This window comes from Chiloscyllium plagiosum, unplaced genomic scaffold (genome assembly GCF_037043375.1).
Source record: "Chiloscyllium plagiosum isolate Xiang-an unplaced genomic scaffold, Cpla_swu_hap1 HiC_scaffold_8, whole genome shotgun sequence".
NCBI lineage: Eukaryota > Metazoa > Chordata > Chondrichthyes > Orectolobiformes > Hemiscylliidae > Chiloscyllium > Chiloscyllium plagiosum.
In genome coordinates, this window is record NW_028270146.1 from 18159790 (window position 1) to 19303186 (window position 1143397).

General features: G+C 43.2%; 4 protein-coding genes across 8 annotated transcripts; 2 read left to right on the forward strand and 2 right to left on the reverse strand.

Moving 5' to 3' along the window:
* Positions 1-200800: 200800 nt before the first annotated feature.
* Positions 200801-873927, reverse strand: adck1 (aarF domain containing kinase 1). Of its 2 annotated transcripts, none has more exons than XM_087989469.1 (11): positions 873915-873927; positions 826376-826521; positions 823761-823844; positions 678783-678986; positions 543706-543864; positions 501755-501913; positions 497504-497620; positions 441435-441584; positions 407493-407690; positions 276491-276684; positions 200801-201110 (listed from the first exon to the last, which is right to left on the reverse strand). In XM_087989469.1, exons 1-11 carry the CDS (start codon positions 873925-873927, stop codon positions 200882-200884), a joined length of 1653 nt encoding a protein of 550 aa, XP_087845595.1. In that variant the 3' UTR covers positions 200801-200881. The 2 variants fall into 2 exon arrangements, with proteins under 2 accessions (XP_087845595.1, XP_043552969.2); XM_043697034.2 differs by lacking the exon at positions 200801-201110 and adding an exon at positions 263689-264308.
* A 438-nt stretch (positions 873928-874365) lies between these two features.
* snw1 (SNW domain containing 1) lies at positions 874366-898213 on the forward strand. Its single transcript, XM_043697037.2, has 14 exons — positions 874366-874451; positions 880663-880816; positions 882898-883059; positions 883362-883457; positions 884683-884789; positions 886963-887067; positions 887604-887673; positions 889276-889341; positions 891071-891187; positions 891313-891454; positions 892172-892268; positions 893046-893163; positions 895804-895967; positions 897352-898213. The coding sequence occupies exons 1-14, from the start codon at positions 874438-874440 to the stop codon at positions 897554-897556; spliced, it is 1617 nt and encodes a 538-aa protein (XP_043552972.1). The 5' UTR covers positions 874366-874437; the 3' UTR covers positions 897557-898213.
* Positions 897807-911013, reverse strand: slirp (SRA stem-loop interacting RNA binding protein). Its single transcript, XM_043697042.2, has 4 exons — positions 910916-911013; positions 904734-904792; positions 898573-898680; positions 897807-897932 (listed from the first exon to the last, which is right to left on the reverse strand). Exons 1-4 carry the CDS (start codon positions 910980-910982, stop codon positions 897858-897860), a joined length of 309 nt encoding a protein of 102 aa, XP_043552977.1. The 5' UTR covers positions 910983-911013; the 3' UTR covers positions 897807-897857.
* alkbh1 (alkB homolog 1, histone H2A dioxygenase) lies at positions 910988-965198 on the forward strand. 4 transcript variants are annotated; one of them, XM_043697039.2, is made up of 9 exons: positions 911197-911320; positions 940678-940749; positions 940901-941009; positions 949396-949558; positions 957915-958005; positions 958102-958321; positions 960602-960765; positions 961288-961481; positions 963789-965198. In XM_043697039.2, exons 4-9 carry the CDS (start codon positions 949401-949403, stop codon positions 964231-964233), a joined length of 1272 nt encoding a protein of 423 aa, XP_043552974.2. In that variant the 5' UTR covers positions 911197-911320; positions 940678-940749; positions 940901-941009; positions 949396-949400; the 3' UTR covers positions 964234-965198. The 4 variants fall into 4 exon arrangements, with proteins under 4 accessions (XP_043552973.2, XP_043552976.1, XP_043552974.2 ...); XM_087989626.1 differs by having other exon boundaries at positions 911303-911320; positions 940681-940749; XM_043697038.2 differs by lacking the exon at positions 940678-940749 and having other exon boundaries at positions 910988-911320.
* Positions 965199-1143397: the final 178199 nt, after the last annotated feature.

The following is a 1143397-nucleotide window of genomic DNA, read 5'->3' on the forward strand; positions in this document are numbered from 1 at the left end:
ATTTGGAATTAAAAAGCTACCCTAATGGTAGCTATTGTTGTCAAAACCCGTCAGGTTGACTAATGGCCTTGAGGGCAAGAAAACTTTAAATGGTCAGTGACACCAGACCCAAAGTCATGGGGTTGATTCTTCACTGCCCTCTGAAGTGGCCTCACTTAACAAGGACAATAGTAGTTGCCTTAGCTAGTGACATCCAAATCCCAGAAACAATTCCTTTTAGGCCAGATGAGAATTAAAGGAGCACAGACAACCACTTCTGTGTGCAGGCGTCCAGCTAAAAGCTAGTTTTGTCCTTTATAATTTGGATAGCGTTGCATTGAGTGGAGGAGGGAATTGCAAGACCATAAGAAATCGAAGCAAGAGTCACCATTCAGCCTGTTAAGATTGCAACACCATTCAATTATTTCAGATTTCCAGCACCACAGTATTTTCCCTTCGTTATTATACTAGTACTCGAAGAAAGCTCACCAATACCCTCTCGAGGGAAAGTATGAATGAGCAACAACTGTTCACCTTACCAGCAACACCACATTCACCAGAATGTGCAATGAGCACTATGCTGTGTGCAATAACCGACTTAAACATTTCGCAAATGTGTATATCACTCCTCTGTCTCTCATTCGCTGGGTCACGGACATTACAAAAAAACAACTTTGTAACCAAAGGTCACTCGCCTTAGTTGGCACACATTACATCATCCACTGAGAGAACATAAGGGGGTCTGATTCTGATGAAATTTCACAGTGGATTACAAACCCATTATGAACACTGGCAGGTTATCATTGTACAACAATTACAGTTGATGTAAACCGAGAGAACTGGACAAATATGATTAATGATCAGCGGGTCAGAAGAATCTAGGTTTAGATTAAATGTTGGTTTCATTATTTGGTTTTCCAGATTGCTGTAAAGGGAATGAGTTTTGGAAAGTTGGCTGGCTATCCTGTGTTCGCATGCCAGTGGGTCAAGATTCCTGCCCAAAGTAGGTAGCAATGAATGAAACTTTCAAAGTGCCAACAAGCATGATGTGGCTATGTATCAAGGTGTGTCTGTACATCTGATTGGGTTCAGTGTGTGTATGTATCTCGATGTGGGTTTATATCCATATGTGTACCTGTCTGGGTAAATGTATACAGATGTATGTGTGCTTAGTTGTCGGAATGCATTTTGTGTGTACGTGATATGTGTATATGGTGTGTCTAGCATGTATCTTAGTGTGTGCAGATTTAGATTTTATTGTCACATATACTCGAGTACAGGAGGACAGTGAATAGTACACATGGCACCATCTCAAGTACAAAAAACCTTATGTACAATGTACTAAAAAAACAAAGTTAAAGTATGTTTGCTGTGTTTGGTTGTGTACATTTTGGAAAGGCAAATCAGGGCAGGCCTTATACACTTGGTAAGGTCCTGGGCAGTATTGCTGAACAAAGAGAACTTAGAGTGCAGATTCATAGTTCCTTGAAAGTAGAATCACAGGTAAATAGGATAGTGAAAAAGGTGTTTGGTATGCTTTCCTTTATTGTTCAGTGCACTGAGTATAGGGGTTGGGAGGTCATGTTGCGGCTGTACAGGATATTAGTTAGACCGCTTTTAGAATATTGTGTACAATTCTGGCCTCCATTCTATTCGAAGGATGTTGTGAAATTTGAAAGTGTTCAGAAAAAGATTTACAAGGATGTTGCTGGGTTGGAGAGTTTTAGCTATAGGGAGAGGCTGAATGGGCTGGGGCTGTTTTCCCTGGAGTATCGGAGGTTGAGGCGTGACCTTATAGAGGTTTATAAAATCATGAGGGGCATGGATAGGGCAAACAGACAAGGTCTTTTCCCTGGGGTAGGGGAGTCCAGGACTAGAGGGCATAGATTTAGGGTGAGAGGGGAAAGATATAAAAGAGACCTAAGGGGCAACTTTTTCACACAGAGCATGGTGTGTGTTTGGAATGAGCTGCCAGAGGAAGTAGCAGAGGCTGGTACAATTGCAATATTTAAAGGTTAAAAATCACACAGCACCAGGTTATCGGCCAAAAGGCTTATTTCGAAGGGGCAACTTTTTCATGAAGAGGGTGGTATGTGTATGGAATGAACTTCCAGAGGAAGTGGTGGAGGTGAGTACAATTGCAACATTTAACACCATAAGACCATAAGACATAGGAGTGAGTGTAAGGCCATTTGGCCCATCGAGTCCACTCCGCCATTCAATCATGGCTGATGGACATTTCAACTTATCTGCACTCTTCCCGTATCCCTTAATTTGTTGCTGAGATTAAGAATTTATCAATCTCTGCCTTGAAGACATTTAACGTCCCGGCCTCCACTGCACTCCATGGCAATGAATTCCATAGGCCCGCCGCTCTCTGGCTGAAGAAATGTCTCCTCATTTCCATTCTGAATTGACCCCACTAATTCTCAGGCTATGGCCTTGGGTCCTAGTATCCCCGCTTGATGGAAACAAATTCCCACCATCCACTCTTTCTAAGCCATGCATTATCTTGTAAGTTTCTATTAGATCTCCCCTCAACCTTCTGAACTCTAGTGAATACAATCCCAGGATCCTCAGCTGTTCATCATATGTTAGGCCTACCATTCCAGGGATCATCCGTGTGAATCTCCACTGGACATACTCCAGTGCCAGTATGTCCTTCCTGAGGTGTGGGGTCCAAAACTGGATACAATATTCTAAATGGGGCCTAACCAGAGCTTTATAAAATCTCAGTAGTACATTGCTTCTTTTACATTCCAACCTTCTTGAGATAAATGACAACATTACATTTGCTTTGTTAACCATAGACGCAACCTGCAAGACAGCCTTTACAGAATTCTGGACGAGCGCTCCCAGATCCCTTTGTACATTGGCTTTATGAATTTTCTCACCGTTTAGAAAATAGTCCATGCCTGTATTCTTTTTTCCGAGGTGCAAGACATTGCATTTGCTCACATTGAATTTCATCAGCCATTTCCTGGACCACTCTCTTAAACTGTCTAAATCTTTCTGCAGCCTCCCCACCTCCTCAGAACTACCTGCCTGTCCACCTAACTTCGTACCATCGGCAAACTTCGCCAGAATGCCCCCAGTCCCTTCATCCAGAACATTAATATATAAAGTGAACTTCATTTAAAAGGCATCTGTATGGATATATGAGTAGGAAGGGTTTGGAGGGATGTGGGCCAGGTGTTGACAAGTGGGACTAGATTGGGTTGGGCTATCTGGTCGGCATGGATGCGTTGGACCGAAGGGTCTGTTTCTGTGCTGTATATCTCTATGACTGTATGACTCTACTGGCTACCTAATGAAGGAGCAGCGCTCTGAATGCTAGTACTTCCAAATAAACCTGTTGGACTATAACCTGGTGTTGTGTGATTTTTAACTTTGTCCACCCTAGTCCAACACCAGCACCTCCACTTCATTTAAAAGACACCTGGATGGGTATATGAATAGCAAAGGTTCAGAGGGAAATGAGCCAAGTGCTGGCAAATGGGATTAGATTAATTTAGGATATCTGGTCTGCATGGACAAGTTGGGTTAGTTTCTGTGCTGTATATCTCTATGACTCTTTAACTCTATATGTATCACGTGTTTATCTAAATGCACTGTGCGTCTCTGTGCTTGGTTGTGGATGTGAGTCTGTGGAGGCTTTTAGGTTGTAATGAAGTGTGTTCAATGTGTATGTGCTGGTATGTTGAGGGTGCGTTTCTTAATGTGACTGGTGTCTCAGTGGAAAGTGTGTTTGTAGATATGCATGTGTTACTATGTATGTAAGTGTGGGTACTCATGTATATATATAGTACACGTGGGCGTATCTACGTATGTGCCTGTATAAGCAGATGCAAAGTATTTCCATTGTTATTATAAATGAGGTATTCTAAAGGAGACAACACTAAAGATAGATCTTGCTGAAACAGCGTGAAGAAAAATAAAAACATTGGTCCTGACCATACTGCTTTCAAAATAGCACTACGTTTATTTACCTGCGGCTATGAAACTGTCCAACAGAAGAAACAGGGTGGTTCCTGACAGCACCATTAACATATGAATCCATCAATACAGCGGTTCAAGAAGGCAGCTCACCACCACCCTCTGAAGGGCAATTAGGGACAGACAATAAATGCTGGCTCAGCTAGGGACGTCCAAATCCCATGAGTGGTGAGAAAATAAATGAAATCATTCCTGCACCTGAATTAGCAAAATAAATGCAACAATTTGTACAATGTACTAAAAAAACAAAGTTAAAGTATGTTTGCTGTGTTTGGTTGTGTACATTTTGGAAAGGCAAATCAGGGCTCTTTGACTATTAATCCCGAAACGCAGGTAATGTTCTGAGGTTCGAATCTCACCACCGCAGATAATTGAATTCAATAAAATATGCTTGAAATTAAAAATCTAATGATAACTGTGGTTTCATGGTCGATTGTAGGAAACATCCATCAGGTTCATTAATGATGCCACCCGGTCTGATCTACATGTGACTGCAGCACCACATGAATGTGCTTGACTCTCAGCTGCCCTCTGAAATGGCTTGGTCCTCAGATTGTATCAATCGCTATGAAATCCCAAGAAAGAAATGAAACTGGATGGACAGCTTGAATGTGGAAAATTGCTCAGGTACGTCCTGTATACAAAAAGCAGAACAAACCCAACCTGACCAATTAACATTCCCGTCAGTATATCCTTGATCATCAATAAAGTGATGGAAGGGGTCATCAACAGTACTATCCAGCAGCACCTGCTCGGCAATAACCAGCTCAGTGATGCCCAGTTTGGGTTCCGCCAGGACCATTCACCTCCTTCCCTCGTTACAGCCTTGGTTCAAATCTGGACAAAACAGCGGAACTTCAGAGGCAAGGTGAGAGTGACAGCTCTTGACATCAACACTGCATTTGACCAGGTGTGGCATCAAGGAGCCCAAGCAAAACTGGGAATGGGGGGGTGCGGGGGGGGAGGGAAGCTCTCTGCTGGTTGGAGTCGGACCTTGGCACATAGAAAGATGGTTGTGGTTGTTGGAGGTCAGTCATCTCGGCTCCAGACATCTCTGCAGGTGTGTCTGAGGCCCACCGATCTTCAGCTCCTTCATCAATGACCTACCCTCCTTCATAAAGTTTGAAGGGAAGATGTTGCTGATGATTGCACAATGTTCAGCACCGTTCACGACTCCTCAGGCACTGATGCAGTCCATGCTCAACTGCAAGATCTGGACAATATCTAGACTTGGACTGACAAGTGGCAAGTAATATTTGCTCCACACAATTGCCAGGCAATTATCATCTCCAGTAAGAGACAATCAAACCATTGCCCTTGACATTCAATGGTATAACCGTCGCTGAATCTCCCACTGTCAATATCCTTGGAGTTTCCACTGACCAGAAACGCAACTGGACTTGCCACATAACACAGTGACTACAACAGCAGATGCTAGAAATGCTGGCACCGCATCCACAATCATCCATTCCCTGCACTATTGATGCTCAGTAGCCGCAGTGTGTACCATCTACAAGATGCACTGCAGAAATTCACCAAAGATCCTTAGACAGCACCTCCCAAACCCACGATCACTTCCATCTAGAAGGACAAGGGCAGTAGAAACATGGGAATGCCACCACCTTCAGTTCCCCTCCAAGTCATTCACCATCCTGACTAGGAAATATATCGCTGCTCCTTCATTGTCACTGGAATTCTGGAATTCCCTCCCAAAGTGCATTGTGGGTCAGCCTACAGCACATGGACTGCAACCGTTCAAGAAGGCAGCTCATCACCACCTTCTCAAGGGCAACTAGGGATGGGCAATCAATACTATCCCAGGCAGCAATGCCCACATCCCATAAGTGAATAAGATGACAAAGTAAAACCTCTGTCTAACACATTAAAACAAAGTGATGGGGAAGGATTCAGAATGGTTAACACAAACTTTAACAATACAAAAAACTGGGGAGACCATGGTGTGGTGTTTCTGTAACTTGAGTAGTAATGTGAACATGCAGGCAAATACTCTGAGCCCATGTGCTCAAGATAGATCCAGGCAGCTGGTGGTATTAGACACCAATTAATAACTCAGAAGCATAAAGCCAGTCTCAGTAATCCTGAAACAGTTACCGATTGTTGTAAAACTCCATCTGGATCACAAATGTTTTTTTGGAAGGAAATCTAGAAATCTACCTGGACTGGCCTACATGTGACTCCAACCCACACCGTGTGGTTCACTGTTACCTCCTTTTGAAATGGTCCAGCAAGATGCCAACTTTACAGGCATTTAAATGGTCATTGGAAAAGTATATGGACGAGATTGGAATAGTGTAGGTTAGATGGGCTTCAGATTGATTTCACAGGGCAGAGCAACATCGAGGGCCGAAGGGCCTGTACTGCGCTGTAATATTCTATGTTCTAAGACATTCAGTTGTTCAAGAGTTATTAGGGACAGGCAATAAATGTTGATTTTGCCAGTGACATCCATAAGACTGGGAACAGTTGGAATTACTGAGTTAAAATGAAACCTAAATGTGTCAGAAATAGATGATCCTTAATGCAAATACATTTCTGATAAAGTGTATAGACAAATGTACACGTATAGAGATATAAGATTAAATAATTGGGCAGCTAGCAAAACTGAAGTCCATGGGATGATAGTGGTAGTAGCAAATTGGTCTCCCATATGTGCTGTCAGATAATAATCCATCTCTTTGGGCACTGGCGCCAGTACAAGAAGGCTGTACCATTAGGACAGTCTATATTTGAATGCTGCTGGGGCCAATGTTCTTGTGAAGTACATAATAAGGGATGTAGGGAGGGTGTTAAACTAAATAGTGAGGGTAAGGGCTCAAAGGTGGAAAGATTCAGGACAAGAAAATGGAGGAGAAAAGTGATATCAGAAATGAGGGTTAGAGAATGGTAGGAAGGGGAAGAGACAACAAATCTAAGAATGGACAAATAATCAAAGATAACAAGAAGAGAAAATTAAATAAAGCTAAACAAAGAAGGGCACAGGTTGAATATGACATTAACGAATAGGAGGATTGATAAAGATGAAGGAGTAGCTCTGTTGATCAAAGATGGCATTTGCGAAATTGTTCAAAAGGGCTCTGCCTAAATTAGGAGATCAGGATGTAAAATAAGTTTGGATGGAGACGAGGAATAGAACTGGAAAGAAATTGCGTCCATCTCCGGTGACTACAATGAAGGACAAAGCGTACAAGAAGAAATATTGTGACAAAGGAGTGGCAATAATATTGGGTGACTTTAATCTACATGTAAACTGGAAAATTTTAATCCATAGTCATTGCCCGGTTGAATTCAAAGAATGTTTTGATGATCATTTCTGAAAGCTCTTTTGGAACCAACCAGGGAGCAGGTAACATTAGACTTGATATTGTGTAAAGGGACGGAGTAATCAATAACCTCAGAGGAAAGGCACCTCTCAGTAGCAGTGACCACAATGTTATCAACTTGTACATTCAGTTTGAAAGAGGGAAGATTGAGTGTAAGATTACTGTGACGAAAGGTGTGCAGTTGAAACTATTACAGTTTTTGGAATCTGGATTGTTTTTGGAAAGAGAGAAAATTGATGGGTGGAAAAGGTAAGGTCAGGAATCATTTTGGAACAGTGACCTAAATCCAACAATGCTCAGAAGTTATGTGACTGTAGACCTCTGTGGTGTTAATGGAAAGATACTTATGAATTTGAGTTTTATCACTGGTAGTGTCAATGCACTAAGTTCATTAGATTTAGATTAGATTGCTTACAGTGTGGAAACAGACCCTTCAGCCCAACAAGTCCACACTGACCCTCCAAAAAGCAACCCACCCAGACTCATTCCCCTACATTTACCCCTTCACCTAACACTACGGGTAATTTAGCATGGCCAATTCACCTAACCTGCACATTTTTGGACTGTGGGAGGAAACCCACGCAGACACAGGGGGAATGTGCAAACTCCACCCAGACAGTTGCCTGAGGCAGGAATTCAACCTGGGTCTCTGGCGCTGTGAGGCAGTAGTGCTAACCACTGTGCCACCGTGCAGTTCAGTTAGGAAAACACCAGAATTGGCTTCTGAAGCAAGTTTTAATATCTCTCCGAGTAGCAGTTTTTTCAATTCAGCTTAAGGGAAGCCAGTAAACCAAACAGAAATGTTTAATTTATGATGATTCCAGGTGAGGAGAGATTGCATCAAAGTGTGAAAGTTATTGGATCAGAAAGATCACCCTGTTAACTTTCATTCTGGGATGTGGCCTGACCAGGAGCAGTATCAGGTGGATTTGTCAAGTCAGTATTTCAAACCTAAATTAGGGAAACTATATGGACATGAAAGTGGAGCTTGCTGAAGTGAATTGACATGCTAGACTAAGGGGTGGATCAATTGAGACACAGTGGTAGACATTTAAGGTGATATTTCAGAATAATTAGAAGTATATTCCAATTATAAATAAAAAATCTAAATTCAAAGTTTGGGAGAAGATTTGTAGCTCAGGTGCTCGTTGTTGTGGTTCTGTTCGCCGAGCTGGGAATTTGTGTTGCAGACGTTTCGTCCCCTGTCTAGGTGACATCCTCAGTGCTTGGGAGCCTCCTGTGAAGCGCTTCTGTGATGTTTCCTCCGGCATTTATAGTGGTTTGAATCTGCCGCTTCCGGTTGTCAGTTCCAGCTGTCCGCTGCAGTGGTCGGTATATTGGATCCAGGTCGATGTGCTTATTGATTGAATCTGTGGATGAGTGCCATGCCTCTAGGAATTCCCTGGCTGTTCTCTGTTTGGCTTGCACTATAATAGTAGTGTCGTTCCAGTCATGTTACTTGTCATCTGCGTGTGTGGCTACTAAGAATAGCTGGTCATGTCATTTCGTGGCTAGTTGGTGTTCAGGGATACAGATCATTAGCTGTCTTCCTCCTTGTCCTATGTAGTGTTTTGTGCAGTCCTTGGGATTTTGTACACTACCCAGCATAAGCAAAACCAATGTAGTGGTTTAACTAAAGGTTAACTAAAAAAGTTAGTGATAGCATCAAGGGTAAATAACAAACACGTATCTGCAAATGTAACATTTGTATAAATATCTTTCCATTAATACCAAAGGGGTCTACAGTCACATACTTTCTGAGCAATGTTAGATTTAGGTCACTCTCAAAATGATATGCTGACATTATTTTTGACCCATAGAGAGTCATATAGGCAACCCAAAGGACTAGCCACACTACCATACATCAAGAGCATTTCCAAACTGACAGCCAGACTACTGCGACCATTAGGACTCATAGCAGCACACAAACCAACAGCCACTCTCAGACAACAACTCACCAGAACGAAGGACCCGATACCCAGCATGAGCAAAACCAATGTGGTGTACAAAATCCCATGCAAGGACTGCACAAAACACTACATAGGACAAACAGGAAGACAGCTAACGATCCGCATCCATGAACACCAACTAGCCACGAAACGACACGACCAGCTATCCTTAGTAGCCACACATGCAGATGACAAGCAACATGAATTCGACTGGGACATCACTACTATTATAGGACAAGCTAAACAGAGAACAGCCAGGGAATTCCTAGAGGCATGGCACTCATCCACAGACTCCATCAACAAACATATCGACCTGGACCCAATATACCGACCACTGCAGCGGACAGCTGGAACTGACAACCGGAAGCGGCAGATTCAAACCACTATAAATGCTGGAGGAAAGATCACAGAAGCGCTTCACAGGAGGCTCCCAAGCACTGAGGATGTCACCTAGACAGGGGACGAAACATCTGCAACACAAATTCCCAGCTCGGCGAACAGAACCACAACAATGAGCACCTGAGCTACAAATCTTCTCACAAACTTTGAGTCATATAGCACAGAAACAGACCCTTCTGTCAAACTCATCCATGCCAACCAAACACCCTAAATTAATCTATTCCTATTTGCCCATACTTGGCCCATATCCCTCTAAACTCTCCCTAATCCTATACCCATCCAGATGCCTTTTAACTGTTGAAATTATACCAGCCTCCACCACTTCCTCTGGCAGCTCATTCCATACACACAACTCCCTCTGCGTGAAAAAGGTTGCCCCTTAGGTGGCTTGTAAATCTTTCCCCTCTCACCTTAACCCTATGCCCTCTAGTTTTGAACTTTCCCACCCTGGGTAAGAGATCGTGTCGATTTGCCCTATCCATGCCCCTCAGTGGTTCTCTCTTTCCAAAACAATCTAAATTCCAAGAATTATAATAATATTTATTATACAGAAGTGGCAGATCAGAAAATAGGTCAGAATATTAACAGAGGATGACTAAAAGATTGAGTAAGAATAAGAAATAAGAGCTTGAGAGGAAATTAGCTAGAAATGTAAAAACAGATAGTTAGAGTTTCCGAAGGAATATCAACAGGAAAAAGAGCAAGTGAGTATGAATCATTTAGAGGCCGAGAAGGTGAACGAACAGTAGATAATATTGAATTGGCAAATGATTTAAATATTTTTCTTCTCTCTTCACTACAGAAGATATAAAGCATTTCAGTGATCGCTGCAAATTTGGAAGTTAAAGGATGAGAATAACTGACTGAAAGTACAGTAACGAGACAAATGGAACTCAGCGCAGACAAGTCTCTGGGCCCAGTGCACATCACTTTAGGGTCTTAAATCATAGAATCCTTATGGTGTGGAAGCAGGCCATTCAACCTATTGAGTTGACACTAACCCTCTGAAGAGCATTCCACTCAAACCAACACAAACCCACTCCCCCAGCCTATAACGCTGCATTCTCCCATAGCCAACCCACTTAACCTGTACAACTTAGCATGACCAATCCATTTAAATTGTGCATCTTTGGACTGTGGGAGGAAACCAGAGCACCCAGAGGAAACCCACACAGATACAGGGAGAACGTGCAAACTCCACACAGACAGTCACCCGAGGCTGGAATCAAACCCAGGTACCTGGCACTGTAAGGCAGTAGTGTTAACCACTGAACCAACGTACAACCCTAGTGACAGTGGTAGCTAATGAAGTAGTTGGTGCTAATGTTTGAAATTCCCAAGATTCTAGAAAGGGTTGATCAGGCTGGAAAGAAAGAAATATAACATTTCTATTCAAGAAGGGAGGGAGGCATAAATCAGGAATTTGACAGACCAGTTCGTTTGACACCTGTCACAGATTCAATTATGAGAGAGCCTTTCAAACTAGGGACGTTGTATTTCTTGTATCTTTCAGCATATTAATTTGTTTTGTGACACTTATTTTTGCAGATTAGTTGCGATTCTGAGTTCTGATTCCTCAGCAGTGGTGCAGAATTGTCATTTCGATTGAAATGGTATGTCATTGCAACTGAGATGAGGAAATATTTCTTGACTCAGAGGGTGGTCAACAGATGGAATTCTCTATCACAGATGGCTGTAGAAGCCAGGTCACTCAGTGACTCAGTTCTTCAAGGAAGAAATTGATCCTTTTTATACAGTCAGTTCTGCTATAACACTGTAGTTCTGTTCTTATGCAATCCCACGTTATAAAAAAATCGCATAATAGCAGCACCGTTTCAGCTAATGGGGCTGGAATCGCGTTATAACCAGTACACGCTTTAAAGGTTTGTACTTTAGAAGCAATTTGTCAATCGTGTTATAGTGAATTTGCATTAATTGAGCGCACATTAAAGCAGAACGACTTGTATAATGAACGTATCAAGGAGTGTGGAGAGAAAGCAGGAACGTGACATTGGGATAGAGGATCAGCCATGATCATATTGAATGGCAGAGCATACTTGAAGGGCTGAGCGGCCTACTCCTATTTGCTATGTCTATTGATAAACTGCAAAGGTGGGCTGGTGGAATGGGCAGAAACATGGCAGCTATAATTCAGTGGAGGAAACTGTGAGGTGATATATGTTGGTAGGAAAAATGAAACAGATACAATTGATGCGCACTGATATCACCTTAAAAGGAGTGGAGGAGCAAAGAGACCTTAAACATAATAAAACACAAAGAACTGAAGATGCTGGGTATCAGAAACACAAACAGAAATTTCTGGAATAACTCAGCAGGTCTGGCAGCATCTGTGGAGAGAAAGCAGAGCTAACATTTCGAGTCCACTGACCCTTCTTCAGAACTGTTGAAGCAAGGAAAGGGTTGCTGTGTATGCTGATAATGGGGTGGGGGTGAGGGGGAGGAAAAAAATGATAGGTGGAGATGGAGCCCAGAGACAGAGAAAACAGTTGGATGGACAAAGGAATGGTAAAGGTCAGCCTGGGAGAATGAATAGCTGCTAATGGGGGCCATTAGTGATAGGGTTAGGGTTAGGGTTCGGTTTAGGATTAGAGTTAGGGTTAGGGTTAGGGATTAGAGTTAGGGTTAGAGTTAGGGTTAGGGTTAGGGTTAGGGTTAGGGTTAGGGTTAGAGTTCGGGTTAGAGTTAGTGCTAGGGTTAGGGTTAGGGATTAGAGTTAGGATTAGAGTTAGGGTTAGGGTTAGGGTTAGACTTCGGGTTAGAGTTAGTGTTAGGGTTAGGGTTAGTGTTAGGGTTAGGGTTAGAGTTTGGATTCGAGTTAGGGTTCGAGTTAGGGTTAGAGTTACGGTTAGATCTAGAGTTAGGGATTAGAGTTAGGGTTAGAGTTATGGTTAGAGTTAGGGTTAGAGTTAGGGTTAGGGCTAGAGTTAGGGTTAGGGTTAGAGTTTGGGTTAGAGTTAGTGTTAGGGTTAGTGCTAGAGTTAAGATTAGGGTTAGAGTTTGGGTTAGAGTTAGGGTTAGAGTTACGGTTAGAGCTAGGGTTAGGGTTAGAGTTATGGTTTAGAGTTAGGATTAGGGATCGGGTTAGGGTTAGAGATAGCTGACAATGTGTTGATTTTGTTAGCTAGCCCATGCTGCTACCAAAAACAGAAGTCTTGTGTGGGGATCGGAAGAGAACATGGGGGAAGGTGCTCAGGCCCTAAAATTTCAAGTCATGAAGGTTATTTGGTCCCTCAGCTGAAAATGCGATACTGTTCTTCCAGCTTGAATTAAGCTTCACTGGAGCACTGTAGGAAACCCGAGACAGAGATGTTAGCCAGGGAACGGGATAGTGTGTTGAAGTAGCAGGCAATAGGTATTTCAGGGTCAGTCTTGCTGACAGAATGGAGGTGTTATGTGAAGCTGTCACCCCATTTGTCTCTCCAATGTAGAGGAGACCACGTTATGTGCAGTGACTACAATAGTCTAGCTCGTGGGAAATGCAGGCAAATCACTGCTTCACCTGGAAGGTGTGTCTGGGGCATTGATACTGAGGAGGCAGGAAGTAAACAGGTTGGTGTCAGACCTTCTGCGATCGCAGGGGAAGGTGCCATGGGGCTGTGGGTTGATGTTGGGAGTGGAAGAGGAGTTGACCAAGCCGTCATGGAGGGTACAGTCCCTGTGCAAGGCTGACAAGGGAGGGGAGGGAAGGGACGTACATGTCTAGTGATAGCATTCCACAAGAGATGGTAGAAATGACAGCTAATGATTATTTTAATGTGGATGCAGGTGGGATGGTGGGTGAGGACAAGGGGGGGGTGGTTTTGAGAGTGCGTTGCTGGAAAAGCACAGCAGGTCAGGCAGCATCCACGGACCAGGAGAATCGATGTTTCGTGCCGGTGCCCTTCATCAGGAACAAGGGGGACCCTATTGCTGTTGACAATAGATAATAGACATTAGGTACAGGAGTAGGCCATTCAGCCCTTCGAGCCAGCACCACCATTCATTATGATCATGGCTGATGATCCACAATCAGTATCCTGTTCCTGCCTTATCCCCATAATCCTCGATTCCACTATCTTTCAGAGCTCTATCCAACTCTTTCTTGAAAGTATCCAGAGACTTGGCCTCCACAGCCTTCTGGGGCAGAGCATTCCATACACCCACCACTCTCTGGGTGAAGACGTTTCTCCTCAACTCTGTTCTAAATGGCCTACTCCTTATTTTTAAACTGTGTCCTCTGGTTCTGGACTCACCCATCAGCGAAACATGTTTCCTACCTCCAGAATGTCCAATCCTTTAATAATCTTTTACATCTCAATCAGATCCCAAGTTATCCTTCTAAACTCAAGTGCATACAACCCAGTCGCTCCAATCTTTCAACATATGATAGTCCCACCATTCCGGAAATTGACCTCGTGAACTTACGCTGCACTCCCTCAATAGTCAGAATGTTCTTCCTCAAATTTGGAGACCAAAACCGCACACAATACTCCAGCTGCAGAAGGACCTCTTTGCTCCTATAATCAATTCCTCTTATTATGAAGGCCAGCATGCCATTAGCTTTCTTCTGGGGGTGGAAGAGAGAAGCTGAGGGCTGAAGTGCAGAGTTGGATCGGACAACACTGAGGGCCACACCAACCACAGTGCTGGGGAATCCTCGATTGAGGAAGAATGTGGATTTTTTGGAGGGCCTGAGAGAAAGTGAGGACTGCAGATGGTGGAGAGTCAGAGTGTGATGCTGGAAAAGCACAGCAGGTCAGGCAGCATCCGAGGAGCAGGAGAGTCGACGTTTCGGGCATAAGCCCTTCATCAGGAGTGTGGAGGGGGAAGGGGGCTTAGAGTTAAATAGGAGAGTGAGGGTGGGGCTGGTGGGAGAGTGGCTGGAAAGACGATAGGTAGATGCAGGTAGAGGGTGATGGTGATAGGTCGGAGGGGAGGGTGGAGAGGGTAGATGGGAAGGAAGATGGACAGGTAGGACAATTCAAGAGGGCGGTGCCAAGTTGGAGAGTTGGATCTGGGATAAGGTGGGGGAAGGGGAGATGAGGAAACTGGTGAAATCGATATTGACACCATGTGGTTGGAGGATCCCAAGGCAGAAGATAAGTGTTCTTCCTCTAGGCGTCAGGTGGCTAGGATTTGGGGGTGATGGAGGCCCAGAACTTGTATGTAATTGGGGGAGTGGGCGGGGAAGTTGAAGTAATTGGCCACAGGGAGGTGGGGTTGTTTGGTGCATGTGTCCCAGAGATGATCCCTGAAATATTCCGTGAGATGGTGTCCTGTCTCTGTTGTAGGAGCTGGCATCATCAGAACTGAAGCAACAGAGATGGAGGGATTGGAAGAATGGAATAGAGAAAGCAGGGATGAGGATGTATAGTCAAGGTAAGTGTGGGAATCAATGAGTTTGTATTGGATTTTAGTGGCCAGTCTATCCCTAGAAATGGAAACAGAGATGTCAAGGAAGGGAAAGGAGGAGTCCGAGATGGACCAGGTGAAGGTGAGAGCTGGCTGGAAATTGGAAGCAAAACAGATAAACTTTTCCAATTCCAGATGAGACAGGGATGTAGCACCGATGATATCATGAATGTACTAGAGAAAGAGTTGTGGGTGGGGACTGGAACAAGGAATGTTCTACATACCCCATAAAGAGACAGGCATAACTGGGGCCCATGCAGGTACCAATGGCCACACTTTTGACCTGAAGAAAGTGAGAGACATTCAACAAGTTGTTCAAAGGACAAGACTAAGACTCAGTGGAGACTTGGTAGAAATGTTTGAAATAATGATGAGAAAGACACAGCAAGTAAAGGAAGTGTCAATAACCAGAGGGTACAGATTTAACATGATCTGTAAAAGAATGAGAGATCAGAGGAGGATGCTCAATTTTGTTCAGTGAGTGGCTCAGATTTGAAATGCACTTCCTGGTGGTATGATCAATGCCAATTGAGGAGCAGTCTTCAGAAGGGAATGGAACAAATGCTCAAGAATAAAGAGAATTGGAGAGGTATCAGGAACATGCTGGATTATGGAAGAAATTGATTGGACTTTATAAGAGTTGGTGTACTATGGATGGGCTAAATAGTTTGTTTTTTGCTCTGTGCTGTCCTATTAGTCTATGTCTTTGGCTATTTCAAGTAGTTTAATTTTATAACTATTTACTTTTGAAATATAGGTGCTGTTGTTGTAAAGTCCAGAGAACAATTGTTCTCCATGCACAACAGGAGCCAAGAAACCCAATGGCCGGTTAAACCTATTTTCCAAGTACATTCCAATCTGGGCTTACAGACCAAGGTTAATTGGTAGGTACGTTTGTGCATCTGGTCCATCCTAGATCAGTCCAAATTCACAGCTGAAGCTCCTCACAAGCAGTTGGTTCTCCTGGCACCGAAAGGCTTGTAATTGGGACAAATGATTATTTAAGCGCCATGCAGACAGCAAATTAGCTTTGAAGTGAACCTCTTTAAATGCATTGTGCTCTGATATTTTCATTAACGTCCCAAGAGTGGAGAACTAAGATCAAACATTGCATCGATTAGCTGCACCAGGACAAATTCGGAGATAGAGGAGATTGCAGAAATGAAACGTCAGTCGATATTTAGTTTCTCCCTCACCCCAAAACCGTGCAACAGCAGGAGACTCACTCGATCAGCTTAAAGAACGCTAAGGTCTATTCTTCCTTGCGTCTGATAGTTGTAGGTGATGAGTTTTTCCAAGCTACTGAGGAGATAGCCAATTCAAACAATTAAAGGTGAAATGGATACATTCTATTGAGATCTGACAGTGGGTGATCAGAGTGATCCAGTAGCTGCCATTCATTTCACTGTAAATGGTGTTTTTATAGAGCAGTGGGGAGCCATTGTTTTCTGTCCAAGAGTGACATCAGCTGAGGAAGTCTGCCTCCTTTCCTGTTGATGGAAATGGCTGTCCTCTGGAATGTACAAAACAGCCTATCAATCACAGATATATGTTTCCTACGTTGTAACAGCAGCTTCACTTCAGAAGCATTTAATGGACCACAAAGGCTGTGGAAGGTGCTACAAAAATGCAGCTTGCTTTGTCACAATTGAAGGATGTGATTTGTTTCTTCTGATCTCATCCCCAATGAAGAAAGGGCTCCCACTCACCTCTACCTTTGTTTAATAGGAACATCAGCGAACCAATTCTTGAAAAAACTAAAGGCAATATTTCATAAAATCCCTGCAGTGCAGGCCATTCAGCCCATCAAGCCCAACAATCTGAAGAGCATCCCCCGAAGATCCACTCCCCTATCACTACATTCCCCATGACTCATCTACCTAATCTACACATCCTTGGACACCATGGGGCAATTTAGTGTGGTCAATCCACCAAACCAGCACATCTTTGGACTGTGGGAGGAAACCGGAGCACCTGGAGGAAACCACGCAGACACGGGGAGAATGTGCAAACTCCACACAGTCAGTAGCCTGAGGCTGGAATCAAAACTGGGTCCCTGGCACTGTGAGGCAGCAGTGTTAACCACTGAGCACTGTGCTATTCCTGATATTCTTTGGCAAAATAAAGATGGAGAGGGTAATGAAAGAAAAGGCTTGCATTTACTTGGTGCGTTACGACATCTTTCAGAATGGCACAGTTGTCCACGTCTTGAAGTTCAGGACTGACATTGTGTCGACAAATACACGAGCCTTGCCCAATGCACAGCAAGATCCTACAATCAGTCATGAGATTCTTTGTTTCTTTGCCAGTCATGCTAATTGAGAGGAGAAAGTGAGGACTGCAGATGCTGGAAATCAGAGCTGAAAATGTGTTGCTGGAAAAGCACAGCAGGTCAGACAGCATCCAAGGAGCAGTAGAATCGATGTTTCGGGCATGAGCCCTTCTGAAGAATTCCTGAAGAAGGGCTCATGCCCGAAACGTCGATTCTACTGCTCCTTGGATGCTGCCTGACCCGCTGCGCTTTTCCAGCAACACATTTTCAGCTCATGCTAATTGAGAGGGCAAGATGATCAACAAGCCCCAGGGAGCTTCTCTGAATCGCATTCTGGAATCTGAACTGTTAGACTAGGAAAACAAAGAACTACAGATGCTGGAAATCTTGAAACAAAAGCAGAAATTTCTGGAGAATCTCAACAGGTCTGGCAGCATCTGTAGAGAGAAGAAGGATCACCGGACCCAAAACATTGACTGTTTTCTCCCCACAGATGCTGTCAGACCTGCTGAGTTTCTCCAGTACGTTCTGTTTTTTGTTTTGAACGAGAAGCAAGTTTAAAGTCTCGGCTACATGAAAGTTGACTCGACTTTACAGCACTCCCTCAATACTGCAGTTGCAATGTCAGCTAGGATTAAGAACTGAGTCACAGAGAGTTATAACTTCTGACTTCTAGGAAATTGAGGAAAAAGTTGAAAGCACACTGAGAAAGAATGAAACCACCGATGTTAGCAATCATACGATCTAACCTGATTACGGATTCACAAATAAGTTAGGCTTGGCAGCTGTGTCCTATTTCAACAAAATAAGTCATGAAAACGCTATGATTGGTACAAACAGATTGGCCACTGTTTCATTCAATGGCTCAAGATGCTGCTGTGTGTTTCTGTAAGAAATGGTGTCTTTCAGAATATTATTGAATTACCAGGCCGGGTATTGTGATCGACAGAAGGCAATTTGCTTCTTTTCAATCCCCATCCCTTTGAAAAAAGATACCTCTCTTTGCAACCAAGTACAGAGATGAATCGAGATAATAGCCAAGGAGCATGGTGTTCTTGGGGGCTGTCATGATGAGGTCTTCCAGCCCAACTCCATTTCTGAGCTGAAGGGTTGGTGTTTCGTATCCTTTGATCAGGATGATTTTCTGGTTGGAGCTAACAAACAGATCTCAGTGTGAGATAAGCAGAGTTTGAGGTGAAGTGAGGGAGCATCCTACATGGGTACTGATCCTTTAATGGGATCGAACTAATGATTGACACTCTATGAGATGTGGCACCCTATCTTCCACACAGCAGGATCCCACAAACAGCAATGTGACAATGACCAGATGGTTGATTTTGGTGATGTTTTCAGAGAGATAAATACTGGCAGGAAAATGCTCTCCACCGAATGAGGAGGATTGGTTCACCAGCCTTTGGCTACAGAGTATATTAATGGGTCTTCAAAGAAGATATGGCAGCTGACTTCTCAGGTAAAGGAAGACTGAGGGAAGAGCATTAAACAGCCACTTAATGGCACAGAGCTGGAATATTAGTGAAAAGATTTCCTGAAGCTTTTTAAGTACCGCTCATCAGGATGAATGCAAGAATGCCAAGTTTCAATCCATCACATCGATTTATACACCAGGAGCAAAGGATGCTGATTGGTTGTCAATTCAACTCTGATTGGTCAAGCATTGCCATGGAGAAAGCAATGGGGAGCAATAACATCGGAGGCTGAGGGATGACGTTATAGAAGTTTATAAAATCATGTGGGGCATGGACAGGGTAAATAGAAAAGGTCCTTTCCCTGGGGTGGGCCATCCAGAGCTAGAGGCCATAGGTTTAGGGTGAAAGGGGAAAGATTTAAAAGGGACCTAAGGGGTAACCTTTTCATACAGAGGGTGGTACGTGTATGGAATGAGCTGCCAGAGGAAGTGGTGGAGGCTAGTACAATTAAAACATTTAAAAGGCATCTGGATGGTTATATGAACAGGAAGGATTTAGAGGGATATGGGCCAAATGCTGGCAAATGGGACGAGATAAATTTAGGATATTTGGTCGGCATGGACGAATTGGACCAAAGAGTCCATTGCTCTGCTGCACATCTCGATGACTCTATGACTCTAAGTTCCCTGGATAATCCATAAAATGCTTGAGGCTTGAAAATATTCACTTGTTTCAGTGAACGGGTCCCTGTATGTGAACGCTTGGCACTTCTAACAAGTGTAAATGAGCCATATCATGAACTTGTCTGTAATCTTCATTGCCTGTTAGTGTGGCTGTCAGCACAGTCAGGATTATTCAGTAAGTATCAGCCAATCACAGAGTCACAACTAAAAGTGGATATTTTGGTCTGTACTTTGCAAAGTTGGGGTACTTGGGCCTGGTCTGTGCACAACCTATGACAAACAATCAAAGAAACATGCAGTTCAATTCAATCAGCCAATACATCTGACATTCACAGGTCATTTCAAAGCACTTTTCAACTAATACGGTATTCTTAGAGGAGAATCCCAGTTATAATATATGAAATGTGGAAGCCAGTTTTCCAGACAGAAGTCCCACAAACAGCAATGTAATAATGAGTGGCCAATTTGTAATTTGATGTTTTGGAGGGACAAAAATTGGACAGGAAACTCTATCTTTTACTCACTCATGGGATGTGGGTGTCCCTGGCTGGTCAGCATTTATTGCTCATCTCTAGTTACCCCAGAGAAGCTGGTGGTAATCGCTGCCTGGAACTGCTGCAGTCCACATGCTGCAGGCTGACCCACAAAGTTGCTCGGGAGTGTATTCCAGGATTTTGACCCAGCGACAGTGAAGGGATGACGATATAGTTCCAAGTTGAGATGGTGAGTGGCTTGGAAGAAGACTCACAGATTGAGGTGTTCCCATGTATCTGCTGCCCTTGTCCTTAGAAATGGGAGTGGTCGTGGGTTTGGAAGGTGCTGTCTGAGGATTTTGGGTGAATTTCTGCAGTGCACTTCATAGACTGTACACACTGCTGCATGCTCCTTGGTGGAGGGCATGAATGTTTGTGGACGTGGTGCCAATCAAGCAAGCTACTTTGTACTGGATGGTTTCAAGCTTCTTGAGTGTTGTTGGAGCTGGACCTATCCAGGCAAGTGGGGAGTATTCCATCACATTCCTTACTTGTACCTTGGAGATGGTGAACAGGAACTCCCCTGCTCTTTATTGAAATAGTGCTATGGAATATCTTTTGTCAATCTGAGAGAGCTGAAAAGTTAACAGGTGCATATTTAGGCTGCATGGCCTTTTATGTTTGGTCAAGCAGGATGGTCTATAAATTAGCTCAGGCACTTTTCCTGGCCACCTATACCTTCCCCTCAATAGTCATGAGCGAGGTGCAGGGCATCCTGACTGCCCATTGATTGGCCAGCGACTCACAGAGACTGGACCTGCTCCACCCAGCATCGTTCCGTGGGGGCAGAGCTCTCACCACTAGGCAATCAATGCACCGACGGAGGAAGACTCTGGGGCTGGGCAGTGACAGATGATTTTCCTGTTTCAGCATCTGTTCCCCTCCCACCCCCAGTCACTCGCTCTGCATAAAATCTTAACCAAAAAGGTGAAACCTTTCACTGCGCAGCACTCCTTCAGTATTTTACTGGAGCATCTGCCTGGAATTTAATTCTCAAGTTGTCCGAGAGAGACATGAATGCCTCACCTTCTGACAGAGAGGTGAGAGATGCCACTCACTGAACCAGAGCTGACAATCTATGTTACCTTCAGCATGTTATCAGGATGTCATTGTGAAAACCGATTTGATATAATCCTGTTAAAATGCCCTGAGAGGCACATTATCATATGAAAACACATTTTTAAAAGACTCAACAGATATTACAAAGACTACATGCCTCAGAGCTGTTCTGTTTGAAACAATATGCATTCGGCTCTGTACGACTGGAGTATCTGATTCAATCATTCATGACTGACAAGCTTTGGAAGCTCATAAGAATGCTTATTGAGTTCTGCACTTCTCTGCAAAGCTTTCAAACAAAATCCCTATTTTGATGATGCCCTGCTCCAGACTTGTTTTGATTTTACCTCAACTCTAAAACAGATATTCCTGAGAATACTCAGGACTTAGTAGAGCTATAAGCTTCTGACTTTTGAAGTTCTGCTACTGTCAGATTCTATTTTACCTTATGCAAATGTCTCCCATCTTCTCCACTTTATGAGGACCTCTATCCTGTCCCACACAAGTCCAGTTTTTCTGTCACTCCCTACATTGGCTCTTATAGAGTCATAGAGATGTACGACACAGAAACTGACCCTTCGGTCCAACACACCCATGCTGACCAGATACCCAAAATGAATCTAGTCTCATTTGCCAGAATTTGGCCCATATCCCTCTAAACCCTTTCTGTTTATATAGCCATCCAGGTACCTTTTAAATGTTGTAATTGTACCAGCCTCCACCACTTCCTCTGGCAGCACATTCCATACATACACCATCCTCTGCGTGAAAAAGTTGCTCCTTAGCTCCCTTTTAAATTTTCCCCTTTCACTCTAAATCTATGGCCACAAGTTTTGGACTCCTTCTGCGCTTTTGTCGGGAAAGCAGCCTCAACTCTTCCTTGCCTCACGACTTGAGTATGGACAAATCCCAAGCTGACAGTGAAGACAAAAATGTCAGTCTACAACACCGACTTCATAAGCACACTGTTGTACAGCAATGAAATGTGGACTACATACACCAGAGAGGAGAGAAGACTGAACACCTTCCACTTGAGGACTATCGGCCGTATCCTGAGCATATCCTGGCAAGACAGAGTGTCCAACGCAGCAGTCCTTTCTCACACTAGCCTTCCCAGCATGCACACTCTGTTCAGGAGCAGAGGCTGCGCTGGCTGGGCCACATCCACCACATGGAGGATGGCTGCATCCCAAAGGATATCCTCTGTGGAGATCTCGCATCCAGGAAGAGACCCACTGTGTGTCCCCAGCTGCACTACAAGGATGTCTGCATGAGCGACATGAAGGAGCTTGATATCATTAGAGAGTTCCAGGAAAGGCTTGCAGCTGACCGCATGAGATGGAGAAGCACCCTGAACCAACACCTCAGAACAGGGGAAAAGAAGCTGATGAGCACTGTAGCTGACAAGCGGGCACCAAAGAAGGAATGCAGCAGTTCCAGCAGATCAACGACCACATACAGCTGTGACCTCTGTGACCGGGACTGTCACTCCAATATTGATCTCTTCAGTCACATGCGATGTTGCTTCAGGGAAGCAGAAAGCTAGAACAACGAGGATGCAACTCATGGTCAGCCATGACCGAAAGGGACATCACTGCGCTTTTGTAACATAGCAATTAGGACAGTTCAGCTCCTCGTTCTGGTACTCCCTCTGTAAAACTTCCTCCTCCTATCTGCCACTTTAAAATTCTTCTCAAAGCCTGTCTTTTCAATACTTTCCTAACCCTCGCACCAAATCTTATTCTTTCGCAGCAGTGCTAACCACTGTGGGTGACACAGTGGCTCAGTGGTTAGCACTGCTGCCTCACAGCGCCAAGGACAAGGTTTGATTCCTGCCTCGGAGAACTGTCTGTGTGGAGTTTGCACATTTTTCCCGTGTCTGTGTAGGTTTCCTCCAGGTGCTCCAGTTTCCTCCCACAGTCCAAAGATGTCCAGGTCAGGTGAATTGGCCATGCTAAATTGCCCACAGTGTTAGGTGCATTAGTCAGGGGTAAATATAAGGTGAGGAAATGGGTCTGAGTAGTTGCTCTTCAAAGGGTCGGTGTGGACTTCTTGGGCCGAAGGGCCTGTTTCCATACTGTAGGGAATCTAATCTAATCTATTCTTCTCAGCTACCCTTTGACATGTCCAACCCATCATAAATTGCCCTTGGATATTTCCCATGTTAAAAGCACAATCTAATTGTAAGTTGTTAAAATAAAAGGGCATAGATTATAGGAACAGGAAGGCTATGTTGGAGATGTACAGGATTTTGGTTAGGTCACAGCTGGAGTACTGTGTGCAGTTCTGGTCACCACGCTACAGGAATGTTGAGATTTCTAGATGACTAGCTTGCTTAGCGTGTTCAATAGAACAGAAAACTGAATAGAAACCCAAACAGAAATTGTTGGAAAAGCTCAGTAGGTATGGCAACACATCAATGGTGAGAAATTAGAGTTAACGTTTCAGCTCGTGTTAGCCTTCCTCAGAATTGAATAGCTTGGACAGCTGGTTTGTGACATGGAGTGACACCAACAGCACGGATTCAATTCCTGTACCAGCTGAAGTTACTATGTAGGCCCCGTCATCTCAACCTTGCCCCTCGTCTGAGACGTGGTGACCCTCAGATGAAACTATCACCAGCTGTCTCTCTAACAGTTCTGGTCGCCACATTACCAAAAGGCTGTGGACGCTTTGGAGAGGGCACAGAGAAGGTTTACGAGGATGTTGCCTGGTATGAAAGGTGCTAGCTATGAAGAGAGGTTGAGTAGGTTAGGGGTATTTTCACTACAAAAAAGGAGATTGAGGGGGGGACCTGATTGAGGTTTACAAAATCATGAAGGGTATAGACAGGGTGGATAGAGACAAGCTTTTTCCCAGGGTGAAGGATTCAATAACCAGAGGTCATGCTTTCAAGGTGAGAGGTGGAAAGTTTAAGGGGGATACACGTGGCAAGTACTTCACACAGAGGGTGGTGGGCGTTTGGAACGCGTTGCCAGCGGAGGTGGTAGAGGCAGGCATGGTAGATTCATTCAAGATGCATCTGGACAGATGTATGAGTAGGTGGGGAGCAGAGGGATACAAATGCTTAGGAATTGACCGACAGGTTTAGACAGTACATTTGTATCGGGTCAGGCTTGGAGGGCCGAAGGCCTGTCCCTGGGCTGTAAATTTTCTTTGTTCTTTGTTCGAACAATGGAAGAGTTGGACAGTGGCGACTTTCCCTTTACTGTTAACAGACTATAATCTCTTGTATTTGATAATTCACCTTTGCCCAGCAAGAAACTCACAATGTCTCACATCAAAGTATGAAAAATGGAATGAGATTCTTCAGTTGTCGAGATGGGCCTTATTGGACTTTCTGTGAATTTGCCAACAAATCTCACTATTGGCCGTGTCACGCAGATCCCTATCTGATTTCAGTCCATTGATTCTTCTTTCAGTGTTGTTTCATTCTTTAATTTGGAAGAAAACACATCTCATTGGAAAAGTTAGAAGATTCTGAAGTGTCAGAGGCTGAGGGGTGACCTTATTGAAGTTTATACAATCATGAGGGGCATGAATAGGGTGAATAGCCAAAGTCTTTTTCCCAGGGTACGGGAGTCCAGAACTAGAGGGGATAGTTTTAAGATGAGAACGAAAAGGTATAAAATGGACCTTAGAGGTAACTTTTACACACAGAAGGTGGTGTGTGTATGGAATGAGCTGCCAGAGGAAGCGGTGGAGGCTGGTACAATTGCGACATTTAAAAGGAATCTGGATGGGTATATGAATAGGAAGGGATTGGAGGGATATGGGTCACCTGCTGGCAAATAGGACAAGATTAATTTAAGAAATCTGGTCAGCATGGATGATTTGGACCAAAGGGTCTATTTCTGTGCTGTACATCTCTATGACTCTATGACTATCACTATTGAGTGCTGTTGATGATACATTGACATTTAATGCCATCACTGAATCCCCTACTGCCAGAATTGACCATCAACTGAACTGGACCAGTCATAGAACATAGAAAAGTACAGCACAGAACAGACCCTTTGGTCCACGATGTGGTGCCGAGGTTTAGTCCTGATGTAAAATATAATAACTTAACCTACGCACCCCTCAACTCACTGCTATCCATGTGCATGTCCAGCAGTCACTTAAATGTCCCTAATGACTCTGCTTCCACCACCACCGCTGGCAATGCATTCCATGCATTCACAACTCCCTGCATAAAGAACCTACCTCTGACGTCTCCTTTATACCTTCCACCTAATATCTTCAAACTATGACTCCTCGTACCAGTCAATCCTGCCCTGGGGAAACGTCTCTGGCTACTGAATCTATCTATTCCACTCATTAGCTTGTTTACCTCAAACACTATGGTTTCAAAAGCTGGTCAGAGGCTAGGAATCCTGCGTCGAGTAACTCACCTCCTGACTCCCTACCACCTGTCCACCATCTACAAGGCACAAGACACGAGTGTGAGGGAATATTCCTCACTTGCCTGGATGGGTGCAGCTTCAATGACAGTCAAGAAATGTGTCACTATCCAGCGCAAAGCACCCTGTACTATCGACAGTTGGCACTGCAGAGACCTATCAAAGCTCCTTAGACAGCAGCTTACAAACCTCAACTTCTACCATCTACCTACCAAAGGGCAGCAAATACAAGAGAGAAAGACCCCCTCCACAAGAATTCTGTGTCTAATATCCTGCCCCACTAGTTACCTGATGAAGGAGCAGCTAGTGCTCCAAAAGCTAGTGCTTCCAAATAAACCTGTTGGACGATCCTATTGTGTGATTTTTAACTTTGTCTTGGAATAGATCACCATTCCTTCAGTGTCACTGGGTCAAAGTACTCAGATTCCCTTCCTAACAGCGCGCGTGTCCCTACACCAGATGGATTGCAGCAGTTCAGAGACAGCTCACCACCATATTCTCAAGGGCAGTTAGAGATAGGCAATAAAGGCTGGCATTGTCAGTGATGACCATGTCCAAAGTACAAATAAAACTAATAGAGCAAAAGGGTGCATTAGGATATATGGCCCCATTAAGCATTTCTGTACAAAATGAAAAGGATGAAAGGAAGAAACTGAAAGAGTTGCAGGCACATGTCTGAACTGGAGAGTATAAGCTGCAATATAGTGAAAATATGGGACTAAATATGTAGTCGTAGAGTTATACAGCATGGAAATAGACCCTTCAGTCTAACCAGTCCATGCTGACCATAATCCCAAACTAAACTAGTCCCACCTACCTACGCTTAGCCCATATCCCTCCAAACATTTCCTATTCATGTTCTAATCCAAACATCCTTTAAACATTGTAACCGTACCTGCATTCAGCACTTCCTCTGGAAGCTCATTCCACACACAGATCATCCTCTCTGTTAGAAAAAAAATGCTGCTGTGGCAGTGCCCCTATCTCTGGTCCAGGAGACCCAGGTTCATGTTCCACCTGCTCAGGAGGTATGCAGTAGTGTCTCTGAACAGATTAAGAATATCTTTTCTCTCAGGTTAGTTTTCTGCAGCCATGCGTCTCTGAACGAACAAAAGGCAGAACATCTTAAATTGAACAACAAGCAATGGGCCGGATGTAGTTCATAGCCTAGCACTGCATCACAATTTTTCTTGTAGTGATCACAATATCATTAAACTTGACAAACAGAGAAGTGGGAGTCAGTTAGTAAGATTTAGATTTTGACGTGGCTGAATTTAACCTGATCACTGAGAGACTGGCTGCAGAAAACTGGGCTCATCTATTAAGGGGCTAAAAAGACAGATCAGAAAATCTTTGAATTGGTTGAAGAATTGGTTATATCCTTCCCTGATGAGCCCTCCTTGCCAAGAAGAAAACAGCATGGATGACTGAATAGCTTTGGAGCAACATAATAATTAATAATGAAGCAAAAAAATAGCACAGGCACTGGCAACGTGTATATAAGCAACTAGCACAGAACAAAACAAAATCTAAAGTACTGTAGATGCTGGAAATCAGAAATGAAAGCCAAAATTTCTGGAAAAACACAACAGGCAAATTTGTGGAGAGAAAGCATAGTTAAAATTTCAGGTCCAGTGAACCTTCTTTAGAAGAGTAATGAAGAACGCTGAGTTGCCCTAACTTTAATCATCAAAATTTCTATTGATTTGGGAACTGATCCTTTCGAACAGAAGGATGTGTCACTCCATTTGCTGAGGAAAGTGAGACAGGGGGAATTATAGGGCATTAACTCAACATCTGTCACTTGGGAATTGCTGAAGTTTGCGGCTAAGGATAGGATAATTAACCACCTTGAAAACATTCAGCTGATCTGAGGTGGCCAGGAAAGATTTGTAAACGATAGCCGATACATGATGCATCCAATTGCATTTTTATTATATTACTTACACTGTGGAATCAGGCCCTTCAGCCCAACAAGTCCACACCGACCCTCCGAAGAGCAACCCACCCAGACCCATTCCCCTACATTTACCCCTCCACCTAACACTACGGGCAATTTAGCGTGGCCAATTCGCCTAACCTGCACATTTTTGGACTTTGTGGGAGGAAACTGGAGCAAACCCGTGCAGACACGGGGAGAATGTGCAAACTCCACACAGACAGTTGCCTGAGGTGGGAATTGAACCCGGGTCTCTAGCACTGTGAGGCAGCAGTGCTAACCACTGTGCCACCATGCCACCCCTTTATTGAAGTGATCATTACAAGTGAACAGATTAATGTTATTCATATGGACTTTCAGAAAGCACCAAGAGAGTGAGAGTTCTGGGGTGGCATGGTGGCTCAGTGGTTATCACTGAAGCCTCACAGCGTCAGGGGACTGAGTTTGATTCCACCCTCGGGATTCTGTCTGTGTGTGGTTTGCAAATTTTCCCCGTGAGTGTGTGAGTTTCCTCTGCTTTCCTTCCACAGTCCAAGGATGTGCAGGTTAGGGTGGATTAGCCATGCTAAATTGCCCACCATGTCCAGGGACATGCAGGCTACATGGATTTGGTGAGGGGAATGCAGGGTTACTGGGATGGGGTGGTCTGGATGGAACACTCTTTGGGGTGTGGACCTGATGGGCCGAATGGCCTGCTTCCACACTCTAAGGATTCTATGATTGAATTGAATACAGATTCTTACTGGGCAAGTTGACACACAATCAGAGGAGCCCACAGGCACTGAGGACCCATTTTTCATCAAGATGCTGTCTTTCCTTTGGAAACAGAGGTTGGGCATCTTCAGGGGGAGGTTAGGAGTGTGACACCTGGTGAGGAAATTCTGCAGCTTTGTAAATTATCCTCACCACCCCGTCTTTTTGCCTCCCCACACCCCCCACCCAACTTCTCGCTTAGAAGTCGTCTGTAAGCATGATTGCCCTTTTTGCAATAAAACAGCAAATTGTCTCTGTCTGCGTAAGCCACATATTTAATCCTGCTCCTACCTTCCACTTCTCCTCTGGGATTTTCAATAAAGAAGGTTATTATTTTGTTGGAGAGAAGGTTCAATCAGATGATCCCTGGTTTGGAGGGATTATCTTGTGAGCAAAAGTTAAACAGGTTGGGACTGTACTCACTGGAGTTTCGAAGGATGAGAGGTGATCTCATTGAAACAAGAAGGATTCTTAAGCAGAGAAACAGGAGCTAGCTGATCAGATGAAACACCTACATTCTAGCCTCACTGTACAGGCTACAGCTGAAATGTTTAAAGACCCACGACGCGTGATGAGGCTGTGGCTGTCTAGTGCTGAACTGCCTGCAAGGGAACGTTCTGACGGCCAGAGTTTCTCAAGGTCATCAACATCCCCAACGCAAGTGACCTCCGCCCCAACCAGCTCCAGATCCCCTCCTCACACGTTGCTCCTTTTATTTACTCAAATGTAACAAAACCACTGTGGAAGCTGGAAATCTGAAAAAAAAAGCAGGGAATGCTGGGGAACCCCTTTGAACCATTCTGAAGAAGATATCAGACTCAAAATGTTCACTCCGCTTCCCTCCCCACAGCTATTGCCAGATCTGCTCCAGCATTCCCGATGCCTGTTTCCTCCTTTTATCTATTCCATTATCTCCTCCCTCTTCCATGTGGAAACCACCTTAGAGTAGCACAAGAGTAGTTAAAGCACGGAAGGGTTTGCACAGCAATAACAGGGATGTGCATTGACATAGCATCGAGTCACAGCAAGAGACAAGGAACCAAATGATAAAAGAGTAAGGTGTAGTGATTTCAACAAGGTCAGCCACGTGGAGCTCATCGAATATGAGTCACCTGATTGGGGCTGTTAATCTTGGCTAATCAGGGAGCCCTGGCTGACACATAAAAGCAGGACTGTCACACCTGCACACACACACAACATGGGTGCTGGGGAAAAAAAAGCACTACCGCAGTTAGGCGGTAGTGTGGGGGTTAAAAAAGAAAAAGAAAAAGAAAAAGAAAAGAAAAAAAGGAAAAAGGACAAACAGGAGGGTCAGGGGTTAACAAAATAAACAGGAGTGGCTTGAATAAAAAAAACAGGAGTGTCACACACAACATGGGTGCTGGGGAAAATATAAGCACTACCGCAGTTAGGCGGTAGTGTGGGGGTAATAAGAAAAAAAGAAGCTGGACTATAAGGGCACTGCTTGTCACTGGCCACTCGGGTGCTTCCTCTCTTCCTGGTGGTGGAAACTCAATAAAGATTCGTGCACCTTGCGTCTTTCACTGTGTCTCACACCCGCACACACACAACATGGCTGCTGGGGAAAAATAAGCACCACTGCAGTTAGGCGGTAGTGTGGGGGTAATAGAAAAAAAAATTTAAAATAAGAGAAAAAATAAATAAATAAACAGGAGTGTCAGACATCCTGTTCACTCCAAGAGCTGGCTCTGAGGGAGCTGGATCAGTGTGTGCAAGGACTAAGAAAAAAAGCAGACTGAAAGGGCACTGCTTGTCACTGGCCACTCGGGTGTTTCCTATCTTCCTGGTGGTGGAAACTGAATAAAGATCCGTGCACCTTGTGTCTCTCACTGTGTCTCACACCTGCACACACACACACACAACATGGGTGCTGGGGATAATAAGCACTACCGCAGTTAGGCGGGAGTGTGGGGGTAAATAAAAGAAGAAAAAAAGAAAAAAAAACAAGACTGTCAGGTAGGATGAAGAAAATCCAGGATTCACCAGCTTCCCAGAATTGTTAGAACACAGATTTTGAATGGGGTGGTTCATGTTTATGCAGCAGTCATTCTTGAAATCAGGAATCAAATCCGTTGGAAGTAATATGTTTTGATTTGGTGTACGGCTGCTGATCTTCATAATCTGAGTGATGGAATCTAAAGTTGCCTAGTTTAACGGGAATTGTAATGGTGAGTGTCAGAACTTAGCCAAATGGAAGGAGGAAAGGTTAAGAGAGATCTCCTTAATACTTTGTTGCTTTATAACTCTGACAGCTCAATGTTGCACATTCATTGCGAAGAACGCTAATTCTGAACTGCCAAGTGCTACAAAACTGTCACAAACAGATATCAGGTAATTGCACTTTTTTACCCAGTTTTATCTGAGCAGGCTGACAAAGCTGAAAGCTTGAAATGTGATTATTTAAAAAACAACTACAGCTGTAAGATTAACTGAGAGAAGAAGATTGATTGGAATCTCCTTACTGCAAATGGTCTGATTTTGTCAGGTGTGTTCAGGAAGGGTTTCTGACTCAACATGTAGATAGGCCGACTAGGAGAGAGGCCATATTGGATTTGATGCTAGGCAATGAGCCAAGCCAGATGTCAGATATCTCGGTGGGAGAGCATTTCGGTTACAGTGACCACCACTGCCTCACCTTTACCATAGCCATGGAGAGGGATAGGAACAGGCAATAAAGGAAGGTATTTAATTGGGGGAGGGGAAATTATACTGCTATTAGACAGGAGTTGTGGAGTATGAATTGGGAATAATTGTTCTATGGGAAATGCACAACAGAAATGTGGAGACTGTTTAAGGAGCACTTGTTGCGAGTGTTGGATAACTTTGTCCCACTGAGACAGGCAAGAAATGGTAAGGTGAATGAGCTTTGGATGACAAAAGAAGAGGAGATTCTTGTCAAGAGGAAGAAGGAAGCTTACTTAAGGTTGAGGAAGCAAGGATCTGGCACAGTTTTAGCGGATTACTAGGTAGTTAGGAAAGAACTCAAAAATGAACTGAGGAGAGCTAGGAGGGGGCGCAAATTAGCCTTGGTGGGAAGGATTAGGGTAAACACAAAGGTGTTCTCCACTTACATGAGGAATAAAAGAATGAACAGAGAGAGTGTAGGGCTGATCAGGGATAGTGAAGGGAACTTGTGCCTGGAGTCTGAAGAGGTAGGGGAGGCCGTAAATGAGTATTTTTGCTTCAGTATTCACTAGAGAGTGTTGATACCTTGTTGATAGAACACCATGGGCCAGGTTAATAGGCTCGATCAGATTGCTATTAAAAAAGTGGATGTGCTGGAAATTCTGGGAAGCATCAAGATAGATAAGGCCCCAGGGCCAGACCACTTATATCCAAGGTTACTATGGGGAGTGAGGAATGAAATTGCTGTGCCTCTGGGGATGATCTTTGCATCTTCACTCTCCATGGGAGTAGTACTAGATGATTGGAAAGAGGCAAATGTTGGTTCCTCTGTTCAAGAAAGGAAAGAGGGAAATCTCTGAGAATTATAGTCCAGTCAGTCTTACGTCAGTGGTAAGCAAGGTACTGGGAAGGATTCTGAGAGATAAAATTTATAACTATTTGGAAAAACATAGTTTGATTAAGGATAGTTAGCGTAGCTTTGTGAGGGGCAGGTCATGCCTCACAAGTCTTATTGACTTCTTTGAGGATGTGAAGAGACAAATTGATGAAGGCCAAGCAGTAGCTGTGGTTTATATTGATTTCACTAAGTCATTTGATAAGGTTCCCCACGGTAGGCTCATTTAGAAAGTTAGGAAGTATGGGAGACGGGGAAATTTGGCTGTCTGGATACAGAATTGGCTGGCTGAAAGAAGTCAGCAACTGGTAGTGGATGCAAAGTATTCTGCCTGGAGGTCGGTTATCAGTGGTACCCTGCAGGGATGTGTTCTTGGGCCTCTGCACTTTGTAGTTTTTATAAATGATTTGGATGAAGAAGTGGAAGGGTGGGTGAGTAAGTTTGCTGATGACACAAATGTCGGTGGTGTTGTAAATTGTGTTGAGGGCTGTTGCAGGCTACAACAAGTCATTGACAGGATGCAGAGGTGGGTTGGGAAGTAGCAGATGGAGTTCAGCCTGGATAAAAGCGAAGTGATTAGTTCTGGAAGGTTGAATTTGAATGCTGATCAAAGGATTAAAGACAGAATTCTTGGCAATGTGGAGGAACAGCAGGCTCTTGGGGTCCACGTGCATGCATCCCTCAAAGTTGCCACCCAGGTTGATAGGGTTGTTAAGAAGGTGTATGGTGTGTTGCCTTTCATTAACGGGGGATTGTGTTTAAGAGCCGCGAGGTTTTGCTGCAGCTCTGTAAAGACCTGGTTAGACAACACTTGGATCATTGTGTCCAGTTCTAAAGATGTAGATGCTTTAGAGAGGATCCAGAGGAGATTTACCTGGATTGGAGGGCATGTCTTGTTGAGACAGGTTGAGTGAGCCAGGCTTTTCACACTGGAGAGAAGAAGGAAGAGAGGTGACTTGATAGAGGTGTACAAGGTAATGAGAGGCATAGGTAGAGTAGACAGTCAGCGACATTTCCCCAGAGCAGAAATGGCTGTCACAAGGGGTCATAATTTTATGGTGCTTGGAGTAAGTTATAGGAGAGCTGTCAGAGGTAGGTTCTTTACGCAGAGAGTGGTGGGTGTGTGGAATGCACTGCCAGCAGTGGTAGTAGAGTCAGAGACATTAAGGACACTTAAGCGATTGCTGGACAAGCACATGGATGGCAGTAAATTGAGGGATGTCTAGGTTAGGTTCATCTTAGATTAAGATAAATGCTCAGCACAACATCGTGGGCCAAAGGGCCTGTACTGTGTTGTATTGTTCTATGTTCTAGGAATGTTTCTTGAAGACGAACATCGACCTGGGAGAGAGTTACATGATGTTATGAACTTTTCTTCTCCCTCATGTGCTTCACAGTTTGAAAGTCAGATGTTTATTTTCCTAACTCAGTGATGAGCCATGGGGACAAAGTCGATGCCCTCCATAAACTGGTGGGAGAGTCACAATTTATAATTAACTTCTGCCAATTCAACATGATGGAGGTTGCTTGTAGACTTCATAGAGCGTGTTGTTTCTACTCACCCATTCAGAAGGTCATACTCATGGTCCTTATGTGCAAGGACAGATTTTCATAGATATTACACCACGTTTTAAAACATCATGCTTTCGAAACATCTCTTTTGCTCCTCTGTTCAGCTCCCCATCACATTTTCATCAAATTTCTCCAACCTTCTCACATCTATCTACAAGCTTCAAGTCCCTGATCCCTGGAGTCGCACTCATTAACCTTCTCCGCACCCTTGATGTGGAGATGGTGGGGTTGGACTGGGGTGGACAAAGTCAGAAGTCACACGATACCCAGGTTATAGCCCTACAGGTTTATTTGAAACCACAAGCTTTCAGAGCATTGCTCCAAAAATATGATTTCAAATAAACCTGTTGGAATATAACCAGGTGTCATGTGATTTATGACCTTTTCTGCACCATCTCTAAGGCTTTCACATCACTCCTGACTATGGTGCCCAGAGCCGGACACATTACTCCAGTTGAGACCAAACCAGTGTTTTGTGCAGGTTTATCATAACTTCCTCAGTTTTGTACTGGAAGGGCCATGTCTTTTCATTTTGTGTGTTTTTTAAAATAAAACTGGGGCTGAAATGAGAAAGAGGTGTTTGAAAACCAGTGGTTAAAAGGGTGTTTGTACTCCAGAAAATCCAGTAACCTGACAAGTGTGGGAAACATCACAGAAAGAATATGGCTGGAACAGATAGTCATTGAAGTTTGCACTACAAATAATTTGGGATCAGGGTGATTGGTTCTCAGGCAACTGGATGGCTTGAGGCTCAGAGTAGTTCACAGAGAGAGAGAGGTTTTCTGTTCTTCCTTGGCTCAGGAGCAGTCTCTCTGTTCTCTGCAGTCAAAATTCATTATAAATGGGAAGATGACCAGTTTATCGTTATTGCAACTGTTGTTGTAAGCTGTGACTTTCATTTGATAAGTCCATGATGTTCTAGGAGTGAATCAGCCACCTTGTTTCTCCCAGTAACCAACAGAAGTTTGAAGCAATGATGATTTTGTATCTTTAATCATTCCTTTGGGACTGGCCATCTAAAATTGTTTTAGATCTGAGATGTACATGAAAGAAACAGAAAAATGTGAAATATCTAACACCTGAAACATAATTCATATTTTTGATTAAGATGTTAATTTTTTCTCAATATTTAACTTGGTACAAATTAACATATGCAAGTAGTTCTTCTATAACGTGATGGTTGCATTCTTGCGCAACCCTGCATTATGGGAAAAAATCACGCTTTAGATACAGTGCTTAATTGCGTTACAGCCAACACCACGTTTTAAAATTCATGCTTTAGAAACAGTGCCCCCAATTCATCAACCACATTACAGCAAATTTATGATAATGAAATGCGCAGCATCGCACAAGGACCTGTATTCAAATTCAATGAACTCAACGTTGAGTCCTAGAGGATGCAGAGCAGAGCAATGAGATACAGTCGTTCCCCCATACCCGCAGGGGATATATTCCAAGACCTACCACGGAAATCTGAAACCTCGGATAGTAGCGAACCCATTCATTTGATTGGGAAATTTACTTCCATGGCAGCCCCCTAGTCCCAGGTTCTGGAATATTCCATGTAATATGCTAGGGCTGCCGTAGACCATGGGTTACAGAAACTATAGTAACTGGACCTGCGAACATGGTGGCAGCCCTGTACTTGTCCTCTGAGCTTGTGCTGAGGCTAGCTGAAACACTGCAGCAGGCCTGTGACAGAAAGGTTGGCATGGAATCATGATGATGGGCTTATTTCTAAAAGATGGCAGTGGTATAGGGCACTCCAGCCAAAGCTCCATCAGTTCCTTTTCTTTTTTTTTCTCTCTCTCTTATGTGTTTTCTTTCCTCTTCTGTCTTTTTCCTCTTGTGCCAGTGGCCCAGAGTGGAGTGAGGGTGGCCAGAGGGCCCTGAGTGGGGGCAGTCAGTGAGCCTGGAATGGGGACAGCCAGTAGGCCCGGAGCAGAGTGGGAATGGCCCGGAGCAGAGTGGGGATGGCCCTGAGTGGAGTGGGGATGGTCCGGAGTGGAGTGGGGGTGGTCCGGAGGGGGTTGGGGATGGCCTGGAGCAGAGTGGGGGTGGCCTGGAGTGGAGTGGGGGTGGCCTGGAGTGGAGTGAGGATGGCCTGGAGAGGAGTGGGGGTGGCCTGGAGTGGAGTGGGGATGGCCCAGAGTGGAGTGGGGATGGATCAGAGTGGAGTGGGGATGGCCCGGAGTGGAGTGGGGGTGGCCCGGAGTGGAGTGGGGGTGGCCCTGAGTGGAGTGGGGATGGCCCGGAGTGGAGTGGGGGTGGCCTGGAGTGGAGTGGGGATGGCCTGGAGTGGAGTGGGGATGGCCTGGAGTGGAGTGGGGGTGGCCCGGAGTGGAATGGGGGTGGCCCGGAGTGGAGTGGGGATGGCCCAGAGTGGAGTGGGGATGGCCCGGAGTGGAGTGGGGGTGGCCTGAAGTGGAGTGGGGATGGCCTGGAGTGGAGTGGGGATGGCCTGGAGTGGAGTGGGGATGGCCTGGAGTGGAGTGGGGGTGGCCTGGAGTGGAGTGGGGATGGCCTGGAGTGGAGTGGGGTGGCCTGGAGTGGAGTGGGGATGGTCTGGAGTGGAGTGGGGGTGGCCCGGAGTGGAGTGGGGATGGCCCGGAGTGGAGTGGGGGTGGCCCGGAGTGGAGTGGGGATGGCCCAGAGTGGAGTGGGGATGGTCTGGAGTAGAGTGGGGGTGGCCCGGAGTGGAGTGGGATGGTCTGGAGTGGAGTGGGGGTGGCCCGGAGTGGAGTGGGGATGGCCTGGAGTGGAGTGGGGATGGCCCGGAGAGGAGTGGGGGTGGCCTGGAGTGGAGTGGGGATGGCCTGGAGTGGAGTGGGGATGGCCTGGAGTGGAGTGGGGATGGTCTGGAGTGGAGTGGGGGTGGCCCGGAGTGGAGTGGGGATGGCCTGGAGTGAAGTGGGGATGGTCTGGAGTGGAGTGAGGATGGCCTGTGCCCTGAAGTGGTGACAGCCAGTGGCCTAGAGTAGAGTGTGGGTGGCCCGGAGTGGAGTGGGGGTGGCCCGGAGTGGAGTGGGGGTGGCCCAGAGTGGAGTGGGGGTGGCCCGGAGTGGAGTGGGGGTGGCCCAGAGTGGAGTGGGGGTGGCCCAGAGTGGAGTGAGGATGGCCCGGAGTGGAGTGGGGGTGGTCCAGAGTGGAGTGGGGGTGGCCTGGAGTGCAGTGGGGACACCAGCCACTGGAACTGCAGTGAAAATGGTCTGGAACTGATGAAGCCCGGTCAGACTCCATGGAAGCCCTTATAGAAAGACTGCAATGCCTGTCTTTTTAGCTTAATTCTTATCTTCCTAACTTATATTTTATATATCTGTAATATAACCTTTCTCTTTATTTTCTCTTTTTTTTTACCTAAGATGGTGCTGTGTGTTGGCGACATTGTCCACTTTTCCCTGTAGTCTTGTTCTTTTGTAATGCAAATACACATGACAATAAACGTAATTCTAATTCTAATTCTAAATTGATCTGAGATTTCAACTGGATTGGATTGCACTGTTCTTTACAACACTGATGAGATGCAGTATGTTAACTCCACGAAGCCAATGCCACTTGGAAAATCAGGAGGTTAGAGGGAGTTACATTTGGTTGCATTCAATGGTCTGAACCCAGCTGGGAAATTTATTATTCCCATTGAGGTCAGAACCAGATATCAAGCCAAGAGCTGGTATATGTAATGTCATGTTCACATCCACCTAAACCATTTAAGATGTCTTAGGTACGTTCTCTGCCACCAATCCTCCTTAATGCTATTAGTCTTAAGTCACTGACAGCAAACAAGAAAAAATGCCCACACAATTTATTTGACAGAAGACAGATAAATAGCGATGGTTCATTACATGATACTTAATAGCTATTTGCATTACAACTAAGTTACATGAGAGTGAATGGTAAGACTTAAGAGTACATCCACACATCTGCAAGCTATAATAAGCTTAGTACTGAGATAGCTGGATAGCTCACACAGCAAACACAAGTTAGTTCCTGTTCATCCACAGGATGAAGGTGGGCTGGCTAAACTCGCATTTGTTGCCCATTCTTAATTTCCCAGAGTTAAGAGTCAACTATACTGCTGTGGGTCTGGAGTCATATGTAGACCAGACCAGGTGAGAATGGGCTGTGAACATGATGGAGGTTTTTTTGACAATTGATGCTGGCTTTTATGGTCATCATTAGACCCTTTATTCGAGACTGAATTCAAATTCCATCATCTGTCCGATTCCCCAGAACATTATCTTGGTTTCTGGATTCATGGTCTAATAATAATACTAGGAGAAGGTGAGGACTGCAGATGCTGGAGATCAGAGCTGAAAAATGTGTTGCTGGAAAAGCACAGCAGGTCAGGCAGCATCCAAGGAGCAGGAGAATCAACGTTTCGGGCATAAACCCTTCTTCAGGAATAATAATACTACCAGACTAAGACCACACCACTGATGGACAGAGTTTGTCTTGTGCTGTCTGCTAACCCTGTCAGCTATTAACGGCTTTACATAATGTGTGCTAGCAGTAAATTTATGGTTCTCTTAGTACCCGGTACAAAGGTGAGAGATAAGCTGAGAGTTCTGAAGGCCATCTAGGGATAGGCAAGACTACTTCCCACTAGGAGACAGTGAGACATGTTCAACAGTATGAGGTGAAACTGTTTATGGAAGCAAAACTGGAAGGTAGCAAGCTATAAGGAGCAGACTAAAGACACCAAAGACACCAAAAGCCATAAAGGTCATAATATGTTGGGATAGAATTAGGCCATTTAGCCTATCAAATCTACTCCATCATTCTGTCATGGCTGATATATTTCTCAGTGCCACTCCCTTGCCTTCTCCCCATAACCCTTGATCCCCTTACTAACCAAGAACCTGTCGATCTCTCTTAAATACATTCAATGATTTGGCTTTTACAGCCTTCTGTGGCAATGAATTCCACAAATTATTCATATTCTGGCTGGAAAAATTCCTCTGCATTTCATTTTTTTATTCTGAGTCTGTACCCTTGGCTCCTAATCTGCCCGACTAGTGGAAACATCTCCATGTCCAATTTATCCACGCCTCTCAATGTTCTCTATCCAATTTCAATTGAATTCTCATCCTCCATCTTCATCCTTCCAAACTGCAATGAATATAGACCCAGTCCTCAAGCACTCCTCATATGAGAAGCTCGTCATCCCCAGGATCATTCTTGTAAACCTCCTGTGGACCGTCTCTGATGCCAGCACATCCTTCCTTAGATACAGGGCCCAAAACTGCTCACAATATTCCAAATGTGGTCAGACCAGATCCTTATACAGCCTCAGCAGTACATCTCTGCTCTTATATTCTAGCCCTCTTACAATGAATGCTAACATCACACTTGCCTTCCTAACTGCCAGCTTTAAATTATTTTGAGAACTTCAATTCTCTGTCAAATGTCCTTGTGTCTTTCTCAGCTGACCAATGGAATGATTGTTTTATGTTATTTCGCTGTTGGGTTTCACTCACATCAGTGAGGTGGGCTGTCTGAGTTCTCTATCCTCATTTACTTCTGACCTCTTGAGCAATCCGAATTTTAATTGCTCATTGCTGCAGGCTGGTCCTTCAGCTTCCTGGATTCTATGCTCTGGAGTTCCATCCATAAACTTCTCTGACTCTCCATGTCTCCACCTTTATGATGTACCTTTAAACTATCAGTTAGTCCCAAGTGACTAGCCATCTGTCTGATCATAAGCCCAAAAGACATAGGAGCAGAAATTAGGCCATTCAGCCCATCGAGTCTACTCCACCTTTCAATCATGACTGATAAGTTTCTCAACCCCATTCTCCCTGTAACCCTTGATCTCCTTGATCCTCAAGAACCTATCTGTCTCGGTCTTAAATATATTCAATGACGTGGCCTACACAGCCTTCTGTGGCAGTGAATTCCACAGATTCACTACTCTCTGGCTGAAGAAGTTTCTCCTTATCTCCATTCTGAAAGGTCTTCCCTTTACTTTAAGGCTGTGCCCTCAGGCTCTCGTCTCTCCTACCAATGGAAACATCTTCCCAGCATCCACTCTGTCCAGGCCATTCAGTATTCTGTATGTTTCAATTAGATAACCCCTTCTAAACTCCATCAAGTATAGACCCAGAGTCCTCAAGCGTTCCTCATATGTTAAGCTTTTCATTCCTGGGGCCATTCTCATGAATCTCCTCTGAACATGCTCCATCCTTCCTGAGATATGGGGCTCAAAATTGCACACAATACTTCAAATATGGTGTGACCCTTACGTGGTTCAGTGTCCAAGACTGTTTGATGCGGAAATGCCAGTGCTGGACTGGGATCACATGACACCAAGTAAACTTCACCTGACGAAGGAGCAGTGCTCGAAAGCTTGTGACTTCAAATTAACCAGTTGGACTATAACTTGGTGTCATGAGATTAACACAAGTTGTTGTTTCAGTGCCAGAGACCCCGTGTTCACAGCTGACCCAACTCTTTTTCAACCTTTTCCTTGGTCAGGAGACAAGATTTATTTGTAAAATCACTGGACTTACTTGACAGTCTACCACACTGTTGGTATCTGTCAAATACCTCTATCTCTACATTTTTGTTGTGTTACGTATGTATCCCTCTGCATGTGTACTTGCTAATCTTCCTGTCTATCCATCAATCCTGTCACTTCCTCTTTGCTTTGACTGTTTTTTTTTTAAATTTTGCTTACTGGCACTTTGGTCAGCTAGACTGTCAATCCATTTAACAATCTGACTGTCTATTTATCTTTACAGTCATACATAGCAGTGGGGAAATCCCTGCTTGAAAGACAGAAGATTGATTACACTCAGGGAGTACAATAGCAAAGCAATCCTGGTGATGCTAGACTTTTATTTATTTATGTATTTAATGAAAACATGAGGTAGAGCTGTCTGTGCCAATTGACTGATCGATGCACTGTTGGGAATGCCAGCAGGGAATCTTTATTTGGGTCTAAACTACCTCATAGGCTTCTTCTGGTGTGTTTTGTGTCATGGTGTCTGCTATCAGCCAAATAGAATTATGATTTCTTCTTTGTAGAAGAATGAAAAAAAAATGCTCTGCACTTTTCTGTTAAAAAGAAATAGATAGTTCATTCATCTCTTTCTGTTGACACAAGCAAAATAGAAACAGGAGTCGGCTCTTTGGACCGTGGGGCCCGCTCCACCATTTAACGGCTGATCGCCCAACTCAGGATCTTATTCCCACTTTCACCCCTTGAACCTTTTAGCCCCAGGTGGTTAGCACTGCTGCCTCACAACACCAGGGACCCGGGTTTGATTCCCGCCACGGGCAACTGTCTGGGTTTGCACATTCTCCCTGTATCCTCCCACAATCCAAAGGTGCACAGGTCAGGTGAGTTGGCCATGCTAAATTGTCCATAGTGTCAGGGGTAAATGTGGGTAGGGGAATGGGTCTGGCTGGGGTGCTCTTCGGAGGGTCGGCGTGGACTTGTTGGGCCGAAGGGCCTGTTTCCATACTGTAGGGAATCTAAAATAAAACTACATCAAGCTCCTTCTTGAATACATTCAATGTTTTTTCCTTAACCATTTTGGAAAGGCAAATCAGTGCAGGCCTTATACACTTAATGGTAAGGTCCTGGGGAAATGTTGCCGAACAAAGAGTCCTTGGAGTGCAGGTTCATAGTTCCTTGAAAGTGGAGTTGCAGGTAGATAGGATAATGAAGAAGGCGTTTGGTATGCTTTCCTTTATTGGTCAGAGTATTGAGTACAGGAGTTGGGAGGTCATGTTGTGGCTGTACAGGACATTGGTTAGGCCACTGTTGGAATACTGCATACAATGCTGGTCTCTCTGCTATAGGAAGGATGTCGTGAAACTTGCAAGGGTTCATAAAAGATTAACAATGATTTTGCCAAGATTGGAGGGTTTGAGCTACAGGGAGAGGCTGAATAGACCAAGGCTGTTTTCCCTGCAACATCGGAGGCTGAGGGGTGATGTTATAGAGGTTTATAAAATCATGAGGGGCATGGATAGGGTAAATAGACAAAGTCTTTTCCCTCGGGTGGTGGACTCCAGAACTAGAGGGCATAGGTTTAAGGTGAGAGAGGTAAGATATAAAAGGGACCTGGGAGAACTTTTTCATGCAGAGGGTGGTGCATATATGGAATGAGCTGCCAGAGGAAATGGTGGAAACTGGTACAGTTATAACATTTAAAAGGCATCTGGATGGGCATATGAATAGGAAGGGTTTGGTGGGATATGGGCCAAATGCTAGCTAATGTGACTAGATTAACTTTGGATATCTGGTCAGCATGGATGAGTCGAACTGAAGGGTGTGTTTCTACGCTATGACTCTATGACTCTGACTACTTTCTGTGACAGAGAATTTCACAGGCTCCCCACTCTCTGAGGGAAGAAATTTCTCCTCATCTGGATCCTTATGCTGCGCTGGCTGGTTCTGGTGTACCCAATCATTGGGAACATATATCCTGCATTTATCCATTTCTGTTGGAATTTATAGGTATCTATGAGATCCTCACCTCATTCTTCTAAACCCCAGTGAAGTTAATCATAACTAATCCAGTCTCTCTTCATACATTTTTCTTGCCATCCTAGGGATCAATCTGGTGACATTCTCTTCAATACTAATCCATCTCCCAGCATCCACAAATCCAAGCAGTGACAACTACCATCTCAAAGGACAAGAGGCAGACACATGGAGATACATTCACCTCCAAATCCCCCATCTAATATGAGATGCATTCTGGTCGGGTCATTACAGATACAGTTGTCCGCAGAACAGGACTCGTTGTGGTTCAGTGGGTAGCATCTCAGAATCTCAGGAAGATTAGTCCATAAGATGGTGAACAAGTCCATAAGAAAGTAAGTGATTGTTATTTAAGAACTTACCTTGACGCCAACGGTCTTTTTGCAGTAGAGAGCAGCGGGAGCTGGGCGGAGGTGAAGTCGGAGCGCAGAGCTGGTTGGGAAGGTAAGTGATTGTTATTGTTGTTCCTCTCAACAATAAGTATAACGCTTTGGATACTGTTAGGGGGGACGGCCTAGCAGGGGTAAGCTGCAGTGACTGGGTCTCTGGCACGAGGTCTGGCTCTGAGGCTCAGAGGGAAAGGGGGAGAGGAGGAGAGCGCTAGTTATAGGAGACTCTATAGTTAGAGGGACAGACGGTGGTTCTGTGGACATGGGCGAGACTCTAGGATGGTTTGTTGCCTCCCGGGTGCCAAGGTCCGAGACGTCTCGGACCTTGTCTTCAGAATCCTTAAGGGGGAGGGTGTGCAGCCAGAAGTCGTGGTGCACATTGGCACCAATGACATAGGTAGGAAGAGGGGTGGGGAGGTCTTTCAGGAGCTCAGGGAGTTAGGCTGGAAGCTAAAAGCTGGGACGGACAGAGTCGCCATCTCTGGGTTGTTGCCGGTGCCACTTGACAGTGAGGCAAGGAATAGGGAGACAGTGCAGTTGAACACGTGGCTGCAAGGAAGGTGTAGGAGGGAGGGCTTCAGGTATTTGGACAATTGGACTGCATTCTGGGGAAGGTGGGATCTGTACAATTAGGACGGGTTGCACCTGAACCAGAAGGGCACCAATATCCTGGGGGGTAGGTTTGCTAGCACTCTTCGGGGGGGTCTAAACTAATTTGGCAGGGGATAGGATCCGGATTTGTAGTCCAGCAAGTAGGTTAGCTGTTTTTCAGGATGTCCAAGAATGTAGGGAGGCTGTGGAGAAGGTAGCACTGACAGGGAATACTTGCAGACACAGAGATGGGTTCAAGTGTGTATACTTCAACGCAAGGAGTATCAGAAATAAGGTGGGTGAACTTAAGGCGTGGATCGGTACTTGGGACTATGATGTTGTGACAATCACGGAAACGTGGATAGAAGAGGGACAGGAATGGTTGTTGGAGGTTCCTGGTTAGAGATGTTTTAGTAAGATTAGGGAGGGTGGTAAAAAAGGAGGGGGGGTGGCGTTGCTAATTAGAACTAGCATAACAGCTGCAGAAAGGCAGTTCGAGGGGGATCTGCCTTTGGAGGTAGTATGGGCTGAAGTCATAAATAGGAAAGGAGCAGTCACCTTGTTGGGTGTTTACTATAGGCCCCCCAATAGCAGCAGAGATGTGGAGAAACAGATTGGGAAACAGATTTTGGAAAGGTGCAGAAGCCACAGGGTAGTAGTCATGGGCGATTTCAACTTCCCAAATATTGATTGGAAGCTCTTTAGATCAAGTAGATTGGACGCGGCGGTGTTTGTGCAGTGTGTCCAGGAAGCTTTTCTAACTCAGTATGTAGATTGTCCGACCAGAGGGGAGGCCATATTGGATTTGGTACTCAGTAACGAACCGGGACAAGTGATGGGCTTGTTAGTGGGTGAACATTTTGGTGATGGTGACCACAATTCTGTGACTTTCACCTTGGTTATGGAGAGAGATAGGTGCGTGCAACAGGGTAGGTTTTACAGTTGGGGGACGGGTAAATACGATGCTGCAAGACAAGATCTGAGGAGCATAAGTTGGGAGCATAGGCTGTCAGGGAAGGATGTCGTTGAAATGTGGAACTTTTTCAAGGAACAGATACGACGTGTCCTTGATATATATGTACCTGTCAGGCAGGAAAGAGATGGTCGTGTGAGAGAACCTTGGTTGATGAGGGAGGTTGAATGTCTTGTAAAGAGGAAGAAGGAGGCTTACATAAGGTTGAGGAAACAAGGTTCAGACAGAACATTGGAGGGATAAAGGATAGCCAGGAGGGAGCTGAAGAAAGGAATGAGGAGAGCTAAGAGAGGGCATGAAAAATCTTTGGCGGATAGGATCAAGGATAACCCCAAGGCCTTTTATGCGTATGTGAGAAACATGAGAATGAAGAGAACAAGGGTAGGTCCGATCAAGGACAGTAGTGGGAGACTGTGTATTGAGTCGGAAGAGATAGGAGAGGTCTTGAATGAGTACTTTTCTTCTGTATTTACAAATGAGAGGGACCGTATTGTTGAAGAGGAGAGTATGAAACAGACTGGTAAGCTAGAGGAGATACTTGTTAGGAAGGAAGATGTGTTGGGCATTTTGAAAAACTTGAGGATAGACAATTCCCCCGGGCCTGACGGGATATATCCTAGGATTATGTGGGAAGCAAGAGAGGAAATTGCAGAGCCATTGCCAATGATCTTTTCGTCTTCACTGTCAATGGGGGTGGTACCAGGGGACTGGAGAGTGGCAAATGTTGTGCCCCTGTTCAAAAAAGGGAATAGGGATAATCCCGGGAATTACAGGCCAGTTAGTCTTACTTTGGTGGTGGGCAAAGTAATGGAAAGGGTACTGAGGGATAGGATTTATGAGTATCTGGAAAGACACTGCTTGATTAGGGACAGCCAGCACAGATTTGTGAGGGGTAGGTCTTGCCTTACAAGTCTTATTAAGTTCTTTGAGGAGGTGACCAAGCATGTGGATGAGGGTAGAGCAGTGGATGTAGTATACATGGATTTTAGTAAGGCATTTGATAAGGTTCCCCATGGTAGGCTTATGCGGAAAGTCAGGAGGCATGGGATAGTGGGAAATTTGGCCAGTTGGATAGAGAACTGGCTAACCGGTCGAAGTCAGAGAGTGGTGGTAGATGGTAAATATTCAGCCTGGAGCCCAGTTACAAGTGGAGTTCTGCAGGGATCAGTTCTGGGTCCTCTGCTGTTTGTAATTTTATTAATGACTTGGAAGAGGGAGTCGAAGGGTGGGTCAGTAAATTTGCAGACGATACGAAGATTGGTGGAGTTGTTGATAGTGAGGAGGGCTGTTGTCAGCTGCAATGGGACTTAGATATGATGCAGAGCTGGGCTGAGGAGTGGCAGATGGAGTTCAACCCTGTCAAGTGTGAGGTTGTCCATTTTGGAAGGACAAATAAGAATGCGGAATACAGGGTTAATGGTAGGGTTCTTAGTAAGGTGGAGGAGCAGAGGGATCTTGGGGTCTATGTTCATAGCTCTTTGAAAGTTGCCACTCAGGTGGATAGCTGAAAATGTGTTGCTGGAAAAGCGCAGCAGGTCAGGCAGCATCCAGGGAACAGGAGAATCGACGTTTCGGGCATAAGCCCTTCTTCAGCCCTTTCTACTCAGGTGGATAGAGCTTGTAAGAAGGCCTATGGTGTATTAGCGTTCATTAGCAGAGGGATTGAATTCAAGAGTCGTGAGGTGATGTTGCAGCTGTATAGGACCTTGGTAAGGCCACATTTGGAGTACTGTGTGCAGTTCTGGTTGCCTCATTTTAGGAAGGATGTGGAAGCTTTGGAGAGGGTGCAGAGGAGATTTACCAGGATGTTGCCTGGAATGGAGAATAGGTCGTATGAGGATAGGTTGAGAGTGCTAAGCCTTTTCTCATTGGAACGGCGAAGGATGAGGGGTGACTTGATAGAGGTTTATAAGATGATCAGGGGAATTGATAGAGTAGACAGTCAGAAACTTTTTCCCCAGGTACAACAGAGTGTTACAAGGGGACATAAATTTAGGGTGAAGGGTGGAAGGTATAGGGGGATGTCAGGGGTAGGTTCTTTACCCAGAGAGTGGTGGGGGCATGGAATGTGCTGCCTGTGGGAGTGGCAGAGTCAGAATCATTGGTGACCTTTAAGCGGCAATTGGATAGGTACATGGATAGGTGCTTAAGCCAGGACAAATGTTCGGCACAACATTGTGGGCCGAAGGGCCTGTTCTGTGCTGTATTGTTCTATGTTCTATGTTCTAACACTTGAAAATCGAGGCCAACATAGCAGTGTAATTGCTGTATTATCCGAGATGCTACTTTTCAATAAAAACAATGGCCAAATACTCTCTGAAATGGGCATTATTTATAAGAAGATCAGGTGACTTATCCCCAGACAATATCTATCCCTGGATCAAATGATCTGGTCATAGTCACATTAGTGCTTGTGGGAGCAGCTGAACGATGGAGGTATGTGGAGTTAGGAAGTGATAGGTGTGAGGCTGGAAGGATTGGTAGCTGCCTGATCATAAGGTTAAGCATCTGAATGTCATTTGGACTGCCCAAGACCCCAAATACCCCTTCCAGATGGGGCAACCCACCCCCCATTTACTGGTACTTCATTCAATCGATTCCACAGTATTAGCTGCTCACAATGGACATTGCTCTACAGTGGGGAGACCAAACACAGGCTGGGTGCAACTCCTCTGCCCACTCTATTAATGTGACCCCACCTTTCCAGCTGCTTGCTTTCAAACATTATATTGCCTACATGCCCTGGATCTGTTGCGGTGAAGACTGTACCATGCAATTAGGTCCATTACAGCGTTTTTGACTCAATACAGACTTCAACAACTTCAGACCGTGAAAACAGTCCTTCACTTTGACGTTTCCTTTCCTCCCTGGGTCTTGGTTTAACTTTATTTTGTACAGAGCTGACCTATATTCTGCTGTCGACTTCAACCCTGGCTCTATACTGTGTCTCCGCTCTGCAACCATTACCACTTCCTTTGCCTTTCGCTCTGTGACCCTGTCAGCCTGGTTTTGGAAGGAGTAGCAAGTGCTGCTGCCACTGAACTAGTAATCCAGACCGAGGTGCTGAAATTCCTGATGAAGTTCCTGATTAAGAGGCGGCACGGTGGCTCAGTGGTTAGCACTGCTGCCTCACCGGGGACCTGGGCTCAATTCCAGCCTCGGGCATCTGTCTATGTGGAGTTTGCACATTCTCCCCGTGCCTGCGTGGGTTTCCTCCAGGTGTTCCAGTTCCCTCCCACAGTCCAAAGACGTGCACATCAGGTGAATTGGCCATGCTAAATTGCCCATAGTGTTAGGTGCATTAGTGAGAGGTAAAGATAGGGTAGGGGAATAGGTTTGGGTGGGTTACATTTCAGAGCGATGGTGTGGACTTGTTGGGGCAAAGGGCCTGCTTCCATAGTGTAGAGATTCTAATCTTCTGAGTGCTTATGCCCGAAATGTTGATTCTCCTGCTCTGCGGATGCTGCCTGACCTGCTGTGCTTTTCCAGTTCCACACTCTCGACTCTGATCTCCAGCATCTGCAGTCCTCACATACTCCTCGTAATCCAGAGCACCCAGGTTAATGCTTTGAGGGCATGGGTTCGAAACCCATTATGGCAGATGATGAAACTTAAATTCGATAAAAATCTGGAAAAATTGGCTCGCTTAATTGTGGCCATGTAATCATTGTTGATTGTTGTAAAGACTCATCCGGTTCATTGATGCCTTTTAAGGTCTGAAAACTGCCATCCTTACTTGGCCTGGCCTACATGTGACTCCAGACCCACAGCAATGTGGGTGACATTGAACCACCCTCTGGGTAATTAAGACATGTAACAAATACTAACCTGGCCAGTGACACCCACATTCCATGAATGAACAAAAATAAATTAGGGAATGGCAATAAATGCTGAGCTAGTCCGTAATACCAATGAATACATTTTTAAAAAATCTTCCTTACCTTCTAATCATTCCTCATGTTCCTTTCTGCTTCACTTGTTCCTCCTTTCTCAACAGCATAACACATATCTGTTTGTGAAAAAACTGCCCTTTTAACAAAGCTGTCTGTAGCTTTTTTTCAGAGAGGTCATAAACGACCCAGACTCCGAAAAGTCTGGGGGTGAAGGGTTTTTGGGCCAATTTGACAATAGCTAACCGTTACTGCCCCAGGCAGAAGGAATTCAAGTTTTAAAAAGAAAACACATTTGTGCAATGAAAGGGGAATGGCCAGGTTCTCCCACTTGACTTTTCTCTGGTTTTTAGCGATAGAGTTATAAAAAAACTGCTGGACCCTAAGCAGCAGGTCTAAGATGGTACGCTGTCTCTCTGACGTCCATCCTGTAAGAATGAAGGATTCTGGGTAATCCAGGATGGAGGACAGGAAAAATATCTGACTATAAGAGCTGCTCCTTTTTTTGAGATATTTTAGGTGCTGGAAATGATTTCCTCGAATTCCAGGAGCAGCAATTACTGTATTATATGCTGTTGCATTGTTTTGGAACTTTGGAAAAAAAAGTCAAAACAACAGCAGTTTTAAAAGGGAGAAGAGCAGACATAGGAAGCACATGGTGAGGACAGTGCAGAAGAGAGAGAGAGAGAAAACCTGCACAGTTACTGCCTTCGCTGTTTTTGAATTCATGTATCGCTGGGCGTCGAAGTGCATCTGGGAAAATTAACAAACAGTGAAATTCACAACTAATCTTGGAGGAACCTGTTTGGGCAAAGTTCACAGCACAGAATCATATAAGTTAATTGTTGTTTTAAGTCTGTCCAAGAGAAAGGCTGCAGTAGTGAGTACAGTGGGTTCTTTCTTGATTTTATGTTTTTGGATATAAGTCTCTTGATTAAACTTAAAATATAAGCCATAGCTATTAATTTAACCTGGGGCAGTTTTTGTACAGGAATAAGACGGTGTTATTTTCTGGGTCTGTAGATTGTGAAGGAGCAAAAATGGCCTTTGCAGTGATATGTACTTCTTGTCAGATGTGGGAGTTTAAAGAGAGTTTAAGGGTTACTGTGGATTATATCTGCCATAAAGGCTGTTGGATGCGAATCTTATCAGATCGAGTGGATCGGTTGGACAGACAGATAGAGGCGATGAGGAATTTGCAACAGCAACAGTATGTGATGGATGGCAGTTATAGGAAGGGGGGAAAGTCTCAGATATAGTCACATAGATGGGTTAACTCCAGGAAGGATAAGAGAGGTAGGCAGTTAGAGCAGAAGTCTTTTGTGGATATACCCATTTAAAACAGGTATGTTGCTTTAGAAAATGTAGGGGGTGATGGATTCTCAGGGGAACGTAGCACGAACAGCCAAGTTTCTGGTATTGAGACTGGCTCTAATGCAACGAGGGGTACGTCGGCTTCCAAACGATCAATTGTGTTAGGGGATTCTGTAGTCCGAGGAACAGACAGACGTTTCTGTGGCCAGCAGAGAAAAAGCCAAATGGTGTGTTGTTTCCCTGGTGCCAGGATCAAGGATGTCTCAGAGAGGGTGCAGAATGTTCTCACGGGGGAGAGGGGCCAGCAGGAGGTCATTGTACACATTGGAACCAACGACATTGGAAAGGAAAATGTTGAGACTCTGAAGGGAGATTACACAGTTAGGCAGAAATTTAAAAAGGAGGTCCTCAAGGGTAGTAATATCTGGATTACTCCCAGTGCTACGAGCTAGTGAGGGCAGGAATAGGAGGATAGAGCAGATGAATGCATGGCTGAGGAGCTGGTGTATGGAGAAGGATTCACACTTTTGGATCATTGGAATCTCTTTTGGGGTAGAAGTGATCTGTACAAGAAGGACGGATTGCACCTTGGGAGGAATTAAACTAGTAGGTGGGAGTGGGGGGGGAGGGAGGTGGGGGTGGGGGTGGGGACCCAGGGAGATAGTGAGGAAAGAGATTGATCTGAGACGGGCACAGCTGAGAACAGAAGTGAGTCAAACAGTCAGGGCAGGCAGGGACAAGGTAGGACTAATAAATTAAACTGCATTTATTTCAATGCAAGGGAAGGCAGATGAACTCAGGGCATGGTTAGGAACATGGGACTGGGATATCATTGCAATTAAAAAAACATGGCTCAGGGATGGGCAGGACTGGCAGCTTAATGTTCCAGGATACAACTGCTACAGGAAGGACAGAAAGGGAGGCAAGAGAGGAGGGGGAGTGGCGTTCTTGATAAGGGATAGCATTGCAGCTGTGCTGAGGGAGGATATTCCCGGAAATACTTCCAGGGAAGTTAGTTGGGTGGAACTGAGAAATAAGAAAGGGATGATCACCTTATTGGGATTGTATTATAGCCCCCCCAATAGTCAGAGGGAAATTGAGAAACAAACTTGGAGGGAAATCTCAGCTATCTGTAAGAATAATAGGGTGGGTATGGTAGGGGATTTTAACTTTCCAAACTGCTATGGTGTTAAAGGTTTAGATGGAGAGGAATTTCTTAAGTGTGTATAAGACAATTTTCTGATTCAGTATGTGAATGTACCTACTAGAGAAGGTGCAAAACTTGACCTACTCTTGGGAAATAAGGCAGGGCAGGTGACTGAGGTGTCAGTAGGGGAGCACTTTGGGGCCAGCGACCATAATTCTATTTGTTTTAAAATAATGATGGAAAAGGATAGACCAGATCTAAAAGTTGAATTTCGAAATTGGAGAAAGGCCAATTTTGACGGTATTAGGCAAGAACTTTCGAAAGCTGATTGGAGGCAGATTTTCGCAGGTAAAGGGACGGCTGGAAAATGGGATGCCTTCAGAAATGAGATAACAAGAATCCAGAGAAAGTATATTCCTGTCAGGGTGAAAGGGAAGGCTGGTAGATATAGGGAATGCTGGATGACCAAATAAATTGAGGATTTAGTTAAGAAAAAGAAGGAAACATATGTCAGGTATAGACAGGATAGATCGAGTCAATCCTTAGAAGAATTTAAAGGAAGTAGGAGTATACTGAAGAGAGAAATCAGGAGGGCGAAAAGGGGACATGAGATAGCTTTGGCAAATAGAATTAAGGAGAATCCAAAAGGATTTTACAAATATATTAAGGACAAAAGGATAACTAGGGAGAGAATAGGGCCCCTCAAAGATCAGCAAGATGGCCTTTGTGTGGAGCCACAGAAAATGGGGGAGATACTAAATGAGCATTTTGCATCAGTACTTACTGTGGAAAAGGGTGTGGAAGATATAGACTGTAGGGAAATAGATGGTGACATCTTGCAAAATGTCCAGATTACAGAGGAGGAAGTGCTGGATGTCTTGAAATGGTTAAAGGTGGATAAATCCCCAGGACCTGATCAGGTGTACCCTGGAGCTCTGTGGGAAGCTAGAGAAGTGATTGCTGAGCCTCTTGCTGAGATATTTGTATCATCGACAGTCACAGGTGAGGTGCCGGAAGACTGGAGGTTGGCAAACGTGGTGCCACTGTTTCAGAAGGGTGGTAAAGACAAGCGAGGGAACTATAGACCGGTGAGCCTGACCTCAGTGGTGGGCAAGTTGTTGGAAAGAATCCTGAGGGACAGGATGTACATGTATTTGGATAGGTAAGGACTGATTCGGGATAGTCAACATGGCTTTGTGCGTGGGAAATCATGTCTCACAAACTTGATTGAGCTTTTTGAAGAAGTAACAAAGAAGATTGATGCGGGCAGAGCAGTAGATGTGATCTATATGGACTTCAGTAAGGCGTTCGACAAGGTTCCCCATGGGAGACTGATTAGCAAGGTGAGATCTCATGGAATACAGGGAGAACTAGCCATTTGGATACAGAACTGGCTCAAAGGTGGTGGTGGAGAGTTGTTTTTCAGACTGGAGGCCGGTGACCAGTGGAGTGCCACAAGGATCATCTGGGTCCTCTACTTTTTGTCATTTGCATAAATGATTTGGATGCGAGCATAAGAGGTACAGTTAGTAAGTTTGCAGATGCCACCAAAATTGGAGGCGTAGTGGACAGTAAAGAGGGTTACCTCAGAGTACAACAGGATCTGGACCAGCTGGGTCAATGGGCTGAGAAGTGGCAGTTGAAGTTTAATTCAGATAAATGCAAGGTACTGCATTTTGGGAAAGCAAATCTTAACAGGACTTATACACTTAATGGTAAGGTCCTAGGGAGTGTTGCTGAACAAAGAGACTTTGGAGTACAGGTTCATAGCTCCTTGAAAGTGGAGTCACATGTAGATTGGATAGTGAAGAAGGCATTTGGTGTGCTTTCCTTTATTGGTCAGAGTATTGAGTACAGGAGTTGGAGGTCATGTTGCGGCTGTACAGGACATTGATTAGGCCACTGTTGGAATATTGCGTGCAATTCTGGTCTCCTTCCTATCAGAAAGATGTTGTGAAACTTGAAAGGGTTCAGAAAAGATTTACAATGATGTTGCCAGGATTGAGGATTTGAGCTATGGGGAGAGGCTGAACAGCCTGGGGCTGTTTTCCCTGGAGTGCCAGAGGCTGAGGGGTGACCTTATAGAGGTTTACAAAATTTTGAGGGGCATGGATAGGGTAAATAGACAAAGTCTTTTCCCAGGGGTCAGGGAGTTCAGAACTAGAGGGCATAGGTTTAGGGTGAGAGGGGAAAGATATAAAAGAGACCTAAGGGGCAACTTTTTCACGCAGAGGGTAGCATGTGTATGGAATGAGCTGCCAGAAGATGTGGTGGAGGCTGGTACAATTGCAACAGTTAAGAGGCATTTGGATGAGTATATGAATAGGAAGGGTTTGCAGGGATACAGGCTGGGTGCTGGCAGGTGGGACTCGATTGGGTTGGGATATCTGGTCGGCATGGACAGGTTGGACTGAAGGGTCTGTTTCCGTGCTGTACATCTCTTTGACTATGACTCTATGAACTTGTGTTTGATTTTACCTTTTGTGCCGAGTGTTGTCAGGTTAGGAGCTGGGCGGGTATTCCCCAGCCTTAATGAAATAGCTCAGACTTATGGTTCAACAAACATCCCTGAGAAATTCTGATCCAGTTATTATTGCAGTTCTGGTCATGGGATCTTCCTGCTGCAATTCCGATGTTGCAACAGAGATGACACTCCTGACATTTCTTTTGGCCATGAAGACTTTTGGACCTGCTGAGGTTGTAGAAGGTGCTGTATAAATGTAAGTTCCTTCTTTGATGCCCTTCCAAAAGAAAACTTACGCCAACTCAAAAACATTGTCTAACTGAGCTGGAATGAAATTAAAAGGGGCTTTTCTGTTTCACATCTTTTCAAGACAATTTTTATGCAGAGGCCTTTAGTCGACAGATTTTCCATCTTTTTATTCAATTTTGCACAAAGAGAATAAGTTTTACAAAGTATGAAGAGTTACGTAATCATTTCTGTTCTTCTTACAGCAATGTGTGTGTACCTACCCTTTCACAGGCGGCTGCAGTTCATGAATGTGGCTCACCACCAGCTCCTCAAGGGCAATTATGGACAGGCAATAAATGCAGGCCCAGCCAGAGACACCCACTTCCTGTCAATGAATTAAATCAACCAAATTAAGAGTTCAAATGTGTATTGACATTGCTTATAATTTTTCTTGTCAAATATTCTTCTGTCTACTTGGTGTTTTCCAATAACTTCTGCAGACAATTACAGTCTTTCGGGCGAGTCCAGCACACAGCAACAAAGGACAATTATATGGCTTCATACACGCAACTCCATGCACTCACATTCATCTTTAATTTAGCAATGTGCATAATCAGACTTTGATTAATTTGTCTAAGACAAAACATACGAAGCATGAAAAATAGAAATTGCAACATTCAAGGTGTGGGATTTATCACAATTGCAGCCATGTGCTGTGTTATGGAATTAGGGACTGAGAGTACTTTTTCCACCTGTAGAGGAGACATTTTAAAATGGAAGTTCAATGATGTTGCACGTGACTACAAGGAACATGTTGTTCAAAGGATTGCTGCACAGTAATCTAACTGGTCTGGCAGACTTGTGCTGTTCTCAGATATCAACACCCTGGTGCACAATTACACGATTTAACCGCTCAATGTGGAGCTATGTTAAACTTGGCCTCTGCCTTAAAACCATGCAATCCCAACCAATTAGGAAGGGGAAAGTAAGCAGCCCTATGGGGGCCCTCCTATCCACATACCCCTCCAAGTTCCCCATGTCCTGGCACTCTGGAACTCCCTCCAAACTAGCACCGTGGGTCTATCTATATCACATTGGCTACCAGCAGTTCAAAAAGGCAAATGCACCACCACCTTCTCAAGAGAAATTAGAGACATGCAACAAAGGAATTGGCTCTATTCCAAGATAAAGAAGCATATATTTCCATGCTCACAGAATGCTCAGCCAGCATTTGTTAACCAGAAAAGCAATTAAGAGTCAACCACATTGCTGTGGGTCTGGAGTCATATTTCAACCAGACAAGGTAAGGAGGACAGACTTTCTTCCCTCAAGGATATTAGCGAACCAGATGGGTTTTTTTTTAACAAACATTGATCAATGATAACACGATTAGCCACTCATCCAGAGCAATTCCTTGAATACAATTCCAACATGGTGGGATTTGGCACTAGACATTAAACCAAGAGTTCTGGATTACTAGGCTAGTGACATCTTCACTATACCACTGACACTCACCCAACTTAGACATGCATTGTCGAACTTTACTGTCACTGGAATTCTGATAGCACTGTGGATGAGTTTCACCACAAAGAGTGCAGTGGTTGATGAAGGAGGGTCACTTCTCATGGCCAGAAGGGATTGTCAGTAAATGCTGACCTTGTAAGAACACCCAACATACCAAGATGATGTTTTTAAAAAAAGCATTGAACATAGAACATAGAACATTACAGTGCAGTACAGGCCCTTCGGCCCTCGATGTTGCACCGACTTGTGAAACCAATCTGAAACCAATCTAACCTACACTATTCCATTATCTTTCATATATTAACCCAATGTCCATTTAAATGCCCTTAAAGTTGGCGAATCTACTATTGTTGGATGGAGGGCATCCCACACACTTATTACTCTCAAATAAATTGTGTTCCAAGTGGGAAAGCAGGGTTTAAGTTCACATACCTTGAGGATAATGTTGAAGGACTTGTCCGTTGCAAACAATGCTCAGAAATGATTTGGAGATGCCGGTGTTGGACTGGGGTGTACAAAGTTAAAAATCATACAACACCAGGTTATAGTCCAACAGGTTTAATTGGAAGCACACTAGCTTTTGGAGCAACACCTGATGAAGGAGCGTCGCTCCGAAAGCTAGTGCTTCCAATTAAACCTGTTGGACTATAACCTGGTGTTGTGTGATTTTTCTGAAGAAGGGCTCATGCCCGAAACGTTGATTCTCCTGCTCCTTGGATGCTGCCTGACCTGCTGTGCTTTTCCAGCAACACATTTTCAGTTGTGTGATTTTTAACAATGCTCAGAAAGGAGGGGTCAATTGGAAACAACAGGAAGTCATTTTCTTTCTCTTTTACAGATGCTTATGGAATGTGATACCTGAAATGCAATAGTCAATCATCAACACACAACCACATTTTACATTTTACTGCTAAATGTCCCAAGGTCCAACTTAAAGTTTGTTTGAGAAATGAGACACGATTTGCAACACCTATTGTAACAGATGGAGAGAGGGTATACTGCCATCTCTGGAATAAGTAAGAATTGCAGTCATTAACAGTACTGATCCAGCAGTCCAGATTACTTTATCTTTGCTAATTAGTTTTGGCTGCTATTTTTCTGACTAAATCTGTCTTAATGGCACAACAGGTTGTCCTGATTGCTCAGAATTAAAGTTCCCTGTCGGGGAAGGTGGTGGATAGTGATAATATCACTTGGCTAATTTGAATAAAGATTCGTGCACCTTGTATCTTTCACTGTGTCTCACACCCGCACACACACAACATGGGTGCTGGGGAAAAAATAAGCACTACCGCAGTAAAAAAAATTTTAAAAAACTTGGCTAGTAAGCAGAGACCCAGGTTAATGGTTTTAGTATACAGGTTCACATCCCATTGTTGTAGCTGGTGGAATTCAAATCGGATTAATTAATAAATCTGAAATTGAAAGATACTTGATGATTCTGAAAGAACCATCAATATTGTAAAAAGCTAGCTGGTTCAGTGATGTCCTTTAATGAAGGTGACTTGTGATTTACATCTGGTCTAACTGTCATTCATTACAAACTTCCCAAGACCCACAGTAATAGGATTGACCCACCCCCTCAACTGCCCTCAGTCGTAGCCAAAAGAGGCCTTCAGTTCGAGGGGCAATTAGGGATGGGCAACAAATTTTGGTCTTGCCAGTGTCACCCACATCCCAGGAATGAAAAGGTAAAACAATGCTTAACAATATATGAAGCAGTTTAAGGGCGTATGAGTAATAAAAATGAAATAATGAAACCAAGTGGAATGTCAGAGATGAGACTATTGCCACTTTGTCAATGATGATCACAAGATGGTGGAGATATTTATTAAACACTTTCTTTTTCAGTCATATAGCAGATAAGACATTTGCTACACAGCATCTTTCACAACTTCAGACCTTCCTGGAGATATTTGCAGCCAAAGAAAACTTCAGAGATGTAGTCAATGTTCTGGTGGAGGGAATGCACTGTTGGTATACAGAAAATACCAATGTGCTTCTGAGGAGAGGCTGAGTCGACCAGGCCTGTACTTGTTCGAATATAGAAATATTAGAGGCGAACTCACTGAAACATACAAGGGTCTTCGGGGGTTTGACAGGTTAGATGTGGGAAGAACGTTCCCCCTGGTGGGAGAGTTTAGAATCAGAGGGCATTATCTCAAAATAAAAGTTTACATATTTAAGACAGTGATGAGGAGAAACTTGTTCTCTTAGAGGGTAGTGAATCTGTGGAATTCTTTACCACAGATGGCTGTCAAGGTTGAGTCGTTAAGTGCAGAGGAACCTCAATTATCTGAAGGAAACGAGTGAGGAGTATTTCATTCAGTTAATCGAATTCCGGATAATTGAATGCAGGATAATGTAGTTTAGTCAAGAATCGGGATCTTGCAATCTTGCCGGATAATCCGATATTCCATTAATTGAATGCCGGATAATCGAGGTTCCTCTGTATATGCAAGGCCGAGATAGACAAAATTTTAACCACTAAGGGAATGAAGGTGTGAAGGCAGGAAAGTTGAATTGAGGATTATCAGATCAGCAACGATCACATTGAATGCTGGAGTAGACTCGATGGGCTGGATGGCATATTTCTGCTCCTATATCCTAGAAGCTTATAATGGTTGGACCGCGTGTAATTTGGTGATCATGGTCAAACAAAAAATATGATTCACAGCCCTGGGCAGAATTCCCAGCTCCGCTTCCAAATCATGTACTCTGGGATCATTTGCATCCACCTGAATAGGTCTGAATGTGAAAGACAGCACCAACAGCAGTTCAGCACTCCCTCAGCACTGCTTTGGGAGTATTAGTTAGTTTTGTGCTCAAGGTTTAAGAGTGTAACTTGAGCCCACAGCTTTCTAACTCAGAGTTATCTCTGCCATGACTTTTTAACAGCTGACGCCATCAAATAGAAGAGTGTGAATCCTGAAATGGATCAATCGCATGAGGTGGGCCAAGTACTAATGGCATAGTTGGGTTAAAGGAAGACAAAATATCAGGGTGCATGAGATTCATCCTCAAATCTAATGAAGGATGAAGAAGGTAGTTGGTTGATGCTGCTGTTGTATCGGTAATGGTTCTGCAGGAGTTAATGTTAAAGCTGCATCAGGTTCCACCTCATATAATTAGGTGAGCCTAATTAGGGATGGCACAGTGGCACTGCTGTAACATTATGCCAGGGTCCGGGTTCGATTCCAGTCTTGGGTGATTGTCTGTGCAGACTTTGTATGTGTCTGTGTGGATTTATTCCTTCATTCAATTTGTGGATTCATTCTTTCAATCTATGGATTCATTTATTCATTCATTCAATCTTTGGATCCATTTATTCAATCAAAGATGTGCAGGTTAGGTGGGTTAGCCTTGGTCAAAAACTGTATGCAGCACTACAGAGATAGGAGGAGGAATGGGTCTTGGTGGGGCGAATGGCCTCTTTCAGCTCTATAGAAAATCTCTGATTCGAATCTGATAATGTCACACAGCCTTTAGGTGGAGAAAAGTGGTCTTTGGTGAGGTCCTGATGGACATTGGATCCTGAGAGTCTTAGTCATTATCTCCGTATATACTGCTATCATAGAATAAACTAAGGATCTCTCCTCAGAGGCTGAGCAGATTCAGACCAAGTTAGTACTGGGATTGGAGATCTCCTGGGATGACCACGTGCAATGGACTTGCGTCCTGGACAATATTATTTTGATCTGGTAGGTTTCAGTTAATTATTTGTTGGTTCTGTTACAGTGCCCCACCAGGTGCTGTTTAACCCACAATAGCTTGTTGGTTAAAGAGTAGAACAGGAGGATGGGGTTTGTGTGGTGCAGTCATCATGCCTGTACCTCTGGGCCAGGGCGTGAACCTCTAAGTCTCGGCTACTCCAGTGGAATGTCATAGCATTGCTAAACTTGAGGGGCAGTTGAAAGTGTCTCTACCTCTGAGGAAAGAGGCCTGGGTTCATGAGTAATAACGTTCCTGAACATCTCTCTATCCCGACCACAAAGCGCCAATGATTGGCGTGTGACACTGAATGGTTCTGGCACATTTAGGAACCAGGTTGCAATTAGTATGTACCCTGATAAAAAGATCGGAGATAGAACAACAATCAACTCCAAAAGTGGCAACTGTGCTTGACATGTTTTATCACATCATTTCAGAAAGCAGCAGATTAGGGTCTGGAATTAATGGTTTTTGAAGGCAATTCTCTACCTTCAGGTGGCAGGGGGTTCTCTGTTCAAATGTCATGTTCACCTTCACAAACCCTCTGAGCCTGACCACAACTTTAGAATGCAGTTACCACTGTAGAAGTTGTGAAGTTGAAGATGGTCATTTGCTGGTCTATTAAAATCAGTGCTCTTGACTTCTCCTCCACTTCACCTGCCCCCTCCCACCTCTGCTCCTCCACTTTTTTCCCACTCATGGTATTTACCAATAGACTGTTGCCACCATTCCTGTTCTGGATCAGCTCGTCGGATGCTCCCTGAATTGCTGTGCTCTTCCAGCACCACTGATCCAGAATCTGGTTTCCAGCATCTGCAGTCATTGTTTTTACACCATTCCTGTTCTGTTGACCATGTCTAAGTGTCTATTTAGAAACCTGAAAGGGTTCAGAAAAGACTTTCAAGGATGTTGCCAGGGTTGGAGGATTTGAGTTGGAGGGAGGAACTGAATAGACTGGGGCTGTTTTCCCTGGAGCGTCAGAGGCTGAGGGGTGACCTTAAAGAGGTTTATAAAATCATGAGGGGCATGGATAGGATAAATAGAAAAGGTCTTTTCCCTGGGGTGGGGGAGTCCAGAACTAGAGGGCATAGGTTTAGGGTGAGAGGGGAAAGATATAAAAGGGACTTAAGGGGCAACTTTTTCCTACTTTCTATGTTTAATCAGAGAGCCTCTCACATTAAGCAAGATGTTGTTGCATGGTAGCAATCAGGTACAAGTTACATTCATTTATTAAAGATTGTTACTAGGATTTTGGGAAGACCAGTGAGTATTGGTCTACATTGGGCATAAGATTCTTGCCATCACAAGGTGCTAGAAGCAAAGATCTGGAATACTTGCAAGATTGGTGTCGACAGATTCTTGTCAAACAAAAGGTTGAATGGTGCAAGAGTAAGGAATCAGGATTGGAGGCTCCAATCAGATCCGCCATGATCATATTGAATGGAAGAAAGGGCTAAAGGGGCTGAATGCGGTGAATGTGGGTACTACAGATGCTGGAGATCAGAGTCAAGATTAGAGTGGTGCTAGAAAAGCACAGCAGGTCAGACAGCATCCAAGGGGCAGGAAAAATTGATGCTTCGGGCAAAAGCCCTTCATCAGGGGTGAAGGGGCTGATTGACCTACTCCGGTTCCAGAGGTTAATATGTTCTGTCTTACCCCACCAAACCCAGTAAGATATCACCACGTTGGTGGAGCGTAATGCCATCTCAAACATTACCCTGTCAGAGCCATTACCACACAGAACATTCCCCACTCCCAAAGCCAGCAATCATTGACATCAATTGATCTGGTCATGACTTCCCTTTTCAAGCTCTTGTGCTTTGAAGAGAATCCTAATAAAATGACAAACTTTTGTCCAGTGAGGTGGAACGGAGTTTTTAACGCAAATCTGATTACTGAAGTACAAATTCATTGACCCTAATAATCAAGTGAAATGTTGGTAAACATTTTCATTATGATTAATTAATTATTAGTTTCTTTTTCTTAAAATGTTTAAATGATTAAATGAGGATTTCTCTTTTTTTTAATATATCAGCTTTGACCTTCATGATATTTTATTGCACTGCGCAAAATTTAATGCTGTCTCCTGAGATGGGCGAGAAGTGAGAGATCACTGTGTAATGGGATGGAGAGGTCATTCTGTAATGGGATGGAGATGTCACTGTACAATGGGATGGTGAGGTTATTGTATAATGTGATAGAGAGTTCACTATATAATGGGATAGAGAGGTCACCATGTAATGTGATGGAGAAGTCACTGTATAATGGAGCAGAGAGATCACTGTATAATAGTCAATGGAGGTCAATATATAATGGCATGAAGAAAGGTCTTAATGTAATGAGGTTGAGAGGTCCCTGTATAATGGGATGGAGAGGTCCCTGTATAATGGGATGGAGAGGTCCCTGTATAATGAGAGGAGGAAGTTCCTGTACAATGGGATGGAGAGGCCTCTGTATAATGAGATAGAGAGGTCCCTGTAAAATGGGATTGAGACACTCCTGTATAATGAGATGGAGAGGTCCCCGTATAATGAGATGGAGAGATCCCTGTATAATGAGATGGGGGGATCCCTGTATAATGAGATGAAGAGGTTCCTGTATAATGGGATGGAGAGGTCCCTGTATAATGAGAGGAGAAGTCCCTGTGTAATGAGATGGAGAGGTTTCTGTGTAATGGGATGGAGAAGTCCCTGTATAATGAGATGGAGAAGTCCCTGCATAATGAGAGGAGAGGTCCCTGTGTAATGAGATGGAGAGGTTTCTGTGTAATGGGATGGAGAGGTCCCTGAATAATGGGATGAATAAGTCCCTGTGTAATGAGATGGAGAGATTTCTGTGAAATGAGATGGAAAGGTCCCTGTATAATGAGATGGAGAAATCCATGTGTAATGAGATGGAGAGGTCCCTGTATAATGGGATGGAGAGGTCCTGTATAATGGGATGGAGCAGTCCCTGTACAATGGGATTGTGAGGTCCCTGTATAATGAGATGGACGTCTCTGTATAATGTGATGGAGAGGTCCTTGTATAATGAGATGGAGAGATCCCTGTATAATGGGATGGAGAGGTCCCTGTATAATGGGATTGAGAGGTCCCTGTATAATGGGATGGAGGGGTCCCTGTATAATGGGATGGAGAGGTCCCTGTATAATGAGATGGAGAAGTCCCTGCATAATGAGATGGAGAGGTTTCTGTGTAATGAGGTGGAAAGGTCCCTGTAAAATGAGATGGAGAAGTCCCTGTGTAATGAGATGGAGACGTTTCTGTATAATGGGATGGAGAGGTCCCTATATAATGGGATGGAGAGGTCCCTGTATAATGGGATTGAGAGATCCCTGTATAATGAGATGGAGAAGTCCCTGCATAATGAGATGGAGAAGTCCCTGTGTAATGAGATGGACGTTTCTGTATAATGGGATGGACAGGTCCTTGTATAATGAGATGGAGAGATCCCTGTATAATGGGATGGAGAGGTCCCTGTATAATGGGATTGAGAGGTCCCTGTATAATGGGACTGGGAGGAGTCCCTGTGTAATGAGATGGACATTTCTGTATAATGAGATGGAGAGGTCCTTGTATAATGAGATGGAGAGATCCCTGTATAATGGGATGGAGAGGTCCCTGTATAATGGGATTGAGAGGTCCATGTATAATGGGATGGAGAGGTCCCTGTATAATGGGATGGAGAGGTCCCTGTATAATGGGATGGAGAGGTTTCTGTATAATGGGATGGAGAGGTCCCTGTATAATGGGATGGAGAGGTCCCTGTATAATGGGATTGAGAGATCCCTGTATAATGGGATGGAGAGGTCCCTGTATAATGGGATTGGGAGGAGTCCCTGTGTAATGAGATGGACATTTCTGTATAATGAGATGGAGAGGTCCTTGTATAATGAGATGGAGAGATCCCTGTATAATGGGATGGAGAGGTCCCTGTATAATGGGATTGAGAGGTCCATGTATAATGGGATGGAGAGGTCCCTGTATAATGGGATGGAGAGGTCCCTGTATAATGGGATGGAGAGGTTTCTGTATAATGGGATGGAGAGGTCCCTGTATAATGGGATGGAGAGGTCCCTGTATAATGGGATGGAGAGGTCCCTGTATAATGGGATTGAGAGGTCCCTGTATAATGAGATGGAGAAGTCCCTGTGTAATGAGATGGCGACATTTCTATATAATGGGATGGCGAGGTCCCTGGGTAATGGGATGGAGAGTTCCCCGTATAATGTGATGGAGAGGTCCCTGTGTAATGGGATGGAGACGTGTCTGTATAATGAGATAGGGAAGTCCTTGTGAAATGGGATGAAGAGGTTTCTGTATAATGGGATGGAGTGGACCCTGTATAATGGGATGGAGTAGTCCCTGTATAGTGGGATTGAGAGGTCCCTGTATAATGTGATGGAGAGGTCCCTGTATAATGTGATGGAGAGGTCCCTGTATAATGGGATGGAGAGGTCCCTGTATAATGGGATGGAGACGTCCCTGTAAATAGGATTGAGTGGTTCGTATATAATGGGATAGAGAGGTCCCTGTATAATATGATTGAGAGGTTCCTGTCCCTGTATAATAGAATTGAGAGGTCCCTGTATAATGGCACAGCTTTCAGGAAATGAAGACTCCGACCCCCTTTGAGAGAAAAAAATAATTTTCCTCATTTGTCCTCTTAGCCTCCTACCTTAAATTTATGCCCCTGGTTAATGAGCCCTCTACTGAGGGAGAAAATACCTTCCTATCTACCCTATCTATGCTCTTCATAGTTCTACGCACCACAGCAAGTCCCCTTTCAATACTTGCTCATTTAAATAAAACAAAAATCAATCCACTCAATCTGTCCTCACAGCTCAGGTCCTCTAGATCAGACAGCATTCTGGTAAATCCCCCCTGTACCTTCCCTCGTGCAATCACATCCTTTCTATGGTGCAGTTTGTACACCTATGAGAATAGTGTAGTCATTCTCATAGAGTCATACAGTGCAGAAAAGGTCCTTCAGCCCATCAATTCTGTACTGACAATACGCTGATCCCAATTTCCTGAACTTGTCCCATATCCTTGAATGCTTTATTTCAAGTACTCATCCAAATATTTTTGCAAGGTTGCAATATTTCTGGCCTCCACTCCCTACCAAAGTAATGCAATCCACATTCCACCATATTGTAAGTGAAAAAGATTTTTGCCAAATCCCCTATGAATCTTCTGCCCCTTATCCTAAAACTATGTCCCTTTGTGATTGACCCCTCAACCAAGGGGTACACCTGCTCCCTACTCACCCTATTTATACCCCTCAAATCTTATACACCACCATCATTTCCCCCTCAACCTTTGCTCTAAAGAAAACAATCCAAGTCTATCTAGTCTCTCCATATAACTCATTTTTCCATCCCAGGCAACATCCTGGTGAACTTCCTCTGTGCCCCCTCTAATGCTGTCACATCCTTCCTGCAGTGAGGTGACCAGAACTGCACATAGTACTCTAGTTGTGGCCTTACCAATGCACTGTACAACTCCAACATTACCTCCTTGCTCTTATATTCTCCTCCATGATTGATGAAAGCATGTGTCCCAGTGTCTTCTTAATAATCTTATTCCCATACTCTGCCAACCTCAGGGATCTGTGAATAATTACCACAAGATTCCTCTATTCCTCAGAGGTATCCAGTGTGCTGCTTTTCATGAAATACTCCCTTATCTTGTCTCTTATTCCAAAGTGCTCACCTCACACTTATCAGGGTTAAATGCCATCTGCCACTGCTCAGTCCATCTGACCAACCCATCGATATCTTCCTGTAACCTACAACCATCTTATTCACTATTAACCACCCAACCAACTTTGTTGTCATCTGCAAACTTGCTTAACATTCTCCCCACATTTTTACCCATGTAATTTATGTATATACCAATTCACCAGGGTCCCAGTACTGATCCTTGTGGTACACCGCTGGACACTGGCCCACAGTCACTCGGACAGCCTTCTACCACTACCGTTTGTGTCCTGTTACTAAATCAGTTTCTGATCCACCTCACAAGGTTTCTCTAAATTCCATGTGCTCTAAGCTTCTCAATCAGTGGTACTTTGTAAAAAGCTTTGCTAAAATCTATATAGATGACATCAATTGAACTTGCCCCATCCACACACTTGATCACGTCTTTGTAATACTCAGACAAATTTATTAGGCATGACCTCCCTCTGACAGAGCCATGCTGACTATCCTTAATTAACCCATGCTTTTCCAAATGGATATTCATTTTGGAGCTGAACAGTGTGAATGTTTCAATTTCATCCCATTGAATAGCTGCTTAGTAAATTACTCACACTGCTATGTGTTGGAAGTTTTGCAGATTGATACTCACCCTGTATGGCTACTTTATGAATGTATTTTCCCTCGGTCATCAAGTTCTGGAGTGGAACTTGAACTCAAACATTCTAGCCCACCAGACAGGGACATTTCACACTACATCACAAGACACCTCCATGTGAATAGAAATTATACATTAATATTCAAGATTTGAGTGGACTGGTGAACAGATAAAAGACAAAAATAATAAACAGATGTAACTGGTCAGGCTAATGCAATGGGTTGCATGGAAATGAGTGCAAAATATTTTACTAACCTCTCTTATCGCTGAAATATCTTAGCACATAGAACATAGAACAATACAGCGCAGAACAGGCCCTTCAGCCCTCAATGTTGCACTGACCTGTGAACTATTCTCAGCCTATCTCCTACACTATCCCATCATCATCCATGTGCTTATGCAAGGATTGTTTAAATCTCCCTAATGTGTCTGAGTTAACTACATTGGCAGGTAGGGCATTCCACGCCCTTACCACTCTCTGAGTAAAGAACCTGCTTCTGACATCTGTCTTAAATCTATCACCCCTCAATTTGTAGTTATGCCCCCTCATACAAGCTGATGACATCATCCTAGGAAAAAGACTTTCACTGTCTACCCTCTGATCATCTTATATGTCTGTATCACATCCCCTCTTAGCCTCCTACTTTCCAATGAGAACAGACCCAAGTCTCTCAGCCTTTCCTCATAAGAACTTCCCTCCAGACCAGGCAACATCCTGGTACATCTCCTCTGCACCTTTTCCAATGCTTCTATGTCCTTCCCGAAATATGTCATGCATTGACTGAACGTGCACTTGAAACAAAAAAAGGAATAGTTCATTTAGGTAGCACCTTTTATAACAACCAGGCTTAGCAAAATGCTTTCTAGCTACTGTAGCACTTTTTGAAGCATAGTCATTTCTGTAATGGAGAAAATGTGGGTGTGAAGTTACACTCAGCAAAGTCCCACAAACAGCAACGTGATAAGCTGTTTTCTTTTGTTAGATTTACGATGTTAGAAGAAGGATAAACATTATCCAGGATACCAGGAAAATGCTTCCTTGAAGTCACACCTTAGTTATCAGATAAGTGGGGCTTCAGTTTCACAAACAAAATCAGGAATTGCTGGAAAAATCAACATGTCAGACAACGTCTGTGGAGAGAAAGCAGAATAAATGCTTCAGGTCCAGTGACCCTTCCTCAGATTTCAGCCTAAAGTGGAGAGTCAGTCTTGGGCATTGAGTTGCAATGGTTGTGTCAGTTGTTTTGTACCCTGGAGCAACCTTGCAATGATGTCACAGAGCTACACCCACTGAGCCTACATAGAACAGCATGGGTGGAGCTAGACAGATGGTAGATGGAACTGTCTTGAACTCAAACTCTCAAGTGTGGGCATAAGACCATGCGCTGAAAGAGTAATAGCCCAGCATTTTGTCATACTAACCTGTCCGTTGAGGTGGTCTAAATAAAGCTTTTGAGCAAAACCTGCTGAGCGTGCATTAGTCATATTCTGTGCTGTTCCAAAAAGCTTGATTTCTTTGCTTAAAGCCTGAAGCGAACTTGAACCCAGAGCCTCATGATTCAGAGCCTAGCGTGCTGCCAACTGAGACACAGCTGAAGCAAGAGCACAAAGTCAATGATTCTTGAGTTCCTAATGAGCAACTCTAATGTTTGTGAAGAACTGATTGTACTTCTGAGGAGACACTGCCAGAACACTCCATCTGCACCAGCAGTGAGCTCATCCTGTCTGTGCACATCGCAGATTGTTACATTCCTAAACTAACTGTGTGTGACAAAAGTGGGAAAAGCTAAAACACTGTCAGGGGAGAGGAAGGAGAGAGCAAGGGCAGAAAGCTACGGTGGAACAGAATGGTACGCAGAATTTGGAAAGAGACAAAATGAACAGTGAGTTTGGTCGCACAGCGACAGGTGTTCTAACAGAATGTTTCACATACATTTAAAGAGCTCTAAATTATTTCATCAGATCCAATTTGCATCCTTGACAAAAATGTTGAAAAGTCTATTTTTTTAATAAGTGCTACATTAGACAATTCACTACATTACTGAGAAACAGCAATGTAAGGAGGACATGACAACAGGACAGAAAGATGACGCATAATTCCTCCTATTGGCCAAAGTCAGAACATGAAATGTCCTAAAACAGGCACATTGACTAGAATTGCTCACCAACTTGTACAGAAGGCTGTATTTGCACTTCACCATCAGGGCCAACCTCCTACCCATCCCCCACCTCGTGTATTTTGGATCAACCCCAGCCTCATGTCAAGGTCCAGTGCAATGCCGTATGACAACCACACTTCAACACCATTGAGAAACTGGAGCCACTATCAACTGGGGTATGCTCATGCATTCAAACCACCCCAGCCTTCCAGTAGTTTATAGCATGGGGATCGCCTGCACACTGCCATGATGACAGTTATCCTTTATTTCCAAAGAACACCTGGTCATTATCAGTTTGGTCAAAATGCACTAAATTATATAATTTAATAATAAATACAAACAGCATAAATGCAGCCAATTACCAGCACCATGGTTAATGCTCTGAAAATAATGTGCTGATGCAACACTGAAGGAAGCCATTTGTCCATTGTGGCAGCGCCGACATTTTGTAAGAGCTACCAAATTATTCCCAGTCTCAAATCCTTTCCTTGTAGTATTTGCAATTTTTCAGATGCTGAGGCAGTCTGACCAGATGCTGAGGCAAACTGACCAGCCATGTAAATACTATGTTGACAAGAGCTAATCAAAGGCAGGGAATTCTGTGCTGAGTAATTCATATTCCAGACCTCACCCACTCCCCCTAAGAAAAGTATATCTATAAGGTACAAATCAGGAGTGTGATGGAATTTTATCCTCTTGCCTGGATGAATGCAGATCCAACTATGCTTAAGAAACTCAATATAATCCAAGACTATGCAGCTCTATCTATCACTGTAAACTTTTACTCCCTTCCCCAGCAATGCAGCAGCAATGAATACCTCCAACAAGATGGACTGCATTAACTCATCAAGCCATCTGCCAAAGCACCTTCCAAACCTGTGATCTCTACCAACTAGAATCACATGAAACTGCACATGGGCACACTACCATCAGCAAGCTGCCCTCCAAGGTGTACGCTATTCTGACTTGGAAATATATCACTGTTCCTTCACTGTTGATTAGTCCAAGTCTTGGTACCTCCTTTCCATGAGCTCTGTGGGATACTTATATCATGTGGACTGCAGTGGTTCAAGAAGGCACATCCTCCAGGACAATTAGGGATGGGCAAGAAATGCTGGTCTTTACAACCCAGAAAAATACAATATCTTCTCCTCTCTACAGTTCCCTGGAGAGAGATTTTGAGTCAATTCCATCTGTTTTTCAGGCAGTGCACTCTAGATCATAGCAATCACTGTGTAATAGACCATTGTGTCTGGTAGTTTTTCCCTTGTCTGTTGGTTCCTACCACTGAAAACATAGAACATCGCAGGAAGAGTAAGCCATTGAGTCCTTTGAACCTGCTCTGTCATTTGATCTGAGAAACAGTTTTCACATCAACTCCTTCATGTTTCACCTCAGATTCACGGGGTCCTCACGGTACGGCAAGAGGCCATTTTGTCCGTTGAGTCTCCGCCATTCCTCTGAATAGCATCCCCACATTTAGCACGGCCAATCCACCTAATTCACACATCTTTGGACTGTGCGAGGGAAACCGGAGCACCCGGAGGAAACTCATGCAGACTGTAGTTGGGGGTGAAGGGCGGGACATGCAAACTCAGATAGGCAGTCACCCAAGGCTACAATCGAATCCGGCTCCCTGATGCTGTGAGGCAGCAGTGCTAACCACTGCCATTAAGTGTATAATCCCAAATGCTCTCTCTTGCTCTACCTTGTTGAAGTCAAAACCAATGCCCACCTACCTACCAATGTACCCCTTCCTGAAGCATTCAAATTGTGAAACTCCTCACAAGTCACTTTCTATCGTGTTTCTATCTGCACTATTTCTTGATAAATTCTAAAATTCTACCCGACTCATTTTTTTTGATCACTGCGATAATGGAAAAATCTAGAATGCTTCATATTCCAAAAGCTACTTGATTTTTTTTTCTCTCCCGAAAGCAGCAATTCAACTTTCCTTTGCCACTAACAGAGCAGGCTGCCTGAAGAGGCGAGTTGTTCAGCTGAGAAGACTCCCCACGGTTTGCATCTGTCAGTCCTGTAGCCTTTACAGTGATTTTTAATTATGTTGGAATACTGGAATCAGGATGCGAGACCAGGAAGGATGCTGATTGCCACTTAACGCAGCGAGATCCACACAACAGCTGACCTGCACCATGTCATCCTGGCCCAGCTATTTCAGCAGCAAGGCGTCTTGGTGGCTGCAGATATGTTTGCAACAGGTGCCCCACGTGCAGTGTGCAGTTTTTATATTTGCTCAGCCAGATTGTGGTCTTTGTTTTCTTCCTGCGTCGCTAAGAGAAAGCAATTATCAGATTATCAGATCATTATCAGATCTTGATCAGTATGGGTGGATAGCTACACAAATCGCTCGCCATGCTTCCTGGATCACAACGGCGCTCCAAGTTAGTTCACATTAGGCAATGAATCACTTCAGGACATTGTGTGATCATGCAAGGAGCTCCAATTTCTTCCTTGTGCATCTTGAGGTGCTGACTATTGAGTGAGGAACTAAAGAGCCAACTTAAGTAAAATGCAAATATTTGGAGAGCTGAGGTTTGGTAGCACTAAGAATTCAGTAGCCCTCCCCCTACCCAGGCTGGGGATATGGTCCATTCCCTTACCACCCGTGCCTGAAGGAAGAATGCCTCACCTTCCACCTCGGGACCCTTCAACCCCAGGGCATCAATGTGGACTTCACCAGTTTCCTCATTTCCCCTCCCACCACCTTACCCCAGTTTCAACCTTCCAGCTCAGCACTGTCCTCATGACCCATCCCATCTGTCCATCTTCCTTCCCACCTAGCCGCTCCACCCTCCTCTCCGACCTATCATCTTCACCCCACCTCCATCCACCTATTGCACTCTCAGCTACCTTCTCCCCAGCCCCACCCCCTTCCATCTATCTCTCCACCCTCGAAGCTCCCAGCCTGATTCCTGATGAAGGGCTTTTGCCTGAAACATCAATTTTCCTGTTCCTCAGATGCTGCCTGACCTGCCGTGCTTTTCCAGCCCCAGTATAATCTTCATATGTGTTCAAATCCCACCATGGCATCTGGTGACAGTTACATTCACTTCACAGAAAGAGAATACAAAGCTGGTCTCAGTGATGGCTGTAGTGATTGTAACGAGGTCAATCGGATGGACCTCACAGAATATGAGTTCCCTAACTGGGGCTGTTAATCTGGTTCAATCAGGGAGCTCTGGCAGACAGATATAAACAGAAGTGTCAGAGGTCCTGTTCACTCTGAGAGCTGACTCTGTGGAAGCCAGACCACTGTCAAGTAATCTGCACATGTAAATAAAGGGTGACTTGGTGACAGGATGCGGAGTTATTTCAATGGTGACCATGAAATTAATACCAATTGTGATAAAGACACATCTGGTTTAACTAATGTCCTTTAAGGAAGGAAATCTGCTGACCTTACTTGCTGTGTGTGCACGTGCGATTCCAGAGCCGTCGTAATATGATTGGTTCTTCACTGTCCTCTGAAGTGGCCCTAGCAAGCCACTCAATTGTAGGTGGCTCACCAGTGCCTGCTCAAGGGACGAGCAATTAATGCTAACCTTGCTGTTGACCTTCAGATCCTGAGGCTTGTTAGATTGGATTCCCTACAGTGCGGAAACAGGCCCTTTGGCCCAACAAGTCCACACCGACCGCCCCCAACCCCCCCACCCGATGAGTAACCCACCCAAACCCATTCCCCTACTCATGCAGCTACCAATATGGGCAATTTAGCATGGCCAATTCACCTGACCTGCTCGTCTTTGGAGTTTGGGAGGAAACTGGAGCACCCAGAGGAAACCCACACAGACATGGGGAGAATGTGTAAACTCCAGGCAGGTAGTTGCCCGAGGCTGGAATCGAACCCAGGTCCCTGGTGCTGCGAGGCAACAGTGTTAACCACTGAGCCATTGTGCTGCCTCTTTTCAATCCTGGAGTAAACTGAGGAACAGATTTGTGGAGGAGAAAGGGAGGCTGGGAAAAGAGGCAAACTTCCCCTTGAGTGCTCTTGAGTGGTGAATTGCTGAACATCGTGTGCTTGGGAACAAAATATTGATGTCTGAACATGAGAATTAGGAGCAGTGTTGGGCCATTCGACCCCTCAAGCCTGCTCCACCTTGCATCATGATTGATCTGATTACCTCACATTCCCACCCTACCCCTCACACTCGGTCGCTGCCTCAGGCAACATAATCAATGGCCCCTCTCACCCCAGTTATACTCTCTTCCTTCGAGCAGAAGATATAAACATTTGAATACACATACAAACAGATTCAAGAATAGCTTCTTTCTCTCTGTTATCAGACTTTTGAACAGATGTCTCAAATGTTACCGTTGATCTCTCTCTCTGCACCTTCTCTGCAGCTGTAACACTGTATTCTGCACAATGTTCTAATGCCCTGATGAACTTTGTATGGTACAAGTGGCTTGTGCCAATGATAAACTCAGACTCAAACTTTGGCCTTAAAAATATTCAAAAACTCTGCTCTCACCCTCTTTTCGAGTAAGAGCGTTCCAAAGATCCACCAAAAGCTTTGAAAAAGAAAAATAAATCTCCTCAGCTATGTCTTTAGTCACTGGCTTCTTTACCTAAACAGTGATCCCCATCAATTATGGAGAAAGTGAGGACTGCAGATGCTGGAGATCAGGGTCGAGAGCGTGGTGCTGGAAAAGCACAGCAGATCAGGCAGCATCCGAGGAGCAGGAGAATCGACGTTTAGGGCATACGCCCTTCATCAGTAATGGTAGCCTTTCCTAATAAAAGGCTTATGTCTGAAATGTCAATTCTCCTGCTCCTCGGATGCTGCCTGACCTGCTGTGCTTTTCCAGCATTGCACTCTTGACTCCCCACCAATTGTATTGATCACAGCCTGGACTCATAGGTGAGCAATACCATGGCATGAAACTCAGGGGTGAAACCTATTTCAGCATTGACTGAGGCAGGGAGGAAATTAAAAAAAATTATGACAGATATTCAAAGTTAGTCACTATTTTTAACCATTTTGATTGTCCAAGTAGTGTCAGCTGGAAAGAAATCCTTCTTTAAAAGACTTTTAGCATTGTGTTAAATTATGCTAACTACCAATGGCAGGTACAGAGATCTTATTTCTGTGTACTCCTGGGAGCTATATACACGTCAGGTTAATGGGAGGAAAGACTGACAAGAAAACAGTACCTTCTGCTTGGGTGTCATTGACTTTGACCTTTTTTTTCCATTATATCCTCCTGTGCTTCAGTCACTCAGTCTTCAAACACTGGGTTACATTTAAATCGTCTTGCAATCAGCCGACAATAGATTTACTATTTCTGGTACAAAAGAGTGAAGGGCAAGATATATTTAAAGAAAAGGTCAGCCAGCATCAACCAGACCAAAGCTTTCTGCTATTTATCTTTGCAGATGAAGTACTTCGGGAAATTGAGCAGGAGATTTACAATCCCAGTTAAAAGGCAGTTTTGCATTTATGTAGTGTCTTTAATGACCTCTGGACATCCAGAGGCGCTTTACAGCCACTGAAACTCGTTGAGTTGTCAATACTGCTAAGACCATGGAACGTACGAAATAGAAACAGAAGGAGGCCATTCATCCCAGCGAGCCTGCTCTGCCATTCAATAGAACTATGGCTGATCCGACATTCCTCACATCCACTTTCCTGCCCTTTCCTCGTAAGCCTAGATTTCCCTGTTTTCCATTCAAGAAATACAGCCATTAATTTGAAAAATGAATATACAAGATCACCAATGTTTCAATTAGGTGAAACTAAATGTCTTTTTTAAGTGATGTTGGTTGAGGGATAAACATTGACAGCAGGAAAATTCTGTTGTTCATCTTCGAAGTATGGGATGTTTTATGTCCATATGACAGAGTTGCAGTTTTAAGGCCTCTTCCAAAATCAAAAGAGACTTCTGACTGGACAGCTCTGCATCAATTCTTCATTTCTGAGGTCAAGTGACTTCAAATCACAACCTTCTAATTTAAACATGAGAGTGTTACCCACTGAGCCAAATGTGATTCTAGAGAATAGTAATGAATTTTGAGGTTCAGTGCATTAATGGTCCATTTTTGTATCTATACCGCTCCATTAAAGAATAGAGCCACTCAGACCAGAAAAAATCCCAGATTCAGTTAGTGCCATTATGACGAAAACAAGATGGCTACCATTAGCCTTGGCAGTTTTCATTAGGAGCAGGAGATGTGGGTATCTGTATAACCCCCTACCAAACTATATCAAAACATGGTAGAGAAAAGCCTAATAACTAATTTTCCAGGCATGTCCCAGTAAATTTTGACATATCACTGGACAGAAAATATCCTGGAGCAGATGCTAAGCCAGTCAATACTATTGTCATTTCTTGGAAATATTTCCACTCTGCATAGACTAGTTCCATCGAATGTTGGCACTCCTGCACAGTACTGACTTGACTCTTGTAATTAATTATAAAGAAGACTGCATAGCAAGTGACTCAAAGCCTTCAGAATGGGTGGAGGAGAAGATGGCATTCTGCATTTAGCCAATTCTGACATGTCACTTTGGAACAGATGGCACACAGTAGGCTAAACAAGACTTCCAGCAGTCACTGGGTGTGCTTAAATGGCCAGGTAGGAACATTCATACACACCTTCATTCCAATTATGTTACTGTGTAGTACAGAAAGTGCAAGCCTCCACTTTCACCTGCAAGTACACGTGGATGTAATGGCTCCAATTTATCTTTCACAATTCTTCATAAATCCTACCATGACAGGAGGTGAGTGAGGCATTGTAACACCAGGTACACATAGGTACTGTGTGATGTTGGTCTGCGCATTAAGTTTTGCACATTCGCCATTATCTCTGAGTACAGTTAAATATTTAAGAGCAAATGTAATGGGCTATGTGTTAACCTAGATGATTAACTGCACTTTGTGTTGTATGAAGTAATGGATATGAAAGTGTTAGTCTGGGTTAAGGTGGAGCTCCACCTTCTCTGATCTACAACATAGAGACAGGATGGAGCAACGGTGGACACTGTTCCAGTCTGCATTTGGACATATGTGTCTGATCTACCTTTTGCTGATCATAGTTCATGTAAGTTTTATACAATTACAATTATATCATAAACTACATCCTGATATCTAAGACAATAACCTATTCTGAGACTTATTCATGACTCATCCTCCAGCTCACACAGAAAGCTCCTAGGCTAGCAGAGGAAAAAGGATTAGATGCAGCAGTCTACATAGATTAGATTAGATTACATTACAGTGTGGAAACAGGCCCTTCGGCCCAACAAGTCCACACTGCCCCGCCGAAGCGCAACCCACCCATACCCCTACATCTACCCCTTACCTAACACTACGGGCAATTTAGCATGGCCAATTCACCTGACCTGCACATCTTTGGACTGTGGGAGGAAACCGGAGCACCCGGAGGAAACCCACGCAGACACGGGGAGAATGTGCAAACTCCACACAGTCAGTTGCCTGAGGCGGGAATTGAACCCGGGTCTCTGGCGCTGTGAGGCAGCAGTGCTAACCACAGTGCCACCGTGCCGCCCACGGTGTTGGTGGCTTCCTCCTCATTCCTACAACACTTCCGATTAAAGAAAATTGGGCAACATAGCAAGAGTTCCAAATATCAAAGAGTGCACAGTTTTAATCTTTGGAATTTCGAAGGAAGAGCAGAAGTCAGATAGAGCTGCCATTGTGTTTCTCTGTTTTTGCAAACTTACCAATTAAACCACAAGGATTGGTTTAAAAAAAAAGACAATATGGGTTCTTTATTTGACAATCACAGTTGTCGGCAATCATTCATTATCGGGTCTGATTGTTCAGGATGTCAGGATTTCATATGGATAGTCTTGCTTGACACACCTCGTTGAATTCCCTGAAGTCATACCTGAGAGAGTAGACAAGCGTAGTGCAGTAGATGCAATTTATCTAGATTTCCAAAAGATATCATGGAACAGTTTTATAAATAAAGCCACAGCACAAGGAGAGGGGAACAAAAACAGAATAACTAACTGTCAGAAATACAGAAAACATAACGGAGGGAGAAAGCTGATCAGAGTGGATCAAGGTAAGAGATGAGATGCCATTATTGCTTGCAATCTACCATAATGGTTTGGACTTTTCTAAATTTCTAATCTTGCACGCTACATCAACCTGGAAGATAGCCAACACAGAGGTAAGTACAACAAATGAAAACAACCCATTAGCATATTTCCAAATTGTTTCATAATTAACAACAAGACATCAACTCAGGTAAGTGTGAAATATTACACTTTTGTAAATGAAAATAAGGAGATCAATTTTAAGAATCTGATGACTGAAGGGGTCTGACGACAATTATAAATCATAAAAAACTGTGATGCTAGTTAATAAGGCCATAACACTGCCGGTAATCATTTTGTGTTAATAACATTGGTCAATGCATCAATCACTCATCAGGGATTAAATAATTCCATGCTACATTTATTTAAAACAGTAAAACACATTGCAAGATATAAAACAGAAAAAATGGCAGTGTTACTGGGGGGAGGGAGTGGTGTCACTGTTTCAAAATAAAGTACCCCCCCCAGAGAATGGGAGAAATTGTTTCTGAAGGAGTGCTGTGAATCATTGGAACTCTCACTCAAAAGGCTGTGAAGTAAAGATCCGTGATTTTTTTTAGGTTGAGGTCGGTCTCTCCTTGAGAAGCAAAGGTGTGAGAGGTTATCTAGGGTAGGTGGAGATGTGGAGGAAACAGATCAGTCATGATCTTATTAAATATGGAGCAGGCCTGAGGGGTTGAAAAGCCTTCTCTTCCTCCTAACTCGCAAGATCGTATTCCACAGAAAAATAGTTATCCTATCAGTAAAGTACAGTTCGATGACATGATACAAAATAAAGGATGAGTCACAGTGTCCCCACATTGGAGACAACTTAGGCAAATACCTGGGATTTCATGGTTTCCGCCAGGTTTGAGCATAAAACTCAAGATTAGCACCACAGTCCCGTACTGAGGGAGTGTAACATTGTCCATGTTGCTGTCTCTCAGATGAGATATTAAGGTAATAAGATTTCTCTCAGGTAGATAGGGGACACTGGTGAATAAGACCAGGTAGTTCCCTCTGGAGCCCCGACCATTACATACTTCTCAAAAACAGATAATCTGGTCATCATTGCACTGCTGTTTGTAGGAGCACAGCCCAAAGGCATAAACACAAAATTAGCAATCTCAAAATGAGACTTACTGGAAGGATTTTTTTCCCCAATTCAGATGACAGTGGCTGTGTGGGATAGATGAACATCAAATATACTCAATGTTAAATTAGTTTGCAATTCTTTCCTCAAGGAAACTTAACCAACTTCGGTGGAACACCTGATGGAATTACAGAATTGTACAGTACAGAAAAGGTCCTTTGGCCCATTGAGACTGTACTGTCCAAATTATACTACCGTCTACACTTTCCCGCACTCAAATGAATCTCTGTAGAAGGGGCAGGTTTAAGGAATCAAATAACTTTTACTTATCCTCACTTTCCAAAGCTCTCATCAATCCCATATGTTTTATGCTGATGACTAGTTATCTTGAGTTGAATTGTTGAACCTATTCTCTCCTGGATTCCCAAAAATGTAACATCATCCATTTGGTGGGAGATGCAGGAAATTACTTGCTGCCAGTCACATTTCGTGCAGTTATTTATGGATGTCACATGTGTAAGTATATTCAAGACACAGTTGGATGGGTTTTTGAATGGTAGGGGAATGAAGGGTTATGGGGATAATGCAGGTAGGAGGAGCTGAGATGATGGATGGATCAGCCATGGTCTTAATGAATGACAAAGCAGCCTTGATGGGCCAAATGGCCTACTCCTGCTTCTATTACTATGAAGCTATGGAGTTATTATCTATCAGTAAGCACCGTATTGAGAATATGTTTTACAAAATGCTAAAGAGAGCAGAGCATTTTCTGCATTTGCAATGGCTTTCACCACTGTGATCAACATTTGTGTATCACCTCATGCATCAATAAGGGAGAGCTGAAACACTTTCCCAGGCTCATTCTGCACAAAAACAATAGACTTCTATTAAATTGACTTTCCACCACCAATGGCAAAGTTCCAGGTGAATAGGCTATGTACAAAAATTGAAGAGTTGTAATATTATTAGAGCTAATTGAATCTGCCATTTCTGTACATAAATAGCCTTAATTGAAGATTTTACCATGGTGTTGCGCAACACAGTCATAAAGTCATAGAGCTGTACAGCATGGAAACAGACGCTTTGGTCCAACTCGTCCATGCCGACCAGATATCCAAAATTAATCTAATCACATTTGCCAGCATTTGGCCCATATCCCTCCAAACCCTTCAAATTCATATACCCATCCAGATGCCTTTTAAATGTTGCAATTGTACCAGCCTCCACCACTTCCTCTGGCAGTTGATTTCATACACGCAGCAACCTCTGCGTGAAAAAGTTGCCCCTTAGGTCTCTTTTATATCTTTCCCCACTCACCTTAAATCTATGCCCTGCAGTTTTGGACTTCCCCATCCAAGAGAAAAGAACTTGTCTATTCACCCAATCCATATCCTCCATGATTTTATAAACCTTTATAAGGTCACACCTCAGGGAAAGTAGCTCCAGCCTATTCAGCCTCTCCCTCCGGTCCTGGCAACAGCCTTGTAAATCTTTTCTGAACCCTTTCACAATATCCTTCCTATAGTAGTAGAGAATGCAGTCATGATTCCTACACACATAACACTCTTGTACCTAAACAGGCATTTTCGATTTGGGCGCTGAACAAGGGTCACTGGACCTGAAACATTGACTCTGTTTTCTCTCTACAGAGGCTGCCAGATACTGATTTTATTCTCCAACAATTTCAGTTTTGTTTCAGATTTCCATCTTCTTCAGTTCTTTGATTTATTTTAGCATTTCACTCATTTCTCCCAGGCCTACACATCTCGGACACATTCTGCCCCTCTCTCCGACAGGATTTCCATTCTAATCTTTCTTGTTGTTCACCATCATTACCTTCGCTGTCCTCCAAGTATTTGCCAGGTATTTTCCAAAACGTGATGCCACAGACACATCTCATTCCTCAGGAGCTGCCTCCAGCTCAGTCTTACTCCATGAGGATTCTGACTGAAATTCATCCCTCTATCTTTGAATCCACTCAGGATCACAGGTATTTCTGCCATGTACAATGCTATCCTTGTTAGCCACTCAGTGCCATTTGTCGTATTATGCACCCTCTTGGTTTCCCTCTCCATCTGCAATACCTCACTATATCTCAGAGCTGTCCTGCCCACCCAGTTGCACTTCATTCAGCAGCACATTTGACATTCTAACAAGAGACCTTTTCACTTCCTTTCGGGAACAGAGTGCTGAGGAAGGTTTGCTGGATGAGAAATGTTGACTCTGCTTTCTCTCCACAGATGCTGCCAGACCTGCTGAGTTTCTCATCAACTTCTGTAATCATTGGAATGTGATCATCTAAGTGAACATCACAGAATATGAGTTCCCTGACTGGGGCTGTTAATCTGGTCCAATCAGGGAGCCCTGGCTGACAGATAAGAGGAGTGTCAAACATCAGTCTAAGAGCTGGCTCTGGGGGAGCTGGCTCAGTGTCAAGGACTCTCTATTTGTAAATAAAGGGTGACTTGGTGATGGGATTCTGGCCTCAGTGGATTTATTTCAATTTCTGCTTTAGTTTTGTATTCGGTCTTAAGTCAAATCTTGGCAGATCATCATTCAGTTCCACCATAGTCACTTGCAACTCAGAACATTGTGGACAAATAACATTTTTGTAGAAGAACCTGAGTAACCAATATTTTTTTCCTATGGAAAAAGAAATCAAACTCCTTATTTAAACAAGACCAGGTTTCCATCTTGACCTAACCAGCACAAAAACAAAGAGACAAGTTCATTGTGCAAGTATAGTTTGTTCACAGCTGATTGTTCTGCACTTGTTGAGCAACACATCCAAAAGCATTCTGTTTAAGGGGAATACTTTGCAGCATGTAGTGGGATACAGTGAAGAGGGCAAAAGGAATGATGCAATTCACAGTCTGTAACTTGACTAAATGCCTGAGGATGAAATTATGTCACAATAATTCACAAATTAGTCTTGCAAGTAAAACAGCTTAAAACATCCACATGACCTTAAATAGAGATGGTAACTTTTTTATTTTGAATGGGGTCATGCTTCTGCTAAAGTAGTATTGTGTGAACCATCAAAATGCTCATTCATTCATTATCAGGATGAGGTGAAATTGAGCTAAACTCTGTCTGCATACGCACAAAGGAACCCAGGTGTCAGTGTGCGACAAAGTATGAAGAGTGCATTACATTTCTTATGAATATCAGACAATCAAACATATACCTTGATAGAGTGGTTGGAGGTTCCTCTATCAAGGTATATGTTTGATTGTTTGATATTCATAAGAAATGTAATGCACTCTTCATACTTTGTCGCACACTGACACCTGGGTTCCTTCGTGCGTATGCAGACAGAGTTTAGCTCATTGCAATAATCCATTAATAAATACATATCAAGATAGCTGTGAGACAAAGTTGTTTCCCTGAGAAATCGAGAGGCCATCTATGACAATGCAAAGCTTAGGATCCAAGTTGAACATGAAAGGCAGACACTGCATCAGCCAACACTGCTAATATTTTGTTTTTTTTTTGATAAAACTGGGATTCTAGCCAGGACGAGATCATGTCTATATATAGTCTTGATTTAATTGACTTACAGTGCAAAAAATAAATCTCAGATCCCCCCAGGCCAAATATTGTTTCCTCAGTTTAATGAGAGCAGTTTGGAAAAGCATTTTGTGATGTAATTTTCTCTGCATGTTCAAGATGTTTGGTGTGGTCATTTTAAACAGGTTGATGAATGAGTTAAGTTAGCACAGGAAGGAATATGGTGTGAAAGCATTCCGCACAGCATAACAAGAGCTCTAAATTCAACAAAATTTCACCGGAGAAAGGAGTGAACTTGGATTCAAATGGTCCATGTACATAATGTACTTTTACATTACAGCCTTAAGACTGTGCCAAGCTTGGCAAAGGATAGCTGGTGTGATTCACCCACTGATTTAACCAATACAGCTCAGTGCCCATTCATCCTGCAAGCAAAAGAAACAACATAGAGAGCAACAAGTGTTTAAGCTACTGCCTCCCTCTGCAATCAATGTGTTGAATTTTATTATAATTTATGGGTGTAATAGGCTAAACCAGCACTTGTTCCTCAGTTTTAATTGTTTTTCAGCAAGTGGTGGTGAGCTGCCTTCTTGAACCGCTGCAGTCCATGTGCTGTAGGTTGACCCACAATGCCATTAGGATTCTGATCCAGCAACCGTGAAGGAATGTGTTGTAATCATAACGAGGCCAGCTAGGCGGGCATCATAGAATTCGAGTTCCCTGAGTGAGGATGTTAATCTGGTTCAATCAGGGAGCCCTGGCTGAGGAGTGCTTTAGGTTCTACTTTGCGAGCTAGCTCTGAGGGAGTTGGCTCAGTGTTAAGTACTCTCCACTTGTAAATAAAAGGTGACTTAGTGATGGGACATTTGTCTCTGTGAAGTTATTTTAGAATCACGTTTTATTCCCAAGTCAGGATGGTGAATGGTTTGGAGGGGAACTTGCATGTGGTGCTGTTGCCATGTATCTGCTACCCTTGTCCTTCTTGATGGTAGCAATGGCAGGATTGGAAGCTGCTGTGAAGGGCCTTTGGTGAGTTCTGGTATATGGTAGATGGTCGAATCTTTGGGATTCTTTACACTACAGGGCTGTGGATGGTCACTGTGGATACGAGTAACCTGAGCACAATAATCTTTTGTTGCCTCATGAATGAAGTGGGGCTATTTACTAATAATTGTGCAATGTTCAGCACCATTCGTAACTTTTCAGATGTTGAAAGAATTCATGCCCATATCCAACAAGACTTGGTCAACATTCTGGCCTAGGTTGATGAATGGCAAATAGCATTCAGCTACAAGCAATGAATATCTCCAACAAGAGAGAGTCCAACCCCTACTATCCCCCTACTATCAACATCCTGGGGGTTACCGTTGACCAGAAGCTGAACTGGACTGACCATATAAATATAGAATTCATAGGAGCACACCAAAGGATGGGGATTCTACAGTGAGTGACCCACCTCCTGTCTCCCCCAAAGCCTGTCCATTATCTAGCAAGGCATAAACCGGGAATACTCCTCATGTGCTTGGATGGGTGCAACTCCAACAACACTCAAGAACTTAACACTACCAGAGCAAATCTTCCTACTTGATCTAATCATTTCCTCTTCACTGGGGATGTGTATTCCCTTTACATGTCCATCCCCCTTTAGGAGGATTTGACGGCTTTCCGCTTTTCCCTTAATTGGAGGCTTGTACATTTCCCATATCCCACCGCTCTCCTTTCACTGAGATCATACTCACTTCGAAGAAGTTTTTGTTTAACTCATCTCACTTTGTCCATGTTAAAGGTGTGGCTGTGAGTACCCATACAGGTCCCAATTGTGCCTGCCACTTTGTGGGCAATATGGAACATTCTATGTCTCAATCCTACTCGGGTCCCTCCCCACAACTCTTCCACCAATACTTCAGTGATGTCATCGGCAATGCTTCCTGTTCTCAACTTGAATTGGAAACATTAATCAGCTTTGCTTTCAATTCCCATCCTTCTCTCCCCTTCACCTGGTCCACCTCTGACTCTTTTTCTCCCTTCCTTGTCTTCTCTGGTTCCATTTTTGGGGATAGGCCGACCATCAATGTACAATATACATCCACCGACTCCCACTTTTACCTCGAGTATACTTCCCCACACCTTGCTTCCTATAAGGATTCCATTCCACTCTCCCAACTTTTTTCTGTCTGCATTGCATCTGTCTAATGATGTCACCTTCTACAGGTGATCTGCTGACTTATCTTCCTTTCTCCTCAATCGAAGACTCTCCCTCAATTTGTGTTGACAAGACCCTCAGCTCCGTTTGATCCATCTCCAGCATTTCTGCCCTCGTTCCATCTCCTCCTTGTCAAAATAACAATAGGGTTCCCCTTGCCCTCACTTTCCATTCCGTTAGTTTCTATGTTTAAAGATTCAACCTCCACCATTCCTGCTACCTCCAACTGAATGCCACAAGCAAACACATCTTGCCCTCCCCTCCCTTGTCAGCAATCTTCAAGGATCATTTCCTGGGCCACTTCTTCAACTCTCCTCACGCCCATTCATTGTGCCACCCAATGCCCCTTCTTTGACCACTCCCACCCCAGCTTAAGGCACCTTCCCTGTAATTGCAGAAGGTGCATCACTTGGCTATTCACCTTCGTCGCTCCTTACTGTCCAAGGGGACTAACACATCTTCCAGGTGAAGTAGCATTTCACTTGTACTTCTTTCAATCTGGACTACAGTACTCACTGATGCCAATGTGGCTTCCTTTACATGGACGAGACTCAAAAATAAACTGGAAGACCACACTGCAGAACACCTCCACTCTGTCTGGAAGAATCACCCCAAAATCCAGCCACCTGTTATTTCAATAAACCATCTTGCCCCATGGGAATTGGCTAACTCTTAATCGGCGCAGAGTAATGTGTTCAATTCCCACACCAACTGAGGTTACCATGAAGGACTCTCCTGTGCAACCTCTTCCCTTACCTGAGGCGAGGTGACCTCTGGTTAAGCCACCACTAGTTGTCCCTTTCTAATGGAGAGCAGTCCTGTGGACTAGTAGGACCATGACTGTACCCTGTTGTGCTGTTCCCATCACAAGCTGCAGCACCACACTTCTTTCTCCACTTTACCGCCTTCAGCAATCAACACTGAATTCAACAACTTTGCACCATGAACTCAGTCCTCCATGAACCCAATCCTACTCTTTCCATCCCCAGCCCCTCAGCTGCTTGGAGTGATGCAATAGAGTTTGCACTCAGTAGAGCTGACCTATTTCCTGCAACTAGGAAAATTGAAGCAAACAAATGAGCTCAGAGCACAGGACCTGGAAACAACCAATTTGCATTCATCAATATGAAAGAAAAGGAGTGACATAATTTAAACTTAATTAAGGCAATCCAAGAGCTTGTGTGTCTGTGTGTGTGGGTCTGTGTGTGTGTCTGTGTGTGTGTGTCTGTGTGTGTATGTGTCTGTGTGTGTGTGTGTGTGTGTCTGTGTGTGTGTGTGTCTGTGTGTGTGTGTGTCTGTGTGTGTATGTGTGTCTGTGTGCTTGCGTGTGCCTGTGAGTGTGTTTGTGTTTGTATTTGTGTAACTGTGTGTGCGATGGCATATGTAAGTGTTTGTGTGAGCATGTGTATGGATGTATGAGGTTGTAATTGTGTGTTTCTGAGAGAAAATCTGAGTCTGTGTGTGTGTGAATTTGTGCATGTGTGTGTGCATCTGCATCTGTGTGTGTAATTTGCATATGTGTGTGTGAGAGAGAAAGTCGATGTCTGTATATGTGTGTGATTGTGATTGTGAGTGTGTATGTGAATCTGTCCTTGTGACTGTGCGTGAGTGTCTATTTGACTCTGTGTGTGTCTGTGTCTGTGTGTGTGTGTGTGTGTGATTGTGCATGTGAGTCTGTATCTGTGACTGTTTGTGTGTGTTTGTGCATACTTTTGGCTCTGAGCGTGTGAACGTTAACTTACAAATTGAAACTTTTTGTCTCAGGTCTGACAGCATTGATAGAGAGAGAGAGAGAGAGACATGACATCAACTTTTAGTTTCTATCATCTTCAGTGCTTGAGTTCTCTTCATTGCTGTTATTCAGTCGGCAGATTAGTGCTTTTTGATTGTTGTTTCATTTATTTTCCACTCTCAGCTGCAAAGTAACTTAGCTGAATTCAAAGTAATGTTTAAAGCAGTGTTTTAGTCACATTATAAAAAAGTAGATCACAAAGACTTAAGCTTAAGTAGTTCTCTTGTGTTTTTCATGTTGTGAAAAATTAGACACTCTCTGACATTTTACTCACATTTCTGTTGAAGTGCTGGATAAAATTGTATGCTGCACTAGATGGGTGTATATTTACCTTTACAATCCTCAAGGCAATTTTGCGAGCACTAAAGAGAATAAATGAGACAAGGAAATCACACTATAATTACATTAATGCTATGCTAATGCAGACTTCTATATTCTATTCACAGGTCCAAACATGTTGGATACAGGAAATGAAAACTAAGCAACATGACATTGCGAAGTCTCTGAAACAATAAAAACTTAGGGCAAGATCAATAATGGGAACCTTTCGAAGAAGTCTGGAGAAGCACTGTCCAGACCGTGAATGTAATGCAAGAAGCAAATAAGCAGGGTCACAAGTGGACGGCACGGTGGCACAGTGGTTAGCACTGCTGCCTCACAACGCCAGAGACCCGGGTTCAATTCCCAACTGTGTGGAGTTTGCACATTCTCCCCGTGTCTGTGTGGGTTTCCTCCGGGTGCTCCGGTTTCCTCCCACAGTCCAAAAAAATATGCAGGTCAGGTGAATTGGCCATTCTAAATTGCCCGTAGTGTTAGGTGAAGGGGAATGGGTCTGGGTGGGTTGCGCTGCAGTGGCTCGATGTGGACTTGTTGGGCCGAAGGGCCTGTTTCCACACTTAAGTAATCTAATCTAAGACCAGGATGGATCCGTCACAGGATTCAGATTATGGAGATAGCTTTGTTTTGGAAGAACCTGACCAAGAATCAGGAACAGAATTGAACCATTCAGCCCTTCTAGCCTGCTCTGCCATTCAACAAGATCATGATTGCAGCCCATATATAGATTGACTCTGATAACCATTGACTCCATGGTCACTCAAGAATCTGTTAATTTCTGTCTTAAAATATTCAATGATTATTTCCCCTAATTCCAATCACAAGTTTGAAATCCTATCTGAAAGGTGACAGTTTTTAAGATTGTTCATGGGATGTAGGCATCTCTGAACATGCCATTAGATAGAGGGAAATAATGGTATAATGGACTGGACTTGCAGAATTGGACAGCTGTCCTGCTGGCTAGTTGGACAACAGCCTGAACAGGCACTGACAGGGCAGACCTACCACCGGTGATGCACAATGGTATACAATTTGTGAAGCAGTTTCTCTGGGCATTCACAAAATTGGCACTGGACCCTATGAAGTCATGGTGAGATTGCCAATTGGATACAAAATTGGCTCGATGGTGGGAGACAGAGGGTGGTGGTGGAACGTTATTTTTCGGACTGGAGTCCTGTGACCAGCGGTGTTCTACGGGATCGGTGCTGGATCCATTTTTGTTTGGAATTATGTAAACGATTTGAATGAAAATGTAGGGGTCACGGTTAATACATTTACGAAAGACACTTAAATTGGTGACATAGAGCATTAATCATTGGGGACTCCATAGTTAAGGGGACAGATAGAAGGTTCTGTGGAAATGAGAGAGACTCACGGTTGGTGTGTTGCCTCCCAGGTGCCAGGATCCGTGATGTCTCGGATCGTGTTTTTGGGATCTGTGAGAGGGAGGGGGAGCAACCCCAAGTTGTGGTCCACATGGGCACCAACGACATAGGTAGGAAAAGAGATGGGCATTTAAGGCATAAATTCAGGGAGCTAGGGTAGAAGCTTATAGCTAGGCCAAACAGAGTTGGAATCTCTGGTTTGTAGCTTGTGCCATGTGCTAGCAAGGTGAGGAATAGGGAGAGAGAGGAGTTGAACATGTGGCTACAGGGATGCTGCAGGAGGGAGGGTTTCAGATTCCTGGATATTTGGGGCTCATTTTGGGGTAGCTGGGACTTCTATAAACAGGATGATCTTCACCTGGAGCAGAGGGGTACCAATATCCTGGGGGACGAAATTTGCTAATGCTGTTCGGGTGGTTTAAACTGATTCAGCAGGGGAATGGGAACCTAAATTGTAGTTTGAGTATCGAGGAGGTTGAGAGTAGGGAGGTCTGAAATAAGGTTTCAGGGTCACAAGAGGGCACCGGCAAGCAAGTACAGTGGAAACACGATTATCTGAATGAGATGGGCAGGAACTATTTCGTTCGGATAATCGATCATTCGGAAAATTGATTAAATGCCTTTCCTCCAGGGCTCGGAGTTTTAAAACCTGCTCCCTGTTCAGGAGACTAGCAGTAGCACACATTGCACGACACCCAGCCCCCAAAACCCCCTCTGCCTATCCCTGTCTTCCAGCACTGCTCCCCAACCCGGTCCAACCCCACCCCCTAGCTCAAAGCACGCGTGCCCCCGCCCCCAACACAGCCCCCTGCCACAACTGGCCCTTCTCCGGGGCAGCCGGACTGGACACCAACAACAAGACTGCTGCTGCTGCTGCCTTTATGGGGTAAGTCTCCAAATAGCGCACACACACACACACACACACAGACACACACACACACACACATGCACACACACATGCATACACACACACATACACACAGACACAGACACACACACATGCACACACACAGAGACATACACACAGATGCACACACACAGACACACACACATGCACACAGACACACACACACACAGACACACACACACATGCACACACACAGAGACACACACACATGCACACACACACACAGACACACACACATGCACACACACAGAGACATACACACAGATGCACACACACAGACACACACACAGACACACACACACATGCACACAGACACACACACACAGACACACACACGGACACACAAAAAAAACACACACACTCATGCATACACACACATGCACACACACAGACACACACACAGACACACACACAGATACACATACACAGACACACAGACACACACACACACATGCACACACACGCACAGACACACAGACACACACACACAGATGCACACACACAGAGACACACACACACAGACACACACACATGCACACACACAGACACACATGCACACACACACAGACACACACACAGACATACACACACACACAGACACACACACACACATGCACAGACACACATCCACACACACACACACACACACACACAGACACACATGCACACACACACAGAGCTGCACACACAACTTTTTACTGCAACTTTTTGACAGGTTCCATGTTTGCCCTGTACAGGACAATGTTGGAGAGATTATTCCTGGGAAATGCGGGAGGCGGGGGTGGATGGTTAGAGTACACCCCTCTGTAGAACTCCAGGGAAAGTGTGGGAAGAAAGAGAGAGGGCGGGAGGATAGTCATTTAGAGATGATGCCTGTTTAATCACTGTAAACAAAAGACGCGATCAGTGTTGGAAACACATCTTTGATATAATGTTTCAATCGGGACCTCAAGATCTCCTTCGGATAATCTGATTTTAGGATAATTGGTATTCAGATAATCGAGGTTCCCGTGTATTTGGTTTGGAGTGGGTCTATTCAATGCCAGGAGCATCCGGAATAAGGTGGGTGAACTTGCAGCTTGGGTTGGTACCTGGGACTTCGATGTTGTAGCCATTTCAGATGCATGGGTAGAACAGGGACAGGAATGGTTGTGGCAGGTTCCAGGATTTAGATGTTTCAGTAAGAACAGAAGAGATGGCAAAATAGGTGGAGGTGTGGCATTGATAGTCAAGGACTGTATTACAGGTGCAGAAAGGATGTTTGAGGACTCATCAACTGAGGTAGTATGGGCTGAGATTAGAAACAGGAAAGGAGAGGTCATCCTGTTGGGAGTTTCCCATAGGCCTCCGAATAGATCCAGAGATTTAGAGGAAAGGATAGCAAAGATGATTCTCGATAGGAACGAGAGTGACAGGGTAGTTGTTATGGGGGGATTCAACCATTCAACCTTCCAAGTATTGATTGGGAATACTATAGTTCAAATATTTTAGATGGGTCAGTTTTTGTGCATTGTGTGCACGAGGGTCTTCTGACACAGTATGTAGACAGGCCAACAAGGGGCGAGGCCGCATTAGATTTGGTACTGGGCAATGAGCCCGGCCAGGTGTTAGATTTGGAGGTAGGTGAGCACTTTGATGATAGTAACTACAACTCAGTTATGTTTATTTAGCAATGGAAAGGGATAGGTATACACTGGCGGGCAAGAGATACAGCTGAGGGAAAGGCAATTATGATGTAATTAGACAAAATTTAGGATGGATAGAATGGAGAAGGAAACTGCAGGGGATGGGCACAATAGAAATGTGGAGCTTATTCAAGGAACAGCCACTGTGTGTCCATGATAAGTATGTACCTGTCAGACAGGGAGGAAATAGTCTAGTAAGGGAGCCATGGTTTACTAAAGAAGCTGAATCTCTTGTGAAGAGGAAGAAGAAGGCTTGTGTTAGGATGCAATGCGAAGGCTCAGTTAGGGCGATTGAGAGTTACAAGGTAGCCAGGAAAGACCTATTGAGAGAGCTAAGACAAGTGAGGAGGGGACATGAGACAGTGTTGGTGGATAGGACCAGGGAAAACACTAAAGCTTTCCTTCAGGAAATAAGGAATAAAAGAATGACTCGAGTAAGATTAGGATCAAACAAAAACAGTAGCAGGAAGTTGTGCATGAAATCAGAGGAGATACAGGAAAGCACTAAATGAATATTTTTCGTCAGTATTCACACTGGAAAAAGACAATGTTCTCGAGGACAATATTGAGAATCAGGCTCCTAGACTAGATAGGATTGGAGTTCACAAGGGAGAGGTGTTAGAAATTCTGGAAAGTATGAAAGTAGATAAATACCCTGGGCTAGGTGGGATTATCCTCAGATTCTCTGGGAAGCCAGTGAGGAAATTGTCGAGCCTTTGATCTTTATGTCATCATTGTCTGCAGGAATAGTGCCAAAAGACTGGAGGATAGCAAATGTTGTCTCCTCGGACAAGTAGGGGAGTAGAGACAACCTTGGTAATGACAGACCAGTGAGCCTTACTTCAGTTGTGGGTAAAGTGTTGGAAAAGATTATAAGAGATAGGATTTATAATCGTTGTGATTGGAATAAGTTGATTAGGGATAGTCAACATGGTTTTGTGAAGGGTAGGTTGTGCCTCACAAACCTTACTGAGTTCTTTGAGAAGGTGACCAAACAGGTGGATGAGGGTAAAGTCATTGATGTGATGTACATGGATTTCAGTAAGGAGTTTGATAAAGTTCCCCATGGAACTGTACTGCACAGGCATAGGATTGATGGTTTTGATCGGAAATTAGCTAGCTGAAAGAAGACAGAGGGTGGTGGTTGATGGGAAATGTTCATCCTGGAATTCAGTTACGAGTGATGTACCGCAAGGATCTGTTTTGGTCCACTGCTCTTTGTCATTTTTATAAACAATCTGGACGAGTGCATAGAAGGATGGGTTAGTAAATTTGCGGATGACACAAAAGTCAGTAGAGTTGTGGATAGTGCAGAAGGATGCTGTCAGTTACAGAGGGACATAGAATAGCTGCAGAGCTGGGCTGAGAGGTGGCAAATGGTGTTTAATGCAGAAAAGTGTGAGGTGATTCACTTTGGAAGGAGTAATAGGAATGCAGAGTAGAGAACATAGAACATAGAATATAGAACAGTATAACACAGAACAGGCCCTTCAGCCCACGATGTTGTGCTGACCACTGATCCTCATGTATGCACCCTCAAATTTCTGTGACCATATGCATGTCCAGTAGTCTCTTAAATGTCCCCAATGACCTTGATTCCACAACTGCTGCTGGCAACGCATTCCATGCTCTCACAACTCTCTGTGTAAAGAACCCACCTCTGATATCCCCTCTATACTTTCCTCCAACCAGCTTAAAACTATGACCCCTCGTGTTAGTCATTTCTGCCCTGGGAAATAGTCTCTGGCTATCGACTCTATCTATGCCTCTCATTATCTTGTATATCTCAGTTAGGTCCCCTCTCCTCCTTCTTTTCTTCAATGAAAAAAGTCCGAGCTCAGTCAACCTCTCTTCATTAGATAAGCCCTCCAGTCCAGGCAGCATCCTGGTAAACCTCCTCTGAACCCTCTCCAAAGCATCCACATCTTTCCTATAATAGGGCGACCAGAACTGGACGCAGTTTTCCAAGTGCGGTCTAACCAAAGTTTTATAGAGCTGCAACAAGGTCTCATGACTCTTAAACTCAATCCCCCGTTAATGAAAGCCAAAACACCCTATGCTTTCTTAACAACCCTGTCCACTTGGGTGGCCATTTTAAGGGATCTATGTACCTGCACACCAAGATCCCTCTGTTCCTCCACACTGCCAAGAATCCTATCCTTAATCCTGTACTCAGCTTTCAAATTCGAGCTTCCAAAATGCATCACCTCGCATTTATCCAGATTGACTCCATCTGCCACCTCTCAGCCCATCTCTGCATTCTGTCAATGTCCCACTGCAGTCTACAACAGCCCTCTATATTGTCAACGACACCTCCAACCTTTGTGTCATCTGCAAACTTGCTGACCCATCCTTCAATCCCCTCATCCAAGTCATTAATAAAAATGACAAACAGTAGAGGCCCAAGGACAGAGCCCTGTGGAACACCACTCACCAGAGACTTCCAGGCAGAATATTTTCCTTCTACTACCACTCGCTGTCTTCTGTTGGCCAACCAATTCTGTATCCAGACAGCTAAGTTCCCCTGAATCCCATTCCTCCTGCCCTTCTGAATGAGCCTACCATGGGGAACCTTATCAAATGCTTTGCTGAAGTCCATATACACCACATCCACAGCTCGACCCTCATCAACTTTTCTAGTCACATCCTCAAAGAACTCGATAAGGTTTGTGAGGCATGACCTGCCCCTCACAAAGCCGTGTTGACTGCATTTAATCAAGCCATGCTCTTCCAGATGGTCATAAATCCTATCCCTCAGAATCCTTTCTAACACCTTGCAGACGACAGACGTGAGACTTACTGGTCTGTAATTGCCGGGGATTTCCCTATTTCCTTTCTTGAAGAGAGGAATTACATTTGCCTCCCTCCAGTCCTCAGGTACAACTCCAGTGGAGAGCGAGGATGCAAAGATCTTCGCAGTGGCGAAGCAATTGCATTTCTCGTTTCCCAGAGCAACCGAGGTCCGGGCCTGGCAACTTGTCAATCTTAATGTTTGATAAAATTTTCAGCACATCAGCTTCCTCCATCTCTATCCATTCTAGCATGCACACCTGCTCTTCAAAAGTTTCATTCACTACAAAGTTCGTTTCTTTCTTAAAGACAGAAGCAAAAAACTCATTTAGGGCTTCCCCTACCTCCTCAGACTCCACACACAAATTCCCTATGCTATTCCTGATTGGCCCTACTCTTTCTTTGACCATTCTCTTATTCCTCACATAAATGTAAAATGCCTTTGTGTTCTCCCTAATCCGTTCTGCCAAGCCTTTCTCGTGTCCCCTCCTGGCTCTCCTCAGACTATTTTTGAGCTCCTTCCTTGCCTGCCTGTAATCCTCTAGAGCTGAGCTTGACCCTAGCTTCCTCCACCTTATGTAAGGTACCTTTTTCCTTTTGACGAGAAGCTCCACCGCTCTCGTCATCCAAGGTTCCTTTATCTTACCCCTTCTTGCCTGTCTCGAACATAGTTATTCATCATTTGCAACAACTCTTCCTTAAACAGTCTCCACATGTCTATAGTGCTTTTACCATGGAACAATTGCTCCCAATCCATACTTCCTAACTCATGTCTAATCACATCATAGTTTCCTCTTCCCCAATTAAATATCCTCCCATTTTGCCTAATCCTTTCCTTCTCCATAGCTATGTAGAATGTGAGGCAGTTGTGGTCACTATCACCAAACTGCTCTTCCACCGCAAGATCTGATACCTACCCCGGCTCGTTTCCAAGCACCAAGTCTAGAATGGCCTCTCCCCTCGTCGGCCTGTCAACGTACTGAGTTAGGAAACCCTCCTGAACACACTGAGAAAATGGTAAGATTCTTGGTAGTGTAGATGAGCAACGGGATCTTGATGTCCATGTACATAGGCCCCTCAAAGTTACCACCCAGGTTTATAGGGCTGTTTATTAGTAGAGGGATTGAGTTTTGGAACCATGAGGTCATGCTGCAGCTGCACAAAACTCTGATGCGACCGCACTTGAAGTGTTGCGTACAGTTCTGGTCACCACATTACAGGAAGGATGTGGAAGCATTGGAAAGTGTTCAGAGGAGATTTACCAGGATATTGCCTGGTATGGAGGGAAGGTTTTAGAGGAAAGGTTGAGGGACTTGAGGCTGTCTTCGTTAGAGAGAAGAAGGTTGAGAGGTGACTTAATTGAGACATATAAGATAAATAGAGGGTTAGATGGGGTGGACAGTGAGAACCTTTTTTCTTGGATGTTGATGGCTAGCATGAGGGGTCATAGCTTTAAATTGAGGGGTGATAGATTAGGACAGATGTCAGAGGCAGTTTCTTTACTCAGAGAGTAGTAGAGGCATGGAACACACTGCCTGCAATGGTAGGAGACTTGTCAACTTTATGGGCATTTAAATGGCCATTGGAAAGGCATATTGCTGAACTCCACATATCAGCCTTTGGCTCATACCCCATAGTAACCTTGCTCAAAAAAAATTATCTATCTCAGATATAAGATTAACAACAGATCCTGCATTTGCTGCTGGTTTTGGAAGAGAGTTCTAAATACCTACCACCCTGGAATGGAGACATTAAAACTGGCTAGAAGAGCAGGGCAGAGCAGCTCCAACAGCAAGTAACTTACCTCCTGTCTCCCCAAAGTCTGTCCACCATCTACAAAGCCAAGTCCGGAGTGTGATGGAATTGTCCTCAATTACCTGGATGGGTGCAGCTCCAACAACAGTCAAGGAGCTCGACACCGTCCAGTACAAAGCAGCCTACTTGCTTGTCACCATTTTTGTTAAAATTCACTCCCTTCACCATCGATGCACTGTAGCTGCAGTGTATATAATCCACAAGTTGCAGCGCAGAAATTCAGGACCTGCTTAGACAGCACTTTCAAACCACAATCGGTGTCATGTAGAAGATTGGGACAGCAGATACATGAGAACACCTGCAAGTCCCCCTAAAGCCACACTCACACCCTCTTACAGACTTATACCTCTTTACACACACACTCTCTCACAAACACCCATAACCCACGTCAACATGCACAGCGCACATATAAGTTTGTGGGGTGAATTTGTACTTGCAGAATTACATTTTGCTTTGCTCAAAAACTGCATGAAGATTCTTTAAATCCGTTTTTAGATTAGAATCAGTCTGACCATTGTGGCACAGACAACCTCACACTGGGAAGCTCACACCTTCAATGTATTATCTCAGCCGACATGACACCAATTGTTAAAGTTCACTTGAGAATGTAACTTTTAAAGTTTTGCGATTTACCTATGAAAGAACTGAAACCAACATGGTCATTCTAAAAGATGAGAGACTTAACAAACAATCCAGGTCTTTTTTGATGTATCATTTCAGTAAACTTTTGTTATAAATTCTGTGTCTTACAATCTTATACTGCGCAACCACCTGATGAAGGAGCAGTGCTCCGAAAGCTAGTGCTTCCAATTAAACCTGTTGGACTATAACCTGGTGTGTGATTTTTAACTTTGTACACCCCAGTCCAACACCGGCATCTCCAAATCATACAAGCCACTCACCATCCTGACTTGGAAATATATCACCATTCCTTCGATGTCGCTGGGTCAAAATCCTAGAACTCCCTCCCCGATGGAATTGTGGGTGTCCTTACCGCACAAGGACAACAGCAGTAGAAGGTGGCAACTCACCACCGTTTGCAAAGGCAATTAGGGATCAGTAATAAATACTAGCCCAGCCACACTCCCTGAATCAAGTAAAACAGTGCTCCACTGGGAGAATGCTGCATTGGTAACTGCAGTGAAGTGACAGACATTGAATGCACATAAAGAATCTGATGGAAATGTCTCGCATTGTGTGTGAAAGACCTCTGCTGTGTTAAACCTGCAGTATTAACCGGCACTCATGGGGGCATTGAGTACACAGTGCTACAGATCCTGGTGGAGTGCGGCAGACCATTCATCCTCTTGTGGCACTGCAGCCAGATCCTGCCGAGGCACCCACAGCCTTCTCTGTCCAGTCTGCCTTCATCACTCAGGATGGTTTCCCATTGACATTTCCCAGGGAATAAAAATTTGCCCTCTCTCCAGAAAAAAATCTTCTCAGGATGCCTGACTGCTGCTTGGTGCCTCATCTCTGGTGTCTCCAGGGGTAGGTGATGGTGATGAGCAAATATTGAGTGACGTCAATATTTCGGTCGGCACGGTGGCACGGTGGCACAGTGGTTAGCACTGCTGCCTCACAGCGCCAGAGACCCGGGTTCAATTCCCGCCTCAGGCGACTGACTGTGTGGAGTTTGCACATTCTCCCCGTGTCTGCGTGGGTTTCCTCCGGGTGCTCCGGTTTCCTCCCACGGTCCAAAGATGTGCAGGTCAGGTGAATTGGCCATGCTAAATTGCCCGTAGTGTTAGGTAAGGGGTAAATGTAGGGGTATGGGTGGGTTACGCTTCGGCGGGTCGGTATGGACTTGTTGGGCCGAAGGGCCTGTTTCCACACTGTAATGTAATCTAGTCACTGGGTTGCAGAGAGTGAAGTGTTGTCTGGAACGAGCAGCAAAAAAACCTCCCGACCATGAAATCCAGCTTTTGACATGTGCATGCACATGCAATCAGGTGGGGAGAAGATAGAAACCATGCCCACACTTTGGCCCACCTCTACACTTAAAATCTAAAATCCTGATTCTACCCAGTGTCTCCACCTTAGTGGCTTGAAATGCAGAGAATATAGTGATGTAAACTGGGTAGCAATCTTCATTGTAAACTCAAGCCACACTTTTAGTCCGTGCATTAAATGTAGAACTCCTACAATGCAGATAGAGGCCATTCAGCCCATTGAGTCTGCAATGACCCTCCAGAGAACATCCCACCCAATCCCCATAATCCCATGGCTAATCCACCTAACCTGCACATTCCTGATCACCACAGGGCAATTTAGCACGGCCAAACTATCTAACCTGCATATGTTTGGACTGTGGGAGGAAACCACACAGACACGGGGAGAATGTGCAAACTCCAGACAGGCAGATGCCCAAGGTTGGAATCGAACCCAGGCCCCTGCTGCTGTGAGGAAGCAGTGCAAACCACGCTGCCTTAAAACATCTCTTTATCTCAGAACTTAGCTCAATTTTCTGGCCAGTGGATTTAAATTCATTGTTTTATATGAAGCATGTTCCTGTGACAACATATTTCATGATAAGGGCCTTTATTTCAGGGCATTGCTAGGGTTTGACAAGGCAGCTGGGGAGAGCGTCTTTTCTCTGGTTGAAGTAACCAGAACTGCGGATTGAAACAACAGAAGGCCTGACCTGCTACTAAGTCTTATGTTGATATTTTCAGAAATTGTAGAAGAAAAGAGAGTAGAGTCTAGTGTGTTTTGAACTTTGGTATTGACCAGATGGAATGGGTAATCTCTGGCTCCAACTCGTTTTTGATTCCACAAATTAGCCTCATGGGCACGATAACAAGCTCCTGTCAGTACATATTATCATGTCTCAGTAGCTACTCGCATGATGAGTAGAGAAAATTTATTATTGCAAGAAAGTGCAGTTCTATCTTGTCAGCATCATTCAGACAGGAGGAACATCTCCAACATACATTGGTACACATAGAAATATATATACACACATATATATATACATAAACATATCTGTACACAAATGTACACATAGAGACATGCATACACAAATACAGTCACAGACACAGGCATACAGATACAAATATACAAACTGACACCTATATGTATATATAATATAGATATAAGGAAGAATACACACACATACACACATTAATTAACACATCTGCACACACAAACTCAGAGACAAATGTGAACACAGAGACAACACAGATATGTACAACCACGCACATTCATGAATGAACACACACAGCCACTCACACATGGTCTTGTAAGGCAGCACATAAGTGAGAGAGGGTATATGATGGGGATTTTCTCCCTTGTAACTCCCTCTCCCCAGTTCCTTTGTCTCTGGATTGGTTGCCCCTCAGGTCCGTTTTAAATCTTTCTCCTCTCACCTTAAACCTATGTCCTCTAGATTTGGACTCCCCCACCCCAGGGAAAAGACTTTGTCTATTTATCCTATCCATGCTCTTCATGATTTTATAAACCCCTATAGGGTCACTCCTCAGCCTCTACTGCTCCATGGAAAACAGCCCCAGTCTATTCAGCCTCTCCCGATAGCTTGAACCCTTTCAAGTTTCACAATATCTTTCCTAAACTAGTGAGACCAGAATTACACACAATATTCCAAAAGTGGCCTAACCAGTGTCCCGTACAGACACAACATCATCTCCCAACTCCTATACTCAATGTGCTGACCAGTAAAAGCAAGCAGCTTCTTCACTATCCTGGCTACCCATGACTTCACTTTCAAGGAACAATGAACCTGCACTCCAAGGTCTCTTTGTTTGGATTATTAACTGATTGGACACTCTGGAGGCAGGAAACATGTTTCCGCTGATGGGTGAGTGCCGAACCAGAGGGCACAGCTTAAAAATACGGGGTAGACCATTTAGGACAGAGATGAGGAGAAACATCTTCACCCAGAGAGTGGTGGCTGTGTGGAATGCTCTGCCCCAGAGGGCAGTGGAGACCCAGTCTCTGGATTCATTTAAGAAAGAGTTGGATAGAGCTCTCAAGGATAGTGGAATCAAGGGTTATGGAGATAAGGCAGGAACTGGATACTGATTAAGGATGATCAGCCACGATCATATTGAATGGTGGTGCAGGCTCGAAGGGCAGAATGGCTTACTCCGGCACCTATTATCTATTGTCTATTGTCTACTCCCCAGGACATTACCACTAAGTGCATAAGTCATGCCCTGTTTTTCCATACTGATATGTAGCACTTCACATTTATCTCAATTAAACTCCATCTGCCACTCCTCAGCCCATTGGTCAAATTTAAACTGCATTTATTTCAATGCGAGGGGCCTAACAGAGAAGGCAGATGAACTCAGGAATAATAGGGTGGTTATGGTAGGGGATTTTAACTTTCCGAACATAGACTGGGACTGCCATAGTTTAGATGGGGAGGAATTTGTTAAGTGTGTACAAGACAATTTTCTGATTCAGTATGTGGATGTACCTACCAGAGAAGGTGCAAAAACAAAGCCGCCACCTCCAAACAGACCTCACCCCCACGGATATATTTCCCTCCCCTATCAGCGTTCCGGAAAGACCACTCCCTCCGCGACTCCCTCGTCAGGTCCACACCCCCCACCAATCCAACCTCCACTCCCGGCACCTTGCCCTGCAACCACAAGAAATGCAAAACTTGCGCCCACGCCTCCCCCCTCACTTCCCTCCAAGGCCCCAAGTGATCCTTTCATATCCGCCACAAATTCACCTGCACCTCCACACACATCATTTACTGCATCCGCTGCACCCGAAGTGGCCTCCTATACATTGGGGAGACAGGCTGCTTACTTGTGGAACGTTTCAGAGAACACCTCTGGGACACCCGCACCAACCAACCAACCCAACCGCCCCGTGGCTGAACACTTTAACTCCCCCTCCCACTCCGCCAAGGACATGCAGGTCCTTGGCCTCCTCCATCGCCAGACCATGGCAATATGACGCCTGGAGGAAGAGCGCCTCATCTTCCGCCTAGGAACCCTCCAACCACAAGGGATGAATGCAGATTTCTCCAGCTGTCTCATTTTCCCTCCCCCCACCTTTTCTCAGTTCCAACCCTCGGACTCAGCACCATCTTCTTGACCTGCAATCTTCTTCCTGACCTCTCCGCCCCCACCCCCACTCCGGCCTATCACCCTCACCTTATCACCCTCACTTTAACCTCCTTCCACCTTTCGCATTCCCAACGCCCCTCCCCCAAGTCCCTCCTCCTTCCTTTTATCTTAGCCTGCTTGGCACACCCTCGTCATTCTTGAAGAATGGCTTATGCCCGAAACGTCGATTCTCCTGCTCCTTTGATGCTGCCTGACCTGCTGCGCTTTTCCAGCAACACATTTTTCAGCTCTGATCTCCAGCATCTGCAGTCCTCACATTCTCCAAGGTGCAAAACCTGACCTACTTTTGGGAAATAAGGCAGGGCAGGTGACTGAGGTGTTAGTGGGGGAGCACTTTGGGGCCAACGACCATAATACTATTAGATTTAAAATGGAAAAGAATAGACCAGATCTAAAAGTTGAAGTTCTCAATTGGAGAAAGGCCAATTTTGACGGTATTAGGCAAGAACTTTCAAAAGCTGATTGGGGGCAGATGTTTGCAGGTAAAGGGATGGTTGAAAAATGGGAAGCCTTCAGAAATGAGATAACAAGAATCCAGAGAAAGTATATTCCTGTCAGGGTGAAAGGAAAGGCTGGTAGGTATAGGGAATACTGGATAATTAAAGAAATTGAGGATTTGGTGAAGAAAAAGAAGGAAGCATATGTAAGGTATAGACAGGATAGATCGAGTGAATCCTTAGAAGAGTATAAAGGTCGTAGGAGTATACTGAAGAGGGAAATCAGGAGGGCAAAAAGGGGACATGAGATAGCTTTGGCAAATATAATTAAGGAAAATCCAAAAGGTTTTTACAAATACATTAAGGACAAACGGGTAACTAGGTAGAGAAAAGGGCCCCTCAAAGATCAGCAAGGCAGCCTTTGTGTGGAGCCACAGAAAACGGGGGAGATACTAAATGAGTATTTGGTATCAGTATTTATGTGGAAAAGGATATGGAAGATATAGACTGCAGGGAAATAGATGGTGACATCTTGCAAAATGTCCATATTACAGAGGAGGAAGTGCTGGATGTCTTGAAATGGGTAAAGGTGGATAAATCCCCAGGACCTGATCAGGTGTACCCTAGAACTCTGTGGGGAGCTAGAGAAGTGATTGCTGAGCCTCTTGCTGAGATATTTGTATCATCGATAGTCACCGGTGAGGTGCCGGAAGACTGGAGGTTGGCTAACGTGGTGCCACTGTTTAAGAAGGGCGGTAAAGACAAGCCAGGGAACTATAGACTGGTGAGCTGATGTTGGTGGTGGGAAAGTTGTTGGAGGGAATCCTGAGGGATAGGATGTACATGTATTTGGAAAGGCAAGGACTGATTAGGGATAGTCAACATGGCTTTGTGCGTGGGAAATCATGTCTCGTAAACTTGATTGAGTTTTTTGAGGAAGTAACAAAGAGGATTGATGAGGGCAGAGCATAGATGTGATCTATATGGGCTTCTATAAAACGTTTGACAAGGTTCCCCATGGGAGACTGATTAGCAAGGTTAGATCTCAAGGAATACAGGGAGAACTAGCCATTTGGATACAGAACTGGTTCAAAGGTAGAAGACAGAGGATTGTTTTTCAGACTGGAGGCCTGAGACCAGTGGAGTGCCACAAGGAGTGGTGCTGTGTCCTCTACTTTTTGTCATTTACATAAATGATTTGGATGCGAGCATAAGAGGTACAGTTAGTAAGTTTGCGGATGACACCAAAATTAGAGGTGTAGTGGACAACGAAGAGGGTTACCTCAGATTACAACAGGATCTGGACCAGATGGACCAATGGGCTGAGAAGTGGCAGATGGAGTTTAATTCAGATAAATGCGAGGTGCTGCGTTTTGGGAAAGCCAATCTTAGCAGGACTTATACACTTAATGGTAAGGTCCTAGGGAGTGTTGCTGAACAAAGAGACCTTGGAGTGCAGATTCATAGCTCCTTGAAAGTGGAGTCGCAGGTAGATAGAATAGTGAAGAAGGCATTTGGTATGCTTTCCTTTATTGGTCAGAGTATTGAGTACAGGAGTTGGGAGGTCATGTTGCTTTTGTATAGGACATTCGTTAGGCCACTGCTGGAATATTGCGTGCAATTTTGGTCTCCTTCCTATCAGAAAGATGTTGTGAAACTTGAAAGGGTTCAGAAAAGATTTACAATGATGTTGCCAGGGTTGGAGGATTTGAGCTACAGGGAGAGGCTGAACAGGCTGGGGCTGTTTTCCCTGGAGCGTCGGAGGTTGAGGGTTGACCTTATAGAAGTTTACAAAATTATGAGAGGCATGGATCGGGTAAATAGGAAAAGTCTTTTCCCTGGTGTCGGGGAGTCCAGAACTAGAGGGCATAGGTTTAGGGTGAGAGGGGAAAGATATAAAAGAGACCTAAGGGACAACTTTTTCACACAGAGGGTGGTATGTGTATGAATGAGCTGCCAGAGGAAGTGGTGAAGGCTGATACAATTGCAACATTTAAGAGGCATTCGGATGGGTATATGAATAGGAAGGGTTTGGAGGGATATGGGCCAGGTGCTGGCAGGTGGGACTAGATTGGGTTGAGATAGCTGGTCGGCATGGACAGGTTGGACCAAAGGGTCTGTTTCCATGCTGTACATCTCTATGAGTCTATGACTCTATCTGATCAAGATCTCGTTGCATTCAGAGGTACCCTTTTTTGCTGACCACTACACCTCTAATTTTGATGTCAGCTACAAACTTGCTAATTATTCCTCCTATATTCACATCCAAATCATTTATATAAATGACCCACCATCCATTGGATCATTAGTAAGTCAGAGATGGGCTGCTACCCATAACCACTGGGACAGTTGCCAGCCAATCAAATGGCCAGTGTTGCAACCAGACTCCAGTTGTGATTCCCCAACTTGTTGCAAGTCCAGACACAATGCACCAAATTGTGCAGCTCCTGGGTGAGGAGAGATGAACTGGCTCATCTTCAATTTTCACACCCCCATCTTGGTCACAACAAGGTTTATTTCAAAAATGATTCCTTCCTTTGCGAACCTTCCTCCTAGAATCAGGTCAATCTCTTTCAAAAGAAACCAGTTTAAACAGGCTTTCTTTAGTTACCAAAGAGTGAGTTTATTCAGTACTGAACACAAGATGAATTTGCAGTGCAATACACATACATGCTGAATAGAAATAAGGGGTGTGCTCAAAAGGATAAAAGTTGAAAATGATGTACAGAGCAGTTCCTAAGTTGTTTGCAAACAGAGAATAACTGAACATCGTAACCATTACAGTGAGGGTTATCAATAGTTTTGATGCCGGTACAGTTTCATGGGCCTTCATTCTGCAGATTGGTTGAAGTTCGGTAGTTATGATTCCTTTTGACCATGACTTAATTCCAGCATTTTGAGTGAGAGGGAGAATATTCTTGTTGTTCCATTTTCCTTTTGTCTAGATGCTGGCTAACTGACCTCTAGCTAGCGGGAAAGTCTTTACAGCAACATAGGGGTGTATAGAGGATAACATTCTGACTGTAATCTTTACAGCACATGCACACTTAATCCCAGACTGATAAAAATAGAAATGTTCAGTTCCACTAGTTCACTCCAGTAGAATTGAAATTGGCTTTTAAAGCCCTCTCCTTGAAAATTCAACAAAGGAAAAATAAAATTTGTCTCCAGTTTGTGATGTAATCTACAGGGATGACTTGAGCAAGAATGGGGAGGAGGGGGTCATTATCTTTTCACTATCTTTACAGTCACATTGTAGTCCAGTCTATTTTGAATTTCTTCTTCCCCAGTTTAAAGGTCTTTTCCCCATGTCCCTGCACACCATTACTATCCATTCTATATCTTCATACACTTCCTTCATTTTAATTGATGTTACACTGCTTCTGGTGAGCAGTTGTGATAAATTGTCACTTATTTTAATTTATTGACTAGGTATTTGGTGATGGGCTATTAAAAAAAAAGAGTCCGGTTCCTTGAGAACAGTTACAAGGCAGTAGTAATGCCACTATCTCAGAGCAGGTGGTCTGTACTCAAGTGCTATCTTCCCTGGAGGCAGGCTGAACAGATAAAGGACCTGGAAGAGAGAGAGGAAATCTGATGTTTGTGCTAACTATAGGTATATAATAAAACACTTGGAAGTCTCTGAATTTGTTTTAGGTGCCTATTTCAACAAATGGATACAACTGTGTGAAAGAGCTAACACATTCTTAAACTCAAAATGGCCCACAGCTTTGGGCATTGACCCAAGATTCTATGCCTGACCTCGCAGAAGTCCCAATCTGTTTATGGTGGGATTTGTTCAGCAAGTCTGAGGGAAAAGACAGAGGAAAACAAATCGCCTCCTCCCAGGGACGTTCCAGAATGTCTCCAACTGTGAGTTAAGAGCCAGAGACTTCAGGAAGTTCTGGTTTACTTACATGGACATTAACACATGATGCGTTAGACAGATTAAAGCCATGTCTAACTCCTGGATAGTTATAAAACTAATGCTCCCAAGACTCCCAACCCAATGCTGACTCCACCACCCCATCCATTTCTAAGTGCCACTCTATCCCTGAGTGACACTCCAATTCAGAGTCGAGAGCGTGGTGCTGGAAAAGCACAGCAGGTCAGACAGCATCCTGACACTCCAATCCAGCCCAGACCTCCACTAACCCCAACCTCTGACTCCAGTCTCCTCTGTCCCTGAACGTCTATCTCTCCCCATCCTCCACTAGCTCTCTTTATCCCCTGACAGCATCGACCAGACCCCCTTCAGCTCTTTACTCCCCCTTATGTCCGACTCCCCACCCACATTTCACTGACTCCATCCTGGCCTAACTCTCCACCCTCTCCAGCTGGCATGCCAACACCAACTACACTGTCCCCTGCCACCCTAACTCCTTATCAACTTACTGTCACTCGCACGTATTCATTAACTCACTCAAAAAGCTGCTTGTAAGGCTTTTCAGGGTGTGAGTGAATGAACTTCCAAGAACACAGCAGGGAGCGATTTGCTTGTCTTCCCCCGAAAATCTAATGCCACAGGAACAGAGCTTGATCAAAGTACACTCCGCAATTCCGAAGAGGCTAGAAATGCGGAACTTTGGTGTAGCAGGATGAAAAGATCAGAGTGGCAGTCGGATTGCAATTGCCACATCGGAATATCCAAGCCAGAATTCCGTCACAACTGCTGCTTCAAAATCCAGGAAACACCTTCCTAACTGCACTGTATGTGCCCCAACACAGACTGCAGCCACTTTCCCACCAATTTCTCCACAGTAGTTAGGGGTGGGCAATATATACTGGACCAGCCGGCAAATGAAAAACATCATACATAGGCATGCAAACAGCTTTAATCAAGTTAAACAAAAATGACACACATTCATGGACACAGGTAGACACAGAGACATAAACTACCATTGTAGGCAACGGATGCTGCCTGAATTGCTGTGCTCTTCCAGCACCACTGATCCAGAACCATTGTAGGCAGTCATTCAAGAGGGTGTTGGATAATTATTAGATAGAAACGGTGTACAGGGGAAAAAAGCATGAGATTGGCACTAAATAATGATACCCTTTACAGGTACGATGGACCAAATGGCCTTCTTCGGTGCCATGACAATTCTGTGATTCTCCCAAACAAAAGATATATTGTTTATTTCGTGTGAAAAGGCCTTCGCTCTGTGCTGCACCTGACTGATAACTTGATAAGGGCACTGTTTGCAAAGAAAGCAAATTACTTAATTATTCTCACCTTGATGAATAAAATAAGTTGCTTCTCCTCAGCCCTCCTACTGCTCACAAGAGACAGAAGATTCTTTTTACAACTGTACATTCTCTTATTCAATAGAACTGTTGGAATACTTTATGTGGAGAGATCAGCCTTGGTCGAGCGATGCAAAATGTGTTCTGGATGCAAAATGATTGGTTCAATTATCAATCTTGAAGCTAAATGCACTTTAGATTAGATTCCCTACAGTATGGAAACAGACCATTTGGCCCAACAAGTCCACACCAACCCTCTGAAGAGTGACCCACCCAGACTCGTTTCCCTCTGACTAATGCACCTAACACTACGGGCAATTTAACATGGCCAATTCACCTGACCTACACATCTTTGGACTGTGGGAGGAACCAGAGGAAACCCACACAGACACAGGGAGAATGTACAAACTCCACACAGACAATCACCCGAGGCGAGAATCAAACCCGAGGCCCTGGTGCTGTGAGGTAGCAGTGCTAACCACTGAGCCAAAATGCCGCCTCAATTTATTCATACACTATTTTTAAAATGTGACAAAAGAAAGAAAAAATTAGAATAGCTTAATTCTACTGGAAAACTTAGCAGCATAATAGATAATTTAACTATTAAACTGTAACTGTTCCGATACAGTAACATCCCTTAATCATGTCCTTGGTAAAGGCAAATTTAGTAAAATAGGTTGTCTCACGGGTAATTCTCCAGCCTAGGAGGAAAAGCATCAAAAGAAAACTCTGAGAGAAAGAATAAAAGGGAGAGATGTACTCGCACTTCCAAACCCAGCTTCAAAATCCCAGCAACTGCCAATAAAACTAAAAATCCTGGTTCTGTAGGATCTTGACTCCACCCATTCAAGCTGCTTCTATTGTTCCAACTGTAAAATCATTCCCGGGGGCTCACAAGCTGTTTACTTTATTGGCTTTGAAGCAGACTACTTTTCAGTCTGTCTCGACCTTTATTCATAAAAAAAATGACAAAATACACCTCTTAAAGCCATAGTATCATCACATTTCTACTCAGATCTTCCTGTTCTGAAGTTGCAAAGAACAGTCAGGTAGGTTCAAAGGTTAAATAATGGCAAAACACTGTGGATGCTGGAAATCTGAAGGCAAAACAGAAACTCCTGGAGAAACTCAGCAGGCCTGGCAGAGAGAAATAAATTTAACATTTCAAGTCCAGTATGACTCTCTTAAAGAAGAGTTATTCTGGAATTTAAATTGTGTCTGTCTCCTATAGATGTTGTGAGACCTGCTGCATTTCCCCAGCACTCTCCAGTTTTATTTTAAGGTCACAGGTTCTTTCTCTAGAAATCTGTGGCTCTATTCAGCAAGCTTGCAATATCATCAAAAGGTGCTGAGAAAGCTCATCTGGGAATAGTTGTCTACCTAAGGTGACAGATGAACAGAGCTACATCAATCGAGAAAGCAGAGGGCAACAAGGCATTTGCCATAATTTGAATTAGAGACAGGAATAGGTCACTCAGCCCTTTGATGCTGGTCTGCCATTCAGTAAGCTCATAAGAGTCATCCATGTTGTTATTGGTCTGTAGTCATATATAGACCAGACAGAACAAAAGGGCAGATTTCCTTCCACGTGTCTATCCAAATGTTTTTTAAATGATATAATTGTACCAGCCTCCACCACTTCCTCTGGCAGCTCATTTCATACACGCACCACCCTCTGCATGAAAAAGTGGCCCCTCAGGTTCCTTTTAAATCTTTCCCCTCTCGTCTTAAACCTCTGCCCTCTAGTCTTGGAACCCTCCCCCTCCAACCCTGGGAAAAATACTTTGTGTATTTACCCTATCCATGTCCCTTATGATTTTATATACTTTTATAAGGTCACCCCTTAGCCTCCGATGCTCCAGCGAAAACAGTCCCAGCTTATTCAGCCTCTCCCTACAGCTCAAACCCTCCAACTCTGATAACGTTCTTGTAAATCTTTTCTGAACTCTTCTAAATTTCACTACTTCATTCCGCAGGGAGACCAGAATTACACGCAGTATTCCAATAGCAGCCTAACCAAAGTCCTGTACAGCTGCAACATGACCTCCCTATTCCTATAATTAATGCACTGACCAGTAAAGGAAAGCATACCAAATGCAACTTTGACAAAGGGTCAGTTAGGCTCGAAATGTCAGCTCTTTTCTCTCCTTACAGATGCTGCCAGACCTGCTGAGATTTTCCAGCATTTTCTCTTTTGGTTTCAGATTCCAGCATCCATAGTAATTTGCTTTTATACCAAATGCCTTCTTCATTACCCTCTCTACCCGCAACTCCACTTTCAAGGAACTATGAACCTGCACTCCAAGATCTCTTTGTTCGGCAACATTCCCCAGGACCATACCATTAAATGTATAAATCCTGCCCTGATTTGCCTTTCTAAAATGCAGCACCTCACATTTATCAAAATAAAACTCCATCTGCCACTCCTTGGCTCATTTGCCCATCTCATTAAGGTCCTGTTGTACTCTAAGGTAATCTTCTTCACTGTCCACTGTACCACCAATTTTGGTGTCATTTGCAAACTTACTAACCATTCTTCCTGTAATTCTCACTTAAATCATTGATACGACATGCAGTATTGAAGGAGAGCTTCATAAGGAGGGGTCCATCCTCTTGAAGCCTTGCACCTTTTTTTGAATGAACATGGGTTGCCTGTAGTTTTACGTTGCTTTCTCTATGGTCATACCTCAGGCAATCAGAGACGACTTGCCAACCAATCAGCAACACTTTTCTCCTGTAATATAAATTGTGGTCATTGGTTAAAATTTTGCATTCTTGTGTCTGTCCTGATGAGTGCAAGATAAGATGCTTGAGTTTGCAGAGGTTTAATGGCAATGTCACCAGATTAGTGTCTCGCGGTCATGGGTTCAAACCCCACCATAGCAGATTTGAATTCACATAATTTATAAAACATATATATAAAGTGGCCCAATAAGAAGCACTGGCAGTGTCATAAGGGACAAAAACTCATCTGGGTCACTCATGTACTTTCACAAGGAAATCTACCATCCCTACTGGGTTTGACCATTTGTAACTCTGGACCCAAATCAATGAGGGTTGAGGCTTATGAGCAATAAATGCTGAGCTAGCAATGTATTTGTCTCATGAATGAATAAAGGAATAGGTCTCTGTTTTCAGCAAGATTCAAAAGGGAAATTAGAGGGTCTGATGGACTTCTCTCTCTCTCTCTCAGCCATCCTCTTGAACCAAAACAGAAATTGCTGGAGAAACTCATTAGGTCTGGCAGTATCTGTGGAGAGAAAACAGAGCGAACACTTTGAGTCCAGTGACTCTTCTTCAGAGCTGAACTCACAATGTCAGTTCTGTTTTCTTTCCACACTTGCTCAGTTTCTTCAGCAATGTCTGTTTTTCTTTCAGATCTTCAGCATCCGCAATTCCATGTTTTACTTCACTCCTCTTTAAAATAGTTTATCTCAAGGCTGAATCGACAGTGTAAACTTGGTAAGTGAATGGAAGGAGAGAAAAGAGATTGAAGTAAACAGTTGTATCACATTAAATGTGACAATCACCATCTCTCCCAAAGTTCAGTGTCCTCAAAGTACCTTCTTAACAGGATTTAGAGTGTTCTCACACCCCAAGAACTGCAGCAAATCAGGCAAGCAGTTCATCACTCCCCTGTCCTGGGCAATCACTGCATCTTAGACAGTGACATCCACATTCTGAGAATGAATAAGTACATCCTACCTGTGATTTTCTTAACAAATGTTAAATTCACCATTATGCAATGATATGAAATTAAAGAAAAACTAAACAGGACAATAGGCAATGATCCCCAGCTTTTGTGGAATAGTATTAATTCCACTCGAATTACCTTTAAACAAATATTATGAAAAATTATTTACTGTAGATAACTTTATTCTCTTTTCTTTGAGAAGACGCTGCTCCCTGCATATCAAATTGGTAAAGCGATCATATATAGAACCACTTGAAGGTGGAATTACTCAGATATAATTGATGTCAGCCTCCAATTAATTTTCCGAGTCATTGGAATGAGTGTTCTCTCGCATGTTACCCTGTTTGAACTATACATTCTCTTCAGCACTTGCTGTAATCCTGCAACGTGCACAATTCCCTCAACAATGCGTTTATGGAGAGTTGTCTAACTTCCATGAGGCTCGAACAGTAAAAGGTATGTTTCACTTACTGCCCAGACAGAAATAAAAGAAGGGTTAAGAAAGGAATGAATATCACTTTCCAAATTCCAGAGAGGTGTTGGTCTTCCACAGACATATCAATCTCTGGTTGGGTGCTACACTTGGAATCACAGTGTGTCAATACTTCAGTGACATTGTCTTTATTACAATCCTTAAAAGACTAGCAGGATTTTCATGGTTTCTATGCAAAGGTTGTCTTTGAAATAACTGTGCAACTATAATGCTAATAATATTGTCAATTTTTTAAGCAACTCGCTAGAGATATTTTATGGAATCATACAGCACAGGAGACCATTCAGCCCATTGCCAAAATGGAAAAGAGTGGGGAGCTCAGGAAAATCACAATCTACAGAGAACTGATGCTACGCCAATTGTTAGAGTTGCAGGCTGACAAGTACTTGGATCCTGATTGACGTTGACCTCGGGTCTTGAAAGAAATGGCTAGCAATACTCCTTCTAAGCTCTGCGACCATGCAGCTACTGGGACCTTCATGTCTACTGATCGATGAGCCAATGAATGACCTCTGATCTCTCAAAGGTCCACACAGCAGCAGGAGAAAAATTACAGGGACCATCAGTGACAGTTGATGTTTTAGTTTTATTTTCCAGAACTCCCGTGATTCTGGAATAGCTCCATTAGATTGTAAAAATGAATCAAATCCCTATTTTCAAAAAGGTAGGGAGACAAAATGAGGAAACTACAGCCCAGCAATCTTAATAACGGTTATAGGAAAATGTTTTAAGTGATGACAAAAGACATTATCAGCAGGGTTTTACTTAGATAAGGTGAGGGTAATCAGGCAGAGTCAATATGGCTTTGGAAAAGAGAAATTCTGTGTGGCCAATCCATTAGATTTCTTCAAGAAGGCAACAGACATGGATGAAGGGGAACTAGTAGATGTGCTGTACTTATATTTCTAGAAGGTATTCGAACAGGCATGATAAAGTGACACATCAAAGGTTGTTGTGGAAAATAAAAGCTCATGGTGTAGAAGTAACATGGCATGGCTGACTAATAAGAAATAGGGAGATGCTTATATGAATCTTTTGCAGGTTGACATGATAGGTGTGCCACAGGGATTCATGCCAGGTCCTCAGCTGTTTATAATTTATAGCAGTAATTTGGAAGAACAGAGAGAAATATGGTGCCACATTTACTAAGGACACACACTAAGGAAGTTGTGAAATGGGCACAAGGAGGTTGAAAAGAGATATAGATTGGTCAAGGGAATTGACAAACATGTAGCAACTGGAGTATAACCTAGGAAAGTATGAAAGTGTCCCTTTTGTCAGGAAGGATAAAAAGTAAGCATATTGTCTAATTTGTGAGAGATGCAAAGCTCTGAGGAGCAGTGGGATCTGGGTGACTTTGTGCATGAATTGCAAAAGTCTATTTTGCTTTGTCAATTGGTTGAATGTGGATGTCAATGGTTGGGTCAGCATTTATTGTCCATCCTTGAGCCCCTTGTCTCGAATTGAAGCTGGTCATTGCCTGGCATTTTTATGGATGTAAGGTTATTTACCACTTGTCAGCCCAAGCCTGGATGTTGTTCAGTTCTTTGTGCATTTGAAATGGACTGCTTCAATATCTGATGAGTTGTGAATGGAGCTGAACATTGTACAAACATCCCCACTTCTGACCTTATGATGGAGGGAAGGTTATTGATGAAGCAGCTGAAGATGGTTAATTCTCGGACACTATCCTGAGGAACTCCTGCAGAGATATTCTGGAGCTGAGATGATTGATCTCCAACAATCACGACTGTCTTCCTATGTGTCAGGTATGATTCCAGCCAGCGCAGGGATTTTTCCTGATACCCAATAATTCCAGTTTTACCACAATTCAAATGCAGCATTGATGCTAATAATATAATGAAGCCTTGATGTCAAGGGCTGTCATTCTTACCTTACCTCTGGAATTCAGCCCTTTTGTCCATCTTTGAACTAAGGCTGCAAGGAAGTCAAAAACTGAGTCCTGGTGGAACCCCAACTGGGTGTCACTGAACAGGTTATTACTGAGCAGGTGCTGCTCGAGAGCACTATTGATGACCAACATTATGTTGATAAAGCAAGTATTTATAAAGCTACTATGACACAAAGATTGGTGGAGTAGCAGAAAGCATAGAGACTATCAAAGAATACAGGAGAATATAGATAGACTGGAGAGCTAGACAGAGAAGTGGCAGATGGAGTTCAATCCGGGCAAATGTGAGGTGATGCATTTTGGGAAGTCTAATTCTAGAGCCAACTATACTGTAAATGGAAAAGTTGATGTGCAGAGAGACCTGGGAGTTCAGGTCCATCGTTACCCCGAAGGTTGCTGCACAGGTGGATAGAATGGTCAAGAAGGCATATGGTATGCTTGCCTTCATCGGACGGGCTATTGAGTATAAGAGCTGGCAGGTCATGTTAAAATTGTACAAGACTTTGGTTTGGCTGCATTTAGAATAGTGTGTACAGTTCTGGTCGCCACATTACCAAAAGGATATGGATGCTTTGGAGAGGATGCAGAGAAGGTTTACGAGGACGTATCCTGGTATGGAAGGTGCTAGCAATGAAGAGAGGCTGAGTAGGTTAGGATTGTTTTCATTAGAAAAAAGGAGATTGAGGGGGGAACCTGATAGAGGTCTACAAAATCTTGAAGGTTTTGGACAGGGTAGATAGAGATAAGCTTTTTCCCAGGTTGAGGGATTCAATAACGAGTAGTCACGTGTTCAAGGTGTGAGGTGAAAAGTTTAAGGGGGATATACGCAGCAAGTACTTTACACAGAGGGTGTTGGTGCCTGAAACGTGTTGCCATCAGTGGTAGTAGAGGCAGGCATGGTAGATTCATTTAAGATGCATCTGGACAGATGCATGAGTAGGTGGGGAGCAGAGGGATACAGATGCTTAGGAATTGGGCAATAGGTTTAGACAAAGGATTTGGATTGGCTCAGGGTTGGAGGGCCGAAGGGCCTGTTCCTGGACTGTAAATTTTCTTTGTTCTTTGTTCTACTTGAATATTATTATTGAACATGAAGGGATTTGAACACAATAATTGGGATGCTATTCTTCAGTTATACAAGGCAATGCCCCCTTACCATCACTGAATACTCCACAAACGCATCCTGGGAGTTACCATTGACCAGAAACTCAACTGGAACTAGCCATATAAACACAGTGATTTCAAAAGCAAGTCAGAGGCTAGGAATACAGAAGCGAGTAACTCACTTTCTGACTCCCTAAAGCCTGTTCACCATTTATAAGGCACAAGTTAGGAATGTCAGGGAATGCTCCTCAGTTGCCTAGGTGAAACTTAACGCTATCCTGGACAAAGCAGCCTGTTTTGATTGGCACCACATCCACATACATTTATGAGTGAATTAACAAAGAAATCTCTCTTAGCTGCTCATAATTGGGAATGCTGAATTTTATGGTGACACGTGTGCATTGTGACTTTAAAATGTATTTGCAGTTTGAACGAAATAGTTCCTAAAATTTGAAAACTATCAGATTCTGACCATGAGCAGATCAGTGAACTTTAACGACTAACCTTTCAGTTCACTGCTTCAATCGACAAATCTAGTTACTTTTACCTGCTTAGAAACTGCTTGTCACTAACAGGTGACAAGCTAATGACTGGCCTTTCTGAACTACAAATTCAGTGGCAATACGCTGTTATATAACAATGATGGTATCCTTCAATTTACTATTTGCATTTATTAGATCAGTGCAACAAAATATTGTCAAAACATGTAAATCGAGTGAAAAAAGGAAACAGCAATAAGGTAATAAGACATTGCTGTCTAAACTACCTTTCTGAAAACTTAGCATTTCATAAGGTGCTACATTTCTGGGCTGTGAAATCACTGCTCAGGAGGTAAACATGCCTGTACAGTAGGACTCATTTTATTTTACTTCACTCTGAAGACTCGCTCAGCTTTGCACGGCCTGTCCTCCTGCTGCTGGTGATAATTACTATAATTAAACCTTCACTTTTTTTTTGACTCCATCTGCTTTTGTTATCCATGTCATGCCTACCAGTCATTTGCAACTGTATTACAGCACAGACTGAAACAACTGCAGAAACACAGCTTCTGAGATCAGGAATCAGTGCTGCATTGCGTTCGTAGTTTCTATCGCAACATTCAGCAATATTTCTATTTTGTATATTCCTAAATGATTGCACATTAGCATGAAATTATTTGTGTCTAATAAATTTAATTTATGGAACCAGAAAGAAATTCAGGAGAATTTCCCGGCTTCTTAAATGTCGAAGAGTCCCAATTAAATTCTGGCACTGTAGATTATTTAACCTTGCAAATTGCATTGATCTTATCAAGGCTTCCACTTGCAATGCATCTTACAGTCTCTGAAAGCACTTCACATTGAGGCAATTAATTACTTTCAGGAACAGTGACAGTCAACATTGTGGCTGAACATGGCAGCCATTTTGTGCATTGCACAACTTGTACATTGTGAGATGGATCTTGGGCTTAGTGAAGCATACATGTCTCTGAATAAGAAAATACAGAATCTTCCCATACCTGGTGTCTACGTTTGGTTCTGGGTACCAGCCTTTAGCAAGGGTGTGCTGGTCTTGGAGAGCTTTACCGAATGATACTTTGATGACTAAATAGCAGAGAGCTTTAGAATCCCTACAGTGTGGAAACAGGCCTTTTGGCCCAACATGTCCACACCAACCCACTGAAGAGTAGCCCACCCAGACCCATTTCCCCTCCTACTCTACATTTACCCCTGACTAACACAAATTAAAGTTGCATTCGCAAAAACAGAAATTGCTGACAAAGCTCAGCAGGTCTGGCAGCATCTGTGAAGAAGAATCAGAGTTAACGTTTCGAGTCCGGTGACCCTTCCTCAGAACTCATTAACTCTGATTCCTCTGTACAGGTGCTGCCAGACCTGCTGAGCTTTTCCAGCAATTTCTGTTTTTGTTTCTGATTTACAGTATCTGCAGTTATTTTGCTAGCGAGTTTTGCAAAGATTTGTAGCTCAGGTTGAGGTTCTGGATGTAAATTTGCTCGCTGAGCTGGAAGGTTCATTTTCAGAAGTGGTGTCCTTCCTCATCTGTGTGTAAGGATACTAGTGAGACTGTGAGTTTTTAAGCTATATTCCCAAATTTGCCACATCACCTCTGCACTGCTCCCCATTTGTCTTATCCTCCTGCCCATGACAGATGGAAGTGTTGGTCACAGCTGGAATACCTTGGAATTCCTGGCATTGGTTCGGCCTTGGTCAGTGTGATAGCCATATCCCAGAGAACAGCCAGCGCTGCCGAAAGAAGGTCAATGATGTGCTCTGATCCACAAGGGGAAGTGCCAGCATCTTCTCTCTGCTACCTTGCATTCACTTGATTTCGGTGACTACATACACCTTCCCAGTGAGACTCACAGCCTGTCACTCTCAATATGGTATGTAACATCTTCAATCATTCACTCTCACCCACACTGTCTCCCCAGACCACTAAGCCAACATGGCCTCTGTACTGCCTACTGTCTCACGCGGGACACCTGACCACATTTCTGCCACTTGCACCAACACTACCAGCTGTGTCACCCACTTTCACCTCTCTCAATCCCTCCCTTTGTCTCGTAGAATCATACAAGAGGCCCTTCATCCCATCAAGTCTCTACTGCCAAAACATGGCTCTAAATCTACAGGAACCCTGTACTAGGCCCATGGCCTTGAGGGTTGTGGCATTTCAAGTGCTCATCTGGCTACTATTTAAAGGTTGTGACGTTTCCTGCCTCAAGCACCCTCCCAGGCAATGCATTCTGGGAGGAAATGGCCCATAGGGATGAAAGAGTCAAGACAGGTGGTGGGATGTCCAACATTCAGCCCCATTGCCCCACTACAGGGAAGCTATTCCTCACCATGAGGAAACCCACTCTGACCATCCCAACTGACTGACTGGCCATGCCCGAGCCCTGGATTAGTATCAGAGATTGCCAGAATCTTCTGACTGAAGGCTATCTCCCTTGGCTTGAGTAAGGACTGCTCCCCTTATATAGTGAGAATGACCATTTGGATGAGGGACATGGGCTGGTGTATATTGCTACCACATGGTGCAGGTGTGAGATTGATGCTGCCATAGACCAACATGCCCACTCCTATGCCTGATGACTGCTGGCAACCAGGATAAGGTGTCTGACTTTTGCACTGAAAGACTACCTGGTCAGGTCCACACCCCCCCCCCCAACAAACCACCCTCCTGTCCTGGCACCTTCCCCTGCCACCGCAGGAATTGCAAAACCTGCGCCCACACCTCCTTCCTCACCACCATCCAAAGGAGCCTTCCATATCCATCAGCATTTTACCTGCACATCCACCAATGTCATTTATTGTATCCGTTGCTCCCGATGCGGTCTCCTTTACTTGGGGAGACTGGACGCCTCCTCGCAGAGCGCTTTAGGGAACATCTCTGGGACACCCGCATCAATCAATCCCACTGCCGTGTGGCCCAACATTTCAACTCCCCCTCCCACTCTGCCGAGGACCTGGAGGTCCTGGGCCTCCTCCACTGCTACTCCCTCACCACCCGACGCCTGGAGGAAGAACGCCTTATCTTCCGTCTCAGAACACTTCAACCCCAGGGCATCAATGTGGACTTCACCAGTTTCCTCATTTCTCCTCCCTCCACCTTACCCCAGTTCCAACCTTCCAGCTCAGCACTGTCCTCATGACCTATCCTACCTGCCAATCTCCCTTCCCACCTATCCACTCCACCCTCCCCTCTGACCTATCACCTCCATCCCCACCCCCATACATCTATTGTACTCTTTGCTATCTTCTCCCCAGCCCCACCCCCCACCTACATTTATCTCTCCACCCTGGAGGCTTCCTGCCTCTATTCCTGATGAAGGGCTTTTGCCCGAAACGTCGATTTTCCTGCTCCTCGGATGCTGCCTGACCTGCTGTGCTTTTCCAGCACCACTCTGATCTAAACTCTGATTTTCAGCATATGCAGTCCTCACTTTTGCCTAGTACTTCAGATGTTGCCTCACCAATACCCTATACAGCTGCAACATAACCTCTCTGCTTTTAAACTCCATCCCTAGCGCAATGATAATATTCCATTTGTTGTCTTAATTACCTGCTGCACCTGCAAACCAACCTTGTATGATTCATGCACAAGGACACTCAGGTCCCTCTACACAGTAGCATGCTGCAATTTTTCACCATTTAAATACTAGTCCATTTTGCTGCTATTCCTACTAAAATGGATGAAGTCACATTTACCAACATTGTATTCCATCTGCCAGACCCTTTCCCACTCACTTAAACTATTTATATCCCTCTGCAGACTTTCAGTGTCCTCTGCACATTCTCTGTACCACTCATCTTAGTGGCATCTGTGAACTTTGACACACTACACTTGGCCCCCAACTCTAAATCATCTCTGTAAATTGTAAGCAATTGCAGTCACAACACTGATCCCCTGAAGCATCCCACTAGTTACTGATCACCAGGCAGAAAATCACATTTATCCCACTATTTGCTTTCTATGAGGTAACCAATCCTCTATCCATGTTAATACATTGCCCATAATGCCATATATTATGCATCAGCCTTTTGTGTGGCGCTATGTCAAAGGTCTTCTGGGAAATCCAAATAGATCACATTTACTGGCTCTCCTTTATCTAACTTGCTCGTTACCTCCTCAAAGAATTCTAAAATAGGTCAGGCATGATCTCCCCTTGACAAAGCCATGCTGGCTCAGCCCTACTTTACCGTGCACATCCAAGTACTTTGCAATCTTATTCTTAATAATGGATTGTAAAAGGTGATCAACAAATGAGGTCAGGTTAACCAGCCCTTAGTTTCCTGTCTTCTGCCTCCTTCCCTTCTTAAACAGGGGTGTTACATTAGCCATTTTCCAGTGATTCCTGAAAGATTGCCACTAATGCCTCTATAATCTCCTTAGCTATCTCCTGAAGAACTCTGGGATGTAGTCCATCTTGTCCAGGTATTTTATCCACCTTCAGATCTTTCAGCTTCCCCAGCACCTTCTCCTTAGTGATGGCCACTACACTCATCTGTGCCCCTGAGTCTCTTAAAGTTCTGGAATGCAGCTGGTATCTTCCGCTGTGAAAACTGATGCAAAGTAGCTATTCAGTTCCTCTGTTACTGCTTCTCCAGGCTCACTTTACAGTGGTCCAATGTCCTCTTTTGCTTCCCTGGCACCTGCAGAATCATGAGGGAGGTGCTGGGTAGAATTGACAGGGAGAGGAGCCAAGCAGGGATGACAGTGAAACAGCAATGGCAGGTGTTTCTGGAGTAATTCAGGAGACACAGTGGAGATTCATCCTGAGGAAAAAGAAATATGATACAGGGAGGATGAGGCAACCATGGCTGACTAGGGAAGTCAGGGATAGCATAAAAGCAAAAGAGAAAGCAGATAATGTGGCGAAGGACAGTGGGAAACCAAAGGATTGGGAAGCTTACAAAGACCAACAGAGGGCATCAAAAAAAAGAAATGAGGGAAAAGATTAAAAATGAGGGTAAGTTGGCCAATAATACAGAGGGACCTTGATTATCTGAATGACATGGGCGGGGAGTATTTTGTCAGATAATTGAATGTTCAAATAATTGAATGCCAAACAACACAGTTTAGCCAAGCATCAGGACCATGCAATCTTGCCCAATAACCTGAAATTGGGATAATCGAATGCCAGATAATCGAGGTTCCTCTGTATAAAGGAAGACTCTGAGGGATTTTTTTCTTCGATATGTGACAGGTAAAAGAGAGGCAAAATTGGAAATGAAGCCATTGGAAAAGGACGCTGGAGAGATAGGAGTGGGGAACAAGAATGCCTGAGGAACCGAATAATTACTTTGCGTCAGTCTTCATTGTGGAAGACACGAGTAATATCCAAAGAACTCAAGAGAGTGGGGGGACAGAGCTGAGTATGTTATCACCAAGGAGAAGGTGCCAGAAAAACTGAGTGGTATAAAGGTGGATAAATCACCTGAACCCCAAAGTTCTAGGGGAGATAGCAGAAGAAATAGTGGAGGTGTTAGTCGCGATCTTTCAGGAATCACTAAAATCAGGGAGGGTCCCAGGGGTTTCGAAAATCATTAACGTGACACCCCTGTTTAAAAATGGAGTAAGGCAAAAGACGGAAAATTACAGACCAATAAGCCTAACCTCGATCATGGGTAAGATCCTGGAATCCATTGTGAAAGATGAGATGTTTGAATACTTGGAAGCATATGGCAAAATAGAGCAAAGTCAGCAGTTTCATCAAGGGGAGGTTATGTCTGACAAATCTACTAAAATTCTTTGAGGAAGTAACAAGCAGGTTAGACCAAGGAGAGCCAATGGATGTTATCTACCTGTACTTCAAGAAAGCCTTTGGTGCCACACAGGAAGCTATTGAGTAAGATAAGGGACCATGGTTTTAGAGATAAGGTGCTAGCATGGATTGAACCTTGACTGACTGGCAGAAAGCAGAGAGTGGGGATAAAAGGGCCTTTCTCAGGATGGCACCCGGTGACAAGTGGTGTTCCACAAGGGTCAGTGTTGGGACCACAACTTTTCACTTTATACATTATTGATCTGGAGGAAGGAACTGAGGGCATTCTGGCTAAGTTTACAGGCGATACAAAAATAGGTTGAGTGACAGGGAGCATTGAGGAGGTGGGGAGGCTGCAGAAGGATTTAGACAGGTTAGGAGAGTGGACAAAGAAGTGGCAGATGAAATACAATGCAGGAACGTATGAGGTCATGCACTTTGATAGGAAGAATAGAGGCATGGACTATTTTCAAAATGGGGAGAAAATTCAGAAGTCTGAAGTACATAGAGACTTGGGAGTTCTAGTCCAGGATTCTCTCAACATAACCTTACAGGTTGGATCAGTAGTTAGGAAGACAAGGACATTTATTTTGAGAGGACTTGAATATTTAAGCAGGATGTATGTCTGAGGCTCTATCAGGCTCTGGTCAGACCACATTTGGAGTATTGTGCGCAATTTTGGGCCCCATGTTCAGGAAGGATGTACTGGCCCTGGAGGGGGTTCAGGGGAGGTTCACGAGAATGGTCCCAGGAATTAAAAGCTTAACATATGAGAAACGTTTGAGGTCTCTGGGTTTGGACTCTATGGAGTTTAGAAGGATGAGGGGAGATCTAATTGAAACATACAGAATACTGAATGGCCTGGACAGAGTGGATGTTGGGAAGATGTTTCCATTGGTAGGAGACACTAGGACCCGAGGGCACAGAGGAAGAGGAAAGGTAAGACCTAATAGAACGAAGATAAGGAGAAACCTCTTCAGCCAGAGAGTGCTGAATCTATGGAATGCATTGCCACAGAAGGCTGTGGAGGCCAGATCACTGAGTATATTTAAGAGTGAGAGAGAGAGGTTCTTGAGTATCAAGGGTTACAGGGAAAAGGCGGGAGAATGGAGATGAGAGATTTATCAGCCACTATTGAATGGTTGAGCAGACTCAATGGGCTGAATGGCCTAATTTCTGCTCCTATGACTTATGGTCTTCTGGTCTAAATCCCAGTACCTTTGGTTCCTCACTAATCTTCATCACATTATAAACTTGTTCTTTAACTTTTATGCAATCTCTGACTTGCCTTGTCAGCCATAGTTGCCTCGTCCTCCCTTTGGTGTGCTTCTTCTTCCTTGGGATGAATTTCTGCTCTGCCTCCCGAACTACCCCCAGAAACCCCTGCCATTGCGGCTCCATCTTCCCTGCTAGACTCCCCTTCCAAAGAACTCTAGCCGATTCCTCCCCCTTGTCTTTATAGTTACTTTTGCTCAATTGTACAACTGTCACATCCGAGTACAGTTTCTCCCTCTCAAACTGCAGGGTGAATTCTAACATACTATGGTCACTGCCCCCTCGGGATTCCTTCGCGTTAACTCCATTATCAATCTGCCTCATTACACATCACCAAATCCAGAATTGCCTGGTTTCTAGTGGGCCCTACTACAAACTCCTCCAGAGAAACCATCTCGTAGATATTCCACGAATTCCTTTTCTTGAGATCTGCTACCGACCTGGTTTTCCCAGTCCACCTGCACATTGAAGTCCCTCATGATTATTGTAATAGTGCCTTTCTAACATGCCTTTTCTATCTCCTGATTTATTTTCTGCCCCACATCCTGACTACAGCTGGGAGGCCTGTGCATAACTCCCACCAGGACCTCTTTTCCTTTGCAGTTCCTCAACTGAGTGGCACAGTGGCACAGTGGTTAGCACTGCTGCCTCATAGCAGCAGAGACCTGGGTTCAATTCCTGCCTCAGGCAACTGTCTGTGTGGAGTTTGTATATTCTCCCCATGTCTGTGCGGGTTTCCTCCAGGTGCTCCGGTTTCCTCCCACAGTCCAAAAATGTGCAGGTCAGGTGAATTGGCCATGCCAAATTACCCGTGGGGGAATGAGTCTGGGTGAGTTGATCTTCGGAGGGTCGGTGTGGACTTGTTGGGCCAAAGGGCCTGTTTCCAAACTGTAAGTAATCTAATAAAAACTCTACCCATACAGATTAAACTCTATATCACTTCTTGCTATTGATTTCATTTCTTACTAACAAAGTAATGCAGTTTCGTACAACATCCTCAGTTCCTGCGTTGAGTGCTCTATTCCTCTCTGTTGGCCCTTCATGTGCTGTGCCTGAAGTTACATTCCTGACCCTTTCCATACTCTCTGTCTTATTACTTGTTCTGGAACTTTTAACCACCTCTGCTGATCCCTTTCCCTCCCTTGAATCTTTTTCCATAATTTTCCATGCAACTGAATCCACTAGCTATTTCATGTAGAGCCCTATCCGCAGCCCTTGTTATGCAATTTGCTCGGACTCTGACACCAGGTAGGCATCACAGCCTTCAGGACTCTCAATCGTAGCAAGAGAGCACAGTATGGAAAAAAAACTCCATTCCCCTGACTACACTATCTCAGTCTACAACTACATTTTTCCCTGATCCCCCCTCTTGAATGACTCCCTGTACCACCTGTACCATGGCACTAAGGTCAGTTTGCTTGTTCTCCCTGCAGCCCTCACTCTCATAGAATCATATGAACATACAATCCCTACAGTCTGGAAGCAGGCCATTCGGCCCATCAAGTCCACACTGATCCTCCGAGCAGCATCCCACCAAGATGCAACCCCAATCATATCCCTGTAACCCCGCATTTCCCATTGCTATTTAACCTGGCCTGCACATCCCGGGACACTATGTGTAACTTAGCATGGCCAATCCACCCTAACCTGTACATCCCTGGATAATATGGGGTAATTTAGCATGGGCAATCCATCCTAACCTGCACATCCCCAGACACTATGTGTAATTTAGCATGGCCAATCCACCCTAATCTACACATCCCTGGACACTATTGGGTAAGTTAGCATGGCCTATCCACCCTAACCTACACATCCCCGGACGCAATGTGTAATTTAGCATGGCCAATCCACCCTAACCTACACATCCCCAGACGCAATGTGTAATTTAGCATGGCTGATCCACCCTAACCTACACATCCCCGGACACTATGTGTAATTTAGCATGGCCAATCCACCCTAACCTACACATCCCCGGACTCTATGTGTAATTTAGCATGGGCAATCCCCACCCTAACCTACACATCCCCAGACGCTATGGGGTAATTTAGCATGGACAATCCACCCTAACCTGCACATCCCTGGACACTATTGGGCCTGTCCTCGGATGCTGCCTGAATTGCTGTGCTCTTCCAGCACCACTGATCCAGAATCTGGTTTCCAGCATCTGCAGTCATTGTTTTTACTAAGTTAGCATGGCCTATCCACCCTAACCTACACATCCCCGGACACTATGTGTAATTTAGCATGGGCAATCCCCACCCTAACCTACACATCCCCAGACGCTATGGGGTAATTTAGCATGGACAATCCACCCTAACCTGCACATCCCTGGACACTATTGGGTAAGTTAGCATGACCTATCCACCCTAACCTACACATCCCCGGACACTATGTGTAATTTAGCATGGGCGATCCACCCTAACTTGCACATCTTTGGACATCATCAGGAGCAAGAATCCCAAGCCTGGTAGATAAGCAGATGGATTGAGGCTCCTTCAGCACCACCTCCTACATTTCTCTAACTGCCTCGCTGTTTCTCTATCCACAGATGCCACAGGACCTGTTCACTTTCTCTAGCATTCTCTGTGTTAATTTGAGAAATGAAGCTACGTCGACACATATACACACAGACTGAGATTGTTTGAAAAGCTCAGCAAGTCTGGCAGCATCTGTGGAGAGAAATCAGAGTTAACATTTCGGGTCAAGTGACCCTTCCTCAGGACATCCACAGTTCTTTTATTAGATTAGAACAGCGTGGAAACAGGCTCTTTGGCCCAACAAGTCCACACCGACCCTCCAAGACCCATTTCCCTCTGACTAATGCAGCTAACACTATGGGCAATTTAGCGTGGCCAATTCTCCCAACCTGCACATCTTTGGACTATGGGAGGAAACCTACGCAGACACAGGGAGAACGTGCAAACTCCACACAGACAGTCACCCGAGGCTGGAATCGAACCTGGGACCCTGGTGCTGTGAGGCAGCAGTGCTAACCACTGAGCCACCATACCACCCCAGAAGTTTCTACTTCTACACACAATGGGTGGTAAAAGTTTGGAATTCTCTTAATAGGTACTCAACCTACTGTTATTTTAACTCAAAGTCATACTCTTCTGTCTAGTGAGGGAGATGTGGTAAAAATGCCTATGTGGAGCAATGATGTGGAAGTGCCAGTGTTGGACTGGGGTGGACAAAGTTAAAAATCACACAACACCAGCTAATAGACCAACAGGTTTATTTGGAAGTACAAGCTGTCAGAGCGTTGCTCTTTCATAAGGTAGCTCCCTGACGAAGGAGCAGTACTCTGAAAGCTTGTACTTCCAAATAAACCTATTGGACTATAACCTGGTGTCGTGTGATTTTTTTTAACTATGTGGAGCAAGTGGGAGTAGATAAGTTCAGTTGGCTGGATAGCTGACTTATACCGAGTGATGCTAACAGCATGGGTTTGATTCGAGCACTGGCTCTGGTTACCATGAAGGACTTTCTTTCTCAACCTGTCCCCTTGTCTGAGACATGGTAACCACCGGTCATCTCTCTATGGCAATTTTACCTTTACCTTATGCAGCTCATTCATGGGTCAGCCACGATGTCATTGAACAACAGATTCAGGTTCAAAACAGCGTCCTCCTGTTCTGAAGTTATGACCTAGACAGTTACGGCAATGAAATATTGTTCAACATCCAGTGGGATATTTATATTGAGTGTTTGGGGTAGCTGTTGCATCCTCAACCTGGAGGTTGTGGGAGCCACTAAAACCTGCTACACAGCACTGAAAAGGTGAAGGTAAACTACCACCATGCACTGAGTATAAGGATCCTGTTTGGCATTCCAATTTATTCTTAAAAACCACACAACACTTAGATGATGTGTGATTTTTAACTTTGTACACCCTAGTCCAACACCGGCATCTCAAAACCATTTATACTTAATTGTCTAGTTATGTTTTAGCAATGCCCGGTGACAAAAGAATAGTCATTCAGCATGGAAACCAACCCTTCAATCCAACCACTCCATGCCAGCAGATATCCTAAACTGAACTAGTACCAATTGCCTGCATTTGGCTGATATCCCTCTAAACCTTTCCAATTCACGTACCTGTCCAAATGTCTTTTAAATGTTGTAATTGTACTCACCTCTACCAGTTCCTCTGGAAGTTCATTCTAAACTGTCTGTGTGAAAACGTTGTCCCTAAGGTTCCTTTTAAATCTTTCCCCTCTCATCATAAACCTATATCTTCCAGTTTTGGACATCCCTACCCTGGGGAAAAGACTTGGCTATGCACCCCCTCCATGCCCCTCATGATTTTCTAAACCTCTATAAGGTCTCTCTTCAACCTCCAACATGCCAGGAAGAAAATACCTCTCCTTACAGCTCAAACCTTCCAATCCTGAACAATGAGAGATTCTCCCCTCCTTAAAGAAAATCATGAATTTTTTTCATGTTCAACGGAACCGACAGCCAGGTTTCATCCTCATCCATAGAGTAAGGAAACTTGAGTCCACTTTATCGAGTGCTATGTTGTCCTGCTTTCGTTTTGCCTTTTTTCCAGTGTTCTCCAAGAGATTATTAAAAATCACACAATACCAGGTTATAGTCCAACATGTTTATTCGGAAAAACTAACTTTTGCAGCGCCACTCTTTCATTAGGTAGCTGTGGAGCAGGATCATAAGTCACAGAGTTTATCTCAAAAGATCTCAGTGTCATGCAACTCATGTGAAACCTTGAACAAACCTAGATTGCTGTTAAGTCTTTCATCTTTTAGAATGTGTTGCAGGTTTTGGTTCATTAATATGTAAATCCCAAAACTTCTTGCCAATCACATTCTCAAGATAACTTAAGGTTTTATAAAAAAAAAGTGACATCCCAGCTGAGACAGTGCATTAAAGGTGTGTGGTTAGAGTCTGTCTGCATCCCAATCTTGAACCAGACTGGTTTTATTTCCAAAGTACGAATTTATAAAATATTACATGGATTGACTGCCTGCAGATTGTGTGCTTTTTGAACAAACAGAATGTATCATAGAACATAGAACATAGAAGAATACAGCGCAGTACAGGCCCTTCGGCCCTCGATGTTGCGCTGATCCAAGCCCACCTAACCTACACTAGCCCACTATCCTCCATATGCCTATCCAATGCCCGCTTAAATGCCCATAATGAGGGAGAGTCCACCACTGCTACTGGCAGGGCATTCCATGAACTCACGACTTGCTGAGTAAAGAACCTACCCCTAACATCTGTCCTATACCTACCCCTCCTTAATTTAAAGCTATGCCCCCTTGTAATAGCTGACTCCATACGTGGAAAAAGATTCTCACTGTCGACCCTATCTAAACCCCTAATCATCTTGTACACCTCTATCAAGTCACCCCTAAACCTTCTTTTCTCCAATGAAAACAACCCCAAGTGCCTCAGCCTTTCCTCATACGATCTTCCTACCATACCAGGCAACATCCTGGTAAACCTCCTCTGCAGCCGTTTCAGTGCCTCCACATCATTCCTATAGTATGGCGACCAAAACTGCACACAATACTCCAGATGCAGCCGCACCAGAGTCTTATACAACTGCAACATGACCTCAGGACTCCGGAACTCAATTCCTCTACCAATAAAAGCCAGTACGCCATATGCCTTCTTCACCGCACTATTTACCTGGGTGGCAACTTTCAAAGATCTGTGTACATGGACACCAAGATCCCTCTGCTCATCCACACTACCAAGTATCCGACCATTAGCCCAGTACCCCATCTTTTTGTTACTCTTACCAAAGTGAATCACCTCACACTTAGCTACATTGAACTCCATTTGCCACCTTTCTGCCCAGTTCTGCAGCTTATCTATATCCCGCTGTAACCTACCACATCCTTCCTCACTGTCTACAACTCCTCCGACTTTCGTATCATCCGCAAACTTGCTCACCCAACCTTCTAACCCCTCCTCCAGGTCATTTATAAAAATGACAAACAGCAATGGTCCCGATACATGTCCTTGCGGAACACCGCTAGTGACGGCACTCCAAGATGAACCTTTGCCATCAACTACTACCCTCTGTCTTCTTCCTGCCAGCCAACTCCTAATCCAAACCTCCAACTCACCCTCAATGCCATACCTCCGTATTTTTTGCAGTAGTCTACCAATGGGAACCTTATCAAACGCCTTACTAAAATCCATATACACCACATCTACCGCTTTCCCCTCGTCCACCTCCTTAGTCACCTTCTCAAAGAATTCAATACGGTTTGTGAGGCACGACCTGCCCTTCTCAAAACCATGCTGACTATCCTTGATCACATTATTCCTATCCAGATGTTCATAAATCCTATCCCTTACAATTCTCTCGAAGATTTTGCCCACAACAGAAGTGAGACTCACCGGCCTATAGTTACTAGGGTTATCCCTACTCCCCTTCTTGAACAAGGGAACCACATTTGCTAGCCTCCAATCTTCTGGCACTACTCCTGTAGACAACGAGGACATAAAAATCAAGGCCAATGGCTCTGCAATCTCCTCCCTGGCTTCCCAGAGAATCCTAGGATAAATGCCATCAGGCCCAGGGGACTTATCTATTTTCACCCTTTCCAGAATTTCCAACACCTCTTCTCTACATACTTCAAAGCCATCCATTCTACTTAATTGTGACTCAGTATTCACATTGACAACAATGTCCTGTTCCTGATTGAATACTGACGAAAAGTATTCATTCAGTGTCTCCCCAATCTCTTCAGCGTCCACACGCAACTTCCCACTACTATCCTTGACTGGACCTATTCCTACCCTAGTCATTCTTTTATTCCTGACATACCTATAGAAAGCCTTAGGGTTTTCCCTAATCCTACCAACTAAGGACCTTTCATGTCCCCTCCTTGCTGCTCTTAGCTCTCTCTTCAGGTCCTTCCTGGCTATCTCATAACTCTCAATCGCCCCAATTGAACCTTCACGCCTCATCTTTACTAGGCCGCCCTCTTCCATTTAACAAGGGATTCCAATTCTTTATTAAACCACGGCTCCCTCACATGACCCTTTCCTCCCTGCCTGACGGGTACATACTTATCAAGGACACTCAATAGTTGCTCCTTGAACAAGCTCCACATATCAATTACGCCCTTGCCTTGAAGCTTACTTTTCCAAGCCACACATCCTAAGTCATGCCTCACCGCATCATAATTTCCCTGCCCTCAGCTATAACTCTTGCCCTGTAGTGCACACTTATCCCTCTCCATCACTAGAGTAAAAGTCACCGAATTGTGGTCACTGTCCCCAAAGTGCTCACTTACCTCTAATTCTAACACCTGGCCTGGTTCATTACCCAGAACCAAATCCAGTATGGCCTCACCTCTTGTTGGCCTATCTACATATTGTGTCAGGAAACCCTCCTGCACACATTGGACAAACACTGACCCATCTAACGAACTTGAGCTATAGCTTTCCCAATCAATATCAGGAAAGTTAAAGTCCCCCATAACAACCACCCTATTACTTTCACTCTTCTCTTGAATCATCCTCGCAATCCTTTCTTCTATATTTTTAGGACTATTAGGAGGCCTGTAAAAAACTCCTAACAGGGTGACCTCACCTTTCCTATTCCTAACCTCAGCCCAAACTACCTCAGATGGCGAGTCTTCATCCATCGTCCTTTCCACAGCTGTAATACTATCTTTGACAAGCAATGCCACACCTCCCCCTCTTTTACCCCCACCTCTGACCCTACTAAAACATTTAAACCCTGGAACCTGCAACAGCCAATCCTGTCCCTGTTCTACCCATGTCTCCGTAATAGCCACAACATCGAAGTCCCAGGTACCAACCCACGCTGCAAGTTCACCTACCTTATTTCGTATACTTCTTGCATTGAAGTATACACACTTCAAGCCACTTTCCTGTTTACAGGCACCCTCCTTTTAAATTGATGCTACGTTCCTAACCTCCCTACACTCCAGGTCCTGCACCCTAAAGCTACAGTCTGGGTTCCCATGCCCCTGCAGAGTTAGTTTAAACCCCCCCCCAAGAGCACTAGCAAACCTCTCACCAAGGATACTGGTGCCCCTCAGGTTCAGGTGCAGACCATCCTGTTTATAGAGGTCCCACCTTCCCCAGAGAGAACCCCAGTTATCCAAATACCGGAATCCCTCCCTCCTGCACCATCCCTGTAGCCACGCATTTAACTGTTCTCTCTCCCTATTCCTCGACTCTCTATCACGTGGCACGGGTAACAAACCAGAGACAACAACTCTGTTCGTTCTAACTTTGAGCTTCCAACCTAGCTCCCTGAAAGCCTGCCTAACATCCTCAGCCCTCTTCCTACCTATGTCGTTGGTGCCAATGTGGACCACGACTTTGGGCTGCTCCCCCTCCCCCTTAAGGACCCGGAAAACACGATCAGAGACATCACATACCCTTGCACCTGGGAGGCAACATACCAAACGTGAGTCTCTCTCGTTCCCACAAAACTGCCTATCTGTGCCCCGAACTATCGAGTCCCCAATTACTATTGCTCTGCTCTTCTCCACCCTTCCCTTCTGAGTAACGGGGACAGGCTCCGTGCCAGAGGCTTGAGCCCCGTTACTTACCCCTGGTAAGTCGTCCCCCCCACAAGTATCCAAAACGGTATACTTGTTCTTGAGGGGAACGGCCGCAGGGAGTCCCTGCACTGGCTGCTTCCTCCCAGTCCCCCTCACTGTCACCCATCTGTCTGCAATCTTTGGAGTTACTACTTCCCTAAAGCTCCGATCTATGACCCCCTCTGCCTCCCGAATGATCCTAAGTTCATCCAACTCCAGCTCCAGTTCCCTAACACAGTCTTGGAGGAGCTGGAGATGGGTGCACTTCCTGCAAGTGTAATCAGCAGGGACGTCCATGGCATTCCTCACCTCAAACATGTTGTAAGAGGAACATTGCACTGCCTTCACTGCCATCCCTCTAAAAGTAACCTTTTTTAAAAAAAAAAACTGGGTCTAAAGAATACAACAAGCAAAATGCAGCACTTACCTACTTACCACAACGGTTAGAGGAGGAGGTTAGAGGAGGAGGGCGGGTGGGAGACACTACCTCTGTAGTGCCACGTGTTCTTCTCCTGTGCGCTTTTAAAGGGAAAAAAAACCTACCCGGCTGCCCCTCTGGTCTTCGTCACTTCCCCCTGCTGCTCCCGTTCTTTCTGTGAAGAGAAAAAAAAACACCACTGCCCGCTACCGGTAAGTAATTTTAAAACAAACTGTCTTACCTTAGCTTCTGCTCGCACTCGCACTTGTAATTGTATCTACAATTACAATTCTGCAAATTCACATTCACCCCATAGATTTGTGTGTGTGTGCGTGCATGTGAGGGAGACAGAGTGTGCATGAGTGCATGTGCGTGTGAATGCATGTGAGAGTGTGTATTTGAGTGTGTGCATGCTCGGTGGAGTATGTGTGTGTGTGGTAGAATGTGTGCATGTGTGAGAGTATAAGCCTGTGAGAATGTCCCTGCGTGAGTGTGAGTGCGGAAGGTGTATAAGAGTGTGTCTGAGAGACTGCATGTTTGTGTGTGTAGTAGGTTCACCTGTATTGTGACCGAATCCAAAGTCCTGGTTGAGGCCATCCCCATGGGTACCAAACTTGGCTCTCAGCCTCTTCTTAGTCACTCTGCATTGTTGTGTATCCTGAAGTCCACCTTGGAGGACAGTCACCCAAAGATCTGAGGCCAAGTGCCCCTGACCACTGATGTGTTTGCCGACTTGGAGAGAAGATCCCTGTCTGGTGATCGTTGTGTGGTGAAAAATGTGTTGCTGGAAAAGCGCAGCAGGTCAGGCAGCATCCAAGGAGCAGGAGAATCAACATTTTGGGCATAAGCCCTTCTTCTGAAGAAGGGCTTATGCCCTAAACTTCGATTCTCCTGCTCCTTGGATGCTGCCTGACCTGCTGTGCTTTTCCAGCAACACATTTTTCAGCTCTGATCTCCAGCATCTGCAGTCCTCACTTTCTCCCGATTGTTGTGTGGTGTCCATTCATCTGTTATCCTAGAATCTTCTTGGTCTTGCCAATGTATTATGCTTCGGGGCATCCATGTCGACATGTCAGAGCTGGCAATTGATGAGTTAAGCATCGTACCCTGTTCTTATGAGGTCGTCCTTCAGCACCTTCAGGTGTCCACCGCATTCCTCCTCATCTCAACAGATCCTGAACAGATCAGTATGTGTAGGGCTTGCCTATATGGGATGGCTGTTTTAACATGTTTAGGGTGGAAGCAAGAGAAGTGTAGCGTCGTGAGGTTATCCATGGGTTTGCAGTAGAGTGAGGTACTGACGTGCCTGTCCTTGATGGAGAATGGCCAAGAATGAGACAGATACTAAAAGGTAGTCTTTGGTATGTCTGGTGGGATGAAACTCGTTGATATCACTGTGTAATTCTTTCAGTGACTCCTCGCCATGAGTCCAGAGGAAGAAAATGTTGTCAATATGTCTGGTCTACAGTGCTGGTTGGAGCTCCTCTGCAGTAAAGAAGTGTTGATTGAACCTGTGCATGAAAATGTTAGCATATTGGGGTGAAGATTTGGTCCCAATGGCTGTTCTGTGCATCTAGATGAAGAACTGGTTATCAAAGGTGAAAACATTGTGGTCAAGGATGAAGCAGATGAGTTGTAGGATGGTGCTCAGAGATTGGCACTTGTTGGTATTGAGTACTGAGGCTGTTGCAGCAATATCATCGTCATGGGGGATGCTGGTGTAGAGTGCTGAAATGTCCATTGAGATGAGGAATGCTCCTGCTTCAACTAGTCCGTGGGTGCTGAGTTTCTGTAAGAAATCTGTAATGTCACGACAGAAGCTGGGGTTCCCCTGTAGAATGGATTTCAAGATGCCCTCGACATAGCAGGTAGGTTCTCACACAAGGTTCACATATACTCCTGCTCTCTCTCTCTCTCACACTCTCTCACTATGTCTCACTCTCTCTCACTCTCTCTCACTCTCACTCACTTTCACTCTCACTCGCTCTCGCTCTCGCTGTCTCACTCTCTATCTGTCACTCTCTCTCTCTCACTTTCCCTCACATGCACGCACACACACATTTAAGTTTATGGGGTGAATTTGCAATTGTAGAATTGTAATTCCAGATACATTCTTCTTTGTTAAAAAATAACACACAATCTGCAGGCAGTCAATGCTAGCAGTCAATCCATGTAACATTTTATAAATTTCTACTTTCAAAATAAAACCAGTCTGGCTCAAGATTGGGGAAACAGACAGACTCTAACCTCACACCTTTAGTGCACTGTCTGAGCTGAGATATCACCTTTTTTAAAATTAAAACCTTAAGTTATCTCAAGTATATGATTGGCAAGAAGTTCTGGGAGTTTCATATTAATGAACTGAAACTGCAATCCATTCTAAAAGATGAACGACTTAATAGCAATCTAAGTTTGTTCAATATATTGCATGAGTTGCATGACACTGGGATCTTTTGTTATACAATCTGTGATTAATGATTTTTCTCCAAGCTCCGCGATGGAGGAGTAGTGTTCTGAAAGCTAGTTCTTCCAAATGAACCTTTTGGACTATAACCTGGTATTGTGTGATTTTTATCTTTGTCCACCCCAGTCCAACACCAGCACGTCCACTCCAAGAGATAGAAAGAGCCATAAGCAATGTTGACCTTCCTGTTCACAAGCACTTGAAAATTCCAGCGCAGCAGCATTTCAAATCATATAGACCGTTTGAGGAAAGAAAAATGCTAATATGGAGGCAGCGGTTATTAACCAACTATCCACATGGATGGAATAGTCAGATACATGGAGCATAAAGAGCTGACACTGCGTCACTGAACTAACATGGTGGAGGTGACGGCATTGTCCATGTCACTGACTTAACAGCATGGCAATGTTCCACTAAATCCATGGACACCCAGGCCATAGTCAATGCCATCACCTCCACCATAGGTAGGTGTTGAGAGACAGCCTGAAGTGCATGAGTGATCGTGAGTCTCAAATCATGGTACACAAAATAATTAATTATTATGAATTACAATTATTCATTCAAAAATGGTGGACCGAGAATATTGTAGATCGTGCAGCTGCTCCTGATATTCAAGCTAATTTCCAGATTTACTTCTAGATTTCTTACAGCTATTATATTTCAGTACTATAAAATTTTTATTTTGATTAATTTCATATTGTTGAGGTGAGAGGTGAAAGATTTTAAAAAAGACGAGGGGCAATTTTTGTTTTACACACAGAGAGTGGGTCATGTTTGGAATGAACTTCCAGAGGAAGTGATGGGTGTGGGTACAGACTGAAAGTTTAAAAGACATTGAGATAAGTTCATGAATAGGAAATGTTGGAGGGATATGGGCCAAGTGTGTGCAGGTGGGACTAGTTTAGTTTGGGACTTTGGTCGGCATGGACTGGTTGTTTCGGATGGGTCTATTTCTGTGCTGTATGAGTCTATAACGCTAAACATGCCCACTAAGATCAATTACAGGAAGCACCCCATCTCCGCACATGGCATCTTAAGAAGCTATCAAATGAGCAGCACAGTTGCTCAGTGGTTAGCACTGCTGCCTCACAGCACCAAGTACCTGGATTTGATTCCAGTCTCAGTCTGTGAGGCATTTGCATATTCTCTCAGTGTTTGCGTAGGTTTCCTCCGGATGCTCCTGTTTTCTCCGACAGTCCAAAGATGTGCAGGTCAGGTGGATTGGCCATGCTAAATTGCCCGTAGTGTTCAGGGGTATGCAGGTGGGTTAGATGTGGAAAATACAGGGATAGGATAGGTGAGGTGGGTCTGGGTGGGGTGCTCTTCAAAGGGTCGGTGTGGACTCCATGGGCTGAGCAACCATGGAGAGACTCTATGGTACATAAGAAAATTCATCCCCAGAAGTGGGGAATAAAATTGTTCCAACCAATGCCTTTCAGGGTAGGTAGATGTACAGATTTGGTCCCTTTACCGTGAAAGGATGTCCTTGCCACAGAGATAATGCAAAGTTCACAGTTCTAGTTCCTAGATTGGCAGGATTTTCCTCTCGGGAGAAATTAAGGAAACAGGGCCTGTATTCTCTAAAGTTTAGAAAATGAGGTGACCAGTTTGAAACTTGCCAAATTTCTCCAGTAGTGGATGAGACAGGTGCAGGAAGAGTGTTTCCGCTCATTCAAGGGTTTGGAACTAGGGGATAGATGTTCAGGATAAGTGGACAAGCAATTTAGGACTGGGATGAGGAGGAATGGCTTCAACTGAGAGGGTGGCAAATTTTTGGAATGTTCCATCTCAGGCGGCTATGAACAGTCAATCACGCAGTGCATTAAAGACAGTGACTGAAGACTTCAGCAGATTAAAGGTATCTAGGAATATGGGGATAATGTGGGAAAATGGATTTCTGATAGACGATCACCCATGATCTAGTTGAATGATGAAGGAAGCCCATGGAGCTGAATGACCCCTCCTGCTCCCATGTTCCAATGAATTGGAAGAATCCTGAGATCTTAAAGGCCTGAGAGGCTGGAGGAGGTAAGGACCCAATGGAGGGAATTGAACACAAGGATGAGAATTTTGAAGTCAAGTTATTTTTAAATTATGAATCCATATGGGTCAGCGAGCTCAGGCGGGATGGGTGAACGGAACTTGGTGTGAGCTGAGAGTGCGGTCTAGAAAAGCACAGCCAGTCAGGGAGCATCTGAGGAGCAGGAGAATCGACGTTTCAAGCATAAGCTCTTCATCAGGAATGGTACATAGAACATGAACAGCAGAGCTCTGGGCAAGCTCAAGTTGGAAGATGGAAGTCTATACAGGAGACTTTAAAAGCATGGCTACTTGTTGTGCACTTTCCTGCTTCTCTCCTAGTTTCTGTCATTTCTCATTTTCCTTCTATGTTCCCTGTAAATTACTGAAGTCATAATATAGAATTTGTAACTGTCAGAGGGCAAATTACCTCAGAACACTACAGCAGGAGATTTGCAGTAAGAGATTTTATCTTCCCTTAAGCCAAAAGAAAGCAAATTCTTTCTTCCTGACAGAATAGCAAGGTTAGCAAGTTAAGGATTTCTGAATGATCTCTGAGGTTCTTGCCTGTGTTTTGATTGGTGGAACCGGGTGCAGCAATGTCACCTAGGATAGTTTTCAGAATTGGGTTGTGAACATGTCAGAGCCATGATAGAGCCACCTAATGTTTTATTTCATTTCAAGCTCATAGGGTGATGATTTAACCTGCGGGTCACCACACCTCAGGCAAGGGGAGAGGATGAGAAACAGAATCCTTCAAGGTAACCTCAGCTATTGCAGGAAGTCAATCCATACTGTTGGCATCACTAACCAGACCTTATCTTATGGTCAGGTAAGACTAAGTCAACTTTATCTTTCCCTTCATTCCAAACAAAATTGTTTTCATAAATTTAACTGATGTGCAGAGTTTGTGCACATTAATCATATTAGTCATAGGCATATTTGATTAGCTGGCAGTTAAAACCTGTAAAAGATAGATATACTACAATGTTTACTGGCTAAGGCAAAACACTCAGCCAGTAGCCCATTACTGGAACAGTACTGAAGGAGTTATATACTGTTCAAGGTGCCTTTCTATGTTAGGAGTGTTATGGAATACTCCCCACTTGCCTGCTGGGTCCAGTTCTAGCAGTACTCAAGAAACCTGACACCATCTAGGACAAAGCAGTCATCCAATTGATTGGCACCACATCCACAAGCACCTGTTCCCCTCCACCACCAATGCTCAGTAGCAGCAGTGTGTACTATCTACAAAATGCATAGTAGAAATTCACCTCAGACAGTGCCTTCCATTGCCAATGGCTTCCACAAGCCATTGGCCACTTTCAGCGAGATGGACAAGGATAGCTACATTATGGGATCAATATCACCTGCAAGATACCATCCAAGCCATTCAGCATCCTGACATATGTTGCATTTCCTGCAGTGCTGCTAACTAAAAATCCAGGAAATCCCTCCCTAATGATATTATGAGTATATCTACATCTAATGGACTGCGGCAGCTCAAGATTAGAGCTCTCCACCACATTCCCCAGGATAGTTAGCAATGGCCAATCGATGCTAGCACAGCCATGAATGATTTTTTAAAAAAATGTTGCCGTAACTTCTGCATAGTGCGAACAACTCGCAATGAAATGCCTAGCCTTGTTGTCGAATCCCTCCATGTGGGAGCAGGCCATTCAGCCCACCCACCCCTGTAACCCTGCATTTCCCATGGCTCTGTGTGCAAACTGGGGTGGCACGGTGGCTCATTGGTTAGCACTGCTGCGTCATGGGACCTGGGTTCGATTCCACCTTCGGGTGACCGTCTGTGTGGAGTTTGCACATTCTCCCCACCTCTATGTGGGTGTGCTCCAGTTTCTTTCCGCATCCAAAGATGTGCAGATGAGGTAGATTAGTCATGCTAAATTGCCCACTGTATCCAGGGATATCTAGGCAAAGTGGGTTAGTCATGCAGGGATAGGGTAACTGGGTGGAATGGTCTTCAGAGGATTGGTGTAGACTTGATGGACCAAGTGGCCTGCTTGCACACTGTAGGGATTTTAGGCTGTAGCATTAAAGCTGATTTGGATCATAGTTCCAAGACTTGCAATCCTGTTTATTTTCTTTGTGCAATTTTTATTCCGGGCTGGAATCCAAGCAGGTGTCCCAAGCTGAATGTAAGTATTCAGACTTCAATGTGGCTGATTAGGGACCTTTTGAGAACATTGAAAGTTTCTCCAGTGGAGGAACTGCTTGAGGCTATGGACTTATTGGGTTGCCTATGCTGCTTGCCAGTTTGATTCCTTAAGATTCTTGTTCAATGGAAAATAAGGTTGTACTCTGAGTCGGGGAACAGATAGAATTGGTGATGAAGTACTGAGGTATAGGCCATGACTTTGTTAGGATGGATGGTCTGAATGATGAGATAGGTAAAAACAAGGACTGCAGATGCTGGAAACCAGAGACTAGATCAGAGTGGTGCTGGAAAAGCACAGCAGGTCAGGCAGCATCCGAGGAGCAGGAAAACCGACATTTCGGGCAAAAGCCCTTCATCGGGAATAGAGGCAGGGTGCCTGCAGAGTGGAGAGATAAATGAGAGGGGGTGGAAAGAAAGTAGCATAGAGTACAATAGGTGAATGGGGATAAAGTTGATAGGTCAGAGAGGAGGGTGGGGGAAGGTAGCAAAGAGAATGGGAGTGGGGATGAAGATGATAGGTCAGAGGGGAGGATGGAGTGGATAGGTGTAAAGGAAGATAGGCAGGTAGGACAGGTCATGAGGGCGATGCTGAGCAGGGAGGTTGGAACTGAGGTAAGGTGGGGGGAGCGGAAATGAGGAAACTGGTGAAATCCACATTGATGCCATGGGGTTGAAGTGTTCTGAGGCGGAAGATGAGGCGTTCTTCCTCCAGGCGTCGGGTGATGAGGGAGCAGTGGTGGAGGAGGCCCAGGACCTCCATGTCCTCGGCAGAGTGGGAGGGGGAGTTGAAATGTTGGGCCACAGGGCGGTGGGGTTGATTAGTGCGGGTGTCCTGGAGATGTTCCCTAAAGCACTGTGCTAGGAGGCGTCCAGTCTCCCCAATGTAGAGGAGACCGCACCGGGAGCAACGGATACAATAAATGATATTGGTGGATGTGCAGGTAAAACTGCAGGTCTGAATGATAAATCAATGCAAGCACATAACGACTGAGAGGATCATTGGTTTCGCTTTACGTGTCATCATTGATTAACTAATAAAGGTAATAATCAGAAAACTTCTTTATATTTAAAAAAGACTTTTAGGTACTTTTAGATTTTGATTTTAGATTTTAGATTTTATTGTCATGTATACTCAAGTACAGGAGTGCAGTGAAATGTGTATAATGTCACCACACATGGTGCTATCTTAGGTACCAAAGTAGTAAGGGAAACGAGAGTTAAGAAGTTAAGCACTATTTCATAGAACACTCGAAAAAATAAAGAAATAGGTTATGTTTACATCAAAATCTTGGAAAATAATGGAATAAGCTAAAAGTTCAACATTTTTTGATAAGTTCTCTGCTTTTCTCGTTCTCCAGGAGACCTCAGCTGTCTGTTCTCAAAGCAGGTTCCATCGCTGTTGCTGGAACTGCCGCCTCTCTGATCTTCCCTTGTCCCGCGGGAACATGCCCAGGCAAGTTCCACTCACACAGGCAAAAACAATGACTGCAGATGCTGGAAACCAGATTCTGGATTAGTGGTGCTGGAAAAGCACAGCAGTTCAGGCAGCATCCAAGGAGCAGCAAAATCGACGTTTCGGGCAAAAGCCCTTCATCTGCCCAAAACATCGATTTCGCTGCTCCTTGGATGCTGCCTGAATTGCTGTGCTCTTCCAGCACCACTAATTCAAGATCCACTCACACGCAAAACTGAGACACTGCCATGAGCCGCCAAAAGACCAGGCCTGGGACCCACCATGCAACATCGAGACACCAGGCGCAGAGATGGTGGGTGACCAGGCCTGGGACCTACCATCAGCCACGGAGAGACCAGACCAGGCCCAGGAACCACCACGGGATGCGCAGAGACTAGGACACAACTAGGTCAAGGCAGAAAGCGTCCAGGTCAGGAGACGCCAAGACACCAGACCAGGACCTGCCACAAGATGCTGAGAGACCAGGCTGGGACCTGGGAAAAGATGGCGAGAGACCAGGCCAGGTTCTGCCACAAAGTGCTGAGAGACCAGGCCTGGGACCTTCCACAAGATGCTGAGAGACCAGGCTGGGACCTGGGAAAAGATGACGAGAGACCAGGCCAGGTTCTGCCACAAGATGGTGAGAGACCAGGCCTGGGACCTGCCACAAGATGCTGAGAGACCAGGCCGGGACCTGCCAGGAGGCAGTGAGAGACCAGGCTGGGACCCGCCACAATATGATCGGAGACCAGGCTGGGGACCCATGAGAGACAGTGAGAGACCAGGCCAGGGACCCATGAGAGACAGTGAGAGACCAGACCAGGGACCCACGAGAGATGGTGAGAGACCAGGCTGGGACCCACCTCAAGCCACCAGAAGACCAGGCTGAGAGCTGCTGGAGACAGAGGCCAGACTCACCAAGAGCCCCAAAGGGAGGAAAACAAGAAAAGGAACAGGAGGAGCATCCTACTCTCCCGCCATCTCAACTGGAAGTGTACAGTATCTTTTACGAGCTCATTACATCCAACACAGTCCTTTTGAAATGTAATTGCTTGTTGTAATGTAGAAAGCAAATAGGCAATTTATATACAGCAAGATACCACAAATAACAATAAAATTAGAAATAAATAGGAGCAGGAGCAGGCGATTCAGCCCTTCAATATGATCATGGCTGATCATCCAACTCAGTGCCTGTTCCTGCTTACCACCCTTCCTACAGCCTTTGATAGAAATTAGAAAGTAGGAGCTAACTCTTGATAACTATTATCCTATAACTATTATGATTTGGAGATGCCAATGCGGGACTGGGGCTCAGAAAGCTAGTGATTCCAATTGAACCTGTTGGACGATAACCTGGTGTTGTGTGATTTTTAACTTTATGAAGCTATTGTTATGATTCCAGGTGAGAACTGCAATTCTTTGACAATGGACCACATCTCCAAGTCTTTTTAGTAGTTTTTGTTGCAGCAGAGATGATCTCATTTACTGACAAAGAGAATAAAGTCACAAGACAACATTCTGTTTTAAACAAACAGAAGAGTTTTGCTATGCAAGAGTAAACAAATCAAACAGTCAACCCTATCTATAATAAAGTCTAACGTTCAGAATTAACGAGGTGAATGTGAATTAATAGACTTCAGTTGAGCACACTACAAACTGAATATTGAATTGCAGGCACAGGACAGAGTGAATCCAACCCACTCAGTGCCTGGGAGTCACAAAATAAAATCCTTTAAACACTGTTTTCCTCACAGGGGATTTTATCTCCTCCTTTTTGGGGGATCATATATTTCTCTGAGCATGTTCAACTACATCTGTAGCTCAGACTTCAATGCACCACCCCGTCATTTCTCCAGCCTGCAAATGAATTGTCAGGTACACAGACTCCAGCTCGCACTGTCCCAGGGACTGCTCACTTCTTATTATTATCATCTCTTCTCTTGTGACTGTGATCCCACTGTGTTTATAAAGCTGTGCTTCAGCATCTAATCACCAGCATGATTCCTGGCCCCTGGCGGAGCTGACAACACCATCGCTCAAGGGCATCAGGGAAAATAGAAGCAGTTATACTGGAGAATTAATATATAATTCTCCATTTTGAAAGACTATAAGAAGAGCCAGACCAGTGTACCTCTTTTATCAGAGCTGCCGATAAAGGGGGTGGCAGGGGCAGGGTGGTAAAGTGAGGACAGGTGAAGACTAGTAGAGGGTACAACCTGGTTGGTCAATGAGGGGAATGAATCCGGTTGGTGGGTGGAAGGAGTGGAAAGGAGGGGGAGGGTCTGGAAAGGGAGTCAGAGGATGGGAAGGGAGGTTACTTGAAATTGGAGAACTCAATGTTGACACCTCTGGGCTGGAGAAGATGAGATGTTATTCCTCCAATTTGTGGTTTGGTTTGTTGTGGCAATGGAGGAGGCCGAGGATGGTCATGTCAGAAAGGGTGTGAACCTTCCCATCCCATCCCCCGACTCCCCTCCCAGCCACCAACCAGATTCATTCCTCAAATTGACCAACCAGGTCTTACCCTCTACCTGTCTTCACCTATCCCCACTTCACCACCCTGCCCCCGCCTCCTCCTTTACCTGCACCTCCCCCTACACCTATCTCCAGTCTTGAAGAAGGTTACACCCAAAACATCAACTTCTCGACCAGCTGATACTGCCTGGCTTGCTGTGTTCTTCCAGTCTCCTGCGTGTCTAGGTTGAGTATCTGCCGGCGACCGACAACGTTGGGAGTTCAGTGAGGTTTCCCATTGATTGAGTGTAGCATTGCTACCCGTCATAAAAGCATGCAGAACGGCAGATGATGAATTAAAGTGTGGCATGAAGGATTGAAACTTTCATCAGGTGCATTTTGCTAATGTCATTTGAAAATCTGCAATTTGCGAGCTGTGGGTGAGCACCGGATCTGCTTGTCAAGGCTGGTGTATCTAGTGTATCGATGTATACGCTGGAGTAGTGAGTGAAGGAGACATGCAGATCAAAATACGAGCCTTGAAGTCACACTGTGTAAATACCAGCCTCTGAGTGACTAACACATTTGCATGCAATTTGCCTATCCATTATTTTAGTGGCGGCTTACTTTAAAAACTAATACTTGATGAAACCACAGAATATAAATGCTTCAAGTGCTCCTTCTGCAATTTCGGGTTGAAAATGGAGAAGAGGAGACCTATAGTGAAAGACACAAAGTAATAGAGAGAGAGAAAGAGAGCAGAGAGAATTGATTTTTTACAGACTTCCAGAAGTAGATAACAATGATTTGTGGTGGCCTCTGTGATTATACAGAAAGTAGCTCCCTGGAGCCTGCAATCTCTGCCAAAATTTATACTGCAGCTCTGTTGGATTCCGCGATGATCTTTTCCCACTGGATTCAGCTGACTATTTTACTAGCATAGTTATAGTGAATTTTAAATGGCTGGCAATCATACAATGTGTAATTACATCATCACGTTGACACAAAAAGACTGTCTGGCATTTCTAACTTCACTTCAAGTTGTTACATAACATTTTTGACCAATGCTGACTGAAAATAAAGTGTAATGACTAAAAGTAGTCTCTCTTCAATTGTTCAGGAGTCATACAGTCAGAGAGCATAAAGGGAGACAGTTTGAACCATCACACCTCTGCTGGCTCCTACTTTTTTTTAAACCTCTTTTCATGTATTTATTCAATTCCCTTTTGGGGACTATCATTGAGTGTCCTTCCACCAGTCTTTCGATATGCATTCCAGATCCTAACAATTTGTTGCATTAAAAATAAATTTCATCACCTCTGCAACGGTTTTGGTGATTTCCTTCAATCTGTGTCCTCCGATTACTGACTCTCGTCCAGTGTTGACAATCTTACCTGGAACGCTATATCAGTAGCCCTCATGATTCTGTAATCCCCTTCAGGTGTGCTGGCCAAAGTATCAAAGACGCAGATATGCCCAAGGACTGCCAAATAGAACATCCACCAGAACGCCTATCTTTTAAACAAAAGGTTTAGACTTTTCTCCAACACTGTAAGGATTTTTATTCCACATTTACAATTACTGCAGTAGCACTTTTTACAAAGCTAAGGAAAGATGAGGGAGTCCCATTGTTCCATCTAAAACATTTTCTATAGACCCCAACAGTTCTTGCAACACAACACCTCATTAATCTCCTCAGAATTCAGACTTTTTTGGCCCCTGTTACAACAACCATAGCTGTCAAAGGATCAGTATTCAAAGGAAGTGGCACTAGTTACTTCATTGTAACCATTCTGTCCATGTCAGAAACACTAGGATCCTGCTCAGTTACGTCTGGACAGTTGCAATGATTAAAGGATGACTGGGTAGGTGAAGAGGAAGGAATTTCATAGCAACATTAGCAGCTCCAAAGATGACTGCTGTTGTGAATCAGTTAGTTCAGTTGGATGGACCGTTGGTCTTTCTCATACCTCTCCCCTCAGCTGAGGTGTGCTGACCTTCAGGTTAAACCACAACCAGTTGTCTCCTTGTAATAAGCGAGCAGCCCTATAGTCTGGCAAGGGTATGGTAACTTTACCTTTACTAACATGAGATTGAAAAGCCCACTCCATTGAAGAAGGTTATCTCAGAGTACAATGGGACTTTGTTCAGATGGGCTGAGGAGTGGCAGATGGAGTTTAATTTAGATAAATATGAGGTGTTGCATTTTCGTAAGGCAAATCAGGACAAGACCTATGCACTTAATGGTAAGGTCCTGGGGAGTGTTACAAAACAAAGAGACGCTCATAGTTCCTTGGAGGCGGAGTCTTAGGTAGACAGGGTGATGAAGAAGGTATTTGGTACACTTGCCTTTACTGGTCAGTGCATTGAATATGGGAGTTGGGTTGTCATGATGTGACTGTACACGACATTGGTTAGGCCACTTTTGGAATATTGCATTCAGTTCCGGTCTCCCAGACATAGGAAAGATGTTGTGAAACTCAAAAACGTGCAGGAAAGGTTTACAAGGATGTTGCCAGGGTTAGAGTATTTGAGCTATAGGAAGAGGCTGAACAGACTGGGGCTATTTTCTCTGGAGCGTCGGAAGCTGAGGGGTGACGTTATAGATGTTTATAAAATCATGAGGGGCATAAATAGAGCGAATAGCTAATGTGTTTTTCCCCAGGGTGGTGGAGTCCAAAACTAGACATTTAAGGTGAGAATGGGAAGATTTAAAAGGGACCTAAGGGGCAACGTTTTCATGCAGAGCGTGGTGCATGTATGGAATGAGCTGTCAGAGGAAGTGGTGGAGGCTGGCACAATTAAAACATTTAAAAGGCATCTGGATGGGTATGTGAAGAGGAAGGGTTTAGAGGGATGTGGGCCAAATGCTGGCAAATGGGACTAGATTCATTTAGGATATGTGGACAGTATGGACGAGTTGGACTGAAGGTTGTGTTTCTGTGCTGTACAACTCTGAAAATCTATTGGCATAAGCTGCTCAATCAATCCATCTGGAAAATTTGCCTGGAAAATTCAGATCCATCCCTTCCTAGCAGCCTAAGCAATAAAATGCAGCAACAGTGAATCTGCATTTATATAGCAACCTTACTGCAATAAAACATCCTTGCAGGAATATTGTCAACAATATAACATAAGGACAGGTGGCTAACAGTTTGGTAAAAGAAGTAGGTTTGGTGCAGGATCTTAAAGGGAACAGAGAGAGGGACAGAGAATTTGAGAAGTTTCAGACTTAAGGGCTGAGACTAGAAGTTTGCCAGCAGTGGACTGATTAACATCAGCGATTAGAATTCGAAGGGCGCAGAGGTCACAAAGTGATGTAGGGCTGGAATAGGTTAGAAATCAGGGGAATGTGAAGCCCATGTAGGGGTTCGAAAACATTGATGACAACAGACAAACCAGACAACAAGACCGCAAGAAATTACAAAGAGTTGTGAATGCAGTCCAGTCCATTGCGAAAACCAACCTTCCTTCCACTGACTTGGTTTACACTTCCCACTGCCTCAGTAAAGCAGCCACCATAATCAAAGGGCCATCCCACCCCGGTTATACTCTCTTTCACCCTCTTCCATCGGGCAGAAGATACAAATGTTTGCAAACAGTACCAACAGATTCAAGAACAGCTTCTTCCCTGCTGTCATATATTAGAATAGATTGTTCTCTCCACCTTCTCTGTAGCTGTAATGGTTTATTCTGCATTATGTTCTAGTGCCCTGTTGTACTTAAAAAAGGTATGATTTGTTTGGATAACATGCATAACAATACTTTTCATGGTCACTTAGTACATGTGACAATAACAAATCAAATCAAACCAAATCAAGTCAAATCAAAAATAGCAACATAGGTCAGTGAGCACACAGGTGAAAGATGAATGGGACTTGGGAACTTACACATTAACAGCACAGTTTTGAACAATAAAAACAGGGTTAAAGGCCAAATGCTGGCAATCGGAATTATATTAATTGAGGATGTTGGGTTGGCAAGGACAAATTGGACTGAAAGGTCTCTTTCTGTGCTGTATATCTCTATGACTCTATAACTCCACCTTACTACATTACTAAGGGAATGCTGCACTTTTGCACATGTCTTCTTTGGAGAACATGCCATGCCTTTTACAGAAATAATAAAAATCTCAAAGCAAAGAAAAGCAAAGAAATTCTTTCCCAGAGTCCTGGCCAACGCTCATCCCTCAACCAAATTCTTTCACAGAAAATCCGGCTGTTTATTTATCATCAGCGCTTGTGGGAGCATCCTGTGTGTAAATTGGTTTCCAATATTGAAACTGCGTAAACTGTTGATTAAGTCACGATTGGATTTCTGCTTCCAGTTCTGGTCACCACATTAAGGGAAGGATGGGATTGTACTAGAGGGGGTGAAGCGGAGATTCACCAGGATGCTGCCTGGTCTGGAGGGTCTGAAATGTGAGAAAAGATTGGGTAGACTGGGGTTGTTTCTATGGAGTACAGAAGGTGGGGAGGGAAACTGATACAGGAGTATAGGACTGTGGAAGGCGCAGATATGGTCAATAGAAAGGCATGTTTTTCATTAGTATTGGGCTCAATAACTGGGACATGGACTTAAGGTAAGAGTAGCAGGCTAAGAGGAGAGTTGAGGAGATTTTTTTTCACTCAGAAGGTTATGGAAATCCTGAACTCACTTTGTTAAAAGAACAGCTGAGTCAGATACTCTCATAACATTAAAGCAGTATTTGATGATCCAGTTCCATTGCCATGACCTCCAGGGCTATGTGTCAAAAGCTGGAGAAAGGGATTGGAATTCAGATCTTTGTTGACTGGCACATTTATGATGGGCTGAATGGTCCCCTCCTGTGCTGTGAATGTCTATGAGTGCTAAGAATGAGATGGAGGAGACCACAGAGTAGTGACAATACCATTGAGCTAGTAATTCAGAAACACAAGCCAAAGCACTGGGAACAAGGGTTCAGTTGTGACTATGGCAGCTAACTGAATTTGCATTTAATAAATCAGGTATGAATTATAGTTTTAGCAATAGTGACCATGAAACTATTGTCGATTGTCATAAGAACGAATCTGGTTCATCAACATCCATTAGAGAAGGAAATCCGCCATCTTTATCTGATCTGGTCGAGATGTGACTCCAGGCCCAAGCATTGTGGTTCACTATTATCTGCCCTCTGTAATGGTCTAGGGCAATTAGGGATGGGCAAACAAATTCAGGCCTTGCCACGATGCCCAACACCCTGTGAAGGAATAGAAGAAGCAGTTCAGCAGAGATGCATTGGGAGGAAGGCTGGATAACATAAAGAAAACAGAAGGAGGAGGTGGAGCTGATTGGCTTAGATGAAGACACTACTGATGTACAGTGCTAGGATCTGGGTTCGATTCCAGTCCTCAGGTGACTGTCTGTGTGGAGTTTGCACATTCTCCGTGGGTGCTCTAGTTTTTTCCCACAGTCCCACCAACTTGGTCAAGCTAAATTGTCCTGTAGTGTCCAAGGATGTGCAGATTAGGTGGGCTAGCCATGGTAAATGAAGGGATACAGGAATAGGGTAGTTCCTATGCTGTTCAGAGAGTTAGTGCAGGCTCAATGGGCCAAATGGCCTCTTTACGCACTATAGGGATTCTATGCTGTAAGAGTGTTCGCAAGATCCTCATGTGAAGTGTAAGGCAAGGTACAGCTCAGTTGGGATGTTTGGTCTGTTCCATGCAGTAACTTCGGTATAATTCTATGTACTCTATCTGAAGCTTTTGATCATTGCATCAGTAACAAGTTCATGTTAACTATTGTTAGTCACTTGGTCTGATGAAGCCTTCTTAAACAGATCTTGTTGCATCTTCCTTTTCAACCAACATGTTCTGGACTTCAATAATGTTTCTCATTTCACTATAACCTGCAGGGCATTTAAAACTGAAGATGGGTATCTCCGAAACAGCACCCTTTAATTCTCTCCCAATATTAAACTACTCAGTCTTGATGCCTTACGTAATTGGTCTTGTTCTGGGGGATTCACGAAATCCACCGAAATCTCCCTCAGCACTGATGGGTGATGTCAGATTCATACAAAATGAATCTTGTGCATCTTGACCACATCTGCTCCTATGGTCTTGATCAGCACTTTCTCACAATCACAAATTCCCATTGTATGGGGGAGGCATCAGCCTTGTGGCATTATGCGGAGACCCAGGTGTTGTTCTGGGGACCCAGCTTCAAATCCTGCCATGGAATGTAAATTCAATTAAACTGTCTGTAATTTAGAGTTGAAATGATAACTATGGAATCATTGTCAATTGCTAGGGGAAAGACCCATCTGGTTGACGAATGTCCTTCAGGGAAGGAAATCTGTCATCCTTTCCTGGTCTGACCTACGTGTGACACCAGACCCACTGCAATGTAGTTGACTCCTAACTAGCCTCTTAGGGATGTTATGGACCAGACAGACCCCTCAAAATATTTTAAGAAGGTAGCCTAGACCCGAACTTTCCCTTGTTTCAAAGGCAATTGAAAAGTGTCATGTTCCAGATACAATTCGACTGATCAAACCACTCAACGTTAAGCAAAACCCCATTAATTCAAACACTATATTAAAATGCTACAAAAGAAAGAAGTTAGAATAACTTAACTCCACTGGAAAACTTAACAAAATAACAGATTCAGTAACTATTACTAATGAACTGTCCCAATACAGTAACATCACGTATACACACTCTTTGGCAGAAAGGGAAATCTAGAAACCAGATTATCTCACATGCAATCCAGCAACAGAGGGAGAGAGAGAGAGAGAGAAACAATATCAAGTGAAAACTCAGTAGCAGCCAGGAAACATTTACTGAAGCTTCCAACCCTGTTGAGACTCCAATTGCTGCTGAATCTCAAAGCTAAATAACTAAAAACTAGAAATCTGGTCTTAGAGCTGGCAACACCTATTCAGGCTGCTTCTATTGTTCCAACTTTTAAAAAAATCCTCACGGCCTCCCAAGCTGTTTCTTTAAGGGGCTTAACTAGCCAGCTAGGCACCTCAGCCTTAAAACCTATCTTCAAAACAAAACTGGACAAAATACCCCTCTTAAAGCCACAGCAGCCTCACAGGGATGAGTAATAAATGTTAGAGTAATAAATATTGGAGTAATAAATGTGATGCTCACATTCTGTGAATGAGTAGAAAAAGGTAGAGGTCACTTTAAGTGGGTAAAGCAGCACCTTCTAAGGTCACTCCCCATCCCCCACAGCCAATGAGGAAACACAAGGTGCTCAGCAACAACAACTCACGAGCTCCTTCTCGAGTACCTTCTAAACTTGGGACTTCTCCCAGCTAGAATGACAAGGGCAGCAGGGTTTGACAATGCTGTCACTTTAACAAGGTTATTTTGGCTTTGAGGTTATTTCTAAGAGAGTTCATAAAGGTAGGGATGCCAAAACATCTGGAAAAGAGCCTAGTTTAATAATGGCAGGGGAGTGGTCAGTACTTCTAGTTCAGTTTTTATCCATAGAACATAGAACATTACAGCGCAGTACAGGCCCTTCGGCCCTCAATGTTGCGCCAACCAGTCATACCAATCTGAAGCCCATCTAACCTACACTATTCCATGTACGTCCATATGTTTGTCCAATGACGACTTAAATGCACTTAAAGTTGGTGAATCTACTACCATTGCAGGCAAAGCATTCCATACCCTTACTACTCTCTGAGTAAAGAAACTACCTCTGACATCTGCCCTATATCTATCATCCCTCAATTTAAAGCTATGCCCCCTCGTGCTAGCCATCAGCATCCGAGGAAAAAGGCTCTCCCTGTCCACCCTATCTAACCCTCTGATTATCTTATATGTCTCTATTACGTCACCTCTCAACCTCCTTCTCTCCAACGAAAACAGCCTCAAGTCCCTCAGCCTTTCCTCGTAAGACCTTCCCTCCATACCAGGCAACATCCTAGTAAATCTCCTCTGAACCCTTTCCAAAGCTTCCACATCCTTCTTATAATGTGGTGACCAGAACTGTACACAATACTCCAAGTGCTGCCACACCAGTGTTTTGTACAGCTGTAGCATAACCTCATGGTTCCAGAACTCGATCCCTCTATTAATAAAAGCTAAAACACTGTATGCCTTCTTAACAACCCTGTCAACCTGGGTGGCAACTTTCAAGGATCTGTGTACCTGGACACTGAGATCTCTCTGCTCATCTACACTACCAAGAGTCTCACTATTAGCCCAGTACTTTGCATTCCGGCTACTCCGACCAAAGTGAATCACCTCACACTTGTCCGCATTAAACTCCATTTGCCACCTCTCAGCCCAGGTCTGCAGCTTATCTATGTCTCTCTGCAACCTACTACATCCTTCGTCACTATCCACAACTCCACCGACCTTAGTGTCATCTGCGAATTTACTAACCCACCCTTCTACGCCCTCATCCAGATCATTTATAAAAATGACGGACAGCAGTGGACCCAACACCGACCCTTGCGGTACACCACTAGTAACTGGACTCCAGGATGAACATTTCCCATCAACCACCACTCTTTGTCTTCTTTCAGCAAGCCAATTACTGATCCAAACTGCTATATCTCCCATAATCCCATTCCTCCGCATTTTGTATAAGTTTCTTCAGCTGTAGCAGTGAGAAGCTGCTGCAATTCAGAAAAAGATTCCAAGCTTCAGCAAATGATTCTTGACGGGCTTCTCTCTCTCTGAAATCTCTCCTGCCTTTAAGATCCTGTGTTTGAAGTTTTATTTTGCCAATGGTTGTTTTTATGGGATGTTACGGGAATTGGAACAGCTCCTTAGTTAAGTCGCGGTATCAAGTCAGTTGAGTTTTCAAATAGTTAAGTTATTCTAAATTCAGTTTTCTTTTCTGTTTCAACTGCAGTGTTTAAATAAATTATGTTTTACTTGAAGCTGAGTGGTTTGACCAGCTGCATCACACCTGGGACATCCAATTCAAATCTGCCTTTAAAATAAGAAAAAAGTTAGGGTCTGGGCTACCTTGATAACATATTTTGAGGGGTACCTGACCTGGTCCATAACAGGGCGTAATGGGAGTGCCACCGATGGCAACTTCACCTTCAAGTCACCCACCGTCCTAGACCACTATTGGGTCAAAACCCCTGGAACTCTATTCCTAACAGCACTCTGGGTGACCCTGCACCCCAGGGGCTGCAGCAGTTCAAGAAGGCTGCTCACTACCACCAACTCTGACAGAGCAGTTTGGGAAAAATAGTGAAGGGTGACCTTGCCAGGGAATGAAAGAATAGGTTAGAAGAAAACAAACTGGTATTGACTTCACCAAATATTAATTCAGACAGGCGCCTGGTTATTTCATTCAGAATTATCTGGTTGACTCAGCTGCCTAATCCACCTTGGATTAACGAAAAAGACATAATACACCAGCGAAGACTTCTCTGCAAAGACATTGCAGTAAAGAGGTCAAGCATGTAGACAGAAATACTTGTCGGTGTTAACAGAATTGCTTCTAGTGATAGAATCACTTTTCAAAGGCCCTCACTGTGGGGCTCTCATGACAATGATGTATTCCTGTAGCACTCTGGAGGATTTACTAAAGAACATTGCTAGACTCCGCAGGCTATTCATGGTAAAACAACTACCTTTGAAATTCAGAGTAAACACTCTGGAGATCAGCATGTATCAGTCCTCTGAGTTTATTGCTCTAATATTAAAATGGTTGTTCTTTCTCATCTAGCCTTTGGCTGAATGATTCATTGGGAGAGCTTTCAAGGTGCTGCTTCTGTTCAATTCCCTTCACCCGTACTGATAGATTCAGAGGGTCATAAGATGTTCAGCACGTAAACAGACTCTTCTGGTCCATGCTGACCAGATATCCCAACCCAATCTAGTCCCACCTACCAGCAACTGGCTCATATCCCTCCAAACCTTTATATACCCATCCAGATGCCTTTTAAGTGTTGCAACTGTACCAGCCTCCACCACTTCCACTGATTGCTCATTCCATACGCCTACCACCCTCTGTGTGAAAAAGTTGCCCCTTAGGTCTCTTTCATATCTTTCGCCTCTCACTCTACACCTATGCCCTCTAGTTCTGGACTCCCCACCACAGGGAAGAAACATTGTCTGTTTATCCTATCCATGCCCCTCATGATTTTATAAACCTCTATAAGATCACCCCTCAGCCTCCGAGGCTCCAGGGAAAATAGCTCCAGCCTGTTCAGCCTCTCCCTGCAGCTCAAATCCTCCAACCCTAGCAATATCCTTATAAATCTTTTCTGAATCCTTTCAAGTTTCACAAAATCCTTCTGATAGGAAGGAGAACAGAACTGCATCTTAATGCTGCCTTAACCCGAGTTTGTACTTAGGATCAAATGGAAAATAATATTCTCTTACAGGTTTAAGAATCACACTCATTTTGAGAAAATACAAATCAACTCACTGAGAGAAGGGTTTTTTTTTTGTTGATTTATTCATTCAATGGGGAAAGCAAATCTTAGCAGGACCTATACACTTAACGATAAGGTCCTAGGGAGTGTTGCTGAACAAAGAGACCTTGGTGTGCAGGTTCATAGCTACTTGAAAGTGGAGTCGCAGGTAGATAGGATAGCGAAGGCGGTGTTTGGTATGCTTTCCTTTATTGGTCAGAGTATTGAGTACAGGAGTTGGGAGGTAATACTGCGACTGTACAGGACATTGGTTAGGCCACTGTTGAAATATTGCGTGCAATTCTGGTCTCCTTCCTATCAGAAAGATGTTGTGAAACTTGAAAGGGTTCAGAAAAGATTTACAAGGATGTCACCAGGGTTGGAGGATTTGAGCTACAGGGAGAGGCTGAACAGGCTGGGGCTGTTTTCTCTGGAGCGTTGGAGACTGAGGGGTGACCTTATAGAAGTTTACAAAATTATGAGGGGTATGGATAGGATAAATAGACAAAGTCTTTCCCTGGGGTCGGGGAGTCCAGAACTAGAGGGCAAAGGTTTAGGGTGAGAGGGGAAAGATATTAAAGAGACCTAAGGGGCAACTTTTTCACGCAGAGGGTGGTGCGTGTATGGAGTGAGCTGCCAGAGGAAGTGGTGGAGGCTGGTACAATTGCAACATTTAAGAGGCATTTGGATGGGTTTATGAATAGGAAGGGTTTGGAGGGAGATGGTCCGGATGCTGGCAGGTGGGACTAGATTGGGTTGGGACATCTGGTTGGCATGGACGGGTTGGACTGAAGGTTCTGTTTCCATGCTGTACATCTCTATGATTCTGCGGCTGTGGCTTTTGCTGGGTGGTAAACGGTTATTGTCCATCCCTGATTGCCCTCAACACTGGACAATAAATGTGGTGAGCCACCTTGTTGGATTTCTGCAGTCCACATGGTGTCAGGACATGCATCGTACCATTATCAAAGCAGTTATCATATGTTGTAGTTCTGTTCGCCGAGCTGGAAATTTTTGTTGCAAACGTTTCGTCCCCTGTCTAGGTGACATCCTCAGTGCTTGGGAGCCTCCTGTGAAGAACTTCTGTGGTGTTTCCTCCGGCATTTATAGTGGCCTGTCCCTGCCACTTCCGGTTGTCAGTTTCAGCTGTCCGCTGTAGTGGCTGGTATATTGGGTCCAGGTCGATATGTTTGTTGATGGAGTTTGTGGATGAGTGCCATGCTTCTAGGAATTCCCTGGCTGTTCTTTGTTTGGCTTGCCCTATAATGGTAGTGTTGTCCCAGTCGAATTCATGTTGCTTGTCGTCTGCGTGTGCGGCTACTAAGGATAGCTGGTCGTGGCGTTTCGTGGCTAGTTGATGTTCGTGGATGCGGATCGTTAGCTGTCTTCCTGTTTATCCTATATAGTGTTTTGTGCAGTCCTTGCATGGGATTTTGTACACTACATTAGTTTTGCTCATGCTGGGTATCGGGTCCTTCGTTCTGGTGAGTTGTTGTCTGAGGGTGGCTGTTGGTTTGTGTGCTGTTATAAGTCCCAGTGGTCGCAGTAGTCTGGCTGTCAGTTCTGAAATGCTTCTGATGTATGGTAGTGTGGCTAGTCCTTTGGGTTGCGGCATGTCCTCGTTCCATTGTCTTTCTCTTAGGCATCTGTTGATGAAATTGCGAGGATATCCGTTTTTGGCGAATACCTTGTACAGGTGTTCCTCTTCCTCTTTTTGCAGTTCTGGTGTGCTGCAGTGTGTTGTGGCCCTTTTGAATAGTGTCTTGATGCAACTTCGTTTGTGTGTGTTGGGGTGGTTGCTTTCATAGTTCAGGACTTGGTCTGTGTGAGTGGCTTTCCTAAGTTATCATATCATAGAATCATTGCAATACAGTGTGGAAGCAGGCCCTTCGACCCATCGAGTCCACACTGACCCTCTGATGAGCAACCCGCCCCAATCCATACCCCTTGCCCTTTGCCTGTAACTCTGCATTTCCCATAACTAATCCACCAAGCCAGTGCATCCCTGGATACTATGGGCAATTTAACATCGCCAATCCACCTGACCTTTGGACTGCGGGAGGAACAGAATTTTCTCCCAGCAACACTGAAGGGAATGGCCATATATATATCTGAGTCAGGATGGTGTATGACTTTCAGGGGTCTTTACAGGAGGTGTTCCCATGTATTTGTTGCCCCAAAGACTGTATGTGCTCATGCCTACCAATACAGCCATAGACAGATGCATTTGTGATAAGTGGATCAATGAGGGCAAGGCGACGAACATTATTGCTGATTCCCACACCACTTGCTATTTAACAGCCAGGCCCTTTAGAAGTTAACCTGATCTTTTAATATCATTCATGGGTGAGGGCATTGGTGGATAGGCAGTTACCCATCGCCAATCACTTAGAGAGCAGTTTAGGGTCACCCACGTTGCTGTGGATCTTGGAGTCACATGTAGGTCAGACCAGCTAAGGATGGTAGATTTCCTTCCTTAAAGGACATTAGGGAACCTGATGAGTTTTCCCCTAATACTGGCAATGTTCATTATTAGACTCTTATTTCCAGATTTTTATTGAATTCAAATTCCACCATCTGCTGTGACAAGCTTGAACCCGGGTCCCCAGCACAGTACCTGGGTCTCTGGGTTAATGCCAACGAAATAGTGATAGATTGGGAAGGGGAGGTGGGCACCTTTTCACACTGAAAGCCAGCAAACAGGTGAAGCAAGCTGTTAGGAGGGCAGGTGGTATGTTGGCCTTCATTGCAAAAGGGTTTGAGTACAGGAGCAAGGATTTCTTGTTGTAGCTGTACAGGGTTTTGGTGAGACTGTACCTGGAGTGCTGTGTGTAGTTCTGGTCTCCCTAACTAAGAAAAGATATATTTACCATAAAGGGACTTCAGGAAAGGCTAATCAGACTGGATGAAGGCATCATGCCCAAAATGTCAACTCTCCTGCTCCTTGGATGCTGCCTGACCTGAAGTGCTTTTCCAGCACCCCACTTTTCGACTCTGACTCTCCAGCATCTGCAGTCTTCACTTTCTCCTCATTCTAGTGATGACTGGACTGTTTTGTGAGGGGAGAGTGGATCAATGGGGCCTGAATTCACTGGTGTTTAAGAGGTTGCGAAAGGGTCCAATTGAAATGTATAACATTTGAATGGGTGAGGCAGACTAGATATATTTAGATTAGATTAGATTAGATTAGATTAGATTAGATTAGATTAGATTAGATTAGATTAGATGAGATGAGATGAGATGAAATGAGATGGGCGGCACGGTGGCACAGTGGTTAGCACTGCTGCCTCACAGCGCCTGAGACCCAGGTTCAATTCCCGCTTCAGGTGACTGACTATGTGGAGTTTGCACATTCTCCCCGTGTCTGCGTGGGTTTCCTCCGGGTGCTCCGGTTTCCTCCCACAGTCCAAAGATGTGCAGGGCCAGGTGAATTGGCCATGCTAAATTGCCCGTAGTGTTAGGTAAGGGGTAAATGTAGGGGTATGGGTGGGTTGCACTTCGGCGGGGCGGTGTGGACTTGTTGGGCCGAAGGGCCTGTTTCCACGCTGTAATGTAATCTAATCTAATCTAATCAGTGTTTAAATAAATTGTGTTTTGTCTAATGTCCAGTTGTTTGACCAGTCGCATTGCATCTGAGACACTTTGCATTTAAAATAAAATAAGCAAGAAAATAAGAAAGTCTGGGTTACCGTCTTAAAATATTTTGAGAGGGTTTGGTCCATAACACCAGAATACAGCCACAATGGCTACAAGGAATAGACCACATCCTTCCTCTACTGCAGCCATTAAAAGAAGGTAAGATGAATTTTGAAATTAAACATAAATAAATGAAAGAAAAAAAAGAATGGGGCAGGCTTAGGAACCTAAACACTTGCTGCTTATCCTGCTGCCACCATCTTGTAATAATTCATGAATTTTTATTTACAAAATAATCTTGAAAAATCAAGGCCTTTTTGCTGCAAGAAGACAGGTTAAGGAGATTTAATAGATGTTTTAAACTATGAATGGCGAGCCACAGAAAATTATTTCCACTGTTTGGTGTGCTGTCAGAGACCAGGTAAAGGCTTAAGATTATCAACTGGTGAACAGAAAAGACTAAAAGGATCTGAATCACACAGAAAGCTTGAAGAATCCTTTAACCCTAGCACCCGTTGAGGAAGGCACACTTAATGTGAACTGAAAGAGAATAGAATTAGTATTTGGAAAGTAAGAATACAAAAGGTTGCAGCGAACATTGAAAGGAACTGGAATTAGAGTAAGTAATTTTAGCTGAGGTACAACCATGAGCTCAGGCCCCTTGGACTTAAGGATGACCCCTTTGCATTGTAAATGGAATGATTCAGTCTGAAGCTGTTGGATTCTGCACCATCTTTGGTACTGACTCACGAGCTGCACATTATCACTAATCAGGGAATCTGCAACCACATCTGGTCCATTTGACATGCCTCATCAAATCTATGAGGCCTGCCATAATAATACTAAAATGCTTCAAACCCCTCCCTAAAGTCAAATCCCACCAACAAAACATAAAACCTTTGCAGCTGGAGATGTATTTTGTCTTTGATAGATACAACTTAGTGCAGCATCTGACATGAAAGACACTGCACCCAAAAAAAGCAACATTTATGTTTGTGAATCTGTTTGAAGATGAATTCCATTGCATTAGGAGCTGTAGCTCAGTGCGTGGTATCTGAGTATTGGGCAAGAAAGCAAAAAGGAGACTTGCATTTCTAGGGTTGTAGTGAGACAGTGTTGCTCTTCTGGACATCTGCTTTCCACATGAAACGTTGAAGTGAGTTGTTGTCTGCCCTTTGAGATTGGTGTGAATGATCCTTTCGTGATATTTGGCAGAAGTAGGTTGTCTCTGACCAATGCTTAACCCTCAACCAACATCACAAAATGAGCATTATTTGGATATTTCCAGTAGGTAAATTGTACAGAGTTTGCACAATTCTTCAAACATCGTTTATTGTTTGGAAGGTATCTTGGGATATCCCCAGGTTAGGAAAAGGGACTTTCACACAGCATTACTAAAAAAAAAGGATATACGTGAATTTCATCCTTTGTAAAGTATGCGGATGAGGATCTGGAATGCTATAATGTTCATAGCCATGGGCCAAATGCTGGAAAGTGGGATTAATGCAGGTAAGCTGGTTCAGACTCGATGGGCTGAAGGGCCTCATTTGTGCTATATGATTCTACACTTCACTAAAGGATAGAAATCCTAATTGTATGCCTTCTGATCCAGCAATTATTGAGACATTTATAATGATTAATACCTCATAGACTTCTCTATGGAAAACAGATCATAGGAAAATAAAAACCCTTTAACTTCTATTGCAGACAAGAAGAGAGAACTAATTAACAGAAATAGCAGCAGAACAGAGCAGCGTTTCAGTACTGTAGTATTTCAAGCAGCCTTAAAGATGGAGGATAAATAATCACGTGAAAAAGATGTGGTTGGAGAAATAATATTATCACAGCACACAGTGAATTAACATCAGAGATGAGCCAAATAGATCACAACCTTGGGCAAAGCAATTCTTAGATTTAAATTTAGATTTATTTGATATTGTCACCTGTACCTAAGTACAGTGAAAAGTGGATAGTGTTGCCACATTCTGGCACCATCTTGGATTACAGACTAAATTATTGAATAAGTTATATAAGTGATATAATACTGACTGAATTAATATTAAACTGATATTGCTAAAACTGAAACAGCTTCAAAAGTTCATCTTTCCCTTTCTGTAGACATCACCCTCTCTGCTCCTCCAGTTGCCACTGTCAGATGTTGTCCCCAGGGTCCTCCCAATGTGCTCCTTTTCTGTCACCACCAGTGCTCTTGCTTCCCCATCTGCATCCACATCCACTGTCTCCAAGCTGGAGGCGGTCACGCTGTGTGGGTCCCGCATCTCCTCTGGCACTGGACATCTACTGACAGAAGAAAGTGAGGGCTGCAGATGCTGGAGAGTCAGACACGAAAGGTGTGGTGCAGGAAAAGCTCAGCAGGTCAGGCAGCATCCGAGGAACAGGAGAGCTGATGTTTCGGGCGTAAGTCCTTCAACCCCACAGGAATGTGGGGGGGTGGAAGGGGAATGGGGCTGAGAGATAAATACGAGGGTGTGGGTGGGGCTGTGGGGGGAAGGTAAATGGGAAGGTGAAAGGTAGGTGCAGGTGGGAGGTAATTGTGATAGGTCAGTGGGAGTGGTTGAGTGGATAGGTGGGAAGGAAGATGGAATGTTAGGAACAGTTCAAGAAGGTGGTGCCAAGTTGGAGGCTTGGAGCCGAGGTGAGTTGGGGCCGGGGAGATTTGGAAACTGGTGAAGTCAATGTTGGCAGGTCCTGGCTCTTGGTCCTGGTTGATCTTCGGAGGGTCGGTGTGGACTTGTTGGGCCAAAGGGCCTGCTTCCACACTGTAAGTAATCTAATCCAATCATTTGGTATGCTCTCCTTCCTTGGCAGAGGTTCAGAATATAAGAGTAGGGATGTAATGATGAAACTGTATAAGACGCTGGTGAGGCACACAGTTAAGTATTGTGTGTAATTCTGGTCACTACATTAAAGGAAGGGTACAATTGCTCTGGAGAAAGGGCAGGGAAGAAGGGTTACACCCAAAACATCAACTTCTCCACCTCCTGATGCTGCCTGGCTCGCTGTGTTCTGCCAGCCTCCTGCCTGTCTACTATGGATTCCAGCATCTGCAGTTTTATTTTGTCGCTATCTTTGGCAGCATGGTGATCCGGCCCAGGATTCCAATGGCCCGGTATGGTGATCTGCTCTCGCGGCATTTTCCATGGTATGATGATCCAGACCAGGGTTCCAATGGCCTGAGATCTGTCTAGTTCCGTGTTGGCTTTCTGCAGCAGTGGACAATGTGTTTCCTGTCCTTTCCTTGACCAGCTGTGCATTGAACAAAGCTGGACTTTGTCTTAATTCTTTCTGTATATAATTTCTGTTCTTAATCTAGATGCCAGAGTATGGCGATTTAAACACTTTTCACTATATTTTTTGTAAAAATGCAAGTCACAATAAATTACTATTAAATTGGTGGTGAGCTGCCACTTTGAATTATTGCCGTGAATAAGCATTAATTTAATTCATTGTATCCGTTAGCGCTTTAATAATTTACTTTATCGATTACCTTTGAGTTTGCTTTTATTTCGCTCATTATGGGTGCATACATCTAATTCCTTATATTTGGTGAAATCAAGTGAGCCTTCTGTCTTTCAGATGAAGTCTTAAACCAAGCCCTGATCATCCTCTCAGGTAGATACGAAATCTCACCCAGCATTAATATGAAGAACAGAAGAGTTCTCTGTGGAGACCTGATCTAAAATTATCCCTTGATTAACATCACAAAATAAGAGATGATTGGCCCATGGTCACCTTGCGATTTGTGGGATCTTGCAGTGCGTTTGATTTATTCATGGGTTGTGGGGATGTTGGGTTGGGGCCAGCATTTATTGCCCATTGCTAATTGAATAGGAGAAGGTGGTGGTGAGCTGCCATTTTGAATTATTACAGTCCATGTGGGGTAAGGACACCCACGCTTCCATTCAGGAAGGGGTTGCAATGAAGGCAGAGTGAAACGGTTCCAAGTCAGGCTTGGCGAGTGGCATGGAGGGGAACTTGCAGGAAGGTGGTGTCCCCATGAATCTGCTGCCCCTGTCCTTCTAAAGGTCACAGGTTTGCAAGTTGCTGCCTAAGGAGCTTTGTTGAGTTGCTGCAGTGCCTGCTGTAGATGATGCACACTCCTACTACCCTGAAGGTGAAGCTGAGAGAGTAAACAGTGCAGGTAGTTGTCGTGCCAATCAAGCAGGCTGCTTTGTCCTTGATGCTGTCAATCTTGTTGGAGCTACAGTCATCCAGGGAAGTGGGGAATATTCTATCACACTCCTGGCTTTTGCCTTGTCGATGGTGAACGGGCTTTGGGGAGTGAGGAGGTGAATTCGTCATTGCAAGAATCAACCACTGACTTTCTCTTACAGCCACAGTATGGCTGGTCCAGTTCAGCTTCTGGTCAGTGGTAACCCCACGGGATGCTGGAAATAATGGGTCCATTGTAGAAATTAGCTGCCGCATTTCAGACTTGTGGCGGCATTTCAGAAAGTAATTCATTTGCTGTAAAGCATTTTGGAACATACTGTGATTGTGAAAAAAACCCTGTATTACTGCAATTCTTCAATCCTTTTTTAAATCTTTATTTCCATCAGTGTCCAGATCTGGTCCCCATACTGTCAGTATTTGTGTTTAAGATCTTGCAGTATTGTTGAAAGCAGATTAGGTACCACTTCTGACATTCCAACACACCTTCCACCCTCTCTGACGTCATTCATTATGCATTCAGTGTCCATGTGGGGGGGGTCATCGTATATGGGATCTTACCATGCTCAAATCAGCTGCCGCATTCATCCATGTAACAACAGTCAGTTGAATTGATTGCATGCGATGTACTGTGAGGTGTTTCTGGATGACTTGAAAATATTAATTAGCTGTTATTGCAAGTTTGCGAGGAAGGAAATTGGATAATTTTGGGGAATGTTTGACTGCATCTGGGGAAAGGGAAGCAGAGTCAGTGGGCAGGATTTTATGGGGTGCCATTGTGCAACACCTAAACCCCCAATCCTTCCTTCCTCCAACCCCCAGCTGCTCCACCCCCTAATAGACAGAAAATGTCAGGACGTGGGACCAGGGTTAACAACAGCAGCCTGCTGCTGGCAGATGATCACTGGGTGATGAGCAGGTCAGCTGATGAACAATATTTTCAATTATTTTAAACAAAAACCTATAAATTTCAATCCAGAATTCAAAGGTCGGAAGGACCATCTCACGTTTCTGTCACTCAGAAGTTGGAAATATGAAAAATTGCAATTTTAATACCTTGATCATTAATCCCAGTGTTGAATACTTGATGTGCAGGGTTTGCTCTGTGGTGTGGTGACTGCCCATATTTGGCCCATTTCTCTGAGCCATCTTTGAACAGTGGATTGAAGCATTAAGATCGGGCCTGATACAACCTGGAAGAAGATTTACATTTCTCAGTGTCCGAAGGGGACACTGTCAGTAGCAGGTCAGCGCTGATCAGCTCCATCTCCAGACATCAGCAGCAAAATGCCTTCCTCTGCAGAAATGTTCATTGTATTAAATAAATCACATCAATATTCATTACATTAGCTCTCAGGGTTCAGCTTGAGATGCGGCACTATTGAATCTTCCAAGGCCAGAGAGCAAGTTTCAGAATTGACCATGTCTTGGTATAGACTCACTTCTGACCCTCATTACCAAAGTCCCACCTACTTCCATCAAGTGAGGACGCATAGTGGGAATGGAATTTTGCTCTGTCATCTGATAAGATAATGTATGGCCTGGCTGAGTGACAAAATTATAATCCGCAGCTAGTTCTAGGCTAATTCTGCTCATCTATGAATGCGCCTACAAGCTCGAACCATCTTGGGATCTTAAATATATCCATTGGAAGTCTCAGAGCATCTGTTATTCAATGTAATATTTGCCTCTGTTCATGAAAAATACTGTTTGAGTCTGATTTCAATATTAAAATGAATGACATGAAAAGGGCATTTAATTTCCAGTCAGCAGCATCACTGTGGGTGTCTGAAATTAGGTGAAGAGACTGGCAGGGAAATAAGCTTCTCACTCTGATGTCAGATTGTAATAACCACATGGATACAGTGGTTCAACAGGATGGTTAGGCAAATCAAGGCCGACATTTTATAGAGTCACAGTGTTGTATAGCACAGAAAGAGAACCTTTGGTCCAACTTGCCCATGCCAACCAGGTATCCTAAATTAATCTAGTCCTATTTTCCAACACTTGGCCCATATCCCCCTAAACCCTTCCTATTCATATCCCATCCAGATACCTTTTAAATGTTGTAATTGTATCAGCCTCTGCCACTTCCTCTGGTAGCTCATTCCATACACGCACCACCCTCTGCGTGAAAAAGTTTCCCCTTAGGTCTCTTTTATATCTTTCCCCCCTCACCTTAAACCTCCGCTCTCTAGGTTTAGACTGCCCAACACTGGGAAAAAAGTCTATTCACCCTATCCATGCTCCTCATGATTTTATAAACTCCTATATGGTCACCCCTCAGCCTCTGACACTGCAGGGAAAATAGCCTATTCAGCTTCCTATAGTTCAAACCTATAGTGCTTCTGAGAACTTATAAAGCTCTGGTTAGGCCCCATTTAGAATACTGTGTCTAATTTTGGGCCCCACACCTCAGGAAGGACATATTGGCACTGGAGCGTGTTCAGCAGAGACTCACACGGATGATCCCTGGAATTGTAGGCCTAACGTACGATGAACGGCTGAGGATCCTGGGATTGTATTCATTAAAGTTGAGAAGGTTGAGGAGAGATCTAATAGAAACTTACAAGATAATGCATGGACGCTGGAAAGTTGTTTCTGTTAGGCAGGGAGACTAGGACGCGTGGGCACAGCCTTGGAATTAGAGGGAGTCAATTTAGAATAGAAATGGGGAGACATTTCTTCAGCCAGAGAGTGGTGGGCCTGTGGAATTCATTGCCATGGAGCCCAGTGGAGGCTGGGACATTAAATGTCTTCAAGGCAGAGATTGATACATTCTTGATCTCGCAAGGAATTAAGGGATACGGGGAGAGTGTGGGTTAGCGGAATTGAAATGCCCGTCAGCCATGATTAAATAGCAGAGTGAACTCAATGGGCCAAGTGGCCTTACTTCCACTCCTATGTCTTATGGTTTAACCCTGCAACCCTGGCAACACTATTGGAAATCTTTTCTGCATCCTTCCAAATATAACCATACCTTTCCTACAGCCTGGAGACCAGAATTTTCTTTATTCTTTTATGGCAGGTGGGTAGAGATGACAGTTGGCATCATCACCATGCCTGAGACTAGGATTATAAAGAGAGGCTGGATAGGATGGGACATTTTCGCTGGAGCATTAGGAGGTTGAGGGTTGATCTTACTGAGGTTAATCAAAATCATGAGGGCTATAGATAAGGTGAATAGCAGATGACTTTTCCCTAGGATGGGGGATTTCAAAACTAGAAGGCATATTTTTAAGGTGCGAGGAGAAAGATTTAAAAAAGACATGCGAGGCAATTTTTTTTACACAGAGAATGGTTCATGTGTGGAATGAACTTCCAGAGGAAGTGGTGGATGCAGATACTGTTACAATGTTTAAAAGACATTTGGAGAGGTACATGAGTAAGAAATGTTTGGAGGGATATGGGCCAAGCACAGACAGGTGGGACTAGTTTAGTTTGGGATTATGGTCGGCATGGACTGGTTGGACGAATGGGTCTGATACTGTACCATATGAATCTATTCCAGATTCTTTCATTACAAGTACATTGGAGCACGTCCCAGACCATTAGCTGAGGCTTCTGCATTCCAAGTCCACAATGCCACCTGCTTTCACTGAAGTTCTTGAGGTATCTGAGAAGTGGATGCGATAGTCTGGCTCATCACTCGCAGTAACTCTGGCTCAATCCAAATGAGCGCCCTCCAGGTCCTTATCTCTGACAGTGTCAGTCCATGCTGAAGGGGTCAGATTCTCTAATCAACTGCCTGCCCCAAACATATGCCCCCTACTTTTCCTCCACTTTTTTTTATTCATTCATGTGGTAAGCCAGCATTTATTGCCCATCCCTAATTGCCCAGAGGGCAGTTAAGAGTCGACCACATTGTTGTGGGTCTGGAGTCACATGTAAGCCAGAGCAAGTAAAGATGGCAGTTCCCTTCCCTAAAGGACATTGGTGAACCGGATGGGTTTTTCCGACAGCTGACAATGAATTCATTGGGGCTCTTAATTCCAGATTTCTTTATTGAATTCAGTTTCCACCCTCTGCCAAGGCAGGATTCAAACCTGTGTCCCTAAAACAAAACCTGGGCCTCCAGATTAATACTCCAGTGATAATACCATTATCATCTCCCCTTAACAGCTCTATTTTTAAGGTAGAGATTGATAGATTCTTGATTCCCAAGGAGATAAAAGATCGTCAGGGATATGCAGGAATGTAGAGTTGAAGTTAAAATCAGACCAGTTTCTGAGCTCTGAAGAGCTGGCCAGAAAGAGAAATGGAGAGTGAGTGGGGGAGGAGTTGGGGGGGGGGAGGGGGGGGGCGGTGTGGGGGGGATGAGAGAATAGGGGCAAGTAGAAATAGAAAATTCAGTTGCGACTCATGAAAAGTATAAAGAATGAGTAACTACTGACAGAAACCAGTGGAAAACACATTTAAGACTAAAGTCAAAAGATGGGATATGGAAATAAAACACAGCCCAGGGTTGCAAATGCTGAAGGAATGGTGGAATAAAGACCAATAAAACCATCCGAATCAGAACTAGAGAGAAATGAAAAGTAATTACAGGCTACGGAGGAAGAACTGGAGAGTGGGATTGTATGGATAGCTCTCTTCAAGCTAAGGCCAAAAGATTGCACACCATCATGCTGCAATATAAAGAATCTGAAAGGTGAACTGGAGAACAAAAGAGATGAGAGAAGGAATGGAAACAGGAAATTAAAGAGGGCAAAATAGTAAAGAAATGATAATGGAAGAGAGAAAGCAGAATGAAATGAGAAAACAGACTTGAAATATTCACTCTGTTTCTCTCTCCACAGATACTGCCAAGTCTGCTGAGTTTCTCCACTGTTCCCTCTGTTTATTTTAGTTTCCCAGCAGAATATGAGTTCCCTGACTGACGTTGCTAATCTGGTCCAATCAGGGAGCCCTGGCTGACATGTAAAAAAAGGAGGAGTGTCAGAGATACTGACACACTGATATCTGACTCTGAATGAGACAGTATTAAAGTTAAGGACTTTGCCTTGATCCTGCCCTCTTTGACAAATATTAACAAGAAGGATTGTTTCTAGCAAGTCTGCTCAAGGATTATATTTGACATTGTCAGATTGCACAACAATAACTTGCCCACAATGGGCCCCAGCATTTCTAACCATTTTTGTGGTAATAAACTAACTGAGCCCATTTCACCAAAGAAAAATAAAATTCTGGATTAGCTTCAAGGAGCTCGGGGGGACGGGGTTGTAAGTGGAACATGTTGAGAGTTTAGCAAATGGAGGGTGGCATTTAAGATTTACTCAGTGTTTGCAAATGTGCATCTCCAACCAGTGATATCATTGTGTTGACACAGGCAATGACTGAGTATCAATTGGTGCTTCCATCAGTTAAGGAATTAAAACCGCATGGATAGATTTTGCCTGGAACATGAGAACATTGCCGCTAGGTTCATGTCAAATAAATTGTTATTTATAATGTCCAGTCAGCTCACGTTGGCCTTTCAGTCAACCTTACTTGGGCACACAGAGAAACGAATCTCATTTGTTTAAATGTAGTGGTCAGGGAAAAGAAAGGACATCCTGCATATCCCAGGACTCCAGAGCGGAGGCATGGATCATAGTATTCTTTTCACGGCAGTTTTGAAGAGGTTTTTTTCTGGCAAATTAAAGAAAGGCTCATTCCCTGCTGTGATTGCAACAGGTTCATAGAATATTAGTTTTCTGATTGAGGTTGGTGATCTAATCCAATCAGGGAGCCCACGTTGACATATAAAAAAGGGGAGTGTCCAAGGTACTGACACTCTGGTACCTGCCTCTAAGTGAGGCAGTACTGAGGTCAAGGACTGCTCTTGTGTAAACAAAAGGTGATTTGGTGACAAGATGCCAGTGGAGTTATTTCATTCCCCTTCAGTATCTCCGAGCTGGGAGGAGGAAGTTTGTTGTCTCTGATGTCTAGACTGCAAGATGAAGCAACAGTATATTGCACTCTACTTCAATTTGCTCTAATGACAGAGGTGTCAAAAGAGATAAACAGTGAAATAATGTACAAACATTCAATTTGATTTATTGCTGTCATGGGTATTGAGGTACAATGAGAAGTGCTGTCTTACATGCAGATCATACTATACAAGGCATTAGGGTAAGAAAGCAGAGTGCAGGAGACAGTGTTATAGCTGCCGACAAGTTACAGAGAGACATCAACATTAACGTTAAATACAGTCATAGAGATGTACAGCATGGAAACAGACCCTTCGGTCCAACCCGTCAATGCCGACCAGATATCCCAACCCAATCTAGTCCCACCTGCCAGCACCCGGCACATATCCCTCCAAACCCTTCCTATTCATATACCCATCCAAATGCCTCTTAAATGTTGCAATTGTACCAGCCTCCACCACATCCTCTGGCAGCTCATTCTATACACGTACCACCCTCTGTGTGAAAAGGTTGCCCCTTAGGTCTCTTTTATATCTTTCCCCTCTCATCCTAAACCTATGCCCTCTAGTTCTGGATTCCCTGAACCCAGGGAAAAGACATTGTCTATTTATCCTATCCATGCCTCTCATAATTTTGTAAACCTCCATAAGGTCACCCCTCAGCCTCCGACGCTCCAGGGAAAACAGCCCCAGCCTGTTCAGCCTCTCCCTATAGCTCAAATCCTTCAACTCTGGCAACATCCTTGTAAATCTTTCCTGAACCCTTTCAAGTTTCACAACATCTTTCCAATAGGAAAGAGACCAGAATTGCACACAATATTCCAACAGTGGCCTAACCAATGTATTGTACAGTCACAACATGGCCTCCCAACCCCTGTACTCAATACTCTTATCAATAAAGGAAAGCATACCAAACGCCTTCCTCACTATCCTATCTACCTGCAACTCCACTTTCAAGGAGCTATGAACCTGCACTCCAATGTCTCTTTGTTCAGCAACATTCCCTAGGACCTTACCATTAAGTGTATAAGTCCTGCTAAGATTTGCTTTCCTAAAATGCAGCACCTTGCATTTATCTGAATTAAACTCCATCTGCCACTTCTCAGCCCATTGGCCCATCTGATCAAGATCCTGTTGTAATCTGAGGTAACCTTCTTCACTGTCCACTACACCTCCAATTTTGGTGTCATCTGCAAACTTACTAACTGTACCTTTTATGCTCGCATCCAAATCATTTATGTAAGTGACAAAAAGTAGAGGGCCCAGCACCGATCCTTGTGGCACTCCACTGGTCACAGGCCTCCAGTCTGAAAAACAACCCTCCACCACCACCCTCTGCCAGTTGAGCCACCTTTGAGACAGTTCTGTATCCAAACGGCTAGTTCTCCCTGTATTCCATGAGATCTAACCTTGCTAATCAGTCTGCCATGGGGAACCTTGTCGAACGTCCTACTGAAGTCCATATAGATCACATCTACTGCTCTGCCCTCATCAATCCTCTTTGTTAATTCTTCAAAAAACTCAATCAAGTTTGTGAGACATGATTTCCCACACACAAAACCATGTTGACTATCACTAATCAGTCCTTGCCTTTCCAAATACATGTACATCCTGTCCCTCAGGATTCCCTCCAACAACTTGCCCACCACTAAGGTCAGGCTCACTGGTCTATAGTTCCCTGGCTTGTCTTTACCGCCCCTGCACTCAAAGTCTGAACAAAGCGGGGAAGAAACAGAAACTACTGCAGATGCTGGAAATCTGAAATAAAGATTTTGTAGAACTAGGGTGTCATAGTTTAGAAATAAGAACCCAGCCATTTAAAACAGAGATGAGAAAATGTTCTTTCTTACAGAGAGTTGTGAGCTATTTCATACTCCATTCATCAAAGGGCAGTGAGTGCAGAATCTTTGAGTATTTTTAAGGTAGAGATTGATAGATTCTTGATTCCCAAGGAGATGAAAGATTGTCAGGGATATGCAGGAATGTGGAGTTGAGGTTGAAATCAGATCAGCCATGACCTGATTCAGCAGGCTCGAAGGGGCTGAGTGGTCTATTCATGTTCCTAGCTCGTAAAAACAATGTGCTGGAAAAACTGAAACCTGCAAATAAAAAGTCATCATGAAAAAGTTGTTGAGTTGCACTCCCTAAATGATACGCCGGTGTGACGATGTTGTGACTTTCAAGAGGTTATTTTGCTCTGTTTTTTTTTTAAGAGAGGTTGTAAGGCAGAGGTGCAGAGCTGTCTGTAAGCAAATCAATAAATTGTGATGATTTGGAGCTTTTTTTTAAAGTTAGAACAATGGAAGCAGCCTGGGAGTGGCCAGTTCTCACACACTAGGCTTTCTAGCATTTTATGCTTAGCTTTAAGCAGAAGCTATTGAGGTCTCAACAGTGTTGGAAGCTTCAGTGAATGTCTCCTGGCTGCTAACTCTCTCTGAATTTTCTCTTAACGATGTTTCCTCCTGGATTGGAGAATTGCATGTGAGAATGTATGTCTGAATTTTCCTTTTTTTGCCAAGGGGTGTGTTTATGAGATGTTACTATTTGGAGCAGTTAATTAGTCATAGTTACTGTATCTATTATTTTGTTAAGTTTTCCAAAAAAGTTGGTATTCTAAATTCCACTTTCTTTCATTGTATTTTAACTAGAGTGTTCAAATAAATTGTGTTTTGCCTAATGTTGAGTAGTTTGACCAGTTGTGTTGCATCTGGGACATTTTATATTTGCCTTTAAAATAAATTCAGAATTCACATGACTTCAGGTGATGTTCACCTGATGAAGGGGCAGTGCTCCAAATGCTTGTGATTTCAAATTAATCTGGTGGACTATAAACTGTTGTCATCTGACTTCTGACTTTGTCCATTCCAATCCAATACTGGCACCTTCATATCATAAGAAAACATTAGGGTCTAGGCTAACTTCTTGAAAGACTTTGAAGGGGTCTGTCTGGTCCATAACACTGGTTTCAATTGAGGGTTGAAGTGTTCATCTTCCTTCTCAGTGGAATGTAAAAGACACTATTAGCAGGAGGTTCTGTATGTTTTGGATAGTATTGTTACAATCAGCTGGATCTATCTCTGTAGTTGCATGAGGGGTGATCCTATAATCAAATAGGTATCAAGTGAGGCTGTAAGCTGTTTCTTTAAGTCTGCTTTTAAAGTTTGGGCTGCTCTTTCTGCCAGAGCATTGGACGATGGGTGATACGGAGCTGCTTTTACAGGCTGAATGCCATTCAACATTAGGAAATACTCTCACTCCCTGCTGGTAAATGATGACCCATTGTCTATGACCAACACCTGTCTATGACCAGCTTGGGGTGGCACAGTGTCTCAGTGGTTAGCACTGCTGCCTCACAGCACCAGGGACCCGGGTTCAATTCCCGCCTCAGGCGACTGTCTGTGTGGAGTTTGCACATTCTCCCCGTGTCTGTGTGGGTTTCCTCCAGGTGCTCTGGTTTCCTCCCACAATCCAAAGATGAGTGGTTTGGTGAATTGGCCATGCCAAATTGCCTGTGGTCATAAGTGCATTAGTCAGAGGGGAATGTACTAATGTACGGTAGGGGAATGGGTCTGGGTGGGTTGCTCTTCAGAGGGTCAGTGTGGACTTGTTGGACTGAAGGGTCTGTTTCCATACTGTGGAGAATCTAAACACCTCAGGGAGTCAGTGTATTGCATGAGGTGCTCGCAACATTTCAGTTGTTGTCCCTGTGCTTGATAGGTGAACTCTATGCACGATAGGTGAACTCTATGCACATCCAACCACTTTGAATGGACACCTACAATGACTAAGAGCATAGAGCACGTGAAAGGACCAACATAGTTGACGTGTAACCATGTCCACGGTTTATGGCCTTTCCCACAAATGTGGGAGAGCTGTTGGCAGTAATGTCTGTCCTTTTGTTGGCACTCTGGGCACTGCCCTGTGAACGTAGCTTTGTCGGCATCCAATCCTGGCCACCAGACATAACCTCTCGCCAACATCGTCATTGTCGAAATGTCTGGTGAAGTTCAGTCTGTATCTAGCAGCAACCTTTGATCAGGATAATCACTCGTGCTCCTCATAATAATATGCCATCCTCTACGGTGATCTGGTCTCACCGGGTCCAGAAGGGCTTGAATTCTGATTCCCCCATCACCATCAGCTGTTTTAGATTTGCCAGATGGGATCTTTTTGGACTCAGAGTTGGAGATTGTCAGCGGTGACGGGAAGGACGTCTGGAAGGTTTAAAACCAGAAAGGACTCTTCCAGTGGCGGCACTGGTGGTGTATCTGCCAGTGGGAGGCAGCTCCATGCCCATCCACATTTACCACTTGGCCTTCCGGACAGTGTTCCAACTTGTAATTGTACGCACTGAGAATAACAGCCCACCGCTGAATTCAGTATACAACTATGGGCAGCATTGGCCTGTCCTCTTTTAAGTAGCTCTAGCAGGGGTTCATGATCTGTTACTGTTACAACTTTACAGCTGTTAAGTTATTGGTGGAACTTTCTCACACTAAACATGACCAGCAAACCTTTCTTCTCTATCTGGGCTACCTTCGGTTGGCATCAGCCAAAATCTGGGAAGCATACACCATCAAGCCTTCAAATTGGAGAAACAACACCTCATCTTCCACCTGGGCACCCCATTGAGTTCTCCAATTTCAAATAACCTCCCTTCCCATCCCCGGACATCCTTTCCAGCCCCTCCCCTTCTCTTCCATCCCTCTCACCGACCCTTCCTCCCAGCTACCAACCAGATTCATTCCTCCCATCGACCAAGCAGGTAGAGCACCCTCTACCTGTGCTCATCTATCACTACCTCACCCCTCCGCCCCTCTCTCCACCCAAAATCCTCTCTCACCCTTTATTGAAGCTCCCCTTGCACCCACCCCCAGTCCTGAAGAAGGGTTACAACTGAAACGTTGACGTCTCCACCTCCTGATGCTGCCAGTCTTGCTGTGTTCTTCCAGCCTCCTGCTTGTCTACCTTGGAATCCAGCATCTGCTTACTTTCTGCTGGGCCACCCATAAGTCAACACTACCTGATACTGTTTGGGGAGGCATCACATGTCAGCACCACATCTCAGTTGGGGTCGTAGCATGCTAATCCCTTGGTGGTCACTACTTCTTCACTTCTCCGAAGGTTAAAGGTTCCCTCTCGGCTATGAGACCATTTCCAAGGCTGACCCTTTTTCAATAGCAAATATAAGGGCACCAAGATGGAGGCCAGGTTACATTTGAATTTTCCATAATAACTCACCAACCCAAGGAAAGACCTAAGCTCCAGCACAATTGTGGGAGCCAGGGCACATTTGATCACCCTCACATTATCTTCCAATGGGTGTAACCCAGTCTTGTCGACTTGTAGCCCAAATAGGTTACTTGGGGTGCCTGCGACATGCATTTTTCCCTCCTAAGGGGTAACCTGCCTTGGAGAAATGTTTAAGCACTATGTCCAAGTCCTCTAAATGCTCTTTATTATTCTTCCCCATTATTGGCACGTCATCCAGACAAATGGCAACATAGGGTAGACCTTGTAAAATGTTCTCCATTGTTTGTTGGAAAATGGCACAGGCTAATGATACCTTTTGGGGTTTTGCCATGGACTGACCTAGAGTTTCTCTATTCAGGATATGGCCTGAGTAAACAGAACCCCAACACTCCTGTTTATATCGGTCAGCCAGATCTCCCTGATCAGTCCAGATTAACAGCCCCAAGCAGGGAACTCATACTGTATGAGATCCACTTGACTGACCTCATTCCAATCACAACAATGTGTAGTGAATCGAATTGATTGAAGACTGTATGGAATGAGCTGCCAGAGGATGTGGTGGAAGCTAGTACAACTGCAACATTTAAAATCTGGATGGCTATATGAATAGAAAGGGTTTGGAGGGATATGGACTGGGTGCTGGCAGGTGGGACTAGATTTGGTTGGGATCAGCATGGACGGGTTGAACTGAAGGGTCTGTTTCCGAGCTGTACATCTCTATGACTCTATGACTAGCATCTGTGATGCTGAGAACCTCTGAGGAGGCCGAGATGGATCATCCACTTGGTATTTCTGGCTGAAGAAGTTGCAAATGCTTTAACATTATGTTTTGTGCTGATGTGAAGATAGTAATATTTTTGGAGTCTCCCCATCTAGTGAATTTAGTTATCCACCACCATTTCCGACTGGATGTGGCAGGATTGCAGAGCTTAGATCTGAATCTGTTGGCTGTGGGATTGTTTAGCTCTGTCTATGAGTTGCTGCTTATGCTGTTAGGCATGTGAGCAGTCCTGTTGGGTAGCTTCATCAGGTTGACATCTCATTTTTAGACATGGTTGGAGCTGCTCCTGCTATACCCTCCGTTATTTATTTATTTATTTATTTATGAGATTTGGGTGTTGCTGGCTATGTCAGCATTTATTGCCCATCCCTAGTTGCCCCCTTGAGAAGGTGGGGGTGAGCTGGCTTCTTGAATCACTGCAGTCCACCTGCTGTAAATTGATCCACAATGCCATAGGGGAGGAATTCCAGGATTTTGACCCAGCGACAGCGAAGGGATGACAATATATTTCCACGTCAGGATTGTGAGTGGCTTGGAGGGGAACATGAAGTTGGTAGTGTTCCCATGTATCTGCTGCCCTTGTTCTTCCAGTGATTGTGGGTTTGGAAGGTGCAGTCTGAGGATCTTTGGTGAAGTTCTGCAGTGTATCTTGCAGATAGTACACACTGCTGCTACTGACCACCAGTGGTGGAGGGAGTGGATGCTTGTGGATGTAGTGGGCAATCAAGTGGTCTGCTTTGTGCTGGATGGTGTTGAGCTTCCTGAGTGTTGTTGGAGCTGCACCCATCCAGGCAAGTGGGGAGTGTTCCATCACAACCGTGACTTGTACCTTGTAGATGGTGGACAGGCTTTGGGGAGTCAGGTAGTGAGTTACTTGCCGCAGTATTCTTAGCCTCTGACCTGCCCTTGAAGCCATTGAGTTTATGTGGGGAGGTCTGTTGAGTTCTGTACTCTTCATTGAACCAGGGTTGATCCCTGGCTTGATGGCAGTGGGTGAGTGGGGGATATGCTGGGCCGTGAGATTGCAGATTGTACTGGAGTATAGTTCTGCTGCTGTTGGTTTCCTCATGGATGCCCAGTCTTGAGTTGCTAGGTCTGTTTGAAGTCTGCCCCCAACTTACCACATTAATAGCGCCACGCAACACGAGGCAGTGCATTGCCAATGTGAAGATCGGATTATTATCGATATGAAGACTACGCAAAATCTGTGCTGTGATCACTCTGACCAGTACCATCATGGGCAAAAGCATCTGGTACAGGTAGATTGGGGTGAGGATGAGGTCACAAGTGCTGTTCCCGCTAGTTGATTCCCTCACCAGCGAGCTGACATTCTGACTGTAATGTATGATCATTTTCTTGATTCAGGAGTTTGACATGAAGGAACTGCTCTTTGTTTTCTCCTTTCAATTTTGATGGTGTCAGCCTGACCTTAAAATCTCTGAGAATTTTTCAGCTTTTACAGAAATCAACATAGTGCTGAAGTCTACCTGACACTACTAACTCAACTGCAAATTCATCTTCTAAAAGGCACAAAGAAGATATTTGCTCAGTAAACTTGTAAAGAGAGTGTGGTTTGCCATGCAAGTCACTGGTTCCTATTAATTTGTGAGGTCCACTCTTCATTCTGGATTAGTGGTGCTGGAAAAACACAGCAGTTCAGGCAGCATCCAAGGAGCAGTAAAATCGACGTTTCAGGCAAAAGCACAAAACGTCGATTTTACTGCTCCTCAGATGCTGCCTGAACTGCTGTGTTTTTCAAGCTCCACTAATCCAGAATCTGTTTTCCAGTATCTGCAGTCATTGTTTTTACCTAGGTCCACTCTTCATGACTGGCCAAGCAATGGAAAAATCCTCACTTCACAGCTTCATGGTGCGTAAGTGGTACAAGAATGTTTTGCCTAAAAGTGACTTGGAACACATTCATTGAAGTAGCATTAGCTTTGTATCAAAGTTACTAGGAATGTATACCCTTTGGGTGGCATGGTGGTTCAGTAGTCAGCACTGCTGCCTAATGGGACCAGGGTTTAGTCCCACCTCAGGTGACTGTCTGTGCAGAGTTTGCACATTCTCCCAGTGTCTATGTGGGTTTCCTCCCCCAATCCAAAGATGTGCAGGTTGGGTGAATGGGCCATGGTAAATTGCCCATGGTGTTAGGTGCGTTAGTCAGAGAGAAATGGGTCTGGGTGGGTTACTCTTCGGAGGGTTGGGGTGAGCTTGTTGGGTTGAAGGGCCTGTTTCCATACTGTAGGGACTCCAGGCTCACAGCATACTCCTGCTGCCCTCTGAAATAGTCTACAAGCCAGTCACTTGGAACAATTGTTACAAATAGCTACAACGTGTTGCAAACGAATTTTAAAAAGTCTCAATATAGAAATGAAACCAGAACGATTGACCTGAAGCATTGGAAATACCAATGGCAGAAACAGGCCTGGTAACCAAGGTCCTTTTATTAGCATCTGGGGATGAGAGTCAAAATTGGGAGAGCTGTCTCATACCTGATTCAAGCAACAGCCTGATATAGTATTATTACGCAGAATGGCTCAGTGGTTAGCACTGCCGCCTCACAGTGCCAGGGACCTGGGTTTGATTCCAGCCTTGGGTGACTGTGTGGAGTTTGCACGTTCTCCCCTTGTCTGCGTGGGATTCCTCCAGGTGCTCCAGTTTCCTCCCACAATCCAAAGATGTGCAGGTCAGGTGGATTGGCCAAGCTAAATTTTCTCATAGTATTCAGGTATGTGCAAAGTAGGTGAGTTAGTCAAGGGAAATGCAAGGTTTTAGGGATGGGCAGAGGGTGGGTCTGGGTGGGATGCTGTTTGGAGGGTCAGTGTGGACTCAATGGGCCGAATGGTCTGATGTTGCACGGTAGGGATTGTATGTTACTATTCCACGATTCTGCTTGCTCAGTGAGGGGAGGTGATAGCCAGGTGCTATTCTCGCTATATTGTAAATCCAGAAACTCAGCTAATGTTCTGGGGACCTGGGTTTGAATCCCACCATGGGAAATGCTGACTCCCTTTCTTTGTGAGAAGGAAGTATGTAATAAGGTGAGGGTCAAAAGTAGCATTCACCTGTCCAAGTCAAATAGATACAGGCTCAAAGATTGGGCTGCTTAATCTCAGCTGACACTCCAGTGCAATACTGAGGGAGTGCTGCATTTTCAAAAGTACTTCCTTACAGTGCAATGCTAAACCAGGGCTTTCTGTGCCCTTTCAGATAGATGTAAAAGATCTCATGGTCCTATGTTAAGTGACTTGGCCTCTCAAGCATCCTCTACCATTTGGTAAGATCATGCCTCACCTGATTATGGCTGCAACTCCCTTGTTAATCAAGAACCTATCTACCTTGGATATCCAACAGCCCCATTCCCACTCTGCAGTTTCTAGGGAAGAGAGTTTCCTAGCATCTAGCCCAAGAAGTGTTCTCTGACCAACCTCACAAAAGAAGCAGGAGAAAATTGCTGCCTGTACTGGAACCTGTACTGAAAACAAAAATTGCTGAAGGTCATCCAGAGAGATCATGCAGAGAGTAGTAGGGGTGAGGAATGCGCTGCCTGCAACAGTAGTAGACTCACCAACGTGGTGGGCGGCACGGTGGCCCAGTGGTTAGCACTGCTGCCTCACAGCGCCAGAGACCCGGGTTCATTTCCCGCCTCAGGCGACTGACTGTGTGGAGTTTGCACATTCTCCCCGTGTCTGCGTGGGTTTCCTCCGGGTGCTCCGGTTTCCTCCCACAGTCCAAAAATGCGCAGGTCAGGTGAATTGGCCATGCTAAAATTGCCCGTAGTGTTAGGTGCAGGGATAACTGTAGGGGAATGGGTCTGGATGGGTTGCGCTTCGGCGGGTCAGTGTGGACTTGTTGGGCCGAAGGGCCTGTTTCCACACTGTAAGTAATCTAATCTAACTTTAAGGGCGTTTAAATGGTTATTGGATAAACATATGGATGAAAATGGAACAGAGGATGATAGATTGGTTCCACAGGTCGGCGCAACATCACGGGCCGAAGGGCCTGTACTGTACTCTAATGTTTTATGTTCTATTACAGGGGATCAAGCAGCATCCATGGAGAGAGAGCAAGCCAACATTTCAGGTGTAGATGACTCTTCATCAGAGTCACCAGACTCTTCAATAGTTCTGATGAAGACTCACAGCCCAGGGACCTGGGTTCAATTCCCGCCTTGGGCGACTGTCTGTGTGGAGTTTGCACATTCTCCCCGTGTCTGCGTGGGTTTCCTCTGGGTGCTCCGGTTTCCTCCCACAGTCCAAAAATGTGCAGGTTAGGTGAATTGGCCATGCTAAAATTGCCCATAGTGTTAGGTGCACTGGTCAGGGGTAAATATAAGGTAGGGAAATGGGTCTTGTTGGGTTACTCTTTGGAGGGTCAGTGTGGATTTGTTGGGCCGAAGGGCCTGTTTCCATGCTGTAGGGAATCTAATCTAATCTAATCTAGACATGAAACGCTAGCTTGCTCTCTCTCCATGGATTCTGCCTGACACGCTGTGATCTCCAGCACTTTTTATTCAGAAAAGAAGCAGTTGATCTAATCATGACCAAGTTGCTGAAACAACACTCAAGAGAACTCCATGGCTGTGAAGTGCTTCAGAATATCCTGAGGTTGTGCAAGGACCGACATCAATGAAAGTTCTTTCTTGCGTGTAAAACAAAAAGATGAGGGACACACTGACGGATGGAGAAAATTCTAGTTTGAGGAAATGACCTGTTTCGTTCTAAGGATGAAGTGAGAATAGTGCTGGAGGATGAATTAATATTACAGATAAACAGAGATGTGAAACCATGCCAGTATCTATGTGACAGTACTGCAGCGATCAACTTAAGTACCATCTGCTTCATATTATTATAAGGAAAGAGCAGAATGAGTGTTGTGATTTGCAAAAATAAAAAGCACAACTCTACCCAAGGCAATGCCTTTATCATGCAGCCATGGGGGAGCTCATTTACATCCGTATAATTTGACAGCAACATTTAGGCAATACTGCTGAGGAACTATTACAGCATGGCTGTCTATTAAAGGGGAATCATCTGATTCAAATGCAAAAACTCACTAAGTGCTGGAGGTTGGAGTTATATGGGAGAAAGTTGATGGATCAAACATAGATTGCATGCTGCTAAACTTGAAAGGATTACAAAGATTTACAAAGATGTTGCCAGAATTGGAGGGTTTGAGTTTTCAGGAGAGGCTAGGAATATATTCGCTGGAGCATCGGAGGCTGAAGGCTGGCCTTTTCGAGGTTTATAAAATCATGAGGGACATGGATAGGGTGAATAGCTAAGGTCTTTTCCCTGGGATGAGGGAGTTCAAAAATAGAGGGAGTACGTTTAAGGTGAGTGGGGAGAGAGTTAAAAGTGACCTAAGGGGCAGCTTTTTCAAGCATAGGGTGGTGCAAGTATAAAGTGAGCTGCCAGAGGAAGTGATGGAGGCTGGTACAATTACAACATTTAAAAGGCATCTGGATGGTTATATGAATAGGAAGGGTTTGGAGGGATATAAACCAAGTGGTGGAAAATGCTACTGGATCAGTTTAGGAAATCTGGTCGGCACAGATGAGTTGGACCGAAGGGTCTGTTTCCGTGCTATGTAACTCTATGGCTCTATGACATCAACTGGACATGATGGCTCTAGGCTAGTTGGTATGCTGCTTAAATGGGGGAAGTGATGACCAAATAGTATTATTGCTAAACTATTAACCCAGAGGCCCAGGTAAAGTTTTGGGAATCAGGGTTCAAATCCAACCATGGCAAATGGTGGCATTTGAATTCAAGAAAAATCTCAGAATTAAGAGTTTAACAATGACCAGAAACAGTTATCATCTGATTTGCTAATGTCCTTTGGGAAAGGAAACTGCCACCCTTACTCAGTCTGTTCTGCACGTGACTCCCGACCCATGGTAATATCACTGATTCTTAACTTTCCACTGGGCACTTAGGCATGAGCAATAAATCCTGGCCCAGCCACTGCTCACACTCCATAAGTGAATTTTTAAAATGCCAAAGTAATGATGGTTTCCTACAATGTTTAGCAAAAGTTCTCTCGGGAGTATGCCTCATTTCAGACTTTCACTTAGATTAAGCTATTAAAGCTTATACACAGCTGGTCAGTGCTCATCCGCAACTTATGTTTAAGTCCTATCTTTACTTTAATAAAATATCCTAAAGCACTTCACACCAGTAAGCAACATTTGTCATTGAGGAGAAAGTGAGGTCTGCAGATGCTGGAGATCAGAGCTGAAAATGTGTTGCTGGAACAGCGCAGCAGGTCAGACAGCATCCAGAGAACAGGAGAATCGACGTTTCGGGCATAAGCCCTTCTTCAGGAATTTGTCATTTGTCATTGAGCCACATAAAAACACTTTAGTGCAGATGACCAATAGTTTAATCAAATAGGTAGATTTTAAGGAGCAGTTTAATGGAGGAAAGAGAGATAGAAAGGTCAGCAAGTTTAGGGAGGACATATTAGAGTTTATCAGCACTTGGCAGCTGAAGACATGGCCTCGGATCCTGGAGTGATTAAAATCAAGGATACCTAAGAGAATAGAATTAGGGAAGTGCAGGTATCTCAGAGTATTGTGGAAGAAATTACAGAGATAAGGAGAAATGAGACCATCAAGGTATTTCGAAACAAGGATCAGAATTTTAAAAGTGAGATGTTGCTTAATGGAGAGTCAATGTAATCACCAAGTGCAGAAGTATGTGAGGGTCACATATTTTGTTCTTGATTGTTGTTCTTATTGTCAGTATTTTTCTTTAATGAGTCCAAACGTTGAGTTTAACCTTTCTCCAAACATTGGTGCAGAGCAAACTGGTTCCAAGGTAATTTATTGGGATGTTAAAGCTGCTTGCCTTCTTTTTCAGGCTAACATTAAATGTATTGTGGAGCAGAATGTGTGCAGCGACTCTACAGTACAAACATTGCGTGAGTTGTAGTCAGTATTCAAACCCACAAGAACTCTCACACCAGTCACACAATTGCTAGGGCACAGCAAAGAGTACATTCAGCCCATTTTGTCAACAATCCACTGTCAGAGCTGAAGCAAATTCAAATTAATGCTTACTTCATGTAGCAGCTTTCCTGCCCAAAGGAAAGGGAGCGAGCAGACATTGTTCAACAAGGGGATGTAATACTATAGCAGGAATGTCACTGTGTTAGCAATCTAGAACCCCAGGTTAATGTCCTAGAGACATGGGTTTAAACCACACCATGGCAGATGATGAAACTTGAATTCAATAAAACTGAGAATAGAGAACTATCCACAGTCTCACCAAGGTCAATTGTTGTAAAAATCCATATGCTTCACTAATATTCTTCAGTTAAGGCAATCTGCTGTCCTTACCTGTGACTCCAGACCCACAGAAATGTGGTTGACTCTGAACTGCCCCCTGGGCAATAACTGCTGGCCTAGCCACACCATCATGAATGAACTTTTAAAAAAAATTATAATGTTGGGTATTCCCTTGGCAGTTTCAATCTTCTGTTATTATCATTGGTGAATTTTGTGGAACTTTGGCTCGAATCGATGCAGACCTTGGGAAGTAGGCTGTTGGTAAGCTTGGCCTTATATTGAACATTCCCCAAACCATATACAGAGCAAGGCTCAGCATGAGGCTTCACAAAGAACCATCTCTCACTCATTTGCATAGTTGCTGTGTGATCTTACATCATTGATGATGTACATTGCCTTATCTAAATAATGAATATCAACACTTTTCATTAAAAATCCCAATATCATGTTTCCAGGCCCATAAGGCCTTTCCACAGACTGTATATTGCTAGTTAGATCCATTCACCATTAACCTACAGCTTCTATTGCCCTTAGCAGGACATAACTACAGAAGGACTTGTTGACGAACTGTTTAATTCAGCACAAAGACAGCAGAGTAAAATGTCAGAGTAATTTTGGCCACTTAGATGGGTCAGAGAAGACTACCCAGATTATTTCTCTCCTAAACTTCGGATTTGTAATGAAAAGTGTTGATATTTGGAGGGTCGGTGTGGACTTGTTGGGCCAAAGGGTCTGTTTCTGCACTGAAAGTAATCTAATCTAATCAAACTGGCCTGTGTTATTCCTTTCCCTATATAGATTAGGAGGGCATTTATTCCAACACACAGAGTATCACAGTTATGTGGGATGGGATAAACAGATTAGAGGGTTTTGACACCATTGTCTATACGTTTATATGACCTATTGTTGAGGCACATCTAGTCACTATTCAATATCGGACAACACAAACAGTGATGGTAATACTAGCTATAATCAGAATCACTCACCTGGGTGCGAGCCATGAAGTGGTATTGCATAGCAGCATCATGAGGGCTTGTTCCAATGTTTACATATAAACTTATATCTTCACATCAGGATCTGGTTTCCCTTCAGTTTTGCTCTTCACCTTATGGTCTACTTCGTCTTTCAGCATTTTGTTTTTCAAACATTCTCAGTACATGAGCATGTTTGGTCGAACTAGTGGTTATTGCCCTGTTTCTAAATGCCCTAAAAGCATGCAGTGACCTGCTTTCTTAAAACACTGCCATCCCATGGCAGTTACTTTAGAGTGCCTTGTTCTGACTCAGTGCCTTTACAACTGATTATTCAACGTCAACTATGTACATTACCAGGATACGCCAATCTAATTTCTTCTTTGCAATGACAGTCTGATTCACTCTTTCTGACATTTTCCTGCCTGAATTCAAATTCTTGAGTGGCGATTCCAGGTCCGGTTCATTCAATTATTATTCCCTCGTCATCAGCTTCCCAGAAAATTGATCTATCTGAGTCATTGAGTTATATAGCACGGAAACAGACCCTTCGGTCCAACTCATCAACTCCTTGCTGACTAGATTTCCTGAAGTGATCTAGTCCCATTTGCAAGCATTTGGTCCATATCCCTCTAAACCCTTCCTATTCATATACCCATTCAGATGCCTCTTAAATCTTGTAATTGTACCACCCTCCACCACTTCCTCCCACAACTCATTCCATACACACACCACCCTCTGCATGAAAAAGTTACCCCTAAGGTCCCTTTTAAATCTTTCCCCTCTCACCTTAAGCCTATATCCTTTGGTTTTGTCCTCCCTTACCCTGTAGAAAAGACCTTGACTATTCACCCTATCCATGCCCCTCATCATTTTATAAACGTCCATAGAGTTACCCCTCAGCCTCCAACACTCCAGGGAAAACAGCCCCAGCCTATTCAGCCTCTCCCTATAGCTCAAACCCTCCAATCCTGGCAATCTCTTTGTTTGGCCACATTCCTCAATATACTAACATTAACTATATACGTTCTGCCCTGATTTGCTTTCCCAAAATGCAACACATTTATCTAAATTAAACTCAATCTGCCACTCCTCAGCCCATTGGCCCATCTAATCAATATCTCATTGTACTTTGAGGTAACCTTCTTCACTGTCACTACGCCTCCAATTTTGGTGTCATTTTGAATTCTTTCACATTCTAAGACCAGATACTGAGAGTTGGCTTAAGATCATAGGAATACAACAGCTCATTGATTCTTACCCACGCGTGAATCCAAATCACAGCAATGTGACTTGCTACAGAAAGCAGTCAAAACCAAAAGGTTGAATGTTTTCAAGAAGGAATTGGATATATATTTTTAGAGCCACAGGGTTCAAAGGGCATGGGGATAAAGTGGGAAGAGAATACTGAGTTGGCTGTTCAGGAATGATCAGACTGAACGATATAGCAGGCTCAAAGGCCTATCCTTGCTCTTAGTTTCTATGTTTCTATATTCTCTTGAAAATGACCAAGCAAACTGCCTACCAAGGGCAGTTACAACCAAACTGGCTTTGCCAGCAACCTCCATTTCCCTTCACATACTCTACCCTAAAAGGGTATTGGTGACCAGAGGCATTTACATGTTGGTTGATGATTTTGCTTGTCGATGACTTGGTTTTGGTCTCTGTGGACTTTTACTGACCAGGAGAGTTTCCGACTGCACCTGCCAGTGGCATCTTTGAAAGGATTTGCAGGTTGGCAATCAATTGAGCTGCCCACATTATCACAGAAGTACCGCAATGCAGAAAGAGGCCATTGAGCCCATCATGTCTGCACTGGGTGTATTACATAGTGCCATTCTCTTGCCTTTTCCATATCCTGTATGCTATTGCTATCCAAATACCCATCCATTGCTCTCTTGAATTCCTATGAGTTCACCTTCCATGGCCATCAAGTCCCAGAGTGGGATGTGAGCCCAGAGTTTCTAGCTCAGAGCAGGGGATGCTACCACTGCATCATAAGATCTTCCTCCCATCCCCTCAACATGAAGTTCCACACCACTGGTAATTCCCCACAGCCCTGCAAATTCCTCACCTTCATTCAATTCTCTCTCAGAAATTAACTGTGAATCTTGCTTTGGGTATTATTTCAAGTAGAGCACTCCAGGTCATGAACAATCAGTTGTCTCTATGCTGCATCAGGTTGTCTTGTTAATCATCTCCACCCATAGTTCAGCAGTTGTTCCAAAGAGTCATTGGACGTGGAAATTGACAATTCTTCTCTCTCTGTGGATGCTGCCAAACTTACTGAGTTTGTCCAGCTCCTTCTGCTTTCATTTCAGTAGGTACCACCGCATAGATCATATACCCCCGGCTCCCCCCCTTACCATACATCCCCCAAGCCCCCAGCTCCAACAGCCCCCAGATACTTTGGCGCAAATATATTGAGCTATGAATCGGGGGTCTTGACAATCTATTCAGCTTTAACCCAAACCACACTGCTCACTACTTTGATCAACAGGAGGACAAGACAATCAAACACCTTCAGCTAAAGGCTATTGTGAAATTAAATGAAGGCTTCTTCGATTGACCTTAGACAGGGTTTTGAGTTAATCATAGTCTGGTTCACAAGGAAGGAGAAAGTCAAGGGATTTATATATGCAAGATTCTGAATAGCAGCCAGATAAAAACCAATTTCACACTGTGACAGTTGCCTGAAAGATCATTAATAACACAGATATTTGAAACACACTTAATGTATTATGGCATCATTTTCCTCAGTGTTTCTGGCATGTGTATATATGTGTGTGTGAGAGAGAGAAAGACTTCATTCTCTGTGTGTGTGTGAGAGAGAGAGAGAGCGAGACTTTGTGTCTGCATGTGTGAGAGATTTTGTGTGAGAGTTTGTACGTGTGAGAGAGGGTTTCTGTTTGTGTACGTGTCTGTGTGAGAGTGTGCATATACGTGAGTGTGTGTGTCTATGTGAGAGAGTCTGGGCATGCGTGACAGAGTGTGTCTGTCAGCATGTGTATGTGCACGTGTGTGTATAGGTGTGTAGTGTCAATGTCTATGTGTATGAGTGTGTATGTGTAAGTATGTGTGTGATGTGTGTTTGTGCATGTATGCATGTGATTGTATATGTGTGAGAGGTGAGGGTGCATTTGTGTGTGAGTGTGTGTGTGAGTAATGAGTGTGCAATTGCTTGTGCGTGTGAGCGAGAGTGTGGGGGTGTGGGGTGTGAGTATGGCTGTGTGTGTGTTTGTGTGTGTATGCGTGAGTGTGTGTTGTGTGTCTTTTTGAGAGTGTGTATGTGATTTTGGTATTGGTGAGGGTGTGGGTAAGTGCATATGTGAGTATAAAGAATAAGGAACAGTACAGAATTAAAAAAAAACAAAAAGAACTGTGGATGCTGTAAATCAAAAACAACAGAACTTGTTGGAAAAGCTCAGCTCCTGTGCAGAGGAATCAGATGTAACAGTTCAGATCAGGTGACCCTTCCTCGGAACTGGACCTGAAATGATTTCTCTTCACAGATGCTGCCAGACCTACTGAGCACTTCCAGCAACTCCTGTTTTTGTTTCTGATTTACAGCATCCGCAGTTCTTTCAGTTTGCATTCAAAATTCTAGTTGCAGTCTAATTAGTACCCTGTATAGTTTTAGAAAGACACCCCTATTCCTATACTCCATTTCTTTGAAATAAATGAACATTTCATTGGTCTTCCCTATTACCTGATGAACTTATATTCTTTAAAGCAAACTATTCAAAGATATTATTACATGCTTCTGAGGAGGTGGACTTGAACCCAGGCTTCCTTGTAGAGACACTACCATTGTACCATAAGAACCCTTCCTGATGAACTTGGATACTAACCTTTGGTGACTCATGTGTGAGGACTCCCAAATTCTTCTGTGCTGCAGCTTTCTGCAGTCTTTGTCCATTTAAATAATATTCAGCTCCTCTATTCTTTCTACCAAAATGCATGAGCTCACATTTTCCCACATAATGTTCCATCTATCAAGTTGTGGTTCATTCACTCAAACTGTTTATACCTCTCTGTAGACTCTTTGCGTCATCCTCACCACATTCCTTCCCGACTATTTTTGTGTCATTTGTAAACTTGGATGGTGGGGAACTGCTTGGGTGTTGTTGGAGTTGAGCCCATCCAAACAAGTGGAGAACCTTCCATCACATTCTGGACTTGTGCCTTGGAGATGGTGGACATGCTTTGTGGACTCTCAACAGGAATTACTCACATCAGAAATTCGAGCACCTGACCTCCTCTTGTTGCCACAATATTTACATGGCTGGTCCATGTCAGTTTCTGGTCAAAGGCAACCCCCAGGATGTTGGTGAATGGAGGATTTGGTGATAATAATGCTATTGATTATCAAAGGGCCATTGAATTCTCATTTGTTGGAGATAGTCATTGCCTGGTGTTTGTATGGTATGAACAAAATCGAATGTTATCCAGGTGTTGTTTCATATGGACTTGGCCTACATAACTGAGGAGTTGTGGATGGTGCTGAATGTTGTGCAATCATCAGCGAGCATCTTCACTCCTGACAGTGGGAAGGTCTTTGATGAAGCAGCTGAAGATGTTTGGGCCTTGGACATTCCCCTGAGGAGCTCCAGCAATTATATCCTGCGATAGAAATGATTGACCTTCAACGATGGCAAGCATTTTTTGTACTAGGGATAACTCCAACCAGTGAAGAAGTTGCCCCGATTTGTTGAATGTTCTGGTGTTTAGACTTTTGTTCATGTTTGGACCAAGGCTGTACTGTGTTGAATGGGCCCTGGCCACATATTTACAGATCCAAACTGGAGGAGTTTTGCAGTGGGGAAAGATTGGAAAGCCTAGTGATGTTTCCTTTGGAACAGTGGAGCCTGAGGGAAGAGCTTATTTGGTATATGAAATTATAAGGGGTTTACACAGTGTTCAGGATTACTTTAATGCCTATGGCTCAGTAGTCCATGACTAGGAGGCATAGATTGAGGGTAAGTGCCAGGAGGGTGGAGGCAAATCAAGGAGAAATATTTGGTCACCCAGAAAATGTTGGCGAGTCCACTAGTATTGCAGGCAGAGCATTCCATGCTTTTACTACACTCTGAGTAAAGAACCTACCTCTGACATCTGTCCTATATCAATCACCCCTTAATTTAAAGCTATGTCCCCTCATGCTAGCCATCACCATTTGAGGAAAAAGGTTCTTACTATCCACCCGATCTAAACCTCTGATCATCTTGTGTGCCTCTATTAAGCCTCTTAACCTTCTTCTTTCTAACAAGACTGCTGCTGATGAGTGAGTGGTCTTTTCCGCAGCTAGGGTCTACACTTAGAGTTATAGAGTCATGCAGCATAAAAACAATCAGTCTAATCCACTGTAAAGCCACAAGTCTACCCATCATCTTTGAGGTTAACGTGTTATGGCATCAGGAGCAGCGCCGCAGTAAATTGCTTTTCCTTCCCCTACCAGAAGGTGGCACCAGTGTCAATGGGACATAATGTGGAAAAAGAAGGGAGTGTGTGGTTCACTCATGAGTTGGAAATTTGGCTGCAGCACTACTTCATGGAAGCCTGACAAACTGAGTGTCCATCAGGCTCCCATCTGGTCAGGCATTGAGGACCCCAGTGTAGAAATCCCACCTCCTGAAAGCTATCGACCAACAGAGGTCATGATATCAATGTCCAATAGTGCCACCAAGAGTGGTGGCTGTGGACACAAAAACATTGAATGTAAGAGCAGGAGTAGGCCATTGAGCCCTTCAAGCCTGCTCCACTATTACATACAATCATGGCTGCTCATCCAACTCAATAGCCTGTTCCCACCTTTTCCCCATATCCTTCAACTGCTTTAACCCCAAAAGCTATATTCAACTCCTTCCTAAAATCATACAGCGTTTTGGCTTTAACCACTTTCTGTGGTAGCGAACTCCACAGGGACAATGGGTGAATAAGGATATTAAAGTTCTGGTCAAGAATAAAAAAGAATCATATATTAGATATAGACAACTGGGATCAACTGAATCTTTTGAAGAGTTCAGAGAGTGTAAAGGCATTCTTAGGAAGGAAAACAGGAAGGCAAAGAGGGGATATAAGGTAGTCTTGGCAGATAAGTATAAAGGTAATCCAAAACGATTCTACAAATACATTCGGAGCAAGAACTAGGGAGTAGGACCACTTAAAGTTCAACAAAGTTGTCTTTGTATTGAACCTCAGGAGATGGGAGAGATATTAAATGAATATTTTGTATCAGTTTTCGCTGTGGAGAAAGAAATGGAGGCTAGAGAACTCAGAGAAATAAAATTGGTGATTTGAAAACAGTTCACATTACAGAAAAAGAAGTGCTGGAGGTTTTAGAAAATGTAAAGGTAGATAAATTGCCAGGACCTGATCGCATGTATCCCAGGACATTGTGGGAAATTGGGGAGGAAATTGCAGGGCCCCTAGCAGAGATATTTGTACAATCTATAAACACAGATGAAGTATCAGAGGACTAAAGAGTGGCTAATGTTGTGCAAGTGTTTCAGAAAAGCTGTAAGGAGAAGCCTGGAAATTGTAGACCTGTGAGTCTGACATCGGTGGTGGGTGACTTGTTGGAAGTGATTCTGAAGGGTAGGATTTATATACATTTGGTGAGGCATGGAATGATTAGGGAGAGTCAGCATGGTTTAATGCAAGGGAAATCATGCCTCACAAATTTGATTGAGTTTTTTGAGGAAGTAACCAAAGGGACTGGTGAGGACAGAGCGGTAGATGTTGCTTACATGGACTTTAGTAAAGATTTTGACAAGGTTCCGCGTAATTAGTAAAGGTAGATCAAATGGGATTAAAGAAGAGCTTGTCAAATTGGACACAAATTTGGCTTAACAGTAGGAGATAGGGAGTGATGGCAGACGATTGTTTTCGGACTGGAGGCCTATGATCAGCTGTGTTCTGCAGAGATCAGTTTATCACTGATATAAACAATTTGGATAAGAATTTAGGATGAAAGGCTGGTAAGTTTGCAGATGACACCAAAATTAGTGTTATAGTTGACAGTGAAGAAGGTTACCTAAGCTTACAAAGGGATCGTGATCAACTGTGCCAATGAGCTGAGGAGTGACAGATGGTGTTTAATTTGGATAAGGATATTGCATTTTGGTAAAACAAACAAGGACAGGACTTATAGAGTTAATGGGAGGGCTCTGGATAGTCATAGAGTCATACAGCAGGGAAACTGACCCTTCAGAGAGTCCTAGAGGTTCAGGTACATAGTTCTTTGAAAGTTGCATCACAGGTTGACAGGATAATTAAGAAGACAATTAGCACACTTGTGCTCAGACCATTGAGTGTAGGAGTTGGAACATCATGTTGAAGTTGTACAAAATATTGATCAGGCCACTTCTGGAGTATTATGTCCAGTTCTGGGTTGCCCTGCTGTAGGAAGGATAATATTAAACTGGAGAGAGTTCACAAAAGATTTACCAGGATATTCCCGGGACTGGAGGATTTGAGTTATAAAGAAAGGCTGGGACTTTTTTTTCACTGGAGCTTAGGAGGTTGAGGGCTGACCTCCATAGAAGTTTATGAAATCATGAGGGACATAGATAAAGTGAATAGCAAAGGTCTTTTCCTGAGGCTGGGGAAGTTCAAAACTAGGGGGCATTTTTTTATGGTGAGAGGAGAAAGGTTTAAGAATATATGAGGGGCATCATTTTCACTCAGAAGGTAGTTTGTAAGTGAAATGAACTGCCAGAGGAAGTAATAGATGCAATACAGTTACAAATTTAAAATACATTTGGATAGGGTCATGAATAAGAAAGGTTTGGAGGAATATGGGCCAAACACAGGTCAGTGGGACTAGTTTAGATTACGAAACTTGGTTGGCCTGGACGAGTTGGGTCTGATTCCATGCTGTATGACTTGATGACTCAATGACTATTTGACATCCCACATCCAGGAGGTGATTTGTAGTATGGGGCCTCTCCCACCTCCAACTTGAGGATGGGATATTCAGCCAGCAGATTGCTGCTCAGCCTCCTCTTTGACATGGCAAGGCCTGAGTCTTGTGTTTTCTGCTAAGACAGGCTGTTTTGAATTCCTCCCAATGTTTCTGCACCCTCAGGGGGACAGTGAGAAGGAACCATTCATCCTTTTTTTCTGAAACAGTGGTTTTACTTTAGCGAGCTGTGTGTCCCTATGTCAAACTCCGTCCCCTAACCACCCACCTCTAACACTTTCCCCGGCAACACTCTGACATTGCGCCCCTCTGCTTCACAAATTTGTTGTCACATTTGATCCTGGGACAAGATTCTAATTTTATATTGAACTAATTCTAAGAGAAATCATTGCATTTCTGTAACATCATTCGTGTCAATCTCAACTGCAGCAAACATTTATCCACATCTTTGTTATCCTTAGACCTGGTTATTCCAACACATTTTTGACTGACTTCCCAAAGCCTACATCATAAACTCATTCAAAAACTCTGTTCCCCATGTCTTAAATCACAGCAGCTTCCCATTCACCTGTAACTCCTGAATTCACTGAATTATATCCGCTCCTGGTCAAATTGCATCTTGATGTTAAAGTTCTCATCTTTGTTCGTCCCTCCCTGCATGGCCTTACTGCCACACATATCTATTATCTCCTCCAAGCCCACAATCTGCCTGAGATATATCAGTGTTCCTCTAATTTGGATCCTGCGTGAATTCTCAACAAAAATTGTTCCACTAAGTAAAGATCGAAAGAAACTGTGGATGCTGTAAATCAGAAACAAAACAGAAGTTACTGGAAAAGCTCAGCAGATCTGGAAACGTTTTCTCTTCACAGATGCTGCCAATAATTGTTCCGCCTTTGGTAGCTACGCCTCCAGCTGCCTGGAACCTAACAAAAAGGAATATCCTCTAGTGCCTGCCTTGCCTCTTTGACAATATTATTTTAAACCGTCTGCTTTTGATCATGGGAGCTGATGTCTTGCCATGTTTTGTTCCCTCATTATCCTGTGAAGCATCTTGGGGTGATTATTGTTGTTGGCTGTGACACAATTTCAGTTAAAAAAACTGATACAGTCTCAGGGCTGTTAGTGGGAGTTTGCTGTGCACAGTTTGGCTGTTGCATTTCCCTTTTGTGAAATGACACTAATTAACTCATTGGATTTAATGGGAGATAGCCTAAGTCCACACCACCCAAAACACACTACAGCCTGGACTAGTCCTCCTTTCCCTCACTTGGCCCATTGCTTTGAATGTTATGACATTTGAAGTGCTCACTCAATTACCTTTTAAAGGTTTCTCACCTCAACTACCCTCTCAGGCAGCACATTCCAGATCGCACCACCCTCTAGATGAAAAGGGTTTCCCTCAACCCCCCCCCAAACCTCCTGCCTTACAATATAAAACAATACCCTTTCGTTCGGAGAAAATGAGGACTGCAGATGCTGGAGATCAGATTCGAGTGTGGTGCTAGAAAAGCACAGCTGGCCAGGCAGCATCCGAGGAACAGGAGAGTCGATGTTTCAGGAATAAGCCTATCCCATTTTGTTGTTGACTTGTTTTCTCAGTCCCATACGTCACTGATAAGACAGTTATTTGGCTGCCATCCTGCAGGTGTCCCTTTGCTTTGTTTGGGTCCTCCTACCCCTTTTGAAATGGCAAAAGCACATCAATGCTTTACAATACATAGGTATTGTTACAGCAACAGCTACCTTGGAAGAAAGGAGGATTTACTGTTCTCCAGGGTTCTGAAGGAAAAAGCTGAAAAGATTGTAGAGCCATTGGTGGTAATCTTTCAGGAATCTCTGACGTCAGGGAAAGTCACACAGGACTGGAAAATGACTGATGTAACACCCCTGTTTAAAAAATAAAGAGGCAGATTAGAGAAGACTATGGCTTGACATTGATAATTAGTAAAATTAAGGATGATTATTCAGGATGAGATTGTGGAATAGTTGGAAGTGCATGGTAAAATAGGGCTGTGTCATCATTTCTTTGTCAATGGGAAGTCGTGCCTGAAAGAATTCTTTGAGAAGGTAACAAGCAAATTATATCCCACCTACTTTCTCCCCAGTACCTCGCCCACCCCTCTATTTGTCTTTCAGCCCCCTTGTCCCTCTATATTCCTGATGAAGGGCTTATGCCCGAAACGTTGACTCTGCAGCTCCTCAGATGCTGCCTGACCTGCTGTGCTTTTCCAGCGCCACACTTTTTGACTCTGACTGTCCAACGTTGGCAGTCCTCACTTTCTCCTAACAAACAAGTTAGACAAAGGACAGCCAATAGACATGAACTATTTGGATTTCCAAACAACCTTTGACAACGTGCTTCACAGGAGGCTGATGAGTAAGACGCAAGCCCATTCAGCATGTCATTAAAGACTCAGACCAATTCTTATAGATAAGCCATAGAAAGCATCCTCTTAGATCACATTTGGAATATTGTGAACTGCGCTAGCCTTGTAGAGAGTCCAGTAGAAGTTTATATATATATATATTAATAGTCGATCTTATGTAAAAATCAACCCCCTATTTATAGCCAAATAATCTGGAATTTTCTATACTTCTCATGTATAAATTGACCCTCGTTCTTCACAGATGACAGATTAATGTTTATGAGTCAGTGCGCTGACCATCACCTTCCATTCCAGGTTTCCAGTCTGCTGGTTGGTCTGCTCAGCTCCCGGTCTTCCATCCGTTGGCTATTGAGTTCCGCTCCTGGTTTTCAGAATTACCTTTTTTTTTTTTACTTCATTAGTTCAGAGGTCAATAGGCCTTCTGCTAATGATGAGGTATGAATTTTGACAGGCATGAATTTCAGCCCCTCAGAAATAGTATCCATGTAATAGTCAACCCCATAAATTTAACCTTAAAAAGTAATCAAAACAATTTGACTATTTCTTGAGTATATACGGTAATAATGATCCCTGGGATAAAAGGCATGTTGTATGTTGTGGTTGAGGACTCTGGGTCTGTACTCAGTTGAGTTTAGTAGGATCGGGGGATCTGATTGAAACAGACCAAATACTGAGAGGCCTGAATCGAGAGGACATGGAGAAGATGTTTCCACTTGTAGGACAGGCTATGACAAGGACACAGCCTCAGAGTGAAGTGATGACCCTTTAGAACTGAGATAAGGAGGAATTTCTTCAGCCAGAAGGTGGCTAAACTGCAGAACTCATTGCTGCAGAAGGCTGTGGAGGCCAAGTCATTGAGTGTATATAAGGCAGAAACAAATAGGTTCTTGATTAGTCACAGGAATAAAAGGTTATATGAAGAAAACAAGAAAATGAAATTGAGAAACATATCAGCCATGATCGAATGGCGGATCAGACTCAATGGGCCGAATGGCCTAATTTTGCTCCTATATCTTATAGTCTTATGGAAAAGGAAAGGGAAGTAATGGAAGGAAAGAGACTGGAAGCTCAATAAATAGATTCAGTGAGAAAATTTTAGGACATTTGACTCAATAACTCTTCATTATACATGATGGATGTTAATTGAATTTTCCTGTGGCCCTGATCTCCTGTTTTTCCTGCAGTTTAGACATGGCTTCTCAGTTCCACACAGATTGTTTGCTGTAGTGGCCTTCTCCGCTAACTGATTCCTCATGGTTTTTAGTCTTTGAACAAACAGACCATGTTGAATTTCCTACATGAAACTCCTTTGTTTTAACAGATTATTTCCATTTCTCAATGCCAATCCCAATGGATTTGGTGTGAATTTGTGCAAACTGATTTGCGCGGCTCCACTGTTTAGCATAAATTGGGCCTATTGAATAGGTTTCAAGCCTTTGCAGGTCAGAGAGTGGAAAATTCTTCTATATTTTGACCCTCCCTTCCGTCATAACAGAGGCACATTTCACTATTGGAAAACAAAGCCCACGTGTTAAAGAAGTGTCTCGCTGGGTATTTAATCTAACATCTATCTCCAAAACATGTATCAAAGTCTGATCTTGTTAAGCTAATGTTAAACAACTCATTTCACCTCCCTTCTTTCCTTCTCTCAAGGCGCTCTGTAACTTTGGTACAATGTCAGCCAACAATGTAAATTGGGCCAAATCAAAATCCTTGAAGAGCTGCTGATTTCATTCAGAAATAGCAAGTTACCCAATTGCCTGGCATGTCTGGGGATTAGCTTATCCCCGTGATTCGAATAAGCTGCTGGCCACTGTTGTGCCTGACAAATTACATTCAGCAAATAAAGAGGAGGGGATTATTCCAGCATTGTGATAAAGTCAAGTTCATTAAAATGAATTGGAAGGAGTGCTTTAGCAACCTCCTTGCGAACAGTTAGCCAGAGATTACGAAGCAAATTTTTAACTTAATTGGGAGGCACGACTCCTGACATTTGTTTAGTTTTGCATTCCAATGACAGAAAAGGAAGTTATACCCCACACGGACGATGGAGGTTTCAGGCTGCAATTTTGTGTTTTCTGTACGAATTTACCAAAAGTGCAGCTTGCTTTACAGAGTTGAAGGAGGGGAGCCCTCCAGAGATTTCACTGAAGAAATTGTTTTACATTCATTCAATGTATTAAACTTATAAAACCATGTAATATGTGCCTCAGTGTGTCATTTGACAGCAAATCTGCAAGCAGTAATAGAAAACTGACTCAATGTTACAAGGCTCTACTAGCACCATGACATCCCCTCAATATGAAGAATATTTATTCCCATGACTATATTTACAATTGCTCAGTTGTTTGGTAACACAGAATGTTTGCTGATAAATGTTTGCGCTCATCAGGACAAATAATGGAGACCAAATTTCAAAAAGAACAACAATTTACACTGTATGATAGAAAGGTAAAGCAACCAATCAACATTCTTTCTTCAAGCAGTAGAAACTGGGACTCCCTTTGAAATCTGGAATTCTTGCAATTTTGTCCTGAGGAGTGCAAGACAAAATCCTTCAACAGCATGTCCTTCTTCCCAAAATATTTAAATTATTTCCTGGTATTGTGTGCAGTTCTGGAATCCAGGGATGTGATAGCACTGGAGAGGGTGCAGAGGAGATTGGACAGACGGGGATGGTTTTCCTTAGAGCAGTGGAGACTCAGAGGGAAATAAATGAAATTATGGGAGCCATAGATAGGGAAGAAGGAAAGATTGATTCCCCTTAGTACAGGGATTAATGATGGGGACATATATTTCGGGTAAATGGCAGGAGAGTTAGAGAAGATGTAAGGATAAACATTTTCATCCAGAGGGTGGTGGGTATCTGGAACTTAGTGCCTTTAGGGATGGTACAGGTAGAAACCCTCATAACATTTAAGAAGTATTTAGATGTGCACTGGTGATGCACAGGCATACAAGGCTATGAACCAAGTGCTGGGAAATTGGATCAAAATTGTTACGTGGTTGTTTTGATGGTATAGACTTGATCGGTCAAAGAACCTTCATCAATGCTGTAGATCTCTCTGACTCTAAAATTTGTTTTTATTTGAGAGCAAGATGAAAAGCTTTAACAACATGCCCCTTTTTCAGAAATACTTAAATTATTTCTTTGTGCATCTTTGTTTTTGGAAGCTGTGAGAATGGTGAGAATGTCTCTGTTCTGGTGCTGGTTTGGTAAATGCCTCTGCACCTTCATCTCACAAGCCTCTGCCTGCTTTACCAATGAATTGGCTATTTACAGGTCATATTTCCCCATATACTGGAGCAACACTACATGCTTTCAAAAATAATTATCCAATTAAACAAATAAATAGCTTAAAATTCACTGGGTTTCAATGAAATTGAATAATTTGAGGGCTCCTAGTCAGTAGCTGCAGTGAGAGACCAAGTCGACAGGATATCATGAATGACAGTCTAAACCTATTTCCTTGACTATAGCTTTCTTCAGGCACACCTCCCTTTTGAAAATGCTCTTTGGCTCCCTCTTATAAAAAGGGCAAAAATGCTCATGGATTTTTTTTTCTCTCATGGGATGACAGCATCGCTGGCTGGGCAAGTATTTATTGTCTGTCCCTTGTTGCCCTTGAGAAGGTGGTGGTGAGCTGCCTTCATGAACTGCTGTAGCCTGTGTGCTGTAGATAAACCCACAATGCCATTTGGGAGGAAATTCCAGGATTTTGACCTAGCGACAGCAAAAGAACTGCATTATATTTCCAAGTCAGGATGGTAAGTGGCTTGGAGGGAAATATGCACGTTTTTTCTGCTGCCCTTGTCTTTCTGGATGAAAGTGGTCACGGATTTGAAGGTGCTGTCCATGGATCTTCGGTGAATTTCTGCAGTGCATCTTGTAGATAGTACAAAGTGCTGCTGCTGAGTTTCGAGGGTGTAGATATTTGTGATTGTGGTACCAGTCAAGCAGACTGCTTTGTCCTGGATGGTGTCAAGCTTCTTGAATGCTGTTGGAGCTGCACCCATCCAGGCAAGTAGGGAATTTTCCATCATATTTCTGCTTGTGTCTTATGGATGGTGGACAGGCTTTGGAGAATTAGGAGGTGAGTTTCTGGCCACAGTATTCCTAGTCTCTAAACTGTTCTTGTAGTCATTGTGTTTTTGTGGCAAGCCCAGATGAGATTCTGGTCAATGATAACCCTAAGAATGTTGACAGTGAGACATTCAGTGGCGTAATACCATTGAAATGGAATTCATATGGAATACTACATGGAATTCATTGTCACAGAAAGCTGTGGAGGCCAGGTCAGTAAGTATATTTAAGACAGAGATAGACAGGTTCTTGGTTGTCAAGGGGATCAAGGGTTACAGGGAGAAAGTGGGAAAATGGTGCTGAGGAACATGTCAGTCATGATTGAACAGCAAAACAGACTCTATGGGCCAAATGGCCTAATTCCTGTTCCTATGTCTTATGCTCTTGAATGCCAAGGTGTGGTGGTAAGATTGTCTCTTATTAGAGATGGTCATCACTTGGCATTTGTGCGATGTGAATGCTACTTGTCACTTTTCTGCCCATTCCTGGATATTGCCAAGATCTTGTTACATTTGATTATGGAATGTTTGCCATTTTTTAAAAAGAATTAAGCATCAACAACAATAACAACTTGTATTTGCACAAGTTTGTTTTATTCTCTTGAATGTGAGCATTGCTGGCATTGGCAATATTTGTTGCCCATCCCTAATTTCCGCTGGATCTAAATAGCTTACTGACCCCTTTCAGAAGGTAGTGAAAAGCAACCTTACTGCTTTGGGTCTGGATTCACATGTATGTCAGACCAGCTATGGATGGTAGATTTCCTTCCCTAAAGAACATTAGAGAACCAGATGGGTTTGTACAACAATTGGCAGTGGTTAGATAGTCACCATTTCAGAGACTAGCTTTATATTCCAGGTTTATTAATTTAATTTAAATTTCACCTAGGTTTATTTAGAAGCACTAGCTTTCGAGGCGCTGCCTCTTCATCAAGTGGTTGTGGAACAGGACCATAAGACACAGAATTTAGAGCAAAAGGATTACAGTGTCCTGGAGCTGTAATGACATATTAAACAAATTTAGGTTAGTCATTGCCATCATGTAACATTAACCTACCAAAACGTGACAAAATAAATTATCAGACAACACGTGGCACTGAGCCACACAGTGGGGGTACTGAGACAAGATGAACAAAAGGTTTCGAAGCAAGATTAGAGCGTATCTTAAAGGAGAGAAAAATAGAGGTGGAAAAGGGTTGAAAACAAGAATTCAAGAGCTTAGGTAGGTCACAGAGTCATACAGTACAGAAGCAGATTCTTCAGTCCAATCAGTCCTTGCCGAACATAATCCTAAACGAAACTAGTCCCATGCAGTGTTTGGCCCATATACCTCCAAACATTTCTTTTGGCTTTTAAATGTTGTAACTATATGTGTATCCACCACTTCCTCTGGAAGTTCGTTCCACACATGAACCACACTCTGTTTAGAAAAATTGCCTCTCATGTCTTTTATAAAAGGTTTTCCTCTCACCTCAAAAATATGCCCCCTTGTCTTGAAATCCCCCACCCGAGGGAAAAGGCACGTGCCATTCACCTTATCTGTACCCCTCATGATTTTATACACTTTTATAAGGTCACCCTTCAAGCTCCTTTGCTCCAGAGAGAAAAGTCCCAGCCTCTAAGAGTCATAGAGTCATAGAGATACAAACCCTCCATTCCCGCCATGTCATGGCAAATCTTTTCTGAACCCTCTCCAGGTAAATAATTTCCTCCCTGTAACAAGGTGACCAGCACTGGACACAATACTTCAGAAGAGGCCTCACCAACATCCAGTACAACCTCAACATGATTACCCAACTCCATTACTCAAAGGTCTGAGCAATGAAGGCAAGCTTGCTAAAAGCCTTCTTAACCACCCTGTGTACATGTGACACAAACTTCAAAGAATTATAGATAGATAGATTACTTACAGTATGGAAACAGGCCCTTCAGCCCAACAAGTCCACACCGACCCTTCTAAGAACAACCCACCCAGACCCATTCCCCTACATTTACCCCTACACCTAACACTACGGGCAATTTAGCATGGCCAATTCACCTAACCTGCACATTTTTGGACTGTGGGAGGAAACCAGAGCACACCCACACAGACACGGGGAGAATGTGCAAACTTCACACAGACAGTTGCCTGAGGGGGGAATTGAACCCAGGTCTCTGGCGCTGTGAGGTAGCACTGCTAACCACCGTGCAGCCAACTAATTATGATTAAAGGCAGACAGTGATGTAAAAGTTAGGGATAATCCAAAGATCAGAACTGGAGGAATGCAAAGAAGGGACAGTTGTGGTACAGTTATAGCTGGGATTATATTAAAATAAATTTGTAAATGAAAATAATAGTTTAGTTTATAATGCTCTGGTCTGTGATGTCACTGCTGCGATCTGAAAAATCAGGATTTTTACTATAAAAATCATGAACTGCATTTTTCTCAAACTTAAACCAATCTGGATTGCCATTTTTCTGTAATGTTCATTTGTGAATTATTTAATCCCTCATAGGTCAGAACTGTCCACACAAACTGAATGATTGCATCTCACAGTGTTTCACGATAGTTTTAAAAACCTTACTTGTCATCAGTTGTGATTTTGCTTCAATAGACGTTAATGTTATGTTTCCCAATCTAGTATGAGGCAGATTTCTGCAGGAATGTTCTACAGTCAGTTCTGCTACAAAATGGTACTTATAAGAAAATCGCTTAATAGCATTTAAACTAATGGGGCCGAAATTGCGTTATAACCAATACAGACTTTAAAACTTTGTGCTTTATAAACAGTGTCCCGAACTCATGAGTCATGTTTTAGTGTTACAGGAGAATGACCTGTATTTGGATTGACAGTTCTGAGGCCAAAATGTCCCTAAATGCAAGGCAGAATTTTATTATTACAGACCTGAACTTTGTTGTGGCTCTATAACTCAGCTTAGGCATTAATATTCATTTCAGGGTTACAGACAGTGGGGGAGATTCACCAAACCCTGCAAACCAAAAAAGAACTGCAGATTATCTGTGTTCTTTAAGTGGGGGTCCCTTAAATTCATTTCTCTTGTTAGTATTATTCGTGAACAAGGACCTTACATCTCAGTGTCTTCCCTCATCTGACGTGTGGTGAACCTCACATCAAACCATCACCAGTTGTCTCTCTCGAATAAGAGAACAGCCCTATGGCTTGATAGGACTGTGGCAACTTAGCTGTGTAGGATCACAAGACAGACGTGCTTGAGCATTGAATTTGAGCTCAAATGTAAACTCACATATAACCTTTATAAAACCAGCAGCACAGCAAAATGCGTTACACAGGGTTAAGTTAAAAATCATACAACACCAGGTTATAGTACAAGAGGTTTATTTGGAAGGATTGAGGCTCCTTCCTAATGAAGGGCTTTTGCCTGAAACGTTGATTCTCCTGTTCCTCGGATGTTGCCTGACCTGCTGTGCTTTTCCAGCACCACACTTTTTGACTCTGATCTCCAGCATCTGCAGTCCTCACTTTCACCTAGGTTTATTTAGAAGCACTAGGTTTCAAGGCGCTGCCTCTTCATTAAGTGGTTGTGGAGCAGGACCATAAGCCACAGAATTTAGAGCAAAAGGATTACAGTGTCATGGAGCTGTAATGACATATTAAACAAATTTAGATTAAGTCTTTCATTTTTTTAGAATGCGATGCGCTAGTTTCGGCTCTATAACATGTAAATCCCAGAACTCCTGTTCAGTTACATTCTCAAGATAGCTTCAGCTTTTCTAACAATAGGTGTCATCTCAGCTCAGACAATGCTTTAAAGGTGTGAGGTTAAAGTTTGTCTGTGCATCAATTTTCAGTCAGACTGATTCTATTTCTCAAGTGGGACTTACAGACTTTTACATGGATTTATGCAGTTTTTGAGCAAAATAAAACATAATTCTGCAAATACAAATTCACCCCATAAACTTATATGTGTGCACGTGCAGGAGAGACAGAGTGAGTGTGTGCATGTGGTGTGAGTGCATGTGAGTGCATGTGAACAAGTATGTATACATGTGTGTGTAAGCTTGGTCAAGTATGTGTCTGAGGATGATAGGGTATAAGCCTGTGAGAGGGTATGTGCGTGGGTGTGAGTATGGTGACTGCATGTGTGTGAATATGAGAGAGAGCTTGTGTATAAGTGTGTGTATGTGTGTGTGTGTGTGTCTGTCTGTGTGTGTGTCTGTGTATTGTGTAGTGGGGTCACCTGTTCTGTGACATGAACCCAAGGTCTCGGTTGAGCCCATTTCCATGGGAACTGAACTTAGCTATCAGCCTCTGCTTGGCCACTTTGCATTGCTGCTTTTCCCGAAGTCCGCCTTGGAGAACGGTCACCCGAAGGTCCGAGGCCGAATGTCCCGGACCGCTGAAATGCTCCCCTACCTGGTGATTGTTGTGTGGTGTCCATTTGTCCATTGTCATAGCGTCTATTCGTTCTCATCAATGTACCATGCCTTAGGATATCCCTGCCTACGCTGGCCGAATCACGAGTGCCTGCCGTGTACACTGTGGGTGGTGTCCACACGTGTAACGGTGGTATCTGTGTCGACACTCTGACACGTCTTGCAGTAGTTGCCGTGACAGAGTTGTACAGTGTTGTGGTTGATGTTGTCCTGAAGGCTGGGCAGTTTGCTGCGAACAATCATTTGTTTAAAGTTTAGTGGTTGTTTAAAGGCGAGGCGTGGAGGTGTAGGGAAGGTCTTGGCGAGATGCTCATCCTGATCGATAATGTATTGCAGGCCGCGAAAAACATGGTGCAGTTTTTTGGCTCCCGGGAAGGACTGGACAACGAAGGATACAGCCCGAGTCTGTCTCCTGAGGAGGTCATTCTGGTTTCTCGCTGTGGCACATCAGAACTGGTGGTCGATGAGTTGAGAGTTATACCCTGTTCTTATGAGGGCATCCTTGAGCACTTTCAGACGTCCATCATGTTCCTCCTGATCAGAACAGATCCTGTGTATGCGTAGGATTTGTCTGTAGGGGTTGGCAGTTTTAATATGTTTCAGGTGGAAGCTAGAGAAGTGTAGCATTGTGATGTTACACAGGGTTAATTAATTACACAGCAATTGTTGAATGTCACTTCAGTAAAAAATGATAGTTCTGAGCTAAAATGTAGATATGAAGAGTTAAAGTAAATAAAGCTGAAACTAAAATTAGTCTTTATTATTGCAGGAGTCTGGTTGCCTTGCTTGAGGAAATTTTTCTCAAATAGTTGTGCTCCAGAACTTACTGGTCCCCAGGCCAAGCTGTCCCGGTACAGTTACAGTTACAACACTGGCTTCTTCCTGGCAATGTGGAAAATTGCCCAGATATGTCCTTTTTACAAAAAGCAGGAACAACTTAATCTGGCCAACTATCACACCATCAGTTTACTCTCAGTAATCAGAAAAGTGATTGAAGATGTCATTAATAGTGTTATTAAGCAGCACCTGCTCAAAGACACCCAGTCCAGGTGCACTCAGCTCCGGACCCTATTATAGCCTTAGTCCAAATCAAGAGCTGAACAGAGAAGTTGAGGTGAGAGTGACTGCCCTTGACATCAAGGCTACATTCAACCTTGCAAAACTGGACTCAATGGGAATTAGAAGGAAGACTCTCTGCTGGTTGAAGATATACCTGTCACATAGGAAGATGGTTGTGATTGTTGGAGGTCATCCATCTCAGCTCCAGGACTTCCTTATTGGAGTTCCTCAGGGCAGTGTCCTAGGTCCAACCAATGACCTTCCCTCTATCATAAGGTCAGAATTGGGGATATTTGTCGATGATTACACAATGTTCAGCACCATTTATGACTCCTTAGGTACTGAAGGAGTCCACATCTCTTTGCAGTGAGATCTGGACTGACAAGTGACAAGTACCATTTGCACTATATAAGTGAGAAGCAACGATCATCTCCAAATAGAGAGAATCTAACCATTGCCCTTGGCATTAAATGTCAGTACAATCACTGAATCGCCCACTAACAACATCCTGAGGGCTAACTTTGACCAGAAACGCAACTGGACTAGCCATATAAATACTGTGACTGTCGGAGCACGTTAGAGGTCAGGAACCCTGCAGCAGGTAGCTCATCTCCTGATTCACCAAGGCTTTCCACCATCTACAAGGTATAAGTCAGGAGTGTGCTGGAATACACCCCACTTGCCTGGTTGGGTGCACCCCCCAATGACACTCAGGAACCTTGACACCTTCCAGGACAAAGCAGGCCACTGATTGGCACTACATCCACAAATGTTCATTCCTTCCACCATCAATGCTCAGCATTCATCCAGGCTCCTTAGACGGCACCTTCCAAACTCACGGACACTACCATCTTGAAGGACAGGAGCAGCAGATACCTGGGAACACCACCACCTCCAACTACACTTTCATGACAGTAATTTTGCCTGTGACAAACATAGAGATTGCTGGAAGAACTCAGCAGGTCTGGCAGCATCTGTGGAGAGAAATCAGAGTTAATGCTTTCAGTCCAGAGACCCTTCCTCAGAACTTTGCCTGTCTGGTGATGATTGGACAGTACAAATGCTGATCTGTTACTTTTACAAATTTCAACCCAACCATTTTTTAACTTCAGCTCCCTCTTCAGAAATGAAAATATCTGCCAGAGTCAGCATGTCTAATGTGCACGATTACAGTTAATTAATGTTCATTCTTGAGTATCCAAGCACAGAATAAAGGATGCAATATCACTTCTAGATCCTGGAGCAGATACAGGTTTAGCTGTTCTGCTGAAAGCAGCACAATTGAGTGTTTTATAAGTCTAATATTATATAAACTGGAATGGATTCACAAGTTGTTACATAAATGCAGGGTTGAAGAGTGAGATGACTTTGCAAAATATTATTGCCTTGTTGAAGAACTGTCCTTTCCATTGCAATTATTTAAAGTGCAGTTTTATGTCTGATCAGCTTAATATCAGAACAATAGAATCATTCTCACACAGAAGGAAGCCATTTGGTCAATTGTTGCCCCTGCTGGTTCATATTAGGAGCAATTCATGGACTGGCCCTCCCCCCCACCCTCTCCTCATATCATAGAAATATTTGTGGCACAGAAGGAGGCCACACTGTCATCACTGTCCAACAACCAGAACCATCTTCCTATGTGACAGGTATAACTCCAAGCAGCAGAGAGTTTTCCTTCTAATTCCTGAAGAAGGGCTCATGCCCGAAACGTTGATTCTTCTGCTCCTTGGATGCTGCCTGACCTGCTGCGCTTTTCCAGCAACACATTTCCAGCTCTGATCTCCAGCATCTGCAGTCCAAACTTTCTCCTTGATGTCAAGGGTAGCCACTCTCACCTCAACCTCTCTGTTCAGCTCTTGATTTGGACTAAGGCTATAATAGGGTCGGGAGCCAAGTGGACCTTGCAGAACCAAAACTGAGTGTCTCTGAGCAGGTATTGCTTGATAGCACTGTTAATGACACCTTCTATCACTTTACTAATGACTGCGAGTAAACTGGTAGTGTGCTGACCGGGCAGATTGAATTTGTCCTACGTTTTGTAAAAAGGACATATCTGGGCAGTTTTCACATTGCCAGGAAGAAGCCAGTGTTGTAACTATACCGGAACAGCATGGCCTGGGGAGCAGTAAGTTCTGGAACACAGGTGTTCTTGGACTTCAGATGCAAATCCTGACAACCTTTAGATTAGATTAGATTACATTACAGTGTGGAAACAGGCCCTTTGGCCCAACAAGTCCACACCGACCCGCCGAAGCGCAAACCACCCATACCCATACATTTACCCCTTACCTAACACTACGGACAATTTAGCATGGCCAATTCACCTGACCTGCACATCTTTGGACTGTGGGAGGAAACCAGAGCACCCGGAGGAAACCCACGCAGACACGGGGAGAATGTGCAAACTCCACACAGTCAGTCGCCTGAGGCGGGAATTGAACCCGTGTCTTTGGCGCTGTGAGGCAGCAGTGCTAACCACTGTGCCACCGTGCTACCCTATAAATAGGGGCCGAGAGTGTACTGCTGATTCCTGATGAAGGGCTTATGCCCAAAACGTCAATTCTCCTGCTCCTTGGATGCTGCCTGACCTGCACACACTCTTGACTCTGATCTCCAGCATCTGCAGCCCTCACTTTCTCCAACCTTCAAATAGATTCAGGGTTTCTGCCTCTATCACCTTTCCAGACTGTGAGTTCCAGACTTCTACCATACTCTGACTGAAAAACACTTCCACTCATCTCCCCTCTAAATTCATTTATCAATCACTTTGAGTCTCTGTCAATCAGTCCCTGACCCCTCTACGAAGTGAAATAACCCCTCCCACCCACTGCCCAGGTCCCTTACAACCTTAGATTCTAAATCCAATCTCTCCTCAGCTTCCTCTGCTCCAAGGAGGTCAACCCCAGGGCATTGATTCTTTCACCAATGCATTTTTCTAGTCCTGACCACATCCTTATTAATCTCCTCTGAACCCTCACCGAGTGGAATTACATCCATTCTATTGTGAGGTTAACTAGAAATGCACACAATTCTGGCCTAACTGGTATTTTATACAGTTCCAGGCTAACGTTCCTGCTCCAATTTTCTATTTTTCATTCATTTGTGGGATATGAGTCAGCATTTAATGCCCGACCCTAGTTACCTTTGAGAAGGTGAGCTACCCTATTACACCGTTACAGTCCATGTGCTGTAGGTAGACCCAGAATGCTCTTAGGGAGGGAATTCCAGGATTTTGACCTAGTGGCGGTGAAGGAACGGTGATATATTTTCAAGTCAGGATGGTGAGTGGCTTGGAGGGGAACTTGCAGTTGGTGGTGTTCTGTGCCTTAGTTAATAGAGGATATTCCATATTCTTAACTATCTTATCAACTTGTCCCACTACTTTCAGGAAAAGTTTGGACAGAAGCTCAAAGCCTCTGACTTCCTCAACAGGTCGCAGTGTCCTCTTATCTATTCTGGATATCTTTGCCTTCTTTGACGTCCAAATGCATTGACTCAGATGTCTCTATACTGAGTTCCTTTTGCTACTTCTCTACCTGCCTGTCCAGTCCAATGTTAATTTCCTGCAGTCTTTGGACCACGATATCTGTTGTTGGATTCAGTGCTAACTTGGACAGACATGTTCTCTGGAATTCAATAATGTTGCTCTCTCCATTTTTTTCACATTGAAACTATCCTACTTAATAGTGGGGTAGTTAAAACCTCCTCCTATTATTGTCCTGCTGTTTTTACATTTCTCAGTTATTTACCCATATATCCACACCTCTATCACTCTGTGACCTTTTTGGCGATCTATGGTACAGTCCGAGTTGTGTAACCTCCCCTTGGTATATTCCTTGGTTCAATCCATTTGACCTCATTTGCTGAGCCTTCCAACACCCTCCTCATGACTCTCATTGTTGCTTTGACCAAAGCCATCACCCACCCCTTTCTTTTTAATTCCCTTTGCTATTGCATCTAAAAACCCTGTAATTAGGAACCCTGAGCTATTATTCCTGTCCCTCTTTAAGCCGTTCCTGTTTTAGTTGTGATATCAAATTGCCAAGGTTCAATCTGTGCCCTCATCCCACTTGCTTTACTCGCTCATCTCCACAACTTGACCTAAACATCCTGACAAACTCTTTCTCTTTATTCTCTAGCCTTTCTTTCCTCTACCTTCCAAACTCACTCGCATAATTTTCTGCCTTCCGTTTTCATTTCCCATTTTGTTTTATCTGAACTTACACTCCATTTCCCATTTCCTGAGTTCAAACCCTGCCCAACAGTATTAGCAAACCCTTCCCCCCCACCCTGCCATGACATTTGGCCAGGGCAAGGTGACAGGCTGCAAACATACTCAATTTGTACAGACCACACATCCCTAAAGCAGGTCCCAATGTACCAGGAATCTAAAACCCCTTTTTTCTTGCACCATGTCTCAAGCCACATCTTCATCTGCTTGATCCGGTGATATTTATGGCAATAGGAAAAGGAGAGGGTGGATCCTGTTGAGCGGTTTCCTGGGCAGACTGTCAAAGTCATTTGGCAGAATGTCTCATCGCCAGACATGGCTTGGCTGGTGGTGAGAAGGGCTCTGCCTGTGAGATCCTTTATGCACGCCGGACTCTCAGCCACACCACAAGCTGCCCTCGAAGCGGCTGTGGGGGGGACAAGACGGTCACACACCCCCTTCTGGAATGTGCCTGTGCAGAAGAAGTCTGGAGAGGAATGCAGTGGTGTTTGTCGAGGCTCGTCCCGAGCAGCTCCGTGACACGGGACTCCGTGCTCTATGGTCTGTTCCCTGGGACGCACACTGAGACGAACATCAACTGTGCCTGGAGGATCATCAACTCAGTCAAAGACGCTCTTTGGTCTGTCCGAGACCTGTTGATCTTCCAGCTGAAGGAGTTGACCCCGACTGAGTGTTGCAGACTGGCACTTTCCAAGGTCCAGGACTACATGTTGAGGGATGCGCTGAAGGTTGGGGCAGCTGCCGCCAACGCACGGTGGGGAAAGACCACCGAGTAAGGTCTGCCCACCAAAGAAGAACAGGGGGCCCACTCAGCCATTGGGCTCCACTGACGCGTCAGCTAAATACCTGGATGGTCACCATACACACTTGTATATATGAATGATTAATTCCGGTCTCTGTATGTAAAGAAATGGAATGTATACATATGTATGACATCACCAATTGTATAGATATCAAAATAATTATATGAATAAAGTATATTTTTGAAATTAAAAAAATTTATGGCAATGGGAATAATGTGGAACTTATTACCATTGAGGCTTTTTACTCTTTTTCATAATTCCTTAAACTCAACCCTCAGGACCTCACCTCTTTCTTTACCTATTCTGATGATATCAAGATGCATCACAATCTCTGGCACCAAGGTGCATCAAGATACAGGCAACTTTTCATTGGACAGCCATTGAACCTGATACCAAGGAGACAATATACATTTATGGATTCATGTCTGTGGCCAAAAAAATGTGCATTGGCAGAATTCCTGATCACAATTACTCTTGCAGTCTTCTTTGTACTTCAGTTTAGCACAGCTGGACTTACACTGGCTGCAACTCCCAGTCGCTTGCATCAGAATTCCTAACGGAATGTTGGCTAGGGAATGGGATACGTTCATGTAACTCCTGCAGTATCGATAGTAAATGCTGGCCCAGCCAGCGATGCCCAGGTTCCACCTGTGAGTTTAAAAAGACTTGATTAGTTTTGGTTTAAATATTATAACTTCTCATATTTAGATGTGGTTAAATATCAGTGGTAAGCATAATGCACTCTCCCTTGAGTCAATAGATTATGGTTACAAACTCAATGAGTGATGATACCATTGTTTTCAGGGTTGTATTTTGTCATTTTTTTAATGAAGAAAGGTTGAGACAGAGGTACAGAGCAGTCTGTTCCAAAGCCAATAAAGTGAGGTCTTGGAATTTTTATTTTAATGTTGGAACAATAGAAGCAGCCTGAATGGGTGGGGTCAAGCTCCCACAGAAACAGGAAATTTTAGCTTTAGTTCTCTGCAGTTGCTGGGATCTTGATGCTGGATGTGGAAGCTATTATTACTCTCTCTGTTACAGCTGAAATCTGGGATTCTCATCCTGCTGCTAGAACTGCATGTGAGACTATCTATTTTACTGAATTTGCCTTTGCCCAGGGTATGTTTAAAGGATGTTACTATATTGGAACAGTTAATTAGTGGTAGTTAATATACATATTATTTTGTTTAGCATTTTGATAGAGTTTCACTTAAGCCAATTCATTTATTTTCTCTTTATTTTGTCTGTATTTTAACTGTGTGTACAAATAGTGTGAGTTATGTCTAAAGTCAAGTAGTTTGACCAGTTGAATTGCATTTGGAATACAATGAATTACATTTAATTTAAAATAAGAACAAATTATAGTCAAGACTATCTTCTTAATATATTTTGAGGGTGTTTGGTCTGGTTCATAACCTTGAGTGTAAGATCAAGGTTGATGCAACAATACATTATGGAGGGAGTGCTGCATTGTTAGATGTGCTGAATATCAGATTCGGCATTAAACTGAGGCTCTGTCCCCACTTGTCATTGGTAGATGTAAACATTCCATGGCACTCTTTTGAAGAATAACAGAGGAGTTCTTCCTCATGTGCTTGTTAATGGAGAATCTGTCCATAATCACAGTGCGGTTTGTAGGACCTTGTAGTTCATAACGTAGCCTCTGCAATCTCTATCTTACAATGTTATGGGTTGTACAACATTCTTTAGAAAATGTTATACAAAAGCAAGTTTTCTCCTCTCTTTCTGACAAATGTATGATGTGTGCATTTTCTGCAGTTAAAACCTGTTGTTGGTGGGAGCAGGATGAGGGAAGAGGCTATCAATTTGACAATTTTTTAAGGAGATCTGCATTGTAACACATGGGCTCATAACATGGACTATGTGCACGGTGCTTCATGTGTAAGGAGATACAGACCATTTCTACACTCCATTTCCACATCTGCAATGCAAAACAAAGATAGTGTGGTTCCTCTATCATCAGCACAGCTTGCCTTCTTCTTAAATATCAGCTTCTTGGCTGTAATTGCTAAAAACACACACACACACACACACGTACACACACATCCTAACCTATAGTCACCCACAAATGCATGTGTGCACACACACAGACGCACACAGGCAGACACACACACACACAAACACACTGATAAACGCACAGGCACTCACGCATACACGCACCCAGGCACACACATACTCATACACACACATCCACACCACCACGTATGCTCACATACACACACATAGATGCACTCACATATACATCCACTCACAAATAGACACACTCACATATGTAAACACACACATACAGCAACACAGCTGTGCTCATACATGTACATACACGCTCACAGGCACACTGACATATGCTACATATATGCTCACACAAAGTCACACACATGCTCATACACAAATTCACACACTCACACACATATATATGCTCTCCCTCACACATAAACAATCACATACACAAACCCCCTCACACACTCACTCTAAACACATCCATGTGCACACATGCACACACCCACACAGTCATATGCGCACACATATGTGGTCTCACATACACACACAAACTCACATGTATACACTAACTCTACTCACAAGCACATACGCTCACACACACCACACACACACATGCATATATGCTAACATGTTCATTCAAGATATGTTCACATTCACTCACATTTATATTGCACACACATTAAAACTTGACATTTATCTTGTTGTAGATGATATATATTGACTGCATATCAGTAATCAACTGAAAATTAGTCCTTGACCAAAATATCACCTCTCACTTTATGCTAACCAACAATATTCCATCAAACAGCCAATGTTAACCTCAAAACTCAATGGAACTCATCTCAAAAAATCCATTATAAGGAAAGGAACATGGAAGGCATTTAAAACTCGGCAGAAGGCATAAACAAAGGGCATGCATGGTGAGTGGTGTTGGTGATCGGGGTGGGTGAGAGCAAGTGAGGGAAAATGATGAAGGCAATAGAGAGAAGGGAGTAGAGCAGGAACCTTGGTGGGAGGAGGCCACTGTCACAGAGTTAGATAGAGAAGATGTTGGCACAACATTGGCAGAGTGAAGAAGGCCATTGATGCTGTTCCTACATGGTGGGACATTCTGCCAAACAGCTGAGACAGCACTAGACTGGGTGGCAACCTTGGGCCAGGCTGGCCCGGTCTGGTGTTGTAGCCTCCACTGCTAATCCTGAAAGAGGAAGCCAGTCATCAGCACCATACCTCCCAGGAGGACCTGTGAGTTCCCTGCCCCTGGAGTTAGGGGGCATTGCTTTCCCCCTGTCTGCAGTGTCTGGGGTCAGGGTCAGGCTAGCTCCGGACTGACAGTGACTGTCTGGGTGCAGAATGGCCTTTCAAAAGTGGTAAGAGATGCTGTGAATTCTGGGATATCTACTCAGTAATAAGTAGTTCTAGGAATGGCAGGGTAAGGTGGGACTGAAATCAGCTGTGACAGACATTTTTGTGACTTGGCAGGTAGTTAATGAGGTAGATTTAGGTAAAATGCAGTGAGAGACCTCACTACACCTCACACAGAACATAGAACAGAACAGCTCAGGAACAGGCTGTTCATCCCACTATGACAGTGCTGACCATGATGCCTCTCTAACTAATGCCATTTGCCTGTACATGGTCCATAGTCCTCTATTTCCTGCATGTTTTCATGTGTCTGCTGAGATACTTCTTAAACATTGCCAAATATCTGCTTCTACCACCTCCCCCAGCTCCACCCTCTGCAGTAAAAACTTCCCTCACACATTTCCTTTAACTTTTAATCTTTAAATTGTCATGACTGAACTCTCCCTGAAAATGTCAGATGATGTATCACCAAACTTAGAGCATTAACACTGCATTTCTCCCCACAGATGCTGCCAGACCTGTGGAGTTTCTCCAGTAATTTCCATTCCTATTTCAGATTTCCAGCATCCGCAATTCTTTATTTTACTTTAGTCAGACTGTGGTCGCTGTTCTTGAAGCAGAGCAGACTGGGTGGGGTGGGGTGAGGGCAGGGTGGGGAGCATGATTGAGATGATTAAAATCATGAGGGGCAGAGATAGGGTAGTCAGGAAGGATTCACTAAATAAAAAATGAAAGAACTGCCAGTGATGGAAATCAGAAACAAACACAAAAATTGCTGGAAAAGTTCTACAGGTCAGGCAGCATCTGTGGAGAGAAATCAGAGTTAACTCTTCAGGCCAGAAATGTTAACACAGACCTGCTAAGCTTTTCCAGGAAAAATTCACTGTTGTCCACGAAAGAAGAAAATCTTCCATCTTCATTACCTGGTCTGTGACTCTTCATTCACAGTGATATGATTGACTCTGAATTGCACTTTGAAATGGTGTAGCAAGCCACTCACTTTCAAAAGGCAACTTAGAGACAAATAATTGTCAGCAACTTCCACATCCCACAAAAAAATAAAGGAAGAAAGAATGATCTGTGAATAGATATTGGGATAACCATCTCCAGGGAAGGTGCATTAGTCATTGAAAACACTTAGAAAATGTCTTTATTTTTAAGCAATGCAAACATGTCTTGACTGGAACCTTCCATGTTTAAATACAATGAACAACACTTGGTTTGTCAAAATGTCCAGCTTCAACTACGCAGCAGCAGAGTGCAGTGTTTGATACACTGGTTCACTGGAAACACAGCCCAAGGAGAATAGAGACTGATGTTTCATGAAATGAATTAAAAAGCCCATAACCTGGATTGCTGATGTTGATGGTTGCCAATGAAAGCTGCAATGTGAAGCACCGTGCTGGGAGTCAGTATGGAGCACTGATGAGTATATCATTTCACCTCTGAGGTACTTGTCCCTGATGAAACTGTTTCTGACCAGTGTTTTGCTTTCCTCATCACCCGTATCATAGAAACTTAGGATATAGATACAGGAGTAGGCCATTTGGCCCTTCAAACATCGAAATCAGTATCTTCTTCCTGATTTCTCCCCATACCTTTTGACCTCTTTAGCTCTAAGAACTACATCTAATTCCTTCTTGAAAACATCCAATACTTTGGCCTCAACTGCTTTGTGAATTCCACACTCTCTGTGTGAAGACATTTCTCCTCATCTCGTTCCTAAATGGCCTACCCCATGTCCTTAGGATATAATCCATGGTTCTGGATTCCCCGATCATTGGAAACATACTCTTGTTGATCCCAAATGTGGGGCACCTGTTAGGATTTTATAAGTTTCTACGAGATCACCCCTGATTCTTCTAAATTCCAGTGAATATAGTCCATACCAATCCAGACACTCTTTCTCCTCAATTTTCAGCCTTTTGTCACTGGAGATCTTTGGAAAGGCTACTTCAGTTTTGCCTGTCACAATGGGGCCTCATCTATCGACTTACTGAGTAGCTCCCTTCCTCCTGCTTCTAAGACTTGCTTCACCTCGGGGGTAACACATTTCTGACCCCTGCAGTGGTACAGCAGCCAACAAATCGAAGAGTGACAGACCTGAGCTCGATCCTTATGGCTGGCTCAATCAATGGTGACGCAATTCTCTCTGAAAAGTCCAGGAACATTCAGACAGGCTGATCTCCACTGGAGACCAACCCCTTACATTCCTTCCAACATAATCCTTGCATCTGATCCCAAATGTGGGGCAGTCAAGTTTTTCTCTGACTTGAGAAACTCAGACAAGTTTCTGATGGAAATGTCGTGACCTTGTGTGGCACCCCTCTTGTAACTGAGTTCAGAACTGGAAGCTATACACTTGGCTTCACTTTGAAGTGAAGTCAGACTCATTTGCTGAATACACAATTTCTTCTGAGTTGTCTGGTTATGAAACACTTAAATCGATAAGCTGTGAACTGCAGCCTCCTAGCTTTCTGACGGTCTCATTGTTTTTGACATCTGACAGTAATTGAAATCACTACCCTTCATCCGATTGCCGTGAGCAGCAGTTAACATAGAAAATGCCTAATGTCTTCCAAAACAAAACAATAATTTGATTAGCTTCAGTTGAAACATCGCTTTCCCAAGTCTCAATCTTACAGATATACTGGGCTTCTTAGATGCCTTAGATTTTCAAGACACCTGTCGATCACAAATCAAACACAAAAGTACAAAAAGCTTCTTTACTGGACACTGGGGAGAATATTTGCTTTTGTCACATGTCTCTTTCAACAACCAAGGAACTGACTGACTCATTTCTTTCACTTGTTTGCCAGAACCATTAGCTCCCTTGCTCAGACTGACCGGCCTGAATAATTCTGTCAAGTCTTTTAACAAGATGTAATGCAATGTTCCCAGCTATCACCCTTGCTATGATCAGCAACTCCATAGCACACCAATCGCTCAGTCTAGACAGTTTTATTGCATCTGGACATGACTAACTGACAGTGCATAATACATTTGAGCAAGCTGGAATTAGCATCAATAAACATAAGGTTTGCAATCACTGCACAGAATGCTGTCTCATTCCTGTATAACCACATCCCATCAACGGCAACACTTCTCCTTCAATTAGCCTCCTCTATCCTTTATGGATGCAGTAACTATACCTCTCATTGCTTTCTACTTTCAAGTGAGCAAAAGGTAGAGTCATAGAGTCAGACAACATGGAAACAGACCCTTTGGTCCAATCAGGATTTAGGTCAGAGTGGTGCTGGAAAAGCACAGCAGGTCAGGCAGCATCCGAGGAGCAGGCAAATCGACGTTTCAGGCAAAAACCCTTCATCAGGAATCTTTTGCCACTTTTGCCTTTGGTTCAATCAGCCTATGCCAACCATGGGGTGGCATGGTGGTTCAGTGGTTAGCACTGCTGCCTCACAGCGCCAGGGACCCGGGTTCAATTCCAGCCTCAGGTGACTGTCTGTGTGGAGTTTGTACATTTTCCCTGTGTCTGCGTGGGTTTCCTCCGGGTGCTCCGGTTTCCTCCCACAGTCCAAAGATGTACAAGGTTAGGTGAATTGGTCATGCTAAGTTGACCCATAGAGTTAGGTGCATTAGTCAGGGGGAATGGGTCTGGGTGGGTTACTCTTCGGAGGGTCGGTGTGGACTAGTTGGACCAAAAAGCCTGTTTTCACACTGTAGGGAATCTAATCTAATCTATAATCCCAAACTGAACTCGTCCCACCTGCCTGCTCCTGGTCTATGAGACAGTAAGGACTGCAGATGATAGAAGTTCGAGTCAATAGATATGAAGCTGGAAGAGTACAGCAGATCAGACAGCACCCGGGGAGCAGGAAAGTCAAGGTTTCAGGCTGAAATCCTTTGTCAGGTTTTGGCCTGAAACGTTGATGCTCCTGCTCTTCGGATGCTCTGACCTTCTTTGCTCCTGGCCCAAATCCCTCCAAACCTTTCCTATTCATGTACTTATCTATTCATGTACTTATTCATGTACTTAAACTGTTGTAACTATGCCTGCATCCGTGACTTCCTCTGGAAGTTCATTCCCTACGTGAACCACCCTCTGTGCAAAAAATATTGCCCCTCATGTCTTTTTTAAATCTCTCTCCTCTCGCCTTAAAAATATGCCTCCAGTCTTCAAATCACTCATCCTAGAGAAAATATACCTGCCATTGACCCTATCTATACCCCTCATGATTTTGTAAAACTCAATAACCTCCTAACCTCCATTAAAAAATGTCCCAGCGTTTCCAGCCTCTCCTTATAACTCCAATGTTCCATACCATACAACATCCTGGTAAATCTTTTCTGAACCCTCTCTCGCTTAATAATATCCTTCCTATAATAGGCTGACCAGAACTGGATGCAGTATTCCAGAGGAGGTCATATTATCACGAGACCTAGTAATCCAAATACCCAAGGCTAGTGTTCTGGAGGCATGGGTTCAAATCACACTGTGGCAGATAGTGAAATTTGAATTCAATAAAAGTCTGGAATAAAAGGTTAGCCTCATGTTGATGGTCATAAAACCCCATCTGCTTCAACAATGTCCATTAGGAAAGGAAATCTGCTGTCTTTATCAGGTCTGGCCCACATGCGCCTCCAGACTCACAGCAATGTGGTGGATCTTTAACTGCCTTCAGGGCAATTAGGGATTAGCAAGAAATGCTGGACCATCCAGCGATGCCCACATCCCAGGAATGAAATTTTTCAAAAAGGCACATAAGGAGTGTGAGCCTAGTGGCTCACAATCTTTAGCCTGAGTCAGACTCCTTGCCTAACAGCACTGTGATTGGACAAAGACTGCAGCAGTTCAAAAAGACAGCTCAGCACCACCCTCTGCAGGGCAACTAGGGATGGGCGTTACATGCTGACCTAGCCAGTGACTCCATATTCCATGAATATATAAAAAAGAAACATTTGTGTGTTCCAGTCCCATTCCAGAGATGAGATAGGGCAACATCTAGGCTGATACCACAATATAGTGCTGAGGGAGTGTTGTACTGTTGGTGGCACTGTTTTCAGATTAGTTATTAAACTGAAAATCTGTCTGTGCTTGTTAACAAACACCAAGACAATCCTGGCAATATTGATCCTTCAACAAACATCAGTAAACCTGGTCACCATCACATTAGCTGTTCCTTAGGACGTTCCTCTGTACAAACTGTTACGATCCCAGTTGACCCCACTATTGGACAAGTCAGATTCAACAAATGAAATCTGGCTTAATAGATCATGTTTTATTTACTGTTGTGATCTGTCACGATTTTATGAAACATAAGCACTCCAGGCTACAGAGATGGTTTTAACAAAACAGGAGTGAATTACCTAAAAAAAAGTTAAAAATCACACAACACTGGGTTATAGTCCAACAGGTTAATTTGGAAGCACCAGCTTTCGGAGCGCTATTCCTTCATCAGGTGGTTGTAGAATAGAATCATATGATACAGAATTTAAAGCAACAGGATTGCGGTGTCATGGAATAAGATGTTAAACAAATTTAGCTGGAGTCTTTCATCTTTCAAAGTGACCATGTTAGTTTTTATTTCTTTATATATAAATCCCAGAACTTTTTTAAAGTTACATTCTCAAAATAACGAACAATAGCCAACATCTCAGCTCAGATAATACATTGAAGGTGTGAAGTTAAAGCCTGTCTGTGTCCCAATGTTAGGTCAGACTGATTCTATTTCTAAAGTAGGATTTACAGAATTTTACATGGATTTATGCAGTTTTTGAGCAAAATAAAATGTAAATCAGCAAATACAAATTTACCCCACAAACTTATATGTCTGTGTGTTCAGGGAGACCGAGTAAATGTGTGCATGTGGGTGTGTGTGGGGGTGTATGAGTGTCTGTGAACGAGTGTGTGTATGTGTGTGAGTGCAATGGGGTATAAGTCTGTGAGAGGGTGCGTGTGTGGGCATGAGTGTGGGGGGTGTATATGTGTGAACATATGAGAGAGAGATTGTGTATGAGAGATGGTGTATGGATCTGTAGGGATGTGTGTGTGTACGTGCACTTGTGTGCATGTGTATGAGAGAGTGGATATTGCAATGGGGTCATCTGGAGTCTGACATGAACACAAGGTAATCCGACGTTCCAAGGCTGAATGTCACGGAGCGCTGAAATGCTCCCTGTCTGGGAGGGAACACTCCTGCCAGGTTGATTGTTATGTGGCGTCCATTCATCCATTGCTGTAGCCTAAGCTTGGTCTCACCAATGTACCATGCCTCTGGGCATCCCTGCCTGCAGCATACGAGACAGATAACATTGGTCAAGTCACGAGTACCTGCTATGTACAAATTGGGTGGTGTCTCCATAGGTAATGGTGCTATCCATGTTGACACTCTGAAATATCTTGCGGTTGCTGCCATAGCAGGGTTGTACAGTGTTGTGGTCAATGTTGCCCTGAAGGCTGGACAGTTGACTGCAAATAATCTTCTGTTTAAGGTTTGACAGTTGTTTAAAGGTAAAACGTGGAGGCGTAGGGAAGATCTTGGTGAGGTACTCATCCTCATTGGTAAGGTGTTGCAGGCTGCGAAGAACATGGCGTAGTTTTTTGGCTCCTGGGAATTATTGGACAAACCACGCAATATTCTTCACAGCCTGCAACATATTATTGATGAGGATGAGCACCTCACCAAGACCCTCCCTATGCTTCAATTTCTTGACTTTAAACAAGCACCAAACCTCAAACAGATCATTGTTCGCAGCAAACTGTCCAGCCTTCAGGATAACATCGATGACAACACCATACAATGCTGAAATGGCAACCACTGCAAGATATGTCAGAGTGTTGACACAGATACCACCATTACCTGTAGGGACACCACCCCACCGTGTACGTGACAGATACTCATGTGACTTGGCCAACTTTGTCTACGGTGTCCCCACTTGAATGTACACTCTCTCATACACACACACACACAAGTTTGTGGAGTAAATTTGTACTTGCTGATTTACATTTTATTTTGCTCAAAACTGCATAAATCCATTTTTAAAATCTATAAATCCTACTTTAGAAATAGAATCAGTCTGACCTAACAGTGGGACACAGACAGACTTTAACTTCACACCTTCAATATATTATCTGAGCTGAGATGGTGCCTATTGCTAAAAGCTATCTTGAGAATGTAACTTTATAAAGTTCTGGGATTTATATATGAAGGAACCAAAACTAACATGGTCATTTTGGAAGATGAAAGACTCAAGCTAAATTTCTTTAATATTACATCCCATGACACTGCAATCCTGTTGCTATAAATTCTGTGTCATATGATTCTGCTCCACAACCACCTGATGAAGGAGCAGCGCTCTGAAGGCTAGTGCTTCCAAATAAACCTGTTGGACTAAAACCTGGTGTTGTGTGATTTTAACTTTGTCCACTTCAGTCCAACACTGGCATCTCCAAATCATGACCTAAAAAATAAACTAAAATAAAAGAAACCAAGCTACATATACAGATTACGAAAAAGGTTTACCAGGATGTTGCCTGGTACAGGGGGTTTTAGCTCTGAGGAAAGGGTGGATAGACTGAGTTTGTTTTCACTGGATTGCAGAAGGTTGAGGGGCAACCTGATAGAAGTTTATAAGATTGTGAGTGGCATGTATAGAGTGGAAAGTATGAGACTTTTTCCCAGGGTAGAAGGGTCAATCACTGGGGGACACAGGTTCAAGGTGGTGGGGGATGTTTAAAAGAGACGTGCAAGGCATGTTTTTCACACAAAGGGTGGTGAGTGCCTGGACTGCGCTGCCAGAGGAGGTGTTGGAAGCAGATACAATAGCAGCGTTCAGGAAGCACCTGGACGAATACATGAATAGGAAGGGAATAGAGGGATATGGATCCTGTAAGTGAAGATTGTTTTAGAATGGAAGGGCAAAATGTGTCAACACAGGCTTGTAGGGCCGAATAGCCTGTTCCTGTGCTGTATTGTTCTTTGTTCTTCCTATAACACATTTTAATAGATTTTAAAACACACAGTAAAATAAAATCCCATCTGCTCCCAACACCATCACTTTACAGTTAATAAAAATTCAGAGGAACTTTCCTTCCCCATCCGAGTAATAGCTTTAAATTAACTGCTTCTTCTCAATACCACTCCCATGAGCTTGGCAGACTTTTCCCTTGACTACTTACACAACTGAGAGCTTAGACGTTCATAGACTTTTATGAATTAGCAGTTGTAACCAAATATCTCGGGTCTGGAAATTTTCACAAACAAGGACCTTTACACTAAGATAAATTATTCCCTTAACTGCACTGGATAATTTCCATTTCTAGGAGAATCTATTTAGCCTGGACATTTGTACTGAACTCAGAAATATTTAACTAAATGGGAAAAAATGCTCTTTTTTTTGCAAAGTTAATAACTTAATATTTTTCCTTCTCCTGTTGTAAAACTCCACAATATAAACAAACTTCAGTTGACTTACTGTAACATCGTCAGTCATAAAGTCATACAGTCCTACAGCATGGAGACAGGCCCTTTGGCCCAAACTGGTCCGTGCTGACCAAAATGTCCATCCACACTAACCCCACTTCCCTACACTTGGCCCATATCCAGCTAACCTTTTCCTATCCATGTATTTGTCCAAATGCCTTGTAAATGTTGTTAATGTACCCGCCTCAACCACTTCCGCTGGCAGCTCATTCCATATGCGTACCACCCTATGTGTAAAAAACTTGCCCCTCTGGTTCCCTTTCATTTTTTCCCTTCTAACCTTAAATTAAAACCTCTAGTCCTCGATTCCTCAACCCTGGGAAAAAGACTGAGTGCATTCACCCTATCCATGCCTCTCATGATCTTATACACCTCTGTAAGAACCTCCCTCAGTCTCCTATGCTCTGAAGAAAAAAGTCCTAGCTTGTCCAACCTCTCCCTATAACTCAAACCATTGAGTCCAGGCAACATCCTTGTAAATTTCTTCTACACTCTTTCCAGTTTAGTAGCATCGTCCCTGTAGCAAGGTGACCAAAACTGAACACGATATTCCAAGTGCGGCCTCACCAGCGTCTTGTACAACTGCAACATAACTTCCCAACTTCTGTACTCAGTGTACCGATACAGTCAGGTACTGTCTGATACACACAGCTTTAAGTCATGGAAATAGAGAGACTGACATTGTTAATTATTAAACTCCTTCACACAAATAGACCAAATCCTTAAGCCACTAGTTTAAAAACCAAACTCTAAAAAACAAATGATAATAATACATTAAAAATCACACACCTTTCATCACAAAATTAGCGGGCATGTTTCTGACATTACAAGTCTGATTACGGGTGGAATCTTACCAGGGTCTGAGTGACGTGAGCTATGGCAAGGTTTGTGGCAGAACCGGATGAGAGATCTGGTAAGGTCCACCTTGATTTTGGGAGCACCTCCCTTCCTCTTTTATGCTTTTCGCACGCTGCATGGCAGGTTTGTTTGTGAGGCAGAGGTGAGTTGCCAATTAACCTTCATGTTAACCACAGCTATTGCAGGTATTGAACCCACTCCGTTGGCATCTCTCTACATCGTGAACCAACCACCCAGCCAACTGAGCTAACAAAAAGATGGTCCAGGTTAGCAAAGAATACAGACAGATCTTGATCAATTGGGTCAATGGGCTGAGGAGTGGTAGATGGAGTTTAATTTGGATAAATGAGAGGTATTGTATTTCGGTAAAACAAAATGGACAGGATGTATGCAAGTAAAAGTAGACTCCTTGGGTGGTGTTGTAGAACAGAGAGATCTAGAAGTTCAGGTACATAATTCTTTAAAGTTTGCATCACACATAGACATGGTGTTTAGCATTCTTGCCTTCATTGTCCAGACCTTCGATTGCAGCAGTTGGATTGTCATGTTGAAGTTGTAAAGTCTGGAGTACTGCGTGCAGTTCTGGTCACCCTGTTATAGGAAGGACATTACTAAGCTGGAGAGAGTTCAGATAAGATTTACCAGGATGTTGCAGGGAATAGAGGGCTCGAGTTAGAGGCAGAGGTCGGATAAGTTGGGACTTTTTCCACTGAAGCATAGGAGATTAAGAGGTGACCTTGTAGAGGTCTATAAAATCATGAGGGGTATAGATAAGGTGAATAGCAGGTGTCTTTTTCCTAGGGTGGGGGATTTCAAGAGAAAGGGGCATATTTAAGGTGAGAGAGAAAGACTTAAAAATGACATGGAGGCAATTTTTTTACACAGAGAGTAGTTTGTGTGTGGAATTAGCTTCTAGATGAAATGGTAGATGTGGGTACAGTTGCAACATTTAAAAGACATTTGGATAAGTACACATTAAGAAATGTTTGGAGGGATAGAGCCAAGCGCAGGCAAGAGGGACTAGTTTAGTTTGGTATGGATTGGTTGGATCGAAGGGTCTGTTTCCATGCTGTAGGGTTAGGGTGTCAGCAGCAATAATCAGGAGAGATGGTGGAATTGGGGAAAGGACGGGTCGGAGTGGTATTGGTGTTAATGTAGATATGTGAGAAGGAGTTCAGAAGCTGCGCTTCGCTGTTCTATGTTCAAAAACTAAGTAAGAAGCATCTGATAGCCACCATCAAGCAAGTACATGAAGGGCATTAAAGGATTAAAATCAAATTGCTCATGCTGATGAGTTTAGATTTTTTAACCTTGACTAATGTGGGATAATCAATCAAGGAACTCACAGCACTCTGTTTATAGGGTCAAAGGGTCTGAAATGAAACTCTGATAGTGACTTGTTGCCCTCCCTGAGACTTACATTACAGATCCAGTGTACTGCCCTTGCAAGGTGTCACAAGGCCAGAAAGTAATACTATTGATACTGTGGCTGCATTTCAGATGGTCTTTGTGTTGAAATTCCTTTCTGCTCATGCACAACCTTGATCAGTTTACAGCAGCCCCTCTGAGCAATGAGATTAGATTACAGCCTGGAAGTCAATCTCCACCGCTGGCGATTTATTATGAGAAATATACCTCTATTTGTGTGGAGTGGTGGATGTTTCTCTGCTGTGTTTTTTTTTGTTTCACTTTGTGCCATGAAGGCAATTTCTGTTTATTGAAATAGAGAAGGAACAAAATCTCAAGCTCAGTAGGTCAGACAGAGAATAAATCGGGGTGGGGAGGGGGGAGACTTCCTACTGTTTGATTCTGGGACACAGGCTACAAATATTGAATTTTGTTTTAAAGATGTGAGAAATGTAGCCTATCTCTGGTTATTAGTAATCTCAAACATTCGTGCTCTCCACCACTGAAGCTCACTAGAAGCAATGTGCACAAGATGCTCTGCTGATATTCACAAAGTCTCCTTGGACAGCACCTTCCAAAGCCACAACCACTACCTTCTAGAAGGACAAGGGCAGCAGACACATGGGAACTCCACCCCCTGCAAGTTCCCCTCCAAGACACTAACCATCCTGACTTGAAAACACATCACCGTTCCTTCACTGTCACTAAGTTAAAATCCTGGAACTCACACTCCAGTAGCACTGTGGGTGTTCAAGTATATGACTCAGCACCACTTTCTCAAGGACTGTAAGGGATGGAGAATAAACATTGGCCCAGCCAGTGCTCTCTGCAGTCCAAGAATGAATTATATTCAGGGTAATATGTCTTGTCACCTTATAATGTGGAATTACACATAATCTCAAGCTACACCAGGGTCCCCTTGCTGAAGGAAGTTAATGAAACAGATTTATGAATTCAAATTTATAGTGGATTTTGATCTTATGACTTCTGGGTTACTGGAGCAGACCCAAAACTTTTAGACTATCACATCTAGTTTTTCATTGTGGCTTTACAATGAAAACATTGAAAACTAAAATTTAATAAAGTACATTATTAGAACCTTACTGCTAAGATCCTGAAATTCTTCGCTTTTGCATAAGGTGTGAGCATCAGTGGCAAGTCCAGCATTTTCTGCCCCTGAACCAAGTGACTGGCTGGGCCATTTTAGAGGGTCAGCCCCCACATTATTCTGCTCTGTTGTCACATGATGTCCTATTGTAAAGTACATTAGTGAACTTTTTTTAACAACAATGAATTTCAGTTGTCAAGATAAACATCACAGCACGGTGGCACAGTGGTTAGCACTGCTGCCTCACAGCGCCAGAAGCCTGGGTTCAATTCCCGCCTCAGGCAACTCCCTGTGTGGAGTTTGCAAATTCTCCCCGTGTCTGCGTGGGTTTCCTCCAGGTGCTCTGGCTTCCTCCCACAGTCCAGAAATGTGCAGGTTAGGTGAATTGGCCATGCTAAATTGCCTGTAGTGTTAGGTGTAGGGGAATGGGTCTGGGTGGGTTGTGGGTCGGTGTGGACTTGTTGGGCCAAAGGGCCTGCTTCCACACTGTAGGTAATATAATCATTGAGACAAAGTTTACATTCCAGATTTATCCATTGAATTTAAATTAAAATAATGATGGGATTTGAACCCTTTCCTCCAGAGATTTAACTAAACCTCTGAGTTGCTAAATCCAGTGATGTTATCACTGTGCCAAATACCGAATGGCAAAGTTCCCCTTCTTTTTATCCTGAGGTGGTTCCCTGGTTCTCTTCTGAAATGGCCATTTCACTTGGTCCCACTTGGCTCAGCTGTGGACTATGCTGTCCTTGGCCTATTTCTGGATAACAGCTCCTCTTCTGTTACCTCATTTCAGCCCTGTGGCAGCTCTGGGGTCTGCTGCATGTTTTCAGAGCCAGCGCGTGGGCAGGCTAATGTACTCGTTCTAGGCTTACATCAAGATGCGTTAAATGGCCGCATATTCCCATGCGTGCTTCAAGTGAGCAGATGGGATACCAGGCTTTGGTCTTTCTGCTCACCATAAGAATTTGGACACAATATCAACAACGCAAAATAGGCAGCTTCTCACAAAACAGCCAGGAATATAATTGGAAGGGGGAAATGGAATGTTATACTGGGGGTGAGAGATGTTCTTCCAAATACAGCTACTGAGGATATTAACTCTTCATTGAGCATAGGCCAGGAATTGTCAATGTTGACTTTATGCACAAGATGTAGGGATGCTTCCAGTCTTTATCCTTTTATCCTTTATCCAATGTTTATCCTTTCAACTTTATTTTTTTGTTTAAATTGGACAATGAATAACTGTAAGGTTATGTAACTTTTTTCTTCATTTCTCTATTTTGCATCTAAGATTTTGTACCGAGGTATTTGCATCTAAGGTGACACCGTGAGGAGCGACATTGTAAACGTTTCATTGTACTCCTGACAATAAATATGACAATAAATCTAATTCTAATTCTGCTCTGATATCATTGACACTCCTGGGTATACCATTCACCAAATACAATAGAAACACAATTGACTAGTCAGTATGCCGCATAATTACAAGTATTTCTTTTACTCTATCTTCCCCATTCTTTCTTCCTTCCCTTCTCTTTTTTCTCTCCCTCAACAAAATATGGAAGAAAGATGGACAAGTGAAGTGGGTGAGTGCTACAGCAGTGGATAATAGACAGGGATTCCCATTGGTTTAGATCAGAGTGGTGCTGGAAAAGCACAACAGGTCAGGCAGCATCCGAGGAGCAGGAAAATCAGGAATCCTAATGAAGGGCTTTTGCCCAAAACATCGATTCTCCTGCTCCTCAGATGCTGCCTGACCTGCTGTGCTTTTCCAGCACCACTCTGATCTAAACTTTGGTTTCCAGCATCAGCAGTCCTCATTTTTGTCTAGGGATTCCCCTGGTCAAAAACTATGGTGCTGGAAAAACACAGCCAGCCAGACAGCATCCGAGGAGCAGGAGAGTCGACGTTTCGAGCATAAGCTCGTAATCAGGAATTCCCATGGTTTGTTTCTTAATTCCCATTCAAGCGGGAACTGGATTTAACACGCAAAGGAAAAGGTTACAGAAAGACTGACTGTAAAAGTGCAGGTGAATGGAGCTAACTAGATAGCTCTGTTGAAAAGCAGACATGATGGCCAGAATGGCCTCTTTCTGTGTTGGTTGATTCTATGAGTACAGGATCGCTCATATTCAGTTTCCAGCTGGCTAAGCCTATCCTTTCTTTGCATTGGGAGAGGACAGCATTATATATTCGTTCCATTGCGGACTGTCACCTTTTATGTGAAAGACGCTGTTCTTTTACAGTGACCTCTCTGCAAGTTCTGATAGAACAAAAAAGCTGACAGGCAGGAATATCCAGAGCTCTGCTGCTGTAGCCACTGATGTTCTGATAAGACTGCTTATCAGCACAAACAGTGTCCTGAAATGCTATTAGCCGTGAAGTCTATTTTACTGAAAGTGAAACTGCAGGCAGTCACCCATCATTTGTTTATCTCACTTTTCCTTCCTTCTTCCACATGTTTTGAAAGACAGAGAGAAAAAAAATTAGAGAGAGAAAAATAAAGAGAAAGACAGCAAAAGAGGAAGAAAGGGAGGGGAAAAAAAGAGGAAAGTGTGCATTTACATAGTAGCTTTCATGGGGTTAGGACATTGCAAAGTACCTTCCAGGCAATACCACTGATTTGTAGTTATGCAGCAACCAATTTGTGCACAGAATGCTCCTAAAAACAGCAATGTGGTGATGACCAAATTATCTGATTGACTGAGGTTGTTTAGTGCCATTTTTTACATCTCCCTAAGAGTGTACAAGGAACTTCATTTATCAGCTCAGCAAAGAAACAATGTTTTTGACAGAACCACGCCCCCTCAGGTCTGTACATGGCAGGTTGACCCAGGTATTGTGCAGAAGACCCTGTGTATCAGAGACTTGAACACAACCTTCATACTCCAAGGTAAGATCGCTAGCGAGTGAATGGCTTGGCAGAATCAAACTCCGTCACATACCTTCCATCTCCAGCTCTTTCTTTCTTCAGAACTGGGGTTTTGGGGTCTCCTTCCACTTGTGTCACATGATGCTGGGCTGAGCTGAGTCACTGTTAGAGCATTCTGAGAAGCTTTGTGCATGTCAAGTTGGGCTCATATACTTCTGACTCAGCGCCAAATGCAACCGCAAAGCTAAAGGTGTGCTCCTGATTAAATATCTTTCCATCCATTGCAGCTTTTCTTTTGCTCTTCAATCTTACAACACTATCACAATCAGTCAGCTTCAAAAATATCTCGCACTCCCTGATAAGCTCCAATGACTTTTGGAATATTGCGTGCAATTCTGGTCTCCTTCCTATCGGAAGGATGTTGTGAAACTTGAAAGGGATTCAGAAATTATTTACAAGGATGTTGCCAGGGTTTGGAGGATTTGAGCTATAAGCAGAGACTGAATAGGCTGGGCCTGTTTTCCCTGCAGCGTCGGAGGCTGAGGGGTGACCTTGCAGAGGTTTATAAAATCATGAGGAGCATGGACAGAATAAATATAAAAAGTCTCTTCCCTGGGGTGGGGGAGTCCAGAAGTGGAGGGCATAGGTTTAGGGTGAGAGGGGAAAGATATAAAAGGGACCTAAGGGGCACCTTTTTCACACAGAGGGTGGTGTGTGTATGGAATGAGCTGCCAGAGGAAGTGGTGGAGGCTGGTACAATTGCAACATTTAAAAGGCATCTGGATGGGTATATGAATAGGAGGGGTTTACTGGGATATGGGCCAAGTGCTGGCAGCTGTGACTAGATTAAGTTAGGATATCCAGTCGGCATGGATGCGTTGGACTGAAGGGTCTGTTTCCGTGACTCTATGACTCTAAATGTCCTTTTCCTCCCTTTCGTCCCTATTGAAAGTTTGAAGAGGTTCTTTTCTCCAGAGAACAAGAAAGATGAGCAGTGATCTGTTGGAGGGGTTTGCTATGAGACATACAGAATATCTGCTGGGAGAAAAGATCAAAATTAGGGGCTAACGTGAGAGTTAGGCACCAATAAATTCCGTAGGGTATTAAGGAGAAATCTCTTCACCCGGGCAATGTTAAGAATGTGGAACTTGCTGGCCACAAAAAGTAACTGAGGTGAATTGGAAAGATACCTTTAAGGTGAAGCTAGAGAAATATCTGTTGGGAGAAAGGTCTTAGTGATGCAGTTAGAATTAGTTAAAATAGGATAATACAAGCTCATGGAGAAACCCATTGAAGGCAATGACCATCTCCAATAAGAGAGAATTTAACTTTCACTCTTTGATATTCAGTAGCATCTCCCTCACCGAAATCCTCAGTTTTAACATCTCGGATTATCATTGATCAGAAACTGAACTAGACTCGTCATATAAGTACTGCCGCTGCAAAGGTTGGTGAGAGGCTAGGAATCCTGCAGCATGTAACTAACTTCCTGACTCCCCAAAGTCAATCCACCATCTCCAAGGTACAAGTCAGGAGTGTGATGAAATACTCCCCACTTGCCTGAATGGGTGTAGCTCCAACAACACCTCAAGAGGTTTGACACCATCCAGGACAAAGCAGCCTGCCTGTTTGGCACCAAATTCAGAAGCATCCACTCCCTTCACCATTGATGCTCAGTAACTGCAGTGTGTATGATCTACAAGCTGCCCTGCAGAAGTTCAATAACGATCCCTAGACAGCTGTTAGAACCCTCACTGATCTTTCATTGTTTTTATTTAGTTTGGAACTGTGAGCTGAAAATTACCTTTGGTCTGTAGGCAGCAGTTGTGTTAAACAAAAAAGCAGAATAAACAAGCTAGAAGTTAATGGCAAGTTGACTCTTGAGTGAAACATTCCAACAGAATATTTGGCACTTGTAGAGAGCAGTACGTCCAAGTAGGTAGCAGATATTTGGCCGTTAGAAAGATCAGTACCTAGGATCTGGCTTCAGTTAGACTGGGAGAGACCATATGCTCCAGTGGATGGCAGACGTTGAATGCTAGCCAGGACTTTATGGGAAGGCAGTCAGTCTGACAGGGAGAGGCCAGAGTTTGAATTGGGTTTGGACTGTTTTCTGGGAGAAGGAGTTTTGTTGCTGATGCTACAGCATGAAGGTTAGAAAGCTCCCTATCTCACGTCTCATTATCAGTTGTGAGAAGTTCAGAGATTAAAAACTAAGGTATAAGTATTGCTGACCTCTTCAGAGTGAACTGAAACGGTGAAATCTTGAGAAAATCAACCAAGAAACAATCATCTCTGTCTTTGGAACAATTCCAAGCCACTGGCCACCCTAACTTGGAATAACATCACTGTTCTTTCAGTGTCACTGGGTCAAAATCTTGAAATTCCCTCCCTAACAGTGTTGGTTCAAGAAGGCACCTCACCACCACTGTCTGGTAATAAATGCCAGCCCAGCCAGCAATGCCCACTTCTCCTGAATGAATCTTTTTATTTTAAATATGTGGAACGGAAATACCAGCGAAGTTGCAATGGATCATTTTAAACTCAAAAATAGATCAGATCAAAATGATCCTGATGAAGTTATTGTTCTTTGTATTATTGTAGAAACTTACAAATAGGATAGACCCCATTGTTTCTGAAATCGAAAACTGTCTGATCTACCTCAGTTAACCAAGGGAAGATAAAGTATTTCAAAACACGAATAACAAGTTAAGCAGGCTGTTTCATGCTGATACTATGCAGGATGTTGCTGTCAATCCTAATAAAGCATTCTACCTACAACACAACTAAGCAACATCATATATGAAATTCAGTGTAAGTGAGGTACACAGATAAAACATCTCAACAATTGGTTTGACCAAATCATGTCCCTTCAGATGTTAGTAATAGACAGAGAACTTAACTGACCTGCTTTTCCAAAACCCAAATGAAAATCCATAGTTAGATATAATTCTTTGTTTGGGTTGAACTTGTCCAACAACATTGAGTGTTATAACAACTGTACTAATCACCCATTTAAGATAATCTGTTCAGCCAGATACAATGATATGGTGGAACTCATTCTTTGGAAATGAATGGAATATAGGGGATCCCCGATTAATATACCTCTGACTTACAAATGTTCATATGTGATCTCATACTGGGGTGTAAGTTTAAAATATCTGACATATCAACCTTTCCTGTACCGATGAATGGCTAGTTTATTAGATTAGATTACTTACAGTGTGGAAACAGGCCCTTCGGCCCAACAAGTCCACACCGACCCGCCAAAGTGCAACCCACCCATTCCCCTACATTTACCCCTTCACCTAACACTACGGGCAATTTAGCATGGCCAATTCGCCTGGCCGGCACATCTTTGGACTGTGGGAGGAAACCGGAGCACCTGGAGGAAACCCACGCAGACACGGGGAGAACATGCAAACTCCACACAGTCAGTCGCCTGAGTCGGGAATTGAACCCGGGTCTCTGGCGCTGTGAGGCAGCAGTGCTAACCACTGTGCCACCATATTGTTCTGTATTGTGTACTAACTTATGCATAAATTGAAATAAAATAAAGAACTGTGGATGATAGAGATCTGAAACAAAAACAGATATTGCTGGTGAAATTCGGCAGGTCTGGCAGCATCTGTGGGGAGAAGGCAGAGCTGATGAGAGTCATCGGACTTGAAATGGTACGTCTGCTTTCTCCCCACAGATGCTGCCAGACCTGCTGAGTTTTGCTTGCAATTTCTGTCCTTGTTGTGTATGAATTGACTTGTGAATGGATTCAGGAATGGAACATGTTTGCAACCCCAGCACTGCCTGTACATCCAAGCCTTGAGCATCCATTGAATTCTTCGAGGAGAAAGTGAGGACTGCAGATGCTGGAGATCAGAGCTGAAAATGTGTTGCTGGAAAAGCGCAGCAGGTCAGGCAGCATCCAAGGAACAGGAGAATCGACGTTTCGGGCATAAGCCCTTCTTCAGGAATGAGGAAAGTGTGTCCAGCAGGCTAAGATAAAAGGTAGGGAGGAGGGACTTGGGGGAGGGGCATTGGAATTGCGATAGGTGGAGGGAGGTCAAGGTGAGGGTGATAGGCCGGAGTGGGGTGGGGGCGGAGAGGTCAGGAAGAAGATTGCAGGTTAGGAAGGCAGTGCTGAGTTCGAGGGATTTGACTGAGACAAGGTGGGGGGAGGGGAAATGAGGAAACTGGAGAAATCTGAGTTCATCCCTTGTGGTTGGAGGGTTCCCAGGCAGAAGATGAGGCGCTCTTCCTCCAACCGTCGTGTTGCCATGGTCTGGCGATGGAGGAGTCCAAGGACCTGCATGTCCTTGGTGGAGTGGGAGGGGGAGTTAAATGTTGGGCTACGGGGTGGTTGGGTTGGTTGGTCCGGGTGTCCCAGAGGTGTTCTCTGAAACATTCTGCAAGTAGGCGGCCTGTCTCCCCAATATAGAGGAGGCCACATCGGGTGCAGCAGATGCAATAGATGATGTGTGTGGAGGTGCAGGTGAATTTGTGGTGGATATGGAAGTGCCCCTTGGGGCCTTGGAGGGAAGTAAGGGGGGAGGTGTGGGCGCAAGTTTTGCATTTCTTGCGGTTGCAGGGGAAGGTGCCGGGAGTGGAGGTTGGGTTGGTGGGGGGTGTGGACCTGACGAGGGAGTCACGGAGGGAGTGGTCTTTTCGGAATGCTGGTAGGGGAGGGGAGGGAAATATATCCCTGGTGGTGGGGTCCGTTTGGAGGTGGCGGGATCTCAACACCTTCCACCCCAACCTCAAATTCTCCTGGACCGTCTCAGACTCCTCCCTCCCCTTCCTAGAGCTTTCCATTTCTATCTCGGGTGACCGAATCGACACAGACATCTACTATAAACCGACCGACTCCCACAGCTACCTAGACTACACCTCCTCCCACCCTGCCCCCTGTAAAAACGCCATCCCATATTTCCAATCCCTTCGTCTCCGCCACATCTGCTCCCAGGAGGACCAGTTCCAAAACCGTACAACCCAGATGGCCTCCTTCTTCAAGGACCGCAATTTCCCGCCAGACGTAGTCGACGATACCCTCCACCGCATCTCCTCCACTTCCCGCTCCTCCGCCCTTGAGCCCCGCCCCTCCAATCGCCACCAGGACAGAACCCCACTGGTCCTCACGTACCACCTCACCAACCTCCAAGTACAACGTATCATCTGCCGTCATTTCCGCCACCTCCAAATGGACCCCATCACCAGGGATATATTTCCCTCTCCTCCCCTATCAGCGTTCCGAAAAGACCACTCCCTCCGTGACTCCCTCGTCAGGTCCACACCCCCCACCAACTCAACCTCCACTCCTGGCACCTTCCCCTGCAACCGCAAGAAATACAAAACTTGCGCCCACACCTCCCCCCTTACTTCCCTCCAAGGCCCCAAGGGACACTTCCATATCCACCACAAATTCACCTGCACCTCCACACACATCATCTATTGCATCCGCTGCACCCGATGTGGCCTCCTCTATATTGGGGAGACAGGCCGCCTACTTGCGGAATGTTTCAGAGAACACCTCTGGGACACCCGGACCAACCAACCCAACCACCCCGTAGCCCAACACTTTAACTCCCTCTCCCACACCACCAAGGACATGCAGGTCCTTGGAATCCTCCATCGCCAGACCATGGCAACATGACGGTTGGAGGAAGAGCGCCTCATCTTCTGCCTGGGAACCCTCCAACCACAAGGGATGAACTCAGATTTCTCCAGTTTCCTCATTTCCCCTCCCCCCACCTTGTCTCAGTCAAATCCCTCGGACTCAGCATCGCCTTTCTAACCTGCAATCTTCTTCCTGACCTCTCCGCCCCCACCCCACTCCGGCCTATCACCCTCACCTTGACCTCCCTCCACCTATCGCAATTCCAACGCCCCTCCCCCAAGTCCCTCCTCCCTATCTTTTATCTTAGCCTGCTGGGCACACTTTCCTCATTCCTGAAGAAGGGCTTATGCCCGAAAGGTCGATTCTCCTGTTCCTTGGATGCTGCCTGACCTGCTGCGCTTTTCCAGCAACACATTTTCAGCATCTGTTGAATTACCTGGAAGATTCAAGGGCTTATTGTTCCCCACTGTTTTTTTTCTGAACAATGCCTTGGCCAATAAGTACCATTTTCTCCTGTAGTTTAAATTGTTATGAAAATTTAAGATGTATTCTTGCATTTGTTCTCATGAATGTAAAGAGCCAACTCCTGAGCAGTTAGCTAGGAAGTTACATCAGCAATGATATAATCGATCACACAGTGATGGAGAAACTCTGAAGGCAGAAGCAACACTGCAGAACCTGTGCTTAGGCTACATACAAGGATGCACAGGCATTCATCAGGGATAAATATAGGGTAGGGGAATGGGCCTGGGTGGGTTATTCTTCAGAGGGTCAGTGTGGACATGTTGGGCTGAAGCCCTGTTTCCACACTCTAGGGAATCTATGACGAATCCACTTAGCCTACACATCCCTGGACACTATGGGGCAATTTAGCACCAACAATCCACCTAATCCGCACATTTTTGGACTGTGGGAGGAAACTAGAGCACCCTGGGGAAACCCATGCAGACACAGGGAGAACTGCATACAGACAGTCACCCGAAGTCCATGGCGCTGTGAGATAGCATTCAGTGATCCGCTATGATGCCTCAAACTGTGAAGCACTTTTCAAATGAAGACACTGTTGTAATTGTATTATAATATTAAGATAGCTATAAAATGTTTCGCTGGCCCATATTGTGATCAAACCTGTGACCTAGCATTATTTGCACCACGCTCTAACCAACTAACCAAAGCAGCCACAGAAAAACAGAATTAATGTTTTTGAATGGGCTATGAAAAAGAATCATACTGGACCTGAAATGAGAACTCTGTTTTTCTGTCCAGACATGCTGCCAGACCTAATTTGAGTCTCTCAGCAGTTTGCTGTCATTTCAGATCCCTAGCATCAACAATCCCTTGCTTTTGTTTGACCAGACAGACAGTATACAGACTCTCTAATCTAAGTCCTGGCTTTACTTAAATCATTCCTTTTTGTCTGAATCTCATTGTCTTCCTCAACCCTTTCCAACCCGTATGGGTATGTTTTCTCATATCAGAGAACAGGGGTGCATCCTGTCCTACACAGGCCCTTCGACCCACCATGGCTGTGCTGACCATGGTGCCACTATGAACATTTTTCTGCACATGGTCCGTATCCCTCTATTCCCTGTCTGTGCATGTGTCTGCCTAAATGCCTCTTAAATATAGCTGTCATATCAGTTCATATCACCTCTCCTGGCAGTGCATTCCAGGCACCCACCACCTTCTGTTTAAAGACTTGCCTCGCACATCCCTTTTAAACCTTCCCCCTCTCACCTTAAACCTTTGACATTTCCACTCTGGGAAAAAAGACTATCCACTCTATCCATGCCTCTCATAAATTCTATCAGGTCGCCCCTCAGCCTCCAACACTCTAGTGAAAACAATCCAAGTTTATCTAACCTCTCCTTTTAGGTAATACACTCCAAACCAGGCAATATTCTGGTAGACCTCTTTTGTATTCTCTTCAAAAAGGCCTCCATATCCTTCCAATAGTGCGGTGACCAAAACTATACAAAATCCTCCAAATGTGGCCTCACTAAAGATTTATACAGCTGCAACATGACTTTTATACTCAGTGCCCCAACTGACGAAGGCCTTCTTCACCACCTTATCCACTTGTGTTGCCACTTTCAGGGAGCTATGGACTTGCACCCCAAGATTCCTCTGCACATTAATTCTTCTACAGGTCCAACCATTTACTGCATACTTTCCACTTGCAATTGACCTCCCAAAATGTATCACCTCACACTTGTCTGGATTAAACTCCATCTGCCATTTCTCCACCAACTGATCTATATCCTACTGTTTCCTTTGACAAACCTCCTCACTATCTACTACTCCACTAATTTTCATGCAACTACAAGCTTACTAATTAGACTACTTACATTTTCATCCAAATCATTGATATTCAACAAAGGCCCCCAACACTGATCCTTGTGGAACACCACTGATCACAGACGTCCAGTCAGATAAACTCCCCTTTGCAATTGCTCTCTGTCTTCTATGACGGTGCCAATTTTGTTTTCATTTTGCCAAATAACCATGGATTACATGTGATTTAATCTTCTACCATGTGGGATCTTGTCAAATGCTTTAGTAAAGTCCATGCAGACAACATCCACTAACTCATCCTCATCAATCATCTTCATCACTTAGAGTCATAGAGATGTACAGCATGCAAACAGACCCTTCGATCCAACTCATCCATGCCGACCAAATATCTCAACCCAATCTAGTCCCACCTGCCAGCACCTGGCCTGTATCCCTCCAAACCCTTCCTATTCATGTACCCATCCACATACTTTTTAAATGTTGCAATTGTACCAGCCTCCACCACTCCCTCTGGCAGCTCATTCCATACACGTACCACCCTCTGTGTGAAAAAGTTGCCTCTTAGGTCTCTTTTATATCTCTCCCCTCTCACTCTAAACCTATGCCCACTAGTTCTGGACTTCTCCACCCCAGAGAAAAGATGTTGTCTATTTATCCCATCTATGCCCCTCATAATTTTGTAAACCTCTATAAGGTCACCCCTCAGCCTCCAACGCTCCTGGGAAAACAGCCCCAGCCTGTTCAGCCTCTCCCTATAGCTCAAATCCTGGCAACATCCTTGTAATTCTTTTCTGAATCCTTTCAAGTTTGACAACAATATTCCAACAGTGGCCTAACCAATGTCCTGTCCAGTCGCAACATGACCTCCCAACTCCTGTACTCAATACTCTGACCAATAAAGGAAAGCATACCAAACGCCTTCTTCATTATCCTATCTACCTGTGACTTCCCTTTCAAGGTGCTATGAACTTGCAATACAATGTCTCTTTGTTCAGCAACACTCCATAGGACCTTACCATTAAGTGTATAAGTCCTGCTAAGATTTGCTTTCCCAAAATGCAGCACCTCGTATTTATCGGAATAAAACTCCATCTGCCACTTCTCAGCACATTGGCCCATCTGATCAAGATCCTGTTGTAATCTGAGCTAACCTCTTCGCTGTCCACTACACCTCCAATTTTGGTGTCATCTGCAAACTTACTAACTGTACCTCTTATGCTCGCATCCAAATAATTTATATAAACGATGAAAAGTAGTGGACTCAGCACTGATCCTTGTGGCACTCCAGTGGTCACAGGCCTCCAGTCTGAAAAGCAACTCTCCACCACCACCCTCCATTACCCTAATGCACTTTGCATGGTATGATCTGCCTGTACTACACACAAATCAAAACTTTTCACTATACCTAAGTACATGTGACAATAATAAATCAAATAAAAGAATAATCATGCATAAACAAGAAGCAAATAAAGATGAGTCTTGGATTGATGTGCATTAGTAATCTATCCATCTCTATTGCAGTGGGGCATATGTGTATACAAACACAACTACACACACACACACAAACACTACAAGGTTTATACATGACACCCCATCTTTTAAAGGCTGGCTATTAGGGGGATGGCTCGTGGCTCAGTGGGTACATGGCTCATGTTGCACTGAGCTTTTCAGAAGAGAAAGCCCCCAGATTCCTTTTCTTTTAATAGATTTTTTTCACAGAATGTAGACATCATTGGTTGGGCCAACATATACTGCCCATTCCTAGTTGGTTTTGAGAAAATGGTGATGAACCTCCTTCTTGAATCTTTGCAGTCCATTTGGTGTAGGTACCCTCACAATGCCCTTTGGAAGAGAGTTCTAGGATTTTGACCCAGCAACACTGAAGAAATGGTGATATATTTCCAAGTCAGGATGGTGAGGGGAACTTGCAGGTGGTGGTGTTCCCATGTATCTGCTGCCCTTGTCCTTCTGGATGGAAGTGGTTGTGGGTTTGGAAGGTGCTGTCTAAAGATCTTTGATGACTTCCTACAGTGTATCTAGTAGATAGTTCTGAGCGTCATGGTGGAGGGAGTGCTTGTGGATGTGGTGCCAATCAAGTGGGCTGCTTTGATTTGGATGGTGTCAAGTTTCCTGAGTGCTGTTGGGGCTGCACCCATCCAGGCAAGTGGGGAGTATTCCATCACACTCCTGACTTTTGCCTTGTAGATGGCTTTGCGGACTCAGGAGGTAAGTTACTAACTGCAGTATTCCTAGCCTCTGACCTGCTATTGTAACCATTGTGCTTATGTGTTGAGTCAAGTTGAGTTTCTGGTCAATGATAACCACCAGGATGTTGCTGGGATGGTGGGGTGGGGGGGTTTCCAGCTATGGTAACACCATCGAAAGACAAGTGGTGATGGTTAGATTCCCTCTTGCTGGATGTGGTCATTGTCTTGCATTTGTGAACTGTGAATATTGCTTGCCACTTGTCAGCCCAAGCCCGGATATTGTCCAAGTCATTCTGCATTTGAACAGGGACTGCTTCAGTATCTGACGAGTTGTGAATGGAGCTGAACATTGTGCTATTATCAGTGAACATTCCACTTCTGACCTTATGTTGGAGGGAAAGTCATCGATGAAGCAGCTAGTTTGGGGCTAGGGCACTACCCTGAGGAACTCTTTAACTGGATTATGTTGAGTTATTGCTCTCTTGGATGATGTCTAGAAATTCCTGTACTCTAAAACCAACACCAAACCTGATGGTGATATGTTTTTGATGTATAATTGATAGAACAAAGGCTTGGGGTGTAGGGGAAGATGCAATATAAGGTGTAAATCAGACTGTTTCGTATGCTAATAAGATACAATATGAATCACAGTAAGTGATGCTATGTTTCAGGATATTACCTTCTCTCACAGCCTTGTGGCAAGATGAACCCATAGTAAAATGTTTCTTCAGTAAAATTAATGTCTTCATTAACTGCCAGAAGCATAATGACACAGACTGGTCATTCTCAGCTCATATACCTCCAAGTGGAGGACCAGTACAACCAGAATGCATACTGCTTCTTCTAACTGTATTTCCCTCTGGATCAATAAACACTGCCTATGTTTTAAACAGTATCATAAAACTAAGAATATTACAGGCTCTACTCCCCATTGACCAAAAGAGACTATACGATATAGGAACAGAATTAGGCCATTTGGCCCATTGGGTTTGCTCCACTATTTGGTCATGGCTGATATGTTTCTCAACCTTATTCTCCTTCCTTCTTCACATAACTTTTGATCCTCGTACTAATCAAAAACCTATCCATCTCTGTTTTAAAGAACTCAATGACTTGGCCTCCACAGCCCTCTGCGGCAATGAGTTCCACAGATTAAGCACCCTCTGGTTGAAGAAATTCCTTCTCATCTCAGTACTAAAGGGCCGTCCCTTCACTCTGAAGCTGTGCCCTGGATCCTAATCTCTCTTACTAGTGGAAACCTCTTTTCACATCCACTCTCTCGAGGTCTCTCAGCATTCTGTAAGTTTCAATCAGATCCCCACTCATCCTTCTAAACTCCATTAAGTACAGACCCAGAGACCTCAACCACTCCTTATATAACAAGCCCTTCATCCCCAGGATCATTCTTGTGAATCTCCTCTTGACCCCCTACAAAGTCAGACTTTTTTAGATACAGGTCCAAAAACTGTTTACCATATTCCAAATGCGATCTGACCAGAACCTTATACAGCATCATCAGTGCATACTTGCTCTTGTATTCTAGTCCTCTCGAAATGAATGCTAACACTGCATTAGCCTTCCTCACTGCCAAATAGACCTGCATGTTAATCTTAAGGGAATCCTGCATGAAGACTCCTAAGTGCCTTTGAGCTTCAGATTTCTGAAGCCTTTCCCCATTGAGGTTTGCTAAGCCTGGCTAGATATTTTCTCACCAAGCTGCTCAGAGATGTTATTACACACCACTGAAGCAGGTGAGATTTGAACCCAGGTCTCCTGGTGGGTTTGGCTACTGGATGTCAGATCAGATAACATCTAATCATATCCCATATGGTTTAGCTTACTGAAGTCATGATATTTACCTTAGAAAACGGGGCTAGACATGCTGCAAACATGTCTTTAGTGCCTGACAGTTTGTATCTCCATGTCCAGAACTTGCAAAATATGTTAATATTTCCAATGAAGCATTAAACCTCTGAAGACTCATGTCTAAACCGTCATGTTAATTGAAAAACACATTCACTAAAATAAATTCTCCTGGAACTGACAACTGTAGCATTAGCATTTCTGGAATTTGTGATGCAGAGAGAATCCCTTTGAATATTTATTCCCCCAGAACTTTTGTAAATAGTCCAACGAAAGAATCTCTCTCCTTCAGAACAGCTTTTTGAAAACAATGGAGCTTAGGAGCCCAAGTGCATGGGAGAGAGCCCATTGATGCACATGCAACCACTCAACCAAGCAGATAAGTAAAACCGAAACCAAATTATGGTGATTTTTTTTTAAAAGGTAGAAATTGTGGTTTTATTAAATCAAGACAGTCAATGTTATCAGAAACAAGATTAGAGTAGTGTTGGAAAAGCACAGCAGGTCAGGCAACATCCAAGGAGCAGGTAAATCAATGTTTCGGGCAAAAGTCCTTCATCAATGTTATCAGAAAGATAAGCCTTGTAGGAATGTATGGTGTATAACGTTCAAGTGAGGCAAGGAGGATTCAAGAAATTTTTTCACTCAGAGAGCAGATAGTATATGGAATACACCGCCTGGAAATGTAGGGGATGCAGATTCAAGAGTGCACTGGATTTTTCTGTTGGATAGTGATTGTTTGTTCCCAAGTTAAGGATAAAAGGAAGAAGATTGGCACTTGGCAACAGAGCCAATGCAGACATGATAGGCTGATGGGCATCCTTCTGCACTGTAGTGATTTGAGCAAGGTCAATCAGGTGGACTGCATGGAATATGAATTCCCTGATTGGGGCTACCAATCAGGGAGTCCTGGCTGACAGATATAAACAGGAGTGCACCCACTGTGTCTCACACCTGCACACATACAACATGGGTGCTGGGGAAAAAATAAGCACTACCGCAGTTAGGTGGTAGTGTGGGGGTAAAAGTAAACAGAAGTGACAGACATCCTGTTCACTCTGCGAGCTGGCTCTGAGTGAGCTGGGTCAGTGTCAAGGACTCTGCACTTGTAAATAAAGGGTGACTTGGTGACAGGATACCAACCTCTATGCAGTTATTTCAGGGGGGAATGACATATACAATTGAATAACACTAATAAAATGTAGAAAAAATAAATAAACAGGAGTGTGAGAGGTTCTGCTCACTCTATGAATCGGCTCTGTGCTAGCTGGGTCGTGTACTATACAGGTGTAAATAAAGGGTGACTTGGTGATAGATGTAAGTCTTCAAGGAGTTATTTCATGCACCATGATATTTCTGTCATTCTGCAATATGCCAACTTCCTTCACTCATTTTGATTGAATAACAATCAATTAAGCTTGCCAAAACATTCAAATAATCCCTCTGGTCTCAACAGCTTTTTACGAGGGAGAGAGAGTTCACTGCCCCTTTGTGTGGAGTGGTGCTGTCTAAATGACACCATCCTTTGAAGGGCCAGGTATCAAAGGGAACACTCCCACCTCAATCAGTCATTACAGACACCATCATTGGAGTCAGCCATTAATCTTTCAAATTCCAGGGACCAGAAACCCAACCTATAAAAACTGTCCCCATTATTTAACCCTTTGAGACCCAGTCTTTTTGTCTGGTGGATCTGCACAACACGTTTAGTCTATTCTGCCCGAGGTGCAGGGTTTGGACCTGGATCTAATCAGAACTTCTTTTGGTATAGGCTGTCAGGTTTTGCTAAAACTATACAAGCTATCAGTCAGACCACAGCTGCAATACTGTGGCAATTTTGGATCCCTAATCTAAGGAAAGGTATTGGCAAGAGAGGCAGTCCAGAGAAGGTGCACTGGACTTATCCCAGATGTGGAGGGACTGGGTCCTAAGGAGAGGTGTAATAGGTTAGGCCTGTACTCATTGGAAAATACAATGTGGAGGTGCCTGTGTTGGACTGGGGTGGACAAGGTCAGAAGTCACATGACACCAGGTTATAATCCAACAGGTTTATTTGAAATCACAAGCTTTTGGAACGCAGCTGCTTCATCAGATGACTTCACCTAATGAAGGAGCAGCGCTTCAAAAGTTTGTTATTTCAAACAAACCTGTTGGACTGTAACCTGGTGTCATGTGACTTCTGACCTTGGGATATAGAAAGCAACCTCAGTGAAATATGCAAGATTCTTAGACAACTTGACGGGGTAGAAGTGAAAAGGTAGTTTCTCCTTGTGGGAGAGTCTGGGACCAAAGCAGTATAATCTCAAAATAAGGGGCCACACGTATAAAATGGAGGCAAGGAGAAATTTCTTAGAGTCATAGAGTCACAGAGATGTACAGCACGGAAACAGACCCTTTGGTCCTATTTGTCCATGCCAACCAGATATCCTAACCCAATCTAGTCCCACCTGCCAGCATCCGGCCCATACCCCTCCAAACCCTTCCTATTCATATACCCATCCAAATGCCTCTTAAATGTTGCAATTGTACCAGCCTCCACCACTTCCTCTGGAAGGCAGTGTATCTGCGGAATTTGCTGCAGAGGGCTGTTGATGATGGGTCATTGTATTTTTGAGGCTGAAATAGACAGACTTTAATCAATTAGGAAGTCAAGGTTTGTAGGGGAAAGGCAGGAATATGGAGTTGAGGTTGATCAGATTAGCTGTGATCTCATTAAATGGCAGAGCAGACTCGATGGGCTGAATGGCCTGCTTCTGTTCCTATGTCTGACATTTTAATGGCCTAAATTCTACTCTTTGGTATTCCAGACCCTTGGGCTGATGGCCTACATTCTTTTCTCTTAGCTTCTTTTTGCTGTAATTTAGAGAGCGATAATTCAATCCCATTAAACATGGTGTTTCCTGAATTGTTTAAACTCCCCTTCAGATCTACTTATAAAATCCATAATGCTCACTCACTATTGCACACCGAACGCTGATGTGCAGCAGAATGGTCGATACATCTGGCACAGCAAAAGGTCTGTGCCAGGTTACAAAAAAAAGCATGCTGAAGCCTAATCCCACTCTCAGTTTCTGAGCTGAAAATGTGTTGCTGGAAAAGCGCAGCAGGTCAGGCAGCATCCAGGGAACAGGAGAATCGACGTTTCGGGCATAAGCCCTTCTTCAGGAATGGCTGAAGAAGGGCTTATGCCCGAAACGTCGATTCTCCTGTTCCCTGGATGCTGCCTGACCTGCTGCGCTTTTCCAGCAACACATTTTCAGCTCTGATCTCCAGCATCTGCAGACCTCACTTTCTCCTCTCAGTTTCTGGTCCAGAACTTCAAATGTGAACCCTCATGCTTTTCTTTGAATGTGATGAAGGCTTCTGCTTCCAACTCTCATTCAGACAGTGATTTCCAGATACACCAATCATAGAATCATCGAATTTCCAAAAAAGCTACCCACCTCATCCCAGTCTCCATAGCCCTCTGAATTCATCACTTGCCAATATATTAATTAGATTAGATTACTTACAGTGTGGAAACAGGCCCTTCGGCCCAACAAGTCCACACCGACGAAGCGCGACCCACCCAGACCCATTCCCCTACATTTACCCCTTCACCTAACACTACGGGCAATTTAGCATGGCCAATCCACCTGACCTGCACATTTTGGATTGTGGGAGGAAACTGGAGCACCCGGAGGAAACCCAAGCAGACACGGGGAGAATGTGCAAACTCCACACAGAGTCGCCTGAGGCGGGAATTGAACCCAGGTCTCTGGCGCTGTAAGGCAGCAGTGCTAACCACTGTGCCACCGTGCCACCCAATATCCAACTCTCACATGGAATCCACATCCATTACTCTCTCAGGCCCCACATTCCAAATCCCAATGACTCTCTTCATCTCACTCCTAGAACTCCTGTTGACAATTTTCAAATTGTGCTTCCCAACTAGCGAAACAGAATATCCTTCTTTACCCTGTAAAAACTGTTGAAAATTTTGAACATCTCAATAATGTCATCTCTCTGCTCCAAGGAGTATAAGCCCAATTTCTCTAATCTTTCCTGCTATCTGAAACTCTTCGTTCCTGGCATCATTCTAGTACATCTCTTTGCACACTCTCCTTTGCCAAAAACTAAACACAGTTGTGGTCCAACCAATGATTTGTAGAGATGTAGCATCACTCCCTTGCTTTTATATTCTATGCCTCTATTTATAAACCCAAAAATTCAATGAGCTTTCGCAACAACTGTTTCAATTTGCCTGGCCACCTTCAGAGAATTGTGTGTGTGAACTGTTACTCCCCTCAAAGTTGTACCATTGAGCCTGCATTGTCTCTCCATGTTTGTTCTACTAAAATGCACTACCTCACATTTCTCTGCATTGAAAATCATCTGTCCATTTGGCCAACTTGTTAATGACCCTCTAAAGTCACTCAGTATCATCCTCACAATTCACTATTCCCCCTCACTTAGTATCATCTTCAGATTTATAGATATTTCTCTCAAAACCCATCTCCAAATTGTTTATATAAATTAGAAAAAGCAAGGGTCCGTATATTGATCCCTGGAGAATACTACTTTCAACTTGTCTCCAAACTGAGAAATGCCCATTTATACCAAATCTTTGTTTCCTATCCTTTAGCCAACTCCTAATCTAAGGATCTATGAATCCCAAACATTCCTAATTTGCTAACTGACCTGCCATGTGGCACCATATCAAGTACTTTCTGAAAGTCCAAATATACAACATCTACAGCACACCCCTTATCCATTGCCTGTATTGCCTCATCAGGGAACTCAATCAAATTTATCAGACATGGCCTGCCCTTGACAAAGTCATGTTGACCATCTCGTATTAATTTTCTTGTATGAACTTAAAATTTTCTCTACGCCTGGATTACCTGATCCCATGTTATGTCCTCAGTCAGTTTCACCAGGCTGACAGTTTTGTAGTTTCTTGGATTATCCTTTGGCCCTTTCTTAAATAACGGTGTCACTCATAGTGTAAATATCTTTGATCAACTCTCAAACTAACCTGTTGATTACTTTGAATCTATATCCTCTGATTATTTCCCCCTCTGCCAGAGGAAATATCCTGGAAGTCCATTTTACAGCATTTTGCAAAATTCAGTATTTTGCAAATTCACTTGTGGTGTGGTCTTGTAGCTTCCAAAAGAGGTGAATGCAATCGTTGTTTCTGATTCCAAAGCTCGGACTGAGAGTGCTCCATACTTAGTGATTAGCACCTGAGGTAATATCGGCCCCAGATTCTGATCGAAGTTGGAAACCCTATTGCTGACTCTGACCAGGTTGAAAATTACTCACTCACCTTTCAATGTCCTTCCGGGCTGGAGATTCTAGGACAGGAGTATCCTGTTACAAATGTGTCCAGGAATCCAAAGGCGGTGGAAATCTTTGCGGAAACCACACTCCACTTTGCAACAGTCAGTGATGCTGTGCTCTGTGATTTAATCAACCAGCTGCAGAGCCAAGTCCTATGACAATTCCTGTGAAAGGTTAATTCGGGTAAGAGAGGTGCAGGAGTGCCAGCTGGTTAAATGGTTACAGAGTGCCAGGTGGGTGAGGTACCAGATGTTGAATTGGGTAAAGTGCGATGAGAATTTGGTGCTAGGTGGCTGAGATGGGGAATGTGCCAGGTGTCTGGGGTACCAGGTGTCTGCGGTGCCAGGTGGCTGAGGTGCCAGTTGGTTGAGATGCAGAGCATGCCAGGTGGCTGGGGTGCCAGGTGGCTAAGATGGGGGTGTACCAGGTGGCTGGGGTGACAAGTAGCTGAGATGGGGGTATACCAGGTGTCTGCGGTGCTGGGTGTCTGCGGTGCCAGGTGGCTGAGGTGCCAGGTGGCTAAGATGGAGAGCATGCCACATTGCTAGGGTGCCATATGGCTGAGATGAGGGTGTACCAGGTGGTTGGTCCTCCTGGGAGCAGATACAGCGGAGGCGGAAGAATTGGGAATAATGGATGGCATTTTTACAGGAGGTAGGGTGGGAAGAGGTGTAAGTTGAAACTTTATTGCTGGAACAGCACAGCAGGTCAGGCAGCATCCAGGGAACAGGAGATTCGACGTTTCGGGCACAGGTCCTGAAGAAGGGCCTATGCCCGAAATGTCGAATCTCCTGTTCCCTGGATGCTGCCTGACCTGCTGTGCTGTTCCAGCAATAAAGTTTCAACTTTGATCTCCAGCATCTGCAGACCTCACTTTCTCCTGGGAAGAGGTGTAATCCAGGTAGCCGTGGGGGTCAGTGGGTTTGTAAAAAATGTCAGTGTTAAGTTGGTCGTCATTGATGGAGATGGAGGGGTCCAGGAAGGAGACGGAGGTTTCAGAGTTGGTCCAGGTGAATTTAAGGTTGGGGTGAAATTGTTGGTGAAGTTGATGAACTGCTCAACCTCCTCACGGGGGCATGAGGTGGCGCCGATGCAGTAATCAATGTAGCGGAGGAAGAGGTGGAGAGTGGTGCTGGTGTAACTACAGAAGATAGACTGTCACTTTCACCTCGTCCTTTTCAAGTAGTTTACCTCACTCAATTTCTTCTCAATTTGATACAGTCCATTACACTTTGCTTTCAATGGCTCACCTGGCACTGGAAGTAACCTTATCCCCAATTGCAAAATTGTGCATTTGTGATTTCTTATCCGCTTCCTGTTTCATTGTATGCTGTGATAGTTTTAAATGCTGTCTAGCCAACTCTCCAGCTCTATTTAATCATTGTCTAAAATTTGACACATGGTCCAAATGGGTGGTCTTTGAATCCTGACTTATTAATTTCTCCTTAATCAATTTTAATGATCCTCTTACTTCATGCCCAAAAATTAATTCAAATGGACTGATTTAGTCAATTCATTCGGTACATCTCTGATCGCAAAAAGTACAAATGGAACTTCCTTATCCCAATCATCTGGATAATCCTGACCATAAGCCCTCTACATGGTCTTTAGTGTTTGGTGCCATCTCTCTAGCGCTGCCTGTGATTCCGGATGATATGCAGTAGATTTAAATTGCTTTGTTCCGAAGTTATCCATAACCTCCTTGAATAGTTTGGATGTGAAGTTTGATCCTTGATCTGACTCAATCTCTCTTGGAAGTCCGTATCTAGTTAAAAATTTAACTAGTTCTTCTACAACCTTTTTTGATGTGATATTGCGTGATGGGGTTGCCTCTAGAAATCTAATTGGCACATCCATTATTGTTAATAAATACTTATTCCCACTTTTTGTTTGAGGTAGGGGACCTACGCAATCAATCAAGACTCTTGTGAAAGGTTCCTCAAATGCTGGAATAGCTATTAAAGTTGCAGGTTTTATTACTGCCTGCGGTTTTCTGATGAGCTGACATGTATGACACATCTGACAAAATTCAACTATATCTTTGCATAATACAGGCCAGTAAAAATGTCTTTGTATTTTAGCCTATGTTTTCCTCACCCCTAAATGACCTCCAAGAGGTAGTTCATGCGTCATTTGCAGCACCTCCTTTCTTTACCCTACTGGCAAAACAATTTGATGAATCTCTGCCCATTTCTCAACTGCTTGAATGTGTGATGGTCTCTATTTCCTCATTAAGACATCATTTGTTAAGTAATAATTCACAGGAATGCATTCACTTCCTTTCTCTGTAAATGCCTTTTGATATAACTGTTTTAAGTTTTCATCAGCTTAGCAGAGCTAAAGATACTGGCATGCTTACCTATTTGCTCTTTCACTGTTCCACTTGTCTGATCAAAGAAGGTCTTGGATAACACTATATTAGCTTCCTTATCTCTGCCTTTTGATCTCTCCTGCTTCAACTTGTGCCTCTGCGATCTTGTGATTCATGTCTTCAGTTGCCTGCGTCTCCACTGGCTTTTCAACTAGAGTAGGCAGCACACCTACCAGTGAATCAGCTATATCATTTGCAAGGACAAATTGTATTCCTGGAGCTGACAGTTTGTCCAGTACTCCTAACACCAATTCTCCATTCTCCTCTGGACTCTCTAGCCTCACTTTGCATAACTGAGCACTTTTTGTCTCACCATGAATTCCTGTTACCAGTACCTTTTCTGGCAATAGTCCCTCAGGATTGTATATCTCCTCATCCCTCAGCATTGCAGACTGAGACGATCCTGTGTCCCTTAATATTGTAATTTCCTTACCTACTGCGCCTGGCCTATGTGAATAAACTTTACCCTTGCATGTACATTTTTTAAGCAGATCTGGCACTTCCTCCTTAATCAACCTCTGATCATCTTGTACACTCTGAGGCAGTTGTCTAACTTCCCTTGTGCTTTTTGTAACCAGTCCAACAAAACTCTCAGACTTGTCTGGTTTTCCTACATCTGGCTTTCTCCCAGCCCACCAACACTCTGATTTTGTGTGGCCCACTTTATTACAATGAAAACACCAGAGCTTTTTACCTTCTTTGTCCCCCTCCAAGGGTTTCTTTTTTACCCTGTGATAAGTTCTCCTTATGATCTTCACTGAGATCTACCTTTCCCTTTCCATATGAGGTTTTCTCTATACCCCAGTTTCTATCCCTCATGGACTGAAATTGATTCTGGAAGCCAAATTGTGTTTTATGGACCAGTTCATAATCATCAGCCACTTCAGCTGCTAACCTCACCATTTCAACTCTCTGCTCTTCTATGTGAGTTTGCACTACGTCAGGCAGTGAATTTTTGAATTCCTCCAAAATAATTACCTCTATAAGGGCATCATAAGTTTGCTCAATTTTTAAAGCTCTTATCCATCCATCAAAATTACTCTGTTTGATCCTTTCAAACTCAATATAGGTTTGACCAGGGTCCCTCCTTAGATTCCTGAGATGTTGTTTATAGGCTTCTGGTACAAGCTCATCAGCACTTCAAATGGCTTTTTTCACCTCCTCATACTCCCCAGATACCTCCTCTGATAACGATGCGAAGACCTCACTAGCCCGACCTACAAGTTTCATTTGGATGAACAAAACTCACATTGCCACTGGCCACTGCATTTGTTTAACTACCTTTTCAAATGAGATGAAAAAGGCTTCCACATCCTTCTCATCAAATTTAGACAATGCTTGAACATACTTAAACTGTTTTTCACCAGGTTTCTGACTACCAGAGACTTGCTCATCCTTACTAAGCCTACCCTCAGCCTTTATCTCCAGCCATTTAAGCTGAATGCCAGTTTTTGAAGCTCAAAAGCTCTCTCTTTTTCTTTCCCTGCTTGTTTTCCCTCTCTTCTGCTTTTAATCGTAACCCAAACTGTTTCATTTCTGCTGCCCTTTCCTTATCTCTTGCCTCTAACTCAAGCTGCTTCATTTGCAATTGAATCCTTGCCATCTTTATAAACTCTGAGGGTTTCTCCAGCAAGTTTAAATGCTGAGCTACTGCTGTAATTATCTCTTCTTTCCTCACAAAAGCAGGCTGTTCCAATTCCAGCTTCTCTGCTAATTCTTGCAACTTGGTCTTATTCCCTTTTTTGCAAAGTCACCGCATCCACTTCCAGAAAACTTTTGGTGACTGAAAGAGCCATTCCTATCCTATGTTTTGTCTACCCAACCAAACCATTTTAAACACTCGCTATTTAAAATCCCGCAAAGAGCCCCCAATCTGTCATGTACTAGGCCAGACCACTCAAAATATTCTTAAGCAGGCAGCCCCAGAACATAACATTGCAATTTGTTTCGGTAAGTAAGTGCACAGTGAAAAATACCCCAGAGTAAGATAGCTAGGTTGACTACTAGATTTTAAACACACAACAATTTATTCATAAAATGACACAATGAAACACAAAAAATAGAAGAGCCCCTACAGAACTCAGTCTATCCAAAGTGGACTTAATTATGCAGATCCAAATATACACAATAGTCTAAATAAGCAAACTCCCTTTAAAGACCAGTATAAATGGAACACATGCTTACAGATTGAAATTGAAGGGCGGAAGGAGAGAGAGAGAGTTCCTACACAGCTCCTTGTTGAACCTCTCACCACATCTAGAGCGAACTAAAACTGCTCAGCTCAGCTAGAGAGCTGACCATTACCTTCTCTTTATACAGGTCACTTCTAAAACATGACCACTTTGGCCTGAAGTCTCATCCGTTTACATATCAACAAAAGGCCTCTTTTCATCTCTGTACAAAACCAGACCGATTGGAGCCCGTTCTGGTCTATTGCTCCTCTGAAAAAAATCAAGGACGGAGTCTCTTTGAGCCAAGGAGCAGCTTTCAGAAAATAAAGGGACTAGCTTTGTGACATTGGTAAGTGGATGTCAGGTCTTAGGGGGAGGGTGAAAAGTAATGGCAGTATGTTTGGTTCAACAGGTGAGAAGGGGCTACCTCATATCGGAGGTGTTCAGCCTTGAGGAGTCAGGCTGGTGAGGGAGGGGCTGTCGGGTGAGGAAGGATTTCAGGACAGATACAGCAGTGTCATTGGGATTAGGGATCATTGGGTCTGGTGGTGGGGTGGAGCATTACAAGATCTGTCAGGAGTGAGGGCCATTGGGTTTAACACCTGCGGGGAGGGTTTGCAAAGCCCAGGTGGGGGACAGAGTGCAGGCCTACAGGGAATAGAGCTAGTTGGGTCAGGAGGCTTGGCCGCTGTGCTGGTCAAGGGTTTGGAAGCCCAAGGTTGGGTGAAATTGGGTCAGAGGGCATCTGCTTGAGGAAACCCACTGTTATGAGGGATCTGGTTTTGGGAAGGTTCGAAGCATTGGAGAGGGGTTGGAGGTGCAGATGGGGTGAACAGTTGCAAGTTAAGCAGTCAGCTAATTTGTTGTCCAGGAGTTAGAGCACATTTTCAATGCTCTAATCTTTTCGAGATAACTATTAAACTTAACAGAGGTAGAATTCTCTGAATGTACGGATTTTGAGGTCATCTTCACAGGATCCCAGGTGAAGGTGATGTGCAAATTGGATAGAGTCATGGAGGTCTACAGTGGAAAAGGCCCCTTGCCCATTGAGTCTGTGCTGATCAATACCAACGATTCCTCCATTCCCATGTTCCATCACTTGATCCCTACCCTTTATATCTTGGCATTGTAAGTAAGACCTAAATAGTTCTTCAATGTAATAAGGGTTTCTGTCCTTCCAACCTTAATTTCCACAGGGATTCCACATGGTCCTGATTACGACTCCGGTCTACACTGCAGAGACAACTCTTTTGCCTTCGGAGTATCTGGGGCAATGTTAATAATACAGCCTTTCAAAATCAGGCAATGTTGATCAGGTTAGTTCATCAGCCTGGTCAAATTCAATACTACCTTTACACTATTCTCTGGTCTCTGAAGTTTGATTAACGTTTTGGACCAGGTTTCTTTAAGAGTCAAGTCACCTTCAATAAACACATTAGGAACTAGAGAATGCATATTGTTCCAAGTGAGTGCTGATTTGTCACCTTTAGATCAGTAGGACGGAAGGAATCCTACCAACTTGACCAAATATACCCAGCAAAATGGGAGAGGGGATTAGTCTTCGTAATGGTTACCATGAAGTGGTCAGATTGCCAACTTAATTTCCACAAGTAGGGACATTGCAGGATGTTGTCAGTCAACTGTAATCCAACCTGTGCCTCTCAGGATTGATTCTCTTTCCCCAACACAAAGACAATTACTGTGACATTAGAAGAGGATTTACGAAAAAAAATAAATTAAAATTCAGCTACTGCAGAACTGGACTTACTTACAATTGCCTGGACTTTCCTAAATGCCTGCTAATTTGCACATTGAGGTAATTACAAGCAACGTTGCTGAAGCAAATCTATATCCCCTCTATTCCAGGAGTAAATTAAAATACCTCTGAATATGTAATTTAGAAATGCTCTTTTCTGTGATATATGTTCCCTAAGACATCACACTCCCAAATAATTCAGTGTTTTATTTTATTGTGTGCTGAATGAATGAAGATAAACAACACACTAAATTAACCAGGCTGGCACACAAATTGTGTGTGCTGTGAATCTTTTGTAATAAACTATTACAACAGATGACCAGAGTGTAAAGACACTTGTTAGTCCTCAGCTGGAGTATTGTGTGCAGTTCTGAGTGCCATACTTTAGGAGGTTTGTGAGGGGTGCAAAAGAGGCTTACAAGAATGGTTCCAGGGATCAGTCATGAGGAAAGTTTGAAGAAGCAGCACAGTGGCTCAATGGTTAGCATTGCTACCGCACAGTGCCAAGGATCTGAGTTCGATTCCAGCCTCAGGCAGCTGTCCGTGAGGAGTTTACAGGTTCTGTCTATGTCTGCATGGGCTTCCACCCAGAGACCAAAGATATGCAGACGAGGTGGATTAGCCATGAGAAATAGAGGGATGGGGGTGGGATGCCTCTTCAGATGGTCAATGTGGACTCGATAGGTGGAATTACCTGTTTCTAGTGCAGGGATTCTATGAGATAGACATTTAGCTATCGAATGGCAGAAAATCTGTTTTTCTGGTTTAAAGGGCTGAATGGCCTGGTTCCAAGTATGGTGCACATTATTTATTCAACTGAGAATCAGCAAGATTTCTATAACAGATATCAGGTGCTGTAGAATATGATAGAACTAGTGCTAAGGTCTGGAGGTATATTACTGTACACAATTTGCATTTATATAAAATAAGTAAGTGCACTAACCAGTAAAAAACAGATTTTCGGCTCATTTTATTATATTCCATTTGTAGTCTCTTGCTGCCCACACACTGAACGCTGCATTTCCTCACAATACAGTAGTGAGTACGCTCCAGAAATACTCCATTGCCTTGAGAAGCATTTCGGGACAATCTTATAACGTGAAAGATGCTATTAAAATGTTAATTCATTATTTTTTAAAACTGTTTGGTAAAATCCCAATCCGATGCTGGTTATAAAAGTTTGGGCTAGGGGCTTGAATGTTCCGGGTGGAACTGGATATTGGGATGGGATGGTTCGGAGCTAAATTTGAATGGGTAAGGATGTCCTTTCCTTATTGTTGACTTCTCTTCAGATGTATTAGAGAAAGCTGGAAAACAATTACCACTTGCAGCGGAAATGGGCAATGTGACAGAATTTAAACAAAAATAGACCATTGTGATTCACAGTTAAATGTCTTGTCTCCTTGAAAAGCAGATCATTTCACCAATTACTCATATGCTTCACCACTATTTACACCATTGTATGATTTAATCTGCAAGTAAACAAGATTTATTGACATGCTTATGTGAAGCTGTTGCCCTTTTAGGAAAGGAACGCAAAACTAGTTTGACCTTTCCACCACTGTGCCATTTTTAAGGTTTTCACAAATATCCTAGTAACCAGGGATATAATTACACTTTTTTAAAGTGATGCCTACACCTCCCATACAACCAACTGTCAGACTCTCCTGATGACTTACTGTGTGCTTATGACTGCCACTATCAGTGCCAGATTGCTATTCACAATTCATTCCCTTTGCCACCATGTCCTTTCCTAGGTAGTCACCAATCCACTGAACCCTGGAAGTCCATGCCTTCTCTGAGCTTTTTCAAGTTGTAAACTCCAGCACAAAGGTTTGAATGTTAGCGTGTCGTTTAGGGCCGTTGACCCATTTTCACCATTCTCTATCTACCTTAGTCATAGATCTCCCCCCTCCCACTGTCAATCTGCACCTTCTCATCTTAAATCTCATATAAACCAAACACAACTTTCAAAGTCTCAAATTTCTCCATTGTGAAACCGCCTACTTCTACCACAGTAACGTCTGTTGCGAGGAGAAAGCGAGTACTGCAGATGCTGGAGATCAGAGTCAAGATGAGAGTGGTGCTGGAAAAGCACAGCAGGTCAGGCAGCATCTGAGGAGCAGGAAAGTCTACGTTTCGGGCAAAAGCCCTTCATCAGGAATGAGGCTGGGAGCCTCGGGGGCAGAGAGATAAATGGGAGGGGGGTGGGACTGAGGGAGGAGGTAGCTTTTCCATCTGTGCTGGAAAAGCACAGCAGGTCAGGCAACATCTGAGGAGCAGGGGAATCAACGTTGAGAGTGCAACAGGTGGAAGAAGGTGGGGTGAAGGTGATAGGTTGGAGAGGAAGGTGGAGCGGATAGGTGGGAAGGAAGATTGATAGGTGGGACAGGTCATGAGGACGTTGCTGAGCTGGAATAAGGTGGGGGGGGGGGGGGATGAGGAAACTGGTGAAGTCCACATTGATGCCCTGGGGTTAAAGGGTCCTGAGGTGGAAGATGTGGCGTTCTTCCTCCAGGTGTCGGGTAGTAAGGGAGTGGCAATGGAAGCAGCCAAGGACCTGCATGTCCAGGGTAGAGTGGGAAGGGGAGTTGAAATGTTCATCCACGGTGTGGTGGGGTTGATTGGTGCAGGTGTCCCGGAGACGTTCTCTGAAGCATTCTGGCTGAACACTTCAACTCCCCCTCCCATTCTGCCGAAGACATACAGGTCCCTTACCTATCATCTTCACCCCCTCATCCATCCACCTATTGCACTCTCAACATTGATTTTCCTGCTCCTCGAATGCTGCCTTACCTGCTGTGCTTTTCCAGCACCCCTCTAATCTTGACTCCCAACATCTGCTGCGATTCTAGACTGGAGCACCAAATTTAAATTACAGTCCCAGACCGGCACAAAATTTGCATTACGGTCCCAGACAGGACACCAAATTTACGTTTCAATCTCAGACCGCACACCAAATTTACATAACAGATTGGATGCAAAATTTATGTTACAGTCTCAGACCGGTCACCAAAGTTATGTTACTGTCCCAGTCGGACTACCTAATTTATGTTTCAGTCTGGTCAGGGACATTTCAGGTCAACATTTCGGGTCGAGTAACCTTCTTTCGAACTGAACGGTGGTCAGAAGAACGGTCACTGGACCCAAAGCGTTGACTTTTCTTTCTCTCTGCAGATGCAGCCAGACCTGTTGAGTTTCTCCAGCTATTTCTGTTTTTGCTTCAGATTTCCAGCATCTTACAGTTCTAAGTTTCTTTTTGTTTAATTTATTCCCTTGCCTCACTTATGCTGCCTCAGTGCATTACCTGATATTTATCTGGAATAAAATTTGTTTGATCAGCCCATCTGACCAGCCCATCCTCCCATTACCTAAGGCTCACTATGTATCACCCTACCAATTTTCATATCAGCTGCCTTAAATCCTAACTGTTATACCTAATTTCACCTTTGACGTCCTGTTCAGTGAACCCTGAATTGTTTTGAGTGACCAATTGAAAACCTTGCAATGAGCTCCTCCTCTATTGCTAGGCAGAAGTGAACGTTGACTTGCGCACACAAAATGATGCTTAGAACTAAAGTATCTTGTTACATGTTGCTTTGCTCCATTATCTGCTGCTGAAACTGTGCCTTTGTAACCTCTGCAATCTCCAATCCTCCCTTGGTCACCCTTCATCAACTCCAGCTCATTGAAAACTCTGCTGCCCACAACAGGTCCCACATCATGCATCACTGACCTACTTTAGCCCAAATCCTCCCTTGTTTCAGGTTATACATTTATACCTTCTCTGAACCGCTTCCAATTTATTTACATCCTTCGTTAAATAAGGGGACTAAAATATAGAATTCAAGATATGGTCTCACCATTGCCTTTGAAGCAAACATCCTTAAACTTATGTTCAATTCTTCGTGTAGCAAGGGATGGTGTAGCGATTGTAACAAGGGCTAGGTAGATTTCATTGACTTTGATTGGGGCAATCAGGGAGCCTTGGCTGACGGGTATAAACAGGATATTCAGAGTTCCCTCACTGTAGGGACTGGCTCTGAGCTGGCTGTTCAGAGCCCTTACACTGTATACATGTAAATAAAGAATGACATGGTGACAGGATACCAGTCTCTGTGCTGTTATTTCAGATAGCCTTCTTAATTACTTGCTGCTCCTGCATACTAACTTTCTATGATTCATTCATTAGAATACTTGGATGCCTCTGCACCACTGAACTCTGAAGGTAAACTATTCATAGCTGATGGTTTGGCTTTGCTCCATACTGACCCTGCCCCACGATACAAAAGTGATTCGAGGACTAATATCTCAACTCCTGCAAAGCACACAATGGATGGCTGATCTATCAGGTGCCCTCCAGGTTAAACAAATCATATACCTGGCAGCCACTTCCTGCTGCTCATACCATCTCTTTCCTGACCTGCAGGGAGGCAACAGTGAACCTTGGTGTTGTTGGGACATGTTACAAAGCCGTGTTACTGCTCTGACATACTATTCCCTCAGGACAGATCTTTCCAGACGCTTCCGCTTTAAACAGAACCTGTTGCTTCTAACTTCCGCAAAATAATCAACTTCCACTGTGATCTGCATCCAAACACGGCCCCAGAATTAGATGCTGCCAAGCTTGGAAAAGCCCAGCCAAAACTATCAGTCTTCCAGTCAATCAAATGTTTGTCCCACTGACTTAGAATCATAGAGTCATAGAGATGTACAGCATGGAAACAGACCTTTCGGTCCAACCCGTCCATGCCGACCAGATATCCCAACCCAATCTAGTCCTACCTGCCAGCACCCGGCCCATATCCCTCCAAACCCTTCCTATTCATATACCCACCTAGATGTCTTTTAAATGTTGCAATTATACTAGCCTCCACCACTTCACTGGCAGCTCATTCCATACACATACCACACTTTGCATGAAAATGTTGCTCCTCAGATCTCTTTTATATCTTTCCCCTCTCAGCCTAAACCTATGCCCTCAAGTTCTGGACTCCCCCACTCCAGGGAAAAGACTTTGCCTATTTACCCTATCCATGTCCCTCATGATTTTATAAACCTCTATAAGCTCACCCCTCAGCCTCCGACATTCCATGAAATATTAGCCCCAGTCTATTCAACCTCTCCCTATAGCTCAAATCCACCAACCCCGACAACATCCTTGTAAATCTTTCCTGAAACTTTTCAAATTTTACAACATCCTTCCAAGAGGAATGAGACCAGAATTGCACGCAATATTCCAAAAGCGGCCGAACCAATGTCCTATACAGCTGCAACATGACCTCCCAACTCCTGTACTTAATACTCTAACAAATAAAGGAAAGCATACCAAACACCTTCTTCACTATCTTATCCAGCTGCGTCTCTACTTTCAAGGAGCTATTAACCTGCAATCCAAGATCTCTTTGTTCAGCAACACTCCCTAGGACCTTCCAATTAAGTGTATAAGTCCTGCTCTGATATGCTTTCCCAAAATGCAGCACCTTGCATTTAACTAAATTAAACTCCTTCTGCCACTCCTCTGCCCATTGGCCCATCTGATCAAGATCCTGTTGTAATCTCAGGTAACCTTCTTTGCTGTCCATTACACCTCCAATTTTAGTGCCATCTACAAACTTACCAACTTTACCTCTTATACGCACATCCAAATCATTTACATAAATGATAAAAAGTAGTGGACCCAGCACTGATCCTTGTGGCACTCCACTGGTCAAAGGTCTCAATCTGTAAAACAACCCTCCACAACCACCCTCTGTCTTCTATCATTGAGCCAGTTCTGTATCCAAATGGCTAATTCTCCCTGTATTCCGTGAGATCTAACCTTGCTAATCAGTTTCCCACTGGGAACCTTGTCGAATGCCTTGATGAAGTCCATACAGATCACGTCTGTCGCTCTGCCCTCATCAATCCTCTTTGTTACTTCTTCAAAAAACTCAATCAAGTTTATGAGACATGATTTCCCACGCACAAAGCCATGTTGACTATCCCTAATCAGTCCTTGCTTTTCCAATTACATGTGCCTCCTGACCCTCAGGATTCCCTCCAACAACCCACCCATCACCTACATCAAGCTCAGCGGTCTATAGTTCCCTGGCTTGTCTTTACCGCCCTTCTTAAACAGTGGCACCATGTTAGCCAACCTCCAGTCTGCCGGCATCTCATCTGTGACTATCGATGATACAAATATCTCAGCAAGGGGCGCAGCAATCACTTCCCTAGCTTCCCACAGAGTTCTAGGGGACATCTGATCAGGTCCTGACGATTTATCCACTTTTATGTGTTTCAAGACATCAGCACTTCCTCCTCTTCAATATGGACATTTTTCAAGATGTCACCATCTATTTCCCTACATTTGCTTCAGGAGAAATTACGTTGGTATGAATGCTTCAGCTGTGATTCTATCTGACCTGACCTACTCTGTAATTCTGAACTTTAATGGTGGATGTCACTACCCAGAATGCAAATTATATCACAATATGCCCTATCAGTTTCATTAAAAACATACATGCAGCAACAGGACGTGAGTATACAGTAAGCAGTAACAATTATCACAGAGTTGTTAATGCACAGAAAGGTCATTCAGCCCATTATTTCAGACTCAGTGCCACATTCTTACCTTTTCCTCATAACATTTAATTTTTATTTTCTGTTTAAATAATAATCTAATGGAGAAGAAGGTGACTGGGTGGTAATGTCACTGAGGTCCAGGCTAATGCTTTCGCAAAGGAGTTGAAATCCCACTTAAATGCCATTAATAAGAAAAATTCTAAAATTGTTTGTAATGGTCAATTGTTGTAAAGACCTGATTCTGGGGAAATAAATCTGCTGTCACCTGTGACTCCAAATCTACAGTGATGTGGCTGACTGTGAATTAGCTGAATAACCCACTCATACCAGGGATAATTAGGGATGGGCAACAAACACTATGCTTGCCCACATCCTCTGAACAAAAGTTCAGGTACAGCCTCAAATGGTTTCCATTTAAAGCTCTTGTTAGCTTGTAGGGCAACTCCACCTGTCCCAATGGAGTCTTTCATCGTTCCTGGTTTCACCATTCACTGGCTTCCCTGAATTAAACGTTCGTACAAATTAGCTGGAAATAAGGGGGCGGGTGAGACAGATGTAAGCTAGACTTACATTCCCTGAGACACTTTTCTGAGGAGATGCATCAGCTGTGAAGTTTTCAGATTCAGTTGTCAACATTCTTGTAGGGTCATAGGCCTTTCCAAATTCACAGGTACATGGAAACAAATGTATAAATAGTTGCATACTATTAGTTAGATTTAAGCGGATGGCTGAGGCAGTTTGATAAGTAGGTGGGTGTTGGGGTACAGGATCTTTGTAGTTATTGATCTGTGAATTTTATTGAAATAATAAACCAGACAACTGACGTACTACAACGATAGAACCTTGAATTTCTGATGAAAGGCCATGGCTTTGAATACAAATCATTCAAGGAACAGCATTGCAAAAAATAACTTTGCTTTTGTAAACTTCCTTCCACTACCTCAGTACACTCCAATAGAGCGCTTTGGAAGCGCAGTCTCTGTGCTACATTTGTGTTATATCAGCTCCATAATGGCAGCAGAGAGGTGTAATTGGGAAGACATTTCAGTGTTTGGCTCTGTTGGTTTCAGGGTTTAAGAGGGGACAAAATGTCCATTACATGAAAAAGATGTAGCACAGAATCAGGTCATTCATCTCTCAATTAGATAGGTTAGTGGCTATCGTGTCTATGGCCTATAGCTTTGGTCTACCCCAGAAATAGAAACATCTTCACTGCATCAAAACCAACATTCAGAACAAGAGTAACACATTTAGATACTGAAGGCTACTCCACCATTCATTAGATTGTGTCTGTTCTGCACCACAACTCCATTTGCTCCAATCTCCCTTAGTCCCATTATGTTATAAAACTCCATCATCGTAGTTTTGGGAGTTCAAATGGTTTCCCTAACAATGTGAATCTTTCAGAAACTATAACTTCAGGTTTCACAACTGGATATACTTTGCAATGTTCCAGATTCCTTAAGTACAGTTGATTATGACGGAACGCAACAGATTTCTGTTTACTGATGTCATTGAGGGATATGGGGATAGTGTGGGAACATAGCGTGAAGGTCGACAATCAGTCATGAGGTCGAATAGGTGACAAGCTGAAGGGCTCAGTCCTGTCCCTTATGTTTTCCTTGTTCAAACATTTCCAGTACTGTCAACAAATTGATAATCCCACATCAACAACTCAGAGGACAACCCTGGATCAATGACAACTTGAGGCAGGAATCGATTGACAACAGAATGATCAACGCAGTAAATGAGTGTTTTCCTTAACATTGCCAATATGAGAGAACTTCTAATGGTTTAAAGCCATGTTTTAACATCAGGCATTAGCCCCACTCTAAGACTTGAGGTGCTAATCCACATCAATACAAGTCTGAGGGACTGCAACATTGTCAGAGGTACCAGCCTTTTGAATGAAATGCAAAACTAAGGTTCCAACTCCACGATCAGGTGAGTCTATGGGACCCCAGGTGGTGTTTGAAAGAAGTAAGTGAACTCTCCTGATATACTGCCAAACCAACACTAAAACAATTAGCCAATCATTCATTGCATTGCTGCTTGTGGGCCTTGTTATTCCCAATTACTGCTGCATTGACCTACATTACAAAGGCTACACTTTGACAATAATTCACTGTTAGTGAGGCACTTTGGAAATGCTGAAGACAGAGCAGGCATTGGATAATTTCAAGTTTACATATTGTCATGTCAAGACATGTTTTTGATTCTTCAATATTTAAGATTCCCATGAAGCAAGATGGGATCCTGGGACTCAAACATGTCCCTATTTCCTGGCAAAGAAACTGCCCTTGGATTTCAAACACACTCAGTTCTATTTGTGCTTACGTTTCAATGTTGCTGACCTTTGTTGTTTGAGGTTTTGGAGCTTTGGGGTGGGGTATTCTTGGTGGCATATCATGACACTCCTCTGACAAATGTCGATTAGTCACTTGTTATGAATTCAATGCTGGAAGTACCAGGTGGTCGATTGGGAAGTCAGACTATTACGAGGGCTCTACAGGCCAGTTTACAGGGAGAGTCCGCTCACGCAGGCTTGTATTCCATGGTGTATCAAAGGCTTAGGGATTTCTTAGGATGTTGAGAGGAGTTGTCAGGGTGGATATAACTTTCTAGCTGGTAGGAGTATCTAGAGGCATAAGCTTAAAACTGGAGATAGGCCATTACGGAGACAGGTGTGGAAATATTATTTCACACAAAGATGGTGGATCACTCTGATACACGATGCTCCAAATTCCAGATTAATTGATACTTTTAAATCTGAGATTGATAAGATTATTTTCTAGCCAATGCTATTGAGAGATATAAAGCTGAGGCAGATGAATTCGGTTAGGATATGCATTAGCAATGATCTCATTGAATTGCAACAGAGACTGAGAGGAATTAATATCCTCTTTCTGTTGCTATTTATCAGGTACTATAATAATTACCCCTTGGTGTGGCATTCTGTGTGTCAACCCAGGTTATATGCTCAAATCTCTAGCTTCAGATGCCAACCAGCTTCACCTGTGGGCTCAGAGGTGAGAGCCAAATATGCTGCTTCGGGGGGTAGATTTAATAGAGATGTTCAAAAGGTGTTCGATTGAGTAACAAAAGTATGACGAGCAGCAGGAACTCGAGGACCCAACTGCAAGATAATTGGTGGAAGAGGGGAGGTGGGGAGATGTTTACCTTACAGACAGCGAACTCTAATAGTCTGGAATGTACTGCCTGAGACCATGCAGATTCAATAGAAACTTTCACAAAGCAAATTGAAAATACACCAGAAATGGGAAAAAAAAAACATGCACAGCTATGGGAGAAGAGTAGGGGATTTAATTTGATAACTCTTTCAAAGAGCTGACAAAAACGCAATGGATCAAATGGTCTCCTTCCAAGGTGCAAGCTTCTAAGAGTCATGTCCTTAGGCAAGAAAAGAAGAAATCGATCTTACAGGGCTTCCTGTTGTTGCAATCCCACCTTCAGAGTAAACGTGCAATCACTGCTAGAGAAAACACCACAGAGCTTGGCTCTGGCAATCTTGCAGTCAGATAGTTCAATGGCAAAGGCAGCCCAGGCCCCCTCCCCAAGAATTACAATCTGTGTTGACAGGTCTATTCAGTTTGTGTATGTATGTTTGTATGTTGGAAGTTAATGAGGTCTTTGAGTGATTCCCTGGTTGAGTTTGAGGTCAAAGTCAGCATTACGTTACAAACTTTGTCATGCTTCATGGGTCGGAGATTCTTCAATCCTGCCTCCACTATAATGCTGCTACTCCCAAAAGGGAGGTGATACCCTAACAGTACCCAGATAATGTGCTAGGTTCAAATTCTGCCATGGCAGATGGTGAAATTTTGAAAAGATTTGTGGCTCAAGTTGAGTTTCTGGATGTAAGTTTGCTCGCTGAGCTGGAAGGTTCATTTTCAGACGTTTTATCACCATACTAGGTAACATCATCAGTGAGCCTCTCATGAAGTGTTGGTGTTCGTGACCAGCTTTCTACTTATCTGTTTAGGTTTATTTGGGTTGGTGATGTCACTTCCTGTGGTAATGCCAGTTTTTGTGGTACTGTCATTTCCTGTTCTTCTTCTCAGAGGGTGGTAATGTAGTCCAAGTTGATGTCTTTGTTGATACAGCTCCCCTTGGAATGCCATGCTTCTAGGAATTCCACTGAAAATGACATCACTTAAACAGATAAATAGAAAATGGGCCACTAACACCAGTGCTTCACCGGAGGCTCACTGATGACGTTACCTAGTATGGTGACGAAACACCTGAAAATGAACCTTCCAGCTCAGTGAGTAAACTTACATCCAAATGGTGAAATGTCAATTCAATACATATCTGGAATTCAGAGTCTAATAATGACCATTGTCAATTGTCAGGAAAAGCCCACCTGGTTGACTGATATTGTTGAAGGAAAGAAACTGCCAGCCTTATCTACTCTGGCCTTCATGTGACTCCAGACCCATAACAACATCATTGACTCATTGGGTAATTGGAGATGGGCAATAAAAGCTGGAATAGCTGGCAATGCCCATCCCATGAAGGAATAAATAAAAACTGATTGTAGAAGTTGGGCCTCGCGACTTTTGGGTCACTTAAGTATTTACCCCAATAGCAGGGTCAAAAGCCAGACGTTCACTGAATTGATCTCTTCTTGTGTTGTGAGGTTTTAATTTCCTTCTTCTGCCTGTTAGAACCACAGAATCCTGCAGCTGTTGAAGGTGGCATCTCACTACCATCTTCTCAAGGGCAATTAAAGACGGGCAATAAATGCTGGTCCAGCCAGTGTTGTTCATGTCTCATAAAAGAAATCACAGAATCATTAGGATGCATTCTGTTCTGATTTTTGTTGTGCTTCACCAGTCAGAGGATTCTTCAGTCCTGCCTCCGCTATAACACCATGGCAGATAGTGAAATTGTAAGGCCATTTAGTCCATTATCCCCTCACCGGTTCTATTACCTAGTGACAATTTTCTGCCTTTCCCCCATAACCCTATACACCATTTTTATCTAAATAATCATCAATAACCTCATGAATGCTGTCACAAAGCTGGTGCCCTTTGTTCTAAAAGCTGTTCCTTTTCTCAAGGATTATGTGTCCTTGGTTTTTATCAGTGGGAGAATAACCCAGGCCGGGCTCTAATTAGACTGGTTTGGTACAGAGATTAAAGGGTATTGAGAGGCCTTTTTATTTATATGTAAACAGATGAACTTCAGGCCAAAGTGGTCATGCTTTGGAAGTGACCTGTAAAATGAAAGGAGAGTTGTTCGCTCTCTAGCTGAGCAGTTCAGTCCAGAACTAGTTAGGAGTTCAGCTGTGCGGAAACAGGCTGCAAAACTCTCTCTCTTTATGCCCTTCTAACTTTAACCTATAAGCATCTGTTCCATTTTTAACTGTTTTAAGGGGGTTTACTTATTTGAACTGTTGCGTATATTCAGAACAGCGTAATTAAATCTAGTTTGGATAGACTGAGTTGTGTAGGGGTTCTTTATTCTGCTCTTTGTGTTTCATTGTATAATTTTATGAATACATTTCTGTCTGTTTTAAAACCTAGTAGTCAACCTAGCTATCTTACTCCGGCTCATTCTCACTGTACACTTACCAAACAAATTATGGTCTGCAAAGTTATGGTCTGGGTTGCCTGCTCAAGAATGTTTTGAGTGGTCCGGCCTAGTCCATAACAATGCCTCAATCGAACCTGCCTCCCCACAATTCCAAGCAGTGCATTCCACACCCTAACTACGCACTGTGTCATATCCCCACGCAATCTCACTCATGGGCACAACCATCTACATATGCAAACACGTTCTGGCAGCACTTGGGCAACTTGGTTCCATTCAAATGGTAGAGTCTGCCCTTCACTGAAGACCCTACTGGATGCCTTTAAGATGACAAATGGAAATGGTCGCTCATCCAGGCAGATTGTCTGTCACTGTGGAAGGTTGGGAACACCAACTAAACTCTAGGAGTAAGCGGAAAAGCTGAATGGAAGGGTTTTTTTTTCCTTGGAAAAGTTACCAGGGAAAGCTCACTGAGCATCAAAAAAGAGATAATGGTTTGACAGAATTGGTTGAAGAGAAATTTCAGATTGAGGTGTGACCTAATAGAAGTTTATAAAATCATGAGGGGCATGGATAGGGTGCATAGTCAAGATATTTTCCCAGGGAAGGGGAGTCAAAAACTAGAGGGCGTAGGTATAAGGTGAGAGGGGAAAGTTTTAAAAGGGACCTAAGGGGCAACGTTTATACTTAGAGGGTGGTGCATATATGGCATGAGCTGCCAGAAGAAGTGGTGGAGGCTAGTACAATTACAGCATTTAAAAGGTATGTGGATGGTATAGATGTGAATAGGAAGGGTTTATAGATATACGAGCCAAATGCTGACAAATGGGACTAGAATAATTTAGGGGGATATCTGGTCAGCATGGATGAGTTGGACTGAAGGGTTTCTTTCTGAGCTGTACATCTCTATGACTCTACGAGGGCTAGCAGGTAAGAAAAACTGAGCAGAGGTGCTCTGTTAAGGAACTGGAGTACCATCACATGGCTGATTCTCTATCTCAATGACATTCTGCCGCTCTCTCTCCATACTCCTTGATGCTCTCTATACCCCTACATTTAGCTTCTTAAATGTATCCAGTGACTTGACCTCCACAATGTTTTGTGATTGAGAATTCCACAGATTCATCATCTTCTAACTGAAGAAATTGCTCATCTCAGTCCAAAATGGTCTATCGTGAGAAACATCACGCAGGTATTCAGTTCTGTCCAGTCCTGTTAGATTTTTATACACTTCCATCTGATCTGCTCTCATTCATCTAACCTCCAGTGACTACAGCCCACCCAACCTCTCCTCACAGGACATCCTGGCATTCTGGGATTCCCTCTGGTGAACCTTGGTTGCACTCCCTTGATGGCAAGTACATTTCCCCCAGGAACTCTGGGACAAAAGAGAACAGACAAAACTATTGCAATCCCAGAAGATGAGTTATTTGCAATGGGTATTTAGTTTAAAATTACAGATAATTTGTTCTTGAAATCCTCTTTTCCTTTGGCCAGGAATTGGTTGTGACAAGTCACATCACAGAGAAAGAACATCTGAAATATTAAAATGCCAATTTGGAAACACAGCCTGTGTGTAGAAATTCAATTGCTGATTGATGGGACAGATTCTGTGGAATGACACTTCTGTGCGTCCTCAAGTAGATAACTGGTGGTGATCTTTCTGGTGGTAAACTGGTGGTTTACCTTTCTGGAAGTCAATAGGCAGCTGAGTCTACACATTGACTGATTGAAAGGCTGGAGTGTATTCAATACCAAGACAAAACTGATTAATGTCATCAGATGTCAAATGATTGTGGCGATGGGTGGGAAAAAGTAGGTATTCACCACTTTATAGAAATTGTCCAAGACTGATGACATGATGGCCATTTGGCACATCATGGCAGTGGTGGTTGACTGAAGGCCACTCAGTTTCATCCTGTCACCTTCCTTCAGTAGCTCTGTAGTCCTACAGCTCATGCCTTTGGTAAGTAGGCATCCAGGGACTTTTTAAATATGCTGAGAGTGTCTGTCTCTACTAACCTCTTAGGCAGTGAGTTCCAGATGCCTGCCACACCCGAGGTCCATAGAATGGGCTCTTGTTGTGCTGATGTTGTCCAAACTCAGGACAAGGTAAGCAAGTTTAAAAAAAGTCAAAGAGAGGATAAAAATAAAAAAGAAAAGCAGTCAGAGCGGATACAGCACCTTTACTCCATGCCATCTTGGATATTTGGCACAAACTGCCTGGAGAAGTGGTTGAGGTGGCTACAATTACAATATTTAAAAGACATTTGGACAGGTACGTGGATAGAAAAGTTGAGAGAGATATGGGCCAAACATGGGAAAATGGAACTAGTTCAGTTTTAAAACCTGGTCAACATGGACAAATTGGGCCGAAGGGTCTGTTTGCATGCTAAATGGCTCAATGGAGAATATGGGGATAGAGTCATAGAGATGTACAGCATGGAAACAGACCCTTCAGTGCAACTCATCCATGCTGACCAGATATCCTAAATTAATCTAGTCCCATTTGCCAGCACTTGGCCCATCTCCCTCGAAACCCTTTCTATTCATGTACCCAACCAGATGCCTTTCAAATGTTGTAATCGACTGAGGTTAGCCAGCAACTTAAAGTTGTGGTTGAAAGAAAAACAGGCATTCCTGAAAAATCTACAAATACAGCTGTCAGACAAAGGCCTGAGGTATGAAGCTAATGCTTGTGGGCTAGAAACGAACAGATCGAATCGAAAACTTAACACAGAGGATTGAAATGATGCAAAAAAACCAATGTTGACATAAACAAAAGTGCTTTTATTTCTATACTGGGTGTGAGTAGCATCTGGAATGATAGACCTGAGAGTGTGGTGGAGTTTCAATGGGGGCACAAAGAAGACCATGCCTCCCACATCGAGGCAATTGATGTTGCTCTTCCGAAGGAAGATATGGAACTGTCTCCAAATTGGTAAATCTTCATTGAAATGATCTCATACGTCCAAACATTTTTTTGTTAACACTGATCACAAAATCCATTTATTGTGAAGCAGAAACATGGAAAGGAATGAAAACTTTAAGAAACACAGAACTTACGTTGGCCGTAAATATTGATGAATAGTTTGGAAATTTGCTGGCCAGAATAGGGAACTGGGGGATTAAAACTGGATGGAGAGAAAGGATAGCAAAACTGGAGTCAATGGGAATTAGGAGGATAGCTCTCTGTTGGTTGGAGTCATATCTAGCACATAGGAAGATAGTTGTGTTTTACACAGCTCCAGGACATCTCTGCAGGACTTCCTCAGGGTAGTGGCCTAAGTCCAACCATCTTCAGCTGCTTCATCAATAATCTTCCCTCCGTCATAATCTCAGATGTGAGGTTGCTCACCAATGGTTGAATAATCTTCAGCTTCATCTTCAGAAACTAAAACCATCAATGTCCAAATGCAGCAAGACAATGTTCAGGCTTAGGCTCACAAGTAGCAAGAAACATTTACGCTACGCAAGTGCTAGGCAATGGTCAGTGAGAAAATCTAATCAACATTCAATGACATTAAAATTGCGGAATCAAACGTTCTGGAAGTTACCACTTTAGATTTTAGATTAGATTCCCTACAGTGTGGAAACAGGCCCTTCAGCCCAACAATTCCGCACCGACCCTCCGAAGAGTAACCCACCCAGACCCATTTCCCTCTAACTAATGCACCTAACACTATGGACAATTTAGCATGGCCAATTCACCGGACCTGCACATCTTTGGACTGTGGGAGGAAACCTGAGCACCCAGAGGAAACCCACGCAGACACAGGGAGAACAATAACTGAACTGAGAATGTGGTGCTGGAAAAGCACAGCAGGTCAGGGCAGCATCTGAGGAGCAGGAAAATCAACATTTCAGGCAAAAACCCTTCATCAAGAAGGGCTGATTCCTGATGAAGGGCTTTTGCCCAAAACCTTAATTCTCCTGCTCCTCAGATGCTGCCTGACCTGCAGTGCTTTTCCAGCATCACACTCTCGACTCTGATCTCCAGCATCTGCAATCCTCACTTTCTCCCAATAACTGAACTGGACCAGCTATAAAAGTACAGTGGCTATAATAACAAGTCAAAGGCTAGGAATACTGCAGCAAATAAGATTTCCTGACTCCTCAAAATCTGTCCATCATTAACAAAAGCGCAGGTCAGGAGCGTGATGGAATACTCCCCATTGACCGGATGAGTGCTGCTCCAACAATATTCAAGAACCTTGACACCATGCAAGACAAAACAGCCAATATAACTGGCATCACGTACACTCTCTCAACCACTGGCACTCAGTAGCAGCAGTGTATACGATCTACAACATGAGCAGCAGAAATTCACCAAAGTTCCTGAGACAGCACCTTCCAAAACCATGACCATTTCCATTCTTGTCAAAATATATTGCCGTTGCTTCACTATCACTGGGACAAGATCCTGGAACTCCCTCCCTAATGGTATTGTGGGTGTTTGCATACCCCAAGGACAGCAGTGGTTTGGGAAGGCAGCTCATCACCACCTTCTCATGGGAAATTAGGGACTGGCACAGCCAACAAATGCCCACATTTCCAAAAATCTCCCTCTCTGTGCACCTTCTCTGCAGCTGTAACATTGTATTCCTCACTCTGTTCTATTGCCCTAATGCACTTTATATGGTATGATCTGCCTGTACTGCACGCAAAACAAAACTTTTCACTGTACCTAAGTACATGTGACAATCAAATCAAAGAAAAATCAAAATCATAAGGCAAGGAAAGTGGGGATGGAATGAGGCAGCTCCTGAGGAAAGTCTGCTTTTGTATTGCGAGACAGAAGCAATCTCCTCAGAAATAGATGAGGCAGACCAAAACAAAAGCAGTCTCAAATTGTGAATACCGAAGTAGAAAGAGCAGTCAGACATGGGCTCAGGTGGAAGTGGCTTTGTGCAACATATTCAAGCTTTAAGAAGAGTAGATGAACTGCTCTGTACAAGCAGCAATAAACTGGAAGTGAATCAGCCTGGCAGCACTCTTGTCTTGAAGGCAGGACGTTATGGGTTCAAGTCTCACTCCAGAACCTTGAGCAGAAAGATTAAGGCTGACACTGAAGGCGTGCTGCACTGTCACAGATGTCTAACATAAAGCTTAAAGCGAGCTGCTTTCTGTCCTTTCAGCTTGAGATAAACAAATCCCACTGCACGATTTTGAAGAGGAACAGAGCATTATCCCTGGATAGCTGAATAATGTTTATCCCTCAATCCCCCTGCGGTTTGAAAAAGAAATTAATTGGTCATTACCATGTCACTGTTTATGGGAGCTTGCTGTGTAGAGACTGGAATTCTTACAGTTTTGCACTTCACAAGTACTTCAGAAATATTGTAAAACTTCCAGAGCTCGTGCAAGATTAAAGTACAAGTTTAATCTTCATTTCTGTTACCCAAACTCAACTGACTATACTTTATAGGATATTGTTTTCTGACTGTACTTTGTGTCTGAGTCGAACCAGCGATTGCCATCAGACTGTTTGACTGTGTAAGGCATTGCTGATGAACTCAGTATTGTCTTTGCTTTTCCAACAGTTACAATGAGACAGTGATCAGTAGCTGTCTACTCTTCCGTGCCAAGGAGGTGGGGGGCTTAAGCTTAAACTTGATACTCCAATGCACTTGTCAACTGAACTGAAACATAAAGCAGGAATCAAACCTGAAGCCTTTCTGCTCGGACCATAGAATCCCAGCAGTATGGAGGCAAGCCATTCGGCCCAGAACTCCACACTGCCCCCCTGAAGAGCATCCCACCCAGACCCACTCCCTATCCCCTGTGACCCTGCATTTTCCTAAGGCTAAGCCACCTAGCGTACACATCCCTGAACAAGATGGGCAATTTAGCAAGGCCAATCCACCTAACCTGCACATCTTTGGACTGTGGGAGGAAACTGGAGCATCCAGAGGAATCCCACACAAACACAGGGAGATCGTGCAAATTCCACCCAGACAGTCGCCCAAGTGTGGAATTGAACCCAGGTCCCTGGCGCTGTCAGGTAACAGTGCTAACCACTGAGCCCCCATGCTGCCCATAACTGTGGTTGCATTTTGCCGGAGACAGTGTATTAATAGGATCAGAGAAAGAGAAGGTAGCCCTTCAACCTATTGAGTATTCTCTGTCTTACAATTAGGCTGATCTGTAGATATTTTCTAATCAATCTGTTCAGAAATGTTATTACACCATTGGAGCAAGTGGAACTTGAACCCTGGCCTTCAAAATCCAACAGGTCTTAACTCTACCAACCCGCCTTGGCTCTGAAAGTCTTTCATAACCTTGGTGAGCCAAAATTCTAGCGGCCTCCGTTTTGACATTTACAATAGGATCCCATCCTGGGAAAAAGAACGGCAGCTTTCTTTATGTGAAGAAGCATTTCTGGATATCAGCTTGGAAAGTCTGAGCAATGAGAAGCTGCTTCTGGACTCTATCCTCCCACCACCACTTCACTCCCTCCATCCCATCAAATTCCCCATACTTTCAGAGAAAAGAGCTTCTCAATTAACAGCAGCGACTGCTTGTTAATCTTCTGAATTTTATGATCCCTTCAGCTTCTCAACTCAAGGGAGTTGAACACTCAGTGGAGTTTGATGGTGTACAGGCACAATTGGGACAACTGCACTATCAGAGGATTTAGATGGATCCCAACGTCAGATTTCTGAGACTAACAGGGCATAGGGCTAAGGGACAAACAAAGGAGTAACAGAGATGCAGAGGGGTAAGGGAGAGGCAGGGGGTAAGGGAGAGGCAGAGGGGTAAGGGAGAGGCAGAGGGGTAAGGGACAGGCAGGAGGGGTAAGGGGGAGCGGAGGGGTAAGGGGGAGGTGGAGGGGTAAGGGGGAGGTGGAGGGGTAAGGAAGAGGCAGGGGGTAAGGAAGAGGCAGGGGGTAAAGGGGAGGCAGGAGGGAAAAGGGGGAGGCAGGGGTAAGGGAGAGGTTGAGGGATAAGGGAGAGACAGGGGTAAGGTATAGGCAGGAGGGGTAAGGGGAAGGCAGAGGGGTAAGGGAGAGGCAGAGGGGTAAGGGAGAGGCAGAGGGGTAAGGGAGAGGCAGAGGGGTCAGGGAGAGGCAGAGGGGTAAGGAGAGGCAGAGGGCTAAGGGGGAGGTTGAGGGATAAGGGAGAGGCAGGGGGTAAGGGAGAGGCAGGGGGCTAAGGGAGAGGTTGAGGGCTAAGGGAGAGGCAGGGGGTAAGGGAGAGGCAGGGGATAAGGAAGAGGCAGAGGTTAAGGGAAAGGCAGAGGGGTAAGGGAGAGACAGAGCGGTCATGGAGAGGCAGAGGAGTAAGGGATAGGCAGAGGGACGAGGGAGAGGCAGAGGGACGAGGGAGAGGCAGAGGGGTAAGGGATAGGCAGGGGTAAGGGAGAGGCAGAGGGTAAAGGAGAGGCAGAGGGGTAAGGGATAGGCAGACAGGTAAGGGATAGGCAGAGGAATAAGGGGTAGGCAGAGGGATAAGGGGGAGGCAGAGGGGTCAGGGAGAGGTGGGGGGTAAGAGAGAGGCAGGGGTAAGGGAGCGGCAGAGGGTAAGGAAGAGGCAGAGGGTTAAGGGAGATGCAGAGGGGTAAGGGAGAGGCAGTGGGTATGGGAGAGGCAGAGGGTAAGGGAGAGGCAGAGGGCTGAGGGAGGGGCAAAGGGGTCAGGGAGAGGCAGGGGGTAAGGGAGAGGCAGAGGGTAAGGGAGAGGCAGAGGGATGAGGGAGGGGCAGAGGGGTCAGGGAGAGGCAGGGGGTAAGGGAGAGGCAGAGGGTAAGGGAGAGGCAGAGGGTAAGGGAGAGGCGGGGGTAAGGGAAAGGCAGAGGGATGAGGGAGGGGCAGAGGGGTCAGGGAGAGGCAGGGGGTAAGGGAGAGGCAGAGGGTCAGGGAGAGGCAGAGGGTCAGGGAGAGGCAGAGGGTCAGGGAGAGGCAGAGGGGTAATGGAAATGCAGAGGGGTAAGGGAGAGGCAGAGGGTAAGAGAGAGGCAAAGGGGTGAGCGAGAGGCAGAGGGGTAAGGAAGAGGCAAGGGGTACGGGAGAGGCAGGGGTAAGTGAGAGGCAGAGGGCTAAGGGAGAGGTTGAGGGCTAAGGGAGAGGCGTGGGTATGGGAGAGGCGGGGGTAAGGGAGAGGCAGATGGGTAAGGGAGAGGCAGAGGGGTAAGGGAGAGGCAGAGGGGTAAGGGAGAGGCAGGGGGCTAAGGGAGAGACAGAGGGATAAGGGACATGCAGAGATTAAGGGAGAGGCAGAGGGGTAAGGGAGAAGCAGAGGGGTGAGGGAGAGGCAGAGGGGTGAGGGAGAGGCAGAGCAATCATGGAGAAGCAGAGGGGTAACGGAGGAGCAGAGGGGTGAGGGAGGGGCAGAGGGGTGAGGGAGGGGCAGAGGAGTGAGGGAGGGGCAGAGGGGTAAGGGATAGGCAGAGGGGTGAGGGAGGGGCAGAGGGGTGAGGGAGAGGCAGAGGGGTGAGGGAGAGGCGTGGGTTGAGGGAGAGGCAGAGGGGTGAGGAAGAGGCAGAGGGATAAGGGAAAGGCAGAGGGGTCAGGGAGAGGCAGAGGGGTGAGGGAGAGGCAGAGGGATGAGGGAGAGGCAGAGGGATAAGGGAGAGGCAGAGGGATAAGGGAGAGGCAGAGGGATAAGGGGGAGGCAGTAGGGTGAGGGGGTGGCAGAGAGGTGAGGGAGAGGCAGAGGGGTGAGGGAGAGGCAGAGGGGTGAGGGAGAGGTGGAGGGGTAAGGGAAAGGCACAGGGGTGAGGGAGAGGCAGAGGGGTGATGGAGGGGCAGAGGGATAAGGGGGGAGGCAGTGGGTGAGGGAGAGGCAGAGGGATAAGGGGGAGGCAGTGGGGTGAGGGAGAGACAGAGGGGTAAGGGAAAGGCAGAGGGGTAAGGGAGAGGCAGAGGGGTCAGGGAGAGGCAGAGGGGTGAGGGAGGGGCAGAGGGGTCAGGGAGGGGCAGAGGGGTCAGGGAGAGGCAGAGGGATAAGGGAGAGGCAGAGGGATAAGGGGGAGGCAGTGGGGTGAGGGAGAGGCAGAGGGGTGAGGGAGAGGCAGAGGGATAAGGGAGAGGCAGAGGGATACGGGGGGGGGCAGTGGGGTTAGGGATAGGCAGAGGGGTGAGGGAGAGGCAGAGGGGTCAGGGAGAGGCAGAGGGGTAATGGAGAGGCAGAGGGGTAAGGGAGAGGCAGAGGGGTAAGGGAGAGGCAGGGGGTAAGGGAGAGGTGGAGGGGTAAGGGAGAGGTGGAGGGGTAAGGGAGAGGCGGGGGGTAAGGAAGAGGCAGGGAGTAAGGGATAAGTGGAGGGGTAAGGGAGAGGCAGAGGGGTAAGGAGAGGCGGGGGTAAGGGAGAGGTGGAGGGGTAAGGGAGAGGCGGGGGTAAGGGAGAGGTGGAGGGGTAAGGGAGAGGCAGGGGGGTCAGGGAGAGGCAGAGGGGTCATGGAGAGGCAGAGGGGTCATGGAGAGGCAGAGGGGTAAGGGAGAGGCAGGGGGTAAGGGAGAGGCAGGGGGTAAGGGATAGGTGGAGGGGTAAGGGGGAGGCAGGGGGATGAGTGGGAGGTAGAGGATGGCTACATGACTGAACCAATGAACATCACAAATGAATGGCAGAATGTATGATAATCAGTTTAACCTTTTAACAGTGATGGAAACAAACTCTTAAGCAAGCCAGACATTAACCTTTCTTTTGAAAAAGGGTCACTGGACCCAAAACATAAACTGTGGATTTCCTCCACAGTTGCTGCCAGACCTGCTGAGCAGATCTAGCAACTTCTGTTTTTGTTAGTCATTAGGCCTGATCTGTTATAACATCAGAGCACACAGGAAATCTGGGAGACCTCCAGAGTAGGTGTCAAGTGCTGCAGAGGAGCAGAGAACTGGAGAATAAATATTCATCATCTTTCCTTTGGCAGAGAGCAGCATCATTGCGGGTGAGGATGATGATAGCCTAAGATCTCAGCGATCCAGCTCCCCAGCAACGTTGCCTTAATCCACAGCAATGCCTCATAAAGGTTGATCTGCCAAAGATCAAGAGTCTCGGACAGGGAGATTTTCAGCTTCCCGTACCAGGACTGACATTTATCCCTCTCGTGCCTGTCAAATAAAACAGAAAATCGATGTTCAAATTCCTGAGAGTGAACACAAAATCCAGACACCACAAGCCTCAAAAGTGGTCCTTCAGAAAACCATTAGCGCTGAACACATGTTTTATAGCACCTTCTTTGATAAGACCATCAGATGTAGGAGGAGTTTTAGGCCATTCAGCCCATTGAGTCTGCTTTGTCATTTGATTAATGGCTGTTTCTTAACCCCATTCTCCTGCCTTCTCCCCATGACCCCTCATCCCCTTGCCAATCAAGAACCCATCAACCTCTTTCTTAAATACCCTCCATGAAGTTCATTTTGTTCATGGCTTTTAAACCATATCCTTAAGAGTAAATACTTTTTAAAAATATCTGATCAATTTTCTCCCTCACTGCTGCCTGACAGAAGTAGTTACAAAGATAGTGGATGCATAAGTAGTACTCTTTCAGGAATCCTTAGATTCAGAGCGGGTCAGAGCAACTCACGTTAAGAAACAGCTCAGTATTCACGCTTCAAGAATGGGATGGGATGGCAGCTAACTTATAACAACAACATCTTGTATTTATACAGTACCTTCAACGTGGCAAAAAAATCATAAGCGTGCTCACCACTTGGTCATTACACCACTCTAGGGGAAGATGAGCCCTGGCTGATTTGTGGCTTGACCAATGCATAGGTTCTGAGCTCAGGCACAACCGAGGATACCTCAGGTGTTAGTGACCCATGTGGAGGTCAATATACACAATAAACATGAATTTCTAATCCAAAACGTAACGTAGAATGCACATTTTGTTGTTAATGAAAGGTGTTTTCTTCTCAGTTGACCTTAATTGAGCATCCTGGCCAATGGTTAATATCTATCAGATAATATTTGTCATTTAAATTTGCCATCTAGCCAAAAAGACGTTACACCTATCACACAAATGAGCAACGTTGTAGATGAAATTCCATGCCAGTATGGTGCCAGGTATGTAGGCCATATGTCCTAAATACGGTATCAAGCAGCATATCCTTTCAGCTGTCTGTAACAAACAAAGTATTCAATGTACCCAAACAGAAATGCTTGCAAAACCCACAATACAGTGTCCGACATGAGATGTGATTCTAAATTGGATAGTTGTTGTTCAATAATCCCGAGTGTGTACAGAATTATGTTGATCATCACTTTAGACCTGAGCCTAGAGTGTGGTGTACTGGAAGTTCCAGATATTAGTACATAGGACCCGTGTTCTTTGCATTCAGAAAGAACATGGATAGACACTGCACCTGATCCAACTCAACATAAGAGGCAAGAGCCATTTGCTGGTTCATTCCACATGGCAATGGCTTGACCAATCATACAGCCTGGTGTAAGATTTAAACTTAGCCGATCAGTCATCACTAAATGGTGCATTCTCTGTGGCAATACAACTATCAATCAGGGTTCAATTCCCAATGAATCAGCACTCTTCTCCTACAATGTACAAAGTGTTGGTTTCTCCCTCAAATTAATATTCTTGTGTTCTGTCCTGATGAGTGCAAAATGAAAACTTTCATCAATATGTGCCTTATTTCAACAGTACTCACATTTATCATTTTGTTGGCTCGAGAGATAGGAGCAGGGAGACCTGGCAGTAATGCAGAAGAAAGTATGGCCTGCTCTTCAGAAAACCTACTCAATTTTCGTTGCCTTGAGTTCAATGTGGCTCCTCATTGAGGAAAATAAACGGCAAATTGTTCAAGGATGAAATGAAACGCTCTGCAGTTGTTTTGTGATCTCTATAACAGGGAGAGTATTGCTGCTTGGCATTTTCAGAAATGCGTTTACTTCAAACATTTGAACTGGCAACATGTCCCTGGAGGTGTCAGCTCTAGTACACTGGTGTCGCTGGCTTTGATTCTGTGAAACGGAACAGCAGCATGGAGGAAATCAGAATTTGAGACGTCAAAAAAAAGAATAAATGCCTGTCAGGATTGATGACAGCATGATTTTAACAGCAATACCAATACCAGCTCATGAATTTGATGGACACGTCTCCTCATCCACCTGGGAGTGGCCATGTGGCAGGAGCATGGTTCAAGGTTCAGGATTTTTTCAGATGACTGTGATGGGTGGCGATCTGGGAGAGTGGATTATAAAGGATATCTTTCACTGGGCATTTTAATGTCTGAGGAAACAAGGGGCAGGGATGGTGCGAATACTAAGTGTGAGCCAGAGAAGGTGACCAAAAGCTTTAGAGGGTGTCAAAGAAAGGAAGAGTGTGCATTTCTATAGCACCTTCAATACATGGTCAGTGGTGTAATATAGCCAACTGGTGTGGTACAAACCCCCCCCCCCCCCCCCCCCCACCAAAATAAATAGCAGTATGACCAGGTAATTATTTTTTGGTGATGTTAACTTTTTTTTACAAGTTGTTCATGTGGGAGATGGGTGTCACTGGCTAGGCCAGCATTTATTTCCCATCCCTAGTTGCCAAAAGGGTAGTTAAGTCAAGCACATGACACTCACAACTGTGTGGCCAATTCCGCCCCAACTCCATTTACAAGTTTGCTGATGACACTGCCATTATAGGTCGGATCTGAAACCACAACGAGACAGAATTCAGAGAAGAGATTGAGGGCTTACTGGTACGGTGTAAAGACAACAATCTCTCCATTAATGTCAACAAAACATCATTGAATTCAGGCAGTGGAGTGAAGGGCACGCCCCTGTTTGCAGCAATGGTGCTGAGGTGGAGATGGTCAGGAGCGTCAAGTTCCTGAGAGTGATGATCACGAACAATCTGTCCTGGTCCACCCACATCAAGAAAACACAATAATGTCTCTACTCCTTCAGGAGGCTAAAAGGTAGGAGAGGTAGGTAGGGTAGTGCAGGAGTCCTCTGTGGCCATCCCCATTTCAAACAAGTATGCTGTTTTTTAGAAAACGTAGTAGTTGATGGACTCTCAGGGAAATTTAACACAAACAGGCAGGTTTCTGGTATTGAGACAGGCTCTAACGTAATGAGGGGTATGTCGGGTTCCAAGTGATCGATTGTGTATGGGGGCTCTCTCGTCAAATGGCTCACAGACCTTTCTGCGGTCAGCAGCGAAAAGTCAAAATGGTGCGTTGCCTCCCTGGTGCCAGGATCAAGGATGTCTCAGAGACGGTGCAGAATGTTCTCTAAGGGGAGAGGGACCAACAGGAGGTCATTGTATACATTGGAACTAACGACATAGGAAGGGAAAAGGATGAGATTCTGAAGGGAGAATATAGTAAGTTAGGCAGGAATTTAAAAAAGAAGGTCCCCGAGGGTAGTAATATCTGGATTACTTCCAGTGCTACGTGCAAATGAGGGTAAGAATAGGATAGAGCAGATGAATGCATAGTAGAGGATCTGGTGCATGGGAGAAGGGCTCACATTTTTGGATTAATGGAATCTCTTCTGGGATAGAAATTACTTGTAGAAGAAGGACAGATTGCACCTGAATTGGAAGAGGACAAATCTTCTGGCAGGGAGATTTGCGAGAGCTGCTCAGGTTGGGGGGGTGGTGGGGGAGTTTACCCAAGGAGATAGTGAGGAAAGAGATCAGTCTGAGATTGGTACAGTTGGGCAAAGGAGTGAGTCAAACAATCAGGGCAGACAGGGACAAAGCAGAGAACAAGGTAGAACTGATAAAATAAACTGCATTTACATCAATGCAAGAGGCCTAACAGGGAAGGTAGATGAACTCAGGGCATGGTTAGGAACATGGAACATAGCAATTATAGAAACATGGCTCAAGGATGGACAGGACTGGCAGCTTAATGTTCCAGGATACAAATGCTACAGGAAGGATAGAAAGGGAGGCAAGAGAGGAGGGGGAGTGGCATTTTTGTTAAGGGAGAGCATTACTGCTGTATTTAGGAAGGATATTCCTGGGAATACATCCAGGGATGTTATTTGGGTGGAACTGAGAAATAAGAAAGAGATGATCACCTTATTGGGATTGTATTATAGACCCCCCCAATAGTCAGAGGGAAATTGAGAAACAAATTTGTAAGGAGATCTCAGCTGTCTGTAAGAATAATAGGGTGGTTTTGGTAGGGGATTTTAACTTTCCAAATATAGACTGGGACTGCCATAGTGTTAAGGGTTTAGATGGAGAGGAATTTGTTAAGTGTGTACAAGACAATTTTCTGATTCAGTATGTGGATGTACCTACAAGAGAAGGTGCAAAACTTGACCTACTCCTGGGAAATAAGGCAGGGCAGGTGACTGAGGTGTCAGTGGGGGAGGACTTTGGGGCCAGTGACTATAATTCTATTACTTTTAAAATAGTGATGGAAAAGGACTAAAAGTTGAAGTTTTAAATTGGAGCAAGGCTAATTTTGACAGTATTAGGCAAGAACTTTCAAAAGCTGATCGGGGGCATATGTTTGCAGGTAAAGGGATGGTTAAAAAATGGGAAGCCTTCAAAAATGAGATATCGAGGGTGCAGAGAAAGTATATTCCTGTCAGGGTGAAAGGGAAGGCTTGTAGGTATAGGGAATGCTGGATGACTAGGGAAATTGAGGTTTTGGTTAAGAAAAAGGAAGCATATGTCAGGCATGAACAGGAGAGACTGAGTGAATCCTAAGAAGAGTATAAAGGCAGTAGGAGTATACTTAAGAGGGAAATCAGGAGGGCAAAATGGGGACCACGAAATAGCTTTGGCAAATATGGTTAAGGAGAATTCAAAGGCATTTTATAAATATATTAAGGACAAATGGGTAACTAGGGAGAGAATAGGCCCCCTCAAAGATCAGCAAGGCAGCCTATATGGGAGCCGCAGGAGATGGGGGTATACTAAATGAGTATTTTGCATTAGTTGCTGTGAAAAAGGACATGGAAGATATAGAATGTAGGGAAATAGATGGTGATAGCTTGAAAAATGTCCATACTACAGAGGAGGAAGTGCTGGATGTCTTGAAACTCATAGAAGTGGATAAATCCCCAGGACCTAATCAGGTGTACGCTAGGACTCTGTGGGAAGCTAGGGAAGTGAATCCTGGGCCTCTTACTGAGATATTTGTATCATCGATAGTCACAGGTGAGGTGCTGGAAGATTGGAGGCTGGCTAAAGTGGTGCCACTGTTTAAGAAAGGTGGTAAAGTCAAGCCAGGGAACTACAGACCAGAGAGCCTGACATCGGTGGTGGGCAAGTTGTTGGAGGGAATCCTGAGGGATAGGACGTACATGTATTTGGAAAGGCAAGGACTGTTAGGGATAGTCAACATTGCTTTGTGCATGGGAAATTATGTCTCACGAACTTGATTGAGTTTTTTGATGAAGTAACAATGAGGATTGATGACGGCAGAGCAGCGGACATGATCTATATGGACTTCAGTAAGGCATTGAACAAGGTTCCCCACGGGAGACTGGTTAGCAAGGTTGGATCTCATGGAATACAGGGAGAGCTAACCATTGGGACACAGAACTGGCTCAAAGGTAGAAGACAGAGGGTGGTGATGCAGAGTTCCTTTTCAGAATGGAGGCCTGTGACCATTGGAGTGCCCCAAGGATCGGTGCTGGGTCCACTGCTTTTCGTTGTGTATAATAATGATTCGTCATGTATATAAAGCTTGCAGAGGACACCAAAGTGTAGTCAACAGCGGAGAAGGTTACCTCAGATTACAACAGGATCTTGACCAGATGGGCCAATGGGCTGAGAAGTGGCAGATGGAGTTTAATTTAGATAAATGTGAGGTGCTGCATTTTGGGAAAGCAAATCAGGGCAGGACTTATACACTTAATGGTAAGGTCCTAGGGAATGTTGCTGAACTAAGAGACCTTGTTGTGCAGGTACACAATTCCTTGAAAGTAGAGTCGCAGGTGGATAGGATAGTGGAGAAGATGTTTGGTATGCTTTCCTTCATTGGTCAAAGGGTTGAGGGTAAGAGTTGGGAGGTCATGTTGCAGCTGCACAGGACAATGGTTAGGCTGCTTTTGGAATATTGTGTGCAATTCTGGTCTCCCTCCTATTGGAAGGATGATGGGGAACTTGAAAGGGTTCAGAAAAGATTTACAAGGATGTTGCCAGGGTTGGAGGATCTGAGCTACAGGGAGAGGCTGAACAGGCTGGAGCTGTTTTCCCTGCAGCGTCGGAGGCTGAGGGGTGACCTTATAGAGGTTTACAAAATTATGAGGGGCATGGATAGGATAAATAGATGAGGTCTTTTACCTGAGGTGGGGGAATCCTGAACTAGAGGGCAAAGGTTTAGGGTGAGAGGGGAAAGATATAAAAGAGACCTAAGGAGCAACCTTTTCATTCAGAGGGTGGTACATGTATGGAATGCATTGCCAGAGGGAGTGGTGGAGGCTGGTACAATAGCAGCATTTAAAAGGCATCTGGATGGGTACATGATTAGAAAGGACTTAGAGGGATATGAGCCAAGTTCTGGCAAATGGGACTATATTGGGCTGGGATACCTGGCATGTACGAGTTGGACCAAAGCGTTTGTTTCCGTGCTGTACATTTCTATGACTCTAACCATTTTTTATGGATACACCATAAAAAGCGTCCTATCTGGATGCATCATAGTTTAGTATGTCACTGTTCTGCCCAAGCCCAGTTAACCACATAAACCAGCCTTCCATCCATTGACTTTGTCTACACTTACTGCTGCTTTGGGAAAGTAACCAACATCATCAAAGATCCTCACACCCCGGTTATACTCTCTTTCATCCTCTTCCATGGGGCAGAAGATATAAAAGTTTGAAAACATGTACAAAGATAGTATTACAGCTGTGGAAAGGACGATGGATGAAGACTTGCCATCTGAGGTAGTTTGGGCTGAGGTTAGGAATAGGAAAGGTGAGCTCATCCTGTTAGGAGTTTTTTACAGGCCTCCTAATAGTCCTAGAAACGTAGAAGAAAGGATTGCGAGGATGATTCAAGAGAAGAGTGAAAGTAATAGGGTGGTTGTTATGGGGGACTTTAACTTTCCTGATATTGATTGGGAAAGCTATAACTCAAGTTCGTTAGATGGGTCAGTGTTTGTTCAATGTGTGCAGGAGAGTTTCCTGACACAATATGTAGACAGGCCAACAAGAGGTGAGGCCATACTGGATTTGGTTCTGGGTAATGAACCAGGCCAGGTGTTAGAATTAGAGGTAGGTGAGCACTTTGGGGACAGTGACCACAATTCGGTGACTTTTACTCGAGTGATGGAGAGGGATAAGTGTGCACTACAGGGCAAGAGTTATAGCTGGGGGCAGGGAAATTATGATGCGGTGAGGCATGACTTAGGATGTGTGGCTTGGAAAAGTAAGCTTCAAGGCAAGGGCGTAATTGATATGTGGAGCTTGTTCAAGGAGCAACTATTGAGTGTCCTTGATAAGTATGTACCCGTCAGGCAGGGAGGAAAGGGTCGTGTGAGGGAGCCGTGGTTTAATAAGGAATTGGAATCCCTTGTTAAACGGAAGAGGGCGGCCTATGTAAAGATGAGGCGTGAAGGTTCAATTGGGGCGATTGAGAGTTATAAGGTAGCCAGGAAGGACCTGAAGAGAGAGCTAAGAGCAGCAAGGAGGAGACATGAAAGGTCCTTAGTTGGTAGGATTAGGGAAAACCCTAAGGCTTTCTATAGGTATGTCAGGAATAAAAGAATGACTAGGGTAGGAATAGGTCCAGTCAAGGATGGTAGTGGGAAGTTGCGTGTGGAGGCTGAAGAGATTGGGGAGACACTGAATGAATACTTTTCGTCAGTATTCAATCAGGAACAGGACATTGTTGTCAATGTGAATACTGAGTCACAATTAAGTAGAATGGATGGCTTTGAGGTATGTAGAGAAGAGGTGTTGGAAATTCTGGAAAGGGTGAAAATAGATAAGTCCCCTGGGCCTGATGGCATTTATCCTAGGATTCTCTGGTAAGCAAGGGAGGAGATTGCAGAGCCATTGGCCTTGATTTTTATGTCCTCGTTGTCTACAGGAGTAGTGCCAGAAGATTGGAGGCTAGCAAATGTGGTTCCTTTGTTCAAGAAGGGGAGTAGGGATAACCCTAGTAACTATAGGCCGGTGAGTCTCACTTCTGTTGTGGGCAAAATCTTAGAGAGAATTGTAAGGGATAGGATTTATGAACATCTGGATAGGAATAATGTGATCAAGGATAGTCAGCATGGTTTTGTGAAGGGCAGGTCGTGCCTCACAAACCTTATTGAATTCTTTGAGAAGGTGACTAAGGAGGTGGACGAGGGGAAAGCGGTAGATGTGGTGTATATGGATTTTAGTAAGGCGTTTGATAAGGTTCCCCATGGTAGACTACTGCAAAAAATACGGAGGTATGGCATTGAGGGTGAGTTGGAGGTTTGGATTAGGAGTTGGCTGGATGGAAGAAGACAGAGGGTAGTAGTTGATGGCAAAGGTTCATCTTGGAGTGCCGTCACTAGCGGTGTTCCACAAGGATCTGTTTTGGGACCATTGCTGTTTGTCATTTTTATAAATGACCTGGAGGAGGGGTTAGAAGGTTGGGTGAGCAAGTTTGCGGATGATACGAAAGTCGGAGGAGTTGTAGACAGTGAGGAAGGACGTGGCAGGTTACAGCGGGATATAGATAAGCTGCAGAACTGGGCAGAAAGGTGGCAAATGGAGTTCAATGTAGCTAAGTGTGAGGTGATTCACTTTGGTAAGAGTAACAAAAAGATGGGGTACTGGGCTAATGGACGGATACTTGGTAGTGTGGATGAGCAGAGGGATCTTGGTGTCCATGTACACAGATCTTTGAAAGTTGCCACCCTGGTAAATAGTGCGGTGAAGAAGGCATATGGCGTACTGGCTTTTATTGGTAGAGGAATTGAGTTCCGGAGTACTGAGGTCATGTTGCAGTTGTATAAGACTCTGGTGCGGCCGCATCTGGAGTATTGTGTGCAGTTTTGGTCGCCATACTATAGGAAGGATGTGGAGGCACTGGAACGGGTGCAGAGGAGGTTTACCAGGATGTTGCCTGGTATGGTAGAAAGATCGTATGAGGAAAGGCTGAGGCACTTGGGGTTGTTTTCATTGGAGAAAAGAAGGTTTAGGGGTGACTTGATAGAGGTGTACAAGATGATTAGGGGTTTAGATAGGATCGACAGTGAGAATCTTTTTCCATGTATGGAGTCAGCTATTACAAGGGGGCATAGCTTTAAATTAAGGGGTGGTAGGTATAGGACAGATGTTAGGGGTAGATTCTTTACTCAGCGAGTCGTGAGTTCATGGAATGCCCTGCCAGTAGCAGTGGTGGACTCTCCCTCATTATGGGCATTTAAGCGGGCATTGGATAGGCATATGGAGGATAGTGGGCTAGTGTAGGTTAGGTGGGCTTGGATCGGCGCAACATCGAGGGCCGAAGGGCCTGTAATGCGCTGTATTCTTCTATGTTCTATGTTCTAAATGGATTCAAGAACAGCTTCTTCCCCACTGTCATCAGACGTTAGAACAGATCTCGCAAATGTTAATGTTGATCTCTCTTTCTCTCTGCACCTTCTCTGCAACTGTAACACTGTATACTGCTTTCTGTTTGCCACCCTGATGGACTTTGTTTTGGTATGATCTGCCTATAGAGCACGCAAAGCAACACTTTACACTGTACCTCAGTACGTGTGACAACAATAAATCAATCAACCAATCACATGAAGGCCAGACTAGGCAAGGATGACAGATTTCCCTCCCTGAAGGACTTGAATGGTTTTTTACAACAATTGACAGTGGTTATGTGGTCACCATTAGACTAGCTTGTTAATTCCAGATGTTTCTTTTTCTTGACTTTGAATTTCACCATCTGATTTGAATCCATATCCCCAGGACTTTAACCTGGGATTCTGGATAACTGGGTCATGGGACATTACTACTCTGATGCACAACCAGCCTGATTCAAACTTTCACTGGAATCACGGTGTGGCGCAAGCTTCAGGTCTGGAACCACTTCTGTTCACAGCCTCGATCAATGATTTCAGTGTCAGCCCCGGGCTGGGTTGGTGTTAAAATATGCAAAGGATACCAAAACTGCACATACAGTTAAGTTCAGAGGAAATGGCAAATGGATATTGATAAGCTGGAAGCAAAATTGTCCTTTGGAATGCAATCCCACTAAGTGTGTTGCACTCAGATTGAAAGAAATGTAACAATAATCATTTTCTGACTGGAAGCAGGTTGGTGTTGTGTAAAAGTAGAGGGCTTTGGAATTGTAATGGCATAGGATATTGAAGGCAGAATCTCAGGATGAAAAGGCTATAAAGAAAAGCAATGGAATTTGTTTTATTTCAAAAGCTGTACAATATTAAAACCAACATGTAACAATGAATCTAGATAAATCCTCAATAAGTCTTCAGTTAGAACTCCCTGTGCAGTATTGTGCTCCACGTGATATGAAAGATATTGCAGTGTGTACTGATTGACAAGAAAACCAGATGATGTTAACTTCTTCTTTCATGGGACACGGACCTTAGGAACAAGTATTACCAATCCCTCTTGTGATTGAATTGATCGACTTGAGTGGCAGAACTAACCATATTGCTGTGGAGTTGGAGTCACATGGAGGCCCAGAGCAGGTGAGAATGGCAGATTTCCTTTCTTGTTGGACATTGGTGAATCAGCTGGGCTTCTACAATAGTTGACATGGTCACCATCACTGATACCAGCTTTATATTTTAGATTTATTAATTGAACTTAAATTCCAAAAACTAATATGGTGGGATTTGAACCCCCAATTCCAGAGGAATAGCCTAGGTGTCTACATTACAGGTTTAGTGGCAAAATTACTACCAAATTCAGCCATGAAGAAAGATTTGGAAAAAAGTGGAATATCTTTCAGTGAACAATGAAGGTTATCATGCAATTTTGTAAATGGTGAAAGGATGGGTTGAAGTAACCAGGAACGAAAGACTAATTCTACATGATTTTAAATAGAAGGCAGGAGAAGGCAGACAGACTGTGGAACCCAGTGGTTAAGGCAAAACTATATCAACATTGAAGATCGATAAAGGTAGAAGTTAAACATACAATCATTCTTCTACAATGTGATGGTTGTGTTCTTGTGCAACCAAGCATTATAGAAAAGTCGTGCTTTAGGAATAGCTTAAAGTATTGGCATGTAATCGCATTACAGCCAACAGAAGTTTTAAAAGTTCACGCTTTACACACAGTCTGTCAATCGTGTTACAGCAAATCTGCGTTGGGGAAAGTGCGTTATAGCAGAATGACCTGTGCATGCCAACAGTGTTCAAACTTTTTGTTTCCATGAAGGTCAGATATATTAGGGATATTTAAGCGACTCTTGGATAGGCACATGGATGATAGTACAATGAAGAGCATGTAGGTAAAAGGCTGGCACAACAACGAGGGCCGAAGGGCCTGTACTGTATTGTGCTATACTTTTCTATGTAAGGTAAGTGCTAACGTGGACCAAGTTTTGAAAATATTGGTTCGTGCAATGTGGGTATCACTGACTTTATTACCATTCCTAACTGCCCTTGAGAAGGTGGTGGTGAGATGCCTTCTTGAACTGTTGCAGTGTATGGTGAGTAAATAGACTCACAGCGCAGTCAGGAAGGGAGTTCCAGGATTTTGATTCAATTGCTTCAGATGTGCTTTGCTCCATTTACTGCTATGGATCAATGTCACCACAATGTTTGATCGTAACTGCAATTGTAGTAAGGCCTATTCCTGTTCTGATCTGATATTTTAGTAGGTTTCACTAGATAGCTGCCGAAAGTAAGAACATTGGCAGGTTGCTACACTCAAAAGTACTGTTCTTATCTCTGTGGTAGCTCTGAGATACTTCAGTTGCAGCAGGTAATGAATCTGGTATAAATGCAAAATACTGCAGATACTGGAGATCTGAAACAAACACAGAGAACACTGGAGAAACTCAGCAGGTCTGGCAGCGTCTGCGGAGAGAGATACAGAGTTCATTTTTCAAGTCTGACAAGACTTGTCTTCAGAAGAAGAATGATTCTGGGTCACACCCTGAACTTGAGGTTTGGTACTGCACTGGACACACTGGTTACAAAGTAAGGTAGTGAAGGAGAATAACAAAATTCAGGGGAGGGGGATGGGACATTGGATGTGCTGAGTGTAATCGACAGAGAAAAACTGAGACAGGGAGAACCTGCACTGTAAAAAGGCTCGATATTTCTCCAATCATAGTATCAAAATACAGTCAAATCTGTCCCTTCTCTTTGGCCTTAAAGCACTGAAGGGCGATACTCTCTGGGTACCATGCACTTTAACCTACCTGGACAAAGCTCTGACACAGCAACGTGACATGTTGATAAAGGAGGTAGCATTGGCTCGTGTCTGGAGTGATGTTTCAATCCCCCGAAGCAGGTCATTAGTCTTTAGGAGCAGGAGCATTTGGCGAGGGACCTTGTTCAGCAGTTCATTGATGCGCGGCAGATATTTAGCTGCTTTTACTCTAATCTCCACGTCCTGTAAGACAATTGGAACACTTGATTACTCTCGATACAAATGACACATTTGGAGATAAATGGTAGATGAGATTGAATGCAGCAAGAAACTATAAGGTGATACATTGTGGGAGTATGAATAAGTACAGGTCAGGCACACTGAACAGCAATACTTCGAAGGGAATATAAAAGAACAGATTTCAAGTGATACAGACAAATATCTTTAAAGGTCAGAGGATAGGCTGAACAGGATGTACAAAAAGGGTACGCATAACAGTAGGTTATATAAGTATAGGTATGATGCCAAAATGCAAAGAGATCATGCTAAGCTTAAAGAAATAATCTTAAAGACCATAATTACAATAATCTGTCTGATTTTTAAAGGTTGTCTTTGGGATATGAATGTTGCTGGTTAGGCTAGCATTTATATCCCACTCTTAAATGCCCTAGAAAATGTGGTGGTGAGCTGCCATCTTGAACTGCTGCAGTTATGTGGCTGCAGAGATACTAACAGTGCTGTGGGGAAGCATTTTCCAAGATTCTGACACAGTGGCATTAAAGGACCGGCAATGTATTTCCAAGTGATGGTGGTGCATGGCTTGCAGGAGAGCTTCTAGATGGTGGTTTTACAATGCATCTGCTGCACTTGTCTTTCTAGATGGTACTGATCATGTGTTCAGAAATTACTGTCTTAGGAGAATTTCTGTAGTGCATCTTGTAGATAGAGTCATTCAGCCCAACTAATCCATGCAGACCATGCTCCCAAACTAAACCAGTCTCTCCAATTTAATAATATCCTTCCTATAGCAGGGCGATCAGAACTGTACACTGTACCCTAGCAAAGGGAGTTTAGAAGATTAAGGGGAGATCTAATAGAAACTTACAAGATAATACATGGCTTGGAAAGGGTGGATGCTAGGAAATTGTTTCCGTTAGGCGGGGAGACTAGGACCCGTGGACACAGCCTTAGAATTAGAGGGGGTCAATTCAGAACAGAAATGTGGAGACATTTCTTCAGCCAGAGAGTGGTGGGCCTGTGGAATTCATTGCCGCAGAGTGCAGTGGAGGCTGGGATGCTAAATGTCTTCAAGGCAGAAATTGATAAATTCTTGATGTCACAAGGAATTAAGGGCTACGGGGAGAATGCGGGTAAGTGGAGTTGAAATGCCCATCAGCCATGAGTGAATGGCGGAGTGGACTCGATGGGCCGAATGGCCTTACTTCCGCTCCTATGTCTTATGTTCTAACATCCTGTATAACCTCAACATGATGTCCCAACTCCTATACTCAGAGGTATGAGCAACAAAGGCAAATGTGCTAAGTGCCTTCTTAACCACTCTATCTACCTGTAACACAACTTTCAAAAAAATAAGTACCTGCAACCTCTCTGCTCTACAATACGTTTAAAAGACATTTGGGTAGGTAAATGAATAAGAAAGGCTGAGAGAGATATGGGCCAGGAGCAGGCAGGTAGGACTCGTTTAGTTTGGGATTGTGTTCAGTGTGGACGGGTTGGATCAAAGGATCTGTTTCTCTGCTGTATGACCCTATGGCCACCCAAAGCCTATCATTAATTATATAAGTCCTGCCCATGTTTGTTTTACCAAAATGCAATACCTCACATTTATCCAAATTAAACTCCATGTGCCACTCCTCAGCCCATTGACCTAATTGATCAAGATCTCTTTGCAATCTTAGATAACTTTCTTCACTGTCCCTTGTACCAATAATTTTGGTGTCTTCCGCAAACTTACTAATCATGTGTCCTAAATTCTCATCCAAATCATTTACAATGGACCCAATACCAATCCCTGCTGGTCACATGCTTCCAGTTCGGAAAACAACCTTCTATAACCACCCTGTTTCCTGCTGTCAAGCCAATTTTGTGTCCAATTGACAAGTTCCACCCTGAATCCCATGTGATCTAACTTTACTAATTAGTCTACCGTGCAGAACCTTATCAAAAACTTTACTAAAGTCGATGCAAACAACATCTACCACTTAGTTGTAATCAATCTTTTTGGTCACTTCCTCAAAAAGCTGAATCAAGTTTGTAAGAAACGATTTCCCTCACACAAAACCATGCTGACTATCCTTAATCAATACTTTTCTCTCCAAATGCACTTAAAGCCTATGCTTCAGAATCATCTCCAACAACTTATCCACCACCAATGTCAGGCTCACACATCTATAGATCCCAGGCTTCTCCTTAGAGCTGTTCTGCGATAAAGGCACAACATTAGTCACCCTCCAGTCCTCTGGCACCTCACCTGTGTCTGCAGATGATACAAATATTTCTGCTAGGGCGCCTGCAATTTCCACCCTAATCTCCCACAATGTCTTGGGATACACTTGATCAGGTCATAGAGTCATAGAGATGTACAGCATGGAAACAGACCTTCCGGTCCAACCCGTCCATGCCGACCAGATATCCCAACCCAATCTAGTCCCACCTGCCAGCACCCAGCCCATATCTCTCCAAACCCTTCCTATTCATATTCCTATCCAAATGCCTCTTAAATGTTGCAATTGTCCCAGCCTCCACTCCTTCCTCTGGCAACTCATTCCATACCCATACAACCCTCTGTGTGAAAATGTTGCCCCTTAGTCTCTTTTATATCTTTCCCCTTTCACCCTAAACCTATGACCTCTAGTTCTGGACTCCCCGGCCCCAGGGAAAAGACTTTGCTTATTTACCCTATCCATGCCCCTCATAATTTTATAAACCTCTATAAGGTCACCCCTCAGCCTCCAACACTCCAGGGAAAACAGCCCCAGCCTGTTCAGCCTCTCCCAATAGCTCAAATCCTCCAACCCTGGCAACATGCTTGTAAATCTTTTCTGAACCCTTTCAAGTTTCACAGCATCTTTCCGATAGGAAGGAGACCAGAATTGCAGGCAATATTCCAACAGTGGCAATTTATCCGCCCTTATGTTTCCTAACGCCTCCAGCACTTCCTCTCCGTAATGGGAAGCGTTTTCAAAACATCAATATTTATTTCCCCAATTTCTCATGTCTCCATTTCCTTCTCTGTAGTAAAAACTGACATGAAATATTCATTTAGCATCTCTGAGGTTCAACACATTGATCTTTAAGGGGCCCTATTCTCTCTTTAGTTGCTCTTTTGCTCTTAATGTACTTATAGAATATCTTCGGATTATCTTTAACGTTATCTGTCAAGATTATCTCATATCCCCTCTCTTTGTCCTCCTGATTTCCCTCTAAGAATGCCCCTACATTCTTTATACTCTTCAAAATATTCATTTGATCCTAGTTGTCTATATTTAATAAATGATTCCTTCTCATTCTTGACTAGAACCTCAACATATTTATCCATCCATTGTACCCAACTCTTCCAGCCTTACTCTTCACTCTAACAGGAACATAATGCCTCTGAACGCTCATTATCACACCTTTGAAAGCCAGAGTTGAGGGGGTTGGCTTATGAGCAGAGACTGAGTAGCAAATCCTGAGTAGGATTATATTCATTGGAATTTAGAAGAATGAGGGGGCATCTTATAGAAACATATAAAATTATGAAGGGACTAGATAAGATAGACATAGAGAGAATGTTTCCACTGGCAGGTGAAACTAGGGCAAAAAGGCACAGCCTCAAAAGTAGGGAGAGCAGATTTAGGACTGAATGCACCCAGAGGGTTGTGAATCAGTAATTCCCTGCCCCGTGAAGTAGTTAACGCTACTTCAGTAAATGTTTTTAAAGCTGAGATATTTTTTTTTTGAACAGTGAAGAAATTAAGGGTTATGGTGAGAGGGTATGTAAGTAGAGCTGAGGCCATGGAAAGATCAGTCATGATCTTATTGAATGGCAGAGTGGTCTTGAAGGGCCATGAGGCCTACTCCTGCTCCTAATTCTTATGTTCCTATGTGCTTATTTATGTTCTCCCACTTATCAGTCATCCCTTTACCGCAAACAGTCTATTCCAATCAACTTTTGAAAGTTCTTTCCTCATGCTATTAAAATTTGCCTTACTCCAATTAAGAACTTTAAACTTTTATGGAAGGCTTATCCTTTTCCATAACTATTTTAAAACGAATAGAATTATGATCCCTAGTCCCAAAGTGTTCCCCTACTCACACTTCAGTCACTTGTCCCGCCTTATTTCCCAAGAGAAGGTCAACTTTTGCTCTTTCTCTAGTAGGTACATGTACATACTGATAAAGAAAGTTTTCTTGAACACATTTAACAAATTCCTTACCATCCAAGCTTTTAACACTATGGCTGTCCCAGTCAACATTTGGAAAATTAAGATTCCGTACTATTACAATTCTATTCTTCTTACATATATCTGAGATCTCTCTATGTAATTTTTCCCTCATTTCCCCTTTAACTATTTAGGGGATCCTATCATACAACCTCATCTCTTTCTTATTACTGATTTCTACTCATACTGTTTCACTGAACAATCCCTCAGAAAAATCCTCTCTAATTACGGTAGTAATATTTTGCTACTAAACTTGGTGGAAGAAGTGGATGTGGTTCCAGTCAAGAGGTCTGCTTTGTCCTCAATAGTGTCAAGCTTCATAAAGTGTTGTTAAAGCTGCACTCATCTGGGCAAGTGTGAAGTATCCCATCACAATCCTGACTTGTGCTAAGTAGAGATGGTGGACAGGCACTGGGGAGTCAGGAGGTGAGTTATTCATCACAGAATCCCTAGCCTTGGATCTGCTCTTGTAGCTACAGTATTGGGTGCAATACTTTAGGAAATGTATTAGCCTTCCATAGTGGCTATTAGAAGATGATAGGAATAAATTAATGGCAAGATTAGAGTGGTGCTGGAAATGCATAGCAGGTCAGGCAGCATCCAAGGAGCAGGAAAATCGATGTTTTGTGCAAAAGCCCTTCATCAGGAAAGGGTTTCTGCCCGAAACGTCAATTTTCCTGCTCCTCGGATGCTGCCTGACCTGCTGTGCATTTCCAGCACCACTCTAATCTTGCCTCTAATCTCTATCATCTGCAGTCCTCACTTTAGCCTTTAAATTAATGGCAGACTCCCTAAAAGTGTTTAAAGTTTTACTTAATTCAAAAGAATATAAGAAACAGGAGAATAATTAGGGGAGGCAATGGCCTAGTGGTATTATCGCTGGACTATTAACCCAGATTCCCAGATAATGTTCTGGGCACCTGGGTTTAATCCCACCATGGCAGAGGGTGGAATTTGAATTCAAGCAATGTCTGGGATTAAGACTATAATGTTGACCATGGATCCATGGCTGATTGTTGGAAAAAAACATCTAGTTCATTAAGGTCCTTTAGGGAAGGAAACTGCCATCCTTACCTGTTCTGGCCTATCTGTGACTCCAGACCTCCAGCAGTGTAGTTGACTCTTGGCTGCAGTCTGGGCAGTTAGGGGTGGGCAATAAATGCTGCCTAGTCAGAAATGCCCTCATCCCGTGAAAGAATAAATTAAAATTACACCAAAAAGCCCTTGAAATTGTTCACTATTTAATCTGATCATGACTTTGGTCTGAAATCCATTTTCCCACATGTTCTCTTATTCATTGATCACAGAAAAGATCAAAGATCTCGCTATTCCAGCCTTCAATGTATTCAATGATAGGGCATCTGCACCCTCTGAATGCCAAATATTCACAACTCCCCGAGTGAAGAGACTACTCCTTAACTTAGCCCTGAATAATTGACTCCTTATCCTGAGGCCAAACTCTTGCAAAAGTTGGAGTTTTGCAAGACTTCTCTGGATTCTAGGCGATGACAGAAAGACTTGTGGTGGGATGTTAATTCCTGAGCTCCCATATGCTATTATAGCAGCTTCAACGTGTGTGATGGAGCTTTCACTGGGAATAGACTGCAAACAAGCCAGTGGGAAAACTGGGCTTCAATGACTTAGAATAACGTTCTTGGGATTTTATCCTTTGAACCACTCAATTATGCTCCAACTGTACATGGCTGGAAGATACATCCTGGGTTTCCCTTATGCATTGATGCTGAGCACAGTCACTCTTCGGGAAAGACATCTAATCGGTTTTTCTCCTTTAAAGAAGGAAACGAAAAAGGATTGCGTTTATATAGTCCCTATCATGAACTAGGGTGTCCAAATGTACAAGTGTCCATCAAAACACCTCTGCTTGGATATCTCGCAAATCTAAGAAGCACAGCAGCCAATGAGCACAAAGCAATCTCCAACAAGCAACTCTGGGGTTGTTGGTTGAAACTTAAATTTTAAGTAGATTAATCCCACTCTCTTGTTTGAAACAGTGCCGTGGGGTCTTTTACACCCACTTGAAAGGGAAGACCCAACCTAAGTTTAACACCTTATCCAGAAGGCAGCACCACAGAGAACTGTGTTGCAAATATCAACTTAGATTATGTGCTAAAGATCCTGGAGGAAAAGCCCACGACTATCAGAATTCGAGGCAAGAAGGCAACCCACTCAGCCACAACTGGCAAGAAAAACCACACAGAAACGTCCACATCTGCCTTTTGCAAGCTTTCCCTTTGAAATGCAGTGCTTCACAGAAAATGTTAAAAACTGTGTCAGAAATACAAGGAGGAGGGGTGAAATATCCTAGCGAGGCATTTTACGCAAGCTGCAAAGCTAAAATTTAGTTGTAAACAATTTACTTTGTGTCCCTGTAAAAAAAATCTAGTAACCCACAGCCTGCAAAAGAACTGTCCTTATTACTATAGCTTGCACGTATTTGTGCAGTCAAATCCACTTAAAGGACAGCTCTGCTCCAGCAGATAAGCTGTGTAGTCACTTACCATTATCGTTTGTTTTTGTCTGTGCTGAATTGAGCTGCGGCATCAGAAATGGTGTGTAACTCTCTGAAGATTCATGGAGATTAAGGCAAACCCATTTACCTTTTCTCACCAGCCCCTGATAACAGCCTGGGAAATGTTGTCCGCACCCAGCCATAATTTGGGAAGGGTTATGTTAGGAAGAGGGAGGAAACTGGTGCCAATCCCTGCTGCTCCTCACCATTTTCTGGTTTCGATGGCCCCTAACAAACCAAGCCACTCAAAACACTGGGGACCACTCAGCTCCTCATGCCTATACTAGCATTCAATCAGATCAAGGGTATTCTGTATCTCAACTCCAAATTTGTTTTGTATTTACTCATAGGGATCACTAGCTGCACCAGTGTTTATTGCCCATTCCAAGTTGCCCTTGAGAAAGTGATGGTGAGCTGCCTTCCTGAATTGAGATTTGCAAGGTTTTGAGGAGCATAGACATGGTAGATAGAGAGCCTTTCCCTTAGTAGAGGGTCAATAACCAGGGGGCACAATGTTATGGTAAGGAGCAGGAGGTTTATGGAGATTTGAGGAAAATGCTTTTCATGTAGAGGGTGGTAGGTATCTGGAAGTCATTGCCTGAAAGGGTGGTTGAGATGGGAAACCTGAAGAAGTAATTCAATGAGCACTTGAAACACCATTGCATATAAGTGCTGAAAAATGAGATTGGAATTGACGGATGTTTGATGATTGGCACGGACAGGATGGGCCAAAGGCCTCATTCCATGCTGTTAAAAAATTTGACTCTAAGAACAGAAATTGCAGGAGAAACCCAGCAAGTTTGACAGCCTCCTTGGAGAGAGAAACAAAATTGGCATTTCAAGTCCAGTATGTTTCTTCTGCAGGTCAGTATTTCCAGTCTCCAGTAATGCGGAGGGAGAATCGCGGAATCACAGAGTATTTGCAGCACAGAAAGGAGGTCATTCACCCATCTTGCCTCTACCGGTTCATTTCCTAGTACCAGTCTTCTGACTTTTCTCCATGGACCTGCATACCACTTCTATCGAAGTGATTACTTACAGTGTGGAAACAGGCCCTTCGGCCCAACAAGTCCACACCGACCCGCCGAAGTGCAACCCACCCATACCCCTACATTTACCCCTTCACCTAACACTACGGGCAATTTAACATGGACAATTCACCTAACCTGCACATCTTTGGACTGTGGGAGGAAACCGGAGCACCCAGAGGAAACCCACGCAGACATGGGGAGAATGTGCAAACTCCACACAGTCAGTCGCCTGAGGTGGGAATTAAACCTGGGTCTCTGGCGCTGTGAGGCAGCAGTGCTAACCACTGGGCCACCGTGCCGCCCATCTTGAATGCCCCAATAGTACCTGCTTCCATCACATTTACAGGCAGTGCATTCAGAGATTGGGAGATAATTTCATTCCTTGTTTTGGAATGAGAGCAGTACTGTTAAGGCAACAGCTTTCACTCCCATCCATAGTTATATTTCAAAGGCAGTGGTGGGTCTATCTCTTGATTTAGCGAGTTAGGAGGAGCCAGGCTACTACAATGGGTCAGACTGGGGCAGGGTAGCAGAATGGATTCAGGAAATCATGAAATCATTCATTTCAGTAGAAGAAATGAAAAAGAAATATATTATCTGAACAGTAAAGGAATGCCAGAGTTCTGAGATGCAAAGGATCCTCACGCATGAATTGCAAAAGGCTTAGATGCAGCTGCAGCAAGTAATTTGAAAAGCTTATATTTTATTGCAAGAGGATTTGAATGCAAAAGTAGAGAGTTTATGTTTCAGTTACACAGGGCACTGGAATACTGCATGGTATCAATTTGAATATTTAAGGAACAATGTAAATGGATGCAGTTTAGTTCAGTTTACTTGACTAATACCTGGAATGAGTTGTCTTATGAGGAAAGGTTTAACAGGCCAGGTTTCTATCCACAGGTAACTTGAGCGAAACTTCGAAGGACTTTGACAGGATAGTTGGGGGAGAGATTTCCTCTTGTGGGAGAATCTAGAACTCAGTGTCACTTTTTAAAAGTAAGAGCTGGCCGTTTTAGATTGAAGTGAAGAGCATTTTTTCTCTTAGAAAGATCATAGTATCATAGAATCCCCACAGTGTGGAAACTGGCCATTCAGCCCAACAAATCCATACCGGCCCTCCGAAGAGCACGCCACTCAGACCAATCCCCCTACCCTATCCTTGTAACGCTGCAATTCCTGTGGCTACTGCACCTAACCTATACACTCCTGAACATTATGGTGTAATTTAGTATTGCCAATCCACCTAACCTGCAGATCTTTGGACTGTGGGAGGAAACCAGAGCACCCAGAGGAAACCCACACAGGCACAGGGAGAATGTGCAAACTCCATACAGACAGTAGCCTGAGGCTGGAATCAAACTGGGGTCTCTGGTGCTGTGAGGCAGCAGTGTTAACCACTGAGCCACCGTGCCACCCCCACTGAGCCACTGTGCCATCCTTTTGAGTCTTTGGTACACTTTTCCTGAAAAGGCATGGTAGCAGAGTCTTTAAGGCAGAGGTATATAGATTCTTGGTGAACAAGAGGATGAAAGGTTATAGGAGGTAGGTGGGAATGTGGATTTGAGATTATAATCAGATCAGCCACAATCTTACTGAACGCCTGTCTAGAGTCAAGGGGTTGAATGGCCTACTCCTACTGTATGCTCAACTCTTTCAGGGAAGAAGCTGTTTCAAGGATCTGTTTCTATGCAGAAATTACCAGGTTTGGTTTTATAAAGGTGTCACATGTTAATTGTAGATTAATTGTGTATGAAGGTGATGGCCATTAATCAGAAATTCTTCTGTTTCCCAACACAGAGAGATGTTTTGAATGTTGGGTTGGAACTTGGAATGTGAATACCTTTCATGTGCAAATAAATATAAAACTGTGTAGAGGTTGGTTCCAGCTCCAACCTTCACCAACTGGTCAGGAATGGAACACCAAAGCATGATTAGATTTACATTACAGCACCATACCCTCCAAGGCAGAGTCTGTGACAGTACCATTTGGATGTGAAATATTGGAGACGTGGTTAGTCAGCTTGTAGAACACATCAAAATAGGTGGTGTAGTGGACAGTGAATAGGATTTTCTCAGAGCACAATGGGATCTTGATTAGATGGGCCAATGGGCTAAAGAGTAGCAGATGGAGTTTAATTTAGATAAATATGAGGTGCTGCATTTTGCCAAGGCAAACTAGGGCAGGACTTATATGGTTAATGGTAGGGCCTAGGGAGTATTTCCGAATAAAGAGATTTGGAAGTGGAGTTACAGATAGACAGGGTGGTGAAGAAGGCATTTGGCACGCTTACCTTCATTGGTCAGAACAGTGAATATAAGAGCTGGGACATCATGTTGTGGCCGTAAAGGACATTGGTGAGGACACTTTAAAATATTGTGTACAATTCTGGCCGCCCTTTTATAGGAAGGACGTTGTTAAACCAGAGGGGGTGAATAGACTGGGGCTTTTTCCCCTGGAGCATCAGAGGCTGAAGGGTAACATTGTAGACCTTTATGAAATTATGAGAGACATGGTTCGGGTGAATAGTCAAGGTCTTTTTCCTGGGGTAGAGGAGTCCAAAACTAGAGAATATAGGTTTAAGGGGAGAGGGGAAAGATTTAAAAAGGATGTCAAGGATAACTAATTCATGCAGAGGATGGTGCGCGTATGGGATGAACTGCCAGAGGAAGTGGTGGAGGCTGGTACATTCATTTAAAAGGCATTGGGATGGGTATATAAATAGGAAGGATTTAGATGGCTATCTGCCAAATGTTGGCAAATGAAACAAGATCAAATTGGGATGTCTGGTCAGTGCAGATGACTTGGACTGAGTTTTCATGCTGTATAATTCTATGACCTCCTGCCATTTTTTTATAACCTTGAATATAGAAATGAGACCCCCAATTCTTAAACCAGAAAGCATTCATTTCTCAGCAATAACATTAATCATTTTAACAAAGAAGATCCCACGGCACAAAAGATGATTGTTCACAATGTTGTCCTGGCCAATATTTAGCTTTCAACCAATGTGACTAAAAAAAAACTCAGATTTTTAATTTTGTCATTACAGTCTCACATTGCTGTTTGTGGGAGTTTGCATTGTGCAAATTTCCTGCCGTATTTCCCAGTTCACAAAAGCGACTGCACTTCCAGTGCACTTTTATCATGTTTCAAAACTCATTTGGGCAGTCTGCAGTCAAGGCAGGTGCTATATAAACGCAAGTTCTTTCACTTGTCCTTTCGTGGTGGGTAGAAGTTCATGGAAGTTGGGAAAGAAAGAAGTTCAGGAAGAAACGGTTTCACTCCTGTTAATTGCTTTTTAACAGTTTGACTTTGTAACAGTTAGTGAATTTCGACTGCCAAACTGAGCCACGAGCTGCATTACAGATAATGAAAATGAACTGCAATAATTCAGGATCACAAGATAGAGGTGAGAAAGGACATTCAGCCTATTTTAGCTCATTGATCTGGAAAAATCTACAACATCACTGTAAAGCATCCAACTGTCACTTAAATGACAGCAAGGTTCGTAACCTTAGCACCCAACCCAGAGGTCCCTTTCTTATGTTTATTATTCTTTGGGAGACACCAGCAATAAATAGTGCTCCACTTTTACATTTTCAACACTGTTTACTACCACACAAATCAGTCATACATTATAGAATTGCACAATGACAGAGGACAGAAAGTCCACTGCCCTTTCCTTTTAGTCCTGCTGTTGTTTATCATTCAAGTATTTATCGAATTCCCTATTACGACCTGCTATCAAAACTGCTTGCACTACTCCATCAGGTAGCACATTCCTGAGTGTAACAACCCAATGCATTGGAAGGAATTCTCATATTCTTTTGCCAATGACCTTATATCTATGCCCTATGATTAACAACTCTTCTGCCACTGGAAACATCTTCACTTAATCAAAACCCCTCGACACAGGATTGAACATCTCTATTAAATCTCCTATTAATAACTCCCTTAAGTACAAAGTTCTGGCGTTTTCACCATCTTCAATTTTGATCACCCCACCATTGTTGCACACACTTTCACCTGTCTCAGCTCCAAGCTTTGTACTTGAGGGTATGGACAACAGAGGCTCCAAAGGTAGATCACCTCCATCCTCAAGGCCAGTTTGGGATGGGCAATAAATACTAGGCCAGACGGGGAAGCCCACATCCCATGAATAGATTAAACAAAATCCTTCCCTCCTTCCACTTCTCTCCCTGTCTGCCTTTCTTTTCTCCTTTATGGCATTTTGTAAAATCTACTTTTCCCAAGATTTTTGCTCACCTAGCCTAATGTCTTGTCATGTTGACCAGTACATTGCTGTGTTTTATAATGGCATTGTAAACACCTTGGGATGTTTTATTATCTGATAAAAAGTAGACAGTGGTGGAGTGGTAATGTCACTGGATTAGTAATCCAGTTAGCTGATGGACTCGGAACACGTATGGAACTAATCATGTATGACAGAGGTTCAAATCCCACCATTGCAGTTGGTAGAATTTAACTTAAGAAAATCTGGAATGAAAGCTGGTGTCAGTATTGGTGGCCATGAAACTAAAAACCCATCTGGTTTACTAAATGTCCTCTAGGGAAGGAAATCTGCCGTGCTTACCTGGTCTGGCTTACATGTGACTCTAGATCTAAAGTGTAGTAGTTAACACTGAATTGGCCCCAGTTAGCCACTCAGTTCATGGGCAATTAGGAATGGACAACAAATGCTGGCCTTGCCAGTGATGCCCAAACTCCATGAAAGAATCAAGGAAGAACAAGGTGTTAATGAAATATAAGCAGTTGTTACTGTCAACATTCTGTGCTCTAAGGGATAATATGCTACCAATTGTTGATAAGTCCCGTCTGCTCATTCTCCCGAAATCAGGCTGGTGAATCTTATCTAAAATGCCTTTGGGACAAGAATGTATACTTCTGACAGAGAAAGTGTCATGGAATTAAAGGTGCGGACTGAATCTAGTGTCAGATATTTTCAATGTGACACGCCCTCCACTTCATGCCTTTCATGCAAGCCCATGGTTTGGTTTCATTCCCTATCAATTAATACTGCCTATCAGCGAATTAATCCAAATCTAAAATTTGCCAGCGCTTGCAAATTCTACAAATTCCTACATCCACCTTCTCAAAAGTTAACTGTCAGATGCTGGTAACCAAGGCAACACAACAGTCGCAAATCAGCTGCACCTTAGCTGTCACCAACTGAATAATTACTTACTGTGAAAGAAATGCCCACTGTAGGACTGCTGACCCAAAAAGAAAATTACTTTGCTACCACAGTGTGGTTCAGGGTCAGCCAAGAGCTCTTTTGCTGTCAGTGTGCTGTTCCTTACAAGCTGCAATAACTTTGATAATTCTGCAAAGCCTAATCAATACCGCCTCGATGGTTTGGCAAAGAAAACACATTATAGGATCTTATTGGGATTTGCAAAGATTGTTGTCTGAGACTGAATTTGTTTTAAAGTGACTTTCACTTTTTAATACAACAAAACATGGATGCTTGGAAAAGTATTAAAGTCAAGAATCTAATCAAGGGATTCAGATGGTTTATACATAGAATAACGGATATCCAGGGGCAAGTTATAGACTAGAATCTAATATTGGGGCCTTAGATAGTTCATATACAGAATAGTGGATACCTGAAATGAGTTACAAACTAGAATCTAATTGAAAGAAAAATATGGTTTATATTTCGAATAATGGATAACCAGGAGTGAGTTACAGACAGGAAACTACTCAAGGGGTTCAGATGGTTTATATATAGAATAATGAAAACTCAGGAGTGAGTTACAGACTGGAATCTAATTGAGAAGTCCAGATGCTTTATATATAGGATTATGGATAACCAGGAGTGAGTAGCAGACAGAAACCCAACTGAGAGCTTCAGATGGTTTATATATAGAATGGATACCTGGCAGTGAGTTACAGACAGAAATCTAATTGAGAGTTTCAGATGGTTTAAACATATGATGGATAACTAGGAGTGAGTTACAGACTGGAAGCTAATCAAAGGGTACAGATGGTTTATATATAGAATAATGGATACCTAGGAATGAGTTATAGATTGGAATCTAACTGAGAGCTTCAATGGTTTTTATGTATAGAATAATGGATACCCTGGAGTGAGTGACAGACTGGAATATAATTGAGAGAATCAAATTATTTACATTTAGAATAATGGATTCCTGGGAATGCATTATAGACTGGAAGCTAACTGAGATGTTCAGATGACTTATATTTAGAATAATGGATACCTGAGAGTGAGTCATGGCTGAGTCAATGGACTTGACAACCAGAACCTTGTGGAGATGATGGGGACCTCAGCTGCTAACTGGACATCCAACGGGAATTCCATGTCACCTTTTATCAAAAGCTATTACATTTTGTTCAACTCAGGCACTTGACAGGCCACCAATGCGGTCTTTCCCTGTGACAAAGGATCTTGGGATGGAAATCATGCCTGTCAGCTGATCAGAGAGCAGCAGCCTTACTGAACAGCTGTGCCACAGAAAAGATGGTGGCAGCTGTCAATCCAATACCCACCTGAGGCCTAGCATTGTTGCTGGATCCCAGGCCACAAGTCAGAGCGGCAGGTTGGGAAGGGTTGGTGGATGAGCAACAAATGGTATCTGCTAGCAGTTCCCCCTTTCCAATACTGGGCCCTTTGGTCAGGCACAGGTTGTCTTTGAACAAGGACCTTTCCTCCCACACTGTCCTTACCCTCAACTCTAGCAACTTCAAGACAATTGCTCAGAGAGTCTGGCAGGAATCTCCCAAGTATGAGGAATTGACATTTTTAGATTTTTGTACTGATAAAGGAAATGATTCCTAAGAAAATAGCTTTGAGATTGAAACTCTGGTTATTACACAGTGAAGCAGCATTCGTTCACTGTGCCTGTCTTGAAAAGAGCTCCCCAATTATTCACATCCCCGACACTATTCCTGTAATTCTTTCTCTTTCAACTATTTATCCAAGTCCCCTTTGGAAATTACTAATATATCTGCTTCAACAGTGCATGCAAGGTCATAATAACTCACTGCATTAAAAACAAATTCCTTTAATTTCACCTTGATTCTTTTGTCAATTATCTTCAATCTACGTCTGTTGGTGATCAACCCTCCGACCACGAGAACCAGTTTCTTCTCACTTATTTTAACCAAACCAATCATGATTTTGGACACCTATATTAACGTTCCTCATAATCTTATCTCCTCTAAGAAGGATAGTCGTCACATCGGTGATAAATAAAACAGGAAATGTTTGAAATACTCAGCTAGTCTGGCAGTGTCCATGGAGAGAGATGATGTGGAGGTGCTGGTGTTGGACTGGGGTGGACAAGGTCAGAAGCCAAATGACACCAGGCTATGGTCCAACAGGTTTATTTGAAATCACTGCTCGTCGGGTGAAGTGAGAGATAAGCACACAGGCACCAAATTTATAGGCAGAGGGATCAATGGGCAGAGAGGTCAAAAGATCATACAAATGGCATAACTGAAGTGTTGACAGGCTGAAGAATAAGTCTCCACAGGTTATCAAAACAGTCAGATGGTGTGAGTGAAATGTCAACAACTGAACAGCAAATGAAGGGGTGACTTATAATCCAATTAATTGAGACAGACAGATAATTACAAAAGATTAAAAATAAGGTGGTGCTGGAGACTCTCTCAGCCAAATCTCATCATGTGTACTTGACTGACAGCACGAGAGCCCCATTACAGAACAACCTCGGTTATCCGAACATCGATTATCCAAATTTCTGATTATCCGAACAAGATCTCAAGGTCCTGAGTTATCTGAACATTCAATTATCCAAACATTCGATTATCCGAATATAATACTCCCTGCCTGTGTCGTTTGGATAATTGAGAGTGCCCTGCACTCGGTTGAAACATCTGAGTCCAGGGAAAATGCTGCTTGATTTCCAGCCCTGGGTCTCCAATCTCTGCTGTCATTTTTTTTGTATAACCCAAGACCAAATCACCTGTGCAACTAATTAAAATACCAATTAACAAGCACTACCCACCAGGGGCAAAGCAGCAATAACAATATCGGGGAGGGTAGAAAGAGTAGGAATGAATTAAATTAAAATGGAGTTGGGGGGGTGGGGGGGAACTGCTGTCAATACTTTTCTATTCTTCTAATCAACTTGTTCAGACATTAGATTAGATTCCCTACAATGCGGAAATAGGCCCTTCAGCCCAACCAATCCACACCGACCCTCTGAAGAGTAACCCACCCAGATCCATTTCCCTCTGACTAATGCATCTAACACTATGGGCAATTTAGCATGGCCAATTCACCTGACCTGCATATTTTTGGACTGTGGGAGGAAACCGAAGCACCTGCCGGAAACCCACACGGACACGGGGAGAATGTGCAAACTTCACACAGACAGTTGCCTGAGGCTGGAATCGAACCTGGGACCCTGGTGCTGTGAGGCAGCAGTGCTAACCACTGAGCCACCGTGCCATCATAATATTATTACACACACCTGGAGAAGGTGGGACCTGAACCCTGGCCTCCCAGTCCAGGGGTAGATACACTACCACTGCACCACACAAGGCCCCAACCTATTTTTATGAACTTTTTGTTATTCATCTATTTTTCTAATCAATCTGCTCGGAGTTTTTATTATACACTGGGCGAAGGGACAACACTCCGAAAGCTTGTGATTTCAAATAACCTGGTGTTGTGTGACGTCTGACCTTGTCCACCCCAGTCCAACACCAGCATATCCACATCAAGTCTTTGTATTTTTACACAGGAATTTGGCACTCTTGCATTTGGCCTGATGTGCCCAAGAAGAAATGCTTCAACAACATATCTCTCTTTTTAGCAACAGCCTCAGGTTCTTCCTCAGAGTGCATGATATTAGAGAGCCCCTTCCACCATTACTCACACCGTGCACACAGTGGAGTATGAAGTATTTGGTATATCAAATCTTGGGACTGAGATTCAGAATACAGCAAGCTCCTACAGCACACTGAAAGCACTGATTTTATACAGCAACAGCTTGTGCCTTAAATGTTTACAATTGATCCAACTGCTACTAATGGTAATTTCTTATCAATACTGATTCCTCAATGACAGTCTTATTATTAAAGGTTGGGAGAAAATTGGCCTTGTTAACCCTGAAAGGACTGAATGATGAGGATTATTTCAGCAGAACAGCAAAAAAAATTAGACTGTCGACAGAGCTGTGGAATAAAATGCAACATTGACAGCAGGGCTGAGAAAAAAAACACAGGTTTATGCTGGAAAGGGAGAAAAACACAGGATTGATATCAGGAAATCATCATCAGACCTCAGGCAGAATAGTGAAGGGATTTTTGTTTTTAACTCATTCAAGGGATGTGGGTGTCGCTGGCTGCGTCAGCATTTATTGTCCATCTCTAGTTGCCCTTGAGAAGGTGCTGCCATGTGGAAGGGTCACTCAACCAGAAACGGTTAACTCTGATTTCTCCACACAGATGCTGCTCAGACCTGCTGAGCTTTTCCAGTTTTTGCTTGTGGTTCAGAAGGCAGGCGGTCTATTTGCTGGAGGTGCACCCACAATGGTGTTAGGGAAGGAGTTCCAGAATTTTGTCCCAATGACGAATAAAAACGTGAAGAAAGATGGAAGCCTAAGCAGGTCAGGCAGCATCTTTCGGCGGGAAACGTCTTTCATTCTCCAGTTCCAATGTGATTTCTACAGATGCAGCCTGGTCTTTTGACCTGCTGAGTGAGATTTGCCTTCCAGCTTTTTGTCTTTGTTTTAAGATTTCCAGCATCCTCAGTTCTTCATTTGTGGGAAATACTTTGAAATCATTTCTGAGACGGCAGGGTGTTGTTAATGGGACACTTGGAAGTTTCTCCAGTTAGCTCAGCTTCATCTAACTCGTGAACCATGATATTCACCAGTTTGGCCGAGTGACTGTTGACAAACCAATCGACTTGTGAAAGTGCACAGCAGCTGCCCATATTGATCCAGACTAACAGACAGATAAGCAATGCTGTACTTAGATTCACTCAAGCATGTACCAAGAGAGCAGATTCTGTGGAATCATTCGTTCTTGCCTCTGGAATGAAGGCAAACCAAACAGAATTGAGACTGAAAACAAAAAATATGGAAATCACAGCAGGTCAGACGGCATCCATGGAGGGAGAGCAAGAGCTCTAATGAAGAGTCATCTAGACTCGAAATGTTTGCTGGCTGTCTCTCCATGGATGCTGCCTGACCCACTGCGATCTCCAGCATTTTTTGTTTTCAGTACAGATTCCAGCACCTGCAGTAATTTGCTCCTGCAAAGAGATTTGATATTTGGTTTAAGCTGGCATTGTCACCTTGCAAGCTGCAGCACTATTCCCCAACTTGTGCTCCCACTTAAAGAAAGAACATGCATTGTTATAGCGTCATTCATGAACTCAAGACGTCCCCAAGCACCTGCTGTAGTCAATGGAGCACTTTCACAGTGTGGTCACTATTGTAATTTAGTAAACACAGCAGCCAATTTCTGAACAGCAAACTCTGAGAGCAAAGCTCCCCCAAAGAGCAATGCGATAACTGGTTTTTGTGAGGCTTATTAGCAGATAATCGCCAGGAATAATTTTCCTCCTCCTCCTTCAGATAGTGTTATACAACCTATTCCGTCCAAATCAGAGGGAAGGTGGAACCTCTTATTAATTTCTCATTCGGAAAGACATCTCCCAAATTGCAACCATCTTCTCAGTCCTGTAAGAGTGTCAATCGGGAGTTGGTGAAATAAGCAAGTGAAACACTCAAACCTTTGGCGAGGGACTTCAATGCACAATCCTCACTGATGGCATTGCTACCCATTGAGCCACAGCATAGAGCTCCTTCCCAAGGGAGTGAGAGATCCCTTCAATTGTCGCCACTCAATGAAGTGAATGAATTGAGTTTGAGTTTGAGTTTGTTCAGCACTATTGCTTATCCAAGTTGAACTGCATGCAAAAACTCTCGGATTGCTGGACATTGATAAAAATGTTCCTTCTCCCTGGGTGGTTTAGATTGATAATTGAACTAAAAATCTACTGGCATTGTAACAAAGACTAAATTGTACTCAGAATTTTAAATCAAGTATTGGCAGTACCTTTATAACTGTCACAGTCAACAAAATTATTGAAATATGCATGATATTTATTAATTTTAAAAAACACTAAACACTTCAAAGTTTACTTGCCCTTTCCTCTATTTTAAATATTGTTGTTGTTACTGTATGATCAAATTTTCTTTTCCAAAAGTGCTTTTTTTCCCAAGCTGTTGTTTTCCTGGCAACATACTCTTTTACCCTCCCTCATTTCCATCATCTGTTTGCAGAGATTGAACCGACTTGCAGAACAGTTTGCTCTTGAAAATCAGCTGAAGGGACCGTATTCTCAGCTAATCTTGAGCTCACTATTTGATCAGATTGGTGACAGATCACAGAAACATACTGCACCATAACAGAATCTCTTCAAATGATGCCATGAGATGGACTCTTGTAACCACCCAGAGGTGCACGTTTAGTGGAGGGAGCATTTAATTGATGGGTGAGGATCCCATCATCTTACTTCCTTCACTCTGATTAGGTCAAGGGTGGGAGGGTTCATTAACACCCCCTCAAGGGACACATTCTGTTGCTGCTGGTATTAACCCTAGCATGATATCTTGCAGGTTCCCACGAGGAGTTATTTGCTCAAGAGTATGCTTAAACGTGAGCCCTCATATTGAGAAGGCATGGCTCACTGGGAGCCAGCACCCTGCTGACAGCACATCTTCTGTGGCCCCCTCCCAGACATTGCTGTGGCCTGACTTCCATTTCGATCTGAGACCTCAGGTGGATGTTTTACGAGTGGCAGCCACCACCTCTCTGGTGGCACTGTTGAGCACAGAAGAGTTGTTGGCCTCCTTGGCCAACAGCTTATGTTGCGCAGGACCATGGTCCCAGGGACAGATCCATTACTGGCCTGTCCAGGAGCTCAGTGCAACATGATGTACTCGGCCTTTTAAAACATGGGGTCCTGATGGGCATTTCATAGAATCTTTACAGTGCAAATAGAGGCCATTCAGCCCACTGAGTCTGCACCAACCTGTCAAAGAATACTCACCCTTATTCCCATAACCCTGCATTTCCCATATGACCATAAGGCAGAGGAGCCATTTGGCCCATTGTGTCTACCCTACCATTCAATCATAGCTGATAGGTTTTTCAATCCCATTTTCCTGCTTTTCCCCCATAACCTTTGATTCCTGTGGTAATCAAGAACTTATCTATCTCTGCTTTAAATACACACAATGACTTGGCCTCCACTGCCTTCTGTGGCAACAAATTCCAGATTCCCCACTCTCTGGCTGAAGAAGTTTCTCTTTATCTCCGTTCTAAAAGGTCTTCACTTTACTCTAAGGATGTGGTCCCAGGTCCTCATTTCTCCTATCAATGGAAACATCTTAACATCCACTCTGACCAGGCCGTTCAGTATTCTGCAAGTTTCAGTTAGATCCCCCTCATCCTTGAAGGAAGGGCCTGTGCCCGAAACGTCGAATCTCCTGTTCCCTGGATGCTGCCTGACCTGCTGTGCTGTTCCAGCAATAAAGTTTCAACTTTGATCTCCAGCATCTGCAGACCTCACTTTCTCCCCCTCATCCTTCTAAACTCCATCGAGTACAAACCCAGAAACCTCAAACGTTCCTCGTATGTTAAGCCTTTCGTTCCTGGAACTATTCTCGTGAACCTCCTCTGGACGCACTCAGGGCTAATACATTCTTCCTGAGGTACAGGGCCTAAAATTGCTCACAATACTCTTAAACATCCTATAAAGCCTCAGAAGTACCATCCCTGTTTCTAAATTACAGTCCTCTCAAGGTGAATGACAACATTGTATTTGCCTTCTTAACTACCAACTCAACCCGCAAGTTTACACGAAGAGAAACCTGGACGAGTCCCTTTGAACATGAGATTTCTGAATTTTTTTCCCATTTAGAAAATACTCCATGCCTCTATTCTTCCAATCAAAACGCATGACCTCACACTTTCTCACATTGTATTTCTTTTGCCACTTCTTTGCCCACTCTCCTAGCATGTCTAAATCTTTCTGCAGCCTCCCTACTTCCTCAATACTACCTGTCCCTCTGCATATCTTTGTATCATTTGCTAATTTAGCCAGAATGCCCTCAGTTCCTTCATCTCGATTGTTAATGTATAAAGTGAAAAGTTGTGGTCCCAACACTGACCCTTGTGGAATACCACTTGTCACCGGCTGCCATCCTGAGTAAAACCCTTTCATCCTCACTCTCTGCCAGACAGCCAATTTTCTACCCATGCTAACACCTTGTCTCTAACACCATGGACCCTTACCTTACTCCGCAGCCTCCCATGCAGCACCTTATCAAAGGCCTTCTGGAAGTCCAGATAGATAACGTCCATTGGCTCTGTTGGACTAACCTACACGTTTCCTCCTCAAAGAATTCTAACAGGTTTGTCAGGCATGATACAATCATGACTAACCCACCGAGCTTGCACATCTCTGGACACAATGGGCAATTTAGCATGGCTAACCCACCTAACCTCCACAGCTTTAAACTGCGGGTGGGAACTGGAGCACCCAGAAGGAACCCACGCAGACATGAAGACAATGTGCAAAGTCCCCTCAGATAGTTGTGTTAGGCTGGAATGGAGTGGAACCTGAGTCCTTGGAGCTGTGAAGCATCAGTGAGCCATCATGTGAGACAGCGAGAGAGCAAGAGAGAGAGAGGATGGAATAGGGAGAAGGAGAAAGGGGTCTTTCAATGGCTGCACAAATTTACCCCAGTAATAGCTGGCAGAGTGAGGTGTAAAAGGAAAGGGACATGGATGATAAGGTTAGGAGAACACAAAAAAAAATGACAATTTCAGTGTCAAAGTACTGCTTGTGAAATGATCCGCAGGAGAAAGCACAGATGGGAGACAAGTCTGAATGATGATTACCATCATACGCAGGAACAGCTCTTCCTTCATGGTGCAAGTATAGCAAATGTTGTCTTTTTGCAAAGCAAGCAGTAAAGTATCTGACAGAGGTCAAGCTGAACTTGTCAGAACCAAGTAAAAACTGGGAGCAGGTGCCTCCACTGAACTTTTACTTCCTTCCACACTGAGCAAACAGGCACTACACTATTTGCAAGATGAGATTCACTCTGAGTGGCGACCCAATTTATTTCTCTTGAAGAACACGCTATCAAAACTATTAATTCAAAGCAGTTGGCTGCCAGATGTGGCATTATTTTGATCTTGATAACTGTATTCCTGTTGCTGAACCAGTAACAGGCCTCTGTTAAAAATAATAGAGAACTGAAAGACCATTATCTCAAGTGTGTAATTGTACAATGGGCTGCCACTCATTAATATTCATGGAGTTCCAAACAAGGCTTCTATGGAGAGCAGCTTTAGATGAATTACAGTTTAAATTAATCAAAAGTAACTGGATACTCTTAGGGTTATTTTCTTTTTGTTCAAAGTTCACAGTATTTGTGACAGTGATCTCAAATTAGCGTTGCAATGGTAAAATTTGGATATGCGCCATCAGGTTTACCATTTTCAGTTATTGTTCGATCAATTAATTACATTTCTATTCAGACATATACTTGTAGAGAAACCACCTCAAAATAAATTAAAATGAAACCGATTATTTTACACAGGTGAAGGAAGATATTTCAGGTGTTCTGATCCAGATTGGAAACATCAGGAATGGGACCAAGCTGTAAAGGTGGTTTTGTATTCTGCAAGGTGAAAAAGGTCTTTAGGGTCTTTAGATCAGCGGCTTTTATTAGCGTTTTCTCTGTCAAAGCAGTCTTCTTTGGTGACCACACATCCACCCCAGATCCCATCCCATCATCAATTGCATTGGGTCAGTTCAACACATATCAGGAAGGAAGACAGCACAGAGGAGATTTACCAGAATGGGTTCCAGGGATGAACTGTTTTAGTGATAAGGTTCGGTTGGAGAAGCTAGGATTTTCTATCCTGAAGGGTTTTGCATTTCTGAAGTACTGGATTTCATGGACTGAGTATTCTTCTTTTGTGCCATAATGACCAATCTTTTAATCACAATGGCTGCAAGCGCTGGAACTTTCTCTCTCTCTGTAAATTCCTCTTCTTCTCTTTATCTTCTGAAAGAAATTTCCCAAAAACCCAAAATCTCTTTGGCCATATACATGGCCACTTCCTCAATCTTTCTCTCCATATAGGCGAAAGTGAGTACTGCAGATGCTGGAGGTCGGAGTCAAGATTAGAGTGGGGCTGGAAAAGCACAGCAGGTCAGGCAGCATCTGAGGAGCAGAAAAATCGACTTTTCGGACAGGAGCCCTTCATCAGGAATGAGGCTGGGGGCCTCCGGGGTGGAGAGATAAATGGGAGGGAGGTGGGGCTCTCCTCTCTCTCCTCTCTCCCCTCTCTTCTCTCTCCCCTCTCTTCTCTCTCCCCACCCCCCCCCCCTCCCATTTATCTCTGCAACCCGGAGGCTCCCAGCCTCATTCCTGATGAAGGGCTCCTGCCCGAAACGTCAATTGTCTTTCTCTCTATTAAATGACTCAGTCCATCTTCTTGTAAAGCGCTTCATTTATTTGCATAAAAGGCAGACTGATTTTTAAAAAAAAATTCCAGGGGCATGGGCACCGCTGGCAGGATCAGCATTTATATAGAACATAGAAGATAGCAGCAGAATGTTCATGGCTGAAGATTGAGCTCAATACTCTAATCCCGCCCTCCCCAATACCTTCTTTTTGAAAACACAATGTTTTGGCTTCAACTGCTTCCTGTGCTAGTGATTTCCACAAGTTCACTCTGGGTGAACATTTCTCATCTCAGTCTTATATCCTTAAACTATGACCCTGGTTTGGGATTCCCCCACCATCAGGAAATCCTTCCTGCATCTAACCTGTCTAGTCCTGTTAGAATTTCATAGGTTTCTATGAGACGCTCCTTCATTTTTCTTAACTCCACTGAATACAATCCTAACCAACTCAATCGCTCCTTGTACATCCCAGAAATTAATGTGGTAAACCTTTGCTGCAAAAATCTTTGGGGAGCACACAACATTCCAGGTTCACCAATGTCCTATATTATTGCAGTAAGACATCCCTGTTCCGGTACTTTTGGAATATTGCATGCAAATCTAGTCTCCTTCCTATTGGAAAAATCTTGTGAAATTTGAAAGGGTTCAGAAAAGATTTACAAAGGATGTTGCCAGGGTTGGACGATTTGAGCTATAGGGAGAGGTTGAACAGGCTGGGGCTGTTTTCCCTGGCGCGTCGGAGGCTGAGGGGTGACTTTATAGAGGTTTACAAAATTATGAGGGGCATGGATAGGATAAATAAACAAAGTCTCTTCCCTGGGGTGGAGGAGTCCAGAACTAGAGGGCATAGGTTTAGGGTGAGAAGAGAAAGATATAAAAGAGACCTGAGGGCAACGTTTTCACGCAGAGGGTGGTACGTGTATGGAATGAGTTGCCAGAGGAAGTGGTGGAGGCAGATACAATTGCAACATTTAAGAGGCATTTGGATGGGTATATGAATAGGAAGGGTTTGGAGGGATATGGGCCGGGTGCTGGCAGGTGGGACTAGATTGGGTTGGGATATCTGGTCGGCATGGACGGGTTGGACCGAAGAGTCTGTTTCCGTCCTGTACATCTCTATGACTCTATTCAAATCCTCTCAGTATAAAGGCCAACATACAGTTTGTCTTCTTTACTGCCTGCTGCATCTGTACCTTTACTTCCAGTGACTGGTGCACCAGGTCTCGTTGAACATTTCCTTCTCTCAATTTGTTGCCAATCTCTAATTGCCTTTGAACTGATGGCTTGCTGAGTCATTTCAGAGGTAGTTGACAGTTTACCACATTACTGTGGGTCTAGAGTGGCATATAGGCCAGATCAGATAATGACAGCAGGTTTCCTCGCTAAAGCACATGAGTGAACAAAATGGGTTTTTACAGCAATCGATGATTCATGGGTACGCATGCACTTTTTATTATGCAAGACTATTGGCATGCATTTTAGATGACTAGCCCAGTGATATCATTACTCTTTCACTGTTCCTCCCCCAGTGCGTAGAAAGCTGAGAGCTGACATTATAGAGGTTTATAAAATCATGAGGGGCATATAAAAGATAAATAGCCAAGGTCTTTTCTCCAGGGTCAGGGATCCGAAACTAGAGGGCATAGGTTTAAAGTGAGAGGGGAAAGATTTAAAAGGGCCCTGAGAGGGCAACTTGTTGCAGGTAGTGCATGTACAAAACGAGCTACTAGAGGAAGTGGTGGAGGCAGGTACAATGACAACTTTTGAAAGGTACATGAATAAGAAAGGTTGAGAGGAATTTGGAAAAAGTGAGGACTGCAGATGCCGGAGGTCAGAGTCAGAGAGTGTGGTGCTGGAAAAGCACAGCAGGCCAGGCAGCATCCAAGGAGCAGGAGGGTCGACATTCCGGGCGTAAGCCCTTAATCGGAAATATGGGCCAAACTCAGGAAAATGGGAGTAGTTCAGTTTCAGAAACCTTTTTGCACATGTTGGGCTGAAGGGCCTGTTTTCATGCTGTATGACTCTCTGCCTCGATGTTGAGCAGGTTGCTTCGCTTTGTATTTAAAAGGGAACCGAGCAGCCACAGTCCTGTTTCTGTATAGGACAATTTGGTTCCTTGAGTATTTGCAATAGATCCCAATTGTTCAGTGGAACATATGACAATTTTTGTTCCATGTTTTTATGCATAATAAATCCTAGCATTGTAGCAGCTCAACCGCAAGGGAAGAATTAAACTGACCAACTTAAAATGTGCTGTTGCGAACAGTTTCTCTACATCTTGCAGAGATGACAGCTTTTAGTGTTCATTAAGTAGGGTTCTTAAAGTTATAATATCTGAAAAACAATAAGAAGTCTACAGATTGGGAAATGTTACCAGGCGATAACGGGGAGGAAAGGGTCACTACCTGCAGAATAGGACAGCTGGAAGAACTCCATCTGTACCAAAGAAAATGAGAATGATTGAATTTATTAGAAGGAATAGCTTATTTAAGATAAGCAGCGCAGCCTGTGGGGTTAGAGAGTGTGGTATTTGTAGTCAAGCAATGACTGTTGAAACCAGGTATTTTCAGTTGCTGTTCTGATCCATTCCACTCACCCCGTGTCACGGCAGGGACAGATCATCATTAAATCAATGTTGAAGGATAGCAATGCAATTCTAACATAGGAACAGCAGCACCATTCAATCGCCTGGCCTGTTCTGCCATTCAATAAGCTCATGGTTGATCTGTATCTCATCTCTGTCCATCTGCCTTAGCTCTATATCTCTTAATACCCTCGTCTAGCAAAAATCTATCCATCTCAGAGATAAAATTTAGTCAGCATCTATTTCCTATTTGTGGGAGGATATTCCACACATCCATCATAGAATCATAGAATCCCTACATTGTGAAAACAGGCCATTCAGCCCATTGAGTCTACACTGACCCTCCAAAGAGCATCCCATCCAGACCCACCCATCCCATCCCCCCTTACTCCATTCTTCAAATTACGTTGGTTAATCCACCTAGCCTGGACAATAAGGGCAATTTAGCATGGCCAATCCACCTAACCTGCACATCTTTGGACTGTGGCAGAAAACTAGAGCACCCGGAGGAAACCTACACAGACAGAAGGAGAATGTGAAAACTGCACATGAGGCTGGAATTGTACCCGGGTACCTGGTGCAGTGGGGCAACAATTCTAACCACTGAGCCACTGTGCTGCCCTTTTGAATGAAATTGTGTTTCCTATACAGTGTCCTAAAGACCTAAATTAGATCACTCCTTTGTGTTCCAAATTCCAGGAATTACGGCCTAGTTTGTGTAATCTTCCCTCGTGATCTAACCCTTATAGCCCTGGTAAACTTCAGGTAAATCTGCCCTACATTCCCTCGAGGCTGAATTCTCACTGTCTCCAGCTTCAACTCAGCCCTCATGGATTCCAACTGAATTCCATCCTTCATATTCTGGATCCACCCAAGATGACAAATTTCTTCCAGAAATTCCAAAGGCTACTGGAATATTGGGTTGGGATATCAGCATGGACAGGTTGGACCAAAGGGTCTGTTTCTGTGCTCCATATCTCCATGACTTTGTGATTCTGTAAGAATATTAGAGCAGAATAGGCCAGTTGGTCCATGGAGTTTGCTCCACCATTCAAACAAGGTTGATAAGTCTCTTAACCCCATCCTCCTGGCTTCTCCCCATAACCCTTGAGCCAGTTACCTATCTATCTCGTCTTAAATACCCTCAATGACTCAGCCTCCACAGGCCTCTGCAGCAAAGCATCCCACAGATTCACCATCCTCTGGCTGAAGAAATTCCTCCTAAAGTTTCTTCACTCTGAGGCTGTGCCCTTGGGTCCTAGTCTCTCCCACTAGTGGAAATACGTCCACTCTATTCAGGCCTCTCAGTATTCTGGAAGTTTCAATTAGATCCCCCCTCATCCTTCAAGATTCCATCAAGTACAGGCCCAGACTGCTCAACTGCTCCTCATATGACAAGCCCTTCATCCCTCAACTCATTCTCATAAACCTCCTCTCAATCCCCTTCCACCAAGGCCAGCATATCCTTCCTTAGATACGGGCCAAAACTGTTTACAATGTTAGGAAAAGATAGGAATAGGAATAGATGCACAATTAAGCCTTCCTTGAACCATTGTTTTTCGGGATTCTGATGAAAAATCCTTTCAAATGAAAGTGTTTAACGGGGGGAGGGAGAAGGGTAGGTTTGATAAAATAGCGCAGGGATTAACTGACATCGCATGATAAACTTGGCATATCAGGGACTGGGATGGTCTAACTAGAGTGAGTAAGAAGCCTTTAAGCTGTTTAGTGGTCTCGAGGTTGTGTTTCAGAATGTTTCAGGAGCAGTAATGTCTCTTACATTGATCCTGACATCTCACAAGGCAATATCATGTATCTTTGAAGCAACGCAATTAGCAACAAGTACGATCTAATAAATATTTATCATTTATTAACAATGAGTTCATTTTCTGCTAAAGACACATCCTCACAAACTTGATATCAGTAGCTTAGATGAATGGTAATAAGAAAGATTAGTGGCACAAATTTACCCAAAGGCATCCCAGATGCTGTAGCCTCTCCTGAGGATTTTGCCAATTAGCATTGAAGGAATCTTCTGGAGGTGGTGGGATTATCGCCTGTTGGCTAGAAAGCTGGTGGGAGACCAGCTAATCAGCGGCTGACAGCACCAATGCTCAATGGCACCACCCGGGAGGCAGTGGTTGCTGGTGGGGTGATAACCACTGGAGGCCCAGGATCGAAGACCGACCCAGGTCTGATGCGAGTAATCGCAGCATCAGTGCTACCTGGATTGGAGTGTATTAGCTGTGAGGAGAGGCTGGACAAACTTGACTTGTTTTTGCCGAGTGTTGGTGACAGAGGACAACCTGATAGAGTCACAGAATCATAGAGATGTGCAGCACAGAAACCGATCCTTTGGTCCAACCCGTCCATGCCGACCAGATATCCTAAACTAATCTAGTCCCATTTGCCAGCACTTGGCCCATATCCCTCTAAACTCTTCCTATTCAGATAGCCACCTAGACTCCTTTTAAATATTGCAATTGTCCCAGCCTCCATCACTTCCTCTGGCAGCTCTTTTCATACACGCACCACCCTCTGAGTGAAAAGTTGCCCCTTAGGTCCCTTTTAAATCTTTCCCCTCTCACCTTAAGACTATGCCCTCTCATTCTGGACTCCCACATCCCAGGGAAAAGACCTTGTCTATTTACCCTGTCCATGTCCCTCATGATTTTATTAAACTCTAAAAGGTTACCCCTCAGCCTCCGACGCTCCAGGGAAAACAGCCCCAGCCTGTTCAGCCTCTCCCTACAGCTCAAACCCTCCAATCCTGGCAACATTCTTGTTAATCTTTTCTGAACCCTTTCAAGTTTCACAACATCTTTCCGATAGGAGGGAAACTAGAATTGCACACAATATTCCAAAAGTGGCCTAACCAACGTCCTGTACAGCTACAACATGACCTCCAAACTCTTCTACTCAGTGCTCTGACCAATAAAGGAAAGCATACCAACTGCCTTCTTCACTATCTTATCTACCTGTGACTCCACTTCCAAGGAACTATGAACCTGGACTACAAGATCTCTTTGTTCAGCAACACTCCCCAGGACTTTATCATTAAATGTATAAGACCTGCCCAGATTTGCAGCACCTCATATCTATTTAAATTAAACTCCATCTGCCACTCCTCAGCCTATTGGCCCATCTGATCAAGATCCCGTTGTAATCTGAGGTAACCTTCTTTGCTGTCCACTACACCTCCAATTTTGGTGCGATCTGCAAACTCACTAACTATGTCTCCTATGTTCACAGTGAAATCACTTATATAAATGATGAAAAGTAGTGGACCCAGCACCGATCCTTGTGGCACTCCACAAGCCTCCGACACCACCCTCTGTGTTCTACCTTCGAGCCAGTTCTGTTTCCAAATGGCTGATTTTCCATGTATTCCACGTGATCTCATCCTGCCAACTAGCCTACCATGAGGAACCTTATTGAAAGCCTTAATGAAGTCCATATAGATCACGTCCACCACTCTACTCTTATCAATCGTCTTTGTTACTTCTTCAAAAAACTCAATCACGTTAGTGAGACACGATTTCCCACACACAAAACAATATTGACTATTCCTAATCAGTCCTTGTCTTTCCAGATACATATAAATCCTGTCCCTCAGGATTCCCTTTAACAACTTGCCCACTATCGATGTCAGGCTCACTGGTCTATTATTCCTGGCTTTTCCTTACCACCTTTCTAAAATAGTGACACCACGTTGGCCAAACTCCAGTTTGCACCTCACCTGTGACTATTGATGATACAAATATCTCAGCAAGGGGCCCAGCAATCACTTTGCTAGCTTCCCACAGAGTTCTAGGATACACTTGGATGCCCCTTAGGTCCCTTTTAAATCTTTCCCCTGGGGACTTTTCCAGCTGTATACATTTTAAGAAATCCAGCACCACCTCCTCTGTAATATGAACATTTTTCAAGATGGCATCATCTATTTCCCTACATTCTATATCTTCTGTGTCCTTCTCCACAGTAAACACTGATGCAAAATATTCGTTTAGTATCTCCCCTATTCCCTGTGGTTCCACACACAGGCTGCCTTGCTGATCTTTGAGGGGCCCTATTGTCTCCCGAGCTACCCTTTTGTCTTTAATGTATTATAAAATCCCTTTGGATTCTCCTTAATCCTAATTGCTAAAGCTATCTCATGTCCCCTTCTGATTTCCCTCTTGAGTGTACTCCTTCTGCCTTTCTACTCTTATAATGATTCACTCGATTTCTGCTGTCTATACCTGACATATGCTTCCTTCTTTTTCTTGACCAAAACCTGAATTTCTATCGTCATCCAGCATTCCCTATACCTACAGCCTTTCTTTTCACCATAACAGGAATGTACTGTCTCTGGACTCTTGATATCTCATTCCTGAAGGCTTCCCAATTTCCAGCCGTCCCTTTACCTGCAAACATCCGCCCCCCGCAATCAGCTTTTGAAAGTTCTTGCCTAATACCGTCAAAATTGGCCTTCCTCCAATTTAGAACTTAAATTTTAGATCTGGTCTATCCTTTTCATTCACAATTTAGAACTAACAGAACTATGGGCCGCTGGCCCCAAAGTGCTCCCCCACTGATACCTCAGTCACCCTCCCTGCCTTATTTCCCAAGAGTAGGTCAAGTTTTGCACCTTCTGTGAAGCGCTTCTGTGGTGTTTCCTCCAGCATTTATAGTGGTCTGTCCCTGTCGCTTCCGGTTGTCAGTTTCAGCTGTCCGCTGTAGTGGCCGGTATATTGGGTCCAGGTCGATGTGTTTGTTGATGGAGTTTGTGGATGAGTGCCATGCTTCTAGGAATTCCCTGGCTGTTCTTTGTTTGGCTTGCCCTATAATGGTAGTGTTGTCCCAGTCGAATTCATGTTGCTTGTCATCTGCGTGTGTGGCTACTAAGGATAGCTTAGTAGCCACACATGTAGAAGCGCTTCACAGGAGGCTCCCAAGCACTGAGGATGTCACCTAGACAGGGGACGAAACGTTTGCAACAGAAATTTGCAGCTCGGCGAACAGAACCACAACAACGAGCACCCGAGCTACAAATCTTCACCCAAACTTTATCAGTCCTTCCTTGTTCTCTGCTTTGTCCCTGCCTGCCCTGACTGTTTGACTCACTTCTTTTCTCGACTGTACCAGTCTCAGTTTGATTTCTTTCCTCACTATCTTGCTGGGCCCCACCCCACTCCACCCCCGTCCCCCACCTTACTAGTTTCAAATCCTCTCAAGCAGCTCTAGCAAATCTCCCTGCCAGTATATTAGTCCCACTCTAATTCAGGTGGCAATCTATCCTTATTATTATTATTACTTCTACCCTAGAAGAGATTCCAATAATCCAAAAATGTGAACCCTTCTTCGCTGTACCAGCTCCTCAGCCACACATTGATCTACTCTATTCTATTCCTACGCTCACTAGCTTGTAGCACCAGGAGTAATCTAGGTATTACTACCCTCGAAGATGTCCTTTTAAAATTCTGGCCTACCTTTCTATATTCGCCCTTCAGAATCTCATCCTTTCCCCTTCCTTTGTTGTTATTTCTAATGTGCACAATGACCTATGCAGAGAGAGGAATATTCTCTCCCCTTTGAGAATATTCTGCACTATCTCCAAGATATCCCTGATCCTGGCCCAGGGAGACAACTCACCATTCTGATTTCTCACTGCCAGCCACAGAAAAGTCTGTCTGTGCCTCTAACTAGAGAGTCCCCTATCACAATCGATCGCTTGGAACCTGACATACCCTCGCTACATTACAACCGGTCTCAGTACCAGAAACTTGGCTGTTTGTGCTACATAATTATAATATATTATTACGGATAGGGTGGATAGTTGGAGTCTTTTTCCCACAATGGAAAATCAAATAACTAGGGGTATGGATTTAAGGTGAGTGGAGTGTCACAAAGTTAATCCCTTTTTTTCTAAAAGCTGTTCCTTGGCTCAAGGAGACTCTGTCCTTGATTTTTTTCAGACGGACAATAAACAGGGCCAGGCTCCAATCAGTCTGGTTTGGTACAGAGATGAAAAGGATTTTGAGAGGCCTTTTGTTTATATGTAAACAGATGAGACTTCAGGCCAAAGTGGTCATGTTTTAGAAGTGACATGTATAATGAAAGGCAAGTGGTCAGCTGAGCAATTTTAGTTCAGTCTTGAACTGGGAAGTTCAACAGGGAGCTGTGTGGAAACTCTCGCTCTCGTTTCTGCCTTTCAACTTCAACCTGTAAGCATGTGTTCCATTTTTACTAGTCTTTAAAGGAAGTTTGCTAATTGGGACTGTTGTGTATATTTGGAACAGCATAATTAGGTCTAGTTGGATAAGCTGAGTTCTGCGTACAGTGAAACAAATTGCAAATTTATGGTCTGGGGCTGCCTGCTAAAGAATGTTTTGAGTGGTTTGGCCTAGTCCATAACAGCGGGAAAGGTTAAAGGGTGAGATCGTCAAGTTCCTGGGAGTGACGATAACCGACAATCTGTCCTGGACTTCCCTGTAGATGTGATGGTCAAGAAGGCACAACAATGACTCTTCTTCCTCAGGCAGCTTGTGAAATTTGGCATGACCATAACGTCACTCACCAACTTTTACAGATGCACCACAGAAAGCATACTGCCTGGGTGCATAATGGCCTGGTAAGGCAACTGCTCTGCCCAAGTCCATAAGAAACTACAGAAGGTGGTGTTCACACCATGAAAGCCATCCATGAACTCCATTTTCTCATCTCATTGCCGGGGAAAGGCTGCCAATATCATCAAAGACCCCTCCCACTCTGGTAATGCTCCCCTATAACCTCTTCTGTCAGGCAGAACATACAAAGCCTGAACACACACAAATGCAGGTTCAAAAACAGCTTCCCTGCTGTTATTAGACTGAAGAATGGACTCCCTAACTTCAAATAATGCTGATCTTGCTTCACGTGCCCGCTGTGCAGCTGTAATCTTGTATGCCTCACTCTGTGTAAACACCCTATGCTCTGTATATTCTTGGTTACTGTGATCTGCCTGTACTGCTCACAAACAAAGTTTTTCACTGTACTTAGGTTCACGTGACCACAATAAATCAGGAGGAACAGTTCTTACACAGATGGTGATAGGCGCCTGGAATGCACTGTCAGGGTAGATGGTAAATAGCAATGTTTAGCAGGTAGTTAGGGAGCCACATGAACAGGTAGGGAATAGAGGGATATAGACCATGTGCAGGCAAATAGAGTTAGTTTAGAATGGCGTCATGGTTGGCACAGACATGGTGGACTGAAGGGCCCGTTCACATGTTCTTACACTTTCTGCATCTACCCTGTCAAGTCCTCTAAGAATCTTGTACATTTCAATATGGTCATCACTCAGTCTTCTAAATTCCAGTAAGTACGTGTCCAACCTACTTAACCTCTCTTCATAAGACAGACCTGGTATCTGCCAAGTGAACCTTCTCTGGATTGCCTCCAAGCTGCTGTGCAGAGTCACAGAGATGTACAGCAAGGAAACAGACGCTTTGGTCCAACTCATCCATGCCAACCAGATATCCTAAAGTAATTTAGTCCCATTTGCCAGCATTTGGCCCATATCCCTCTAAACCCTTGCTATTCATATACCCAACCAAATGTCTTTTGAATGTTGTAATTGTACCAGCCTCCATCACTGGCAGCTCATTCCATACAAACACACACCCTCTGTGTGAAAAGGTTGCCCCTTATGTCCCTTTTAATTTTTTCCATTTTCGCCTTAAACCTATGTTCTCTAGTTTTGGATTCCCATACCCTAGGAAAAAGACCTTGCCTATTTACTCTACCTATGCCCCTCATGATTTTATAAACCTCTATAAAGTCAGCCATAAGCCTCTGACACTCCAGGGAATACAGCCCCAGCCTATTCAACCTCTCCTTATAGCCCAAACCCTCCAACCCTGGCAACCTCCTTGTAAATCTTTCAAGTCTCACAACATCCTTCCTATAGTAGGAAGACCAGAATTGAACGTAGTATTCCAAAATCTTCATTACAACACACCCTTTAGTTGTAATGTCTGCGCTGTGAACATCATTCATAATTTTCTTTTGTTCCAAATCATGCTGAGATCAATAAAATACAGTAATGTCAAATTATGCAAATTGTCCCAGATGGAGTTAAGAAAATGTTATAAAAGATGAATGTTGCAATTGGTAGTTTGGAACTTGATTAAGATCCATCTGTTCAGGACTTCCACAACACTGAATTCTGCAGCTAAAGCTTGCAAGGTTTTGTCTGAAATGTTACTATTAGAAGTATATTTAATTAGTTTACATTTAATAAACCTATGACAAATGGCATTCAATGTTGCAATTGATTAGCAGAGTAAATTACAAATGAGAACACACATACTTAGCCTTCCTCCAACAATGTTGTACTGTAATCCTCAAATAAACTTGCCTCATACTTTTTATTTACATATTCACAATTCTTAATAGCAATTATCAAGTATATTTTCTCTGGAAATAAAACATGATGGGAGCATCTAATTAACTATTGCAAGGTGCTTGTCTCTGATAACGCACATTTAAAGGGTACCGATTTGTCCTACTTGATGCAGATCATGGACATTCAACAATAATAACAACTTACATTAATATGGTGCCTTTAATTTACAGAAATATCCCAAGAGAGTGTGCTATCAGACAAAATCTGACACCAAAGAAGGAAAGAAGATATTAGGACCTATTCGGGCCTAATGCGTGATTGTAGGCTTTAAAGAGGGAGGTAAGGGATAAAATCTAGACATCAGGCCCTCAGCAGCTAGGGATTAGATTAGAGTCCCTATAGTATGGAAACAGGCCATCGGACCAACCAGTCCACACTGACCCTCTGAAGAGTAATCCACCCAGACCCATTCCCCAACCCTATACTTACCCCTGACTAATGCACTTAACACTATGGGCAATTTAGCATAGCCGATTCACCTGATATGAATGTAAATGGTGGAGTGATGGAAATCGGGAATGAGGCAAGCTGCTCAATGGCATAAAATTATCAGCTTCGTCTTCTTTGCAGGATCTAAGTGACTATAGGCTTCTCAGCTATTTATCAGAATAAACATGGAAAGAAAGGAAAGCTTCTGTGATTCTTTATTATTGTAATTATCGAGAACTAATTGTTTGAATTTGCCTTGATGTCAAAAGGCATCTTTTGGGCCTAAACTATTTCAACTTGACCCTATTGTTCCTACTATTGAACACATGACAGGCCCCTTTGTAATGGCTTCCTGCTTCTCTAATAACATACTGCTCTGCAGCTGGCAATCCTAGTGAGATGATCAAAAGTGCAATCCTTCGATTTTCAAAAGATTAATGTTGGGACTTTAGGCTCATCTGTCGGAGGGTAAGTAACTGAAAGTGGTTTTGAGAGGCAGGATTATAGCTCTGACAACTAAGTGCATTCTTAAAGACAATGACAGAATCAGAAGTCAGGCAACGTCGAGGGATCATATTCTGTTCCGTAGTGAGGTGCAATAAAATATTTCACAAAGATGTAAAGCGCAAGTGTGTTTATCAAGCTGAGTGGCAGAATGGCCGCACACCCAATGATTTCAGAAAGCAAGAGTCACTGGGATGTTCAACAAATGGTGAAATGCACTTCTCCTACCCTCACCCTCAACACTGCACCACTGGCTCCATGCCACCCCGTGCTAGTCCCCTATCCTCCCCCACTCCTGCTCTCACACAAAGATCATGTACATGAATATTGGAAAGAGACATAAGCATTGGAAGGAGGAGTGCTCCCTCACAGACAAGGATGACTCTCTCCCACTCCCATGGTGAATCTCTAGGTGGCTGTACAGACTGATGAGGCTACCACAGGCTCTGTTACACTTGGAGCAGAAGGTGGTCATGGGAAAGGGGTGGGTGGGGGCATTGGTGTGGCAGCGTGTTCCTTTCGCTGTTTCTGCTGACTTCCACGTTTTCCCAACAGCAAGTCCCAAGGTGCTCAACACTTTCCCAGATGCTCCTCCTCCACTTTGGACGGTCTTGGGCCAGTGATATTCCTGAAGAAGGGCTTATGCCCGAAACGTCGATTCTCCTGTTCCCTGGATGCTGCCTGACCTGCTGCGCTTTTCCAGCAACTCATTTTCAGCAGTGATATTCCCAGGTGTCCGTGGGAATGTCGCATTTTGCCAGTGAGGCCTTGAGGATATTCCTGAGGCACCTGGGGCTCACCTGCTGTTTCAGAGCTGGGAGTAAAGCACCTGCTTGGGAAGTCTCGTGTCGGTCACGGTGACAACGTGCTCAGCCCATCACAGCCGATCAAGGAAGAGTCAGTGCCTCGATGCTGGGGATGTTGGCCTGGTCGAGAACGCTGGTGTTGGTCTGTCTGTCTTCCCAGTGGATTCGCAGAATTTTGCGCAGGTTGCATTGGTGGGACTGCTCCAAGGCCTTAAGGTGCCTGCTGTTTCGGAGCCATGTAGGAGGGTGGGAACCACCACAGCTCTGTGTACTATGAGCTTGCTGTAAAACACCTTTTTCCTCAGGCAGCTGAAGGCAGCGCTGCACACTGGAGGTGGTGCTGGATCTTTTATTAAATCATTTTTAAAATTCATTTGTGGGACTTGGGCATCGCTGGCTGGCCAGCATTGATAGCCCATTTCTATTTGCCCTTGAGAAGATGATGGTGAGCTGCCTTCTTGAATCGCTGCAGTCCACTTGCTGTGGGTTGACCCACAATGCCACTGGGGAGGGAATTCCAGGATTTTGACCCAACAACTGTGAAGGAACAGAGGTATATTTTCAAGTCAGGGTGGTGAGTGGCTTGCAGGAACTTGCAGGTGGTGGCATTCCCAAGTACCTACTGCCCTTATCCTTCTAGTTGGAAGTGGTTGTGGGTTTGGAAAGTGCTGTCTAAGGACCTTTGGTGAATTTCTCTTCATCGATAGCTACTTTGGCTGACAGGACACTGCTATTCAGGAAGATCATGACTGATTTTCAATTGCAACCTCACTTTCTAACTGTTCCCATATCCCCCAATTTCTTGGGAGCCCAGCAATCTTTTGACTTCAACATAGAATTAACTCAACAATGAAGCATCCACAGTCCACCGGTGTAAAGAATTCCAAAGAGTTGTATCCCACTGAATGAAGCAGTCTATCCTCATCTCAGTTCTAAATGCTGATCCCCTATCCTGAGAAACAGGAACGTGCTGAATGCTGTGCCCTAGTTGTGTGCTTAAACGCTCTATGAATGAATAAAATCAAAACAATAACTTAGAAGTTTTTACAACTTCAGGGTCATTGGCCATCATATGTGCAAACCTGCTCACCCTACAGGTGCTTTGATTTGCTTGAGTACCATTACCAAATTGATATCACTGCCAGAGATTGACCAGGATGGTGCATCACTTTGCGTTTGTCACATGTCTTCATGGCATTTTACTTTACATTGGCTGGAATGAAGCAACCTAACATCACACTAGATCAGAGTCACACTTGAGTCAGTCATTCAGCCCCTCAAGCCTGTCCTGCCAATCCATGTCATGCAGCCATAGAGATGTACAGCACAGAAACAGACCCTTCGGTCCAACCCGTCCATACCGACCAGATATCTCAATCTAGTCCCACCTGCCAGCACCTGGCCCATATCCCTCCAAACCTTCCTATTCATATACCCATCCAGATGCCTTTTAAATGTTACAATTGTACCAGCCTCCACCACTTCCTCTGGCAGCTCAATCCATGCACGTACCACCCACTGCATGAGTGGTCTCTTTTATATCTTTCCCCTCTCACCTTAAACCTAGGCCCTCTAGTTCTGGACTCCCCGACTCCAGAAAAAAGGTTTTGTCTATTTATCCTATCCATGCCCCTCATGATTTTATAAACCTCTATAAGGTTATCCCTCAGCCTCCAACGCTCCAGGGAAAACAGCCCCAGCCTATTCAACCTCTCCCTATAGCCCAAATCCTCCAACCCTGGCAACCTCCTTGTAAATCTTTTCTGAACCCTTTCAAGTTTCACAACATCTTTCCGATAGAAAGGAGACCAGAATTGCATGCAATATTCCAACAGTGGCCTAACCAATGTCCAGTACAATGTGACCAAGGCTGATCTGTGGCCTAACACCCAATGCCCTCCTTTGGCTCATATCTCTTAATACCTTTCCTTTAACAAAAATTATCTATTTCAGATTTCAAATGAACAATTGATCCAGCTTCCATGAACATTTATGGAAGAGGATTCCAAACATCTACCAGCCTTTCTATGTAGAATTGTTTACTGACATCTCTCCTGAACAGTCTGGCCCTAATTCTCAGACTATTTTTTTAAAAATGTATTCATTTTCTCTCCTCTCACCATAAAAATGTGTCCCCTAGTCTTGAAATCCCTTATCCTAGGAAAAAGACAACTACCATTAACTTTATACTGGTTTCCTCAAGTGACTAACTAGTAACAAGAGCTCATGAATTGCTATGATAAACCTGTGATAATTCCTGAAGAAGGGCTTTTGCCCGAAATGTCGATTTTCCTGCTTCTGGGATGCTACCTGACCTTGTGCTTTTCCAGCACCACTCTAACCTTGCTGTGATAGACTACAACCTGCATGTGCACCCACTTTTCAAGCCTTCGCTGCAGTGATCAATTTATTCCCAAGATGTGGACGTTGCTGGGTAGGCCAGCATTTATTGCCCATCCCTAATTGCTCTTGAGAAGGTGGTGGTTAGTTGCTTTCTTGAACCAGTGGGTACAATTTTGACCAAGCCAGCTGGCAGATACTTGCATAAACAAATACAGCAGATGGCACCAAACTGTGAATTCTAGTGAACACTGATGAAGGATACATGGAAATTGAAATTGGGAGGAGATACATACTGGTAAGGACTGAGATGAAGAGAAGTTTCTTCTCCCAGAGAGTGGTGAGCCTGTAAAGTGCCACAGAAAGTGGTTAAAGGCAAAACTTTGAGTATTTGCAAGTTGGAGTTCGATAACTTTAGGTCTAAAGAGTTAAAAAGGATAAAGGGAGAAAGCGGTAACAAGACATTGAGTTGGATGATCAGGCATGGCCCACTCCTGCTCCATTTTATGACGTTTCCATGAATAAGGAAAAACAATGCATTTTGAATAGCGCAACTTCAAATAAAAGAGAGTAGTGCACGAATGCTTGTACTCAAGGCAGTACAAAAAAAGCATCTTGGATCCTGGGCTTTATAAACAGAAGCAGAGTATGAAAAAAAGGACATTATGCTGAAAAGAAATAAAACAGGCCTCAGTTGTTTTCTTTCGTGGGATATGGACTTAGCCAGAAAGATTTCTCTTAACCACAAACTATTACAAATCATAAAATCACTAGCCATGCAATCTATCATTGGCCACCAGGAATCTCAATTCTTTACCAGAAATCTTTGAAAGCCCCACAACAGCTGAGTTCTTACTGTCATTCTGACCTGTGCCAACTTCTACTGGTTCCTTCAGTTTAGGTTCCTCCTGCTGTCTACTTCTACCCAAAACTGCCACATATTCTGTTGCAGTTGTGTGTGGTTCCTGCCTGTAATAATTGAGGCATTACCAAGCCAAATATGGACGCTGCATTGCTACATTTCAAAGCTGTTACCACTACATTCTTAGCCCTGCTTCTTTGATCACCTCATGATTAGATTAGATTAGATTACTTACAGTGTGGAAACAGGCCCTTCGGCCCAACAATCCACACCGACCTGCCAAAGCGCAACCCACCCATTCCCCTATATTTATCCCTTTACCTAACACAACGGGCAATTTAGCATGGCCAATTCACCTGACCTGCACATCTTCGGACTGTGGGAGGAAACCAGAGCACCCGGAGAAAACCCACGCAGACACGGGAAGAATGTGCAAACTCCACACAGACAGTCGCCTGAGTCGGGAATTGAACCCGGGTCACTGGTGCTGTGAGGCAGCACTGCTAACCACTGCGCCACCGTGCCACCCACAAGCCGTGACTCCAACAAGCATTGCCTGGGCCAAGAAGACGAGAAGCAACTAAAACAAAAATATAAAATCTGTTTCTAGTCCAATGGACCAGGAGAAGAATTGATCTAATGAGCTTTACAAGAGTAGCAGGGTCAGGATGTGTTGGAAAGGTGGGGTGGGCTGGAGGGACAAGGTGGTAAAAACAATGACTGCAGATGCTGGAAACCAGATTCTGGATTAGTGGTGCTGGAAGAGCACAGCAATTCAGGCAGCATCCGAGGACAGGCAAAATCGACGTTTCGGGCAGAAGGGCTTTTGCCCGAAACGTCGATTTTGCCTGTCCTCGGATGCTGCCTGAATTGGAGGGACAAGGTGGTTGAGTGGGTGAAGATTTCTTGATGATTGCACAGTAACAATAGGAAATCTAAGGACCAATGAAAGTCACAGAATCTGGTCCTCAGACGTCAAGGAGAATTCAAAATACAGACTCAAAGACCAAAGAAAATCCCAGAATTAGTCCAAAAGACATATGCGATAGGGGCAGGAAGAGGGTGCACGGCTCTTGAGCCTATTCTGCTGAATAAACAAAAGATGGCTGACCATCATCTTTAACTCCACTTTCCCACCCAATCAACATATCTCTCCATTCCTTTGAAGTCCAAATCTATCTGTCTTAGAACAAAAAAACCAAAGAACTGTGGATGCTGAAAATCAGAAACAAATTGCTGGAGAAACCCAGCAGGTCTGGTAGCATCTGTGGAGAGAAAGCAGAGTGCAGAGTTGGGACCTCCTCTGATTAATTTCAAGCCATTAATAGACATGGAAACTAGTTAAACAGAGAGAGGCAGTGTCTTAGTGGTTATGTCACTGGAATCCAGACACACAGACTAATGATTGACATGGGCTTAAATCCCGCTATGACAGATGGTAAAATTTGAATTCAATAAAAATCTGGAATTAAACCTAAACTAACGGCAATCACATAACCGTTGTTACTTGTTGCAAAAAAAATTTGGCTCACTAAGGTCCTTTAGAGAAGGAAAATCTGATATTCTTATCTGGTCTTTCTCCATGCGATTCCACAACAATGGGGTTGACTCTTTACTACCCTCTGGGCAATTACACCACTCTGCGCCTGGAGGACCATCAGCTCACTGAAAAACGCTCCTTGGTGTGTCCGAATCTTGTTGGTCTTCCAGAGTAAGGAGTTGACCCTGACCGAGTGTTCCAGACTTGCACAATACAAGGTCTGGGACTACGTGCTGAGGGACGGACTAAAGCCTGCGGTAGCTGCCGCCAAGGCAGAGTGAGGAAAGACCGTTCTGCCAAAGTTAAGTGGGGGTCCGTTCAGTTATTGGACGCTTGAACCACCGGGTGTCTCAAACATATGAACATGTAGTCTTGTACAAGCGAGAAATATCTTTGCTTTGTTTGTTGTATAGAGTCAAACTCCAATGTTTGTTCGTTTCTTCATAGCTTATCGTAGAGAACCTTTAGTAATTATGAAGGCATATACAGATTTTTGTTATGAATAAAGTATATTTTTGAAATAATGAAAAACCCTCTGGAATACATAGGACTTGAATCCAGGTATCCTAGTTCAGAGGTAGAGACACTAACGATGCCCCATCAATTAGAGATGGACAATAATCACAAATGAAATGTCCAGCAGACAGGCTGTTGAAGCTTGTGGGCAAATTAGAAATCTTCCAGATTAACAAATTGGCTGCAATGCACAATAAGTAATCCATACTCTAACAGTGACAAGAAGGTGCTCTTTCAGATATTTAAAAAAACCCGTAATAATCCCAGATCCAGTTGGAGGTTTAAACTTCCTCCTACAAATTGTGTGCAACCAAAACATCGAACATGTCAGAAATGAGGTACACCAGCTAGTCTCCATTACTGATGCTGTCAGAGCCTGAAAATTTACCCGCGAGTGTCTATCCTGTCAAGTTTTCTCTGGTTAATTTTTCTCTTATTTCATATTTCCAGCCCCCAACTGTGTTACCTTACCTCAGCATCAAATGGAAGTCCTGAGCTTGATTTCAACTGAGACATTGTCTAAGTTCTCAGTGTTTGCGGACCAACTGAGGAAGCCTTGACTGAATGCTAGGTCGAATGGCCTGTGTGAGCTCATAATCACTTAGTTACTGTAAGGCATTTAATTTCAAACACATGTGAAAATGCAACTGAATGAGCAAAGTATTTTTTTTAATTTTTAAGAAGGATGAGCTCATACGGTAAATCAATAATTTAAAGCTTCCTTAATCACTTATATTAATAATTGTTAAATAATTTACTGGGAGTTGTACATTATTTATGATTGATATTAATACAAACCTCATTCGCTGGGTATTATCTGATGGAGGTCTACTTCAATCAAATTAGAAGTCTGGGGATTATCATGGTGTGAGGAGCCATATTGCTGAGTAGACTGTCATTGAGAATTCTCCTCTCAATGAGATGTAACTTTGTCAAGAACAGCAGTCAACGGTTGAGCATTAGCAAGCCCACTGCTCCATGAGAGAGAACAGGGTAATGCAAGGCTTTTTTGCAATTTTTGCACCAATCACATCATGACTTTCAAACACAATACCTGAAAGTGTTGTCCTTGAGGGCATCACACCTCAAAAGAATCACATTCTAGGTTTGCACACATCAACGTGTCTTGCAGTTGTCATGGAGAAATTAATGAGGTTATTAATCACGTATCTGATCGACTAAATGCAAAAGACAAATGCGATTCATTGGACAGGTGCCAATAAGGAATGACTAAGCAGCAAAAAGCGAAGCAATCAAGTGTCTCAATTTTTTTCCCAAAGCTCCCAATCTTGAAATGGCAAGTAGTGGAAAATGTTTAATGAAACCATTCTATTACATGGGTGAATTTAGTTGTGATCGCTGCTGTGAGTTCAGCTGTATGAAATTAGACTCATGGAGCTAACATTCGTAATGGAGTGGACACGCTAACAGATAATTCAGATGCATATTCTTTCAAGCAGCGCTATGTGTACAGTATTTTAAGCGCGAGGAAAACATTTTTCTGCAGAGACACACTCTTGTACCTGCTATCTGCAACTCAATTTAATGTACATGACCCAGAGCGTCAATCACTGAGTTGGGCTTCCTTGCCATTTTTAAATTCTGCAGATGTCATCCAAAGAGTGTTACAGTCATAAATGTCTACAGGACAGAAAAAGGCCCTTCAGTCCATCGATCTGCACCAGTCAAAATAACCACTTAACTATTCCAGTACTTTTCTTTTATTCATTTGCAGTACATGGGTGTCCTGGCTGGACCAGTATTTATTGCCCATTCCTAATTGCCCTTGAGAAGGTGGTGGTCAGCTGCCTTCTGAATTCTTTGCAGTCCATCTGCTATAGGCTGACCCACATTGCCCTTAGGAAGGGAATTCCAGGAATTGAAGGGGAACTTGCAGGTTGTGGTGTTCCCAAATATCTACTGCCCTTGTCCTTCTGGATAGAAGTAGTTTGGAAGGTGTTATCTAAGGACCCTGGGCAAATTTCTGCAGTGCATCTTGTAGATAGTACACATGGTTGCTGCTGGATATTGCTGAGAGATGGATGTGGTGCCAATCAAGCAGGCTGTTTCGGAAAAAAATGAAAGAACTGCAGATGCCGAAAATCAGAAACAGACCAGAAATTGCTGGAAGACCTCAACAGGTCTGACAGCATTTGTAGACAGAAATCAGAGTTAACAATTCAGTCCAGTGACCCTTCCTCAAATCTGATGGCAGCTGGGAAGCAGGCGTTTTGCCTGGGATAGTGACAAGTTTCTTGAGGATTGCTGGTGCTGCACCTAGGCAAACAAGTGGGGAGTATTCCACCACACTCTGAACTAGTACCTTGTAGATGGTGGACAGGATTTGGGGAATCATGAGGTGAGTTATTTTCTGCAGTTTTCCTAGTCTTGGCCGCTGTGTTTGTGTTGAATACAGTTGAAATTCTGATCAATGGTAACTCCAAGGAATTTGGATAGTGGAGGATTCAGTGATGGTAACACTACTGAATGTCAAGGAGCAGTGATTCGATTGTCTGCTATTGGAGATGTTCATTACCTGCCTTTGTGTAATGTGGATGTTCCTTGCTACTGGTCAACCCAAGCATGGGTGCTATTCAGATGTTGTTGCATTTGACTGCTTCAGGAATTGAGGAGTCGCAAATGGTTTTATACATTGTACGATCATCAGCAAACCACACTTCTGACCTTATGGTGGAGCAAAGTCATTGCTGAAGCAGCTGAAAATGGTTAGGCCCAGGACACTATCCTGAAGAACTCCTGTCGAGATGTCCTGGAGTTGAGCTGACTGACCTCCAACAATCACAAACATCTTCCTACGTGCCAGGTACTTTCAGCATTTGGCCCTTTGTTTTGTATGCCTTGGTATCACAAGTGCACATCTGATTAATTCTTAAACATTATGAGTGTCTTTGCCATACCACCCTTACAGGTAGTGAGTTAGAGATTCCCCACCACTCTCTGATTGAACATCCCCCTAAATCCCACATTCCTTACCTTAAATTTATGTTTGCTGGTTATTGATCCCTCCATCAAGTGGAATAGTTCCTTCCTGTCTAGCCTATCTCTGCCACTCATAATTTTAACCTCAATCAGTCTTTTCTGCTCCAAGGAAAATAGCCAAAGTCCATCCAATCTCTCTCCATAACTGAAACTCTCCAACTCCTTACCTCCTAACCCACTTGTAGGGAAGTGACAAAGCCATCGTGTCTTGCTAGCAGTGGACAGAATGGGAACTTTGGTGTCATTAGAGAACTAGTTCACTAGTATAATCACATCGTTTTGTTGATTTACCTTTGGTTTTGCATTCGTTCGACCATGTGCTAGCATTCATGGCTCATTTTCAGTTGCCCACATTTGCGAGGCCAAGGTATGCAGGCTATGGGTCAAGTGATGGAAAATGGGATTAGAATAGAGAGGTGCTTGGTGAATACTCTGTGGGCAGAAGGCTCTTTTTCTGTGTTGCAGACCTCCATGACTCTAATTATGATACAACTCAATGCCTGACTGAACCACTTCAAATAGTGAACAGTCAACCATGTCGGTGTGAAACGGGAGTCAAGTTTAGGCCAGATCAATTAAGGATGGCATCATATTTCCCGATAAAGGAACATCAATGAAAGTTTTCCAAAACAGAATTCAAATTCTCAAACAGTCAGTGTTTGATTTTGCAATCTTTGGATTACTAACCCAGGCCAGACAGTAGGAAACCCACTGTTTCCAAATCGTTTTGCATGCATACATCCAGATTAAGGTTCTTCCAGACACCCAACAGTCAGTTTAAAATTTAAACTGTGAAGTGAAAAGCAGTTAAGTCTAAAGCTGAGAGTCAAGCATCTTACGAATTGAGGATTCAGAGCTACATCAGAGAAAGGAAAAACGAAGCAGCATTCTCAGCTACTATGCTGTTGAAAATCACACAACACCAGGTCGTAGTCCAGCAGGTTTATTCGGAAGCGCTAGCTTTCGGAGTGCTGCTCCTTCATCACGTAGCTGTGACTTCACTTGGCTAGTGCTTCCAAATAAACCTATTGGATTATAACTTGGTGTTGTGTGATTTTTAACTTTGCCCACCCCAGTCCATCACTGGCACCTCCACATCACAGTTTATATACAGTCATTGGCATATGGTTGAGCTGGACAGACAAGAGAATAGACGCATGAGGAAAAAAAGGATTAGAACTTTATGCTAAGCGGGGGTGAAAAGTAAGGAGGGAAAAAGCTTCAATACAACGTAAACACCAACACTGACCAGTTAGGCAGAACGGTCTCTTTCTGTGCTGTGAATTTAATGTATTTCAAATCATGGCAGAATTATATTGGTATCACTAGAGAGCAATCTGCATTGTGTTATCACACAGTACAGAATCAGGCCATTTGGTCCATCATCCCTGTGCTAGCTTTCTGAAAGCCTTTCTTAATTTCTTCACCAGTGCCCAGCACTTCATTTTTGCCCTTTTCAATTAATACCCAATTCCCTTCTGATCGTTCCAACTGAATCTGCTCCCACAGCCCTCAGTGGATTGTAGATCAAGACAACATGCTGCATAAGAACAGTTTTCCTGATTTATCTCTTTTTTAAAAATCAATTATCTTAAATCCATGTCCTCTGATTATTGGAAATGGTTTGTCCCTGTCCAGTCTATCAAACCCTCTCCTAATTTTGAACATTTCCAGTAAATCTCTTATTGATCGTCTTTTCTCTTAGCTAAACAACTCCAGATTCTCTAATCTCAGCACTAAATACTCGCACATTGAGGAGCTCAAAACTGAACATAATTTTTGCTTGAAGTCTAACAGGTAAAGTGAATGGCACAGTCTACCCCTCAAAATACAAAGTAGCAGATTGCGCTGTCAAAATAACAGGGAGGTTAATGATGTTCGCCATTAGTCATAAATAAGGAAATGGTGATGTGGAGGTAGCTTTACGAGAGTAGTGTTTAGAGGCCCATACTGATGCTTGTGGGAAGTGGGTTCAAATCCTGCCACAGCAGCCAGTAGAATTTAAATTCAATTCATAAATGTTGAATTGAAAACTACTCTCAGTAACAGTGACTGCAAAACCTCTGGTTCATTCATTTCCTTTGGGGACGGAAATTTGCTGCACTTTCCCACGCTAGTCTATATGTGACTCCAGATCAAATGCAATGTGGATTATTCTCAACCACCCTCTGAAACGGCCTAGCGAGCCACCAAGTTCAACAGCAATAAGAACAGCAACACTATGACGGAACGGTGGCTCAGTGGTTAGCACCACTGCCTCACAGTGCCAGGGACCCGGGTTCGATTCTTCGCGCGACTGTCTATGTGGAGTTTGCACATTCTTCCCGTGTCTGCCTGGGTTTCCTCCGGTTGCTCTGGTTTCCTCGCACAATTCAAAGATGTGCAGGTTCAGTGAATTGGCCATGCTAAATTGTCCATAGTGTTCAGGGATGTGCATTAGTCAGGAGTAAATACAGAGGAATGACTCTGGGTGGGTTACTCTTCGGAGGGTCGGTGTGGACTTGTAGGGCCGAAGGATCTGTTTCCACACTGTATGGATCCTATGATAAGAAATGGACAGCAAATATTCAGATGTGGAGGCTGACAGGAGACCTGATAGAAGTATATAAAATTATGAGGTACATAGATGGGGTTGACAGTCAGAATCTTTTTCCCAGAGTTGAAATGTCTAATATGAGGGGGAGATTTAAGGTGAGAGGGCAAAAGTTCACAGGAGATGTAAGGGGCAAGATTTTTACACAGAAGCAGGAGTCTGGAACACACTGCAAGTGATGATAGTGGAGGCAGATATGATAACAGCATCTAAGGGACTTTTAAATAAGCACATGAATATATTAGGAATTGAGGGATATGGACCAAGGGCAAAGAGAAGGGATCAGTTTAATTTGGCATCACGTTTTTGGCACAACATTATGGGCTGAAGGGCTTGTTTCTGTGCTGTACTGTTCTATGTTCTATCCCATCAATAACATTTCATTTTAAAAACAGTGTGGGTGTTTCAGGTGAAGGCTTGTGTAGTTAAATGCCAGTATTCAAAAGTTTCTGCGTGTGTTGTGCTGCTCCACTGTTAAGCATCCTGAAAATGGCATTTCGAAATCTGTCACAGAAATGAAATGCAGAGCTTAGTCTGAAGTCATAATTACGATGTGGATCTGAGTTAAATTTTCTACATTTCTTGTCATCTTTAATTTTTTTTTAATTTAAGCTACTTTTCTGATCAACCTGTTTTCACACACATGGTGGCTCAGTGGTTAGCACTGTTACCTTACAGTACCAGGGATTCAGGTTCGATTCTAGCCTCAGCTGACTGTCTGTGTGGAGTTTACACATTCTCCCCGTGTTGGCATGGGTTTCCTCCGGGTGCTCCAGTTTCCTCCTACAGTCCAAAGATGTGCAGGTCAGGTGAATTGGCCAGGCGAAATTGTCCATAGTGTTAAGTGCATTAGTCAGAGGGAAATGGATCTGGATGGGTTACTGTTCGGAGGGTTGGTGTGGACTTGTTGGGCCTGAAGGGAATCTAACCTAATCTAATGTACATCTGGAGCAGGTGGGTCTTGAACCCAGGCCTTCCAGCTCACTGATAAGGACACTACCGATGTACCGCACGAGTGCTCTGTTAAGGAGAAGGGGATAAATATCAAGTATTGCTAATCAACCATGCAGGCATTGAAAAATACTACAAATGTGGCATCACATTCATTTAGGTATCAATTGCTATTGGAGATTTCAAAGATGCCGAATTGAGAATGCAAGTTTTTTCTGTTCTCTCTTTTTGTCTCTTCCTTAGAGTCCAATCTTTCTTCCTCTTTTTCTTCCCCTTTCTTAATTGTAATTTGGCAATTAATTCACTCGCTTTAAGTCAGTCTCCTTCAAAATCCCACTGCAGTTAATATTCCACTTCTTCAGCATGACTGGGAAGGAAGATACCCAACTGGTTGCCCTGTTTACTCTGATCACTGATGCCCTGTTTCTCTCACTGTGCCAGTTCACACTCAGCATTTAACTCAGCAAAAATCTCTGAGATGAGATTGTAAGGGCAACTCTAATTAATGCTAGATACCCTACTCTGGCAAAATCGAGTCCACAGTTTCTTTAGCTAAATTGTCTAATAACTAGAATTAAGTGACTAAATTGTAATGTGAGAATTTATGATTATTAAGAGTTGAATTGCAAGAGCATTTGAAGTGAAGAATTTAAAAAGAATAAATGGCAGTGGCAACTAAGGTTGATGAGTCCACACTGAACTGTACAGGCTTATAAATATCTTAAAAGCATAAGGTATTTCTATACTCATCACTAATTCATGGGCTCACTTCCAACCAATGAAGACCGTTCCAAATTAGGCATTTCTTCCTTTGTTGTTTATCGAAAAAGAAGACCTCAGTAACTCATAAACATACTAGTTCACAACACTGCACTCTACCTTTGAACCTGCCTCTTTACACTACCAGACAGTACATTTATATAGCACCTTAACATAGTCAACTATCAAGGGCACTTCACAGGAACACAACATTACGGAAGTTGACTGTGGCCTCGAAGCAGGAGGAAGAAGCAGAGCTGAAGAGCCTTACAAAGAAAGCTTAGGGACAAGGCAGCTGAAAAATGGCCATTATTGGTAGGGGAATCAGGGATTGAGAGGAGTTCAGAACGAGAGGAGCACTGAAGATTTGGACAGTTGTAGGGTAAAACGAAGTTGGCTTAACAATGTTCATTTTGAAAAAACTGCCTTGGGAGTGTAACTGACTGGATCAGAATTCATTGCCCATTCCATATTGCCCTTCAGAAGCTGATGATGGGCTACATTCTTGAACTGAGATTAGAGTGGTGCTGGAAAAGCACAGCAGGTCAGGCAGCATCCGAGGAGCAGGAAAATTGACATTTCGGGCAAAAGCAGGGCTCCTGATCAAAATGTCGATTTTCCTGCTCCTCGGATGCTGCCTGACCTGCTGTGCTTTTCCAGCACCACACTAATTCTGACTCTGATCACCAGCATTTGCAGTCCTCACTTTCGCCTACATTCTTGAACTGCTATAGTGTACAGCACCTTTACCTTAGGGTACACCCACAGTGCTGTTAGGGAAGGTGTTACAGAACTTTGACCCAGTGACAATGAAGGAGTGGTGATATAGTCCCAAGTCAGAATACTACATGACTTAAAGGGGAATGTACAGGTGATAGGTATTCTAATACATAAGCCACCCTTGTCCTACCAAGTGGTAATGGTTTACTAGGCTGGTGTTTAACCATTTAGTAGCTGCATATACTTTTGGTAGACAATTGTTACCTTCCCAGTTCATACACTGAAGCAAAGCAAAAGAGAGACTGAAGTAGACAGAATGTAAAGTGCCACTTTCCCCGTTCTTCCTAACTTGTCATTACTCATTAAGCAGTACCATCGCATCTGTGCAACACAGATTTGAAACAAAATACATGAGGTTGGATTCTGGAAACTTGATGGGTGTGGAAATGGATTCTGTCAGGCCACTGTTTGCCAGCTTGGTTTCCACCCTATACTGTTCTCAAAAAGCTTTGTGTTGAAGCTGGAATTAGATATCACCACACAGCCTGCCACCAATGGTCGATAACCAATAAAGTAATGGAGTCTTTTAAAGGCCCATGCTGACAAGCACCTGTGCTGACCAGGATGTGGCCAATGAGAGCAGGCAGTGTGCCACCCACAGTGGCTATACCGTAATGAGCACAGATACAGCAGCAAGACCACCTTGTGGAGGGCAGATTGGTAGCTATCGTCTTTCTGTTGTGTTGAGGCACCCACTCTCTTTCTCTCTCCCATGCATAATGCCAGTTGCCAACTCCTACCTGCCCTCCAGATTTGAGGGCTCACCCATTGCCTCTTTAATTGGATGGCTGGCATGCCCTCTGGACATCAATTGTTCTGATACTGAAATACCTTTTCCAGAGTCTCCTTTCAGACTGGTGTGGGGCAGGAAACCAGGCTTACCCCAACATTGGGTTCCCAGCTGGGATAGAAATCCTGGACCTTAGTACTATTCCTGCCTGGCCTGGATACAGCAGCCACTCTCTGGTCTTAAGAACAGCAGGTCCCCTAAAGCTCAGGCCCTGGTTATTGGACCCTGATGGAGACCACAATCTTGGTTTCCAGGTCCAGAAAGAAACTTTCATGTATAATTTCAGAAGCCTAAACAGACAATCATGAACTCTCTATGATGAAATTTTAGAATCAGAGAATTTCTACAGTGCGGAAAGAGGCCATTCGACCCATTGAGTCTGCACTGATCTTCCGAACAGCCTCCCACCCAAACCCACACATCCCCCCCCCCACCGCACTCACCCACCCCAGTCTCGTAATCCCACAGTCCCCCTGGCTAACCCACCTAGCCTGCACATCCCTGGACACTATGGACAATTTGGTATGGTCAATCCACCCTAACCTGCACATCTTTGAACAGTGGGAGGAAACCGGAGTAGCCAGCGGAAACCCACAAAAACAGGGAGAGTGTGCTAACTCCATACAGTGACCTGAGACTTGAATCGAACCCAGGTCTCTGTGAGGCAGTAATGCTAGCCACTGAGCCACCGTGCAACCTCTTTCATCAACTTTCTCAACTGTACATAGATGTTTCAAGTAGTACTGTGCTTTCAGGATGGATCATGTGCCTTCAGAGAATAGCTCGCCAATTCGGGTGTAATGAACCCTGCAGAGCAGAAGGTCATCAGTATGAACCCAGATCCTCTGAAGTCGTTGATCTCAACCACTGCTGCCACAGTATTATCCTTAATATCTGTAGGTTAGGGAAGGAAAAAGTGAGCCAGGGCTTCTATAGCTGAATGACTATCCATTAACTCCTGGATACAGTCAGACAAAATTAGGCTTGTCAATCATTCCCCCTGAGATTCAACAGTCTGTTGCCATTCATTGTCAAGTAAAAGAATGGCATTGATCAAAGGTGACAAGAGCTTTCAGTATCTGTGAAAATATTCTCCCAGGAGGAAATGTGGAAAGACAAGAAAGGCAAATAAAGAAAAAGGGGAAGAAAAAAATTGTTGGTATATTTGACAAAATTATTTTTAAGTCAGATTAAATCAGAAACTGTCCTGAAGGAATTCAAATGGAGCAATAAAAGAGTTAGGGTTAAGGATTTGTGAGTGAGCTCAATGTAATGGAAAGTCATGGAGTGGAATGGGAGACTGTTAATGGGGTGGGAGATGGTGACCGCTGACGGAGGAGAGGGGGGTGGGGTCCAGTATTGAAAATTTATGGATTGGAGAGCAGGCTGGTGGAGAGGAGAAGCCTGTTATGGATTTTCAACAGCGCAGGGCCAATGCTGGAAGAAAGGTAGCAGTTGATGAGTTTGGCAAGGGAAGCTAGTTGGGATACCGGGAGCTGATTCAGTGGGGTTCAAAAAGGAGTTTCTTCAGTCTGACTGTGCTGTCGAGTGTGATGGGGGTTTGGAAAGTGAGACTGAACAGGCGAATCAATTGGATGAGAAGCGGCAGATGAGCAGAATATTTTAGTTACAGACTTCAGGAAATCACAAATTCCTGATATTGGGGAGTTGGAAGCGGGGGTTTAATTATCCAAACCTTCACATCACTGTGAAGCTGGGGAGGAATTTGTGTGTGAGGCAGAGTGGGGGGTGATCTTCATATCTCCAGCTGCATTCTGCAGCTCAAACCTTAAACTTGCTCATTTTGGAACAAACTCAATTTCAGATAACACACAGCAATGCTAACAATTGGAAAATGATTATAATCCCAGCCAAACCTCCTGAGGCGAGAGCATTTATGAAAAATAAATTTCTTTTCCTCCCCTTAGTTTGTGCCTTTAATTCAAAATAGACACCTCTCCAATTGTCAGGCCAAACAATAAATTCTGACATGAGAATGGGTGCCTTCAGGGTAGCCTCATCCTAAACTAGTTTCATTTTACTTTTTTAAAATCATATGAAATAAAAAAAATGTCAATGTCATGCCAAAGACTTGCTGCTTCATGCAACCTTAATCCCCTTTATTTAATTTAAGTCTGTTTATGGCAATTGGTTGGACACAAGGAAGTAACTGAGCTGGAAGTTTTAAGTTTGAACTTAAGGGCCTTGGTCTACAATCCAGGGTCATGAACCCAATACCCAGGTAACTTCCAGGTCATGACCCTTGTTGCACTAGAGTTGCTCATACAATGCAAATCTAGATGTCAGATTAGCAGCTCCTCAACCCATACCAGGATGTTGGAGCTGCCTCCTGAATACGCCATCAAAAGCAGATCATAGGATCATACAGTACAGAAGAGGCTCATCGGCCCATTGAGTCTGTACTGCCAAAGCTACACTAGCTCCATGACAACACCCAATGACAACCACTGCAATGCAGAAGACAGGAAACGGAACCTGAAGGGAGCTAGCAGCTTCACCGCACAGAAAAACAACCAAGATAAAGGCTGCCATTTGAGTATGGTATTACTCTTCCTCAGTGACTTAATGACTAATTTCAAAGAAGAGTCATTCCAGACATGAAACATTACCTGTTTCTCTCTCTCCACAAACATTGCCAGACCTGCTCAGCTTCTCCAGCTTTCTCCATGTTCGCTTCAGATTTCCAGCATCCACATCATTATGCTTTTATTCAAGATAAAAGCTACTGCACCCTATCCAGAACAAGGTAGCCCTCATAGAATTACAGAATCCTTACAGTGTGGGAAGCAGGCCATTCGGCCCATCAGGTCAACACCGATCAGAAAGAGCATCCCAACCAGATCCACCCCCCCCGACCTAGTCCCTGCATTTCCCATGGCTAACCTATAGATTCCTGGACGCTATCGGCAATTTTGCATGGCCAATCCATCTAACCTTCATATCTTTGGACTGTGGGAGGAAACCGGAGCACCTGGAGGAAACACATGCAGATACAGGGAGAACGTGCAAACTCCACAAAGAGTGGCAAAACATTTTCATCACTTAAGCAAAGAAATTTCTTGCACTGAACCTTGGGGTTCAGTGCATCTTGGGGTCTATGTTCATAGATCTTTGAAAGTTGCCACTCAGGTGGATAGAACTTATAAGAAGGCCTATGGTGTATTAGCGTTCATTAGCAGAGGGATTGAATTCAAGAGTTGTGAAGTGATGTTGCAACTGTACAGGACTTTGGTTAGGCCACATTTGGAGTACTGTGTGCAGTTCTGGTCGCCTCACTTTAGGAAAGGTGTGGCCTGACGGGATATATCCTAGGATTATGTGGGAAGCAAGAGAGGAAATTGCAGTACCATTGGCAATGATCTTTTCGTCTTCACTGTCAACGGGGGTGGTACCAGGGGACTGGAGAGTGGCGAATGTTGTGCCCCTGTTCAAAAAAGGGAATAGGGATAACCCCGGGAATTACAGGCCAGTTAGTCTTACTTCGGTGGTAGGCAAAGTAATGGAAAGGGTACTGAGGGATAGGATTTATGAGTATCTGGAAAGACATTGCTTGATTAGGGACAGCCAGCACGGATTTGTGAGGGGTAGGTCTTGCCTTACAAGTCTTATTGAATTCTTTGAGGAGGTGACCAAGCATGTGGATGAGGGTAGAGCAGTGGATATAGTATACATGGATTTTAGTAAGGCATTTGATAAGGTTCCCCATGGTAGGCTTATGCGGAAAGTCAGGAGGCATGGGATAGAGGGAAATTTGGCCAATTGGATAGAAAACTGGCTAACCGGTCGAAGTCAGAGAGTGGTGGTAGATGGCAAATATTCAGCCTGGAGCCCAGTTACAAGTGGACTTCCGCAGGGATCAGTTCTGGGTCCTCTGCTGTTTGTAATTTTTATTAATGACTTGGATGAGGGAGTCGGAGGGTGGGTCAGTAAATTTGCAGATGATACGAAGATTGGTGGAGTTGTGGATAGTGAGGAGGGCTGTTGTCGGCTGCAAAGAGACTTAGATATGATGCAGAGCTGGGCTGAGGAGTGGCAGATGGAGTTCAACCCTGCCAAGTGTGAGGTTGTCCATTTTGGAAAGACAAATAAGAATGCGGAATACAGGGTTAACGGTAGGGTTCTTAGTGAGGTGGAGGAACAGAGGGATCTTGGGGTCTATGTTCATAGCTCTTTGAAAGTTGCCACTCAGGTGGATAGAGCTTGTAAGAAGGCCTATGGTGTATTAGCGTTCATTAGCAGAGGGATTGAATTCAAGAGTCGTGAAGTGATGTTGCAACTGTACAGGACTTTGGTTAGGCCACATTTGGAGTACAGTATGCAGTTCTGGTCGCCTCACTTTAGGAAAGATGTGGAAGCTTTGGAGAGGGTGCAGAGAAGATTTACCAGGATGTTGCCTGGAATGGAGAATAGGTTGAGAGTGCTAGGATAGGTTGAGAGTGCTAGGCCTTTTCTCGTTGGAACGGCGAAGGATGAGGGGTGACTTGATAGAGGTTTATAAGATGATCAGAGGAATAGATAGAATAGACAGTCAGAAACTTTTTCCCCAGGTGCAACAGAGTGTTACAAGGGGAGATAAATTTAAGGTGAAGGGTGGAAGGTATAGAGGAGATGTCAGGGGTGGGTTCTTTACCCAGAGAGTGGTGGGGGCATGGAATGCGCTGCCTGTGGGAGTGGTAGAGTCAGAGTCTTTGGTGACCTTTAAGCGGCAATTGGATAGGTACATGGATTGGTGCTTAAGCTAGGACAAATGTTAGGCACAACATCGTGGGCCGAAGGGCCTGTTCTGTGCTGTATTGTTCTATGTTCTATGTCTAGTTCTATGAACCCAATACCTGCGCACTAATTTTCAGGTTTGGCTTTGTGGATTGAAAATAGTTTCCTCGCATTCCTGGGTGTGTTCAAAAGCTCATCAAGGATTGTATGGGCAGTTGATTGGAGGCAAGTGTGGAGGTGCTGTTGGTGTCGTAGTCACATGACTGGACTGGTAAACCAGAGATACAGGCTTATGTTTAGGGTCCTGTGATGCAAAGATGACTCCAGGCCAGGAGATCTGGGTTCTAGTCTGATTTGCTTCAGGGACATGTCATTATGTGTCTGGTTAGATTGATTGAAAATATCTAAAGTGGAAGAGTGCTGGGTCAATAACCCAGGGGTCGTTGGATCAGCAGATTATTCAGTATTTGCTGAACAGACACAGGCCGAACGAGGAGAGCATCAGGCTTCAATGTGCTTCTTGATACGCTGGTATTGTCAGGATGCTGCTGCCTCAGGTCTTGCAGCAGTCATTTACCTGTGGGCTCTTGTGGCATAGCTATAATCCCTATCTCTTAATCAGAAGATCTGGGTTCAAGCCTCAACTACAGCGAGAAGTACTAATGGCATACTTGAACAGACTGATTAAAAGTATATCCTGCCTCCGCTTTGCAAGTTAGCACACTGGCAAGGCAGTCAATAGCACTATTTTCAAAGTACATTCTCTCTTCCATCTTGCAAGAAATACATGAACTCCTCACATTCTAGAGTCATAGATAAAAATCTATTACACAAATCATGGTCTCACCCTGCCCCCACTTGGAATGTCATTCCTTCATTGTCACTGGGTCAAAATCCTGGACCTCGATCCCAACAGCACTGTGGATGTACCAGCACAACACATACACAAACTACAGTGGTTCAAGATAGCGGTCTATCACCACCACCTCTTTGAAGGCAGTTAGAGGTGGGGAATAAATGCTGGCTTTACTAGTGATACCCACATCCTCAGCACCATATGTGCTTTGGAAATTATCATGAATGCAAATTATTCCAGAAATAGCACAACAGAAAAATTAAAGGTCCATTTTATAAACGATATTGTTGATACTTTGCTCATGTTAACAGGACTGGGAGAAGGCTTCCTTTGCTCCTCCTGTGGTCAAACTGGGGCCAGTATGAGATTTGGGACCTTCCCGCCCTCACACATTGATCAACATGGTCCAGTTCTTTTCTTTTGTCTATCTTTCTCACACATACAGTTTATCCTACTTGAAATTTGTGACCCTGCAGCCTGTTGGCATCCACATTTTATAGAATGTATAGAACAGAAACGGGGCGAGGGGTGCTTGTGGTACAGAGGTTGTGTCTCTATCTTTAAGCTAGGAGGGCTGGGTTCAAGCCTTTTTTTCAGGATCATAACATCTCTGATCAGGCTGATTAAGGATATTCCAATAGGACGTTCGGGGGAGAAAACACTCTTTAGCAGAGAGTGGTTACAATTTGAAACTTGTCACCACCGGAAGTAGTCGAAGTGAACAGCATAAATGCAATGGTGGGCAGCTAGATACACATGAGCGTGAAAGAGATATAAGGATATATTGATGGGGCTAGCTGCAGGGGAATGGAAGCGGGGATTAATATTGGCATAGGCCCTCTGAGCTGAGGGGCCTGTTTTTGCGCGAGGAGTATTGTGTCACTATGTAAATATATATTGACAATTACATGTGTAAAAAAAACGCCCAATTTCCACACTTCCACCTTTCCTCCTGAATACCATTGATGTGACTACAGTGGATCAGTGATTAGCACTGCTGCCTCACAGCACTAGGGACCTGGGTTCGATCCCAGCCTTGGGTGACTGTGTAGAGTTTGCACATTCTCCCTGTGTCTGTGTAGGTTTCCTCCCACAGTCCAAAGATGTGCAGGTTATGTGGACTGGCCAAAGGAAATTGCCCATTATCAGGGCAAATTGCCATTATCAAAGTAGCCAATTGAAATTCAAGGTTACAGGGATGTGTGGTGGGGGATGTGTCTGATTGGATGCTCTTCGGAAGGTCGGTGTGGATGCGATGGGCCGAATGGCCTGCTTCCATACTGTAGGGATTCTATGATCCTCTCTAATCCTCAAGTCACAATCAGCGATCAAAGAAAGAAGAATCGGTCAGATATCACCTGCCACTACAGTATTCAGTGGAGCATGCCAGCAATTTAGAAAGGGACAACAGAGAGGTAACCTCAATCATAAGATAAAGGCAGAAACATTTGTAAATGTCATGTGACCAGACAGGCAACAATCAGACATCATGTGACCAAATGACACGTTAAGAAACCCTCAAGAATTGATAATGGGCAGGTCATTCACCACACCACAATACAGGGCTCGAATCATCCAGGGGAACAACTCCACTCCCTCCCCTCCCCTCTCCATTTAAACAGAACTAAACACACAACACAATTTAAAAACCTTCTTCTTCACCCAGCCAAAAAAAAAGGACACGGTTTGGAGAAAGAACATTGTGTTACTTGGCAGCTATTAACATAATGGAGCCAGCACTGACATGGTAACAACATAACAGATATAGGACGATAGATATCTGCTAGAAGATTTGTGTAACGATGTGCAGGTCAGGTGAATTGGCTATGCTAAATTGCCTGTAGTGTTAGGTGTATTAGTCAGAGGGAGATGGGTCTGGGTGGGTTACTCTTCGGAAAGTCGGTTTGGACTTGTTGGGCCAAAGGGCCTGTTTCCACACCTTAGGGAATCTAATCTAATCTAAATTGGTGGTGAAATTTACATGACTAACGCTAGGGGACTCTGAAGTGTCCAGACACAAACCCTGGTCCAGTCTTTGTCACGCACATGTGCCATGAGTCATTCCTAAACTGGGGAATGGAAAACCAAACATTGTGCTTTCAAGCAGACATTTACTTAGACTATAATGTGTGCCCAGGTCTATCACATTCATACTGGGATCTGCTAAGTGCCAAAACAATGTCACTGCAAAGCAGAAAATGTGTCAACTCAAATGGGAGCCCTGACACATGAGTAAAAGGTTTAGTTGCATTAGCCACAGGATTCAGAGAAAACAAACTATCCCTCAATGTGACAGTTCTCATCTCCTCGGCGAGGTGATGGATTTATAAACTGCTGCAGGTTGTTTTTTTCTGGCAAGAGAATTAAATGGGTTAAAAGAAGGGATGTTGATCAGATAGGCTCCCCCTGGATACAGGAAGGTGCCTATATATGTCTGATTCCACACACTACATGATCTCTTGGTGCATCTGTTCATAAAATAATAAACTGGTATCACTCAGTGGTCACTCACCAAAGGAAAAAGTGCTGAAGAAAATAAAATCCCTCTCTAACTATGGAAAATGTCCTCTTGTAAATCTCACTCAATCTAGAATCCAGAAGGGGGACATACACCGACATTACAACAGTGACTAAATCTCTAAAAGATACTGACTGCTGAGTATTTTAGACATTTAAAGATCACACAAAGAAATATGAAAGCTTGCATCTTTGGTCATATCTCCGTCAGCTGACCACAAGCAGCAAGCCAGGTCTGCTCACCTTACCACAGAACATAGGACTCCATTTCAATTTGAAATAGATAAAGACGGAATATAATGTCGAGAAATGTGAGATTATGCGCTCTGGCAGGGCAATAAAAGCTCTGTGTTGTTTCCTGGTGTATATCATTACCTAGAACAAAGGACAAGAACAAAGAAAATTTACAGCCCAGGAATAGGCCCTTTGGCCCTCCAAGCCTGAGCCAATCCAAATGTACTGTCTAAACCTGTCGGTCAATTGCTAAGCATTTGTATCCCTCTGTTCCCCACCTACTCATGCATCTGTCCAGATGCATCTTAAATGAATCCACCATGAATATCCCCTGTTTTCTCCTCGTATCCCTGTATTTGCATCAAACTGGTCACCCCAGTCACTCTTTGTGCTAGCGGGTTCCATGTTTTAACCACTGTCTGAGTAAAGAGTATTCTCCCGCATCCCCTGTTGAGTTTACTTGGCCAGGTTAGTAGGGAGGGATTATATGTTTTAGTGGCGTGCAATTCAGGAAGGGTCGAAGTGAGGAGCTGTTCTAGCATGGTGATTCACACTGAGTAGGAACACATTAATATTTAATTTCTAACCTTTTAAGCAAGGGTTAGCTTGGGCTGAGAGGGGAAAGCAGAAAGTGTAGGAGCATTATTGACAGACTGCCACACTCGGGTGAACCCGTAAGAGCAGCGGGACAAACATAAGATTCTCATCCTGCTCTTAAGACTCCGCACAATGTCAACCAATACCACTCGTTGCTAATCCCTGAATTGAACAACTCCCTCCACCCTCTCATCACAAGTTCTCTGTTCTCTTGACCTTCTACACACCTCTCCCTCCCCGTGCCCCCACCACTTTCAACTGAGTCTTCGATCTAGCTCCATGTCTGCAATTTCCCGCCCTGAACCTGCCACCTCCCTGCCATCCCTTCCTTTCTATTGCCTCGTCTTGATTAGAGAAAGGGACAGAGGACATGTAATACCAGAGAAGAATGAGTGAAAGCCCATTTGTGAGAGACCACACAGAGAACAGGCGACACCGGGGATGAGTTTCAAAATACTATCCTTTGATCAAGTTTTCAGTCACATTTTTTGACATGTACTGGTATTCACTTCTTTTTAAAAATCCACCTCTGTGATGAAAGCGCGCTCTGAAAAAGAGTCATCTCGACTTGATGGACGCTGCTGCAATCTTCACCAGTTGTTGTTTTCAGGACAGATTCCAGCATCTGCAGTAATTTGCTCCTATCTCTGTGATCATTTCTCCATGTTAAAAATCACTGCATGTGAGCAGGTAGGAAGGGCCAAAGCTGACACAGAATTTGCTCATTCAAAAAGTAACATCAAGATCACAATGCTCAACTAAAACATGCACATTATTAGTGAGAAATAGTGATTCTCTTTTGTGTAACATCTCAGAATCATTTCCATTTCCAATGTCTAGAGAGTTTAAATACAATGCATTCTGCACGAGATGCAGCTTCACCCGAGTGTGACGGCCTGTCAATAATGCTCCTTCACTTTCTGCTTCTCCCCTCAGCCAAGCTAACCCTTGTTTAAAAGATTAAAAATTAAACATTAACATGTTCCTACTCAGTGTAAATCACCGTGCTAGAACCAGCTCCTCACTTCGATCCTCCCTCTAGTGCATGCCACTAAAATATATAATTCCTAACCTGGCCAAGTAAACTCAACAGGGGATTCGGGAGAATGCTCTTCACCCAGACAGTGGTTAGAACTTGGAACCCTCTCGCACAAAAAGTGACTGGGTGAACAGTTTGATACAAATACAGGGGTATGGGGAGAAAACAGGGGATATGCACTGGGTAACAAGGCTTGTTTGAACGCATGACTCCTTCTGCACTGTAACACCTCTGTATCACAGTCTCAAAGTAAGGGGTAAACCGTAGGACTGAGATGAGAAAGAATTTCTTAACTTATAGGAAAGACGTGGAAGCTTTAGAGAGAGTGCAGAGGAGATTTACCAGGATGTTTATGAAGGGAGCTAGGGCTTTTCTCACTTGAACAAAGAAGGACGAAAGGTGACTTGTTAGAGGTGGACAAGCTGTTGAGAGGCATAGATAGAGTGGATAATCAGTGACTTTTCCGAAGGGCAGAAATGTCTATCACGAGGGGGCATAGCTTTAAGGTGATTGGAGGAAGGTTTAAGGGAGATGTCAGAGGGAGGATCTTTCTCAAAGAGAGGTTGATGCGTTGAATACACTGCCAAAAGTGGTAGTAGAGTCACATATATTAGGGACATTTAAACATTTCTTGGATAGACACATGGAAGATAGTACAATGAAGGGTATGTAGATTAGTCTGATCTTAGAGTAAGATAAAAGGCTGGCACAACATCAAGGCCGAAGGGCCTGTACTGTGCTGTAATGTTCTATGTTCACTCAGAGAATTGCGAACCTGTTGCATTCTCTATCACAGAAAGCTGCTGGGGCCAGGTCATTAGATATACTTAAGAGGGAGCTGGGCATGGCCCTTGCAGTCAAAAGAATCAAGGGGTATGGAGAGAGCGTGGGAGTGGGATACTGAAAATGCATGATCAGCCATGATCACATTGAATGGTGGTGCAGGCAGGACGGGCCGAATGGACCTATTGTCTATGTGATTCTGTGAATAGTACAGATGACTTAAAAGGAAAATGAGACAAACCACATGCGGATAAAAGAAGTAGAACAGAATGCTGCCAATATGAAATGAAGAGAAGGTGGGGGAGGCTCAGTGGAGACTAAATCCTCTGTGATAAGACTTGACCGTCGCAGCAACTGTTACCAGCCCCTGAGAAAACGTGCTGATTCAGATTTGTTTGAAACGGGATTTTCTGATTCTCTTCACCCTCTCGGACATGAGCGGTGCTTTTGTCCTGACAGCCTGCCTGCGCTGTACTCGAAAAAAAATAGGTGCCATCTGTTGTCAAATGAAACCAGTTTTCACTTCAGTGCCTTCTTCAGCTGAGACACATCTTCCCGAGCAGAGTCACTGATGACCCACGTTTCCACACAACAAAACCACAAAACAAAATGCACTGCCTCCACACTATAATGTGACAATTGCTTGTGCAGATATTTTTTTTAAGTGAGAAATCGGAAGTAAAACCCAAAGAAACACAGTATCAGGCAATATGAGGAAGGACATGCAAACTAAAATGGAGTTTAGTGAACAGATGTACTATAGCAGAAGACAAATATTACTCTGTCCTTTCTCCTCCAGGAGAATATGTTACCTTAACTTGTCCAAATACCGCTTCCACTTCAAACTCCAAACAGTAAAATGTCACTAACTGTTTTTTGTTTCACATGTATCAGAGAGCTCACAAGGTGCTGGATAAGCAGCCACAATAGAGATGACAGAGTTTACTAGGGGCAGACTCAGAGAAAATACAGCACAAGGTCCACAGCAAATACCTGAGAAATATATCAGATTAGTCTCCCAAGAGACATGTCAGACTCAGGAGATACTCAGGGACAGGAGATACCTGAGAGAGATTACAAAGGGACAGGAGATACCTGAGAGAGATTACACAGGGACAGGAGATACCTGAGAGAGACTAAACAGGGACAAGAGATACCTGAAAGAGATTAAACAGGGCAGGAGATACCCGAGAGAGATTAAACAGGGACAAGAGATACCTGAGAGAGATTACAAAGGGACAGGAGATACCTGAGAGAGATTAAACAGGGACAAGAGATACCTGAGAGAGATTACACAGGGGCAGGAGATACCTGAGAGAGATTACACAGGGCAGGAGATACCGGAGAGAGATTACACAGGCACAGGAGATACCTGAGAGAGATTACACAGGGCAGGAGATACCTGAGAGAGATTACAAAGGGCAGGAGATACCTGAGAGAGATTAAACAGGGACAAGAGATACCTGAGAGAGATTACACAGGGACAGGAGTTACCTGAGAGAGATTAAACAGGGACAAGAGATACCTGAAAGAGATTAAACAGGGCAGGAGATACCTGAGAGAGATTACACAGGGCAGGAGATACCTGAGAGAGATTACACAGGGACAGGAGATACCTGAGAGAGATTAAACAGGGACAAGAGATACCTGAAAGAGATTAAACAGGGCAGGAGATACCCGAGAGAGATTAAACAGGGACAAGAGATACCTGAGAGAGATTACACAGGGGCAGGAGATACCTGAGAGAGATTACACAGGGCAGGAGATACCGGAGAGAGATTACACAGGCACAGGAGATACCTGAGAGAGATTACACAGGGCAGGAGATACCTGAGAGAGATTACAAAGGGCAGGAGATACCTGAGAGAGATTACACAGTGCAGGAGATACCTGAGAGAGATTACACAGGCACAGGAGATACCTGAGAGAGATTATACAGGGCAGGAGATACCTGAGAGAGATTACAAAGCGCAGAGATACCTGAGAGAGATTACACAGGGACAGGAGATACCTGAGAGAGATTAAACAGGGACAAGAGATACCTGACAGAGATTACACAGGGACAGGAGATACCTGAGAGAGATTATACAGGGGCAGGAGATACCTGAGAGAGATTACACAGGGACAGGAGATACCTGAGAGAGATTACACAGGGTCAGGAGATACCTGAGAGAGATTATATAGGGGTAGGAGATACCTGAGAGAGATTATACAGGGACAGGAGATACCTGAGAGCGATTACACAGGGACAGGAGATACCTGTGAGCGGTTGCACAGGGACAGAAGATACCTGTGAGAGATTACACAGGGACAGGAGATACCTGAGAGAGATTATACAGGGTCAGGAGATACCTGAGAGAGATTACACAGGGTCAGGAGATACCTGAGAGAGATTATACAGGGTCAGGAGATACCTGAGAGAGATTACACAGGGTCAGGAGATACCTGAGAGAGATTATACAGGGGCAGGAGATACCTGAGAGATATTACACAGGGACAGGAGATACCTGTGAGAGATTACACAGGGACAGAAGATACCTGTGAGAGATTACACAGGGACAGGAGATAGCTGTGAGCAGTTACACCGGGATAAGAGATACCTGAGAGAGATTACACAGGAATTGGAGATTCCGGAGAGAGATCACACCGGGGCAGGAGATACCTGAGAGATTACCCAGGGTCAGGAGATACCTGAGAGCGATTATACAGGTACAGGAAATACCTGAGAGAGATTACACAGGGACAGGGTATACCTGAGAGAGATTATACAGGGACAGGGTATACCTGAGAGAGATTACACAGGGTCAGGAGATACCTGAGAGAGATTACACAGGGACAGGAGTTACCTGAGAGAGATTATACAGGGTCAGGAGATACCTGAGAGAGATTATACAGGGTCAGGAGATACCTGAGAGAGATTACACAGGGACAGGGTATACCTGAGAGAGATTATACAGGGACAGGGTATACCTGAGAGCGATTACACAGGGACAGGGTATACCTGAGAGAGATTATACAGGGACAGGGTATACCTGAGAGCGATTACACAGGGACAGGGTATACCTGAGAGAGATTATACAGGGACAGGGTATACCTGAGAGATTACGCAGGGACAGAGTTACCTGAGAGAGATTACACAGGGACAGGGTATACCTGAGAGATATTATACAGGGACAGGAGATACCTGAGAGATTACACAGGGACAGAGGATACCTGAGAGAGATTACACAGGGGCAGGAGATACTGAGAGAGATTACACAGGGACAGGAGATACCTATGAGAGATTACACAGGGACAGGAGATACCTGTGAGCGGTTGGACAGGGACAGAAGATACCTGAGAGAGATTACATAGGGACAGGAGATACATGTGAGAGATTACACAGGGAGAGCAGATACCTGAGAGAGATTACACAGGGACAGGAGATACCTGTGAGCAGTTACACCGGGATAAGAGATACCTGAGAGAGATTACACAGGAATTGGAGATACCGGAGAGAGATGACACAGGGGCAGGAGATACCTGAGAGATTACCCAGGAGCAGGAAATACCTGAGAGATTATACAGGGGCAGGAGATAGCTGAGAGAGATTACACAGGGACAGAGAATACCTGAGAGAGATTACACAGGGACAGGAGATACCTGAGAGAGATTACACAGGGACAGGAGATACCTGAGAGAGATTACACAGGGACAGGAAATACCTGAGAGAGATTACATAGGGTCAGGAGATACCTGAGAGAGATTATACAGGGACAGGAAATACCTGAGAGAGATTACACTGGGACAGAAGATACCTGTGAGAGATTACACAGGGACAGGAGATAACTGTGAGCAGTTACACCGGGATAAGAGATACCTGAGAGAGATTACACAGGAATTGGAGATACCGGAGAGATATCACATCGGGGCAGGAGATACCTGAGAGATTACACAGGAGCAGGAGATACCTGAGAGAGATTACACAGGGACAGGAGATACCTGAGAGAGATTACACAGGGACAGGGTATACCTGAGAGAGATTACACAGGGACAGGAGATACCTAAGAGGTTACACAGGGACAAAGGATAGCTGAGAGAGATTACACAGGGACAGAGGATACCTGAGAGAGATTACACAGGGACAGGAGATACCTGAGAGATTACACAGGGACAGAGGATACGTGAGAGAGATTACACAGGGGCAGAAGATACCTGAGAGAGATTACACAGGGACAGGAGATACCTGAGAGAGATTGCACGGGGACAGGAGATACCTGAGAGAGATTATACAGGGGACAGGAGATACCTGAGAGAGATTACACAGGGCAGGAGATACCTGTGAGATATTACACAGGGACAGGAGATACCTGAGAGAGATTGCACGGGGACAGGAGATACCTGAGAGAGATTAAACAGGGAGAGGAGATACCTGAGATATTTTACAGGGTCAGGAGATGCCTGAGAGATTACGCAAGGACAAGAGATACCTGAGTGATTACGCAAGGACAGGAGATTAGATTAGATTAGATTAGTTACCTTGTGGAAACAGGCCTTTCAGCCCTACAAGTCCACACCGATCCGCTGAAGCGCAACCCTCCCATACCCCTACATTTACCCCTTCACAGATAGCTGATAGTGATTACACTGAGTAGGATATCTGAGTGACAGGAATTAGAATAGGAGTACATGACATCACTTTGACATTTCCTTGTAAGTTATCCAACATCCCAAATTAAATGTGTATTGGTATTCTTTCACTGCGACTGGTCCGATATTCTGGAAGCACCTACCTAACAGCTCCTTTGGAGCATGAGATGACAATTACCCAGAAAACAAGTGTTCAAAGAGGTTGTCCATGTTCACTGTCCCAAAGTAACCAGAATTGGGCTATAAATTCTGCCTTTTTTTTACTGAAGCTGATGTTGCACCAATTACTTTAATGGAAAGATAAGGAGTGGCATTATCTGAAAGGCACCAGAGCAATAATGGGAGACATGGAAAGAGAATGGGAATGGGATACTGAGATTGCATGACCAGCCATGATCGTATTGAATGGTGGTGCGGGCTCAAAAGACCGAATGGCCTCCCCCTGCACCTATACTCTATGTTTCTTTGTCTATGTTGCAAATCTGAGATGCTCAAGATCCCCAAATTGGAAGAACACAGAAATCTCAGTGGGTTGTAGAGCTGGAGAAAGTTAAATAGATGGGTGAGGTGAGGCAATGGAGGGGTTTGAAGACAAGATGAGAAAATGACACGATGAGAATGGAAAATTGCAGTTTTGCTTGACCAGTAGCCAATGTATATCAGTAAAGCTGAGATGATGTTTAAAGATGGGAGTAAAACCAGAAAGACATGAAATAGGCAATCCTCGAAATAACCAAGACATCTTTACAGGATTCAGCAACAGATGCACTGATACCAGGTCAATATTGGGTATCACTATCGTGGTGTGAACAGGTATCCCTCATGACATATTCAAAGCCTCATAGGTATTTATCTGCCATATTCATTCATGGGAAATGGGCGTCATTGGCTAGGTCAGCATTTAGCGCCCATTACTAATTTCCCAGAGGGCAATTAACATTGCTGTGGGTCTAGAGTCACATGTAGGCCAGACTGGATAAGGATGGCAGATTTCCTTCCCCAAAGTACTTTCGTGAATCAGATTAGTTTTTACGATTCTTGTTATGAGATCACTGTTAGATTAATTTATTTTAAAAATTATTTACCAAATTATTTTTATTGAATTTACATTTCACCAGCAGCCATGGTGGGATTTGAACCCATATCCCCAAAACATTAGCCTGCGCTGCTGGATTATTAGTTCAGTGACATTACCACTACATCACCACACCAGAGAAATATAGGAGATGAAAGCAGGAATATTTCATAAAATTTTCAACTGCACTGTTGTGATAGATTCTATGTGGGAGTGATTATACATAATATAAAAACTAGTCAGTGACAATTATAAAGGTTTAATTACTTGCTATCCTAACTTGGAACTACATTGCTGTTTCTTCAGTGTCGCTGGAACCCCTTCCTCATGTACATATGATTGACAGCAAGAGTACATCATTTGGCCCTTTGAACTCAACGACCTCAACTCCACATTCCTGCCTGTACCTCAAAATTTTCATTCCCTTGTTGACCAGAAATGTATCCACCTCTACTTTAAAGATATTCAAGGACTCTGCTTCCAACACGTTTTGAGGAACAGAGCTCCAACAAAGCACCACCCTCAGAGAGAGGATTTCTTGTCATCTCTGTCTTAAATGGGTTGAACCTGATTTTTTTAAACTGTGATCTCTAGTTCTAGATTCTTCCACAATCCTTTCCATTTTCACTCTGCGCAGACCCCTCAGGATTTTGTATGTTTCATTCAAAACATGTCTTATTCTTCAAAACTCAAATGAATACAGGCAGTCCCTGGGTGATGAACGCATGAGTCCATTCATAAGTTACAATGTTTGATCCTCAAAATTAAGAGCATTGTGAGATCTTGCCCGTTTGTACCAGTATTTGTAAGTTGGAGATTGTCCAATGTTTCCTCATAAGACAACCTATTCTAACAGCACTGTGGGGCCACCCGCCCACTACAATGATGCATTGCTCAACAAGGTGGCTATCTCAATCCTTCTCAAGGGTTCTGAGGGACGGGCAATAATTGCTGGCCTCGTCTGAAATGTTCACGTCCCGGAATGGATATTTTTCAATAATGAACTATTGTACTTTTGTTTTACATGTTAGGTTAGTAAGAATTCTACTCCGGAAATAATGCTATCACTTGGCGTAATGACCAAGGAATAGTATACCAGTAAGGCCAGGGAAAAGGAGGACAGATTCTGGATGAAAATGAACAACATCCCATTCAGGACAGATGACGATTGAGAAGACAGTGAACTTGAAATCAACTGCAGAGCAGAGTTTATAAACATTAAACTTGTATAAAAGTAGTAATACTGGACTCTACAAATTGAGTTCAATGTCAATAAATTTAATGAGTTTATATCTGAGGCACTTTTATTCGAAATTTCTGTTCGGTGCTTTTTTTGCTGTATATCAAAGTAAAGAAAACAATTGAGAATAAATAATTTTCTAATTTTTCAGCATGAGGCTCCTCAGCTTTAAGGATAATACTCTGGTCTCCTGCTACTATGCCATCCACAGAACATCATTCCCTTCCTGTGATAGTGAGAATTTCATTTCTTTGGGAATTGTTATGCTGCAGTCAAGCCAAACAGGATGAGAGAGAGGGAGGGTGAGAGAGAGAAAGAGAAACAGAGGAAGATAGAGCAAACGAGAGACAAACATAGATAGAGACAAGACTCTCTTTCTATCAGTCAGAGGCTTAGAGATTATCAAACCCCCAAAGGACTTTAAGGATGGATTAAAGAAAAATGCAAACTGCTGAAAATCCATAGCACAACTGACAGCATCAGTAGAGAGAAAAGATGAGTTTAGGATTTCAGCTGTGGGCCCTTCAAGGGAGTTGCTTAAAGCAGTAACTTGGAATTTTCAACTGCAGTAATCTTCCAGTTATAAGGAGTTTCACAATGTTCTGTTTGACAAAGCTCCTGTTTTCATGTCTTCTCCTGAAAAATTGGCTCCTAAATGCAGGGAGATTGGACAAGGAGATAAATTCCAATTAAAATCATGGATGAACAGAAAGACCATTACTAGTAAGGCTTGTGCTCCTTTGTGTCTCATAGTGCTGTGCTACACTGGCTGCTCCTGCATACAAGTTGCCCTTGATAATAGCAGCAGGTTGAATGGGCCCTCAGGCAGCATTGGGCATTTGCCCAACAACAAAACAAAAATTAATCCGTTCCAATAAAATTAGTTTAAGCAAAAAAAAATCTGACAGGAGAGAAAGGGGGCGAGGAATGGGGGCGAGGAATGGGGGCGAGGAATGGGGGAATAACGGCTTTCTTGCTGCCCCTGCAGCTTATTCCCGCCATAGCAAGCCCCCATTCCGTCCAAAAATATTCTCACGATGAAGGATGGGGTCTCTATCAGGTGTGGTATGATCACAAAACCTGGCATTGAGAACCTAAAGAGCACCATATTCAGCAGGGCAATAGAACCATTAACTCCTTACGTCCTGCGGAGGTTAAAACTGGTCTGACCAAGAAACAGGCCCCCATGTTGCTAGTGTTGTTGAAAGTATATTTCCATTCGCACTGCTGTTTCTGAAAGGCTCACTGTGAATGGAGGTAATATCATTTGATGCTAGCGTGTGGGTGGAAGGGGGGAAACAGGCACATAATGTGTCCCACTGATGGACTACATGGAGAATTAAAGATATTAAAGCATGAGGATTGTAATGTTGCCAAAAAGAGCTGAGAGCCGGAGGATCGAGTAGATTTTAGAATTCAGTAGAGGATAAGAAATTGGTAAAGTGAGAGAATATGAGAGTACTAAGAGAGACATGAGAACAGATTATAGACTATTCCATTGGTATTGCAACAGGAAGAGACAGCTGAAAGTAATCACAAGCCCCTCGGAGGCAGGGACAAGTGAATGGGGATTAATGGGAAAGTAGGACATGGGAGAGATTTTAAACAAACACTTCATGGCAGAAGATGCAAAAGACATTATGAAAATAATGCAGAATCAAGGTTCTAAGAAGAATGAGGAATGAAAGCTGATAAATCCCCATGGCCTGATAACCCACATCTCGGAGGACTAAAGGAGGTGCCCATGGAAATAGTGGAAACGTTGGTTGCACCTTACAAAATTCTGAAGATTCTGGAACCATCCTGGCAGATTGGAGGTTAGAAAATAAAACATCTCTATTTAAAAAAAGGAGAGAGAGAGAAAACTGGAAATTATAGACTGGATTAGCTTAACATCAGCAGCAGGGAAATTGCTGATGACTTTTATTAAATAAAGGTGATAAGCCACAACTGACTGGGCTAGCACGAGAAATCAAGTCACAAAAGTGAAATATTTTGAAATAAGTATACAAGATTCCCTAATTTACCTGATTTTCAGACTCAGGTAGAAAGAAATCTTGGACCAGATTTGTGTACAACTTATTCCAAATAATTAGAGTCTAGCTACAGGTAAATAGTTACAAACCATCAGCATACAACAATACAAATGAAAATTCTAATCTTCTTATAAATTCTCCCTTACACACCCACACAAATAGACAAATAGACAGGGAAGCTAAGTGACAGGAAGAGAAAATCTGGGAGGCAGATCAGTGACTTCTGTTCATAGGTTAGCAAAGTGATCCTTATGATTCTTATTCTAATCAGCACATTGCTTTCTGGTCATCTTTCTCCCAATGTTCTTACTGGTTTGCAAAAGACACATAAAGTACTTCTGACTTATCTGTTAAATGTCACAGCTTGCAACAACTGCTGAAGGGCAGATAAACTGGTTTTCCTCAGACTTGAAGTGGGTTTTGGCTGCAGAGAACAGACGGACAGCTCCTGATCTGGTGGAGATCAAAAATCACTTCTCTTTGAATCTTGTTCCCAGTCCCAAGCTGTTCAGCTGTCAGTGAATCAATCACATGGTTGTGAGCAGGCAAAAAGCTTTTGTCATCAGTAAGTGGTCGCTAATCTATGAACCAATCAACCTCTTGATGCCGCCCAACAGCATCAGTACGCAACCCCTCAGTTCCAGTTCAGCTATTATAAATCTTCATATACTGCTTGTTTAAACAGCTGCGCAAACAGCATGCTTTCCACAAGTGTCAGGTCACTTGTTTTTTGAACCATACAGCAAATCTTTCAAACATTGGTTTTAAATGAATTCTACCTCGTTTTGCCTTATAATTTTGAAAAGCATAAAAATGATACCAGGACACTTAGAAAGTACTAACAGGATTACACAAAGGCAACATGGATTTATGAAACAGAAACTGAATTTGACATACCTACTGGAATTGATTGAGGACATTTCTCACAGAATAGATGGGGGAGAACCAGTGGATGTCGTATATTTGGATTTACAGAAAATGTTTGACAAAGCGCCATGTTAAGAGATTAGTATGCAAAATCAATGGGATTAATAGTAATTAACTGGCATGGAGCCATATTTGGATAGCAGTCAGGATGCAGAAAATAGGAATAAATGGAAGGTGTTAGTGAGTGGGATACCACAGGAATCAGTCCTTGATATTCAGAATACATATTAACAACTTGAATGACAGAATCAAACATAATATTTCCAAATTTTCTTATGACATAAAACTAGGTGGGATTGTCAGTAGTGAGGTGGATGTAAAGAGCTGTTTAGACAAGTTCAAAAAGTGGCAGATGCAGCATAAGAAAAATAAGTGTGAAGTTGTCTGCTCAGTAGAATAAACAGAATGGCAGAGCAACAGTTATATGATGATAGGTTGGGAAATATTGATGTACAAAGGGTGTCCTTACACACTAGCCCCTAAAAGCAAGTATGTACGTGCAGCAAGCAGCTAGGAAGGCAAAAGATATATGAGCCTTCATTGCAAGACAGTTTGAGTTGTAGGAGCAAGAAAGTCTTACTGCAGCTGTATAGGGCCTTGCTAAGACTACATCAAGAGTACTGTGTGTACATTTGATTTTCTTACCTAAGAAGCTAGTCATAGAGGTAGCTGTAATGGTTCACCAGTCTGATTCCTGGGATGAAATGTTTGTCATATAGAGAGGTTGGGTTGATTGGGTCTGTGCTCACTGACTCTGAGAAAAATAAGCGATCCAATTGAAACATTTAATAGTTGAAAATTCTTCAGGGACTTAGGTAAGCTGTTGTGAAAAAATATTTTCATTCCTAGCTGTGGAGTTTTAATTTAGGGGTTGGCGGAGGGTTTGGTTGCTGAGGTGTGGAAAAATTTCTGTTTTTTCAATCTCTGGACCTTGCTATCGCAGAGGTCTGTGGATGGTCAGCCCTTGAGTGCGTTGAAGGGAGAAGCTGGTCAATTTTTGGGCATGAAGGGAATTATGGGAGATTGTTGGGTGGAACTGAAATAGAAGATCAGCCAACTGCTAAACAGTGGAGCCATCCTGAGAGAGCAAAGGGCTCCCCCAGCCTCCCTCACTAGCCTCCATGTATATATGTGGCACGGTGTGTGTGAATTATACCAAGCCATTAAGGTCAGGAAATCTAGATATTCCAGGGAACTCAGATGGGGCTGTGGAACAGCAATGGAAATAGTTGTCCCTAGTCTGGAGTAGGGAAATTATGTCAATTATTCTTCTGAACATTGTGTAGATGGTGCATTGAGTATTCGGACTCACCTCTGAAGATTTCCTACATAACCTGCCAAAGTTGTTCACACTCAGTGACAGAGTGGTGAGAAAGGTATCCTCATGGACATGATCATTGAAGAGTGTGGTGCTGGAAAAGCACAGCCAGCCAAGCAACATCCGAGGAGCAGGAGATTCGATGTTTCGGGCATAAGCCCTTCATCAGATCTTAAATCACTTAATGCAAGCGCAATTAGAAATGGGCAAAAATGCATGCCTTGCTGATGACACCCATTTTCCCTGAAAGAATATTTTTAAAAAGAAGTGGCTTTACAGGTAGCTCTCTGAGCATCTGCAATAGGATTGGTTTTCAGCCTGAAATGCTGTAGGAATAATATAATCTCACCACTGGCTAACTTGAAGAATGTTACCCTGATGTACAATATTTTCCAATTTTCTCTTATGAAAGCTTCAGAACTGACCTTGAAGTCTTTTTTTAAAGTATTTCATGAGATATGAGTATTATCAACAAGGCAGTATTTACAAAATGCAGGATTGGAGCCAAGTGTAAACAGTGTGGGATAGGCTACACAATGTCCTCGCTGAAGGATATTGATAATACCAGTTGGTCTGTTTATGACTCTTTCAGATGGCAGTTAAGACTAGTCGGTCTGTAGTTTCATTGTCATTGTTACTGGCATTAACGCTGAACTCCAGATTTTGTTGAATAGGTTTACACACCACCAGCTGCCATGGTGGGATCTGAACTGCTGGCCCCTGCGTATTAGCCTGGGCCTCTGGGTTAGGACATTACCACAGTGCCACCTTCTCTGTATGCAAGTTCTGAGTGAGTATCAAATCAGGTTCAGCTCTCTGATGGCTTGACTCAATTGGAAAGAGAACATTCCAACAGGCTCATTCTCTGTGGAGAGACTAGAGTCATAAAGTCATATGGCCTTTGGTCCAACCAGTCCGTGCTGAGTATAATGCCAAACTAAACTAGTCCCACCTGCTTGGCCCATATCCCTCCAAACATTTCCTATTCATGTATCTATCGAAATATCATTTAAACATTGTAACTGCAGCCACATCCACCACTTCCTCTGGAAGTTCATTCCACACAAAAACCACACTATGTAAAAAAACTGCCAAGGGAAAAAGCACTTGCCATTCACTAATTGACTAACACCAATTGTAGGGAAACCTACCATGGTACCATGAAATCTCTTATGGATTTATGTCCACAAAGCGAGATGGACCTTTGTCAGACAGATCTTATGCTCTACCCAGTCAAAGGTGTACTCATAACAAAGAGCTTAACACTGGGGGCATGTTTATGGTGGAATAACCCCTGAACTGCGATTATGGTGGAAAAAAGGATTATATCCATTGCTAGCTTTCACTGGCTAGAGCTAATACACTGTTCACTAACAGTGTACAAGCAATCGATTGCAGCCTGAAAAGTGACTTCATTATTATTCTTCCATCATTACAAAACAATTGAAAGTCAAAAAAATGACAGAAGTGAAAATAGCAGCTTTCAGGCTTGAGTGATGACATTAACTTCTCCGCATGAAGTGGATTAATTGACTATCCCAATTGAGAGAACTCTATTCAATCTCTGAGGGAAGAGCTCTGGTGTTTCGGTCCATTAGCTTTCATTCCGCTGTGTAATACTGTGTGAGGAGGGGGATAACATCTCAGCTTCAGGTTTTGCAAGTTCTTTACTGTTCTCAGAAATGGCTTTATTCTTCTCTGATATTCTCACAAGATATTGGAATACAGTCAGGCATGAATAGATGATTTGTGGATTTTATGAAATTATTTTTAAAATGAAATAAGGTTTCATGACAGAAAAAATGAACATCCCTCTTCCAATTTAATGATAATGATGAACTCATTATTCACTTCTTTATGAATATGAAAATTATTTCATATATAGTAGAGGCAAAGAGACAACACTGGAAAATTCCCAAGCCTAGAAAACAAATGAAAGTTCTTCATGAAGTCATGAATGGCACTAGTTATAACATTTGCAGAGTGGCAGATGATGGTGTGTTGAGGATTCAGCTCCATGAAACAATAGAATGACTCAAAACGATGGTCAGAAGCTTCCAGGAATAAGGTAGGGCTCGTAGGCACTTTCTGTAGAGGCCTACTTGAGGTCCTCAATGATCAGAGAGATTACAGGGGCTGAGTGAGGGAGAGATACAAGATTTGTCCAGAGATCGAGACTAAGTGAAGACATAAATCTCACAATGGAACCATTGCTGGAGTAAAACGCCAAACCGAAAAGAAAAAGGACACAGCTGAATTCGAGGAGCTATGCAGAAGTAGAGTGACAAGACTGAGAAAGTAGTTTGGCCAGACCATTCCCACTCTCTTTCCTTCCCTCATCTATCTAACAGCCCAGCATTGAACATGGTCTGCTTCAAAAATTGGCGTCACATTTTCTGGATTGACAAGATGTACAAAAAGATCTAATGTCTATTCAAAACTTACAATTAGTCTCATTTTGGTATTCCTTTGTTTGCTCAACCCCTGTTTTCATCTACTCTGTCCCATCCTTCATAACTTGAAAGTTTTTCATTAAATCCCAGCATAATCTTCTCTGTTATAATGAAACAGCTGCAACTTTATCTTCATTTTGAGTTCCTTTGTATCAAGCAACATCCTTGATGTATTTGCGCTGTGTTCTCTCAAAGGCCTTGACATCTAATCATGCGGAGCATAAGACTACACACGATGTGTGTTTTTAATAAAATTTTACATAAATTCACAATTCCCCTTCTCCACTTTGATGCTCTTTGTCTCTTATTCAATCTGGTATTCTATTTGCTTTGATCTGATCTAATTCGTATGCTGCATTTCATTTCTTACGAACCCAAATGCCCCAAGTCCCTCTGTTCTTTCACATCATCCCAGTCTTCCCCTGATATATTTAAAATCTAATTACAAAGCATTTTAACCAAAATGTGCTACCTCAGATGCACTGACACAGAATTCCATCTGACTGATTCCCCATTTCACCATCTTATCTGCTTGGACCTTAAAATTATCCATTGTGCCTCATATTTAAGTATGGAGAAAGTATGGATGTAGATGCAGGAGATCAAGGGAAAGGTAGTTGAGAATGTATTAGGTCGGTGGATGTGGGGGTAAAGGTGACAGCTCCACCCCCTTCCATTATCTCTCAGGAGCCCCCAGCCCACACACCTCATTCCTGATGAAGGGCTTATGCCCAAAACGTCGACTCTCCTGCTCCTCGGATGCTGCCTGATCTGCTGTGTTTTCCCAGCAACACACTCTCAACTCATATTTAAGTATATCAACAAGTTGAACATCCTTATATCCAAATAAGTTAGGGTGCCAGTTAGCTAGAAGAACAGTTTGTGGTTCACAAGAACACCAATGGTGCAAATTCGATGTATGTTCCTGCCTCCTTGTCCTGCCCCAACTCGTGGAAACCCTCACTAACAGAAAATGGGTCAGGATGAAACAACAGCAGATAATGAGGTAAAGACCTGTCTTTTGACAAAGCATACACTAAGTTAAACATGAATCTACACAGTGAAATGGTCCCAGCCACCTGAATACAAGCTGAACAAAGGTTTCACGTGAACGTATTCAAGAAAAGATGAGCAGAAAGCGAGAACTGAAGGAACCTATCCACTGCTGAATAAGGCCAATCCATCAATAATATTTGGAAGAAAACGAAATTCAAGATTCAATTTCCTAAGTATTAGGTGTACCATCTAGGACAAAGCAATCTGCTTTTCACATCCATCAACTTCAACATTCACTCCCTCCACTGTTACATTGGCAGCAGTCTGTGCTATCTACATGATGCACTGTTGTCACTTAATAAGGCTCTTGAATGGCACACTTGAAACCTTTGACCCTCACTAACGTGGAGGACAGGGGCAACAGGTGCAGAAGAAAGCTGCCACCTGCAAATTCGACTCCAAGCCACACACTATCATGATATGAATTACATTGCCACTCTTTCACCATTTTTAAAAATTCTCTTGTGGGACATGGGCATCACTGGCTGGGCCAGCATTTATCACCCATCCCTAGTTGCCTTTGAGAAAGTGGTGGTGAGTTGCAATCTATGTGTTGTAGGTAGACCCACAATGCCCTAAGGGAGGGAGTTCCAGGATTTTGATCCAGCGACAGTGAAGGATCAGCGATATGTTTCCAAGTCAGTGCTGTGAATGACTTGGAGAGGAACTTCCAGATGGTGGTGTTCCCATATGTCTGCTGCCCTTGTCCTTCTGGATGGAAGTGGTCATGAGTTTGAAAAGTGTTATCTAAGGATCTTGGGTGAAGTTTTGCAATGTATCTTGTAGATAATACACACTGCAGCTACTGAGGTCGATGGTAAAGTGAGTGGATGTTTGTGCGTGTGGTGCTAATCAAGCAGGCCGCTTTGTCAGGCTTCTGAGTGCTGTTGGGGCTGCACCCATCCAGACAAGTGGGGACGATTCCACCGCACTCCTGACTTGTGCTTTGTAAATGAAGGACATGCTTTCAGGAGTTGAGGAAGTGAGTTACTGGCTGCAATATTCCTAGCCTCTGACCTGCTGGAGCCACTGCGTTTATATGGTGAGTCCAGTTAAGTTCTGATAAACACCGAGGATGCGGGGATGCAGTGATGGTAACAGCATTGAATGTCAAGTGGCCCTGACTAGCTTGACTCTTATTGGGTTAAATCCCTGAACTTGCTCCCTAACAGAACTTTGAGTAAAACTACAACACATGGACTGCAGCTGTTCAATAAGGTAGATTATCACCACACTCAATACCCATCAGCAATTACAGATTGCCAATGCAAAACTTGCCCATGATGCTCATAGCCTATAAAAAAAAATAAACATGTTTAAAGCTGTTAGAACAGCAAACTGAAACTCTTGGCATTGCTTCCTTATGATAAACCATTATTTTTACATCCATCATAAGTACAATCTGCTGGGCTTATTGTTGGCCATGATGCTGTCCTTTTAACCTGATATTTCCATTATTCCTGTGTCTCTCTTGGAAACTGTTTTCTTGGCTTTTACTCAAGTTGTAAATGATCAAAGTCCAAAATTTATCCAATTGCATCTCTTCAATGAATGAACGATCATAATTTCGGGGTGGCTTCTCTCTTCATGGAATGAAATGCTTAGCTCACTTTGGATGGCTAATCAAATCAGAAGGCAAAAATGAGGACTGCAGATGCTGGAGGTTAGAGTCAAGATTAAGGTGGTGCTGGAAAAGCACAGCTGGTCAGGCAGCATCCGAGGAGCAGGAAAATCGATGTTTCGGGCAGGAATCTGATGAAGGGCTCCTGCCCGAAACGTTGATTTTTCGGCTCCTCGGATACTGCCTGACCTGCTGTGCTTTTCCAGCACCACCTTAATCTTGACTCTAATCAAATCAGAAACAGAGTCAAAGGTGCGCATATGTGCAATGACCTATTTAACACACCACTGAGTGCATTTATGAGTGTCAGATGTTTGGCTCCTGTTCTGCAATACTGCAACACTACTAGATGAACAAACTTAGAGAACCAGCATTTGATAGACTCATTCTCAAACCCGTTATTACCAGAAATAACCATGTATTCAGGAGGACATTTTCCCGAGCTAGCACAGCTTGTTCTAACCCACCATCTACCCCCGCTATCCCTTAAGAACACTCCTACACACAAGTTCCCACTGCAGTACACATGGTTTCAAGGCTTTTTTTTAAACATTGAGTACTTTTTTGTTGTTATGACTGAAATGAAGACAGAAGTGAGACACAACTAGAGGTAGGAAAATAAAATCAGCCATCATCCAGATTGCTATCAAGTGACCCTTGACACGCTTTAGCCACCTTCCTCTCCTCCTTTAAGGCACTCTTTAAAACCCAGCGCTTTGACAGTGTTTTTGATCACCCAATCCTAGTAGGTCCTTTGGCTTGCCATCCATTTTTTATGACAACTGTAAAATTCCTCGAGGCTATTTCCTACACCAATAACTTGTTGTTTAATGAGTCCCACTTCAGTTGAGCAGAACGTGCAAGTTAAACACTCGGCAGACTCTCTCTGGAAGAGCTGATCCTGCCCAATTCCGATTGCATGGACTCTCACATTAAGGCAGGTCCATTCGGAAACTTCCCTGGGGTCCAGTAAAACAGCCCCTTACGGAAAGAAAGACATAAAGAGGAAAAATTAAAAAGAAAACAAAAAATATTGGCAGAGCCAAGTGGGGACACTGTGGCAACATGTTACCACGGCACGGTGACTCAGTGGTTAGCACTGCTGCCTCACAGCACCAGGGTCCCAGGTTTGATTTCTGCCTTGGGCAACTGTCTGTGTGGAGTTTGCACATTCTCCCTGTGTCTGCATGAGTTTCCTCTGGGTGCTCCAGTTTCCTCCCACAGTGCAAAGATGTGCAGGTCAGGTGAATTGGCCATGCTAAATTGCCCGTAGTGTGAGGTGCATTAGTCAGAGGGAAATGGGTCTGGGTGGGTTACTTTTCAAAGGGTCGGTGTGGACTTGTTGGGTCAAAGGGCCTGTATCCACACTGTAGGGAATCTAATCTAATCTTACCAGCTTTTTTTAAAATTGCATTCTCCTCTGTATTTAACTATCTCTCCAAAGGTTTCCCTGTAATAACACTGATTGAGGAGAGCATTTTCACCTATCAGGGCAGACATGTAGATTTTGTGAATTGTCATACCTGAAAATTTCTACCTTAAAGATTGGCAGCAACAGATGAAGATACTTGCAAACAGAGTCGGTATGCCTCTTAAAAACCAAAAAAATTTACAGGGCTATGTGACACAAAGGGTTAATGTTAAGGCTGAACAAGATTATTTATATCATCAGTGATAGAAAATCCCCTGATGACCAGAATTGCTGGGAGATGGCTTTGCATAAAAGCTTACAGTGTGGAAACAGGCCCTTCAGCCCAACAAGTCCACACTGATCTGCCGAAGCACAACCCACCCATTCCCCTACATTTACCCCTTCACCTAACACTACGGGCAATTTAGCATGGCCAATCCACCTAACCTGCACATCTTTGGACTGTGGGAGGAAACCAGAGCACCCAGAGGAAACCCACGCAGACACAGGGAGAATGTGCAATTGAACCCGGGTCTCTGGCGCTGTGAGGCAGCAGTGCTAACCACTGTGCCACCGTGCCGTCCACAAGTTAGAACACAACATGAAATAAAAGGTTCTATTTACAGATAGCCTCCCATAATCGCTATCATGATCTTAAAACGTAGGGAATGTCACTGGCACAGCTTCGAGGGCCGAAGGGCCTGTAATGTGCTGTACTGTTCTATGTTTTATGTTAATTCATAAGTAACTTACAATCATTGATAAAAGAGACTCTAGGATAAAAATAGTGGAAAGAATAGTGGAACACCACCACCTTCAAGTTCCCCTCCAAGCCACTCACCATCCTCACTTGGAAATATATTACTGTTCATTCACTGTTGCTGGGTCAACATCCTGGAATTTCCTCTTCAAGGGCATTGTGGGTCAACTTAAGCAGGTGGACCGCAGTGGTTGAAGAGGGCAGCTCACTACCACCTTCTCAAGGGCAACTAGGGAGAAACAATAAATGCTGGCCCCACCAGTGTTGCCCATACCCCACAAATTAAAAAAAAAACCTTCTTCTGTGCTCTTTGTTTTATTGTGGGACTTGGGCATCACTGGCTGGCCAGCATTGATAGCCCATCCCTATTTGCCCTTGAGAAAGTGGTGGTGAGCTGCCTTTGTGAATCGCTGCAGTCCGCTTGCTGTGGGTTGACCCACAATGCCACTGGGGAGGGAATTCCAGGATTTAGACATGATGACTGTGAAGGAATGGTGGTATATTTCCAAGGCAGGGTGGTGAGTGGCTTGGAGGGGAACTTGCAGGTAGTGGTGTTCACAAGTACCTGCTGCCCTTGTCCTAGATTGAAGTGGTCGTGGGTTTGGAAGGTGCTGTCTAAGGATCTTTGGCAGGAATTTGGCAGTGCATCTTGTAGATTGTACACACTGCTGCTACTGAGTGCCGGTGGTGGGGGGAATTGAATGTTTGCGGTTGTGGTGCCAATAAAGCAGGTTGCTTTGTACTGGATGGTGCCAAGCTTCTTGAGTGTTGTTGGAGCTGCACCCATCCAGACAAGTGGGGAGCATTCCATCACACTCCTGACTTATGCCTTGGAGATGGTGGAAAGATTTTGGGGTGTCAGGAGGTGAGTTACTTGCCACAGTATCCCTAGTCTCTGACCTGCTCTTGTAACCACTGAGTTGAGTTTCTGGTCAATGGCAACCCCAAGGATGTTGACAGTGGGGCATTCCGTGATGGTAATACTGTTGAATATCAAGGAGCAATGGTTAGAGTGTCACTTATTGGTGATGGTCATTGTCTGGCATTTGTGTGGTACAAATGTTACTTGTCACTTGTTGACCGAAGCCTGGATATTGTCCAGATCTTGTTGCATTTGAGCATGGACTACTTCAGTATCTGCTGAATACTGTGTAATGATCAGCGAACATCCCCACTTCTGACCTTATGACAGAGGGAAGGTCATTGATGAAGTAGCTGAAAATTGTTGGGCCTAAGACACTACACTGAGGGATTTCTGCAGGGATGTCCAGGATCTGAGATGACTGTCCCTCCACAACCACAACCACCTTCCTTTGTGCCAGGTGTGACTCTAACCAGTGGAGTGTTTGCCTCCTGATCCCCATTGATTCCAGTTTTGGTAGGGCTCCTTGATGCCATACTTGTTGCTGAGCAGGTGCTGCTGGATAGTACTGTTGATGACCCCTTCCATCACTTTACTGATGATGAAGAGTAGACTGGGCGGTAATTGGCCAGGTTGCATTTGTCCTGCTTTTTGTGTATAGCCCATACCTGGGCGATTTTCCACGTTGTCAGGTAGATGCCAGTGTTGTAATTGTACTGGAAGAGCTTGGCTAGGGAAGCGGCAAGTCCTGGAGCACATGTCTGCAGTACTACTTCCGGATTGATATCAGGGCCCATTACCTTTGCAGTATCCAGTCCCCCCAGCCATTTCTTGATATCACGTGGAGTGAATCAAATTGGCTGGAGACTGGTATCTGTGATGCTGGGGACCACTGAAGGAGCCTGAGATGGATCATCCACTCGGCACTTCTGACTGAAGGTTGTTGCGAATGCATCATCCTTATCCTTTGCACTGATGTGCTGGGCTCCTCCATCGTTGAGGATGGGGATATTTATGGAGCCTTCACTTCCAGTGAGTTGCTTAATTGTCCACTACCATTCATGACTGGATGTGGAAGCTTAGATCAGATCCATTTCACTGTTTCACTCCATGATCAAAGGCATCAAAACTCTGGACTGATCCCACAAAAAAAAAAGACAACATGTTCATTGTGAGGGATCATACAGCTTCCTGTGTTTAGAGTTTAAATAAAATTCCTGCTGATTGTAAATGGGTTGAAAAAGCACAGATAAAAAGTGAAGGAGAACATATTCAATCTGCTTAAAACAAACAATGTGTGGAGAAAGTTAAACCTTTTAGTAAAATCCAGCAACTGGTCTTCAAGATTAATTTTTAAATGCATTGTTAACCATCTTACTTTTTTTGAACATGTTTCTGTATCCTCCTCCTTTCGGTTTAACCAGGTCATTTTCTGGAAACAGTATTGGTAACAGCCAGTTTGGGAACTCTACGAAGGCTAACCTGTGTGGTGTGTGAGGAATTTGTGCCTCTAGTTTTATTCTTTGTGGAGGAATTACTAGAGAAAAGAAAAACCTAAACTTATCTCATCCATAACCTCACATCCTGGACACTGGACAATACAATAATGGATTGTTAACTTATCATGGCAAGGAACTTTCATCACTTACTCTACAATCAGGTTTAGATGAGAAAAGTTCATGAAGAGTTTTGGAAATCCACACAAGCATGCTGCACACGCCAAACGCCATGGGCAGGATTTTCAGATGAATGTGTCTCCCCACTGATTAAAACAATCCCACAGCAATTTTATGTTCGAAGGAGGGTTAGTTATCAGAGACTACCTGAGGGAGGGGTGGAGGTCCTCCCTTCGAGAGCTGTTGAACACGTCATTGTCAGCAGTGGTCAGGACTGGGAATGCAAGCACTCCTCAGATTCTAAACGTTACTGTCTGAGGAACAGGAAAATGTGTGTGGGTGTAGGGAGAGAAAGAGGAGTGTGGTGTCATGGGTGTGGGGATGGAGATGGGGAGAGGAGAGATAGGGATCTTGATGAAGAAAGACCGGTGGTGGGGGCCCCTGATGTATAAAGGGAGCCCTCAAGAGAGACATCCGTCTCATTCCCCTCCTCCCCAACGCCCAAGGAAAGTTAGCCATTTGACTGTGCCCTGAACTCCTCCCCTTGCCTCAGAGTTAATTAAAGCTGGTGGAAAGTAAGGCTTGTCAATAAACGTCATCTGAAAATTCAGCTGAGGAATTTCACATCCCCTCACTACCCTAGCTCACCACTGACCCCCGAGTTGCTGACCAACCCAAGAGCAGGAAGGATGCTGTAAAAAATTGTCCTATGACTCAAAATCATCTTACACCAGATCTCCAATACATTATAATCTCTCCAATCTGAAATAAATGGGAGTGCATACTTACTGAATTTTGGAATTTTCTGGATTATATAATCATATCAGAATACCCAACAACAAGTGTTTGAACCCTAAAACAGGGTATTATTACAAGGTATTACGTATAAAACAATATACATAATAAAAATAGTTTTGCTTGCACTATATCTTTCAAAGAGTTGCAGTCATGCAGCATGGAAACACAACCTTCCGTCTAACCAATCCATGTCAATCATGTTCCCAAACTAAATTGGTCTCATCTGCCTGCATTTGCCGCATATCCCTCCAAACCTTTCCTATTCATCAACTTATCTGAATCTTTTAAATGTTATAACTGTACCTGTACCCACCATGTTCTCTGGAGGTTCTTTCCACACACAAACCACTCTCTGTGTAAAAAAGTTGGCTGTCATGGCTTTTTAAAATCTTTCTCCTCTCACCTTAAAAATAGTCTTGAACTTCTCCACCTGAGGGAAAAGACCTCTGTCATTTACCTTATCTGTGCCCCTCATGTTTTGATAACCCTCTATAAGATCACCCCTCAACCTCATATGCCCCAAAAAAGCCCCAGGCTTTCCAACCTATTTTTATATCTCAAACCTTCCATTCCCAACAACACCCTGATAAATCTTTTCTGAACCCTCTCCAGTTTAATAATATCCTTCCTGTAACAGGGCGACACCCACGCAGTACTACCAAAGAGGCCTCACCAACTAGCTTTACAACCTCAACATGATGCCCCAACTCCTATACACAAAGGTCTGAGCAATGAAGGCAACATGCTAAACACCTTAACCCACGCTGTCGACCTGTCACATAAAGTTTCAAAGAATTATGTACCTGAACCCTAGGTCTCTCTGATCTACAACAATAACTAGGGCTGTACTATTAATTGAATAAGTTCTGTCCTTGTTTGTATTACCAAAATGCAATACCTCACATTTATCCAAATCAAAATCCATCTGCCACTCTGCTCCAAGGGTATTTGACTAAAATAATGCCTGAGTCTTCTTAAAACAATTTCAGACAACTGGTATATTCGAACAATGAGTTTTCAGAGTGGAGAAGTTACAATCTATGTTATTTTCTATTGGTTAGTGATAAGCTCCCATTTAGCATCTTCATCATTGGAATGTGGAACTGTGCACTTGAAACTGTGCACCTCTCAGAAGATAAACAAAAAATATTGGCAAAAATAATTCTCTCTACTGGATTTCTGCCTCTTTCCCCAATCTTGTCATGACACAAATATGAATATGGTAAAAACAATGACTGCAGATGCTGGAAACCAGATTCTGGATTAGAGTGGTGCTGGAAAAGCACAGAAGTTCAGGCGGCATCCAAGGAGCAGGAGAATCGACATTTCGAGCAAAAGCCTTTCATCAGGAATACAGCTGTCTTCCTGATGAAAGGCTTTTGCCTGAAACGTCGATTTTCCTGCTCTTTGGATGCTGTCTGAACTGCTGTGCTTTTCCAGCACCACTCTAATCCACAAATATGAACATGGAAATGACCTAAATACTAACAGAGCGTTTTAACTGTACAGGAGAACTCAGATCTTCTCACGAGTACCGCCTGCAAACACTGGGTCCACCCTGTCCATGTGCAGCAAGAACTGGACAAGATTCAGGTTTCGGACTGATCAGTGCCAAATAACATGCAAGGTACGCAAACATCTTTGAGAATTCATTTGCAGGATGTGGACATCACAAGCTAGGCTAGCATTTATTTTCCATCCCTAATTTCCCAGAAGACAGTTAAGTGTCAATCTAATTGCTTTAGGCCTGGAGTCACCAGACCAGAAAAGGATGGCAGGTTTCCTTCCCTAAAGGACATCAGTGAACCAGATGCATTTTCCCGGACAATCAGCAATGGCTTCATGGTCATCAGTGGCCTCACAATTCGAGAGTTTTACTGCATTCAACTTCCACAAATCCAGGTCCCCAGGACATTAATTGGGTCTCTCCTCGGATGCTGCCTGAACTGCTGTGCTCTTCCAGCACCACTAATCCAGAATCTGGTTTCCAGCATCTGCAGTCATTGTTTTTACCTCTCTGGATTAACAGCCTAGTGATATTCCCACGAGACTATTGCCTCCCCCAAGAAGAGAGAATTTAACCAACACCCCATGACATCTTCAACCATCTTCAGCTACTTCAACAATGGCCTTCTCTCCATCATAAAGTAAATAGCGGGGATGTTTGCTGATTATTGAACATTGTTCAGCATCATTCATGGCTCCTCAGATACTAAAGCAGTCTATTTGCAAATGCAACAAGATCTGGACAATATCCCAGCTTGGGCTGACAAGTGGCAAGGAACATTCACACCACACAAATGCAAGGCACTGACTATCTCTAATAAGAGACAAACTAACCACTGTCCTTTGACATTCAATGATGTGGCCATCACTAAATCATTCACTAACGACATCCTACATGATACTAATGACCAGAAATTCAACTGGACTCACCATATAAGTAGGGTGGCTACAAGAACTGGTCAGAGGCTAGAAATTCTGTGGTCACCTCCAAACTGCCCAAAGCCTGTTTATTATTTACAAGGTACAAGTTATGTGTATGATGGATTAGGAGAAAGTGAGGACTGCAGATGCTGGAGATCAGAGCTGAAAATGTGTTGCTGGAAAAGCGCAGCAGGTCAGGCAGCATCCAAGAAGCAGGAGAATCGACCTTTCTGGCATGAGCCCTTCTTCAGGAAGCCCTTCTTCGGGCTCATGCCCGAAATGTCGATTCTCCTGCTCCTTGGATGCTGCCTGATCTGCTGCGCTTTTCCAGCAACACAATTTCAGCCTACGATGGATTAGGCCCTACTTACCTGGATGAGTGCACTCCAATAACACTCATGAAGCTTGACACCATCCAGGACAAACAACCCACTTTATTGGCGGCACATTCACAAGCATCCTTTTCCTCCACCACCAATGCTCAGTAGCAGCAGTGTGTACTATCTACAAAATGGACTGCAGAAACTCTCCCAAGATCCTTAGATAACTCCTTCCAAGTCCATGACCACTTCCATCCATCAAGGGCAGCAGATACACAGGAACACCACTACCTTACGCTCCCCTCCAAGCCATTCACCAGCCTGACTTGGAAATATACCACTGTTCCTTTACTATCGCTGGGTTAAAATCCTGGGTCTACCTACATGACATAGACTCCAGCAATTCAAGAAGGCAGCTCACCACCACATGCTCAAGGGCAGAGATGGGCAATAAATGCTGGCTCAGCTAGCGACATCCATGCCTCAACAGAGAATTTCTTTTTTAAAAGCAGATCATGTTCTGCAATGAGTAACTCACCTCCTTTGAGTAACTCCTCAAAGTCTGTCCACCATCTACAAGGCACAAGTCAGGAGTGTGATGGAGTACTCTCCACTTGCCTGGGTGAGTGCGTCTCCAACAACACTCAAGAAGGTTCATACAATAGGAGAGGATAAAACAGTTGTTTGATTGGAACCCCATCTATTACCTTTAACATTCACGCACTTCGTCATTGATGGGCAGGAGAAATAATATGTATTGTCCATTGGATGCACTTCAAAGTTCCTTCAATGTATCTTCAAAATCATTACAAGCGATCTCTACCACTAGAAGGACAAGGGCAGTAGATATATATAAACATCTCCATCTGCAAGTCCCCCTTCAAGTCACAGACCATCCTGGTTTAGAACTATATCACTGTTCTCTCATTGTTGCTTGGTCAAAATCCTGAAACTCTGTCCTAACAGCTTTGTGGGTGTCCTTACAACCCATAGACTGCGGTGGGTCAAAACAGCGGCTCCCCTTCACCTTCTCGAGGGCAATTAAAGATCAGCTGTCAGTTCCAGCCTAGCCAGCAACCCCCACAACCCATGAATAAACTTCCAGAGAATTGACAAATTGGGGGCCACCGGGGGACTTCATGTCATAAAACAATGACAAAAGTTCAAAATGACAAAACTGGTGAAACTGAACAAGTATAAACAGCCTAAATGTCAATTCTGTGTGATTTTCACTCTGCTGGGAACTTCTGACCTCCAGTGGAATGAGATGAGTGGCGTGGGCACTGACAGACTCTGGTCCACTTGGCACTGAATGCCTTTGATAAAATGTGAACATTTTTAACGACGGCGGCACAACATTTAACAAATGAGTGCGGCCATGCTGAGGAGGATTTCTGTCAGTGCATGAGAAAATTCTCTGAGGTTACAATGAAAGTGACCACTCTGTTCCTTCTACTGGGAGCTCCTGGAGAAGAATTGGCTGTAGGTTGCCAAGCATGACCAAGGGCGGAACATTTGCACAGCGCTGCGGTCAAAGATCATTCCTTCACCATCCCCAGCGTCACATTGGCACAATGCGGAAAAAAACATGCTCATTTAATCCCTTTCTCTTGGGCTGTTTGACAGCTGAAGGAAATGCAGTTACAAAAAAAAAAGGCTGACATTCAGAAGTCATCAGCTACAGAGGCTCCCCAACACTGACCTAGTGCTGGAGAATAGAATCAGACTACCACTGCAGTTCAAATCACCTGATAGCAATCATCATTACCCTCTCTGCAGAAGGCAAGGCTGAGAGGAAGCAGGAACTGGAGTGTAAAATAAATAATAGGCTATCAGAATGGTGAACCATGCAAGCTGTTTTACTTGGACTACAAGCACAGGGCTATACAAGCGCAGTATTCAAACGCAATTTAAAGCAAGGTTGGAGGTTAAATAAAATGTTGCCTCTCACAGGGCATTGGAGATGAAACACAATTCTGGAGAAGTAGCTGGTTTGGAATAAAGGGACTTTTCAAATGGAGCCAAAGAAAATGCTGATGATCACTCGAAGAATTTGAGCTGCAGTGATAATCAGATTTCATTTCACAACACACTGTGGGGCAATTGCTGTGCTTCCACACATTCCGGATTCATCATGTTGGCTGGTGCGTCATCACATTGCCTCAATCTATTGAGCTGAGGTTTTATGGGATTTGTAGCACAAAAGAAGGCTATTTGACCCATCTATTTAATGCCAGCCCTCATCCGCCACCCAAATCTCCTCCCATCCTTGCTCATCAATCAGCATAACTCACTATTTCCTCTCTCCCATTAACAACATATTTATCGTTTGCCCAGCTATTAGCTGTGCTAGTGCATTCTCAGTCTTTGGGTAAAGACATTTCTTTGGATTCCCGATGAGATTTCTCGGCCAGTAACACATTGTGAGAAACGTATTGCTCCCATGGGGAGTGGGTGATGAGTGTGTTTAATTGTTTGGGAAGGAATGAGGTGGACAGCCTTTCATCTTTCTGATGCTCCAGCCCACCACCACAGCCACTAATAAAGTCCAGACTGGGGAGGTCAGCATTGTCACCCTGAAACAAGTTGTGGCCCTATCATTAATGGTCATTTAAGGATATCATCCCACAGACTCAATAGGCTGAATAGCCTCTTTTGATGATTCCATACATCTGTGGCTAGGGTATGGGACTATACAACTACTTTGAGAAATGATGAAGAGTCTTCTAGACTTGAAACGTTAGCTTGCTCTCTCTCCACGGATGCTGCCTGACCTACTGTGATTTCCAGCATTTTTTATTTTCAGTACTTTAGAGGTAACAAAGTAGACTCCGCAATATTACCGATGAAAGTTGTTGTAACTACAGTGAAAATAGACCATGTTATACTTTCATCAATTGACTTTAATACCTGAGATGTTCATAACCTAAAAGAAATTCTAAAAATGACATGAAGTGTCTGCTACGATCACCTTACCAGGCAAAACCATGTTCATGTAATCATCAGTAAATCAGGATCAGTCTAAGCTGAAATTAACATTGTTATAAAGGGAACTGAAACACTGATCTTATCTCTTGGTTGATTCGTACCTTCCTACAAGATACTTTGAGGTGAAAGGTTGCCCTGAGACATATAAAGGGCGGAAACATAATGAAGTGACACAGGAATATGCAAGTGGACCTTTATGAACAGCAGCTTCAAAGATGAGGAGTAAAAACAGAAATTGCTGGAGAAGCTCAGCAGATCTGGCATTTTGTAGGGAAAAATCAGAGTTAACGTTTCGGGTCGAGTGGCCCTTCCTCAGAGATGACGAGAATAGATTTACAAGCAAGAACTGGAAGGCACTCTCTCTGCCAGGCTGTCTGTCTGTCTCTCTCTGTCTTATCAAGCTAAAACATCAGTGCATGGTAAAATAGCAACTTGAAGCATGAATTCATTACCAAGAACAAAGATATTTGTAAGTCTCACTGCTACTAAGGAAATAAGACAACAGCGAAACAGTTAGGACACTAGCTTCACTCTCAAAATTCAAGGACACTAAGAACATTAAACTGGGATTGCCTTTACCTTCCTGCAAAGATGCTGAAACCCCATCTTTTCTTGTAAGCTTATGCCCTGTGTTTGTGTGTGTGTTTGATGTTGCACTTTCATATTTTTCAGGGTGATCGGTGATAAAACCCCTCTTTCATTCACTCAAGAAAACCTTCTGATTGGCTTATTTATTCAGATCTAATTATTCAAATCTTTAATTGACATGTGACGTAAATGTGTGCTGAACAGAAATAAAAATATTTGTTACAACAGGCCGAGAAATGGCATAAAAAGAGAGAAATCACGAACCCGCCTTATCTGGAGGAACAAAGCCATGACATTATCATACAATTGTTCAAAACCACAATAACATGCTGTTCTCTATCACCACCTAAAAGAGCCACAGGAGTGTTACAAAGAGGAAAATGGACACTGTGCCTGATAAGGACTTGGTGAAAGCAGTAGACTTTAAGGAATGTCTTAAAAATAGGACAAAGAGAAAGGAGGGAGAGACGTTTAAAGAGACCTCCAGAGTTTAAGGCCAAGAAGAATGAAGGCAAAGATGCCAACATTCCAGCAATGAAAACTGGGCATCCATGAGAGAATAGACTCGGAAGTGCACAATTATCTCTGAATGCTGCAGAGCAGGAGGGCCAAGGAAGTTTTGAAACCAAGTAAGTGATTGCTCAGATTTGCAGGCCTACAAACCTGGTGTGGGAAGGTGACAGGAAGCTTTTTCCATTGACAGCAATGATGGGACAAATGACCTCTGTCTGTTTATAAAGTTTCTAGATTCTGTCATCTGGCCATCACCTTTTCTATTGCTGAAGTCTCATTGCTCCTGGGCAGGTGATGGGGAGCCACCTTCCTGAAATCCTCCAGGAGAGGACGGGATTACTCCAGGGACGGACAAAGCTAGATTGCTCCTTTATACTGTCAGTGGAGCCCGTTCCATTCAACAGTTACAATATACAAGCAGAAATTAAGATCATAGAATGAGACAGCAAAGACGAATGCCAGTCAGTACGCTGTGCTTGTGCTAATTCCCTAATATCGAGGCACACTCACTGCTCTTTCCCTATCCTGTAACTTGTATGTTCCAGTTTACTCATGGTTGGTGTAAATCATTGGGGCAGCGTACACTTTTCACCTAAAAGCAAAATATTGCAGATGTTGGAAATCCAAAATAAAGACAGAAAGCACTGGCAAAATTCAGCATGTCCGGTGGTATAAGTAGAGAGAGAAGAACAGAGTTAATGTTTTGAATCCCATACGACTCTCTTTCAGAACTTGTTCTCAGTAAAGGCTTGTTGTTTCAAGTTGCTTTTTTACCTCCGGGAGAATACGATTCTGAAGAAATCTGTTTCTGTTCTCACTGATACTGCCAGACCTGCTGAGTTTCTCTGGGTTTTTTTATATATAAGTAGGATTTTTACCTCTATGTTCTAGCAGGGTCCAAATTTCTCTTCATCACATGGCTCAATCTCTAAGTTTTAGAAGATGGTGCAGTTTGATAAATTGGGTGCCAAGTCCTGCATTGAGACTTGAACCCAGTGCTCCAGGTTCAGAGGCAAGGACACTCATTACCACGCCACAAGACCTCTTTCATCTCCTGTGGCCCAGATAATCTTCCCTTCTGTTAACGATTATCTTTTAGAGAGTTAATGCTCCAACTGAGCCCGTTTCCACAATTCTTTCAGCCAATGCAGATTGCAGATCATAAGTCACTGAGTGAAAACTAAACCATGGCAAATAATATAGAATTTCCCATCCTTCTTTGACTATCTCTTCCCCTGACACTCAGGTCCTCAATGAGAATTACAATCAGGGCTTTAAAGTCAGGGTCACGTTTCAGCTATCATCCACACAATGCAGTCAAGAAAGACAAAGGCTGAGTAATGAGACTCGCAGACATTCCAGGCACAGCACGCTCTTGTTGGCATGAAATGTAAACTCCTGTACACTTTAGTTTTTAAAAAGATAAACAAAAAGAAGAATTATAAAAATTAAATGCATGCTTTGTGATCATTGTAAATGCTGCGCTCATGTGGGAATGTGTCAAGAGCCTTCCACCAGCTGCTCAGCACAGCAGGCAAACCAGAGAGATCAGGAACAAGGGGAAGGCAGTAATTAAAGCTGTCAGCTTCTCTTATCTGTATTCATCAGAAGCAGAGGGTGTATGGCTCCTGGAAACTGCCCATCCATCAGCACAAATGTGACAATCTGTTTATCTCATGGCCACAGCCTGTCTCTCCATATTATCTTATTCAGTCATAGGATGTGAGCATTGCTGTCTGGCCAACATTTATTGCCCATCCCTAATTGCCCAGAGAGCAGTTAAGAGTCAACCACAATGCTGTGGTTCTGGAGTCATGTGTAAGCCAGATAAGGTAAGGATGGCAGCATTCTTCCTGAAGGACGTTAGTGAACCAGGGGTGTATTTTTCAGACAATTGACAATGGTCGTCATTAGATTCTTTATTTCACTATCTGCCATGGCGGGATTCGAACCTGCGACTCTGGATTAATAGTCTCACGAAAACACAACTACGCTATTGATTCCCACATAGAAAATTTTTATAGAGTCAGAGAGTCATAGAGATGTACAGTACGGAAACAGACCCTTCGGTCCAACACATCCATGCCAACCAGATGTCCCAACCCAACCTGGTCCTACCTGCCAGTGCCTGGCCCATATCCCTCCAAACCCTTCCTATTCATATACCCATCCAGATGCCTTTTAAATGTTGCAATTGTACCAGCCTCCACCATTTCCTCTGGCAGTTCAATCCATACACATACCACCCTCTGAGTGAAAAAGTTGCCTCTTCGGTCTCTTTTATATCTTTCCCCTCTCACCCTAAACCTATGTCCTCTAGTTCTGGACTTCCCCACCCCAGGGAAAAGACTTTGTCTATTTATCCTATCCATGACCCTCATGATTTTATAAACCTCTATAAGGTCATCCCTCAGCATCCGATGCTTCAGGGAAAACAGCCCCAGCCTGTTCAGCCTCTCCCTGTAGCTCAATTCCTCCAACCCTGGCAACATCCTTGTAAATCTTTTCTGAACCCTTTCAAGTTTCACAACATCTTTCCGATAGGAAGGAGACCAGAATTGCACACAATATTCCAATAGTGGCCTAACCACTGTCCTGTACAGCCACAACATGTCCTCCCAACTCCTGTACTCAATACTCTGACCAATAAAGGAAAGCATACCAAACACCTTCTTCACTAACCTATCTACCTGCAACTCCACTTTCAAGGAGCTATGAATCTGCACTCCAAGGTCTCTTTGTTCAGCAACACTCCCTAGGACCTTACCATTAAGTGTATAAGTCCTGCTAAGATTTGCTTTCCCAAAATGCAGCACCTCACATTTATCTAAATTAAACTCCATCTGCCACTTCTCAGCCCACTGACCCATCTGATCAAGATCCCATTGTAATCTGAGGTAACCTTCTTCGCTGTCCACAATACCTCCAATTTTGGTGTCATCAGCAAACTTACTAACTATACCTCTTATGCTCACACCCAAATCATTTATATAAATGATGAAAAGTAGTGGACCCAGTACCGATCCTTTTCGGATCGGGATCTCCAGAGGAAGGAAAAAAAACTTCTTCATTCTAATTATGCTGTTTGTGGAGTAAAGGGTTTATTTTATCTTTACTGTAATAATAGTGATTGAGCACATGTGTAAGGAGTACTATCATGATGACACCAGATCATATGGGACAAGGAACCCAAGAGTATAGGGATTTCACAAGTCTCTTCTCTTACCATTCCTTGTGTATCATTATAGTTAATAAAGGCTGCTGATGTTCAGTGATGTGGATGTGGACTACCTTCTCTCAACAATGTAGAGGTGATCTTTCTGCGTGGTGGGAAACAATGAACCACAGAACCGGGGTGGGAGAAAAGTAAGGGAGGGCCCAAGGGAATCCTAGCAGCAGAACTGTCATACGGGTGAAGGACAAGAGCATCCCAATGGATTTGACCATTGAGGATGTGAAGAAACCAGAAATGAAGTCCGGAGAACAGTGGGTGAAGATCTTTAAGATTAACCAAGCCACCAGATCACAGAGAGGAAAAACTGTCGCAGAGTGGAAATTCTGAAAAAAAATACCATGAAATTAAAAATCATCAGCCATTTAATACTCACCTGTTTAAAACCCCCAATGGTGGAAAAGGCCTTGCTTTTACCAGAATCTTTGGATCATGTAGGCGGCCCTGACCAGACTGTGTACTGAATTAACTGGCACCAATGTTTCACCAGACACCCGCACAGCCTCAGGACTTGATCAAAAACCAGCCACAGACCATGTCAGTGTAAAGTTACATTCGATCGCAACAGTGTCCCACCATTCTCATCAGACAAGACACAAAGGAAGAGACTGCTCAGTACAAGGATGTAATTAAACCCTTCAACTACCACTTTAGGCAAAGATTCCATAAAATTTAATCAGTGTGACCAGGAGCCAGGAGATGTCATATTGTTGAGTTGTGCTACTTAATATAGAATTACTACTCCCATGTTAGATTGGCAAGTAATGTAGGTTTAATTTACAGAAAATCTCAAACAGCTTTACTTAACCGACAAGCTGATAACTGGCAGCTACAGAGCAACTTATGTACACATCCTTAGACTAGCATCCTCCTGCTCAGAGTCCTCATGGCTGCTGGTTATGTGGTGTCATTCTGGACCTTGGCTTATTAGCGTTTTCAGTTCTTAAATCAGTAACATAACAGGGGAAATTATTAATTATTTTAAGAATGATTTGAATCATCTTGCAGGTAATTGAGAGGCGAGATTATCAGGGAGTGCATCATAGTGGGAATGCAAGATGAAGTTCTGTCAGAAGGTTTACAGACTACAGAAAACTTCACTTTATTAGAAACAGTGCAGTTCCTCAAATAGGTTTTACTGCACAAGAAAAACAGACTTCTTACCTAAAGGGATCGCGGATCTAACTCTTATTTTCAAACAATAACCCATAGTTTTCAATTCTCTCATAAGAAGAAACATTCTTTCTAGGGCTTGAGCTCTCCCATGTCCTTAAACCAAACTCTACACACCAGGCCTTGTTATCACATGGTCTGCTATTACACAAACCCACTGTTCGCCCCTAACAGTCCTCATTAATAGCTATTCACTCTCCTAGCCAGATTGTTATCCACTTCTTTGTCTGTCCAACTGTTCTCTTTCTTTGGGTTCTGTCCCCACTTATCATTTAGTCCTTATCCTGTTCCCCACTCTATCTTCTGCATATAAACTGACTTCTTCCCAGCTAACACTAGTTCTGAGGAAGGGTCACTCAACCCGAGCCGTTCACTCTGATTTCTCTGCACAGATGCTGCCAGACCTGTGGAGCTTTTCTTGCAATTTCTGTTTTTGTTTCTGATTTCCAGCATCCGCAGTTCTTTCAGTTTTTTATTTAACATGTTTCCCAGATCCGAAAAGTCGATTTTCCTGCTCCTCAGATGCTGCCTGACCTACTGTGCTTTTCCAGCACCACTCTAATCTAAACTCTGGTTTCCAGCATCTGCAGTCCTCACTTTTGCCTATTCTTTCCAGATCCATCCTATCAAGACCCCGCAGGATTTTATAAATTTCAATCAAATCACCTCTTACTCTTCTGGACTCCAGTGGACACAAGCCATGCCTGTCCAACCATTCCTCCTAAAGCATTCCACCCATTTCATTAGTCTAGTAAACCTTCGCTGGGACATTGGTGCCCTGTATGTTGAAAAATAACCTCCCCATTTTTGTACTCAGTTCCCCTTGCAATAAATGATAACATTCTATGAGCTTTCCTAATTACTTGCTATGCATGCCTACCAGCCTTTTGCGATTCAAGTACCAGTACACCCAGATCCCTTTGCATGTCAGAACTCTGCAAATTCTCACCATTCAGATAATTTGTTAGTTCCTTCCTCTTCCTGACAAACTGGAAAATTCCACACTTTCTCAGATTGTACTTCATTTGCCAGATCTCTACCCATTCCCTTAACTGATGTTTGTACTTTAATTATCTCCTTATGTCATCTCACCAACTTGCGTGCCGACCAATCTTTCTGTCAACAATAAACTGAGCAACAATACCTTCAGTCCCTTCTTCTGTCATTTATATAAACCTCTGTGAATCTAAGGAACTTTTAAAAATCTAAACCAATGTATCAGCCATTGCACTAGCTACTCATAGAGTCATTGAGATGTACGGAAATAGACCCTTTGGTCCAACTTGTCCATGCCGATCAGATATCCTAAACCAATCTAGTCCCATTTGCCAGCATTTGGCCCATATCCCTCTAAACCCTTCCTATTCATATACCCTTCCAATTGCCTTTTAAATCTTGTTGCTGTACCAGCCTCCACCACTTCCTCTGGCAGCTCATTCCGTACACATACCACCCTCTGCATAAAAACATTGCCCCTTAGGTCTCTTTTAAATTTTTCTCCTCTCACCTTACGCCCTCTATTTCTGGACTCCCCCACCCCAGGGAGAAGACTTTGTCTGTTTATCCTATCCATGCCCCTCATGAACCTCTATAAGGTCACCCCTCAGTTTCCGACGCTCCAGGGAAAACAACCCCAAACTATTCAACCGCTCCCTATAACTCAAATCTTCCAACCCTGGCAACATCCTTGTAAATCTTTTCTGAACCCTTTCAAGTTTCATAATATCCTTCTGATAGGAGGGAAACCAGAATTGCTACTGAAAGATCCTAAAAGCTTTCCAAGAGAAACAAGAATATTGTTGGATATTGTGAGATGACAGGGACTGTGGGGGTGGGTTGAGGTCAAGGAATAGGAAATGGATACCAACTGTGAATGGATTGTGAGGTTAATAGTTTGAGGGAAGAGTAAACAGGAGTGAGATATGGAGGATTCATGCAGATATAGACAGGGCAGTTAAGATGGCATTTAGCATGCTTGCCTTTACTGCTCAGACCTTTGAGTAAGGGAGTTGGAACATTATGCTGAGGTTGGACAGAACATTGGTGGGGCCTCTAATGGAGTACTGTGCCCAGTTCTGATTGCCCAGTTATAGAAGGGAGATTATTAAGCAGGAGAGGGTACGGAAGAGATTTACCAGAATGTTGCCGGATATGGAGTTGTAAAGAAAGTCTGAATAGGCTGTGACTTATTTCATTGGAACGTAGGAGATTGAGAGGTGATCTTATAAAGTTTTATAAAATCACGAGGGGTCTAGATCGGGTTAATGGTAGGTGTCTTTTCCCTAGTATGAGCGGTTTCAAAAGTAGGGGGCACATTTATAAGGTGAGATGAGAGCGATTTAAAAAAGACACGAGGGGCTAATTATTTTACATGAAGGGTGTTCACGTATGGAATGAACTTTCTCAGAGCAGGGGCACACTTAACAATATTTAAAAGTCACTTACATGAGTACATGAATAGGAAAGGTTTGGAGGGATATGGGCTAAGAGCAGGCAAATGGGACTAGCTTAGTTTGGGATTATGTTCAGCATGGACTGGTTGGACCAAACAGTCTGTTTCCATGCTGTATGATTGTATGGCTCCTAAAATGTCACAGCATATGCAGCCAGGGCTTGAGTATCTTACCAGCTCCTCTGTGAAGCTATAGTGAATGAAAGCTATTGACATTCACGAACACGACTGTTAACCATTCCAGTCTTTTTAATTCCCATCAACACAACATTACTGGCTTTGATGAAGACCCTGTCACATCATGTGCCCCTCTTCTTCTGGTTACTGTGGTCATCTGTCCCTCCCAGTCACACTTCCCTTTCCTCTTTCTTTCATTTAATCACAATGAGAAAGACAGCCAGAGTGCATTATGTGACGATCACCAGTTCTCATAGTGTCTCAGCTTTTAATCCATCACAGTAACAGACTGCGTTTACTGTGTGACAGTTTTCCTAGCAACATCATTGTGCAGACTTGTCACCCTCTCTATTCTCTCCCTATATCTGAGCAGGGCAAAGCGGAAAATAATTTTGTTATTGAAAGCCCCTATTTAAGCTTTACTGCTGGAAAGCTCCTCCTGGCGAATACTCTAACTATAAGAAAGATTTGCATTTTGATGACACCTTGAAGAACCTTGAGATGTCCCAAAATGCTTTACAACCAATGATGTATTTTCAAAAACTATTCATTGTTGTAACATTGGAACCTCAGGACCCAATTTGGCAAGCTCCTTCAAACAGCAGTGTGATAATGACCATAATCTGCATCTTTAATTGAAATTGGTTGAGGATGAAATGTTGGCTAAGGAATTATAAAGAGTTCTACTTTCCTTTGAAATTGTTCAATGGGATCTTATATATCTCTGCTGAAAGAGCAGATAGAGTTTTATTTTAACCTCTCACCCAGGACAGAAGGTGAGGGTGGATGGGAATAACTGTCTATCTGGATTCTGAAAGTTTTGAAAGGAATGAATGGGTACCCAAGTTGGAATATGAGCACAAAAAGGCAAAGAGGTCTAATGAACAGAAATAGTGTTACATTGCCATTGCATGGCCTGCAGATGTTACCATTGTTAATTGCTGTAAAAACCCATCTTGTTCACTGTTGCCCTTCATGGAAAGAAATCTCCCAATCTTACCCGTTCTGGTCTATGCATGACTCTAGACCTCTAGCAATTTGGCTGACTCTCAACTGCCCGCTGGACAATTAGGGATGAGTGATGACAGGGCCTAGCCAATGAGGCCCAGGCCCTCTGCAATGGTGTTGAGAATCAATCCATTCTAGGGCAAACCCCTTGGCACTGCACTGAAAGTGCCAACCTCGATTTTTGTTAGCGAGGTTTGAGAAGATCATTCCGATGCCTTGGCATCATGATAGCCCACAAACCCACCAACACACTAAAATAGCACTAATGAACTTGAAAGACCCTATACAGACAACAAGCAAAACTAATGTTATTTACAAAATACCGTGCAAGGACTGTAACAAACACTACATTGACAAACAGGCAGAAAACTAGCCACTAGGATACATGAACATCAACTAGCCACAAAATGACATGACCCTCTCTCACTGGTACCCTTACATACAGATAAGGAAGGACACCACTTTGACTGGGACAACACACCCATCCTAGGACAACCCAAACAGAGACACGCACGAGAATTCCTAGAAGCATGGCATTCCAACCAGAACTCTATCAACAAACATATCAAGTTGGACCCAATCTACCACCTCCTGAGAAAAAGAACAGGAAATGACATTGCCACCAGAAATGACATCACCAACCCAAAGAAACCCAAACATATAAATAGAAAGCAAAATTATCAACAATGCTTCGCCCGGAAGCCCACTGAAGATGTTATCTAGTAGGGTGACTAAATGTCTGGAAATGATTCTTCCAGCTCAGTGAGCAAATCTACATCCACATCCTGGATGTTTGAGGTTATATCCCTGGAGTGGGACTTGTGCTTATAACCTTCTGATTCCAGAGAGGATAGGGCAATCAACTGACTCAGAACAAACACAAAATAAATAGAAACTGCTCATAATAATGACAGAATGATTGAAAATGAATCTGCGCTATCATGTTCTGTGGTACAGTGGTAGTGTCCCTACCTCTGGGTGAGAAGGTTCAAGTTCCAACTGCCACAGAGATGCAGCACAATATGTTTTAACATATTAACATAGGATTACATCACCGCCTACTAAATTGCTATTGTTTCCTGTCCTGACTCAACCATCAGACTACTTACTTCATAAGACCTAACCCATCCAATTCTACTCATATATTTGGGCTTCTTTAATAAAACACAGTGATCACATTATGCTACTAGTAAAACCAGCTGTCCCAATAATTTGTTTTTTTCCAGATGTTTCAGTGATTTAGAGACAGTCTAGAGTCTACCTGCATCTCCCCACTTATGCAGATTCTTTGTGTACACTGAAGCACACTATGGCAGAAAATAGTTTTCATTTATTTAACCCATTTAATGCTGTAAAATAAGCCGCATGCAAAGGTAAGCAGACAGAGACTGATACCAAACAAAATGGGAAAACATCAATACCAAAACACAGAAAAACTACGGGTGTGAAAATCTGAAACAAAAACAGAAATTGTTGGAGAAACTCTGCAGGTCTGGCAGCATTTGTGGAGAAAAAGCAGAGTCAAGATTTTGGGTCCAGTGACCCTTCACCATTTGTGAACCAGATGTGTTTTTACAACAAACACCTTTGGTTATGTTGTTCATCAACTGGAAAAGCATTGTTACTTCCATTTACTGGAAATTTTCCTCTCAGGGATCAGAATCCAGTTTGATCACTGATTCTTTCCTCTCAACACTTTTGGAACTGAGATACACCTCCATTCTCACTAGCATCTCTCTCCCCTTTCCAGTTATTATAAACAGAAAGAGAACTGGGAGCTAATAAAAATAGAAAGTGCTGGAAATACTGGAAGGTCTGGCAGCATCTGAGGAATGAGAAAACAAAGTTAACATTTCACATTGAATATGAAGTGTCATATTCGATTTGGAACATTAACTCCGCATCTCTTTCTCCATGGAGGCTGTCAGACCTGCTGAGTATTTCCGGCATCCACAATATTTTATTTTTGTTCTGAAGTAATTATTGTTTTAAATTTGCAAGTGTGGCATCTAATTCTGTACAGTAAGAACCCACATACAACAACACCATAATGATCAGATAATATATTTCAGTAATTGAGTTGGTCGAGAAGAAAAAATTGTTATTCAGGGCACCCAGGGAGAATTCACCATCTCCTTTTCAAACCATAAGATCTTTAACATCCTTTGCAGAGAAGAGATAAAATGATAGGTTAGGTGTAACTCATCATTCAAAAGGTAGCAGAATAACTGAACAGGATGCTCACTGAAGTCAGCAGCAGAGGCAATTTCAATGTGTAATTGGTTTGCTCTGTGGGAAGGGAACAGGTTGGAGAAGATAGAGAAATTTAAAGGAATAACCTGCATTTTGGTAGAGCCTTCTGTGACTCAGGATGTCCCAAACTGCCTCACTGCCAATGAGATACTTTTAAAATAGAGGCACTGTACTAATGTAAGAAATTAAGGCAGTTCATTAAGGCAAGTTTTTGTCAAAATATTGGGAGAACTCTGCTGCTCTTCATGAATAATGTTGAACCTGGACTACCATGTTTGATTTTGGTCTTCTTATCAAAGAAAGAAAAAGATGGTCTGGATTATTAATCCAAAAATCTCCCACCTGGGCACCTAATTTTGAATCCTGTCACAGCAGATGATCAAATCTGAATTCAACAAAACTATGTGGAATTAAGAATCTATTGATGATTGAAGCCTTCGTTGATTGTTGAAAAAAACCCATCTGACTCAATAATGCCCTTTAGGGAAAGAAATTTGCCATCCTTATTTAGTCTGGCCTTTCTGTGACTCCAGACCCACAGCAATGTGGTTGACTCTTAACTGCCTTTTGAAATGGCCTAGCAAGCCACTCAGTTGTATCAATTGCTACAAAATCTCAATAAAAAAATGAAACTGATAGACCACTTGGCATCAACCTAAACACCAGAAAAGACAATAGCAGGAACAGCGCTGTCCACTTTGCAAAGACCTCCGCACTAACACTTGGGGGCTACTACCAAACTTGAAAGAGCTGTCTCACAGACTGGTCAAGGAACAGCCTGACATAGTCATACTTGTTGAATCATACCTTCAAGCCAACACCATCATTTTCCCTGGATATGTTCCATCCCATGGGCAGGACAGTAGGACACAGTTGGGAGGGAGTTGCGTTGGGAGTCCTCAACATTGACTCTGGACCCCATCAAGTCTTACGACATCAGGTTAAATATGGGCAAGGAAACTTCCTGCTGATTATAATGCAGGATCTTCCATCGGTTGATGAAACAATACTCCGCCACATTGAACAACGCTTGGAGGAAGCGCTGAAGGAGGCGAGGGTATAAAATGTACTCAATGTCCACCTTCAAGAGTAGCTCGGCAGTAGCACTACTAATCAAGCTGGTCGGGACCTAAAAGACATAGCTGCTAGACTGGGCTGCTAGACTGGGCAACAAGAGGGAAAAACATACTTGATTTCATCCTTATCAATCTACTGGCTGCAGATGCAGATACCATCTATGACATCATAAGTAAGAATGACCACCAACAGTCCTTGTGGAGGTGAAGTCCTGCCTTCACGTTGAGAATACCCCCCATCATGTTGGCACTATCACCATTCTAAATGGAACAGTCTTGAAACAGATCTAGAAACTCAAAACCAGATGTCCATGAGGTGCTGTAGGCCATCAATAGCAGCAGAATCTGCAACCTCATGGCCTGGTATATCCCCAATTCAACCATTACCATCAAGCCAGAGATCAACCCTGATTCAATGGAGAGTGCAAGAGGACATGCCAGGAACAGTACCTGGCATACCTAAAAATGAGGTGGCAACCTGGTGAAGCTACCAAATAGAATTATGTGCATGCCAAAACAGCATAAGGAGCAGTTGATCAACAGAGCTAGGTGATCCCACAACCAACAAATCATTTCTAAGCTCTGCAGTCCTGTCATGTCCAGTCATGAAGCAAACAACTCAGTGGAGGAGAAGGTTCACCAGGTTTCTTCCTTGGATGTTGGCACTGCCTTATGGGGAGCGATTGAAGAAACTGGGCCTGCATTTCCTTGAGTTTTGAAGAATAAGACATGATCTCATTGAAACAAACACAATTCTGGCAGGTTGTGACAGGATAGGTGTGGATAGGATGCTTCCCATGGTTGGTAAGGCTAGAACCAAGAGACAGAACCTCAGACAAGGAGCAAGCTATTTGGGACAGAGTTTAGGAGGAATTTCTTCATTCAGAGAATGACAAATTCCCTCTAAAAGAGGGCTGCAGTAGCTCAATCATTGATTTCACCATCAAAATCAATAGACTCCTGGAGAGTAATAACATCAAAGGATTTGGAGATAGTGTAGGTAATAAGCAGTCAGGTAAATCATCAGCCATGACCTAACTCATAGCAAACCAGGATTGACGGGCTGAATGGCCTACTCCTGTTCTTATTTCCTAAGTTTATATATCATGAAATGTTACATATTTATCCAAGAGGACAGGCATGAGTTTGATGTAATGCTTCATTCAACTGACAGTACCACGGCTCTACAGCACTCACTCAATGCCATACTGGGAGTGTCAGCTTAAATTAGGTGCTCAGGACTAAAGCAGTCCATGTCCAAACACAACAAGATCTGGACAATATCCAGGCTTGGGCTGTCAAGTGACAAGTAACATTTGTGCCACACAAATGTCAGGCTAGGACCATCACCAATACAAGACAATCTAACCACCACCCCTGGACATGTAATGGGTGTTACCATCATAGAATTGTCCACTGTCAACATCCTGGAGGATTTTAATTGACCAGAAACTCAACTGGACTGATCACATAAACACAGTGGCTACAAGAGAAGGTCAGAGATGAGGAATACTGAGGCAAGTAACTCACCTCCTGACTCTTCAAACCCCATCAATCATCTACACAAATGAATTTTAAAAATGTTTCTGGGATAAATTTTTAAATCAACAACTTCAGATTCAGAAGCAAAAATGCTAGCCACTGGTTCAAGGTTTTGTTTTTGAAAGATAGGCAACCTTAAATATATCAGATAGAAAGAGGTTTGCTAAGCACAATGTACTTTTGTTAAACTAAGACATTTATTTGCTTAAATATATATCATAAGCTGTGCCTCACAAAAGTGTCTTACTGCATACTGAATGGAGCACAGAGCTCAAGAGAAAAAATAATCTTTTCTAACCCTCATACTTGTTGATGTTCGAGCAGTTTAACATATTTTAAATTGAAACATCAATCTTTGTGAAAAGGGATATTTTAGCTGAGCCGCTGGCACATAAATTATTGAATTTGAATTAATATTAAAATGAAAAAGCAATTATCCAATTCACACAAAAGGATAATGTATTTTTAATTTTCCAACTCTTTCAAATGCACCTTTGGAACGAAGTGGCTGGGGCTGGTAAAACAAAATGATTTACCCTTCGAGTGATGATTGAATAACAGGAGCCTGGTGGGTTGCCCCTCTGAGTCTAAAATTCTAATTCTAGTCAGGCTAGAGGGATAGAACTCTCTCAAAAACAACAATGTATGTTTGTACAACTCACCTAATGAAGAAAACCTCTAAATAGGAGTGATAGCATTGGAAAAGAAACAAATTAAAGGAAAAGATATTAGGACAGATGACCTAATGCTTGGTCAAAGATGTCAGTCTTAAGGAGTGTGGTAAAAGAAAAACAGAGAGATAGGGAGCTTATGGCTAAGGGCAGTGGAAACATCTGGGAAAATCTGTATGAGAGACAAGGGGTATGGAAGAAACAGCAGAGGCAGCTGAATGGATCATCTCCAACTTTGTGATGAGTAGTTTGTCAACTCCTCAAGGATGTGAGGATGGACAGTGGGTTTAGGAAGACAGGTGGAGAAAAGGAACTGGAGGTTAATCTTTGATTCCTCCTTGAGTTTTGAATGTTTAGCAGCTTTACCAATGCAGTCATAGAGATGTACAGAACGGAAACAGACCCTTCGGTCCAACCCGTCCATGCCGACCAGATATCCCAACCCAATCTAGTCCCACCTGCCAGGACCCGGCCCATATCCCTCCAAACTCTTCCTATTCATATACCTATCCAAATGCCTTTTAAATGTTGCAATTGTACCAGCCTCCACCACTTCCTCTGGCAGCTCATTCCATACACGTACCTCCCTCTGCGTGAAAAAGTTGGGTGGCTGCAGTCATAATCTAACAATATATTAAGTGGTATAGCCAGATCACCAGATGGCGAAATCATTGCCATGGTCATTCGAATCCATACCCCTAGGGCTATGTGATTGGCGATATACCAGGGTAAACTATTAGGAGGAGGGAGAGTAAACATTTGAATGAGGATTCCAGCTTTGAAGGTAGCGGAGATGTGATTTAGTAACTGAGTAGCCGCAAACATGTCATGATTTGTTGGCTAGATGGTCGAGATTTGAAAGCACAGTAGTGAATTGCAGGAGAGAATTTCAGAGGAGCGAGTCCAAAAATGAAGTGGGGTTGGGGAGTCGGGGGGGAGATGGGGAATACAGTAGAACATGACACACGAAAATGATCTCAGATTATCTGATCAATAACAGGAGCAGCAAGGCCAAGTGAAATGGCAAGACCCAGTTTCTTTTTCTCTACAAGATGACAGCAGAGTAAGGCTCCTGAGCAGGAGCTCATCTGCTCCATCCATTTCTTTTCTTTTTTCTCTCTCTTTTCTTGTTTTTTTTTGCCTTTTGATTTACCTCTTGTCCTTGACAGAGTTGGTGGCGATGAGTGAAGCCAGTGTAGACTCAATGTGAAGTTCAGCACAGACTCAAATCAAAGCCCCACCCTGGACCTGTGTGCTCCATCTGCTTTTCCTTTTTTTCTTACCCTAACCTTCCTGACCTTCTGTGGAGAATACCTGTCAGCTTCAGAGGTGGGTGCATTGCCGAGTTTGGCTAACCTGGTCTCACGCCAGCAATACCGTCGGTAAAGGCAAGATGGCGCTGAAGAATGGCGACATGATTCTGTGGTGGTGGCATTGCAAGGGGACTCGTGTTGGTCGGCGTGGAAAAGTCCTGAATCCAGGCCCACAGCTAAGCACTTAAGATTGACTGTAATGCTAAACTTCTAACTTTATTTGTTTAGTTTCTACTTTATACCTCAGACTTTGTACCTAAGATGGTGCCATGAATGGAGCCATTGTACACCTTTCACCATACTTGCTGTACGTGAGTACACATGGCAATAAAACATCTTTCTAATTATAATTCTTATGTGAGTGGGAGAGATAATATAGAGTCATGGAGTCCTACAGCACAGAGACAGGCCCTTTGGCCCAAACTGGTCCTTCCTGACCAAAATGACCGCCCACGCTAACCCCATTTTCCTGCACTTGGCCCATTTCCTTCTCGTCCTTTCCTAACCATGTATTTGTCCAAATGCCCAGTAAATGTTGTTAGTGTACCCCCCTCAAACACTTCTACTGGCAGCTCATTGCATATGCCTACCACTCTCTGTGTAAAGATGTTGCCCCTCAGGTTCACATTTATTCTTTCCCCTCTAACCTTAAACTGATGCCCTCACCTCCTCGATTCCACAACTCCGGGAAAAAAACTGAGTGCATTCACCCCATCCATGCCTCTCATGACCTTAGACATTCTTGTAAGCGCCTCCCTAAGTCTCCTACGCTCTAAGGAAAAACGTCCTAGCTTGTCCAATCTCTCCCTATAACTCAGACTACTGAGTACAGGAAAAGTGCTTGTAAATTTCTTCTGCACTCTTACCAGTTTAATAACAACCTTCTTATAACAAGTTGACCAAAACTGAACACAATACTCGCCAATGTCCAGTATAACTGCAACATAACTTCCCAACTTCTATACTCAATGCCCTGACTCATGAAGGCCAGTATGCCAAAAGCCTTCTTCACTGCCCTGTCTATCTGTGACTCCACTTTCAGAGAACTGTGAACCTGAACTTCAAGATCCTTCTGTTCCACCACTCTCCTTAAGGCCCTAGTATTCACCATGAAACTCCTACCTTGATTTGACTTTCCAAAATGCAAGACCGCACACTTATCTATATTAAACTCTATTTGCCATTTCTAGGTCCACTTCCCCAGCTGTTCAAGGTCCTGCTGCAATTTCTGATAACCTTTCCCACTGTCCAGGATACCGCCTACTTTAGTGTCATCAGCAAACTTGCCAATCGTGCCTTTTACATTTTCATCCAAATGATTGATACAGATAACAAACAGCAATGGACCCAGCACCGACTCCTGTGTATAAAAAGGTTTCATGAAGAGAGGAGCACAGTAAATGGTGAGCAAGTGTAGCTGAGTTTGAGATTGAAATCAGTGAAATCAGTCATTCAGTCCAGCAGATGAGAGAAGACAGCAGAGAAGACATATTGCCTGATAGTAGGGAGATGGACCAAGGTATGATTTAAAGGTAAGGTTTCCACCACCATATGATGATGAGAGGCTGGTCAGTGGTAGACAGCAGCGTCTGGCAAAGAAGCCTTGTTTCAGGGAATTAATTAATTAATTCAACTGTATTGTGCATCTCTATCTTCACTCTGATCGTGTGAATGTGCAGGTTTCTTGATAAACTGCTGGGAGTTCATACAACTGAATGGTTTCAGTGAGCAGTAAGGAGTTAACCACATTGCCGTGGACTGGAGTCACATGTAGTCCAGTGAGAAAATCCACTAAATGAAATTGGTGAATTCCAAACTGACAGAGCTTTGTAGAAGTTCATTTTTATTGACACCGGATTTTTTTTTTAAATTTCCATATGTTTAGGAAAACCTGAGTTCAGATTCTCAAAACTGATGTGGTAGCATTTGATCTCAACCCATGAAGTGGTTCAAGTGATGATCTATTAGCAGCAAGGACCTGGCCTGAAATAAGTTTGGGGATCGCTCACTTTCATTTCTGTCCCTGTCCTAAAGTGCAAAGCTGACCCTTAATTAACCAGTATGTCGTCTCCTCAATCCGAGGGGTGACAGGATAATTCTGGAATGGGTCTCCTCTGAGCTTTAACTTGACAGAGTAGCCTCTCATTGAGCTATAGCTAGCCTGGCTATACATGAGCCTAAAACAGAAAGTGTTCCCTTCCAAGGACCTTAGTGACAGAGAAAAATGAGCAATAGTTAAAAAGGGAATGTGTTATATCATATGCATTTCCATTGCCCAGTTAAAATACACACTGTGCACGATCCAGGTTCCAGCTCCAACATAGACATCACTCATCATCTTTCATCTACGTTATGTCACCTTTGTTGCACTTTTCAAACTATACACACAATGGCAGTGCCAGCTGTGTATTGTATTGGAGAACCTCGAACCTGATATGGGATTACAGCTAAAGTCGTAATTCAACACTGGGACTCAGAATAAGTCACAGACGCATAAGAGACAGGTTTTGAGTACTGAAAATACATTATTTAAGGTTGTGATTAGGTTACTGTGATAAATTTACTGAATGGTGTCAGGTACACCTGAGCAAAGTATTGTTCCATGACTGTTATATACAATGATGCATCTTACTTCCAAATCTTTGACGTATTGAAGTGGCAGTGTTGACGTTAAGTTGGTTCACATGCTGTTTTGTGAGACCATGTCAGACATGATGGAGTAATTTTAATCTGATGTGTTGGATGGAAATGCCAGATAATTAGATCAAGGTTGGTGTTACACTATGCCCATAATTATAGTCCCATTTATTTCAATGACAGTTGAAATGGAGGATTACTCTGCATTACTCCCAACCTTGTTAGTTTCCTGACAGGCGGGTTCACTAAAAAATATCCCCCATGCTTTATTTTGCTTCATAAGTATATAACTGGTGAGTCCCTTTGAGGCCACAGGCTCGATTGCAACAGTCACAGTTCATTACACTTGACAGTTTTATGAATAGCAAATTGTAAGTAGATCTGATCCTAGGCCATAACACAAGAGGTGCAATGTTCAAAGTGAAGCAGGAAGGACAACAGATGTCACATGCAGACTTGGATGATCATCGCTAATCTCTTGAGGCCTATGACATGAAGGGGAGATTGTTGGTCAGGAAGTGAATTGAGTACGAGATCAAGCACAGTAACTCAGTGGTTAGCACGGCTGCCTCATAATGCAAGGTACCCAGGTTCAAGTCTAGCCTCAGGCAATTGGCTGTGTGAAGTTTGATTTGGAGATGCTGGTGTTGGACTGGGGTGTGCAAAGTTAAAAATCACACAACACCAGGTTATAGTCCAACAGGTTTAATTGGAAGCACACTAGCTTTCAAAGCACGACTCCTTCATCAGGTGGTTGTCCTGTGTGATTTTTAACTGTGTGAAGTTTGCATACTCTCACAGATCAAGAGATGTGCAAGTTAGGTGGATTGGCTATGCTAAATTGTCCATCGTATTCATAGTGTGGTAGACACTAGGACACTGAGTAAATTTAAGACTTTTAATGAGTAATGGGTTGAAGGGTTATGGACAGTGGTGTTGAAGTTGAGATGAGTGCAGCCATGATCGTATAAAATGGAGGAACAGGATTGAGGGGCTGAATGGCTTACTCCTGCTCCTAGTTCTTATGTTTAACCTTCTATTAATTAGCAATCAGTCTATCTCATCTGTAAATTTACTCAGTATCCTGGTAAATACTGCACTCTGGAGCAGGGAATTCCATATGTGCTGCCAGATCTGCTGTGTTTCTCCAGCATTTCTTCATTTTTATTTCAAATTTCCAGCATTGGCACTAATTTGCCTTTATTCCCTGCCCAATATTGTGTTGTTTGGAGAGCTGACCACTGCTAAAGGGATCAAAGATTCTGTGAAGACTGCCTTTCTGAGTATTACAATGATCACTACCATAGGGAAACAAGGCCATAGCTTGTAACACATGGAGATACTTTTGAGTCTGAGTGAAGAACTAGCATGAAGGAGAATAGGAAGAGATTGAGAGGTTCAATTTTCCTAAGCAGTGACTATACCTACAGCTGCACCCGCTGTTGAAAAATCTGCCAATTACAAATAGGCCTGACTAACTAGCAGCAGGCCTTAAACCAATGAGTACAACCTCCCCAAAATCTCTGTCAGCAAAGAAATGCACAACATCAGGAAGGACCAGGGAGTGCATGGTGTCAGGTTTGTTATTTATATAATCATAGAGTCATAGAGATGTACAGCACAGAAACAGACCACTCAGTCCAATTCGTCCATACCAACCAGATATCCTAAATTAATTTAGTCTCATTTGCCAGCACCTGGCCCATATCCCTCTAAACCCCTTCCTATTCATATACCTATCCATATGCCTTTTAAATTCTGTAATTGTACCAGCTTCCACCACTTCTTCTGGCAGCTCATTTTATACAATCACCACCCTCTGCGTGAAAATGTTGCCCCTTATGTTCCTTTTAAATCTTCCCCCTCACACCTTAAGCCTGTGCTCTCTAGTTCTGGACTCCCCCACCCCTGCTACTCACCCTTTCCATGCCCCTCATGATTTTATAAATCTCTATAAGGTTACCCGGCAGCCTCTGATGATCCAGGGAAAACAGCCCCAGCCTGTTCAGCCTCTCTCTGTAGCTCCAACCCTCCAACCCTGACAACATCCTTGTAAATCTTTTTTGAACTCTTTCAAGTTTCACAACATCCTTCCGACAGCAGGGAGACCAGAATTGGACACAGTATTCCAAAAATGGCCGAACTAAGGTCTTGTACAGCCACAACATGACTTCCCAACTCCTATACTCAATGTACTGACCAATAAAGGCAAGCATACCAAACGCCTTCTTCACTATCCTTTCAAGGAACTATGAACCAGCACTCCAAGGTCTTTTTGTTCAGCAACACTCCCCAGGATCTTACCATTAACTGTATAAATCCTGTCCTAATTTACCTTCCCAAAATGTAGCACATCACTTTTATCTAAATTAAACTCCATCTTCCACTCCTCAGCCCAGTGGCCCATCTGATCATGATCCCATTGTACTCTGAGGTAAGCTCCTTCGCTGTCCACTACACCTCCAATTTTGGAGTCATCTGCAAACTTACTAACCATATCTCCTAAGTTCAAATCCAAATCATTTATATAAATGACGAAAAGCAGTGTATCCAGCACCAATCCTTGTGGCACTCCACAGGTCACAGACCTCCAGTCTGAAAAGCAACTCTCCAACAACCCCCTCTGTCTTCTACCTTTGAGCCAGTTCTGTATCCAAATGGCTAGTTCTCCCTATATTCATGAGACCTAACCTTGCTAACCAGTCTCCCATGGGGAGACTTGTCGAACGACTTACAAAGTCCATATAAGTATAGATCATGTCCACCGCTCTGCCCTCATCAATCCTCTTTGTCACCTCTTCAAAAAATTCAATCAAATTAGTGAGACATGATTTCCCATGGATAAAGCCGTGTTGACTATCCCGAATCAGTCCTACTCAGTGGGATGTCAAGCAGCCAAGGTCATGCTTCAAAGTAAAGGCAAAATACTGAGGATGCTGGAAATCTGAAATAAACATAGAATGCTGGAGGAACTCAACAGATCTGGAAGCATCAGTGCAGAGAGAAACAGTGTTAACATTTCAAGTCCAGTATCACTCTTCAGAACTGAGTGCGAGTTAAAAGGCTGGGCTACTATGTAAATTCAAGATGTGTATGCAGTTTAGTACGCATATTCTTTTAAATAAATGGGAACTTGTTCTATAAATTGTTCCACTTCTTGTTTTTGGGTTACATTTCCTGCCTTAACATTGGCAGAGGGGCCAAAATAAATCCTTTGGAAGACATGTCACACTGGATTTCTCTCTCCTTAGATACAGCCAGATCTGCTGGGTTTCTCCAGCATTCTCTACGTTTGTTTCACACTTCAGACTATCTGATACCCCACACTACCCTAGCTGAATGTTGCTGTGGGTGGGAAGTGGGGAGAGGAGATGGTAATTAAGATTCTTCAGGGTTTCACTGCATCACTAACATAGCAGAGAGGATCCTATCAAAATTTCAAACACGGTGTGAGAAAAGATTAATATCTTCCATTGGAAAAGTCAAAGAAAACTTCTGTATCACTGGCCATGCTGTATGCACATAGCGAGTGGGGGGAACCTTCCAGCTTCTAGTCAGAGTTAAGAGAAACACACTATGCTTATGAAGACAAAGCCTGTTAAATGAATCTGCAGCTCTGAACAACTGATAGGGTCCAGTAGGGCTGGGAAGTACAGGGATGAACAGTTTAGGGGTTGATCTCTGTGCGTTGTATTTTCACTACTCCCTGGTCAAATTTGACAGTTTCAATCAGAGTGTAAGGATATGGTAACTGATCCACCAACAGCATCTGGCACATAAAGATGTGGGAAAGGCCAAACAAAGGCTAGATTTTTTTTTGTCGTTGTTGCTGATCCACAACAGACTGCCTGGTATTTTCTTGTGGTTCTGAAAGGTCTCTAGTATAGTTCGCAAGGAGTTTCAGTTTGCACTTTGAAAGTGGAGTGCTGTCTCACCTGGAGCAATATAGTAATTAAACTTACAAGAGATGGCGACGGGCTGTTCTGCAGATTACACAGCCAGCAGTTGGAAGTGTCAATCACGGAGATTGGGAACTGAACTGAAGATTTGAAGTGGTTTGTGGACTGAGGGAGGATTTAAGGTGATGAACTGGTTCAAGACTTGTGTGCAATCAATGCAAATGCGAAGTCCTAAGTTTAGCCATGTGTGAAGAACTCACAAATGGGAGTTTTAGAGTGGGGAACAAATTGTGAGCAAATTGGTTTTAATTTCTGTGACATGAATGCATACATACATGCAAGTGAAATCATCCTGTTAACGGTATAAACATGGAACTCTTCTGCCCATATATTAACTAGCAACTATTCAATCACCCACCCTGTCTTTCTTGCCTGACAATAACTCGCAATCTTTGTATGCTTCCATTTTAAAATTCTGATCGAGTTGAAATCCGTCCGTGCCCCTGTAATCTGCTCCATCCCACTGCTCTTCTCATCACCGAGTTCCTCAAACTCTGATAGTTACCTCTCCATTCAGATCGTTACAATATTGGTAGCTATGCCCCACCTGCCTATGTTTCTGTACTAAGCACTGGAATCTGCCTCTTCGCCTTTCCAGCACTGCCTAAAACCTATTTCTGTGACCAAGATTTCAGTCACCCCTACAAATGATTCACTCAAATAAAAGCAAAATACAATGGATACTGGAAATCTGAACCAAACACAGAGAATACTGGAGAAACTCAGCAGGTCTGGCAGCATCGGTGAAGAAACAAAATTAACATTTCGCTTCTGATACATCTCTTCACCAGAACACTAAGTTCCGCAGAAAAATCATACCAGACTCGATTCGTTAACTCTGTTTCTATTTTCACAAATGCAACGTTTCTCCAGCATTCTTTGTACTTGATTCCACCTAAATTTTTCTTCCACGTGCTATCATTTTTCTTTATGTGAAATGTTCCACTATGTTTTTCTGTGTCAAAGGTGTGATAGATAATCGCAAGATATATTTTTTAAAAAATCTTTTCACATTGGGTTCATACTGGATTTGATTGTTTGCATCCCACTCTTAGGCCTCTGGGGAACACAGAAGAGCAATGTGACCATTACAGATAACCAAAGACTGAACTTACAGAGTGCAATTTGGAAAAGCAAAGGAAGAGTACAGCCTTTGAACTTCCTCTGAAGTTTAGTGGGAGCCCTGAGGCCACATGGAAACGTTATGTGGCACTCTTCACAGCTGCTCTAATAACAACAGTATCCAACAACGATATCTTGTGGTTAGTCATTCAGATGGTTCGAAAACAGAAGAGGCACAACAGCCAAGAGGGATTTGTGATGTACCCAAGGCTGACAAACAGTGGGCACAAATTCCAAATACAGTCCCAGACAATTTTAAAATAAAAAACGAATGAAAATGAACTGATTTTTTTTTCTTTGAGTAACAGATCATCAGGCAGAAAGATGCTTTGAAGCGGAAGGAAAAAAAATGAATTCTCAAATGGCGCAAAAGAGTGAGTTTCAACAAAATTGGAATCAAAAATGTTTGTGATTAAAACCGAATGCAAGACCCAAGTTTATTGTAAATTTCAAAATACTGCAAGTGGATGAAATGCAGTGTTATTGGAAATGATGTGGCTGCCTACAGACCCTTACTCCACCAGTAAATAAACACTGACCCTTCAACATAGGTAACTCTCCTCGCTCATCTCGGAGCAAGTCAAAGGTCAGAAATTCTGTGCCAAGTAATTCACCTCTTGCATCTGCAAAGCCCATTTACCATCCACGTTGGCGGTAGGATGGAATACTTTCTCTTGTCCGGATGGATGCAACTCCAAGAAGAAGCTCAATGCCATCTAGGGCAAAGCAGCCCACTTGATTGGCACGACATTCAACATTCACTTCCTTCAACACCGATGCACAGTGGCAGCAAAGTATACCATCTACAAGATACACTGCTACAGTTCAGCCAGACCCCTTCCACAGCACCTTTGGAATCTCCAATCTCTACTATTTAGAAGGACAAAAGCAGCAAATACACAGAAACATCACCACCTGCAAGTTCCCCTCAAGTCACATGATGCTGACTAGGCACGATTCTGTAACTCCTTCACAGTATACTGCAAATGGGCCAAATGGAGAGTGTGTGTGTGTGTGTGTGTGTGTGTGTCTCATGGGTGTGGTGACAGAATTATTTTGCCGGTTAATTAGCGTTCACTTGGTAAAGAGAAGGAGGAGTGAAGTGAATAGGTTTCTTCTTGCTCAAGAACAAGAGTGACAAGTTCTGAAGCCCAATGGATTACACAGATAGAAAGATAACTCCAGGAAAAATCCTTACATTGAGCAAGAGTGAAGTCAGCCATAACTGTTACAACCACTCTGACTTCTGAAATTAAAACCAAATACTGGAAATACTCAGTAGGTCTGGCGGGTGAGAGATAAAGAGTTAATCTTTCAGGATGGTGGCACATGAGTAGAGCTGATGAGTATTCTCAGCATTTTCTCTCCAGTCCTGTATTCTGATTTCTGAATAGAGGATTTAAGGCTCACTGCAGACACTTGGTACAATCTAGGCTAACACTGCAGTACAGTTCTTGAGAGGCTACTGTATGTTTGGAGGTTACCTGCTGTTAAGTCCAGATTTGAATGTGTTTATTGGCAGATGAGATGTTAACCTGAGACTCTGAGTACCTTCTAAGGTAGCCATTAAAGATTCAATAGTACTCCTGCTTGAGGGAAAGTCGGGCAGCTCTCTCTGGTGTTCTGGCCAGTTATTTGCCCCTGAGATTATCCAGATATTATCGCATTGCTATTTGTGGGAACTTATTGCACTCAAATTGGCTGCAGCCATGCCCAGCATGACACCACCTGTCTTAACATGGAAATCAAAATGCTTCCCGGAGTAAGTTAGTTTCCGGTCTAGAAGTGAAGGTAAGCGACAAGCCTGAATCACTGTTCACTGTGTTCAATTACTCTTCATTCATTAGGGAAAAGGTAATTATACAGGCGATTTCAATCATATTATTGTTTCTCTGTGTGTGTGCAGTTTAAGCTAGATTGGAACTTGACAGTAGTGTCAATATTTGCACAGCTCTGTAAACATCAAAATGAATTACAAGACGGCATTAACATAATCTACCCGGTGAAACATTTAACTTAAAGTTTCAAAAATGCTGTCACAATCCATTTGCATTTCTTATTGGACTACGATGTGAGGGCTGAATAAGTAGTAACAACTACTACTGGGGCAGCATGGTGGCTCAGTGGTTTGCACTGCTGTTTCACAGTGTTGCTTCACCCCTTGGGCAACTGTCTGTGTGGAGTTTGCACATTCTCCCTGCGTCTGCGTGGATTTCCTCCAGGTGATCCTGTTTCCTCCCATAGTCCAAAGATGTGCAAGTTAGGTACATTGGCCATGAGAAATGCAGGGTTACAAGGATAGGGGGTGGGGGAGAGGGGTGAGTCTGGGTGGGATGCTCTCCGGAGATTCGGTGCAGACTTGTTGGGCTGAATGGCCTGTTTTCGCACTGTAGAGATTCTATGAACAATAATTTTCTATTTTTCCAGCACAAGCAAAACCAAACTTTGTTTTGTTTGGAAATAGTTGTGAATTATTAAAGGCTTCTGATTCAGAAAGACTGCTGTATGTCTCACATACAGCAAAGCCTTCTTGAACCTGAGTTACATCTGACCAGCAGTACTTAGCAAAGCACACAACATGTGGCAGAGTGACACAGCACAAGGCCTCATCTGAATGATGGCTCTGCAGCAGAGCACCTGATTTTTCTAGTACTCCTGATCTGAACTGAGCAACCTAAACCACCAACCTTACACTTATCGTTTCAATAGAAATCATACAACAGTATTAGAAAAAAGGTACATTTCATGGAGGCTTTTTGTCTTGCAGTCATCAGGACATTTTTGCAATAATACACCGGTGTAAATGATAGTTTCCCACTTTAATTTGCATTCGCCCCGGTGAGTGCGGGACAAAAAACTTCCACAAAATGTGCCTTTTTTCAGCAATTCTGTACTACCAAACGATGGTTAAAGTTAGAAAAGTTCAGCCTAACAGAAGAAAAGAACCTGCCTTTATATAGCACCCTTCACAACACTGGGATGCCCAAACCTTTTTCTCGCCAAATCAATTATGGTCACTATTCTGATGTAGTCACTGTTGTGATATAGGAAATTCAGAAAGCCAATGTGTGCACAGTAAGCTCCCACAAATGGCAATGGAGATAAACAGCCGCCTACTTTAGGTGCTTCCTGAAGGATAATATATTTTGCCAGAAAACTGAGAGAAATCTTATGCTCTTCTCTGAAAAGTGCAAAGGAAAACTGGAAGGGATATCAGACTCCTATGACGTTGGACTCTCATAACACAGGAAGGACTTTTCTGAATACATCATGTGGCTCCTCTAACTCTCCCACCATGAAAATACACTGTGCTTAACATAATTTTATGATATACAACACATATGTCTGCTTTGCTGTAATGCAATTGCTAAACATTTGCAGGATTGTAGAGAGTTCAGAGCATGGTTTTAATGAACAAGCAGTTTTATGCAAATAAAGAGAAAATAATGTTCCTGTAATAAGAAACAAAGACTGTATTGTGCTTTTCTCAACTTGAGGACATCCCAAAGCAGCTTCATATAGTCCCTACAGTGTGGAAACAAACCATTCAGCCCATCACATCCACACTGACTCTCCGAAGAGCATTACACCCAGATTCACTGCCCCCCCCTCCCAACCCCCTTACTCTATCCTGGAACCTTGTGTTTCCCATGGCTAAACTATACATCCCTGGACACATTGAGCAATTTAATATGACCTATCCAGCTAACCTGTACATCTTTGGACTATGGGAGGAAACCAGAGCACCAAGCAGAAACTCATGTGGACACGAGAACAATGTGCAAACTCCACACAGACAGTTGCCTGAGGCTGGAATTCAACCCTAGCACGGTGCTAACTACTGAGCCACTGTGCCACCAAGGTTACAGCCTATTATATCATGTCATGTTCACCCATTGTTGCAATGTGGGAAACTCATTAAGTCCATTCCTTCCTTCATTTATTCATGGGAATGGGTATCACTGCCTATTGCTAATTGTCCATTGATCGTAGTAGCTTGCTAGGGCTGCTTCAGAGGGCAGTTAAGAGTCAACCAGATTGCTGTGAGTCTGGAGTTACCTGTAGGCCACACCAGCAGATTTCCTTCCCTAAAGGACATCAGTGACCCAAACTGCTTTTACAACAAGTGATGATAATTGTCATGGCACCATCACTGATGCAAGGTTTATCTTCCAGATGTTTTGTTGAATTTGAATCTCACCAGCTGCTCTGGCATGAACCAATGTCCAAATCTCCAAATTACTTGCCCAGTGACATTACTATCACACTACCAGCAAAATTAAAATGACAAAGTTATGCAAAATTATTGATATAACAGTGAACACTTACAAAGTGCTGTAAAGCCAATGATGGACTAAATAAATTGTAATCAATGCTGTAATATACGACATGCAAACAGTCAATTTGCTCAAAGCAAGCTCTGTCAACAGAACTGAAATAATAGACCAGATTAACTGTCTTCTTGATGTCAGTTGAGGGATGAATATTGACTACCACAACAAAGAGTACTGCCCTTCTTCACACAGTGCCATAAGATCTTTTACATTCACCAGAGAGAGAAAATGGCCCCTTGGTTTAAAGTGTCATACAAAAAGTATTCCTCTCACACTGCAATGCTGCATTGATGGAATAATCTAGATCAGGAGCTCAAGTTCTCTCCTGTAGAATTTGATTCACAGGGAAAAAGAGACTGAAGGGTCCAAATTATACTGTCTGAGTCCTCAGTGCTTTTTGTAAAAACACCATCTCATCCTTCATTGATTTTGTGCATCACCTGTTCTGGAATATGGGAGCAGAAGCACTGCACAGTGTCCTAAGGGTCTAACCAAGTTTCTATGCAAGTTTAACATTTCAATTCTATTCCTCAAGAGGGGGAAACTCGAAGGAACATTGAGAACAAAGCAAACAAAAGCAAGTAGAGAATATAAGGAATGTATTAATGTTAAAGAGTCATACAGCACAGAAACAGACTCTTTGGTCCAACCAGTCCATTCTGAACATAATCCCAAACTAAGCCAGTCTTACCTGCCTGCTCCTGGCTTATATCCCTCTAAACCTTTCCTATTCATGTATTTCTCCAAATGTTTTTTTTAAACATTGTAATTGTGCCTGCATCCACCACTTCCTCAGGAAGTTCATTCCACATGTGAACTACCCTCTGTGTAAAATAAATTGCCCCTCATGTCTTATTTAAATTTCTCTACTCTCACCTGGAAAATGCGCCCCTACTCTTGAAATCCCCCATCTTGGGGGAAAAAAAACACCTCCCATTAACCCTATCTATACCCCTCATGATTTTATATAAGGCCATCTCTCAATCTCCAGTGAACCAAGTCCCAGCCTATCCAGCCTTTCTTTGTTACTCAAACCTTCCATACCTTTCTTTGGGCAGAGAAAAAGTAAAAAATATTGTCCTAAGCTGCGCTGAATCTTCAGCCCTGATTGTACTTTGTGGGTGAGTTTTATGTGTTGTATATCATAAAATTATGTTAAGCACAGTGTATTTTCATGGAGAGAGAGTTAGAGGAGCCACATGATGTATTTAGAAAAGTCCTTCCTGTGTTATGAGAGTCCATCGTCACAGGAGTCTGATATCCCTTCCAGTTTTCCTTTGCACTTTTCAGAGAAGAGCATAAGATTTCTCTCAGTTTTCTGGCAAAAAATATCATCCTTCAGGAAGCACCTAAAGTAGACGGCTGTTTATCTCCATTGCCATTTGTTGGAGCTTACTGTGCACACATTGGCTACATCAGAACATAATTGATTTGACGAGAAAAAAGCTTGGGCATCCCAATGTTGTGAAGGGTGCTATATAAAGGCAAGTTATTTTCTTCTGTTAGGCTGAACTTTTCTAACTTTAACCATCGTTTGGGGTGGGCAGGGTTGGAGTGAAACTAGTGATCAGCTTGTAAGCCCACAGTGGAGTGAAGCCAGCTTTAATATCTGGGTGTCATTGCCATCTCCTGTATGAATCACCCACCTAATCTCACAGGTAGTGAGGAAGCAGCAGGACTTCAAGATATCTTGACTCGATACTGTAATAATACAGTAATGTAGCAGTCAGGGCAGGCTGAGGTGAGGAGGAAGAGTAGGTCCTGACTCCATTGTCAGGCCAAGAGCACACTTCCTCCTCCCAGTCCAATGACGGAAGCCTTTTGGAAAACAAAAGGTGGGAAATTGGCCATCCCAAGTCCTTAGCAGGTTGGTTTCCCTGAAGAAACCCACAATAGGTGACGACCAAATGGGAAGCTGCACCTTGCTATCCAAGTGCCATCATCAGAACTTGAACATTTTGGGGATTCTTATGCATTCCAAAAACCTGCTACAGAAATGGTGTGGGTCAAAGGAAAGAATGCCCCCTCCATTTTGGCCACGCACACGTCCCATTCACCTCAGGCTCTGATGGGCATAGACCAAACCTTTCAACTACACGTTCAGCAAATTAAACATCAGGGGACTGTTTCAGATTGCAGTGCGAGGTGTTGGGGCTGTATGTTAAACTAAAGAGATCATCAATCATTAATGCTAGTACAACTCCCATTAATGACCTTAGCTGACTGAATCCAATGATTTGAATTAATTTGTGAATACATTTTCAAAACTTCACAACAGCGTTTGTTTCATAGTGGGACAGCAGAAATAGCGATGCATGTTTTTTTTCCTTGCTTCAGTTTGTTTTTCAATTCTAACAATTGCTCTAAAATAGCTGAGATCATCAGTCAGCCGCAGTATCAAGAGACTGCCCGCGTCACCAGTTTGTTAATGATGGCTTAATGTGATAGAAAAAACATTCTGCCCTTTCGACTTCAAAGTCAGTCAAGTACATGGACTCAAATAACAAAAAAAACCCAAAGCCCCAGGGTACAGACTTTACAGTTTTTAAGGGGCTAGATCCTGATTTCTTTGTGGTTTCTTTTTTGGTAGACCGGGATTAAATTTTGTTAAGTATTATTACTTATAGGAAATGGTGATTATTCTAACTTTCATGAATTTCTCTCCCCCGCTTTTATATAATAATCTATCAGAATGGCTGATGACTGATCTTCTGTACTCTGTGGGTAGCACTCTTGCCTCTGAGTCAGAAGGTTGTGGGTCATCTCCCACATCAGGAGCACATAATTTCTGCTTGAAGTGCTTAACAGAAGGAGTGCGACACTGCCAGTAAAGTTGCTAGTGAAGCAACAGGCACAACACTTTGACAAAAGCCTGATGCTCAAGGACCAGTTGTGTTTCTCATTTTGCTTCAGGTACCAACACCCTTCAACTCTGGTGCCTGCTACCTTCAACTTACTCCTGATGCACTACCACTGCCAAAGTAGAATTGTCATCCTTGTGTTTAAATTCCATAATGACATTTCCTCATTCAATCTTTTATCTCCAAAGATCTACAACTCCACTCGAATCCTCTGGTCTTCTGAGGCCAGTCTCTTTTACACCCTGCCCTTCCAGTGCCCCACCATTAACTGCTGCCAAGACTGGGTCCCAAGACTGGGAATGTCCTCCACAATACCTCTCCATCTCTACTTTAGATCTTTCAGACCTTCTTTAAAACCCAACTCATTGACCAATCCTTTGGTGTGACATTTATATCTTCCTTTATGTTTATGCAAAGTCCCCAGGGATATCTCTCTCCATTAAATGTGTTTTAGAAACACTTTGCTGTTGATGCATCCGCTCAAAAGGGTTCTGGAATTTTGACAAAATCAAGAAAGGGGAAAAACTGGGTGAGTTTGGGGTCTGTGTGCTGATGGCCACACCTTTCTGGGTCCCTAAGATTTCCAAACGGCAGTGGTTTTCCTCAGAGCTGTACTGACCCCACTGGTGGAAATGACCATCAATGTCCATTAATGTGTAATTCCAGGGATTTGATACTAAATGGATTCAAGGTGGCACAGACGCAGACAACTTTTTGCAAGCTCTCTACAGCAGATCTTATTCTCACATTTCTTAAAATCATTCTGCACATTTAAATCTCAGTTCTAAGTCTGTAAGAATTACTAACAATATTCACCTTCTTTGCAGCCGCAACTTTCCATTCTTCCCTCTGTCCAATCACCCTATGATCTTTGTATGATATGATCTGCCTGTACTGCATGCAAAACAAAACTTCGCACTGTACTTAGGTACATGTGACAATAATAAATCAAATCAAATTCTCTCTTTGCAAGTGTGCAAGGGGCCCAGTGGTAGAAAGCGATTTCCTCCAATTTACTTTAGATTGGCTTGTTTCTTAATATTTTTCAGGTCAACAGTTTTGACGATGGTTGTCCCTTCATTGCCAGTTATATGACAGTTGGTTTCCCCCATTGGAAAATAACAGCACAGTGGTAACATTAATGGTTCAGCAATTCAGAGGCACGATTACTGCTCTGGGAATACAAGTTCAAACCCCATCATGGCAGCTGAGGTGATGTCATTTGACAAATCTAGAGTGAAAAACTCAAGTCAGAGTGACCATGAAACAATCAGGAATGTGGTTGACTCTTAACTTCCCTCTGGATAGGCCTAGCATGTCACAAAGCTGGATCAACTGCCCCAGAAGAATCAAGAAGGAATTAAGTTAGATAGATCACTGGCATTGGCTCAGGCACCAGAAATGGTGGCAGCATACCCTCCCCAGTCCACGCTGTGAAGTCTTCCTCGTTTTTATCCGGGACCTTTGGCTAAAATTGGGCAAGCTGTCCCACAGTCTGGTGAAGCAACAGCCTGACATAGTCACGCTCACCAAATCATACCTTACAATGTCTGAAACTGCACCAGCACCTGGCAAAAAAACGCATAACGTACAGAATGTTTTTGAGATATAGTTTTTAGGGCTAAAGGGATCCAAAAAGAATGTGGAGGAAGTAAGAACAGGGTGCAGAGTTGAATGATCAGCCATGATCATATTGAATGATGAAGCAGGCTCAAAAGGCCAAATGGCCTACTTCTGTTCCTATTTTCTATGTTTCTATGCTTTGGCAGCAAAACAGTCTGGCATTAATACTGAAGATTAAGCCAGACATAGCTGGACCTCTAACCAAGCTGTTTGAGTCGAGTTCCAACACTGGTATCTACTTGCCAATGTGGTGAATTTCCAAGTATGAATTGCCTCTGGAAAGCAGGGCAAATCCAACCAGCCTATTACTGCCACATCAGTCAATTATCAATCATTAGCAAAGTCTTCCTATTGCCATAAATGTAAAATCTTGCACTTATTCAGCACATTATTGAAATAACTCCACAGAGTCTGATACCCCATCACCAAATCACACTTTATTTACACATGGAGAGGCCTTGACACTAATCCAGTTCCCTCAGAGCGAGCTCTCAGAGTGAAGAGGATGTCTGGCACTCCTTTACTATCAGCCAGGGCTTCTCGAGTGGATCAGATTAACAGCCCCAATAAAGGAACTCATATTCTATGAGGTCCATCTGGCTGACCTTATTATAATCACAACTCTTTTATTACTGAATGTCCTCTTTATTGCCAATTAGGTGTGGTCCCAGAAATAACATAGGAAACACAGTGAGCTTTCTCACACAGCAATGTGATTCGATCAGATAATATGTTTTAATGTTTGATTGAGGGATAAATGTTAGCCAGGACAATGGGTGTAGCTACTCTGTTCATCTTCAAAATAGTGCCTGAGGATTCCTTTCCATCCACCCAGAACAGCAGAAAGGGTCTCATTTCAAATTTCATCTGAAACCTTTTGGCACTTCAGACTGTGCAGCACTCCTTCAATACCGCATTGGAGTGTCAGCCTTGATTTTGCGCTCAAATCCAGCTGAGAAACTTTACCTTTCTCACTCAGAAGCAATAACACTGCCCAATAGCTAAGGCTGACACAAGTCCAAATTTGACTATTTGCTCTTTTCTTAATTTATCTCTAACTGAATCCAATCCTTTGTCTGCAATACTTCCAGCCTTACATTCCAGTATGCACCTATCTTCCACTATTCCTGCTCTTTCAATTATCAGTGTCTAATCTTTACGCAAATACAGAAGGAGGCATCTTAATTTCAGGAAACATCTCACCATCAACACTGTTGGTTAGCTCAGAAATCAACAAAACCTCTTTTCTTAAAAGGTCACTGCCCATGGAGTTGGCTCCAGTGTCTTTCTAACATTTGCTTGAAGGAAATGTGTGAATGGTCATCACAGTCGTATGTGGGGTGGTACGGTGGCTCAGTGGTTAGCACTGCTACACTCACAGTGCCAGGGACCCGGGTTCAATTCCAGCCTCGAGTGACTGCCTGTGTGGCATTTGCACGTGCTCCCTGTGTCTGCATGGGTTTCCTCTGGGTGCTCCGGTTTCCTCCCACACTCTAAAGATGTGTAAGTTAGGTGGATTGGCCATGTTAAATTACCCACAGTGTTCAGAGATGTTTAGGTGAAGTGCATTAGCCATGGGGAATGCAGAGTTAAAGGGATAGAGTAGGGGGATGGGTCTGGGTGGGATGCTCTTCGGTGGGTTGGTGTGGACTTGTTGGGTCGAATGGTCTGTGGGGATTCTATATAAAAAATATTGAACCATGCAGATGTGCTATTCATAAATAAAACCAGACTGTAAATTTGCCTATGCAAAGTGGAATCATGTGAATATTTCAGTCAAGATGAGAGTGGTGCTGGAAAAGCACAGCAGGTCAGGCAGCATCCGAGGAGCAGGAAAATCCATGTTTCTGATGAAGGGCTCCTGCCCGAAACGTCGACTTTCCTGCTCTTCTGATGTTGCCTGACCTGCTGTGCTTTTCCAGCACCACTCTCATCTTGACTGAAATATTCACATGATTCCACTTTGCATAGGCAGATTGGAAAAGTTACAGCTTTAAATGGTTGATCATAGCCCGTACCATACAACCTGTCACACTTGGGCACTATTTGAAGTGGACAACTTGACAGAGGTGGAAGATGTAGGAGGTGTGGTCTAGTCCAACATTTTTGGTGCAACTTACAGTCCAGCATTATTTGCAGCAACTTTTACATCAATGCACAGCAACAGGGCAACAACAATACAACTTGCCATCATTCAGGAATCCTGAAGAAGGGCTTATGCCCGAAACGTCGATTCTCCTGCTCCTCAGATGCTGCCTGGCCTGCTGTGTTTTTCCGGCATCATATTTTTCAACTCTGGTCTCCAACATCTGCAGTCCTCACTTTCTCCAACTTGCCATTATTGTAAGGATTAACAACAACCCATCATACATGCAATGCAATGTTGGTGCTTTCTTTCACTGGACACTTTATCTAAAGAGGACCTGGGTTGCACTGGTCATGTAGGGTTACAGAATTATGTAGATAAAGGCCATTCAGGCCACTGTATGTTCATTAACATTTTGAAAATGATATCCCTTGCGTCTCACCCCTTGTTCATAAACCCCTGGACGTTTCCCTCACCATCTATTTATCCATCTGGAAGTGATTACTGAACCAGCTTGCTTTGTCTCTTAGACAATGCATAATAATTAACTTTAATCATCATGATACCTCTTTATTGTTCTTTGGCATTAATAGTTACTCTGTTGCTTTAACTTCAGCATAGCCATCATTCTGTAATAATTTCATGTCTGCTTTGCTCTCTCTGCAAATAAAGAGTTACTTCATGAATATTCATTTACTTTTTAGTGATAAATTCCGTACAGACAGGACAGTCACCATCATGCTCTTTGCTGTCTTTTCAAAGGAGTCAACAATCCAATGAGCAGGTATAACTCTCATCCATTGTGGAGTGCTGGCTGATGTGAAGTGACTGTATGAAAATCCTGATTTATTGAAAGTGATCCTTCTGGCCCCTAAAGGAGATTGTGTTCCCTTGCCTTGAAAACATAATGTTCCTTGGGCAGCACTTAAAATCCACTTATCAATCAGTGAAAAACATCAGGAGAGGCAGGCATCCCCATTTTTTAATAACCTCAAATCCATAGCAAATGCAAAAGGTTTACTATTAATGATAACAAGGTCTTTGAGCTGATGATCTCAGGAGATTGATTACAGTAGGAAGAATACAAGTTGCTATGTGATCCAAAATTCTCATAGAAATCAAACTGCGCTTCACCTGGAGTGTTTACATAACAGAGAGAATCACAAACTCTAATGAAAGGCTGAAAACACAAGCTTGAGAAACCAGGGTGACAGAATGACCTGCCGCTCGATCCTGGAGGGAACAGTGGTCGCTACGCTGCACTTTCAAACTGTTGAGCTTTCTCCTCTCATCACAAGTACTGCTCATCCCCAATGGAAAGATGGAGCTGCAGGATAGTGCCACAGGCCAGTGATGGAGCTGTCCAAGGTTCTGTCTTTTGGATGAGGCATTAAACTGATGCCCACTTGGGAGAACATAAAACATGCAGTGACGGTGTTTCGGGGAAACAACCCCAGTGCCTTTGTCAGTATTAAACCTTCAAGCAACACCCCGAAAGTCTAGGTCATTGGTTTCATTGTCTGTCTGTGCGGTTTTACAGTGTGCAAACTAGTTGTCGCAGGTCCTACATGCCAACACACAAGGGTAATTCAAAGACACTTTAATGTTTGTAACTTGTTTTGGGAAGTCACTGGGGTGGTGAAAGGTGCAAAATAAATGCAAGCTCTTCCTTCTTGCCTCTTTTCATTGCTGGAGAACTCCAAAAGATGCAATATGTTAAAGGACAATTAGTCAAGTGAATTTATTCAGCAGAACTTACTGTCATGCTTGGAAACTGACCTTGGACATGAAACACTTGTCCTTTTGGATGGAAATTGCTCTTCTCAACATTATGTCCACATTATGTTATGAAAAACATCACAGATCATTGTGCCAAGCACCAGGTAACCCATTGTACTAAAAACCAGATAAAGGGCAATGAGAATAGCCTAGACCATAGCCTTTTAATCCATTTAGAACATAGAAACATAGAAAAAATACAGCGCAGTACAGGCCCTTTGGCCCTCGATGTTACGCCGATCCAAGCCCTCCTAACCTACACTAGCCCACTATCCTCCATATGCCTATCCAATGCCCGCTTAAATGCCCATAATGAGGGAGAGTCCACCACTGCTACTGGCAGGGCATTCCATGAACTCACGACTCGCTGAGTAAAGAATCTACCCCTAACATCTGTCCTATACCTACCACCCCTTAATTTAAAGCTATGCCCCCTCGTAATAGCTGACTCTATATTTGGAAAAAGGTTCTCATGGTCAACCCTATCTAAACCCCTAATCATCTTGTACACCTCTATCAAGTCACCCCTAAACCTTCTTTTCTCCAATGAAAACAGCCCCAAGTGCCTCAGCCTTTCCTCATACGATCTTCCTACCATACCAGGCAACATCCTGGTAAACCTCCTCTGCACCCGTTCCAGTGCCTCCACATCCTTCCTATAGTATGGCGACCAAAACTGCACACAATACTCCAGATGCGGCCGCACCAGAGTCTTATACAACTGCAACATGACCTCAGGACTCCGGAACTCAATTCCTCTACCAATAAAAGCCAGTACGCCATATGCGTTCTTCACCGCACTATTTACCTGGGTGGAAACTTTCAGAGATCTGTGTACATGGACACCAAGATCCCTCTGCTCATCCACACTACCAAGTATCCAACCACTATCCCAGTACCCCATCTTTTTGTTACTCTTACCAAAGTGAATCACCTCACACTTACCTACATTGAACTCCATTTGCCACCTTTCTGCCCAGCTCTGCAGCTTATCTATATCCCGCTGTACCCTGACACATCCTTCCTCACTGTCAACAACTCCACCGACTTTCGTATCATCCGCAAACTTGCTCACCCAACTTTCTAGCCCCTCCTCCAGGTCATTTATAAAAATGACAAACAGCAATGGCCCCAAAACAGATCCTTGCGGGACACCGCTAGTAACTGCACTCCAAGATGAACCTTTACTATCAACTACTACCCTCTGTCTTCTTCCAGCCAGCCAATTCCTAATCCAAACCTCCAACTCACCCTCAATGCCATACCTCCGTATTTTTTGCAGTAGCCTACCATGGAGAATCTTATCAAATGCTTTACTAAAATCCATATACACCACATCTACTGCTTTCCCCTCGTCCACCTCCTTAGTCACCTTCTCAAAGAATTCAATAAGGTTTGTGAGGCACGACCTGCCCTTCACAAAACCATGCTGACTATCCTTGATCACATTATTCCTATCCAGATGTTCATAAATCCTATCCCTTACAATTCTCTCTAAGATTTTGCCCACAACAGAAGTGAGACTCACCGGCCTATAGTTACTAGGGTTATCTCTACTCCCCTTCTTGAACAAGGGAACCACATTTGCTATCCTCCAGTCTTCTGGCACTATTCCTGTAGACAATGAGGACATAAAAATCAAGGCCAATGGCTCTGCAATCTCCTCCCTTGATTCCCAGAGAATCCTAGGATAAATGCCATCAGGCCCAGGGGACTTATCTATTTTCACCCTTTCCAGAATTTCCAACATCTCTTCCCTACATACCTCAAAGCCGTCCATTCCAATTAATTGTGACTCAGTATTCACATCGGCAACAATGTCCTGTTCCTGAGTGAATACTAACGAAAAGTATTCATTCAGTGTCTCCACAATCTCTTCAGCCTCCACACGCAACTTCCTACTATTATCCTTGACTGGACCTATTCCTACCCTAGTCATTCTTTTATTCCTGACATACCTATAGAAAGCCTTTGGGTTTTCCCTAATCCTACCAACTAAGGACTTTTCATGTCCCATCCTTGCTGCTCTTAGCTCTCTCTTCAGATCCTTCCTGGCTACCTTATAACTCTCAATTGCCCCAATTGAACCTTCACGCCTCATCTTTACATTGGCCGCCCTCTTCCCTTTAACAAGGGATTACAATTCCATATTAAACCACGGCTCCCTCACACGGCCCTTTCCTCCCTGCCTGACAGGTACATACTTATCAAGGACACTCAATAGTTGCTCCTTGAACAAGCTCCACATATCAATTGCGCCCTTCCCTTGAAGCCTACTTTTCCAAGCCACGCATCCTAAGTCCTGCCTCACCGCATCATAATTTCCCTGCCCCCAGCTATAACTCTTGCCCTGCAGTGCACACTTATCCCTCTCCATCACTAGAGTAAAAGTCACCGAATTGTGGTCACTGTCCCCAAAGTGCTCACCTACCTCCAATTCTAACACCTGGCCTGGTTCGTTACCCAGAATGTCACATATTGGCAATTTGTATTCTTCCTACTGTAATCAATCTCCTGAGATCATCAGCTCAAACATCTTGTTATCATTAATAGTAAACCTTTTGCATTGGCTATGGATTTGAGGTTATTAAACAATGGGGAAGCCTGCCTCTCCTGATGTTTTTCACTGATTGATAAGTGGATTGTAAGTGCTGCCCAAGGAACATGATGTTTCTAATCCAAAGGAACACAATCTCCTTTAGGGGCCAGAAGGAGCACTTTCAGTAAATCAGGATTTTCATACAGTCACCTCACATTGGCCAGCACTCAACAATGATGAGAGTTATACCTGCTCACTGGATTGTGGACTCTTTGAAAAGTCAGCAAAGAGCATGATGGTGACTGTCCTGTCTGTACAGAATTTATCACTAAAAAGTGAATGAATGTTCATGAAGTAACTCTTTATTTGCAGAGAGAGCAAAACAGACATGAAATTATTTCTGATTGATGGCTAGGCTGAAATTAAGGTAACCAAGTAACTATTAATCCCTACAGAATAAAGATGTGTCACAAGGATTAAAATTAATTATTGTGTATTGTCTAAGAGGCAAAGCAAGCTGGTTCAGTAATCACTTCCAAAAGGATAAACAGATGGCGAGGGAAATGTGCAGGGGTTTGTGAACAAGGGGTGAGACTAAAGAGATACCATTTTCAAAAAGTTAATGGAGATACAATGGGCGAAATGACCTTTATCTGCATAATTCTGTTACTGCATGACCAGTGCAATCCAGGTCCTCTTTAGATAAAATGTCCAGTGAAAGAAAACTGAAAGAAAGCACCAACATTGCATTGTTTGTACAATGGGTTGTTGTTAATATTGAATTACATGTCTACATCCACACCACTCAAATCAATAGCAGATATCCAGCAGCCAGAAGTGGAGGATAATTAGTTCTCACAGCATTCGTGATATCTCTGTGACAACAATCGAAAGCATTAGCGTAGAGAATTATAGTGCCACATCGGAACTGCAGTCCCTGAGTGGAGTTCCATTTGCTGGTGAGGACTGTATGTACCTCTGTATGAGTGTATATGTAGGTGTCTCTGTGGGTGTCTCCATGCTTCCTAGGTAAACACCATTACAGGTTGTTTTCATGTCACACTATTTTGGGCCTCACTATTGAATTACCACTAAAAGCGAATGCAATCAGATTAAAGGAAGACTTGCACTTTTACACCACTTTTTGACAGTATTAGAAGCACAGGTTCCTTTAAGAGTTCACCAGATGATGTTGTCCAATCAAACTGCTCAGAAATGTTAATACAATTCTGGGGCAGGTGGAACTTGAATACAGGCCTCTTGTATCAGACGGAGAGACACTACCACTGTGCCAGAAGAGAGCCCAAAAGCAACTAGAACAGCTCGAGAGTTGATGGTGAGAAGGTTATGCTCAGTGATACTGAAGAATTGGGTCTTCTGTTGTAATTTGTTCATTGTTTAAGTGGTCAAATGGATGATTTAGTGGTGGTTTCTTTTTAAAAACAAAGAGCTGGGCTCTTCATCAACTCAGGGGGCACACATTTAAGGTGAGGGGGGAAAGTTCAAAGGAGATGTGAGGGGCAAGTTGTTTATACAGAGTGGCAGGAATCTGGAATGTGCTGCTGGGGGTGGTGATGGAGGCAGATACGATAGGGCATTTGAAGGGACTTTTAGATAAACACATGAATATGCAAGGAATGGAGTGATATGGACCTAGGGCAGGCAGAAGGAATTAGTTTAATTTGGCATCATGTTTGACACAACATCGTGGGTCGAAGGGCCCATTCCTGTGCTGTACTTACTGTTCTATGTTCTATCAACAGGTCCAGATAGCAGTCAGAGTAGCAGTCATAATTTGCAACTGCCTACCTCTCTTCTACAGCTACATCTGTCCATTGGTCTCTTTGGAATGGCAGCACAAGGCATTCACCAGTAGCCTTTCAGACTTAGGTGGCTACCCCTGGGACTGGTGTGCATTAACTCCTTCACTAAAACTATTTTGCTTCAGTCACTCCCTTGCCTTCTCCCTTTTTGATTGTTTTTGTTATTGTTATGTTGACCTTGGTGGGCAATGTTTGCAATGTACTGATTGAATGATTTGGTAATGGATTATTAAAATTTAAAAAAAGAGCTGGGTTCTTCCCCAGTGGGAAAATAAAAACTGTTTTGCTTGGGTGATTTGGTAATTTGGTGGTGGCTTTCTTTGTTTTAAAAAGAAAGTGAAGTTTTCAGCAATCCTGCATGACAGTAAAATATTGCGGTTCATGGGATCCCAGTTATAAATATCTATTACGTGGTGTTCCACAATCCATGGGCCAGCTACACTTGAGATACTGAAGGGCGCAACCCTTTTTTCTTCACTTTAAACATAACTGTCATTAGTCTTTTAGTCATACTGTAGCCCCATGCTCCTAATCTTGAGGCACTTGGTGCAGATGAGTTCCTTGTGGACCTGCTCCTGCACCTGCCCAGACTAGCCATCAACAGATCAAGGTAATGGGGTCATTTAGGGGGAGAGTCTTAATTCTCAACTGTCTGCCTCTCTTTCATAGTTACATCCATGCCTCAGCGTCTTTGGAGAGAATGGATGCAAAGTCTACTTATATCCTTGAGGGTTTTCAGAATAGGTGGGCACCAGAGGAGCTCAGATGCATTATTTCGTCCTCCTATGATATTTTGGTTTATTACATGCCCCTGATCAATATTTTTTCCAGTTGAGTTCCTTTTAATGTTGGTTATCATCACATTGCCCCTCAAAGTCGGCAGTTTTTGTTATTTGTTAAAACGCTGAGTTCTTCTCCAGTGGACGTCAGCTTCTGGACAGACAAAGGGTCCAAAAGGGAAACTGGTGTTTGCGCTAAACTGCAAAGTTCAAATAACACCTTCATAAATCTCTGAAAGACCTTTTCTGCCGAATTTATCATAGGGATATCAGTCTGTGGAACGCCTTTCACAACCCCAGAATACCTCAAGTACTTTTGAAGGTGCTGCAGGAAATGCGACAACCATTTTATCGAACAGCAAATTCCCACAAACTACAATGTAATAACAAGAAGTTAACCTACTTAACTGGTGTCAATTGAGAGATAACTGTTTGCCAGGATGAGGTGAGCTCTTCTACTCTTCTTCAAAATAATGGATCTTTTATGCCTACCCAAAAAAAGCAGATTGGGCATGCACTGTAACAGCTCTTCTTAAAATTGGTCCCTCTGACAGTGCAGCACTCAATTAGTACTGCATCAGAGTGGGAGCTTCGATTTTGTTTGCCCTCACTGGAATCCTGGTACAATGGCAAATGTCCTAAAAACTGAACCCCATCAGATCCATATAATGTAGCAGCAGCCCATCGTCTTATTCCGAATGCAGCAAACACACCACAAATCAATCAAGGACTTCTGGACTGCTGAGAGTTTTTTCTCAAAGCATTGTGAAATGCTAATAATAAGCCTGCTAGATTTCCAAGTGTTACTCACCTCAGTCTCAGACACCGGCGTCTGGTCAATTCCTTTGGTTATAGAGGCCCAGGATCTGGCGGTGAGCATGCAGGCAAAGAGTGGGTACAGGTCCCCAGCCCCCAGCCTCCGGCTGTACATCTCGATGCCTTTCATGTCTGTTCTTATCAGAGAATGCCACAAGCGGCAATAGTCGAGGCGGAACTCTTCGGTCAAGTTCTGGACAAAGCCAAGAATAAAACAGCAGTCAAGAGAAAGAGGCAATCATTAGAACTGAGCATCAATTTAGCATCAGAAGTGTTCAGAATCACAAAATTGATCTAGCACAGGAGGAGTCCATTTGACCCACTGTGCCTGCACTAGTTCTCTAAATAAGAATATTACTTATTATCTATTGTTTTTCTTTTCCATAGCCTTGCACATTACTTGCATCCAAGTAATCATTCACTGCCCTCTTTCGTGCCTCAACTGAACCTACATCCACCACAGTTCCAGGCACGGCATTCCATAAGCTAAATGTTTATATTTGCGCCTATTTTCAAATCACTTTGATTCTGTGCCCTCTGGTTCTTGGTCCTTTTACAAGTGGAGATAGTTCTCCCCTTGTATTCTATCAAGCCCCGTTCATGATTTTGAAACTGTCTTGTCAGATCTCCTATTTGCCTTCTTCTCTCCAAGGTGAACATTCCCACCTTCCTCAATGTATCCTCATTGTTTAAGTTCCTCCTCCCTGGAACCATTCCTGAAAGACATTTCTGCACTCTCCCCACACTTTCACATCCTTCCTACGATGTAGCGCCCATAACTGTACACAATACTCCAGCTGAGATCTAACAAGTATCTTTTTCCCAACAGCTTTATGCATACACTTAGGGTTTCCAACTATAATGAAATCTATTGCTGGAGATTAAATCACGCCCCCTAGCCTACACTCAAGTCAGTCAGCCCATGGCCAGCCACATCCATCCTTGTGACACACTGTCTTCCACCATCTGGCAAGCAAAGAGAGTCTTTGCCAAATAGGGTGAAGCCTGACTATCAGCAAGAAAAGCATTTGTTTTCCTGTGCTCAATATTTTTACAACTGGTAGAGCAAAATGTTTAAAAATAATGACTTTTTTTTGTAATTTTCTTCAATGTGCCTATGGTATATCTCCACTACTGTGCACACTGTAGCACCTTGGGAGACTGCCCTTTGACACCAGGTCAATTCTGAAGAGTGAGAAAATGTAAATGCAATAGGTCTTCAAATCTTTATATAGAATTTACTCACAGAATTAAATTAGTCAGCTCAACTGGCTTATGCAGTTATTTTTGCAGATTAACTCTCTCGCCATCTCCTTTCTGCCTTGTGTACCTGTCTTTAAAGACAACCCCAATTCTCCTCTACCACTCCGTAAGCAGCTGATTCCACATTTGAACCATCCTCTCAGTGTCTGGTAAACTCTTCATCAGATTTATTACTGAATACCTTATATTGATGGCATTTAGTTTTGAATTATTCCATCTTCCCTACGCTTGTATGAACTTCTGCTAGATACAAGACAGATGGATAAATCTGCTGCAGCAGCATTAGCAGAATAAGGATAAACACTTTTCCAGATCAGTGAATATCCCATCTTTTTTCAATAGAGATGCAAATATCAAACACAATGCAAACAGATTTGAGGCAAACATGATTACGTCTTTGGGTGTTATTTTTGTATCTTAACGCACATCAAAGGGTGAAAAGTTCATATTAGTTGATAATAGTGTTGGAACAGGCCAAGAATGAGTTCAGCAACCATCAACTGAAAAACACAACTTCAGCTTGAACATGGTAAATCTAAAACTACACTGCGACTCATCAGACAGTGGTCAATCTATGGAATAGATTCCCTGCAATGATGAAGGAAGTTGCTTGTTTTGATTCATTTAAATGCAACTGAGGAAGGCCTGTTTTCAGAAGTAACATTTTGGTGTGGAGTATCTGACAAATTTGAGGTAATGTACATGACGAGTGTTGGGAATTGGGCAAGTTTATCCAGTTTGCTTCAATGTCTACCCTGCGCTCACCCTCACATGGTCCATCGCTGATGACTCCCTTCCCTTCCTCGACATCTCTGCTTCCATTTCTGGGGGTAGGCTGGTCACCACTATCCACTACAAACCCACCGAATCCCACAGTTAGCTTGACTATACGTCCTCACATCCCACTTCTTGTAAAGATTCTATTCCATTCTCCCAGTTCCTCTGTCTCCATCGCATCTGTTCTGATGATGTCAATCTTGACAAGAGGGCATCTTCTTTGTCAACTAAGGATTCCCCAGCACGATTGTTGACAGGGCCCTTAGCCGGGTCTCACCCAAGTCCCAACCTTCAGCCCTCACACCCTCTCCTCCCTCCCACAACAGCGATAGGGTCCCCCTTGTCTTCACCTACCACCCCACCAGCATCCACATCCTTGGGATCATTAGCTGTCATTTCCACCACCTTCAGTGGTATGCCACCACCTGCCACATATTCCCTTCCACTCCCTTGTCAGCCTTACGCAGGGACCATTCCCTCCAGAACACCCTATTTCATTCCAATAAATGCTGGCCTACCAGGGACATCCCTGTCCCACAAGTGAATAAAAAAAACAAAAATGGCCACACATGTCAATCCATCATTGTGGAGCTTGAAAACATGAGATAGAGTGGGGTGCGTTGTGCATATGCATGTTGTGTACATGTTATGTATGTGTGTGTGTGCGCGCGCGCTTGTATTTGTCTTGTAGTTGTCAGTGTGTTGCATGAGCTTTGGGAAGTGGTGAAATTACAGTTTTACCTTTCTGGTCCACTAGACTGTGTTTGGAGGTTCGCCTCCAGGCAATGGTTGGAGTTTGGCCTCATCAGGAGTCAATCCACCATCTCAGAGATCCTTTTGGCATCACCAATTCAGCCAAAGTGTGGACATTATTAGAACATGCCAAAGTAAGATTCCCTGATTTTATTCCCCACCCCTGCTTTCAAACCTCTAACTTCAGGATTGGGATGAGTCAAAATCTTCATTATGAAGAGGCTAGCAGAACAGTAAAAGGCAAGCCATATGAATCTTGGTTCCCTTATCATCCCTTAACTCTCACAATAAAAAATCCTGGCTGTTTGCTCTTCAAGATAAGAATCGCAAGGAGGGATATGGGCCGGGTGCTGGCAGGTGGGACTAGATTGGGTTGGGATATCTGGTCAGCATGGACGGGTTGGACCGAGGGGTCTGTTTCCATACTGTACATCTCTATGACTCCAAGTGTACATCGCCAGGAATTCCTGTTACAGCACCACCTTTTCAGGATATACTCTCATTTTCCTGCTCCAAAGTACCTGACTGACGGGCACCTTGAAGGTAACAACGTTCTCCTCTCATTGACTCTGTCGGTCTGCCGAAAATTGATCAGTAAACATTGATCTGTTCTGTGTGACCTACTGAAAAGAGTTATCCCAGGTAATACTGAATGCACTTAATAGTTTGAAACCGTCAAATATAGCAACCACTGGTACTCTGCTCTCTGAATGATACCATTTATACAGATTGCTAGTTTGACAGACAACAGGTTGTAGTTGCTCAACTACTTACTCTGTTACATACTGCAGGCAATCATAGGGCTTCCACATCACATTTCATCTTGGAAATCACATTTGACAGAAAAACCCTGATTAGTGCTATGCAGAGGCCCCCTAGCAGTAGTCAGGATATGGGGAAGAAAATAAATCAGGAGACAGAAAAGGCATGTAAGAAAGGCACTATTTCAATAATCATGGGGGAATATCAATATGCAGGTGCACTGCAAAATCAGGTTGGTTATGGATCTCAAGAAAAGGAATTTGTGGAGTATCTACGAGATGATTTTTTTGGAGCAGCTTGTGGTAGAGCACACTAGGGAACTGGTAATTCTGGGTTGAGAGTGTCGTGCTGGAAAAGTACAGCAGGTCAGACAGCATCTGAGGAGCAGGAGAATCGACATTTCAGGCATAAGCCCTTCATTAGGAATGAGGCTTTTGAGCCAAGGGGGTAGAGAGATAAATGCGATAGGGGCGGGGCTGGGGGGGAAGGGAGCTGAGAGTGTGATAGGTAGATGAAGGTGGGGGTATGGTGATAGGTAATTCTGGATTGAGGCAGACTTGATCAGGGAGTTTAAGATGATGGAACCCCTACGGAGCAATGACCATAATATGATAGAATTCACCCTTGAGAGGGAGACATTGAAATCATATTTAACAGCATAACAATTGAGTAAAGGTGACTACAATGATGTGAAGGAGGAGCTGAGCAGAGTTGATGGGAAGGGGAGCCGAGCAGGCAAGTCAGTGAAGCAGCAATGGCAGGAGTTTCTGGAAATAATTTGGGAGGCACAGCAGAAATTTATTCCAAGGAAGAAGAAAGAAAGGGGAGGATGAGACAAGCATGGCTGACATGAAAGTCAGGGCAGCACAAAAGCTAAAGAACAAGGTAACACTGTGGTGAAGGTTAGTGGAAAGCCAGAGGATTGAGAGGCCTTTAAAAATCAGCAGAGGACAATCAAAAACTCAATAACAGGGAGAAGATAAAATCTGAGAGTAAACTAGCGAGGAATATAAAAGACGACTGCAAGAGTTATTTTAGATAGATAAAAGGTAAGAGCGAGGTAAGAATGCTCTGTTGCTGATTGGCTGCTGGAAAATTAGGCTGGAGCAGTAGTAATTAGATTAGATTACCTACAGTGTGGAAACAGGCCCTTCAGCCCAACCAGTTCACACCGACCCTCCGGAGTAACCCACTTCCCTCTGACTAATCCACTAACACTATGGGCAATTTAGAATGGCCAAATCACCTGACCTGCACATCTTTGGACTGTGGGAGGAAACCAGAGTACCCAGAGGAAACCCATGCAGACACGGGGAGAATGTGCAAACTCCACACAGACAGTTGCCTGAGGCTGGAATCAAACCTGGGACCCTGGTGCTGTGAGGCAACAGTGCTAACCACTGTGCCACCGTGCCGCCCTTGGGGAACGAAGAAATGGCAGAGGAACTCAATAGCTACTCTGCATCACGCTCCACGCTGGAAGACACCATTAGCATATCAGAACTTCAACTGAGTTAAAGGCAGGGCTGAGTGTAGTAGTTGACATGAAGGAGGAGGTGCTGGGGAAGCTGAGAGGTCTGAAGATGGATAAATAACCTGAACCAGATGGACTACACCCCGGAACTCTGACGGAGATAGCTAAGGAGATTATGAAAGCATTGGTGGTGATCTTTCAGGAATCACTAGTGTCAGGGAGAGTGCCAGAGGACTGGAAATTGTCTAAAGCAATACCCCTTTCGTAAAAGGGATGGAGGCAGAAGACAGGAAATTTAGGCCAGTTAACCTGACCTCAGTCGTTGGTAGGACGTTGGAGTTTATCATTTTGGATGAAATTGCAGAAGTGCTTGGTAAAATAGGGCTGAGTCAGCATGGCTTTGTCAAGGGCGTTCATGCCTGACAAGTCTATTAGAATTCTTTGAGGAGGTAAGGAGCACATTACATGAAGGTAAGTCAGTGAACATGATCTATTTGGATTTCCTGAAAGCGTCTGACAAGTTGCCTCACAGGAGGCTGCTAAATAAGATAAGAGCTCATGGTGATAATGGGCAAGGTACTGGCAATGATAGAAGATTAGCTGATTGACAGAAGGCAGAAAGTAGGGATGAAGTGGTCTTTTTCAGGATGGCAGCTGGTGAGCAGTGGAGTTCCACAGGAGTCCTTTTTGGGACCACAACTATTCATGTTATACGTTAACAATCTGGACAGAGGAACTGAGGGCACTGTTGCTAAGTTTCCGGATAACACAAAGATGGATGGAGAGGCAGGTAATGTTGAGGAAGCAGGGAGGCTGCAGAAGGACTTGGACAGGCTAGAAGAGTTGGCAAGAAGTGACAGATAGACTATAGCATAACAAAGTATGAGGTTATGCACTTTGGTAGGAAGAATAGACGTGTAGACTGTTTTCTAAATGACGAAAGGCTTCAGAAATCTGATACACAAAGTGGACTTGGGAGTCTTATATCAGGATTGTCTTTAGCTTAGCATGTAGGTTCAGTTGGCAGTCAGGAAGGCAATTACAATGTTCACATTCATTTTGAAATGGCTAGAATACATGAGCAGGGGTGTAAGGCTGAGGCTGTAGATGGCTCTGGTCAAACCACATTTGGAATATTGAGAGCAGTTGTGGACCCCATATCTAAGGAATGATGCGCTGACTTTGGAGGGGCTCCAGAGGAGGTTTACAAGTATGATTCCAGGGATGTAGGGTTTTCGTATGAGGAGCAGTTGAGGACTCTTGGTCAGTACTCAATGAAGTTGAGAAGAATGAGAGGAGATATGATTGAAAGTTACAGAATACGAAGAGACCTGGATAGAGTGGACATGGAGATGATGTTTCAACTAGTAGGAAAGACTAGGACCTGAGGGCACAAACTCAGAGTGAAGGAATGACCCTTTCAAACTGAGATAAGGAGGAATTTCTTCAGCGAGAGAGTGGCTGATCTATGGAACCCAATGCCACAGGGTTGTGAAGGCCAAGCCATTGAACATATTTAAGACACAGATAGATAAGTTCTTGATTGTAAGGGGATCAATGGTTACAGGGAGAAGGCAGGAGAACAGGGTTAAGAAACGTGTCAGCCATGAATGAGTGGTGAAATAGATTCAGTGGGCCCAATGGCCTAATTCAGCTCCTATTTCTTATGGTCTTGAGGGCCTTAATGTGATTTCTTGAGGTTAGATGATGGTAGTGAAGGAAGTTGAGATTGGAACATATTTTCAAGTTCCTAACTCCAATGCAGAAGTGACACAAATGAAATGGCTGCCACATTTACTGACTTTTTAAATGTACTTTGGTTTGACCATGTGCTGCCTGACGTGTGATACATTTTTTAATATAGATGTACTGCAATATTATATATTTCAAAAGAAACTCCTCACATATACGCATGGATGCCATAATCTATGCAGCCTGTCTGAAAATAAATATTCACTGGATTCTAGTAGCATGCTAGAGCAATCCTGTCCTCTGATGGAGACAGACCAGCTCACACTGCAAACCAACCAGTCTGATGATATTCATTAAAACACACATATTATGACAGCAGGAAACCAGGAAAGTTTCATAAAAATCTAATTTACTCTAAAGATAAATCTCTTTCAAGTGAAAGTTTTCGAATGACTAGCTTAGCTGTTCCTGAAATAATGCCAGGGAACAGCTCCTTGGCACTCAATGTTACCCTTGGCCTTCTGGGTAGTGTTCATGCCTCCAAGTCAGAAATTTGTAGGTTCAAGCTCTGGTTCTGAGAATTGAGCACATAATCTGCTGACACTTGAGTATGTAGATGTGATCCAAAACTAAGGGCCTGCTCTCTGAAATGGATTTACAATTATCCTGTGGCATTATTTGAAGAAGAGCAACTAAGCTCCTTTTATCCTTGCCAACATTTATCTCTCAACCAATAAAATAACCATGTAGTTGGAACTTAGAGGACTACATACAGCAGGATCCAGGTAGAGCAAGCAGAATGTTAGCTGCTTTTCAATGTGTCTATAGTGGTAGGAGATTTATATCCATGATACTCCAGGCATGAACAACAGACAGGCTTGAAGGGCTTGCTAATCACCTCCCATTAACATCTCCCGAATGTCAAATGCATGCTTACGTCACACAGCCTTAACATCGATATCAGCAGGCTATTGTCTCAGACAGTCAGATCCTGGATCTCCTGATGAGGTTAACCCTATAAATGGAATTACTTTCTGTTTTACCTCCAAACCAAACAGCCGTAATCCTGCTCTCTGAACTGCGCCCCCCAGTCTCCAAAGAAAACTCATCATTTTCCAAACAAGCTAGCAAGTCACTAGTTGTTGAACTCAAGTGTCCTGTGTGAAACCTTTTTTTGCAATATGCTGATGACTTTGCGCTGCTATCAGTCTGTCCAATAGTTTAAGTACATGAGTTTAATGTAAAATTGGTTAGTTGAATTTCATAGCCTATTTGAGCTGTTCATTGTTTCTTTCACTCCGTCAGCTGTTGGAGTGTCAAGCCAGCTCATTCTCAGCTTCTATTTGGTAATCCCTAAGTCAATGCAGAAATGCTAAAAACTTTTCATAAGGCTGAAATTCAAATGCATGTATTGATAAAATATCTACAACTTCCATTTAGTCCAGGGTCCCTAAAATGCCTGTGTAAAAGCAATTTATAAAATCCTCAAATACCTGTGTGACTGTTTCAAATCCATTCTCTAATGTATACTCAAGGGATCACAGAATCCTTTGACTGTCAAGGATTGATAGTTGAAATCTCTCTAAAAGACACACAGGACCTACGTATATAACTTTCCCGCATAACAAAAGGATTCGCAGGATTTAAGAAATGAGTTTTCCACATGACACAAGGCACAAAAAGTCAACACAGCAAGCCCTCAGTCCAAGATCTCCACTGTCTCCAAGGAACTGTCGCGATCAACTCCTGCATCTTGATTTATTTCGCTTTTCTTATTACTTGTACAGTTCTGCGATGGCGTGAAGAAGGTTGAAATTGAGAATCACTGAACAGAAACTGGAAAGGATGAACTCAACTTGTCAACATCTCTAAATCTTTAGTTAGGAGATTTTCACTTGCAAACCATACACGTAAGCCATCACCTTACACCAAAAACAAACATCTCTGCTTCTGCCACATGGACAGCTGGTAAAGTCTTTCGAGTATTGATTTATTTAAACAAAAATCAAAAGAAATGCAGATGCTGGAAATCAGAAACAAAAACAGAATGCAGCAGTGGTGTCAGCGGGGGCTTCCTGGTTACAGGGAGAGTGTGGGTCCGGCATGACATTCTTGGTGGAGAGAAGATGGACTTTCTCTCATCTTTGTCTTTGTATTCTTTCTATTCTTTAAGTATTAGAATGGCGCCAGATTGTGGCGACAGTTGAAACTTATCATTGTATTTTACCGTGTTATTCACTGTACAGTACAACTGACAATAAATCATCATTCTTAAAAGTTGCTAGAAAAATTCAGCAGGTCTGGCAGTATCTGTGGAGAGAAAGCAAAGTTAAGGTTTCAGGTCCAGTGACTTTTCTTCAGACTAGAAGAAGAGTCACTAGACCTGAAATGTTAACACTGATTTATTTTTCTCTTCTTTCTTTCTTGTTTTCCCTCCTTCCTTTTTTCCTCCATCTCCCTCTCTCCGCTATACATTTTCTTCACTTTGCAGTGCATTCAAAGCTGCCAGATTTGCAAATGCTATGTCTTGGCTCATTTTTTTCCAGAGGGCAGCTTTGGATTCAGATGCTACCCACAGCACGAGGGAAGCCTGCTATTAGAACTGATCTGAATGCTGGAGCAGTCCTGCCTCTCGTGTCACCTTCTGCTCTCCCACAAGAGAACGGCTGGGAATTACCAGCACGGCCCACACATGTTCAAAGTAGTTGTGCTCAGCTGGAGCGGCCAGTCTCAGGTGTGAGGGGCAGCGGTGAATGCAGGAACGGTTGTAAACCTGGATTCCAAACACAGAGGAAAGCTCATTTCAGACCGAGACCCCATTGAGACTGGGCCTCTTGAAAAAAAAAACTTCCAGAAAACAAGCTTCAGGTCAGCGCACACACACAAATCCCCTGTTCATTGCTAACGGCTGAATGATCACCCCAGTAGCATTTAAATAGCAAGAAATACATCTGTGCATCGCTTCAACACACAGCAGCGTGCAGCTGGTAATTCGACGAAGATGTTTGACTGGGCCAGCACAGTCTTATTTACTAGTGAAATCGAATGAAGCAGACAAATTAAATGGGCTCCCCCAATGTTTAAAGGACATAGAATCACAGATCATAGAATCCCTACAGTGCGGAAACAGGCCATTCAGCCCAACAAGTCCACACTGACCCTTCAAACAATAACCCAACCCAGACCCATTCCCCTACCCTATTCCTCTAAATTTACCCCTGACTAATGAACCTAACCTACACATCCTTGAACACTTTGGGTTATTTTAGCATGGCCAATTCACCTAACATGCACACCTTTACACTGTGGGAGGAAATTGGAACACCCAGATGAAACCCATGCAAACAGTCGCCTGAACTGGAATCGAACCCGGTTCCCTGGCGCTGTGAGGCAGCAGTGCTAATCACTGAGCCACCATGCCGCCCACATGTCAAGGGGCTGGGGAGATGGTGCATAATGCAGGAAATAGAGAGGGGTTAAAAATGTAAAAGATGGTCTGGGAGAGCTGGGTTTGGTGCAAAAATATCCTCCTTTTGATAAAGGAAATGCTGTTGTTTGGCTGCTTGCATAACAGAGGCTTAAAACGCATGCGAGGTGTAGCACAAATTGAGCCTAGCTTTCTCTTCTCAAAACCAGCCTTTATTGTGTAAGCCTGTTAGAACAGTCTCAAAGGGTAAGATCCTAAGAAATAGGACCCGAAGTAGGCCCAATGAAACTGCTCTGTCAATTCAATAACACCGTGAGAAACACCAGGAGTGAATGAAGATATTGTGGCCCATTATAGTGTTCAACATGAGCAACAACAATGGTTCTGGGTATCATCCTGAGCAAAATATCAGGTCAGGAGTGGAGGAAGAGGAGTTGACCCTTCAATGTCTCTAATGTGTGCCACCATTCACAGAGATTGTGGCTGATCCATATCTCAATTGCATTCAGTTGCTTTAGCTCCATATCCGTTAATATCCTCATCTAAATTTAAAAAAAAAACTATTCATCCCATTGTGAAGAGAGCTGGCACTTTTTCTACATACATGGAGAACAAGGGAATTTCTGGAAAAATAATTAAAGTCCAAAAATTACTTCTGGCAGTTTTTACATGGAAAGAAACAGAAAGATAGGAGCAGGATTAGGCCATTCAGCACCTCCATCCTGCTCCAACATTAATTATAATCATGGCTGATCATTCAACTCAACAGCCTATCCCTGTTTTCCCCTCCCCATATCCATTGATCCTTTTAACCCCAATGCTATATTCAACTCCTTCTTGAGATCATACAACGTTTTGGCCTTGATTGCTATCTGTGGCAGTGAACCATTTTGTGAACATTATTTAACCTGTTAATTGAAAGGCAACAATTAACTTTTATGTGCACTAACATCCCCACTAAAATACTGATCAAAGGAAGTATGTATGTATACATCAGTTGTCCATCTGATTATATAACCAAGTCTGAAAATTAGGTTTCAGTTGCGTCCCAATACTTCATTCATTCACGGGTTGAGGGCATCACTGGCTAGGCCAGCATTTATTGCCCATCTTTAATTGCCCAGAGGGCAGTTAAGGGACAACCCACATTGCTGTGGATCTGGAATCACATGAAGGCCAGATCAGGCAAGGATGACAGTTTCCTTCCCTGAAGGACACTAGTGAACCAGATCGGTTTTGCCAACAATTCACAATGAATTCATGGTTATCATTAGACTCTTAATACCAGATTTTTGTTGAATTCAAATTCCAGCATCTGCCGTGGTAGGATTCGAATCCGGGTGCCTAGAACATGACCTGGGTCTCTGGCTTAACAGTCCAGCAATAATAGCAGTAGGGCATCACCTCCACAAAGTTGTAAACAATTAAGAAAGTCAAGCTCTCACACAGCTCCCTACATTGGACATGTCGGAGGCTGCAAATTAGGAATATGCCTGAGACATCATTTGTACCAGAAGCTACAAGTTGTGCCGAATTCACGAACTCGGAAGAATGCCTATTTTAGTTTTTACCCAGGGTCTTTATGGCTGAGTTGTATTTCATCGTCAACTGATTGAGCCAAGAGACAAAGTCACAGACAAAAAAGGCAGAAATTGCTGGAAAAGCTCAACAGGACTGACAGCATTTGTGGACAGAAATCAGAATTAACATTTTGGGTCCAGTGACCCTTCCTCAAAACACAGTCATAGAGTTGTGCAGCACAGAAACAGACCAATTCATCAGCGCCGACCAAATATCCTAAATTAATCTGTCCCATTTGCCAGCATTTGGCTCATATGTCTCTAAACCCTTCCTATTCATATACCCATCCAGATGCCTTTTAGTTGTTATAACTGTAACCACCTCCTCTGGCAGTTCATTCCACACACACTACCTTCTGCATGAAAATGTTGTCCCTCAGTTCCCTTTTAAATCTTTCTCCTCTCACCTTAAACCTAGGCTTGTCTATTATGGACTCCCCTACCTTGGAAAAAAGACCTTGAGTATTCATCCTATCCATGCCCCTCATGATTTTATAAAGCTCTATATGGCCACCCCTCAGCCTCCGACACTCCAGGGTAAACAGCCCTGACCTATTCAGCCTCACCCTATAACTCAAACCCTCCAACCCCAACATCTTTCCTATAGAAGAGAGACCAGAATTGAATGTATCTTCTGAAAGATTTTTGTTGTGAGCTCATCTGGACTGAATCACAAGAATACCGAATCTCAAAGGGAATAACAACTTGTATTCCACGAGAAGAGGGTGTTAGTTTGTTCGTAAGAGAATACTGAGTGGTAGAGGCATATCATGGCATAGAATATGCTCCACTAAAAGTATTCAGATTTTATTATTACACAGGGGACCCCTGATTTCCGAACATTTGACTTACCAACGCGACCCTATATAGTGTGTAATTTTAAAGATCTTAAATATGGACATTCCCTGTCCTTCCATACAGCCCCTGTATATTGTTCTGCATTGTGTTTTGCCTTGTGTACAAATCAACTTGTAAACAGACTCAAGAACAGAATCCGTACGCAACCCAGAGACTGCCTCTATGTATGTGAGTGGCATGGTGGCTCAGTGGTTAGCACTACTGCTTCACAGCACCAGGGTCAAAGGTTCAATCCCAGCCTCGAGCGACTGTCTGTGTGGAGTTTGCACATTCTGTCTATGTCTGCATGGTTTACCCCACAGTCCAAAGATGTGCAGGTCAGGTGAATTGGCCATGCTAAATTGCCCATAGTGTTAGGGGCATTAGTCAGAGGGAAATAGGTCTGGGTGGGTTACTCTTCGGAGGGTTGGTGTGGACTGGTTGAACCGAAGGGCCTGTTTCCACACTGTAGGGAATCTAATCTAATCAAAAGGTCTACACTTTTCCCCACCCTGAACCAATGTGAACTCCTGTGAGAAACTAGATTAAAATCCTACCTCCATTTAGAGAGGGACAAAATATCTGGGAAATTCTGTGCAAGTACCACCCCCAGCCCACACACCATCCCCAGCCCCATCGATTCTGTGCAGGAAATCCCTCTAACCCTGGTAATTGGATGACCATTAGCTGAGAGTTAAAAGCAGGAAGATACAAGGCCCTGCAGGAGAAGGTAAGCTTTTAAATGTGAGAACACGTTTGGATAATCCCCACTGCGCACATTTCATTGATCCAAAGAGCTGCCTTTCTCTTCAGTCGTTTTTAATCTTTAAAAGGCCACATTGCAGATCAGAGGTCAATGAGTCGCCATCCTTACATGTGTGAGCTTGTCTGTCATGTGCATGCCTTTCTTTACTGTCTATTTTTCCCTTCTCTCTCCTTGCTTCTCCATATTCCTCCAGTTACTACCTCCCTGTCTTGCATCAGGGTTTGCTGCTAATATTTTTCCACAGCAGAGTATCAATATGTTTTTGAGGCATTGTTTCCCAGCATGCTCAGTGTTCAAAGAAAACTCTGCCTACAACAATTCTGTTTCTCCCTAAAACATACTCAACAATGCATCTCTGAAATCAGAGAAATGTGAACATTTGGCACTGTTTCAACATTTAGGGGAGTCAATGACATTGTGGTAATGTCATTGGACTAGCTAATCCAGAACCCCAGGCCAATGTTTTGGGGACATGGGTCCAAACCCCATTGTGGGAACACCACCAATTGTAAACTCTCCTCCAATCCACTCACCATCCTGACTTGAAAATATATCGTTATTTTTTCACTGTCACTGGGTCCTGGCATTCCCTCCCTAAGGGTATTGTGGTTCTACTTACAGCAGGTAGACTGCAGTGGTTCAAGAAAGTAGCTCACCGCCACCTTCTCAAGGGCAACTCAGCACAGACAATATATGCTGGTCAGTCAGTGATGCCCATATCCCATGAATGAATAAAAAAAGGCAGATGGTGAAATTTTAATCCAATAAATATCTAATAGCGACTATGGAACCGTTGTCAATTGTTGTAAACACTCATCTGGTTCAATAACGCTTTTTAGGGAAAGGAATCTGCTGTCCTTACCTGGTCTGGCTTACATATGACTCCAGGTCCATAACAATATGGTTGATTCTTAATAGCGATGGGCAATAAATGCTAGGTAAAAACAATGACTGCAGATGCTGGAAACCAGATTCTGGATTAGTGGTGCTGGAAGAGCACAGCAGTTCAGGCAGCATCCGAGGACAGGCAAAATCGACGTTTCGGGCAAAAGCCCTTCATCAGGAATAAAGGCAGAGAGCCTGAAGCATGGAGAGATAAGCTAGAGGAGGGTGGGGGTGGGGAGAGAGTAGCATAGAGTACAATAGGTCAGTGGGGAAGGAGATGAAGGTGATAGGTCAGGGAAGAGAGGGTGGAGTGGATAGGTGGAAAAGGAGCTGGGCAGGTTGGACAAGTCCGGACAAGTCGAGTTGCTGGAGGTTAGAAACTAGGATGAGGTGGGGGAAGGGGAAATGAGGAAACTGTTGAAATCCACATTGATGCCCTGGGGTTGAAGTGTTCCGAGGCGGAAGATGAGGCGTTCTTCCTCCAGGCGTCTGGTGGTGAGGGAGCGGCGGTGGAGGAGGCCCAGCACCTCCATATCCTCGGCAGAGTGGGAGGGGGAGTTGAAATGTTGAGCCACTGGGCGATTTGGTTGATTGATGCGGGTGTCTCTGAGATGTTCCCTAAAGCGCTCTGCTAGGAGGCGCCCAATCTCCCCAATGTAGAGGAGACCGCATCGGGAGCAACGGATACAATAGATGATATTAGTGGATGTGCAGGTAAAACTTTGATGGATGTGGAAGGCTCCTTTAGGGCCTTGGATGGAGGTGAGGGAGGAGGTGTGGGCACAGGTTTTACAGTTCCTGCGGTGGCAGGGGAAAGTGCCAGGATGGGAGGGTGGGTCGTAGGGGGGCGTGGACCTGACCAGGTAGTCACGGAGGGAGCGGTCTTTGCGGAAGGCGGAGAGGGGTGGGGAGGGAAATATATCCCTGGTGGTGGGGTCTGTTTGGAGGTGGCGGAAATGTCGGCGGATGATTTGGTTTATGCGAAGGTTGGTAGGGTGGAAGGTGAGCACCAGGGGCGTTCTGTCCTTGTTGCGGTTGGAGGGGTTGGGTCTGAGGGCGGAGGTGCGGGATGTGGACGAGATGCATTGGAGGGCATCTTTAACCACGTGGGAAGGGAAATTGCGGTCTCTAAAGAAGGAGGCCATCTGGTGTGTTCTATGGTGGAACCGCTCCTCCTGGGAGCAGATACGGCGGAGGCGGAGGAATTAAATGCTAGCCTAGCCATCGATAACATTACACAGGCCCTCAGCTAAAGACAATGGTGAGAAACATGAACCAAGAACTTGTAGGTAGGCCCCTGACTTCAAAGCAAGTAATACCTTCAAATCCCTGTCCTGGAAATCTTAGGCTGTACTCATACAGTCATAGAGCTCTACAGCATAGAAACAGGCCCTTCAGCCCAACATGACAATACTACTCCATTTTCACAATTAATCTAGTCCCATTTGCCTGCATTTTATCCATTTCCTTCCTTACTAATCCCATGCATGTACCTGTCTTAATATTTCTTAAATGATGAAACTGTACGGGCCTCCATCACTACCTCTGGAAGCCCTTTCTAGACACTCACCATCCTCTGTGTGGCCCTTTTTGTTTCTCTCCCCTTCACCAGTAGTGCCTTTTTAGGCAACTAGTCTGTTTTAAAGAGTATTACTTTCATTTATGCTTGGCTGTTATTCAGAGGTTCTTACAGAGTGCTCAAATTCTCCTTATCTGTACAGGCAGTGGTCCTTGAGGGGGGAAGTGGGTGCCAACTTTCTGATTTATGTCCTGGATTTCTCAACAGATACATTGAGTCGACAACAGTATCTCAAATTATCATTGCGATAGAAATGAAGAGAGAGGCTCATAGGATACCCTTGGATGTTGAATGAAAGCTGGGCAGTAAGATTCAGATTGGAAGAGGGGAAACAATTGTAGCCTAGATGACAAATAGGCAAAACCCACAAGTAAACGTCCTCCTCTGTAACTTTACACGGTACATTGGATAGACACTTCAGATGGTTCTGCAAAGAGAAATGGGGGTATCAGGTTTGAGGGGACCCTGACAAGGTTCCATCAGTGTTATATATTGTTAGAGAAAACATAAACCAGGCAGCTGAAAGCAAAGCTCTAGTCAGTCAATCAGCACAGGAACTATAAACAGGTGCAGGTTTGAGACTGGAAATGTTAAAATACCCCTGTTCCTGGAATGGAGACTGAACTATGAATCAGCACTGGTCGAGAACTTTTACATTCTCTCTGTTGTTCAATAATCTTCGGCAGAAACTGAACACTTTGGGGGCAATCCCAATAAACCAAGCCAGGTGACTAACAACTCCCAATGAATGATAAAGAATAATGAAGGAAACTGCAAATTTGAAATAAAACTATCATTGCTGCAAATCTAATTGGATGGATATTTCAAAGAGCTGGGATAGACACAATAGGCTGAATGGTCTCCTTGATAATTTTAAAATGTTAAAATTCTGCGATTTCAAGAGGATCATTCCATCAAATCCACTGCCTCCACCAGAAATTTTAACTTGTCTTCTTCACTTTTCAGATACTGACAGATGCACAAGGGACTCCCTTCCAGAGGCTCTCTGGCCACACACAGCAGGCAGTTAAACTTTACCTGACGTACTATGAGACTCTGATCATCGTTAAAGCTGGGAATAAGGCAAATACTTTTCACAAAATCTCCAACGATCCCTGAAAGCCGAGTGGTTATTAGATGTCTTAGTGGGGGATTGCGGATGTGACCCCAAACACCAGACAGACATCAAATGCCTCAAAATGAATCGTGGAATTTCTTCAGCAAAGTCTAACAGCCACGAAGTAACTAAAATAGAAACTTGGGTCAGGTTATGATCATAAAACAGGATGTCAATTTAACACCATGCTGGCTGTCAGTCGATCCCACTGTAATACGGTGCCTCAGTCTCAGAATCAATGTGCAGTGACAAGCAGAACAGTAGACAATCCCAAAGGACAGAGGAGATGGGTTGAACTGCAGAAAAGCAATTGAGGGAAACATTTCAGAATCACATTCCAGCTCAGATGGGTAGCTTGTCACGATAGCTAGAGTTCTGAGAAACTGTCACAGTAACAGCAACCTTCTCCGCTAAAATGAAAATTGTCTCAAGTTAATAGGCTTTTCCAGGAATGCGTTTTCCTTCAGGGCAGCAGGTCTCAAGGTTTGATATTGAAAGTAATACATTTCATGTCTCACGCTTCTTGCAAAATGAGCCTGATCAACTTAAACGGTCATATTTGTTTCATGCCTAGTAATAGGCAGAGAATTGTTGTACAATTGTCTATATATACCCAGTTCGTTAAAGGATAAGCTCTCTACCTTACCAATAGAAAAAAGCTGAATGGTGTTCTTTACCTAACATATTCATATCTGTGCTGAATCTTTGAAAGAACTGTCCAGTGATGAAGGATTTATGTGGTTTGGTTGTGTTGCTGCCTTCTTTTTCCTTCATTGTCAGGATGTCTCAGCTCATCTGCAGAAACCTCATTCACAACTTTGTTAATTCAACATTTGACTCTTTCAATGTATTCTTGGCCAGACCCCCATATTCTGTACTCCCTAAACTCGAGATAATCCGACTGCCTGTGCTCTCTGTCATGGTAAGTGCCATTCTCCCTGTCCTCATTAACCCACCTGAGGGAATTGAGGGAAACATTTCAGAATCACATTCCAGCTCAGATGTGTAGCTTGTCACGATAGCTAGAGTTCTGAGATGTGTAGCTTGTCACATCAAGTTTAGGGAGTAATCAAGCAATGTTCGATTTTAAAAATTCTCAAACTTGTTTACAAATCCCTCCATAGCCTTGACTCTTCCTACCAGTGTATTCTCCCCAAGCCCGACAACCCTCCAAGATACTTGTGCTCACCTAAGTCTAGCCTCTTCACCATCTCCAACTTGCGATGCTTCGCCATGCTTGAACTTGCCTTCAGATTCCTAGGCTTGAAACTTGGAAATCTGCTTCTTAAAACACTCATTGTCCAACATTTTTGTTACCCTTTAAGAAGCTCCTTAAAAATTTGACAAAGATTTCAGCCACTTGCTTTAATATCGCTTTACGTGCTGCATGCTAATTTCTCTTCAAAACTCTCTGCAAAGATCCTTGGAAATATTTTATTATATTAACGTTGCTACATAAATGTAGGTTGCTGTTGTTGGATGGAAGTTAGCCACATCTTCCTCCCAATGGTTTCAGATCCAACAGAACTTCACCAAAGATCCTCAGACAGCACCTTCCAAACCCACGATCATTTCCATCTAGAAGGACAAGGGCAGCAGATGCATGGGAACATCATCACCTTCAAGTTCCCTTCAAGCCACTCACCATTCTGACTTGGAAATATATCACTCTTCCTTCATTGTAACTGGGTCAACATCCTGGAATTCCCTCCCTAAGGGCATTGTGGATCAACCCACAGCAGGTGGACTGCAGCAGTTCAAGAAGGCAGCTCACCTCCATCACCATAAGACCATAAGACATAGGAGTGGAAGTAAGGCCATTCGGCCCATCGAGTCCACTCCGCCATTCAATCATGGCTGATGCGCATTTCAGCTCCACTTACCAGCGTTCTCCCCGTAGCCCTTAATTCCTCTAGACAACAAGAATCTATCAATCTCGGCCTTGAAGACATTTAGCGTCCCGGCTTCCACTGCACTCCGTGGCAATGAATTCCACAGGCCCACCACTCTCTGGCTGAAGAAATGTCTCCGCATTTCTGTTCTGAAATGACCCCCTCTAATTCTAAGGCTGTGTCCACGGGTCCTAGTCTCCTCGTCGAACTGAAACAATTTCCTAGCATCCACCTTTTCCAAGCCATGTATTATTTTGTACATCTCTATTAAGTCTCCCCTTAATCTTCTAAACTCCAACGAATACAATCCCAGTATCCTCAGCCGTTCCTCATATGTTAGACCTGTCATTCCAGGGATCATCCGTGTGAATCTCCGCTGGACACGTTCCAGTGCCAGTATGTCCTTCCTGAGGTGTGGGGACCAAAACTGGACACAGTACTCCAAATGGTGCCTAACCAGAGCTTTATAAAGTCTTAGTAGTACATCTCTGCTTTTATATTCCAACCCTCTTGAGATAAGAGACAACATTGCATTCGCTTTCTTAATCACGGACTCAACCTGCATGTTTACCTTTAGAGAATCCTCGACGAGCACACCCAGATCCCTTTGTGCTTTGGCTTTATTAATTTTCTCACCATTTAGAAAGTAGTCTATGCTTTTATTCTTTTTGCCAAAGTGCAAGACCTCGCACTTGCTCACGTTAAATTCCATCAGCCATTTCCTGGACCACTCTCCCAACCTGTCTAGATCCTTCTGTAGCCTCCCCACTTCCTCAGTACTACCTGCCTGTCCACCTAACTTCGTATCATCAGCAAACTTCGCTAGAATGCCCCCGGTTCCCTCATCCAAATCATTAATATATAATGCGAACAGCTGTGGCCCCAGCACCGAACCCTGCGGGACACCGCTCGTCACCGGCTGCCATTCTGAAAAAGAACCTTTAATCCCAACTCTCTGCCTTCTGTCAGACAGCCAATCCTCAATCCATCCGAGCAGCTCACCTCGAACACCATGGGCCCTCACCTTGCTCAGCAGCCTCCCGTGTGGCACCTTATCAAAGGCCTTTTGAAAGTCTAGATAGACCACATCCACTGGGTTTCCCTGGTCTAACCTACTTGTTACCTCTTCAAAAAATTCCAACAGGTTTGTCAGGCATGACCTCCCTTTACTAAATCCATGTTGACTTGTTCTAATCAGACTCTGCTCTTCCAAGAATTTAGAAACCTCATCCTTAATGATGGATTCTAGAATTTTACCAACAACCGAGGTTAAGCTGATTGGCCTATAATTTTCCATCTTTTGCCTTGATGCTTTCTTGAACAAGGGGGTTACAACAGCCATCTTCCAATCATCTGGGACCTTTCCTGACTCCAGTGACTCTTGAAAGATCTCAACTAATGCCTCTGCTATTTCCTCAGCCACCTCTCTCAGAACTCTAGGGTGTATCCCATCGGGGCCAGGAGATTTATCAATTTTAAGACTTTTTAACTTTTCTAGCACTATCTCTTTCGTAATGGCAACCATACTCAACTCAGCCCCGTGACACCCTTTAATTTTTGGGATATTACTCATGTCTTCCACTGTGAATACTGACGCAAAGTACTTGTTAAGTTCTCCTGCTATTTCCTTATCTCCCATCACTAGGCTTCCTGCATCAGTTTGAATGGCCAATTAAAGCCAGCAATACCCACATCCCACACAAAATGAAAAGAACAGTCTTCATCAAATAGCTTACGAAATTAAGAGTATATGAATTATAAATGCATTTAATTGCATGTAGGTTTGGTAAATTCACTCATGGGATATCAGCATTGTTGGCCAGATCAGTACTTATTGCCTATCCCTAATTGCCCAGAAGGAGGTTAAGAGTCAGCCATGTTGCTAGAGTCTAAAGTCACATGTAAGCCAGGACAGGTAAGCTAAAGATTGCAGATTGCCTGCCTTGAAAGATAAAGTGAACCAGATGGGGTTTTTTTGATAATTGACATTGGCTGCCATTAGACTAATTTTTTTTTAAATTCCAGAATTTTATTGAATTCAAATTTCACCATCTGCCCCAGCTCAATTTGAACTCATGCTCCTAGAACATTAGCCTAGGGTTCTGGGTGAATAGCCAGTGGTGTTACACCGCTGTCTCTTCTAAAGCACATCAACTGCACATTCACTTGTGCCTCTTTGGAAGGAACAGATTGAAACTGTCAATTAAAAGCAAAATACCGCAGATGCTAGAAACCTGAAATGAAAACAGGAAAAGCTGGAGAAACTTAGCAGGATTGGCAGCATTTGTGAATAGAAAACCAGAGTTAACATATCAGAGATACAGTTTTAACTCAGTTTATCTCCCAGATGCTGCCAGACCTGCTAAGTTTCCCCAGCAATTTCTGTTATTTTATTTCTGATTGAGTGAAGATGTACATGTTTGTAATGTGCAACTCTGTGAATAAATGGTCATGAAAATATGTAGACATTGGCTCCAGTTCTCTCCTATACTATTCAGCTTTCTCTAATACATCACACACGTACACTTTCCCAGCTTCTTGTAGCACTGAATATGTCATCACCTGTACCAAAAGCCCATCATCACCAGAGTTCCAGTCCCAGCATTTCAAAACCTGTTACCATCATCCCCATGTAGCCCCCCCTCAGACTTCCTGTTCTATAACTTCTCAGTCCAAGGTGCCGAACAAGAGTTGGGATTCCCAAACCTTGGGCTGTGACCCCCAGTGAAGTTACGAGCTCCAAGCTAACAATGACTGTCTTGATACCTCAGACTGAACATTAACAGCTGCAAGGTCCCTTTAAATCCAAATGTTTTTTTCTTGGAGTGGCCTGGTGGCTCAGTGGTTAGCACACCTGCCTCACAGCACCAGAGACCTGGGTTCAATTCCACCCTTGGGTGACTGTGTGGAGTTTGCATATTCTCCCTGTGTCTACTTGGGTTTCTTTGGCTGCTCCAGTTTCCTCCCATAGTCCAAAGATGTGCAGGTTAGGTGGATTAGTCATGGGAAATGCAGAGTTACAGGGATAAGTGTGGGCATAGTTCTGGATGGGATGCGCTTCAGAGGGTCAGTGTGGACTCGATGGGCTGAATGGCCTACTTCGACACTGTAGGGATTCTTTTATTCTATAATGGTCAGAGCTTTGCGACCTGATTACTGTTGCAAAAAGTGTCCACAGACCCCGAAATAAGTAGGGCAGGTAGGAAAGGTGGTTAAAAACTTCCCTCATTATCCGACGTACAGAATACAAAACCAGGGAACTGTATAAAATGCTGGCTAGGCCACAGTTTTGGTCACGTTATAGGAAGGATGTGATTACACAAGCGCGGGTGCAGAGGAGATTCACCAGGATGCTGCCTGCACTGAAGGGCACTGCCTGGAGGGTCCGAGCCCTGAAGTAAGATTGGAGAGCCAGGAGTTGTATTGTTGGTTGAGAAAGGATCTGGTAGAGGTGTAGCAGATTCTGAGGGGCTTGGACAGGGTGGGTAGGAAAGTACGTTTTCAACCAGCAGAGTGGTCAATAACCTGGGGCAAAGATTTAAGGTCAGTGGTAGATGACTAACAAGGACAGTCAGAAGAAATGTTTTCACCCAGAAGGTGGTGGGTGTCCAGAACCCACTGCTTGAAAGTGTGTTTGAAGCAACACTCTCAAAACATTCAAGCCATATTTAGATATAGACTTGTGTCTCCATAGTCTCTAGGGCAATGGGATTTGTGTTGTTAGATCTTTGTTGACTACAGTGAAAATGATGGGTCAAATGGCCTCATTCTATGCTGCAAACACCAATGAATCTATGAGTGAGAAGATAGGTATGCATTTTGTTTCAAATTCCCAAAATGGTGAGCTTCTTCCATTCCCCACACCCTCACCTGAACTTAGCTCTCCCTGTTTCCAAGGCATTAGAATGGAGACAACAGGGAATGTTTTGAGACGCACTAAACCAGTGTGTTACTAAACACACTGAGCCATGAAATGGGGTGCTGGGATAAGTGATCAAAGATTTAGATTTAAATCAGCAATATAAAGAAGACAAATCTTAGGGACTGGGCAGCTCATGGAAATTGGTGATGCACCAGGCTGAAATGGAAGAGTGCAGAGATGCTAGACGGCGGTGGGGCAGTATCGGGTGTCGAGATCATCATGGGTTCGGCCACTGAATGGTTTAAGAACATGGATGAGAATTTTAAAAGTTGAGGTGCTGTTATACCAGGGCCAAATATAGTCTGTGAGAATAGTGGGAGGATAAGTTAACTTGTGGTGTAATGGCCTTTGACTCAGATGCAATACCAGTAAGAATAATTTTCAATTAGTGCAAAAGCTTTGGTGAACTAATTTCTTTTTCAAAGTTTGTTTAGAAAACCAATATTGTATCACTCACAAAGGGAGCAATTACATTTTTTTCGAGAAACAAGAAACACTAATCCATGTGATCTGGCAAACCTTAACCTGGAAGCAGTACCAACAGGAAGTTAAAATAAGGAGGTTGTGTGGCAGAAAGACAAAAAGGGAGGAGCTGGTCAGCAAGTCCAGTTAGAGAGCTGGAGTCTAAAGGGTTATAAAGCCTGTGTCAGACTGCTGCTACTGTTTGGTTTACTTTTGAGAGGTTGAAGCTTCAGAATTAGCAATACCATGTTAAGGTTAAGGTAGTTTTGCTAGAGCTGGAAATGTGTTGCTGGAAAAGCGCAGCAGGTCAGGCAGCATCCAGGAAGAAGGGCTTATGCCCGAAACGTCGATTCTCCTGTTCCCTGGATGCTGCCTGACCTGCTGCGCTTTTCCAGCAACATATTTCCAGCTCTGATCTCCAGCATCTGCAGACCTCACTTTCTCCTCGTAGTTTTGCTAGATACTGGCCACTGTGACCAAAGGGAGCTAAGGGTTGAGAGGATCAGAAATAAGTGTGGAAGACTGCAAAGATATAATCTGTTCCCATAGACACTACAGCCTGCGGAGAATTGGCAACATCCTTGAAGGAGTCGGGCAGGAATTCTGTTTGTGGGTGATCCAAGCTTGGAAGGACAGTGTGACTGAAATTAATGCTGTATCGTGGAGTGGGCTTCTGAGAAGATCTGCAAGATCCATTAGTTGTTCCATGCAATTTGAAGTTATGCCAACTACAATTTGCCTGTTTACTTATACTTCATTTACATTGATTCTGATTAAGCTGAAAGTACAAATTAACTTAAGCAAAATTCCAAAGAATCCCCATCGTGTAGAAGCCAGCCATTCGGCCAAACAAGTCCACACTGACCCTCCGAAAAGGATACCACTCTATCCTTGTAACCCTGCATTTCCCATGGCGAATCCACCTGACCTGCACATCTTTGGACTGTGGGAGGAAATCGGAGCACCTGGAGGAAACCCACACAGACACGGGGAGAATGTGCAAACTCCACACAGACTGTCACCCGAGGCTGGAATCAAACCCAGGTCCCTGATGCTGTGAGACAGCAGTGCTAACCACTGAGCCACCGTGCTGCCCATCTTGTTTGGTCATTTCTTCATTTGGGGGTGTTTGGTAAATTTGATTCTTTTGGATCATGGATCCCTATCCAGAACAAGAAGAAGCAGTGTTTTGTATAAGCTAAAGATAAAGATGGGAGGGAGGGAGACCGGGAAAGTACTGAATTAGAATGAGTCTGGATGAGACGACAAAGACATTTAATAAGCATTTACCAACAATAGCTGGCGAGGAGATAACTGCCCTTGTGCAATTTGGATAGTACTGAGGGAGGGAAAACTACAAAGCAATTCAAAGGAAAGTTCAAAGAACTGAAATCCACCAAATCTGTTGCATTCAATGTCTATTGTACTGCCATAAATAGCTCTTGTCACAGCAGGTCTGTCAGAATCTGAAAGGTAGGTGAAACCTCCACAACCAATACATTGACAGATTTACTGCGTACTTTCAGTATCTATAACTGTCCCAGAATTAGTGAGATTGTTTTTTTCCACTTGTCTGGAGATTAGGCACAGCCCCAAACTGTGGACAATCAGTCAGTGCAGAAGTGCAGCGGAAGGGGAGACCCATGTAAACTAAATTCACAACAGCAGACACAATAACTGCTTGGTAATGCTGTATCTGTCCTGGCCAGTCAACTGGCAAAAGTAGACACGATTGCAACAGAATGGTCAGGCAGACTCAACACATTGATTTTGCTGTTGAAGCTATTTTAAAAGGCATTGGATGCTACAGGACCATGCAGTATCTGTAAACTCACTTCAGAATCCAATCTGTACTTTGCGCCTCACTCTAGTCAAATAGATATTGGCAATTTTCTAAACAGTGAGTACTCCTTGAGGCACTCATCTTCCAGTTTTATGCTTGTCTTTTCCATTCCTATATTCCTAGCTGTTGCCTTTCATGTTCCCACTCTATTCCTCTCTCTGCCTTTGCACCTTGTGCACAGTGCACATATAGTCTATAGTTTATGTAATTTCGTCATTGTTTTCAGATCCTTGCATGGCCTCATCCTCATCCCTTGATATACCCATAATCTTACAATTCCCAGCTGTTTAGCCCGAGACTCCTTCAATGCTGGCTACTTATTTGTCAAGCGCTATTACAGACCTTTATTTCAGCTGACTAAATCTAAATTCTGAAATTCACTCCATAATCCTCTTCATTTTTCAGATATTCCTGAAGTGGCACTCCACTTGACTTGTGTCTCTGGGGTCAAAATGTTGGTTCCTTTCTCTAATTTCTCTCTATGTGATGAGTTGTCAAATAGTCTTTGATAACACTCCTGTGAAGCATTTAACAATGTTAAACAAGCTACAGAATTTCAGGTTCATGCCACTGAATGTCTTTGCAAAGCAACATTACAAAAGGCCTACCCGCCACCACAAGTGAAAGATTCCCCACTGCGATATTTGTAAAAAGAGCAAGTGAGTTATTCCTAGTGGCCCAGTCAATATTTATCCCTCATTCAACATCAGAAATACAAATTATCTGATCATTGCAGCATTGCTGTTTGTAGAACTTGTCAAACGCAATCTGCATGTTACATTTCCAACAGCAGTACAATTCAAAAACATTTCATTGGATATAAAATGCTTTGGGATATCCAGTACTCGTGAAATGGTGCTTTATGAACTGTGTTGCAAGTGCAGTGTGTGTGTGTATATATAGGATACATAAATATCCTTTACGTTAGATTTTGGAATTTCAACTGGTGGCATGTAAGTGTTCTGTGTTTGTGAAGAGGTTTAATGATTAACTGTAAATATTTCTCTAGACACTATGATTTCTTTTGAACTTCTGTCAGGGATAAAAACTTGCTGGAGAGTAATGGACTTTATGGAGGATTTCATAGAATCAGTATGGAAATAGGCCCTTTGGCCCAATACGTCCACACCAACCCTCTGAAGACCCTCCCACCCAAACCCATTCCTCTACATTTATTGCTGACTAATGCACCTAACCTACATACCCCTGAGCACTATGGGCAATTTAGTATGGCCAATTCACCTAATCAACACATCTTTGGATTGTGGGAAGAAACCAGAGCACCCGGAGGAAATCCACACAGAAAGTCGACCAAGGCTGGAATCGAACCTGGGTCCCTGGCACTGTGAGGCAGCAGTGCTAACCACTGAGCCACCATGCTGAACTTTAGTTCCCATTAGGTGAATTTCCTGAGCAGGGTTAAAAAGTTAAGCATCAAGTTTAAAATAGAAGGATCCAGAAAGGATTTTTTTTATAGGGAAAAAAAGCCATAGGTTCAAGAGAGCCATTTTGGATTCAGTTTGCAGCGGTCTTGGCTGAAGCTGCAAAAGATGGTTTCTCCTCAAGAACAGAGATGGTTTAGAACTGGTGAGGAATATGTTATGTTAATGTAAGGAGTCAGATGAATGTTCCAGACCAGAAGACAGAAAAACATATTTGACCTCATCCTTACCAATTTGCTGGCTGCAGATGCATCTGTCCATAATCTGTCCGTGATAGTATCGGTAAGAAGAACCACCACACAGTTCTTGTGGAGACAAATTCTCATCTTCACAGCGAGAGTAACCTTGGTCGTGTTACATGGCACTATCGCCGTGCTAAATGAGACAGACTTTGAACAGATCTAGCAACTCCAGATTGTGCATCCGCGAGGAACAGTGGGTTATCAATAACAACAGAATTGTACTCCAACACAAATGCAAACTCATAACATATCCCCTACTCAACCACTACCATAAAACCAGGGAACAAATCCTGGTTCAATGGAGGGTATAGGAGAGCATGCCAGGAGCAGCACCAGGAATACCTACAAGTGAGGCGTCAACCTGGTGAAGCATGAGCAGCCTGTGATAAGCAGAGCTAAGAGAGCGCACAACCAACGAATCAGAGCTAAGCTCTGCAGTCCTGCCACATCCATCATGAATTAAACAACTGACTAGAGAAGAAAGCTCCAAAAATATCCCTCCTCAATAGCGGAAAAGCCCATAACATCAGTAAGATAAGGCTGAAGTATTTACTGCAATCTTCAGCCAGAAGTGCCAAGTGGATGATTCATTTCAGCCTCCTCCCATGGTCCCCAACATCACAAATACCAACCTTCAGCCAATTTGAATCACTCCATGTAATATCAAGAAATGTTTGGAGACACCAGATATTGTAAAGGTTATGGGCTTTCACAACATTCCAGTAATAGTTCTAAAGACCTGTGCTCCAGAACTTACTGCTCCCCTTGCGCAGCTCTTCCAGTACAGTTACAACACTGGCATCTAGTTGACAATGTGCAAAATTGCTCAAGTATGTTCTGCACACAAAAAGCAGAACAAATGCAACCTAACCAATTACCACCCCATCAGTCTACTCCAGATCATCAGTAAAGTGATGGAAGGGGTCATCAACAGTGCTATCCAGCAGCACCTGCTCAGCAATATCCTGCTCAGTGATGCTCAGTTTGGGTTCCACCAGGGCCACTCAGCTCCTGAATTCATTACAGCCTTGGTTCAAACATGGACAAAAGAGCTGAATTCCAGAGGTGAAGTGAGACAGCCCTTGACATCAAGGCTGTATTTGACCAAGTGGCATTAAGGAACCCTAGCAAAACTGGAATCATTGGGTATTGGGGCAAACTCTCCACTGGTTGGAGTCACACCTGGAACATAGGAAGATGGTTTAGTTGTTGGAGGTCAGTCATCTCAGCTCCAGAATATCCCTGCAGGATATTCCTCAGGATAGTGCCCAAAGGCCAGCTGCTTCATTAATGACCTTCCCTCCATCATAAAGTCAAAAGTGGGGATGTTCACCGATGATGCACAATGTTCAGAACCATTCGCCACTCAGATACTGAAGCAGTCCATGTTGAAATGCAAAAGATCTGAACAATATCCAAGCTGCATTGACAAGTGGCAAATAACATTCATTCCACACAAATGCCAGACAATAACCATCTCCAATAAGAGACAATCTAACCACCAACTGGACTCGCTAAATAAACACAGTATGTACAAGAGCAGGTCAGAGGCTAGGAATACTCCAGTGAGGAACTCACCTCCTGACTCCCCAAATCTGTCCACCATCTACTAGGCACAAGACAGGAGAGGGATGGAATACTCCCCATTTGCCTGGATGAGTGCAGCTCCAACAACACTCAAAAAGTTTGACACCATCCAGGATAAAGCAGCCCCCTTGATTACCACCACACCACATTCCCTCCATCACCAATACTTATTAGCAGCAGTGTGTACTATCTCAAAGATGCACTGCAGAAATTCACCAGAGATCCTTAGACAGTATCTTCCAAAGCCATGACCACTTCCATCTCGAAGAACAAGAGCAGCAGATACACGGGAACATGACCACCTCCTGCAAGTTCCCCTCCAAACCATTCACCATCCTGATTTGGAAACATATCGCCGTTCTTTTACTGTTATTGGGGTCAAAATCCTAGAATTCCCTTCCTAAAGGCATTGTGGGTCAACTTGCAGCACATGAACTGCAGCAGTTCCAAGAAGGCAGTTCAGCACCACCTTCTCAAGGGGCAAATAGGGCTGGCAGCTGGCCAGCCCAGTGACGTCCACATCCCCAAAACACATTCAAAATAAATGTTTGGTTTATATTCTGAAGAGTTATTTGAAGCTGAGAAAGTCTAAGCTCAAGTATAAAGTCTCTGAGCAAAAGGCTTTGAGACTCTCAAGACCAGGAACTAAAGCCAGAGTTAGGTCATGCCTATAAATGTGTTAGAGAAGGGAAATCTCTCTGAATGTCATAAAGGAATACCATTGAGGTTATTGAAATTGCATTTTTACTGTTTCTAAATCTTTAAACTTGAGTTATGTGTAAATAGTCTACATTATTCTATTTTTCTTTATTTCTTCTTGTAATAAACCTCTGACTTATTGTTAAAATGAAAATTTTGCGTATTTGTGATTCATTCAAAAGTTATCTCATTAAAACCAAAACAAAACCGAATATGATCTGTCAAGCCAGGTTTCAGTTTGGGATCTAATTTGACAGCACAGTGGCTCTGTGGTTAGCTCAGCTGCCTTAAAGCGCCAGGGATCTGGGTTCAATTCCAATCTCAGGCAACTGTCTGTGTGAAACTTACACATTCTCCCTGTATCTGTGTGGGTTTCTACCAGGTGCTTCAACTTCCTCTCACAGTCTAAAATAGGTGGATTGTCCATAGTGTTCAAGGATGTGTAGATTGGGTGCATTATCTCCGGGAAATGCAGGGTTACTGGAATGGGAGAATGGGTCTGGGTTGGATGTTCTTTGGAGGGTCAGTGTAGACATAGAGTCATAGAGATGTACAGCACGGAAATGGACCCTTAGGTCCAACTCGTCCATGCCAACCAGATATCCCAACCCAATCCCTTTTGCCAGCACATGGTCCATATCCCTCAAAACCCTTCCTATTCATATACCCATGCAGATGCCTTTTAAATGTTGCAATTGTACCAGGCTCCACCACTTCCTCAGGCAGCTCATTTCATACATACACCACCCTCTGCATGAAAAAATTGCCCCTGAGGTCTCTTTTATGTCTTTCCTCTCTCACCCTAAACCTATGTGCACCAGTTCTAGACATCCCCACCCCAGGGAAAAGACCTTGCCTGCCCCTCATGATTTTATAAACCTTTAACAAGGTCATCTCTCAGCCACCAATGCTCCCGTGAAAACAGCCCCACCTATTCAGCCTCTCCTTATAGCTCAAATCCTCCGACCCTGGCAATATCCTTGTAAATCTTTTCTGAACCCTTTCAAGTTTCACAACATCCTTCTGATAGGAAGGAGACCAGAATTGCATGCAGTATTTCAAAAGTGGCCTAACCAATGTCCTGTACAGCTGCAACATGACCTCTCAACTCTGATACTCAATGCTTTGACCAATAAAGGAAAGCATACCTTGTCAAACACCTTACTGAAGTCCATATAGTTCATGTCTACCACTCTGTCCTCATCAATCCTCAAAAAACTCAATCAAGTATGTGAGACATGATTTCCCACGCACAAAGCCATGTTGACTATCCCTAATCAGTCCTTGACTTCCCAAATACATGCAAATCCTATCCCTCAGGATTCCATCCAACAACATGCCACCACCGATATCAGGCTCACTGGTCAATAGTTCCCTGGCTTTTTCTCACCACCCTTCTTAAACAGTGGCGCCACATTAGTCAATCTCCAGTCTTCCGGCACCTCATCTGTGACTATCTATGATACAAAATCTCAGCAAGAGGCCCAGCAATCACTTCGCTAGCTTCCCACAGAGTTCTAGGGTACACCAGATCAGGTCCTGGCGATTTATCCACCTTTATGCGTTTCAAGACATCCAGCACTTCCTTCTCTGTAATCTGGACCTTTTGCAAGATGTCATCATCTATTTCCCTACAGTCTATATCTCCCATGTCTTTTTCCACAGTAAATACTGATGTAAAATACCCTTTTAGTATCTCTCCCATTTTCTGCGGCTCCACACAAAGGACGCCTTGCTGATTTTTGAGGACCCTATTCTCTCCCTAGTTACCCTTTTGTCCTTAATGTATTTATAAAATTGTTGGCCGAATGGCCTGATTCTGCACTGTGGGATTCTATGATTAGCCAGTAACAACATCAGCTGGGGTTATAACAAAATGCAAAGTTTTCTTTCTTTCTCGCTTAATGCTTATATCAGTTTTTTTTATTCTTTCATGGGATACGGGCATCACTTACTCGGCCAATATTCCTAATTGCGCTTGGCAAGGTGGTAATGAGCCACCTTCTTATTTACTGCTGTTCAGATGGTACAGGCTCCACACATAGTGCTGTTAGGGAGCAAGTTTCAGAATTCTGATGCAGTGTTATGCTGAAGAAACAATATACTTCTAAGTAAAGACGGTACAAGTCTTAAAGGGGAGCCTACAGGTTGAGGCATTTCTATGTGTCTGCTGCCCTTGTGCTATTGAGCGGTAGAGCTCATGGGTTTGGCTCCAGTGCAACAGTGCCCCTCTTGATAAAACACACTGTTCAAACTGTGCACAGGTAGTGCAGACAGCAAATATTTAAGTCTGTGTTTGGCATACTGATCAAGTGAACTGCGATTGAATATCAAAGGATACTGATTATATCCAGGCTTGTTGGAGATAGTCATTGCCTGGTGCTTGTGTGGTGCAAATGTTACTTACTACTTATTAGCCCAGGCCTGGATATTGTCCAGGTCTTACTGGAATTTGAACATGGCCTGCTTCAGTATTAGAGGAGTTGTGAATGAAACTAACCAGGGTAGTATCATCAGCAAATATCATCACTTCTGACCTTATGATGGAGAGAAGATCATTGATGAAGGAGATGAAGATGGTTGAATTCAGGACACTGGAGTTGAAAAGGGTGGCGCTGGAAAAGCATGCCAGGTCAGGCAGCATTGAAAGAGCAGGAGAGTCAATGTTTTGGACATCAGGACTTCATCGGGAATGTGGAGGTGGAGGGGAAATAAGAGATAAATTGGGAGGGGGTAGGGGGCGGGAGTAGGCCGGAAGGTGCTATGTGGATAGGTGGGATTGTGATAGGTCAGTAGGGAGGATGGACCGGATAGCTGGTAAGGAGGATGTACAGGTAGGACAGTTCAACAAGGTGGTGTCGAGCTGAAAGGGTGTGTAACTGGGATGAGGTGGGTGGGGGTGTGAGGGGGAATGATTTGGAAACTAATGAAGTCGATGTTGATGCCATGTGGTTGAAGGGTTCCATGGTGGAAGATGAGGCATTCTTCCTCCAGTTGGCAGGTGGCTTGTATCTGGTGGTGAAGGCGGCCCGGGACGTGCATATCCTTGGGGATATCTGGTTAGCATGGACGAGTTGGACTGAAGGGTCTGTTTCTGTGCTCTCTATGACTCTATGAGTGGGAGGGGGAGTTGAAGTGGTTGACCACAGAGTGGTGGGGTTGTTTGGTGCAGGTGCTCAGGACACTATCCTGAGAAACTGTTACTGTGATGACCTGGGAGTAAGATGATTGGCCTACCACAACTACAACCATTTACCTTTGTGCCAAGTTTTCCCAGAGTTTTCAGCAGAGACCTTCTCCCTACCAATTCCCATTGATTACAGTTTTGCTTGAGCTCCCCGGCGCCACACTCAGCCAAATGCTGCCATAACATTAAAGGCAGCCACTCTCACGTGACCTCTGGAGGTCAGTTCCTTTGTCCATTTTTGAACCAAGGCAGTTATGAAATTAGGAGCCATGATGGCATGGTGGAACCCAAACTGAGTATCAGTGAGCAGGTTACTGTAAGTCAGCTTCTCCATCGCTTTGCTGATGATTGAGAGGAAACTAATGTGGCAGTAATTGGCCAGGTTGGATTTGTCCCGCTTTCTTTCAAGCAGGCATACTGGGCAATGTTCCACATTGTTGGATAGATGTGTTGTAACTGTACTGGAAGAGCTTGGCGCGGGAAGCAGTAAGTTCTGGAGCACAGATCTTCAGTGCTATTGCTGGAATGTTATCAGAGTCTGTAGCCTTTTTAGTGTTTAGTGCCTTCAGAAACATAGAAAACAGCAGCAGGAGTAGACCATTCAGCCCTTACAACCTGCTCTGCCATTCAATATGGTAATGCTTAAGCATCCAGCTCAGTCCCCTGTTCCTCATACCTTTCAATCCCTTTAGTCCTGATAAATATTTCACATTCTTTCTAGAAAACATTCAATGCTTTGGCCTCAACCACTTTCAGTGTTAGAGAATTCTACAGTTTTGGGGTGAAGAAATTCCTCTTCATCTCAGTCCTAAATGGCCTAGCTCTTACATTTAGACTGTGACTGCTGGATCTGGATACCCTTGAGATTGCAAGGATGTGAATCAAACTGGCTAAAGTCTGGCATTAGTGATGCTGGAGCCTCAAAAGGAGGCCGAGGTAGGTCATCCATTTGGTACTTCTAGTTAAATATGACTACAAATAAGATCGCTTAACCCTGCTTATTGCATGCTGTTTTAAATAGTTTGGCACCCAAGTAGACCTTGTTGTAGGTTTATCGGCACTCCACCTTTATCTAAACCTGGTGCTGCTCTAGGCATGCCTTTCTGCACTCTACGGAACCATGGTTCATCCCTTAGCTCGATGGTAAATGGCATAATGGGGTCTATGCTAAGCCAGAGATTACAGCTTGTGGTTGAGTACAATTCTGAAACTATTGTTGGCCCACGTGAGCCTCAAGGACACCCTAGTTCCATTCAGCACAGAGGTACGGTGCAACACAAATGTGATAGGGTACGTCCAGTGTGAAGATGACACATTGTCTTCACAAGGAGCATGATGGTTGCTCATATCTATATTGTTCTGCACACTGAGCTACATAAGGAGAAAAAACTTTATAAAAGAGAGATGTATTCTGGAGATCTGAAGCTGGGTCACTGAACCTGAAATGCCACCTCTGCTTTCTCTCCACAGATGCTGCCAGATCAGGTAGGCTTTTTCTAGCAATTTCTGTTTTTGTTAAGGAGTGCCTTAAAAGAGTAAAATGAAATAAAGGGGAGCAGAGATTTTAGGGAGCAAACTCAAGAAGTTAGGATCCAAGCAAGCAGAGGCATGGTTACCAATGATGGTCGAACGAAAACCTCCTGAATGATGCATTCAGATTTTCATGTAGGACTTGAGCCCACAGCCTTCTAACATCAGCCATATCTCGCCTGGCAACACAGAAAAACACCCAACAGATTCAAAGCTTACCTGATACAATCCATGATCCAGCAGAACAATTTCAGTTTTGTTGGTTTGAGTGGACTTTCTGACCAACACATTGCCAGGATGTGGGTCACAATGCACAAAGCCATTTACAAAGATCATTTCGCTGTACATCTTCCCCAGACTTTGAGAAATCTGCAATATAGAAAAGAACGAAATATGGAATGTGACATGAGATTTTGTTGTGTTCAGTAACTATTTCAGAGCAAGCGTCAAATTCTTTCCTTCTCTTGCTTGACTGCCATTCCAGTAATATTTTTCTGAAGAAGCCGTGGCATAAATGACAGCATCTCAGGAACTGGAGGATCTGAGAGGAATTGTCATCCAGTCGGGTTTCAATGCCTTCAGAAGGCAGCAGAATTCTGGTTTAACAGATTCCTGAGCTTTTATCACATGACCTGTCACTTTTGAGCATTCCCTCCTTGTCAATCATCCTTTCTGTCTGTCTTTAAAGCTTTTTCAAATCAATAAATAAATATCTTTTTAAAAATTTAAGAAACAATTTAAGGCAGTTAATAATCAAGTACCCTGTGATAGGTGTGGAGTCACACGTACACCAGACCAAAAAAAAAGACTTCTTAAAGGCCTATATCTTTTGCCTACAAGTCAATATCTGCAGCATTGACAACCCCAATTGAAAATCAGGACAGTCCCCATTTTAACATGAATTATTTTTCTTGAATTTTTCACAGAATGTGCGAGTCACAGGCAAGGTCAGGATTTGTTGCCCATCCTTAATTACCCTTGCATTGAGTGGCGCATTAGGGCCGTATTGGGAGGCAATTAACAATCAAGCACTTTGTGATGGGTCTGGAGTCACATGTACACCAGAGCAGATAAGGACAGCAGTTTTTTTTCCTGAAAGACATTCATTAACCAGAGGGGTTTTTATGTCACTCAATGATTTACAGTAGCATTGCTGAAGTGAGGTTTACTAATTAAATTCAAAGTCCATTAGCATGGTGGGATTTGAACCCACATCCCTATTAGCCTGGGCCTATAGACTACCAGTCTGTGGATATTACTGCTACAACACCATCTCCCCTGGAGGATGGTTTTTGAATAGTTAAAATCTTGCCTGTCGGAGAAAGTCTGCAAAAAATAAAGCCTGCATAAAATGACAGCCAAATCCCATCCCGAGTCAGTTGACACTTCTGGGTCTATCAACTCCATCAGTAGAAAGCAGTATACCAGCAGAAGCACATTATAAAGCGGAACTCAGATTGCATAGGCTCTAACTTTAAGCAATGTCATGGTCAGGTCTCTGTTCAGAACCAGCACTTTTCACTCTTGATTTGAGTCTGCAATTAAACACTGGCCTTTCAGCGTCAGTAAATAAGAAAGGAGGAGAAGGGGAGCAGCAAAGTGATGATTTCTCTGGCAGCTGTCCATCAGTGGTGTTTTTACTCAGAAAAGTTGGCTTCACCACTTACATACAGATGGCAGTTCTCAAAGCTTGTGGATAGTCTGTATGTATGGCTGTATCAATCTACTTCTTATTTTAGACAAAATCAAAGTATTGCCGATGCTGTAAATCAGAAATAAAAACAAAGAAAGGCTGGAGAGCTCAGCAGATCAGGCAGCATGTATGGAGGGAAATCGAAGCAAGCTTTCAGACTGATGGCCTTTGGTCTGAAGATGGAAGGTCAAACTGAAAGCTTAACTCTGTTTTCCTCCAGAGATGCTATCTGACCTGCTGAGCACCTTTTATTTTATCACACATTGCATTATATGATGGTTTCTGACCATGAAGAATCATTTTAAAATTCAGTAGCTCTAAAGAGTATGACACCAGAAATGAATGGGTATGGAAAGGTAGCACAAATAAAAGGCTGAGGAATTTGACAGAGCTCTTAAAATTACAAAAGATTTTGACAGAGTGGACACGGAATAAATGTTTCATTTGTAGTTTTGAGCATAACTGGAGCTCATAAATACAAGGTATTTACAAAGCTGAGATTTGGAAGATTCCTATTCACCTACAGAGTGGTGAAAACGCTGAACTTCCTATCATAGGGATTGGTTGAAACAAATAGCAGACATCACTTAAAGGAAAGCTAGTCATGCGTCTGAGTAAAAAGATTAAAATGTCACAAGTTAAAATCTCACCACAGCAGGTGGTTAAATTTGATTTCTATAAAATATCTGAAATAAAAAGCTCACCTAATGGCAACCATATAACCCCGTTGTCAATTGTGGTAAAAGCCCAAGTAGTTCACTAAAGTCCTTTAAGGAAGGAAACCTGCCATCATTGCCTGGTGGTGAATTTAGATGAAGGAAGATGCACCTTTGCTCCATATCCCTTGCTTTCTTATGACTGACTCACAGCGGGGCAACTTCATGACACATTCCCACGGTGATAGCTGAATCCTGATTGTGGTACATAGCAAACATTCTATGGAGCAACTTGTCCCTGTTGTGAAAATAAGTAGTTATTTATCCAAAGGCACACCAGCTTCCTGGTGTGTCAGGAGCCTGGACTTTGAAGGAAAGTGGTTTCAGAGTTGAAGGTTTGCACTTGGAGCCATATGAAGCCTTTTATGAAGTTGCAGTGTCCAACTACAATGTGCAGGTCTCCTCAAGGAGAGTTGCAAGCACTTCCTGGAAACGGATCTTTTTTTATTATTTTTTGTTCATGGGATGTTGTTCAGCCAGCATTTACTGCTCTCCCCTAAATGCACAGAGGGCAGTTGAGAGTCAGCACTTTGCTGTGGATCTGCAGTCACATGGAGGCCTTATCAGATAAGGACAGTATGTTTCTTTCCCGAAAGGGTATTAGTGAATTGGATGGGTTTTTAAGGCAATGACAATGGTTGCCACGAGGCGAGTTTTTTTATTTCAAATGTTATTGAATTCAAATACCACCATCTGCCATGGTGGGTTTTGAATCCATGCCCCTAGAACCTTAGCCTGAGGTTCCAGATTAGTAGTCCGGTGACATTACCACTACACCACTACCTATGCAACTGGAAGTCTGTTGCCCTGGCAGTATGACTGCTGCTATTCTACTGAAAGATGTCTCCATGGTCTTGCTGATGCTCCTGCTGCTGACTTCTTGATAATGCCCACATTGAACAGAAACTGGTCACCAACCCCTAACTGGGTAGGGTTCCTGAGGTGGCATTCTAATTGACTACCTCTGAGAAAACTACATCTGATGCCCATGATCACTTCCAGGTTCCCAAATAGGAACTGGGATCCACCTGGAGAAAATACATTCATTTAACTCTCAAATTTTAAGTGAGTACTAAGTGTGAGCATATAATGCAGGCAAATAGTGCAATGTTGTATTGAAGGAGTGCCGCAAGGTGGGCAGTAATACCTATGCATGAGACTTAGCTGTTTAAGTGGACGTAAGAGGTCCCATAGCAATGATCACATGAATAAACAAATCAGGAACTGTGGATCATTCTGCCCCTCCATTATTCAATCACATTGTGGCTGATTTGCTTGTGTTTCATATTCCACATTTCCAGCTACCCCAAAACCCATGATTCCTCTAGACGAACAAGAAATGTCAACATCCACCTTAAAACTATTACAAAATCCCGCTGTGTAATCAGAGAAATGAAGATTATCTGTATGCACATATAAAGAAAGTGACATGCTCGAGAATTCTTAGAGGCATGGCATTCTAACCAGAACTCCATCAATAAACACATCAATTTAGACCCTGTCTACCTTCTCTTGAAAAAAAGAACCTGAAATGACATCACCCACCTGAAGAAAGCAAGACCTATAAATAGAGAGGCAGGACATATCATCAGCACTTCACCAGAGACTCTCACTGATGATGTTACCTCGTCATGGTGAATAAATATCTGAAAATGAACCTTCCAGCTCAGCGAGCTAACCTACAGACTTAATCATCAATCTTCTCAAAAATCACTAAAGTGAAACCTCTCTCCTACATACAAAATGCATGCTACAAACAGAATGCCCATAACGTCCGAAATATGTGTCCAACATAGACAGGAAAATTAGGACTCCATCTTATACCAAATGAAACAAAGCCTCACATTTTCTGCCACACTCCACACTTTTCAGTATTTGACTGCTGGAACATTCAGTGTGTTGAAGGTTTTGAACCTGGAAGACTACTTGAGAGTGTTCCTAATCAATGTTATTCAATGGCTGCTTCTGTTTCTTCAATATTCAGCCCTGAAAACCTCAGATATATCTGCACTCCTCCAATTCTGGCTCTTTGATCTCTCTGGTGATTGCATTGAGATTCTGGAATTCCCTCCTTAAATCTCACAACTTCTCCACCTCTCTTTCATCTTTTAATACGTTCCTTACATGTTACCCCTTTGGCTAAGTTTTCAATCACCTGCACTAACATCTCCTTATATGCACTAGGTCGAAATTGTTTGAATACACTCCTATGAATAAGCTTGAAATGTGTTAATAATTAATAGTGCTCTATCAACAAAGTTAGGAACATAAAAACAGAGTTGGGCCATTCAGCTCATCGAGCCTGCTCCAACACATTATTTGTTCATGGCTGATCATCTACCTCAACGTCCCTTCCCCACATTATAACTTGATGAAATTAATATCCAGTAATCTATCAGTTTCCGTCTTGAATATTGTGAAGCAACATAATTTGTATTTCCCCGATATACTGTGCAAACTAGCAATCTGTATAAATGGTATCATTCAGAGAGCAGAGTACCAGTGGTTGGTATATTTGATGGTTTCAAACTATTAAGTGCATTCAGTATTACCTGGGACATCTCTTGGTGTGAACTTTTCAGTAGGTCACACAGAACAGATCAATGTTTACTGATCAATATTCAGAAGACCGACAGTCAATGAGAGGAGAAGGTTGTTACCTTCAAGGTGCTCATCAGTCAGGTACTTTGGAGCAGGAAAATGAGAGTATATCCTGAAAAGGTGGTGCTGTAACAGGAATTCCTGGCTGTGTACACTTGGAGCCATAGAGATGTACAGCATGGAAACAGACCCTTCGGTCCAAACCGTCCATGCTGACCAGATATCTCAACCCAATTGAGTCCCACCTGCCAGTACCCAGGCCATATCCCTCCAAACCCCTCCTATTCATATACTCATCCAAATGCCTCTTAAATGCTGCAATTGCACCAGCCTCCACCACATCCTCTGGCAGCTCATTCCATACACATACCACCCTCTGTGTGAAAAAGCTGCCCCTTAGGTGTCTTTTATATCTTTCCCCTCTCACCCTAAATCTATGCCCTCTAGTTCTGGACTCCCCAACCCCACGGAAAAGACTTTGCCAATTTACCCTAGCCATGCCCCTCATAATTTTGACAAACTCCGACACTCCAGAGAAAACTGCCCCAGCATATTCAGCCTCTCCCTATAGCTCAAATCCTCCAACCCTGGCAACATCCTTGTAAATCTTTTCTGAAACCTTTTAAGTTTCACAACATCTTTCTGGTAGGAAGGAGACCAGAAATACACACAATATTCCAACTGTGGTCTAACCAATGTCCTGTACAGACGCAACATGACCTCCCAACTACTGTACTCAATACTCTGACCAATAAAGGAAAGCATACCAAATGCCTTCTTCACTTTCTTATCTACCTGCGACTCCACTTTCAAGGAGCTATGAACCTGCACTCCAAGGTCTCTTTGTTCAGCAACACTCCCTAGGACCTTACCACTAAGTGTATATGTCCTGCTAATATTTGTTTTCCCAAAATGCAGCACCTCGCATTTAATTAAACCCCATCTGCCACTTCTCTGCTCATTGGCCCATCTGGTCCAGATCCTGTTGTAATCTGAAGTAACCCTCTTCGCTATCCACTACACCTCCAATTTTGGTATCATCTGCAAACTTACTAACTGTACCTCTTATGCTCGCATCCAAATCATTTATGTAAATGACAAAAAGTAGAGGACCCTGCACCGATCCTTGTGGCACTCCACTGGTCACAGGCCTCCAGTCTGAAAAACAACCCTCCACCACCACCCTGTCTTCGACCTTTGAGCCAGTTCTGTATCCAAATGGCTCGTTCTCCCTGTATTCCATGAGATCTAAGCTTGCTAATCAATCTCCCATGGGGACCTTGTTGAACGCCTTACTGAAATCCATATAGATCACCTCTACTGCTCTGCCCTCATCAATTCTCTTTGTTATTTTCTCAAAAAACTCAATCAAGTTTGTGAGACATGATTTCCCACGCACAAAGCCACGTTGACTATCCCTAATCAGTCCTTGCCTTTCCAAATACACGTACATCCTGTCCCTCAGGATTCCCTCCAACAACTTGCTCACCACCGAGGTCAGGCTCACTGGTCAATAGTTCCCTGGCTTGTCCTTACCACCCTTCTTAAACAGTGGCACCACGTTAGCCAACCTCCAGTCTTCTGGCACCTCACCTGTGACTATCGATGATACAAATATCTCAGCAAGAGGCCCAGCAATCACTTCTCTAGCTTCCCACAGAGTTTTAGGGTACACCTGATCAGGTCCTGGGGATTTATTCACCTTTATGTGTTTCAAGACATCCAGCACTTCCTCCTCTGTAATATGGACATTTTGCAATGTGTCACCATCTATTTCCCTACAGTCTTTATCTTCCATATCCGATTCTACAGTAAATACTGATGCAAAATACTCATTTAGTATCTCCCCCATCTCCTGCAGCTCCACACAAAGGCTGCCTTGCTGATCTTTGAGGGGCCCTATTTTCTTCCTAGTTACCCTTTTGTCCTTAAATGTATTTGTAAAAACCCTTTGGATTCTCCTTAATGCTATTTGCCAAAGCTATCTCATGTCCCCTTTTTGCCCTCCTGATTTCCCTCTTAAGTATATACTCTTCTAAGGATTTACTTGATCTATCCTGTCTATACCTTACATATGCTTCCTTCTTTTTCTTAACCAAACACTCAATTTCTTTAGTCATCCAGCATTCCCTATACCTACCAGCCTTTCCTTTCACCCTGACAGGAATATACTTTTTCTGGATTCTCGTTATCTCATTTCTGAAGGCTTCCCATTTTCTAGCCGTCCCTTTACCTGCGAACATCTGCCCCCAATCAGTTTTTGAACGTTCTTGCCTAATACCGTCAAAATTGGCCTTTCTCCAATTTAGAACTTCAACTTTTAGATTTGATCTATCCTTTTCCATCATTATTTTAAGTTTAATAGAATTATGGTCGCTGGCCCCAAAGTGCTCTCCCACTGACACCTCAGTCACCTGCCCTGCCTTATTTCCCAAGAGTAGGTCAAGATTTGCACCTTCTCTAGTAGGTACATTCACATACTGAATAAGAAACTTTTCTTGTACACACTTAACAAATTCCTCTCCATCTAAACCCTTAACACTATGGCAGTCTCAGTCTATGCTTGGTAAATTAAAATCCCTTACCATAATCACCCTATTATTCTTACAGATAGCTGAGATCTCCTTACAAATTTGTTTCTCAATTTCCCTCTGACTATTGGGGGGTCTATAATATAATCTCAATAAGGTGATCATCCCTTTCTTATTTCACAGTTCCTCCCAAATAACTTCCCTGGATGTATTTCCGGGAATATCCTCCCTCAGCACAGCTATAATGCTATCCCTTATCAAAAACGCCACTCCCCCTCCTCTCTTGCCTCCCTTTCTATCCTTCCTGTAGCATTTATATCCTGGAACATTAAGCTGCCAGTTCTGTCCATCCCTGAGTCATGTTTCTGTAATTGCTATGATATCCCAGTCCCATGTTCCTAACAATGCCCTGAGTTCATCTGCCTTCCCTGTTAGGCCCCTTGCATTGAAATAAATGCAGTTTAATTTATTAGTCCTACCTTGTCCCTGCCTGCCTTCTTCCAAGTGTTGGGATTAGTGATCAGAAAAAGTCCTGAGAGTTATGGGTGCTCAGAACGAATCATGGACTATGAACACTTCAAAGCAGGTAAGAGTAAGAATGAAAAAAACCCGCAATTGGCATTGCTTAATGCAGCTGAGCAGGACTGGAGCTTGGAGAATTGCACAAGTTGGATATTGGTGCAAAGTTGTCATTGTACTTGTAAGAGGTGCTAGACTGCAGTTTCCAGAATCCAAGCAAGCACCATCCTAATTTGTAGTTTATTATTATATAAATTAACGCACCACCACAATTCTAGACGATCCCAGCATTGTTGTACTTACAAAGAGAAGATTTGAACATGGCACTAATAGATGAAAATGATGACTTGTCAATGAATGGCTGAAGCCAATAACCAGCAATAGTTTTACAGGTAACTGTCCAACAATGAAGCATGTGCACCGACACAGACGTAAGAAAAATATCTCAACCCCTTTTTTAATGTAAGTGAGGACAATATTGAACCTAACATTTTGCCATCAGAAGCTGGTGCACCTTGTCTCACTAAAATGCACTTGCATCCCTTACCTCACTGCCTTGAAGGAGAAGAGCAGCTGGAACATGGACATACCAGCTCCTGCAAATTCCCCTCCAAGTCACACAAGATCCTGATTGGAAACATATTGTTGGCTTCTCATCACCATTTGGTGAAAATCCTGGATCTCCCTCCCAACAGCACTCCCTAACAGTCAGTGTATGTACATTACAAAGACCTCCTCATCACCTCCTCAAGTATGTACTGTTTGAGTCAGGCAGTTAATGCTGACTGGTCAGTGACACCCACATGAATGGCTTAAACAGCTACAGCCAAGTGATTTTGAGAGTAATGGCGTAGCAGATTAAATAATAATAAAGTTAGCCTCTGTCAACGTAAGATATATGCCCACAGGGCAACAATGGCTGTACCAGGTCATGCACTACTAATGGGAGGAAGACAGTAAGTATTCCTGTGTAGAATGTCCAGAGTGTGATAAACAAGCTGAGACAACAAAGCCACGTGCAACAATTGGTTGCAGCTAACCTCACCACTCAATGAGCTTGCATGTCAACAACACACACAAGAACATGATATGTGGTACCCACATTTCTCTTACAGGATTAAATCAATAAACAACACAGCAAACCAAAGCTCTTTGAGAATTGAGAATTCCAGATTCAGCAAGACAAATAGATGCCCTTGTGAGCTCTTGAAGGAGTTTTGACACCTATATCTCATATAAATGAATGTGCATTTGTTTTATTTGCACATTAACCTGTTATTATAAAATGTATTAATTGATTTTTCAATAATTAATGGTTGTAAAACTTGCATTTAGAGGCAAAGGATATACAACATTATCCTATAAAAGCTCTACATAGCAGCAATAAGATAATATGACAATATCATTTATAATTCATGAGTGTGGCATTGGAAAAGCACAGCAGGTCAGGCAGCATTCGAGGAGCAGGGGCCCTTCATCGATTCCCCTGCTCCTCAGATGCTGCCTGACCTGCTGTGCTTTTCCAGCGCCACACTCTCGACTCTGATCTCCAGCATCGGCAGTCCTTACTTTCTCTTAATATCCTATATAAATCAATGAGTATGGACTGTGTACTTCTCACTGATCTTCAAAAAAGCCAGTACAGACTGATTGGACATAATAATCTCTTGCTCTACAGTATTGGTTTATGATGCAATGACCAGCAGAACCATCAGCAGTAGACAGTAAAACCAAAACAGTGAGTTTTACTAACATCCAACATAAATATAGGTATTGAGTTCTTCCAGTGAACATAAGTATCAGTTGCTCACAGTGCAATCTCTTCTACATTGGCCAAACCAAATGCAGTTTGGGTGACTGCTTCATGGAACACCTCTGCTTAGGCTGTAAGAACGACACCAACTTCCAGTTGCTTGCCATGTCAATACACTATTTGCTCTTCTGCCATTATTTCCATCCCAGCTCTGCCACAGTGCTCTAGTGAAGCCCATTGCAAGCTGGAGAAATAGCATCAAATTTTCGACTTAAGCACTTTACTGTCTTCAGGACTTAACACTGAGTTCAACAACCATGAACGCGGTCCTCCATTTTAATTACACCCCCTCCCCTCTAAATTGCCTTGATGTCATGGCTTTGCCCTCAGCAGAGTTAACCTATTTTCTTCTATTCACAACCTATCATTCGTACTCATTAACATTCATTGTCGGTCAGAATTTTTTTCTCAGAGTTGGAATGCCTAATATTAAGCATTACCATTTAAGGTGAGAGGAGGAGATGTGATGGGGGAAGCATTTTACACACAGAGTGGTAGGGGTTTGGAACACACTGCCAGGGGTGGTGGTGGAGGCAGATAAGATAGGGGCGCTTCAGGGACTTTTCAATAAACACATGAATATGCAAGGAATGGAGAGATGTGGACCAAAGGCAGGCAGAAGGGATCAGTTTAATCTGGTATCATGCTTAGCACAACATCGTGGGGTGAAGGGCCCTGTTCTGTACTGTTTTATGTTCTATGTTCAATCACATATTTTGAATCTTCATTGCTCCTTTGCCACTCCTATTGCCTTTTGTTCTGGGCATTCTCACCATCTGTTCTGGGCATTCTCACCATCTGTTCTACTCATTCCACTCCAGAACAACGTAAAGACCATCATTTTCCAGCCAGTTTCAATTGCAAACAACATTGTTTGAACTCAAAACATTAACTCTGTTTCTCTCCCTACAAATGCTGAACTTCTCCAGCACTTGCTGTTTTTATTTCAGATCTCCAGCATTTTTACCTTTATATCATCCTGACTCAGGTGGGTGAGCTGACACAACGCTAAGTCAAAAAAGGTCATGGATTCAAACTCCAGTACAGACTTGCAAACACAACCTACATGGATAACAGGGGAGCAAGGCACTAGAAGAGGTACCATCTATCCAATAAAAGATCCTGTCTGCGTGCTCATGGTCAAGGTTGACATAAGATGAACATCAGCCAGAAGTTAATCATTCAGTCACTCATTTATGTGCTGTTTGTGATGTCTTGAAATATGCAAACTGGTTTCCCGCAAAACAAGAGAGACACTTCAAAAATAATTTATTGACTGTATGGTGCTTTGGGACATCCTGAGGGAGTGAAAAGCCCTTTATAAATACAAGCTTTCTTTTTTTACAGCCACTCATGAGATGATGCCTAATTAAGTTCCTTCAATGAAGAGCTACCATTAAGAATCTTATCAGAGCATCCAGATGGCATTTAGCATGAGTTAACCATTTGCAGTACCAGTTCAGTCAGGACTTGCTCTTGGTAAAAGAATGGGTTACACATGCAGGCGAATTCAATTGACAAGTAGTATCCATTTGTTTCCCAGTTGACGTTTTTACTGTTGACTCAAGAGTTGGCACTACTGCATCTGGCACAGTTATAGCTGAGCCAATGGAACGTTCTAAACATATGATCTTTAAGGAGCAATATTCCCTCCCTAGTTACTCTTTTTCCCTTCGTGTACTTATAGAATATCTTTGGATTCTCCCTAATTCTATTTGCCAAAGCTATCACATGTCTCCTGTTTGCCCACATGACTACCCTCTTAAGTATACTACTGCTCGTATACTCCTGTAAGGGTTGACTTAATCCCAGCTGTCTATATCTGACATGTACCTCCTTTTTCTTGACCAGAGCCCCAATTTCTCTAGTATCTAGCATTCAATACACCTACCAGGCTTGCCCTACCACACTGACAGGAACAGACTGTCTCTGAACTCTTATTGCATTTTAAAGGCCTTCCACTTCCCAACTGTTCCTTTACCTGCGAATAGCCTCCCCCAGTCAACTTTTAAAAGTTCATGTCTAATGCCATCAAAATAACCTTATTCCAATTTATAACTCTAGTTTTTTCTGATCAGTTCTACCCTTTTCCACAACTATTTTAAAGCTAATAGAATTATGATCATTTGCCCCAAAGTGCTCCTCACTGACACTTCAGTCACTTGCCCTGCCTTATTTCCCAACAGAAGACCAAGCATTGCTACTTCTCCAGCAGGTTCATCCACATATTAAATAAGAAAGCTTCCTCATACACACTTAACAAATTCCTCCTCATCCAAGCCCTTAACACAATGACAATCTATGTTTGGAAGTTAAAATCCCCGACCATTACAATTCTATTATTCTTACAGATATCTGAGATCACCTTATATATATGCTTTTCAATTTCCTGCTGCTTATTAGGGGGTCCATAATACAATCTTAACAAGGTGATCATCCCTTTCTTATTTCTCAGTTCCACTCATGTAACTTCACTGGACAATCCCCCAGAAATATCCACACTACGTACAACCATAATGTTAGGCCTAACCAAAAACATCACTCCTCCTCCTTTCTTGCCTCGCTTTCTATCTTTTCCATAGTGTCTATATCAAGGAATATTAAGCTGCCAGCCCTGTCAATTGCTGAGTCATATTTCTGTAATTCCTATGATATCCCAGTCCCATTTCCAAACCGTGCCATATGTTCATCTGCCTTACCTGTCAGGCCTCTTGTATTAAGTAGATGCAGTTTAATTTATCAGCCTTACCTTATTCTCTGCCAAGTTCTTGTCTGTCTTGACTATTTGACATGCTCTCCTTATCTACTGTACCAGCCTCAGCCTTTTCTCACTATCGCTTTGGTTCCCAGTTCTGCCCCTTCAACAATCTACAGATACAGAAATTACCTAAGAACAAACACAACACACTTTGCTCGAAAATGCCACTAGCACTGTCATACTGCTCTGGGATAACTTAATATGAATGCTTAATATCAAAAGTCAATCAAGAGAGAGATCTCAGTGTAAACACAATTCTCACTTAGGCTATTATAGATTTACCAAAAAAAGTTAACAGATGAAGATATAGAAGTTCTATAAGTCTTAAAATCAAACACTTAGCTGATCAGGCTCAAAACCAAAAGCTCTTCTTGAAATAACTCCACAGAGCCCAGCATCCCATCAGCAAGTCACCCTTTATTTACATGTCCTCGTCACTGATCCAACTCCTTCAGAGCTAGCCATCAGAGCTAACAGGATGTCTGATGTTCTTATCTGTCAGCCAACTCTCCCTGATTGGACCATATTAACAGCCCAAATCAGGGAACTCATATTCTATGAGACCCACCTGGATGACCTTGTTACAAGCACTACAGTTCTTTTCTCCTATAGTTTCTGGCAGTGATTTTTTTTTTAAATTACTGATACCTGAAGCTGTATTGAAGTTGGATTTTAGACCTCCCATGTCAGCTATAAAACTGCATTGCTTGCTTGTTATTTCAGTGAAACCCAATCCTCAGAGCCGTTATGCAATATCTCAGTATGACAGCTGTGAAACTATACCTGATGCTGCTTCATAAAAAGCCTATCGCTGAGCCTTGGGCAACCCTTCAGTCTCCGACATTGCCATGTGGTCACTCTCCCATGCTCTCTCGTCTTTCTCCCATTTAAAGTGTCTTTGATTCTGATTTTTTTAAATTCAAAAACAAAATGCAACACTTAGAAAAATGGCAATTATTGCCCCAAGGAGGTCAGTAAATCCAGGTCAGTAAATACTTGCATTACTTGCGTTACTAGCTTCCAAACTTTGGACCACCACTATCTAGAATAATAAGGGCAGCAGATTCATGGGAACACCATCACACTGGCTGCTTGTTCCTGTCCAAAGCCACTCACCATCATGACTCAGAGTGGAAAACAAACCTCAAAACCAAGAGCAGCTCTCACAACCACGATCCTCTTCTGTCCACCATTTTGTTTTGATACTAAATAAATATTTCACATCAGTATTTACTGTATTGAAGGACATAGAAGCTAGGGGACTTGGGAAATAAATAGTGATGTCTTCAAAAGAGTTTATATTACAGATGCAGAGGTGCTGGATATCTTAAAATGTGTAAAGGTAGATAAATCCTTGGGACTTGATCAGGTATGTCCTCAAACTTTGTGTGAAGATAGAAAAGACATTGCTGGACCTCGTGCTAATATATTTGTATCACTGACAGCCACAGATGAGGTGCCAAAAGTTAGAAGTTGGCTAATGTGTATAGATCCCTGAAAGTTGCCACCCAGGTTGATACGGTCATTAAGAAGGTGTATGGTGTGTTAGTTTTTATTGGTAGAAGGATTGAGTTTCGGAGCCATGAGATCATGTTGCAGCTGTACAAAACTCTGGTGCACCGCACTTGGAGTATTGCATACAGTTCTAGTCGCTGCATTATAGGAAGGATGTGGAAAGGGTGCAGAGGAGCTTTACCAGGATATTGCCTGGTATGGAGGGAAGGTCTTATGAGGAAAGACTGAGGGACTTGAGACTGTTTTTGTTAGAGAGAAGAAGGTTGAGAGGTGATTTAATAGAGACATACAAGATGATCAGAGGATTAGATAAGGTGGACAGTGAGAGCCTTTTTCCTCAGATGGTGATGGCTAGCACAAGGGGACATAGCTTGAAATTGAGGCATGATAGATACAGGACATGTGAGAGGTAGGTTCTTTATTCAGAGAGTAGTAAGGGCATGGAATGCCCTGTCTGCAACAGTAGTGGACTCGCCAACATTAAGGGCATTTAAATTATAATTGGATGAACATGTGGATGATAATGGAATAGTGAAGGTTAGATGGGTTTTAGATTGGTTTCACACTTCAACACAACATCGAGGGCCAAAGGGCCTGTACTGCATTGTAATGTTCTATGTTCCAATGTGGTGCCATTATTTAAGAAAGGCTGTAAGGAGAAGCCAGGGACCTGTAGACCAGTGAGCCTTACATCAGTGGTGGATAAGTTGTGGGGGGTGGGGTCTTCTGAGGGACAGGATGTACATGTATTTGGAAATGAAAGGACTGATTAGGGATAGTCAACATGGCTTTGTACACGGGAAGTCCTGTCTCACTAACTCGATTGAGTTTTTTGAAGAGGTGACAAAGATTGATGAAGGCAGACCAGTAGACCTTATCTCTCTGTACTTCAGCAAAGCATTTGCCACGGTTCTGCACTGCAGACTGTTTATTCAGATTCGATCATATGGGATGCGGGGGGGAGCTAGCCAACTGCATACAAAATTGGCTTGAAGGTAGGGGACAGACGGTGCTAGTAGAGGGATGCTTTTCAGCCTGTGACACCAAAGAAGTTGTGACTTGAACACCTTCAGGTCATCTCAAATCTCTCCCCAACAAATGAGTTACTTGAAGTCTTTTGTTGTATTTGGTAGAGGCAAACACAGCAGTTATCTAGCAGTTACACCTAGCCTCCAAACCAGATTGAGGTGAAGTTGATTTAAGGAAAAGTGCTAAGCAGAACATGGGGAAATTTTCCTGCTCGTCACTGAATGGTGCCATGGGACTCCCTCACCTAAGCAAACAGGCTAGGCTTCAAATCAGTATCTGTGATTTTTTTATTAATTCAGGAGATGTGGCTATTGCTGGCTGGATAAGCATTTATTGCATGTTCCTAGTTGCCCTTGCGAAACTGCTTTCTTGAACTACTGCAGTCTATTTGGTGCAGGTAGACCAACAATGTCGTTAGACAGTGAGTTCCAGGATTTTAACCAAATGACACAGAAGAAACAGTGATATATTCCCAGGTTAGGAGGTGCAGTGCCCATGTCCACCCTGTCCTCGATGGTAGTCGTTGTGGATGTGGAAAGTGCTAAGGAGCCATGAGTTTGCAGATTGTGATCGAGTACAATTTAGCTGCTGCTGATGGCCCACAGCACCTCATGGATGACCAGTCAGTTGTTACAGCTGTTCTAAGTCTATTCCATTTGGCTCGGTGATAGCCATAGAGTCACAGTATTATAAAGTCATACAGCACAGAAGTGGACCTTTGGCCCATCAAGTCTGCACTGATCCCACTTTCCAGTACTAAGCTCATAACCTTGAATGCAGTGACATTTCAAGGGCACATCCATGTATTTTTATCATAAGGTGATGGAGGCTATCACCAATGTAGGAATGGGATCGTTGGCAATGCAGCACTGCTTCAGTAAATCACTGAGGAGTCAGCCTAGATTGAATCTCCATTCCTGCAGAAGGTTTAGATCCACACTCCTGTGGAACATGTGAATGCTAGCAAGCAGACCAAAGCGATAATTATACTGACGTTGATTTATTTTTCCCCTACCAGTTATGTCATTTAGCAAGAAGTGTAATGCTTCAAGCTCTCTCAAGTGTTGTTCATTATGTATCTGCAACAACTTTTTTTTTCATCCCAACGTTGAAAGGTCAAAGTCACAGTCCAGCACAAAGCGGAAATTGAAGGAAGTAAAAGCAGATGCGTCAATGAGTAGTAACCAGTAATCACTTCGGAATAATGATCAATTATTACTATTTTATTGCTAATTACTTATATTAGATTCATAAATATTATTGATTTGTTTAGCAAATATTATTATTTTATTGCAAATAAACTGATAAGTAATAAAAATTAGTAATAATTTGTAATCGAGCAATAACTGTACATTATAAAGCAATGAGATATAGTTTGAAAGGAGCTGCATTTGTACAGTGCCTTTCATGTCCAGTGGGAAGACAAAGAATTATGTTTGAAGTGTAGTAAATACTGTCATTCAAGAAACACAGCAGCCAATTGGTGCTCAACCAATTCCCACAAACAACAATGTGACAATAATCTGTTTTTGTGATGTAGACTGAGAGATAAACATTGGACAGGACCCCAGAATAACTTGCTTGTTCTTCTTCAGAATATTGTCATGCGATTTTTAACAGCAACGTGAGGAGTAGATGGGGCCATAGTTTCAGGCCTCATTTGAAATCATCACCTGCAAAGCAGTGTCAGTCCTGGAAAGGGATCTGAACCCAGGACACTCCGATTGAGAGTCAAGGAGTCATTGCAAAAGTAAACGTTTTCATAGTACAAGTCTTGAAACAGTTATTTGCAAGCCATTCCCAGAATTATCATTCCTCACCTTCCTACAGAAAGCAATCTGAGTTGTCCATTGAACACAGAGAAAACAACATGCTTCAAACTCAGCAAAAGTAAGTGAGGAAAGGTCAATGGAAATAATGGCCACAGGCAGCATCAACAAAATGGTGGCAAACAAAATAGCTTCTGAACAAGAGAGACTGGAGGCAAGAGTTAAAGGATGACCAGCAAGTTTTATTCTTGAGGCTGGGAGTGGGGAGGCTCTCATTGAGCCTCTCTATAAATGGGAGTTATGCTGAATTCATATTGCACAGCAAAATCCCACAAGCAGCAATGCTGAACGCCTAAGCAGTCTTTTGTGTAATGTTTAGTAGAGACTTTGAAGCGATGAATGTTAAAAAGGTAGAATTCCATGCCCCTCCAATAGGGCCTTGAACTCTTTCACAATTCACTTTATGACCACATCTAGTCTATCCATAGAAATGCTTTCTGTTTTTAAAGGCAGGCTAGCAATGAAGATGCACATAGTTCCCAAATCTGGACTTATGGTCATGTTGTGCCAAAGTGCATGACATTTTATGAAATCCAAACCTACCTGACTTTGGGCTGCAGTGAGGACTCTACTTCCTGGGAGGCACCAGGTTACAACACACGCGTGTCGTGGAAGATGGCAGGCCACGCATTCTCTTGTACCAGGTTTTGTTACATTTACAGGGCATGGTTATCAGGACCATCTGGAGACATGAACTCACAAAGACAAGCCACGGGACCAGGCCTGGTGTGAAAACCAGAAAACAGGAGAGCCATTAAAGATAAAGCAAGTCAATATGTCAGCAAGAAAAGGTTTCACCCCAAGAACGGTGCCACTCTAGCAGGTTCTGAGCAGTTGGAGCTCTGAAAAGCCTCAGAGGCTGTCTGATGTTCAGAAGAAATCCTGGGAACAGTCAGAGGTTCAGTGTAGCTCAGAGTGGGAGTGAAGGAAGCCCACAAGCAGTGTTAGCTTGTTGCAGCTGAGAAATATTAGCACTTGGAAAAATATCCAGTGTCGTCCCCAATGCAATGCCTGAAGAAAAGCTGGAAATATTGCCTGGGGAGATGTTAGGATGCAGTCTCAAGAGCCCAGGGGAGAACCATCTCATGACAATAAAGTGCCAAGCTGTGAGTATTGAGACAGAGTGTCTTTTGAGGAAGTTTCAAAGCTAGATCTTCAAAGAATTGAAATCCTCAGTAAAGTTTTAATGAGACTCGTGATTGCAAGTGTCACTAATGTCTGGAGAAGTCCTGAGAAATCTGTGACAATAGACAATAGACAATAGGTGCAGGAGTAGGCCATTCTGCCCTTTGAGCCTGCACCACCATTCATTATGATCATGGCTGATCATCCTTAATCAGTATCCTGTTCCTGCCTTATCTCCATAACCCTTGATTCCACTATCCTTGAGAGCTCTATCCAACTCTTTCTTAAATGAATCCAGAGACTGGGAATCCACTGCCCTCTGGGGCAGAGCATTCCACACAGCCACCACTCTCTGGGTGAAAAAGTTTCTCCTCATCTCTGTCCTAAATGGTCTACCCCGTATCTTTAAGCTGTGTCCTCTGGTTCGGACCTGTCTTGACTGCATTTGCTATACGATATACACTAGTAGGGTGCTAGACCATAGTTTGTCTGTTACACATACTTACCCCATTTTAATTCTGGATATTGGAATATAAGCTGTATATATTGTAACATCTATTACTGTTTGAAGTTTGGAACAGTAACATATATTTTGGTTGTTCTAAATCACAGATCTTGTATTTTTATTCTCTCACCAAGCACCTGGGATCTCAAACTTTGTCGACTTCAAACAAACAGTTACTGGTTCCTAGCCTGCGGGGAAACATGAATTTAGCAGTCTTGTCAGGGATTGTGACAAACTTAAAATAAGAAAACAAAAACTCAATACAGAGAAAATAACAACAATTTGAATCTCTGCCACATCTTTATTTGTGTTCTAGAATGCTGAGGAAACCCCTGTACCAATCATTTGAAATTTGGTCACCTTCAGAATAAGTAGAAAACATACATGGATTTATTTCAGAGAAGCTTATTAACAATTGGAGGTTCAGTAGAGACATTGGGGTAGACATTCACTAGTGCCACCATTTTTAGGGAAGACAGTGATGTACTGACAAATGACAACATGCCAGGTTCATGGACATTAAAATAAAATCTAAGGAGGCATCTTCCTTATTTTCTGCCTTGGGACCCTCCAACCCCATGGCATCAACATCGATTTCACCAGTTTCCTCACCTCCCCTGCCCCCAACTCATCCCTAATCTTGCCCTCCAACACGGCACCGCCCTCTTGAACTGTCCTAACAGCCCAACTTCCTTCTCACCTATCCCCTCCACCCTCCCCTCCGACCCATCACCATCATTCCCCCCCCCCCCCCCACCTGCATCTACCTATCGCCTTTCCAGCGACCTCACCCTACCACCTACCCCACCCCCACTGTCCTATTGATCTCTCAGCCCCTTTGCCCTCCACATTCTTGATGAAGGGCTTATGCCCAAAACATCAACTCTCCAGCTCCTCGGATGCTGCCTGAGGAGCATGTGCTGTGCTTTTCCAGTGCCACACTTTTCAACTCTGACTCTCCAGCATCTGCAGTGATTCCTGGGACACATTGTCATGTCAAGTGGAGCTGACTGTACTGTTTGGCCGCAATGTGAGAAATGTAAAATTCAAGAAATAGAAACTGAAAATTTTTGACTAAAAGACAATAAGATTAGTTCTCACTCAGACCGGCTTGGTAAGTGAGAAACATATGGGGGAGAATGAAAGGACAAATAATAAAATGGCATTTTTGTCGACCACTGTTCACTCCGAATTGTGATATCCACCTCCTCCATCTATGGTGACCTAATGTTGATTCTCTTTCAGTTCTTGACAAGGGTCACTGCGGGAGGTGTGTAGCCTGCAAATAAATCACAGTCTTCCCTCTTTCATTTCACCAGTATGATGGGTCGTTCAATGCAGGAGCAGATTAGAATGAAAGAAGATAAAGTGCCTTGGCAGTGACAAGTTCATGCCTGTAGAATACAAAAAGATGATCCAGGGCATCTCTAACTACCAAAGAGCAGAGTGTACAATTATTCCCACTGTCCAAATATGTGTTTAGAATGTCTGGGAAAATAAAACAGCCAGTGGCCGCTGTTTGCCTTGATGTGCTGATTGATGGAGTTGTTCTGCTGCCACAGTCAGGAGCAAAGCTGCTCCAAAGAGAACAGCAGCTCTCATGTGACTAGGCAGCAGGAGAATTCTTCCCCCTCTTCTACAGTCATAGAGTCATAGAGATGTACAGCACAGAAACAGACCCTTCGGTCCAACTCGTCCATGCCGACCAGATATCCTAACCCAATCTAGTCCCACCTGCCAGCACCCGGCCCATATCCCTCCAAACCCTTCCTATTCATATACCCATTCAGATGCCTTTTAAATGTTGTAATTGTACCAGCCTCCAACACTTCCTCTGGCAGCCCATTCCACACACTCACCACCCTCTGTGTGAAAAAGTTGCCCCTTAGGTCTCTTTTATATCTTTCCCATCTCACCCTAAACATATGCCCTCTAGTTCTGGTCTCCCCCACCCCAGGGAAAAGACATTCCATGCCCCTCATGATTGTATAAACTTCTATAAGATCACTCCTCAGCCTCTGACACTCCAGGGAAAACAGCCCTAGCCTATTCAACCTCTCCTTTTATGAACTAACAAGAGAGAACCTGCATTTCTATAGCATTCTGCACCACACAACACATGCAAAAATGTTTGACGCCCAATGAAGTACATTTTAAAAAGGGCCTCTCTCAAAGGCTAGTGAGTCTGTGGAGCTCTCTTTCCTACAGAGTGGTGGGATTAGGATCATTGAGTACTTTGAGATGGATGGATTCTTCATTAATCGGGGAAATGCAGGTAATCAGGATTAAACAGGAATGTGGAGTTGAGACCACAACCAAATCATCTATGACCTTACTGAACGGTGGAACATGTTTAAGAAGCCAAAGGGTCTACCACAGCTTCTAATTTGCACATTTGCATAATGTACATATAAGGGTAGTCAATTTGCATATAGTATTAGCCTACAAATAACAATGAGATAATGACTAGACAATGTTTTTGATGATACATGAATAAGCATTAAAATAGGCAGATACAGCTTCATAAGTAAGATAGTTTCCACCTTGCTCTTAGTACCTTATTGAAGTATTAATTTTATTACAGTTTAAGATGTAGCATAACAATAGAACAGTTTATGCCTGTTTCATTCAGAGATTAAAAATGCAGCCAATGGTTCCGAGTTAGCAGATGATTGATGGATGAAGGCTATTGCACATATTGTCCGTTCATCTCTGGGATCTGAGTTTAAAACTGCTTCAAGCTAATCGCTACTCTCTGCTGGTTTAAGGGTAACTGCATGAAATAATTTTCTTTATTCAGGGTGTGGGCATTGCTGACTAGACCATCGCTCATTGCCCAGAGAGCAGTCAAGAGTCAACCACATTGTTGTGGGTCTGGAGTTACAAGAAAGCCAGAACAGGTAAGGACAGAAGATTTCCTTACTTAAAGGACATTAGTGACAGGTTTTCTCATGACAATTGACAGTGGTTACATGGTTTTCATTAGGTCATTACAAATTTTATTGAGTTAAATTTTCACCATCCGCGAGGGTGGGATGTGTCGAAAGTGAGGACTGTAGATGCTGGAGACCAGAGTCAAGATCAGAGTGGTGCTGGAAAAGCAAAGCAGGTCAGGCAGCATCCGAGGAGCAGGAAAAATCGACATTTCGGGCAAAAGCCCTTCATCAGGAAATGACATTACCACTATGCCACCACTACCCTTAGTTGCCATGATGATAGTTTCACTCTAACAGCTGACAATTCTGATGTCCACAGGCGATTATCCTATTCAGTTTGTCACACAGATCCTGCTAGTTAACAGCCAAGGTTGTGTCTTCAGGAGTTCCACAAACCCCCAGAAAAATTCAGGGTCAACATGTGGGAACTACTCAACTGTGAAGGGAGTTCTCTCCTTTGGCTGGAGGTGAAGCGTCTTCTTGTGGTACCAAAAAGGAACATCAGTCTGAATAGAGCCTCCCTTTTAATTCTATTACAGAATGTGGGGGTCACTGACTGGGCCAGCATTTGTTGCCCCTCTCTAATAGCCCTTGAGAAGGTAGTGGTGAGCTACATTGTTGAGCTGTGGATGTCCACAGCCATAAGTACACTCACAGTGGGGAGTTTAGGTCTTGATCCAGTGACAGTGAAGGAACAGCCTGTGTTATATGTTTACATGGGCGTGGCAGATAATGACACTGGTGGAACAGAGGTTTTTTTCTCTCTCTCAGAACAAGAAATGCAATATTTATAACATTTACAATTCTCCAGTCCTGTGGAAACATTCCCATATCTAAGGAGGATTGGAAGATTGGAAGGACTGGAGAAAGGTTTGTTGAGGAGTTCTCCATGGGTTAGTGTTGGGACCCTTGCTTTTCCTGATGCATGTTAATGATCTGGATCTTGGTGCACAAAGATGTGGGGACAATTTCAAAGTTTTCAGATGATATTAAAACTGGAAGGATTGTAAACTATGAGGTGGACAGTGTGGAAATCCAAAACAACACTGACAAGATCACTGTTGGAGTGGGCAAACAGGTGGCCCATGAGGCAATGTACTTTGGTCAAAAAAACACTATAAGCATAAAAGGGTGCAGGAGCAGATACACCTGAGTGTATATGTACACAGATCATTGAAGCTGGAGCGAGTAGAAAATAAAGCTGAGCGTTTCTCAGTTTTGTTAATAGAGGCACAGAATATAAGAGCAAGGAGACTTGTGCAAAACATTTTTTTGATCTTCACTCAATTATTGTGTACAGTCGTTGATGCCACATTATATTAAAAATGTGAAATTGCCAGAGTCGCGAGGACTATAGGCCTGCTCTCTCATTGGAGAGCGAAAAACACGACTGGTAGTAGCTTAACCCTGAGGGTTAACACACCTCAGGCGAGGAGTGAGGTTTAGATGGTGGAACTGTCATGGTAACCTCAGTTGGTGCAGGAAATGAACCCACGCTGTTGGCATCAGTGCGTTGCAAACCAGTCACCCATTTAGGAATTTATGAGAATGGATCCACGGATGAGGAACTTCAGTTATGAGGACAGATTTAAGAAGTTGCGACTGTTTTCTTTGAAAAGAAGACGACTAAAAGGAGATCTGATAGAGGTTTTCAAAATCATGCAGGGGCTCAATAGTGTTTCTCGATAGATAGAAACAGACCTTGCTCATAAAAGAACAAGAACAAACGGGCATAGAGAAAAAAAACTTTTCCCCCAGCTAACAGTTAGGGCATGGAATGCACTACCTGGAAATGCGGTGGTGGCAGATTCAATTGAGGCATTCAAGAGGAGCATTGCATGATTATTTGGATAGAAATGGTATGCGGGGATATGGGAACAGGTAGGAGATTGGGGTTAGGTAACAGAACCAGTGCAGGCATAAAGGGCCCAATGGCCTCCTTTTAAGCTGTAACAATGTTGTGATTATAACCATCTTACCATCCGACATCTGGTCATGTGGTACCTGATCAAGTGCCATCATTTATTGTAGTGGTGGTTTGAAAGAGCTGTATGTTGAATGCTGTACAAAAGAGCAACACGAGCCCATTAGCTGATTGATGTGATGTTGCAGAGTGATGTTCTGCAATTGTATTCTTGGGGTGGGGATTGTGTTGTGTGCTGTAATCAATCAGACAGTGGACACAAAGTCACTTTAATCACCTGAAAGTCAAACTCCTGTGTTCTGTCTGGTGACATTTTCTAGCAGTTGCTGGCAGACAGTTGATTTAATTGAAGGGATCATTAAGGCTGTGAAATAGGAGATGTCACCCTGAAGTGCTATCCATTCTGTGTATGTTTTCCAAACCTCCTCCTTCCCTAAAAAGGGTAACACAGGCTAAAGTATGTTGACTATTTGTACCAACGAAGCTCCATGAATTACTCTACAATGGACCAACAATGACAAAAGCTGGTGGAAGCATTTGTGAACCATAGGTTTAAGCTCACTTGCTCCCTTAAGTATCTTAGTCTTACTATATGCTAGTAGCCTATACCTTCAACAATTTACCTGTTCTATCACTGAAGCACAGTAGCAGCAGTGTGTACCATCTACAATATGCATTGACGCCATGGTTCAGTGGGTAACACACTCACCAATAAATCTTTGAGCATACAAATCTAGACCAACATTCCACGGGTAGTAGGAGTGCTGCTTTGCAGGTGTTATCTTTCAAACCAGCCAATAAGATAAGGCTTCATTTGCCTCTGAAGGAGGGAGGGAGAAGCTACGAGCCCTCTGACACAAATAACGGAGCATTATTCCCAAACACTTACATCTTAGCTAATATTTATCTCTCAGTATTAGAGTGCAGGTTCATAGCTCCTTGAAAGTGGAGTCGTAGGTAGATAGGATAGTGAAGGCGGCGTTTGGTATGTTTTCCTTTATTGGACAGAGTATTGAGTACAGGAGTTGGGGGGTCATGTTGTGGCTGTACAGGACATTGGTTAGGCCACTGTTGGAATATTGCGTGCAATTCTGGTCTCCTTCCTATCGGAAAGATATTGTGAAACTTGAAAGGGTTCAGAAAAGATTTACAAGGATGTTGACAGGGTTGGAGGATTTGAGCTGTAGGGAGAGGTTTAATAGGCTGGGGCTGTTTTCCCTGGAGCTTTGGAGGCTAAGGGGTGACCTTATAGAGGTTTATAAAATCATGAGGGGCATGGCCAGGGTAAATAGACAAAGTCTTTTCCATGGGGTTGGGGAGTCCAGAGCTAGAGGGCATAGGTTTAGGATGAGAGGGGAAAGATATAAAAGAGACCTAAGGGGCAACTTTTTCACTCAGAGGGTGGTACATGTATGGAATGAGCTGCCAGAGGAAGTGGTGGAGGCTAGTACAATTGCAATATTTAAAAGGCATTAACAAGGGATTATCAAGCAATTTAATTCATTCAGTGCAGTGTTCATTTCCTATCGGACTTGGTCCTTGAGAGTTGCTGGTGACCTGCCTTCTTAAACTACAAGTAGGAACAGTTTCTTGCTATCTACTCAACCCAATCTCTTCCTGATTTTGTAAACCTCTATCAGATCTCCTTTGAGCTTTTTTCTCTCCAAGAACTATCCCAACTTTTTTTTGATTAGGTTCCCTACAGTGTGGAAACAGGCCCTTCGGCCCAACAAGTCCACATTGACCCTCCAAAGAGTAACCCATTTCCCTACCCTATATTTACTCCTGACTAAGGCACCTAACACCATGGGTAATTTAGCATGGCAAATTCACCTGGCCTGTACATCTTTGGACTGTGGGAGGAAACCAGAGCACCCGGAGGAAACCCACGCAGACACGGGGAGAATGTGCAAACTCCACACAAGACAGTCACCCGAGGCAGGAATCGAACCCAGGTCCCTGGTGCTGTGAGGCGCCATGCCACCCAAACTTCTTCAATGTATTCTCATAACTAAAATTTCTCATCCTTGGAACAATTCTTGCAAATCCCTTCTGTACTGTCTCCAATGCATTCAATTCATTCTTATACGGCATTGCATCCTTGCTTTCTCTTCATGGCTTATTTTCCGAACTATCTTTGTCACCTAGGCAAATCTGGTGACCACATGTTCATTCCCTTCTTCCAAGTCATTTACACAAACTGTAAACAGTTCAGGTCCCTGCACTTACCCCTGTGGCATATTACTCGTTACATCTTTCCAAATTGTAAAACAACCCACTAATGCCTGTTCTCTGTTTTCTGTGGGCCAATCAATCTTCTCTCCATATCAGGATACTTCTTCCTACTCTATTAGCAATTATTTTCCATGATAATATACAGTATGACACTTTACCAAACACCTTCTGGAAGTCTAAGTACAGTATATCTACCAGTTCCCCTTCATCCACGACATATATCATCTCCTCAAAGAACTCCAACAGATTTGTCAAACGTAATTTCCTTTTCACAAAACCATGTTGACTTTGCCTGATACCTTGAACTTATTAAAGTGCCCTACAATAAATTTCTGACAGTTTTCATATGACAGCTAGAGAGCTAAATGGCCCACATTCTGCCTTCCTCTCTTTTTGAATAAACAAGTTACCTTCTTTACCTTCCAATCTAATGGGAATGTCTCCAAATCGAGGAAGTTTTGAAACATTAAAACCAATGCATCAACTATCTCACTAGGCACTTGTTAGTCACAGCTTCAATGACTTACTCAGTACTACTTCCTGGGGATTGCATTTTTCCCTTGTTCCTCCCTCCTTTCTATGTCCTGATTTATCACTGCTTCTGTCACGTTACTTGTATCCCCTACAGTAAATACGGATGCAAATTATCTGCTCAATTCTTCTGCCATTTCCTTATGATCCATTATTATTTCCCAATCTCAGTTTCTATAGATCCCCCAACGGCTCACTATGTTCACTCTTTTCTTTATCAAATATTTACAGAAACTCTATCTTTTTACCTTTCTCTCACACTCCATTTTTTCATAATAATTATTTTGGTCATTCTTTGTTTGTTTCATATCCTGTGCAATCTTCTGACCTGATACCTTGTCTTTGCACAATTATTTGCTCTTTCTTTAAATTTGATGCTAAATTTATAATTTCTAGTCATTAAATCATAGTCGTAGAGATCTACAGCATGAACCAGGCCCTTCAGCCCAAGACGGCCATGCCAACCAGGTTTGCGAAACTGCACTAGTCCCATTTGCCTGCATTTTGCTCACATTCCTTTTCTATCCATGTACCTGTCTAAATAAAGAGTCAGAGAGTCATAAAGATGTACAGCACAGAAACAGACCCTTCGGTCCAACTCATTCATACCGACCAGATATCCGAAATTAACCTCGTTCCATTTGCCAGCACCTGGTCCATATCCCTCTAAATCCTTCCTATTCATATATCCATCCAGATGCCTTTTAAATGCTGTAATTGTAACAGCCTCCACCACTTCCTCTGGCAGCTCATTCCATACACTCACCACCCTCTGAGTCAAAAAGCTGCCCATTAGGTCCCTTTTTCAATCTTTCTCCTCTCACTTTATACCTCTGCCTTCTAGTTTTGGACTCTCCTATCCTGGGAAAAGAATTGATCTACTTATCCTATCCATACCCTTCATGATTTTATAAAGCTCTATAAGATCACCCCTCAGCCTCCGATGCTCCAGGGAAAATAGCCCCAGTCTATTTAGCCTCTCCCTATAGCTCAAACCCTCCTACCCTGGCAACATCCTTGTAAATCTTTTCTGAACCCTTTAAAATTTCACAACATCCTTCCGGGAGCACGGAGAACAGAACTGCACGCAGTATTCCAACAGTGGCCTAAATATTGTCCTGTACAGCCAGAACATGACCTCCCAACTCCTGTACTCGATGCTCTGACCAATAAAGGAAAGCATACCAAACACCTTCTTCACTATCCTGTCTACCTGCGACTCTACCTTCAAGAAACTATGAACCTGCACTTCAAGGTCTCTTTGTTCAGAAACACTCCTCAAGACCTTATCATTAAGTGTATAAGTCCTGCCCTGATTTGCCTTTCCAAAATGCAGCACCTCGCACTTATCTGGATGGCAGGGTGAAATGTGAGGAGGATGTTAGGAGATTACAGGGTGACCTGGACAGGTTAGGTGAGTGGACAGATGCATGGCAGATGCAGTTTAATGTGGATAAATGTATGGTTATCCACTTTGGTGGCAAGAACAGGAAGGCAGATTATTACCTAAATGGAGTCAAATTAGGTAAAGGGGCAGTACAAAGAGATCTGGGTGTTCTTGTACACCAGTCAATGAAGGCAAGCATACAAGTACAGCAGTTGGTGAAGAAGGCTAATAGCATGCTGGCCTTCATAACAAGAGGGATTGAGTATAGAAGCAAAGAGGTTCTTCTGCAGCTGTACAGGGCCCTGGTGAGACCGCACCTGGATTATTATGTGCAGTTCTGGTCTCCAAATTTGAGGAAAGACATTCTGGCTATTGAGGGAGTGCAGCGTAGGTTCATGAGGTCAATTCCTGGAATGGCGGGACTATCTTATGTTGAAAGATTGGAGCAACTGGGCTTGAGTTTAGAAGACTGAGAGGGGATCTGATCGAGACGTTAAAGATTATTAAAGGATTGGACACTCTGGAGGCAGGAAACATGTTTCCGCTGATGGGTGAGTCCCGAACCAGAGGACATAGCTTAAAAATAAGGGGTAGGCCATTTAATAGAACATAGAACATAGAACAATACAGCACAGAACAGGCCCTTCGGCCCACGATGTTGTGCCGAACTTCTAACCTAGATTAAGTACCCATCCATGTACCTATCCAAATGCCGCTTAAAGGTCGCCAATGATTCCGACTCTACCACTCCCACGGGCAGCGCATTCCATGCCCCCACCACTCTCTGGGTAAAGAACCCACCCCTGACATCTCCCCTATACCTTCCACCCTTCACCTTAAATTTATGTCCCCTTGTAACACTCTGTTGTACCCGGGGAAAAAGTTTCTGACTGTCTACTCTATCTATTCCTCTGATCATCTTATAAACCTCTATCAAGTCACCCCTCATCCTTCGCCGTTCCAACGAGAAAAGGCCGAGAACTCTCAACCTATCCTCGTACGACTTCCTCTCCATTCCAGGCAACATCCTGGTAAATCTTCTCTGCACCCTCTCCAAAGCTTCCACATCTTTCCTAAAGTGAGGCGACCAGAACTGCACACAGTACTCCAACTTTGGCCTAACCAAAGTCCTGTACAGCTGCAACATCACTTCACGACTCTTGAATTCAATCCCTCTGCTAATGAACGATAATACTCCATAGGCCTTCTTACAAACTCTATCCACCTGAGTGGCAACCTTCAAAGATCTATGTACATAGACCCCAAGATCCCTCTGTTCCTCCACCTCACTAAGAACCCTACCATTAACCCTGTATTCCGCATTCTTATTTGTTCTTCGAAAATGGACAACCTCACACTTGGCAGGGTTGAACTCCATCTGCGAGGAGAAAGTGAGGTCTGCAGATGCTGGAGATCAAAGTTGAAACTTTATTGCTGGAACAGCACAGCAGGTCAGGCAGCATCCAGGGAACAGGATGCCCGAAACGTCGAATCTCCTGTTCCCTGGATGCTGCCTGACCTGCTGTGCTGTTCCAGCAATAAAGTTTCAACTCTGAACTCCATCTGCCACTCCTCAGCCCAGCTCTGCATCATATCTAAGTCCCTCTGCAGCCGACAACAGCCCTCCTCACTGTCCACAACTCCACCTATCTTCGTATCATCTGCAAATTTACTGACCCACCCTTCGAATCCCTCATCCAAGTCATTAATAAAAATTACAAACAGCAGAGGACCCAGAACTGATCCCTGCGGAACTCCACTTGTAACTGGGCTCCAGGCTGAATATTTACTATCTACCACCACTCTCTGCCTTCGACCGGTTAGCCAGTTTTCTATCCATTAGGACAGAGATGAGGAGAAACTTCTTCACCCAGAGAGTGGTGGGTGTGGGGAATGCTCTGCCCCGAGAAGGCAGTGGAGGCCCAGTCTCTGGATTTGTTTAAGAAAGAATTGGATGGAGCACTCAAGGATAGTGGAATCAAGGGTTATGGAGATAAGGCAGGAACAGGATACTGATTGAGGATGATCAGCCATGATCATAATGAATGGTGGTGCAGGCTCGAAGGGCTGAATGGTCTACTCCTTCACCTATTGTCTATTGTCTATCTAAATTAAACTCCATCTGCCACTCCTCAGCTCATTGGCCCATCTGATCAAGATCCCATTGTACTCTGAGGTAACCTTCTTGCTGTCCACTACATCTCCAATTTTGGTGTCATCTGCAAACTTACTAACCACACCTCCTATGTTCACATCCAAATCATTCATATAAATTACAAAACGCAGTGGACCCAGCACGAATCCTTTTGGCACACTGCCGATCGCAGACCTCCAATCTAAAAAGCAACTCTCCACCACCACCCGTTTTTGAGGCAGTTCTGTATCCGAATGGCTGGTTCTTCCTGTATTCCACACACAATAACCTTGCTAACCAGTCTACCATGAGGAACCATAATGAAGGCCTTACTGAAGTCCATACAGATCATGTCCACTGTTTTGCCCTCATCAATCCTCTTTGTTACTTCTTCAAAAAACTCAATCAAGTTAGCGAGACACAATTTCCCATGCACAAAGCCATGTTGACTATCCTTCATCAGTCCTTGCCTTTCCAAATACCACATTTTAAATGTTGCAATTGTACCTGCCTCTACCACTTCCTCTGGCAGATCGTTCCATATATACACCACTCTCTGTATGAAAATGTTTCCCTCAAGTCCCTTTAAAATCTTTTCCCTCTCACCTTAAACCTATGTCCTCTAGTTTTGGATTCCCCTACCCTGGGGAAAAGACCTTGGCTATTTACCCTAACTATGCCCCTCATGATTTTATAAACTTTTATGATATCACCCCACAAACTCCTACATTACAGGAAAAGAGGTCCCAACCTCATAAATCGAATCTTCCAGTCTTAGTAACATCCCCGTAAATCTTCTTTGCACCTTTTCCAGTTTAATAACACCCTTTCTATTCCAGGGCAACTAGACTTGTGCACAGTGCTCCAAATGAGGCCTCACCAATATCTTGTACAGCCGTAACATGACATCCCAACTCCTGTATTCAATGCTCCAACCAATGAAGGCAAGCATGTCAAATACTTCCTTCACCACTCTGTATATCTGTTATACCACTTTCAAGGAACTATGGACCTGCGCCTCTAGGTATCTCTGTTTGACCGCACTCCCCAGGCCCTACCATGATCTGTGTAAGTCCTATCTTGGTTTATCTTACCAAAACGCAACACCTCACATTTATCTGAATTAAATTCCATCTGCCATTTCTGGGTCCACCTGCCAAGTTGATCAAAATCCCATTGTACTCTAAGATGACCTGAGATAGTTTATCAAGGTTGGTTGATCTATCCCTTTGCGAGTTTTTGTACACATGGCAATATAACTATTTGCTGTTTTTTGAAATATCCACTTAAATGTCTGCTACCACTTTTCCACTGACATGTCCTTTAACCCAATTTGCCAATTCACTTTAGCCAGCTCTGCTCTCATACTGTCATAATTGTCATTATTAAATTAGATGACCCCACTATTTCATTGAGAATCCTGTCTACATCGCCAGTTATGTGGCCCCAGTCAGGTGAAGACTGTCCCATCAGATGCAAATCCTACTTTCCCCAGTCCTGATGCGAGCTCTTCACAAACCTGAACCCACATCTTCCACACCAGTTTTTCAACCATGCATACATCTCTCTACTTTGATTGGCACTATGGTTCAGGTAATAATGCAGAGATCTGATTTGCCAGTTCTGCTTCTTAACTGGGCACCTCGCTCAACATACTGCTGACACAGAACCGCCTTCTTTGTCCTGCCTGTGTTGTTGGCAGATACCTGGACCACGACGATGAGCTTTTCTTGGTAGTGGACAATGAAGTCATGTGCCCAGACCACATTCTGTGCCTTTGCCACCCTCAGTGGGCGGCACGGTGGCACAGTGGTTAGCACTGCTGCCTCTCAGCGCCAGAGACCCGGGTTCAATTCCCGCCTCAGGCGACTGACTGTGTGGAGTTTGCACATTCTCCCCGTGTCTGCGTGGGTTTCCTCCGGGTGCTCCGGTTTCCTCCCACAGTCCAAAAATGTGCAGGTTAGGTGAATTGGCCATGCTAAATTGCCCTTAGCGTTAGGTGCAGGGGTAAATGTAGGGGAATGGGTCTGTGGGGGTGCGCTTCGGCGGGTCGGTGTGGACTTGTTGGGCCGAAGGGCCTGTTCCACACTGTACGTAATCTAATCTTAAAAAAAAAACAAGGAACGGATAAAGTACCCCCACCAGTGTTTTTTGACCCTTGTTATTCCTTAAATCCACCTATAATAATTCAACTTGCTGATCTTCTGAGCCAAGATCCTTTCTCACCATTGCCCTTATGTCTTGATTTACTGTCAAGGCCACTTCTCCCCTTATGTATCCAGCTTATCTTTTCAAAACATTGTGTACCCTGGAATATTTATTTTCTAACACCGTGCCCATGTCTGTTGTGATGATTACTTCTAAACCCATTCACTCTTATTTGTGTCGCTATCTTGTTCGGAATGCTTTGTGCATTCAGATGGAATACCTTTGTTTATTGTTCTTCTATATGTGGACTTTTTACACTGAATCAGTATTACCGTTAAACTCACTGTTCCTTTTTTCCTCACTTTGCGTATCTTATCCTAATCTGTTGTTTTGACTTTTCTATTTAGGTTTCAAGTGAATTTCTCTTCATCTATGCCTGTCCAACCCACTGTAGTCTAAAGGTGTACACAACCCTGGTTATATGATTCACCAGAATATTGATTTAATGTAGGAAATGTCATTAATAGGTCTGATTAAAAAAAAAGTTACAAGACGCATCACCTAGTCTTGACCAGGACACTAAAAACACTAATGGCCAACTCAGCTCTGATGACTCTGAAAGTTCTCCTTAAGATCATTTAATGGCTTATGTTAGGATTGAGAAAGCTATCTCATCAACAAGTCACATAATAGCCTGACACAGTCATACTCATGGAATCATATCTCACAGACAATGTCCCAGACACCACCATTATCATTCCTGAATATGTCCTGTCCCACTGGCAGGACAGGTTGAGCAGAAGTGGTGGTACAGCGGTATACAGCGGGGAGGGAGTTGCCAAGGGAGTCCTCAATATTGAAAAACTCAATATTGATTCCATACCACATGAAGACTTATGGCATCAAACATTGGGAAGGAAACCACTTGCCGATTATTACCTACTGACCCCAACCGTAACAATTTCCTCATCCCCTAGCTGATGAACTGTTTAATATTACGAGGATTAGATTACTTATAGTATGGAAACAGACCCTTCGGCCCAACAAGTCCACACCGACCCACCGAAGCGCAACCCACCCAGACCCATTCCCCTAGACCCAACACTCCAGGCAATTTAGCATGGCCAATTCACCTAACCTGCACATTTTTGGACTGTGGGAGGAAACCAGAGCACCCGGAGGAAACCCACGCAGACACGGGGAGAATGTGCAAACTCCACACAGACAGTCGCCTGAGGCGGGAATTGAACCCAGGTCTCTGGCGCTGTGAGGCAGCAGTGCTAACCACTGTGCCACCATGCTTCCCTTATAATATTTGCAGCAATGGACAAAGCATTAAACAATTGGATCTCGTAACAAATGCTATTGAATAATTCGAAAGGATTATTAAAGGAAGGGTGGAGTTAAGGAAAATCAGAACATTTTCAAGTTGCATTCAAAACTAGAGCAGTGTAACAAGGATCAATTCCAGGATTCAGCTATTTACAATCTATCTCAAATTTTGATGAGAAATCCACGAGTAATGTATCAATGACAATGTATAGTTCAGTGCATTTGCAAGATGTGAGGAGGACACAGATTGCAAAATTATGTAGAGAGGTTAATTGAGTTTTCAGCACAGTTGCATTGGAAGCGAAATATCAGGAAGTGTATGGTTATTCACTTCAATAGTAAGAATTGGAAAGCAGAATATTTTTCAAAAGATGATGTTGATGTTCAGAGATACTTGGAAGTTCTCATGCACAGAAAGTTAACATGCCAACACAGTACGTAATTAGGAAGGAAAATGGCAGACTTTTATTACAAAGGGATTGGATGACATGCTATAAGAAAGATGTTGTTAAGCTTAAAAGGGTTTTGAAAAGATTTGCAAAGATGTTGCCAGGGTTGGAGGGTTTGAGCTTTAGGGAGAGTCCAAATGGGCTGTAGCTCTTTTGCCCACAGCATTGGAGGCTGAGGGGTGATCTTATAGAAGTTTATAAAATCGTGAGGGGCATGGACAATGTGAACAGCCAAGATTTAAAATGGTCCTAAGGGGCAGCTTTTTCATGCTGAGGGCAGCTTGTGCATGGAATGAGCTGCCAGAGGAAGTGGTGGACACTGATACAATTATATCATTTAAAAGGCATCTGGATGGGTATATGAATAGGAAGGGTTTAGAGGGATATGGGACAAATGCTGGCAAAAGAGACTGGATTAATTTAGGATATCTGATCGGATGGAAGAGTTAGACCGATGGGTCTGTTTCCATGCTGTACAACTCTGTGACTCTGACTGTATGAGAAGAATAAAGACATTTTGCTCTGATTGTTTTGGAGCTCCATTGGGGCTTTGGTGAAACCACACCTCAAGTACTGAGTTGACTTTCAAACTCCATATCTAAGGAAGACAAACATGACTTGAATTTGTACAATGCAGAATCACTACACTAACTTGTGGTATGACAGGGTGTTCCTATGATGAGAAACAGGGTTGTGTATTACAGTTCACTCAGGGACATGCACTTTTTACATGCATTTTGTATTCTAAAGTATGGACAGTGATTTTTCCATCATATGACTGACCAGGCATGTCTCCCATTTTTACTGCCTTCCATTGACATGTATTGGATGGACTTAAAATTTGATTGTCAACAGGTTTGGCTGTGTTACGAACGCTCTTCCCCTTACCATCAAGTTCTTGGGGTATGCAAACCCAGCACCTTTTGGCTCAGAGGCTCTGCATCACAAGGTCCTCTCCAGATACAGTCATAGAGTCCTACAGCATGGAGACAGGCCCTTTGGCCCAAACTGATCCATGCTAACCAAAATGTCCATCCATGCGAACCCCATTTCCCTGCAGTTGACCCATATCCTTCTTATCCTTTCCTATCCATGTATATGTCCAAATGCCTTGTAAATGTTGTTAATGTACCTGCCTCAACCACTTCCACTGGCAGCTCATTCCATATGCGTACCACCCTATGTGTAAAAAGGTTGCCCCTCAGGTTCCCTTTTATTTTTTCCCCTCTAACCTTAAACTAACACCCTCTAGTCCTCGATTTCTCAACCATGGGAAAAAGACTGAGTGCATTCACCCTATCCATGCCTCTCATGATCTTATACATTAATGTCCATTTGCCATTTCTTGACCCACTTCCGCAGGTGATCAAGGTCCTGCCGCAATTTCTGATAACCTTTATCACTGTCCATGATACTGCTTATTTTAGTGTCATCTGCAAACTTATGAATCATGCCTTGTACATTCTCATCCAAATCACTGATATAAATAACAAGCAGTAATGGGCCCAGCACCAACCCCTGAGGCACTCCGCTAGTCACAGGCCTCCAGTCCAAGAAAATTATCTGACTAAATTGAATCTGTTTCGCGAAAGTTGAGAAGAATGAGAGATGATCTTATTGAAACAAATTTCTGAAGTGGCTTGACAGAGCAGACAATGAGAGGACGGTTGCCCTGGCTCGGGGACCTCAAACATAAGGGACATCTCGGAAGATGTGATTATTTAGGACTGAGCTAAGGAGAAATTGTGAATCTTTGGAATTCTCCACCCAGAAAGTTGTGGTTAATTCACCATTGAGTACATTTAATACTGAGATGCTCAGACTTTCGATTTCTTAGGAAATGGGGGTGTGGGGGAGCTCAGGGAATGGGCAGGGAAATGGAGTTCAGGCAGAAAGCCATGATGATATTGAATAGTGCTCTGGGCTTGAAGCCCATTTGGTTGACACCATGCCTGTTCCTATTCCTTATCTTCTTATCATAACAATGATAACACATCAAAAATGTCTTAATTGTCTGCATAGTGCTTTGGAATATCCAATCATGAGATGTGCTATAAAAATACAATTCTTTTTTCTTCTTGCTAAGTCTCCAAAAGCCAATGTAGTCACGCCAGCAAGTTAAACCTTAGATCTGAAGTATCATGGAAAATCAGACAGAATTTGATCTCTCAAGGGCTACTCAGGCTGTCAGCAATGGCTAATGATATGAGACAATAAGCTTAAGAAACAACTAGATGAGAGAAAAATAAATAGAAAAATAATCTGAAAAGCTCAGACAAGATGGCTTGAATAGGAAGAGATATAACTACCAGGACAGACTTGTTGGGACAGGTGGACAGTGTTTTGGGCTATACGTTCAACAAAATCCTAGCACAGTTGGCTGGCCAGCTGGATTGCGATGCTGAGTGATACCAACACAGTGTGTTCAATTCCCGTACTAGCTATGGTTGATATGAATGTTCCCACCATCTCAACCTTGCCCCCTATCCTGAGGTGTGGTGACCCTCAGGTTAAACCACCACCAGACATCTCTCTCCAATGTGACAGCAGCCCAATGGCCCTATGGGATTGTGGCAACTTTACCTTACCACTGTAAAAGGGGAAAGTGAGGACTGCAGATGCTGGAGATCAGAGCTGAAAAATGTGTTGCTGGAAAAGTGCAGGTCAAGCAGCATCCAAGGAGCAGGAGAATCGACGTTTCGGGCATAAGCCTGAAGAAGGGCTTATGCCCGAAACGTCGATTCTCCTGCTCCTTGGATGCTGCCTGACTTGCTGCGCTTTTCCAGCAACACATTTTTCAGCACTGTAAAAGGGGGAAGGTATAAAGCGAGAAGGAAGGTAGATTGGATTGAGAGTGATTTAAGAAAGGATTTAGATGGTATGTGACAATGAGATTTTCTTGATCTTTTTGTAGGAAAGAGTATGTGATGAGTTGTTTAGGACTTGAGACGGAAAAAGAAAAGCTTCCACAGTGAGTCAGCAGAACTCAGCATCTTGTGGTAAACACCAATGAATAGCAGGGACCACAGATACAATCTGCCTGTGAACAATGAAATGGAGACTAGTGGTGTTTGTCATTCCTATGGAACACTCTGTTCCTGTAATTGGATGTCATGACCTTGAAATGATCTCTATTTTTTATTTGCACGTGGCATTAGAGTCTCTAAAAATCTAATTAGACTTTAACTACAAAAGCATAATTAATCTCGTACAATGTTCTGATAGCAGGCAATCTTCTGCTTCCCTAGTACATGCCGGCAAATGCTACAGTAATTTTTACTTCTGTATATAAAAAAAATCATAAAACAACAAGCTAATTAATTGAGGTGTACTGGAGATCAAAAACATTTTGTATTTAATTGGAATTTCAATCAGCTGACAATTAAAAGTAAATGTTTTCATGCTTCTCATCAATGTCTTTAGCCAAATATTTGCTTTGTCTCCCATAATGCCGCTTGTATTGATCAAGTATGAAAAGGGAACATACTTGATGGAAAAGTTAGGACAATTTGGACATCAAATTTAATGGCAGTTGTTAAATACCTAATGAGTCGAAGTGTGAGGAAAAGCAGGCAGGAAATTGGAGTTGAAGCCAAGATGAGACCAACCACGATCATATTAAATGGTGGAGCAGGCTTGAGGGGCTGAACTCCTCCTAGTTCTTATGTTCTTAATTTCTGTACTATATATGTTCTGCTGTAAACTGACATTAAGAGTTTTCTTCTGTCCCAATCGATCTTTTCATAGCAATAAAGAAAATAGGAACAGCATAAGGCCACTCAGCTTGTCTAGACTTCTCTGTCATTCAAATAAATCATGGCTGATCATCTGTCACAATGCCACTTTCCCGCATTATCTCCATGTACCTTGATGTCATTAGTCTCCAAAAAGCTATTGATTTTCTTGAACTTGCTTAATGATTGAGTTTCTACAGTTCACTGCAGTGGAGTTCATGAAAATTCACCAACTTTTGAGTGAAGAAATTCATCCTCATCTCAGTCATAAATACCTTACCCCATTAACCTGAGATTATGTCCCTGGTTCTGGACTCAACAACCAGGGGAATCATCTTAGCAATATCCACCTGAGCCCTGTAATAATCTTATAAGTTTCAAGGAGCCAATGCTTATTTCTCAAGATTCTCAGGAATCTTTTTTTCAATCTCTCCTCATAAAACAATTCTGCCACACCAGGAATTAGTCTAGATTATAGTGGTGCTGGAAAAGCACAACAGGTCAGGCAGCATCTGAGGAGCAGGAAAATCGACATTTCGGGTAAAAGCCCTTCCTGATGAACGGCCTTTGCCTAAAACGTCGATTTTCCTGCTCCTCGGATGCTGCCTGACCTGCTGTGCTTTTCCAGCACCACTTTAATCTAAAAATCACACAATATCAGGTTATAGTCCAACAGGTTTAATTGAAAACATTAGCTTTTGGAGCGCTGGTCCTTCACCTGATGAAGGAGCGGTGCTCCAAAAGCTAGTGCTTCCAATTAAACCTGTTGGACCATACTCTGGTGTTGTGTTATTTTTAACTTTGTACATTCCCAGTCCAACACCAGCATCTCCAAATCACTCTAAACTAGATTCTGGTCTCCAGCATCTGCAGTCCTCACTTTCTCCGCTCCAGGAATTAATCTCTGTCGTGCACTTTCAAGGGAAACTATATCCCTCCTTTGATATAGGGACCAAAACAGAACACAATACTCCAGGTGAGATCTGCATACAAACTGCAGGAAGACATCATCACTTCTGCATGCAAACATCTCTGCAATAAAGGCCAAATGAGCATTTGTCTTCCTAACCGTTTGCTGCTCTTGCATGCTATCTTTAAATAATTTATGAAGAAAGTATACTACCTCTTCTCTCACTTCACTTTCTTTCAAGTCCACAAATCCCTTAGTCACCAGGTATTTCTGGAAGATTTTCTGTATCTTCTTCCATGCAGATGCATGCAAAATACGGCTTCTCCACCATTTCCCTGGTTTTCCACTGTAAATTCACCAGGCCCCAGCTATAAGAGGCTGACATTTGTCCTAGCTCATCTTTTCATTTTCACATACCTAAGGAGGCTTTTCTTTGCTGTCCAACTTTATGTTCCCAGCTAGTTTTCATGCAGTTGAATAAAACAAAGAACTATGGATGTTGAAGATCAAACAAAACAGGAATTGTTGGTAAAATCCAACAGGTCTGGCAACATCTCTGGGGAGAAAACAGAATTGTTTTCATTCAGATTATCTTTTTACAGTTTTAATCAAGTTCTTGGTCCTTCTTGGCCAGATTCTAAATTGCTCCCAATCTTCAGGCTGACTATTTTTTCTGGCATCCTGATAAGCTACTTTCTTTGATCAAATGCAATACATACATAAAAAGCAAGAAAGTAGTCAGGGAAAGAGTCGGCCCACTCGAGGACAAAGGAGGGAATCTATTGTGGAGCCAGAAGAGGTAGGTGGGGTCCTCAACAAATCCTTTGTGTCGGTATTCACCACAGAGAAGGAATTAGTGCAGGATAATCTCAGGGAAGGGAGTTACAAATTTCTAAGTCAAGTTGCTATTAAAAGGGAAGGGTGTTGTGCGTCTTAAAAAGTATTAAGGTCTGTCCTCGGTTCTGATGGGATCTATCCCAGAATACTGAGGGAGACAAACACAATAGCAGCATTCAAGAAGCACCTGGATGAATACATGAACAGGAAGGAAATAGAGCGACACAGATCCTGTAAGTGAAGTCAGTTTTACTATGGAAGGGCAAAATGTGTCAGCGCAGCCTTTTGGAGGGCGGGGAGGTTGAAGAGACAGTTCTTGTGCTGTATTGTTCATTGTTCTTTGATCTAGCCACAGTTGACTTGTCTTTCTTGTTGGGTATTTGTGTCCTAGAGGAAGGCTGTTTACTTCTTTTAAGTTCATTCACGGGATGAGGGCATCACTGGTTAGGCATTTATTGCTCGTCCCTAATTGCCCAGAGGGCAGTTAAGAGTCAATCACATTGCTTTGGGTCTGGAGTCACGTAGTCCAAACCAAGAAAGGATAGCAGTTTCCTTCCCCAAAGGACTTTAGTGAACCAGATGGTATTTTTGACAAATACTAGCCATTCCTGCAGACTGCCAAATCTTTTAATGTATTTTCCACTCCACTGTAATCAATTTGCCCCTCATACCTTCATAATTTCTTTATTCAGATATAAAACCTTACTTTCAGAATTGACTTAGAACTATGGAATCATTATAGTGTGGAAGCAGGCCTTTCAGCCCATCCAGTCCATACCATCCCTGTGAAGAGCATTCCACTCACACACCCCTCCCCTCCCACCTTCCCTGTAACCCTACATTTTCCATAGACTGTACATCCCCTGAACCCAATGGGCAATTTAGCATGGCCAATCCACCTAACCTGCACATCTTTGGACTGTAGGAGGAAACCAGAGCACACTGGAGCACCCGGAAGAAACCCAAGTCAGACACAGGGAGAATGTGCAAACTCCACACAGAGAGTCACCTGAGGCTGGAATTGAACTCAGGTCCAGGAGTTGTGAGGCAGCCACTGAAACACAGTGGCAAATTTAATTCAAAGTTCTATAATATTATGGTCACTATAGCTCCAAAGGTCTTTTACAGCAATGCTATTAATTAGCATTTTCTCAGTATTTAACACCAAATCCATAACTGCTCAATTCCCAGTTGGCTCCTCAAAGCATCTTTAGAAATCCATCTCGTACATACTCAGAATTCACCCTCCATGTCAGTTATGTTAGTTTAATTAATGCAGTCTAAGTGTAAAATGTAATTGCCAATTATTACTATTCTACCCACATTTTATGCATCTCTAATTTCCTGATTTAGACCATTTCAACATTACCATATCTAATAACCAACCCACCAGTGTAGCTGCCCGGTTTTTATTCTTAGCTATATCCAAACTGATTCTACAGCTTGATCCTTCAATCTAATATCCTCTATTACTAATGCCATAATATCATCCCTTAATAAGAGTGTTGCCCCACCTGCTTGCCCTTTTCTCTTATCCTTCCTAAATGCTGAATATTTTTGGATATTCATTTCCTAATCTTGGTCACCCTGCAGCCACGTCTCCGTAATGGCAATTAAATCATATCCATTTATCTCAATTTGTGCATTCAATCATTTTTGAAAATACTGTTGCAAATTCAGATAGAGTGCTTTAATTCTCCTTTTGATCCTATTTGATGCTTGCTTTTGCTTTGTCTGTCTTTGATTATGCCAAAAATGGCGACTTAATGATAATGTCACTGGATTAGTAAACTAGAAGCTCAACCTTCAGACATAGTTTCAAATCCCACCATGCCAGCTGGGGAATATAAATGCTGGCATTTCATGGCCAGTTATGATCAGTGAGAGTGGCCATGAAACCATCACTGAAGAAGGGCATGTGCCCGAAACGTCGAATCTTCTGTTCCCTAGATGCTGCCTGACCTGCTGTGCTGTTCCAGCAATAAAGTTTCAGCTTTGATCTCCAGCGTCTGCAGACCTCACTTTCTCCATGAAACCATCACTGCCATAAAAACCCATCTGGTTCAGCAACCTGCCATTCTTACCTGGTCTGGCTTGCATGTGGTTCTCGTGACCCTCAGCAATATGGTTGACTCTTAAGTGCCCTCTGAAATGGCCTAATATACCACTCAGTTCAGGGCTTGAGAAACAACTTTCCACTGACAGCCAAACCCCATTTAGTAATACATTTTTAAAAATACTTACAGGTTTTGCCAGCCTTGTCTACAAGTCAGTCTATAAGTGTTTTCCGGAACCTTCCAGCACTTATTAGCAGTTAATTCCATTCTACCCACAATCAAATGGCTGAATCAGTTCTTTGCTGATTCCCCTGACAGTGCAATAAAAAAATACATAAAAGATAGGGCAGTGTCACAATACAGTGCCTTTACTTCCATCTGATACAAGCAAGGTAGGAATGGTGATATGACTTAAATAGAGTGAGTGGAGGGGGATGTGCAATTGCTGAGTGCTTCTCATGCTTATGTTGCATTTATTCTTATTGGTGGCAAATGATGTGAGCTTGGAAGGTACTGTCAAAGGAGCCTTGGTGAGTTGCTGCTGTGCATTTTGTAGATGATACACAGTGGAGGGAGTGCATATGTAAAGGTGCTGGTCAAGTGGGCTGTTTTGTCTTGAATTGTATTAAGCTTCCAAAGCATTATAGGAATTGTTGTTGTCGCCATAGTCTTACCAGACCATAGGGGCTGCTCACCCATTAGAGAGAGAAGCGACTGGCGTTGATTTAACCTGAGGGCCACTAGACCCCAGGTGAGGGAAGAGGTTCAGAAATAGAATCCTTCATGGTAACCTCAAACCAGTGATGGGAATTGAACCCATGCTGTTGGTATCACACTGCTCTGTAAACCAACAATCCAGCCAACTGAGCTAAACCGATTCCCATGGGAATACTCATTTAGTCAAATAGGGAGCATGTTATCACACTCTTGACTTGTGCATTGTAGATGGTGGACAGGCTTTGGCAGGTCAGGAGGTGAATCACATGTTGTATAAATCCTAGCTTCAGATGTCCTCTTGCAGCCACAACAGTTGCCTGGTTAGTCTAATTCAGTTTCTGGTATTGTCCCATACCTCACTACATCCAAGTAATGGTAGCAGCAACTACTCCATAGTATATGAGCTATAGAAGGAAGCAAAACTAAGATAAAGAAACTGTATTTATACAACACTTTTCATGGTCTTGAGATGTCCCAAAGCATATTGCAGCCAATTATGTATTTGGAACTAAAGTCTTTAATGTGGGAAACAGACACAGCAACCACCTGCAAACCTCAATGCTTGTGAAGCATTGCAAAATATTTATCACTCAAATGGAGCTCTTAAGCGCAATCGGTCCATGCTGAGGTTTATATACATATGAACTTCTTCATCTATCCCCATCCACACACCTTTATATTCTTAACTCTATCCTGAGTTGACCTAGGTTCTACCTAAATGCATCAATGTATGGGAGCTTTAACACTTGCTTGAGGGAACAGGCATATTTTATTCAAAAGACTGGTGCAAGGACGGTCCATCACTCCCTATTATCACGTTACAGCATCCGCTAATATTTATACATGCTTAGGTCTCTGGAACGGACCAAAGGGTCTGTTTGCATGCTGTAAGACTCTAAGTGAGGAGGAGTAAATGGAGGATCAGAAGTCTCTCTGTCCAAAATTCTCCTTAGTCTAAATAATTCCTGATGAAAAGAAATCCCCTCTTCTTCACAGATACATAAGTCTTCACTGCACTCAACTTCAATAGATTCGAAGTGCTATAAAACTAATGACAAAAATTCTTGTTTTTGTTTTATTTCTTTGGTGAATAATTGATCCTTCTCCTTCAGTCAGTCTCCAAAAACTGCAGAATTACCATTCCCAAAACAATATATCATTGAAGGATATAACAGAGTCTAGAATGGACCTGTCAAATTTTGCACATACTGACAGCAATGTCGATATAGTAGTGATTTGTACCAGTTACATGTTATCCCTTCAGGTAGTCGTGCTGATATCTTCTATAGCTACTAGTTTAATATCATCCTATGTAGTGACTATAATTGTTGAATGGGCTATCCGTGCCATATAAAAAGAATCCTACTCATTTTAGATTTCAGTGTTGAACACATTACAAAGCCACTCTTTGTTTTAGACAAAGGTTAACCTAATCTTTTTGTCCTCACGGAGTATAGGAAATAGCTGGCCAGCTTTTCTAATACACTGCATTCTATCCCATAGGAGTATAAAGGACTATGTACATCTGCAAAGTGAAGTCTATGTTCCATTTCTTATTCATAAGGGGCAGGTAAGAAAGATGGGATGTTGATTCCTACTAAATGGAACTCATAAATCACTTTAAGCAAGGATTTAGCATTAAGACCATGCAATACTCATGGCCAATACCAAATAAGTTACAGGTAACGGTGTATAATAATTCATTGACTCTGCAGTTTATAGTTACTGGCAACAAAATGGCTGTTCTCAGGACACAAACTTTAATTGTAAGAGGCAATCAAAGAAATGGAAGATGCTATCATATTCTCTGGAATAGCTGAGGATCGACAGTGAATGGATTACTATGAAGCGCAGTGTAGCAGATCCCGCCAACACCGGAGAGGTGAGAGGTCAATTAATCAATTTTGGGCAATATTGATTGAAGGAGGGTTCTCAGTCAGGACTCTGGGTAAACCCAATGCTATGTGTCATGTATTCTTCATCTAAATCACTGCAATGGGCAGTGGCCAAAGCAGCACTCCATCAGCATTGAAAAATTAACAAAAATCATGCGTTTGAAAAGGAAGCAATCGTGACTTTCAGAAAGTCATAGCTTTCAAAATTCCTCTGAAAACTAGTGCTTCTGTACAGAGTATAATGTAAGGCAGGACATGGAAATAAATTGCAATTGAAGAAGCTTTCAGAATGACTGTATTTTTGTTGCAATCACACAGCTTTCAAATTTTCAGGACTGAAATAGCATTATTTACTGTCAGAGTATCACTGTCTGGCCAGTATTTGATGCCCAGTTGCCCAGAGGACCATTAAAAGTCAACAACATTGTTGGAGTCACATCTTGACCAGATAAGCTAACAGTGGCAGTATCCTTCTCTAAAGTACATTAGTGAACCAGAAAGAATTTTCACAACAATGGTTTCGCGGTTATCATTAGACAATTCCAGATTTTTAAGATTGAATTGAAGTTCCACCACCTGGATTTGAACCCATATTAGAAGAAACTGAGGACTGCAGATGCTGGAGATCAGAGTTGAAAAGTGTGGCGAAGGGCTCATGCCCAAAACGTGGAGTCTCCTGCTCCTCGATGCTGCCTGACCTGCTGTGCTTTTCCAGCGCCACACTTTTCGACTTTGAACCCAGGTTCCCAGAACATTATCTGAGTCTGCGGGTTTAAATACTTTAGTGATAATACTACTAGGCTATCACATCCCCCAACTAGGCCAGTGTCTTCCTGACATATTGGCACTGATAGTTACCGGGTTGTGCATCTAGGATGGGGTGGTATTTTAATGCCAGAATATCATTTAAATTTTTGCTGTATGTTTCCTATGGGTAGACTGAAAGGCTCTAACGTCTGCAGTATATGGAAGAAGCTGTAGGGTAAGTTGGAGTCAGCAAGACTTGAGGCAGGGGCCATTTGGTCTCAAAGACATGGTAGGGAGGGTCTGAGAATTACAGAGATTAAAGGTTAGAGCTTTTCATTGGGGACAGGGAGCAGAGAGATTATGGCGGTGCGATAGGAATATAGAAGCATCGGGAAATTGAAGAAACAGGTACGTTTGTTCACACAAAGGGAGAAAAGATCTTCTACTGTATTAACTAGCTCTGAAGCAGGATCACTGGACTCAAAACATTAATGCTGCTTTCTCTCCACAGATCTTGCCAGAACTGCTGAGGACCTCCAGCAATTTCTGTTTTTGTTTCTGATCTTTGGCTCTTTGTGTTATATCACTGATATAAATGCAATAATACTGTCATCAGTGACAGGATCAGATAAAGAATAGGTTTACTCCTGACTAGCATCCCTCCCTGGATAATGCTCCTGAAGTACTTCTCAGTTTCCCCTAATCCTACAGTCCACCATCACGGCGTTTGAACGTTCATGATGACACCTTTCATCACTTGCTCTTTCTCCAACCTCCCTCTGAGTGAGCTGATGAAATTAAGTACAGCTATTCAGAGGTTTGCTTCTTCTGCAGCTGACCTGTCTGCAGGGAAGTATATTGAAACTCTGAACAACTGTCAGATGCTGAAGGTGAGTGTCAGAGAGACAGATCACGCCTCGACATCTGTAGCATCTCAATCTGGGTCTCAAAAGTGAAAGGCCATTGCCCCAGAACAGATGCTGAACAGATGCCAACAACCTTACTATGGTCAAAGAGGAATAAATAGACCAAATGATGAAAACAGAGTGAATTTTCTCAAAAGAGTGTGCTGTGATGCATCAAGTCACTCAGCAGCAAAGCAAACCTGGCCAATATTTATTGCTTACCCACCATCACTGAAAACAGACTACCTTATCAGATAGGAGAAAGTGAGGACGGCAGATGCTGGAGATCAGAGTCGAGAGTGTGGTGCTGGAAAAGTACAGCAGGTCAGGCAGCATCGGAGGAGCAGGAGAATCAACGTTTCAGGCAAAAGCCCTTCATCAGGACTCTTGCCCGAAATGTCGATTCTCCTGCTCCTCGGATGCTGCCTGACCTGCTGTGCTTTTCCAGCGCCACAGTCTCTCCCTTATTCGTTAACTCATTTCACTGTGGAAGCTTGCTGCACACAGGTCGGGTGCCACGTTCCCTGCTGCTTTATTACAGCGATTGCACTTCAAAAGCAGACATTAACCACCCTGAGACAGTGAAAGGCACAACATATATGCATGTTATTTTTATACAAGAATTTAGCCATTACTCCAAGGACTGATATGTTCTCTGAGCTTTAATTGGTGGTGTATCTTTAAGAATAACATTGTTGCATTGCTGAGTGAATGCAAAATAGGCACAAGTTAAAATTAATGTTTTAATTCCAGAAGGTATTTACACAGCTGCAATCTGAGATACCCTCTGCCCATTCCTCCCCGAAATGGCTTGCTCAAAGTACCGTGCAGTTACAACATTTCCAGTCTTTCTTGGTTAATTCAGTACTTTGCCTCAGATAAAATAAAAATGCTGGAGCCTTGGAAAAATAAACATGCAAAGCTCCACTGATGGGTGCCCAAATGAAACCTTAACCTGCCTTTCCATTTCTTGGTCGCTGTCAACCCTCTCTTATATTCCCAATCTTTTTGTTAACCGTTTCTGGACTTACCCGAGAAAATGAAAAGACGTTGTTAACTTTGAAGGAAGATATAAAGTTTTGTTCAACTTCACTAGCTGAGAATATTAGAGAAGCAAAAATCATTAGTCAAACGTTTGGGTTTGAATTACTGAAGGGAACAAGAGTGAGTGAAACGTGCATTAAACAGGAGGCAGCATGCACTTTGAAAATCTACCATGGAATGATTAAATGTCAGGACAGTCAAACAGTGAGGCTAATCTCTGCAGATTAATATGTGTCTATAAAAGGTTTAATGATACTGCTTAAAAATCTGTCTTAAACAAAGTCAATAGTCTCTACGGGTACATCACTAAACTAAGATGCATAGCGACGCGTTGTGAGTATTTTGCGACTGAATACTTAGCAGGCATAAAAAAAATTCTTGAAAAAAGTAATGAAGACTTCTATTGTACAGAAATGTTGGACAGAATCTTCCCAAATGCTGAATGATATGGCCATTGGTGAGAAAGTCAGGACAATCACATGGAACTGGCAGAAGCTTCCAGCCAGGCGTTGAGCAGCGAGACGAGATTCTCACTAGTGAGCATTGAGAGGCCTGTATACATGCACTACCATGAATTAATATCCTCAATATAAAGTTTTCATGCCTCATTGAAATGCCATCCGGAAACTGAACTGGATTCACCACATACACACAGTGGTTACAAGAGCAGGTTAGAGACTGGGAATACTGCAAAGCTTGTCTACCATCTACAAGGCATAAGTCAGGAGTGGGATGGAGTACTCCCCACTTGCCTGGATGAGTGCAACAACATTCAAGAAACTTGACACCATCCACGACTAAACAGTCCACTTGATTAGCACCACATCCACTCCATCTACCACTGATGCTTAGTAGCAGTAGTATGTACTAACTACAAGATACACTGCAGAAATTCACCAAAAATCCTCAGACAGCACCTTCCAAACTCACGACAACTTCCATCTAGAAGGAGAAGAGCACATTCCCCTCCAACTCACACACTGTCCCAAATTGGAAACAGAAAGCCATTCCTTCACTGTTGCTGGGTTAACCTCCTAGAATCTCATCCTCACAGGCATTGTGGGTCTACCTACCACAGAAGGATTGCAGCAGTTCAAGGTGGCAACACCACCATCTTCTCAAGGGCAACTAGGAACAGGCAATGAATGCTGACCCAGCCAGCAACACCCACATCCCATGAGAGAATATAAAAGGTTCCTACTCAGAAACTAGACTGTCACAATTCCAGACATGAAAAACACAGCCAATACCGTGGGGTCTCAGTTCTCTGCTTCATTCTCCACATGGAGGAGAAAGTGAGGTCTGCAGATGCTGGAGATCAGAGCTGAAAATGTGTTGCTGGAAAAGCGCAGCAGGTCAGGCGGCATCCAGGGAACAGGAGAATCGACGTTTTCGGGCATAAGCCCTTTTTCATTCTCCACATCTCAATCAGTCATGTCAAGGCATGCTCCATGGACAACGACCCACACATACGCCTAGGTTCCCATTGGCAAATCAGGTTGCCAATTGCCGTCTAATATGCCCAGGCAAATAAATCAAACCATGCAGGGTAGCTGTGGGTTGGCAGGGTTTAACTGGTTAAAGATGACACCAGCACCAGGAATCTTGGGAGGTCCCAGCAGCAGCGAGTACTTCTGCCTGAGGTGAAGACGATGAACGGGCTGCCATCAGAGGCATGGTACATAGGGCAATGAGGCGAGTTTGGGATCATGGAGAGAAATCCTCTGTAGAAAGCAGAATCACCAATCTGAACCATACCTAAGCCATGTACAAATTGGCAAACAATAGAATTAGAATTAGAATTCCTACAGTGTGGAAATGGGCCCTTCGGCCCAACAAGTCCACACCGACCCTCCAAAGAGTGACCCACCCAGACCCATTCCCCTATCCTATATTTACCCCTGACTAATAACCTACACTATGGGCATTTTAGCATGGCCAATACACCTAACCAGCACATCTTTCAATTGTGGAAGGATAATGGAGCACCTGTAGGAAATCCACGCAGACATGGGGAGAATGTGCAAACTCCACACAGACAGTCGCCCGAGGCTGAAATTGAACCCGGATTCCTAGTGCTGTGAGGCAGCAGTGCTAACCACTGAGATCCCATGCCTCAATAACATAGATTAGAGAGGTAGATGTGTAGTTCAAAGATTGGTGTGGGAGAAATGGGTTCCAATTCATAGGGCACTGACTCCAGTAGGTTCCTTTGGAATTGGCTTCAGCTGAACCACGCTGGTTTCTGTGTTCTTGCAAATCATATAGATAGGGTTGTAGATAAGCCTTTAAGTTAATTTGTGACAGGAGAATTCAACTAATGAGAAGTTTAAAAAATCAAAAAGAAACAAGCAACTAGAGATGAAACATTATGAAAAAGTGAATACAAAGCAATAAATGACAGAAAGGGGCAGAAGATATAAACAGAACAGTGCAACAAGATCACCAGAAAATAATTTATCTGGTTGTTGTTGCTGTTTGTCCACATAGTGGCTGCTATGTTTCTTACATTGCAACAGTGACTACATTTTAAAGGAAAAGAATAATTGCCTGTCAAGAATTATGGGAGACTTGAAGTTGCAAAATGTGCTATTCAAATATATGTCTCTTTTTTAAAAAATTTTAACATTGTCATAAGATCATTCCTAAACAATAAATTAACAAAGGTATAAACCTATTCATTTTTTAGAAAGCTGAAGTCTGTTCTTGAAGTACTCATTGATGGATATGGTCAATAATAACCTCAATATTTATTTGTGTAAAGCTAATGACAAATCCATAGAAAACAAAACGGTTGTCCAAAATTAAAACTGACAGCCATATTCGTGCACAATGTAAATTCTGTAAACAGTCAAAATGCTCTTAGGTCAATTTGTATGCTAAATGAATGGCATCTTAGGTGAAATCTATAAAAGTTGAGTGGATTAAATCCACCCCAGCTCCTACCTGCTCTTCCCGAAATAAAATTGTATTTGCAAAACAAAACTGGGAAGCTGTAGCAACAGTTTCATAATCTGCCTTCTAAATTATACACACTTTGCATTAACCAAAGAAATTACTTTCTTAGATACCAGTTGGGGATGTCAAGTTGAATTCACATTGACGCACACTAACTGCACGTGGAATCTTGTTAGATGTACTTACAAATAAGGAAGTGTCTCCTTCACTAAAAGGATTGAAGGGAATTTATTATTCTAGTGCGGTACATCTAAATAATAAAAAAACATTTAGTCCTGCTTTGGCTGCTGGGCATATCCTTTCGTGTCATGCGACATGAGTCTCTTCCTTCTACTCAGTGAGTCCGATGGAAATTGAATAAAACAATTACTCATTCTTATACTGCACAATGTGGCACTGGGAGAGCAAGCTCAATCCCTGGTCAGTACATAGTTATTCCCCATCCCTAGATTCTAACGCAAGTAGTATCATCGAATCATACAGTACAGAAGAAACCCTTTGACCCATGGATCACCATGAATATACCACTACCAACACTAGTCCCACTTTCCAACTCTACATCCATAGCTTTGAATGTTATGACATTTCAAGAGCTTATTCAAGTACTTTTTAAAGGTTGTAAGGTTTCCTGCCTCAACTTCCCTCCCAGGCAGTATATTCCAGTACCCCATCCTACCACGCTTAGGGTGGAAAGGGTTCTCCTCAATCCCCACTAAACCTCCTGCCTCCCACTTTAAAATGATGCCCCCTTGTTATTGATCCTCGACTAAAGGGAACAGCAGATTTCTATCTATCCTGTCCACGTCGTTTAGAATCATATACAACTCAGTCAAGTCCCCTTCAATCTTCTCTGCTCCAAAGTAAATAACCCGAACTTATCCAGTCTCCCTTCACTGCTGAACTGCTCCATCCTGGAAACAGCCTGGTGGATCTCCTTCGCACCCTCTCCAGTACAATCACATCATTCACCTAGGGCAGGGACCAGAACTGCACACAGCTGTGACCTAACCAAAGTTCTGTACAGCTCCAATATAACCTCCCTGCTCTTATAATCTATGGCACGACTGATAACAGCAATGTCTTGTTAACTTCTTAACAACTTTATAAACCTGTTCTACCTCCTTCAGGGATCTATGGACAAGCAGCCCAAGATCCTACTGTTCTTCAGAGCTTCCTTGCACTCTGCCATTCATTGAGCCCTCCCTTGTCTTGTTCCTTCTTCCAAAGTGCACCACCTTACATTTATCAGGGTTAAATTCCATCTGTCACTGATCTGGTAATCTAACTAATCCATTTATTTCTCCTTAAACCTAACACATTTATCCTCACTGTCATCCACAAACTTATTTATCATCATTTCTCCACCACTCCATTTTCATCTATGTCATTTATGATTTTCAAACAGGAATCCTGGGAACACCACTGTACACCAGGCTCCATTACACAAACAGCCTTCTACCATCATACTCTGTCTCCTGTCAGAGCCAAATGTAATTCCAGCCTGCCAAGTCACCCTGGATCCTATGAGCTTTTACCTTCTTTATCAGCTGCCATGTAGGACTCTGTCAAAGGCCTTGCTGAGATCGATATAACTACATCAACTTATCCTTATCCAAACACTTGGTCACCTTCTAAAAAATTCCACCAGACTTATTAAGCATGACCTCCCTCTGACAAAGCCATGCTAACTAGCCCAGATCAAACCATGCCTCCCTAAATAGAGATTAACTTTCTCCTTCAGTATTTTCTCCAATAGTCTCCCTTGTCATGGTATTGTTGATTTGATATTGTTGAGTGACTTGCTGGATCATTTCAGAGAGCACTTAAGAGTCAAATGAGATACTTTATCAGTCATATACAAGCCAGGCTGGGCAAGGAGAGCAGGCCTTCTTCCTTAAAGTGGCATTAATCAATGGGTTGGATGTTTACAGCTGTAACAACTTGTCAGTTCACTTTTAAATTCATTCATTCATTCACAAGATATGGGCAACACTAGGTAGGCCAACACGTATTACTGTCCCTTATTTACCCTTAGGGTGCTGCAAGCTGCCTTCTGAACTGCTGCAAGTGTACCCATCATACTGTTGGATGAGTATGTCCTCCTAAGTGGTAGAGGTTGCAGATTTGGAAGGTGTTGTCAAGACAGTTACTGTAGAGCATCTTGTATGGTGCATGCTGAAGCCATATTGAGCGATGGTGCAGACAATGTATGTTTAAATGGTGAATGGAGTGGCCAATGAGATTGCTTGGTTCTAGATTGTGCCTCTCCAATGTCAGCGAGCCTGCATTCATCCACGGCTGACAACCAATTTCAGAATGTCAGTCAGGCTCTCAATGTGGAACACGTGCATGCATTGGAAAACACATATTAATATACAGGGCACCATTCTTAACACAACAAAGAAGTGATCGCCAATCTCTGGGTCATTTCTTGTGGTAATGTCTTCACCAATCAGAGTCAATCTGCCTGGTTTAAAATTTAAACATAACAAGGATGTTCACTGTCAGTCACCGAGTAACTGGTGCAGTCACCATGGCAAACCTCTACCAAGCAAAATCCAATTAAATGGCAACTCATCAGCACTCCCCTCTCATATGGTCTAAATGATAAGTCTGGTCAATTGTATTGTTAGGTGCAATGGGGAAAGCTTTCACAGAATGTGTAGTTTTTCAGCAATACTCAAGTTCAGTGTTGTTAACCCAGCAAAACTAAAGGATGGACAAAATAGCTCGAAGTTGAGATGAGTGTAATTTGGCAAAGAACTTGGAGGAAATACTAAATTCCAAATGCCTAGTGCATTTGTCTTTCTAGCTGGTAGAGATGGCATATATGGGAATAGCTGTCAAGAGAGTTGTTGGAGACCATCTTGTGCATAATACACATTGTAGACATGTTGAGTGTACGTTTGAGCTGGTAAATGGATCGGCAAACAAGTACAGTGTTTTTTACTAGATTGTACTGATTGTCTTGAATGTTGTTGGGGCTGTACTGAACTAAACAAAAGGAGATACTGACTTTTGCTTCATTAATGTTGCAATGGCTTTAGAGCATGCTGCAGTACAGGTATATCCAACCTCTGATCTGCCATAGAGTCATAGTCATAGAGTCACACAGATGTACAGCATGGAAACAGACCCTTGGTCCAACTCGTCCATGCCGACCAGATATCCCAACCCAATCTAGTCCCACCAGCCAGCTCCCGGCCCATATCCCACCAAACCCTTCCTATTCACATACCCATCCAAATGCCTTTTAAATGTTGCAATTGTACCAGCCTCCACCACTTCCTCTGGCAGCTCAATCCATACATGTACCACCCTCTGTGAGAAACAGTTGCCCCTTAGGTCTCTTTTATATCTTTCCCCCTCACCCTAAACCTACGCCCTCTTGTTCTAGACTTCCTCACCCCAGGGAAAAGACTTTGTCTATTTACACTAGCCAAGCCTCTCATGATTTTGTAGACCAATATAAGGTCACCCCTCAGCCTCCGACATTCCAGGGAAAACAGTCCCAGACTATTCAGCCTCTCCCTGTAGCTCAAATCCTCCAACCCTGGTAACATCCTTGTAAATCCTTTCTGAACCCTTTCAAGTTTCACAACATCATTCCGATAGGAAGGAGACCAGAATTGCACGCAATTTTCCAACAGTGGCCGAACCAATGTCCCGTACAGCCACAACATGACCTCCCAACTCCTGTACTCAATACTCTGACCAATAAACGAAAGCATACCAAACACCGCCTTCACTATCCTATCTACCTGTGACTCCACTTTCAAGGAGCTATGAACCTGCACTCCAAGGTCTCTTTGTTCAGCAACAGTCCCAAGGACCTTACCATTAAGTGTATAAGTCCTGCTAAGATTTGCTTTCCCAAAATGCAGCACTTCGCATTTATCTGAATTAAACTCCATCTGCCACTTCTCAGCCCATTGGCCCATCTGGTCAAGATCCAATTGTAATCTAAGGTAACCCTCTTCGCTGTCCACTACATCTCCAATTTTGGTGTCATCTGCAAACTTACTAACTATACCTCTCATTCTCGCATCCAAATCATTTATATAAATGACAAAAAGTAGAGGACCCAGCACAGATCCTTGTGGCACTCCACTGGTAACATGCCTCCAGTCTAACAAACAACCCTCCACCGCCACCCTCTGTCTTCTACCTTTGAGCCAGTTCTGTATCCAAATGGCTAGCTCTGCCTGTATTCCGTGAGATCTAACCTTGCTAACCAGTCTCCCATGGGGAACCTTGTCGAACACCTTACTGATCCATATAGATCACATCTACTACTCTTCCCTCTGCAATCCTCTTAGTTATTTCTTTAAAAAACTCAATCAAGTTTGTGAGGTTGCACTTGGAACATATTACATTGTGACTGGCCAAGATAACATTATGGTCAGTGATGACCACTGGGATGTTGATAGTGCGATATAGTATGAAGCAAAGTCAGGGGAGCCAAATGGTCAATTTCACTGACTCCAAGTTCTTTTTTAATTCCCACTTTTAAAACTAAATTCAAAGTTTCATGTTCAGATAAAAGGTGATTAACCTGAAATCTGATTCTCTCCAGAGATGCAGCCTGTCCTGTTTAATATTTCCAACATTTTCAATTTTAATTTAAATTTAAATCTTTAATTTACCATGGTGGGACTTAAATCAACATTGCCTGGATTACTAATCGAGACCTGTGCATTGCTTACCCAATAGTGCAAGCACAAAGAACTAATCCACTAACTTATTCAGACCTGTAGGATGTTACAAATTCAATGTTGGATGTGAGCCACTGGTCAGTATTTTGTGACCTTATTCAGGATTTTGGAGAACATTAAAAATATTCACATATAAACCTCAGAAGCAGCCAAATAAATTTTGAATCATGAATTTTAAATATGTATCTGCGAGGTTTTTAACCTCCCAGAAGGTTGTAAATCATTTTCACAGTATAATTGTTTTTTTTTTCCCCTATTCTAATGGGTGTGAAGTTAATTCTCACACTGAAGAAAGTCATTCCCTCACCAACCAAAGTTCTGCTTAAAGTTGTCAACCCTCCATATTTGGACTGGAATCTCCAGAAATCCCCAAAAATCAATCTTCAGGGCTCTATTGTAAGATACTCCATGAGAAAAATTCACTGGGACACCGAGCAAACCATGCATTAATTATTTCTGAATGATTCTGTATATTAGTTATTTAAAAATTGCAAAAGGTTAAAAAGGCAATTTGACAGCCGGTCAAAATTCATCCCTGGAAGATCCACTTCTGCTTTCCAATGAGACAAAACAGATATGGAATGCTGCAAAGATGGGCATGTTTGGTGATCAATTGTGGGAAGGCACGTTAATTCATTCCCAAGCCAACTGAATCACAAGATTGGGCACTAAAGCATTTCCTGTTAAATGCAGCATTAAAAATATTTGCTTCCTACGTACTACATCCATATTCCAGCAGACTCTCTTTAAAGTGCTCTAGATACTTAATTAAAGTGAGATTAATTAAAAGTGATTTCAACTAAAATTAAAATCACTTCTGCATCTGAACAGTGTAATTAACACGCCACTCACAAGGCACTTGGAGACAGAAGGTCATGTGATGAAAATCCGAGTAATTCATTCAACCAGGGATCAGAACCTTTTTACCTGCCCATTGAATGTCAACCTTTCCTTCAGATGGCAGGGACCTTATCTCCATTTCTGGAACTCCTGCCAGAATTTCCAGTCCAGGGCGGGAGGTGGAAAAAGTTTTTCAAGAGATTTATTCTTTGTGCTACACACACAATACGTTGATGCAAATGAGACTGAACAATAATTTTATTTTACACAGAAGCATAGGCTACATTCAGACGTAGCCAGTGTCGAAAAGAAACAAAATGGCTTTTGTCCATCAATACCTCTCGACTGACTCCTCTCTCTTCCTTTAAATGCTGCTTAATACCTTTTGACCATACCTTTAGCCACTTAACCTTTCTGCAGCTTGTTATTGAATTATGCCCAATCATGCTCTGGTGAAGTGCACTAGTATATTTTACTGCATGCAAGGTGCTACATAAATGCAAAAAAAAAGCAAGTCCAACTTTTGCACAAATTGATAGTTCTTATCAATTACTTAGTGTTTACGCTGGTGGATTAGCAATTCACAGTTCCAGATTAGCAATCCAGGCAACGTTGGCTCAAATCCCACCAAGGCAAATTAAAACCTTGAAATAAATATAGAAAATGTTGGAAATGCTAAGCAAGACAAGCTGCATCTCCGGAGAGAATCAAAATTAATATTTCAGGTTAATCACCTTTTACCAGAACATGAAATTTTGAATTTAGTTTAAAAGTGCGAATTAAAAAATAATCGATGCAGAACAACACATAGGCCACAAGCAGAGGTGGGCATGCTCTGATGCAAACATCCATGGGTCTCAATGGTTGCCTGTACACTTGACTGCGGCTCTGAACCCCTTGTAAAAATATGCTTCTCTTTGCATCAAACAAGTTCAGAAGGAGGGAAAGAGATTTTGAAGACAAGAACAAACACAAATACATTTCTGATCCTCTCCATTCAATGTTTTAAAGATGAATCGGAGATTATTTCAGTTCACCCACGACAATGTGGATCAGAAAGATGCAGAATGCCTGCCGTTAAATGCACATTAAGTACCCCAATCATCCGGAACTGTGTAGAGTAATTATAAGGTAGAAATTTCCACTATTAGCTCTAGAAAACAAAAACAACCAGATCAAATCTCCTCCCTTCAAACCATGTGAGCCAACCAGTCCTTACCTCATTTACGTCAATGCCATTTTTCTTCATGTACTCTCTGTCATTTACCTGACCACCTTCCATAAACTCCATGGTCAGAACACGACTGGTTGACAGTTCCCAATGAATCTTAGGGACCTTTGGGAATGAAGCACAAGACAAATCAACACTAAAGCATCTTTCCTGGAATCCAGATGACAAACAAGAGATGGGTATAGCTCCTGAAATACTGGCATTTGCTTTTATCAAGTTGTCACATAAACAGCATTACTCGGTGCTATCAAACATCTTTATTGTTAATGTGCAGAAAGTGGTTATTTGCAAGATTTGTTCATACAGAATGAGAGCAGGTGGCATGTACCCCCTGGCACTGGTCAAAAAAGCTGATGCCCCTGGGATACCGGAGAATGCAGGAAGCTGGATCCAAAATTGGCACATTGACGGAAAACAGAAGGTAGTGGCCCATGGATGCTTTTGTAAATGGAAAGCAGTTTCTAGTGTTGTCCCACAGAGTTCAGTGTTGTGTCCCTTGCTGTTCATGGACTATTATGGATCTGGAATTAAATGTGAGTGACATGATTGGGAAATATGCATATTACAAAAATTGGCCATATACTTGATAATGAAGAAATGGCTGTTGACTCCAGAATGATACCAATAGGTTTGTTTGGGTAGCCAGCCAAGTGCCAAATGGAATTTAATCTGGAGAAATACAAATGAATATATCCGGGGAAGACAAACAAAGCTAGAAAATACACAATAATTGAGTGGATATTGGGAAGGGTATTGGACTTGAGAAACCTTGGAGTGTGTGTCCATAGGTACTTGAAGATGGCAGAATGGGTGGATGAGGTGGCAAGGAGTGTATAATAGAACGCTTTCCCTTATTGGATGAGGTATAGAATACAAAGCAGGGATTTAATTCTCGAACTGTACAATATGTCGGATAAGACAAACCTGGAGTTGTGGATGTAGTTCTGACAGAAAAGACCTTAATGCCCAGGAGAGAATCTAGATCTTTACAAGAATGTTGCCAGGGTTTGAAATTGTCAGCTATCAGGAAAGATTGGATAAGTTGGCATTGTTTTCCTGAGAACAGATGAGGCTGGGGGTGACTTAAATTAAGAGATGCTGGAAAAGAATAGGTCTGCTAGACTTTATGACGAAGTTAATTACCAGAGGGCACAGATTTAAGGTGATTGGTTGGAGTTTTAGAGGGGACACGAGGAACATACTTTTCACCCAGAAGTTGATGGGTGTTTGGAAGTCATTGTCCAGTTTGGCGATTGAACCACAAATCCTCAAATCATTCAAATGTTTTTTGGAATCTGCATTTGAGGTGCGGCAGTCTGAAGGCTGGGAGTGCTGGACCATGGGATTTAAATGGATGGAAGCCTTTACAGCTGGTACAGACAAGAACTTGAATAGTTCTTTTCAGTTTCATAACCTGTCTATGTCTCGATGTCAGGGGCAATGTGGCTCGGAAGCAAATACTATATACAGTCTGAAACTGAGTCAGTAAAATTGAAAACCTCAAGAGGTAGGTGTGTCTAGGAAGATAATACGAAAACGAAGTGAAAAGTTTAAAAAAGAAGTCATCAGAAAAACCCATTCCCAGCTCCATACTGAGAAACAGACAATAGGACTAAAAAATGATTGTAAATAGATATCCACATTCATAAAATGGCTCCAAACTGAGTGGCCGACAGAACTTCACAAAAGATCGAGGCTTTGAGACTAACTGAATTTCTGGAATGAGAATCAAAAGATATTAAGGGAAAGATGTGGAGAAACTGCTGGGAACAGAGAGATCTTGCTAAAAACTACCCTCCTAAATTTCATTTCTAATACTTCTTCACACTGCTCTGTTAGGATGTCTATCCTTCTGTGAAATCATTATTAAACAGAGTCGCTTTGAATAAAAAGGTGAAATGCAGGTTCATTCAATCGTCTCCAGGTGATACAATAGCCCTTTGGAGGCTGAACAGAATGAATTCACCTGCTTTAAATGACAGTGAATCATTGAATTCTGAGAGCGTACAAGGAGGCCATTTCCCCCATTACCCCCTCTCTGGGCAGCACTATCTTTTCACTCTCTCTCTCTCTCCAACACTGTTAACAGTCTCCCCAATCCCACAGCCCCACTCCTTTCCTCCTAATCTTTCTAGAACAGGAATATATAGCCCACAGTGAAGCCCATTTTGTAGCCAGGTTTCTGGCCCTGACATCAGACCACAAGTGTTTATCTGTGCTTACAGGTCATCAGTCTGATCTACCACACTTGATGCACTTATATAATGCACTACAAGCATAATTAAGATCTTACTGCATTCCCTCTTACTTTGGCTTTACTATTGCCAAATTTTGTGCTATCAGTATTTTCTAATTATATGTGGACTGTTTTATTCTCTGGGTGGCATGGTGGTGCAGTGGTTAGCACTGCTGCCCCACAGCACCAGGATCCCAGGTTCAATTCCAGCCTCGGTGACCGTCTGTGCGGAGTTTGCACATTCTCCCCGTGTCTGCGTGGGTTTCCTCTGGGTGCTCCGGTTTCCTCCCACAGTCCAAAGATGTGCAAGTTAGGTGAATTGGCCATGCTAAATTGCCCATAGTGTTAGGTGCATTAGTCAGAGGGAAATGGCACTGGATGGGCTACTCTTCGGAGGGTTGGTGTGGACTTGTTGGGTCGAAGGGCCTGTTTCCACAATGTAGGGAGTTTAATCTCATGTAATCTAATGCTACATTCCAATTCCCATCCCCTGCCAAGTTAGTTTAAACCCTTGTCAACAGCATGAGTAAACCACCCCCTGCCATCTTACTTCAGAGGCAATCTATTTGACCCAGCACCAGTCCCACTTCCATCAGAACTGCTCCCAATGATGTTACATCCACTCTCCATCAACTGGCTTGATTTGCTCCCACTTCGATGTCTATACACATGAGCACATTACAAAACACAATCTATACAAGTAATCCAGAACCCCATGATAAAGTTCCAGGGAGTCTGAATCCCACAATGACAAATGGTGCAATTTAAACTGAATAAAAACATGGAATAAAAGCTAGCCTAATGGTGACCATATCTCCAATTTCAATTTTCATACAATCTATTTGATTCACTAATGTCCTTCAAGGAAGGAAATCAGCCATTCTTTCTTGGTCTGGTCTGCATGTGATTTCAGACACACATTAATGTGGTTGATTCTTAACTACCCTCTGGGTAATGTGGAATGGACAATAAATACTAGCAGACCCAGCAATGTTCATGCCCAAAGAGCACATTAAACAAAAAGCCTGTCTTCCACAGCAAATATAGACAATTTCACCACTAATTGTTTCCTGTTTTAACTTCAGAGGCTCAAACCACAAATGGCTCAGTTTCACAGTTAGGACAGCAACATGGCAACCCAGTTAAGTAGTATCTTATATAGATTTTAAAAAGTGTTTGTGGATGAGAGAACATTTCCCACTTCATGAACAGAGTATTATTTCAATGGAGGAAATCTGAGAAATTCAGAAAACTGCAACACAAAGGGACTTGGGGTGGGGGGGAATGTGTGCCTGAAACAGAAAGCTAGCACACAGGTGCAGCAGGTAACCAGGACGGCTAATGGAATGTTGATCTTTATTTCAAGGGGGTTGGAGTATAAGAGTAGTGAAGTCTTACCACAACTGTACAAGACACTGGTGAGACCACACTTGGAATACTGTGAGCAGTTTTGAGCAAGGTTATTATTTCATTGGAGGCAGTTCAGAGAAGAGTGACAAGGATGATCCCTGGTATGGAGGGATTGTCTCATAAACAAAGGCTAAACAGGTTGGGGCTCCATTCTCTGCAGTATAGAAGAATGAGTGGTGATCTCATTGAAACTTATAGGATTCTTAAGGGGTTGGACAGGGTAAATGCTGAGGAAATGTTTCTCCTCATGAGAGAAGACCAGAGGGGCATGATCTCAGAATAAAGGGGCACCAATTTAAGACGAGGAGGACTTTCTTCTCTCAAAGCATTGTGGTTCTTTGGAACCCCTTGCCACAGAGAGCGATGAGGGCTGAGTCCTTGTGTATATTTAAGGCTGAGATTGATAGACTCTTGATTGGTAAGGTAATCAAGGGTTATGGTGAAAGGGCAGGAACATGGATGTGAGGAATGTTAGATCAGCCGTGATCCTATTGAATAGTGCAGCAGGCTCAAGGGTCTGAACAGCCTACGCATGTTCTCATTTCTAATGCCACCTACAGTTAAGTTGGTCAATAAGGTTTTAAAATGAGTACCTTGAGAAACGGAAACTGCTTGAGCATATAGGCCACCTTCTCCGTGTTTTGGCCCTCTTTCAAGAAATCCAGTTCAAGTGGCATGTTTTTCTTTGCTTCATCAACCAGCCATGCAAAGCTGAATTCAGGAAATGTCCACGACACAAACCGAACCAGAAGCTGTTAATAAAACTCTGCATTACAACTGATGGCAGTGTTGCATATTCGACAATATGACGTGCCCTTAAAAGAAACCTCCTTTTCCCTTTCTCCTCGTTGACAAATTTAGTAATACCAACACGTTTCATCTTTTGTAGCTTTTTACAGAACTGAGCCTGAAATGCACATGATCGTGGTCATTGATAATTCTCCTCATTGTCACAAAACACCTCATTGGCCAAATATAAGAACATTTCAGGATTGTACAGACTTAACAGGGAGAGCTTGAACATTATTGTGGCACTAGAGAAGCACAGCAGGTCCCGCAGCATGTGAGGGGGGGGGGGGGGGGCTGTTGGGAAGGTAGCTAGGAACATGATAGAAGGTGGGGGGGTGATGGTGATAGGTTGGAGCGGAGGATGGAGCTGATAGGTCGGAAGGAAGATGGACAATGACAGGTCCACTTTCCTGTCTCCTCAATTTACTGGAGACTACATTGAGAGCAATTGACACAGTAAATGAAATGTTTGGATGTGCAGGAAAATCTCTGCCGGATGTGGAAGGATCCTTTGGATCCCAGAGATTTCCCTGCACATCCAAACACCTCATCTACATTGAGGAGACAGGACGACAACTTGCGGAATGTTTCAGAAAACATCGCTGGGACACGCACTAAACAACTCCACCACCCTTTGGCTGACCACTTCAACTCCCCCTTCCACTCCACCAAAGAAATGCAAGTTCTGGGCCTCCTTCCCACCTATCCACTCCACCCTCCACTCTGACCTATCACCATCACTGCCCTATGGTGTGGACTTGTTGAGCCGAAGGGCCTGTTTCCACACTGTAAGTAATCTAAAAAAAAAACAGCAGGTCTGGAAGCATCTACCTATTGCATTCCTAGTGACCTTCCCCCCCAGCCCCATCCCCTCTCATTTATCTCTCAGCCCCCTTGGGCGTCCCCACACATTCCTGATGAAGAGCTTATGCTCAAAACATCGACTCTCCTGCTCCTCAGATGCTGCCCCACCTGCTGTGCTTTTCCAGCACCACACTTTTGACTTTGATCTCTAGCATCTGCAGTCCGCACTTTCTCCTATCTTGAACAGTATTGTTAGTCAAACAATAATCAAATCACCTTGTGAGTTTTTAAAGTTGCCAAGTGGCATTAACCTTGGCACTGATCATGTGCAGGAATTGTTGCCCCTTAATGGCTCAGCAACACAGCATACAAACAGAATAGCAACATCTCAAGTTACTTCTGCTATTAAACCTGATCATGGCTGAACTCTTTCAATTCCACTCTCCTGCCCTTTCCTCATATTCCTCAATTTCCTTAGTTCCCCCGATACAGAACTCCACCTTGTATATACCGAACAACATTATTCACAGTACTCTGGGGTAGATTCACAAATCAGCTTTGACAAAGGGTCAGTTAGACTCAAAACGTCAGCTCATTTCTCTCCTTACAGATGCTGCCAGACCTGCTGAGATTTTCCAGCATTTTCTCTTTTGGTTTCACAAATCCAAGGATTGACAACCTTATGAATGAAGCAATTTCTTCTCATCTCACTCTTCAATGGTCAGCCCCTGACCTTGAGACTATGACCCCAAGTTACACACAAACATACAAAATAGGAGGAGAAATGGGCTATACGGGTTCTTGAGGCAAAAATGAGGACTGTGGATGCTGGAGATTAGAGTGGAGAGTGTGGTGCTGGAAAAGCGCAGCAGGTCAGGCAGCATCCGAGGAGCAGGAGAATCGGCATTTCAGGCAAAAGCCCTTCATCAGGAATGAGGCTGTAAGCCAAGAGGGAGGTGAAATAAATGGGAGGGGGTGGGGCTGGGGGAAAGGAGCTGAGAGTGCAATAGGTGGATGGAGGTGGGGGCTCCTCCATCCTCTCCAACCTATCACCATTACCCCCACCTCCATGTATCTATTGCATTCTCAGTTTATCTCACCTCCCTCTTGGCTCACAGCTTAATTCCTGATGAAGGGCTTTTGCCTGAAACGTCGATTCTCCTGCTCCTCGGATGCTGCCTGACCTGCTGTGCTTTTCCAGCTCCACACTCTCAACTCTATTCAGGTTCTTGAGCCTACTGTCATTATTCAGTAAGGACATAGTTGATGGGTTTGTGTTCAGAATTGCACATTCCCATCTGTTCCCAAAAATCTTTGATCCCTTTGGCAGTCAATAATTTATGTAATAGATCTGAAACAAAAATAGAAATTGCTGGGCGGCACAGTGGTTAGCACTGTTGCCTCACAGCGCCAGAGACCCGGGTTCAATTCCCGCCTCAGGCGACTGACTGTGTGGAGTTTGCACATTCTCCCTGTGTCTGCGTGGGTTTCTCCGGGTGTTCCGGTTTCCTCACACAATCCAAAAATGTGCAGGTCAGGTGAATTGGCCATGCTAAATTGCCCATGGTGTTAGATGAAGGGGTAAATTTAGGGGAATGGGTCTGGGTGGGTTGCGCTTCGGCGGGTCAGTGTGGACTTGTTGAGCCGAAGGGCCTGTTTCCACACTGTAAGTAATCTAAAGAAAAAGCAGGTCTGGAAGCATCTGTGAACAGAGAAAGCAGAGTTAACTTTTCAAATCCAATGACCCTTCTTCAGCTATCAAAATCCACTATATCTGTCTTAAAAATTATTCAATGAACCTGCCTTCACTGCCTTCGGAGGCAGATGGTTTCATGGTCGTACAACTCTCAAAGAAATTCTCATTTCAGAATGGAGGGTTATCTCGCAGAAATCTATAAAATTCTAACAGGACTGAACTGGGTAAATGTTCCCAATGACCAGGGAACTCAATACCAAGGGTCACAATCAAACAATATGAGGGAAGCCATTTCAAACTGAGATGAGAAATTTCACCACCCAAGATTGCAAAACCTGTGGAACTCTCTGCTGCAGGAAGCAATCGAAGCCAAAATAATTGAAAATTTCAAGGAGGAATTGGGTATAGTTCTTAGGGCTAAAAGGATCACAGGTCATGAGGAAAAGCAGGAACAGGGTACAGGGTTGAATGATCATCTGTGATCATATTGAGTGACAGGGTAGGCTCAAAAGGACCAAATCGCCTACTCCTACTTCTATTTTCTCTGCTTCTATATATTTTAAGTAGCTTATCTAGTCACTTATCTCAAGACAAATAATTCTTGAAAATGCTAATTTGATCGACTGCTATAAATAAGCAATATCCTACCTTAGAAATGGAAGTTACATTCACAGAACTGACAACTAAACATGTTTAGCTTGAGTTTAGAACCCAAACAATATTAAACTTTAAACCACACTTTCAGAGGATTATTTGTGGCAAAGGTGAAGTTAATGCAGCGGAAATCCCTTAATAAAATGAAAGGGACAACGTGTAGTAGGACAGTTCTTTACAGGTGTTTATTTTGCCTTTTTCAATGATTTTCTGTATCTATCAAACATGCTGGGAAGATCAGTTCAAGCAGAGATTGCATTTTATTTGTGATTATAACAGAATGCATAAGATGATGGAAACTGGCTTGTAAATACCATAATCACGACTATGTTTTTGACCACAATGAAATAGATGATGCTAAGAGCTATGCAGAGAATTGCGGTCAGCAAGAAATCAAATCTATGAATTTACTACAGCCAAATCACTTTGCCTCTTCGACAATTTGGCTACATAAGCTGAGTCATGTGAGAAATATGGTGGCCATCACTGGAGCTGGCTACTTATCTTTCTTGGTAAATATCAACTTGCTACTCAAAGTATATAAAGCGCTCTGCTAGAATTATTGAATTTCATGCCTCGACCAAGTTCAAAGATGAGTTTAAGAGATGGACACCAGAAGAGTGGGAGAATTATCTTCTCTTCGCCTCATGGCAAAAGTTAACAAGTGTGACCCAGTTACACAAGTTATGCCAGCGAAACCAGTGAGATAGAGTCAACTGAAGTAAGACAAATCAAAGCAAAAGCAGTTATGGAAGCATTACTACTGGAAAGGAAATTACAGGAGGCAATTACCACAGATCCAAGTACTGCTCTGGAGTTCCTGAGGAATGGCTGCCATTTGCACCTGTTTCATCAATTACTTTCCCCCAGCTCAGAATTCAGGTTGGTTACTAATGGCCAGTGTTCAATTCCATTCATGACTACAATCATGAAGCAGTCCATTACAGTACCTGGACAACAACTAGACTTGGGCTGGCAAATAGCATTCACACTACAGGTAATAACCACCTTGGACAAGTAGAAGTCCAATCACTTCCCACTGGCCTTCAGTGGTAACACCATTGGCAGCACTTCTACCATTGTCATCACTTACAGTATCACCAGTGACCAGAGGTTAAGCTTAGTCATATAAACAACATGGCTAAATGACAAAGTCTGGCTAAGTACCCTGTCATGGCTGCCTCACCTCTGCTAACCCATTAAAATATTCTCGTAAGATGTGTAATAGTTGAGTCATGTTGTTATGTTGTATTTTTATGTTGTTGTCTGATATGGGAAAAGACCGCTCTAAAAAGCAAGGACCCTGAAGGACACTGCATGGTTTTAAAAGCAGGTAACATGGTTCTTGCTTTAAATACTATTTAGACAGCTCTTGATTCAAGCAGTAGTAGATGGTTTGCAGATGAGCTGGAGACAAGGGAAGTATACAAATGGACATTCAGCCGGCTGCAACAAGCTGATTGGTCTGTAGACTCATGACGACAAAGGCTCTCTTGCTTGCCAATAATCTTTGATTGGCTCCCTGGCAGCTGAATAGCTGGCGATGTGAACAAGATAGGGAGAGACCATAAGGTCTCCACAAGCTCAGAAGTTCTCTGTTCTCTGCAGGAAAAAATACTGCAAGCCTGAAGAAAACCAGTTTATCTTTCTTTCAACAACTGCTGTAAAGCTGTCACTTTTAATCAATAAGTCAGCAACTTTGGTAAGTGTGAAGCAGTTACCGTGAGCCTCCTGAAAACATGGGAAAACATTCAGAGATGGAAGATTGAGAAACAGTATTCTGATCAATAAAAGAATCATCTCAGCAAATCCTGTGAACAGAGGTCATTAAACTGATTTCCCAGTCTTTAACTCTCCTGTAATAACCATATTTTTCCTCCCTGTCTGTGTCTGTATGTGTGTGAAAGGAGGAGTTTGAAAGGGGATTTGAGTGTTAATTAGTAGAACTATATGCTGATGGGTCATAGTTATTTACATGTGGCTCAAATCTACCTATCTGTAATAAATTCTGCCTTATATACTGAAGCTTAGATCATGCTTTGTATCAACCTGGATCCAAAATACAGAGAAATTGGGAAACTGTACTTTTTAAAATCTTTAACTTCTGTGATGACTCAGAGAATAGAGCTGCTTGATTTTTCAGAACGTTACCCAGTGTGGCATAACAGATGGACGCCCCTAGTCAAGGCCTCATGAGTGAGGTCAGATGCTCAGAACCTGGAAGCTCATTAGTACAGTATTGCATTTCTATCGCAAACACTGCCCCTTCCAAACAATTAACAAACAAAAAAGATTTATGATGTGAGTTACCTGCATTAACCTTGATACACACAACTGTCCTCATGTATTAGCAGTTCATTATCCTCATCAGTTCCTGTGTATGAATTGCTCACACTGCCTTCAAGTAATGTTAATCTTTAATCACAGTGTCATTGGTGGTTCCTCTGGGAGATGCCCCTTCTAAGGGAATGCCCTTACTGTATCATTTGTTGTTTTCACGGTACTTATTGTTCCATTTCCATTATTGGGTTGTGATGGACGTCTGGGTCTGATGGTTGATCCATGATCTGTGCAGATAATAGTTATAGATTCATAGATGTAGAGTGAGTTCACACGTCTTGATCAGCTGCCTGCCATTGAGGAACAACTTCTCCAGTTGGGCAGACATGCTTGCAGTTGTGACAGTATATCTGGTCATTCACTTCCACCACACATGATCAAGGTGACAGCTGCTTCATGTAGGTCTCACGTTGCCACTCAGGCCTACTCTTGGTTAGAGCGTTGAAGGTTTGTACTCTGACCAGCTCTGACTGACAGTATGTAACCATTCTCATTCCTGAAGAAGGGATCTAGCCCAAAACGTCAATTCTCCTCCTCCTCGGATGCTGCCTGACCTGCTGTGTTTTTCCAGCAACACACTCTCAACTCTGATCTCCAGCGTGTGCAAACCTCACTTTCCTGGTTATTTTATAGTGGGACTGGCTGATGGATGGAAAAGATACAGAAGAATATCTGTTGGAGAATGCAACAGTTCGGTTCAACTTCAAATACAACATCTTATTATATTACAGGAAGCAAACACAATGTTTAGGATGGCTTAGCCAGTCAGTTCAACTAGCTCACTTATTCGCAGGTCTATGTAACTTGACTTACTCAATGTCCTGAGGGAATATCCTGCATAAATATTCCCTGGATTTCCAAAGCGTAATGAAGGAAAATGCAAACTGTCTGTGCATTGATTCCTACATCCTCACTATCAACACTTGCTTCTAACCCAAACCCAGCAGCACAGTTAAATATCATGGCGTCACAGGGCATTTGAACATTTCTCAGTCTTCTGTCTGCTCCTCATTCTGATTACATGTCTCCTAAGATTAAACCAGCTTTAGTAGAGTTAACAGGTCTGCGCACTGTGCAAACTTAATTGCATCTGTCTGCAAAACTACTTTGGATATTGATGCACCTCCTAAAAACAGAGAGAACATGCTATCTTTATTCCATAGCAATTGCTATCTTAAAAATTGTGTTGAATCTGTATTCTCTGGTTATCAACCCTGCTGCCACTGGAAGCAAATTCTCCCTATTTGCAGCAGCAAACTTCCCCATAATTTGAACACATCTGTTAAAAGACCTTTCTCAAAGATTCTTTCTCTGTTCAAGGCTTTAATTCCAAAATGGTGGCTCTACTTAGGGTTGTAAATGCTCATATTTTCAAAATGACTGTTAGCAATCACAGCATAAAATTGCTCAAGGCTTATTGATTTTAATGATGGCATATAACTCCTTTCAAGAAACCTTCACAACTAACCTTTAAGACAGTCATGTTTCTGAAAGCTTATGACCCTGGAGCAATACTCATTTAATTAATAGCCCCCATACCAAGCCCAACTCGGTTCCCATTTGATTCAGTTTCGCAATCATTAACTGCATGGTGGATTGTATTATACAAATATATGTTGTTATTTAGGTCATAGTGATAAATATTTGCCATAAAGGTTATGGAAGTATGTGCCAGGGCATTGATTTGAGACAATATTTTTTCAACTTAAAGGTCATAGCTTGATCAATCATTCCCAACATTCAGGAAATCCAAGTGGGCAATCATTCATGATCTATTTTATTGCACAGCTTAATAGTTGAATATTATACACATTGCGGAACAAAAGTATTCCCATGTCGAGCATACGGCTGTCTACTGATGCTTTGGCTCCAACTAATACTTCAAACTCCTGGGAGCAGGTTGCACTAGTGACTGGAAGCAGTCAGCAATCAGTTCACAATTACATGGACAGACTACATGTTAGTTTTTGCCAGTAAGTTACCAACCTGAATAAGTGCCCCTATACCAGAGGGTGCATTGTGCATTTAAGCAGGCAAGTTTCTGATAGACCATTTTGAGGAGATAAAAGGCGAGGAGCTAGTATTCTTCTGTTGACAGCAGAGGGTGATGAGGGGTGATTTAACACAGACATTCAAATTATGAGGGATTCCACTTACTCACACAGGAAGAAACTATTCTGGTGGCAAGAATGCTGGTAGCCAAAGGACACAGATTTAAGATACTCAGAGAAAGAATAGAGGGGAATAGCTTTTGATGGCCCAAACTGTTAGGATCTTGAATGCATTGAATCAAGAAGGTCAGTGGAAATGAGAATGAGAATTAAATGGGTACTTGAACAGAGGAAGACGTGCCGTGCTGCTGGGAAAGAGCAAGGTGTATGGGACTAATCTTTCTAAAAACCAGCACAGGTATGACAGGACAATTCATCTCCTATGTTATGATGAAAGATACATAATTTTAAGTATTAATATCATTGTTGGAATTTGAAATTCAAAATTGTGGCATATGGCCATTGGTTACTTATATGAAGAATATCCTTTTAAAAAAAAAGAGATTCTTCTGGAATAGTGATTGAATCCAGAATGAGTCAGACAGCCAGTGACTGCAAACCCCTGTGGTGTGAATGAAAAGATGTTTATACTATGATAGCAATGACAGGTTGGCCAAATATGTAACATTGGCTTTCTTTTCAGTTCAGAAGAATTTTGAATTAGCAAGTTGGTTTTCAAAAAAAATCAGTTCAAAAGCAAGTTTTCCCTTGATGTTTATCCCTCCTGGGTGGGAGAACTGCATGTTAGAATTTGTGTCTGAATTCGTTCTTTTGCGAAGGGGTGTGTTCATGAAATGTTACTATATTGGAACAGTTCATGAGTCATTGCTACTGTATCTGTTATTCTGCTAAGTTGTCAATAGAGTTGTCATTCTAAATCCCTCTTTCTTTGGTTATACAGGTAGAAGATCCTTTATCCAAACATCCAAAAACCAAAAAGCTCTGAAATCTGAAGGTTTTTTTTGTGAAGTTTTTTCTCATTAACAAGGTAGTTTGGCATGAAAACAGTTAACCCAAGTCGACACCTACTCGATGCGTGTCACTCAGATGTGATGAGGAGGGGTGAGGGAGTGCGGGGGAAGCTTGGCCAAGCACTGACAGCCTGTCCTTACTTAGAAGTCTGCTCCTCCAGTAAGATTGTTTAAAATTTCACTATTAAACTGTCACTTATTCTGAAAGCCTAAAAATTCTGAATTCAGAAAAACAGATGGTCCCGAGCATTTCGGATAAAGGATCGTATTTTAACTACAGTAGAACATAGAACTGTACAGCACAGGAACAGGCCCTTCAGCCCATGATGTTCTGCTGAACAGGACACCAAATGAAACTAATCCCTTCTGCCTGTCTTTGGTCCATATCCCTCTATTCCTTGCATATTCATGTGCTTTTATAATAGTTTCTTAAATTCCCTAATTGTATCTGCCTCCACCACCACCACTGGCAGCATGTTCCAGACTCTTACTACTCTTTGGTTAAAAATCTACCCCACGTCTCCTTTGAACTTTCCCCCTCTCACCCCAAATGCATGCCCCTTAATATTAGACATTTCAACTCTGGGAAAAAGATTCTGACTGTCAACCCTACCTATAATTTTATAAACTTCTATCACGTCTCCTCTCAGCCTCTGCTGCTCAAGAGTAAACAATCAGAGTTTTTCTAGCCTCTCCTTATAGCTCATACTCTCTAATTCAGGCAGCATCCTGGTAAATTTCGTCTGCACCCGCTCCAAAGCCTCCACATCCCTCCTGTAATGAATTGAATGACCGGAATTGATTGCAATACTCTATAAATGTGGCATAACCAAAGTCTTATAAAGCTGCAACGTGACACCCCGCCTCTCGTAATTGATTCCAAGGTGTCTTAGCCACGGGGATCCCATATATCTTAATCTTCTGCATGAGCTTACCATGAGAGACCTTGTCAAAGACCTTACTAAAATCCATGTAGACAACATCCATTGCTCTACCCTCATTGATCATCTTTGTCACCTCCTCAAAATAATTCAAACAAGTTAATAAGACATAACCTTCCCTGCACAAAGCCATTCTGACTGCCCCTAATTAGGCCATTCTTTTCCAAATATGCTTAAATTCTATCCTTAAGAATTCTCTCTAATAGCTTCCCAACCAACAATGTGAGATTCACTGGTTTATAGTTTCCTGAATTATCCATATTTGCCAGAGGAACAACATTAGCTACTCGCCAGCCCTCACATCCTCTCCTATGGCTAGTGAAGACACAAAGATCTTGGTCAAGGCCCCAGCAATCTCCTCTCTAGCCTCTCTCAATAACCTGGGGTAGATACAATCGGGCCCCGGGGAATTTTCCATTTTAGTGCTCTTCAAGAGATCCAACACGTCTTCTTTCTTGATCTCAAAATGCCTAACATGATCCACACAAATCTCACTGTCCTCCATGTCCTTCTCCTGGGTGAATACCAATACAAAGTACTCATTTAGGATCTCAGCCACAGCCTCTGCCTCCAACCACAATTTCCCTCCTTTATCCTTGAGCAATCCTACCTTCTCCACTAGTTATCCTCTTGTTTTTACTGTATCTATAGAATGCCTTGGGATTCTCTTTAACCCTACTTGCCAAGGTTATTTCATGGCCCCTTCCTGCCCTACCAATATTCTGCTGGAGCACTTCCCTGCGTTCCTAATATTCCTCACGGGCCCTGTCTGATTTTAGCTTCCTAAACTCACATACGCTTCTTCTCTCCTTTTGACTAAATTCACAAACTCCTTCATTATCTCAGAGTCTTGCCATTTGTGTCCTTCCTCGTTACTGGAACATGCCGGTCTTGAACTCTCCCCAGCAGGTCTTTAAACAATTCCCTCATGTCAAATGTGGACTTGCCTGATAACAGCTTCTCCCATTTAACACTCCCTAGTTCCTGCCTAATTTAGACATAATTTGCCCTCCCCCAATTTAGGATCTTCCCAAAAGGTCCTGACTTATCCTTATTCATAGCCATGTTAAAACTTAAGGGGTTGTGATCACTGTTTCTAAAATGCTCTCTCACTGAAAGGTCAGTCACATGGCCAGGTTCATTAGCCAATACAAGGTCCAGTATGGCCACTCCTCTAGTTGGACTATCTACAGATTATTTCAAAAAACCCTCTAAGATGCACCTAACAAATTCTGCACCGTCTAAGCCTTTTGGTCTAAGGGAGTCCAATTCTGGGGAAGTTAAAGTCACCCATTATGACAGCTCTTTTTATTGCACCTTTCCATAAGACTAAAATTGGGCCTTGAAGACAGAAACAGGGGAATATATTACAGGGAACAAAGAAATGGCAGAGGAATTGAATTGGTACTTCAGATCTGTGTTCACTGGGGAAGACACAAGCAATCTCCCCGAGGTAACAGTGGCTGAAGGACCTGAACTTAAGGGAATTTATATTTGCCAGGAATTGGGGTTGGAGAGACTGTTAGGTCTGAAGGTTGATAAGTCCCCGTGGCCTGATGGTCTACATCCAAGGGTACTGAAGGAGGTGGCTCGAGAAATCGTGGATGCGTTGGTGATTATTTTCCAGAGTTCAATAGATTCAGGATCAGTTCCTGCGGATTGGAGAGTGGCTAATGTTGTACCACTTTTTAAGAAAGGTGGGAGAGAGAAAGCAGGAAATTATAGGCCAGTTAGTCTGACCTCAGTGGTGGGAAAGATGCTGGAGTCTATTATAAAGGATGAAATTACGACACATCTGGATAGTAGTAACAGGTTAGGTCAGAGTCAGCATGGATTTATGAAGGGGAAATCATGCTTGACTAATCTTCTGGAATTTTTTGAGGATGTAACTCTGAAGATGGACAAGGGAGATCCAGTGGATGTAGTGTACCTGGACTTTCAGAAAGCTTTTGATAAAGTCCCACATAGGATGTTAGTGAGCAGAATTAAGGCGCATGGTATTGGGGGCAAGGTACTAACTTGGATTGAAAGTTGATTGGCTGATAGGAAACAAAGAGTAGTGATAAATGGCTCCATTTCGGAATGGCAGGCAGTGACCAGTGGGGTACCGCAGGGATCAGTGCTGGGACCGCAGCTTTTTACAATATATGTTAATGATATAGAAGATGGTATTAGTAATAACATTATCAAATTTGCTGATGATACTAAGCTGGGTGGCAGGATGAAATGTGAGGAGGATGTTAGGAGATTACAGGGTGACCTGGACAGGTTAGGTGAGTGGTCAGATGCATGGCAGATGCAGTTTAATGTGGATAAATGTATGGTTATCCACTTTGGTGGCAAGAACAGGAAGGAAGATTACTACCTAAATGGAATCAATTTAGGTAAAGGGGCAGTACAAAGAGATCTGGGTGTTCTTGTACACCAGTCAATGAAGGTAAGCATGCAGGTACAGCAGGTAGTGAAGAAGGCTAATAGCATGCTGGCCTTCATAACAAGAGGGATTGAGTATAGAAGCAAAGAGGCTCTTCTGCAGCTGTACAGGGCCCTGGTGAGACCACACCTGGAATACTGTGTGCAGTTCTGGTCTCCAAATTTGAGGAAAGACATTCTGGCTATTGAGGGAGTGCAGCGTAGGTTCATGAGGTCAATTCCTGGAATGGCGGGACTACCTTACACTGAAAGACTGAAGCGACTGGACTTGTATAGTTGATTGAGTTTAGAAGATTGAGAGGGGATCTGATTGAGACGTATAAGATTATTAAAGGATTGGACATTCTAGAGGCAGGAAACATGTTTCCGCTGATGGGTGAGTGCCGAACCAGAGGACTCAGCTTAAAAATACGGGGTAGACCATTTAGGACAGAGATGAGGAGAAACTTCTTCACCCAGAGAGTGGTGGGTGTGTGGAATGCTCTGCCCCAGAGGGCAGTGGAGGCCCAGTCTCTGGACTCATTTAAGAAAGAGTTGGACAGAGCTCTCAAGGATAGTGGAATCAAGGACTATGGAGATAAGGCAGGAACAGGATACTGATTAAGGATGATCAGCCATGATCATATTGAATGGTGGTGCAGGCTCGAAGGGCAGAAAGGCCTACTCCTGCACCTATTGTCTATTGTCTATATATTTATTCCTTAATATTGCATTGGCAGAGTGATTGCACCCATCTTATCTTGAGCTCTCCCCATATTGCCTCAGTGGATGAGCCCTCCAGCAGGTCCTCTTTGAGTGCAGATGTAACATTCTCCCTGATTAGTAATGCAACTCCTCCACCTCTTTAACCTTCCTCATCTAAAATAATGAAATCCTGGAACGCTGAGCAGCCACTCGTGTCCCTCTCTCAACCAAGTCTCTGTTTTAGCCACAACATCATAGTCCTATGTACTGATTCAGACTCTAGTCTCATCTGCCTGAATATACATTCCAATATACTCATTGCATTGAAATAAACACACTTCAGACCCATTAGTACCATCGTGTTCATTTACTTGCCTCTGCCTGTCCTTTCTTCCTGATTTACTGGTCTTAACATCCACCTTCACCTCAATCCCATCACTTGCTAACCTGCTGCTCTGCCATTCTAGTTTAAACCCTCCTGAATAACACGAGCAAAACTCCCTGTGAGGATTTTGGTTCTCCTCCAGTTTAGATGCAACCCGTCCCTCTTGTTAAATGAATTGTTTTTTGTTCAACCTCAAGTAGTTCAACAAGTCGCATCACATCTGGAATAGGTACTTCACATTTGTTTTAACAATAAGAAAACGTTAGGGTCTAAGCTACCTTCTTAAAATATTTTGAGGGGGTCTGGTCTGGTTCATAACACCCCACAGAGTTACCAAAAACCATCACCCACACCTATTCCCTCAGTGTGGACAATACCCCTGTCCTTTCTCAGCCTCTTTAATCTGTGCTGATTGTTGTATTGTAAAACAAAGAACTATAGATGCTGGGAATCTGAACAAAGCAGGGAGTGCTGGAGAAACACATGAGGGTCTGGCAGCAGCATCTGTAAAGAGAAAAACAGAATGAACATTTCAAGTGCAGTGACCCTTTGTTTGAACTGAAAGCAGCAGGGAAAGGGTGGCATTTATACTGAAGACAAAGGGGAGGAGGAAGGAGTGAACAGAATACACAGAATTGGGGATGTGAGAGAGAGAGAGAGAGAGAAAAGAGAAAAAGGAGAGGCAAACAAAGAGATTGCTGATGATAAGCTGAAAGAGAAGTATTGGTGAGCAGAGTGAGTAAAGAAGTGTGAATAGTTGAGAATGGGTTGACTGTGCTGGGAGCAATCCATACAAAAAAGGACCTAGGTGTTTGGAGATGGATAACATCTGAAATTGTTCAACTGAATACTGATTCCAGAAGGTTTTAAGGTACCTAGAAGTAAGGCGTTGTTCCTGATTGTTGGATCACTTGGATATGAAGCAGTGATGTTGGTGAGGAGCTTTTTAAGACTCTAAATTTTCCTTTAATTAAAAAAAGTGATTGATGTGGCATCTACAAAAGAAATTGACTAAACAACCAATTTGCAAAGAAGTTGCTGCCAGCTTGTTTGCTGATTGAAATTTCATCCCTTTTCTCCTTGCCTGACTGAACTACATGAGATTTGCAGAGTTTTGTTTAAAGTGGGATCTTCAAGCAGGGAGAAAAAAGATACAACATCGTCTTTGAATCTTCCAATCTTGTGTAAACCATCCGAGTACAAAGACTGCATTCACTCTTAATCCACTCAGTGTATTTATGAACTCAGTGGAGGCTTACATTGATTTATCTTCAGTCCCCTGTGTATCATTTTATGAATTTTGCATTTTAAGTGGCGGTTATGTCTGACTTAATAAAAATTCAAATGCACGGCACCCCAAGGTTTTTTTTTATATTTTGCCAGTAACTCTTTTTGGATTTTTTTTTTAACCACGTTGAGATAGCATCTTCTTTTAAGAAAAGAAACTAATCTATTTTCTATCACAAAAACACAGCATGCTCTTACGAAAATGAGAATGCTATTCTGAGAGGTGATAAATGAAGTGACTATCGTGAAGAAACAGCAATAACGCTCAGGTCAAAGAGGGCGGGAAGGGGGTAGCTAGCAATAATGGCAAAGATAACTAAAACTTCTGCTTCTTGTCTGTGGACTGCATGGGACCATACTGCAGCAGGGAGCTGTGACTTCTGAGAAATTGGCTGCTTCGAATGGGTGGATGCTAAGCTCCTCAGCTCATTTCTGGGCCGTCAGTGGCACCAGTCCCAGCTGAAGTAAACATTCTGTGAAGGTTACATTAGGGAAGGCTGGTGGCTTGAGTGGAGCTTAAACAGCAGCACTGACCAGTGGGGTTGAATGGAATGTTGTTGCCTGATAATTTCATCTGAAAACAAAGGACGACTGGGCAAAACCACAGCCAGATCTTGGATATGGTGGTAGTGGGAGCCGGAAAAAATCATATGGGAGTAAATTTCCTGATATTGAGAAAACTGTCTCCAATTAAACTGGAGGTGGGAAAGGTCCAGTGTGTGAATCCTGTCCACAGGTGGTGAAATTAGACTCGGTCATAGAGTCATAGGGTTGTACAGCACAGAAACAAACCCTTTGGTCCAACTCATCCACGCTAGCCAGATATCCTAAACTAATCGAGTCCCATTGGCCAGCATTTGGCCCATATCCCTCCAAACCCTTCCTATTCATATACCCATCCAGATGCCTTTTAAATAGCTATAATTGTACCAGCCTCCATCACTTCATCTGGCAGCTCATTCCATACACGCACCACCCTCTGCCTGAATAAGTTGCCCTTCAACTCACTTTTAAATCTTTCCCCTCTCACCTTAAACCTGTGCCCTCTAGATTTGGACTCCCCTACGCTGGGGAAAAGACCGTCGCTATTCATCCTATCCATGCCCCTCATGATTTTATAAACCTCGACAAGGTCACCCCTCAGCCTCCGACACTCCGACAGCCCCAGCCTATTCAGCCTCTCCCTGTAGCTCAAACCCTCCAGCCCTGGAAACATTCTTGTTAATCTTTTCTGAACCCTTTCAAGTTTCACAACATCTTTCCAATAGCAGGAAGCCTAGAACTGAATGCAGTATTCCAAAAGTGGGCTAATCAATGTCCTGTAAAGCTGCAACATGATTTCCCAACTCCTATGCTCAATGTACTGACTAGTAAAGGCAAGCATGCCAAATGCCTCTCATGAGCTGCATAAAGCTAATTACCCAAGTGTCCATTTAATGGCAAGTCAGGGACTCTCACAAACCCACATGGCATTCCCATGCCTCCCAAAGACTGCCCAGCTAATCCTGTCAGGTGACTACTTTCTGCGTGCACAAGTGACACGGCACTGGAAAGGCAACAGAGGGTGTTTGGAAAGCCAAACCCCTCTCTCCAAATCCCTCACTAGATACCCACTATGCCCCCACTTACATTCCATTACCAGCAACCACTTTCTGTCAAAGCCAACTGATTTCTCACTCATCTACACAGTGGCTCAGTGGTTAGCACTGCAGCCTCACAGCACCAGGGTCCCAGGTTCAATTCCAGCCTCGGCCGACTGTCTGTGTAAAGTTTGCACATTCTTCCCGTGTCTGTGTGGGTTTCCTCTGACAGTCCAAAGATGTGCAGGCCAGGTGAATTGGCTATGCTAAATTGCCCATAGTGTTAGGTGCATTAGTCAAAGGGAAATGGGTCTGGGTGGGTTACTCTTCGGAGGATTGGTGTGGACTGGTTGGGCCGAAGGGCCTGTTTCCACACTGTAATCTAATCTACATTATTGAATTATACTATAAAGAGGCTCTTCGACACATCGAGTCTGCACCAACTGGAATCGACACCGCATCCTGAAATCCAGCTTTGATCCTTGGGTTGGGCCACTGTGCGGTACCAACAGCAGCCACGGCTCATACAGTACTGAAGAGGCCTTTCAGCCCATCTGGTCTATACTGACCAACTACACTAAACCCACTTCCCAGCACTTGACTCATTGCCTTGAAAGCTATGGCATTTCAAGTGTTCAACCACATGCATTTTAAAGATTATGAAGACTCCTGCCTCTATGACCCTCCTAGGCACACTGCCAACAATGGAGAGTTTCTGGCTTCTGACTAAGTGGCAGCTCCCAGGGGCATGATTTTCACCCTCTAAGATTCTTAACCACATGGGAGGTTTGACAAACGTTACTTTACAGACACTGAACTCTCTTGGTCTTTTCTCTCAGGAGTGGTATTCCTGCTGGCTCTCCAACTGGCCAGGAGCAAAAAAAAAATTACTTTGCAACATTGAGTCCTGAAAATCATCCCACCAACATATGATTTCATTTAATCACCTTTCATGAGCTTGCAATTTGAACCTGGGTATAATGACAAGGCATCAAAGAGAGTGGTAGGAGTCACTACAGAAATCCTTTCAGTGAAATCCTTTCAGTGAATTCCCCGTTGAGACAAACCACAATTTGTTTCACATACTGCACCTTTACTGGAGTAATCTCTCCAGTAAAGGTGCAGTAATCACAACACTTTCACTGCAGGCAAATTTACATTATTGCATAAACAAATGGAAATTTAATTAATATCTGCAAATGAATGGGCTACAATATAAAATGGGTCCTGAGAGAACAAATGACAATGACGATGCTCATGTAAGACATGTCAAAATAACCTTTTGCAGAGCAGTAGAATCACTGGATCTTGCTGTTAAAGGGGGTGGACCTGAGCAGTTTGTAGGAAGGTGGAGCAAGGTAAGAAACTCCCTAAGAAAGAGTTCATAGAATGGAACCACAGCATGGAACCAAAAAATGGTTACCTTACAGGCAGAGGCTATTCAGTTGTTCTAGCTATATTTGACTAAATTGATGACAAAGAGAGGAGGATCAGAATGTGGATGATATTTTTACCCATCATTTACTTGCTATTGATATCCCTACTCAAACATGTTGGCTACCAATGCAATTCGATGAGCATTGGAAAATGTTACGCTGTGCACTAACTCAGCATTTCTCGATGAGGATAGAAGCAGATAAATCAGGCACAGTTGGATATGAGTATCGCGATGCAGGATTGACATCACATCTGCTGCTTCTGAAGCAGGAACATTGTACAATCTGTGAACTGAAAAGGCTGCAATGTCCAGGCAGCACTAAATGGCGAGACACCAACACAAGTTAAAGCTAGCTACCTAAAACTAGGTGGCAAGTCTTATAGGGGAGCTGAATGTTAAAGCAGGCATATGAACTAATTTCAAAAGCCTCAGTCTTGCAGGATGTCCACTGGCATCTTTTTGAAGTTTGGGGAATGTGGTTTCGAAAACAAATAGGGCTTAAAACAGAAGTCTGAAGGGTAACTTAATACAGGCTTGGAAGGCATGAGAAGCTTTGACAGAGTGGACACAAAGAGTGTGGGGAAGAATGGAACTAGGGTGAGAGTTTGGCTCAGCGGTTAGCACTGCTGCCTCACAGTGCCAGGGTCCCCAGTTAAACTCCAGCCTTGGGTGACTGTCTGTCTGTGTGAAGTTTGCACATTATCCCCGTGTCTGTGCGGATTTCCTCTGGGGCTCCAATAGCCTCCCGCAGTGGATTAACCATGTTAAAAATTGTTCCACATTGTCCAGGAATGTGTAGGATAGGAAGATTAGCCATGGTGAATGTGGAGTTATTAGATAGGGTGGAGGACTGGGTCTGGGTGGGATGCTTTTCAGAGAGTTGGTGCAGACTAAAATGGGCCGAATAGCCTCTATGTGCACTGTTTAACAAATGCCATCAAAACAAAATCCTCATCAAGAAATCCAATTTAGAAGAATCTTCTTTACCCAGGGTATAGCTGAGAATGTGGAACTTCATCGCATTGGGAGCAATTGAAACATGGGGTCATACAGCACAGAAGCAGACCCTTCGGTCTGATCATGATTCCAAATTAAACTAGTCCCACCTGCCTGTATTTGGCCCACATTCCTCCAAACAGTTCTTATTCATGTACTTATCCAAATGTCTTTAAACGTTCAAACAGTATCCACATCCACCACTTCCTCTGACAGTTCATTCCACACTCTTAGTGAACTACTCTCACCTTAACAATACCTACTATGTCGATGCAAGGTCCTCTTCCTCATAGGAAGAATGGAATGGAGAGTTTTGCCAACAGAGTTACAATAGGAAGGATTAGAGGAGAGTCAATAAGTATGGTGCTGGAAAAGCGCAGCCGGTCAGGCGGCATCCGAGGAGGAGGAGGACAGTCGATGTTTCGAGCATAAGATCTTCTTCAGGAAGAGTCAAAACATCGACTTCCTGCTCTTCGGATGCTGCCTGACCAGCTGCACTTTTCCAGCACCGTACTTTTTCACTCTGATCTCCAGCATCTGCAGTCCTCTCTTTTCTCCCAGAATTGAAGGAGGCTCAAAATGTGTTCCATTTCTGGATCACAGAGACCAATATGGGCTGCTTGGTCAGAATGGCCTGCTTGCTGAAATACAATGTCATTCTTCATAATTCTATCTCACAAAAAAAATAATTTACTGGAGGTCTGAGGTCCTAACTGAAGCAGGCCCCACTATCCCAACTTGAAGATGCTTCGGGAACCAGAGGAAGAAAAATGAAAAATAAACCATGAAGAAGAGGGAAGCTTGAACTGAAGCCAGGGCTTCACTCACTGCTCCAGAATGGCACACACCAGGGCCATACAGTGTCACAATTAATTAGCTTGTCAATGTTTGGCAGCTGGATTAATATTAAAACATGTCGTGCAAAATAATTATCTACTGAAGCAAACTGAGAACAAGGCTGTATGTACTCTGCATCTGAGCGCGGTTAAAAATGATATCACAATATTATGATCCTTCTTAAAGGGGAAATTGCACTTATCTCTCCCAACAGCTGGAACAATTTTAAAGTTTCCCACTTGAGTCTGTCAACACTGCAACTCCACCAGACAAGGATTTGCATCATTCCAAAACTGAAGTTTTAGAAATAATTTAAAAAGAATTTTTTAACATGGACCAGATGCCCTTGATTACCGTCAGGTTTGATGCGTATTACCAAATCTTCAGATTGTTGCAAGTTAAAAGCAAGAACGCATTTACTTACAAAGTTATAAGGGGCGGTATTAAAAAGCAGAAATCTATCCATTTGAATAATGAGAAAGAGGGAGAAAGAGAAAATGACATCAGGTAAGATTGAGGTAAAATCAACCATTATAGTAAATTTGCAGAGAGAGTTTAAGAACAGAGACTTGGTACTAACTACAGCAGGGACTTGAGTTGGATTGAGTACATGAGAGTCTAGGTGGTTCTTGCAACAAAAGAAGAAGTTACATGAAGCTGGAGGGAATCCTATGAACAGCCTGATAAGCTGATGGCATTTATAAGGTTCAAGAAGCCAAACAAGTAAATTAGCTCTAGGCATATGGAATGAGCTGCCAGCGGAAGTAGTTGAGGCAGGTATACGAACAACATTTAAAAGGTATTTAGACAAATATATAGATAGAGTCATAGAGATGTACAGCATGGAAACAGACCCTTCAGTCCAACCCGACCATGCCGACCAATCTAGTCCCACCAGCCAACACCTGGTCCATATCCCTCCAAACCCTTCCTATGCATATACCTATCTAGATGCCTCTTAAATGTTGCAATCATACTAGATTCCACCACTTCCTCTGGCAGCTCATTCCATGCACGTACCACCCTCTGCATGAAAAAGTTGCCCCTCAGGTTCTTTTATATCTTTTTCCTCTTACCTAAACCTATGCCCTCTAGTTCTGGACTCCCCCACCCCAGGGAAAAGACTTTGTCTATTTACCCTATCTATGCCCCTCATGATTTTATAAACTTCTAAAAGGTGACCCCTCAGCCTCCGATCCTCCAGGGAAAACAGCGCCAGCCTATTCAATCTCTCCTTGGGTTCAGGAAAGATTTACAAGGATGTTGCCAGGGTTAGAGGATTTGAGCTATAGGGAGAGGTTGAATAGGCTGGCTCTGTTTTCCCTGAAGCGTCGGAGGCTGAGGGGTGACCTTATAGAGGTGTATAAAATCGCGAGGGGCATTCATAGGATAAATAGACAAAGTCTTTTCCCTGGGGTGGGGGAGTCCAGAACTAGAGGGATACGTTTAGGGTGAGAGGGGAAAGATATAAAAGAGACCCAAGAGGCAACTTTTTCACTCAGAGGGTGATATGTGTATGGAATGAGCTGCCAGAGAAATGGTGAAGGCTGGTACGATTGCAACATTTAAAAGGCATCTGGATGGGTATATTATTAGGAAGTGTTTGGAGGGATATGGGCCGGGTGCTGGCAGGTGGGACTAGATTAGGTTGGGATATCTGGTTGGCATGGACGAGTTGGACTAAAGGGTCTATTTCCGTGTTGTACATCTCTATGACTCTATTATGAAGTGATTTGATAGGGTGGGTATTCGGAGGATGTTTCCTCCGGTGGGGGAGGCTAGAACTTGGAAACACAGTTTAAGAGTAAGAGACATCCCTTTCAAAATGGGGATGAGGAAATTTTTTTCTCACTAAATTGTTTCTCTATGACTCTCTGAGGTCTCTGGAATTCTGTTTCACAGAAAGCTTTGGAAACTGGGTCATTGAATTTATTCAAGGCAGAGTTAGATAGAGTTTTGATAGGCCAAGGGAATCAAGGGCTGTTGAGAATGGGTGGTTTAAGGGGCAGACAGGAAAGTGGGGTGAAAGCTAAAGGCAGATCATCCATGATCTTACTCCATGCCAGAGCAGACTTGATGTCCTTAAGTTCAGCAGACAAAGACGGACTGATCTCCATCACGTTGGGAAGATGATATGGACTGGATGACCATTTTGTGGAATATTTTCATTCAGTCCACAATCATGGTCCTGAATTTCTAGTTGTTTGTCATTTTAATTATTCACTTTACTCCCTAGCTAACATTTTCACCCTCTGCTACATCATTCCAATGAACACCATCTTATTTTTCCACTCAACAGTCGCAACCTTCTGGACTCAACATTGGGAAAAACAGCTTCAGATCACAACGTCTACCTTGATCTTGCTTTGAGATTGCCTCTTACCATTTTATTTTGCTTTGCTGAATTAGTCTCATTCTTTCTTCTTCCCTTTCATGTTGCGTGCAGACAGCTGCTATGTACCCTTCCCACCTCACCCAGACAGTTTTGTTTCTATATCAGATCCATTCACACCCCTTTGGGCTGTTGCATTGCAAAATCTTTTGTTATTTAATCTCTCCTGCCCTCCACTCCATTACAGACCTTCTTTTGCCTACTTGAGTCCTGTGACCCTTCTTCAGGACTCAGTTCTCCAGACAGTGATTCTGTTTTCTCTCCACAGACTCGCTGAGCTTCTCCAGCAATTTCTGATTTTGCTTGTTTCAGATCTCTGCATTGCTTTTGTTTTATTCCTTTTTTTCCTACCTATCCCTTTGCCCCACCTTCTACTGGTTAAAACCTGCTCCATTCGATGTTTCTTCAGTTTTGATGAAAGTTCATTGATCTGAAATGTTAACACTGTTTCTCTTCAGAGATGCCTCCCTACCTGCTACCTATTTTAGCATGTTTTGTTTTTATTGTACTGGATATTAGTTCTGCTTCAAGTTTAAAAGGGATGCTATTATAGTTTCAGAATTGACTTCAACACCCATTGCTCAACTCTCGCGATATCATTGGACTCAATGCTGGCTTGAAATACGAAGGTTGATAACGGACAGCTTGTTTGAGATCATTTATTGATCCTCACATGGGAAGGGTTCGTAGATGAATTCTTAAAGCAGAATTCAGTTTCAGGAACAATCTGAAAATTTGCTTTTGAAATTAAATGTTTAAAGCTGTATGGAGTGATAATAAATACAAATGACCCACAAACATTTTCAGCCATTGCTAACAGATATCATTGTCTAACAGTCTTCCCCCCTTTATCGTATATTCAACTGCCATGACACGTCTGTCTAGAAAGACAAGGGAAGCAGATACATGTGACCATCACCACTTGCAAGTTCCCCTCCAAGCCACTGACCATCCTGACTTGGAAATATTTTGCCTGTCTTTCACTGTCATTGTGTCAAAGTGCTTTGGGAATTCCCTCCCTAATGGCATTGTGGGGCTACCAATACCACGGGGACTGCAGTGGTTCAAGAAGGCAGCTCACCACCATCTTCTCAAGGGCAACTAGAGCATGCAGAACATGCTGGCTACGCAGGGATGCCCACATCCCACGAGTAAATGTATTAAAAAAAACTTCTAACTGTTGCTAAATGAAGATGAAGCTTCCTACCTTGAACTCAGCAGGACTAAAATGCAAACATCTTGAAGGAACCAACAAGTTGTACAGCATATGGCTAATAGCCCAACCAAGCAGCATCCTCTTCTCACGTCAGTGTTAATCAATTGTTAATTAATTATTAATTGCTGTTCTTTATGCATCCAAAAATCATTATTTCACCATTGGCAGCTGTGTCTTAGCAGCTTGGATCCTAAGAATGTAGAACTCCTTCCTTAAGTCTCTCTGCCTCCATAGCTCTCTTGCCTCCTTTTAAATGCTATTTCATCCATGCTGATTCTCTTAGTCTGCCTGGGTGTCTGATTACTGCGCTGTTACTTGGGGCACTGCAATATGTTTCAGGTGCCATTTTAATGCAAAATACTGCTGTGGTCTAAAGAAAACTTCTGGATGCACTGGGAGCACATCAAAGGCTGGGTCTGTGACATTGAATCGTTTTTATGCTTTCAACACATGCACAGCCTAATCCCCTGACTGACCTATCTGAATTTTACATGCTTATGTCACCTGCTTGTTTTGCTGGCCCTGCTATTATTTTCTTCAGCTGCTCGAGGTGAAGCAGTGAGAGTATCTTCACGTTGACTGAGAATCTCCTAATGGTCCAGCGCTGCGCAGCATCTCGGGACGGCTGATGCATCTGTAGATTGTTGCTGGGGTAACACATCCAGCTCCTGGAAGTAGCATTTTTGCAGAACTGATATCATGCCTTGCGGCTTCTAATCACACATTACTGATACATTCAGGTCATCCAGGAGGGCGCTAATCCCTGTGAGAATGCTGTGTCTGAAAGTCACCAACTCTCATTTCAAAGTAAGGCAGGGTGGAGTGAGAGGTGGGGTGGTGGCCAGGGCCATGACATCAAAGACAAAGTGTGGAGATGCTGGCATTGCACTAGGGTGGACAAATTCAGAAGTCCCACAACACCAGGTTATAGTAACAGGTTTATTTGAAAGCTTTCAGAGGGCTGCTCCTTTATCCATTGAAGTCTCTCCTGAATCAGAAAGCTATCATGTTGCTATTTTGTGATGTTGCCACGGCTATCTGACAAAGGAGCAGTGCTCTGAAAACTTGCAATTCCAATTAAGCTTGTGAGACTATATCCTGGTGTTGCATGATTTTTAACTTTGTGAAAGACAAAGGCAGTGGCAGCATCACAAAGTAGCTTTCTGACTGTGGAGAGCCTTCACTTGATGAAGGTGCTGCGCTCCGAAAGCTTGTGGTTTCAAACAAACCTGTTGGACTATAACCTGGTGTCCTGTGACTTCCGACTTTTGTCCACCCCACTGGCACCTCCACGTCACTGGTAAAAAGAGGAAAGAAGTTCTGCCGATGGAATATGTGCAGCTAGGTGCAGAACCAAAAAGGGCAATAATCTCTCAATACATGAACCACAAGCAAACTGACACAAGTTCAACAAGATTGAAGAGGGAAACACATGGCTGAAAGACTGGTGTGAGAGAAACAGGCTCGAATTCATGGGACATTGGCACCAATACTGGGGAAAGAGGGAGCTGTTCCAATGGGACATGCTTGGACCAGAGTCCTGGCAAAACAGTGGGGAGGTAGGTTCAGTTGCATGGAAAACTACGCAAAAAGTTAAAGGGGTCGGGGGAGAGCTTAGCAAAGATTATTGAAGCTTCCACGACAGTAATAGGATTGAGCACATGGAAAGGGTTAGGAATCTAACTTTAGGCACAGCAGATAAGGGGACAACTATGAGAAGGGAGTAGTCAATGCAGTACTGATGGTGTTGTACTTAAATTCATACAGAATGCAAAACAAGTTAAGTGAGCTAGTAGCGCAAATAGAAAATGGCAGGTACGATGTTGTGAGTATCATGCGATGTGGCTGCAAGGGCAGCAGAGCTGGGGATGAAATATCCATAGACACACATCCTATCGAAAGGACAGACAGATGGGGTTGCCTTGTTAGTAAGAAATGAAATTAAACCGATAGCAAGAAGTGATACAGAGTTGGAAGACATAGAATCTGTGTGGGTAGAGTCGAGGACGCACAGAAAGAAAAAAAACCCTGATGGGAATTATGTACAGGCTTCCTAGCAGTAGCCAGGAGGTGAGACAGAAAATACATCAAGAGACAGTAAAGCATTATTACAATAATCATGGAGGACTTCAAATACAGGTGGACTAGGAAAATCAAATTGGTAGCGGATCTCGAGAAAAGAAAATTGTGTAATGTTCTACAAGATAGATTTTCTGGAGCAGCTTTGGGTAGAACCCACTAGGGAACAGGAAATTCTGGATTTGGTGATGTGTGATGAGGCAGACTTGATTAGGGAGCTTAAGGTGAAGGAACCCCAAGGGAGCAGTGACCATAGAATGATAGAATGCACCCTGCAGTTTGAGCGGGAGAAGATTTAATCAGATCTAATGGTATTATAAATGAGTAAAGGTAACTACAAAGGCATGAGGAAGGAGTTGGCCAGAATTGAGTGAACAGGGAAGGTAGTGGAGCAGCAATGGCAGGAGTTTCAGGGGCGTAATTCGGGAAGCACAGCAGAAATTCATCCCAAGGAAGAAGAAACATAATAAGGGGAGGATGAGGCAACCATGGCTGACAAGGGGAATCAGGGACAATAGAAAAGCAAAAGAAAAAGCATATAAAATGCTGTGGAGCAGTGGGAAATGAGAGGATAGGGAAGCCTTTAAAAACCAGCAGAGGATAACTAAAAAAGCAATTAGCCACGAGATGAGATTTGACGGTACGCTAGCTAGTAATACAAAAGCAAGAGTTTCTTTAGATATCTAAAGGTAAGAGAGAGGCAAGAGTGGACATTGGATCACTGGAAAATGAGGCTGAAGAAGTAGTAATGGGAAACATGTTGGAGGAACAGGTACTTTGTATCAGTTTTCACAGTGAAAGACTCCCAGTAGCATATCAGAACTTCAAGAAAGTTCTGAAGAAGGGCTTATGCCCGAAACGTCGATTCTCCTGTTCCCTGGATGCTGCCTGACCTGCTGCGCTTTTCCAGCAACACATTTCCAGCTCTGATCTCCAGCATCTGCAGACCTCACTTTCTCCTCAGAACTTCAAGAAAGTCAGTCAAGGAAGTGAGTGCAGTGGTCATCACTAAAGAGAAGGTGCTGGGGAAGCTGAAAGGTCTGAAGGTGGATAAATAACCTGGACCAGATGAACAATGCCCCAGGGTCTGAAAGAGATTGCTGAGGAGATTGTAGAGGCATTTATGGTGATCTTTTGGAATCGCTGGAGTCAGAGTGGGTCCCAAAGGATTGGAAAATGGTTAACGTAATACCCCTCTTCAAGATGGGAGGGAGGTAAAAGGCAGGAAAACCACAGGCCAATTAGCCTGACCTCAGTCGATGCAAGGTTTTAGAGTCCATTTTAAGGGTGAGATTGCTAAGTACTTGGAAATGCATGGTGAAATGGGGCTAAGTCAGCATGGCTTTGTCAAGATGAGGTCATGCTTGACAAATCTGTTGGAATTCTTTGAGAAGCCAATGGGCGAGTTTGACAAAGGAGAGCCTATGGTGTCAGGGGCAAGATGCTGGCATGGAGAGAGGATTGGCTGACTGGCAGACTACAGAGAATAAGGATAAAGGAGTCTTCAGAAGAACTTGGCAGGCTAGAAAAATGGACGAAGAAGTGACAGGTGGAATACAATGTGGGCAAGTGTGAGGTTCCTACCTTGGTGGGAAGAATAGAGATGTAAAATATTTTCCAAATGGGGAAAGGCTTCAGAAATCTGAAGCGCAAAGGGACTTGGGAGGTTAACATAAAGTTTCAGTTGGTAGTTAGGAAGAGAAATGCAATGTTAGCATTCACTTCAAGAGGGCCAGAATACAAGAGCAGAGATTGACTGCTGAGACTGTATAAAGCTCTGATCTGACCATATTTGGAATATTACGACCCTATATATAAGGATGGATGTACTGGCATTGCAGAGGGTCCAGAGGAGGTTTATAAGAGTGATCCCTGTAATGAAGGGCCTGTCATATGAAGAGCAATTGAAGACTCTGGGTCTGTCCTTGATGCGAATTTAGAAGGATGATGGGAGATCTGATTGAAAGTTACAGGATGCTGAGAGGCCTGGATAGAGTGGATATGGAGATGTTGTGTCCAGTAACAGGACAGACTAGGATCTGAGGGTACAGGATCTGAAGGAATGACTCTTTAGAACTGAGTTAAGTAGGTATTTCTTCAGCCAGAGTCTGGTTAATCTGTTAATATCATTGCTGCAGAAGGCTGTGAAAGTCAAGTTATTGAGTGTATTTAAGACAGAAATAGGTAAGTTTTTGATTAGTAAGAGAATCAAGGGTTACAGGGAGAAGTTGGAGAATGGGATTGAGAAACACAGCAACAATGAATGAATAACTGTTGTAACAGACTCAAGAGGCCAAATGGCTTAATTCTCCTATATCTTATGGTTAGCTCAGATGGCTAGATAGCTGGTTTGCAATGCAGAGTGATGGGTTCAGTTCCCTCACTGACTGAGGACCTTCTCAACCTCACCCTTCGCCTGAGGCATAGTGACCCTCAGGTTGAGCCAGCAGTCCTGTGGTCTATGGCATGTTTAGCACACTAACAGTGCAAATGGGAGTTCCAGGATATTGACCAAGTGAGAGTGAAGGAAAGACGATGTGGTTCGAAGTCAGGATGGTGTGTGGTTTGGACTGTAACTTGCAGGTGGTCATGCACCTGCTGCCCTAGGCCTTTTAACGGTCACAGTGTCAGATGGTGTCATTGAAGAGAGTCCTGGCGAGTTGGAACAGTGCATCATGTCGATCGTACACATTGCCATCACTATGCATCAGTGTTGAAGGGAGTAAATGTTGAAGGTTGCAGGCAGGATGTTTGGTCTGAAAGGTATCAAGCTTCATGGGTGTTCTTGGAGCTGCACTCATCCAGCCAAGTGGACAGAATTCCATCATATCCTGACCTGTGCTTATTAATGGTGGACAGAAAGTGAACTAATTGTTACAGAATTTTGATCTTCTGACCTGGTCTTGCAGCCACAGTATTTATATAGCTGGTCCAGTTCAGTTTCAAGTCAATGGTCACCCCCAGATCTTGATAGTGGAAGATTTGGTGATGATAATGCTTCTGAAAGTCAAGGGCGATGTTTAGTTTCTCTGGTGTTGGAGATAATCATTGACTGGCACTTACAATACCTGAATGGTACTTGCTACTTATTGGCCAAAACTGGATATTGTCCAGGACTTGCTGCATCTGGATACACATTCCTTCAGTACCTATGGAGTCACACCTGGTGCTGAACATTGTGTAAACATTGACTCACATCCTGGATCAGTACACTCTATGTGTAATTAAAAGGTGACTTGGTGATCAGATACTGGCCTCTGTGCTGCCGAGGGAAAAGCATCCTCCTGAAGAAGTTTACTTGCAACAGTCATCTTTGAGTTGGGGTAAGCATTCCTGGCATCATTCCATAATTTGGGAAACTTGACTTGTTTGATGCTGCCGTCGAAGACTGGGCCCAAATGCAACAAGATCTGATCTGTAGTGACTGCAACAAGATCAGCCATGTGGACTTCACAGAATGAGTTCACTACTTGGGCCAGATTAACAGCCCCAATCAGGGAGCCCTGGCTGACAGATAAGTACAGGAATGCAGGTCTGAAGGCCTCCTCGTGGGTCTGCTCCTGGGCCTGGCCAAACTGGCCAGCAACAGGTCCAGGCAGCGGGCCGTGGAGGGGGTCGTTAGGGCCGACTGCCTGCCCCTCTTCCGCGGTTACGTTAGAGCCTGGGTGTCCTTGGAGAAGGAGCACGCGGTGTCGACCAACGCGCTGGAGTTGTTCAGGGAGAGGTGGGCGCCGCAGGGAGTGGAGTGCATTATTTCTCCCTCCAACTCTATTTTGATTTAGTCCCTACCCTCCCCTTCACTGTTTTGATCACACAGCACTGCCCTTTGATGTGAAGGGCAGTGTTTGTCACTGGCCACCCAGGTGTTTTCCTATCTTCCTGGTGGTGGAATTTGAATAAAGATTTGTGCACTTTGTGTCTTTCACTGTTTAAATAAAAAGAAAAAAATATATAAACAGGAGTCCAGCACTGCCCTTTGATGTGAAGGGCAGTGCTTGACATTGGCCACCCAAAAAAGAAAAAAAAAAGTACAGGAATGCCAGACATCCTGTTCACTCTGACAGCTGGCTCTGATGGAGCTGGAGCATGGACTTTCCATGCGTAATTAAAGGATGACTTGGTGACGGGATACTAGCCTCTGTGGAGTTATTTCATGGACAAAATCCAGACATGGGCTGACAAATTGTTAGTAACATTCATGTCACACAAGTGCCAGGCAATCACCATTTCCAACTCAAGGGAAACTAACCACCACCCTTTGATTTTCATTGATATCTGTATCATTGAATCCCCCTCTATCAACATCCTCGGGGTTACTGGAGTGTGACAGAACTCTCCCCTCTTGCCTAGATGGGTGCAGCTCCAACAAGAAGTTTGACACCATTCAGAACAAAGTAGCTCATTTGATTGGGACTACAACCACCACCTACGCTCAGTAGCAATAGCATGTAGTATCTATAAGATATACTGCAGAAATTCATGAAGGCTCCGAAGACATCACCTTCCAAATCTTTCTCGAAGGACAAGGGCAGCAGATACATGGAAACACCAGTACATACACATACCCCTCTAAGCAACACCATCTTGACTTGGAAATATATCGCCATTCCTTCAGTGTTGCTGGGCAAAATTCCTGGAACTCCCTTTCCAATGGCATTGTGGGTCAAGAAGGCATTTCACCGCCACGTTCTGAAGGGCAGCTAGGATGGAAAATGAATGCTAGCCCAGCCAGCAACGCTCATGGCCCACCAGTGAATAAAAAAGAATAAATCAGCATTGTTCCAGAGTTGATTGAGGCGGTGCTCCCTGGACATTTTATTTAAGTGCAGGGCTCTTGTGGCACATTGGCATTATCTGTCCTTCTGGGCCAGAAGGCCCAGGTTCAATCCCACGTGCTCCAGAGGTATGTCATAACACTTTCCTTAATGATTAATATAAGAAAGAAGAGCTGGGTTGTTCGGGGGAGAAGGGGAGGGAGGAAGAACACGAAGTGCCAAGCCGAGAAAGGTGGAAACTGACCTTTGTGCTAAACCAAAGATGTACCCTGCAAGCTTTATTTTCTTTGCAAACATATTAAATTCCTCTCATAATTGAATTTGCTACCACTACACTCTCAGACAATCCAGGCCACAATTCGTTGCATTAAAAAAAGGCCCCTCATTCCACCTCTGAATCTTACCTTTTAGCTAATTACTGTACTTTAATCCTGGATCCTCTGGAACAACCCACCTGCCACTACAACAGCTCTTTCTTTTTTGCTCTGTTAAAAAACGCCTCAGAATTTTGAACATCACAATTATCAGCTCCAAGGAGAACAATTTCAGCATCACTACGCTCTCCATTTAGATACAAAATTTTGCAGACAGCAGAGCAGAGCTTGGGTATCTCGGCCACTGGAAATCAGAGGTGTAACCCGTGCCCATCATTTAGCAAGTAGCTGAGGAACAGAGTATTGGCAGTGGGCCCGGCAACGTGTCACCTTCCTGCTCCCAATTGCAGTAAGTTAATGAATGATGAACGGCATTTACCAGACTTGTCAGAGTGGACAAATAAAATGTGCCCCAGATAACCACCCAGGTACCATTAATCATGTCCTCCCATTTGCTGCAGAGAGTTTCAAAGGTCTTTTGTTTTCCTGTATTGACTGCATCATGAAAGGACAGGACTCCTCCCATTAGCCAATTTCTGTTGATAAGCTTGAGATGTGCTAATTGCTGCCCAGTCCTGTTCACACAGTGCACTAACAGTACTGCAGAAACTGCACTCATGTCCCTTAGCACAATATGTAATATTAATTTAATTGATAGCCTCTGGATGGCTCGAAGCAATTTATAGTTAAGGAACTACTTTTAAAGTATAGTCACTGTTATTGGAAGGTTGGCCAATTTGCATAAAGTTAATTCCCACGGACAGTAATAATATAATTGCAGCAATCTGTCTGCTTACAATGTTGGTGAGGAATAAGCATTGGCAAAAACACTAGAGATAACAAAATAGGTATACGGTATATTTTACATCCACATAAAAAGACAGAAGTTCCTGAGTTGATGGCAACAAGCCTTTGTCTTCTTGATTGTGCACTAGTTCATTGAACACTTCTCTGACAATCCAATTTACTCTGCCTGATATGAGGAATTGGCTGAATGCACTAGAGAATACAAAGGCTATGGTCCCTGACAACAGCTCTGTACTCCAGACGTAGCCATGCCTCAGGCAAGCTGTTCCAGTACAGCTTCAACACTGGCATTGACTTGCCGCTGTGGAAAATGTGCAGGTATGTCGTGGCCATAAAGCTCATCTGGCCAATCATGGCCAGATTAATCTACTCCCAATCATCAGGAAAGGAAGATTTTGTTGATCGTGTTAACAAGCAGCATTAAGCAATGATCTGGTAACTAATGCTTAATTTGTGTCCTGCCATGGTCATTGTGCTCTTCATAGAATCGTAGAATCCCGACAGTGTGGAAGCAGGCCATTCGGCCCATCAAGTCCACACCGACCCTCCAAAAGAATCCCACCCTGACCCTCTTGATTTCATTGTAGCCTTGGTGGAAACTTGATGGAAAGAGTAGAATTAAGGAGCATCAAGAAACCGTAGCAACAGTTACATCAATATGGATCAGCAGCTGCTAGTTGGAATCACTCCTGGCACAAAGGAGAATGTTGTGACTTTTGCTGCGGTTCATTCAAGCTCCTTAATTCTACTCTTTCCATCAAGTTTCCACCAAAGTTACAATGAAATCAAGAGGGTCAGAGTGGGATTCTCTCCCAAAAAAGTGCCAAGCAATGACCATCACCAATAAGAGCGAATTTAACTATCTCCCATTGACATTCAGTGGCATTATCATCATTGAATTCTCCTTCCATCAACATCCAGCATGGTATCATTGTGAAGAAATGAGACCAGCCATATAAATACACAATCGTTACAACTGGAGATCCAATCCTTGGAATTTTGTGGTGAGTAAATGACCTCCTGATGTTCCAGAGTCTGTCTACCATCTACACGGCACAAGTCAGAGGTGTAGAAGGACAAAGACAGCAGATACTTATGAACATGCAAGTTCCACTGCAAGCCACTCACATATGTCTTGAAACTATACTGCAGTCCCTCGCTGTCACTGGCTCATAATACTGGAACTCTCTCCCATTAGCACTGTGGTTGCACTACACCATATAGACTGCAGTGGTTCAAGGCAGCAGCTCACCATCATCTACTCAAGGGTAATTAAGGATAAGTAATAAATGTCAGCCTTGCCAGCATCACCCACAAAATACCACCAAGTTGTCTTATCTAATGTGCATCCTTCAAACAGCAGTCATTGAAACAGATTGTCAGTAAATTATTTCATTGCTGCTTTTGGAAGCTTGCAATGTGCAAATTTGTTGCTGTGATTCAGAGTAAAGCATCGGGTGCACTTCAACAGTACTTCACTGGCTGTGTAGGGTTTTGCAACCTTTGCCAGCACACAGCTGTTCAAACCTTCCAATGTACCAGGTTATCAGGGTAAGCAGGAATGTGAAGAAACCAGTGCAGCCATCATCTTCTAGAAGTAAGGAACAGACTCAAGGGGCTGTGGGCTATCTCTGCTCCTAATTCACAAAGTTGCAACACTGAAACCTCACCACTTGTGGCTGTGCCATGAAGTTGTCATGACAGTGAACTCCATTATGAACCACTCTGCCTCTCCGTTGCCCTAATTCTCCTTTCAGACCTTCCAATTCTCTAACCAAGGCTCCAGTCGCTTCTCCAAATATATTCATCTTTGGCTCGACATCTTTTTTATTAAAACGGCATCTCGTGAACTGCTTTTAGCAGCTTTTTAAAGACGTATTAAAACCTTTACAGAAGTGCTCTTAATGATACTGGTAATCTCAGGCAGTGGATCAGTGTGGTCAGAAAGGAAGATGACTCTGCTCAAGTGGCAATGACATTACATTGTCACATAACAACGTTATTTCATTTTACAGCAATGTTCAACAAATAGTGTTCTATCAACTGATTGATCTCCCATTGTTAGAGATCTATTATTAGTCAATGAGCTTATGACACTGGAGGAGGACAAATAGGATATTCATTGTTAATTGGCAGACAAACTAAGATAAATCAAAACCAGTGGAGGATTATGTCTGAGATTATAAAGAGTTTTTTTCTAGTTATGTGGGATGGGAGGCAGCTTTTCCAGAAACACAGATAGGGGAATAGTTTGATACTTGAAAGGCAGATAATAAATGAATATTATTCTTGTCAAATTCAAGATTGTTGACACATAAGATCTGCGTTGCATGAATGTATCTGCAAAATTATTTAAACAGAACATTTCAGAGACTTACATTTACATAAATAAATGTATCTAAATAATCAATATCTATAGTGCATGGCCAATCAATCACATTTGCTGTTTTCTTGGTGAGTGGTCAAGACCACTTGTATACACATCCCAAAGATGGCAATAGAACTAATGACCACTCGATGTTTTGGGCATTGGTTGGCACATCGTTTTGCCAAAAAGAAAATTGCTGAGATGTCTTTTGAGTCCATCTAAGTGAAGCTTAATGGCTCATTGAAAGACAACAGAACCCATCACCCTGGTGCCCAGGGAAATGTCAACTCAATTTAAGTATTGGAGTCCTGATCGGGATGCAAACCAATTGCCACCAGAAATGCAAATATTACTACTGAGCCAAGCTAACAGTCTTCAGCTAATCAAATATCAAATATTAACGATGCAAGTTAGATAATTAGGTAAATACATTGGGAGATTTTTAATACTAGATACATATGGTTTGAAAGTGTATATATTGTTTTAGAGAAAAGTTAGAATCAACAAAATACAACTAACTGTCAAACTGATAAACTCATATGGATAATTATTTATCAGATTGAACAATTTGTGTTGGACTTTGTGGGTTCTAGAACAGGAAGTGGGGTGATGGTGGGGCTAGTGGCTTTTGCTGAAAATTAGGATGGAGCATAGGGTGGAGTGTACCACATCTTCCTGCCTCTAGAACATTCTGCCAATGGTGGGCCATTTGCAGGGGTGTTCTCCCATACGTAGGGCAACTGTGACACCTAAGGGCCTTCCCAGTGTATCTCCTCAGCCCTGAGGCTGGAAACTGCCTGACGCTGATCCCACTAACCTTTCTGCTCCATGAGCTGGTTGCAGTTCCAGCAGCGGCCACAACTCCCAGTGCCATTGCTGGAGCTGAGGGCTGGCCAACCATGCATACAGAGGGGAGGATCCTATCCTTTTCATTAAGGGACAGGAGCTCCATAGGCAGTCTGTTAGCTGCAAGACAGGTATAAAATCCAGTTAAGGTCCTCCATTCAACTAAGGCAATCAGTGCTCTGGATTCATCACCCTATCATAGTCCAGCCTTTAGCTTCTCATTTCCAGACAGTGCACTGATCGCTGGATTGAAAATTCTCACTGACTAGTTTTAGCCTATTGTGTATTCTCTTTATTAATGATCCTATTTATTTTATAGAATCATGTGGCACAGAAGGAGCTCATTCAGCCCATCATGTTTGTGCTGGCCCTTTTGCAGTGGTCACCAATAAGTCTTACTCCCTTGTTCCTTTCCCATAGCCTTCCAGAATCCAGAGGACTCAATTTGAACTGAACCAACTATTCATTAAAGAATAGAGTTCAACCTTTTGTTTAACCTTGAGTTAACAATAAGGTGAGTGAAATAACTGGCTTCCCCCAGTGCTATACCAATATAGTGAACATCTCTCACATATTTCAATAAATAATTTGAGATATGTGTGACTTTAGTAAATCTGGCAATTATTGTCTGCCCTAGGTGCATTTAGAAAATTGCAATAAATTGTAATTGCCAAGTCACTTCAAAGGGCAGCTAAGAGTCAACCATATTGATGTCGGGCAAGAGTCACATGTGGCAGATTGCTTATGGATAGCATGCTTCCTTCATGAAAGGGCCAATGGTTTTAATGGACCAGTTGGGTTTATTTGTTTTGTTGTTGCCAACAACATTATCCATTTATAAAGCACCTTTACCAAGCTTACATATCCACAGTGCTTCAGAGGAGAGCCATCAAATAAAATCTGTAACTGATCGAAGAGGTAGGTGTTAAGGTGGAGGGAGTTGGAGGGGCCGAGGGAAGGAATTTTGATGAGTTGAAGGCACAGCCGGCGAGGGTGAAGGCACTTCGGAACTGAGGTACCCTGGAACTAGCTGAGTAACAAAATCATTACATAAACATACCAAATTAATGAGGAAAGGAATTCCATCCAAATTCCCAACATATTCAAATTGTGTGATTTCCCTTAGTAACTTCTATCACCTGCAGTAAGGTGCAAAGGGTCAATTTAATCAAGGATGATAGTAGTAAGCATCTTGTACAAGATTTTGAATAAATAAGATGTAGCAAACTACTTGCGTAACAAAATACAACTCTTTATTTAACAGAGATCAAGGGTAAGTAATTAAGCTTCTAACAATATATTAATTAAATCAGAGTAGCCAGTATTAAATCCCAATTATCTTGACTGTTGCTGTCCAAGACACAGTTCAATAACTGTGAATTCAATTTGGCTTTCCAATTGGTGCTGTTAGGCTTTTATGATCTAATCATACTAGATGCTCTCAGGCAATTATCTACACGAGAAGACAGACAACCCACGGAAATTAGCAACATACAGGAATCACATTCAGGCCTAATATAATTTATTTGCTTCTGATAATCCCCAAACATTGGAAAAAAGGACAGAAAACAGTGGAACTCATCATCAGGTCTGGCAGTACCCTGGAGCCAGCAACAGCATTAACATTTCATGCCTGTGACCTATCCTCAGAAAACCGAAGGAAAGGTCACCAACCTGAAACCAGAACTCTCTTCCTCTCTTCACAGATGCTGCTGTCTCTATGGAGTATTTCCAGCATCTGGAATATTTTGCTCTGCACCACATTAGAGCTGCATTTTTTTCTGGTAATGAAACCCCTGCCATAATCCCCTTTTACCCAGCATTGGCTATGGCTGAACCACACTGAACAAAGTTCAACATATAGAAAGCATAAAGAAAGAAAGCTGCAAAAAGCATTCACCTTCACTTCTCCATTATCCGAGCACTCCTAGGATAACAAGTATGTTATCTGAAGTATACAAGGCAAATTGCAATGATCTATGATGAGGGGAACTTAATGTGCCGAGTGGGATTTATTCACATCATGCTTTCAATGTTCTCATGATAGAGCTCCATTTTCTAACCCATCACTTCAACCAGCAGTGTGCATCTAAGAGGATTTTGTTCTCTTACTGAGTAAATCTGATTTTTACAACCGGTTTTATCTTCCTCACTGTCCTCAGATCACAATTACTTCATAATTCCCATGGGTCAAGTTTCTTCTTCATCATTTCCTCCACATTTTCATATCCTGTAATGATCTCGGTTATGAGAATGCTGGTGAAGCTGGATATTTGTTCAGATCTGACTTGATAGACCAGAATCTTTTGAAGTTTGTGTGGAAGAAATATTTTTTTGATTAAAAATGTGTGAAGAGACCAAGGATAAGAAAATAAATTGAAACACCAAAACAATCCTTATAGTGAAAACTTAAATAAAACATAGAAAAGTAATAATGACTAGATAGGCACACTAAACAAGAAAAATAATAATGCTAAACAATAGGCTCCTATCTTAAAACTGAATTCAACAGACTTAACCCAGCTTATTTTTTTTTTACGGTAGCATTCACTCAGTTCTAGAAAATTGTTCCTTAATATTCTGAGCTTAGCTGCAGAGGTCACAGCTCAGGTTTGCTGTATACCCACATCAAAATGCACCCTGCTCCAAGTAGTCAGATGCTGTGATACCAAACACGGGTTCACACCCCCTTGACTTCCATTCCAGAGTTAGACTTCTCACTTCAGAATGCTGCTTAACCCTAACCAATTCTCTACAACTCACTTTTTCTCTCTCTCTCAAGGTATAGAACTGAGTTCTTTGTTTAACCAGGCTGAATGTCTGTAACCTCTAGATCAGCTTTCTTCTTATTTATTTATGTTTTTAAAACAAAAACCCACCAGTTTTTGTTGAGTGCACAGTTCCATCCTCCGCTATTATCTGCAGAACAACATTCAGGGCTTTTTTGCTTCTAAATCCTCCAAACAGAAGAGTGGAACTAAGGTGGCACAGTGGTGTGCACTGCAGACTCACAATGCCAGGGACCTGGGTTCGATTTCACCCTCAGGTGACTGCCTGTGTGGAGTGTGCACATTCGCCCCGTGTCTGCGTGGGTTTCCTCCCGGTGCTTTGGTTTCCTCCCACAGTCCAAAGATGTGCAGCATAAGTGGATTGGCCATGCTAAATTGCCATAGAATGCAGGCTAGACAGATTAGCCGTGGGAAATGCATGGTTACAGGGGCTGGATGGGATTATCTTAGAGGGACAGTATGGACCTGATGGGTCAAATGGCCTGTAGAGATTCACAGAATTTGGCTTTTGCCGCACTGAAAATGCCCTTCGGCCCATCATGTTTGTAACGGTCATCAAACATCAATCTATTTGAACCCTATTTCCCAGCACTCAGCCTGTAGCCTCGTAAACTATAACAATCCAAGTGTTCATCTAAAGGGTTTTTAAATGTCTTGAGGATCCTTGTCTTTACCACCCTTTTAGCAGTGAGCTCAAGACACTTCAAAGCCTCCAGGTGCATTCTTGCTAAATGCCCAGTTCCTTATCTTAAAATTACATTGTTTCTAGGGTTATGGAGATAAGGCAGGAACAGGATACTGATTAAGGATGATCAGCCATGATCATATTGAATGGTGGTGCAGGCTCAAAGGGCAGCATGGCCTACTCCTGCACCTATTGTCTATTGTCTATTGTCTAGGCAGGATAAACCAAACTGAAAAATTCATTTTTAACTGAAAGCATGATTCTATCCTTAACATAACTCACAAGAGAGACAGTTATAACAACAGCCCAAAGAAACAGTGAAGCATAAAACCAATTTAATTACTGATGCAGAAATATGTTTTTTTCTGCTTGAACTTAATTAAGTCCACTCACTCATTAAATTCACACCGGCTATATTCAAATTGTGAAACTAGCCTGGAAAGAGCTCATAGATATGTATAGGTTGACACCGCAACGTCTTCTTTCAGCTTCTCCCATTCTACTTAGGGGTCACTCACAGGACATCCATCAATCTTGGAAAGAACACTTGCAACAACTCCTCAACTGTGAGTCAACAGTGGCAGCAAATACTCTCCAAGCTCTCCCTCACTACCCTGTGGGAGAATCAATAAGTATAAACCACCATCAATGAAACAGCTGCAACAAACAATCAAATAGATGAAAAATAACATAACCTGCAGTCCCGATAGTATTCCAGCTGAAGTCTTCGAGGATAATGGGCTTTTGTTCACACCTACATTCCACATGCACATTTAGGAGGTAAATAAACTAACATCAAGAATGTGACCATTGTAAGTATCTTCATGAAAAGAGAAGTCATGCAGTGGAAGCTTCCCTACTGTCTATAACAGGGAAAGTCCTGACACACGCACATTTTCCTTGATCACCCACCTCCTGTGGATAAGAAATTCCTCGGAACGACACTCAGATTAGCTTTAGACGTTGCAGAGGCGTCTCTGAAGTAGCGTTCATTGACAGGCAAATCCAGGAAAATTGTCAAGAACATGATTGTGAACTGTTCAGTATGTTCCGCAACCTGATCAAAGTATTTGACTCAGTACATCACAAGGCTTCTGTGGATTGTGCACCAGAGATTTGGATGTAAAAGAAATGTCACCACAATGTGATTCCAACCAATAGAATGGCCAGAGAAAATGCTACCCTCCTTCTTGAAGCCAACTCTGCAAATACCAAGGTAACGCCTCTGCAAGATCAAACACGGTGCACTGGTCATTGTGTCTGATTGGATGAAAGTCAGGTGAATTAGGGAATTTTGTGTACTTATTAAAATCTTTAATTTTTGGGATGACCCTACCCCTGTGGCCCTTGACAATACTCCACCACATATTTTCTAATTACTTCAACCAGAGCTAATCTGTCACGTCATTTCCATTTTCATGCTTCCATCCTCCACCTTCAGTGATCCCAGGTACTTGAGGCTACTCGCTTTCTCCAAATTTCCACTGACAAACTTTACAACTTTCCTCTAATCTTCTTCCCTCGTCTCAAACTGATAGCTCATCCGTTGAGAGAAAGTGAGGACAGCAGATGCTAGAGATCAGAGTCAAGAGTGTGGTGCTGGAAAAGCACAGCAGGTGAGGCAGCATCCGAGGAGCAGGAGAGTCGATGTTTCGGGCGTACGCCCTTCGTCAGGAATTAAGTCCATTCGTTGGGTCAATTTCACAGTTTGCCACTGTAACATTGAACCACTTTAACTTTATTTACCTACCATTCAACTAAGACAAACTATCTCTATTGGTTGAAGCTTCAGGGAACCAGGGGACATAGCCTACGAATTAGGGTGATGCCATTCAATACGTAGGTTAGAAAGTGCGTCTATACACAAAGAGTAGGGAAGGTTTGGAACTTCCTTCCTCAAACAGTGGTCGATGATGTTATATTTAAGTCTGATATAGGCAAACTTTTATTTAGCAAGGGTATCAAGGGATACGGGTCCAAGGCAAATATATGGAGTTAGGCCACAAATCAGCCAAGATCTTATTGACTGGGAAAGCAAGCTTGAGAAACTGAATGGCCTATTCCTGTTCCTATGGTCCTAACTGGATTCTGGAATGACCTTGGTCATCTGAATCTAACTTGAGAAATCTATTGATGTTAAGTTTCCTCTTCATTAAGATGTTGAAGCTGGGAGTGACTTGAAATTTTCAAAACTAACATGGCTGAATTTTTGAGAGGGCAAAGGCTACAATTCAAAGCAGGTAGATAAAGTCAAGTTATAATTCAACCCTTGTCAAATTGAAAGAACAGACTGAGGGGGGGAATGGCCAACATCTGTTCCCATGTTCTTGTACTGCCATTGATTCTTTGGGTCTCCCAATAAAATGGAAACATTATTTTGGGATGTGCCAGTTCTCCTCCTCTCAAATTTTCAAGGAAAAGGGAAGAAAAGTATGAAAACATCAATGAATCAAGATTGAAGTTATCCAGCAAATCCCATCATCACACACGGTTTTATGAGATAACTTGCATTCATATAATGTCCTTTAAGACTTCATTCTGACCATCTCAGAGCACTTACCTTAGGGGAAGATGGTGACCCAGTGGTCATGTTACTGGGCCACCAATTCCAGACGCCTAGGCTACTGTTCTGATTCATGGACTTAAATCTCAACACAACTGCCAGATGTATCAAATTCAAAGTCAAAACTCACCTTATCCACCATCTTACACAGTTACTACCTGATCACATGATACATTACAGCAACTCGCCAATACGCCTTTGACAGTAAGTTCAAACATACATGTCCAGCTATAAAAAAGAATCCAGTGCTTCAGCATACCACCAACTCCAAATACCACGGTAGGTCACACACCATCCTCACTTGGACATGAGATCTGCCTTCCTGAGCTTCTGCAGCCCATTTGGTATAGGTAGACCCATGTTGAGGAGGGAGTTCCAGGATTTAAACCCAGTGAAGGAATATTAATACATTTCCAAGTTAGGATGGCGAGTAATTTGGAGGGTGATGGTTTTCCATGCATCCGCTTCTGAATGAGAATGGGTGTGGGTTTGAAAGATGTTGGCTGGGAGACTTCATGAATTTCTGCTGTACATCTTATAGATGATGCACACTGCTGTTACTGAATTTTGTTGGTGGAGAGAATAAATGTTTCTGGATACCGTCCCAATCAAGTGGCCTGTTTGTACTGGATGGTGTCAAGCTTTTTAAATGTTATTGGCACTTAGCAAGGCTACTGGGAAGTATTCCATCATGCTTCTGAATTGCACCTTGTAAATAGGGCCTTGGGGAGTCATGAGGTGAATTAGTCTTTGCAGGATTCCTAGCCTCTGACCCAACAAAATTGACCGAACGAATGGACTTAATAGCCACTGTATTTATAAGGCTAATCCAGTTCAGTTTCTGGTCAATGTTAACCCCAGCATGTTGATTGTAGGGGGTATTCATTGATGGCATTGTTTTTGAATATTAAGGGGTGACAGTTAGATTCTTTATTGGAGATGGCCATTACCTGGCAATTGTGTGCAGCAAACGTTGCTTGCCACTTGTCAGCCCAAGCCTGATATTGTCCAGGTCTTGAACATGAACTACTTCAGCAGCGACCATCGCTAATTCTGACCTTATGATAGACGGTAGGTCATTGATGAAGCAGCTGAAGATGGTTGGTTCTTGGACATTATCCTGAGGAACTCCTACAGAGATGCCTTGGAGCTAAGATGACAGATCTCCAACACATTGTGGGCGGAACAGCGGCACAGTGATTAGCACTGCTGCCTCACAGCTCCAGAGACCCAGATTCAATTCCCGCCTGTGTGGAGTTGCACATTTTTCCCGTGTCTGCGTGGGTTTCCTCCAGGTGCTCCGGTTTCCTCCCACAGTCCAAAGATGTGCTGGTTAGGTGAATTGGCCATGCTAAATTGTCAGTAGTGTTAGGTGAAGGGGTAAATGCAGGGGAATGGGTCTGGGTGGATTGCTCTTCGGAGGGTTGGTGTGGACTTGTTGGGCTGAAGGGCCTGTTTCAACACTGTAAGTAATCTGACCAAAACCATCTTCATTGGTGATTTCATTCCTCACTGGCATGTATTTACATTCTCCTTATCCTTTCTGAGTCAGTTTCTTCCCCATCGTTTTCTGGTACCTTTCTCAGTGGGTATTTGAATCAATCATAAAACATTTTAAGTTGGTAATGCACAAAAGATCACAGTTCAAGGAATTGAGAAACAAGACATATTTGGGCATGTGTTATTCTTGAGGTTACAGACTGTGGATCACTCCAAATGTCATTGCATTTGCCGCTAATGGTTTTAATAAAATGTTCCATTTACCTCCATCAAAATGACATCGTTGGCACATTGACTGCGCACCTTCGGGTGCTGGACTTTGACTGCCACTGTCCTTCCATCATGTAATACTGCCTTGTGAACTTGGGCCCACGATGCTGCACCCAATGGGGTTTCTTCAAACCTGGCAAACAGCTGAGGAATCTGTGAAAATACAAGCAGTTTTTGTTGGTTGTTCATTCTTCTAAGAATTCTGGCCTTCTTAATTTTTTTGAATTTTTTTTTCAGAATGGGAAAAATTCTTTACTCTCAACAAAATTCCCCTCTTCTGACAGACCAATGCCATGTAACAACTGTCATAGAAAGCCCCCTCTAGCCTTCTGTCTCTGAAATATTTATACCACCAACTTCCATAAGTTTCTGTAACTTCCAAAGGTCTATTGACCTTTCTTCCCTACTTTGAGTTATGCCTTAAAGCATAGCTTTGACCAAATGTTTGGTCACCTATCCTAATGCCTCCTTAGTCTCAAATTTTGTTTTTTAATACTTCTATGAAAAAATCTGAAGGCACTACATAAATGCTAGTTGTTGCGTGCAAACCTGGAAGTGATAGCGCTCTTATAATCTTAGTGATTCTGCCCCACTGCTAACAGAGATGACATGGCTATTGCTGTGATGCATAAAATATCATATAGACTAATCTCAAATTTGCCCCTTTCCTGACAGACCAGTCTTATCTGTTTAAAACCTTCTCTCATAGGGTATCACCCATTCGTGAAGCTTGTTCCAAAAGTCAATTTGCCTTTGTGGAAAACCCACTCATGTTAAGCAAGCAGTCACTTCATGAGGAACTGTCACTTCGAGAAATTAGTCTACAGTCTATACAATTCCGCATGCCACTTTATAGTGAATGCATGAACAGAGGACAGACATGATTCACAAGCATGGCTGCAGGGATGAGAAATTTCAGTTATGAGGATAGATTGAAGAAGTGGGGACTGTTCTCCTTGGAGAAAAGAAGGCCAGAAGGAAAAGTTTGAAAGGTTCCGAGCAGGCTTGATGGAATAGATAGGGAGAAACTGTTCCCAGTCACAAAATAATCAAAACCAGAGGGCACTGATTTAAAGAGATCTGAAAAAGGGAGCAAATCTGACATTAAAAAAAAGCTTTATCACACAGTAAAACGTTGAAGTCAGGAATGCACTGTCTGGAAATGTGGTGGAAGCAACTTCATTTAGGCATTCAAGAGGTTTCTGGTTGATTATTGGGATAGAAATAATGTATGTGAGTGTGGAGAAAAAGCAGGAAATTTGCAAACAGTCACAATGCTGATTTGAAGAGCCCATGCAGACATAATGGGTTGAACACCTCCTTCTGCCCCAGTACATTTTGTAATTCTGTGATATACTGACCATCACAAAAAAGGGTTCTCGGGGTTCTTGAGGGTGAGGGAGGAAGGAACAGAAAAATATAGGATGATCGTCACAATCTCAACATTCAACAGAATTAAAAATGCTTCAAATAATATCATGCTTAAAGAAAAAGCTACAGGAAGTCACCAAAGAAATGAAAAGCGCTGAGAATTGCTTTCATCCTTATCACACACCACCAGCACAAAATCTTGCCAGCACTGCCTAATGCTACCAACTGTGTTAATAGCAAATGACTTTGACAGAAATTGGAGGCAGTATTTGTGTTTTTTTCACACATGCGATGGGCTTATGCTTTTCCAGGTGACGTCCTACAGGGTTTCCTGATTGTGCTTTTATTTCTGCTGTAACATTTATGGTGGAGTGACCTACATAAGCCACAAGTACAGCACATACAGCAAGAACAATTCCAGATGGGCAGCTGGTTTGGACAGCACATCTGGTCTAAATATCCAATATTACAATTGGGACTATCGCACTGGTGCAGTGGTGTAAGTTAAAACATATTGACTGAGGGAGTGAAGAAAGGCAACTTCATTCTTTGTGTGCATTTTGCAGAACCTGATCTGTTACAGCCTAACACCAATTCCCGATGCCAAGCTTGGATAATATGCAGTCAGTTATTTTGATAGAAAATAAATGTATTGGCCACAATGTAACAATTAGTAATCAATGACAGTGCTTCATGAGAAGTTGCTTCCATGGATTGTGCTGTATCCATGGATTCAAAATATGTTTGCTTTGTTTTCATGGACTCTGCCTCCCATGGGAGTCTGAGCTCTGCCTGTATTCTCGAGGCTACTCCACTGCACTCTGCTCAGAGTCTGCAGCATCTCTGTCTCTGATTTATCTAAAGAACTCTCAGGAGTTCCGGTATACTCTTTATTTAAATTCTAACTTGCAGAACACTGATTACAGCTTTCCAGTACATTTACTCCATTTTCAGAGCCTTGCCAACAGGTAACTGTCGATGTTAGAGTTAACAAGATAGAAAAAGGATGATGACCCTGAATTTTTCACAAAGGGTCACTCGACTCAAAACATTAAGTTTGCTTTCTTTCTCTCTGCCAGACCCACAGAGTTTCTCCAGCATTTGCTGTTTTTGTTTCAGTAGCTGGATAGCCTAATAGGGAAGGAGACTAGAGGAGAAATACGAAAAAATTCATTAAAGGGCAGCTTTCAATTGTGTGTGCTACAAAAAAATGTGTGGGAAAAAAGACAATGGGATCAGAAGGAAAAGCAACCAGTGCCTGGAGTATTGCCTAACGCAAAGGAAGAGACCATCAGGCCATCACGGTAACAGATCCTCAGGTACGTGTGCTCAGACAAATCACTTTCAACTCATTCATCAAAACCCTAGCCTGTATCATAAAGTAAGAAGAAATGGCCTTCACTGTTTAGTTCTTTGACAGTTCTTCTAACCCTGAAGTTATTCAACTCAGCTTGGCCTAGGGCTGTACGTTATCTGAATTTTAGTTGACAACCGGTAGATGACATCCATACTACATAACAGAATCAAAGAAGGACTTATAACAAAAAGAGAGGCCATTTGGCCATTTATCTCTGCACAGACTAATAAATGCTCTCCAGCCTCACCTTACCTTCAAGATATAGTTCATAGGTTATGGCACCTCAAATGCAAGTTGTAGTTTTCTTAAATACGATGAGGGTTTCCGCCTCTGTAACACCTTTACAAACAATGAGTTCCAGAACCACTACACCCTCTGCTTTAAACATTTTCTCTTGGACTTTCCTTTAATCCTCCTGCAAATTACTTTAAAGCCTGGTCTCCTGGTCGTTGGCCTCCCTACTCAGGTAACTGGGAAATAATTGTCCCAGTTATGATTATTTCAAAATTCAGAAAGCACAGCCCTCTTTCCTTTATCTTCAACTTTAAGTTCCTCACTATGAACATATGGTGGTCACCAATAATGTGAAGCTGAACTGGATCAGGCATACCAACACTATAGTTACAAAACCAGTGCAAAGACAAGGCATTCTCAACCCCTGAACCCTTAAAAACTGGTCAGTAGCATGATGGGGAATGCACTGCTCACTGGAATGGGTTCAGCTGCAAAAAAACATTTTAGCAACTCAACACCATCTAAAAGACAAATTGACTTGATTGATGCCCAATACTCAATATCCATTGTGACTATGACTGACACGCTGTCCTGAGTTCACAAAAGAGGGTATAAATAACTTACCAGAAACATTGGGAACACAGGAGTTAGTGAGAGGGAGGAACTGAAGGAGATCAGTATTAGTAAGAAAATGGCATTGGAGAAATTGATGGCTTTGAAGGCCAATAAGTCTCGAGGCTCTCATAATCCCCAGAGTACTTGAGATAGTGGCAGTAGAAATTATGGATGTATTGGTGGCTATCTTTAAGTTTCAATGGACTCTGGAATGGTTCCTACAGATTGGAAGATAGCCTTCTATTTAAGAAGGGAGGCAGAGAAAAACAGCAATTTCAGACCAGTCAGCCTGATGATGGTAGTGAGGACTATGCTAGAGTTCATCATAAAATAATTAACAATTGAGTATTTAGAAAATAGTGGCAGGATTAGACAGAGTCAGCTTGGATTTAGAAAGGGTAATCACATTTGACAAATCTATTGCAAGTCTTTGAGGATGTAACTTGGAGAGTTGATGGGGAGGTGCCAGTAGGTGTAGTTTATTTGGCCTTTCAGAAGGTTTTCAACAAAATCCCACATAAGAGATTAGAATGCAAAATTAAAATACATGGGATTGGGGATAGTTACTAAGATACATAAAAATGCTGGTTGGCAGACAGGAAAAAAAAACAAAGAATAACTGGGTCTTTTTCCAAACAGCAGGCAGTGACTTATGGGGTACCGCAGGGATCAGTCCTCATACCCCCAGCTAATCATAATACATGTTCATGATTTGGATGAGGGAACTAAATGTAATACTTCCAAATTTGCAGATGACACTAAGCTGGGTGGAAGGATGAGCTGTGATAAAAATGCAGAGATGCTTCAGCGCAATGTAGACAAGTTGAGTGAGTAGGCAAATGCATGGCAGATGCAGTATAACGTGGATAAATCTGAGGTTATCCACTTTGGGAACAAAAACAGGAGGGTAGATTATCATCTAACTGGCTATCATTGAGAGAGAGGAATGTGCAACAAGACCTGGGTATCCTTGTACACCAGAGGCTAAAAGGAAGCATGCAGGTGCAGCAGGTGGTAAAGAAAGCAAATGGTGTTGGCATTTACATTGAAAGGATTCAAGTACAGGAATGGCTTGCTGCAATTATCCAGGGTCCTGGTGAGACCACACCTGCAGTACTTCATGCGGTTTTGGTCTCCGTATCTGAAGAAGGGTGTTCTTACTAAAAAGGGAGTGCAGTGAAGGTTTACTGGACTGATTCCTGGGATGGTAGGAATGAATTGTGAGGAGAGGTTGAACTTGTGAGGATTATATTCACTGGAGTTCAAAAGAATGAGGGAGATCTCATAGGAACGTATAAAATTCTAACAGGACTAGATAGAGTAGCTGCAGAAAGGATGTTCCTGATGGCAGGAGATCCAGAACCAATATCCATAAGACCATAAGACATAGGAGCAGACACTAGGCCACTCAGGCCATCGAGTCTGTTCCACCATTCAATCATGGCTGATAAATTTCTCATCCCCATTCTCCCACTTTCTCCCTGTAACTCTTGATCCCCTTGATACTCGAGAACCTATCTATTCCAGTCTTATATCTAAGGACAGAAGATTAACAATTTAGGATTGATTGAGGAGAAATTTCTTCATCCAGACAGTGGTAAGCCTGTGGAATTCTCTGCCACAGAATGCAATATGATTTCAGGAAGGACTTGGATATAGCACTTGGGGCTAAAGGGCATGGGGGAGCAGGCTATTGAGTTGAATGATCACCCACGATCACAACGAATGGCAGAGCAAACTCAAGAGGCCAAATGACCTACTTCTGCTCCTACTTTCTATATCTACTCCAAGGGAACTGATGGTAGGAGACCTTTGAACCCATCTCAGCTTGTTCTACTCTGCTTCCCTTTTACCATAACCCCATTGTTTTTGGCCTCAGGTCCTTATCCCTTATAAAAACATGATTGAACTTGCCTCCACCACAGGAAGAACGCTTCATCTTCCGCCTTGGAACACTTCAACCCCAGGCCATCAATGTTGACTTCACCAGTTTCCTCATTTCTCCTCACCCCACCTTACCCTAGTTCCTACCTTCCAGCTCAGCACCATTCTCATGACCGGTCCTATCTGCCAATCTCCCTTCCCACCTATCCACTCCACCCTCCTCTCTAACCTATTACCTTCATCCCCACCCCCATCCACCTATTGTACTCTTTGCTACCTTCTCCCCAGCCCCACCCCCCTCCCATTTATCTCTCCACCCTGGAGGCTCCCTGCCTTCAGCTCTGATGAAGGGCTTTTGCCCAAAACATTGATTTTCCTGCTCCTCGGATGCTGCCTGACCGGCTGTGCTTTTCCAGCACCACTCTAATCTAGACTTTGATTTCCAGCACCTGCAGTCCTCACTTTTGCCTACACTTGGAAGTGGTGCATTTTGCATCCTATTCAGTTTCTGTGAGGAAAATGTTTTTCCTCATATTGTTATAGTTTGTTTGCCAATCACTGTAATTCAGTGCCCTCTAGCTCTCAGCATTTCCACCAGCTCCTCCCTATCTACTCTGTCAAGACCACTCATCAAATATCCACTCAACCTTCTCTTTCCTAAAAAAATAACCAACAGACTTGTCAGGGCACCAAGGGAAATGCGAAACATGCAATTTGGTCTTCATTGCCCACATCTGAGAAACAAAGAGCTGAAGATATACATCATCTTTCCTCAAATATAAGTACTCTCTGAATTTTGTGTAAACTGGTTGTGGCATTGGTAATTTCTAAATATGTGCAGCAATTGATAAATATTGAGATCATACTAACATACAAGTCAAAGACATTTTTTGAAACTTAATTTCTGTGCTCTTACAATGCAGATTTTGATCAATTTACGTGAAAACAAGAGGCAGCAGTGAGACGAATTTCAGATAAACTTTAAATGTTTCATGCGTCAAATTTTAGGGGCATTGAGTTTAAGCTAATAAAACAGTGCATGCACATAGTCCATTGGTTTGACATTGATTAGAATTATGAAACTAGAGAAATATGTATGAAAGATGCCCTTATACTGAGAATACAAAGCCATTTTTATTCATAGTATTGCAATATGAAAAGGAAATGAAAACTGAAAGTCATTGCCAGAAAATAAATGTACTCCTTAGCTTCAGTCAATGAACCATCTTATCAATTCTGGGCAATGAATGTGAAAGTGACGTTTAAAAGCCATCCTTTACAGACGGCCATTTCTCAATTGCCAATGTATTTTTTTTCTGAACATTTTTGAGGGGAAAATGAATTTTATTAAGCATTTGAAATTGCATTATGTCTGGCCCTGCGGGCACTGAATTTATTTGCACAGCTTGCGATACAGAACCCTTTTCTGCCAGAAATTCAGCATTTGCAAAAGAAAAGCTCAGGAAAATGGGAGCCAACTAGCAATAACTGGGGAACAGTCGTTACATATTAGAAACAAACCAGGACAATTACCTTTAAATCACCTGAAACAATAAAATCCCTTGTAAACTGCTTGATTTAAAGGGGGATTGCTATATTCAGGATAATAAATAATACCTTGTATAAATTTAGATCAAGTGGCTACAGATGAGCACATACACTTGGAACATAAGGTAGGACTTTAACTGGATCAAGTTCAAGGAGGTTTTTTTCTCTTAACCTCCCACTTCAAGCCAATCAGCCCTCAAGGTTCTGATCACCTTATTCAAGTCAGTTAATAATGGCTGTGACAATATCCATAATTCTATGCACCCCAGAAACTGTACTACTATCACTGCAGTGACTACACCAGGGTTGATCAAGCTTGTTACTATGACCTTTAAATGAGAGAAGAAGCAGGCTCCCTGGTTTTTCTCCCAGACTGCTCTCCCAGGAATGTCAAGAGCGATCAAAATTCCAGGAGACCCATTTTAGGCAGATTGGCAACCCTAATAAGAAACCATGTATAGAAGATGGGATTCAATCTACCAGTCCTTCCACAGACTGTGTAAAATCTTCCCCATTGTATACAGAGGAACCTCAATTATCCAACATTCAATTATCTGAATATCAGATTATCCGGCAAGATTGCAAGGTCCCGATGCCTGGCTGAACTATGTTATCTGGCATTCGATTAACCAAACAAAATACTCCCCGCCCGTGTCCTTTGGATAAACAAGGTTCCTCTGTACTTTTTAATTAATTACTGCCTTGGCCAGTATTTCTTGCCCATCCTTAATTGCCCAGAAGACCATTAAGAGTCAACCACATTGCTGGGTATCTGGAGTCACGTGTAGGCCAGATAAGGATGGCAGATTCCTTTCCTAAAGGACATTAGTAAGTACTATATTAAATGACATGCCTGATCCAATATTAATAACTCAGCGTAAGTACTCCAAATGCCTGGGCAGTAAAGAAGCAAAAACTCAAGAATATCCTTAAATCCACAAATCACCACAAGTGAAAGATGCATCGGACAAGCACCTTTTTTTTTTGTGATCTTCGAACCTTTGTATTCTCTGGAGCATTTGAATTAACTGTGTCTATACATATACATTTAACCTTCATTCCTACTTTGGAGCAGATAAAAGAAGGGGAAGATTTGCATTTATATTGTGCCTTCCCATATATCTGAGAGAATCTGAGAGCATTCCATGTATAATGAATTACTGTGATGTACAGTGACTGTACGCAGGCAAACAGATATCCATCATCCAGCACTTTCATGAGGAATAATCAGAGCAGTAATCATTTATTTAAAATATTACCACCATGATCAAATGCATACTCTGGTGGCTGTCATTGTTTATGTACATTTTGATTCACGTTAAAAATATCATTATTATAAACCGAAAATAGCACAGTCCTAATTTCCGGACCATCCTCTTTTTGTTACAATCTCAATTTATTTTTCTTGCTAATTTCCTTCACCTTCTCAAGGCACTGAATCCTCACAGATAATTCTACCACTTCTTCCTGGGTTTCAGCCAAGTCTATTATTCATATGCGAGGTTTGTCAGGCTATTCAATGTGGATCACAGTCAAGCCCAGTTTTGTTCACACCAACCTTCACACATGAACACTTCCAGAAGTGGCGCTGGGTCACTGCTTTATCATCAGGAACAGACAACTTGCATTATCTTTGCCTTCCAAACTGAGTAACAAGTTGCATTTATACAGCATAGAATCCCTATAGTGCAGAAAGAAGCCATTCAGTCCATCGAGTCTACACTGGCCCTCCATATAGCATCCCACCAGTTCCACTCTATGCCTGTAATGCACCAAGCCAGCATATCCCTGGACACTATGGGATACTGTAGCATGGCCAAACTACATAACTTTGGCCTTCGAAAGCAAATCCACACAGACTCAGGAACAACATGTAATGCCACACAGACAGACACCTGGCGCAATGAGACAGCAATGCTAACCATTGAACCACCGTGTACCTTTCTAACATTCTAGAACATCCCAAGGGTCGGAGCCACATGAAGATATTTTGGCAGGCCATAATAATGAAAAGTAGTAAACAGTAGTGGAGGAGGGATTTCAGGAGGAAAGCAGTGTGGGAAATACTGCAGTGAAGAGTGTGTGAGGGAGATTGGGCAAGAAGGTGGGGCGGAGGGTACTCCAATGGGTCTAGGGTTCCAAAACAAGAGGGATATATGCCACAACAGCCTGTAAATAATTCTACCAGGTGAAACCTGACAGCCTCATCATATGATGGGTATGCCCACCTCAATACTGGTAAAATACCAATGGGCATCAGGGAGAGGCCATTAACTGGTTATTAAACAACCACTGAGACCTCAATTGGTACACAATCCCTGCTTCACCCACCACAAGCTTCTTGTGGTTCCCGGTAGGCAACCCAGCATGGCATTCAATTTTACAACCCCTGCCCTCAGCTGCCAGCCTGGTGGGGGAAATACAGAGAATTCAACAGCAGGACAAAATTACAAACTACAAGGTCCCCCATCATGCTGGGCTAAACAGCATGGAAACCACCTTGAAGAAAATTCAATTGGAATGGCAGACCATGTCTTCCACAAAGCAGTGAGGGGACTGTCACTGAGTAAGGGCTATACAGCCTTACAAACTTCTGCTTTGCAGACCCACCTATCTTAGGGTTACTCTTAGGTGAACAGTCCACCTGAGTGCAAGCACTGAAATTTGATTTAGCATATCTCATGGACCTTCTATGGCAAACTCATCAAAGCCCAATATGCCCAGAAGGAGGCCCATTCTAAGAAAATGCCATTCCTGCATCATATTGTTCAGTCAAGAGAAGACCACAATGGACAATGAAACCATTGACAGCTTGGACATACTCAATGTGAAGAGCCTATTACGAATACAATACTTACAGCCATACGCTGTCCTACTTTGATCTTGCACATACATGAATTCAAAGACATTTACCAGCTGCAGACATTTAGTGGATGAGAACTTTGCGCAGACACCATTACAGACCTGGGGGAAACATTAGACGCTTGGGGAGTGAGAACAGATTAAGTTATTAATGAGCAGAAGTTGAGGATCTGGCTGCCCAATGACTGAAACTCAAGCATCTCCTTTGGAAAGAAGCATGCTTGACGAGAGTCTAATGTTTACAGGCACAGAGCTCCATTGGAAAGATATGTATGTAGTGGATGGCTGAAGCCACAGCAGTTTTTTACTGCCCCCATTTGTAGCAATAGTTAGAAACCTGTGGCAGCACTCCCAAACACAACTATCCCAAGACAAGTCAGCTCCTCCTCCACAAAGGCACAGGCTACAGGGCCAAGGATAGATCATTTATCTATCACTAATCGTGTCATAATACACAACTTAAAAACTGCCAATTGTTGAAGCTTTCATTTTGCACTTTTCAGAATAAGTTTGTTCCTGGGATCCTAGCTCTGAGGAGTACAAAACTAAAAGCTTCAATTTCTTGTCTCTTTTTAGCAATACTTAAGTAAAAAAAATCTATCAATCAGTCTTGACATTTTCAATTTATGCAGTTGCAACAGTTTTGTTGGGAAAGGGTTCCAGATTCCAATATTTTGTCATGTAAAAGCCATGGACCTTTGTTCCTAACAGTCTTGTTTGGTCTACTGACACCACATGGATTGCAGCTCATTGCCATCTTCACAAGGGTAACAGATGCTGGCTTAGCGAGTGACATCCACATTCTGTGAGAGAATGAAGATGTTTCTCACATTACCCAAATCTTTGGCAGTACTCAATACAAAGCAGGGATTTCCAGCTTTCTAACACTTGGCATTGAATGTCAAGAAATCCTCACTGGGGATTTTCTCGTGTGAATGAAAAGGTCAGCTCTGCTCATGCTCAGTGCCCATCCTGGAACAAACACCTGCGGAAGGGCAGGAGTCTCCAGAAATTGTATTCTTAATAGAGTAGCAGCACATGCCACTGTCAGCCTACCTGACTGAAGATAGAGGCAGGAAACATTGGCAATGGAGATGCAGGTCCTTGCCTGGACACAGAAATCATGAGGGGAGTGTGAACTCAATCCCAAGAAAACTCTCAGTCCACCTGTCCACAAGACAAGCTGGAAATTATGCCATGATTGATTATGGGAAAGCATGCCAAAATACTAGGCACAAAATCCTTAGACAACACCTTCCAAACCCACGACCACTTCCATCTGGAAGGAGAAAGGCAGCAGAAACATGGAAGGCACCATCACCTGCAAATTCCCCTCCAAGCCACTCACCATTCTGACTTGTTCCTTCAGTGTCTCTGGGTAAAATTCCTGTAATTCCCTCCCTAACAGCATCCCCTCCCAAACATCCCTACAGCACATGGACTGCATTGGTTCAAAAAGGTAGCTCACCACCACCTTCTAAAGGGCAACTGGGGACAGACAATAAATGCTGGTTCTGCCAGCAACACCCATATCCTACAAGTAATTAAAAACTACATTGGCAAAGGACAGTCAGCTTAGGAGAATGAGTCTTGAAAGGCGAACCAATTGTTAGTCATCTCCTTACTTCCAAATGATGATCATATGGTTCTGGATGTGCTTTTGCTCGCTAAGGTGGAAGGATCGTTTTTAGATGTTTCATCACCATACTCAGTAACATCTTCAGTGAGCCTCCGAATGAATCACTGGTGGTGTAGCCCGCTTTCTATTTATATGTTTGGGTTTCCTTGGGTTGGTGATAAGATTTCCTGTGATGACGTTTTTTCCTATGGTGATGTCATTTCTGGTTCTTTTTCTGCCTGTTTGTCCAATGTAGTATTTGTTACAGTCCTTGCATGGTATTTTGTAAATCTACAGGAAAACAACACAGAAGCAATCATCCCAACATTCACAAGTTCAAGTTCCTAGATGTCGCAGTCGAGTGAACAGCCAATGGGGAACTTCAAACCAGCATCTACAGGAAAACAACATATACAGACCAAATACTGAGCTACAGAAGCAGTCATCCCAATATCACACAAAGCTGCATTAGAACATTATTTCAACGAGCCACCACACACTGCAGCACAGATGAATTCTACAGAGCAGAGGAAGATCACCTATACAGTCTATTCAAAAGAACAGGCACCCAATGAATACAGTCCGCCGATTTCTCAGCAACAACCCCAAACAAGCAGAAAAAACACGTCCAGACAAAGACATCACAGAGATGACTGCCAGACTATTCAGACGCCTTGGCATCATGATCGCCCACCAACCCACCAACACACTAAAACAGCAGCTAATGAACTTGAAAGACCCTAGACAGATAACAAGCAAAACTAATGTCATTTACAAAATACCTTGCAAGAACTGTAACAAACACTACATTGGACAAACAGGCAGAAAACTAGCCACAAACACATTGACTTGGATCCCATTTACCACCCCCTGAGAAAAAGAACTGGAAATGACATCACCACAGGAAATTACATCACCAGCCCAAGGAAACCCAAACATATAAATAGAAAGTGGGCTACACCACCAGTGCTTCATCTGGAGGCTCACTGAAGATGTTACCTAGTATGGTGATGAAACGTCTGAAAACGAACCTTCCAGCTCATCGAGCAAACTTCTACCCAGAACCTCAACCTGAGATACAAATCTTCTCAAAACTCGATCATACAGTTTCAAGTTGTTTCCCAATTCTCTCTATCCAATAGTTTGAGGTAGACTTTAGTTATGACTCAGAAATGAAATGAATGCTGTGGTAGCAGTAACAATTTCATCTTTAGAGAATAAAGCATTTTCAACAAGATCAACTTATCATTGTAACCCAGCGGACCTCATCAACCGGGAGCAATTTGTATAGTGGGAATGATAATTGATAGGATCTGGATTCATGATATTATCCCATGATGGTAAAAATCACACAACACCAGGTTATAGTCCAGCAGGTTTAATTGGAAGCACACTAGCTTTCGGAGCGCCGCTCCTTCATCAGGTGGTTGTCCCATAATGATTACTTCATTTGCTTATATCCAATATTTCCAAAATAAAGTAACTTGGGGTCAAAGCCCAACAAGGATAGCTCTATGTCAAAATCCACTGCACCTTAATGGTCTCTGCCATCTTAATCTATCTCAACCTGCATTTTTAGCTTTGAGCCCTCATGAAAAGTTCTTAATGGCAAAATTTACTGACGGAGTCACTCATCAAAGACTGATACAGTGCTTCAAATTCACTTTGACATCTCAGCCTTGGCATCTCTTTCAGAACCAGAAGGATATCCACAGGGACCAGGGTTGACAAGGCATCCAAAAACACTCAGTAAAACTACTGCCTGCGTAAGTCTATTCAGCAACAATAAGCATACAGACACGGTAATGTTACTATCCATTGAAAGCATTTAATTGGGGAAACAGTGGACTTAATCAACCAAATGCTATGTGCTATCAATCTAACTGTGCTGTATGACTAGAGACAGCTGCTTGCTGCTAACACCTCTCAGCCAATGTGCCAATTGGTTCATCTAGTTTCACATTACTTTAGTTGAATTTATTTTAATTCACATGGAGCTGTAAATCAATTCCAATAGCAACCCAGTGGATGTTTTTCCAACACAAAATCATGCATTTATACAGTGTGTAGAAATATATCCCAAGGTCCTTCACAGGAACACACAAAATCTAATTTTGACAAAGAACCACATAAAGAGACATTAGGGTAAACAAGCAAAAGTGCGGCCAGAGTGGTTGGTTTGAAGGACGTGATTTAAAGGAGGAGTGACAGCAAGTAAGGTCTATAGGGAGAATTCCGGAGATTAAGTTCCAAGGTACGGGAGGTATGGCCATCGAGGGTAACACGATGATTGAGGATGTGCAACAAAGTGGGAAAGATGTTAAGAGTTCAGAAGGTTGTAAGGCCAGACACTAGAATAAGAATCTTTAAGTTGAGACATTCCTGGAACTGGAAATAGTACTTCAACAGCATTTATTCCTTTCTCAGTCAGCCTTCCCTGAACACGCTGCAACAGAAGCAAGAGTGTAGTGCTGGAAAAGCACAGCAGGTCAGGCAGCAACCGAGAAGCAGGAAAATATTGATGAAGGGCTTTTACCCAAAATGTCGACTTTCCTGCTCCTTGGATGCTGCCTGACCTGCTGTGCTTTTCCAGCACCACACTCTTGACTCTAATCCCCAGCATATGCAGTACTCACTTTTGCCTACACTGCAAAAGAAACCAATGGTATGGAGACTGATGGTGTTGTGCAATCTCTCTTCCCCTCGAGAGGCCTTATGAGTCAGTTGGATGCACAGAATGTTTCCCCTTTGATGCAAAAGTGTCATGACACAAGGAAATCAAGGAACGCAAGGTCCAACCAGTTCATCTCGCGTGTGTGTGTATATGTTCAGTGCAATAAGTGGCATAGAGCCAGCAAATAGGGACTCACATTGTCAGGTTTGAAACCAGTCTGCAAGAAAACCAGAACCAGGCGCTTGGATAAACACATCAGAGTGATTGCACTGCACTCTCACTTGCTCAAGATCCATGCCCAAGCCTGGCTTTAAACAAAACTGTTTAAAATTCAGAGATTCAAACACACAAGAAACCAGTCATAGAGCTAGATAGCATGGAAACAGACCCTTCGCTCCAACTCATCCACGTCGACCAGATATCCTAAATTAATCTAGTCCCATTTGCCAGCATTTGGCCCATAAGCTTCCAAACCCCTCCTGTTCATATACCCATTCAGCTGCCTTTTAAATGTTGTAATTGTACCAGTGTCCACCACTTCCTCTGGTAACTAGGAGAAAGTGAGGACTGCAGATGAAGGGCTTATGCCCGAAACGTTGACTCTCCTGCTCCTCGGATGCTGCCTGGCCTGCTGTGCTTTTCCAGTGCCACTTACTCTGGCAACTCATTCCATACATGCACCACACTCTGCATGAAAAAGATGCCCCTTAGGTCACTTTTAAATCTTTCCCCTCTCTCCTTCAAACTATGTTTGCTAGCTTTGGAATCATCCACCCCAGGGAAAAGATCTTGTCTATTTACCCTATCCGTGCCCCTCATCATTTTATAAACCTCTATAAGGCTAACCTTCAGCATCCAATGCTCCAGGGAAAATAGCCCCAGCCTCTTCAGCCTCTCCCTATAGCTTAAACCCGCCAACTTTGGCAATATTCTTGTGAATCTTTTCTGAAACCTTTCAAGTTTCACAACATCCTTCCAATAGCTGGGAGACCAGAATTGCACACAGTATTCCAAAAGTGGCCTAACCAATGTCCTGTACAGCTGCAACATGACCTCTCAACTACTATACTCAATGCAGGAAAGGAAATCATACCAAATGCCTTCTTCACTATCCTATCTACCTGTGACTCGACTTTCAAGGAACAATGAATCTGCACTCCAAGGTCTCTTTGTTCAGCAACATTCCCCAGGACCTTACCATTAAGTGTATATGCCCTGACCTGATTTGCCTTTTCAAAATGCTGCACCTCGCCTTTATCCTAATTAAACTCCATCTGCCACTCCTCAGCCCATTGGCCCATCTGATCACATACCATTGTACTCTGAGGTAACCTTTCTCGCTATCCACTACACCTCCAATTTTGGTGGAGCAGACGTAGGTAATGTGGTTCCACAGTGCTTTTGTTTTTATTATTTCATGGAAGTTTTGCCCAAGTCGCATGTTTCTCGTGCACTTCTGGTACTTGAGCTAACTAATTAAACAGTCTCTGGGAGATAAAAAGAAGCCAAGCTTACATTGTGATCTCAGGTGATGTTAATACTGGGCAAGTTAGATCACAGAAGGAAGCCTTTCTTAACAAATTATAAGTTTAATTTTTGCAGTTGGTTAACATGGTGGTTAGCCAGTAAAACATAGTCACACAAGTCTGATGATGTTCTGTTATGACAGAACAAAACTTTATTATACAAAAGAAAAATCACTCCATCTAAAACAGTTGAATAGATCTTAATCTATCCAAAAAACATTTCCCAACATCATTGTTTTATAGATACAGAAAGACCTCGTTTGCCCGAATGAGAAAGGCGGTGAGTATTTTGTTTGGATAGCTGATTGTTCGGATAACCGATCAGGGTTCCCATGGCAGCAGCAATAGCAGGAACAGGGTTCCATAGCAACGGCAATAGCAGGAACAGGGTTCCCGTGGCGACCCTGTTACTATTCCCACCTCCAGCCCAGGCTGCCTGCTGTCACTGTGCTTTTATTTAAATTTAATAAAATTTTTACAAAACCTCGAGATCTTGTTTGAATAATCCGAAACTCAGATAATTGATGTTCGGATAACCAAGGTTGTTCTGTATTCAATTCCAAAGAAATTTCACTTCTATTGCAACGCAAAGTTTTTATTTTACTGACTCCTGCCAGTCTCCTTTCCTTGCATTGTAGAGACAGTTTCATGATTCCTTTCTGAGTGTACTTGCATTAAACTTTCACAATTTTAAACTTTTTCAGTTCTAACAACTTGAAGCTTTCAATCCATACTCTCCTGGTTTTGAAGCTGCACAAACTACAGCACTTCAGGAGAAATATTCAAGCTAGCTGAACTAAAAGTTGGATTCTTCTGCTAAGAGATATTTCTTCTTCCGGACCAAACTCCTGATTCTTCCAAATTAGACTCTGAACCTCCTGTTCTTCACTCAAAACAGCACTAATGACTTTCTGATATGTTGCAAGCTCAGTCATAGAAATATTCAATCCATTAACACTACCTGGTTTAAGACAGGATCTTGATGCAGTCACTCACTTTCTTGCAATTGGTCCCTTTAGATCTCTATTTCAAATCATTTTCTTACCTATTTAACAAAAATTATTTTCACAAAACTGACCCACACCTGTCCACATCTATCTTAAAAGCATAACATAATATTTAATACACCTTTCACTGCATCTTAAAAGAACATTTTCCACCACATTCATTGAGTGGGTTTGCAAATCTCAAGACACTTGGTGCTAAATTCGACCTTTTTGCTCAATCGGAGCTGGTCGAATTTGGAAAATCTTTATTTTTTATGGTTCAAAGGTTAAGAGCTAGTGAAGTCTTCAGGACATTATTCGCATTTTTTTTCCCCTCAAAAGGAAACTGTTTTGGTGAGAAGATGTCTCAAGTATAGCCCAGAATACACTGGCAGGAGGCTAAAAACAGAGCAAGCCAAGCAGCATCAGGAGGTGAAGAAGTCAATCTCACCCTTCTTCAGGACGAGCCCAGAGCATTTTTGAAATGAAGGGTGAGATTAGCCCAAAGAGCTTGGGATAGTAATAATGAAGTTGAGCAGTCGGCTGCATTGACAGGATTTTTTTCAAAACTCTTGTTAAATTAGAATGGAAGTGAACTGCTGCTGAGTGCAAGACCTTCTCAAATAGAGGTGGCCATGCCTTCACAGTCAGGCAATACATGCATTGTCAAGTAGTTATAATTTACCAGGATTGTCAGAAGGCATATAATCATGTTGGGTGTCTAGAGTGTTTGAAGAAGACAAAGGTGAACAGGTTTAATAGTTAAACATGCAGCTGGATTGGAAGCAATGCTAGGCACAAAGGAATAATAAATGTCATAATCCTCAGTTACTCACGGCCAGGGACCGTGGTCGATTTACTTCTTAAACTTAGGGATACATAAAAAAAAAACAGAAGCAAGAATAATTCAGCCCCCTGAATCAGCTCTGGCATTCAATAAGAAAGTGCCTGAACTGATTTTGATCTTAATGTCATTTTCCTGCCTGTATTCTCAAAGCCCTTGGTTCCGTTGTAGATCAGTAATTGTCAGCAAACCCCCATCAACTGAGGATGGCGGACATGTAGCAAAGGTAGACAAGCAGGAGGCTGTAAGAACACTGCAATACAGGCAACATCAGGAGCTGGAGAAGTCAATGTTTCGGGTGTAACCCTTCTTCAGGACTGGGGGTGGGTGTAAGGGGTGCTGCAGCTAAAGGGGAAGGTGGGGGATTGTTTTGGGTGGGGAGAGGGGCATGTGCCAAATACAATCTGTGGTGATTGGGTCAACCCATGTGGTACATGATGATGATGACTTAAGAGATCAATCCATAAGAGGCAGGTTTCACCACAAGGGCCTTCCTGGAAACAGCTATCAGGTCTTTGTGAGTTTTGAGAAGATTTGTAGCTCAGGTTGAGGTTCTGGATGTAGGTTTGCTCGCTGAGCTGGAAGGTTCATTTCCAGACGTTTCCTCACCCTATTAAGTAACATCCTCAGTGGGCCTCCAGGCAAAGCACTGTTCATCATTCTTGCTTTCTATTTATACGTTTCCTCGTGAGAAAAAAATAGGAAATTACAACACCACAGGAAATGACATCACCAACCCAAAGAGACCCAAACATATAAATAAAAAGCAAGAATGATGAACAGTGCTTCACCTGGAGGCCGACTGCAGGTGTTACCTAGTAGGGTGAGGAAACATCTGGAAATGAACCTTCCAGCTCACCGAGCAACCTTACATCCAGTTATCAGGTGTTGTTGTGGGTGGTGCTTTTTGATCTTGACTGAGAATGACTTTTGATCTAGTACTAGGGGTTCCACTTTAAAAATAAGGGAGTGCAGGGAGAGGAATGTTCCTTCTGCATGATGACCCTCTGCTTGGACCAGAGGCCTGCCAGGAAAGGTGAGTCACTAATTTAAATCTTTAAAACCTTACCTCAAGCATCGGAGCTCTCCATTTCTGTTTTCTGCAGCAGGAAGAGCAGGAGCTTGGATGAGAGGCCTGCTGGGAAAGGTGAGTCACTAATTTAAATCTTTACATCTGACATTAGAGAGCAGAGGTTTCAGGGATAGAAGGGGCATTTTTCCCCTCAGCTATATAAGTGAGTGTTTTCTAAATGCGAGGCCCTACACTTGTATGGCCTCCCAGCCATATACCTCCTCTAACCTTAAACACCAGGGACACATCAGGTAAGCTTCTCTTAGAGTCATAGAGATGTACAGCATGGAAACAGACCCTTCGGTCCAACTTGTCCATGCCGACCAGATATCCCAACCCAATCTTTACTTTCTGATAAAGGGACTAGCAGGGATGGCAGTGCAGGGAGAGGAATGCATGATGTTTGAGGTAAGGAATGCCATTAGTGTCCCTTCCAAGTACATCAGCAGGAAGTGCACCCAACTCTCGCTTCTCCAAGACAGTGTTAGGGAACTGGAGTGGGAGTTGTATGAACTTCGGATCATTCGGGAGGCAGAGGATGTGATAGATAAGAGTTACAGGGAAGTAGTTACACCTAGGCACAAAGAAAGCTGGGTAAATGTTAGAAGGAAGGAAAAAGCAGTCAGTGCAGGGATCCCCTGTGGTTGTTCCCCTGAAAAACAGGTATACCGTTTTGGATACTGTTGGGGGGTATGACTTACCAGGGGCATGCATTGGGGTGCAGGTCTCTGGCACAGAGTCTGTCCCTGTTGCACAGAAGGGAAGGGGGGAAAGGAGGAGAGTGTTAGTCATTGTGGACTCAATAGTTATACAATCAGATAGAAGGTTTATTGGGAACAAACGAGACTCATGGTTAGTGTGTTATCTCCCAGGTGCCAGGATGCCTCGGATCGTATCTTTGGGGTCCTGAAGGGGGAGGGTGACCAGCCTCAAGTCGTGGTCCATGTAGGCACCAACAACATAGGTAGAAAGAGGGATAGGGATGTAAGGCAGGATTTCAAGGAGCTAGGTTCGAAGCTGAGAACTAGAACAAACAGAGTTGTTATCTCTGGTTTGTTGCCTGTGCCATGTGATAGCGAGGCAACAAATAGGGAGAGATATCAGCAGAACACATGGCCGCAGGGATGGTGCAGGAGGGAGGGTTTCAGGTATATGGATAATTGGAGTTCATTCTGGGGAATGTGGGACCTCTACAAACAGGACGGTCTTCACTTGAACCAGAGGGGTACTAATATCCTGGGTGGGAAATTTGCTGGTGCTTTTCAGGTGGGTTTAAACTAGCTCAGCAAGGGGGTGGGAACCTGTGATGTAGTTGCAGTGCACAGGAGGATGTGAGTATGGAGGTGTTATCAATTCTAGAAGGAGTGGAAGTAGATAAGCCCCCAGGACTGGATGGGATTTGTCTAAGGATTCTCTGGGAAGCTAGGGAGGAGATGGCAGAGCCTTTGGCCTTGATCTCTGATTCGTCATTGTCTACAGGTTTCGTACCAGAGGACTGGAGGATTGCAAATGTTGTGCCCTTGTTCAAGAAGAGCAGTAAAGATGACCCAGGTAATTATAGACCAGTGAGCCTTACTTCTGTTGTAGGAAACATTTTGGAAAGGATTATAAGAGATAGTCAACATGGTTTCATCAAGGGCAGGTCGTGTCTCACAAACCTCATTGAGTTTTTTTAAGAATGTGACCAAACATGTGGATGGGGGTAGGGCAGTTGACATGGTGTACATGGACTTCAGTAAAGCCTTTGAAAACGTTCCATATTGTCGGCTGTTGGAGAAAATGCAGAGGCGTGGGATTGAGGGTATTTTTGCAGTTTGGATTAGAAACTGGCTTTCTGTAAGAAGGCAGCGAGTGGTGGTTGGTGTAAAATATTCAGCCTGGAGTCCGGCTACTAGTAGTGTGCCACAAGGATCTGTTTTTGAACCACTGCTGTTTGTCATTTTTATAAATGACTTGTATGCAGGCATAGGTGGATGGGTTAGTAAGCTTGCAGGTGACACTAAAGTCGGTGGAGTGGTGGACAGTATTTAGATTAGATTACAGTGTGGAAACAGGCCCTTCGGCCCTACAAGTCCACACCGACCCGCCGAAGCGAAACCCACCCAGACCCCTACATTTACCCCTTACCTAACACTACGTGCAATTTAGTATGGCCAATTCACCTGACCCTGCACATCTTTGGACTGTGGGAGGAAACCGGAGCACCCGGAGGAAACCCACGCAGACACGGGGAGAACGTGCAAACTCCACACAGTCAGTCGCCTGAGGCAGGAATTGAACCCGGGTCTCTGGCGCTGTGAGGCAGCAGTGCTAACCACTGTGCCACCGTGCCGCCCACTGCAGTGTGGAAGAACATTGCAGGTTGCAGGGGAGCTTGGATAAACTGCAGAATTGGGCTGAGAGGTGGCAAATGGAGTTCAATGCAGATAAAGGTGAGGTGCTTCACTTTGGGAAGAATAACAGGAAGGCAGAATACTGGGTCAATGGAAAGATTCTTGGCAGTGTGGATGTGCAGAGGGGTCTTGGAGTCCATGTACATAGATCCCTGAAAGTTGCTACCCAGGTTGATAGCACTGTTAAGAAGGCATACGGTGTGTTAGGTTTTATTGGTAGAGGGATTGAGTTCCGGAGCCATAATGTCATGCTGCAACTGTACAAAATGCTAGTGCGGCCGCACTTAGAATATTGTGTACAGTTCTGGTCGCCCCATTACAGGAAGGATGTGGAAGCATTGGAAAAAGGACAGAGGAGATTTACCAGGATGTTGCCTGGTCTGGAGAGAAGGTCTTATGAGGAAAGGCTGAGGGACTTGGGTCTATTCTCATTGGAAAGAAGAAGGCGAAGAGGGGATTTGATACAGACATACAAGATGATCAGAGGATTAGATAGGGTAGACAGTAAAAGTCTTCTTCCCAGGATGATGACGTCTGCTTGTATGAGGGGGCATAGCTACAAATTGAGGGGTAATAGATTTAAGACAGATGTCAGAGGCAGGTTCTTTACTCAGAGAGTGGTAAAGGCATGGAATGCCCTGCCTGCCAATGTAGTTAATTCAGCCACATTCGGGGCATTTAAACAGTCCTTGGATAAGCATATGGATGATGATGGGAGGGGAATGGGCTTAGATTCGTTCATAGGTCGGTGCAACATCGAGGGCCAAAGGGCCTGTTCTGCGCTGTATTGTTCTATGTTCTATTTATTTAAGACAGAGATGAGGAAATTTTTTTCACTGGAGGGTTGAGAGTCTTTGGAATGTCCTTTCTGGTGGATGGAGAAGTTTTAAATATGTTTAAGGTAGAGGTCGATGGATTCTTGATGACCAAGGGGATGAAAGATTATCAGGGGTATGCAGGAATGTAGCATCAAAGTTAAAATCAGATCAACAATGACCTTATTGGATGGCTCAAAGGGCTAAGGGGGCCTATTCTTGTTGCTCATTCAAATGTTGGTGCCAAAATCTATAATTAGGGCCTACTTTTCACATCCATGAACCTGGTATCCTATTGGTTCCAGCTACCATGCAGAAATGCCTTGGACATTATACCATCTTTCATCCTGTGAATCTGTCTGATCCAGAAATGTCACTGTGCTCGATGAGTGTCAATCTATTTGGGAGATTTGCTTTTGAGAGGAGTGACACGTTCATGATTTTTGTTCTAGGAAATGACCAAGTTGGTCACAGGCAGTGAAGAACAAAGTTATTAAGTTTCCTTTCTTTTATAGCTGTAACTTGTCCACATTACACGAACACCCACCATGGCACTGAGCATCTTGGTGTATAGATTAAAGTCCTAGAGTCACACAGCATAGAAACAGGCTCTTCGGCCCATCGTGTCTATGCTGACCAACAAACACTAAACTCCAGTAATCCCATTTTCCTGCACTTGGTCTATCATCTACCATGTCCTGGCATTTTCAGTACTCACCCAGATGCTTCTTAATGTTGCGAGAATACCTGCCTTCACCATCTTCTCAGGCAGCACATTCCATAGGTCTACCACCCTCTGGGTGATAAAATCTTCTCTCAGATCTCCTCTAACCCACTTGCTTCTCACCTTAAACGTACCTTCTGGTCTTAGACATCTCTGCCTCGGGAAAGAGATTCTCACAATCTATTCTGTCTGTGCCTCTCAACTTTGTAAACCTCAATCAAATCCCCACTCAGCCTCTTCTGCCCCAAGGAACACAAACCCAGCCTCTCCTCATTACTGAGACTTTTCATCCCAAGCAACATCCTGGTGCATTTCCTCTGCACCCTCTCCAGCATAATTATAATTATAGTGTGGCAACCAAAACAACATGAAGAACAATGCAGCACAGGAACAGGCCCTTCAGCCCTCCGAGCCTGCACGGTCACATTTTGTCCTTCCATATTAAAACTGTCTTAACCTACAGGATCCATTCCCTCTATTCCATTTCTATTCATGTATTTGTCCAGGTGCTTCTTGAACGCTGCTATTCTGTCTGCTTCCACCACCTCCTCTGGCAGCACGTTCCAGGCACTCACCACCCTTTGGGTGAAAAATGTGCCTCACACATCTCTTTTGTACATCGCCCCTCCCATCTTGAAGCTGTAGTAATTGATCCCTCCAACCTGGGAAAAAGCCTCCTACTTTCTACTCTTATCCATGTCATTCACAATCATATAATGTCCTATCAGGTCGCCCCTCAACCTTCTGCATTTCAGTGAAATCAAACCCAATCTATCTGACCTTTCTTCATAGCTAAATTCCTCCATACCAGGCCACATTTTCTGTACCCTCTCCAAAGTATCCACATTCTTCTGGTAGTGTGGTGACCAGAGCTGTATGCAATATTCCAAGTGTAGCCGAACTAAAGTTCTATAAAGCTGCAGCACAACTAGTCTATTCTTATACTCATTGCCCCTTCCAATGAACGCAAGCATGCCAATAGGCCTTTGTTACTACCTTATCTATCTGCACTGCCACCTTCAGTGATCTGTTGACCTGCACACCCAGATATCTCTCTGCATATCAATAATCCCAAGGGTTCTGCTATTCACTGTATAATTTTCACCAGTACTTGACCTTCCAAAATGCACCACCTCACATTTGTCTGGATTAAACTCCATCTGCCATTTTTCTGCCCATGTATCCAAGTGATCTATATCCTGCTGCATCCTCTGGCAATCTTCCTCACTACCCACAACTCCACCAACCGGTGTATCATCCACAAGCTTAGAAATTAGACCAGCTATGTTTTCCTCCAAATCATTTGTGTAGATCACAAACAACAAAGGTCCCAGAACTGATCCCTGGGCTCAGCCCTTTCCAGAGAGCACTAAATTTACTTGCGAACTCGTGTTGACTCTCTGACCAGTGCTGCTTTGTTTTTTTTTAATTCATTAACAAGTGTGAGCATCACTGTTACCCATCCCGAGATGCTCCTGAGGAAGTGGCGATGAACCACATTCTTTAATCATGGCAGTCCATGTGGTGCAACTACATCCACAGTGTTGTTAGAAAGGGAATGCCAGGATTTTGACCCAGTGGCAGTGAAGGAACACTGGTATCTTTCCAAGTCAGGATGGCCTGCGATTGGAGTGGAGCTTGCAGGTAGGGAGGTGCCCCCATGCATCAGTTGCCCTTATCTTTCTGGATGGTAGCGGTTGTAGGTTTGACATGTGCTATCAAAGGTATCTTGGTGAGTTTCTGCTGTGCATTTTCTGGATGTACAAACTGCTGCCGCTGTGCATCAGTAATGGCAGGAGTGTCCATCAAGCCAACTGCTCTGAATTGGTTAATGTCATGCTCCTTATTGTTGTTGGAGTTGAACCCATCCAGGCAAGTGGACAGCATTCCATTACACCACTGCCTTGTTTCTAGGACATGGTAGATAGATTCTGGAAAGTCAGGAGGCTGATTGTTCACCACAGAATTGTCACTGTTTGACTAGCTGTCATAGATACAATATTTCTGTGGCTGGTCCAGTTACATTTTTGGTTAGTGGTAACTGTCAGGTAATAACCATAAAACCACAGACATTCTTCTTGATTGTCAATGGCATAACTCTTGGCACCACTCACCCATCACTGTCACAGTGCAGTATACACAGCACACAGCACTAAATCAGCAAGCCATGAGACCTCTGCCAAAGAGGAACAGGGCACTAAGATCCTAGCCAGGATCACTCAGGAGACTTGCCACCAGGAAATCATTTACTGGGCACCATCAGCACTGGGCCTGCAGTAGTGGAAGGGAAGAGGAACATTGCCATGTGAGGTCAATTGCAGAGGACTATCAATGTGACCGTAGCAGCATCATTCACATCTCAAAATCATACAGACCATGTCTGTGACAATCTGACAAGTATTGGTCATCTTCAAGTGCTCTGAGAAATAAGGCATGAATTGAACAGAGGACACACTGCAGCACACAAATAACTGAGCTTCAATATATAGCACAGAAAATGACACTGACACCAGCCATGTGTGGAATAACATAGAGCTTTGTCTCAAGGTCGAGAAGAGTTGCCACTGCCACAGAATGTCTGAGCTAAACCTGGAGTATCAACTGATCTTATCACCTCACAACATTATGACTTGAACATGATGGTCATGCTTATTCAGACTATAAATGCTGGAGAATTACAGTATAGAGTGACACTGTGTGCCATAACAGCTTAACCTGACACCGGAGAATTTGTCAGAGTATCAAAGTGAGAGGCCTGATATCGAGAGAGTGATTTATATAGTTTCTCTATTAGTGAAGGCGCCATAAACAATAATCCTAAGGATGTAGTACATTAGAGAACATTACAGTGAAGGCTTGCTGTCTCCAGTAGATCATCCGGCTTCTAAAGTAAGGACACAAAGACCTTTTCTGCATACTCTGAAATTTTCAATGACTCAATTTACGATTTTCTTTTTTCCTTAACTCCCTTCCCTAACAATTTTATTTTACCAAAGTCACGCACCTTTGTTGGCCAGTAGCCAACATCCACTTGTTACTGGGCCACATTTTCTCACCTTTATGATGGTGAAAATGTCAGCACTCATCATTACTTGTCTGAAATTGTCAGCAACATCTCGAATCCACACATGAACAGTTAAACATGAAAACCCATAAGATAGAAACACAGACAACAGCACAGTTGTTATCAATGATTTTACATTTTTCCACACACTGGTGAACTCACTATAGAGAACAATGCATTAGAATTTAGAGCCAATGAGAACTCCCCCTTTTACACCATTCTTAAAAACACCCTGACAAAATTACGCCTTATTAAGAAATTGTAACTACATGTTTAAATGGTGCCCCAGGTCATAATTCCTATGGTAGTGGTTGTGGTTTATATTTGTGCAAACCCCACATCATTCTCTTTCTGACACAAGAAAAGAAACTACTGCCCGGTTCATTTATAGCTTCAAATTCAAAATCCTAAGTACCTAGTCTCTGCCACTCCATTCATCACATTTCTGCAGCTATTAGTTGTTTGGCCACACACTCGCCTCCATCCTTGATGCTTTCAGACTTTACAGGCAGAATCTCCTGCTCAAATTGGTGACAAACTCTGAAGGGAGAAGGGACTAGAATTAGGTGCTGTTGATCTGAACAAGAGTTAAATTACAGACAGCAAGGCCTTGGTTGACATTCCCACTGAGCCACCATTGAAGTCCTTAAGATTTACATTTAATTACAATTTAGGATCGCTTAACAGCTTCATCTTACCACTTGCTGGGATTAACCCAGTTGCAAAGCAGACTTGTCACTATGTGGCATGCATAATAGGGCTGCTCAAGTGTAAGGTGGGGTCAGTCTATGTCCGATCAAGAAACTGGACATAGGGTGGGGAAAGGAGGTCCAGAAAAAGCTATTTCCTGCCCTTGCTTGAAACCCCACTACCTTCCTCTCTTCATGAATCTCCCATGTCATAAAACATGCTCAACCCTCATTTCCACTTAAGTCCAGAACACACAAACGTATGAAGCTATTGCCATTCATTGTGAGGTCTGGCTGGGTCATATATAGCAGTATCAGTTCTCAGTTGTCATCCTGAAGTGCAAAAAAAGACTCCTAGCTGCTTTTTTCTAGAGCAAACCATCTTCTCAAACTTCTCTCCATTGTCTTCTCTAGGCTCACCTCCAAAAATCTTGAAAGCAACTAACATAACTGTCTTATAAGGTCCAGCATCCTTGCCAGATGGCACCACTGTTCCTGGGTGCCTGGAGATCCCCTTGACTTGATACCAGAACCAAACAGGTATTGAGAAAGGGCAAATGTACATCACAGAGACTGCCAACTCGGGCTAACCATTACATCTCACTGGTTAATGATTGACCTTTCTCATGCCAATTGAAAAATGAACAGACCTTCTCATTGCCTGATTAGATAATTAGATCAGTCAATCGTCTTTGCCTTCATCTCCATTGTTTTTTTTAAATTAATGTCACAGCCAGAGGGCATGAGGAAAAACACAAAAGAAAGAAAATCTCTAATTTCTTCTTTATTTTCATGTTTAAAATTCTGTTTCTATTGAAAATGGACAACATTGCTCTGCTCAAAATGGCCAAGGTTGATCAAATGATCACATTTCCAGAAAATTCTCTGCATGATATAGACATTCCAACCAAGGCTGCTGACACAAAGGACTTGTAGATGAGCTGTATCATTCCAGCCAGTTCTGGATGAAGGAAAACATCATGAACCATGCTGATAAAATGGATGATAATGCTTGTACGGTGACACCTCACAGTGAAAACACTGATGGGGAAGGTAGATGGGCAAGTGGTGAAAATAAAGGGAGTGATTGCAAATGAAGGGACGCACAGAGTCAACTATTCAGGTCTGTCTAAAGAGGATCAGTGAGGCCCTGCAAAGCTGTGGGAAATGTGGAGGAGCATCATCATGTAAAAGTGAACATAGAATTCACCAGTTCGAGTGACACCTACAAGAATCAATGGATCTGTTCAGAAGTAGATGCCATAATAAGGGCAAAGATTTCTCAGAGACTGAACCATCTGAGTGGTGTTGGCTACAGCTTCAGTGCATGTCAAAGACTTTTCAAAAAGACCTCTTGGAGAAAAAGAGAAAGGCATTCAAATCACTACATTCCTAAAACATGAGAGAGAATAGTAAGTAGATTTAAGTCAAGAGTGTGGGGCCGGAAAAACACAGCAGTCAGGCAGCATCCGAGGAACAGGAAACTCGATGCTTCATTGTTCCTGATGAAGGGCTTTTGCCCGAAACATTGATTCTCCTGCTCCTCGGATGCTTCCTGACCTGCTGTGCTTTTCCAGCACCACACTCTTGACCTTTTCTATTCATTTTATCTATGCCCCTCATGATTTTATAAACCTCTATAAGGTCACCCCTGAATCTCCTGTACTTCAGTGAAGAAAGTCCCAGCCTATTCTTATAAACCAAAGCTTCCAGTCCTGGCAGCATCTAAGTTTTTTCTCAACCCACTTCAATTTAATAATATCCTTCCTGGAGTAGGGCGACTAGTGGTAAGTGACACAAGCCCACCTTTGCCAGAAATCTGCTTCCAAAGTTGTGAACAGAGACTACATTAAGAAACAACCAACCAAAACTCACGTACAACAACACACTGGCAGCAACAAGAGGGAGTACATCAAACCTACACGAGCTCAAGGACCATACACGAAGTAAGACAGACGAGGGTGAAGATTCAGAGTGGAAGAACCTTCAACCATTGGGTGAAGAGGTGGATAATACAATAAATGTGACAACATCGTGCAGAGGAAGTCAAACAGTTAGGAGCTTTCCCCACTATTGACATCAAACAGCGAAAGAAAATTAGCAAATATATACACCATCATGTTCTGTGGCACTATTACTATGCTAAATGAGACAGACTTCAAAACAGATCTAGCAACTACATCCATGAGGCACTGTAGCCATCAACAGCAACAAAATTGCACTCCTGCACAATCAGCAATCTCTTGGCCCAGCATATGCTCCAGTCCACCACTACCATAAAGCCAGGGGATTAACCTGGTTCAATGGAAAGTGCAGCAGGACCAGGCATAACTTAGAAATTTCCATCTGGTGAAGCTACCAAACAGGACTACCTACATGCCAAACAGCATAAGCAGCAAGTGATCGACAGAGCTAAGCCATCCCACAACTAACAAATCATTTCTAAGTTCCGAAGTCCTGCCACGTCTAGTCATGAATGGCGATGGGCAATTAAACAATTCACTTGGAGAGGAGGCTCCACAAATATTCTTAATGATGGAAGAGCCCAGCACGTCAGTGCAAAAGATAAGGTGAAGCATTCGCAGCAATCTTCAACCACAAGTGCCAAGTGGATGATCCATGTCAACCTCATTATAGCACTGAATTCCAGAGATGAGGTGAGAAAGACAGCCCTTGGCATCAAGGCCATATTCAACCAAATTTGACCTGGCTACACTGAAGGAACAGTGACATATTTCCAAGTCAGGATGATAAGTGGCTTGGAGGGGAGTTTACTGGTGATGGCATTCCCAGGTATCTGTTGACCTTATCCTTCCAGATGGGGAATGGTTTTGGTTTTCAGAAGATGGGTTGCAATCATTTGAGAACTAGCCTCTCAGCAGAGGTGAGTCTGCAGACAGCAATTAATGAGGAGCATGATATTCAGGCATATTTTCTCATATTCCAAACCTAGCTTTATTTTACAATTACTTAGAGTCAGAGTCATAGAGATATACAGCATGGAAACAGACCCTTCGATTCAACTTGTCCATGCCAACCAGATATCCTAACCGAATCTAGTCCCACCTGCCAGCACCTTGGCCATATCCCTCCAAACCCTTCCTATTCATATACCCATCCAGATGTTGCAATTGTATTAGCCTCCACCATTCCCTCTGGCAGCTCATTCCATACATTGCACCCTCTGCGTGAAAACATTGCCCCTTTTATACCTTTCCCCTCTCCCCCTAAACCTATGCCCTCTAGTTCTGGAGCACCAGGGTCCCAGGTTCAATTCCAGCCTCGTGTGACTGTTTGTGTGGAGTTTGCACATTCTCCCCTTGTCTGTGTGAGTTTCCTCTGGGTGCTCCGGTTTCCTCCCACAGTTCACAGATGTGCAGGTCAGGTGAATTGGCCATGCTAAATTGCCCATAGTGTTAGGTGGGAGGGAAATGGGTCTGGTGGGTGTTTCCACACTGTAGGGAATCTAATCTAATCCAATCTCTCCTTAAGTAAACAAAGCTGGATCTAGGTTGAATACTCATCTCAGTTTATCAATTTTATCTTTCGAGAAATGTTTGGGAGCGCTTGGTTTATTTTTTCATGATATCATTAACCTACGCAGCTACTTTTAATGATTTGTAAATGTATATCTTTGCTCCTCTACTCTATTCAGACTCTTATACCCGAGCGTTGCGTATAATCTTCATCCTTGATGGTAAACTTGCATGGTCTCATTTATATCTATGTTGTTGCATTGTAGAAACAACACCAACTAATTTGAACTTATCAAGGTCCAAAGACCAGTAATAATGAATGGATAATCCATTTCTGTGATGCTGGTTGGGGTAAAAATATTGGACCCAAAGCACTGGAAGAATTCCTATTGTTATACTGACTTTTTATATCCACTTGAGGAAATTGATGGAATTCAGGTTAACACCTCACCTGAAAGAGGCATCACTTTCCACCTACAGACAGCCAATCATTCGGTTGGGCAGACCTCCATGGATCAGAGCTGACAAACATATCGGACCATAAATGCATTTACACAGCCGCTTGGTGCTACCTACCAGTGAATCTAGGCTCCTGAAGGGATTAAGAGCGACAAACCTGTGTTAGGGATGCACTGAACAGAAAATCAGTTGCCCAGCTTACCTTATCCCTCTCTCAAATTCAGATCATCAGGCAAAACACATGAGTGCACAATAAGGTTGTTCTCAATATCTTAAAACTTTGGTTAACTGGGCTCAACTCTGGCTTTCTGGCACTTTCATCATCTGACTTCTAACTGACATAGAGGGTGGTACGTGTATGGAATGAGCTGCTGGAGGAAGTGGTGGAGGCTGATACAATTGCAACATTTAAAAGGCATTTGGATGGGTATATGAATAGGAAGGGTTTGGAGGGATATGGGCCGTGTGATGGCAGGTGGGACTAGATTAGGTTGGGATATCTGGTCGGCATGGACGAGTTGGACCGATGAGTCTGTTTCTGTGCTGTACATCTCTATGACTCTATGACTGAGTTGGTTCAGAGATAAATGTTGTGCAGTTTATGTTACTATTATCATCTCACTGACTGTCTCTATCTTGTGCCCTTCCCTCCACCCCACTGACCTGTCAAGCATTTTCCAGCTTTTTATTTCTTTTATTTCAGATTACCAGCATCTGCAGTATTTTCAATTGTGTTTCAGTGACATTTTATGGCTGGGAGAGTGGTCTATTAAAGAAACGCATATGAAAGGATGACAGGAAGGAAACAGTAAAAAGGAAGGCAACAACTTATATTTATATCACACTTTTAACAGAATAAAACTAATCACAAAGTCCTTCGTAGGAAGGTTATAAAATGAAGTACAACTTCAGATGAGGAAATACTAGGAAAAACCTTGATCAAAGAGGCAGGTTTTAAGTAGAGTCAGAAAGGATGAAAATAAGACCTACAGGTGAAGAGGAACAGAGGCAGGGAATGCCAGAACCTGAAGGCTAGGCGATTGAAGACAAAGCAAGCAACTCTGGAGCAATTATAACTGGGACTACTCAACGATCAGAATTGGAGAAGCACATGTTTTTTCAGAGGGCTGTGGGATTAGGGGATATGGAGAAAGAGACAAGACTGTGGATGAGTAGATCCTGAAAAAAATAAGGTGCTAATTAAGCAAATAGGAATTAATGGAAATAAAATACATTATAAGCAGCATTTGAATACATGCCACAACGTTAAAAGAAACACTATATAGAAATGCAAAGAACCTTTAAGATCTTAAGGCTACAGCAGACAAACATTTGTGACAGAAACCAGATGGGAGGATCAGTTGAACCTCAAATATTCATAAAGAGACAGTGTAAGGAAAGTGATAAGACTTGTTTATGTGGACATCCAATGGACAAAGTAAGCCTGTTCAAACTGCTACGGAGACAGAGTTTAAATCTAAAAAGTCAACACTCATACGCACAATGACAGGCAGACAGATCAGCCATCTTTGGACATGGATAAGGGTTGAGTTCCAAGAAGAATTCCCCATTTGAAGACTGAGACAAAGGCCCTCCAAAGAAACTAAACAGGATTGGGTTATAATTTTAAGTCTGATTTAAAGAATTTTAAGGGTAGATTTAAACACGGTGTATAAGTTTATATGGTTAATGGCAGGACTCTGAACATCATTAATGTACAGAGAGTTCTTGGGGTCCAAGTCCATAGCTCCCTGAAAGTGTCCACGCAAATAGAGAGGGTGTTAAAGAAGGCATATGGCATGCTTGCCTCTATTGGTCAGGGAACTGAATACAAGAGTCAGGATGTCATTTTGCAACTTTATAAGACTTTGGTTAGGCCATACTTACAGTATTCCATTCAATTGTGGTTACTACATTACAGGAAAGATATAGATGCTTTGGAGAGGATGCAGAAGAGGTTTACCAGGATGCTGCTTGGATTTGAGGGTGTGAACTTTAAGGAGAGGCTAGAAAAAACTTGGGTTGTTTTCTTTGGAGTGGTGGAGGCTGAGGGGAGACTTGATAAAAGTCTATAAAATTATGAGATGCATAGAGGGTTGATGGTCAGAACCTTTTTCCCAAAGTTAAAATATCTAAAACGAGAGGGCATGCATCTAAGAAGTTCAAAGAAGACGTGAGAGGCAAGTTTTTCACCAAGAGAGTGGCTGGAGTTTGAAACGCACTACCAGGGGTGGGAATGGAGGCAGATATGACAGAGGTATTTAAGGAACGTTTAGATAAGCATATAGATGCAAGGAATGGAGGGATATGGGCAAAGGGCAGGCAGAAGGGAACAGTTTAGTTTGGCATCATGTTCGACATAACATTGAAGGCCCGTTCCTGTGCTGTACTGTTCTATATTCTAATAGTGATATTACAACTAGCTTTGAAAATCTACATTACAATGATCATTCTGATATAAATTAGACTTTTACAATAAATATTTATAAGTAATTATAAAAGAAATAGTAGTCTCATATTTAATTTCTCAAAAGCTTACATCTAAATAACAACCACCTAGAATTCTTAAGTTAGGATATTAAGTGCTGATAACTTTAAAAAAGTTGTTCCTTTTATAATACACCTGTCGATATATTTTACCCTGAGATCATTTTGGTGGTTTGCAAACTCCTGGGGCATTACATTTCATGACAGGACTCAGTTTCAAGGTCTCTCAAAGGGCGTGAATCTGGGAAATTCACTATCCAGACTGTGGTGGATGCTGGAACATTGAGTAAATTTAAGGAGATCGATGGATTTTTAATCAGCAACTAGTTAAAGGGTTATGGTGAGCGGGCAGGAAAGTGGAGTTGAGGCTGAGAAGAGATCAGGCATAATTGTATGGGATAGCGGAACAGGCTCAAGGGGCTGAATTATCTACTCCTGCTCCTAGTTCATATGTTCTAACGTTGGCAAAGCTGACTCAGCTCCTTTAATGATTTGAAATTGTCTTTAACTGAGGTTTTAAACTGACAGTAAGTTTCACTATATAGTTTATCTTGCCAGGATGGGGAAGTTAAAGGTAGTAGAGCCATTAACAGTGGGACTTGCAAAAAAGGATTAAAATTTAAAACAAAAGATGCAGCTTGAAGAGAAATAGCACCTTATCACATCACTGGAAGTGTCAGAGAAGTTTGTGTACATTACATTACTTTGATCTGCAATCAGAGATACATAGGGAAACATGGCAGATATTTTGTAATGACAAGATGTCATACAAATGGCAATGAGATAGCCGATCAGCTAAATGATGACAAAGAGAGTCTGCCATTTCGTGGGGGAGTTTGATAGTAGAAATGTTAGTCAGGATTGAACTTCCAATTGGACTCAGTAGTTAGTGGAACAGAAAACAGTTGGAGCATTTGGTTAGTTTCTCATCGGAAGGATCTGAAGTAAACTCTTAGTCATTGATTGTAGATCAGAAGCTGTGCAAGTCCATGTGCCTCCACAGAATGTGTTTAAAGCCAGTGTTTATTCAACCAGGTTAGTTAATATCTCCCAGTGCTATACTGGGACTATCAACCTGGATATTTTGGTTACTGTCCCAGCATGGACATTAAACCCATGTCCTTTTGACTCATAGTTATAGAGATGTACAGCACGGAAACAGGCACTTTGGTAAAACTCACACACGTTGACCAGATATCTAAATTAATCTAGTCCCAATTGCTGGTATTTGGCACAAACCCATCTAAGTCCTTCCTATTCATGTACCAATCCAGATGCCAAACTCAGTAACAAGATTGCTGGTAACTAAACCATTCCGGTCACATCTAGATGCTTAAAATGGGATACAGAATAACACCAACAGCCAAGGTTCAGTTCTCATACTGGACTTGCTAGAACATGGAGGCCTGCCTATTATTCCCTCCTTGTATAATATACATGGAGTGAAATCCCACTTTCATATGTACTTACAAATTAAGGACAGGAATAGCCCCTTAAGCCAGCTCCACTATTGAACCGAATTTAATTTATTGTCACGTGTACCGAGGCACAGTGAAAAGCTTTGTCTTGCGAGCAATACAGACAGATCACAGAGTTAGGTAGCATAGATAAGTAAATAATAGGCAAACAGTGGCAAAAACAGAAACACAGGTACAGGCAAATGTTAAGAGTTTAAGAGTCCATTCAGTATTCTAACAATAGGGTAGTAGGGTATTTGGTAAGAGCATGATCGATTGGATTATATCCTGAATTCCACTATCCTCACTCCATTGTCAATCAAGAATCTATTGAGCTCAGCCTTAAAAATCTGGCAGGGTCACCAGGGAGGTAGTGGCTGCTGTCAGTGGTGCATCCAACAAACCTGGCCCTGGACCCAGGTACAGACAAGTGATGGCAGGGTCAGGAACATGGGAGGGGAAAGTAGAAAAAGTGAAAACAAAGGTATGGGGCTGGCTCTTAACAGCCCCACTTTCCGATACCGGGTCAGTCAATCACACACAGAGTACTTTGGAATGATGGACCCTCCTGGAATGAGCCTGGTCAAGCTCCCTGCAGAGTGAACATCACTCTCACGCCTCCGAACAGCAGCAACAGTTGAGGCTCTTGAGTGGTCATTTCATGACTTAAGGGCCTTAACTGGATGTCATCATGATTTAATAGCTATTAAATATTTGTGTAGAAGGAGTGAGGGGAGGCGATCCAAATGGACTGCTGAAGTTCTGGGCAGGTGAATTGTTAATAATGTTAAATTCCAGACCATCTGCTGATGGTCAACAACTAGGGATTATTGTGGTGCTGGAAAAGCACAGCAGGTCAGGCAGCATCCGAGGAGCAGGAAAATCGATGAAAGGCTTTTGCCCAAAACGTCGATTTTCCTACTCCTCGGATGCTACCTGACCTGCTGTGCTTTTCCAGCACCACACTCTTGACTCTAAGCTCCAGCATTTGCAGTCCTCACTTTCACCTAACTAGGGATCAGTGAATCATCCCCCCACTCAGACAGTACTTCATTAATTAAACAAAAATAATTTTAAATGTTATTGGAAAGTTGATAATATAAACAAGGAGAAAATAATGTTACTATTTTTGATTTCTGAAAAGGAAAAGGAGGAATTTTAAAACATGTCCTTAATTCCATGGCTCCCTTCCTGGTATCTGGCACACATAGGCACTGGGGGTTGCAACTACATGAATCTGGCAGTTGTATGAAATACACTATCTCATACATGCATTTTGGAAAGTCAAATCAAGTAGTTTCATGGTGAATGGAGGGCCCTAATGAGTGTAGTGGAACAGAGGGGCCTTGGGAGTTCAGGTGCACTATTCTCTGAAAGTGGAGTCACAGGAAGACAGGGCAGTGAAGAAGGTTTTTGGCATACTGGCTTTCATCAGTTAGGACACTGAGTGTAGAAGTTGGGAAATTATGTTGCAGTTGTACAGGACATTGGTGAGACCGCACTTGGAATATCGTGTTCAGTTTTGGTCACCTTGCTATAGGAAGGGTGTTATTAAACTGGAAAGAGTGCAGAAAAAAATTTACAAGGATGTTGCCAGGACTCAATGGTCTGAGTTATAAGGAGAGGTTGGACAAGCTAAGACATTTTTATTTCGAGCACAGGAGACTTATAGAAGTGAACAAGATCATGAGACGCATGGACAGGGTGAATGTACTCAGTCTTTTTCCCAGGGTTAGGGAATCGAAGACTAGAGGGCATCAGTCTAAGGTTAGAGGGGAAAGAATAAAAGGGAATCTGAGGGGCAATGTTTTTACACAGAGGGTGGTACGCACATGGAATGAGCTGCCAGCAGAGGTGGTTGAAGCAGGTACATTAACAACATTTAAAAGGCATTTGGACTAATAAATGGATAGGAAAGGTTGAGACAGATATGGGCCAAGTGCAGGGAAATGGGGTTAGCGTGGATGGGCATTTTGATTGGCATGGACCATTTTGGGGCAAAGGGCCTGTCTCCATGATGTAGGACTCTATGACTCTATTTTTGGTGACTGGGAGAAGACTAAGCATCGCTGCCTCAAGATTGCTATGCACTTTACAAATAAGTAGCCAGGACCACTCATCAATACCATCAGTGAGATTTTGATCCAAAGAAGAAAGAGGCAATCAAACAATCAATCTCCAAAGTGAAGAAATCTACTTCCACCCCAATAAGTCCATCGTTCTGCTTTGATAAGGTCTTCAGGAGGTTACAATTCTGATTTCCCCTTTGAATCTCAGCTATTGTCTTGTGGGAGAATCACTGTGTGCAGTAGGGAGGTGTCTCTCTGATTGAGAATTCAGGATGCTCCTGTACTGGATAACAGGGACTTTACTGTACTTTGTAATTAGTAAGTCATCACTATTCCAAATTTAAGGAGTGTCAATGTATTTCATTGCTACTTACACAGAAGCAATGACTCACAGCCAATGGACCAAAGATAGACTACTGACCCAGCTACCAGTCTCATGACAGGGAACATGAAGCTTGGTTCATGTCAATGATTCAGGAGCTCTTGATCAAGGTTTATGCTGCTTTTGCTTAGATTTGTAATGCAGTGTGTAAGAGGCTGAAATTGGATGAGGTCACTCTCCACAGGATATCTCATACCCTTTTACGGGATTGAATCAAGTTATTATCACAACACATAAGTTGCATTACTGCAGAAGCATAGCTGCTTTTTGTACGACATCTTGCAGTTACATTCTGCACTGCTTTGCACTAATGCAACCATACAATAGCGAGACTGACTGCAAGATAACTCAGGCTAAGATCTAACATTCTGTAGAATTCCTGAAAATCTCAGTATACCATGTTTGGCAACATCAATTAAAATGAGCCAATCAGAGTCCATGATTCAACCATCAATCAGTGTCAGTCGTGGTTGAGCTATAAAGCCATCATTTTCTCATTAAATCCAAGGTTTCTGCCTCAGTAAATCTGCTGTGAGAATATGTTCAGCACACTGAAAATTACTGTTACTACTTCACTGGACAATATAATGCTTTGGCTGTCTTCCGAGTTCTGAATAAATCTCCAAATGGATTGAATTTATCTGTACAGTTGAGAACCAGACATGGAGAGATGAGGTTTGCATGTGGACATCAGAAATATTAAACAGAGGAGGGCAAGAAGCCAAATAAATCAATAAATCCTGGCCAGGTGACACAGCAACACTGATGCATTTATTTAGCACTGTCAGCATTATTAAGTCATTCCCAAGGCATTTTGGAAGAATATTGCCAAACAAAACTTGATATAGAACCACATGAGGAGAAAGCAGGAAAGATGCCCCACAACTTGGTCAAAGCAGTTAGCTTATGCCTTGTTTGAAAATACCTAGCTTGCAGAATTACACAACATTTACACCATATAGGAAGTGACCATCCAGCTCAACTAGTCACTGCTAGTCTCTATGTTCCAAATTCCAAATGAGCCTCATCTTTATTGAACTCTATGAATAGCCTTCCACTTGTTTATTTTCATGAAGGTAACAAGTTGAGCTATAGGGAGAGGCTGAACAGGCTGGGGCTGTTTTCCCTGGAGCATCAAAGGCTGAGGGGTGACCTTATAGAGGTTTACAAAATTATGAGGGGCATGGATAGGATAAATAGACAAAGTCTTTTCCCTGGGGTCGGGGAATCCAGAACTAGAGCGCATAGGTTTAGGGTGAGAGGGGAAAGATATAAAAGAGACCTAAGAGGCAGCTTTTTCACGCAGCGGGTGGTACGTGTATGGAATGAGCGGCCAGAGGATGTGGTGGAGGCTGGTACAATTGCAACATTTAAGAGGCATTTGGATGGGTATATGAATAGGAAGGGTTTGGAGGGATATGGGCCGGGTGCTGGCAGGTGGGACTAGATTGGCTTGGGATATCTGATCGGCATGGACAGGTTGGACCAAAGGGTCTGTTTCCATGCTGTACATCTCTATGACTCTATGACTAAGTTCGACAATCCAACCACTCTCAGCAGAAGGATGATCTTTCTATATTCCCCATTATATTAAATAGGAGAAGATGAAACACATTCACCTCAAGTTGCTTATATGGTTGCTTGTTAATTCTATAGGTGAAAAATACAGTGGTTAAAAATAGTTTCACTCACAGAATAAAACCAACAGTTTAGTTTGTGCAAACATTATCATTGTTGTCTTGGAGAGACTTTAAATTCTGAGGGTGGGAAGGAGAAAGCTATTCAATTCAAGGACAAACATTTTGCAGAAATTATTCTATATGTGTATTTTTTGTCAGCTCTTGCAGAAATTTGGGAGTACTTCCAATGCAGCTGCTTGCATTCATTTTGTGGAATGTTCCTCGGCTTCATTGGATCCAATTACTCAAACATTTTCCGAAACATTCAGAGAGAAATACATTTACCAAACAGTTTCCACCAAAAGTCACCAATTTGTCACAAAAGATTGCACAATTTCCTATGATTATTTGTTATTTTCTGCTAACTTAAGGTGGTAATGACAGCCATGTTAGACAGCACAGGAAAACAACCACAGGAGTCATGAAGTGTGATTAATTCATTCCAGTAGCTCCTAACAAAGGAACCTCACAAACTATGTACTTACTAACTTCCCTCATTTATTATGATCTGATGTTGCTACTGGATACTGGGTGTCAGTTAGCTGGATGTCTGATTTGTGATGCCAACAGCATGGATTCAATTCCTGCACTGGCTGAGGTTACCATGAAGGATCCTTCTTCTCAACCCCTTCCCCTTGCCTGAGGTGTGGTGATCCTCAGGTTAAACCACCACTAGTCATCTCCCTCTGAGAGAGCAGACCACAGGGATAATAGTAACTTAAGCTTTTACAACTGGACAAGTCAGATCCAGAATGAAATGTGGCTTGATACTTTTTTTGGCTGAGTTAGTCAATGTGACAGTTACTCACTGAGTCATATTCACATGACATTGCAGATCTTAACAACATAACAGATGTTTATTACATAAAGGTAGAAAAAGAAACAACCAAACTACCTAAATATAGAAGACAGTTGGCAAAATCTAATACATCAGCAAAAAATCAGTTTCCTGACACCATCCATCACAGAGACTCAGGTCCAGTGAAGTCGATCACAGTTTCAACTTCCTCATGTTCTAATTACATGGGTCCTGACAGTTTATTTACTGCGGACTGTGGTGACAATTCAATGAGTCTTTCCCAATCTGATGTAAACATTTGGAACATGCTCAGTTCCAGTAACCTGCAAATTTCTAACCAAGCTCTCCTGGTTTGGAAGATTCATCAACCCTTTTCTGAGGCGACTTGTTCCCTGAACTACTTTTCCAGAAAAGAAGATAAACTTACCTTGAGCACAACCTTGGTGTTTTCTGAACTGAATTAAATATTTTGTTCGATCCTAGATTCTTCTGAACTGAAAACAATAGCCAATCGCCTTACATGCTTTCCATCATAAACACAACTATATAAACATTTTAAATAAAAACAGCAAGTGCTTAAAAAGCTCTGCCGGTCTGGCAGCATTGGTGGAGAGAGAAACAGAGTTAACATTTTGAGTCTGATATGATTCTTCTCCAGAACTGAAGGAGACTGGGAAATGATGATTTTTATGCTATTCTCAAAGGGGGAGCAGGAGCTCATGCAATAGACGGTAAGGTCAGTGGTAGGAGTTCACTGCAGAAGCCGTTCTGCCATTAACACCCATTCTTTATCTAAACCTCTCCTCTGCCACCATCAGCACACCTTTCACCTTTTGTTCTACGCACCTCACCATCTGTTCGACTTGCTCATGTTCCCTCCACTTTGTCAACAGAATAAAAAACTTCATTTTCCATTTCTTCAGTTCTAAATGTGATGATACTATGGCTTTAAGAGGTTTGTCCTGGTTTTCTCTTTATGAGGATAGATTGAGACCGAAGTGCCGATTGATCTACCCAGAGCCTGGATTTTTAGTTTTAGTTTTAGTTTTTCAGTGATAGTCGCTGGGGTCTTGAAAGCTGGGTTTGGAAGCTGCTGTAAATCTCTCCCTGCTACTCTCTCACTCAGAGTTTTCCCTTGATATTTTTTCTCCTGCACAGGAGAATTCCATTTGAGACAATCTATTTTAATTAATTTACCTTAGCCAAGGGAGAGTTTATGGGATGTTGGAACAGTTACTGTCTAATATTCTATTATTCTGTGAAGTTTTCCAATAGAGTTAAGCTATTCCAATTTCTTTCTTTTGTTGTATTTTAACCATATTATCTGAATAAAGTGTGTTTTGCTTCAAGATTGGGAGTTTGACCAATTGAAATGTATCTGAAATGCAATGCCTGGTACTTAACTTTAAAATATGCAAACGTTAGGCTGTAGGCTATCTTCTTAATATATTTTGAGGAGGTTTGGTCTGGTCCATAACAAAGGGGAGTATAATTGGACTGAAAACATTAACAATGTTTCTCTCTCCAAAAGTGCAACCAGAACTGCAAAGTTTCTCCAGCACTTTCTGTTTCTATTTCAGGTCTCCAGCATCCACAGCAGTTTGCTTTTGAGAGTACACATCTTTTGATTAACACAAAGGATTCTGTAGGCACCTGCTATCTAACAATGGTTAGATCAGATCACTGGTCTAGAAGGACTCTCTGACCTTTCTTTTTAAAAGGAAACTCTTCACAAAAGAAACTGGCATCCTTCTGCCTCTACTTTCAAATCCAAATTTCAAAAAAAAAATAAAATAATACACCTTCATCGCAGATTGCTATGTACAGCCAAAGTCACCATAGCCAATGAGTGACTATTGCGATGCCACTGTGCTTTTGGGGAAAACAGTATCTATTGTGTTGGGATGACGGTTCCTTTAAGAATTAGGTTTTGTCTGGAAGATGATTTCTTGGAAAAGGCAAATTGCTTCCAGTAAAAGGTCATGTGACCAAGCCACTTGGAAAATAAAAAGTAATAATGCAAAAGGTCAACAAGAAGGCTGAGGCACTTGGGGCTATTTTCATTGAAGAAAAGAAGGTTTAGGGGTGACTTGATAGAGGTGTACAAGATGATTAGGGGTTTAGATAGGGTTGACCGTGAGAACCTTTTTCCACATATGGAGTCAGCTATTACGAGGGGGCATAGCTTTAAATTAAAGGGTGGTAGGTATAGGACAGATGTTAGGGGTAGATTCTTTACTCAGCGAGTCGTGAGTTCATGGAATGCCCTGCCAGTAGCAGTGGTGGACTCTCCCTCTTTATGGGCATTTAAACGGGCATTGGATGGGCATATGGAGGATAGTGGGCTAGTGTAGGTTAAGTGGGCTTGGATCGGCGCAACATCGAGGGCCAAAGGGCCTGTACTGCGCTGTATTTTTCTATGTTCTATGTTCTAGGAAGTTAATTACAGGGGTGAATGAAATACCAGAAGGAGTTAATTCCTGGGTCTGGATCTATTTTCATGCAGTTTAGTTTAGATCAAGCTGAATGCAGGAAACATTCCTTTCCAACAGAATTCAGCTCAAACTCTGTGCACCAGCTAAAAGGGCTTAAAACGCATGGTAACTCAAATGTCCAATGGGACAGCCAAGCTAAAAGAGAGAATGAGAGATGTTTTCCATGGTGCAAGATGTCAAAGTTAAAGAACATTGGAACCTGGAAATGTCTGACCCAAGTTGGCTACAATTATGATGATGGAGGGACTAGGAGTCCATGCCATGGGATGCTTAGAGAAAATAAGAAAGGAAAACCCTACCAGAAGTAAGCAGCAAGTCCAAGAAATCTCAAGCCAAATACAACTCTTTGAAATAGTACTTAGACCAAGTGGCTAATCTTCCAATTCTTGATAAATGATTAGATTAGACAGATTAGACTCCCTACAGTGTGGGAACAGGCCCTTCGGCCCAACCAGGCCACACCGACCCTCCAAAGAGTAACCCGTCCAGACCCATTTCCCTCTGACTAATGCATCTAACACTATGGGCAATTTAGCGGCCAGTTCACCTGACCTGCACATCTTTGGACTGTGAGAGGAAACCGGAGCACCCAGAGAAAACTCACGCAGACATGGGGAGAATGTGCAAACTCTACACAGACAGTCGCCCAAGGCTGGAATTGAACCTGGGTCCCTGGTTGTGTGAGGCAGCAGTGCTAACCACCAAGCCACCGTGCCATCCAAGTACCTTACTTGAATTTTGAGTGAGTGACAAATGGGTGTAGAAGAAAGTATGGCTTAAGAAGTTCAGTAACGGAGTTCATTGTACAAGTTATATATTTAGATTAGATTCCCTACAGTGTGGAAACAGGCCCTCCAGCCCAACCAGTCCACACCGACCCTCCGAAGAGTAACCCATTCAGACCCATTTCCCTCTGAATGAGGCACCTAACACTACGGGCAATTTAGCACGGCCAATTCACCTGACCTGCACATCTTTGTGACTGTGGGAGGAAACCAGAGCATCGGGAGGAAACCCATGCAGACACGGGGAGAATATACAAATTCCACACAGACAGTCGCCCAAGGCTGGAATCGAACCTGGGACTCTGGTGCTGTGAGGCAGCAGTGCTAACTGCTGAGCCACTGTGCCGCCCCATCTCTTTAATATAACTTCATATTGTAAGATAGAGAATAATTAATGTAAACCGAGTTCTCTACCTTTTGTGTGCTAAAATTATTTTGCTTAAATCCATGAAGAATGTGCCTTCATTCTTTTACTAAGCATTGGGTTTTCAGATTTCCAGTTATTCTAATGAGATAAAACTGTACATGCCTCAGCAAGACATGTAAGGTCATGTAAGGCTAGCAGCACCTAATACTAGCTCCCATTATTTAAGCACAGCCTGCACCTGTAAAAGGGGAGGTGATTCTAGGCTGAAACAAGTACTGAAACTGTTTGTGAGGGAGTATGAAATGAGTGAATTATGATGCAGGAAAGGACAGTGTGTACCCTAAGCTTCTATGATGCTATACTGGTGCTTTGTTGGTGATGTAAAGCAGAAGAGAGGTGATTAGCCAAAAGGGAGGCTAGAAATCCTTGCCGACAAAGACAGTAATCAGATAGCCATTGCAATCAATGTCAAGACTTAAGCCCTACGTGTCACAAAAACATCAGTGATTGTCTCAAAGCTGAGCGGTTTATGAGACATTGTGTGGGCTAATAGAAACGTAGAATTGCTTTCAACCACAACTTTCACCCTCACAGCCCAGAATACACCTCATCCCACTGTTAATATCAAGCCAGGTGCTCACCCTGACTCAATGAGGGGCAAGACTGTGAAATATGGGAACATGGAAGAAAGCACTCTTCCCTAGGTCACAAAGGAAACGGGCTCACACAGGAGAACGGTCAAACAAGAAAGCAAAACTGAGGCAAAAACGATTTTTTAAAACATCCCTGAAATACAGCATTAAGGACCAAGGGAGATAAGAGGTCCATGAAATAGAGAAGAATCAAAGTCAGTCTTGACTACAAGCCCAGTGACAATGTTTGGATGAGTGAAAGACGTGCACTGAAAGCAGAGGGAAGACTGTGAAAAGGCACTCATGTTTTCTTTTGTCCCGTCACTTGTCGCTCTGAGTTCTCAGCAATAAAACCAAATTGTTTTCCCTGCTTCAATTTATACAACAGCCACAAGTGCTCTGGGAAAGTCACCTGGCTGTATGACTGTGAATGATACTGATAACAGAGAAAAACAGCTCCACTCTGTTACATTACATCAGATGCCACAGTAGTGGTTTTAAATTTCAGAATGCCTTCTTGTTCTGTCATTGCTTTAAGCACTTGATGTTACTGCCAATCATCAATTGGACACATTCACAATACTTCAGGTTAACATTCAGGGCATTTAGCATATTGAATAATTCAGGTTTGGTATTTGAAATGTTATAAGCTGGGGTTGCTCAGCAAGCTTAAATCATTAGTGCGTTGCCAGGCTTCCCAACACAGGTTCAAAGCCAAGGCCATGTGTGTCACCCACAGACAAACAATATGGCTCCTTGTCATTGGGATCTGTAATTTAACACTCTAGAATAGCCAAGAATTCAACATTTGCAGCAACTACTGAATTATAAAAAATAAACTTGCATTGATGCAACCATCTTTCATGATCTCAAGCCATTCCAAAGGATATCACTATTGCTATTTCGGAAAGATGGCAGTTAGTTTGCACACAGCCAACTCCACAAGAACAATGTAATAATCACCAGATTATAGTGAGACAGGTTGATGAACAAATATCACTGGGGACTGCCGTTCTTCAAAGTGTTGCCATAAGACCATTTAAGACCTCCTGATTTTTGTGTTCATGCCTCTACAGTGGGACTTTCATGCTACCTTAGTGTACTATATTGTACGTACTCAAGTAAATAATCAAATTTTTTGGACTACGTTTTAAGGTTAAATTTAGCGGTCAACTTTTACATAGATACTACATTTGAGTGCATGAAAATCATGCCTGTCAAAATTCATACTGTATCATTAGCAGAAGCCCAATTGATCTCTAAATGAATAGAGAAACAAAAACAAATTACGGTAATTCTGAAAACCCTGAACGGAGGGTGGCGGCTGGCTGACTAGACGACCCAGACCAGAGCGCGACAGCTGATACACTGACTCATAAATGTTGCTCCATTATCTGTGAAGAACTAAGGTCAACTTTTACACAAGATATATGGAAAATTCCAGATTTTTTTACCAAAAATAGGAGGTTGACTTTTACATGAGATCGGCTATTACTCAAGTATTTACAGTAATTTTGTCCTTGGCCATAGCTTAATCATATTAAACATAAGATATTGCACACAAGACAACATATATCCTACAAATGCTCAGCAGGTCAGACAGCATCCTTTGAAAGAGGTGTGTTAGTATTGAGGGCACAGCAGTCACTACTAAACTCAAAGAAAGCTGCCCCAAAGCTTAATTTTGACATTGCAGCTTTTCTCTCTTCTAACAACAGTTTGAATCTGGTGCCAAGACAAGAGAATTTCCAGCTATCGGCACACTGATAAATGCTAATTGGAAGTATGGAACCAATCACACTCAAGCATTCTCACAGCGTGCAAACCAGAGCCTTAAAAGCACTGACTTGCTTTGATTTCAATTTAAATACTGTGGATAATGAAATAAATTCTGCAAGTTAGATTAAGGCAGAATAAACTTCAAAGATGTTATTTTAAAAGGTGGATTTCTTTTTAAATTGTACTGGAGACCATTCCAGAATTAAAATGAGCTTTGCTCACTGGAAATCAAGTGCTACCCATCTACAAGGCAAACCAAATGTGTATGAACCTAATTAAAGTGCACAAATCAATGTATCTGACTGACGCAATTTGGAACTCTGCTCCTATTGTACAGCAGGTTTCCCCACAAACTGAAGAACTACTTACTGGAGACATTTACATTTCAACAAACTGCCAAAAGGTAAATTATTAATGACTAAACTACTGCTGTTAGGCTTAAGTTATATCTTTTTTAACCCCAAATACACACTCATTCACAAATAACACAACACAGAAATGGATTAATACAAATACTGTGTGTGTAGGGTAAAAAATACAGTCAGATAAAACATAGTTCTGTATCATAGGGCCCGCCACAAGAGTAGAACCCTTTTGATTTATATCAATGTTGACACAATGTTGTCTGTCAAGCAATATACAATCTTTACTTCACTGTTTGATTGGTTGGACCAAAGGTCTTTCCTTTTTGTTTACATTTTTGTATTTTTGTTTCTTTCTCTGTCTCTGAATGTAGTTTTTCCTGATCTTTCAACAGAGTATGACAGAGCACTCTAGAGAAAAGGAACACAGAGATGTCATCACAGTTGGTTCCCGGAGGTTTCTGTTGTGATTTCACTCTCAGGATCTATGTTAAGCTGCAGCCATAACAATGCTGATCTGCCCTGAACCCACAACTAATGGTACCAAGTTACCTGGACTTACTGCGCAGAAAAGAAATATTGGATAAAAGCAAATTACTGCGAATGCTGGATTCTGAAACCAAAAGAGAAAATGCTGGATAAATCCCAGCAGGTCTGGCAGCATCTGTAAGGAGAGAAAAGAGCTGATGTTTTGAGTCTAACTGACCCTTTGTCAAAGCTTTGACAAAGGGTCAGTTAGACTCGAAACCTCAGCTCTTTTCTCTCCTTACAGATGCTGCCAGACCTGCTGAGATTTTCCAGCATTTTCTCTTTTGGTTTCAGAGAAGAAATATTGCCTGACATGTATTACTTAGCTTCTTGTGTTTTTTTGCCCCAGGCTTTTTCTTCTTTTTAAAACAGTGTCTATTTTCCTATTTTAGTTAACCTGCCATTAGAAACCCAGTTATCGACAAGATATAATAATTTCAAGGGTTTTTACAAGAAGTCTAACGTTGTAGAAATAGAAATTCTTGTAAATTCATAGATATCTCATTCTGGGAATTGTCATGCCCAGTACAGCCATGTCATATGATGAAACTTCAGTCAATATTGAAAAGATAGTCACAAACAAGATGGCTGCCTCAAATTCTGTAACTTTTGACCGGAGGTTGACAGTTGGGCGAAGAATTGAAAACAATGTAAGGGTGACAGTTAAATTAGGAGATTGGGATGTGACTTTATCAAAGTTTATAAAAATCAGGAGGGTATAGATAAGGTTCATGGAAGATATCTTAGGATGGGGGATTTCAAAACCAGGGGGCACATTTTTAAGGTGAGAGGAGACAGATTTAAAAAAGACATGAAGGGCAAATATTTTACACTGAGGGTAGTTTGAGTGTGGAATGAATTTGCTGTGGAAGTGGTGGATGTGGGTACAATTACAACATTTAAAAGGCATTTGGATAAGTACACGAATTGGAAAGGTTTGGTGGGATATGGGCCAGGAGCAGACAGCTGGGGCGCATTTAGTTTGGGATTATGTTTGGCATGGATTGGCTCTTTCCGTGCTGTATAACTCTATGACTCTATTGCTTGCCATGTCCACATAGCATGTCACACCCAATAAACAAATTGATATAACACAAAATTGATTCACTCCATATAATATCAAGAGGTATTTAAAAGAATGATCGTCACTGAATTCTCCCACTATCAACACTCTGGAGGTTTCTATTGGTCGGACACAGAACTGGACCAGTCAAGAAAACATTGTGGTTACAAAAACAGGTCAGATCTAAGAATCCTGTGGCAAGTAACTCACCTGTCTGCCTAATGCCTCTGCACTGACTACAAGAAATTAAACAGGAGTGTGATGAAGTATACTCTCTTCTTGCCTAAATAAGTAGAGCTCTAACAACATTCAAGGAACTTAATAACATACAGGATAAAGCAGCTTGATTATCACTCTGAAATAACTGCACAGAGGCTGGTATCCTATCATGAAGTCACCCTTTATTTAAATGTGCAAAGTACATGGGGTCTGACAAGCCATCTCAGAGCCAGTACCTTGATTAAGAAGACCTTCTAAATCCTTTGTTTATTTCGGTCATCCAGAACTCCCTGATTGATCCAGGTTAACAACCCCCAATCAAGGATGTCATATTACATGAGATGCACCCAACCCTGGTTCTAATCATTACACACCCCACCCACAATCTTCAACATTCACTTCCTCCACCAATGACACAGAGTGGTAGAAGTGCATACCGTCTTCAAGATGCACTGCAGTAATTCATCAAGTCTCTTTCGACAGCACCTTCTAAACACTCAACTGTGGGGCGGCACGGTGGTTCAGTGGTTAGCACTGCTACCTCACAGCACCAGGGACCTGGGTTCAATTCAGCCTTGGGTGACTGTGTGGAGTTTGTACATTCTCCCCGTGTCTGCGTGGGTTTTCTCCGGGTGCTCCAGTTTCCTCCCACCGTCCAAAGATGTGCAGGTTAGGTGAATTGACCATACTAAATTGCCCATAGTGTTAGCTGCATTAGTCAGAGGGGAATGGGTCTGGGTGGGTTACTCTTCGGAGGGTCGGTGTGGACTTGTTGGGCCGAAAGGCCTGTTTCCACACTGTAGGGAATCTAATCTAATCTAATCTATCACCCAGGAGGACAAAAACAACATATACATTGGAACACCATCACTTTCAAATCTCCCGACAAGCCACATACAATTCTGAACCACTGTGCTGTTTTTTTTAACTGTTGTGTTAAAATTATGGAACTTCCTAACAGCACCGCAGAAGTACTTCTCCAGATAAGGACAGCAGTGAGTCAAGAAGGCAATCACTACCCTCTTTGACAGGGAAATTAGAGATGGGCTGACCCAGCCAGCGACACTCCTGACATACTATAAACAAATAAAAAGCAAGGTGCTGCAACTGTTAGAAACTTGAAATATAAACCGAATGCTTGGTAAACCCAGCATTTTTGCATAAAATGCCTGGTTAGTTGACTTCTAATTGCCAGAAGTCAAGAGATTCCTGTAGTCCTAACAAGTACATCGAACTCCTGCATGAAAACATTCAATGTTCTGGTCTCGAGCATTTCTGTGGCAGAAAATTCCACAGACTAACCACTCCCGGGGTGACAAAATTTCTCCTTATCGCACACCTACCCTTCTCCTTGGAGTGTGAAGGTGCTTGACTCTAAAAGTATTGAACTAAATGTCGAATCCTGAAGGCTGTAAAGTCCCCACATTGAAAATGAGGTGTTGTGCTTCCAGTTTATGCTGAGCTGCACTGGAGCACTGCAGGCAAGCCCGAGACAGAGATGTTGGCCAGAGTACAAGGTGGTATGTTCAAGTGGCAGGCAGTGGGAAGCTCATGGTTATTTTTGCAGAAGAACATTGTTGTTCTTCAAAGTGATCGTCCAGTCTGCATTCCTTCCCCCAGTGTAGAAGAGACCACATTGTGAGCAATTAATACAGTAGACTAGATTGAGTTAAGTGCAGGCAATCCAGATATGTTCTCACCAAGGCTCTGTACAATTGCAGCAAGATATCCTTGCTCCTGTACCTAAAGTCTCTCGCTATGAAGACCAGAATACCATTTCTCTTGTTCACTGTCTGCATGCTTTCTTCCTGAAATAGAGATATAGAAAGAGAATGTATAGAAAGTGCTCACCAGCTGGGACAGCTTCCACATCGCTGGCCGAGATAAAGACACTGATTATATGAAGAAACAACTGGCTGCTCCAATGGGAAGCCGGTACAGTTGATGGTCTCAGAAAGATACGATCAGTGGTAAACCTAAACCATCTTGTGATCACAAAACATAACTAACAGTCCAGCCATGTGAAAATCAGGGATTGAGCCAATGTGACTTGGAATCCATGGATTATGAGGTGGTAGCAAGACACTGAACCATTTCAGAAGGAAATTAGAGGATACTCAAGGGAAATAAACGTGCAGGGCTACAGGAATAAAATGGCGGAAAGGGAGTCGCTGGTTGGTTCCACAGTGAAACGGCATGGATTTGATAGGCTCAATGGCCTTCTGCTGTGTCATGAGGTAAACACTTTAATAATATAGAAGAATGACTGAACAAATGAAAGGCCAATTAAAACAATAATTCTACCCATCAACCTCTTTCAAAGAGTCTACGACACATCCTGGCATGAAGGGAGAGAAAGAAATTCTCAGTGGCGGACAGCATGGGGATCATTAAATCCAAACTATCGGCTTCTCCTAAGCACACCACGCTCACTACATATCACATCTCAAATTACTCAGATACTGAATCCCAAAATGTTATTCTCAAAAAAAACCTATCTAATTTGCATTTTAATTAATCAACACTTTCTGCTTCCACAGACTCCCTAGGGAGCCTGTGCCATAGATTTACTCACTGACTGAAATAATATTTTCACAGATTAGTTTTGAATCTATCCCACTTCAAACACAGTCTGCATCCCTCTGGTTATGTAGCTCTGGTCAAGGTGAAAGGTCACAGTCCATATTTTAGTCCCTTTAAGATGTTTGAAAAAAATTGTAATTGTATCACCTTTTGACCTGCTCCCTTTCAGCCTGAACAGAGCCCATTTACTCCTCATAATAAAGTCAATCTTTCTAGTCATACCACTCACTGTACCCCAATGCCACCAAGTCCCTGCTCCCTGTGAAACAAACTACAACTGGATTAATAGGAACTCACGCATACACCACCGATCCATTGTGATGAATCAAGAAGTTTATCCCACATTAAGACAATGGAGTAAAGCAGCCCAAGGCATTTTGCAGGAAGATTCAAAATGAAGTGGCACAGTGGTTAGCACTACTGCCTCACATCGCCAGGGTTCTGGTTCAATTCCACCCTGAGGCAACTGTGTGTGGGTGGAGATTGCACATTCACCCATGTTTGCGTGGCTTGCCTCTGGGTGCCCCAGTTTCCACCCATAGTCCAAAGATGTGCACATTAAGTGGATTGGTCGTGGTAAATTGCCCATCGTGTCCAGGTGGAATAGTCATGGGAAAATGCAGGGTAGGGGATTGGGATGCTTGTCAGAGGGTTAGTGTGGACTCGATGGGCCAAATGGTCTGCTTCATATGATTCTATGAAAAGTGCACACCAAGCATCCTAAGAGATATTAGGCTTCAGAGATGCAGGTTTTTATAGGTTTTAATCAAGGGTGAGGTGGAGGGCGTTTTTGGTGGAATTTCAGAGCTCAGGGCCTTGACAGCCACCATGGGTGGAGTAATGAAATCCAGGAATGTACACGGGGCCAGAATTGGAAGAGTGCAGGGATTTTGAAAGGTTGCAGCACTTGGTGGGGGGTTATTCCAGTCGCCAGATTAGGGCCTCAGAAGATAATCATTGCATTCGCCTGTCTTATTGGCTGAGGTAGGCTTTGGAATTTACCCAACAGTAGTAGCATAAGACCCTGCATTGGTGAACTAGGACAATTGAAATGTGTCGAACATGTCATAATAAAGTGAAAGCACTCATCACTACAAACATTAGGATTGCAAGAAACTTGCAAGTGTGGTTAGAAGATCAGCCAGCAATACTGAAAACATAGGACATGAATTAGACTAATAATTCATCCAAGTAGAGGCCACACATAAGACTACTGATCATTAGTCTTCAGGTTTATAAAATGGTGCAAGGCTTTTTGTGATCAATAAATCAGTATAAGTACTGTACATAAAGACACGTAAATGCAAACACATGAATTAGGGGCAGCGTAGGCCATTTGACCCCTCGTGTCTGTTCTAGCATTCGTTAAGGTCGTGGCTGATCTGATTGTGATATCCTGCCTCCCTAGTACAATTTGAGTATCCATTGGATTAGCAGGCAATCCAACTTAAGAAGCCAGCCTGCCTCATTCACTCTTGCGTAGGTCTGGAAAGCCCCAGTGAATGATGTGAATCCGATCTACCCTCCTGTTCAGATATTGCTTGTGGCTCTGGACTGAATTCCCAGGCAGCATTTGAGCAACTAAACACGTTCAAGCTGATGAATGAGACAGCCTCATTAAGTACTGATCTGCTAATCTTCCGCCAACATTGTGTCACTGCATTGGCAAGTTACATCTGTCTCTGGTCTATGGGGATGGCCAAGTCTTGATTGTTACACCAAGAACTAGCAGGACACCTCACCGTCACTGATACAATCTCCTCACCAAAGTTTGACTGCTCGGTTTTCATGCAGTCCAATCTTTGCAAAATAAAAGCCACCATTTGTTTTCCTCAAACCAAATAGTCTCTCTTGTTAAAGATTATTTGTCAACACTTATTGTCATAATCTAATAAGGGACATGGTGCCTGCAAGCAAATGGTTTGAAAGAATGTTGATAGCAACACGTAATTATGATGGGTAGATATTCAATGTCACATGAAAGTGGCAGAAGTTTCAAACAGGCATGAACACACATTAATGCATGTCTGCATGTGTGAAATGTGCCCATGAGTCTATGTATAAACAATGTGTGTCCCTGTGCATATACACATCCATATAGGAATGTGTGCCAATGTGTTTCTATGCTTGTAGGTTGCATGGATACCTATATATCAATCAGTGAGGTCTGCAGATGCTGGAGATCAGAGTTGAGAGTGTATTGCTAGAAAAGCACAGCAGGTCAGGCAGCATCCGAGAAGAGCTCCAGCCCGAAACGTTGATTTTCCTGCTCCTTGGATGCTGCCTGACCTGCTGTGCTTTTCCAGCAACACACTCTCCACCTACACATGAGTCCCTATGCATGTACAAAGGTTGTATATACATATATGTGTTCTATGACATTATATATCCTCTCTCCATAACATTTATAACAAATACAGTGGTTGTGCTCATTTGTAAAGTAAATAAAACAAAATTGAGTATCAGTGACATTTAATTTTGAAGAAGATTAAGTGAGTATATATAATTACAGTGTGATAACTATGCATTAATATGTCTTTTATAAATTCTACTGCAAAAAGGTAACAACCAGGACTGGGCTGATTTTGGATGCTTCAACATGTGCATGCTACCATCCTTTTCTAACTGTGCAAATTCTTTAGGGGGTTATGTGGTCAAGTCCATGTGAGTTTGCATTACCATGAGGAGAGCCTTATAGAATATAGTTTATTGCATCCTGCAGTTATTGACATGTTATAAGAATGGGTTGCCTATTACTACAGAGACTTTTGGGACAGGACCCAGTCTTGGTCTATCTCACATGAGGTCCCACTTTACTTTCTGATGAAATCCTCATGATATCTTCACAGTGGGTGGTATTTATTGAACGTAATCAATCATTAACCCTTTCAGGCCTGCATACAACACATGGGATACTTCATCATTCACAATTCAACACAAGACAAAGGAATGCATGTTCTCCCTGAGCTCTTGGCTCTCTCGGTACTCCAGGAAACCCCTGACGTTTCTTAAATGCTGTGTCAGGGTGCCCAATCAAATTGGCAAAAGGATTCAAATTGATCTCCTTCAGCAGGGCTGGATTTTCTGGAGATGGATTGCCAATTCTGATTGTGTGCGCTAGTAGAGGTTTTGTCATGTGACCTCCCACCTTCACCCCTGCCCTCTGCCATTAGTGCATCCTCTGGATGAACTGCCTTCCCAGGTTTTGAGAGCTCAATGTTGGGATCAAATAGTGATTCCAAGACCTCATGCGATGGCAATAGGGCTGGTGTGGAAACATTCCCAAGGCAGTCTCCTAATTGGCTAACTGTAAACTTCTCATTTAATAGCAGACCATTTGGCCCCTCACGTCTGCTCTGCCATTCAGTATGATCATGGCTGATCTTCAGCTTCAAATCCACTTTCCTGCCCAGTTCATTTGATTCCAGATCAAACAACTCTTGATTTCAGTGATAGTTATCTCAAAAATGGAAAATTCACAATCCTCTGGGTCAAAATTTCCAACTGGCTAAAGGAAGAAATCCAAGATGATTTATCTTGCTTCTTGTTATTACACTCCTAAGTTCTGGATGCCCTTTCCAGGGCAAAGAACCTCTCATTGACCACCTTATCAAGATCTTCTCAAATCTAGGTTTCAATAAAATCACCCCTCATTCTTCTAAACTCCAGACAGTGTCAGTCTAACTTACTCAGTCTCTCATGCTAAGACAACCCTGTCTCCCAGAAACTCATTTAATCAACTTTGTTGTACCAAAAAGGATCCTGGGTAATCCAAGATGGAGGATGGAAAAAATTGTGGCTGTAAGAGCTGTTCCTTTTTTGAGGTTTTTTTCAGTGGTGGAGCTGATTTCCTCACATTCTAGGAGCAGTAATTACTGCTTTATAAGCTGCTGCATTGTTTTGGAACTTTGGAACATCAAAAATTTCACAGTTGTAAAAACTAATCTGCTTTTCTATTCTCCCTACATTCCCATAGTATAATATTTCCACCACTTTGATGCCCACTTGCTTAACCTGTCTATATCTCTTTGCAACCCCTTGTATCTTCCTCACAATATTACATTTCCACTTAGCTTTGTATTATCAACAAACTTGGAAATATTACTTGCAGTCTCTTTGACTAAGTCCTTAACATAGATGGTAAACAGGTGAAGGTGAGTACTGCAGATGCTGGAGATTAGAGCCAAGATTAGAGTGGTGCTGGAAAAGCACAGCAGGTCTGACAGCATCCAAGGAGCAGGAAAATCAATGTTTCGGGCAAAAACCATTCATCAGGATGGTAAACAGCAGGGGCTCAGACACTGATCCTTGTGCTACTCCACAGCTGCCAACTCAAAAATGCTCAGTTCAACCCTACGCTCTGCTCCCTAGTCATTAACCTATTCTCCATCCATTGCTCCCAACCACATAGACTCTTACCTTATGTATTAACATTTTATGTGGTAATATAAGGGCAGTAGGCAGACACTCAAAGTTGTCAGCCCTCTGTCCTGATTCTTGGCAGCAGGGATCAAGACGTTTAAAGGTGAACTCACTGACTTGCACATCAATTGTCAAATAGGTTGAATCAAGGTAGACTGGAATCCCTTTAGCGGGACAGGACTCTTCTGTCATTAATGCAGCTTCCTCTTTGAGGGAAACAGGGTCTGCAGCTTCCATGACACTCAGTCTGCGGTGGGGAGGACACTTCCATTGAGCTGACAGTGCCAGTATGTGACCAGGTTGGTCATTGCTGCAAAATGACAGCGAGGCCACCAAATCACCTCTAACTGGAGTCTCAACAATGCTAACTATTGGCAGCTACGGAGCGAGTAGCCAATCTATTTCCCTGCTCACCCCCAGGAATCAGCTCTGGCTCATTAAGAAAAATCAAGAGAAACAGTGGCCCTAGTATCATCTCCTGGGCAACCCCACTATATACTTTCCTCCAGTCCGAAAAATACCCATTCAACACTGTGTTCTGATTCCTTCCACTCAACTTGGTATCCAATACTGTGACTTACCCTTTTATTCCACTTTGTGGTAAGCCTGTTATATGACATTTTAACACTCAGCTTTTTGAAGTCCATGTACCTTCACATCAACTGCATAAGCTTCATGAACCCAAGTGCAACCTCATCAAAAACATGGTAAGAGCACAGCAGCTCTCCAGGAGTTTTCATCTTCTACACAAACAAGGGACTTTGTGTGCGATATAGAAGGCAGATGGCTAAAGCAGACCAGTAAATGTCAAACATTGATACACTGCAAACTGTGACAGACGGAAAGCCACAAATGCCAAGGGAATGTTTGAGGATTGATATCAGGAGGCTGTGCTTCACACACAGAGTGAGCAATGTATCCAATAAGCTTCAGAGTCAAGTTGTGGAGGTGAAAACCTGAGATTATTTGAATAACAGATGGATGCCACAATGGGGGTGGGCTGGGGGTTGGTAAATTGGGTGAATGAGTTTGAATGAGCACACTTGGTCAAGTGAATTGAGATTAGCAAGACTGTGTTGAATGGCTTTTCTCATCCGATTCGACCCTGTGATGTTTTTAATGAAAGGAGGCAGACTTTAACTTTCTGTGAAACCACTTCAAATCTCCAATTGCTATGCCGTCAGCATTTTCTTGCTATAGATGACCATCAGTTAAATTCACTTCTAGCAAACGAGTTCCATTTAGATGCACCCACCTCCCCTAGAACTCAAGTAAAAACAAACAGCACCTTTGTTGAATCAGAGTAGAATTATTACACTATTAAGGATAATAAAATATGTAAATTATGTAAATCAAACAATTTTCTTAGGGAAATTGAGCCAATTAAACAATTCAAAATCAGCAGATTTTATTTTTATAAGTTCAGAGAATAAAATGAGGGTGAAAATATGAAAGAATTGTGTTACATAGAGATTGCATATTCATGAAAATGTGGTTAATTAGATGTGACAAGAGCATGAAAGCATGAGGGAGGGACTCTAACTGCTGGGAATTCACTAACCACATTCTACTGTGTAAATACACCAGCCATCATGTGAGGGTCAGTATAGGGGACAAATTTAATGATGGAGTCAGGATTCTCAATGACTGCCACCAAAACTGGCAGCATACTTGATGATCTCCATCCCAAGAGTCCTGAGCAATTAAGTCCCAAATTGTCAACAGGTCCTGATTCCAGGGCTATCGAATGCAAGGGTTGGCAATGTAGGGGAAGTGGGGGAAGTGGAGGTTGGAGGGGAGCAATTTAATTACTGCCCAGATTGATAGAAATCCAGCCTCTGACATCCAGCACTCAACTGTGCAACAACGCCTCAGAGTGCGGTGGCCACTGCTGGTAATACACTTGGGCCTTCATGGGGGAACCCTGAGTAAATGGGATAGATTAACTGTGGGGTTTGTTCTTACCATGCATCCTCCTTCCTCAGTGCCTTTGCATGAAGCCCCAACTAAGCCCCACAGTGCCTCTACTTTATTTGTGGAGCAGCGGTAACGTCCCTACCCTGGATAGGGAGACCCATCTGCGCTCCAGAATTAAACCCCAAATTGCCGTTAGGTCCTGCTGCAATTCCTGAACAGACTGAGTAGAAAAACAGGTTAAAGAAAAATAGTTTTATTTTATGGCAAGTCCCCTGCCTGCCACAGGTGTGAAGCCCAAATTGGTCATTAACTGCCCAGAGAAGAGCATCTATTAGCATCTGGACAGGAAGGTCACACCAGACCCACTCATCCAATCACACAGGTAATATCCTCCTCTCCTGATATGGAACTCACCTCCTGGAGGAAGGAGGGTATTCAATTTGGCCCTAGAATCTATTTCAAACCTTTGGAAAAAGACTAGTGTTTGCCCCATCTTAGACCATTTAGTAGTATGTGGTATTGGAGTAAACCAGTCAGCCAACAAACCAAGGATACATTTTTCACTTGATATTATCAACAGTGAAAAAAGGAAGTCTTGGGGTGTCACAGAAATGTTACAACAACAACTCACTTGTATTAATTAGCTCAAGGCAGCTCACAAAGGGCCAACTGGAGAGGATCAGTCAGGGGTGGTTGAGGGGAGTTAGCTGAAGCGTTGGTCAAAAAGAGACACTTTGACAAAGTTTCAAAGCTGGAAAAAGAGTTGGGTGAAGGAATTGGGCAAGTTTGGCCAAAGTAAAAGGATTAGTGTCAAGGGGTGCTAAAAAGCTTTAAAGGTGGTCAAGATCTTGAGCATAAAGTCAAGTTTTCACAGAATCATAAAAGTGTTATGGTACAGAGGGAGGCCATTCAGCCATCTTGGTAAAGGAACCTCATTTAAACACATTATAAACACTGCTTTGCCTTGCTTTCTCTGCTTGTAGAAGCGTAAAAGCTTTTTGTTTGTTTCGACTGGTCACACATTCATCTGCAAGGAGGACCACTGGGCTTGAATGCTCAATCACTGAAGCACAGTCAGCCAATCAGCTCCAGTCACATGGTCTCATATTCTGGCCAATCATCCTTGGGAGTTTTTCTTCGAATGTATAAACACTTTTTTCATATTTTGTTTGTAGGCAGTGAGGCGCAGCTAAAAATGGCAGCATTCTGGAAATTTCATTTGCAATGACTGGGCAGTAACAGCGTCAGGAGAGAGAAGAAAAACAAGACAGTTTATATCGATGAAGAAAGTGTTCGCCATGCATGATTAACCCTGAGGATGTGCTGTGGTATTTCTGCACCACTTCATTAATTTCCCAGAGACAACATTCTTTTTCTCTTCAATGTAGCCTTTAAAAATTACTGGGGCATCTCAAGCCAAAAAATAACACAAAACACGGATATGTATGTACGTATCTGTGCACATGTGACTTTGTGTGTGTTTCTGTGCACGTGTATATGGGTGTGCATGTTTATGGTCAGGAGTGGCATGCGAGGCTATGATGCTCTATCTGGAGCCTGAGCTGTCTAACCAATGACAATGAAGAGTACAGAGAGTGAGAGATTGGCTGAAAGACAGCACTGAATCAATAGTACTGTACAAGATGGGCCATTACTTGAAATGCCTTCGGCCTGTTGTAAAACTGTTCAGAGGTGATAGCTATAAAAGAGAAGTTACTGCAAGAAGGTATGACTGGAACTGTATACTTCTCCATGAAGACCAGTGCTCCATGGCAGACTGCCAAAATGTTCTACTCCTGATCCAATCGGCATCACAGAATGATAGAAATTGACAGTACACCAGAGATGATGTTCAGCCCATCAAGCCCGTACGAAATGAAAAGAGTGATCCTGCCTCAGTCCAATACCCTGCAGTTTACGGCACGTCTTTTCCCTCAATGTGATGAGGGGTTCTGTTTCTAAGCACAGGCTCTATATCCCCTCCACACTAGAGGTGAAAGGAATAGGCCCTACCTATCAGCTCTAATGATTATGTACACCTCAATTAAACTTCCCTCAGCTTCCTCTGTTCCAAAGAACTGACTCTGATAGATACTGTCCCATACAGTTTCGCTGTCTGTTATTGCGAGATAGTGACTCATACAGCTCCCTCTGAGCTGCGACTGACAGATACTGACCCTAACTCCACCTTGTGTGCTTTTACTGAAAGATACTGACCTATACTCCTCACTCTTTACTGTTACTGATAGATACTGACCCATACGCCTCCCTCTATTCTGTTACTGATAGACACTGACCCATACTTGCTCCCCCTGTTTTATTATTGACAGATACTGACCCATACTGCTCCTTCTTTGCTGTTACTGACCGACACTGACCCACACTGCTCCCCCATTTTGTTACTGACAGATACTAACCCATACTGTTCCTTCTGTGCTGTTGATGATCTCTGTTACTGATAGATACTGACCCACACTGCTCCCCAAGTTTCGTTACTGACAGATACTGACACATACTGCTCCTTTTGTGCTGTTACTGACCACTGTTACTGATAGATACTTCCATACTGCTCCCCCGTTTTGTTACTGACAGATACTGACACATACTGCACCCTCTGTTCTGTTCCTGACAGATACTGGCCCACACTGCTCCCTCTGAATTGTTACTGATACTGACACATACTGCTCCCTCTGTACTATTACTGACAGATACTGGCCCATACTGCCCCTTCTGTGCTGTTACTGACCTCTATTACTGAAAGGTACTGACATATACTGCTGCTTCTGTGTTGTTGCTGATCTCTGTAACTGACAGATACTAACCCACACTGCTCCCCCTGTTTTGTTACTGACAGATACTGGCACATACTGCACCCTCTGTATTGTTACTGATAGATACTGACACATACTGCTCCCTCTGTATTGTTACTGACAGATACTGACCCATACTGCTCCTTCTGTGCTGTTACTGACCTCTGATACTGATAGATACTGATCCATACTGCTCCCCCATTTTGTTACTGACAGATACTGACCCATACTGCTCCCTCTGTATTATTACTGACAGATACGACGCATAATGCTCCCTCTGTACTGTTATTGTCAGATACTGACCCATACTGCTAACTCTATATTGTTACTATCAGATACTGACCCATGCTGATCCCCCTGTACTGTTACTGACTGATACTGACCCATATGCTCCCTCTGAACTGTTACTGACAGATACTGACCCTTACTGCTCGCTCTGCATTGTTACAGACAGATACCGACGATAGTGCTCCCTCTGTAATGTTACTGACAGACATGGACCCATAGTGCTCTCACCGTACTGTTAATGACAGATACTGACCCACACTGCTCCCTCTAAACTATTACTGATAGAGACTGACCCATACACTCTACATTGTTACTGACAGGTACTGATACATACTGCTTCTTCTGTGCTGTTACTGACCTCTGTTACTGATAGATGCTGACCCATACTGCTCCCCCATTTTGTTACTGACAGATACTGACCCATACTGCTCCCTCAGTACTGTTACTGACTGATACTGACCCATACTGCTTCCTCTGTATTGGTACTGACAGATACTGACCCATACTGTTCCTTTGTACTGTTTCGAACAGATACTGGCCCACACTGCTCTCTCTGTACAGTTACTGACAGATACTGACCCATACTGCTCCCTCAGTACTGTTACTGACAGATACTGGCCCACACTGCTCCCTCTGTACTGTTACTGACAGATACTGATCCATACTGCTCCCTCTGTACTGGTACTGACAGGAACTGACCCACATTGCTCCCTCTGTACTGTTATTGACAGATACTGACAAATAGTGCACCCTCTGTACTGTTAGTGACAGATACTGACCCATACTGCTCCTTCTGTGCTGTTACTGACCTCCATTACTGATAGATACTGACCCATACTGCTCCCCCGTTTTGTTACTGACAGATACTGACCCATACTGCTCCCTCAGTACTGTTACTGACTGATACTGACCCATACTGCTCCCTCTGTATTGTTACTGAGATATACTGACTCATACTGTTCCTAACAGATACTGACCCATACTGCTCCCTCAGTATTGTTACTGACTGATACTGACCCATACTGCTCCCTCTGTACTGGTACTGACAGATACTGACCCATACTGCTCCCTCTGTATTGTTACTGAGATATACTGACTCATACTGTTCCCTCTGTACTGTTACTGACAGATACTGACCCATGCTGCTCCTTCTGTACTGTTCCTAACAGATACTGACCCATACTGCTCCCTCTGTATTGTTACTGAGATATACTGACCCAAACTGCTCCTTCTGTATTGTTACTGAGATATACTGACACATACTGCTCCTTCTGTACTGTTACTGACAGATACTGTTCCCTTGTACTGTTTCGAACAGATACTGGCCCACACTGATCCCTCTGTACAATTACTGATAGATACTGGAGCATACTGCTCCACTTGTACTGTTACTGACAGATACTGACCAATACTGTATCTTCTGTGCTGTTACAGATAGATACTGACCCATACTGCTCCTCCATTTTGTTACTGACAGACACTGACCCATACTGCTCCCTCTGTACTGTTTCTGATAGATACTGACCCATACTGCTCCCTCTGTAATGTTACTGACAGACACTGACCCATACTGCTCCCTCTGTATTCTTACTGACAGATATTGACCCATACTGTTCCTTCTGTACTGTTTCGAACAGATACTGGCCCACACTGCTCCCTCTGTACAATTACTGATAGATACTGGCCCACACTGCTCCCTCTGTGCTATTGCTGATAGAGATGGAAATGTGTTGCTGGAAAAGCGCAGCAGGTCAGGCAGCATCTAGGGAACAGGAGAATCGACGTTTCGGGCATTAGCCCTTCTTCAGGAATGAGGAAAGTTGGTCCAGCAGGCTAAGCTAAAAGATAGGGAGGAGGGACTTGGGGGAGGGGCGTCGGAAATGTGATAGAGACTAACTCACACTGATTTCTCTACATTGTTTCTGACAGATACTGATTAATACTCCTCCCTTTGTACTGTTACTGACAGATACTGATCCATACTGCTCCCTCAGTACTGTTACTGACAGATACTGACCCATTCTGCTCCCTCTGTACTGGTACTGACAGGTACTGACCCACATTGCTCCCTCTGTACTGTTACTGACAGATACTGACCCATACTGTTCCCTTTGTACTGTTTCGAACAGATACCGGCCCACACTGCTCCCTCTCTACAATTACTGATAGATACTGATCCATACTGCTCCCCCTGCACTGTTACAGACAAATACTGACAAAATACCGCTCCCTCTATATTGTTACTGATAGATACTGACCCATACTGCTCCCTCTGTAATGTTACTGACAGACAATAATTGATACTGCTCGCGCTGGACAGATACTGGCCCATAGTGCACCTTCTGAACTGTTAGTGACAGATACTGACCCATACTGCTCCTTCTGTGCTGTTATGGACCTTGTTACTGAAGATACTGACATATACTGCTCCTTTTGTACTGTTACTGACCACCATTACTGATAGATACTGACCCATACTGCTCCCTTTGTTTTGTTTCTGACAGATACTGACCCATACTGCTCCCTCTGTACTGTTACTGACAGATACTGACCCATACTGCACCCTCTGCACTGTTACTGACAGATACTGATCCATACTGCTCCCACACTGCACTGTTACTGACAGATATTGACACACACAGCACCCTCTGTACTGTAACTGACAGATACTGACCCATACTGCTCCGTCTGTACTATTACTGATAGATACTGAACCATGCAGCTCTCCTGCACAGTTAAAGACAGATATTCACCCACACTGCACACCCTGCACAGAAAGAGACAAATACTGGCCCGTCCCACTCCCTCTGTACTGTTCCTGACCGATACTGACCCATACAGCACCCTCTGTACTGTTACTGACAGTTACTGACCCATATTGCTCCTTCGTATTGTTACTGACAGATACAGACCAATACTGATCCCTCTGTACTGTTACTGACAGATACTGACCCTTACTGCTCGCTCTGCATTGTTACTGACAGATACTGACTATAGTGCTCCCTCTGTAATGTTACTGACAGACACTGACCCATAGTGCTCCCTCCATACTGCTAATAACAGATACTGACCCACACTGCTCCCTCTGTGCTTTTGCTGATAGAGACTGACCCACACTGATCTGTCTACATTGTTTCTGGCAGATACTGATTAACACTGCTCGCTTTGTACAATTACTGACAGATACTGATCCATATTGCTCCCTCAGTACTGTTACTGACAGATACTGAGCCATACTGCTTCCTCTATACAGGTACTGACAGATATTGACCCACATTGCTCCCTCTGTACTGTTACTGACAGATACTGACCCACACTGCTCCCCATGTCTGTTACTGACAGGTACTGACCCATACTGCTCCCTCTGTACTGTTACTGACTGATACTGACCCATACTGCTCCCTCTGTACTGTTACTGACAGATACTGACCCACATTGCTCCCTCTGTACTGTTACTGACAGATACTGACCCATACTGTTCCCTTTGTACTGTTTTGAACAGATACTGGCCCAGACTGCTCTCTCTGTACAATTACTGATAGATACTGACCCACATTGCTCCCCCTGCACTGTTACTGACAGACACTGATCCATAGTGCATCCTCTGTACTGTTACCGACCAATATTGACCCATACAGCTCCCACTGTACTGGTACTGACAGGTACTGACCCACATTGTCTGTACTGTTACTGACAGATACTGACCCATATTGTTCCCTTTGTACTGTTTCTGATAGATACTGACCCATACTGCTCCCTCTTTGATGTTACTGACAGACACTGATCCATACTGCTCGCGCGATACTGTTATTGACTGATACTGACAAATAGTGCACCCTCTGTACTGTTAGTGACAGATACCGACCCATACTGCTCCTTTTGTGCTGTTACTGACCTGTTACTGATGATACTGACATATACTGCTCCTTTTTTGCTGTTACTGACCTCCATTACTGACAGATACTGACCCATACTGCTCCCCCATTTTGTTACTGACAGATACTGATCCATACTGCTCCCCCTGTCTGTTACTGAGAGATACTGACCCATACTGCTCCCTCTGTATTGTTACTGAGATATACTGACTCATACAGTTCCCTCTGTACTATTACTGATAGATACTGACCCATACTGCTCCTTCTGTATTGTTACTGACCCATACTGTTCCCTTTGCACTGTTTTGAACAGACACTGGCCCACACAGATCCCTCTGCACAATTACTGATAGATACTGGTCCATACTGCTGCACCTGCACTGTCACTGACAGATACTGGCCCATACTGCTCCCTCTGAAATGTTACTGACAGATACTGACCCATAATGCACCCTCTGTACTGTTACTGATAAATACTGACCCATACTGCTCCACCATTTTGTTATTGACTGACACTGACCCATACTGCTCCCTCTGTACTGTTTCGAACAGATACAGGCCCACACTACTCCCTCTGTACAATTACTGATAGATACTTGTCCGTACTGTTCCACCTACACTGTTACTGACAGATACTGACCCATACTGCACCCTCTGTACAGTTACTGATAGATACTGACCCACGCCCCTCCCCCAATGCAGTTACTGACAGATATTCACCCACACTGCTCCCACCGCACAGTTACTGACAGATACTGGCCCGTAATACACCCTCTGTACTGTTACTGATAAATACTGACCCATACTGCTCCCCCATTTTGTTATTGACTGACACTGACTCATACTGCTCCCTCTGTACTGTTTCGAACAGATACTGGCCCACACTACTCCCTCTGTACAATTACTGATAGATACTTGTCCGTACTGCTCCACCTACACTGTTACTGACAGACACTGACCCATACTGCACCCTCTGTACAGTTACTGATAAATACTGACCCACGCCTCTTCCCCTATGCAGTTACTGACAGATATTCACCCACACTGCTCCCACCGCACAGTTACTGACAGATACTGGCCCGCTGTACTATTACTAACAGATACTAACCCATACTGCATCTTCTGTGCTGTTACTGACCATTGTTACTGATACATACTGACCAATACTGCTCTCCCATATTGTTACTGACAGACACTTACCCATACTGCTCCCTCTGTACTGTTCCTGACAGATACTGACCCATACTGCGCGCTCTGTATTTTAACTGATAGATACTGATTCAAACTGCTCCCTTTGTACTATTACTGACAGATACTGGCCCACACTGCTCCCTCTGTACTGTTACTGAAAGATACTGACCCATACTGCTCCCTCTGTACTGTTACTGAAAGATACTGACCCATACTGTTCCCTCTATACTGTTACTAACAGATATTTAGCCCTACATTTCCCTCTGTATTGTTACTGACCCATACTGTTCCCTCTGTACTGTTATTTACCCATACTGTTTCCTTTGTACTGTTTCGAACAGATACTGCCCAACACTGCTCCCTCTGTAATATTACTGATAGATACTGATCGATACTGCTCCCACACTGCACTGTTACAGACAGTTACTGACCCATATTGCTCCTTCTGTATTGTTACTGACAGATACAGACCCATACTGATCCCTCTGTACTGTTACTGACAGATACTGACCCTTACTGCTCGCTCTGCATTGTTACTGACAGATACTGACTATAGTGCTCCCTCTGTAATGTTACTGACAGACACTGACTCATAGTGCTCCCTCCATACTGCTAATAACAGATACTGACCCACACTGCTCCCTCTGTGCTATTGCTGATAGAGACTGACCCACACTGATCTGTCTACATTGTTTCTGGCAGATACTGATTAATACTGCTCGCTTTGTACAATTACTGACAGATACTGACCCATACTGCTCCCTCTGTACTGGTACTGACAGATACTGACCCATACTGCTCCCTCTGTATTGTTACTGAGATATACTGACTCATACTGTTCCCTCTGTACTGTTACTGACAGATACTGACCCATACTACTCCCTCTGTTTTGTTACTGGCAGATACTGACCCATACTGCTCCCTCTGTATTGTTACTGAGATATATTGACCCAAACTGCTCCTTCTGTATTGTTACTGAGATATACTGACACATACTGCTCCTTCTGTACTGTTACTGACAGATACTGTTCCCTTGTACTGTTTCGAACAGATACTGGCCCACACTGATCCCTCTGTACAATTACTGATAGATACTGGAGCATACTGCTCCACTTGTACTGTTACTGACAGATACTGAACAATACTGCATCTTCTGTGCTGTTACAGATAGATACTGACCCATACTGCTCCTCCATTTTGTTACTGACAGACACTGACCCATACTGCTCCCTCTGTACTGTTTCTGATAGATACTGACCCATACTGCTCCCTCTGTAATGTTACTGACAGACACTGACCCATACTGCTCCCTCTGTATTGTTACTGAGAGATACTGACCCATACTGCTCCCTCTGTATTGTTACTGAGATATACTGACTCATACAGTTCCCTCTGTACTATTACTGATAGATACTGACCCATACTGCTCCTTCTGTGTTGTTACTGACCCATACTGTTCCCTTTGTACTGTTTTGAACAGATACTGGCCCACACAGATCCCTCTGCGCAATTACTGATAGATACTGGTCCATACTGCTGCACCTGCACTGTCACTGACAGATACTGGCCCATACTGCTCCCTCTGTAATGTTACTGACAGATACTGGCCCATACTGCTCCCTCTGAAATGTTACTGACAGATACTGACCCATAATGCACCCCCATTTTGTTATTGACTGACACTGACCCATACTGCTCCCTCTGTACTGTTTCGAACAGATACTGGCCCACACTACTCCCTCTGTACAATTACTGATAGATACTTGTCCGTACTGTTCCACCTACACTGTTACTGACAGATACTGACCCATACTGCACCCTCTGTACAGTTACTGATAGATACTGACCCACGCCCCTCCCCCAATGCAGTTACTGACAGATATTCACCCACACTGCTCCCACCGCACAGTTACTGACAGATACTGGCCCGCTGTACTATTACTAACAGATACTAACCCATACTGCATCTTCTGTGCTGTTACTGACCACTGTTACTGATACATACTGACCAATACTGCTCTCCCATATTGTTACTGACAGACACTTACCCATACTGCTCCCTCTGTACTGTTCCTGACAGATATTGACCCATACTGCGAGCTCTGTATTTTAACTGATAGATACTGATTCAAACTGCTCCCTTTGTACTATTACTGACAGATACTGGCCCACACTGCTCCCTCTGTACTGTTACTGAAAGATACTGACCCATACTGCTCCCTCTGTACTGTTCCTGACAGATACTGACCCATACTGCGCGCTCTGTATTTTAACTGATAGATACTGATTCAAACTGCTCCCTTTGTACTATTACTGACAGATACTGGCCCACACTGCTCCCTCTGTACTGTTACTGAAAGATACTGACCCATACTGCTCCCTCTGTACTGTTACTGAAAGATACTGACCCATACTGTTCCCTCTATAGTGTTACTAACAGATGTTTAGCCCTACATTTCCCTCTGTATTGTTACTGACCCATACTGTTCCCTCTGTACTGTTATTTACCCATACTGTTCCCTTTGTACTGTTTCGAACAGATACTGCCCAACACTGCTCCCTCTGTAATATTACTGATAGATACTGATCCATACTGCTCCCACACTGCACTGTTACTGACAGTTACTGACCCATATTGCTCCTTCTGTATTGTTACTGACAGATACAGACCCATACTGATCCCTCTGTACTGTTACTGACAGATACTGACCCTTACTGCACGCTCTGCATTGTTACTGACAGATACTGACTATAGTGCTCCCTCTGTAATGTTACTGACAGACACTGACCCATAGTGCTCCCTCCATACTGCTAATAACAGATACTGACCCACACTGCTCCCTCTGTGCTATTGCTGATAGAGACTGACCCACACTGATCTGTCTACATTGTTTCTGGCAGATACTGATTAATACTGCTCGCTTTGTACAATTACTGACAGATACTGACCCATTCTGCTCCCTCTGTACTGGTACTGACAGATACTGACCCATACTGCTCCCTCTGTATTGTTACTGAGATATACTGACTCATACTGTTCCCTCTGTACTGTTACTGACAGATACTGACCCACATTGCTCCCTCTGTACTGTTACTGACAGATACTGACCCATACTGTTCCCTTTGTACTGTTTCGAACAGATACTGGCCCACACTGCTCTCTCTGTACAATTACTGATAGATACTGACCCACATTGCTCCCCCTGCACTGTTACTGACAGATACTAACCCATACTGCACCCTCTGTACTGTTACTGAAAGATACTGACCCATAGTGCATCCTCTGTACTGTTACCGACCAATATTGACCCATACAGCTCCCACTATACTGGTACTGACAGGTACTGACCCACATTGTCTGTACTGTTACTGACAGATACTGACCCATATTGTTCCCTTGGTACTGTTTCTGATAGATACTGACCCATACTGCTCCCTCTTTGATGTTACTGACAGACACTGATCCATACTGCTCGGGCGATACTGTTATTGACTGATACTGACAAATAGTGCACCCTCTGTACTGTTAGTGACAGATACTGACCCATACTGCTCCTTTTGTGCTGTTACTGACCTGTTACTGATGATACTGACATATACTGCTCCTTTTTTGCTGTTACTGACCTCCATTACTGACAGATACTGACCCATACTGCTCCCCCATTTTGTTACTGACAGATACTGATCCATACTGCTCCCCCTGTCTGTTACTGAGAGATACTGACCCATACTGCTCCCTCTGTATTGTTACTGAGATATACTGACTCATACAGTTCCCTCTGTACTATTACTGATAGATACTGACCCATACTGCTCCTTCTGTATTGTTACTGACCCATACTGTTCCCTTTGCACTGTTTTGAACAGATACTGGCCCACACAGATCCCTCTGCACAATTACTGATAGATACTGGTCCATACTGCTGCACCTGCACTGTCACTGACAGATACTGGCCCATACTGCTCCCTCTGAAATGTTACTGACAGATACTGACCCGTAATGCACCCTCTGTACTGTTACTGATAAATACTGACCCATACTGCTCCCCCATTTTGTTATTGACTGACACTGACTCATACTGCTCCCTCTGTACTGTTTCGAACAGATACTGGCCCACACTACTCCCTCTGTACAATTACTGATAGATACTTGTCCGTACTGCTCCACCTACACTGTTACTGACAGACACTGACCCATACTGCACCCTCTGTACAGTTACTGATAGATACTGACCCACGCCTCTTCCCCTATGCAGTTACTGACAGATATTCACCCACACTGCTCCCACCGCACAGTTACTGACAGATACTGGCCCGCTGTACTATTACTAACAGATACTAACCCATACTGCATCTTCTGTGCTGTTACTGACCACTGTTACTGATACATACTGACCAATACTGCTCTCCCATATTGTTACTGACAGATACTTACCCATACTGCTCCCTCTGTACTGTTCCTGACAGATACTGACCCATACTGCGCGCTCTGTATTTTAACTGATAGATACTGATTCAAACTGCTCCCTTTGTACTATTACTGACAGATACTGGCCCACACTGCTCCCTCTGTACTGTTACTCACAGATACTGACATATACTGCTCCCTCTGTACTGTTACTGACCTCTGTTACTAATAGATGTTGACAGATACTGCTTCCCCTGTTTTGTTACTGACAGATGTTGACCCATACTGTTCCCTCTGTACTGTTACTGACAGATACTGACACATACTGTTCCCTTTGTACTGTTTCGAACAGATACTGCCCCACACTGCTCCCTCTGTACTATTACTGATAGATACTGATCCATACTGCTCCCACACTGCACTGTTACTGACAAATACTGACACAGCTGCACCCTCTGCACTGTAACTGACAGATACTGACTCATACTGCTACGCCTGTACTATTACTGATAGATACTGACCCATGCAGCTCTCCTGCACAGTCAAAGACAGATATTCACCCACACTGCACACCTTGCACAGTTACTGACAGAGACTGACCCACACTGCTCCCTCTGTACTGTTACTGACAGATACTGTTAATACTGCTCCCTTTGTACTGTTACTGACAGGGACTGATCCATACTGCTCCCTCAGTACTGTTACTGACAGATACTGACCCATACTGCTTCCTTTGTACTGTTTCTGACAGATACTAGCCCATACTGCTCCCTCTGAACAATTACGGATAGGTACTGACCCATACTGTTCCTTCTGTCTGTTACTGACAGATACTGACCCATACTGTTCCCTCTGTACTGCTTTGAACAGATACTGGCCCACACTGCTCCCTCTGTACAATTGCTGATTGATATTGGTCCATACTGCTCCACCTGCACTGTTACTGACAGATACTGACCCATACTGCACCCTCTGTACTGTTACTGATAGATACTGACCCACGCTGCTCCCCCTCCACAGTTACTGACAGATATTCACCCAGACTGCTCCCGCCGCACAGTTACTGACAGATACTGGCTCATACTGGCCCACTGTACTACTACTGACAGATACTGACCCATACTGCACCTTCTGTACTTACTGACCTCTGTTACTGATAGATACTGACCCATACCGCTCTCTCTGTATTGTTACTGACAGATACTGACACATACTGCTCCCTCTGTACTGTTCCTGACAATACTGACCCATACTGCTCCCTCTGTACTGTTACTGACAGTTATTGACCCATACTGCTCCCTCTGTACTGTTACTGACTGATATTGACCCTTACTGCTCGCTCCGCATTGTTACTGACAGACACTGACTGTAGTGCTCCCTCTGTAATGTTACTGACAGATACTGACCCACACTGCTCCGTCTGTGCTATTGCTGATAGAGACTGACCCACACTGATCTCTCTACATTGTTTCTGACAGATACAGATTAATACTGCTCCCTTTGTACTGTTACTGACAGCTACCGATCCATACCGCTCCCTCAGTACTGTTACTGACAGAGACTGACCCATTCTGCTCCCCCAGTACAGATACTGACTGATACTGACCCATAATGTTCGCTTTGAACTGTTCCTGACAGATATATTGTCCCATATATTGTTACTGACAGGTACTGACCCATACTGCTCCCTCTGTAATATTACTGACAGACACTGAACCATACTGCTCTCTCTGTACTGTTACTGACAGATACTGACCCGTACTGCTCCCTCTGTTCTATTAGTGAAAGACACTGATGTATATGCTCCCTCTCTATTGTTACTGATAGTTACTGACACATACTGCTCCTTCTGTGCTGTTACTGACAGATACTGACCCATACTGCTCCCTCTGTGCTGTTACTGACAGATACTGACCCATACTGCTCCCTCTGTGCTGTTACTGAGAGATACTGACCCATACTGCTCCCTCAGTGCTGTTACTGAGAGATACTGACCCATACTGCTCCCTCTGTACTGTTACTGACAGATACTGTCCCATACTGTTCCTTCTGTCTGTTACTGACAGATACTGATCTATACTGCTCCCTCTGTACTGTTACTGATAGATACTGACCCATACTGCTCCCTCTGTACTGATACTGACAGACACTGACCCACACTGCTCCCTTAGAACTGTTCCTGACAGATACTGGCCCAAACTGCTCCCTGTCTGTTACTGACAGATACTGGAACATACTGCTCCCTCTGTACTTTTTCTGATATATACTGACCCATACTGCTCCCTCTGTAATGTTACTGACAGATACCGACCCATATTGCTCCCTCTGTAATATTACTGACAGATACTGGTCCATACTGCTCTCTCTATATTGTTACTGACAGATACTGACCCATATGGGTCTGGGTGGGTTACTCTTCGAGGGTCGGTGTGGACTTGTTGGGCCAAAGGGCATGTTTCCATACTGTAGGGAATCTAATCTAATCTAATACTGCTCCCTCTGTACTATTACTGATAGATACTGACCCACACTGCTCTCTCTGCACAGTTACTGACAGCTACTGGACAAAACTGCTCCCTCTGTACTGTTACTGACAGATACTGACCCATACTGCTCCCTCTGTACTATTACTGACAGATACTGGCCCACACTGTTCCCTCTGAACTGTTACTGAGAGATACTGACCTATACTGCTCCCTCTGTAATGTTATTGACAGATACTGGCCCACACTGCTCCTTCTTTGCTGTTACTGACAGATACTTGCCCAAACTGCTCCCCGTCTGGTACTGACAGATACTGAGGAGAAAGTGAGGTCTGCAGATGCTGGAGATCAGAGCCGGAGATGTGTTGCTGGAAAAGCGCAGCAGGTCAGGCAGCATCCAGGGAACAGTAGAATCGACGTTTCGGGCATAAGCCCATCTGAAGAAGGGCTTATGCCCGAAACGTCGATTCTCCTGTTTCCTGGATGCTGCCTGATCCACTGACAGATACTGACCTATACTGCTCCCTCTGTACTGTTATTGACAGATACTGGCCCACACTGCTCCTTCTTTGCTGTTACTGACAGATACTTGCCCAAACTGCTCCCCGTCTGTTACTGACAGATACTGACCAATACTGCTCCCTCTGTATTTTGCTGATAGATAATGATCCATACTGCTCCCTCTGTACAATTACATCGAGGTACTGTGCCATACTGCTCCTTCAGTAATATTACTGACAGACACTGAACCATTCTGCTCTCTCTGTACTGTTACTGACAGACACTGACCCACACAGTTCCCTCTGTATTATTAATGACAGACACTGACGCACATGCTCCCTCTCTATTGTTATTGATAGTTACTGACACATACTGCTCGTTCTGTGCTGTTACTGTAGATACTGGCCCACACTGCTCCCTCTGTACTGTTTCTGATATATACTGACCCATACTGCTCCCTCTGTACTGTTACTGACAGATACTGACCCATACTGCTCCCTCTGTACTGTTACTGACAGATACTGACCCATACTGCTCCCTCTGTACTGTTACTGACAGATACTGACCCATACTGTTCCCTCAGTACTGTTACTGACAGATACTGGCCCATACTGCTCTCTCTATATTTTTACTGACAGATACTGATCCACACTGCTCTCTCTGTACTGTTACTGACGATACTGGCCCACACTGCTCCCTCGGTACTATTACTGACAGATACTGACCCATACTGCTCCCTTTGTAATGTTACTGACAGATACTAGCCCACAGTGCTCCCCCTGTAATGTTACTGACAGATACTGACCCACACTGCTCCCTCTGTAATGTTACTAACAGATACTGACACATACTGCTCCCTCTGTAATGTTACTGACAGAGACTGACACATACTGCTCCCTCTGTACTGTTCCTGACAGTTATTGACCCATACTGCTGTCTCTGTACTGTTACTGACAGATACTGTCCCATACTGTTCCTTCTGTCTGTTACTGACAGATACTGATCTATACTGCTCCCGCTGTACTGTTACTGATAGATACTGACCCATACTGCTCCCTCTGTACTGATACTGACAGACACTGACCCACACTGCTCCCTTAGAACTGTTCCTGACAGATACTGGCCCAAACTGCTCCCTGTCTGTTACTGACAGATACTGGCACATACTGCTCCCTCTGTACTTTTTCTGATATATACTGACCCATACTGCTCCCTCTGTAATGTTACTGACAGATACTGACCCATACTGCTCCCTCTGTAATATTACTGACAGATACTGGTCCATACTGCTCTCTCTATATTGTTACTGACAGATACTGACCCATATGGGTCTGGGTGGGTTACTCTTCGAGGGTCGGTGTGGACTTGTTGGGCCAAAGGGCATGTTTCCATACTGGAGGGAATCTAATCTAATCTAATACTGCTCCCTCTGTACTATTACTGATAGATACTGACCCACACTGCTCTCTCTGCACAGTTACTGACAGATACTGGACAAAACTGCTCCCTCTGTACTGTTACTGACAGATACTGACCCATACTGTTCCCTCTGTACTGTTACTGACAGATACTGACCCATACTGCTCCCTCTGTACTATTACTGACAGATACTGGCCCACACTGTTCCCTCTGAACTGTTACTGAGAGAAGAACAACTTCTCTTTCCAATCCTCCCACTTCCTCCAAACGAAAGGAGTAGCCATGGGCACCCGCATGGGCCCCAGCTATGCCTGCCTCTTCGTAGGATATGTGGAACAATCCATCTTCCGCAACTACACTGGCCCCACCCTCCACCTTTTCCTCCGCTACATCGATGACTGTATCGGCGCCGCCTCGTGCTCCCACGAAGAGGTGGAACAGTTCATCCACTTCACCAACACCTTCCACCCCGACCTCAAATTCACCTGGACAGTCTCAGATTCCTCCCTCCCCTTCCTCGACCTTTCTATTTCCATCTCAGGCGACCGAATCAACACGGACATCTACTACAAACCGACCGACTCCCACAGCTACCTGGACTACACCTCCTCCCATCCTGCCCCCTGTAAAAACGCCATCCCATTCTCCCAATTCCTTCGACTCCGCCGCATCTGCTCCCAGGAGGACCAGATCCAAAAATGCACATCCCAGATGGCCTCCTTCTTCAAGGACCGCAATTTCCCCCCCGACGTGATCAACGATGCCCTCCACCACATCTCTTCCACTTCCCGATCCTCCGCCCTTGAACCCCTCCCCTCCAACCGCCACCAGGACAGAACCCCACTGGTCCTCACCTACCACCCCACTAACCTCCATGTACAGCGCATCATCCGCCGTCATTTCCGCCACCTCCAAACGGACCCCACCACCAAGGATATATTTCCCTCCCCTCCCCTATCAGCATTCCGTAAAGACCACTCCCTCCGTGACTCCCTCGTCAGATCCACACCCCCCACCAACCCAACCTCCACTCCCGCAGGAGGTGCAAGACTTGCGCCCACACCTCCCCTCTCACCTCCCTCCAAGGCCCCAAAGGAAACTTCCATATCCGCCACAGATTCACCTGTACCTCCACACATATCATCTATTGCATCCTCTGTACCCGATGTGGCCTCCTCTATATTGGGGAGACAGGCCGCCTACTTGCGGAGCGTTTCAGAGAACACCTCTGGGACACCCGGACCAACCAACCCAACCACCCTGTAGCTCAACATTTCAATTCCCCCTCCCACTCCACCAAGGATATGCAGGTCTTTGGACTCCTCCATCGTCAGACCACAGCGAAACGACGGTTGGAGGAAGAACGCCTCATCTTCCGGCTAGGAACCCTCCAACCACAAGGGATGAACTCGGATTTCACCAGTTTCCTCATTTCCCCTCCCCCAGCCTGTCTCAGTCAAATCCATCAAATTCAGCACCGCCTTCCTAACCTGCAATCTTCTTCCCGACCTCTCCGCCCCCACCTCAATCTGTCCTATCACCCTCACCTTGACCTTTTTCCACCTTTTTCCACCTATCACATTTCCGACGCCCCTCCCCCAAGTCCCTCCTCCCTATCTTTTATCTTAGCCTGCTGGACAAACTTTTCTCATTCCTGAAGGGCTAATGCCCGAAACGTCGATTCTCCTGTTCCCTAGATGCAGCCTGACCTGCTGCGCTTCTCCAGCATCACATTTCCATCTCTGATCTCCAGCATCTGCTGTCCTCATTTTCTCTCCTGAGAGATACTGACCTATACTGCTCCCTCTGTAATGTTATTGACAGATACTGGCCCACACTGCTCCTTGTTTGCTGTTACTGACAGATACTTGCCCAAACTGCTCCCCGTCTGTTACTGACAGATACTGACCAATACTGCTCCCTCTGTATTTTGCTGATAGATAATGATCCATACTGCTCCCTCTGTACAATTACATCGAGGTACTGTGCCATACTGCTCCCTCAGTAATATTACTGACAGACACTGAACCATTCTGCTCTCTGTACTGTTACTGACAGACACTGACCCACACAGTTCCCTCTGTACTATTAATGACAGACACTGACGCACATGCTCCCTCTCTATTGTTATTGATAGTTACTGACACATACTGCTCGTTCTGTGCTGTTACTGTAGATACTGGCCCACACTGCTCCCTCTGTACTGTTTCTGATATATACTGACCCATACTGTTCCCTCAGTATGTTACTGACAGATACTGGCCCATACTGCTCTCTCTATATTTTTATTGACAGATACTGACCCATACTACTCTCGCTGTACTATTACTGATAGGTACTGACCCATACTGCTCCCTCTGTACTGTTACTGAGAGATACTGATCCACACTGCTCTCTCTGTACTGTTACTGACGATACTGGCACACACTGCTCCCTCGGTACTATTACTGACAGATACTGACCCATACTGCTCCCTTTGTAATGTTACTGACAGATACTAGCCCACAGTGCTCCCCCTGTAATGTTACTGACAGATACTGACCCACACTGCTCCCTCTGTAATGTTACTGACAGATACTGACCCATACTGCTCCCTCTGTAATGTTACTGACAGATGCTGGTCCATACTGCTCTCTCTACATTGTTACTGACAGATACTGACCCACACTGCTCTCTCTGTACTGTTACTGACAGATACTGACCCACACTGCTCTCTCAGTACTGTTAAGGACAGATAATGACCCATACTGCTCCCTCTGTACAATTACATAGAGGCACTGTGCCATACTGCTCCCTCTGTACTGTTACTGACTGATACTGACCCATACTGCTCCTTCTGTGTTGTTACTGACAGATACTGACCCATATGCTCTCTCTCTATTGTTATTGATAGATAACTGATCCATACTGTTCCCTCTCTATTGTTCCTGATTCTTACTGACCCATACTGCTCCCTCTGTACTGTTACTGACTGATACTGACCCATACAGTTCCCTCTGTTCTATTAGTGACAGACACTGATGCATATGCTCCCTCTCTATTGTTACTGATAGTTACTGACACACACTGCTCCTTCTGTGCTTTTACTGACAGATACTGGCCCAAACTGCTCCCCGTCTGTTATTGACAGATACTGGCCCATACTGCTCTTTCTATACTTTTTCTGATATATACTGACCATACTGCTCCTTCTATAATGTTACAGACAGATACTGACCCATACTGCTCCCTCTGTCATGTTACTGACAGATACTGGTCCATACTGCTCTCTCTGTACTGTTACTGACAGATACTGACCCATACAGTTCCCTCTGTACTGTTACTGACAGATACTGACCCACACAGTTCCCTCTGTACTATTAATGACAGACACTGACGCATATGCTCCCTCTCTATTGTTATTGATAGTTACTGACACATACTGCTCGTTCTGTGCTGTTGCTGACAGTTACTGGCCCAAACTGCTCCCCGTCTGTTACTGACAGATACTGACCCATACTGATCCCTCTGTACTGTTACTGACAGATACTGACCCATACTGTTCCCTCTGTACTGTTACTGATAGGCACTGACCCATACTGCTCCCTCTACATTGTTACTGACAGATACTGACCCATACTGCTCCCTCTGTAATGTTACTGACAGATGCTGGCCCATACTGCTCTCTCTACATTGTTACTGACAGATACTGACCCACACTGCTCTCTCCACACAGTTACTGACAGATACTGGCCCACACTGCTCCCTCTGTACTGTTACTGCCAGATGCTGACCCACACTGCTCCCTCTGTACTATTACTGACAGATACTGACCCATTCTGCTCCCTCTGTACTATTACTGAAAGATACTGACCCATATGCTCACTGTCTCTTGTTATTGATAGATACTGACCCATACTGCTCTCTCTGTGCTGTTACTGACAGTTACTGGCCATACTGCTCCCTCTATATTGTTATTGATAGATACTGACACTTACTGTTCCCTCTGTACTATTACTGACAGATACTGACCCATTCTGCTCCCTCTGTACTATTACTGACAGATACTGACCCATATGTTCCCTCTCTATTGTTATTGATAGATACTGACCCATACTGCTCTCTCTATATTGTTACTGACAGGTACTGACCCATACTGCTCCATGTGTACAATAACTGATCGATACTAACACATACTGCTCCTTCTGTGGTGTTACTGACAGATACTGGCCCATACTGCTCTCACAATATTGTTTCTGACAGATACTGACCCATACTGCTCCCTCTCTTTTGTTACTGACAGATACTGATCCACACTGCTCTCTCTATATTGTTACTGACAGATACAGACCCATATGCTCCCTCTGTACTGTTACTGACAGATACTGGCCCATACTGCTCCCCGTCTGTTACTGACCCATACTGCTCCCTCTGTACTGTTGCTGATAGATACTGACCCATACTATTCCCCCTGTCTGCTGCTGATAGATGCTGACCCATACTGCTCCCCCTGTCTGTTACTGTTAGATACTGACCCATACTGCTCCCTCTGTACAATTACATAGAGGTACTGTGCCATACTGCTCCCTCTTACTGTTACTGACGGATACTGGCCCATACCACTTCCTCTCCATTGATATTGATGGATACTGACCCATACTGTTCCCTCTCTATTATTATTAATGGATACTGACCCATACTATTCTCTCTGTAGTATTACTGACAGATTCTGACCCATACTGCTCCCCCTGTCTGTTACTGATAGATAGTGACCCATACTGCTCCCTCTGTACTGTTACTGTGGACAGATACTGACCCATACTGCTCCCTCTGTACAATTACATAGAGGTACTGTGCCATACTGCTCCCTCTGTACTGTTATTGACAGATACTGGCCCATACCACTTCCTCTCCATTGATATTGATGGATACTGACCCATACTGTTCCCTCTCTATTATTATTAATGGATACTGACCCATACTATTCTCTCTGTAGTATTACTGATAGATTCTGACCCATAGTGACCCATACTGCTCCCTCTGTACTGTTACTGTGGACAGATACTGATCCATACTGCTCCCTCTGTACTGTTACTGAGAGATACTGACCCATACTGCTGCCCCTGTCTGTTACTGATAGATACTGACCCATACGGCTCCTTCTGTGCTGTTACTGACAGATACTGATCCATACTGCTCCCTCTGTATTGTTACTGAGAGATACTGACCCATACTGCTACCCCTGTGCTGTTACTGACAGATACTGATCCATACTGCTCCAGCCGTCTGTTACGGATAGATACAGATCCAAACTGCTCCCTCTGTACTGTTACTGACAGATACTGATCCATACTGCTCCCCCTGTCTGTTACTGATAGATACTGACCCATACTGCTCCTTCTGTGCTGTTACTGACAGATACTGATCCATACTGCTCCCTCTGTATTGTTACTGAGAGATACAGACCCATACTGCTACCCCTGTGCTGTTACTGACAGATACTGATCCATACTGCTCCTGCCGTCTGTTACGGATAGATACTGATCCAAACTGCTCCCTCTGTACTGTTACTGACAGATACTGAGCCATACTGCTGCCCCTGTCAGTTACTGATTGATACTGACCCATACTGCTCACTTTGTACTGTTACTGACAGATACTGATCCATACTGCTCCCAATTTTCGTTAATGATAGATACTGACCCATACTGCTCCCTCTGTACAATCACAGACAGGTACTGTGCCATACTGCTCCCTCTGTACTGTTACTGATCGACACTGACCCATAAGCTCCCTCTGTACTGTTACTGCTCTCTCTCTATTGTAAATGATAGATACTGACCCATACAGTTCCCTCTGTACTGTTACTGACAGATACTGATCCATACTGCTCCCCCTGTCTGTTAATGATACATACTGACCCATACCAGCTCCCTCTGTACAATTACAGAGAGGTACTGTGCCATTCTGCTCCCTTTGTACTGTTACTGATAGACATTAACCCATACTGGTGCCTCTACATTGTTACTAACAGTTACAGATCCATACTACTCCCTCTGTATTTTTACTGACAGTTACTGACCCATACTACTCCCTCTGTATTGGTACTGACAGATACTGACCCATATGCTCTCTCTCTATTGTTATTGATAGATACTGACCCATACTGCTCCCTCTGTACTGTTACTGACTGATACTGACCCATACTGCTTCCTCTTTACTGTTACTGACAAATACTGATCCATACTGCTCCCTCTGTACTGTTACTGACAGATACTGACACATATGCTCTCTCTCTATTGTAATTGATAGATACTGACCCATACTGCTCCCTCTGAACTGTTAGTGACTGATACTGACCCATACTGCACCCTCGATACTGTTACTGAAAGATACTGACCCAGCCTATTTCCTCTGTACTGTTACTGACAGATACTGACCCTTACTGCTCCCTCTAAACTGTTACTGACAGATACTGACCCATATGCTCTCTCTCTATTGTTATTGATAGATACTGATCCATCCTGCTCCCTCTGTACTGTTACTTACTGATACTGACCCATACTGCTCCCTCCATATTATGACTGATAGGCACTGAACCATACTGCTCCCTCTGTACTGTTACTGACTGATACTGACCCATACTGCTCCCTCCGTAATATTACTGATAGGCACTGAACCATACTGCTCCCTCTGTAGTGTTACTGACAGATACTGACCCATACTGCTCCTTCTGTGCTGTTATTGACAGACACTGACCCATACTGCTCCTCCTGCCTATTACTGACAGATACTGACCCATACTGCTCCCTCTGTACTGTTACTGACATACTGACCCACACTGCTCCCCATGTCTGTTACTGTCAGTTACTGACCCATACTGCTCCCTCTGTTCTGTTACTTATAGTTTCTGACCCATATTGCTTCTTCTGTGCTGTTACTGACAGATACTGACCGATACTGCTCCCCGTCTGTTACTGATTGATACTGACCCACGCTGCTCCCTCTGTAATATTACTGATAGACACTGAATCATACTGCTCCCTCTGAACTATTACTGACAGATCCTGACCCATACTGCTCCCTCTGTACTGTTACTGACAGATACTGACCCATACTGCTTCCCTGTCTGTTACGAACTGATACTGACCCACACTGCTCCCTCAGTAATATTACTGATAGACACTGAATCATACTGCTCCCTCTGCACTGTTACTGACAGACACTGATCCATACTGCTCCCTCTGTACTGTTACTGCCAGATACTGACCCATCCTGTTTCCTCTGTACTGTTACTGACAGATACTGACCCATCCTGTTCCCTCAGTACTATTACTGACAGATACTGACCCATATGCTCTCTCTCTATTGTTATTGATAGATACTGACCATACTGCTCCCTCTGTACTGTTACTGATGGATACTGACCCATCCTGTTCCCACTGTACTATTACTGACAGATACTGACCCATATGCTCTCTCTCTATTGTTATTGATAGATACTGACCCATACTGCTCCCTCTGTACTGTTACTGACAGATACTGATCCATACTGCTTCCTCTTTACTGTTACTGACAAATACTGATCCATACTGCTCCCTCTGTACTGTTACTGACAGATACTGACACATATGCTCTCTCTCTATTGTAATTGATAGATACTGACCCATACTGCTCCCTCTGTACTGTTAGTGACTGATACTGACCCATACTGCACCCTCGATACTGTTACTGAGAGATACTGACCCAGCCTGTTTCCTCTGTACTGTTACTGACAAATACTGACCCTTACTGCTCCCTCTATACTGTTACTGACAGATACTGACCCATCCTGTTCCCTCTGTACTGTTACTGACAGATACTGACCCATATGCTCTCTCTCTATTGTTATTGATAGATACTGACCCATACTGCTCCCTCTGTACTGTTACTGACTGATACTGACCCATACTGCTTCTTCTGTGCTGTTATTGACAGATACTGACCCACACTGCTCCCCCTGTCTGTTACTTACTGATACTGACCCATACTGCTCCCTCCATATTATTACTGATAGGCACTGAACCATACTGCTCCCTCTGTACTGTTACTGACTGATACTGACCCATACTGCTCCCTCCGTAATATTACTGATGGGCACTGAACCATACTGCTCCCTCTGTAGTGTTACTGACTGATACTAACCCATACTGCTCCTTCTGTGCTGTTATTGACAGATACTGACCCATACTGCTCCCCCTGCCTATTACTGACAGATACTGACTCATACTGCTCCCTCTGTACTGTTACTGACATACTGACCCACACTGCTCCCCATGTCTGTTACTGTCAGTTACTGACCCATACTGCTCCCTCTGTTCTGTTACTTATAGTTTCTGACCCATATTGCTTCTTCTGTGCTGTTACTGACAGTTACTGACCCATACTCTCCCTCTGTACTGTTACTGATAGTTTCTGACCCATATTGCTTCTTCTGTGCTGTTACTGACAGATACTGACCGATACTGCTCCCCGTCTGTTACTGATTGATACTGACCCACGCTGCTCCCTCTATAATATTACTGATGGACACTGAATCATACTGCTCCCTCTGAACTATTACTGACAGATACTGACCCATACTGCTCCCTCTGTACTGTTACTGACAGATACTGACCCATACTGCTTCCCCTGTCTGTTACGAACTGATACTGACCCACACTGCTCCCTCTGTAATATTACTGATAGACACTGAATCATACTGCTCCCTCTGAACTATTACTGACAGATATTGACCCATATGCTCTCTCTCTATTGTTATTGATAGATACGGACCCATACTGCTCCCTCTGTACTGTTACTGACGAATACTGACCCATCCTGTTCCCACTGTACTATTACTGACAGATACTGACCCATATGCTCTCCCTCTATTGTTATTGATAGACACTGACCCATACTGCTCCCTCTGTACTGTGACTGACTGATACTGACCCATACTGCTCCTTCTGTGCTGTTACTGACAGATACTGACCCATACGCTCTCCCTCTATTGTTATTGATAGATACTGACCCATACTGCTCCCTCTGTACTGTTACTGACGGATACTGACCCATCCTGTTCCCACTGTACTATTACTGACAGATACTGACCCATATGCTCTCTCTCTATTGTTATTGATATATACTGACCCATACTGCTCCCTCTGTACTGTTACTGACAGATACTGCTCCCCCTGTCTGTTACTGACAGACACTGACCCATACTGCTCCTTCTGTGCTGTTATTGACAGATACTGACCCACACTGCTCCCCCTGTCTGTTACTGACTGATACTGACCCATACAGCTCCCTCTGTAATATTGCTGATAGACACTGAACCACACTGCTCGCTCTGCAATATTACTGAAAGGCACTGACCCATCCTGCTCCCTTTGCACTGTTACTGACAGATACTGACCCACACTGCTCCCCATGTCTGTTACTCACAGACACTGGCCCATACTGCTCCCTCTGTACTGTTACTGATAGATAATGACCCATACTGCTCCTTCTGTGCTGCTATTGACAGATACTAACCCATACTTCTCCCCCTGTCTGTTACTGACTGATAATGACCCATACTGCTCCCTCTGTACTCTTACTGACAGATACTGACCCATACTGCTTCTTCTGTGCTGTTATTGACAGATACCAACCGATACTGCTCCCCTTTTCTGTTATTGACTGATACTGACCCATACTGCTCCCTCTGTAATATTACAGATAGGCACTGAACCATACTGCTCCCTCTGTACTATTACTAACAGATACTGAACCACACTGCTCCCTCTGTACAGTTACTGATAGGTAGTGACCCATACTGCTCCCCCTGTCTGTTACTGACAGATACTGACAAACACTGCTCCCCAAGTCTGTTACTGACAGATACTGACCCACAGTGCTCCCTCTGTACTGTTACTGACAGATACTGACCCATACTGTTCCCTCTGTACTGTTACTGACAGATATTGACCCACACTGCTCCCCCTGTCTGTTACTGACAGATACTGACCCATACTGCTCCCTCTGCACTGTTACTGACAGATACTGACCCATACTGTTCCCTCTGTACTGTTACTGACAGATACTGACCCACACTGCTCCCCATGTCTGTTACTGACAGATACTGACCCATACTGCTCCCTCTGCACTGTTACTGACAGACACTGACCCATACTGTTCCCTCTGTACTGTTACTGACAGATACTGACCCACACTGCTCCCCATGTCTGCTACTGACAGATACTGACTCACACAGTTCCCTCTGTACTGTTACTGATAGATACTGACCCAAACTGCTCCCCTGTCTGTTACTGACAGATACTGACCCATACTGCTCCCTCTGTACTGTTACGGACAGACACTGACCCCTCCTGGTCCCTTTATAATGTTACTGACAGATATTGACCCATACTGTACATTCTGTACTGTAACTGACAGTTACTGACCCATACTGCTCCCTCTGTACTGTTACTGACAGATACTGACAAACACTGCTCCCCATGTCTGTTACTGACAGTTACCGACCCATACTGCTCCCTCTGTACTGTTACTGACAGACACGAACCCCTCCTGCTCCCTTTATAATGTTACTGACAGATACTGACCCATACTGTACATGCTGTACTATTACTGACAGTTACTGACCCATACTGCTCCCTCTGTACTGTTACTGACAGATACTGACCCATACTGCTCCTTCTGTACTGTTACTGACAGATACTGACCCACACTGCTCCCCATGTCTGCTACTGACAGATACTGACTCACACTGCTCCCTCTGTACTGTTACTGACAGATCCTGACCCATACTGCTCCCTCTGTACAGTTACTGACAGATACTGACCCACACTGCTCCCCATGTCTATTACTGACAGACACTGAGCCATACTGCTCCCTCTGTACTGTTACTGACAGTTACTGACCCATACTGCTCCTTCTGTACTGTTACTGACAGATACTGACCCACACTGCTCCCCATGTCTGCTACTGACAGATACTGACTCACACTGCTCCCTCTGTACTGTTACTGACAGATCCTGACCCATACTGCTCCTTCTGTACTGTTACTGACAGATACTGACCCATACTGCTCCTTCTGTGCTGTTACTGACAGATACTGACCCATACTGCTCCTTCTGTACTGTTACTGACAGATACTGACCCACACTGCTCCCCATGTCTGCTACTGATAGATACTGACTCACACTGCTCCCTCTGTACTGTTACTGACAGATCCTGACCCATACTGCTCCCTCTGTACAGTTACTGACAGATACTGACCCACACTGCTCCCCATGTCTATTACTGACAGACACTGACCCATACTGCTCCCTCTGTACTGTTACTGACAGACACTGAGCCATACTGCTCCCTCTGTACTGTTACTGACAGTTACTGACCCATACTGCTCCCTCTGTACTGTTACTGACAGTTACTGACCCATACTGCTCCCTCTGTACTGTTACTGACAGTTACTGACCCATACTCTCCCTCTGTACTGTTACTAACAGATACTGACCCATACTGCTCCCTCTGTTCTGTTACTGATAGTTTCTGAACCATATTGCTTCTTCTGTGCTGTTACTGACAGATACTGACCCATACTGCTCCCTGTCTGTTACTGATTGATACTGACCCACACTGCTCCCTCTGTAATATTACTGATAGACACTGAACCATACTGCTCCCTCTGTACTATTACTAACAGATACTGACCCACATAGCTCTCTCTGTACTGTTACTGACAGATCCTGACCCATACTGCTCCCTCTGTACTGTTACTGACAGATACTGACCCACACTGCTCCCCATGTCTATTACTGACAGATATTGACCCATACTGCTCCCCTTGTCTGTTACTGACAGATGTTGACCCATACTGCTCCCTCTGTACTGTTACTGACAGATACTGACCCACACTGCTCCCCTTGTCTGTTACTGACAGATGCTGACCCACACTGCTCCATCTCTGTATTGTCACTGACAGATACTGACCCACACTGCTACCCATGTCTATTACTGACAGACACTGACCCATACTGCTCCCTCTGTACTGTTACTGACAGATACTGACCCACACTGCTGCCCATGTCTGTTACTGACAGATGCTGACCCACACTGCTCCATCTCTGTACTGTCACTGACAGATACTGACCCACACTGCTCCCCATGTCTGTTACTGACAGATACTGACCGACACAGCTCCCTCTGCACTGTTACTGACAGATACTGACCCATACTGTTCCCTCTGTACTGTTACTGACAGATACTGACACAAACTGCTCCCGCTGTAATGTTACTATAGGCACTGACCCACACTGCTCTCTCTGTACTGTTACTGACAGATACTGACCCACACTGCACTCTCCACACAGTTACTGACAGATACTGGCCCACACTGCTCCCTCTGTACTGTTACTGCCAGATGCTGACCCATACTGCTCATTCTGTACTGTTACTGACAGTTACTGACCCAGACATTTACTGAAAGATACTGGCCCACACTGCACCCTCTGTACTGTTACTGCCAGATGCTGACCCACACTGTACCCCTGTCAGTTACTGACAGACACTGACCCATACTGCTCCTTCTGTGCTGTTACTGACAGATGCTGACCCACACTGTACCCCTGTCTGTTACTGACAGATACTGACCCACACTGCTCCCCATGTCTGAAACTGACAGACACTGACCCATACTGCTCCTTCTGTACTGTTACTGACAGATACTGACCCACACTGCTCCCCCTATCTGTTACTGACAGATACTGACAAACATGCTCGCCATGTCTGTTACTGACAGATACTGACCCATACTGTTCCCTCTGTACTGTTACTGACAGATAATGACCCACACTGCTCCCCCTGTCTGTTACTGACAGATACTGACCCATACTGCTCCCTCTGCACTGTTACTGACAGATACTGACCCATACTGTTCCCTCGGTACTGTTACTGACAGATACTGACCCACACTGCTCTCCATGTCTGTTACTGACAGATACTGACCCATACTGCTCCCTCTGCACTGTTACTGACAGACACTGACCCATACTGTTCCCTCTGTACTGTTACTGACAGATACTGACCCACACTGCTCCCCATGTCTGTTACTGACAGATACTGACCCACCCTGCTCCCTCTGTACTGCTACTGACAGATACTGACCCACACTGCTCCCTCTGTACTGTTACTGACAGATACTGACCCACACTGCTCCCTCTGTACTGTTGCTGATAGATACTGACCCATACTGCTCCCTCTGTACTGTTACTGACAGATACTGACCGACACTGCTCCCTCTGTACTGTTACTGACAGATACTGACCCACACTGCTCCCTCTGTACTGTTACTGACAGATACTGACCCACACTGCTACCTCTGTACTGTTATTGACAGATACTGACCCATACTGTTCCCTCTGTACTGTTACTGACAGATACTGACCCACACTGCTCCCCATGTCTGTTACTGACAGATACTGACTCATACTGCTCCCTCTGCACTGTTACTGACAGATACTGACCCATACTGTTCCCTCTGTCCTGTTACTGACAGATACTGATACAAACTGCTCCCGCTGTAATGTTACTATAGGCACTGACCCACACTGCTCTCTCTGTACTGTTACTGACAGATACTGACCCACACTGCACTCTCCACACAGTTACTGACAGATACTGGCCCACACTGCTCCCTCTGTACTGTTACTGCCAGATACTGACCCATACTGCACCCCATGTCTGAAACTGACAGACACTGACCCATACTGCTCATTCTGTACTGTTACTGACAGATACTGACCCACACTGCACTCTCCAGACATTTACTGAATGATACTGGCCCACACTCCTCCCACTGTACTGTTGCTGCCAGATGCTGACCCATACTGCTCCTTCTCTGCTGTTACTGACAGATGCTGACCCACACTGTACCCCTGTCTGTTACTGACAGATACTGACCCACACTGCTGCCCATGTCTGTTACTGACTGAAAGTAACCCATACTGCTCCCTCTGGACTATTACTGACAGATACTTACCCATACTGATCCTCCTGTGCTGTTATTGACAGACACTGACCCACATTCCTCCCCCTGCCTGTTACTGAAAGATACTGACCCATACTGCTTCCTCTGTACTGTTATTGATAGACACTGACCCATACTGCTTCTTCTGTGCTGTTATTGACAGATACTGACCCACACTGCTCTCCATGTCTATTACTGACTGATACTGACCCATACTGCTCCCTCCGTAATATTACTGATAGGCAATGAACCATACTGCTCCCTCTGTACTGTTACTGACTGATACTGACCCATACTGCTCCCTCTGTACTGTTACTGACCCATGCTGCTCCCTCCATAATATTACTGATAGGCACTGAACCATACTGCTCCCACTGTACTGTTACTGACTGATACTGACCCATACTACTCCCCACATCTATTACTGACAGACACTGACCCATACTGCTCCCTCTATACTGTTATTGACTGATACTAACCCAAACTGCTCCCCTGTCTGTTACTTACAGATACTGACCCACACTGCTCCCTCTCTATTGTTACTGATAGTTACTGACACATACTGCTCCTTCTGTGCTGTTACTGACAGATACTGACCCACACTGCTCCCCCCGTCTGTTATTGACAGATACTGATGCACATGGCTCTCCATGTCTGTTACTGACATATACTGACCCATACTGCACCCTCTATACTGTTACTGACAGATACTGACCCATACGGCTCCCCATGTCTGTTACTGACAAATACTGACCCATACTGCTCACTCTGTACTGTTACTGACAGTCATTGACCCCTCCTGCTCCCTTTATAATGTTACTTACAGATACTGACCCATACTGTACATTCTATACTGTTACTGACAGTTACTGACCCATACTGCTCCCTCTGTACTGTTACTGATAGATACTGACCCAAACTGCTCCCCTGTCTGTTATTGACAGATACTGACCCATACTGCTCCCTCTGTACTGTTACTGACAGACACTGACCCCTCCTGCTCCCTTTATAATGTTACTGACAGATATTGACCCATACTGTACATACTGTACTGTAACTGACAGTTACTGACCCATACTGCTCCCTCTGTTCTGTTACTGACAGATACTGACAAACACTGCTCCCCATGTCTGTTACTGACAGTTACTGACCCATACTGCTCCCTCTGTACTGTTACTGACAGACACTAACCCCTCCTGCTCCCATTATAATGTTACTGACAGATACTGACCCATACTGAACATTCTGTACTGTTACTGACAGTTACTGACCCATACTGCTCCCTCTGTACTGTTACTGACAGATACTGACCCACACTGCTCCCCATGTCTGTTACTGACAGTTACTGACCCATACTCTCCCTCTGTACTGTTACTGATAGTTTCTGACCCATATTGCTTCTTCTGTGCTGTTACTGACAGATACTGACCGATACTGCTCCCCGTCTGTTACTGACAGATACTGACCGATACTGCTCCCCGTCTGTTACTGACAGATACTGACCCACACTGCCTCCCTGTCTGTTACCAACAGATACTGACACACACTGCTCCCCATATATGTTACTGACAGACACTGACCCACACTGCTCCGTCTGTACTGTTACAGACACATACTGAGCCATAGTGCTCTCCCTGTCTATTACTGACAGATACTGACCCACCCTGCTCCCCATGTCTGCTACTGATAGATACTGACTCACACTGCTCCCTCTGTACTGTTACTGATAGATACTGACCCATACTACTCCTTGTGCTGTTACTGACAGATACTGACCCATACTGCTCCTTTTGTGCTGTTACTGACAGATACTGGCCCACACTGCTCCCCTTGTCTGTTACTGACAGATGTTGACCCATACTGCTCCTTCTGTACTGTTACTGACAGATACTGACTCACACTGCTCCCCATGTCTGCTACTGACAGATACTGACTCACACTGCTCCCTCTGTACTGTTACTGATGGATACTGACCCAACATGCTCCCCTGTCTGTTACTGACAGATACTGACCCATACTGCTCCCTCTGTATTGTTACTGACAGACACTAACCCCTCCTGCTCCCTTTATAATGTTACTGACAGATACTGACCCATACTGAACATTCTGTACTGTTACTGACAGTTACTGACCCATACTGCTCCCTCTGTACTGTTACTGACAGATACTGACCCACACTGCTCCCCATGTCTGTTACTGACAGTTACTGACCCATACTGCTCCCCTTGTCTGTTACTGACAGATGTTGACCCATACTGCTCCCTCTGTACTGTTACTGACAGATACTGACCCACACTACTCCCCATGTCTGTTACTGACAGATACTGACTCACACTGCTCCCTCTGTACCTTTACTGACAGATACTGACAAGCACTGCTCCCCATGTCTGTTACTGACAGTTACTGACCCATACTGCTCCATCTGTACTGTTACTGACAGACTCTAACCCCTCCTGCTCCCTTTATAATGTTACTGACAGATATTGACCCATACTGTACATACTGAACTGTTACTGACAGTTACTGACCCATACTGCTCCCTCTGTACTTTTACTGATAGTTACTGACCCATACTGCTCCCTCTGAAATTTTACTGACAGATACTGACCCATACTGCTCCCCCTGTCTGTTACTGACAGTTACTGACCCATACTCTCCCACTGTACTGTTACTGATAGATACTGACCCATACTACTCCTTGTGCTGTTACTGACAGATACTGACCCATACTGCTCCTTCTGTGCTGTTACTGACAGATACTGACCCACACTGCTCCCCATGTCTGTTACTGACAGATGTTGACCCATACTGCTCCTTCTGTACTGTTACTGACAGATACTGACCCACACTGCTCCCCTTGTCTGTTACTGACAGATGTTGACCCATACTGCTCCCTCTGTACTGTTACTGATAGATACTGACCCAACATTCTCCCCTGTCTGTTACTGACAGATACTGACCCATACTGCTCCCTCTGTACTGTTACTGACAGACACTGACCCCTCCTGCTCCCTTTATAATGTTACTGACAGATATTGACCCATACTGTACATTCTGTACTGTTATTGACAGTTACTGACCCATACTGCTCCCTCTGTACTTTTACTGACAGATACTGACAAACACTGCCCTCCATGTCTGTTACTGACAGTTACTGACCAATACTGCTCCCTCTGTACTGTTACTGACAAACATTCACCCCTCCTGCTCCCTTTATAATGTTACTGACAGATACTGACCCATACTGTACATTCTGTACTGTTACTGACAGTTACTGACCCATACTACTCCCTCTGTACTGTTACTGACAGATACTGACCCACACTGCTCCCCATGTCTGTTACTGACAGTTACTGACCCATACTCTCCCTCTGTACTGTTACTGATAGTTTCTGACCCATGTTGCTCCTTCTGTGCTGTTACTGACAGATACTGACCCACACTGCTCCTTCTGTGCTGTTACTGACAGATACTGACCCATACTGCTCCTCTTGTCTGTTCATGACAGATGTTGACCCATACTGCTCCCACTGTACTGTTGCTGACAGATAGTGACCCACACTGCTCCCCATGTCTGCTACTGACAGACACTGACTCAGACTGCTCCCTCTGTACTGTTACTGATAGATACTGACCCAAACTACTCCCCTGTCTGTTACTGACAGATACTGACCCCTCCTGCTCCCTTTATAATGTTACTGACAGTTACTGACCCATACTGCTCCCTCTGTATTGTTACTGACAGACACTAACCCCTCCTGCTCCCTTTATAATGTTACTGACAGATACTGACCCATACTGTATATTCTGTACTATTACTGACAGTTACTGACCCATACTGCTCCCTCAGTACTATTACTGACACATACTGACCCACGCTGCTCCCCATGTCTGTTACTGACAGTTACTGACCCATACTGTTCCCTCTGTACTGTTACTGATAGTTTCTGACCCATATTGCTTCTTCTGTGCTGTTACTGACAAATACTGACCGATACTGCTCCCCGTCTGTTACTGATTGATACTGACCCACACTGCTCCCTCTGTAATATTACTGATAGACACTGAACCATACTGCTCCTGCTCTACTATTACTAACAGATACTGACCCACACTGCTCCCTCTGTACTGTTACTGACAGATACTGACCCATACTGCTCTCCCTGTCTGTTACTGACAGATACTGACCAACACTGCTCCCCATGTCTGCTACTGACAGATACTGACCCACACTGCTCCCTCTTTACTTTTACTGACAGATACTGACAAGCACTGCTCCCCATGTCTGTTACTGACAGTTACTGACCCATACTGCTCCCTCTGTACTGTTACTGACAGACTCTAACCCCTCCTGCTCCCTTTATAATGTTACTGACAGATACTGACCCATACTGTACATACTGTACTATTACTGACAGTTACTGACCCATACTGCTCCCTCTGTACTGTTCCTGACAGATCCTGACCCACACTGCTCCTCTTGTCTGTTACTGACAGATGTTAACCCATACTGCTCCCTCTGTACTGTTACTGACAGATACTGACCCACACTGCTCCCCATGTCTATTAGTGACAGACACTGACCCATACTGCTCCCTCTGTGCTGTTACTGATAGATACTGACCCATCCTGCTCCCTCTGTACTGTTACTGACAGATACTGACCCACACTGCTCCCCTTGTCTGTTACTGACAGATACTGACCCATACTGCTCCCCTTGTCTGTTACTGACAGATGTTAACCTATACTGCTCCCTCTGTACTGTTACTGATGGATACTGACCCATCCTGCTCCCTCTGTACTGTTACTGATGGATACTGACCCATACTGCTCCTTCTGTACTGTTACTGACAGATACTGACCCATACTGCTCCCCTTGTCTGTTACTGACAGACGTTGACCCATACTGCTCCCTCTGTACTGTTACTGACAGATGTTGACCCATACTGCTCCCTCTGTACTGTTACTGACAGATACTGACCCACACTGCTCCCCATGTCTGTTACTGACACATCACTGACCCATCCTGCTCCCTCTGTACTGTTACTGACAGATACTGACCCACACTGCTCCCCATGTCTGCTACTGACAGACACTGACCCATACTGCTCCCTCTGTACTGTTACTGACAGATACTGACCCATACTGCTCCCCATGTCTATTACTGACTTATACTGGCTCACACTGCTCCCTCTGTACTGTTACTGATAGATACTGACCCACACTGCTCCATCTCTGTACTGTTACTGACAGATACTGACCCATACTGCTCCCCATGTCTGTTACTGACAGACACTGACCCATACTGCTCCCACTGTACTGTTACTGATAGATACTGACCCACACTGCTCCTTCCGTGCTGTTACGGACAGATACTGAACCACACTGCTCCCCAGGTCTATTACTGATAGACACTGAACCATCCTGCTCCCTCTGTACTGTTACTGACAGATACTGACCCATACTGCTCCTTCTGTGCTGTTACTGACACATCACTGACCCATCCTGCTCCCTCTGTACTGTTACTGACAGATACTGACCCACACTGCTCCCCATGTCTGCTACTGACAGACACTGACCCATACTGCTCCCTCTGTACTGTTACTGACAGATACTGACCCACACTGCTCCATCTCTGTACTGTTACTGACAGATACTGACCCATACTGCTCCCCATGTCTGTTACTGACAGACACTGACCCATACTGCTCCCACTGTACTGTTACTGATAGATACTGACCCATACTGCTCCTTCTGTGCTGTTACTGACAGATACTGAACCACACTGCTCCCCAGGTCTATTACTGATAGACACTGAACCATCCTGCTCCCTCTGTACTGTTACTGACACATACTGACCCATATTGCTCCTTCTGTGCTGTTACTGACACATACTGACCCATATTGCTCCTTCTGTGCTGTTACTGACACATACTGACCCATATTGCTCCTTCTGTGCTGTTACTGACAGATACTGAACCACACTGCTCCCGAGGTCTATTACTGATAGACACTGAACCATCCTGCTCCCTCTGTACTGTTACTGACAGATACTGACCCATACTGCTCCTTCTGTGCTGTTACTGACACATACTGACCCATATTGCTCCTTCTGTGCTATTACTGACAGACATTGACCCACACTGCTCCCCATGTCTCTTACTGACAGATTCTGACCCACACTGCTCCCTCTGTACTGTTGCTGATAGATACTGACTCACACTGCTCCGTCTGTACTGTGACTAACAGATACTGACCCATACTGCTCCGTCTGTACTATTACTAATAGATACTGACCCATACTGCTCCCTCTATATCGTTACTGACAAATACTGAAGCATACTACTCACTCTCTATTGTTACTGACTGATAATGACCCATACTGCTCCCTCTGTACTGTTCCTGACAGATACTGACCCATACCCCTCCTTCTGTACTAATACTGATAGTACTCTACTATCTCCACAATGATATGCATGCCAATTGCTCACAGACACAATCAGCACAAACTCTATCCGAGACAAGTTTGTCATAGCGCTCAAACCCCTTCTCCATTTTGTTTGCTGCAAATCCTGCATCTCATCCGCAGCAACTTACTCACAAGCTTGGAGACAATCTACAGAGCAGACAGGAAATAGTTCAAGCGACATAGCCATCAATCTGAAGCCAAAATTACTTCCCGCTCAACTACTGATCTTCGATATGTGGTGAGCACTTCATATGTGTTCACTCAGAAACTGAACTGAGGTCATTGTCAGCCCTTTTTCTGAAGCAGATAAGAAAATGAGCCGTCCACTATATTCCAATGAACTCAAGTCTTTTTCCAACCAGATCCCACAGGGCAACCCTTCTCTGGTGATTATGCTGAATACCAACCTTCAAAATGTGAACCATTTTCGTTTTCTGGGAAGCCTCCTCTCAAGGAAGGCACACACACAAGACAAAAATACATCGTCACTTCCAATGAACCAACTCCACCTTCAGCCAGCTGAGAAAGCGTAACTGAGGATGAGGATCTCAAAGCTGAGACTAAAATCATGTTTTACAGGGCATCAGCGGTCCAAAATGCTTTGGAAGCTTCTACAACATACATCAAGTACTTCACAGCGCTGGTGAAGAACTATAAATGGTATCTTTGCAAGTTTTTCAAAATCCCATGACAAGAAAATGTAGTCGAACAGCAGTGTCCCCTCCTGAGCCAATTTGTCCACCTTCAAGGTGCTTATCACACAAAACCAACTCCAATTTGATCACCATCAAGGTGCTGATCACACAAAATCAGCTCCACTAGACTCCACAAAATCAGTCTCATCAATCATACACCTAACTCCAGACTCAATTATTCTATGAGAATTCACAGCATAAGGACATTCCCAGAGATGTAATCAAAACATCCTCATAGAGATCAAACATCCCCACAACTCTGGGGTCCCTATTCCATGACCAAACAAAATAGAGAATGTCTATTGGGATGACACTGAATACACACAGTCAGAATCAGCGCTGGTGAGGTACAAGTCTCAGAAAGTGCACACAAACCATCAAATACCTCCTCTGCGCTACCCCTGCAAGCATCACCTGCCCACACCTGGCAGATTGTCTGCAGATGGCACATTGGACTTTTCAGCTATCTCAGAACATATTGAACCTACATTGAAAAAAGTCATCCTTCATTCCAAGGACTACACAGACGGCAATCAATGTCATCTGAGAATTTCTGCAAAGGGAGCTGGTCATCCACCGTCTGGTTTTCAAAAAATAGTCTGGTCTTTCAAACCTGCATCCACTTTGATGCGTTGTTAACTCATTAGTTACTGAATTAGTCCTTGAATAATATTCATCAGAAGCGAAGATCAGAAAGTAAATCAAATCTACTCTCTCTTCTGTTTCAGCCCAAAATCCTGGTTGGCTTTAGGATTTGGCAACTCTAACCAAGATGGAAAACCGAAAGAACTGTGGATGCTGGAAGAACCACAGATACTTGGTTTTTCCACTGAAGCTGGAATGGGAATATAGCCAGAGATGAGGCAACCTCATTGCTAGATCCCAATTATTACTCACAGATTCAAATCTGTCTCACCACGGAAACTCCTTGCTCAATCCATCACGATTCAAAATTAACTCCAATTCCTTCTGAATTTCAAACAAGATTAGAACTCTTTAATTCATTTAATTTCTTTCAGATTGCAAACACATCTATCTGTATCACACCACCATGCTGTAACCTTCAAAGGGGAATGAAATGAATATTGGGTAAGGAAATGCCTGCATATGTATAAGGAAAAGGGAAGGGAGTGACCCTAACTGCAACATTTAAAAAGCATCTGGATGGGTAAATGAATTGTAAGGGTTTAGAGGTATATGGGCCAAGTGCTGGCAAATGGGACTAGATTAGGTTAGGATATTTGGTCGGCATGGACGAGTTGGACCGAAGGGTCTGTTTCCATGCTGTACATCTCTATGACTCTATGAATTTAATTGGTCACCCCTTTCAAAGGGCCAGCACAGGCGTAATGGGCTAAATAGCCTCTTTCTATGAGGTACCATGTTTGGATTGCAAACTGATGCAAACTATGGATACAGGAGGTTATATTTCTCAGCCTTTCACCTCAATCATTGAATCAAAATCAAGATTTGTATTTCTATTGCACCTTTAATAGCCTTAGGACATCGCAACATACTTTATGGCCACTTGGCTGATTTTGAAGTCTCCTCCCTGATGCAATGGAAGAAACACAATGGCCAATTTACACACACCAATAAGACAATGGCTGAGCCAACAATTCTGTTTTTAACATGGTTCAAATGTTGGGTACACGTTCATTTTCTGATTCTGAGAATTGGAAAAGAACTGATGATTGATGTCATTTCTTGGCAACAAAGGCCCTAACATGTAATTGATTTTGCAATGATGTCATCCACAGGTCAGAAGAACTTGGATGAAAAAACAAGACACTTTGGGAGTAAAGCTTTCACAAGAGAGAGAGAAAAGATTATTTCCAAGACCTTAATTGCCGGGCAAAAAGACTGAGCTTTGGAAGCAGTCTCGTACTGAAGATTGCAAAACAGCAGCCTCTGAACAATTAGTTTCTATTTTGTAATAGACTTGAGAGTTGTTCAGTTGATGAGGGGTTTGCTGGGAAGCAATGCTATCCCCTTTCTCTCTCTCTCTCTCTATACCTTAAAAGAAAACCATTTGAATAAATATTGCAGGGAGTCATATCCTGAGAATCAGAGAAAGTTCTCAAAATCAATATGTCTGATTGCCTCATAAACTCTGAGAGCCGGCCTGTTAATTCATTAACAAGGCCTATGCCAAAGTGACTTGCCACCAAACTTCTAATCTTGCACTGGACAGCGGCTAACAGCAACATGATCTCGTTGACAAGAAACTAAAGAGTCGTAGTCATAGAGATGTACAGCACAGAAACAGACCCTTAGGTTCAATTCATCCATACCGACCAGATATCCCAAACCAATCTCGTCCCACCTGCCTGCATCTGGCCCATATCCCTCTAAACCCTTCCTATTCATATACCCATGCAGATGCCTTTTAAATGTTGCAATTGTACCAGCCTCCACCACTTCCTCTGGCAGCTCATTCATTCACGTACCACCCTCTGCGTAAAAAGGTTGCCCCAGGTCTCTTTTATATCTTTCCCCTCGCACCCTAAACCTATGCCCTTTAGTTCTGGACTCCCCAACTCCAGGGAAAAGACTTTGTCTATTTATCCTATCCATGCCCCTCATGATTTTATAAACGTCTATACGGTCATCCCTCAGCCTCCGACGCTCCAGGAAAAACAGCCCCAGCCTGTTCAGCCTCTCCCTATAACTCAAATCCTCCAACCCTGGCAACATCCTTGTAAATCTTTTCTGAACACTTTCAAGTTTCACAACATCCTTCCGATAGGAAGGAGACCAGAAATGCACGCAATATTCCAACAGTGGCCTAACCAATGTCCTGTACAGCCGCAACATGACCTCCCAACTCCTGTACTCAATACACTGACCAATAAAGGAAAGCATACCAAACGTCTTCTTCACTATCCTAAGTACCTGCGACTCCACTTTCAAGGAGCTATGAACTTGCATTCCAAGGTCTCTTTGTTCAGCAACACACCCTAGGACCTTACCATTAAGTGTATAAGTTCTGCTAAGATTTGCTTTCCCAAAATGCAGCACCTCGCCAACTGTGGAAAAAGTCATCTCATTCTACCCTTTTTAGCTCCTTGATCAACAGAATTTTCCCAGATTTCCATGCAAAATTGCTCTGCAATGTTGTTTGTCTGTCCCTGTCTGTGTGTGTGTGTATGTGTATGCGTGCATAGCCAAATTTCCCAGGTCAGCCTGAAGAAGAATGAGCTTTCCTTTCTTTTTCTCACAGTGAGCATGCGCACTGCAATGTTGTGACTCTAGAAGATAGGTTCTAAGTTGTGGTTGCTTTAAAAACGCTCCTGCCTCCAACTCTTATGATCAACAGAACCCCAATCTTGCAGAAGGGAGTCTTCATTTGCCATTTCATCCAATAATTGGCTCCTTCCACTGTGCAGTACATCCTCAATATCTACAGGGAGGTTTGGGCCATCTGTACGCTGTTTCAGTAGTGGGTAGATAAACATACCATGGCAAATTAATTTGCTGGCAGGCAGACACATCAGACTCAGTCACTGTACTTGGGTTGGTTCCTGGGCTGTGCCAGTTTACGGAGAAGGAGAAATCTGTGGTTACCTGATCCATCAGAATGGGCAGAAAGTGAGGTCTGCAGATGCTGGAGATCAGAGCTGGAAATGTGTTGCTGGAAAAGCGCAGCAGGTCAGGCAGCATCCAGGGAACAGGAGAATCGACGTTTCGGGCATAAGCCCTTCTTCCTGAAGAAGGGCTTATGCCCGAAACGTCGATTCTCCTGTTCCCTGGATGCTGCCTGACCTGCTGCGCTTTTCCAGCAACACATTTCCATCAGAATGGGCACTGATCAGGGTGAAAGAGGAAGCTCGAAAGTAGACAGCACCTGAATAGACAGAGGCCAGACAGCCCAGTATACACACAGCAAACAGAATTGAACATAGACTCAATGCTTTGCTTCTAATCTGCAGAGCCTCTTGACACTGCTCCATTTGTAAGGTGAGGACAATGTCACAGTAACTAGGACAAATCGTTCACGACTCAGCAAAAGAAAGTTACAGGTCCTGTATTAGGTGCAGCGAGGCACATACCTGCACAAAAAATATAAAATGACTGCAGAGACAGTCTTAGCTTCATTGTTATCAATTTAATCTCTAAGTCTGAACATTATCCATTCAAGTCCTCCAATTCAGATGTTCCAACTCAAAAATAAAGATTGACACTCCAGTTCCACACTCAAGGGGTGTATACACAATTGTCCAATCCATTGCCTCTTGAATTAGATGTTACATCAAGGTGTCTATGTGCCCCCAGAAGTGAGTGTAAAAAGATCCTTGGGAAATCGCTTTGGAGAAGGGCCAATATACATTTCTCAAGCAACATCATAAAAAAAATATGATCTGCTCCTGATTACACTGCTGTTTGCTGCTGTCCATAGTCCTTTCAGTACAACAGTGACTATACTTCAACACTATTTCATTAACCACAAAACACTGTGGGAGTTCCTGAGGCTGTGTAAGCCACTATATAATTAAAAATACTTTATTTCTTCACAGGTAAACCAACTTCTGACTCAGGAAATTCATCCTCATCTCAGTTCTAGAGAATCATCCCTTCTCTCTGAGGCCGTGCTCTCAGGTCCTAGTCTCTCCTACCAGATGAAACACCTTCTCCATGTCCACTCTATCCAGTCCTCTCAGTATGCTACACATTTCAATCAGATTACCCTCTTGTCCTTCTAAACTCCATCAAGTACAGACCCAGAGTCCTCAATCGTTCCTCACGCGACAAGCCCTTCTCCTCCAAGATCATTCTTGTAAACTTTCTCTGGACCCCCTCCAATGCCAGCACATCCTTCCTTAGATACAGGTCCCCAAACTGCTCACAATATTCCAAATACAGTCTGACTACACCTTCATATAGTCTCAGCAGTACTTGTATTCTAGCCCTCTTGAAATAAATTGCAATTGCATTCCGAACTGCCAACTGAACATCCATGTTAATTTTAAGAGAATCCTGAACTAGGACTTCCAAGTTACTCTGTGCTTCAGATTTCTATAGCCTTTCCCAATTTAGAAAATAGTCTACACCTCTTTTCTTCCTAACCTCCACAATTTCTCACTTTGCCTACTTTCCTAGCATGTCCAAGTCCTTTGGCGGCCTCCTCACTTCCTCAACACTACTTGTCCATCCACTTATCTTTGACCCCTCTGAAAAGCCAGGGACAATGCCCTCAGTTCCATCATCCATGTTGGGCTAATGTCTAACATGAATTGTTGTGGTCCCAACACTGAATGCTGCAGAACCCCACTAGTCACCAGCTGCCATCCTGAAAAAGATTTCTTTATCCCAACTCACTGTCTTCCACCAGTCAGCCAATCCAGTACCTTGCCCCTAACACCATGGGCTCCTACCTTATTTAGCAGCCTCCTGTACAGCACCTTGTCAAATGCCTTCTGTAAAACCAAGTAGATTTCATCCACTGGCTCTTCTATCTCTAACTTGTTCACTACCTCCTCAAAATATTCAAACAGATTTATCAGGCATGACCTCCCCTTGACAAAATCATGCTGACTCAGCCCTATTTTACTTCTTCCAACTATTCACAATCGTATCCCTCATAATGGACTCTTAAATCTCACCGAAACCAAAGTCAAATTAACTAGCCTATAGTGTCCTGTCTTTTGCCTCCCTCCCTTCCGAAACAGGGGTGTTACAATAGCCATTTTCCAGTCCCTGACTCCAATGATTCCTGAAAGATCATACCAATGCCTCTACAATCTCCTCAGCTTTGTCCTTCAGAATCGAGATCCTTCAGGATCAATGACAAGGGAACACAGGTTTAAGAGAAGAGGTAGGAGGTTTTGAGGGCATGTGAGGAAAAACCTTTTCACTCAGAGGGTGGTGGGAACCTGGAACTCACTGCCTGTAAGTGTGAGAGAGGCAGAAACCCCCATACTGTTTTAAAAAGTATTTAGATGTGCACTTGAGATGTCAATGAAAGAAGGCTATGGGCTAAGTGCTAGAAAATGGGATTAGAAAAGTTAGCGCATTGTTTTTAACCAAAGCAGATTCGATGGGCCATAGGGCCTTTTTCTGTTCTGCAGACCTCTATGATCCAATACAATAAACCAATGCACATTTTTCCCTCTTTGATAAAAAGATTTCCTTTTAGCTTTAAGCTTTGCTTTCTTTGCCACCATTTTGTTCACTGAAGAACAAATGACACAACTGAAGCAGTTTTTCTAATACCAACATACTGTCAGGAGCAACACAGTTAACCCATCAGGCAGGAATGCCGACTAGGGACTCTGCCCAATAATGAAAGCCTCTAATCCCCCATAAAAGCAAACATTTGAACATTATCTCCTCCTCACTAACAATTCTGCGCTAATACCTCTCCATTGGCTGGGGCAATTGGAAGGTGCCTGTTTACAAAAGCAAGCGGAGTCTATCTATAGGACACACTGCACCAAAACAGTCGCATTCATTACCAATTTACCTCCTGCAAGATTTTCTGCAGCAAAACAGGTGCCACTTGTCAAGGTTAAGGCTGCAGGCTACGGTTTGAATTTTATTTTTGGGCAGGATTTCATTTTCAATTAATTTCGGAGCTTAACATGGGTCAACGAGAAGGGATAATGCTTCTTTTGTTCTAGTCAAATTCACAAAAGGCGGAGTGCCCCCTTGTGATGGCTCTTAGCTCCGAGATATCCTTCCCATCCCCCCCGCCCCCCCATACCTCCACCCATTATCATCGTCTGATTCCAGAGCTTTATGCAGCAAAGTGCTCATTTTAACGGAGGCAGAGCCTGCGCTTTCGACAACTATCAACCACATCCCTTTAATCCCCTGTGCTGGATCAATCTGAGAATGAGTTTGAACAAAATGCCTCAAGGACAGCATTAACCTATATTTCAGGTTGCAGCTCATGTTTCCTTGCCTCCGCCATCAGTCACTCTCCTTACCTGCAGATGCAGAACCACTGCTTTCCCCACACGAGACCACCCTTCACGGTGGGGCTTTCTGTCGTCATCATTAACAACAATTTGGATTCAACTAGCACCTTTGACATTTCAAAAAGTCCTAAGGTGCTTAACAGCAGTGCAATAAAGCAAAATCCGGTATCATGATGCACACTGAAATGGTCTAAAGCTTGGTCAAAGTGGTGAGGTTAAAGAATTGTCTTAAAGGACAGAGAGGTACAAAGGCAGATAGGTTCAAGGAGAGAAACCCAGAATCTAGGGCCTACATAGCTAAAGCAGGACCATCAATGTTGGAGAAATTCAAATCGGATATGGTCAGGAAGCAAAAACTAAAGGAGCACTGAGATAGAGTTAAACTGCATAAAAAAGACACTTCAGCCCACCATAGACATATAGGCTGACTAACAAATAGCAAACTATATTACTCCTATTTACCTGCATTTGTTCCATAGCCTACTATGCCCTGGCATTTTAAGTGCTCACCTAAATGATTCTTAAATGCTGAGAGAGTACCTGCCTCTACGATCCTCTCATGCAGCACATTCCATACTTGTCTAGGTGAAAACATGTTCCTCAGCTCCTCTCTAAACCACTTACTCCTCATATCAAACTTATGCCCTCTCCTCTCAGACATACCTGCCATGGGGAAAAGATTCGCACGATCTACCCTGTCCAAGCCTCTCATAATTTTGTGTCAGATCCTCCTATATATATACCTAAGAGCTATGGGGTTGTAAGAAATTACATAAATAGGAAGGGGTGAGACTCTGGGAGAATTTGAAAACAAGCTGAGAGCTTTATAATTAAGATGTCACTTAACCAAGAGTTAATTAAGAGTTAATTATTGTTCCTAAGGTAAGCTTAGGAACAATATCAGACGGAATACAGGTAGAACTAGCCATTTGGATACAGAACTGGCTCAAAGGTAGAAGACAGAGGGTGGTGGTGGGGGGTTGTTTTTCAGACTAGAGGCCTGTAACCAGTGGAGTGCCACAAGGATCGGGACTGGGCCCTCTACTTTTTGTCATTTACATAAATGATTTGGATGCGAGCATAAGAGGTACAGTTAGTAAGTTTGCAGATGACACCAAAATTGGAGGTGTAGTGGACAGCGAAGAAGGTTACCTCAGATTACAACAGGATCTGGACCAGATGGGCCAATGGGCTGAGAAGTGGCAGATGGAGTTTAATTCAGATAAATGCAAGGTGCTGCATTTTGGGAAAGCAAATCTTAGCAGGACTTATACACTTAATGGTAAAGTCCTAGGGAGTGTTGCTGAACAAAGAGACCTTGGAGTGCAGGTTAATAGCTCCTTGAAAGTGGAGTCGCAGGTAGATAGGTTAGTGAAGAAGACGTTTGGTATGCTTTCCTTTATTGGTCAGAGTATTGAGTACAGGAGTTGGGAGGTCATGTTGTGGCTGTACAGGACATTGGTTAGGCCACTGTTGGAATATTGCGTGCAGTTCTGGTCTCCTTCCTATCGGAAAGATGTTGTGAAACTTGAAAGGGTTCAGAAAGGATTTACAAGGATGTTGCCAGGGTTGGAGGATCTGAGCTATAGGGAGAGGCTGAACAGGCTGGGGCTGTTTTCCCTGGAGCGTCGGAGGCTGCAGGGTGACCTTATAGACGTTTACAAAATTATGAGGGGCATGGATAGGATAAATAGAAAAAGTCTTTTCCGTGGGGTCGGGGAGTCCAGAACTAGAGAGCATAGGTTTAGAGTGAGAGGGGAAAGATATAAAAGAGACCTAAGGGGCAACTTTTTCACGCAGAGGGTGGTACATGTATGGAATGAGCTGCCAGAGGATGTGGTGGAGGTTGGTACAATTGCAACATTTAAGAGGCATTTGGATGGGTATATGAATAGAAAGGGTTTGAAGGGATATGGGCCGGGTGCTGGCAGGTGGGACTAGATTGGGTTGGGATATCTGGTCGGCATGGACCGAAGGGTCTGTTTCCATGCTGTACATCTCTATGACTCTAGAACATGAAGCAGGACGTGTCACGGGTAACTGAGTTTTAGATATCCTCAACTTTACGTAGATTATGTGAGGCGAATCAATAGGACTGCGTTGGGATAGTCTTCTAAGGATAACAAAAGCATGCATGATGGTTTCAGCTGTCAAAGCACTGAGACAAAGGTAGAGATAGACAATGTTGCATAAACAGAAATAGTAGTCTTGTTAATAGCACACATGGACGTTTATCCCAGGGTCAAATATTATGCCAAACTGTAAACAATCTGGTTCAATCTTACACAGTTGTTGGGGCGAGGGAGAAGAGTTGGTAATCAGATAATGGAGTTGGGAGTGGTGACCAAATACAGTGGTTTCAGCCTTCCTGATATTTAATGACAAATTGTCTCTTGCATCATTCTATGAAATAATGTAGGGGCAGAGTTCCAGCAGTCCACTCTGTCCTGATATTTCCCCCAGCGTGAATTTATGTGTGGGGGGGCGGGGGGGGTGGGTGGGTGCATGAGGAAGTGGAGCTTGCTACCATCAGAATATTGAGGCAAACAGCAAATGTGCATTTAAGGGAAACAAACATGAGGGACAAACAAACAGAAGGATATGTAGAAAAGATGGCTCAGTGGTTAGCACCGCTGCCTCACGGCGCCCGGGATCCGGATTCGATTCCACCCTCAGGCGACCATCTGTACGGAGTTTGCACGTTCTCCCATGTCTGTGCGTGTTTTCACCGGGCACTCCAATTCCCTCCCACAGTTCAAAGATGTGCAGGTTAGGTGAATTGGCCATGCTAAAGTGCCCATCATGTTCAGAGATGTGCAGGCCATGGGAAATATGGGGTTACAGGTTTGGGTAGGATGGTGGGATGTTCTTCAGAGAGTCGGTGAGGACTTGAGGGGCCAAATGGCCTGTTTCCACACTGTACCGATTCTATAAAAAATTAGTCAAAAAGAATTGGGAGGAGATGTACATGGAGCAAAAGCAATAGCATGGCTCACTTGGGCTGAAAGACCAATATCTGTGCTGTAGATTCCATGTGCTGTAGATTCTATGTACGTAATGAGAAATATCTGTGGGTCAATATCTATCTCATAGACACAGAGCCCAGTGATTCCTCAACATAAAGTGCATATTCAGCACTTGCCACTCTATCAGTGACAGAGACTGAACCATCAAGCCTTTTCTATTCCTCACTGATAAACAGTGACTGGCCGTTGACCACGTTGAGAATTTTCCCGTTTCCTCGCTGTGGTAAGTTGGATCAGAAGATGCACACCATTGAGGGGAAATGTGCAGTTGATAAAGTTAACAACAAGCAAGAATCAATGTTCAAAGACATTTCACCGCTGCCTAGAGAAAGTCTCATCTTTGCACCCAGAACTCTGTTGGAAAATGCAGGGAGCTGCTCTTGACACCAAAGACCTCACTGGACTTTCCACATGATTCTCCTAGATTTCTCACCACAGACCACATCATTCTGGATCTGGACACATTCTGTCCCATGTCTTCCCCCTTCTTAACACATACAATGTAGAAATACAAACCAAACTTAAGGTATGATGCTCTCTACTTTAGATTTCTAAACAATACCATATCATAACATTAGTTTATATATAACATGAAGTGCATATCTTGTGCTGTTTTGTATTTGTTAATGCTTGTGCTGTTATTTCTGTTGTTCTGTATGCTGGTAAGAAATAGTTCCTGCATCAAAGGCACCCAAGTATACCACACCCAGTTCGCATATCCTTCAATTCCTTTCTGCCTGATGTGTTTCTCTAGCTTCCTCTTAAGTCTATCACTGTTATTCCCTTTAAATTTGTCTGTTATTCACCTCAACTACTCCATGCATAAACCTGTTCTACCCATCAGGTGGTAACAGTGCAAAGACGTTTCTGCAGAAATATTGATTGGGGTTGTTAAAGACTGCCTGATATTTATGGTCCCTAACGTTGGATTCTTTGAATGTTTTCACCTTCTAATGTTGCCTTCTTCACCATAATGAGCAATTTGCCAGTAACTCATCTTGCCATCCCTTGATAAACCACCTTCTTTCAAGTCACTTCTTCTCAAATTTCCTTGACCTATTCACATCAATTAGATTGCAGCCTGCAGCCCAGGGGTCTCAGTCAGTCATTGGAAAGAAGTCAAGGACAATAGACAGTAGAATTCCCTGGTGCCAGCCCCATTGAGGCTGGCAGATTTGCTCCCAGTTTTACCACTGGTGAACCATATGGAGAAGTGACCAAATGGATTCCATCCTTGTTGAATGGCCATTTGCTTAGAAGCAATGTTGGGCACCAAGGAGCACAACAGGCTGAACTGTGTCAGACAAATCCCAGGCAAACCAGAGTAGTTAACAACATTTCAACCTGATGTCCTTATCATAGGCGTAAGAGCAATGAGACACACAACAGAAATTGTCATTTGCACCACAGTGCTTCTGTTATTAAATATTTTGTGCAGCTGTTGAATCAGGTTCTGCAAACAGTTCATTGCTGTGTGATTTACAGGGCTTCTGAATCCATTTATACAGGGCTTTCACTCTTCACCAAGAAGCCAAGCACTTAATACAGCACCACAAGTCGGCTTGTAAATGCAGGGTTACACTAAAGGGCACTTCCAGATGTTTGACAATGTGCAAGGAGCCAACGTGTAAAAGGAAGCGGATTCTATACAGGGGACAGAATGGAAAAGTTAAATCACAACTCGTACTATAACGCACTGCTGCAAAGATTCAGGTTCCAGCAACCTTCTTTCCCTTGAGATGCAAGCATTGCCATCAACACCATCAGCATTTAATGCATTTCCCCGGTTGAGAAGTCACCTTCTTGAACTGCTGCAGTCCATGTGGTGAAGGTATTCTTACAGCATTGTTAGGTAAGAAATTCCAGAATTTAGACCCAACAATAAGAAAAGAACAGTGCCATATTTCCATGTGATATCTCTTGCCACTTCTGAGATATGAAGGGTAACTTGGAGTTAGTGATAATCCCACATGTCAAAACATAAAATCAACTTTAACTATAATGCAGGGACCAAACTTCAGAGCTTGGGAGTCATATTTTTCAAAAATGGATTAATATAAAAGCAGCTCATCAGAGAAACAAAACAAATTTAGCCCCATCCAGGAAAGGGATCAATAATATCCACAGTAAACCCAGGTTTGCTAAAGCTGAAGCAAAGCATGTTGCCAAACCTCTGTATCTTCCACTCATTAGGACAAAGGCAAAAATGCCAGATTTCAAAACAAAACCATAGCAGTTTGTACTGAAGGAGAGAAGGGTACTGATTGATTGGCAGGCTGTTTGACTGAGCAAGGAATTGCCCCAGAGAGAGCAATAGGAAATGTGAACTAACCCACAAGTAAGTCTTTCAAGATTACTAACAGACTGGTCAATTTTATCTGTTCAATTTATTAATATGGAAATTTGCCGGCAGCCAAAAAATTGATATCTTGGATTGTAGCTTCTAGACACGCAGTATAGACTGTATGGAACCAATTCACCATACATCAGCATGCTGATAAAGCTAGAGGAGACTTTAGATATTCACTGCTGCTTTTTCAAGGGCAGTATCTTGTCCTCAAACACACAAGATATGATTTTTGGGAACAGGCTTTTTTCCACATCATATGCATGTATGAAATAAAGGAACACTGTGTACAATGTAGGTCACTATATCTAAGGAAAGGTGTAAATGCTTTGAAGACAGTTCAAAGAAGATGTGCCAGTCTAATACCTGGAGTGAGAGGGCCGTTTTGTGCAGAAAGGTTGGACAGACTACACTGGAAACGTAAGAGGTGACTTGATTGATCCATACGTAATCCTGAGTGGTGTTGACAGGAAAGATTATGGAGAAGATGTTTCCACCTGTATGAGAATGTAGAACAAGGGTTCACTGTTTAAAAAGCAGTGAACCCTATTTAAAACAGAAATGAGGAGATTTTGTTTCTCTCAGACAGCTTCCAGTCTCTGGAATTTCTTCCTAAACAAGTGGTGGAAGCAGAGTCCTCGAATATTTTTAAGACAGAGTGATAGATAAATTCTTGTAAAGCAAGGCAGTGGAAGGCTTTCAGGAGCAGGCCGGAATGTAGATCTGTAAATCAAATCAGCCATGATTTAGTTAATGGCAGAACAGGTTTGAGGGGCAGAATGGACTATTCCTGCTCCTAATTTGTAAGCATATTCATAGTTGATCATAACAATATCATTTTACCACTGATGTTTGTTTTCATTGAACTCATGTGATTAGCAACTTGCATGTTTCAACAACACCTTATTTGCCTAAATTGATGGTATTGCCACAGGATTCCCCCTGGGCCCAGTTCTCATTAATATGTTTGTTGGTTACCATCTTCAACAAAGTAATCAAACTTCCGATACACAGCTGACACATTTGCAAAATGTGAACCCAATTATTTGAGGAATTCAAGAATTTCTTTAAACAACTTAATGAACTCCAACAAAAGCTGTGTGTCTGTGTGTGTGTGTGTATATATAGAGTACAAGGAAACGGACCTGAAAGAGAATGAGACAGAAAATAGATAGATAAACAGGCAGTGCTGATGACAAATGCTGCATTGCAGAATGAAACATTAAAAACAGGAGGTTTTTCATTTATCTGTCGATCCCTTTCTTTCTCATCTCTCTGGGCACCATATCAATTCTTTATCAGCTTTTGTCAGATTTGGCAAAGGGTCATTGATACTCGAAGCATTCACTCTGTTTCTCGCTACAGATGCTGCTGGACCCTACTGAGTTCCTCCAGCATTTTTGGCTGTTTTCCAGCATCTGCCATCCTTTATATTGTATTACTGAACGCCAATCTACATTCCAAGTTATCATTGAAAGGGAGCAATCAAATGAGCTCCATTACCTCAATGTGTTAACTGAGAAATCTGCCAACGAGGGCCCAACTGCTATCTCCTGAAAGCTTACAATCTCTGGACAATATAGGTGTTGGGATTTTTACAGTTCCACACACAGCCTCATTGAATAATGCCTTAGCCAACTATTGACCTTTTAAGATTGATGCTGTGATTGTTATTAAAGATATCCTGCATGAAAATGAAATCACAGCTCCAAGTTGGAAATGCATCCGCATAAGGTCTTCCATTTGAAAGAACTTCAATGACAGCTCTTTACAAAAACTGTTTTTTGAGAAAAGCTGCACTCTTTGCTTTCTAGTTGTTCCATGATCAGTTGGGCTTACTGTGTTGCAGAACTCTAATAGCCTGCAATAATCAGTCCATGTGCAGTACAATAGAGGGAGAGATTGCAAATCTTCCACCTCTGAATTATCCGCAATGATATCAGGATCACAGGCTTTGACCTGAGAACAGTTTGATGGAATCACTGCAGAGGGCATGTTGCACTGTTAGACATGCCATCTTTTGAATGAGTCATTAAATCAAAGCCCCATCTGGTCTCGCATATCTTTCCAACAGGTCCCATGGCACTATTTTGAAAAAGGAGCACGACAATTCTCGAGGGTGTATTGTCCAATAATTAACCCTCCATCAACATGACAAAAACAGATTATCTGTTCGCTCTTTGTTTTGAATTGAATGATTTATTGTCACTTGCATTTTAGAGGGAATAACATAGTAAAATGCTTCAACTGTCGCCACAATCTGGCACCATTTTGAATAGTTTAAGAATTAAAATGAATAAGAAGCTATAACTGAAAGACAGTCTATCTTCATTTCACCGCCTTACTGAGCCTGCTCACCACGATACCTGAGCTGTTAACCCTCCTTCACCACCTCACCAATGGCTATGTCAGACCCACCAGTGTAGAGGTCACCACTCTTTCAGCGCCATCTCTCTGCTACTGCCCTCACCTCACCAATGATGCCAGGTCCCATGCTGAACCAACATTCATCCCCACAACCAGGACACCACAGCTTGGCTGCCACCTCCGCCATGCCGATAACCAGGGGTCCCTGGCTCCGGGCCTACCACAACCAAGAGCTGACACCGCCGTCTCACCAATAACCAGGGGTCCCTGGCTCCGGGCCTACCACAATCAGGAGCTGACACCACCACCTCACCAATAACCAGGTGTTCCCCGCTCTCGGCCTATTGCAACCAGGAATACCTACCTCCACTGCCTGGCTAAGCCACTGTCACAGCTCGCTAAGAATCATGCTCCTTGCCAGTGCCACGATTTTGAAAAGTCCATTACCACCTCCGATCACTAGAGAAGCGTTGCTGCCCCTGTCACCAGCCCCGAACATTAATTGGTCGTCATGTTTCCTATAGTGACTAAACTTCTAAAGGTAAAGCTGAAACTCAATTTAGGACATCCTGAGGTTGTGAAAGGTGTGAAATAAATACAATTCGTTCAACTTTCACATGCAAGGACGACACCGTATATCAGACAAAATACTTAGGGAACAGTATTCCCAATCATGATATCTCTGTTTTCATTTAAATTCTCAAACATTATCCCTGTCGTAAAGTTTTGAGGTACTCTCTATCATTTGCCAGAGAGCAGTAGCAAAGAATGACAAGGCCAAGTCATCAAATTCATTGAAGAATGCTGGCATTCCCAAAGGGAACCAGTTAATTCCGCCATCGAGAAATCAATAAAAGCATCGTTCCTAATGGCACTATTCAATCGCCAATTTTTATTCCTTTTCCATTGAGCAATATTTTTCTGCACTCACTGTTGTCGACACTTGATATGTTGTCTTCATGCATATAATCTGCAACTGCATGACACCCATCACAGTGCAGAGTATTCTCTCTGTCCTATTGGTTCTCAATGGTTTGAAACATATAGCTCAATGTATTATCAGCTCCTGTCACTGAGTTTTCTGACTTTCATTCAGAGTAGTAAATTAACGCCCACTCCATCAGAACAGAAGACATCATTCAGGTTTTCTCCTCGGAATTGCACTTCATAGTCATCACATGGATTTGTGCTAATCTGCGTAGCATTCCACTTATCCCAGCTATTTCCCTGCGTGACAACATTTGAAAAGTGCTTCAATGGCTGTAAGTGCTTTGGGATATTCTGAGGATATGACCGACATTCTCCAAGTACAAATTTTTTTCTCATAACTTAGGTTAACAGTAATTTGCAACAGGAGACGAGGAATTCGCTGATAGTTAGAAGGATTGCTCCTTGTACTGGATCAACACAGAAAATAAGAGATCTCCAGTTTGGCAGCTGAACGACCAGAGGATGGAAGCAAGGAGCTGGCAAACATCTATCAGTCTCGGGACAGCCAAGTGACTCTAAATATCTGCTATTTCTTAGCAGCAGCCCTTATATTGGCCCAGAGTTTTCAGCTGCAATAACAGCAGAACTATAGGCAAAGTCATCATTACAACTGTGAAATTAACAGCAGTTTATGGCATGCATAGATGTGCAGATAAACATGGAAAATTCAGAATTCGCTGTCAGTTATTCACTCTCCCTCCACACAATGTACTGCTGAATTTGGAAATGTTTGGAAAGCATTTCAATGGATACTAAGTTTCACTTTAATGCCATTCACTTTGCTGTAAAGACCCTTGAAAAAAGGTGCAACTGGGTATTCCACAGTGCACCAAGTGTTTGCACATGGGTGGGGCATCAACACACTCCATGGAGCAATTTACTGCAGATGCCGGAATCTGTACTGAAAACAAAAAATGCTGGAGATCACAGTGAGTCAGGCAGCAACCATGGAGAGGGAGCAAGCTAATGTCTCAAGATGACTCTAAGTCATCTAGACCCGAAATGTTAGCTTGCTTTCTCTCCATTGATAAACCCTTGCTGGCTTATGGGTGCCCTTGTGCCCAAATTGGCATATTTGTGCCAATGGCACCCTGGACCTATGTAAATGAGACATAAGTGGTACAGCCAAGTCCCTGCATCATCACAAGGTAATTTGGCACTAACTGGTTTGCCAACCCTCGCAAACATTTGAAAACTGCCTCATGTAATTATGCAGGGAGGACTCTGAGCCTTTCAAAATGCCTCTGACCATATTCTGGCAAGGACCAGAGGTGGATGGATTGAGGGCAGTGTTGATATTGCAGCCACGTGTGTCAGCCATGGAGCTCATCTTCTCAGAGCCAGTTGGTGTCTGCTCTCCTGAGAGGTCAGGGAAACTGAGCACTCTATCAGGTGGCATGAGTACTGCCCTCTGCAACCTTGGGCCCCATCCACATCCCTCCCCTGCACATCCACTATGGACGTTGGTGGCCTTGATCTGCTCGTGACCACCCAGTCCACCCAGTCTGATCTTGTCGGTGCAAGAGCATCCCATGTTTCAAAAATGCTGCATCCGTGCATGGACTTCCTGCCAAAAAACAGGCCATAAGTGAAGTTCTTTTCTACAGCTTGGCCAATCGGCAGTTTAAATACACGCGTAGTTCCCTGGTTCCTCAAGCTCTGGGAAACCTGTGATGGGGCACTGAATTTCAAACCAAGTAAAATTCTAACCTTCCCGAACATCTTCCAAGATTGTTAATTGCAGCAATAAGTTCCTGCCGGCTTGTATTAATTAAAGGCTCAGTTTCAATGAAGTTACTTGTTGGCAGCCCAAATGCTCCAGAAGTGAAGCCAGCTTGTAGCCAGTCAAAATCAATTATTATAACTACTTGCCCTCCACACAACATATTCAAATCAAGGGTTAATATTCTCTCTCCACTGCTACATAGCCACTAACTTTCCCTCAAAGTCACAGAAACTCAAGAATCAATGCTTACTGGTACACTCACTAACTGTACTTTATATTAAGTGGCTATTTGTTTAAATTAGTATAACGCATGCTGCTTAAGTCCTATACAGTGCATAGGAAAGCAAGCAGCTCCCATAAAGCATCACCAGCAACCACCACTTCTCCGCTCTCCCCTGCAGAAAGGTTTCTCTCAATTGTGTTTGCTTCTCATTTCTCACTGTCCTATCCTGAGCGAAAGAGACATTCCCAACATTCACACAGCCCCACCAGGCATTCCAATCACTTTTGAAGATAAGAACTGCTGACACCACCTGGCTGAGTGGCTGAACAAGCCTGTAGAAGAAGATTCCAGCAGACGTGAATCCCCAAACACAGCTCGCCGCCCACTCAAGTGTATCAAATAAGTACAAGCAATCTCAAACGTTACAATAGGTACCGTCCCCTTTTCTAGCATTGCCTTGTACAACAGAATTAAGTCAAAGCTGATATGCATCAGAGAATTAAACAGAACAGGAGGCCATTCAGCCCCACTGTGCCTATGCTATCCCTTTGAAGCAGTTATCCAACAGGTCCCATACCCCAACCTTTGATGCAAAGCCGTGCAAATTCTCCCACTTTTATCTAATTCCCCCTTGAGAGTTGCCACTGAATCTGCATCCTTTTCAGGTAAATTCATTCCAAATCATAACAACTCACTGTATTTTTTTAAATCTTTGCATTTCCCAACCACCCTCTAAGCCCCAAACTGTCTACTAGCCCCTTGACATTTTTGACCATTATTCTGAATCTGTCACCTTGGGTTACCAAACTTCCAAAGAGCTTCTCCTTATTTAAAATCGCTCTTAACCTCAAAAACCTCTCAGTAATAACAGCTCCTTTCCCTTGAGAAGATCAATCACAGCTTCTTTCTGTAGAACTGAAATTCCTCAACCCTAGTATTCTAGAATTGCTCTGTCTTCTACAAGGCTTTTCAATCACGGTATCCTTTCAAAAAACACATAATTAATCCTGGACTCGCTGACTAGCCCAGCATTTATCAACTATCTCTAATACTTCTTGAGTTGGGAAAATTGAGTCATTGCTGAAAATGTGTTGCTGGAAAAGCGCAGTAGGTCAGGCAGCATCCAGGGAACAGGAGAATCGACGTTTCGGGCATAAGCCCTTCTTCAGGAATGAGGAAAGTTTGTCCAGCGGGCTACGATAAAAGGTAGGGAGGAGGGACTTGGGGGAGGGGCGTCGGAAATGTGATAGGTGGAAAGAGGTCAAGGTGAGGGTGATAGGTCAGACTGGGGTGGGGGCGGAGAGGTCAGAAAGAAGATTGCAGGTTAGGAAGGCGGTGCTGAATTCGATGGATTTGACTGAGACAAGGTGGGGGGAGGGGAAATGAGGAAACTGGTGAAATCCGAGTTCATCCCTTGTGGTTGGAGGGTTCCTAGACGGAAGATGAGGCGCTCTTCCTCCAACCGTCGTGTTGTTGTGGTCTGGCGATGGAGGAGTCCAAAGACCTGTATATCCTTGGTGGAGTGGGAGGGGGAGTTAAAGTGTTGAGCCACAGGGTGGTTGGGTTGGTTGGTCCGGGTGTCCCAGAGGTGTTCTCTGAAGCGCTCCGCAAGTAGGCGGCCTGTCTCCCCAATATAGAGGAGGCCACATCGGGTGCAGAGGATGCAATAGATGATGTGTGTGGAGGTGCAGGTGAATCTGTGGCGGATATGGATTGAGTCATTCCCTTGATCTGCCGCCATCAGTGTGGTGCTGCCAGGGAGGGATTTTGATCCAATGACAATAAAGGAATATCTTCAAGTCCTTAAAAAAAATTTGTAAATTTATGCTTAGTAGATCAGATCACTTCTGCATTTTATTTTTTTTCTGGAGAAAGAAGCAGCCTGCAGAACCTTTTCTGATGGCTACATCCTCCCTGTACTTCTACCTTTTCAAGGAACAGCCTGCAAACCACTATACATTCTGCCTCTTCTCAAGAACTTTTGAGGTCCCATTCCACACAAAACTCAGATTAACGTTTCAATGCAAGACTGAGGGAGGACTGCATTGTTGTAGCTGTCAACTTTTGGATGAGATGCTAAATCAAGGTCACCTCTGAAAGATCTTCAAGGCATCATTCTGAACAAGAACAGTGTCGCTCCCACTGTGCCAGGTTCGGTCAATATTTACCTCTGAATCAAAATCCACTGACTGCAGTTCAGAAAGAACGTGAATTCTATTTCTCACTACAAATGTGCCTGACCCAATGAGTATTTCCAAGCTTTTCTCATTTGATGTTGCTAACGAACATCGCAGGGCAGACATCCTGTTGTTGTTTTTAAGACTTAGCTGTGTACAATTACAATAGGGACAACACGTCAGAAGTGCTTCATTGGCTTTTTGGGACACGCTGAAGACATGAAATGTACTACTGCACGTATTAGAGTGAATGTTTCAAATTTGATATGGCTCTTAGAGTCACAGAGTCATAGAATCATAAGCACGGAAACATTCTCTTCAACTCAACCAGTTCATGCTGAACATAATCCCAAACTAAATTAGTCCCACCTGCCTGCTCCTGGCCCATATCCCTCCAAACCTTTCCTATCCTTGTAGTTATCCAAATACCTTTTAAATGGTGTAATTGTACCCATACCATCACTTCCTCAGCAAGTTCATTCCTCACACACAAACTACCTTCTATCTTCATGTCTTTTTTAAATCTCTCTCATCTCATCTTAAAAATGCTCCCTCTCATCTTGAAATCCCCCATGCTAGGGAAAAGACAACTACCATTAATCCTTTCTATATCCCTCATTATTTTATAAACTTCCATAAGGTCACCTCTCAATCTCCTACGCGACAATGAAAAAAGTCCCAGCCTATCCAGCTTTTCTTTATAACTCAACCCTTCCATACCCAGCAACATCCTGGTAAATGTCTTCTGACCTCTCTCCAGATTAATAATATTCTTCCTATAGCAGGGCGATCAGAAATGGTCACTACTCCAGAAGAGGCCTCATCAATATCTTGTACAACCTCAACATGACTTCCCAACTCCTATACTCAAAAGAATGAGCAATGCAGGCAAGCATGCTAAAAATCTTTTGACCACCCTATATGTGATGCAAACTTCAAAGAATTATGTACCGAAAACCTTTAGGTCCCTCTGTTCTCCAACACTACCCAGGGTCGAAAAGTGTGGCACTGGAAAAGCACAGCAGGTCAGGCAGCATTCGAGGAGCAAGAGAATCGATGTTTAGCACCGCATTTTCCGACTCCAACTCTCCAGCATCTGCAGTTTTCACTTTCTTCTAAAGGCCCTAGCATTATAAGTCCTACGCTCTAAGTCTACCACTCTAAGTCCTACGCTTTTTTCCAGAACGTTTCCAGTTGTACCTACATGGACAAATGACAACTGGATCATTCCCCTCCCACTCCAAGTTCCGCTACAACCCTGATCAGCTATCCTGAACCCAAGCATCAGGCAGGCAACACAGCCTTCGGGACTCTCGATCTTAGCCACAGAGAATAACCTCTATTGCTCTGACTATACTGTCCCCAATTACAAATACATTTCTCTTTTCTCCCCTCTCTTGAATGGTTCCATGTTATCATGACTGTATGGTCAGTTAGCTCATCCTCCCTGCAGCCCTGACTCTCATCCACACAAGGAGCAAGAATCTCAAATCTGTTAGACAAGCACATGGCTGAGGATCCTACGGCACTACCTCATGGATTCCTCTACCTGCCTCGCTTGTGGTCACACCCTCCTGTCCAAGATACTCCCTTCCCCTGAAATTGTTTTATTGGACAGATAAATTATTGAGCTCTCATTTGAAAACCTTTACCACATACTCAGGCATTACCTTGTATATCCTAACCATTCACTGTACAAGAAGGTTTCGCATCAAGTTGCTATTTATTTTTTAAGACAAGTATCTTAAAATCAATGTCGCATTTCATCAATGGGAACACATTATCCAAATTGTTAGTGGGGAGACAATGGGCCAAGTGGCATTACCGTTAGGGTATTAACCCAGAGATCCAGGCAATGTTCTGGGGACCTGGGTTCAAATCCTGCCATGGCAGATGGTGGAATTTGAATTTTATTTTTAAATCTAGAGTTACGGCTCCAATGCTGATCATGAAGCTAATATTTGGATTGTTGGAAAAGCCCATCTAGTTCACTAATGTCCTTCAGGAAGGGAAATCGTTATCCTTACCTAGTCAGGGGTTGACTCTTAACTGCCCTCTGAGCAATTATGTATGGGAAATAAGTGCTGGCCTAATCAGTGATGCCCACATCCTGTGAGTGATTTTTTTATAAATTATTTACTCTGTATAGAACCCATTTGAACGTTTTTGTCAAATCTCTCGTCAGTTTCTTTTTTTCTCAAGAGAACATCCCATCTTCTACAAATTGTCCACACAACCCATCTTTCATCACTGGAATTATTCTTGCAAATCCTCTCTGCACCCTCTCAAAGGTCTTTACATCCTTCCTGAGGTGTGATGCCCAGAACTGGAAATGTTGGTTGAGGCTGAATCAGTGCATTTGTATGGATTCGCCATAAGGCTTTGCACACTATTCTACTTACGAAGCCCAGAATCTGGTGTGGTTTACTCACCACTTTCTCAATCTGCCCTGTCATCTTCAATGATCTGTGCACATACATTCCACAGTCTCTCTGCTCCTACACTCGCTTTAGAATTGTATACTTTATATTAAGTTACTTCTCCTACTAAAATGCATCATTTTGTACTTCCCAGCACTTTATTTCATCATATGCAGTTTGGTACAATGAAGAGACTGGAACATAAAACAGTGACCTGAATGGGACATAACGCTTCTCAATGTGTTGTATGAAAGGCACATCAGTGGTTCTGTTAGCAGACATAAACCATAACTGACATTTCAGCAGGACCTTCAATACGATCAAATCATAGAATCCCTACAGTGTTGAAGCAGGCCATTCAGTCCATCGAGTTTATACCGACTGTCCTGAACAGCATTCCACCCGTATCCAACAACGCTCCCAACCCTATCCCAGTAACCTTGCATTCTCCTTGCTAATGCACCTAACCTGCACATCTCTAGACACTATGGGCAATTTAGCAGGGCCAACTCACCTAACCTGCACATCTTTGGACCATGGAAGGAAGCGGGAGCACCCAGAGGAAACACAGGCAGACACGGGGAGAACGTGCAACTCCACACAGACAGTTGCCTGAGGATGGAATCGAACCTGGGTCTTCGAGCTGTGAAGCAGCAGTGCTAACAACTGAGCCACCAGGTGGCCCCCAATGTCACAGCATGCTTCACCAAAGCTATTGATCAAAGAAGTTCTCAATCAAAATTTAATGGCAAGCCACGTGTACAGAAATAAGGGAAGGTACACAAAAGTCTGGACAAAGGGATAGGTTTTAAGTTGCACCTTACAGGAGGAAAGAGCGACAAAGATGTGCAGAGATGTAGGGAGAGAATTGCAAAACATAAGGACCATGTGGTTATAGGTAACACCAGCACTGATGGTTTAGATTCACACTCGATATGCTTCAGTTTCAAATCACTTCAAGTCCAACTTGTACAGGAGGCTGGAGTGCAGAATAGAATAGAATAAAAATTTACAAATGGTTATAACAGTTGGAGGACGTTACACAGATGGAGGGGCAAGTTCCCATTAAAAATAAAATTGCAATAATGACCATGTAACATGCTTTGCATGTTATTTTAGTGTTTGAGGGATAAATATTGGCTAGAACAAGGAAAGGCAAGGTCATAAAAACATATACAAACCAGAATAAGAATGTGAAAATCAGGGTAATGGCAGACTCAGAGAGCAATGCAGATCAGTTGGAAAAGGGGTGGAAAATACAAGAGGAGGCTTGACCTGTTTCTTCTTTTTCTGCAAAAACCAACAACTTGTGAGGTCCATTTCCACAGCCACTTGGTGGACCTTTGCTACTTCGTCCTCCACCACAGCCTTACAGAACATGTTACAGAAAGCATCACTTCTCACCATAGCTTGGAAACTGCTTATGAACACAGTCTTGAGACTGCTATTATGGGATTCAGCTGAGGTGCTTCTTACAATTATGGAGAGCTTTGATGGAAAGGGAGGACATCTGGTTGCTCTGTTTGGGTAGTCACTGATGACAACAAGTCATCAATTTAAAATGGTCACCAGGAGATTGATGTAAGAAGTTGGAAGAAGACAAACTCCTTGTGCACTAGGATGGCTGCAGCAGGGAAAGTTTTCAAACATGCAACATATTGTCCCAGCCAATGGTAATCCCTCAACCAACAAATAGAAAAGGTTGCTTGGTCATTATCACATTGCTATTTGCAGGAGCTTGCTGTATGAAAATGACTGGCACGTTCCTTACATTATAACAAAGGGGTCACTTAGCTAGACGGCTGTTTGTGATACAGAGTGACACCAACAGCACAGGTTCAATTCCCATACTGGCTGAGGTCACCATGAAGGGCCCATCTTCTCAACCTCTCCCCTCGCCTGAGGCATGGTGACCCTCAGGTTAAACCACCACCAGTTGTCTCAGCCCCACTGCATCTTCAGGTTATTCCATCATTCCTTAATCGGCTTTTCCCAAGCCCAGGAACCATTAACTGAACTGTGATGAACTCTGTCTAATTTTACTTTTTTTATATTATTATGAATGAGTTCAGTCATTAATGTCAGCAGGGTGGGGTGACTTATCGAACTTTTCACTGTATTTTTATGTAAAAGTACACATGACAATAATATTCTATTCTATTCTATTCTATTCTATTCTGTTATTGCAGCTGACCAAGAAGGGGTTAAAAAGAGAGGAGCTAGTTCCCCCTCCTCATCTGGTCATGACAAGGACAGTGATCAGTGTTGCACTGGTCTGGTAAAAGGCTCCTTCTGAGCTCTACATTGTTATCATTCTATTGGTCCTTTCGACCTTTCCAACATCTCATTTTGTTGTTTTGTTTTCAATACTAAACATTGGCTAAAAATCACACACTGTTGTCCCTTGTTTTAAAGCTGACTTTAATTTAAAATAAGTAGAGTTCAGATTGATTGTGATAGACACAATTAAAGACAGCTCTCCAACTGATAGGACAGGTTGGGATAACTACCAATCCTGTCCTCCACATGATCTGATAGGTTGGGACAACTACCAATCCTGTCCTCCACATGATACGATAGGTTGGGTTAACTACCAATCCTGTCCTTCACACGATCTGATAGGTTGGGATAACTACTAATCCTGTCCTCCACATGCCATGATAGGTTGGGATAACTACCAATCCTGACTTCTTGATTGGCTGTCAGTGACATCTTCCAGACTCTTTGGGAGAGGGGAAAAGGTTGATTGCTCTGGTGAAATGCTGACAAGCTGGCATTGAATACCATTAACTTCAAAAGGAGACAACAGGCATGACTGCAATGGCTGATTCAGTGACATTAGTGAATGAAGAGAAGTATTCCCACATTTCAGTGCTCAGATGGTGCATTAAAAAAAGTGTGTAATTTGGCAGCATAAAATTTCAACACCTTCCAATTATAGCCCACTCCAGTGCCAGACATGAGAAAAACAACCCAAGGTGCTTCAGTAGAGAGTTATCAGACAAATTTCTAACACTAATATATGATAGGGGCTAAACTAACCTTGATCAGAGATTTTAAAAGGAAAAGAGATGTGAAGATGTGCCAGAATCACAAAATTATAATGGAGCAGAAGCTGGCCATTTAGCCATGATGTCTGTAGTGGCTCACTGACCATCTTGACTTAGTTCCAAACTCCTACCTTCTCTCCACAACCCTGCACATTATTTAAATATAAACAATTATGCAATGGTTTCTTCAATGCCCCAATCAAACGTGCCTCCACCTCAAGTCCAGGCACTGTTTTCCAAACCTGAACCAGTCACTGCGAAAGGAACTTATTTTTCTCACCATACCTGGTTCTTTAGCAATGCATTTTAAAACTGTGCCCTAGATCAATGGTTAATGCTCCAGACAAGTCACCTCCCACCTGACCTGACTTCATCTAACCTCATCAACTCCCCCTTGTGTTAAACTAGCTTCGCCATTAATGAATCAATGCCAGTGGCCTCAACAATTTGGTAGGAATTTCAAATTCCTACCACTTGCTTGGTAAAGCTATTTCTCCTCCCTGAAGTGGATAAGATTGTGAAGAAGGCACGCTTACCTTCATCAATTGGAGCACTGAATATCAAAGGTTGGCAAGTCATGTTGCAGCTGTATAAGACTTTAATTAGGTCACATTTGGCGTACTGTATGCAGTTTTGATCGCCACATTATAGGAAGAATGTAAAGACTTTGCAGAAAGTGCAAAAGAGGTTGACCAGGATAGTCCGTGGATTAGAGTGTGTAGCTATAAGGAAAGGTTGGACAAAGTTGGATTGCTTTCGCTAGAGCATCGGAGGCTAAGGGGTGACCTGACAGAAGTATATAAAATTATGAGAGGTATGGCAAGCAGAGTTTGGATGAGGTGAAGTTTAAGGAGAGTAAAAGATTAGAGCTCAACCAGGACAACACTGGAAGAGTCATGCCTGGGATGTGGGACAGGAAATGAAAAATTCAAATGAGCAGGCAGCTATTGCAGACAGAGGAAAGCCAGAGACAGTTTGTGCCTGGAACCAAAGACAAAGGCTCTGACCTCCCAATATTTATTTGAAGAAAATTTCAGCTCAAGCAGTTGGACAAGCACTCACGGATTAAGGGGACAGACAGAAGGATAGTGTTTCAGCCACAATCAGATCAGCCATATTCTTATTGAATGGCAGACCAGATTCGGTGAGCTGAATGGCCTAACAACACTGGCTGCTCTTCAAAAGTAACCAGTTTATTCTGGGGCAGCTGAGGGGCTAAGAAGCTACTTCATAAGTATTTGATATGATTGACTTATTGTCACGAGTACCAAAGTAAGGCTTTGCTTATGAGCAGTACAGGCAGATCATAGTAAGCAAGGACATACAGATCATAGGGTGAAACAATACTTGGGCAGAGTCATACAGGTTATATTGCACAGGGCGTGCGCTAGGCAAGGTCAACATTAGCAAAATCAGTGTTATTTGAACTTAGAGAAGGCCATTCATCAGTCTAATAATAGCCAAGAAGAAGCTGTTCCTGAATCTGTTGGTACATGTGTTCAGGCTTCTATATCTTCTGCCTGGCAGAAGAGGTTGTAGGAGTGCATTGCCAGGGTGTGAATGGTCTTTGATGATGTTGGCAGTATTTCTGCAGCATTGAGCATATAAATGGAATCCATGGATGGAAGGTTGGCTTCCATGATGGTCTGGGCTGTGCACATCACCTTCTGTAGTTTCTTATAGTCCTGGGCAGAAGAGTTGCTGTACCAGGCCGTTATGCACCCAGCTGAAAAATGTGTTGCTGGAAAAGTGCAGCAGGTCAGGCAACATCCAAGGAGCAGGAGAATCGACGTTTCGGGCACCCAGACAGTATGCTTTCAATGGTGCATCTGTAAAAGTTGGTGAGGGACATTGTGGACATGCCGAATTTCCTGAGCTGCCTGAGGAAGAAGAGATGTGGTATGGCTTCTTGACCACTGCATCTATTAGATTAGATTAGATTACTTACAGTGTGGAAACAGGCCCAACAAGTCCACACCGACCCGCCGAAGCGCAACCCACCCAGACCCATTCCTCTGCATTTATCCCTTCACCTAACACTACGGGCAATTTAGCATGGCCAATTCACCTAACCTACACATTTTTGGATTGTGGGAGGAAACCGGAGCACCCGGAGGAAACCCACGCAGACACGGGGAGAATGTGCAAACTCCACACAGCGAGTCGCCTGAGGTGGAAATTGAACCCGGGTCTCTGGTGCTGTAAGGCAGCAGTGCTAACCACTGTGCCACCGTGCCGCCCACTATGTGGGAAGTCTAGGAAAGGTTGTTGGTTATCGTCACTTCCAGGAACTTGGTGCTCTCTACCCTCTCGACCTCAGCTCCATTGATGTAGATGGAGGCAAGTTCTTCTCCCTTCTTTCTGAAGTCAATGATCAGTTCTTTAGCTTTTCGAACATTGAGAGAGAGGTTGTTCTCAGTGCACCCCGTCACCAAGCCCTCTATCTCATTTCTGTATACTGACTTGTCGTTGTATTCCTGTTCAAACATATTTCCAACTTCATGAAAAAGAAGCTTGCAGCCTGTACCTTAATAGTCACTTGTGATAAAGCATTCCATATTTTAGTAACCCTTTGTGAAAAATATTTCAGCTAACTTTCCCTTTCATTCTGTGATAATCTTCAGTAAGTGCCTCTTGTCAACACTGAAGAACAGTATTAGATTATTTATTTACCTTCTGAAAGCATCTTGTCACTTTGAAAATCCCCAGCAAGTACCCTAATAAAGTGTATTCAGCCCTTAAACCAGCAGTGCTCTGGGGTACTGCAGTAACATTTAGAATGGCAGTAACATGTTTGAATAGACAAAGCCTGTTGTAGCTATCCTTTGGTACATTTTGCACATTCAGTGAAGCTGGAGGCAATGCAGTAAATCTACGAGACTGCATTAACAACATAACATGATTTGTACACTGAACCAATGCTGCATTTGGAAGGGGAAACATTGTGTTCTTCATCCATATCTGTTTTGGTTTATTCTAGGTTTTTTTGTTCAATTTTCTTCACATCAGTTTTTCTTGTTTACCCAGAAGTACGCCTGTTTTTTCCATCTATTCATGGGATGTGAACATGCTGACAAGAACAGTACTTACTGCTCATCCTTAATTCCCCTGTAGCTGAGAAGCACCTTGTTAAATCACTGCAGTCCATGGTGATGGAGGTACCCTCACCCAGCACGGTGAGGGAAGGAGTTCCAGGATTTTGACTCAACGACAGTGATATATTTCTAAGTCAGGATGGTGAGTAGCTCCCAAGAATCTGCTTCCATTGTCTTTCTAATGGTAGAGATCGCAGAATGTTCTCATGGGGGAGAGGGGCCAGCAAGAGGTCATTGTCCACATTGGAACCAAAGAAATAGGAAAGGAAAAGGTTGACAGTCAACATTTAAGAGGCATTTGGAGGAGTATATGAATAGGAAGGGTTTGGAGGGATATGGGCTGGGTGCTGGCAGGTGAGTCAAACAGGCTGCCTTTGTCCTGGATGCTGTTGAGCTTCACAAATATTGCTGGAGCTGCATTCCTCCATGCATGTGGAACACATTCCATCACACTCCTGACGTGCAACCTCTAGGTAATGGATTGTACAGTGTCTTGTTGTTTGTTATTGTAATAGAGTTCTTTATTCTCAACTAGGAGAAAGTATGGGCTGCAGATGCTGGAGATCAGAGTTGAGAGTGTGGTGCTCGAAAACCACAGGTCAGGTAGTATCCAAGGATCAGCAGAATCGACATTTGGGCATAAGCCCTTCATCAGTAATTGGCTGAAGAGCTTCAGGGCAGAGAAGGTGACCTGGGGTGTGCAGAGAGAGATAGAGAGAGAGAGAGACTCACTGAGATACTTGTAGACGCGGAGGGGAGGAGGAGAACTTCTTCAAGGTAGGCATCCTGGGAAGAGGCCTCACAGTAAGGTTAAAATCAACTAGGAGAAAGTGAGAACTTCAGATGCTGGAGATCAGGGTCGAGAGTATGGTGCTGGAAAAGCACAGCAGGTCAGGCAGCATCCGAGGAGCCGGAGACTCGGCTTTATAGGCATGCCTGAAATGTTGACACTCCTGCCCCTCGGATGCTGCCTGACCTGCTGTGCTTTTCCAGCACCACACACTCAACTTCTTCATTCTCAACATACAATTCCAGATTGCGGGGCACATATGACCCATGGTACTGTTCTGACCTTTGGGCCAGGAGGTCTGTCTTCAAGTCCCACCTGTCCTAGACATATATCATAACATGTCTGAACAGGTTGATTAGAAATATCATCAGTTCCATAATGTTACAGGGATGACAATCAGCATGAGAGGAAGGGAGGGAGAGAGGGGGGACGCAATGTGTGTGCTTGTAACCACAGAAATCTTTGTTGGGACACTTCTTTATGCATCGACTGTTTAAAGTGAAATGTGCCTTATCATTTCACTTACCTTCACTTATTAATGTTTGAGTTAGGTTGATTGTAGTTAGCGTGTTCCAATAAAGGTTTTCAGTTTCCAATAAAAGTGAGATCTTGTCCCTTCACTTTCTATCCTTTGACTATGCGGGAATTCAAATATTTTCAGTCTCATGTGGTATCTATAACGCAATATACATTTATTGTCTATTGCCCCTGTAGAATTTCTCCCAAGGTTTCTTCACAACAGAATCCTGGAGATTAATCTAAAATTCCTGGAGACTCCTGTAGATTTGGATGGTTCGCAACTCTAGACATGATGGAAGTTCCAAAAGATACATTAAACAGCCTCGTCTTTAGGAAGTCAAAGGTTGTGTTTTTTCTGGGTTTTCTTCCTAGTAAAGACTCTCCAGTTTATTGATGATCTTAATTCAAGCGGGTGGAAAAGGTTGGAAATGAATAAGATTTCAAACTGTTGTTAGATAAGACAAGAAGTATTACGAGAGCTTGAAATATTGGAACATGAACCCTCAGTGTTAGTATTAGCAGTAACAAAGATCTTCTCCCTTTCACGTCTCCATGTTTGTTAGATCAAAGAGAGAAAAATTCCTTTTGAGCCTTGGTTTTAGTTTGTAAAACACTTACTGAGCTGTTGATGTGAAATTATAGAAATCTATTACATTCTGTCTCAGATTGATTGTCCTTTGCAATTTTTAAAAATTATTTTATGGGATATGGGTGTCACTCACAAGGGGCACCATTAATTGCCCATCTCCCTTTAATAGGGTGTCTTGCTATAGGCCATTTCAAACTCACTCCTTTGGGGAAGATGATGGTGTAATGGTAATGTTGCTAGACTAATAATGCAGAGGCTCAGGTGAAAGTTTTAGGGACATGGATTCCAATCCCACTATGGCAGAAGCTGTTTTGACCTGACCTATCCTACAAATGACTCCAGCAATGTGATTGACATAAAACTGCCTGCTGGGCAACTGGGGATGGCCAGCAACTCCCATATTCCATGAATAAATAAAAAGGAATTTCAGAGGGCATTTTAGAGTTAACCACTTTATTGAGAGTCTGGAGTCACATGTAGGCTGGGCCAGGCATGGGCAGCAGATTTCCTTCCCTAATAACATTTTTAAAAATCTGTTTCACTAATGAAAATTAAGGATAGACTCATGGTTACCCTAACTGATGATAATGTCATCAAATTTTTCTCATTTTTTCCCCCCCAAGATCTTGAATCTTTTTGAAAACTAGCAATGTATGGTTATACATTTACCATAAATATAAAACAGTTTGTTACTGCACATCAAAATAATGAACTTATAGGGTGAAGTAAGTGAAAAATAAATGGGTTAAGAAACCTTGTTACGGTCGGTGATGAAAAAAGTACTATTTCCCACACCACCAAACTCAATGGGCTCTGGAAATCTTAATGCATGTGCGCCTCTAACCAATAAGTTATATCAAGCATTTAGGACCTCTGTTGGACTGGATTGAGATTCAGTGAGTTTCACCAGAGGGAAGAATGGGTGAGATTTCCCAAGAGGGGAAATGTAGGAAAGGCCCACCAAACATTTAATGAAAAATGGAAAATAGAATGAGAAAAATTGGCCACTGATGCAATGAACAGATGGTACGAGCTTTCATGAATATACGACAAGGAGATCAGCTAAAGTTAGTCGCTTCGAGGCAGTAACAGGAGAAATTATCTTTGGTAATTTATGATATGGCACAAACATCGAACAAATATCCTGCGCCTATTCTCAGGTTGGATGACACAACTTACACATCAAGTAGAGAAACCCTGGAGCAAATAAGAGTGAAAATGTAAAGTAATTAATATCAGCAGAGAAAAGTATTGGAGAAACTCAAGAGACTAAAATCCAACAAATTACCATTTCCTAATGGCCTAAATCTTAACAATGCATGTATAAAACTATACCATGGTCCAATAAAGTACTCATGGCTTTCCAAAAGGAAAATTGTGTTTGATAAATTTAGTAGAGTTTTTTGAAGGATATTAATTAGTAGAATCAATAAAAGTGAACGTACATGGAATAGTGTAGGTTAGATGGGCTTCAGATTGGTATGACAGGTCGGCGCAACATCGAGGGCCAAAGGGCCTGTACTGCGCTGTAGTGTTCTATGTTCAATAGTAGTACGCTCTAACTTAGAGTCATAGAGATGTACAGCATGGAAACAGACCCTTCAGTCCAACCTGTCCATGCCAACCAGATATCCCAACCCAATCTAGTCCCAACTGCCAGCACCCAGCCCATATCCCTCCAAACCCTCCCTATTCATATATCCATCCAGATGCCTTTTAAATATTGCAATTGTACCAGCCTCCACTATTTCCTCTGGCAGATCATTCCATACACGTACCACCCTCTGCGTGAAAAAGTTGCCCCTTAGGTCTCTTTTTTATCTTTTGCCTCTCACCCTAAACTTATGCCCTCTAGTTCTAGACTCCCCCATGCCAGGGAAAAGACCTTTTCCATTTACCCTATCCATGCTCCTCATGATTTTGTAAACCTCTATGAGGTCACCCCTCAGTCTCCGACACTCCAGGGAAAACAGCCCCAGCCTATTCAACCTCTCCCTATAGCTCAAGTCCTCCAACCCTGGCAACATCCTTGTAAATCTTTTCTGAAGTGAATTTATTAAACAAGATAGTGGTGATGATTTTGGAGGTATGAACTGGTTTTCAGACAGCAAGCAAAGTGATACTTTCAAGGAATGTGAGCATAGCTGGATAGGCTGGCATTTGCCCATCCCTACTTGTCCTACGTCCTGGTATATTGGACCCATAATCTCTATAGTTTAGAAGAGTAAGATGTGTTCTCAGTGAAACATCCACAGAATAAACAGAAATTTTTCACCAGTCATGAAATCTAGAAGCACAGTCATCCGTTCATTTAGGACTGAGATAAGGAGAAATATGGAAACAGGCCCTTCGGCCCAACAAGTCCACACCGATCCTCCGAAGCGCAACCCACCCAGACCCATTCCCCTACACTTACCCCTTCACCTAACATTACGGGCAATTTAGCATGGCCAACTCACCTAACCTGCACAACTTTGGCGTGTGGGAGGAAACCGGACCACCCGGATGAAACCCACGCAGACACGGGGAGAATGTGCAAACTCCACACAGAGAGTCACCTTAGGCAGGAATTGAACCCCGGTCTCTGGCGCTGTGAGGCAGCAGTGCTAACGATGCCACCGTGCCGCACACTAATTATGTCCATCAAAGTGTTAGTAATCTTTGGAATTCTCTGTTCCAAAGGATTGTGAATGATCCATCAATAAATACATTTAAGACCTAGAGAGGCAGACATTTGGTCTCTAAGGCCATCAGGGATATGGGGAGCATGAGGGAAAGCCTGAGATTCAGACATGATCATATTGGAATGACAGAGCAGAGTCAATAGGCTATACTGCTTAGGCCTGTCCAGAATTTTTATGATCCTGATTATACAACACAGAATGAAGACATTTAGCCCATCCTGCCTCTGCTAACTATTTGAAAGAACCATCCAAGTAATTCTGCTCCTCACTCTTTCCTCATAACTTTCCAATATATTTCCTCTTGAAGTAATTATCAACTTCCCTTTTGAAATTCACTCTTGAATCTGCTCTCATCTCTCATTCAGACATTCCATATCATAATAATTCATTAGGTAGAAAAATAATCCTTACTTTCCCTCTGGTTCTTCAGGTAATCATTTAAAATTGAGATCTTCTAATTATTGACCACATCTTAACAATCATCAACCCCAAGCCCCACATGGAAACAGTCACTTCTCATTTTCACCATCAATGCCGTTCATCTATTTGCAGTGTTTGAAAGTTAGTCGGGCAGCCTCTAACTGGTTCTGGATCAGTGGTGCTGGAAGAGCACAGCAGTTCAGGCAGCATCCGAGGACAGGCAAAATCGACGTTTCGGGCAAAAGCCCTTCATCAGGAATAAAGGCAGAAAGCCTGAAGCGTGGAGAGATAAGCTAGAGGAGGGTGGGGGTGGGGAGAGAGTACATAGAGTACAATAGGTCAGTGGGGGAGGAGATGAAGGTGATAGGTCAGGGAGGAGAGGGTGGAGTGGATAGGTGGAAAAGGAGCTAGGCAGGTCGGTCAAGTCCGGACAAGTCAAGGAGACAGTGTTGAGCTGGAGGTTAGACACTAGGATGAGGTGGGGGAAGGGGAAATGAGGAAGCTGTTGAAGTCCACATTGATGCCCTGGGGTTGAAGTGTTCCGAGGCGGAAGACGAGGCGTTCTTCTTCCATGCGTCTGGTGGTGAGGGAGCGGCGGTGGAGGAGGCCCAGGACCTCCATATCCTCGGCAGAGTGGAAGGGGGAGTTGAAATGTTGGGCCACAGGGCGGTTTGGTTGATTGGTGCGGGTGTCTCGGAGATGTTCCCTGAAGCGCTCTGCTAGGAGGCGCCCAGTCTCCCCGATGTAGAGGAGGCCGCATCGGGAGCAACGGATACAATAAACGATATTAGTGGATGTGCAGGTAAAATTTTGATGGAGGTGGAAGGCTCCTTTAGGGCCTTGGATGGAGCTGAGGGAGGTGGTGTGGGCACAGGTTTTACAGTTCCTGCAGTGGCAGGGGAAAGTGCCAGGATGGGAGGGTGGGTCGTAGGGGGGCGTGGACCTGACCAGGTAGTCACGGAGGGAACGGTCTTTGCGGAAGGCGGAGAGGGGTGGGGAGGGAAATATATCCCTGGTGGTGGGGTCTTTTTGGAGGTGGCGGAAATGTCGGCGGATGATTTGGTTTATGCGAAGGTTGGTAGGGTGGAAGGTGAGCACCAGGGGCGTTCTGTCCTTGTTGCGGTTGGAGGGGTTGGGTCTGAGGGCAGAGGTGCGGGATGTGGACGAGATGCGTTGGAGGGCATCTTTAACCACGTGGGAAGGAAAATTGTGGTCTCTAAAGAAGGAGGCCATCTGGTGTGTTCTATGGTGGAACCGGTCCTCCTGGGAGCAGATACGGCGGAGGCAGAGGAATTGGGAATACGGGATGGCATTTTTGCAAGAGATAGGGTGGGAAGAGGTGTAATCCAGGTAGCTGTGGGAGTCGGTGGGTTTGTAGAAAATGTCAGTGTCTAACTGGTGTTGAGCTCAACTCTACAGTTTTGGATGGTGCAGGGTCTTTTCCCTGTTTCAGGAGAGGGAGCTGAGACAAGTTCACCAACTGCTCCCCATGCCCCAGGTTTGGCTGTTCCTGCTCCTGCTCTTGACTGCCATCTACTGACTTGTGCCGGTAAATATATTCATGCAGAACACAGAATCTTCCATTCTTAAACAGATTGCTGATGTTCATTCATTAACAACAAAGGGAAGTCGGAAAGACTTGCATTTATACATTACCTTTCTCAAAATCAGAAAGTTCAACTGTGCCTTTAAGCAACTGAAATACTTTTGACATATGTTTGCTATTGTGGTATAGGATTGTTGAGGAGTGGGCTTATGTGCCTTGTTCTTCTTTGAATGACTACCATTAAATTAACTACATTCACCTCATAGGGCAGACAGTACCTCAGATGACCATCTTATCTGAGAAACGGCACATCTGACAGTGCTGCAGTCCTTTAGTAATGCACTAGGGAGCGCCAGCCAAGAGTTTTGCTCGAGTCTCCACGGTGGGATTGAATCTACAACCTTCGGACTCAGTAATGAAGATGGGTCTGACAGTGTGCTTGAACAATGCACCACATAGAGACCACGAACTGTGGCATTACGCCTGTTAAGTGCCAGCATCTTCAGGGATGGAGGGGAGAAATTGGTGGCAAGGAGCTGGGAGAGCAGGGTGGGGCCTGAAGGAGAGACAGCCTAAGTTGCTTGTAGTGAAGCCCACTTTCAAATCAGCCCTCAGGTACCTTAGAACCTCTTTCATATTTTTATGCACAATTATTTATTTAAGCATATTTACCCCTCAGGACCAGGGAACAAAGATTTTGTCTGGTAACACACAGACTGCCCTCAGCGAAGTATTTGACATCTGTCATTTGGGTTCCCCAAGTCCATCTTCTGCAGCTATACTGGCACCAGTTCCTCTGCTACATCGATGACTGTATCCATGCTACCTCATGCTCCCACGAAGAGGTTGAACAGTTCACCAACTTCACAAACACTATCCACCCCGACCTCAAGTTCACCTGGACCATCTCGGACACCTCCCTCCCCTTCTTGGATCTCTCCATTTCCATTTCTGGCAACCAACTCAACCCTACATACCCATCAACTCCCACAGCTACCTGGACTACACCTCCTCCCAGCCTGCCTCCTGTAAAAACACTATCCCTTATTCCAAATTCCTCCACCTCCATTGCATCTGCTCCCAGGAGGACCAATTCCACCGTAGAACATCCCAATGGCCTCCTTCTTCAAAGACTGCTATTTGCTTCCTCATGGTCAACGACGCCCTGCAGTGCATCTCCTCCACTCCCTGAACCTCCGCCCTTGAACTCCACCCCTCCAATCGCAACTAGAACAGAACACCCCTGGTCCTCACCTTCCACTCCACCAACCACCGGATACATCACATCATCCTCCGCCATTTCTGACATCTACAAACAGACTCCACCGCTAGGGATAAATTTCCCTTCCCCCTGTCCACCTGCATTTCGGAGAGACCATTTCCTCCACGACTCCCTTGTCAGGTCCACGCTTCCCACCAACCCACCTTCCTCCCGGCACCTTCCCTTGCCACTGTAGGAAGTGCAAACCTACACCCACAAATCCCATCTCACCTTCAACCAAGGCCCCAAAGGATCCTTCCACGTCCATCAGAAATTTACCTGTACTTCCACACACGTCAACTATGGCATCCATTGCACCTGATGTGGTCTCCTCCAGACTGGGGAGACAGGACGCCAGCTTGTGGATCATTTCAGAGAACTTCTCTGGGACACCCAAACTAACCAACCCCACCGCCCTGTGGCTGAACACTTTAACTCCCCCTCCCACTCCGCTAAAGACATGCAGGTCCTGGGCCTCCTCCATCACCAAACCCTAACCACGCCTGGAGGAAGGATGGCTCATCTTCCGCCTTAGGACCCTCCAACCACATGGGATCAATGGGGATTTCACCAGATTCCCCATTTCCCCCCCCATCACCTTATCCTAGTCCCAACCTTCCAACTCAGCACCACCCTCTTGAAGGGTCCTACCTGTCCATCTTCCTTCCTACCCATATCCTCCACCCTCCACTCTGACCTATCACTTTCAGCCCCACCTTCATCTACCTAGCACTTTCCTAACTACCTTCACCCCAGCCCCATTCCATTCCTCCATTCCCCTCCCATTTATCTCTCAATTCCTTGGGCCCACAAGCCTCATTCCTGATGAAGGCCCATAACGTCGACTCTCCTGCTCCTTGGATGCTGCTTTTCCAGCGCCACACTCTTCGATCCATTCTACCCAATGCCCCACCTGCCCCAAAGTACACAGGCTGCCCAACAGCTGGAAACCAGAGGACATTTTAAACAAACAAAAAACATATATTTTTCACCAGCCTCGGGCTCGAAATCCCATTTCTGTGTTCATTCTCCCCACTCGATCATAAGAGACGGTGAGCGAGTTAAGTGAATGGGTTAAATGCAGCCCATATAACGAAGCAGTGAATTGAAGGGGGTGCTCTTACTGTGAAATGTTAGTGAGCCTGCCCAGCTGCCTTGCTGAAATCAGTGAAGTGTGACTGCAGCTCCAGTACATCAAATAAATTAAGGCGGATCAATGACTAAAGACCATCTAAAGGTGAATTTCTTTCTCTTTCTCCCTGAAAACATCCTTCCCATAGCAGCCATAAAATAGAGGATGCAGCGAGTGGATGAAGCACCTTGCCCTCCCCTAACTCCGAGATTTGGGAGAAAAAAATCTGTCAGAAGGTAATGATGTGAAACAGCGTAATTTGCAGGTTCTGCCCTTGCCCTTCAGAACCTCAGCGTCCCTGCCCTCTGCTTGCACACAGAAAGAAACCAAACACAAACAAAAAGCGCTTGAATATTTCTCAGATAGTTATGCTGGCTGGCCTGTGGGTCTCTCTCTGACCCTGCTAACTGGGGCTGATTGCTGATTCCCTCCTTACACCCACATGCCAGGCACAATCGACTTCCCTATAGGCAGAGCGGAACAGACAGTTTGCTCTCAATGCCATTTTTCTAATGTACAGAGTGCAGCATTTGCAAACGATTCTTGTAACTAAGTCTCTCGGTGGGTAAAGCCCACTCTATCGATATATATATATATATATATATATATATACACACACACACACGTGGGCATGTGCGTACCAGTCTAGCATGCATAGTAATCACATTTTATTTATATACATATTTATGTAACATTTCTGTGTGTGTGTGTTTGTTTGTACCTTTGTGCATGTCATAGTGATGTACAGCATGGAATCAGACCCTTTGGTCCACCATGTCCATGCCAACCAGATATCCTAACCTCTAAACCCTTCCTATTCATATACCCATCCAGTTGACTTTTATTGTAATTGTATCAGCCTCAGCATACTAAAAAAGGGTGGAGAGATGGGCCCGACATCTGTGTCCTCGCCTCCAGAGAATCCTGGCTCTTGTGGGCGGTACAGTGGCACAGTGGTTAGCACTGCTGCCTCACAGCGCCAGAAACCCGGGTTCAATTCCCGCCTCAGGCGACTGACTGTGTGGAGTTTGCACGTTCTCCCCGTGTCTGTGTGGGTTTCCTCCGGGTGCTCCGGTTTCCTCCAATGATTCAAAGATGTGCAGGTCAGGTGAATTGGCCATGCTAAATTGCCTGTAGTGTTAGGTAAGGGGTAAATGTAGGGGTATGGGTGGGTTGTGCTTCGGCGGGTCGGTGTGGACTTGTTGGGCCAAAGGGCCTGTTTCCACACTGTAATGTAATCTAATCTTACAGGAGAAGACCAAGACTACTGCTGTGGTAACACTGTAACGTACATGTCCTGCTGTGATTAAGCAGCACTCTCCATGTCTCTGCCACGCACCCACCTGCTATCATTGAACACCACTCCCAACCTTGGCCATAGCACCTTCCTTCTCTTTGTTCTTGCAGGTTCTACAAACCGAACAACAACCGTGCTCCTGAAGATGAGAATACCAAGGCCTCTGCGGAAGCATCAAGTAGACTGCCTCCTGCTGTCCCAAATACAGACACTTGGGTGCAAGCCATAGACAGAGACAGAGTGTGTTTGCTCCACAATCTGATGAGCTGGTTGAGGAAGAAAGGGCCCAAGCACCTGCCACTCAGAGCACTGCCAGAGTGTAGCCGTCTGCTGAGCCCCAGGCAAGAGAGGGTTCTGTGGTGTCAGCAGTCAGGGACTTTATCCAAATACACAGCAAGAAGCAAAAGGGAGCAGAAAGGACACAATGGCGCTCATTGTCCAGAGGCTGCTGTCTGGCTGCCTTCATGGACAAGGTAGTGGCTGACATGTAGAGTCAGGTCCAGCACTCTCAGGGTCTTCTGGAAAGGTGTTCAGCCCTTGCATCCCAGCGGCCAGCCACTGGTCCTCAGGACCAAAGACCGATGTGCTCTGCTTTGTAATCTATGCTTCCACTGCACTGCCAGTGCACAGTGGAGGCGACAGGATGATCAAGATAAGCTGGCAGATGGCAGATACAAATGCCCACAGATCACACCCTGAGATCTTGTCATCCGGTGTCCACCATGAAGGTTGTACAGATTAAGCAGCGAGGCTGAAACCACCAGGATTAGTGAGTTTGGGAAGATGGGGCTCAGAATACTAACAATATAGCGATAAGTTAACCCAAGAATCAATAACGAACACCAGTTGGCATCTCGCAGCTGCTGAGTGAAAATCTCAACGCACTGTTTGTGAAAAGCTTAAAGCTGGATTGAGATGATCCCAATATCATGTCAATCCAGCGAGACTCTAGGTGGGCCTCACTGCCTGATTTGCTTAGCTTGCCATAGCTCACGTCACTCAGACACCTGTAAGACTCCGTCCCACATGCTTTTGTGTCCATTTCATTTGAATCCCATTTATTAATGTTTCTGTATTTCTCTGGTTTGCTTTCTTTCAGTTCTTTTCTCTGCTTCACTCTTTTTCCATTTATCTGTCCCACTGCCCATTTTATATTTGTCTCTCTCTCTTCCTTTCTTGCTGTCTCTATAAATATGAGCCTTATTCATTGCTGCTTACTCTTAACGCTTCAGTGGCTAATTATCAGCATTCATCGTGTTAAAGAGACATCTTCACGGTCATTTCTGTGACACCAACACATCATTTGACCCACTCATGGTATTAAAAATAAGCATATGATAAATACTCTGGACTGTTTTAATTAAAAATATCAAAATTAAAAATATCACTCAAGATCTTAAAACATAATTAAGATAAATGCTCTGAAGTGTATAATTAAATACATGAAGATTAACAAGAGGATACATGTATTTTGTGTAAGTGTGTGTGTGTGTGTGTGTGTGATGTGCATGTAGTGTGTGAACTGTGTGTGATACTTCACGTGTAATATGTGGCTCTGATAATGCGCATGAGAGTATGTTGGAGGCAGTGGAGAAAGTTGAGCTATAGGGAGGGGCTGAATACACTGGGGCTGTTTTTCCTGGAGCATCGGAGGCTGAGGAGTGACCTTGTAGAGGTTTATAAAATCGTGAGGAGCATGGATAGGATAAATAGACAAGGTCTTTTCCCTGGGGTGAGGGAGTCCAGAACTTAAAGAGCATAGGTTTAGGGTGAGAGGGGATAGATATAAAAGAGACCCTAACAAGCAACGTTTTCACACAGAAGGTGGTACATTTGTGGAATGGGCTGCCAAAGGAAGTGATGGAGGCTAGTACAATTACAACACTTAAAAGGCATCTGGATGGGTATATGAATAGAAAGGGTTTGGAGGGATATGGGCCAGGTGCTGGCAGGTGGGACTAGATTGGGTTGGGATAATTAGTCAGCATGGACGAGTTGGATCAAAGAATCAGTTTTCGTGCTGTACATCTCTATGACTCTATGACTCTAAGAATGAAGAAGATCAAGTGCAAGTCTCCACTTTACCTCTCTGCCAAGATCTTCCTCAATGACTTTGTGAATTTCCTGCAGACTGCTCTGTGGGGCTTTACTATGCAGGATCTTCAATGTGCTGGTGTACTCCTCAGGTAGCAGATAGTCCAAACCGCCCAGATGTTGGCCCACTTTGATGAACGTGCCCCTGTTAGCACAGCAGAGATCCAGCAAATGTTGAGCAGAGCGACGATGGACCTTGGTGGGGGAGAAACACAAAGAAACAGTCTGAAATCTGAAAGGCAAGGTTCTCTCATCGAAAATCTGATGTCGTCATGGGAAACATCAAATGTCAGTGACCAAAGTAATCCAATGCATAAACATTTAGAGGACAAAAAGATGCCATTCTGCAGGTGTATACTGGCCCACTGCCACTCCGTGAGTCCCACACGCTGTCCTTGTCCCACAGACCAACAAATCTTCACTCAAGTGCCGATTCAAATCCCTTTTTAATCCATGATTGGATTACCTTCTACTGGCCTCAGGGGTAATGCATTGCAGATCACAACCACTCCCTGTGTAAAGATGGTTTTCCTTCACCAATCACCTTAAATAAGTCTCCTCTGGTTCTCAACCCTCAGCCAACAGCTTCTCCATAAATACTCTGCCCACCCCATCACTCAGATCATTCCTCAATCTTTTCTTCTACAAAGACAGCAACTGCAGTTTCTCCAACATGCTCTTGTAGCTCAAGTCCATCATCCCTGGAACTTAAGTCTTTCTTGCATCCTCCCTAATGTTTTCACAAACTCTGTAAAAGTGCAAAGAAATGGATAGAACAATCCAGATGAGCTCAAAACACAGAATTAATGAAGGCTCATCATAGATGTCCAGATTCTTGATCAGTTGGGGAATTAGAAGGTAAGGGAAAAGGCAGGAAAGTGGATGTGAGGAAGGCCTGATCAGCTATGAGCCGAATGAATGGCTGAGCAGGCTTGAGGAACCAAATGGCCTATTCCTGTTCCTGTTTCTTTTGGTCTTATGAACTAATAGTCCTTGCTTTTGTTGTCTATGCCCTGATTTCTAATGCCCACAATCCCATGTACTTTTTTAACCAGTTTCTCAACCTGCTCTGCCAAATTCTACACCTATACCTCAGGGTCCCTTTGGACCGGTACAGATCAAGAAAGCCATTTGTCTCACTTCTTACTTATCCAATAGAATGAAATGGAGTACCGGTGTCGGACTGGGGTAAACAAAGTTAAAACTCACACAACATCGGGTGATAGTCCAACAGTTTTATTTGGAAGTACAGCTTTCGGAGCACTGTTCCTTCCTGAAGAAATGAGTTACCTGATGAAGTTACCTGGTGTTTATCAGAAACATGTTATGAAACTTGAAAGAGTTCAGAAAAGATTTACAAGGATGTTGCCAGGTTTGGAGGATTTGAGCTATAGGGAGAGGTTGAATAGGCTGGGGTTATTTTCCTTAGAGCGTCAGAGGCTGAGGCGGTGACCTCATAGAGGTTTATAAAATCATGAGGGGTATGGATAGGATAAACAGACAAAGTCTGGGGTGGTGAGTCCAGAACTAGAGGGCATAGGTTTAGGGTGAGAAAGGAAAGATATAAAAGGGACCTAAGGGCAGCTTTTTCACGCAGAGGGTGGTGCGTGAATGAATGAACTGCCAGAGGAAGCAGTAGAGGCTGGTACTAATAAAACATTTAAAAGGCATCTGGATGGGCACATGAATAGGACGGGCTTAGAGGGATTTTGGCCAAATGCTGGCAAATGGGACTAGATTAGTCTAGGATTCTAGTCAGCATGGTCGAGCTGGACCGATGGGTCTGTTTCTGTGCTGTACATCTCTTTGACTCTATGATGAAGACAGTGGATTCTCCAGCCTCTTGAAGGAATTAGGAAAGGTCAGCAGTAAACATCAGGCTTGCCAAGGAATTTAAAAATAAAATTGTGCAGCCCCTTATCGTGTTACTGGTTTCCATGCAACTTAGCCTACTTTTTGGGAATGCAGCGACTTTTAGCCTGGCAAATGCAACAGCCATGTTCTATCAGAGACAAGCTGGTATACAGCGAGCTCAAATGAGAAGCATCTCATTTCATTTCAGTTGGCCATTAGGTAAAGGAGGCATATTCGTCTGGACCATCTAAAACAAAATGGAAAATCTGAACTGAAAACAGAAAACAAACAGCAAGTCTGACAACATTGTTGGAGAGGTCAATTAAGATTCCTAATATGCTATTTTTACTTAGGACCTTGGTTGGAGAAAAAATGGATTTTTGTTTTCAATTTGAAAGCTCTACTTTTTTCATATATAAAAGATCAGAATGCCATTTTTGAACAATGAACTCAAAATAGCAGCTCCAAGAACTCGTGATTTTCACTAAATGATTGGCAAGTTACCCACAGAGATCATCGTTAAGTTGTTTGTTGACTTGAGCTTTACTAGGCAAAAGTGAAGACTGCAGATGCTGGAAACCAGAGTCTTGATTAGAGTGGTGCTGGAAAAGCACAGGAGGTCAGACAGCATCCGAGGAGCAGGAAAATCAACGTTTCGAGCAAAAGCCCTTCATCAGGAGCTTTACTACTTAAAGGCAAAGAGAGAGAGAGAGAGAAAAAAAAAGATAGGGAGGTTACCAGAAAAAGGATCATTCCAAGAGAAGAGATGCACAATAGTTGAGGTGCTGTTATTAGTAGTCCCCAAGCAGACAGCGCTGGGGAGCAGTCAGAAATCAATGGGAAGACAATTACAGAAGCAGAAGCTGGAGCTGTCAGAGAAGAAGACATCCTGTAGCAATGTTGAAGAAATGAGCATTTATTTCCAGCCTGTAATTATTTCCAGGCTCTACAAATCATAGCTTTGGGATCTTCACAAACCACTGAAGAAATGGGCGGCACGGTGGCACAGTGGTTAGCATTGCTGCCTCACAGCGCCAGAGACCCAGGTTCAATTCCTGCCTCAGGCAACTGACTGTGTGGAGTTTGCACATTCTCCCCATGTCTGCGTGGGTTTCCTCCGGGTGCTCTGGTTTCCTCCCACAGTCCAAAAATGTGCAGGTCAGGTGAATTGGCCGAGCTACATTGCCCATAGTGTTAGGTGAAGGGATAAATGTAGGAGAATGTGGTCTGGGTGGGTTGCGCTTTGGCGGGTCGGTGTGGACTTGTTGGGCCGAAGGGCCTGTTTCCACACTATATCAAATGGGGCTTCAATGTTACAATTCACACAAAACCTTACGTGTGCTTCTGGAACCAATGTAAACCCTGTCAGCAGATGCTGCAAAGTAAAACTTCAATCACTTGTGTGTGAAGGGATAGCAATTGTCTCAATTACCACAACGTTCATGGGCATTATATATCAAAGGCATTTGATATACAATGCTCATGAACTCTGGCAGACGAGAAACAGAAGGTAGTAGGATCATAATCTTCAGGTTAAATTAATCATCAGGTTTATTTATGAATAAACTAATTAAGTAGAAGCACATCATCAGAGATATTCAAATTAAATACATAAATTGGTTTATAACAATAGAGAGCCCTGTAGCTCCAGCAGTTCATTTCTAGAACTCTTGGTCTGTGCTTCTGATAAATTCACAGAATTCCTACAGTGTAGAAGCAGGCCATTCAGCCCATCAGGTCCAAACCAAACGTCCAAAAAGCATCTCACCCACACCCACACCCAGACCCATCCCCCTGTAACCCCACATTTCCCATGGCTAATCCACCTAGCCTGCACATCCCTGGACAATTTAACACAGCCAAACCACATAACCTGCACATTTGTGGATTGTGGAGGGAAACCGGAGCACCTGGAGAAAACACTGGCAGACACGGGGAGAATGTGCAAACTCCACACAGACAGTTGCCCAAAGGGTGGAATTGAGCCCAGGTCCCTGGCGCTGTGAGGCAGCAGTGCTAACCACTGAGCCACCATGCCGCCCAGGTAAGGACCCATCTGAACTCCAATCAGATTTGTTTGTCAAACCACATTTGATTTGGAAGAACAAAGCCAAGAACTAAAACCAAAGTAAGATAGTTGCCTTGATATGATTTTTAATTTTCTTCCAATTGAAGGCAAGCTCATTTTAAGAACAAATGGATATTTTTTCTCAATGTCAAGCAATCAAGATATTAATAATTTCTAGCACTTAAGTACATAAAGCGTGAATGACAGTCTCCTGGCTGCCCACTGACTCATTTGCACTTAACATTGCACCATAGCATAAGTCGTTATAATTACTTGAGATGATTCTGAACATTCTAACCACATTTGCATTTCAAAGAAGTAATATCTGGCACAATTAACATTGCATTTTGAAATCCAAAGAGTGCCTGGGTTTTGATCTGTTTTCTTGCTTCTCTCAGGAGGTCCAATCTCAGGTGAGGTACAGACTGTCGAGTTACTGTTACACAAAGTATGACAATTGCTGGAGATAGGCCTGAGGCTCTATTCCTGTCCATCAATGGTTATGGTTCAAATGAAGGAAGTCATTCCGTTATCTGTCAGCTGTGGCTCAGCTGATGGTACATTCACCACTCGTTACCGACTTCAAGTGCCACTCCAAGAATTAAGCTGACAAGTGATGTACTGAAAGAATGCTGTATTGTGGGAGGTGCCGTCCTTTGTATGAACCAAAAACCTGTAAACTTGCTCATGGTTGTTCCCAGGGCACTATTTAGAAGAAAGTACATTGTGGTAATGTCACTGAACTGGCAATCCAGAGGTCTACAGAAGCTTGTGGAATTTGAATTCAATGAATAGCATCTGTTGTTGCATGTTAGTATCTGTAAGAGTAATCATTAAAAGCCCATCTGGCTCACTAATGTCCTTTAGGGAGGGAAATCTGCCATCCTCACCCAGTCTGAGACTCCAGACCCACAGCGACATAGCCAACTCTAAAGTGCCATCTGAAATGGCCAAGCAACCCACTAGGCGTGAGGACATTTGAAGATGGGCAGCAAATGCTGTTTGTACCAACACCCCAGGAAAAAATAAGTATTAAAAGAATAAATATTAAGACTTATACACTTAATGGTAAGGTCCTAGGGAGTGTTGCTGAACAAAGAGACCATGGAGTGCAGCTCCTTGAAAGTGGAGTCGCAGGTAGATAGGATAGTGAAGAAGGCGTTTGGTATGCTTTCCTTTATTGGTCAGAGCATTGAGTACAGGAGTTGGGAGGTCATGTTGCGGCTGTACAGGACACTAGTTAGGCCACTTTTGGAATATTGCGTGCAATTCTGGTCTCCTTCCTATCGGAAAAATATTGTGAAACTTGGAAGGGTTCAGAAAAGATTTACAAAGATGTTGCCAGGGTTGGAGGATTTGAGCTAAAGGGAGGAGCTGAATACACTGGGGCTGTTTTTCCCTGGAGCATCGGAGGCTGTGGAGTGACCTTATAGAGGTTTATAAAATCATGAGGGGCATGGATAGGATAAATAGACAAGGTCTTTTCCCTGGGGTGGGGGAATCCAGAACTGGAGGGCATAGTTTAGGGTGAGAGGAGAAAGATATAAAAGAGACCTAACGGGCAACCTTTTCACACAGAGGGTGGTGTGTGTATGGAATGAGCTGCCAGAGGAAGTGGTGGAGGCTGGTACAATTGCAACGTTTAAAAGGCATCTGGATGGGGAGATGAATAGGAAGGGTTTGGAGAGATATAGGCCAGGTGCTGGCAGGTGGGACTAGATTGGGTTGGGGTATCTGGTCAGCAGGACAAATTGGACTGAAGGGTCTGCTTCCATGCTGTACATCTCTACGACTCTATGACTCTACAGTGGACGTTGTCCTGGCATCAAGCCAGTACTTATCCCTAGCCGACATTGCATGAGCAGGTAAATAAGTCACTATCTTGTTGCAGTTTGTGAGATCTTGCTGTGCTGCTGCATTTCCTGCATGAAAACAGTGCTTGTACTACCAAAGTAATTAATTGACTGTAGAGCACTTTGGAGATGTCTAGTGCTCTAACACGTGCTCTGTGAATGTCAATCTTCCTCTTTTATTCGACCACATAAAAGTGTGGTTATTAGTTAGCACCATCAGTTATTAGTTATTATAACCAGGACCAAACCAAAAGTGTTCCATGGGGTTGATAACATAAGTAATGGCACCCCAACATCTTGGTCACATCTACATAGAACATAAAACAGCACAGTACAGTACAAGTCCTTCGGCCCTCAATGTTGTTCCGACCTTTTACCCTACTTTGAGATCAGAGTAACCTACATACCCTACATTTTACTATCATCCATGTGCCTATCCAAGACTCACTTAAATGTCCCGAATGTCTCTGACTCCACTACCACTGCCGGCAGTGCATTCCACGCATCCACCACACTCTGCGTAAAGAACCTACCTCTGATATCTCCCCTACACCTTCCTCCAATCACCTTAAAATTATGCCCCCTCATGATAGCTATTTCTGCCCTGGGAAAATGTCTCTGGCTATCCACTCTATCAATGCCTCTCATCATCTTGTACACCTCTATCAAGTCACCTTTAATCCTTTTCTGCTCCAATGAGAAAAGCCTTACCTCCCTCAACTTTTCTTCATAAGACATGCCCTCCAATCCAGGCAGCATCCTGGTAAATCTCCTCTGCACCCTCTCTAAAGCTTCCACATCCTTCCTATAATGAGACAACCAGAACTGAACACAACATTTCAAGTATAGTCTAACCAGGGCTATATAGAGCAGCAGCATAACCTCGCAGCTCTTAAACTCAATCACCCGGTAATGAAAGCCAACACACCATACACCTTCTTGACAACCCTAGCAACCTGGGTGGCAACTTTGAGGGATCAATGGACTTGAGCCCCAAGATACCTCTGTTCCTCCATGCTGCCAAGAATCCTGTCTCTAACCCTGCATTCTGCATTCAAATTTGACCTTCCAAGGTGAATCACTTCACATTTTTCCGGTTGAATTCCATCTGCCACTTATCAGCCCAGCTCTGCATCCTGTCAAGGTCCCATTGCAACTATAACAGCCCTCCACACTATCTATCATACCACCAACCTTCATGCCAACTTACTAATCCACCCTTCCACTTCCTCATCCAAGTTATTTATAAAAATCACAAACAGCAGAGGTCCCAGAACCGATCCCTGCTGAATGCCACTGGTCACCAAGCTGAATGCATTCCATCTACCACCATCTGTTTCTATGGCCCAGCCAATTCTGTATCCAGACAGCCAGTTTTCCTGTATCCCATGCCTTCTTACTTTCTGAATGAACTGACAATGAGGACCCTTATCAAATGCCTTGTTAAAATCCATGTAAACCACATCCACTGCTCTACCTAACAATGTATTTTGTCGCAGCCTCAAAGAATTCAATAAAGTTTATGAGGCATGACCTGCCCTTCACAAAGCCATGCTGACTATCTCTAATCAAACTATGGTTTTTCCAAGTAATCACAAATCCTGTCTCTCAGAATCCTCTCCAATACTTTATCCATCACGGACATGAGACTGGCTGGTATATAATTCCCAGAATTGTCTCTATTCCCTTTCTTCTTGAACATTTGCCACCCAGTGGACAGTGAAGATGCAAAGATCATTGCTAAGGGCGCAGCACTGCCACATCTCCTTCCTCAGTGCCTGACTCATCAGTTTCTTCATTTCCCCTCCCCCCCACCATATCCCAGATCCAACCTTCCAACGCGGCATTGCCCTCGTGACCTGTCCTACTTGTCCATCTTCCTTCCCACCTATCCAATCCACCCTCCCCTCCGACCTATCACCATTACCCCCACCTCCATTCACCTATCACACTCTCAGCTACTTTCTCCCTCAGCCCCACCCCCCTCCCACTTATCTCTCCAACCTTAGGCTTCCAGCCTCATTCCTGATGAAGGGCTTTTGCCCGAAATGTGGATTCTCCTGCTCGAATGCTGCCTAACCTGCTGTGCTTTTCCAGCATCACACTCTTGACTCTAATCTCCAGCATCCACAGTCGTCTCTTTTGCCTAGGTTATATCCCTCTGGCCCTGGGGATTTATCTACCTCATGAACGTGAAACTTTTCAGCACATCCTCCTTCTTAACGTCAACCTTTTTGAGCAAATCATTTTGCCCCACAATGTCCTCAGAAACATCAAGGCCCTTCTCAGTAGTGAATATTTATTAAGGACAAAGTGAGGACTGCAGATGCTGGAGATCAGAGCTGAAAATGTGTTGCTGGAAAAGCGCAGCAGGTCAGGCAACATCCAAGGAGCAGGAGAATCGACGTTTCGGGCCCATCTCATGCCCGAAACGTCGATTCTCCTGCTCCTTGGATGCTGCCTGACCTGCTGCACTTTTCCAGCAACACATTTTCAGCTATTTATTAAGGACCTCCACTACTTCCTCTGACTCCAGAATCAAGTTCCCTCCACTATCCCTGATTGGTCCTACCCTCACTCTGGTCATCCTCTTGTTCCTCACATAAGTGTAGAATGCCTTAGAGTTTTCCTTAATCCTACCTGCTAAAGCTTTTTCATAACCCCTCTACCTCTCCTCAATCCATTCCTCAGTTACTTCCTGGCTACCTTGTAACCCTCTAAAGCCCTGTCTGATCCTTGCTTCATCACCCTGAAGTAAGCCTCCTTCTTCCTCTTGGCTAGATGTATGACATCCCTTGTCACCCAAGGTTCTTTCAACTTACCATCCCTTGCTTGCCCCAGTGGGACAAACCTGTCCAGTACTATTCAGCAATTGCCTCCTAAACAACTTCCACATTTCTGTCATGCATTTCCTTGAGAACATCTGTTCCCAATTTAGGTGCCCCAATTCCTGCCTAATAACATTGTAACTACCCCTCCCCCAATTAAATACTTTCCCATACGATCTGCTCCTATCCCTCTCCATGAGTATAGTAAAGGTCAGGGAGTTGTGATCACTATCACTGAAATGCACTGAGAGATCTGACAACTGGCATGGTTCGTTGCCAAGCACCAAATGTAATATGGCCTCCCCTTTATTCGGCCTATCTACATCTTGAGTCAAAACTCCTTCCTGGAAACACCTGACAAAAACTGCTCCATCCAAACTATTTGAACTAACGAGGTTCCAATCAATGTTTGAGAAGCTAAAGTCACCCACAACAACAACCCTGTTACTTCTGCACCTTTCAAAACTCCGCCTCTCAATCTGCTCCTCCATGTTGCTATGGGGGGGGGGGGGGGTCTGTAGAAAACTCCCAATAAAGTGACTGCTCCTTTCCTGCTTCTGACTTCCATCTATACTGACTGTGGACAAACCCTCTTTGAAGATCTCTTTCTGCAGCTTTGATACTATCCCTAATTGGCAATGCCACTCCTCCACCTATTTTACCTGCTCCCCTATTCCTTTTGAAACACCTAAACCTTGGAATATCCAACATTCCCGCCCCTGTGATATCCAAGTCTTAGTAATGGCCACAACATCGTAGTTCCAAGTACTGATCCATGCTCTGAATTCATCATCCTTATTCCTGATAAATTTTGCATTAAAATAGACACACTTTAACCTATCAGACTGACTGCAACTTTGCCCTATCAAGTGCCTATCCCTCTTCACGGTCTCTCTGCACGCTGTATCTGGCTGTTCACGACCTACTCCATCATCTGATCTGTAGCTCAGGTTCCCACCCTCTCCTGCCAATCTAGTTTAACCCCACCCCGAAGAGCTCTAGCAAACCTCCCACCCAGGTTGGTGGTGCCCCTCCAGTTCAGGTACAACCCCTCCTTCTTTTACAGGTCCCAACTTCCCCAGACAATATCCCAATGATCCACATATCTGAAACCCTCCCTCCTACACCAGCCCTGCATGTTCATCTGCACTCACTCTCTGTCCCTGGCCTCACTAGCAAATGGCACTGGTAGCAATCTTGAGTTTACTACTCTGCTTGTCCTGCCTTGTGGCTTCCAACCTAACTGCCTATATTCTCTTTTCAGGTCCTGATCCCTTTCCTTACTAATGTCATTGGTACCAATATGTACCACGACTTCTGGCTGCTCTCCCTCCCCCCTAAGAATCCTGGGGTAGACGAGATCCGAGACATCCCTGATCTTGACACCTAGGCAACAAAATACCATCCGGGAGTCTTATTCGCACCCACAGAATCTCCTGTCTGTTCCTCTCACGATTGAATCACCTGTCACTATCACTCTCCTATTCTCCCCCCTTCCCTTCTGAGCCACAGAGCGAGGCTCAGTGCCAGACACCTGGCCGCTGAGGCTTGCCCCGGTAGGTCGTTTCCCCCCCCCCCAACAGTATCCAAAATGGTATACTTATTATTGAGGGCAATGGCCACAGGGACTCCCTGCACTGTCTGCCTGTTCCCTTTCACTCTCCTGACGGGCACCCAGCTACCTTTATCCTGTAACCTAGGTGTGACCGCCTCCCTATAACTCCTATCACTACCATTGACCAAGTAAAGGTAATGCTTAGAGTACTCTTTTTGGGATTGAAGGTGACTGTGATTCTAAGCAGAACTTATAGTACAATGTCCAAATGTGAAACAGTGACCACATTATGACAGACTGCTGTCAACCAAAAGAACAGAGATAGAGGATATGAATAAATGGGAGTGTGAGAGGATGACTGTAAAAGGGATACATCGTTAAAAGGCAGAACGCAGCAATGACACTTGTATTTATACACACAGTGCTTTTAATGTGGTCAAACATCTCAAGGTACAGTCAGATATTAATGACACCATGTCAAAGGAGGAAATATTCCAATGGATAGCATAAAGCTACACCAAGAAGATGAAGATTTTAAGGAGGGGCTGAAAAGGAGAATAGACAAACAGGGAGGTTCATATGGGCGGCACGGTGGCTCAGTGGTTAGCACTGCTGCCTCACAGTGCCAGGGACCTGGGTTCAATTCCCACCTCGGGCAACTGTCTGTGTGGAAATGCACATTCTCTCTGTGTCTGCATGGGTTTCCTCCAGGTGCTCTAGTTTCCTCCCACAGTCCAAAGATGTGTAGGTAGGTCAATTGGCCACGCTAAATTGCCAGTCGTATTAAGTGTGTCAGGGGTAAATATAGAGGGGGTGGGTTTCTCTTCGGAAGGTTGGTGTGGACTTGTTGGGCCGAAGGGCCTGTTTCAACACTGTAGGGAATCTAATCTAATCTAATCTAATCTAATCGTGGTTTGGAGGCACCTCAAGGTCAGACAGTAACTGTGCCCCGGGCGACACAATAAGGGCAGATGGCAGTCATTATCTGGTGAGTTTTATATACAAGAGGAACCGTCTCTCTTTCTACCTCGTCACTAATGTTCTCTTGAAGATTTGGAGAAATGATGATCTCATTCATTGCAGGAGTTTCGTGCTGGTGTGAAGTGTTCCTCCAAAAATATACAAGTGACAGCCTGAAAAAAAATCCTAAATATTATCAGGACTGCTGTGTGTCTGTGAAGGGGAAAGGGAGAGAGGTAGTGAGAGGGAGAGAGAAAATGAGTGTGAAGAAGAGACAAAGAGAGAGAGAGAGGTCAGAAAAGGTGGGGGGGGTTGTGGGGATGGAAACAGAGTCTAAGAGTGAGTGAAACAGATGAAGGGAATGGAGAGATTTAGGACAGAAAGAGACAGAGAGAGGCCAAGAGAGATAAAGAGATAGATACAAAGGTAGAGACACAAGCAGTGATGGAAAACAAATGGCAGAGACAGTAAGTCTGATAAATGCAATGAGTTAGATAGAGACAGCAAATCAGATAGAGGTAGGGAGAATGAAACAGAAAGAGACTGAAAAATTAAGACAGAGGAAACTGAGGGTGAGACAAAGTTAGTGAGACAAAGTAGAGAAAGAGAGAGAAAAACTGACAGAACAGAAATGAGAGCATAGAAGAGAAACAGCAGGAGAGCGGAGGAGACAGGGCAAGTCAGGAAGAAAGTCTCTGGACACAAGTGTAATAAACATTAATCAGCCCCATTTTATAACAAGTGCCCAGATTCAAATCTAGCTGCCCTGTCAATAACAAACAGCACAGCCCAAATGTTCAGATTGGGCCATCATGCTGCAATGTAACATGACACCTTTCCCAAACTGGTATCATTGGCTTTTGCATTTAGCAAGCTGGCTGCTTCTCCCGTCATAATCAGGGTAATGCCAACTCCCTGCAGGGGAGACCTGGCCTGATTACATTGTACCCCACTCCAGTACCCCTTGGTGCTTCCCCACATCCCCATCCCTGTCTATTACCACTGACCAGCTAACACTGACCTAGGGTCTGCACAGAGCAGCACAATTGCCTACACACTTGTACTGACTGAGTCTTGGGGCCATATGACACAATAATTTAGTGATTATGTTTAATCTATGTGAAGGGGAAGAGAAGAACATTTCACACATGCACTCCGGAGCCTTTTCCTTCATGAGCTATTTAACCCCGACTGGAGCAAATATTGATTTCTTATGCACTGTACAGTATGTGTCTTATCAGAACACACTAGATAAAAGCATCATGCAGCTTGACTCTCAGGTTGTCCCATTAGGAATCTGCTGCTCCATTCTACTGATATCATGTGATTATTCCAGTGCAGTGGTCAGAGTCCTGACCTGATGACTCTAACAAGCCGCTTAGTTTATCTCAGGCATACACTGAATCGTCCTGAAATATCAGTTGATCATTTGGGACTCTTTGCTGCTGCAGAGCTGGTATTAATTGGCTGTGGCACTCGCGCACAGTCACTAAGCAAATGGTTAAAGTGAATTCGTACACAGCTCTTTTTTCACATCCAGAAATGTCTCATTCTCTTTTCTCAAGTCACACAGGGCGATTTCTTAATTGGATAACAACTCCACAGGGACATCACACTCCAGTAATCTCCTCACACGCCTGCGGTTCCATTCTATTCTCAACTCTGTCAGTGATGTTGATTTGGGGGTTGCGGGGGGAGATATTCAGGCACTTAGAATCCACTGGGAAGCCAGGAGTGCCTCTTAGTGTGGTTGAATATTTCCCAGATTCAGTGTGTTAATGTTTACAGGGGATCCCTGGGAGAGTGTCAGTATTTACAGTGGCTCCTCAGGAGAAAGGTTTAAAAATCTGGCCAGGACAATTTAAACCTTCCCCTGTCTCTCCCTCCCTGTGCTGGAATGGCATCAGAAACTGACGGTCTTTTGTGCATATTACTTGAGCAAACACAGGATGACAACAGCACAGAAAGAGACCATTCAGCTGGTCAGCTCTCCAAAGACCAATTCACTTCGGCCATACCCCTATCTTGTCCCCATAATGCAGCACGTTCTTCCTTTTCAGTTTCTGTTTGAATGTCTCAATTGAACCTGCCACTCTCAGGTAATGCAGGCAAGATCCTGCATAAAAACCTATTTCCTTGGGGCCTCATATGACTTCTTTAAGCGATTACTGTACCTTTGAATCTCTGCTTTCTCAGTCTCAATCCTTCTACAAGTGGGAACATTCTTTCCCTATCCACTTTATCCACAGTCTTTATGATTTTGAATATGTCACAGCCCCCTTCTCCTCCCCCAGTCCTGATGACAGGTTCCAACCTGAAACGTTGACTCCCTTTCTCCTTGGATGCTGCCTGACCTGCTGTGCTTTTTCCAGCTCCACTCTGACTCACCAACATCAGCAGTCCTCACTATCACTCATCAAATCTGTACAAATCTACCACAGTGCACTGGGCCCAGTGTCTCAAATTCACTTTATAGTCTAAACAAGACGAGGATCATCACCACAGTCTAACTGCTGTAAGCTAGCAATCCTCACAATCTAAACACAGCAAACTGCATTTGCATTTGTGAGGCACCTTGTAAAACATTGCTTAATTTGAGCTATGAGTTTTGAGGAAAGGTCACTCAAGCCAAAACGTTAATGCTGATTTCTCCGCACAGATGCTGCCAGACCTGCTGAGCTTTTCCAGCAATTTCTGTTTTTGCTTAACTTGACATCAGTCACATAATTTAACTCAAAGCCAGATAACGAGCGATTTAGGCAGCCAACCCAAAAGCTGAGCCAAAAAGATAGGCAGAATGACGTGTAGGAGGAGGCAGAGTTGGGAAGGGTTTAGAAGAACATTCCAGAATTTAGACACAGTCACCAAATGGTGGATCAATTAAAGTTGTGGATGCTCATGCAATCAGAATTAGAAAAGGGCATAGAGGGGAGTGTGCCAACAGTTAAGCTACAGTCATTTTCGCTGGACGTTAGAGGAAAGGCGCTGTAGAAAATGATAAGACCTTTTAACTCTGGTACAGATTTTTCTGAGGTAATATCGACAATGGCAGCATTTAAAAAACAAAGTTATTATTCCACTTGTAGCCATAGAGGAAGAATACAGCTGCACCCAACACCCTAAATCCTCCACGACCCACGACCCTCTGTGACATGGGTGAAGGGTAGGGATATGGTGGGACTCGAAAACTAGGATGAGAATTTTAAAATGGATTGACTGGAGCCAGATCAGTAAGCACAGAGGTAAGAGAGATCAGTATAAATTAAGAGAGAGATAAAAAGACTTTGGATGACAGCAGGTTTACAGAGGACAGATGTAGGAGGCAGGACAGATGTAGGAGGTGGACTAGAAATACACTGGAACACATGCCTGAATAACAAAGTCACAGTCAAGGATTTCAGCAGCAGATGAGCTGAACCAGGGTGAAGTTGGCTATGGTGGGGAACAATAGACAATCTTAGAAATAGCACACATAGATGGTCAGAATGTGATACCAACACTGCACACAGATTGGCAAAGGAAAGAAACTGGGGGACTTCCCGATATTCAATTACAATAAATTTCTGTTCATTCCGTATTGTAATATTGGAGAGAGAGAGAAAGGAATAGTATGCCATATGCTTACTTATGAGAAAAGGTCAACCCCAGTTCAATATTTCGGCTTGGATACCTGTCAATAGCCTCCTGCTACTTGTTGGGAATGCATGGCAATTTTACTATTGAACTGACATGACAAGGTAATGGTACAGTGTGATCTTCAAACCCACCCCCAATAACTATGCAATGCACAAACATACAGACAATAAATATGCAGATACACACGCACAAACTTCAAACTTCATGTTCAGGAGGAGGAGCAAATCAAGTGTTAAAATTTAGCCTCAGCATTGCAAATGGAGAGAATAAGAGGGAGGGAGAGATTTGCCACTTTCAAAACATTTTGCAATTTCAGTGTTGGGTGCAGCTGTATTCTCCCTCTGTGGCTACAAGTGGAATAATAACTTTGTTTTTTAAATGCTGCCCTTAGCAACATTACCTCGGAAAAATCTGTACCAGAGTTAAAAGGTCTTTCCATTTTCTACAGCACTTTTCCTCTACCGTCCAGCGAAAATGACTGTAGCTTAACTGTTGGCACACTCCTCTCTATGTCAGAAGGTTCTGAATTTAAGTCTCACTCAGAACTCAGCACAATACCCAGGACCATACTGAGGGAGTGCTGTCAGAGGTGCCATCTTTTGAATAAGATTTTAAACCTAACAGCCCCAATATGCCTTCTCAGTACACTGTGCCTTAGGCACTAAATCGTGGAAGAGAATATGACCAATTTCTATCCATCGTATGGACCGTACAGCATCCTCGGGTAAGACAAAGGGTGGAAGGGTTTGCTTTTTAATCAACAACTTGTGGTGCACGAACGTTGCAACCCTGGGCAGCCATGACTCCCCAAACCTTGAATTCCTCACTATCAAATACTGCGCCTTCTATCTACCGTGGGAATTTACTGCTGCTATACTAACTGCTGTGTACATATCGCCACAAGCAAAGGTTGACGAAGCTCTGGATGTGCTGTACTCCACCACTAACACCCTGGAGACGGAACACCCTGAGGCCCTGTTTATTGTGACTGGTGACTTCAATCAAGCCAATCTAAGGAAGGTGTTGCCCAAGGACCACCAGAACATTACCTGCCCCACCAGAGGCTCAAACATTTTAGACCACTGCTACACTACTGTGAAAGATGCCTACCACTCCATCCCCCACCCTCATTTCGGGAACTCCGACCACAATACTGTGTTTCCTCTCCCGGCTTACAGGGAAAAGCTCAAGCAGGAGACCCCCTCATAGATACAGGCTCCATGCTGGTCGGAGGAGGCAGAGGATCAACTCCGGTGCTGTCTGGAATCGGCTGATTGGGCCATGTTCAAACAGGCCACAGGTACCTTGGACAAATACGCCACCACCATCACAGACTTTATCAGCAAGGACTGCATACCAAGGAAGTCAATCTGGATGGGTTCCCCAACAGGAAACCATGGATGAATCAGGACACAGAACCTGCTAAAAACCAGGTGTGAGGCCTTCAGATCAGCAGACCCACTCAAATATAAGGAACCCAAGTATGACCTTCACAGAGGCATTAGGACAGCCAAGGACCAATACCGATCCAAACTAGAGACCCAGACAGACACCCGGCGACTATGGCAAGGACTGAATGACATCACAGGTTTTAAAAAGAGAGTGTAAGATAGCAGATGATGACACATCCCTCCTTCTATGCTCACTTTGAGCAGAATTTCGGCGGAGAGGTAACACCTAATCCAACAGGTCCTGATGAACCTATCCCAACAGTCACTGCATCAGAGGTCAGATCAGTTTTCCTTCGTGTGAATCCAAGGAAAGCGATGGGACTAGACGGAGTACATTCTGGGCATGCGCAGATCAACTGGCAGAGGTCTTCTCTGCCTGTTTCAGGAGGGCCAACATCATCCCTGTGCTTAAGAAGGCTCATGCAGTGTATCTCAATGACTACCGCCCAGTGGCCCTAACTTCGGTGGTCATGAAGTGCTTTGAAAGGCTGGTCATGGCATTAATCAACTCCAGCCTCCCCACTACTCTTGACCTACTCCAATTTGCCTATCGAGCCAAGAGATCCACGTCAGATGCCATATCACTTGCCCTTCACTCCTCCCTAGAACATCTTGACACCAGAAACAGCTACTTAAGAATCCTATTCATTGACTATAGTTCAGCTTTCAACACTACTATCCCCTCGAAACTGGTTACTAAACTTAGTGATCTCAGACTAAGCCCCACTCTCTACAACTGGATCTTCAGTTTCTGAGGGCAGCATGATGGCTCAGTGGTTAGCATTGCTGCCTCACAGTGCCAAGGACCCAGGTTCGATTCCTGCCTGGGGCAACTGTCTGTGTGGAGTTTGCACATTCTCCCCATGGCTGCATGGGTTTCCTCCCACAGTGCAAAGATGTGCAAGTCAGGTGAATTGGCCATGCTAAATTGCCCATACAGGGGTAAATGTAGGGAAATGGGTCTGGTTGGGTTGCTCTTTGGAGGGTCGGTGTGAACTTGTTGAGCCGAAGGGCCTGTAGGGAATCTAACCTAATCTGAACCATTGGCCATAATCAGTGAAGATTGGGAACAATATTTCATCCTCACTAACACTCAACACTGGAGCCCCCCAGGGATGCATAATCAAGCCCTACTATACTCACTGTACATCCATGACTGCATCACCAGATACCAGACTAATGCCATTTACAAGTTCGCTGATGACACTACCACAGTCGGTCGAATCTCAGATGGCAATGAAACAGACTACAGACGGGAAGTGGAAGACCTGGAAAAATGGTGCACTGAGAACAACCTAGCTCTCAATGCTGGCAAAACTCATTATTAACTTTCAGTGGGATGTTACTCATGCGCCCCTACACATTAACAGCACAGAGGTGGAACAAGTGGAGAGTGTCAAGCTCCTTGGAGTGGTCATCCACAACAAGCTTTCTTGGACCCTTCATGTGGACGCACTGGTTACAAAGGCCCAACAACGTCTCTTCTTCCTCAGGCAGCTGAGGAAATTTGGCATGACGGTGAATACCGTTGCCAACTTTTATAGGTGCACCATCGAGAACATTCTGTCTGGATGTATCACTACCTAGTATAGCAACTGTACCATTCAAGATCTGAGACAGTTATAGAGAGTGGTGAACTCAGCCCAGACAATCACAAAGGCCAACCTCCCATCTATAGAATCCATCTACCAGACCCGCTGTCAAGGAAAGGCCGCCAGCATTCTCAAAGATCCATCCCACCCTGGCAATGTTTTTCTACAACCCCTACCATCAGGAGAAGGTACAGAAGCATGAACACATGCACCAACCGGTTTTGAAACAGTTTCTACCCTACTGTTGTATGAATGCTGAATAGACTCACAAACTCTTAACATTCATCTGTACCTGTGTTTTTGTTTTTGTTTTTGCCACTGTTTATCTGTCATATACTTATCTGGGCTATTTAACTCGGTGATCTGCCTGCATTGCTTGCAAGACTGTGCCTCAGTACACGTGATAATAAATTCAATTCAAATTCAATTCAACTTCAGAAATAGGAACAGGTGTAGGCCATTCAGCCCCTCAAGCCTGCTCTACCGTCCAATAGGATTATGGCTGATCCAACATTCTTCACGTTTGATTACCCGACTGACCGAGAATCTATCTCAGCCTTATGTGCACATGAGGACTATGTCCCCATACCTCTCTTCACAAGGGATTCCAAACACTCTCAGTTCTCAGAGAGAAGAAATTCCTACTCATCTTGGTCTTAAATTTATTCTGAGATTATGCTCTCTGGTCCTGGACTGTCCCATGAGGGAAAACATCCTCTCAGCATTTACTTTGTCAAGCCCCTTTAAGAATCTTACATGCGATCATTTCTTGTTAACAGAATCCCAACCTGCTTAACCTTTGCTCATAAGACAATATAGCAGGGATCATCCTAGTGAACCTTCTCTGAACTGTCTCCAATAACATGAGAGCTTTCCCTAAGGGGACAAACTGCTGCTCTACTGCTATTGAACTGCGTGAGGTGGGGTGGGGCAGAGGTAAGATGAAGTGAAGGCAATTGGATCATCATTTAAATTGGAGACATTTTCAGGGTTACAAGGAAGAAGCAGGTGACTGGTATAAAGTGCATTATTAATACAGAGAGCCATTACAGAAAATGGGCTGAATGGTCTCCTGTGCTGTAAATGTTCTATAGTAGGGGAAATCAAGGGTTACAGAGAAAAAGCAGGAAAGTGGATCCTGAATGGTGGAGCAGGCCTAAGGGTCAGAACAGACTGCTATCGTTCCTTTTTCTTATGGGCTTATGATTCCAGGAAATACAAGGCATGATAGAAGAGGAAGTGCTGGATGTCTTGAAACGGGTAAAGGTGAATAAATCCCCAGGACCTGGTCAGGTGTACCCGAGAACTCTGTGGGAAGCTAGAGAAGTGATTGCTGGGCCTCTTGCTGAGATATTTACATCATTGATAGTCACAGGTGAGGTGCCGGAAGACTGGAGGTTGGCTAACATGATGCCATTGTTTAAGAAGGGTAGTAAGGACAAGCCAGGGAACTATAGACCAGTGAGCCTGACGTCAGTGGTGGGCAAGTTGTTGGAGGGAATCCTGAGGGACAGGGAGTACATGTATTTAGAAATGCAAGGACTGATTAGGGATAGTCAACATGGCTCTGTGTGTGGGAAATCATGTCTCACAAACTTGATTGAGTTTTTTGAGGAAGTAACAAAGAGGATTGATGTGGGCAGAGCGGTTGATGTGGTCTATATGGACTTCAGTAAGGCATTTGACAGGGTTCCCCATGGGAGACTGATTAGCAAGGTTAGATCTCACGGAATACAGGGAGAACTAGACATTTGGATACAGAACTGGCTCTCTGTATTGTTTTTCAGACTGGAGGCCTGTGACCAGTGGAGTGCCACAAAGTGCTGGGTCCTCTACTTTTTGTCATTTACATAAATGATTTAGATACGAGCAGCAGAATACAGTTAGTAAGTCTGCAGATGACACCAAAATTGGAGGTGTAGTGGACAGCAAAGAAGGTTACCTCAGATTACAACAGGATCTTGATCAGATGGGCCAATGGGCTGAGAAGTGGCAGATGGAGTTTAATTCAGATAAATGTGAGGTGCTGCATTTTGGGAAAGCAAATCTTAGCAGGACTTATATACATAATGGTAAGGTCCTAGGGAGTGTTGCTGAACAAAGGGACCTTGGAGTGCAGGTTCATAGCTCCTTGAAAGTGGAGTCACAGGTAGATTGGATAGTGAAGAAGGCGTTTGGTACGCTTTCCCTTATTGGTCAGAGTATTGAGCACAGGAGTTGGGAGGTCATGTTGCGGCTGTACAGGACATTGGTTAGGCCACTGTTGGAATATTGCATGCAATTCTGGTCTCTTTCCAATCGGAAAGATGTTGTGAAACTTGAAAGGGTTCAGAAAAGATTTACAAGGATGTTACCAGGGTTGGAGGATTTGAACAATAGGGAGAGGCTGAACAGTCTAGGGCTGTTTTCCCTGAAGCATCGGCGGCTGAGGGGTGACCTTATAGAGGTTTACAAAATTATGAGGGGGCATGGATAGGGTAAATAGGCAAAGTCTTTTTCCTGGGGTGAGGGAGTCCAGAACTAGAGGGTGTAGGTTTAGGGTGAGAGAGGAAAGATATAAAAGAGACCTACAGGGCAACATTTTCACATAGAGGGTGGTACGTGTATGGAATGAGCTACCAGAGGAAGTGGTGAAGGCTGGTACAATTGCAACATTTAAGAGGCATATGGATGGGTATATGAATAGGAAGGGTTTGGAGGAATATGGGCCGGGTGCTGGCAGTTGAGACTAGATTGGGTTGGGATATCTAGCCGGCATGGACGGGTTGGACCGAAGGGTCTGTTTCCATGCTGTACATTTCTATGACTATGACATGGTCATAAAGGGTACACAGCTTGAATCAATCAACGCAGTTGAAGAAAAGGTGCTCTCTCTCTCTCTCTCCAACATCACAATCCATCGCAGTTGATAAGCTGTGGTTGGGCCCTTTGGCATGTTGAGGGGAATATGAGTCCAGGACATTAAACTAGATCAAAATCTACTTACCTTGAACTTAGCTTAGTTTGCAAGGGATCGGAAGACAGAGAAACACAAACACAGTGAATATAGTGTAAAATGAATAATGGAAATGCCCTTAAGCAAACCCAACATTTGAATTAAAGGAATATTTCATGGGGCAGAGCAGTAGAGAACCTATATCTGTGTTGTTTCAACTACAGACCAACATTGGCACTGCAGGCAGCAGTGAAATCCTTCCAGACTCAAATGTTTTAATGCTCTCTGTTCGCTACTCTGTATTGACTCCCAATCCAGCAAACTCCTTTCTCATTCTTTCGGACACAGGCATCATTGGCAACACCAACTTTAAGTCCTCTTGAATTGAATGGCTTGCTGGGCTATTGTTCAGGGTGTTAAGAGTCCACCACATTGCTGTAGTCTGGAGTCACATTGAGGTCAGACTGGGTAAAGACAGATCTTGAGAAAAGACATGACTTAACCAAATGGTATAAATAATCGCTGTAATCCATGCGATGGGATTTAAACCTCTTTTACCAGAGCATTCTTGGCCTCTGATTTACCAATCTAGTAACATTAATACTACATCACCACACCTTTCACTTTCACTTTCCTATCTCTATAATCTCCACCAGTGCAACAGCCAGTTGAGACCTCTGCTCTCCTTTAACTTTGCCTCCTGCAATTCTCTGAAGTCGATCATTCCACCAGTGACTACCTGTTTCGGCGTCAATCTCCAAAACCTCGACATCTTCCTCTCTTCTCCTTTCAGACGTTCGTTTAAAACCTGCCTTTTTGACCAGGCGTTTGTTGGCCTTTCCTAACCTCGCTGTTTGCCTCAATGTTAAATGGCTGTTGGATAATTGGGTCTGTGAAGCCCATTGTGACATTATATGTTGAAGGGTGTTAGGTAAATATAACTTGTCATCAAACTGTCCTGCACTGCAGCATATTCCTGTATTGCACACAAATCCTATTCGTGTTCAACTAAAGGAACAATGCCACATGCAAGAAAAAGAGCAGCTGCACTGAAACATAGACACATAGAAAATAGCTGCAGGAGTAGGACATTCAGCCTTTTAAGCCTACACTACAATTCAATATGGTCATGGCTGATCATGCAACCTCAGTATCCCACTCCCTCTTTCTCTCAAAACCCCTTGATCCCTTTAGCTGCAAGGGCCACATCCAGCTCCCTCCTGAATATATCTAACAAACTGATCCCAACAGCTTTCTGTGGGAGAGAATTCCACCAATTCACAACTCTCCAAGTGAAGAAGTTCTTCCTCATCTCAGTCCTGAATGGTTTACCCCTCATTCTTCGACTGTGACACCTGATTCTTGACTTCCTCAATATCAGGAACATTCTTTCCACACCTAGCCTGTCCAGTCCATTCAGGATTTTATGTTTCTACGTGATTTCCCCTTAAATTCTTCTCAATTCCTTTGAGTACAAGACATCAGATTCACTCCTGAAACAGTTCTGTGTCCGACAGTACCATGGGAGTACCGCCATCATAAAACCAGCAGTGACTCAAGTAGCCTCAAACCATAAGCTCCTCCACTGAATAAGTAGGGATTAGCAACTCTTTGTCCATGTAACCTACTTCTCAGGAACAAACATTGAAGAAAATCAATCCTGTAATTCTTGTAGCTCCTGCCTGGCATTCCTGCTTCTCCCACCTACACTTCTGTGGGTGATTTCACTATGTTCCAGGAGTCAATATCAGCTCGAGAATTCACTTCTGCAAAGAGTGTACCATTGCCAGATTATTGTGAAAGAGCTTGTTCGATCAGTTCCCCTCCCCACTGCTCTTTCACTGTAGCACAGCAAACAATTTTCTTTTTCAAGTACAGAATCATTTCCTTCTGAAAGTTATTATTAAATTGGATCCTACTGGTCTCTTCACATCATAGCATGAAATAGCTCCAGGATGTGATGAAGGGTCACACCTGAGAGCAGAGATGTATTGTTATTTAAGGTTCCCAATGTTGTAGGTTAGTGAGAGTCACCGCAGCGGGAAAGGCAGAGTTCAAAGACCCACTTTTGACATTGACTTTGATGGAGTGGGCGAGCTCACTTCACACCAGGCCCAGCCACACCTCCTCAGCTGTGCATTCATCCCTGCCCTTCAGCCAATTAGTTCCCCATATGGTGTGACCAGCACTTTGTGTGTCTCAAGAACATCTGTCAGAATCAGACTCCTCTGATTTGAGACATCAATGTGAACCTGAAGTGGATTTCAGCAGGAAATGCAGCAGTAAAACAAAGAGGATTCTATCTTTAGAACAGGAAACAATCTCTTGAAATTCCAAGTTTCTTCCTGTGGTGTAGATCAAAAGAGAACACTTCAGAGAGAGAGACACACACATGACAGCTCATCACCTAAGGAAGTCTCAAAGTACTTCTCAGCCAATGAAGTACTTTTAAAAAATGTAACGCAGGTATTGTCATATTTGATGAACAAACAGGAAGCTCCTACTAATAGCAATGTAATGACAGAACCGTTATGGCTTAGAAAGAGGCCATTCAGCCCATTGTGCCTGAACTGGTTCTATTACCTAGTACTGATTCCCTTCCAGTTTTCCAATATCACTGTACACCATTTCTGTCCGATTAATCATCCAACACCCCTCTTGATTACTCAGTTGAACCTCCACATTTCCCTGCCAGCATTCCATAGCTTAACTACTCGCTGTGTAAAAATGATTCTTTTTCAGGTCACCCTTACTTCGATTGCACATCACTCTATATCTATCCCTCTCCTTCTTTATTCTTTTATGAGCAGGAGCAGCATTTCCTATCCGCTCCAACCAGCCCACTCATGATTTTGAAAACCTCTGTCAAATCTCCTCTCAGACATCTTCTCTCCAGGGAGGAAATCCAAACTTCTTCAATCAATCCTCATTGCTGAATTTTCTCATTCCTGGAACCATTCTTGGAAACAATTCTGCACACGCTCCAATGCAATCACATCTTTTCTATAATATGATGCCCACAATAGTCCAGCTGAGGTCAAGTAAGTGTCGGAAGAGTCACACAGCACGGAAACAGGCCCTTCGGTCCAACCCTGTCCGTGCTGACCTGGTTTCCTAAACTTAACTGTCTCATTTGCCTGTATTTGGTCCATAATACTTCACCTCTGACCAGGATGGGCGAGTGGTTAAGGTGTTGGACTTAAGATCCAATGGACGTAGAGGCGGCACGTGGCACAGTGGTTAGCACTGCTGCCTCACAGTGCCAGAGACCCGGGTTCAATTCCCACCTCAGGCAACAGTCTGTGTGGAGTTTGCACATTCTCCCCATGTCTGCATGGGTTTCCTCTGGGTGCTCGGGTTTCCTCCCACAGTCCAAAAATGTGCAGGTTAGGTGAATTGGCCATTCTAAATTGCCCGTAGTGTTAGGTGAAGGAGAATGGGTCAGGGTGGGTTGCTCTTCAGAGGGTCGGTGTGGACTTGCTGGACCGAAGGGCCTGTTTCTAAAAATTCTAATCTAATCTAAACTTTTCTTATCTATGTACCTATCCAAATGTCTTTTAAATGTAGTGATAGTACAACTTCCTCTGACAGCTCGTTCCATACAAACACCACCCTTTTTTGTGAAAAAGTTGTCCCTCAGGTCCCTTTTAAATCTTTCCCCTCCCATGCCCTCTAGTTTTGGACTCCCCTCCCCCAGGGAAAAGATTTAGGCTATTCACCCTATCCGTGCTCCTCATGATTTATAAACCTCTATAAGGTCACCCCTCAGCCTCTTACACTCCAGGGAAAAAAACCCCAGCCTATTCAGCCTCTCCTGATAACTCAAATCTTCCAGTCTCTCTAACATATTGCAATTATCTTTTGCACCCTTTTCAGTTTAATAACATTCTTCTTATAACAGGATGACCAGAATTTTATGCCAGAATTTTACTCCAAATGTGGCCTGACCACCTAGAGAGAACCTCTCTGTTTTTCTTCGAGATGGTGCTGTGGGGTTGTTTATGTCCACTAACAGAGCAGAAGGGACCTCAGTTTTTGACATTTCATTCAAAATTGACTCCACCAACTGTGCAGATTTCCCACAGCACTGAACAAAACTTTCTGCCTTGACTTTTGTGTTCAATTGTGTTCCAGGGAGAACTGGAGCTAATAACCCTCAGAGGCAAATGTGTTACCAAACAAGACACAGCTGGTGCCATATGTTTCAACATATCTATCAACTCCCTCTAACTACAGAAATTTGCTATTGCCATCTGCATTCACTCTTACTGTCTGCTTGAGTTGACTGCTTTTTATTTTAATTCATTCATGGGATGTGGGTATCACTGTCTAGGGCCTAATTGTCCAGAAGGCAGTTAGGAGTCAACCATATTTCTGTGGGTCTGGAGTCACATGTCAGCCAGACCAGGTTAGAATGGCAGATTCCTTTCCTAAAGGACATTAGTGAACCAGATGATATTTTTTCCAATAATAGACTACGGTTTCATGGTCATTGTTGGACTGTTAATTCCAGATTTGTCATTGAATTCAAATTATACCAGCTGCCATGGTGGAATTCAAACTTGGATCCCAGAGCATTACCCGAGTCTCTGGATGAAGTCAAGTGATAACATCACTTGGCCATTGCCTCTAGTAATGTTTTCTACTAAAGCTTCTGCAAAAAAAGAAAGCATTCTATTTCCTTCTAGCTCAGAGCCATGACTGTACAGGAGGCTGTTCAGCCCATTGTGTCTGTGATAGTCTCATTATAAAAGAATATTCTATGGGAGAACATCCAACCTTGGCAAGTTCACACAGTCATTACCCATCACAACCCATTGTACACTCTGAATGATCTTTCTTTTTCATCAAAGTTGACTCAAAGGGTGTGTACTGCGCACATAATCAACAGATGCCCATTTAATGGCCATTCCAAGTCTTTTCTTCAGGCAATGGCGATGTGGGTAGAGAGATTCGACTTGGATTTCGAAAAAGAGGGGTTGACCAAAAAAGAAAGCTTTAATCATCTCTGATGAAGTGCATCATGAGAATGCATCTTGTCAGTTCAAAGTAACTCACCCTTTCGAGAAGTGAGGATAGTAGAGGACAAGTGTCTTTAATAAGAAAAATATTTAATTGGAAATTAAATTCCACAAAATAAATATTTCCAGGGTTGAGAATTGTATTTATTTTTCTCTTTCCTTACTGCAGATTATTGGCTTTACTCAAATGCTATGCACGATTCCACAGTTGAAGGCACAGGATACATTCAAGGACAGTAGCATTGTAATATTGTGGCAACGCTCCAAAGCCAACAGTTCATATCTCACCACGGCACCTGTGGGAATTTAAATTCAGTGAATAAATCTGGGATAAAACCTAGTCTCCTTAGTTTCATAATTAAGACGAATGAATTGCCCGAAAAACCCATCTGATTCAAGACAGGAAATCTGATATCCTTACTAGGCCCGGCCTACGTATGACTCCAGTCAACACAGTGTTGACTCTTAACTGACCTCTTCACCGCAGTGGTTCCAGAATATGGCCACTCTCTCAAGGGCGATTAAGAACAGCAATGCCTTTCGAGAGAGATGGGTGCTACAGGAGGCAGAATGCTTCATTTCCCTCTCCAACTCCATACGGATTTAGCCCCTTCCTGTTCTCCCCACCTCCCCTTCACCATTTGATTGTTTACAGTGCCTGTGATGGGCTTTTCATGTAAATATTCAATCGACCACACGGGTGATTTACTGATGGTGGTGGTTAGTAGTTAAAAATCAAAAAAAAGGTAACATGCAATAAACATTGGACATGACAATGGTACAAATAATGAATTAGAAAGAGAATTTCAGTTCATAGGAAAATACAGAAAATGTTCCACACCAACAGAAAAAGCAACAGACCAGTCAGCTATTTCTACTAACTGCTAAAAGCTTAATTCCTCAAGATTTAAGCCCTGCTTGCTGGATTTATTCCTTTGGACATACGCAAAGATGACACAGCAGTTAGTATGCCTAAACAGGAGCTTTTATTTTTAATGGTTTAACATACTCACTCTCTCATGTAGCTTAAGTCTCAAAAGACAAACATAATGAAGCACCGAACAATGGGACACGACACAGCAAACCCCCGGTTGTTGAATAGATGGAGCTTGGAAAGTGTTGAGAATTCACTGCCATCCCCTCCACCTCCCCGTGTCATCTAGTAAAATGATGTAATGACTTAATTCAAAATGACTGTTAATTTCAGGCACAAATTTTAGAAATTATAATTCCACCCACAACTAGGGATGCAGCCATTAAATATTAATACAATGTTTGAACTCTGTGTCCCTCTTGGGTTTCTAAAGCATGTTCATCACAAATCACTAATATGCAGGGTCAGGATGGATGGAAAACTCATTCAGCACTGCTTTTCCTCATTTGCTCATTCTCTGGGTGAACATTGATGAGTATGAACAGCCTGTTGCACCTACTTTATTTGGGACACAGTGTCAAAGTTCACCAACTACAAGTCAGGGGCTTCAACTGAGTCAGCTTGTCGGATTCCACCCACAATATTCTTGACTTTATACTTTATAAAATACTTTATACTATCTCCATATCACACCTCACATGCAAAAGGACATCCTTAAGCATTTGCAAAGGAGATTCTGAGCAAGTCGGAAAACATCACAGCGGTGAGAGGGAGAAAAGAATGGCGTCTAAGTTTCTGACCTTTCTCCCCAACTCTTTGGAAAACACCGAGAGCTTTTACAAATTACACTACAAATGCATGACAGGCCTTTTCGTTTATTACTGTTGTTCGAACAGGAAACTCAGAGCAAAATGACTTGGCAGATAAGTACAAGCAACAGTTACTCAAACCCAATGCAATTTTCACCAAATGTCACAGTGTGCAGTGAAAATACCAGAGGAGGCCCCATGGACATGACAGAACAGGAAAGGTTGGAGTGGTGCTGGAAAAGTTCAGCAGGTCAGGCAGCATCCGAGGAGTAGGAACATCGATGTTTCGGGCAAAAACCCTTCATCAGGAATGAGGCCTCATTCCTGATGAAGGGCTTCTGCCTGAAACATCGATTCTTCTGCTCCTTGGATGCTGCCTGACCTGCTGTGCTTTTCCAGCACCACTCTAATCTAGACTCTGATCTCCAGCACCTGCAGTCCTCACTTTCACCTAGAACAGGAAAGTCTGGCAGTTCCATTTGAAAGCCTGGGTATGCTCCACAGCACATCAAAATATTAAAATGCATTAACACAGAAAATGCTGGATAGACGCAACGGGTCAGTAGAAATCTGCTGGAGAGTAAAGGATCAGGTCAGGTGACGTTTGTTCTCATGAAGCTCCAGCCAAATCTCAAGCTTATCTTTCATCTTCCTATTTCTACACACTGTGTACTTTTCGCTTTAACTTCAGAACTCCAATTCTAATTATTGATCAATTCCTGGCATTTTTCTCCCTCACATATGTATTTAAACATTGTGAGTGTAGGTATATACTGGAGATTGGATAGTTCTCCATTTCTCTGTGATAGTTGCTGACTGCCCACATATCTTCAATGAGAAACAGCCAATGACAGAAAATGGAAGATATTACATTTAACAGTTGGTCCCTATAATCATGTGAATTAGCATTGATTACCTGATTGCATGGGGGAGGAATTTTCCAAAAAGATTCCAGCATTAAATTACATGCTGTGAATGGGAGATGAATAGAACGTAAGACATGCTTAAGTTAGGCTGCTCTAATAGCCATGATGTGGGGCAGACCTGATGGATGAGCAGATAATTTTCCATCCATCAGAACCTGGCTACTCCAGTGAGGTTACTCACTGTGCAAGTGATAAAGACCAAAGAGGTAGAATGGGAGCTGGCTACCTCATGCCCACAGTCACATAGTCTACTGTCATTGTCAGTTCTATAGTGAAAAAAATAAGGGAGATGGACTGATTGATTCACTCTTATGGAGAGCTGGCATTGACACAACAGGCCTTCCATTCTGCTGAACCATTCTATGTCTATGCCTGAACTCAGAAATGAAATGGGTATGGTGGCTTCAACCATGAATGAAGCGAGGAAGAAATCTTGCATCTAATTAATGGGCTTGGGATTTGAATCTAACACAAAAGTGAAGCGCGAGTTATGCATGAAGAACCTGAATCTCAAGATCAAATCTCAGCTTTGACACTTTTCCAAATTAATAAGGCAGCACAGCCATCATGCAGTTCGGCCACTGGGCATGTACATAATTCAGGTTCAGGCCCATTTGTGTGGCTATCACCCTGAATGTCAGACTGGTGCTCAATGATCATGCAAGATACTCATGGGAGGGAGTAACAACTCTAACGTCATGGCTGGCAGGCTGAAAAGAAAGAATGGACAGGGTAACCAGTGTCAGTCCCACTGTTTAAAACAGAACTCTGGAAACTCTATCTTGTTTTTTGAATAGTAGCTTTAAAATAATAAAATTATCCAAAGCATCTCTCCCTTGGCCCAATGGGAAGATATATTTGAAGGTGAATGCTGCCTAGCTTGCTGTGCTCTTCCAGCCTCCTGCTTGCCTATTTTGGATTCCAGCATTTGCAGTTTTTTTGTCTCAAACAAAATCAACAAGGCAAGAGGTGACAGTTTTATGACACAAGGGTAGTGTTCCTATCTCTGGCCCAGAAGATCTAGGTTCAAGTCCTACCTGCTACAGAACATGTCATAATATGTCTGAATCGGTTAATTAAACTATCCACAAGTCAAGGGGTTTAAGCCAATGTCTAGATTAGAGTGGTGCTGGAAAAGCACAGCAGGTCAGGCAGCATCCAAAGAGCAGGGCAAAAGCCATTCATCAGGAAAGTCCTTGTTTTTACCTAAGGGGTTTAAGCCAATGTCAGTCGATTGAACAAGGAAACTAATTTGGGGGTGGCATGGTGGCTCAGTGGTTAGCACTGCTGCCTCACAGAACCAGGGTCCCACATTCGATTCCAGCCTTGGGCAATTGTCTGTGTGGAGTTTGCACATCCTCCCTGTGTCTGCGTGGGTTTCCTCTGGGTACTCCGGTTTCCTCCCAAAGTCCAAAGATGTGCAGATCAGGTGAATTGGCCATGTTAAATTGCCTGTAGTGTTATGTGCATTAGTCAGAGGGAAATAGGTCTGGGTGGGTTACTCTTCAGAGGGTTGGTGTGGGCTTGTTGGGCCGAAGGGCCTGTTTCCACACTGTAGGGAATCTAACCTAAATCTAATACAGTGTGAATCAGCTAGATTAAAACAGCAAATACAACTTGCTACAGAAACAAGGCAATGAGTACAAAGAACAAATTATCCTGAACCTTTCAAGTCAGTGATGACGTGGTTAAATTGTCTGGTTCTCTTTGTTGTGTCAGTATAGTTGCTCGGCACATCATTCTGAAGACAGCTATTTGTCCACAACTCTAACAGATATACACTAGCTTAACCAGAGGCTCTACAACCAGAACAGACAAAGCAGATCAGTAACTCTTTTCATTTACTCTTCCACTAGAGAGCAAGAAACTATAAGACCCAAGTCAAGGGGCAACATTTTACATACTATCCAGTCCCTATACTCAAATCCTACAGCTACTGCCTTGCCAATTGACCATCAAGGCATCTCTAGACAAAGGCACAAAAGTTTCCTAAAGATCCAGAGAAATCCCTTGTACCAATAAAAGACAAAATATTGCCCATCCAACTGGGCTTCAGTCATTCAGAACTGGTGTTGGCTACTCCAAGACCGTGATGAAGAAGTGGGGACACTGTCAAACATATTCTGTTGACTGTGACTGTGGAAAGGAATCCCAAACAATGAAGTATCTCCTAGAATATCCTCTACAACCACAGCCATGCAGCCCTGAAGATCTAAATGTCTTCAACTCTTTTGCCAGAGCTTACATGGGAAGGGAAAGGGAAAGAGAAGGAGTTATGACATGACAAGATGGCGACCTGTATTACCTATCTTTCTATTTAGCTTCTCCCAATTTCTTTCAAGCCTGTTTCAGAGAATACAAACGGTGGCTGTGGGTATGGGTATAGGTGGAGGAGAAGGATTTCATAAAAATACTGAGTTGGAAGACCATTAAGTGCAGTTTTGAAAAGGGTAGGAATTAGGGTTTAGGAATTTGAACAGAACTAGAAGGTAAAGGTAAGGTAACGTCATCATCCCCTTATTAGACGTTAGGGCTACTCTTTCATTAAGGAGAGACAACTGGTGGTGATTTAACCTGAGGGCCATCATGCCTCTAGTGAAGAGGAGAGATTGAGGAGAATCCTTCATGGTGATCTTGGTTGGGGTGGGAATTGAACTCACGCTGTTGGTGTCACACTGTATCATTAACCAGCTATCCAATCAACCCCCTCCAGAAGGACAAGGACCGGTGAGTTAAAGAACAGGGAGCATGGAGATTGGCGAGTTGAACTCAATGAAGTCTCGGGCGGCATGGTGGCACAGTGGTTAGCACTGTTGCCTCACAGCGCCAGAGACCCGGGTTCAATTCCCGCCTCAGGCGACTGACTGTGTGGAGTTTGCACATTCTCCCCCGTGTCTGCGTGGGTTTCCTCCGGGTGCTCCGGTTTCCTCCCACAGTCCAAAAATGTGCAGGTCAGGTGAATTGGCCATGCTAAATTGCCCGTAGTGTTAGGTAAGGGGTAGATGTAGGTGTATGGGTGGGTTGCGCTTCGGCAGGGCTGTGTGGACTTGTTGGGCCGAAGGGCATGTTTCCACACTGTAAGTAATCTATCTAATCTAAAAACTGCAATAAATTTAAAACTGAGATAAGAAGGAATTTCTTCTCTCAGACGATTATAAGTCTTTGAAATTCCTTACTACCGAGGACTATGTGGGTAGATTGTGCATACTTAAGGCTGAAATAGATAGACTCTTAATCAGTATGGGAAATGGTTACGGGGAAGGGCAGGAAAGTGGTTGTGAGGAGTGTTGGATCAGCCATGATCCTATTGAAGGCTGAGCAGGCACAAGGGGCTGAATGGCCTACACCTGTTCCTATTTCTTGTGGTCTGAAGGATGGAAGCAGTGAATGTTTATATAGTTTAACATCATATGGAGTGGAGACGACCTCAGACAGAGGGCACTGGAAAAGCTGTGTCCTGATAAGATTTGTGGATGAAGGTTTCGATGGCATTGGTGGTCTAAGGTTCTCGGACTTGATGTTAACTCTGAGGCAAATATCTTTTCTTGAGATTGGTGGAGTTTTCTCACTCTCTCTTCGCACTCACACACGCATGCACAAAAGACTCTGAACAACAAGCATGCAAAGAAATAAACAGATGACTCATGTTTATTCTTGATAAAGAAGGTGGCCTTCATCAATTATTTCATTCTTGTCTCTTCCTATAAATTGTAAAGCAAAGCTTAACATTTTTATAAGGCTCCAGCCTCCCATAGTCATGACTTAAAAAGGAACAGTTTTTCAACTTCATAACTAATCAGTTGAGCATTGTTTTGTCGGTTTGTCACATACTCTTGCCGGGGAAATCACTGACCCACTGACAAAGGACTTTTTATTGACAAAGCTTTTATTCTCGTGCCAGAGTTACTGAGTGCCAACATGATGTGCATGTGACCACCGATTCCCAACAGGTGTATTCTGCTGCAGGGTACAATGGGGCAAGTGCTCAAGTCCAGAATGATGCCATAGCAATAGTAGGATCAGCAACTTTGGTTATTTGGCTTTTTCTACTTTTGACCTTTGCTGAATTGAAAACATTCAATAGGAGGATAATGCACTGGATGGTCTGCATAGAATTTAACAAAGCTTCTGATGATGCGACCTTCCATACCAGTGCTTCCGAAAATTCTTCCTCTTTCCTCAACCGAGGATTCTCTGCTAGGATGGTTGTTAGAACCCTCCCCCAATATGTTCGACTGTGATGAACGCCTCTAATTGCATATAGTTCTTGTACTTAGCATCCTTGCACATTCTTTCCTTTCAGGTAATAATCCAATTCCCTCTTCAGAGCCTGATTGACTCTGCCTCTGCCACTGCTTCTCGCAGGCAGTGCATTCCAGACTGGGAGAAAAAGTTTCTCTCCATTGGCTCACTTGCAATCCTCTTAAAACTGTACCCCTTGATTCTCAATCCTTCCACCAATGAGAACAGGTATTTCCCTATCTGCTCTGCTCAGGTCCCTCAGACAGTAGGGAGGTAATGCTGAATTTGTAAAAGACACCTGTTAGACCTCAGCGGAGCACTGTGTATACCTCTGGCTGCCGTATTTCCAGAAGCACGTGAATGCCTTGGAGAGAGCACAGAAACAAATTACAAGAATGAATCCAGAGATGAGAAAATACATTTATGAGGACAGATCCGAGGGTTTGGGATTGTTCTCTTTGTAGAGAAGTGGGCTATGAGGAGATCTCACATAGGTTTTAAAAATCATGAGCAGACTGGAGAGAGTGGATTGGGTGAAATTGTTCCTACTCATAAAGGAACACGAAGGTGAGTTTTTTGAAAAAGTAACAAAGAGGATTGATGAGGGCAGAGCAGTAGATGTGATCTATATGGACTTCAGTAAGGCGTTCGACAAAGTTTCCCATGGAAGACTGATTAGCAAGATTAGATCTCATGCAATACAGGGAGAACAGCCATTTGGATACAGAACTGGCTCAAAGGTAAAAGACAGAAGATGGTGGTGGAGGGTTGTCTTTCAGACTGGAGGCCTGTGACCAGTGGAGTGCCACAAAGATCAGTGCTGGGTCCTCTACTTTTTGTCATTTACATAAATGATTTGGATGCGAGCATAAGAGGTACAGTTAGCAAGTTTGCAGATTACACCAAAACTGCAGGTGTAGTGGACAGCGAAGAAGGTTACCTCAGATTACAACAGGATCTGGACCAGATGACCCAATGGGCTGAGAAGTGACAGATGGAGTTTAATTCAGATAAATGCGAGGTGCTGCATTTTGGGAAAGCAAATCTTAGCAGGACTTATACACTTAATGGTAACGTCCTAGGGAGTGTTGCTGAACAAAGAGACCTTGCAGTGCAGGTTCATAGCTCCTTGAAAGTGGAGTCGCAGGTAGATAGGATAGTGAAGAAGGCGTTTCATATGCTTTCCTTTATTGGTCAGAGTATTGAGTACAGGAGTTGAGAGGACATGTTGTGGCTGTACAGGACATTCGTTAGGCCACTGTTGGAAAATTGCTTGGTCTCCTTCCTATCGGAAAGATGTTGTGAAACATTGAAAGGGTTCAGAAAAGATTTACAAGGATGTTGCCAAGTTTGGAGGATTTGAGCTACAGGGAGGGGCTGAACAGGCTGGGACTGTTTTCCCTGAAGCGTCGGAGGCTGAGGGGTGACCTTATAGACGTTTACAAAATTATGAGGGGCATGGATAGGATAAATAGACAAAGTCTTCTCCCTGGTGTCGGGGAGTCCAAAACTAGAGGGCATAGGTTTAGGGTGAGAGGGGAAAGATATAAAAGGGACTAAGGGGCAACTTTTTCACGCAGAGGGTGGTATGTGTATGCAATGAGCTGCCAGAGGATGTGGTGGAGGCTGGTACAATTGCAACATTTAAGAGCCATTTGGATGGGTATATGAATAGGAAGGGTTTGGAAGGATATGGGCCGGGTGCTGGCAGGTGGGACTAGATTGGGTTGAGATACCTGGTCAGCATGGACGAGTTGGACCGAAGGGTTTGTTCCATGCTGTACATCTCTATGACTCTCTGACTCATAGATTGAAGGTGATTTACCAAAGCAGCAAGGGTGTTCCTTGGGCTATTAAACCCTGCCACATCAGGAGCAGGCTGAACAGAGTAGATGTGCAGAAGCTGTTTCCCCTCATAAAACAAAAAAGAATAAGATTAAAGCATAGATTTAAAGTAATATGCAGAACAAGGAAAGTTGGTGCAAGATAATTTTTTTATTGAGTGAGTATTTAGCAAATGGCCTGGAAGTGTGGTGGACACAGGTTCGATTGAAGTATGCAAGAGGGCATTGAGTGGTTATTTGAACAAAAAATACTGTGCAAGGGTAAGTGGCAAATGTAGGAGATTGGCCGCAGATAATTATATCCATTTGATGTGCCGGTGCCTCTGCACCATAAGACTTCTGAGTTACTGTAGCTCTTTGTCAACCAGCATGGACATGATAGGCAGAATAGCTTCCTTCAACGTCATGAAGTTGCCATGATTGTATGAGATGTTTGTTATTCAGATCCCATTCACCGGCATATAGGGGCTAGTAATTGGATTATTCCACATCTGCCTTGCCCAGGAATTGGATCATCAAGATCATCAGAGAGCTGACCTATTTCTAGGCCTTTGTCATCAGTCAAATCATTTTAGTATCAATTTGACACTCAACGTAGTGCTATTAACACGTCCATTTGAGAAGTAGAAATAATTGATGTCCTGATTGTCAACACAATAGGACTGATTCCTTTCTTCTTCAAACTTATCTGCCTGGACTTCAAAGGACAGTCGTAATATAACTGAACGCCATCACATTTTAGGTATTTCTACACTTTGCACTCACTAATCCCAGTGAGTTAACCAAGTGACTTCCACTGGGGCATTTATCACAAAACTATTCAGCAAGGGTTTAGTTCAAAAGTTACTGAAAGGAACTCTGATGATCCGAGACTTTCTTGTTGCTTTAAAACTCTTTCATACAAGTCAATACTCCATTTTTACATAATATTCTATGTGTAATTTTAATTTGGAGCTAAATTTGAATGTTAGTTTTAGCCTGAATGTCAATGACTGGCAATGGAATATTTCCAGCATTTTCATACAAGTAATTGTGATATTCAATACCATTCACATTGTGCGGAAGGTTTCAAGTATTTTCAAATAGGAGACCAGGATATCTAATGGAGACTATCATTTTGCTGTGAGAAAGTCAGGATATAATTCAAAATGAAGTCAGAGATGCCAGCAACCCTGGATCATAACAGCAATAATCCTGTTTTCCTACATAAAGCAATGAGTGAGATATGCTATATTTGTACTGAACCTAGCTGCATTAAAGAGAACTTCTGCCATCAAAGTGGGTTCAAAACCCATTTAAAGACAATGTCTTATCATTAGGGCATATTTTAAAGAACAGATATACCACTGAGAATCTTGTTAATAAGGGAATTCCACCTCCAGACCATTTCTCAGATTAAATCATTATATTTAATGTGCATTTCTGTTATTCAATTTTTGTTGAGTTTTTTTTTAAATAGGAGACTCCATTTGCATGAAAGGGATTTACTCATGAACTAATGGCATAAATTGTGTCAAAGAACAAAAAAGACTGACTAAAAGCTCTTCAATCACACTAAACAGAAAAAAACATGTATTGGCTTTAAAGAAAAAAGTTAAAGTTGAATATATTTGCATTTAAAATGTGGTGTTGAGGGACCCCATCTTTAAGCAGTTACTTTGACTGAATGTAGGTGCAAATTAGCACTTTGCTCATTACCCAATATACATCAATTACTGTTGCCATTTCAACTGTGCATTCTATTATTCCAAAGCTATTTGGAGCCTTAATAACTTAGCATTGAATGATCAATAAAAAAACAACTAGATTGATTACTGCTTTAAACATGGTTACTTCAAAACAGCATGTCACCTTCACTTACAAACTCCATCTTACAGCCAGGTTGGATTTCTCTGGATTATTCAGTTTCTTTATTAGAATAGGGTTGAATTGTGTAATGCAACAGAACAAATTGGTTATACGCAAGGTGAAGGATTATTATACCTGATTCAGCTTAGTAAATCAAAGTCTTTAATACAGACAGAAAATGCCAAGGTGGCTCACAGGAACGTTATCAAACTGAAGTTTAACAGAGGAACACAGGACCTCGGAGCAGGTTTAGGCCCTTTGAGCTTGCCCCACCATTCAATAAAACCAATTACGTTGATGTGGTTGTGGTTTCAACCCCATTTGTTAGGGTTCCGTCCCATCCCCAATATTTCGACTCCTTTGTATGTCAAAAATCTATCCAACGCGATCTTGAATAAATTCAATGACCTTACCTCAACTACTTTCGAGGGAAGAGTTTTCCACAGATGAACAGACTGACAACCCTGCACCATGAGCCATGCAATTACCCGTTCAAGAAGGAAGGTTTTAAGGAGTGTCTTAACAAATGAGAGAAGTACAGAGGTGAAGAGGTTTAAGAAAAAAACTACAGAGTTTACAGCCAAGACAGGTGAGCGAACAGAGATCAACGGTGGAACATGGGGAGTCAAGAATGCACAAGAGTTCAGAATTGAAGAAATGCAGATTTAGTCTTTTAGTAGAACTGAACTTGAGTACGGCTGAAAAAAGGACATGTTCTATCGAGCTTAGATGATTGATCAGAGTAGGGCAGTGAACTGTTGTCCACATGGATTTTACAAAAGCATTTGACAAGATCCCTCTTGATAGGTTGATCCAGAAGATTAAGTCGCACGCGAGTTCGTAGGTTGGATATAAAATTGGCTTGGTTATAGAAAATGAAGGGTGTTTGTAGAGGGGTCTTTTTTGCGACTGGAGGTTTGTGACCAGTGGCGTTCACAAGGATCACTCCTGGGGCCTCTATTGTCTGTAATATATATGAATGATGTGGATGAAAATCTAGGCAGTCTGATTGGTAAATTTACAGACAACACAAATACTGGAGGAGTTGCGGATATTGAGGAAGGTTATCGAAGGATACAGTGGGATATAGATCAACTGGAAATCTGGACAGAGAAATAGCAGGTGGATTTTAATCCAGACAAGTTTGATGCATTTCCAGGAGCTAAATGCAGGAAACAGCCAAACCCTTAGCAGCAATGATATGCAGAGAGATCTTGAGGTCCACAGCTCCCTAAAAGTGGCAACACAGGTGCATAAAATGGCAAAGAAAGCATACAGCATACTCAGAGTCATAGAGTCATAGAGATGTACAGCATGGAAACAGGCCCTTCGGTCCAACCCATCCATGCCGACCAAATATCCCAACCCAATCTAGTCCCACCTGCCAGCATCCAGCCCATATCCCTCCAAACCCTTCCTATTCATATACCCATCCAAATGGCTCTTAAATGTTGCAATTGTAACAGCCTCCACCACATCCTCTGGCAGCTCATTCCATACACGTTCCACCCTCTGCGTGAAAAAGTTGCCCCTTAGGTCTCTTTTATATCTTTCCCCTCTCACCCTAAACCTAAGCCCTCTAGTTCTGGACTCCCCGATCCCAGGGAAAAGACTTTGCCTATTTATCCTATCCATGCCCCTCATAATTTTGTAAACGTCTATAAGGTCACCCCTCAGCCTCTGACGCTCCAGGGAAAACAGCCCCAGCCTGTTCAGCCTCTCCCTGTAGCTCAGATCCTCCCACCCTGGCAACATCCTTGTAAATCTTTTCTGAACCCTTTCAAGTTTCACAACATCTTTCCGATTGGAAAGAGACCAAAATTGCACGCAATATTCCAACAGTGGCCTAACCAATGTCCTGTACAGCCGCAACATGACCTCTCAACTCCTGTACTCAATACTCTGACCAATAAAGAAAAGCATACCAAACACCTTCTTCACTATCCTATCTATCTGCGACTCCACTTTCAAGGAGCTATGAACCTGCACTCCAAGGTCTCTTTGTTCAGCAACACTCCCTAGGACCTTACCATTAAGTGTATAAGTCCTGCTAAGATTTGCTTTCCCAAAATGCAGCACCTCACATTTATCTTAATTAAACTCCATCTGCCACTTCTCAGCCCATTGGCCCATCTGGTCCAGATCCTGTTGTAATCTGAGGTAACCTTCTTCGCTGTCCACTACACCTCCAATTTTGGTGTCATCTGCAAACTTACTAACTGTACCTTTTATGCTCGCATCCAAGTCATTTATGTAAATGACAAAATGTAGAAGGCCCAGCACCGATCCTTGTGGCAGTTCACTGGTCACAGGCCTCCAGTCTGAAAAACAACCCTCCACCACCACCATTGGTCAGGGCATTGAGTGCGAAAGTTGGCAAGTCACGTTGTAGCTGCATAAAACTTAGATGGGCAACATTTGGAGTATTGTGTGTTGTTCTGGCCAGGAAGTATCAGAGGCTTTTGAGAGGGTGCTAAAGGGCTTTCTCAGGATGTTGCCTGGTTTGGAGTGTATTAGCTAAACGATAGACTGGACAAACTTGGATTGTTTTTGCTAGAGCGTCAGAAGCTGAGGGGCAACCTAATAGAACTATATAAAATAATGAGAGGCGTGGCTAGGATGGATAGTCAGAATCTCTCTCCCAAGGTGGAAATATCAAATACTAGGGGAACATAGGTTTAAGGTGAGAGAGAGAAAAAGTTTAAAGGAAATGTGCAAGAAAATGTTTTTTGCACAGAGGGTGGTGGGTGCCTGGAATCGTACTGCCAGGGAACATGATATACACAGGTACATTAGCAAAGCTTAAGAGGCATTTAGACAGACACATAAACAGGCAGGGAATAGAGGGATGCTGACCATGTACAGACAGATGGGACTAGTTTATAATGGCATCACGGTTGGCACAGACATGGTGGGCCGAACAGCCTGATCCTATGCTGTACTGTTCTGCGTCCTATGGTCTGTACTACCAAACAACTATTTGTTCACCCAAGAGGGAAGGCTTTGTGGGACAGTGGTGGTGCCCCTACCATTGGACCAGAATGTCTAGATTCAATTCCCATTTGACCCATATGTGTCATAGCATGTCTGAATAGGTGACACTAAAATAATTACCTGAGACAGAGGAACAACAGAGACCAAATTCAGAAAATTAACAACATAGTTCAACTTACGGACAAATTAAGAACAGGTAGTATCTTTAAGAATGTATTAAATCCAAGGTCATGCCAGTTTTCATTTCCAAACATATTCATAATGTTAAAGTGAGATACAGTTACAAGACTAAATGGGCATTTTTTGAGAGATGAGATTGGACAGATTGATAATAGGGTCAATAATTTACTCTGTGCCCAATTCTAGGCTTTGTCTGACGTGCGCAAATTTCTTTCAATTCGCAATTTGATCTGCTAATTGCTTCAATAGATGTCCAGATTATAAATATTACCTGTTTAAAACGTGCAGAAACCATAAACTAACTGAAGCAAAAGTGGTTTGGCAACATACTTGTTGATGTTACTAAACATGTGGTAAATCTCTCTGATTGTGTTCTATTGAAACAAGAGGTTTGGCCTTGCAAATGGTTTCAATGTCGGTGTGTCTCCATCCCATAAGAAAATGGGAAGAGGTATTTGCTGAGGTCAAACTCCTCTACTCACAGCTATCCCTTTACAAACTAGTGTCCACTAAAGACTGTAAAGCCTTGAGGGTGTGCCAAGCTGAACTATTAAATGCATATTGCATGATTCCAAATAACTTTACACTGATTTTTACTTTGATTTTTACATGCAACATGATTGTCTGAAGTATCACAAGGTCTCAAGGCTGACTGAGACGTACATAACAATAAATCTGAGAAAGGGACTGGAAGAGTCAATCTCAGCAAACATGATGATATGAACAAAATGCATGACATTCTTAATGACACACCCAAATTTGTATCCATTGAATCTGCTGCTCAGTATGACCAGGCAGCATTACTTAAATAAAAACTAAAAAAAATTTGCTGGACTTTGTAAGAGAAATTAGTTGCAAGATAATATATTTATGATGGGGTTCATCCTCATGGCTCACTGCGTCCGCATCTATATAGGCTGCCCAAGGTACACAAAAGTGATGTCCCTTTAATCCCTACCTTATCTATGACCCATTCTGCACAGCATGAACTGGCTAAATGTTTGGGTGATTTGCTCCAACCAGTTTTGAGCAAGATGTCCACTTACACAGTGAAGGATTCCTTCACCTTGAAGACGTATGCACTTTAATAGGAAGAGTAGAGGCACGGACTATTTTCTATAGAGAAGGGGCAGTGCTCTCAAAGCTTGTAATTTCAAATAAACCTGTTGGACTTTAACCTGGTGTCGTGTGACTTCTGACTTTGTCCACCCCAGTCCAACACCAGCACCTCCACATCAGGATTAAGGTTAACATACAGGTTCCGTTCACAGTTTTTTATTCACTCATGGGATACAGGCGAAGCTGGCTAGGCCAGCATTTATTGCCCATCACTAATTTCCCAGAGGGAATGTAAGAGGCAACCACACTGCTGTGGATCTAGAGTCGCATATAGGTCAGACCAGGTCAGGTAGTTTCCTTTCCTGAAGGATATCAGTAAACCAGGTCGGTTTTTCAGCCAATCGACAATGGATCCATGGTCATCATCAGACTCTTAATTTCAGATATTTATTGAATTCACATTCCACCAATTGCAATGGCAGTTTCAAACCCAGGTCTCCAGAACATTGCCTGGATTTCTGGATTAACAGTCTAGCGATAATACCACTAGGCCATTGCCTCCCACCTAATAGGAAGTTAGAAAGGCAAATGCAATTTCATGAGTGCTAGAATACAAGAGTGGGAGGGCTAGAAAACAGGATGTATTGCTGAGGCAATCTAAGGATCTGGTCAGACTGCAATTGGAATATGGAGAGTAGTTTGGACCAGAATCTTAGGAAAATGAGGTGGCACTGGAGGCTGTTTAGAGGAGGTGAACAAGTCTGATCCTGGTGCTGTCATATAAGGAGTGGTTGAGGACCTTGGGTTCAGAAGAATGAGGGGGAATCTCATTGAAACTTACCTTGTTACTGAGAGGCCAGGATAGAGCGGACTTGGAAAAGATGTTTCCATTAGTAGGTGAGACTAACACCCGAAGGCACAGTCTTAGAGTGAAGGGACAACCCTTTAGAAAGGAGAAGAGGAAAACTTTCTTCAGCCAAAGGCTGGTAGAACTCATTGCTTCAGAAGACTGTGGAGGTCAACTCACTGAGTGCATTTAAAACAGAAATAGATAGATTCTTGATAGTAAGGAGATCAAGAGTTACAGGAAGAAGATGGGTCAATGGGGTTGAGAAACATATTAGCCATGAAGCAATGGTAGAGAAGACTCAATGGGCCAAATGGTCTAATCCTACTTCCAATATCTTATGGTCTTATACTGTCATACATGACTTGCATATCAATAGAAATGCAGCATTCATGTGCTCATTTGATACTGCTGGCTTTTTCATCAATCTACCAGTCGTAGAAATCACAGACCTCTGCAATGCAGAATTATATCATGACGATTTAGACCCATTCTACATTCCCTCTAACGCAAGTGGGAAAAAAGCTGGCAAATCGAATATAACATGGGAAAATGTGAAGTTGCTCATTTTGGAAGGGAGAAAATGAACAGAGTACAATTTAAATGGAGAAAACTGCAGAAAGCTGCAACATAAAGGAATTTATAGCTACTTGTCATGAAACACAGAAAGCTAGCACACAGATACAGCTGGTAATCAGGGAAGGCTAATGGAATATTGGCTGTTATTTCAAGGTGGGGAATGTATAAGAGTAGGGAAGTATTACTGCAACTCTGTTAGATGCTACTGAGAGCATATCTGGAGTACCGAGTGTAGTTTTGGTCCCCTTATTTAAGAAAACATATCATTTAATCGGAGGCAGTTCCGAGAAGTTCACTAGGATTATCCCCAGTAAGAGGAACTTTCTGATGACCAAAAGCTAAATAGGTTGGACTCTACTCATTGGAATTTATAAGAATGGGAGGTGATCTCATTGAAACATAAAGGATTCTTAATGGGCATGATAGGGTAAATACTGTGAGGATGTTTCCCCTCATGGGGGTGTCTAGTCTCAAAAGAAAGAGGTACCAATTTAAGACTGAGATGAGGAGGAATTTCTTCTTTCAAAAGGTTGCGAATCTTTGGAACTCCTTGCCAAGAGAGATGTGGGGCAGAGACCTTGTGTATATACAAGGTCGAGATAAACAGATTCTTGATCAGTTGAGGAATCAAAGGTTACGGGGAAAGGGCAGGAAAGTGGACGTGAGGAGTGTCAGATCAGCCATGATCCTATTGAATGGTGGAGTACGGTCAGAGCTGAATGGCCTATTCCTGTTCCTATTTGTTATGGTCCTGCCACAGACCTCTGAGGTCCACACCCGGCAACAACTATGGAACTGGTAGTCAACATGTCTGGACCCTGATCAGTGTGCACAGACCCTCTGAGTGACTGCACAGTAGAGGGAACAGTGAATACTGATCCACATAATTGTGGCATTGAACTTATGAACTCAACAACCCATACAGATGAAGTCAGTTTCAACAGTGCCATGCATGCTCAAATAAATGGTGTTGTCAAAGGATTCCCACTAGGCCTCTTTCTCACAAATACCTTTGCTGGGTTCTATTTGAAATGTACCTGCAATGAACACCTCTTGCATAGTTCCAGTATGGAGATGGTATGTTTGCAATATTTGAAGCTACAACTGCATTTAAGAAGTTCCTTATGTCTTACTATGTCCTGCAGCTAAACCCATATTAGAAGTGAAACAGTTGAAAAAGCTCCATTTCCTCAATGTCCGAGTTGAGAAATTAGTGAGGTGTTTCTCTACCGTAGTCTACAGTAAAACCACTTTCACTGGCAGTAATACACACTGGAGTTCCTGCAGTTCCATATTCTAGAGGATTGGTCTAATTAGAAACCTTGTAAATAGAGGCCAAACTATTTGTTCAACATGCAAACTAGATGTCCCAAAGTGATCCTGTGGGAGAGTGTCTATGCTGATTCAATAACTTCTCACTGTAAATCGCGAAAACTTACTAGTAATCCAAAGGTCCAAGCTAAAGCTCTAGGGCCATGAGTTCAATCCCACCACAGCAGCTTGAGGAATTTAAATTCAATAAATGAATCTGGATTTGAAAGCTCACGTTAGTAAGAGTGACTATGAAGGCTACAATTTGGAGGTGCCGGTGTTGGACTGGGGTGTACAAAGTTAAAAATCACACAACACCAAGTTATAGTCCAATAGGTTAATTTGGTAGCACTAGCTTTCGGAGCACTGCGAATTCTGTGTCTTACGATCTTATAATCCACAACCACTTAATGAAGGAGCAGTGCTCCGAAAGCTAGTGCTTCCAAATAAACCTATTGGACTATAACCTGGTGTTGTGTGATTTTTAACTATGATAGCTACCATCAATTGTTTTTGTAAAAACCCATTATGTTTCACTGAGAGCAAATGGAAGGAAGTCTGATATCTTTGCAGCATGTGACTCCATACCTACAACAATGTAGTTGACTCTTAACTGTTGTCTGAAATGGCTCAGCAAGTCATTCAGATAAAAGGCAGTTTGGGATGGGTAACAAGTGCTGGTGTTTCCAGTGTTGCCTACACACGTTAAAGAACAAATCAAACAAACCTCCAATTTTCTCCTGTAAGTGTTTTTCTAATTTCCACTCAGATGCACTTCACTGTGGTAGCAAATTCTACATTTCTAATAATTTTCGATGCAAAGAATTTTCTCAATTGGAATTGTGTTATATTCTTTGCTATCCTTAAGTAATTGGAAATATTTTCTCCATATCTACCAAATCAAAGCCTTCAATGCTTTTGAGAAGACATCACAAGCTGCTTCTTCCTTTCTATCAATAATACCTTTCCACAGAAGGTGTTTGAGGTTAGACATGGAAAAATGTTGGTTAATTCAAAGAGTCTAACAAAACAGGAACACAAAATTAATTTGTAAGCTTCTGCCTAAATTTTCAGATAAGTATCTCCATCGATTATGGATGCATTAATATACAAAGAAATATTCATCACAAACTGGAAGCTTTAGATTTTAATTGCTTTGCTATTAATCAGTGATATAAAGGAAGAATCTTCATCAACTCAAGATGACCGCATTACAGCTAAAAAGGTATTTTTGAAGAGTAGTCACTATCCATAATGCAATTACTCCAGTGCGGACAATTTCACACTCAGCAACCTGCTACAAACAGCAATGAATTAAATGACCATCTTATTTGTTTTGAGAGTTGATTAACAGACATATATTGATCAGGACCTCAGGGGCAACACTACTGCTCTGCTACAAAACAGGCCATGGATCTTTTACTTCAAAGAACAGACATGGCCTGGGCTTAGTGTCTTAAATGTCAGACATATAAATGCATGAAATACACTGAATGTATAATGCAGCCTTCAGAATTAATAGGATGGGACACAGCAGCAGGTACTTAGAGAAAACAGAATACATTGTGTTAGTGTTTAACTGTAGATAAATTGGAAAAAATCTGTAATAAGGAATGCAGAGTTCTGTGCTATACTGTTGGGACAGTACTTCTATTTCAAGCTGAAGGCAGGCTGTGTCTTCAAATACCGTTATCCCAGGTGAATAAAGTTGATGATTAGAGCGTCTTTCATTCAGACATCCACACAAAGGTAGCAAAATTCAAGCAACTTGTGAAGAAGAAATATTATTCAGATGTGTGGCCCCAGAGAGGTAGTGACGAGTTAACAGCTCTATGAAGAGCCCTCACATTCCTTCATCTATAACAACAACTTGTATTCATGCCTTTAATATTTTGAAGGGCCCTTCACAGAAATGTGATCAAACTAAATTTGACACTGAGTCAAAACAGAAAATATATGGGTGATTGACCTGGGTAGTGACAGAAACAGTGAATCCCTACACGTTGGAAGCAGGCCATTCGGACTATCGAATCCACATCAATTTTGCAAAGAGCATCCCACCCACACCCAACCCATCCCTGTAACCCTGCATTTCTCACGGCTAATCCACCTCGCCCACACATCCCTGTACACTATAGGGCAATTTAGCATGGCCAATCCACTTAACCTGCACATCTTTGGACTGTGGAAGGAAACTGGAGCACCCAGAGGAAACACATGCAGACAAGGGAAAAATGTGCAAACTCCACACAGACAATCGGCCAAAAGTGGAATTGAACTCAGGTCCATTAGTGCTATGAGACTACAGCGGTAACCATGGAGCTGCTGTGCCACCCCACATAGTGTTGTAGAACAGAGAAATCTAGTGGTTCAGGTACATAATTCTTTGAAATTTGCATCACAGGTAGACAGAGTGGTTAATAAGACGTTTAACATGTTTGTCTCCATTGCTCAGACCACTGAGGAAAGGAGTTCTGACATCATGTTGAGGTTGTGTAGGACATTGATGAGGCCTCTTCTGAAGTTCTGGTCCCCCTGTCGTAGGAAAGGTATTATTAAACTGGGGGGGGGGGGGGGGGGGGGGTGGGGTTCAGAGAAGATTTACCAGGGTGTTGCAGGAATGGAGGGTTTGAGTTAGGAGAGGCTGGGACTTCTTTCACTGAGCGTAGGAGGTTGAGAGGTGACCCTATAAACGTTTATAAAATCTTAAGGAGCATAGATAAGGTGAATAGCAAAAGTTTTTTTTTCCATAAGGTGTGGGAGTTCAAAAGTAGGGGGCATATTTTTAAGGTGAAAGGAGAAAGATTTAAAAAGGACATGAGGGACAACCTTCTTTACACAGAGAGTGGCTCCTGTGTGGAATGAACTGCACGAGGAAGTGGTGGATGTGGGCACTGTTACAACATTCAAAAGACATTTGGATAAGTACATGAATAGGAAAGGTTTGGAGGGAAATGGGCCAAATGCAGGCAGGTGGCACTAGTTTAATTTGGGAACATGGTCAATGTGGACTAGTTGAACTGAAGGGTCTGCTTCCATGCTGTATGACTCTATGATCCTTTGGTCAAAGAAGTAGGTTTTAAGGAACGATTCAAAAGCGAAGGTTAAAGAGAGAGGGTTGAAGCAGGCCTGCGTGTGACCCAGGAGTGAATTCAGTGAGGTTAAAGAAAGCAGTGAAAGTGCAGAGGTTCCAGAATCGGACAGACTGGGACAGATCTACTTCAACAAAATCAAAGTGAAATGTGACAGGGGAGTGGGAGGTAATTGCCTCATAACTGGATATTAATTTGAGATCATATGTACAGTTTCAAAACTTTTCACAGCTACGTAATATTTCAGAATTGCAAAACTAAATTCTTTGTATGATACAAGGGGTTCTAGTTTGTTATATGACAGAAACAACAAGAAGGCTTTTCCAGTCTGCACTTAAGTAGGAGTAAAGGTAAAATATAGGCAAAGCTCCATATTTATTCAGTTGAATTGAATTTATTGTCCCGTGTACCGAGGCACAGTGAAAAGCTTTGTCATGCGAGCGATACAGGCAGATCACATAATTAAGTAGCATAGATAGTAAATAATAGGTAAAGGTATAGTTAAAGTGTTTCTGTGGAGCTCAGGCCCATGATTTGCACATCCTGCTCTATATAGGAATCCTCAACATTGCAGGCATGTGTGCAGGAGAGGCCTCTGCCTGGGGCAGCCTAGGTTCCTAGGGAATAGGTCTCCTCAAGCAAACGTGAGGACTGCAGATGCTGGAAACCAGAGCCTAGATTAGAATGGCGCTGGAAAAGCAAAGCAGGTCAGGCAGCATCCGAGGAGCAGGAAAATTGATTTTTCGGGCATTCCCTTCAGGAATGCTGAAGGGCTTTTGCCTGAAACGTCGATTTTCCTGCTCCTCAGATGCTGCCTGACCTGCTGAGCTTTTCCAGCACCACTCCAATCTAGACAATAGGTCTCCTCACCAGAGCTTATATGCTCCAAACACTTTTCTATCTTATTCTTTCATCTTTTCTCACTTTTCTCTACCTTTCTTTTGGTTCTGTGGTCTTTGGAGTTCAGTCATGGGCGCCCGCTGGGAGGCTTTGACTGTTGGCCACGAGGCAGCTGGTCATGGTCAGTGGCATCGCACCTTCATCGCTATCCAGAGCGGTGCAGGAACGGCAGTCTGCAGCAAGGTGGCTGACGTGGCAATGGAGCATGGCAGTGGCTAGGACCCAGCATGGATGGTGGTAGTGGCCGCCGGCAACGATGGGGTGGTTGCGGCGTGGCTGGGCATGCCCAATGGAGGTGGGCAGCGTCGGTGGGAGGCAAAGGGACCGGTGAACCCAGGTTAGCCTGAGCCCAATGCAAGAAAGCATACCCAGAGCAGGGTGGCACATTGGCTCAGTGGTTAGCACTGCTGCCTGACTATGCCAGGACCCAGGTTTGATTCCAGCCTCAGGCGACTGTCTTGTGGAGTTTGCACATTCTCCCCATGTCTGTGTGGGTTTCCTCTGGTTTCCTTCCACAGTCCAAAGATGTGCAGGTCAGGTGAATTGGCCATGCTAAATTTCCCATAGTGTTCAGGGATGTGTAGGTTAGGTGCATTAGTCAGGGGTAAATATAGAGTGGGAAATGGGTCTGGGTGGGTTACTCTTCAGAAGGACAGTTTGGACTTATTGGGCTGAAGGGCCTGTTTCCACACTGCAGGGATTCTATGAAACAGATTTAGAGATACCGGTGTTGGACTGGGGTGTACAAAGTTAAAAATCACATAACATCAGGTTATAGTCCAACAGATTTATTTGGAACCACTAGCTTTCAGAGTGCTGCTCCTCCATCAGGTGGATGTGGTGTTTAACACTGTAAGACACAGAATTTACATTAAAAATTTACAGTGTGATGTAACTGAAATGATACATTGAAAAGGACCTGGATTGTTTGTTAAGTCTCTCATCTTTTAGAACGAACATGTTGGTTTCAGTTCTTTCATATGTAAATTATAAAACATTTAAAAGTTATATTAAACGTTAAGAGAAAGGAGTTGCAAATGGTTATTAGTTAATATTCTGTTAGACTTAAAAGTAATCAATTTTTGGAATAGTTTTTGGAATAGTTCTTTGCCTTTCAAACTTTAACAGATTACAGCCCGGGGTGAATCTTAACTACGCTGCTGGTTTAAATTAGCAGAGATGTTTACCCCGTGTCATAACAGTTAAAATTCTAGAGGCAAAGAACTATCCCAAAAGTCACTATTTTAAAGTAAAAATTGACAACTTTAAGTCCAACACAGAATATTAACAGATGCTCTAGCTGTTTTGACCAAATCTTACATTGTTACCACGTTCTGGACTCTGTGCTTCTCTAAGTCCTTGCTAGCTATTCAACTTTCTTGAAGGTACATTACCTCTATACCTTCATAACAAGACTATTATAACCAATACATGCACTATCTCTGCTGCCTTATCCTTTAAAACCGTAGGATATAGACAATCAAACCCGAGGGACTTTAATTCCAATAGTTTGCTTAGTACTTTTTCCCTAATGATTACTATTGTTTTAAGCTCCTCCTTTTCTATAACATCTACATAACCCATATCATCCCAATAGTAACTCATCTCTTCCACTTTGGAAACTGAGGCAAAATACAGATTTAGCATCTTTGCTATTTCTCTGTTTCTTAATATTAACTCTCCTATCTCATCCTCCAAGGTACCAACATTCAATTTAGCTAGTCTGTTTCTTTTTATAGACTAATACAAGCTCTTGCTATCTTTTTTTCATTTTTTTTCGTTAGCTTGCTTTCACAATTTACCTTTGCCCTTTTTGTTAATTTTTCTTTGTAGCCTTTTGCTGATCTTTAAAAGTTCCAGCCTGCCACTGAGTTTTGCAATATGATATGGCTTGATTTTATGCGTTTATGTTACCTTTCACTTCCTTACTTAGCCATGGATGCTTTTCCTCCCTCTTACAACCTTTCTTCTTCTTTGGAATATGTTATAGTCAGGAGGAATTGAATATCTCTTTAAACATCTACTACTGTTAATCAACTGTCCTACCTTTTGTCTTCCAACCCAGTCCACGAGGGCCAAATCTATACTTATGCCAATGTAATTGCATTTGTTTAAATGTGTGACTCCAGTTTGTCACCCTCAAACTGAATTGAAAGTCTAGCATGCAATGATCACTTTTCCCTAGAGGATCTTTGACTATGGGATCATTAGTTAATTCCATCTCGTAGCGCAATATCAAATCCAGAATTGCCTGCTCTCTGGTTGGTTTTATAATATGTTGCTTAACAAATTCAATAATTCTCCCTCAAGGGTACCCTCAACAGTTTTGATTAATCCAGACGATATGTATTTTATATTAAAATGAACCAAGATATGTTTCATATAAACCCTCAGTATTTCTTGGTTCATACTGTGCCTTACTGCAGAACTGCTATTTAAGGACCACAGATTACTCCTACAAGGGACGTCTTTCCCTTGCTACTTCTTAATTTTGTACAGATTGACTCTGTGTCTTGAAAGGCACTGGTGGTATCATTGTGTACTACAGCACTGATCTCCGTCTTCACTCTAACAAAGCCACACCATCTCTTTTTCCTTACTGACTTCTGCTGACCCAGGAGACATGGGGATGGTCCTCAGCTAATACTTTGCTTCAGTTTCAAGAGAGTGTGTGAGTAAGAGAGAGAGAGAGAGAGAGAGAGAGAGAGAGAGGGGGGGGGGAGAGAGAGACCTTTCAGCTTCCCAAGTGATGGCGTCTATATTCACCTTTGCCCCCTGACTCTCTTGAATTTCTGGTATGTTGATGCAGTCTTCCACTGTGAAAACTGATGCAAAGTACCTATTCAGTTCTCCCACCATTTCTTTGTTCCCATTATTACTTCTCTCGCCTTATTTTTCAGTGGTCCAATGTCGACTCTTGCCTCTGCCTTACTTTTTATACATGTAAAAAAAACACTTGCAATCTTCAGGTAGGAAGCAAAGGCAAATGGTGAAGGAATGTTTCTGTGACTGGAAATCTATTTACAATGTGATTCTGTAGGGCTTCCTACGAGAATCCTTGCTGTTTGCAGTGTACACTAATGACTTGGCCTTAGGTGTAGTGGGTTATAAATAATAGATGACACAAAAATTGGAAGGGTGGTAAATAACGATGAAGATTCCGCATGTTGTAGGAGGATATCAATGGATTGATCAGGTGGGCACAGAGTAGCAAATGTAATGCAACCAAGAAAAACGTGAGATAATGCACTTGGAAAAACATGCAATTCCACTATGAAGAATAGGGTCCTGGAAGGAACGGAAAATCAGAGGGGCCTTTCGTAAAGCTTATTCACAGATACCTTAAGGTAGTAGGACAGTTAGATATATGGAGGTTGAGAAGGTCTATGGGACATTTGCCTTTATTAGCTTAGGTATGGGAGAGCAAGGAGGTTATGTTGAAACCGTACAAAAGTTGGCAAAGCCACAACTGGTTACTGCATGTAGTCTGGTCATCACGTTATGGAGATATTGTCTGGCATGCAGAGTCTGAGATAAGAGGAAAGATTGGATAGACTGAGCTTGTTTTTCTTGGAGCATTAAAGGTTAAGGGAGGACCTGATAAAGATGTATAAGATAATGGGGGGGGGGGGGGGGGAAAACATGGATAGAATGGAGAGGAAGATACTTTTTTCATTAAGTTAAGATATTAGTTATGAGTTGACATAGATTTAAGACTATGAGGTAGAAGACTATAGGAGAACTAAGGAGAAGTTTCTCCCATTCAAAGGGTGGTGTGAGTCTGTAACTCACTGCCTGAAAGAGTGGTCATAAACCCTCATTACATTTAAATGTTTGCTAGCATTGCCATAACCTCCAGGGCTATGGGCCAAGAGCTGGAAAATGAGATCAAGGTAGTCAGATCTTTGTTGACCACCAAAGATATGATGGGCTTAATGGCATTTGTCTATACTATAAACATCGAATAATCTAAGCATGGATGAATTTGAGGCAGAGTTCCTGGAGGATTGTTGGCCTGGTGGAGGCTATAGAAACAGGGAGGGGGCAAAGCCAAGGAGGAATTTAAGCACCAAGATTGAGATTGTTAAAAATCACACTAAAGGAATAGTACTGCTTAAAAGTGCAATAATATTACAGTAATGAAGCAGAAATAAACAAACAAAAACACAAATGTTACAAGTTTTTAATCTGTAGAGCAAATGACAACCAAAGCACCTGAATTGATTTAATTTGAGCACCGCAGTAGTAATTAATTACTGTTTCTCATGATTAACTATAACCAGAAAACGATGACTTACAAGAACTGCCATTCCCTCAGCCCAGAGGAAAATAAATAGCTTGCATGGTTGGATTTTCACTCGTAGAACAATAGAATCTTACAGCACAAAAGGGGGCCCTTTAACCTATCACTCCTGTCGATTGAAACGTCTATTTAATTAGAATCATATACCCTGCTTTTTCCCAATAGCCCTGCATATCTTACTTCCTCGTGAAGTATAGATCCACTATTTTCCGTTTCCTTCAAATAAATTCACTAATTTTGAACAGCCACCAGCACAATTCTCAAGGTGCTGCTCACGGTTGTTTTGGGGGCCAGAGTATGATTCGAATTGTTACTCCAGTCCTACTACAGAATGAACACAAGGTCAACTTTATAGAAACTATCATATGATGTATACCAATAAAATTATTACACAATACTGAAAGAAACTAAAATATCATCTTTGCATTTATATTTACTTATTACATTAATAAAGCAGCAAATGTTGTTCTCACCCCAATTATTTCACTGAACTATCACCTCTTGGCCTGAACTCAGATGGCTTTTATGCACAGTGGTCCAAACCTCACTCAATGTCCAAACACAGGCATTATTCACTAAAGAATTCAGAGGTTAAAAATTACATTACTTTAGCGCATTGTTATTTCCAGCTTATCCTTCAATGTTGTCCACTTAGCATCATACTTTCAGTGAAAGCAAGATCCAGTGAAAGTGAGTTATTAAGGTGTGCTAGTTTTGGAACCTGAATTAAGCCTGTATTGAGTGGAGCAGCTGAGAGGAAATGAACGCTACATTCTGTTGACTTAAGCAAATGAGACACGATGTATATCATTGAAATATTCACAATTTATTTCCCAATGAATTATTTAATAGTTTATTTTGCTATAACTATATGATGATTCACATTGTCAAACAGCATCTACAGGGATTCATTAAAAGTACTTTAAGGTAAAATTAACAGGGAACAAATTCACATTAATGCTGCACTTTTCACAAGAAGTCCCACAGCTTTTCACAGAAAATGAAATATTTGTCAAACATGGTCACTGCAGTTAGGCAGTATCCAATTTGATCATTTTAATAAAAGAACTGCAAGATAGCTGGTCAGATAGTCTTTTTCTGTTGTGTTGGTAGAACAAGGCGTCTTGTTAATGCATCTCTTATTTTTGTAACACAGCTCTGGAATGCTTTTATGCCTGTTCAGGCAAGTGGAGACATGCCTCAGATGAAAGCTGGAGTCTCCACAGTACAGCTCAGCACCAAACATTCAGACTAGATGATGTGCTCAATGTCCTGTTGTGGGATATCAACCCATTAGCTTATGACCCATCGAGACAAGCATCGAGCAAGTCACCACAAAACCAGCTGGCACTAGGGGTACAGTCAGAGTTTTGTTCCAGAGTAGGCAATGCAAGACAGTTCCACAATGTTGATCAAGTTTTTTTATATTTATTCATTCATGGGATGAGGGCATCGCTGGCTAGGCAGCATTTATTGCCCATCCCTAATTGCCCAGAGGGCAGTTAAGAGTCAGCCACATTGCTATAGGTCTACTATCTTGATCTCTTTTAATCTTTCTCCACTCACCTTAAAAGTATGCTCCATAGTTTAGAACTCCCCTACCCTAGGGGAAATATCTTTGCTATTCACCTTGTCCACATCCCTCATGATTTTATAAACCTCTACAAGGTCACCCCTCAACCTCCTACATTCCAGTCCCAGCTTATCCAGCCTCTCTTTATAACTCAAACCCTCTAGTCCCGGCAAACCCCTGGTACCGAACCCTCTCCAATTTATGATTTGGAAGAGCCGGTGTTGGACTGGGGCGAACAAAGTTAAAAATCACACAACACCAGATTATAGTCCCACAGGTTTATTTGGAAGCACTAGCTTTTGGAGCGCTGCTCCTTCATCAGGTGGTTGTGGACACTACAAAGAAGGAGCAGCGCTCTGAAAGGTAGTGCTTCCAAATAAACTCATTGGACTATAACTTGGTGTTGTGTGATTTTTAACTCTCCACTTTAGTAATAGCCTTCAACTAGAAGGGTGACCAGAATTCTACACAGCACTCCAAATGTGGCCTCACCATCTTCCTGTACAAACTCAACATGACGTCCCTGATCCAAGCAATGAAGGGAACATGCTAACCACCTTCCTAACCACCCTGTCTACCAATGATGCAACTTTGAAAGAACGATGTATCTGAACTCCTAAGCCTCTCTGTTCTGCAACATTATCCAGGGCCCTACCATTAACTGTATAACTCCTGCCCTTGTTCACTTTACCAAAATGCAATACCTCGCACTTACCCAAAGTAAATTCCATCTGCGACTCCTGGGCCCAATGGCCCAACAGATTGACCATTGGGCACAAGGAAGAATTACAACGATCAAAAATAATGGAATGTTACAGCACTTGGCCCATCATGCCGGTGTAAGCTCAGTAGTAGAGACATTTAATTAGACCCAAATCCAAAAATAAAAAGCAAATCAATATGGACTTTGCTATTTACTCTCTTTTGACCTCAGTCCTATTCCAGGCTCTTGATTTTGTTACTTATCCCATTCTTCGTTTTCAATCGGATATAACCTACCACATTTCAACCTTCTTTCAGTTCTGAACAAGAATGAAGTCAAAATTTGAAATGTTAACACCGTTTTTCTCTCTCCACAGTTGCTACCAGACCTACTGAGATTGATATCAACACATTCTCAACATGTGTCATGTCAGTATCACTAAAGAACGTTCACATAAGAATCTAAACTCTTTTGTTACATTCATCGAGCAAGAGTATGTTTACAGGGCAAACACTTTAAACTTGTGCCATCGACAAGACAAGAAAATCTTTGGAGTGTAAACATTTTAAACTGATGCCATATATCAACATGAGACAAGAATATGAAATTCTGATGAAGATTCACCAGATCTGAAATATTAACTCTGTTTTCTCCCCACAGATGCTGCCAAACCTTGGTGAGTTTCTCCAGCAATTTCTGTCTTTGATTAAATTATAAGGACTCTAAATCCACAGGAGAACTCACTAGTGAGCATTCGCTCTTCTTTGAACTAGCCTGCAATAAAAACATAATGAGATTTCAGACTGCATTAAAATCAATTATTTTCAGTCAACGTCTTAATTAATTCTACTTATTTTTCACCAGATAAAAATCATTCATGCTTTGTATAAACAGGAGTTATTCCTAATAATACCAACAGGATATCAGTAATTTCACACTAGTGACGCCAACTTAATTGCAACTTTACCTTTTTCAAGTTATCAAGTTAAGCCTCCACACAGCTTATGCATTTCACATCACAGGAAGCAATGTTTAACAAATATATTTCTAGTTAGTATCAGTGCTTATAATAAAAAAAAGGTGAGACCATCAGTTTTTGTTGCACATTTAAAATTACAGGACCCTTTGCACAAAGCCTGGGTTATGCAGCAATGTTAGTGCCACCGATTTTAAGATCAGTGTTTTCACTTCCGGCAGCATCAAAGCGCGCAGCGAGCTACTGACTTATCCTTTCATGGTACTTTTCACATTTCAGATTTTAATAATCAAGCTCGTTATATATACTGTGCCCCGTAAGGAACACAAATTCAAATCAAAGCCAAGATTGTCTGTTATACTTCGTATTGAACAACACAACTTACGAACAATCAACTCTGAACAGCATTCTGCTCAATGAGTCGGCTCCATAGCTCATTGCTGATCTAATAATCTTCAACTCCACTTTCCTGTCATTTCCCTATATTCTCTGCATTCCCTTACTGATTAAAAATCTCTTTAACTCAGCCTTCAATATATTCAGAGTCATAGAGGTCAACAGCAGAGAAAAAGGCCTTTTAGCCCATCGTGTCCATACCAGTCGAAAACATCAGCTAACTGTTCTCATCTCACTTTCCAGGATTTGGCCCATAGCCTTGTGTGCCTTAGCATACATTGGCAGAGTTAGCCATAAGAAAGAGTGGAGATAGGTTGCACTGAGGATAGTTTCAGTCATAGAACAAGAGGCAAACAACCAGGGCTCGTCTGGAGTTTAAACCCAGGATTTCTCATAAACCAGTACTCTACACGTCCCAAGGCAAGAATCATACACTTGGACTAACATAGAACATAGAACATAGAACATAGAACATAGAAGAATACAGCGCAGTACAGGCCCTTTGGCCCTCGATGTTGCGCCGATCCAAGCCCACCTAACCTATACTAACCCACTATCCTCCATATACCTATCCAATGCCCGCTTAAATGCCCATAAAGAGGGAGAGTCCACCACTGCTACTGGCAGGGCATTCCATGAACTCACGACTCGCTGAGTGAAGAACCTACCCCTAACTTCAGTCCTATATCTACCCCCCCTTAATTTAAAGCTATGCCCCCTTGTAATACCCGACTCCATACGCGGGAAAAGGTTCACGCTGTCAACCCTATCTAACCCCCTAATCATCTTGTACACTTCAATCAAGTCACCCCTAAACCTTCTTTTCTCTAATGAAAACAGCCCCAAGTGCCTCAGTCTTTCCTCATACGATCTTCCTTCCATACCAGGCAACATCCTGGTAAACCTCCTCTGCACCCGTTCCAGTGCCTCCACATCCTTCCTATAGTATGGCGACCAAAACTGCACACAATATTCCAGATGCGGCCGCACCAGAGTCTTATACAACTGCATCATGAAACATATCGATGAATACTTCCTGATCCAACTTTCACAGCCCTTTCTGGCAAAGAATTCCACAGATTCACTACTCTCCAAGAAAAGAAATTCCTCCCCGTACTCCATACTTCACAACCTTTCAGTTTGGCTGAACATTCAGCCTTGGACGACTGTCTGTGTGGAGTTTGCACATTCTCCCCGTGTCTACGTGGGTTTCGTCCAGGTGCTCCGGTTTCCTCCCACAGTCCAAAGATGTGCAGGTCAGGTGGATTGGCCATGCTAAATGGCCCATCGTGTTAGGTGCATTAGTCAGAGGGAAATGGGTCTGGGTGGGTTATTATTCAGAGGGTCGGTGTGGACTTGTTGGGCCAAAGGGCCTGTTTCCACACTGTAGGGAATCTAATCTCATCCATTCTCTTCCCTTGGGATAGTCCTGCCTTAATTAAAATATTGGGTTATATTCCAGAGTGCTTGGATTCATATCCCATCATTTAACTTTGGGAAATTGAATCTGTTTTACAATTCTGAAAATGTAAAGTCAGTAAGGACTCCAGATTGCTTTAAAAACACAACTAATTCACGAATATCCTTTAGTGAATGGAAAATATCATCCCCACCCAGTCTGGCCTACATTTGACTCTAATCCCATGCAAATATGATTGATTCAACTTTCTATTGAAGTGGCCAAGCAAATCACTGGTTAGTTGTATCAAACTCTAACCATTAAAGTGCAGGGCACTGTGGCACAGTAGTAGTATTCCTATCTCTGGGTCAGAAGGCCGAGGTTCAAATCCAGGGGTCAAAAAGTGTTCCACTGGAAAAATGCAGCTGGTCAGACAGCATCCAAGGAACAGGAGAGTCAAAGTTTTGGGCCCTTCATCAGGAATGTTCAAATCCAACCTGTTTCAGAGCTGTGTCATAACATATCTGGATAGATTCATCAAAAGACATCGAAACTGAGGAATGGTCAGAAGTGTTTACCTTCCTTTTCCTTCTCTCCATTTTGGGCTAGGTAGCACAGTGGTAGTGTTACTACCTCTAGGCCAGAAGGTTCAAGTTCAACTCCCATCTGCCTAGACGGGTATCATAATATGCCCAAACAGCTTGATTTACAAAGATTCAGAGATGATTATCCAGACATGATAATCTCCAATGAGAGACTTTCCTTTGACCTCAATGGTATTAGCACCACTGAATCCCACACAATCAATACCCAGAGTGTTACTATTGACCAGAAACTGAACTGACTCGCCATATAAAAACTGTGGCTATAACAGTAGGGTCAAAGGCTGAGAATTCTGCACTGAGTAACTCATATCCTTAAAACGTGCCCACCATTTACAAGGAATAAATCAGGAGTGCAATGGAATACACAGGTCAGGCAGCACCCAAAGAGCAGGAGAACTGATGTTTCAGGCATAAGCCCTTCATCACATTTCCTGTTGAAGGGCTTATGCCCGAAACATTGGTTCTCCTGCCCCTTGGATGCTATCTGACCTGCTGTGCTTTTCTAGCGCCACAGGGGCAGCAAAGTGTACCATGTACAAGAAAATCTGCAACAACCCTTTTTTTCATGGAATCCTTAGAGTGTGGAAACAGGCCAGTCGGTGCACACTAGCCCTGCAAAGAGCATCCCACCCAGACCCACCTCCCAAACCTATCCTTGTAACCCCGCATTTTCCAATGGCTAACCCACCTGACCTACACATTCCTGAACATTACAGGCAGTGGGCGGCACGGTAGCACAGTGGTTAGCACTGCTGCCTCACAGCGCCAGAGACCCGGGTTCAATTCCCGACTCAGGCGACTGACTGTGTGGAGTTTGCACGTTCTCCCCGTGGCTGCGTGGGTTTCCTCCGGGTGCTCCGGTTTCCTCCCACAGTCCAAAGATGTGCAGCCCAGGTGAATTGGCCATGCTAAATTGCCCGTAGTGTTAGGTAAGGGGTAAATGTAGGGGTATGGGTGGGTTGCGCTTCGGCGGGTCGGTGTGGACTTGTTGGGCCGAAGGGCCTGTTTCCACACTGTAATGTAATGTAATCTAATCTAATCTAATCTAATCTAATCTAATCTAATCTAATGTAAAAACCTTTAGGCTCTGATCTCCAGCATCTGCAGTCCTCACTTTCTCCCAGTGTAATGGAATACTCCCCACTTGCCTGGGTGACTGCAGCTCCAAAAACATTAAAGAAAACTCGTCACCATCTAGGACAAAGCAATCCATTTGATTTGCACCCATCCACCATCTTCAGCATTCACTCCCACCATTATCAATGCACAGGGGCAGCAAAGTGTACCATGTACAAGAAAATCTGCAACAACCCTTTTTTTCATGGAATCCTTAGAGTGTGGAAACAGGCCAGTCGGTGCACACTAACCCTGTAAAGGGCATCCCACCCAGGCCCACCTCCCAAACCTATCCTTGTAACCCCGCATTTTCCAATGGCTAACCCACCTGACCTACACATTCCTGAACATTACAGGCAGTTTAGCCTGGCTAATTCACACAACCTGCACATCTTTGGACTGTGGGAGGAAACTGGAACACACAGAGGTAACCCACACAGACACGGTGAGAATGTGCAAACTCCACACAGACAGTCGACCAAAGGTGGAATCGAGCCCAGGTCTCTGGGTTTTACGAGGCATCAGTGCTAATCACTGAGCCACCATGTCGCCCTTATCAAGGTTTCTTGGACAGCACTTTCCAAAGTCACGACCTCTATCTTGAGAAGGACAAGGGCAGCAGACACGTGGAAACACTACTACTTGCAAATTCCTCTTCAAGCCACTCAGCATCTAGACTTGGAAATGTATCACTGTTCCTTCAGTGTTGCAGGGTCAAAATCTTGGTACCCCCTCCCTAGCAGCACTGAGGATGCACATACAGTAGTTGGACAACAATGGTTCAACAGCATCTACTTCAGGGCAATTGCAATGGCTAACAAATGCTGGCCATGCAATTATACAATGTGACAATAAATACCAGCCTTGCCAGCAAAATTGATCTTTTAAAATCAAAGGTGCTGCAATTATGTTGTTATTTTGGCTGTACTAAAACTTACAGAAGGTAATTTGTCTCTTCTAATCAGTTGGATGGGAAATGGAACACATTATACCAGGCACTTAAATGTAGTTGGGAGAAAAAAAATCAGTATTTAGAGGGAACAGAGATTTGCATTTGCTTCTAACTCTAGCTGACCTGGACAGCAAGTCCACAAAAATGTAAATGTTAAATTGCTTAAGCAGTAACATGACTCACTTTGATGAACTCAAAAACTTGGGCAGCAGACAAAATCATTCAGAAGCTCACTCCACTGCAATGCCCTTCTGAATACTTTAATTTCACCACACTAGTCAAAAAGTCAATAAACTCTGATCAAACCCAATGTACAGTTCGACATGATTTGCAAATTGCCCAAAGTCTTTTTCGTTCCCAATTACTAAGCTGCTACTGTTGTTTGTTTTTGTTTGTTAACATAAGCTTTTGACAAGGTTCAAAGTCGCGGACCAGTTTATCTGCAGCTCCTTGGGGAATCAGTGTCTGGCTGTATATATCGATACTCGCTGGAACAGAGAGAGCCTTGCAGCCATCTACTGTGCTGGCAGAATATACAGAGAGACTATGCATCTCGAAGGTTGCCTCAGTGACGGCATTAAACAAAACCCAGAAGGACAACATGATGAGAGGCTCCTCAGATTCCAGGATGGGATCGCTAACAAAGTTGGTGACTACTCATTAGCTTAACACTAACTTCTGGCACAGTGGTTAGCACTGCTGTCTTAGGGACGCGGGTTCGATTCTAGCCTCAGGCAACTGTCTGTGTGGAGTTTGTACATTCTCCCTGTGTCTGTGTGGGTTTCCTTCCACAGTCCAAAGATGTGCAAATGGATTGGCTATGCTAAATTACCCCTAGTGTCCAGGGATGTACATTCTAGGTGGATTAGCCATGACAGATGCAAGGTTACAGACATAGGGTGCATAAGGTGGGATGCTCCCCGGATGGTAGTGCATATTCAATGAGCCAAATAGCGTCTTTCTGCACTGCAGGGATTCTATGATGATGGGCGGCATGGTGGCTCACTAGTTAGCACCGCTGCCTCACAGTGCCAGGGACCCGGGTACAATTCCAGCCTTGGGCGACTGCCTGTATGGAGTTGCACATTCTCCCGTGCCTGTGTGTGGGTTTCCCCTGGCTGCTCCAGTTTCGTCCCACAGTCCAAAGACGTGCATGTTAGCTGAATTAGGAAATTTCCCATAGCGTCAAGGGATGTGTAGGTTAGGTACGTTAGCCATCTGAAATGCAGGGTTACAGAGATGGGGTAGGGGGATGGGTCTGGATGGGATGGTCTTCCAAGGGTCGGTGTATACTTTTTGGGCCGAATGGCCTGTTTCCACACAGTAAGATTAGATTAGATTAGATTACATTACATTACAGTGTGGAAACAGGCCCTTCGGCCCAACAAGTCCACACCGACCCGCCGAAGCACAACCCACCCATACCCCTACATTTACCCCTTACCTAACACTACGGGCAATTTAGCATGGCCAATTCACCTTACCTGCACATCTTTGGACTGAGGGAGGAAACCGGAGTACCCGGAGGAAACCCACGCAGACACGGGGAGAACGTGCAAACTCCACACAGACAGTCGCCCGAGGCGGGAATTGAACCCGGGTCTCTGGTGCTGTGAGGCAGCAGCGCTAACCACTGTGCCACCGTGCCGCCCATGTGAAAATCATTATATCAGTATCAAACATGTTATGATATCATGAAAATGAATCTTAAAGGTATGCTGATTTATTGACCATGAGATATAACACAAAAAAAATTAGTTTTTGTTATGACACAGTGGTGAACCCTTCTGTTAATCAAACCAAGCACCCAGAAATGCTCACCTCGCCTTCTAATCTGTTAGAATATGAGTGAGAGAACTCCCAAATTCCACTATTTAAAGAAAATAATATCAATTTATAATTTAACTCCAAAACTGAACATTAAACAACAACTGCTCACAACTCTAAGAACCCCCTTTCTCTTAACTGCTTACTACCTGGCTCAAATTCTACAACAATATACTGCTCCAATAAAACACTTACTAAAATTACATCAACTTAATTTCAAAACCATACAGCAGCTGTCATCTTCAGTGTCTGTTTTCCTCTGGCTGAAGATCTCCCTGGGTCATCTTCTTTCTTTCACTGCAAATAGGTTTCATATGAAAAGGTACCTTTGATAGAGAATGTTTCCTAATTTCTTAGATCTGTGTTGATGGCAGTTGCTCTGTCCGATTTTCAAAATGCCTGCCTTTTTTATATCCCCAACATTGGATCATCTGATTGGTTTGATGTTGGCAAAACAATAAATTCAAACTCGCTTGGAATTTAGAATCCTGGGACTTAATTTAAACTGATTAGTTAAATTTTAATTAGTCAAAACAACAACCAACTCAGGTATCCATTTCACAGCCAAATGTTACATATTTTCAATTTTCCAGTACACTCTGAGACTGCCATCCACTCATATACACAGAAGCTTGTAAGCTCTCAGTGCAGAACAGCATTCACTCCTCTTAAAGGTACAGTACATGCCTTCAACTTCATAACATTCTTCAAAGCAGTGTTGGAAATGCAAATGCAAAGATGAAATTCATGATAGTGGGCATGTGGCGAGCCATCCAGCTTCACAGGTTAAATTAACTTTCTTCTAACTCAAAATCTCCACCGATTGGCAATTCAGTTGCTTACAAAGTTTGGTGGAGACCCTCAGCTTTAATAATGACTTGAGGTAGCACACCAACACTTTATATCCTGGGTTTCTGTCGGTTCCTCTGTTTGATGAGGCATTTCAGTGGAATCAGAAACAACGCCAATTCAAGTTCCCTACCTATTAGGAACTTGAATTAGGCTATTAGGATGTGGTCCAGTACATGGGCTGGCTTTTCTCTCCCACGCAATCATCATTCAATAAAACATTGTTCCTACAATTAATCAACTATTTATTGACTTTTCATCCAAACAAGCTGACAGTGTTATCATGATTTTCCTCCTATCTTACTGCCACATTCTTCTCCAACAGACGGAAAGGCCTGGTCTGAACATTTGTGGTTTTTGAGATACTGCTGACTGTTCTGTGAAGGGACTGGGGAAAGGGTACAGTTGCCTTTGTTACTGAAGGTTTGTAGCACCAAGGTCAGGTGCATTAAGTCACTCAGGGACTTGTTTATTTATCCACATTCCTCATGAGTCTTTACCTCCAGTACTCCCAGTTGAAATCACTGGCTTTCACCGCCATGACAGGTTTTGGTGTTGATAATTTTTTCTAATTTATTTTCCTCTGCGAGTACCTTCAATGTCCATGCACACCTGTGCCTTCCAGAGTTGCAAGTTAATGCTGTAATCCACTTCAGCAGCCGATCACCATGCGCAGAACATAGAAACAGCTGCATGCAACTTTGAGGAAATGTTGGTAGTGATATCTCTGAACTAATAATCCAGAACCCCAAGTTAATGTTCTGAGAACACAAACTAAGAACCGCAGGTGCCGGAAATCAAAAGCAGAAACAGATATTACTGGAAACCTCAGCAGGTCTGTTAGCATCTGTGGAGAGAAAGCAGAGTTAGTGTTTTGGGTCCAGTGACCCTTCTCCAAACCTGAAATATTGACTCTGTTTTCTCTCCACTGATGCTGAGTTTCTCCAGCAATTTCATTTTTTGTTTCTGAAGTTCTAAGGATGTGGACTTGAATCCCACCATGGCAGGTAGTGAAAATTTGAATTCAATAGAAATCTGGAATATAAAGCTAGTCTGAGGGGACCTCGTAAATAATGTTAATCATTAAATCCCACCAATGTACTTTGGGGAAGGGAAATCTTTCATTCACTTACCTGGTCTGGCCTTCATGTCCAATGCAACATGGTTGACTTGGAACTGCCTTCTTAGCAATTAGGAATGGACAATAAGTGCTGATTTAGCCAATGACACCCACATTGTGTGAACAAATTTAAAGAAGAAGGATGTGCAGATTCTGAAATGAACAATGTGCAACTGAAATTGAGGTTCTGTCTGACCAAGTGTACACACAACTGTAATATCCTTGGTCATGTTGTGCTATTCAAGAAACATTGATTCATAAAAAAACGGGAGTGGGATTAAGCTATTTGGTGCCAAACCCATATCTAACGCTTTCTTGAAAACATTTAATGTTTTGACCTCAACCACCTTCTGTGGCAGTGAATTTGCCAAGCTCGCCACTCTCTGGGTTAAGCAATATTGCCTCATCTCAATCCTAAATGGCCTACCCTGTATCCTTAAACTGTGACCTCTAGTCTGGACTTCCCCATCATCGGGAACATCCTTCCTGCATCTACTCTATCTCGTCCTGTTAGAATTTATAAGTTTAGATTAGATTCCCTACAGTATGGAAACAAGCCCTTCAGCCCAAAAGGTCCACACTGACCCTCCGAAGAGTAACCCACCCGGACCCATGCCCCTACCCTACGCCTACCCCTGACTAATGCACCTAACACTATGGGACAATTTAGCACGCCCATTTCACCTGACCTGCACATTTTTGGACTGTTGGAGGAAACAGGAGCACCTGGAGGAAACCCACGCAGACTCAACACACACAGACATTCACCCGAGGCAGAATCAAACCCAGGTCCCTGGCGCTGTGAGGCAGCAGTGCTAACTGCTGAGTCACTGTGCTGTCCTCTCTATGAGATCAGCAGCCCCGCCTTCATTTTTATAAATTCCCATGACTATCATCCTAACTGATCTAATCTCTTTTCTTATATGTCTGTCCTGCCATCCCAGGAATCAGTCTGGTAAATGTTCACTGCATTCATTCTGTAGCATAAGGAGACCAGAACTGAACACAACATTCCAGGTGAGGTCTCACCAAGGCCCTATATAATTTCAGCAAGACATGTATATGCACATGAAAGGACAGTTACCCAGAAAGTAGAACAGCACTGAGGTTGAAACGTGGCAGGAAGAAGACTATAAGACCTAAGAGCAGAACTAGGCCATTTAGCCCATTGAGTCTCCTTACCATTCAATTAGCCCCTGAGCAATTGGATCTTGAAAGCAGACAAGGCAGGAAAGTAAGCAGTGCTACAGCTTTGAGATCACTGACGAGGATAAGGGGTTGCTCAGATGTCGAGAGAAGGAAGTTCTTGCAGGGTAGCATATTTGGAGCTGAAATAGTGCCGTAGGAAAGGTTGCACAAGAGAGAGGTTTGGAGGAACAACCTGAAATACTAAAATCTCAATGTAATTCCCAGGATTAAAGCTGAATAAACTTCCTCTGACTACACGATATATTTTGAATGATTATTGTTGACCGTGTTTCCAACAGCACCAACCATTCACAAAAAGCTGTGATTTAAAGGAGTCTTATATATGATTGAGACATATAGTCATACACCATGGAAAAGACCCTTTGGTCCAACTCATCCACGCTGACCAGGTATCCCAATCTGACCTAGACCCATTTGCCAGAATTTGGCCTATATCCCTCTAAACCCTTCCTATTCATATACCATCCAGATGTTGTGTCTGTACCCACCTCCACCACTTCCTTTAACAGCTTGTTGTATACACACACCACCCTCTGGGTGAAAAATGTACCTTTCAGGGCTTCTTTAAATCTTTCCCTCTCATATTAAACCTATGCCCACTAGTTTTGGACTGACCCACCCTCGGAAAAAGACCTTGTCTATTCACCTTGTCCATGCCTCTCATGATTTTAGAAACCTCTAAAAGGTCACCCCTCAGCCTCTGACACCTCAGGGGGAAAAGCCCCAGCCTATTCAGCTTCTCTGATAGTTAAAACCCTCCAGTCCCAGCAGCATCATTGTAAATCTTTTCTGCACCCTCTCAAGTTTAACAACATCCTTCCTATAGCAGGGTGACCAGAACTGAATGCAATATTCCAAAAGTTGCCTCAACAATGCCTTGTACAGCTGCAACATGACATCCCAACTCCTATACTCAATGTATGACCAATAAATGCAAACATGCCAAATACCTTCTTCACTAACCTATTTACTTATGACCTCACTTTCAAGGATCTCTGCACCCACTCCTACGTTTCTTTGTTCAGCAAAACTTCCCATTGCTGTACCATTAACTGTATAAGTCATTTTCTGGTTTGCCTTACCAAACTACAACACCTCATATTTATCTAAATTAAACTTCTTTTGCCACTCCTTCGCCCGTCAGCCCATCTGATCAAGGTTCCATTGTACTCTTGAGATAATCTTCTTGACTGCCCACTACACCACCAATTTTGGTGTCATCTACAAAGTTACTAACAATACCTCCTATATTCACATCCAAGACATTTATATAAATGACAAAAAGCAATGGACCTAGAACTGATCTTACGATCTGCCCAACCTTCTGGCACACCATTGGTTACAGGCCTGCAATCCAAAAAATAACCCTCTACCACCACCACCCTCTGTCTCCTACCTTCAAACCAATTCCTAATCCAATTGGCTAGCTTCCCCCCCCCCCCCCCCCATGTGATCTAACCTTGCTAACAAGTCTACAATGCAGAACCTTGTTAAATATTTTGCTGAAGTCCATTAGGACAATGTCTACCACTCTGTCTTCATTAATCTTCTTTGTCACCTCATCAAAAAAACTCAATCCAGTTAGTGAGGCATGAATTCCCACCCACAAAGCTATGTTTACTATTCCCAAACAGTCCTTGCCTTTCTAAATGCATGTAAATCCTGGCCCTCAGAATCTCCTTCAGCAACTTATCCATCACTGACTTGAGGCTCACCTCATGTTTCATGTAGAGCAAGTTTGCAAAGATTCATGAGGGTAAGTGTTAGACAGTTACATGATGACTTCAAACAGAGGGAGCAGTCATCAGAAACACCGTCATTGAATCTCCAGTCTACAAATCAGTGTCTGATATTGAATTTTGCTGCCTAATATTTAAAGGAATTAACTGCTAACACAAATGGCATTATACATGACATATTGTAAAGACCGTACCATTTTATTTTCTGCACTTTTCAATGTGGAATGAAATGGAGAAAAGAACTGTTTTAAACAAAGGACTGTGGAAGGAATTGCTGTACTTTTAAAAACCAGTTACTGAAACTCATTGTGTGTGATGTTTATACTGCTGCTCTGCTCAGGAAGCAGCAGGGGACAACAACCAATGGTACTACTCCAGGGTGTGTGTGCAGGGTGAGATTTGGCCAGCAACAAGTAGCTGATTGGCTTGTGCAATTGAGGCCAGTCATAGATATCAAAGATCATCAGCTTGATGACAAATCATTGATTTGATCCTGGGCAGCTGAAGATTTTGTGGAGGTGAATGATACAGGAAAAAAAAGCCCGCAGACTGTTGGAAGTGCAAATGATGTGTTGCTCTCGCTATGTGGTAAAAATACCTGTGGCCCAAAGAAAACCAGTTATTTTCTTCGAGCAGTTTCTGTAAACTGTTGCCTCAACCCAGTAGCTAAGCTTTTGGAGCTAGTGTACTAATCACCCCGTACCTCCTCCAAACAAATGAAAGAACCCAGAGAAGGAGGCTGAAGAACAGAAATCTTGGCAAGCCAAAAGGAACATTTTAACGAGCCCTATGGCCTGGTGCTGTGCTTCCCAGTTTCTGTTCTATCCTTCCACCCACAAAACCAATACTTTTCTGTTTGTGTCTATCTGTATGTGTGTGTAGAGATTTCAAAACAGAGTTAACAGTTTTAACTAGTACAGCCATATGTTGATTATTCATAGTTGCTTACTTGTGATTTAAATTTACTTATTTGTAATAAATAGTGAATCTTAAAATTTGGAAATAGTCAGTGTTTTCTGTCAACCTGACTGCTTTGATTAAATCATTTGTGTTTCTGACAACCCCAGGAGTTGTGGGACTTGAAAATCAGTGCCCTTTCCCAAGTGGGTTTTAACAACATACAAGGCCCCTCCTATCTTCACCACAAGGACAGTAAACCTTCATTGACACTTACTTGTATTATATATATTATTTCTAACATATTGATTAACATACAAAATGAAGTAACTTTGATCACCATTTCAGGTTGTTTAAAATTAACATTTGTAAAAAATCTTTAAAATACCAAACACAAGAGTTATACCTGAAATCATTACCATAGCACATGTTCATCCTCTTTTAATCCATGACATCCACCAAATGGGTTACCAGCTCCATTTAGACATATTTCTGGAGATTTCATTTCATAAAAGCCCTTAATATTGTCAGGTAGTCAAACAGCCTCTAAGCCTCACTTATAACATTGTGAATTTAAGACATTATTTTGTCCTTTTTTTTAAACAGAGGTTATAAGGTAGACGTACTGAGCTGACTACGGAAGATCTCGAGTAAATCATTCGAGAGGCTTTGGGTTTCTTTTTTAAACAGCCTAAATGGTTGTGACCACTCTCACAGATCCAGATTTCTGGGATTGGACTTTTCAGTAGCATCAGAGCTATTGGGGTCTCAACAGAGTTGGAATCTTTAGTGAATATCTCCTGATGACTATACTTTCTCTGAATTTTCTCTTAATTGTTTTTCCTTCTGTGTCTGAATTTTCCTTTTTCGCCAAGCGATGTGTTAATGGGATATTACTATATTGGAACAGTTAATTAGTAATAGTTAACTGCATTTGTTATTCTGTATCTATTTTCCAATAGAGTTAAACTATTCTAAATTACTCTTTCTTTGATTGTATTTTAACTACAGTGTTTAAATATATTGTGTTTTGCTTGACATCGAGTAGTTTGACCAGTTGTATTGCATCTGGAACAGACAATTTACATTTGCCATTAAAATAAGAAAAGTTAGGGTCAAGGCTACCTTCTTAAAATATTGGTGTGGTCTGGTCCATAACCATTTTATAATCTTCAATTTCTGGACAGTCCAGGGTACTCTCGAAGGATGGCAACCCTAACCCATCCTTATTATTTGTGAACCAATGGACAATTTAACTTCAAGAATTTAACGGCAGAAGAACTGAAGGTGGCATTAAAAAAAGGTGGTTATGATCTGGAATGTGCTGCCCAGGAGTGTGGTAGAAGTAAATTCAATATGGACTTTCTAAAGGGAATTGAATAATTATCAAAAGACAAAAAATACCATGGAGAAACGCCAAAGGACTGGGATGAGGAAAATCGCTCACGAAGAGAGACAACATGGGAGTGACAGGTTGGATGGTTTCCTTCTATACATCATTCCTGATGAAGGGCTCCGGCCCGAAATGTCGATTTTCCTGTTCTTTGGATGCTGCCTGACCTGCTGGGCTTTTCCAGCAACACACTCTCAACTCCTTCTATACAGCACCCAACTAAGACGGGTTGCTGCCGAGGATAAGACTAAACTTCAATATTGTCACAATGCACTCCATGAGCGTCCAATGGTACTACTCCATGAGATAAAATCCCTTCACGGGTTCAACCTTGTCATGATGTTTACAAATTAATTCCCAAGTCAGTCAGCATTTAACACATGGTTGACAATTTGGACCTCACAGAGAATCAGGATACAAGAGTGCGCAGCACAAGAGAATCCAAAATACAAACCAATTTAAGAGACAATGCGCAAAACGCAGCTCCATATTGCCACACACTTTGCAGAAAAGCTTGACTCTCATCTAACATTCAGCAAAATCTTTAGCAAAGCACTAATGAGATGATCATAAAACATTGACATTGAGAACCAAGAGTGAAGACTTCAGCTGCCTGAAGGAAACCGGCAATTCACACTGAAAATTAGTTTATTCTGTATTGGAAAATAGTCCCCACTTTGTATTTAGAATTTAAGAAAAAGACATTAATGCTCACTTCAGCAGCTTTGGTGTGCATGCTTATGATGTTGTTCACAAGGTCATGATTAAACTTCATAACAACTTATACGTGAGTTCAGCAATGTTTGGCTGGTTAATCTATAAGTATACTTTGAATCCTGATAAACACATAATTACTTTGCCCACAATGGATTAAGCTAGACCAGGCTATTTATTAAAAATGTCCTGAAGGCTTTTACTGTCTGATTGTGATCACAGATTCTGAAATTTTCTCTCCATACCTACCATGGTAGATTTTCTGGATTATAGTCTAATGATTGGTACCTATCTGAAGGACTGAGGATATTATTGAGGTAGGGCAAGGCTAGTGCAGTAGTAGTGTCACTAGAATAGCAATCCAGAGCATCAGGCTAATGTTCTGGGGAATATGTTAGCTTTGACATTTACAATTTAAAGAAAGCAATAAAAATAGCAACCACATAACTACTGCTGATGAGGATCTGAAATCTGAATATAGGCTGTTATCAGGAACAACAATTTAATACATTCTCTTAGTAACATAGGCAGCAACAAAATGGCTTCTTATGCAAGTAACATGACAAAATGGCTTCTAGGCTACAAATTGACAATTCTGCTTAAAAGCTGCATAAAATGGCTTTTATCCCTGCTAAAAGCTGCATTCCTGAATTAACCATAGTGTGCTTTAATAAAGATTAGCAGTCAATGCTTCCTTTACAGCATAGAAATAACTAGACTAGATAAGACATTACTAGCCATCCTAACTGACTTTGCAAATGCCAAAGTGGAGAAAATAGTTTCGGGAGATAAAGGTGCTTGGATGTGTAAAGCAAGGTTGGTTCCCGGGAACGATCATTGTGCTAAGTTGCTGTCAATAATGTTATTTTATTAAATTTGATTGGTAATTGTTTGAATCTATTCTGTAACTATGGCTGTACTTCTTTTAAAAAAATACATAAAAATGTCTTTGTCTTAAGCCATATGTGCAGTTCCTCCTAGGGACATAGAAGTGTTTAACCTCTGTGTCGCTGGACAACCTGTGCTTGGACGTAAGATGAAGTGTGAAATCTTACAGAACCAGCCTGAATTGCTAGTGTTTATTGACTGGTCGCGGAACAGAGAGGCACCACACCGCACCACCACCCTTCTACCCCTCCCCCCCCCCCCCCCCCCACCTCCCCCACCCCCTGCCACCATGGAGTCCAGATCTTCACAGATTGTCATAAAAGTCCATCAAATTCTCTAATGTCTTTTAGGGAAAGAAATCTGTTGTCTTTACCTGGTCTTGCATTACACGACCCCAGCACAAAAACGATGTGATTGATCTTATTTAGGTTTATAAAATCTTGAGGGACGTGGATAGGATAAATAGCCAAGGTCTTTTTCCCCAGGGTAGGGGAGTCCAAGGCTAGACCACATAGGCTTAAAGTGAGAGGTGAAAGATATAAAAGGGATCTCACAGGCAACGTTTTCATGCAAACGGTGGTGTGTATATGGAATGAGCTACCAGAGGAAATACAATTACAACAGTTAAAAGGTATCTGAATGGGTATGTGAATAGGAAGGGTTTAGAGGGATATATGCCAAATGCTGGCAAATGGGACTAGATTAATTTAGGATATCTGGTTGCCATAGATGAGTTGGACCGAAGGGTCTGTTTCCATGCTGTACATCTCTATGACATTAAACTGTTCTTTAGATAATTAAGGATTGGAAATATGTGCTATTCTATGAACAAATACAAAGAAATTGCAGAGAGTTGTGAACACAGCCCTGTCCATCATGAAAACCAGTCTTCCTTCAATTGACTCCCTCTACACTTCCCGCTGTCTCGAGAAAGTAGCCAACATAATCAAAGAAGAACTCCAACAGTGCGCTCACAAATCCAGATATTCTGCTTGAATTTGTCCTCAGATCTCTAGTCCCTAAAATATGCATGTGAGACCCAATCAGAAAGGCAGATGTATGGGCTACACTTAAAACATGTTTGCTTGTGTCACAGAGAGCACTGCCACACTATATCAATCACTACTTCCAAAGCAACAATCATCAAAGTGCATGGCTGGTATCCCTCTGAGTATCATGTGACAAATGGCACTGTGATCACATGAACAGACTTGTGCTCTTTTAACTTCAGGAAAGATATGAGTAATCTGTACCCATCAACTAAATGGCAGTCATTTATCGTCTTCTCCCTTCTTATGACCCTTTGGCAAGATTTTTCTTTTCTTCATTGCTGCTCAGACATTTCATGACTGAACTTGATGTTTGAGGAGAAAGTGAGGATGTTTGCCTTTTCAAATCGTTGCTTGAAAAATTCCTCAGAACAAAAGTATTATTCACACAGGGTGGGGAGAATAATTCACATGTAGAACTAGCAGAAACAGCTGAAAGCAAGTTAGTTCCTCACCTTCACCAAGAAAATTAGTCAGCAACTTGCATTCAACAGGATGGACAGCCATCCTCTATTTTGAGTTCCTATTTTGACTGCAAATGTTAACTCTGCTTCTCTCTCCAGAGATGCTCTGTGTCGCCAGCACATTCTATTTCTATATTGGGTAGTTTTGGTCGGGGGCAGCAATGATCAAGGAAAGATTTCAGCATTGCTGAAAAAAGAAATGGCATGCTGTGGACACTTTTCACCTTGCACTCATCAAGATGGTAACAAGACTGTCAAATTTCAAAGGGAGCAACAACCTAGAATCATAGAGTCATACAGCACAGAAACAGACCCTTCAGTCCAACCGGTCCACGCCAACAATAATCCAAAACTAAACCAATCACACCTGCTTGGCCCGTAAGCCCCAAACATTTCTTATTCATGTACATATCTAAATGTTGTAATTGTATCTGCATCCACCACTGCCTCTGAAAGTTCATTCCACACACGAACCACTCTCGGTGTAAAAGACGTCTCTCATGTCCTTTTTAAATCTTTCTCCTCTCATCTTAAAAATATGCCCCTAGAGTTGAAATCCCCCACCCAAGAGAAAAAGACGCCTGCCATTCACTTTATCTATAACCATGATTTTATAGATCTCACCCTTCAATCCCCTATGTTCCAATGAAAAGAAGTCCCAGCCTATCGGCCTTTGCCCATAATTGAAACCCTCCATTCCCAGCAACATTCTGGGAAACGTCACTAAACCCTCTCCAGTTTAATGATATGCTTCCTATAACAGGGCAACCAGAATTGCACACAGTATTCCAGAAGACACATCACCAACATCCTGTATTACCCCAACATAAACGTCCAACTCCTATACTCAAAGTTCTGAGCAATGAAGGCAAACATGCTGAATGCCTTCTTAACCACCTTATCTATATGTGATGCAAACTTCAAAGAATCTGGACCTGAACCCATAGGTATCGCTATTCTACAATATTACCCAAGGCACAAAATGCAATACCTCACCTCTACCCACACTAAATACCATCTGCCACTCTTCAGCCCATTTATCCAATTGATCAAGATCTCTTTGTAATCTTAGATTACCTTCTTCACTTTCCCCAAACCACCAATCTTGGTGTCATCCACAAACTTGCTAACCATGCCTGCTATATTCTCATCTAAACCATTTAGATAAATCAGAAACAAGTCGGCCCAGCACCGATTGCTGTGGAACATACTGGTCACAGGCCTCCAGTCTGATAAACCACCCTACATCATCACTCTCCGCCCGGTGTGGCGGTGTCTCAGCCCAGTCTCTCAGCAGCCCATGGCAGTGTCTCCGGTTGGCGTGACAGTGTCTCAGTCCAGTCTCTTCGTTCGCATGACGATGTCTCAGCCCGGTCTCTCCGTTCAGCGTGGCTGTGTCTTGGCCCGGTCTCTCCGTTCACTATGGCAGTGTCTCGGCCCGGTCTCTTTGCCCAGCATGGCAGTACTTTGGCCCAGTCTCTCAGCAAGGCATGGTGGTGTCTTGGCCCAGTCTCCCTACCCGGTGTGTTGGTGTCTTGGCCCAGTCTCTCTGCCCAGCATGGCAGTCTCTCGGCCCAGTCTCTCAGTCCGGCGTGGTGGTGTCTTGGCCCAGTCTCCCTGCCCGGTGTGGCAGTCTCTTGGCCCAGTCTCCGGTGTGGCGGTGTCTTGGCCCAGTCTCCCTGCCCGGTGTGGCAGTGTCTTGGCCCAGTCTCCCTGCCCGGTGTGGCAGTCTCTTGGCCCAGTCTCTCAGTCCAACATGTCGGTATTTCAGCCCAGTCTCTCTGCCCGGTGTGGTGATATCTTGGACCAGTCTCTCTCCCGGCATGTCATTACCTCTTCCCAGTCTCTCTGCCCGGTGTGGTGATGTCTCGGCCTGGTCTCTCAGCGGCCCGTGGTGGTCTCTCCACCCAGCGTGGCGGTATCCCAGCCCATTCTCTCTGCCCGGTGTGGTGATGTCTCGGCCTGGTCTGTCTCCCGGTGTCTCGGTATCTCAGCCCAGTCTCTCTGCCCGGTGTGGTGATGTCTCGGCCTAGTCTCTCAGCGGCCCATGGTGGTCTCTCCACCCAGCATGACGGTATCCCAGCCCAGTCTCTCCGCTTGGCATGGCGCTGTAGCAGCCCAGTCTCTCTGTCCAGTACGGCAGGATCTCGGTGCAGTCTCTCTAGCCGGCGTGGCAATATCTCAGACCAGTCTCTCTACCCGGCATGGCCGCGTCTCAGCCCAATCTCTCTGCCTGGCATGGCAGCATCTCAGCGTGCAAGTAGATCCTGCCTGGGCATATTCCAGAGGCAGCAGGAAGTGATCAGGAAGTCGGCAACTTCCACAGCAGGTAGCATCGCTGTCCAATACAGGAAGAGCGAGGGAGGTCCTTGTTTTCTGCTGCAGCAGCGGCAGCAAAAACAGGCAGCTATGGTCTCCTGGAGATCGAGCTAAGTGGGGAACTCATCAAAGACTGTTAAACATTTAACTTTATTCTTTTATTCCTCTAGTTTATACCAAGAAGGAATTTAATGTTGACTATTACCTTTTTTTCTTTAGTTTTCTACTTATTCTATGAAAGTAATGCTTAACTTACAGGTTCATGAGAAAATGGTGTTGATTGGTTGGCAAGTTTCTTGCAATTGGTCATGGCTTTACCACGGGGAATGAGCTTGAGAATTATTGCTCCTTACGCTTTAATTTAATTCAAAAAAGGTGAAAAGCCCGAGTCAGTGAGGGTTACTTTTGCCTGCAGAACACCCCAGGTCCCTTAAGGAAGTGGCCTGAGAAATAGTAGATACATCGGTGGTCACCTTCCAAGGTTCTTTCACCTCTGGAACTGTTCTACAGACTAGAGGATAGCTAATGTAACCCCACTATTTAAAAATGACGTAGAAGGAATGGAGGGAATTGTAGACCAGTGAGTCTTGATATGAGTTGAATTGAATGATTTTGAATTGAATGCTTTATTGTCACTTGTATTCAACAAACAAATCCAGTGAAAAGTGTAATTTGTCACCACACCACAACTCTGACATCAGTAGTGGGGAAGATGCGAGTCTATTATCAAAGATTTTAGAGGAGGGCACGTACTATTCTAGTTAATCTTTTAATATTTCTAACAGTTTTATCAAACACAGTTACCTGCTCATAGATCCATCCTCATCTGTCAAATCCAGTGATTTGCTAACTTTCTCCAAAGTTTTCTGGGAAAGTGACTGGAATGTGCCATAACCAACAGAATGGTGAATTAAAGACCTCAAGAATGACAGCGGTAGAATCAGGCACTGTCAGCATGGATTTACAAAAGGGAAATCAGGCTTGACAAATCTGCTGGAATTCTTCATCAAGGATGCAGAATAGAGTTGATCAGGGGATGTGGTTTATTTAGACTTTGAGAAGGCTTTTAACAAGGTCCTAAATAAGGGATTAATGTGTAAAATTAAAATGCATGGGATTGGGATTAGTGTGTTGAGATTGATAGAAAATTGGTTGATAGACAGGAAATCAAGAGTAGCAATAAATGTGCCTTTTTCTGACTGGCAGGCAGTGACTAATGGAATACCACAGGGATCAATGCTAGGACCCCAGCTACTCACAGTATATGTTAAAGATTTAGATGTAATATCTAAAAACTTGCAGATGACACAAAGCTGGATGAAAGGGTTCACTGTAAGGTGGATGCAGAAATGTTTCAGTGTAGTTTCGACAAATTGAGTGAGTGGACAGATAGAGTTATAGAGTCATAGAGCTGTACAGCACAGAAACAGACCCTGGGTTTAGATTAGAATGGTGCTGGAAAAACACAGCAGGTCAGGCAGCATCTGAGGAGCAGGCCTGACCTGCTATGCTTTTCCAGCACCACTCTAATCTAGATTCTGATTTCCAGCATCTGCAGTCCTCACTTTTACCCACAGAAACAGATCCTTCTGTCCAATTCATTCATGCCGACCAGATATACTATATAAATCTAGTCCAATTTGCCAGCATTTGGCCCAGACCCCCTAAACCCTTCCTTTTCATATACCCATCCAGATTTCTTTTACATATTGTACCAGCCGCCACCACTTCCTCTGGCTCCTCATTCCATACAAGCACTCTAAGTTGTCACTTAGGTCCCTTTTAAATCTTCCCCTTCTCACCTTAAACTTATGTCCTCTAGTTTTGGACACCCCCACCCCAGGGAAAAGTCTACTTACTTTATCCATGCCCCTCAGGATTTTATAAACCTCCATAAGGTCACCCCTCAACCTCCTATGCTCCAGGGAAAATAGCCCCAGCCTATTCAGCCTCTCCCTATAGCTCAAATCCTTCAATCCTGGCAACATCCTTGTAAATCATTTCTGAACCCTTTCAATGTTTCACAACATCCTTCTTGTAGCAGAAAGACCAGACTTGCATGCAGTGTTCTAGAAGTGGCCTAGCCAATGTCCTGTACAGCTGCAACATGAACTCCCATATACTCAATATACTGACCAATAAAGGCAAGTATACTAAATGCCTTCTTCACTATCCTACCTACCTGAGGTAATCTTTTTCACTGTCCGCTACACCTCCAATTTTGGTATCATCTGCAAACTTACTAACTATACCTCCTAGGTTCACGTCCAAATCATTTACATGAATGACGAAAAGGAGTGGACCCAGCACCAATCCTTGTGGCACTCCACTGGTCACAGATGTCCAGTCTGAAAAGCAACCCTCCACCACCACCCTCTGTCTTTGTCCTTCGAGCTAGTTCTGTATTCAAGTGGCTAGTTCTCCCTGTATTCCAAGTGACCTAACTTTGCTAACCAGATGGCAGATGCAGTATAATTTAGATAAATGATTTGAATTTAAATTGAGAGAGGGGAATGCTCAACAAGACCTGGATGCCCTTGTACACAAGTCACTGAAAGTTAGCATGCGAGTGCAGCAGCAAGTTAAGACAGAACGCTGTAAGTTGGCCTTCATAGCAAGAGGATTCAAGTACAGGAACAAGGATGTCCTGCAGCAAATATCCATTGCATTGGTGAGGCCCTAGAATACCATGTGCAGTTTTGGTCTTCTTATCTGAGCAAGGATGTTTTTGCTACAGAGGCACAGCAGCGAATATTTATGAAACTCATTCCTGGGGTGTCAGCACTGATGCCTAAGGAGAAATGGAGTCAATTAGGATTATATTCACCAGAGTTTAGAAGAATGAGGAGTATCTCTTAGAAACCTATAAATTTCTAACAGGACTAGACCTGATGGCTGAGCAGCCCAAAACTAGGGGTCATAAGTGGTAAACCTTTTAGGACCGAGAGGAGGAGAAATTTCTTGTCCGTTACCACAGAATGTGGGCGAGGCCAAAACATTTTCAAAAAGAAGATAAATATAGCTGCCATGGCCACAGGGATCAAGGGATATGGGGGATGGCAGGTTTATCGTATTGAGCTCAAAGATCAGCCGTGGTCATATTGAATGGCGGAGCAGGCTCAAAGGGTCAAATGGCCTCCTCCTCCTCTTATGATGTTGGGGGGGGGGGTCCAGAGCAAGTTTACAAGAATGATCCCACGGATGAATGGCTTGTCATATGCACAGCAGTTGAGGACTCTGTATCTGTACTCAATGGAGTTTAGAAGGGTGAGGGGGAGACCTAATTGAAATTTGCCGAATACTGAGAGACCTGGATAGAATGGAAATGAAGATGTTTCCACTAGTAGGAAAGACTCGGACCTGAGAGCACAGCTCAGAGTGAAGGGATGACTCTTTAGAATTGAGGCAAGGAGGAATCCTTCAGTCAGAGGGTGGTGAATCTGTGAGACTCTTTGCCACAGACGGCGGTGAAGACCAAGTCATTGAGAGTATTTAAGACAAAGATAGATAGGTTCTTGATTGGTAAGAAGTTAAGGGTTATGGGGAGAAGGCAAGAGAATGGAGTTGCAAAACATATCAGCCAGATTAAATGGCAGAGCAGACATGATGGCATCCACTAATATCATTTATTGTATCTGTTGCTCCCGATGCGGTCTCCTCTACATTGGGGAGACTGGGCACCTCCTAGCAAAGCGCTTTAGGGAACATCTCCGAGACACCCGCACCAATCAACCACACCGCCCCGTGGCCTAACATTTCAACTCCCCCTCCCACTCTGCCAAGGACATGGAGGTACTGGGCCTCCTCCACCGCCGCTCCCTCACCACCAGACGCCTGGAGGAAGAACGCCTCATCTTCCGCCTCGGAACACTTCAACCCCAGGGCACAAATGTGGACTTCAACAGCTTTCTCATTTCCCCTTCCCCCACCTCATCCTAGTTTCAAACTTCCAGCTCAGCACTGTCCCCATGACTTGTCCGGACTTGTCCGACCTGCCTAGCTCCTTTTCCACCTATCCACTCCACCCTCTCCTCCCTGACTTATCACCTTCATCTCCTCCCCCACTCACCCATTGTACTCTATGCGACACTCTCCCCACCCCCACCCTCCTCTAGCTTATCTCTCCACGCTCCAGGCTCACTGCCTTTATTCCTGATGAAGGGCTTTTGCCCGAAACGTCGATTTCGCTGCTTGTTGGATGCTGCCTGAACTGCTGTGCTCTTCCAGCACCACTAATCCAGAATCTGGTTTCCAGCATCTGCAGTCATTGTTTTTATCTATCATGATGGGCTGAACGGCCTGATTCTGCTTCTATATCTAATGGTCTACCCTCTATGTTTCTGTGCACAGAAATACACCAATAAGCCTCTTGAGAATGCTTTACAATTCTATAAGATCATGACTCAACTGATTACTTCACCATCCACCCTACCCTGATAGCCTTTCGTTTCTATCACCTATCACAAATCGGCCTATCTCTGCCATAAAAATATTCTTAGAAGAAAAAAATAAACAGGGGATCACCCGGTATGGAGGAAGGAGGGCAGGTCTGAATACCTCCTCGTGGGTCTGCTCCTGGGCCAGGCCAAACTGGCCATCAACAGGTCCAGGCAGCGGGCTGTGGAGGGGGTCATTAGGGCCGGAAAAAAAAATAAAAAAATAAAAAAAATAAAAATATTCTTGCATTCTGTTTGCACCATCCTTTGAGAAAGAGAGATCCAAAGACTCACTACATTGCAAGAAAAATAAATTCTCCTCATCCCTATCTTGAATGGGTGATTTATTTTTTAAACACAAACTCCTGCAGAGATTTGTGCAGCTTCTAGCAAGCATTAGTAAGTTACTTTACAAGTTTGACTGGTCATTCATAGCTCACGAGGGACTGTTCAGACATTGCTGTCCAGTCACAGAATCACACCTAACTTTCTGAGTTCACCAAAGTAGACGCTTTAAACCCATTCATGAGTATGTGAGCCTCACACTCAACAAGAAAGATAGTGATAGTTTAATCATATTACTTGTTAATCAATCAGCACGTTTTTCTCAAGCAGTATACATTATTAGTCCCTTTGAAAATGACATTCTTGGATCTTTCCTGATGAGTCCAAGACAAAAGGTTTAGACACGGTGTCTCCTTTCTCAGCAATAGTCAAGTTCCCTACAGCGAAGTGACTATTTGATAAAGAAAATCTTACATTTGCATGGCACCATTCACTTGGTCATGGTTGAGAGGCAAATTTTGGCCAGAAGACTGGGGAGAACATGAAACAAAAGCAAGAATTGCTGGAGAAACTCAGCAGGTCCGGCAGCATCTGTGGAGAGAGAAAGCAGGGGTAACGTTTCAGGTACAGTGACTCCCCTTCAGAACACTGGTCCTGAAATGTTAACTTTGCTTTCTCTCCACAGACGCTGCCAGACCCACTGAGTTTCTCCAGTAATTCTGTTTCTGTTTCAGATTTCTGTAATGTGCAGTTCTTTTTTTTTGCTGGGGACAACATCCTGCTCTTGTTTGTAAGGTAACATTGACACAAGTTAAACTCGCAAACAGACCCTCAACTGAAAAGTTTATCCAAAAGACAGCACCTCTAACAATGCAGTACTGCATTCAACCATCACCTTCTTCGGCTCCTTAGCATGCTCACACACAACAAAAAGTTCTCATCTCTAAATTTCACCTTCTCATTTCTAAGCCTCAACTCCAAGCTCCAGGTCCTGATGTCAGAAATGCAGAAACACCAGGCCTAGGCAAAAATAAACAGAGAAAGTACATTTAAAAAGTTTAAATCCTTTCAATAAGCCTTGGCTATGAAGTAAACTTTTCCCAACTTAATTTTCTTGTCCACTGAGTTTTTTTTAAACGATGCGATGTTAAGATTGACAAAGATGTCACTTGCAGCAACACCAATCTCCAAAAAAATTGCCATTTAGAGAGTTGCTGGGCCTCAGGTGGTGAATCACTCACAGTGTCAAATTTAATCTGTTAAATATAGTATACAGTGCCAATCAAATCCCAGTTGGATATCGGCACATTAAAACTACAAACCAGCCATTTCAGCCCTCTGCACACCCATCGACAGGTTTTACTTCCACTCTGATTTTTCCTTTTATTATTTTTTTTACTGGGCATGTGCTTTACTGGCAACATTTATTGCCCATCCCTAATTTCCCCAGAGAAGATGGTGGTGACCTTCCTTCTTGAACCTCTGCAGTCCATGGGGTGTAAGGGCACCTCCTAGTGCTTTGGAAAGGGAGTTCCAGGATTTTGACCTGGGGACAATGAGGAACTGGCTGATATAACCCCTCATTCTGGAGGAAGGGTTTTGCCCGAAACATCGATTTCCCTGCTCCTCGATGCTGCCTGACCTGCTCTGCTTTTCCAGCACTACTCTAATCTTGACTCTAATTTCCAGCATCTGCAGTACCCACTTTTGTGAGATATAATCCCATGTCAGGATGTTAGTTGGCTCTGAGGGAAACATGCAGGAGGTGGTGTTCCTATGCATCTCTTCTTGCCCTTCCAGGTGGTACAGATCACAGGGTTGCAGGGTGCTGTTAAAGGAGGCTTGGTGTGTTACTGCAGCACACTTTGTAGGTGTGTATCAAGTGGTGGAGGTAATGAATGTTTAAGGTGTTGTATTTAAATGTGTCACTGTCCTGGATGGTGTTGAGCTTCCCGATCGTTATTGGAGCTGCACTCAACAAGGCATTCCATCATACTCCTTAGCTGGAGCACTCAAATCGAATTGGGTGCAATGGTGGAATTTTTAGTTGGGTGTTGCTGACAGCCTGCCATACAAAGGCCTGACCTGATCTGACCATCTGCATACTTAACACTGTCTGAGTCATTTAAAACACCAATAGATGCTCATTATCCAAATTGATGACTCTTAACCATTAGCATATTTTCCATTTCCAATATTTTCATGAATAGATGTGTTCATAAAACATGGAAAAAAGACTATTTTTGTTGAAATACCTTTATGATTTTTCTCCTGGAATTTCGCACAAAGATCCATCTCCACATCAGTATCAACTCCTGGACAATCTCTGAAGGTTGGCAACCTTCTGTCACACCAGCCATACAGATCACTGTTGCCTTGCTCATTTAGCTGATCTCAGCTACAGAGTCAACGCTACGAGCAAAGGAATCAATATTCATCCCCTTCAAGGGCCCATTGACTGTAATCTGCAGAGCATACTGTAAGAACCTACCAAGCTTACTACTGCAGCTTCTCTGATTCCTGCTGTCAAGGAAATCAAGGATTATAAGAACGTCGCCTCAACATCACACACCACCTTGACTTTGACATACACCACTGAAGCTCAGCATTCCCTACTTTTGCAGAACCTCAACCACATGGACTTAATTGGGTCAAAAAGACAGACCATTTGATGTCTTGTAATAGCGGAGTATTTTGTTACACATCCCTCTCCATTGAGGAGGTATAAATGAAGGTACAGAAGAATGGCTGACCTCAAGTGAACATATGTCAGTCTTAGTGTGGTACACAACAGCCCAATGAAACCTTCTCATGGAAACTGGTGATGGCCAATAAATGCTGTCATGTCAGCACAGCTAACCTCCGGACCGCCTAAGAACTACTGGGCTACCAGCAGAGGACTTTCCCCTATCCAATTAATTCTGCTGCCAGTGAGGTTATTTGATCAAGACTAGGAATTGACATGTCTCTGTAGCCTTCTCAGCATTGATAATATCTATTATTTCAGCCACAAGTAAAGCATCTACACTCGACTATTCCTGTGCTCTTCAAACTTCCATTCTCTGTAAATGTCAGCTTATCCAAACTCTGCTAGCCATGTCCTAACTTGGACCAAGAATCGCTCACTCACCCATCAACCCCTAGCTTTGTTGACATGCATTAGACCCTAGTTTATCCTTCTCACCCCCAACCAAATTTTGCTTAATTTTGTCCAATTTGTCCTGATTAATCCTCTGGGACATATTTGGGACCTTTTATGTACATTAAAACAAGTTGCTTCTGCTATTGTTCAATACCTATATAGGTGTGAGACAGCAGGATAACTATTGACCATAGCTGCCAGTGTCTCTTAGAGAGTCGGGAAAAAGAAGACTTCTTTTCATAAACAAAATGTTCTTAAATAACAAAACAATAAAGTGGCATTGACCAGTGTGATGCTGAGACACTTGATGTTGCAATTGCCAACACTGGTGAAGAGATTTCACACGATCAACACTGCAACTAAAATGACAGATGTGTCATTTTGAATCTAATTCCTGCGAGCATCTTCCGCTCCACCCCGATGGAGCATTACTGCAAGGGTTTCTATTTTTATTTAGTTTCTCTGACAGAAGGCAGTACTGCGATAAGGACTGTGATACCGGAGAATAGGCCAAAGACGTGACACACCAGTAATTTGATGAAATCACGGCTATTCAATTTTGTGGTGTTCAGAACATCTTTTAAGAAGCTACATGCGTTAGAAATTAGAAGAGGATTAAGGAAATATCCTGGACTTTGTTGTGAAAGGATTTTGCCAGGTAATAGTACATAATTGTAAACAGATAGTCAAGAAGTTCATATGATGTATATATACAGTCACTGGTTGTACAGACGTTAAATAATGCTGACCAAAGTGCTTCTCTTAAACTCATCAGGACAAATGGAATAATGCCAAATTTTGAATGATTACAGCAATTTACACTGTAAGATAAAAGGAGTAAGCAAGTCTATTCTGATTGGCTCTGGCACTGGATGGAGAAAGCGACAGAGAACTACAGGGGGAAATGTTTCTCAAACAAAAACAGAGGTTGCTGGAAAAGTCTAGCAGGTCTGGTAGCATCTGTGAAGAGAAATCAGAGTTAATGTTTCAGGTCCAGTGATCCTTACTCAGTTCTGAGTAAGGATCACTGAACCTGAAACATTAACTCTGATTTCTCTTCACAGATGCTACCAGACCTGCTAGACTTTTCCAGCAACCTCTGTTTTTGTTTGAGAAACATTTATCCCTATAGTTCTCTGAGTTCTGAGTAAGGGTCACTTGACCCGAAACATAAACATTGATTTCTCTTCACAGATGCTGTCAGACCTGCTGAACTTTTCCAGCAAATTCTGTTTCTGTTTCTGATTTCCGGCATCCGCAATTCTTTCAGTTTTTAAATGTTCCTCAATCCTGGGTAAATTAAAACATGGCACAAAGTTTGAACATATTCCTTAAACCTAAACATATAATGTTTCTAGCAAGCATGAATAAGTCATGTTGCAAGCTCAACCGATTATCTTAAATTGGCTGTTAATACAGCCATTAGCACACTCTGGGTTGTTCAGTGAGTGTTGTCCAATCATAGAATCAAATCTGAAAATTGGGTTTCTAACTGATCAATACCCATTTCTGCTGTAATAAAAATTCTTCTCATCATTTGATATGCCATTTGTCCTCATGAGTACAAGAGATAAGAATTTGGCTACATGCCTCTCTTGTCAGCAATATGCAAAATTATGGGTATGTGCCAGGGCCTAATAGGCTGGAACCTAATTAAGGAATTCAAACATGGAAAGTGGATACTCAGGAGTGAGATACATGCTCAAATATAATTGAGGAGCTCAGCTGGCATAAGAAATGACTGTGGAGTTGAACTTTCTGGATCAGATTACTGCAATAACTCTTGTTTTGTAAGCATTCTTTTGTATGACATATGTAATTGATAATAAGGATTTTTTCCAGCATTTTGGCTTGCAGTTCAATGTTAGTAGCAGACCTACTGTCTTGTATTATCCCAGTACAATGATGTTCACACTGTCATTATTGATCAGGAAAAGAAATTATGAAAAGAGATAATTTGACACTGATTGTTAGGAATTTAATGGCCAGCATATAATAACACTGCTGAAAAGAAAATGCATGAGGTAGTTTGTATTAATCATTAATACACAATGACAAACCTTTAACAACTGCTTTTAACACATAGTACAGAACAGGTCTCAGGAGAATGAACCAACTTTATCATCAAAGGGTTTGACAGAGTAGGCATAGAGAAAATCATTTCATCTATGAGGGAGACCGAAATTACAGGTCTGAAATATAATAAATCTAATAAAGGAATTCAATAGTAACTTCTTCGTCCAGAATTTGAAACTATCACAAAGAATAGGTGAAATAATGAGCATCAATGTTTAAAAGGAAATTAGAAAAGCATGACAGAGAAATGAACAGAAGGATTCGAGGACAGAGTGATTAAGAGGAATGAGAGAATGTTCTTGTGGAAATAACACTGGCATGGATCGGTTGGACTAATTCTGTTTTGTAGATTCAATGTGGACCAGGTTAAAGTTGCCGCTCACCCTTCTTTGCCATTCTAATCAGCGTTCTCCAGGTCAAAAGCTAAATGCTGTTAGGCCAAAGGGTCTGTTTCTGTGCTGTATGACTCAATATCTATGCTGGAAATGTAAAAACGAATCAACAGACTGAGAGAGAGAATTATTGTTTCAGGTCAATGGCCCTTATGATGAAAGTTGATTTATTTCTCTCCAGGTGTGCTGCCGAACCTCCTGGGTATTTCCTGCAATTTCTGTTGCTATGTCATCTTGGGGCCAGGTGATGGTGTTAATAGACCATCCCCAACACTTCTCACGATCTATATACTATCCATGGAGTTTTCTGGTCAGTGTGCACAATGTCATTGCAAAGGGAGTGCTGGTGTCCTTGTGCACAGATATCATTTGGCATAGCAGTTGGTTCACTGGCACAAGTACAGTCAGTATCGAGCAGTAATGTTCCACATGTCTTGAGCAGTAGCCCATCAGGATTACAGCTGTCACTCAATGGTTAGCATATTCATCTCAGGCTGAAAGCTATGATTTCAACTGCTACTCTAGACACAAAATCAAGGCTAACAATCTAGTGCAATACTGAGAGAGCACTGCACTGTCAGAGATGTTACCTTTCAGATGAAACGTTAACCAGACTTCTTGTCTTATCTTGCAGATGAACACAAAAAAAAAATCAGATGACACTACTTGGAAGAGCATGGAAGAGTTCTCTCTGGAGTCCTGGCCAATATTTTAACCCTCAATTCACAGCACAAAATCGATTATCTGATCATTTTCTGTTTGTTGGATTCTGCTATGCATTACTGTTTGTAGAATTATGCTATGGACAGGCTGGGTTCTAGGTGGGCTATGATACAACTGTGAGAATATTATTATGTACTTCATGTACTTTACACATCTCAAAACGCCTCCGGACCTTTATGGTCGTGAAAGATGCTGTACAAATTCAGGTCTTTATATCTACCCCAGGATTGAAAATGAATATCCAGAGGGGTTCCTTTGGTGTAACGCAGTTGTATAAAATGCACAGCTAGACAAACATTAAGCACTATAGTAGTTTGGCAGAAGGTCAATGTAATCTACTCTTGAAAAGCTCCCATCAGTTTGCTGAACACAATTCTAGCTGAGTTCATGTTACATTTTAGGATTTCCTGATCACGTTCCCACAAAACAGAGTTAATGTCTTAAGTTGGAATTGCTTCACTTCAGATAGAGAGGCAGGCCTCATCTGAAAAAGGTCACTCATCATAAACCTGTTAGAGACTGAGGCAGCTGGCAGGGAAAAGCTGTGAGATTGCGAAAATGGAATCATGTGATGTATTGCTTCCAAATTGTTCTTTGTGAAGTTCAAAGAAAACAAGTTTTAATCGAACTGTCATTTTGTATCTTCAGTTGCTATCTGAAAAATGAAGCAGCTTCATCGTGACAGGTCTAATGAAAGGTCATCGACCAGAAACATTAACACTGATCCTCTGCTGCCTGACCTGTTGAAAATTGCCAGCAATTTATTTTTCTACTTAACAATGTCGTACCTGACCTCATTATACTGTCTATTTTAAGCGATGCAATGTGACAGCTAGTCCAGCTCATGAAGGGCTTTTCAGACTAAAGCTTGAGCTACTCAGTGGTTCCTAGGTCCTGCCCTTCCGTGAGATCATAGTTGGCCCATTTCCAGAGATTAGCAACATTCCTGAATCTCAGAGATTGCGCCAGATTTACAATAATTTTAAAACCCTGATGCCAAGGATGTCTAGGCAGTGGCATAGTGATAAAAACCCTGACGCCAAGGATGTTGAGATGGTGGCATTGTGACAATGTCACTGGAATACAATCCTGAACGCCAGGCTGATGACCTGGAGAAATCAGTTCATAATCCCACCATGGCAGAAGTGAAATTTCAACCCTATAAAAGGCTTCATGGCAACCAGGTAACCATTATCAATTGTCATTAAAAATGAAATATCTGGTTCAGTAATGTTTTTCAGGGAAGGAAATGTGCCTTTGTTGCCTGTTCTGGCCTGCAACTGAATCCAGACACAGCCATATGGTTGACTCTTCACTGCGTTCTGGCCCAGCCAGTACCACCCACATCCCATGTATTAATTTTTTCAAAGTTCAATTCCTGTCATGATAAAAGATAGTATCCCATCAGCTCTCTTGATCGCATGTTGTAACTGTTGCACAATCACAGATTAAAATAAAAACCATTGTGCGGAAGAGTAATACCGGACTCAAAGTGCTAACGCTTTCTCTCGGCACAGATGCTCCCAGACCTGCTGTGTTTCTCCACTGTTCTCGGTGTTTGTTTCAGATTTCCAGAATCCGCAGAATTTTGCTTTTATTACAGTTTAAAATTAACATTGCTTTGGGATTGGAGTGCAACAACATATTTAGAAAAATGCAATTTGTCATCCAGGCTTCCTCCTTAATGGTTCTGCAATGTCACAAGTTGAATTTGCAAAAAAGAAACGGCCATGTTTGCGAGTTCTAAGCCCAGATTGCACCTCTGGTTGAGGCTCTGAACCTGCCTACAGGGGCAACTAACTGTAGCACGGTGCTGCATTACTTAACAAATAGTCACAGGACCGCCAAGCACATTAAAAAATAATTACGTCTACACACTACTCTGAGGGAATGTTGTGCTGGAAAAGCACAGCAGGTCAGGCAGCATCAGAGGAACAGGAGAGTCGACGTTACCGGCATAAGCCCTTCATCAGAAATGTGGGGTGGGGGGATGAAGGGGGCTGAGTGATAAATAGGAGCAGGGTGGGACTGGAAGGAAGGTAGCTTGGAAGGAAATAGACAGATGCAGGTGGAGTTGCACATCCTTGGCACATTGGGAGGGGGAGCTGAAGTGGTCGGCCACAGGGCAGTAAGGTTGTTTCATGCATGTTGGATGCGAGCATAAGAAGTACAGTTAGTAAGTTTGCAGATGACACCAAAATTGGAGGTGTAGTGGACAGTGAAGAGGGTTACCTCAGATTACAACAGGATCTGGACCAGATGGGCCAATGGGCTGAGAAGTGGCAGATGGAGTTTAATTCAGATAAATGCGAGGTGCTGCATTTTGGGAAAGCAAATCTTAGCAGGACTTATACACTTAATGGTAATGTCCTAGGGAGTGTTGCTGAACAAAGAGACCTTGGAGTGTAGGTTCATAGCTCCTTGAAAGTGGAGTCACAGGTAGATTGGATAGTGAAGAAGGCAACTGATATGCTTTCCTTTATTGGTCAGAGTATTGAGTACAGGAGTTGGGAGGTCATGTTGCGGCTGTACAGGACATTGGTTAAGCCACTGTTGGAATATTGCGTGCAATTCTGGTCTCCTTCCTATCGGAAAGATGTTGTGAAACTTGAAAGGGTTCAGAAAAGATTTACAAGGATGTTGCCAGGGTTGGAGGATCTGAGCTATAGGGAGAGGCTGAACAGGCTGGGGCTGTTTTCCCTGGAGCGTCGAAGGCTGAGGGGTGACCTTATAGAAGTTTACAAACTTATGAGGGGCATGGATAGGATAAATAGGCAAAGTCTTTTCCCTGGGGTTGGGGAGTCCAGAACTAGAGGGCATAGGTTTAGGGTGAGAGGGGAAAGATATAAAAGAGACCTAAGGGGCAACTTTTTCACGCAGAGGGTGATACGTGTATGGAATGAGCTGCCAGAGGATGTGGTGGAGGCTGGAACAGTTGCAACATTTAAGAGCCATTTGGATGGTACATGAATAGGAAGGGTTTGGAGGGATATGGGGTGGGTGCTGGCAGGTGGGACTAGATTGGGTTGGGATATCTGGTCGGCATGGACGGGTTGGACCGAAGGTTCTGTTTCCATGCTGTACATCTCTATGACTCTATGACTCCATGTGTCCCAACTCATGGAATGTTTCAGAGAACATCTCTAGGAAACAAGCACCTACCACCCTGTGGTCGACCACTTCGACTCCCACTCCGCCAAGGACATGTAAGTCCTGGACCTCCTCCACTGCCAAGTCCTAGCCACTCGATGCCTGGAGGAAGGACACCTCAGCTTCCGCCTTGGGACCCTCCAACCACACGGCATCAACGTCAATTTGACCAGTTTCCTCATGTCCCCTCCACCCACCTCATCCCAGATAAAAGCCTCCAATTCAGCACTGCCCTCTTGATCTGCCCTACCTGTCCATCTTCCTTGCCATCTATCCGCTCTACCCTCCACTCCAACCTATCACCATCAACCTCCCCACCTGCATCTACCTATCGCCTTCCAAGCCAACTTCCTCCCAGCTACACCCCATACATTCCTAATGAAGAGCTTATGCTCGAAATGTCGACACTCCAGCTCCTCGGAAATGCTGCCTGACCTGCTGTGCTTTTCCAGTGCTACACTTTTCACCTCTGACCTCCATCATCTGTTGTCCTCAGTTTTTCCAAGGGAATGTTCCACCACGTGTCACTTCAGTAATCACAGGGTACACCAGAAATCAGAGCTACAATTAACAGCTACTGAAGGAAGTTGACCTGCTGGATATTTTAAAATAGGTGAACAAATCTGGCTTATATCATCTTCATACACCTTCAACTGGGCTGCAAGATTTGTCAGCGGACCAGTGAAACTTGCTCTCCAGCTGTCTTCCCAATCAGGGAATTGTGTGCAGCAAGGATAGGAAGGGGGAAATCCTCTCCTTGCACACTTCTGTTTTGAACCCTGAAGATACATCACACAAGTACGAATTGTTCAAACTCATTCTAACCTGGGATTTGACATTTATTGACATCCCTATTTGCCCTGGAGAAGGTGGTGGTGAGCTGCCTTCTTGAACCACCGCAGTCCACCTGCTGTGGGTTGACCCACAATACCATTCGGAAGGGAATTCCAGGACTTTGACCAAGCAACAGCGATATATTTCCAAGTCAGGGTGGTGAGTGGGTTGGAGGGGAACTTGAAGGTGGTGGCATTCCTATATATCTGCTGCCCTTGTCCTTCTAGATGGAAGTGGTTTGGAAGGTCCTGTCTGAAGATCTTTGGTGAATTTCTGCAGTGCATTGTGTAGATAGTACACACTGCTGCTATGGAGCATCAGTGATAGAGAGAGTGGATGCAGTGCCAATCAACTGGGCTGCTTTGTCCTGATTGGTGTCAAGTTTCTTGTGTGTTGTTGGGGCTACATTCATCCAGGCAAGTGAAGAGTATTCCATCACACTACTGACTTGTGCGTTGTAGATGGTGGACAGGTTTTAGGGAGTCAGGAGGTGAGGTACTCGCTGTAGTATTCCTAGCCTCTGACCTGCTCTTATAGGCATTATCTTCATGTGGTGAATCCAGTGGGCTGAATGGTCTTCTTCTGCACACTGTGACACTCATATGCCATTGCACAACATCCAGCAGGCAAAGGAAACATTCCTGAAATGATTTAAGAGAGGGCATGATAGCCAATTAACCATCTTAGACTCTGGGAAAAAAAAATAGCTGGATTCCACAGAGCTTTGGGACCCCTGAGAATAATGGCTGTCCCTGTCTTCATTTCCGAATAAATAATTGGCAGAATCATGAGTCAGAGATTCTGAAGAGAGTTTTCACATCGAACTGGAATAACGTATTGTCTTTGCAACTACTATGTATTTATCAAACATGATCAGCAAATAACAAAGACAAAATTAACTTGAGTTCATGGTGGCCATTTGCCTGTAGCACTGCAACAGGACACAAGGAACAGATATGCTGATAGTCCTCTCAACAACAATTACTGTGAAATGGTTCCTTATGTTACAAGTTGCCCCAACATATTTGCATATATGTCTGAATGGATGCGTAAGACCATTAGAAAAAGGAACAGGAGGAGACTTTCTTGTAAAACTCTATTAAGCTAGGCAGGCACAAGAGCAGGATGTACTATAGGGATGAAGTTTAGAATGATGAAGGGGGATATCATTGGAACTTACAGAATACTGAGAAGCCTGGATAGAGTAGACATGGAGAAAATGTTTCCACTAGTAGGAAAGACTAGGACCTGAGAGCACAGTCTCGGAGTGAAGGGATGACCCTTTAGAATGGAGAAGAGGAGGAATTTCTTCAGCCAGAGGGGAATGAATCTGTGGAATTCATTGGAGGCCAAGTCATTGAGTGCACTTAAGACTCAGATAGGAGATTGATAGGCTTTTATTAGTAAAGGTTACTAGGAGAAGGTGGGAAAATGGGTTTGAGAAACGTGCCAACCATGATCAAGTGGCGATGGACTGAATGGCTTAACTCTGCTCCTCTATCTCATGACACAATTTCCCTTTCAAGAAGCCGTGCTGGTTCTGCTTGATTATGATCTTCCAAATGTGTTGCTATTACTTACTTAATAATTGATTCTAACATTTTTCCAACAATACATATTGGGCTAATTGCCTCATTGACACCCGTTTTTTGACTCCTTTTTTTCAATTAAGGTGGCACATGGGCAGCTTTTCAATCCTCTGGTATTTCTCCAAAATCCAAGGACTTTGGAAAATTATAACCAATACATCCACCATCTCTGCAAATACTTTTTTAGAATCGTAGGGTATAAGTCATCATTGTCAGGGGGCTTACCTGCCATTAGTTTGTCTAATACTACTTCTCTAGTGATGGTGAAGATACTTATTTCCTCTTTCATTTTCTTTAGTATTAATGGGATGTTTGAAGCATGTACACTGTAAAGCTGTTTACCTCATCTACTATTTCCTTGTTTCCCATAACTACCTCCCCAGATTCACTTTCTAAGAGGTCTATTTTCACTTTGGCTTCTGTCTCCCTTTTTATGTACTTAAAGAAGCTCTTTTTGTCATTTTAATATTCCTGTCTAGTTTGCCCTTGTAGTTTTTACTTCCTGTCCTTATTGTCATTTTGGATTTAATTTGGTTTGATTTATTGTAGTCACGTGTACCTAGGTACAGTGAAAAACTTTGATTGGAAGCAATACAGGCAGATCATAGTAAGCAAGAACATTCAGATCAAAGGCTTATACAGAGTGAGGCATATAGATTACACTGTGCAAGAGTGCAAAGTAAGATCAACAATAACAAGATCTAAATTATTTAAAGCTAGAGAGTCCATTCATTAGTCTAATAACAGCAGGGAAGACGCTATTCTTGAACCTGTTGGTGCGTGTATTCAAGCTTCTGTATCTTCTGCCTGAGGCAAGAGGTTGTAGGGGAGCATTAGCAGGGTAGGATGGGTCTTTGATGATGTTGGCAGCCTTTCCACGGAAACAGGAAGTGTAAATGACGTCCATTGATGGAAAGCTGGCTTCCGTCATAGTCTGAGCTGTGCAAATAATCTTCTGTAGTTCTGTAGCTTCTTATGGTCCTGGGCAGAGCAGTCGCCATGCCAGGCCATTATGCACTCAGACAGAATGCTCCCTGTGGTGAGGGTCCTAAGCTACCTGAGGAAGAAGAGGCACTGTTGTGCCTTCTTGATTGTCACATTTACATGGGAATTTCAGGACAGGTTGTCAGTTATCATCACTCCTAGGAACTTGATGCTATCAACCCTCTCAACCTCTGCTCTGTTTAGTGTTCCTTTGCCAGATCCTGTATTTATCCCAGTCTTCAGGGCTATCATTCCCCAAATATCTTTAGACAGAACCTTCCAAACCCCTGAGCACTTCCATCTATAAGGACAAGGGCAGCAGATACACCTGTACGTTCCCCGCCAAGCTATTCCTCAACCTAATGTGGAAAACATTCCTTCAGTATTGCTGGGTGAGAATCCTGAAATTCCCTCCGTAACAGCATTGTGGGTAAACTCACAGCAGGTGTTCTGCAGTGGTTCGAAAAGGCAGCTCACCGCCTCCTTCGCAAGGTCAGGTAGAGACAGGCAATAAATGCTGGCCAGCCAGTCACACCCATATCCACAAGTGAACAATGTCGCTGACATTTGTCTCCTCATAGCTCTTTCTTTAATATTATCTTTAACTTCTTTGGTTAGCCATGATTGGTTTATCTGTCTCTTAGCACCTTTGTACCTTACTGGGATACACTTTTGCTGAGAATTTAGGGATTACCTCCTCATATGCCTGCCACTGTTTGCATGCTGTCTTACCTGCTAATCTATCCGCACAATCCACTTTAGCTAAGTCTGTCCTCATCCAGGTAATGTATAGGGCAAAGCGATTCTTTTGATCAGCACGCCTTCAACCACCTAGAAGCTCCACTCCCTTCTTCATCAGCATGCAATAACAGCAGTAACAGCAGCAAGATGCACCACAGCAACTCACCAAAGCCCGTTTGGTAGCAGCATCAAAGCCTGCTGCCTCACAGCGCCTGAGACCCGGGTTCACTTCCCGCCTCAGGCGACTGACTGTGTGGAGTTTGCACGTTCTCCCCGTGTCTGCGTGGGTTTCCTCCAGGTGCTCCGGTTTCCTCCCACAGTCCAAAGATGTGCAGGGTCAGGTGAATTGGCCATGCTAAACTGCCCGTAGTGTTAGGTAACGGGTAAATGTAGGGGTATGGGTGGGTTTCGCTTCGGCGGGTCGGTGTGGACTTGTTGGGCCGAAGGGCCTGTTTCCACACTGTAATGTAATCTAATCTAATCTAATCTAATGTAATCTAATCTAACAAATGGAACACCACCACTTGTAAGTTCTACACCAGGCCATACACCATCCCAATTTGGAAATACGATGCCCTTCCTTCAGTGATGCTAGCTCAAAATCATGGAATTCCCTCAATAACACGACTAAGGGTGTAATTACTCCACATGGACTGCAGAGATTCAAGAAGACAGCTCACCATCACCTTCTCAAAGGCAATTAGGGATGAATAATGAATCAATTCCAGTTGGTCTGAAGTCAGATACAGGTTAGAACAAGTAAACATGACAGATTTCCTTGATGAAAGGGGATCAGTGAACCAGATGAGATTTTAAATAATATCAACAATGGTTATATGGTCAATATTAGACAAGCATTTATTTCCAATTCTGAATTTTATTGTATGTAAATTTCACCATCCATCATCGTGGTTTTTGAACCGATGTTGCCAGAAGATTTACATGGTGTTTGAATTACTGCTCCATGACACTATCCCTATGCACTGGAGGATGTGCAGAGAGAGCTCTCTTAATAGAAAAGTCTCACTAATCATATCATGGAAGGTGGCAATTTGGCCAATCCATTCCCTTTGAAAGATCTGCATAATTATTGTTACTTTGCTGCTCTTTCCCCAAATGTCCCCCATATTCAATTGTCTTTGTAAAATGTATTCTGTATATAACATATTCCAGACAGTAGCCCGAAGCGGTCTGTAAACCTTTTTCCAAATTCAGAGGGTGGTGGTGGAGGGTTGCTTTTCAGACTGGAGGTGTGTGACCAGTGGAGTGCCACAAAGGTCGGTGCTGGGTCCACTGTTTTTCATCATTTATATAAATGATTTGGATATGAACATAAGAGGTATGGTTAGTAAGTTTGCAGATGACACCAAATTTGGAAGCGTGGTGGTCAGCAAAAAAGGTTACCTGAGAGTACAGCAGGGTCTTGATCAGATGGGCCAATGGGCTGAGGAGTGGCAGGTGGATTTTAATTTAGACAAACGTAAGATGATGCATTTTGGAAAAGCAAATCAGGCAGGACTTAAACAGTTAATGGTAAGGTCCTGGGGAGTGTTGCTGAACAAAGAAACCTTGGGGTGCAGGTTCATAGCTCCTTGAAAGTGAAGTTGCAGGTAGATAGGATAGTGAAGAAGGTGTTTGGTATGCTTGCTTTTATTGGTCAGAGTATTGAGTACAGGAGTTGGGAGGTCATTTTGTAGCTATACAGAACGCTGATTAGGCCAATTTTGGAATGCTGCATGCAATTCTGGTCTCCTTGCTATAAGAAGGATGTTGTGAAACTTGAAAACGTTTAGAAAAAGATTTACAAGGACGATGCCAGGTTGGAGGATTTGAGCTATAGGGAGAGGCTGAAGAGGTTGAGGCTATTTTCCCTGGAGCATCGGAGGCTGAGGCGTGACACTATGGAGGTTGATAAAATCATGAGGGGCATGGATAGGGTAAATAGACAAGGTCTTTTCCCTGGGGTGTGGGGAGTCAAAAGCTAGAGAACATCAATTTAGGGTGAGGGGGAAAAAAGGGGCAACGAGAGTGTTGCATGTATGGAATGAGCTGCCAGAGGAAGTGGTGGAGGTTTGTCTCTGACTAGAAATGTTAGCTTGCTCCCTCTCCGTGGGTGCTGTCTGACCCGCCGTGATCTCCAGCATTTGTTGTTTCTATCTCTGAAGGTAAACTGCAGCATTCAATTTGCTTTGTTGGTCTGTGACATGATGCTCCTGAACAATCTGCATTGTCCAAGAGGCCGAGTGCTGACATTAGTCGCGACATTAACAGAGACAATTCACTTGCTGTGCTGTTTGAGAACAATATCCACCTCTGGCAAGATTGCCAACATTGTCGAGTTTCAGAGAACAATCATGGAACTAGTCACTGCAAGTCTGATTTTTGAGCTTTTCATTTCTGTCTGAGAACAATAACATTTGGAGCATATGGAGTTGGACTAGGTTTATCGCCTGCAGTCAGCCTGTGACAGGTACACCACTTTGAAAGCTCCTTTCTTCTTAATAGCTTAGAGTTGCTGTGATGATACAAAGAAATGCTGCCAGCATCACTGGGTCTTCCAAAATTCAGTTCCTATCGATCAGAGCTAAAGCATTTTACTTTGCAAGGTGATCTTAGTCCTGAAAAATAACTTTTAAGACAACTGAGAACATACCTGGGGAGAAAAATAATCAGCCTTAACACATCTCTGATTGAACTTTTCAATTGAAAACCAGGAGAAGAGCCAAACTCGCTAAAGAAAGGGTGACATTTTTTCAAAAAAAGGACCTCCATATATCACACTACATGGAGAAGCAGCGCCGTAGCCAGAGGAAAGACAGCCAGCCACAAGAAATCATTGAAGAATCATATTCTGAATAAACTAGAAAGGAAATATTCTGGGATTACGTCACAAATATATATAACTTTAAAGTTTAAATTTCAAAATAGTGGCATATTGGTGTTTGCATTCTTCAACGCTTTACAATAGTAACCAAACCACACTCTGAAATCATGACCTGATCAGTATATGTTAGAAAGTAATTGACTGCAAACCATCAGGAATATTAAATGGAAGATTTGACACTTAATGGGAGTAAAAAAAATGAAAATGTTAGCTTGCTTTTGGTTTAGAATAATCAGGGAGAGGTTTTAGCTCAGAAAAACCCACAAACTGAAAGCTTTTATGGGAGTCTGGAGCAGACCTAATTGGAGCCGAAACAAGAGCCGAAAAGCACAGCCAGTCAGGCAGCATCCGAGGAGCAGGAAAGTCAACATTTTGAGCATGAGCTCTTCCTGATGAAGAGCTCAGGCTCAAAACATCAACTATCCTATTCCTCAGATGCTGCCTGACCAGCTGTGCTTTTCCAGCACCATACCTTTCGACGCTGATCTCCAGCATCTGCAGTCCTCTCTTTCTCCCGGAGTCAAAGCAAACATAGTTTTCTCTTTGCGAAGGGAGCATAGGACAGTTCAGGAAAAATACAGTCTTCTCGGGGTAAAGGTTTAGTTGGTGAAACTTCCAGACCAGGAATATTTCATTTGAAATTTGCAGATTGTTAAAAAACTGAAAAAAAAATCTAAGCTATCAGTTGTGTGACTATTTCTGCAAGAAGACTTCACAGTTCACAAGACAGATCTAGGGAGACGCAGTTCCATTAAACCTAAAAACATTTAATAGGAAGGGTACTTTCTCTGGATTTAGATCACTGTAAATTGATGGTGTTAAGGAATAGATTGTTATGCTGTGTGTTTTAACATCTTTCAGATGATGTTTGAAATTTGGACACTGAAATAACTGCACAGAGGCTGGTATCCCGTCACCAAGTCACCCTTTATTTACATGTGCACAATACACTGGCTGTGCTCAGCCAGCTCAGAGTCAGTCCCTGAACTCAGGAGACTCTGAATCCCCTGTTTATGTTTTTTTCTTTTTTTTATTACCCCCCCCCACACTAACTGGGGTAGTGTTTATTTTTTCCCCAGCACCCATGCTGTGTGTGTAGGTGTGAGACACAGTGAAAGATACAAGGTGCATGAATCTTTATTCAATTTCCACCACCAGGAAGAAAAGAAACACCCAAGTGGCCAGTGACAAGCAGTGCCCTTTCCATCATAGGGCAATGCTGTGTGATTAAAGAGTGAAGGGGAGATCTTCTGTTTATATCCATCAGCCAGGGCTTCCTGATTGTCCCAGGTTAACAATCCCAATGCGGGAGCTCATAGTCAATAAGAACCACTGGGTTCCAATCACTAAATAAAAGTATCAAGTCATTTTCCATTCTGCAGTTTGGCTTGACCAATAAGTAACGTCAGCTGGGATCGCTACAGCAACCTCATGCAGCTGCACAAAATATTAAGTTCCTATTGAAGGGCGCCTGCCCGAAACATCAGTTTTCCTGCTCCTCGGATGCTGCCTGACCTGCTGTGCTTTTCCAACTGCACTCTAATCTCCAGCATCTGCAGCCCCCACTTTTGCCTTTACCAAGATGTTGCCTGGTCTGGAGGGAAGGTCTTATGAGGAAAGGCTGAGGGGCTTGGGTCTGTTCTCATTGGAGAGGAGGAGGCGAAGAGGGGATTTGATAGAGACATACAAAATGATCAGAGGATTAGATAGGGTGGACAGTGAGAGCCTTTTTCCTAGGCTGATGACATCTGCTTTTACAAGAGGGCATAGCTGTAAATTGAGGAGTGATAGATTTAAGACAGATGTCAGAAGCAGTTTCTTTACTCAGAGAGTGGCAAGGGCATGGAATGCCCAGCCTGCCAATGTAGTTAACTTAGGGGCATTTAATCAGTCCTTGAATAAGCATATGGATGATGATGGGATAGTGTAGGGTGACGGGCTTAGATTGGTTCACAGGTCAGTGCAATATTGAGGGCTGAAGGGCCTGTTCTGCACTGTGCTGTTCTATGTTACATTACCTAGGTTTGTTCGATCATGACACGTAACCATTGTCAATTGTGATAAAAAGAAAACCCACCTGGTTAACTGATGATCTTTAGGGAAGGAAATCTACCATTTATACCTGATCTGGTCTGCATGCAACTGCAATCCCACAGGAATGTGGTTGACTCTTAACTGCCCTGTGAGTAATTCAAGATCGGCAAAAAGTGCTGGCTTAGCTAGCAACGTCTTCATTCCATAAGCAATTTTTTTCCTAAATCCTGAGGTTCCAGAGTCAAGTTTGAGAACTATGAGGGCTTCTCGCTTTTAATTCTGAGGCGGCATGGTGGCTCAGTGGTTAGCACTGTTGCCTCATCGTGCCAGGGACCCGGGTTCAATTCCTGCCTCGGGCGATTGTCTGTGTGGAGTTTGCACATTCCCCCTGTGTGGGTTTCCTCTGGGTGTTCCAGTTTCCTCCCACAATCCAAAGATGCGCTGGTTGGGTGAATTGGCCATTCTAAATTGCCCATAGTGTTCAGAGCTGTGTAGGTTAGGTATATTAGTCTGGGGTAAATGTAGGGGAATGGGTCTGGGTGGGTTACTCTTCGGAGGGTTGGTGTGGACTTGTTGGGCCAAATAGCCTGTTTCCACACTGTAGGAATTCTATATAATTCTATATATATAATTGAATTGCACTGCTCTGCCACCTCTGGGGGCTTTGTCCAGCCAGACTGACAGAACATATTCTAGTATGGTGATCAAGAGTCTGAGTCATTGTTATTAGCTATAAATCAGACAGTATAATTATGTCACGTTGTTGCTTTGCTGGTCTGTGGCAAAATTCTCTCAATTTTGTCACAATTTCTGAGATGTGAGGGAGGAAGATATCGGATGCTCAACCATGTTGGATATGCCTTTGTATCGATTCTGTTTAGTTTTACTTTTGCTAAGGCTTCTATAGCAGCTTTTCCACAGGTATTAAAGGCAAGCACATTTCTTTGTTCTGGAAAGACTGGGTAAGGATGGTGGATTTCTTCCCCAAATGGGATTAGCCATGGAGTCATACAGTATAGAAACAGGACCTTTGGCCCACCATATCTATGCTGACCAACAAACTACACTTATCCTATTTACCTGCATTGGGTGCATTTATACCAGGTCCTGGCATTTTAGGTGCTCATCAAGATGCTAACAGTTTTTACGAAATGTTTACAATGTTTACACATTCTGTAAACATAATGATCTAATTAATTCATAGCCACAATTAATATTTTTTTTTCATTCGAGATTTAGTTTGTTAACAGAATTGAAATTCATAAGCTGCCATGGTGGTATTTAAAATCATTCCTTTTGATGTTTAGTCCACACCTCTGTTACAAATTCAGTAACATGACCACATTACTGTCGCCACTTGTCCCATTTTAAATCACTTGCACACACTAAAATACAGGCAGTATTAGTCAAAATCTAAGGAAAAGGAAGGTTCCATGTTTTTGATAATTGCATCAGTGTCAAGTTCAAACTTAATTTTATACGTCTTCTTTCATTTCTTGACACAATCTCTTCACCATTTAAGGTTATAGCATTTGAACAAAAGCAGAATTTTTAACTTCACAGAGTTGATTTTGTACCCCAAGTGTACATAGCAGTATTTAGCCAAGCTTAGCAAGCACTATTAGAGGCATCTCGATCCTAAACTGTACTTAACCAAATACTGACAACTGCATACAGCCAAATCCTGTACACTCGTCAGCAAAGAATCTTTCCATATCCTTGTGACCTTGTACAAGCTAAAGTGATTGAAAATGTAAAATAAACAGAAGTGCAAGAGGTAAGCTGTCAGTACAGAAAACATGAGCACTTAAGATGATCAAAACAGAAAAGAATAGTAAGGACTCAAAGTTATAACTCCAGCAGAAGAATGAATAATAGGATGCAATTTGTAGAAGAATCCAATTACTGTTAAAGCTATGTAAACTGTAGACAGTATGTTCAACACTAGGCCGATCATTTAAAAGATAAGATGGGCAGAAACATTATCCATGACCCTCTTGCAGAATATTTTCCATAAATTAAAGTGAACAGCAATTTAAAAATAAATATTTTGGTCGCATTCCAGATCTAGCCACTGAATACAAAGTGAATCCAAGTTTTGTCTATGCTGCTGCAGACAGAAAAAAATCGACAGAAGACAGATCATGGTCAGGCACCATGAGCAACGAATATCAACAGACATAGAGCTGACCAGATGGCTCCATCAGTGATGAATGTTGCGAGTGGTTTATTGTCATTTCATGAGTGAAGACATTTATTGTAGCACATTGCTAGGCCAGACATTGATCTGTAACAGTTGGTGTGAATTCTCAACCAAATAAAGTCAATCTCTATGTGCATCTTTATGTTTCTTGTTGCCCAAGAAAATCTTTTGCAACTGTATTTTGAAATAATGGTCACAGTGATATTAAACCAGTAGAAAAGGAATGTTTTTATCTTAGCTTATCTTTCCCGTTTAAGGGTCTAACACTGGAGTAACATAGTCTGTATCAAGAGAAGTTGCCACAGAAGATCCAAATGCTGCCACAGCCTTGTCACAACCAAAATTAGAAAAACATTTACAGGAATAGAACATTAAACTGAGTTTTTGTCTGATGCCTCAAATGATGGAGAACACTTCTACTGCACTATTTTGCAGGGAATTTAACCCTCGAGTCCCGACTAGTAATTGACCCTCAACATCGCTAAAATAGATTGCCTGCTCATCAGCATATTGTTTTAATGGGAGCCTGCTGTTCATAAATTGAGTCCCACATTTCCTGTAACAGCAATGACTGCATTTGAAAAGTATAATGACTGTAAAATACTTTGAAAATTCCTTCCGTGCCTGTCAACCAAGTCAAATGTCATGCAACACGAGATTATAGTCAAACAGGTTTATTTGAAATCACAAGCTTCCAGAGTGCTGCTCCTTTGTCAGGTAAAGTGACTTCATCTTGACTTCACCTGATGAAAGAGAAACCCTCTGAAAGCTTATGATTTCAAATAAATTGCTGGGACTGTAAACTGCTGTCATGTGACTTCTGACTTTGTCCACCCTAGACCAACACCAGCACCTCCACATCAAATGTGTCAACCAACATCACCAAACACAAAAAGAAAATGGTCAATTGCTGTTTATGGGACCTATTGCATGAAGTTAACTGTCACAGTTGTCAATGAAAACACTTCAACTGTAGCCAGTTGAAAATAAAACGATTATATAAATGAATACCTTTCTTCCTTTTACCAAAAGAGAAAATGGCAATCTACTTTGATAATGAAGATTCAGTGGACGTGATTTATTTAGATTTAAGCAAGGTTAAATGATTAGCTCACAAGGAGAGGAGGAGAACTTCTGAGTTGGACTAAAAATTGACAAAGCCAGGAAAGTAAAGCATGGAATAAAAACAAAATCTGGAAACATTTGACAGATCTGATAGCACCTATGGGGAAAGAAACAGGTAATGTTTCAAGCTGATCACTTTTCACCAGAACTCAAAGTCTAACTGCAAACTCCCCTGTTCTTTTACAAATAGTTAGAGACAGTCCTGAAGAAGGGTTACACCGAAATGTTGACTTCTCCACCTCCTGATGCTGTTGGCTTGCTGTATTCATCCAGCCTCCTGCTTGACTACCTTCTACAAATAGTAACATGGGAGTGCAGCCTGTGTCATGGCTTAACATCTCATCAGAAAGAGGACACCTCCTCCAGTGCGGCACTTCTTCAGTTTTGCATTAATGTGATTATGAGCTCATGGTTTGAACTAACGATCTTCTGGATTCATTAGCACTAGTGTTTTCCTAGGTGTTGAAATTTCTGACACATTCTTTAACAAAAGGTGGGTAGGGAATTGTAGATTCTGATGAAGTTGGTGGCACTTTGCCAGCTATTCAATGAGATACAAAGCCTCGCCTACCTCCCTTAGTTCCCAGTGGTTGCCGTGGAAACAAGCCATCCTCCTCCATAATCTGGACTGTTGAAGAGCTATTGATGGATTGGATTCAAATTGAGGATTTTTGTAGCACATTAACAAAAATAAACTATTTTTGGCCCCATTTATGTGGATGTCAATTCGAATTGGAAACTCCCAGAGCTTCTTCCTCTTGTTCTTTCCTCAAAGGAGAGAAAGAAACAATGTACCTATCAACTGTCTCATCAAAGAGAGATAAGCGCTGGTAATAGATGATGGACAGTTAAATTGTGCATGAAATCTCTCAAGCTGTTTGATCATTTTTCCTACGCCAAAGACAAAGACTCGATCGTTTTAGCCTCTTTGAAGAGAAATAATTTCTCATTTGAAATTCTTGCATTGGTGCGCTGTGGGGAAATGTTCCAAGACAAAATGCATATTGATTCCAGATAATAGCTTCTATCAATTTTCAGAAATCCTTTTGTGTTCCTGGAGTCCCTTCTAAACAAGGAGTTTAAGATAGAGTCATACAATACAAGCAAGAGAGGAATGCATGTATACAAGCAAGTTACCTGTTGAATGGGCAACCTGTGCACCATTTACTGTCAGGATATTGGAACCACTTTTCAGCAATGTAACCACAGGGACAAGAACTCCTGTGGCTCAAACTATATCAGTTCCAATAATAAAACACCTCTGACTAACCACACTAGCAAGCGATGAAGGAGTTCTCTATCGGGCCAATACTAGGCGAGGAAAAGGTCTGTTAATTTTAGCTTCCTGTGAAGAAGGGAGGAGTAAGCATCCCCCTAAGCAATCTCTTCCATTAACAGTAGTTGACGTTCAGTTGTTAATTTTAAATCTGAAATAATACATTTGCTGAACAAACGTTTATCTAAGGGATCTAGGCCAAAGGCAGGAATATGGAGTTAGGTCACAGATCAGCCATGATCATATTGAATAGTGGAACAGGCTCCAGGGAGCTGAATGTTTCCCCCCGTGTTCCTATATGAATTACGAACAGGAGAAAGTCATTTGGCCACTCAAAACTCTCCACCATTCAACACGATCATGGATAATCTGCTCCAGGACTCAGCTCCACTTTTATGCCAGCGCCTCAGAACCTCTAGAATTTCAAAACTCCATTAATCGTCTCTTTAAATGCCTTTGAGACAGTCGTTGTTGTAGAGAACTGTATTTATTCCCTTAACAATGCTATCCCAAATTACTACTAAATTTCTCTTTTCTTCCCCTATTTGTCTGCCAATCTGTATCATGTTGTTGTGATCAGTTCATTCATCTTCCCTGCACTCTGTGCTGTCGTCCATTCTCAGAGCAATGGATAAGGGCACTGGCTAAGGTTCCTCTGATCCCAATACCTGCCTCACTGACAGATATACCCTCCTGTCCCCGACCATGGGCCAAATTAATGCAACTAATCCAAGAAATGTGAATGTTATCACAACTCACTGCGTAGCACCATGGAATTCAAGCCCTACTCTTTTCACAGTCATTACCAAAAGTCTGTAAGAATGTTTATTGAATTCAAATTCCACCATCTGCCACAGTGGGATGTGGTCGTCAGAACATTAGTCAAAAAATGTGGTGCTGGAAAAGCACAGCAGGTCAGGCAGCATCTGAGGAGCAGGAAAGTCAACATTTCAGGTGTAAGCCCTTCATCCTGAAGGGCTTATGCCTGAAAAGTTAATTTTTCTGCTCCTCGGATGCTGCCTGACCTACTGTGCTTTTCCAGCACCACACCCGACTCTCCAGCATCTGCAGTCCTCACTTCCTCAGAACGTTACTTAGGTCTCTCGATTAATAGTCGAGCAATAACACCACTAAGCAATCGCCTCCCCTTCACTTGTAAACAACCCTTCAGCTCCAGTTCAGCTACACATTGCTGAAACCCACAACAAACAGAGGTCAGAACAGGTATCACATTCCATACTTTCAAAAATGCAGCATTCTTGTAAGTATCTTGTTTTAAAACAGTTCTTTCTCATTTCAGTCCTCAGCTTTAAAAAACACAGAAATAAAAAGACATAGTCTTTACACTGGTATGTGAAGCATAAACATCTGCATTAACCACTTAAATTAAAATGCCCTGTTTCTGTATTGCTAGCAGCATTATTAGATTATTAGAGTAAAGAAAAAGTAAACCAGTTTACAATCTAGGTTGACAGTCGCCTCATTTGTGACATTAGACCAAGTCTCAATTTTGTATAACTGATGACAAATAATACATGTTCTGATTTGTAAGGTCTACAGAACTCCAAGTAAGTCTCCAAACATGCTATGAATTACAAGGATGAAGCTAATCCCAGATGTCTGATGGGTGAACATTAGCAAATTTGCTGATGATACAAAGGTGGGTGGCAGGGTGAAATGTGATGAGGATGTTAGGAGATTACAGGGTGACCTGGCCAAGATAGGTGAGTGGGCAGATGCATGGCAGATGCAGTTTAATGTGGATAAATATATGGTTATCCACTTTGGTGGCAAGAACAGGAAGGCAGATTACTACCTATTTGGAATCAATTTAGGTAAAGGGGCAGTACAAAGAAATCTGGGTGTTCTTGTACACCAGTCAATGAAGGCAAGCATGCAGGTACAGCAGGTAGTGAAGGCAGCTAATAGCATGCTGGCCTTCATAACAAGAGGAATTGAGTATAGAAGCAAAGAGGTGCTTCTGTAGCTGTACAGGGCCCTGGCGAGACCACACCTCGAGTACTGTGTGCAGTTCTGGTCTCCAAATTTGAGGAAAGACATTCTGGCTATTGAGGAAGTGCAGCGAAGGTTCACGAGGTCAATTCCTGGAATGGCGGGATTACCTTACACTGAAAGACTGAAGCGACTGGGCTTGTATACCCTTGAATTTAGAAGACTGAGAGGGGATCTGATTGAGACATATAAGATTATGAAAGGATTGGACACTCTGGCAGCAGAAGCATGTTTCCGCTGATGGGTGAGTGCCGAACCAGAGGACACAACTTAAAAATACGGGGTAGACCATTTAGGACAGAGATTAGGAGAAACTTCTTCACCCAGAAAGTGGTGGCTGTGTGGAATGCTCTGCCCCAGAGGGCAGTGGAAGCCCAATCTCTGGAATCATTTAAGAAAGAGTTGGATAGAGCTCTCAAAGATAGTGGAATCAAGGGTTATGGAGATAAGGCAGGAAGAGGATACTGATTAGGAATGATCAGCCATGGTCATATTGAATGGCGGTGCAGGCTCAAAGGGCTGAATGGCCTGCTCCTGCACCTATTGTCCAATGAACTAAAGTCAGCCCTGAGGATATCCCAATGACCTATCTTGGAAAATACATCTGAGCAGGCCAGTAATAAATGGTTTGGGTCTGAAATTGTGTGTGAACATGCTGGAAATACTCAGCAGCTCTGGCAGTCACCGTGGAGAGAGAAATGTTTCAGATCTGTCAGCTTTCACCAGAGGTTACAAACAGAGTTAGGCGGGGGGAATTCATTCCAAGGGATTATAGAGATTGGGGGTGTGAAGTGGGAAAGGGTGGAGATGGAGATAAAAGATGAGGGGATGCAAACACAAGGACAAAATTTGGACATTTGAAGCAGTGCAGATGGGAAGCTAAAGTAGGTCAGCAAATTCAGGGTTAAGGCGAACATGAAAGGGCATGGAAAACAGAGGTTTGGATGAGCTAAAGTTTACAGCATTCATCACTTAGCCTTGGAACTGCCTTAAAGTAAAGAATTTATTTGGTAAAAATGCCCCAGAGCTCTCAGCAATATGTCGCAATATGCCACAGACCATAAAAGGGGAAAAATGGGCAAACTGAATGATAAACACATGAAAAACATTAAACAGTCAGAGAATAGAAACATTGGTGTCAGCTGCAAATCCTTGGAGAGATGTAACAAGTCCACAGAGTCAGAAGTGAGTTGTGGGTGCTTTATTGTAACAAGTCGTTGCCAGTGAGACTCTGCATCTCCTGACAGTGTGCACAGCTGCAGCGCTGTCACATCACACAACCTGGCATAACTGCCAGGACAGGCCCACGTGTCTCCCCCTGAGACAGCCTGCACTGTCTCCCAACTGTCACAGGCTACGAGTGATGGCAAGTCTCGTCCTGTCTGCTCCAAAAGTACACGTCGATTATTCTGCTGACACACTTATTAAATTATCATAAAACAAATCCAATTAATATGATGGAGGCTGGGGCCAATGCATTTCAAACGTATGCCAACCAGCAGGCTTAATGCGGCCAGCTACATATGTTCCTCCTTCAGATTGTTCTGATTCCAATTCATTGCTTCGTGCAAAAATATGCAAGTCAGCACATTAGCACGACACGATGATTCATTCAAGTAATGAACTACATAATAAGAATAAAATTAACTCCCTGGCAGACTTGTTCTGTCTTATTTATAGAAATTTGCATATATTTCAATAAATCATCAGTAATTGAGGCAATATTTATTACATTGTTTTGAAAGTTGCTGTTCGATTTTCTGTCAGGTTAAAAGGCAGTATGACGTTATCGTGCTTTCACCAGGATTTAAGAAAATTCTCCTGGAGATATGCTCCACTGTCCTGTGTTAGCCGTGGCTCAGTGGGTCACACTTTTAACTCTGAATTTAGGAGGTTGGTTCTTGAAGTTCTGTTCCGGAGACTTCCACACACAATCTAATCTGGCACTCCAGCGCAGAAATGAGGGACCGCTGCATTGCCAAAGGTGCCAACATTTGCTGGAAACCTTAGACTGAGGCATCTCTGCCTTCTCAAGGGCATAAATGATCAAATGTCATGACTTCAAAAGAGAATCAAGTTGCCTGATCACAGTAAATCCTTAATTAACAACAGCAAGAGCAAATTACCTTGTCATTATCATATCGCTCTTTGTGGGAGTTTGTTGTACCTAAATAGCATGTCACACTTCATAATTTACAAGAATGGCTATGCTTAAAAGAAGCTTCATTGATTGTAAAGCACTCTAGCAGATTCTGAGGTCATGAAAGACCCTGTAGTAATGCAAGCCATTCCTGTGTTTGTATGCCCCATACTGTACCAAGGCTTTAAAATCACATGGAACATCATATACATTTCCTGTCTTCTTCCAAATCTACAGTCAGTCACTCCCAGCTAGGCATCTCTGAATATTGCATTGTCACATCCCAAAGGATAGTAAAGGATACTGATGGAGATGGTCCTTTGGTAATGAATGGGACAATGACATTCAGACACAGATGAACAGACCAGTAAGCTAAAGCCGAACATAAATTCTCCCCATCCATTGCAGTAAGAGCCTCTGTGCACTGACCCTATAGCAATTATCTGTACACCAAGAGATCACTGAGTCGGCCTGATCCACCAGGTCCCTTTCCCAACCTCGTGACCTCAAGTCACTCAATTTTTCTGATTAATTTGATTACAATCATGTCAGTTGGTAGCACTCTCAGTCAACTCAGAGTCTTGATGGCAAAAATCTAGGAGTGCTGTACTGGGGATGTGTTGCACTGCTGGGGTTATTGTATTCCTGATGAAATGCTAAACCAAGGCCTCATCTACTCTCTTAGATCCCATGACACTATAAGAAAGAAGAGCAGGGGAGTTACTTCGACCATATTTTAGCTTTCAACCAACATCACAAGAGCAAACTATCTTGTTATTATCAAATTCATGTGTGTGGGAGCTTGCTGTGCACAAACGGTCTGCCTTCTTCGATGTATGATAACAGCTGCTATATTTTAAAAGTACTGGATTGCCTGCACAGTGCTTTACAATGGTCCTAAGATTGTGAACTGAGCTATTTAATGCAAGTCTATCTTTTTGGTCTATTAGAACAAAGATTAAAGAAAATTTACAAGCCTGAGCTGATCCAAATCTACTGTCTAAACCTATCGCCCAATTCCTAAGCATCTGTATCCCTCTGCTCCCCACCTACTCATGCATTTGTCCAGACGCATCTTGAATGAATCAACCGTGCCTGCCTCTACCACCTCTGGCAATGCGTTCCAGCAACCTACCATTCTCTGTGTAAAGTACTTGCCGTGTGTATCCCCCTTAAGCTTTTCACCTCTCACCTTGAAAGCGTGACCTCTCGTTATTGGATCCTTCACCTTGGGAAAAAGCTTATCTCTATCTACCCTGTCTATACCCTTAATGATTTTGTAGACCTCAATCAGGTCCCCCCTCAATCTCCTTTTTTCTAATGAAAACAATCCTAACCTACTCAACCTCTCTTCATAGCTAGCACCTTCCATACTAGGCAACATCCTAGCATCTTACATACTAGGCAACATCAGCCTACCTTTCTCTGCACACTCTCCAAAGCGTCCACATCCTTTTGGCAATGTGGCGACCAGAACTGTACACAGCATTCTAAATGCAGCTGTACCAATGTCTTGTACAATTTTAACATGACCTGCCAGCTCTTATACTCAATACCCCGTCCAATGAAGGCAAGCATACTATACACCTTCTTGATCACTCTATCCACCTGTGCAGCAACCTTCGGGGTACAATGGACCTGAACTCCCAGATCTCTCTGCCCATCAACTTTTCCCAAGGCTCTTCCACTTCCTGTATAATTTACTCTAGAATTAAACTTCCCAAAATGCATCACCTCACATTTGCCTGGATTGAACTCCATCTGCCACTTCTCCGCCCAACTCTCTAGTCTATCTATATTCTCCTGTATTCTTTGACAGTTGCCTATGCTTTCTGCTACTCCACTAATCTTCGTGTCATCTGCAAACTTGCTGATCATACCAACAATGTCCTCTTCCAGATCATTTATGTATATCACAAACAAAAGTGGAACACCACTGGTCACCTTTCTCCATTTCAAGAAACTCCCTTCAACTATTACTCTCTGTCTCCTGTTCCTCAACCAGTTCTTTATCCACCTAGCTAGAACACCCTGCACACCTTGTGACTTCACTTTCTCCATTAGTTTACCATGGGGAATCTTATCAAACGCCTTGCTAAAGTCCATGTATGTGACATCTACAGACCTTCCTTCATCTATCAACCTGGTCACTTCCTCAAAGAATTTTGTTAAGTTGGTAAGGCACAATTTCCCCCGCACAAAACCATGTTGCCTATCACTGATAAGCCCACCCATTTCCAAATATAAATAGATTTTAATCCCTCAGTACCTTCTCCAGCAACTTTCCAGCCACTGACATCAGGCTCACTGGTCTGTAGTGACCCGGAATATCCCTACTACCCTTCTTGTACAGGGGGATAATATGAGCAATCCTCCAGTCCTCCAGCACCTCACATGTGTTTAAGGATGCTACAAAGATATCTGTCAGGGCCCCAGCTATTTCCTCTCTTGCCTCCCTCAGCAACCTGGGATAGATCCCATCTGGTCCTGGGGATTTGTCTACCTTAATAACCTCCAGCCTACCCAACACATCTCACCTCCTTATGTCAACATGATCCAGTGTAATCAAACTTATATTTCTAACCTCAATATTCATCATGTCCCTCTCCTCAGTGAACACTGATGCAAAGTATTCATTCAGAATCTCAACCATTCTCTCAGGTTCAACACACAGCCTTCCTTCCTTATCCTGTAGTGGACCAATCCTTTCTCTAGTTACCCGGTTGCTTCTTATATAAGAATAAAAGGCTTTGAGATTCTCCTTAATTCTGCTCACTAAAGCTATTTCATGACCCCTTTTTGCCCGCTTGATTCCTTGTTTAAGTTTGGTCCTACTCTCCCGATATTCCTCCAGGGCCCATTCTGTTCTTAGCCGCTTGGACCTATGTACGCTTCCCTTTTTCGTTTGGCTAGTTGTACGATTTCTCCTGTCATCCACAGCTCACAAATCTTGCCTTTCCTATCCTTTGTTTTCAACAGGTCATGCCTATCCTGCACTATCTTTAACCTATCTTTGAAAGCCTCCCACATATCAAATGTGGACTTCCCTCCAAATAGCTGTGTCAAATTTATACTTCCCAGCTCCTGCCTAATTTTGATATAATTGGCCTTGGCCCAGTTTAATACTCTTCCCTTAGGACCACTCTCAGCTTTGTCTATGAGTATTCTAAAACTTACAGAATTGTGGTCACTGTTCCAAAGAAATCCCCCATCGTAACTTCTACCACCTGGCCTAGCTCATTCCCCAATACCAGGTCCAATATGGCCCCTTCCCTCATCAGACTATTGACATACTGCCCTAAAAAGCTTTTCTGAAGGATCCTTAGAAATTCTGCCCCGTCCAGACCTCTGACACTAACTGTATCCCAGTCAATGTTGGGAAAATTAAAATCTTCCATCACCACCATCCTGTTGTCTCTACATCTTTCCATAATCTGTTTACCTACTTGTTCTTCTATCTCACGCTCACTGTTGGGAGGTCTGTAATACAGCCCCAACAATGTAACTGCACCCTTCTTATTTCTCAGCTCCACCCATAATGTCTCACTACTCAAACCCTCCATAGTGTCCTCCTATAACACAGCTGTGATATCATCCCTGACCAGTAATGCAACTCCTCCCCCCTTTTACTTTCCTCCCTGAAGCGTCTATATCCTGGGACATTTAGATGCCAATCATGCCCTTCCTTCAACCAAGTCTCTGTGATTAGAATAACGTCATACTCCCAGGCACCAATCCAAGCCCAAGGTTCATCTGCCTTACATACTATACTCCTTGCATTAAAGTATATGCACTTCAGGCCATCAGTTCTTTTGTGTTCATCTGCTCTGTGCCTACTCTTCCCTTTATTAATGCTAACTTCATGATTCTTACAGTCTCCAATTTCCACCTCGCTGCCTACTTGTCTTCTCTTCTGGTTCCCAGCCCCCTGCCACATTAGTTTAAAATCTCCCCAACAGCTGTAGCAAAAACTAGCCCAAGGACATTAGTTCCAGTCTGGTTCAGGTGTTGACCGTCCAATTTATAATAGTCCCACCTTCCCCAGAACCGCTTCCAATGAAACCCACCCTCCTACACCATCCCTCAAGTCACATGTTCATCCTGCCTATTCCTTCATTTCTACGCTGGCTAGCATGTGGCACTGGTAGTAATCCCGAGATCACTACCTTTGAGGTCCTCCTTTTTAACTTCTCTCCTCGCTCCCCGAGTTCTGCTTTCAGGCCCTCATCTCATATTTTACTTGTATCATTGTGCCTATATGCACCATGACAACTGGCTGTTCACCCTCCCCTTTTAGAATGTTCTGCAGTTGATTGGTGACATCCCCGACCCAAGCATCTGGGAGGCAACATACCATCTAGGAGTCTCGTTTTCGGCCACAGAACCACCTATCTACTCCCTTTACAATGGAATCCCCTATGACTATGGCCCTACGAGTCTATTTACAGCCCTTCTGAACAGCAGTGCCCGCCACGGTGCTATGATCTTGGCAACTGCTGTCCTCCCCTGGTGAGCCATATCCTCCAACAGTATCCAATACGGTATACCTGTTTTAGAGGGAGATGACCAGGGGACACATGCACTGCCTTCCTACTCTTTTTCTGCCTTTTGGTCAGTCATTCACCATCTCCCTCAGCATCTCTAACCTGCAGTGTGACCAGTTCATGACCTCCTCATCATCGCAGATGCTCCACAGTGAGTCCATCCGCAGCTCCAGAGCCGACATGTGGTCAAACAAGAGCTGCAGCTGGACACACTTCTTGCAAGGGTTGGGATATCTGGTCGGCATGGACAGGTTGGACTGAAGGGTATGTTTCCATGCTGTACATCTCTATGGCTCTATGACTCTAAGTGTAAGAGTCAGGAACATCAGCCGTGACCCTGAACTCCCACAGGGAGTACCTTGTTACAAAAAATACTGAATTTCTGATTAACTAGGGAGGGATGGAGGGAAGGGATGAGGAGAGGAAACAAACTACTGCCCAACCTGAACTTTTTACCATTGAGCTTTCCATTCATCCCTGATGATCAAAGGAATGCATCATTCATCCAATGAAACCCAACCAAATGTGAATTGGGCATCAAAGTAATTAATGCCATTACCGTAAATGACCTCCGCTTTGATGACACTAGATGACATAGAACATAGAACAGTACAGCACAGTACAGGTCCTCTGGCCCTCGATGTTGTGCCGACCTTTTTATCTTCCTCCAAGATAAAACTAACCTAAATACCCTTCATTGTGCTATCTTCCGTATGTCTATCCAATAGCCGCTTAAATTCCCCTAATATATCTGACTCTATTACCACAGCTGGCAGTGCATTCCATATACCCACCACTCTCTGTGTAAAAAACTTACCTCTGACACCTCCCCTAAACTTTACTCCAATCACCTTATAATTATGTCCCCGCGTGTTAGCCAATTCCGCCCTGGGAAAATGTCTCTGGCTATCCACTCTATCTATGCCTCTCCTCATCTTGTTGACCGCTACCAAGTCATCTCTCATCCTTCTTTGCTCTAATTACAAAAGTCTTAGCTCCCTCAACCTTTCTTCATAAAACATTCCCTCCAGCCCAGGCAGAATCCTGGTAAATCTCCTCTGCACCCTCTCCAAAGTTCCATCTCCTTCCATAATAAGGCAACCAGAACTGAACACAATATTCCAAGTGTGGTTTTACCAGGGCTCCACAGAGCTGCAGCATAACCTCACAGCTCTCAAACTCAATCCCACTGCTAATGAAAGCCAACACACAGTAAGGCTCTGGGTGTGTTGCTGAACAAAGAGACCTGGAAGTGGAGTCGCAGGTAGATAGCATAGTGAAGAAAGTGTTTAATAGGCTTTCCTTTATTGCTAAGTGCACTGAGTATAGGAGTTGAAAGGTCATGTTACGGCTGTACAGGACATTGGATCATCCACTTCTGGAATATTGCGTGCAATTCTGGTCTCCCTGCTATCGGAGGGATGTTGTGAAACTTGAAAGGGTTCCGAAAAGATTTACAACAATGTTGCCAGGGTTGGAGGATTTGAGCTACAGGAAAAAGCTAAATTGGCTGGGGCTGTTTTCCCTGGAGCATCGGAGGCTGAGGGGTGACCTTATAGAGGTTTATAAAATGATGAGGAGCATGGATAGGGTAAATAGACAAGGTCTTTTCCCTGGGGTGGCTGAGTCCAGAACTAGAGGGCATAGGTCTAGGGTAAGAGTCGAAAAATTTAAAAGGGACCGAAGGGGCAACATTTTCACGCTAAGAGGGTGGTATGTATACGGAATGAGCTGCCAGAGGAATTGTTGTAGGCTAGTACAATTACAAAATTGAAAAGGCATCTGGATAGGTATATGAATAGAAAGGATTTGGATGGATATGGGCCAAGTGCTGGCAAATGGGACTAGATTAGGTTAGGATACCTGGTCGGCATGGACGAGTTGGACCGAAGGGTCTGTTTCAGTGCTGTACATCTCTATGACTCTATGATACCATACACCTTCTTAACAACTCTATCAACTTGGGTGGCAACTTTGAGGGACCTATGGACATGGACCCCAATATTCCTCTGTTCCTCTTCACTGCTAAGAACCCTGGCTTTAACCCTGTATTCTGCATTCAAACTCGACCTTGAAAAATGAATCATTTCACACTTTTCCAGGTTGAACTCCATTTGCCACTTATCAGCCCAGCTCTGCATCCTGTCGATGTCCCATTGCACCCTACAACAGCCCTTCACACTATCCACCATTCCATCAACCTTTGAGTCATCGGCAAACTTACTAACTGACATATACATTGAAGCACTCACTATTAGGAATAAAGCTGAAGAAAGATTTCATCGTTGGGAGTGGGTTGGGGGAAGGGTGTGGAAAAGACTAGTTGACCTGAAGTAAGTGCAACAAACCCAAATTTGTTTCAATAGTTGTGAAGCAATATTTTCATAGGTATTTTCACAGAACATTAGATAGCATGGAACAAGTTATTCCAACTCATTTTATCAACAAGGTAAAAACAATGACTGCAGATGCTGGAAACCAGATTCTGGATTAGTGGTGCTGAAAGAGCACAGCAGTTCAGGCAGCATCCAAATACCCACAGTCTATAATCAATCATTCTGAGCAATTGACTTACTTTCCTGAGATGAGGTCCTGGACTGTCTCTGATCCCAAAAACTAATCAAGCAAAACACCTCCGCCGCCCCCAAGCTGTGTTAGAAGGACTCTTGCTTGCCGGCTGTGGCTCCTTCAACTACTGGATTCCCTGCATTCTGGAAAACCAGGACTGCATAGGAGAGTCACATAATCCTTACAGTGTGGAATCAGGCCATTTGGTCCACAGAGTCACAAGGTTAAGCAAAACTCAACAATGATTCACGCATTTCATATAAACACTTTCTCACAAGACATCATCACCCAGTTCCCAAAAGTACAGAGTCACTGGAGGATCTTCTACACTGTCATGGAACAGATCAGACCCCCTCAAAATATATTAACAAGATAGTCTCGACCCTAACTTTTTCTTATTTTAAAGGTAAGTGTAAGGTGTTATGTTCCAGATGCAATTCGATTAGTTAAACTACCGCTTGAAACAAAACACTATAATTAAAATACAGACAAAATAAAAAAGAAAAGAATTGGATTAACTGTAACTCTATCAAAATGCTTACCAAAATAATATATATTAACTACTACTATTTAATTCACAGAGTCATAGAGATGTACATCACGGAAACTGACCCTTCGGTCCAACTCGTCCACGCTGAGCAGATATGCTAACCTAATCTAGTCCCATTTGCCAGCACTTGGCCTATATCCCACTAAACCCTTCCTATTCATATGTCCATCCAGATGCCTTTTAAATGGTGCAATTGTATCACCCTCCACCACTTCCTCTGGCAGCTCATTCCATACATGCACCACCCTCTGTGTTAAACAATTGCCCTTTAGGTCCCTTTTATATCTTTCTCCTCTCACCCTAAACCTATGCCCTCTAGTTCTGGACTCCCCCACATCAGGGAAAAGACCTTGCCTATTTACCCTATCCATGCCACTCATGATTTTATAAACCTCTATAAGGTCACCCCTCAGCCTCCGTCACTCCAGGGAAAACAGCCCCAGCCTATTCACCCTCTCCCTGTTCCAATATAGTAACATCCTATAATCACACACTTGGCAAAGGCAAATTCGGTAAAATAGATTGCCTCACATGCAATTCTAGCAACAGGAAGAGAACTCCAGCTTTTACCTGTAACTGAAAGGAGAATAAGAGCTTCCACATCCAGCTTCAAGTTCCCAGAAGTTGCAGAAAGCTAAAACTAAAAACTCTGGTCCTCTGGGAGCTTGACACCCCACCCACTCAGGCTGCTTCTATTGTTCCAGCTTTAAAAAAAAAACAAGGCCTCAAAAGTTGTTTACTTTATTGGCTTTGAAGCAGACTGCTTATCACCTCTGTCTCAACTGTTCTTTATGAAAAAAAGGACAAAATACATCTTTTAAAGCCATAGAATTGTCACAGCACACCACAGTTCATTCTCTCCCATGACTGAGGTTAGGGGTTGGGGGGGGGGAGGGGGAGGTGAAATAGTTAAATCAATTAAAATGTGACATAATCCCTGACCCAATGCAAGCATGCCTACTTCTGGTTTAACAGCAGTGGGGTTAGTGGTTTGATGAGTGACTTGAGTGGCACAGCTGAGTTCATAATATTAAAATGAAATCACATCCCTCAGATTTTGGGTTTTTTTTGTATTTAAATGCCACTGGTCTGCTTTCCAGACCATAAGAATTCCAATAGCTAAAGGGATAATTTGTCCCCCATCTGAACGTTATGGAGTGACTTTTCTTTTGAAGATGACAATCTACAAGCTTTTGTGGTTAATTTTTCCTGATGTCAAGCTTACAAATCATTCCTGACTGGTAAAGCCAGAAAACCAAGGGAATGGCATTGATTTACAGAGCCCAGACGCACGTTAAAGATACAAATAAACCCTATAGTGGGCTGACGTGAATCAGCTTTCATTGCCCAGTATGTGTTCACATTCAACACTAACCAGCCCTAACAATTCAACAGTGATTTCCCACTGCGTCCCAACAGAAAAACTGTAAAGGGTGATAACTGCAGAGGGATGTACGGACAGCTCTGTGAGGCATGCAGATAAATGAATTCAGGTAGTTTAAATTAAAGATATGACATTTCTCAGCTATTAGTATCTGCTGCACAGGCACCCAACAAGCAGAAATAATGGGGGCCCTTAGTGGTAACCACAACTACATTACATTCTCAAAATTAAACAAGGTATTGTGGATGCTGGAGAGCTGAAACACAAAAACAGAAATTGTTGGAGAACCGCAGGTCTGACAGCATCTGGGGAATAGAGAAACAGAGATAATGTTTCAAAATGTTAAGTCTTCTTTTTTTCTTTCCACACGTGCTACCAGGCCTGCTGAGTTTCTCCAGCAATTTCTGTTTGTGTGAGAGCTTACATTGTTCACCTCTTGCCCTCTTCCCACTCCCACCTTCCAGGTTCATTCCATCCTCCCACAGTCTAAAGGACTTTAATACCCAAACAGGTCTTCACCAAACCCCTAATTTAGAATTTACTCTCATTTTTTCTTACTACCCTCTTCAACCTGCTGACCCTACATTCTATTACTCCCATTCCAAACAGATTACAGTAATATTGAAACATTGTTATGTTTTGAATGCTGGAGTTTGTCCAACTAACTGCAGGCCCCTTTCAAACCCCATACAATAATGGTAAGTCTTGATCAATTATGCTTCAGCTCATTGGTTGAAAATAGATTTAATAGTGGATTTATTTGGACTCGTGGATTTATTTGGAATGTACATTTTACCTTAAAGCAGAGAATAAGGTGCTCTGCCTTCAAACAAATTTGAATTGAGAGGACAGGTGACCTCTTCTCCTTTTGTGAATTACACTGAAATAGGCAAGGCCTAGAAATGAGCCTGGCATGGCTGGACAAGACATTAAAATAAAAACAACCTTCATTGAGAAGCCATTAAAATGCAACAGAACATTCCTGTTAGATAATGGCTGCCCTTTTTCAAATAATTGCATAAACTAATTCACAATTGACCTGCAGACTTCTTGGCTCTGAAATATAATTCCAAAGAACACATCTTTTCACACCCATCCCATGACGAAACATATAAATGGGTGGAACTCAAGAACCATTATGCATCAACAGAAACCACTGTGAGAACAATGAAAAACAAACACTATGTTCATTTGACAGAAATCAGGTTTTCTTTCAGGAAAATTTAATTAGACGAAGCTGGGAGAGAAACAGATCTAGAACAGCAGAGGAACAGGACCTTGGCCCAAGGTTAATCAAAAAAGCAGAGAATTCAGTTGGCCTTTCATCTACCTGAGAAAAAAATTCAAATTTTCACTACAGGGTTTTGACTATACCTTCACTAGAGTGAAGTCAAAAAGAAACCTGCTACTGCAAGCAGTAAACTACTGCAAATCTAACTTCATAAACCTCCAGCCTCTATTTCAACATTTCCTGAATTCTAGTACCCTATCACAAACCTCAGCTATTATCTTAACATGTGTTAACATGAGATTTACAGCTTTATTTGGTGCCCAAAATGTTGTGCAATTTAATGCTGCTTTCAAGCAGCACAAGTGCATTGAGAAAACAAACCAGGGAGCTCAAATAGACTTTTCTCATTTTATGTACTCACCAAGTGAAATAGCCATTACTTTTGACATACAAGTCTGCATTTGTAAACTGTCTTTGATCCATAAAAATCTCTCTGTATGTGACTCTAATCAACCCAACCACCCATTCAAAAATTCATCCCATCCTGCAATGCATTGTGTCATTTTCATAATCTCTCTTCACATAGTTTTTGTATGAGGTTGAATGCCAAATCACTACCGCTGCTGCTGCTTGGAGCTGATGTTAGGTCATCTGCTGCCAGGCTGCGTCACACTCATCAGTTTTGCGCCACCCTCAGACATGCATTGCAGCTCAGCAGCTCCGTGACATCTGTCATCCAACTACACCTAGGTCAACCCCTCTTTCAGCTGTCTTTCACACTCGAGGAAGCTTCTGTAGTTTTTCAGTTCTGACCAAAAGGCCAAAATACTGACATTTTATTTTTTAAATTTCCCTTAGAATTATTGAGGTTCATAGCACGGAATAAAGATCCTTCAGCCCATCCAGTCTGCACTGGTCGAAGTGTTTAAGACTTATTTTTACTCTTGTATTTTCAAGGACATCTCCACTTGTCTTGTATATTTTTATCAAGCGTCTTAGCATCCCCATTTGAAAGACCTCTATTTTCTTCCACGGATGTTTACTTAGTTTCTAAGCTTTACTGCCACAGCATTAGGAAATGTTAATCTGTCAATCTCCCTCCTTCTCTGAACTGTAGCCATCAACCTCTTGCCTTTACCCGAAACACAACTTCAACTATAGCTCTTCTTCCTCTTAAACGTGTCATCTCTCTAACTTGCGCCTCTTGTTCTTTGCCTGAGTTCCCATTTCCCATACACACTTCCTCCTATTTACACTACCTTATCACAATCCCAGGGTCAACTGTGCTCAATGGGTAGTTGGAATCAGCCAGTCACTGGTTCAAATCCCACTCCAGCAATTTGAGCATAAGATTTGGAAGCTGGGACTCGCAATGGGATTAAAGGATAAAGAACTGGAGTTTACAGTTCCTGGTGAAGAAGAATTAGAGCAGGAGACCAAATGATGTGGCTGGATTTCACCACTGGGAGGAGGAAGTGTGTGAAGAGTGGATTATATATTTTTCTACCTTACAAAGTAATCAGACACCAAATAACTTGAACAATTTTAATTAAAATTGGTCAATTTTGAGAGAGGCTGGATGCTTGTGTAAAGAAACTGGACAGATCTTTTATTGACAGAATCAACAAGCAGCATTACCTCAAGGCGTATGATACATGATTATTTGGCAGAATAAATTGGGAAGCTCTGAAATGTCAGAGTACCACATTTCAGATGTGATGTTAGTCCAAGACACCTGCACCTAGGATTAAAAGGTGCTATGTGTGTCAGGTTTCCTAGAATATGGCATGAACCACAGTTCAAAAGTACTTGATTATTGCCTGTAAAACACTTTGATACATCCTGAGTTGGTGCAAAGCACCATCTATCAAGACATCCACATTGTCTTGAAATCAAGACAAATCACACAAACTCCTTCCCATTGTATAAGATAATTCAGCTGAAAGGGTTAACCTGGAACCTTTGAAATCGCTCCATCCACTGACATATAAATGGGTGTCTCAGGGCGAAGCTAACCAATTTGTTGTTAGTCAGTTCAAAAGCCTACAGTGTGGTAGCAAGGCCTGGGTTACAATCTCTTGAGACAACAATATCTCTTATTCAGTGTTTATGTAGTTAACTGGACTTAAGTTAATGTGTCGTTCTGTCTTGCAATTATGTAATAATTTCTTGTTACTCAAGAATGTGCCGTCTCTGCTTATCTTTCACCACTTAATGCTAGCAAACTCCGCAGACTAGTATTCCCAGAAGGATTGGTAAGCTACTCAAACAAAGTCTTAAGCAGAACCAAGTGCCAACTGCAGGAATCATTTACAATACTTTCCCCTGACTGTAGAGTCTCTGCCTCCATCATCACTCCACTCTACAGCTTTGTAACTCAACCTTGTTGCATTGTAATCGCTTGCACCCAAGTCTATCCCTTTTTCTGACATTCTTTCCAATCTTGAGAATCTTCAAGCATTCTAAACATGGGATTGTTGTTCTACATAAATAAATAAGTTTTTTTTTATTTCAGTGGACGATTAACAACCTCTACATGAAAATTTGCAGTACAAATCAGTGCCACAGTGTACCTATTCACTCAGCAAGGAAAACATGAGTTCCCTGCAGGCCACTGACAAAGAATTGTGTTCACTGGTCGCGTAGCAAAGTGCTGAATGTTGTGTTTTTGCAGCGAAGGCACAGCAGTGCTAGAGTGAGTAGCACACACTGTGCTATTGTTGTGGGGAATCAATATATCATCAGCAACCATCAAACAGAAGGGGGCTGAAGCCACGGAGGTGATGCACAGCGACAGCAAGCAGACAGCCTGGTTTCTGATAACCATGGTGTAAGAATGGATGCTCCGAGACCCACATTTCACACACCCTACCTGTGCTCAAAGCCCTTTTTGTTAATTGTGTTGGAAACATTTTGCTTCTTTGGAAGATGCAGAAGCTTTAAAAAGGGGTTGCATGTTCATATAAACAAAAAAAAATTGGCAATATTTTATTGGTAAAACACAACTAAAAGCAGCATCCCCACAAGGAATGTGGTGCACGGTATTATCTCCAGCAAACGCTGAAGGATTTCTTGTGCATTGTTAAATAGATACCATACCATAGACAGAATGTAATGCCCTCACCCATGACAGGTTTGGTGGCTGTTAGGCATATAACCAGGCCCCTAATTGGCCAGTAGATTTCATTTTTCCACCCCAAGAGTCCTTCATCCAAAGGAAAGATCCCGTTAAGTGCCTAATTGCCTCTTAATGTTGTAGGCCTTCCCAAAACTAAGATTACAGTGGATTAGATTAGACTCCCTATAGTATGGAAACAGGCCATTTGGTCCAACAAGTCCACACTGACCCTCCGAAGAGTAACCCACCCAGATCATTCCCCCACCTTATATTTACCCTTACTAATGCACCTAACACTGTGGGCAATTTAGCATGGCCAATTCACCTAACCTGCACATCTTCGGACTGTGTGAGGAAACCAGAGCACCTGGAGTAAACCCACGCTGACACAAGGAGAATGTGCAAACTCCACACAAACGGTCCCCCGAGGCGGGAATTAAACCTGGGTCCCTGGTGCTGTGAGGCAGCAGTGCTAACCACTGAGCCACCATGCCGGCCATGCGAATACAGGACTCTCACTAGCTTTCTCACCAAGACTGCCTTCCCTAGCATGAAATTAAAAATTTAATTTATATTCATTAGAGGTCAATTTTAAGCGCTCCGCCAATAATGATCTCTTAAACTCCCTCCTTAATTCTCTCAACCTCCACTTCTTCTATTAAGGCACTCCATAATCCCATCTCTTTGAACAAGCTATTGTCATCTGTCCAACTTTTCTTTACGTAGCTGGATGTCAAATTTAGTAAGATAATGAGATTGTGAAATTCCTTGGACGTATTACCATGTCAGTTTTCGTGTATTTTTATCATGTGTCCAGCTTTAGTTCAACTAATACCACACTTGGCTCGGAACCACAAAGTTCTGGGTTCAAGTCTCGTTTCAGTACTTCACGCTAACGCCGAACTGCAGTTTTTCTCATGACGAATCAAACCAACTCCCATCTGCTTGCTCGGTGGGGTATAAAAGAAAACAGACACTACTTCAAACAAGAGCAGGGAAGTTGAGTTGCCTCTTGGTCATGTCTGTATCTCAACCAAAAACAAACATCTTGTTGCTCATGGGGATTTGTTGAGTGCACAGTTACTGTGGACACTTCCTAAATAAAACTATCATGACCCACTTGGAAAGGTGCGCTGATTCTTGAGTGTCAAGTGTCACAGAAGTAAACATATTTAATCAAACTACTCAAAGTCCACAATCTTCCAGTCTAGTGAATTTAGGTTAATAGAAAACACTAGACATTAATGCAGGATAAAAGCAAACTGACAAAGGGTCAGTTAGACTCGAAACGTCAGCTCTTTTCTCTCCTTACAGATGCTGCCAGACCTGCTGAGATTTTCCAGCATTTTCTCTTTTCGTTTCAGACATTAATGCAGCTTCTGCATTTATCAAGAAACTACTGGTTTATTAGAAATAAATCAATCCTAATCACAGATAAACAAATGATTGAAAGAGGTGCTCTTTTGTTTTTTGAGTCTTTGTGATCTCTAACTTTCATTCCAAGTCCACTCAGTTCTTTATTGAAGACGCATGGCAATTGTCACACCAATTATTCACTGCCTGAGTTAGAATCAGCAATTTACAAGCACATGGTGAGCAAAAATAGTAAGCTATCTTCTAATTCTTTGTGATGTCTCTGCAATGACAGGATGTTGTCTTTTTATAGAGCTTTATTACATTCTTCTTTTAAATAAAAGCAAATTACTACGGATGCTGGAATCTGAAATCAAAAGAGAAAATGCCGGAAAATCTCAGTAGATCTGGCAGCATCTGTAAGGAGAGAAAAGAGCTGACGTTTCGTGTCTAACTGATCCTTTGTCAAAGCTAAAAAAAGGGAGAAAGAGGGAGGTATTTATACTAGGCTGAGAAAAGGTGAGTCATGGCTCCAGAAGCAAAGGTAGCAATAAAGAGGTGACAATGACAGTGCATAGAGAGATTATAGGGAAATTAGGAGCTGTGAATGACCAAGGCTGAAGCCAATGCTATGGGACAAAAATATGTGGGGGATGGGTGAAGCAGAGGCAAAATGGAAAACAGGGGAGAAGAGCAGCAAAAGAGGAAGAGGAAAGGAAAAAGGTGATGAGAGAGTGGGGAGCGAGAGAAAGAGAGACAATTAAGAAATAAGAGGTACAGAACAGTGAAAAAAATATTTTAAAAATGAAATAAAATTACGGAGCAGAATGAAAACAGAGGGGTCGAGATGGGATAATCATCTGAAGTTGTTGAATTCAATGTTGAGACCGGCAGGCTGTAACGTGCTTAGTCGGAAGATGAGATGCTGTTCCTCCAGTTTGCATTGAGCTTCACTGGAACATTGCAGCAGGCCAAGGACAGACATGTGGGCATGGGAGCAGGAGTGTGTGTTGAAGTGGCAAGCCACGGGAAGGTCCAGGACCTAACTGTATTCTTCTTTTGTTCAATTAACTTCGGTCTCTTCATTAAAAGTACATTCGAAGCCTCGAAAGTGCTCGAAACGTCCACTCTCCTGCTCTATGGATGTTGCCTGACCAGCTGTGCTTTTCTAGCACCACACTTTTCAACTAGGTGTATAACAGCCTGGGTACAGCAACTGCTCTGCCCAGGACCAGAAGAAACTACAGAGGGTTGTGTGCACAGTCCTCACCATGATGGAAGCCAACCTTCCATCCATGGACTCCATTTACACACCCTGTTCCTGTGGAAAGGCTGCCAACATCACTAAAGAGCCATCACACCTTGGCAATGCACTCCTATAACCTCTTTCATCAGGCAGAAGATACAGAAGTTTGACCACTTGCACCAGCAGGTTCAAGAACAGCTTCTCGCTGGCCATTATTAAACTGATGAATGGACTCTCTAACTTTAAATAATGCTTACTTTGCTAATGCAAGGTTTGTGAAGGTTTGTAGCTCAGGTTGAGGTTTAGGGTGTAGGTTTGCTCGCTGAGCTGTAGGTTTGATATCCAGACGTTTCGTTATCTGGCTAGGTAACGTAATATCTTATATAGATATCTTATATAGATATAAATAGAAAGCAGGAGACAACAGCTTCGCTTCACTTGGAGGTCGCCACTGATGATTTTACCTAGCCAGGTCATGAAACGTCTGGATGTCAAACCTACAGCTCAGCGAGCAAACCTACACCCTATTACTTTGCTAATGTTGATCTTGCCTTGCGCATGCCTCTATCCAAGTTTTTTATTCATCCTATGATCTATATAGGAGCTTGATTACTATGATCTGTTTGTATTGTTTGTAAACAAAACTTTTCACGGTACTTAGGTACATAAAACAATAAATCAAACAACTGGGTGAGCGGAAAGCAGAATAATGATGCTAGAAATTTCAAATGGAAACAGAAAAGGCAGGCACAAGCTCAAGGCAGAAACAGAGGTTAGCCAATACTGAAATAGCCAAGTTAAAAGATCCACTTCCTTTCCAAACGCATTGAGCCCAAATTCATTTTTTATTCACTTGCGGGACATGGGCATCACTGGCTGGGCTGGCATTCATTGCCCATCCATTGTTGGCTTTGAGAAGGTGGTGGTGAGCTGCCTTCTTGAACTGTTGCAGTACACCAACCTAACCCCACCTCCATCCCAGCCCACTCACCCAGTACCCGCTTAGAAACAGAGCTCATAAAACCTACACTGTCATAGTCATAGAGTCATATAGATGTACAGCATGGAAACAGACCCTTCGGTCCAACCCATCCATGCCGACCAGACATCCCAACCCAATCTAGTCCCACCTGCCAGCACCCGGCCATATTCCTCCAAACCCTTCCTATTCATATACCCATCCAAATGCCTCTTAAGTGTTGCAATTGTACCAGCCTCCACCACTTCCTCTGGCAGCTCACTCCATACACGTATCACCTTCTGCGTGAAAAAGCTGTCCCTTAGGTCCCTTTTATATCTTTCCCCTCTCACCCTAAACCTATGCCCTATAGTTTTGGACTCCCCAACCCCAGGGAAAAGACTTTGTCTGTCCTTTGAAAGTTAATGAAAGGCTCATACATAAACAAACAAACACCAGAAGGACCAATGTCAGAAGCGAATAAATCTGTCAAAACAATCAAATTCACATACTTTATGAGAGCTGAATAAACAAAATTTACAAAAATAACTGGAATTTTTGAAGGTCGCCAAAAGCTCATGCATCTGTTAAAACTTACAAATAGACAAAAAAAAAGACGGCATTGATTTGCAAAAAAATGCAATTAATAGCACAAACACAGGTTACAGGGTATGATCTTATAGCCATTACAAAAACGTGGTTACAAGGAGATCAAAATTGGGAACTGAACATTTAGGGGTACGTGAGTATTTGAAAGCACAGGCAGGGAGGAAAGGGTGGCAGAATGGCTTTGTTAGCACAGACTGGATTGAGTAAGATAGCAAGAAACTATCTTGGACCAGATGATATGGAATCCTTATTGTTGGAGATAAGAAACAAAAAGAAGACGAGACACCAGTGGAACTGCTCTACAGACAGCCAAATAGTAGCTATTCGGTAGGACAGGGAATAAATCAAGATATAATAAGGGCATGTAAAAATGCAGTATCAGCGTGACTTAAGCCTCCATGGGAAGGTGACGGCCTCGTCGCATTATCAATGGACTATTCAGCCAGAGACCCAGTTAATTCCAGGGAACCTGGGTTAGAACCATACCACAACAGATGGTGGAATTTGAATTCAATAAACATTTGGAATTAAGAATCTAACAATGATCATGAATCCATCGTTGATTGTCGGAAAAACTTGTCTGATTCACTGATGTCCTTTAGGGAAGGAGAAACAGTTGTCTTTACCTGGTCTGGCCTACACTGACTCCACACCCACATGGTGACTCTTAACATCCCTCTGGACAATTAGGGATGGGTAATTAATGCTGGCCTAGCCAGTGACGCCCTCATCTCATGAATGAATGAAAAAAAAATTGTGAAAATTGAATTGGCAAAGATAGCCATGAGGAAGAATTCCTGAGGATGTCAATCATCCTGGAAAAAATTTGGATGCATATGGACCAGGAGCCGACAGGCAGGACTAGTTTAGTTTGGGATTATGTTTGGCATTTACCATTTGGACCGAAGGGTCTGTTTCCATGCTGTATGACTCCAAAATGAAGTTACAGGATTCATTGAGAGATGATGTCTGGAACCTGCAGAGATGAAGAAGGAAATGTACAAGCCTACAAACGGTCCATGTATCCAAAGCTTCACTTGCCCCACCAAGCCTGCAGATTGTACATTTGACTTATTGGCCATCTCAGAACCCATTGTACTAGGGTGGAAGCAAGTCATCCTCAATCCGATGGGACTGCCTAAGAAGTGATCACATTTACACTGGTGTTCTCTGTGGGATGTTAATGTGAGCAAATTAGCCACTTACATATTGTGACAATATTTAAAGAGATAATCATGGGCGTGAAGTACTTTGCAGTGTAGGCTTCCTAATTTTTTATGCAGCTTCCATTTATACAATACAGAGGCGTTGGTGCTAAATTAAAAGCTGTGATTTGTGTATTTCCGATGGAAGGAAAAGGATGGGGAAAAGAAAGTGACGTCAAAGAGGGAGGAAAATTAAATAAAAAGACTTTTACCCCTCAAAGATGACATATACCTGACAAATCACCTTAACATGAAGGAAAGGTGCTGCTCAACTTTCTGCATTGTTAGCAGTGCCATCACCAGGTTGCTGCAGAAAGTGCAGCTCCTGCTGATCAACTGTATCAAGTTCACATTAACTTTGATTTTCTAGTGCTCTATTTGGCTTCATCATAACAGTACAATCTATTAGTCAACTTAAAAGTTCCCAGTATGTACAAGATGTCTAATTTACTGGCAATCAAATACAAACTGTGTCTCAGCACGTCTGCAGTGCCACTACTGATTGTTCCACAACCTTAAGTAAAGCATTATTGTAAATCTCAGGAATAGAAACTATACTTAATTTCCTAAAAGAAATTAATAAAGCAGACAAAATGACATGAGCTCTAGACTACTAGAAATGAGTTACAGGCTAAAATCTACTTGAAGTTTCAGATTAATTAGCACCTCATCCACAAATATTCCACTCCCTCCATCACAGGCGACCAGTAAGCTTAACATCTGTGGTGGGTAAGTTACTTGAGAATATTCTGAGGGACAGGATATACATGCAATTGGAAAAGACAGGGTTTGATTAGGAGTGGTCAGCATGGCTTTGTGAGTGGGAGATCGTGTCTCACAAATTTGTTAGAGTTTTTTGATGAAGTGACTAAGAAGGTTGACGAAGGCAGGGCTGTAGACATAGTCTATGTAGATTTCAGTAAAGCCTTTCATAAGGTTCTACATGGTGAGCTGCTCTGGAAGGTTAGATGACATGGAATCTAAGGCGAGCTGGTAAATTGAGTACAAAGTTGGCTTGTTGGGAGGAAGCAGAGAGTAATAGTGGAATGTTGCTTGTCAGACTGGAAGCCTGTGACTAGCGGAGTGCCTCAGGGGGTTGGTGCTGGGCCCATTACTGTTTGCTATCTAAATCATTGATTTGGGTGAGACTGTACAAGGCATGATTAGCAAGTTTGCTGATGACACTAAAATAGGCGGTATCCTTATCAGCGAGGAAGGTTATCAGAAATTGCAACAGGATCTTGATCAGCTGGGGAAGTGGACCCAGAAATGGTAAATGGAGTTTAATGTAGATAAGTGTGAGGTCTTGCATTTTGGAAAGTCAAATCAGGTAGGAGTTTTATGGTGAATGGTAGGGCCTTAAGAAGTGTAGTGGAACAGAGGGATCTTGGAGTTCATGGTTCTCTGAAAGTGGAGTCACAGGTAGACAGGGCAGTGAAGAAGGCTTTTGGCATACTGGCCTTCATCAGTCAGGGCATTGAGTATAGAAGTTGGGAAGTTATGTTGCAGTTATACAGGACATTGGCGAGGCCACACTTGGAGTATTGTATTCAGTTTTGGTCACCTTGCTATCGGAAGGATGTTATTAAACTGCAGAGTGCAGAAGAAATTTACAAGGATGTTGTCAGGACTCAATGGTCTGAGTTATAGGGAGAGGTTAGACAACCAGGACTTTTTTTCTTTAGAATATAGGAGACTGAGAGGCATATAAGATCATGATAGGCATGGATAGGTTGAATGCACTCAGTCTTTTTCCCAGTGTTGAGGAATTGAGGACTAGAGGGCATCAGTTTAAGGTTAGAGGGGAAAGATTAAAACTGAACCTGAGGGGCAACCTTTTTTTAATCACAGAGGGTGGTATGCATATGGAATGAGCTGTCAGTGGAAGTGGTTGAGGCGGGTATATTAACAATATTTAAAAGGAACTTGGACAAATACATGGATAGGAAAGGATTAGAAAGATATGGGGAGAAAGTGAGGTCTGCAGATGCTGGAGATCAGAGCTGAAAATGTGTTGCTGGAAAAGCGCAGCAGGTCAGGCAGCATCCTGAAGAAGGGCTTATGCCCGAAACGTCGATTCTCCTGTTCCCTGGATGCTGCTTGACCTGCTGCGCTTTTCCAGCAACACATTTTCAGCTTAGAAAGATATGGGCCAAGTGCAGGGAAATGGGGTTCGCATGGATGGACATTTTGGTTGGCATGGACCAGTTAGGGCCAAAGGGCCTGTCTCCGTGCTGTAGGACTCTATGACAATGAAAACAGATAAATGGGAACACCACTACCTGCAAGCTCTCTTCCAAGTTACTCGCCATCCTGAGTTGGAAATACATTACCATTGCGTCACCGTCATTGGGTCAAAATCCTGAAATTCCCTCCCTAAGGGCACTGTGGCTCAACCTATAACACATAGGACTGCAGCTGTTCAAGAAGACAGCTCACCACCACCTTCTCAATGGCAACTAAGAATGGTTAAATTAAACAAAGCATTGTGAATGCAGGAGATCCAAAACAAATACAGAGATTGGTGGAGAACCTCCACAAATCTGTCAGCATCTGTGGAGAGAAAGCAGAGTTAACATCTCGAGTCCGGTGACTCTTCATCAGGTCTCGATGAGTTTGCTGAATTTTGCCAGCAATTTATGTTCTTGTGTAAGTTTTTTGGTAAATGTCTTCAGCACCCCCTTTAAGACCTTGACCTCTTTCCTAAAGTGCAGTGCCCAGATCGGAACAGAATCTTTCTGCTGAGGCTGGATTATGTCTTTTGCCCAGATAATTATTAGATTAGATTAGATTACAGTCTGGAAACAGGCCCTTCGGCCCAACAAGTCCACACCGACCCGCCGAAGCGAAACCCACCCATACCCCTACATTTACCCCTTACCTAACACTACGGGCAATTTAGTATGGCCAATTCACCTGACCCTGCACATCTTTGGACTGTGGGAGGAAACCGGAGCACCCGGAGGAAACCCACGCAGACACGGGGAGAACGTGCAAACTCCACACAGTCAGTCGCCTGAGGCGGGAATTGAACCCGGGTCTCAGGCGCTGTGAGGCAGCAGTGCTAACCACTGTGCCACCGTGCCATTATCTCTTAAGAAATTCTCCACTACACAACTTGAGGACGGCTGGCCTGATGTTGCTGGATTTATTTGATTCTTTCTTTTTAAAGATTTGCAATTCTCCAGCACTCTGGATCCAGCCTACATGAAAAGACAATTGGGAGATCGTGACATAAGCCTCCTCAATTTCCATCCTTAACTTCCTTGCTAACGTGGCATGCATCTAAACTGGACCAGGTGCCTTTTCTACTTTGAGGAATGCCAACTTTTTAGGACTACCTCTTAATTTTATCCTGTCCAACTTTGCATAGCACCATTTTCTTTTCTAGCAAAGACAGATGCAAAGTACACATTTAGCAGCACTATGCCCTCTGCTTCCACAAGATGATCTCCATTTTATTCCCTAATCAGCTCTGTCCATCCTTCCTCTCAGTGTTCTTTTCTTATGAGCAGAAATTAGTCTGGAAAGAATGCACCTCAAAAGTATTGGACAGATTTCAATGAAACTTGATATCAGTAGGCTATGATACAAAGAAGAACTGTTTGCTTTTTCGCAAAGATTTGGATCAGGGTGCTGGAATCTTTTAATATTGGGAAATAGTCTGAATGGAGATTTCTAGAGTGCTGTGGGTTACTATGGAGTGTTGTGAATTGTCACAGCTGCTGTGATGGAATTTGTTGCAACTATCAAAACACAACGGTGGGAGAGTTCAAAACTAGGGGGCATATTTTTAAGGCAACAGGGGAAAGGTTTAAGAAGGACATGAGGGAAAACCACAAAATGATGTATAGACAGGTTAAATGAATGGGCGGCATGGTGGCACAGTGGTTAGCACGGCTGCCTCACAGCGCCAGAGACCTGGGTTCAATTCCCGCCTCAGGTGACTGTCTGTGTTGAGTTTGCACGTTCTCGCTGTGTCTGCATGGATTTCCTCTGGGTGCTCCGGTTTCCTCCCACAGTCCAAAAACGTGCAGGTTAGGTGAATTGGTCATGCTAAATTGCCCGTAGTGTTAGGTGCAGGGGTAAACATAGGGGAATGGGTCTGGGTGGGTTGCGCTTCGGCGGTCAGTGTGGACTTGTTGGGCTGAAGTTTCCACACTGTAAGTAAGTAATCTAAAAAAAAATGCAACAAACGGAGTATAATTTGAGAAAATGTGAAGTTGTTCATTTTGGTGAGAAGAATAGAAAAGCATGTTATCCAGATGATGAGAAATTGATCAGTCTGATATGCAGAGTTATGGGAGTCCTCGTGCAGGAATTACAAGGGATAGTATACAGGTGGAGCAAATAATTCGGAAAGCTAATAGAATGTGATCATTCATCACAAGGAGAATTGAAAGCAAAAGTGGGGAGGTTACGTTTCAGTTATACAAAGACTGCATCTAACTGTGCACAGTATTGGGAAAATTCAGAGAAGGCTTACCAGATCTGAAATAGTGGAGGGGCTTGTCTTATGAGAAAAGGTTGACAGACTTGACTTGCATCCTCTGGAAGTTTAAAGAAGTAAGAGTGAATTGATGAAAATATATAAGATCTTGACAGGATAGATATGGAGCAAATGCTTCCTCATGAAGAACCAAAAAGTAGGGTCCGCTATTTAAAAATTAGGAGTCATCCACTTCAAACATAAATCAGCTGATTTTTTTTATCCCACAGAGGGTCATGAATCTTTGGAGGTCTCTGAAAAGGTGGTGGAAGCAGTACTCTTGAATATTTTAAGATTGAAGTCGATAGATACTTGCGAAGCAAGAGATAAGAGATCATCGGTGTTAGCAGGAATGCAGATCTGAGGTTACAATCAGATAATTTATGAGCAGATGTAGAAATCCTCCTCCTGCTCCCAACTGATATGTTTGTATTCCTTCTACTTCATGGAAAGGTGTCAACTCTGTATCTGAAGCATCTACTCTTTGAAGCCCACTCTTTGTTCAGTTGCTGTTTTGCCCACTAATTTTAGAATCCAATCCAGCTGAGTCAAATCCTTTCGATAATCACTGAAGTTAGCCCTTCTCTAGGGAAGCGTTTTTAAGTTGGATTGCTCCTTGCCCTTTTCAATGTCTTCTCTAAATCTAACAAAGTTATGATCACTATTTCCCAATTTATTCCACAAACCTGAACCGTTTGGCCCATTTCATTTTGAAAAACTAGATTTAGCACTGCTTTCTTGAAATATTATTGCTCTGGACTAGGCCAAATCCCCTCAAAATATATCAAGGAAATAGCCCAGATCCTAACTATTTATTTTATTTAAAGACGAGTATAAAGACTTGAGTTCCAATTGGTCCACTACTGGGTTTTAAACAAAACAAAACTTTATTCTTACAACACAGTTAAAGCACAAACAAAACAGAAGAATTAGCATAACTTTAACTCAGTTGAAACACTTATTAGATATTACTTAAGTACTAATCACCAACTGCTTTAATATAGGAGCACCCCATAAACACACCTTGGCAAATTCAGCTCATGATTATGTTCATGTGCTGTTTTCTTTCCAGTTGAGGAGAAAGGAACACCGAAACAAACCATCTGGCCACACACAGAGAGAGAAAACTCAAGCTTTTTGCTGCAGCAGAGAGACAGCTGCATCTATCAGCTTCAACAGTCAACTCCAAACACCAACTGAAAGCAAAACCAAAACTCTGGAACCGTGTGAACCTGTCTCCACCCATTCGTGCCTCGTTGATCTAATTTTTTAAAAAAACACCTAGGGAGCTCAAAGCTGTTTACCCATTGCTTCTGAAGTTGACATTCCACCACACCTGTGGCAAGATAAACAGCACAGAACAAATCTCTCTTAACGGCAAAGTACCATCACAATATACAAAACAAGACATTTCTCTTGTACATCTTTCAGGAATTTGTTCTCTGCATTGCCATTTACTATTCCAGTCTATATTAAAATAAATTTTGCATAACAGCTGCGGCTCAGTTGGTCACATCCTTGCATCATCATCTGATTCAAGTCCCTGCTCAGGCTTAGCATAGAAATCAAGATTAAAGATCCAGCGCAATACTGAGGAATTACTGTCTTTTGGGTAAGACATTAAATGGAGACCACATATGCCTAATTGGTTAGACTCAAAAAGATCCCATGGCATCATTTTGAAGGACAGAGGAGTTGTTTGTGGTGTTATGGTCAACATTCATCCCTCACTCAGCATCATAAAACAGATTATCTACTCATTAGCACATTGTTCTTTGTGGGAATATGATGTGTTGAAATTGGCTGATGCATTTTCTACATTAATAAAGTGGATATACTTCAAAGGTTTTGCAATGGCTATAATATGCATTGAGACATGGCTTTGGTTAAGTGGATATTTTTATTCACTTCTTAAAATTATTGCATTTCATTTCTTGCAACTTTCTGAAATTCGCTGGAGAATGCACTCGTTTTTCTCCAAAGGACATTTATTCTCTTTGGGTTATAATATTAATTTGATCATTAGTGCCATCTACTGCACTCTTATTTCTTGAGAGTACTTTGTATTCAAGAACAGTGAGTTCCAAATTTGCCTCTTCTTTGAGTCAAATCTCTTATTGCTCCTATGTCATAGTCCCAAGTGACAAATAATGCAGCGCACCAACTCATTTACCTTGCTACATGCATTTATGTATATATACCCCAACCCCTCCAGTTCCTGCAAAATTCTACAATGCTATGGTGTTATTTGTCTTTCCCAGTCTTCTCTCTAATGTTCAGCCTTTAGGATTATTTATTCATTTTGTGAGTTATACTGCTAATGTGCACTAGTACAAAGTGTGCAGTCCAAAAAATGGCACCAACGCTCAATATTAGACCCAATGTTCCACAGTACACTAAAGCCATGTTGTTTGACAGTCCCACAAGGGGACTGTCTTGAAAACAGAGTGCATCTCAATATTGTGCAAAGTCAGGTTTTAAAAATACCAAGCGTATATTTTAAAGTTTCATACAGAATCTGGTTTAGAACACAAGGTTCTAATGAAAAGATGTTCTGAGTATACAATCAAGCAGTTGGCTGATCCTGCACAACCTGGGGGACGCACAGCTAGTAATATAACCCCATTTTGCCATTCGATTGGCACAAATCTCTGTCCGAGACTGCATCAGTAATGCAAAGCAACTACAAGAGCCAAATAAAGCTTTAAAAACAAAGGCCATTATTCAGATTTTGTATCTTCTTTTCACCCTCTGGTCAACTTCCAAAGTCTTAATTCCTTTGTGGTTATAGACCTATGGAGTGTGAATGCTTTACACATTAGCATGAAATGCGGGCCTGAAGCCTGGGGCTAGATTTTCAAAGCTCCTACTGTACTGACAAGTAAGTTGAAATATGATGAAGGGATTTGCATACTGTGTAATACATGGTGGTTTAACACAGGCAATGACTGCTGATGAGGACTGACTGTGCTGGGAATAAGCAGCTTGAGACTACAGAGATAGAAACAAACGTTTCTTGTAGTTTAGCTGTTCTCAGAAATTAATAAGGGAACGTAGTGGGATAGTTGTGTTTTAATTGTCTATTCTCTCCAATATTCATAGTTATTTGTTACTTAAGAAAGCAATTCAACATCTAAATAATGAATCATCTTAATTAGCATTGTAATAAACATTTAGGTCACAACTTTGCGACGAAAAGTTGTGACCTAAATGTTCTTATTCTGCCAAAATAATTGTAATAACCTATTTCTATTTACCCCTAGCATGCAAAGGCACTCAATTTATGCATATGCCAAATGTTCGCCTCTTCAACTCCCAAAAGGTGAATGTGAGATAGCATAATTCATTGCACTAACACTTCAATTCATATGGCCTTCTTCCACCAAGGGTGGGCTAATTGAAATGATCTCCCATGAGGAAGAAAATCTTCATTAGCTGTAATAATGTGAAACTTATCATTTACAGGACCAATGTTTATCTTTTAAATAACTAACTTGGTACAGTGGTTGGGAAAACATCTGCCAAAGCAACTTATGTCGCATCACTAAGGTTGCCAGTCTTGATTATGACATATTCTTGATGGTGTCATCACATAATGCATTGCTGCCAAATGCTCCAGTTACTTCATTGGTTAGTGAGTCACAGAGTTATAGAATTGCACAGCACAGAAACAGACCCTTCGGTCCAATTCGTCCATGCCAGCCAGAAATTCTAAATTAATCTAGTCCCATTTTCCAGCATTTGGCCCATTTCTATCTAAACCCTTCCTATTCATATACCCATCCAGATGCCTTTTAAATGTTGTAATTGTACAAGCTTCCACAACTTCCTCTGGCAGCTCATTCCATACACGCACCACCCTCTGCATGAAAAAGTTGCCCGTTAGATCCCTTTTTAATCTTTCCCCTCTCACCTTAAATGTACGCCCTCTAGTTTTGGGCTCCCCTAACCTGGGAAAAAGGCCTTGGATATTTAGGCTATCCATGGCCCTCATGATTTTATGGATCTCTATAAGGTCACCCCTCAACCTCCAACACTCCAGGGAAAATATTCAGTCTCTCCCTGTAGCTCAAATCCTCCAACCCTGGTAACAGCTGTGTAAATCTTTGCTGCATCCTTTCAAGTTTCACAACATCTTTCCTATATCAGGGAGACTAGTATTCTAAATCTGGCCTAACCAATGCCCTGTACAGCCGTAACATGATCTCCCAACTCCTGTACTCAATACACTGACCAGTAAAGGCAAGTGTATTAAACACCTTCTTCACTATCCTGTCTGCCTACGAGTCCATTTTCAAGAAACTATGAAGGTGTACCCCAAGGTGTCTTTGAACTTCCCAAGCATTGCCATTTCCATGTTCCTATGACATCTGAAACACAAATAGATCATTCATTATCCATTTTGATGGCTCAGTCAAACACCATTTCCCACCTTCCTCAATGCCCAGGATCTTCTTTAATATTACAAAGTGTTTAAAGACAAATACAAAGAATTCAGAATCAAGCCCAGGACTCATCCGCTCCATCTGCTTTCTTTTACTTTCTTTCTCTCTTTTCTGGTTTTTCTTTCCTTTTTTATTATACTTACCTCTTGTTGAAGAGCTTGGTCGCAGGAACAGCAGCGAGTGTTCCGGCAGTGTCTGCATCCAGCACAGATTCATGGAGGCAGTCTGGGCCCAGTATGAGACCTGGCAGTATTGTCAGTGGCTGCATCGATGAGAGGGGGCCTGACACAGAATCATGGAAGTGGTGGAGTTGAGTTTGGGCTGGTGCAGTACCCGGCAGCATTTACGGTCTGTGCGTTGGTGAGGTTCAGCAAGGACTCTGTGACAAGGGCATCGGTGAAGGCAAGACAGAGCCAAAGATTGGCGAATTTCATTCCAGCGGCAGTGTGGCAAAAGAAACTACTCAGACCCCTTTGCATCAGGGCAGCCCACAAACCCACCAACACACTACAACAGCAGCTAATGACCTTGAAAGACCCTATACAGACATCAAGCAAAAATGTCATTTCCAAAATAACTTGCAAGAACTGTAACAAACACTACATTGGATAAACAAATAGAAAACTAGCCACCAGGATACATGAACTAGCCACAAAATCACATGATCCTCTCTCACTAGTATCTTTACACATAGATGAGGAAGGACACTACTTCAACTTGGACAACACATCCATCCTAGGACAAGCCAAACAGACACATGCACGAGAATTCCTAGAAGCATGTCATTCTATCAACAAACACATCGAATTAGACGCCATCTACCACCTCCTGAGAAAAAGAACAGATAATGACATCACCACAGGAAATGATATCACCAACCCAAAGAAACCCAAACATATAAATAGAAAGCTTCGCCCAGGGGCCCACTGAAGATGTTACCTAGTATGGTGACGAAACGTCTGGAAATGAATCTTCCAGCTCAGCGAGCAAATCTACATCCAGAGACTTGTGCTTAGGCACCAGACCATGGCAGAGTACTTAACAAGAAAGACTGTAAAGTGGAATGCTACTTAATGTTGTGCCTTTACATTCTATGCTTTGGTTTTTTTTTCCTATGTTTTAAGATGGACAATGGTGACACTATACAACACTTTTCACTGTATTTTGTAACAAAATCCACGTGACAACAATAAATAAATCAAATGTTTTGAATGGATGGTGCTATAGTGGTAATATCACTGGACTGGTAATCCAGTACAATGTAATGAAAGCACAGGTTCAAATCCCCTTACAACAGCTAGTGGAATTTAAATTCAATTAATCAAATCTGGAATTAAAATACCTCAGTAACGGTGGCCATGAAATATGATCAATGCATTTCTGGAAATTAAATGACATTGGAGGAGGAAACAAGCATAACTTTCAGGGAGATAAGAAATGGCATTTATCGCTGCAATTACTGAAGAAAAAAAAGAACTGGCTTTGAGAGGACTATCAGCCTATGCTATTGGGTGCCTTAGAAACTCGCTGTTCTGAGAATCCAGATTTGTCAGCCCAGAAGACAAAGAGGAAAGAAGACTCTTAGAAATTGTAGTCTCTCTTCTGAAATCCTCTGAGTATTACTTGCCCCCACCTGGCAAAATCTGACACAGTAGACTTTGACCAATTCTCAGCAGTTCAAATTCAAATTGAAGAGAATCAAAACAGGACATTTATCATCAATCTGTAGCCGTCAGCAATTGACTTTCTTTCACAGGAAATTTCAGTTGATCTGTGAATTATTCCATTTTACCCATGTTTCCAGAGCTGTGATGCAGAGACTTGTGTTCTTGTTGTCTGAGTGAATTGAATTGAATTAACTTTATTGTCACACGTACGCAAATGAGTACAGGGAAAAGTTTACACATCACCACATACTGCATCATCTTAGGTACAAAGATACCTCGGTACAACTTCTTCAGTTACAAGATCTTAGAAATTGAGAAATAAAAAGCCCAGCATTGCAATACTAAAAGTCCAGAACAACAGTCTTCCAACACAGACCACACTGGCATCTAGCCTCCAGTTGGCCTTGGCTCCAGACCGATCTGGGCTTCAGCTTGAAGTTCATGAGGTTGCGAGATTGCTCTGGAATTGCCTCAAGACTGGCAGACCACACAGAGGCCATGCCAAACCAAAAGACCGCTAGAAGACCACCACACAGGTCTGAGAGGATGGCATGCCGGAAAGCTGCTCTGCCAGGCTGAAAGGCTGCCATGGAAGGGCCACTGCGCCAGGCCGAGAAGACTCCTCCTCATGTTTACGCAGAGGCTGGGAGTCATTGGTGAGCAAGAGAAAAGAAGACAAAAAATAAAGCGGATAAAGAAGTGAAAGAAGAAGAACAGGCAGAACGGATCAGCTCCGGCTGAAGCACCTTATTCTGCCGCCATCTTGGACCAGTATTAGTATAGCAACATCATTACATCTGACCCATCAGCTTACTTTTGTGGCTGGGTGTGCAAGATTAACAGCAATGTATTTTAATTCTGGATCATATCTTTGATGTTATCTAGAGTTTGTGACCAACTATTAGATTAAGTTTTATTCATAATAAGTGGATTACTTGGAGAGCATTGAATGGAGACTGGTGGATGTTTCTCTTATTTTTCATTGTAATATCAAAAAGAAGCCAGTGGCCATTTTGGTAATTGAAATAACAAAGTTACGCCAATGGTATGACCTGTGGAGTAGTGGGGCTTGATTATAAGCACACCCCTCCAGACACCCACTGCTGATGGAATTAAATGCCATTCTTTCCAGCAGAACCAGCAGCTAGAGTATAAATTGTCCTTACAATATGACTGATGCCTCTGAATAGGTGACCTAACACTTTGCATAGATTTAACCTCAGACTAGAAGTGGACTAAAATAAGGAAGACCACAATTTAGAAAATGGGATTGTTCTTTTGCCTGCATCATAATTCAACTATTTAACGACATGTAAAAGAGGACCTGCTTACTCCACTACCATGCCAGCCAGCAAGGTGCCATGATGAATCTGAGGCTGCCAATTCTGAACACATTCCTGGAAATCTTGTCACATTTTTTTGCCTCCTTTTTTTCCTTGAATCTTCAATATTTTTGTGACAGAGAAAGGAAACCATTCAAAGAAAATGAAGAAACAACAGACTGGGTGCTTAAAGTTGACAATGTTTCTAACAGATTTTCATTTTGCTCACAACCCAGAGACCCCAGGGCAGTTCCAGAGAGATGGAAACCGTGTTTAGATCTGTTTCTGCAGAGTTAGCCAGTCTCATTTTGGGCAGGGAAGTATGCTACTGTATAGTCAGTCAGTGAGTGCTATTGCTGATCCAGATCAGTATCCAGAAACTCTTGCTTAGGATGCATGACTGAGCTTCACTATGACAGCCACCTTGCTTGATTAGACCATTGATGTACAATGTCAGAGCTTGGAAATAAACATTCATTCCAACACTGTACAATGACAGTCAAGTATACCATTCACAGGAGGTACTGCAGTGACTTACTTTTGTTCCTTTAACAGTGAGGATCTGAAATCTGAATACAGGCTGTAGTAACTAGTTGTAGTCAGGAACAACCATTTAATACATGCTCTTACTAACATAGGCAGCAATAAATGTTTTCAGAAAATGCCAAATTTCTGAATTGGCCTGTCTTCTGGACATAGGTTGACAGAAAGCATGGAGCACTTTTCTGTCCTTAAGAATTATTATTTGGGGGATCCAAGATGGCGGCGACCCAGCAAGACTGAGTCTATAGTGCTCCTCCCAAGACTTGGGTACAGTGGGTCACCCACCCCCTACCACGCTCACCAAATCATTTATAATAGTTGTGTAATTTAATTAGTTGTGTAATATTACATTTGAACAATTTAATCCTAAGTAAAAATGACTAAAGGGAAGGGAGCCCGCAGCTCTCAGCAAGCAGGAACCCCTCCCCCACCCTCTCCAGCTGCAGCAGAGGAGTCCACAGCCGCCCCGGGGGACTTACCTACAGTAACAAGCCTTGCAGAAATGATTTCCAAGCTGGATTCGAAGATCGATGCCTTTATTGCAGAATCCAGAAATCGTTGGGACTCGCTCTCGGCCGCGCTGCAGAAGCACGACCGAGAAATCCAAGAAATTGAACGCCGAGTCGGAGGGGCGGAGTTAAAGGCCGCGACCTCCGAAAATACCGCTCAATCGGCCGTGGATCAGGTCCGGACTCTCGAGCAGCGAGTCCGGACCTTGGAAAATCATATTGACAACCTCGATAATCGAGGTCGTCGAAAAAATATTCGTTTGCTAGGCCTTCCCGAATGGGAAGAGGAAGGCCAGCTTACAGCGTTCCTCGAGAAGTGGCTGCCACAGCTTTTAAATCTGCAAGCCGGATCAGGCCAGGTAAGGGTAGAATGAGCCTACCGGGTCGCAATACGCGGGCCCAACTCAAGCCAGCGCCCACGCCCGGTCCTGTTCCGGCTGCAGAGCTACAAGGAGAGGCAGATACTCCTAGAAGCCTCTAGAAATCTCGGAAAAGACCCCCAAGCTACAATCTATAAAGGATCCAAGATCATACTATTTCAGGACTTTTCCCCAGCTCTGGTTCGAAAGAGGAAGGCATTCGACGAGGCGAAGAAGCGTTTAAGGGACTTAAATATTCAGTACTCCTTACGCTACCCAGCGACATTAACGCTTTAACCATGAAGGATCCGTATATAATTTTGGATCACCAGAAAAGGCTAAGGAATTCTTGGACTCTCTTAGATAAATTGTAAGAGATAATGGATGTTGGTCTGCTTTTCCCCCCGCTTTGGTTTATATCCCCCCTTTTTTTTTCTCTTACCTTACTGTTTAATATTATCATGGGGGGTGGGGAGAGGGATTTGATTTTCTCCCCCCCCCTTGGGGTTGTTTTCTGTTATTACTTTATGTATATATGAGGGATGTATGTATATGTGTGTGTATATATATATAAAAGCTGGGGGGTTTGGTTAATGTTGGTGGGGGGAGGTGGTTACCTTATTCAATTTTACCTCTGTCTCTAGGAGCGGGGTTGTTTTCCCCTTGTTATTTTGTATTATTATATTTAATTATTATTTGTTGAGGTGGTAATTTTATAGTTATATGTTTATATATGGTATTAACATTACCAAATATACCCAGGTGTTGGTATGGGTGGGAGTAGGGTGCTCACTGTTAACTCTAGCTTTGTATTATATTTGAATTCTCCTCATTTTATTGAGGAGTGCCTGGGTCAAGGGTGGGGCATTGGTTGGGAGAGGATATGAGGGACTTTTGGAGAGGAAGTGACGCCCCCTGGGAACAAGGGGGAAAATCTCCACTTACATACGTTTTATATTTTTTTTTATTTAGAAATAGTTTTTTAATGTATTGTTGTGGGTGTATTAAAGAGGTTTTATTTTTGTAAATTTTATATGTTCTACGCTCGGGATGTTCTGGATAGGGTTCCCCCTCCCGGGTCTCGGATTGGCCCAGAGGATTATGGTTGATCAGTCGGTTAAGTGGTGCACCTGGAATGTCAAGGGGAGTAATTCGCCAGTCAAGAGGAAGACAATATTATCAAATCTTAAGAAGGAAAGAGTTGATATAGCTCTCCTACAGGAGACACACCTGTCAGATAAAGAACACTTGAAATTACGACAGGGCGGATTTGATCAGGCCTTTTTTTTCTTTTAGCTCAAAAAGCAGGGGAGTTGTTATTCTTGTTCGGAAGAATTTCCCTTTCAAAATCCTAAAGCAGATAAAAGACTAATCTGGACGATATATCTTGATTAAAGCCCTCATAAATGGAGAGGAATATGGGATTTTAAATTTGTACTGTCCCCCGGCACACCCCTTTAAATTTATAACGGAAGCCTTTTCAAAATTGATGGCTTTTGATGCCCGTCATATAATTATAGGGGGAGACTTTAATTGTATTATGGTTCCGGAAATAGATAGGTTTCCCAAGAGTACTGCAGGAGTATCTCCCAGATGTAGACAATTGATGGATCTGAACAAAGAATTAGGATTAGTAGATGTATGGAGATGTCTTCATCCACAGGGCAGAGATTTTTCTTTCTACTCTAATCCACATAAATGTCATACCAGAATTGATATGTTTCTTGCCTCCTCGATTTTTTTAAATTCCATATCATCCTGTAAAATAGGTAGTATAGCAATTTCCGACCACGCTGCTGTATATATGGAAACTAAGGTGAGGAACAATGGGACATCCCCTCGGCATTGGCGTATGGACCCCTTCCTAATGAAAGATAGTAAATTTGTAAAGTACTTCTCTCAAGAATTTAAAACTTTTCTAGAAATTAATTCAGGTACAGCTAGCAACCCGTCAATGATGTGGGAAACCATCAAAGCTTACACGCGAAGCTTGATCATCTCCTACTCAGCGACCCAGAAGAAATTAAAGGGAGAACAACAGCGTCTGCTTGAAGCCCGCTTAAAAGCGGCTGAAACAGCATACACTGATAGACCTTCTATTATTAAATTGCAAAGGATTACAGCTCTTAGAACAGCTCTAAACACTACGCTTACTCAAACGGCTAAGAGGGAAATATTATTTGCAAAGCAAAGGTTATATGAATATGGCGACAAACCGGATAGATACTTAGCATTTCTTGCAAAGAAAAAAAAGGCCCCTCAGACTATTACATCTATCAAGGAAAGTACGGGTATTTTGACTCATGATCACAAAAAGATTAATGTGATCTTTAGAGAATTTTATTCTGAGTTATATAAATCACAGGATTGTGAAGATAGGACGAAGAGGATGCAGTCATTTTTTAAAAATTTGACTTTTCCAGGCCTAACTCCGGAACAAGTATCGGTCCTAAGTGCTCCTCTTACACTCCAAGAAATACTTGATGCAATTAGGCAATTTCAGAATGGTAAGGCGCCTGGCCCAGATGGTTTTCAAGCTGAATTCTATAAACAATTTACAGAAATACTGGCTGGTCCACTTATGGACATGTATAACTATGCATATAGTCAGGGCTGTCTCCCGCCTTCGCTGAAAGAGGCAAATATCTCTCTTATCCTTAAAAAAGGAAAGGACCCAGAAGATTGTACATCATACAGACCAATATCCTTGCTAAATGTAGATTTTAAAATCCTCTCTAAAACGTTAGCACTGAGACTAGAAAGGATACTGCCACATATTATAAAGGAGGATCAGACGGGGTTTAGTAAGGGCCATAGATCATCCAATAATATTAGAAGGGCTCTGAATATGATTCAAGCCTGTCATCAGGGAAAGATACCAGGAGTAGTGGTTTCATTAGACGCGGAAAAGGCATTTGATAGGGTCGAATGGTCATATTTGTTTTACACATTGGAGAGGTTTGGCGTTGGACAGGTGTTTACCAAATGGGTCTCAACATTGTATAGTGATCCCAAAGCAGTTGTGGTTACCAATGGATTAGGTTCGGATAGCTTTAGTGTGGGTAGGGGCTGCCGTCAGGGATGTCCCCTCTCGCCATTGTTATTTACGCTAATAATTGAACCACTAGCAGAAGCTATATGAGCTGATCCTAATATAGTGGCCCCAAGGATTGGTACAGGTAAACATAAAATTACCCTTTATGCAGATGATGTTCTTTTATTCCTCAGTAACCCTCTGATGTCCATACCTTGCCTAATCCAAGTTATCAATACATTTAGTGCATTCTCAGGCCATAAAATTAATTTTTCAAAATCGGAGGCTATGCCAATGGGTGGCCTTGCTATGATACCCCGCTTAGCGGACGGATCCCTTTTTCCCTTTCGCTGGTCCCTGGAGGGCTTCTTATATTTAGGCATTTTTATTACTCCAGTATTTGGTCAGTTGCATAAGGCTAATTTTGTGCATTTACTGGAAAGGATAAGGCAGGACCTCCAGCGATGGGGAGACCTACCAATTTCCTGGTTGGGTAGAATAACACTAATCAAAATGAATGTCCTGCCCCGTCTCCTATATCCTATGAGAATGCTTCCGGTGATGCTGCCGAGGACGGCTTTATGTAAAATATATGGCTGGCTGGGTTCTTTTATCTGGAATCATAGGCGGCCCCTCATTAAGCTGAAGAAGCTACAGCTTCCACAGGCAAGGGGTGGATTGGACTTCCCAGACTTTAGGAAATATCAGTTAAGTTCCCTATTAAGTTACATAGTGATTGGGTCTTGTCTGATCCACAATCAATCTGGTTGGACATCGAGGCCTCTCAAGTAAAATACCCACTTATTAATCTTTTATTCTCAGACAAGAGGAAAATCATTACAGATCACTGTAAAAACCCTATAATACTAAATACAATCAAGGCTTGGAATATAATGTGGCAAAATGAGGGCAATTCACATAAAACATCCCCCTATGCACCGATAGTGGGAGCATGGGGATTCCAACCGGGGTTAACAGATGCCACTTTTAAACTCTGGAGATCCAGGGGTATCTCATGTTTAGGGGATCTATTTAAAGACGGGGTCCTGATGTCTTTTGAACAGCTGCGTCAGAAATTCGGATTACCCAATGGAGACCTCTTTCGATACTTCCAAATTCGAGATTATATACAGAAGAAGACTACGTTATTAGATAGTCTTTATAAATCCAATAGAGAATGTAGTGTCCTACGACCAGTGGGGGTATCCTCCGTCAGTACTATTTATCATTTACTACATGATGAAGTATCGGGAGATATGGATAATCTGCTTAAAACATGGGATCAGGATTTGGGACTAGAAATCTCTATAGAAACGTGGAATGATATTTGGGAAAATGCTAGAAGAATTACTATTTGTAACAGAACCCAGGCTATCCAGCTGAAGATACTTCACAGGGCCCATATAGCACCGGTTCGATTGGCAAAATTTAAGGCAGGAGCATCTCCAATGTGTCCTAAATGCCAAAATAGAGGTGGGCACTCTTGTACATTGCTTATGGACCTGTCATAAGATCCATAGATATTGGATTAAAGTAGCAAGTACCCTGACAGAAATTTTAGGAACGGAAATTAAAGTGGACCCTGTATCTCTCCTCTTGGGCTTTTCGAACTTTCCCTCCCTGGACACGTACGGGAAGAGACTATTTTCTATTCTTTCTTTCTGTGCAAAGAAAAATATTTTGGTGAACTGGGCAGCTGAGGGCCCCCCTGGACTTTCAAATTGGCACAGATTAATTATGGAATGTATTCCCCTTGACTTCCTTACAAATATGGTGCACCGAAAGACCGAATTATTTTATAAAATATGGCAGCCCTTCTTGAATTACATAAATATAGATATTTCGGCTATCCTAACAAGGGCTTTTATTTAATTGAGATTACAAACCTGGCTGGTCCGGGGCCCATCGGGGGAGGAATCCCGCACGAATACGGGTTTTATTACATCTGATGTTAACACAGTCCGAGCATGTAAGAGACTTAAATATACACTCTGGTTAGTTGTAGGTTAGATTAGTAGATAGTTGAGTTTTGTTTGTTTTTTTTTTCTTTTTTCGTTTTTTTTTATTTGTTTTTCTTGTTAAATTTTGGCTATTGTATATTTGAGCTAATTGTATATCAATGTTTATATCTGAGAGTTTTGTTTATTTTTGTAAACTTGTAAAAATATTAAATTTCTAATAAAAATATCTATATAAAAAAAAGGATTATTATTTATTACCATAAATAGCTTCTAGCATCAGGTGAACAGTGAACCATTGATATTTACCTCCACTGGTCAAAACCGCTCTCTCTCATACACATACAGCGCACACACACACTTTCATTGGATTGGTTCACATTTACAAAGGTCTCTGATTTACTTGTCACAGCCTATGACAACTGATGAGAAGAAATTAAGTGGTCATCTTCAGGCTCGTGATGCTTTTTACTTTGGACCAGAAACAGTCCCTTCGCTTCCAGAGGTCTGATGGCTTCTGACCCAAACATACACACCCTTAAGTTGTTGAGCTACCTGGGAGCCAACCACATAGTTGTTGGCAGGCAGAAGGCTTTGTCATTAATAACTAGTCCAGAAATACTTGAAATCAAAGCAGAGGCAGTAGCTGTGCAGATTCTCTGCTGGATCAGACAGCAGTGTCGGTTTCTTTCTCTGTTTTTATCACTTCCTATGCTGTTACTGCCACTGCCTTCATCTGACTTCCTCCTTTTTTAAAGTGCCACTGTTTTGATCTTTTTTCTCCTCGCAATGTTCCAAAACAATTCAACAGCTTGTAAAACATTAATTAATGGTCCTAGAATTCAAAGAAATCAGCTCCAACTCTGAAAATGCCTTAAAAAAAAAGAACCAGAGTGGGGCAGAGAGGATAGGGCAGAGTTTGGAAAGGATGGAATAGAAGGGGCTCATTATTTACAGAACTTCACAAAATTCAAGCAGGAGTCCATCACTTCAGAACTCAGTCAATCTAAGTGCTAAAAGAAAAAAAGCAGACATCTAGAATGCTTTATCCAGGGCCATGATGAGGGTAGATCTCATCATAAGGCATAGTGCAGGCAGACCATCTCAAACAAAGCAAACAACTTCTCTTCACCATCCATTACAACAAGTCTCCTTAACAAGAGCACACTTTATCCCATTGTAGAAATCATGGAATGTGACTTATAGGATAAAATCAGTGCAGTACACTAAATTATTTGGCCCTTCATAACTATACTAACTCCCTGAATTTCCCTGCTATGTAGCATAGCAAAAGGTCATTTGGCCCGTTGCACTTAGATTAGATTAGATTCCCTACAGTGTGGAAACATGCCCTTCAGCCCAACAAGTCCACACCGACCCTCTGAAGAGCAACTCACCCAGACTCAATTCCCTCTGACTAATGTACCTTAACACAATGGGCAACTTGGCATGGCCAATTCATCTGACCTGCACATCTTTGGACTGTGGGAGGAAACCGGAGCACTCTGAGGAAACCCACGCAGACATGGGAGAAGGTGCAAACTCCACACAGACAGTCACCTGAGGCTGGAATCGAACCTGGGACCCTGGTTCTGTGAGGTAGCAGTGCTAACCACCGTGCCACCTCATTGAAAAATAAACCTCAATACCTTATTCCTCTGTTTTTCCCTCTCTATACATACAATTTGTTTCCATATTTATCTAGTTCTATTGTGAGCAATATTGAACTCTTTTGAATCTTACTCTCAGTATTTAGTGGAGGTATTTGTCAGAGGAATGTTATAATTAACAGGATCCCAATGGTCACCACGACACTCTGCACACATCACTTTCTCCCCAACAAGGCTGTCAAAACAATCAAGAGGAGCAACAGAGCAGTCTGGTGTCAACATTCTCTGAGTTCCTCTGCTTCCTCCCTACCCCCACCCCATAACCAATAGTTCCTGGCCTTCTTTTCAGAGCAGCCCACAGGCCCTCATACATCCTGCCGCACAGCCTGACATCACATTGCCTCACCATGTTTGAATCAAACACTTTACAGGGAGTCACAGGTCAACAAGAGATGCAACTGACACAGCCAGCAATGAGGATGTGGGCCTACCTGTGACTTGACAATCTCGTATTCATCTGTCCCATACTCCACTTTCTTGAGTGCGGTCATGTAGTCATAACTGATGACTGCAGTCTGAAATTAACATCACAAAAACAAAGTTTGTCAAATGACTTTTTGCCTTTTTCAATACTCCACTTCACTCCTGGCAGGCAGGGTCACCAAGATGGCAGAAGTGGGTACTGCAGATGCTGGAGATTGGAGTCAAGATTAAAGTGGTGCACCAAGATCTCTAGTCCAGCATAATGCCACCAACTGTCTTCCAGCTGCTGCTGGAGGGTAACCAGATCCTTCCTCCACCTATGTGAGGAAGGTTTCTTCAAACTTACAGGCATGATACTTCAATATCATATCCTGCTGTTTTATACTCTCATTGCTCATAGGCAACCCAGCTCTGCAGCAGAGTGTATAGTTTCTACAACAAAACTGGGCACTAAGCCTGTCCATTAAGTCGTCTTCATAGAAATACCTCAAGGACAATGGAAGAAGGTTTTTTTCAAGGCCAATAACTGCTTATTGCCCTGTTTAGGGCACTGGTTCAATTTTAGAAGACAGAATAAGATAATAAACAGGGATAAACCCACAGTGGAAGTAAGTAACTCATGGTATTCCATAGTTTCTGTGCTGCCACCTCAACAACTCACTATTTTTATTAATAACTTAGAAAGCATGATGGACAGCAGTTTATCCAAGTCTTCCTATGGCACAAAGATTGATGGTATAGTCATTTGTGTAATTTTATCCCTGTGTAATTTTACAAAGACACCCTGATAAATTAAACACTAAGGTGAAACGGAGGCTGATGCAGCTAACATAAGGCCATTTTGAACAGAGGGAGAAGGAAGATCTCAGTGAATAGCCAAAGTCTTTTCCCAAGGGCGTGGGAGTCCAAAACTCGAGGGCATATGTTTAAGGCAAGAGTGAAATATTTAAAAGGGACCTAAGGGGCAGCTTTTTCACACAGAGGGTGGTACGTGGATGGAACGAGCTGCCAGAGGAGGTGGTGGAGACAAATACAATTACAACATTTAGAAGGCATTTGGGCAGGTAACTGTATGGGAAACATTTAGAGGATCAAATTGGATCAAGTGCTGGAAAATGGAACTAGTTCAGTTTCGGATATCTAGTCAGCACATACAAGTTGAACCAAGGAGTCTGTATGACTCTATGACTCTATAACTTAAATGGAGTAAAAGTCAGGAACAGTAAAAATCCAAAGACATCCATGTGTCCATGTCCACAAATGACTAAATAATCAAAAAAGCTCCTGAAATGAAATGAGAGACTTTATAACACAAGGGGACAGAACAGGATACAAATGAGGTAACATTTTGCAACAGGTATGTCAAGCCCTGGCTAGCCCACATTTGGAGTACTGTGTCTCTGCTCCTCTGCGGTCCGTCAGGATCAGGGTGACTTTATTTTCTCTGACGTTGTCAATCCAGAGGTGAATTACAGTCCAAAATTGGATACACAAACCCTGCCACAAGTGGAACAGGTGGTATTAGAGACAAGTGGGTGTGAAACTCTGAGTATCTCACTCTCCTTCAGCTCTTTGTGCTTGGCCTCCGCCTGAATTTGACTGATATGCCAAAACAGTTAACACTGTTGCAGACACTTCTTCTCCAAATTGGGAGAAGAGATTCTGAAGAGCTGATGGGGGTGTCACATGTTTTTCACGGAGGTTCTTGGAGCACAGCCTCTGCCCTCCTGATGATTGACCATTTGCCATGATGAAGCTCAGAGTAGGCAGACATGTTTTGCAAGTCTGTGACTGGCATACAGACGACATGGCCCACAGCTGATTGACCGTAACCAGTGCCTCAGTACTGGAGACATTGGTCTGAGAGAGGACACGGATATCCTCCTCCAGATTTACAGGATTTTACAGAGGGACTTTACACTTTGCCACACCTTAGGAAGGAGATATTAGTCATGGGAGGTATACAGTGCAGATTCACTATAATGTTACCAAAGGTTAGATTCCAAGGGAGATTAGGTTTTTTTTTAAAATAATTCTTTCATGGGATATGTACATCGCTGGCTAGGCCAGCATTTGTTGCCCATTTTCATTTGCTCTTGAGGTGATCAGCTGCCATCTTGAACCACTGCAGTCTATGTGATATAGGAATTTCCACAATGCTGTTGAGCAGGGAGCTCCAGGATTTTAATGCAGTGACACTGTAGGAAAAGCGATATATTTTCAGGTCAGGATGGTGAGTGGCTTGAAAGGGATTTGCTGATGGTCACGTTCATGTGCATCATCTGCCTTTGTCCTGCTAGGTGGTAGAGATTGTAGGTTTAGAAGATGCTGCTGTAGTACTCTTGAGGAGTTGCAGAAATGCATCTTGTGGACGGATTATACAAGATAATAACTCATAAATCCCAATAGGGAATTCCACAATAAATTCCTTTATCCCAGATTCAGGGCAAGGGTTGTGAAACCCTCTGACAGTTGAGACAAATAATGTTAGACACATTAAAATGGAAAGCCAGACAAGTACAAGAAATAGAATGATATGTTGATAAAGCGAGGGGAAGTGGGAGAAATTTTGAGATGAAAGCTTGGTACAAGTAAAATTTTCACATAGCTTAATAAAACTTACAGTGGCCATAGCTCGTACAATTCGAACAAATCCAATGTCGTTAGGATCCACATGGGTCGCAACATATAAATCGGACAGCGCTAACCCTCCAGTAATTACTGCTCCGACCCTCAGGAACCACTTTGCCATTCCAGGATTCAAGACCTCTGCAACAACAACACCATCACAAGAAAGGTTTTCAAAGAATCTCCAGCAATCAAATTAATATAAAATTTCACTTCATCATCTCAGTATGTCATCTCCCAGCATCCCTCTGCCCCAATCCTCCAGACCACTTCATGTAACAATGCGTACAATAGAAGATGAAACAAGAAATGACCTGGATGCTTCTGCACCCCACAGCCACCCTGTAGTTCCTGTGGTCAAATAACTAGTGTTGCCAACCTTCTACAATTAGTTTCTGTCGTCTTAAGGACAAATATTAGTCTCCCAGACAGTGTACAATTTTCCATTATCATTAAGCATCTTTTGTTTATTTGGAAACCAAAGGTAGAGTGGAGTGAGGAAAGGCCGGAAAACACTATTTGACTTGGACAGTGTTAGACTAATCAAAAGACGTCCAACTAGTTGTTTTTTCTTGTAAAATCAACCTGTTTGTATTTATTATGACACACCTCTGTGGCTGTCATATTCCGAAGTGAGACTTGGACCCAGATCTTCTGGCCCAGAGGTACGAAAACCATCACTGTACCACATGACCCTATGTCCAAGCAGTTGGCAACATTAAGTATCAACACTTTATTCAGGGCTTTATGGTCAGTGAGGACAGAAAAACTACTATTAAGCCTGCCTTCCTCACATTCACTACTGAATTGGCCTCTCCTGCTCAAGGTTTTAAACACTTCAAATTCGAAAAGAAGAACTTGCATGAATAGAATGCCCTTTACACCCTCAAGTCATCCCAAAGCACTTTACAACCAATGAGGTGCTTTTTGAAGTTCAGTCATTGTTGCTTTATGGCCAAAGTACCACAAACAGCCTGGGCCAGACAGAGGGAGATTTCCCCTGCTCTTTTTTTGTTTGAAGAGGTCAATACTATCCATCTGAGAGAGGGCATGAGGTTCACATCTCATTTGAAAGACATCCCCTCCAACAAATCGAATATGCAGAGCACGAGGCAGTGTACTTGCTGTGCCAACTGGAGCAGCACCAACGCCCCCGACTGCAGAACATGTTTCATGGTGATGTCTGAAGTGAAGAAAATTGATAAAACCTGCAATTACAGTGCTGGTACTATTTCTGTCCATCGCTATAGAAACATCATCTTGACTGGTTCTTAAAACAAAAATGTGAGAAAGCTTGAGAAGAAAATGGCAGAAGCTGTGTCCCAGAGGCAGAAGAACACCGGATCTTTGTAAACTTAGAAGGCCAGGCGAAGAGAACTGGCAGGAACTAATACAGGTACAAAAAAAGATGCTTTCGGATGTACAATTTGGTAATGAGCAAACTTGAGTTGTAAAAAGCTGTAAAGTTCAAGCAAACAGGAATGGGGAGATGGGTAGCGAGCTCATTTCTGAGGCATTGGAAAGTAATGAGTTGTTGTCAGAAATGGGTAGATTCAGCATCAAGGATAACGATGTCTAACACTAGGGGGCATGTATTTAAGGTGAGGGTGGGAAGTTCAAAGAAGATGTGAGGGGCATTTTTTTTTTTACACAGAGAGTGGTACGAGTCTGGAGTGTACTGCCTGGGATGGTGTTGGAGGCAGATACGATAAAGGCATTTAAAGGGTTTTTAGATAAGCTCATGAATATGCAACAAATGGAGGGATATGGACCCAGGGCAGGCAGAAGATATTAGATACATTTGGCGTTATGTTCGGCACAACATCGTGGGCCGAAGGGTCTGTTCCTGTGCTGTACTGTTCTATGTTCTATCAGAATGTACTTCAAAAAGCACTTTATTGGCTATGAAACGCTTTGGGATGACTTGAGGGTATAAAAAGCGCTCTGGCAATGCAAGTTCTTATTTTTGAATCCAATGTGTTCAAAATCCTGAGCAGGATAGGTCAATTCTCCTCCTGTCACCTAAAAAAAAGTTGTGGGAGCCAGATTGACAAGGTAAGGTAACTAGTTTGTTTCCTAATCCTTTTTTAAGTAGTCACTTCGGGAGTTAGAATAGTGGGAATGGAGTTTAGGGCAGTGGAATGTCCCTCCTGCAGAATGTGGGAAGTAAGGGTCACCACTAGTGTCCCTGCTGACTACATCTGTGGGAAGTGCACCCAACACCAGCTCCTCGAAAACCACGTTAGGGAACTGGAGCTAGAGTTGGATGAACTTCGGATCATTCGGGAGGCAGAGGTAGTCACTCCCCAGATAAAAGAAAAAGACAGATGAGTGACAGTTAGGGGACAGAAAGGGAACCGGCAGGCAGTGCAGGGATCTTCTGTGGCCATTCCCCTCAACAATAAGTATACCGTTTTGGATACCGTTGGGGGGGATGACTTACCAGGGGAAAGCAGTGGGGCTCCTGCTGCTCAGAAGGGAAGGGGGAAGAGGAGCAGAGCAGTAGTTAGGACTCGATAATGGGGACTCGATAGTTAGGGGGACGGATAGGAGGTTCTGTGAAGATGAGAGAGACTCATGGTTGGTGTGTTGCCTCCCGGGTGCCAGGGTCCGTGATGTCTCTGATTGTGTTTTTGGGATCCTTCGTGGGGAGGGAGAGCAGCCCCAAGTCGTGGTCCACATTAGCACCAACGACATAGGTCGGAAGAGAGATGGGGACTTGAGGCAGAAATTCAGGGAGCTAGAATGGAAGCTTAGAGCTAGGAAAAATAGAGTTGTTTTCTCTGGTTTGCTGCCCGTGCCACGTGCTAGTGAGGTGAGGAATAGGGAGAGAAAGGAGTTGAACACGTGGCTACAGGGATGGTGCAGGAGGGAGGGTTTCAGGGTTTTGGATAATTGAAGCTCTTTCTGACACTGGCAAGCCAGAGCAGAGCAGGGACAGGAATGGCTGTTGCAGGTTCCGGGATTCAGATGTTTCAGTAAGAACAGAGAAGACGGTAAAAGAGGGGGAGGTGTGGCATTGTTGATCAGGGACAATATTACAGTTGTAGAAAGGATGTTTGGGGACTCGTTAACTGTGGTAGTATGGGCTGAGGTTAGAAACAGGAAAGAAGTCACCATGCTGGGAGTTTTCTATAGGCCTCTGAATAGTCCCAGAGATGTAAAGGAAAGGATAGCAAAGATGATTCTCAATAGGAGTGAGAGAGGCAGGGTAGTTGTCATGGAGGACTTCAACTATCCAAATATTGACTGGGATCACTACAGTACGAGTACTATAGATGGGTCAGTTTTTGTCCAGTGTGTGCAGGAGGGTTCCTGACACAGTATGTAGACAGGCCTACAAGGGGCGAAGACACTTTAGATTTAGTACTGGGTAAGGAGCCTGGCCAGGTGTTAGATTTGGAAGTAGATGAGCACTTTGGAGACAGCAACCACAATTCTGTCAGGTTTACTTTAGTGATGAAAAGGGATAGGTGTAATCCACCGAGCAAGAGTTACAGCTGGGGGAAGGGAAATTACGATGCAATTAGGAAAGATTTAGGAAGCGTAGAATGGGGAAGGAAACTGCAGGGGATGAGCACATTAAAAATGTGGAGCTTATTCAAGGAAAAGCTCCTGTATGTCCTAGATAAATATGTACCTGTCAGGCAGGGAGGAAGATATAGAACGTGTGAGCCGTGGTTTAATAAGAAAGTGGAATCCCTGGTCAAGAAGAAGAAGGCGGCTTATGTTAGGACAAAATGTGAAAACTCAGTTAGGGGCATTGAGGGTTACAAGGAAATGAGGAAAGACCTAAAACGAGAGCTCAGAAGAGCCAGGAGGAGACATGAGAAGTTGAAGGATCAGGGTTAACCCTAAGACTTTCCATAGGTATGTCAGGAATAAAAGAATGACGAGAGTTAAATTAGGGCCAATCAAGGATAATAGTGGGAAATTGTGTGTGGAGTCTGAGGAGATAGGGAAAGCACTAAATAAATATTTTTCGACAATGTTCACTATAGAAAATGAAAATGTTGGCAAGGAAGATACAGAGATACTTGCATCTAGACTAGAAGAGATTGAGGTTCACAAGGAAGAGGTATTAGAAATACTGCAGAATGTGAAAATAGACAAGTCCCCTGGGCCAGATGGGATCTATCCTAGGATCCTCTGGGAAGCAAGGGAAGAGATTGCTGAGCCTTTGGCATTGATCTTCTATATCTTCCTCCCTGCCTGACAGGTACATATTTATCTAGAACATACAGGAGCTTTTCCTTGAATAAGCTCCACATTTTTAATGTGCTCATCCCCTGCATCATTGTCTACAGCAATAGTGCCTGAGGACTGAAGGATAGCAAATGTGGTTCCCTTGTTCAAAAAGGGTAATAGAGACAACCCTGGTAATTACAGACCAGTGAGTCTCACTCCAGCTGTTGGTAAAGTGTTGGAAAAGGTTATAAGAGGTAGGATTTATAACCATCTAGAAAAGAATAATCTGATCAGGGACAGTCAGCACGGTTTTGTGAAGGGTAGATCGTGCCTAACAAATCTTATTGACTTATTTGACAAAGTGACCAAACAGGTAGATGAGAGTAAACCGGTTGATGTGGTGTATATGGATTTCAGCAAGGTGTTCGATAAGGTTCCCCACAGTAGGCTATTATACAAAATGCGGAGGAATGGGATTGTGGGAGACATAGCAGTTTGGATCAGTAATTGGCTTGCTGAAAGAAAACAGAGGGTTGTAGTTGATAGGAAATGTTCATCTTGGTGTCCAGTTATTAGCGGCGTACTGCAAGGGTCGGTGTTGGGTCCACTGCTGTTCATCATTTTTATAAATGACCTGGATGAGGGCTTAGAAGGGTGGGTTAGTAAATTTGCAGACGATACTAAGGTCGGTGGAGTTGTGAATAGTGACGAAGGATGTAGTAGGTTGCAGAGAGACATAGATAGGATGCAGAGCTGGACTAGAGGTGGCAAATAGAGTTTAATGTGGACAAGTGTGAGGTGATACACTTTGGACGGAGTAATCGGAATGCAAAGGACTGGACTAATGGTAAGATTCTTGGGAGTGCAGATGAGCAGAGAGATCTTGGTGTCCATGTACATAGATCCCTGAAAGTTGCCACCCAGATTGACAGGGTTGTTAAGAAGGCATACAGTGTTTTGGCCTTTATTAATAGAGGGATTGAGTTCTGGAACCAGGAGGTTATGCTGCAGCTGTACAAAGCTCTGGTACGGCCACACTTGGAGTATTGTGTAGAGTTCTGGTCACCGCATTATAAGAAGGATGTGGAAGCTTTGGAAAGGGTGCAGAGGAGATTTACTAGGATGTTGCCTGGTATGGAAGGAATGTCTTATGAGGAAAGGCTGAGGGCCTTGAGGCTGTTCTTGTTAGAGAGAAGAAGGTTGAGAGGTGACTTAATAGAGATGTACAAGATAATCAGAGGGTTAGATAAGGTGGACAGTGAGAGCCTTTTTCCTCAGATGGTGATGGCTAGCACAAGGGGACATAGCTTGAAATTGAGGCGTGATAGATACAGGACATGTGAGAGGTAGGTTCTTTACTCAGAGAGTAGTAAGGGTACGGAATGCTTTGCCTGCAACGGTAGTTGATTCGCCATATTTAAGTGCATTTAAGTGCATTTATGTCGTCATTGGACAGGCATATGGACGTACATGGAATAGTGTAGGTGGGATGGGCTTCAGATTAGTATGACAGGGTGGCGCAACATCGAGGGCCGAAGGGCCTGTATTGCGCTGTAATGTTCTATGTTGAATCAATGTTGAATTCAGTCGTGAATGCTATTGGCGGGTAATCTCAGTTTCCACGTGCACACACATGAAAACAAATCCCGAGTGGATTGCTCATAGTTGCTGCAAGCAATGAAGCTGATTTGATAAGGCTGATTGAAGCTCTTCCCCTGGTGCAGTGGAGCCCAGAACAGGGGGGGACAAAAGCTTAAAATTAGAGCTGGGACAACCAGCGGTTCTGTCGGGAAGCAGTTCTTCACACGAAAAGGAATGGAAATTTGAAAATCTTTTCTCAGAAGAAAGGTACCAAGGGTGGGGATCAATTGAAAATTTCAAAACAGTGGAAACATATTTTGTTGACTGGCGGAACAAGCTCCAGGTGCTATGTTGCCTCTGCCTCATAGCATCAGGGAAATGTAAGCATGCCATTTGGCCCATCATGTTCATACCAGTCAACTAATAGCTTAATCAAACCAAATTCTCTTGATCCACAGTCCTGGATATGAACTTGAAGTATCACAGACTGCTGGTACTTTTTAAATGCTATGGGGATTTCTGGCATGACCTCTTTTTAAAAGTTAATGAGTTCCAGATTCCACATGTGAGGGGGAGAAAATAAATGCCCTCTGAACCTCCTACATCTTACCCAAAATCAACGTTAATTATTCTTCAACCAGGGAGAATTCAGCCCTCCTAGCCATTTCATCTAGATTCGCTCATCTTTTCAGAGTAGTTGGAAAAGTGGAAGCTTGGAAGGGATAAGAAAATTTGTAGAACTGGTAATGACACATAAAATAAACGTCTTAATTTTTATTGCTTATCATCTTGGATTAGTGCCACACCCAAACTCTTCCAACTCTTTCATGCACAGGATCTTGTAATACAGAAACAGGCTCACTGATGAATAATCAACACCAGAGGAACCTATAAGTAGCATTGGGATGGAATGTGTGACAAAGAACCTCACAACAGATACGCCAAAATAACTTGCCAACTAATTATATTCCAATTCCAACATTGTACTGAATTAAATAAGATTAATTCAGCCCAATATAATGACACAACGGTTCACACACACAGGGAATATAAGTCAATTTGGGCAGCAATTGGTGTTGAAACTAACAGTTCTGACCCAACCCAAATCATATGGTGGAATATTCTTAGTAACCGTGTTCCAGCTCTTGGCAGGGTCCAGTCATGTTTTCTGCTTTAATGTGCACAGTGGCATCACTGCACCATTCCCACCAGATCTGTACCCTACCAGGTTCAGGACTGTTGCCACTGCACCAAAGGGTGAGTGCAGCAGCATTAACACAGCAAGTGCAGCTTGTATGCAGGGTTCAGCATACAAACAGCTAAGCTTTGTAATACATGATACAATGGTTTGCACATAATGGGGTCAACTTTGTGTAAACTGTTGTTTGATGTGCCTCAAAAGCCCCGCACTGACATTAAAGTGGCTGCTGGAGTTACAATGATCAACATAAAACCAATGGGCCAAGATGCTGCTAGGGGCGGCACAGTGGCTCAGTGGTTAGCACTGCTGCCTCTCAGCGTCAGGGACCCAGGTTCGATTCCAGCCCTGGGTGACTGTCTGTGTGGAGTTTGCATATTCTCCCCGTGTCTGCGTGGGTTTCCTTCAGGTGCTCCAGTTTCCTTGCACAGTCCAAAGATATGAAGGCCAGGTGAATTGGCCATGCTAAATTGCCCATAGTGTTAGGTGCTTTAGTCAGAGGGAAATGGATCTGGGTGGATTACCCTTCAGAGAGTCGATGTGGACTTCTTGGGCCAAAGGGCCTGTTTCCACACTGTAGGGAATCTAATCTAAAAAAAATTTGTTGGTGTCAGGTGGAGAGAGCTTGAATGGCAGCTCTGAGTTCTCAGCCCAGGTATATAAGAAGGAAGAGAGAATTTCTGCTTGGAACGTTCAAGCACTTCAAAACCAATACGGTAATTTTTTGTTTTAAAAGTGCTGCATTATTGGGAAGCAACAGCCTATTGGTATTATTACCAGACTATTAATCCAAAGACACAGGTAATGTTCTGAGGCAAAAGGTTCATATCCTGCCACAGCAGATGTTAGAAATTAAATCCAATATAAATCTGAAATGAATAGTCCAATGATGACCCTAAATCCATTGATGATTGTCAGAAAAAACCTGTCTGGTTCACTAATGCCCTTCAAGGAGGTACACTGCCATGATTAAAATGGCCGACGTGACACCAGGTCCACGGCAAGGTAGTTGACTCTTAACTGTTCTTTGGGTATTTAGGGACTGGCAATAAATGCTGGTCTAGCCAGTGATGCCCTCATCCTACGAATGAATTTTTTAAAAAATACCAGAACTTCAAGAGAGCCGGGGCAGAGGTGAGTGCCATCACCAAGGAGGAGGAGCTGAGGAAGCTGAAAGGCCTGAAGGTAGATTAATCACCCAAACCAGATGATCTACTCCCTGGAGTTCTGAAAGAGACAGCTAAGGATATTGTAGAGGCATTGGTTGTGATCTTTCAGGAATCACTGGAGTCAGGGAGGTCCCAGAGGACTGGAAAATGGCTAATGTAACAGCCCTGTTTAAGAAGGGGCAGAGGCAGAAGATAGGAAATTATAGAGATTTAGTCTGACTTCAGTCGTTGATAAGATTTTAGAGTGCATTATTAAAAATGTAAATGACAATGGAAAGTACATTGTAAAATAGGACTGAGTCAACATGGCATTGTCAGAGTCATAGCATCATACGACACGGAAACAGACCCTTCAGTCCAACTAATCCATGCTGACTAAGAGTCCCAAACTAAACTGGTCTCAGTTGCCTGCTTTTGGCACATATCCTTTTAAACCTTTCCTATTCACACACCTGTCCAAATGGCTTTTAAATATTGTACATGAACCTGCATCTACCACTTCCTCTCGGAGTTCATTCCACATACGAACCACCCTCTGCTTAAAAATATTATCCCAGTTATGCCTGAAAAATCTGTTAGAATCTTTTGAGAATCTAATGAGCAAGTTGGACAAAGGAGAACCAGGGGGCATGATTTATCTGAATTTTCAGAAGGCATTTGACAAGGTGCTGCATAGGAGTCTGCTAAATAAGACAAGAGCGAACAGTTTACAGGCAAGGGCATGGATAAAGGGGCAGACTGACAAAAAACAGAGAGTAGGGACAAAGGAATCTTTTCAGGAAGGCAACTCAGTTGAGTTCCATGTGGGACCACAACTATTCACATTATACATTAACGATCTGAACAAAGAAATTAAAGGCATTATTACTATGTTTGCAGATGACAGGTAGTGTTGAGGTAGCAGACAGGCTAGCAGAAACATACAGAATACGGAGATGCCCGAATAGAGCGGACATAGAGAAGATGTTTCCAATAGTAGGAGAGACTAGGACCCAAGGACACAGCCTCAGAGTGAAGGGACAACCCTTTAGAACTGAAATGAGAAGGAATTTCTTCAGCCAGAAGGTGGTGACTATGTGGGATGCATTGCTGCAGAGGCCAAGTCACTGAGTGTATTTAAGGCCGAGACAGATAAGTTCTTGATTGGAAAGGGAATCAAGGATTATGAGGTGAAGGCAGGAGAGTGGGGATGAGAAACACATCAGCCATGATCATATGGTGAAACAGATTAAATGGGTTGAATGGTCTAATTCTGCTCCTATGGTCTAATATTGCAGGACAGCTGTTGTGATTGGAGTAAAAGTAGCAGAATATTTACACCTTGCATCAACAATAAAGCAAATCATATCACCATGCACTACTCTTGAATGTAATAGCCACATGCACAAAGATATAAAATAACTGTTTGCTTCAAGGAGAATGGTTCATAACACATTGCACTTAACTGATAGGCCAGGAGTAAATTTGTCTGATAGAAATTGCGTTTGTAATAATATTTATCTTTAGCATGCAGCTAAAGATAAATAGATATAAACACAGACATTATGAAAATCTATGCCCTCTGTTTGTGAATTAACAGAGCAAGTCTTAATACTGTAACCACACTGCAACTGGCTCTGCATCGCCCCCTTTTGACACTATTTATAAGAGCTGGAGTAGTTTTGAGCCAATGCTCAGTTGAAACTTTTCTGTGTTGCATGAGTTTTGTGCAGAGACCTCAAGACAAAGGGCTGAGGGAGAGGGAATTGCCATGACCTGGACAGATGTATTAATTCCCCTTACGCATACCTTCCGAAAAGAGTAGTCCTGTTCTGCAGCAAATGGTTCCACTCTCCTTCATAAGGACAACAATAGAAAGGCAGTAAGGATAAGGGTGGTACAGAACTGAGAAATTACATCTAGCTGAAAAGAGTGTCAGACTGTTAAGAACATAGGAGGTATAGTCAGTAAGTTTGCAGATGAGACCAAAATTGAAGGTGTAGTGGACAGCGAAGAAGGTTACCTCAAAGTACAACGGGATCTTGATCAGATGGGCTAATGGGGGCTGAGGTGTAGCAGATGATGTTTATTGTAGGTAAATGTGGGGTGCTGCACTTTGGAAAGGCAAATCAGAGCAGGACTTATACACTTAATGGGGAGCGTTGCTGAACAAAGAGACCTTGGAGTCAGGTTCATAGTTCCCTAAAAGTGGAGTCACAGTTAGATAGAATAGTGAAGAGGTTGTGCTTTCCTTTATAGGTCGGAGCATTGGATACAGGGGTTGGAAGGTCATGTTGCGGCTGTACAGGACATTGGTGAGGCCACTTTTGGAATATTGTGTGCAATTTGGTCTCCCTTCTATCAGCAGGATGTTGTGAAACTTGAAAGGGTTCAGAAAAGATTTACAAGGATGCTGCCAGCATTGGAGGATTTGAACTATCGTGAGAGGCTGAATACACTGGGGCTGTTTTCCCTGGAGCGTCAGTGGCTGAGGGGTGACCTTATAGAGGTTTATAGAGGGGCATGGATAGGGTAAATAGACAAGGTCTTTTCCCTGGGGTGGGGGAGTCCAGAACTGGAGGGCATAGGTTTAGGGGTGAGAGGTGAGAGGTGAAAAATTTGAAAGGGACCTAAGGGGCAACTTTTTCATGCAGAGGGTAGTGCGTGTATTGAATGAGCTACCAGAAGAAGTGGTGGAGGCTGGTACAATTAGAATATTTAAAAAGCATCTGGATGGATATATGAATAGGAAAGGTTTAGAGGGATATGGGCCAAGTGCTGGAAAACAGGACTAGATTAGGTTGGAATATTTGGTCGGCATGGATGAGTTGGCTGGAAGGGTCTGTTTCTGTGCATCTCTATGACTCTATGACTAAAAGAGGGGTCAAGAAAGCACACAAGTAATTTTAAAGATGTTGAGATTCAGGCATCTCATAGGAACATAGAAGCAAGTGTCAGCCATTCAGCCCTTCAAACCTGTTCCACTATTCCATATGATAAGAAGCAGTACTTTGAAAGCTAGTGCCACCAAATAAACCTGTTGGACTATAACCTGGTGTTGTGTGACTTTTAACTTCGACCATCCAATTCAGTACACTATTCCTGCTTTCTCCCCATATCCTTTGATCCCTTTAGCATCAAGGACCATACCTAACTTCTTGAAAACATTCAATGTGCTGGGCCCAAACCCTTTCTGTAGCAGATATTTGAAGTGCCACAACAAGCTGAGCAGTGTGCCACAAAATTATCAGGAAGCAGCAGTTGTTTTATCTGAGACCAGGTGCCTTATCATAGGGACAGGAGAACAGCACCTGGCACCAAAAGAGAAAATGCTGGAAAATCTCAGCAGGTCTGGCAGCATCTGTAAGGAGAGAAAAGAGCTGACGTTTCGAGTCTAACTGACCCTTTGTCAAAGCTTTGACAAAGTGTCAGTTAGACTTGAAACATCAGCTCTTTTCACTCCTTACAGATGCTGCCAGACATACTGAGATTTTCCAACATTTTCTCTTTTGGTTTCAGATTCCAGCATCTGCAGTAATTTGCTTTTAACTTTTTGAACAGCACCTGGCATTTAATTGGTGAATAGCACTGTCACTCAGTGCACAGAGGCAGAGGTGGGGGCTAATTCCCAGCATTTGATTGGTGGGTGGTGCTATCGCTCAATGCATGCAGTGTGTGTGTGTGTATGTGTGTGCGTGTGTCTGAGTCTGTCACCTTTGGCTTGAGCCAGTCAGATCGTGCACCACAGCGACTGCGGATTATAAATGCCATAGCAGAGCCAAGAACAGGTTGAGTCTGGGAGTTGCATTGGAATGGGGAGCTCATCAAGGATCTGCTCACCGCTTCACCTGAGACCTAATGCTGGATGGCAGCTCTCCATGACCACTCCACACAATGACTACTGCAAGAAGGGCACATTTTGAGAGAGGCAGCTGGATGTTTTCCGCATGGATGGTGCACAGTGAGGGAAGGAGGAGGATATGCAGGGTGTGGGCATAGTGCTCACGAATCACTTACTTTCTCAATTCTGAGTATAGCACAGTAAATGTAATGCTTAGAGCAATCAATACTGCTGAAAAAAGTGGGTGTGGCATGGAATTGTTTGCCACTTTTAAATGTGCCGTGATCCTGAAAAGGTTGGGGTCCTCCGGCAGATATGTGGAGCTGAGTCCACCAAAAGATCAGTCACGACCTTATTGAATGGCAGAGTGGGCTCAAAGGTCCAGATGGCCTACTCCTGCTCCTAGTTCTTATTGGCATAGACCAATGAGCCAAGGACGGAATTACGTGCTCTGCTACTAATAGAAACAATGATGTGGAGGAGCCGGTGCTGGACTGCGGTTTACAAAGTTAAAAATCACCAGATTACAGTCCAACAGGTTTATTTGGAAGCACTAGCTTTCAGAGCGCTGCTCCTTCCTAAGGTGAATGTGGAGCATAAGACCATAAGACACAATTTATAGCAAAAGATTATAATGTCATGCAACTGAAATGATTTATTGAACAAATTTGGATTGAACAAATCTGGTTTTGGTTCCTTGATATGTAAATCTCAGAACTTCTTTTAAGTCACTTTCTCGAGATAACTTAAGGTTTTATAACAAAAGATGACATCTCAGCTCAGACAATGCATTAAAGGTGTGAGGTTGGAGTCTGTCTGTATCCCAATCTTGAGTCAGACTGGTTCTATTTCCAAAGTGGAATTTACAAAATATTACATGTATTGACTGCCTATAGATTGTGCATTTTTTGAGCAAAATAGAATGTATCTGCAAATACAAATTCACCCATAGACTTGTATGTGTGTGTGTGTGCGTGTGTGTGAGAGAGAGAGAGAGAGAGGAAGCGAGCATGAGAGTGTGTGAGAGTGCAAATGAGAGAGTGTGTGTTTGTGTGTGTGAAAGCTTAGACAGACTCTAACCTCACACCTTTAATGCATTGCGTGAGCTGAGATGTCATTTTTTGTTATAAAACCTTAAGTTATCTCGAGAAGGTGACTTAAAAGTAGTTCTGGGATTTATATATTCATGAACTGAAACCTGCTACATTTTCTAAAAGATGAAAGACTTAACAACAATCCAATTGTTCAATATATCATTTCAGGGTGGTGGTGGAAGGTTGTTTTTCAGACTGGAGGCCTGTGACCAGCGGAGTGCCACAAGGATCAGTGCTGGGTCCACTACGTTTCATCATTTATATAAATGATTTGGATGTGAGCTTAACAGGTATAATGATTCGGAGATGCCGGTGTTGGACTGGGGTGTACAAAGTTAAAAATCACACAACACCAGGTTATAGTCCAACAGGTTTAATTGGAAGCACACTAGCTTTCGGAGCACCGCTCCTTCATCAGGTGGTTGTGGAGGAGACAATTGTAAGACATAGAATTTATAGCAAAAGTTTACAGTATGATGTAACTGAAATTATACATTGAAAAATACCTTGATTGTTTGAAAGACTCAACAAACAATCAAGGTATTTTTCAATGTATAATTTCAGTTACATCACACTGTAAACTTTTGCTATAAATTCTATGTCTTACAATTGTCTCCTCCACAACCACCTGATGAAGGAGCGGTGCTCCGAAAGCTAGTGTGCTTCCAATTAAACCTGTTGGACTATAACCTGGTGTTGTGTGATTTTTAACTTTTCAGAGGTAAGTTTTCTGATGACACCAAAATTGAAGGTGTAGTGGATAGCGAAGAAGGTCACCTTAGATTACAACGGGATCTTGATCAGATGGGCCAATGGGGTGATAAGTGGCAGATGGAGTTTAATTCAGATAAATGCGAGGTGCTGCATTTTGGGAAAGCAAATCTTAGCAGGACTTATACACTTAATGGTAAGGTCCTAGGGAGTGTTGCTGAACAGAGAGACCTTGGAGTGCAGGTTCATAGTTCCTTGAAAGTATAGTCGCAGGTAGATAGGATAGTGAAGAAGGTGTTTGGTATACTTTCCTAAGAGTATTAAGTACAGGAATTGGGAGGTCATGTTGCGGCTGTACAAGACATTGCTTAGGCCACTGTTGGAATATTGTGTGCAATTCTGGTCTCCTTCCTATCGGAAAGATGTTGTGAAACTTGAAAGGGTTCAGAAAAGATTTACAAGGATGTTGCCAGGGTTGGAGGATTTGAGCTATAGGGAGAGTTTTGATAGTCTAGCGCTGTTTTCCCTGGAATGTCGGAGACTGAGGGGTGACCTTATAGAGATTCATAAAATCATGAGGGGCATGGATAGGATAAGTAGACAAAGTCTTTTCCCTGGGGTGGGGGAGTCCAGAACTAGAGGGCATAGGTTTAGGGTGAGAGGGGAAAGATATAAAAAAGACGTAAGGGGCAATGTTTTCACTCAGATGGTGATACGTGTATGGAATGAGCTGCCAGAGGAAGGGGTGGAGGCTGGTACAATTGCAACATTTAAAAAGCATCTGGATGGGTATATGAATAGGAAGGTTTTGGAGGGATATGGGCCAGGTGCTGGCAGGTGGGACTAGATTGGGTTGGGATATCTGGTTGGCATGGACAAGTTGGACTGAAGGGTCTGTTTCCATGCTGTACATCTCTATGACTCTACGACTCTATGAGTTACATTTCACTAAGCTTTTACTATAAATTCTGTCTTATGGTATTGTGCTCTACATGCACGTGATGAAGGAGCAGCTCTCCAAAAAGCTAATCCTTCCAAACAGTCTTGTTGGACTATAACATGATGCTGTGCGATTTTTAACTTAATAGCAACAAGAGAACATTAAGTGCATAAATTCCAATAGTGAATTCAGGAGACGTTTCAGGAGAAAGGGTGTGATAAGACTGAAATGGGTTACCACTTGGAGTATTGAACTTGCACCAATTAATGTATTAAAACGGGAAGTTAGATAAATGCAAGAATGGATTATCTGGTGATTTATTCCATTGCAAGATTGGTGTGTCTGAACTGATTGTCACATTTCCTACATTAAGACAGTTGTACAACAGAACTGTACTAACTGGAGAAAGGTTGAGGGGTCCTGGCACTTACGCTGCACTGTATAAATGCAACTCCTTTTTTCTCAGTCTGATTAACACCCCAGTCTCTAAGTTACATTTCTACCAGCAGATCCAAGCTCAAGAGACTGACTTGGAAATCGTGCCTATTTGTCTGCTCCTCTTCCTCTACTTTAGCCAGCAGTGCAATGGGGTGCAGAGTGAGGCGTCGTCAATTGTGAAGTGAGATTAAAAAACATTCTGACAATACCTTCCCGCACTGAAGGAGGTCAGAATATAGAGTACTGAGGTCTGGTTCAACACAGTCCGACACTTTCCACTCCCTCATTCAAACATCTGGTCCCTGTGCTTGAGCCTGGACAATCAGGAGACTTTTTGTATCAGTGGACATCACAGCCAGCAACAAATCCAACCTTCATCTGGCATCCATAAATGTGCAGTACAGTACGCTTGGGGGGAAAAGGGTCTACTGAGTAACAACCAGGAGTCGTGAACCAAACTGAAATAAATGATTTGCATTTCTGTTGCTCAGAGATGTGGAGCTCAATGAGAGTGCTAGTGCCAACGGTTCCCTGGGCCTCTTGACACAGGTCAGGTTGGAATCTTCCTGGTCAATATGTTAAAAATGGTTTGGTAGCACAGAACTCAGGCATTGCTAAAAAGAGGTAATAAATCAAAGCTTTTCATCTAGTGCTCATTAGGACTGCTATGCAAGAAAATCTTAGAAAGGAAACGACAATTTATACACCATGTTTTGTTAGACTATGGTTGGTGTGGGAAGCAGTGGAATCTATTAACTGCCTTAATTTAGCACAAGGGATGATATGGATGTTGTCCGCCCCAATCCAATCAGTGTTGGATTGGGGTGGACAAAGCCAGAAGTCACAGGACACCAGGTTATAGTCCAACAGGTTTATTTGAAATTACAAGCTTTTGAAGCACTGCCCCTTCATCAGGTGAATGTCACCTGACAAAGCTCCAAAAGATTGTAATTTCAAATAAATTTATTGGACTACAGCCTGGTGTTGTGTGACTTCTGACTTTTAGCATAAGTGAATCAAGATATTTTATGCAACCTGCTCCAGGCCAACAAGGTATCTTGTGGTGGCAGTGGTAGAGTTGTAGTGGGTTCAGGTCCTACCTACTCCAGTGGTAAGTAACAACATCCTTGAACAGATTCATTTAAAAATATCCATTGAAGGCCAGGGACATGGTTCCTGATGAAGGGCTTTTGCCCGAAACGTCGATTTCGAAGCTCCTCGGATACTGCCTGAATTGCTGTGCTCTTCCAGCACCACTAATCCAGAACATGGCTGAATTAGTTCCACACATTCATTCTCCTGAACTTGAGTACATATCTTTGTCATTTACACAGTTTATCCCACACTCAGCAGAATGCAGTTTTAATTCATTGTGTGCTAGTTCCAAAAATAAACCAGGACACTGCGTATGAGGGTATTGTGAATGCTGCTTCAAACATTCTCCAAATTTCTCATCAAATCATGCACCGTTCTAACTTGAAAAGTTGCCATTGACCTTCGCTGTCACTGGATCAAAGTCCTGAAACACCATCCCAAACATAACTGTGGGTTAACCTTCACCACACAGTCTGCTGTTCAAGACAACAGCTCGCCAACACATTGTCAGAAGTTGAAAGATTCTGATATCCACTGGTGAAAGTAGGTAGCGTACAAGGGGCTAGAAGCAGAGACATTCTAAGTAAAGTTTAATTTGTAAAATTCTGTAAAATAAGGAACAGTGACCACGGGTGGAAAGTTACTGATCAGAGTTTGCCATTGGAAATAAGAGAGTTTTAGAAGAATGAGAGAAAGATTTGGACTTCTTAATGACACCCAGCACATCAAAAAGCAACCTTACAGCCAGTTAATCACTTTAGCAACATAAGGAATATGGCATTCATCTTGCAGACAAAGATAGTTACCCGTGTCATCTGTCTGTTTGATTTTGTTTCTGAGATACATCTTGCCCAGAAAGCCAGAGTTCTCCTCTTCTTTGAATTAATGACATGGAATCTGTTACTTCAATGCAAACTGTACTGACTGTATCAGGGTCAGGCAGGTGGATGTCATAGAATATGACTTCCCTGATTATGGCTGTTATTCTGGTCCAATCAGGAAGCTCTTAAGTGTTCAAAGTTTGTGCGAAGATTTGTAGCTTGGGTGCTCGTTGTTGTGGTTCTGTTCGCCGAGCTGGAAGTTTTTGTTGCAAACGTTTCGTAGCCACACACGCAGACAACAAGCAACATGAATTCGACTGGGACAACACTACTATCATAGGGCAGGCCAGACAGAGAACAGCCAGGGAATTCCTAGAGACATGGCATTCATCCACAAACTCCATCAACAAACACATCGACCTGGACCCAATATACCAACCACTACAGCGGACAGCTGAAACTGACAACCGGAAGCGGCAGGGACAGACCACTATAAACACCGGAGGAAACATCAAAGAAGCGCTTCGCAGGAGGCTCCCAAGCACTGATGATGTCGCCTAGCCAGGGGACGAAACGTTTGAAACGAAAACTTCCAGCTCGGCGAACAGAACCACAACAGGAAGCCCTAGCTGACAGGGATAAACAGGTGAGTTGAGACCCTGTCCATTCAGACCTAGCTCTGAGAAAGCTGGACCCGTGCCAAGTACTGTACGCATGTAAATAAACGGTGATGTAGTGACAGGATACTGGCCTCAATAGAGTTATTTCACAAACTATAACATCAAAACCATATAGATAAATATTCGGTCAGGTGACCAAAAAGCTTAGTCCAAGATGTAAGTTTTAACAAGTAACGTAACAGGACAGAGAAGAAGTGGGGTAGAGGTTTGGAGAGAGAGCTTACCACCCAGGTAACTGAAGGCTGGTGCACAGTGAGATTGGAACTGGAGGAGCATAATATCCCAGGATTGCAGGATTACAGTGAGAGTTTTTATAGCACAGAAAGGGGCCCTTTGACCCATTGTGCCTGTGCCAGTCATCAAACAACCATTTATTCTCACCCTATTTTCCAGCACTTAGCCTGGAGCTTTGTATGCTGTAGCAATTTAACTGTCCATCTAAAGAGTTCTCAAAACTCTTCAGGGTTCCTACCTCTACCACCTTTTCAGCCAGTGATCGCCATATACTCACAACCCTCTGGGTTTAAAAATTTCCTAAAAACCCTTCTAAATGCCCTACACCTTACCTCAGAAAACTGTGTCCTCTGCTTATTGACCCCTATAATATGGCGAAAGCGAGTACTGCAGATGCTGGAGATTAGAGTCAAGAGTGTGGTGCTGGAAAAACACAGCAGGTCAGGCAGCATCTGAGGAGCTGGAAAATCGACGTTTTGGGCAAAAGCCCTTCATCAGGAATGAGGCTGGGAGCTGGGGGGGGGGGGGGGGGGGAGCTATAATATGGGGCAAGGCATCTCTCTGTCTATTCTGAGTGTGCCCTCAGACGTTTATACATCTCAATCAGATCCACTACACCTCCACCCCAGGCTTCCCTGCTCTAAGGTGACCAACCCCAGTCTATCTCATCCCTCTTCATAGCATAACTGCTCCAGCCCAGGGAACATCCTGGTGAATTGCCTTTGCACCCTCTCTAGTGCAATCAATATCGTCCCTATGGCGTGCCAACCAGAACTGCACACAGTACTCAGCCCTACTAAGTAATTGCCTAAGTAATATTAGACACACTTGCATCATAACTTCCTTGCTCTTATATTAAATGCCTTGAGTAATAAAAGCAAAGTCTCCCCTGTACCTTCTTCACCACCTTATCTACCTATCCTGCAGCCTTCTAGGATTTACAGACATGCACACAAAGGTCCCTCTGATCCTTTCTACTTCCTAGTCCTTCCAAAATGCATCATTTCATTTTTCGGGATTAAATTCCATTTGCCACTGTTCAGTCCATTCATATTGTCCTGTCGTCTAAGTCTATACACCCCACCGCCAATTTTCATGTCATCTGCAAAATTACTGCTCATACTCCGACATTCATGTCTAAATCATTAATGTACACAGCAAACAGAAATGGCCCCAACACCAAACCCTGTAGTATGCCACAATACAATACTTATTACATACAATATACTAAAATACTTCTCTCTGAACCATGCTTCCAGTCGCTAAAACACCCTTCCACCTGCCACTAAGCCACTTTTAGATCCAATTCAGTTGAATTTGTTGGATGTGATCTCCCCCCTTACAAACCTATCCTCGATTAATCCTTGCCTCTCTAAGTGGAGATTAATTCTGTCCCTCAGAATGATTTTTATTACTTACCATAAATGTTAGATTTATTGGCCTATAGCTTCCTAGTTTATCCCAAACATCCTTTTTGAATAATTGTCCCACTTTAGCTAATCCTCTGCCACCCCTCCTGTGGCCAGAGAGGATTGGAAAATTAATGGCAGCGTCTCTGTAATCTCCTCTCTTGCCTCTAACAACGTTAGATAGATCTCATTTGAGTTTTTTTTTAACGAAACCACTAATACTTTCCTCTTAATGCCAATTTGTTCAAGTGTATCTCAGTACCCCTCCCTGATTTCTAGACCTATACTGCCCTTCTCTATTGTGAGAATAGAGTCTGACTCGAGCATGGAATACAGACAGACTGTAACCTTGTGCCTTCAATACATTGTCTGAACTGAGATGTCACTTTTTTAAAAAATAAAACCTAAGTTATCTCAGGACTGTGATTTTAAAGAAGTTCTGGGATTTACATATTGATCACTCGAAACCTTAGTTGTTTTTAATGTCCCATATCCGTGCTGCCTGTACCAAGTTAAAACTCCTCGATATTGTCCCAGCTCAGCTCAACCTCAGGATTTCACACTTAAATCTGTCTATTTATTAAACCCAAGCTGACACCGTCATTGCATATATATCAGAAGCTGAGTGTCAAATACTTCCAGCCCTCCCCTGCCCTGACTGTATCTCTGAATGATTTGGAGATGCCGGTGTTGGACTGGGGTGTACAAAGTTAAAAATCACACAACACCAGGTTATAGTCCAACAGATTTAATTGGAAGCACACTAGCTTTCGGAGCGACGCTCCTTCATCAGGTGATTGTGGAGGGCTCGATCGTAACACAGAATTTATAGCAAAAATTTGCAGTGTGATGAAACTGAAATTATACATTGAAAAATTGATTGTCTGTTAAGCCTTTCGTCTGTTAGAATACAGTGATAGTTCACTGATTTACACATGAAAGAAGTGAACTATCACTGTATTCTAACAGACGAAAGGCTTAACAGACAATCAATTTTTCAATGTATAATTTCAGTTACATCACACTGCAAATTTTTGCTATAAATTCTGTGTTACGATCGAGCCCTCCACAATCACCTGATGAAGGAGCGCCGCTCCGAAAGCTAGTGTGCTTCCAATTAAACCTGTTGGACTATAACCTGGTGTTGTGTGATTTTTAACTTTGTATCTCTGAATGTTTACTTCTCACGGATAGCGATATGCAGGCAATCCCATCAAAAGACAATTGCTAAGTCATGCTTTCCATTGGTGAAAATAGCTTTCCACTTTGAGACAAAGCACATCTTTTTTATCTGTGGTGTTAAAATGGCAAGGTTTCCTACTGGAATACATAAAGCCATTAGTTAGCAGAGTGCTGCTCACATCCCACCCCTCTCAATCATTATGTCCTAGAGTTGTTTGTCAGGGGATCTGAGCCAGCATCCAGAACCAAATACAGGTCACACCATCCTGATTTCCTCAGTGCCCTCTGCAGCTGGGAATACAGCAGCTGACTTGACTGGAAGGCAGGATAAATATATCGCCCAGCCGCCTGAGTCCTTGGATGGAGTGCACTGATTTTTCAGCAAGTCTGGCAATTATTGTGTCACAGAATTTTGCAGCACAGGTGGTGGCCATTCAGCCCCATTGGGCCTGTGCTGTCTCTTTAGGCGAAACTTTCCAATTCATTTCGGTCCCCTGCTTTTTCTACATAGGCCTACAGATTCTTCACCTTTAGATAGTTTTCCTCTTAAATCTAATATTACTATTCAAGTCTAATGATGTCCAGACAGCAACATTCACATTTCTAGCATTCACAGCATGCTGCTTTTGTACTGGTGAGAACTTTATGCTTTTCTTCTGTGTCTGGAGGGAGAAGAGATGGGCTTCAGTTTAATTTGCAATGTTACACCTCAAAATGTAGAGAGACTCTCTCTCTCTCTCCCCATACTACAGTGGAGTGTCAGCATCAATTCTCGTGCTCAAACTCTGGAGCAGGACTTGAAGCTGGAACCTTGTGATTCAGGGACAATTATCCCAGACATAACAGAGCCTCTCTGCTCATACACAGAATTATAAAGCTTGGCTCTGTTTAACTGGAATCTATACTGAGGCTAGCAGAAGGTATCTGCAAAGGCTTCATTTTCACACGACCACAGACTCCTCTGAATTTGACGTAGCAGGGAATAAAGATTACACAGTAGCGTGGTTTAGAGATACTAATGTCAAATTTTGAGTTTTTGCATAAGTCAGCACCCAGTCAAACAAGAACTATTAGTTAATAGACGATGGTCACAGCAAAAACTAGCATTTATATTGTGCTGTTAAAGATAATAAGGATGTCCCAAAATGCTTATGGGCAGTTAGCACTGCTGCCTCACAGCGCCAGAGACCTGGGTTCAATTCCCGCCTCAGGCAACTGCCTGTGTGGAGTTTGCACATTCTCCCCATGTCTGCGCGGTTTTCCTCCGGGTACTCCAGTTTCCTCCCACAGTCCAAAAATGTGCACGTTAGGTAAATTGGCCATGCTAAATTGCCTGTAGTGTTAGGTGAAGCGGTAAATGTAGAGGGATGGGTCTGGGTGGGTTGCTCTTCGGAGGGTCGGTGTGGACTTGTTGGGCTGAAGGGCCTGTTTCCAAACTGTAAGTAATCTAATCTAATCTATGCTTCGTGAAAGAATTATCAAACTCATATTTGAAATATTTTGAGCCGAGCCATAGTAAACACCGAGGCAGGAGATCTAGAGCTTAGGCAAGAAAAAAAAAGTGGGTTTTGAGAGTGACAATAAAGGAAGAAAAAGCAGTGAATAGAGGTGGCAAGGTTTAGGGAGGGATTCCTTAAAATTGGGCCCTGGATAGCTGCAGGCACAGCACCAATGGCGAAGCAGTGAAAACTGGGATAACAACAGAAACTAGATTTGGAAGAGTGCAAAGATCCCAGAGGACTATAGGCGTAGTTATAGAGACTATAGAGGAGACAGTAATGAGGAGACGTATGGCCATGGATGGATTTGAGAACTGCAATGAGAATTTTAAAAATTACATTGCTGCCAGGTCTGCAGTATCACATTGCATCTCAGGTTTACATTTCTTTCCTTACAAAGAACTGTTGCTGGCTACTGATAGGATGGCCATTAGTTATATCTGATTCAACACAAGGGAGTCAACCATTCCAAGACTAGAATCTAAATCTTGCTGTTTCTGAAATTGTCTGAATGACCCTCTATTACATTATAACTGAGCAAGTGTTCCCTTCATCCTATTATCCTAGTTAAAGATATTAACTTATGTATTTGCTGATATTTTTAATACTATTTTTTCTGAGCCATACAGACAACACACCATAAAGGCACATCTGCAGAGTGATGGAAAAATTCAACCTCATGTCTCTCTATTATTCATCTCCTCACGCATCGGCTACTTTGTTTTTACATTTATGCTGGAAGAAGGTTACTTTTCCAATCTGCCAAAGCAAGGAATCTTCCACTGTGCCCAAGTGAGATGCCCAGCTGTGTACGGTTTTAGTGTCCTTAATTGAGAAAGGATGTACTGGACTGGAGGGGACGGAGAGGAGGTTCACTGGGTTGATTCCAGACATGAGGCGGTTGGCTTATTAGGAGAGATTGAGTAGACTGAGATTATACTCATTGGAATTTAGAGGAACAAGGGGCCATCTTAAAGAAACATATACAATTATGAAGGGAATAGATAAGGTAGAAGCAGGGAGGTTGTTTGCACTGGTGGGTGAAACTAGAACTAGGGAGCATAGCCTGAAAATAAAGAGCAGATTTTGGACTGAGGTGAGGAGGACCATCTTCATTCAAAAGGTTGTGAAACTGTGGAATTCCCTGCCCAGTGAAACAGTTGAGACAAAAAAAAACTACAGATGCTGGAATCCAAAGTGGACAGGCAAGAGGCTGGAAGAACGCAGCAAGCCAGGCAGCATCAGGAGGCGGAGAAGTCGACATTTCGGGTGTAACCCTTCTTCAGCACTGGGGGTGGGTGTAGCGGGAGCTGCAGATAAAGGGGGTGGTGGGGGCAGGGTGGTGAAGTGGGGATAAGTGAAGACAGGTAGAAGGTATGACCTGGTTGGTCAAAGGGAGGAATGAATCTGGTTGGTGGCAGGGGGGAAATGGAAAGGAGGGGAAGGGGCTGGAAGGGAGGTTATTTGAATGTGGCGTTACCGTGCTATAGACTGCCCAGGTGGAAGATGAATTGTTGCTCCTCTAATGAGTGTTTTGGTTCTTTGCTGCAATGGAGGGGCCTGGCTGAAACGATCGGCGAACCATTCCCTGAGTTTATGTTTGGTGTCCCCGATGTAGAGACGACCACACTGGACACAGTAAACTAGGTTGGATGAGAGGCAGGTGAACCTCTGTCTCACCTAGAAGGACTGCTTGGGGTCCTGGATGGAGGTGAGGGGGGGTGATGCGCCGACAGGTTTTACATCTTTTCCGTTTGCAGGGGAAGGTATTTTGGGGTTTGGGGGGATTGGTAGGAAGAGTGGTGCAAACCATGGACTGTTGAAGGGAACAGTTCTTGCAGAAGGCAGAGAGGGGTGTGGAGGGGAAAATATTGGCATTGGGGTCTAGTTGGAGTTGACAAAAGTGTTTAAGGATGATGCATTGGATGCGGAGACTGTTGGGGTGGTAGGTGAGGACAAGGGTATTCTGTCTTTATTGCAGTTGTGAGGGGGTGTGGTTTAGAGCAGTGGAACAGGAAATGGAAGTGATGCGGCAGAGGGCTGTCTGGATGACAGAGGGATGAAAAGCATGTTGTTCGAAATCTGGGATGCTCGCGAGTGGAATGTCTCCTCAACTGAGCAAATGTGGCAGAGACAGAGGAATTGTGAGAATGGGATGCCGTTCTTGCAGGATACTGAATTGGAGGAGGTGTAGCCCAGGTAGTTATGGGAGTCTGGGGTTTGTAATAAACATCCGTCTAAAGACTGTCATCGGGGATGGAAACGGAGAGGTCAAGAAAGGGGAACGAGATGGACCAAGTGAATTTGAGGGCGCAGTGGAAGTTGTGGGCGAAGTCGATGAATTGCTCCAGTACAGCCTGAGTGCAGGACGCTGCATCGATGCAGTCATCAATGTAACAGCTGAAGAGTTGGAGCACAGCGCCTGTATAAGTACTGAAGAGGGACTATTCAACATAGCCGAAAAAGAGGCAGTGTAGCTGGGGCCCATCCGGTGCCCATGGTCACCCCCTGCATTTGAAGGAAATGGGAGGAGTTGAAGGAAATGTTGTTGAGGGTGAGGACCAGTTCGGTGAGGCGAAGGAGGGTATGGTTGGAGGGGTCTGGATGGGTCTGTTGGAGAGGAAGAAGCTGAGGGCCTGGAGGCCATCCTTGTGGGGTATGGACGTGTATAAGGACTGCATGTCCATAGTGAAGATAAAGCGCTGGGGGCCAGGGAACTGAAAGTTGCTGAAGAGATGGAGGGCATGGTTGGTGTTGTGGATGTAGGTGGGAAGTGGTTGAACCAAGGGGGAGAGGATAGAGTCGAGGTAGGAGATGGGTTTGGTGGGGCAGGAACATGCTGAGACGTTGGGTTGGTCAGGGTAGTTGGACTTGTGGATCTTGGGGAGCAGGTAGAACTGGGCAATGCAGGGCTGGGGGACTATGAGTTTGGCGGCAGTGGAGGGGAGATCACCAGAGTCAATGAGGGCACGGACAATGCGAGTGATTTTGGCATAATGGGTCGTGGGCAAGGGGGAGGTTGGATGTGGTGTCGGAGGGTTAGTGTTTGGTCTCTGTGACATAGAGGCCCGTTCTCCAGACTATCATCGCCCGCCTTTGTCAGCAGGTTTGATGGTGAACCGAGGGTTAGTGCGGAGAGAGTGCAGCGTTGCACATTTGGAAGGGGTGAGGTTGAAGTGGGTGAGAGGGGTGGAGAAATTGAGGCGCCAATGCCATGTCAGAAATCTGCAATGAAGAGGTCTAGGTGGGTACAATGTCAGCGGGGGATGACCAAGTGGAGAAGCAAGGTTGGAGCCAGGAGGAGGGGTCCTCAGAGGGAGGTTGAGAGTTTTTGTCAAAGAAGAAGGCACGGAAGCGGAAGCGGCAGAAGAAGAGCTCCATGTCATGGTGGGTCCAGAATTCATTGAGGTGGGGGGGGCAGAGTGGTATGAACATGAGCCCTTTCCTGAGGACAGGCCGTTCAGCTTCAAAGAGTTCGAGATAATGTAGGATAGTAAATACATGGCAAGGCTCAGGGTTGGGGTTTTGGGGTGGGGGGTCCAGAGGTGGCTGATGGAGGGGACGGTGGTAGGGTGAAGTGGATGAGGAAAATCCTCTGCAACAACAGCCCGTAATGTTGTTCATAATCAAAACCACCATTCCCCTTCCTCTCTCTCCTCCCTTTCCATTCTTCCCATAACATCCATACCCCAAAACATTAATCTGTCAGTTCTGTTCTCCCCCCGCAAACATTTTTTCTGTAATAGTTATGATATCCCAATCCCATGTTGCCATCCATGCCGAGTTCATTTGCCAACCTGTCAGTCCTCTTGCAATTAAACAAATGCAATTTAATTCATCAGTCTTACTTTGTTTTCTACCATGTTGTTGCCCATCTTACACAAAAACATAGAAGATAGGAGCAGGAGGAGGCCATTCAGCCCTTCCTAAGACCATAAGACCATAAGACATAGGAGCGGAAGTAAGGCCATTCAGCCCATCGAGTCCACTCCGCCATTCAATCATGGCTGATGGGCATTTCAACTCCACTTACTCGCATTCTCCCCGTAGCCCTTAATTCCTTGTGACATCAAGAATTTATCAATTTCTGCCTTGAAGACATTTAGCGTCCCAGCCTCCACTGCACTCTGTGGTAATGAATTCCACAGGCCCTCCACTCTCTGGCTGAAGAAATGTCTCCGCATTTCTGTTCTGAATTTACCCCCTCTAATTCTAAGGCTGTGTCCACGGGTCCTAGTCTCCTCGCCTAACGGAAACAATTTCCTAGCGTCCAGCCTCTCCAAGCCATGTATTATCTTGTAAGTTTCTATTAGATCTCCCCTTAATCTTCTAAACTCCAATGAATATAATGCCAGGAACCTCAGCCGTTCCTCATATGTTAGACCAACCATTCCAGGGATCATCCGTGTGAATCTCCGCTGGGCACGCTCCAGTGCCAGTATGTCCTTCCTGAGGTGTGGGGACCAAAACTGGACACAGTGCTCCAAATGGGGCCTAACCAGAACTTTATAAAGTCTCAGTAGCACATCAGTGCTTTTATATTCCAACCCTTTTGAGATAATTGACAACATTGCATTCGCTTTCTTAATCACGGACTCAACCTGCATGTTTACCTTTAGAGAATCCTCCACTAGCACTCCCAGATCCCTCTGTACTTTGGCTTTACGAATTTTCCCACCGTTTAGAAAGTAATCCATGCTTCTATTCTTTTTTCCAAAGTGCAAGACCTCGCATTTGCTCACATTGAATTCCATCAGCCATTTCCTGGACCACTCCTCCAAACTGTCTAGATCCTTCTGCAGCCTCCCCACTTCCTCAGTACTACCTGTCTGTCCACCTAACTTTGTATCATCGGCAAACTTCGCTAGAATGCCCCCAGTCCCTTCATCCAGATCATTAATATATAATGTGAACAGCTGCGGCCCCAACACTGAACCCTGCGGGACACCGCTTGTCACCGGCTGCCATTCCGAAAAAGAACCTTTTATCCCAACTCTCTGCCTTCTGTCAGACAGCCAATCCTCAATCCATACCAGTAGCTCACCTCGAACACCATGGGCCCTCACCTTGCTCAGCAGCCTCCCATGTGGCACTTTATCAAAGGCCTTTTGGAAGTCTAGGTAGACCACATCCACTGGGTTTCCCCGGTCTAACCTACTTGTCACCTCTTCAAAGAACTTCAACAGGTTGTCAGGCACGACCTCCCCTTACTAAATCCATGCTGACTTGTTCTAATCCGACCCTGCTCTTCCAAGAATTTAGAAACCTCATCCTTAACGATGGGTTCTAGAATTTTACCAACAACTGAGGTTAGGCTAATTGGCCTATAATTTTCCATCTTTTGCCTTGATCCTTTCTTGAACAAGGGGGTTACAACAGCTATCTTCCAATCATCCGGGACTTTCCCTGATTCCAGTGACTTTTGAAAGATCTCAACTAACGCCTCCGTTATTTCCTCAGCCACCTCCCTCAGAACTCTAGGATGTAACCCATCAGGGCCAGGAGATTTATCAATTTTAAGACCTTTTAGCTTTTCTAGCACTTTCTCTTTTGTAATGGCAACCATACTCAACTCAGCCCACTGACTCCCTTTAATTGTTGGGATATTACTCATGTCTTCCACTGTGAAGACTGATGCAAAGTACTTATTAAGATTAGATTAGATTACTTTACAGTGTGGAAACAGGCCCTTCAGCCCAACAAGTCCACACCGACCCGTCGAAGTGCAACCCACCCATAACTCTACATTTACCCCTTACCTAACACTACGGACAATTTAGCATGGCCAATTCACCTGATCTGCACATCTTTGGACTGTGGGAGGAAACCGGAGCACCCGGAGGAAACCCACGCAGACACGGGGAGAATGTGCAAACTCCACACAGTCAGTCGCCTGAAGCGGGAATTGAACCCGGGTCTCTGGCGCTGTGAGGCAGCAATGCTAACCACTGTGCCACTGTGCTGCCCACCAAGTTCTCCAGCTATTTCTTTATCTCCCATCACTAGGCTTCCATCATCAGTTTGAAGTGGCCCAATGTGTACTCTTGCCTATAGTTTGTTTCTTATGTATTGAAAGAAACTTTTACTATCATTTCTAATATTACTGGCTAGCCTACCTTCATATTTGATCCTCTCCTTCCTTATTTCTCTCTTTGTTATCCTCTGTTTGTTTTTGTAGCCTTCCCAATCTTCTGATTTCCCAGTGCTCTTGGCCACTTTATAGGATCTCTCTTTTTCTTTGATAGATTTCCTGACTTCCTTTGTCAGCCATGGCTGTCTAATCCCTCCCCGGATAATCTTTCTCTTCTTGGGGATGAACCTCTGTACAGTGTCCTCAATTTTACCCACAAACTCCTGTCATTTTTGCTCTACTGTCTTCCCCGCTAGGCTCTGCTTCCAGTCTATTTTCGTCAGTTCCTCTCTCATGCCCTCATAATTTCCTTTATTTAACTGTAACACCATTACATCCGAATTTGCCTTCTCTCTTTCAAACTGCAGACTGAACTCTACCATATTATGATCGCTGCTTCCTAAGTGTTCTCTTACTTTAAGATTTTTTATAAAGTCTGGTTCATTACATAGCACTAGGTCCAGAATAGTCTGCTCCCTCGTGGGCTCCATGACAAGCTGTTCCAAAAAGCCATCCTGTAAGCATTCCATTAATTCCCTTTCTTTGGATCCACTGGCAACATTATTTACCCAGTCCACCTGCATATTGAAGTCTCCCATGATCACTGTGACCTTGCCTTTCTGACATGCCTTCTCTATTTCCCGGTACATGTTGCGCCCCTGGTCCTCACCACTGTTAGGAGGCTTGCACAGAACTCCCACTATGGGTTTTTTGCCTTTGTGGTTCCTCAATTCCACCCACACAGACTCCACATCATCCGACGCTATGTCATTCAGCACCATAGATTTAATTTTGTTCTTAACTAACAAGGCAACCCCGCCCCCTCTGCCCACCTCCCTGTCTTTTCGATAAGTTGAAAACCCTTGGATGTTTAACTGCCAGTCCTGACCCCCCTGTAACCACGTCTCTGTGATGCCTATCACATCATAATCATAATCATTCCTGCTCAGCTATTCATCACGATCATGACTGACCTCCAACTCAATAGCCTAATCCTGCTTTCTCCCATTTGATCCTTTGATCCCATTCGCCCCCAAGTGCTATATCTAACCACTTCTTTAAGACATTCAATGTTTTGACATCAACTGCTTTCTGCGGTAATGAATTCTACAGGCTCACTGCTCTTTGGGAGAGCAAAAATGGCCTTTAGTAGAGTGATATGCAGTTCTTGTCAGATGTGGGTGTTTAAAGAGAGTTTAAGGGTTACTGCGGGTTATATCTGCAATAAATGCTGTTGGTTGCGAATCCTATCAGATCGAATGGATCGGTTGGACAGACAGTTAGAGGCAATGACGAATTTGCACAGCAACAGTATGTGATGGATGGCAGTTATAGGAAGAGTATGGGGGGTGAAGTCTCAGATACAATCACGTAGATGGGTTAACTCCGGGAAAGGTAAGAGAGGTGGGCAGCTAGTGCAGGAGTCTTCTTTGGCTATCTCCATGTCAAACAAGTATGCTGTTTTGGAAAATGTAGAGGGTGATCAATTCACAGGGGAACGTAGCACGAACAGCCAAGTTTCTGCTATTGAGACTGGCTCTAATGCAATGAGGGGTACATTGGGTTCCAATAGATCAATTGTGTTAGGGGACTCTCTAGTCCGGGGTACAGACAGATGTTTGTGGCCAGCAGTGAAAAATTAGAATGGTGTGTTGCTTCCCTGGTGCTAGGATCAAGGAAGTCTCAGAGAGGGTGCAGAATGTTCTCACAGGGGAGAGGGGCCAGCAGGAGGTCATTGTACACACTGGAACCAATGACATAGGGAGGGAGAAGGTTGAGATTCTGAAGGGAGATGACAGAGAGTTAGGCAGGAATTTAAAAAGGAGGTCCTCGAGAGTAGTCATATCTAGAATACTCCTAGTGCTACGAGCTAGTGAGGGCAGGAATAGGAGGATATAGCAGATGAATGCATGGGCGAGGAGCTGGTGTATGGGAGAAGGATTCACATTTTTGGATCATTGGAATCTCTTTTGGGGTAGAAGTGACCTGCACAAGAAGGACAGATTGCACCTAAATTGGAAGGGGACTAATATACTGGCAGGGAAACTTGCTAGAACTGCTTGGGAGGAAATAAACTAGTAAGGTGGGGGGGGGGGGGGGGGTAGGACCTAGTGAGATAGTGAGGAAAGAGATCAATCTGAGAGTGGTACATGGCTCAGGGATGGGCAGGACTGGCAGCTTAATGTTCCAGGAAGGATAGAAAGGGAGGCAAGAGAGGAGGAGGAGGAGTGGCATTTTTGATAAGGGGTATCATTACAGCTGTACTGAAGGAGGACATTCCTGGAAATACATCCAGGGAAGTTATTTGGGTAGAACTGAGAAATAAGAAAGGGATGATTACCTTATTGGGATATTATAGACCCCCTAATAGTCAGAGGGAAATTGAGAAACAAACATGTAAGGAGATCTCAGCTATCTGTAAGAATAATAGGGTGGTTATGGTAGGGGATTTTAACTTTCTAAACATAAACCGGGACTGTCACAGTGTTAAAGGTTTAGATGGAGAGGAATTTGTTGAGTGTGTACAAGAAAATTTTCTGATTCAATATGTGAATGTACCTAGAGAAGGTGCAAAACTTGACCTACTCTGAGGAAATAGGCAGGGCAGGTGACTGAGGTGTCAGTGGGGGAGCACTTTGGGGCCAGTGACCATAATTCTTAGATTTAAAATAGTGATGGAAAAGGATAGACCTGATTTAAAAGTTGAAGTTCTAAATTGGAGAAAGGCCAATTTTGATGGTACTAGGCAAGAACTTTCAAAAGCTGATTGGGTGCAAATGTTCGCAGGTAAAGGGACGGCTGGAAAATGGGAAGCCTTCAGGAATGAGATAATGAGAATCCAGAGAAAGTGTATTCCTGTTAGGGTGAAAGGAAAGGCTGGTAGGTATAGGGAATGCTGGATGACTAAAGAAATTGAGGGCTTGGTTAAGAAAAAGAAGGAAGCATATGTCAGGTATAGACAGGATAGATCGAGTGAATCCTTAGAAGAGTATAAAGGCGGTAAGAGGGAAATCAGGAGGGCAAAAAGGGGACATGAGATAGCTTTGGCAAATAGAATTAAGGAGAATCCAAAGAGTTTTTACAAATACATTAAGGACAAAAGGGTAACTAGGGAGAGAATAGGGCCCCTAAAAGATCAGCAAGGCAGCCTATGTGTGGAGCCGCAGAAAATGGGGTAAATACTAAATGAGTATTTTGCATCAGTATTTACTATGGGAAAGGATATGGAAGATATAGAATGTAGGGAAATAAATGGTGACACCTTGAAAAATGTCCATATAACAGTGGAGGAAGTGCTGGATGTCTTGAAACGCATAAAGGTGAATAAATCCCCAGGATCTGATCAGGTGTATCCTAGAGCTCTGTGGGAAGCTAGTGAAGTGATTGCTGGGCCTCTTGCTGAGATATTTACATCATCGATAGTCACAGGTGAGGTGCCGAAAGACTGGAGGTTGGCTAATGTGGTGCCACTGTTTAAGAAAGATAGTAAGGACAAGCCAAGGAACTATAGACCAGTGAGCCTGACGTCAGTGGTGGGCAAGTTGTTGGAGGGAATCCTGAGGGACAGAATGTACATATATTTGGAAAGGCAAGGACTGATTAGGGATAGTCAACATGCCTTGTGTGTGGGAAATCATGTCTCTCAAACTTGATTGAGTTTTTTGAAGAAGTAACAAAGAGGATTGATGATGGCAGAGTGGCAGATGTGATCTGTACGGACTTCAGTAAGGCATTAAACAAGGTTCCCCATGGGAGACTTGTTAGCAAGGTTAGATCTCACGGAATACAGAGAACTAGCCGTTTGGATACAGGACTGGCTCAAAGGAAGAAGACAGAGGGTGGTGATGGAGGGTTGTTTTTCAGACTGGAGGCCTGTGACCAGTGGAGTGCCACACGGACCGGTGCTGGGTCTTCTACTTTTTGTCATTTATATAAATGATTTGGATGCGAGCATAAGAGTTAGTAAATTTGCAGATGACACCAAAATTGACAGCTACCTCAGATTACAACAGGATCTTGACTAGATGGGCCAATGGGCTGAGAAGTGGCAGATGGAGTTTAATTCAGATAAATGCGAGGTGCTGCATTTTGGAAAAGCAAATCTTAGCAGGAGTTGTACACTTAATGATAAGGTCCGAGGGAGTGCTGCTGAACAGAGACACCTTGGAGTGCAGGTTCATAGCTCCTTGAAAGTGGAGTCACAGGTAGATAGGATAGTGAAGAAGGCGTTTGGCATACTTTCCTTTATTGGTCAGAGTATTGAGTACAGGAGTTGGGAGGTAATGCTGCGGCTGTATGGGACATTGGTTAGGTCGCGGTTGAAATACTGCGTGCAATTCTGGTCTCTTTCTGATTGGAAAGATGTTGTGAAACTTGAAAGGGTTGAGAAAAGATTTACAAAGATGTTGCCAGGGTTGGAGGATGTGAGCTATAGGGAGAGGCTGAACAGGTTGGGGCTGTTTTTCCTGGAGCATTGGAGGCTGAGGGGTGACTTTATAGAGGTTTACAAAATTATGAGGGGCATGGATAGAGTAAATAGACAAAGTCTTTTCCCTGGGGTCGGGGAGTCCACAGCTAGAGGGCATAGGTTTCGGGTGAGAGGGCAAAGATATTAAAGAGACCTATGGGGCAACCTTTTCACACAGAGGGTGATACATGTATGGAATGAGCTGCCAGAGGAAGTGTGGAGGCTGGTACAATTGCAACATTTAAGAGGCGTTTGGATGGTATATGAATAGGAAGGGTTTGGAGGGATATGGGCCGGGTGCTGGCAGGTGGGATTGGGTTAGGATATCTGGTCGGCATGGACGGGTTGGACCAAAGGGTCTGTTTCTATGCTGTACCTCTCTTGACTCTATAACCAAATGTCTCCTCATCTCTGTCCTAAATGATCTACCCCAAATCTACAGACGGTGACCCCTGGTTTTAGACACATCCATTATCGGGAACATCCTTCCTCCATCTACCCTGTCTAGTCATGTTAGAATTTTATAGTCACTATAAGATCCCCTCTCGTTCGTCTGAACCACAGAGAAAACTATCCTAACCTAGTCAATCTATCCTCATACATCAATCCCGCAGTGAAAAACAAGAATGGTGTGTCGCCTCCCTGGTGCCAGGATCAAGGTTGTCTCAGAAAGGTGCAGAATCTTCTCAAAGGAGAGAGTGACCGGCAGGATGTCATTGTACACATTGGTACCAATGACATAGGAAGGGAAAAGGATGAGACTCTGAAGGGAGAAGATCAAAAGTTGGACAGGAATTTAACAAGGAGGTCCTTGAGGGTAGTAATATCTGGATTACTCTCAGTGCTACAAGCTAGTGAGGGTAGGAATTGGAGGATAAAGCAGATGCTGAATTGTGTGCCTGAGGAGTTGGCGCATGGGAGAAGCGTTCACAGTTTTGGATCATTTGAATCTCTTCTGGGGTAGAAGTGACCTGTACAAGAAGGACTGATTGCACCTGAATTGGAAAAGGATGAATATATTGGCAGGACGATTTGCTAGAGCTGCTCAGGAGGATTTAAACTAGTAAGGACAGGGGGTGGGATCCAGGGAAATACTGAGGAAAGAGGATCAATCTGAGACTGGTACAGTTGAGAAAAGAAGCGAATCACACAGTCAGGGCAGGCAGGAACAAAGCAGAGAACAAGGTTGGACTGATAAATTAAACTGCATTTATTTCAATGCAAGAGACCTAACAGGGAAGGCAGATGAACGCAAGGCATGGTTATGAACATAGGACTGGGATATCATAGCAATTACAGAAACGTGGCTCAGGAATGGGCAGGACTGGCAGCTTTTTTTCCAGGATACAAATGCTACAGGAAGGATAACGAGCAGGGGGGAGTGGTGTTTTTGGTAAGGGATAGCATTACAGCTGTACTTAGGGAGGATATTCCTGGAAATACATCCAGGGAAGCTATTTGGGTGGAACTGAGAAATAAGAAAGGGATGATCACCTTATTGGGATTGTATTATAGACCCCCTAATAGCCAGTGAGAAATTGAGAAACAAATTTGTAAGGAGATCTCAGCTAGCTGTAAGAATAATAGGGTGGTTATGGTAGGGGATTTTATCTTTCTAAATATAGACTGGGATTGCCATAGTGTTAAAGGTTTAGATGGAGAGGAATTTGTTAAGTGCGTACAAGAAAATTTTCTGATTCAGTATGTGGATGTACCTAGAGAAGGTGCAAAACTTGACCTACTCTTGGAAAATAAGTCAGGGCAAGTCACTGAGGTGTCAGTGGGGGAGCACTTTAGGGTCAGCTACCATAATTCTATTTGATTTAAAATAGTGATGGAAAAGGATAGACCAGATCTAACAGTTGAAGTTCTAAACTGGAGCAAGGATAATTTTGACCGTTTTAGGCAAGAACTTTCAAAACTGATTGGAGGCAGACGTTCGCAGATAAAGGGATGGCTGGAAAATGGGAAGCCTTCAGAAATGAGCTAAGAGTCCAGAGAAAGTACATTCCTGTTAGGTTGAAAGGCTGGTAGGTGTAGGGAATGCTGATGACTCAAGAAATTGAGGGTTAGTGTTAAGCATATGTTGGGTATAGACAGGAGAGATCAAGGGAATCCTTAAAAGAGTATAAAGGCAGTCGGAGTTAACTTAAGAGGGAAATCAGGAGGGCAAAAAGGGGACATGAGATAGCTTTGGCAAATATGGTTAAGGAGAATCCAAAGGGTTTTTACAAATACATTATGGACAAAAGGGTAACTAGAGAGGAATAGAGCCCCTCAAAGATCAGCAAGGTGGCCTTTGTGTAGAGCTGCAGGAGATGGAGAAGATACTAAATGAGTTATTTGCATCAGTGTTTATTATGGAAAAGGACATGGAAGATATAGAATGTGGGGAAATAAATGGTGACATCTTGAAAAATGTCCATATTACATAGTTGAAAAGGGCCCATGAATTCCTACTCTGTTTCCTCTCTGCCAACCAGTTTTCTATCGACCTCAATACAATTCCCTCAATCCTATGTGCTTGAATCTATAATCCCGCACAATAATCTCTTACGTGGGATTTTATCAAATGCTTTCTGGAAATCCAAATATACCACATCAACTGGCTCCCCCTTGTCAACTCTTCATAGAATTCCAACAGATTTGTCAAGCATGATTTCCCCTTCATAAATCCATGCTGACTCTGTCTGATTCTACTACTGCTTTCTAAATGCTCCACTACAAAGTCCTTGATAATGGATTCGAGGTTTTCCCCACTACCGATGTTAGGCTTACTATAATTCCCTGTTTTCTCTCTATCTTACTTGTCTTGCCTATTTAACTTGCTCTCCTTAACCACTGTACCATATTCAAATTCTGTTTGTTCACTACTGCTTTGGATTCCTTCCCACCACATACCCCCACATCCTTCCCCCACCCCCACCCCCACCCCCCCACCACCACCACCACCACCCCAAACCTAGTTTAAAGCCTCCAGAGTAGCACAAGCAAATCGTCCTGCTACCATATTGTTTGCCCTCCAGTTCACCGCCCCCATCCCTCTGACTATGAGAGAGGCACCCCCACCCCCTTCAGAATGTGCTCAAAGACCTCCCAACCAGGCCTGTGAGCTATCTGTATTTTCTTTTATTCATTTGTAAGATGTGGGCATTACTGGCTGGGCCAGCATTGATAACCTGTCCCTGTTTACCCTTAAGAAGGTGGTGGTGAGCTGCAGTCCATCTGCTGTGGGTTGACTCACATTGCCATTAGGGAGGGAATTTTAGGATTTTGACCCAGCAATAGTGAAGGAACAGCAATATATTTCCAAGTTAGGATGACGAGTGGTTTGGAAGGGAACCTGTAGGTGTTGGTGTTCCCTTGTATCTGCTGCCCTTGTTCTGCTACATGGAAGTGATCGGGAGTTTGGAAGGTGCTCTCGAAGGATCTTTGGCAAATTTCTGCAGTGCATCTTGTAGATAGGACATACTGCTGCTACTGAGCATTGGTGGAGGGAGTGGATGCTTGTGGATATAGTGCCAATCAAGTGGGCTGCTTTTTCCTAGATGGTGTCCAGCTTCTTAGGTGTTTTTTGGGCTGCACTCATTCAGGCAAGTGCAGAGTATTCCATCACATTCCTGACTTGCACCTTGTAGATGGTGGACAGGCTTTGAGGAGTCAGAAAGTAAGTTACTTGCCGTAGTATTCCGAGCCTCTGACCTGCTCTTGTAGCCACTGTATTTATATGGTGAATCCAGTTGAATTTCTGGTCAATAACTTCCAGGATGTTGATCGTGGGGGATTCAGTGATGGCAACACCATTGGATGCCAAGGAGCAGTGGTTAGCTTGTCTCTTATTCGTTCAAAGTTTGTGAGAAGATTTGTAGCTCAGGTGCTCGTTGCTGTGGTTCTGTTCGCCGAGCTGGAAGTTTTTATTGCAAACGTTTCGTCCCCTGTCTAGGTGACATCCTCAGTGCTTGGGAGCCTCCTGTGAAGCGCTTCTGTGGTGTTTCCTCCGGCATTTATAGTGGCCTGTCCCTGCCGCTTCCGGTTGTCAGTTTCAGCTGTCCGCTGTAGTGGCCGGTATATTGGGTCCAGGTCTATGTGTTTGTTGATGGAGTTTGTGGATGAGTGCCATGCCTCTAGGAATTCCCTGTCTCTTATTCGCTTTGGTCATAGCTTGGCATTTGTATGGTGCGAGTGTTGCTTGGCACTTGTCAGTCCAGGCCTGGATATTTTCCAGATCTTGTTGCATTTGAACATAGAGTGCTGTAGTGTCTGAAGAGTCGTGAATGGTGCTTAACATTGTGCAATCATTAGCAAACATCCCCACTTCTGACCTTATGATGGAGGGAAGGTCTTTGATGAAGCAGCTGAAGATGGTTGGGCCTAAGACACAACACTGAAGAATTCCTGCAGAGATAACCTGGAGCCGAGATAACTGGCGTCCAACATCCATGACCATCTTCCTATGTGTCAGGTATGACTCCAATCCTCAGAGAGTTTGCTCCCTTATACTCATTGATTCCAGTTTTTGTAGAGCTCCTTGATGCCACACTCTATCAAATGCAGCCTTGATGTCGAAGGCTGTCACTCTCATCTCACCTCTCAAAATCAGCTCTTTTGCCCATCTTTGGACCAAGTCTGAAAGGAGGTCAGGAGCTGAGTGGCCCTGGCAGAACTCAAACTGGGCATCACTGAGCAGGTTATTGTTGTGCAGGCGCTGATGATAGCACTGTTGATGACACCTACCATCACTTTATTGATGATCGAGAGCAGACTGATGTGGCAATGATTGGCTGGTTTGGATTTGTCTTGCTTTTTATGTACACGACATACTTGGGCAATGTTCCACATTGTCAGGTAGATACTAGTGTTGTAACTGTACTGAAATAACTTGGCTAGGGAGCAGCAAGCCTTCAGTGTTACTGCCAGAATGTTGTCAGAGCCTGTAGCCGTTTCAGTATCCAGTGCCTCCAACCGTTTTTTTGTATCTGTAATTCTGGGGACCACCGGAGGAGGCCAAGATGGATCATCCATTTGGCACAAGCTTCAGCCTTACCTTTTGCACTGATATGCTGGGCTTTTCCATCATTGAGGATAGGGATATTTGCGGAGCATCCTCCTTGAGTGAGTTGTTTAGTTCTCCACCGCCATTCATGACTAGATGTGGCTTAGATCTGATCCATTGGTTGTGGGATCACTTAGCTCTGTCTACCACTTGCTGCTTGTGCTGTTGGTCATGCAAGTAGCTGTTTGGTGGCTTCACCAGGTTAACACCTCATCTTCCGGTATGCCTGGTACTGTTCCTGGCATATCTTCCATTGGTCCCCTGGCTTGATGGTAATGGTCGCATGGGGAATATGCCAGGCCATGTCTCACCTTGCCAGTCCACAAAAACAAGAAGTCTACCAAGAATGCCCAGATTGTGCTGAAGTACAATTCTGCTGCTGCTGACGGCCCACAGCGCCTCATGGATGCCCAGTCAAATGGCTAGGTCTGTTCAAAGTCTTTCCTATTCAGCACGGTGATAGTGCCACAGAACACGATGGATATTATTCTCAATGTGAAGGCAGGACTTTGTCTCCATAAAGACTGTGCAGTGGTCACTCTTACCGATACTGTCATGGACAGATGAATCTGGAGCTGGCAGATTGGTAAGGATGGGGTCAAATATGTTTTTCCCTCTTGGTTCAACTCAAGTGAGTAACCAGGGCAGGGGGGAATGGAATTGGCTAGAAGGGAGTAGAATTTTTAACACACGGTTTCAAGTAATGTCTTTGGTTTCCCCAAAGTTGAATTAAATAAACTTCAGGATCTGCCCAAGTCTGGGCACCAATGAAGGGAGTCACCAGTACAGATTCAGTCAAAATATCTGCAGCAGAGACAGTCAGCAGCTGACTTTTCAGAGAAATAAATAAATCCTGTCATGCCAAGATCGTGTATTCTTAAAATGAGAGTTTAGCATCTAAGGGATGGTATCAATTAGTATGGCTTCACGGGAAGGGTAATGGAAAGCTGGAACTTTCACCTTCAAAACATTGTTCTCGTCAGGGAGATCAACTGAAAACTTTTTAAAAACTGGGATCTAAAGATTTTAGGCAGAAGAAACAGCACTTTCCAAACCAATGACCATGTCCATCTAGAAGGACAAGGACATGGAGTCACCACAACCTTCAAGTTCCCCTCCAAGCCACTCACTATCCTGACTTGGAAATTATCACCATTCCTTCATTGTCGCTGGGTCAGTATCCTGGAACTCCCTCCCTTATGGGTCAACCCACAGCAGGTGGACTACAGCAGTTCAAGAAGGCAGCTCACTCCCCCTTCTCAAGGACAACTAGGCACAGGCAATAAATGCTGGCCTGCCAGTGATGTCAACATCCCACAAATGAATAAATTTTAAACAAAACAGTTTGGTCACAACCTAGTTAAATGTAAGGGTAGGTTTGAAGACCTCCTCCTGTTCCTAAATAGATTGTGGTGATTCTGAAAGGAGGAAGAGAATGGAGGAGCAACGATTTACTGGAATTATGTTATAGTAGGTAATTGTGGAGTATTTCAGTGTCGCCCCCTCACAGCTGGACAAGACATAGTGTTGAAGAAGGATATCACAATCAACTACACTAAACTCCATTGAGAGGAGAAAGTACCATAGTCAGAAAGGACAGCTAACACTTTGGGGGCTGAGTATTAATATGTCATCGTTGATCATCACAATGGAGAGAGAGACAGAGAGACAGAGAAAAATATGGGGGAATCAGTGGATGTGGCATACACAGATTTTGCAGAAGGCGCTTGAGATTCCATCAAAGACATACAACTGGTAAGCGTTACTGGTTTCAGTCTGCATAAAATACTTTCAAATTCCATACTGACAGCTATCCCTTGAAATTAATTTCACACCTTTTGCATGGCAAAATTGGCTCACACTGTCAACAATCCATATTTGTGGCATAGTTACCTTCCATGGCTCCAACAATGATATAAAGCATACCCTCAGTTCCATTTCTGTAATCTTGTACACTATGTAACAGATAAATAATCTGACAAGTCATTTTGTTTGGCAAAAGTGCATGACTGAACATTAGCAATAATTTCAGGCTCTTCAGTTTCTCCTGCAACCACACAAACCCAGTAATAAAAAACATACACAGACAGACGAAGGACAACTTCTAACTGAGAAAACTGACTTTCCGTATTTTAATTCCTAACTCAATTTAAGCCTGGCTTCTCAGACCCTTTGTTCGTTTCACTGCCTCTCTGTCTCACCTTGCCCTGTCCACAAAAACAAGAAGTCTGCTAAGAATGCCCAATAGAACATTCAGGACCAGAGACTTACAGACATAATGGGCTTGGTCTTTATCGATTAGCAAGACAAGCTAATGGATTACTTGTCTGCAGACTTTCCAGAAAACAAGCTCAGTACTGGTGTGAGATGCTTTGTTTTAAACGCCCAGTATTAAGAAAGATTATTTTTCCAAATTCTGTGGGAAAAGGATCTTAAAAAGAATGACAAAAGCTAAAAGAGGGAGAGTGCATAAAGTTCAATATACCCTCATCGCCATTTGACAGGAAAACATGAAACATACTCTTGGAATAAGGAGGGAAGTAATACTGTGGTAGTTCTCTCTCGTCAGACTGCATTTCCCTAAGGATCCAGGACAGTCCTGCAAAATTTCACAAATCTATGCCCATGTTTTAACATTTTCTTCGATTCTCTTGAATCAATCAGGTTTTAAAAACAGTGGAAACCAAACTCTCAATAGTGTTCTCAACAAATATGATGTTATTTATTTTATCCTCCTCAACCCCTCATAACTGAAGCCTTTCACAATATGTCATCCCTAACACCACCTCATCTGTTTTCCAATTCAGATGTTTCCATCCTTTACCTATACAATAGTAGCCAAAAGAAGTCTAGCAATGGTTTATCTTCCTACCCCTCTGCTATTACCTTTGGAGTTTCCACATATCCTTTCTTGCAACCTCATTCCCATCATCTTCTTCAGGTGCCCTCTTGGTAAAATCATCCACAACCATGGGGTCAGCATGTATACGGCTGCCACACAAGCGGTACTTCTCCACTTTCTCTCACAATTCTTCTGCAATCTCACAACTTGGAAATACTTCTGCAGCCATGGATGTGGACTTTGATCCAGCTGCAAGTACAAGAAACAGCAAGTTGCTTCTCTAAGTGGTGTGCACCTTGAAAGATACATGCTGCCCTGGTCCTTCTCAGTAGTAGAGGTCACAAGCTTGGAAGATGCATTCTAAGAACCCTTGGGGAGTTCTTGCAATGCATCTTGCAGATGATTTTACACTTTGCTGCCACAAAGCATCAGCAGCAGCGGATGAGGTGTCAATCAAGCAAGCAAATGGTGGACAAGCTTTCAGGAGTCAGGAATTGAGTTTTTCACCACATAATTCCTAGCCTCTGACTTGCTCTTGAAGCCATAGCATTTATATGGTTGATTAAATTGTTTCTGGTCAATGATAAGCTCAGTATGTTGATAATGAGCAATTCAGTGATGGCAATGCCTTTGACATTCAAGGAATGATCGTCAGAATGTCTCTTGTCGGAAGTGAGCATTGTCTGGTATTTCTGTAGCGTGAACATTACTTGCCAATTCTCAGTTCAAACCTGGACATTGCCAGTGTCTTGCTGCTTTCAGATATGGGCTGCCTCAGTATTGAAGACTGAGAGAAGATCTGATAGAGGCTTTCAAAATCATGACCAGGCTGGATAGAGTTGATAGAGAGAAGCTGTCCCCACTCTTAAAAGAAGAAAAAGCATGATATGACAAAGATCTAAAATAATGTGCAAACAAAGCAACAGCAAAGTGAAAAATACTTTTTTCACACCAAGTTGTTAGGGTATGGAATGTACTATCTGGACAAAATGGAGGCAGGTTCAACTAAGGCATTTAAGAGGGCACCGGATGAGTATTTGGATAGAAATAATGTTCAGGGAAATGGGGGAAATGGCAAGAGAACGGCACTGGGTAAGAGAACCACTTTTTGTTTTAATTCATTCAAGGGACATAGAAATCACTAGCCAGCCAGTATTTATTTCCCATCCCTAAGAGTCCCAAAGAGTCAACCACACTGCCGTGGATCTGGAGTCTCATGTTGGTCAAACCAGGAAAGGGTGGCAGATTTCCTTCCCTAAAAGGACACTAGTGTACCAGTTATTTCCGACAACTGACAATGGTTTTATGGTCATCCCAGATTTTTTTTTATTGAATTCAAATTTCACCACCTGCAGAATTTCAACCAGGGTCCCCAGAACATTACCTACATCGCTGGATTTATGGTCTAGTGATAATATCACTAGGCCATTGCCTCTCCATCTTCTCTGATGAAGAGTCCCTGGACTCAAAATGTTAGCTCTGCTTTCTTCCCACAGGCGCTGCCAGAAGTGCTGAGTTTCTCTAACAATTTGTTCTTGGCTCAGGTTAAAGACTTCATCCCAGGGCTGTCATATCCAGCAATACAATACGGCAGTGGAGTATTATCACACACAAAGCATAAGAGGAGGTTGACATTTGAATAGAAGCAATAGCCAGAGGAATACGTATTACTGAGCCAAACTGGCACAAGAGTCTTTCCCTTTGAAATCTGGTTTGCCTTGGTCGATAAAAGACAGCTTTAGGAATTTATAAATATCTGTAAAAACCACCTGCTGAAGTAGTAAATCAAGGTTAGTTTATTGCCAATTTTCACCCATTCCCTCTCTTAACTCTAAGGAGGGAAAATGTTTTCATGGATGGTACTCAGATCCTAGTGTGTTCTTCAGAAGTGCTTTGCAGACACTTCACACTCTTAAGTATTGTTTTGCAAATGAAGGTGCCAGTCCTGAAATTTAGAAGGGGCCAGCAACACCCTCCCACCGCCAATCCCGTGCTCTGATTGTAAACTTTACATGAAAGCGTGCAGTCAAATTCATATCTAGTGGAGGACATCACAGCCTCCTGGTTCAATCCTGCTCCTACCCGGTACCCACCAGATAATCAGGAAGATGACCTCAGTGGAAATTGGGAATGGTGGTGGCCAGCTCCCTTGACAGTGAAGGGCAAGAGCATATACAGACTCCTTGGACAGTGGGCCAACTATGGTCAACCAGCCAGTACTTACAAATCTCAGAATACAGTGTCAAGGACTAGATTTGACAACAGTTACTCACTAATCCAAACTGTGCTGATAACTAGCTGAAAATGTATTGCTGGAAAAGCGCAGCAGGTCAGGCAGCATCCAGGGAACAGGAGAATCGACGTTTCGGGCATAAGCCCTTCTTCAGGAATGAGGAAAGTTTGTCCAGCAGGCTAAGATAAAAGGTAGGGAGGAGGGACCTGGGGGAGAGGCGTCGGAAGGATGCCTTCCTTGAAGAAGCTCTCTTCCTCCCTCTACAAAGATTTCGCTTTTCCAGCAACACATTTTCAGCTCTGATCTCCAGCATCTGCAGACCTCACTTTCTCCTCAAAGATTTCAATCTACTGCGAATCCTCTTACAAGGATGCCCTCCTTGAAGAAGCTCTCTTCCTCCCTCTACAAAGATTTCGCTTTTCCAGCAACACATTTTCAGCTCTGATCTCCAGCATCGGCAGACCTCACTTTCTCCTGTGCTGATAACTACACCAGAAACCAATTTAAGATTGTCATTTAATCATAGAGAATTTTATTTAGTGCATCAGAAGCAACAAATACTCACACACAGGACTCCATGATAAAAACAGTTGAACATTATTTGGTGACAAATTTTTATGAGCTCATCAAGTTGGCTCCACCATTCAACGAGATCATGAATAACCTAACAGTCATCAATTCTACTTTTCTGCTTTTCCCCAAAACCTTTAATTCCCCAAGTGGATTAAAAATCTGTCTGTCCCAGCCTTGAATATATTTAATAGCCAGCCTCAATAGCCCTCTAGTTTTGGACTTTGCTCTTTGACTCTATAACAGCCCTCTGCGGTAAAGAATTTCATAGATTCACTGCCGGTGAGAAAAGAAATCCCTTCTCATCTTGTCTTAAATGGGTGACTCTTTGCTCTGAGGTTGTGCCCTTTGGTCCCAGATTCTCCCGTGAGCAAATAGGAGTACAAGGACTAATCGGGCACTGCTAATATTGATTTAGGAAAGGCAAATCATGTTTGGCAGCTATGCTCTATTAGCAATTGACCGATGGACTATTTATTTTCTGTGAGCTATCTTAATGGAATTTCAGAAAATGTTTGATAAGATGCCTCATATAAAGCTTGTTAGTAAGGTTCAGGAGCATGGTTCTAAAAGAAAATAAATAAAGCAATGGAACAATAGGTTAGGTTAACCAAATATCGCTCTGTTGCAGCAAAGTTTCAAGTAATGTATCTGAGGCGCCAGGAGGAGGTCAAATTTTGTCCAGTCCAGTATTTACATGAATAAATCTGCAGTTATTACATCAATGAAGAAGCTTCCTGTATATAATTACCTGCTTCATTTCCTATATTATAATATGGAAACTTTGAAAAATTGACAATAAAGCATTTCAGAAGAAGAAACTTTCACTTTTTAAAATTCATTCACGATGAAGATGTTACTGGTGAGATTAGCCTTTGTTGTCTATGTCTAATTACTCAGAAGGTAGTTAAGAGTCAACCACATTGTTGTGGTTCTGAAGACACAAGTAGGCTAGACCAGGAAAATAGCAGCTTCTTCTCCTAAAGGATCGTAGTGATTGGAATGGGACCAGATGGATTTCATTGACTATGAGATCCCTGATTAGGGCTGTTAACCTTGGTCAATCAGGGAGCACTAGCTGACAGACATAAATAGGAGAAAAAGTTTTCTTTAAAAAAAGAGAGAAAAAAGAAAAATGAAAATAAATAGGAGATTCTGAGAGTCTCCTCACTCTAGGGCCTGGCTCTGGGCTAGCTGGTCAGAGTTCATTTACTGTGCATCCTCTGTGCAGTTATTTCATGAACATTTGTGAACCACTAGTGTTTTTCTGACAATCCACAATGGTTATATGGTCATCATTAGACTCATAATTCCACATTTTTTATATTGACTTCAAATTCTATCATCTACCATGGCAGAAACAGCATCTCCAGTTCATTACCTGGTTCTCTGGCTTAATAGTATAACAATAAGACATCTTATTTTTTTATTTTCAAGTCAGGATGGTGAGTGGCTTGGAGGAGAATTTACAGTTAGTGGTGTTTCCATGCATCTACTGTCCTTATCCTTCTAGATGGAAATGATCGTGGTCTTAGAAGGTACTGTCTAAAGATTTTTGTGGAGTTTCTGCAGAGAATGTTGTAGGTAGTATACACTGCTGCTTCCAGTGAGCATAAGTGGTGGAACAAGTGGATGCTTGTGGATGTAGTGCCAATCAAGCAGGCAGCTTTGTGCTGGCTGGTGTCAAGCTTCTTAGTGCTGTACACACCCCAGCAATTAGGGAGTATTCCATCACCCTCCTAACATGGGCCTTGTACATGGCAGATGTGCTCTGGGGAGTAAGGAAGTGAGTTACTTGCCACAGCATAGAAACAGGATGTCCAATTCAATGAAAATGCACTTGTGGTAATTTTCAAAATTCGCTTGACTCTGGGGCAGTTCAAGCAGATTGGAAAACAACAAATGTGATACCACTATTTGAAAAAGGTAGACAAAAGATGGGGATTATAGACCAGTCATCTTAACTCTGTAATGGGGAAAATGCTCAAATGTATTATTAAGGAAGAAATAGCAAGCCATCTAGATAGGAATTATTTCATTGGGCAGCATGAGTTCATGATAGATAGGTCATGCTTAACTAATTTACTAGAATTCTATGAAGACATTATTAGCACAGTGTACAACGGGGACCCAGTAGATGTGGTGTATCTCGATTTCCAAAAGGCATTCGCCAAGGTATTGCACAATAGGCTGCTGCATAACATAAAGATGCATGGATTTACAGGTAACGTATTTGCATGGATAAATGACGGCTTAACTAACAGTAAGCAAGAAGTGGGGATAAATGAGTGTATTTCTGGTTGGTGATCAGTGACTAGTGGTGTGTCTCGGGAATCAGTGTTGACTGCAATTATTCAGCTTACATAGATGATTTGGAGTTGGGGACGACATGTAGTGAGTCAAAGTTTGTGGATGATATTAAGAAGAATGGTAGGGCAAAGGGTGCAGAGGACTGTGAAACTTTGCAAAGGGACATAGATAGTATAAATGAGTGGGCAAAGATCTGACAGATGGAGAACAATGTTAATAAATGTAAAGTCATCCATTTTGGTAGGAACAACAGGAAATTGGACTATTATTTGAATGGTAAAAAATGCAGCACTCTGCTGCAGAGAGGGACCTAGGTGTCCTTGTTCATGAGACACAGAAGGTTGGTCTACAGGTGCAACAGGTAATTAAGGCAGCAAATGGAATTTTGTCCTTCATTGCTAAAGGGATTGAGTTTAAAAGCAGGGAGGTTATGTTGCAGCTGTAGGATGCTGGTGAGGCCAAACCTGGAGTAGTGTGCAATTTTGGTTTCCTTCCTTGAGAAAGAATATACTGGCACTAGGAGGTTCACTAGGTTGATTCCTGAGTTGAGGGGATTGGCTTGTGAGGGGAAATGGAGTAGACTGGGATTATATTCATTGGAATTTAGAAGAATGAGGGGAATCTCATAGAAACATAAAACTATGAAGGGAGTAGAAAAGATAGAAGTGGAGAGGATGTTTCTACTGGCAGGTGAAACTAGGACAAGGGGGCAGTGCCTCAAAATTATGGGGAGCAGATTTAGGACTGTATTGAAAAGGAACTTCTTCACCAAGAGAGTTGTGATTCTATGGAATTCCACGCCCAGTGGAGGAGTTGTGGCTTCCTCACTGAGCGTTTTTAAAGCTAAGATAGATCATTTTTTGAACAGTATAGGAATTAAGGGTTATGGTGAGGGGGCGGGTAAGTGGAGTTGAGGCCACAAAAAGATCAGCCATGATCTTACTGAATGGCAGAGTGGGCTCAAAGAGCCAGAAGGCCTATTCCTGCTCCCATTTCTTATGTCCTTACATATTCCTAGCAGGTTTTCAGGGTAGTAATAAGGCCAGCATCATGGGCAAGGAATCATGGAAAGAGTTCAGTACAGACCGTGGAATTAAGTAGTAAGTACACTTACAACTTTTGCAGATGCTAGTTAGACATTATCAATACAACCAATGCGCGTACTACAGTTATGCAATTTTGCATGCATATTTGGACACATCCTATTATCAAACTTCATTTCATTACCTGAATGGTTTTATTAAAAATTTCACATTGCAGAACTAACCTTTCACTCCCTCATACAACTGAAAGTAATTGTTCTGTTTCCACATTCCCTGCTCGCAGTGCTAGTTAATCAAACATATATATCATTGAATCCCTACAGTGTGGAAACAGGCCATCTGGCCCAACAAGTCCATCAGGAATAAATATTTTATTCCTGATGAAGGGCTTTTGCCCGAAACGTCTTTTTTCCTGCTCCTCGGATGCTGCCTGAACTGCTGTGCTCTTCCAGCACCACTAATCCAGAATCTCGTTTCCAGCATCTGCAGTCATTGTTTTTAACCAACAAGTCCATGCCGACCCTTTTTTTCCTTACAGAAAAAAAGTCAGTCACAAACCAAAAAAGAACAGAAATTACTGGAGAAACTCAGCAGGTCAGACAATAACCGTGGAAGGGGAAAAAAAAAGCAGAGTCAACGTTTCGAGTCCAATGACCTTTCTTCAGAACTGATAGCTCAGAACTTCAGACCTGCTGAGTTTGTCCAAACAGGTTCTCTTAGATTCAGACCTGTTCAAAAGCTACAAATATGCTTCCTTTGCAGTCAGGGCCTAGCGCTACAGTTGCTGGCGATCACGTTAAATGCCGCTCGCCTGCAGAGCACTTACCAACTACTGTCATCACCCACCTTCGCCCTCTGACACTTGAATACCCCACCCCTATCCCATGCAGATGGTGGAACATTCCACCCGCGCGAGGTGCACCGGGACTTGTAGTCATCTTTAGTCTTGCCTGTCGTTTGTGTCTAACAGACTTCCCGGTGGAGATAAACTACAACATGTCTAACCTACGGTCAAACGGTGGAAACCCAGCCCGGCTTTTTACATTTTAGTTCACTAGACCGGGTGAGCATCGCTCGTAACGAGGAAATATAAACATTGAAATTTATCAGAAAACAAACATCAATCAAAAAAAGGTCATGAGACCGACTGGAACCCGCCAACGGAAGGGATGTCGGCGACTATAATAGGAATGGTGGAGCCTCGGGAGGGCAGACGTAAAGGCGTCAAGGGACGCTGATGACGTCAGAAGGAAGGGGAGAGGTGGGTACGTGATGGCACCATACGCAAAAGTCTGGGAGGTGTGCGGCGTGACGTCAGACGTACGGTGGCTGCAACTTTCCGGAGGAAAATGGCGCTGACGAGGTTGTTGTTTCTCTGTTGTATGTGTTTTGATTGTTTTAATTCCCGTGTTGATTCGACCCCAAATCCCATCAAACGTTTCTTTTCCTCTCCCCTCCTCGTCTTGTTATAAGGCGCGACTTCAGACGGATCTGTGTCTCCGGAATCTCTCTGGCTTTCAATGAAGCCCTTTTCGTCTTCTCCGACTAGGCCCAACAAAGCCTCGCCTTTACCTATTGCCCATTCCTAGTTTGAAGAAGTAAGAAGCATTGGGAGGAGAGCAGTTGAAAATATCATACTTGAAGTTACTTTTGTTTCTTGTGTTGTGACAGGAGAACCATCAGATTTAAAGGGTTTATTAGTTTGTTAACGAGTAACTGGATTGATGAATGGTGGAACTTAGCCTTGATATGGATGTCTTTTTAGCGTTTTAAATGTTATATTTCTACTCAAAATTTAATGTTGTAATTCAGTCGCTTTAGTATTTAACAATTCTGTACTTAGGTGCTGTTTGCCTTCATTCAAATGGTTTACTGATTTAACTTTAAGGTTTTGTTCTTAAATGAACCACTTATGATATGTGTAATAAATATAGTGTTACCACATAGTTGCTGTCATGGTAACCGTCACCCAAACCAAAGAGTGCAATATTGGCAGTCATCAAAAATGAAATGCCATAAAAGGTTATAAAGTGATATAGGGGAATGAGATGAATTCAGTAGCTTTCACAGAGCTTGCAGATGCCTGATGGACTCTCATATTGCTTGAGTAAGCATGGTTCAAATCCATATCCAACAGTGACTATAGTGTCACGATTAGAGTGGTGCTGGAAAAGCACAGCAGGTCAGGCAGCATCCGAGGAGCAGGAAAATCGACGGTTCAAGCAGGAGCTCTTCATCAGGAATGAGGCTGGGAGCCTCTAGGGTGGAGAGATAAATGGGAGAAGGGTGGGGCTGGGCCGGGGAGAATTTCAACTTCAGTTTGAGGATGAGAAATTTGAGTCCCACCTTAGTGTTCTGGTGTTAAGCAAAAATAATTGCATAGGCATGAGGGCAGTTTGAATGGATAAGCCAGAAAGACAGTTGATGAATAGTGGTAGATATTGAAGGAGATGTTTGGTTTCTCCAAAGTATATTCCAGTGAGGAAGAAGTAATATAGGGGGAGGCTGGGAAGCATCTATGCATAAGCAAGGACATAACAATACCATAAAAGCAAAAGCTAAGGCATGCTATATTGTAAAGGTCAGTCACTGGTTAGAGTACTGGAAAACTTTTAAAGAGCATCAAAGGGTTACTAAAGAAGTATAAAACGAACAAAATTAAAGTATGAATGAAGACTAGCAGAAAATATAAAAATCGCTAGCAAAGCCTTCTAAACATATATAAAAACAAAGTGAGTAGCTAAAGTCAATCCTCATTACGTAGAGGACAAGATTGAGAAGATTATAATGGAGAACTCAAAAATAGCAGGGACATCAAATCAATATTTTGTCTCAGTTTCATAGTGGAGATTACTGAAACCATCCCAATAGTAAAAAATGAAAAGGTTATAGAAAAAGAGAAATTTAATTCATTCCTAATCACTAGGGAAAAGTTACCGAGCAAACTATTGGCATTAAAGTCAAACAAGCCCCCAGGGCCTGATGGCCTACATTATAGGATCCTAAAGAAAGTGGCAGCAGAGATAGTGGATGCATTGATTATAATATTCCAAAATTCCCTGATTTCAGGAAGGTTCCACTGGATTAGAAAACTGCTCAGGTAACACCATTTATTAAAAAATGGAGGACGACAGAAAGTGGGGAATTATAGATGTTAGTTTAACGTCTGTCACAAAATTATTGAAATTCGTTATAAATGAAGTAGTAACAGGACATTTGGAAAGTCAAAACCGAATTCAGCGTCAGAAGGGTAAATCATATTTAACTGATTTGCTAGAGTTCTTCAAAGACATGAATCACAGAAAACTAGTATGCAGGTTCAGCAGGTAATAAGGAAGATAAATGGAACTTTAGCATATGTTGCTAAAGGAATAGAGTGTTAAAATAATGATGTGTGATTGCAACTGTACAAGGCATTGATGAGACCGTATCCAAAGTACTCTGTACAGTTTTGTTCCTCTTTCTTGATAAAGAATGTATTTGAATGGAGACAGTTTAAAGAAGGTTCACTATATTAATTCCAGAGATGAAAGTCCTTGTGTGTGATGAGAGATTGGGCAGATCAGGCCCATACTCGCTAGGTTTCAGGCATCTATTTGTGGTATATAGGATGCTAATGGGGTTCAACAAAGTAGATGTATAGAAGATGTTTCCTCTCGTGTGCAAATTTAGAACCATAGATCATAGTCTTAAGCTAAGAGGTGGCAGATTTAAAACAGGTGAGGTGCAGTTATTTCTTTCAAAAGCATCAGGAATCTGTGGAATCTTTGATTTGATTTTAATGTTGATCTTAAGGTACAGAGAAAAGTATCCAGGCAAATCAGACCATACATAAGTACTTCAGGGGAATAGAACAGAATGCAAAATATAGTGTTACAGCTACCAAGAAGGTGCAGAGAAAGATCAATTTTAGTATATGAGAATTCCCTTCAAAAGCTTAATAACAGCAGGGCAGAAGCTGTTCTTGAATCTGTTGGTGCGTATTTTCAAACTTTTGTATCTTCTGCCGGATAAAAGATAATGGAAAAGGATGTAACTGGGGTGGAGGGATTTTTGATTGTGTTGGCTGCTTTCCCGAGGCAGGGGTAAATATAGATGGAGACATTGGATGGAAGGCTGGTTTGTGAGATGGTCTGGGTTGCGTTCAGAACTCTTTGTAATTTTTTGCAGTCATGGGCAGGGCAGTTGCCATACCAAGCTGTGATGCATCTGGATAGGATGCTTTCTATGGTATGTCTGCAGAAATTGATGAGTCATTGTGAAATGTTAAATTTCCTTAGCCTTCTGGATAAATAGAGGTGTTGGTGTGCTTTCTTCACTGTAGTGTTAACATGGGTGGAGCGGCCAGATTGTTGGTGGTCTTTACTCCTTGAAATCTGTCATGCGTGCTGGGCACTGAATAAATTCAAGAAGATAGACAGACTTTTAATTAATAATGGGTTAAAAGTTTATTGGGAGAGTACAAGGTATTGCAGTTGAGGCCAAGATGAGATCATCATGACAGTAATAAAATGCAGAGCAGACAACAGCAGGGAACTGAATTTCCAACTCTTAACATTTTAAATTTATGTTTAGTTTCCTTTTTTGGAATGTGATTTTGTTTGCTGTCTCAACTGGGAGTGGAAGTAAATGTCCATTGCAGAATCAACTGCATCTATGTTTAAAGCACAATTAACCTTATTATGTTATATTTCTACAAACATCTATTATTTGTATTGGTAATGTGAGCTTGCAGAGAGTGAATGCATTTGAACAAAACAAGATTACCAAAGAAAAATTGTTGACAGTATCAATCAGGTTATGACTAAACCTTCAGTTTGCTTATTTCCCTTATGACAGTTTGTGTGGTAAAGTATGTTTGGTTCACAAAGCCAAGAGAGTGTTTCTTAAGGGCATTATTCATCTGAAAACTCAATTATTTTCTTATGGTGAAAGATACTCTTAGTGGATTCATCATGGAATTCCCGATTGTAAAATCATTTTTATTGAATATTTGATAAATTACAGTTCTGCATAGTTTGTACCAGATTATCTTTGATACAGGGATTGAAAGGGTGGAATTTGTTTCAGGAGTGATGTTCTAAAATCTTTCAGCTGACCTATCAGTTTACCAAACAAAGTTTACTATTTTACCAACATTTACAATGTTTTATGCCAGGCTTGTGCCCAGACCTGCTTGTCATAGATTATGCATTGCATCTCCTTTAGGAAAAAGGATTTTGCATAACTGCATATCTCTTTTTTTTCTTAAATTTGTTCAGGGGATATGAGTGCTGCTGGCAAGACTATCATTTCATGCACGTTATTAATCTTGAGATAATGATGGTGAGTCGCCTTCTTGACTGACAGCAATCCATGTGGCATGGGTACATCGACACTCCTATAGGATAGTAGTCCCAGGGTTTTGACCCAGCGACTATGAAGCAGTAGTGATTATAGTGCCAAGTCAGCACAGTGTGTGGCTTGGAATACAATCTGTGAGCAATGGCAACATTCCCTCTGTGGCTATGCAGTCAATGTGAAGCTCCACACATGTTGAATGGTCTGCTGATGCATGACTTCTACTTCTAAATGTGCTGTTACACAGGGACCTCAGAGGTCCGTGAGGCAAGAAGAAAAATCAGGAAATTTTGGATGGTCTTGTCCCATACAGCTGCTGTCTTTATCCTTCTGGATGATAGAGGCTACAGTGTATATTGTAGATGGTGTATTCAGCTGCCGCTGTGCATCAGTGAGAGTGTGAATGTTTAAAGTGTTAGATGGGGTGCCATCTAACCACAGTATTTATATTGCTAGTCCAATTCTTAGAACATTGGACAGTACAGGCCCTTCGATCCTCGATGTTTTGCCAGCCTTCTATTCTACTATAAGATCAGACTAACCTACATACCCTTCATTGCACTAACTTCCATCTGCGTCTCCAAGAGTCGCTTAAATGTCCCTAATGTATCTGACTCTACTACAACTGCTGGCAGTGCATTCCATTCACCAACCATTGTGAGTCAATCATCTCAATTGGAGGACATTGTTGCTGCAGTTCATTAGGGTGATATCCCAAGCCCAATCATCTTCAGCTGCGTCTTCCCTTCAAAACATTAGAAGTGCGAATGTTCATTGATGATTACAGAGTATTACTTTGATAACTCAGATAGAGAAGTAGTCTGTACCTGCATGCAGCATGACCTGGTCACATTTTTTTTTGTTAGATGACATTTGTGCCACACAAGTTACCAATAAGAGTGGATCTTCCCTTAGCATTCTGTGGCAATACCGTTCCACAATGCTCCACTATTAACAGGATCTGAATTCTTGGCAGCATTTTCCTATGTACTGGTTTTTAACTCCAACTAGTGAAGAATTTTCCCCAATTTCCCTTTTGCTTGGACCGCTTGATGTCATACTTGTCTTAAGCCAGAGGACAGTCGCTCTCATCTTTGGAGTTGGCTATTTTATTTGTGTTTGGACCAAGGTGGTGATAAGATCTGAAGCCAAGTGAATTTGAGCATCAGTTATTTACAATAATTTTGCTACTGATAGCCCACGGAGCTTCACGGATGCCCAATTTTCAACTGCTGGATCTCTTCTGAATCTACTTCATTTAGTATGGTGGTGCCATATAACATATTGAATGTTTACCATGATACACGAGGACTATGTATTAATCATTCCTACCAATGCTTTTGTTCTTGGATTCATCTTTGAAAGGGAAATTGTAGATGATGTTGAGTGGGTCTTCTCTTTTTTTTTGTTCTCTCACCACCTGCCACAAGCCTTGTCTGGCATCTATGTCCTTTAGGGCTCTAAGCTTGCTCAATGGTACTACTTGCCAAACCACTGTTAATGATGAGCATAGAAGCTCCACATCATAGAACATTGTGTCCTTACTACCGTCATGTTGCTTCCAAGTTGTTGTGACGTAGAGCAGCACTGATTTATGAGCTGAAGTAGTACCAGAACCAGCTGAAAGTTTCCTTGCCCATGTAACCACCTAAGAACTGGAGTGAGCATTAGGACACCTAGTCTACTCCCTGTCCACTGTACATCACTGAGCGTTTCAACTCTGTGTCATCAGCAGGACAGTCCGAATGTGGATGGTGACAGAATCTGTAATATTGGCTGTCAGGTATAACTTGGTGAGGATGATTCAAGAATGGCACTTGACTGGTCTATGGGCAGTTCTCCCAAAATTGGCACAAAACTCCCACTGGAGATTTGGAAGGTTGACTGGGCTTGCCATGATTGGATCTAGTGCCTAAGGGCTGCCAAGTGGTTCATCTGGTTTAGTTTTCTGTAATGATTAATGTAGCTGAACAGATTGCTTGACCGTTTCAGAGGGCATTTCAGAGATGAGCATGTTGTTTGTGGATCTGGAATTGCATGTAGGCCAGACAATGTAAGGACAGCAGACAAATCACGCTTACATATCATTTGTCCAGGCCTCTAGATTGCGAGCCCGGAAATCTCACCACTGATGACTTTCATAGCTAATTAATCCTTTTGCACCAGTAGTGCTGGCATTTTTGTGAATGTTGATTGGAACAGTGAAAATAATGGTTCTTTTCTTTACTTTCAAGTTTTTTACCTGCACCAACCCAGCTGTCCCAGGATCAGCTGGAAGCTGAGGAAAAAGCTCGCTCCCAAAGAGTTAGACAGACCGCTTTAGTGGCATCGAGGAGAGAACCTCCCCCGTATGGACACAGAAAGGGATGGGTTCCTCGCACTTTGGAGGTAACATCTGCAATGTCTTGGCTTGAGCAATTGCAATTTATTCAGTATCACAAGACTCGTACTTAAACTAAATATTTAGCCGCAACGCTAATTAATTGCAACAAAGTAAATCTTGATGCTTATTTGTATCTTTAGCACTGCCAACTATTGTGGCAGAGGTAGAATATCTTTCAATGAACTGCAGGTGTTCAGTTTTATTCACAAATGCTGCAGATTATCACAGGCAGGAGATTATATTTTAGCACGTTTTTATTTCTATGAAATGTTTAATTGCTTTTTTGAACACATTGGCCATTCATATATTGAGGTGAGCCGATAATGCACAGTAGGCAATCATGTGACAGCACAAAATAAGACAAAACACTAGAAGTGCATTGTAAGTTTTTCAATGTTCGAAAAGCCAAGGTATGTCTGATGTCAAATATATCAGAACAGATTTTAGGTTTCCAGTGTTTTTTTTAAGAAACTGCCAGTATTTGAGGTTCTTTTATTACCCTTACCCCAACATGTCTTATTTATAATTAGATCATATTAAAGTGCAAAACAAGAATTTATAATTTAACATGGCAATTCTTTGTGTAGAATCAATTTTATGTCCTTGATCTTCCTCCTTCATATTGTTGCTGTTGTAGATTTTGGTGAAATACTGTTCATTCACTATACTTCTATTGGCTAAAATCTGAGCCATAAAAACATAAATTTTTACTCTTCTGAAATTAAAATCTCAATTACTGGAGAAACTCGGGTGTAATAGCATAAGATAAGAGAGAAACAAGAGTTAACATTTTGAATCTAATGTGACTTCTTCAGAAGCTTTGAGTCTCTGGATGCAAAAGGTCTTTCTCCACAGATACGACCAGATCTGTTGAGTTTTTCCAGAACTTCGTATTTTTGTTTCGATCTCCAGCATCCCAAGTAATTTATTTTTATTTGACTATCATTCAAATTGCTTGGCTTATATCAGTGCATATTATGATTGAAGGGTTCCATGCAATGTACTGTCACGTCATCATCTTCAGCTGCACAGCTGCTCCTTGACTTTGAGAGACTAAACTTGAAGCTCTTCAGGTCAGAGTGTGTTCAATGCTGAGGAACATAATACTATCTCAAACTGCGATGGAGCTTAGTGGATGCAGTCCTGAGAAAATCACTACATGGTATGTGACTAATAAAACAACAGTGCTTCCAATTACAGTCCCTGTACATTTGGCAATATAGCCTGATAACCTCCCGCTTTACACTGATACAAATGCAGGTCCTTGAAGCTCCTGATTTCCATCACTCATTACTCCCTGTTTTTCTAAAATGCAACAATCAGATTGAGCACATTTTTATGTTTATCACAGTGCCCCATCAAAGGGTTCTTGTAATGCAGTGGTAGTGTCCCTACCTCTGAGCAAAGAGGCCTGGGTTCAAGTCTTCTCCTCCCCCCCCCCCCCCCCCCCCACTCCAGAGATATGTAGGTCAATTGGAAAATATCCAAAGCTTTATCAGAAGAAGGTGGGTCAGCTGTTCCTGTACTCAAATCAGGTTAACCTTTTATATTGGGGTAAACATCTAAACAATTGATTTCATGTGCAAAGGGAAGCATATCAATAAATATAAGGGCCTTTCAACATCTTATGCAAAAAAAAGTTTCAATTTTCCAAATAGCCTCCCAAGAAAGTTAATGGAGGAGTTATGGCAACAGTCGCTATAATTAGATAGGGGTACGTTGCTTGGAGAGTGCATTGTTTGAAAACTGCATTGGGGTCACTGTGAGAAAGAAAACTATCTGGATATCACTGTGTTTGTTACCTTGAAGAATGTGATAACTTTGGCCAAATGTATAATTGTGAGAATCAATAGGTAATACTTGGGAGTTAGCACTAGTTACACTATGAGACAAAATCTGTGTGCTGTTCCTGTGGTTACTTTTATAAAAATAAAAGCTTTTCATTTCCAAAATAAATATGATAATGTTAAGTATGCTTCATATAATGTAAATGGCCGTAATTAATTTGCCCTGCACCATCTTGCATGTGACTTGCGTTTCCCGGTGTTTGATGATTTAAGATTTGGTGTTTATTTTCTTCTTCCAGGATTTTGGCGATGGAGGTGCATTCCCAGAGGTCCACATGGCACAATTTCCATTGGAAATGGGTCGCAAGAAAAAGGCATCCAATGCATTGGCTATTCAAGTGGATGCAGAAGGAAAAATCAAATTTGATGCCATTGCTAGACAAGGACAGTCAAAAGACAAGGTACCACAATATGCATCATGCTGTCAGTCCAATTCCTATCCACTGACCTGTTAAATTACCGTCTTCCATTTCTAGCAGCAGAATTGAAGTACCATCTGGGCAGTTCGTATTAATGTGAATTAATGCTCCAACATTCAGTTTTTTGCGCTGTCCCAACCAATGTTTCTTTAAATTACACAACATCTGTGAAGTGATGGGTAATGGGTTCCATCTTTCATTAGAATATTTGTTATACAGTTCTGAGACAAACTGAAATAGCTTTTACTGATAGTTGAAAAACAATTTATTTCTTCCCTGTACAGGTGATCTACAGCAAATTTACAGATCTGATTCCAAAAGAAATTATCAACGAAGATGATCCTGAATTGCAGAGACCTGACGAAGATAGTATAAAGGAGGTATGTGTATTTATTGCTGTGCTGGTATTTGTATTGGCATGAGATGTATTGCTGTCAGGAATAAATATGAAATGATGAGGTACTTGATAGAAACATGTTGGAAGTGTTGTCACAATGATGGGGTTGGAGGAGATTTTAAAGAGTTCTGTAAGCATGAAGTAAGGAAATGGAATCTGAGTGGAATGTCTACCAATATGTAAGAATGAAACAAGGGATTAGGTTTCATAAAGTGACTTATCACCCATTGAGTACATTGGAATGATCTAGTATAGAATAGGTACAGTACAAAGACTGATCCTGTCCTTGTTCCATATATTGCAGTTTGCGAGGTCAACTTTGCCCCCACACACACAAACACACACCCCTTCCTCTCTTTCCCCCCCCCCCCCCCCCCCCCATCTCTTTATGAAAGGTCTTAGATTAAGCTGCAATATTCTGTTTATCTGCATTAACTCACTGGATTAAAAAATGTCATGAACACTTTGAGATATTTCAATGCTTATAGATCTAATTTTTCATGTTACCATTAAATACATATTCTACACATATTACAGAGATTGAGTCTGAGCCAATTGACCCAGTGAGACACAAAGAAATAATATGTAGGAGTTAAAGTTTGCAGTTAACTCTCTCTTTTTGTTTTCATTTCAGAGCAGTCTGATTGCTCAGTTGGCAGATATATATGGTATGGCTGTTGCAATTGGCTATATTGCTAATATATAGAGAAGAAGCATCACTGTTTTGCCATTCCTGATTGTAGCCTTCTGATATTAATAGTTAAGATCTTCACATGAATGACCGCTGGAGTGAGGCCTCCCAATAATTACGGTGGTGGAATTGGAATCTAGGGAGACTTTTAATGTCAGAATGAATACTTTTCAGCACTACTGATAATTGTGTCCTAGAGTAGATAGTGCCTGTGCTGTCTGTCTGAAACAAAATTGCCAAATCTATATTGTTGGAAAAAAAGACTTGAATAAGATTATGTACGTAACTATTGAAAATGGGTGGTATCATATGTGTTGTGACATGTTCTTTCTAGCACCTTGGTTTTAAGATTAAAATGATTCGGCAGCTGAATCTGCTTTATGTAAAACAACCAATTAATTAATAATAATGAAGTTTGGAGACAGAATTGTTTCATTGTTTGGATTGTTGAATAAATGAAAGCTGGAGGATCAGAAGTGCATATTAATCTTCTAAATTGTCTTTATCTTCATTGCAGTTGACTGAAAAGACACGTTCAGCTCTTGAAAAACAGGTTTCACAGAAGGTTGCAGCAGCTATGCCTGTTCGGGCAGCTGAGAAACTCGCTCCTGCGCAGTACATCAGGTTAGAAAAATTACTCAGCTGGTATCTATTTTGGCTGTAAGAGTGAGCGCACTGACCAAGAAGTTCGTGCATCTGTCTTCTGCAGTGCTTGGGTGTGATATCTGATTGCATAGCTGTAATGACCTCAGATTAGTTGGAAAGTGATAGAGTGGAAGCTTAAGTGTATTCCCCTCTAAAGGAGGAAGGGGTACATCTCACAACAGATTCTTCCTGCAGTGTCAGCTTGGTGACTGTGACCATTGACACTTCAAATGCTCAAATGTTCTAGTGTACTATATTCACGTTGGCTCCAAAACATCAACATAGCCAATCAGCTATCCATGTTCTTCTCAGGTAACAAATGGATAATGATGAGAAAAGAAGCCGCTTTCTCAATTCTGGTGTCATTGGCTGATCCTGGCTGACTCTTGCCTCAATTTGTTCCCTCCGCCTGAATACTTGATACCTAACAAAAATTTAACAGTTGGAATCTTGAAAATTGAAAGTGACCTGGTATTCTGCTTTTTTGGGGGGGAAACGGATGGCAGATTTTCATATCCATGTCCTAGTTTCAATTCTAAATGATCCAGCCCTAATTTACAGATTATGTTCCTTTGTTCTAAGAGGTGGTGGTATGTGTGTGTTTGGGGATTGGGGGGGTGAGAAAATGAATCACAATATAACTGAATACAGTATTAACATTGGAAATTATATACTCCAGTCACAAACAATAATCTTAGCTAAAGTCAGTTATGTAGGCATTAGTAGGTGTGGCTAAAACTGAATGATTAAATAGACCAAAATTATGGCAATATAAATAATGGGCAAATATTTAGTGAAATGTTCAATAGAATTCATTCCATTTTTAAAAAATTCTTAACAAGATAGATCTATTCTTGGCTTACAAAGAAAGTTAAGTATTGAAATAAAAGAAGAGGCTTATAATGTTTTGGAAACCAGCAAAGGGCAACCAAAAAGTTGATAACAAGGGTATAAATAGAAAATGGGTTGCAAGAGATTGTGCAAGGGGAGAAAAGATGAAAAGCTAAAATAACTGGTGGGCCCTTAGAGGCAGAGAAAGAAGAAATTATCATCACGATTGAAGAAATGACCGAGACGTTGAACAAATATTTTGTGTCCGTCTTTAGAAGATAAATTACATACCAGAAACAGGGTGGCCAATACGGGCCAATTAGAGTGAGGAATGTGAAGTAATTAAAAGTTTTTAATGCAAAACATTGTGAATACTTGGAATTTTTTTACCCTGTAACGTTGTGGATATGCCATCATTGAATATATTTAAGGCTGATATAGACAGATTGGTGGTTTCTCAGAGAGTCAAGGGCCACAGGTGTAAAAGTGGAGTTGAGACAATAGATCTGCCATGATTGTTTTGTGTATGGGTACAACATTGGGGAACCACATGGTCTACTCAACCCTTGTCTCTTATGTTCTTGGGTCAAGATTGGAAGAGTACAGAGAGTTTGTGAAGTTATAAATACTGGGAGAGGCAAGTGAAAAGAATGAGAATTTTGAAGTTGGGACCTTACCAGGTCGGCAAGCATAAGTATGATGACTGAAGGGGATGTTAGTCAGAGTTAAGATTCAGGCAGCAGAATTTTCAGTAAGCTTGAGTTGATGTAGGCTGGGAGATACTGCTAGGAAATCATTAAAATAGTCAAATCCAAAGATAACTGACATGGATGAGGGTTTTGGCAGAGGATGAGATGATGGGTTCTGGTTGAGGTTACAAAGCTGTAAATGAGTGAACTTGGTAATTGGGTCAGACTTATTGTCTGAGTTCATCTTAAGGTTAAAAATGACACCCAAATTGAGAGAGATGTTTTTCAGCCTCAGAGTTACCAGTGTATTGTTACCTAGAGATTGGGATGTGTGACAAGAAGCCAAATGCAATGGCTTCAGTTTTTGTAACACTTGGCTGAAGGATCTCTACTCGCCCATTACTGGAGTCAGACTAGCAATGTGACAGACCAGTGACAATGAGGGCTTGAGAGAGGGGTAGTAGCAAAATAGAGCTGGTTTTACACTTATGTTGTGCTCACCGGAGAGCAGCATGCAAGTAAGAAGTATGAGAACAGCAAGATGATCATTGGCGACATCAACATTAACGGAACAGGAGCAGGAAGGAGTTATCTGTACAGCTTTTTCATTTTTCTTTCTTTGTTGTGCTCAGATACACTCCTTCCCAACAAGGCGTTGCTTTCAACTCAGGGGCTAAACAGAGAGTTATCAGGATGGTGGAAATGCAAAAGGACCCAATGGAACCACCTCGATTCAAGTAAGTAAATAGAGGAGACTTTTCAGTGGTGCAGTTTTTTTTGATGATTCACAATGGTTTTGCTGTTACTTAACAGCAAATGTAAAACTCAGAATTCTATGAACTCCGTATGCTGACTTTCAAGGGTCCCAGCATGACATTTCTATGTGATCAGACATGACATTGGGCAGTGTGCTTCTTTGAGGAGAAAGTGAGGTCTGCAGACGCTGGAGATCAAAGCTGAAACTTTATTGCTGGAACAGCACAGCAGTCAGGCAGCATCTAGGGAACAGAAGATTCGACGTTTCGGGCACATGCCTGAAGAAGGGCATGTGCCCGAAACGTCGAATCTTCTGTTCCCTAGATGCTGCCTGACCTGCTGTGCTGTTCCAGCAATAAAGTTTCAGCAGTGTGCTTCTTTGGCAGTTTTACATCCACTAATTATTATGCACTGCCTTTCAGTGCTGAGATTGGCAACTGTATTGTGTTTCTGATTCCTCTGTTACTGCTTGGCATGTTACTGCTGACCAGTGCTGTTCTGTCATATTTGTGTTTAGGATTAACAAGAAGATTCCTCGAGGTCCCCCATCACCACCTGCACCTGTCATGCACTCACCAAGCAGAAAGGTAAGGCAACAATCAACTAATGCAAAATAATAGTGCTTGCCAGCATTTCATTGGGACTTTACAGCAGTTTAACACAACAGCAGAAATAGTCAGTCCAGCTGTTGTCATATCTTTATTGAAACCTGACTGAAAAGTAAATTTGGATGGCTCCACAGCTCTGGGAGTAATTAATTAAACCTTGCATCAGAATAATGACATTGATGCCATTCAAACTTGATTACTGCAGATGAATTAAAAGTTGCTATGTTATCTTTTGCCAGAAAGGTAAAACTTGCCAAATCTAATACATGTGCAGTGATAGATCAGATCAGCAATTACTGCTAACAGCCCAAAATGCCTTGAAACTTTCAATGGTGAAACAAAATACTTTGCAGCAAAGCAACTCTCAACCTTACTTTTAAAATATGTTTGATTTTCTTGGGCAATCTGGGGCTGGATTAAAGATAATAATTACTGAAACAATCAAATATCTAAAAGATATGAATGTTGCTGTGCACTCTGAGGGGTATTGAGGGTCAAATATTCATAGTCACAGGATAGTCATAGCACAGGACAGCCATCGTATTTGCATTGGCCCTTCAAATGCAGTGTCATTCATCTGCCTGCTCCCTGTAATGCTGCACATTTTACCTTTTAAGAAAAGTCTAATTCCCGTTAGCATAACATGATTGAACCAACCTCACACACTCAGGCATGACATTGCAGATGCCAATCACTCACTACATTAAAAATGACTTGGAACCACCAGACATTTGCATAATCCATTTTTCAACTTATTGTTCTGTCAATCTGTCTCCTTCCAAATCATGAAAATAGTGATCCAAGTGAATTACATGTGTCCACTTGTTTTCTAAGGTGTAACAGCAACCTATTTTGATCATTGCAGCTGGCTCTCATTCACAGGCATGGTAGTAAGAGATGCTAGATAACAATTGATGGGCCAATAACTAAATTGGATCATTGTAAGATGATCAAAAGATCAAAGACATGGGCTGGAGTTTATTATTTTAAAACATAGAGCTGTCATTAGAACAGACAGTCAATATTAGCTTTTAACAGGCAAGTGGATGAAAATAAAATACCTAAAAGATGTGAGCAAAGCTAATTAACTGGATCAAATAACAATTTGCACTGCTGTAACCTCTGGCTGTTTGTCACCCTAACACCAAAATACTGAGCCTCTTAAGGATGTGTCAGGCTGACATTACTGTACACTGATTTCTTGAATGAAGCCAAAGTGGCATCTCCTGGCTACATAGAACAAAGGATCACATGTTACTACTTAAACAGGTGGCACTTCTGAGTGTTCTAAATTCTCTCACCTTGACCATTTAACTGAGTCATTTAGTTAACTGTTTCTGAGATCTTGCTGGTTACACATTCACCTGCGTAACAACAGTTTTCAAGTAGTTGCAAATTAAAAATAATTCAGAACAAATGCTTTGTGATGTGCATTTGAGAATGTTGTTTTTTTCTTTCCTAAATGATAAAACCCTTAAGCTGCCATAATAATATATTTATTTCATCAAGTCAGTTCTGTTGTGAAATTCCTTGTTTGAACTCGTTGGTTCCTTTAATACCGCATTTTGATCTCTGTTTTAGATGACTGTGAAAGAACAGCAAGAGTGGAAGATTCCTCCATGCATATCAAACTGGAAGAACGCAAAGGTAAACAAAAAGTCTCACCTTTTTGTATTTACTTATAAGTATTTGTATCTGGTGTAAACTTAATTATAATTCAGTTTTAACTTCAAATTTGCCAATAAACCCAATGAAAAATGTGAAATAATTCAGATGGTGTTATTGGGTTGGTAATTTTGTTCTTTGTTTCATGAAATGTCAGCATCAGTGGAAAGGTCAGTGTTTGTTATTCATCTCTAATTGCCTTTGAACTGAGTGGCTTGCTGAACCATTTCAGAGAACATGTAAGAGATAACAAGCTTTCTCTAGGTCTGGAATTCCATTTTGACCAGACCAGGCAAGGACAGCAGATTTCCTTCCCTTAAGGGCTTTGGTAAACTCGATGGTTTATATGATTGTTTCATGATGCTGGTACTGAAATCTGCTTTCTATTCCATATCTATTAATTGAATTTTTAATTATAACAGCTGTGGTGGTATTTGAATCTATATTTCCAAAGCCTTTGTCTTTGGATTATTAACCTAGTCATATTACCCCTAAACCATCATCTTTCCCTAAAATAAAATTCACCTTGTTCAGTTCAGTGCAAAAAAATGCCGTAAGTAATAAATGTTTAATTGAGACTCAATTAAAAGCTTCAGCGTAAGATGTGTCTTAAAGAGTGTGCTCTGCCATAAGAAAGTTGAACTTGCATTTGCAGAGATCTTAATATCACTAGCTAATTTGGATAAAATTTAATCCATTGACATTCTAAAAACTGAACTGGTGATATATATTTAGCTTTGAGTACCCTAGGGAAAAAAACTTTTAGCACAGAAGATAGTACTGCAGTTTGAAAGATGAGGATTGGTCATGTGGATCAAGAAGTACTAACCACCTATAGGAAGGAAATAGGAGTGTGGGACTTAGTAAAGATCAGTCTCCTCTCAGTCTGCCTTACACTGAACTAACCCAAATCCCACATTTGCCTCTGACTATACCAATCACTGATTTTGATTTAAGTTGATCTCAGCAAAATACAGTGCTTGAGGTACACACATGGAAGGCCTCTCTCAATGAGCTAGATGTCCTCAGCATCTCTGCTTACAGGAAATTTGTCAACCTGATAGAACCTCTACAGAATATCCCCTTAGGGTAAATGTTCTTGTCATTATGTTCAGTTAGGATTGTACAAATGTTTCTGAATCTGCTGAAATGTGACTCCAGGCTCATACCAAGGAAGTTGAAAATTGCACTTAATTGAAATGTTGAACCAAGGCTTCAGTGGTTTATCCGTAATTAAACAAAAATAATTCATTCACCTACACTAATATATTGACAAGCTTTATCGTTCAGTGAAGAGCTACTCCAATAAACTCTTAATACTTGTATTCAGTATTTTGTTGATTTCTTAGCATTGAATTTCTGTGTAAAACTTTGTAGTATATTTGGACTGAGGACAGCAGCCAGTTCTTGAATTGGTAGGATTTTCTTCCCTCTGGTCCAGAAGACTTAACTCGTGAAGTTTACATTGCCGATCAAAAGGCATGGAGACTTCCAAATGAGACTGTACAACTCCTTATCGAAAGCCTCATTAAAATAACAGGTGAAAGTTGAAAATTGAGACTCCTGAACTGAGTTAGCTGGCCAGACCTTTAGGATCTGCATTCCCTTTTTTTTATTAAAAAGGGTTTGTGTTGCCTTAATTATCTGATTGAGGTACTGGATGCACCATTTTTTTTTTACAACTCTGCATTGTGCACTTTGTGTGTTCCAGGGCTATACAATTCCTTTGGACAAACGTCTGGCTGCTGATGGCCGAGGACTTCAAACGGTTCACATTAATGAGAACTTTGCTAAGCTTGCAGAGGCTCTTTACATTGCAGACAGAAAGGTAAATTTTTTTTGAACTTCTGAAATGTTGTGAGATATAAGCTAGTTTGTGCGATCTCCATGCTTAACCTATTAAGGTCATTAGAAGCAATTCTATTCCCTAGCTGACTTATGTTCTGTACACAGGCTCGTGAAGCTGTAGAGATGCGAGCACAAGTTGAAAGGAAAATGGCTCAAAAGGAGAAAGAGAAGAAGGAGGAGAAGCTCCGAGAATTGGCTCAGATTGCCAGGGAGAGGAGAGCTGGTATCAAGACTCATATAGAAAAAGGTATGAGACATTTGTAAAGGAAGACCTACATTTGCATTGCATCCATCTTATTGTGCCTCCATTTCACAAACTTGTAATTCTTTTAAGTTCAAAGACTGCCAAGTAAACTTTTTTGAGAGCAGAAAGCACCCTGATGTTGTAGATTATTAAATCTGCTTTCTACAAAATTGTTGGCAACTACATATTCAGTATTGATTAGCTATGTTTCCTTTATAGTTCAAATCCTTAAATGAGCATATGTTTTGTTAAGAAAATGTAAATGCAACTTCAAAAATAAAATCAGCCCAGTTTCATGTTTTAGTGCCACTCTTGGGCAATCTGTTGTCCCGAGCTAATGTTACTCAAACCAGTATGTGCAGACAATGTAATCAGTTTATTACCACCTTTTCAAGCTCTGGCCTCCAAAAGGTTATAATCTTGGTTTGGTGTTGACCATGTGACTTATGTATGTTCTTAAGGACATCACAAACAGAAAATAACTGCATGATGCAACAAATCTGAGCCATTTAAGGGGTTTGTTTTATTTCTAATTTGTAAACTTCCTTAAACCATTAATTTGCATCCCGTTGAAGGAGAATACATCCAAAATGTTTTCATTTCTATTTATTTCAAAAGTCTGACCTTCAGTAGTCTAACACAAAGGGTAGCCTTCATTTGTTTAAACAAAAATCATTTTTTATATTTTATTCATAAAAGTATTGGGTTTTTTTTCTAAAGAGGAAAATGAGACAAGAGAGCGAGATGAAATTCGACATGAAAGACGAAAAGAACGACAGCATGATCGCAATCTTGCTCGAGCTGCCCCAGATAAGAGGTACCTAAGAATTAATAGATAACAATCATGATAAATTTTTGAGAAATGTTGCTTATTTGAGCATTGGATCAGTGCATGTTATAGAAAGTAACATGATTTTCCCACCTCAAAACCTTTGGCCTAGAGGTTATCACTTTTATTTCTAGAAAGAAACTTACAATTATATAGTACCTTTCACATCCTGCAGGTTTATAGGCAGGGAGTGCACTCACTGCTATTTTCTAGGCTTGTAGTGAAATATAGTATTCATCTTGAACACAGCAAGGCTCCACATGCAGCATTGACAAAAGTAACAAGTTAATGTTTTGGTGGTCATCTTTGACATATCATTATTTGACTATGCATCAGAAAATCCCTTCTCTTTCAAATATTGACGTGGAATCTTAGCCTGTTAAGCATATAAGCCCAGTACTACTTGTGAAAGACATTCTTCTTTTACAAAAACTTCTATGCTGGTAATACTCCATTGAAATATCAGCATGGCTTTTGTGCTTAAGTCTCTAGAATGGTCCTTGACTCCACAACACCCTGGCTTTGAGTAGACAGTGTTACCACTGAGCACAGGCTGACATTAGTAAAGGCTATTGGAAGCAATGTAAGTTCATCTTTCGAGCCAACTGGTATAATTTCAGATATGCCTGATATAATGTTTTAGTTAAGTGAGGGTTAGCAATTTTGTAATTGTGGAGAATGAAGCTTTCTAATATCCTCTAACCTGCAACACCATTTTGTGCACTAAATCTGCTGTATAAGTCATTCTACTTATTTAAATATCAGGTCCAAACTGCAAAGGGATCAGGACCGAGACATCAGTGAACTAATTGCCTTGGGTGTACCAAATCCACGTGCATCAACTGAAATACAGTATGACCAAAGACTCTTCAATCAGAACAAGGTAAACTAAAGTGGTTGTTACAAAAGAATATCGGTGGTTTATGCAGTTATCTGTCTTATTCTTCTTCATGGGATTGTCTGGAAAATTTGCTGGTGCTTTAATAGGTTTACCCAGTTGGCTAAGTTTCGCTTCAGTTTAACATCAAATGAACAGAGAAGACATGCACTTGTTACCTTTAGTCTTACTCCAACACTCACCAGCTGGCCACCACCTCCTCTCCCCCTGTGAATCGTAAACAGTAATCGCCCCAGCAAAGGCCAAAATTTGTAATTCTCTAAAAATTTACTTTTTTTTCTCCTTGAAACTTTTGTGAAGAGTGCAAGAGGAGCATTACTGCACATACCCAAAATTGAAGTGTCAAATTGGTGAAGCTACAACATGGAACTACTTGTATACCAAAAAGCAAATGTAGCAATGATAGAGCTAAGCAGTTCTACAGTCGTCATATATAATCTTAAGTTTTGCAGTCCTTTCACGACATGTCATGATTGGTGGTGGACAATTAAACATTTCACTGGTGGAGAAGGGTGTACAAACAATTCCATTCTTGATAATGGGGGAACCTAGCACATCAATGCAAAAAAATGAGGCTGAAGCATTTCCAACAAGATCTCAGCCAAAGTGTCTATCTGATGATCTATCTGGTCTCCTCCTGGGGGTCTCCAGCATCAGATATTCAGCCATGTAATCAAGAAACTGCTGAAGGTACTGGATACTGCAAAGGCTATGGGTCCCTGACAACATTCTAGCAATAGTTCTGAACGGATTCTGGAGCCCAAGTCTTATGTCCCTAGCCAAGCTGGTCTAGTGGTTAAAAATTTGCATCAATCTGACTAAATACCATCCTGCCACCCTACTGTCAATTATCACAAATGATGGAAAACATCATCAACAATGCTATAAAGCAGCCTTCGCTTAGCTATAATTTGCTCACTGGCATCCTGTTTGGGTTTCACCAAGCTACCACTCAGCTCCTGATGTCACTGTCGAGAGCCCTCATCAGGAAGGGCTTGTGTCCGAAACACCGATTCTCCTGCTCCTCGGATGTTGCCTAACCTGCTGTGCTTTTTCAGCACCACACTCCCAACTCTGGTCTCCAGCATCTGCAGTCCTCACTTTCTTCTAGCTCCTGATGTCATACAGTCTTGGTTCAAATATGGACAAAAGAGCTGAAATCTAGAGGTGAAGTGAGAGTGTACTTGCCCTCAACATTAAGGCTGTATTTTAGAGTGTGGCATCAAGGAACTCTGACAACACTGGAGTGGGAAATGGAGTGGGGTTGGGGGTAGGTGGAATTTCTGTGATTGGTGTCATACCTAGTCCATAGGAAGATGGTTGCAGTTGGTCAGCCACCTTAGCTCTAGATTTTTACTGCAGGAGTAAATAAGGCCCAGTAATCTTCAGCTGCCTTATTAGTGGCTTTCCCTCTATCACTAGAACAATAGTGGGCATGTGTAGTACCATTCAACACTCAGATACTGAAGCAGTCCATGTCCAATGGCAGCAAGACCTGAACCATACCCAGGATAGGAGTAATGACTGACAACTAATATTTGTGCTACACAAGTGCTAGGTAATTACCATCTCTATTGAGAGAATCACCCATTACCATTGCTGAATCCCTCATTGTCAACATTCTGGTGGGGGGAGGTTACCTTTGATCAGAAACTCAACCGAATTAGCCATAGACATTGTGGCTACAAAAGCAAGCCAATTGCTAGGCATTGCGAAGGTAACTCACCTTCTGCTTCCCAGATCCTGTTCACCACCTACAAGGCACAAATCAGAAATGTAATGGAATACTCCTGACTTTTGAAGGAGTACAACTTCAATAATACGCAAAGTTTAACACCATCCAGGGCAAAGCAGCCTGTTCAGAATAGCACAGATACTCATTCCATTGGTGTGTAGAAGCAGCATTGTGCACCATCCACAAATGCACAGTAGAATTTCACCAAAGTTTCTACAACAGCACCTTGCAAACCCACAGCCCTGCGATCTAGAAGGACAAGGACATTGGATGCATGGAACACCCAACTGCATATTCCGCTCTCTGCCACTTACTGTCATGACTTGGAATTCTGTTGCCATTGCTTCACTGTTGCTCGGTCAAAATCCTGCACTGCTGCCCTAACAGCATGGTGGGTGTACCTACATCAAATTGATATAGCAGTTCAAAAAGACAGCTCATCACAACCTTCAAGGGCAGCTTGGAATATGTATTAAATGCTGGCCCCGCAAGCAATGCCTATATCCCATAAGTAAAAATAAAATTAGACTTTAAGGCAGTGAAAAGCTTTATAGAACATGACTATAGAAGATTCATAGAGTCTATATGCATGTACTCTAAGAATGGAATGACTGGTCTTAAGACCATTTGTATTTCTAGTGCTGAGGTCAAGTAATTATCTACTGTACATGTTAGTTAAATCTCGTAAGACTAAGAATGGCCTTTTTAAAAATCCATTTGGTTTTCAGGTTCAAATTGTATCTAATAGAAATTACTGAAATCATGTAAACCCAAAACTGCATTCTTTAAGTTAACATGATTCAAGCAAACAAGCAACGTCTTCATTTCTAATGTTTGGTTAGTACTACTGAGAAATTTCTTTTGGATCAAGTCTTGTTTTATGTTGCCAGGGGATGGACAGTGGCTTTGCTGGAGGAGAGGATGAGCTTTACAATGTTTATGATCAGCCCTGGAGAACTGGCAAGGAAATGGCCCAAAATGTGTACAGACCAAACAAGAATGCTGATAAAGACACTTATGGTGATGATTTGGACACACTTATGAAAAATAGTCGGTGAGTTTGTTTTCTTAATGATTTAGTACAAGAATGTGTTTGTATCAACTTTAGTTCCATTTAAGATCAGTGTGATTCTCTTAATCTCACCTGCCGCTGTCTGGTTCCAGAACAATATTAAGCAACAGGCTAAATACTTCAACACAATACTTGTATAAGTCAATGTCTGTTTCCAACCTTTGGCTATTGGTTCATAACTTGTAGTAGAAATTGTGTAAACCCATCTGTTTTTAGGAATGATTGTTTTCTTGAGTTGGTTAACCTTCACCCCTTAAGAGTTGGAGCTTTCAAATAAGACATCAAGGAAAGAGACAATAAGGGTTTTAGCGGAATATTTTCTGCAATAAGATATACTAATATTTCTGGGATATAGGTGAACTCAAATGATGGTCATTGAGAATTCTTCAGTTGCATTAATGTGTACGAAAGTGTCATGACAATGGTAAGTCTGTCAGTTGAATGTTTTTCTTACAGAATCCTTAGTGTGGAAACAGGCCATTCAGCCCAACAAGTCCACACTGAGATAGTGCTAAGATTTGCTTTCCCAACATGCAGTAAGTGTATAAGGTCCCAGGGAGTGTTGCTAAACAAAGAGACATTGGAGTGTAGGTTCATAGCTCCTTAAAAGTAGAGTTGCAGGAAGATGGGACAGTGAAGAAGGCGTTTGGTATGCTTTCATTTATTGGTAAGAGTATGAGAGTTGGGAGGTCGTGTTGCGGCTGCACAGGACACTGATTAGGCAACTTTTGGAATATTGCATGCAAACCTGGTCTCCTGTCTATCGGAAGGATGTTGTGAAACTTGATGTTGCCAGGGTTGGAGGATTTGACCCATAGGGAGAGGTTGAATAGGCTGGGGCTGTTTTCCCTGGAGTGTCAGAAGCTGAGCAATGACCCTCGAGGTTTGTAAAATAGTGAGGGGCTCGGATAGGATAAATAGACAGTCTTTTCCCTGGGGTCAGGGAGTCCAGAACTGGAGGGCATATGTTAAGGGTGAGAGGGGAAAGATATGAGACCCAAGAGGCAACGTTTTCAGGCAGACGGTGGTCAGTGTATGGAATGAGCTGCCAGAGGAAGTGGTGGAGGCTAGTATAATTGCAACATTTAAAAGGCATCTGGATGGTATATGAACTTGAAAGGTTTGGAGGGAAAGTGCTGGCAAGTGGGATTGGATAAAACCTGGTCGGCATGGACGGGTTGGACCGAAGGGTCTGTTTCTGTGCTGTATACCTCTCATTCTATGACCCTCCCCCCAAACCCTGCATTTCCTGTAGCTAATCCACCTTATTTATGCATTCCTGAACACTATGGTAATTTAGCATGGTAGTATTTGCTGTTTTATCCATTAACTGTTGTTCTGTCCATTAACTGTTGTTCTTCCTTAGGTTTGTTCCAGACAGAGAATTCTCTGGCACAGACCGCAGGCAGCGTCGTGAAGGCCCTGTTCAGTTTGAGAAAGATGAAGAAGATCCCTTTGGTCTGGATAAGTTCTTGGAAGAAGCCAAGCAACATGGTGGTGGTTCAAAGAGGCCTGAAAGTGGTCGCTCAAAAGAATATGAACATGAGGGAAAGAAGCGAAGAAAGGAATAGCTGAACTCTGAAGTACAGCCTGTTGCCGCCTAATTCAAACCAATATCCTTGAGAGTTGTTTCTCAACCAACAACAATGAAATATGATGATAGATTACATCTTGGAACTCTGTTAGAGTTCTCTACCGGGCGTTTTATTGACATGTCTGTAAAGTAAAATTCTGTTTACACTTTTTCTAATTGAAAAACTAGAGTAAACATCCTACGTCTACAAAGCAAGATTTATAAATAAACAACGTAAGTCGCAGAAGTCTTTTAAGTCACCATCTTTAATTTAAATTTGGACAAACACCTCAAACTTGTCAACTTGCTGATTCAGTGAGTTTGTTATTTTGTCTGCGTCCTTGAGGCAATTTTCTGTTTCTCTGAACTTGAAGCTGTGAAGAGAATAAATTTTTAATGAGTTATCCAATTTCAATTTCTGCTTTAATGCATTACCAACATTATCCCCATGGAATCTATTGCTGTAAATTGTTGCTTTAGAACTCAAGTTTAAGTTACCTTATCTGCACAGTCCACAATACTAACCAGGTGATTAGGAAGCAGTCAGCACTCAAGCTGTTGGATAAAATTGGCCTTTGTATCATAGGTTACTGGCTAGTGCCACTGTTTGGTAGCACTTCTGTTTACTTATAAAATAAAGCAAATCTTTCTTGTGCATTTGATTTTTTTTGCTATCAGGGACGATGATGTTTTCATTTGACTTAATTAACACTGAGCACATACACAACTTATACAGCAGTTAATCCAGTAAAGCATTCTCTACTTCTGCCCAACCTCGGGTGATTAATACTGCATTCCTTTTTAAAGCTTGTTAATTTTCACACTATATATTGTGGTTCCAGATACTGTAAACCAACAAAAAAAATTTACACCTGAAACAAGCACTTGCCAGAACCTGAAAATGGCACCAGGTTTAAAAGTAGCTTTTTTAAAGAATCTATATAAAGTTAATTATAGAAAAATGTTTGTAAATCCATTAATTGGAGTACAAATAAATCAGTGTTCTGAAACTACCTTTGCCCCTTCTGTGACATGTGGTTCTTTCTGCAGTGCATTCTGAAATCCTTCTTCTGTATTGAAGCCAACCCAGCAGAATCCTTTGTGAAATCCAGTTTCTTTGTCCTGCAATATCAAGTTCCATAGTGCTGAACTTTACAAATTTCAAGAACAGTTCACAAACATGTAAGGTGGAGTTCACTTTTGGTAATGATAACAATAACCCTTCCCTAACATTCAATCTGAAGTTTTCCTATATTCTAATGTGCATTTGTTACACTTAGTGATACTTCACCAGCTCCTCTTGATGTGCACCAGACTACTTACGTGACATGCAGCTTAAATAACCAACCCATCACCTTCAACTTCCTCCACAGAATCCATAACTCTCACCATTGATTTTGCTACCTCCTAATTCAGGATAAAAAACACTTTTGCAGCCATGATGTGCCATTCACCCCATAAATTCAGTTTCAGCACTCTTAATCCCTTGTTTCCATGTCTGTTCATCTGCTAAATCCTTTATGCCTCTGTCAAGCTTAATTACAAAAACAAGCTAGAGGATGAGCAACTGGCATCATTCACTTTTTCATTGAGACTTCCATTCCAATTTCTCATTCACAATTTTTAGCTTACAACTAACTCTCCTTCAGACCTTGCCCCTACGTTTAGTATAACCACTTCCCACATACATGGTATGTAATCATTAAGAAGCCTCCTCATGGTAGCTGGATTCCTTTAAGTTTATTCACAATAGAGGATGGCTATTTCAAGGGTTAGTTAAGAATCAACCATATTGCCATGGGTTCAAAAATGAGAAGAAGCCTATTGGTCAGACCTTGTAAAAGATGGTAGATTTCCTTCTCTAAAAGACATTTGTTACCAAGATGGGTTATGACAATACAGTAGTTCCATGGTCATCTTTTAAATTTCAGATTTAATTAATAGCATGTAAAATATGATAAAGAGTTCCAAATGTGTGTTAATGAATGGGGTGTCCAGATCTCTAGATTACCAGAACATAACCACCAGCTCTCATCCATGTCTAGAATCATTGAATACGAGCGCACAGGAACACAAAAGCATGCATATCAAAATTGTTCCAGTGTTTTACTCCAAATGATATTATTGTACATGAGAGGATGACAATCATATTTTCATTTCTCCTTTTCCTCAAATAATATACTTCGCTTGTATCATGAAGTAGTGTTCACTTATATAATATAGTGCAGATTTGTTTTCTAATTCATAATCTTAAGTTTGTCCTTGACCTGTGGCCATTTTGGAAAACATAGGGTTGAAGAATAGACATGATTGTATTGAATGATTGAACAGGTTGAAAAGTCTATTCCTGTGCCTCATGCTCTTATGAAACAATGTCAATATAACCCTGTGTAGCTTAGAACACCTCAGCCAAAATCATTGTCCAACTTTCTCACCTTTAATGAATAAAAAAGCCCAATTTCTTAATTGTCTTCACAATAAGTTCTCACCCTCCAGTAATCTTCCAATTGCTTTATCCATAATTCCCTTTCTTCTCCAGAATCATTCAAAGTTTTAGCATCAATGTCATGTAGAAAAAGGCTACTGATCTTTCCTATACATACCAGCCTTTCTAAAAGGAGGAAATCAGGCAGTTTAAATTCTCCAGCCCTACTAATTCTCTCTTCAGATGCAAAGTCTCATGAAAATCACCAATGAATCAATTTTGAAACTTTTGGGTCCGAACCATTTGCTCTATTTTTAGAAATTCATGTCACCACTGGTTCTTTTGCAAAGTACCTTAAGATGGAAATCCCCCAGTTCTTGATATTCTCTCCCCATCTCTGTACAAACCTCTCATGATTTTGACTGTCTCTAATAAATTTCCTGTCAACCTACTCATTGAAAACAGTCCCCAGTCTATCCATATAACAGAAATTTCTCATCCTCAGAACCATGCTACTAAATATTTTTGGAAACTTCCTAAAGTGGATGCCCCAAATTGGTCACAAAACTCCATTTGAGGCCAAATTAATGTTTTATGAAACCTTAATCATACCTCGATTGCTTTCGTACTCAATACCTCTATTTATAAAACCCAGGAATTTGTAAGTCTTCTTAAACCACTTTCTCTACCTGCCCTGTCAACTTCAACTGCTGTGCATACATATCTGCAGGTTTCTCTGTTCTTGTACCTCCCCTTTAGAATCAAACCTTTTGGAATAAGGAGAATGAACCTAACACTTCACATTTTTCTGCATTAAGTTTAATTTGCAACATGACAGATCCTTCAATCACCCTGACAATGCCAGTGAAGTTTAGGACTACCTTCCTCACAGTTCACAATATGGTACTTAGTCATCACAAATTTTGAAATTGCATCTTGCATACCTAAGTCAAGAGCATTAATGTCACTGTTAATGACTCTTGTAGCTCCATCCCAAAAAAATTAATATCTGAAATTTTCCAACTTAAGATGTGTTACCTTCTATATTCTTCAAAAAACAATCATATTTTTAACATTAAACTACACCTGCTCATCTATCCATGTTAGCCATTAAATATCCTTTAATGTAAATTTTAAAAATCATCTTTGAAAGTAAGATACTGAAAATAAAAAGCAGTGCTCTATGCAACATGCCTGACCAGTTTCTCGTCCAGGACTCTGTCAAATATGAAATGCCTCAATAGTGCATCAAGAATTTGAGGACTCTACAGTATTGATTACAGAAACTGAAAAATCTAGTCTAGGAATTGTGAACTTGCAGCGTGGGTTGGTACCTGGGACTTCGATGTTGTGGCTATTACGGAGATATGGGTAGAACAGGGACAGGATTGGCTGTTGCAGGTTCCAGGGTTTAAATGTTTTAGTAGGGTCAGAGGTGGGGGTAAAAGAGGGAGAGGTGTGGCATTGCTTGTCAAAGATAGTATTACAGCTGTGGAAAGGACGATGGATGAAGACTCGCCATCTGAGGTAGTTTGGGTTGAGGTTAGGAATAGGAAAGGTGAGCTCACCGTTAGGAGTTTTTTTACAGGCCTCCTAATAGTCCTAGAAACGTAGAAGAAAGGATTGCGAGGATGATTCAAGAGAAGAGTGAAAGTAATAGGGTGGTTGTTATGGGGGACTTTAACTTTCCTGATATTGATTGGGAAAGCTATAACTCAAGTTCGTTAGATGGGTCAGTGTTTGTCCAATGTGTGCAGGAGGGTTTCCTGACACAATATGTAGATAGGCCAACAAGAGGTGAGGCCATACTGGATTTGGTTCTGGGTAATGAACCAGGCCAGGTGTTAGAATTAGAGGTAGGTGAGCACTTTGGGGACAGTGACCACAATTTGGTGACTTTTACTCTAGTGATGGAGAGGGATAAGTGTGCACTACAGGGCAAGAGTTATAGCTGGGGGCAGGGAAATTATGATGCGGTGAGGCATGACTTAGGATGTGTGGCTTGGAAAAGTAAGCTTCAAGGCAAGGGCGTAATTGATATGTGGAGCTTGTTCAAGGAGCAACTATTGAGTGTCCTTGATAAGTATGTATCCGTCAGGCAGGGAGGAAAGGGTCGTGTGAGGGAGCCGTGGTTTAATAAGGAATTGGAATCCCTTGTTAAATGGAAGAGGGCGGCCTATGTAAAGATGAGGCGTGAAGGTTCAATTGGGGCAATTGAGAGTTATAAGGTAGCCAGGAAGGACCTGAAGAGAGAGCTAAGAGCAGCAAGGAGGGGACATGAAAGGTCCTTAGTTGGTAGGATTAGGAAAAACCCTAAGGCTTTCTATAGGTATGTCAGGAATAAAAGAATGACTAGGGTAGGAATAGGTCCAGTCAAGGATAGTAGTGGGAAGTTGCATGTGGAGGCTGAAGAGATTGGGGAGACATTGAATGAATACTTTTCGTCAGTATTCAATCAGGAACAGGACATTGTTGTCAATGTGAGTACTGAGTCACAATTAAGTAGAATGAATGGCTTTGAGGTATGTAGGGAAGAGGTGTTGGAAATTCTGGAAAGGGTGAAAATAGATAAGTCCCCTGGGCCTGATGGCATTTATCCTAGGATTCTCTGGGAAGCCAGGGAGGAGATTGCAGAGCCATTGGCCTTGATTTTTATGTCCTCGTTGTCTACAGGAGTAGTGCCAGAAGATTGGAGGCTAGCAAATGTGGTTCCTTTGTTCAAGAAGGGGAGTAGGGATAACCCTAGTAACTATAGGCCGGTGAGTCTCACTTCTGTTGTGGGCAAAATCTTAGAGAGAATTGTAAGGGATAGGATTTATGAACATCTGGATAGGAATAATGTGATCAAGGATAGTCAGCATGGTTTTGTGAAGGGCAGGTCTTGCCTCACAAACCTTATTGAATTCTTTGAGAAGGTGACTAAGGAGGTGGACGAGGGGAAAGCGGTAGATGTGGTGTATATGGATTTTAGTAAGGCGTTTGATAAGGTTCCCCATGGTAGACTACTGCAAAAAATACGGAGGTATGGCATTGAGGGTGAGTTGGAGGTTTGGATTAGGAGTTGGCTGGCCGGAAGAAGACAGAGGGTAGTAGTTGATGGCAAAGGTTCATCTTGGAGTGCCGTCACTAGCGGTGTTCCGCAAGGATCTGTTTTGGGACCATTGCTGTTTGTCATTTTTATAAATGACCTGGAGGAGGGGTTAGAAGGTTGGGTGAGCAAGTTTGCGGATGATACGAAAGTCAGAGGAGTTGTAGACAGTGAGGAAGGATGTGGCAGGTTACAGCGGGATATAGATAAGCTGCAGAACTGGGCAGAAAGGTGGCAAATGGAGTTCAATGTAGCTAAGTGTGAGGTGATTCACTTTGGTAAGAGTAATAAAAAGATGGGGTACTGGGCTAATGGACAGATACTTGGTAGTGTGGATGAGCAGAGGGATCTTGGTGTCCATGTACACAGATCTTTGAAAGTTGCCACCCAGGTAAATAGTGCGGTGAAGAAGGCATATGGCGTACTGGCTTTTATTGGTAGAGGAATTGAGTTCCGGAGTACTGAGGTCATGTTGCAGTTGTATAAGACTCTGGTGCGGCCGCATCTGGAGTATTGTGTGCAGTTTTGGTCGCCATACTATAGGAAGGATGTGGAGGCACTGGAACGGGTGCAGAGGAGGTTTACCAGGATGTTGCCTGGTATGGTAGAAAGATCGTATGAGGAAAGGCTGAGGAACTTGGGGTTGTTTTCATTGGAGAAAAGAAGGTTTAGGGGTGACTTGATAGAGGTGTACAAGATGATTAGGGGTTTAGATAGGGTCGACAGTGAGAATCTTTTTCCACGTATGGAGTCAGCTATTACAAGGGGGCATAGCTTTAAATTAAATAAGTTCCATATCCGCCACAGATTCACCTGTACCTCCACACATCATCTATTGCATCCTCTGTACCCGATGTGGCCTCCTCTATATTGGGGAGACAGGCCGCCTACTTGCGGAGCGTTTCAGAGAGCACCTCTGGGACACCCGGACCAACCAACCCAACCACCCTGTAGCTCAACATTTCAATTCCCCCTCCCACTCCACCAAGGATATGCAGGTCTTTGGACTCCTCCATCGTCAGACCACAGCGAAACGACGGTTGGAGGAAGAGCGCCTCATCTTCCGGCTAGGAACCCTCCAACCACAAGGGATGAACTCGGATTTCACCAGTTTCCTCATTTCCCCTCCCCCCAGCCTGTCTCAGTCAAATCCATCAAATTCAGCACCGCCTCCCTAACCTGCAATCTTCTTCCCGACCTCTCCGCCCCCACCCCAATCTGTCCTATCACCCTCACCTTGACCTTTTTCCACCTATCACATTTCCGACGCCCCTCCCCCAAGTCCCTCCTCCCCATCTTTTATCTTAGCCTGATGGACAAACTTTCCTCATTCCTGAAGAAGGGCTAATGCCCGAAACGTCGATTCTCCTGTTCCCTAGATGCTGCCTGACCTGCTGCGCTTTTCCAGCAACACATTTCCATCTCTGATCTCCAGCATCTGCAGACCTCATTTTCTCTCCCTCATTATGGGCATTTAAGCGGGCATTGGATAGGCATATGGAGGATAGTGGGCTAATGTAGGTTAGGTGGGCTTGGATCAGCGCAACATCGAGGGCCGAAGGGCCTGTACTGCGCTGTATTCTTCTATGAATGCAAAGCAAACTTCAACTTGTATTCATTTGAGCAGACCAAAAATTCTAATCCAGCCAAGCAAATACTCACAAATGGAAGAAGACATTTCTTGACTTGTCCAAACTGCCCAAAATATTCTTTGATTTCTTCTGCAAAAATGAAGAGAATCACTTAATATTGTATAAATCATGTTTCAAGAAGAATACGGTAAATAAAAAGCAACAAAAACAGAAATTGTCAGAGAAGTTCAGCAGGACTGGCAGCATCTGTGGAGTTAACGTTTCAGTCCCAATGACCCTTCTTCAGAACAGTAAGTGGAAGGAGTGGACAGCATGATCCTAAGGACTGCCATTCAGTATGATCATGGCTGGTCTTCTGCTTTAATGCCATTTTGCTAGTGCATTTTATATCAACTAATATTCAAAGTATAAAAATCAAAGTATTTGATCTTTGAGGGTATTCAACTTTAGGGCATTCAAAACCGTCAGGTAGATTTTTTTTCCCTTTATCTTAGCATAAGAGATGAATCACTTAAGACTAAGGTTAAATCCCCATTTTCTAGATTCCTTAGCCAGTGTCTATCATGTTCCTTCAAAATACTCAATGTTTCAATGCCGTACCCTATCTTCAAAAGTCCAGACAGCACGTACACAATTTACTCAGCCTCTCAGAGGTTGTTGAACCTAGTGAACCTTTGCCAGACTGCCTCAAAGCCATGTATCAGTCCATCTTTTAAAACTGCAGACCAAAATTTCACACAGTACCAGGTATGGCTTTACCAAAGCTTTGTAAAAATATAGCAAGACTTCTTTGTCTTGTATTCCAATCCCTTTGCAGTGGACACCAATATTTGACTCGGCAAATGCTCACTGTAGCTATATGTAATATTATGTTCTTGAGTTTAGTCAGAACCCCATGAACATCAACATTTTCAAATACTGAGTTCTGAGGAAGAGTCACTCAATCCAAAATGTTAAAACCGATTCCTCTGCATTGCAAGCTGTCAGACCTGCTGAGCTTTTTAAGAGTCAGAGAGATGTACAACACAGAAACAGACCCTTCAGTCCAACTCATCCATACCAACCAGATATCCCAACCTAATCCAGTCCCACTTGCCAGCAACCAGCCCATATCCCTCCAGATGCCTTTTAAATGGTGCAATTGTACTAGCCTCCACCACTTCCTCTGGCAACTCATTCCATACACATACCAACCTCTGCGTGAAAAAGTTGTCCCTTCGATCTTTCTCATATCCTTCCCCTCTCACCCTCTAGAGCTTGACTCCCCCACCCCAGGGAAAAGACTTTGTCTGTTTATCCTACCCATGCCTCTCATGATTTTATAAACCTCATAAGGTCACCGCTCAGCCTCCGATGCTTCAGGGAAAACAGCCCTAGCCTATTCAACCTCTCCCTATGGGTCAAATCCTTCAACCCTGCCTACATCCTTGTAAGTCTTTTCTAAATCCTTTCAAGTTTCACAACATCCTTCTGATAGGAAGGAGACAAGTGCACTCAATATTCCAAACATGGCCTAACCAATATCCTGTACAGCCACAACATGACTTCTCAACTCCTATACGCAGCACCTCGTATTTATCTGAATTAAACTCCATCTGCCACTCCTCAGCCCACTGGCCTATCTGATCAAGATCCCACTGTAATCTAAGGTAACCTTCTTCGCTGTCCACTACACCTCCAATTTTGATGTCATCTGCAAACTTACTAACTATGCCTCTTATGCTCACATCCAAATCAATAATAGAAAATGATGAGAAGTAGTGGACGCATCACTGATCCTTGTGGCACTCCACTGGTCACAGGCTTCCAGTCTGAAAACCAACCCTCCACCACCACCCTCTGTCTTCTACATGTGAGCCAGTTCTGTATCCATATGTCTAGTTCTTCCTGTATTCCATGAGATCTAACCTTGCCAACCAGTTTCCCATTGGGAACCTTGTCAAACGCCTTGATGAAGTCCATACAGATCACGTCTATCACTCTGCCCTCATCAATCCTCTTTGTTACTTCTTCAAAAAATTCAATCAAGTTTGTGAGACATGATTTCCCACGCAGAAAGCCATGTTGACTATCCCTAATCAATCCTTGCCTTTCCAAATACATGTACATCCTGTCCCTCAGGATTCCCTCCAACAACTTGCCCACCACCGTTGTAAGGTTCACCAGTCGATAGTTCCCGGACTCGTCGTTACCACCTTTCTTAAATAGTGACACCATGTTTGCCAACCTCCAGTCTTCCAGCATCTCACCTGTGACTATCGATGATGCAAATATCTCAGCAAGAGGCCCAGCAGTCACTTCCCTATCTTCCCACAGAGTTCTAGGACACACCTGATCAGGTCCTGGGGATTTATCCACTTTTGTGCGTTTCAAGACATCCAGCACTTCCTCCTCTGTAATATGGACATTTTTCAAGATGTCACCATCTATCCCCCTACATTCTATATTCTTCCATGTCCTCCTCCACAGTAAACACTGACGCAAAATACTCGTTTAGTATCTCCCCTATCTCCTGTGACTCCCCACAAAGGCCACCTTGCTGATCTTCTCTCCCTAGTTACCCTTTTGTCCTTAATAGATTTATAAAATCCCTTTTGATTATCCTTAACCTTATTTGCCAAAGCTATCTTGTGTCCCCTTTTTGCCCTCCTGATTTCCCTCTTAAGTATACTCCTACTGCCTTTATACTCTAAGGATTCACTCTATCTATCCTGTCTATACCTGACATATGGTTCCTTCTTTTTCTTAACCAAACCCTCAATTTCTCTAGTCATCCAGCATTCCCTACACCTACCAGCCTTTCTTTTCACCCTAATAGGAATATACTGGACTCTCGTTATCTCATTTCTGAAGGCTTCCCATTTTCCAGCCATCCCTTTACTGCGAACATCTGCCCGCAATCAGCTTTTAAAAGTCTAATACCGTCAAAATTAGCTTCCCTTCAATTTATAATTTCAACTTTTAGATCTGTTCTATCCTTTTCCATCACTTTTAAAACTAATAGAATTATGGCTGCTGGCCACAAAATGCCCCCCCCCCACTGACACCTCAGTCACCTGCTGCAATTTGTTTTTGTTTAACAGTTTCAACCTTCTTGCTCTGCAATAAAAAGCATCTCAAGCCTGATGATAACTAGTTATAAAGTCACAGATTCATTCAGCATTGAAATAAACCCTTCAATCCAACTCGTCCATGTTAACCAAGTTTCCTAAACTATCAGTAGTCCCACTTGCCTGCATGTAGCCCATAACCCTCAAAACCTTTCCTAAGCATGTGTTACGACACAGGGTAAACTCTCCTGCTTTAAACCAGCAACACAGAAGAGATTTATCTCATGTGGTAATCTGTGAAAATTTGAGAGGACAAGCACAGAATAGTTAACTAACAACTATTTACAACTCCATCCTCTAACCTAATGTTTACCTTCCCCTTCCACAGTACAAGTCCAATAAAACTCCCAATTAAGATTTACAAAACAAAACTTATCGCAAAACTAGGCAGCTTTCAGTTCTATTTGGATCTCCCAGAGTCTTCTTTTTAGGGATCCTGCTTCAAGGTTACTGATCGATTAAGGTACTTTTGAGAGCTATTTTTTAGGCAGTCATTTTACATGCTTGTAGCTGGGCAGTTCTCCTCTCAATTGTTCAATTTTCCCCAGTCTTATACCCACCCCCACAAAGCTTCAGATTGTGTCATTGGCTTTTAAGATTGTCAATATACTAAATTCAAACTGGATTGGAGTTTGATATTTTTCGGGGTATAATTTAAACTGATTGGCCAAATTTGAACATGGTGTGTCATTTCCAGGCAACCAGCTAATTTAGCTTCTGACCAAGTGTTACATTGTTACCTTATTGAGAACACTTGATGCTATCAGGTAGCTCTACCAGCTTTTAACTCTCAAAAGGTACAGTACACCCACATCTTCATAACACATGTACCTGTCCAAATGTCATTTGAATATTATTAAAAATGTATACCTGTATCTGCCACCATTTCTGGCAATTCATTCAACATACAAACCACCCTGTGTGAAAAGTTTACCCCTCAGGTCTCTTAAATATTTCTTGTCTCACTTTAAAACTATGCCCCTAGGTTTGAACTTCCCCACCCTAGGGAAAACATCTTTGCTATTCACCTCATCTCTCCCCTTCATGATTTTATAAACGCCAAGAAGGTCAACCCAACCTCCTACACTCCAGTGAAAAAAGTCCCAGCCTATCCTTAACATAAATCCTCCAGTCCCAGATACATCCTCTCTGAACCCTCTGCAATTTAATAATATCGTTCTAATAGCAGGGCAACCAGAACTGTACACAGTACTGCAAACTGTGGCCTCACCTACATCCTGTACAACCTCAACATGACATCCCAAATGCTGTATTCAACACTCAGAAATAAGTCAAGCAGGCTAAGTATCTTCTTAATGCGCCCTATCGACCTGTTGCACAGCTTTCAAAGAACTACCCCTGGGACTCCATTCAACAACACTACCTAAGGTCCTACCATTTACTGTACAAGTCTTGCCCTTGTTTGTCTTACCAAAATGCAGTACCTAATTTTTCCAAATTAAAATCTATTGGCACTTCTCAGCCTGTTGGCCCAATCAAGATCCCTTTGTAATCTTTGATGACCTTGTTCACTGTCCACTATAGCATCAATTTTGGTGTCATCTGCAAACTTTCTAACTTATCATCCAAATCCCAGAGTATTTACAGCCAAAGTTGCTTTTGAAAAGTAAATTCATTTGCAATGTAGGAAACCTGAAACCAATGTGTCTAAGCAAGCTTCTATTCTAGTAAGGTAATGTTAAAAGATTACATTGTACTATCTCTCTGGACAATAATGTAATGTTAAAGGGTTAAACTGTACTGACTTGCTCCAAGAAGCTGAACATTCGGGGGGGGGGAAGCAACATTTTGTCTCACAGACAGCATGCAGGAATGTGGAAGACTATCCATTGTAACTCACACTTCTTTTAGGCAGCCATTCATTACTATTCTACTGCTAATATCAAATTAAACTTATTCATTCCCTTCCATTCTGAAATGCTTTCATTGCCATTCGCCAGCCAATCAAATTCATTTGCATGATCATCCCCAGAAGCTAGGATGTATCACATCTACATTGTCTTGGGGAATCACTGAGTCAGAAAATCAGTTGCAGAAGATTCCCCAGGATTAGGGCATTTACATTATCTGACCAAAGGGTCTGTTTCCATGCTGTACATCTCTATGACTCTATGGTCATTAATCCTATCATTGTAAGTGGGGCAACATGTCATTATGGCAGGGTGGCCAGAGTACCTGTGAGCATTACCAACTGACCTGTCTAAAGGGTACGTGTTGTTTCCTTTGTTCAGGACCTCTTGACTGAACTTTGCACACCTGCGAAGAGTGTCAAAGGTGTCACCTAGCTTGTACAAGCTTTAATAAACTGTAACTGTGCGCACAAATTGCATCTTGTGTGTGAAACCTCAGGAAAAGAACCTAACAGAAATGTTGCAACAGAATAATCAGTGTTAAAATGAACTCAGACACCAGAACCATTCAGCTCAAGGATGGAATACTAATATGTAAATGAGAAATATGTAACTAATCAATGTTTCTTATTAGAACTCACAAAAGATCAGACAAGCCTTTAAACAGTTGGCACTGAGAGGATGTTCCCCGTCATGGGGAAATCGAGAACTTAATGGGCAGTTTCAAATTATGGGTTATCCCATTTAAGACGGAAATAAAGAGGAATTTCATGTCTCAGAAGGTCACTGGCGTTTGGAACTCTTCCATAGAGAACGATAAAATTGAGTCACTGAAAATATCCAAAGCTGAGCCAGACAAATTTTCAATCAACAAGAGAGTTAAAGGTTTATTTTTGGGTGGAAACAGGGGCGGGCAAATAAATAGAATTCAGGCCACAATCAGATCAAACACGATCTTATCGCATGGTACAGAGGCCCAAACCCTCCTGCCCTTAATTCTAATGATCCTTTGAACCAACCCAGTCTGGGAATTACCACAGTAAAACGGCGAATGGTAGATATCTGAAACAAAGACATGAGATTGCTGGAGAAGGATTTGGTAACACCTGCACAGAGAGAGAGTGTCAACCTTTCGATTCCAGTGACCCTTCTTCAGAACTGGTTGTTGGAAACCACCAAAACAACTGCTTCAAATCTACCCCCATTAAAGAACTTCCGCTCACAGTCGCGACCAATACTGGGAGAGGGTGATAGTAGTATCTGTCACTCACTGCTTGCCAAAAACCAGGGAATCCGCGACACGAAAATCTCCAAACTCTTTCGCGAAGGAGCCGCCATCTTGTAACGGCCGCCTGGGCCCGCGCGCTGACCTTCGACCTCCCCTCGTCAGTGTTAAAAATAAGTTAAAGGATTAAAGTTTCTGAAGTCAGCTGCATATTGAATATAACTCAATTTCAAGATAGGGCTGGGGCCGTGAGTTTATAAAATCGAAGCGGTGAATAGATGTGGCGGGTTCAGTTGTTGTTGTCGTCGCCGGGCTGCAGCAGATGGCGGCCGCTCTCCTGGAGCAGGGTGAAGATGCCTTCAGGAGGCTCTTCAAATATTACAAGAGGCGCCAACCCCCGCCCGATTTCTCGGGGATCGTTGACTTCTCCAGAGCGCAGCAGACCTGTAAAGTAAGTGCTGGAACTCGACAAAAAATCTTTAGTGTTGACGGTCCACTCTCTTTTCACCCTATCCCGAAAAGAATGCACGCAAAGTATTTTGTTGGCTTGTAAATATAAAATCCAGATAGTCATGGAAAAGGTTGTTTTAGACTCTTCATGGGTAAATACTGAACGCATTTGCGTGATTTCTTTTTTGAGGTGATCTTGCTAAACCATAGAATACTCTTAAGGGGCTTGGAGTCACAGAGATGTACAGCACGGAAACAGACCCATCTGTCCAACTCGTCCATGCCGACCAGATATCCCAACTCAATCTAGTCCCACCTGCCAGCACCCAGCCCATATCCCTCCAAATCCTCCCTATTCATATACTCATCCAGATGCCTTTTAAATGTTGCAATCGTACCAGCCTCCACCGCTTCCTCTGGCAGCTCATTCCATATGTGTGCCACCCTCAATGTGAAAAAGTTGCCCTTTAGGTCTCTTTTACATCATTCCCCTCTAACCCTAACATGTATGGGCTCTAGTCCTGGACTCCCCCACCCTAGGAAAACACCTTGTCTTCAAAGTTTGTGAGAAGATTTGTAGCTCGGGTGCTCGTTGCTGTGGTTCTGTTCGTCGAGCTGTAAGTTTTTGTTGCAAACGTTTCGTCCCCTGTCTAGGTGACATCCTCAGTGCTTGGGAGCCTCCTGTGAAGCGCTTCTGTGGTGTTTCCTCCAGCATTTATAGTGGCCTGTCCCTGCCGCTTCCGGTTGTCAGTTTCAGCTGTCCGCTGTAGTGGCCGGTATATTGGGTCCAGGTCTATGTGTTTGTTGATGGAGTTTGTGGATGAGTGCCAAGCTTCTAGGAATTCCCTGGCTGTTCTTTGTTTCGCTTGCCCTATAATGGTAGTGTTGTCCCAGTCAAATTCATGTTGCTTGTCGTCTGCGTGTGTGGCTACTAGGGATAGCTGGTCGTGTCGTTTCGTGGCTAGTTGATGTTCATGGATGCGGATCGTTAGCTGTCTTCCTGTTTGTCCTATATAGTGTTTTGTGCAGTCCTTGCATGGGATTTTGTACACTACGTTAGTTTTGCTCATGCTGGGTATCGGGTCCTTCGTTTTGGTGAGTTGTTGTCTGAGGGTGGCTGTTGGTTTGTGTGCTGTTATAAGTCCTAGTGGTCGCAGTAGTCTGGCTGTCATTTCAGAGATGTTTTTGATGTATGGTAGTGTGGCTAGTCCTTTGGGTTGCGGCATGTCCTCGTTCTGTTGTCTCTCCCTTAGGCATCTGTTGGTGAAATTGCGAGGATATCCGTTTTTTGCGAATACCTTGTATAGGTGTTCCTCTTCTTCTTTTTGCAGTTCTGGTGTGCTGCAGTGTGTTGTGGCCCTTTTGAACAGTGTCTTGATGCAACTTCGTTTGTGTGTATTGCGGTGGTTGCTTTCATAGTTCAGGACTTGGTCTGTGTGTGTGGCTTTCCTGTGTACCTTAGTGGTGAATTCTCCGTTTGGTGTTCTCTGTACCCTCACGTCTAGGAATGGGAGTTGGTTGTCCTTTTCTTCCTCTCTCGTGAATCGGATTCCTGTGAGTGTGGAGTTGATGATCCGGTGTGTATTCTCTATTTCCGTGTTTTTAATGATTACAAAGGTGTCATCAATGTATCTGACCCAGGGATACGTTAACTTCACTTTCGGTCTTATCATCTCGCTGATGGTCTTTTCATTGCATTACGTACTGTCTGGTCATATTTACTCCTTTCAAACTTATTCCACAGTTTAGAGGAGTCTAAAACCAGAGGGCATAAGTTTAAGATGAGAGAGGAAAGATTTAAAAGGGATGTAGTGGGTAACTTTTTTTTCATGCAGAGGGTGGTGCATGTATGGAATGAGCTGTCAGATGAAGTGACGGTGGCAGTACAATTACAACGTTTAAAATGCACCTGAAAGAGTACATGAATAGGAAAGGTTGAGAGGGATATGGGTTAAATGCTGGCAAATGGGACTAGATTAATTTAGGATATCTGTTTGGAAAGGACAAGTTGGACTGAAGGGTATGTTTCCTTGCTGTACATCTCTAAATGTTCTTCTAAATTTCATCAAGTACATACCAGAGTTTTTAACCACTCCTCGTATAACAAGCATTAGGAGGTATAGTTAATAAGTTTGCAGATGACATCAAAATTGGAGGTATAGTGGACAGCAAAGAAAGTACAATGGGATCCTGTCAGATGGGTCAGTGGGCTGAGGGGTGACAGGTGGAGTTTAATTTAGATAAATGCATTTTGGAAAGACAAATCAGAGCAGGATGTATACACTTAATGGTAAGGTCCTGGGGAGTGTTGCTGACTTTCAAATGCAGGTTCATAGTTCCTTGAAAGTAGAGTCACAGGTGGATAGGATCATGAAGAAGGTGTTTGGTAAGCTTTCCTTTATTGGTCAGAGCATTGAGTATAGGAGTTGGGAGTGGTGCTGGAAAAGCACAGCAGGTCAGGCATCATCCGAGGAGCAGGAAAATCGATGTTTCGGGCAAAAGCCCTTCATCAGGATTTTCCTGCTCCTCGGATGCTGCCTGACCTGCTGTGCTTTTGCAGCACCACTGTAATCTAGACTCTGGTTTTCAGCATCTGTAGTCCTTGTTTTTACCTATAGGAGTTGGGATGTCATGTTGTGGCTGTAAGAACATTGGTTAGGCCACTTTTGGAATATTGCATGCAGTTCTGGTCTCCTTCCTGTCAGAAGGGTGTTGTGAAACTTGAAAGGGTTCAGAAAAGGTTTACAAGGATTAGATTAGATTAGATTAGATTCCCTATAATATGGAAACAGGCCATTCAGCCCAACAAGTCCACTCTGACCTTCCAAAGAGCAACCACCCAGATCCGTTCTCCTACGTTTACCCCTGACTAATATACCTAACACTAGGGCCAATTTAGCATAGCCAGTTCACCTGACCTTTGGATTGCACATCTTTGGATTGAGGGAGGAAACTGGAGCACCCGGAGGAAACCCTTGCAGACACGGGGCAAATGTGCAAACTCCACACAGACAGTCACCTGAGGCTGGAATCAAACCAGATCCCTGATGCTGTGAGGCAGCAGTTCTAACCACTGAGCCACCGTGCCACCCCTAGATTTTGCCAGGGTTGGAGGATTTGAGCTATAGAGAGAGGTTGCATAGGCTGGGGCTGTTTTCCCTGGAGCATCGGAGACAAAGGGGTGACTTCATAGAGGTTTATAAAATCACGAGGGGCTTGAATAGGATAAATAGACAAAATATTTTCCCTGGGGTGGAGGAGTTGAGAATTCAAGAGTATAGATTTAAGGTGAGAGGGGAAATTTATAAAAGGGACTTAAGGGGCAACATTTTCACACGCAGGGTGGTGCGCGTATGGAATGAGCTGCCAGAGGAAGTGGTGGAGATTAGTACAATTGCAATATTTAAAAGGCATTTGGATGGGTAAACTAATAGGAAGGGTTTAGAGAGATATGGGTCAAGTGCTGGCAAATGGGACTAGATTTGGTTGGGATATCTGGTCAGCATGGACAAGTTTGACTGAAGGGTCTGTTTTCATGCTGTACATCTCTATGACTCTTCAGCCCTTCATCCTGGCATCATTCTCGTAAGCATCCTTAAACACCCTCCAGATCCTCTCCATCTGAACTTAGATTCGCAGCCCAAAACTGCTCACAGTATTCCAAATGCAGTCTGACCACAGCCTTTCGCAGCATCAGGAGTATATTTCTGCTCTTGTATTCTAGCCCTCTTGAAATGAATACTAACATTGTATTTGCATTTATAAGTATCACTGTCAATCAAATGGTGGAGCAGATTCAGTGAGTCACATTGCCTAATTCAGCTCCTGTATCCTACAGCCCTTTCCATGTTGTCAACACTCTGAGTCTAACATCTCATCAGAAAGGCATCATTCATTTCCAGCAATGCAGTGTCTCGTACTTAAGTGTCAACCCTGATTTTTGTATCCACTGAGCCCAGAACAACTTGCACAAACTGACCATATTACTGAAACTTGGCACATGAGATAGTCACTGCCGCTGAATCAAAATCCTGAAACTCCGTTTGTAATAGCACTATGCCATCTCAAGCAATTAGAGGTGGGCAATAAATGCTGGCCTAGTCATTGATGCCCAGATTTATGAAAGAATTTTCAAAAAGAAAGATAGATAATGCAATCAAAATTGGCTTAATGGAGTCACACTGAAGCGTCAGAAGGATGATTGCCTTACGTACCAGGATCTTTCTGTTGGCATGGATGTCAGTCAACAAAGACTCATCCTTTGGTATCTGAAGGCAGTGCTCACACATTGGTTGCAAAGTTGAATTACACATCAATTTCAACTTCAGATGAGGTAGCTTCTCAGCAGAAGTTGTGGACTGCAGATGCTGGAGATCAGAGTCGAGAGTGGGGTGCTAGAAAAGCACAGCAAGTCAGGCAGATCCGAGGAGCAGGAGAATCCAGGTACAGGAAACATTCCGCATTTAGGAGGATTTCTCCACTGATTTTAATGGAGGGACAGACTGGAACTTGACCTGGGACGGTTTGGCTCGAGGATTTGAGTCTTGTTGAAGTTATAGTGGAAACCAATTCTTCGAAATGCTTTTGTGGAAGCATAACACGAGACTTGAAGATTCTCTTCCGAGAGAGCAGAGATGTGTCCTGTAGAAATTACACAAGTGAGGTAGGAGTCATTTCCTTGTTGAATTTTAACTGTTGGCGTTGATAAGTTGTCCATCAAAACAATATCCACACCATAGGGAAGTTCATTCTTGACAAAATGAAGAATGGTGGCAATGAAGATGGAGAAAAGGAAGGTGATAACATCTCCCTGCTTGACCCCTGCCTTGACATCAAAGGATTCTATATTAGCATCAGTGAGGATGGTTGCCAATGTCTTGCCATTGCTGGAGAAAGAGCATTTTGATGAATTTCACTGGACAGCCAGCCTTTGACATGGTCTTCCATAGCACTTCCCAATTGACTGTGTCAAAAAACCTTAGTTGATTTAAGGCTATGTAGAATGGTTGGTGTTCTTCCTGGCATTTGTTTTGGATTTGCCCAGCATGGAAAATCATGTCCATAGTTCCATGGTTTTGTCAGAAGCTACCCTGGCTTTCAGGAAGGATTTCCTCCAAGACTGGGAGAAAGCACCTAGCGAGGATTTAGGCAATGATCTTCCCTGTGATGGAGAGTAGGGGGATTCCTCAATAGACCCCACTATCCACTTACTCTCTTTTCTTGATTGTAACATTCCTGACAATGTATGGGGTTTCTTCTTTCCCAGATTTACAGGAACAGTTGATGGAAATAACAGGTAAGCTCTGCTCCTTCAAGTTTGAAAATTTCTAGTGGAATCTCATTACTGCAGCTTTTCCATTGTTCATGTGTCTAATGGAGGCTTTTAATTCTCACACCACTAGGTGGGAGTCCAAGATAACCTTTGCTGGGAGTTGGGGAATTTGCTTAAAGATGTGCAATTATAATGTTTAAAAGGCATCTGGACGGATATATGAATAGGAAAGGTTTAGAGGGATGTGGGCGAAGTGTTGGCAAATGGGGCTAGATTAATTTAGGATACCTGGTCAGCATGGATGAGTTGTACCAAAGGGTCTGTTTCCATGCTGTGCATCTGTATAACTCTTAAAACGTCCTCATCAATGATTTATTGCAGTTCGTTGAAATGTTGTCTCCATTGGAGCCTGATGTTTTCTCTGGCTCTCGAAAGGATACCATATTTATTGCACAGCAAGGGTGTTGAGTCCTTCTATTTCTGTACATTGGTGGCACTGAAGAAACCCCAGGTTTTGTGCTTGTCAGCAAGGAGTTGCAGTTCCTTAGCTTTCTCAGTCCACTGTTGGTTCTTGATTTTCCCTAGTTCTTCTTTGTAACTCTGACTTTGCTGTTTAATGACTTATCCTCTTTGCCTTGTGGGTGATGTTATTTTGGCCGAAGAGTTTTCTTCTTCATGTGGATGAGGCCTTGGATTAAGTATTCATTCTTATCAAACCAGTTCTGGTGTTTCCTGGTCTCGTAGCCAACATTTTATTCACAGAATGAAATGGCAGTCTTCAGCTCTTTTCAAATTTCCTCTACTCCATTAAAATAAACTCTTTGGAGATTTGGTGAGAACATGTTGGAAGTTCATTTGTCTGTTTGGTTCTTGAAGCTGTTCAATATAGAGTTTGTTTTCTGAACTGTTTCTTTGGTTGCATCTGGTGGTATTTGATGGACATTGAGGAGTAGGTAAGCCAGTGGTCTGACCAGTAGTCATTTGCACTTGTCATTTCTTTGGTAATGAGGACATCATTTAGGTCTCAGGATTGAACAATGACCTCATCAATCATGTACCAGTGCTTTGATCATGGATGCCTCTAAGAAGTCTTGGACATGATATTTTGGCAGAACAGTGTGTTAGTGATGGCCAGCTAGTGTGCTGCATTTTTGGTGAACAGGCGAATCCCAGTGGTGTTGCAATTTCTGACTTCTCCTTATTTGATGGTTCCATTTCAGAGTTTGGCATTGTTTCCAAACCTGGTGTTGAAGTTTCAGAAGAGGATAATTTTATCTTCCTTAAGGATGTTGGTAAGTGTGGTGACCTCTGCAACATCAAGAGTTGGACCACACAGGCACTCGCAGCCTGTTGGTTTGTGGCAAGTTGTAGGTAAAGAGTCATGAGGCAATTGTTGAAAATTGTCATTTATAATTCAAAATCTGGTAACTAAACACCCTTGCAATTTTTTAATCATCAGGGAGAACCAGCACATAGTCATGACAAGTCATGCCTGACAAACCTCATTGAATTCTTTGAACAGGTGGCTGATAGTAAACAGAAGAATGTCTGTGGATGATGTTTATATGGACTTCCAGAAGTCATTTGATAAAATCCCACAAAAGAGACTGTTAACTTATGCACAAGCCCACAGAATTGAGGACAAATTCCTGATAAGGCTGGGAAATTGGTTGAATGGCAGGTAACAGAAAGTAAGGATAATGGCTCGGTGCCCAAATTGGCAGTATGTGACCAGTCCCACAGGGATCTGTGTTAGGGCCTCAATTATTCATATTATTTATGAATAGCATGGATATTGCATAGAAAGTCATATATTCAAATTTGCTGATTATACACCATGCAGATGATAGAATTAAATTACAAAAGGACCGACTAAGTGAATGGGCAAAACTGTGGCAGATGGAGGTCACTGTCAGCAAGTGTCAGGTTATCCATTTTGGACTGAAAAAGGATAGATCAGAATACTTTCTAGATGGTATGCATACCATGCCCAGAGAGATTTGGGGGTTCAGATGCATAGATCTTTAAAATGTCACAAAAGGTGCAAAAACTAACAAGAAAGCTAATGGAATGCTGGCCTTGATATCTAGAGGACTGCAGTACAAGGATGTAGGAGTTATGTTGCAGTTGTACAAAACCCTGGTTAGACCCCACTTGAAGTACGAAAACAAATTTGGGAACCAAACCTTAGGAAGGATATATTGGTCTTGGAGGGACCAAGTTTTTAAGGTTTACAAAAATGCTACCTGGACTTCAGGGTCCAACTTATGAGGACAAATTACACAAATTAGGTCTGTTTTCTAGAATTTAGAAGGATAAAGAGTGATCTGGTCGAAGTCTTCAAGACTAACCTGAAAAGGCAGGGTTGATAAAAATAAACTACTTCTGCTGGCTGCGGTTCTAGTGCTGAGAACTAGGGCCATACCATTCAGGAGAGATGTTAGGAAGCACTTCTGGAGTCATAGAATCATAGCGCTGTACATGATGGAAACAGATCCTTTGCTCCAGCTTGCCCTTGCCAATCAGATATCCCAAGTTAATCTAGTCCCATTTGCCAGCATTTGACCCATATCCTTCTAAATCCTTCCTATACATATACCCATCCAGATGCCTATTTAAGTGTTATAATTGTACCTGCCTCCACCACTTGCTCTGGCAGGTCATTCCATATACACACACACACATCCCTCTACACGAATAAATTGCCCTTAGGTCTCTTTTAAATCTTTCCCCTCTCACATTAAACCTGTGCCCCCTTATTTTTAGACTTCCCTACCTTGGGGAAAAGACCTTGGCTATTCATCCTATCTATGGCCCTCAACATTTTATGAACTTCTATAAGGTCACCCCTTATACTCCAACACTCCAGAGAAAATACCCCCAGCCTCTTCAGCCTTTTCTTATAGCTCAAACCCTCCAACCCTGGCAACATCCTTGTGAATCTTTGTTGAATCTTCTCCAGTTTCACAACATCCATCCGATAGCAGGGAGACCAGAATTGCGTGCACTATTCTAAAAGTGGCTTAACCAATGTTGTGTACAGCCGCAACGGACATCTGAACTCCTATACTCAGTGCATTGACCAATAAAGGCAAGCATACCTAACACCTTCCTCAGTATTCTATTTACCTGCGACTCTACTTTAAAAGAACTATGAACCTGCACCCCAAGGTCTACTTTTTCAGCAAACAAAGGACCTTACCATTAAATGTATGTGTCCTGCCCTGATTTGCCTTTCCAAAATTTAACACCTCACATTTATATAAATTAAACTCCATCTGTTTCTCATTGGCCAATTTGGTCAAGGTCCCAATGTACTTTGAGGTAAGGGTATTCTTCTTTGCTGTTTACTACACCACCAATTTTGATGTCATCTGCAAACTTACTAATCATCCCTCCTATATTCACTTTCAAATCATTTTTATTAATGACAAAAAGCAGTGAACCTAGCACCGATCCTTGTGGCACACTACTAGTCACAGGCCTCCAGTCTGAAAAGCAACCCTCCACCGCCATCCTCTTCTACCTTCAACACAGTTCTGTATCGAAATGGCTAGTTCTACCTGTATTCCATGTGATCTAATCTTGTTCACTAGTCTACCATGAGGAACCTTGTTGAATGACTTACTGAAGTCCATATAGATCATGTCCACTACTCTGCCTTCATCAGTCCCGTTCATTACTTCTTCAAAAAAACTCAATTAAGTTTGTGATGTCGTCCTGCTGCCTCCTCAGTCGAAGCAAAACACTTCGAGACACTATATAGTTTTACCTCCTTCATCTTTATTCCTGGCCCTGGCGGGGGAGAGAACGATTACCCATGTGCACAGAGACATGAGTTCACTGTCTTCTCTGGAATAACAGAATTCTTAATGAATTATATAGTCCATTTTACAGGGAGGAGCATCCAGATAGGACAACATACATATTGATTAGGTGACTGTTACAATCAGCGAGCTTCAACAGTAAAGATTAAGCCATCTGCTGTTACACAGTGAATGTTCTAAAACTTAACTGGCTTCACATAATGAATACTTTTCACCTTGTTAATCCATTACCCTTGTCTCCAGCACCCCATTGTTAACTGCACGTTCTTACCTGATCTGAGTCATGCTCAGCTGAACCTCTTGTTTCACAAAACTCAGCACTTAACTCTTTCCCTACCTGCTCATACCTTATACACTTTCTCATTCCCTCCTTTTATCATTTCATGATAACCACCAAGATGGCATTACCAGCTTTCATAAGACTCTGACAGCCAGTATTTAAGCAAGTTATTGCCACAGAGCATACAATGATTATAACAATAAAAATTACTAATCCGTTACAGTAAATAGAGTTTGAAGAATCCTTCCATGTGAAAAAAAAATTCACTTGTAAAGTTCTTAAATCCACAGTCCTTAGTGACCACTCCATTCTCTCCAACTGGAGTGGAAAGAGGCCAGTTCTCCAAAATCTCCTTTAGCAAAGTCCAAACTGAAAACAAAATTCAGTCTTTTCTTCTACATCACTCCACACGGATATCTGAATTCTTGGATAAGGACAGGTAAATGCTTCACAAAACTGGCGAGACTTCCATCCTTGCAGAGACGCTTCAAATGGAGGATACCACCGCATCTGAGTGTGTAGTGCAGCTGCTCCAACTGAAGGCTAGGTGAATGCAGCATTCTTTGCTGCTTCTGCTCCCACTCTGCTGTTAAATGTAACAAAGCAAACTGGCTGTTTTGATGTTAACTTGATCAGTGAACCATCATATCCCTTAAATGATCGAAAGACAAGGTAAAGCTCATGTGGTTTAATGTCCATAGGGCACTGACAAAACGTGTACTGACCTCCTCTTCACTGTTGTTAGCTTCTTCACTTTTTGTGCTCATGACTGGGGAGCTGATTGGATCAGGCTGTGGAGGGGTGCGTGGTGGTCCGAAGTCATGCATTACCTGTGAATGGAGAAACTTTAGGGACGATGTTAGCTGCTGAAAGTATCTTTGCATTTTCTGTCTCAAGCATGACCACTGACCCAATTTTTTTTAAAAATAGGTATTGTAGAATTTCAAACAAATTAGGGGCTCAAGGCACTCAATCAATTTGTTTTAAGTTATAAGTTTGATCATTTTAAAAAGGACATGATGTTGTATAATTTCAATGTAAAAACAAAATCTGCCCCATTACATAGCCCACAAAACGCATTCAGTTGAGATCCTGATTCAAACAACACAAAGCAGTTACCTAAAATGGATTTTCTGAACCAGTATTTTAACAAACCAACATGTTTAAACATCAAACACTCTCAGCATGGCACAATTTACATTGAAACTTTCCTTTTACACCACAAGTATTAGTACAACCTTAATTTCAGCGTTGCATGTTTTTTTCTATCCTCTCACTGAAATTACACTTATAAAAAGAGAAAGCCCTCACAGCGAACCACAAGGTGCCGCAATCCAAGCCACTCTCTTCACCCAGAACAAAGACACACAGAGCCTCAAATTTCGCCACTAGTGGACTTTAACTCCTTTCTCACTTTACTCCTCACGGAGGCTTAAGCCCAATTAAATATAAAACTCAAACCCCACTTAAACACAGAATTCGAGCACCAATTAAACACAGAACCCAAGCCTCAAATAAACACACACAACTCGAATCTTAATTAAACACAGAGCTCGAACCCCAGCACAGCACGGAGGACTCTAACCTCAATTACACTCCCCTCCTCCCAATGCAGTGCAGAGAACTTGAACCTCTGTTTGTCAGTACGCTTGAGAAGCTGTATCTCTCAAATGAACTAATTGCCGTTCGAGGAATCCGTGGAGTAGAGTGCGATTGAGCGAGGGGACCAACTCCGGCACACAGGAATATCGAGAGGGACCAAGGTTTAAAATCTTACCTTGTGGGCCCGTCTGCCTCGAGGCACCGATGTTTCGGGTGGTTTGGATCCTGCCGACTACACCAGTCATGCTCAGCTGAACCTCTTGTTTCATAAAACTCAGAACTTAACTCTTTTCCTTCCTGCTTATTCTCAGTAAGACACTATTCCCTATGCACAAAGTCATATTGACTATCCCTAATCAGTCCTTGTATTTCCGAATAATGTACATCCTGTCCCTCAGTATCGTCCCGTTTGTTGCAAAGAAAGGTGCCAAAACACTTACCTGTTCCTATTCCAAGAGCATAATGACTGAGACAAGCTCTACCACCTACATGCTGGTCCAAAACTAGGGACTTCCAAATCTCTCAATTCTGTTCTCATCACCTCTTGCCGATTACCATCGGGCTTGTATCATATATGTATGGCGGTGAGGGAGTTTTGAATTTCTCTAGGTTGATTCCTTGTGCGGGACACCTTTTAATGTAAGAATGCTGTTGCACATTAGTAGACACACGGTCGTTGACAGAAGGTGGATCTGGTTTCAGTGGCAGGCAAAACTCAACAGCCGTTGTCCCCTTCTGCTGGAGTCGTCTTCAACCATATATTGCCACCTTGCTATGGTAGAAAGACTTGAGTGCTCCATTAATCCCGAGATTGATGCCGTCATGAGTTCTCAATTCCTGGCAGGATCACACATGACCGTAAGATTGGAGGGGAAAAACCAGAAAAAGCACAATTCAAAACAAGTCATCAGTGATGATTTAGGCTAAAGATGCCAGTGTGATATCAATGGTTCAGATGACTAATAGATGGAGATTAAATATTTTTGATGGTAAACTGCAGTGTGCATAAAGGCCTTGGTGAACTTTTTTTTTATTACAACCTTCTCTGGGGCAATTAGAAAATTACAAGCAGCACTGATAGCCCATGAATTCATAATATATAAAAAAAACTTGCCAGGCTGTTGTTGGGTAAATATGTCATGATTCTGACCTAAGTTTGCAGGAAGAATTACAGAAAAATCATAGAATACTTACAGTGCTGAAAGAAGTCATTCGGCTCATCAAGTCTCCCATGACCTCTGAAGAGCATCCAACTCTAACCCTGTAATCTCGCATTTAGCTTGGCTAATCCACCTGGCCTGCATGTCCCTGGAAACTATGGGGCAATTCACAATGGGCACTCCATCTAACCTGTACATCTTTCGACTATAGGAGGAGACCAGAGCAGCCAGTGGAAACCCACACAGACATGTGGAGAATGTGCAAACTCCACACAGATAGTTGCCCAAGGATGCAATGAAACCACTGCTAACTGTTGAGCCACTGTGCTGCGTGTTCATGAAGAGGCTTTTGAGAATTAGGAGTCTTGATTATCCTGACTATATATGACTATATATTGACCTCATCAATATCTTCCGTAGTGTCTCAAGGTGAATTAGTTTTGCTGGGATCAGTGCAGTAACCTCTCTTAGTTTGCCACTTCATCGAATCTGTATTCTAAGAAGTCTTCCAAAGCAACCTAATACGCCTTTATCATTTTCTATATTGATCTGTAGTGGAGATGTGATCAAGGTGGTGATTAAGAACATAGTTTGTATCTCCCGTTTGGTTTATCTATCACTGCTTTTTCCTAGTGATTTAATGCAATGTTAATTCTCCAGGCTGGTTTCCATGGAACAGCTGCTATATATACTTCCAAATCAAAGAAATTCCACTTTTACCTTTCAAAGTGCTCTTCAGTTGTAACTTTCTTTTATGTATATCTCGAAGGCTTTGTTCTCTTTTTTTTCATCAAAACAATAATCAGAATACTGTAATAATCTACTGTTAATAAAGTCAGAATCTTTTCTCCAAAAAAAAGTATTCTTCCACTTTACTGAACAGAACTTGCAGAGGCGAAAGGAACTGTACAGTTTGCAATCCAATCTCAATTTTTCGTTTTCTATATTCTCGACTACATTCACTGTTTTATGTCCTGTTGTTTTTCCTTTCAACTTTGTACCAAAGGTTTTAATTAGAAGAAATAAATCAGTAAAGCAAGTTACTTGAAGCAATCAAACGTTAGTTTGAAAATGTGTCAACAAGACCAAGCTGTAATTTGCATTTTCTCCTTCCCATTCCACTGCAGTTTAGCTAATATTCTTCTGGTCTTAAAACTCTGGAATTGCTTTCCATTTGTATCTCTAATTTTTTTACCTCCTTCAAACAAAGTAATTGAACCATGGCTGAAAAGCGCTGTCAACTGTGAATCATAGGTTCAGTATTATTCCTCCGCTTGAGCACAAAAGTCAAGGTTGAATTCCAGCACTGATGAGAGCTGTACATTGCGAAGCGATTACTTTCAAGCATTCAGATGTTAAGTGGATGTAAAAGATCCCAAAGCACCATTTGAAAGATGAACAGAGTTTTCCCCTGTGTCTTGGTCAATATTTATCACGAAAACAAAATCGCAAAAACAGATTATCTGTTGATTATCACAATGCTGTCTGTGAAACTTTGCTATACACAACCTTCCCCCCATATTTTCTACATCACAACAATGATTACTGAAATAACTCCACAGAAGCAGATCGCGTCACCAAATCTCCCATTATTTACAAGTGGAGAGTCCTTGACACTGACCCAGCACCAACAGAACGAACTGGATCTCTGACACTTCTTTTTTTTGTGTGTGTGCAGGTGTGAGACACAGTGAAAGACACAAAGTGCACAAATTTTTATTCAAATTTCTACCACCAGGAAGAAAAGAAACACCCAAGTGGCCAGTGACAAGCAGTGCCCTTCACATCAAAGGGCAATGCTGCGTGAGACACTTCTGTTCTTTTTTTTAAACTGCTGTTTTATTTTAGAACCCCCACACTACTGCCTAACTGCGGTAGTGCTTATTTTTTCCCCCAGCACCCATGTGGTGTGTGTGCAGGTGTGAGACACAGTGAGAGACACAAGGTGCACGAATCTTTTTTTTTAAGCTCACTGGATGTGGGCAGCTGGTCCAGAGTCAGACCCCTTCCCCTCTGATACAATCAAGAAGGAGAGTCCTTGCACACACACACTGGTCCAGCTTCCAGAGAGCTGAAAAATGTGTTGCTGGAAAAGCACAACAGATCAGGCAGCATCCAAGGAGCTGGAGAATTGACATTTCAGGCATAAGCCCTTCAGGAATGAGGAAGGTGTGCCAAGCGGGCTAAGATAAAAGGTAGGGAGGAGGGACTTGGGGGGAGGGGCATTGGGAATGCGATAGGTGGAAGGAGGTTAAGGTGAGGGTGATAGGCCAGAGAGGGGGTGGGGGCGGAGAGGACAGGAAGAAGATTGCAGATCAAGAAGGTGGTGCTGAGTCCGAGGGTTGGGACTGAGATAAGGTGGGAGGGGAAATGAGGAAGCTGGAGAAATCTGCATTCATCCCTTGTGGTTGGGGGATTCCGAGGCGGAAGTTGTGGCGCTCTTCCTCCAGGCATCGTGTTGCCATGGTCTGGCGATGGAGAAGGCCAAGGACCTGTATGTCCTTGGAGGAGTGGGCGGGGGAGTTAAAGTGTTCAGCCACAGGGCAGTTGGGTTGGTTGGTGCAGGTGTCCCAGAGGTGTTCTCTAAAACATTGTGCAAGTAGGCGGCCTGTCTCCCCAATGTAGAGGAGGCCACATCGGGTGCAGCGGATGCAGTAAATGGTGTGTGTGGAGGTGCAGGGAAATTTGTGACGGATATGGAAGGATCCCTTGGGGCCTTGGAGGGAAATGAGGGGGGAGGTGTGGGCGCAAGTTTTGCATTTCTTGCGATGCAGGGGAAGGTGCCGGGAGTGGAGGTTGGGTTGGTGGGGGGTGTGGACCTGACGAGGGAGTCGCGGAGGGAGTGGTCTTTCCGGAATGCTGATAGGGGAGGGGAGGGAAATATATCTTTGGTGGTGGGGTCTGTTTGGAGGTGGCGGAAATGACGAAGTATGATACAATGTATCTGGAGGTTGTTGGGGTGGTAGGTGAGGACCAGTGGGGTTCTATCCTGGTGGCGATTGGAGGGGTGGGGTTCAAGGGCGGAGGAGTGGGAAGTGGAAGAAATGCGGTGGAGAGCATCGTCAACCACGTCTGAGGGGAAATTGCGGTCTTTGAAGCAGGAGGCCATCTGGGTTGTTCAGTATTGGAATTGGTCCTCCTGGGAGCAGATGCGGTGGAGGCGAAGGAATTGGGAATATGGAATGGCATTTTTACAGGGGGCAGGGTGGGAGGAGGTGTAATCTAGGTAGCTGTGGGAGTCGGTCAGTTTATAGTAAATGTCCGTGTTGAGTCGGTCGCCCGAGATAGAAATGGAGAGGTCTAGGAAGGGGAGGGAGGAGTCTGAGATGGTCCAGGTACATTTGAGGTCAGGGTGGAAGGTGTTAGTAAAATGGATGAACTGTTCAACCTCCTCGTGGAAGCACGAGGTAGCGCCGATACAGTCATCGATGTAGCGGAGGAAAAGGTGGGGGATGGTACCAGTGTAGCTGCGGAAGATGAGAGACAAGATGCCTGACACTCCTGTTCTTTTTTTTGTCTGGCACCCTTGGTTTTTTTTTGTTTCTTCCCCCACACTACCGGTTAACTGCGGTAGTGTTTATTTTTTCCCCAACGCCCATGTGTTGTGTGTGTGCAGGTGTGAGACACAGTGAAAGATACAAGGTGCACGAATCTTTATTCAAATTTCCACCACCAGCAAGAAAGGAAATACCCGAGTGGCCAGTGACAAGCAGTGCCCTTCACATCAAAGGGCAATGCTGCGTGAGACACTTCTGTTTTTTTTCTCTGGTCCAGCTCCCTCAAGAGCCAGCTCTCAGAGTGAACAGAACCTCTGACAGTCTTTTTAAGAGCCAGCTCTCAGAGTGAGCAAGATGTCTGAGACTCCTGTTTATTTTTTTTTCACACTACCGCCTAACTGCAGTAGTGCTTATTTTTCCCCAGCACCCATGTTGTGTGTGTGCAGGTGTGAGACACAGTGAAAGAGACAAGGTGCACAAATCTTTATTCAAATTTCCACCACCAGGAAGAAAAGAAACACCCGAGTGGCCAGTGACAAGCAGTGCCCTTCACATCAAAGGGCAATGCTGTGTGACTCTCCCCTGTTAATTTTTTTTTTCTTTTTTTTTGCTAGGCAAACACCCGAGTGGCCAGTGACAAGCAGTGCCCTTCACATCAAAAGGCAATGCTCCTCCTGGTTATATTTCTTTTCTTTTTTTTTCTTAATAATTTAACCCCCACACTACCACCTAAGTGCGGTAGTGCTTATTTTTTCCCCAGCACCCATGGTGTGTGTGTGCGCAGGTGTGAGACACAGTGAAAGACACAAAGTGCACAAATCTTTATTCAATTTCCACCACCAGGAAGATAGGAAAACACCCGGGTGGCCAGTGACAAGCAGTGCCCTTCACATCAAAGGGCAATGCTGCATGAGACACTTCTGTTCTTATCTGTCAGTCAGGGCTCCCTGATTGGACCAGATTAACGGCCCCAGTTAGGGAACTCATATTCCATGAAGTCCATCTAGCTGAATTTCTTGCAGTTACTGCAATTACACTTCAGATGTCTGTATAACTCTATACAAATCCAAGTCCTTATTTTATACTTCACCTCAAATAATGTCTCCTCCTTCCGCATGGCGTTGATTTTCTGCCTGATTTAGGCTCCATAGAAGCTTATACTATGTTTGAGATTTTGGAGAAGATTTGTAGCTCAAGTTGTGGATCCGGTTGTAAATTTGGTTGCTGAGCTGGTAGATTTCGTCTCAGATGTTTTGTCACGTTACTATGTCACTGGCACTATATAAATGCAAGATACTGTTCAGAATATGGTCCACAATACAGTGCAGAACAGGCCCTTCAGCCTTCAACGTTGCGCCGACCTGTGAACTATTCTCAGCTCGTCCTCCTACACTATCCCATCATCATCCATATGGTTATCTAAGGATTGTATAAATCTCCCTAATGTGGCTGGGTTGACTACATTAGCAGGTAGGGCATTCCACACCCTTACCATTCTCTGTGTAAAGAACCTGCCTCTGACATCTGTCTTAAATCTATCACCCCTCAATTTGTAGTTTTGCCCCCTCATACAAGCTGACGTCATCATCCTAGGAAAAATTATATCTTTTCTCATTTGTATAAAATTATTGTAAAGATTTAATTCTTTGTTGATTTGCTTCGTTGGAATAGTGATCTCTAATCTGAATTGGAGGTTCAGCAAAAGACAAGTGGCAGCTTAAGCTGAACCTCCCGTGAGTTACCACTGCTTTCTTTAGGAGCTGGTGGAGTCCACTTTGGTTTTTTCATTCCAGTGGAAAGGTTTGACTCGTGTAATGATTTAGAAGGTGGTGGAGAAGCTGGCATCTCTTCCAATAATAAAGGCTTGCTTTTTACTGGAGCTGCAGCTACAGGAGCTGTAGGAATGTTGTTGAGTTTTGAAGATTTTTTCTCCTTTTTGCTTTGTTTTTTAATTTTATCCTTTTAATTTTATGCAGTATCAGGAAAACCTGCCATATCATGGATTAAGGGGTATATCTTTATAAGTGTTAATATATCCTCTAATAGTGATTTTGTTTGGAGAAAGGGGGAAATTTGTTTAAGTGTACACAACCCCTTGAACCTTTCTCTTTTATGAAGCTCCACTTGCACTGTAGCTTAAAGGGTTAGCCTTGAGTGCAGCCTGTATAAGAACTTTTAGAAATCTGCATGAATGCTGATTTAGAGGGAACATTGATTACTATTAACTCCTTCTGTATTGACTTAGCATCTTCACTATACCAATTTTCTAGATTGAATCCCATTAGAATTCATATAAACCAAAAGTCTTTAAAGTTAATCATTGTTTGTAATTGTGTTAATTTTTAAGTGCAGTTTCCATTGTGACTATTCTCTTTCAGTCTGTAAATTATCATTTATACATACTCTCTCATAATTATACCCAGCCTGATGTTGAGCATTGTTGCAGCTTGATCTAATTTTAAACTGTGCTTCTGTAAGGCTACGATTGCTTTGCATAATGCACACTTGCATTTTACTGAGACTGTAATATTCCTTCAGTGCCTCCTGCAATTGGTGCAATGTTAAAATCCCTGGAGAGACATTCAGTATAATTGGTTTCTTTGTCAGTCTACTGTCTAGATGATCTAAGCTTTAAAAAACAAAAAAAAACTTTAGAAGATTATTTCTTTAGGAATATTTTTTCCTGTACATTGGTGGAAAACATTTCACTATCATCCTTGCTTTTAATATTTGAAATGGTTATTTCTAATCTAAGGAACTTATACAGAAAACGGTTGAGGTAGTTGGTTAGCTCACCGAACTGCTGGGTTATAATGCAGACGTTCGTTACCATGCTGGGTAACATCATCAATGCGACTTCTGTGAAGCACTGTTGTTCTGTCCCACTTTGTTTTTATGTGGCCCAGTCTGTTGGGGTGAGTGTCACTTTCAGGTCTTCTCTGCAGCGGTTTATACACTGGGTTCATCCCTGTGTGAGTTGATAGCCTTTTTGGTAGAAACCCATGCTTTCATTTGATGTCATGGCCCTATTCACCTCCATTGACACACCATTAGTCAAGGAAACAATTGCCATGCTACCAGAGGATCCAGTAACAATTACTTCTAGCAACACCATCAGCACAGACAACATGTTCAAGCTACTTGACTTATTCCTCACTACCCCACTTTGTCTTCAGTGGCCAGATATATCAACAAGTCAACAGCACACAAATGGGCCCTCTCATGATTAGATTCCCTATAGTGTGGAAACAGGCCCTTCAGCCCAACAAGTCCACACCAACCCACCGAAGAGTAACCCACCCAGACCCATCTCCCTCTGACTAATGAACCTAACACTAGGGCAATTTAGCATAGCCAATTCACCTGACTTGCACAACTTTGTGTGCTGTGGGAGGAAACCAGAGCACCCGGAGGAAACCCACGCAGACATGGGAAGAATGTGCAAACTCCACACAGACCGGAGACTGGGATCGAACCTGGGACCCTAGTGCTGTGAGGCAGCAGTGCTAACCACTGAGCCACCGTTCCGACCGGACTAATGTCATGTCAGGACTAATAGCAGAAGCAGTCATGCAGAGATTTGAAAACACAGCCCTTCCCCTAATCCAACTGAGCTATGGACACAATCCGTGGACAACACATTTGTTAACATCAAACATACAAGATTAGAGGAAACACACCATCTCATGAACAGTATACTCACCGGCATCAAGTTTACCAGGAGGAAGAGAAGAACAACCAAGTCGCATTCCTAGATGACATGATTGAGAACGTGTGTAAGGTATGAGCAGGTAGGGAAAGAGTTAAGTTTCAAGTTTTGTGAAACAAAAGATTCAGCTAGCATGACTTGGAGGCAAGGATAATGGTTTAACAAAGTGAAGAAGCATTTATTATGAGAAGCCATTTAACAAGATGATGAAGCATTCATTATGTAAAGCCATTTAACAAGATGAAGAAGCATTTAGTATGTAAAGTTAGTTAACAAGGTGAAAAGTATTCATTATGTGAAACCAACTAACAAGGTTTAGAACTTTCATTGTGTAACAGCAGATGGCTTATCTTTATCATTGACACTTGCTGATTGTAACGGTCGCTCAATCAATATGTATGTTGCCTTATCTGGATGCTCCTCCCTGTAACTGACTATATAATTCATTCAGAAACTAGTTTTCGAAAAAAGAGAGCTCATGTCTCTGTGCACATGGGCGATCGTTCTCTCTCCCTCCTGGAATAAAGATGAAGGAGGTCCAGAATAAAGATGAAGGAGGTAAAACTATACTGTCTCGCTGAGCGTTTTGCTTTGACTGAAGTGGGAACGGGTCGACAATATTGGCATAGTCGGCAGGATCCAAATGAATAGTTACGATCGGATGGTGTCAGCGATCTCCCGGGACATTGTTATCTCGAGATGGACAGGCCCACAAGGCAAGATTTTAACCCTTGGTCCCTCTCGATATTCCCGTGTGTTGGAAACGGTCCCCTCGTTCAATTGCTTTCTATTCTACGGACTCCTCGAATGGTACTTAGTTCAGTCGAGAGAAACAGTTTTGCAAGTGCGTAGACAAAGAGGTTCATGTCCTCTGTGCTGTATTGGCGGGGATGGGGTTTAATTGTGGTTCAAATCCTCTGTGCTTTTTTCGGAGGGATTAATTGAGGTTAGAGTCCACTGCGTTGTATTGAGGTTCGAGTCCTCCGTACTGTTTCGGGGTTCGAGTTCTCTGTGTTTAAGTGGGATTTGAGTTTTCTGTGTTTAATTGCAATTCGAGTCCTCTGTGTTTAATTGGGGTTTGAGCCTCCATGAGGAGTAAAGTGAGAAAGGGGTTAAAGTCTCCTAGTGGCAATAGTTGAGGCTCTGCGAATTTTGATGTTTTAAAATGTTGGTTTATTAAAATACTGGTTCAGAAAATCCTTTTAAGTAACAATTTTGCCTTATTTGAATCCAGACCTCAATTCCCTGTATTTTGAGGGCTATGTAATGGGGCAGATTTTGTTTTTACATTAAAATTGTCCAACATTTATGTCCTTTTTAAAATTATCAAACTGGTAACCTTAAAACAAATTGATTGAGTGCCTTGAGCCCCTGATTCATTTGAAATTCTACAATGCCTATTTAAAAAAACAGTTGGGTCAGTGGTCATGCTTTAGCCAGCTGAGAGTATTGTACTAAAATATCTTTGCTGTGTTTTTAATGCAGAGTGTTCACAAAAAGAAGAGTGCATTTTGAGTTTGATGTTTTGTTAAGATTTTAGAGAATATTAGAAGTTGAGGCTGAGCTGTTTCAGTTCTGTTAATTATTATTAAGAATTCATTGGCCCCCTTCATATTGCAAATTCAAAGAATATTGATCTGTACCAAAAGTTGGCACTGTAATTCTGACTATTTTATTTAGGAAGTTTCATTTGGAGAACATATTTTAAAATACTCAGCATTTGTTTCCCACGAATATTTTGAGATTTAAATCTAAACTGAAACTGCCTCTTTAATTACGAAAGCACAGAAAACATTTTGTTGTTTTCTTGCTATTCGAGACTTTTGAAATAGTTTTCCTGACAGCTTTCACACTAGCCAAGTATTAATTTGTTAAAGGAAAATAATTTTTGAATAACCTGAATGGGGTCCCCCAAGGGTTTGATTATAGGACCACTGATTGTTGTTTATAACTGACTGAATTGTCTAGGCAGTACAATTTAAAAGTTTATGGATTTTATAAAACTTGATAATGTCATAAATAGAGAACAGAGTAATAGACTTCAAGAATTCAAAACATGTTGAAATAGGCCGACACAATTTAGTGTAGTTGAATGTGTGACTGTCTTCATACTGATAATCACCTTGGCAAGGAAAGAGTGAGAGAGGAAATGCAAATATACTTTCAGCAGCTAACATCTTCTCTAGAGTTTCTCCATTCACAGGTAAAGCACACCTTCGGACCACTGTCCACCCCTCCACAACCTGATCCAATGATGTCAATCAGCTTCCCAGTCATGAGCACGAAAAGTGAAGAAGCTAGCAACAGTGAAGAGGAGGTCGGTACACTTTTTGTCAGTGACATTAAACCACATGAGCTTTACCTTGTCTTTCGATCATTTAAGGGATATGATGGTTCACTGATCAAGCTAACATCACAGCAGCCAGTTTGCTTTGTTACATTTAACAGCAGAGCGGGAGCAGAAGCAGCAAAGAATGCTGCATTCACTGGGCCAGCTGCTGCACTGCTCACTCCGGAAGGATGGAAGTCTCGTCAGCTTTAAGTATTTAACTGACCTTACCCAAGTATTCAGATTTCCCCATGGAGTGGTGTGCAAGGACAGACTGGATTTTGTGTTCAGGTTTGACTTTATTGAAGGAGATTTTGGATAACTGGCTCGCTTCCACTCGACTTGGAGGGGATGGAGTGGTCACTAAGGACTGTGGATTTAAGAACTTTACTGGTGATTTTTTTTCCACAAGAGAGGATTGTTTAAATTCTATTTACTGTAACAGACTAATAATTTTTGTTGTTATAATCATTGTTTGCTATGTGTCAATAACTTGCTTAAATAATGGCTGAGAGAGTCTTATGAAAGATGGTAGTGCCATCTAGGTGGTTATCATGAAATGAAAGAAGGAGGGAATGAGAAAGTGTATAAGGTATGAGCAGGTAGGGAAAGAGTTAAGTTTTGGGTTGTGTAACAAAGGCTCAGCTAGCTTGACTTGGACCAGATAAGAACTTACAGTAAACAATGACGTGCTGGAGACAAGGGTAGTAGGTTAATGAGATGAAAAAACATTCATTATATAAAACCAGTTAACAAGGTGAAAAGCATTTATTATGTGAAGCCAGTTAACAAGGTTAAGAACGTTCATTGTATAATGCCAGATGGCTTAATCTGTATTGTTGATGCTCGCTGTTTGTAATGGTCACCCAATCGATATAGATGTTGCCTTATTTGGATGCTGCTCCCTGTAAGTGACTAGATAATTACTGAAGAATCTGCTGTTCAAGAGAAGCCAGAGAACTCTGTGCACATGGACAATCGTTCTCTCCCCCTCCAGAGCCCAGAGTAAAGATGAAGGAGGTAAAGCCATACTGTGTCTCAGCGTCTTGCTTCGACTGATATGGGACAGGGAAACAGGACAACAATATAACCAACAGGGGATTTACAACCAAAGTGTACAGGATACCCACCACACTGACCAGATCCTCAACTACAATAGCAACCACCCTACTTTTTAGATTAGATTACTTACAGTGTGGAAACAGGTCCTTCAGCCCAACAAGTCCACACCGACCCTCCGAAGAGACCCACCCAGACCCATTCCCCTACACCTAACACTAGGGGCAATTTAGCATGGCCAATTCACCTAACTTGCACATTTTTGGACTGTGGGAGGAAACCGGAGTACCCGGAGGAAACCCACGCAGACACGGGGGGAATGTGCAAACTGCACACAGACAGTTGCCTGAGGTGGGAATTGAACCCGGGTCTCTGGCGCTGTGAGGCAGTAGTGCTAACCACTGTGCTACCGTGTCGCCCATGATTCTACTCATGAATCTGTTCATGATCTGACACTGTTTTAAATATCACATGAATAATGCTTATACTATTCCATTGAAGTCGGATGGCTAGGTTTCTCCCTGTTTGTGTACACAATTACTATATAGAAGTACTATATATTGATGTAGGATGAAAGCACAGAATGAAACATTCACAAAAGTCATGTGCACCCTGAACTCTTGATTTGGGTTAGTTTAACTTTACCACTGGTGTGAAATATAATCAGAGTTCCATCATTCTTGTTCAGACTACTTTGTTCAGACCGAGGTGTCTCAGATGGACTATTTCTGTTCCTCAATCATTTCATTGCTTAATTCTGTTCTATCAAATCAGGATAATATATGAAAATCCTTTTCTATTTCACCAAAGCTTATTAATTTTTAATAATTTGGCATTTTTATTTAAACTTTACTCTTGCAATCCATTAAATCTCACTAGTGTTCAGTCTCAGTTATTTGCCAAATAAGTGAATAGATCAGTACTGATGTAGAATTTGACATTTCCTGTATTTAATTTTATGCCCACATACTCATTCTTTTACCACTAGTTTGGCTTTTGAGATTGAATTGCCTACTGCAGAGTTTGACCAATATTTGCAAGAAAATTGAGTTCGTAAAAACAGAGGAATTGTGTGTTATGCCCTTGATGTGCAAAGCCTCAAATGATCATTCATCTCTTGATTTAAAAACTTTAAAAGTAGCAGGTAAGTGATAGTGTGAATGCAACACTAGTACTCTTCCATCAACCAGACTCTACAGCAATATAGAGTTTTTTTTAATCCAGGGGCATTGGAGGCAATTATTTCAACTTTTATTGTATTTGGGAATAAGGGAGAAAGATGATCCCCAGTTCCTGCTGCAGCGGTGTTGGATGTTACTAAATACTGGCTCTTGTTTTGTGATGCCATGCTCTTCTTGAAGCTGCCAAATTGGATCTGACAGCAGAAAGGCCACAGTATAAGATCTGTTACTGATCTCCTTCAACATTGCACTATATGATGGCTCAGGTAGCCTGTACTTATTGATTGTGACATCACCTCAGGGTGCAGAGTGAAACCTTCCACCATTTTATCAACACTTAAATTTTTACACCATGAGTTAGATTCTGTTCTCTTGCTGCCAACATGTAGAATTTCTGAAAATAGCATGAGAACAGAATCAATATGAGCAGGAAATATATTTGACCTTTATTTCTGTATGAGATGATAAATGACAAAGAAGCTATGGGAGAGTTTTTCACTTTTTCTTTCCCTAATGCCTAATTCAAAAAATACACTAATTCATGAAATTCAAAGCTGCTATCCTCCAGTTCTATCCTCCAGTCAGCATTAGACCTCTCTTTTCTGCTTCGTTACTTCCAGCTGGCTGTAGTGTATAATGCATTCTTTAAATTTTGATTCATGGCAAGAGCTCACTGTTAGAAGTCCCAATCATGCTCCTGTGTGAAATTCAGTGTTAAAATTATCCAGCTGAATGTTTGTAGCTGGCTATTCCAGCTATATAGTCCATACACAAAAATCCACAAAAAATATAAATGAGCACTTCAATAACTGAGGACCTTTCATTCTGAATCTGATCAACAAAAAAAAGACTTGCAGTTGACTGGCCAGCTGTTTTTACAGTAACACAAAATGTATTTTGAATGTTTTTGAAAAGCAATTACATACAATTTACAAATGAATTCAATAAAGATAAATGTGAGGTGTTACATTTTGGAAATAAAAATAATTTGCGTCTTTCTTATACAATAAGAATCTAAATGGAGTAAATGAGTGAAGATATTTAGGAGTACTAAAAGTTGTAGCATAGATTAAGAAGGTCTTCAAAAAAAGTAAATTAAGCACTTGGCTTTAATTTCTAGAGGAGAAAGTGAGGTCTGCAGATGCTGGAGATCAAAGTTGAAACTTTATTGCTGGAACAGCACAGCAGGTCAGGCAGCATCCAGGGAACAGGAGATTCGACGTTTCGGGCACAGGCCCTTCTTCAGGAATGAGCAGAGAGTGTTCAGCAGGAGAAGATAAAAGGTAGGGAGGAGGGACTTGGAGGAGGGGCGTTGGAAATGTGATAGGTGGAAAGAGGTCAAGGTGAGGGTGATAGGTCGGAGTAGGATGGAGGCAGAGAGGTCAAGAAGAAGACTGCAGGTCAGGAAGGCGGTGCCGGGCTGGAGGGATTCGGCTGAGACAAGGTGGGGGGAGGGGGGATGAAGAAACTGGTGAAGTCCAAGTTCATCCCCTGTGGTTGGAGGGTTCCCAGTCGGAAGATAAGACGCTCCTCCTCCGACCGTCGCGTTGTTGTGGTTTGGCGGTGGATGAGTCCAATGACCTGCATATCCTCGGTGGAGTGGGAGGGGGAGTTGAAATGCTGTGCTACAGGGTGGTTGGGTTGGTTCGTCCGGGTGGCCCAGAGGTGCTCTCTGAATCGCTCCGCAAGTAGGCGGCCTGTCTCCCCAATATAGAGGAGGCCACACCGGCTGCAGCGGATGCAGTAGGTGATGTGGGTGGAGGTGCAGGTGAATCTGTGGCGGATATGGAAGTTTCCTTTGGGGCCTTGGAGAGAAGTGAGGGGGGAGGTGTGGGCGCAAGTGTTGCACCTCCTGCGGTTGCAAGGGACTCCCTTGTCAGATCCACATCTTCCGCAACTACACTGGCCCCACCCCCCATCTTTTCCTTCGCTACATTGATGACTGTATCGGCGCTACCTCGTGCTCCCACGAGGAGGTTGAACAGTTCATCCACTACACTAACACCTTCCACCCCGACCTCAAATTCACCTGGACAGTCTCGGACTCCTCCCTCCCCTTCCTAGACCTTTCTGTTTCTATCTCAGGCGACCGAATCAACACGGACATCTACTACAAACCAACCGACTCCCACAGCTACCTGGACTACACCTCCTCCCATCCTGCCCCCTGTAAAAACGCCATCCCATTCTCCCAATTCCTTCGTCTCCGCCGCATCTGCTTCCAGGAGGACCAGTTCAAAATACGTACAACACAGATGGCCTCCTTCTTCAAGGACCGCAATTCCCCCCCCGACGTGGTCGACGGTGCCCTCCACCGCATCTCCTCCACTTCCCGCTCCTCCCCCCTTGAGCCCCGCCCCTCCAACCGCCACCAGGACAGAACCCCACTGGTCCTCACCTACCACCCCACCAATCTCCATGTACAGCGCATCATCCGCCGTCACTTCCGCCACCTCCAAACAGACCCCAGCACCAAGGATATATTTCCCTCCCCTCCCCTATCAGCTTTCCGTAGAGACCACTCCCTCCGCGACTCCCTTGTCAGATCCACACCCCCCACCGACCCAACCTCCACTCCCGGCACCTTCCCTTGCAACCGCAGGAGATGCAACACTTGCGCCCACACCTCCCCCCTCACTTCTCTCCAAGGCCCCAAAGGAAACTTCCATATCCGCCACAGATTCACCTGCACCTCCACCCACATCACCTACTGCATCCGCTGCAGCCGGTGTGGCCTCCTCTATATTGGGGAGACAGGCCGCCTACTTGCGGAGCGATTCAGAGAGCACCTCTGGGCCACCCGGACGAACCAACCCAACCACCCTGTAGCACAGCATTTCAACTCCCCCTCCCACTCTACCGAGGATATGCAGGTCATTGGACTCATCCACCGCCAAACCACAACAACGCGACGGTCGGAGGAGGAGCGTCTTATCTTCCGACTGGGAACCCTCCAACCACAGGGGATGAACTTGGACTTCACCAGTTTCTTCATCCCCCCCTCCCCCCACCTTGTCTCAGCCGAATCCCTCCAGCCCGGCACCGCCTTCCTGACCTGCAGTCTTCTTCTTGACCTCTCCGCCTCCATCCTACTCCGACCTATCACCCTCACCTTGACCTCTTTCCACCTATCACATTTCCAACGCCCCTCCTCCAAGTCCCTCCTCCCTACCTTTTATCTTCTCCTGCTGAACACTCTCTGCTCATTCCTGAAGAAGGGCCTGTGCCCGAAACGTCGAATCTCCTGTTCCCTGGATGCTGCCTGACCTGCTGTGCTGTTCCAGCAATAAAGTTTCAACTTTAATTTCTAGAGGAATAGAATAGAAAAGTAAGTCGTGCCAAATTTGTATCAAACCCTGGTTAGACCATACCTAGAGTATTGAGGATAATTCCAGCCACTAAATTATAAGAAAATTTAGAGTTATTGGAGAAAGTGCACAAAGATTTAAAAGAACGATTCCACAAGTGGTTGGATATACTCATCAGGACAGAATAAACATGAGAGAGAAGGGAATAGTAGATTATTTTGATGGTTTCATATGGAAATTAAGAGGAAACTCAAGAGGAGCATAAATGTTGGTGCAAGTGATTTTTCTGTGGCACATTCTATGAAATGTTGTAATAAGATACCCATATATCGTTTTGTCAGTGTATCTTAATCTATTCTGGGATGAAAACGTGAGATATATTTAAACTTTTAGAGTCTGGATTTCAAAAAGTAGTCATGGGTGTTGGTTACTTTTGTGAAGCCATTTCTTTTTTTTTTAAAATTCAAAGATTCCTTCCATAGCAGGGTTGATTTTAGTTCAAGAAAACCCAGAATTTTCTTAAGGAAATTTGGAGGAGATGAAGATGTTGAATCCCTACAGTGCAGAAAGAGACCATTCAGCCCATTGAGCCTGCATCGACCCTCCAAACAGCATCCCACCAAGGCCGAGCACCTGACCCTATCCCTATAACCCTGTATTTATCATGGCTAAACCACTTAACATGCACATTCCTGGACACTATTGGCAAGTTAGCGTGGCTGGCACTGTGGCTCAGTGGTTAGCACTGCGCCAGGGACCCAGATTCAATTCCATCCTTGGACAACTGCCTGTGTGGAGTTTGCATGTCCTCCCCGTGTCTGTGTGAGTTTCCTCTGGGTGTTCCGGTAACCTCCCACAGTCCAAGGTGTGCAGATTAGGTGGATTAGCCATTCTAAAAATATTGCGCACAGTGTCCAAAGATGTGCGGGCTAGGTGGGTTAACCATGGGAAATGCACGGTTACAGAGATAGGATAATCTGTGTCTGATTGTGATTCTCTTCTGAGCCATCATGCCGCCCCTGACTAGGGTCAGAAGCAAGTTTTAGTCTTATCTCCTTACAGAAGTATAGGAAATTTCAGGGATGTATGGTCACCTCCATAGAAGAGTTTAATTTTGGCAACTTCCAAACCAAGAAAGTTTTATTAGAAATCTGCAAGTTATTCGAACTGAGAAGGCTTAGGCTCTCAAAGCTGTGGAAGAGTTCATGTTGGCAGATTGGAAAACACTTCACATTGTGTCTACTTCCACAGCAAACAATCTACTAGAACACACAAAATAAGGAGCTGAGTTGGGTGTACTTTCTTGATATATGACCTTCTGTAAGTTAATGGTGTTAACAAATAAGTTACAAAAACTTTATTTCGCTCGGAGTTTGAAGATTTTTCTAGATGCATTCTGTACTTATTTATTTTCATTTATGCTTTTGTAATAAACTTCTGTAATTAAAGAAAATCTGCAGCCCATTGTCTATCAAATCAGGTTTCGTTCTGAGATCTGACTTGTCCAGTAGTTTTTAAAAATAAAGCTGTTACTCCATACTTTCTTCACAGAATGAATAACCTCATAGCTTGTATTCAATCTGTAAGCAGCAGGAAAGGGTCTTGTGACACGGTGGTCGTATCCCTACCAGACAATCTAGATCCAAATCACATGTTCCAGAGTGTGTCATAACATTATCTGAACAGGTTGATTAAAAATAATTAATAGCAGCAGGACTGGGAGTAAGATCTATTACACAATAGTCTCCCAGTTTTATTTGTATATAGTCTATATGTGTAAAAATAATCTTCAAATAAAGAACCCATATTAATATTTTGACAGTCCAAATATATATGGTGAACAGAGGTGAGCATAACAAAAAAGCCTTATAAGTTAAGAAGATAGGAATGCAAGTTGGACATTCAGCCCGTCAAACCTGCTCCAACGGTCAGTTAAATCATGGTTGATCCTCATTTTAACTCCGTTTTCCCTCTTTGACTTGCCTTCAACAGGGTTTTGGATTTCCAGTATCATTTATGTAAAGGTGTTCTCCAGATTTCATGTCTGAACATCCTAATTTTAAGACAATGCTGTCACGTTTTGGACTTGTTCACTGTTGGAAGTAACCTATTCCTATCTTCCCTATAAACATAGAAGATAGGAGACAGCCATTGAGCGGATTTCAGCTCTGCCATTCATGATTATGACTGATACTCTTAACACAAAGTAAGTTCTTTAATGAACTTAAAACACTTCAATTTGATCGTTCTGTCCCAACTCCCCACCCCTTTGCTATGTCCTCTACAATATTCATTATCATTTTAATAATTCCAGAGATCTTCCAAATGATTGTGTAACCTTTTTCTTTCTCTTGCAGGTATTGATCACACCACTTAATGTGACTTCCATCAGTGATAAGGATGCCTCTAAAGCTGGATTGAAGCCAGTTTGCAAATGGAAAGCTTATAGTTTAGAAGACTATCCAGGTACTGTACATTTCGCAACCCAAACAGGTCATAGCACCCTATCATTGCCAATGAAATATGAATGGAATTGCTGTCTACATGGGCTTAAATGGTCGACCTGACCAAGCGTACTCCCCACCGCAACTAAGTCTTGCTGTGGAGAACTCTAACTTTACAGTTTAAAACAAATATAAATAGAACCATAAAGCACAGGAGGTGATCATTCAGTCCAGCATGCATGTGCATTCTCTTTGAAAGTTGGGAAATCCATCAGACAAAGCTGGCCTAGATTTCTAGATAAACGTAAAGCCACACAACATTGCTCTCAAACAGCAGGCACTAGCCAGCTGTCTAGGTTGCGTACAAGTAAGAACAATTGTAGTTGGTTAGGCAGTAAAGTACAGTTACTCTTTTCTGTATCAGTTGTAGGGAATGGTGTTCTGTTTCTGGTCAATCCTTTCTCAAGCTAGTAGTTTATCTCAGAATAATGTTCCATCAGTCCTTTTACTTTGTACTTTTCTAGATGGCTGAATTTCATCCCATCAAGAGATGCACTGCAAGATCTGGGCAATCATAATTGCTTTCTCTCCTTTCTCATTCTCTTTTTGTGGTCTGTCTTTATTTTTTTCACTTTTTTTTCTCTCTCTCTCAGTTTTGTCTTCTTACTTCCTCTTTTACCTCTCTCATCTCTTTCACCTCTCTCATCTCTTTCTGTCTTTTCTCTGTCTTTCCTCTCTGTTTTCTTTCCTTGTGGTCTTGTTTTCTCTTTCTTTTCTCTCTCTCTCTCTCTCTCTCTCTCTCTCTCTCTCTCTCTCTCTCTCTCTCTCTCTCTCTCTCTCTCTCACTGTTATTTTCCCCTCTGTCTGTTTTCCCCGCTTTCTCTGTTTTGTCTCTCTGTTGCTTTGTTTCCTTCTTTCTCAGTCTTGCTTTGTTTGTTTTCTCTCTCTGGCTAGCTCTGTGTTTTCTTGCTGTCTCTCTCTCTCTCTCTCTCTCTCTCTCTCTCTCTCTCTCTCTCTCTCTCTCTCTCTCTCTCTCTCTCTCTCTCTCTCTCCTCACTCATTCACATACTCAGTCTGTTTTCCCTCTTTTTGTCTATTTCTCCCCATCCGCCAATCACATCTCTTTCTCCACATCCTCGAATGGCTCTCACTCTTATTCTGGTTTCGCGGATTTCTATCTATCTGTTTTCCTTTTTTTCCTCTCTTGCTTACCATTTTTCCCCTCTTTGTTTTCCTTCTCTCTCTATTTCTTGCTTTCTCAGTTTAACATTAAATAATGCATATGTGAGAAACATGAGAATGATGAGAACGAGGGTAGGTCCGATCAAGGACAGTAGTGGGAGACTGTATATTGAGTCGGAAGAGATAGGAGAGGTCTTGAATGAGTACTTTTCCTCAGTATTTACAAATGAGAGGGACCATATTGTTGAAGAGGAGAGTATGAAATGGACTGGTAAGCTAGAGGAGATACTTGTTAGGAAGGAAGATGTGTTGGGCATTTTGAAAAACTTGAGGATAGAGAATACCCCCGGGCCCGACGGGACATATCCTAGGATTATGTGGGAAGCAAGAGAGGAAATTGCAGAACCGTTGGCAATGATCTTTTTGTCTTCACTGTCAATGGGGGTGGTGCCAGGGGACTGGAGAGTGGCAAATGTTGTGCCCCTGTTCAAAAAAAGGACTAGGGATAACCCCGGGAATTACAGGCCAGTTAGTCTTACTTCGGTGGTAGGCAAAGTAATGGAAAGGGTACTGAGGGATAGGATTTATGAGTATCTGGAAAGACACTGCTTGATTAGGGACAGCCAGCACGGATTTGTGAGGAGTAGGTCTTGCCTTACAAGTCTTATTGAATTCTTTGAGGAGGTGACCAAGCTTGTGGATGAGGGTAGAGCAGTGGATGTAGTGTACATGGATTTTAATAAGGCATTTGATAAGGTTCCCCATGGTAGGCTTATGCGGAAAGTCAGGAGGCATGGGATAGTGGGAAGTTTGGCCAGTTGGATAGAGAACTGGCTAACCGGTCGAAGTCAGAGAGTGGTGGTGGATGGTAAATATTCAGCCTGGAGCCCAGTTACAAGTGGAGTTCCGCAGGGATCAGTTCTGGGTCCTCTGCTGTTTGTAATTTTTATTAATGACTTGGAAGAGGGAATCGAAGAGTGGGTCGGTAAATTTGCAAACGATACGAAGATTGGTGGAGTTGTGGATAGAGAGGAGGGCTGTTGTCAGCTGCAAGGGACTTAGATATGATGCAGAGCTGGGCTGAGGAGTGGCAGATGGAGTGCAACCCTGTCAAGTGTGAAGTTGTCCATTTTGGAAGGACAAATAAGAATGCGGAATACAGGATTAACAGTAGGGTTCTTAGTAAGGTGGAGGAACAGAGGGATCTTGGGGTCTATGTTCATAGATCTTTGAAAGTTGCCACTCAGGTGGATAGAGTTTGTAAGAAGGCCTATGGTGTGTTAGCGTTCATTAGCAGAGGGATTGAATTCAAGAGTCGTGAGGTGATGTTGCAGCTGTATAGAACCTTGGTAAGGCCACATTTGGAGTACTGTGTGCAGTTCTGGTCGCCTCATTTTAGGAAAGATGTGGAAGCTTTGGAGAGGGCGCAGAGGAGATTTACCAGGATGTTGCCTGTATTGGAGAATAGGTCATATGAGAATAGGTTGAGAGTGCGAGGCCTTTTCTCATTGGAACGGCGAAGGATGAGGGGTGACTTGATAGAGGTTTATAAGATGATCAGAGGAATAGATAGAGTAGACAGTCAGAGACTTTTTCCCCGGGTACAACAGAGTGTTACAAGGGGACATAAATTTAAGGTGAAGGGTTGAAGGTATAGGGGGATATCAGGGGTAGGTTTTTTACCCAGAGAGTGGTGGGGGCATGGAATGCGCTGCCTGTGGGAGTGGCAGAGTCAGAATCATTGGTGACCTTTAAGCGGCAATTGGATAGGTACATGGACAGGTGCTTAAGCTAGGACAAATGTTCGGCACAACATCGTGGGCCGAAGGGCCTGTTCTGTGCTGTATTGTTCTATGTTCTATGTAATCTTACTGTTAGCTCCTTTCAGCAACTGGACCTAATTCAAAATATGAATTTAGCATTTAAAGTACTAATAGTGAAACACTCCCAGCTATATTATCATTGACCAAAAGAAAATGCTGAAGAATTAATCTTTCAGTTACTTATGAAGTTTTGGTAGTTGAGTTTTGGCTTTATCACTGTTTGTTCTTTAATTTCATGTTTGTAAAAATACACTTAAGGCATCTTATTTCTATTAGGGACTAAGAGTGCACCAGCTTCCTAGACACAATAATTAGTTTCTTATCCTTAAGGGCCTTGAATGGCTGTGGTGAAACCTGTCATTTCATCTATTGTAAGAGTGCAAAATGGTAAGAATCCTAATTCAGAATGCTGAGAGGAATGTGAGCGTCAATCTTCAAATAAGACATGGGTAGATAAAGTCAATAAAAAGAGTAAATTGTTTTTTGGATGTTTGAAATAAGGGCACAAAGCACAATAGTAGCTGAAAAGGCATGGTAGTTGAACTACATAATAATAACAGAAATAAAATGCACCTCTCTCCGAGACTGCGACTCATGCACTAACAAGAATTCTAGTTTTAGTCAGGCAAAGGGAGCTCAGTACCAGATCTTCTTCAGAGCATTTCCCCAATAACATTCGCCACTGCCTATGTTTGTGTTTCGCTGTCTCAAATTATGTTGTAAACTGGGGAGCTTTAAAAGGGTCTTCTTTACCACAAAAGGTGTTTTCAGAAGGCGGTGTTACATAAAGACCATGTGTACTTAACTGAACTTTGATATCATGTAAGGACAGCCCAGCAAATGTAGTTTTGCGTGTCTTATAATCATGTTGTACAATATCCATCTGAAATATAGGCAGAAGGGCTTCTGAGTGTGCATTGTACCTTAACATATTCCTACATGGCCTGACAAAATGAGCTAAGAATTCATATTGGTACCAATTATTCCATTTTGATTAGAGCTGTCAGAATAACGTTCCCTTCATCCCATATGTACTTCTCTTGTGTTATCACAGTCAAGTAAAAGCATTATTTCTATGGAGGAGAATTGGAGTGCTGAATTTAACATTGGACAGCAGCCCTGCCCACTGAAAAGTTGGGCAAAACCCACCTCCAACAGGCGAGATACCCACAATCACAGTTAACATTCATCAGGTAATTAAATGACACCTCCCCCACTCCGCACATGTGAGAGGATATTTTTTATCCATTCAGAGGATGTAGGTGACCCTGGCACGGCCAGTAGTTATTACTCTTCCCTGGTGATCTTGAGCAGAGGGTGGTGAGCTGCCTTCTTGAACTGCTGCGATCCATGGAAATGGGTTACTATTGGCAGAGCTGGCATAAGCAACTAGAATTGTCCTAACCCGCAAAACCCATGTTCCATGAATTAATTAAAAAAGGTATATCTATAGGTTGTTCAGAAGGGAGTGCCAAAGTTTTGACACAGCAACAAAAAAGGAACTAGCTGCAGGTCAGGAGGTAATGGCCTCGTATTATTACTGCTGAAATATTCGTCAAAAGACCCGTAATGTTCTGGGGACCCAGGTTTGAATCTTGCCACAGCCATAGGGGATATTGCATTCAATGAAAGTCTGAAACTTAAAGTCTAATGATGACCATGAAACTGTTGTCAATTGTTGGGGAAAAGCACAGCGGGTTCACTAATGTCCTTGAGAGAAGGAAACTGCAGTCTTTACCTGTTCTGATCTGATTGTGACTCCAGACCCACAGCAATGTGGTTGACTCTTATCTGTCCTCTGAGCAATTAGATATGGGAATGAATGAATTAAATTTAAAAAAAAATGTTCTGGGGATCCGGGCATGAATCCTGCCATGTCGGATGGTGGAATTTGAATTCAGTAAAAATTTCAAAGGTCTAATGATGACCATTAAAATGTTGTAAATCGTCAGAAATAAAACACCTGATTCGCTAATGTCCTTTAGGGAAGGAATCCACATTCCTTACCTATGAGGTCCACGTATGACTCCAGACCCACAGCAATATAGTTGAAGTCTTGACTGCCCTGTGAGAAATTAGGGGTGGGTAATAAATGCTGACCTAGGCAAAAACGTCCTCATCCCATGTATGAAATTAAAAAATGATACAGTGCAAAACCCTGATGGTTAATGGCATGGAATTAAGCATATTATGCTTTTGTGTTCCAGTTATTCAGTGCATTGGCAAGACCATGTAGAGCACAAAGCAGTACAGCACAGAAACAGACCTTTTGGCCCACTATATCTGTGCCAACCACGATGCCATTCCAAACTAATCCTAACTGCCTGCACACGGTCTGTATCTCACAAATACAGTGCAGCTTTTGTCTCCATATTTAGGGAAGGATTTAAATATATTGGAGGCAACTCGGGAGGCTTCCTAAATTGGTACCTGTAATTCATATGTTGTCTTATGAGAACAGGTTAGACGTACTGGTCTTGTTTCCATTGGAGTTAGAATTGGCAATGACTTAATTGAATTGAATAAGCCCCTTGACAAAGTGAACAGAGTAATGAAGTTTTCATGCTGGTCAGTCCAGAACTTGGCAGCATTGTTTTAAAATTCGATACTGCCCTATTAGAAGAAAGATTAGGAAAATTATTTTTTCTTTTCTAAAGTTGTGACACTCTGTTCTTCAGAAAGTGGTCGAGATGAAGTCGTTGTCTTGAAAATATTCAAAGATAGATTCTTTTTTAGGCAGGGGAATTCAAGGATTTTGGCATTAAATGGGCATGTTGAATTCAACACAAACAGATGTATCATGATCTTACTGAATGAGGGAGCAAGGCTAAAGAACCAAATTGTCTACATATGCTCCTGTTTTGTGTGTTTGTTGGTACTTGGTTAAATGCTGATTTGATATCAGTGACTGTACCTTCACAATTCAGTTAATTTGTTTGTGAGGTCAGAAGCTGACTGAGCCTGATGAAATCCAAACTGAGCATTGGTGAGCAGGGTACTGCTGAGCAAATGCACTTCATAGCAGTATTGATGACCTTTTCCATCACTTTGATTGAGAGTTGACTAACAAGGCAGTAATTGACCAGCTTGGATTGTCTGACTTCTTGTGAACAGGACAGACTTGGGCAGTTTTCTACATTATTGTGTTGATGCCAGTGTAATACTAGACCAGTTTGACTAAGGTGCAGCTAGATTTTGAGCACATCTTCAGTACTGTTACCAGCATGTTTAGATTAGATTACATACAGTGTGGAAACAGGCCCTTCGGCCCAACAAGTCCACACCGACCCTCCAACCCATCCAGACCCATTCCCCTACATTTACCCCTTCATTTACTACGGGCAATTTAGCATGGCCAATTCATCTAACCTGTACATTTTTGGACTGTGGGAGGAAACCGGAGCACCCGAAGGAAACCCACGCAGACACGGGGATAATGTGCAAACTCCACATAGACAGTTGCCTGAGGCGGGAATTGAACCCCGGGGTCTTGGGCTGTGAGGCAGCAGTGCTGATTGCTTTGCCCATGTTGTTAGGGCCCATTGCTCAGCTTGAGGTGAATCAAAATAGCTGAAGGCTGTCATCTGTGATACTGCAGACCTTAGGAGCAAGTCGAGATTGATCATCTGAGTGACACTTTTGTGGCTGCAAATGCTTCAGTTTTGGTCTTTTGCAATGATGTGTTGGACTCTCTTATCGTCGAGAATGGGGACATTTATGGAGCCAGCTCCTGGTAGTTGCTTAATTTGGCACCACCATTCAAAAGTGGCTGTGGCAGGATTGCAGCACTTAGATCTGATCCATTGTTTGTGCGATTGTCTAACCCTATCTGTTGCTTGCTGCTTTTGCTGGTTGGCATGTAAGTAGTCCAGTGTAGTAGTTTCACCTGACTGATAGTATATTTTTAGGTATATATGGTGCTGCTCCTGGCATGTCTTCCTGCACTCGTCAGTGAACTGGCTTTGATTCCCTGGCTCATCAGTAATGGTAATATGGGGTTTTACCGGGCCATAAAGTTGCAGATTGTAAGCAAAATACTGTAGATGCCGGATATCTGAAACTATCAAAGAGGACACTTGAGAAACAAAAGGGCTTCTAAGAATCCTATTATCTCTTCCTCTTCCTCCCTGCAACCTTCTCCATATTACTCCTATAAACACTAACAGGCTACTGGGGTTTAAGCAGCAGGAAGTGGTTTCAATTTGCCAAAGGCAGGAAAGTTGCCCAACACACAACCCCACTGCTGGTGAAATACCAAAGGAATTGGATAGGCATTAGGCAAGATGACCTTCCAAGAGGGCGTAGAAGAATGGGTTAGTAAATTTGTGGACGACACTAAGGTCAGTACAGTTGTAGGTAGTGCCGAATGATGTTGTAGGTTTCAGAGGGAGATGAATAAGCTGCAGAGCTGGACTGAGAGGTGGCAAATGGAGTTTAATTCAGAGAAGTATGAAGTGATTCACTTTGGAAGGAGTAACAGGAATGCAGAGTACTGGGCAAATGGTAAGATTCTTGGTAGTGTAGATGAGCAGAGAGATCTCTGTGTCCATGTACATAGATCTCTCAAAGTTGCCACCAGGTTGATAGGGTTGTTAAAAAGGGATACGACGTGTTAGCTTTTATTAGTAGAGGGATTGAGTTTCGGAACCATGAGGTCATGCTGTAGCTGTACAAAACTCTGGTGTGGCCACACTTGGAGTATTGCGTGTAGTTCTGGTCACCACATTAAAGGAAGGATATGGAAGCTTTGGAAAGGGTTCAGAGGAGATTTACCAGGATGTTGCCTGGTATGGAGGGAAGGACTTACAAGAAATGTTGAGAGACTTGAGGCTGTTTTCGTTCGAGAGAAGAATATTGAGAGGTGACTTAATTAAGACATACAAGGTAATCAGAGGCTAGATCAGGTGGACAATAGAGCTTTTTTCCTTCGATGGTGGTGGCTAGCACGAAGTGGGGACATAGCCTCAAATTGAGGTGTGATAGATATAGGACAGATGTCAGAGGTAGTTTGTTTACTCAGAGAGTAGTAGGAGTGTGAAACATACTGCCTAAACAGTTGTAGACTCGCCAACCTTATGGGCATTTAAATTGTCATTGGATAGGCATATGGATGAGAATGGAATAATGTAGGTTAGGTGGACTTCAGATTGGTTTCACAGGGCGGCACAACATTGAGGGCCGAAGGGCCTGCACTGTACTGTAATGTTCTGTGTTCTATAAGACACCCCTAACTATTCCATCTGACTTCATGCTGTCTCCCAGTCTGCTTACATGCCAGCTGTCTGGGCTAAGTGGAGTGGGCTTAAAATAACCGATAGGGACAAATAGTCTTGGCTGTATATCATTTGAAAATGTTTTATTATAAGTAATTCAACTGGTCATTGAATTCCATCTTTCTGTTAGGCTTCATGTTCATTTCGGATCCTTTTCTTCCTGGATGGCAGCGATACTGGGCAAAGCAATGTTTGAAAATCTATCCTCGGAAACCAAATATCTGCAACCTGGACCTTCACATGTCACCAGAGGAAACCAAAGACCTGTGGGAGCAGAGTAGAGAACAGCTGAGGTAACTGCTCCAAAATGGGAGGTTTACTGGCAGTGGCAAGTCTCTGTTTCGCCTCATTTTATAGCCTTTATTTCTGGCTATAGAACAACAGGACCTGTGTACAACCAAACATGAATCTTGTAGAGACCTGCCCAATTCATTGACTATTTCCTATTCTCTTGAGGGACACGGGTGTCACTGGATAGGGCGACATTAATTATCGATCCCTAGTTGACCTTGAAAACGTGGTGGTGAGCTGACTGTGCTGTAGGTAGACCCACAATGCTGTCAGGGAAGGAGTACAAGGATGAAGGAACTAAGGGCATTGTTAAGAAGTTTGTAGATGATAAAAGGATAGGTGAAAGAATAGTGTTGAGGAAGCGGGGAAGCTGCAGAAGGACTTGGACAGGCTAGGAGAGTGGGCAGAGAAATGGCAGATGGAATACAATGTGGGAAAGTATTAGGTTATGCACTTTGGTAGGAAGAACGTAGGCATAGGCTGTTATCTAAACAGAAAAAAGGCTTCAGAAATCTGAAATACAAAGGAACTTGGGAGTCTGAGTTCAGGATTCTCTTAAGGTCAACGTGCAGCTTCAGTTGGCATTAGGAAGGCATATACAATGTTAGCATTCATTTCAAGAGGGCTAGGATACAAGAACTGAAATGTACTGCAGAGGCTGTGTAAGGTTCTAGTCAGGTGTATTCTAGGTGTATTTTAATCCTGAAGAAGGGCTTATGCCCGAAACGTCGATTCTCCTGTTCCCTGGATGCTGCCTGACCTGCTGCGTTTTTCCAGCAACACATTTCCAGCTAAGGTTCTAGTCAGACCACGTTTGCAATATTGTGAGCAGTTTTGGGCCCCATATTAAGGAAGGATGGGGTGGCTTTAGAAGGATATTCACAAGATGTGCCAAACAGCCTAATTCTGCTCCTATGTCTTATGGACTATTTTAGACAGTGAAGGAATGACGATATATTTCCAAGTCAGAATGGTGAGTAGCTTGGAGAGGACATGTTGTACAGAATGATGTGGTCAGTATTCTCCCTAAAGTCAGCCTGAGTTTGTAAGCTTCAAATAAACCATAAACCTGCTCTGTTATTCAGTGAGATCATGGTCGATCTTCTACTTTTCCCACACTATTCCCTTAATCATTCATGTCTTTTATATCTCAACATCAGTCGATCTCGATCTTGAAGATTCTTGAAGACTGGGTTTCACAGCCCTCCTGGCCACTAAATTCCAAAGACTCACCACCCTCCGAGTGAAAAAATTCCTCCTCATCTCAATCTTGAATGGCCTATGCTTTCATCTGAGTCTCTATCCCCTGGTTGTAGACCACCTCTGGCCAGGGGAATATCCTTTCTGCGTGTACCCTGTCGATCCCTATAAGAGTTAACTAAGTCTGAATGAAATCCCCTCTCATTCTACTAAATTTCAGGGAATAGAGGCACAGTCTGTATTCTAGGTGTATTTTAATCAATGTGCTACATTTTTAAGTAGTGTATTCATCTATTCCTCCTTTTTCTCAGTCAGCTTCAGAAAGTGCTAATCTCTCTGCTTCTAGACCTTCCATATTCTATGTGGATGTCAGTAAACCATATACACCAAACTTTCTATTTTTAACCCTCCTTTCCTTTCCCTCTGTTTGCAGTGTTGTGCTTTTCCAAATTTTGCCCAGCCTGATCTCCTTCTGATTTCAATCTTTCCTCCCAAAAAAATGTCAAACTGCATGCATCATTTAATGGAACCTCTTCTACAGATGTAGACGTTCAACTCTGCCCACTTTAATGTCTTGATAAATGGTCCATTCTGATTCTTCATCTCCACAGAAGTGTCCGCCTTTGTAGCCATCACTTGCTGATTCCATCTTACAGTACATCAAAAGTTAGCAAAATTCATCACAGGCTCAATTATTGGGTGGCATCCAATCCTACTGTGAAGTAAAGATAGTGTTCAAAATGTTACTCTGATCCACTAACATCTGAGGAGTGAACTGACAAATTTGTTCATAGCAATTACAGATATTTTTATTGCTACTCCATGCAGTTTGACTCTTTTAACTGGGTCAATGTCTGGAACATATTTAATACAAAAATTTAAGCAGGCCAAAAGTATTTGAAGGATTCTGGGTAATCCAAGATGGAGGACGAGAAAGAGTTCTGGCTGTAAGAGCTGCTCCTTTTTTTTTGAGGCATTTTAGGTGTTGGAGGTGATTTCCTTGAATTTCAGGAGCAGCAATTACTGTTTTATATGCTGTTGCATTGTTTTGGAACTTTGGAAAAAAAATGTCAAAACAACAACAGTTTTGAAAGGGAGAAGAGCAGACAAAGGAAGCACATGGTGAGGACAGTGCAGGAGAGAGAAAGAGAGAACCTGCACAGTTAGCGCCTTTGCTGTTTGAATTCGTGTATCTCTGGACATCGGAGTGCATTTGGGAAAATGAACAAACAGTGAAATTCACAACTAATCTTGAAGGAACTGTTGGGCGGAGTTCACAGCACAGAATCAGATAAGTTAATTGTTGTTTTAAGTCTGTCCAAGAGAAAGGCTGCAGTAGTGAGTATAGTGGATTCTTTCTTGATTATATGTTTTTGGAGATCAGTCTCTTGATTAGACTTAAAATATAAGCCATAGCTATTAATTTAACCTGGGGCAGTTTTTGTAGAGGAATAAGACGGTGTTATTTTCTGGGTCTGTAGATTGTGAAGGAGCAAAAATGGCCTTTGCAGTGATATGTACTTCTTGTCAGATGTGGGAGTTTAAAGAGAGTTTAAGGATTACTGCGGATTATATCTGCCATAAATGCTGTTGGATGCGAATCTTATCAGATCGAGTGGATCGGTTGGAGAGATAGATAGAAGCGATGAGGAATTTGCAACAGCAACAGTATGTGATGGATGGCAGTTATAGGAAGGGGGGAAAGTTACAGATACAGTCACATAGATGGGTTAACTCCAGGAAGGGTGAGAGAGGTTGGCATCTAGGGCAGGAGTCTTTTGTGGATATACCCATTTCAAACAGGAATGCTGTTTTAGAAATTGTAGGGGGTGATGGATTCTCAGGGGAACGTAGCACGAACAGCCAAGTTTCTGGTATTGAGACTGGCTCTAATGCAATGAGGGGTACGTCGGCTTCCAAGAGATCAATTGTGTTAGGAGATTCTGTAGTCAGAGGTACAGACAGATGTTTCTGTGGCCAGCAGAGAAAAGCAGAATGGTGTGTTGTTTCCCTGGTGCCAGGATCAAGGAAGTCTCAGAGAGGGTGCAGAATGTTCTCACGGGGGAGAGGGGCCAGCAGGAGGTCATTGTCCACATTGGAACCAACGACATTGGAAAGGAAAAGGTTGAGACTCTGAAGGGAGATTACAGAGTTAAGCAGAAATTTAAAAAGGACGTCCTCAAGGGTAGTAATATCTGGATTACTCCCAGTGCTACGAGCTAGTGAGGGCAGGAATAGGAGGATAGAGCAGATGAATGCATGGCTGAGGAGCTGGTGTATGGGAGAAGGATTCACATTTTTGGATCATTGGAATCTCTTTTAGGGTAGAAGTGACCTGTACAAGAAGGACGGATTGCACCTAAATTGGAAGGGGATTAACATACTGGAATTTGCTAGAACTGCATGGGAGGATTTCAACCAGTAAGGTGGGGGGGGTGGGACCCAGGGAGATAGTGAGGAAAGAGATCAATCTAAGACTGGTACAGCTGAGAACAGAAGTGAGTCGGGCAGGCAGGGACAAGGTAGGACTAATAAATTAAACTGCATTTAATTTCAATGCAAGGGGCCTAACAGGGAGTGCAGATGATCTCAGGGCATGGTTAGGAACATGGGACTGGGATATCATAGCAATTACGGAAACATGGCTCAGGGATGGGCAGGACTGGCAGCTTAATTTTCCAGAATACAAATGCTGCAGAAAGGATAGAAAGGGAGGCAAGAGAGGAGGGGAAGTGGCACTTCTGATAAGGGATAGCATTACAGCTGTGCTGAGGGAGGATATTGCCGGAAATACATCCAGGGAAGTTATTTGGGTGGAACTGAGAAATAAGAAAGGAATGATCACCTTATTGAGATTGTATTATAGATCCCCCAATAGTCAGAGGGAAATTGAGAAACAAACTTGTAAGGAGATCTCCGCTATCTGTAAGAATAATAGGGTAGTTATGGTAGGGGATTTTAAGTTTCCAAACATCGACTGGGATTGCCATAGTGTTAAAAGTTTAGATGGAGAGGAATTTCTTAAGTGTGTACAAGACCATTTTCTGATTCAGTATGTGGATGTACCTACTAGAGAAGATGCAAAACTTAACCTACTCTTGGGAAATAAGGCAGGGCCGGTGACTGAGGTGTCAGTGGGGGAACACTTTAGGGCCAGCAACCATAATTCTATTCGTTTTAAAATAGTGATGGAAAAGGATAGACCAGATCTTAAAGTTGAAGTTCTAAATTGAAGAAAGGCCAATTTTGACGGTATTAGGCAAGAACTTTCGAAAGCTGATTGGAGGCAGATGTTCGCAGGTAAAGGGATGGCTGGAAAATGGGAAGCCTTCACAAATGAAATAACAAGAATCCAGAGAAAGTATATTCCTGTCAGGGTGAAAGGGAAGGCAGGTAGGTATAGGGAATGCTGGATGACCAAATAAATTGAGAGTTTGGTTAAGAAAAAGAAGGAAACATATGTCAGGTATAGACCGGGTAGATCGAGTGAATCCTTAGAGTATAAAGAAAGTAGGAGTATACTTAAGAGGGAAATCAGGAGGGCAAAACGGGGACATGAGATAGCTTTGGCAAATAGAACTAAGGAGAATCCAAAGGGTTTGTACAAATATATTAAGGACAAAAGGGTAGCCAGGGAGAGAATAGGGCCCCTCAAAGATCAGTAAGGCGGCCTTTGTGTGGAGCCATAGAAAATGGGGCAGATACTAAATGAATATTCAGCATCAGTATTTACTGTTGAAAAGGATATAGAAGATTTGGACTGGAGGGAACTAGATGGTGACATCTTGCAAAATGTCCAGATTACAGAGGAGGAAGTGCTGGATGTCTTGAAATGGTTAAAGGTGGAATAATCCCCAGGACGTGATCAGGTGTTCCCGAGAACTCTGTGGGAAGCTAGAGAAGTGATTGCTGGGCCTCTTGCTGAGATATTTGTATCATCGATAGTCACAGGTGAGGTGCCGGAAGACTGGAGGTTGGCAAACGTGGTGCCACTGTTTAAGAAGGGCGGTAAAGACAAGCCAGGGAACTATAGACCGGTGATCCTGACCTCGGTGGTGGGCAGGTTGTTGGAGGGAATCCTGAGGGACAGGATGTGCATGTATTTGGAAAGGCAAGGACTGATTCGGGATCGTCAACATGGCTTTGTGCGTGGGAAATCATGTCTCACAAACTTGATTGAGTTTTTTGAAGAAGTAACAAAGAAGATTGATGAGGGCAGAGCAGTAGATGTGATCTATATGGACTTCAGTAAGGCGTTCGACAAGGTTCCCCATGGGAGACTGATTAGCAAGCTTAGATCTCATGCAATACAGGGAGAACTAGCCATTTGGATACAGAACTGGCTCAAATGTAGAAGACAGAGGGTGGTGGTGGAGGGTTGTTTTTCAGACTGGAGGCCTGAGACCAGTGGAGTGCCACAAGGATCAGTGCTGGGCCCTCTACTTTTTGTCATTTACATAAATGATTTGGATGCGAGCATAAGAGGTACAGTTAGTAAGTTTGCAGATTACACCAAAATTGGAGGTGTAGTGGACAGCGAAGAGGGTTACCTCAGATTACAACAGGATCTTGACCAGATGGGCCAATGGGCTGACAAGTGGCAGATGGAGTTTAATTCAGGTAAATGCGAGATGCTGCATTTTGGGAAAGCAAATCTTAGCAGGACTTATACACTTAATGATAAGGTCCTAGGGAGTGTTGCTGAACAAAGAGACATTGGAGTGCAGGTTCATAGCTCCTTGAAAGTGGAGTCGCAGGTAAATAGGATAGTGAAGAAGGTATGCTTTTCTTTATTGGTCAGAGTATTGAGTACAGGAGTTGGGAGGTCATGTTGTGGCTGTACAGGACATTGGTTAGGCCACTGTTGGAATATTGCGTGCAATTCTGATCTCCTTCCCATCGGAAAGATGTTGTGAAACTTGAAAGAGTTCAAAAAAGATTTCCAAGGATATTGCCAGGGTTGGAAAATCTGAGCTACAGGGAGAGGCTGAACAGGCTGAGGCTGTTTTCCCTGGAGCTTCGGAGGCTGAGGGGTGACCTTATAGAGGTTTACAAAATTATGAGGGACATGGATAGGATAAATAGACAAAGTCTTTTCCCCGGGGTCGGGGAGTCCAGAACTGGACGGCATAGATTTAGGGTGAGAGGGGAAAGATATAAAAGAGACCTAAGGGGCAACTTTTTCCACGCAGAGGGTTGTACATGTATGGAATGAGCTGCCAGCGGATGTGGTGGAGGCTGGTACAATTGACACATTTAAGAGGCATTTGGATACGTATATGATAGGAAGGGTTTGGAGGGATATGGGCCGGGTGCTGGCAGTGGGACTAGATTGGTTTGGGATAACTGATCGGCATGGACGGGTTGGACCAAAGGGTCTGTTTCCATGCTGTACATCTCTACGACTCTATTTGGTGAATAAACTGGTTTTATTTGGCTATAAACATTCTTCTATAATCCTCCTTAATAGTATTCAGGATTCCACTGTAATTGAAATTGAGCTTTTCAGGTAGAATAAAACTATTTTGTGTTTTTTAAAGTGTGTTAAATAAGTCCCCAGAGGCTGGTAACCTGTCACCCATTATTTGCATGTAGAGAATCCTTGATATTGATTTGACTCCATCAGAGCCAGCTCACAGAGTGAACAGGGTATCTGAACTTCTGTTATTTATCTGTCAGCCAGGGCTCCCTGATTGGACAAGATTAACAGCCCTAATCAGGAAACTCACATTCTATGAGGTCCACCTTGCTGACCTTGTTACAATCACTATGCTGTGAAAGGCAGGCAGCAATCAGGACTAATCCTTAAATAATATATACAAGTTAGGAGGACAAAAGTAGTGTTTAAAAGGCTCCGTGAAGGCTTCCCTCAAAAGATGCAACATAGCAGTTAGCACTGCTGCCTCACAGCGCCAGAAACCCAGGTTCAATTCCTGCCTCAGGCGACTGACTGGAGTTTGCACATTCTCCCCATGTCTGCCTGGGTTTCCTCCGGGTGCTCCGGTTTCCTCCCACAGTCCAAGAATGTGCAGGTTCGGTGAATTGGCCATGCTAAATTGCCTATAGTGTTAGGGGCAGGGGTAAATGTAGGCGAATGGGTCTGGGTGGGTTGTGCTTCGGCGGGTCGGGTGGACTTGTTGGGCCGAAGGGCCTGTTTCCACACTGTAAGTAATCTAATCTAATAATTGGCTGATGTCTAGATGTCAACGCAAGGGTTGCCTTGTTCGAAAGAAATTGACGTGGAGTAACTTTCTTTATGAAGGGGCACAATTCTTTAACGCCTATTGGCAACAGGAAATATGGAAAACTAACCAAATAAAGGATCTTGAGGCCACCACCTGGAAACAGCTGCCAAATATCCAGTCAGAGATGCAGTTCTAGGATTGGGCTGATCAGCCACATATGAACCCACAGAACCCAGGGCCAGTGACACAGAATTTCCTATGTGGATATTCATGCTCATTATTGAGTGATTGCTGACAATGACAATGAATGTCAACATTAGAATACTACATTGTACTGGACACAGTTGTGGATGTGTATTTTAGCATTTCAACCAAAATTGTATTTACTTTATTAATTCACAGATTATGGATGTCATTGGCAAGACTAGCCTTTATTATCAATCCCTATTTGCCATTGAAAAGATGGTAGTGGGACACCTTGAATTTTGCATTGTGTGCCGTGAAGGTATTCCAACAGTGCTGTTAGATGGGAAGTTCCAGGAATTTTACCTAGTGAGGATGAAGGAACAGCAATTTTCTTTTAAGTCCGGATAGTGTGCAACTTGGAGGTGGTGGTGTTTGCACTCTCCTGCTACCCATCTCTTTATAGGTGTTGAGGTCAGGAGGGTTTGGGACTTTCCTTTGAAGAAGCCATGGTGAGTTTCTGCAGTATGACTTGTAGGTGGCATACATTGCTGCCATAATTCTCTGCTAGCCAAGGGAGCGAATGATTAATGTGTTGGTTGAGTGCAAATCGAGCAAGTTACATCGTCCTGGAAAGTTTTAGTGAGTTTCTACTCCATCCTTGTCCAAACCACAGGGTCCTGATACTGTATAATTGAACCAGTGACCCTCCTAGATAAAGCCGAGAATGTAGTTGCCATGGGGTGAAAAATGAAGTGCATATTATAATCAAATTTACAATGTTTTCCAGACTGAAGTCCCCTGGTAAAAGAGAGATTAAAAGCTTGCTGGAGAAGCTACGGTGGGTTACCCTAGGATATCATTACAACTGGGAGACTAAGGTAACTTTTCTTTATGACTACAAAACCATTTTAAGGAAAAGAAAGGATTCCTCCCCACTACTCCTTTTTTAATCAGGTTCCATTTTGTGAATGCAGCCTGTGCCTTTGTACCTCAAACTGTTGGGAGGTTGGACAAGTGTTCAACTTCCTACCAACTTTGGACTAACTTGCCTCAAAAGTTCAGAAACATGTCTAATCTACGCAGCCATAAGCACCAGCATGATGCCGAATTATTGCAACAAAGCTGAAAATCTAAGCCTATATTCCAAATACTGTAGATTGGAAGAGATGTACAAGAGACATACAGAAACAAAAGGTGATTAGTTTTCTTGAACAATTCTCATTTTTTTTTTGTTTCTCACATTCTTTCTTTCCTATTGTTTACACCCCATTACAATAATCACTGATGCTTGGTATTCTCCTGTAACTCGGATATGACAGAACCGAGATTGAGTATCCCTTACAGAGATGTTAGAGCTCAGCCCAAGCCCAGCCTGCACTCAGTAGAAGTCAGCTAGATAATGAATCAAAAGGAAACATTGATAATTTTTCTTTCCTCCTCATTTTGTACCTCCTTAAACCCAAGGCTTTTAAAGCCACGTAACAAACCTACTGCTTTAAGCATTTACCTACCTCAGCCGAGGATGTCAAACACCTTACACACCATTCAGTCTTGGGATCAACCATGATCCGTGTTCAGTGCCTTAATCATGAGTCAACAAGAAAGGCCAGATGGAAGATCATTGCCCAAACTGTGGCAATAATGATTCTGAGACTGTCAGCTTCAATAGCCTGGTAGTTCATAGAAATATTCTGCATTAAAGCATCAGAAAAGCGCTAAGTTGTATCACTTAACCACTCGTTACAATTAAATATGGCAGAAATAGCTCAAGCTTGATCTTTCAAGGGTAATGTATTATATATTGGAACATATACAGTATATTAATACACAGGGCCCTATTCTTTGCAAATGGGATGGACATTTGTACGACATGAGCTTGTTCCATCTCCATAAAATAGATATTTCTGTGGTTAATTTCTCAGGGCAATGTCTTGACCAATCAAATACAATCTGCCTGGTTTAGAATTTAAATAAAACTTGGCAATTAACTGTCTGTCATCATTAACTGGTACATTCTCCATGGCAACATCTCTAACAGAGTCCATTTGACCATCAATCCACACCCTCCTCTCTAACAGTATAAATGTTAGTTTCCCTTTCATTGGTGTTCTTGCAAATTATCCCAAGGAGTGCAAAATGTAAAATATGTGTTTTTTCAGCAATATTTAAGATTTGATATTTGAGCGAATGATAACTCTTAATTCTGTTGAATATCTTCTTTGGTACTGAAAATGTACTTTTTTCCATAATGGAAGTCATTTTTAAAATTTTTTTTAGGAGTTTGGATTTCAATCTAATAGCATATGAGGTATAGGTTTATTTTGGTGAAGGAGTTTAAAGTTAATTAAGTCTGTCTTTCTTGAAACCATGACATTAAACCGGCATGTGTCAGTGAGCAGGCGATACTCAAAGCCTCTTGGAGTGTTAATGAAAGTTAATTGTTACTATGGGGATTTACAACAGGACAAGGAAAAAATTGAGCCATTACCAGAATCTAAGACAAGGAAGTTTTAACAATTTGCTCCAGAAGCTTTTGAGTTCGGTTTGAAGGTGACCTGACTGGGATTCAGATGCAAGTATAGTTTCTCCTAGTAAAGGAGATAGCTTGGAGCTGTTAAGGAAGTAGGCTACCTCTGTGAAAACGTGTATTGGAATTCCAATACAGAGTGTTTGGTACGAAACTTGCAATGGTTATTCAAAGCTGAGAAAGCCAAGACCTCGGTTGCATAAGCATTCAAGGAAAAGGGTTCACGGTTCCCAGGACAGAAACTAAGAAGAAGTTTGAATAGTAAAGGAAAATTTCTGTGAATACTGATTACCTGTAAAGTGACGCTGTTGATGTTATGGAGTGATTTTTGCCAGGCGTTTGAAATATTTCAAACTATTATATATAAATAGCTTGGTTGTTTTATTTTTATTTATTTCTTTTGTGTAATTAATGTATGTTTTATTGTTTTAAAAACTAAACTGGAGACTTGTGTGCTAATGTTTCAGTAAAAGACCACCACAATAAATAAAACAAAATATGATCTGCTAGGACGGATTTCATTCCAAGAGCTGATTTGCCCAGTAGTAACGCCAGCTGGGATCATAAAGTCATAGAAATGTACAGCACAGAAACAGACCCTTTGATCCAACTCATCATAAAAGTGTTTAATGACCTCCCCTTCCCCAGACCGTAAGATCAGGAGGATTTGCTGACTATTCCAAAGTGTTCAACTCTTATAAAATCCTGAAACTGCCAAAACTGAACTAAATGAAATCTGGACTGGATTGGGCTGACAAATGGAATGTAGTATTCTCACCATTAATGAGTTGGTAGTAACCATTGGCCAGCAACATAAGTGGATCAATCGTGCTAATGCTGTGATTATTACTGTAGGAGATAATTGGTGGAAACGCTTTAAGTACATGGCCTATGAAGCTTGGATCATGAGTATGATTTAACACTAACCGCTTGTCGGGTGCATTTAGCCATACCACCACAGATGTCAGCATTAAGCAGAACAGAATGCTTTTTGCCATTGGCTTCCAGAATGGCTGCTGCGTGTATGATCTACAAGATGCATTGCAGCAACTCATTAAGTTTATTTCGACAACATCTACTCCTCTCAGTCTCTCACGAGAAGAAAGACCAGGTCAGTAATCTTGTGGGAATGCCAAAGTCTCTAAATCACACATCAAGGTGGCTTCAAGTCTATCACTATTTCTTCCTGAACTAATATTTCAGAATTCCTAATTTTGTGCCACATGCAAATATGACAGAATGATTCAATAGTATTTTCAAAAGGGAATTGAAAATATAATAGAAAAATAAAAATTTGCACAGAATGAGGAAATATGATTCCGTTGGATATACTTCCATGTAGCTGGTAAAGGCAAAATGGGCTGAATTGCATCCCAAAATAAAGTATTCATTGCTTCCATCAACTTGTTCATGGAGATGACCCATGACCCTTCTTAGTCATTAAAATACTGTTCAAACATAAGCCAAAGGTGAGAAAATATAAAACTTGTAATGAATGTATGATAGTTTATTTCTTTTTAAATCTAAAATATTTAATGATTCGATTTATTTGACCAGTTGGTGTTCGTGCTCTTTCCTTTAAGCTGGTTTTTGCTATGTGTATAATGTATCTTTGCATACTTTTTGTTTGCAGAAATATTCACCGGATCACTATACAGCATTTCCCACAGATCTTGCTTACCTGTCTGAGCAAGTGGCAGCAGCATGTGGCTTCCAACAATTTAAGGCAGAAGCTGGAATACTGAATTATTACCATTTTGACTCCTCACTGGGTATTCATGTGGATGAATCCGAATTGGATTACTCCAAACCCCTATTATCATTCAGGTAAAGAAAATTTAACAACACGACACATTTTGGAATGTGGAGGTGGGTAGTTCCTTTTAAATAATATACGTACAGATGATTGCAGTCAGTGGGAAGAATTACTGTTTGCTAGTGTTTCCATTGGTAGAACGGGTCGGTAATGTGATGTCCATGATTTAAAGTAATTGATAATGGAACTAGAAGCATATTTGTTTACATAGTGAGTTGTAATTCAGAATGCAGTGACTGAAAGGGTGGTGGAAGCAGGTTTAATAATGATTTTCAGACGGGATTTGGATATAATACTGAAGGAGAAAAATAATTACAGGGCTGTGATGAAAAGTCAGAGAACTAGAACTAATGGGTTAAGTCTTTCAAAGAGCAAATTTGATTCATCTATTGTCCTTCACAATCTCGATGACCCAAAGCACTTGACAGAAAATATGTGTTCTTTTGATATCAAGTTTCTGTTATAATCTGTGAAATGTGGCTGCCAGTTTTTTTTTAATTTTGCATGGCACATGGGCATTTATGGTCCATCTTTAGTGGCCTTTGAACTGTTGGGACCATTTCAGAGGGCATCTATGAGTTAACCACATTAAGGTCGAGATGTGTAGGCACACTAGATACATTCAGCAAAATTTCCATTGCTAATTGACATTAATGAACATATAGTTTTTCCGACGCACTAGAATGGTTACATGGTTGTTGTTGGACTAGCTTTTAATTCCAGATTTTATTGGATTAAAATTTCACTGCAGTCTGGCCCTTTGGATTACCAGTCCAATGACATTACACTATAACACTATGAAGTGGATGAGGACTTGGGCTGGGCAGAAGAAGCTTTGTTAAAGCTCAAGTGCCTGTACACTTCATCTCAGCTAAGACATACTTGGCATCTAGAGGGAGAATTATTTTGTACAAACTATAACTGTAGCTGTACTGACAGTTTGATCTTTTTCTCAGTAATATCTGTGATGCTTGAAAGTATTTGGCCTTGATAGGCTGAAGGGAAGTGGTGGAGCGAGTAGACACTGAGAAAATCAATAAAAGTAATAAATTGTAGCAATTTGCAACACATTAATCTTTTATTTGTAAATTTCATAACTTGCATCTCTCTGAGTATTGCACAGTTCTTAACAGAGAGGCAAAAGCCAATCCAAAATTACTTTACAGTGAATCTAGTGCATACGTTTCATATGTTTTTGGTGAGATGCACTTTCTGTGGATGTTTTCTGAGAGATATTTTGGTAAAACAATGACTGCAGATGCCGGAAACTAGAGTCTAGATTAGAGTGGTGCTGGAAAAGCACAGCAGTTCAGGCAGTATCCGAGGAATTCCTGATGAAGGGTTTTTGCCTGAAACGTCGATTTTACTGCTCCTCAGATGCTGCCTGAACTGCTGTGCTTTTCCAGCACCACTCTAATCTAGACTCTCAGAGATATTTTGGGCAAGACCATGAATTCCACTACAGTGTTGCTGCTCTAAGATTTGCATTATCACCCTCTGGGATTCTCATATAGAGCAACATTTATGGAATAGATATGACCAAAGAATTGTACAGACATTGCAATTCATTAAAGAAGCCAGATTGAATAATGCAGTCAAAAACGTACTGTTGTCCTGAATACATCACAAGTGACTAAAATCTAAATGTACTTAATGTGGAAATGCTATGGTATATAAATGTGTTTTTAATTTCAAAATCACAGTCATGTTTCTGAGTGGTGAATGGAAATCAATAAGTTAAACTATTTGGGTAAATTGATTTGTGTTTAATGTTACTCCATAACCACTTAATGCTCAATTCCCCACTCTCCCAGCCATTGTGTTGAACTAGACCAAATTGATCACAAGCTGACTGAGGGCCAAAGAGTTTCAGATCTTGTACTGTCTTCTATCACAAAGATCATTTATTTCCATCTCTGCAACATAGCCCACTTCTACACTGTCTTATCCCACCTACCGCTGATGCTCTCATCCATCTCTGTGGCCTCTGGAGTCAATTATTGCCAGCACCCACCCTCCATAAACTTCTCATGCAAAACTACATTATTTATTTAGTTTCCAGCTCAGGTCCTTGGTCAGTGCTGAACTGGTTAGTGCCTGTGTCAAATGGCACTACTTACTTGGTGAGGACAATGGAATAATGCATAGGCAGTCAGGTTTGAAGAATGGTTTTGTGGATGATGTACAAAGTATAATCAGTGCCTGTGAAATCACAGCATTATCAAATGGTTATTTCTTAAAAAAAAGAGGGAGAAAATAAGTTGAAAATAGTTGAAATGTCTAATCTGAAGTGTTCCTTTTCTCTCCCATTCTTCTAGTTTTGGCCAGTCAGCTGTGTTTTTACTTGGGGGTCTGAAGAGACAGGACCCACCCCTTCCCATGTTCATTCACAGTGGTGACATCGTGATCATGTCAGGCAGGAGTCGCCTGTTGTATCATGCAGTTCCCCGAGTTGTTCCCAATCTGGAAGGAAAAGCAATCCCCAGTTGTTTAGAGCAGACAACAACTAGAAACAGCTGTTCAGATGACACAAACTATCGACAAAGTGGCGAAGGTGACTGGGAAATCTGCATGAAATACCTACAGAACTCTAGGGTGAACGTGACTGTGCGGCAGGTCCTGGGAGTTGGACAGAGCTTTCCATTTGAGTCAGACACTGAAAAGAAAGCAGATTCCAAGTTGTATTCTTATCATCAAGATTCCAAAGAGAACCAACATAAACGACAGAAACTGATCAATGAAGAAGTGGCAAAGTCTCTGTAATTTTTCTAATCCTTCTGGAGGGATGGTAAAGTGTTAGTTTTGTACGCCGGAGGATCCATGGAGGCAGAGTTGCATCAGTTTGCTATGTACGCATTGTAAAATTTCTGCTCATTCTTTAGCCACTTCAGAAAATTCTTGCGGAAGTAATAAGGGTCTCCCCATCAATTCAGTGTTTGCAGGTCTGCCAACCAGTGCCAGTTCTCCCTGTCAATGCCAGTATTCTCCTCAACCTTGCCCACTTTAAGCAATCATCCTGTCAACGGCAGTTTTCTTGGCTCTTGCATCAAAGCTGATGTTTGCAAATTGCAATGAGATGCAGGAGAATGGAATGCAAGTGCTATGTTGAATGCAGTGTCTTGTCAAGTGACAAACATAGCATAGATTCAGCACAATATAAGCCATCATACATATTTCCTTAGACTTCAAGTAATGTCTTTTAACTGTCACCTTGACATTTCTACTTTTTACTTCAGCCACCTTTGTGACCATTTGGTCCCGGACTTAGAGCAGATGTTTGTTGCCCTCTTAAGATTGAGTTGAAAGTTCACAAATTCTTCTGTCAGTGTGCACTGTATTTAAAAAGATCAAAAAGGAAAAGGCATTCTATGTTGACCCCTTACCTCATTTAATGCTCATGTTTAATTAGTTGTACCTTCAAAAGTTGGCTTTGGGCCAATTATTGAAACAAAGCTAAGTCAACACAAAAAAATTGTAACGATGTTAAGTTGGTAAAATATATGAATACATCTATGCAACCCTCACTTATAGCAGTCTTGTTCTGTGATGCTGGGATGTAGCATAGAAAAAGGCTCTAATAATTGTTGCCTACTTTCAAAGGGAAACACTTCTGTAACAGGTGGTAACTTTGATAAATAATGAGCATCTGCTACAAGATAATTGGACCTGGTAGGGGTTCCAGTTTTACATATCATCAATAATAAAAAGTATTTATATATTAATGTTGGTTTCTGTGTTGTCTGAAATATTTTAAATGCTAAGTGTCATGACAGAATTGATCACTGATCATGTATCTAAATTCCCAGCACTAGTCAGAGAGTTTCTTATAAATATAGAAAATATATGGAAAATAGAATTAAAGAGGAAACCAAAGGCACAGAGGAAACCAAAATGAGGATTAGCTTATCCTCTATCTGTTCTTTAAACCTAAACGATAATTACTTTACCATAAGGTGAAAAGAACTTCATTAATTGTTAAACTTTAGTTTGGTTTTTGTTTCAATCTGCTTAAATCAGCTCATTTCAGTTTTGTCTCCAAAGGACTGATGTATAGGGACAAATCTTGTGTAATAGATAACTATTTTCTAACACAGATTCTAAGGCATACATACTGGCAGTGGTTAGCTTTAAGACCAGTCTTAGAGGTAAATGCTACTGCTGTGGATCTGTGGCAGATTCCTCCTTGTGTTCTGACGAATGATATCTTAAGCAGTCTGTGCACCTTGCTGCCAATAGAGTTTACATACACTGTCCTTCATCAGCTGATAAAAATTGCATAACCCAAGGGTAATGATAATGGTGATCTGAATCGTTTATGTGTCCTTTTCAGGAATGCTCTTCCAAAAAGACTTCTACCCATCAATAGGAGTAGTGTTGTTTGTTCCATGGCAAATGAGTACTAAGTCTGTGCATATAAAAAGGCAACAGAATTAACTTTCCTCCCTTATTAAAACCTTTGACTAACAAAAATCTATTGGGTGGAGAAAAAAATCAAAAGAACTGTGAATGCTGGAAATCAGAAACAAAATCAGAAATTACTGGAAAAACTCGGCAGATCTGGAAGCATCTGTAGAGAGAATTCAAAGCTAATGTTTCGGGTCTGGTGACCCTTCAAAATTAATGGTAGCTAGGAAAAGGTTGGTTTTTATGCAGGATTGCAATCCTGGATTGAAGTTCCATTTTCAATTCCTGCTCTTCCAGCAACATCAAGCAATGTAACTGGAGCGAATAGCCAGGGTCTTTTCCCTAGGGCAGGGTAATCCTAGAGAACATAGGTTTAAGGTGAAAGGGGAAAAGATTTAAGAAGTACCTAAAGGCAACTTTTTTACAGAGCTGCCAGAGGAAGTGGTGAGGTTGGTACAATGGGCCAAATGCTGCCAAATGGGACTAACTAATTTGGAATATGTGGGCGTGTTGGTCCAAGGGTCTGTTTCTATGCTGTACAGCTTTATGACTCTAATTCATTCTTGGTTATGGAAGAGAGTGAAATATAGTTTTGGGAAAGTGTTGGATTTTTAAGTGTAGAGCACAGAGAGTGGCATAATTCAATTTTTATTGCTCTTTACAATTTGTAGTTCAGGGGCTGTGCTTCTACCATCGGTAGTTTATTGGGTTTGCAGTCGAGCTCGATGTATTTTCATTGCTGCACCTTGAGAACTATAGATATGATGTAATCTGCCAATTCTGTTTTTTTTCTCCGACTCTCTTGCTCTTTTTCAGTCTTCTCTCTAGCTCTTTCACACTCCCTCCCTCTTTTGCTTTCTTGCACACTCTCTCAAGCCCTCTGGCTCCCTCCTTTACATCCTCTTTCACGTTTTCACTGTCTTGCTGTCACGCATTAGTTTGTGTATAACTCTTTCTGTTAATTTCCTTTCAAGATATTTCTTTAAATTGCGCTTTAATCTTAAGTTCTGAAATAACTGCAAAAACGGGACTTTATCTGCTACAGTTTTAACCCTTTTCAGCTGACATAGAAAGACAGCAGTTCTGGAATTCTCTCCCAAAGTTTGTGTTTGAGATTCTTAAAACCCATTGCTTAGACTAACTTTAAATTCACCTGTATGTAGCTCATAATACATTTTGTTTGATAATGCTGCGGTGAAGTACCATGGGTTTTTGTGATTGTTCATGGAATGGGAGTGTCATTGACAAGACCTGCATTCATTGTCCACCCCTAAATGCCCATGAAAAGTTGGTGATGAGCCACCTCTTGGACTGCCGTATTCCTTAGGAATCCAACTTTTCTGTAATGTTTGATATAGCTGAGTGCCTTGTTTGATCACTGTGCAAATGATACAAAAATTGGAAGCACTGTAAACTGTGACAATGACAATGTGGGACTGTAAAATGGCATAGACAAGTTGGTGGAGAGGGCAGATCAGATGTGGTTCAATACAATGAAGTATGAGGTGATCCATTTTGAGAGAAGGATCGTGGGCAGAATAATAACAAGTACAATTTTAAAGGGGATTGAAGGTGGTAGGACAGGTGTAGGGTAGTTAAAGCATGCAGTTTCCTGGGCTTTGTTTAACCTAAAAGGCATAAAAGTTAAGAGCAAAGAGGTGATGCTGAACACTTTATTTTCCTCAGCTTGAATATTGTATACAGTTCTGGCTGTCACACTATAGGTGGGATGCAAATGCATTGCAGACAGTGCAGAAGAGATTTCCAAGGATAGTTCCAGGGATGAGAAACCTCAATTATGAGTATAGGTGGAGAGGCTGGAGTTGTTAGAGGAGATCTAATACTAATTTAAAAATTATGAGGAGCTGGATAGAGTAAATAGGGAGAAACTCTGCCATCTCATAAAAGGAACAGGAATGGTAGAGGCTGGTTCAGTTGAGGCATTCAAGAAGGCAATGAATGTTTCTGTTTAATAAATGAATGTGCAAGAGCATGGGGAGAAGGCAGAAAAGTAAAACTCAAGTCATGATGCTCATCTGGAGAGCTGGCGCAAGTACAGTATGCTGAATGGCCACCCTATGTGCTATAACACTCCTGAGATTCTGTTACTTTATGTATTTATTTGCTGCCACATATATTTTGCTACAAAATATGCAGTTGTGTCGTACAGTGTCGCCACTCTACGGCACCATCTTAAAAACAGAAAACCACCACCGTAAACAAAAGAAAAGTACACAAAGGCAGAAAAATAAAGAAATAGTGTTCAACTTTACAGTCCTTCTTGTGTAGTGCTCCACCATAGGCCCAGTGGTCAGCCAGGAGTCACCTTTGCTGTGTCACCATCACTGGAACAAAAGTTGCTACTCTTTGGTGCCATCTCACCTCCATCAACACACTGCTACTATGAGTCCTTGCTTGATCTCACCAATGAAGCCACCACCGATGCCACCAAGTATCACACTAGCCCAAACTCTACTCCACCCCATGAGTCCGCTTCAGGCACAGCTCACAGATCCTGCCAATATAACCAGCCCACCAGCTCCATAACGCAACAGAGATGTCGCTGGGAACCCAAACTCCTCTTCGTTGCAGCAAGCATGAGTTGGCGCTAGGATCTCTTTGTCCATGCAGAAGTGCTGGGCTCGCTTCGAGTTCATGCTGGACTCACTCACTGTTGATGCCGTCACCACAACGAAACTCTTCAACAAAACGTAAGTAAAAGAAAAAAAACACGATAGGAGATTTAAAAAAAAAGAAAAGAAACAAAAAGGGAAGCAGACTGAGTGAATGAGCCCCAGACTCAGGATCCTACTCCGTCGTTTTCAGAGGATAGTTAAGAGTGAGTATATTGCTGTGGGTCAAAAGGCATGTGTGGCCAATGTGGTGAGGACAGTAGATTTCCATCCCTAAATGACATTACTGAACAATGTTTTTTTAAATGATCTATTTATTCTAGATTTATTGCTGAAATTAAAATTCTGCTAATTGCCATGGAGAGGTTTGACCCCACACCTCCATAACATTAGTTCAGGCCACTGGATTAATAGCCTAAAAATATCAACAATCTGAGATCACTTCTGCAATTTTACATGCATTTAAAATGCTGTATAAATACAACTTGTTTTATCAGCTGTAACATAAAACCTTGCATTGCATAAGACATTGCTAGTAAACAATACCAGAAATGATGTGGAATTGGGAACCTATACATATTCTTTACAGTTTGGGCTTCAATGCACTCCAATTGAAGAGAGAACACATTTGCTCTGAAGGAGCATCATGTTGCTCAGTTTGAGGATTGACACCCTGAACTAGTTGAGTCGAGTAGCTTTTCTGTGCTGTACGTTCTATCTAATGCTCAGAGAAAATAGTTTTTTAATTCATGATTTCAGAATTTTGAAAATGGAGGCAGTGATCTGAAGTATTCCCACAAGTCTATTACAAACAAAAATGAAGAGGAAGATTTGCATTATCTAGCACTTTTTGTGACCACCAGCTGTTTCACTGTAATTTACAGTCCATAAAGCTTTTGAAGTGTAGTCATTTATGTAACATAGGAAATATGGTAGCTAATTTATGAACAGCCAAACTGTCATGAGCAGTGTTATAATGACCAGATCTTTCTAATGTTGAATGAGGAATAAATATTGGTCAGGATGCCCAAAGAAAGCTCCCAAATTCTTTAAATTCTGTTCAACTATGAGTTATTTGACATTTACTTCAGTTTTGTAGAAATGTAAGCAAAACACTAGCTGTATAACGTTAATCAAAGAGGTTACTGGAAAATAATGTAGAATGCAATTCTGTGTCTAAAGAATGCTTTATTAGTAAAAACAAGGTGTGGCATATCTATGTCTGTCTAATGAAAGAATTACATTTATATTGCACATTTCACTAATTTAATGTCTTATGACAACACAGTTGCTCAGTCATGAGCATTGCTGCTTCACAGTGCCAGGGACCCAGGTTCAATTCCAGTCCTTGGGTGACAGTGTGGAGTTTGCACATTCTTCCTCTGCATGGGTTTCCTTCGGGTGCTTCAGTTTCCTCCCACAATCCAAAGATGTGTAGGTTAGGTAGATTGGCAATGCCCTGGGGTATCCAGGGATGTGCAGGCTAAGTGGGTTAGTCATGGTAAATGTGGGATTATGGGAATAGGGTAGATCTGCGTGGGGTGCTCTTTGGAGGGGTCAGCGCACATTTGGTGGGCTGAATGGCTTCTACCTGCACTGCAAGGATTCTATCATTCAGTTCACAACAAATGAAGTGAAGTCACTGTTGTAGGAAATGCATCAAGCCAGTTTGCACAGCTAAATAGATGGAAATGTGTTGCTGGAAAAGCGCAGCAGGTCAGGCAGCATCTAGGGAACAGGAGAATCGACGTTTCGGGCATTAGCCCTTCTTCAGGAATCTTCCTGAAGAAGGGCTAATGCCCGAAACGTCGATTCTCCTGTTCCCTAGATGCTGCCTGACCTGCTGCGCTTTTCCAGCAACACATTTCCATCTCTGATCTCCAGCATCTGCAGACCTCACTTTCTCCTGCACAGCTAAATATCCAAGGAAGACAGGCAGGTGGGCAAATGGGGGTGGGATTGCCTTAAAAGTAAGAAATGAACTTAAATCAATAGCTAGAAACGATGTAGGGTCAGATTATGTAGAATCTATGTGAATAGAGTTGAGGAACTGCAAAGGAGAAAAAATCATAATGGGAGTTGTGTACAGGCCTCCAAACAGTAGTCAGGAGATGGAGCACAGGATGCACCAGAAGATAGAAAAGGTGTGTAAGAAAGGCAAGGTTGCAGTGATCATGGGGGATTTCAGTGTGCGGGTGGAATGGGAACATCAGGTTGGTAGTGAATCGCAAGAAAAGGAATTTGGGAAACGTCTACAAGATGGCTTTTTGGAGCAGCTTGTGGTGTAGCCCACTCGGGAACAGGCAATTCTAGATCTAGTGACATGCAATGAGGTAAACTTGATAAGGGAGCTTAATGAGAAGGAAGCTGGAAATGTGTTGCTGGAAAAGCGCAGCAGGTCAGGCAGCATCCAGGGAACAGGAGAATCGACGTTTCGGGCATAAGCCCTTCTTCAGGAATGGGGAAAGTTTGTCCAGCAGGCTAAGATAAAAGGTAGGGAGGAGGGACTTGGGGGAGGGGCGTCGGAAATGTGATAGGTGGAAAGAGGTCAAGGTGAGGGTGATAGGTCAGACTGGGGTGGGGGCGGAGAGGTCGGGAAGAAGATCTCAGGTTAGGAAGGCGGTGCTGAATTTGATGGATTTGACTGAGACAGGGTGGGGGGAGGGGAAATGAGGAAACTGGTGAAATCCGAGTTGAGAGGGGTCTAATTGAAAGTGAACAACCTGGACAGAATAGATGTTGGGATTGACTAGGACCCAAGGGCACAGCCTTAGAGTAAAGGAAAGACCCTTTAGAATGGAGAAGAGGAGAAACCTTTTTAGCCAGAGAGTGGTGGATCTATGGAATGCATTGTCACAGAAGTCTGTGGAGGCAAGGTCATTGAGCATATTTAAGACAGAGATAGGTACTTGATTGTCAAGTGGATCAAAGGTTATGGCAGGAAAGTAGGAGAATGGGGTTGTGATTGTAATAAGTGGCCCTCAAAGAATATGAATTCCCTGATTGGGACTGTTAATCTGGTCCAATCAAGATAGAAAAAAAATAGAATCCTTACAGTGTGGAAACATGCCCTTCAGCCCAACAAGTCTACACCAACCCTCCGAAGAGTATCTCAGCCAGTCCCATTCCCTATTATTTGGCATTTACTCTTGACTAATGCACCTAACCTACACATCCCTGAATACTATGGGCAACTTAACACGGTCAATTCACCTAACCTGCACATCTTTAGACTGTGGGAGGAAACCAGGGTACCCAGAGGAAACCCATGCAGACACAGGGACAATGTGCAAACTCCATACAGACAGTAGCCTGAGGCTAGAATTGAACCTGGGTCCCTAGTGCTGTGAGGCAGCAGTGCTACCCACTGAACCACCGTGCTACCTAGGGAAACCTAGCTAACAGATAAAAACCAAGAGTGTTAGACATCTTGTTCACTCCGAGTGCTTCCTCTGAAGGAGCTGGATCAATGTTAAGGACTGTCTACGTGTAAATGAAAGGCAACTAGGTGATGGCCTACTGGCCTCTGTGGAGCTATTTCAGTGGCGACAAGAGAACAGTATGCTCCTGAAGAAATTCGCTCGCAACTATGATCTTTGAGTTGGGGTAAGCATTGCTGGCTTCATGCTGTTATTTCGGAAAGTTGACCCAATAGATCCTGCCATCATAGGTAGACTGGGTCCAGTGTGGGAAAAGAACGTTATTTTTTCTAGGCAAATGAAATTGAGGTAACAAGATGATACTCAGTAAGTAATTCTCCTGACCACTTGTGGACCCACAGCTTTTTCTGCTATTAGGAGCCTAACTTTCCCTGTGGCACCAGATACTAAAACTTTGAAGAGTCGCCGAATTTAGTTAAGGAATATTACAACTCCAAGCTTCATTTAATTCTGAGATGATGTCAGCTTTACTCAGCAATTTGAGAGCCAAGGGAATCCGTATCGGGATTTTTGATTAGTTTAAGATGATTGGCATGTGACTTTGATTTAACCGTTAATGAGATGCTGAGGGACCATTTGGATCAATGATGTAACCATGCAAATGTGCTGACTAGCTGAAGCCAAAAAACCAAATAGCACTTCAAACAGGCACTACAACTAGCTTTATCAATGGAAATGCAGCAAGTGGAGCTTATGAGTTGTAGGATATTCTGATGGAAGTGGACACCTCTTCAGCCTGACTGAGCTTGGGAAACACCCCTTGAGTGAACGCCAATTACATAGCCTCACTCAGGACATATCCTGAACAGAGGGACTCTAGGTCAGCCTGCCGCAAACCCCAAAACAAAGCCAAGCCTCAGCCAAACTGTTAAGTTTCTTCAAGATCCAGGCCAACAAGCCATTGTAGTTGCTGCCGGTATGCGGACTCAAGATAGAAAAGAGTCCCACCAGACCTAAATTGAGGAAGAGAACTCATAAGGTGGCATTCAGGAGAGTGTAATCCTGGAAAGTCCACCCACATCTATTTTTGAACAGTTAAATGGCTTAGCAACATGCAAATCAGAACCAATCAAAATAAATGTCTGGTTAAATGTTCAACCAGCTCTAATGGAGGCCACTTCAGTGATCGCAGGACCAGTCTTATATAAAATTCGGTCTGAACTCCAATCCTTAAGTTTGTGCAAGACCTCAGCTAGACTGAGTACCTATACTGGGGAACCTTTGCAGATGAAGGGTACAACTATATGAAAAGAATTTAGTTCAGTTACTACTAATTGTAGTAAAAAGCTTGGGCCCAGGCTTAATGGGGTGAAATTGGTTGAGAAAGATTTACCTAGATTGGATCAACATTTTTCAATTAGAAAATGGATGCCTGACTGAAATCCTAATTAAGTATCCAAAAGTTTTTCTGGAAGGTTGAGGGAATACCATTCTCCTGCTCCTTGGATGCTGCCTGACCTGCTACGCTTTTCCAGCAACACATTTTTAAGCTCTGATCTCCAGCATCTGCAGTCCTCACTTTCTCCTAGGAATATCAAAGGAGCCAATGTCACCTTGCATATTGACGAGGAAGCAATTCCACAATTCTGCAAGGTCTGCCCTGTCCCATTTGCCAAGTGGAGGCAGAAATCTGAAGGCTGGAAAGCAAAGGAATCATCAAATCAGTCAGGTTTGCGGGATGACCAGCGTCTTCCACTCATGGCTGACAATATCAGACTTTGGATGCAGAAAGATCCAATCCTAGCAAAACTTAAGCAGCTGGTGGTGATGGGGAAACCAAAGGGCTATCACAACCAAAATTGAAACATTTTTGAACCTGGAGAGACCAGATCACAGAAGAGGGCAGCATATTATTATGGGAAACTAGAGTGATTGTCCCGAATACAGGTCCACCAGAGTTATCCGAGGGTTTCCAAAACAAAGATGTTGACGAGAAGTTAGGAGTGGTGGCCAGAATTGGATGCAGACATAGGTGTTTTGGTGGCGCAGTGCCCAGAGTGCCAATAAGGACAAAAATTATCACCAGCAGCTCCCCCACATTTGTGGGAATGGCAGGGTAAACCTTGGACTCAGTTACACGTTGACTGTGCATGTCCTTTCATGGACTCAATGTTCTTAGTCATTGTAGACGCCCATTCAAAGTGGCTGGATGTACATAGAATTAATTTGTTAAACATGGGGACATAGTTTTTCTATCAATGTGCATCTTTTGTAATACAGACTCTTGGGAGTGTTGGTGACAGATAACGAGCCATCATTTACCAGAAGGGAATTTGAGTATTTCCTAAGGTCAAATGGTATTTGACATATAAGGATAGCTCCATCCAATCCATCATCCAATGGTCTGGTGGGAAGAGCAGTCCAAACTTTGAACTACAACTTCACGAGATACCAAAATGTCCCAGTTCCTATTTGATTATAGGGCCACTCTTCATTCAGCTACAGAGATAACTCCAACAAAATTGCTAATGGAGAGAAGACTCCACACCAGGATCTTCCCAGATCTGGGGGAGCGGAGGCATGAAATGGCAAAAGGAATACCAATGCCAGACACAAGACTCCGATAAGCAAGAGAAGCAGTTTACTTCAGGGGATGACGTTTAGTCGAGGAACCACAAGAATGGCCCTGCGAGGGTAAGAGACAGGGTCAATGCAAAGTCAAGTCCAGTGATGTATAAATTTCAGGTAGGTGCAATGGTCCTGATAAAGCACATGGACCATATCAAAAGAGTGAATTTCATCCGAGATGCTCCGAATACAAGAGGCGAGTTACTGTGCATTACTCACCACCCATATCAAAAGCAGAGTTGGAAGAACCTGACCCGGTGCTAAATCACCTCAGGAGGAGCTATGAGAAAAAGAACAGGACTATGTCCTTGGACTCAGAGAGGGAGGGAGGTAGTGACTGTAGCAAAGTCAGCCAGGTGGGTCTCACAGAATATGAGTTCTCTGATTAGACAAGATTAACAGCCCTAATCAGGGAGCCCTAGCTGAGAGATAAGAACAGGAATGTCAGATATCCTGCTCAATCTGAGAGCTGGCTCTGAGGGAACTGGATCAGTGTCAAGGACCCTCCATGTGTGAATAAAGGTTGACTTGGTGATGGGATACTGGCCTCCATGGAATTATTTCATCTTGGAGTAAAGATTCAGTGGCCTGGAACCTTTCGCTTCCACCTGAGAGAATAGATCAGGCCTCAGTTTAAAATCTCATACGAGAGACAGCACTTTCAAATAGTACAACACTCCCTCAGTATTGTGAATGTCAGCCTGGATTTGACATTGTAAAGCCATTGGAATGGGTGTTGAATCCATAATTTGCCTTACGCAGAAGAGAAGACTGTTACGATGAATCTCAATTGACAATCTATTATTAGTTGAATATTAGGATTGTGATTATATATTTCATACAGTTTGTCTATCACCAAATCGATTTTTTTAAAGTATTTTTATATTGTAGTATGATTAAGTTACAGTTTCTTTGTGTAAGAAGATGTGGAATGTCACTTGGAAAACATTTTCAACAGCTTTAGGTTTCAGTCATGAAAATGGTAAACTCAGTCATGAAAAAGGTAAACTCAATCCTAAACTAATGCGATCCTTAATATGTGAACTATCTTAGACTCTATTGATTGAACCTGCATATTTTCAGTGGCTAGAAAGCTGTCCTATAGAAAGATGATGAAATAAATTGAAGAAAATGGAATTGTCACTCCTGCTTTGATTCTGTCCAAAGACAATGTACAGAATTCTCCAGACTTATAAAGATATCAGACATCAGGACCTGACCCCACTCGTGACAGCAGTATGTCCTCCAGTGCAATCTCACATGGGATGGCTAGTCATCAAGGCACATTACAACAAGACAAAATCAATACATTGGAAATCTGAAAGAAGAACAAAAAAAATGCTGGAAATCCTTAGTAAGTCAACCTGTAAATGAAGAGAGAATTAAAGAGCCAGGTCAGTGGCCTTCCTTCAGAATAGGCTATCTCAGCTTTCATTGTCCAAACATTTGTGAAAGACATTTACTGAATGGCAAGGGGGTAATCAGGAAATGGAATATGAGGCTAGCTAACAGTGGGAATCTCCAGAATGGTAGACACACTTCAACCAGAGGGACATGAGATAAATGAGATAGCTCTCTTCAGGCAAACTCAACCGCCAGTTTGTTGCTTACTCTTGAATACATGATCACGGTTTCCTGATTTGATTTGCAATCTCCTCTCATGTTAAGGCTAAACCTTTTCCACTCTGTAGACATTCTAATTCTAATTCTTTTCATAGGATGTGTGCATCACTGGTGTTTGCCCATGCCTTATTGCCCTTAAGCTATTTTAGGGGCTGTTAAGAGTCAACCACTTTGCTGTGGATCTAATATCACATATAGGCCAGATCTGGTAAGCATGGTTACCAATGATACAGCATGGTTTTAATGATAATTGATAGTTCCGCTGTCCCATTACAGAAGAGCTTTCAATTCCAGATGTGTTTTATTTTGTTTCAGTACAAATTCCACCAGCTGCTGAGGTGATATTTGAACCCATGTCTCAAAGACCTAGTCAACTGATTTCCTACTCCATGTCATTTCTGCTGTACCACCATCTCACCTCAAAGTCTTTTAGTTTTTCGATTGTGTGCTCACTTTGTTTGAGCTGACAAGTTATGCGTTGTAGGAGTTCTTGGACAATTTCACCAGAAAAACCAGCTTAATGACCTGTGTTGATTGTTCTCCCATCCCTGCCAGGAAGGTTGCTGTCAACATGCAATTTCACCGCCAATAAAAGTGCAGAGGGGAGATCACATCAGAAAGTTATTTTTCTTAGCAATATTCCTCGTATTCTGACTCCAAATGGATGTGAAAGTTCCATCTAATGTCCTTCATAAATTATATTGGATTTAAAGAATGGTTTGGGTAGGAGGGAGCAGTGACTAAATGGTAAAGTTGCTGTTAACCCAATAGTCTCAGACGAATGTTCTAGGGGCATAGGTTCAAATTCTACAATGGAAAGTGGTGAAATTTGAATTCAAATGTAGGCTGGGGGGGGGTGGGGGTGGGAGAGTCTGGAATTAAAACGTTAATCCATGCAACCATGGTCATCGCGTCATTGACCTGTACAGCATGGAAGCAGAGCCTTCGTCCAATTCATCCACGCCGACCAGATATCCTAAATTAACCTAGTCCAATTTGCCAGCATTTGGCCCATATCCCTCTAAACCCTTCCTATTCATATACACATTCAGATGCCTTTTAATTGTCATAATTGTACTAATCTCCACCACTTCCTCTGGCAGCTCATTCCATACATGGATCACCTTCTCAGTGGTTAGCACTGCTGCCTTACAGCACCAGGGACCTGGGTTTGACACCAGCCTCAAGCAACTGTCTGTATGGAGTTTGCACATTCTCCCTGTGTCTGCATGGGTTTCCTCCGGGTGCTCCGGTTTCCTCCCACAATCCAAAGCTGTGCAAGTTAGATGAATTGGCTAAATTGCCCATCGTGTTCAGGGATGTGTAGGTTAGGTGCATTGGTCAGGGGTGGGTAATAGGGTAGAGGAATGGGTCTGGGTGGGTTACTCTTCAGAGGGTCGGTGTGGACTTGTTGGGCTGAAGGGCCTGTTTCCACACTGTTGGGATTCTATTCTATGAAATAAAGTTATAAGATTAAATCTTTCCCCTCTCACCTAAACCTATGTCCTCTAGTTCTGCACTCCACCCCCCCCCCCCCCCCCCCCCCCTTCCGGCAAGAGTCTATTCACCCTATCTATGCCCCTCATGATTTCATAAACATCTATAAGGTCACCCCTCAGCCTCTGATGCTCCAAGGAAAATAGCCCAGGCCTATTCAACTTCTCTCTATCGCTCAAATCCTCCAACCTTCGCGACATCCTTGTATATCCTTTCTGAACCCTTTCAAGTTTCACAACATCCTTCCCTCAGCAGGGAGACCAGAATTCCCGGCAGTATTCCAAAAGTGGCCTAATCAATGTCCTCTACAGTTGCAACATGACCTCCCAACTCCTATACTCAATGCACTGACCAATAAAGGCATGCATACCAAACACCTTTTTCACTATCCTGTCTACCTGGTACTCCATTTTCAAGGAATTATAAACCTGCACCCCAATAACTCCTTGTTCAGGACCACTGCCCAGGACCTTTCCATTAAGTCAATTATTGTAATTACCCAACTAGTTCTTTTAAGTAAGGAAATCTGCCATCCTTACCCAACCTGATCTAGATGTGACTCCAGACCCACAGCAATATGGTTGATTCTTAAATACCCTCAGAAAAGATCAAGCAAGCCATTTAGTTCAAGAGTAATTAAGGATGGGTAATAAGGTGTGAGGTATTGTTAATGTTGTTATGAGGCACAGGTTTGGCCTATTCCCAAAACCTGTGCCGCCACAGTCACCTGGGGCCACCTTCCACTTCATGTGGAGATCAAAGATGGACCGGGTCAGAAGGGACACAATGTATAAAGATCTGGGCAACAGGGGGAGAAAATACATCCAATGCCACCCTCACCCTGATGGCCACTTTTGTGTGTGGCTGCATCAAGCTAGGCGTGGATCCCCGGTACGCAAACACCAAGTGTCACTACGTACTGAGGTTCTACCTGTCCCCGGTGTTGCAAAGGATGGACCTGGCCTTGCTGCCGCGGAATGTTCCGTATCACCTGTCCATCGTGGAGAAATTTATAAAGAAAAACACCTTTGACCACAAGTCCATCAGGAAGTGGTCAGCACGTAGTGTCCTTGAGACCCTTCGGGAAAAGGAGAAGGTGGATCCTGTTGAGCGGTTCCCTGGGCAGACTGTCAAAGTCATTTGGCAGAATGCCTCATCAGAACTTTCCAACAAGCACCAAGAATGGCTTGGCTGGTGGTGAGAAGAGCTCTGCCTGTGAGATCCTTTATGCACGCCTGGACTCTCTGCCGCACCGCACGCTGCCCTCGAAGCGGCTGCGGGGGGGGGAGTAAGACTGTCACACACCTCCTTCTGGAATGTGCCTATGCAAAGGAAGTCTGGAGAGGAATGCAGTGGTGTTCGTCCCGAGCAGCTCCGTGACGAGGGACTCCGTGCTCTACGGTCTGTTCCCCAGGACGCACACCGAGACAAACATCAACTGTGCCTGGAGGATCATCAACTCAGTGAAAGACGCTCTTTGGTCTGCCCGAGACCTGTTGACCTTCCAGCTGAAGGAGTTGACCCCGACTGAGTGTTGCGGACTGGCACATTCCAAGGTCCAGGGCTATGTGTTGAGGGACGCGCTGAAGCTTGGGACAGCTGCCGCCAAGGCGGGGTGGTGACAGACCACAGTGTAAGGTCTTCCCGCCAAAAAAGAACAGGGGGCCCACCCAGTTAATTGGGCTCCACTGACGCCTCAGCTAAATACCTGGGTGGTCACCATACAGACTTGTATATACGAATGATTAATTCCGATCTCTGTATGTAAAGAAATGGAACATATACATATGAATGGCGTCACCAATTACATAGATATCAAAATAGTTTTATGATTAAAGTATATTTTTGAAATAAAAATAAATTAAGGGTGGGCAATAAGTAGTAGATCGGCCAGCAATGACCATATCCCATTAACCAATAAAAAAATGTAGAAGGGAAACCGGATCCTGTCTAAGATGGTCCCTGTAATTTAGTTTTGCAGCCCCCTGCAGAGAAGGATTGGGGTATTCTTTTGACTTAGTATGGTCCTGAAAACAGGCAATGTTGAATCTACCAGTGATGTCAATGAAAATACAAATAGGCTTGTATCCTGACATCCTGAAAGCTTCGCACTGCACACCTGCCAATTTCTGCATGTGCACGCTTTGTGAAATGTCCTGCCAGTAAAAATCATGGTGGTGTCCAAATAAGCACAATAAATATAAACAAATGGGACAGACAGATGTCACTGGCAGGAGTTGTGTACTTGTGTACTAGGAACATTTTGGGGTGTCAGCAGACATTCGTATCAGGATAATTTTATCGTGTGGCACAAAGACAGGATTTACAAAGACAGATATTAAATTGAAAGCCAGGCTAGAGATCATTTTAAACCATCACATTACCTTTGTAATCATTTACATGTTAAATTGAGACGCATGTGCCACCATAGGTTGATTAAAAGACCTCACTACAATATTTCAAAGAAATTCAATGGACTTGAGCATTGCTAAAAGAAGCAATGTTATCAAAGCTTTTTGTTCTACATTGTTGCTCCTTTTGAAATTTGTTATTCTTGAGTCTTGTCCTGATGAGTGCAAGGCAAGAGGCTTTGACAACACATTTTTTTTCATCAATAATTAAGAGCAGAGGAATTATCCCCATGTCCTAATCAAACTTGCCCCATAATCAACATCACAAGCACATTCGCTATCATTTACCCCCTTCCTGTACAAAGGTTAGCCGCAACATTTCCAACCTACAGCAAAAACCTCTTCACTGATTTGTTTAAATACTTAGCAATACCTGAGTTAATCATTTTGGGTAATTTTGGGACATTTAAGTTAAAGGTTGACTATCTCCTGTGAGGCTATGTTTTGATTAAAAAATATTTTCAGAGTGGTCCTCAGTGGATTTTTTTTCCATTAGCAATGAGCTTTTAATCATTCACTCCAATTTCCTCTACCCTTTGTCTACTGGTGGTATTAAGTACATACTATGGCTCCAGGCTACTCCTCCCCTCCCCTAGGCTGTTTGAATGCAGAGTGTATTGCAGGTGACCTCGATCCAGAGATGATTAGAGAGCAAGGAGAAACTTGCTTCCTGGCCAATTGTTTGCAGCCGTCTATCCCTGTCCCACACAGAAGCCACATGCAGTACTTCAAACATTGCTTTGGCTGAAACCACATAATAACACACATACAGGAATCTAATTGTAGTGTAATGGAGAGTGGAGAAATTCAGCAGCCGAGCCAGACAGCATGATTTTTTTTTTATTTTTGAGGGAAAAAAAACACTAGACTCTAACTGATAACTGGACAGATATCCTTCTGTTCCTGAGGGAGCTGGAGTTCATTTTTACTGTGCCAATGCTCTTATAGGGCCTGACGTGGCAAAGAAATATCTTTAGCCTGAAATGCATTGATGTGCTGACAACCTGGAATACAGATCAATAGCAATATACTCTTCAGGTTGTGTTGGATCTCAGCCATAACAGCACAGCAAAGCCACACATTTATACAATTGATTCCAACTCTTTGAGAATTGAATGGAGTTTATATACTTTCAAAATTTGCACCCAGTTGGTTTTTCTTTCCTCCCAGTGCTCTCACTATTTAACCCGTGCTGTTCCTGCTTGTCAGTCCTATGGATGCTGGATGTTCTCTGGTATCTTGCACAAGGTAGATAGATTCCTGATTTACAGGGGAGTTAAAAGTTTATAGAGGGTAGACAGAAAAACGTGGAGTTGAGACCAAAATCATATCAGTCGAGATCTTATTGGTTCATGAAGCCACATGACCTACTCCTGCTTCTTTGAATATATGTATGAATGTAATGATACCAGTTACTGTTCTCTGTTGCTATTCACCAAGGTGTGGTTTCATAGGTTTTCTAACTCTTGACGTAGCTTTTCCAGCCAGTCTCCCACATTACATCCTCCCTAAACTCGGTGAGCAGGTCACTAGCACCTTCCCGAGGGCAACTACGGATGAACAATAAATACTGATCCAGCCGATAATGCTCATATTCCATGAATGAATTCTTAAAAGCTTAAGTCTATTCAAACTCTGCTACCCATATCCTATGATACATTAAGTCCCAATTAACCCATCATCTCTGTGCTCACTGACTTAGCTGATGGACAGTATTGGAAATCACTTTGTACCTACACCCTGATCTGACCACACTTCAATTTTAAAACCCTCATCATTGTTTTCATATCCCTCCATGCCTCCTCCTTTGCTATCTCTGTCATCTCTTCCACTTCCACAACCCTACAGGATTTCTGTTCTCCTCCATCTCTGGCATTTTGCACAATCCTGATTTATTTCACCCCTGTTGTTAGTGCCCATGCCTTCAGCTACAAAACTTTAGAATTTCGTAAACGTCTCTCCTTATCTCTTCCTCCTCTTTCAAGGAACCTCTTAAGGTTACCATCCATGTTCAGTAGGCAGATGGCAGGGCAAATGCAATGTTATCATTCTTTTTGAGAGGGCTAGAATACAAAAATAGGGATGTGCTGCTGAGGCTGTGTAAGGTCTCGTTGGATCACATTTAGAAAATTGCGAGCAGTTTGAGCCCATATCTAAGGAAAGATGTGGTGGCCTTGGAGGGGGTCTAGAGTAGATTTGCAAGAATGATCCCAGCAATGAATGGCCTGTCAAATGAGGAGAGTTTTAGGAGTCAGAGTCTGTACCCGATGGTGTTTAGAAGGATGAGGGGAATCTTGTTGAAATTTACAGATTACTGAGAGGCCTGGATAGACAAAGCATGGACAAGATTTTTCCACTCATAGGAGGGATGAGGGCCTGAGGCAACAGCCTCAGAATGAAGCGACAACCCTTTAGAACTGAGATAAGGGAAGAATTTCTTCAGTTGGGGGTGGTGAGCCTGTGGAACTTATTGCCACAGTGGGCTGTTGAGGCCAAGTCATTGAGGTGTCTTTAAGACAGAAATAGATAGGATCTTGATTAATAGGGGGATCAAGGTTGTGGGAAGAAAGCAGGAAAATCGGGTTGAGAAACATATCAGCCATGATATGTTTTTTGATATTGGTGATAATCGTCATTATGGTCACCATGATGTTGGCCTAAATCTGCTCCTATATATTCTGGTCTTATTGTGAAGGGTTTTAAAATATGGCTAAGTCAGACAGTTCTTCCAGAGTAGTGATGTTATCCAGTAAGTTTCAGAGACCAGGAAGCCCCTAGAACATTGAGGGACCTTTTTAAAATCTGGTAGTTTCTGACAAGGGGAGTAAACAAAAAAAAATATTAGTTTGTAGTTGGTTCAGGAAAATGAAGGATTGGTTTTAGTTTGCAGAACCCAAAGAGTGAACATTTTAGGCAGGTTGGACGATAGCTGTCTGGTGTCAGAGCAAATATACATTGTCTCCTAGAAATGAGCATAGGACAGTTGAGAGAAGGCATAATTATCTCAGTGGAAAATATTAGTTTGTACAACCACTAAGCGAGGAGTGTTTGGTTAGAAATACACAGGTGTTTAGATGTTGGGAAAGTCTAAACTGTCAGTTCTGTGAATAGTCATGTAAGAAGACTTAATCATTCACAAGACAGACCTGGAAAATATCAGCTAAGTCGAACGGAAGATTTAAAATGGAGAATTCCTCTGTGTTTTAATCTCTGTAAAGGACAGTGCTGGGTAACAATGTAAACTTTTGCTCTGTTATGTGTAATAAGTATTTGTTCTGTTGTAAAGAAACTCTGCATGAGGGTCTTTCGTGAAATTGGCAAAAGAGGCTTAGTTGGCACTTAGACCATCCATTTGCCTTTCCACCTTGGATTTCACTGAGGCCAGAGGTCAGAGGGTGGTGTTGTGCTCAGTCTCACACCATCTAGCCTAATTTAGTGCCCACACTCATGCCTCAGAGGAAGGCATTGAATTTCCCTCTATGATCCTATAATATTTGTTGTGAGCAAACAGGCCCATTCGTGTTTAATTACGCATTATGCCCATTTTGTTGACAATCAGAATTCATGGATATATTATCTTAACAAATAATACAAGTGATGTGATGTATGACTAAGCTCTGAGCATCCTCTAAGTCTCAACCATTCTATTTTGAAAGGTTCAAAAAAAGTTCCATTTATATAGCACTTTTGACATAACACACAGTCCCAGGTCACTTCACAGGAGTGTCATCAAGCAAAATATGTCACAGAACCACATGAGGGACATTTGAAAATGAATTAAAATTGAAAACAGCCAATTGATTAGTCAAAGATCTAAGTTTTAAGGAGTATCTTGAAGGAGGAAAGCAAGATAGACAGGCAGTGGGAAGTAATTTCAGAATTTAGAGCCCAAGTGCCTGAAGTTAAGACTTCTAATGATGGAGTGACTAAAGTCAGAAGAGAAGAAAAAGAAGAATCAAGAATTAGCTTTATTGTCACATGTACTCATATGTCTGCAGTGAAATGTTTACAAGTCACCACTTACAGCACCATCTTAGATACCAAGATACTTAGGTACAGATTCTTAAGTACAAATTCTGAGGGAAAAAAAGTAGAAAAATAAAGAAATAAAAAGTCCAGCAATAAATTAGAAAATTAGAGAAATGAGAATAATAGTCCTTCCAACCCAGACCACACTAGTCTTCACCTCAAGGCTAGGAGACTGAGTTCACACTGAAGCCAGGAGTCTGAGCCCACTCTGAGGCCGGGATTCTAAGTCTATGCTGAGGCCAGGAGTCTGTGCTGGCTTTCATCTCGGACATCACTGATGCCACCTAAAGACCAGAGTTAAAAATAAAAGGTAAGTAGTGAAAAGTGAGAGAGATAAAGGAAAGAAACAGATGGAATTGATGAGCTCCGGCTCATTTTATCCCACCACCATTTTAGAATCGGGAAGACTTGGAGAGGGAAGAATTAGAGAGCTCAGCTATCTGAGAAGATAGTGAGGTTGGAAGAGAGTACAGAGATGGGGAGGATGAAACCATAGAGGGATTTTAAATCAAGGATGAGAATTTTAAAATGGAGATTCACTTAACCAGGAGCTAATGCTGAATGCCAAGCATTTAGGGAACAAATATATTTGAAACTAATTCACATATTCCTTTCAGACAGAAAGGAAAGAGATCAAACTGCAATTGAGCAAGCAGAGTTAAAGATCATATTTCATTAAAGGAAGATCTTTATATTGTTGCCAAATAATTTGTAAGCCTGAGGATTGGGAGGATTTTAGAATGTGGTTTGGTTAGAACTTAGTTAGACAGAGCCAGGAGCAATTTTTATTCATTCACAGAATGTGGTCATCATCGGCAAGGGCAACAGTTATTGCCTATCCCTGATTGTCCAGAGGGCAGTTAAGAAACAATTACATTGCTGTGGGTCTGGACTGATTTGTAGGCCAGACCAGATAAGGATAGCAGTTTCCTTCCCGAAAGGTCATGAGTGAACCAGATGGGTTTTCTCCCCAATAATGTCACGGTCCTCATTAGACTCTTAATTGCAGGTGTTTTTTTGCTTTTGGCTATTGAATTATCCACCATTTGTCATGGCGGCATTCAAACCCCAGAACATTGGGAACAATTGTTCTACAAGAAATGCACAACAGAAATGTGGAGGCTGTTTAAGGAGCACTTGTTGCGAGTTTTGGATAACTTTGTCCCTCTGAGACAGGCAAGGAATAGTAATGTGAAGGAGCCTTGGATGACAAGAGGGAGGAGCTTCTCGTCAAGAGGAAGAAGGAATTTACTTAAGGTTAAGGAAGCAAGGATCTGGCACAGCTTTAAAGGATTACAGCGTAGCTCGAAAAGAACTCAAAATGGACTGAGGAGAGCTAGGAGGGGGCACTAAAAAGCCTTGATGGGAAGGATTAGGGAAAACCCAAAGGTGTTCTACACTTACATGAGGAATAAGAGAATGATCAGAGAGTGGGTAGGGCCGATCAGCGGTAGGGGAGGCCCTAAATGAGTTTTTTGCTTCAGTATTCACTAAAGACTTGTTGATAGTGAGAACACCGTGGACCAGGTAAATAGACTTGAACAGATTGATATTAAGAAAGAGGGTTTGCTGGAAATTCTGGGAAACATCAAGACAGATAAGTCCCCAGGGCCAGACCATATTTATCCAGGGTTACTACAGGAAGTGAGAAATTAGACTGCTACACCTCTGACGATGATCTTTGTATCCTCGATTTCCACGTGAGTAGTACTGGCTGATTGGAGGGATGCGAATGTCGTTCATCTGTTCAAGAAAGGGAATAGGGAAATCCCTGGGAATTACAGACTAGTCAGTCTTACTTATGTGGTTTTGGAAAAGATTCTGAGAGAAAGGATTTATGATTATTTGGAAAAACATAGTTTGATTAAAGATAGTTAGCATGGCTTTATGAGCGGCAGGTCATGTCTCACAAGTCTTATTGAGTTATTTAAGGATGTGACAAGTTGATAAAGGTCAAGCAGTGGATGTGATGTACATGGATTTCAATAAGGCATTTGATAAGTTTCCCCATTGTAGGCTCATTCAGAACGTTAGGAGATATGTGAAAAAGGAAAATTTGGCTGTCTGGATACAGAATTGACTGACCGAAAGAAGACAGTGAGTGGTAGTGGGTGGAAAGTATTCAGCCTGGAGGTCGGTGATCAGTGGTGTCCTGCAGGGATGTGTTCTTGGGCCTCTGCTCTTTGTATTTTTTATTAATGATTTGGATGAAGAAGTGGAAGGGGGGGGTTCATAAGTTTGCCGATGACGCAAAGGTTGGTGGTGTTGTAGATAGTGTCAAGGGCTGTTGCAGACTACAACAAGTCATTGACAGGATGCAGAGTTGGGCTGAGAAGTGGCAGATGGAGTTAAACCTGGATAAATGTGAAGTGATTCATTTTGGAAGATTGCATTTGAATGCTGAATATAGGGTTAAAGATAGGATTTTTGGCAGTGTGGAGGAACAGTGGGATCTTGGGGTCCATGTACATAAATCCCTCAAAGCTGCCAACCAAATTGATAGGGTTGTTAAGAAAGTTATTAAGGTTGTTTTGTCTTTCATTAACAGGGGGATTGAGTTTAAGAGCTGCAAAGTTTTGCTATAGCTCTGTAAAACCCTGGTTAGACCATACTTGGAATATTGTGTCCAATTCTGGTCGCCTCATTATAGGGAAGATGTAGATGTTTTAGAGAGGGTGCAGAGGACATTTACCATGATGCTGCCTGGATTGGGAGGCTTGTCTTACGAAGAGAGCCAAGATTAGAGTGGTGCTGGAAAAGCACGGCAAGTCAGGCAGCATCCGAGGAGCAGGAAAATCGACATTTCAGGCAAAAGCGCTTCATCCGGAATGAGACTGGGAGCCTCGGGACTGGAGAGATAAATGGGAGACAGCTGGGACTGGGGGGAAGGTACCTGACAGTGCAATAGGTGGATGGAGGTGGGGGTGAATGTGATAGGTTGGAGAGGACGGTGGAGCGGATAAGTGGGAAGGAAGATGGACAGATGGGACAGGTCATGAGGACGGTACTGAGCTGGAAGATTGGAACTGGGATAAGGTGGGAGGAGGGGAAATGAGGAAACTGGTGAAGTCCACATTGATGCCCTGGGGTTGAAAAATCCCAAGGCAGAAGATGAGGAGTTCTTCCTCCAGGCGTCGGGTGGTGAGGGAGTGGCGACAGAGGAGGCCCAGGACCTGCATGTCCTCGGCATAGTGAGAGGGGGAGTTGAAATGTTCAGCCATGGGGCAGTAGGGTTGATTGATGCGGGTATCCTGGAGATGTTCTCTGAAGTGCTCTGCAAGTAGGCATCCAGTCTCCCCAATGTAGAGGAGACCGTAAATGACGTGTGGAAGTGCGAGTGAAACTTTGATGAATGTGGAAGGCTCCTTTGGGGTTTTGGACAAAGGTGAGGGGGGAGGCGTGGGCGCAGGTTTTGCAATACCTGCGGTGGCAGAGCAAGGTGCCAGGAGGGGAGGGTGGGTTGTTAGGGGGCATGGACCTGACCAGGTAGTCGCAGAGGGAACGGTCTTCACGGAAAGTGGATAGGGGTGGGGAGGGAAATATATCTCTGGTTGTAGGGTCCATTTGTAGGTGGTGGAAATGGCGGAGGGTGATGTGATGTATATGGACGTTGGTAGGGTCAAAGGTCAGGACCAGGGGTGTTCTGTCCTTGTTACTGTTGGAGGGGTTGGGTTCGAGGGCAGAGGTGCTGGATGTGGATGAGATGCGCATGGGAGGGGAACTTGTGATCTTTAAAGAAGGAGGCCATCTGGTGTGTTCTGTGGTGGAACTGGCCCTGGGATGCAGAGGTGAAGGAATTGGGAATAAGGGATAGCATTTTTGCAGGAGGCAGGGTGGGAGGAGGTTGAGTGAGCCAGGGCTTTTCACACTGGAAAGAAGGAAGAGAGGTGACTTGATAGAGGTGTACCAGGTAATGAGAGGCATGGAGAAAGTAGATAGTCAGAGACTTTACCCCAGAACAGAAATGGCTGTCACGAGGGGTCATAATTTTAAGATGCTTGGAGGAATGTATTGGGGAGCTGTCAGAGATAGGTTCTTTACGCAGAGAGTGGTGAGTGCATGGAATGCACTGCCAGCAGTGGTAGTAAAATCAGAGACACTAGGGACATATAAGCGGCTGGTGGACAAGCACATGGATGGCAGTAAATTGAGGAGTGTGTAGGTTTGGCTGATCTTAGATTAAGATAAATGCTCGGTACAACGTCGTGAGCTGAATGGCCTGTACTGTGTTGTGCTGTTCAATATTCTATTACTTGGGTTTCTAGATTAATTGACTAGTGATAATACTGCTCATCATCTCTCCTTTGGTTATAGGGATCGGGTGGGGAAAAGGCATTGAAACATTTGATCAGCCATAATAATATTGAATGGAGGGGCAGGTTCACCAGGCTGAATGGTCTGTTCCTGTTCATTTGTTCCTGGGTAAAAAAAGAGAAAACGAAAGTAGACTAGCAAGAGACATTAAAACAGACTGTAAATATTTATATTTGTAAACAACAAAAGGTTGGTGAAAGTAAATGTGGGCCCATTGAAGGCAGAGGCAAGTGAAATTATAATCCATAATCAGATGCCATATCACTTGCTACTTACTTCTCCCACGAACATCTTGACACCAAGAACAGCTATGTAAGAATCCTACTCATTGACAGCAACACTTTTATCCCCTCGAGATTGATTACTAAACTTAGTGATCTCAGACTAAGCCCCACTCTCTGCAACTGGATCCTCAGTTTCCAGACCCACAGGCCACAATCAGTGAAGTTCGGGGACAATATTTCATCCTCACTAACACCAGAACCCCCCCAAGGGTGTGTACTCAGCCCCCTACTGTACTCACTGTATACCCATGACTGCATCGCCAAATACCAGACTAATGCCATTTACAAGTTCGCTGATGATACCATCATAGTCGGTCGAATCTCAGGTGGTGACAAAACGGATACAGACCTGGAAAAATGGTACACTGAGAACAACCTAGCTCTCAATGCCGGCAAAACAAAGGAACTCATGATTGAGTTTCGGCAGAATGTTACTCATGCCCCCCTGCACATTAACAGCACAGAGGTGGAATGAGTGGAGGGCGTCAAGCTCCTGGGCGTGGTCATCCACAACAAGCTGTCTTGGACTCTTCATGTGGACGTACTGGATACAAAGGCCCAACATGTCTCTTCTTTCGCAGGTAGCTGAGGAAATTTGGTATGACAGTGAATACTTTTGCCAATTTTTATAGGTGCGCCATCGAGAGCATTCTGTCTGGATGTATCACTACCTGGTATAGCAACTGTACCATTCAAGATCGGAGACAGTTACAGAGAGTGGTGAACTCAGCCCGGACAATCACATCTATAGAATCCATCTGCCAGGTCCGCTGTCAAGGAAAGGCCGCCAGCATTCTCAAAGATCCATCTCACTCTGGCAATCTTTTTCTACAACCTCTACTATCAGGGAGAAGGTACAGAAGCCTGAACACATGCACCAGCTGGTTTCGAAACAGTTTCTACCCTAATGTTGTTAGAATATTGAATGGACTCACAAACTCTTAACATTTGGTTGTACCTATGTTTTTGTTTTTGCTGCTGTTTACCTATTATTTACGTATCTATGCTACTTAACTCTGTGATCTGCCTGCATTGCTCGCAAGATACAGCTTTTCACTGTGCCTCAGTACATGTGACAATAAATTCAATTCAATGGGGATTAGGAAATGATTATAACATTAAACAAATATTTGATATTCATTTTCACTGTAGAAGATACAAAACCATTTGAAGTAGGGGTATTCTGTAACCTTCACAGAATAAAGGGATGGCCATTTTGTTCTGAGATGAGGAGAAATGTCTTAATTCAAAGGGTTGTAAATCTTTGGAATTCTACACTTGAAGAGGTGTGGATGCTCAGTTGTTGACTGTATTCAAGACTTAGATTGATGTATTTTTGAATATTAAAGAAATTAAGCAATATTAAGCATTGTGCAAGACGGGAGGAGTTGAGGTAGAAGATCAGCCATGATCTGATTGATTGGTGGAGCAAGGTCAGAGAACTAGATTCTCGTTCTTCCATTCTTCAGTACGTTTGAAGTATATATTATAGGAAACACTGCAGCCAATTTGTACCCTAGTTCCTACACACAGCCATGTGACAATGTCTAAAACATTTCCTTGATTAAGGGAAACGTGATGCCCAGGACCCCAAGGGGTAGCTCCCTGGTTTGTCTCCACAATAATGCCATGAGGATGTTTTATGTATTTCTGAAAGAACAAATGGCACCTCTAATTTACCAAATGATCCAAAATAAGTTGTCTCTAACAATGTACAATTTCCCCAAGCACCACACAGGAATATTAGCCTGGATTTTATGTTCACATCTTTGGAGTGGGATTTGAACCCACAATGCTTGAGAGAATGGAGTACTGCCCACTGCACTACAGCTGAAGGTATTTTATTTTTAATCACCCCCCCCCCCCCCCCCCAAAATTGTCAGCCCATTTTCCCTGTGAATGCTAATGAAAAAGTCTGTTGGTCCTGAACATCCTTTGATACCATGAGCTAGTGGTTCTCCACTAATTTGTTGTTGTTGTTCTCTTGTGACCCAGGATAGCCTGCATTGACAGGGTTATTGGCAATGGAATAATGACATTATAAACCAAATCCAATCCTGATTTGCACCCAGATTGCGCACAGAGGAGTCACTAGCATAATATATCCTCACTGGATAGCAGTCAGGAATCATACAATGAAAATTTGAACTTGGGTTAGGAGAAAATAAAGACCAGTTTATAATTCCCTTCACCAACAAGCATTGTTGATTAGAATCTATAATGAGGTATGGAATTCAATACCCCCTGGTCTGTAGGCATTGGGTGAAGATGTGTCTCCAGATTGGCACAGTCGGTTGGTGGTCAGCACCAGGGACCTGGATTTGATTCCACCCTCGGGTGACTGTGTGGAGTTTGCACATTCTCCCCGTGTCTTTGTGGGTTTGTTTGTGTGCTCTGGTTCCCTCCCACAGTCCCAAGATGTGCAGGCTAGGTGGATAGGCCATGCTAAATCACCCAAAGTGTCCTGAGATGTGTAGGCTATGTGGGTTAGTCATGGGAAATGTAGGGTTACATGGATAGGGTAGAAGTGTGCGTTTGGATTGGATGCTCTTCGAAGGGTCAGTGTGGAATTGATGGGCTGAATGGCTGAATTTCTTTCAGGGGGAGCGGCAGTAACTATATTGTTGGCAGTGCCCAACTGTTAGTAAGTCAGTTTAGAGCATAGCGAGCACTTGCTGAGGGGTCAGGGGTCATGAATCTAAGCCCCCACACAGTGGGTCTTGAGCACAAAATATATATTATGCTCCAAATACAGTGCTGGGGTAATGCTGTTCTGTGAGACAGGTCAGGTTTCTGACCTGAGACATTAAACTAAGGCCCTGTTACTCTTCTAGATGGATGTATAAGATCCTATGGCACTATTTTGAAGTAGAGCAAAGGGATTCTCCCCAGTGTACTCACCACCATTTGTCCATCAACCAACACTATCATGGTTTAGTAATTTTCCTCATTGCAGTGTGTGGGAGTTTGCTGTGCACAATATAACAGCCTCATTTTCTACATTTTGACAGTAGGTACAATTAAAAAGCACTTCATCGACTTGTAAGAGTTTCAAATTATTAAAGCATGTTTGAAATGCAAGTCTTTTGTTCCTTGTTTGTGAATCACATCGGAAATGTCAATGTAAAGACAAGGTTTCACACAAGACTATCTGCCTACCAGGATTTTCTGTTTTAGTTTCAAATTTCAATGATTTACACATTTTTTTCTTCATTTTTCTTTTTAATTGCTGTATCAGATTGACAAAGCCCAGAAATAGGGAATGTGGCTTTGTAACCATATTGCCCATATCACAACAGGGGCTGCATAATACCATCCATTCCAGGTGAAGGACTTTGGAATCCTCCCAAGAAAGATGCAGTAAGGCACAATGAAATAAACACACATTCATCTTTATCACTCTATCTCCCCCTCCCTCTCCTCTCCAACTATCACCTCTGCTCAGCCCTACTAACCTCTCACCCTCTCCTCTCTTTATTGCCCCCCTCCTCTGAGCTCTCTTGTATTCCTCTCAACATCTCCACCTATCTGTCTCCCTTTCTTTTCCCCAGAACTATCCTCTGTGTTTTCCTCCCCACACCCCACCTTTCTTTTTCCCACTACTTTTCCTCCATTTTCCACCATTCCTGTTACTCTTTCTCTCCATCCCATCCCAGCTGCAGGAATTTCACCACCTGTTTTGTTTGTGCAGCAAGCTTTTATAAAATCCTGCAAGCAACTGAAAAGATTTGGGTCTTTGGAGATGGTGGGTGTGGATCAGTGGGTCAATCTCAGTTAATACTCATTCTTCCATGAAGTTGAAAACCCAAAAGAAAGTGAGAAGTCATGTGGAAAAATAAAGTACAATTTTCATCTGGCTAGTTGGGAGGCACAGTGGCTGAAGCACTGCTGCTTCACAGTGCCAGGAACTCAGGTTCGATTCTATCCTCGGGTGACTGTCTGTGTGGAGTTTGCACATTCTCCCTGTGTCTGTGTGGGTTTCCTCTGGGTGTTCCAGTTACCTCCAATAGTCCAAAGATGTGCAGGGTATGTGCATTGGCCGTGCTAAATAGCCCATAGTGTCCAGGGATGGGCAGGCTGGGTGGGTTAGCCCTGGAAAAATGCAGGGTTACAGGGATAGGATATGGGGGTTGGTCTGGGTGGGATGTTTTTCAGAAAGGCAGTGTGGACTAGATGGGCCAAATGGCCTGCTTCCACACTAGAGGGATTTTATGGTTAAAACTGCCTTCCCAGTTATACTCCAAAATTTCCATTACAATATCCCTCTAATTTACCAAAACCTTCTGCGCCCTGGTATGTGATTTAAATACAAGTAATACTTCAAGAAAACAGTTCCTCATAATTTCTCTCCTGCCACTGAAATTATCCTTCCAGACTTCTTGAATCGAGAGGAGAAAATGAGGACTGCAGATGCTGGAGATCAGAGCTGAAAATGTGTTGCTGGAAAAGCGCAGCAGGTCAGGCAGCATCCAAGGAACAGGAGAATCGACGTTTCGGGCATAATCCCAATTCCTGAAGAAGGGTTTATACCCGAAACTTCGATTCTCCTGTTCCTTGGATGCTGCCTGACCTGCTGCGCTTTTCCAGCAACACATTTTCAGTTCTTGAATCGAGAACAAAGATAACATCTTAAAATTAGAAATAACCCATTCAGGGTGTTCTCAGGAAACAGACCTTCTACCTGAAGATATGGTGCAAGTTGTGAAATTTGCTCTCCCAATGGGCTACCAGGGCTGAGAGCTCAATTGTACATTCTAAAACTGAGGAAGGTCAAATATTGTAATGGCAGGACAACAACAGTTATCTAGCAGTACAGAATTTGAGTATTGCTGATTTAAAAAAATGATAAATACCATTGTAAAGGGGAAACAATATCTATTCTGCATGAGAGGAAAGTGCCTATTGATTGACAAGTAGACTATGAGTGATAGAGGTGTTGGACTAGTGACTGCACAAGTTAATGACAATTGACAGTTAACTGCCAAGCTCTGTTCAAATTTTGAACAAGGTCATTTGATTCTGGTCATTGCATTGGCTGGTGATAATCATTCATTTTTCACAATAATGCCTTGCCCATTCAGACTGGCACTACCTAGTTTAAAATGTAAACAAAGCTTGGCAGTTAACTGTCTGTCATCACTGGTGCATTCTTCATGGGAATACCTCTACCAACCGAGATGACTTGCCAACCAATCAGCTCTCTTACTTGGTTTATTGTATAACACTGATAATCTTGCAAATTGTCCTGACGAATGCAAGATGAACGGCTTCAATGAGTTATGTCTTTTTTCAGCAATATTAAGAGCTACAGTATCAAATCAAATTGATGGAGTTACAAACAGATCAACTAGGATCTAACTGGATTACCCATCAGGCTGAATGGCCTCTACCTTTAGCTGTGTTACAATGATATCATTTCAATATTCAAATTTGGCTGGCTGGACTTCCAGGTGAAGATTCAATGATCCCCAAAACCTTTTACTACATGCCAGAAACCACAAAAGTGATATATCTAAATTCAAGTATTATTATTTGTTGTGAGAATTAAAACAGTATCCCCAATGCAATACTGTTCACACCCACCATAACCACCAGTTAGCCTCCCCGAAAAATGACTTAACTGTCTTATAATACAATGAGGTAAATATTGCGCTGAAGCGTTGCAACAACTGCCAGTCGCAGCACAAACTCTTCTATAAATAGAGAGACAATGAAAGAACTACAAGTTTTGAATCCTCCAGTTCATGAATCACACCTCAGCCCGGGGACTGGATGCGCTGCTTATTTCCCAACTAACCACTTGTTCCAGTTAAATCGATGACTGGGGAAATGTTCAGTGCAAACCCTATTTTGAGAACAGTTTGTTGGTCTCACATTATTCACCACATCCACTGACAAATGGCCGCTTTCTCTTTTATTACTCAGCTGTGATGTTCTTCCAGTTGTGGTCACAGTAAGGATGACTGGCACAATGCATTCTATAATAGAATCATTGGCCAGGATTTTATTGCAGCTATTGATCATCCATGTTTCTTTTGAGTGAAGACATGCACAGACTCGTCTCCTTTAGTCAAAGGGGAATCTAATCTATAATTAAAAATACTAAGAATCTACTGATGACCATGAAGCCATTGTCAATTGTTGGAGAAGCCTATCTGACTCACAAATATCCTGAAGGAAGAAAAGCTGCCATGCTCACCCAGTCTGGCCTACATGTAACTCCAGGCCCACAGCAATGTGGTTGACTCTCAACTGTCCTCTGAATTGTCCTAGCAAGCCACTCAGTTATGTCAATCACTACAAAATCTCAACAAAGTCTCAACTCTCGCTATAAAGAAATGAAACCCGACAGACTACCTGGCATTGATCTCGGCACCAGAAAAAACAACAGCCCTTCAAAGTCCTCCTAACTAACATCCAGTGCCAAAATTGGGAGACCTATCACACAGACCAGTCAGGCAACAGCTCGACACAGTGGAATCACACCTTACAGACAATGTCCCAGACACCATCATCACCATCCTGGATATGTCCAGTCCCATTGGCAGGACAGACCCAGCAGAGCTGGCAGCACGGTGGTATACATTCGGGAAGGAGTTGCCCTGAGAGTCCTCAAATTATCTCTGGGCCCATGAAGTCTCATTACCGCATAGAGTCATAGAGATGTACAGCGTGGAAACAGACCCTTCGGTTCACCTAATCCATGCCGGCCAGATATCCCAACCTAATCTAGTCCCATTTGCCAGCACTTGGCCCATATCCCTCCAAACCTCCCGCCCCAATCATATACCCATCCAGATCCCCTTTAAATATTGCAATTGTACCAACCTCCACCACTTCCTCTGGCTGCTCATTCCATACACACACCACCCTCTGCATGAAAAAGCTGCCCCTTAGGTCTCTTTTATATCTTGCCCCTCTCACCCTAAATCTATGCCCTTTAGTTCTGGACTCCCCACCCCAGGGAAAAGACCTTGTCTATTTGCCCTACTCATGCCCTTCATGATTTTATAAACATCTATAAGGTCACCCCTCAACCTTCGACGCTCCAGCCTATTCAACCTCTCCCTATAGCTCAAATCCTCCAACCCTGGCCATCCTCCAAACCTCCAATCCTTGTAAATCTTTTCTGAACCAGAATTGCACGCAATATTCCAAAATTGGCCTAACCAATGTCCTGTACAGCCGCAAATGACCTCCCATCTCCTATTCTCAATGCTCTGACCAATAAAGGAAAGCATACCAAATGCCTTCTTCACTATCCTATCTACGTGCGATTCCACTTTCAAGGAGCTATGAACCTGCACTCCAAGGTCTTTTTGTTCAGCAACACTCCCCAGGACCTTACCACTAAGAGTATAAGTCCTGCTCTGACTTGCTTTCCTAAAATGCAGCACCTCACATTTATCTAAATTAAACTCATTTGTCACTCAGCCCATTGGCCCATCTGATCTAGATCCTGTTGTAATCTGAGGTAACCTTCTTTGCTGCCCAATACACTTCCAATTTTGGTGACATCTGCAAACTTACTAACTATACCTCTTATGCTGACATCCAAATCATCTATATAAATTATGAAAAATAGTGGACACAGCACCAATCCTTGTGACACTCCACTCGTCACAGGCCTCCAGTCTGAAAAACAACCTCCATCACCACCCTCTGTATTCTACCTTCAAGCCAGTTCTATTTCCAAATGGCTAGTTCTCCCTGTATTTCATGAGATCTAACCTTGCTAATCAGTCTCCCAAGGGAACCTTGTCAAATTCCTATTGAAGTCCATATAGATTACGTCCACCACTCTGCCCTCATCAACCCTCTTTGTTACTTTTTCCAAAAACCTCAGATTAAACGTTGGCTTAGGAAATCTTCTGATTACGACATGCTACCCTCCCTTCACTGATGAATCAGTACTCCTTCATATTGAACAACGCCTGGAGAAAGCACTGATGGTGACAAGGGCACAGAATGTACTCTGGGTGGATGATTTCAATGTCCACCACCAGAGTGGCTCGGCAGCATTACTACAGATCAAGCTGGTTGGGTTCTAAAGGACATAGCTGCTAGACTGAGTGTGTGACAGATGGTGAGGGAACCAACAAGAAGAAAAAACATATTTGACCTCATCCTGACAAATCTGACAGCTGCAGAAGCATCTGTCCATGACAGTAAGAGTGACTACCATACAATGTTTGTGGAGATGAAGTCCCACCTTCACATTGAGAATAATTTTGATTGTGTTGTTTGGTACTATCATCATGCTAAATGGGGGGGGGGACTTCAAACAGATCCAGCAGCTCAAGACTGGGCATCTATGAGGTGCTGTGGGCCAACAGTAGCAGCAGAATCATACTATAGCACAATCTGCAACCTTATGGCCCAGCATATTCCCCACTCAACCATTACCATCAAGCCAGGAGATCAACCCTGGTTCAATGGACAGTGCAGAGGGCACGTCAGGAGCAGAACCAGGCATGAGCTAAAAATGTGTTGCTGGAAAAGCGCAGCAGGTCAGGCAGCATCCAGGGAACAGGAGAATCGACATTTCGGGCATAAGCCCTTCTTCAGGAATGAGAAGGGTTCCATCTGCACGTCAGGAGCAGAACCAGGCATACCTAACAATGAGGTGTTAACCTAATGAAGCTAACAAACGTGACTATTTGAATCCCAAACAGCATAAACATCAAGTGATAGACACAGCTAAATGATCCACAACCAACAGATCAGATCTAAGCTCTACAGTCCTGCCACATCCAGTCATGAATGGTGGTGGACAATTAAACAACTCACTGGAGGAGGAGGCTCCACAAATATCCCCATCCTCAATGATGGAAGAGCCCAGTACATTACTGCAAAAGATGAGGCATTTGCAACCATCTCAGCCAGAAATGCCAAGTGGATGATCCACCTCAACCTCTTGCAGTGGTCCCCAGCATTACAGATACCAGTCTCCAGTCAATTCAGTTCAATCCACGTGATATCCAGAAACAGTTGGAGACACTGGATACTGCAAAGACTATGGATCCTGACAACATTCTGGCAATAGGACTGAAGACTTGTGCTCCAGAACTTGCCACATCCTAACGAAGCTGTTCCAGTATATTTACAAGACTGGCATTTACCCAACAATGTGTAAAATTGCCCAGATATGTCCTGTACATAAAAAGCACGACAAATCCAACCTAGCCAGTTACTGTCCCATCAGTCTACTGTCAATCATTAGTAAAGTGATGGAAGGGATCATCAACAGTGCTATCTAGCAGCACCTGCTCAGCAATAACCTGCTCAGTGATGCCCAGTTTGGGTTCCACCAGGGCCACTCAGCTCCTGACCTCCTTACAGTCGTGGTTCAAACATTTACATAAGAACTAAATTCCAGACATGATGTGAGAGTAACAGACCTTCACGTCAAGGTCACATTTGACTGAGTGTGGCATTAAGGAGCCCTAGCAAACCTGGAATCAATGAGTATCGGGGGTGGGGTTGGGGGGGTGGTATGCTTTATGCTGGTTGGAATCCTGGCACATGGTTGTTGGAGATCAGTCATCTCGGTTACAAGGAAATCATCAGAATGGTGTTCTAAGCTCAACCATCTTCAGCTGCTTCATCAATGACCTTCTCTCCATCATCTCTCCATCATAAGGTCAAAAGTGGATATGTTCACCTATGGTTGCACAAGTTCAGCAACATTCATGACTCTTTAGATAGTGAAGCAGCCCATGATCAAATGCAATAATATCCCATACTATCAACATCCTTGGGATTGCTGAAACTCAACTGGAATCATCACATAAACACAGCAGCAACATGAACAGGTCAGAGGCTCGGAATACTGTGGTGACTGGCTCAGCTCCTGATTCACAAGCCATCTTCACAGCATAAGTCAGGATTGTGATGGAATACACCCACCTACCTGAATGGGTGTAGCTCCAATCCTCAAGGACAAAGCAGCATGTTTGATTGGCACTTTATCCATAAACATCCACTCCCTCTACCACCAATGCTCAGTAGCAACAGTATTTACCGTCTACAAGGTGCACTGCAGAAATTCACCAAAGATTCTTAGACAGCACCTTCCACACCCACAAACATTTCCATTTGGAAGGACAAGAGCAGCAGGTATATGGGAACACCACCACCTTCAAGTTCCCTGCCTCATCACTCACCATCTTGATTTGAAAATATATCACTGTTCCTTCACTGGGATGAAATCCTGGAATTCCCTCCCAAAGACCATTATGGGTCAACCTGCAGCAAATGGACTGCATTGGTCAAGAAGGCAGCTCACCACCACCTTCTCAAGGGCAACGAGAGATGGGTAATAAATGCTGGCCCAGCCAGCAATACCCACAACTGAGTAAAAGAAGTAACAAAATGTAAAGTTGTCATAATCCTAGTGGACTGGACTGTAGGACTGCTCTATTATTAGAGAGAGGGAGAACTGGTTGTAGTTTAACCTGAGGGTCACAATGCCTCTAGAATGTGGTGACTTTCTCATTAGGAAATGGTGAGTTGCCAGTTAAGGGTGATTACAGCTTGTTCACACCTCATTAATGTCACAACTCACCTCATTAGTGTTCAGCTTTCTATCTTACCGAACACACCAAACAAATTAATGGAAGTCAGAGCGGTTGCCTGGCACCAGGCAAGGGGTGAGGTTGAGAGGGAGAGTCTTTCTCGGTAACCTCAGTCAGTGCAAGAATTGATCCTGTTAATGTTACTCTGCATTGCCAATCAGCCAACCAAGCTAACTGACACCCCCACAAAGTTCATTATGCAACATTTTAATACATTCAACAAAAGAAATACCCTCAATCAGCAATCTAGCAAACCACAAAACACTTAAAACAAGACAAACCATTAACAGATCCAGACCCTTCATTCAAACACTTTGTCATAGCTACTCCCATAGAATGATGAAAAGACACAGATTGACTTGGAGATTTTTGCTGTACCAGCCAGCCATACCAACTGGATAGAAGTGTAGGGATATATACCTAAGGTTGTACCCGCAACCATAAAGTATTTCTACCTACAGGTTTCTCATGGCCTGTATTTATTTGTCTATTTGTTAGTACAGGTTCTGTCTCGATAGGTTAAATCACAAGACAGTGCACCAGTAACAGGCATACATGCTCACCAATCAGGTGCAAGAGGAGGCCATTTATCCCTTCAAGCCTGCTCTCCCATTCAATAAGATGATGGCTTATCTGATTGTGGCCTTGACTCCACTTTCCTCCCTCTCTTCTATAGCCTCTGTTCTACTAACAGTCGAGAATCTACAAACCTCTACCTTAAAAGTATTCAGTGATCCTGCTGATACTCCTCTCTAGGATATTTGGCTCCACAGACTCATGACCCTCTAAGAGCAATAATTTCTCATCATCTCTGTTTTAATTGGATGACCACTAAGTTTGGTGTTGTTTAGTCCTCAACTCTACCACAAGAGGAAACATGTCTTCCAGCAGCACTCTGTCAGGATGTTATATGTCTCAGTAAGATCGCCTCTCATTCTCCTAAACTCCAGTGGGGATAAAACCAAATTGTCCAACCTCTCCTCACAATATAACCTCCCCGTCCCATGAATCAATGGAATGGGCCTTCTCTGAGCTGCTTCATGTTAATATGTCCATATTCATCAACGAAGTCAATACTTGAAGAGAGTCCTCAGTACTGTGTTAGCATTTCTTTGTGAGACAAACCAGTCTTGACTATGCTGCAAGTTGCTAAAATTAGATGGACAGACAAATTCGGAGTATCCCCACCCTGAAACCAAATTGTGTCTTGAGTCACACCCCATACCGCCCCCTCCTCAAAAATCGGGGCAAATGTGTTTCACAGCCCACTTTTCCCATTCAGTCTTTCAGCATCACTCCCTTTGTCTACCTTACTCTCTGTCTCCCCTGACTATAGTTACAGAGTATTTCTCTCCACAGCTAGCTTGTATCAGTATGTCTTGTTCAGTTGTTTCAGTTCATTTCATCTGAATTCATTATTTCCACAGAGAATGCAGCCCATATTGTTTTGATTTATAACATTAAGGATGGAACTGCTTTCTTTGTAAAAAGATGGGACTTGCTGGGTTAATTGCATGTAAGCAGAAAGCTGCGAGTTCACTGAACGGCTGTCCGCCAAACCCAGAATTCATGAATCTCCAGCAATCTATTGGACACAGGGCGCCCCTTGGTGGTCAGATTCTGTAATGTATGAACCAAGTTCGCAATATCAAACCACTGAGCTTCACTCGCCCAGGCAAGTAGAGAATTCCTTCACACTCCTAGTCTGTGCCTTGTACGTGGTAGACAAGCTGTTGGGAATCAAGAAGCGAATTACTCGATGCAGGATTCCTATTCTCTGACCTGCTCTTGCAGTCAATATGTTGATGATTAGTCCAGTTCCATTTCTGGTTAACAGTAACCACCAAGATGTTGCTAATGTGTGCTGCAGCAATGATAATGCCATTGAATATCAAGGGACGATGGTTAGTTTTTCTCTCTGTTGGTGAAATTGTCATTGCCTGCAATATGTCTGGCCATTTGTCATTATCAGCCCAAGTCTGAACATTGTCCAGGTCCTACTGTATGCGGACATGGACCTCATTGGTATTTGAGAAGTCGCAAATGAGGCTGAACATTATGGAATCTTCAGCAAACATCCTGATTTCACTTCATGAGGGAAGAATGGTCATTCGTGAAGCAGCTGAAGATCATGGAACCCAGGAGACCACCCTGAGGAACTCCTGCATTGATTTTTTAATGCAAAAATATTCTTTATTAATAAAAATATTTTTTTCTATATACTCTGTACAAACACGTTTTGGTTCTGTACAGTAGCATACTGTAAAAGCAAACAAACATGGAAAATGTTCAAGCAAACTTGTGCCATCTCTTACACAAACCAGACAATACTTACAAGCACTTGAGGCAGCAGGAAGGTCTGAACAGACTCCCACTTCACTTCAGCAGGAAGACCTCAGACAGTGGTCTTTCCCCAGTGCGCCTTGGCAACAGCTGCTCCAGGCTTCTGTACCTCCCTCAGCATGTAGTCATGGACTTTGTGCCAGTATGAAATACTCAGTCGGAGTCAACTCCATGTTCTGGAAGACCAAGGAACCCCTACAGAGATGTCCTTGGACTGAGATGAGTGACTTCCAATGCTCTTAACTATCTTCCTTTTTGCTTGCCATGACTCCAACCAGTGCTGTGTATAATTTTGTTTACTACATTTTGGGAAGGATCACATTGGAGAGGGCATGGAGGAGATTTATGAGAATGTTACCGCTATGAGGGAAGATTGGATAGAGTGATATTGAGATTTTCTTTGAGACAGTGAAGACTGACGTTAGATTTATTTGAGGTGTGTAAAATTCTGATGGACCCAGATAGAGTTTTCCAGAGTAGACTGGGTCAATTACCCAGGATAAAATAATTGATGAAAAGATTAGAAACAAGTTGAGGCTTTTGTTTTCATCCAGTCAGTGATATCCAGTGTTTAGAACTCATTGCCTGAAAGCATAGCAGAGACAGAAATCCTAACTGCATTTAAAATTATTTACATATGTGCATGAGATATCACAACCTCCAAAGCCATGGACCAAGAGTTGATAAATGGGATTAGTCTGGAGACTTGTTATTTTAAGGGCAGATATGATGACCTAAATGGTACCCTTCTTTGTAATAAATGTCTAAGATGCTTGTTAATGGCCCTTCAGAAGCTGATTGTTACCTTATCATTTAGATTCTGTGTTTTTGAATGTCTTGCTGTGTTTTTTACAATTTTATATATTCCTTCACCTGTAAATAAATCTGACAAGGTAGTTTAGCCTGCACGTCATCATCAGTTTTTATTTTATTCTTTGCCTCTCAGAATAGTGGAAGAACTTGGGTGACATCTTTCCACGAAGCAATCTGCTGTGATTCAGGGACAACTGTGAAACTGGAGCTCCATTAACCTAGAGAATAATGACAAGGGTTTTGGTTCTTATGGGGTTTGGTCTGCCCGTGTAAACTGATAGATTATAGTCCGAACAGCACATAGAGGATAACTCATGTTCACTCAATTACAATCGAAACCAAATTATAGGCAGGCCGCTTTGTGATCGATCATTTACTGACAACACAGGCCATTAATATCAAAACATCACTGGAGCAAAGGGCGATGGGAAGTTGGCCAAAATCAGAAAGCATGTTGGGAAACTTAGTCAAGTTTAAAAGCTATTGTGGTTACTCTTGTCGCATCCAGTGATTCTGAGAAAGCTTTGCTGACTTTCAGAGCTCATTAGTTAATATCAACACGACAAACAGAGCATGACAAAGGCAGCTGTCTTCTCACACCATGAGAAAAGGTAGCAAGGGAGAGGACTGGCAGCCTGCTCTGTAATAACAAAAAAAAGAGGGTGGAACAGATATTTTAAAGTCTCCTTTTAAAGAGAAATATATGTATTAATTCATGGATGTCATTGGCAAGATGTGCATTTATTGCTAATCCCTATTGCCCTTGAGAAGGTAGTGGTTAGCTGCTGCAGTCTGTGCAGTGGAAGTACTCCTGCAGGTTTTGTTTCGAAGTGACTTGATGCAGAACTAAACCCTCCATCTCCTGCAACAGCAAAATTGGTTATACTCAGTTTTGAATTGCAGTCCCTGGAATAAGGCTGTACTTCCAGCATGTTCATCTGAGAAAGTGGCATGTCATAGAGTCATAGAGATGTACAGCACGGAAACAGACCCTTCAGTCCAACCCGTCCATGCTGACCCGATATCCCGACCCAATCTAGTCCCACCTGGTCCATATCCCTCTAAACCCTTCCTATTCATATACCCATCCAAATGCCTCCTAAATGTTGCAGTTGTACCAGCCTCCACCACTTTCTCTGGCAGCTCATTCCATACACATACCACCCTCTGTGTGAAAAAGTTACCCCGTAGTTCTCTTTTATATCTTTCCTCTCTCACTCTAAACCTATGACCTCTAGTTCTGGACTCCACGAGGTCATAGGTTTAGGGTGAGAGAGGATCCTGAACTCCTTGCCAAGGGTTCAATCTCCTTTGTAAGCAATTAGCTGTCAGTGCCTGCCCCTTTACCTGCTCAGGGATTTTGTGTAGACATAGGGAAGGGAAGTAAGACATTTAGCCCCTTCTGCCTGATGATGGCTTCCAACTCTTCAATAATACTTGGGCAATCCCAGGAGAAAAGTCAAAATGTGTATGAAATAAAAATTGTGCTGCCTTAATTTCCTTTGAACACTTTTATTTATTAATTTTTAAAATGTTGGCACTGGAGAGATGGTGCTGTAGTGGTAATATCACTGGACTATTAGCCCAGGCTTAATGTTGTGGGGCATGGGTTCAAATCTGGTGGAATTTAAATGCAATTAACACATTTAGGATATTAAGTTAGTCTCAGTAATGATGACTGTCTCAACTCACTGTAGTAGCACACTGGGAAGTCAAGCCCTACCATTCCTGAAGTTATCACAAATGTTACTTTTAAAAGAAATATGCAAAGTCCCCAAACTACCTAATTTTCAGACCAGGATACGAGAAGGTACAGACGGTTTCTGTCTATAACACACAATCTGTTGGGTTGGTGCTTGCTGATCTGAAGGCTTCTCTTCAACTTGTCCAAATGCTTCCACTGGTTTGTGAGAGGCACAGGGTGGCTGGTTCAGTTATGAAAGGTCTCCAATTAATCCAATTCCAAGTCACAACTTGCAACATCTACTGAGGGAAACAAAAGTTAGGTTCCCTCTGTTTAAAGAGGCTTACTGCAGAAACTGAGAGAACAAATTTCCAGCTATTACAGACCTACTGATTTCTCTTCTAGTCTGACAAAGCTTCTCTCTTTAAAGCTGTGCAGCTCTCTGACAACCAATGGACAGGCAGAGGACCTTTGTCATTAATAATTGGTCTCTAATCCATAAACCAATCAGCTTCACTTATAAACAACTCTCCAGCTCCAATCCGTCTGCACACTGCTGGAACCCACAGCTACGCAAACAGGATTCATGATAGGTACCAAATTCCTTACTTTTGGAAAATGCAGCCACTCTTGTAAATCCTAATTCTTTTTCATTTCAGTCCACAGTTTTCAAAAGCACAAAAAATAAAACAACATGGTCTTGACAGCAGTGACCATGAGAATTATCATCAATTACAGTAAAATCCCATCTTGTTCACTAATGTCTTTTGGAGAAAGACTTCTACCATCTTTATCTGGTCTGACCTAGATGTGACTGGAGACTCATAGCAATAAGTGTGGTTGACTCTTATATGCCCTCTAAGATGGCCAGCCAGCTACCAACTACATTTGGGAATGGACAATACATGTAGTGAGGTTTACATCCATTGAAAATATAAAGAGGAAAGGATTTCAACTGGACTGGGGCTGACTTTGAGTCATTGTGAATTCTCTTACTCATACCCAGACATGTCTCACCTGAGCTATCTCATCAACACCCAGACTAAAGGCAAGGTGGATTCACAAAACACATTGAATCTCAAATTTTAGACACAGAATTCAAATCAATTAATCTTTTCTGTCAAAGATGAGTTGTACAAATAAAATACAAGAGACCACAGATACACAACAACTAGATCATAGGCAATCAAATCTGCACTGTCCCTCCGAGCAGCATCCCACCCAATCCCCACATGGGGCTTTGCCCCACAGCCAATCCTACGCGTCTTTGGGAGTGGAAACCGGAGCACCAGGCACAAGGATAATGTGCAAACTCCACACAGTCACCCAAGGCTGGAATTGTATCCAGGTTCCTGGTGCTGTGAGGCAGCAGTGCTAACCACCAAGCCACCGTGCCGCCCTAAATCAGCTGGGGATGGTCATTAGAAGGCCCGGGAACTCTCAGCTAGCCTTGGAGGTGAACTTCTTACCGTTCTTTCACAATCAAGTAATGATGAACCTCAGCTCCAGCTGGGGACATGAAGGTTTTTCGAGAAGGCACAATTTGACAAAGTAGTTCCAGGAGTGGGGAACTTCAATTATGGTGACAGATTGGAAGCTGGGAGTTTTTTTCTGTCAAGAGAAGATTGAAAGGAGATTTGATTGAAGTGGTAGAAGTTGTGAGGGGTCTGGACAGAGACGTTAGAAAGAAACTGTTCTTTCCTATTGGAATTGAAAAGAATACCAAGGTCAAGTGAATGCCAAGACAGCCAACATGCTTGGCATGGATGTGAGGAGATGGATAATATTCCTTTTGAGATGTAACCATTCTATAATTCCCCTGTGTACATGAGTCAGCCAAAAAGAAAGAGCTTGCAGTGTGTTCACTCTTTACTGGAGAATTGCTATATTCAGGCTACTACATTGATGTTACACACTGGATTGCAATTTGTGGAGTTCAATTATTCTGTGTACAATTACATGATTCATAGAATCATAGAGTTCCTACAATGTGGAAGCAGGCTATTCAGCCCATCGAGTCCACACTGCCCCTCCAAAGAGCATTCCACCCAGGCCCACCCTATTCCTCTAAACCTGCATTCCTCATGTCTAATTCACCTAGCCTGCACATCCTGGACACTATGGATGATTTAGCATGGCCAATCCACTTTACAATTGATGTGGACTGTGCTTTATTAGTTAAGCCTAAGTATGGAGTCAGTAAAGTAAACAAAGCTGTGAAAGGGCTGGGAGCCCAAGCTAAAAGCATGGAGTAAATGTTTTAAAGCATTAGGAGTAAAGTTCCTCCACACATAGAAACTGCTGTGTCAGGTCTGCAGAGACATAGCATATGCACCAAAGTGGATGATGCAGAAATCATAGAATCCCTTCAGTGTGGAAACAGGCCATTTGACCCAACAAGTCCACACCGACCCTCTGAACAGTATCCCATTTAGACCCATTCCCCTCCTCTATAACTCTACATTTCCACTGACTAATGTACCTAGCCTATACACCACTGAACACTATGGGCAATTTAGCACGGCCAATTCACCTGATCCACACATCTTTGGGAGGAAACTGGAGCATCCAGAGGAAACCCACGCAGACACGGGGAGAATGTGCAAACTCCACACAGACAGTCACCCGTAACTGGAATCGAACCCGGACCCCTGACACTGTGAGGCAGCAGTGCTAACCACTGAGCCATCGTCTATTGACTCCTTTCGTTATTCATTCATGGGATGAGGGCACCTCTGGTCAGCATTTATTGCCATCCCAGAGGGCAGTTTAAGAGACAGTTAAGCTGTGGATCTGAAGTCACATGTAGGCCAGACCAAGTAAAGACAGCAGTTTCTTTTCCTAAAGCACATTAGTGAATCAGATGGGATTTTCCCAACAGTCAACAATGGATTCATAGTCTTCATTCAAGTCTTAATTCCAGATTTTTATTGATTTCAAATTCCACCATCTGCCATAGCAAGATTTGAACCCAGGTTCTCAGAACATTACTTGGGTGTCTGAAGTAACAGTCCACCTATAGTACCACTAGGTTCTAGATTAGTGGTGCTGGAAAAGCACAGCAGTTCAGGCAGCATCCAAGGAGCTTCGAAATCGATGTTTCGGGCAAAAGCCCTTCATCAGGAATATTCCTGATGAAGGGCTTTTGCCCGAAACATCGATTTCGAAGCTCCTTGGATGCTGCCTGAACTGCTGTGCTCTTCCAGCACCACTAATCCAGAATCTGGTTTCCAGCATCTGCAGTCATTGTTTTTACCTCTATAGTACCACTAGGCTGATGCCTCCCCATGCCATAGAGTTGATAGAGTTCAGGGTTCCACTTGCTTGCTACAGGGATGGACAGTCCAAATGTAAGGAACCACATGAAGATGAAGGGTTAAGGTGAAGATGATTTTGTCTTGGAGCAGGAGACGACTAGCAAATATCTGAGTAGCTCACAGAAAACAGGTCTGCATTTAACATAGCAGATATACTGTCAAAAGATACTTTGGGACAAAGAAAAATGTGTTGAGCAAATTATATACATTCAGTGAGAGATGACAGATAAGTGGTAAACCCATGAAACAATATGCTTCAGGAAAATTGGCTGCTTGCACGCTTTCCTTTTATTCATTTACAGGATGTAGGCATCACAGGCTAAGCCAGCACTTATTAACCTCCATTAAAGGCTATGGGTCTGGAGTCACATGTGGGCCAGACCAAGAAATGATGGCCGATTTCCTTCCCTAAAGGAGATGACTGAACCACATTTATTCTTCCTGACAATGGTTTCACGGTCATCAGAATAACACGTGGATTCCAGTTTGATGGACTAGCGATACTATCATCATCTCCCCTATAACTGGGTGCTCCAGTTACCTCCCACAGTCCAAAGATGTGCAGGCTGGGTGAATTAGTCATCCTAAATTACCCATAGTGTTCAAGGGTGTATAGGTTAGGTGCATTAGTCAGGGGAAATGAAGAGTAATCGGGGAGGGGAATGGGTCTGGGTTGAATACTCTTCAGAGATTTGGTGTGGACTTGTTGGGCCGAATGTCCTGTTTACAAATGTAAGGATTCTATGATTCTAACTTGTCATCATGAATTTAAGGGGTGTTTAAATTCCACAAATAAGGAACAGTGTCTTCATAGAGGACAACAGTTTAACCTTGGGGTAGTAGGGGTGGGGAGAAAAACCAGTATCTTGTCAGTCCAAATGAATCTTCTGTTCGTAAAAGCTTTTCACTGGAGGCTGTTTAAAGGGGGCATTTCATCATTGGAGGAACCGTATGTTAGGAAGAGGGTGGTGTGACTTGGGTGGTACCACACCTTTAAATGAGGAGGCAGTGCCCTTTTAAGAGAAATGACAGCAACTGAAACTGGCACCAGAGACTTAGTGATGGATTTGTTAGCACTCAATGTAAGCAGTCAGCCACTGCCAGGTCAATATTGAAGCTTTCTCAAAGTCTATAGACCTCTTTGTGAAGGGAGCAGGGAGTGAATATAAAATGTAAGCACACAATAATTATACAGGCAGCGAGGAGGATGCTGTCAGGCAGTTATTGATCTCCTGCAGTAGCACATGAATGCACAAGCAACTTTGCCTAGCTGCCCCAAGCTCAGCTCTTTGTGTTTTATAACAGGGTAGAGCCACCCAGGCGAGATCACCCTCTATGGCCCTGTTGGTTCATACGTGTAAATTAGATATGGTGTTAAAGAATAAACAATTTCCCACATCCCCCCTTCCTGCAGAAGCTACCCCTGGGGGCCACGCGGCAAGATTGTGATTTATAAAGGGGTTCCAGGAACCAGAAACTTCAATAATGAGGACAGATTGAAAAAGTTGGGACTGTTCTCCTGGGAGAGCAGATCTGATAGCAGTTTTCACCATCACCATGAGCTAGCTAGACAGAGTAGATAGGAAGAAACTGTAAAAGCGAAAAAGAACAAGAAATTGTAGACTTAAAGTGATGCGCAAACGAAGCAAGGGTGATGTGAGAAAATTCCTTTTCACACAGCGAGTAGTTAGGGTCTGGAATGCACTGTCTGGAAACATAGCATAGGCAGATTCATTTGAGGCATTCAAGAGGTGAATTAGATGACTATTTGGATAGAAATGGTGTCCAGAGATGCAGGAAAAAGGAAGAAGATTGACACTAAGTAACAGAACCGATATAGGCACGATAGACTGAACGGCTTCCTGTACTGTAATAGTTCTGTGATTATGTGAAGTGAGTGCTGCTCATATAATGTCCTTTGGAACTCATAAGGTGCTGCTGCAAAATTCCACAACAGCCCCGTTCCCTGACAAGATGCCAGTGACCAGAGATTTAACCCTCAGCCATCCCCTGTTCACAATTTGCTTCCAAAAGTGGGATCTCTGAAATTGCAGCACTGAATGAGAAGTGATCTAACTGAAACTCAGAAAATTCATATAGATTGCAACAGAGTAGTTGCAGAAAGGATATTTTCCCTGGCTATAGGGAGGTTGTGAGATGGTGGTTTCTAGAACCACGGAAGACAGACTTTGGATTTAGGACAGAAATGAGGAGGAATTTCTTCACTCAGAGGATGGTGAATCTTAAGTAATTGTCTATCCCATCAGGCTCAGTCATTGAGGTTTGCTCATGACAGAGATCAATAGATTTCCAGGTATTTAATCTGATTTATTACAGTCACATATACAGGGGAACCTCGATTATCCAAACGTGATGGGTGGGCACTATTTCATTCGGATAATCAATAATTCAGTTAATTGATTAATTGTCTTTCCTCAGGGGCTCGGAGTTTTTAAAGTCTGCTCCTCATTCAAGAGACTGCAGCAGCACACAGCGCATGAAGCCACACCCCAACACTGCCCCCCACCCCCGACCTCATCCGACACTGCACCCGCCCCCAACACCATCCAACACCACCTCCCCGCCGCCAACACCGCCCCCAACACCCTACCACCCTCAACCCCGTCCAATACCGCCGCCCGCCCCCATGCAACACCCACTGCCCCAACTCCGTCTAACACCGCACCCACCCCCAATACTCCCCCATCCCCAATCCCATCCAACACCATCCCCCTGCCTGCCCCAAACCCCGTACACACCCGCCCCCTCTCCTGGGCAGCTGGATTGAACACCAACAACAAGACTGCTGCAGTTGCCTTTGTGAAGTTAGTCTCTGAATAACACACACACACACACACACACATGCAGCCACAGCCACACACACAACTTTTTACTGCAACGTTTTGACAAGTTCCACCTGCCCTGTACAGGACAATGTTAGAGAGATGATGTGGGAAAGGGGAGGTTTAAGGTACACCCTTGTGTAGAACTACATGGGAAGTGTGGGGGGAGAGAGAGGGCGGGCAGTCAGTCATTTGGAGACGGTGCCCGTTTAATCACTGTAAACTAAAGATGCGATCACTGTTGGAAATACGACATTGATGTAATGTTTATATTGGGACCTCGAGATCTCCTTTGAGTAATCCCGATTTTCGGATAATTGGTATTTGGATAATCGAGGTTCCTCCATATCAAGATACAGTGAAAATTATTGTTTTGCGTGCTATCCAGACAATACATATTTTACATAAGTACATCAGGGTAATAGAAGATCAATGTGTTGCTGGAAAAGCGCAGCAGGTCAGGCAGCATCCAGGGAACAGGAGAATCGACGTTTCGGGCATAAGCCCTTCTTGGGAAGGGCTTATGCCCGAAACGTCGATTCTCCTGTTCCCTGGATGCTGCCTGACCTGCTGCGCTTTTCCAGCAACACATTTTCAGCTCTGATCTCCAGCATCTGCTGACCTCACTTTCTCTTAATAGAAGATCAACCCTAATATATGAGAGGTCTGTACATTAGTCTAATAACAGCAGGGAAGAAGCTGTTCTTAAATCTGTTGTTTCGTGTTTTCAAACATTTGCATCAGAAGAGAGTATAATCAGGGTGGGAGGGATCTTTGATGATGTTGGCTGCTGTTCTGAGGCAGCAGGAAGTACAATTGGAGTCACTGAGTTATACAGCACAGAAACAGACCCTTCAGTCCAACACGTCTGCTACGACCAGACATCCCAACCTGACCCAGTCCCATTTGCGAGCACTTGGTCCATACCCTTCTGAACCCTTTCTATTCATATACCCACCTAGATGCCTTTTAAATGATGTAATTGTACCAGTCTCCACCACTTCCTCTGGAAGTTCATTCCATACTTACATCACTCTCTGCGTGAACAAGTTACCCAATGGAAGAAAGACTGGTTTGTGTGATGGACTGAGCTGTGTTCACAACTCATTGTCATTTCTTGCAATCTTGAACAGAGCAATTACCAAACCAAACTGTGATACATCTGGATAGGAAGCTTTCTACGATGCATCTATAAAAATTGGTAAGAGTCATTGTGGACATGCTGAATTTCCTTCGCCTTCTGAGGAAGCAGAGGGGTTGGTGTGCTTTCTTGGCTGTAGCATCGATGTAGATGGACCAGGATAGTGTGTTGATGATACTTATTTTTAGGAAGTTGAAGATCTCACCTACTTCCACCTCAGCACCATTGATAAAGACAGGGGCGTATTCTCTACTCTGCTTCCTGAAGTCGATGCCCAGCTCCTTCATTTTACTGACATTGAGGGAGAGATTTATGCCTTTACACTGTGCCACTAGTTGTCTATCTCCTTTCTGTACTCTGTCTCGTTGTTGTTTGTGATTGACCCACCACAGTAGTGTCATCAGCAAATGGAGTTAGAGCTGAATTGCGCCACGCAGTTATGAACATGTGGCAGGGGGCTGAGTACACAGCCTGGTTGGGCACCGTTATTGAGGAATTTTGTGGAGGCGATGTTGTCACCTATACTTAATGATTGCAGTCTGTGGGTCAGAAAGTCAAGGATCGAATTACAGAGCAGGGAGCCGAGTCATAGAGTCATAGAGATGTACAGCATGGAAGCAGACCCTACGGTCCAACCCGTCCATGCCGACCAGATATCCCAATCCAATCTAGTCCCACCTGCCATCACCCAACCCATATCCTTCCAAACCCTTCCTATTCATATACCCATCCAAATGCCTCTTAAATGTTGCAATTATGCCAGCCTCCACCACTTCCTCTGGTAGCTCATTCCATACACACACCACCCTCTGTGTGAAAAAGTTGCCCCATAGGTTTCTTTTATATCCTTCCCCTCTCACCCTAAACCTATGCCCTCTAGTTCTGGACTCCCTGACCCCAGGGAAAACACTTTATCTATTTACCCTATCCATGACCCTCATGATTTTATAAAGCTCTATGAGGTCACCCCTCAGCCTCTGATGCTCCAAGGAAAACAGCCCCAGCCTATTCAACCTCTCCCTATAGCTCAAATCCTCCAACCCACCCTGGTAACATCCTTGTAAATCTTTTCTGAACCCTTTCAAGTTTCACAACATCCTTCCAATAGGAAGGAGACCAGAATTGTGCACAATATTCCAACAGTGACCTAACCAATGTCCTGTACAGCTGCAACATGACCTCCCAACTCCCTGTACTCAATACTCTCACCCATAAAGGAAAGCATACCAAACGCCTTCTTCACTATCCTATCTATTTGCGACTCCACTTTCAAGGAGCTATGAACCTGCATTCCAAGGTCTCTTTGTTCAGCAACACTCCCTAGGACCTTACCATTAAGTGTATAAGTTCTGATTTGCTTTCTCAAAATGCAACATCTCGCATTAATCTAAATTAAATTCCATCTGCCACTCCTCAGCCCACTGACCCATCTGATCAAGATCCCGTTGTTATCTGAGGTAACCTTCTTCGCTGTCCACTACATCTCCAATTTTGGTGTCATCTGCAAACTTTCTAACTATACCTCCTATGTTCATATCCAAATCATTTATACTTACCATGGAATACAGCTGATCTACAAAGTATAACAAAACATTATTTAGAAAAAATAGATCTGCAGACCGGAAGATTTAATACATTATAAATTATACCAGACAAGGGAAAATTGACACTTTCTTATCATTGATTTACGAGATTTTTAATGGATGCACAAGTGTGTCTGAATAAATAGCTCATTAGTTTGATGAGGTTAATTAATGGCAGTGAACTATAGTGCATCCTTGTGAGCGTATCTTTGACTAGCTTAGAATAGGCATGTATGGACTAGTGACTACTTACCGCATGTGAGCTGCTGAGATACAACTCTGCTTAAACACAAGGGATAGAGTGGGGATTGGTGATAACGTGAGGGATAAGGTCTGTTCACAAATATTTGCAAAAGATCTTCAGAATATCTGTCATCTGCACTCTAACAGTCTGAGAATACACAAGAATCGAAGGCTATCAATTCAAATGAGCTAGTTTCTATTCGAGGAATTGAATGGGAATAGCTAGTTCCAATCCTCAGTAGGTTTCATCTTTGTCAATGCTAGAGAGGAACAAAGGCAATGAAAATTCTTTGATTGTCCATATGTACTTGGGCACCATCAAGTATTGAATCATAGAGTCCTGCAGCATGGAGACAGGCCCTTTGGCCCAAACTGGTCCATGCCAACCAAAATGTCCATCGAAGCTAATCCCATTTCCTTGCACTTGACCCATATCCTTCTAAACCTTTCCTATCCATATTGGTAAGGGATTGATGTCAATGTTTGCTAAGAGTAAGCCCTTGCAACCCACAATTCCTATACTGAAGGACTGCTCTGATTGAATGCAGATCGCAAACAGAGTGCATCACCTTCTTTCACTTGTTCAGCAATAACCTGCTCACTAATGCTCAGTTTGGGCTGCACTAGGGATACTCAGCGTCTGACCTCATTACAATCTTGGTCCAAACATGATCTCCAGAGGTGAGGTGAGAGTTACTGACCTTGACAATAAGGCAACATTTGACCAAGTGTGGAACTCAGGAACCCAACTAAAACTGGAATCAGTAGGAATCAGGGGGAGAATTCTCCACTGGTTGGAGTCATACTTGACGCATAGGAAGATGGTTGTGGTTGGTGGAGGTCAATCTACTCAGTTCCACAAAATGTCTGCAGGAGTTCCTCAGAGGTGGTCGTAGGTCCAGCCATCTTCAGCTGCTTCATCAATGACCTTCCCTCTATCATAAGGTCAGAATTAGGGATGTTCGCTGAAGATTGCACAACGTTCAGCACCATTCGTGACTCCTCAGATATTGAAGCAGTCCATGTTTATATGCAACAACACCTGGCCAACTAGCCACGAAACGACATGACCAGCTATCCTTAGTAGCCACACACGCACAGATGACAAGCAACATGAGTTCGACTGGGACAACACTACTATTATAGGACAAGTCAAACAGAGAACAGCCAGGGAATTCCTAGAGGCATGGCACTCATCCACAGATTCTATCAACAAACACATCGACCCGGACCCAATATACCGACCATTGCAGCGGACAGCTGGAACTGACAACCGGAAGCGGCAGAGACAAACCACTATAAATGCCGGAGGAAAAATCACAGAAGCGCTTCACAGGAGGCTCCCAAGCACTGAGGATGTCACCTAGACAGGGGATGAAACGTCTGCAACACAAATTCCCAGCTCGGCAAACAGAACCACAACAATAATCAATTGTGTCACTATCACTGAAAATCCCACCATCAAAATCCTGAGAGTTATCATTCACCAGAAACTGAACTGGACCAGCTAAATAAATAATGTGGCTATGAGATCAGGTCAGAGCCTGGGAACTCTGCAGGAAATAATTTACTTCCTGACTTCCTAATATGTCCTCCACCTACAAGGCTCAAGTAAAACATGAAATGCAATACTCTCCACTTACCTGAATGAGTGTTGGTCCAACAGCATTCAGAATAGCAATGAATTAAATGATCTTGTTATCTGTTTTTAATAATGATAGATGTTAGGCAGCATATCAAGGCGAATTCCTCTGCTCACCTTTGAAATTGGGCCATGGTTTGTTTCACATCCATCTAAGAAAACAGAGAGGTTTAGTTTAAAACCTCATTCAGAAGACATCACCTCCAACCAGGCAGCACTCCATTCAGTGCTACATTGGAATGTCAGTCGAAAATTTGTACTCAAGACTTCAGTGTGGAAACAAAACCCCTTGATTCATAGGCAAATGTGCTGTCCACTGAGTGTCACTTTATCCTTGTCACAAAATGTCAGTGCAGAAGAGTAAGTATTGCCAATTCCAGCCAATGATCTGATTAGTGTTGCACCTATTGCCCTGATGAACAGTGTGCCCTGGGTCAACTCAAACCATTGTTCGGAAATTGGGGCTCATTAGTCTAAGGACATTTGAACCACATCAACTCAACCTCCTTAACAGTTACTGCACTAAATCGAATTTAAAATGGGAAGCACTTAGGGATGTTTTGATGCATTCAAGCACTGTATAATTGCAAGTGGTATTTTTATCTTCAGCCAGTGATCTGAGCGGTGTGAAGAATATTTTGATCAAAGACAAGTTTGCTTCCAATGGCTAATTGCAAGGGAATTGTCTCATAAATGATATTCCAATGAGGCCACAGCCATGGTATCCATTAGCAACCTGTTTTGATCATTTTATGTGAGACATCCCATTAATGAAACCATTGATTTTGTGCAGTGCTATGTAATTTTGGAAGAAGGTGTTCATGGGTCCCCTGCTGGGTCATCACCCTTTTTACAACAGGGCATTCCCCAGGAAGGAGTGCTCATCCTGGGAAATGTGTGCAGGCCAGATGGTCAATGTCTTTCCCAGGCCAAGCCAGACCCATCTCATTGGATTATAGCTCCTTTTACCAGGACCACAGAAAAAGTAAAATGGGGATCATTTCCTTGGGGTTGACAAATCAGTAACAATAAGTCATGGATTGATTGTCCAGGGAGGAGTTCAGTTCTAATAACCTTTTTCTACGATACATGGAGTGTTTTGACTACATGCTTTTGGGACAGAAACTGTAACATTATTCAAACAGGACTTTGGAAAACACAGAGAGCTAGGATTATGGTGGAAGAATCATCTCACAATGGAGGCAAATTTGTCAAAGTCTCTTTCTATGTTAAGATTTCTGTGATTGTAACCTCAGAAAAATGCCCCAACAATATTTGTATGTTATTTTACCATTAGGTATTGCCTGGCTTCCATGGGGTAGACCAACAGTTAAGAGCCAGACTAAGGTTCGGTCTGTGCTATGGGTCCATGCTCCTTGGGAACTGGATTGCAATTGGTCAAACATTGTTAAAGTAAACCCTTAAATCAACTAGAATCTTCCACGTGAGTGCGAGTTGATAGTTGTGACTGATCTTTGGTGCTCAGTGATCTATGATTATTGGCATGAATACTAGTGCATCAACTACCATTGTAAGTATATAAAATTCGACAGTGTATTTCTATATGGGACGGCTGATGAAGGGTTTAAGCCCGAAATGTCAATTCTTCTGCTCCTCGGATGCTGCCTGACCGGCTGTGCTTTTCCAACACCACATTCTTCAGCACTGTATTTCTATATGATGTTTTTGAAACTTGAATTGAGTGTCATTCACCACTACACTGAATTAGCACAGACACCAAACTTTCTGCTTGCTCATAATCAAAGTTGCCGTGATGTGGAGATGCGGGGATTGGACAAAGTCCACATCACTCGGTTGTAATCCAACAGGTTTATTTAAAATCACAAGCTTTTGGAGCGCTGCTCTTTCATCAAGTGAAGTAGAGGGAGATGCACAGGCACAGAATACAGAGGCGGAGAGATAATGGCAAGATAATTCTAAGTAATTAAGAGTGCCAACAGATCTACTCACACTATTTGTACTTAACTGTTGACACTCTTAAATACCTGGGATTGCCATTATCTCTCCACCTATTTATTCTGTGCCTATGCGCCTCCACTTCACCTGAAAAAGGAGCAACATTCCAAAAGCTTGTGTATTTAAATAAACCTGTTGGTCTATAACCTGGTGTTATGTGACTTCTGACTATGATCAAAATTCACTGCTCCATTGAGCGTGCTGCTAGCATTTGAAGTTAAAAGAACTAAGTGTTCAAGAAAATGATAGATATTCCAGTTATAAAGACCAAGAGGAGTTATAGAATCACATATTGCAAAAGTGGCCCTTCAGCCCATCAGGTCTGCACCCACATGTGAGAAACACCTGATCTTCAACCTGATCCTATTTACCAGCCCTTGGCCTATAACCTGAATGTTACAACTTGCCAAGTGCTCATCCAGGTACTTTTTCAAGGATGTGAGGCAACTTGTCTCTACCACCCTCTCAGGCAGCGCATTCCAAACTGTCACAACTTTCTGGGTGAAAAAGGTTTTCCTCACACACAACGCCTCACTTTGAATCTGCGCCTCGTCGTAATCGACCCTTCAACTAAGAAGAACAGTAGCTCCTTGTCCACTCTGTCCATGCCCCTCATAACTTTGTACACCTCAATCAGATCACCCCCTCAGTCTTCTATGCTCCAATGATAACAACCTAGGCTTTTGCCACTTTTCCTCATCTCTTAAATATTCCATCCCAGGCTGCATCCTGGTGAATTTACTGTGCAAACCCTCCAAGTGTGATCACACCCTTCCTGTAATGTGTCGACCAGAATTGCTTACAGTACTCTAGCTCTAGTCTCACCAAAGTTCTGTACACTTTCAACATGACCTAAGCAGTCTTAGCAATGGAATGTATCCAATATTCTTCATTAAAGCAAACTACATTACCAAAAAAAACGCAAAAGAATCTTACCCACGCAATGCTTATAATCGAATTGATGTGGACTTGTCCAGAGGCCAGAACACCCTGCTCTGCCTCAGCTTCTCATTGACTAATCATTGTCTTCCCTCAGCTTGCTAAATTTCCACTGGAAGTAAGCTGTACTTCCACTGTTGCTATTGGTAATGTCGAAGACAGAGGGTGGTGTTGGAAAGTTGCTTTTCAGATTGGAGGCCTGTGACCAGTGGTGTGTCACAAGGATTGGTGTTGAGTTCACTGCTTTTTGTCATTTATATAAATGATTTGGATGTGAACATAGGAGGTATGGTTAGTAGGTTTGCAGATGGCACCAAAACTGGAAGTGTAGTAGACAGCGAAGAAGGTTATCTCAGAGTACAATGGGATCTTGATCAGATGGGCCAATGGGCTGAGGAGTGGCAGATGGAGTTTAATTCGGATAAATGTGAAGTGCTGCATTTTGGAAAGGCAAATCAGGACAGGACTTATACACTTAATGGTAAGGTCTTGGAGAATGTTGTTGAACAAAGAGACCTTGGAGGACAGCTCCATAGTTCCTTGAAAGTGAAATTGTAGGTAGGTAGGATAGTGAAAAAGGCGTTTGGTAAGCTTTCCTTTATTGGTCAGAGCATTGACTATAGGTGTTGGGTGGTCATGCTAAGGCTGCACAGGACATTGGTTAGGTCACTTTTGGAATATTGCGGGCAATTCTGGTGTCCTTCCTATTGGAAAGATGTTGTGATATTTGAAAGGGTTTGGAAAAGCTTTACAAGGATATTGCCAAGGTTGGAGGTTTGAGCTATAGGGAGAGGCTGAATAGGCTGGGGCTGTTTTCCCTGGATCATCAGAGGCTGAGGGGTGATCTTATAGAGGTTTATAAAATCATGAGGGACGTGGATAGGGTAAGTAAACAAGTCTTTTCCGTAGGGTGAGGGAGTCCAAAACTACAGGATGTAGGTTTAAGGATTGAGGGGAAAGATATAAAAGGGACCTAAGGGACACCTTTTTCACACAGAGGGTGGTGTGTATACCAAATGAGCTGCCAGAGGAAGTGGTGGAGGCAGGTACAGTTACAATATTTATAAGGCATCTGGATGGGTATATGAGTAGGAAGGGTTTAGAGGGATATGGGCTAAATGCTGGCAAATGAGACTAGATTTATTTTGGATATCTGGTTGGCATGGATGAGTTGGACCAAAAGGTCTGTTTCTGTACTGTACAGCTCTATGACTATTCTCTTTGCACACTAAGTAGCAATGCATTTTATATTATCCAGGCTCCAGAAAATGATCAGTTTGTCAACTGACAAACATCAGATTCTAACAGATGAAAGGCTTAACAGACAATCAATTTTTCAATGTATAATTTCAGTTATATCACAATGCAAATTTTTGCTATAAATTCTGTGTTACGATCAAGCCCTCCACAATCACCTGATGAAGGAGCGTCGCTCCGAAAGCTAGTGTGCTTCCAATTGAACCTGTTGGACTATAACCTGGTGTTGTGTGATTTTTAACTAACGACAAACATCAGATATGTGTCATGTTTTCCACACCATTTTGATCAGTTAACTTATGAACCTTTGTTTGTGTTTCTTGGAAAGGCACTTATCTCTTGCCATTAATGAACTTCAACAGGGTGGCACAGTGGCTCAGTGTTTAGCACTGCTGCCTCACAGTGCCAGGGAGCCAGGATTGATTTCAGCTTCAGGCGACTGCCTGGGTTGAGTTCACACCCTCCCCATGTGGGTTTCTGCCAGGTGCTCCAGTTTCCTCCTAGAGTCCAAAAATGTGCAAGTTAGGTGGATTAGCCAGGGTGAAATGGAGGGTTATGGGGATAGGGTAAGGAGCTGAGATGGGTGGGATGCTCTTTCGGGAAGTCAGTGCAGACTTGATGGGCCAAATGGCCTGTAGGGACTCTATAAAACTTTAGCTTGTTGTCACTGTTTGCTACTTATAGGTTATCCAATCAACTATATGATATTCACACAGTACAATTTCATGACAATCAGAAATTCAGCTGATAAATGGTCCATGTTATGATATCTGATTCATTATGTTTTAGTTTAAATAAAACTTCAGTTTGTCCAGAGGTAATGTGACAGCTTAGCTCATTATTACTTGTCGCAAATAAGTACACACATTTCTTTGGTCCAACACACACACTTTAAAAACCACCGATTGCTTCCCAATCACTCAATCATCATCACATTTCATATCTTATCTCCTTTCCATTTCATTCTAATATAATTTCATTTTACTTCATTTCAGATAATCCAGCAAATTTTAGATTTATATCTACCCTATCTGGGAAACTTCTACTTGTGTCTTCCTGTCCATTTGGATGGGGCTAAGGTAGGCTGGGAGTAGGTGGGATGTGGTGGCAATAGACTCTTGCAGAAGACACTGGAGAAACTCAGCAGGTCTGACAGCATCTGTGGAGAGAGAAACAGAGTTAAGATTTCGAGTTTGGTGTGACCTTTCTTTGGAACTTTATTTCAGATCTCCAGCACCTTTGCAAAATTTTTCTTGCATTTCAGAGATACAAAGAGTAGAGGTGGCTGGGGTACTCTTCAGGGGGTCAGTATGGACTTGATGGGCCAAATGGCCTGCTTTCACACTGTATGGATTCTATAGTTCTCAATGGATTGCCACTTAGCTGAGAAGAACAACATCAGTGAGGAATCAGTGCAGAAGGAGAAAGCTACATTTTACTTAAGAAGTCTAATGCCTATTATACAATCCCTACAGTGCAGAAAGAGACCATTTGGCCCATCAACAATCCTCCAAAGAATATCCTACCCATAGTCCTGTGTGGGGTTTTTAACCACGGCTAACACACCTAATCTCACGGCAAATTCGGGATACTTTCGCATGACCAATCCACCTAACCTGCACAGTTTCAGACTGTGGGAGGAAACTGGAGCACCCAGAGGAAACCCACACATACACAGGGAGAAGATGCAAACGCCACACGGTCACCCAAGGCTGGAAATGAACCTGGTGCTGTAAGGCAGCAGTGCTAACCACTAAGCCACCGTGCTACCTAATTTATTTCCATTCAATCCTTATTCATAAAGAAAAGAAAATTTTATTTCCTCCCTCTTCCGCGGTCATCTCTGGCTGAGCTGGTTTGAACCCAGAGATTAACCATATTTGGTAATAAAGTAATAAAGTATCTTTGTTACTGAAGCATGAAAGAGCTGCGTTCATCTTACACAGCAGAGCTAGTCAGCCTCAGTCCCTGTGGAAAGTTCAAATTTTCTGCATGGATCATGAGGAATGAGCTCGAAACATAAAGTTCAATTTGCTCAAAATGACATTCTCTAATGTTGTAGCATGGAGCAACGAATTGTGACCACTGATTTCAATTCCTCCTTCATGGAGAGAAAGAAGTCACATTAAGGGCTGTGTCCACGTGACATTTGAACAAACCTTGCTCATTTTTAAATCAATACCAGAGATTGATTGTGGGTTCTAGAAATAAAAGGATGTTCGATGAGACAGAGGATAATGCATGCAGGACACATAGTCAGACAGGCCAATTAGACTAAAAGGATCTGTTAAAACGAATACAGAATACAAGCAAAGGCAAACAGATGTCCAGACAATATCCAGATGGCTTTTCTCAAATGATTCATGTGATATCCATCTTGTAACAGAAGGGCCAGAGGTACTTGCACTGAACAGATAGGGTTCCTTAAGTTTTATGTTTGAATGATGGAGGACCTACATTTATATATCCCCTTTTATGATTTCAAAATATCCCAAATTGCTTTTAGAAACATAGAAAAGAGAAGCAGGAGTGGGCCTTTTAGCCCGCTCCACCATTTAATATGATTACCCAGTTCCTATTTTCTCCTGACGAAGGAGCAGTGCTCCAAAGCTTGTGATTTCAAATAAACCTGTTGGGCTATAACCTGGTGTCATGTGACTTCTAACTTTGTCCGCCTGAGTCCAACACCGGCACCTCCACATCATCCCCTCCACAGTCAAACCACTTTACCTCAGATAAGGAGACCAAATTTGTACACAATACTTTAGAAGCATAGAATATAGAAGCAGCCCTTCGAGCCTGTTCCACCGTTTAATATGATCACAACGGATCATCCAACTCAGAACCCTGTTCCCACTTTATCCCCAAACTCTTTGATCCCTTTATCCTTAAGAACTACATCTAAGTCCTTCCTGAAAACATTTAATGCTTGGCCTCGACCACTTTCTGTGGCAGGGAATTCCACAGGAAGAAATTTCTCCTCATCTCAGTCCTAAATGGCTTATTTTGTATCCTTGGACAGTGACCCCTAGTTCTGGACTCCCCGGTCATTGGGAACAACTGTCCTCATACACCATGTCTTGTCCCATTAGAATTTCATAGGTTTCTATGAGATCCCCCTCATTCTTCTAACCCCAGAGAATATAGTCTTAACCAATCCAGTCTCTCTTTGTGCATCAGTCCTGTGATCCCAGGGATCAGTCTGGTAAACTTTCATTTATCCCCTCCATAGTCAGAGTCAGAAGTCACACTTCACCTGATGAAGGGGCAGTATTCCAAAACCTTGTGATTTCAAGTAAATCCATTGGACTATAACCTGGTGTCGTGTGACATCTGACTTTGTCCATCCCAGTCTAACACTGGCACCATCACATCGTGCCCTCCATAGTCAAAACAACATTCCTCAGATAAGGAAATCAAAATTGTACACAGTACTCCAGGTATAGTTTCCTTAAGGCCTTACATAATTGCAGCAAGACAACCCTGCTCCTGTATTCGAATCCCCTCACTCTGAAGGCCAACATCCTATTTGCCTTCTTCACTACCTGCTGCACCTTTATCCTTACTTTCAGTGACTGGTGTGGAGGATATCAAGATCTCTATGCTCCTCCTCCTTTGCTAATCTATCTCCATTCAGATAACAGGAGCAAAATACTACAGCTGCTGAAATCTGGACTGAAAACAACAAATGCTGGAGATCACAGCGGGTCAGACAGCAGCGTGGAGAAAGAGAACGCTAACATTTCGAGTCTCGATGACTCTTCATCAGAGCTCTTATGAAGAGTCATCTAGACTTGAAACATGAGCTTGCTCTCTCTCCATGGCTGCTGTCTGACCCGCTGTGATCTCCAACATTTGTTGTTTCCATTCAGACAGTGGTCTGCATTCCTGTTTCTGCAATCGCAGTTGATAACCTCGCATTTATCCACATTATACATCATCTACCATGCACTTTCCCACTGGCTCAACCTGTTCAGATTGTTCAGCAATGGGGTAATTTTGAAGTGTACAGTTGTACTGTAGGAACCCAATTTTTCACACAGCAAACTGCCACCAGCAGCAATAAGTTAAATGATCTGATAATCTATTCCTTTCGATTATTTGATTGAGAGATATCCATTGACCAGGTCACCCTTGCACTTCCTGAAGGAGTGCTGTTTTATGCCCAACTGAGAGGGTAGATGAAGCCTCAGTTTAACATCTCATTCAAATGGCAGTGCCCCCCTCAGTATGGTAATTGTTGGCACTCCAGTTTGTCATTCTCAAGTCCTGGAATGACACCCAAACAACAACCTTCCAACTTAGAGGTAACGATGTTAACCAATGAACTATAGCTAACATGGAGGGAAATGATGGTACTGTGGAAGTGTCACTAACAATCCAAGGACTCAGGCTAATACTCTTGGGCAAAAGTGAGGACTGCAGTTACTGGAGATCAGAGTCTAGATTAGAGTGGTGCTGGAAAAGCACAGCAGGGCAGGCAGCAGGAACCTGATGAAGTGCTTTTGCCCGAAGCGTTGATTTTCCTGCTCCTCGGATGCTGCTTGACCTGCTGTGCTTTTCCAGCACCACTCTAATCTAGACTCTAATACTCTTGGGGACATAGGTTCAGATAAATGCATGGCAACTGGTGCCATTTAAGTTCAATTAATAAAAATCTGGAATTAAAAGCCAGTAACCATGACCAGTTGGATTGACTAACTTCCAGTTGGGAAGAAAATCTATCATGAACATGGTCTGACCTACGTGTCCGTAACTTCACTGAGACCTCTGAAATGTTTGTGCAGGCCACTCAGTTCAGGAATAATTTGACATGGGCAGCAATAACCAGCCTTGCCAGTGACACCCACATCTTAGAAAAAATGTAATCAGCAGCCACAGGGCAGCACAGTGGCTCAGTGTTTAGCACTGCTGCTTCACTGTGCTAGGGACCTGGGTTCCATAATGAACCCTATACTAATAGGGACCCATAATGTCCAGGGATGTGCAGGTTAAATGCATTAGTTAGGGTAGTAGGGGAATGGGTCTGGGTGGTAGCTCTTCAGAGGATCAGTGTGGACTTGTTGCGCCAAATGGCCTGTTTCCAATCTGTAGGGATTTTAAGTATTCCAATGCTGAATTTAAAAAGGAAGGGAACCTTTGTAACTTGGTATTTTTTTCCACATCTAGACAGGATTCTTATTAGGAGGAGCATTGGATTGGGAAAGTGTTACCCTGAAAGATCTGAATGGCAGCAACATTGTGTGTAAATGGTTCTACTGTTCTCGGCTGTTGTGATGCAGTATCCCAGGGAAGTGAGTAAAGCAGAAGAGAAACTTTTGCCTTTTTGACTGAGACAGAAAAACAGGTAGCCTAAGAATTTCTTTTTTTTTTTATCTCCTTTTCCCAAAATGTATGTGCTCCCAGTGGCTTTTTAACAGTGACCAGCTTCCAACTCAGCATCTCAGAAACCTGGCTGTAGTTAATCCTTTATGCCTCAGGGGTGACTGCCAATGGCCAGTTCATTCTGCTCTCCACAAAGAAAACATCGATGCCAAGTTTGAGAGAACGTTTCAAACCAAAAGGAATGTTTCGGGTGGGTGTTAGGAATGGGGTTCTAGACCGTAGAGCTGAAGATGGGCAAGGACTTTGCCAACATTGGAGCAGAGGGAGGGGTGCACAAGAAGCAAGAGTCAGAGGGTCAAAGGTCATGGACCTGGCTGATTGTAGAGATTATGCAATTGTGAGAGCGCGAAAGAAGGCCATTCAGTGTATCGTGCCTGTATCTGTTCTACTACCTAGTGCCAATCTCCCGAACTTTTCCTGTGTCTCTAGACACCTTTTCTATCCAAATAATCATGCAATGCCCTCTTGAATACCTCAACTGAACTTGCCTCCCCCACATTTCAGGATAGTGCATTCCCTACCCTAACTACTTGCTGTGTGACGAAGATTTTTTATTGTCTCACATCATCCTTACTTTATTTGTAAAGCACTTTAAATCTGTGCCCTCTCATTCTTTTCTTCTTTTACAAGTGGGAGAAGTTTCTCCCAATCTAATCTGTCCAGCCCACTCATGATGATGAAAACCATGATCAAATCTCCTCTCAGCCGTCCTCTCTGCAGGGAGAACAGTCCCAACCTCTTCAATCTATCCCCACAACTAAAGTTGCTTATTCCCGAAACCATTCTTGTAAATCTCGTAGATAGACTGACACAGGACATCTGAGAACTAAACTTCTACTCTACAAATGGATCTGTTCTCCATCATATAAAAAAGGAGAGAGAAACATCATGGAAGGTGCAACTAACGATGTACTCGGCTTAAACCAGAAAAGAGAAGTCAGAGGGATGAAGTTTTTTTTTAATTAGTAAAGGGTTTGATAGTATAGATATAAAGAAGATTATTTTCACTTAACTGGCAAGACCTGAATTAGGATAATAGCTAAGAGATAAATCCAGTAAGATATGCAGGAGAAGCATTTTTACCCAGAGACTGGTGAGTAAGTGATACTCACTATTGCAGAGAGTGATTCAAATGAATGACATAAACAAGGGGTAGTGATAAGTTCGAGAGAGGAAGGAATAAAAGGATATCAAATGGGATCAGATGAAGAGGGGCAGAAAGAGAAATAAATGCCAGCATTCAAGTGAAGGGGCAAATGGCCTACTTCGGTGCTATTAAATACAATTTCTGTTCAATACAGCGGGTAATGGGGAAGTTCACTGGTTTGTATCAACTTGCCTTCCAACCAACACCTTATGATTTTCCGCGGTGGGGAGTTTATACTTGCTGATGCATCATTGAAAAAAAATTTGAGAACGTTGGAAACGAGAAGCAGACCCTCCATTGTAAATCCTCTGTCGCCACCCGAAACCAATTTCATGGCCATTGCCATGAAGTTATTAGGAAATGGGAAGAGAATTTTTGTGGCAGAGCTTCCTGAATTAGGACAGCAGGAATTGGCATAAAAAGCAAAACTTTATGGGTTAAAATCAGATGTGAGAACTGGAAAGGTGTTGAATTTTGTATATTCCACAACTTTGTGTCGGATGTAACTATGTTTGTCCAAAGCCAAAATCTTCTGCACAGTTCGCAAGACATTGAGAACATATTTGAGACAGGTGTCCTCCTCTGAGCTACTTTGCACGGTACACAGGCACCAGCAGAGGAGTCAAGATGGAGTGTATGTCAGTGTGGGGACTGCACAAATGAAGTTTGCTATTTACTGCCAGTGGAAATGTGGGAATTGATGTCAAAGGCCAGCAATGCTGTTATTTTCTGAGTCATTCACCAGAGACTCCAGCATGGAGAAGACACCGTGTGTGTGTGGAGAGACACATCATTCTGTGTGCGCTCAGTCAAAACATTCCCACAAACCTGATTTATATTCCTGACGAGTAGGGCCTGCATGATGGCTTGTTAATTGCATTGCCTGAACAACTGTTACTGCAATGAATAATGGTTTTTGCATTTCTCGCACAGACTTTAACCCATTGAGTGCTTTCACTGCATCTATTTCCTACAGTCCATCCCCACCAGACACAAAAAGGGCTGTAATAAAAACTGTGGGCAACAAGCCCACTGAGGACCAGAAGGGTTACTTTCTGCAGTTTCCTTTCTTATCATTCTCTCTCTCTCTCTTTTTCTCTCTCTCTTTTGATGATTGTCCCCCTTTCCCCTCCTTTAAGTTATAGAGTCATAAAGATGCACAGCATGCAAACAGACCCTTCGGTCGAACTCGTCCATGCCGACAAGATATCCTGACCTAATCTAATCCCACCTGCCAGCACCTGGCCCATATCCCTCCAAACCCTTCCTATTCATATACCCATCCAAATGCCTTTTAAATGTTGCAGTCATACTAGCCTCCACCACTTCCTCTGCCAGCTCATTCCATACCCGTACCACCCTCTGCGTGAAAGATTTGCCCCTTAGGTTTCTTTAATATATTTCCCCTCTCACCCTAAACCTATGCCCTTTTTGTCTATTTATCCGATCCATGCCCCTCATGATTTTATAAAGCTCTATAAGGTCACCCCTCAGCCTCCGGCACTCCAGGGAAAACAGCCATAGCCTATTCAACCTCTACCTATGGCTCAAATCCTCCAATCCTGGCAACATCCTTGTAAAACTTTTCTGAACCCTTTCAAGTTTCACAACATCCTTCCGATAGGAAGGAGATCAGAATTGCATGCAATATTCCAAAAGTGGCCTAACCAATATCCTGTACAGCCGCAACATGACCTCCCAACTCCTGTACTCAATACTCTGACCAATAAAGGAAAGCATACCAAACGCCCTCTTCACTATCCTATCTACCTGCGACTCCACTTTCAAGGAGCTATGAATCTGTCTTTGCTGTCTATGAATCCAAGCTGTCTTTGTTCAGCAACACTCCCTAGGATCTTACCATTAAGTGTATAAGTCCTGCTCTGATTTGCTTTCCCAAAAATGCAGCACCTCACATTTATCTGAATTAAACTCCATCTGCCACTTCTCAGCCCAATTGGGCCCATCTGGTCCAGATCCTGTTGTAATCTGAGGTAACCTTCTTCGCTGTCCACTACACCTCCAATTTTGGTGTCATCTGCAAACTTAATAACTATATCTCTTATGATTGAACCTACAGGAGTTTGGACACCTGTCCTAATATTCCCCTTTGAGGTTCAGTATATCAGTTCATTATAGCAGCATGGGATGTTTTACCAGAATATCAGGTGTTATATGAATGCTAGTTGTTATTGTTGCAGTAGTGGTTGAGTGCTGAAAATGTGTTGCTGGAACAGCGCAGCAGGTCAGGCATCATCCAGGGAACAGGAGAATCGACGTTTCGGGCATAAGCCCTTCTTTTATGAGTAACCTAGAAGTATTAAGTTCAAATCCCACTGTAGTGAGTTATGGAATTAAGTATGCGAATTTGGTCATTTCTCTGATTACCTGAAGATCAAAATTGAACAGAAAAGCTGCCAGTAAATTTCTGTAAAAGACTCACCAAGTTAATTCTACTTTTGTATTTCAGGGTGTTCAGAGGGAAAGTGTGCAGGAACTTAACGTGATATTTGTGGGCACAGGCTCAGAGTGAAGGGACGATCTTTTAGAACTGAGATGAGAAGGGATTCTTTTACCCAGTGGGTGGTGAATTTGTGGAACTTACTGCTGCAGAGAGGTGTGGAGGCCACGTCATTGAGTATGTTTTACATAAGTTATTGATGATTAAAGGGATTAAGGATTACAGGGAGAAGGCAGGAGAATGCAATTGAGAAACATATCAGCTATGACCAAATGGTGGAACAGTCCCAATGGGCCAAAAGGCCTAATTTTACTCTTGTGTCTAATGGTCTTATTTTCATCTCACTTAATTAAGTCAGCCTGTATGCCATAGTTCCCACTCTTATCAACTCCATTAACAACCACGACCAAGGGTTTCATGAGCAGAATGTTTGAGTTCTTGCAGAATATTGGCTTTTAGTAGGAATAGGACTTTATTGGAAGAATGTGTGACCTTCTCTCAATCCATAATACCAATCCATTATTCACACTGCTCAGTTACCAGTGAAGGTGAATGAATCCCACCCCATCCCCACCTCCCCACCCCCAACTGCACGCTCCATGCCCCACACACAAAGGAGCTATTGGACCTGTGTGAGTCAGACAGCCACCATTCTATCTGATGGTAGGTCAGAGCATTAAACACCAGTCCATAGTTAAAAAAGATGAGACAAAGCAAACTAGATTCTGTCTCAGAATGGGACAGAAGATGTGATAAATCAAGGGGTCACAGCAATGACAGTGAGGTAAGCTAAAGACATTGATTGCTCAGTAATGCAGAACTGAAGCATTGTTAAAAAGAGGACATGACATTGAAACATTTCATCTCATTACAACTTAGAAGGGAAGCAATAGGTTACACAGTCTGGGTTGACTATGGTTGACATGGAGATGCAGCTGTAGCAGGAGCTGTTAACTGTCATTGTTACCTGATTAAATTGATGTTGTCTTGGCTGTGCAGCAAGGATTGGCTGTCTCCATAGCCGTTTCTTCAGCGAAAAAGATGCATTGTGCGAATATTTACACATTCTGCCGACAAAGTACAGGGCCTTTAGTGAGAATAAATGTATCATCAGAAGGCACAGATGAATCACATTGCAAGCCTGACTGATAAACTTAACTTGATACCTGGTGTATTTCAATCAGGATTATTTTGTAAATGTTGTCCAATAGCAGGACAATTGCATTTTGTGAATGCAAGCTGGTTGAACACAGTCAGTACATTGCTCGCAGCAGTCAAAGGAATAGTGGCACAGTGGTTAGCACTGCTGCCTCACAGCGCCAGAGACCTGGGTTCAATTCCCGCCTCAGGCGACTGACTGTGTGGAGTTTGCACGTTCTCCCCATGTCTGCGTGGGTTTCCTTCGGGTGCTCCGGTTTCCTCCCACAGTCCAAAAGATGTGCAGGTCAGGTGAATTGGCCATGCTAAATTGCCCGTAGTGTTAGGTAAGGGGTAAATGTAAGGGTATGGATGGGTTGTACTTCGGCAGGTCGGTGTGGACTTGTTGGGCCGAAGGGCCTGTTTCCACAGTGTAATGTAATGTAATCTAATCTAATCTAATGAATGTGTTGCTTAACAGTCATTGGTGTGTATGATCTATATTCCTGGCATTGCACTGGCACTGAAACTCATATATCACACACATGTGCCATTCTGCACTAATAGGATGTTGCAATCAAGCCAAAAACATTTTTACCTACCACACAAGTGATTAATGTGACATATGATTTAAACACATTCTCTTGACCATTCAAAGTGGGTTGCACATTGCATTTTTTTTTTCACCTGTAGAAATGGCTTTAGAGACAGCCAGTCATCTCTCTGGCAATACCCTGACAAATCAAAATCAACTTACCTGGTTTTAATTTAATCAGTCAACAAAGATAGTTAACAGTTCCTACTGTCCCTGCATTGTCCAAGCAGTCAGCACTTTCCCTTCATGCTGTATAAATAATTGTGCCCTTTGTAAGTTGGTTTTGTTGTGTTTCAGTCCTGATGAGTGCAAGTCAAAAAACAAATTTACTATGTGTTTCTGTTTAGCAATATATATGCATCTTTCCATCATGTAAATATATGCATATTATGTCCATATTTAAACTACTTCCAACCTGTTCACTCATGTGCTACATCTCTGAACCCTCTGCTCATAGAGATCTACAAAGAAAAGCCCTTCCACCCATTGAGTCTGCACAAGTCAAAAACAAGCATCGAACTGTTCTAATGCCATTTCCCAGCACTTAGCCCATAGCCTTGGCATTGCAAGTGCACATCTAAATACTTCTTAAATGTTATTATGTTTTCTGCCTCTACCATCTTGTAGGCAGTGAGTTTCAGTTTCTCATGACATTCTGGGTCAATTTGTTTTTCCTCACATCTCCTCTAATTCTCCTGCACCTTATCGTAATCTGTGATCCGTCGTCATTGATCAATCCATCATGGGGAAAAGTTACTTGCTGCCTACCCTGTCTATGGTCCTCATAATTTTACAGCTCTCAACTAATCTTATGGGTGGCACAGTGGTTAGCACTGCTGCCTCACAGAGCTAGGGACCTGGGTTCAATTCTTGCCTTGGGCAACAGTCCGTGTGGAGTTTGCAAATTCTCCCCATGTCTGCGTGGGTTTCATCCAGGTACTCCGGTTTCCCCCACAATCCAAAGATGTGCAGGTCAAGTGAATTAACCATGATAAATTGCCTATAATGTTAGGTGCATTAGTCAGGGGTAAATATAGGGTAGGGGAATGGGTCTGGGTGGGTTACTCTTCAGAGGGTCAGTGTGGACTTGTTCAGCCGTACGGCCTGTTTCCATACTGTAGGGAATCTAGTCTAATCTAACCATTCCCACACTGAAAAACCTCTCTCCACTGATACTATCCATGGTGCTGAAGAGGGAGTCTCCTGAATAAAAGCTCAGGGCAATTGCTCAAAGCAACATGTAACAAGAACTAACTATAAACTTAGAGCTTGCAATTGCAGTGGTTTGTGATTGCACTTCCCCACATACAACAGATGCTGTCAGTACCTATTTATGAAGAACGATCATTACATTTTAGCAGTCTACATTTTGCTTAATAAGGGATTGTGTCAGGGTCATTTATGCCCCTTAATCATCATAATTCTCTCTGAGCTGTATGAAGATTTTTTAAAAATTCATTTCCAAGGACCAAAAAGAAAGATCCTTGTTTGGTCAGAGCAACAGCACAGGCAATATTTCTCTGAAACTAGCAGATTGTCTCTCCTCAGAACTCGCAGTAAGAACAGTCTATCGGTGCAGAGAAGATCACAGGTGATAGCGTCACTAGCCCCTCGTCAGTGAAATTGAATAATTTCCCCTATCTCTCCAATTTGGCAAAGAGGGTTCTCAAAATCTAAGCACCTCAGTGAATAGAATTAAATGAGGTGGTGCAAAATGGAATTCCAATGTGGGAAGAAAGAGGGATGAAGATATTTTCATCCAGGGTTCTTCAGAAATAACAGTGAAATCCAGCTGCTGTCCTGATTTGAAGCCAGAGATCCAATTTTACATCAGGGAGGGTAACAGGGGCTCAGGCGAAAAGAGGTGACAATCTGACCCCAAACAACTTCCCAAACCTTGAGACCTTCATGGGTTTAATCTTTGGGCCTCATTTTCACCAGCCTCCCTGTACTCTCCCCTCCACTTCACTCACTTCTCTGTCCCTGCATTCACCTGTCATTCAGATATCCACCTTCTCTCTACCACTCATCCACTTTTCTGAGTCTCTATCTCCCTTGCCTACCTACCCTCTCCTCAGTCCACCCTCTCCCTATATCCTAAGCACCCCTCACTGATCCTCCACCCACCTTCCCCTCTCCTCCACACAATCTCACTCATCCTCCATTCACTTGCTTGTCTCCTCCACATCCCCTCCTTTACCCTCACCCACCCTCCACCTACCCTTACTCACCTGCCTTCCCCTTTACTATCTTCGATTTTGAAATCTTGTGTAGAACTCCCTCCCCTCCTCTCACCAGCTCACAGCACTATTTCCTCTTTTTGATTCTCTCTGGTTCTACTGCTTCTGATTGTCTAGCTTTGGATAACGCTATATTCAATGGCTATCCATCTCTGACTCAACCCTCCCATGTTCTCTTCTTGCCCCATACCAACTCCCTTTGTTTCATTTTACTCAGTCTTACGTAAACTTCTAACTTCTTGCTTTACAGATGGACTTACATTTTAGCCTACACTGGTAGAGCAGTTAGTAGTACTTCCAGAATTTTCTGTAGCCAGGACTCCACGTTCCTTGTTTAGTACAGTCAGAAGTTTAGTTGCTGACTTGACTGGTATTTTGCTCAAATGGCCCAAAGTGCCTTTGTGCCAGTGTGACAGCCTCATAGTTAATATGTAGCAGGAGGATTAAATTGCAGCCTATCACGGGTATAAGTTATTTGCTAAACCATATATTTCACCAGAACATATTTCATACATGGTCATCTCTAGTAATTACGCCAACAAGATTTATGTTCTGAAATCTTTACACTCAGCAGTATAAACCGAGCCATTAGTTAGCCATTTATAATGAAAAAATAATGTTATAAATTACACTAGATTCATAAATCTAATGTGTTCAATTTCCAGCAATAACTATTTTTATTCTCAGAGAAGACACAAATGTCAGGCTTGGCTTTGTAGTCAGGTGACTCAGAAAGCAGCACACTTAGATATAGTTCTTTGGGCTAAAGGGATCAAAGGGTATGGGGAGAAAGCAGGAACAGGTTTAATGATCATATTGAATGGTGGTACAGGCTCGAAGGGCCACATGACTTACTCCTGTCCCTATTCTCTATGTTTCTTGCCTCTGACAACAGAGTAATCAGACCAGCCATGATGTTTATGGAATAGCAGATCAGGCATGAGGGGCTGGGTGGCCTCATCCTGTTCATCATTCGTACAGTTCATCATTTTGAGGAGTGTGAGATGTAGCCTCACTCTAGAGACCTGAGCACAGCACTCAGACTGTCACTCAATTGCCAACACCGAGGAAATTTGGCGTTAGCTGGGCCAGTAGCCGTGCTTGGGACAGGGGCAGGGTCATTTTTTTTAGATTAGATTAGATTACTTACAGTGTGGAAACAGGCCCTTCGGCCCAACAAGTCCACACCGACCCGCCGAAGCGCAACCCACCCATACCCCTACATTTACCCCTTTAACCTAACACTACGGGCAATTTAGCATGGCCAATTCACCTGACCCGCACATCTTTGGACTGTGGGAGGAAACCGGAGCACCCGGAGGAAACCCACGCAGACACGGGGAGAATGTGCAAACTCCACACAGTCAGTCGCCTGAGTCGGGAATTGAACCCGGGTCTACAGGCGCTGTGAGGCAGCAGTGCTAACCACTGGGCCACCGTGCCGCCCATAGGGACAAGGTCTGGGTGAGGAGCAGTATTCCTGAGTTCAATTTCTGGTCTCTAGTTAGAAGTGAGAGGAGATGATAAACTGAGCTCCCATCCATTCTCAAAAAACAGCTAACACTTACACCTCATCAATGTCATGAAATTATCCAGTTGCTATCACGTTGCTGCTTGTGGGATCCTGGTGTACCCAAATTGGCTGATGTATTCACCCATTCACCACAGTGATTACATTTCAAAATCTTGGATCAACGTCCTGGAATTCCTCCCTAAGGGCTTCGGGGTCTGCCTGCATCAAATGGGCTGCAGCGGTTTAAGAGGCAGCTCACCACCACCTTCTCAAGGGCATGTAAAGACTGGCAATAGGCCCAGTGATACCCACATCCTATAAAATAAAAATAACTACTTCAGTGTCAGTAAAGAGACAGCTGGACTTTGTGAGAGATGCTAGATAAATGCAAGGTTTGTTTTGGTCAGTGAACATAAGTTTGCAATTGGAAGAAGGTTGCAACGACATCAAAGAATCATATTTCTATCTCCTAATCAGAGGAAGTAACTCAGCTGTAAAACTGCATCACAGCCCCCAATAATTAACACTGTCTAAAATCAGATCGAAAGTCCATCGACAGTGACATTCATGGGAATTGCGAAATGTGCTGCGCTAGCTCGAGGTATTAGTTTGACTCAGTTTGGTTAGATGTTCATCTCTAACTGAAGATTCATGGGTTCAAGCCCCACCAAGTGTTGCACTGTTAGACTTCCACACTCTTTTGGGTAAGGCCTTGATCCCAGGATCTGTAGTCTCTTCTAATGGGCTGAGTGACGTTTTTGCAAGGTCTGTGAAGGTTTGTAGCTCAGGTTTTGGTTTAGGGTGTAGGTTTACTCACTGAGCTGTAGGTTTGATATCCAGACGTTTCATTACCTGGCTAGGTAACATTGTCAGTGGCGACCTCCAAGTGAAGTGAAGCTGTTGTCTCCTGCTTTCTATTTATATCTTTCTCCTGGATGGGGTTCCTGGGGTTTGTGGTGATGTCATTTCCTGTTCATCACAGTCGAAAGAAAGGACAATGGAGAACTACAAACCTGCGTATACAGAAAACCGACAAACACTGACCACTTAACTACACCAGCAACCATCCCAACACACACAAACAAAGCTGTATCAGAACACTATTCCAACGAGCCACCACACACTGCACCACAGACGAACTTCAGAAAACAGAGGAGAACCACCGATACAACGTATTCAAGAAGAACGGATACTCAAAAAATACAGTCCACAGATTCCTCAAGAACAAACCACGACAAGCAGACCAAACACTGCCAGAAACCCTAACCACCTTACCATACATCAAAGAAGTTTCAGAAATGGCAGCCAAACTACTAAGGCCCCTTGGAATCCTAGTAGCACACAAACCCACCAACACTCTCAAACAAAAACTAACAAACTTAAAAGACCCAGTACAACCCATGGACAAAACCAACGTCATCTACAAAATTCCATGCAAGGACTGCCACAAACACTACGTAGGACAAACAGGAAGAAAGTTAGCCACCAGGATACACGAACACCAGCTAGCCACAAAAAGACACGACCCTCTCTCCCTCTTAGCCCCACACACGGATGAAAAAAACCACCATTTCAATTGGGACAACACATCTATCCTGGGACAGGCTAAGCAAAGACATGCCAGAGAATTCCTAGAGGCCTGGCTCTCCAACCACAATGCCATAAATAAACACATAGATCTAGATGCCATCTATAAACCCCTCAGAAAACAAACAGGAAATGACATCACCACAAACCCCAGGAACCCCATCCAGGAGAAAGATATAAATAGAAAGCTGGAGACAACAGCTTCACTTCACTTGGAGGTCGCCACTGATGATGTTACCTAGCCAGGTAATGAAACATCTGGATATCAAACCTACAGCTCAGCGAGCAAACCTACACCCAGGGCTGAGTGACTGTTGAGAGTCCCTTTGGCTCCACATTAATAAAAACTCAAAGCTTATCAAGTGATATGACAGAGAAGGCTCCCACCCAGACTATCATGCCAACTCTCCTGATATCTTTGCCAACATGCCTCCCTTGAACAGGCCCAACAATTAAGAAACCTCACTATTTCCTTCCTTCCTATCTCAAAGTGGTTGGCTGTCTGCTGGGGTTATGATTTATGACAGAGGGGCTCCAACACGCTAACTGGATCAATAACAGAGGACAGGCAAGTTCCATCCTTGGCCGATGTTGGCACTTTCTACAAGGGGAGCTGGATAGCAATCTTTACTATCCACCCTACTGCCCCATCCTGTGGCATGAAAGAAAGAATTGCATTTATACAGTGCCTTTCACAACCTCAGGATGTTCCTGGTGCACTTTCCAGTCCAATGAAGTACTTTAGAAAACATTGCAGCCAATCTCATAAAAATGACCAGATATGCATTTTTTGTAAAGTGATGTTAGCCAAGGAACTGATGTCAGTGTTGCAAGGATCTGAAAGGTTATTACCAAAGAATAGCTTCAACACCACCCACTATAACAATGTCATTCAGACTGGTTTAAAGGGGAGGACAGCTTAGGACATTCAAGGATGTCCAAGTTTCTCCTCAGAATCTATTTTGGAATTTTTCATGGAATGTGGGAGTTACTGACAGCATTAGTTGTTCATACTTAATTGCCCTTGATCTAAGTGACAGAGTCAACCAAATCACTGTCTGTCACATGTAAGCCAGACCAGGTAAGAATGGAAGATTTCCTTTCCTCATGGGCTTTAGGGAACCAGATAGGCTTTTAATCACAATCAATAATGATTTCATAGTCACCATCATTGTTAACTCACTTCAAATTCCAGACTTGTCGATTGAACTTAAATTCATGCCAAGGTGGGATTTGTACACGTGACTCCTTGGTATTAGCCCGATCCTTTAGATTACATTATGATTGTGACACCTTTCTTTAAAGTGATGTTGGGCCAGACACTGGGAATCTCTGAAACACTATCTATCATATATCAATCACAAATATATAAAATAGTTGCGACACTAGACCTTTCGGTTCTTTAAAGCTTCTCTGCTATTCAATAAAATCGTGGCTAATCTGTTGATATTCTATATTCCACATTCCCAGCTAACTTGATAGCCCATGGTTCTCTTACCCAATGAGAATCTATCCATCGCCACCTTAAAAATAATCAATGACTCCACCTCCACTACCAACCTGAGGCAAAGAGCACCAAAGTCCCATGATCCTCTGACAGAAAATATTTCCACTTGTCTCACTCCTCAAGAGCGACCCCTAATCTTAAGCAGCGATCTTTTTCTCATCCGCCTTGTCAAAATCATTCAGAATCTTTTACTCTTCAATCAATGTGTACTCTTCTAAAATCCAGTGGATGTAAGCCCAAAATGTCCAATCTTTCCTCATAACACAATGTACTTATTCTGTGTATCAATCTAGTAAAACTCCTTTAAGCTGTATCCAACATATTTACATCCTCAAACAACTGAACAAAATATTTGCAATTTGGTGTCAACAATGCCTTGTATAAGTGAAGTATTGCATCCTTTTACGTTCAATGCCTTACATAATAAAGAACAGCATCCCATTAGCCTTCTTAATTATTGGCTGTACCCTGAATACTAAAATTTTGTGACTCAGGTACTAGAATGTCTAGATTCCTGTGCATCTCAATTAATCAGTGTAACTTATGCATCATTTCTATCATGTAATAAACTACATATTGTTTAAGGCAAGAACTGCTTTTTGTTAGACAAGCAAGTGGATTCCTCTGCCGCACCAAACTAAGCAGGTCCTGCAGATCCCTCCTGTAAAGGAGGATGGTGATAGCAGACCTAGCCCCATAGTGAGCCATAGGGCAGACAGTCCTGTGCCACCCAGTGGATAGCAGTGAGAAGTGTTCTCAGAACAGTCAATTCCTGTGCTCTGCTTTGAAAGACTGAAATCTTTTAAGTCCACCCAAGGAGACAGAGATGTCTTTGGTGAAGCAACTCATCCAAAAACAAAAGCAGGATCCCTTCTAGTATTTCACTGAGCCCCCCGCTTCAATGATGATCTCCAATCTCCTGAGCGGAATTCACATGTAGAGTCATAATGTGCTACAACACGGAAACAGACCCTTCAGTCCAACTCGTCCATGCCAACCAGATACCCAAAATTTATCTAGTGCCATATGCCAGCATTTGGCCCATATCCCTCCAAACCTTTTCTATTCATATACCCAGCTGAAAATGTGTTGCTGGAAAAGCACAGCAGGTCAGGCAGCATCCAAGAAGCAGGAGAATCGACGTTTCGGGCATGAGAAGAAGGGCTTATGCCCGAAACATCGATTCTCCTGCTCCTTGGATGTTGCCTGACCTGCTGCACTTTTCCAGCAACACATTTTCAGCTCTGATCTCCAGCATCTGCAGCCCTCACTTTCTCCTATTCATATACCCATCCAGATGTCTTTTATATGTTGTACCAGTCCCTTTAGCAGTTCATTCCATACTTAGATGATCCGCTGCATAAAAGGTTTGCCCCTTAGGACTCTTTTAAATCTTTATCTTCTCCCCTTAAACCTATGCCCTCTAGTTCTGGACTCCCCCCACCCCACACTAAGGAATCAGAAAACATCTTTAAAGCCTTTCACCAGAAATTGCATTGTCCATGCAAATATGTTGCAGAGAATTTCTTCTGTCCATCAATTGCATCCTCTTTAACATCTTAATAGGGGTACTTATCTGGGCCATCACTGAGGCTGGGAAAAATACTCTTTCCCTATAAACAAAAAAAAATTGCCAAACACTTCTTCACGAAAACAGTGACATCTTTAAAGTGGCTTTATGTCTGCAACTATTCATCTTGCTTCATTTCATCTAATAATCCACCAAAGATACTGCATGTTACATTCTAAGTGAATATGGGTCACAGTTACCATTAAGATCACTGAAGCATATGCTGTCTGTGTGATAGGTAATTTGCTAGACTTTCACTAGTCTGCCCTTGAATTGACTTCAGATTAATTAAAACTATCTTTTTGAGAAGGGGAATATATGCTGAACTTGATTGGAAATGATTTACTCCAATATTTTATTACTTTAATTTTCTTTTCTGAGTGATCTAGTTAGGTCATATATTGAAATACTAAAACATTGATTGAGTTTTTGCATCAACGTTATCTGCTTTACTTTACAAGGGTGAAGAAGACAACTTTTTATTAATTCACCCATGGGTCATGGGCATCACTGGCTGTGCTAGTATTTATTGCCCAACCCCAGTTGCCCTAGACTGGCTGTGAATGACAGACAAGTCAAAGCAAAATTCTACAGATGCTGCTAAAGTGTCCAACAAAGCTCAGTGCAAGATGGGGGAAGGCTTCACTTCCTGCTCAGGCCCTTTACAGGCTGTAGCACTCAAAATCACATTCCATAATTTCAAAGCAAAACCTCTGTCTTCCATTTTTACAGAACAGGGAGAAAGTGAGGAGTGCAGATGCTGGAGATCAGAGTCGAGAGTGTGTTGCTAGAAAAGCACAGCAGGTCAGGCAGCATCTAAGGAGAAGGAGAATCGATGTGTCGGGCGTAAGCCCTCCTGTGCTTTTCCAGCACTACACTCTCGATTCTGATCTCCAGTATCTGCAGTCCTCACTTTCTCTCAGTTGATTTTAACCTTACTGCGAAGCCTCTTCCAAGGGTGCCCACCTTGAAGAAGTTCTCCTCCTTTCTCTACAAAGATCTCAGTGAGTCCCTCTCTCACTGTACCCACCAAGTCCTCTCCTCTGCCCTGAAATTTTTCAGCCACGTTCTCAAGCAAACTCGCTACCACAGCCATATCTCCTTCCTCAGTGTCTGCCTACGGTAAGAAGGGCTTATGCCTGAAACATCGATTCTCCTGCTCCCCAGAGATAATGGAGGCGTTAGTGGTGATCTTTCAAGAATCACTGGAGTCAGGAAGGAATCCAGAGGACTGGAAAATCTGTAAAGAAACTCCTCCCCCCCACATCCCCAAGCCAAATCAGCCTGACCTCAGTCACTGGTACGATATTGGAGCACATTGTGAAGGATGAGATTTCTGGATACTTGGAGCATGGTAGACAGGGCAAAGTCAACTTGGTGTCATCAAGGGGAGGTCATGCCTGACAAATCTGCTAGAATTATTTGAGGAGGCAATGATCAGGTTACACCAAGGAGAATCAATGAATGTTATCTACTTGAACTTCAAGAAGGCTTTTGACAAGGTGCCGCACAGGAGGCCACTGAGTTAAGATAAGGGCCCATGGTGTCAGAGGCAAGGTGCTAGCGTGGTTTGAAGCTTGGCTGTCTGGCAGAAAGCAGAGAGTGGGGATAAAAGGGCCTTTCTCAAGATGGCACCCGGTGACAAGTGGTATTCCGCAAGGGTCAGTGTTGGGACCGCAACTTTTCACTTTATACATTAACGATCTCAATGAAGGAACTGAGGGCATTCTGGCTAAGCTTTCAGACAATACAAAGATAGGTAGAGGGACAGGTGGCATTGAGGGGGTAGGGAGGCTGCAGAAGGATTTGGACAGGTTAGAAGAGTGGGCAAAGAAGTAGCAGATAGAGTACAACGTGGGAAAGTATGAGGTTATGCACTTTGATAGAAGGAATAGAGGCATGGACTATTTTCTAAATAGGCAGAAAATTCAGAAATCTGAAGTGCAAAGAGACTTGGGAGTTCTAGTCCAGGATTCTCTCAAGGTAAACTTGCAGGTTGAGTCAGTAGTTAGGAAGGCAAATGTAATGATAGCAATTATTTTGAAAGGACTTTAAAGTAAAAGCAGGGATGTACTGCTGAGGCTCTATAAGGCTCTGGTCAGACCACATTTGGAGTATTGTGCACAATTTTGGGCCCCAGAAAGGTAAGTTCTCCATTTAAAAAGTTACCTCGCAGTAGCCTTCATTTCTGCAGCGGGAGCAGCAAGAGAGGAAACCAGGGTGCTGTTGGGAAGGTAAATTCTTCATTTAAAACTTACCAAAGTGCAGAGGCTTCTGGGATATTTTTTCCCCTACAGGTATATAATTTGGGTATTTCCTAAACCCAAGAGCCTACGCCTTGTTACGACCCAAAGTAAACCCCCTCTTCCCTCAGTATTTTAAACCAGCAACACAGAAAAGATTTACCCCGTGCGGTAATCTGTGAAAATTTGTGAGGCCAAGGGTTATTCCCAAAGGTCACTTATTAAAGTAAAAATTAACAATTTTATTTCTTGAAGTGTAACAGAGAATAATTAACTAACAGCTATTTACAACTTCTTTCTCTAACCTATCTTTAACCTTCCCCTTCTACAATACTTACCCAACAAAACCCCCTGATTAAGATTTCCCAAAAATTCAAATTTCAAAACCAGACAGCTGCCAAATCTTCTCTTTATATCTTCCTCAGTCTTCTTCTTAGGGGTTTCTGTTTCACAGGTCACTGATCAATAAAGTTACCTTTAAGAGAACTGTTTTCTGGGCACTCTGTACATGCTGATAGCTTGGCAGTTCTCTCCCAACTGTTCAATTTTCCCAGTCTTATACCCCCAAAGCATCAGATTGTGTCATTGCCTTTTAATATTGTCAATATACTAAATTCAAACTTTATTGGAGTTTGGTTTTATTTGAGATATAATTTAAACTGATTGGCCTAATTCAAATTTGCTTTCATCTCCAGGCAACCAGCTACACTGGCTGACCAAAAGGTTACATTATATCTTGTTCAGATCACTTGGTGCTGTCAGGTAGTTTTGCTAGTCTTTAACTTTCTTAAGAGTACAGAACACTTCTACACCTTCATAACACCTCCCCCATTAAGAAAAAATGAACCATATTAATGAAAAGATGGCTCTTTTTATCTATTCTTTAAATACGTTATCCTAACGTACTGATAACTTTAATCTAAGTTCACTTTAACTTCATCCTATATTCCTATATATATAAAACATTAAATAAATACAAATCTGATCTAAACTTTATTAGTTAAATCCGTGATAACGCATCTGCGATTATGTTCTTACAACCCGCAACATGTACGATTTTAAAATTAAAAGTCTATAACATAAGACTCCAACGAAATAGTCTCATATTCTTGTCTTTAAAGCATTCTAAGAATGTAAGCAGATTGTAATCCGTGTACACAACTGTCTCCAACACACTATTCGTGACATAAGACCATAAGAAATAGGAGTGGAAGTAAGGCCATTTGGCCCCACTCCACCATTCAATCAATGCTGATGGGCATTTCAACGACACTTACCTGCACTCTCCCCGTATCTCTCAATTCCTTGCGAGACTAAGAATTTATCAATCTCTGCCTTGAAGACATTTAACATCCTGGCCTCCACTGCGCTCCTTAGCAATGAAGAAATGTCTCCTCATTTCCATTCTAAATTGACTCCCTCTAATTCTAAGGCTGTGCCCACGAGTCCTAGTCTCCCCGCCTGATGGAAACAATTTCCCAGTGTATGCCCTTTCTAAGCCACGCATTATCTTGTAAGTTTCTATTAGATCTCCCCTCAACCTTCTAAACTCGAATGAATACAATCCCAGGATCCTCAGCCGTTCATCGTATGTTAGGCCTACCATTCCAGGGATCATCCATGTGAATCTCTGCTGGACACGCTCCAGTGCCAGTATGTCCTCCCTGAGGTGTGGGGCTCAAAACTGGACCCAGTATTCTAAATGAGCCTAGCCAGAGCTTTATAAAGTCTCAGTAGCACATCAGTGCTCTTACAGTCCAACCCTCTTGATATAAATGACATACACATTAAAATGTTGTAAGGCCAGTACAAAACTCAATAGTTCTTTTTCGATCGTGGAGTATTTCCTGTGGTGGGTGTTGATCTTCTTTGAAAAGTAGCCAACTGGCAGTTCAATCCCATTCTCATCCTCCTGTAGGAGTACAGCTCCAACTCCTATGTCACTAGCATTGATGGCGACTTTGAAAGGTTTTTGAAAAGTTTGGTGTCGCTAAAACTGGTTTGGTTGTTAATATTAATATCAACCTCTTTCTTCGAGGTTGATCGTGGAAATTCCTCGATGGCCTTCGTCTTTGCATTCTGTGGGGTCAACCTTCCATGACCGATGTTATGTCCCAAGACAGTCACCTCTGCTTTCGTGAATTCCGTTTTGTTTTAAGTTTATCACCAGATTTGCTTCTCGTAGTCGTTCAACGAGCTCTGCCAACTGCACCATGTTATCTTCCCAGGACTTACTAAAGATCACTACATCATCCAAATAAATTGCACAGTTTGTTATACCAGCCACAACTCTAATCATAAGTCTTTGGAATGTGGCGGGTGCATTCTTCATTCCAAAGGGCATCACTTTAAACTGATACAGACCTTTTGGGGTTACAAACACAGAAATTCTTTTCACTGTGTCTGATAAAGGTACCTGCCAGTAACCACGCATTAAGTCCAACTTGGCGATATGACTGGCTTGAAATTGTGTTGCTGGAAAAGCGCAGCAGGTCAGGCAGCATCCAAGGAGCAGGAGAATCAACGTTTCGGGTATGAGCCCTTCTTCAGGAATATGACTGGCTTGTCTGACTTTCTCGATGCAGTCCTCCAATCTAGGAATTAGATATGAGTCCGATTTTGTAACAGTGTTGACCTTCCGATAATCCATGCGAACTAAGACAATCGGTGAACTCCACTTGCTCTGGCTGGGTTCGATGATATCCTCATCGAGCATGGCCTCCACCTCCATCTGGACCTGTCTGGCTTTGAAAGGATTAAGCCGATGCGGTGTTGTTTTATCAGACCAGCATTCCCTCCGTCAACTTCATGTACAATAGCATTAGTCCTCCCCATCTCATTCTTACATACGTCCTTATACTGCAGTAACAAATCTTTCAACTGCGTTCTTTGCCCCTGAGACAGATAGCTTACTAATCTATCCCACTCCTCAAGGACTTCTCCATTTTTAAATCTATTTTGAGGCACATCAAAATTCATATCATCTGGATTTGATTCCTCACTCTGTGTGGCAGTAACTAACACCTGTTTCTCCAGTTCTTTCTCTCTAGTTTAATATGGTTTCAACATGTTCACATGACATACCCAATACCTTTTCTTTCCCTAACTGGCATCTTTACTAGATAGTTCACTCGACTCAACTTTTTCTCAATTTGATAGGGACTACTAAACCTAGCTTTGAAGGGATCTCCTATCATTGATAACAGTACTAACACATCATCCCCTTCACAATAACATCTGAGTCTCAGAGCTTTTATCTGCTACCTGCTTCATTCTACATTGTGCCCTCATTAGGTGCTGTTTAGCTAACTCACCTACTCAATTTAATCTCTCCCTCAACTCAGATACATAATCTAACTGTGAGATCTCTGACTTTGGTCCTGTTAATGTTTCTTTAATTAATTTTAAAAGGCCTCTCACCTCATGCCCAAATATTAATTCGAAGGGAGTGAACTGAATACATTCGTTTGGCGCATCTCTAATGATAAACAATATGAATGGGATACCTTTATCCCAATCATTCGGGTAATCCTGATAGTATGCTCTCAACATGGTCTTCAAGGTCTGATGCCACCTTTCTAAAGCTCCCTGGGATTCAGGATGATACGCACTGGATTTAAAGTGCTGTATTCCTAAGCTATCCATAACCTCCTTAAATAGCTTAGCAATAAAATTTGACTCTTGGACCAACTGAATCTCTTTGGGCAGTCCATACTCTGTGAAGAAAGCTACTAACGTCTCTACTACCCTTTTTGCCTTGATACTCTGTAATGGAATTGTCTCCGGAAATCTGGTAGACACATCCATTAAGGTTAACAAGTACTGGTTCCCACTTTTAGTTCTCGGGAGGGCACGTGCGAACAGTTCTTCAAATGTGGGAATTGGCAACAAAGGGGCTGGATTTATTACAGCCTGTGGCTTACCGACCATTTGGCATGTATGACACGTACAGCAAAAGTTAACCACATCCTTATGCATTCCAGGCCAATAAAAATGTTTTGCTACCTTAGCCGGAGTCTTTTGTTCCCCTCAGTGACCTCCTACAGGTCGTTCATGTGCTATCCTTAACACTTCCTGTCTGTATGCTACCGGCAACACAATCTGGTGCATTTTGGCCCATTTCTCCTCTGCACTAACCTGCCATGGTCTCCATTTCCATCTTAAGATTTTATCTTTCAGATAATAACCCTCCGGAATATACTCTGCCTCCTTTTCAGAGGACACATCCACATATGTATCTTTTATTGTCTTGTCTTGCTGTTGCAAGTCTCTTAGCCTTCCAGGTCTAAACACCTCTATCTGACCCTCTGCCTGTTCAGGTTTTTCCTGCACCATAATGTCAAGCAGGGTATCCGCTAACTGAACCTCAACTCCGTCATCTTTCTCTTTACTTTTCACTTTGTCCTGTAATGTATGGGATCAGTGGGATCTGGTTAGCACACAGTCTGGGAAAATACCAAGATGTTTCTGTTTTAACTCCTCAGTTGCTTGGTGTTCCTTGGGCTTGTCCACAACAAGGGGTGTCACTCCCACTTTGGACCCTGCCAAGTCATTCCCAAGAACAAACTGAATTCCTGGAACTGACACTCTGTCAATCACTCCGTAACTTCTCCAACCTGATCTTGTATAGGGGAACGCTAAATTTCTGTCCATCTATCCCACAAAATACCACAATCTCGGGTAACAGATCAGAAAGGTTGCATATTCTCTCAGCCCTTACTATCAGCGACTGGTTAGATCCTGTATCTCTCAAAATTATGACTTCTTGTCCTTCTCTCCCAGTTCTTTCTGAGTAAACTTTACCCACGGAGGTGAATTCTTTGTAGAGATCGTGTACTAACTCTATACCCAGCCCTTGCCTAGGCTGTGCACTCTCCTGCAGCAGCTCAGCTCTTCTTGGGCTCTCTTTTACTACCTTCACGAATGCCACTGGCTTAGCTTCTTTACCACATCTTTTCCCACAGCACCTTTTTTTTGATGACCAGCGCTGTGAAATTATGTGTCCCACTTTACCACAGTGGAAACACCTGAGTCCTTTCACCTCCTTTCCATCCTCTTGAGCTTCTTTGTTATCCTACTGTAAAATCTTACCAGTGCTCTGTACACTTGGTTTAGTAGTGTAGGATCTCCCCTTCTCCCCACTTCTATCCCTCACAGGACGAAATTCTGGCCGAAAGCTTGTCTTATGCACCAGCATGTACTCATCTGCTAATTCTGCTGCTCTTCTCAATTCCTGAACTTTTTGTTCCTCCATGCTAATTCTTACCATCTCTAGAAATTTTAATTTTTTTTTATTTAAAAATTTTAAATTTTAAACTTCTCCAGCAGAATAATCTCTCTGAGAGCCTCAAATGTCCTATCTATTTTCAAAGCACACACCCATCTGTCAAAATGACTCAGTTTAATTCTTTTGAACTCAACATAAATCTGACTCGGTTCCTTCTTTGTTTTTCTGAACCACTGTCTGTATGCTTCTCGTGCCAATTCATAAGCACTTCAAATAGCTTGTCAGCGCAGCAAATACCTCACTAGCTCTGCCTACCAGTTTAGTCTGAACTAGCATTACCCATAAATTCTCAGACCACTCCATCTGCCTAGCCAATTTTTCAAATGAAATAAAGAAGGCTTCAACATCTTTCTCATCAAAATGTGGCAGAATTTTGACATATTTGTATATATGACTACCTTCTCTTTTAATCTCATTCCTGTTAACTTGACTTTGCTGACTAAATGCAACTTCTCAAGTTCAAATTCTCTCTCTTTTTGCTCAGCTAAGAACCTTCTCTCTCTTTTTTCCCCTCTCTCTTTCTCTCTTTTCTCTCTCTCTTTCTCTCTCCCTTTCTCTCTCCCTTTCTTCTCTCTCTTTGCTCAGCTAAGAGCCTCTCTCGCTCGGTTTATCTTCTAACTCCATTTTCCTCAATTGTAATTTAAGTTTTTCTACCTCTACTGCACTTGTCTGTTTCTCTGACACACCTAAGTGTTTGAGTAACCCCATTACAATTTCAGCTTTACTTTTGTCCTTGGGGTTAAACCCAAATCTAACTTATTTGCTAATTCTAAAAGTACGGCCTTTCTCATTCCTTCTAAAGTTTTTTTGGCAAATTTGAGAAACATCTTCAAATCCCAGAACCTCTTTAGCAATTTTAAGAGCCATTTCTCTCACTTTTAATTTAATCAACCACAAGTCCCCAAAATTCAACAAATTGTCTCACCTACGTTTTATTTAAAGATCTAGGACACTAACCTGCAAGTGTTTTATTCTGCTGGGATTTTTCATACTCCAAATCTATTCAAATCTGTCTAAATCAGTTCAAATCCCAAATCCAAGACCCAAACTGTTCAAATCGCAGACAAAAGTCTGCTAAACCATTCAAATTCCAACAATGATTCCCCAAAGCTGTTACGATCTAAGGTAAACCCACTCTCCCCTTGCTATTTTAAACCAGCAACACAGAAAAGATTTATCCCATGCGGTAATCTGTGAAAATTTGAGAGGCCAAGAACTATCCCAAAGGTCACTATTTAAAGTAAAAACTAACAACTTTATTTCTTAAAGTATAACAATGAATAATTAACTAACAACTATTTACAACTCCTTTCTCTAACCTATCCTTTACCTTCCCCTTCTACAATACTCGTCCGTTTAAATCCCCCCAATTAAGATTTACCAAAACATAAAATTTCAAAACAAACCAGCTGTCAAATCTTCTCTTTATATCTTCCTCTGTCTTCTTCTTTGTCACTGATCAATAAAGGTACCTTTAAGAGAGCTATTTTTCAGGCACTCTGTACATGCTGTTGGCTTGGCAGTTCTCTCCCAACTGTTCAATTTTTCCCAGTCTTATACCCCCAAAGCACATTGGTTTTTAATATTATCAATATTTTTTGGTATCTTTTGGAGTATAGTTTAAACTGATTGACCTAATTCAAATTTATTTTTGTCTCCAGGCAACCTACTACACTAACTGCTGGACCAAAAAGTTACATTAAATATTGTTCAGAACACTTGGTGCTGTCAGGTAGTTCTGCTAGCTTTTAACTCTCTTAAAGGTACAGTACACGTCTACACCTTCAGAACAACCTGTAGGGCCTCCCAGCCACCCACCTCCTTTAACCTTACACTACTAGAGAGAAATCAGGTAAGCTTTTTTTTCTCTTTCGTTTCTTAGTAAAGGAGGTTAACAGGGATGGCAATGCAGGCAGTGCAATGTTCCTCCTATAGGACGTCTGAGGTGAGGGTAGTGTCCCAGCTGAGTACACCTGTAGGAAGTGCACCCAACTCCTGCTCCTTGAAGACTATGTTAGGGAATTGGAGCTGGAACTGGATGAACACAGGATCATTCAGGAGGCAGAGACAGTTACAGATAAAGGCTACAGGTAGGTAGTTACTCCTAGAAATGCAGATAGTTGGGTGACTGTTAGATGGGATAAGAATCAATCAGTGCAGGGATCTCCTGTGGCCTCTCCCCTGTATAGCAAGTATGCCATTTTGGATACGGTTTGGGGGGAGCAACTTACCAGGGGTAAGCCATGGGGCACAGGTTGTGGCACAGAATCTGTCCCTGTTGCTCAGAAGGGAAGGGGGAGAGGAGTACAGCATTAGTCATTGGGGACTCCATAGTTAGAGGAACAGAAAAGAGAGAGACTCGCGGTTGGTGTGTTGCCTCCCAGGTGCCAGGGTCTGTAATGTTTTGGATCGTATTTTCGGGATCCTTAAGGGGGCGGGGGAGCAGCCCCAAGTCGTGGTCCATATAGGCACCAACGACATAGGTAGGGAAAGGGGTGGAGATGTACGGCAGAAATTCTGGGAGCTAGGGTGGAAACTTACAGCTAGAACAGGGTTGTGGTCTCTGGTTTGTTACCCGTGCCACGTGCTGGTGAGGCGAGGAATAGGGAGAGAGAGCAGTGGATCCCGTGACTGCAGGGATGGTGCAGGAAGGAGGGTTTTGGATCCCTGGATAATTGGAGCTCATTCTGGGGTAGATGGAACTTCTACAAATGGGATGGTCTACACCTGAACCAGAGGCGTACCTATGTGCTGGGGGATGGGAAATTTGCTCATGCTGTTCGGAAATGTTTAAACTAATTCAACCTGAGGAATGGAAACCGAATTGTAGCTCCAGTGTACAAGAGGTTGAGAGTAGTGAGGTCATGACTAAACTTTCAAGGTCGCAGGAGTATACCGGCAAGCAGGAAGGTGGTTTGAAGTGTGTCTACTTCAATGCCAGGAACATCTGGAATAAGGTGGGTAAACTTGCAGCATGGGTTGGTACATGGGACTTCATTGTTGTGGCCATTTTGAAGACATGGATAGGGCAGGGACAGGAATGGTTGTTGCAGGTTCTGGAATTTAGATGTTTCAGTCAGAACAGAGAAGGTATTAAAAGAGTTGGAGGTGTGGCATTGTTAGTCAAGGACAATATTACAGTGGCAGAAAGGACATTTGATGAGGACTCATCTACTGAGGTAGTATGGGCTAAGGATAGAAACAGGAAAGGAGAGGTCAACCTGTTGGGAGTTTTCTAAAGGCCTCCAAAAAGTTCCAGAGATGTAGAGGAAAAGATTGTAAAGATGATTCTGGATAGGAGCGAAAGTAACAGGGTGGTTGTTATGGAGACTTTAACTTTCCAAAGATTGACTGGACACACTATAGTTTGAGTACCTTAGATGGGTCTGTTTTTGTGCAATGTGTGCAGGAGGGTTTCCTGACGCAGTATGTACATAGACGAACAAGAGGTGAGGCCACATTGGATTTGGTACTGGGTAATGGACCAGGCCAGATATTAGATTTGGAAGTGGTGAGCACAATTCAGTTACATTTACTTCAGTGATGGAAAGGGATAGGTATATGCCGCAGGGCAAGAATTATAGCTGGGGGAATGGCAATTTTGATACGATTAGGTAAGATTTATAATGCATAGGACGGGGAAGGAAACTGCAGGGGATGGACACAATTGAAATGTGGAGCCTATTCAAGGAACAGTTACTGCATGTCCTTAATAAGTATGTACCTGTCAGGCAGGGAGCAAGTGGTCGAGCAAGGGAACCACGTTTACTAAAGAAGGTAATCTCTTGTCAAGAAGAAGAAGGAGGCTTATGAAAAGACGAGACTTGAAGGCTCAGTCAGGATACTTGAGAGTTACAAGTTATCCAGGAAGGACCTAAAGAAAAAGCTAAGGAGAGCCAGGAGGAGACATGAGAAGTCTTTCGCAGGTAGAATCAAGGAAAACCCTAAAGCTTTCTATAGGTATGTCAGAAAGGAAAGAATGACTACAGTAAGATTAGGGCCAGCCAAGTAAAGTCGTGGGAAGTCGTGCTTGGAGTCCAAAGAGATGGGCAAGGTGCTATATGAATATTTTTCCTCATTATTCACACCAGAAAAATACAATGTTGTCAAGGAGAATACTGAGATAGAGGCTATTAAACTAGATGGGGTTGAGATTCATAAGGAGGAGATGTTAGCAATTCCCAAAAGTGTGAAAATAGATAAGTCCCCTGGGCCAGATGGGATTTATCCTAGGATTCTCTGAGAAGATAGGGAGGAGATTGCAAACCCTTTAGCTTTGATCCTTATGTCGTCATTGTCTACAGGAATAGTGCCAGAAGACTGGAAGATAGCAAATGTTCTCCCCTTGTTCAAGAAGGGGAGTAGAGACAACCCTGGTAATTATAGACCAGTGAGCCTTACTTCTTTTGTGGGCAAAGTTTTGGAAAAGATCTGAAGAGATAGGATTTGTAATCATCTAGAAAGAAATAATTTGATTAGGGATAGTCTACACGGTTTTGTGAAGGGTAGGTCGTGCCTCACAAATCTTATTGAGTTCTTTGAGAAGGTGACCAGATAGGTGGGTGGGGGTAAAGCAGTTGATGTGGTGTGTATGGATTTCAGTAAAGCATTCAATAAGGTTCCCCACGGTAGGCTATTGCAGAATATATGGAGGAATGGGATTAAGGGCAGTTTAACGGTTTGGATTAGAAATTGGCTAGCTGAAAGAAGATAGAGGGTGGTGGTTGATGGGAAATGTTCATCCTGGAGTTCAGTTATTAGTGGTGTACTGCAAGGATCTGTTTTGGAGCCACTGCTGTTTGTCATTTTTACAAATGACCTAGATGAGGGCGTAGAAGGATGAATTAGTAAATTTGTGGATGACACTAAAGTCAGTGGAGTTGTGGACAGGGCGGAAGGATGTTGCAGGTTACAAAGGGACATAGATAAGCTGCAGAGCTGGGTTGAGAGGTGACAAATGGAGTTTAATGTGAAAAAGTGTAAGGTGATTCACTTTGGAAGTAGTAATAGGAATACAGAGTACTGGGCTCATGGTAAGATTCTTGGTTGTGTGGATGAGCAGAGAGATCTCAGTGTCCATGTGCATAGATCCCAAAAAGTTGCCACCCAGGTTGATAGGGTTGTTAAGAAGGTATATGGTGTGTTAGCTTGGTATTGGTAGAGAGATTGAGTTTTGGAGCCATGAGGTCATGTTGCAACTTCACAAAACTCTGGTGCGGCTGCACTTGGAGTATTGTGTACAGTTCTAGTCACCACATTATAGGAAGGATGTGGAAGCACTAGAAAGGGTTCAGAGGAGATTTACCAGGATGTTCCCTGGTATGGAGGGAAAGTCTTATGAGGAAAGACTGAGGAACTTGAGGCTGTTTTCTTTAGAGAGAAGAAGGTTAAGGGGTGACTTAATAGAGGCATATAAGTAGATCAGAGGTATACAGTGAGAGCCTTTTTCCTCGGATGGTGATGGCTAGCACAAAGGGACATAATTTTAATTTGAGGGGCGATAGATACAGGACAGATGTCAGCGATAGGTTCTTTATTCAGAGAGTAGTAAGGGCATAGAATGCCCTGCCTGTAACAGTAGTGGACTCACCAATGTTAAGGGCATTTAAATGGTTATTGGATAAACATATGGACAATAATGGAATAGTGTAGGTTAGATGGGCTTTGGATTGGAGTGTGTTCAGAGGAGGTTCACGAGAATGTTCCCTGGAATGAGGAATTCCTCAGTATGAGGGATGTTTCAGGACTCTGGGTTTATACTTGATGGACCCAAGGGCATAGCCTTAGAGCAAAGGAGATTAAAATGGAGATAAGGAGAAACCTCTTCAGCCAGAGAGTGGTGACTCTATGGAATTCATTGCCACAGAAGGCTGTGGAGGTCAGTCATAGAGTGTATTTAAGACTGAGATAGATAGGTCCTTAAGTACCCGGGGGATCAAGGGTTACAGGGAGAAAGCGAGAGAATGGGTTTGAGAAACTTATCAGCTATGACTTAATGGCGAAGCAGACGTGATAGGCTGAATGGCCTAATGTCTGCTCTTATGTCGTATGGTCTAATTTGTGGCCTGTTCTGGGTCTGGAAAGTTTCTTTCAACCTATGAGTGACTTATTTCAAATAGCGTTGAGTTTCTTCATAACATCTTTATGTATTTTCTAATCAATAAGGGAATCAACGGGAATAAGGCAGGAAAATGGACTTGAGGATTATCAGATTGGTCATGTATTCATCAAATGGCATAATGGACACCAAACGGTCTACTTCTGCCACTACATCTTGTGGGGTCTTATACTGTAGAACAATCTACACTTCCAGGTAAGGATGTCTCTCTTTCTTGTACAGAAACAATCACAGAAAATCCTGGGAAAATTGGAGGTCTGGTTGCATCTGTGGAGACAGAAACAGCATTAATGTTTCAAGTCTGGTGTGACCTTTCTTAAGAACTTCTTGTTTGGAAATGAGATGTTGTTCAAAGCGAGAACAAGCTTGGCCAGGCCAGGGAGGGTAATGGTCCACGGAGACTGTACGGGCTTCTTTTCAAGGAAGAGGCAAAGAGCCTTTGGATTATCTCAATGGGAGGTGCATGTGAAGAAGGATCGCACATCCCTAGTGAAGGAGAAGAGACTAGGACTTGAAAACTAGAAATTATGAAATAGACAAAAAGTATCAGAAGAATCACAAATGTAAGTGAGAAGAGACTGAACAAGGGAGTGGGGGTGTGAATAAAGTCAAGATAAGACAAAATAGGTTCAGTAGAGGAACATGAAAGATCTACTGGGAGAGTGCTGTTTCTGGATTTTGGGAAGGAGGCAGTGTGGGATTGGGTTCAATGGAGGAGACATCACCAGAGGAGATGAGGTCTGTGACAATCCTACAAACAACAGCTCGATCCATATTGTACAGACTGTTCCATCTCCCTTGTCAGACTCAAGTATATGGGGTAGCTCTGTGGCTCAGTGGTTAGCACTGCTGCTCACAGCGCCAGGGGCCTGTCTTCAATTGACAGACATACTATCTACATGAAGTCTGCACATTCTCCCCATGTCTGCGTGGGTTTCCTCCAGGTGCTCTGGTTTCATCCCACAGTCCAAAGATGTGCACGTGAAATGGACTGACCATTCTAAATTTCTTACAGTGTCCAGGAATTTGCAGACTAGATGGGTTAGCAATTGGAAATGGGAGGTTATGGTGATAGGGTCTGGATGGGATACTGTTTGGAGGATCAGTGCAGACTTGATGGGCCAAACGACCTCTTTCCACACTGCAGAGATTCTACACAACTGATCACCATCTCATGCCTGTAACCATGAACCCATTGCACTATAATCTTTCCCATTTCCTCCTTTCCCACAGCCCTGCAATCTCATTCCTTTTCAAATGTCTAAGTTCCTTCGGCTAATTAATACTGAATCTGCCTTTCAGGCAGTGTATTCCAGATCATAAAACTTACACTGGAAATAAAAAAGGTCCTCATCTCCCGACATCCATGAGTATTGAGGTGGGGTGGGGAAGGAAGGTAGTTATATCCGTCTGGCTTTGAAGTTGATAGTTTTGTGTAGTTATCTTGTTGGGGAGATTCACATCTGTGAAGCCTGAGCAGACACTTATCTCCTTTTTTGTAAATAGAGCGGTAAGCTTGTGATTAACTTGCTTGCAATTCTATGGATCAGGACCACATCCTTTGCAGCTGTAGCAATCTGCGGCTCCTGACATTTCCCCAGCAACGGGAGACAATGACTGTGAAGCAGTGAAGAAGAGCAAAGAGCTTCTGTTTGAGCTATTATTCCTTCAAACAGGCGCATTCTGATCAAGCGTATAGTCTTATCAGGAGCTGCCACATGTCGGCCTTGGGAGGCTGGCACTAATGAGGCGTTTGTGATCTCGCAGACCATCACTTTTGTGCGTTATCAGGGGGCTGACACCAATCTCCTTGAGTGACATTCTGCCTGTGTAATTACAAAAAGCAGTTGAAAGTCAACACAAACAAGAAGCAGCCGCTCAGATTCTGCTGGGCAACACCATTGTTTTGAATAACAGAATTTTTTTAAGGCAGGCCGTGACAGTTACAAATCAGTACTGCATACCCAAGTTTGATAAAAAAATAATAACAATCATTTTCATTCTGTAGCATTTAATCAGAACCCTGCAGAGTTCTCAATCATACGCCTGCATGTGTCAGAACATTTATCCTCTTATTTAAGATAAATACAATATGGCTTTAACCAATAAATCTAAGATTCTATACATACGTGACTGTCTCTATTGCAGCTCAGCTAACTCACCCCTCAGACATCACCTTTGACCTGTGTCATATATACATGATTCGCATAAATTTCATATTCGTCAAACTGAAATTGAGGAAAATTTGTATTAACCAATGTATAAGGGGGAATGAAGGCAGCCAATCACAAAGTTCAGGAAAAAAAGCTACCAATCAAATGGTGTGGCAATTAACAAACAGAAAGCAAGAAGAAAATCTGTCTGGGGCAATTAAAGCACTGTAAATCCCTTCAATAATTTTTACTATCATTCAACTTAACTTTGTCATTCCCTTCCCTCCACTCCTAGTGCACTGTGGCAGCAATGTGAACCATCAACAAGATGCATTCATCAAGCCTTCTTTGACAATATTTCCCAGGCCTGTCTTCTCTAACATCTGAAAAGACAAGGGTTCAAAATCTCCAAGAATAAATGCACCCTCTAGTCACACACCATCCTGATTTGGAGCTATGTTACCGAAAAGGCAGCCATTTTGCCTGAAGCTTTTTACCTTGAATTCTAAAGGACATATGCAGGAATGCCAAATTTCAAACAATCATAACTTATACAACAGGATGGCAGAGTGGCTCAGTGGTTAGCACTGCTGCCTCACAGCGTTAGGATCCCAGGTTTGATTCCACACTTGGGCATCTGTCTGTGTCTGCATGGGTTTCCTCCAGGTGCTCCAATTTCTTCCCACTGCCCAAAGATATGCACATTAGGTGGATTGTCCATGCTAAAATGCCCATTGTTTCCAGGGATGTGAAGGTTAGGTGGATTGGCCATGGGAAATGCTGGGTTACAGGATTAGGGTAGGGGGGTGGGATGCTCTTTGGTAAGTTGCTGTGGACTGAACGCCCTGCTTCCACGCTGTGGGGATTCTAGGAGAAAGAGGTGTGGCTTGGTTGGCAAACCTATGCAGATTTACAATATTCACATTAAAGGGAATATCTGGAAATATATTACCATTGTTGCTGGGTCAAAAAACATTTAGGGTGTTAGAATCATAGAATCCCTAAAGTGTAGGGGTGGCCATTCAGCCCATCAAGTCATACATTTCCCACACACAGTGGTGCAATGATTCATGAGGGGAATGCTGATCTCACCAGCTTCTCAAGGACAAACCTTTCAGATTTAGTTAAGGAACTCCAAGCCTTCTCTAATTCTAAAATGTTATTGCTTTTACTCGACAGTTCGAGAATTATCAGAAGGATGTTGTGAAACTTAAAAGGGTTCAGAAAAGATTTGAAAGGATGTTGCCAGATTTGGAGAGTTTAAGCTATAGGGAAAGGCTGAATAGGCTTGGGCTGTTTTCCCCGGAGCGTCGGAGGCTGAGGGGTGACCTTATAGAGGTTTCGAAAATCATGAGGGGCATGGATAGGGTAAAGAAACAAGGCATTTTCCCTGGGGTCGGGGAGTCCAGAAATAGAGTACATAGTTTAGGATGAGAGGGGAAAGATATAAAAGAGGCCTAAGGGGCAACCTTTTCATGCAGAGGGTGGTGCGTGTATGGAATGAGTTGCCATAGGAAGTGTTGGAGGCTGGTACAATTACATTTAAAAGGCATCTGGATGGGTATATGAATAGGAAGGGTTTGGAGGGATATGGGCCAAGTGCTGGCAAGTGGGACTAGATTAGGTTCAGATATCTGGTCGGCATTGATGAGTTAGACCGAAGGGTCTGTTTTCGTGCTTGACATCTCTATGACTCTATGACAACTAGGTATAGCCAATAAACGCTGGTCTGAGGCAGCAACTGTCAAACCCTCTGAAAATATGTGTTTTTTTCAGAAACACCTGATACTATAAAGGTTTCTTTGTATAGAAATTAACAACTTCATAATTCACAAAACATCAAACATGTGTCTGGGCTAGTATTAAACTATTAGGTTATAATAGAAAAGAGTGCTTCCAATGGAGTATCATGCTTCGAATGATCCAGGCAAAGAGGGAGTCTGAGACTATTAAACCCTCAGATCATACAATGGTGACATTATGAGCATGTTGTTTAACAGTGTTCCTCTCATACTGATTGTGACACAGTAACACGATACCTGTCTTTTAACAGAATTAAAAACTTCTCCCAAACACATGTACATGGTTTTACATAATCACATTATCATTTCAGCAGTTGTACAAGCAGGTTAAACAGTGTTTACAAGACAAACTTACCAAATTTCAATGTAAGACTTTAGAGGCTTGTTGTTTGTATAAAACGATCTAGAGGAAAATGTAGGTGGTCTGATTAGTAAGTTTGTGGATGACATCAAAATTGGCAGAGTTGCAGATAGTGAGGAGGATTGTCAAAGGATGTGGAGGGATATATATAGATTGAAGATTTGGGAAGAGAAATAACAGATAGAGTTTATCGAGACAAATGTGAGTTAATGCATTTTAAAAGATCAAATTCAGGTGCAAATTATACAATGAATCATGGAATCCCTACAGCATGGAAGCAGGCTATTCAGCCCATCAAGCCCACATCAATGCTCGGAAAAGCATCCCACCTAGATCCCTGTATTTTCCAAGGCTAATCCACCTAGTCTGCACACCATGGGTTATTTAACATGACCATTCCACCTAACCTGCACATCTTTGGAATATGGGAGGAAACCATAACATCTGGAAGAAACCCACACCGACATGGTCTGAATGTGTAAATCCCACACAGACAGTGGCCCGGGTGTGAGGCAGCACTAGTAATCACTGAGCACCATGCCATCCCTTAGATGGCAGAGCCCTTAGGAGCATTGACATACAGAGGGATCCCTGTATGTTTTCAGATCCCTGAAAGCAGCAACACAGGTGGATAAGATGGTCAAGAAGGGATACAGCACACCTATCTTCATCGACCAGGACATCGAATATAAAAGTTAGCAAGTTATGTTACAGCTGTATAAAACTTTAGTTAGGTCACATTTGGAATATTGCGTGCAGTTCTGGTTGCCACACCATCAGAAGGACATGGATGCTTTGAATAGGTTTCAGAGAAGCTTACCAGGATGGTGTCCGGTCTGGAAAGTTTTATTTATGAGAAGAGGTTGAATAAACCTGGATTGTTTTCATTGGAAGACAAAGTCTGATAGGCAACCCGATAGAGGTCTACAAAATTATAAGAGGCATATGTAAGATGGATTGTCAGAGGCTTTCTCCCAGGGCAGAAAGGTCAACTACAAGAAGGCACAGGTTCTAAGTGAGAGGGGGAAAGTTTAGGGGAGAAGGAAAGGAAAGGCTTTTATCATGCAGAGGGTGGTGGGTGTCTGGAATGCACTGCCATTGAAGGTGGTGGAAGCAGGTACATTAGCAACGTTTAAGGCGTATCTTGATAGACACATCAACAGGAGGCAAACAGAGGGGTAGAAACTGCATATAGGCAATAAGTAGTGGGTGTAAATAAAGATGAAGAACTGGCGCAGGCTTAGTGGGTCAAAAGGCCTGTTCCTGTGCCATATTGTTCTTTGTTCTTTGTTGTCCCTTTCTGATGTGAGATGGTTACATTTTTAAAAAATTTTGCTGGTACCGAAACATTTGTATTTGTATTTCTATCCAAATGTCTCTGCTAATCTAATCTGTAGGGAATCTAATTTCATTAGTAGGGGAATGGGTCATGGGCGTGTTATTCTTCGGAGGGTCAGTGTGGACTTGCTGGGCCGAAGGGCCTGTTTCCACACTGTAGGGAATCTAATCTCTAAGCTTAGTGTACACTTTTGGAGTTCGTCACCTGCTCATGTTTGTATGTCTCTTTCATTCTCCTCTTACTTTGAAAAAAAAAGGATATCATGTGTCTCAGAATTGTTGGTTGTCCAGCAAGGTTGTTCACACTTGCCTTCTGAGTATAGATTGTGCTGAAAATAGTAATCCCTTCTCCAGTGGTGTTGCACAAAATGCTTGACACATGGCAGTCATTGGTGTAATTGTACATTAATATTCATTCTGCTTTGACTATTTGAGTATAGATAATGGGTGATGCTGTGATCTGGGTCACCCCATTTAGTACGCCTGTCTTGAAATGTCGGTGAACTGTAGTCTGTTGTCAGACAGTATCTGATCTGGTATACCAGATAAAATGAGAATAGAGCACATTCTGACAGCAACGGTCTCGCATGTGTTGCTAGCTTGTCGAACAAAGGGAAATGTGGAGCAGCAATGTCAATTTAATCTCCCCCATGCACTGTGAATTCAACCTGCTACCACTTTTCTCCAAACACTGGATAGAACATCACATGGATGTAAAGGCTGCAGCCGGGTTAATGTATTTGTCATGTCTCACAGGTATTCACTTGCCATTGATGAGCCCGATTCATCTCTGACCACACACAGATTCATGGTCTAGTTATCTGGTGCCTTAGCTAGCCATGTGTCCGTGGTGTTACCTTGGCATTACATTTTTCTTATTAGGATTTGTCGGTCATTGAAAATGAATTGTTGTGATATACCCAAGCTCATTTGTCTATAACAAAAGTGAATGTATCTTCTCAGGAACTTCTTTAGTACTGTCAGGAAATTCCTGGACAAGGGTCTTTTGTAACTCTTGTTGTTGCTCATCTTCAGCAGTTGCTGATTGCAATTGTTCACAAAAGGCTCTGGCCAAAGTGTAACAGTGCACCCTCGAAAATGTTGTTCTACCTCAGCCTAGAGCACCAACGTGTCGACTAAGAGGAGTATCTTGGTCTTTATGTGGGTTGAGTAATTTTTTCAGCGTGTCAGACATAAACACCCATGGACTGGTCTTACATCTCACATCAATATTACATCCTTGAAAACCATTGACTGATTCAATTCCATCATGTGGGTGCGGTTTAGTTCTCTGCTTTCTAAATATACCAAGACCTGTGCAAATGTAATCTTTCCACTGCTGAACCATTGGTATCTACCAGGTGGAAGATTTTGGGAAGCCAGGATGAGCTGGTGTATTAGTATAGCATGATTATTTAGTCAATGCATGGAATTCATGATCCATTATATACTGTGTGGTTGTCCCTCATAACATGTTACACGGACCACCATTTGCTGAGGTACAAGTCCTTCAGAATGCTTTTGAATAATGTATTGGCACCAGCAATGGCATCGATTTTAGTTTTTAGTGTGTATTGTCGTGCCTTTTTTAGGACATGTGATATTAATGATTGCTTAAACTGCTGATTGTCTTATACCATATTGTTAATTTGACATTGTATGTCAAGTTAACAATATGGAGAGCTTGATCAGCTTTTGAAATTTGTTATTCACTTGTTTAATTCAGATCCTCATTAATGTGCTTGCATTTCTGTATCTCTCAATACTTTTCTTGCTGCCCATGTTATGTTGATAATCACACAACACCAGGTTAAAGTCCAACAGGTTTATTTGGAAGCACTAGCTTTTGGAGCGCTGCTCCTTCATCAGGTGGTTGCAGCGCTCTGAAAGCTAGTGCTTCCAAATAAACCTGTTGGACTAGAACCTGATGTTGTGTGATTTTTCAACTTTGTACACACCAGTCCAACACTAGCATCTCCAAATCATAATGTTATGTTGTCCCATCTTGTTGGTCACCTCACCTTTGCTCTGGGATCTGGTGTGGCCTGTGGAACTAAATTTCCTGTACACGTATGTCCAATGTCCTTTGGTGCCTCATGTTGTAGAAATCAAGAGTAGCTGGACAGCTTTTTGAATAGATGTAAAAAACCATGTTACAAATTTTATTGGTTCACTTTCTCTGCTGTCCATAGCAATAGAATTGGCTGCACCTAAAGTATGTCAATGTGGTTGGTGTGCCACAAAGACTTCATACTTGCCTCCATCCTCAAGTTATGGGTCAATGTTACTGCACTTTATCATTGTCCAACTGATTCTTCCTAAAGGCTTTAACTGGTGTGGAGACAATGAATAATGACTGAGCCTCTCTGAACAGTTCCTCTTCAGAAAAGTCACACTCATGCCCTTTGCTAAGAATCTTCTGAAGTCTGATCAATTGATGCTGGGTTTGTTCTCTGTGTAAATCGAGTTGGAATCTTTTAATCTTAAAATTAATTCTGACCTTTGAGTTGGTCTTCAATTACTTTCCTGATATATTCAGGATCTTTCTGATCATCATTGTAAAGACAGAATGAGTTAAGTCTGCGAAGATCCTCCTTTCCAGTGGTAAGCAAGATAGTTTGAGATTTTTTTCATAGAATTACCTATTGCTTAGTCTGTAAAATAGTACTGCAGACATTTTCTTTGAGCAGTTGCAATACAGTAAAGGTGTCACTCTATGCCAGACCCATATTGAGGTTTCTGCTATCCATGATTCCACCTGAAAAATGTTTCATCATGTCACCTTAAGCCATGAATCCCTGATTTTGTGTCAGTGTAAATTTAAATTGGCCATGTCTTAATAATGAAATCTTTACAGTTATTGTTATGAGAAATTGTTACTTCTGGATCACCAACTGCCAGAAACAGAGTCTTCTAGCTTTCTATACCTCTCAGTATTTTCCTTGCTGCCTATGTTAACTTGATAATCACACAACACCAGGTTATAGTCCAACAGGTTTATCTAGAAGCAATAGCTTTCAGAGCGCTGCTCCTTCATTAGTTGGTTGCAGCGTTCCAAAAGCTGTTCAAGCATATGAATACACTCCAGGTTTTTTTAAATCTAAAATAATTTTTTTTTAATTATTTTATTTGAATGAACTTATATTCAAGCCAAAAAGAAATTATCTTTGCTTCTTGCTGGTTAATGCCCTATCTATGACCTCTACAGCTGTCCGTACTCACAGAAAATTATGCTGCTTAAAGGTGAGAAACTTCCCTTTCTTTAGATTCAAAGCTTTCCAAGGGTGGCATAGTGGCTCAGCAGTTAGCACTGCTGCTTCATAGTGTTGGGACACAAGTTCAATTCTACCCTTCAGTGGCTGTCTGTGTGGAGTTTGCATGTTTTCCCTGTGTCTGTGTGGGTTTCCTTGCACAGTCTAAAGATGTGCGAGTTAGGTGTATTAGCCATGCTAAATTGTCAACAGATTGCAGGCTAGGTAGATTAACCATGGGAAATTCAGGGTTACAGGGATAGGGTGGGATGCTCTTCAGAGGGTTGGTGTGGACTTGATGGACTGAATGGCCTGCTTCCACACTGTAGAGATTCTATGATTCAAAGCTATTGTCTTAGGTTAGTTTTCCTCAAAGGTATTGAAGTCTTTTATAGACAACCACCGAACAAACATGCTGTGAGTTCACCCCCAACAGGGTGCAGCATTGGTTATGTTACTCCCTACAACACATGAAACCAGGGGAGTGTGGTTTATATTGTGTATTGAAGAATCCAACAGGTATTTATTGGAATCAATCATTACGTACAAGCAATACATTCTTCCTGCATAAAAGTGTCTGGGCTAATGTTAATCTGTTAGAATAAACAGGAGCAATCATGCACTGGAGTGTAATGCTTCAAAAGATCCAAGATAAAATGAAGTTGGAAACTTTATGTCCTCATGTTATGTATTGTAATACAGTGATGTTAAAATGAGCAAGTCTCTTAAAACCATTCTAACATTCTCACTACAAGACATAATACAATAGAGTCTGTGCCATGCACCTGAACTGACAAATAGGCACCAAGCCTAAACCTTATACCAAGCACCTGGAGCAATGTAGCAGCCCACTGGACTGCACTATCAGAGCTAAAAGGATTAAGCTGCAAAAGTAGGTTATCCAGAGTGGGTTTGTGGTCCCTTGAGTGTAAAAAGATTCAAGAGTGATCTTGTTGAAGCATTTAGATAATTAAAGGAGTTGATAAAGTACAGTGAGAGAACATGTTTTTTTCTAAGTCTGAAAAATAGGACACATTACAGGTAGAAATCAGAATTAACGTTTTGGGTTGAGAGACGCTTCCTCAGAGTTTTTCCAACAATTTCTATTACTCCTTCTGATTTACAGCATCCATAATTCTTTCAGTTTTTATTTCTCTTTCCCAAATGGCTGTTGAAGCTAGGGGTCAATTGCAAATTTCAGAACTAAGATTGATAGATTTCTGTTAATGGTTACAGAATCAGGACAAATAAATGACCTCATAAGGGGCATGGATAGGGTGAATAGCCAAAGCATTTGTTCTCGGATGAGGAAGTCCAAAACTAGAAGACATAGGTTTAAGGTGAGAGAGAAAAGATTTAAAAATGACTTGAAGGGTAACTTTTTTACACAGTTGGTGGTGCATGTACACAATGAGCTGCCAGAGGAGGTGGTGGAGGTTGGTACAATAACAACATTTAAAAGGCATCAAGATGGGTATATGACTAGGAAGGGTTTAGAGGGATGTGGTCCAAATGCTGGCAAATGGGACTAGGTCAGAATGGGATGTCTGGTTGGCATGGATGAGTTGGACCAAAGGGTCTGCTTCCATATTGTATGATTCTATGACTCAATTGTCCCAATTGAGTGGTGGGTCAGGCCTGAGCCTTATTTGTTCAGATATTTTTATGAATTGTCAGTCTGAACTGGGGCCCGAAACATACACATAAAGAAAAATAACTGATACATGGAAAATATAACTTGCTAAAATACTCTGCGAGAAACTTTGCAGAAGGTCATTTATTAATAAAAATTCTGTTAACTGAAAGGGCCATCTGTTACACTCCAGAGACTCCTCTCACTTCCCAAGTTAGCATCTACCACAAATGGTTAAAATATTCTGAATCTAAATAATGAAGTGGCCAAGTGCAGAAGTTAAATAGAGGATCATGTGGAGCTGACATTACAAATAACAGCATAGAACAAGAGAGGAGGAGAACGATGTCATCGGCTGGCTAAATTGTTAAGTACATCCAGATTTAATTTCTTGCTATGAATATAACAGATTATAGTTATTAAAGGTCTTTTAAAATATCTGCGCTTTTAAACTTCATTGTGTCACTTTGCTTTCAATGTAAATTCTGGTAGGGAGGAGATATGATTGCTAATGTTGGTGCATTATTTTCTGTCACTATCATTTATACAATTGTTTTGGGGACCAGTGATAAATAACAATCCTTCTGAATCTGCAGAGACTGGATGTGCTTTCAGCATTTATCTTATCTGTCCTCCAGCCTTATATCCTCACATTCTTCTGCTCTCTCGGTATTGCTCTCTCCCCTTGTCCCACACTATGGATTGAGAACAGGGGGATGGGTTGGGGCAGAGTCATCAGTCTCCAAGTTTGACTCTCTCTCTGCCTTCCTGAACTTTTTGCTCACTCCACTTCTCTCTCCACTTCCATCTCTTCACAAAATTCTCCAAACTTGGTCAGCCTTCCTCATCTCTATCTTCTAAGTATTATAGGGATGTGCTATACAGATTAGTAATTTGTTATTTCATTCATTGACGATCCTGCATATACATATTAAGCCCAAGTTTTGAGAAGATTTGTAGTTCAGGCTGAGGTTCTGGATGTAGGTTTGCTCGCTGAGCTGGAAGATTTGTTTCCATGAAAATGAACCTTTCAGCTCAGTGAGCAAACCTACATCCAGAACACATTAAGCCCCTTTAGAAACAGACAATTTTGTTAAACCAAGGACACTCATGTGAAGTAATTTACAGCTGTGGGATCACATTGCCATTTGAGGTAAACATAAACTCTATTGAGACCCCAACACAGACAATCACTCCCTTGAGGTGTAAATAAGAATCCATTTGTTCTAGAAACAGGCCATTCAGCCTATCGAGTCCACCTCACCCCTCTGAAGAGTATCCCACCACATCCCTGTAACCCTGCATTTTCCATGGCCAATCCACCATACCTGCACATCCCTGAACACTATGGGTAATTTAGCATGGCCAATTCACTCTAATCTGTACATCCCTGAACACTATGGGCAATTTAGCATGGCCAATTCACCCTAACCTGCACATCCCTGAACACTATGGGCAATTTAGCATGGCCAATTCACCCTAACCTGCACACCCCTGAACACAATGGACAATTTAACATGGCCAATCCACATAAACTGCACATCTTTGGACTGTGGGAAAAAAAACAGAGCACCCAAAGGAAAGCCACACAGGCACATGAATAGAAGATTTGGCTGGTTAACAGGAAGTAAATGGCTCTTGTACAGGTTGCATTGTAACAAGTGGTGTGCCACAGTGAGTGATACTGGGACCTCAGTGTTATAATTGATAAATGACTTAGGTGAATGGACAGAAGGTATGGTCACCAAATTTGTTGATGACTCAAGGCAGGACAAAGGAGGTTACAAAACATATTAATCTGTTAAATTAGTGCGGCAATATGTGGTAACCTATGTATAATGTGGGAACATGTGTAATTGTGAATTTGGTAGAATGATTAATAAAGAACCATGTTTCCTAAATGGTGAGCGATTACAGAGCTCTGAGATAATAAAGAGTCAGGTATCCTCATGCATGAATCAGAAAAGGTTAGTATGCAGGTACAGCCAGTAATTAGAAAGCTAATAGAGTGTTATCATTGATCACAAATGAGAGTTGAACACAAATGTATGGATGTTAGGCTTCAGTTATTCAGGTCACTGGAGAGACCATATCAAGAGTATTCTGCACAGTATTGTCACCTTATCTAGGGAAAAATGTAAAAACTTTGGAGGCAGTTCAGAGAAGATTTACTAGACTAATGCCTGGAATGGGAGTATTGTGTGATGAGGATTGTATCTGCTGGAGTTTAGACCAGCAGCAATGACTTGATTGAAACACGTAAATTTCTGGCATGTCTTAACAAATGTGGATGTCGAAAGGATGTTTCCTTAATGAAAGAACCTAGAATTAGGGCTCTCTGATTAAAATTCAGAGATCATCCAAGATAGAAGTGGTTAGATTCTTGTTAAGCTAGGGGGCGAAATGCTATTAGAGGCAGGCAGGAATTGGATCTGAAGTTACAATCAGATCAGTCATGATCTCAGTGACTGGTGAAGCAGGTTCAATGGGCTGAATGGCCTACTCCGGTCCTGGTTTGTACGCTTGTGTGAACACAGATGCTGCAGGATTGCTGAGTGCTTCCAGCATTCTCTCACTCGGTTTTGATTCAATCAGTCTGAGTTCTATTTGAGGTTTTAACACTCCATCCACACACTGCATGACCCTAGGCTTTAAAACAGGCTGAGAAACACCGGAGGAAAGAGGACGTGTAGACCCATGATTGGACTGAGGTCTCTCTGTGGTTGGCCATACTGTGTATCCATCAACAATCTCTGAACTTGCACGTGTTCATCTCAGGATGAACGAACGACACTTAGAAGTCCCAGTGAGCAAATTAGTATTTTAGCAGGATGCAGGGGAATGCGTCAGTATTTACAGAGGGCCCAGGGAGTGTGTCAGTATTTACAGGCGGTCCTGGGGTATGTGTTAGTATTTACAGGGGGCCCTGGGCAGTGTGTCAGTATTTACAGGGGTCAAGGGAGTGTGTCAGTATTTACCCGGGGTCCTGGGGAGTGTGTCGGTATTTACAGGGGGCCCTGGGAGTGTGTGAGGACTGCAGGTATAGGAGATCAGAGCTTAAAAATGTGTTTTTAATTTAGCGAGGGCTTATGCCCGAAACGTCGATTCTCCTGTTCCTTTGATGCTGCCTGACCTGCTGCACTTTTCCAGTAACACATTTTTAAGGCCAGGGAGTGTGTCAGTATTTACAGGGGTCAAGGGAGTGTGTCACTATTTACAGGGGTCCTGGGGGGGGTGTCAGTATTTACAGGGGCGTCCTGGGGAGTGTGTCAGTATTTACAGTGGGCCCAGGGAGTGTGTCAGTATTTGCAGGGGATCGCGGGGACTGTGTCAGTATTTACAGGGGGCCCTGGGAATGTGTCAGTATTTACAGGGGGCCCTGGGAGTGTGTTAGTATTTACTTGGGGCCCAGGGAGTGTGTCAGTATTTACAGGGGTCCTGGGGTGTGTGTCAGTATTTACAGGGGCGTCCTGGGGAGTGTGTCTGTATTTACCGGGGGCCCAGGGAGTGTGTTAGTATTTACAGGGGGGTGCTGGGGAGAGTGTCAGTATTTACAGGGGGGTCATGGGGAGTGTGACAGTATTTACAGGGGGCCCAGGGAGTGTGTCAGTATTTACAGGGGGCCCTGGGAGTGTGTCAGTATTTACAGGGGTCCCAGAGAGTGTGTCAGTATTTACAGGGGTTCTGGGGAGAGTGTCAGTATTTACAGGGGGGTTCTGGGAGTGTGTCAGTGTTTACAGGGGGTCCCGGGTAGTGTGTCAGTATTTACAGGGGTCCTGGGGCCCCTGGGACTACAGGGGATCCCGGGGAGTGTGTCAGTATTTACAGGGGGGTCCTGGGGAATGTATCAGTATTTACAGTGGATCCCGGGGAGTGTGTCAGTATTCACAGGGGGGTCCTGGGGAGTGTGTCAGTATTTACAGGGGGGTCCCGGGGAGTGTGTCACAGGTAGATCTCGGGGAGTGTGTCACTATTTACAGGGGGCGCCCGGGGAGTGTGTCAGTATTTACAGGGGCCTCAGGCATTGTGTCAGTATTTACTGGGGGTTCGGGGAATGTGTCAGTATTTACAGGGGAACCCGGGGAGTGTGTCAGTATTTACAGGGGGCCCTGGGAGTGTGTCAGTATTTACAGGGGATCCCGGGGAGTGTGTCAGTATTTACATGGGGCCCATGGAGTGTATCAGTATTTACAGGAGGCCCAGAGAATGTGTCAGTATTTACAGGGGTCCTGGAGAGTGTGTCAGTATTTACAGGGGGCTCCGGGTAGTGTGTCAGTATTTACAGGGGGCTCCAGCAGTGTGTCAGTATTTACAGGGGTCCTGGGGAGTCTGTCAGTATTTACAGGGGGGTCCTGGGGAGTGTGTCAGTATTTACATGGGGCCCAGGGAGTGTGTGAGGACTGCAGGTATAGGAGATCAGAGCTTAAAAATGTGTTTTTAATTTAGCGAGGGCTTATGCCCGAAACGTCGATTCTCCTGTTCCTTTGATGCTGCCTGACCTGCTGCACTTTTCCAGTAACACATTTTTAAGGCCAGGGAGTGTGTCAGTATTTACAGGGGTCAAGGGAGTGTGACACTATTTACAGGGGTCCTGGGGGGGGTGTCAGTATTCACAGGGGCGTCCTGGGGAGTGTGTCAGTATTTACAGTGGGCCCAGGGAGTGTGTCAGTATTTGCAGGGCATCGCGGGGACTGTGTCAGTATTTACAGGGGCCCTGGGAGTGTGTCAGTATTTACAGGGGGCCCTGGGAGTGTGTCAGTATTTACTTGGGGCCCAGGGAGTGTGTCAGTATTTACAGGGGGCCCTGGGCAGTGTGTCAGTATTTACAGGGGTCAAGGGAGTGTGTCAGTATTTACCCGGGGTCCTGGGGAGTGTGTCGGTATTTACAGGGGGCCCTGGGAGTGTGTGAGGACTGCAGGTATAGGAGATCAGAGCTTAAAAATGTGTTTTTAATTTAGCGAGGGCTTATGCCCGAAACGTCGATTCTCCTGTTCCTTTGATGCTGCCTGACCTGCTGCACTTTTCCAGTAACACATTTTTAAGGCCAGGGAGTGTGTCAGTATTTACAGGGGTCAAGGGAGTGTGTCACTATTTACAGGGGTCCTGGGGGGGGTGTCAGTATTTACAGGGGCGTCCTGGGGAGTGTGTCAGTATTTACAGTGGGCCCAGGGAGTGTGTCAGTATTTGCAGGGGATCGCGGGGACTGTGTCAGTATTTACAGGGGGCCCTGGGAGTGTGTCAGTATTTACAGGGGGCCCTGGGAGTGTGTCAGTATTTACTTGGGGCCCAGGGAGTGTGTCAGTATTTACAGGGGTCCTGGGGTGTGTGTCAGTATTTACAGGGGCGTCCTGGGGAGTGTGTCTGTATTTACCGGGGGCCCAGGGAGTGTGTTAGTATTTACAGGGGGGTGCTGGGGAGTGTGTCAGTATTTACAGGGGGGTCATGGGGAGTGTGACAGTATTTACAGGGGGCCCAGGGAGTGTGTCAGTATTTACAGGGGGCCCTGGGAGTGTGTCAGTATTTACAGGGGTCCCAGAGAGTGTGTCAGTATTTACAGGGGTTCTGGGGAGAGTGTCAGTATTTACAGGGGGGTTCTGGGAGTGTGTCAGTGTTTACAGGGGGTCCCGGGTAGTGTGTCAGTATTTACAGGGGTCCTGGGGCCCCTGGGACTACAGGGGATCCCGGGGAGTGTGTCAGTATTTACAGGGGGGTCCTGGGGAATGTATCAGTATTTACAGTGGATCCCGGGGAGTGTGTCAGTATTCACAGGGGGGTCCTGGGGAGTGTGTCAGTATTTACAGGGGGGTCCCGGGGAGTGTGTCACAGGTAGATCTCGGGGAGTGTGTCACTATTTACAGGGGGCGCCCGGGGAGTGTGTCAGTATTTACAGGGGCCTCAGGCATTGTGTCAGTATTTACTGGGGGTTCGGGGAATGTGTCAGTATTTACAGGGGAACCCGGGGAGTGTGTCAGTATTTACAGGGGGCCCAGGGAGTGTGTCAGTATTTACAGGGGATCCCGGGGAGTGTGTCAGTATTTACATGGGGCCCATGGAGTGTATCAGTATTTACAGGAGGCCCAGAGAATGTGTCAGTATTTACAGGGGTCCTGGAGAGTGTGTCAGTATTTACAGGGGGCTCCGGGTAGTGTGTCAGTATTTACAGGGGGCTCCAGCAGTGTGTCAGTATTTACAGGGGTCCTGGGGAGTCTGTCAGTATTTACAGGGGGGTCCTGGGGAGTGTGTCAGTATTTACATGGGCCCAGGGAGTGTGTGAGGACTGCAGGTATAGGAGATCAGAGCTTAAAAATGTGTTTTTAATTTAGCGAGGGCTTATGCCCGAAACGTCGATTCTCCTGTTCCTTTGATGCTGCCTGACCTGCTGCACTTTTCCAGTAACACATTTTTAAGGCCAGGGAGTGTGTCAGTATTTACAGGGGTCAAGGGAGTGTGACACTATTTACAGGGGTCCTGGGGGGGGTGTCAGTATTTACAGGGGCGTCCTGGGGAGTGTGTCAGTATTTACAGTGGGCCCAGGGAGTGTGTCAGTATTTGCAGGGCATCGCGGGGACTGTGTCAGTATTTACAGGGGCCCTGGGAGTGTGTCAGTATTTACAGGGGGCCCTGGGAGTGTGTCAGTATTTACTTGGGGCCCAGGGAGTGTGTCAGTATTTACAGGGGTCCTGGGGTGTGTGTCAGTATTTACAGGGGCGTCCTGGGGAGTGTGTCTGTATTTACCGGGGGCCCAGGGAGTGTGTTAGTATTTACAGGGGGGTGCTGGGGAGTGTGTCAGTATTTACAGGGGGGTCATGGGGAGTGTGACAGTATTTACAGGGGGCCCAGGGAGTGTGAAAGTATTTACAGGGGGCCCTGGGAGTGTGTCAGTGTTTACTTGGGGCCCAGAGAGTGTGTAAGTATTTACAGGGCGGTCCCGGGGAGTGTGTCATTATTTACAGGGGGGTCCTGGGACTGTGTCAGTATTTACAGGGGATCCCGGGGAGTGTGTCAGTATTTACAGGGGGGTCCTGGGGAGTGTGACAGTATTTACAGGGGGCCCAGGGACTGTGTCAGTATTTACAAGGGGCCCTGGTAGTGTGTCATTATTTACTTGGGGCCCAGGGAGTTTGTCAGTATTTACAGGGGCGTCCTGGGGAGTGTGTCAGTATTTACCGGCGGCCCAGGGAGTGTGTTAGTATTTACAGAGGGGTGCTGGGGAGTGTGTCAGTATTTACAGGGGGGTCATGGGGAGTGTGTCAGTATTTACAGTGGGCCCAGGGAGTGTGTCAGTATTTGCAGGGGATCGCGGGGACTGTGTCAGTATTTACAGGGGGCCCTGGGAGTGTGTCAGTATTTACAGGGGGCCCTGGGAGTGTGTCAGTATTTACTTGGGGCCCAGGGAGTGTGTCAGTATTTACAGGGGTCCTGGGGTGTGTGTCAGTATTTACAGGGGCGTCCTGGGGAGTGTGTCTGTATTTACCGGGGGCCCAGGGAGTGTGTTAGTATTTACAGGGGGGTGCTGGGGAGTGTGTCAGTATTTACAGGGGGGTCATGGGGAGTGTGACAGTATTTACAGGGGGCCCAGGGAGTGTGTCAGTATTTACAGGGGGCCCTGGGAGTGTGTCAGTGTTTACTTGGGGCCCAGGGAGTGTGTAGGTATTTACAGGGGGGTCCTGGGAGTGTGTCAGTATTTACAGGGGTCCCAGTGAATGAGTCAGTATTTACAGGGGTTCTGGGGAGAGTGTCAGTATTTACAGGGGGGTTCTGGGAGTGTGTCAGTGTTTACAGGGGGTCCCGGGTAGTGTGTCAGTATTTACAGGGGTCCTGGGGCCCCTGGGACTACAGGGGATCCAGGGGAGTGTGTCAGTATTTACAGGGGGGTCCTGGGGAATGTATCAGTATTTACAGCGGGCCCAGGGAGTGTGTCAGTATTCACAGGGGGGTCCTGGGGAGTGTGTCAGTATTTACAGGGGGGTCCCGGGGAGTGTGTCAGTAATTACAGGTAGATCTCGGGGAGTGTGTCACTATTTACAGGGGGCGCCCGGGGAGTGTGTCAGTATTTACAGGGGCCTCAGGCATTGTGTCAGTATTTACTGGGGGTTCGGGGAATGTGTCAGTATTTACAGGGGAACCCGGGGAGTGTGTCAGTATTTACAGGGGGCCCAGGGAGTGTGTCAGTATTTACAGGGGATCCCGGGGAGTGTGTCAGTATTTACATGGGGCCCATGGAGTGTATCAGTATTTACAGGAGGCCCAGAGAATGTGTCAGTATTTACAGGGGTCCTGGAGAGTGTGTCAGTATTTACAGGGGGCTCCGGGTAGTGTGTCAGTATTTACAGGGGGCTCCAGCAGTGTGTCAGTATTTACAGGGGTCCTGGGGAGTCTGTCAGTATTTACAGGGGGGTCCTGGGGAGTGTGTCAGTATTTACATGGGGCCCAGGGAGTGTGTGAGGACTGCAGGTATAGGAGATCAGAGCTTAAAAATGTGTTTTTAATTTAGCGAGGGCTTATGCCCGAAACGTCGATTCTCCTGTTCCTTTGATGCTGCCTGACCTGCTGCACTTTTCCAGTAACACATTTTTAAGGCCAGGGAGTGTGTCAGTATTTACAGGGGTCAAGGGAGTGTGTCACTATTTACAGGGGTCCTGGGGAGTGTGTCACTATTTACAGGGGGCGCCCGGGGAGTGTGTCAGTATTTACAGGGGCCTCAGGCATTGTGTCAGTATTTACTGGGGGTTCGGGGAATGTGTCAGTATTTACAGGGGAACCCGGGGAGTGTGTCAGTATTTACAGGGGGCCCAGGGAGTGTGTCAGTATTTACAGGGGATCCCGGGGAGTGTGTCAGTATTTACATGGGGCCCATGGAGTGTATCAGTATTTACAGGAGGCCCAGAGAATGTGTCAGTATTTACAGGGGTCCTGGAGAGTGTGTCAGTATTTACAGGGGGCTCCGGGTAGTGTGTCAGTATTTACAGGGGGCTCCAGCAGTGTGTCAGTATTTACAGGGGTCCTGGGGAGTCTGTCAGTATTTACAGGGGGGTCCTGGGGAGTGTGTCAGTATTTACATGGGGCCCAGGGAGTGTGTGAGGACTGCAGGTATAGGAGATCAGAGCTTAAAAATGTGTTTTTAATTTAGCGAGGGCTTATGCCCGAAACGTCGATTCTCCTGTTCCTTTGATGCTGCCTGACCTGCTGCACTTTTCCAGTAACACATTTTTAAGGCCAGGGAGTGTGTCAGTATTTACAGGGGTCAAGGGAGTGTGACACTATTTACAGGGGTCCTGGGGGGGGTGTCAGTATTCACAGGGGCGTCCTGGGGAGTGTGTCAGTATTTACAGTGGGCCCAGGGAGTGTGTCAGTATTTGCAGGGCATCGCGGGGACTGTGTCAGTATTTACAGGGGCCCTGGGAGTGTGTCAGTATTTACAGGGGGCCCTGGGAGTGTGTCAGTATTTACTTGGGGCCCAGGGAGTGTGTCAGTATTTACAGGGGTCCTGGGGTGTGTGTCAGTATTTACAGGGGCGTCCTGGGGAGTGTGTCTGTATTTACCGGGGGCCCAGGGAGTGTGTTAGTATTTACAGGGGGGTGCTGGGGAGTGTGTCAGTATTTACAGGGGGGTCATGGGGAGTGTGACAGTATTTACAGGGGGCCCAGGGAGTGTGTCAGTATTTACAGGGGGCCCTGGGAGTGTGTCAGTGTTTACTTGGGGCCCAGAGAGTGTGTAAGTATTTACAGGGCGGTCCCGGGGAGTGTGTCATTATTTACAGGGGGGTCCTGGGGACTGTGTCAGTATTTACAGGGGATCCCGGGGAGTGTGTCAGTATTTACAGGGGGGTCCTGGGGAGTGTGACAGTATTTACAAGGGGCCCAGGGACTGTGTCAGTATTTACAAGGGGCCCTGGTAGTGTGTCATTATTTACTTGGGGCCCAGGGAGTTTGTCAGTATTTACAGGGGCACCTAGGGAGCGTGTCAGTATTTACAGGGGCGTCCTGGGGAGTGTGTCAGTATTTACCGGCGGCCCAGGGAGTGTGTTAGTATTTACAGAGGGGTGCTGGGGAGTGTGTCAGTATTTACAGGGGGGTCATGGGGAGTGTGTCAGTATTTACAGTGGGCCCAGGGAGTGTGTCAGTATTTGCAGGGGATCGCGGGGACTGTGTCAGTATTTACAGGGGGCCCTGGGAGTGTGTCAGTATTTACAGGGGGCCCTGGGAGTGTGTCAGTATTTACTTGGGGCCCAGGGAGTGTGTCAGTATTTACAGGGGTCCTGGGGTGTGTGTCAGTATTTACAGGGGCGTCCTGGGGAGTGTGTCTGTATTTACCGGGGGCCCAGGGAGTGTGTTAGTATTTACAGGGGGGTGCTGGGGAGTGTGTCAGTATTTACAGGGGGGTCATGGGGAGTGTGACAGTATTTACAGGGGGCCCAGGGAGTGTGTCAGTATTTACAGGGGGCCCTGGGAGTGTGTCAGTGTTTACTTGGGGCCCAGGGAGTGTGTAGGTATTTACAGGGGGGTCCTGGGAGTGTGTCAGTATTTACAGGGGTCCCAGTGAATGAGTCAGTATTTACAGGGGTTCTGGGGAGAGTGTCAGTATTTACAGGGGGGTTCTGGGAGTGTGTCAGTGTTTACAGGGGGTCCCGGGTAGTGTGTCAGTATTTACAGGGGTCCTGGGGCCCCTGGGACTACAGGGGATCCAGGGGAGTGTGTCAGTATTTACAGGGGGGTCCTGGGGAATGTATCAGTATTTACAGCGGGCCCAGGGAGTGTGTCAGTATTCACAGGGGGGTCCTGGGGAGTGTGTCAGTATTTACAGGGGGGTCCCGGGGAGTGTGTCAGTAATTACAGGTAGATCTCGGGGAGTGTGTCACTATTTACAGGGGGCGCCCGGGGAGTGTGTCAGTATTTACAGGGGCCTCAGGCATTGTGTCAGTATTTACTGGGGGTTCGGGGAATGTGTCAGTATTTACAGGGGAACCCGGGGAGTGTGTCAGTATTTACAGGGGGCCCAGGGAGTGTGTCAGTATTTACAGGGGATCCCGGGGAGTGTGTCAGTATTTACATGGGGCCCATGGAGTGTATCAGTATTTACAGGAGGCCCAGAGAATGTGTCAGTATTTACAGGGGTCCTGGAGAGTGTGTCAGTATTTACAGGGGGCTCCGGGTAGTGTGTCAGTATTTACAGGGGGCTCCAGCAGTGTGTCAGTATTTACAGGGGTCCTGGGGAGTCTGTCAGTATTTACAGGGGGGTCCTGGGGAGTGTGTCAGTATTTACATGGGGCCCAGGGAGTGTGTGAGGACTGCAGGTATAGGAGATCAGAGCTTAAAAATGTGTTTTTAATTTAGCGAGGGCTTATGCCCGAAACGTCGATTCTCCTGTTCCTTTGATGCTGCCTGACCTGCTGCACTTTTCCAGTAACACATTTTTAAGGCCAGGGAGTGTGTCAGTATTTACAGGGGTCAAGGGAGTGTGTCACTATTTACAGGGGTCCTGGGGGGGGTGTCAGTATTTACAGGGGCGTCCTGGGGAGTGTGTCAGTATTTACAGTGGCCCAGGGAGTGTGTCAGTATTTGCAGGGGATCGCGGGGACTGTGTCAGTATTTACAGGGGGCCCTGGGAGTGTGTCAGTATTTACAGGGGGCCCTGGGAGTGTGTCAGTATTTACTTGGGGCCCAGGGAGTGTGTCAGTATTTACAGGGGTCCTGGGGTGTGTGTCAGTATTTACAGGGGCGTCCTGGGGAGTGTGTCTGTATTTACCGGGGGCCCAGGGAGTGTGTTAGTATTTACAGGGGGGTGCTGGGGAGTGTGTCAGTATTTACAGGGGGGTCATGGGGAGTGTGACAGTATTTACAGGGGGCCCAGGGAGTGTGTCAGTATTTACAGGGGGCCCTGGGAGTGTGTCAGTGTTTACTTGGGGCCCAGGGAGTGTGTAAGTATTTACAGGGGGGTCCCGGGGAGTGTGTCAGTATTTACAGGGGGGTCCTGGGGACTGTGTCAGTATTTACAGGGGATCCCGGGGAGTGTGTCAGTATTTACAGGGGGGTCCTGGGGAGTATGACAGTATTTACAGGGGGCCCAGGGACTGTGTCAGTATTTACAGGGGACCCTGGGAGTGTGTCATTATTTACTTGGGGCCCAGGGAGTGTGTCAGTATTTACAGGGGCGTCCTGGGGAGTGTGTCAGTATTTACCGGCGGCCCAGGGAGTGTGTTAGTATTTACAGGGGGGTGCTGGGGAGTGTGTCAGTATTTACAGGGGGGTCATGGGGAGTGTGTCAGTATTTACAGGGGGCCCAGGGAGTGTGTCAGTATTTACAGGGGGCCCTGGGAGTGTGTCAGTATTTACTTGGGGCCCAGGGAGTGTGTAAGTATTTACAGGGGGGTCCCGGGGAGTGTGTCAGTATTTACAGGGGGGGTCCTGGGGACTTTGTCAGTATTTACAGGGGATCCCGGGGAGTGTGTCAGTATTTACAGGGGGGTCCTGGGAGTGTGACAGTATTTACAGGGGGCCCAGGGACTGTGTCAGTATTTACAGGGGGGTCCTGGGGAGTGTGTCAGTATTTACAGTGGATCCCGGGGAGTGTGTCAGTATTTACAGGGGAACCCGGGGAGTGTGTCAGTATTTACAGGGGATCCCGGGGAGTGTGTCAGTATTTACAGGGGATCCCAGGGAGTGTGTCAGTGTTTACAGGGGATCCCAGGGAGTGTGACAGTATTTACAGGGGAACCTGGGGAGTGTGTCAGTATTTACAGGGGATCCCGGGGAGTGTGTCAGTATTTACAGGGACCCCAGGGAGTGTGTCAGTATTTACAGGGGATCCCGGGGACTGTGTCAGTATTTACAGGGGATCCCGGGGACTGTGTCAGTATTTACAGGGGTTCCGGGGAGTGTGTCAGTATTTACAGGGGATCCCGGGGACTGTGTCAGTATTTACAGGGGTTCCGGGGAGTGTGTCAGTATTTACAGGGGGGTCCTGGGGAGTGTGTCAGTATTTACAGGTGGGTCCTGGGGAGTGTGTCAGTATTTACAAGGGATCCCGGGGAGTGTGTCAGTATTTACAGGGGTTCCGGGGAGTGTGTCAGTATTTGCAGGGGCATCTAGGGAGCGTGTCAGTATTTACAGGGATCCCGGGGAGTGTGTCAGTATTTACAGGGGATCCCGCGGAGTCGGTCAGTATTTACAGGGGGCCGAGGGATGTGTCAGTATTTATATGGGGCCCTGGGGAGTGTTTTAGTATTTACAGAGGAACCGGGTGTGTGTCAGTATTTCCAGGGGGTTCAGGGTGTGTGACAATATTTACAGGGGGGTCCTGGGGAGTGTGTCAGTATTTACAGGGGGGTCCTGGGGAGTGTGTCAGTAATTACAGGTAGATCCCGACGAGTGTGTCACTATTTACAGGGGGCGCCCGGGGAGTGTGTCACTATTTACAGGGGGCGCCCGGGGAGTGTGTCAGTATTTATAGGTGGGTCGGGAGAGCGTGTCAGTATTTACAGGGGGGCCCAGGGAGTGTGTCAGTATTTACAGGGGATCCCGGGGAGTGGGTCAGTATTTACATGGGGCCCAGGGAGTGTGTCAGTATTTACAGGGGATCCCAGGGAGTGTGTCAGTGTTTACAGGGTGGTCCTGGGGAGTGTGTCAGTATTTACAGGGGGCCCAGGGAATGTGTCAGTATTTATATGGGATCCCGGGGAGTGTGTCAGTATTTACAGGGGGTTCCTGGGCGATGTGTCAGTATTTACAGCGGGCCCAGGGAGTGTGTCAGTATTTATTGGGGGGTCCTGGGAAGTGTGTCAGTATTTACATGGGGCCCAGGGAGTATGTCAGTATTTACAGGGGATCCCGGGGAGTGTGTCAGTGTTTACAGGGTGGTCCTGGGGAGTGTGTCAGTATTTACAGGGAGCCCAGGGAGTGTGTCAGTATTTACAGGGGGGTCCTGGGGACTGTGTCAATATTTACAGGGGATCCCAGGGAGTGTGTCAGTATTTACAGGGGATCCCGCGTAGTTGGTCAGTATTTACAGGGGTTCGGGGAGTGTGTCAGTATTTACAGGCGATCCCAGGGAGTGTGTCAGTATTTACAGGGAGCCCAGGGAGTGTGTCAGTATTTACAGGGGATCCCGCGGAGTCGGTCAGTATTTACAGGGGGCCGAGGGATGTGTCAGTATTTATATGGGGCCCTGGGGAGTGTTTTAGTATTTACAGAGGAACCGGGTGTGTGTCAGTATTTCCAGGGGGTTCAGGGTGTGTGACAGTATTTACAGGGGATCTAGGGAGTGTGTCAGTATTTACAGGGGGGTCCTGGGGAGTGTGTCAGTATTTACAGGGGGGTCCTGGGGAGTGTGTCAGTAATTACAGGTAGATCCCGACGAGTGTGTCACTATTTACAGGGGGCGCCCGGGGAGTGTGTCACTATTTACAGGGGGCGCCCGGGGAGTGTGTCAGTATTTATAGGTGGGTCGGGAGAGCGTGTCAGTATTTACAGGGGGGCCCAGGGAGTGTGTCAGTATTTACAGGGGATCCCGGGGAGTGGGTCAGTATTTACAGGGGGCCCAGGGAGTGTGTCAGTATTTACAGGGGATCCCAGGGAGTGTGTCAGTGTTTACAGGGTGGTCCTGGGGAGTGTGTCAGTATTTACAGGGGGCCCAGGGAATGTGTCAGTATTTATATGGGATCCCGGGGAGTGTGTCAGTATTTACAGGGGGTTCCTGGGCGATGTGTCAGTATTTACAGCGGGCCCAGGGAGTGTGTCAGTATTTATTGGGGGGTCCTGGGAAGTGTGTCAGTATTTACATGGGGCCCAGGGAGTATGTCAGTATTTACAGGGGATCCCGGGGAGTGTGTCAGTGTTTACAGGGTGGTCCTGGGGAGTGTGTCAGTATTTACAGGGAGCCCAGGGAGTGTGTCAGTATTTACAGGGGGGTCCTGGGGACTGTGTCAATATTTACAGGGGATCCCAGGGAGTGTGTCAGTATTTACAGGGGGTCCTGGGGATTGTGTCAGTATTTGCAGGGGGATCCTGGGGAGTTGTTAGTATTTACAGGGGCCCAGGGAGTGTGGCTGTGTTTACTCACAGCTCGGCGAGTGTGTCTGTATTTACAGGGGGGTCGTGGGGAGTGTGTCTGTATTTACAGGGGTTCCCGGGGAGTGTGTCAGTATTTACAGGAGACCCAGGGAGTATGTCAGTATATTCAGGGATCCCGGGGAGTGTGTCAGTATTTACAGGGGGGTCCTGGGGAATGTATCAGTATTTACAGCGGGCCCAGGGAGTGTGTCAGTATTCACAGGGGGGTCCTGGGGAGTGTGTCAGTATTTACAGGGGGGTCCCGGGGAGTGTGTCAGTAATTACAGGTAGATCTCGGGGAGTGTGTCACTATTTACAGGGGGCGCCCGGGGAGTGTGTCAGTATTTACAGGGGCCTCAGGCATTGTGTCAGTATTTACTGGGGGTTCGGGGAATGTGTCAGTATTTACAGGGGAACCCGGGGAGTGTGTCAGTATTTACAGGGGGGCCCAGGGAGTGTGTCAGTATTTACAGGGGATCCCGGGGAGTGGGTCAGTATTTACAGGAGCCCCAGGGAGTGTGTCAGTATTTACAGGGGATCGCAGGGAGTGTGTCAGTGTTTACAGGGTGGTCCTGGGGAGTGTGTCAGTATTTACAGGGGGCCCAGGGAGTGTGTCAGTATTTATATGGGATCCCGGGGAGTGTGTCAGTATTTACAGGGGGTTCCTGGGCGATGTGTCAGTATTTACAGCGGGCCCAGGGAGTGTGTCAGTATTTATTGGGGGGTCCTGGGAAGTGTGTCAGTATTTACATGGGGCCCAGGGAGTATGTCAGTATTTACAGGGGATCCCGGGGAGTGTGTCAGTATTTACAGGGGGGTCCTGGGGAGTGTGTCAGTATTTACAGGGAGCCCAGGGAGTGTGTCAGTATTTACAGGGGGGTCCTGGGGACTGTGTCAGTATTTACAGGGGATCCCAGGGAGTGTGTCAGTATTTACAGGGGGGTCCTGGGGAATGTATCAGTATTTACAGCGGGCCCAGGGAGTGTGTCAGTATTCACAGGGGGGTCCTGGGGAGTGTGTCAGTATTTACAGGGGGGTCCCGGGGAGTGTGTCAGTAATTACAGGTAGATCTCGGGGAGTGTGTCACTATTTACAGGGGGCGCCCGGGGAGTGTGTCAGTATTTACAGGGGCCTCAGGCATTGTGTCAGTATTTACTGGGGGTTCGGGGAATGTGTCAGTATTTACAGGGGAACCCGGGGAGTGTGTCAGTATTTACAGGGGGGCCCAGGGAGTGTGTCAGTATTTACAGGGGATCCCGGGGAGTGGGTCAGTATTTACAGGAGCCCCAGGGAGTGTGTCAGTATTTACAGGGGATCGCAGGGAGTGTGTCAGTGTTTACAGGGTGGTCCTGGGGAGTGTGTCAGTATTTACAGGGGGCCCAGGGAGTGTGTCAGTATTTATATGGGATCCCGGGGAGTGTGTCAGTATTTACAGGGGGTTCCTGGGCGATGTGTCAGTATTTACAGCGGGCCCAGGGAGTGTGTCAGTATTTATTGGGGGGTCCTGGGAAGTGTGTCAGTATTTACATGGGGCCCAGGGAGTATGTCAGTATTTACAGGGGATCCCGGGGAGTGTGTCAGTGTTTACAGGGTGGTCCTGGGGAGTGTGTCAGTATTTACAGGGAGCCCAGGGAGTGTGTCAGTATTTACAGGGGGGTCCTGGGGACTGTGTCAGTATTTACAGGGGATCCCAGGGAGTGTGTCAGTATTTACAGGGGGGTCCTGGGGAATGTATCAGTATTTACAGCGGGCCCAGGGAGTGTGTCAGTATTCACAGGGGGGTCCTGGGGAGTGTGTCAGTATTTACAGGGGGTTCCCGGGGAGTGTGTCAGTAATTACAGGTAGATCTCGGGGAGTGTGTCACTATTTACAGGGGGCGCCCGGGGAGTGTGTCAGTATTTACAGGGGCCTCAGGCATTGTGTCAGTATTTACTGGGGGTTCGGGGAATGTGTCAGTATTTACAGGGGAACCCGGGGAGTGTGTCAGTATTTACAGGGGGCCCAGGGAGTGTGTCAGTATTTACAGGGGATCCCGGGGAGTGTGTCAGTATTTACATGGGGCCCATGGAGTGTATCAGTATTTACAGGAGGCCCAGAGAATGTGTCAGTATTTACAGGGGTCCTGGAGAGTGTGTCAGTATTTACAGGGGGCTCCGGGTAGTGTGTCAGTATTTACAGGGGGCTCCAGCAGTGTGTCAGTATTTACAGGGGTCCTGGGGAGTCTGTCAGTATTTACAGGGGTGTCCTGGGGAGTGTGTCAGTATTTACATGGGGCCCAGGGAGTGTGTGAGGACTGCAGGTATAGGAGATCAGAGCTTAAAAATGTGTTTTTAATTTAGCGAGGGCTTATGCCCGAAACGTCGATTCTCCTGTTCCTTTGATGCTGCCTGACCTGCTGCACTTTTCCAGTAACACATTTTTAAGGCCAGGGAGTGTGTCAGTATTTACAGGGGTCAAGGGAGTGTGTCACTATTTACAGGGGTCCTGGGGGGGGTGTCAGTATTTACAGGGGCGTCCTGGGGAGTGTGTCAGTATTTACAGTGGGCCCAGGGAGTGTGTCAGTATTTGCAGGGGATCGCGGGGACTGTGTCAGTATTTACAGGGGGCCCTGGGAGTGTGTCAGTATTTACAGGGGGCCCTGGGAGTGTGTCAGTATTTACTTGGGGCCCAGGGAGTGTGTCAGTATTTACAGGGGTCCTGGGGTGTGTGTCAGTATTTACAGGGGCGTCCTGGGGAGTGTGTCTGTATTTACCGGGGGCCCAGGGAGTGTGTTAGTATTTACAGGGGGGTGCTGGGGAGTGTGTCAGTATTTACAGGGGGGTCATGGGGAGTGTGACAGTATTTACAGGGGGCCCAGGGAGTGTGTCAGTATTTACAGGGGGCCCTGGGAGTGTGTCAGTGTTTACTTGGGGCCCAGGGAGTGTGTAAGTATTTACAGGGCGGTCCCGGGGAGTGTGTCATTATTTACAGGGGGGTCCTGGGGACTGTGTCAGTATTTACAGGGGATCCCGGGGAGTGTGTCAGTATTTACAGGGGGGTCCTGGGGAGTGTGACAGTATTTACAGGGGGCCCAGGGACTGTGTCAGTATTTACAAGGGGCCCTGGTAGTGTGTCATTATTTACTTGGGGCCCAGGGAGTTTGTCAGTATTTACAGGGGCGTCCTGGGGAGTGTGTCAGTATTTACAGGGGCGTCCTGGGGAGTGTGTCAGTATTTACCGGCGGCCCAGGGAGTGTGTTAGTATTTACAGGGGGGTGCTGGGGAGTGTGTCAGTATTTACAGGGGGGTCATGGGGAGTGTGTCAGTATTTACAGGGGGCCCAGGGAGTGTGTCAGTATTTACAGGGGGCCCTGGGAGTGTGTCAGTATTTACTTGGGGCCCAGGGAGTGTGTAAGTATTTACAGGGGGGTCCCGGGGAGTGTGTCAGTATTTACAGGGGGGTCCTGGGGACTGTGTCAGTATTTACAGGGGGCCCAGGGACTGTGTCAGTATTTACAGGGGGGTCCTGGGGAGTGTGTCAGTGTTTACTTGGGGCCCAGGGAGTGTGTAAGTATTTACAGGGGGGTCCCGGGGAGTGTGTCAGTATTTACAGGGGATCCCGGGGAGTGTGTCAGTATTTACAGGGGATCCCAGGGAGTGTGTCAGTATTTACAGGGGATCCCGGGGAGTGTGTCAGTATTTACAGGGGATCCCAGGGAGTGTGTCAGTGTTTACAGGGGATCCCAGGGAGTGTGACAGTATTTACAGGGGAACCTGGGGAGTGTGTCAGTATTTACAGGGGATCCCGGGGAGTGTGTCAGTATTTACAGGGAGCCCAGGGAGTGTGTCAGTATTTACAGGGGATCCCGGGGACTGTGTCAGTATTTACAGGGGATCCCGGGGACTGTGTCAGTATTTACAGGGGTTCCGGGGAGTGTGTCAGTATTTACAGGGGGGTCCTGGGGAGTGTGTCAGTATTTACAGGTGGGTCCTGGGGAGTGTGTCAGTATTTACAGGGGATCCCGGGGAGTGTGTCAGTATTTACAGGGGTTCCGGGGAGTGTGTCAGTATTTGCAGGGGCATCTAGGGAGCGTGTCAGTATTTACAGGGATCCCGGGGAGTGTGTCAGTATTTACAGGCGATCCCAGGGAGTGTGTCAGTATTTACAGGGAGCCCAGGGAGTGTGTCAGTATTTACAGGGGATCCCGCGGAGTCGGTCAGTATTTACAGGGGGCCGAGGGATGTGTCAGTATTTATATGGGGCCCTGGGGAGTGTTTTAGTATTTACAGAGGAACCGGGTGTGTGTCAGTATTTCCAGGGGGTTCAGGGTGTGTGACAGTATTTACAGGGGATCTAGGGAGTGTGTCAGTATTTACAGGGGGGTCCTGGGGAGTGTGTCAGTATTTACAGGGGGGTCCTGGGGAGTGTGTCAGTAATTACAGGTAGATCCCGACGAGTGTGTCACTATTTACAGGGGGCGCCCGGGGAGTGTGTCACTATTTACAGGGGGCGCCCGGGGAGTGTGTCAGTATTTATAGGTGGGTCGGGAGAGCGTGTCAGTATTTACAGGGGGGCCCAGGGAGTGTGTCAGTATTTACAGGGGATCCCGGGGAGTGGGTCAGTATTTACAGGGGGCCCAGGGAGTGTGTCAGTATTTACAGGGGATCCCAGGGAGTGTGTCAGTGTTTACAGGGTGGTCCTGGGGAGTGTGTCAGTATTTACAGGGGGCCCAGGGAATGTGTCAGTATTTATATGGGATCCCGGGGAGTGTGTCAGTATTTACAGGGGGTTCCTGGGCGATGTGTCATTATTTACAGCGGGCCCAGGGAGTGTGTCAGTATTTATTGGGGGGTCCTGGGAAGTGTGTCAGTATTTACATGGGGCCCAGAGAGTATGTCAGTATTTACAGGGGATCCCGGGGAGTGTGTCAGTGTTTACAGGGTGGTCCTGGGGAGTGTGTCAGTATTTACAGGGAGCCCAGGGAGTGTGTCAGTATTTACAGGGGGGTCCTGGGGACTGTGTCAATATTTACAGGGGATCCCAGGGAGTGTGTCAGTATTTACAGGGGGTCCTGGGGATTGTGTCAGTATTTGCAGGGGGATCCTGGGGAGTTGTCAGTATTTACAGGGGCCCAGGGAGTGTGGCTGTGTTTACTCACAGCTCGGCGAGTGTGTCTGTATTTACAGGGGGGTCGTGGGGAGTGTGTCTGTATTTACAGGGGTTCCCGGGGAGTGTGTCAGTATTTACAGGAGACCCAGGGAGTATGTCAGTATATTCAGGGATCCCGGGGAGTGTGTCAGTATTTACCAGAGATCCCAGTGAATGAGTCAGTATTTACAGGGGTTCTGGGGAGTGTGTCAGTATTTACCAGAGATCCCAGTGAATGAGTCAGTATTTACAGGGGTTCTGGGGAGAGTGTCAGTATTTACAGGGGGGTTCTGGGAGTGTGTCAGTGTTTACAGGGGGTCCCGGGTAGTGTGTCAGTATTTACAGGGGTCTTGGGACCCCTGGGACTACAGGGGATCCCGGGGAGTGTGTCAATATTTACAGGGGGGTCCTGGGGAATGTATCAGTATTTACAGCGGGCCCAGGGAGTGTGTCAGTATTCACAGGGGGGTCCTGGGGAGTGTGTCAGTATTTACAGGGGGGTCCCGGGGAGTGTGTCAGTAATTACAGGTAGATCTCGGGGAGTGTGTCACTATTTACAGGGGGCGCCCGGGGAGTGTGTCAGTATTTACAGGGGCCTCAGGCATTGTGTCAGTATTTACTGGGGGTTCGGGGAATGTGTCAGTATTTACAGGGGAACCCGGGGAGTGTGTCAGTATTTACAGGGGATCCCGGGGAGTGGGTCAGTATTTACAGGGGCCCCAGGGAGTGTGTCAGTATTTACAGGGGATCCCAGGGAGTGTGTCAGTGTTTACAGGGTGGTCCTGGGGAGTGTGTCAGTATTTACAGGGGGCCCAGGGAGTGTGTCAGTATTTATATGGGATCCCGGGGAGTGTGTCAGTATTTACAGGGGGTTCCTGGGCGATGTGTCAGTATTTACAGGGGGTTCCTGGGCGATGTGTCAGTATTTACAGCGGGCCCAGGGAGTGTGTCAGTATTTATTGGGGGGTCCTGGGAAGTGTGTCAGTATTTACATGGGGCCCAGGGAGTATGTCAGTATTTACAGGGGATCCTGGGGAGTGTGTCAGTGTTTACAGGGTGGTCCTGGGGAGTGTGTCAGTATTTACAGGGAGCCCAGGGAGTGTGTCAGTATTTACAAGGGGGTCCTGGGGACTGTGTCAGTATTTACAGGGGATCCCAGGGAGTGTGTCAGTATTTACAGGGGGTCCTGGGGATTGTGTCAGTATTTGCAGGGGGATCCTGGGGAGTTGTCAGTATTTACAGGGGCCCAGGGAGTGTGGCTGTATTTACCGGAGATCCCAGTGAATGAGTCAGTATTTACAGGGGGCCCAGGGAGTGTGGCTGTATTTACTCGCGGCTCTGCGAGTGTGTCAGTGTTTACAGGGTGGACCCGGGGAGTATGTCAGTATTTGCAGGGGATCCCGGGGAGTGTGTCAGTATTTACAGGTGGGTCTCGGGAGTGTGTCAGTATTTACGGGCGGTCCCAGGGAGTGTGTCAGTATTTACATGGGGCCCAGGGAATGTGTTAGTATTTACAGGGTGGTCCTGGGGAGTGTGTCAGTATTTACAGGGCGGCCCCGGGAGTGTGTCAGTATTTACAGTGGGGTTCGGGGAGTGTGTCAGTATTTACAGTGGGGTCCGGGGAGTGTGTCAGTATTTACAGGGGGATCCAGGGTGTGTGTCAGTATTTACGGGGAGACCCGGGGAGTGTGTCAGTATTTACAGGGGAGATCCTGGGGTATGTGTCAGTATTTACAGTGAAGCCCAGGGAGTATGTTAGTATTTACACGGGGGTCTGGCGACTGTGTCAGTATTTACAGGCTGGTCCCAGGGAGTGTGTCAGTACCTACAAGGAATCTCGGGGAGTGTCAAAATTTGTAAGGTTCCAGGGAATATTTCTGAATTTACATGAGATCCCAGGAAGTGTGTCAGTATTTACAGGGAGTCACTGTGAATGTGCTGTATTCACAAGGAGTTCATGGGAATGTGCTGTATTCGCAGGAGGTCATTGGGAATGTGTTGTATTCACAGGGGGGTCCCTGGGGATGTGCTGTGAATACAGTGCCTTCCTAATGACCTCCTGTGAATACAGCACATCTCCAGTGAACCCCCCATGAATATAGCACATTTCCAATAACACCCCCACATGAATACAGTGCCTTCCCAATGACCTCCTATGAATACCGTACATTCCCTGTGACCCCCTGCGAATACCGCACATTCCCAGTGACCCCCTGCGAATACCGCACATTCCCAGTGACCGCCTGTGAATACAGCACATTCCCAATGACCCCCCCGTGAATACAGCACATTTCCATGACCCCCTATTGAACACCCCACATTTCCAATGACCTCCTGTGAATACAGGTCATTCCCAATGACCTCCTGTCAATACAGCACATTCCCATGACCCCCTATTGAAAACAGCACATTCCCAATAACTCCCCGTGAATACAGCACATTCCCAATAACTCCCCGTGAATACAGCACATTCTGAATTACGTGCTGTGAATACAGCAGATTCCCAATGATCCCCTGTGAATACAGCACATTCCCAATGACCTCTTGTGAATACAGCAGATTCCCAATGATCACCTGTGAACATAGCACAATCCCAATGACCCCCTATTGAATACAGCGCATTCCCAATAATGTCCCCGTGATTACATCACATTCCCAATAATCCCCCTGTGAATACAGTGCTTTCCCAGTAACCCCCTGTGAATACAGCGCATTCAGTGCTATATTCAGAGGGGGGGTTATTGGAAATGTGATGTAATCATGGGGGCGTCATTGCGAATGTGCTGTATTCATAGGGTGTCATTGGGAATGTGCTGCATTCACAGAATGTCATTGAGAATGTGCTGTATTCACAGGGGGTCATTGGGAATGTGCTGCATTCACAGAATGTCATTGGGATTGTGCTGTATTCACAGGAGGTCATTGGGAACGTGTTGTATTCACTGGGGATCATTGGGGATGTGTTATATTCATAGGAGGTCATTGGGAATGCGTTGTATTCACAGGAGGTCTTTGGGAATACGTTATATTCATAGAAGGTCACTGGGAAAATGCTACATTCATAGGGGATCATTGGGAATGTGCTGTATTCACAGAGCAGGTCACTTGGAATGTGCTGTATTTACAGGAGATCGTTGGGAATGTGTTGTATTCACTGGGGATTATTTGGAATGAGCTGTATTCGCAGGGTGTCATTGGGAATGAGCTGTATTCACAGGGGATTATTTGGAATGAGCTGTGTTCACAGGGTGTCATTGGGAATGTGCTGTATTCTCAGGGGGTCACTGGGGAGGTGCTGTATTCACAGGGGATCATTGAGAATGTGCCGTATTCACAGGAGGTCATTGGGAATGTGCTGTATTCATAGGGGGTTGCTGAGTATGTGCCGCATTCACACGAGTTCATTGGGAATGTGCTGTATTCACAGGAGGTCATTGGGAATGTGCTATATTCATGCGGGGGGGGGGGTCACTGGAGATGTGCTGTATTCACAGGGGGTCATTGGGAATCTGATGTATTCCCAGGGGTGTCGCTGAGGATGTGTGGTGTTCACAGGGGCTCATTGGGAATGTGCTGTATTCACATGAGGTCACTGGGAATGTGCTATATTCACTGGGGGCCCTGATGAGGCTTTCAGTATTTATGTGGAGCCAGGGAAACAAAGAGTTTGCATGAGGAAACTCCAGGTCAAGATTTCCGCAAAACATTCTCGCAGCACAGTTTGAAAATGAGCTGACACTAATGGAGTATGGTGTAGGTGTCAAATGAAGGAAGTTGTATCACCTTGGGGATGATCTCACTGCTCATGAGCTCTGCATCCTCCATCATTTGTGAACAACCACCCTCTGTGATCACTTCTCACTTATCGTCCTCTAATTATATTGTCTGTTTCTCAAAGGTATGATTTGGAGATGCCGGTGTTGGACTGGGGTGTACAAAGTTAAAAATCACACAACACCAGGTTATAGTCCAACAGGTTTAATTGGAAGCACACTAGCTTTTGGAGCGATGCTCCTTCATCAGGTGATAGTGGAGGGCTCGATCCTAACACACAGAATTTATAGCAAACATGATGTAACTGAAATTATACATTGAAAAATTGATTGTCTGTTAAGCCTTTCATCTGTTAGAATACAGTGATAGTTTCACTTCTTTCATGTGTAAATCACAAAACCTTTTTTTAAAAGTTACATTCTCGGGTTAGCTGTTAACAATGGTGATAGCTAGACAATATGCTGAAGGTAAACACAGTAATTCCTTTGAAAAAAAACAATGTAGAGAATGACTCAAAGACTTAGATTTCACTTCAGGGCATCAAGGTTGTACTGATCCCACCCGGAGATTGTAACATGAAACAAAATGTTGTGATTAGAGATAGTAGATGAGTGAGCTGGCTGTCTTGCTCAACGTTTGCAACAAAGGAGCAGCTTTCAACATACAGCTGAAATAAAAGATTCCAGTAAAAGTCCTTATTATATTGATTCCTGCATTGCTTCTGGTGTGAAATACGTCACGTTTTACATCTCAATGTGATCAAATCTCAATTTACACTTTTTGGAGTGAAATGCAGGGAAGGTGGCAGGAAGTCCTGCAAGTATTTTCATTTCCTCACCAAATACAGGGAATACTGGAGAAACTCAGCAGGTCTGGCAGAGAGAGAAAAATAGAGCTGGCGTTTCGAACCCAGTATAACTACTCTTCAGAACTGGATTCTGAAGAAGAGTCATATCGGGTTCAAGCCGATACAGATACAATTGGCTGAATGACCTCATTCTGTACCAAAACCACCTGTGATCTATAAGGGATAGGAGTGGAGTCAGTGAAAATAAATGCCGTACAAAAGACTAAGAGAGCAAAAAAATTGAAAAAACTCCAAAAATCCAGTCAGTTACAGTCTTTCAAAACCAGATTCCCCTTGAAATTCTTGGTCATTCTGTCTGAACTAGTTATATTGTTTCCCCTTTCTGCTTCCTTCTTCCTGTGAGGCACTTTTTGCCTACTGACCTACCATGCTCATTGATGGACTTATCCATATATCTAAGGGTACGGTGGCTCAGTGGTTAGCATTGTTGCCTCACACTGCCAGGGACCCAGGTTCAATTCTAGCCTCGGGCCACTGTCTGTGTGGAGTTTGCATATTCTCCCTGTGTCTGTGTGGGTTTCCTCCCACAGTCCAAAGATGTGCAGGTTGGGTGATTTGGCCTTGTTAAAAGTTGCCCATAGTGTTCGGTGCATTAGTCAGAGGGAAGTGGGTTACTCTTCAGAGGGACAGTGTGGACTTGGTGGGCCGAAGGGCCTGTTTCCACACAATAGAGAATCTAATCTATCAATAAATCAATCATGCCTTTGCTGTTGACCAGAAAACATCCTTAGAATGTTACATGGTTCACCTCCTCAGTAAAGATTTACACATGACACTATGTATCTGTTTGCTTGTGGTTTTTATATGTATATATACACTTTACAGGTTTCTTTCCCAGGATCTGGCCCACCAAACCACCCTCCACTCCCAGCACCTTCCCTTGCTGCTGCAAGAGGTGTAAAGCCTGCACCCACACTTACCCCCTCACCTCCGTCCAAGGCCTCAAAGGATATTTCCACTTCCAGTAGAGATTTTCCTGCACATCCAAACACTGTAGTCAGTTGCTCTCAATGTGGTCTCTCTCCTCTACATTGGGGAGATAACACCCCAACTTACGGAACATTTCAGGGAACATCACTGGGATACAATGACCAAACAGCCCCACCACCCTGTGGCCAAACACTTCAACTCCCCCTCCCACACTGCTGAGGACATAAAAGTCCTGGGTCTCCTCCAATGCCAAATCCAAGCCACCCGATGTGTGTCGAAAGAATGCCTCATTTTCTGCCTTGGGACCCTCCATCCACATGGCATCAATGTTGATTTCACCAGTTTCCTCATTTCCCCTCCTCCTGAAGATCTAGACCCCCATGAGGGGCCTCTCGGTTCTGCGATCAGTCAAATAAACACTAGCAGTTCGGTCTGGTTCAGCGAGATTTAACAATTTATTACGACACCGGCCATAGGTTATCCAGCAAGACAGGGGTTAAACATTTCTGTGTACTCTGGAAAAGCTGCGCACTTCAGTTTAACACAGACAACTTTTATCGGTCTCTTAACAAACAGGTAAAAGTGAGGACTGCAGATGTTGGAAACCAGAGTTTAGATTAGAGTGGTGCTGGAAAAGCACAGCAGGTCAGGCAGCATCCGAGGAGCAGGAAAATCGACGTTTCGGGCAAAAGCCCTTCATCAGGATTTGATTTTCAGGAACATCGATTTTCCTGCTCCCCAGATGCTGCCTGGCCTGCTGTGCTTTTCCAGTACCACTCTTAACAAACAGTACAACCTTAATTGCAAAATTAGTCCAATAAATGTAATAAAATGACAAATAGACATAAAATTAAGCCAATGATATTTCCTGGGAACTGACTTGTTTTGCATGTTTTTATCTCTTGCCGCCTGAATCCCAAGGCCAGTTAGAATACTTTAATAATGTCATATCTTGCTTAGTTAATTCACACTATGAAGAAGACATTGTTTGCTAATCTTTCAATTAGTTCAGGAATGCAGCTTTCAGCAGAATTAGATGTCATTTTAAACAGGCAGCCTAGAAGCCATCTTGTTATGTTATTTTGTGTTACTTGTATTAAGAAGCCATTTTATAGCTAGTAAAAGCATGCATTAAATGGTTGCTCCTGACAACAGCCTAAATCCAGATTTTAGATCCTCACTCCCACCTTATCCCAGATCCAACCCCCCAACTCAGCACCGCCCTCTTGAACTGTCCTACCTGTCCATCTTCCTTCCCGCATATCCACTCCATCTTCCCCTCTGATCTATCACTATCACTGCATCCACCTATCACCTTCCCACCTGCCCCCACCTGCATCTACCTATCACCTTCCCAGCTACCTTCTCCCCAGCCCCACACCCACCCTCCTATTTATCTCTCAGCTCCATTCCCACTTTCCCCCACATTCCTGATGAAGGGCTTATGCCGAAACATTGATTCTCCTGCTTCTCGGATGCTGCATGACCTGTTGTGCTTTTCCAGCACCTACCTGTTTATGTACATGTCTGTGCTCTTGTGTGTCTGTGTGTGTGTGTATTTGTCTATCTGTTTATGTGCATGTCTGTGTTCTTGTGTGTGTTTGTCTGTTTGTGTTTCTCTGTGTATTCCTGAGTGTATATGTTTTAGGATGGGGGCAGTTGCCTCCAACTTTTCACACATTTCATTCTCTTGGTTTAACTGAAATCACAGGAAGGACCAGAAGCCATAGGAGAAGCTGTGTGTCAGTATTAGCACTGCAAGGTGTTGGAAGGACCCCAACAGGCAATTCTCAGCCAGTGATTCTGAATGACTAAAGCATTGTCAGTCATGAAGTTTTCCCTAAAGCTCTTTGTTCCTCTATGGCTCACGCGGTTCTCGAATTCTCGCAGCCTTCCAGTGCATTGTCCAGAGACTGCTGGGTGTCAGTGAGTGGCTCAGTGGTTAGCACTGCTGTCTCACAATGTCAGGGACCTGGGTTTGATTCCGGCCTTGGACAATTGTCTGTGTGGAGTTTGTACATTCTCTCCCTGTGTCTGTGTGCTTTTGCTCCCACAGTCCAAAGATGTGCAGGTAGATTGTCCATGCTGAATTACCCATAGTGTCCAGGGATGTGCATGCCAGGTGGATTAGCCATGGTAGATGCGAGGTTACAGAGATAGGATGGGAAGCTCTTTGAAGGGTCAATGCAGACTCAATGAGCCCAATGGACTCTCCCTGCACTATGACCAAGCTGCATGGGTAGATCTGGCAAGGGCTCCTTTATTCTCTTATGAGACGTGGCCATCACTGGCTGGCCTAGCATTTATTGTCCTTCCCTAATTGCCCTTGAGAAGGTGGTGGTGAGCTACCTTCTTGAATCACTGCAATCCTATGCTATAGGTAGATCCACACTGTCCTTAGGGAGGGAGATCCAGGATTTTGACTGAGTGGCCATGAAGAAACGGCAAAGTAGCTTTACAAATTAGGGTGCAGGGGAATTTGAAAGTGGTGGTGTTCTTGTATATCTGCTGCCCTGTCCTTCTAGATGGGACTGCTTATGGGTTTGGAAGGTGCTATCTAAGGATATTTGGTGAATTTCGGCAGTGCATCTTGGGGTTATACACACTGCTGCTATTGAGTGTCGGTGGTGGAGGGAGTGGATGCTTGTGGATGTGTTGCCAATCAAACAGTGCAAGAAGGTAGCTCACTAACGCTTTCACAAGAACAATTAGTGATGGACAATAAATGCAGCAATGCTCACATTCTCTGAATGAGTAAAACAAAATAAAAAAAAACTATGCCTGGCTTTTCTTTGAGTGTTGTGGGGATCTGAAAAACATATGAAATATAAATAAATATAACATGGAGAATTTGTAAAGAGAGAAAATGCAAGTTTTAAAATTTAGCTGTGAATAAATAGACACTAACTTACTTTTAAAAGGATTTTAAATAGTTATTGAGAAAACAATATGTTGATTACTGTCACAGTTTGTCATCTGTCAACGATGTTTGATTATTACCCTCTCCCATATTATAATGTTCACATGCAGTAAGCGTAATATCAATGTCTTAAAATATCATGGAGGGAAAACATCTTTTCAATTCCTTTGCTACTTCTAATTTTCTTTGTGTGACTTGTGAATATGAATTATAAAACCTGATATAAAGTATAAACCCATCATATTTGAATCCCATTTGCCAATTTAATATCTGGATTTCCATGGGTCCATACAGTCTTAAAAGGGACCAAGAACGTTGTCTTACTATGGTAACACTGATCACCTGAGCCATACAAGCAACGTTTCAGGAAACTGTTATGGGTTCAATCAAATGTAATGAGATCTGAAATAAACACTTTCCCTGAGGGCAGTGAAAACAGTCAGCCGTCCCATGGGAAGCATAAAAAGGCCTCATCTCCTATTTGATTTACACCATTATAAGAATCTCATATGTTGGAGAAGAAACATCATCTGCTATTATCAAACCTGAAAGTATTATCTCAGCAGGCAGTATTTTTTGGCAGACCAGAGGAAACGGGATTATGGATGCAGAACTGAATGAAGGCTACAAAGGCTCTCTTTCTTACAGGAAGTGAAATATTTGATTTCAGAGGACATAGAACAGAAAATGGAAAAGATAAGTACAGCATTCACTACAGCCATCAGCCCAAGAAACCAACTAACTGACCATAGTCTCAGGTTAAAAACTTATATCTCAGCAACACACAAAGCACTCTAAACTTGCTTTGCACGAGACATTTTTAACTTTGTAGTCAAGAGTATGGTGCTGGAAAAGCACAGCAGGTCAGGCAGCATCTGAGGAGCAGGAAAATCGGTGTTTTGGGCAAAGGCCCATTCCTGATGAAGGGCTTTTGTCTGAAATGTTGATTTTCCTGCTCCTCAGATGCTGCATGACCTGCTGTGCTTTCCCAGCACCACACTCTTGACTCTAATCTCCAGCCCCTGCAATACTCACTTTCACCTATTTCTAACTTTGTACTTGTGTGTGGATCCAAATGAATCCACAATTGATGTAAGTTGGACATTGTGCCTTTATTATTTTGCTTGACTTAGCAGGAAATAAGTAGGTTCTTTTTTAACTCAATAAATGCTTCTAAGCTGCTCCTTACCGCATAGAGTGAAAAAAACCTACACTTTAACTGGGGCAAAGTACAGCCTTTTGCTAAAAGGAGCTTAAATCTTGTTGCAACCAACCAAGAACGCTGAAAAAATGGAAGCTGCTTCTTACCTGTCTGTTCATATGTCTGAGAATACAAGTTGAACGAAGAAAGTGCAAAAATGGTTTACAAGGATACAGTACCAGAACTGAGAGAAAGTAGTTGATGGCTAAAGATTGAACAAATTGGTACTTGACTTTTTTTATGATTAAATGCTGAGAGGATATTTTCACTTTGAAGGAAGTTTAGATTAGATTTCCTACAGTGTGGAAACAGGCCCTTCAGCCCAACCAGTCCACACCAACCCTCCGAAGAGTCACCCACCCAGTCCCATATTCCTCTGACAAATGCACCTAATACCATGGGTAATTTACCATGGCCAATCCACCTGACCTGCAGAACTTTGGAATGCAGGAGGAAACCAGATGGGGACAACATGTAAAATCCACACAGAATCACCCAAGGCTGGAATTGAACCTGGGACTCTGGTGCTGTGAGTCAGTAGAACTAACTGCTGAGCCACCATGCCACCCAAGTAACAGTTATAAATACAAGATAGCTGATAAAAGAATCTAAATTAATAATAGGAAGTAATGTCTTAATCCAGAGTGTTTAGAATGTGCAATTCGCTACAACAGGAGGTGCTTAAAGCAAATAGCAAAAATGCTTTTAAAAATAATTTTTTTACACTGCGTTAAAGAAAGGGGGAATAGGAAGATAAGCTGAAAGACAAAGATGTAGTAGACATAATTGGAAGGAGATTTGTGTGGACTTTCAACAGCAATACAGACCATTTGGATCGAATATTCTAATACCCTGACACATTTCTATGGAAATAATGGTCATGCATCAACAGCTCAGTCTCAAGAATAAAATTCAATTTGTCAATACAGATTAGGAAAGGAGGATCTACTGAGAAACATTTTAGTTTTGAAAGAAGCCCTGAAGATGGAAACTCACAGAGTGAGGAATTTATAACTTTATATTAAACTGTAACCACAAAGTTGCGGATTCCAAATAATAACAGGTAAATGTAGGACCATCAGCAGGATGTTCTTCCCTCAAAGACTCAAAGGGAGAAATCCTGCAAGTGTTCATTCAACCATCAAGGGAACATCTAGAGAGAAATTGGAATTTCTGATTTATTCATTCATTGGATGTGGGCATCACTGGCTGGGCCACCAGTTATTGTCCAACCCTAATTACCTTTGAACTGAGTGGCTGGCTATTTCAGGGGGACAATTAAGGGTCAAACACATTGTTATGGGTCTGAAGTCTTGTGTAAGCCATACCAGGTGAGGGCAACCGATTTCCTTCCCTGAAGGACTTTCATGAACCAGACCTTTTTTTTACTTTAATGACAATCATTACATGGCCACCATTTAGCGAGCTTTTAATTTCCAATTATTACTGAAATCAGATTTCACCATCTGCTGCAATGGGACGTGCTCCTTTTCCACCTATCCATTCCACCCTCTCCTCCCTGACCTATCACCTTCATCTCCTCCCCCACTGACCTATTGTGTCTCCAAAGCATCAGTCTGGGTCTCTAGATTGCCACAATACCACTGCTGCCTCCCATGGAAATCTCATGGAAATTCCATTCAATGGAACGGACGTTGGGCAGGGAAGTGAGTTTGATGAAGGGCTGAAAGAACATCCATGCATGGAGATTCCACTCGCTACCCAAACAGAGCCATTAAAAGAGAAATCAGCAACCTCAAAGAAAGAAGCTTTATGATAGCAAAGTTTGAAAGGCATTTGGACAGACATATGAACAGACAGGGAATAGAGGGATATGGACCATGTGCGGGCAAATGGGATTTATTTAGAGTGGGATCACAGTCCATGCAGACACAATGGGCTGAAGGACCTGTTCCTGTGCTGTACCTTGCTATGTTCAATTATATCTCTATTTCTGTCCTAACTTCAGTGTTAGTGATGTAACTGTGTTCCAATAACAACATGTTGGATTTGCATCATGCCTAGTCAAACACTTTACAGAGGTCTGATCAACCCTACTCCAATTCTGCTTCGATCCTGGTTCAAAACGACATTAATCCTGTTTCAATGTTGCATCAATCCATCTTCAGTTCTTCTTTAGAACATAGAAAAGTACAGCACAGAACAGGCCCTTTGGCCCACGATGTTGTGCCAAGGTTTAATCCTAATGTAAAATATAGTAACTTAACCTACGCACCCCTCAACTCACTGCTATCCATGTGCATGTCTAGCAGTCTCTTAAATGTCCCCAATGACTCTGCTTCCATCACCACCGCTGGCAACGCATTCCATGCATTCACAACTACTTTTGGATTGCTCCCAGAGGCTTTAGATTCCTAGTGGCAGGGCTTAACAGGGTCAAATTAGGCGATATGAGGCGGGGATAATAAATAACCTTGTGAAAGAAGTAAGTGTTGAGGAGTGTTGTAAAGGAGAGAAAAATAAGCTGTAGAGGTTTAGGGAGGTGGTTCCAGAGCTTTGGGTCTTGACAGCTAAAGCACAGAGGCCACTGGTGGAGTGAGCACCATGGAGATGCACAAATGTCAGCATTGGACGGCCTGGAGATTTCCAGGGCTGGGAGGAAATTACAGAAATAAGGAGAAGAGGAGGGATTTGAATGAATGATAATTTTATAGTGGAGGCATTGCTTAACTAAGAGCCAAAGTAGGTCAAATGAACTTGCTGGAATCCCTTGGAAAACTGAGAGCAATATCTTGGACAGTCTCATGTTTCTGAGGGTAAACTATGGGAGGCTAGTCAGGAGTGTACTGGAATGAATTCAAATCAATGTGGAAGGTTGGATGCCTGTGAATATTTCAGTCATGTGGTACCAAAGGCATGGATGAGGGTTTCACCAGCAGTTGAGCTGAGGCAGAGGCAGATGGTTTGAGGAATAGGGTGGATTTGTGGTCAGAAACTTAATTCAGGATCAAATGAGATGGCAAGAGTTGGTTCAGCCTCAGACTGTTACCAGGAAAAGGAGACGGAGGGATTCCCAAAATTTGGTTGGGTGTGATTTCAACTCATTCCACTCTAACAGCAGTGTGTTTGCCCATCTGACTTCAATGTTATACCAGTATGAGAACCTTTGTTCCATCAGCTCTTAACTTTACATATGGCCAGCGGGTTGATCGTGGATAAGTCAGGTTTGGCCAACGCTACAGCCACCAATCGGTTTCAAACTAAATGCTCCATAGAGTGTGTTCCTGCCACCAGGAATCTAAAGGACTAGCCAGCCTCCAGGGGCTATCCGAAAGCAGGATTAGAGAAAAATTGAAGCTGGATTGACGCAAGATTGAAACAGGATTAAAGCCATTTTGAACTAGGATTGAAGCAGAATTGGAGTAGGGTTAACACAGGATTGGATAGGGTCAATGCTAAATTGAAGCTGGATGAAGGCAGGATTGGGGCAGCATTAACTTTGTTTTGGAGCAGATTTGATGCAAGTTTGATTAATATATAACCCATTGGTCAGTCTGGCTCTATGAGTGGGGAAAGAATTAAAATATGGCCCCTCACATGAAAAGTTTGGACACCACAGAAATAGGTCATTCCTCTGTTCGCAACTTCAGCCCTTGTCGCACCCTCTGCCCAAATTCTTTAGTTTTAGGTTCTAAGACAGTAAGTCTATACATAGCAAACATCTCTTGCAGATAATTGATTGTATATCGTACCGCGGTTTCCATTTGTTTTCTTTTTCTCTCTTACTCCCTGTCTAACCTATACGTCCACAGTGAATGCATTTGTTGCTTTGTATCTTGTCTCTTCCATCACCTTTGTAAGTCAATTTGAGATCCATGCAACAGTCTCATCCCCATTAGTGAGGGTAAAATGCGAGCTTCAGTGCAGTTACTGAGAGCAGGACACTAACTGAATGTGACAACACCATAATAACCTCAACATATAACACTCTGATTAAATCAATGCTAGGCAGTAAAATTGAATTTCATTCAATGCCCAGTGTCTCTGCATCCAGTGAACAAAGGAAGATCAGGTGTACAATAATATGGCTTGTATAAAACTCACAAATCTAATTACAGTGTCAACGTACATAATTCCAGGAGGTTGAAATTACATGATAATTCATCAGACTATGGTATACTTTCCCAAATTTGAAAGATTTGTACCATTCAGGATGCCCCAGAGCAGTTCACAGTTAACAAAAGGTTTCTGAATTGTAGTTTTAGAGTAGGAAACATGACAGCCTATTTGTGCACAGCAAGATCCCACAAAAAGAAGTGTTATATCAATCCAATCATTGGTTTTAGTGATGTTGAATGGATATTGAGCAGAGCATCAGGAGAATCCACTTGTTCAAAATAAATATTTTATGTCCACCTGGGAAGAGCATCAGTTTAGCACTTCATCTGAAAGACAATTTCTTGTTTCCCTTCCATGCAGAAAAATGAAACAAAGAAATACGGATGCTGTTACCTGGAAAAGGAAACAGAGGGTGTGGCGGGGATTGAAGACAAACGGCTTTGGTCTTCCCAAAATTTGGTTGGAAGTGATTTCAACTCATTCCACTCCAACAGCAGTGTCTGCCCATCTGACTTCAATGTTATACCAGCATGAGAACCCTTGTTCCCTCAGCTCTTAACTTTACATATGGCCAGCGGGTTGATAGGGGATAAGTCAGGGTTGGCCAACGCTACAGCCACCAACCAGTTTCAAACTAAATGCTCCATACAGTGTGGTCCTGCCACCAGGAATCTAAAGGACTAGCCAGCCTCCTGGAGCTATCCAAAAGCAGGATTAGAGAAAAATTAGAGATCCAAAACTAAAACACGAAATTGCTGGTGAAGGGTCAATGGACTCGAAATATTAACTCTGCTTTCTCCACACAGATGCTACCAGACCTACAGAGTTTCACCAGCATTTCCTGTTTTGGCTTCTTACCCTGAAACTCAGTACTGGACTGGGATTAGAAACCGAGATTGTGCAGTCAGGTCTTCAACCCTCAACGTATATGCCTCAGAAGTGAGAGTGCAACAAACTGTGATTGTGCCTTGCCCTTCTGTCCAGACCCACTATGTAGTCACTCAATGGGCAATTAATTGTACACCCGTCAGTCTGACTCTGACCCATTCAGAACTGTCCCCTGCTTTTTGATGCCAGGATATCTGAAGTGCTCATTTGTATTTTCAAGTGAAGGGGCACCCTTTGTTTGAAATCATAATGTTTGAGATAACTTGGACTGCCCCATTGTCCTTTCCATTTTACAAATCCCTTGGTGTTATCTTACTGGAGTAGACTATTTCCTCCCTGTCTGTTACTTGACTGATGTGATCTGTTGTAGTTATTCCACTCAATGTCATGATTCTGATGAAAAGTCTTTGGTCCAATATGGCATGGACAGAGTGGATGTTGGGAAGATGTTTCCATTGGCAAAGAGATGAGGGCTTGGGGGTTTTGCAGTAGAGTAAAGGGAAGACCCTTTCAAACTGAGATAAGAAGGAACTTCTTTAGCTGGAGAGTGGTGAATCTGTGGTATTCATTGCTACAAAAGGCTGTGGTGGCCAGGTCATTGAGTATATTTAAAACAGAGATAGATAAGTTTTTGATTGCCAAGGGGATAAAAGGTTACAGGAAGAAAGCAGGAAAATAGGGTTGAAAAAACTATCAGCCATGATTGAATGGAGGAGCAGCCTTGATGGGCCAAATGGCCTAATTTCTGCTCCGATGTCTTATGGTCTTATGGACATTCTGAGGTGCAATCTTGGAGACTGAGCAAGGAGCTATTGTCAGATAGAGTAAAAGGGTCATACAGCACGGACGTAGGCCCTTCGGTCCAACCAGTCCATGCTAACCAAAATTCCAAACTAAACTAATCCCACCTGCCTGTTCCTGGCCTATATCCCTGCAAATTGTTCCTATCCATGAACTTATCCAAATGTCTTTTCAACATCCGAATACTTATGAAGTTAAAGACATGTACTGTACCTTTAAGAGAGTGTGAATGCAGCCACCTGTCATGTGACTGAAGAGCAGTCTCAGAGTGTGCTGGAAAATTGAAAATATGTAACATTTGCTTGTGAAACAAATACCTGAATTTGGTTACGATGTTTTCACAACAGTTCTAATTTAACCAATCATAGAGTCACAGAGATGTATGGCACAGAAACAGACCCTTTGGTCCAACTTGTCCATGCCGACCAGATGTCCCAAACCAATCTAGTCCCACCTGCCAGCACCCGGCCCATATCCTTCCAAACCCTTCCTATTCATATACCCATCCAAATGCCTTTTAAATGTTGCAATTGTACTAGCCTCCACTACTTCCTCTGGCAGCTCATTCCATACACGTTCCACCTTCTGCGTGAAAAAGTTGCTTCTTAGGTCTCTTTTATATCTTTCCCCTCTCATCCTAAACCTATGCCCTCTAGTTCTGGACTCCCACACCCCAGGAAAAAGACTTTGTCTATTTATACTATCAATGCCCCTCTTGATTTTATAAATCTCTATAAGGTCACCCCTCAGTCTCAGACGCTCCAGGGAAAACAGCCCCAGCCTGTTCAGCCTCTCCCTGTAGCTCAAATCCTCCAACCCTGGCAACATCCTTGTAAATCTTTTCTGAACCCGTTCAAGTTTCGCAACATCTTTCCGATAGGAAGGAAACCAGAATTGCACCCAATATTCCAAAGTTGGCCTAACCAACGTTCTGTACAGCCACTACATGACCTCCCAACTCCTGTACTCAATACTGACCAATAAAGGAAAGCATACCAAACGCCTTCTTCACTATCCTATCTACCTACGACTCCACTTTCAAGGAGCTATGAACCTGCACTCCAAAGTCTCTTTGTTCAGCAACACTTTCTAGGACCTTACCATTAAGTGTAAAAGTCCTGCTAAGATTTGCTTTCCCAAAATGCAGCACCTCGCATTTATCTAAATTAAACTCCATCTGCTACTCCTCAGCCCATTGGCCGATCTGATCAAGATCCTGTTGTAATCTTAAATGACCTTCTTCGCTGTCCACTATACCTCCAATTTTGGTGTCATCTGCAAACTTACTAACTATACATCTTATGCTCGCATCCAAATCATTTATTTAAATGACAAAAAGTAGTGAACCCAGCACCAATACTTGTGGCACTCCACTGGTCACAGGCCTCCAGTCTGAAAAACAAGCCTCCACCACCACCCTCTGTCTTCTACCATTGAGCCAGTTCTGTATCCAAATGGCGAGATCTCCCTGTATTCCGTGAGGTCTAACCTTGCTAACCTATCTCCCATGGGGAACCTTGTTGAACACCTTACTGAAGTCCATATAGATCACGTCCCCTGCTCTGCCTTCATCAATTATTGCTTGTTCTAAAAAATATAATCAAGTTTGTGAGACATGATTTCCCACGCACAAAGCCATGTTGACAATCCCTAATCAGTCCTTGCCTTTCCAAATACATGTACATCCTGTCCCTCAGGATTCCCTACAACAACTTGCCCACCACCGACATCAGGCTCGCTGGTCTATAGTTCCCTGGCTTGTCCTTACCACTTTTCTTAAATAATGGCACCATGTTAGGCAACCTCCAGTCTTCCAGCAACTCACCGTGACTATCGATGATACAAATATCTCAGTAAGGGCCCAGCAATCACTTCTCTAGCTTCCCACAGAGTTCTAGGGCAGACCTGATCAGGTCCTGGGGACTTATCCACTTTTATGTGTTTTAAGACATCCAGCATTTCCTACTCTGTAGTATGAACATTTTCAAGATGTCACCATTTATTTCCCTACATTCTGTATCTTCTATGTCCTTTTCCACAGTAGAAACTGACGCAAAATGCTTGTTTCGTATTTCCCCCATCTCCTGCGGCTCCACACAAAGGCCACCTTGCTGATCTTTGAGGGGCCCTATTCTCTCCCGAGTTACCTTTTTGTCCTTAATGTATTTGTAAAAACCCTTTGGATTCTCCTTAACTCTATTTGCTAAAGCTATCTCATGTCCCCTTTTTGCCCTCCTGATTTCCCTCTTAGATAGACTCCTACAGCCTTTATACTCTTCTAAGGATTCACTTGATCTATCTTGTCTATACCTGACATATGCTTCCTTCTTTTTCTGAACCAAACTCAATTTCTTTAGTCATCCAGCATTCTCTACACCTATCAACCTTCCCTTTCACCCTAACAGGAATATACTGTCTCTGGACTCACGTTATCTCATTTCTGGAGGATTCCCATTTTCCAGCCGTCCCTTTACCTGCGAGCATCTGCCCCCAATCAGCATTTGAAAGTTCTTGCCTAATACTGTTAAAATTATCCTGCTTCCAATTTAGAACTTCAGCTTTTAGATCTGGTCTATCCTTTTCCATCACTATTTTAACACTAATAGAATTATGGTCACTGGCCCCAAGATGCTCCTCCACTGACACCTCTATCACCTGCCCTGCCTTATTTCCCAAGAGTAGGTCAAGTTTTGCACCTTCTCTAGTAGGTACATCCACATACTGAATCAGAAAATTTTCTTGTACACAGTTAACAAATTCCTCTCCATCTATATCCTTAACACTATGGCAGTCCCAGTCTATGTTTGGAAAGTTAAAATCCCTGACCATAACCACCCTATTATTCTTACAGATAACTGAGATTTCCTTACAAATTTGTTTCTCAATTTCCCTCTGACCATTAGGGAGTCTATAATACAATCCCAATAAGGTGATCATCCTTTTCTTATTCCTCAGTTCCACCTAAATTACTTCCCTGGATGTATTTCCAGGAATATCCTTCCTCGGTATAGCTGTAATGCTATCCCTTATCAAAAATGCCACTCCTCTTCCTTACTTGCCTCCCTTTCTGTCCTTCCTGTAGCATTTGTATCCTGGAACATTAAGCTGCCAGTTCCTGAGCCAATTGTTTCTGTAATTGCTATGATATCCCAGTCCCATGTTCGTATCCATGCCCTGGTTTCATCAGCCTTCCCTGGTGCAGTTTAATTTATCAGTCCTACTTTGTTCTCTGCTTTCTCCCTACCTGCCCTGACTGTTTGACTCGCTTCTTTTCTCAACTGTACCAGTCTCAGATTGATCTCTTTCCTCACTATCTCCCTGGGTCCCACCCACCCCATCTTCCTAGTTTAAATCCTCCTGAGCAGCTCGAGCAAATCATTCTGCCAGTATATTAGTCCTGTTCTGATTCAGGTGCACTTAAATTATGCTCAAGATACTTAAAACCCAATCAAGTTTGAGTTTAATGTTTTGTCAACATCGAAACAATGAGACGATCTGACGTTTGAGGTATAAAAGAAGCTGACATTTTGGAAAGTTAGCCAGAGAGAGGGACAAACTGCCATCTAGAGAGAGAGAGACTGTTCTTCAAAACACTCTCTATCAAAGGTACCTTTTACATATGAAACACCTGTGCAGCAAAAGATGGAAGATGACCCAAGGAGACCTGCCGTTGAAAGAAGACCAACACCGATGACGACAGTTGCTGTCTGGTTTTGAAAATTAAGATGATGTAATTTTAATAGCGGCGTTTATGGGAACAGTATACTGTTACAGAATTGGAGGTGGATAGCAAACCTTTAAGAGAAGTTTGTAAATAGTTGTGGTTTAATGTTCACTTTTAGAGTTAAAGAATAAATTGATTTTTTTTCTTTAAATAGTCGAATTTGGGAGTTCTCTGTCACTCATGCATTAACAGATTACAAGGTAAGGTGAGGTTTTCTGCATGTTTGGTTTGATTAGCAGAGGGGTTCACCGCCATGTCATAACATTAAGTGTACCTGCATCCACCACATCCTCTGAAAGTTCATTCCACACCGAATCACCGTCTGTGTAAAAGTTTGCCCCCATGTGTTTTTCAAATCTCTCTCCTCTCACCTTAAAAAATGTGTCCCTAGTCTTGAAATCCCCCATCTCAGGGAAAAGACAACAAACATTAACTCTGTCTGTACCCCTCATGATTTATCACCATATATCGAGGCACCTCAAATCCTCACTTCTCGAGCAGCTCAAATCAGCATCCTCCTTCTCCCCTCTTCAAAGATAATCTCTGCACAATGATGTATAATTATCCACTGTTGTAATTATTCGTGCTGTGTAGTTTGTCTTTTGAATACTTTGATTCATCATTCCTTTTGTATTATTCTATTTAACTGGAAATAACTATGATACAATATAAAACATAGAAAATAGGAATGGGAATAGGCCATTCGGCCCTTCAAGCCTGCTGTACTATTAAATATGATCACAGCTGATCAACCGACTCAGTAACCTGTTCCCAATTTCTCCCCATAATGTTCAATCCCTTTCACCCTAAGAACTATATCTAACATCTTTCTGAAAACATTCAATCAGTGGCCTCAACCAATTTCTGTGGCAGTATATTCCATAGGCTCAACAGTCTCTGAGTGAGTCAAAACATACCTGTTCTGAGTGTAGTGATGCAAACAGGTTATCACATCAAAATAGTGCAAATAGCTATTTACTGTTTTGCTCATAATTAAGTGAAAAAATCCCATGTATTTGTTTATGCATTTAGTTTTATCATAATGCCCATGATTATTTGTTTCTGAACATTGTACTTAGATAGATCACTAATTGGAAAGAATGCATTGTTGAAGGTTCATTATCACACTGTGGTGCTGTGGCTTGACAGCTCTCACTGGGATTTTCTCAGACGTTACATATGTTTAGCAGCTCGTGCTCTCTTAAGAATTTATCAAGCATTGCCACTGTTAGTCTTCTTTATTCTTGGGATCTGGACAGCACCAGCAAGGCCAGCATTTGTTAACTATCCCAACAGCCCTTGAGAAGATGATAATTGAATGATTTTTGAATGGTTGCAGTCCATGTGACGTTGGGACTCCAACTGACAGTGAAGGTAGCTCCAGAGTTTTGAGCAAGCGATGGTGATATATTTCCATGCTGCAATGTTGTGACACTTGGAAGGGAACTTGGAGGTAATGGCATTCCCATACCCCAACATTTGGACAAATGTATCTTGACTCCCTGCACTTTGCTTGTCTCTAGAATTCAGTAATAAATGCTTTGGGAGGATCTCAGTGTTGCTTTTTGCTTTGTGAAATTCAGACCCCTCATAAATCACATCATTCATGATGGTAAGATCAAACTTTATCATTACAGTGTCACAGTTTTTACTTTCCACCAGGTCAAATTTTGCCAGAATATCTTCTGCTTTGACATCTGTATAGTAAATCAAGTATTTACGTATCTACTTTCAATTCTGCTAGCTTGCCCTGATCCAATCCTTGAGGTTTAACCCAGCTCAGCCATTCCTCTGGAAAGAAACAACTAACATTGGAACAGTGTCTGCTTCTGTCATATTTAACATGTAACTTGCATTGTGGAGCAATGTGTTGGTGTTTCACCCATGTGCTGGAGGACTTAGGTTTCCTGTTTGAAGATTTGTGCTGACATCTGGAATGGTTTTCTTATGAAGATCGCTCCCTGGCCTGTCAATCTCTGTAACCTCCTTCAACTCATCAACCCTCTGAGGTTTCAGCACACTTCAACTTCCAGTCCCTTACATTTCCTTGATATTGTTTGCACCACAGCTGATGGCCAGACTTCCAGCTGTCTGGGCCCTAAGTTCTGGAAATGCCTTCCAAAACACTTTACTTTTCTCACCTCCTTTCAGTTGCTCCTTAGACCTGCCTTTTTGACCAAGCTTTCAACACCTGTCCCCAGTCGTGATCCTGATAGGAAGATACACTGGAAATCAAGATCCCACCATTCCACAAATCAGCAGAAAAGTGATAAATGACCAATTTAATCTGTGGGATAATAAATGTCTGACTGTAATCAGTATCTAATATATAAGAAATGCATAGCAGGTTTCATTAATACACAAAACAACTATAGATTGTTTTGAATTTCTTAATTAGTTGATAAGACCTCCCTATTGTCCTACCTCTAAGTACAAGAATTCAGTGTCCAATTGTTCCAACATTTCGCCCTGAGCTAATCAGATGCAGGATATTTGTTCACTTTGTGAACTGTACATTTCTCCTTCTATCTCACTGTTACTGTCTGTCAACCTCCACTGCTCTCACTATCTGACATATTTGCTCTTTCTTATCTTCCTCTCTCAGATGTTATTGCTTTTACATTTTTATGTGATATAAACAATTGTCACAACTGTCCATAGGGTTGGGAAAAAGAATTGTTCTTGTTTGTTATTTGTTATCAGAGATTCCCCAAATGAATTGATCTTTGGTCATGAGATAACATAAAAATTAAAACCAAAATTGACCAAGGAAATGTTTTTCAGACAAAAAGATGCAGGAGCATTTGAAAACTTCACAGATAAAGCTAAAATAACGGACAGAAACAGGAGACACAAGCTGACAAACAATGAGAATGTTTCAATCAGGAGGCAATGGACTTATGTAATTACCTTTACAAGGGGGAACCTCTTAAAACCAAGTTCAATGGTCCTTACAACATAATTAAGAGAGTTAGTGAGACTCAGCAAAATGGCAGTGATTCTGTAGAACTGCTGTGGACTGCTCTGCCTAACAGCCAAGGCATACCAGTGTTTTTTGCCATCCTTGGCCAACTTATGTGGTGGAATTATTAGTTTAAAACCTTACAGAACACATATTTGTTAATATTTGGGAGTGGGAAGGATGCCAAAGGGAAAAGGAGCAAGCAAACAGCAGCAGCCTCTCCTGACTGCCCCGGGCACCTGACAGACTCACAGGAATTGGCTGCGGCAATGGAGAGACTTACCTTGAAAGCTGCGACTGCGATTGAGGAGATCCATGGGGAGATTCGGGCCCAGGTCCAACGTATCGTATCCGTGCTGCAGAAGCATGAGCAGGAGATCCAGGGCCTCAGGGAGAGGCTGGAGGAGGTGGAGGGTCGAACTAAGGCCTCGGAAGCTGCAATGGAGTCCTCATCCAGTTGGATCCAGGTGCTGGAGCAAGAAGTGCGGACCCTGCAAGACCATATCGACGACCTCGAAAATCAAGGTCGGAGGATAAATCTCCAAATTGTCGGGCTCCCTGAAGGTGAGGAAGGTGAGCAGCCAGTCAGCTTCTTTGAAAGCTGGCTGCCAAAGTTTTTGGGCCTTCGCATGGAGTCCAGCAGGCTGCAGATTGAAAGGGCATATCTGGTTACAGTGCGCAGGTCAGGGCCGGTGCAGCACCCCCGCTTGGTCCTAATGCACATCCATTCATATAAGGACAAGCAAAAAGTCATAGAAGCTTCCAGATCCCTGGGAAACGATCAACAGGCACTGCTGTACAAGGGGTCAAAAATCAAGTTTTTCCAGGATTTTTTAGCAGCTGTAATTCGAAAGAAGAAGTCCTTCGATGAAGTTAAAAAGAGGCTGAGGAACCTGGGCATCCAGTACTCCATGAGGTACCCTGCAGTACTTTAAAGCTAAAAACTTTGTGGACACTTTAAAATAGACGGATTGGCCTGAAGAATATGGTTAATGTTTGTTCTCTTTTCTATCTTTCCCTTCCTTTTTTTTAATTCCGTTCTTTCTCCCTAATAATTTCTTTTTTGGAAAGGGGGGAAAAGACTTTGGAATAAGTTGTTTCTATTGTTTTAATAATGGGAAGTTTTGTGGGTTTTCTTTGTTGTCTCTCCTTTTTTTTTGTTTGTTCTGTTTCTCTTTTAGTCACAAGTAAGGGTGACTTGAAGCCGGGGATGGGTGGAGTGCTCATCCTGACTTTGTCTTTTTTTCTGTTGATTTAAGGATCATCTCCTTGCTTTTGTTTTCTGGCCTAAGGCTGGGGCACAGTCCGGGTTTGAAGGAACTGTGAAGGAAGGGATGAGTGGGGTGAGTGCCCGCTATGGGCAGGGAGAGCAGTCTTCCATTCAAGGTTCTATAGTTGGTTTTCTTTGTAGTTTTTTTGGTAGTAATATTTGTTTATAGTTATGATAGAGTAGTTTTTGTACATATAGTTTTTCGATTCTATGAGTCTCTATTTACTTATGCTCAGTGCTTTGTAAGCAGGGTTCTCCCTCTCAGGGGTTCAAGGGTGTCTGAAAGGGGATATGGCTAAGTGTCTTATTAAATGGTACACCTGGAACATTAAGGGAAGTCATTCGCCTATTAAAAAGAAAAAAAGTGCTTTCTAGCCTTAAGAGGGAAAGGGTGATCTCACTTTGTTGCAGGAAACCCATCTTGATGATGGGGAACACCTGAAATTACAAGAGGGGGGTTATAACCGGGTAATCTTTTCATCCTTTACTACTAAAAGTAGGGGAGTGGTGGTACATATCCAGAAAAATCTTCCGTTCACATTATTAGAGCAGGGACGGTTTGTGATACGTAAAGCCCTGATACATGGGGAGGAATATGGCATTTTAAATGTCTACTGTCCTCCGGCGCATCCCCTCAAATTTTTGATTAGTGCTTTCTCTAAGTTGAGTGCTTTTGGAACACGGCACATTATTATGGTGGGGGGAGATTTTAATTGTCTTTTGGATCCGACAGTGGACAGGATGCCTTGTGGGCCCCCAACTATTTCTTCGCAGGCCAAGCAGGTGGTTGACCTATGCGAGGAGTTGGGGCTGGTGGATATTTGGAGATGTCTTCACCCTACCACAGGGACTTCACCTTTTTTTCAAACCCACATAAATGTCACACGAGGATTGACCTCTTTCTGGCTCCCTCGGCCCTTCTGGATTCGATTGTGAATTGTAAAATTGGGAATATAGCTATCTCTGATCACGCGGCAGTATATTTGGGGGTTAAGGCCAAGAGTGAAGGGCTAGGTTTGCGGCACTGGCATTTAGACCCTTTTCTCCTTAAGGATTCCAAATTTGTGGAATACGTTTTGAAGGAGTTTCAGGAATTCTTGACTAACTTGTCCTCACCCTTAACAATTTTTCCTTCGAATCCTCCCACTTCCTCCAGACCAAAGGGGTAGCCATGGGCACCCGTATGAGGCCCAGTTATGCCTGTCTCTTTGTTGGCTTTGTAAAACAGTCCATCTTCTGTAGTTACACCAGCACCACTCCCCACCTCTTCCTCCGCTACATTGATGACTGCATTGGCGCCACCTCGTGCTCCCACGAGAAGGTTGAGCAATTCATTAACTGCACCAACACATTGTACCCTGAGCTTAAATTCACCTGGACCATCTCTGACACCTCCATCCCCTTCCTGGACCTCTTCATCTCCATTAATGATGACCGACTTGATACTGACATTTTACAAACCCACTGACTCCCACAGCTACCTGGGTTATATCTCTTCCCACCCAACCTCCTGCAAAAATGCCATCCCATATTCCCAAATCCTCCACCTCCGCCGTATCTGCTCCCAGGAGGACCAGTTCCACGACAGAACATACCAGATGGCCTCCTTCTTTAGAGACTGCAATTTCCCTTCCCACGTGTTTAAAGATGCCTTCCAACACATCTCATCCACATCCCACACCTCCGCCCTCAAATCCCAACCCTCCAACCGTAACAAGGACAGAAACCCCCGGTCCTCACTTTCCACCCTACCAACCTTCGCATAAACCACATCATCCAACGACATTTCCGCCACCTCCAAACGGACCTCACCACCAGGAATATATTTCCCTCCTCACCCCTTTCCGCTTTCCGCAAAGACCGTTCCCTCCGTGACTACCTGGTCAGGTCCACGCCCCCCTACAACCCACCATCCCTTCCTGGCACCCTCCCCTGCCACCGCAGAAATTGCAAAACCTGCGCCCACACCGCCCCATGGCCCAACATCTCAACTCCCCCTCCCAGTCTGCCGAGGACATGCAGGTCATGGGCCTCCTCCATCGCCGCTCCCTCACCACCCGATGCCTGGAGGAAGAACGCCTCAGCTTCCACCTCGGAACAATTCAACCCCAGGGCATCAATGAGGACTTCACCAGTTTCCTCATTTCCTCTTACCCCATCTCACCCTAGCTCTAGCCTTCCAACTCAGCATTGTCCTCATGACCTGCTCTACCGGCCTATCTTCCTTTCCACCTATCCATTCCACGCTCCTCTCTGACCTATCACCTCCATCCCCACCCCCATTCACCTATTGTACTCTATTCTACTTTCTCCCCACCCCCACCCCAGGCCCTCTCATTTATCTCTCCACTCTGCAGGCACCCTGCCTCGATTCCTGATGAAGAGCTTTTGCCCGAAACTTCAATTTCCCTGCTCCTCGGATGCTGCCTGACCAGCACCACTCTAATCTAGACTCTGGTTTCCAGCATCTGCAGTCCTTGTTTTTACCTATCAACTCAGGCACGGCTAGTAGTCCATCCATGCTATGGGAGACTGCTAAGGTCTTTGCTAGGAGATTAGTATTTCCTATTCGGCTAGCCGGAAACAACAGAAGGAGGAACAGCAGCGTCTACTTGAGACGCAGTTGAAAGCCGCGGATGTGGCACATTTTGCACGGCCTTCGGTGACTAAGCTATAGCGGATCATGGCCCTTCAGGCTGCCTTGAATTCAATACTGACACGAAACGCAAAGAAAGAATTTGCTTTTGCTAGACAGAGGCTGTTCAAATATGGGGATAGGCTAGGGAAGTATTTAGCGTACCTGACTAGGAAAAAGCGTGCTCCCCAATCTATTACTGCAATCAGAGACAGTGCTGGGGTCCTTACATATGCTGCTAAAAAGATTAATGAGGCTTTTCGGAGCTTTTACTCTGAATTGTATCGGTCTGAAGGTTGCGAGGACAGGACAGCTAAAATGGAGACCTTTTTTAAGAACCTGGACCTCTCAGGGGTAACCTTGGAACAGGCCTCTCTCCTTAATGCCCCCTTGACAGTTCAGGAAATACAGGAGGCAGCTGGGCAACTTCAGAGCGTGAAAACTCCTGGCCCTGATGGTCTTCTGGGTGAGTTTAATAAGGAGTTTATAGGGATTCTGTCAGGGCCGATGTTGGAGATATACAATCACTCCTTTATGCATGAAAGCCTACCACCATCTTTGAGAGAAGCCAATATTTCCTTAATTCTTAAGAAGTGGAGGGTTCCTGAGGATTGTGCCTCATACAGGCCCATCTCTCTATTAAATCCAGATTTCAAGATTCTGTCCAAGATCCTGGCGCTGAGGTTGGAAAGGGTGTTGCCCCATTTTATTAAAGAGGGCCAGACAGGCTTTAAAAGGGGCCATAGGTCCTCTAATAATATTAGAAGGTTGCTGAATGTGGTCCAAGTTTGTCAGCAACGATCGATTCAGGGGTTGGTGATTTCCTTAGATGCAGAGAAAGCATTTGACCGGGTGGAATGGCTGTATCTTTTTTATGTCTTAGAGCAGTTTGGGATAGGTAGAGTCTTTGCTAGGTGGGTGGAGGTTTTATATCACCACCCTCTGGCCGCGATCATCACGAACGGGGTGAAGTCTGGGAATCTTACGATTGGTAGGGGTAGTCGACAAGGCTGCCCCCTCTCGCCGTTGTTGTTTACATTGGTGATAGAGCCGCTGGCAGACGCCATTCGTCAGAACATCCACATAACCGCTCCGGAATTGGGATCAAGGGCACACAAGATTACACTGTATGCGGATGATGTCCTTCTGTTTTTATAGAACCCGATGACCTTCATACCCCATTTGATACAATGTATCAATTCATTTGGGGCTATTTCAGGATATAAGATTAACTTTGCAAAATTGGAGGCTATGCCTTTGGGGAATTTAAGGATGTGCCAGAAGTTGAAGGTGGCTCTAAGTTCCATTTTAAGCCGTCACAGGCAGGGTTCCAATACCTAGGCATTTTTAATACTCCCAAGTTTGATCTGTTATTTCTGACTAACTTTGCTCACTTGCTCGACAATATTAGGCGAGATCTCCAGAGATCGGAGCCTCTTCCAATTTCATGGCTGGGCCGAATATCTCTCATTAAGATGAATGCTCTTTCTTGTTTGTTTTATCCCATGTGTATGCTCCCTATAATGTTTCCCAGGTCAACGCTGCAGAAGCTTATGGGGTGTTTGGTTCCTTTGTCTAGCAAGATGAGCGGCCCCTCATCAAACTTACTAAATTGCAGTTGCCTCAAGGAGGGGGAGGAGTTGATTTCCCAGACATCAGAAGGTATCAATTGAGTTCCCTGCTGTCCTTTGTCTGTGATTAGGTTGGTAATGATCCAAACTCAATATGGCTGGATATTGAGGCCTCCCAAGCAAAGTGCCCTCTTATTAACCTGTTGTTCATGGACAGTTATGGACCACTGCTGGAGCCCCATTGTCATTAGTACAGTCAAGGCATGGAGGGCGATGCATCAGAGTGAGGGTTGTTTATCCAAGACTTCGCCACTTACACCTATAGTTGGCATGCCAGGGTTCCCGACCAGGGACGATGAACTCCGGTTTCAAACTATAGGCAGCGAGAGGAGTTTCTAGTTTGGGAGACTTGTTTGAGGGGGACGTTATGATGTCTTTTGAGCAACTGAGCTTCAAATATGGGTTACCCAGCAGAGATCCTTTCTATTTTTTTCAGATTAGGGATTTCATCCAGAAGAAGACTATGCTTCTCACTAAGCCCTATAAGCCCGATACAGAGAGGCTGTTGCTACGTTCCACAAGCACCCTTTCGGTTAGTGCCCTCTATCGCCTGCTGGGTGGCAGGGCCTGGCAGGATATTAACCGGTTATGTGAGGTCTGGGAGCAAGAGCTAAGAGTGGAGATCTCTTCTGAAACATGGGAGAACATATGGGAGAATACTCAAAAGATCTCAATATGTAATAAGGCATGCGCTACGCAGTTAAAAGTTCTGCATAAGGCTCCTCTGGCACCAGACCGTCTGGTGAAGTTTAAAAAAGGGGCGTCTCTAGTGTGCCCCAAATGTAAAATAAGTGTAGGTACTCTTACCCATTGCTTCTGGACATGCCACAAGGCTCCGTGTTTATTGGAGCGCTGTGGCGGGAGAAATAGGGAGGGTATTGAGGACTGAAGTCAAAGTAGACCCGATATCTCTCCTCTTATGTCTACCGAATTTACTATCTTTAGACGGGTATGAGACGGGTACTTAATATTCTTGCACACTGTGCACGGAAGAATATTCTGATGAATTGGGTGTCTGAGAACCCGCCGGGCTTGCTGGGATGGCAGAAATTAATTATGGAGCACATTCCCTTGGATTTTTTTACAAACATGGTGCGCCACACAACAGACCATTTTTATAAGACATGTCAGCCATACTTGAGTTATTTGGAAACAGATTTGTCAGTTATCTTAACTAGGGCGTTTGTTTAACCAGGATGGTTAGATTTGTCAAGCCCTGGGCCCTGGAGGGGGTCTCCTGAGTTAATACGGGTATATATGCAATGCTCCTGTTCCTCTGTTTGGGAGCTTTGTGTTGAGCATAGCTGTTCTGTATTCTGTGTTTTTTTTTGCTTTTCTTTCTTTTTTTAGTGTTGTTTTGCACAGTGTTAGGGTTTGTTTTGTGTAAGAGGGTAGGTTAGTAGTTAGACAGTAGTTGTATTGTTTTTGTGTTTGTTTTCTTTTTATTATATTGATATTTGTTATTGATTGTATTTTTCAATAAGTTCATATGTTTGTAAAGTTTAAAAAAATTTGCCAGTAAATATATTTACGAAAAAAAAGGTTAGTGAAGTAACTTTTATACCTTGGCCAGCGAAAGTACACATGTCATGCTGCTTAAGTTTGATCTATTCCTACCATGTCTTGCCGTTGGATTTTCATATGCTACTTTCAATTCCTTCTTACAATATCTGGGCAATTATTTTTTATGAACTACTGTAGATTTGTCATCCTCAGGTCTTCAAGATGTAGAGTTTGGAAGTGGGAGACGTACCTTACCAATCACTCAGGATAATGTGTGTGGAATCTGTGCTCCCCCATCAGGCCAGTCTGATGCACTGAGCTGCTGGCATCAATTTGCCTGGCTGCCTCCTGGCAGTCAACTCAATTGCAATGTCCTGACCCCTCAATGTCAAAGAGGTGAAAAAGTTACTCCAAAACTGACATTTCATCTTTTTACAAGTACTTTTAATCTATGCCCCGTAGCATCATGGCGATATATCAAACCCCAGATCACCTCGGGTATACTGAACTTTTAATTACAACGTGTTTTTTTTCTTTCATAAAAGTTACAGCCAAAAGATGACTGCAAATGTAAATTCAGTCAGTGTTTGGAGAGAAACTCTGAAATATCTCACCTATATGGAGTCAGGGAGCATTCAAACAAAAAGACTAAACAATAAACGATAAAGTTACCCTAGCTCTACTGGATCTTCAGAGCAAGATAACTAGTAATAGTTTACCTGAGGGTCACCACATCTCAGGCAAGTGGAGAGGTTGGAAAAGAGAGTCCTTCATGGTAACCTTAGTTGTGTGAGAATTGAACCCACACTGTTGGTATCATTCTGCAAACCAGCCATCCAGCCAATATAGCTAACAAACAGTGCCTACTAAACAATAAACAATAATGCGGTTGACTCGCCAACCACCCCCCTCAGCAGAAAGACATTACATAGTTCTTTGGAAGTTGTGTCACATGTAGACAGGGTGGTTAAGAAGGCATTTAGCATGCTTGCCTTCATTGCTCAGACCATTGAGTACTGAAGTTGGGATGTCATGTTGAAGTTGTAAAGAATGTTGGTGAGGCCATTATTGGAGAATTGTGTACAGTTCTGGTTGCTCTGCAATAGGAAGGGTTTAATGAAATTGGAAAGGGTTCAGAAAAGACTTACAAGCATGTCACCAGGATTGGAGAGTATGGATTGGCTGAGACTTTTCTCACTGGAACATAGAAGGCTGAGGGCTGACCTTATAGAGGTTTATAAAATCATGAGGGACATACATAAGCTGAATAGCAAACATCTTTTTTCCTAGAGGGGAGGAGTTCAAAACTTGGGGATATGTTTTTAAGGTAAGATGAGAAAGATTTAAAAAGGACCAGAGGGCCAACATTTTCACACAGAGGGTGGTTCATGTGTGGAATGAACTGTCTGAGGAAATGGTAGATACAGGTACAGTTACAACATTTAAAAGAGATTTAGACTGGTATGTGAATAGGAAAGGTTTAGAGGAATATAGCCAAACACAAGCAAGCGGGACTAGTTTGGTTTGGGAAACTTGGTTGGCACAGATGAGTTGGACCAACAGGTCTGTTTCCGTGCTGTGTGACTGCAGACACATTTTTGTTTTACCCTTCCTCGGATATTCAAAAAACAGGCTTTAAAGTAAGCTTCAGTCCTAGTCTGTGTGCATGTTAGTGGCCTGATGTCCTAGCTGTGAAGATTAGATTAGATTACATCACAGTGTGGAAACAGGCCCTTTGTCCCAACAAGTCCACACTGACCCGCCAAAGCACAACCCACCCATACATTTACCCCTTACCTAACACTACAGGCAATTTAGCATGGCCAATTCACCTGACCTGCACATCTTTGGATTGTGGGAGGAAACCGGAGCACCCAGAGGAAACCCACACAGACACGGGGAGAACGTGCAAACTCCACACAGTCAGTCACCTGAGGTGGGAATTGAACCCGGGTCTCCGGCGCTGTGAGGCAGCAGTGCTAACCACTCTGCCACCGTGTCACCCACAAGGTCACAGCTTTAAGAATAACCATTCAACACACTTGTGCTGCTGGTAAAGGAAGTTAAAATCATCTGAGTGTTGTCAATCAGCCACTGTCAAACTAGGCAAAAGAATTTCAAACAATCTGCAAAGCCAAGAATCTCAAAGTTGACTTTAAACTGCCCATGTCAATGCTAGCAGTATTATCCACTTTAACAATTGCAATTTTCTACTATCTACTCTTCAGAAATGACTCAGAGACAGATCCATTTTTGTTTAACTTCATCTTTTGTTTTGGATTCACTTCTTATTCCTAATCCTTGTAAATGTGTGCTGCATTGTTGTTTTTTCTTGTGGTTAGTAGCTGATAAACTTACTCCTTCATTAATTCAAGAAATCATGATTATTTTAGTGTTTTTAAAATATAAATTCATGAGGTCTGGGAGAAAGACATCCGCAGGAAAGGGATTCTTTGTAAATTAACACTTTAAATTTTAATTTAAAGTCCCGACTATCCAATCATTTTTCAGAGCCAAAATTCTCCATTTCTGGAAACATCCTCATAAATGTCCTTTATCTCCTTTCTGTAATGCAATGATCTTAATACAAGATAGTATTCTAGCTGTGCTCCAACTTGTGGTTTAATTCAGCATACCTTCCCTGTTCTCCAGGCCTTCACCATTTAAGGAAAGCATGCCAAATGTCTTCTTAACTGCCTATCCACTGCTACATTCAGGTTTCAGCAGACATATGCTCCATGATATGCCTACACTTTTCACTATCCTTCTATTTAATGTGTAGTTCCTTGTTGTGTTTGATTTCTTATGTGTAGCCCCACACTTTTCAGAATCAAACTCCAATTGACACTCTCCTACCAATCTCACCACTTCATTGATATTTTCCTGCAGTCTACAGCTTCTATCTCACTATCAATCATGTAGCCAATTTTCAAATGATCTGAAAATGTCTTAATAAAGCCTCCAATATTTCAGTTTAAATCATTGATGTATATTAAATGCAATCTGCAAAGGACAACACGAAACAACAAGCCCAATGTAATTACACAAGAGACAATAGGCATTCCAGCTAAGGAAGATAAATGTGTGTGACATTGGATGTGTCAGAAGGGATTTGCTGTCAAATTGTCCATATCAATATGTTTTAAATGAAAAGAACTGTGTCTTTTCTTAGCTTTCTTTTACAGCAAGCATCACGTTCCCACCCTAATTGGCTTCAGACGTGATGCTGAAGAACTGGAGCATTGCTAATTTTATACTGTTGCTTTCAGTGGGTGGAAGTAGCTATTAAAGGTCATCCATTCTAAACTTGGTGCTGGGAATATAGAATGTCTACAGTGAAAGTTGGCCATTTAGCCCATCTATCCCACATTGACCCTCCAAAGTGCATCCTACCCAGGACCCCACATCCATCACCCTGTATTACCCATAGCTAATCCACCTAGCTGACACAGTCTGGACACTATCACCAATTCAGCATGGCCAATTCACCTAACCTGCATATCTTTGGACTGTGGGAGGAAACCGGAGCACTCAGAGGAAACCCACACAGACACGAGGAGAACTCCACATAGACTGAGGGTGAAATTGAGCCCAGGTTCCTGGCCCTGTGAGGCAACAGTGTTAACCACTGAACCATCTATTACTATAAAAGATTCTGAAAGGCAGTATAAATCCTCATTTTGAGTGACTTAAACTAATGGGGAAAAGTCAGCATGGATTTGATAAATAAAGTAATATCTGAATAACTGGAACTAATTTTTGAAGAGATTTAAAGGACTTGATGCAGGTGGGTTTATTGATGTTGTCTGTATAGATTTTAGTGAGGTTTTTGACAAGGTTCCATATGGCAGTCTAATCAGTAAATTAAAATATCGTAGCATCCAAGGGTAAGTGTTAAGTTGGATTTAAAATTGCCTCAGAAGCAGGAAGCAAATGGTAATTCAAACATGCAAATTTGTAGCAGGAGCAGCTACTTTCCCCCTCAAGCCTGCTCTGTTTTTCAATATCGTTACAGTTGATCTGATGATTCCACATTTCTGCATACCCCCCAGTGGTTTTTCACCCTCTTGTTTATCGAAAATCTATCTGCCTGCTTCAAAAATATTCAAAGTCTCTCCTCTGCCTTTTGAGGAATAGGACTTAGCTTCAAACATAGAGAGGTTTATAAAATCAGGATAGATTTATAAATCAGCAGAGATAATAACAAATGTATTTTCCTTCGGAGAAAGTTCAAAAAAGATGTGAGGAGCATGTTTTTTTACATAGAGTGGTAGCAGTCTGGAACGCATTGCTGGGGTGGTGGTGGAGACAGATACAATAGAGGCATTGAAGGGACTTTTAGATAAGCACATGAATATGCAAGGAATGGAGGGATATGGACCAAGGGCAGGCAGAAGGGATTCATTTAATTTAGCATCATGTTCAGCACAACATCATGGGTCAAAGGGCCCGTTCCTGTGCTGTATTGTTCTATATTCTATGTTCTAGGGTGGGGCAGTTCAAAACTACAGGGCATATTTATTTAAGATAAGCAGAGAAGAATTTAAAAGGGACCTGAGGGGCAACTTTTTCACACAGAGAGTGGCTGGTATGTGGAATGAACTGCCAGAGGAAGCAGTAGATGCAGGTACAGTTACGATTAAAAGACATTAGGATAGGTACATGAAAAGGAAACATTTAGATGGAAATGGGCCAAACACGGGCAAGTGGGAAACTTGGTCAGCATAGACTAGTTGGATTGAAGGGTCTGTTTCTGACTCTGGGACCTTGCTAGATGTAGCTAGCTCAGGGAACATAGTACTGAGAACACTACCAGTTGCTCTTCCAGAGGGCAATCAAGAGGACATCCACAAAATTGCCTGTGCTTTACAGACTACACCCAAGTGAAAATGGAAAAACAAAGTTTGAAAAACATTGATCGAACAAAACAGTCATAAAACCCAGTCATTAAAACAGTCAGGTATTTTCCATGAAGTGAGTTCAAGCAACCAGTAAGTGTCTTCGACTATTTGGTTTCTATTGTTAAAAATAAGAATTCTTTTCACTGAAGTTTTGAAAAAAATCTAGGTATCTTCATAATCTTTCAAATTCAAATCCACAAAAAAAATTAATAACAAAAATCATAACACTATCTAGTTGTGGCACCGCCAACAATTCAAAGGTAACAATTAGGTCTTGAAATCTTGATTAAGATGGAATTCAAATTTGGCTTGAAGATGTACACTGTATTAAGAGAAGATTGAAGCTATGTAGGAAATACAGGAAGATGCATGAACAAAGAAGACATGTTATCGCTGCAAATTATTACAACACAGCCTGCAGAAATGTTTAATATTATCTTCTTGCACATGGGTATACACCAGCAGGTGGCAACGGATTACCATTTCTCACCTACCCAGTAGCTTCGATTGAAAGTCAACAAGGAGCTCAGACAAAAATATCAATGCTTCACAATAACCCTTTGGTCATGTGGTCACGTTCCTGAAACCCTAACAAATATCATAGGAGACTAAGTCTGATTAAGTAATAATTGGAATTCAGTTCTTTTTTAAAAAGTGGAAGAATGTGTCAATAAATTGTTCTTGAAGCTGTCAGAGATTGATAGAACTAAAACACAACAGCTGCATTAATGTTCCTTGGAGAAAGAAAGCCGGCCATTCTTCCCTGCTCTGGCTTGCAGTGCTGGATCTCAGAAGGAATATGCATTTAAATCATAGAATCATAGAATCCCTAGAGGGGTGTGGAAACAGGCCATTTGGCCCAGCAAGTCCACACCGACCCTCTGAAGAGTATCACACCCAGACTCATTCCTCTATCCTCTAGTCTACATTTCCCTTGACTAATGCAACTAACCCACACGTCCCTGAACACTAACTATGGGCAATTTAGCATGACCAATTCACCTAACCTGCACATCTTTTACAGTGTTTTTTACAGCCTCAGGATTTGCTAAAGTTGATCCAATCATAGAAATATTTTAGAAGCTGTCCTTTAAAGTCACCATTGGCATTGGTCAAATGGGCAGTAAATATCAGCAGGGTCCAAATCCTAAAAAGGAAAATAAGTCCCAAAGTTCTTTTCTGGTTTCAGATTTTAAGCAGCGTTTATTTTGTGTTTTATTCCTCCCTCCAATTGTGCAAGGGTCTGTCCAAATCGCCACTGCCTTAAAACAGACAAACTAAGCAACTCCCACAAAGTGACCAGTTCCCATTGCTCAGTGTTGCTGGTCAGCAGGATTTTGTCTTTCTTTGTCTAACTTCTCTCCCCTCAGTATCCAATCAAAACGGATAACACACAGCTGAGAAGCTGGTTCTCCCACTCAATGTTGATCCGGAACCCGCCACTCCACTCAGCCACACTCTTACCCAAACGGAGCTGCTCCCTCCTGGCCTTCAAACCTGCGGCAAAATTTGTTTTGAATTCACAAGGGGCAGAAATCTGTTTGAGAATTTACTCCACATTTTTCACAAGAACACAGAGTGGCTGTACAGGACATCGTTTCGGCCACTTGTGGAACACTGCATTCAGTTCTGGCCTCCCTGCCATAGAAAGGATGTTGTGAAACTTGGAAGTATTCAGAAAAGCTTTACACAGAAGTTGCCAGGGTTGGAGGGTTTGCGCTATAGGGAGAGGCTGAATACTCTGGGGCTGTTTTCTCTGGAACATCAGATGTGAGGGGTGACCTGATAGAGGTTTACAAAATCATGAGGGGCACAAATAGGATGAATAGCCAAGGTCTTTTCCCCAGGGTAGGGGAGTCCAAAACTTGGGGCATAGGTTTAAGGTGAGAGAGGAAAGATTTAAAAGGTACCAAGGGACAACTCTTTCATGCAGAGGGTGGTTGCGTGTATGGAATGAGCTGGCAGAAGAAGTGTTGGAGGCTGGCACAATTACAACATTTAAAAGGCATCCGGATAAGTACATGAATGGGATGGGTTTAGAGGGATATGGGTCAAATACTGGCAAATGGGACTGGTTTAATTGAGGATATCAGGTCGGTATGAATGAGTTCGACTGAACGGTCTGTTTCTGTGCTATATAACTCCATGACTCTATGTCTCTAAGTCATTCAACACCCTCCCACCTCCCCTCCCCCCCCAGCTTGTTCCAGCTTTCAATAAGGTCATGGTTGAGCTGATTGTAGATGAAGCGCCACTTTACTTCCTTCCCTCCAAGACCCTTAAACCACTTGCCAATGAAGAATCTATCTAACTTAACTCTAAATACATTCAGTGACCCAGCTCCATGTTCTTTAGGGAGGACAATTCCATGGATGAGTGACCCTCTGAGAAAAATGAACTTTCCCTCATTTCAGTCTCAAATGGGAGATCCCTAATTTTTAAACTGTGTTCCCTAGTTCTGGATTCCACCGCAACAGCAAATTTCCTCTCAGCATGTACCCAGCCAAACCTCCACAGAACCTTATATATTTCATGTGGTTGGGATAATATTGGTGCACTGCACTGTTGCTTTGTCAGCACCGCTGTAAACACGCCCACACACTTTGCATTATATCATTTTTCCGACCTTCTCTGTGGGTGTCTCAGTGGAACAAGATCTGATTTCAATGTTTGCTTTACTTTGTCAGTACCAGTCAGGTAAAACTAAAGTACTTCGAACACTGGAGGTCTGAAATAAAAACAGAAAGTGCTGGTGAAACTCAGCAGATCTGCCAGCATCTGTGTCGATGTTAAAGTGGAAACAAAAAGAGTGATATTGGACTCGAAGTATTAACTTTGTTCGTCTCTCCAAAAATGCTGTGAGACCTGTGAAGTTTCTCTAGGATTTTATTTCAGTCACCAATTATGGATTGCCATTAAAAGATGATAACATGACAACTTCCAGCTACTGCTGAGTGAAGCAATTCATTCGGTAATTATAAGGAAGATGAAAGTAATACTTGCACTTACATAGCATCTTGTGTGACATCAGAATATTCCAAAGTGCTTTACAGTCAATGAAATGCTTTTGAAGTTCAGTAACTGTTGTAAATGTAGTGCCAGTTATGCGCAGCAAGATTCCAAACAAGTTAACAGGGATAATGACCAGATGATCAGGTTCCAGTGATGTTGGTCAGGGGTAATTTGTGGCCAGGATGTAGCATGATGGGATTTTTCCCATCCAGTTGAGAAGTCAGAGACAGTTTCACATTTCATCTCAAAGATTGCTCCTCCAATAGTGCAGCTCTCTGTCAGCACCGCGCTTAAGTCTCAGTCAAGTTTTTTTATTCATTCACGGGATATGGGCATCTCTAGCAAGGCCAACGGTTATTGCCTGTTCCTAACTGCCCTTGGCTCTTTCACAGGGCAGTTAAAAGTCAACCACATTCAACTTTGGGTCTGGAGTCACATGCAGGCCAAACGAGTATGGAAAGCAGATTTACTTTTCTGAAGTGCATCAGTGAATCAGATGGATTTTTTTCAAAAGTGTATTTGGCAATTGTTTTCATTTACAAATAAAATTAATCGCGTTGTTACAATTGTATTGATGGTTGTGCCTTTGCTTTTGAGGTGCTAAATTGTACATACTTCATTTAAGTTACTCGGTCAAAATCCTGAATTTGTACAGCCAGGGATTGTCCCAGAAATGCAGTTAATGACAATACATCTCCAGTCACAAGAATCCTAATTGCAACACTAAGTGAACAGGAAGCAGCCAGCACTCCCAGAGTGCATTGTGGCTAGGTTGTCAGGAGTATCTCAGGTGGTTGCAAGCACAGGAGAGGTGGTAGTGTGGTGGACATGGCATTATACAGGGCCATGAGGTGGTTCAGTGGTTAGCACTCCTGCCTCCCAGTGCTGGGGACCTATGGTTCATTCCCAGCCATGGGTGACTGTATAAGAACAATGAGCAGGAGTGGGTCAGCTGGCCATTCAAGCCTGCTCTGCTATTCAATAAGATCATGGTTCATCTTTTTGTGGCCTCAGCTCCACTTACCCACCTTCTCACCGTACTCCTTAATTCCTTCATTGTTCAAAAAACACTATCTTAGCTTAAGAAACATTTACTGAAGCAGCATCAACTACTTTACTGGCTGGGGAATTCCATAGATTTGCAAACCTCTGGATGAAGAAGTTCCTTCTCAATTCAATCCTAAATCTGCTTCCCTTAATTTTGAGGCTATGCCTTCTTGTCCTAGTGTCACCTGCCAGTGGAAACATCTTCTCTACACTTATCTTATCTATAACCTTCACAATTTAATATGTTTCTATAAGACTTCCCCTCATCCTTCTTATGTCGGATTTGCACATTCTCTGCGTGGGTTTCCTCCAGGTGCTCCGGTTTCCTCCCACAATCCAAAGATGTTCAGGTTAGGTGGATTAGCCATGGGAAATGCAAGGTAATAGCGGAAGTGGGGGGGGGGGGGTGGCGCCTGCTGGTGTCAGGGTGGAATACTCTTCTGAGGGATGGTGTGGACTCGATGGGTTCAATGATCTGCTTCCACATTGTAGGGATTGTATGACAAGCAATCCAGAACCTTAGGGTAATGTTCTGGGGAATGTACTGCAGAAAATGAAATTTGAATTCAATGGAAGTCTGGAATTAAAAGCTAGCCTCCAAACCAGAGTCAGGGAAGAAAGAGATAAGAACAAAAGACAGAATATGAAAAATGGTGTAGATACAATAAATGCCAGGAGCAGTTGCAGTTATAACAAATCAAACTAAGATACCTATTAAATCTTCCTATTGAGTAGAATGGGCTTTAGAAGATTATTAAGTGATCACATTGAAATGTTTAAGTGCATAAGGATGCGTTTGATAAGATTGTGGCTATGAAAGGATTAATCCATGAGCTAAAATGAAACTGACTGTTCTGAAATATAACACAGTCACTGAGTGAAGCATCAGACAATAAGTAGGTATTGTCTCCTGATGGAGATCTTAACTACTTCTAGCTTGAGTGTTTTTGCATTAATACCATTTGTATTAAGTTAGTAAAATGTCATAAAGTATGAAGACAAGAACCTCTGCTCTGAGATTTATTCATGGTTTGTCTTCCACCAGAGACTAATTAAAAAGCCACTAACCTAGTATATGAAGGAGCATTGGCAACTACATTCTACTCAACCCAAGCTATCAGTGGTACCTAGCCATCACATTCTACTATAACAGGCTTGGCAGGGTAGATGCTCAGAAGCTGATTTCCCTGGTTGGAGTCACAGCTTCACAGAGTAAAGGGTTGATTATTTAGGACTGTGAGATGAGGAGAAGGTCTTCCATCGGAATATTGTGAATCATTGGAATTCTCTACACCAGTGTGTTGTAAATACTCATTCGATGAGTGTTTCAAGATTGAAGTCAATAGTCTTTAGACACCACAGGAGTCATGGGATATGATGTTTGGTTGGAAACTGGAGTTGCAATAGGAGATCAGCCATGACTGTCAGGTATAAAATAAAATTGAGAATCAAGAGGAATACTGAAGATTCACAGGGGAGGAGAAAAAGCGTGTAAGAGAAGTAAAGAGGAATTATGAATATTTCTGGTAAGATGGCAGTAGAGTAGGATGCTGCAGCTGGAGTTGCTCTGTTCTGCCCATTCTTCTTCCTTTTCTTTCTTTTCCCCCTCTCTTCTCCCTTCTCTTGGCCTCGGACACCGGGCCCCGGCCTCTGAAGCGGGATCAGTGGTCGCCAGTGACCAGCTCAGTGTACTCACTTGAGTACATGTGACAATAAAGCTAATTCCGTTCAATTCAATTCAGTAAAGAAATCATAGTGGAACTCCTGTGGTGCAGTGGATGGCAACCCTATCTATGAGTTAGAGGCTCTGGGTTTAAGTTCTATACCAAGAATAGATGACCAAAGAAGGTGCATTGTAATATTTTCAAACAGGTTGGGTTTGTACCTGTAAATCCTTCTGATATGTTTGTAGGCGCGAGACAGTTTCCTGACCAGGTGGTGGCTGCAATGCAACAGTCTCCGCAGGTTAAAAAACTCCACGCACAAGCTGAATATCTCAACCTTGCGTTGTGGGAGAGCTAGAGAGACTCTCTGTTTTTATCAGGATGTGCATTGAATTAGTATCTATTGGAGAATTGAACCAAATGGATCAGAGACCACAAACAAGGATTGTAGTGAAATTGACAAGCGGTTTAATTAAAGAAAGTGATATCGTGGAAGAGAAATTAACCAAGCTGACACAAAACTGATTCTCTGCACAGATGGCCAAATGCTCTTCCCAGCACGGAAAGTGCAGGCATGTTTTATAGGGGTGCAACACAAAGGTGATAATTGTAAAGCAGTTACAGTACAATGGTGAAAACTGTAAAGCGATTAAAACAAGAATAAACTGAATGGAAGTTAATCAAGCATCTGGCAGTAGCAATTCATTTGTAATTGACACAGGAGATTCCAGCCATCTCCGTGAGTAGTCTTCTCGAGGATTCTTCATTGCATTTCCTATCTGCCTGAATATGTGTAAATGTCCCTTCTCCTGGCGTTCAGGTGTGTCCATTGTGTCCCTCTTGTGAGCAAAGTCTTCCGGGATCTCTCAGTCTGCCTCTTTGTTTATGCTGTATCGGTTTCAATGGGAAAGGAACCTGCTCTTAGGGTGTTGGGACTGCAGTGCCACTTAGGGCTGGGAGCTGATTGTGAAAGCTGTTTTAGGAAGTGTCTTCTCTGGTCTGGGAGTAGCTTGGCCATGTCTGGTTTTTATGTTAGCCTGTTTGGCCAAGCCTGGGGCACTCTGGGTAGTTTCTGTATGTGTTGTCAGGCTTGATTTCTGTGTTTTGCAGGCCAGCTTCTGTGTTTTTTATGTGGCCATGCTGTGGGTGAGCAGGTTGGCAGATATTTTTCCCACAATACCCCATTCGATAGATATAGTCAGCCATATAAAAGGCCATCTAGTATGCTGTAACCTGGACAACATTAGATCAGAAAACCAAGGCTGTATTATCTCCTTGTGAAAACAAAGACAAACCAGTCTGAGACGTTTGGGCAGATTAGGCCAGAATTTAAGGTGTGTCAGTCTCTTAACAATCATACAGCAAACTCGGCAGCCACACCTTTTTGTTACAGAAGGTGAGGGACTGGTATCACATATTGCTAAAAATTATAAACTTAAAATGATTAAACTACCATTCAATGTTTAGGAATCAAAAAGGGGAAGCTAATGCTGTACGGCTTTAACAATAGCTTGCAACCTGTCACTACAACTTGGTATAGATTTTCCTGTGTGTAAGCAGTTGTTATTCCTCGAAACATCCTTAGTTTATAATTACAGGTTAGTTGAAATAACTATTCCAGATCTTTGTACGTGGATCAAACTGTTTCTGGAGTTGCCTTGAAAGATAGAGTGAGAGAGGCTGGGGAAGAGATCACAATGAAGGAGGTCAGAGAGAAAGAAAGAGGGAAGGTGTTTATGTGTCTAACAGCTAAAGTGAAAACAACTTATAGTAGAGGTCACATCATTAGGGCAAGTCACCAGTGTACATTGTCTTTACAAATGTATCTCTTCAAATATTCTTGATCCTTTCTTGAACAAGGGGGTTACAACAGCGATCTTCCAATCATCCGGGACTTTCCCTGACTCCAGTGACTTTTGGAAGATCAAACCCTTCTCATAAAAAAATTCACACAAAATAATTTGCAATAAAACATTTCCTGTTCTATAAAGAAAACCGTGTCGTCATTCTAGTCAGTCCTACCTTTTGTCTGTCACTGTGCACTCTTTCACAATCTCTCAAGTGCTCATGGCACGTGTGCACTGTTTGGTATCTGCTCATTCTTGGACTGACTTTCCTTGTTGTTTTGGTGAGTGCTGTTGCCTTGTAACTATTGTTTAATTCTAATGAAAGCTGTTTTGTGTTCTGTGCCCATCATCAGCAGGGAGCCTGCACAGAGATTTACACTCTGATGACAAATTGGGCAAGAATTGCACTAAGTAGTTCACAGCTTTGACAAATTGTTGCACCACTGGCAGCAGCTTCATGACTGCAAAACGCTACAGATCTCTCTGGCGGAGGTTACTGTTTTAGATTTGCGTCACCTGAACTCAACTTCACTTAGACAAGAACTGAAATTGCTGGAGAAATTCAGCTGGTCTGGCAGCATCTGTGAAGGAAAAACGGAGTTAACTGTTTTGAGTCCATTGACCAACCTTCAGCTGACTACCTTAAACCTCTAAGAATATGCACGATTTCAGCTGCACACTTTCATCACCATGGATAAACCTTGCAATATTTTGAGCAAAGTGTCGTTTCATTGAATTTCCTGAGGGTTTCTCTCTGCAAGATACAATGAGCAATTGTATAATTTCATGCAAGTGTCCCAAGTTTGCCTCATTAACTCAGCACTATGTTCCAATGGTGCCCCTCTCCTCTGATGCTAGCCCGATTCTCACACTTACCATAACCAAACATGCACTCAGATGTCCCACATGTACCAACATCCCTGGCACCAGTGTCTTGGTTAAAACATATTGTGCAACTGGTTAAACATTGGCATTTGTTCCTATATGGTTTCACACATTCTTCCCAGGCATGGTAGAAAAGGGCAAATTGCACCCTACTTTTCTCGACAGGGACGCCAAGGTCCTGATCAATGTGGTCATGAAGAGGAGGACACAGGACCACCAGATTAAACCTTGCCATCAGAGTCTGCCAGCCTGGTCTCAGTTTGGCCCCTTGGTCAGAGCAGTCCCCACTGCAGAGAGAAATGCACTGCAGTGCAGAAAAAGATCCGGAGATGACGGTGTTGGACTGGGGTGTACAAAGTTAAAAATCACACAACACCAGGTTATAGTCCAACAGGTTTAATTGGTGTGCTTCCAATTAAACCTGTTGGACTATAACCGGGTGTTGTGTGATTTTTAACTCAGAAAAAGATCAATAATCTTCATTGCTCTGCCAGGGTAAGTGCGAACATTTTCTCACTGCCACCTCACACTCACTCTATCTCTACCACTGCACACACCACCCACCAAGGCTCATGCTCTATCATTCACACTGTTGCATGCAACATGTGCCCTCAATTGTTCTCACCCATTCAATCTGTCCAGATTACTAATCCTGCATGCCCTCTCGGCTTGCTCAGAGTTCTGCTCCAGCCGCTCCCCTCCGCGATGTCACCCCCTCCGTCACCACCGACAGGAAGAATACCAAGCAAAAGAGAAAGAAAGAAGATGAAATGGGTAAGGAAAGAAGGGAGGAAGCGGCTGCCTGGGGCAGACAGGCCCAGCAGCCTGAATGGTGCCTACCTTGCCAGCGCCGCTACCTTGTCTGAGAACTGTGCGACCCACTTTCAAATTAATCAATCTCTTCCTTTCTCTCATTTCAGGAGAAAACTGCCTAGAAAAGCACTGAAAGGGTCAGGATACATGCTGTGATGTACAGAATTTGACTCCTTGCCCCTAACCTCCCTATGAGAGGAGGATCTTGGTAATTGGTAGTGAAGGTTCGGATGCGCTCCAGTGGTGATGTGGAAACCACCATGTCCTGGCAACTGTGTAACACACATTGTTTGATATCGTGCTACTCTCATAGAACCGTACAGTACAGAAGAGGCCCTTCAGCCCATTAAGTCTGCACTACAAAATCTGCTCTAAATCTACACTAGATCCACTTTCCAGGCTTAATAGCCATGAATGCTATGGGATTTCAAGTGCCCATCCAAGTACTTTTCAAAGTGTATGAGATTTCATGCCTCAAATGCATTCCAGACACCCAGCGCCCTTGGGATGAAAAATGCCTTCCTCAAATCCCCTCTAAACCTCTTGCCTTTCACCTGAAAATTACGCCCCCTTGTTATCGACCTTTCACAGGGGAACGGATGCTTTCTATCCACCCTGTCCATACCCCTCATAATGTCGTACACCTCAACCAGGTCCTTTTTCAGCCTTCTCTGCTCAAAAGGAAACAAACTCAAGCTTATCCAGCCCCTCTTCACAGTTAATCTGCTCCATTCCAAGCAACATCATGGTGAATTACTTCTCCCATTGTTAACTTGCCACAGCTTGTGCCCCTTGGTTGTGACATTCAGGAACTTGTCTCCTACAGGCAACAGAGGCATGTTCACCTTGACCGCAGCCAAGAGAACCTGTCTACAAGGCATCTCCTCTACCACATTTGAGAGTGAAGCAGCATCAGTAAGAATGCATTCTGCACCTCCCACCAGCTTAGGCACTAACACCTCGCTGGGTATTTTCTCCAGATTAGAGTTGGAAGAACCTGAGCACATCCCTGCCACATCTCCTCAGCTGGCCAAGGGAGAAATGTCCCAGTCCACCAGCACTTGGCAGACTGCCAGAGACCAAGCACCCAATCAGCCCCAGGACTCCCTGGTGTTGGTGAGTATCACCTTCTCACACAAAGGTTGTGCGATTGCACCAACACTGCCGGCACATGTTATCTCAGACATATGTCCACGGACAGTTTGGTGGCTGCCACCAAAGCCAGGTCCAGCAGCAGTCTCAACTTCTCCTGGATATGCATACAAACCTGCATTCCGACGCTCTAGTCATTAGTGTTCAGGGAGCCCGAGGGACCTTGACCTCACTCCAACTGCCCTTTCCTCATAAACAGACATCCACATCCACAAACATCCACTCCCTCCACCACTGATGTAGTGTCTGCAACCTACAAGATGTACTGCAGAAATTCACCAAAGATCCTGAGGCAGAACCTTCCAAGCCCACGACCATTTCCATCTAGAAGGACAAGAGCAGCAGATACATGTACACAACTATATGCAAGTTCCCCTTCAAGCCACTCACCACACTGGAAATATATTGCCAATCCTTTGTTGTCACTGTGTCAAATTCTTGCAATTCCTTCTCCAACAGCATTGTGGGTCTACCTACACAACATAGATTACAGCCATAGAGTATAGAAATGTACAGCATGGAAACAGACGCTTCAGTCAACTCATCCATGCTGACCACATATCCTAAATTAATCTAGTCCCATTTGCCAGCATTTGGCCCATATCCCTCTAAACCATTCCCATTCATGTATTGATCCAGATGCCTTTTAAATGTTGTAATTGTACCAGCCTCCACCACGTCCTCTGGCAGCTTATTCCATACACGCACCACCTTTTGTATGAAAAACTTGCCCCTTAGCTCCCTTTTAAATCCTTCCCTTCTCACTGTAAAACTATGCCCTTCAGTTCTGAACTCCCCCATCCCAGGGAAAAGACCTCGCCTATTTACCCTATCCATGCCCCTCATGATTTTATAAACCTCCATTAAGTCACCCCTCAGCCTCCGATGCTCCATGGAAAACAGCCCCAGCCTATTCAACCTCTCCCTATAGCTCAAACCCTCTAACCCTGATTGCAGCGGTTCAAGGAGGCAACTCACCACCACTTTCTCAAGGGCAACTGTGGACGAACAATAAATGCTGGATCAACCAGTGAATTTTAAAAGTCAGGATTGTGCCACTAAGCATCCAGATGGAGGGAGAACACTGCATAAGCCTCCCAGAGGTTTCCTCTCAGGACACTCTAGAGATGGCCAGGCCTTAAGTCCCCAACCTGCCCTGCCACCCTCAACTTGGTGAGCTGACGAGGGCATACTTGTGTACTTCACATGCATGATTTCTTCCGTGCTATAAAGACCACATATGGATCAAACACCCAATGCCCCACACCACTGTTGGCCAAAGATGGAATAACCCTTACCAAAGATAAAGAAGCCATCAAAAAATGCTTGGGGGGGCATTTCAGAGACCTCCACAACCAGGGGTCTGTTGTTGATCCAAGGGTTCTTGAACGCATTCCACAGGACACTACACGCTACAAGCTCTGCACCCAGCCTTGTATAAAGTAGAGAAGGCTGTCTGCCAGCTTAAGAACAACAAGGCTGCTGGAGCAGATGGTATTCCCGCTGAGACACTAAGGTGCGGAGGCAAAGAGCTCCTGCTGCAGCTACATGCTGTTGTCTCCCTTATCTGGAAGGAGGAGAGTATCCCGAGAGAGCTCTGAGATGTCACTGTTGGTTAGTATTTTCAAAAAAGGAAACACATCCGACGGTGGTAACTACAAGGGAATGTCCCTTCTGTTGGAAAAGTCATTTCCAAGGTCCTCGTCAACCTCCCTGTGGCTGAGGAACTCCTCCCAGAATTTCAGTATGGTTTTCAGCCACGGAGGGGCACAACAGACATGACTTTCACCACACAACAGCTGCAGGAGAAATGCAGTTCGTTAACCATGGCCTTCTTTGATCTTACAAAGGCCTTTGACACCGTTAATTGGGAAACATTACAGAACATCCTTCTCCGCTTGGGCTGAACCATGAAGTTTTTCACCATTCTTCGCTGGCTCAACAACAACCTGGAAGTTGTGGTAATGACAGATGGCTCAACCACTGATGTATTCCCTGTTCGGACTGGTGTCAAGCAGGGCTGCGTCATCACCCCATCGCTGTTTTCCATCTACTTTGCTGCAAAACATCACCTCACCACTGACAAACTCCTTGATGGAGTGGAGCTAACCTACAGAACCAGCAGGAAATTATTCAACCAGCGCTGCCTTCAAGCCAAAACTGAAGTCTCCCCAACTAGTGTCATCGAGCTGCAGTATGCAGATAATGCTTGTGTATGCACAATCTCCGAGGATGTAGTCCGGACCATTGTCAGTGCCATTAGAGGGATATAAGGGCATGGGTCTCACCCTGAACATCCGCAGGATGAAGGACCTTCATCAATCTGGCCTGGCATTGAGAAGCAAAGCCCCAATCACCAAGATCCAGGGGGAGGTCTTAGAGAATGTTGACCATCTTCAATACTTCAGCAGTGTCCTGTCGGCCACCTGAGGAAAAGGGTGTTCAAGAACGACAACATCAGATCCGACATCAAGATCATGGAAAACAAAGCCATCATGGTTCTCATCCTTCAAATGGCTCTGAAACATGGACTTTCTATAGCAGACACCTCAAGGCGCTGGAGCAGTTCCACCAATGCTGCCTGCTCAAGATCCTGCAAATCCCCTGGGAATACAGAAGTGTCCTTGACCACACCAACATCCCCAGCATTAAGGCACTGACTGCCCTTGATCAGCTGGGATGGGTTGGACACGTAGTCTGCATGACTGACACGAGACTTCCCAAGCCAATGCTCTACTTCCAGCTTTGAAATGGCAGGCGAGCTCTGGGTAGACAGAGGAAATGCCTCAGGAATACCCTCAAGGCCTCACTGGGGAAGTGCAGCATTCCCACTCTCACCTGGGAATATCACTGGCCCAAGACTGTTCAAAATGGAGGAGGAGCATCTGGGAAGGCTTCGAGCACCCCAAGGCCAGCCGTCGCATTAGAATTAAGGTTAGAAGCCAAGCGAAAACAGCGAAAATAATGCCCCTTCCCATGACCACCATCAGCCCCAAGTGTAACAGAGCCTGCAGTAGGTGCATCAGTCTGTACAGCCACCTACAGACTCACCCTGAGAGTGGGACAGAGTCATCCTCATCTGTGAGGGACTGCCAATGATGATAATGGTGATGACTTGCCTCAGAGCAGGACACACTCAGCTTGTCTGGGCTGTCTAGACAGAAAGGGTTATCTGACCAAAACTCCAAAGCCAATGAGCTACAGGCTCCCTTCACCACAGCTTCACACTGTGGCACTGCACTGAGATGGTGTGGGAGAGAGAGAAAGAAGGAGTCCTTCTCAGGACACATAGGTGGCATAGTGTAAACACATTTCCACATTTGTAAATATATCTTTGGAAAGAAATACCAGTATGTGAAGCAGTCCAGAGAAGTTTCACTAGGTTGATCCCATGTGAAGGAACTGTCTTATGAGGAGAGGTTGAGTAGGTTGGGCCTGTATTCATTAGAACTTAAAAGAAAGAGAGATGACTTTATTGAAATGTATAAGATTTTGGGAGACTTGACAGGGTAATTGCAGAAAGGTTGTTTCCCTTTGTGGGAGAGTCTAGGAGCAGAGGGCATAATCTCAGAACAAGGAGTAGCTTATTTAATACAGAGATGAGGATGAATTTCTTCTCTTGGTCAGTTGTGAATCTGGGGAACTCTTTACCAGAGAGGGCTATTGAGTTAGGGTCCTTAAGTAAATTCAAGGCCTGTGATAGACAGACTTTTAATCAGTAAGAGAAATCGAGGGATATAAGGAAAAGGCAGGAAAGTGAAGTTCAGGATTATCAAGTCAGCCATGATCTCATTGAATGGCAGAGGGGATTTGATGAGCTAAACCGCTTTTATGTCTTATGGTCTTATGTAGACCACCGGCTATGTACGTCAGTCTCTGTGTGGCGGAAATTACAACATTGAAGATACAGAGCTCACTCATCAATAGTGCCATACAATGTTCCATAGTCTAAGGTGTGAAGTGGGCAGTTCCTGCATCTTGTGCAGGCAATGGATAAATTACAAATGATTGCTACTTTGGCAGCAGAGCTCAATCTTTCCAAGCAGACATTGTTATTGCAAAACTGGCATTAGTGGGTTCATTCATTATCTTTTATGATATGGTCAGGAGTGTTTGCAACAAGGCATTGGACCACACATAGGAGGCTAATGTGGAAGGCTGACAAGGAGTGTATTGCTCAGAATTGTGTCTCAGCTTCTCTGTACAAGGGTCTGTGGAATGCTGGTGTCCTTTGAAGGGCCTTGCATCACTTGAACTTGAAGCCCCCTCTCTTACACAATGAAGGACTTACCCCTCCCACTCTGGGTGTGGTTACAGCCATTGTCACCTCCATTACACACTTCTTACATCCAGGACAATGGAAGACAACAGCAGATGTTCCTTGGACAGTGAGTTCTAGATCTCGTCTCAATAAACCCCTTAATGTAAGTGTCCCCTTCCTGGTAATCTTTCCCTAACTCATAGGTTTTGTACTTCCTCGAGTTCCCATCCAACTCATCTATCTGAGTCTGAAAATGCAGGTCCATTATTGCACTGTCCCCTCTTGAAGGCTAAGGTGCTGTTTACCATCAACAAACCCTCCACTTCCTCATGACCCCTTTCCCTCCCATGTTCTATCATTTCTCCTCATTGATATTGGGTTGCCCCTCTTCAGCATTGTCATCATCTCTACCTCATATCATTCTACCTCATATCATTCTGCCTCCAATCCTCACAATTAAGTTCCCCAGCCTCCTTCCCACACACCAGTTCCTTGATTAAAACCCCCCCCCCCTTGACTTTTAGTGGACAGATCACCCAAAACTATTCGTGGCCAACCCTTTCTGCTCCAGCAAAGCCCAGTTTCAAGCTGGAAGAACAACACCTCATCTTCCATCTAGGTACCTTACAGCTCTCAGGATTCAACACTGAGTTTTACAATTTCAGAGCGCTAACCTCTATATTCAATACCCATCCCAGGTTCTGGTCTGTATGGATTTCTCCCAGCACATTTAACCCATTTTCAACTATTCACAGTTCCAATATCAACTATTCAAAATTTACTTGTTCACCAGCGAACCTTTTGTCTGCTTTCTCCTCTCTCTCTCTCTCTCTCTCTCTCTCCCTCTCCCTCTCTCTCTCTCTCTCTCTCTCTCTATCCCTGGGCTCTCCCTCCATCAATAGGTCTCACTCCTTCGTCCCCACCCTAACCCATCACATCATCAGCATAAATATTCCCACTTCCCAGCTGTTTTCAATGAAGGGTCATTGGACTCAAAATGTTAACTCTGTTTCCTTTTGCTACAGTTGCTGGCAGACCTGCTGAGTTTCTCCAGCATTCTCTGGTTTTGTTTCGGATTTCCAGCATCCGCGGCACATTGTTTTATTACAGCAGAGGTCACATGTCTATAGGACATTAGTTGCATCCCAGGTTGTTTGCAAAAGGGAAGGCAGTGACACAGATAGGTTGACAGAGGTGGAAGGAGGACAGAGAAAGACAGAGACAAAGAGAAAGACAGTGATGTCAGTGAGAGAAAGAGAAAGAAAGACAGAAAAACAAAGGTAAAGAAGTGTGATATTGTACTGGCCCTGGTGGTGGGCGAGTAGGCAGGGGCCAGTAAACTCCTGGGCAACTGTTTTAGGAAGGTTTCCTGATGCATTCCAGACATCCATTGCTAAGTGCCACAAAAAGGAGGTGTCTCTTTGCATGTTTAGCAGTGGCAGTTACCTCGGTGAGGTGAGCTTTTGGCCCTCTGATTGGGTCAGCAGTGTGGACAGCTTTAAGTGGATGAATGGCCAGCAGAAAGCCTGTTAGTCAGCCACTGCCAGAATTAGAATTAGAATTGATATTAGATTTTATTGTCATGTGCATTTGAGTAGAGGAATACGTGACTATAATGAAAAACGTACAAAGTGGGCATTCTCTAGAACCATCTTGGTTGCAAAATCAGAATTAAAAAAAAACAACAGCAGAAATAAAAGAGAGCCAAAGGTAAGAAAAATGACCAGATCTTAAAGTCTGAGTCTTATCTCCATAAAGGAGTTTGGAACCACCGATGTGGACATCCAGGTCTGACCATGGCCTGGAGTTAGGCCCAGGCCTGGAGTCTCAGTCAGCCTATAAGTTTTGCGTCGATCAGCAGGAGGAATCATGTTCTTAATGCTGCTGACGCTGCTGCCAGGCACCTCTGATCGCTGGAGGAGCTTTGTCACCGCCAGCCGCAGTTACTAAGAAGAGCCGTATCCTTGCTGCTGTTACCACCTCCAATCACTGGGAGGAGCCATGTCATGGTCCCACTAGCCACAGCATGTGATCAGAAGTTGCATATAGTTCTGACATCAGGACTCTTCAGTGTAAGATAGAGCACAGTTGAAAGGAGAAAGACTGAGACAGGGAAAAGAACAATCAGAATGAGAGAGGCAGACTAAGCTAGATGATCAAAGGTGAGAGGGTGAGAGTGAAAAATGGTGTGAGATTAGATTCCCTGCAGTGTGGGAATTTGGCCCAACTAGTCCACACCAACCCTCCAAAAAGTAACCCATCCAGACCCACTCTCTTACATTTACCCCTGGCTAATGGACCTTATACTATGGGCAATTTAACATGGCCAATTCATTTGATCTGCACATCTTTGGACCATAGGAGGAAACCGGAGCACCCAGAGGAAACCCATACAGACACGGGGAGAACGTCCAGACAGACAGTTGCCTGAGGCTGAAATTGAACCTGGGTCCCTGGCACTATGAGGCAGTGGTGCTAACCACTGAGCTACTGTGTCGCCTGATTAGGGAGAGAGAGACAGATAGGAAGTAATAGAGATAAGACAGATGCAAAGAGAAAGAGAAGGTAGATGTTGGAGATAGACAGATAGATCACAGCATAAAAAGCAAAAGAGAGAATGGACAAAATATTTGGTGGGAAGTGAGTCCCAGAAGGAATCTTCTTTTGAAGTAAGAAGAAATTAGTCTAATGAAGTTGCTCCAAGATATGGCAACATTTGACAATTAGTGTTTATAATTATTAATCCTGATGTTGAAATGTCCTTAATTATTTCCAATAAAAACTGTTAAAAAACGTATACTGGTTTTTGGAACTATATTTTGACATTTAATTATCAAGAAGGATATTCAGTTCCCACTGAGAAACTATTTCTTGCTGATTTAAATCAATTGAATGAACATAATTGGGTCCACAGAGATTCTGAGTTGTGGAAATCTATTGAATTTATTTCACTGTGGTGTTTACAGATGTGATGCATAGGAATTATAGCTCTCCTTTCTCACTAATTTAACAGTAGATTTTGCTTCAGCCAATATGTTCTGTAAGTTGGATTGTGTAGTGTATTATTGTCTATTCATATATGAAGTCTGAGTCACTAACAATCATCTTGAATGATCAGAGACAGGGAAATGTTAAAGCAGCTCTGGACACCTCAACTCACAATCTGTATTGTGCCCAGATTGTTCAGGCCTTTGCATTTCAAGGAGAAAAGGGGTGACTTTCAGAGTCTCAAGCTTCATAAGCATAGAGTTCCTACAGTATGGCAGCAGGCCATGCAGCCCATTAAATTCACACCGACCCTCCAAACAGCATCCCATCCAGATCCATTCCATCTCTGTAACCCTACATTTGCCATGGCTAATCCACTCAGCCTTCACCTTGCTGGACAAGTTAGCATGCACATTTTTGGACTGTGGGAGGAAATTGGAGAACCTAGAAGAAACCCATGCAGACACAGGGAGAATGTACAAACTTCATATAGATAGTTGCCTGAGGCTGGAATCAAACCCAGATCCCTGGTGCTCTGAGGCAGCAGTGCTAACCACTGAGCCACCTTGTTGCCCTCATACCATAACAGATACCCTTTATGAGTTGAAAAATGTGGCGCTGGAAAAGAACAGCAGGTCAGGTATCATCCAAGGAGCAGGAAAATTGACTTTTCAGGCATAAGCCCTTCATCAGGAAAGATACCCTTTGTGCCAGATAGAAAATCTGGTCAGGGCCAGGAGAATACTCTTAAAACGCTTTCAAAGTGGTTACTTGCTACTTTCAGGTGTGTGCCCAGTGTTGACCTATCACCTCTTCCAAACTCATTGGAAAGTGGGACAAGGATTTGGGGAGAAGGTAGCAAAGAGTACAATAGGTGAATGGGGGGTGGGGATGGACGTGATAGGTCAGAGGGGACAAGTGGGACAAGCTGAGATTTAGGGGATGTGAAATTAAGGCATTAGTTGTCCGACCTCTTAAGCCAAATGGAAATCAGTCCATTCTTCTCAAGCCAGATTCTGCACTTTTTGTGGATGATGTTTTCCTTTAAAGGGATGACAGCATATGCTGTTGCTTGCTCTGTTGACAAACGTCTCAGATATTAGGAGAGGGTTCAACACCAATTGGATACTTGATAGACAGAAACTGTGCAAAATACATAGAAAATCTCTGGGCAAGTGCAAACTAATTGGAGGGTGTGCAAAATTTGGCCAATAAATTATAAGACCAGCCCATGATGGCCATTCTTAACTTCAGCTCCTCCTTGCAGGTCACTCCTTACAAAGAGATGCCTGGATTATTATTATTATAATAATTATTATTACAATTGCAAGCTGTCTTATGACCCTCCATTCCTTCTTTACTTAAAGTCTGTCCCTTTTGTCCTGAAGATGCACCTATTTGACTGGCTGGCAGCCTTCTGTCATTTTATCTTAGTGACCATTCTTCATTATTGGTCCTGAATGGTGACTGGGTGGTGCAGGAAAAGCACAGCAGGTCAGGCAGCATCCGAGGAGCAGGAAAATTGATGTTTCAGGCAAAAGCCCTTCATCAGGAATAGAGGCAGGAAGCCTCCTGGGTGTTAAGATAAATGGGGGGGGTGGGGGTGCTGGGGAGAAGGTAGCAAAGAGTACAATAGGTGAATGGGAGGGTGGGGATGGAGGTGATAGGTCAGAGGGGAGGATGGAGTGGATAGGTGGGAATGAGGATTGACAGGTAGGACAGGTCATGAGGACAGTGCTGAGCTGGAAGGTTGGAACTTGGGTGAGGTGGGGGGAGGTGAAATGAGGAAACTGGTGAAGTCCACATTGACGCCCTGGGGTTGAAGTGTTCCGAGGCAGAAGATGAGGCTTTCTTCCTCCAGGCGTTGGATGGTGAGGGAGCGGCGGTGGAGGAGGCCCAGGACCTGGATGTCCTCGGCAGAGTGGGAGGGGGAGTTGAAATGTTGGGCCATGGGGCGGTGGTGTTGATTGATGCGGGTGTCCAAGAGATGTTCCCTAAAGCACTCTGCGAGGAGGCGTCCAGTCTCCCCAATGTAGAGGAGACCGCATCGGGAGCAACGGATACAATAAATGACATTGGTGGATGTGCAGGTGAAACTTTGATGGATGTGGAAGGCTCCTTTAGGGCCTTGGATGGTGGTGAGGGAGGAGGTGTGGGCGCAGGTTTTGTAATTCCTGCGGTGGCAGGGGAGGGTGCCAGGATGGAAGGGTAGGTTGTTGGGGGGGGGCGTGGACCTGACCAGGTAGTCACAGAGGGAACGGTCTTTGCGGAAGGCGGAGAGGGGTGGGGAGGGAAATAGAGCTAAGAGCAGCAAGGAGGGGACATGAAAGGTCCCTAGTCGGTAGGATTAGGGAAAACCCTAAGGCTTTCTATAGGTATGTTAGGAATAAAAGAATGACTAGGGTAGGAATAGGTCCAGTCAAGGATAGTAGTGGGAAGTTGCGTGTGGAGGCGGAAGAGATTGGGGAGACACTGAATGAATACTTTTATTCAGTATTTACTCAGGAACAGGGCATTGTCGTCGATGTGAATACTGAGACACAAATAAGTAGAATGGATGGCTTTGAGGTATGTAGAGAAGAGGTGTTGGAAATCCTGGAAAAGGTGAAAATAGATAAGTCCCCTGGGCCTGATGGCATTTATCCTAGGATTCTCTGGGAAGCAAGGGAGGAGATTGCAGAGCCATTGGCCTTGATTTTTATGTCCTCTTTGTCTACAGGAGTAGTGCCAGAAGACTGGAGGATAGCAAATGTGGTTCCCTTGTTCAAAAAGGGGAGTAGGGATAACCCTAGTAACTATAGGCCGGTGAGTCTCACTTCTGTTGTGGGCAAAGTCTTAGAGAGAATTGTAAGGGATAGGATTTATGCACATCTGGATAGGAATAATGTGATCAAGGATAGTCAGCATGGTTTTGTGAAGGGCAGGTCGTGCCTCACAAACCTTATTGAATTCTTTGAAAAGGTGACGAAGGAGGTTGATGAGGGGAAAGCGGTAGATGTGGTATATATGGATTTTAGTAAGGCGTTTGATAAGGTTCCCCATGGTAGGCTACTGCAGAAAATACGGAGATATGGCATTGAGGGTGAGTTGGAGGTTTGGATTAGGAATTGGCTGGATGGAAGAAGACAGAGGGTAGTAGTTGATGGCAAAGTTTCTTCATGGAGTGCCGTCACTAGCGGTGTTCCGCAAGGATCTGTTTTGGGACCATTGCTGTTTGTCATTTTTATAAATGACCTGGAAGAGGGGTTAGAAGGTTGGGTGAGCAAGTTTGCGGATGATACGAAAGTCGGAGGAGTTGTTGACAGTGAGGAAGGATGTGGCAGGTTACAGCAGGATATAGAGAAGCTGCAGAGCTGGGCAGAAAGGTGGCAAATGGAATTCAATGTAGCTAAGTGTGAGGTGATTCACTTTGGGAAGAATAACAAAAAGATGGGGTACTGGGCTAATGGTCGGATACTTGGTAGTGTGGATGAGCAGAGGGGTCTTGGTGTCCATGTACACAGATCTCTGAAAGTTGCCACCCAGGTAAATAGTGCGGTGAGGAAGGCATATGGCGTACTGGCTTTTATTGGTAGAGGAATTGAGTTCCGGAGTCCTGAGGTCATGATGCAGTTGTATAAGACTCTGGTGCGGCCGCATCTGGAATATTGTGTGCAGTTTTGGTCGCCATACTATAGGAAGGATGTGGAGGCACTGGAACGGGTGCAGAGGAGGTTTACCAGGATGTTGCCTGGTATGGAAGGAAGATCGTATGAGGAAAGACTGAGACACTTGGGGCTGTTTTCACTAGAGAAAAGAAGGTTTAGAGGTGACTTGATTGAGGTGTACAAGATGATTAGGGGGTTAGATAGGGTTGACAGTGTGAACCTTTTCCCGCATATGGAGTCGGGTATTACAAGGGGGCATAGCTTTAAATTAAGGGGGGGTAGATATAGGACTGAAGTTAGGGGTAGGTTCTTCACTCAGCGAGTCGTAAGTTCATGGAATGCCCTGCCAGTAGCAGTGGTGGACTCTCCCTCTTTATGGGCATTTAAGCGGGCATTGGATAGGTATATGGAGGATAGTGGGTTAGTATAGGTTAGGTGGGCTTGGATCGGCGCAACATCGAGGGCCAAAGGGCCTGTACTGCACTGTATTCTTCTATGTTCTATGTTCTATATCCCTGGTGGTGGGGTCTGTTTGGAAGTGGCGGAAATGTCGTCGGATGATTTGGTTTATGTGAAGGTTAGTAGGGTGGAAGGTGAGGACCGGGGGGTTCTGTCCTTGTTACGGTTGGAAGGGTGGGGTTTGAGGGCGGAGGTGTGGGATGTGGATGAGATGAGTTGGAGAGCATCTTCAACCACGTGAGAAGGGAAATTACGATCTCTAAAGAAGGAGGCCATCTGGTGTGTTCTGTGGTGGAACTGGTCCTCCTGGGAGCAGATAAGGCAGAGGCAGAGGAATTGGAACTACAGGATGGCATTTTTGCAGGAGGTAGGGTGGGAAGAAGTGTAATCTAGGTAGTTGTGGGAGTCGGTAGGTTTGCAAAGGTGCTGCAGAGCGCTTCAGGGAACACCCCTATTCACCTATTCTTTGCTACCTTCCCCCACCATCCTCTCTGACCTATCACCTCCAACCACCACCAGTCACCTATCGTACTCTTTGCTACCTTCTCCCCAGCCCCGCCCCCCCTCCCCCCCAATTTATCTCTCCAGCCTGGAGGCTTCCTGCCTCTATTCCTGATGAAGGGCTTTTGTCCGAAAAGTCGATTTTCCTGCTCCTTGGACGCTGCCTGACCTGCTGTGCTTTTCCAGCACCACTCTGATCTAAACGCTGGTTTCCAGCATCTGCAGTCCTCACTTTTGCCTGGATAGGGACTGTATACCAGCTATTTAAGTATAGTAGACATTGAAACAGGAGAACATAGGAACATAAGAACCATCCCCTTCATAATTTTATATGTTTCTATAAGATCCCCCTTCATCCTTCTAAATTCCAATGATTATAATCCCAGTCTACTCACTTCCTCCTCATAAGACAACCTAGTGAACCTCCTCTGCACCCCCTCTACTGCCAATATATCCTTTCTCAGGTAAGAGGAGCAAACTGCAAGCAGTACTCCAATTGTGGCCTCACCAGCACCTTGTGCAGCTGGAACATAACCTCCCTGCTTTTAAACTCAACCCCTTTAGCAATGAACGACAAAATTCCATTTGCCTTCTTAATTTCCTTTTGCATCTGCAGACCAATCTTCTGTGATTCATCTCCCTCTGCACAGCAACATGCTGCATTTTTTACCATTCAAATAATTGACCTTTTTACTGTTATTTTACTGTTATGGATGACTTCACACTTATTAACATTGTACTCCATCTGCAGACCTTTGCCCACTCACTTAACCTATCTATGCCCCTCTACAAAGTTTCACAGTCCTCTGCCCACTTTCCTCTACCGCTCATCTTAGTGTCATCCTACACATGATCCCCAACTCCAAATCATTTATGTAAGTTGTGAAAAATTGTAGTCCCAACACTGGTCCCTGAGGCACACCACTAGTCACTGATTGCCAATGAGACAAGTACTTATTTATCCCCACTTTTTGCTTCCTATTAGTTAACTAATCCATGCTAATACGTTACCAGTAGTGCATGCACCTTTATCTTATGCAGCAGCCTTTTGTGCAGCACCTTGTCGAATGCCTTTTGGAAATCTAGATACACTATATCTACTGTGTTCCTGTTGTCCACTGTGTTCATAATGCCTTCATAGAATTCCAGTAGATTAGTTAAGTATGACCTGCCTTTCATGAACACATGTTGCGTCTGCCCAACAGGACAATTTCTATCTGGATGTCTGGCTGTTTCTTTCTTGATAACACATTTAAGCATCTTCCCCAGTTAAACTAACTTGTCTACAAATCCCCATCTTTTATCTTACTCCTTTTTTAAACAATGGAGTCACATTTGCTATTTTCCAATCTGCTGGAACTGCCCCAGAGTCGAGCGAATATTGGAAAATTACCACAAGTGCATTTAGAGTGATTCTCCCACCATCTCTTTTAGTACTCTGGGATGCATTTCATCAGGGCCAGGAGACTTGCCTACCTTTAGCTCTGTTAGCTTACCCAACATTACCTCTTTCGTGATAATGATCGTTTCAGGTCCTCACCTACCTTCATCTCTTTGTCAATTACGTTATTTGAGTCCTCCACTGTGAAGACTGGCACAAAATACCTGCTCAATGCTTTGGCCATTTCCTCATATCCTATTACTAAATTTCCCTTCTTATCCTGTAAAGGACCAATTTTTTACCTTAGCCACTTTTTATGTATTTATAGAAACGTTTGCTATCTGTCTCAACCCCTCAGACCCAATCTGCCATTCAATCAGATCATGACTGATCTATATCTCAAATCCATTGTTCGATAATTGCTGATACACTTAGAATCATAGCCTCCCTACAGTGTGGAAGCAGGCCATTCAGCCCATCGAGTCCACAATCACCCTCCAAAGAGCATCCCATCCAGATCCACCCCACCCTATCCCCACACCCCCATTTCCGATGAGGGAGATTGTGCAAACTCCACAGAGATAGTCACCCAAGGCTGGAATCAGTCCCTGGCGCTGTGAGGCAGCAATACTAACCACTGACCCACATGTCGCTCCTACCACATATCAATCTGAGACTTAAAAGTCTCCAACTATTGTCGCCTCCCCAGTCCTTTTGAGGAGTGAGTCAAGATTCTTCTTAGGAAGAAGTAATTCTGTATTTCAATCCTAAATGGCCAAACTCTAAGTTTATGATTCTGGCCCCTTGTTTTGGATATCTCTATTAGAGATAATAGTTCCTGTGCAATTATCTTTTTGAATTCTTAATAACTTGAACATCTTGATTAGGTTTTCCCCAAAACCTTCACATCCGAGGCAAAATAAGGCAGGTTTATCCTCATAATGAAACCCTTCATATCCCAGCGTCACTTATAAATCATTCTCCTTCCAAGACCAAGATACTTTTCCTGAGCTTTGGTGCCTGAGACAAAACACAGGAGTCCAGATTTATTTTTCTGGAATTCATCTCTCAAGTCTCTTCTTTAGTCTAGCAATATAACATTTGAAATAACTCATCTCCATCACCATTGCAACAAAGTCTTCTGCAATCTCTTCAGAGCCATGACATTCTTCCTAACATGGTGGCTAGAAGCATAAAACTCCTGGTGAAGCCTATAATGTTTTATAAGTATTTAGTCACATTTCCTTGTTTCTGTGCTGCATAGCTGTATGAAACCAAAATTCTCAAATACTTTTTTTTAACATCCTTTTATTCTTGGCTTATCTATTTTTATAGTTGTGATTTTTTTCCAATTCATTCTTGGGATGAGGGCATCACTGGCTAGGCCAGCATTCATAGGCTAACCATAATTGCCCAAAGGGCAACTACATTGCTGTAGGTCTAGAGTCACATGTAGGGCAGACCTAGTTAGGATGGCAGTTTCACTCCCTAAAGGACATTGGTGAACCAGATGGCTTCTTCCCTAGCAATCAACTATGGTTTCATGGTCATTAGACTCTTAACTCCAGATGTTTGTTGAATTCAAATTCTACCATCTGCTGTAGCAGGATTTGAACCCAGGTCCCCATAACATTACCTGCGTCTCTTGATCAATAACCCAGTGTTAATACTGCTAGGCCATTGCCTCCCACTCACCTATTACGTTTCCCTTTTCGAGATTTCCTCATTACATTTTAGATTGGGTCTCTACTAAGAGCCTTATATTTCTAATTATTTTGTCGCATCTCATTGTTTATATCTTTTGTCACTCAGAGAGTTTCAGAACTGGATATTCTTCCTTTCCTGCTTCTGGATTGTATCTATCCTATACCTAAATCATTGTCACTTTGAAAATCTGACATATTACAACTTTTGATTAAAATCTTCCAATTCAGTACTACTATATTTAATATTTCCTTGACCTTTTCCACTATAATTCTAAACTGATAATGTTAGGGCCACTGCAGCAATCAATGATTTCCCTTGAAAATATACTCTGCTCGTCCTGTTTCCTTTCCAGAGTTAATCCATCTGTTTCCTTCCTTTAGCTGTAATTAAGTCTCAGCAGCCTGAAATGTTGGGTAGAACTTTATTGAGACATTAGTAGTCTCATCTATCAGCCAGTGAGAGTCTTGCATTACCTGTGTATAGGAAGGTTCATCTACCTTTAAGAAAAAGGTAGTGTTAAGGCCATCAATGAACCATACCCTGGAATCAAGATCTGAAGGGGCAGACAGCCTTCCTTAACGAGGGCTGCTGGCCAATTAGAGGTTGTGTTAGGCTGTGAATGGGAGGACAAGGATAATATACTTTGAACTGTTCTTCCAAAAGATTCCTGAATCCAGGCTTTGATTCAAAACTCTCCTCTAGGGCTGTGAACTAGCTGAAAATTGTAAATCGCAATTGATTACACTTCACAATAGTCTCAGCCTGATTGGGAGTCTTGCTAAACGATATGTTAGCACACACTCCTTTGTCACCATCCACCAAACTGTATGACTCACCAAAAACCTCCAGGAGAGTGATGGAGTATTCATTTTCTGGATAGGTGCATTTAATAACACTCAAGACATTCAATAAAATTCAGGACAAAGCAAGTAATTATTATTAGCATTGCATCCCTTCGTTTGAAAAACTGATCCCTCTTTTTCTTATTCATTCTTGGGGTGTAGATGTCGCTGCCTGGGACAGAAATTATTGCACATCCCTAATTGTTCTGGAGAAACTGGTTGTGAACTGCCTTCTTGATCTATTGCAGTTCATGGGGTATTTGGTCACCTGGAGTGCTGTTAGGAAAAGAGTTAGGACATTGACCATTAACATTGAAAGAAAGGCAATACAGTTTTAAGCCAGGATGATATATGAGTTGGAAGAGAAGGTGGTGTTGCCATCTGCTGCCCTTGTGCTTTCAAGTGGTGAAGAGACTGGAAGTTTAAGGTGGTGAATGGGTCATGCATCAATGTGGACTTCAATAGCTTCCTCATTTCCCCTTCCCCCACCTCATCCTAGTTTCAAACTTCCAGCTCAGAACTGTCCCCATGACTTGTCCAGACTTGTCCGACCTGCCTAGCTCCTTTTC

What these genes read in the sequence shown, in the direction of transcription:
- adck1 (XM_087989469.1), bottom strand. An exon ending in TTGTACGAGCTATGGCCACT is followed by an intron (nt 823,845 to 826,375) that starts GTAAGTTTTATT and finishes TGTTAATTTCAG; the next exon opens with ACTGCAGTCATCAGTTATGA. An exon ending in CGCCGGTGTCTGAGACTGAG is followed by an intron (nt 276,685 to 407,492) that starts GTGAGTAACACT and finishes ATTGTCTTACAG; the next exon opens with GACGTGGAGATTAGAGTAAA.
- snw1 (XM_043697037.2), top strand. An exon ending in AAGGACAGTCAAAAGACAAG is followed by an intron (nt 883,060 to 883,361) that starts GTACCACAATAT and finishes TTCCCTGTACAG; the next exon opens with GTGATCTACAGCAAATTTAC. An exon ending in ACGAAGATAGTATAAAGGAG is followed by an intron (nt 883,458 to 884,682) that starts GTATGTGTATTT and finishes TCTTCATTGCAG; the next exon opens with TTGACTGAAAAGACACGTTC.
- slirp (XM_043697042.2), bottom strand. Translation starts at nt 910,982, where the DNA reads ATGGCGGCTCCTTCGCGAAAGAGTTTGGAGATTTTCGTGTCGCGGATT. An exon ending in TCCCTGGTTTTTGGCAAGCA is followed by an intron (nt 904,793 to 910,915) that starts GTGAGTGACAGA and finishes TCATTTTTGCAG; the next exon opens with AAGAAATCAAAGAATATTTT. An exon ending in AGAAATGTCTTCTTCCATTT is followed by an intron (nt 898,681 to 904,733) that starts GTGAGTATTTGC and finishes TTGATATTGCAG; the next exon opens with GACAAAGAAACTGGATTTCA.
- alkbh1 (XM_043697038.2), top strand. Translation starts at nt 911,192, where the DNA reads ATGGCGGCCGCTCTCCTGGAGCAGGGTGAAGATGCCTTCAGGAGGCTC. An exon ending in GAGCGCAGCAGACCTGTAAA is followed by an intron (nt 911,321 to 940,900) that starts GTAAGTGCTGGA and finishes TTTCTCTTGCAG; the next exon opens with GTATTGATCACACCACTTAA. An exon ending in TAGTTTAGAAGACTATCCAG is followed by an intron (nt 941,010 to 949,395) that starts GTACTGTACATT and finishes TCTTTCTGTTAG; the next exon opens with GCTTCATGTTCATTTCGGAT.